The sequence below is a fragment of the Harpia harpyja genome, chromosome 23, assembly GCF_026419915.1.
Source record: "Harpia harpyja isolate bHarHar1 chromosome 23, bHarHar1 primary haplotype, whole genome shotgun sequence".
Classification (NCBI taxonomy): Eukaryota; Metazoa; Chordata; class Aves; order Accipitriformes; family Accipitridae; genus Harpia; species Harpia harpyja.
The window spans coordinates 17,277,467-18,297,411 of record NC_068962.1 but is presented as its reverse complement, the minus strand read 5'-3'; the positions used below and the strand labels follow the sequence as shown (position 1 = coordinate 18,297,411).

The 1,019,945-nt window shown below is 42.9% G+C and overlaps 13 protein-coding genes, 5 long non-coding RNA genes, 1 other non-coding gene and 1 pseudogene across 44 annotated transcripts; 12 read left to right on the top strand and 8 right to left on the bottom strand.

Moving 5' to 3' along the window:
* The first annotated feature begins 45,533 nt into the window (after nt 1-45,533).
* LOC128135576 (uncharacterized) lies at nt 45,534-47,707 on the top strand. The gene is made up of 3 exons (XR_008233141.1): nt 45,534-45,664; nt 45,784-45,880; nt 47,550-47,707. It is a non-coding gene; the product is annotated as an uncharacterized LOC128135576 (long non-coding RNA).
* An 11,137-nt stretch (nt 47,708-58,844) lies between these two features.
* On the top strand, nt 58,845-81,562 carry LOC128135438 (poly(A) polymerase gamma-like; annotated as a pseudogene).
* A 5,918-nt stretch (nt 81,563-87,480) lies between these two features.
* Nucleotides 87,481-89,553, bottom strand: LOC128135574 (uncharacterized). The gene is made up of 2 exons (XR_008233139.1): nt 89,292-89,553; nt 87,481-89,114 (listed from the first exon to the last, which is right to left on the bottom strand). It is a non-coding gene; the product is annotated as an uncharacterized LOC128135574 (long non-coding RNA).
* A 9,852-nt stretch (nt 89,554-99,405) lies between these two features.
* Nucleotides 99,406-127,945, top strand: RXYLT1 (ribitol xylosyltransferase 1). Of its 4 annotated transcripts, XR_008233138.1 has the most exons (9): nt 99,406-99,610; nt 100,142-100,312; nt 101,364-101,466; nt 108,577-108,891; nt 114,060-114,230; nt 115,329-116,211; nt 118,002-118,066; nt 124,374-124,564; nt 127,278-127,945. XR_008233138.1 is itself a non-coding variant. In XM_052774603.1 (7 exons), the coding sequence occupies exons 1-7, from the start codon at nt 99,466-99,468 to the stop codon at nt 116,147-116,149; spliced, it is 1,173 nt and encodes a 390-aa protein (XP_052630563.1). In that variant the 5' UTR covers nt 99,406-99,465; the 3' UTR covers nt 116,150-116,324. The 4 variants fall into 4 exon arrangements, 3 of the variants coding, with proteins under 3 accessions (XP_052630563.1, XP_052630564.1, XP_052630562.1); XM_052774603.1 differs by lacking the exons at nt 118,002-118,066; nt 124,374-124,564; nt 127,278-127,945 and having other exon boundaries at nt 115,329-115,479; nt 116,033-116,324; XM_052774604.1 differs by lacking the exons at nt 118,002-118,066; nt 124,374-124,564; nt 127,278-127,945 and having other exon boundaries at nt 115,329-115,492; nt 116,033-116,324.
* LOC128135575 (uncharacterized) lies at nt 127,707-141,413 on the bottom strand. Its single transcript, XR_008233140.1, has 3 exons — nt 141,164-141,413; nt 140,349-140,443; nt 127,707-127,795 (listed from the first exon to the last, which is right to left on the bottom strand). It is a non-coding gene; the product is annotated as an uncharacterized LOC128135575 (long non-coding RNA).
* Nucleotides 141,414-156,664: 15,251 nt separating this feature from the next.
* On the top strand, nt 156,665-312,201 carry SRGAP1 (SLIT-ROBO Rho GTPase activating protein 1). 2 transcript variants are annotated; one of them, XM_052774600.1, is made up of 22 exons: nt 156,665-157,372; nt 235,052-235,247; nt 239,475-239,637; nt 249,723-249,785; nt 259,717-259,899; nt 260,289-260,417; nt 267,759-267,980; nt 268,778-268,879; nt 270,580-270,777; nt 270,896-270,980; nt 275,371-275,398; nt 278,017-278,119; nt 281,819-281,879; nt 282,042-282,119; nt 283,641-283,775; nt 294,073-294,178; nt 297,648-297,872; nt 298,476-298,555; nt 305,936-306,116; nt 306,696-306,830; nt 306,957-307,302; nt 309,087-312,201. In XM_052774600.1, exons 1-22 carry the CDS (start codon nt 157,306-157,308, stop codon nt 309,462-309,464), a joined length of 3,264 nt encoding a protein of 1,087 aa, XP_052630560.1. In that variant the 5' UTR covers nt 156,665-157,305; the 3' UTR covers nt 309,465-312,201. The 2 variants fall into 2 exon arrangements, with proteins under 2 accessions (XP_052630560.1, XP_052630561.1); XM_052774601.1 differs by lacking the exon at nt 278,017-278,119 and adding an exon at nt 278,645-278,678 and having other exon boundaries at nt 156,666-157,372.
* Nucleotides 312,202-332,644: 20,443 nt separating this feature from the next.
* Nucleotides 332,645-342,819, bottom strand: KICS2 (KICSTOR subunit 2). Of its 2 annotated transcripts, XM_052774495.1 has the most exons (4): nt 342,478-342,819; nt 340,318-340,391; nt 340,103-340,239; nt 332,645-335,407 (listed from the first exon to the last, which is right to left on the bottom strand). In XM_052774495.1, exons 1-4 carry the CDS (start codon nt 342,710-342,712, stop codon nt 334,591-334,593), a joined length of 1,263 nt encoding a protein of 420 aa, XP_052630455.1. In that variant the 5' UTR covers nt 342,713-342,819; the 3' UTR covers nt 332,645-334,590. The 2 variants fall into 2 exon arrangements, with proteins under 2 accessions (XP_052630455.1, XP_052630454.1); XM_052774494.1 differs by having other exon boundaries at nt 340,103-340,391.
* Nucleotides 342,820-342,958: 139 nt separating this feature from the next.
* Nucleotides 342,959-343,824, top strand: LOC128135418 (uncharacterized). The gene is made up of 2 exons (XR_008233076.1): nt 342,959-343,163; nt 343,287-343,824. It is a non-coding gene; the product is annotated as an uncharacterized LOC128135418 (long non-coding RNA).
* A 166-nt stretch (nt 343,825-343,990) lies between these two features.
* Nucleotides 343,991-347,718, bottom strand: RPL18A (ribosomal protein L18a). Its single transcript, XM_052774339.1, has 5 exons — nt 347,572-347,718; nt 346,952-347,131; nt 346,215-346,344; nt 344,562-344,671; nt 343,991-344,133 (listed from the first exon to the last, which is right to left on the bottom strand). The coding sequence occupies exons 1-5, from the start codon at nt 347,587-347,589 to the stop codon at nt 344,041-344,043; spliced, it is 531 nt and encodes a 176-aa protein (XP_052630299.1). The 5' UTR covers nt 347,590-347,718; the 3' UTR covers nt 343,991-344,040.
* On the bottom strand, nt 345,472-345,603 carry LOC128135733 (small nucleolar RNA SNORA68). Its single transcript, XR_008233220.1, has one exon. It is a non-coding gene; the product is annotated as a small nucleolar RNA SNORA68 (small nucleolar RNA).
* A 1,106-nt stretch (nt 347,719-348,824) lies between the features above and the next one.
* Nucleotides 348,825-378,165, top strand: XPOT (exportin for tRNA). The gene is made up of 25 exons (XM_052774337.1): nt 348,825-349,162; nt 352,730-352,863; nt 354,682-354,764; nt 355,887-355,943; nt 357,502-357,571; nt 358,806-359,024; nt 359,600-359,784; nt 360,150-360,318; nt 361,636-361,872; nt 362,210-362,248; nt 365,250-365,312; nt 366,302-366,426; nt 367,306-367,450; nt 367,607-367,726; nt 367,896-367,990; nt 368,793-368,862; nt 369,288-369,526; nt 370,042-370,327; nt 372,209-372,398; nt 373,653-373,769; nt 373,854-373,969; nt 374,468-374,515; nt 376,019-376,090; nt 377,128-377,184; nt 377,688-378,165. Exons 2-25 carry the CDS (start codon nt 352,804-352,806, stop codon nt 377,712-377,714), a joined length of 2,889 nt encoding a protein of 962 aa, XP_052630297.1. The 5' UTR covers nt 348,825-349,162; nt 352,730-352,803; the 3' UTR covers nt 377,715-378,165.
* Nucleotides 378,166-385,385: 7,220 nt separating this feature from the next.
* Nucleotides 385,386-419,783, top strand: TBK1 (TANK binding kinase 1). Of its 5 annotated transcripts, none has more exons than XM_052774229.1 (21): nt 385,386-385,468; nt 389,673-389,793; nt 392,026-392,166; nt 392,948-393,077; nt 393,691-393,872; nt 394,691-394,851; nt 396,787-396,897; nt 398,692-398,871; nt 400,399-400,595; nt 401,853-401,911; nt 403,093-403,184; nt 403,600-403,701; nt 410,660-410,738; nt 411,616-411,737; nt 411,863-411,939; nt 412,292-412,331; nt 414,644-414,745; nt 414,834-414,930; nt 415,923-416,029; nt 416,370-416,441; nt 417,239-419,783. In XM_052774229.1, the coding sequence occupies exons 2-21, from the start codon at nt 389,707-389,709 to the stop codon at nt 417,288-417,290; spliced, it is 2,190 nt and encodes a 729-aa protein (XP_052630189.1). In that variant the 5' UTR covers nt 385,386-385,468; nt 389,673-389,706; the 3' UTR covers nt 417,291-419,783. The 5 variants fall into 5 exon arrangements, 4 of the variants coding, with proteins under 4 accessions (XP_052630189.1, XP_052630190.1, XP_052630192.1 ...); XM_052774230.1 differs by lacking the exon at nt 385,386-385,468 and adding an exon at nt 385,799-385,818; XM_052774232.1 differs by lacking the exon at nt 385,386-385,468 and adding an exon at nt 386,252-386,573.
* Nucleotides 419,784-422,229: 2,446 nt separating this feature from the next.
* RASSF3 (Ras association domain family member 3) lies at nt 422,230-537,471 on the top strand. Of its 3 annotated transcripts, XM_052774234.1 has the most exons (6): nt 422,230-422,322; nt 458,710-458,834; nt 531,328-531,435; nt 532,749-533,016; nt 534,088-534,203; nt 534,575-537,471. In XM_052774234.1, the coding sequence occupies exons 2-6, from the start codon at nt 458,781-458,783 to the stop codon at nt 534,722-534,724; spliced, it is 696 nt and encodes a 231-aa protein (XP_052630194.1). In that variant the 5' UTR covers nt 422,230-422,322; nt 458,710-458,780; the 3' UTR covers nt 534,725-537,471. The 3 variants fall into 3 exon arrangements, with proteins under 3 accessions (XP_052630194.1, XP_052630193.1, XP_052630195.1); XM_052774233.1 differs by lacking the exons at nt 422,230-422,322; nt 458,710-458,834 and adding an exon at nt 484,030-484,328; XM_052774235.1 differs by lacking the exons at nt 422,230-422,322; nt 458,710-458,834 and adding an exon at nt 498,342-498,426.
* Nucleotides 537,472-537,806: 335 nt separating this feature from the next.
* Nucleotides 537,807-560,680, top strand: LOC128135410 (adipocyte plasma membrane-associated protein-like). Of its 3 annotated transcripts, XM_052774330.1 has the most exons (12): nt 537,807-537,920; nt 537,987-538,006; nt 538,782-538,945; nt 539,103-539,192; nt 539,759-539,880; nt 543,235-543,333; nt 544,759-544,908; nt 545,339-545,451; nt 546,648-546,808; nt 547,534-547,729; nt 548,553-548,712; nt 559,741-560,680. In XM_052774330.1, the coding sequence occupies exons 3-12, from the start codon at nt 538,929-538,931 to the stop codon at nt 559,857-559,859; spliced, it is 1,227 nt and encodes a 408-aa protein (XP_052630290.1). In that variant the 5' UTR covers nt 537,807-537,920; nt 537,987-538,006; nt 538,782-538,928; the 3' UTR covers nt 559,860-560,680. The 3 variants fall into 3 exon arrangements, with proteins under 3 accessions (XP_052630290.1, XP_052630288.1, XP_052630289.1); XM_052774328.1 differs by lacking the exons at nt 537,807-537,920; nt 537,987-538,006; nt 538,782-538,945; nt 559,741-560,680 and adding an exon at nt 538,020-538,305 and having other exon boundaries at nt 548,553-550,040; XM_052774329.1 differs by lacking the exons at nt 537,807-537,920; nt 537,987-538,006; nt 538,782-538,945; ... (1 more) ...; nt 539,759-539,880; nt 559,741-560,680 and adding an exon at nt 539,887-540,647 and having other exon boundaries at nt 548,553-550,040.
* GNS (glucosamine (N-acetyl)-6-sulfatase) lies at nt 552,086-571,629 on the bottom strand. Its single transcript, XM_052774327.1, has 14 exons — nt 571,405-571,629; nt 570,764-570,823; nt 569,881-570,087; nt 567,649-567,714; nt 567,154-567,252; nt 564,585-564,752; nt 560,887-560,969; nt 559,387-559,505; nt 558,717-558,820; nt 558,215-558,316; nt 556,889-556,996; nt 556,087-556,197; nt 554,024-554,184; nt 552,086-553,172 (listed from the first exon to the last, which is right to left on the bottom strand). Exons 1-14 carry the CDS (start codon nt 571,549-571,551, stop codon nt 553,088-553,090), a joined length of 1,620 nt encoding a protein of 539 aa, XP_052630287.1. The 5' UTR covers nt 571,552-571,629; the 3' UTR covers nt 552,086-553,087.
* Nucleotides 571,630-571,948: 319 nt separating this feature from the next.
* On the top strand, nt 571,949-629,769 carry TBC1D30 (TBC1 domain family member 30). 6 transcript variants are annotated; one of them, XM_052774325.1, is made up of 14 exons: nt 571,949-572,333; nt 574,792-574,956; nt 604,114-604,175; nt 604,568-604,633; nt 607,836-607,961; nt 609,049-609,234; nt 612,902-613,070; nt 614,509-614,677; nt 617,628-617,733; nt 623,202-623,314; nt 623,488-623,627; nt 625,282-625,488; nt 625,697-625,753; nt 627,062-629,769. In XM_052774325.1, exons 5-14 carry the CDS (start codon nt 607,896-607,898, stop codon nt 627,841-627,843), a joined length of 1,995 nt encoding a protein of 664 aa, XP_052630285.1. In that variant the 5' UTR covers nt 571,949-572,333; nt 574,792-574,956; nt 604,114-604,175; nt 604,568-604,633; nt 607,836-607,895; the 3' UTR covers nt 627,844-629,769. The 6 variants fall into 6 exon arrangements, with proteins under 6 accessions (XP_052630285.1, XP_052630280.1, XP_052630281.1 ...); XM_052774320.1 differs by having other exon boundaries at nt 572,084-572,460; XM_052774321.1 differs by lacking the exon at nt 625,697-625,753 and having other exon boundaries at nt 572,088-572,460.
* Nucleotides 629,770-682,749: 52,980 nt separating this feature from the next.
* WIF1 (WNT inhibitory factor 1) lies at nt 682,750-727,295 on the bottom strand. Its single transcript, XM_052774331.1, has 10 exons — nt 727,090-727,295; nt 726,814-726,953; nt 702,840-702,948; nt 696,762-696,902; nt 693,853-693,948; nt 692,102-692,197; nt 690,638-690,733; nt 686,557-686,652; nt 685,843-685,938; nt 682,750-683,580 (listed from the first exon to the last, which is right to left on the bottom strand). The coding sequence occupies exons 1-10, from the start codon at nt 727,220-727,222 to the stop codon at nt 683,459-683,461; spliced, it is 1,125 nt and encodes a 374-aa protein (XP_052630291.1). The 5' UTR covers nt 727,223-727,295; the 3' UTR covers nt 682,750-683,458.
* A 19,071-nt stretch (nt 727,296-746,366) lies between these two features.
* On the top strand, nt 746,367-797,738 carry LEMD3 (LEM domain containing 3). 2 transcript variants are annotated; one of them, XM_052774319.1, is made up of 13 exons: nt 746,367-747,994; nt 767,443-767,477; nt 769,875-769,941; nt 777,143-777,210; nt 779,166-779,245; nt 779,326-779,474; nt 781,311-781,412; nt 782,442-782,544; nt 782,777-782,955; nt 790,472-790,553; nt 795,010-795,115; nt 795,206-795,284; nt 795,536-797,738. In XM_052774319.1, the coding sequence occupies exons 1-13, from the start codon at nt 746,443-746,445 to the stop codon at nt 795,697-795,699; spliced, it is 2,766 nt and encodes a 921-aa protein (XP_052630279.1). In that variant the 5' UTR covers nt 746,367-746,442; the 3' UTR covers nt 795,700-797,738. The 2 variants fall into 2 exon arrangements, 1 of the variants encoding a protein (XP_052630279.1); XR_008233074.1 differs by lacking the exons at nt 795,010-795,115; nt 795,206-795,284; nt 795,536-797,738 and adding an exon at nt 788,681-788,804 and having other exon boundaries at nt 790,472-790,559.
* Nucleotides 797,739-798,718: 980 nt separating this feature from the next.
* Nucleotides 798,719-884,935, top strand: MSRB3 (methionine sulfoxide reductase B3). Of its 7 annotated transcripts, none has more exons than XM_052774376.1 (8): nt 798,781-798,926; nt 818,184-818,310; nt 824,189-824,320; nt 831,936-832,044; nt 833,811-833,888; nt 845,584-845,612; nt 877,823-877,920; nt 882,981-884,935. In XM_052774376.1, the coding sequence occupies exons 2-8, from the start codon at nt 818,235-818,237 to the stop codon at nt 883,143-883,145; spliced, it is 687 nt and encodes a 228-aa protein (XP_052630336.1). In that variant the 5' UTR covers nt 798,781-798,926; nt 818,184-818,234; the 3' UTR covers nt 883,146-884,935. The 7 variants fall into 7 exon arrangements, with proteins under 7 accessions (XP_052630339.1, XP_052630336.1, XP_052630341.1 ...); XM_052774380.1 differs by lacking the exon at nt 798,781-798,926 and adding an exon at nt 799,229-799,323; XM_052774379.1 differs by lacking the exon at nt 824,189-824,320 and having other exon boundaries at nt 798,719-798,926; nt 818,184-818,217.
* Nucleotides 815,114-816,532, bottom strand: LOC128135435 (uncharacterized). Its single transcript, XR_008233084.1, has 2 exons — nt 816,265-816,532; nt 815,114-816,087 (listed from the first exon to the last, which is right to left on the bottom strand). It is a non-coding gene; the product is annotated as an uncharacterized LOC128135435 (long non-coding RNA).
* Nucleotides 884,936-1,019,945: the final 135,010 nt, after the last annotated feature.

The window sequence follows — 1,019,945 nt, the reverse complement described above, 5'->3', positions numbered from 1 at the left end:
GATTCAATTCGTACAAGTCCCTGTGTATCGGTTTTGTGTGGCAAGGTTTTGGTAGCGGGTGGGGTTACAGGGGTGGCTTCTGTAAGAAGCTGCTGGAAGCTTCCCCTGTGTTCGACAGAGCCCATACCAGCCGGCTCTAAGACAGACCCGCCGCCGGCCAAGGCCGAGCCAATCAGCGATAGTGGTAACGCCTCTGTGATAACATTTTTAAGAAGGAAAAAAGTTGGGACGGCGGTTTTCGGCAGCCGGAGAGAGGTGTGAGAACATGTAAGAGAAACAACCCTGCGGACACCAAGGTCAGTGAAGAAGGAGGGGGAGGAGATGCTCCAGGCGCCGGAGCAGAGATTCCCCTGCAGCCCGTGGGGAAGACCATGGTGAGGCAGGCTGTCCCCCTGCAGTCCATGGAGGTCCACGGTGGAGCAGATATCCACCTGCAGCCCGTGGAGGATCCCACGCTGGAGCAGGTGGGTTCCCGAAGGAGGCTGTGACCCCGTGGGAACCCCACGCTGGAGCAGGCTCCTGGCAGGACCTGCGGATCTGTGGAGAGAGGAGCCCACAGAGCAGAGTTTCTGGCAGGACTTGTGACCCCGTGGGGGGCCCACGCTGGAGCAGTCTGTGCCTGAAGGACTGCACACCGTGGAAAGGACCCATGCTGGAGCAGTTCGTGAAGAACTGCAGCCCGTGGGAAGGACCCACGTTGGAGAAGTTCGTGGAGGACTGTCTCCCGTGGGTGGGACCCCACGCTGGAGCAGGGGAAGAGTGTGATGAGTCCTCCCCCTGAGGAGGATGAAGCGGCAGAAAATAACGTGTGATGAACTGACCGTAAACCCCATCCCCGTCCCCCTGTGCCGCTGGGGGGGTGGTAGAGAACCCGGGAGTGAAGTTGTGCCCGGGAAGAAGGGAGGGGTGGAGGGAAGGTGTTCTGAGATTTGGTTTTATTTCTCATTACCCTACTCTGGTTGATTTGTAATAAATCAAGTTAATTTTTCCCCAAACTGAGTCTGTTTTGCCCGTGATGGTAATTGGTGAGTGATCTCTCCTATCCTTATCTCGACCCACAAGCTCTTTGTTATATTTTCTCTCCCCTGTCCAGTTGAGAAGGAGGGGGAGTGATAGAACAGCTCTGGTGGGCACCTGGCATCCAGCCAGGGTTAACCCATCACACCCTGTTTCCTCTGAGAAATACTAAGTTTTTGCTGTAAAACTAGAAGATGCCCAAGCTGAAGGAGCCTTAGCTTTCAAACAAAATCAGTGCTTTCCAGGGGAAACATCCATAGACTCTTTAAAGATGTTTTTGTAGAGCCCTTCACACATCCTCTGCAAAACTACTCCTTTTTTTTCCTAAACGGCTCTATTGGCAGTGTAATTTCTTCAACTGCCAAAACACCATTTTGAAATGCAATTGTTAAACTGCTGTGCAACTTGGACAAGGCACCTTTAAATTACTTTCTGTCAAATTCCAACAAAGTGGGAAAAACTATTTCTTTTTCTGTGTTCACATTCTGAATGAGAATAGCATAGTTCAGCTGGAAGGGACCTACAAGTCCCTACTAGTCCTCCTGCCTGACTGCTTCATGGCTGACCAAAAGTTCCAAGCATGGTATTAAGGGCATTGTCCAAATGCCTCTTCAACACTGACAGGCATGGGGCATCCACCACCTCTCCAGGAAGCCTGTTTCAGGGTGTGACTACCCTTTTGGGAAGGAAATGTCTCCTCACGTCAAGTCCAAACCTCCCCTGACAGTGTAGCAGCAAATGTCCCTTGGTGCATTGGTAAGGAACGGCAAGGAAACCATGCGTGCTCTCTACATCTCTGCAGAGTTCCTGCAGAGAGAACCAAACCCCTGTCTTTCACCTCTGGCATCGCCACAACCAAAGAAATTTCTGTGGCATAAATGCCCTTACTTACATAGTCTGAAGATAGAGATCAATTTTGGCACCAAGGTACAAAATGGCAAGGAGAGTACCTCTCTTAAACTTTGAGTACTCAAAATACTAAAGCCTAAAGGAAAAGGAGACTTGCCAGGGTTTGAGGTAAGATCCGAACATCTCCCCAGAAACCGAGGTAGGCAAAGAACTCTCGGAAAGCTTCAAGTCACAAAGGAGCTCTGAAGCTTTTACCCCGTGGCTGAAGCGCGTTTTGTACCCCGTATAAACACGGCCAACGGGTGTGTTTAGCAGAGGAGCTGTGCAGCTTGCTTTCAGTGGGAGAAGGGGATGTGATGGCGACAGCAGCAATGGGCTAGTTTTGCCCAATTGGAAGAGTTGTCCTTTGCCTGGCTGGGCTTTGGTCCCAGATCCAAATGGTCTAGGTCTGAATACGACCAACCTTTCGTTCCAGCACACCAGTGTAACCTCCACTCACATGTTTTTAAAAGCCTGTGTTATTCCTTTGGCCGTCTTTTGGCACCGTCCATCCCAGCCTAGGGCTCTCATTACACTTTGGCTTTCCTCCAGGCTGAAGCTGCTGAAACCATCCCCTATTATCCCCCTGGAAAAGGGTTTGTGTCCCTGCTCCTCCTGGCTGCGGGGCCACATAGGCTTTAGCTCTGGCGCAGAGAGGGGACGGCTAACAGGGGTGGTCTCAGGGCTGCAGGCTTGGTTTCTGCCATGGCCCGAGAGAAGAGGAACAGCACCAGGCTTGGCCTTGGGAGCCGAGTGGCAGAGCAGGCGTCAGGGACACCCAGCAGCTGGGCCCAGTGCGTGGCCACCAAGGGCAGGGAGAGACCCCCAGGAGTGCCCTCCTGGGCACAGGGACTGCCTCGAGGCCAGCACCCCAAAGGCCTTCCTCGAAGGATGCTGGGCCGAGGGGCGGCGGGCAGGGCTGCGCACGGGGGCCCCCTCACCCCCGTGCCGCAGTGCCACCACCCGGCAACGCAGCAGTCACAATGCCCCGGGGCAGTATAAAAGGGGCAGCCTCCCCTGTCCCACTGCCAGTCTGCCTGGCAGGCGGCACAGAGACAGCCCAGACGAAGTCCGCGAGGAGCCGCTGGAATTACTTGCTGGGGGCTGAGGGAGGACGACCGGAGGCTGCACCAGGCTGCTGGAGACGAGAAGAACCACCAAGCCCTGGAGGTGCCCGAGGCCATCAGGCTTTTTTGGATGGATAGCTGTGGCAAGACCAAGGGAATGCCTTCTTGAGGAGCACTGCAGAGCTCGCCGTCCTCACTCCCTGTGGAACCAGTGGCAGCAGCCGTAAGAAGTGGGATGCAGAGATGTTGCCGGGGGTCCCAGTGCCTTGGAGCACCCGCTGGCGGCCCGAAGGCGCGGGAAGGATTCTTGCCCCCAAGGTCCATCAGGCCGCCGGCATTTGGCCACTCTCGGAAGCCCCTGAGATGGCTCCAGGTTGAGGGAGAACAGGGCTCGGGCATCTTCTGGGAGGCGTGACCAGCCTGTGGGACCAGGAGGCAGGTCTTGCTCACGTGCTCAGGGAATAGCCGATCGCCAGCTCTGGGGTCAGGAAGGAATTTTCCCCCGGGGCAGATTGGCACTGGGCCCCGGGGGTTTTTTGCCTTCCTCTGCAGCACTGAGCAGGACCACTTGTCAGGGCTCCTCCGGTCCGTTGTGGCTAGGTTACTGCCTGCTGCTCGTGCACCACGAAGATGGCCTCTCGTGCCCTGCAGCTGGGGGGAGGAAGGCTTTTTTTCTCCCACGGTGGGCTAGCAAGTGTCCCCGGGGGTTTTTTGCCTTCCTCTGCAGCACTGAGCACGGCCCCTCGCCAGGGCTCCTTTGGGCCGTTGTGGCTAGGTGCCCGCTGCTCGTGCTCCACGAAGGTGGCCCTCGTGCCCCGCATCCGGGGGGAGGAAGCTTTCTGACTCCCACGGCGGGCTCCAAGGGATGCTCCCGGGGGGTTGCTTCTTGTCCTCTGTAGCACTGAGCACAGCCCCTTGTCAGGGCTCCTCTGGGCCCTTGCGTGCTGCTCTTGCACCTCCGAGGCACCGCTCGTGCCCTGGCTCTCTCGGGCTCTCTTGCCCAGTGCAAGTCTGGAGCGGGAGCGAGCTCTGCTCTTCCCTTAGCTCCATTTCCCCAGGGGTTCTGGCTTGGGCAAAACAGCCTGTGCTTGGAAGGGCTCCAGGCTTGCTGCTCCATCAGGAGCTGCCACTTTTCACCTCTCCCTGCATGCAAATCAAGCGCAGGGCCGGCACGAGAGCGCCTTTCATGCATCGTTGGCCAAGAAGCACAGCAGTGCAGCAAGTTCTGGAAGGCAAACGGTATGCTTGTCATCGCTACCGGTCATACTTTTGAAAATACCACACACCTCTTCGTCTTTATGTTTGTCATCATCGTCTTCTTTGGTGCGTGGTCAGTCCCGATCCTCACTCTTCACATTCTCACTCTTCAGGAAGCAGGGACTGCTTGGCCTGTATTCCTGCTGCTACTTTCTGTAGCTCTGTGACTTGCCTTTGCCAGGCTGCAAGGGATGTTTTTTCAAGCTCAACTGAAGAATGCATCAGCCTGCTCCTGGCTACACAGGCACACTGTGTTAATGCTTGTGAGCATCGGCTCTGAAACAGACTCAGAAAAAAAACCATAAAATAACATTAAAAAAAAATCCTGTTTCCACTTGTAACCTTTGTGTCATGTGTCCTTCAAAGTGTTTTTGGAGCTGAAAACCCCCGGCGTTTCAGGCAAGTAACGGTCTTGTTATTTGACTCAGGGTGAGCGCAGGGAATAGAAATAGGCTAGACTAGACTAGACCAGAGTAGTTATGCTGTGTTGTGCCCAGAGTTGGGCATGACAAGCTCTGACCTAGGTCTGAGGGCTCCCTCCAGGAGAGCAGCTCTCTGCAGTGCAGGTCCCCGGCCCATCCAGTAGACAAACGCAGGGACAGGCACACCTGCAACATGGCTCAGGCAGGGACTGAAGGCCCCAGGCGGAGCTGAGACATGTCCCCTGGGCCCTTGTCAGGAGACGGTGAGGGTGGGGGTCCCAGGGGAGGCCGATCCCAGCCATTGAGGCCTATGAGCACCCCCAGGACCCTGACAGAAGCAGACTTGCATGGCTCATATGCTCTCCTTTAGAGAGTGATGGTTGGCCACCTTGGAGACAGAGTTTTGGGCCAGATGGACCTTCTCTCTGATGGAGTACCGTTGTTCTCAGGCTTGCGTGTTTGAGCGTGTTTTTCCACAGGAAACAGGTCGGGCATTTCTAAAAATGAGTCCAAGGAGCAAAAATAAAATCCAGGGGTAATGAACAGGTATTGCCCACCTCCAAAAGATTTGCAACCCTTTAGTTGAGGAGCATGTCCTGCTTCAGACTGAGGGCTTGATCTTTGAGCCTCACTAGTGTCAGAAACGTGGGCTTTTGCCATCCTGTGGAAACCCAGCTGAACTGGATGAACACAGAAGACACTCAAAAACCGCACTTCACATTTGCTTTTTGCCAATTTGTGAGGATGGTCCAATTATCTCGAGACGATCCAGAGCTCTCACCCCCACCAGAAGGCACATGCCTTCTTCCCACAATGTGACAGAGCCAGTGCCTAGTCTGGGACATGGTTACCCACTGAATGCCTTCTGCTAGTGCAGGGCTGGGAAGAAATGTCATCAGAGATTTCCTCAGCATGCACTGGTAGGGAAAGGAGGAGGTAGAAAGAAGAACAGCATAGCATAGCATAGTTCAGCTGGAAGGGACCTACAACGATCATCTAGTCTAACTGCCTGACCACTTCAGGGCTGACCAAAAGTTCAAGCATGGTATTAAGGGCATTGTCCGACTAAATGCCTCTTCAACACTGACAGGCATGGGGCATCAACCGCCTCTCCAGGAAGCCTGTTCCCGGGTTTGACCACCCTCTCGGTAAAGAAATGTTTCCTCGTGTCAAGTCTGATCCTCCCCTGATGCAGCTTTGAACCATTAATTAAATACCTCCACTGTGAGTCACTTGAAATTTGTCCTTTCATTTAGACATCATCCTATTATCTAGAGCTATGAAATAGATAGTGACTTGGCAGTGTCACAGGGGCGTACAGGCAGCTGTCTGTATTCTGTTACTTGATGTTCAGTGTTTGAAGTCAAGGCCTGAAGTTGGGAGCTTGGTTCAGTAAAGTGTATGCTCCTTCCTCAGGCCTTGACCTGGCGTCCCTGAGGAAAACAGATTGTTTCTGCTGACTCGCAAAGGACTTGAAGTCAGGGCTGTTACACTTTTAGTGTCCACCTGCACAAGGGGGCTGGTTTCGGAGTGATAGGACTTGACGTATAACCACATCGTAATTGGTGACTATATATAAGGGCTATCTCCGAGTGACAAGCCAGTATTTAAAAACCGCAAGAGCTGCTGAACTGAGCCAGACTAAAGCATGTGCAGTCCAGTGGCCTGTCTCAGGTGGTGGCCAGAAGTGCAGGGTGATCAGCTTATTTTTTAGAGCCTTGTGATGAGGGATATGCCTCTTGGATTAGAAGATCAAGGCCAGGGCCAGATGTGTCCCATTCTTCTGCTGGGAAGAGATAACTTTCCAGGCTCAGAAAGAGTGGAGAGTGGAGAGAAAAGAAAAGTGGCGTCTCAGGGAAAGTACTGAAGTAAGAAGCTTCTGCAGATTTTCACTCAATTTTCCTTCGTATTCCAGTCTGCCCTAGTGGGACTGGGGTATCTGGGCATCCTACGACAGCAGTTGCTTATGGGGCAATATAGGAAATGGCACAAACGCTTGATTTTTGTTCTGCATCCCTGCTTCTAGATGGGGAGCATGGCCTCTCAGCTATGCAGGAATGTACCTGGGTCTTTGTACAAGGGAAGTATAACTAAAAAAGGGTAAGGGGTGCAGTGTGAGAGAGAGACAACCGTGCTTGGGCTCATCCAGTGGTGGCTGTACTTCCACTCAGGTTCAGGGGAGCACGATGAGCAGTGGAGGAGTGGGTGAAGAAGCTCAAAGACAGAGGATTGCTGCTGGGCAAGGGTATGCCAGTCAGGAGAATGTCTTGCTACCACATCTGGTACCTCTTCCATGCGTCTGGTCACTTTGCTATTGTGTATATGATGTATTTACTAACGGAAGTGAGCTGGAAGTCATGGTAGCCCCCATGGGCAGAATCCTGTTCTAAAAATCCCTGTTCTCATGGTTTATTATTTCCATCCATCTGTCTTAGATTCACTGCACAGAAATATGCAACCTGGACCAAGCTTTCCAGATGGATAGTTACCCTCAGGAGAAAGATGCGAGTGGGTTTGCTGTAACGGGCAATCTGTTAGAGCTACCAGAAATAAGAAATCTCAACTAAATGTAGAAAATCAGCCCAGACATTTCCAGGTTACGATACCGAAAAGCCAGTCGAAGAAACTCTCTAAGACTCATTTTGGAGTTTTAGAAAGCAGGCATTCTTTATTGCAGCACTGGATGCACGGGGGATAGTTTCACCTAGCGTCCATACCAGAGCTTTAGCACAAACAGGTTGTATAGAATAAGTAATTGCATATTAATCAGATTAGTATACATATACATAAAAATGATTGCAACTGATTATCTTAGTACTGCCTACATCTGATCATGTGCAAGGAAGGATCCATTTGAGTCGAAGGGCTGCTTTTGCAACCACTGACCCATTGAAGTTCTTGCTGGCTGTCCTTGAAGTCTTTATTCTTGTCCTTGTTCTTTGATCTTGAAGCTTAATGCAGTTTCAATCACATGTGGTCAGTTTCAGCATTGTTCTCATCTAGTGTACAGGAACATCTAGTCATAAGAGCAAAGAACTGCAAAACTTATGAATAATTACTAGTTAATCACTTGACTACACTTTTGTAATTATCTCCCCAGTTACCCTTTGTCTATTGTTTCAACCATAATGTTAATGTATGATCATTTACCAAATCTCCCTTATACAGTCATCTAGCAGCAAACCAGTTTTCATAGAAGGTACAAAATATTAAAACCATAAAAGTTTGAAGAAACCCCATGAAATGTATGGACATATGCTATCAAGTTCAGTTATACATATTCGATTTCCAAAGTTCTTCCCCCAAACTATTACTGGGAGTCGCTTATCTCGCAGTTTCTATTGGGTTAAAGTTTCCCCGCTTCGAATTAAAGGTACAGTGTTCTTTTGTTCTACAGCGCATGCTCAAGGGGGGGTGGTGGGGGGGTGAGTAAGTCTTTTGGTGTGGGATTGAGTCGGTGGTCTGATCTCCCCCTGCCGCCTTTACTTTTCCTCCAGTTGTCGAAGATTTTGGCTGACTTCATGCCTATTAGCAATTTTTCAACTTTTCTGCGCCTCCTGGGGTAGGATGTTCCCTTCTTGTCATTATCAGTCTTTTCGTTCTCCTTCAGGGGCCCAGTCGTTAGCAAGGCATGCCTTGTATATACAAAGGATATCTTATTTCACAAGACCTCTGGGGTCTTCTTAAGTAAATCACTCCTTAAGTACCTCGCTTCTCAAGTACATCTTTTCTCAAGTACGCCGTTACTACTTTGGAATCCAGTGAGATTAATGCTTGCTGCACCTCTGTTGAGAGAAGCCTCTTGACTGAAATAACCCCCATTTCAGTCCTTGGCTGCTCTTCTTGGGTCTGCTAACTCACTGTTTCGGGTTGGTTTGTGTGTTGCGGGGGAGGGTCCGCAGGGCCGGCTCCTGGGAGAAGCTGCTCGAAGCTCCCCCGGCTGGGAGCCGGACCCGCCGCTGGCCCAGGCCGAGCCCCTCCGCGACGGCGGTAGCGCCTGTGGGAGAACAGCTTTCAGAAGGGGAACGCCCAGTGAGTCGGGGGAGTGGGCTGTGAGAGGAACCCCTCTGCGGGTACCGAGGTCAGGGGAGGAGGAGGAGCGGGGGAGGACGCGGTGAGGCGGCAGGCTGTCCCCCCCAGCCCATGGAGGGGAGCGGGGGAGCGGAGGGCGCCCAAGATGGCCGCGCCTCCGTGGCTGAGGCAGTCTGTGACTGAAGGACTGCGCCCTGTCTGTGGAAGGGACCCGCGCTGGAGCAGTGGGTGAAGGGCTGCCTCCCGCGGGAAGGACCCACGCTGGAGCAGTGGGTGAAGGGCTGCCTCCCGCGGGAGGGACGGACCCCACGGCGGAGCAGGGGCCGAGCGCGGAGTCCTCCTCCCCCTGAGGAGGAAGGAGCGGCAGAGACCAGGGGTGAGGAACCGACCCCAGCCCCCGTCCCCTGCTCCCCTGGGGAGAGAGAACCGGGAGTGGGGCTGAGGCGGGAGGGCGGGGGGGAAGCTGCTCTCGGGTTGGGGTTTACTTCCCAATAGCCTTGGTTTGGTTTGACTGGGAGCAAATTAAATTGATTTTGTTCCTTCCCCAAGTTGAGCCCGTCTTTCGCCCGTGACCATAAGTGGGGAGTGACCCCTCCCTGTCCTTGTCTCGACCCACGAGCCTGCCTTTATATTTTCTCCCCCTCCCACGGGGGGCGGGGGGTGGGTGAGGAGTGAGCGAGAGCGGCTGCGTGGTGCTTTGTCAGGGGCTGGGCTGAGAGCACGACCCTCACCCCTGCATGCTCTGTAATACTTGAAAGTTAGAATGTGACACAGGTGTTCAGTGTGGTAGGATCACTGGGATTTTCAGCAGTGCCTAATTTATTCAGAAGCCATCCGGAAATTTCGGAATCTGTGAAACAGAGACAGTTCATCAAATTTAAGTAAGGCACGTATTCTGTTCTTCAAAGGTGGGGAGGAGATCTGACTGAAGGATGCTAATTGTGTTGAAAATATTTTGATAAAGAAATTAAAATCTAATTATATATAAGAGTTTGGTTTGATTAAGAAGTAGAAAATTGTGAAGCATAATGTATAGCAGCAGTGTTAAGTTTGAAATGTAGTCATAGAAACTTTAGGAACTGTGTTATGTGTGACCATAGGAACCTTAGTATTGTTAAGTTTGAAATAAGCTAACCATAGAAACCTCACCAGCAAGTTACTGGTCTTTTTATGTTTTGTTTCAAGAAACTAAGGAAATCATCATGGACACCAGTTTGCTGCTTGGAAACCCCCTTACCCTTCCCATCTCGATTTGAGTATCGAGGATTCCAATCAGTAGAGTTAAGTGAAAGTGACCAATGATTGTTTTAATATAAGAATATTAATAAGGTGGTATGATTAAAAGACCAATCATTGAAAAGGAATTAACATTTTGTTTGGAAATCTAGTGAATATGTATAACAGGTGTGTATTTAAATGTATCGTTAAACAAGACAGGTGCACACGATAGGTGGAGCGATCCCCCGTGTGCCCAGCGCTGCAGTAAAGGAGTGCCTGCTTCTTAACTTCTCATTGTTGTTAAGGAGTTTTATTCCGGATTTCGGCAACAATTGTACTTTGTCAGTGGAGCTAGACTTACAGATGAGGATGGGTTCTCTGAAGGACATGCAAGAGGCACCTGGTGACACTTGTAAATAAATGTAAAAAGATCATCCATAGAAATATTTTGGCATTTGAATGTCTGCTGGGAAAAGTTGAAATTTCAACAGGAAAGAAGTATGGTTTTTTGATACTAGTCCTTCAGTGGTATCTCAAATCTGTAATTTAAGCACTAAGAAACTCAACGATTAATATTGTATTGATTTGGTGCTTTGTTTTTTGGTTAGTTCTTTGTCTTAAAATATAGCCACATCAATACATGCTAAGCTCTAAGTTAACGTGGAGAGGATGGTTTTTATTGAGATGTGAAAACTCCCTGTTCTGTAACCAAATCTTTTTATGGGAAGCATTGTGGTCTTGGACTTGGAATGACCTGAAAGTTAGTGCTTATTTCCACTTGGAGCTTTATTTTGGGTTTTCAGGCTTAATCCCAAACTGGTGGTGATGCAAAGGTAAAAAGATCACAGAGCATCTTTGTTTTGCAGACTGCTGAGAGGCTGGACGGTAGGCCTATGAATGTATTTTGCTGACTCTCTGGTTTTGCAGGGTCTAAATGACAAAACTGCTTGTGGAACACCATTATCGTTGGGCTGACCGGCAACCTCAAGGAAAGGCCAAAGCCAACCATCGTCAGTGACCCTAGACCTCCTGAAGAAATGTTAGCGGATGAACTACCACCAGTGGACAGTCCTGAGGCATTGGTGAAAACATCTTTCAGGTCTGACAGATACGAGTTTACTTTGTTTATCCTTGAGAGGATATCTTTTTAAGACTAAGTCTGCAGTGTGGGTTTGGTGGGAGAAATCAGTCCCGAAGGATTCCGCAATGCTGCGTGTCCGTACTGAACAACAGTGAAAAAAGAGGTCCATAGATGATACTGGCTGGACTTGTCCTTTACTTCTCCGACCTCATTAGCCTTCCTAAAAGATGATGAACTAGACAGATATAAAGTCTGTAACTAGTCAAAATGGTCAGCAAAGACAGCTCATTATAGGAAGATGTCTTTGAAGGTTGGCACTGTTTCTGCTGAAAGTGGTTTGGTGATGAAGACTTGCACTTGAGGTCAGATGATGTGCTTTATTGATGCCAGAGAGAGCTAACCCTTTTTCTGTTGCTGTGATGTCTTGAGAACTGTCTAGCATTAATTTATTTTACCAAGGAGAAGGATTCTGGCCAGGGGCTTGCAAGCAAGCGATCGCTGCTGTTGTAAAGTGTGTGATCTATTGCTGGGTTTTTCTACCTCTTATTTAATCATGTGGATGTACAGTTGTCCGATGTTTCTTGGAGGCATGTTTTCTGAAAATGATTTTCTCAAAGTGAGGTAAACTACAGAAGCTGTGTGACCTTTGACCAAAATGTGAAAATCGGCGTGCCCAGCAAAAGGGGAGTGAGTGGCAGAATTTATTTTTTCCAAGTGTTTTTCGAGCCTTTTTTTGGTTGTTGTTGAAAACCTATGCTCTACTTTTCTTTTATAGTAAACCCACATGTGTGCAAGCATAAAATGGTTTTTGCTTTGGATAAATTTCTCTTGGCTACAGTGATTTTGATTGTACCTCAGTCTGTCAAACTTATATCGGTCTTCGTATAATCATTATTTTGAAGGCACTGAAGTTTAAGTCATGATATTAGGTGGTAATTTCAGATACCTTGTTTATACTGCTTGACATTTAAAACCATGTTACCATAAAGTGAGTTTGTCAGTCTATCTAAATGAATCCTGTAATTCCATGGGGCATTTTCATTCTTTAATATTTCCATTGAAATGGTTCAGGACAAGTGTTTCAAACCTGGATCCTTCTTTTATGGTGAGCTGTGGTATTTAATGGCTTTTAAACACTTTGTGTCTCTGCTATTTAAAATGTATAATTTCAAGAGGTCTAACTCTTTTTCAGCTTTCACTTCTCATACCAAATTCTGGGTATCTGCAATCCTTAGGTTGCCGTCGTCAAGATAATTTCAACCTTTTTATATGCCAAAATAATGTCACAGCATTTCAAATGGCATGATTTGATCACGTGAGTAGGGGTGACTCTTGGAAGAAGTGAGCTTGTATATAGCATGAAGGGTTGGAAAATGTAATTAAGCAAAGTAGTTTTGCTAATGCAGTTTAAATGGCTTTATAAACATTACAGAACCTTTGTATTTCACCAGTAGAGCAATTACTGTACAATGTGGCCTTTTTGGAGGCTTTTATAGATGGGAATCCAAACAAATTGTTGTTACAAAGTAAATTTTAATTGCCTAGTTTCATAAAGAAAGGAAGCCCTGTGTGCGCTTGAGCTGTGCAGGGGAGTGGAAGAGAAGAGAGTACATTGCAATTACTGTCTAAAGACACGAGAAAATAAAAACACTGTGGTGTTTTTATTGAGTTTGGGATCTTGTTGATATTATGGTGCAAAGTGGGGCTTAGGAGGCAGTAGCATCTTTTGTATGATGGGCTGCATGTTTGATTCATCAAGGTCTTCTGTGGGTCGTGATCTTCAAGTGGTTCCGTGAGAGAGTTTGCCTGGTGTGTCTGAGGGTAAGTGATTGCCTGGTAAGCATGGGCTTTCCTTGTTTCTTGCTTACTAGACGCTAGTGGAAGATCTTGCTACCCTGTTGCCGTTTGGGGACTGAAATGTGCTTTCCGAGTTGTCCAGTTCAGCCTGTCTTAATTGGGAATTTGGTGGCTGAATCTCAGGAGTTGCGTGGGGCCATGTTGGCCTTGCATGAACTGATGTTAGAGAGAGAAAAACCAGGCCTTGCTTTTGAACGTGACTGCTACAGACTGTAAAATGCAGCGACTCCCTTACTAGTTCTGATTCGCTGCTGTTGGAGCAGTGTATGGCGCAACTTTCCCTTTCATGCACAGCTAGAAAGAGAATGCCTCTCCAGTGTCAAATGAGTCACGCTTGCTTGTGATTGCATATCTTTTTATGTGAATTCATATAAGCAGCATGAAATCCCAGCTGCCACCTCTTGTATTAGATCTTGTTTTCTACTGTGCAGTACTTATTGTTCTGTAGCTTGGAAAATTAGGAAGAGATCTATGTTTGATTTTGTTCCGCTTCTAGATATGAGCTTGAAATGCATTTAAACATGGAAGGAGGAATGTGACTATTTCAATCATTTTGGTTGTACTTTTCCTGCGGTAATAATCCATCTTTAAGATGTAAAGCAAAACCCAAATGAAACCAACCCCCTCTCTATACCCCGCATAAGTCTGGTGCGTGATCCCTCCCTAATGAAAAAGTGTTCTGATGGGTCTTGTTTGTCTTATACAATTATTTTACTATCTCTTTTCTGAAGATACCAAGAACCAGCACCAGATTGGTCTAAACAAGGCTGATTACCTTTCTAAAGAGAGAATTGAAAGAGTTTGTAGTATCATCTTGTTTGGAATATTGCAGTGAGCGAGCAGTTGTAAGTAATTTTGTGTCTTGACTAGTTATACTAGTCCAGTGCTTAAAATATAGATTTAAAATCCATTCTCACTGGCATTTAGCCTGTTTGTCTAGTAAAGGCAGGGGAGGCCCCACTTTGAATTACATTTGAAAATACAGTGGAATATGGAGAATGGTGGATTATCCCCTTTTGACAAGGAAAAAAAGTATAATGAGACACATAGAAGTGATTAGCTTCTTGGCCCACACTTTATGCAACAAACCCGATATATCCACTGTCTTTCTTTGCACGAATATGCAAGTTCACAATTACAGGAGCTGTGATCCCTTTCTTTTTGAATAGCTGTGCGTGGATCAGCATCCATGTATGTACAATCGTTGGCAGTGGCTGTGGACTGATGCCCCTGTGGAATATTAGGTGGTGGGCGTACAGCCTTGCCAGGGCTGGGTGATCTGGCTATTGGCTGGAGATGTCAGCAGTTGCTGACACTGAAGCCTGTAACTCAGAAACTCTCTTCCCAGATCTGCTTTTTGGTCTGCTTGGTCCCTGTAAAGAGTAGTGGTGGTATTGGTCTTGGTAAGAATTAACAGTGGTAATTATTGAGCTCTTCAGGAGACTGTGTAATAACTTTACAGCCTGCTTTAGCTTCTGTGTGCTGCTCCCTGGCAGCGCTACCCAAGCAGGCATTTTGATAATGCTGGGCTGGCAGCCAGCAGGGGGAGCAGAGAAACCAGAGACAGTTTGGGTGCTGTTCTCCCAATACCACCTAGAAGTTTGTGGAAGTGCTTTATATTGGAGGATAGGAGAGAAACTGCTGCGTTTGTCCCCAGACTGCTGCCTGGAGTGAAGCAAGTCACCAGGGTGGCACTGCTCCAGCTGAAAACTTGGTGTGTCCAAGATGTCATCATTTCTGCTAGACTTGTTTGGTTTTGATGTACGGGAGAGATGGGCTGTTATTTTGAGCCCGGAGAGCTGGGACACTGGATTGGGGTATATGACTGGTGGTGCTTATGGGATGTAATGGCTGTGCTGGATCTTGTGGCAGGAGAGATCCCATGGTACAAGGTGACGGTGCCATCCAGGGAGAAGTGGAGATGCTCATCTGAGACAAAATGTTCAGTGCAACCTGCCATCCTGGTCCAGGGCCTGTGTGACAGCTGAAGTTGGTCTGGAATTGTGGAGTAGTCCAGCTGGCTCTATCTAGCACATGGGGGCTTGGGGCAGCAGTGATTCCAAAGTGATCAATCAGGGTAGCAGGCAGCTGAACAGTCAGCAGGTGAGGCAAAGACCCTCTGTCCTGTACCAGACAAGCCTTACTGGATACCTATGTAGCTATACTGAACTAGGAAGTGATATATATCATCTGTTACTGAGGCCATATGTCCTGGGAACCAGAAAGGCAGATTCAGTTCCTTCAAGGTCAGAGTGTTTTTAAGCTCAAGGCTTGCATGGGTTCTTAATTGCTGTCACCTTTCAAAATACTTTCAGCTTGAGACTGGTAACACCCCTGCTTACCTTAATAGCTGCTTTCCCTGTGTCAGCTGCAAAGTTTCTTTATCTTTCCAAGGACGGTTTGCTTTGCTTTCCTTATCTGCTTCTGTTCTGCTTTGGGAGTCTTAAATCGCACTGACAGCTAACCTTCCTGTATTTCGGGTTCGGTTGTGAGTGATGTAAACTGTTGCTCGTGCCAGCTACTGGCCATTTGATCGACAGGATAGAGGTGATACTGCAGCGCTCCAAATGCGAAAACTTCAGTCCCAGCACTGTGTGCTGGGAGTCAGCCCACGAGCCTCAGTTGTGTGGGTCAAGGTGGCATCGGTGGGAATAAGGGGTATGAGCCAGCCTTCCCCCTACCTTGCCTGAGTCCTAGCAAGAGCCCATCTCCAGTCACCCGGTGGAGAGGGACCTACAGGACTCGTTTAGCACCTCTCACATTTTGACACTCTCTGGGCAGCCGCAAAGCTTGGCTGTAGCGACCTAAGCTAGTATGTGAGGTCTGAAAATCAGAGAGGGAGGTGATGCTGTGCGGGAGAGCTGTGACCATGACCGCAGAAGAACAGGAGTTGAGGGCTAGTCGTGGGGTAGAATAAAGCCCGCCTTCCCTCCCGGCTCTCAGTATTTGTTTATTGCCTTTTTTATTTGGATTTTCTTCTTGTTTTCTTAAAGAACACACAAAAATGAGAGATGAATCTCACTTGCCCTAACTTGTCTTGTGTTTTGTTTTTTTTTTTAACATTTTCTCATTGTTTTTTGTACCCATCTACTGCAGATTCAGGTCTCGCTAAACATTAAAATGTAAGCAGTCTCTCTGAAAACCACCCTTCTCAACATCTTTTTCAATCCAGACTTGTTACAAGGCACTTTACTTGCATTAAACTTAAATTCATCAATGTTGTATTCAGACCTGTTGCTTCTTCCTGTTATTTGTTGGTAGTCATTGTGACGAATAAGAAGGAAAAAGTGTTCTGTTTATTAAGGAACTGGCTCCCATATCATTTGTCTCTCTTGTCTCTTTTAATTGTGCCTCCCTTCTAGGTGCATGTCATGCTTTGTGAGAGCTATGCCCTATTTTCTTGGTAGATTGAGATTTATGAGTCAAAGGGGGAATGATCAGAGGAGAAAGATTTATCCCAGTTCCTGTTCAAAGGCTGCTTTCTCTCTCTCTTTGCGTATATCCACAGGGGTCCAGGAGGAAGGTGTTTTTTCAGGCAGTTGAAAGAGAAATGGACTTCTCTGTCTCTTGGTTTGGGGTTTTTTTTGGTGTCACAGTTGTCTTGTTCTTCATAGGATAGATGTATTATTGATGACAAGCCAGAGATTCTGTCCCTGTCAATATCAGACACGTGAAAAGACCGAAGTTGAGAAATTCAGATGGATTGTGGGTGTCCTAGCAGAGCTGTGCCTCTGAAAGGCAGGGAAGAAATCCACTTCCAAAATGGGAATGAGAGTTTGAGCTGAAGCTCCATGGCTAAACAAAGTCCTGGTAGTAAAGAAGTCCTGCTTTGAGGACTGCCCAATGCCTGTCCTTGACCACCCTTCTCTGCCTGACGTATGTCACGTGAATCTTGTACCATAATAAACTCTGAGCATTTGTTTTGCAGCTGTGCAAGGCTTCCAGTTCCATCTTTGTAAGCATGCAGATCACCCCCAGTCCTTGACATGGACTACAGTACCCTCACCACACACAGAGGGCGAACGTATTTTTAGATCCAGATGTGGTATAGCTCTACAACCATGTGAGTCTGAAATGTCCGTGCGGCACTCCTGTGGGTATACAAGGCTGTTCCAGGGGCTGTGCTTAGTTGCTTGGCTTACTGAAGTTGCTAGCCCAGTCTTCCTTGCAGGTTTTCAGAAGAAACTGTATATGGGCAGGGAGTTGTATATAGGAAAAGACACTAATTTAAGGATAGCCTTTATTCTGATAAGGAAGTGTTTCATAATGCACTATTTAGTTGTCTCCACCATGATTGATTAAAAGCCTCTACATACTAATATCAAACTGGGATGCCTTGCAATTCCTATTGACATAATTTTTAGCCTGGTTTCCTAAGGAAGACTGGCTATCCTTTTCCAAAGGAAATTGCTGTATATCTCTCAGTCAGCCTTCCCGTTAAGTTCTTAAACATAGCTGAACTTGATCAGTAGCTTAACAGAACAGTAGACATCTCAAAGGTATTGTTGTGGTTTAACCCCAGCCAGCAACTAAGCACCACGCAGCCGCTCACTCACTCCCCGCCCCCCCCCCCCCCCAGTGGGATGGGGGAGAAAATTGGGAAAAGAAGTAAAACTCATGGGTTGAGATAAGAACAGTTTAATAGAACAGAAAGGAAGAAACTAATAATGATAATGATAACACTAATAAAATGACAACAGCAATAATAAAAGGATTGGAATGTACAAATGATACGCAGTGCAATTGCTCACCACCCGCCGACCGACACCCAGCTAGTCCCTGAGCAGCGATCCCCCGCCCCCACTCCCCAGTTCCTATACTAGATGTGATGTCCCATGGTATGGAATACCCTGTTGGCCGGTTTGGGTCAGGTGCCCTGGCTGTGTCCTGTGCCAACTTCTTGTGCCCCTCCAGCTTTCTTGCTGGCTGGGCATGAGAAGCTGAAAAATCCTTGACTTGAGTCTAAACACTACTTTGCAACAACTGAAAACATCAGTGTTACCAACATTTTTCACATACTGAACTCAAAACATAGCATCTACCAGCTACTAGGAAGACAGTTAACTCTATCCCGGCTGAAACCAGGACAGGTCTTCAGTTCCTCTCTGCTTTGTGAAAACTGACGGTAGGATAAGAAAGGGTCCCAGGGAAGGAATGGATAGGAGGGAGAGAAGCTGACTTCCCAGAGTTGCTGTCTGGCTGACCAGTGCTAACATACTCTCTATCTAATCAACACATCTGTAGCTGTGAACGAGGCGCCATACGTGACCACACAAGCAGGCAGGGCGATATTTGGAGGAAAAGCCCAAGGAGAGCAGAGCAGCAGGAGACACAGGAGGTCACAGAATGTGTTGCTGTGGGGAAGGTAGGAAAGATGTAAAGCACAAGTGCCTAAGAAACCAGTCACAGCTTGTGCTGGAGCTTTGAGTACTCTAAGTGATGCTAATGAAAAGTATTCTTGTCACTACTGTTATGCTATAAATCGTGTCTAATCACCCTGGTGGAGTGGACCACATATCTTATTTGGGTAGATTAAGTGAATTCTGTGCCATGATGCCATGACCCCCTGGCCTCTTGGCATGTGCTGACACCCAGCGTGGTCTTTCTGTGCACATGCAGAGGTCGAGGGTTTCCTGATGTGAACTGGCTGTCATGGCGTGTCACCTAATGGGGAGGAGCAGCTGGGTTTTCAGGCAAGATAGCACTGGAAAGGGGCTGGTGGCCACCTGGCCTACTCCTCCAGCCTGCAGCTTGCCCTTGAAGGGCACTTGGGAGGAGGGGAATGCGGGCTCTGGAAGAGATTTATTGTCCTGGCAGTCTGTGCATGTCCTGTGGTCCATAAGTTGCTCGTCCTGTTATTGAATTAAGGCTGTCATGGTGTATATTTGATTCCCAATGAGAAAATGGGATAGTGGCTTTCTTACTCTTGGCAGTCAGAGAGAGTGTGATGAGCTGAGCTAAGTGTCTTTGATGAATTGCTGAAGCTTTGAGTTCTTTAATTTACATAAGGAAGAAGCATGAAAAAGGTACTCAAAAGGAAATTCCTGTACAGTTTCATCTGCTTTTAAATGGCTGGCTGATGGCAATGAAGTTAAGTGGCACGTTGTACTGTGATGCTTTCCTAAAGGACATGGTAAAACATTCTCCAGATCCAATCCAATCAGGGACAGATTTGGTTTGGTTTTGAGACCACAAAACCTGCAAGTAAGAGTTCAGGAATATTTTGAAGTGAATAACAACAATAGCAATCATGCAGTTACCCCAAATAATCTTAAGGCTGATGGATAAGAGCTTAATCTTTGCTAACGTCCTGCATTTCTTCTTAATGTGAAGAGCTTTGAAGGCGGAGGAAAAAGGGATACTTAGCTCCAGTTAATTGAGTATGACGATCAGATCTGGAGAGAAAACTGTGTTCCGTCTTGGGAAAACACTAGCCATTTATGCATTGAAATATCAATTTGAGATTTGTTTTTTTCATGAAACCCAAGAGAGAATCTATGCTAAACATTTACCTGGGACACATTGGAAACCCCCATACCTGTTGCAGGTGTCATGCATCCAATGGATTGAATTGTTGATTCCCACAGGACTGCTATGACTACCAGGCTATGGGTTGCTTGGAGTCCCCTGTTTGCACCCCCTGCTCTGTGTATCTCTCTTTTGACCCTGTGCTCTCTGATGAAGGTTTTGTCTGGTTTGCCTCCCCATGCAGAATGATTTTTGGTAACTGCTGTATTTTGCTGGAAATTCTTTTGCCAGAAATTCTAAAGCCCAGCCTACCAGTGCCTTTGCAGATAGATAGCAAGGTCTAGGTAAGCTGCTGTGAACTGTCAACACCCCTTACCCACCTAACTTGCTAATGGCTGTTCTTCATCTGGTTTTTGCATGTTAGGCTGCCAACTGGCAATTTCTAGAAACTGTTTTATGTAATAGAAAGGTCTCATTTGGAAATTATCACGCTATCCATCTGAGTACTCAGCACATGCTGATGTCAGAGCCGCTGTGTCTGTAGTTTGCAGATTGGGACATTTCTTTTTAGCTGTAATAATTTTTGGATCTGAATCTACTGAAGTGTTCACAGCAAGACTGCTAAAGCTATCATGTGTTACTTGGTTTCCATGTGAACTTTATAAATTGATCTAAACTTTATAAATTGACGCGGGTTGTTTTGAAAGCAGGCCTATAGTTTAAATTTGCTGTCAGTGCTGCTCTTACTCTGGCAAAGAGCAATCTTGTATCTTGTTTTGGTGGAAAGGCCGTCATTCTGAGGTGTGGCAATTGACCCAGGAATGTGGGCTTTGGGTCCCCCTTTGTGCCCAGGGCTTCCTTCTGTTATGTATGTACCTTTGATCTGTCTCTTCTTTCATGTGAGCACTTGCAGTTCCTTGTCAGAGCAAATTTTCTGTCAGCTCAGCTGAGAAAGGGCTAGACCTGAAGTTGTGTTTCTTTTAAATGAGAGCTACTGAAGAGCATTTATTGTAAAAAGGAAAACTATCAGAAGCTTCTTTTCCTTCCTCTTAAATGATGTGCGCAAGCAGCATTTAGATCAGTGTGAGCATCTGTAGTTGGAGTTTCTAAGATGAAGGTAACATTTCTCTTTCCAGTACTTGGAACCTCGAGACTGATTTTTGTCATGTAATTGTCACCAATAGTATCTGCTCCTGAATCAAAAAGATGCTTGTTATCCTACCGGCTGCTTGTAGCAGTTACAATTAAGTCTGCCCTAATGCCAAACAGTATCACTCATAATAAAGTAATACTCAGATTCATTCTGAAGATGTTGAGAAAATTGGATTCCTCATATGGCACTGTACCTCCTTGTGAGAGTTTCTTCACTTCCTAAATAAAGTTGCTTATAATATAATTACCTGCAATGTCTGCAGTACTTGAGTAAAAGAGAGTGTAGTAGTGTAAATGGAGTGGGCCAAAATTGGTGTAAATTGGCATAAAACTCAGTTGACTTCTGTGGAGTTATACTGGTTTACTGCAGGTGAGTGTGTGGCTTGGTATTTCAAAACAGTGCTCGTGCACTGAAGTGTGCCTCTTTGTTGATTAATGTTAGAAATCTGATAAACTTGGCAGAGTGGTTTTGCTGAATCATGAGCGATGCTGCTGAATAATGTGTTAATCAAAGTGGCCTGGGCTAGATACAGCAAATTCCCATCTGCGGAATGCCCACTGACTTTCACAAAAACTCCATGAAGCTTGCAGACTTGGAATCAGTATGGCCTTTAACTGTTGACCTTTTTTCTCCACTGCTTTAATGCTGATTCTAATGTAGCCAAGGCACTTTGTGAGCACCTGAGGATGGTGTTGGCAAGCCATGAGCTGACATGTAGGTTTTCTTTGTGTTGCTTGGGCTTTGCATGTTTGCTCATTGCATTAGTTCTCAGAAAAAAAAAATGTGCTTAGTGCTTTTCTGCTTTATAATTCATTATATAATATAAATAATTGTGTTATCCTGATATATCAGCTCTTCTGCTAGCAAAACTGTCTAAATTTCTTACAAAAATTGCTGGTTGGTGTCAACAGAATACAGGCTCCTTAGTTTTGTGCTGCAGCAGAATATGAGCCGTATTGGTCTCTTTTTTCCAAACTCATTTCATTTTTTTCTGAATTGAAGTGAGGTTGAACTCAGATTTGTCATCTTCTATATGTCATTCTTTTTGAAGCAGTTGTACAGTAATGAATGAAAATTTCATAATAGCAGAAATTGATTCAATGTATTTTACACAGATTGATTTCTGCCCCGGTCGCCCGTGTCCCAGCATGGCTGTGTTATGGCCTATACAACTGTGGTTTGTGCTGTTTAACATTAATGACCTGGATGATGGGGCACAGTGCACCCTCAGCAAGTTTGTAGATGAACCCCCCCCGCCCCCCCCCAAAAGAGGGGGTGTGGTTGGTAGACCTGGTGGGTGTGTTGCCATCCAGAGGGACCTCCGCAGGCTGGAGAACTGGGCTGACAGGAACCTCATGCAGTTCAGCAAGGGGAAGCACAAAGTCCTGCTCCGCGGCAGGGAAAAACCCCATGCCCCAGTATGTGCTGGGGGCTGACTGACTGGAAAGCAGCTTTGCTGAGAAGAAGGTTGGGGTCCTGGTGGACAACAACTTAGACCATGAGCCAGCAATGTGACGTTGGAGCAAAGGCGGCGGCCAACAGCATCCTGGGTGGCATTAGGAAGAGCGTCACCAGCAGGTCCATCTTCCGCTCTGCTCAGCACTGGTGAGGCCACATGTGGAGTGCTGGGTCCAGTTCTGGATTCCGCAGTGCAAGAGAGACAGGGGCATACTGGAAAGAGTCCAGCAAAGGACCATGAAGAAGATGAAGAGACTGGAGCATCTGACATAGAAGGGGAGGCCAGGAGAGCTGGGACTGTTCAGCCTGGAGGCGAGAAGGTTTGGGGGAAGCTTATCAATATAAATACCTGACGGAAGGAAGCACACAAGACGGGGCCAGGCTCTTCTCAGTAGTGCCCAGTGACAGGACAAGAGGCAGAGGGCAAAAATGGAAATTCAGGAAATACCATTCAAACATAAGAAAAAGCTCTTTTTGTGTTAAATGGTTTTTGGGTTGGATTTTTTTTTTTGTTTTGGGGTTTTTTTTTACTGTGAGGGGTAGTCAGACACCGGCAGAGGTTGTCCAGAGAGGTTGTGGAATCTCCATCCTTGGAGATATTCAGAACATGATGGGACAGAGTCCTGGGCAACCTGCTGTAGCTGACGCTGCTTTGAGCAAGGGGGTTGGACTAGATGATCTCCAGAGGCCCCCTCCAGCCTCAGCATTTCTGTGATTCTGTAATGGGAACAGCAAAGCTGAATTATCACCCTGTGAGTAAAATCCTAGCATCTGATCTGCATTGCGGATCTGTTGTCTGCATTGCAGATTTTTGTTGCATTGTCTGCACACGTCTGCTGGGTGGAACTCCCTCTAACATCAGTATGAAGTAGAGGTCTGCAGTGCAGATTGACAGCTGGGATTTTTCTCTGGAGCATTTCCCCATCTGTGTTTGAGACAAACCAGGAGAACATATTTTAACTTTTTTCCTCTGTAAACCGAGTGTTTGGTGAGTTGAGTGTTCCATAGAGAAGTTTATTAAAAGGCAAGCTTCATCTCCCAGTCCTCGAAAGAAAGTGGCACTGAGTTCACAGCTCAGGTGATAGGAAAGAAGAAACTCATGTGACAAGATACTAATACAGGTCCGCAAATGTAATTTAAATTTGTCTGAACAAGTTTCCTCTAAGAAGGGAGGGGAAGTGCAAATGACAGAGACAACTTCCATAGAGAAGTAGTGAAAACTTTTTTATCAGTTCATTGTGCGTTGGGTAATGGTCTTAGTGAGATTATCCGTAGCCTTAGAAAGCATTAGTTCATTTCCAGGGTCAGCCAAATGCTTTGATCTGTTTTGAATCAAAGCCTGGTAACAGAGGTTGCTGCTTGTTGCTTCTGCAGAAGCATTTCTGGGGGTCCTGCTGAGCTTTCTCTAGGTCTTAAAAAATACTGCTTAAATATTGATCTTGGCAGAGATACTAGGCTAAGGTGTCATCTATTTTTAACCAGTACTCTCTACTAATGTTGATGTCAACAGAGAACTTCTAGTGTATTTTCTCCAGCCCTGAGATAAGACGAAGCGATAGGGAAAGCAAATAAGCCCGTTCTCTCATTAATCTTTCAATTGCTGAATTTGTGTGTCTATTGATGTGCAAAATGTGATTATACTTTTCCTTTGTCTTGTCAAAGGTAAAGTCATCTTAATGACACTCCTCTGTCCACAGACACTTTTTTGGGAACTCCCTGTTAAATACTTTCAGTAGCTGGCTTCTAAAATTCTCTATTTTTGTTTGGTTTTGTTGGCCCAGGCATGGCCTCAGATGCGAGACCAGATTCTCTGCCAGTTTTATCCATGCAGTTTTATCAGAGTACCTGCCTTTAGCAGGGCTGTACCAGTATATGCCTAAGGCAACTAAGATGTCACAAGCTGAATGGCATTAGCTAATTGAGTGCAATTCAGATGGAGAGCAAGGTAATCAATCAACCAGTTCTCTGTTCTCCTCTGAGTGCCTTCATACTTCTGTGGGAATTTCAAGGAATCTGGCGATAGAAACAAAGCACCACAAGCTAACTTGACTCAAAATTTCAGATGGGTAGCATGAACAGCGACCATCTGTGTCTTTTTTTTTTGAACAGGAGGTATTTTCTGGAGAGGAGGTGAAAGAAACAGGCTTGCTATGTGACCACATTGAGATAAACACTGGCTTTGTTGAACTCTGAGACAAAATGCTGGCTTTTGAGGGCCAAGTATGTGCAATTTTCAGAGTAAGTCGCCACGGCTGTAGCTCTGGCTAGACAACTGCATCCATGTTCATGCTGTTTGACATCACTGGTACAGAAAGGCTGAGTGCTGCGAGGGATACTTGCTATTCCATAGCACCTGACTACGGTCTGCCTAGTCTTGGCGAGCATTTGTGCCATACTTGACTTCTCTGTAACCATGCGGACCCCAGGGCCACCTCACTGTTACCTTTGTAAGTGGCTCTGCCCCATGTCCTCCTTGGCTGTTCTCCAGTGACCACGGAGGGATTATTTTTCAGTGGGATGTTACTAGGAAGACAGGAAAGGCAGGAGGGGTTCAGCTGTTTTGTGAGGGACTTAGGACAGCCAGAGCTGCAGGTAGAGAGCTGAGGTGACCTGCGGTGACCTCCTCGTGGTCGTGGATAACCAGCTGGTTCACATGCAGGGGTCTAGCTCCTGTGCCAGTTTTATGTTGTGTGTGGGATTTTGTGTGATTTTTTGTTGTTGTTGTTTTTGGGTTTGGTTTTTTTTGCGATTCTTATTGAACCAAGGCCTGTCACCTCAGGTTGTTTCTGGTAGAGTGATACCAGCATCCCTGGGTAGGACTGGATTTGCGGGACTGGGCTGTGGGCTAAATGAGCTGGCAGAAAGTCTGGAGTAGCGCCAGGTCTGGGATGAGCTGCCCAGTCCAGGAGGAGAGGGTGGTGGTCATCATCCTCTGTCTGCACTAAACTCGCATTACCTTGTGGCTTTCCTCGCTTGGCACCAGCCTGTTCAATGTCAGCATTGGAGCGTGCAGGTGTGTGAAACTACAGCCATCTGGCTTGCCCTCGACTTAGCAATGAAACTAACAGTCGCTTTCTGACAGAAGGCCATCCTTGGCTGGGCTGGGCATGTCCACGGATTCCCTGTTGTGTAGCATCTACTGGAGGATATTGTCCATTTGTGCCATAAGCATTCCATTTATGCTAGTGTCGCTGATCAAGTCTATGATTTCTGTGTGTTTTAGGGCTTTTGTGTGGCCCAAACTTGTAAGCAGTCGAGTCCCAGGTGTTAGTTTAGTCTTGTGAAGCCCAGTGGCAGTTACCTGATCAGAAACCTCCTTGCTTGGTGCCCGTATTGAGATGACATCATGACTGGTTACGGTGTGGCATCATTGCATCTAGTTTTCTGGGTCACACTGGCTGTAGCATCGTGCTGACCTGGCCATGTAACTACAGTGTTTTGGGCTATGCTTCTTCTCCAGGTGTACGTTGACTAGGGATGCTTCAGGTGGCTTGCGTCCAGAAGATGCACCCAAAGTACATAGGAGTGCCGACTGGAAAGTGCATCAAAAGCTCACTATTTTCAAAGCGTTACTGCTTGTTGAACAAAGGCTGGTGCCTTGCTGTAGCCTAGGCAGTGTGGACAACTTAGCCTGTGAAGTGTCTTTAAGAAGATAGTCTCAATAGAACCAATGGAGAGTTTAGAGAGGATCGCTGAGTTCATTTTATACCTATTTCCTGAAATTTCTTTTCAGCTTTATTCTTCTTGGTTGTATATTCTTAAAATGAAACTCTTCTTTACGGGAAAAAAAAAAAAAAAAAAATTCTGGCTCTGTAGTTTCCAGGCAGCATGGATTATAAAATGAAATAACCCAACTGTATATTTAGAAGCATGCAAGTAAATGTCTCGTAGCTAAACTTAATATAAAGGTACAGCTAATTGGAAGTAGTATGTTAACACAGAGAATAATGGTGTGCTTATTTCCCATTTCACAAGGTAGAAAATAGACTTCAGTTAAATGAAATTGCAATGAAAATCATAATTATTTTGTTGTATTTCTGAGGGAGAAAGTAAACCTTGGAAATTTCTCATGTGATTTTGGAACTTTCTTCTATTGTGGGTGTCCTTTCAACTTTAAAACATTTTCATCAGAATTTTTTGATGCCTGTAAAAATAGTAATAATGTAGGAGACTAGCAATATTAGATAAACAATTGCCAATTAAATCAATCTCACTGTTAAAACACAATATGAAAATGTACACTGCAAAGCAGCATGAAAAAAATGCGTTAGAAAAATGGTAATGCATGATTTTCAGAATAATGTGCTTTGTGGTTTTTACATCCCTGTTTAGTGGTTTGTCATAGTCCTTACCAAACAGTCATGTAAGGAACCAGCTTTGCAAAGGACCTTCCTTGCAACACTGTCCTTGGGATGCCTAGTTTGTGACAGCAAAAATGGGAATGCCATGGAAAGGAAAATGAGGAATGAGAGTAGATGGATGGTTTTCCGTGTGTGTGCATGTGTAGGTAGGGAGAGCCCTGGACCATTTCATGAATGTCAGACCAGGATCCTGCTGAGAGATGCTGGTGGTCCTGCAGGATAACTCAGCCCCGGGTTGTCTTCCTTCTTCAAGTGCTCTGTCTGTGAGAAGCCTGAAAAAGGTGGCATATGTTGGAAAAGCCAGGTGTGTGGTACCAAGTGCCTGCTTTTTTTACCCTGATAGGAGAGGAGGAATTGTGGCCTGTCACAGACTGCAAGCCTGCTTTCCTCTCTAGTGTCAGCAAGTGGGAATTTTGCTCCTTCCAGGGCAATATGGTAGGTTGAGACCTATGAACACACTGCAACAACTCAGCCAGGTGGGAAGCCTGAAACCATACTGAGGGACAAAACTTAGCTGCTAGAAGAAGCATTAGAAACTGGCAGTGAAATTTGTCATGAACAGGTCCAGTGAGGAACCCGCTATGTTGTGCTCATCTCTGAGGAGATGCAAAACCCACAGCTGAATACTAAGCAAAAAGGGGGAAAAAAGAAGGAAGAAGAAAAAAACAAGCAGCATCGTTTGGAGGAAAGCACGTATTTTTCACTCTCATGTAGAATACAGGAAGTTGATTTCAGAAGTTTTGTTGTTGTCGTTACCTTTCTGATACAAGTAGTTCATGCTGCTACAGGAGAATCACAATTGAAACTGATGACGGTGTGAGGGTAGCGTCCATGGTAGGAGGCAGTGCATTCCCCTCTGTCTGTGTTGGCTTGCAGAGCCTCGCTCCTCACTGAGGGAGGTGGGCTGCCACACTGCTCTGAGCAGGAGGCGGGTGATTTTGATGCTGAAGGTCATGCCCAGCTCCTCTTTCATGTGCCACAGGTCTGTGACTAGCTGATGAGTGTAGCTGCCCGTTATGTATATGCAACGGGAGATAAGAGGGCTGTTTTTCTGTGGCTCTACAAAAGCTGTGGACAAGAGGACCCAATGACAGAGGAGTGATAGCTCTGATAAGCCAGACCTCTACGCAGTGTCTAATGTTAGTGTTTATCTGACCAGTGGGTAACTGGAAGTGTTGTCAAATGGCAGATAAAACCCTAAAAACGTGCCCTGTGACCATCCTTTTATCATTCGTCGCAAGTAACCGTGGGGCTAGGGATCCAAGAAGTCCGTTTTTGTTTTGCCGTTGTTCAGTTCAAGAGTGAAATCAGGAATAACTTGAAGTGAGAGTCAAACGGACTCCAAGCCTGTAGATGAAACTAAATACAGGGATGGAGACTCTGACCTTGTCTATCCACAAAAATAGCAGTGATTTAGAGATCAGTTTATGAACTTATTACTTGCATCTGTTTAATTTAATTCAGTAACTGATGTGTGCAGCATTCCCTTTCTAACACACCTGGGTGGAGGAAGATGTTACCATGCCAGTTCAGGCACTCATGCAGCAGCAGGAAATCATGAATAGAATAGCTGTTGTTTTCTTCCTTCACTTCTTCTGGATGAACATCTGAAGTAAGGCAGAGGGGCATCTTTCCACACTGTCATTCTCTGTATTTCTTTTTCTTCAGCCTGTTTCCATTGTACTTTAATTTTGTGCAGAAGTGATGGTTGTTCTCTCATTTGGCCCTTGTCATGGCAGAAGCAGGCGTACTGTGATTGCTTTACTCACCACGTTAGGCTATCAACCAGCATTTGTTGATCACTTATGCGCTTGCAGATTTGAAGTTGTTATTCTTTCCATTTGCCACAGTTCTCTCTTCTGTTTTCTTTTTTTTTTTCTTTTTTTTTTTTTTTTAAAGCTTCTGACACAGGACACAGCCCTCGCTATACTTTAAGTAATCCTTTCTGCACCCTTCCCAAAATTCATCATGGCTATTATTCAAGAAAGCAAAGAAGGGTTCAATGAACAACACTGAGACAGAAGGAATTAAGTCCTGTCGGTTTATATTTCATGGATGGCATTTTTTTAAATTCCTAATTAAATACCGCAACCTTTTCTCATTTCAATTGTTGGCAATAGTTTTGCTGTAGCCCAGTGTAAATTTACTGTTCTCAGGCAAGAGAGGAGCCCTGTTGGTGGGAGAATTGTGCGGGTGGTCTAACACATAGAGCTTCCAGCTCACCTTCCTGTTACGCAGATGCCAGAGTCTGTGATCAGTTGTATACAGCAAGTTGCCTATATTTGTGTTTCACATTTTGGTGGCACTTGCAAGATACCTACTGCTATGTATTAGTCTTGTATTTTGCCACTAGTATGAGATTGCTGCTGAGCTGATTCATTCTTGTGGAGAGTGAAGTCATATATGTAAAAAGTAAATTATTTGGCATGTGCTTGACTTACTACCCTGACTTTTTAGGATGTTGTGAGTCAAATTCAGAGTGTTTGTCCTCATCTTCAGTGATCTGGATTGGCTGTAGTTCAAGCTGCAAACGAAGGCTGTGGTCAGCAGCCTTCTGGACAGTGGAGCTTTTTCTACAAGCGTACCAGTCTGTATAGAAAATGGAAATAACTTTAGCTTTCAAGATTTTTCTGCATTTTAATGGAAACTTACAATTCTGAACAAATCCTGTGTGCAAAGGTGGCTGGGTTAAAATCAAAGAGTGACTCCTAGGCAAACAAGAACAAGGGGAAGTTTGACAGAAAGTGGTCCAAATTCATGCAAGCGTTTGGACAAGTTAGCACAATTTTTTTTTTATAAACTTGAGGAGATCATCTTGGCCTCGTTAAGGTATCTTTCAAGGTTGTTAGTTCCTGCAACAGAGAGGTTTCCGTAGTCATCCTGAGACCTTTCAAGCATGGGATGTTTGGCTGAGCAATATTAATTGAGGAGTGAGAAGTTTTTGGAGTCTGTTATTAATAGATGAGTACTAATAAGGTGATCCAGGAGAATTTAATATTTTATGAGGTTTGGGGGGAAAAAAAAGATATAAAAGAGGTACAGGAGGGGAAAATATTCCTCAGGTGAATCATTCTGATTTAGATAAATGGTTCTCATTCCACCTCCCAAAATGTGAGTTAAATATTCAGAACAAGTAACTTTGAAGTAATGGACAAAACCTGACATCCACCTGCTGCATCCTTTCTGCCTCTTAATGAACAGTAAATGATGCAGCTGCTTTGCCACAGTGGGTGTGTTTAGCTACAGAAATGGGGGGATGGCAATAGAGAGCTGTGATGAGGCTGTGGTAGGTTTCTGTTTTTAACAAAGGCTGCCAAATGTCAGTGTGTAATTTATGATCATTTCAATAAAGACTGCTTTTAGATTGAATACAAAGGGGAAACAGGCATGTCGTGAGTGGCAGATTTATGCCCAAAGTCCTCTACTCTTAAGAACATAAGTGAAATTCGAGAACAAGTAATTCTTAAACCATATTTTACTCTGTCCACTGTAAGTTAGGAGTAACTCGGTGCGTATCAGACTGATAAAGGAGAAGTCAGATGCTGTTATCTGATTTTACTGTATGAACCTAGTCTGTAGCGTCTCTCTTGGTTCTTCTCCTAGAGACAATATAGTGCTCTCTTTTCCTCATCTGCGTGGAGATGCTGTTGCATTTTTTTTTTCCTTGATGGCAATTTTGTTGCCCAGTTGACAGCTTAAGAAAATTTCTTCTCTAAGCAAATTACCTGCAGTTTGCCAAGGGCAGGACTGAGGTTTGTGTGGGAAACCACCTTAGTTGTTGTTCATTGCTGATTTTGTTTGGTGTCAGAGGTCTTTGCTGTGCTGGTGGTTTCAATTTCAGGATAGAGTGACAATTAGAGCAGTCAAAAATTTCCTCCTCCTTTTGAGGTTCTTTGCACGTTGATGCAGCTCCCCAAACGTTTTCCAGAGGCAGCCAGCCATATAATTTGCTGGAAAAGCAGTAAGGTAACCTTCCAGGTGCTTTCTACATTGCTTGTCTTCTCCTATCTCTGAAAAGGGATTTGATCGTGGGGAAAAGAAAGTGGACTAGCAGCAGAGAGTACGTGTAATTTTTGTATAGCTTTTTTTCGGTACCGCGGTTCTAGAACAGGACAGGACGGTGTGTCAAAGCCAGGGCAAATAAAATGTTAGTACACAAACTTCCTAATTTGTCTTTACCTCCTGTACAAATAAGCCAGTACTTTATCATGCATGAACACAGCTAATGTTGATGAATGATAAAACCGTGTAGCATGGAGGCAGCAGTGTTTTGGGATTATCATATTCCCCAGTGGATATCTGCAAGTGCTGCAAAAGAAAGAAACAACATGAAGAAAATGTAGGATGTGACTGATGCGCAGTTATCCCACGTGCTGCCGAGCAGAGACAGTCTGTGACTTCTGTGTCCAGAGGGACTGTTTATTAAGGAGAAAATGTACAAATTTTTTGTGTATCCTTCAAGTGGCTTGGATTACACAGCTTTGCATGCTCACAGCAGCGTAATTCTTCTGGGAATGTCCACCCAAGGAGAACCGATGTGGATGTGCAGAGCTCTGAGGTGTCCTGGGAGTTGTGGAGTGGCAGGACTGCAAGGCAGCAGGAGCATTTCTTTGCTCCGACATGATGCAGAGGCTGCATGCAGAAATATAATAGCAAATTCTAGATCTTTGTGAGTCCCAAGCAGTGTGAAAAATCTGCCCCTTGTCCTTTTAGGCAATAGTGGGGTGGAGGAAGAGATCTCCATAGCCATACCTGGTCTATGGATTTTCCATGTGGGCAATGAAAGGATGTGCCTTGGCATTTTTTAAATCAGCATTTTCTCCTTGTGTGTTTTTCCATCCAGCCTGAATTTTCAGTCCTATTAAAGCATCTTTTTAACTTCCCTGGTAATGGAAAAGAGTCTACACTGGCACATACTGCATTGTACCCACCTCAGGAACATTGTGCTTGGTGAAAGACCTGTGATGTAAATGAGCATCAGACTGGCGGATTTACAGGCAAGGGGTGTTTTGGAGTTTCACTTACAACTGGACTGCTGTAAAACTTAGAGATGTTTGAAAACTAAAAAAGTGTTTTTAAAACCTGAAATCAGTTGTTTGTTTCGAGTGGGCCCATGTTTAGAGGTGGAAATATTGAGTACAGTGTAAAACAGTTAGAATTACAGAAATGAAGGATCTCACTCACTTGTAACTGGCTTACAAGTGGTGGAGATGTAAGGATAAAATTGAAACAAATTGCAAATTAACCTATTAACACTTTGTTGTACGTGTGACATAGAGAAATCACTGATCTACCTGGGCTGATTCCCATTTCTCTATTATTCATGTACAAAACCTCACACTCTCCAGAATGTGTGAAAGATGGTCAGCCTTTCAAGCCATATTACTGTGTAATCTTTGTATTAATCACAGAGCAATAACTTGAAATAACACTCAGGGTAGGTGAAAACAGCATTGGACTCTAGTCTTTCTGTTGTCATCTTCACCTCTGGAAAGAAACTAAAACTATAAGGTGTGTTGCAGTGAAGCTTACAACTTGCAGTTGAGTGAGTAGGTGTATACTTGTTTTCTCATGTTGAGATATGTTTCTTCAGCTATGAAATAAATAACTGATCGTTTGAAATGAACACATGCATATGTATTTTATAATCTGAGTTATGTAGTTACAGGACAGTAAGTTCCATGCTGGTGGATAGCAGTATAACGATAATATACAGCAGGTTTTTCCAATAGCTCAGCTAACTTTATGACTAGAAAACTTGCTTCCAACAATTACAAACTGAGATTCAGAAGAAAAAAAGCCATCAGTACAGTGTGAAGTATTTTCAATGCTAAACTGTGTGCATGTGTTTTTCCTTTGGAGGCAGGGCTACAAACCATACAGAAACACACAAGCATACTTGAAGAGCTGTTGACATTTACTACTTTCTGGTAATTTCTTCTGGAAAAACAACCACCCACCCCATCAAGCCAAAACACACCCTAAGGGTGTGACAAATACACTTGTATTTGTCAAGTATGTACAAGTGGAGAAGGACTGTTAAGTACTCAGCTCAAAGGAGTCCTCTTAGCTTCAGATGTTTTGAAAACAGTTAATAAAAGTGGCAGTTCTTGCTCTGGAGAAGAGTACTGTCCAGTTTCAGAAGGCAAATCCTGTTCCGCTTTCTCCCTTCTCACCCAGTAAATTCACTGTATCACGTGAATCTTAGTCCTGTGTTTGTCTACGCTGTGGATAGAGGATGCAGCATCCATGCTGGATGCACCAAATGAGACTGTTTTAGCTACCTCGTTAGCCTTTGCACAGGCATTGTCTCACAAATGCCAGATTCTGTATGTGCGGGTACCTGTGGGAATCATATGTATACCTAAGGGTTGAGCAGTTGATGTTGCCAACGAGACGGTATTCAAAGCAAGCTGTGATGAAAATAGCCCTACTAAGATAAGTTGCTTTAAATGAGTATGCGCATATGAACGAATGAATACTGATAAGCAATGCAGGTAATTAAGAAAGTGTATAAGAAAGATCTCTGTGCATACAGAATGTCTGGCACAGGATGCATGTTAGGCACCTATACATCAGGTAATTTTAGCAGAGCTTGAACTAAAGCAGACTATTTTTATTTTCTTTGAAACACAGAGCCTTATTTTTGTTAATACATCTGCCAAGGTTTTGATTAATTTTAGAAGTTCTGATCTCTAACTTGCCTAGTTTTTCAAGCTAAAGAGAACAAGCTTAATCTATGAATATTTACCTTCTGCAACCTGGTAATACTTTCTACATCAGCTTTTATGGTATGCAATTTAATTATGGAACAGCTGCATAACATCTTGAGTTAAAATCAGTTTTACATAAACAGGACAACTTTAGGAATACAGATACGTAGAGCATATCAATGATGTTTTGCTAACTGAAGGGGACATGCAAGAGCATGCTGTGAAATATCATTTACAAAGATATTTCTAAGTGTACTAAGGCAAAATTGTACTGTACTCTGTGAGCAACCTGAAGTAGGATCCATGGGTCTAGTGAGAGGCAGAGGGGCATATGTGTAAAAGCGATAAAATCTTACCCCAAGAAGTTATAAATAATAGGGATGTTTGGTTAATTGCTGTAAACGGTGAATATTGGCAAACATAACTGTAATACTCTTTCTTGGGAAATGGAGAATGAAAATAACTCTGCTGCTATTTCATTGCGAGTTTCTTTGACCTGTGAATCAGCCTGTTGAGCCGCAAGACAGCTCGGGAGTAAATTATTGGAATTAAGCTTTTTCAGTTTTTTCCTGGTCCTGTTCAGAGCAGAAGGGATGAGATATATGTATATGTATGTATGTTACAGTTTTGATAAAATGCATTTAAATCTTGAGTCTGTTAAAACATTTGGTCTTGTGGGGAGCAAAGCTTGGCAGTTAATGGGTTCTTGGGTTAGATGATGTCTGTCTGGCATTTGATTGCATTACTTGAAAACAAAATGCATGATTTATTTATCCGCTTTAGAGAAGGAGACATATAGGAACATAGGACGGCCCAGAATTACATGGACTGCAAAGTATTTTATTTGGGCTTTTGTCAAAAAAAAAAAAAAGCGCCTTTTCAGTAAACTGGTAAGATGTAAGGGCTCAAAAAATCATAGACAGAGTAAGTCAGCCAGACTGAGTGGAATTATACCAACGATGCATTCTGTGGTAACTCTAGTAATATAAGAGGTAGTTGTACCCATTTAGCAGTGCTATTTTTATTTCTTTAAAAAGATGCTGTTGCCTCGTAACGGGAGGAATCCAAGTCCCATAATAGCCCAGTGTTCCGAAACTCAACGTGGGGAAGATCTGCTAGTGCCAATACTTAATCAAAAAGCAATATCTGGTGAGGGTGTGTTGGTACGGCTGGTGGAAAGCACTCTCTCTGTGTGCAGTGGACAGTCTCAGCAGTACCCCACTTCTTTGAGGGCAGAGAATTACGTTGTCGATCTTGGCATCTGTTTTGTCTGGCATGTTTTAGAGGAAACGCGTTTCAAAGTGTACTGCTGTGCTTGCACGTGCTGGAGAGGTAGCACGTGAAAGTAGCAGAGAGGAATACAGAAAGAAAGGAATACAGAAAGCAGCAGGAGGAATACAGGGCAAGCAGTCCCTGTGTCCTGAAGAGTGAGAACGTGAAGAATGAGGATCAGCACCGACCACACACCAAAGAAGAAGAAGGAGGAGGAGGAGGAGGTGGAGGTGTGTGGTACCGTGGGGTATTTTCCAAAGTATGAGAGGTGGAGGTGAAAAGCGTATTTTTGCATTTAGAAACTTGCTCCGCCGCTGTGTTTTTTGCCCAGTGATGCATGAAAGGCGCTCTCGTGCCGGCCCTGCACTTGATTTGCATGCAGGGAGAGGTGAAAAGTGGCAGCTCCTGATGGGGCAGCAAGCCTGGAGCCCTTCCAAGCACAGGCTGTTTTGCCCAAGCCAGAACCCCTGGGGAAATGGAGCTAAGGGAAGAGCAGAGCTCGCTCCCGCTCCAGACTTGCAGTGGGCAAGAGAGCCCGAGAGAGCCAGGGCACGAGCGGTGCCTCGGAGGTGCAAGAGCAGCAGGCAAGGACCTAGGCGAAAGGGCCCAGAGGAGCCCTGACAAGGGGCTGTGCTCAGTGCTACAGAGGACAAGAAGCAACCCCCCGGGAGCATCCCTTGGAGCCCGCCGTGGGAGTCAGAAAGCTTCCTCCCCCCGGATGCGGGGCACGAGGGCCACCTTCGTGGAGCACGAGCAGCGGGCACCTAGCCACAACGGCCCAAAGGAGCCCTGGTGAGGGGCCGTGCTCAGTGCTGCAGAGGAAGGCAAAAAACCCCCGGGGACACTCGCTAGCCCACCATGGGGGAAAAAAAGCCTTCCTCCCCCCAGCTGCAGGGCACGAGAGGCCATCTTCGTGGTGCACGAGCAGCAGGCAGTAACCTAGCCACAACGGACCGGAGGAGCCCTGACAAGTGGTCCTGCTCAGTGCTGCAGAGGAAGGCAAAAAACCCCCGGGGCCCAGTGCCAATCTGTCCCAGGGGAAAATTCCTTCCTGACCCCAGATCGGCTATTCCCTGAGCACGTGAGCAAGACCTGCCTCCTGGTCCCACAGGCTGGTCACGCCTCCCAGGGGATGCCCGAGCCCTGTTCTCCCTCAACCTGGAGCCATCTCAGGGGCTTCCGAGAGTGGCCAAATGCCCGCAGCCTGATGGACCTTGGGGGCAAGAATCCTTCCTGTGCCTTCGGGCCACCAGCGGGTGCTCCAAAGCACTGGGACCCCTGGCAACATCTCTGCATCCCACTTCTTACATCTCTGTAGGGAGGCTCTCACCGACGCCGAGCCGGTGCTGGGCGCTGAGGTGCAGCTGACCCGGGGCCGCAAGAGGAGCGAGAGGCTCCTTCTCCTCCTCCAGGAGGAAGTGGTGATTGCCAAGTTGCAGTAGGACCCTCAGAGCCCAGCTGCCTTTCCCCCATCCCTGGCCCTGGGACCATGGCAGGGATGCCCTGGCACCAGCCCAAGCCCCGGGACATTGGTGCTGGATGCACCAATGTCCATCCCAAGGGCAGGTGGGGTACAGGGCTCTGCCCAGGGGGGACCCCGAGGAGGCCACTTCCAGCTCACCGCCTGCCTCTCCTCTCTGCTGATGTGGCACCACCCTGTGCCCACAGCTCCGCCTGGCCCTGGACCAGCTGTGGGTGCTGAGTGGCGGGACAGAGGCAGCAGGGGAGGATGAAGAAGAGGAAGATGGCAGCAGTGAGGGCAGCAGCTCCTTCATCCTCGCCTGGCCCACTGGCTTCTGCCTTGCCACTTTTGAGTGAGTCGTGGTGCCACATCCCACAGCAGGGCTGGGCAGCGCGAGGCAGTGCTGGCCCCATCCTCTCTGGGGTCTGGCAGCTGCGGTTAGGGCTAGCAAGGGTCAGGAGAGGTTCCCAGCCATGCCCACGCCATCCTTGGAATGGCCTCTGCCCTGCGTGCAGAGCCTGGGCAGGGAGCAGGCAGCACGCCGGCAGGGAGGGAGAGAGGGAGGCTGGGTTGGCCGGGTGGGGGCTGAGGGGTGGACATGCAGGCAGCTGGAACAAGAGGGGGGCATTTCTACGTCCTGCATCCCCTGGTCACCTTTATGTTACCAGAAGGGAAGGCCAAAGGGAAGAAAAGAGGGAGCCAGGGCTCTGGCAGCACCTCTGTCCTGCCTCACGGGGCTTCCTCCTGCCCCTGTGTCCTTCCCCACGGGGCAGGGCTGTGCAGGCGCCCGCCTCTGCCCACGGGCTGGGGGGCAGTGGGGCCTGATGCTGGTTCTCCTCTCTTTCTGCAGCTCCCAGGCACTGAAGGAGCTGTGGGTGGGCACACTGCTGGGGTAAGCCAGGGTGATGCTCCAGGCGCAGCTGGATGGGGCAATACAGCTCTCCAGCTGGGGAGAGGTGCCCTTGCGGCTGCGGGCAGCTGTCAGGCAGACAAGGGATGAGTGGGGATAGAAAGCCTCTTCTGCCTCTGTTTGTATCAGGGAGAGGCCGGTGGGGAAGCAGAGCTGAGTGCCTGGCAGACAGGAGCTCTGCAGGGAGCTCTGCTCTCTGCTTGGTTCCAGGGCTGTACCCAGGGGTGGCTTGGGATCCCTTTTGCTGGAAGGAGAAGCAGTGGCTTGGGGCTCACTCTTTTGGTGTCCCTTCCCAGTGCACAGGCAAGCAGAAGGAGTGAAGAGAGCCCCGGTGATGTGACTGCCCTCCATCACACACCTGCAGCGGAAGCTGAGCCGCCACCATGCCGGGAATGTCACTCTCATCTCGGCTCTGTCCCCCGAGCACTGGTCCTCCAGCCAAGCAGCAGAGGCATCACTTCTCACCTTCTTCCTTTCCTTCTCTCTTGCCCAGTGGAGGACATTAAGGGCCAGAAGCCTGGAGACCTTGATCGAGGGCCAAGCAAAGGTGAGAATGGCTGCCTTTCACCTGCTTCTCGCTGTGCCAGGGATCTCTGGCAAGTGGGGTGACCTGCAGGGAGCTGAGAGGGTTGGGGAGCCATGAGGAACACCAGCACGTCCTTGCTGGTGGTGCTGGGAGGAAACATGCTGCGTGGGGCAGAGAGCCCGGCAGGGCAGAGGGTCCCAGCTCTGCCGCGTTCAGGCTGCTGGTGCCGGGTGGCAGCTCGCCAGTGGCCCTTTCTGCTGCGGGGCTGCTCTCTAAGCACAGCCTGGTTCTTGCAGGATCATCCCACGCAAGGGCCTCCGCCGGTCCCTTCTGGTAATGGAGGGAAACATATATACTATATGTATGTATGTTATATGTAGATGTAGCATGGAATTCTTTCTTCCTTACAGCCTTGGCTAGCCTGTCATTTGTTTGTCCGTCCCAAGTGCTACAGTCATCAATTAAAGCTGTTGAGGATATGGCTAATGAGGTCTGCCCAGTGGCTTGCCACAACAGGTGATGAAAATCTCAGGAGTAAGAATTGTTGGGTCCTGCTGGTGCGCAAGCAAGTGCACTGGTATTCCAAGATGATGTGACATCCTTGTAAGAGGCTGGTTTTTTTTTTTTCATTTTGGAGTGTTGCAATTTATGCTCTTGGCTTTCTCATTCTGCTCTGATCTTGCAGATACTTGGTCCTTCTTTTGTCCTTCTCATTTGTACCTTTATGGAAAGCCTTTATATAGGCCAGTGATTTCTGCGCAGTGGGCTGTGTTCCTTAGCGCGGTGGCTGTTTGCAAGCTGTCTGCTCGCATGGGTGGGTTGCTGTCCTCCTCCTTGCCATGTGAGGGAAGCAGAGCAGACAGGAGCCCTTGCTCTCTTGGTCTTGCTGGATGTGTGTTTAGCAAACGCGAACAGATGGTGATGACTGCTTTGTTGAGAAGAAACAAGAGTACCTCTTGGATTTACTTAGCTAAACTCTCATCTGTTATTAAACAAAGAAAATGCTTCCAGAGAGTGGAAGCAATAAAATTGCTTGTTTAACCACCTTAAAACCAAAATGAAGCCAAAACCCCCAAAGTGTTCACTTTCATCTGCTTTTCTGAGGTCTTTCTCTAAGTGATTTAATCAAAAAAATAATCAGATGCAGCATGCAGCAAGGTAGAACTTTCCTTGCTAATCCAACAGATTATTAGCATTTAAGAAAAACGCGTGCTTGAGAATGGTTTTGCTGTGTTCTCACATACTCTCTTTGAGCAGGCAACAGGCAACCCTTTCTATTTATTTCTGTGCTGAATAGAAGGTTTGAATCCAAACTTTTTGGTCAGAATGCCTTGAAGTTGGGAGTGTGAGAGCTAGTCAGTATCTTCTCTTCCAACCTGCCCTTAGGTGAAGCTGTACTCTTCCCAGGTAAAGCCATTACGTAAAATAGGTGGATATATTTGATGTCTGCCTATATGCTGAAATTATTAAATGTCTGTGTTGAAGTGAAATGCCTGTGCTGGGCGGGGGGGAAGTGGAAAAGTACTATGGCACATGCTTCTTATGCAAACTGGAATGTAATATAGTAGATATAATGCTGACCTGCATTGTAAAAAAGGCAGTAACTTGATCCTAATGATCTCCAAGTTAAACCCCTACATAAGAAGGGGCTCTTTGTGGTTGTGCTCCTGCAGGTTCTGATGGTTCTGATGGAACCTAGCAGATGGTGTTAAGACAGGGAATGAGATCTGTAATCTCCCTGAGAGCTGATTGATCAGCTGTCCTCTTACTTTGGACATTTGGCCAGCAGCTTTGGCAGAATGAATCCGAAGTTTATATCTCTCGCAGTTTGTTTTTTTGACTGTGAAGAGATTTTTTTTTTTTTTTTTTTTCTCCCCTGAAGTGAAATGTTGGCTGCCTCTCTTTCTATTAGTACTGCATGGATCTTGCTTGAATTTTGTTAGGAGCTGCCATTCTCTTGTCAAACTAAATTCTTTACTCCTTCCTTACATTTTGCATCAGGAGGCAAGATGTGCCTGCATGTTCTCAGGTTATACTTCAACGTGTAGGTGTTTTTCTGTCTCTTTTCTGCCCTTCATATTGCACTGAAAAAATCATTAAGAGCTGAGAATGCATTACGGTAGAAAAAGTTGAGGCCCTCTTCCTGCAAAGTGCCGTGTACAAGATCACCTAAGTCCAGTGGGGTCCTGAGTAGGTTCCCTGAACTGTGTCAAAGCAAAACTAGGATTTTGAATTATTCTAGTTCAATATTAAAAAATACTATTAATGCATATTCAAGTATTATTCACCATGTTTTAAATAGCTTGCGGTAAAATGGATGTTCTGGATTTGGGGATTTTTTGTAATGAATCTTGTTGACAGTTGTTATCAACACTATTTTCAGCACAAATCCAAAGCGTAGCCCCATATGAACTACCGCGAAGAAATGTAATTATCCCAGCCAAAACTAGGACAGTAAGGCAGTTTGGATTTCATATAATTTGCAAGAGTGCTTGAGCAGTTCAATGTTACGTTGAGGAATAGTAGTTGTAATGTCATCTGAAGAAAGTGAAGACAAAGAAGATGAAGATGGTAAAGATACTCAAAAGCATTATAGCCTTTGGCAGCAGAAACATGTAATTTACAGTTTCTATGAACAGTTTTCCTTCAATGTATTGTTCTTGTCAAAGATTTACAGGTGATGTTTTGCTACTTTCATATCGGAATTTAGGGATTTTTGACATAAAGCTCTCCACTGAAATGTAAAAAAAGTGACCGATGTATCCTGGAAAGAAGTGCAATTACCTAGACTGGATAGTTTTACTCTTGTAGTTTACAGTTTTACATGAAACGCAGGTGTGTGTTTTTTCACTTGTGCTGTGCAGTGATAAAAAAACCCCACAGACAAACACAAAAACCCACCCTTGGAACTTCCCCTGAAATTAGAGGTGGGTGAGACATATCACATTTCCTGCTTTTTCCGCTATCATGCTTTCTCTTTAACTTGTTTGTATCGCTACCATAAATTCCTTGCTTACTCTAGAGCCAAGACAATGTAAGATATTTTTTTCGGGCTGGTCTTCTCCTGTCAGGCAGAGAGATCCATGTGGATGTACTCGGTCACAGAGGCAAAAGGACTAACAGGTGGGTGCATGGTTAGTGATGGTTCTCCCTTATCAACAGTGCTGTCAGTCATGTCAGGGAATAATGCTTTGGAGGCATTTGGGGTTTGGCACCCCTGGACCAGCCAGCCTCAGGACCTGCAGCAAATGTGCCTTCAGATCAGCTCTCCCAGCAGGACACTGCCCAGGAGTCACTTTGATTGTTGCTGTTCTCCTTCAGGAAGCATGGTACACATCAAGCACTTGCAGAGCTGCGCCTGTGCCAGGAGAAGACTTCAAGCACAGCCGGGGCTGATGGCGACAGTTCCCACCAGCTGTCCAGCTCAGGAAGATACAGGTAAGACGCCACAGAGGGGAGAGCAACTGGTTGTCACTTCTCTTGCAGGAACAGGACTTAACAGCAGAAGGGAGGCAGGACGAAAGGGCTTTGGAAGTCCAAAAGTGCATCAGGCAGCTGGAGCAGTCATGTGAGAGCAGAGGAAGAACAGAAGGAGATGCAAGTGACCTGGCTGGGAGAATGCTTCCAAGGTAACATCTGCCACACAAACAGAGAGAAAGACAGAGGCATTGGGAGGTCATGGAATGGGTGAGAAAGGTGCCTGGGTGAGAGGAGAGCACAGGGAGATGAGAGGCAGTGATGGAGGGGAGAAATCCAGGCTGTTGGCAATGAGGATGCTTGTGCTGTGCAGAGGCCTTCTGTAAAAGCTCTGAGTTCATCTACTGGCTTTGGTTTTCCCAGGCTGTGCTTTGTTGAGCCTGAAATGGGGCTCCTGTTCTCATCCAGATTTTTGCTCTGAAACCATTCAAGTGCTGAGGGCTGGGATTTTTCAAGAGCATCATATTTCTCTTTGGGCTTCCTGGGGAGGGATTGCAGTCATGCAAGAGCTGTTGGGGAGCTCAGTCTTCTTCTGGAATGCTCTCTATGGCACAGGAGGACAATTGCTTTGAGCTGCCTATATTTCTGGAAGGATTACCTACATTTGCCTTCCACCTGAAATAGTGCTTAGTGGCACTTGTGTTTTTTTAAAAAGAAGGGGGGAGGTTTGTGTGAGTAGCTGAGTGCTAGTATACAGTGAATTACCTGCCTCTGCTTAGAGTAAATGGTTTTAGGAGTAAAAATACCCATTTTGTGTTACAAAAATTGGTTCCCTTAAAGACTCAAGGGCTTGCTGATGGACTCCTGGCTGATAAAATCTCTTCCCAGCTTGCTTAAGCATTAAACAGTCTTTAAAGTGGCGTTCAGATGATCTCGTGTGATTTCTTGCAATTATTCGTGGTAGTCTAAAGGGTACTACTAAAGTGTTTTGGTTGTTAAAAACTAGGATGAGAAGTTCATAGAAACATCTTCTGTGCGGGGTTTCAATGAGTTCAAGCTATTGTTGTGTCCGGTTGAGAGTTTCTGGTGTTATTTTTCCCCCTTTCGGAGAGAGATGAACATGCCCATCTTGCCCTCCAGCAGCAAGGATGCCATGTCTGGGTTCAAGGCCATGCCATCCTCAAAGCTTGTGTCCCAGAGTTGAGCATGGAGGGGCGTCACCCTGTGAAGGTTTGGTGTGTTGTAGCAGTTGGTGCGGTGAGGTCTGGTGAATGGCAGTGGGGTGGAAGCAGCTGTTGGGGGGTCCGTCATTTGCACAGCCCAGCCCCCGCCCCTGGTCCCTCCCAGTTGGGTCAATGGACCCAGTGCAGCCAGTAGATCCTGTTGGAGCTCCTCTGTGTGGCATAAATCCCTCGGCACTGGGGATTCAGGAGAGGTAAAATTGGAATCTGCAGATCTCCTTAGATGACCTTCAGGAGCTGTGGGCTGTGGGTGGGGACTGGCTCTTTCTCTGGCCCAGTGACTGGTGTCATTGCTCATAGGAACTGGAAGAGCTTTAACAGGTGAATCTGTCATTTCCCTTCTTCTGGGGGTTACGGGAGCTGTTTTGGAGGTGAGGGACATGTAAATTCATGGTCTTGAGCCAAACTGGATAGAGTAGAGGTGGACTGTAATTTGTCTGACCTCAATTGTATATCTGTAATGTAGTTGTAATCGTCTCTGCCTGCACAATTGACGTGAGGTCCTATTTTGTTTTAAAGGAGATATAGTGAATAAAACCAGTGAATCTAGTGCACGGTCTTTCTGACCAAATATATAAGTATTTACTTTAGGATAAGATAAACAGTACCTTGAACTCACTGGTTATACTGACTTAACTCTCCGTTGCCTAAAAATGGGACCAAGGTTGGCTTGGACATGGGTGCCTACATGAGAGACATCCACGTTTAGTCAGATGAATCACACCCCAGTCTCCTGTGTTCCTCATCAGGTCTCTGACAACTCTGCTGCTAGCCCTTTTTGAAGCCAAGTACAGTCTCTGTCTTATTTATTTATTTATTTATGTGACACAAAGGAAAGTCAGTCTTAGACATCCAGTTGCAGAAGAAAGTTTGTGTTTGAAGATCATGCTTGGACCTTCGAGTAGGTCCAATTAGATGCCTTTTCCTCTTCGCTTCATCCCTGATAAGCTTAGGCACTCTCTGTTTGTCCTGTTTCTGAGGACCACTGCCCAAGGCGCCTAGCATTGCACAGGGAGATTCTGTATCTCATTTTGCACTGTGAATTTTGTTAGCCATCAGGAATGAAGTATTTTTGGGACATAAGCTAACTAAATTGCACTCAAGTGAAAAAAGTGCTCTGTAACTTCCGAGAGATAATATTGGGATATAATCAGAATATAAATATTTGGAGCAAAAGATGCTTAAAAAGTTAGGTAAAAATTATGAGCATAGTGCTATTTTTTTAGTTTGGATTTTTATATGTTTTAGATTTAAAGTTTGAATGTAAACAAATCTGGTTGAATTGATGTGGAAAACATGTTCAAATTGCCAAGTATTTCTTTCAAACAAGAATAAGGAAACTAGCAGCTACGAAGAGTGTTTCAGCTTTGAAGTGTGTCATATTTTTGAACGCAACTCTCCAAGTTTCTGTTAAATTAAAGTGGCCTAGAAAAACAATCTTTTAATTCTGTGTCACCAATTTGATGATCCAGCCCTTCTAAGAAAATTATTGTCAATGTCGCTTAGTAGAGACGTAGGCAATTAGTGGTTGGGCTGTGGCCTCTCAAGACGTGTCTCATTTTGTCCAGAAGACTCTAAGGCTGCAGCAAGCACCCAGATGTCACAGCGAAAACTGAGGATCCAAAAAAGAAGCCTGCAAGTTACAAAGGAGGAATGGGCAAGTAAAAGGCAAAAGCCTAAATCCCATCTGTCCTAAATAATCAACTGCTCAGCTCTGTGCTGGCAGCACAGGCCACCTGCAGTTGAGGGTCTTGGGCACAAATCTCCTGCAGTTAGGTACTTACATCCTTCCTCACACAGGAAGAAATAAAAAATAAAAGGAGATACCTGTTACTGAGTTCAGTAAAGGGAAAGGAAAGTTCTATTTAGATCTATTTGCCTCTTTTGGAGGATGGACATTAGCACAAAGGCGAATAGTGCCCTAGTAGCAGTTGGCTGGGCAGGCTGAGGGGATGCAGGGAGTCTGCTCCCAGGGAAGCTGTTCCCCTTTGTATAATTTAGGAACTGTTGTATTGGGGGTTTGAAGCTGAGTTGGCAGCAGGCCCATTGTAGCTCCTTTCTGTCTGTCTCTCTCTGGCCCATTAATTGTCCCAATACCACTCTGGATTGACAAAAAGTGGGTCAGCCACTGTTAAAGGGGGATTCTCTCTTCAGGATGCCTGCAACCTCGAGCTCAGCCTTGCGCTTGGTCCATGAGAGAGCCATGGCTCTAACTGCAAATCTGAGTGAGGAGGGGTTGTGGATATAGGAGTTTTGCAGGGAGCATCTGAGCTGCTGGGCTGCTGGACAGGGTGAGACCCGTGCCAGCCAATTCATCTTTTAGCTCCAAATGCCTTTTCATAGAGATGCAGGTCTCCTGGGGATTGTGGGGATGTGCTCCTTCATCTGGAAAAGATGGCTGAGTTCCTGGCATAAGAAGGGCACTGGGGTTTAGAGGTCAGAGTTGAGGCAGGTATGGAAGACGGCAATAGCTGTGATCTTTAGTCAAAAAAATTTATTTTTGTATAATCAAGCAGGTTTTTTACCTCTCCTCTGCTAATGCAGTGTGGAATATGAGCAAACAAAGAGAAATCGACGTGGTACACACTGGACACACTTAAGTGTTTGTTTTAAAATATGTGTGAGGTCAAGCTAGAACATGCTTTGCAATTTGTGTATTTACTGCAGCGAATTTTCTGCTCTTCCTGGCTGTCTTCTGTGGTTTCCAGCCTGCTTTCACCTCCACAGAAAGAAATACTGTGTGTATGAAAGAGGCCATTCTGAATCTTCCCTTGGGGGGGGGGGTTGTGTTCTGCTTCTGAATTACAATCTGTATTATTTATGCCAATGTTCAAAATATCTTTCTGATTCCCTGGTGAAAGCATTCTGATCCTACTCCAGCTACATTTTACTATGCACAACTCCCACCAACCATCAGTTTTTATTTCAAGTCGTTTTCCATGAAATAACACACATTGCAGCCAGAATCCTGTGTTGATGTTACATGGTTTTCTTTACAGTTTTCCAGCTGTATTCCTCCTCCCCATGATAAACGGTGTTGCCAGTATTTCTTGTTATCTTAGAATACACATGGTAAGGATGGTTGCTGGATGTCTCATCCTTTTTAAGGCCGTGAAGACGCATTCCGACAAGGCCTTTTCCTGGTCCTGGGTATTCAGGGATGCAAGACGTGCCTATCATCATCAGCACTGTGGAGGATTTAAGAGAGATTGTGCACCTGAAGGTTAAACAGTGCTTCTGTGTCAGAAACTGAATTTCAGCAAGCAAAAGCAATTTCCCCAAATCTTAAGTTGTGTGTCATTTTAATGCTGCAAAATGTAAGTAATGATCCTTGCATACATCTTTCTCAATTAAGTGTACAGTGGATGTCTTCTCCTTCAACTAGTCTGGAGCTTAAAAATCAGCTTAAAAATACTGGATAGAATAATTTTTGCGGAACATAGCCTCAGTCCACTTGGAAGAAAATTAGATTGTTTACACAAGTCTTAATGTAAGGCACAAAGAGAGCCCAAGGTTCTGAGTGCCCAAGGATGCTCTTTTAAAGTAGGTTAACAGGCACATAAACACCATGTAATGGCATAAGGACTCCCCAGAACATCTTCAGAACAGCAGTATTTTATATAAGCCGCTGTTTTCATGCAACCTCAGCTAGCGTTGTGCTGCTCTTTACAGGATGGGGTGAGTGGTGTTGACTTTGGCTGTGTGGGCTTAAATATGTTTCTAATGTGCGTGTCAAATAATTACCTGTTAAACAGACTGCCAATCTGGATGAAGCCAATGCTTCCAAAGAAGATGAAATAAAAGCTTTGGTGATACAGTCCTGCCATGAATACGATCCAATCAAGTAAGTGTTGATTATGTGAAAGCTGTTCTTTGAAGATTGTTGAAAAATTGCAGAGATGTGTGTTTTAACAAGAGACACACATGCATACCTTTTTTCTTTTTTTCCCCAAAAACTTCTAGTTCCATGAAGAAACCCTTGGGTCCACCTCCACCATCATATACTTGCTTTCGTTGCGGGAAACCTGGCCACTACATAAAGAACTGCCTGACAAATGGGGTACCATTGTGGGGGACTTCTGGTGTTACTTAGTTTTCAATTGTTTCACCTTGGCAGTTACGTAACAAATACATGAATACTCATATTAAGAATTGTTTTTCTTGGGGTGAAATGCAGAGGTTATATGGCAAAGTTGCAAAGCCCTTCAAAATTCAAGGGGAAGCTGGAATTATAAAGGTGAAATTTTCTTTCTAGGTTGTAGACATTAAATACATCCATGGATCTTTCTCTGTGAACTTTCATGCATATTTTTATATAGTTCTGTATTACTGGAAATTTTTCTGTTTTCCACTCTTTTTAATGACAGTTCACAGTTTTTATTATTTTGTATAAAACCAAGACATTTTTCTTGACCCCATCTATTGAATATTTGCATGTTTTAATTACACTAAGTCCCTGGTTGAGTATTGATGCCATTTCACATTAGTCACTGAAGGTATACACGTGAGGTATGAATTCAACCTTCACTTATACACGGTGAATGTAGGTTTCTCCAGTGAGTGATTCAGAGCACCAGATTGTTGAAAATATTCTGATAAAGAAATTAAAATCCAATTATATATATATAAGAGTTTGGTTTGATTAAGAAGTAGAAAATTGTGAAGCATAGGTATGGGAGTGTTAAGTTTGAAATGTAGTCATAGGAACTTAGGAACTTTAGAAAATGTACTATGTGTGACTATAAGAATTCAAGTATTGTCTAAAATCAGTTAACCACAGAAACTTTGACAAAGATTTGTTGGTTTGTAGTGTTTTGTTTTAGGAAACTAAGGAAACCGTCATGGACACCAGTTTGTTGCTTGGAAACCCCCTTACCCCTCCCGTCTCGATCTGAGTATCGAGGATTCCAATCAGTAGAGTTAAGTGAGATTAACCAATGATTGTTTTAACATAAGAATATTAATAAGATGGTGTGACTGAAGGACCAATCATTATAAAGGTTAAATTTAAGAATAGACATAGTATGCATTTTTATGTAAACTAATATAGATGATGGTGAGAATCATAGTGCGCAGAATCACCTGAGAGGTCAAGAAGCGGACAAGTGAGGAAGACTGTGGAAGACCACCAGAGGGCTTCTGAAGACCACCAGAGACCTTCACTGCGCTTGCGTAAAGGACATTTACATATGTTAATAGTTTCCCGGAAAACTAATGATTATGTATAATGTTTCTCGGAAATCTAGTGAATATGTATAACAGGTGTGTATTTAACTGTATCGTTAGACAAGACAGGTGCACACGATAGGTGGAGCGATCCCCCGTGTGCCCAGCGCTGCAATAAAGGAGTGCCTGCTTCTTAACTTCTCATTGCTGTTAAGGAGTTTTATTCCGGATTTTGGCAACAAGATTAAGCTCTCACTCTGAATTGTGCTTTGGAGGAGGAGCAGCAGGTTTGTGTCTCTTCTCTGAGTGGATGGTGAGCTAAGGGATATGTCAGCCTTAAGGAACCTGAAGTTAAGCCAAAGAATGTCACTCAAGTTCAAAACTCTGCTCAAGCCTTTGGAACATCCTGGCTATATTCATGTAGGAAAATAAGTATTTCAGTTGAGCAACCCTTACACTAGGTAAAAGGAGAGGATTAAAGGCTTTTGCTGCTTAAAATAATCAGGGAAATGTCATTTTAAGTGTGGGTCTTGAGGTACGTCTGCCTCTCTTTTCTTGAACAGGACAAAAATTTTGAGTCTGTTCCCAGAATTAAAAAGAGCACAGGAATTCCACAGAGTTTCATGATAGAGATGAAAGATGCCAATACAAAGGGTGCTATGCTGACAAGCTCTGGAAAATATGCAATGCCAACTATTAATGCGTAAGTAAGGAACTAAGTGGACTGACCAAAAAGTGAACGAGAGAAACCACGCGTAAATATCTTGAGTGGCAATGCAACCAAGTTGGCCAGCGTCTGTCATTACAAGGGAGGAAGCACTGTCATTATATCTTAACCTGAAAATCTGTGACACTTCCTAATATTAAAAGAGGGTGGTCCTGCTGTTCGTGCCCCTGGAAGTTGGTTAAACTTGTGGTATGCTAAGAATCTGCGTTTCTGCAAAACATTTCAGTAGTGTTTACAGTGGAGTCGTTCTCCTTGAAAGCTCATTTTGCTTCTGTTTTATGTTTCAAAGGCTTCTTGCCAAATTTAACAGGTAGCTGTTGGACTGAGATTTCCTCCCCCTCTGACTTTTATTAAATCCCATGTGTGAAACAGACTGAAGTTTTCCTGTTGCTATAAACTAAGAAAATACTACCATGTGCTGACAAGAGTGGCTGTTTTAAAATGCACTTGGTAGCACTTCTGGTTTTCCATCATGGATCTCCTTTTGTAGAAGCTGTAACACAGATTTCTTCCTTTTATAAAATGTAATTACTCAGAGACTACCTTTGTCCTGAGCCTGCAATTTACATTTATCCTCTGGCAAAGGAGAGGTGGGATTCATTTCACCTGATTTCTAGCTGTCACAAATTATTTTTCTAGTCTGAGCCTACTTCTTAGTTGATCCAATGAATGGGAGAGTTCTGCAGAAGGAAAGTTGTTCCTCCCTCCCTCTTCTAGTGTTGTGGCTATAGAAAAGTAGTTTAAACTAAGCGCCTGTGTTTTAGAAGGCTAATGTGGAGTGAGAAGAATTCCATTTCCTATCTTCCTTTGATAAAATCCAAAGCTTGGAAAAGTTTTCCTTTACCCATCTTTAACTTGTTTCTTTTTCCTTCCCCACCCCTCCTCCAGGGAAACATATGCTAGAGGAAAGAAGGAAGAGCCTCCCTTTTTACCAGAGGAGCCGTACTTCTCCTCCTCGTCCTCAGATGATCCTGTTCCAGATGAGTTGTTACGTCTCATTTGTAAGGATATAATGACTGATGCAGCTGTTATTCCCTGCTGTGGAAACAGTTATTTTGATGAATGTAAGTGTTACTCCCATATTTGTTGATTCAAAACATCACATCTGATCTTCTGAAAGCAGAAATAGGAGATAACGAAATAACTTCGTTACCAGTTCTATTTAATATTTAAGTATACGCTGAATATGAAAGCGCTCTTCTCATATAAAGGGGAAGAAAAAGCCAGGAAGCTTTTCCCCCTTTTTTACTTATCTAGTTAAATCTTCTTTACATGTGGAAGGATGAGTATGAGACGAGTGGCTAACTGTGCAGGTGATTACAGTATTAGATATTGAATGCGTTTAGTTTGTCCACAGCCTTTTCTCTCATTCAAAATTATATAGCCAACTCTGGGGACTTACGGTGGTCTGCAACAAGCGGATAGTTAGGCATTTAATCCACATTCTTCTCCACGGGCGAGTTCGTTAAAACCTTCAGAACTCGAACCTACTAATGTTTTTTTGAGACGTGTTTTATTCATTAACCTTGAGGTTGGGGACTTCTCACTGTATTAGATAGTGGGAAAAAGACTAGTTGAAACATCAAGACACAGCCTATGCTACATCTTCAGATGTTACAATAGTGAAATTTCAAAACTGTATAGTTATTTGCTGCATACTAGAAATTTTTTACACTATTGAACATTTATAGCTTCATGCTCTCAATTCACGACCATATTCACCCAGTAATCTTATATGTGTTTTTATAATTGATTAGAACACCCAAAACTTCCTTAGTTTGGCTAAATACAATTTTGATTATTCTAATTATACCCAGGTATTAGAACAGCGTTACTGGAATCTGAGGAACATACGTACCCAACGTGTCATCAGACAGATGTTTCGCCTGATGCTTTAATTGCCAACAAGTGCCTACACCAAGTAACATGATGACATTTACGTAAAGTGCTTGTAAGAAAAGGCTATTTGTAAAAAGCTGAAACAGAAGAAAATACTAATTTACATCTCCTTAAGCAAGGCGTAATTGAATAAGGCTAAATTTACATTTCAAATACATTATCTGTTGTTGTCACAGAAGCTTACAACTCTTCAGAGACAATCTTGCAAATTCAGGTCATGCTTTTGTTTAACGTGATTGCCTCACTTTCAAATTCAGTGTTAACACTGAAGTACTTTAAATACAGTTACTCTGAGTTACCAGTCATTAGCATCAGTGTTTAATGTGATGTGTTCATATATCTGTGTGTTGGTTTCTTTTAGGACTGATAGCATTTACAGGAATACACAAGTAATTTTCCTCTGTGAAGGCTTTTGTTTGTATATCTGCTGAAGTTTCATCTTACCTTTTTTGTAAATGTTTTTCTGCCTCTAGGCTGTGAACAACTTCAAAAATGGAATTGGCTACACAAAAAGGCTCCGTCAGCAGATTTGGCAGCAACAGCAGCAGCAGCCGCCACTGCCTCCACCACCACTCATGAGTGTTACACCTCCCGCTGCTCTGGTGACTGCCGCTGAACCTTCTACATCTTCCTCTCTGTCAATCAGCAGTTTGTTGGAAGAGAAGGTAAGCTTTCTTCCAACATATGCAGCGATTCTTATATTTTAGTAGAGCTTATTTTCCAACTGTCTGCATTTATTCACAAGGGCTATCAGGTTCCTGTGCAAAGACAGCCAGCAATAGCAAGTTGTCTGGGCCCCCAAGGACAATCAATACCTACCACTGGTAAGGAACTGTAACTTTAGAATGTCTTTTAAAAAATTATCTTCAGATAAACTGAATGGGATTTTTTGCTTTTTCCTCTCTCCACTCCAAAAGGTCATCCAGTGAGAGCCAGTACAGTTTGCTCAGCAGGTGGCAGACCAGGCTGGGAACTGTAAGTATTCTACAGAAATTCAGTGTATTACTACTTGTAAGCTGTTAAACGAGGCCGTAGCACTTAACTTCTGCAACAGCTGATTTGTAATGAAGTAAGTATGCAGAAGATCGTTGTGGAGAATACAAGTGGTCGTTAATTTTTAAATGGCCTAATTTGAATTGGCTTTAACAAAGGGGATCTGTGCTTGCAGTAAAATTATTTAAAATAAAACTCCAGTACCTGACTGAAAAGAGGACTCTGAAAAAGGAACTCTTTGAGAGGAAACCATAATTACATATCAAAATTAAAAACAATTAAAAGATCAGGTGGAAAGCCACCCTTTTGATTACTGGCTGAACAGGGCTGTAGAAATTGATTTCCCAATAGAAGTCAGCCTGCAACATTCTTTTTCTAACAACTTAGTTGACACTGATTGAGCAAATTCTTGGAAAAGTCAACACTGTTATTTTATGACAATTTTGGGTTTCTTCACATTAGTCAGCCCAAATAGCCAAGCTGCTTTCTCTCAGCTGGAGAGAGAGGAGTCTGTTTTTATCTATTATTGCAGTGTCAGGTCAGTCCTTCCTTTTGGTATATATGTGTTATAGATAGATTGTAAGAGTGCACTGTGTTTATAAAATCTTAAAGATAAATCAGAACAAAACCCAGGATCCATCCCACAGATTGTCTAAAATCTCCAATTCAGTAGCAAGAAAATAACAATTCAGGGGCAAGAGCAGGCCAAATACATCATCATGAGGCAACAGCATAGGAAGCGTACATGGAAGAAGATAAAAGAAGTTTGAGAGAAGATGAGTTAATATCTGTGCCGTACGGGCTGCTGGCGGCTACGGCTGGGCACTGCTCTCAGGCTACCGACCCAGCTTCAAGGCGGAAAAAAAAGTGGCTTTCTCTGAATGCTGGCATCAGGAGCAAGGTGCTTTAACTTGCCAGCCCGTGTCTGCAGGCTTTTTTTAGCATGAGTTCGTGTGGTAGGAATGGAAGGTGTAGCTGGTGTTACTTCAGTGAAGGTCGCGGGGTTTGGGGGTTTTCTTGCTTGGTTGGATTTGGTTTTTTTGTTGTTTGGGGGTTTTGTTTTGTGCTATCAATTTAGGGGGTTCAGGAGCTGATTTCCATTCATTCCTCCTCCCAAGCGATGAGGGTGGAAAAGGCTGGAGTGATAAATTTCTACCTGGCTGGAGGCAAGCCGACCTCATGAATCAGACAGATGCATTCACAGTGAAGGCTCATACACCACCCTGATGGCTGAAGGCAACTCCCTGAACTGTAGTAGTGTGAACTTATCCATTGTCTCTCGGAGTATGCAGGAGAAATGGCTTGCAGCTTTGTGAAGCTATAAACAAGTGACAAAACTTGGAACGAATCAGTTTAACTTCTTGTATAAAATTAGGATCTCTCAGAACAGAAGTACGTTGGAGCTGTTCACTATGGTGGAGAAATCATAGCAAGAGTTGGCAAAATATTAAACTGCCAGAGACTTCTCATTTAAACAGAGGGCTGATGGATGAATAGGTAGTATGCCACGCATGCTACTTTTTCTCTTAAGATCTCTTCTTTGTATATGCCTGGCAGTCTGGTACAGTTGAGAGAGAGAAGTAAGTTTTTTGGTTTTTGTTTTTTGGGTTTTTTTTAATACCAAAAGGGAAACAAATTCTATTGGGCATAGGTAACTCTCTCAATAAAACTTTCCAAGTGCCATTTTCCTCAACTTTTAAGTTGTGAGATCAAATTTTCAGTAATACATGCAAGCAACTGAAAAATATCTACTATTGCCTAAAAGAATTTGCTCTTAGTAATATCTGATGCATCTAATTGATGTTGTCCTTTATGTCAATCTGTAATTATAGCCTCTGTAGGAAGAATGGGGCAATGAAAGGCAGATGGTGGCCTTCCGTACACTGGAAAGATCTTGGATGCTAGCAAAGTCTAAAACACCATTCTTGTGTTGTGCAAACTTTCTGAAGTGCAAGTTGTACACTGAAAGTAATGCGTAAAACATGTAGGAAGTTGCTGCTGTAGGTGTTTTAATTTAGATGTAATGCACAGCAATTAAACAGAGGCTTTCCTTCTGTATTTGTTATGAAAATGATAGCATAAGAAGGAAAATATTCATTATGACTATTTTTACTTATGAAGTGGAAGTTGACAATGCCTATAAACAAGGCAAGGCAAATTAGGTCAAGGCCTAGTTACACTTGCAAGTAAACAGCCGTTCTGACTGGGGAGACTAGTTGATAGGACTACAGTCCTAAATACCCCCGCTCCAGCTTTTTGGAAAATGCATAGAAAAAAGTTTGAAAAATGAGCTCATAGAGAAGGGGGGCAGGGGGAGCCCACTAGATGACTAAAAGCCATGTCTGTAGTTGGATAAAGCTACTCTGAGAGAGAGAAATCCATCTTCCCTCAGTGGAAGAGTAAAGGCAACAATTAGAAATACGGAGCTGCAGTAAGCTACCTTTTTAAAATCAAGTGTTGTAGCTGTCCTTTGAGCCATTCCAGCCATGCCATTCCTCATGCCATTCCAGCCAAAGTGGGTCAGATAGATACCTTAAATAGTTCTAAGCATCTCTTGACTAACCCAGCTAATATTTGAAGTTGTCGGCGGCTAAGCGCTAGATTGAGGCGGACCGGGAGGTCCCCGAGGCCCGGGAGCGCCGGGGAAGGGCGGAGGGACCCGGCCGGAGCCGGCGGCTCTCGCGGGAGAGGCTGCCGCGGCGCGGGCGTTGCCGGGGGCAACCGCGGGAGACTGGAACGGCCCGCAGGAGCGCCGGCGAACAGGGCGGGCAAACAGGGCGTGGCGCGGCAGAAAGGGCGTGGCGCGGCAGTTCGTGCAGGCAGGGCGCAGCCCCCCCCTCTTCCCAGCTCGAGCAGGCTGCTCAAGCGGTGGGTGTCGGCCCGGAGGGAGACCCAGGGATGGCTGCCACTCGGGGGAAAGCCGTTGTTAGGAAAAATATGGCAACGCAGACAGAGGTCCCACGTAAACGTGCAGCTGTCCAGGTCTCTGGCTGCAGGGAGTGCCTGAGTCTATCAGAAATGACGGAGGTCAGCGGGGACACCTCTTGTGTGAGGTGTGACCAGGTGAGTGATTTGCTCAGCCTGGTGGTAGAGCTGAAGGAGGATTTGGGAAGGTTGAGGAGTGTCAGGGAATGTGAGAGGGAGATAGATTGGTGGGCCCACACCCTACCATCCCTGAGGCAGGGGCAGCAGATGGAGGCTCCGCAAGAAGCAGAGGTTCCCCTGCCCTCCTGCCACCAGGCAGGAGGGGACCTGAGAGATGGAGGGGAATGGATACAGGTCCCTGCTCGGGGAGGCAGGCGAATCCACTCCCGGTCTCCCTCACCTTCCCAGTTGCCCCTACTCAACAGGTATGGGGCTCTGGAACTTGAGGACCAGGCCAGTGAAGATCAGGGTGTAGATGAAGCCCTATCTAGGGAGGTGCCTAAGCCCAGTCGGGCATCCCCACACATTCTCACATCCTCAGAAAAAAGAAAAAGGAGGGTAATTGTTGTAGGCGACTCCCTCTTAAGGGGGACAGAGGGCCCGATATGCAGACCTGACCCATCCCACCGGGAAGTCTGCTGCCTCCCTGGGGCCTGGGTAAAAGACATTACCAGGAAACTCCCTGGTCTGGTTCGGACCTCTGATTATTACCCATTGCTAGTTGTGCAGGTTGGCAGTGATGAGATTGCAGAGAGGAATCCAAAGGCAATCAAAAGGGATTTCAGGGCACTGGGACGATTAGTAGAAAGATCGGGAGCACAGGTAGTGTTTTCCTCAATCCCTTCAGTGGCAGGGAAATACACTGAAAGGAACAGGAAAACACACCTGGTTAATACGTGGCTCAGAGGCTGGTGCCATCGGTGGAATTTTGGTTTTTTTAACCATGGGGAGGTTTACATGGCACCGGGCTTGCTAGCGACAGATGGTGTCCAGCTATCTCAAAGGGGTAAGAGAATCCTCGCTCATGAGATGGCAGGGCTCACAGAAAGGGCTTTAAACTAGGTTCGAAGGGGGCAAGGGATAAAACTAGGTGCACCAGAGATGAGCCTGGGGGCAGCGTGCCGATGTTAGGGGTGGATTCGATGACCCAGCTCAAATGCATCTATGCCAACACACACAGCATGGGCAATAAACAGGAGGAGCGGGAAGCCATTGCGCAGCAGGATAGATATGACTTAGTCGCCATCACGGAAACATGGTGGGATGACTCCCATGACTGGAGTGCTGCAATGGATGGCTACAAGCTCTTCAGAAGGGACAGGCAAGGTAGAAGAGGTGGTGGGGTGGCTCTTTATGTTAGGGAATGTTTTGACTGTTCAGAGCTACGCGATTCTGATGACAAGGTGGAGTGCTTATGGGTGAGGATGAGAGGGAAAGCCAATAAGGCAGATATTGTGCTGGGAGTCTGTTATAGACCGCCTGACCAGGTTGGAGAGACGGATGAATCGTTCTACAAGCGGCTGGCAGTAGTCTCAGAATCGTGTGCCCTTGTCCTTGTCGGGGACTTTAACTTTCCAGACATCTGCTGGAAATACAACACAGCAGTGAGTAAACAATCTAGGAGGTTCCTGGAGTGTGTGGAAGATAACTTCTTGACACAGCTGGTGGGTGAGCCAACCAGGGGAGGAGCCTTGCTAGACCTGTTGTTTACGAACAGGGAAGGACTGGTGGGAGGTGTGATGGTTGGAGGCCGTCTTGGGCTTAGTGACCATGAAATGGTAGAATTTTCAATTCGTGGTGAGGCAAAGAAGGTGGTCAGCAAAACCACCACTATGGACTTCCGGAGGGCTAACTTTGGCCTCTTCGAGGTACTGGTTGAGAGAGTCCCTTGGGAGACGGTCCTGAAGGACAAAGGGGTCCAGGGGGGATGGACATTCTTTAAGAAGGAAATCTTAATGGCTCAGGACCAGGCTATTCCCATGTGCCGCAAGTCGAACCGCCGAGGAAAACAACTGGCCTGGCTGAACGGGGAGCTTTTGCTAGGACTCATGAAAAAAAGGAGAGTTTATCATCTCTGGAGGAAAGGGCAGGCAACTTGGGAGGAGTACAGGGATCTTGTTAGATCATACAGAGAGAAAATTAGAAAGGCGAAAGCTCAGCTAGAACTAAATCTGGCCACTATCGTAAGGGACAACACAAAATGTTTTTACAAATATGTTAACAGTAAAAAGAATCCCAAGGAGAATATCTTTCCTTTAATGGATACAGAAGGGAACGTAGCAACCAGAGATGAGGAGAAGGCCGAGGTGCTTAATGCCTTCTTTGCCTCAGTCTTTAATAGGGAGACCAGTTATCCTCAGGGTACTCCACCCCCTGAGCTGGAAGGTAAGGATGCACAGCAGAACATACCCCCCTTAATCCAGGAGGAATTAGTTAGGGACCTACTATGCCATCTGGACACTCACAAATCTATGGGACCTGATGGGATCCATCCAAGAGTACTGAGGGAACTGGCAGAGGTCCTTGCCAAGCCACCCTCTATCATCTATCAGCATTCCTGGTCAACAGGGGAGGTCCCAGAGGACTGGAGGCTTGCCAATGTGATTCCCATTTATAAGAAGGGTTGGAGGGAGGATCCAGAGAACTACAGGCCTGTCAGCCTGACCTCGGTACCGGGGAAGATTATGGAACGGTTTGTCTTGAGAGCACTCACACGGCAGCTCCAGGATAAGAGGGGGATCAGGCCCAGTCAGCATGGGTTTACGAAGGGCAGGTCCTGCTTGACCAACCTGATCTCCTTCTATGACCAGGTGACCCGCCTAGTGGATGAGGGAAAGGCTGTCGATGTTATCTTCCTAGACTTCAGCAAGGCCTTTGACACTGTCTCTCATGGCATACTCCTGGAGAAGCTGGCGTCTCGTGGCTTGGACAAGTGCACTCTTTGCTGGGTGAAAAACTGGCTGGATGGCCGAGCCCAGAGGGTTGTGGTGAATGGGGTGAAATCCAGTTGGCAGCGGGTCATGAGGGGTGTTCCCCAGGGCTCAGTGTTGGGCCCTGTTCTGTTTAATATCTTTATCGATGATTTGGATGAGGGGATTGAGCGCACCCTCAGCAAGTCTGCAGACAACACCAAGTTGGGAGGCAGGGTCGATCTGCTTGAGGGTAGGGAGGCTCTACAGAGAGATCTGGACTGGCTGGATCGATGGGCTGAGGCCAATCGTATGAAGTTCAACGAGGCCGAGTGCCGGGTCCTGCACTTCGGTCACGGCAACCCCACGCAGCGCTACAGGCTTGGGGAAGAGTGGCTGGAAAGCTGCCTGGCAGAGAAAGACCTGGGGGTGCTGGCTGACAGCCGGCTGGATATGAGCCAGCAGTGTGCCCAGGTGGCCAAGAAGGCCAACGGCATCCTGGCCTGTATCAGGAACAGTGTGGCCAGCAGGAGCAGGGAGGTGGTTGTTCCCCTGTACTCGGCACTGGTGAGGCCGCACCTCGAGTCCTGTGTTCAGTTTTGGGCCCCTCACCACAAGACAGACATTGAGCTGCTGGAGCGTGTCCAGAGAAGGGCAACCGAGTTGGTGAAGGGCCTGGAGCACAAGTCTTATGAGGAGCGGCTGAGGGATCTGGGGTTGTTCAGTCTAGAAAAGAGGAGGCTGAGGGGAGACCTTATCGCTCTCTACAACTACCTGAAAGGGGGTTGTAGTGAGGTGGGTGCTGGTCTCTTCTGTCAGGTGTCTGGAGATAGGACAAGAGGAAATGGCCTCAAGTTGAGGCAAGGGAGATTTAGGTTAGATATTAGGAAAAATTTTTTTACTGGGAGGGTTGTCACACATTGGAATAGGCTGCCCAGGGAAGTGGTTGATTCACCATCCCTGGAGGTATTAAAAAAGCGAGTGGACGGGGTACTCCAGGGCATGGTTTAGGGGGCATGGTTAATGGTTGGACTCAATGATCTTGAAGGTCTTTTCCAACCGAAATGATTCTATGATTCTATGAAGTTGTCCGTATGTGAAGTAGGAAAATGTCCAGTTTGAATAATGGCATCATTAATCCCTTTAGTCTTAGGGTCTGGATATGGATTCTTTGACAAGCATGATGAGTTGTAGAGACCTTTTTAATGTGTCTCCCCCTTTTGTACTAGTGTTTCTGTAGAGACCCTTGATCCATTAAGTACAGTCCTTACCTCCTGTCCCACTCCTTTCTCTCTCCTGGTTTCATCTAGTAATGCAAAGTAGGGGTTTCTTTCTCCATTTTTCCCTTTCTAAAGCAAGGGTTCTATGGTGCAAAAAAAAAAAAAAGCTCATGCTGCTTTTAATTTAATGTTGTCCTGCCATGTCAGTCCTGTGCTGCTTCTGACTGCAAAGAAGTCTAAGCAGACAGGGCAAGCGGAGGGTTGGAGGCGAAATTGATGCCTTGCTGTGCTTGGAGTTCCAGGGGCAGTAACCTTGTGGGCCTCCAAACCCAGGTGCCTGGTGTCCTGCTCAGCCTAACTAGGCAGTGAGCTAGCTAAAGCAGATTTGAGCACCTTCTACAAACAGAGCTTAACTTGTGCTTCTCTGCATGCTGACATACAGCTCTTGGATTTAAACAGATGTATGTACAGCTAAGCCTCTGAACTATAAAAATCGAACACTGTGTTAAGAGCACAAGGCTCTGCTGGCAACATTAGCTGCAGATTGGTTGATGTTTTCATTCATCCTCTTCCATAAACAAAACCAAGGTAATGCTGAATTTGCTGCAACAACTCTGTTTAACAGACCACTTTGTTATATGTCCTTCCTCTACAATCAACTATAATGTCCTTCCAGAATCAGTAGAAGCACAGCAAAGACATTGAACTAAAAGAAGCCAGTGTTAAATTGTCTTGTTTAATGTTAGCAGGAAGCTGATGGGAATATCCTTAAATCAAAACTGATATGAAACACATTTCATGTGTCCAAAACTTGTGCTGTATGTAGCGTCACCCTTTGTGGATTTCAAACCTTTTCATTTCCTGGCCATCAGTTCTAACTGTCTAGTGCAATGCAAATAAGCTGTCTTAAGAGGGTAGCAACTTGGATCTTTTCTTATATCCACAAATGTTTTTTTAAAAAAGTAGTTGTGACTTCTAAGTTAGGTCAAGTTATCTAAAAACCATAAGCAGGATCTTTTTTCCCTCATTTATGTTAATGCTGGGCAAAAGAGCAGAAGCTGATTTGGAAACCTGTAAGTGGAAGGGTGTTTTCCAGTAACATGATTGGTTTGGTTTTTTTTTCTTTTATGGAGTCTTCAGTATTTTATTGTCTCCCACAGTACTCCTAGGCTGCAGAACCAGCCTCAAAGGCACTATGGAATTACTTCTCCAATTAGCTTGGCTCCTCCTAAGGGTATAGATTGCATTAATACTCAGAAGCTGGTTGAAGTGATGAAAGCATTTGGGGTATGTGAAGATGAGGAAGAACTGAATCACAGGTATAACAAGACTGTAAAATTTGTTAATCTCCTGGGGTTTTTTTAGGGCAAACTTAACATGAGTTTTCTTTACAGGCTGGTCGTTCTTGGTAAGCTGAATAACTTGGTCAAAGAATGGATTTCAGAACTTGGTGAGAGCAAGGTAAGGATTTCTGATACGTTCTTATCAAAACAGCTGAAGCCTTTTTGTTTCTTCTTTTAAAGGGGATACTACTAGGATTTATGCTAAAGTTCAACTTTTAACTTTCTTCTTAAGTATCAAGGAGATGTGTAGCAACTGCCATTGAAATAATGTATAAAAGATACTTCAGATCAAGCTCTTCAAGTCCTTGGGGCACTGAATAAATTTGTGAAGTGGCTCCATCAGTTGATTTGTAGGAGTTAACAAAGCTGAAACAAAATATTGTGGGGTGAGATAGATGGTAAATGGGCAGTAATCTTGCCCCAAACAGCCTACAGCACTCAATCTAGTTTGACATTATTACACTAGACTTGACTTTCGTATGGCTCTTAGATTGTGTTAATTTATGTGGGTCTGCTGCAGGGAAGACTGATAGTAGGTCTTAATTTGTTTAAATTGATGAAATGACTGCTACATTACTCATCTCTTTTTTGTTTTGTTTGTGAGCTGCAAGCACTCACTTCAGAAAAACAGTATCAGTCTATTAGACTAACAGCTCAGTACGGGAGGTAGAAGTCATTGTTTATGGAGGCTGTTGTAGTCTTTCTAAACAACTTACATGCTAGTTAAACTTGCACGTAGGTCAATGTGTATCTTACATTCTACAGAAAACTCTTTTTCTTCTACCCACAGAATCTTCCCCCTTCAGCAGTAGCAAATGTTGGTCGCAAAATATTTACATGTGGTTCTTACAGGCTTGAAATACATAGTAAAGGTAAACTTTTGTTGTCTGGTCATAGTTCTAATGTTTGAAAGTGTCTTCCAACGGTAACAAAAGAAGTGGAATCTCTTTGCAGGTGCTGACATAGATGCTGTTTGTGTTGCTCCTAGACATGTAGAAAGATAGGATTTCTTTCAGTCGTTCTTTGAAAAACTCAAACATCAGGAGGAAATAAAAGATCTAAGAGTGAGTAAGCTCTCTCCTTGATAGACTGTGCAACTCCTACAATAAGAATATTCATGTTGAAGACTCATATTGGTAGTGGTTGTCTTTCTTACAAACCAAAATTAAAAAGGGAATTGTTTCTGAGCACCTTCTAAAATACTGTTTACGCAGCATGAAAATGTTGAAGTCAAGCTTTTGATTCCCTTCCCCAATGACTGTACCTCACATAAGACTCTTTGTGGTTCACTTCTCCCCTACCCATGGTTTGGGAATGAGTTGGCTATAGTATCAAAAAGCAAGGTTGTCCCTAGGAGCCTTGCTTTAACCTTAGATGTAGTAAGGGGCTTGGAAATAAGGTAATTGCATGCAGGTAGAGGAAGGGGCAGCCTGAGATCTAAGGAAGTTGAATGTGATGTGGAAAGGTTTCTGTTGGTACCTTGGCCATGGTGTTCCTCTGGATGGATTTTAGGACCTCTAATTCATTCTCCTCTGGTCATGTTCTTCTCTGGCTACTCAGCCTGAGTAGAAGAGGTGCAGAGTCAGCTTTACATAAAGTTAATAGGAGCTGTGCTGTGAACATGCAAAACTGCCTTGTAAAATCACCCTCAGGTGCCCATGTTGTGTGCCTTGCATATAAAACCAAACTCCTGAGAAGTGTTTCTCTCAGCCTAGTCTTCCTTGTGGAGACATTTTGAAAGACTTCATATGCATAGCTAATGAGCCTTCGTTTAGATGACCGTCACCTGAAAACAGACTCAGTGGGCTGTGGCACAGCTCTAACAAGTGGTCTACAAAATTGAAAACTGTCCCATAAGGTAGCTGATAGCATCTCAGGCATGGTAGAAAATAAAAATACAGGAGGCTAGTGTGCACTGTCAAATGTGGACAGAATTTTCTAGATTTCTCTGGATGTTAAGTAGTAAGATAGCTATGGAAATCTCTTGCTTTTCTTCCTCACCACCAAGGTAAGTACCTTACAACCTCTGATACTGATGGCTCATTGTGCTCTGTTTGTTCATTACAATACATGATCAGCCTCTGAATCTCTTGGCTAAATCACTTCTGAAAGCTAGTATTAGTACCATATTAGTGCTATACTGCTTGCAGCTTATTAACAGGTTTTTTGGTTTGGAAGCAGCTCAGTCTTTATACTGAGTAGTTAGCAGTGTAAATTCTGCATTTGATCGTAGTTTAGGAGAAACATTAAAGTAGCAAAACATGTTTTCTTACACAGTTATCCTCTCCTTTACAGGCAGTTGAAGATGCATATGTACCAGTTGTCAAGTTTGAGTTTGATGGCACTGAGGTAAGCATTTCACTTTTTTTTTTTTTCTTTAAGTGAGTAAATTTTTTTCTTGCTTTGGAATAGGATAACTTTTCCAGGGACCTGTGACTGTGCTATTTTGGACCACAACCTATCCCAGGAGAAGACACTCCAGTAGAATTGGAGCTTATAGGAAAATAAGCCCCTAGGAAGCCTGGCAGTCATGGGAGCATCAGGGACATCTTTTTCTAAACCTGTGCTGTAGACCAGGGTAGCCTGCTTCAATAGCATTTATCTCTAGGATCATGCAGAGTGGGAGCAGAGGCAGTGTCCTTGCTAACTCTTCTTAGCTCTGACAAGCGAGCTTTCTACAGAGGGATACGTATAGTGTAGTTCACTGTGTGAATCATGTGAGCAGACTAAATGTTTTGCTGTAAATCCAAAATGAAGTGGTCATGGGACAAACAATCTGGAAAATGGAAAGTAGAAGTACTCATTTGACTCCTGCCTAGGTTTGTCGGCTGCAGGAATCCTGCTATCTTGAATGAATGAATAAAGACCTGCATGCTGTAGTACCTAAGCAAGTTACTGCTTGGTATCACTATCATGAAGACATTTATTCAGTGACCTTTTTGTGGCCTTTATCTGGTACAGACATTCACAGAATAATTTTCTTGCCTCAGACTGTACTAAACCCCAGATACTTCAGGATCAAAAGGGCTTACTGCATAAAGAAAATGCTCTCTCCTTTGCTGAAGTATAGTTGAGGTGATTGAACTTATGTCTTAATTCTATGATTAATTTTAAGGTCCCTTTTAATTGAAACTCTAAGTCTAGAGTAATCTTTTTCAACTTAAAAAACCCTTTTCCTTTCCCTAGCTTAAAAAGAAAGGGGTGATGCAATGAAGTTTTTGTAAACAAAATATGGAACTTCTAGAAATTTTATGGAGTCTTCTCACCAATAAATCTCAGGAGATGTTATCTATAGTCACGTAATTCTAAATACAAATGTTAACCACTCTTTTTAGACTTGACTAACTGTCCCCCACTAGTGTGCTGTTTGCAAACCGTGTGGCATTCTAACGGTTGGCACTTTTTCCCTCTTAAGATTGATCTCATGTTTGCAAGACTGTCTGTGCCAACTGTTTCTGATAATCTTGATCTCAGAGATGACTTGCATCTCAGAAGCCTGGATATAAGATGTATACGGAGCTTAAATGGTAAGCATCTTTACACATCTTTAAAAAGAAAATGTTACTAAAATCGGTATGGAATGCACATTACACAACCCAAGTTTCTGTACAAGATGCAGAAACTGATCCCCTGTATACTTGAGATCTGAGGAGGTGGTGAGTGGGCTTAAATTTAGATGTTTCGAGTTGTGTGTTTAGATAGACCTGTGTTTCATGTTTATTTGATCGGCGTATGTGCATTGTTCCAGTTTGCCACAGAAACTGCTTCAGATGAATAGGTAGAGCACTTGATAGAGAAGAATGTGTGGTAGTTCATTAAAAAAAAAAAAAAAAAACAACAACCAAATTTAAAATACCTGAAGCCTGACTTGCTCACTGTTTAATACTGACTGGTTTAATTGTTCCTGGCTGTCGAAAGAAACCTAGCTTTCGGAATCCTGTAGAAGAGCCTTACTGAAAATTGTTGGCTGCAGTCTAAAGTATGAAAAAGCTGTTGAGGGCACCAGTTACCTGACGTGATACTGAACGTTATGTGTAATCTCTAATTTTTAAGGTAATACAAAGCAAGTAATCCAAACTTGTTTTCATAGACTTGAAGGATAAACTGTAAGCTATTGATCCAGTATAGCATAAAACTGACTTGTACCTGTGTCGTGGTTTCAGCCCAGGCGGTAACAAAGTACCATGCAGCCGCTTGCTCACTCACTCCTCCTGCCCCCCTCTGGTGGGATGGGGAGGAGAATCAGAAAGGAGAAAAGGAGAGAAAAAAAAAAAAAAGTAACCTCGAGGTTTGAGATAAGGACAATTTACTGGGACAACACAAAAAGATACATTACAACAACAACGGTACTAATAAAAGAATATACAAAACAAGTGATGCATGGTGCAACTGCTCACCACCCAGAACCCAATGCTCCACCACTTCCCCCACTGAAAGCCGAGAGCCCCCCCCAGCCCACTCCCCTTTTATATACAGACCATGATGTCACATGGTATGGAATAGCTCCTTGGCTAGTTCAGGTCAGCTGTCCTGGCTGTGTCCCCTCCCACCTTCCTGTGAAAATTAACTCTATCCCCGCTGAACCCAGGACAACCTGTTACTAGGAAGTTCTGTACTTCAGCATTTTTTCTTACAGGCTGCAGAGTTACTGATGAAATACTACACCTAGTGCCAAATAAAGAGAACTTCTGGCTCACACTCCGTGCAATTAAACTGTGGGCAAAACCTGAGTAATGTGATTGTTTGTGATCTTTAAACTTTTCAGAGGCACCTCATGCTGAAAAAATAATAGCATTAGAAGTCCTTCAGCTTTGGATAGCTGTTTAAATAACAGTTTTTTACCCCCATGGGGTAGATTCTCTGTGTTTTTTAGTGGGCGTAGAGTGGAGAGAAGAAGGGAGTGCCTACAAGACAAGGTGCTGCATTGCTTATCAGCAACCTGACTACAAAGGATAAAAATGCCAAGTGAAGTATAAAAGCTTGATACATAAGGAATAAGAAAATACCGTTTGTGCATGTGACTAGAGCAAGTGCTAGAAGAATGGCAGAACCTTTTTCTTAAGGGAAGTTGGAGTGAAGCAGTAGCTGTAGCAGTGCAGGCAAATTTCAGAGTAGCAGTATTTTGGGAAGTGGTGTGGTAACGATTCTTTTTCTCATCACTGCAAGGACCAACAATTTTGGCCTCGTTGCACTGCAAAAATAACTGACTTTGAGGCTGAAGTGTACTAGGTATTTTATAGATTGTGAGGTTGGTGCTGTAAATTTGAAGGAATATACTTGGGTATTGAAAGACTACAGGCTAATGACAGCGTATCCATTGTAGGACATGGCATTTACTCCAACATGCTGGGATTCCTTGGTAGGGTTTCCTGGGCCGTGCTAATAACAAGAACGTGTCAGCTCTATCCAAACGCTTTGGCTTCTACTCTGGTTAAGAAGTTCTTGTTTTTTTCAAAATGGTAAGAGCCATTTATGACTACTTTAATTTGCAGAAAGTAGTTACACTTTTTGAGGTAGTTCTTTATATAAGATTTACACCAACAACATTCAATCCTACCCTGAATTACATGGCAGAGTTCTAAATGGACAGTTAGTTACTGGCTTTTCTTATACAGGGAGTGGCCAAAACCTGTATTGCTGAAACAACACAAAGAGACCAATCTTAATTTACCAGTATGGGACCCTAGGGTATGTAGACATTGAATTCGGAAGCGTTTAAACTTTCTTCTAAGCTAAGCTGCTGGTGCTGAGCACAATTGTTTTAACAACATAGGTGAACCCATGAGACCGATATCATGTAATGCCTATCATCACCCCAGCCTATCAGCAGCAGAACTCTACATACAACGTATCTACATCAACATGAGCAGTAATGGTAGAGGAGTTAAAACATGGTAAAGTTCTTTCCATGCTTATTAACTGATTAAACAGTATAATTCTTGCTCTATGAAACCACATTATCTGAATTGCTTATATTCCGCGAGGTGTTCCGCCCTTTTAGACCAAAGAGTTATCTGGGAAGTATATCTGTTGCAGGCAATAAGGGACCAGTTTTACAATGAACTGTTGTAGTACCTGCATTGTGTCAAGGGAATCCCTGCTTTTTGGTCTGTCAATCACTGTTCAAAACCTTTATCTTATAAAGTTTATATCATGCTCTGCTAGTCTTAAAAAAAAAAAAATGGTAATAAGGTTTTCAACCTTAATTGTAGGTCTTGCAGTTACAAGTGAGATTCTCCAAGGAAAATCAGACTGGCCAAAGCTCTTTGAACCACAGAACTTCTTTCAGAAGTACAAGTCTGTATGAAATCTGTTATCTGAACTTGAAATTATTTACTTACTGGTTAGCATAGTGAGTTTTAGCTTGCAGTCTAAATGGAAGATGGCATTGATGTTTGTTTTTCAGAAACTGGAGGTAGTCATATGAATTTTGGTAAGGTTAAGTATAGGGAAGATAGAAAAACTGTATGTGTTATGCCACTGACACTTTTTATTAAAAGAAATCAACTCTGATACTTAGAATGTAGCAGAACGCAATTCTAAAGGATGTAATCAGTTTTTCTTCAGTTAATACTGTGCTGAATGCAGGATATAATCTGTCTTGTCTGGAAGTCACATTCTATACATTTAAGGCAGTTTTGGTTTCACTTGAAGGAGTATAACGTCCTGAGCTACGTTATTAATTTTTCTTTTCTTCTAGACATTATATTGTGCTGACTGCTAGTGCTTCTACTGAAGAGCATCACTTAGAGTGGTAAGACTTGCTTTGAATGTGGGTTCAATAGATAATTGACACTCAATTCAGTGTTGCACTTCATTTGTTAATACAGTTAATAAAAATAAAGCATTCAACTGTGCAACTAGGCATGGAATACAGTACCAAGTTAAGTAGACAGTTCATCAGCAAAACTAAAAGCTTTCTTGTGAAGGGAAGTTAACATAAATCTTGCTGTTTCAGAAGTTAACCTGAAGATCTAAGTCATGATGAGAAGGAACAAAGAGGGTTAGTGTGCGTATGCCTGAAGGTCAGATGCTCTGTGTCATCTGGAGGAGCAGATGCAAGGAGTCTAAGGAGACTACTTACCCAACACTACTTCACTTAGGAACATGTTCCTTGTTGCAGAGCCCGAAGTAAACGGGGATTACTTGATGTCATCAGATGTGTAGTGGACGCTGGAGAGCTAGATCTTTTACTGACTTATAGAGCAGTGGTCTCCAAACTTTTGTGCACTCCTGTGAGCAAAAAAAAATATAAATTTTTGAACACATACTTGCAGTATGTATCTACTTATTTGCAAGTTACATACACATTACTGAAGTTCTAGTATTTTCTTCCCGTACCCAGTGGATTGTCTTGTGCAACCCCTGGCGTACACCCCCCCACACACACACTTTGAAGGCCACTGTTGTAGAGCCTTAGAAGACTTGGTTTCATAACTTTTTTACTGGATGTAATATTTCATTTAGCACTAGATTGCACTCAATGCTAAGTTGCTCTGGTTATGTAGTCAGCCTATGCCAGAGCCTTCTTTTCTCCAGTGAAGTGAAACAAGGCTGTTTAATCAGGGTGAAACCTGACAGTTTGCACAGAGCATCTGAATGCTGATAAATAGTATTTACTAAGTTTTAATCTAGTAGTGTGCTCAGGCATCTTGTGTTTAGTGCTGAAAATGGTCATCTCAGCACGCTTGGTAGTGGATAGGTACATTGCAGGGGTGCTGATCTACTTTGTGAAATGTAATGTGAGAACCACTTCAGTTGTAGTTAGAGAAAATGACTGCTTATGACATGACATTTGTCACTGTCTCAAGGGAGATATGCCAATAATAACTTGTTAACCTGTGTGAATGGGCTGACTAACTGTGAATCTTGAAATAAGGGGAAACGGTGAGGAATTAAGGTACTGTAATGTGTGTGGTGTTCTCACTCCTAAGAAATGAGTACTTCACCTGCTTTGCTCAAGTAAGCAGGCAACATAGCTCTGTGTAACAGACCACTGTTCTGAGGGCACCTTGGTTATACTTCAAAGTTTGGCTTGCGCTTTAAGGCAAATAATTTAATTCTTGTGCTACCTCTAAAAGACATCTTCTCTCATGTTTAAAAATAGCTCTAATAGGTAATACCTCTTACCTGAACTTTTTAATGTGTTCACTTAAAAATCATATCAGGTACAGCTTGATGTCAGTCGCAGTTAGGTATACAATAAGGAGTTATGGGCAGAGGGCTTAGAGCCAAATAGTTTTTAATGTGAAATGTTTTTAAGTGAACAAAGCTTATCGTATCTCACAATAAAGATGAGGAAAGTTCTGGCTGCAGTAAAAGCTGATCTTTTTTGCAGTGACAGAAATGGCAGCAAATGGGGCTTAGTTTTGCATCTGGGAAAATGAAAAGCAGAAGATAAACTTGCTTCAGTTTGTCTGCTATAAGAACAAGTTTAGTTCACCAACTCTTGAATGGATTTGGGAATAGATGGCACATCTCTGTTGTTCATCAACATAAGATAGTTTTGGAGAACGTAGAGTTCTGACTGCTTTTAAAGCTAGCAGTGTTTTAGGTAAAAGGGTAAAATGCCAGTACTTCATTTAAATGAAGAGCCTTTGTAGTCATGATACATTTCTTGGGTAGGTTTCTGCTGAGACTGTGTTGACTAGATCATTTGTTTATTAAAGGAACTATATTTTTCAGTTTGGCTGGAAAAGGGTAAACTCTTTTCACAGGTCAATCTGCAGGAAGAATTGCATCTTTACTCAGGTGTAATTGAACAGTTGTGCTTGAGCCTTTTCTAAACTGTTCTTCTCCTTGATCTTAGGGGTAAAAAGGAGTTTTGCTGCTCTTCAAAATGCAGCCAGAGGTGCTGGGAATCTGCTTCTTGTTGATATTTTCATCATAGGTCATATGTTGAAGTGTTGTATCTGACCCCTTAAGAGTACAAGTTAAACTTGTTTACCTCTGTCTTTGGAAACTTTAAAGCTCAAATGTCACTGGAAACATCTCAAACTACAGTGTGTGTGATATAAATTTCCAGTATCTTCTCAGCTGAATGAAACTTACTACTTACTGATTGGTTAGCATTTTTGTATTAGCATTGTATTGTAAAAAGGCATATAACGACTGTGCTGGATACAGTTAAAAATGAGTAAATGGCTCTTCTTATTAGGATTGGCCTTGTCGAATCTAAAATTCGTGTGCTGGTTGGAAACTTGGAGAGGAATGAATTTATATCTATTGCACATGTAAAGCCACAGTCTTTCCCTGGCAGCTGAGAACTTTGTAAACAGTGAGTTTCATTACTTTTCTGAAATACAGTTTGGCCAATGTATTGCACCTTGTTTATATTCATTCACCTCAGCTTACCTGTGAGAGATGTTCAGTTACATACCTACTGTTTTGTAGGTATGAGGTCTGACAGACAAGGTTCTGAGCAAGTAGGATCTTTTTAAAGAAGGGAGAACTTCAGGGAGGAGTTCTCAGAGAACTTAAGTATGGGCTGACTCTAATCTTTAACCGCTGCATACAACTAAACTGTTTTGCTTAATCCCTTCTTGAGAGTAGATACTAACATCCAGATAACTGGCATCTGTGCATAAATGATAGATTTGTGAATCTGTCTTTTTAGGAGTGGATATGTGTCAATGTGGTTTCTTGGAATTGTATTTAGGAAAGTGGAAAATGCAGGAAGTGCTAACGCTGATTTAACGTACGTTATACAGTTGTTCAAAGGTAAGCCTATATTTTGCTCTAGTCTCATAGGGTTTCATTTTTTTATTCTAGTGCAAGTTGCTTCACAAAGTGAATTGTGCTTCCTTCTGGTACTAGCTATTAGATATTTCTATAGAGCGTGACACATAGAAGATTAGCCTGAAAAACATACTGTTTTGACACTTTGGCACAGTAAGTCCATCTTGAAACAAAAGCGTGTACTAAAGTCCTATACCATATACCACATGTGACATAACAGCTCTGCAGATCATAGTAAACACTCACAAAGGAACTGCGATTCATGAGGTGGACAGTCAGATGTGAAGCCAGGAGATGTCCATTTACTGGGTGTAGTTACACTTGTCAAAAACAGTTGTCAGTTGCTGAACTTTGAAAGTGGGAATTAACTGTATCAGGCTCTAAAATAGGTTGTTAATGCCTGTTGAGAGTATTTTTTCCAAAATAACAGTTTGTGTATGATTCATCCCAGAACTTTGAAAGTCAGTGAGTGGTCACGTTGTAATGACATGCAGTCTTGCATGTAAAGCTTCATGTTCATCTTCCATTATTACTTTTGATAGATGTAGAAATAAAGTAATATTGCAAGTGTTGTTAGATAATGCTAGAATAAAGGGATTTGGGGGTGAGCAGTCGTTTGAAAGTATAGGTCTTTTACACAATCTGTTTACTTCTTCCCAAGCTGACTGCTCTTGTGCCTTTCAGAAATGCATGTGTGCTGTCAGGATCATGCCTAGCTATCATAATGATGAACTAAGGAAATCAAGTTACTCTTCTGAAGTGACAAGTGTGTTTGGACAAAGAGTTCTAAACGGTGGAATCCTTTAAACTCTTCATCAGTGCAGACAAACATTTATCCATGGTACCAGCATGAGCTGTGTGTTGTGTTGCTCAGACAACATGAGTAAATGCAGTAAAAGCTGACCTTCCTTTTAGCTCATGCTTTGGGATATGAGAAAAGCACAGAAAAAAGGCATCAAAACTCTTGTCTGAGTTTCAAGCCAGGTGGGGTGACTTCCTCAGACTTGCACTCTTCTCTGAGCTGATGCTTGTCTTGTACGTTACATCCAGTGGCACTGTGTTTCAATGTTGTGGCAAATGTAAATTATGTCAACAAGGTTTATGTACTGCTAAGACGCTAGAGCTAATGTTAAATCCTGTATTTCTATGCATAAACTTTATTAGCATAGCTGTGTGCTCTTAGTTTAGTGAAGGACAGCCTATAGTATGTTTCAGATACAGGATTTGAATCCAGAGAGATTGAACAGAAAAGGTATTTCTTGAGAGGTGTGATATCCTTTGGCAAATGTGGGAGTGACCAGTAGTTACGTGCAAGAAAGCTTTTATCATGTGCCTCGACTTTGAGAGAATATCTTTAGAGCGCAAAGGTTTAGAGGGAAAAGTTGATGGGCTTAAGAGTACAAGGCTCACAGTTTGGAAGGCTTTTGTTAAATGAACTTTATCTCACTTTTCCATAAAAACATTATTGAATTTACTTTGAAGCAACTGTTCATACCACTGTGAATGTTCATATTTGTGCTTTTATTTCACTTCTAGGTCTCCTGTAGAAAGACTTATAAGCCTTTTTGTTTTGGTTGCATGTCCTTACTTTGATTCCCACTCTGTATGTTAGTAAGCTGACTTTCCAGTTATGCTCACGATAGGCTTGTTAAACTTACCTAAATGTGACTTAATTCTGTAATAACTGCTGTGCTAGTATAGCATTTTTTAGCTGTATAGAAGGTTGTTTGCAGGCAGTTAAGAAAAACTGGTTTAAATTGTGGCAGTTCTGGTAAGTCAGATGTCCCTAAAATCCAGTCTGTCTTGGACAGATAGAGTTTTAACACTTGAATTAGTGAAAAAAAACCCACAATCACCACTGTAAATATCAAATAAAAAAATTAGTCTAAATGTTGATTAAGGTGTCTGGTCTCTCATCAGCTGAGCACAATTGGGTTGATTCAGAAATTTGTCTAGATCTATTTTCAACGAGAAAACTAAGGGTTAAGGAGTATTATCTCCTTCAGGTTAAAATCAGTTCAGATGTGAGCTGCATGATTAGCAAAGCACAGCTGTAACTGAACACATAAATGCATATTTGAACTTAAATAGCTGTTATGTATCTGGTCTGTACTGGATGTGAAATGGGCATCTTGGGTCACATTCATCTTGAGACAATTTCTTGTTCTTTATTTGGGCTGGACAGACTTAAAGGCTTGCTGTTTCTAAAGAAACCACATGTAACTTTGACAAATGCCTAATGCAAACATTCCCACTAAGCTACAACACTAAATTTCCTGTTAGTTCCCAGCCAGGCTAACAACCTCAATGTGCTAAAGGATGGTGTGAAGATTGAGGCAGCTCATGTGAAGAGAAAGCATCTCCACTATTTTTTTTGCCTGCAGAAACCTTACAGAAAAGAAAGAAGGTATAATAAAAATTTGGCTCTTCTGGCAATATATTTTTTTGCTTTAATAATTACTTGAAGACTTCATTATTTTGTTGTTGTTTCAGCAAAGCATGCCAGGTGCTACTCAAAATGATAGTGGGCTTCAGTGCAAAAGGACTTCTTCAGACGGAAGCTGTTTGGACAGTTCCAGAGACACGGACTCCAGAACACCAGATAATGCCTCTTCGTTAAATAAGATTTCTAAGTTGGACACTTCTACAGCAGAGAGAGAAAGGTTAGCACCGTAACCTTAAAACTGTGAAGAAGCTGCTTTTTAACTGACTTGCAATGTGAATGAGGTGTAGGATTTCTTGTTGAATCTGTGTTGGTCATAAGCATGTGGAGGGCTCTAATGGCTTCAGGAGCACAGCTGTCATCTCCTTTGGGCACATGGGGGGAGACAGGTTAAAGAAATCCTTGAAAAAATTAATTTAATGTACATGAACACATATAGGAAGAAAGAAGAACGTGATACCAGAGAAATTATTTGGTCTTGAATGTGGATCCCCTTAGGTTAGTGTGTAACTTGAAGCCAGAGTGTTTTATATGTAGGTAGCTGTTCTTTCTAACAAAAATTATGGTTAATGCCAAGCAGTATTATGTCCTAATGAAGTGCTGATCTTGATCACAGAAACACTAGAGCTGCTGCTGACTTGGGGCAGCAGTATGAGAACTCAGGCAGTAAAAGTGTCTGTCACAGCATTAACTTCCTGGGAAGTCTGTCTGTTCATAAGCTACTTCAGCACAGGAGGAATATGTAATCTTGAGAGTAATAGCCCAAGACTACCAAATGTGTAATGCCTTCAGTGTTCAGACCATTTGGTACTGTAGCAGTAGCATTAAAAAAAAATAAAATTGGATGCCCGTGTGGGTAGAGCAGATACATTCATGAAAAGCAGTACAGAGTGCTGGATATACTATGCTGGAAAACAGTGCAAGTACATAGAGACTGACTAAAGAAAATGCTTAACTTTAAATTTGCGGTCTGAAGTTCAGCAAAATGAAGATCTCATGCTAGATTGCCTGTGAGTTTGTTGTTCAGTAGAGCTGTGACAATGAGCTAAGAAGATAGACATTTGTCTTGCATGGAATTTCTGGAAAGGAAAAGTATAGTATTTTACAAACTAGCATTTTATAACTCTAGCATCTGACTTTTACAGAAATGCTGTGTATCAGAAATCTGATGGTGCTAACAACAGAGAGAAGTTACCTCGTGTAGCTGTGCCATCAGTGTCTAAGGGACTCTCCATTCCTGTTACTGACTCAAGTATGTATTGAAGTAGTGGGTGGAATGCAGTCTTTAATTTCATGGCTGAACTCTAGAAGCTCGGTGTCTCCTACAGAAATGGAGGCTACAGTTGCAATAAGAACATTGGGAGCTCCAGTTGGTTGCACCATTCCGGGACATAACACAGTTTCTCAACTCGGATCACATTTTGTCCAAGGACAGCATGAATTAAGTGGGACTCCAATTACAGATCCTAAGAATGCTGCACCTAAACGACCTTATTCACTGGCCCCTGAAGGACCTCGTTCACCTACATCAGAAGAATGCCCCAAAAAACTAGTAGACATAGAAAAGGTAAGGAAGGGGGGCTAGGCCAGGGATGGTTTGAAGTAGAATTAATTATTGATGTACAATGAATGACATAACTGAGAAGAAATGCATATATACATCCCCAGTGGATTCAGGAATCTAAATTTAAGCATAATGATAGTTTTACTAGGATATAGGTGTGAGAAATTGTCTTGGAATATACTTTATAGCTATTAAACAATTTTTTTTCCCCAAGATCTCGGACTAGTGACTGTTTCTGGTCTGGTGGCAGGGTCTCTAAATACTAGTGTACTCGTATATTACTGCACTGACCAATTGCTGAATGAACTGGCTTATTTGGAAGCGGTTCTTAATTCAGAAAAAAAAAGATATCTCAAAATGAAGAGGATATGAATCTTATAAATGTAAAAGTGTGAGCTAATCTTGTTCTGGCAGATGATTTTTGAATGCCTATTGATAGGTGTGCTGCTTTAGAAATCAGCAGCCTACTCAATAGGTTGTCCACTGCTGACATGATAGTGTGGAGTTGCTTTTTAAATCTTGTTTTTGTGGACTCTTTCGATTAATGCTTGATTTGTTTTATTGCTATACATAACTCTCCTTAAACAGCTGTTTGTGTGGCTTGACCTCTGATTTGAGGCAGAGGCAAAGAGCAACTAGAAAAAACTCAGTTTTGACACTTGTAAAGAATCAACTTGCAGAACTGTTACCTACTATTGAATATTTCAAGTACAGATTTCAAGGTTTGGGTAGTAAGACTTTTTGCGAGGCTTGAGATTGCTGTGTGGTAATGGTAATCTTGTCTAAATGTTGTTTTAAGAATGGCCACTAATACATTTAATGTGTTGACTGGAAGCTGTACTCAAATATGAGGGTAATTTTAGTATAACAATTATTTTGAGCCTGCGTATTCTGTTCTTCTAGTTAACTGGCCAGGATCCAGCATTCAAAGATGGTCCAGAAGATGTCAGCAGCAGATCTACAGACAGTGTAATTTTGAAGGGGTTTTACTCAGTGGACTAACTGGAAAGCTGAGTGAACTGTTCCAGTGCCTAGACTACCTTGCACAAATACTCTACGTGTTTGTTGATGTAAACAAAAATATGCTTTTTAGTTTAACTTATTTCAGTCTTCATTTCCCAAATATATTCTTGTAAGAGTTATCCTTATTAGTCTTTTTAAAAGTCTTAACTGTCACTAGCTGAAACAGCTTCTGAAAAAGCCACAAAACCCAACCTGTCCTGTGACTTGGATTCAGAATGTATGTAGACAGGTTAACTAGTCACTGCAAGCACGCTGTGGTTCAAAGTGTATATGAACATGCTTGTATTCATTTGTGTTTTGCTAGTGCATGTACATATATTGTTCTTATCTTAAATTATTTTCCCGTTGGGCACATATACTCCTGTGCATCTGTCACAATGGTGCTCAGCTGCCTCAGCTAGTAGCTTTCCACTGCCTAACACAGCCATGCGCTACACAAGTATTGCCTCCCATGGAGGCCCATAAGTAATTTAAATATTGAAGAAAATGCAGCAGAGGATGCTACCAAGGTATGGAGATGATAGACATGTCCCTTGCCATTGTATCTGATTTTTGTCTTAAGACTGCTGCAGCATGAGACATGAGGGGTTTTTTGTTGTCACTGGGTAGTAAAGCTAAACTCGGAACACATGGCTGAAGATGTACTTAAACATTGCAATAGCCAAGGCTGTTGTGACACTGCTACCCGCCTGCAAGGTACAGTCTTGAAAGCAATCAGCATGCAGAGAGTGGTTTCAGATAAACCCTGAAAGCTGTTTTACATGGTTACATGAAAACTTGTAGTAGTCTGAAGGTCTGGTTCTGTAAACTGGTAACACTGCTTACCCAGTTAAGTGCATTAGGGTTTTTTGAGGGGAGAAATTTTGATCATATGAAGCAAATGTTGTGCTCTCTCTCTATTATTATTTCTTTATAACTTGGTGTTTCTGTAAATGAAGTTGTATGTTCTTCCAGAGTATTTTTGTATGTACTGTAAAATACTGTCTTCCAAAGAGAAATTTAAAGTCTTCAGTCTCTTTTTTTTTTTTTTTTTTTTTAATGCACATGGGATCTGCTTAAAAACCCCAAACAACTAAACCAAATGTAATGCAGGGGGACAGTGCCACAAAAAATATGTTTTACAAAATGATAATGTCATGGTAGAGTAAATTTGAGGAGACTAGTAACACTGTTTTCCTGCTTCTAGTTTTTCCAGGTTTTGAATTAACACCCTCTGAATAGTGCAGCTTGCAAACTGTGTTGACAGCGGAAGTCCCAGTTTGCTGTATGGACAACAGATACCCCTGAATTCTTTTAAAATTAGTTGCTTGGCTTAAACAGCAATTTTGAGCTCTGATCATCTTAAGCATCCACCTAAAACCCTAGTGACAAGACCCAAGAGGCATGTAGCTATCTTGTAAGGTCTTCATTCTCTAGCATTCCCCCTACTGCTAGTATTCCAAACTTGTGGAGAAAGCATGACTATGACCATATACTTACTTTTTTCCTTATTACCTCTGGTTTCCAGCTTGCTTCGAGTGCAATTTATCTCTTAGAAAATTTGCCTTAGTGGGTTTGAGAGGTCGTCGTCTTCTTCCTTCTCCCCTCCAAAACCCCCAAAACTTCAGAGTGCAAGGCTTAGGTTTACTCACAGGTTAAAATTAAGAAACAGAACCCATGTAACTTAAGTGGCTTTTAGCAGAGCTACACCTTGAGTGTGTAAAATGGTTACCTTGGTTTTGTGACCTGTGTTAAAACCATGGTATTTAAATACTGTCAAGTCTGTGTACTAGTTACAGTAGGTATACAACTTCAGCACCTGTGTAAATAAAAATCCATCATGAATTTGAGGGAATTAAAGCTGAAGTAGGTGATAAGATAAACAGCAAAGCAAATATGAAAAGTGGTTTGTAATAGTCTACAACCCTGTGATATTACCATGCTTTTAAACAAATTCTTCCACTCGAGTATTCCAAGACCGTTAAAGGCTGTTTTGCCCTTAAACTCTAGGTCAGCATATGCATTTATGCAACTAGTCTCAAGCTAACCTAGCTAACTGATTTTTTTTTTTTTTTTTACTCTTGCTTTGCAGAGTTATCTTGTGATTGCTCTTACTTTTTTTTTTTTTTTTTTTTTTTTCCCCCTCACTCTTAGGGTGTTAAGGAGAAGTTTAGGAAGAAGTTAGGTTACTAGTTTCCCGGACTTGATCCAGCATAGGTGAGATTACATGCTTTACCTTAATATACCCTGACTCAACACTTGGCCCAGTGCAGAGTGACATCACTGTTCTGGAGTTTCCCTGGCTATTGCAGAAGTTCGATACTGCCCCAGGACTATGCAGATTAGATTATAGCTGTTTTAAATAAAGTTCAAACTGCAACAATTCAATTGAAATGTTTTCCTTTGTTTATGGAGCAATTGCTCTGTCAAAGTGATTGAAAGAAAAGTTACTCATGCATAAAGACTCAGTGAGGGAGGCTCTTTGAGACCAGACTTCCTGCAGACTTTGCTGTTTCTATCTGCTTTCTTAGCTGGTTGCTGTGTGTGTGGCTTGGAGGTCCAGGTGGAAGGGGTGAGGGATGCATGATCAATCTCCTTAAAGAGAAGCAGCTCGGTGTTGAAATTGTGTATGGTTAGTAACTTTGAGCAAGACATTCCATTGAAGGAATTAACGTCTCCTGTGGTTTTACTTGTTAGGTCTAAGCAAAGAAGTGGTTCAGGTGAAGTCACCTCCACTTCTGCTGTTGCAATGGATGTCCCTGTAGAAACTAGAGAAAGTAATAGAATACTTTTTGCCTTAATGAGCCAAAAGCCAAGGGCAAAAAAAAAGTATCTTGAAACTGTTAATCTTGACTTTGACTTCGGGAGGGAGGAGGCTTATTAATACTGCCTTTACATAACACTAAGCCTCCTCTGGAGTGCCCAAAGCCCTATATTAGGGAGCAAAGCTTCATTTCTGGGCTCCGTAGAAGAACCAATAGGTTGCCGCCTTGTTTAGGGTCCAAAGCGTCATGTGTAGCTTCTAGCCCCTCCTTTTTAGTGCCCAAAGCCTCATGTTTAGGGCAGAAATACTCCTTTTTAGGGTCCAAACCTGTCTTTTATTACCCATAGCCTTTTTTAGGGCCCACAGTTTCATTTTTTGGATCTAAACCCTTATTTTAAGGTGCAGAAAGCCTCTTTCTAGAGAGCAGCCTCCTTTTAATGCTCCAAAGGCTCAGGTTTAGAGGCCAAAGATGCATTTTTAGTGTCCAAAACCTCATTTATAGGTTCAAAGTCCCCTTTTAAGCTCCAAAGACTCGCTAGCTGACATAGTATCAGCAAGGCTATGTCTAATAGTCTCTGTACCACTCACCGTCTGGGTATGGGTGTGACTGTCTGTAACAGTGTTGCAGTCTTTTTACTGCTATCAGTGTCTGTAATGGTATCTATATGGGTGTCTCTATGCCTAATTGTACCTGTACCTATGTCTGTACTGGTATCTGTGTGTGTGTGTCTTCAATTGCGTTTGGATCAGTACCTGTATGTTTAATGGCACCTCTATCCGTAATGGTATTATGAGCTGTAGCTGTAGTTGTAGGTGTAATGGAGTGTGTGCTTGTGTGTGTGACCATACTTGTATCTGCAATGCTGAAAGTTACGGTGTCTGACTGTATCTATAATTGTACATATTTTACGGCTGTATCTGCAATTGAAAGCGTGTGTGTCTTTAGCAATAATGGTGGCTATGTGCTGGTTTTAGCTGGGACAGAGTTAATTTTCATCACGGGAGCCTGTATGGTGCTATGTTTTGGATGTGTTCTTACAACAGTGCTGATAACACAGGGATGTTTTACATATTGCTGAGCAGTTCTTACCTAGTTAGCATCGAGGCCTTTTCTGCTTCTCATAGTGCCCTGCCAGTGAGCATAGAATCATTTAGGTTGGAAAAGACCTTCAAGATCATCAAGTCCAACCATCATCCATGCCCACTAAACCATGTTACGGAGTACCCCGTCTACGCGCTGTTTGGATACCTCCAGGGATGGTGACTCAACCACTGGCAGGCATGGTGTGCACAAGAAGTTGGGAGGGGTCGCAGCTGGGACCGCTGACTCCAGCTGACCAAAGGGATATTCCAGAACGTATGATGTTGTGCTCAGAAATCAAATTGGGGAGGTGGTGGGGGTGGGTGGGCAGGGGATAATTGCAGGGGGCTGCTGTTTCTCAGGTACTGGCTGAGCATCCATCGGTGGTGAGCAATTGGGATTTTTTGCACCACATACTTTTCTTGGTTTGGGTTGGGGTTTTTTTGTGGGTGTGTCGGTGTTCCCCCCTACTCTTCTTATTAAATTGTCTTTATCTCAACTCAAATGTTTTTGCACTTTTACCCTTCCAGTTCTCTCCCTATTCCATTGAGGGTTGGGAAGTGATCGAGCAGCTGTATGATGCTTAGCTGCCTACTGGGGTTAAACCCAACGTGGGGCTCAAAGGGTTTGACCAGAGTGTACTAGAGAGAACCTATAATTATTACATCTCTTGAAGAGTTGCTGGTCATGATGTTGACTTCTCTGTTCTCGACATTGCTTTATCTGATCTGTGCCATGCTCCCTTTTTTGCTGTGCTGTGTAGTACTTGGTGGTGTTTTGCCTGGAAGAATTGTGATAAAAGCAGTGGCCTTGATCCTGTTTTGGTATTTGGGCCCTGCATTTATGCCTTGCCTGTATTTTGGGAACCCCCTTACGGAGACACTTCACAATTACATTTTTTCCCTTTTCTCTTCCAAGAGCCAATCAGTGGAGGAGAGAAGGGCACCTTCCCCCTTTTCTCCTGTGGGGTAGGTATTTTCTCTCTTCTTACAATAACTCTTCAGTATCGTGAGCATCCTTGGGTAAGCAAAATACTCCTATTGGTACTTCTCAGGAATATTGTTTCTGGTTTTTCAAAGGTTAAGCAGCTCTTTAGAGAGACCAGCACAGGGATATCACCCAAGGCAGTGCAGTATTAGGTGGCAAGGCACATGGAAGAATCTGGGCAGGTACCCGGAATGGTTGTCACCTCTGGTGGTCTGGGACTTCACCCCTGAACAAGTGTAGGATCCTAACAAAGTGACAGAATGTTTGAAAAGAGCATGCCCTGGCCCTGGCTATGCCGAAGAGACACAAGTTGTGGCACTGTTCTGGGGCCTGGCCTGTGCCTACTGAGCACTATTCATGACTATTCAGCACCCTCAAGGAGAAGAGAGGGTCTCTGGATCTGAAGACACACAAACAGACATTGTGGCTAAACCGGAGACCCAGCCCCCAACTATATCAGGTGCCCCTACAGTTGGCTCCAGCTGAGTGTGAAGGAAAGGTATCCCTTCAAAGATGATGCAAGTTACCAAGTCAATTGGACCACTGCTGAGGGACATACCCAGTATCTGAGGGAATTAGCTGGGAAGACAAATGCCATAGCCTTGAACATACCCACCTCACCGCCTTACTCCTCCTTGCCCCAGCTTTGATTGCTAAGCATGACATCATAACATATGCAATATCCCTTTGGTGTGCTGGGGTCAGCTGTCCCAGCTATGTCCCCTCGCAGCTTCTTGCCCACCCCCAGCCTACTCGCTGGCGGGCAAGAGTGAGGAACAGAGAAGCCCTTGATGCTGTGCAAGCACTGTTCAGCAATAGCTGAATCATCAGTGTTTTATCAGGACTGCTTCGGTCCTAAAACCAAACCACAGCACCCTATGGGCTGCCATGAAGAAAACTAACTACATCCCAGCCAAAACCAGTGCAGTGAAGCATGTGCTGCTCCTGCCATGAGAGCGAGACAACACAGAGAGTGTTCGGTAACACGGGAGGGGCTGCTGTACCCCATGGGCCTTCAATCCCATCTCTTGAAAACATCCCAATTGCAGCCAACCCCAAAACGCCACCTGACCAGACAGGGTCCCAGTAGCAGAGCCCTGTTGGTGCAGGGGGCAGACACAATATTTGGAAAAGGACTGGTGAGAAAGAGGGTGACTGTTTCTCAGGACAAGGGGGAAAATCTCTCGCCTCCCTGCCCATCTGTGCCATCTCCCTGCTGGTGTCACAATGGACCTTCAAATGACATGGGCTGATGTCACGGGGGGTGCAGTGCATCAGAGGGAGGTGTCCCCAGCGCCACGGCAGTGCCGGCACTTCCCAGCGAGGCTTGGGTGCTGCCGGGCACTGCTCAGGGACTCCCCACCGCTGCCCTTCGGAGCTGCTCCGCGGCTGAGAGCGGGGTCAGGAGGCAGCAGGGATGCGCTGGGGGACCCTCGCTGACAGACAGGAGAACGTCAGAGAGGAGTTTGGGGTGAGGAGCCGGGAAGAGTGTCCCTTCTCCTGAGCTGAGGGCAAGCAGCAAGCTCAGTGGAGGGCAGCTGCACCATGGCCATCAGCTTGGAGCTGAGCTGCTTGTTGCCCACACTCCTGCAGCTCTCTACCAAGGGTGAGGATTTGGGGAGCTCCTTCCACAGGGATCGCACCGGGGTTGTCAGGCTGTCAAAAGCTGGGCTGTGGGGAGGCTGGACAGGGCTGGGGGCTGTCATGAGAGCCCTGCCTGAGGATTCCACCAGGCTCAGGGGACAATGTGGCTGCCAGGACTGCCAGGTCCTGGTACTGGGGCTGCCCTGAGTATCAATGCTCCTGTGGGCAGGGCTCAGTCCCCTCAAAAGTGGGACCATTCAGAGCCAGCTTCCTCTGGGAGCTCCACAGCCATGGCAGTGTTTTTCTGGGCTCTCTGTGTACGCCAGCATCTGTCATCCCTGGGGCAAGGAGCTTGCCAAGAGTCTGTGAGCTGTCCAGCCTGGAGCTGAGACCTCTTTCCCTCGCTTTCCAGAGACCGTGGCTGTCTGGGGAGCTGTGTCTGATTACATGCTGGGACAGCTGAAGCTGGACGAGGTGGGCTGGCATCCTGGTCCCCCTCGCCCTGTAGGGCTTCAGTCTTACTGAGAGCCTGGGCCCTGAGGAGCAATCCTTCTGTGAGCATCACAGCAGCACACCGAGACCACCTTGTGTGCCTAGAGAAGCTTCTTGGCAAACCAGGAGAGAAACCATGTCCAGATCCAGTCTGAGAAAGTATTCAGCACCCCACAGGGCTTCACTCTTCCCTGTGGTCAGTGGAGAGACCAAGCAGAGGGACAGGGAATGATGCTGGGTCCGTGCCAAGGATAATCCCTGGGAATAAGTCCCAGGAGTATTCCATGTGCTGAAAATGTCCAGGATCTTCCCTAGCCAAGAGATGTTAGCAAACATTTTGGTGAGGGGAAAGAAGATGGAGAACGTTTTTTTTTCTGAAGCTTTCACTTTTCCTATCTCTAAAGTACTCACTCATCAGCCTTTTGTCTTTTCCCTGGGCAGGGTGTCCTGTTTGCAGGACTCAGGAACTTCAGGATCTTTGCTGTGGTCCAAGAGCAATTCCATGGCAAATGAGTGGTATTTGTGGCTTGCAGACCCATCTTCCAGCTGGATATTGATGAATTATGGCTGTGGGAGCTTGCGTTCCCCACAGTGATTATCCCTGGTGAGAAGGAAGCAGCCGCCCTCCGCTTTCCCCCTCCAGGTCTTGGGGATCGTGGGTTGCATGCTTCCTGTTCCTTGGAAAGGGCTGGGAGAAGTAGACAATTGCCACCAAAGGTCAGGGGACAGCTTGAGCTCCCCCAAAACAACTGACTCCCCAAAAGTTGTTTCTGTAAATGCCCTTTCCTCTAGAACTTTGTTATGAATCTTGCCTGGAAATTTTGCCTGCTGTGGCAGTGACGACATTTGTCCTCTTTGCAGACGATGTCAAGTTTGAGCTGCTGGACTACAAGCAGCTATCATGAGCCATCTCCTTCCCATGTCACATTGTGGAGAACTGTGTGCAAGAGTGTCACCCGAGACTAAGGGGACAGACAGGTTCTTTTAGGGATCCTTGCCAGAGTGATTACGGCACTAAATCATAGTTATAATTAAGCTTTCTTTTCTTAACAGGATACTATGATTAGTATAGCACCAAATTTATGAGTAGAATAGCACAGGATTTCTACAAGCAGAATCAATGTAGAACAATTTATAAGGAGCATAATGCAGAATTTATAATACAACTGAACTTACAATTTCTAATCACCTGGATCCTAATGTAATTAACTTATATTTCCTAATTACCCGGACCCTTTGCAGATCAGGTCAAATCTGAGTACGTGGTTTGCTGTCTCAGTACCAGAATCCTAATCTGGACTTGAAACCCATATAAGAGAATACAAGTCACTGCCTCAGTCCTCAGCAGAAGCAGACAATGGTGGAGGTGTCCCTGGCCACAGGGGTGTCACAGATCTCACTGTCCTGCAGCAGTTCCAGTCCAAGTTGCCCCCTTAGGACATGTAAATGCTTGATTTACAGACAGTGCTCTGTCTATAAAAAAAACCAGGAGGCAACAGGAGGACACAGGAGGAAAAGGAGAAGGAGGCCAGAGGAGGCGGCAAGAAAAACAGAAAAAGGAGACAACAGGATGAAACAAGAGGCAGGAGGAGGCAACAGGAGGAGGAGGAAGAGGCAATAAGTCAACAGGAGTCAACAGAAGGACAAAGCAGCACACAGGAGATAAGGGAAGAGGAAGCAACAAGAGGCAACAGGAGGAGAAAGAGAATAAGGCAAGAGGAGGAAACGAGACGACAGGAGGAAAAAGGTGGCAACGGAAGGAAGAGGTAACATGAGGAGGATAAGGAGGTGGAGGAAATGGGAGAATGAGGAGACAGGAGGCAACATGAATAGGATTGAACAAAAACAGGAGGCAAGAGCAGGCAAATGGAGAAATAGGATGAGGAGGAGGAGCAGGAGGAAGCTGGAGGAGGAAACAGAAGGAGGAGACAATAAGTCAACAGGAAAAGGAGGACACAGGAGGACACGAGGACAAGGAAAAAGGGCATGAAAATGAGGCAAACAGGAGGAGGAGGGGACAGGAAGCAACAGGAGGAGAAGGAAGCAAAACGAGGTACATGCAGGAGGAGTAAAAAGGAGGTAAGAGAAAGCAACAGGAGGATGTTGATGATGAGCAGGTGAAGTAGGAGGCAAGAGTACAAAACTGGAGGAGGTGGAAGAGGAGGCATCAGGGGCAGTAAGAGGCAACAGGAAGCACAGAGAGGAGGACGCAACATGATGCAACAGTAAGAGAAGTGAAGAGGAGGCGGCGGCAACAGGAAAAAATGGCAAAAGGAAACAAGAGGAGGAAGAGGGGAAGGAGGAGGAGAAGGAGGAAGCAAGAGGAAACAAGAGAAGGATGAGGAAGTGGAGGCAAGAGGAGGCAGCAGAAGGTAACAGTTGAGGAGAGGAGGCCTACGAGATGGAGCAAAGGAGAGAGGCAACAGGAGGCAAGAGGGGCTTAGGAGGAAGAGGTACCAGGAGACGAAGGTCGGCAAGAGGAGGAGGATGCAACAGGAGGCAATGGGGGGGTGGAATTCTGGAGGCAGGAGGAGGACACAGCTGGACACAGAAGGTAAAGGAGGAGGTGGCAAAAGGAGGGAGCAGGACAAGGAGGAGGCAACAGAAAAAGGAGGAGACCTCAGGATGCCAGATGAGGAAACAGGAGGCAAGTGGAAGAGGAGGAGGAGGCAATAGGAGGGCACAGGAGAAGGAAAAAAGAGGAGGCAAGAGGAGGACACCAGAGACAAAAGAAGGAGGCGGCAACAGGAGTCAACAAAAAGGGAAAAAGGAGGAGACAACAGGATGAAAGAGGAGGCAACTGGAGGCAACATTAACAGAAAGGAGTGGCAACAGGAGGAGGATGCAACAGCAAGGAGGAACTCAGTGATGGAGCTGCTGTTAGACATCTGCTGCCTCTGGGTGTGGAGCACTGAACAAGGAGGAAAGGACAGCGAGAAATTAGGGCATTATTCTCTGACAAAAATCAAAGCCATTTGTCATAGTACATACTCACCGCAACTTCTCCATTTCAAAGAGATGTATGTTCAGCTCTGTTGCTGGAGCTCTCCTCCTAATGTAACTACTCCTAATGTAAAAGTGCTTGTCAGCATCTGCAATCCCATTGCTAAGAAACCACAATCAAAACAGTGTTTGAGACAGAGGGTTTTTTTTGTAGACCTCTCCCCTATCTCACCTGGAGATAGCAAAGTCAATGTATTTTGCAATAGCAACCTCAATGTTTTGCAATACAGGTGAAGACCAGCAAGAGCATTCAGGGCTGGCACCTTCCTTGTGGGAGAAGGAGCCAGACGTTTGCCTTTTCGGAAACAGGCTTCTCCGAGAAGGAGCACCATGAGATGTTCCGTCTCTGGGAAAGCACAGATCCCCAGTGCTGTTGTGCCTGTGAATAGGCTGCCGAAAGAAGCTGAAGACCAGCAATAGCTTTCAGGGCTGGCCCTTTCCTTGTGGGAGAAGGAGCTGGACGTTTGCATTTCGGAAGACGGTATGCCGAGAACGAGCACCATGAGATGTTCTGTCTCTGGGAAAGCAGAGATCCCCAGTGCTGTTGTGCCTGTAGATAGGGCGCTAAGGGAAGGTGAAGAGCAGCAACAGCTTTCAGGGCTGGCCCCTTCCTTGTGGGAGAAGGAGCCGGACGTTTGCCTTTTCGGCAAGAGGCTCTGCCGCGGCCGAGAGCCATGAGATGTTGCGTCTCTGGGAAAGCACAGATCCCCAGTGCTGTTGTGCCTGTAGATAGGGCGCCAAGGCACCGTGAAGAGCAGCAAAAGCTTTCAGGGCTGGGCCCTTCCTTGTGGGAGAAGGAGCCGGACGTTTGCCTTTTCAGAAAGAGGCTCTGACGAGAACGAGCGCCATGAGATGTTGCATCTCTGGGAAAGCACAGATCCCCACTGCTGTTGTGCCTGTCCTTCCCCCAGCTTTATATGCTGAGCATGACATCATATGGTCTGGAACAGCCCTTGGGTCAGTTGGGGTCAGCTGTCCCAGCTGTGTCCCCTCCCAGCACCTTGTTCAGCCCCAGCCTGCTCGCTGGTGGGGCAGGGTGAGAAGCAGAATAGCCCTTGCCTCTGTGCAAGCACTGCTCAGCAATAACAAAAACATTCCTGTATTATCAGCACTGTTTTCAGCACAAATCCTAAACGTAGCTCCATACTAGCTACTGGGAAGAAAATTAACTCTATCCCAGCCAAAACCAGCACAACAGGGTACATGACAGAGACAAAAGAATTAAAAAATGGGGACAGCTCACTAAACAAACAGACATAGGAAGAAAGTTTAAAAGGCAATGGGCTACATGACGGACAGGAATAACTTAAAGACAGCGAATAGGTTAAAGTAGACATAGAAAGAAAAAGTAAAAAGCAACAGGGTACACAACAGTGAGGAAAGAATTAAAAAACAGTGATACATAGCTTGATAAAAGTAGACATAGAAGGAAAATTTAAGAAGTGATTGGATACAGGACAGAAAAAAATTTTCAAAATAGCCACAGTGAACTAAAACTGAGAAATATAAAGGAAATTTAAAAGTGACGGGGCAAGGACAGAGAGTAAAAAATTAAAAAATAAAGCCAGTGAACTGGATAAAAGTAGACATAGAAAGCAAATTTTAAAAGCAACAGGGTACACAACAGACAGGAAATAATTAAAAAATAGCAATAGGCAGCTTCATAAAAGTAGATGTAGCATCGTGGTTTAACCCTGGCTGGCAACTAAGTACCATCCAGCTGCTCACTTACTCCCCCACAGTGGGATGGGGGGAGAATTGGGAGGGTAAATGTGAGAAACTCATAGGTTGATATAAAAAGTTTAATAATTAAAAAGACATTTTTTATAAAAGTTGTAAGAGGGGAAAAAAAAACAACAACAACAGAGAGAGAGGAAAAGAAAAGCCAAGAAAAACAAGCAATGCAAATGAAAACCATTGCTCACCACCAACTGAGCGATGCCCAGCTAGTCCCAAGCAACTGGGTACAGGACAGAGAGGGAGAAATTAAAATACAGGGTCAGGGAGACAGATGGGGGAAGACATAGAAATTAAATTTAAAAAGTAACAGGGTACAAGGCGGTGCAGAAAAAATAAAAAACAGAAGAAGCTTGTTAGAGAGGCATATTAAAAATGTAAAAGGCAACAGGATACTGGGCAGAGTTGGCAGAAGAATAACAAGTTTTGAGGAGCCACACACATGGGTGGGCAGGCAGAGAGGGAGATGGAGGGAGGGAGGCAGAGGTGGGCCAGGATGTAGAGGAGAGGGTGTGCGACTCACCACAGCTCCTGGTGCCGGCAGGAGACCTTCACCGCCCCGACGCTTCTCTCCCTGCCTCTGCCCCTTCCTCCTCCCCAGTGCCGGCTGCCCGACCCTCAGCCGCTCGGCAGCACGCAGCGGACACCTCAATGCTCCTCATCCACAAGGCTTCCTTGATACATGGCGGCTCACGCATGTAGCCAACAGAGGCCAGGAACAGCTCAGAGGGATCCTTCCTTGCCACAGGGACCGGCCATTCCTTGCTGGAGGCACCTGCCAGCAGGACCCCCTTGGACTCCCCTCCCCAGCCAGTTCCCCTCCATCAGCTCCCTCAGGCAGGCTTGCCCAGGCAGCCCCCTTTACAGCTGGAGCCCCTTTACAGCTGGAGCCCCTTCACACCGCAGGGCCAGCCCCATCCTCAGCCTCACTGGCCACACCTGGAGCTGTCCCAGCCCCAGCGGGAGCCCATCAGGAACAGGGGCCATTGCCAAAGCCCCACAGCACATCATCCCTGCCCCTGCACCTACCCACATCCAGGGACACAGAGGAGGCAGGAAAAATTTATTCATTAATGCATATAAGAAATCCTGGCAGTGAGTTGGCTACAAGGCTCAGTGCCCAAAGGCTGCAGGATGGGGGGAAAAAAGGGAAGAGAAAAGCAGGAGGAAGGACAGAGGGACATAGAGGTGCAAGACAGGGAGCCAGAAAATGGGATGCTGGGAACAAGAGAGGGACAAGGAGCAGGAAAAGGGTGTAGAGAGAGAAGAGCGGAGAGACTGAGCAAAACGACAGGGATAGAGATGGAGGAATAAATAATAGGAAGCAGAGGAGACAAGGGGAAGGGACTGGCAGGACAACAAGATAGAGACAGGACAAGGGACAGGGAAAAATTCTAAAGTGATAGGGGAGAATAAACAGCAAGAATTAGAAAACAGAAACAGGGAGCCAGGTAGACAGAAAATTTTCAAAAAGCAACAGCATACAAGAAACATAGGCAAGAACTAACAAACAGGCACAGGGAGATAGAAAGAGGGAGATGTAGAAAGAAAATGTAAGAAGTGACAGGGTACAGGACAGAGAGGGAAGAGTTAAGAACTAGAGACAGGGAGATGGATAGAAGGAAACAGAGAAAATTTTGAAAGCAAAAAGTAGGTACATGGAGTTGCACAGAGGGAGACGTAAGAATGAAATTTGAAAAGCAACAGGGTACAAGAAACAGGCAAGAAATTAAAATAAGGTCAGGGAGACAGAGAGAGGGAGAGGTAGCAAGAAAATTTTAAAAGCAACTGGATTTAAGAAACATACAAGAATTTAAATAGGGATGGAGAGGTAGAAACGAAGTTTCAAAAGTGATGGCATGCAAGAAACATAGGCAAGATTTAAAAAATAGGAACAGGGAGCCTGATAGAAGGAAACTGTGGTGGGTTGACCTTGGCTGGCTGACAAGTGCCCACCAAGCCACTCTATCATTCCCCCTCCTCAAGACAGGAGGGTAGAAAATACAACAGAAAAGCTTGTGGGTCAAGATAAGGACAAAGAGATCACTCACCAATTACTGTCACAGGCAAACCAGACTCGACCTGGGGAGACTGATTTATTGTCAATCAAAATCAGAGTACGATAATGAGAAATACGAACAAATCTGAAAAACACCTTCCCCCCACCCCTCTCTTTTTTTCCTGGGCTCATCTTCACTCCTGACTTCTCTACCTCCTCCTGCCGAGCAGCACAGGGGGAGAGGGAGTGGGGGGTTACAGTCAGTTCATCACAAGTTGTCTCTGCTGCTCCTTCCTCTTTCATGCTCTTCTTATGTTCCAGTGTGGTGTCACTCCCATGGGGCCGCAGGTCCCACCAGAAAACCTGCTCCAGTGTGGGCTCCTCTCCACAGCGTCACAGCCTCCTTCGGGTGCATCCACCTGCTCTGGTGTGGAGTCCTCCATCGGCTGCAGGGTGCATTTCTGCTCCACCATGGACCTCCATGGGCTGCAGGGGGACAGCCTGCCTCACCGTGGTCTTCACCACGGGCTGCAGGGGAATCTGCTTTAGGACCTGGATCACCTCTTCCCTCTCCTTCTTCACTGACCTTGGTGTCTGCAGGGCTGACAGCTTCTGCACAGCATTTTATTAGCCCTTCTTAAATATCACAGAGGTGCTACCAGCGTTGCTGGTTGGCTCAGCTTTGACCAGTAGCAGCTCCATCTTGGAGCTGGAACTGGCTGTGCCCAACATGGGGGCAAGTCCTAGTGTCTTCTCACAGAACCCACCCCTGCAGCCTCTGCCCAGTCCCCTGCCCCAGCCTGCCACACAAACTCACTACAACAGCGATCGGCTACAGGGCAGAGAGGGGGAATTGAAAAGTAGGGAAAGGGAGACAGAGAGAGGCGGGGCGGGGGGAAATAGCAACGAGCTACAGGACAGAGAGGAGGAACTAATAAAAAGGGAGAGGGTACCAGAGAGAGAGATGGAGAAAAACAAAGATTAGGGATGGGCCACAGGGCAGAAGGAGGAATTAAAAAAGGGGACAGTGAGGTGGACAAGAGGGAGACTGAGAAATACCAAAAACATTGATGATCTAAAGGGGAGAGAGAGGGGAAATAAAGAATAGGGACAGGGAGCCAGACAGAGAGAGAACGATAAAGACAAAAATGGGCTATGGGACAGTGAGGGAAGAAGTTAAAACATAGGGACAGGGACCTGGAACAAGAGGATCTAAGAAAGTAAAAGTGTATCTAGAATACAGGGCAGAGAAAGGAATTTAAAAATAGAGACACAGCGTCAGACAGGTGAGAGCAGTGAGAATTGTGAAGGGCTAAAGGGCAGACAGGGAGGAATTAACAAAATTGGGATAAGAAGACAGATGGAGAAGGACAAAGTAGTGATGGGGACAGAGGATGAAAAAAAGAGGGATGGGACAGGACAGAAGTGGAGAGAGAAAAAGAAAACAGAGAGGCAGAACAACAGAGAAAGAGGGGGACTTGGAGAACAAGAGAGGGAGAAGTGCAGGAAGAAAAAACAAAAAAATTAAAGCAGTGAGAGAAAGAGAAGGTGGGGGCAGGGAAGGACCAGGATACAGAAGAGGGGTGACACAGCCCCAGGGGTCCAGGACTCACTGTACCTCCCGCTCTTGGAGCTGCTGCGAGAATTTGACAGTTCAGACATGTCTGTCTCCCTCTCCCTTCCTCCTCTGTAGCTGCAGTCACTTGACTGTCATCCACCTAAGAAAATAGATTGGTATCTTACAGCTCTTACAATATGAGGCTTCCTAGAAACACAGCCTCACATGCACACACACTGCATGGCTGTACTGTGGTTCTGGTTACGCGTACAGACCCTGCCACGCATGTTGGTGATCGGATCTGCTGAGGACTACACTAAGAAGGATCCATCCTCACCTGGAGAGGCAGGCTGTCTCCTGTCTGCAGCTGCTGGTTGGATCCCCTTTATTTTATTCTTCAGCAGCTTTACCCTTCTGCGGCCTCTCCAGCTTCAGCTTCAGCAGCTCCTGTCCACCGACAATAAGCGTTCCTCCTGCCACTTTTTCCTCCCGCGCCGCGAGGAGAGGGAGGCCAGGCAGGGACAGCCCACGCCAGCCCGAGGCTGCTGCAGCCAACGGCATCCCCAGGGGACGGACGGACAACCGCACCCACAGCGCGGCCTCCGGGAAAGAGGCAGCGGTGACCCCCGTTACCGCAGCCCCTCCGTCCGCGGGGGCTTCCGCAGGCGCCGCTCGCTCCCCGCGCCGCTGCTAACGGCGCCCACGCTAAGGGAGACTCGAGACCACCGCAGGGCCAGCCTGCTGCCCTCACCACAGGGCGCGGGGCTGCCTGCGGCTACAGCGCCGGCTTCGGGGCAGGGGCCGGAGCTGGGGGCAGCCGCACGGGCCGAGCGGGGCCGGGGGAGCTCTGGCGACTCGGGCAGGCGCCCCGCCGGCCGCGCCTGGGGGTGCCCGCCTCCGTCCCCTCTTCCCTTCTACCGGCTCTCTCTCGGGGAACTCCCCGGCGCTGCCCCGGCCCGGCTCGCCCCCGCCGGAGGGGATCGCTCGCCTCACCCGCGGCCCCGGCGCTCGCCCCGCGCCCCGCCGCGCTGCTCCCGGGGACCGCGCATGCGCCGGCCGCCGACGGCGGGCAGGAGGGGCCAGAGCCGGCGCGCGGACGCCGGGCTGCAGTGCCGCACTTCGGCCACAAGGCGGCAGCAGCGAGGGCGGCCCCGGCGGCGCCCGCCGGTCCCGCGCTGCCGTTGCCGTCGGACGGCGCGGGCAGGACCGGGGCACCGCCGCGCGTGCGCGGCTCCCAAACGGCAGTACCGGCCTGCGGCCGCCGGGCGGCAGCGTCCCCGTAACGAGCCTTTTCCGAGCGTCGGCTGGATGAGGCGCGACTGACAGCTCGGCCCAGTAGGGACCAGCCACAGGCGGCAACTGCTTACTGGGGGCACCGGGCCTACACTGCCCGGCCCTTTCCGCACTCGCAGCCCGGGCAGTCCTCTTCATTGCCTCCGTTCCGAAAAGCATCCAAGGGCTGGAGCCTTTACAGCAGTCAAGCGCAAAGAATACACAATTTGGGTGGGTGCTTCTGCCCCTGCCCCACAACCCCTTGCCTAGAGAGGAGAAGCAGCTGTATTGGCTTTGTGTGGCAAGGTTTTGGTAGCAGGGGGGTTACAGGGGCGGCTTCTGTGAGAAGCTGCTGGAAGCTTCCCCTGTGTCCGACAGAGCCAATGCCCGCCGGCTCTGAGATGGACCCGCCGCCGGCCACGGCTGAGCCCATCAGTGATAGTGGTAGCGCCTCTGTGATAACATTTTTAAGAAGGAAAAAAAGTTGCTGGGACAGACAGAAACTGCAGCTGGAGAGAGCAGTGAGAACATATGAGAAAAACAGCCCTGCAGACCCCCAGGTCAGTGAAGAAGGAGGGGGAGGAGATGCTCCAGGCGCCGGAGCAGAGATTCCCCTGCAGCCCGTGGGGAAGACCACGGTGAGGCAGGCTGTCCCCCTGCAGCCCAGGGAGGTCCACGGGGGAGCAGATCTCCACCTGCAGCCCGGGGAGGACCCCACGCCGGAGCAGGTGGGTTCCCAAAGGAGGCTGTGACCCCGTGGGAAGCCCGTGCTGGAGCAGGTTTCCTGGCAGGACCTGCAGATCTGTGGAGAGAGGAGCCCACGCTGGAGCAGGTTTTCTGGCAGGACTTGTGACCCCACGGGGGACCCACGCTAGAGCAGTGTGCTCCTGAAGGACTGCACACCGTGGAAGGGACCCATGCTGGAGCAGTTTGTGAAGAACTGTAGCCTGTGGGAAGGACCCACGCTGGAGAAGTTCGTGGAGGACTGTCTCCGTGGGAGGGACCCCACACCAGAGCAGGGGAAGAGTGTGATGACTCCTGCCCCTCAAGAGGATGAAGCAGCAGAGATAATGTGTGATGAACTGACCATAAACCCCATTCCCCTGCACCACTGGCAGGGGTAGGTAGAGAATCCAGGAGTGAAGGTGTGCCTGGGAAGAAGGGAGGGGTGGAGGGAAGGTGTTTTGAGATTTGGTTTTATTTCTCATTACCGTACTCTGGTTGATTGGTAACACATTGAGTTAATTTTCCCCAAGTTGAGTCTGTTTTGCCCATGACAGTAATTGGTGAGTGATCTCTCCTGTCCTTATCTCGACCCACGAGCCCTTTGTTATATTTTCTCTCCCCTGTCCAGCTGAGGAGGGGGGAGTGACAGAATGGCTTTGGTGGGCTCCTGGTGTCCAGGTCAGGTGGCGTCCAGCCAGGGTCAACCCGCCACAGCAGCACAGGGAACCTGCGAAGGGGGGGGTGCCCTGGAGCAAGCCCCAGGGACCGCTGTATGGGTCTGCGTGAGGCATCAGGGTTGTGGGAGTAAGAGCAGAGAGTCAACAGATGCTGGCGAGAGATTTTAAAAAATAAGGCAACACAGGTGACATCCTGAAGGCAGGCCAGAAGAGACCAAAAGCTGCTTTGTGCCAGAGGGTCAGCTCTGTTTAGCAGGAAACAGCGCATCAGAGCAGACCAGATGCAAGTGGCTGATCTGCAAATGAGTGATACCCTGGTGATGCCCTGGGGCTCTGCTGTGGTGTTTGCACCTTTCCTCACCTCTGTGCTATCAGCACTCTGCTCTCCTAACCCTGCACATACACAAGGCTTCCTATGCAGGGCTTGTCACTTAGATAAGACACCCTGCCCTCCAGCATGCAAAGTAATTAGACATGAAGCAGGGAAAGCAAAGAGGCGTGTTGGGATATTAGATGTCCTCAGCAGATGACCGTAGAGCCCTGGAAGTTCCATCTTTGCTCTGTACAGGAGTGTAGCTCTGCACTCCTTGCCGCTCCTGCCAGCAAGCGTCACAGTTGCATTTTGCTGCCTACAACATGCAATACTTAGTAGGCTGGATAGGCCATTTGGCTGGACAGGCCGTTCTGCCAACGTGTCAGGTGAGCACTTGAGTTCCTTTGGCTGCCTAATTTGCCTCCTTAAAACAAACACTTCAACACTCAGTTTCTTTAATTCAGATCCCTCTAAAGATCTCCTGGCCTGCAAGCCATTTTCAGCTAGCAACACAGCTGAAATACAGTGCTGGTAGAAATCTAGCTGTCATCTTGCTTTGACATCAAAAGGCTTTTGTAGAACCCCTGATTGTTTTGGCATCAAGACCGCAAGGCAAGATATATGCCTCTACTTGAACAAGCAAGACACCTGCCAAAAAGCTGTGCACAGTGCTATGTGGCTGCCTGTGACCAACACCTTTTTCTGCTAAAACCAGAGCACAGTTCTCTTGTGAAGAGCCATTGGCAGTGCAGAAAGTACCTCGGCTTTTGCTGCACCAGGTCCTCAGAGGACAGTGTCTTAGTCTGACTGGAGCGTGCAGCAGCCTGTTGTCATCCCAGCCCCTTGCCCTTGAGAACGCGGCTGCCTGTAGCAGCGGCAGAACCAGTGCTGCCCAAAGGGAAAGGAATGACTTGGTGTAAAGCTCTCCAGGGTCCCTGTGTCCCGTGCAGAGTGGATGACCTCCGCAGCCTGTACACAGGGCCAAGCTGACAACCTGAGGAGGCACAGGGTGTAGCAGTTTCTGCAACAACTGTACTTTCCAGCCTAGCTGGACAGAGTAAGAGGTGAGAGAAAGGGGCCTGCTGGGTCCCTCAAGAGGCAGAATTGCTGTAGATTGTGCAGTGGCTGTTTCGCTCTTTGCCTTTGGCCAAGTTACTTCCCAGTGGTTGGGAGACAGGAATGCTTGCAGGGCACGAGTGCTGCTGCTTACAGAGCAAAAGGTGCTATAAAACAGCAACGAAGAACAAGGATGGCCTATCAAGATGGTAGAAATAACATGGAGAACCTCAAGCTTTAGCCAAGCAGAACCTTTTGTTATGGTTTAACCCCAGTTGGCAACAAAGCCCCACACAAGCACTCACTTGCTCCCCCACCCCTGGTGGGATGGGGGAGAGAATCAGAAAGGCGAAAGCAAGAAAACTGGTGGGTTGAACAGCCCCCCTGCCAACGTCCCCCCTAGTTTTATTACTGAACATGAATGTCATATGGTCTGGAATATCCCTTTGGTCAGTTGGGGTCAGCTGTCCCTCCTGGGTCTCCTCCCAGCTCTCTGTGCACCCCCAGCCTGCCCACTGGCGGGCTGGTGTGAGGAGTGGGGTGGGGTGCAGGGAAGGGGGGGGTGTTGCGGACACATATTTAGCTAACGGTCGCAAAAGTATTCCAGACGCCTTTAGAAGGCCTTGAACAGAATAAACAAGAAGACAAAAAAAGAAAGATGCCAATTAGAAGAACACAGGTGCACATTCCAAGATAAAGGGAACTTGGCACGAAGAACCTCAATTCGGCAGTTTGTCTTAACCAATTAGGCTGAGACAAGTTTCGCATGTTTTAGATAGTATAACCAATTGTGTCCTATGTTTAGGCGCGTGTACAGAGTTAGTATAACCAATTGTGTCCTATGTTTATGCGCGTGGACAGAGATAGTATAACCAATTATATTTTAGCTTTTGGCGCGTGGACAGCTGATGTTTAGCTTGACAAGGTATATAAGCATGCTATTTGGGCAATAAAGGGAGAACAACTTTAACCGTATCAGTGTCCGGTTGTTACTCGGCTCACGTCTCCAGATGGTTCCCTGCTACGGGGGGGGAGTTTGGGTGGGTGGCAATGGGCAGGTGGGGGGGTGCAGGCAGCACCCCAGAGGTGTGGAGACAGAAGGGTTATGTGGGGGTGGGGGGTGGAATATAGAGGGGCACAAGGTAGAAGGGCAGCAGATGTGGGGGGGTGTCACAGAAAAAAAAAAGAAACTTGCACGGGGAAAAACTCACCTTGAAAGCAGTTGGGGCAGAGAGACAAGGGGAGATGGACACGGATAGACGGGGGTGGGGGGGGAGATGGACAGAGAGGTATGCGTGGTAAAATCATGCCTGGGGGACACGCCTAGAATGACCTACCCCAGTGGGTCCACCCAGGATAATCCACAGCAGGTAACTCACCTGGGATAACCTGCAACAGAGAAGCCACACTGTCTGCGCCACGGAGCGTGTGTGGGGAGAGCGTGCCAGAGGATGGTGCCACATCTCTTGCTCAGGCTCTGCTCTGCACTGTTCCCCCTCTGTTCCTGTGCTGGGACGGGCTCCCCAGGGCACAAACATCCCCAGTCCCTCTTGGCCCCAGACTCTCCCCACCAGACAGCCCTTGCTGCTGCACCTGCAAGGCACCCACTGCAGACAGAGCCAGGAGCCTCCAGACACAGGGCTGGCCCCGTACCATCACTATGCTGAATGACCTGCAGGCAGCACTGGGGGGCATCTCCTGAGCAACACGAGATGCTTATGACAACACATCTGAAAAGCAAAAAAATCCCAAATTGTATTCCAGCATTATTAAAAAAATAGCACAGGAGAAAGGAGAGGAATTCAGTCAGAATAAGGGATAGGATAGTAGTTGAGCTAAAGGAGGACTCTAGGTGAACAGGTCAGCTCGAAATACAACACATCCTTTAAAAGTTAGAGCAATTTGAACTCTTAAAATCAATATTAAGACTAATTGATATGATTTTGAACATGTTCTGATGTCTCCCGGGTAAGTCCCCAGATACAGGCAGTGAATAAACTGCAGCTCATCTGAATTGTTCAGGTTGTCACTCACTGCCGCTCTTTGCCAAGTGCTTTATGTGCCTTCTCTTATCACCTGTGTAACTAACTGCCACGTAAATGAGGCCCATACGTGAATATCACAGGAGATAGTCTGAACAAATGCCAGAAGCACAACTGTTCATGCGCCAGAGGGAACTACAGCTCTAGAATTCCTCCATGAGACATTATATTGCTTGCCTTCTGGAAATTAATTTTTAAAGAAATTGCAGTTTCAAGTGATTTTTAAATGGCACTGCAACCACCTTAATTAACACTGTAAACGTTAAATGATCCCTTCTTTCCCATGTAAACTATGTGATACAGAAACTCAGTGGCTCACACCACAGTGTGAGATGCTGTTGTGGTTTAACACCAGCCAGCAACTAAGCACCACGCAGCCACTCACTCACTTCCCCCCCACCCAGTGGGATGGGGGAGAAAATCAGGAAAAGAAGTAAAACTCGTGGGTTGAGATAAGAACGGTTTAATAGAACAGAGAAGAAGGAACTAATAATGATAATGATAACACTAATAAAATGACAACAGCAATAATAAAAGGATTGGAATGTACAAATGATGCGCAGTGCAATTGCTCACCACCCGCCGATCGATGCCCAGTTAGTCCCCGAGCAGCGATCCCCCCTGCCCCGACTCCCCCCAGTTCCTATACGAGATGTGACATCACATGGTATGGAATACCCCGTTGGTCACCTTGGGCCAGGTGCCCTGGCTGTGTGTCCCCCCAACCTCCTGTGCCCCCCCCCCAGCTTTCTCCCTGGCTGGGCATCAGAAGCTGAAAAATCCTTCACTTTAGACTAAGCATTACTTAGCAACAACTGAAAACATCAGTGTGTTATCAACATTCTTCTCATACCTAACTGAAAAACATAGCACTATACCAGCTACTAGGAAGACACTTAACTCTATCCCAGCTGAAACCAGGACATATGCTAATATAGTTTTATTTTAAAATATGGCCAAAATTCCTGCTAGTATAAAACCTACTACAGTTCTTCCTACAAGAATAAATTCTTTCCCTTGGAATCTGTTAGATGAATGTGATATACAAATATGTGTCTTTATGCTACTCAAAGCAAGAATGTGGGGAGGAGAGATTATAATCCTATCTATCCACAAAGCAGTCATTTATACTATTGAAAAACCTTGAAGATTTATGCATAAGGCCAATGTAATGGTGTTGGGTTTATAAATATATTTAACACATTCATCTGTCTTAGATTTGTACTTAAGATTGTAAAAGATTGTGAAAACAATGGTTTTTAAGAGGGTGTATTAAGCCTACTGCAATAGCAAATGAGCCATAAAGCTTTTATCTGGGTGGGATCATCCAAAGAAATCTTAAAGGAGCAGGGAACTGACTTTACTGCCTTCCTTCATTATATACCAACTTAACAGAACACTGGAGATGCGACAGTTATAGGAACAAGGGGGAACATAGTTGAAGGTAGGCATTGGTAACATCAAACCCATTGGGGTTCTTGGAAAGGTCTAACCTAGTCCTGACACAGATATTAAAAAATGTGTAAGACATGAAACAGTCTTGGAAAGAGCAGCTATTGATACCGAAAAGCCGGTTGAAGAAACTCTCTAAGACTCGTTTTGGAGTTTATGAAAGCAGGCATTCTTTATTGCAGCGCTGGATGCACGGGGGATAGTTCCACCTAGCGTGTATGCCAGAGCTTTAGCACAAACAGGTTATACAGAATAACTAATTGCATATTAATCAGATTAGTATATATATACATAAAAATAATTGCAACTGATTATCTCAGTACTGCCTACATCCCATCATGCGCAATGAAGGATCCATTTGAGTCGAAGGGCTGCTTTTGCGACCACCGACCCATTTGAAGTTCTTGTTGGATGTCCTTGAAGTCTTTATTCTTGTCCTTGTTCTTTGATCTTGAAGCTTAACGCAGCTTCAATCACATGTGGTCAGTTTCAACATTGTTCTCATCTAGTGTACAGGAACATCTAGTCATAAGAGCAAAGAACTGCAAAACTTATGAGTAACTACCTCCACCAGTTAATTGCTTGGCTATACTTTTGTCTACTGTTTCAATTGTAGTGTTAGTATAAGATTTCTAATAATTATTTACCAAATCTCACTTTTACAGTCACCTAGCAGCAAACCAGTTTCCACGGCTGGTACAAAATATTAAAACCATCAAAATATTTAGACATACCATACAGAATGTATGGAAATATGCTATCACTATGAGTCCTTTCTTTGTGTTACAGGAGGAGCCACAATGTTTTGAATGGCTTTATGCTTTGACAGAATAGAAGTCTATACAGACTACAGCCTGGAGATACTCTAAATGTAACACATGCCACATGGGAGGAAAACCCTCTGATATCTAAAAATGTCTTCAGTTAGGTATGTCTTGTATCTGAGAGAAACATAGAACTAAATAAGGCAGTTGGGTTTGTCATTTCATTAGGCTGAAAAAAACACTTTATTTGGATGCTCCTGCAGTGCATTAGTTTCTCAGGGAGAGGCTGTTCTCATTTAAACTAAGAAGCTACAAGGCCACAGGTGGACACCCTCTTATTGATTGTACCAAAAAAAAGAGGTCACTGCCCTTAGTTTTTCACCACTATCAGCAGTTCCTTACCATCACCTCTCTGCCTCAGGCAATCACCCCATGGAGGCGACAGTTCAGCCACTGTAATTAGTTTCAGGTGAAACTGAAGTTAAGCTGAGCCTGATTCTGCCTGAAGTATGATGTCAGGGTATACTCGAACAAACCAGAGCCAGCAGATTTCTATTAATCAAGCAGTAACGAGCACCAGGGGCTGTTACCTTGCTCATCACAAGAGACCTGTCCAGAGGAGAACCTCTGCCAAAGCCCAGGAATGGGCACTGTGATCTGTGGCCAGCAGCGAGGCCACTCTCTGGCTTTGGATCTTTAATTGCCTCCTGCAGACTTCTCCCTTTCATTCAGCCTTGTATGGTGCAGTCTAACAGGAGACTCAAGCTTTTGTGGAAGAAAAAAATTCCAACAGCAGCTGCCTACTATGTTCTGCTGGTGGTAGCAGAATACCCTGCAAACTTTGTAATTAATGAAAACGGGACTAACAGAGCTGTAATTATACCTCAAAACCTTGCTGCAGGGGTTCTGGCAACAACTCCCTTCATTCCATGTTCTGGTTAGATGTCTAACTGATGCTTTCTTTCGTTCCTAGCTGTGCTCTAAAACCTTGCTCAGGTCTGCCTATGTTACATGTTGGTCAATACAGTTTTTTTAGAACTTCCCAGCAGCCTCTGTCAATCAATTCCAACCCAAGAGTCAATGAGCAGAGACTAAGATAAGTAATGCCGCAGAATTTAACAACAGGTTTTGTTGGAAGGGTGTAACAGAAACCAAAGAATAATTTATTGTAGGCAGTCATGAGTAGTAAAAACAAGTACCAGGAAGTGGTTTTATCGTAATATGTACAGAAAAAACTACTTTTCACAGAGAAAAAAGAGCTTGCTTTTATAGCTTCTTATTCAAATTACCTGATGTACAGCACAATGTATTTTGACTTAGGCTTCCAGCCGCACTCATTATCTTAGTTTTGAAACTCCAGGTTAATTTTCATTTGTTGTAATGAACTCTTGAACAGAATAGGCATTTGTTGAACGTACTTGACACTTCTGTCCTCTTTTTTTGTTCTTCTTCCTACCTCTAAACACAGTTATTGAACCTGATGATATATCCTTCCCCTCTATCTCCCCATTTACGATGCCTTATAACATAAAGAACTGGCAATGATTGTTTACTGCTCAAAATCCTTGTTATTAAATAGATTCTCCTTTTTTGTTACAACTCTTCCTGTCTTTATTGAGTACCTGTCATTCAGAGAAATCTTCAACTATTTTATATCAACTAGGATTCATAACACTCTCAGAAGCGTGGTTATGAACATTTTACCAGTCAGTTGGAACACCATGAGACAAGATGATCATACAGCAAGCTGTCTCAGAGCTAAGAAAGAACCTAAGCCTCCTGATTTACCAGATCTGGGTTCAGGATTTTTCCAAGTCTCATTAGCTGCTGCTGTTAGGCTTTTCACCCTCTTCTACACCACAGGATACGTCTGCTTCTTAGTATCACCTAGGAGATACAACTACCTTGTTTGCACAGCGGTCAAAGACATCGGCGACGCTCTGGATCTCTCCTCCCTTCTTGTGACACATCACTTGGCTTTTGGTCTTCCTACGACATACCGCGGTTGTTATCGAGCACTAGGAAGAAGTACTTGCTAGGCCTTTGTCGGCGCCCGCCCGCGTACGAAGCACAGGCGTTTCCTACATCTGGTGCCGAAACCTGGACGGAGCGCCGGGCCGCGGGCGGAGCGAGGCCCTTCCCGCCCCAGCGGGCGCGGCTCGCCCCGCCGCCGCCGCCGCCGCCGGGGTCTCCGCCCGCGCCGGGCGGGATGCGGGCCGCTCGCAGGCGGCTGTGCTCCGCCCTGATCGTCGCTTACGGCCTCTTCTCCCTGTACGCGGCCTACACCGTCTTCCTCCGGCCCCGCCGCCCGGCCGCCCCCCGCCCGCCGCCCCGGGACCGCCGCGGCCCGCGAGGTGAGAGCGGCGGCGGGGCCGCTCCGAGCCGCCCCGCCGCCGGCTGGGCGGGCCGGCCTGGCCGCGACCGGCGGTGCAGCTGCGGTGGACGGGGGGGGACGGGGGGGGGGGGAGGCGGGCTCGATGCGGAGCCGGCGCGCTTTGTCAGCTCCCGCCTGCGCCAGAGAGGCCTCGGCGACCGCGGCGCAGGGCAGCGGCGGCGGCGCCTCCCCCCGCTGCTGTCCCCGGTCTGGGGAGGCCGGGCGCCGCGCCTCTCCTCCCGCCGCCCCTGCCGGGTAGCGCTGCGGCGGGGGGGGCCGGCGGCGGCGCCTGAGGGAGAGCGGGGCCGGGGCCGGGGCCGCGCTGGGGGCGGCGGCCATTTCCCCAGTGCCCGGTCAGGCACGGGGCTGCGGGCCCGGAGGCGGCGGGGGAGGCGGTGCTGCTGCTGCTGCTGCTGCTGCTGCTGGAAATTCTGAATTCAAGAAAATTCGCCAGTTTTCTAAACTTGTAAGTTTGTTCTTTTGACGTAAATTGCACTTTTGGGTTTCTTAGACCGTGCTGCCTTGGGAAATGGAGAGTGGAATCCGTGGGAAGGGGACGAGAAAAACGAACTGCTTGCTTCTCAGCAGAGATACGAAGCGAATCTTAAGATGATACAAAATGCAAGATCTCACCTAGAACAAACCAGTCTCAGGGTACAGATCTGGGGCAAAGCAGCAATTGGTAAGCAGATAACAGCCAATGTCTGTTAATCACTTAACCTTCCAGATATAGCACTTTTCTCTGCTTTTTAATGACTAAAATTTATGTATATGATTAAATAAGGATATCTGTACGTGAAGAGCATTAAGTAAATGGTAGCTGTTACTTAAATTTATGTTAATACCAACATAAGAGTGGTCAGACTCCTGTTTCTTTGAATTGGTTCTTTTCAAGGCTGTTTTTCACATCTGTCAAAGAAAATGGCTCAAATGGCAGGGAAACATAGTTACTTTTTGAATCCAGTCTAGCTTAGAATACAACACAAGGGCAGGCCTTTTATTTAGCTAAACCAGAATATTTATTTTTGTCACACTTGCACTTTGTGAAACAAAGCATCTGTGAAACAAAGCATCGCACAATGAGAAATAAGGCATTTTCTCTACTGCAGTACTGCTGCCACTGATGAAATTGGAAATTCTTCTGTTGTAGAAGACACCGAGTTTCCTCTCTGCATAAACTGGGGGCCAAGGTTCTCTCAAGCTCTTTAACTACTGCTGAAGACATATCATTGTTCTTATTTTAGCTTTTTTGAAAATGTAAAATTTCCAGCTTGAGTTGAACTTCCGCGTAGCATTGTAGAACATGTTGGTATATTATTACATGGTGATGCATTCCATCACAAAAATTCGATGTGTTTCACAAAAGCTTAAGAGAACTATGCATGTCCTTAAAATGCTGATTAATATTTGCTCAGTTTTAAGTGGTATGTGTACCGGTAAGAGGTGCTAACAGAAGCGGTAGTGTGGTATATCTTCATCTACTGATATTTTGACAGCCAAAGAATCTTTTTAAATGCCCCGATGTGTGAAAAATTAATCTTAACTAATTTGAAGTCATACAGAATTTGGGAAGCAATGTCCATATTATATAAGAAGCTCTGATATTTTTTTCCCAAGTTCTTATGTTGTTACGCTTTTTCATTTCCCAGAAATACTTTACTTTTATTTGCTAGGATTGTAGAGTAGGCGAGATCTGTGCATTGATATTCTCCATCGTGTCTTCATTTATGTAGGTCTTTACCTTTGGCAACATATTTTTGGAGGGCGCCTTGAGCCAGCTGATGTGACTGCGCAGTGGAGAGAAGGAAGCCAAAAAGCAGGAAAAACATGTTTCAGGTACTAGCTGCATGATGTTGACTTCAGTTGTGTTAACTTTAACAAAGGATGAATTGGAAAGTTAAAGAACATGATAAGATGTACAGGTGCATTATTTTGTCTATCTCAAAGTTGCAGTTATTTTAATATCAGTTGCAAACACTTTAATTTTGGCATGTTTTGATAATGTTGTGGTTTAGCCCCAGCCAGCGACTAAGCACCATGCAGCTGCTCACTCATCCCCCCCCCACCCAGTGGGATGGGGGAGAAAATCGGGAAAAGAAGTAAAACTCGTGGGTTGAGATAAGAAAGGTTTAATAGAACAGAAAAGGAGAAACTAATAATGATAATGATAACACTAATAAAATGACAACAGCAATAATAAAAAGATTGGAATGTACAAATGATGCGCAGTGCAATTGCTCACCACCCGCCCATCGACACCCAGCTAGTCCCCGAGCGGCGATCCCCCGCCCCCACTCCCCAGTTCCTATACTAGATGGGACGTCCCATGGTATGGAATACCCTGTTGGCCAGTTTGGGTCAGCTGCCCTGGCTGTGTCCTGTGCCAACTTCTTGTGCCCCTCCAGCTTTCTCGCTGGCTGGGCATGAGAAGCTGAAAAATCCTTGACTTTAGTCTAAACGCTACTTAGCAACAACTGAAAACATCAGTGTTATCAACATTCTTCACATACTGAACTCAAAACATAGCATCTACCAGCTACTAGGAAGACAGTTAACTCTATCCCAGCTGAAACTAGGACAATAACTATGGAATGTGCAAACAACTTCTTATTCAAAATTAACAGAAAGAATGGTTACTTTTATTTATGGAAACACATACTTGGTAAAACCAGCAAATTCTAGCCCAAACATATCACTATTAAAAAAATAGAAAACTAGGGAACAATTTCATCTGCTGTTTTATGAAGATTTGTTTATTTGAAAGAAATGTGGAAAGACTTACCAATGCTGAGAGGGAGGGCAGCCAAGAGACCTCAGGAGCAGGGGTAATACAACCCTGAGAAAAGTCTAAGAACTGGGATTTGGGGCTTGTAATTGACTGAAGGAAGCATGGAGTTGAGGCAAGAAACTGTCTCCTGCTATTTGGTTTCTGTTGTACTCAGTGAAAAGGGACTTCACTCATTCATTCATAAATAGGCTTGTATCAAAACCGTAATTTGTTTCTGTTTATAACAAAAACAATCTGTGAGACCTAGCATCTGGTTAACTAATTGATTTGCTAAGCAAAATTTTATATGTAAAGGAAGATTACACTTGAAGCATTGTTTGCTTTAAAAAAGGATTTTGATCTGTGATCATGCATGTTTTAAGACTACTGCGAAAATTTTTATATTATTTTATATTACTTATATTATTTAGTGAATGATATAGAACTTTTCTCCAAGGTCCTATTTAATACCATTTTTAAGGCTTTCTGTAAAGATACAGTGAAAGCTGAAGGATTTTTCGTCTATTTGGCCAGTTTGCCAGTCTGCAGTAGTAGCTCTCCTACAACATTTAGTCACTTGCACCAGTACCCATCTGTTAAGAAAGTTTTCTTTTAAAGCATAAGTGACACACGCTTAAGTGAATCTAACTTCTGAAAAATGTGTTGCTTCAGAAAGGTGTTTTTCCTCACACAATAAGATGGGGTTCTAGTTGAAATTTGCAGATAATGTTTGAAGTAAATATGTGATTGTGAATTGAAAGGGGTTTCTTAAGTGCTCATTAAAGTTTTTTATCACTTTGAATTGTTCATCAATATATCTGGCTGTGCACATGGTACAGGCCATAGAATGTTTTCAGTAACACCTACATCACATTCATAAGTGATTAAAAAATGTTTTCTAGAAAGATGTGTAGGCTTGATTTAAACATAGCAATTATTAAAGAGTCTGTCTTACATCTAAGAAAATAGATTAAATGACATACTCTTTAAAAAAAATAGCTGTATTCCTTGTCTGCAAATATAACCTGATCCTACAAGATTAGGGAATCAACTATGAATGATGCTGCTGCATCTTGGTAGTGTCCTTGACAGAGCAATAGAGCTTTCCATTCACAAATTTGGAGAAAGGATACAATACTTTCTTTGAATGGGGACCAGTGCCTGCAGTGTTATCTTGGTGGGAAGAGACTTCTTTGTTTCCAGAATTAAAATCTCAGAAGCTATAGAATCAATGACACTCTACCAGACAGATTGTCTTCTTGGTATGGACAAAAGGATTTTTTTCAAGCCCTTGCTTTTCATGTTTATAATATGAAAATAATTTTCAGCACTTAATGAGTCTGTCACTTGACTGATTATGATTATTTTCTCTCTCGTGTGCCTGTTTCACATGAATAATAACCTCACATGGTTCCTTAGGCTATACATCTCTCAAAGAAAAGACTTCTATGCTAGTATTTAAATATCTTCTCGTTATGTTTAGAGGAACCAGGGATAATAGAGTCTTTATTTTAAACTTGAACTTACATGCTAGATCTTATAAAAATATAAAGTTTAAGTTTGGTAGCAATGTAACAGAGGTTAAAATTTGTCAGGCTAGTAGGAACCTGTTGTGCAAAATACAGAAAATACACAAATATAACTTATTTTAATGATTAGGATTCTGAAATGAAATAGCTGAAGTTCTACTTTTCACTCAAATTGGAAATGTTATTTTGTATTTTTTTTGTGAGGAGGAATTAGTACATGATTTTCGCTGCTCGCTGGTTATAAGATTTTCTAGAATTGTTGACTTTATGACCTGTGGAAACAGACTCCACAATCAGTGAGATTATAAAGTAGGTATGTTCATTCAGTGCTGGGCAGCACGGGGGGGTCGTGCCACCAAAGTCGTGCGCGCCTGACACGGCAACTTCAAATTTAAACAGTCAAGTGTTACATATACATAAGATTTTCTAATACGCCTATACATATGCATGACCTATCCCTGCTTCATATTAAAATTAGTTCTAAAAAGTCATTTCCCTAAGTCCCTCCTAACTGAGTCTGCGCAATGCCTCCTTGTGGTGGTCGTAAAGATGAAGGCTGTATGTCTTCCTCGTGATGAACTCTTTACCTCTTGCTCCTGCGCAGGCTCTGTCGCCCTTTGGCTTTTGTTCAGATTGCGTGGTCGGTCTTGGCTAGCTCTTGGGGTCGACTTCTACTTTTCATCACGAACTATCTCTTGCTTCAGTGAGTTACAATAATGTATACATTAGTCTTCGTTCCTCATCCCTTTGAACCATGTTTACTACCATTAAAACTCTATTACAAGTTAGATAATCATTAAACAGCTCCTACCTAAATCCATTCTTTACCATAATCATTAAACAACAACCCTTACCTGTATCTATAATAAGTAACCACGCTGATATATTTCTCCTAAAATTTCTAGCCCCCCATCTCATTTATTGCCAGGCTGAGGTAAATTATCTCCATTTGATTACTAGATGAGGCTAGAGGGAACTAGCTGAGGTGACATATTTGGACAATATGTGCTGCTGTGCAGTTTTTTGTGGTAAGTCTAATGATTGTTAAACTGTAGAGCTCTCAGGAATGTTTTTAAGCAATACCAAATCTAAAGACACAAAAATGCCAAAATGTCACTTGAACACAGTTGCATGAGTAAGCCCATTTCATATATTTGTGATGGAGAATACACGTATTTGTCATAGGTTTTGATGACTTCAAGCTTTTACCAAAGAAGTTGCCTAAAGAATACTATAAGTATCAACTTCTGCATGAAATGCAGGGACATTTATTTAAAAACGCAAGTGGAGAAGGAACTACATAGCTGTGGATTTTAGTGACACGTTGTCTTAGCACTTGCCTTGGCCCGAAGCAATTCACATCCTTCTTTCCTGTCATCTAGGAGGATGTTGTAGAGTAGGGAGTGCCAAACTTCTTATCTCTTACCTTTAAGTAAGAGCATTCCTAAATTTCTGTTCCACTGAGAGTCACACCCTCTCTATTTTATAAACATTCAGTGTTGCCTTCCCCCAGCCCCTGTTAACCCCAGTTGTTCAGCAGTTCTTAAGTCCTGCCCTCGTTATGCAAATTGCAACCATCTTGATTCATGGTGGAATGACTGCATTTTGGTAAACAAAGTTAACCAGCAAAGCTTTCTTTACCTGCCAAAGGATTCTGCCAACGATAACTTGTGGCAATTTAGTTTCCTTAATAGCCTTTGGTTAAGCTTTTTGAAAATCCAAATACACTATGTCTACTGGTTCCCATTTATCTGTATTCTTATTGACACACTCATAGATCTCCATCAGATTAGTGAGACAGGATTACTCATTTCCAGCAGTGTTTATCCACGTATGTGATCAGTGATCTTACCTTTTGATAAGATCCAGTGATGTTACTATTTATTACAGACTTTTCCAGAGAGGAGATTCATACTGACTGGTCTGCCCCAGAGTCCCCTCAAGTTGTTTTTGTAGATGGGAGTGACACTGGCAGAGCCCTTCTCACCAGGCATAGTGTCTCTTCATAATGACAGCTGCACACCTTTGCCAGCAGTTCTGCAATTTCGTGTTTGTGTTCCTTCAGAACTCTCAAGTGAATGCCATCCAGGTCCAAATCCTCCATTCGATATAATACTTGTGGTCTTTTACCTTTATTTCTTGCTGAAGAGAATGAGTTAGGTGTGGGAATCTTTTCTGCTATGGCTTTGCCATCCCATTTTAAACCCTTTTTAAACTGTTGTCCCTCCAGTTCTGTAGTTGTCTTTTTAGCATATTTTTTATATATTTTGGTTTTCATATATTTAAAGAACCTTTACCTGTCAACCAGAACATCCTTTTACAAGGTGCTTTTCAAATTGCTTTTCGCCTTAATTTTCTGTTTGCATTTCATAAGCAGTATTTTATGAGCTTTGGTGTCCTCCTTGTTTGGGCAAGCTTTTAATTGTTTTCAATGCTGACCGTGCTGTTTGACAGCCTCCTTAACTTTTTCTATTAAGCCATACAGGTTCTGGGGGGCCTGTGTTTCCTTTTTGGGTTGAGGCACACAGCATGCCTGGGCTTCGCCTACAGTGTTTTTGAACAGCCTACAAGCTCCTTGCAAGCTTCTTGTTACTTTGGCTACTCCTTTTCGAGTTCTTTTCTTGGTTTTCTCATATTTAAGTAATTGCTTTATTGCACATAGAGTATCTCTACGTTGGGTGTATTTGGTATGTTCTCTCCTGCTGCACTGTTAAACTTCATCATATTGCCATTACAGAATGGCTGTCTGACTAACACCTTTGGAACTAGGTCTGGAAGACCCACTCTGGAATAGCATCTTTTCATATGGGTTCTAAGACTAGTAAGGAAAAACAGGGACTTCGTAGGAAGCAAGTCATTTATTGAGTCCAAAAAATGTAATCTCCCCATACTGTCCTTGATCTAGCCTTCATGTGAGTAGTGAAAATCTCTTAGTACTACTGCCTTAATTTTGCAGCTTCTGTAATCTCCCTTATGTTTCCCAGTCCCGATTGTGTTCTGACTGGGAGTTAATAGTACAACCTTAGCCTTATGTTTTTAGTATTTTAAGTATGGGGTTTCCATAGTGTTTCTTTTTTCCCCACTGTAATTTTATGCTGTTAAACTTATTATTTTCCTCCACACAGGTCATTGCTTCCCCACCTGTACATCCTGTTATTGCTGTAAAGTTGGTAGCCTCAGGACACTCTGTCCATAGATAAAACCCTTTTCCCCCAGGTCTTTTTTTACACACTTTTTTTACACAAGGTGATCACTGCATCGACTACATGTCCTATTCAGTATTTTAGGCATTCTGATGCTCAAGGTGTTTTCTTAAGATTCCCAGTGAATATTTTCTCATTGTTTGTTAAACTAACTTTGGATTTAAGTCTTGACCTGACTTACATTTAATCTATTAGAAATCTTGATCCCAGTCATGAGTCTCATGAATTTTGGCTCCAAAATATGCCACTCCCATGGCAGCAGCATGTCGGCTTAACTCAGGTTTAGAATATGCTTGCCTAAGGACAGTATGCTTCAGATAACCTCACTGGAGTAGTTTTTTACAGCTTTTGCTGTGAATTTTCTTTTCCTCACTAAGCACCCTTGAACTGAAACTAGCTCTCAATCTCAGCACTTCATAAGTTAAAACTCATGGTCATTCTAAATTAAGTTTTGGTTGTAGCTGAAAAACTGTAGTAATGCAGTAGACCTAGAAAACGTAACGCTTCATTGACTCGTGGGAAAAAAAACCATTGCTAGTTTTTTTTCCCCTCCACTTTTTCCCAAGCTGTGTAATGGCTAATCCTTTGAGTTCAGTCAATAGTCTGTTAACACAGCAGTTAACTGAAGAGCAGGAGCTGGCAAACTGGTTTGCTTCATTGCGGTTCATAAATGGCTGTTCTCAGATACTTGTAGATGATCAGTGATTTAATGATTTTGCTACATGATTGAAATTCCTCTGTTAAATACATTGTGCAAGATCTAGAAATACAATTTTCTACCTGAAATCTTTGTGCTTACTAGCTTATATCGGAGCCTTGAGTTTGATCTGGGTCACACAAGCAATGTAAGTTTACATTTAGACAGGTACTTCTTGTGTTATAGATTCTACTCAGTATCAGATGGCGCAGTGTTTTTTTGGTCTAGCCTTAACTGAACCAAAATTACAGAGAAAAGTAGTATGCCAGACCAGCTAACTGTCCCTCATAATGATACCTGTCTTAGTATACTCTTACAGGTTTTTGGGAGGGCCTCTCTCTTGTTCTAATGCAGTATTCATTGGTTATTACTGGAATTAAGAAAAAGTTTTGCCTTTAGTGAACATCAAAGTATTTCCTTTTTTCAAAGTTGAGTGATTTACCCACATTTTCATGTTTGAATATGATAATAGTTCTGATTTACTGACAAAATACTTTATTTTCATTTAAGCCTAAATCTCCTTTTTCTTGAGTAAAGATGAAGGCAGCTTGTTTCCTGTGTTAAGCTGTAGATACTAACGACAGAAATGGTTACAGTTGCACAGTTACTTTGCAGTATATTGCATTCACTTTAATGAATTAAAAAAAAAAAAAATCTCTGGAGTACAGACTGTGTAGGAGGGATGTTTAGAGGATTAAGGTCAGTGATTTGTCTTAAGGGTGCTTACTGTTTGTATTTTGGTTTTCACAGTTTCATCACTGGTCCATCTGTAGTTCCTGGCTACTTCTCAGTTGAGGCTGAAAATGTTGTGCTAGTTCTGAATGGAAGAGAAAAAGCAAAGATCACTTATGCCACTCAATGGTTGCATTACGCACAAACATTAATTCAGACTCACAAAATACAGCACGTAGCGGTTGTGCTGCTTGGAAATGAGCAGTGCAACAATGAATGGATTCAACCATACCTGAAAAGAAATGGAGGATTTGTAAATCTACTCTTTGTTACATATGACTATGCATTGGTAAATGAAGAAGATATTTTCCAGTGGCCTTTAGGAGTTGCTACGTAAGTGCTATAGACATAAATTACAATTGAAACTTAATTGTTATGCATGAGGTATAGAAAATATGTCTGAATGTTACTGCTGATACCCAAAATGATTATAGTAAGTAAATTGTAGAACATGATCCTATTAATGATTTTCTAAATCAAGCGTTGGAATCTTTGGAAATTGCATTTAGGAATAAAAATGATAACAGGAGAAGAATGCTAGGATTAAGGTAGCTTTAAAAAAAAAATGAACCTGTGTCTGGTGGGGTTTTCTGTTTGTTTATTTTTTCTTCAGTAGATTTGCTCTTGAGATTTATCATAAATGCTGATGTAATATGTATGAGTAACATGGGGATTTAAAAGGTAATTATGTAATTAAGTTCCAACTACTGGTTGTTTAGGAAAGGAAAGGGATGGTACTGATGGTACTTTTTTAACCACTGTTATGGCTCTCAAAAGGAAATTGTGTGCCTCCCATTTGGAATTAGTATACTCCAGTATCACAGTAATGTAAGCTGGCTTAACTGCTTACTCACAAAAACATTTTTGTTACACTTACTGCTCAAACTATTTATGTGGAGTAGATAAAGGTTTGGTTCAGTTAGATGCATTTTTACTCCTTGTTAACAGAGTTAATAGTGTTTTAGCTACTTATCATGGTAATATAAGATGAAAAGAATACAGGAGTATTTTCATATCTTGTGTTGAATTTGAATTCAATATCCTGTATTGAGCCAGTTGGCAAACTGTATGGAATTTTTATACATAGCTTGAACTTGCTCACAGTGTCACTGAAATGCACTAAATTTGGATTCTTGATGGTGTCAGATAATCGATGGCATTGGAGGTTCCTAAGCAAAAAGAAGTTGAGTTTTGAGATGCAAAGATTAAGGTGACAAATAACAGAAAGCAACAACAGTTACAACAGTAAACTGGGGTGCAAAGCTGGGTGGGAAAAGATAGATCAGTTATCAGAATGGGGCTTTGCAGCCCTTGCATGCCAGTGGTTTTAAAAATTGTGGTTGAAGGTATGCAAATGCGCCAGGTTTTCCAAGTGAAGAGGGAGAACAAAGATGTAGAATCCTGCAAAAATATTTGGCATGAAGAAAAAATGGTTTTCTGAAAGTAAGTGAATTAACATTCATCATGCAGGAGAATAATGAGGAAAGGACTGTTCCATCAAAATTTGTGAAGGTGAAGAAATTGAATATGTCTTCAGAACCATTAATGGCAATGAAGAAATCACTGTGAAATAGAGACTACCTTTGAAACCAGTAAAGAATTGGGATCGGGGTATAGCTTTTCTTACAAAAAAAGGAACAACAGGGAAGTAGAACATTGATCCATCAGAAATAATAACATTAGAAGGAATATGTGTCTTAGTTTGAGAATGCAAAGGAGCAGAAACTTTTTTAACATTCATCTGTTCCAGAAAAAAAATACTGACTTTATGTAATGAAAAAGTTAATGCTAGCCCTTCAGCTGAAGCAGTGTTTCACTGGCTGTCATGCTGACCAAAATTAGTGATGTAAGATTTGAGGAATCAGTCAAAAAAAGAAAAATGCCTGATGTGGTGAAAACATGTCTAAAAGGATGGCATAGAGTTTACACTGGATCCCAGGACCTTGCATTGGTTTTGTTGAGTCCAAAAAGACAAGTTAAATAGCTTGTACAACAAGCTATTTAGTAGCCAAAAGATTAGGTTAATGAAGTCCACCCAGATCAAAGTGAGATTTTCCTTTGAGAGGTTACCAGTGGTATTCTCAGTTGATAAGCATGCCCAGAGATTAAGGTAGCTGAACTTAAATTCCATAGTTCCCATTAACCTGGCCATGTCAGTCAAAACTAGCGGTTGCGTCAAGAACAGCTCCTTTTGAAAAAGCATGTTTCTCAAGGACATTTTGTAACATAGAATCATAGAATCATTTAGGTTGGAAAAGACCTTCAAGATCATTGAGTCCAACCATCAACCATGCCCCCTAAACCATGTCCTGAAGTACCCCGTCCACTCGCTTTTTGAATACCTCCAGGGATGGTGACTCAACCACTTCCCTGGGCAGCCTATTCCAATGTGTGACAACCCTCCCAGTAAAAAAATTTTTCCTAATATCTAATCTAAATCTCCCTTGCCTCAACTTGAGGCCATTTCCTCTTGTCCTATCTCCAGACACCTGACAGAAGAGACCAGCACCCACCTCACTACAACCCCCTTCCAGGTAGTTGTAGAGAACGATAAGGTCTCCCCTCAGCCTCCTCTTTTCTAGACTGAACAACCCCAGTTCCCTCAGCCGCTCCTCATAAGACTTGAGCTCCAGGCCCCTCACCAGCTCTGTTGCCCTTCTCTGGACACGCTCCAGCACCTCAATGTCTTTCCCATAGTGAGGGGCCCAAAACTGAACACAGGACTCGAGGTGCGGCCTCACCAGTGCCGAGTACAGGGGAACAACCACCTCCCTGCTCCTGCTGGCCGCACTGTTCCTGATACAGGCCAGGATGCCGTTGGCCTTCTTGGCCACCTGGGCACACTGCTGGCTCATATCCAGCCGGCTGTCAGCCAGCACGCCCAGGTCTTTCTCTGCCGGGCAGCTTTCCAGCCACTCTTCCCCAAGCCTGTAGCACTGCGTGGGGTTGCCGTGACCGAAGTGCAGGACCCGGCACTCGGCCTCGTTGAACTTCATACGATTGGCCTCAGCCCATCGATCCAGCCTGTCCAGATCTCTCTGTAGAGCCTCCCTACCCTCAAGCAGATCGACCCTGCCTCCCAACTTGGTGTTGTCTGCAGACTTGCTGAGGGTGCACTCAATCCCCTCATCCAAATCATCGATAAAGATATTAAACAGAACAGGGCCCAACACTGAGCCCTGGGGAACACCCCTCATGACCCGCTGCCAACTGGATTTCACCCCATTCACCACGACCCTCTGGGCTCGGCCATCCAGCCAGTTTTTCACCCAGCGAAGAGTGCACTTGTCCAAGCCACGAGACGCCAGCTTCTCAAGGAGTATGCCATGAGAGACAGTGTCAAAGGCCTTGCTGAAGTCTAGGAAGATAACATCGACAGCCTTTCCCTCATCCACTAGGCGGGTCACCTGGTCATAGAAGGAGATCAGGTTGGTCAAGCAGGACCTGCCCTTCGTAAACCCATGCTGACTGGGCCTGATCCCCCTCTTATCCTGGAGCTGCCGTGTGAGTGCTCTCAAGACAAACCGTTCCATAATCTTTCCCGGTACCGAGGTCAGGCTGACAGGCCTGTAGTTCTCCGGATCCTCCCTCCAACCCTTCTTATAAATGGGAATCACATTGGCAAGCCTCCAGTCCTCTGGGACCTCCCCTGTTGACCAGGAATGCTGATAGATGATAGAGGGTGGCTTGGCAAGGACCTCTGCCAGTTCCCTCAGTACTCTTGGATGGATCCCATCGGGTCCCATAGATTTGTGAGTGTCCAGATGGCGTAACAGGTCCCTAACTAATTCCTCCTGGATTAAGGGGGGTATGTTCTGCTGTTCATCCTTACCTTCCAGCTCAGGGGGTGGAGTACCCTGGGGATAACTCGTCTCCCTATTAAAGACTGAGGCAAAGAAGGCATTAAGCACCTCGGCCTTTTCCTCATCTCTGGTTGCTACGTTCCCTTCTGTATCCATTAAAGGAAAGATATTCTCCTTGGGATTCTTTTTACTGTTAACATATTTGTAAAAACATTTTGTGTTGTCCCTTACGATAGTGGCCAGATTTAGTTCTAGCTGAGCTTTTGCCTTTCTAATTTTCTCTCTCTATGATCTAACAAGATCCCTGTACTCCTCCCAAGTTGCCCGCCCTTTCCTCCAGAGATGATAAACTCTCCTTTTTTTCTTGAGTCCTAGCAAAAGCTCCCCGTTCAGCCAGGCCAGTTGTTTTCCTCGGCGGTTCGACTTGCAGCACGTGGGAATAGCCTGGTCCTGAGCCATTAAGATTTCCTTCTTAAAGAATGTCCATCCCTCCTGGACCCCTTTGCCCTTCAGGACCGTCTCCCAAGGGACTCTCTCAACCAGTACCTCGAAGAGGCCAAAGTTAGCCCTCCGGAAGTCCATAGTGGTGGTTTTGCTGACCACCTTCTTTGCCTCACCACGAATTGAAAATTCTACCATTTCATGGTCACTAAGCCCAAGATGGCCTCTGACCATCACACCTCCCACCAGTCCTTCCCTGTTCATAAACAACAGGTCTAGCAAGGCTCCTCCCCTGGTTGGCTCACCCACCAGCTGTGTCAAGAAGTTATCTTCCACACACTCCAGGAACCTCCTAGATTGTTTACTCACTGCTGTGTTGTATTTCCAGCAGATGTCTGGAAAGTTAAAGTCCCCGACAAGGACAAGGGCACACGATTCTGAGACTACTTCCAGCCGATTGTAGAATGATTCATCTGTCTCTTCAACCTGGTCGGGCGGTCTATAGCAGACTCCCAGCACAATATCTGCCTTATTGGCTTTCCCTCTCATCCTCACCCATAAGCACTCCACCTCGTCATCAGAATCGCGTAGCTCTGAACAGTCAAAACATTCCCTAACATAGAGAGCCACCCCACCACCTCTTCTACCTTGCCTGTCCCTTCTGAAGAGCTTGTAGCCATCCATTGCAGCACTCCAGTCATGGGAGTCATCCCACCATGTTTCCGTGATGGCGACTAAGTCATATCTATCCTGCTGCGCAATGGCTTCCCGCTCCTCCTGTTTATTGCCCATGCTGTGTGTGTTGGCATAGATGCATTTGAGCTGGGTCATCGAATCCACCCCTAACATCGGCACGCTGCCCCCAGGCTCATCTCTGGTGCACTCGGTTTTATCCCTTACCGCCTTCGAACCTAGTTTAAAGCCCTTTCTGTGAGCCCCGCCATCTCATGAGCGAGGATTCTTTTACCCCTTTGAGATAGCTGGACAACATGCATACATAATAACTCTGATGTCAAAAGAAGACATAAATTTTATGGAAAGTCTCTGAAGAGAGTGATGGGGGCAAAGGGAATAAAGACCAACTTTTAGGACAGGACTTGCACTGGTTTGCTTGTGGGTCTGTGTTTATAGGTGTGGATTGGCAACACATAGGTGGTTTTAGTCTTAGAATCTGCTGCAGTAAAGATGAAATGGTGCAAAATGTTTTTTCTTTGACATAAAATACATAGTTGTCTAACGTATACACTGTTTTTACAGCTACAGAAATTTTCCTGTTGTAGAACCCAGCTGGTCAATGCTACGTGATCCAAGATCGTATCTATGTAATTTCTTAGGAACAGTTTATAAGAACTCTTCTAGGGAAACCCTAATGGAAGTTCTGAAGCAGGATGGGCTTGACAAACTTTGCTGGATTGCAGCCAGAGAACAGTAAGACTTCGATTTACTTCGTGAAAATATTCAGGCTTTTTTGCCTGGTTCATTATCACCAATCCTTTCTTGAGTGTTAAAAAATAGTACAAATAAAGGTGACCAGTCATAATTAAAACAGAGAACATTGCTGAGACTCTTTGTATAGGTCTTCATAAGTTAACAGCCTTCGTGTTGCTGTATTTTACATAAAGCCTATTTTTAAATACATACAGAAATCTCCTATGTATACTACATATAAAGACCATCTTTTTTTTTTCTTATATACATTTGATTATGGTGGGAGAAGAACTACTTGTCTTGCACCTTGTGTGTATTAATGTCTTAGAAGAAAGAGACAGCTGTGTTTTGTTGTGTTCTGTATAGGAGAGTGGATTTAATCTATACAACATGGCTCTTTTGATTTCAAGTAGGTAGAACAGATCTTTTGACTTTCAGGAATAGGGTTCTGATTGTATTTCTTAATTTTGCCAAGCAACACCTGTAAAATGTTTGATAGCAGGCACAGCAGTGCTTAGGAAGACCTCAGCTAGCCTGATGAAGAATCTTAGGAGATGGATTGTATCTGTGATATAAGCTCCTATCTCACAGACATTCTGAGGCACTACAGGCAGATGGATTCAGGTTAACGGATTGCTTTACATGCTAACTTTTGAAGAGCAAACCTCTACTGTTTTAATGTATTTGAGGCCCCAAAAAATTCATTTAAAAGTCCATTGAGTGTCTCTCTGTATGTCTATTTCTGAACTGTGCTGTGAAGTAAATTGACATACGCATCATCCAAGTCACGCAGAAGATTTAAAATGGGGTTTCAGTTTGCTTCTTACACTTCTAAGTATTAATAATTTCCTAAAAGGACCATACCTAAAAAGTGTTACAGTCTATTTTTAACAGTGACATTTTCAATAAATTTTTAGAAGACACTTTAAGAATAGTTAAGACTAAAAGTAAAAGCCTGTTGATTGTGTGCGTAATATAAAATTCTTACATTGACAGCATTTTCGGTTTTATAAATAATTGAAATTAAAGCCTAGATCTATTTTTAGGTTGCAGTGCCTGTGGGAAAAATGTTAATTTTCAATCCCTTTACTTTCCTAGGTGGCAGCCTCAAGAAACAGATGAAAGTTTCAAAAACTATCAAGATGCCTTGCTGCAGAGTGATTTGACATTGTGCCCAGTGGGAATAAATACAGAATGCTATAGAATTTATGAAGCTTGTTCATATGGATCTCTGCCTGTTATAGAAGATGTAATGACATCGGGTGATTGCGGAAATTCATCAGTGTACCACAGTGCTCCATTACAATTATTAAAAACCATGGGGGCTCCATTTATCTTTATTAAGAACTGGAAAGAGCTTCCTGCTGTTCTAGAGAAAGAAAAAAAAATGAGCTTACAAGAAAAGATTCAGAGGAGAAAAAAGCTTATAGAGTGGTATCGAAACTTCAAAGCATGGATGAGACAGAAATTCATTAATACTTTGGAAAATTCATTTTTGCCAAATGCTAAAGGATAAATTGTCCCTTTTGAAAATCTAGAATAGATTGAAAGTTTAATTTCCATTAACCTTCCAAGAGAGCTTTTATACAAAAGAAATCTCACAAGGCAGATGCATTCCTTTTGACGTCAACAGAATTGTGCTAGCTTGGGCAAGAGCTACGTTTGGCCCTTCATCCTTAACAATTTTGAGAGAGGTTGTTGACTTAGCAGGATGGTAGTCTGTAAGGATGACAACAATTTTATTATCATTTTTACAATTTCCATGTTGGTGTGTGACCTGATAGATTTTTTTTCTTTTTTAGGAGAATATCTTTGAGCATGTGAACTTGTTAAAATCTAACATGAGTACAACAGTTGTGTTTGAAGAAAAGAGAAGAATGGAAGCTGTATGGTACAGGGTAATTTATTACGTAGACTAAAGAAGAGAAGTATGATTATAGCAAAATCACCAAGTTTAGCACAATCATTAAGATGCATCCTGGTAAGTGTTTTGAAAATGTGAACTATTTATTTGATTGACATTTCATTTCCAAGAAAGTGGCCATAAAGCTAATGAAACACTGTGGAATAAAAATTTATATTTCAAGGTGAAAACAGAGAACTCTTTCTTGAAAATATTTCATAGCAATATATTTCCCCTTTAATTTCAGATATCAAAATCACTTTCTTTCGTTTCTATTTGGTCTTGGGACATACCTTTCTGAAGTTCTGCTGCGGGAGCATTCACTACCTGTACTTAGAGCTGCATATTCTGAACACCAGGCCTTAAACATGAATCTGCTTGTAGCTTATCTGATTTCTCAAAATCTGCTGAAACTTGTCAACTCCAAAAGATGGCAGAAGTATAATATTGTGTGTTTATGATACTACCTGTGCAACAAACAGTTTCAACGTTTTTTGTTAAATGTAGTCAAAGGGATGTTACTGTTCTGTACATCAGAAATGAGCGTGTGCTATTATCTTCAGTGTGTGCGGCTGAGCGGTGTTACTGCATACACAACATTGGCATACCAAAGGTGGCGTATTAGCCAGTTTTCTGTCTTTGAGCCCATATGGCACGCTGATATTTATTCTCATGCAGGAATTCAAAAGCCAGTGCAGCTGTACTGTTCAGTAATATTCATTTGTGTAACGCTACTATCTAGTTCTGGAACATGTCTCATACAAGATCACTTCTGTGTTTTTTTCAGTTTTCTTGCATCCCTTCTGTGTAAAAAACCAAACCAAACCAAACCAAAAACCACAAAAATACCCACAAAAACCCGAAACATACAAAACCACTGGGTTTTATAGTTTGCTGACAGTGGATGATATTCACAGTGACAGTGGCTGCTCTAGATCTGGAATAAGGTATGTTTCAGAATACCTGGATTTTTAGGAGCTGGCATTCCATATGCTGTGTAGATACTTTGAGAAGACAAATAATCTAAATCCAAATAATCTGAATTGTATGTCTAACATGAAATTCCTGTGACTATCATCCACTCATTTTATCTGAAGCATCATGCAGTTGCAGTGCAATGCAAACGTACTCCATTCAGCTGAGACTGGAAGTACAGCTGTCACAACTGAGCATTGAGTTGAGCCCTGCTTAGAGGTGGACCTTATTAGACCAAATTTACAATAAATTTCCATCCTGAGGATCTGAGGTAGCCATCTGTACAGTAGTACACAGCACTTAGAGGGTTAGAGGAAGCTTGAGTATCTGCAATAGTGTAGTGTCGCTGCTGTCGTTTCCCTCTAGTACAATCTTTCTTTCTACACAAGCTACAAAACTATAATAATCTAGAGCAATAATCTAGAGCGGTGTTTTTCAACCTGTAGTCAGTGGATCCCCTTGGCACTCCTGCAGGATTTCAAGGAACCGCAACAAACAGCTGAGAGAAGTCTTTACCAGTCAGCCTAGATTCTTATAAAAGAGGCTGCAGCTCCTAAAAAATTCTAACGGAATGCAAGTCAAAGTCTGAAAAACAGTTCAGTGTGTTACTTTGTCATCAGTAGAAGAAATATGCTGCTATTCATGTGTTCATTTCTAAGTAAACGTCTGAGTTTATTTCCAAACTCATGTGGCAATTATATCTTAAGGGAGGCCAAGACATGCACCAGTGTTTTATCAGAATTTCACATCGCAGCTGCTTGCCTGCTCTTGGAGTTCAAAGGGAAGTAATTCGCATTTTATCTATATTTAACCAATTCTTGACACTTTAAATTCATCTGCTTCAGTCCAATAGTAATTGGCGCTAGAAGTTTTTTGTTGTGTTCTATTTCCAGTGCTAATGGAGCAAAGAGAGCAAAACATCCTGAAGCCAAGGAAGGGTTCCTGACACATTAGGCAGGTTGCCAGTATTTTAATTATTTCCTTATTCCACTGGCCAACTTGTGGGAGAGATTGTAGTTCTTCGGTTTTTAATTCCTAATCTTTTCTCATTTGGAAAAATTGTCAACTCCATGCCCTATTTTGATCCAGAGATAAGCAAGACAACAAAAGGGACCTTGGCAAAAAAAGGATGAGACTGAGGGAATAAAGACGGTGAGGGTTGCAAGATACCAGAGAGGAAGTCTTATCAGTGGTAGAGGAAACTGGTCCAAAGAAAGGAAGCAGTTAAGCCACTGAAAAAGGTAGTTTATCCCCTGCATGACACGTCCAGGTGGGAGTGTATAGTATCTACCATCAGTGAGAAGTTGAAGAATCAATTCAGTTGTTTAATACTGAGAGAAGAATGCATGCTCTGCTTTTGCAGCTAGCCCTCTGTTTTGAGACTGGGATGGTGAAGTACGGCTTTCTAGAGCACAAAGAAGGACTTGAGGCCTCTTAAAACTGCACATGCTGTCTCCATTGGAGAGGGGGTTCTGCACAGAACCAAACCTGTCTTGAGTCAAGAATGCCAATTGTAACATCTAATGTTCTACAGATTGCTGATTATGCAGTATTTTGCATCATACTTAGATTTGTAAGCGGAATATATAAATCTACCAGTTTCATTATCAGAGATATTTATTTCCTGCTGATGAAGGCTTCACAAATTAAGCTGGATTGCCTTGCTATAAGAAGAAACAGATCTAGCTTCTCACAATTTAGTGTAACTCTGTCTCCCACATAATTCTGAACCCATTAAGAGTGGCTGTGAACACATGGTGTAAACTGTTTAAAAGATTGGCTTCTAGAGAGCATTATGTTTCCAAAGAAACGTAACCAGTCTTTGTAACTGTTGGTAATCCTGTAGATAAGGAATTGGCTTGCAAAGGATCTGGCTGCCCATTGCTTACCATTCTTGGACATTTAAGTTGTGATAGTGTATTTCAATAGTTAGGTTTTCCAGTATTTTTAGATACTGTCTTTCAGTGACCGAAAGTTATACAAGGAGTGATACAACTAAGAGTTTTGTAGAAGCCTTTCTCACAGCAGTTACTAAGTATGAATTAGGATCACTATGTGCTGGAATCACCAATTTCTCTCTTGGTTTATTGCCCTCACCAAAACACTTGCAAAACCACAGAAATAAAATCCCGTTACTTCTTGGCAAACCTTGCATGTTCGTAATAACGTCTAAGAGCTGGGCAAACTCAGTAGCAGCTTCCATGCTATAGAGTCCTAAAATATTTCCAGGAATTCTTCCTATTGGGATGGGAGAAATGAATGATGGTTGAACAAGATCATGCTTATTTTCGCATGTTCATAAAGACTGATGTTGGGAGAGAGAACAGTATTTCAAATGCAATTTCAGCTGTGCCCTAAGAAACTGTTGCTTCCAAGAAAATAGCTACCATAAGACATGTTGGGACTGCCATTTTCCAGTAGCTAAGAAGGATTTTAATGTTTAGGTAGTGCTGTGAATCCTACACAAAGGGTTTGATGAATCAGCCAAAAAAAAAAAAGCTGACCTGATGAAAATATGCGTGAAAGGATGATGTACAGTTTACATTGGATGCCAGAACTTTGTGTTGGGTTTGGGTTTTTTTTGCTTTCTGAGTCCACAAAGGTAAGTAAATAGTTTGCACAATAAGCCCTTTTGGGATCAGTCCAAAGTAATGCTATAAAAACCATGCTGTGCAGCAAAAGTGGCCGTGGCTCTAAACTCTTCTCATCCCAGCAGCTTATGCAGTCACAAAGAATTGCATAGATTTCTTACTAATCACCCATCCATAAATCATGAGTGATAATCCTCTTGATAAAGAAACAGCTTGCAAAAGGTCACATTACCGATTGACTTAAAGTCTTTGGGTGGGTCAAATTTCAGGATTTCTTCAGTGTCTCCTGAACAAGAAAAAACAATAAATGGGTATGTATTTTTATATTGTAAGTATAAATTCTTTTCACATCTTTACTACTAATCTGAGCATGGAGGATGGCTTTGAGTATTAAAATCTCTCCATGTGACTCTAGTCATAAAGGAACATAAAAGCTGAAAAGGCACTACAGGTGAAATTCAAGGGCCAAGAGGAATGCTAATGAGAAAAAGATGAATGCCTGCGTACATTTTTGATGTATTTAATTCAAAGCATTTAAGAGAAAATGCTTCTTGAGAACTGGAGCTACACAGCAGTAAAATGGTGAGGCAAAGAGTTTCAGAACAGGCTCTGTAACATTAGTCCCCTAGGGTCTAGAGTTTGAGTGTGGCTAGTATTTTAAGTGTCTCTGATTCAAGATGCCATAAAGAGGCCTCAGTCTTCAGAGAAAGCCTCTACACATTTTGAAAATCGTGAACCTTTTAAGATTTCTCTAGTTCAGTACCCAAAAGCCATTGTCCCATTTTGAGAGGCTGGCCACACAGCCAGTATTTGTACAGTAACATCTCTTACCTCCTAATTATGTTGAGTGCACTGGTAGCACATGCATTGCTATTCACAAGTTCTCCGAACACTCTTGGGACCTGAGTGCAACTCAGTGAACACTGCTATACCAGAATACAAGATGTTCCTGATCCATAGTCTCACAACACAGATGTGGTTTGTCAAGCATGCCATGAAATAACGTGACTCATTTTTTCGGCCAGTCTTACACCAACTTAATCATAGAAGGGTGGTTTAGGTAAGTATCCTCAAATTGCTTCCTAGTTGGTTTTCTGCACAGTCCCATCTGACAGTGCAAAATTTCTGGTTTTCAGGTGACAGCATTTGCCATTCCTGTGGTCTTTATTTTTTTCATCTGCAGGAATATATCCTTTGTAGCTTGGGCTGCATTTTTAAAACAAACTGAACAGAAATAAAGTATTATACACAGTTTCCATTAAATGTGTTTTCAGAAGATACGCAAAATAAATGCATCAAACAGAAATGAGTCATCCACTAAGATCCAGATGAAGACACAGCCCATTGAAAGACAGCAAGTTGTGCAGGTGGCCACAAATAAAAATGAATCTCTGATTGACTGAAATTAGCCTGATTCTTTCAGATGAAGTTATTCAAACAGCATGAATATGTTAAATGTCATACTTTGAAGTTTGCTTTTGTTCGGGGCCCAAAATGCAAGGTTTCTACATAAGTGATTTCTTTCTTTTCATTTTTTTCCCTCTGCAATGGAGTTCTTTTCTGAAGAATAAGAGTGGTCCCTGGCCATGAGTGGAGATACACCTTAAGTAATATTTACATAGGAGATGCTAAAACATCTTCCTCTGTGGCTGCTTATTTACTACTTTTTTGTATTTGTGACAACCCTTGTCAACAATGAGGCTACCACGGTGCTAAATGCTAACACACAAAATACTCTGGGATCTGAGATACCCAGGTTCAAGCCTTTGGTCCGGCTTGTGGAGAGCAGGGACTGCCAGTGCCTCTGCCACTGCCCAGCTGCCATTTCAGAAACAACCACAGGGAAGGTCTGTGTTGAATGTCTTTGCTCCTACTTTTGATGGGGGGAAAGAAAAGTTTCCTGTCATGATGGAAAGCTGGGAATAATAAAATTTTGTATGAGCCATGAAAACAATCCCATGCTATAGAAGACAGAGTAAACCATCGGAAGAAACTCAAAAGACCCAAAGAAATAATCTCTGACAGGCTTTAGCACAAAACCTGATTATTTTTCTCTTCTCTTTCACTTTTCTCTTTCTCATACTAATCATGTTTTCTGTTGAATGGCATTTCATCAAAATCACACTATGCTACAGTCAAACTATTTGAACAGTAAGATCTACCCTGTAATGGTGGAACGTAGCAGCAATGTTTGGACCTTGCTTGATGTTAAGGAGTTTTACAGGAGAAGCGATACTGCAAGATTAATTTTAAGATGTCCCGTAGTCAGGACAGGATAGTATCACTATTTAGCAACCTTTTATTCATCAGAATGTGCAAAACTATGAATATATGAGGAAAGATGCTGTTTCACTTAGATTTAGACTATTACAATAGTCCTGAGCAAATTTAGTAACTGAACTAAACTTCAATATGAAATACTTAGTAATTTTAATAGCCTTATTACTTTGTTTGCTAGTAACATAAATTAGGCAATTGCTACTTCAGGTGTAGCACAAAGATTTCTTTATATCCTTAGAGAAAAAGAATTGTATCATCAGAAACCATATTTTTTTTTAAACAATATTCTATTGTCTGCTACCATTGGGTACATGGAAAGTAGGTAGTTTGATTACAGGAGAGTTACTCTTAATTTCCACAAACAGCCCAGTGGGCTTCAGCTCATGGATTCTATATGGATGTCCATATTCATTCTCTCTGAATATGGAAATGGAGAATTAAGGACTGCTCTGTTTCCCCTAAGGGGATATGGAATGTACTGATTAATTGCTGTAGGGATTTAAACGGTGCTTCACACTTCCTTCAAATGGTAACACAGATTTAAGACAGCCAGTGATGTCCCTCTCTGGTATGCAGTCTTTAATTGCATATTCCTTATTGCTGGAGGGTTCAGTTTGTTCATTTAGTAGTGATTTATTAATCTCTGTCAATGCAATCTTTTGCTGATGATTGTAGACTATCATGATTGTTTTACAGTGAAAACTAAGTAGTCTTACTGATGCTAAAACTGAGGACAACGTACCATCTGATGAGTATACAAGCAGGAATCTGGAAGTTACGCCATGTAACAATTTTGCTTCCTCTCCCTGTATAATCAGACTCTGTTTCTTGTATTTCTCGTCTCTTTGCTTTTTTCTCCCTGTTGTTATCAATTAATATATATAATATGATTGAAATAACCAGGGAGCTGCTAAAGTCCTGTGTACGCCCCCCCCCCCATCAGTTAGTATTTAAAATAGGGAAACAGTAACCAGACAGGATTTAGGGTTTAGGAATAAACTACTAGAAGTGGGGCTTTGTAAATAGGTAGAATGCTTATGTCGGAAAAGGTAATGGATTGTGGTCTCATCAACAAACCTTGAAGAACCACTTGGAACTGCCAAGACAGAGTAAGAAGTAGGTAAAAGGTAATTCCTACATGGGGAGATCGCGACCACTGACTCATTGACCACCTACTCAAATGATACCACCTACTGAAAAGAAGACAGAGTCTGTGCACTAATTTACATGGCAGGCGAAGAAAGAACCAATCATTAAGGAAAATAACAATGAATATGTATTAGTTAAGTGTATAAGTGTGAGAATTTTTGAGACAAGGGTGTGCTCTCTGGAGACAGGCACCCATTCATGCACATCAATTAAATTAATTTGGAAATGCCTCAACTCTGTGTGTTATTGGCTTGCACACTGGGTAAACGAACCCCGTTTGTGGGACAGCACTGTGAACTGATTTTACCCAGCTGACCCTCTTTTCACATTGTTATTTTCAGATTATAACAAATTGCTTTCTATCTGGTAGGGATATAATTTCCTCATCCCCGTGGAGAATTTCTACCAGGTACCCAATCTCAGTGTAGATGTAATTAGGCTTTTGCTGAATTTCTGCCTGTCGTGGTTTAACCCCAGCCAGCAACTAAACACCATGCAGCCGCTCACTCACTCCCCCCCACCCAGTGGGATGGGGGAGAAAATCGGGAAAAGAAGCAAAACCCGTGGGTTGAGATAAGAACGGTTTAATAGAACAGAAAGGAAGAAACTAATAATGATAATGATAACACTAATAAAATGACAACAGTAATAATGAAAGGATTGGAATGTACAAATGATGCGCAGTGCAATTGCTCACCACCCGCCGACCGACACCCAGCCAGTCCCAGCGTGGCGAATCCCTGCCCCCACTTCCCCGTTCCTATACTGGATGGGACGTCCCATGGTATGGAATACACCGTTGGCCAGTTTGGGTCAGGTGCCCTGGCTGTGTCCTGTGCCAACTTCTTGTGCCCCTCCAGCTTTCTCGCTGGCTGGGCATGAGAAGCTGAAAAATCCTTGACTTGAGTCTAAACACTACTGAGCAACAACTGAAAACATCAGTGTTATCAACGTTCTTTGCATACTGAACTCAAAACATAGCACTGTACCAGCTACTAGGAAGACAGTTAACTCTCCCAGCTGAAACCAGGACACTGCCTTAGTAAAACTCTTGCTGTTACACAGCATGCTGCCAAAATATCTCCGTAGGATATTACGTCATCTGAGTGCTTGTTTCTTAAACATTTACAGTCTGTTGTTTAAGATTTTTGACTGTCTGTATTAAAAGTTCAGTGAAAAGGATTATGTTTGTAGGAGCAGAAAAGAGGACTAACTTCAAACATCTCTTTGCTTCCCATTTTACAGCAAGGAATGCTCTGCATTCCCTGAATGAAACTTCACATGCAACTATAGATGCCTGAACACAGCTTATGTTGTTTGGCACCAAAGTCTTAGACATTGCCTCATGACTTCCGAGATCTGAATTCAGTTCCCCACAACAAGTTACCAAAGGTCAAATTCACCAGAGAATATTCACATCCAATGTAAAACCTAGGGTAGGTCAGTTCTGCTTAGATTAACTGTCCAAAGGACCAATCCTTTGAACTACTGCTAGACAGCCTGTGGTGCTTGGCCTGCTGGTGAGCTGTGGAACACCACAAAATGGTCCTTAAAACTGTTGCTTTTTTTGTTTCTCAATTGCAAATGCACATTCCTCACGTGCAGATAAATAAAGAAGTTCCTCCTGCTGCTAGTGTTTGTGGTGAAACAGGATCACTTTGTTTGCTACTGATTTTCAGTAAAGCATTTACAAACATGAAATACAACTTTGTTAAAAAAATTATCTATGTGGTAAGTGTTTTACTCTTATTTCCTCCATCATCAAAGAGCAGTGTGATGTAAGGTGGAGGCTAGGCTCCCCCCCCACTGCCCAGCTGTTGTGTGCTCCCTCGGTTTAACACCTACTGGTTACTCCAGAGATCCCACACTCGCCAGTGGAAACCCCTCTACTTCTACACCTCCACATGCCCCTGAGTTCCCTGGTCTGGTCAGGGCTGAATGACTCCACACTTCTCTCAGCCAAACGTCACTCCTCAGACTGTGTATTTTCATGTTCATTTCCCTCAGGGCCCATTAAACATGCCCACAGCATGCCTAATGCATACCTCTTGGGTTGGATTCTTCAAAAAGGAAAGGCAACTGTTCTTTTTTTTTTTTTTTTTCAGAAAGCAGCACCTCAGAAGGAGGTGATTATGCCTGTTCTTTCATGTCACTGTTTGGGCATGAGAGTACTTCCCCAAGACGTGTGAGAATTAGGCTCAATTCCCTTCTCCACCTGTGAAAACTTGAACTCACGTGTTCCAGCTCCCGGAATGAAAAGTGCACCAAGTGTCAGCATAGACTGGAGATGGCCTTTCTCCATTTAAAGTCACCCCACTCTTCACAAAACCTTCCAGTATTCACTGGGACAGCAAATATGCATGTATTGGTTATGGCATCCACCTAGAGGACAGGCACCCTGAGTTCCTGTCTCTTTCAGATGTTCGTGTATTTCACATAGGATAATAATTAGATAAATACCAGTTTCCCATCACTTGTTGCAACCCCTTTTCCTTGTAAGGCAACTCACTTTTTTAGGGACTTAGATGCGTAACTCAGTACAAGGAACTCCACTGCAGAGATCACACACCTAAGCTGAACACTGCAATGCTAAGCATAACGCCACTTCACTGTCCTGGCCAAACCCAACCCTGCACACCTCTGTGCCTCTGGTCCGCTATGAATGAGAAATGCTACACCTATATAGCATAAACGAGTGCAGGGCTATAAGCTTAGGCCTGAAAGCTGTAATGCTACATTCCTCATGCATCCAAATGTGGCGGTATGTCCACAAGCCTCTCAGAGAGGCTCACAAGGAGCAGCAGCACAATGTGCACAGCAGTCCCCCAGCTAGCATGGTTGCCACTGGCTCCTGTTCTTGCTACACGCCCACAATGGCAATGTAAATGTGGAATCAACTTAACTAATGTTAATAAAAATTAGCTTACAAATCTTTTAGAACGAAACAGAGCAGCAGGAGTACTGTACCTAAATAGCAGCTTATGAACTCCTGACTTCAGCTCTGGCTCCACAACCCCTCTCTGCCAGTCTCCCTGTTTGTAGAGTAGCGGTGTCTCTCCCACTTCCCATGGATGCAGCTGTTGTGAAGCTGTGCTGATCCGCTGGTGTTTGGTCAGTAGGCTGATGATTCAGATTGTTGTACAAATCTGTATATGCAATCCTTGTGTTGGACAACTATACACTTTTAAACTTCGGGAGTTTGAGTGTGCCTTGCTATCAGTATCCCAACAACTTCTACTCTTGGTTTGTATTTTCTGGTTGTGATTTTATATATGGTTTACACATGCATTAAAAAAAATTTTTCTTAAACAGAGCTGAAAATTGGACATAGTACTTTTCTGTTTAACACTTAAATCAAGCACTTAACCTGCTTCTGGGCCTATAACCAACAAGACATTTCTGCTGCATATAGCAACTACCATCTCCCCCTTTTTCTCTGTTGACTTTAATTAGAGTGTTTCAGTTATTGATTGAAAACTCCTTCACACAACATTGAATTGTTTTATCAAAGGATAGCTTTCCCCTGTTGAATTCACAACCTACCAGTAACCCTATTCTCCGGTGTCTTGATTGCTCTGATCTTTCATTAGAGGTGGCTCTTCTCCTTCAGGGCTTTGACTAATTTTGGTTCCTCAGACTGCAAAGTCATATGATGTAGTCACCCCCCCAAAGACTACTCATGATCATGGCTATCCTTCTGCTACAAATAGGGGTAATAGATCATACCGAAGGGAGCCGTTATTTTGTTATGATCCATAGTCTTGTACGGAATGGTCTTGGAATGACCATACATCACTTTGATATACCTAATCTCAGTATGAGAAGTATAAATCTTTCAAAAACTTTGTTAACGATTTCTCAGCTGCTTAATGTAGCAAACATAACGTAACATTCATGTGAAGGGTGCGTTAGACAGCAAAATGCAATCAGCTGACTTGCAACAGTTCAGTAGGCAGAAAAGAGGGATAGACTCACTGTATATTTTATGAACTTGCAGCAACACTTGACAAAGAAATACTCAAGTCACTAAGAAACAAATACAACTGCACCAAAATAAATATGAAGTTTTCACCTTCATGTTTTCTTGTTTATCACCCACAATCAAGTAGCAGTCTGAGTTTTGGTGACCTTATTGGTTGTGTTTTGCAGCTTGCATTTCACATGGATGGGACTAGGGGATGAGACTGAAGGAATGGCAGAAGGACAGAAACCTGAGGCTCCAACAGCATGGGAGGAATGAGGACTGGGAACAGCTGTAGCAAGTTCTGCTTCGAATATCTTCAAGCACTGCCCAAGACAGTAGCTTCGCTTCCTACTGTAAGACTTGGCAGTGTGATACTTTTACTACCCACATTAAGTGTATATTCTGGAGGCCAACGTTTCAATAGTCACCAGTGAAGTGGCTCAGTAATACAGTGTAAATACACTCTTGCCAGAGTCAAAAGACTGCCAGCAACTGAGGCACTGGGCATTTGGATAGTTTTCCGTGGGTTTTATTTAAACAATAAATGCATGGCATAATGGCAGAAGTGGAGTGGAATCAGAAGTGCTGAAGACAACCACAGAGACATAGGGGTTCTGGCAGTGGTAGCAAGTCTTGCTACTCCAGTTTTGCAGAAGCAAGATCTGGGATCACTCATTTTCAAGGCTGTTGATGACTGGATGAACTGGAAAACAAAATTTGAGCATTTTAGATGAGGACCAGCCCCCTAAAGAGCAAAACAGAAGAGAAGCAATGGGTCTGGTAAGATTACAGACTAAACTGTAATGGTCTTTGAGTCTGGTAAATAAAGAAGCAAATTTTTATAATATTTTAATTAACAAGTTTAACTAAATATTTTATCTCGTCCTGAAGTATCTTCTACCTCAAATTCTGAAGGATTAGAGGAGGATTCTGTGCAAAATTTCAGCACATGTCTCTTTAACACAATATTGCAACATTACTGGCATACTGAAATGATGCATGTCAGAAAAACTACAGTTTGCTACTGATTCGACACTTAAAGTAATTGCAATGGCTATGCAAGTCAAGAATGTGAGGATATAACAAGAGATGCTGTGGGGTCCCAGCACTCCCATAGGCAATATTTATGTTGCTGCCCAGTGCTGGTGATTAAAGGAACACCAAACATCATTCTAATAATAACCCAGTCATCCTGAAAAGAACCAGACAGGTACAGGTAGGCAAAAACTATCCCAAATCACTGCACGCACCTGGTGTTGATATGTCATTAGACATGCCCATAATGAATACCTTCTAAGAATGTCCCATGGAGCAGAAGTCACAAAAGTGAGCCAGTGTCCCTAAGGAAGGCCAATTTCACAGTCCAGAGCTAACTTCTGCCAACACGTTCCTATGATTAGATCTGGCAAATAGACCTGAGCCACATCGTTGGTCCTTGGACACTGAGAAACTTCAGTCTCCTTCAGGACTGACAGAGGAACAGAAGTCATGACCGAGAAGTTGCATAAGTCTATTTTGATTTTCAATTTAACCTCTGTTCTACTGACAAACTTTGTGCACATAAGATGTTTCTGTATATCATCAAGATGTTGAACAAGCAGCTGTAATAAAAGATACTATGTGTGCAGTCAAAGACCTCACATCATCCCTGCTGAGTTGCAGTGGAAGTGAAGAAGAAGGCCTGGTCATACATTGAAATTCTGGGCCACCTTTCATACTCACACCATCCTGTGATTCTCTTTCCCTTGGGGAAGGCTGTCCACAAAAAACTCCAAGTAATGGTCCACAAGGGAGTTATTAATTCAAGCAGTGAACCTTCTGAATGACATGTACCACCTGCACTGATGACTTGGAGCTCAAGAAAAATATGAAGTGTATGTGTTATCCCAAATAAGATCCAACTGCACTGGCTGGAAAATGGCGAAATTCCCAGCAAGCTCAATGCCAAACTTTGGGGTTTGGCAGATATTTCTGTTTATAATCATTCTGTCCGAGACATTCACTTGCCTGCTGTTTGGATTTTTCTCGTCATCTGAGATCTTTCAGAGAAAGAAGAGATGGTTGTTGGAAAGCCTGGAAGGGATGGTCTGTCATTTTTACAATATTCTGGTTGATAATTCTGTTGTCAAGACTAGTAACAATTACCTATGCAAAATATTGCACTTCAGGAAACTGTGTATCGTCTGATGCACAGCAAATGTAAGCTGCAAAGAGAAAATATTTTGCTTTCTGGGCCTCATAACCACTGGTGATGGTGATTATTAAAGTAAGGATAAGAATGAAGCCATTTTCAAAATGTTAGCTGAACCAACTTGAGTCAATGACGACATGTTGTCTGTTTGTACTAATTTTTAAGGCAGAGCAGGACCTGGAACTTCTGATGTCTGCAACTTTTGCATGAGCTCTATGCTGCAACAGCAGTTATTGACACCATTTTAGGAGAAGGCATTTTATTAGATCAGTGAGATCTTTATATCTATTCCAAGTTTGGTCATTTCAATCTGTGCGAAGAAATCATCGCTTTGACTGATGAGTTGTCCAACATCAGATACAGCAAAATGATAAGGTGAGCTCTCTACCATATGTAGAACTTCTCATACAGAGAAAATAAATTCCTAGATAAGGGAAAAAGAAAAGATCTGGCAACTGCCTCAGCATGTGGATCTTTTTGTGACTCTGTTGCAGACTTTGCTGTAACCAGTAAAAATAACAGCAAGCCACCCTCTTTTGGAAATGTCTTGGATCACAATAAATAACACTTCATCAATATTTTATGACTGATTATTGATTTTGTGATCAATCCTCATAAATAACTCTGTACTCATTTATGATCCTCTATGCATACTTGCAGCAGATGCACTGTGAAGAATCCTTGAGAGTGGTAACCAAGAGGAGACTGAAGAAATTGTGGCAGGTAATCACTGCTCAGCAATAGCCAAAATGTTGCTGGTATCAACACTGCTTTAGTCACAAATCCAAACCACAGCATAATAGGGACTGCCCTGTGGCAAGTTAAGTCTGTCCCAGCCAGAGCCAGTACAACAGCTTCTGCCGAGCATCTCCTTCCTTCAAATGGTCAGTGGTGGCTTTTCATGGCTGACTGCTATTCATGTTATTTCAGGTAGAGAAAGTCAAAGAGCTTTTGCCTCAATGCAGCTATCGTGTGAATTTCAGCTCTGCCAGATGTGATTTCCAAGAGACTCTGGTGAGAAGCCATACTGGAATCACGCTAAAAGTGTCTCTCCATCACAATAGCAAAAGACCAGTCTTACCAAGTCATCCCTTGCTGTTCACCGGGAACTGAGTCCACTGAGGCTGCAGTGAACATAATGGCATTTAGAGAAGGCCAGTGATCCAGACAAGGCATTACTAGCTTATCATAATACCCCATGTGCAAGTGCTATTGGCCCAACTCATGAAGAAGTGCTTCTGCACCACAGGTCCAGTAGTAAGTCTATTACAGTTTAAATATCCCTGGCAGCCACAGGAAGGACAAACAACACTTGGAACAACAAAGGAAGGGTTATAACAGACCTTACACGGCATGACATCGTTGTGGACTCTGGTTTAGACTAATCAGTCCAGATTATCAGTAGGTACATTGAACAGATGGACAGTTTGTCACATGGACGGCAATGTAGACACCACATGCTTTTATGTCCTTCACTGCAAGTATCTGAGGGAGCAATATGGACTCAAAGAAGATGCCAGCTGTGCTCCTGCATCCAGTCCCTGTTGATCATCCAGGCTTGTCGTTCCTGTTGTAATTCTGGCTGGTAGGTAATCCTGGTTTGTGCTTCTCTTGCTGAAAGCTGAATCAGGAATGAGGAAAAAAAATCCTCAGAGGTTGCTTTTTTAAAGTCACATTTAATTCCTTTCATTGGAAGTAGATGAGCTCTTGCTCACCCTTTTTTTCCCCCCACAGACTTTTCACAGAAAGTACTGGTTTGCTGGAGAAACTGAATAAACACAAACTGCAGAGAGCAGACCTGTAGCTAGTTTTTATATAAGCAATAAAAAAGCAATACTGCAATCCTTAATTAAAGGAAGTTTGAGACAATTAAGTGGTTTAATGGTTTGATAGAACTTTTTTATTCAAGAAGGGCTATATTTGTCAAGAAAGGAACAATCAGGGAAATATATCTGGTTTATCTCACAATAGAACCAGTATCATTTCCTGAAAATAGCAGAGTTCTCCATTTTAGGAAGTACATTTAGAGTTAGCTTCCCAGTCCCCTCTTTGTGCCCCTGAGTAAATGTGCGTGGGGTTACCTCTACAGGAGTACCCTCAGAAGACATGGAGCTGGCATCGCCTGTTTGGTAGCATCTATTCTCATTTGTCACCTCATCCCAGTATTTTAGCCATGTCAGATAATAAATTGGAGCACTATAGAAGAGTATTGCAAAGAGCACTTGGCAATTCGGGAGTACTAATCTGTGTAGTTACAGAATTATTTCTCAAACCCTCCTTTCCTCAGCTCTCTTCAGTTCCTAATCCTCCAGGTCATACACGTATGAGCTGCTGCTACACAGCAAGGTGTCCTCTGTCTCCGTACTGTAACATATTCTCTACCTCAGATCCATGATCTTTCATCAACAGCAACTTGCCTATAAATGTGAATGGGAAGGGACATGCAGAAGAGCACTCATATCCTCCTTTGGAGATTTTCGCCTATGATACCCTGAGCAGCTATGACTAGCCAGAGCAGTATTATGTTCTGTTAAGATCATACACAGACATGTGACAACTGCAGCAACACCTTGTGTTCTTAAAGGATGTTTTGTCCTAAAAGAGAACTGAATTTGTGTCTTTTTGATAAGCACCATGCCTTCCTCAAAGCAGCAGGTGGCTGGAACCATTTAGTCATGTTCGTTCCAGTAATTTTCCTCTGCTGATCGCATTTAGTAATGTTTTACCTCCTGGGAAGTTAATAAGACACATGCCCATGGTATCAAGAGCACTCCACAAAATGTTGGGAGGGATGTTCTCTGCCTTCGTGTTTCTAAGGAGCAGAAACGCAAGCCAACCTTGCCAGTGCTCAGCTCAGATAAGAGGCTTGTTGCTGGAACCACTCTAGCACATGAAAAATATTCTCAGAACTGCTTTATGAATAGGATTTATAAAGATCATGAAATACATAGCAGGAGAGGATTTTTCATACTATTCTTTTCTTTCTGGGAATATCCATAACTGCTAGGGTATCGGACTACAGGTTTTTCCAGGTGGTATGAGTAGAAAAAAGACATTTTTCAGTGGTTCCAGGCTGGTATCAATTAGGAATACTGAAGTGCAGTTGCTTTGGGTTTCTTTTTACCCCCCAAGTTTGCAAATAGAGCATTTCCATGATGACTATTTAGAAAAATGTTTTGTAGCCAGGCCAGTTTTCATATGACACCTTTTCACCAGAGGAAAATAGTGCTTTATGATATGGTGCTTTTCAAAGGAAAATTTATGTGTCTTTTTCTGGAAATCCTCTTTCAATGCATATTTTGATGTAAACCTCTTTTATCTAATACATATTTACATAATAAATTCAAGCTGTTTATTTCAGAAAGCTCTTGCGGATAACGACTCTTCCATACAGTGGAATAAAAAGACCTGAGCAGACCAAATGAAGCAGATCTGATGGGTGTCCTGATAAGGCCTGAAATTAACCTTCACATCTGAAAACTAAGTAGTTAGATTAAACCGAACAACAGCGAGGCTGAACGCTGGCTGTAGTGTTCACCAGGTAAGCTCATGAGATGGGACACAACCAGCCCTGGTGAGAGGAGAGCAGAGGGTCTGTGATGCCACAGGCACACAGGGTGCCCAGCATGGGACCTGCAGGTAGAAGCTTTGGAGCTGGACACCCTGCGCGGGGTATGACCGAGGGCAGCTGCTGGTCGAGCAGGAGAGCTCTCCTGGGGCGTGTGTTCAGCTAGAAAGGGCAAAGAAAATAATCCGGTACGGCATGAGCAGGTAGCAGGAGAGTGCTGAGGGGTTCCCGGGGCCAGCCGAGGCAGGGCTGAATGCATTTTGCGCTGCGTAAGTGAGGCTGCACGGGTGGCTGTGTGCCATGGCCCCTCTGCACAGCCCATGCCCTCAGAGGAGCGTGGAAAGCAGAGAAATATTGAGACCACTTTGAAGCTTTCTCTGTGCCTCTGTGCCATCAGAGGAAGATTAAATTCTTCCATAGTCAGTCCCCATGGGATGGAAATTGTTGGTGCAGGCACAGCCAGTGCCAGGGTTGCTCCTGGCTCCCCTGCCCCAGTCCCCGTTGCACCCTGGCAAAAAGAAGGAAAACATGAGCACTCATTTCACTTGAACTCAGCATGTCAAGAACAAGAACCGATCTAGATGCCAAGGAATATAAAGGAAAGAAAGAAATTAATTGCAAGATGAATTAAAGCTGTTCCTTTAAGCTCATAAATTCTGCCTACTTGATGTTTTTCAAACCTGTAGGATGATTCAGACAATTAGACTATTAAAACAACAGCTTACAGCCTGCTGAAGAAATACAGAGAGGGCAAAAAGAAAAATGGAGTAGGTCTCTGTGTCAAATGTCACCATTTCTTTCTGAGTCACTAACAGCTTGAAAATAAATTGCCATGGTTACATCTGGATTGGTGCTCTGCGAAGGCAGAAAGAGCCTCGCAAGTTGGTATTTGCCACAGACCATCATATCACTTTGGCAAACACAACCACCAGCACATAAACAGCTGTCTGTAACATGCCAGGAGAAAAACCAGCATTACTGTGAGGGATTTCAGTACGAGTGATTTAAACAGAAGACTCATAAAGCCAGAATGAAATATCCTTGAAACTCTTCAGGATTATAAACAATGATTTGCTAACTAGCAAAATACTGCATCCATTATCAGGGGATTCTAGTCTCGCAAAAACTTCATCTTGCAAAGGAGAGGAGAAAGGACTGTACAACAAAAAAACCAATGGTTGTTTCGGTTACACTGACAGTGTTTTGGCCATAAACAGCCAGTTTGCTGTGACGCAGAATCTCAGTCAGTGCTGCAGGATTTGGTGATTGCCCCCCCAAACCACTCTCTCTGGGTTTGGGGGGGTTCTAGCACTGCAAGTATTTGAAACAAGATTGGACCTTTTTCTGAAAAACTTATTCTGTTTCAGTCTGAACTATTGGACCTGAAGCAGCCATTAATTCCTGAAATCTCATGCTCTGTATAATGCAGCAGATCAGCCTAGGAGATCATAGTGGCTTTTTCTTTATAACTCAGCCTTAATAGCTATAAGCATTAATGTAGGCTAGTGTCATAATTTACTGGTGATACTATATGCCCAAGCGCTTGGTGTTCTCAGTGTAAACACTATAAGCTAAACTTTAGTAATGAATGAATTATAATGTTTGAGTTTCTTTATACACTTTTGCCTTTAGTAGGAGGTATTCAGTTTACATCTTGCTGTATATGCTATATGTTACTTAGACAGAGATCAGCAGTTTTTTCTAAGAACAAGATGATGTGAAATATCATGGCAAATATAACGAGAATTGTTTTCATGTAAGTAAAACTGACGAAGGGACTTATCATCCAGAGACTCAATACTCTATTGACAAGTATCCCCCAGGGATGAGCAGCCAGTGTGTTTACAAAAATAAAGGATGAGCTGGCATGGTGTCAAGCCACTCTAGAACCTACACTCATCTGTCGCTTACTTTTGATCGTCTTCTTTGAACAGCTTTATTTTTTTTATTCCTGGTCAAGACAGAATGTCAGGTCTCCAGAGCTATAACAAAATATTTAGAAACTATGCACACTGTTAGCATGCTGAATAATAACATGTAATTGACAATAATGATGATTCTGACAATAATAACATTAATTGTGCTAAAATAAGATAGTGGAAATTACATCTTTTTTTTTTCCTAGAAGAAAAACTACTGTAGTCTGACATTGTAGGTTCAATATTGTGAGGATGAACTAGTTAGTTATCATTCTGGTTTGGCACTGAGACTCCTAGATTTTATAGAATATCATTAAATCAACAACATGTGAGCTTTACTGTTATAGGTGAATATCAAAAGGAGCTTGAAAGGTTAGTAGAGTTGGTGTTTTTATTCTGCTGGCAAAACAGGATCCAGTGTCTGTCAGTCAACCGGATCAGCTAGTCAAAACTCCAAATGGTCTTTTATTTGTCTGTAACTTTTGAACCATTCTTTTAGAAGATACTATTACACTAGTCAGTCTAGTGCCATGAGAAATACTGCCTTTACTCTTGTAAAAACACCATGTTCTATATTTCTTATCAACTGTACTTCCTGAGGCATTTTTATTTTAACCCAGTCACAGGAAAAAATTAAAGCAGTTTTCTATAAAACACCCAGGTTGAGCGTTTAAAATAACCAGGAATATGTTGATAACAGTATAAAGAAAGTGAGCTTTAAACTAGCACTGAAGTGCATCAGACTCAATTGTTGCTCAGCAAGGTCTCTTAAATGACATTCATGGGAGGAAAAGTCAAGTTGCCCTGAAGTGGAAAAAAAAGGATTATGTCCTTTCTGGAAGAAACACTGTTCAGAAACTTTTCTTGTATCTTAGTGATAGTATATTTAATAATGCACTGTTTGGGGTTTTTTTTTTTAATCTTGTTTTCTGACTGATTACTGTAGGCCTCTGTGCTACTTGCAGTTTCTGTTCTCATTCACCTAATAAGCCTAGTCCTACCTGTGTGCACCAAAACTGCTTCTTAGTGTTCAAATTAAACATTTTCTTTCCACCAGCAAAATTTACCCTATTCCCCCAAGAAAGGCTTGTTATTTCAGTTGCAGAGATGAAAATCAAGCGCTCCTGAAGGTGGACTTAATGCATAACAGCAGACTGTGCATAGGCAGCTGGAGGAAAGGGATGCTTCCCTTAGCATCTCCAGCCTAGCAGCGGTGCTTACAGGAGAGAGAGCACGTTACTCTCGGCCACTGAGGAACCACTGCGTTATCTTGCTGTTATAGCTCTATAGAGAAAAAGGCTGGCTGAAAAGTCAGTCTGTTTATCATTACTATTTTTCAGCTGTATGGGGTTATTCTTAAAAATATTATATTTATCTGATTTAAACCAAGAAATCCAGTAGATTTCCTCATCCTAGAAATATTCTTTGTGTTGCATATTCTTTAGAGATTAATGCTCTAAACCCACTGTAAATTATGACAAGATATCTGTAATCTAACAGTGACACACCTCAGTGCTTTAAAGCCTTTGGCCTCCAGCCTTCGGCATATGAAGGACGGAGCACGTTGCTCTTAGATCATCCTGTTCACTCCCACACAGCTCAGTGCCTGAGGGCCCAAACCTGCCCCCACTGAAGTGGAGGGCAAAGCTCCAACCTTAATTGGTATTTGCAGAAGAAATTTAAGCCTTTTAATCACGGAGATATTTTCATTCCACAAGCACAGTGTCAAATTAAACACAGGGAAGAGTCCGGTAGCTGTCTGTCAATGTGAGGAAGGTTGAGGTGGTAGAGAGAGCCCCAGCCTAGAAACTGGGAGATCTGATGACAGTTTGCGGTTCTGCCACAGGCTCTCCGTAACTTAGACTTACCGAGTATGGCTACACTGCTAACCCAAGCCTGGGCTGGCTTGCTGTAGCTGTTCAACTGTGCCAGCTCTCTCTCAGCTTCTATTTTCAAGACAGGTAAATTTGCATTCACACTATAGATGTTGTTTCACGGCACAACTATCCACATGGCAGGTGGTTTTCTAGTGAGATGACATTTTGTTCTAGTGAGATGACATTTTGTTCCTAATTAACGTATACAGTTCTTTGCTCAGGCTAGGTGATCAAAACAAGCCCTGCCAAGAAGAAAGGAAAAAAGCATCCACAGCTTGAACACTGGGCCAGCTTTCCTAACCATCTCAGACAATTAGTTCTGAAGCTGACATAAAATGTATCCTTCCTTCCTGTTCCTCTTACATCTGTTAGATTATGGTTATATTGCTTTCTGCAAGATCATGGACAAGGTGAGACCACTGGCGAGCAAGCTGCTCTGGGTGATCTCAAAGGGGAGGAAGCCTCTCTGTTCTTCCTTTTCTTCCTCAATGACTTCTCAATGTATAATGAAAATGAATGCTGAGCTGTCATGTATCATCAGAGAATTTACAAGTCCATCCATGGAAAGAAGATCTTGAAAGAGGATAACCTGTGCAAATTCATGATCCCTTTTGGATGATGGAACCCAGAAGACAGTAGGTGGCAATAGAAGTCGACTGAATCAGTGGAGCTCTGGAAAATCACTGGAAACAACGTTAGGAGTCTGCATAATTTAGAAGCTGGGAAAGGAGAACCGGTGGAATAGTTTGTTTACCAAATCCTGGCTTCCAGCCCTGAGTTTTGGATGACCACTGCATGGTTAGGAGATGCTCCTGCTCAGCACTTGCATTCATACCTGTACAGCCCAGTGCAGGCTGGTCATCATGAGCAATAGCTTAATTTTCTTGCCAGGAGCTCTGGTTCCAGCAAGCAAGCTAGAAATGGCTACATGCAGACACAAGACACGTTATGGCATTTTTGTGGTTTAACACCAACCAGCAACGAAGCACCACGCACCCACTTACTCACCTCCCTCACAGTGGGATGAGGAGAGGATCAGAAGGGTAAAAGTGAGAAAACTCATGGGCTAAGATAAAGACAGTTTAACAGGTAAAGCAAAAGCCACACACACAAGCAAAGCAAACCAAAGGATTCATTCCCCACTTCCCATGGGCAGGCAGGTGTTCAGCCACCTCCAGGACAGCAGGGCTCCGTCACGTCTGACGGTGACTTGGGAAGACAAATGCCATCACTCCCAACGTCCCCCCCTTCCTTCTTCTTCCCCCAGCTTTATATGTTGAGCATGATGTCGTATGATCTGGAATATCCCTTGGGTCAGTTGGGGTCAGCTGTCCTGGCTGTGTCCCCTCCCAACTTCTTGTGCCCCCCCCAGCCTGCTCGCTGGTGGGGTGGGGTGAGCAGCAGCAAAGATCTTGACTCCGTCAGAGCACTGCTCAGCAATAGCTAAAACATCCCTGAATTATCAACACTGTTTCCAGCACAAATCCACAACATAGCCCCATACCAGCTACTGTGAAGAAAATTAACTCTACCCCAGCCAAAACCAGCACAGGCGTATTAACTGAAGTGCGGGTTAGTCTGGATGCACGGAGACAAAGCTGTGATTCACATGTGAGCATACAACATGATACAGCCTGTCCCCAAGCTCTTCACGAAAGGAAAGCCAAACACTAGCACAAGCCCAAGGTAACCTCATGCAGCGTGAATGCAGCCAGCCGCGGCTGTGCCAGGTACAGTACAGGCCAGTAAATCATTTGACCCACGCTCAGCTTTAGGTACAGCAAAGACGTGACAGCCAGGCTGACAGGTCCTCGGTCCAGACAGAAAGCACGCAGTGATGGCTTGCTGTCCTCCTGAAGGCAAAGCACTAACTAAAACTGAAGACATGACTTCTGTGTCTCTGATCGCTGCTCCTAAATGGGGCATTGCAGAACTTGTCTCTTGTTGCCAGGCCTCAGTCAGGACCGCCACACAGAAAGAGCTTCAGATGCTCAGGAGATGCCGTGGTAGGGGCCATGTAAGTACCCCAGATACAAAGTACCTGCATTGCTCCTTATGTTCAAAGGTTTGTTGCTTCCTCTGAACTGTTCCTCTAATGTGGAGTTCACTTTAGTCATCTGGTTAATGCCATCATTTCTCAGTAAATACAGCCGGCCGTGTGCTCCCTGCCCTGCCCCCCGATGAGCAAAGCCTGTGCTGCTGTGCCCCAAGGCTTGTAATTTGTAGCCAGACACTTGGAGGATGCTTTGGGTACATCTGCATTGTCATCGTAGCTCAGAGCGTCAGCTTGCAGCCAGCCAAAGCTCCCTACCATGCTTTGCCTTGCTCTGTGCCCTAGTCTGTAGACAGCCAGCTGCTGCTACCCTCCATTCAACTCAGGTCGCCCAGCAGAGAGTGGCACTGGCCCATAGGTGTATTTAACCCCCCTGGCAGGATGGATGCACCTGGTTCTGCCGGTTTATACCTGGTGGAGCTGGCTTAGCCTCTGCCTGCCAGACTAGCCAGGCCAGTAAAGCATCACAGACACATTGTCCTACTCACCATTCCTGCACCGCTGAAGCAGGAATGGTGGTTGCTGCAGTGATGGATGCAACTTAGTGCAAGTAGCAGAAGACCTAGATGGTGGAACACGCTTCCTCCCCTCCCAAGGGAGGATGGTCCTTTGTAAGTGGGGAAGGCAGCACAAGAGAAAAGTGAAGCCTGCTCTTGGGACGAAGAGGAACTGTTCTTCATCTAACTCTGGAGCCTCTCCTCAGAGTGTTTTTTTTCTTTAATTCCTCCCACTATAGAGGAAAGTTATTAAAATATGAAAAGATGCTGGGATAAAGCACATACATCACTGTGTGCTCAGTTAAAAAAATCTACACCAATATCCTAATGAACTTTTAGCTAAGGCACAGCAGTCTCTTCTTCTTACCTGGTACTGTGAGGAAAATTATCTTATTTGTCCTCACAGTATGAGTCACCTACAAAAAAGGAGCTTATTGTCTGTATTTGCCATCATTAATGACACCCACATAAAATGAGACTTTTGCCCCTTCTGTGAGCTAAAGCTTAACTTGCAGAAGGAGCCTTAAGAACACTGTGATGCTAAACTTAATTGGTGGCTGAGCACAAAGCATTTTCATCTTGCTTTGAAGCTGTTTATGAGGGCCTTCCAGTAGCAGAGAATAAAGTTACCTTTCTCTCCTACGTGCTTCTTCATTACAAGTTCCCCATAGAGAAGCAAGGAAAATATTAATTTCAAAAAGTTTAGTTAACACTTGTGCGTGAAGCTTTCAGTGGGTTTATGCAAAAGCACATTTGGAGACTTTGGTGTGTTTCTGTACATAAACCCCAGAATATCAACCACTCTTTCAGAGTCATGTCTGTCTCTTTCTCTAAATTGTACTGCAAGACCTTATTCCTCCTCTACTTCATCTTTTTATAGCTTTAAATAACCCTTCATCTTGAGAAAATTACAGGGTACAGTGGACTGAATATGACATGCAATAATCCTTAACAACTTTGTCATAGGACTATTGGTAAAGCTGTCTCTTTTTAATCACTTTTATACCTTTAGAAATTCCTCCTTTACAGCAAATGTGTTCTCTTCTTCATTAAAGTTAGTAACCATGCTGAATCACATTTCTTTTTCTAGTCATATATTATGCAAAATAGATTTTTTAAAATGTGGCTTTGCCTCCCATTTGATGTCTCACCTGCCTGGGTTCAGGCCGAGTGCCTGAGCAGTACAACCATCTACTTGTTCTTTGCCTTCTTCCCAAAGTCACTTCTAGTTTCCTCCTTCTGAGGACTAAAAAATGAAACAAAATTATAGGTTCTGGTATTTTTAACTTTTTTTTACTACTTTCAATAATAAAGGACTTCCAATTTTCATCACCTAAGCCACTTTTCATGGCACTGCAAAACTGCAGGCAGAGCAGTATTTTGGCCTGGGCCTCCATGGCAAGCCTACTCCCACCACTGTCACCCCCATCCTTACCCACGAGGTGGGTGCTCAGGCAATGGAGCCTCCTGATGTCCCCAGCTGGAATCCAGCCATTTGGCGTCCAGCCCTTTGCTCCTCCAGCTCCCAAACATGCAGAAGCGCCGTACCTGGCTGATGGCCGCAGGGCCACCACCACCGCTGCCCCCAGGCTCCCAGCGTTTGGGGGAGCAGGGGTCTGCGGATACCGTGTGTCTGAGCAACAGGTCAGGCTACAGGCAGGAATCCAGAGGGATGGAGAGATCGACTCTGGCTTGGTGACGGGGCAATTTGTTGGGAGCAGAGCGTGACAGGAAGGTTTAAGGGGAATGGGGCAGTTGCAGAAGCCCTAGAGATGCAGCAAAGTGGGGATTGAACTCTTCTTTTCTACGGGGCAGGGTGCCAGTGCCAAGAGTGGTGGAAATCCCACTCATGGGCTCTGCTCCTCCACAGGGTGGTGTCAGGGGGAAAGAAGGGAGATGGATCTGAGTGATGAGAGCTGCCTCCTGCCTTCTCCTCCTGGTCACCCCAGGAGCTCCGCAGCTTTACCTCCATACAGCAGCGAGGAAGGGCGGTGCTGAGAAGACAGGAGCCTGTGTCCCACTTCTCATTTGGTCTCATCTCACCCACCAGGAATCCATCTTGAAAAACAAGAATTAAAAAGGCTTACTTCTTAGTCTGATATAAGATGAAAGAAAAGATACTTTTTGGCTGGCATAAAAGTTAGACTTTGAAAACATTTGAACAATTCTGAAGAGGAACATGAGAAATGTAGTGTTGTGGCAGGACACAGCAACTGAGAATGAGATGAGGTCTCAGGTAACTGAATTGAAGCTAAACGGAACGAGAGCCCTGTTCCAGCAAAGCCACCTCACATGGGCACTGCAGTCCCCATGTCCTATTCTGACAATGACTTTCTGCTGGGCTGCTGCGATTACCATTTAGTGTCTGGTTTAATATCTTAGTCAATAAGCTACTGACAGCATAGCTGAAGGGGGAAAATATGTTTTTCCCAGAAAAGAGAATACAGAATATTGACAAGTAGAGAACTGTTCTCACCAGAACGTAATTTTCTCTTCACCTTTAAGCCTGCTTTCTGTAAAAGGCATTAGCTTCATACTCCCTTGGCAAAGTCAACTGCAACAAACATCCACAGTTTGAGCTGTGCAATATATGAACTTCAAAATGTTCATTTTTGGAATAGTTATTCCACACACCTTAAAATTTCAGTTCCCATGCTAAAAGAAGGTTAATGAGATTTCTGGCAGTGAGAGAACCATCTCAGATAAAATGCTTTCTAAACATTAGATATAGACTTATTGTTTTCTTTTCTAGAAAGAAATGTCAGAGTACCTGCCTTCTTTTCTTCCCAGTTCAGGGTAAGTTGTAGCTGCTCTTTCAGAGAGTTTCTGGATTGACTCATCTCAAATTAACATACAAACTGCTAAAAAGAAAAGTGACAGAGGGTTTTTCTCTATCTCTGGCATTTTTGAAGAGCTAATGGAAGATAAGCTGGTTGAAATTCTGTTTGCCTGAGGCAAACAGGGTTTTTGATATGTGAGTAAGGTATTCATAGTAAACATAGGACAAGTAGGACTGTGTGCCTAGGCTTGTACATTTTCATGACAGCTTTGCATATGGGAATGATTCATGTAATGAAATAATGCTGGAAGTTAATAAAAGAAAGGCAGCTTCTCCCATCATCCAGATACTCACCAAGATACAGAATCCTACAGTTTCTTGAAGTCAGTAAAATGATGCCAAATGATTTCAGCAGCTTTGGAACATACACATAAAGACCAATTCAAATTTTCCTCCCACGTTGGTACCTGCTTTGCATGGTGACTTATCCAGGGCATTGTTCTAGCAGAAGGTAAGTAAAATACTTGCTTAACACTAAAGACAGAAGAATCACTCCTGTGTTTCATCAGCAAAGTAATGAAAATCCAGGAAAAGAGACAGTCTAGCTCTAAATACTAATCTGGGCACAGTCCTGCCCTAGAAAAGCACTAAACAGTTGGCCAGACACCTAACTTTGCTGTGTACACACTTGTCTGCTTGACCTAACTGTCCCCTCCACAACTGCTTTTGGGCATGCAGAGGATCAGACTCATCCGAGCAGCAAAACAACTGTTCTGGACCTGTAATTAAATAGATCCAGAACACAGAGGCTGCTTAGCCACAGAAAGAAGAAAAGGGAACAAAAGTTTCAATGTCTACAATTTATTAAACGAGCTCAAACTTAAGCACTGCAGGGCTTAGTGTTGGGTGTCTGGGCCCCAAAACAGTGTCCAGGACCCTGCACTACAGCTTGATATTGAAAGCACAGAGGTGGTCAGGCATCCCATTTCCTACTGGCTACTATTATGTTGGCCTGCTTATGCATCAGTTTTATAGCTCTCCATCCTGATGTAATTCTTTCTCCCCATGCACTGCATAGCTTCATACCTGACTTTGCACAAACTTGGGAGATGCCTGACACAAGCCTTGGGGCTCTATTTTGCATGCCAAATACCTAAAGGCCAGTACATCATCTGATTTATCAGCACTGAAGTCCTCTGTTGAATTCAGGCAAAGGAAGCAGCAGTTTAAATCCATCAAACAGAAAATTGGACCTGAGAAGAAAAGGAAAATTTTTAACTGCATGGATAAATGTCAACATGCTGTGGGGCATTTTGGGAAGGTGCAGCAGCAGTTACTGGTGTTCTTGAGGAGTTGGCAAAAGCTGCAGCTCTGCAAAGTGAACCTGATTTGACTTGTTCCCTGCGGCTCCCAGAATTGAGTCATACTGTTCAGTATGTCCAGCTTTGGTACAAAACCTGTTCATTACATCACCTCCAGATCAACTATGCAAGTAAAATGGATTTGGCACAAATTTTTAACTTACAATGATTGTCTTTGTAAACTTTCCCTAATTAGTGCAGATTGTCTCCATTGACCTATTTTGAGGAACTGAGCAGTTCAGTCAAGCTTGGCTGATAAGAGCCTGCGCTTTTACTTCTACAAAATAACGAAAAGCTCATCTGTAGCTTCAAATTTCCCTTTAGCTGCTGCAAAAAGGTTATAGGTACAAAGCAGGACACTTAGTTTCAAGGTTAAACCTTGAAAGTCCTTCAAGTCCTTCAAGTCCTCAGCACTGCAGATGTTTTTAATCAGAGAATCTCTTCTCTACTTCATCTCCACATTATATCTATATAGAGCAGATGTGACTCCCCCACCTCAATTCCTCACCAGACTGCAGAGTAAGACTTGTTCTCATTTTATTTCTCTTGTGGTCCTGCCTGTTTGCTCTTCAGTGAATCTTATTATCCTATCTGAACAGCCACACAGTTTAGTGGAGCAGAGACTACTTCCCTGGACATCATTGCCTATAGTCTAGTGGGCAGGACACATTCTTGGGCAGTAAGAGACATGGCTGTGAACCCCCTTGGCTATGGCAAGTATGCTTGCTGAGGGAGTGCTCTAACCTGTAGGCAGCTACACAGTGGAAAAGACTGGACTATGCCCCATTTTTTAAAAGAATAACTGTAGGTATCAGATGCTATCTGCCCCATATGGCCAAGACATCTGCTCCCATGCTGGAGAGCTGAGGAGGCATTCCAGGCTTACTCCCATGCCAGTGTCTCCTGGCCCACACAAGGCAGTTCCCACAAAGCACACAAGATTTTCTAGGCAGTTGCTTCTCCCCACATACTATAAAAGGGAAGTGAACAGCTAGGACTGCATTTGGCGTTAGGCACTGCAGTGTTTGATTTGTAGGGACTAAAATCTTACACTGGGCCAGTTTGATGTATCTAAAAGACAGCCTCTGAAGTGTGCTGATCAATCCTTCACAGTTCTGTTCATGAAAAGAGATATAAAGTCCTCCCAGCCTAACACAATTTCAAACCAAACAAGAAACTCTCCAACAAAAAAAATCTTGTGCTAGATGGCTCTGTCCTGACTGCTCAGATGGAATGCATCAGCTGCTGGTCCCTCAGCTCACTGTGACTGATTGGGAGCTGCCCACAAGGCTCTAGATTTAAGAACTGGCTCTTTGCTCTGCTCCGCAGGCTGAACTTGCCAACTTCTGAGTCATGTCCTATTGCCATGGATTTGGGTTTTGAGACTGATTTTTTTTTTTCTCTGTAGATACTTTCAAGTTAGCTGAGAAGGTTTGGGGGGAGGGAGGAGGGAGAGACAGATAGTAATTTGGTCTTCTGATTAGATTCCCTTGACTATATGTTTCACAGAATCACAGAATGGTTGAGATTGGAAGGCACCTGTGCTGGTTTTGGCTAGGGTAGAGTTAGTTTTCTTCCCAGTAGCTGGTATGGGGCTATGTTGTGGATTTGTGCTGGAAACAGTGTTGATAACACAGGGATGTTTTTCGTTACTGCTGAGCAGTGCTTACACAGAGTCAAGGTCTTTTCTGCTTCTCACCCCACCCCACCAGCGAGCAGGCTGGGGGGGCGCAAGAAGTTGGGAAGGGACACAGCCAGGACAGCTGACCCCAACTGACCCAAGGGATATTCCAGATCATACAACGTCATGCTCAGCATATAAAGCTGGGGGAAGAAGAAGGCAGGGGGGATGTTGGGAGTGATGGCGTTTGTCTTCTCAAGTCACAGTTAGGCGTGATGGAGCCCTGCTGTCCTGCAGGTGGCTGAACACCCGCCTGCCCATGGGAAGTGGGGAATGAATCCTTTGGTTTGCTTTGCTTGCGTGTGCAGCTTTGGCTTTACCTATTAAACTGTCTTTATCTCAACCCACGAATTTTCTTACTTTTATCCTTCTGATTCTCTCCCCCATCCCACCAGGGAGGAGTGAGTGAGCGGCTGGGTGGGACTTGGTTGCTGGCTGGGGTTAAACCACTCTGGAGGCCATCTGGTCCAACCACCCTGTTCAAGCAGGGCCACCTACAGCCAACTTCCCAGGATCATGTCCAGATGGCTTTTGAATATCTTCAAGGACGGAAACTCTACAACCTCCCTGGGCAACCTGTTCCAGTGCTGAGTTTAAAAATGTACATGTTCATATTAATAGTAAGTTTAGCGCATTTCTTACATTTTATAAAATTAGGTGAGGACTCCATACACGTAGAAGAAAAAAAAGTGTAATATGAAATTAGTGCTCAAAATTCTCAGTATGAAGCAATAGTGCCTTAGAAAATCTGGCCTTTGCTCTCATGTAACCATACAGTGAAAAAGCTGTATGGAGCTAAGTATGGTATGAGGGAATACTATTAATGCCATCCTCTCTTAGATGATCTCCAAGGGCTATTTTCTTAGAAGGAATGTTCTAGCACAGTTATTTCTTGAAGGTTCCTTAATAGGCAATTAGCTGTAAAACCACCAAAAGAGCACAACCTCAACAGGGACTTGGGCCCATATATAAAAATAAATAAATAAAATAAAATAAAAAATAAAAAATTAAAATAAATTAGACTAGAGTTTTGATAAAATATAGAAATAAGGCAGAACTGAATACCTATGTCAAAAAATTCAATTCAAAGAACTCGGCAGCAGCTGTTAGTAATGCTGGAGGCACCTTACCTCACTAGAAACTTGCCCATGCAACTCAAAAATTCTAGTTTGGTGTAGCTGAATTTTCACATGTATCTGGAATTTCTTACCTATGAGCAACCAAGCATCTCCTTAAGTCTCTTAAAAGATCCAGTCCAAAAAGGCTGTCTCAGAGTTTATTTAAGACCCTCAAATAGGCAGGAGTCCACAAAGCAGAGTTGTGAAATCACAACACCCTTTCTATCACCCACCTTCTGCTTAGAGCATTCACCCCTAAAATAGGTCCTAAAATAGAACAGCTACTCCTAATTCACTCCATCAAAGTGGGCTTGAATAGAGGGGTGACTCCCACACTGCAGGGTGTCCCAGACAGTGTGCTTCAAAGAATTATTGACAGCTTTCCTGCTGAAGCTGGGCCTGCAAAGATTCATGAGATTTACAATTTCTTCTCTACATATATTCTTCATGGAGGCTAGTGCACTGAAGACCATGGATTAGAGTGTGCATCACAGCTGTAATTTTTAAGTGGTTTAGTAATGTCTTCCACTCAGTCTTTTTAAAATACAGTGCAGTAGTTACCGTTTACAGAAACCTCGGAATATAGTATATACTGGATGTAATTTTTCAGGTGTACTTAGCTTACTAGATCCAGATGAAGTATGTAAACTACTGATATGTGCCAAGACAGTCTGCGTATTAGTGGCTTTCCTTACACAGGGTAGAGGTCCAAGCCATAGGTGAGCAAAACAGCCCCAATTTCTTGTCTTTGCAGGTACAGAGAGGTAAGCACAAACTGATAGAGAGAAAAGGAGCAGCATCTCCTGACTATGTGAAGGATGCTTTATAAATCCCCTAAATCCTGAAATATTCAAGGAAAAGAAAACAGTTTCTGCATAATTATCCTTGAACTGCAATACTGTAATGTGTGCTCAGGAACAACACCAGAAGCACAGAATGCTTCAATAAGGCAAGCCATATTGATGATTGGGAAAAGGAGCTTTATTTTTTAATAAATGTCATTTCTAAAGCGCTCAGGCAGAGTCAGTATTCTTAATTCTGTGGTCATGCAGTATCACAGGGACATAATTAAAAACACTTATTTTGCCGAGCTGGGAGACATGCAGTTGCCAAGCAACATCTCATGTACCTTGAGAAAATATAACAATGCACATGATTATGTTGTGTCTCCAGATGCTGATACCATTGTATCTGAGCCACCACCTAGCTATAACCATCATGCTGAGACTATTCCTTGGTTTGCCAGCACTATCCATCAGCTGCAAGCCCATTTTTAAACCTACAGCTTGAATCACTACTTGATGTAGTCAGTAATGTAAGTAGAAGTTGGTTGGAAAGGAGCAGTAATGAACTGCATTAAACTCCATTAATTACTTTTCTTCTCATATCAAATTGTCAATCTAATAATATTAAATTATCAGTCTAATATTATTAATATAGGTGGTGTTTTTTACTGTATTTGGGAAAATTAAGGTATTTATAAAATGCATATGTTACAAGGCATCATCTCACCAGAAGCCACAAAGACTTCTGGGATATGAAAGTCACACAAAAAATTACACCCAGAATTAGAAATATTGGTGGTCTCCCAAAATAATTGTTCTGTGTTTTCAGGTTCTTGGAAAGAAAGAAACCATTCCCATTCTGGATGTGTTACTTAGCCCGGGCTAGACTTTGTCATTCACATGGATGTAGCTTCATCCACTGTCACACTTAAAAACCCATAAAAGGAGGCATCAGCTCCTGTAGAGGTTCAAAAATACCAGTAATTTATGTTATGAAAGCAAACCTACACCAACTCACGTATGTTCAAATGAACAACATGTATTTTGTGTTGTATTTGTTGCAGTTATTTGATGTTGGAGAATGATACTTGCAGGATGTTAATGTAGGAAACCTTCCGTATCCTAGTACATCTCAGACATTGTGGTTTCATAAGCCATGCCACCCTACTCAACAAGAACAACTGTATTTACGTGGTAGTCAACAGGAAATAACCGGTCTGAGTCTGTATGAAAATCTGGTCCATGTAGGTTAATTTTCTCAGATTTTATACAAATCTTATGTTCAAATATTATTATATAGTGAGGAGAGAAGGGAGAATCAGCTACTGTATTCGGGGGGGGGGGGGGGTGTTGCGTATTTTCTTTTTGAGGTCTGGAAGCTTTGGGTTGGTATCTGCAGAAACCTCCTCCTGGCAGTAGTCCTCTGCCCGCATCTTCCCACTGGAGGGAGCTGTGACATCTGAAATACATCAACAGCCTCGCTGGAAACTGCCCCAGGAAGGATTTTCTACACATCTTTTATCATCTGCACTTTTGAAAACTATGGATCATATTAAACAGATATTGTCAGTTACGTTAAGCCTTTGGTCAGAATAAATTCTTGAAGCACTTGGTGTTAAAGCTTTTGGTTATATGCGTGCATATGAGAAAGAGAGAGATGACTTTAAAAAACATTATTCACTTGGAGACAAGTACTGGTGTGCAGTTTGCAATATTTGCACACCCAATTATTGTGACATTGGACTGCTGAACAGAAATAACAAAGGGAAGCTAAGAAAAAAGAAGACTAAGAAAAGTGCAAATGCCAAAAATGAAAAGAAAAATTGCTCTTGAACTCCTTACTGATTTTCTTCTATGTGGGACACATCTTCTTGGACACTGGAACAAAAGCTTAAAAGCTTTACTTTGAAGCCACAGTTGTGAGGGTGAGATCATTATATTTTACCTTTGAACTACTGTGTGTCTTCTGATGATAAGAGCCAGCAGCCCAAGTGTGCAGAGGGGGTGAGCTGCAACCTGAGGACATAACAGAAAGCTGGGTCCAGTAAAGGACGTGGGTACCCACAGCATCTCCTGTCTCCTGGACCCAGCGAGTCCATGCCTCTGCAGCAGGCACTTGGGCATTGCCTGAGGAATCATAGACACCTCAAAATTCACCCCAAACCCTGCATGCTACATGAAGAGACTCTCACAGCCAAGCGGTAAGAAAAGCCAAGGACAGAGAAATGTCTGAAGCTGCCCTCCTGCCCAGGGCTTGGTGTTTAGTGCAGAGTTTTGAGTGGGAGACTGCAGCAAGGACCAGCTTCCCTTTAGAAAGTCACACAACTAACAAGTCTTTAAAAGAACAGCCTTCAGGTTAACACTCGTCTTTTAAAACTTGATGGCAGAAGAAGGACATTGTGATGTCTTTTAATACAGGGGAGAGGCAGCCCGAGAAGCAGAAGGTCTGGATTCAATTCCTTCTGCACCCTGCAACCATTCCAGCTGCCACCACCCAGCTCACCCTGCAGCACTCTCGGGCCATGCTAGCAGCTGGGATTTTGAGTGATGTTAAACTGGTATTATGCAAAATGTAGAAATAGCAGGTCTCCCCAGCCCCAGCTTAGTGCCTGTATCCCCTCCTACCTCCGTTTGCCCAGGTATCACCACTTTTAGCCATTTGACACCCCTCTTGCATGATTCTGGTCTGTCTTTTTGCAACAGTGAAGGTAAAAGTAGCTGAGGGAAAAAAGAACTCGGCAAAGCAGCGCGTTGCTGCTGTCAGTAATCAAAAGAGAAAATGTTACAGAAACGGCCTTTCTTTTTCCACTCTTCTTTCTCTCCATGTATGCCTTTCTCTTGGGCAAGGGCTTAGCCAGAGGGTGGGCCAAGGGGCTGAATCAGAGAAATGGCAGCGTGCTGGGTAGACCATTAATAGCAAGGCACTTTTTTAGCCTGCTAGGCTGCAGCTGTTCCCACCCCTCTAGCCCACACTAATGAATAAGCATAGCTAGATGTTTCTGCAAAAACGAACAACGCTGACATTTGAAGTGTCATTGCTGGGCTTCAGAATTAATGCCCTTTTGAGATAAATGAGGGCAATTTGCAGCCTTTAAACTACTGGCACGAACGGAAGCAGCCCAGAAAGCTGACATTCTGCAAAATCTGGATGGCCCATGCAGGCCATATAAGGATAGCAAGACCAGGAGTTGCATTCCCCTACCTAAGTTCTGAGGGCAAAATCCAGCAGCCTTATTCATATAAGCATTTTAGTTGAAGTCAGACAACAGCAGCATGATGAAGTACTTAGGACTGATTTTTAAAAAGGCAATGTTCTTAATTCTCTGACGCTGCTTCAAGCAGTTTCTTCTTTTAAACTTAACCCAACTTCTAATGTTCTCCACTCAAAACCAGTAGCGTGAGAAGTTCAGGAGTAATGAAGTGGCAGAAGTATTTCATTTTTAGCTGAGAACTGATGGAACAAACATAAACAATGCAAACAGAAAATTTAAAAACCAAAAGCTAATTATCAGAGTTGCAATTATCTGCTCATCAAAGACTTGAACTACCACTAACATAGCCCCTTAGGCTCACTTGAAAGAGTTCTCTCAAACACACCGGTGTTCCCTCACCAGGCTTGGAAAGAAAAGCTAAACCAGAAACCATCTTAGTGCTTCTCTGGACAATACAGCTCTTAAATTTAAGAAGTAAGATAAAGATCCAGAATAATGCTAGGGCATGTAAGCTGGCAGGTGTAAGGCACATGCCGTTGCCTAAATTTAGGTGTGTGAAGCTTAGAAATTGGACATTCAGCTTATCACGTTGAGAAGTGCAATACCAGAGTCTCAAAGCCTACCAACAGGACAAAAGTAGCCCCACGAAGAACACAAACCCTGCAGTGAGGATGCAATTACTTCTATATTTCTTCTCCTTCAAATTGGCAAGACTGCCTCAGCCTCTTCTCATTAAGTGAGAAAGTTATTACTCGGAATTCATTCCTCCTTGTAATTACTAACTGGGAAGGAATAGTAACACCATATAAAAAAAAAGGATAATATTCTTAACAACAGTAAAAGGCATAAAGTAGCCTCATCACTTTCTATGTATTAGTTATGTCATTAGTCCTATTAGCACTGCTCAAAATGAACAAGTTAACAAGAAAACATTAAAATGCACTTCATGACTGTAAAGCCAAAGGACTAAATATTGACATACCAATTACTGCTTTGAGTTTCTTTCATTTCTTCAAACAAAATAGCAATGAAACTCATGTAGGAAGGTTTGGGTTTGGTGCTTTTCTTTTTGCTTTAGAAGAAATACAATGCTTGTTCATGTCCCAGACTGTATCAGTCCTTCAGGGCTGAAATCTTACCTTATTGAGACAGAAGGATCTCTTTCATTTCAAGTCAGTGACTTCACCTGGAAGATTTTTTTTTTCTGTGATGTGAACAATACTCCACTGGATTCAGATATATTTCATGCTGAGAGAGCTATCGCATGCTTTTGAGCATGGCAAATTGGCTGTATACACACACATATATAGAAGGTTACCTAATGGCATTTTTCCTGAATCCTCCTTCAGATGACAGGCCGACAGGATTACTTTCCAACGTGACTGCAAACAGTAAATGAATGAACACATTCTGCATAGGCTTAGCTGTGCATTTTATTCAGCAGCAAGGGACTATAAATAATAACCATATTCCTAATAGACTGTTGTTAACATTCAGCATATTACATTCAGGTTTTATGAAGAGGATGTCATTCCATTCCTGTCTTATATGACCCCTGGTTATGACTGTAAGGAAAACCGGAACAAAATCCATACTAAACAAAGTGTCTAAAATAAGTGAACTGTAGTGATCACCACCGAGGACATGCCCACCTCTCTTGATTGACTTTTGAAGGAGGTTAAATGACTTGGTTAAATGACTCATTTAGATTAGGCATATGACTTTAGTTGCCTAAATTTAGGTGTGTGAAGCTCACAGAATGAACACTCAGATTATTATGTCCAAAAGAAACCCAGCAATTGCTCAACAGACAAAAACAGTAATCTGAAGAAGTACCTAGTAAATGCCTAGGGCTTCAAAATGGTTATGGACCCAGGTATAGCATGAATTTAAAGCACATTACCAATTCTACATACTCCACCTGTAGACACTCTTACTGTGAAACAAGAAGGCCTTTTCTTCCTTTACTCTGCTCCTGGAAGAGATTGTGTCCACAGGCCCTTGCAATCAATACACCCGTGCCAGTGGTCAGAGTACTGTTCCTGGAAATGAAAGGTTAGTGGCAGCCTAGGCTCACAGAGGACACAGGTGAGGGAAACATCTTTCCTGAACTACTGAAGTTTGGGCAGCTCGTGATCATTCTGTGATCTTCATTGCTGTGAAGGCCCAGCTGAATGCTTTAGAGCCACTCACTTTCAGGTCAGTCAGGGTGACGTCCCAGCTCTTCTGTAGCCTGTGACAAACCCCATAAGCCCAGATTTTGTCTCCATGTCTCGGGAGTTTATAAGCACGGAGCAGCATTAAGTGCTGCACTGGTTGGGGGCAGGGGAGAGAAAAAAAGCCTTGTTGGTTTTATATCTTAGATAAGCAACTGTATTTACTAAAATAATCTCATTCCCAAGCAAATAGATTTGATTCTATAGAAATGTGCATCTTATCAGTGACAAACATTTGAACAAGCTTTTTGAATGGTGCCTCTTACTGATTTTTCAATAACAATCAAATGTTTCAATTAAAGCATGGTCTTCCATTTAGACACTTACTGTCCAACTGTAAAATGACTGATTGACTGCAATTATAAAGCAAGATGAATTATTTCTGTCTTCTTTTCAGCCTAAAAGAAAACTAGTGTAGGGTTTTGCTGTTTAAGGGGTTCGATGTGTTTCATTATGTGCTCACAAAGAACAGCTCGGTGATATTCCAGCAATCGGTTATATGGTCTATTTTTATTAGCAGCACAAGAAAGCAAATACTGCACAGCTCATCAGGCAGTGTAAATGAAATGCAATAATGAAGTTCTCAAGCAAGCAGAATCCAGCATGCCCGCCTAATTCCCTTTTTGCACGGAGCGCATGAAGTACTGCAGGAACTGCTCTCTGTATAAACACATCTCTGTTTTATCATACATAATTCAGGATTTTCAATTCCCTGATGGAGTAGATTATCTAACTCCATACACTGAGGTACGGTCCACAATCCCTGCACCAGTATTGTGCCGCTGCAGTACCCTACTACACTGCATTATTGATATAGCTCTGCCTCTTGCAACAACATATGTGCTCTCAATCAGCTTTATCCTAATACTTTTTAAATGTCTATAGCGTCCTCCCTGCCAAGACCTGGATATGCTCTAAATGCAATAATTTAGAGTCCACAGAACAACACTGTGGATAAAGAAGAGTTTTCAAGCATCATCCATGGGTGCAGAAGGGTACATATAACAAGACTGTTCCACAGCTCCAGCACTTGCTGCTCTTGAAATTGATGGGAAGTCTGTGAGGACCTCTTTGGGAACAGGTCTCAAAAGACAGGCATTTCTGTAATAATCTTCTGTGTCCTGTAAGTCACCTCAAACCTGGCATTGCAGAGCCTAGGCAGGGTCTGTTCCTGTGCAATCGCCATCCTCACAATGGGATTGCAGGCTGTGTAAATCAGTGCGGAATTGAGTCCGGAGACTTGAGCTGCCACGAACATCTTAAAAGAAGATTACACACATGTAATAATGCACAATCCTTTGCCAATCCCTAAAGAAGGGTGGCGGGGGGGGGAATCAGCTTTCTCAGCCAGCTCAATCCTGGTTGTCCTGGAGGCCAACCCTAACTCAGGGATCCAGAATCTCTGCAGCTCTGAGCCTGGCACACTCAAGCCTGCTGGGACATGGGTTCATCCTTGGTCGGTGGTCCTGCTATGGACATGCAGCCCTGAGCCTAGTGGCTGAATGCAGGGAGATGAATCTCCAGAGCCAGAAGATGGTTTCTGCATCTTCACAGGCAATTGCCTTTGCAGAGTAACAGAAATGCTCCCACTGCAGCCTCTGGTTTGGCTCTGTGGAGCCAGGCCCATCCTCTGGCTGCAGCATCTAGCACAGAGGGGAGGGATGGTGTAGACATGGGCATCCAGACACTTTCTGCATCCTTCTCCTGGGGGGAAAGATCTGGGCAGTATTTCCCAGTGTAGGCTCACTGGCAAGAGGGGGCCGTGTCCTTCAGCCCCCAGGAGAGGAAGAGGCAGATAACTTCATGTCTATACCTCCAACCACATCTCAGGCATGGTTTGCATGCCCAGCTCCTGGGCAAGGGAGACGGGAACTGGCCTGGCCGGAGGTGCCAGCCTGCATAGCCTCACTCGGGGCACGAGGGGACTTGACCACTGTTCTCTGTCCTCAGTTTGCAAAAACACTGTGCTCTGCAAGACCAGGTAGAACTCACAGCTAATCTCCCACTAGCGCCCTGTGTCCCCTGGGAACGTGGCCCACTGTCTTCTAAATCGGCCTGTCCCCAGCTTAACAGATGGACTGGAACAGTCAGGAGGCAAGACATGAGCATCAAAGGCTGAGATGAAAATCAGAGTTGGGTGGGATTACAGAGATGACTGCTCTTTTGAGGCTGGGCTTCTTATTCAAGGGATCTAATTTGACCATCCAGCTTGGAGGTAAATTGGCTTCAGACAATAACCTCCTGTACTGAGATTGCTTTAGGTGATCTGAATTGGGATCAGCGCTGGAAAGAGATTGTGCTGGGAGGGCAAGAGGAGGAAATGTAATAAAATTACAGAGAACAACCCATGAAGAGGGGAAGGGGAACAGGAATCCTGTTACCCTGATCCTGTAGCAGGTGAGAGCACCGTACCTATGGAAACTGAAAGATGAACTGCAAAGGACAGATGTATACTTCCTGCTGAAATGCAGAGGTGTGGAAGTGAGCGACTGCAACACCAAGGCAATGTGTTTATAAGAATTAAATATAAACACAGGCAAGAATGTCTGCATGAGTATAGGTAACTGTGCCATTGCCCTCCGAGGGCCGGGTCCCCGTAGCACTAAAGCTCAAATCCAGCCAAATTACTGGGTAGCCGGCTTGAACTTTCCCAGCAGCAGATGATCCTACCGTTCACTCCTGTTTGTCCTGAAGGGTCAGGTCCTGGCAGTGTCAGGACTAGCTATCCAGGATAGCATCTCTGGGCACTTTCACCACATGAATCATACAGCAGCCACCTTTGAAAACTCCTCGTGAATAGTTTGCAACTTTGCCTAATCACTCCTGGACATACTTGACTCAGTAGAGCCCCCTGTGCCTCCAGAAAGTCCCCTGCCTGCCTTTAACCTCCTCAGAGCTGACCTCCCTGCAGCCCAAAGTCTGCAGCTGTGGCCTGAGGGTTTGGCTTTTGGCTTTGACCCATGAACGACAGCCACATTCTTTGCCCATCGCGAGGCAGCAGTGTCCATCACTCTTTGCTTTTTCCACGGTTGTTTTTTGCAAGCTCTTCTCAGGCAAAGGCGGAGTTTCAGGGCAGCCGGGGGAAAGGGAAAGGGGTCGTGCAACCTGAGTCACACCTGACTCCTTTTGCAGGTCACTCCCAAGCTTAGAGCCTGGGACCTAGGAGAAGTGTGGCTACCGGGTCTGTGAACCGCTGCGCTCGACTCCTGGCACGCACGGCCTCATCTCTGTCTGCAGAGCTGGCAGCCAGCTCATCCTCCGCAGCCCTGAAGGGCTGAGCCAGGTGCCAGCTCTGCAGGCAGAGAAAGAGGCTGTCCCCATCGCTGTGGGAGGCACGCAGGAGCAAGGGCACGCCTGGGCCACCTCTCCCCTTCGGTGGCGCGCCCCGTGCTCCCAACCTCAGCTCCTCCTGCCCTTCTGGACCACCTTCTTCCCCTTCTCACAGCCCCAGCTTTGCAGGGAGGGCCACGCACCATCGCTCGCAGGGCTGGAGTCCGTCCTTCTAACGCCGACATCGAATGTGACCGTCTGACAGGGCCAGCGCCCGCGCCCGCCACGCACAGCGGTTCAAGGGAGCAGCATTTTGGATGGCCTCCCGCCCCGTTTTTGTTGTTTCCCCCATGAGCGGCAGGGAGTGCCCCTCACAGGGGTGCCCTCGAGAACAAGCCGCATCAGAAGGGGCAGCAGCAGGCGGGCGAGGACGGTGGAGGCCAGACCCCCTGTGCTGAGGGCCGCCGCTCTCCCCCGGCTGCCGCCATGCCCTGGCCCCTCGGGGTCCCGGCCGCTGGGCACGCCGGTGCAGCCGCGGCCCCGCTTGGCACGGGGGAGGAAAGCAGGGGAGGAAAACGGCGTCCCCGAAGGACACATCTCCCTTCTAGCCTCTCCCCTGCCCGTGCGGCTCGGCGGTGCCGGCAGCACGGGGCTGGAACTCTCCCCGCCGGATCGAGGGCCTTCTGTCACCGCACCGCCGCCTCGCAGCCCTGTCCCCCGAGGGCACCCGGCCACCACATGCTGGCTGCGGGCCGCGGGGCGGGGGCCCCTTCCCCCCCGCCCGGGCGCGCCGGGCCTCCTAGGCCTCCCGCCGCGGGGCAGCCGGGGGAGGCGGGCGGCGGGGCCGGCGGGAGGCCTGCGGGCCCGGCCCGCGGCGCGGCGGTGGGCGGTGGCCGCGGCCGCGCTCCCGCCCCGGCAGCCGGCAGGGCGGGGGGGGGGGGAGGCGGAGCGGGCGGCAGCGGGTACGAGGCTGAGCGAGGAGCGGAGGCGGGCGGGCAGGAAGGGAGGGAGGGGAGAGCGGCGGCGGGGCGGGGAGAAGTTTATTCTCGGAGACACCTCTCCAGGGCGCGGCGGGGGTGCCGCCCCGCCGCCGGCAGCTGCTCGGGCGCCGGGGCTGGGACATGCGCCTCCGCGCTGCCGCCCGCGGTTAGTCACGGCGGGGCGCCGGCCCCGAGTCCCCACCCAGGCAGGCGAAGCGCGGCGACAGGAGTAACTAGTGCCTCTGGCGTACGGACCGAGCGCGGTCGCCTGCCTGCCTGCCTGCCTGCCTCCCGCCCACCGCCCGCGCCCTCTCCCTCCTTCCCTGCCCCTCTCCCGGGTGCGTGAGGAGAGATAACAATGGTGGGGCGCCGCCGCCGGGCCCCCGCCCTCGCCTAGTGGAAGCGGGTGCCCCGCGGCCAGCGGCGGCTCCTCCGCCGCCCCGCCCCGCCCTGCGGCGGCCCCGGGCCGCGGACCGCGTTGCTGCCGGCGGCCGTGCCTGGAGGCGATGGTGCCCGCGCCGGGGTTAGTCTGATCGCCGCCTCCCCGCCTCGCCGCCTCCCGTGCCGGCGGCGCTCCCGCGGGGCCAGCCGCCCGCCGCCGCGCTCGCTCGGGCTTGCGGCCGTCTGAGAGAACTTGGGAGCCCCTCCAGAAGAAGAATTTAAAGCAAGGAGAAGAAGGGGGAGAAGCGGAAGAAGCAAGTGGATAATGTCAACCCCGAGCAGATTCAAAAAGGACAAAGAGATCATAGCGGAGTATGAAAGTCAAGTGAAAGGTAAGCGCGGGGCGCGGGAGGCGGCTCCCCGGCCTCAGGGGCGCGGGGCGGCGGCGGGGAGAGCCGAGCCGAGCCCCCGCGGCGGGCCGGCCGCCCCGCCGGCCCCGGCCCCCAGGCTGCGGGCCGAGGCCGGCCCCGCCGCCACCGCCGTCCGGGCGGTCGGTCCCTGTTGCCTGAACTTCGGGGCGGTGGCCGGTGCCCGGCCCCCCCCCCCCCCCCCCCCCCCCCGCACTCCGAGCGGCGCCGGTTTGTGTGAGGGGCCGGCGGGGGTTGGGGCCGGGCGGCAGCTGCGGCGGTGGTCCCCGCTGCCCGGCCCCGGCGGAGCACCTTCCCTTTCTCCACCGACTTCGGTAACACCGGGCGGAGGGGATTAAAAAAAAAAAAAAAAAAAAAAAAAAAAGAAAGGCTTGGCAGTTAGACTGAGGCGAGAGACAATAGTAAGCCATGCCCCTTTCTTAAGGCACATGGCTGGTGTCCCACACCCTCTCCTCAGGGCTGTAGTTTCTCTGTTGCGCCGTAGAAGATGGCTAATAAAGAATTATCCTTGGCTATTGAAAGAGCCCGTTCAGCCATCCCAGGAAGTATTTCAGCCTCGCATCGCCCGGCTGTATTGTATCCAACTATTGTGCCGAGGACAGCGCCGGCAGACCCTGGCTTGAGCCAGCAGCGCTTCCAGACCCTCGAGTTTCCTCTCCTTGCCTAGCGTTTTCCTCTCTGCCAGCGTCTTGGGTGGAAGAGGGGATGGGAAAGTAGCGGCATGGGCGGTGGGGTGTGGGTCTCATGGTGCACATCCTTTTCTTCTGGGTGCTGTCGGGGAGTATGTTGCATAATACACAAATTGCAATAAATCCAAGCTTTGAGGATGGCCACAAACCTGAAATGCAGCCTTAAAAAGCTATGTGACACTCGAACTCTGTTTATTAAATTGACTAGGGTGGACCCTCCTTGATGCTGCCTGCGGTCTGCGACGTGCAGAGACGGAGTGTCCCCCCGTGCAGGTCCGTGGGCTTCAGGAGCCCTCCTGCCCCATGCAAGGGCTGGGGACCTTCAAACTGAGGTGTCTGAAATGGGGTGGGAGGAACCACTCCTCAGCTGTTGAAAGATTTGTTGACTTTCTGTAATTGCACAGTATTTTCTCCTCTTACTTGATCCTGTGAGGTCAAATTTTCAAGACAATTCTTGGAGTTTTGTTGTTGTTTTTTTCCTCTTAAGAGGAAAGAGATAGTTTTTGAGTTTTATTCTTCCTAAGCTTAACTTCTTGTGAAGAATACCTGTCACTGGTGAAAGTGGTTTTGGGTCCAGGAAGGGATTTAGTCTTAAAATAAGAGACCTGCCAGATAGGTGGGTAGTGAGGGGTCTTCTCTGAGCTGGCAGGTAGGCCATGCTTCAAGTGTCTGTTTGACATGGGCAGGGCTGAGACAGTAGTCATGTAGCTGGTGGATTCACTGCCATTGAGCCCTTGGAGGACTGGTGCTTCTGCCTTTATGTGGAGATGGTGCAGATTTGTCTTGATCACGGAGCAGAAAAAAATGTTCAATATCCTAAGCTCTTTGCAGAGCGTGCAGACTGTTCTTTGCCTCCTCCTAACGCGATTGTTACAGGCTGAGCCTTTATTAACTACAGCCAGTTGCTATATAAGCCATTCTTTTCTTTTGAATAATGAAGAAAAAATACCATGCCCTTCAGCTACATATATTGGATTGTTTCATAAACAACAAAGATTAAGGTAGAAAGCACCTCTGAGAACTTGGCTCTCCTTTGGTGCCATGGTCCCCCATCGTAATTGCAGAGGGAGGTGGCATTTGTAAACAGAGCTTAGTAGGAATTTTGACTTGCTTTGCTCCTTTGTGGTGGTCTGGGGTGTGTACAGGCTGGTCCCAACTGTCTCGCCTGAATTGTTGATTAGCAGCTGTTTGAAAAAGTATGCTGGGCTAGAAATTGTAGCCAGAAATGCTTTTCCTTTAACCAGCATCACTACAGCTGTATTTCAGGTGGCAAGAACTGTCTGTACTAAGACATAATTCTGCTTGATGCTAGCTCAGTGATACTGTAACAAAGTAGTGATACCATTGTGTGATACCTTGAAAATCTTTTTGATATTGGGGGGTTCAAGGGCTAAGGAATCAGTCCTAATTAGCCAGCAAGGTAAGTTTAAGGGAATGTAAATGCAGGAAAGGCAGGTCTCTCTATACTACCTGGAATTTCATACATTAGGATAGGAGAAAGGGTGTGGCCAAAATGCTTTCACTGCTTATGATTTCTGGTGTTTGCAATGGCTAGCTGATTTCTCACTGCTGACATGTTTAGTTGCCTGAAGGATGTGGACAATTTAACAGCAAACTAGCCATTTGAGGTCCTCTGGACAGGAGTGTGCAAAGGGGTGTGTAACACCACATACATCCCTTGCCTTGTTATGAGATTGCATTGAGCCTAGCATGCTGAACACCAGTGTTAGTGATTCAGAAACCATATGACTGATGTGTGCATTTGTAAATCCTGTCGTAAGATGTCTGAATATTGATACTGGAGAAAAGAGGGGCCTCTAATGTACATGACTTGTAGGGTATGTATATGGTGCCATATTTGGAAATGAGGATTTAACAGTGCCATTCTTCACATAGCTCTTCTGCTCTTAACTCCTCAAATAGGAAGCAGTTACGGATGTTAATTGTTCTGCCTGGTTCTTGGATGGTGTAAACTGACATCTTCTCCTTGGACTTTTAGCAGTGTCAGTAGATTGGCTGTTGCTTTAGTGGAGGTCATACAGGAACAGTAGAAAGCCTGCAAATGTTACCCGTTTGTCAAGCTGAAGTGGACAAGGTACTTCTGACTTGTTGGGCAGAACATCTTATTGCACATTTTTTTGCAGCATCCCTGTTCTTCAGCCTAACTTCTGTCAAGAACTGTCCCAATTGTAACTGTAAGGGAATTGTGTTCACTTCCCTGCACAGCATATAGAAAGCAGAAGGAAATTTCTTAAGGGTGTCTTAATACTGAAGTTAGATCTGTCTAGATGGATACCTATACCCATTGTTTTGGGGGATGTAAGGATATTATGATGACATAGGTACCTTAATTTCTAGACAGAAAGGCATGTGGTAAGTATTGCTTGCTTCTGTAACTCTTACTCGTTGGAAGTGAGCTATCTTGATACGCTGCAGTTCCAGTATGACCTTGTTACTTGATAATTTTGCTGAAGCACCTACTTCTCAGCAATATTTTGCTTTCTAATTCAAAAGCTTTAGGAAAGGCATCAAGAGCTTGTTTATTCAAGAACACTTTGACAGTTCTGAGGAACGATTTATATTATTGTTAAAATGGCTCAGGCAATGTGCCTTGTAGACTTTCTGCAGACTATATTGGATTACTGAGTAAAATCACTTCTTAAAATATCCCTGATCATGCAGACTATCAATTGTACATGTTTTTTCTGAAGAATGTGATAATTTTATAGGCCCTCTGAAATCATTAGAGGTAGGCATCCTACCAACCTTGCAACTGGGGAGGGGGATACGACTAGAGCTAGAAAGTGGAGGGAATCCTGTTTAAATGAGCCACAGACTGGTGGTGTAGTTAGGAGTTGAGTATTAACTTTCTGATACATGACCCTACTTAGATTTATACACAGCATTCCTTAACTCAAAGCTCAATTGAATGTAGTAGCCTATTATTATCATACCTTTGGTGTTCTGAGGACCAGCTGTTCCTTGGTACTGCTGGTAATGTCAAGTAGCATCTGTTGATAAAGTTACTGAGCAGTCCACAGTAGTGAAGAAATACAAGAGCATCCTCTGATGTCCATGTGGGTGTCTCGGGTATGGTAAAGGGCAAAGCTAGTGAGATCTTGAATACCTGCCTCACTTCAAAAGTTTATCCCTCTGGAGAAGAAATGTGTAGTAGTAGCAGAGGATCAGGGATGCTGCTCAATAGCTTTCAGATCATTCAAGTGTTAAACTGGCATGTTTACCTTCTTAAGACTTGTAACTGGCCTTCCGTGTGCAGGAGAAGTGTGCTTTGAATAGCTAAGCATTGTGCTGACTGATATCTGGGCCTGTCTATTCAGTGAGATCCTCTGTATGGTTTGAACTGTTGCGGGTTGTCTCTTGACCTTCCTATGAAACTGCATCTCCAACTGCAAAGCACTGAGGGAAGACCTACTTAGATGCTTCCTTTTTCCACCTTCATGTTCCAGTGGGAAGTGACTGAGTGGAAATATAAGCCCAAAAGCAGCTTTGTGAAGGGAGACACTTCCCTAAGATCAGTGTTTGCGTGGTCTTCAGAACAAAATACTCCTATTTCCCACCACAAACAACTTGTTAGCACTCTATTACATTGCCTAATTAATTTTTATGGAAAATGAAAATTCTAATTTGTGAAACTGAATTTCAACTTACTTCAGATTAAAACAATCTCAATTAAAACAACAGAAGCCTTTCTGAGTTCTGAAATACAAATTGGGTTGATGTTTTAGTAAACTTACCTGATAACTATTTTGAGAAAAATCTTCGTAATGAAAAATTTGGTGCCTTGGATGGTGCCAGAATTCTCAAGTTTTACTTTGAAAAATTCTGGTGAATGGATGCCAGTTTCCAAAGTTCAAGTTTATCAAGTGTAGTTCACTAGAAATGTTTCTGATCAAAGAACTTGACCACAATGAGTTTTGTTTTATACAGAAAGGATATTGTTCTCCGTGCTGTTTTTCAACTGGAGTTACACATTGTTCAAGTGATAGGCTAATGAAGGATAGTTCCTTACCTTTTTTCCCCACTACTCTCTTCCTGCTCTGTGATCCTTCCCTTCAGAGTACAAACTTCAATTGTCCAGGTAAATGTTAATGAGTTTGTAGCTGGCTATGCAGCTGGAAGGGATATCTGCAGGTTTAGTTAGTTCAGTCATAAACTGAACAATCTTTTTTTTTTTTTTTTTGAACGTACATATTCAGTACTCTTATTCTCCTCACAGCTTTCTTGGAATGAAAACTAAGGAACTTGTTTTAGTTCAGTGCTGTGTGCCAAATTATTTGGGGGGTGGTGGGAGCCCTACAAAAAGCCTACTTCCCAGAGGTCATGATTGAGGAACTTCAGCGGTTTGGGCCTCTTGGTCTTTCTGTGTAATTAAAGAAAAAAATGCCTTTTCTTGGTACCTTTTTGAAAATATAGCTGAGAGTCAGGAAAGTAGACTTTTTTCCTGGTTTGAGCACACACTGCACCTGGTGTCTCCCAGCACTGCAGTGAAACTACGTTTATTATTTTACTTGAATTTAAAGGTGAATAAAGTCCTAATTGCTACAGCACACATAAAAGGGCAAGCAATGAATGGACTGACCACTGGTTCTTTCTGGCAATATGGCAATCATAATGCGTACTTAATGTGTATGTTTTATGTATACCTGTGCTTTTTTTGTTAGTCTCTAAGAAAGCTTTTACTCGCCTCTGACTCGGAAGCAGTTTGGATCCTTTTACGATCACTTCTTTGGGGCTTTTTCTCCTTTCCAAGCGTACTTTCTGTGCAGTTTCACTGTTGCAGAGCAATGCTCTAAATCATGCTAAGGTTCATTTAATTTCCTGCCATTATCTTTTATTGGTCACTTTTTTATGAACTGAAGTCCTAGTTGCTAATAAAATTAAACTTACAGGTTTGAAATGGCTGCGGTAAGACAGAATGGGATCTGAATTTCATCTCGTTTTCTGCCTCAAACTTCACTTGGGTTAGGTTTTGCCCTTTGTGAAAACTGGTCTCCTTGTCAGTCAGAGGTGATGGATGGTGACACTGGAAAAAAGTTGGGTCAGTGCTGTTGAGATGGGATAAGAAATCCTGTGCTGACCATACACAGCCTATTAGAAATGACTGACTGTAACTTGACAGTGCAGCACGTCTAATCTCTGTTTTGGATAGGGCTGGACGTGGGGGAGAGCACAAATGGAGACAGGCAGGTGTCAGTGGAACTCCTGTGGTACTTGTTCTTCCCTTTATCTTTTTTCCAAGCCCTTGCTACATCTAGCTGTCATGCTATCCCACATCTAACCTTTCTAGTCTCCCTAGTGGAAATTAGTGCTACCTTAACTTGTATTAATCCGTATTAGAGTCTAATCTACTCTTACTGCTCGGCTTTCATGGAGCAAAATAGGCTTTGGAGTGTGGGGGTTTGTTTTTGTGTGTGATCGATTAGTCTAAATGTGTACCAGGGCTCCTTGTGCCCTGCCCCTCTGCTCCCTGCAGGTTTTGGTCTCGTGGCAGCATTTCCTCTGTGACTGGCTTCTCCCACTTCGCCGTTTACTGACCCGACCTTCCTGGGGCTGCCCTGAGCTCTCTGCTCTGAGCTGTCTGGGCTGATCTGATCAAGTGCTGGCCATCTCCGAGGCAAGGCTGGCTGACCTTGCTCTGTGCTGGTCAGTCCAGGAGCTGCAAGTCATGAATAGCCTGTTCTGCCTGAAGTTACGTTATGTCTTTTCTGTCCCCACTTCTTGTCTCTCGGGCACCGTGCCAAATACCCTGAGGTTCAAGAGATTGTGGGGGTATGTATGTATGTATGCATGTGGAGGAAGAGCAACAGCTGAAAACTGGAGGCGGTGGTTGAAGGCGCAATGGCTGGCATCGCTGCTTGTGTACCACTAACAGGGATGAGGCTGGTGGGCTGTGCAGTAGCAGATAGTTGGGATGAAGCACAGAGGGCCATTGCCAAGAGCATGGGATCATCTCCTGGGTAAGAGACAGAGCTGTCTGCACAGGAAGACTGCTTGCTGCATGTATTTTACATTACCAAGACTATATCTGGCACCAAAACCAAAGGAGTTGGTTATCACTGCTCTTTTTCCTTTGTTTCCTAGACTTAAACAACTGCAGGCTGTTCAGGCAGTTTGTGTGGCGGCTTGGTCCTGTGGGAGTGCTCTAAGACAAACAATTCACTTTGATCTGTTGTAATGGGAGCGGTAATCCTGAGGCACCACTTCCTCAGGAATCTACTGTTTCTGCAGCTTGTGGAAGTTATCTTCTGGTAGACACAGAAGTGTGTCACAAGTCAGTTATAGCCACCTGGTAGGCTAAAGGTGGTGTATTAAGTTTTACCTATGCTCTGCCCACTAATCTATCTTGTCCAGGCAAAACGCTGGTATTCTCAAGCCATTTTCAATTAGCTACAGCTTAGTAACTGAACAAGGAAAATCTCTTCAATAGCCCCTTCCCTGTCCTCTCTTCATGTCACTATTTCTCAGGCATACCTGTATGAATTTCGAGATGCAGTATTCAATCTTGCATCATACAACCCACTGGGAACTTGGATTTTACCTGGAGGTGACTGTTTGATAAATCCTGAAATTGAGATGCAATCACTTTATGGAAAATGAAGAATGTTTTGGAATTAACCCCAAGTAAATCTAATGTTCTGTTTCCAAGAACCGGCTTGTATGTGGGCATGGCCATGACTTTGTATTACTCTCTGCTAGTCAGTGAGTGCAAACATTATAGTGAACAGTTTGTCTTCTCTAGAAGGAGAAAACGCTTGGTTTAGTTCATGGTTGCACAATAAAATAATCCTAGCTCTAGATGCATGTTAGTGAGGTAGGTGTTGCAGGTAGGAAGAGAAGGTGCTCTTCATAGTCTTTCACTTGAAACATTTGGGCAAGAAAAGGGCCCAGCCTCCTACATCAGAAAAATCTCTAGGAAACAAACACCAGCAAAACTGCTAAATGGTCTCAGAAAATACTGTGGAGAAAGTGTATGCTTTATGATTTGACTCTGTAATAATCATATCTGTGAAATGAGTTAAGGATGACGTGTGTCATTAACTTCTAACTCTATACAGTGCAGGACAGTGCAGTTAATCTGGTTTTAATGAAGTCCCTCTGAAGGTGTGTGGGTACTTGATCTGCATTTACCTTGATCTTAGCATCTGAGGGGTTGCTTTTAGTTACAGAGTGGTGAGAAGAGGAAAAAAAGCTTTTCTTTGTCTATCATTTTTCTAGAAGAAGTTTCAGTAGAACTTGCTTAGAAGTGTGATCATGGATTCATCAGTTAGAGTATCCCTGTTAACTTGTTATGTTATCTATTATTGACCGATAAAACGTGCTTGAGTTTCAGTTGCAACCTCCTGAGACTTCCTATTACACATGTAGAAGTGCTGACAAGCAGGCAAGAGAGCTGTATTAGCATATTAACCAAAACGTTCTCAAAATATACTAGACATAAAATTATTTTTTTTTATTGTGAAATAGATGTTACAAAAAATATAGTTAGAACACTTATGGTGTAGTATTTCTTGTTATTGGGAATAAAAAGCAAATGCAGCTGGCTTACCGGATGATGACTTCCAGGAAGTAATGATTGTAACCCTTTACATAATTAGCTGTTGTGGGAAATGTAACTGACTACTGCAGATTCATGTAAATGGACTGTCCAGACTCCTTAACTGACTCAGTGCTTACTCATCTGCATTTCTCTGCGTGTACTATCTGCTAGCAGTTTGTTGGTGCTGTCTTGTGTTGGGAGTCTTCAAGATGCTGCTTTAGGTGTCAGAAGTGGAGTGGTGCACACTTTTCGCTTTGCCCTGTCTGTGTGTTAAACTAAATAAGGAGATGTGCTGATCCCCTTTCACTTTCCAGTGTACTTTCTTGCATATGGTGAAAGAAACCAGTCTCTACTGTTCTAGTTGGTTCCAGGGTATCTGCTTCCTGAAAATCACAGGAATCTGCTCATGTTTACAGAGTACAGCAGAAGTCTAGTAAGATTCACTGATAGCTCTTGTATGGCTCTGTTCTTTCAACAACCTGTCCTCTTTCAAGCCTTGCTGTTCTCTGCTTTTCCCCTCTGACTTTTAAGAGAAGATAGGATAAACAATCTAAAGTGTTAGGTCAGAGGCAAGATAAAATAAGTGTTCGTTCAGTACCAAGATGAGCAGGCATCTGAACCAAAACTTTCTAACTCAACAACTGAGTTACCGTTTTAGAAAGTAATAGAGAAATTGAAAGGATTAAAAGTCACTTAAGTATTTTTTTTTATATATTATAAAACAAGAAGATTTATTATTCTGCTTTTACTGCTGAAAAACCCCAAACTTTAGCCTTTCGTTATTAACTTTTTTTTTTAAGATGCCAACTATCCAGTAAAAAATCTTTAGGAAAGATTATAAGATAGGATTGCCTGTGGTAGCAGCAGACTGGACTTGATGATCCACACAGTCCCTTTCCTTAAAGTTTTATAATCCTGGTAGTTCAGGGCACTGTGTCAGACAGCTGTCTAGTGCCTCTAGTCATTGTTCTCCTTGCTTGTTAGATACACTGCAATACATGCCTCTCTACCAAAACATGCTGTGACTAGGTTGATAGGCATAAAGTTACTCTTATTCCTTTGACAGTGTTTATGCAGGCATTCAAAAGGTATACTAAAAAGGAAAAAAGTTCTTACCCTTATTACAGGATACTTAACACACCAAAGTTGTTATAAGTGTTTAGATGGCACAGTGTGCTGTTCCTCTTGCAAATCACTAATTTGATGATTAGTAGAAAAGAAAGTATATAAACTCTTGTTCATAGGTCCTTGTGTATGTGGCAAATTGGTGTCTCTGCATTCTTGGCATAAATAGTATCAGTTCCATGGAGCACTAGCTGTGTAATGGAAAGCTGGCTTGTTTGTTTTGTGTTGCAAAGGGATAACTGGTATGTTTAAGAGCTTGATTTAAGTTAAGCACTTGATTTAAGTTTAAGAACGTGACAACTCTGCTCTCTCTGCTGCCCAGCAGACTACTTGAGGTTAAGACCCAATGTAATAGGGTTGTGTGCGTTATGTTGCCTTTTTTTTAAGGCTGCCTTAACATATTTGTGCCTTCCTAGTTTCCAAGTAACAGTGCATAGAATTAGTGAGATTCTTGTCATGATGGAAAATAGAACAAAAGCGTTAACCTCCTCAGATACCCTTGCACTGAAGTCACAACCACGTGCAGAGCGGGACGAGGTCACCTGTGCAGAAGAGATGAAGGAGCCCAGTGCAGGTAGCAGGTCCCCACCTCCTAGGGGCTCCTCTCTCTCCTCCCAGGGTGCTGTGGCAGAGCCTGGTGGCAGCAAGTGCTGTCGTGCACGCCTGGCATTGCTTCTTCCCCAGCAGCCTGCTATGAGCAGTCTGTGGGCATCTGCAGCTGAGCTCATCGGATTATCGTCAACAGTATTGTAATCCTTTAATTGCCAGCCACTTCTGATGCCATGATGTTGTAGTTGTGGGTCAAATACCGTGCTTCTTAAGCAGTACTCCCACTGCTGTCTTTACCTGTGGGATGGTGGAATACACTACCCCTCGCAAACTTGAACATCTGGCCATATTGAGAAACAAGCAGCCAGGAGCATCTCGAACCATCCTGTTCCTTGTATCGGACTGAAGTTACTGACCTTCACTGGAGTCTAGACAGACAGCTCTCTGTCAACAAACTTGTTTAAGTCAGAACCTGTAAATTGGGAATATGGAATAACATGTTACTTTTTCAGGTTTCTGTTGGGCCTGGGAGGTTATGGGGTGTGAGAGTTGGGATTTTTATTGTTTTTCCTCCAACCCTCCTTTGAGACTTCTTCCTGCTTCAGGTGTCTTCGGCCAAGGTTTTAATGCATTATCATGATAACCATTCTGAATAAAGGCACCTTAGGGAAGCATAATATCTGGTCTTGTGGAGATGTTTCTGGTACTTTTAAGTAAAGGAAGAGTATGTAAATGTTAATGGAAAAACCATGGACAAGAAAAATGGTCTGTATTTGAGCAGGGCTCCAGTGCTACTTCTACATGCTAACATAGCAGAACAGGTGGAAGTGAATACTGAATTATGTGTGGCTTTGGCTGACTGTACCTACATACAGAAAACTGGAGCACCTTTTCCTTATGAAACTGCTACTATGTCTAAAACAAAATCTAGGGAAGTATAGGTATGTTGCAGTAGGCTGCATTTGAGGCTTGCAGTACTGAGAGGCTGGTGAAAGAGCAAGGATAACTCTGACCACCAAAGACCAAGTAGCTAATGTGCATAAAATTTGCTTAGCAGCTTTTGCCTGTCTTTCAGAACATCTCTGGGAAACCTGTCTGGACAATCCCTGATAATTGGTTTGATAATGCTGAACAAGAAAACCCTCTTTTTCATATCAAAAGGGCGAAATCAATGAAAATAAGAGCTGAAGTGCAATTCCTCCAATAGGTACCACCCTGACTAGCAAAGTAGTGGATTACTGGTGAGAGGGGATGGGTTGGCAGAGGGGTTGTTCAGAGAGATACCAAGTGCATGCCTTGCTGGTGGCCCACCAGCCGGTTCAGTACAGCTCTGTGTCATTCCCTGGTGGTTGCAGAATGGCTTCTGTGTAACGGGGGAGGTCTCTGCTCAGGCCTGTCAGGCTACAACAGCAGTTTTCACACTCTTCCATATGGGCTCAAAGAGGCTTAGGGTGAAAAATATCCCATGGGATTAAATCCATAAAAGAACTCTAGCTCCTGTGTTTGCCTTTCAGATGCCATGTTTAGTTCCTCTTTGGCTGCTGTCTCTCTTCAGAGGTGTCTGCGGGTATGTTTATGTGACTGCATATACTGGCCTACATGTTTATTCTGCGGACTGTTTGCAGGAGTTATAATTTGAAACACAGCATCTCACTAACATAGTTCCCTTATTTATAGACCAGAAACTGCCTTGCCTCCAGCTGGCAGAGGCAAGAGACAAGTGCTGGCCCCATCCATGCTGATGTCATCTGAGTTGCCACCAGAGAAGACCTAAAAATGTTAGCTGCTTTTGCTGAGCCGTGTGAAAATATGTATGAAATTGCAGCATTAGTAATCTGATCAATGCATCCTTCCTAGTGATCAGAGCATTTGCATGAGGAGTCTGGTTTCACACCTTGCTGCCTTTATCTTACTCAATTTTGAGTCTTGAATCCAGCTCTCCGACCTTGCAAGTGATTGCTCTGAGAACTAGGGAACAGAGTATTCTGGGGCAAGTCTCCCTGTTTTCTTGTTTGTTGAAGCGCTCCTGCTTTTTCTTAGACTTAATGAATATTTAATTATTTACAGAGTGATTATGAATCCATTGCCTGGTAGACCAGTCACCTGAGAGGTACAAGTCTCACTACATATTCCAGCAAGTGTGTGTTCCTGCTCTACTTCTTTTTTAAAGAGATGGAAAAGGGGGAGGGCTGTAGAATTGCAATATTTGTGTGACCATTCTAAATTAAGAATACTTTATTAATCTGGAGGGAGAAGTATTCGGAGGATACCTTATTTATTCAATGCATGTGGTCATACAGTATACTTGTAGATATTGGGCTTGGGTGTATTAGCATGCCTATTCTTTACTTGTACTACTTCAGCTGGATGTGGTGAAGTCAGGCTGTTTGAACAGCTGTACGCAAAGTACCGTAGCTCAGAATCAGGCAAGAAGATGGAAATGATGGAAATGTCCAAATTCTTTTCAACTTAATTTAAAAAGGGGATTTAAGAAGACCCTTCAGGTATGTTTCTGAATTTGTGCACTGGCATATTTTGTGTTGGAAAGAACAATTTGTTCTTAGTTCTGTTCTGCACTCCACTCAGTTACCCAGTAATTTATCTAGCTATTCATTTGATTACTTTTTTTTTTTAATTGTAATTGACTGTTGTATTAAATGAATGGCTAATGCATCCTGAATCAGTAGCAGTTCCTACTGGATAAGAAGGTGCTTATAAGGTTATTAAAGATACTGTAAATAAGGAGATAGCATATATATGAAGACTTAATAGAAACTTCAGTTCCCTAACTAAGTATTTATATGTAATCTGTTGTTTTCTCAGTTGTAACATCTGACTTGCAGAGCACATGCTGTTTATGTTATGTGGCTTTGTTTTTCCTTAGCATTGCTTGTGTTAGGATATTTGAAAGTGAATTTAATTCCAAATACCTTTTTTTTTCTTTTTTTTTTTTTTTTTTTTTTAGACAACATCTCTGCAATTACTTTTTTCTCAGTTCATAAGGTACCAGTAGTATGTGAGATCATGGGACTAGCGATGATAACTACCTCTAGTTGAGGAACCTCCACCTTGCTTGTAGGTCTATTTGGAAGAGAGAGTTTTTAAGTTACAACTTGCACGTTGTATAGTACAGTTGGGGATTCAGACCTGTTATTAGGATCATATGGGTCATTATTCCTATTACAGTGTGTTTATAACCTTGCAATTACCCCTTTGAATCTCATCTCAAGAGTCTGTGATTTTGGGAAGACATACCTCTTCTGTAGTTCTTGTGCAAATAGACCTGATTTAGGGAAAAAAACACTTTTGGTCTCTCCTTCTCCAAGTCTGGGACAAGACCCTGCTCTAACATGGGCAAGAGCACTTAATTTAAAGTGAAGAGAGATCTTAATTTCAGGTGACTGAATGCACTGACAAGAGTCTCCAGAAGTGACTGAAGATAGCCTTACTCAAATCAAAAAACTAAGTTCTGAGTTTCTTGTAATTTGATGCAGACTTCACAAGGCTGAATGAGTATTGATGAAACTGGCATTTCCATTTGTGCATATTACTTTTCCTGTAATAGCTAAGATTTTTGCCAGCATCTGGTAATTAGTCAGTCTCCTTTACTTTTATCTTGTGTTTTCCCAAGTGGTGAGGTGGGCCTTGCTGAAGCAGTGCCCCACATGGGTGGGGTGGAGCTGGAGCTGGTAAGTGCTGCTGAAACTCCTCAGTTGTGTATAGACATGTCAATTCTCTCTAATGAGCCTTGGCTACAGGAAAAGCTTGAGACCTACTGCTGTAAAATTTCAGTCAGTTAAAGCATTAGGCTTTCTAATGTGTTCAGTGCTCTGAATAGTTGCTAACGAATGCAGGGCTGGAGGGATGAATGAAGTGGTATTGCTCTTACAAGCAGTATAGTAGCTGCCGTGTGTGTCCTGTTAAGCACAGCCGTGTTTACTTTACACATATGAATTTGTTGACCTCACCAGAGCTCTTAACCTTCCTAGGGCTGCTAATCTCCATAAATGTCTGCAGGATTGGCCTTAATTTTGGCATGGAAATATGCAAACTGAGTGAATCAAACTGTGAGTCATTGTTTTTTACAGTAAAATATTCTGACCCAGTCTCACAGTCCACATGCCTGGCTGATGCTCGCCTGAGAACTTGTAGGATCTGACCCATGCTTCGGGAATCCTGACTTCTTAAGTGTAGCAGAGACTGTTCTGAAACAAAGGAAATGTAATGCAGAATATACTGAACCAAAGCCAGAACTATCACTGGATTCAGATGCAACTCTCAAAATTAATGTAGATTGCGGACAGGATTATGCACACATTACAGAATGTTTCAGTAGTGCTCAAGATGCCTTGTGAAAACTGTAGTGGAGGTGTTTTCAATTTACTGAGTGTTGTATTCCTTTTTTTGCATATAGCTTAACCAAAGTATGGTACAATAAAATAAACTCACTTTTAAAATTTATTGGAGGCACTGAATTGTGGAGCTAATGCAGATAAATAATGTGAACATCACTTTCACGTCTGCACTATAAAATGCAAAAGCAAAAACATAGTAACCACAAGGGTCTTTTTGGTATTTTAATCTTTTAAACCTTTGAAATGTTGGTGTGCTTGAAAGGGCTTCTAAATCCATTGGTTAGTCTGCACTGTCTCGTATTCTGTTCAAAATCATAGCAGATAAAGGAAGAGTGATCAGAAAGCTTAATGCAGTCAGAGCGTCATGACCTGTTATGTAAAGCAACATTTGGCAGGGCCTTCCCAGCTGCTGTAAATGAATGTTAACAGCATTTTATTGTCCGCTTTCACTGTCTTTATTATGTAATCTGAATATTTATGACCCTATTAATATGTTTAGCTGTGAAATTGCAATATTGATGGAATGAAGGTTCCACAGAAGATTGAATGAGGAGAATGATTTTTGCCTCATGAACAAAAGTTGCGTTAATATTAAAAGGCTTTGAGTTCATATGTCAAATAAGTTTGCTGAATTGCTTTACAGATGTGTGTCATGGTTTAACTGCAGCCGGCAACTAAGTCCCACCCAGCTGCTCACTTGCTCCCTCCCGGTGGGATGGGGGAGAGAATCGGAAGGGTAAAAGTGAGAAAACTCATAGGTTGAGCTAAAGACAGTTTAATAGGTAAAGCAAAAGCTGTGCACGCAAGCAAAGCAAACGAAGGAATTCATTCCCCACTTCCCACGGGCAGGCGGGTGTTCAGCCACCTCCAGGACAGCAGGGCTCCATCAAACCTAACGGTGACTTGAGAAGACAAATGCCATCACTCCCAACATCCCCCCTTCCTTCTTCTTCCCCCAGCTTTATATGCTGAGCATGATGTCGTATGATCTGGAATATCCCTTGGGTCAGTTGGGGTCAGCTGTCCCGGCTGTGTCCCCTCCCAACTTCTTGTGCCCCCCCCCAGCCTGCTCGCTGGTGGGGTGAGAAGCAGAAAAGACCTTGACTCTGTGTAAGCACTGCTCAGCAGTAACGAAAAACATCCCTGTGTTATCAACACTGTTTTCAGCACAAATCCACAACATAGCCCCATACCAGCTACTGGGAAGAAAACTAACTCTACCCCAGCCAAAACCAGCACAATGTGGCATGCTATTTCCCTAAATATTGTCATAGGAGAAGCACTTTGGTGACAGGATAGCGTTGCTGAACATTGTGTGTGTCTGTGTGTGTATAAAACACAGAGCACTAACCAGAAAGTAGTGGGTTTTGTCTTTTTTTTTTTTTTTTACTTTTAATGCAAGTCCCTGAATCCATAATGATGATTTCTGTAGCCTTGAACAAACATAGCAAACCTGTGGACCGTAGACCAGACCCAGTTTATCAGAATCACCTCATCCAGAGAGTTGCTCCAGGTAGGATTTTGGGGCAAGCTGTGGGCCATGTTGTTATTACAATGATTTTTTTAAATTTTTTTTTGGTGACCAAGATCTTGCTTTCTGCCCCACTTCCTCACAACCCTACACGTCTTCCTTCTGTTGTGACTAGATATGCTGTTGTCTTGTAACCTGAAATGCATGTCACGTAATTAGGGTATGTGTGCACCACATTGTGTGGCTGGGGACTGGTTGCAGATGCTGTTCCATTACTGAATGCACACTTGCCTGTATCATGATCGTACTTGGAATGTGTGGGAAGGTAATATGCTTGGTCAAGAGATGAATGAGGAGCTGCAATGCATTTCCCTTGGGAGCCTCTTAGATTTTGTTGTGCCCCCAAACAGAACTGAACACCACCATTTCAACAGACATCTGCAAATTTCTGACAAAATGATGTTCAGAGGCTTGACACTGTTGTGATCAGTGGCTCCCACCTATGGAATTTACAAGTGATGTTGGTATCATCAGTGCTGCTTTATCATTCTGCAGGATAAATAGCTCAATTAGCTACAGGCTCATGTCTGCAGGTTGCCTACAAAAAGCTGAGCTGGAAAAGTAAGTGTTGCATTTATTTTGAGTGGGATGAGGTTGTTGGTCACTTATCTTTGAGTGCAAAATCTATAGCTTGTCTGAAAGCTGCTGTCCTACACGTCTTGCCACTGATTACCAGGGCTAGAGTTTGAGAAATGCAGCTGTTTGCGGAGGTCCCTTTTATTTGCAAGTCTCATGGGTAGTAGTACATATCCTGTGGTGTGTTCTGACACTATACCTAGTTCTGAGTAACTCTGTCACTTAATGGTCTCTATTTCCAGCCTCTTCACAGTTCACACCTCGTGGGCTGGTACAGGAGGCAGCTGCACATGACTGTAAGTGTACAAAATGTTAGAAATGTAAGGATAAGTGGGTGCAGGGTGTGGAGAGTTATAGTCAGGAAGAAAGTTTAGATTAATACATATTTTTTAATAGTATTTTGTCCCCAAGCCAGTTCGTTATAGTTACTGCAGAGCTCCAAATGGACTCTCTTCCCTTGTGGGGATTAGATGTTTAAATATGTGTTGTTCTTCTGGGCAATAGTATTGAGCAGTCAAGTAAGGTTCATAATAGAACAAAGAAACCTTTAAGTAGGACAGGAGTTTCAATTGCATTATTTTTTGCTTTGTGTAAGAGAAGCTTGCATTAAATCAGATAAATAAAACAATGGATGGGGTGGAGGAAGTTTGGAAGAGGCACATCTGTTTACAAAGTTAAGTGCTGAGTTTATTGTAAACCAGTAATTCTTACTTGGGAAGCTCTTAAAATAAGATTACCCTTCTCCACATCCCTGAGCATCTGAGTCAAGATATTTTAAGGAAATATTTTTTAACTTATTCAGTGGTTTGGTTTGGGGTTTTCTGGCTCAATTCAATTTTTCATACAGGAAGTACCTTTATTGCAATGTAAAATTAATAGCAATGTTTATACTGCTATCATATTTTGGTTTTAGGTCTGGACATGCATTGTAATTGCTTTCTTCCCTTACTCATCTTTGTATTTAGTTTGTGTGATCTAAATACAATGCGGTATTTCCTTTAAACATGAACAACAACGATAAATCCTTTCTGGTCTGTTCTGGGGTGTACATTGCTCTGTGTTGCCAAGGCCTTGAAGTTAATAACCTTCTGCGCAGCCTCAGCAAATTGCCAGTGTGCAATAAATTATAAAACTGAGACCTTTAAGAAATAGTATGTAGTAGCTTCAAGGGTTTCTTGATTTGTCTCTGAAATGACCTTTGGCAAAAACACAAACTATAGTCTCCTCTCCCCAACAGACGCTGGTAAGAGGAAGCCTAGCAGATTTGAAACTGGTTTTCTTTTGCACTGTCTTATCTAATGTTTACTGGCTTATTAGGAGCGATGAGACAATGGAATAATCTCCTGTCTTAAATGAGTTTTTTAAAGGAACACCTTAAAAAGATGGTTGTGATGAAGCTTTGGCCATCTGTCCTGTGCCTGTCCTCTGCAGCTTAAATGCCAAATCCAACAATGACAGAAGACTGCTGTTGTCTGGGAAACGATTGATTCTACTCCTTGTTTGGGTGCAAGAGCTCTCGGACATGGCTCAAGATAGTCCATTTCCCTAATTACCTATCTCTTTGGGTATTTTACAGCCTCCTGCTGTTTCCTACCTAGTGAGTGCTTTCCAGAGCAAAATCCATAATGTCTTTTTAAAGGACCTAATCAAAACTTGCTAAATTCAGAAGAAAGCTACTGTTGACTTCATTGGACTTTTGGTCAGGCTTTTGGAGAAGAAGGGCATAGCTCTTTGCATTAAATAATTGATGTGATCTTCATTGGTCATAATTTTATTTTGTGGGCTGTTCTAGAAATATAACATTCCAGTTTTATTGGGTGAACAGTGAATTCCATTTTAAGTGCAGAACACAGTGCATCTTAATAGTGGAGGTGCAAAAGATACTTCACAATAACAATATACTCGGAACTTGTTTAAATCTCCTGCCCTGACCCACGCTTTGTGTCCCCTTTGCTGCATCCCATACGAGTAATTAATTTGCAGAATAAAGCTATTGTCCTCCCTCCTCTTGGAACAACCTCAACTGGCATGTGGGATCCTTTACCAGGAAGGAGAGACAGGGACATTGTGTTGCATTTATAGAATGTGCTACTAAATGACTCTTCCTGTTGCCTGACTTGATCATGACTGGTACTTGTGTTTGTCACAAGGATCAGTACGGTAACCTCGCGTAACTTGAGAGTAGAAATTTAAAAGGGTCTTTTTTTCCTGAATATCAGTTAGTGCCCATTGCCTCTTGTCCTTTCCCTGGGCATCACTGAGAAGATTCTGGCTCCATCTTCTCTCTTCCTCTCCTCTGTCCCCCATCAGATATTTTTACACATTGTTAAGATCCTCCTTGAGCTTTCTCTTCTTCAGGATGAACAATACCAGCTCTCTCAGCTTCTCCCTGTATGTCAGATACTCCAGTGCTTTAATCATCTTTGTGGGCCTTTGCTGGACTTACTCTAGTATGCCCAATGTACTGGGGAGCCCAGAATTGGACACAGCGCTGCAAATGAGATCTCACCAATGCTGAGTAGAGATGAAAAATCACCTCCCTCAACCTGCTGGCAACCCAGGAAGCTGTTGGCCTTCTTTGCCACAAGGGCACATTGCAGACTCGTGTTCAGCTTGATGTCCCTCAAGACTTTTTATTGCCAAGCTGCTTCCCAGCCAGTACTGTATACTGGTGCCTGGGGTTATTCCTTTGCAGGTGTGGTACTTTGCATTTCCTGTTCGTAAACTTCATGAGGTTCCCATCTGTCCATTTCTCCAGCCTGTCGAGGTCCTTTGAATGGCAGCACAACCATATGGTGTATCAACTGCTCTTACCAGTTTTGTATTATCTGTAGATTTGCTGAGGATGCACTCTGACCAATCATCGAGGTCATTAACGAAGATGTTAAACAGTACTGACCCCAGTATCAGCCCCTGGGGTATACCACTAATGACTTGCCTCCAGCTGGACTTCATACGGCTGATCACAAGCCTTTGAGATTGAGAGTTCAACCAGTTTTCGGTCCACCTCAGTGTCCATTCATCTAGCCCATACTTCTATCAGTTTTTCCATGAGGATATTGTAGGGGACAGTGCTGAAAGCCTTAGTAAAGTCAAGATAGGCAACATCCACTGTTCTTCCCTCACCTGCCAAGCAAATCATCTCATTGTAGAAGGCTATCAGGTTAGTTAAGCCTGATTTTTCTTTCATAAATACATACTGACTATTTGAAATCACCTTCTTGTCCTTAATATGTTTGGAAATTATTTCCAGAATTACTTGCTCCTTCACCTTCCCGGGGATCAAGGTGAAATTGGCTGAACTGTAGTTCCTGGATCTTCCTCCTTTTCCTTCTTGAGAATAGGAGTCACATTTGCTTTTTTCTAGTCCTCACGAACCCCTCCCAATAGCTATGACTTTTTGGAGATTATCAAGAGTGGCCTTGTAATGGCATTAACCAGCTCTCTCAGCATTCATGGGTGTGTCCCATCAGGTCTGGTGGACTTATGTATGTCCAGATTTGCATAAATGTTCCCTAGACTAATCCTCTTGTAGCAAGGGTAAGTCTTGCTTGCTCCTGACTTTCCCACTGGTCTCAGGAACCTGAGATTGCTGAAGGCAAGTCTTGTCACTAAAGTCCAAAGTGAAGGTGGCATTGAGTACTGCTGCATTTTCTCTGTCCTTTGTCACCATGTTCTCTGCTCCATTCAGCAGTGGCCCCACATTTTTCCCTAGTCTTCCTTTTGATGCTGATACACTTGCAGAAGCCCTTCTTGATGCCCTTCATGTCCCTAGCCAGATGCAACACCAGACAGGCTTTGGCTTTCCTGACTTTGTCCCTGCACACTTGGATAGTGTCTCTGTATTCTTCCTGGGTTGCTTGTCCCTGTTGCCACCTCTTGTATGCCTCCTTCTTATGTTTGAGTTTTGTCAAGAGCTCCTTGTTCATCCATATAGGCTTCCTGCCACTCTTGCTTGACTTCCTGCTCATCAGGGCAGACCATTCTTGAGCTTGGAGGAGGTGATCCTTGAAAATCAGCCAGCTGTCCTAGACCCTCTTCTCTCCGGGACAGTATCCCATGGGCTGCTAGCAGGTCCCTGAACAGACCAAAGTCTGGTCTCCTGAGGTCCAGGGCTGTGATCCTGCTATTTGTCTCATTCCCTCCTCATATGATCTTGAACTCCACCATCTCATGGTCATTGCAGCCAAGACTGCTCCAACCTTCACATTCCTGGCCAGTTCTTCCTTATTTGTAAGTATGAGATCCAGCAGAGATCTCCCCTCGTTGGCTCCTTGATCACCCTTGTCAAGGAGCCATTATCAGGGTGCTCCAGAGACCTCCTGGATTGCTTGTGCTGTGCTGCTCTTCCAGCAGTTATGGGGATGGTTAAAGTCTCCCATGAAGACTACAGCCTGCAAACATGAGGCTTCTTCCAGGTGTCTGAAGAAGGCCTCATGTTCTACTTCCTCCTGATCGGACATTCTGTAGCGGACACCCACCACAGTGCTGCCCATGTTGGTCTGCGCACTAATACTGACCCATAAGGTCCCAGCTGGCTCATTGCCCATCCCAAGGCAGAGCTCCATGGATTCCCACCATTTTTGCACATAGTGGGCAACTCCCTCTCCTCCCTGTCCTGGCCTGTCCTTCCCCAAAGAACCTGTATCTGTCCATTTTAGTACACCAGTTGTGGGAGCCATCCTGCTGCATCTCTGTGATCCTGATGAGATTGTAGCCCTGCAACTGCAATCAAACCTCTAATTCTTCTTCCACACTGCAAATGTTAGTGTACAGGCATGTCAGAGAGGTATCCCAGTCATGCTGATTTCACAAAGTGAAGTCATGCTGATTTCACGGGTGTGAGCTTCCCCCATGATACCGTTCTTGCAGGTACTTTCTTGTTTCTGTGCGTACACTTGAGGTGCTCCCCCTTCAACCCTGTTTTGTTGATTACAAGTTCTCCCTTGTCCACATTACACTGGCCCCTTTGCTTCTCATCCTGGTCTACTACTTCCTCACTGGATTGTGGTTGTCATCTTCCTCCCCTGTTGTTCCAATTTGAAAGCTCTCCTCACCAGGTTGGCTGGAGATCCTTTTGCCACCAGCTTACGTGGGATTGGGGTACGGGGATTCTTATTATGTGATGGTGGCATTATGTGCTTAATGAAGTGAAAATACATTGCATGAGTGCATTCAAGGACTCTACTGTAAAATCACTTGGTATATTCTTTTACCTTAGTTACTAAAACTTTCCTAGCCATCTCCTGCAGACTTCTGCTTCCTCCACCCTCCTGCCTTCTGGACAAGCAATGAGGAAAATGTTGGGGGTAGTTTTTGCTTGAAAGTGTGTTTTTGTTTTTAAGAAGCATTTGCTTTGGAAATGAAAAACAAATATGTTTCCATGACCCCAACCAGTTGAAATTGCCTGAGTCTTCCAACAGCTGTCTTGAAGCTTGCTTTCAGCCTGGTAGAGGTTTCTATGCAAAATGGCACTGCTTACTCTACCTACAGGAGAAAGAGGAAGACCCAGGAAGCTTTCCTGATGTCCTTCTGTGTCACTGATTTGAGGTCTGCCAACTTTTCCCCTGCTCACTCACCCAGACACACAAGGGGGTACAGAGAAAGGGGGTGGCCTACAAATTCAGGGGAACTTAGGCATTGATTGCTGGCATGTCTTGATGGATTTCTGTGTTGCTATTCTGGAGACACTTTTTGTCATACCAGGGCAACTCTAAGACTAGCTGGCTCTGCTGCCATTGGGTAATTCCCGACACTGTTCTGTCCAGGAAGAACGGAGAAGAATGTGTTGTTTGTAAAACTCCCTGTGACTGCTTTTCAAGTCATTTGTGTAGATTAGGAGATTTTGTTTGTTTGTTTTTCCCTAGCTCTAATTTAAAATCAGTTCCTCACCTTGATCCAAATAGGACGGAACACGTCGTGAAGATGTACTGGCAGCAAACATGTGCTTATGATGGATGGATTTAGGGAGCTAATTAAATTTAATCCAATTTAGATTACATAATTAAAGCAATCAGGAAAATACTACTATATAGCTAATTAAGTCTGGACTGATACTAAAGATATTGTGAATTAACCTCTTTGGTTAAGCAATGACATTACATTTTAAACGAACCTTGTACTGAATAATTCTAGAATAAGTTCTGCAGGGTGGATTTAGGACAAGAATGTCCCTAGGTCAGTGACAGATCTGACTATAGTCTTTGCAAGAATTTTCTCTGAGAACAACCACAAAAAAAAAAGTGCATCTTCCATCTTAATTGAACCCTTGAAATTCGTGCCTACAAACAAAATGAAAATGGAAACTTTATACGTCTTGTCAGCAAATTGCAAGCTATCAGTCACAGCTACAGATGAAAGCTAGCACGACCTACATCTGTCGTGTTGCTACAATGGTGCTGGCATTACAGTTCCATTGTTTAGGTTTAGGGTCAAGCCTGTTGAGACCTCTTTTTATTCAGCTTTGAATGTATCCATTTTCATTAAGTTTTTCAAAGCCATATGAAAGACTCAGTAGGGCAAGATGTGGCAATGTCGAACCTAAGTTAGTCTTGCAGCTATCAAACTGTCTCGTAGTCACAGATGGTCACTGTGATTGTCCACACCAGTCTACCACCGAAGCTGCTATTGAAAGGGCACAAAACTGATGGTACAAAAGGACGCCTTTTTTCCCGCCAGTAAATGAGGCTACTGTTGCTCTGAGCTGGCATTGTCGGAGGTTTTGTGCAGGAGAAGAATGGCTGTTGACAAACCAGTTTCCATGCTGAAAAATGCTACTCTTATTCCTAAACTTAGAGATCTTTCCTTGGGTGAATAACTCTCCCTGACTAATATTGGAGTGGCATTTTACAAACTATTTTCATTGATTATGTGCGTGATGGCTGTACTGGGAGGTCTAATGTTGACAGCAGTAAATGCAAGCTTGTTAACGTGCTAAACAAGGCGTGCTTCTGTTTCGTAATTCCATTAGAGGAAAATGTCTTTGGCTGTACACTGTTAAAAACATCAGGGACATTAATTGCTATGTTTCTGTGTTTAGTCCTCAAATGTTAAAGTGTCCTTACATAGATTGAAGGAGCTCGGTCAGTTGTCTCCCCGAGTTATGTAACTTGGTTAACCAAGTACCAAATATCTTACTCTTCATGCTATAAAAATGTAAGGTTTTAGGGCTAGTAAGTAAATCTTCCAAATCCTCCTTATTGACAACATGAATGTGCTTTTTGTTTTGTTTTGTCTTTAAACAGAACTGCTTTTTCCAAGTGTTAACTACCATTTTCCTCCTTTTCTGGTATGGTGGGGTGAAAGCCTCTACGCAAATGACTTGCCTGTTTGTTAGCAGCCTGGCAAAGGTTCTGGTGAGATTAAAATAGTTCTTGCCTGAAAGAACAATAAAAAGCAATAAAGCTGATTCCTGTTGTATGGGATCTTTTGTGGCCTCTGACAGATCAGTTTACTGCTGGCGAGGGAATCCTTAAAATTCAAGTGACCACAGTGATGAAATGGATGCTTGTTCCTGGACGGGAAATATCAAGCGTCTGTGGAGACCAGTTGAATGATTCACCTCGTAACGTTTAGAATTCGTACTTTAATAACTAGAGTGTGGGGGGTTTTGGTTGGGGTTTTTTTTGTTTTTTCCACCCTTATCCTACTGAAGCTGTCTGTTGGTTAGCCTCCTGTGCTATAATGGAATTTTTCAGCCCCCTCAAGGCCCTCCGTAATTTCTGAGTGGCCTGTTGCCCCAGGAATGTCATAGCTCTGGGAGTACATTAATGTTTGTTTGTTTCTTTTGTCCCTTCCTCTGGCCTGGGAGTCCGTTGCTGCATGAAATGTCTTAGCCAGACAGGTATAAGTTACAGAAGAGTATATTTCTACATGTGAGAGGTAATGGACCTGGTAATGTACTTCGGCTTGCAGTCACTAGAATTAAATACTTCCATGCTAAAGATGGAACTAAAGAAGAGGAGTGTTTTTCCAATAACATGAAAATCATTTGCAGAGGGATAGGTCTGACTGTTCCAGAAAGAAACTTCCAACTTTCTTCTGCCTGGATTATTCTGTTAACAAGGGAATCTAAAGAATGAAACTTCTTGCCAAGGAAGAGATGAATATTGATGATTTTCATGATTCTGAAAGAACTGAAAGGAATTTGACACTGACCTAAAGCCGAGTCACTTGTGCAACTAGTCCTTCTTAATGACTTCAGTCAATGTCCCCTTGCTTCTGTGATCATGCTTTCTGCTGCCTTGCTTGGGCTCAGCTCTGGTATTATTTTCCTGTTTCTGCCTTACAGTGTACTACATGCAAATAATCCCTAAACAAACATGAAGTAAATTATTGGAATTTATCAGTAGTGACTTCCTGGAAGCTGTGTCCTATTTGGGGGGCTGTTTCTAGGCTGGCGGTTTCCTTTCTCACAGCTAGCCCGCGTTTGTCATGATGTCAGCATAGCTTATGCTGTATATGTTTCAGGCAGAAGCTTTTTCCCTATTGTTTGTGATGTAACAGTTACTGGTAGACTAAGCAATAAATGTACTTGAGCCAAGCAGTACAGATTTCGCAAATTCAAAGCCTTGTGCAAAAACAGTCAGCCTCTGCAGGCCGTGGACTGCAGAGCTCTGAGGTCTGGCGGTGGGCAGTGCTGGGGGTGACACTTGGGTTACGTGAGCCAGAGCCTGGTCCCTCCACTGCGAGGTGGAACCGGCTTGGGCAAGTGCTGGGAACAGTCATAGCTGCTTCAGCAGCCTCTGTGCCAGGCAGTCCTGGCACCTCCTGCACCTCCCTGATACGTGGAAGGGTTCTTCTTACTCCATTGGTGCTCTGTGCTGGGACCCTGCCACCTACAGATAAGCAACCCGTCAGTGAACTGGTCAGGCACTGGTCAGGTTTAATTACTAGTTTGAGTAATACTGAAAAAGAACTGCTTCAGATTTTCCATAGTCACTGTCACAACAGGAATACCACTTCAGCCCCCCGTTTCAGCTTCAGTTTAACTTCACGTCCAGAAGGAAATCAAGGTCTTGCCCTTTCAAGTGCACTAGAGTCAAACAGAGGATCTATTGACATGTCCATGAGTTGTACCAACACAACAAGTACTTAACTGAGTTTCATTTTGCGATGTTGTTTTCTAGCTTTGCACGTGGAGTCAAATTTCTAAGGATAATAAATCTAAAGGGAAAACTTCAGAGTACAGTATGCTCTGCTGAGGGAGTAGTTCCTGGTACATTCACACTGGTTGTACGTTCTTTGTCTCGTTTCAGATATGGCTGTAAGTCTGATGGAACAGCAAATCCAAAAACACTGTTAAAAGATCTAAGGGATCGGGTGTGGTTTGCGTGGTGTTGTTTTCTTTTTTTCTTTTTAGCCTTACATTATGATTAAAGGAAAATCTATCCTGTTTAGTTATCCCACAGGAGTTAAGGTATTAAATAAAATGTGCTGGCTGCATAAATTATATTGAGGTTTGAGGTCTGTCGTGGTTTAACCCCAGCCAGCAACTAAGCACCACGCAGCCGCTTACTCACCCCCCCCCCCCCCAGTGGGATGGGGGAGAAAATAGGGAAAAAACCCCCCCAAAACTTGTGGGTTGAGATAAGAACGGTTTAATAGAACAGAAAAGAAGGAGCTAATAATGATAATGATAACACTAATAAAATGACAACAGTAATAATAAAAGGATTGGAATGTACAAATGATGCGCAGTGCAATTGCTCACCACCCGCTGATCGACACCCAGCTAGTCCCCGAGCGGCGATCCCCCCTGCCCCGACTCCCCCCAGTTTATATACGAGATTTGACATCCCATGGTATGGAATACCCCGTTAGGCAGTTTGGGTCAGCTGCCCTGGCTGTGTCCTGTGCCAACTTCTTGTGCCCCTCCAGCTTTCTCGCTGGCTGGGCATGAGAAGCTGAAAAATCCTTGACTTGAGTCTAAACACTACTTAGCAACAACTGAAAACATCAGTGTTATCAACATTCTTCACATACTGAACTCAAAACATAGCACTGTACCAGCTACTAGGAAGACAGTTAACTCTATCCCAGCTGAAACCAGGACAAGGTCACAGCAGCATCCTGAAAAAAATGGGCGGGCTTAAGCTTTGGATGCCTGAAGAGAAACCTTCCTCTTTTGTGAGGAGTTACTGCTCTGCACTTTAGGGCAAAGCCAACGTGTTGCTGTTCACACTGCAAAATTAACCTCATTGTCCCAGTGTCATAGGAATATTCTGCCAATTACCTACATAAATACCCAAAGTGATTCTGTATGCACTTCCTTACCATTCAAGTCTTTTAAAATGTTACTTTCTTATCCTATGGCACTTCTTTTAGAAGGTACTTGTAAAATCAAGTTTGTGATTCTACACACAGCAGACTCTACTGCAACTTTTTTGTAGATTGTAAAATGGCTTCTGGATGTTCACAAAACCCAGAACAGTGTAGGATTTTTTACCTTATTTGATGTGATCCAGTTGAAAGCATCTCCATCACCTTTAGAGAGGTATCAATTCTGTCATAGAATGTAAAACATCTAGCAAGTGTTCTGTATGCTGATTATTACCATGATCATTTCCTTCAAGACGCCTATTTCCAATGACCTGTCCTGTGTTATGGCTTTTCTTCAGAAAAAAAGGAGAGATTCTACCCCAGGTAATTGCATTCACCAAGACCATTTTCATACTGTCTAGGGGCCTGAGGGATGTTTTAGCGTTCCAGCCTGGCAGGAGGATACAAAATCCTAGAATTCATCAGCTTGGGGCTGTTGCTACATGAGAGCTTTCAGTGTTGAGGACACGTGGGAGTTTGTGAATTACCTCTAAGGGGGTCTGCAGCCAGACAACTAGGAAGACAAACCTGTTGATAATAGGCTTATATTTGCTGTGCATGTACCTCTTCTGGAAAATACTTGTGGAGTTGCTCAACTCAAACGGGATTGAAATCCAGTGCAGCCAGGGCACTGCATATTGCTGTATGCCTCAGACTGTTATTTATTTTAACTGCTAGGACCATTTTTCACTGCTCTGTGATGCTTCCTTTCTTTTGTGCTCACTCCTTTTGCATCCCATGTCTCAAAGGTTGCTGTTGCTACCCTTTTGCCTGAGGAATGCTGGCAGAGTCTCACCTCTGAGCTCTTACATCTAAATTCTTTATCAAACAGTCTGTGCTGTGAGAGCAAGTGCGCTGCCTCTGCATCTCAGCTGTGAAGAGCACTGAACTGATGTGTTTGTCTTTCTGTGGTGACTGGACCTTGCCCACTCTGTGTCTTTCTGGCTGTGGGGGGTTAAGTGTCTTAGTTTTAAAGGTCTTCCTGTGGTTTTGGGGTGTTTGCTGTTGGTTACCAGTTAGATAGTTCTGTGTGACAAACTGCTGCTACTTTTAAAGCTCCTTTCCCTCCATTCCTTGACTTCCTTTCAAAAATATGCAAAAAATAAATGCAAATATTTCAGGTACTGCTGTTGTTATCAATGCAAACCTTTCAAGGCATTATCCTGAGGGAAATTAGCAACACCTTATTCATCAGTGTACTTGACAGTAGTTTTGCTGGGTTGAGTTGCTGTAGTCGTTCCAGTACAAAGCATGGGGAAAACTGTTTGCATGATTTATGAGTGGTTTATATCAGGAAGAACTGGAATTTGCTTTCGCTCTTTCAGTGTATAATTCCTTCTTAAGTTGCTTATTAAGCTTATTAAGTTAAAGACTAATTACAGCTGGAGCTTTACATAAAACTGGGCAGTGGCAGAGAGTAAGAGACTTCTAGTAATACCTTGAAAGCTTTATGTTGCAATGGGGGCTGCAACTGGGCCCTGTACTTCCTGAAGAGGTGGCCAAACCTCCATGCTTTAAGTTTGTCTTTTGTCACCTTAACTCAAGAAAGAATGATTTTCTTTCTCCTCCTTGCTGTGTGGTGCTGTCTGTTTGAAAGTAGCTGAAGTTTGACTTATTTTTTTAGGTGGAGCTTAACCTTAAAGCTACTCAGTACGTTTTTAAAGAAATATTTTTGGAAACTGTGTGATGTAAAAATCTCAAAATAAAAAAGTACAAAGGAACTTCTAACTGCTTGAGCTGCATATGCTTAAAGTTTATGAAAAGAGGTATTCAGGGACAGGGTGCAGTGTTGTGTCTTGCATCCTCAACACAGCTGCTTAGCAGCGATAAGGAAGCAATGCTCTATTCATGCTGACCTTGTTTCCAAAGAAGCCTTGTCCTATGAACTACTGAAAATAAGGAAGAATTTCCTGTGACATGCTGCTCGTGTTGGCTTTTAAAGGGGAGTAGAATGAAATCTCAGAGTACGACACATACTGTATCTAACCACACAGGATTTCCTGTGCTGGAATGGAAGCTTAGTGGAAGCCACGCTTTTCTCTTCCTCTTAATTCATTCAGAAAAATAGAGGTCAGCGTCATGAATTGATATGGCTGTAGTCGCTGTTAAAAGCTAAAATCAGCAATTGCTAATGGATACATTGTGATGCCAAGAGGACTGCAAGGCAAAATTGTTTCCCTTTAACACAATAAAGCCTACACATGCCCCTGATTACACTTTCAAACTCTCATAAGACAAGAGTTGTGCATTTAAAAATTGCACCTTAGTGAAGGTGAGAAAAAGAATACACATGTTGCATTAGACTTTGGTGTCTTTTGGTAGTGCCTTTTTTTTTTCCTCTAATCAGAATGAATGAAGCTATTGATGAACTTGTGAAAGACACAGAACAACACTTAGATGTTGCCTCTAAAAACATTGCTGAAGCTGAAGAGGGGTAAAAATATTTATTCTTCCTTAAATTAAACTTCATTTTATAATACTTTAGTTAAATAAAATTCCCAGTGTTTTTTCTGTTTGCTGCTGATTTGCAACATTATCTTGCTGGTAGTGTTTCATTTGGTTTGCCTAGTGAAATCTGAGCTTCCTGCCACAACCACAGTGAAGTTTGGAGTTATGCAACTGATTTTGATAGGATAGAGTGCATATATTTTTAATCCTGTTTAAAAAATAATCACCCTGTTTGCAGTAGATCTTCAGAGAGCGAGCTAACAGCCTGCGCCCCTTCCCGACATCCTACCTGTGCTTAATGGCTTGTCATCTAGACATGCTCACACCGTGCAGTGGGACCATGCAAGCTCACTTTGCTCCAGAGCCAAGCTGACCAAACAGCCTCCTGATTATGCTGCCTTGATGGTGAACCCAGAGCTTCTTGGTACTTCCTGACTTGCATTCTGTGCTTTTAAGTCACTAACAAATTTTTATTCTTCTTTTGTCCAAATTGTGGTCTGGTGTCATCCTGGAATATGGGTAAGAGTGTGTTTACTAACTCAAGTTGGTTGTGTGTACTCTGTGCAAGTCTTCTCCCCAGCTATGGCATTCACAGTGGAGAGTGATTAATTCATCTATAGTTTTCACTTTTACTCAAACGATGTGATTTGTATTACTTTAATGTCCTCCTTTTTGTCTAAGAAGTAAAAGTGTTCTTACACCTGGAATGGTTCTGCTTCTCTCTAGCAATTTTGAGACATCTATCTTAAAGAGCTTCTTTTCAAAGGGGAAGAAGTAATCTCATGGCACACCTACAGCGCTTCTGCTTGATAGTCTCAGTACTTCCTCGTTTTCTTCCAAAGTATTCATAGCCTGGTCCTGCAGTGCCTCAGTGTTATGAGAGCTAATGAATGGTATATGCAAAAGGCCTGTATGGATGGACTCAACCTGCTTTTTAGCACAGTCCCACTTGACATGTTTTTATGTTACGCATACCAATCTAGCACATCAGCTGTTTCTATATGATGTGTCTGCAGTTCAAGTTTTACTTAAATCAGGATTTCCATTTGTATATTACTGAGGGGATACTTGGATCTTGTATGTCTCATTTAATTGATTAAATATTTTAATCTCAAAGCAAAATCGTAAGAGGCAAACTATTAAGCAATTTTTGTGTATGTTTTACATGAGGACTTCCTTCTGTGCCACTTTACATGTATTTTGGTTGTATATTTATCTTGAAAGAACAGAACAGTACCCTGGAGCCGCTTCAGACAGATGGGTATGTAAACAGTTTGCAGAAGCAAATAGAACTTGTAGATCAGAACATTTCCACTCAATTGGGTGATCTGTTAGATCAGGCAGAATTTAAAGGCACTTCTAAACAAAATGTGGTGGGGTTTTTCCTCTCTCTCTCTTTCTGCAAACCCCGAATCATCCCTGGATAACTGTTTGAACAAGTGTTCTACTTATTACTGGAATTGGATAGTTAAAGAGGGAATTTGGTCATCTTTTTTATTTTGAGTTCACTATAAAAGATTTTGAGTTGCATAGAGGAAAAAGTAGCATAGCTTTTAAAAATATATTTTACTTGGAATGCAAGGTATCGCAGGTTTTTAAAGTGACAACTTAAAAATACTGTATATCTTGCAGCACATTTGAAAATTGAGGTAATAATGTATTTTATCTTTTTACCCAAAAGGAAGTATTGTTTACCTTTGGTTTTCATATTGTACTGCATGTTGTACTCTGCGTGAGGATAGTAGCATACACTGTTCAGTCTGATGTGGTGTGACTGTAGGTGTGTTGGCCCAGCAGGAATAGTTTGGCAACTCAGGGCAAGTCCTAGAAGTACTTCATTGAGAGGAATAAAGTTTTCCCAACTCTTCCAAGGGTCTTGCTAGTTTTGGCACCATTTCCATGCTTCCTGTTTCTTTGGTCCCCAAAGGAACCACACTTATATTCATAAGGAAATTCATCCTCTTCTGAACAATATTTATGGATTTGCACATAAGCACAGCCAAAGCTAAAATCCAGTATACATGGGTCTGCAGTGCACTGCTTATCTCAGCCTACAATTTCTTTTACTTGCCAGTCACCTATAATAACGTAGCTGAATGCCAGTACATGGTCTGTAGGAAAGCACCTAGTGCGTTTATGCTGTATTTTCTGAACCTTTCTATTTAACTAAAATTTAGCTGTGCTAAGAGGACACAAGCAGCCCGCATTTCAATTTGTGGCTCCTGGGCTTCTGCCTGACAATTCTTTTGAAATTCTGCAAGCGATGGCAGGCACAGCTTGGCATACTCTTATCTGAATTACAGTTTGACTCGAGTGTAAAGTTTTGCAGCTACGTACTAAGACAGTGTGATAATTATGCTCTGTACCTGCCTTTAAGGAAGTAAAAGTAGTTTTAAAGTGACAATTTGCAATTAGCAACAATCAGGTAAGATCCCAGAGTTGATAAAACCAAAAGGGAGATATCTGAAACTACATGGTATGTACAAGTCTGTGTGTGTCCTACTGGCTTAGAGGGAAATGTTGCTATATATTGCTTACCACATGTGCTAAATTTGTATAAGACAGACATCAGTGCTTATTACTCTGGTCGTTGGCCTTTCTTTCAATGCTGCTTAATGAATGAGTTGCAAAGAATGGCTTTGCATCTGCAGGTTGTGAATGAAACATTGGATTGCATATTAACATCATGGCCTTCCTGCATGGCATTTTGGTTGCTCAGAGACACTAACCACACTGTCTTTTGATACCTAATTTAAATACATACATACTTTTTGTGTGTGTGTGTGTGTGTATATATGAGATACATAGTATGAGGACGGCATTTTAAACATATGGTCTTCTTTTACTATGTTTGTGGTAACCCAGAAAACCAGTTAAAAACCCCAAAATCTAGTGTACTTGAGAATCATACTGTAAGCCTGCTGTATCAGCACTTTCCTGACATTATTTGTGTGGGTGCCTGCTGAAGGATGCATGCCTGAAGGCTGTGAAGGGGAAGGTGGGATGTGTGCTGACCTTTCTGGGTATCAGACAGACTGTTACTGGACAATAATGTTTAATGCTTGCTGTGAAGATGCTGAAGGGCAGATACTGAAGATTATTCCAGCTCACCTTTCTTAGTATTTTTTCTGTCACTTGTTTGAAGACAAAAGAAATTTTGGTGGAAGCCCAAGAAGCCAGTCTGACAGTGACTCGTCTGCTTGCTTGTTAAACTATTTATCACTCATGCCCATCTGGGAAAGGTACACTAGCATGGTTATCTGCAAAGGAAAGAAACACTTATCAATAGAATAGACATAGTGGAAAGAAGACAGTAAATATTTTAAATTTCATTTTAAGCCTTTTCAGTTTGAAAATATAAAAGCATTGCTTTTACTTTGTAGTGGCAATGATTGTTTCATGTTGCCTGTAAACAGAAAGATTCATCAATAAACATGTCAGTCTACTAGCAACTGCATTTGTGTTTTGTGAAGGTACTTGCATATGATAAACGGAAGACAAGAAAATATCCCTGAATTGGCGTGTAGGGATTAGTAAGGACATATTGCCAGAATTAAAACTGGAGAATATTTTGTAGAATAATAGATGAAGTGAGGAAAGAGGAATCTTTTTGTGTATCCACCATAATGTGTGTGTTATTCACATGCAGAATAGGAAAAGTTGTACTACTGAACAGGAAATCCTTGATGTGAAAGCACTTGATAAGGATTTCAGGACTTCTTTGGGTTAATACTTTGTATTTTCTCTGCATTTCTACTGAGTCTTTATTGCTACTGTCAATGAAAGCAATTGCTAATCTGTCTAGAGAGTCACTAGTTTGGGTACGTTTAAGCAGACCAGGATCATCTCATACCAATTTCCAATTTTACCATTGGGTGCCCCAGTAAATTCTGCAAGGTCCTCCAAACACACACACTTTGATAAATAACAAACAGCAGATGCAGCTTGTCACAGGCGTTACCAGATTTGGCTGTCTGGTCAGACTGATGATGTTATTTTGAAGCCATGACATGGCGTGAAGTGTTCCCTGTGCGTCTTCAGTGAGCTGATGCCTGTCAGGTGCCAAAATGTCTTTGGCAAGCTGGAGTCACAAAGTACATGTGGGCTCCCTGGAGAAGAGAAAGTCATAATATACATGCAGGGAGGACTGCATCTTCTGGTAGATTGCTTATTTAAAGAGATGCAAAACTTTCTTCTAGAAATGCTCTAGTTTAGGAGTAGTCATTTTACCAAAGTAATCCCCAGAGTCCACAGCCTGCATCTTTCACCTTCTCTTTTGGACCAGGCGGAGGGTGGGCTGCAGACTGCAATTAGTCATCACGGATCACGCTGTGGTTCCTTCTGTCCCAGGGGACCTGTTCCCCTTGCTGCCACCAAAATGGGTCTCCCATTGTGTGCTGGACATGCATCTTAGCACAGGACTAGATAAATGTGCAAGATACCTGCATTTGGGTGTACGATAGTTACAAGCAACTTCCAGTTGTATGCCCAGCTGCACCTCCTGCCACGGCTGCTGTATACCTGGGTACAGGAAGGCCTACAAGCTATAGAACATAACATTTGTTTCTCCAGAAGGTTTTCCCTAGTGGAGGAATATCTAGAGCACCACCACTCCAGACTAAAAGTTGGAGGTATCCTGGATAAAGAAAATAAACCACTGTTACACAAGTGTTCATTTTCTTTCATTATCTATTATTTGTTGGTACATCAATTAAACAGCTACAGCAATTTTAAAGGAATTTAGGAGAACAGAAGTCACAGAAGGTATTTCAATATCCCATTGAATTACTTTTCATATGTTAACCTATGGCTAATGTCTTCTAGCCTTGAATTATTTTTATCTGGCCTTCAGACTCTTGTTTAGTTTTCACCTTTAAAATGATAAAGGTACCTATTGCAGTCTCTGGGACAAACAGAATCAGGATTAAGGAGAGGGGGAGGAATACCGAACAAAACAGAAATGACCTTGTGGTAGGAACTTGAATAGATCAGAGGTGAAGAGGACCTACTGAACTTTGAATTTTACCTGAACTCTTGATATTAAAATACCATTGCATATTATTATTTTTAACGTGTTAAAGATAGGGTGGAAAGGGTATTCTCTATTTTTGATGAGGACTATGAAACCATAACGACATTCTTCAAAAATATCTGGCTTTGCTTTGTGAATCAAATCATAGGAGATAAATATGCGTTCTTGGCACTTGAGAAGGATCTGGTCTTTGGTAAACTATTTTATTCATTCTACACGTTACAAGAATTCATGAATGTTCTCCAAGTTTTCTGGGTGTTTTTAGTTCAGAAGGGCAATTAGTGTCTAATCAAAGATGTAGCAGAGCTGGACATGGTTATTGTTGCCTCCAGCTGAAGAGATTCAGTCTTACAGTTCCCTTCCCTGATGAGAATGCCTTCATCATCAGACAAAAGCCTGTTTTGGGGTGAGGGCCTCCTCTTGCCTTCCCTCTGGCAGCATTTAGCTTTCCATGGAGTCCTGTGTAATCAGAGTCTGAGCAAAAGGGAGAAGGAACGCCTTCTTTTTGAAACTCTCACTTTTCAGTGAGAATTTTCTTACAAGCCTCTTACTGATAAAGAGGGACCTTACCTATTTATTTTTGTTTGCTGAAGACTAGGTGTGACCACTAGACTACAGTCACTGGTGGGGTTTTTCTCCTGATCTCTTGAGACAATGAATCTCTGAACTTGGGCAGCATGAAGTGAGACTTCTCAGTATAGTCCTCATCTCGGTTTTGGGGGCAGCCTGGCTCTCATTTCTTTCAGACAGAAGAACTTCAACCTAGACTGTGTCATACTTGGTGACCAATCTTCCCAACAGGCTTTTGAATATCATCATCTTTTGTCTGTCTGTCTTTCAAGGAAGAGTTAGAAGTTTGAATCCTCTCTCGAAGTGAGTGCCTGAGGTGTGTGTATCTCAATGCAGGGAGCTGTTCCTGAGCCTCAGATACAGCCTGCAAAGTCCCTTCTGTATCACAGTGGAAGGCAGAAATCTTCGTCCTGGGGTCTGGAAGCAGAAGAACTGCATTTGCATGGTACTGTGTTGGAGCAAGTAACTCTTGCTTCTCTACCCAGTCCTCTCCCAGCCTAAAGACTTGGAAAAATAAATGAATGCAAATGGATATGCACTTTGGGATGATGTCTCTTCTATGGTAGAAAGTATAAAAAAGTCTCTGGGAAGAACGCGTAGAAGTGTTATCAGGTTGTATCAAGAAAAACTGCAAAGATTCCTTCTAACTGACAGTCTCATTTAAACAGAGCACATAAAAACAGGTAATCAAACCAGACCCAGTCTGCAAGTGCTTCTATACAAATGTCAAACCCTTACAAGCTAATACAGATGGATTGAAGTGTCTGGATTTCAGTTAGAATACTTCCACAGTGAATATCACAGAAGTTGTAATACTGGGTTATATGTCACAATAAGAGTAGGTTACACCATCAGGATAATGGCTTTGTGCTTTAAGGAAGGTGAAACTGGATAGCATTAATAAGCCAAATGTATCAGTCAACAAGTGACTCAGTCCATGTGGATAGAGATTCAGTGAATATATAGAAATGATGCTGGAAATATACCGGCAGTTATAACGCAGAGTGGTGTTAATGATGCAGAATACAGAGGAAGATGAGGATTGCTGTGATGTTAGAAAATAATACTGACCAGAGACTTCAGTTACTTCTACATGCACAAGGGAGAAGTCACAAAAGGTATGATGTGGAAATAATGGTCAAGTATAAATTACTTTCTTGAAGAACCCACAAGAACAATTCTGATTTTGTCCTGGGACTTCATTCACAATTTACATCCTGAAGAGTTGCAATAGACAATGTAATCTATTTTAATTCAGTTTTCTCATTAAAAATGAAAATGCTTCCAAAAAAACCCCCCACTTCCCACTATAATGTTTCAGAAAGGAAGTAGATAAAAATAAGGAAACAATCAAAGGCATATTAAAAGGAGCAGCTGAAAGGGTAAAATACATAAATAGACTATGGATTAAATCATGGATTAAGCTATTAAACCATGGTTATGGTTTAATGTGTTGTCTTTAAGTGTTCCGAATTAATAGTATGCTACATATCAGAAAGAGTCTGCTGTATAAATCCATGGTGCAGAACTTCTTGAACACTGTATATGATGGTAGTTGCTCTATCTCAGAAAAAAGGTAGCATAACTAAAAATGTACAGAAGACATTCAGAAGTATGGACCCACTTTGGTGCAAAGGTGATTCCAGATAGCCTGGGAAGAAGCTGCTGGGGAGGGAAAGGGGAAGCTGTGTGTAACTGAAGTCAGCAAAATAATGAAGGTCATGGAGAAGATGACTAGGAATGAATGAAGTGGTGACATTCTGGAACATATTATTCCTGGAGATTGTGAGTACAGAGCATGCACGGGATTGGGAAGGAATTAGACAATTCTTAGCCCTTGTTAGAAGTGTCCTGTGTGAAAGGTGGTGATCTCTGACCTGGGAAGCAACTGCCAACTTGCAAGTTCTTCAGCCACCAGTGGTCAGATGATTGGAATCATGTATAGGAGGCAGTCTGCATTTACCGTTTCTCTGCTCACCCTGGCTTTTGTTAGAGATAATGTACAGGGCTGCACGGACTTTCAGACTAAGTTGTTATGGCTGTTCTTCTATTCTTATGTAGTGTTTATAACACTGAGTTTCATACGAATAACCTTGGTTGCTGCAGCCTGTGGGCATGAAGCATTGCAATTCACAGGTAAAAATGACTGGCTGATGGAATTGTCTTTCTTGAGAATTTGGTGTTAAGTAGGTGGGAATATTTTCTGACTGACAATTGAAAATAATGCCTCTGTGCCCTATGAATAGGATATAGTTCTGTCTTGCTGTGTTTAATTCCTTACTAAGAAGAGAATATTCAGTTCAAGGATGAAAACAAGTATTCAGGATGTTGGAAGGCCTTGTACTATGAAATATGTCACCAATTTGAAGGCTAAATTTATTTCTTTATTTTTTTTTCAAGAGAGCAGGTTTTCTCAGTGTTTCTACAGTTTGGGAAAGTCATCTGCTTGACATATTGCTTAGAATGACTTTTCTTTGGTAATTGTTAGCTGTGGTAGGTTGACCCTGGCTGGACACCAGGTGCCCACCAAAGCCATTCTGTCACTCCCCCCTCCTCAGCTGGACAGGGGAGAGAAAATATAACAAAGGGCTCGTGGGTCGAGATAAGGACAGGAGAGATCACTCACCAATTACTGTCATGGGCAAAACAGGCTCAACTTGGGGAAAATTAACTCAATTTATTACCAATCAACCAGAGTAGGGTAATGAGAAATAAAACCAAATCTCAAAACACCTTCCCTGCACCCCTCCCTTCTTCCCAGGCACAACTTCACTCCCGGATTCACAGGATTCTCTACCTACCCCCGCCAGTGGCGCAGGGGGATGGGGAATGGGGTTTACAGTCAGTTCATCACACATTATCTCTGCCGCTTCAGCCTCTTCAGGGGCAGGACTCATCACACTCTTTCCCTGCTCCACCGTGGGGTCCCTCCCACAGGAGACAGTCCTCCACGAACTTCTCCAGCGTGGGTCCTTCCCACAGGCTACAGTTCTTCACGAACTGCTCCAGCATGGGTCCCCCGTGGGGTCACAAGTCCTGCCAGAAAACCTGCTCCAGCGTGGGCTCCTCTCTCCATGGGGCCACAGGTCCTGCCAGGAGCCTGCTCCAGCGTGGGCTTCCCACAGGGTCACAGCCTACTTCGGGAACCCACCTGCTCCAGCGTGGGGTCCTCCCCGGGCTGCAGGTGGATATCTGCTCCACCGTGGACCTCCCTGGGCTGCAGGGGGACAGCCTGCCTCACCGTGGTCTTCCCCACGGGCTGCAGGGGAATCTCTGCTCCGGCGCCTGGAGCATCTCCTCCCCTCCTTCTTCACTGACCTGGGGGTCTGCAGGGCTGTTTCTCTTACATGGTCTCACTCCTCTCTCCAGCTGCCATTTCTGTCTGTCCCAGCAACTTTTTTTCCTTCTTAAAAATGTTATCACAGAGGCGCTACCACTATCACTGATGGGCTCAGCCGTGGCCGGCGGTGGGTCCATCTCAGAGCCGGCGGGCATTGGCTCTGTCGGACACAGGGGAAGCTTCCAGCAGCTTCTCACAGAAGCCGCCCCTGTAACCCCCCTGCTACCAAAACCTTGCCACACAAAGCCAATACATTAGCATTTCACCAAATTGTCTGAAAATATTGCTTTATAATAGAAGTGTGAAGGAATTGGTTCTGGACCTCTTAAGATAGATCATCAGGGAGTGGTTAGGCTTTCTTCTTAACTTTTTTTTTAAATTGGCCTCCATCAAGTAATTTTGCTGGTATTTCCAGTATGTTGATTACATACTGGAATAGTAAAACTTAGAATACATATCACTTAAACATGAATACATTGACATTTTTATTCCTGAGGAATTTTATTCCTATATCCTGAAACTGTCCTACATTCCTGCACAGACTTTAAGTTATATGAAGACAGGGAAAGATTTTTTTCCCTGAGTTTTGTTAGTCTGCTCTGATCATGCTTACATTTTTAGATGACACTTCTTGCAAAAGGTAATGCACATAGCAGTATGAGTCAGTGGCTACTGACCTTGTCATATTAAAAATGTTTGAAAGAGCTTTTAATCTACCCCAGTGCCTGTCAAATAAGCGTAGTTAACAGTCACTGCCTTTACAGAAGTCTTTGTATTCTCTCAAGGAGGTCTGGATGTCTTCCGAATCCAGGTAAATTGTGTGCACAACAATATTGAGTATTTTTATTTCAAGAATGATTTTTCTTGTTTCCAAATGAGTTTAGCATATGATTTTGTTCATTTGAACAAAAATTCTTACTTGTCTAGGGGACTGTCTACAATGCAAGGAAGAGTTCAGTCCAGTTAAGTTTTCTTCAACCGTAATTGTGTAGCAGAATTATGTATTGAGAAGTAGGTGTATGTGAAGAAGAATATGTACGTTCACTTTGCTGGTGCTGTTTACTGGCTCTCCCCTTGTCACTCTGCACCTCTGAGAATAGCACGGTCTGTCTTCTGTATGCCTTCCCTCTAGGTAGTTGAGGACAGCACTACTATCTTCCCTTGTATTTTAGTCAATGATTAAAAGCAGAAATACATTCAAGTTGCCATTTTGTTTTCCTGTGGGAATTGTAATACGGAAGTCTTTTGCATCAAAAGTCTTCTGTCAGCTGAATTTTCTAATGATAAGAGTTTTTCCCCTCCCTTTTTAAGGGAGTGTAGTCCAGTTGAAGTTGTCCATTAGATGGTAGTGGAAAGTATAAAACACTTGAATTACATCTCTCTGAGAATCACAATTCCATTTTGAATCCAGATATTTTCAGCCTGAAGTGTTTTGTTCTTTCAGGCTCTCTTCCAACAAAATATCAAAATCTTGTGTGTGTAAAGCAATATTTTATAGGAAAAACTTGAGCTTTGCCATTCAATATAAAATTTGGTTTTGACTTAATTTTGCCAGAAAGCTTTTAAGCAGATGTTTAATACATCTAATACATCTGGATGCATTTCTGCTGCTGCCAGAGGAATTGTACCCTAGTGTTTTCTGAAAGTGATGGCCTTAATAGTGTTTTCCAAGCCCTCTGAAAGTTCATCTTTGGTATGTTCTAAGTTGTGGCAGTTTCTGATGTTCCAAACAATTTTGATTTGGTTGGAATTATTGACTCTAATAACCAACTAATTTTTCTTTACTACTACACCAAGAAGCATAAAATGAGTGTAGTTTTTGTGTGCTTTTGAAATATTAAATTTGAACTTGCTTTGGAATATTCAGAAAACAAAACAAAAAGGCAGGAGGAGTTTCTATATTGAACTGTGGTGTTTGGTTCTGATGTATCAATTTAAACAGGTTTAACTGCTCAAAACATACCATGCATAAGCAGGCACACTGCAGTACTTTGACAATAGGACCTTACTGCCTTGGTATTATGGGTCAAACATGAAACGAGAGGGTTTTATCTTCTAAGTTTTATAAAGAAGCATTTTGTTGTTTGGAGGCTTATATGATTTAAAACATAAAAAAATGCTGGTATTTTCAAATTAGTATAAAGGAAAGAGAATCAAATACGATTTATTGTGGCCTCTCAAACAATGTAACTCAACTTGTTCAGATGCATAAAATACGATGAGATTCTTAGGGCCCAATGTTTGAAGCCGATGAACATAGCCTCATGGCTTTAATTTAGTTTGCATCACACCTCAATGTGTTTGACCTGGTTTGAGCCTTTTAAAAGGACAAGACTTCATCACCTTCTCAAGCTCATTCTTTGGAGGACAAGTTTTGAAAAAGTCTTTTCATCTTGGAAGGTTTTAAAATGGCTCATTGTGGCAGGCAGAGGCAAACCCTGTCCAGTGCTTGGGCTTTGGTTCCCAAGGGAATTAAAAGAAAAATGAGAAGAATTTTACAACTTAGTTTTTAGGGGTAACAACATTGATTAAAAGTTAATACAGCTAAGGTTAGAAGGACTGTGTGAAAGCACTGAAAATTTCTTTTCAAGTGTTTCTCATGACACACACTGAAAGTACTCATAGCAACTATCACCAGGGAGACCAGTGAAATCTTGAAAAATCCTAAGGTCAGATGTGAGCACCAGGAGGCATTCCATTCCATCTTGATTAACTGGGCTTTGGACCGAGCAATCCTTTTCCTCGCCATTTCAACGTTTTTTTAAATGGCTGAAGAACGCCGTGCTTTAGAATAAAGTAATTCTTCCTTGCTGAAAAAAGTTATACAGATACAGACAGTGTTACGTAAGGCTAGCATGGGCTGGCATCGTAATGATCTCAAACCTCAGAGTAAGCTGTCAGGATACCAAATGGCTGTGAAAAATAGTTGTGATGGACGCACTTAATGCATATTAGGCATGAGTCCACAGTCTAACAGCTTGCAGCTTCTTTACTTTTTAAATGTGTAAATGGCCACCTCCTGCAGGTCCTGCCTTTTTTTTTTTTTTTTTTTTTTTTTAACTTAATGGGAAATTTTATGTAACTGAAAAGTTTTTGGTTTGGGTGCCATGACACAGAGTTGTTAAATGCAAAGCCTGGAGATGCGTTGAAGGATGTGTTGTTTGTGTTTGTTTTATTCTTAGCTTGTAAGTTGGGAAGAAGTATTTCACAATACTCTTACGACTATTAAGTAAAAAAGGATATTGGAAATTCAAAATGTGTAATTGGCAAATCCTGGGAAAATCATCAAAATGATTGATTGATGACTGAAAGGGTGACTGCTGGATCCAAATGCCCTGTTTCTCTAAAAGCACTCAAATAGTGGGTATGACACCCATGGTGGCACTGTCAGAGATTTTCCATTTGTTTTTATTTTCTTGCAGTTTTTCCTTGAAAGAGAGTACCTTTGCATCTACTTCTTCATACCTCTTAGGTGCCTCCTTTTTTTCAAGTTTATTTTGCTGTGTCCAGGGCTTCACTCTACTGCATTATAATACGTCTTAATGTATATTGCTGGCTTGAGGTTTATCTGTAACTTTTGCCAATTTTATACTTGGGTTCTGGGAAATGCGCACCGATGGACATCACACCCTGGCTCGCTCTCCAGTCAGTCGCCATCCCTCACTCATCTGACCCGTCTTCTGTTTTGTGACCTTTTTATTGCTGCTTTTTAAATTGAGAGCAATAAATAGGCCATCCGGCATAAGAAGTGGGGTTAGCCGTTTTCTGCTATTGATTAACTTATGCATGACCGCACTTTTTAATTTGTGTGGATAAACAAAAATGAAGCAGCCGGGCCAGCAGCTCATTTCTTACGTAACATTTCCAAATGAGTCTCTTTGGGCTGCAGCCTGCATCGGTCGGTCTGGCTTGTATTGATGAAACTTCGCGGTAGTGGAAAGATGCGGCAGCTGTTAGTGTTGTAACTGGCTTCACTGGTCTGTGGCCTGATGAGCTCTGCATAAAACAAACAGGTAGAAAAGTCACTGGGGTTTGTTCTGGGATGGGGGCATCCTTTACATTCTGGAATAAATCAGGTCTCACTGTAGTGACTGCTGTAGTTAAGTTTTTGCTAAGAGGGTCTTCAAGGTGACCTATGCTGCTGTTAGCAAACAGGGTGTGAGGTTGCAGACCACGCCATTTGAATGCCAATGCACTTCTGCTGCTGCCTTCCTGATCCCCCATATATGCCCTGACGTGCTGACAGGGTTTGGCAATTCCTGGGGAGCAGTCGCCGAGTGGCTCTGCTGGCTGCAGCCCAGCCGAACCCACGGCAGTGACAGGGAGAGCACGGCTCCCGTGGGGACACGGAGCGCTGTGCAGGGCACACCTGGCCAGGTGAGGCCAGCCCACGCAGGAACGGTGGTGAGGTTGCGAAGAGGATGGCAGAGGGGGTGAAGGTCTGTGTAGGAGCAGGTGACTGCCTGTGCTGTGTTCCTAGAGGGCTGGAATAGATCTTCTGTCCTTGGGATGGCGGTTGTAAGAAGAAGAAAACAACAAAGGAAAGCAGAATGCGTTCTTATAGAATGGACCAGATCAGATGTCTTAGAGTTGTATCACTTGCCCAGTGTCAGGATGAGGTGTAACACTAGAAAGAAAGAAGTATCTGTTTTAGGAACTATGCCTGGTGATGCCTACAGTTGCAGGGAAACTACCAAAGGATTTATGGCATTTTCCACTGGATTTCATGCTTATACTCCTAGATTATTCATCTTTGGTATACAAAAAAATTCAGTATAGTTCAGAGCTGTCAATGTTTACAAGGGATGTCTTAATTTTAAATTAGTAAACTATCCCTAATATTTTCAATTTTGCCTTAAAACTCATAATTCTGTGGCTTTCAGATGCTGCTGACACCATCCCAGTTGTGTAATATGATATCCCTAACTGCCTTTGTGCTGATCTTAGTTTCAGCTTAGAATAAGGCTGAAACTTCTTACTGAAGTTAATGATGCTCTTACACATACACCACCTTAATTCAAGCTTAATAAAGGATTGGAAAGTTTTCAAGGAAAGAACTGATTTTGTTCTGGAAATGAAAATATTTTTAATACTGAACTTTCATACTATATGAAAGGACAAATTGATTTGACGTTAAATTTTGAAAACAGAAAAAAAAAATCTGAATTTTCCTTATACGTAATTTGCAGAGCTTTGGGGTTTGGATAAGGGGAATGGATTGTTCGGTTCACCTTGGGTATTCATAGTAGAATTGCAAAACACAAGAGTAGGAAATAACTTTTTATGAGACTTCTATAAATGCCTATAATATGCCTTTAATAACGGTATCCCTGCCTGTTCTAAGGAAATAAATATCATGGCATTTGCTGAGAAATACATCCTGTACCATTTAATATTTTAGCTTTATAACAAAATGCTCATGAAAAGAATGCAGAATTGCATAAAAATATGCTCTTTGCTCTCAATAATAGGAGGAAATGCTTGTGACTTAAGAGACATTTTTTGCTTTTAGTAATGGTGATGGTGGAAGTATGTTCTGCAAGATGACAGTCTTCTCATAGAACACAGGAAAATAAATCTTTCATTTCCCCAATTTGCTCGTAAGCCATCAGTTTGTTTGCCAGGGTTAGAAGATTCAAGGAACCTCAAGATGGAAAGAATTGGTTGGTTCGTTAACTTCGCTTTTTAAATATTTGATTCTTTACTGCCTTGATTCTTAATGGGGAGAACACGGTAATTCTGCATTTAAAAAGGACTGGGCTGGCAGTGTCACCTTATTGGATCATTTCTAGACATTATAAATTACTTAACTGAATTAATTACATAGATGATTTATATGTTCCCAATTCTGGTGACAGCAGGGATGGTTTTGACTTTGGAAGGTTGCTTTTGTTTGGACTTACAAGCTGTGTGTATCTCAAGTGCTTTTCTTCACCTGGGCTTACGCTGAAATCTTGCTAGTCAGTTTACTTCCACATGTATTTATAGCAGACTTCATTCAGGTTGTATGCTCATTTTGCTTGCCTCAGATGATACTGTACGGTGCAGTGACAGCCACAAAATGCACATCCCGAAAAACCTTGCCGTAGCCAGTGCCTTGATTGCCGGGTGGGCAGCAGGCTGCCTGTGCCTTCCTGGCATCTCCAGTCATGCCCTGCAGCAGGAGACCTTGAACCCTCCCAGCTCCGCGAGGAAGCCTGGACTCTCCCACTCTTAGGCGGTGCCCTGAGTTTCTGTTCTCCAATTATAGGTTGTGGTTTCCTCACCAAGCCTTATTTATTCCCTAGACTGTGTAATTTTGTTCGTTTTGGAGCAAGGACATGCTGGATTTAGAACAAAACCTGTACAAAATAAGCTTTAGCTTTGAAAATAGTAAAATGGTTTAAGTGCAGTGCATGTTTACTAGGTGTTTAGCCAACATCGGATGAGCTCAGATCCTTCTCTGCAGCTTCCCTCTTTGCTACCTTGTTTCTGGGAGCACTGACACGTTAGGGAACCCCTGGCAACTCATCCAGCCTTTGCAGCAAAGGTGCTGTTTATCCTGTCAGGGTAAGTCTTTGGTCTGGTTGTGCCAGTTCTTGCAAAGCAAGATTTGCACCTAACTGGAGACAGAGGAAATCAATTCCTTGAAGCTAACAGCTTGGCCCATTGTATTTCAGGAGTACACTTAAATATACTTATCTGGGAACCCGTTGTTTTGCTTCCATGTTTGCTCTTCCCACAGCCCTATTCAATTTTGGCATTAAGATGTACAATAACTGCTTTATTAGGCAATGCTGAATTATGGAGTCTCAACAACTGGCTTAGGTAGGCTGCAATGTCTTAACTATTTTTTTGCATAGCAGCTTTCTTAGTATCCATAGCTTTATTGTGTATCACTTCTATTTCACAGCTTATATCAACCATCTTTTGAATCATGGCTGATAAATCGATATGGTTGTTACTCCAGGGGCAGAGTATGGTCCTGTCATGGCATTTCTAGTAGGTGTGCTGGACTCAGACAACACAATGTGTTTTTCTTTATAGCTGCTTTGCAAAATATGCGATACTTCTGTCTTCGAAAAAGCAAAGAGTGATCTCTGTGCATCTACTGGAATGTTTTTTAAGACCTTCCTCTACAGGTAAACTGCTTTCATCATCTCCAATAAAATGGACATTAGTAAACATTAAAATAAGCCACTCAGAACAAAAGCTTAAACACCTGCAGCTAGAACACAACATGACAAAATCACAATGAAATGTATGATATGTTAATGGTAGGTAGGGAAGAATTTAATGAGGCACTTGGCCACTTTGAGTTGAACTACCAGTGACTCCACAATGACAAATGACTCATTAATGGGCTACAATTAAAAAAAAAAAGGGGGGGGGGGGAAGTGGGCTGGCAATACAAGGGGAAAAGGGTGAAGGTGATCATACCTTGTGAGAGTTACTAGAGCACTGAGGGAAGACCTCAGTTTGATCCTGACCATGGCTGGAGGCAGACGTCATGTTGTGGTTAAGTCCATTGTATCAGATCTCTGCAGATCTGGATTTCTTTCTCAGCTTTCCTGCATGGCTTGAACAATGTAAAGCAGGGATGGTACTTTCTTTGTCATCCTGTTGATGGTAAACTCTGGGGGAATGTTGTGTGTTATTCTGTATTTGCACATCATTTAGCACAGTGGGGTTCCTTCTCAGCTGGGGTTTCTGGGAGCTTTTATGCTTAAGGAATAAAATAATTTTGTCTACTTCGATTATTAAACCATGCACATCTTCAAAAAAATGAAGATGACAGCTAACTTTTTTTGTGCCATGGTAATAAACTTAATACACTTAGCTTTCTTATTTAAATATATACTTGATACTGAAGAAGATTAACCTTGAACATAAATATCCCACCAAATCTTCTACACTCAAAACCTGCTTTGAAGGAAAAAGAGTTTGTAGTCCTCTAATGTGGAAAGAGTTAGGCTATTAAATGATATTCACAAATCTCATTAAAAAAATAAAGTCAAGATGCTGTCAGTATCAGCGCACTCCCTGAGCGCTCCCATTGAAGATGTTCTTTGCAGGGGGTGCTGACAATTCAGGTGAGGTATAGTTTTTTCCAATTGACAGAACTAGGCAAAAACTTCTAATTACAAAATGTGGTAGAAATCTTCCAGGGGATTCCAGTGAAATCAAGCTTCTTGTGTAGGTATTAGCATCCTCTAGAAAAGCCTCTTGCTGATTTGCATCAAGAAACCCCAGTTCTTTTCTGTAATGCTGGCATGTTGTACAGTACAACAGAAGTCCTGTATGTTCTTCATGAGGCTGCTGTGGTATATTCTTTTCTACCCACTTTCTCAGACCCAAGCTGGGAGCATAGTGCAGGTTGAATTAGCTGTTCTGATAAAAGCAACCAGCTCTGCCTCCATCATGTAGCAGAAATGAAGGTGGTGCTTGTACATCATTTCCATTTATAGAATCACAGAATATCCTGAGTTGGAAGGGACCCATGAGGATCACCGAGTCTAACTTCTGACTCCACACAGGGAAACCTAAAAGTTAAACCATATATCTAAGCGCATTGTCTAAATGCTTCTTGACCACCGGCAGGCTTGGGGCCACGACCACATCCTTGGGGAGCTTGTTACAGTGCTTGACCACCCTCTCAGTGAAGAACTTACTCCTAATATCCAACCTGAACTTCCCCTGATGCCCTGACGATATGGAAGGGAAAGGAACCACAGATGCCTCAGGAAAGAAGGTGACGAGGAGCACATTTCCGTGAAAACTACCCATAACTGCAGGACACGCAGGAAAAACGGCAGCTGGGAGGCAGCTACACAAATTTCTCTGATGGCAACAAGCTGTTCATGCCCAGGGCTCCATCCTGGAGCTTTCCAGTCCTAAGCAGGGAGGAGGTATGGATTTAATGGCAGAAGCATGTACTTGTGCCCAGAATCATGTGCCCTTTAACTCCAGTGCTCACAGGGAATGACCTCCAGCACAGATGAAGGTGACATGGTCTGCAGATACAGGAATGACTGAGCTTGCTGTAAGGTGGAGGACACCATGTTTCACCCTTTTCCTCTGTTGAAGGCTGTGTGGCCCACCACAACAGTATAATTGGGAACTACTAAGCTGTTACCTAACACTATACTTAAAGCTTCTGTGATGGGCTTCATGGTTCTCCAGTTATAGCTGAACCCTTTGAAATCTGTTAGGCATTTCATGTGCAGTATCAGCTCCTACCTGATAGAAATCATAGTGACATCTAGAAGGTACGTGAGTCTGTTTCCTTTTACAGTTTTGATGTCTCTGATTGTATTCAACAGTTGTTCCTAAGGTGGCTGTGGCTGTGCTGCTTCCTCATACCTGAGATGGTAACCACAAGAATAAGGCTGTTGTTTATATGAATTTTTTTTCCAGTTGCTGATGACAGATGACAAATTTAAACAGTTCAACTTGGATTTATTAGAGGGTGAATGTTCAAGTGTGAGTGTATTCTGTCTTTAGCAGGTTTCAAAGAGCATACTGTTGGTTGATAGTAACTGTTGCGTTCACATCTATGAACCTGAATCTCCTTTCTTGTTACTTTTTGTCTAGGAAAAAGAAAGCTAATGACAATTATAGTGTTGATGGCCAGAGGCAAGACCTAGTTCTGGATGTTACTAGAGCTTATGAAGTTAAAACTTGTGTCTCTACAAGGCTTGAAGGCGAAGAACCACAAGTGAGGACGTGATGCCTCCTTCGGCAGAGTCAGCAGTAGAACTTACTTTGGTTTCATTGGTGCAAAACTGGATCTTAAGTGAACAGTGGTCTCTTCATTCTTGTATGTTTGTCTTGGCTTTAGTTTTCATTGTTTTCTGAACTTAAAATTTTTCACCTAATAATAATTCATAGCACTGTTTTAAAAAAAAAAAAAAGCATCAAAACACCATGAGAACTGTAACCATCCTTGAAATACTGAAGAAATTGTGCACTGGATTTGTACTGAACTGTCAGTGGTGCCTTTCACAAGACTGTGTTGTGTCTCTGATTTGCTTGTCTTGGATCTTAGAAGTGTTTCTCCATACATGAAAACTGAGAGGCTTAGGTGATCTATCTGAGATTAACTAAATCCCAATGCATGGAAAAGTTTCCTCTTGCTAAAGGTAAACTTTCAATGAAAGACACCATTACTATTTTAATTATTCTTGTTTTATTTACTTGGCTTTTTATATAAAAATGTAAACATAGTGCTGCCTGGGCACTTGGACGTCTGGGCCTTTTTGCTCTCATTGCATCGTATTGACAGATGGTTCTGTTAAAACCCAAATATTCCTGGTTGCAGTCTGGAGCACCATCTTCTTACACTGGACTTGGGGAGCATGGTCGTCTTGTTTTTGTGGGGGTCAGGCTTTTCTGAGTCATTGACTATCTGAAGAGTGGGCTTAGGTTTCACTCTAAGTGCCTGTAGTCCCACTGGTGCCAAACTGACTGCTTGTATTATTCATGCTGGAAATATATGACTCTTCACAGGGTCATGGCTGCGTAAGAAATTTTTATATTATGCATGAAAGTTTTTGTTGTGGTAACTGCCAGTGGGTTTTGGTGACACTACTGCTATGAACATCAGAAATAAATTATGGTTTAGAAAATGTGCATCACTTCAGAGTTTAAATTCATGCTTGCTTTTCTGACTTCCTCAGTGTATTGGGATTTTACTAACAGAGTTATGCTGGCATTTTGAGAAGCTGTCTTAGAATTCTGAGTTCTTAAATATGCAAAGCTACCCATCAGCATTCCAGTTTGCCTCTCTTTTCCAGCCAGTTCCCATTTCCTTCTTAAAAGCCTCAGAAGATAATTTTTTTCACTCAGTATAAGAGGAATGTGCTTGTTCATATTCCTTTATCCTTCAGATTTTTAACCTGTTTTCCCAAGGAAACATGTACCACAAGATCCTGCCGTGTCCGTCTGCCCGGCTGCCTGCCCTCCGCTCTCCAGCACCTTTTGAACTGGCGGGCAGATCTCAGCCACATGGGTCAGAGGGTCGGCAGTCTGAAAGACAGGATGCTTCCGCGAGCTTTTACAATATGCATAGCTGTCTGTGGGAGGGAGGTTTTATTCCCGTTCCAGCTAAGGGATGTGCTAATTAGCTCATCTTTCATTAGCTATCAGGAGACAGAAGCAAACAGGTTTCATCACTTCCACTTTTATTTTTTCCTTTCCTCTGCCCCTGCCTATACTCTTTGCCATTTGCTTCCCCTCTCCGAACAATGCCGCTCTCTTGGGAGATCCTGTTGTTTGTCATCCTGTTATTTTGACCGATACTCTTGTCTTTGCTTCACAGCTGCTTATCTTTTGAACTTCGCTTGCCTAAAAATTATTGGAGATGCTGCAGGGAGGCCAGCTGGGAGTCAGAAAAGCCATCGGAGCTGCGAGGTCTGTCAGGAAACAGGAAACCCAAGTTGTACGGGGGGGTTCTCTACTGCGAGGCTGTGACCAGCGGAAAGTCTAATCCTGCCATCCTTTGCTTAAGTGACTAATCCTAGTTTGTGTGCTCAGGCTCTGGGAAGTCAGCAGAGGCTATCCGTGTGTGTAAGGAGTTGCTGGACCAAGTCTTTATTTTGAGAGCCAGCTAAATTGTTTCTTGCCTTTGAAATTGGTGCCAGCAGAAGCAGTCTGCGCGTGCTGAAAAAACGATGTACTTTGGTGAGCTAATCACTTGAATGTTCAACAAATGGCTAAGTGGTAAACTTTAAGCAGATTATGTTTCACTGAATTGTTTTCCCTGTTTGTTTTTTAAAATGTGAAATATATCACAACGTATTTTATGAAGACATGCCTTCGAGTAGAACCACAAACACTTATAGGGACACTTGTTTCAGAGAACATATGGCACATCCTATGAATTATGCACAGCCGACATACGGAGAATGGAGGCAGCCTAAGGAAATGATTAGACCTGTTATCGTAGCAGTGACTGTACATTATTTTCACTTGACTGGAAAAAAATGCAATTTTACTCCCAAGATTGTTGCTTCCAGGTGCAATATAATAACAATGTGTATGAATGTTCAATGGTTGCTAGGAATTGTAGTGGTTTAGTTTTGGCTACAACATTAGTTCATTGAAAAGCTAGTTCTCTTCTGTGCTGAACCCTGTGTTTCTGATGTAGCTGTTGCAGTCTCATTGCAAGAGTAGCGGCACAAAAACAGATCTCAATTTTTGTAAGTGTATTATTGTAAAACATAAGTTACACACCCGCAAATATCACACTCCAGATGGGTGGCTTTCAGCAAGTTTGTATTTACCGATTCCTGCTTTTCTTGATCTGAAAAGTAGACTTTATGTTTTTACATTCAGGTTAATTGCATTGTTACACCAACAGGATTTGCTCATCCTCCAGCAGAAATGCTGTTAGTAAAATGCTGATAATGCAGAGTTTGGACTCTTCTGGGGTGAAGGGCCCAAAGCTTTTTAATTAAAATCCTGGCTCTGCTTCTGAGGATTGTCAGATGTCTTCCATAGCATTTACTTGCTGGAAAAAGACCTAAAACTGGCTTGTTCCATGGCAGCCTAGCCCACAGCACTTCCCTGCAACCATACAAGTGCCCATGGGTGACTGGCCCAGGGCATTTGGGCCAGCTGTAGCAGTCACTGTTGGGTGGCCTTGCTGCTCCTGAATTTCTGCTACAGTTAAAAAAGAAATCTGGAGGTGATGTTTTAAGTTTAGGTGGTTCCAATTTGCATTGCAGAAGTGAAAAGCTTCTGGAGCTTCATCTGTGTGATTCAAGTATTGCAAAACCAAAGAAGCAGAAGTCATGGGAAAGAAGGAGCTGCTTTTGCACCTTAGGGTTTCCAGCCAGACCTGCTGTACACTGGGAACCTGACAGAAGCTTAAGCACCAGACTGCTGCCCTCAAGCCTATCTGAAAAGCACTTTTACCATCCATCATCTCCTCTTTTCTGATAGGGTTAGCCATTTAATTCTTCCCAGCTGACTGATACTTAAATAGGTGTTCTTCAGCCTCTTAGGTAGGTATGTTTCCCTGTCACACTTTCTCCTAGCCAGCCTCCTAGGAAGTGCTACATGTTGATAGTGAGCTAAATCAGAATTCTTACTCCATGTTAACAATCTTACTTCTGCTACTGTCGCTTTCAGCACCCTATATATTAGGTATGTGAAAGTATGTTGGCTAAATATATTAAAGTGTCTGGTTTGTACATACTGTAAGTCCATAAAACTTCTGTGCTTCTGAACCATTGATAATGCTTTCTGGCTTTACCTTTCCTGAAGACATCTGTCAGAGCACTATATAATAGCTTTCACCATAGAGAATTCACAGATGCTTCACAACATTTATATGCAAAAAATTTACAGAAAAGCTTTTACCTTTTCTGTGGAGGGAGAAGAGGAAAAGGCAGGAAGTGTCTCAGTCAAATGATGAACAACATTATCAGTTTAGGAAGGGGAAATTTATAGGTAAATCTTCATGTCCTTGTGTCTAGGCTAAATGGTGAAAGGTATTTATCTGACTGATTCTCTGTCTGGAAATCCAGGGCACCTTCCTTTAAGAGAAGTTGGAGTGAACGTGACTCTTCTCCTTTTGAAATTATCAAGGTTTAGAGCAGTGCTGCCTTGCTCTGTGTAGGTACAGGTTAAGGCAAGTGTGCCCATAATGATGTGCAAGACTGATAGATTTGGACATCACATGCAGCTGTAGATGATGTAACTCTTAAAAGATGTTTAATTTATTCAGCTTGATGCCTCTAAAAATTGAGATCAGGGCTTGATCCTAGTTTTACTACAAAGGAGTCCTGAATCAGAATCCTGGATGTTTTATCTTTCTTGTTCGTCGTATCAGCATCTGTAGAAATGAATATCTACACTGCAGGAACATCAGGCAATTCTGCCTGGTAGTGTATTGAACAAGATCCTTGTACAGTTGGTCAAAATTCAACATAAGATTTCAAAGATTTAAAATCAGAACAGAGTATTTTGATAATGTCTTTTAAAAAGCTCTGACTGAATCAGACTTCTCGTGTGTTATGTTTAGTGAGGTCAAGATTTTCTAAGACAAAATGTATTCCAAAGTCTTTTCAACCACCTTGGCTTTTGTCTGTTGCTCTGACACTCCTGCTGAGCTTTGACTACCCTTACGTTGTGGATCTCTTGGAAAAAAAACAACCAAAACAGTTTCTAAAATGGGGTTGTGTTTGAATGGTAATATCTCTTACTAGATACCCTGATTGTTGAAAAAAAAACAGATGAGGTTTAGGACGTAAAGATGAAATGGACTTGGAAGTAACCGAACAGGAAGCTTATTTGTCCAACGGCGCTCTTACTGAGAGGCACAATGACCTAGGAGCTAACCCTGCAGCTCTGCTGCCTGCTACAGCACAAGTCACCAGGCAGGCTTGCAATCAGAAAAATGTCCTTTTACTTTTGAAGCAAATGTGTTTTTCCTTTTTGGGAGGCAATGAGAATGTCACCCTACATTTTAGAGGCACTTTTTAATCAAGAGTCACAAAAGGCTTGATTTCTTTGAGTCTGAGGATTTGAACTTGAACATAGGGATTTTCCACAATACTTTCTCCACTCTGTAAAATGCAGTCACTGTGCTGAGTTTCTTCAAACAAGTTGAAAAGTTTCAGGAGGACAGTTTAATAATAAATTTTATTTGTAAACCAGAATTGGCTTTAACTGCTGCTTTTCATCTCACTAATGTATGCATCAACTACTTTCCAGATCAGATAGCATTTTTCAGACAGGAAGCAGAAAATGACAAAGCAACTTCTTACTATTCAAAAGCACCATTTAAATTTCTAGGGTTAGAATTTTAGACTTGCAGCCAAGGTAATACAGAATAGCTACAACTTCATTTTGGAGCCTTCAAAGATGAGTAAAGTTACAAATTATGAGCAAATCATACTGCAAATGTAGATTGGTTGAAATGTTGCCAGACAATTTACAGCAGCTTTGCATACTTCAGATATTTTTACATGACTATGGTCTAGTTGTGTCATTCCTTTTTTTTTTTTTTTTTTCCTTTCTTTCTTGTTTTTAGGCATTTTGCCTTCTGTAATGGAACCTCTTGCACTCTCCTCAACGGTAGCACTTAGTTCCTCTTGTAGCCCCAGCTGCTGGAAGTAGATGTAGGCAGCTGTAGGGCTCTCCTGCTTTTGAGCTTGGACAAAAAACTGCTTGTGACTACGCAGATGTTTGTTTTGCACACTGAAGGCAGTGTTGCACACTACAATTTCCTCTCTTCATCCTACAGATGTCTGCATATTTGAATTGTAGAAATGGGCTTCTTGACACCTAGAACAAAATGTTTTCCTTAGGAAGCAGGAGGAAATTATTAGTATGCAAACCTGCAGCAGAGCTTTCAAATGAGCTATTCCAAAAGTACTAGTATGCGGGTAAGTGTGTCTTGTATTCTCTCTATACACGAATTGTTCACTCCTGGATTTCCTTTACCATCAATGCCAGGCATTGTATCTGTCAGTGTGCTATGGGGTCAAGCCTATAGCTGGCAGGAGGAGGTGGTTTTGGTGTCAGAAATCTGCTCTCACTCACAGCTCCTTGTCCTGCTACTCAGTCGTTTCTTCGATGCTGTGACCTTGTTTCCTCTGGTGGCACCTCAGACACGTCCTCCTGCCCATGCCTGTCTTAATTCCCCAGGCACCACACTGGCATGCCAATAGCTGCCTCACTTTATACAGTGCATTGGTAAAGACAGTGTAGAAGTTCACTGCAGTATTAATTGTATGTTGTTTTAATAAGGGCTGCCTCTGTGAGTCATGGCAGGTGAGCACCTGTAGCTTGGAGTCTTGTGTTAACTGCAGGAGACTAGAACAGAGTCATGATGAGGGGGAGCAGCTGAGGAAGGAGAATTGATTGCGAATTCTGAGGAGTTCATCCACTCTGAGATGTACAATAATCTCTGTAGCTCTTAGGTCCCTTGTGCCTGACTTCATTAAGGTCAGGAGAAGGAAAGAAGATACTCTGATCATCCCAACATGTTTCCTCCCCTACTGCAGTGTGTATGGAGTGGCAAAATCACTCTTTGCTGCTCAGCATATGATGGCAGCAAGAAGAGAGACCCTATCATCTCTTTTTACTCCCTGGTGGCAGGCAGGCAGGCAGGAAAAGATGAGATGTATAAGCCTTCTCCCACACTCCCTCCATCCCCATTAGTCCAAGGAAGCTGAGTAGGAAAAAATGAGGGGGAAGGAGGCATCAGAGACTGAAAATGAGCTTTCAAGAAAGATTGACAACAGTGTCTTTGGAGCACAAAAAGGAGAGGACATGAGGGACAGGAAGAATAACACAGATGAGAACAGCAGTGTAATACCCCCTGGCACTTGGCTGTGTGGAATAGGGCTGCTCTGAGCTGGGGTCCATCACACACTCTGCTTTGATGACCAGCAGCCAGGGCGAGGTCATGGCAGACACCTGGAAACAGCAGCAGTGAATCCTTGAGGGAAACACTTAGCTCAAAAGTTTAGAGGGGGAAATGCTTTTCATTCTCATGGCTTTTGATCCCTGTGCATTTCACACCTAGTTAGTTTTTCTGCTTTCCTCTGTAGCATTGATTCCCCAGGAGCTTTTTCATTTTTTGTTTGAGAGGATGTTTTTAACACATCAGCAAAAAATCAAAAAAACCCCACAGAGTCACAGATCTTAGCCTGGGTGACTCCTGATGGCTTGGAGATTGTCTGAGTTGAAGTTGGTGGTACGCCTTTAAGATTGGAAATGGTAAAGGAAATCAAGCCAGGCCAGCTGAGCTCTGCAGAGAGGCAATTCTGGGAAGATTATCGCCCCATTAGAGCTTCTCATTCTGCTGTGGTTATGGGCTTGTCATTACTGTGGTTTTCTAGCTATCATCTTACACCTGGAAAGCATTAATACAGGATTCAGTTCCTTGTAGAATTCCCTCAAATGCATTTGTTTGTGGAAGTTATCTGTTGCATTTGATGTGACATTTTTAATAATTATAATTCCTCCCTCCTGAGACAAATCCTCGTTTTGTTCTTGTGAATGGTTTTTTGCCATAGCATTTCCTTTCTGATTTATTTGCTTTATAGTTTTGTCCCTTTGAACAAAGAGATATTTGGTTTTGTTCCTTATTTAATTGCCATAACTACACTCTTTCCTAATATGTTTGTAGGCATTCATAGCTTCTTTTGTGTTAGCATTCCAACATCTGGACTTAGAGGTCCTTACTAAGTGCCTCTGATCCATAATATGCGCTGGATATCATCTTCCGTGGAGCTCTTAAGCAGTTGCCTTGGGACATCAAATACATTGCAGCCTATCTTCCTAACAGAGAAACAAACGACTTGGGAAGACCAGTAGCAATAAGGGAAGTGTTGCTGTAATTACAAAAGGCATCCCACTGGCACAGGAGAGGTTGACTCAAGTCAGTGTGCTGTGGCGCACAGCGAGGAGGCATGTTTCTACTCCTTCAGAAAAGAGCAGTATGTGTCCCTCTCTAGCGTGTGTGTATTAGCCAGCTGGTGACCTGGCCAAGCTCCTGCTTGGCAAATCTGTCCCTTTCATGCATTGATGCCTGGGCTAATGTTGTATCTAGCCCTTCACAAAAGGGAGAAGTCCTGAGCAATGCCATAGATCAATGTCCTACCTCTCTGGGACTGGCCATTTCAGAGACCCAACTCCTGTCATGGGAGTCTTTTCTCCCTCCCCCATAAAAATAACCAGACCTACAGGATAATATATTTCCTTTTCCTCACAAGTGAATAACATCCTGACACCTCCATGCCTCAGGCTTAATGCATTCATGAAGAAGCAATTAGATGACAGACTGTTTCCTCCCCAGCTTCCTCCATGATTCAATGGCTTCACATTCCCATGTACTCTCAGCACTGGTTGACCTGTCCCCCATCCCAGGTGTCCAGGACCCTCGGGACTAGCAACCGGCACAGAGGTGGTAGAGGAGATATTCGCTCTAGGTGTTGTACCTGCTCTGAATTCCCTGCAGGAGGAATCCTTTCATAGTTGACTAAATGAGGAATAATTAGGTTCCCGAACACCGGTACTGCTATATCTATCTTAGATATCTAACACGGGTGTTTGCCCTCCTGAGGCACAGCATCCTGTGGATTGCTGCTCTGCACCGCTGCAAACCCGCTAGTGAGGTGGATGTGTTAAATGATGGTCTGATCCGCAAAACCAAAAGGAAATTCTTCCACAGGAAACAAAGTGAAATATGTGGTTGTCTGCTGCAGGCTTTAGGCAAGAGAGTCATTTGTCAAGGAGGAAGCTATATCATCCTTCTTGTTAATGCTTTACACATGCATTTACTCGAGTGCTTGACAATATCCATTGTACTTTATGGCTGACAGTAATAGAAATCACCCCCATGCTGTAGGATTTGGACTGGAAGACAGTGAGCCCTTGGCACTAGTGCCATTACTCTTGGCAAGGCATTGGAGCGTCATTTTTAGGGAAATGTACCCTTCCAAGTACTTCACTGGGGTGCCTAATGCACAACTGACAGCTAAGACAGCGGCTGTGCGAGGCACTGCGAGAAACGGTAGAGCACGCCATCAGATGACAGTGCATCTTGCAGGGCAAAGAGGGCTTTTCTTGACCCTTTTTTTCCAACGTGTGACTGACCGCCCATCTGAATAATTTAAGTGAATTTTTGTCTGTGTGCTGCTGCAGTTGTTTTTTCTGCCCCTCACTGGCATGGGGGGATGCTGCTTGCCATTTCACATGCTACAGGTCTGTTCGCTGATGCAAAAATGGATTATACAGAGACTAGTGGTTTATAGTCATCAAATCTTTTTGGAAAGGGGCTGGTTTCTCTGGGTTCCTTCTGTCAGCAATGGAAAGAGGAGCAGCTCTCCCAGGGAGCAGACCAGAGCACGTGGCACTTTGCTGCTCTGAATTGGTGGCTGAAAGAGAAGGGTGGAAGACAAGCTCTCCTAGGCCAGAGTGATAATGCAACCCTATTATAAGGGAACTGGTGTGGATGGCAAACAAACCTTACCCTCAATTCCCTCGCCCACTTTTTTTTTCTGGTTGGATTCAGGCCTTGGTCTGACAGATCATGCGGCCACATGCGTCTTATCTCTGGAGGGGATAGAATGAAAGAGGAGGGGTGGGCAACCAGGGAGAAGAGGGAAGGTGGGACCATATATTTCCTCAGCAGCCCACAGCTAATCAGCTAATAGAGATCAGCTGAAGCTTCAGTCTATCTGCCCTTTAGGTTCCATGACCAGTCTGGTTTGCAATAGTCTTCTTAGCTCCCATCATATGTTCTTACCTTCTCCTTCCTCTTACACTGGCAGCGGTGTGGTTGCAGTGAGAGCTGATACGAAGGATAATCTTTTTTACCTCGTTAATTTTTAGCAAGATCAACACCCTGAGCAGGCATAACACATGTTAGTGCAGATGCGCTGCTCTAGATCTAGCTTAGGTCAGCTTAAGTTGCACCTCTGCAGCGTGCAAAGGGCAGAGTCAGATGGAGATTGTCATTTAACAGCAAGTGCAAAGATAAGCAATAAGGTTTCCCCTCTCTCATAACACCAAATTTGATATAATATTACTAACAATTCTGCTTTCGATAGTGCCTGCGGTAGATAGGATGGCTGCTGGGTTTTTGTTCTGCTGGATTTCCTTTTTCCTCAAAGAATCGCTTAGGTCTTGCTTTCAGAACACAAAGGTGGACTCATCCTCCCCCTCCATTGCTTTGTCTGAACGTCAGAGCTGGGGTTTGCCTCCCTGCTGTTGTCTGAGGTTGGCTGGATTTTAGGCAGTGATAAGTGGCCTATGGTAGAGGAAACATGGCCAAATACAGTCCTGTCAAACTAAAGTTTTTTGCTTTTATTCACAATGACCGCTTCCAGACAGCTTCATCTTGAGATAATACTTCATTTAAAAGTGCTTTTTTAAAAAAAAACCAACGGCATGAAAGTAGGTGGTTGCCTGCTTTAAGTTCTTTTTAACAATCCAAATTTGTACTGAAATGCCCCTTCCCTTATTAAAAAACACCAAACAACCCACTTCTTTTTTTTTTTTTTCTTTTGTTTTTAAAGAACTTTAAAAATTGAGCATACAAAAAATTCTGGAAAAGGATGAGTAAGTTGCAGGGCCACCGCGAATTCAGTCACAGAAGGTAAAACATCTTCTCCTTAGATCACATAAGAATTTAGTGAAAGCTGAGAATAAAATCCCTATTTCCCAGGTGTTGTGTTTGTACCATCTTCACCCTCAGCCAGGCAGCTCCTGTCTTGCCTGCATGGGTTCTGGCATGGGATACTTAATGCCACACAAAAAACACATTGTTCCTGTATGTGCAGCATTTGTCAAACAGTGGTTTGAGATTTGGATGGACATGGTTGACAGAAAGGTCACCATTATTTACCGCACAAGAATGAGCACAACTGCACATCCATTCATTTGATCAATACAGCTGCTGTTGTGAGCTGTAAAGGGCTTCCTTGATCAGATCTTAACAAAAGATGTCCCGTATTGAAGAGGGTGTAATATTCTGTCTTTTTTATGCAGGAAAGGTACAGCTTTCTGAGCTGACCTGACCTTTACTGTTTTCTCTTAAGTAGCACACCCACATACCTTTAATAAGGAATGTCCTTAATGTCGCAAAACCTTGTTCTGTATTTTTGCAGAAGAGTTTTTGAACTGAAAGATTAAAAATCTCATGTATTCATCAAGTAGATTCTTCCTTCCTCTTCTGCTTTTCCAAATGTTTCTCATAAAAGCTGCCTGCAATGGAGCAAATGATTCTATTCCTCCAAATTTATTTTTAAAAAAACACAAAACATATGGGGAATACAGAGGGAGCATATGCCTGCTAAGCAAAACATCTTGGTAAATAGAGAGGAGCATCCTGCAAATCAGTGTATTTTACATGACTGTCTAGTGCCTGTGTAAAAAGATAATGAAAGGATTTCCTTTTGCCCCCAAGCACTTAAGGCTCTTGTTATCCCTCCCTCCCCACATTCAGAGCGCATCAACGGAGGCTCTTGAGCGATGGCAGGTGTTGGGATGTCTGTCTAGGGCAGGGGGAGTACAGGGAAGAGATCCAAAAACCCATTTCCGAAAGGAGACCTGAAACTGATACCAAAGTAGTTTTGGATTCATTCGCTTGGGAGCACAGTGCTGAAGTCACCCATGCACAGAGGAGTTCAGAGGAATGACGTAGGTGGTGGTGAATCCAGCCCACAGCAGAGGCAGATATACTTGGCATTATATGAGCAGTGGCCAGCCAGACAGTGTGTTCTCTTGCATAGCTAAGATGTGAACGAGTGCAGGTTTCTAATAAGACCAAGTGTCTGAGACGTGCCACAGGATTGAGCTGATGGAGTATGTGCTGAGTGACAGCACAAGGAACAAGGACGGCACTTTTTCTTATTATATTTGGGTGAACAAATGCACAGATCTGAAGGTGCAAATTGGAAAAAGTCTGGGACTTATGAGAATGCTGACAGGTTTGTCAGGTATCCCCCTGCCAGATACAGCCTCTGCAAGGTTGCTGCTTCTCCTGGATCCGCTGCTGTTATGCCACTGAAAGCTTTTATTTCTTCCCTTAAATTTCCTTTGGCAGCAGTTGTTTAGGTCTTTTTACTTGGAGATTTAAATTATAAAATTTCTGTCTAAATCATACTGACTAATGACATAGTAAAAAAAAAAAATTAGAATTTCCCTCCTGCAGGAAACGGGAATGTTTTGAACTTTTGTTTACATCTTAATGACAAGTTTTTAATAGATCAAAAGACTGAAACTTTGCAGAGGAGGGAAGTTTTAATAAAAATCATTAGGTGCTTTCGAACTGGAATATGTTTTTCTCCTTTGTTGAACAGGAATGCTTAAGGGCTTTCCTGATTTGTTTAGATTTTTTTTTTTTTTTAAATCACCTCTGCCTACACTGTCCATGCATCCTCATGGGTTGAGATGTGCTTTGAAAGCATCTTTCCTTGTCTTCCACAAACCTGGTGGACTAGCAGCGCTGGCAACGGTACGGTTGGTGGGAGCGAGCCCCGTGCAGGCAGCGCCTGGGAGGAGGCAGGCTGTCCGGCTTGGCATTCCCAGCAAAACACCTGAGGGACAGAGGCAGGTCAAGGTGAGCAGCACCCTTGATAGGATGGTAATGAGGAGGTTTTTTGAGAGGAAGGATCCTTTTTCAAAGTTGTAAGTGTCCTACCCTGAAATTGAAATCTGGTACATTTCTATCAAAATGCAGCCTCAATGATGATTGAAGAAACAAATAATTATTCAGAAGAGTTAAACTATTGCTGATGTGCTTCCCACTCAAAGGACATGAGATAAGTCTCCAGTCGTCATCTCCTCACATTGCTTCAGTTGGAGACTACCCTAATTCTGGGTGGCTTTTCCACCCACTCTGAGGAGCTGGAGCAGCTTGTTTGGCTCGAGTGTCAACTGCTTGTAGGTCTGCTGGAAAACTTCTTCTTAGCAAGCTGGCTTACAACCAGCTTTTTCTATTAGAGCTACTGGCTTTTCTGATCAGAATCTCTCCCTCAAGAGTGCTGTATACCTGTGTGGTTACAGGACTCTCTCTATGGAAATTGGGAAGAGCTTGCTCGGCTCGATGGGAGGAGGCGGCTGAGGTCAGCAGCCTGGCTGGGTGCCACGCGCAGTGATCTCCCAGACCAAGGGAGGCTTTTGCCAGCTTCTGTCTCTTGAGCAATTTTATAAATCTGGCTCTAGGGGAAAAAAAAATGTCTAGTTTTAACTTCTCAGTAGATTTTGGTTATATTTGCAAACAGTTTCAGGGTGATTGACACAGTTTTGGGTGAGGTTGGTTGTTCTCCAAGCAAATTTACTGTTGTTTGGAGGTAGGGAGAGGATGTACCTGGTGAGGTTAGCTGGGCTCTTCTGCAGCAGGATCTGAGTGTTATAGTTCCATTGAGTTGTCTGAGCAGCCTTTCTTCAGGCATGAAATTCATTTGTGTTCTTATGGGTCAAAACCAATGCTAATTTTGGATGAAACTGGTTTTTACAGACAAGGAAAGAACTGTTACTGAAGCCGTGTGTCAGAAAGACTTGACTTGTAGGACGCTTAAATACTATCTGAGCACTTACTGTCTTTGCTTTCCGTTCTTAGATAAAGAGTTCATTTTTTTCCTCCTATCAGCAGTTTGTTCTTTCAAAGTAGATAGAAGCAAATTATATTCAAAACCCTTCTCAGCATCTTCCGGCTATCTTACTCTTGTTCCTCACAACCTGAAAGTCTGTGTAAACAAGTAAAAATATATCTGCAAACTTTTTGATGAGACTAATTGGTTTAGAATTTGTAACTTGCCTTTGGACTTCAGACGTTTGGACCTTGCTAGTTGTAGTACACTAGTGTTTAGAAATACAGTGTGGAATACCAGTATTGCACCGTTTCCAACCCTGTGCAAAGGTGGAACAAGATTTACAGTAATAGTCTTGTACCTTCCTGGATGGTATTTATGCACATGCTTACAAACAGGTCATACTACCTGTATAGTGGGGAGTCAGCTACAGACCGCTGTGTCTTCACCATTAGTGTTTGATGTGTGTTGTGTTACTGCCTACAGTCACATCTGGACTTGGCACTTTGTTCAGCAGTGCGCAGGCATACAGTAAGTTGGAAGTAGAAGCTGGGTTATAGATGACTGTCGCGAGGAGCGTGCAGCTAGTTGTGAAATGGTGGTTGTTGGATAGAGAAGCCACAGAGGAGGTCTTTCAGATAATGCCCAGTTTGGACATGAGTAATCTACAGTTTTAGACTTATCAGATGCCTGTGGTGCATGTATGGAGTCAAATAGGATGACTCGAACTCCACGCAAATGTAGTCTTCATTTCTTTGTGATTTTTATGTGGCTGGATTATGACAGATTACGACTGAAGTGGTAAAGCAGTAGATTAACGCTAAGATGAAAATGTATATCCAGGTAGAGAGGACAGGACTGATCCTTCAGTAAACACTCTCTGTGTACTTTGACAGACTAGCTGCAGGAAGGAAGCTGCACCAAAATGCAGGTTTTGCAGAAACTGGAAAGATTAAATTTTTTTTTTAACCAGATTATTGGTATTTTTTGTGCCCTTTAAGGTTTGTTGATAGATAGATTTTTAAATGGAACGGCAATAGAATAATTTGAGGCTAAGGACTGCAGGTAACTTGAAACTGAAGGTCAGTTGGGTTTAAGTTATCCACTATCTGTTGATAAGCTTGAGTAACTCTAATAGCTTGCCACTGTATGGTTTTCTTTTCCAGGAACTGCCCTGGTTTCTCTTTATCTCTCTACCTACTTTTGTTTTATAAGTATTTCTGATGAGAACTTCAGTAAAAGTAGTGATTCGCTTGCCTAGAACATGCTGGCATCTCTCTCTGCTCCTCGTGCCCCTTTCCAGGACATGCTCTCCAGGCCTTTGGTCACAGCAGCCACTTTCAGGTAGGGGGGACACATTCTTGTCAGCAGTTTGGCCACTGTACCCCTGGGTTCGTCCAGCCTGAGTGGCTGTGTACTGCCCACACCTCATGACTTTTTGGTCCTTAGTTAATCCTTTCGTTTCAACTCTTTTCCCAGTACTCCTGACCGACTGGCTCACCTTTGTTTAAAAAAAAAAAAAAAAAAAAAAAGAGCAGGCCTAAGGTAAACATTTGGAAATTTAGCACTGTTGTAAAACCAGTATCAGGAGTATTTAGAGTATTCCTGTCATCCTTAACTGAGGATAAAGCCTCTTTTGGCAAATTGTCAGAAGCCTATGAGACTCATATCGCTTGCTGGCATGTCTGGTTTGTCCTTCCAAGTACCCTTGCTTTTTTCCCCAGTTGGTATCTGTGTTTACTGCATTTATTCTTTCCAAAAGTTCCCCTAGTTTTTTGCTCATGTCTGGAGGAGGGGCTTCTTACAGGGCAGAGATTTCTCCATCGTAGGTGTCACGTCTTTGATGTCTTCACTAAGTTGTGAGAGTGAGAACATGTAAGAGAAACAACCCTGCACCATTTTTTTTCCCCAAATAATTAATAACTATTTCTGCAGGTTACCACTTTGTCATCCAGCTGCTATGGCTGCTGATGTGCTTCTCAGAGCTGGCGCTTTACACGTATGAAAATTAAGTGGCTCAGGTTCAATTTCAGCTTAGCCCCACAGTGGGCCTAGGAGCTACTGCTCCTGTCCTGCCCATTGCAACCCTTCTCCTTTACTTACTCCAGCAGGGCTTTTGCTACCCGAATGTCTACTTTCAAGTGGAACTAGGCTAAAAACATAGGCAATAATAGGGTTTTTTACGGCCTTTTTTTATAAAGGGATCCTGAACTAAGTAGCACATGAAGAATTCGTCCCTTGGCCTTTCACTGAAAGTGCCCTAAGTGGCACATCTGTTTCCTACAGCTGCTCTTGGTGTCTTTGCTTCCATAGAGCAGTCACCGGAGTCCTGCTGGAAATCCTAACCATCCATATGTCTCTCAGAGAGAGGCATTTGCAGAATAGACAAACCAGTGAATTAATGCAGGAAGACGATGCAAATAGTGGGTTCTACAAATCATCAACTTTAAATTTTGCTGGTTCAGATATTTCATCTCATTAAAAAAAAAAAAAGAGTGATTTTTTTCTTATTTTTTAATTTCTAAAAGATTGAAGATTGTTTCCAGGGGAGCTGGAAATATGCAAATTATTTTAGCCCAAAGTTCACTTACTAGCAGATACTATTCTTCATCTTACTGTTGAGTGAGTGAGCAACAGTTACCTACAAACTGTCTCATACTGGATATTTTTTTTTCTATTCCCATTAGCAGGAACCTCAGGGGCGGCTTTCTTCTCCTCCTACTGTAGCAACTGAAGATAAATTTAATTAAAGGTGGTCCACAATCCAATTTATACTTCCCCATAGCAGGAAGATGGAACAAAAAAATCTGCTCTGTGACACTAAAGGATTTGTTTTTTCCCAGCTGCTGTTACTGGAATTTGGGGCTCTGAGTAATTGGGTTTAAACTTGTCAGAAAACCTTCCTTTGAGGTAGGCATTTTATTTTCTCACTTAGAATTTGCATATTTTACCAAGTCAGAGCAATACATAGACAAATGTATTTGAAGCTTGGCAGAATTTATATCATCTTATTAATTCAGTGACATATAAAAATACCTGGCTGTTACTAATATTTGTTTGATAGTTATAATCAACCAATATGGTGATTATCATTTTACATTTTTTAGGATTCCCACAGGCAGAAGTTCTTCCATCATGATAGGAGTTATTGTTTTGTTTAATTAGTAAAAATACTAACTTTTACTGCTCAAAGTTTGGCATATGAAACTTTTTTTTTTCATTCTCAGAATGCAATGTTGTGATGTTTCTTAAATCATCTATTGAGTCAAATTCAATATTATTTGCTCTGTGAAATTGAGACAAGACACTGAAATATATTTTTGGATAATACCATAGTCATGCTCAGAGAACCAGTAATCACACACTGGGACTTTCCTTTTGCAGATTCAGGCCACGTCCCTACTAAAAAAATGATGCACGTTGAGATCTGTCTGGTCTGACAGACATATTCCGCAGCAAGGCTTGCATTTGTACAGATAAATCTGTACAAGGATTATGAAGTGTGGTGATATGATTTAGTTCAAAGATTTATTGGGTGGTAGACACCATCTTTCGCTCAGCACTGAGTGGGTGAGGGAGGAGCTCCAGTCCCCCGCTGCCATGGGGACACCTCACTGGTGCAGGGTGATGGGGACAGTCTCCGGTCCGTGCTGTCCCCTGAGCCCTGCACAGCCTGTGCCGGCAAGAAGGGTGCTCATGGGCAAGGGCTAACGCTGTGCCCAGAAGTGTGCCAGCGACTAAACCAGACTGTGCAGCTCTGGCGTGTTGCTCTGGCGTGTTGCCCAAGACAGCGTCTTTGCCCCACTTCGTTGACTAGAGTAGGCAGGACCTTATGCGACTACAAGGATGTACTCAGGTGAGTAATTAGTATGGGATGTGGACATAAAGTTTTAAAACTGGTGTTGAAGGCATCACAGTGGCATAGCTGTTTGTCTCAGTGAAGAGGAGCATCATGGATCTGTCGCAGCAAAAAATACAAAGTTTTAGAAGAAAAACACAAAAGTGCTCAATATGTTAAATTTGCGGTTTTCAGGAGTTAAATGCATCAAAGATAAATGAGCAATAGTGAAAGTATTTTGCTGCATGTTAGGCAGGTTGGGCTGAAAAGGGATGTGGGTAAAATCCTGGCACACAGAGCACAAACCACGGTTTCCTTTTTGTCCTTAACTGGACTGTGACTTCACCTTTGGACTTAAAAAGCTGTCACTGAAAGTCACGGCTGGGTCAAGTGTGTGCTTTTATTTATGGCATGCAGCAGGGTGCGTGTCGTACTAAAAATGTTTTACTGACCTCTTAAAGATGTGCCATGCATGGAGAATCATTTTCACAGGATGTAGGGAGGGCATTTTGTCTAGTTATTAATTCCTGAGTCTTATCGCAGTGATAGTCATCAGCGTACAGCAGAGGCTGTATCTGATTGATGTGCAGATTTCATGGCTTTCCCGCTCGTCCTGCTGCTCAGGAGTTCCTGCCCTGCGCTGCTACCAGCATAACTCTCATCTCAACAGCTATGTCACCTGCCAGATGTTCAGAATAATTTATTTTTTGTCAAGAAAAGACACATCTCTCAAGGTTTAATTTCTAGAAAAAGCTTTCAGACATTTTCACTTGTCAGGTGTCCACCTGAGATATTAAGAAGGAAGGGTTTTATTGTGAGCTTAACAAAATGAAATGGTGCTCACATCTGTGTGGTAGAGAGGTTTCTGCTTCTCTGGAGGTAAAGGATGTGTGCCAGCACCAAGGCTGGGGTCATTTCAGGAGGCGTCGGCGGACGGGTGATGCAGTGTCTGTCGCAGAGCGGACACTGCTGTGCTGCCCAGAGTCACCTCCATCCTCAGCCTTGCGGCAGCCGGCACAGAGACTTAACCTGGCTTCACCCAGCTTACAAGTAAGGAAGCTGATTAAGATCATTACGTTTTCGTTACTATTCAGATCGTGACAAACTGATTAATTTTTCTGCTGCATACTCGCCTTTATACTGGGTTCTGCACTTTGAAGAAACTTTAGAAGAACCTTTCGAAAGCAGATGCTACAGCTGCCAAATATTTTGTGTTTAGCGCACAGACTTAACAGTGAGAACATACATATGCTGCTTGTACTGTTGCAGCACCTAGTAGTTGACTACTTGTTTCTGCTTAATCTTGGCTAGGGCAGAAGGATGTGGAATGGTTTTTGAATTGTCGTATTACATCTTTCAAGAAGATAAACTTTTGGAGTTTGGGGAAACAGGGAGCAGAAAGGGCATCTAAAATTAGGGTGCTGAAAGAGTGGAGTTGCCTTGAATTATTTCCAGGGTAACTGGGAACTTGCTTTCACTACAGATCTTATTTTCTAACTGGCACTTGGGTATTATTCTGAAAAATCATAGCACTTACGGAAGTCTGAAATCAGTTTTAGATATTTTTTGCCATCCTAAATTTAATTAGAGGAGTCATGAGTTAATAAAAACACTACAATAATTTCTGAGTGCTGGAGAGGGGTGAAAAAAGTGGACCTAAATCTGCCACATTGAGATAATTAAGCAGTGTCAGGCAGGACTCAAGGTTCTCCAGTGCTTCAGCAGCTCCTGCATGCTCAGAACACCATCTCCAAAGTGCAAAGTAAAATGGGAAAGGAAAGGACGACTGAGTCTTCTGTCTGCCTTAAAATTTCCTCCTTTTTGCTGCTGCTTACCGGGGAAATTGCAAAAACTGATATAGCAGTGACCAAATATGGTTGCATGTGGGAAACAAAAGATTATTCAGAAGTCCTCCATGGCAAGCAATGGGTTTGTTTAACAAACTTGCCTGCATTTTAGTACAAAGTCAACGATGGTGATCCCAAGGTCTGTAAACCTGCATACATCCAGCATTGCTTTTACATTTTACCATCAACTTTAAGACTACCAGCTGCTGCTCCTTTTCTTCTCCATTTCTTGCCATTTGTTGCTGTAGTCTGACGGGTACATCACTCATCTCACAGGAGCTCTTTGGAGGGCAGCAGTCCACACCACCTCATAAGGAGACTCTATGGCCAGTTGGCAACCACTTCTAGTACCTGAGAAGCTTAGGGCTGTGGGCCCAGAAATACCCCTGGAGGTGGGGCACTGGGCCTGGAAGTTTAATTGAAATAAGATAGTTTGGGGGAATGCTGATTAAGATGCATTTCTTGACTTCTTTGTACTCCCATGGTCATTTCCCATTGGCAGAGGCTCAGTGACGGTTCACCTTATGTTGCTTATTTCATTGTACAGGTAATTAGCTGTATAAAGAGTGCCCTGAGTGGTTGGGAACTTTGTAACTATGTCTTCAAGTCTGTTCTGGCTTCACAAGAAAGTAACAAAACACAAACCGAGGAGAAATTATTATACTAATTTTTAAAAAGCAAATATTATTTCTTCATTAAAATAGTGAATTCACGGGTAGAGAATTTCTACAAAAATAAGGAGATTTTTTTCTGGAAGTTCCAGGTTTCCTGAAATAAAAGCACAACAGACAAGTGTTATACATACAGAAAGATAAAACCTGCCAGCAGTTTGTATATGAAGAGCAAGAGAATTGACTGTCACCCAGAAAAATGATACCTTGTAGTTTGATTTAATTTGCTGAACAGATACAGCATTTCAGGAGCAGTAAAACCACCCCACCTGTCCAGCAGTGGTTTGTTCACTTCAGAACAGCTTCTCTGCTGATCCCCAAAGATCATCCCGTTCATAAGGCTGAGTTTCTCTCGCAGTCCCAGTCTTGTGGCAATGGCACATGCGTGCCAAGCTCTGCTGCTCTCCAGCCTGGCCGCTTCCACCCTGCCCACCTGCACACTGCTGTCAATGCAAAATGTGAAGCAATCTCCAAAGAGTTCATGCATGCTCCTGCCGAGGCTGGTAAGAATGTAGTATGTCACTCACCAGTGTAAGCTGCTGCTGGGAAATGATCTTGACTGTAGCTACCAGCTTTTGGGAAGATTTCAAAAGAGTCTGAGGCTAATCTGTAATGGCACTGACGTGAAAGGTCTGAGCTACGCCTGCTGTTCTCTTCCCTGCTCTGACAATACCCACGGAGCATAACCGACAGGAGACACTTCTTCTCCCTCAACGGGTTAGTCCTTCTGTCTGGAGATGTTCTGGTACTGACACGTGGTGACCTGGGAGAGTTGTATAGCCTGGATGTTAGAGGGGAAAAGACTGCCTGCTCTGATAGCAGTACGTTCATTGGATGAGGGTAAGCTACTTGTAAGTTTAAGTAAAGATGCTAATCTCCGCATGAGTAAAGTTAGTGACAAATCTCTACTTCGGGGAGGTCAGAATTTAGCTTACAAGCCTTGACCTTTTGCTGACATGAATTTTCTGGGAGATGTGAACTTGACCATCAGTTGATGCTAAAACTGCTTTTATTGCTGTGGAAATGAAGGGATTCTTTTGTTCCACTTTATGAAGGGGCATAGCTGAAATAACATTTCTTTAGGTGCTAGTTAAAATGTAGAATTTACAGTGTAAACACAGAAGAGCAAGTATGTAACAAGAATATAGCATAGAGCATGTACTAAGTGAATTCTCTTGAATAGTTAAGAGACAGTCTGTGTTCTGTAAAGAAAGAATTTTCTATACAGAGAAAATAACCACAAGGAAGGATACATTTCATCTACCGATTAGAGCAATCACAGCAGTCTGTAATAACCAAATTAAGTAATGGTCTTATAGAAATCTGTGGCCAGGAAGGGGTATGGTTGTGGTGGGTTGACCCTGGCTGGACACCATGTGCCCATCAAAGCTGCTCTATTACTCCTCCCCTCAGCTGGACAGGGGAGAGAAAATATAACAAAAGGCTTGTGGGTTGAGATAAGGACAGGGAAAGATCACTCAACCAATTACCATCACGGGCAAAACAGACTTGGGGAAAATTAACTTGACTTCTTGCCAATTAAACCAGAGTAGGGTAATGAGAAATAAAACCAAACCTTAAAACACCTTCCCCCATCCCTCCCTTATTACCAGGCACAGCTTCACTCCCGAATTCTCTACCTAACCCCCCAGCAGCGCAGGGGGACGGGGAATGGGGGTTGGGGTCAGTTCATCACATGTTGTCTCTGCCGCTCCTTCCTCCTCAGGGGGAGGAGGACTCCGCACTTGTCCCCTGCTCCACCGTGGGGTCCCTCCCATGGGAGACAGTCCTCCATGAACTTCTCCAGCGTGGGGTCCTTCCACGGGCTGCAGTCCTTCATGCACAGACTGCTCCAGCGTGGGTCCCCCGTGGGGTCACAAGTCCTGCCAGAAAACCTGCTCCAGCGTGGGCTCCTCTCTCCACAGATCCACAGGTCCTGCCAGGAGCCTGCTCCAGCATGGGCTTCCCACGGGGTCACAGCCTACTTCGGGCACCCACCTGCTCCAGCGTGGGGTCCTCCCCGGGCTGCAGGTGGAGATCTGCTCCCCCGTGGACCTCCCTGGGCTGCAGGGGGACAGCCTGCCTCACCGTGGTCTTCCCCACGGGCTGCAGGGGAATCTCTGCTCCGGCGCCTGGAGCATCTCCTCCCCCTCCTTCTTCACTGACCTGGGGGTCTGCAGGGCTGTTTTTCTCATATGTTCTCACTCCTCTCTCCAGCTGCAGTTTCTGTGCCCCAGCAACTTTTTCCCCTTCTTAAAAATGTTCTCCCAGAGGCACTACCACCGTTGCTGATGAGCTCGGCCTTGGCCAGCAGCAGGTCCATCTTGGAGCCGGCTGGCATTGGCTCTGTCAGACATAGGGGAAGCTTCTAGTAGCTTCTCACAGAATCTACCCCTGTAACCCCCCTGCTACCAAAACCTTGCCACGCAAACCCAATACAGTGGTTTGTGGTTTTTTTTTTCTTGTGGACTGTTCATGTCAATCTGGCATTCCAGACATTGCTCCAAAGAATTATTCAGAGGAGAGCCATGAGTCACTTTTCTGTTCTGCTGCCAGGTACCTCACTGGTGAGAAGAGGAGAAAGATTTGGGCATGCTGAGTTTCCTTTTAATTTTCTCATGTGGCCAAAATTTAAGTCTGCAAGGAAAGGCTCATGGTATCTTTAACAAGCATAAAAAACCCCCAGATGGTTGAAGCCCTTCAGAAGCTTCAGAATAAGTTGTCACATAGATCTTGACAGTTTAGATGGCCTAAATGGGTTTTTAGACACCTACTGCATGATCGACTGTCTGCTTGGCAGACAAAGATGCACACAGGCTCCTTGTCTGTCTGTCTCTCTTTCTTCTTTTCTTTCCTCTCTCAGGCTACAGACCTTTGCCATGAATGCCACAGTTGGGGTAGTTTCTGCTTTGTTTTGTTCTTCTTAAATGTGTTTTGGGGCTTATTTGATGTGGATTCTTTGCTCTTCTTTTGTGTGCTGGTGGTTTGTGGAGCTGATTTGCTTATCTGGAGGTGGGGCAGTTGGTTTGCAGGAGAGCATCTGCACCCACAGCAGGAGGTGAGGGCTGGGTCATGCTGGTGAAAGACTTTGCATCAGACTGTTGAGGCAGAGGAGGCATCTTGCGCTTTGCTCCCTTCTCTTATGGTCGGCAGTGTTTTGGGATGGGCTGGGATTTTACTGTTGAGCAAAACAAAGTTCCCTCTCCTCTGAGGGATAGAAGTTTTTGTCCTCAGAGTCCCAGCTCCTGTGACCAGAAGGACAAAGTATGCTGTGCTCAAGATTTGGTAGGACATATTGCCAGCACTTACGGGTGCAAAGGAGCAGTTGCTGCAAAAGCAGTGGCACTCAAAATGTGGTGCAGGCAGACTGCCTGCTTAAATCCACGGTCGCTTGGCAGTAGCACCGTGGCAAGAAGTGTCCTGCCAAGTCGTGAGCTGGCGTGCTGCCCTCCATTCAGGCTTGGACTGTAGGCAGCCAAGTGACCAGCAGCTGTGGCTGCGAATAGCAGGAGGGCGTTAGTCCAAGAACAACAAGAAGAAAAGCTTCTTCAGCTACATATAGAGGTTTTCTTGGCTCTTCCAGCCATGTCTTCCCATTTCAAGGGGAACTGGAAGGTGGAAGGTGCCCTAATGCAGCCACCCCTTTTGGATCCCATCCACTGGGATCCCCCAGTTACACAGTTCTCGCTGGGGGCATGTTGTTGCTTAGTCTGTGGCTGCAGTAGGTTGGAGTGTGTTTGCTTGAATGTGTAGAATGAAGTTTGCAGCTGCAAGGAGAGAATTTGTTCTTTCTCTGCTCTCTTTGTTTCAGCATGATGACTGAAGTGACCTGTAAACAATTGTCTTCATCCTGCAAATGGCTTCTACACCAGCTTTCCTGCTAATGGCTGCATGAGGACTGTTTTTAAGCTTGCCAAAGTGCTTGAACGAACAAGGTTTACAGTTTTTAAAGGGGTTGACAGATGTCAACAGGGGCTTCGGATTCCTGACCTTTCACACAGCCCTTCAGATCCCAGGCTTGATTCTCACTCCCCATCCGTTTCCACAGGCTACTACAGCCTGGAGACGTGTTCTTTTGATGGCAACCTCAACCACATCCCCCCAAATCCCCAAACAAACAAAAAGCCTGAAATGAATTCTCTGGGAAATGGCATGAAGCCAAACAGTAAATTTAGAGCTGGGGTGTGCATTGCAGAGGTTTCACTTTAAGTGGGAACATGCATAAAGCTGTATGCTCAATGTCCTAAATGAAATCACCTAGGGGGAAGAACAAAGTCCACAAAAGTCCTGCCTTCAGGAGCTCAAGGGCATCACTGTCTATGCAGCCGTGCTTCTTGAGTGTTGAACACAGGGAAGTGATTTCCACTAGTCTGTCATAGAAAGTTAATGTTGTGGACAGGCTCGTGATCTATTTAAAGGCATTTCTGCAGCAGCCTGCGAGATCCTCATCCCAGCATCTCTCATCAGCTGTCAGGCTGGTGGAATTTCCTGGCTTTTGAAGTGGAATTTCCTGCTTGTGGTCCAGGAAAATGGCAGCGAGGACCTGGAGGAGAACGTGAGCCAGATTCCCTGCCGACCACAGAGCTTCCCTCACCATTTGTCATAGAAACACTTAAATAGCTTTCTAGCCATGGTTCTGAGAAATAAAAGCTTGTCCAGCACTAGTACCTTTAGGCTGTGTATCTCAGAGAGGAGTATCAGCAGCTGGGCCAGAGCACCCACCACAGGGCTGATACCTCTCATCATCTTTATCTTCTTGTCTGTTGAGAGGCAGAATAACATCCCTGGAAGGTGTGGGAGTGCTGATCCTAGGGGTGACATGGCATTAAGGACTATTAACTGTGCACAGGAGCATCTCCAGGCCCCTCTCAGTGATGGCTGTTGTAGTTTCTCTGCTGGCAGCATCCTTAGTGGGCTAAAAAAGCTAAGCGCTTTCCTGAAACAAAACCTAAACTGCAGATGTTGGCCAGCTGCATTCAGCTGGACCAAAGCTCTACCCATCTCGACAGAGAAGCCAAAAGCAGGACCTTACAAAGGCAGAAGCCTGGGATGAAACTGGAAAGATCAGTCCCCCGATGCAGCACCCCAGCTTCCAGCAGCAGGCTCAGACATGAGCCATTCTTACGCTGAGTAACTGAGGCGCAGTGAGAGTCATGTAAGACTCAAGTGTCTTCAAGGAGGTACTGCAAGATGATTAATGCTCCAGTATGTGCTTAATTACAAATGCACGTTGGTCACCAGTTGATATCTAGGCTGAATTTAAGGTCTGAATCTTTTCCTATGAAATACGATCTGGATATCATAAATGTGAGAATGAGGGATAAGTGTGTCGATAGCTCACTGGGGTAAAAATATGGCTAAGTTGTAATGGTTTGGAAATACAAAGTCTAAGATACTATGTATTGTCCTTAGTCCATTTGATGAGACATTTCTGAGTGTTTTAAAACTAATCTAAAATTTTTTTTTTTTTTGTGAAGGAGCTATTTAGGGGAAGATGGGAGGTGATACGGCTTTGAAGTTACCCAAGCAGATAAAACCTACAAACATAACTATGCCTTGTGAGAGCCTATTTGTACTCTCAAATAGTTCTGATGAGCTACTTGCTTTTGTAATCATTCACAGGATGGGCCCCTGAGGCTGTTTGTATTATTACCCAGTAATACTACTGGATTAATGTGTCTGCGTAGTTTGTGTATTGTAATCGGGACTGAAATAGAGCTCCTTGCCGGGCAGGGTGAGGCAGCAGGTGGGAGGCTTGCAGTGCAGCCCAGGGGGTGACCAGGGAGAGGTGTCTGGCTCTGCGGCACCTTCCAGAGCTTTCAGCAAACACCAAAAACCATGGCAGGGCTGCTCTGCGAGCACATAAGTTAATTCCATTTAAACAGAAGTTAAGGGTGGCAGGCCGCAACAGCTCTTGGGGCGGCTTGGGCGGGAAGTAGCTTGCAGCAGGCATGTAACAGCACCAAGAAGCATTCATTAGAGTTTTTTGAGAGTTGGTAGTGAGGGTTCATGGTGGTCTGGATGGTGTCCGAGTGCCGACAAGACCAGGCACAGCCTAGTGCGGCGCGGCAGAAGCACTGCAGCATTGCAGGGCAGGGTTACGTGCATTGCAGTGGGGAGTGCAGTGGCACGGTGGCAGTCTGCATGCAAAGTGTTGGTCTGGCAGCAGGTTAATTTGGTTAATACTGTGTATTTACAAGGTGTCTGGCTTCTGAGCTCAGGAGGGGGTTTCCTGTGGCTTTTGGGGATGTTTGATGCCGCCTGGTGCTTTGGTGTGTGTGGAAGTGAAGGTGACGAGGTTTGTTCCTTGCTGGTGTGTGGCCAGCATCATCATTGTGTGCCACATTGCAGTATATCTCACCACGGGTGCCTTCAGGTGGGGCACTGGCCTATAACTGGTTACACATATCTTCGCCAGGGTAATGCGGTGTATTAGTGCAGTACTATGTAAGTCATTATTTGTAATACTGTACTGTGTGCAAAGAGGTAACCTTGACGAGTTTATTTCTGATTATGATTTGGGTGATGTCAGTAGTTCAGCTTCATCCACTCTGTACTTAACTCTCAAAACAGCTATAATCTTGCTCCTTTTATTTTTCATAGTGCACTGATTTAACCTCCTGTCAGAAGAAAACAAAGATTTGTTGAAAGGTTAGAGTTATATCTTGAAGGCTGCCACAAACAAAACCTAATTTTATACTTAATGCAGTAATTCTAGAGGATGGTGTCAATGAGGGTATAACTGAAATAATTTTTGACATGAAAATCTTTGGAAATAAAACTTTACTCAGAGGTTATTGATTTAACTATGGTCACATTAGCTGCTTCCTTGCTTTGGTTGTGTATGCAAGTGTTGGACAAAGGTGGTGGTGGGGGTTCCACTTGATGTGAATTCAGTCTGTTTAAGCTGCAGTGTAAATGGATGAGATTCCTTTCGAACCAGCCCTTGGCTAGAAAACTAGTGAGTATGACTCAAAGCTGCTGTACAGAGAAGGAGAAGGTGTTAATTCATCCAGGGTTTAAACGTGCCTCTTCCTGGCACAAAATAGCCTGGCAGTCATTTGACATCAGCCACCCTGCAGAGCATAATAGGACAATGTCATTGTCCATTACAGCTAGTACCAGTTTGACTTTGAATTTAAATGTGCCAACAAAATAGAGTAAAGACAGGCACCCTTCTGTTGCCTGCTGCACCTGTCTCCATATCTGTGGAGTTTGGGCTCTACTAGATTTTAACTTGGCACCCTCTCGGTGTATTGGATATTTATTTCTTTGAATATAGCGCAACAATTTTCCATGCCGCTCTTTGTAGCCCTAGGGAAATCACACATGTGGATTGGTTAAAGAAGATAGCGTTGCCTTGGTGCATTTTTCCGTAGCAGTAGGTAATGTGTAGTCTATGTTAGTTAATAGTACTTGGACAGTTGTGATTTTTGTGATGCACAGCTGCTCAGGCTGGCTGGCTGTTATGCCAATGTTTGTTGGGGTTTTTATATTAGGGTTTGGTTGTTTGGGTTTTTTTAAATCCACAGCTTTCTCTTATCAGAAAGTTAAAATCACAACATTTGCTGATCTGATTTCTTATTCATTGCCATCTCCTCAGCCTGCCAGTATGGCATTACACACGTTATTAGTAAAAGAATAATTAAAAAGTGCAGGAGCACAAGGATGTGAAAGACTGGAAGGAGAACTGCTATGCTGAAGTCTCTTCTGGACAGACTCTGTTCAGCTGGCATGAGTGGGATGTGCATCTCCCCTTTTTATCCTCCAGTGTGAGGCCAGAGCTTCAGCCTTTTGGAGCCAGCATGTTCTTTCTCCTTGCCGAGATTCAAATAGCCAGAAATTGTGGAACTTCCTTCATAAAGCTGCAGTCCCCCTGAACCCCTAACTTACCACCTTACTCAGAGCTTGGACACCTCCAGCCACCATCAGCTTTCAGACATCATGCTCGTATTTTGTTTTCTAATATACAAGTTTGAAGGAAGCCATGACTGCCCACTGGAAATCCAGACAGCATCAGAAAGCTAATGCAATTTCTTATATTTTATCTGTCATCCCTTGTTTGTTGTTTCTTGTATCTCTATTCATATATTCCTGATTCTAAAATCTTTCTTTTTCCTGTTGCTATGGTAAAAGCCTGCCTAAAAAGGAAGATTTATAGCAGCAAGATTCACTGACCTACAAAATAATCAGAACATAGTTGCTCTGTACAGAGCTCTGCTTTTAAAGTAACTGGTAGAAAATCTGTAGCAGGAGAGAGAGATGGCCAAAGTACAGGGACCATGTACATGGATTTGGATTTAGTCAAAACTCCAGTTTGTGGGCAAAATTGCTGCCTCTGGTCAGTGAATCTATACAACTGATTTCCTATACACAGAAATTTTCCATGATTGCAATATTAAAAGTAGTGGACACCCAAAAAAGCAGTCTTGGGTTTTTGTTTCTGTTAATAACCTTCCAGCTCCAATGTGATTTTATCCTCTATGTACATGAATGTCATTGATACAGTGTTGTATTACAGTGGCTCATCCTTGCTGGAGGCATGGTCCTTTTCCAACAAACTGATTTGAAATGAAATGAAAACCAAATCATGAATTTTTTGGTTCACCTCCCACACTATAAATGAGACTATGGTCTCATTAATGATTAACGCAGCAGCTGGTAGCTCAAAGGAGATCTGGAAGAAAACACTGCAGTGTCTCCCTCCTCCAGTAAATATATTGGCTTAACAGTTTTCTGTGCTCATACTAGCTTATTTCAGTATACACATTTGAATCGCAGCAGAGTGGATCTCTGCCTTCATACCTGCTTTAAGATCAGTAAGGATGCATTAGTTCCTAGTTGCATCAGATAATTTTTTGCTATGTTATTATTACTTACTGGTTTGCAGTTCCCTGTGATGTTAGCAGTGGTTTTTAGAATGCTTTTCTGTTTCAAACCAGTGAGCATCTAAGATTTCCAACATGTTCTTGCCCACAGCGTGGTTACATCATTAGTAATCAAGTAGAAGTTCACAGCAATTTTGCATTTACATGGACATCACTTCTGGCATGTTGTTTTGCTATTGATAAGTCCTTGTTACAGCATTAAACTGTTTAAAAAATATATACGTATATTATGGTCACAAAAGGTTTACTCCTGTGTCCACAATGTTGGATTACACCGTACCTGGGCAGCTGACAAAACTCTAATAAACCAGTCTCTCAAAAGAACCAGAGGGATGTTTTTAGACCAACTGTTCCCACAATGTGATTAACTGCTTAGCACTCAAGAAATAAAAGTGTTAAAAAGAAAAAAAAACCCCAACCTGAAAAGAAAAACCCTACCACATAGCAATTGTGCATATGGCAAACAATGCTAACAAATCTGGACGCTTTTCCCTGTTACTCTAGATGATAACTGTGAGCATATATTCTCTTCTAAATTGCCTGACTTTGTTTTATGTTAATAAATATACCACAGTCTCTGGAACCTTGTGCAATTTTTCAGATAACTATCTCTAAATATATGTACACTTCTTCCTCTATATTCACTATAAAATATTGGTGAATGCCTGTATAGTACAGCAGTTCCCTCCCTGGCAGAGGTGGGGCAAATACGAAAGCTCAGCTGTGCACAGTTATGGTGGATAACGCATCCAGAGTTTATCACAAGGTTGTTTCCATGGTGTGCATGATGATACCAACCAGCATGGTCCACCTGGCAGTCAGGAGGCTGATCCCGGCCCAAGCCCAAAGGGTGCTTGTTTATCCTGCCATTTTTCAGGGCAGCGGAAGGGGCTGCTGCTCAAATGGTTGCACACTACCTGCTGCAAGGAGATCACTCCAAGCCAGACGTTGGGCTAATGCCAGCGGCCAGGAAGAGGATGGGAGAGGAAGGAGGAGGCGGGTGTTCTGCACACGTGAGCCCAGCAGAGTCCTGAGCCCTTGTAATAGCCGTTTGTGAGACAGACGGCGGGTGAGAGGATGCTAGGGCATAAGCATGTGGTGGCAGAAGTGAGAGCTGCCACTGCTGCGTCCCACCACAGGACCTGACATCCAGATCCAGCTGGTGTAGCTGTGAGGCTGAAGTATGCTGGAGTGTTTGTAATTTTGGTTGATACCGCTCAATTCTCATTTGCTTTCACTGACCTGAGTGGGTATGTGCTTCTTTCGTTAGAGATCCGAGCTCAACTCATCGAGCAGCAGAAATGCCTGGAGCAGCAGACTGAAATGAGAGTGCAGCTTCTTCAGGATCTGCAGGATTTCTTCCGCAAGAAGTCAGAAATTGAGATGGAGTATTCCCGAAACCTGGAAAAATTGGCAGAGAGATTCATGGCAAAAACAAGAAGTACAAAGGATCATCAGCAGTACAAGTAAGAGAGATTTCCTTCCCCCTCGCTTGCACGTTAGCCATTGCTGGAGTGCTTTGCTGCCCTTTGCTTCTGCTGGTTTTGAGTACTGCTAGGTTGAGCCCAGGTTCAAAGGTGTATTTGAAATTCCCACCCCTATTTAGCAGCGTAGCAGTTCTCATTGCACTTGAAGGTAGACGGGTGCCTAAATACTGTTTTGTTGATTTGGCCCTCTGTGATTATTCATGTAAGCTTCTGACAAGTGGTTTCACTTTCTTAAAAGGTAAGCTGCGCAAATATTATCCCTAACCTACCATACAGAATTTAAACCACCCAAAATACAGCCAGTATCTAGACGAGATGCAGAGCCCCAAAAAGGCTTGAAAGCTGTGTGCGGATCTGTTACAGTGGAGTTGATAGGATTTGAAAGTGTCTAAATAAACATCAATCACCATTACGCAAAAAAAAAAAGGACAAGAATTTTGGCAAAAAAGACATTAAGAAAGAAAACTATTTTGATTTGTTGTTGTTGCATGTGAACTTGTGCTGCCTCTTGACCCCTCTAATTCCTCAAAATGAAGATGTGAACGTTATGCCTTGCTTACAATTTAATGTATCCCCTTCATGGCATAGTAACTTGTGTGCAAAACAAAAGTCGTCAGGTAGTGTGTAGAGCATGTTTTCTAAAATGTTTCAAATGCATTACTTGCTGGCATAGTCTCATGTGGTTATTTTCCTGACTTGAGCTGATTAATGAATGCATTTGCCTGTTATGCTTAGGGGTATAAAACAATATTTTGTGTTTGTAAAACTGAAAAATAAGTACCTTTTTCCAGTGTCCAGTCAGTGCTGTACTAGAAATAGACAGAACTTTTGTTTCAGGAAAAGTCTTTTCCAAACACATCTGGCAAAGGAAAGGTTAATCCAAATATAGCTTGCACAGTTCAAAGAGCAGTAATAAATATTTCTTAAAATTCAGTTAAGTTACTCAATGATTCTCTGAAATAACCAACGTGTGCATATGTCACCATTTCAGAGAGCGCCCTGGATTTTATTGAGCTTGTGGCAAAATCTTTTTGCCTTGTGCATACAAACATCTTTCCTCATTCTTAAACATGTTAAATCCAGACTGGCAGATGTGCATGGGGGTTATGACTGGAGTCCTGCCTTTGGCTTTGTTCTGCAGTTCTCTGCTTTGAGAAGAGGTTGCAGCAAAAGTCACTTTAACTGGTGGTCCCCTGTGCTGTTCCCACCATTCCCCCCAGTACAGGCAGGAAGGTCTGTGGGATTGGCTTTGGGACATGCAGAAGCAGTGAGGACCAAGCAATACCAGCATGGCCCTTCAGGGGTGCTCGTGTTGGCTGGCCTGGCTGATAAAACCCTGAAGCTGCTTGCTGTGAGTAACACAGTTAAGATGTCCATCCCAAACAAAATGGGGAAGTTTTCTTAACTCACGTCTGATTCATAGCAAAGCAAAGCACTGATGATTAAGAAAAGGCTTTTGTCTGTTAATCATTCACTGTTGCTTTGATTCTGAGGGTGAAAGCTAAAGGTAGACAATTAGATGAGGAATTAAAGGACATATTTCTAACAGTGAGAATAGTTAATTATTAGAATGATTTATCAAGAGTTGAAGGAGTTTCTCCCTCAATTCATCACCATCTCTGGCTGTTTTATCTTCACGTGGTTGATCCTTTTGACTGTAGGAGAATCCCTCCACAAGAGAAAAAAAAGAGAGCAACAAGTTTCTAGAGCACTTAGAATCGTAGAATCATTTAGGTTGGAAGAGACCTTCAAGATCATCGAGTCCAACCATCATCCATGCCCACTAAACCATGTTACGGAGTACCCTGTCCACTTGCTTTTTGAATACCTCCAGGGATGGTGACTCAACCACTTCCCTGGGCAGCCTATTCCAATGTTTGACAACCCTCTCAGTAAAAAAATTTTTCCTAATATCTAACCTAAATCTCCCTTGCCTCAACTTGAGGCCATTTCCTCTTGTCCTATCTCCAGCCACCTGACAGAAGAGACCAGCACCCACCTCACTACAACCCCCCTTCAGGTAGTTGTAGAGAACAATAAGGTCTCCCCTCAGCCTCCTCTTTTCTAGACTGAACAACCCCAGTTCCCTCAGCCGCTCCTCATAAGACTTGTGCTCCAGGCCCCTCACCAGCTCGGTTGCCCTTCTCTAGACACGCTCCAGCCCCTCCATGTCTTTCCTGTAGTGAGGGGCCCAAAACTGAACACAGGACTCGAGGTGCGGCCTCACCAGTGCCCAGTACAGGGGAACAACCACCTCCCTGCTCCTGCTGGCCACACTGTTCCTGATACAGGCCAGGATGCCGTTGGCCTTCTTGGCCACCTGGGCACACTGCTGGCTCATATCCAGCCGGCTGTCAGCCAGCACCCCCAGGTCTTTCTCTGCCGGGCAGCTTTCCAGCCACTCTTCCCCAAGCCTGTAGCGCTGCGTGGGGTTGCCGTGACCGAAGTGCAGGACCCGGCACTCGGCCTCGTTGAACTTCATACGATTGGCCTCAGCCCATCGATCCAGCCTGTCCAGATCTCTCTGTAGAGCCTCCCTACCCTCAAGCAGATCGACCCTGCCTCCCAACTTGGTGTCGTCTGCAGACTTGCTGAGGGTGCGCTCAATCCCCTCATCCAAATCATCAATAAAGATATTAAACAGAACTGGCCCCAGTACTGAGCCCTGGGGAACACCACTCGTGACCCGCCGCCAACTGGGTTTCACCCCATTCACCACAACCCTCTGGGCTCAGCCATCCAGCCAGTTTTTCACCCAGCGAAGAGTGCACTTGTCCAAGCCATGAGACGCCAGCTTCTCCTTAGTTGCAAGGCAAACTTGAAATTAAAATTCCAATGAAATTTGGAATAAGGCAAATTTTATGAATAGGTTTTTGTTGTCTGTGAAACCGTTTCTGAACTACATGTATTTTTATTTTGCTTTGTGTAAAAGGAATGAGAAGTCAGCTGTGATTTCACTTTTTGCAATATTAAAAGTTTGGAGTGGGCCTACAATGCAAAAAGTCTGTCAAGGAAATTCAGAACTGGACTGCTGTGGAAAAAGTCCAGTCCTGCTGTTTGTCTTCTAATTGAGCCATCTGGGACTGGCAGTAGCAGTGTATTTATGAGTGCTGTGAATTTATGAATGCTGATCACAGAATATGTGTGTTTGTGATATTTCCTTCTACTTTTACAGCAGTTACACAAATCCATTGCACTGAAACAGCTACACCTGAAATTTTGCTCATGAAGGATTTGGGATGCACTTGCAGTGCTTGTTTATTTCTAATGTCAAAAATTAATTACTGTTACTCTTTCAGCAGTGACCTTTATTGATTTTGAGTATTTACATGTACTCCATCTGTAAGCAACTGTAAGCTTTGTGGCAAGATTATTTTATACTCTCAGGTGGCTTGCAGTGTTCTGAATTCTTATGCTTTTTCTATATTTTTGTATCCATGCCTCATGGGATTTGTAGAATGTGTCTTAAAAGTGATCTGAAGCTTGCCTAACCCAAGTTATTCCAAGAACAGATTGACTGACTCTTCAGGAGCAGCCATTTTTACATGACAAGTTATGACTGTAAATGTCAGGGAGATGTTTGTGTTAATAAACTAACTTTTGCATTTCTCTACTGTAGTGGGTTGACCCTGGCTGGATGCCAGGTGCCCACCAAAGCCACTCTATCACTCCTCCCCTCAGCTGGACAGGGGGGAGAAAATATAACAAAAGGCTCGTGGGTCAAGATAAGGACAGTTTAATAAAGTGAAAGCAAAGAAAAACAAATGATATTATTCTCTACTTCCCATCAGCAGGCGATGTCTAGCCACTTCCCGGGAAGCAGGGCTTCAGAACGCGTAGTGGTTGCTCCGGAAGACAAAAATGCCCCCCTTCCGTCTCCCTTTACTTAGCTTTTATATCTGAGCTGACGTCATATGGTATGGAATATCTGTTTGGTTAGTTTAGGTCAGCTGTCCTGGTTATGTCCCCTCCCGAGATCTCGCCCTGCCCCAGCCTGCCGTTGAGGGGGGGGCAAAAATGTTGGGGAGACAGCCTTGATGCTGTGCCAGCACTGCTCAGCAGTAGCCAAAACACTGGTGTGTTATCAACACCTTTCTAGCTACTGATGCAGAGCACAGCGCTATGAGGGCTGCTATGGGGAGAATTAACTCCATTTCAGCCAGACCCAATACATCTACATAATACATGTGTGTATCTCCTCCTTAGGAAAGACCAGAACCTCTTGTCGCCAGTGAATTGCTGGTACTTACTCCTGAACCAAGTGAGAAGAGAAAGCAAAGACCATGCAACGTTGAGCGATATCTACCTGAACAACGTAATCATGCGGTTCATGCAGATAAGCGAAGACTCCACCAGAATGTTCAAGAAGGTAATGTCTCTCCTGCAGTCCTTCAGCCAGGCTCGTAAGATGCATAAGGGAGGCAAAAGTGTCCTAATATGTAGCATCTGAGGAGAAGTTTCAGCACACGTAGCATAAAATCTGTTTTAGCACATATATAAATTCTTCATGACTGTTCTCGCAGAGCAAATGCTTAGTGCTGAAATGCCTGGGAACCTGCTGTATATGCTGGTGACCTTAAGAGCTGAATCGCAAATATCCAAAAGGCAGGGAAAAAAGCCTGTTCTCTCAAAAGCATGCTTGTCTATCCATGCAGAAAGGAAACAGGTTTTGCCTAGGAATCCCAAAATAGTAATGCTGTATTAATGAATTATTTGTAAAAATAGGGTTTCATTGTAACTCTGTCATGAGAGAAGCCGACTCAAGCCAAAGTAAGGGTGTGCCTTGTAGTGCCTTGGCATAAAGATGGTAGCGTATGCTGTGATTCTCCTAAAAGTGTTTCCTTCCCAATATTAAATATGAACATACACTTTTGATAACGTAACTACTTCTATGAGATCATTTAAGCATTGTCTCTGTGCATGTTTGTCCTTGTTACGTGTTTTCATAACACATACAATGTGAAAATCCCTCTTGTGCTAAGCAAGCACTCTAGGCAGCCTTAGTTTGAGATCTACGTAATGTGTTTGCAGTCATTGTTGTTATAATGTTCTGAAATAAAAATAGATTATAAATGCATATCTGTCAGTCACAGTGGGATGCTGGTAGGCAAGCGTCATACAAAGAAGAGTTCAAAAAGAATAAAGGTTAAAGAACATAAAGTGTGTGACTAAGTAATGGCAAGGGTACCAGATTAATGTTTTCAAAATTGGGAACTGATTTCACATATACCTGATCACAGTCCTAGATAGATAGCAGTGGGGTGGGGAGAAGAATTATTTAGGGAGTGTATAGGAAGAAAAAAAGTAAAAACATGAATCAAATTTATTGGTGTGCATTAAAACCTGTAACAGTAATAGAGCTGAAATGTATAGTTTCTCAATCAGTAGTGGTATATAAGTTGATTCATATAATATGTCTGATGCATAAAACTGTAGTTCACAAACCACTAAGCTTACTGATATGGAATTTTATTATAGAAGTTGAAAAGATAATGGGAAAAACAATTTGAGCATGCTGCAGTACTGTCTATGTGGAGATATTTCAGACTTGCTTGAAGCAGTAGAAATTTTTTGGTATTGAATCTGGAATAGTTTTTCAGTTGTTTATGTTATATCTCAGAAATCTGTTTGTCACTAGGTGTGTGTTATTAGACTAGCCTGTTTGCTTTCAGCGTAGTTCAGTTCTTTAGCACTGGAAATCTTGCTTTTCCTTCCCTTCTCTCCAGATAGACTGTACAAAAGTATCTAGATAAAGTTTTCCATGGAGAAGTGTGTGTCCTTCTTTATTCAATTAACTTATTAATGGAGATTGCTGCAGCTTGTCTCTCAGAAGGAGGAAAATATGTGGACATTTTCAGCGCATTAACAGGAGGCATATTGTCCCATCTTCCTGACAGACTTGTCTCTTTCCTCCATGTTGTGCCCGGGAACGTGCAACATGTAAAATTTTCTCTTTCTAGCATAGCTTCTTGAAGAAAAGGAAGCAGCTGCTCTTGCCTTTTTATTCCTAACTTTGATCTTCTACAGGGGAAAGAAGAGAAAGGAGATTGAGGGAGTCCTGCTGTGCATAACCTGGAACTCGCATTAGTGGAGCCCAGATCCTCAACGGTCCTATCCTGCCTTTCCGCAGGGTTTGCCAGCTGACACTCAGCATGATAGTGTCATGTCGAACAGCTGTTAGCTGAGGTGGAGCATGGGCAGAGTGAGATCACCAAAGGCTGTGTGAAGGGATCTGGGCCAGGCTGGTAATGAGAGGGGAAGGGTGGCAGGAAGACACACGGCACCTCGGCATGGTGTAAGTGAGCTTCATGGGCATGTGGCCTGAACGTGGCAGTGGTTGTTCACTGGTATCGATTCTGAGCACACATTTTGAGGACAGTCTGTCAGGAATGAATACTTGTTGGAGAAGGTTGGTATTTCCACTGAGTCCCAGTGTGCACAATTCTTAACGTCGTGCTTGCTGCAGAGTGCTGGTGATTTATTTGCTGTTAGTTCCCAGCTGCAGAGCTGATTATACTTTGAATGATGATGAAGCTCCACTTTCTCTTCTGTGAAAAGGGAAGGGAGTTATAAAATGAGGTGAACAACATTGGACAGAGAGAAAACCAAGACCTCTGCAGGAGGTGAAGGTGTTAGCAAATTGTCTTGCTTTATTGGTGAAGAACATAAGCTGTCTACATCTACGTTTAGTCCAAATGGGCAGCTTCAACTATAATGGTCTTTAAAGGTCCCTTCCAACCCAAACCATTCTATGATTCTGTGATAATTTCTGTCAGATTTGCATGAGCAGTCTAACTTAAGGTATGTTGCAGACTGTCTCAGAACTGCTTAATGGATGTCCACCAGGCAATAGAAAGAGATGAGGTGCAAAATGCACGTGCCCTGTACTGCAGTCCCCCTTGAAGGAGAGAGGTCACAGGAGCAAAGAGAAGGTACACTTAGAATGAGAAAGGTGACATCCAACACTCTCCTCCATCAAAATTGTATTCTCCCTAAAAAAATGGCATGGAATTTGTTGGAGATCTGTAAACATCAAATAGAATATTTAACCAATTTCTGTCACTTTTTGTAGGTTACTTTTGAAAGACTGGATTTGGAATAAAATTATGTCGGAGAAAAGTATAATCAGTCTCAATGGGTGTCATCCCTATGAAAGTGTATGGGATTTGTTCACTGTTCACAGATTTCAGATTAGAGACAAACCATATCATAGAATCATAGAATGGTTTGGGTTCGAAGGCACCTTGAAGATCATCTAGTTCCAACCCCCGTCCCATGGGCAGGGACACCTTCTGCTAGACCAGGTTGCTCAAAGCCCCATCCAACCTGGCCTTGAGCACTGCCAGGGATGGGGCATCCACAACCTCTCTCAGCAACCTGTTCCAGTGCCTCGCCACCCTCACAGTAAAGAATTTTTTCCTAATATCTAATCTAAATCTACCCTTTTTCAGTTTCAAGCCGTTACTCCTCGTCCTATCACTACACTCCCTGATGAAGAGTCCCTCCCATTCTTTTCTGTAGGCCCCCTTATAGTACTGGAAGGCTGCTATAACGTCTCCAGGTCTCCCCAGAGCCTTCTCTTCTCCAGGCTGAACAACCCCAACTCTCTTCAGCCTGTCCTCGTCGGGGAGGTGCTCCAGCCCCCTGATCATCTTCGTGGCCCTCCTCTGAACCTGCTTGAGCAGGTCCATGTCTTTCTTATGTTGGGGACCCCGGAGCTGAACACAGTACTCCAGGTGGGGTGTCACAAGAGTGGAGCAGAGGGGCAGAATCACCTCCCTCAGCCTGCGAGCCACACTTCTTTTGGTGCAGCCCAGAGTATGATTGGCTTTCTGGGCTGCGAGCGCACATTGCTGGCTCATATTCAGTTTTTCATCCCCTAATACCCCCAAGTCCTTCTCCTCAGGGCTGCTCTCAATCCACTCATCGCCCAGCCTGTATTTGTGCTTGGGATTGCCCCGACCCGTGTGCAGGACCTTGCACTTGGCCTTGTTGAACTTCATGAGATTCGCACAGGCCCACTGCTCAAGCCTGTCCAGGTCCCTCTGGACGGCATCCCTTCCCTCCAGCGTGTCGACTGCACCACACAGCTTGGTGTCATCGGCAAACTTGCTGAGGGTGCACTCAATCCCACCGTCCATGTCGCCGACAAAGATGTTAAACACCACTGGTCCCAGTACTGACACCTGAGGAATGCCACTCATCACTGGTTGCACTTGGACATCAAGCTGTTGACCACAACTCTTTGAGTGCGACCATCCAGCCAATTCCTTATCCAGCGAGTGGTCCATCTGTCAAATCCATGTCTCTCCAGTTTAGAGACAAGGATGTCATGCGGGACAGTGTCAAACACTTTGGACAAGTCCAGGTAGATGACGTCCGTTGCTCTTCCCTTATCCATCAACACAGTAACCCTGTCGTAGAAGGCCACCAAATTTGTCAGGCATGATTTGCCCTTAGTGAAGCCATGTTGGCTGTCACCAGTCACCTCCTTATTTTCCATGTGCCCTAGCATAGTTTCCAGGAGGATCTGTTCCATGATCTTGCTGGGCACAGAGGTGAGACTGACTGGCCTGTAGTTCCCCAGGTCTTCCTTTTTTCCCTTTTTAAAAATGGCGGTTGTGTTTCCCCTTTTCCAGTTAGTGGGAACTTCCACGGATTGCTATGACTTCTCAAATATGATGGATAGTGGCTTAGCCACTTCATCTGGCAGTTCCCTCAGGACCCATGGATGCATCTCATCAGGTCCCACGGACTTGTGCACCTTCAGGTTCCTTAGATGGTCTCAGTCCTGCAGATACTTCTACACTGGAGACTGATCATAGTGTTCTGTGAAATATGTACTCTCTCTTATAAGTAATAAATGAAAATAATAAGAACAGTAATACTATGAAGATTTCAGAAATAAAGACTAACAAGAGCATGCTTAATATCTTACTGAAGTCCATGGTCAAGAGCAGGAAATACACTCGTCTGACATATCTGTACTCCATTGGCTCTCACAGCATTGCGCATAGGAGCACTTAATGTCTTTCTAAGTAATTTCCAAATACCATCTAATCAAGCTTCTCTCTATTCAATAATTAGATCATTTAATTATATATCTTCCAGTTTATTAACCTAATAGTGTTATGCATCACTATTACCATCTTGTTTTAGTTCTCCCTCAGTCTTGCAGCAGCAGCTTCTACATCTTTGGAGGAGCTTTAGCTCCCCTTCGAAGTCTGGAGAGTAACTACACCAAGTCCATGATCAGAGCAGATATCCATCATTCTGCTCTGAACCCCCCAATCTGCCTGTTGGAGAAAGGGAAAGTGTCTCAGAGTGGATTGCCCCATTGCTCCCAAGCAAGATACGGGGAGACAACAGCAAAGTCACTCTGAGCTTCTTGGCTCTTTCTGCTCCCTCTTTTTTCTGCCCCTCTCTCCTCCTGAGAGGATGAGGCTACTCATTCTGCTTCTCAATGGTAGCCCTTACTGACTTTTTCCGCCTCGCTGGTGGGCAGTAGGTTCTCAAATGAAACTTTTCCATGAAGTGAGCCCAACATTCTCTAGTGGGATACTGTTTGTATGCTATCCTAAGATTGGCTCCAGCTTGAATTGTAGGAATGAAAAGAGCAAAAAATTTTCTCATTTCCTGGCCGTGCTTACCAGTAGAGTGTTGTTTTGTTCCCTCCCCTGCTGATGTCTCCTATGTGGAATATAGCACAAAGTCATGGATCTGTAGCAACCCCTTTCTCTAGTCCTGTAAAAGGTGTGTGCAGTACCCAGTGTTAGTCTATATGAAATGTAGTGATGAGGGGTGTCTGTGCCCCTTGGTCTTTGTACCTTGCCCTTGTCTCACTGTCCTTCCTCATTCTGGTTCTTCTTTTTGTGTGTTTCTATATATCTGTCTCAACATTTGGATTACTTTGGTGAAGTGATCCCTATTGGATCTACCTTGCATGTTCTGATGGGCCAGGTTATATCGTATTCGGGTACCTGATTGTACATGGCTTTCCTGTCTAGGCTGGCCCACTTTAACATGTAGATATTCATTATTTTTATTCTCCCAGGAGCTCTTTGTCATTCTTTTTTCCAGGGGTCAGGAACCAGCATCTGTTTAAATGTACTAAATGCCGGACAAAGATAGGATCTAGTTCAGAGATTTTGTGACATTTATCTGATAATATTATGTCAGGCCTCATACTTCCAGAAAGGCACTTAAGCTCTTCTTGCTTGCTTGCATATAAAAGCAGTACAGATTGCTGTTCATGCCTGGCCTTCATGCTGCACATAAAATTACAAACATAAAGTAGCAGAGTTCAAACCTTGCATGCTTGCCTGTTTCTTCAGGCAGATGAGGTAGATGGCCTCATGGGGACAATTAAAGAATAAAGTAATAAGGAAAAATGTCAAGCAGAAGGGAAAAGTATTATGCAGAACATTTCATGCAGTGATTCTGGTTACCCCAGCATTAATAATCAACTGTATAAACACATACCCACAAAATCCTTAAGCAGATTTGTGTATTTATAATTTATAAACATGTATTTTCTTTGGACAGAAACCATAATGAGCCAAGATGAACATATCTTCCAATGTTTACAGTAAAAGATGCTGGAGAAGCCAAGCACAATAAATATTTTAGTTCCATAATCTGGCTATTAACAAGGAATATGACTACCTGCCAAATCTATTTGACGTTATGAAGATTGTGGCATATATAAAGATTTTTTGCATCGTTTTCTTAAACATTTAAAGGTTTAAAAGGATCGCAAAGCTATTTGTTGCTATAGACTGGCAAATCTGGGACAAAATTTTACTATGAGTTGGTTATGTCAGTGTTACTGCAGCTCATGAAAGCTCCTTAAAAGAAGGGTTTGCACATCACCTCCCCCAGGGACCAGCAGCAAACTCATTTAAAAGCAATAGTCACAGAATATTTTCCCTAAATGATGTGACTGAGAGTAGCATCGTGTGTGCTAAATACAAGACACTAAAGAGTTCCAGGAAGTACTGAACTGACTCTTAAATTTCGGTAAAAAAACGCAAAAGAGTAAAGTTTGGGTGCCCAATTATGCTCTAACTGAAATGGATGGAAAAATTCTTACAGACTTCAATGAAGGGTTATTAATGTGGAATAAAATTTTAAGTTTCTCAGACATTAATCCATAAATACAAATCTTGATAACATCAGTAGGACCACTGATGTGTTGACAGATGAGCACATACTGAAAGGATGGTTCAGGTACACTCATTTGTCTGTTTTATCTATCCTACTATCAGGTGAAAAAAATACGCTACTGTCTCTCTTAATGCTTTGAACCAGATTAGTAACATACATAATATTTTTAGCAAGAGTTTGCATGTGCTCAAACATTTTTATTATATTCTTTGTTCTTTTGGTTAATAGATGCTAATATATTTCTCTAAGTCATAGTGAATATAGAAGCACCTCAGTGACTATCAGGTTCTAATGGCCTGATTAGAGCTATCAACTCAGCTCCAGGAAAATGTGTGCTGCATCTTGCATTCCATTGTTTGGCTACCCTGAGGATAGGCTCCTAAAGGAGCACACCATTCAAACATGCTGAACTACTGCAGGGAACAGGTAGCCTAAAAGAGAAATAGGAGAGCCATTAACCACTGAAAATAAATGCACTTCTTATCTGGTGCTCTAACATGCTATATATTACACACTAAAAGCTGTATCGCTTGCCACTGGAGTCAGTATTTCTTGATCTTAAATGCTAATGTAAAATGTGTTGGTTCTTGAAAATAAATCCCTTTTATACTGCTAAGGTTAACCAAATTTCCTGATTTTTATTGGACAATTCCTACAAAACCTTTCATCAGAAAGAGGCAGCAACTAACATGTTATCCATCACTACAGGCACCCTCTGCAGGCTGGAGTCCCCAGATGAACTGGTGCCAAGGATGACTCATCTGTGATCCTGTGGCATTGCTAGGCTGTTTCTTCCTAATTTTTACTCTTTTTGCTGATAGTCTCCCTTCCTCTCTTTTTGCTCCCCATTTTAAAGCCTATTGTCCTTTCCTAAAAACATCTCCCTCTTTCCTCTGCTGTGATCCCTTCCATTCACTTTCAAATTTACCATTGATCAATGTGTTGTCTGGCAAAGATAGTGTATGCATGGTGGCCAGTAAATTCTGAGGGCTGGACCGCTTGTGTTTCAGTGCTGAACAAAGCTCTACAGGAGCAAAGAGAAGAAATGGGTCCTAGTAAATAGTGATCATTCCCCGAATCCTCAACTGATCTGGGTGTCTATTTGCATTAAGGTGTAACTGAAGAGCAGAAGAGGAGGGTGTGTTTTCCAATGAACTGCTGTGTGCTTTGTTCACAACAAAATCTGCAAAGGTTAAAGAGAAAATTGGTTTGGGATTTTCTGTCTCTCAAACAAACTTTTGCACTGCCAGGTTAAGGCACACTGCTTTAGGATTGGCGTTGCTGTATTTAGGGCTTGAGTTGTCATCAGCTTTGAGATGGTGGTGACCAACAGTTGAAAGGGATAAATTGCTTGAAGCTGGAGTTCATCTACAGTTTTTTCCCACACATATTTGCTTTCATCTTTCGGTCTTAATGTCAGCCATCTTATTTGTGTGTTTTGTCCTTCTTGCTGCTAAAGTAATTTAAAAACCAGACCACTCACATTCAGCACTAAAGAAGTAGCTATCCAAGAGAAAACAGGTGGCCTCCACTTCTTGGATCTCTGAGGAGATGTGTAAGCTGTGTCAGAGCTGTGCTGCTGACTTTTAAAGGCAGGGTGCCAATGTAAAGCAATGAAAAGCAATTCAGAATTTTTGCTAAAGCTTTTACTGTGTTTCCCTACAGCAGCTTGCAAATCTGCAATCCTTTTCCAATTTTTTACAAGCACTCTGTGCACTGTTATGCATTATGAATTTTTGTCCTTAATATCAGATTAAAATAGTCTGATATTTGCAAAGAAATGGAAGTAGTAAGCCTTACGTTCTAGATACTTCAGTAGTAGAGCATACCTCATGAAAAATACCAGACTTCGAAAAGTATAAGCAATAAGGAAAGTTTCATAGTAGTTCTGTGTAACTCTGCTTTAGACCATCTGTCTCACTGCGCCTTAGCTACTACAGCTAATGCCCTTGGGAATACAAGAATTTCGCTGAAGTGTTTTTTAATTTATATTTCTAGCTTCTTGTTGGTTAAAAATCATCTTGCATATAAGGGTTGGAGTGAATACTGATAAGTGATATGGTAGGTTCCTTAAAATACTGCCCAGAGTTAAGGAGTATGACAGTAGGAATAGGAGAAAAAAGTCAAAATTTTCTCTTCCAGCTACTGTATGTGTCTGTTGCATTCTCCTGGAAGACACAGTGGGTGGGATGTGTGGCGTGGTTCCTCCTCATCCGTGGGTGTCGCACTGGAAATTCTCATTCAGAAACCATTATTTCTGCAGGTGTTTTAGTGATGGCCAAGTATATGTTAGCAGCTTTGGAGATGAGTTGTCCCTGAGGATTTTCCTTTGGCTTCTATGCAACTACAAAGTACTTCTCATAGCTAAGGCCATTATCTATCACGAAGTTGGAGTTTTTAGAAGCCAGGCTTATTCACAGAAACTTACTCACAGAAAAAAAAGCTGACATTTCCAGCATGGATGTTACAATGCTGAGCATTGCAGAAGAAATGTAGCCAAGCTGTTTGCCAAGTCCTGTAGCTCTATGCTATAGCTGTTTTCCAAAGGCTATGGTACAAATGCCTTCAACTCTTGCACAGTTGCCACAATTTTTATCTGATTGAACTGCTACGGACAACTAAGGAGTATATTTGAATGAGAGTCTGATTAAATACTCTTATTTTGACATACTTGCTTTCGTTAATAACTACTGCTAAGCATTTCTTTTTTTTCTGGGTCAGAATGAAAGTAAAGACACAGTCCAGAAAAGCTAAACAAAGCTGTTTCAGCAGCCCACTCTGTGGAATATTATGCAGTTGGGTATCTGTTTCAAAAAGGAGCCACAATTATTTCTTGCATAAATATTTAGATAGTTGCATGTGCTGAGAAACAAAGACTATTCTAGATGTAAAATTGGGCGGGATGTCCCTCTAGAATATCACATTCCATGTGGTTTAGTTTTTGTATATATCATAGCAGTGATAAAACACTACGCAGTTTGTTCCATTAAAAACATTAATCCTGAACTTCACCCTTTCTGTTGGCACCTAATTTCCTGATGCTTCATGGGACACTCTCTCAAATTACTTCTGGGTTTCCTTTTAGAAGTCTTTTGTCCAGATGTTATCTGTCTACCTCTGCGTCCCTGAATCATTATTTTTAGTGCACTGTAAGTCTGTCAGAACGGTATCTTTGCAAGCAAGATTGCATTCACTATCTAGGGTGAGCAATGAGTACGAATATCAAGGAACAAATGTATGTTGCAGTTTTTGCGTGCCTTTTTTCTAATTATTTCTTTTTAATTACAGAGCAAAGAGATTGCGTTTCAGCTTCATGAAGACTTAATGAAAGTTCTTAACGAGCTTTACACAGTAAGTACAGTTATATAGTTTATCTTACACAAATTCCATATCGGACTTCTTCTACAAGCTTTAAGTGTCCTTTTATGTAGCAAGTTACCCCTCAGTGGAGATGCTTATTTTCGTCTTTTTACACAAGTCTAAACTGTATCTTGGAAAGACTACGCCCTTGTTTACAATAGATATACTAATGCTTTCAGGATTACTCTTTACTTTCAACCCTTTTTCCCCCCAGACTATGCTAAGCCAGTCTAAGTTTTGTTGATTATTAGTGAGGCATTTCTACTCAGAGCTTACCAGAGCAAAGCTTCTTCCTTTTCTGCCTTGTTTTTGTCCATACTGCCATCTGCTTGATTTGACTCATGGACTACACTCAGTAAAAATCAGTAAATGTTACTTATGTGCCCTCTGCTCTCCCTGGCTGGGATAAGTAAATAATGAAAAGAAAAATAGAAAAATAGAGGGTTGTGTAGGCTTTCCATACCATTCAGAGAGGTCAAGAAAAAGAACACTCTAAGCATTCTGGCAAGCTGCTGCTAACCCATTAGAAAATCTGAGAGAAGGTAGGTCTGAACTTCTTTTCCTCTTTGAAACGCATCTACACAACTTGTTACTAGAGGATGAGGTCTTGTCTACCTAAAAAACATTTCCCAATATATTTTTGAGGGGGTATGGTCTGATAAAGAACAAACCAAGAATTACTCTTTGTTTTAAACATAGCTATACTATGAAGAGGAACTGGTGACATCCACCTCTTACAAAAGTCTGTTGATTCCTGGTGGTTGAGGAAGTTGTACATCTAAATTCTCCCTTCTGTCTGGAAGAACTGAAGCATCTATGCTCCAGTACCCTGCATAACAGTCTCTAGACTGCTCCCTTCCCTATCCTCAAGATTTGGGGGACCAGGAAAAAAACCCCACAATATCTATATCAAGAAACAATTTGTGATATTAAGGAAGTTCAGGAAGATATCAGAGACCAGCTCTCCTCACGGAGAGATCAGTCGAACATTACTTTTGTACATCTTGTCTGTTTTTCTTTTGACCTAGCTAAAGTTGTGCACCCATCAGTGGATGAGTTGAGGAACATTTGAACTCAACTTAGGTGGCAAAAAGAAGATCTAAAGAAATTTAGACCTGTCTCACTGTCCTGGCTTCTTTCAGATTGTAGTTATGGACACAGATTCCTAAAATCTATCTAAACCTTTTTCTTTTTTTTTTTTTTCTTTTTTTTTTTTTTTGAGGGCTTTTCTTCGGGGCTTTTTTTTTTCTGAAATCACCACTGATTTTGTAGGGTACAATACTGCAAAACCTTGTTGGCTCAGGCCTGTAGTCAGCGAAGCACACTGGTATCAGCTTCTGCAAAGTAGTGATAGCCACAGACAATTCACATAGCTGCAGGGGGTCAGCGACTGTAGGAGCCCTCGCACAAGTGGGGCTTCAGTGGTGAGTAAGCCCTGAAGATACAGTCTTGTTTCAGTCAGACAGTTGCGTAACTCCAGTGCCTGGTGAGGCGTGGGATTAGCGCCCATGCTCCCAGGGTAGGAAAACAGTGAAGCATCTGCTGAAATACTTTGCTGAATCACCAGTGAAGATCTGCAGGACTGGATTTTCATATTTTCACTCCTTTTTTTCACACTAGTGCTATATCTTCCCACTGATGGCTACACATTTATTCAGATATTAACTTCCATGTTACGGCTTCCAGTGAATGCTAATTCCTTTCTCAGAATTTAAGGGTTTTGTAAAATAGGAAGTTTTTTGAAGTTAGTAGAATACAGAGCATGTGCACAATTTGAATTAAGTTACTGCTGCAGGATGGTTTCTTGGGATGGAATTTACTTCACCTAATTTCCAGGCATCTGCAGTGTAGGTACAAGTATCTTAGCTTGCCATCTGGGTTCCAGTTGTAGCCACTGAAAATCTAATATGGGGAGATCAGACCCCTTTCTGTGATCAGATACAAGCATCTGCTTCAGATGAAATGATCTACAGTGTTAACTCCATTGTCCAGCTTTTCATTGATTGCAAAGGAATTGGTCAGCTGTAGATGCCCACATTTAACCAGATACAACCCAGGCTTAGTAAAGTGACAATATGGTGCAGAATAGCATCAGTTTCACTGATTGCATCTTTAGAATGATCATCAGCATATCTGTGGAATATGTGTTCTTGTGTACGTAAAGACATCTAGACACATGGAAACCTCATGCATAGGTTTTTAATTCTGTGTGACATTTACTGTTTACAGAATAAGATCACAGTGGTCTTACCAAAACAAGTATCTACAATTTTAAAATCCAGGAGGTATGTTTCTCAGTCATGTACAAAAAGGAGAAGTCATCTTCCTCTTTGCCCCATGATTTATGGAAAGGAAAACAAAAATCAGTCTTACTACTGTGAGATAAATCTTTGTGTCCAAAAGAAAGCAAATTAATTTCAAGTCAGTGAATAATATACTAATATTGAAGTCTCTCCCTATTACTTGGTTCTGGTTTTTTTAAAGGAATGGTAAGTTCATGAAGTATAACTGTTAAAATGCAAGCCTTATTGGAGTTTAAATACCTCTAAAGCCTTTGAGTGAGGGGAAAGTATCGGAGCTTTTAATGAACTGAGGGTGTGTATGAAGAAGAGTTTAAAAACCTGCTTACTTTTTATCATCATTCCTTATCTTACAAGAAAGGTTTGTGAATTAAGATCACCCTCCAGAAATGAAAAACACACAGTTGTGCATAAAAGTGTGTTGAAGAGAATGAGAGAAGAGAATTAAAATCACTAAAAGCTAAAATAGTACGAAGTTTTTGTGCTGAGGCACAGGTGTATAGTCAATGTAAAGAAATTGCATGTTTTATTTGTTACTCCTTGACCTACTTAGATGAGGAGTGGCTTCCTTAGGCAGACGTATTCAGGCACACACAGTAGTTCTGCAGCTCCACAGAAACTCTTTCAAGCAAACACATTGTTCGCTCCACTGACAAGGTTTAAGACATTACTTGCCTGGATTTCCCTAATGCTACGGGGTCAGGGGCTGGATTAAATGCTTGTTTCAAACCCAAATGATGAGAGGCTCTACCCAACCATCTCTAGCACGCCAGCCAGACCTGAGGTTTCACCACACCTGCTTTCAGGCTTTTCGAGCACCAGGTGTCTCAAATCCCGTTTATGTAGAATGATCTAGAATAAATGGGATGTTTAAAGGAATTGCCGCTGATTTGGTCCAAATATTTTTAATAGATGAGTTCTAACACAGCCTACTAAGTATCAGAATAACAACTGACTTTTCTTCAAGTGACAACACTGTATCAGGTGTCCTAGTCTTCTGTATCATAGAAGGTGCCAGAAAAAAAGGTGACTTTGGGACCCATCTCTGAAAATCTAGTCTTGCACTTCTGCCTCAGAAAATCGTTTTTAACCTGTTCATAGGGCCAGATGTAAAACCTGCTGTAGTTAGGGAGTTGTGTCCATTGGTTTTGACAGTTTTTAGATCAAACAAGTCAATTAGCAGTGCCGTAGATTTTGCAAAGAAGAAACTGTTCTAAGAGGACAAAATAAGAAATCACTGAGGAATTGAAGACACATGCCACCTTCCACTAAGAGTGCATTATGAAGACTTTCAATTCAAAAAACTTTCTGCTCAAAGATGTTTTATAACTTGTGAAAGTTTGAACCTCTGCCGAGAGAGAGAGAGACTAGAATGCATTCTGGCTGCTTATTTAATGTGGCAAAGCTCAGAACTGCAATGAAATGTCAAAAAAATAAAATCAGACACTTTGGAGTATTAAATACCTAATGTTTTTTAAAAATGCACACTAATAAGAGACCTTTTTCCTTGCTTACACTTTATGCAATTAATTTCTTTTCCCATTTTCATTACTAGGAATTATCATGGAAATGGGAGGTTCATACCATAGGTCTTCCTTTACTCCCTGGGAGTAGCTTAGCTTGTGTTGACTTTGGCTTGTGCCATCCTCATTAAAATTGTACATCATGTACAGGATTGTTGAAAAATAAGAACAGAAGCAGGTGAACCGAGGCTTCAGAAGATGTTCTAAGAACCTGTGAGCAAAGCAGGCTTATTTTGCTGGAATAATCAGAATTTTGTAAGGGCAACTTTACTTTTTCATTTTCCATCTCTTTTATGTAGAGAAGGTTTTCTTACACATTATGGTACATATTCATATGTTTTCTACATGTTGCTCACATGACTAGTGAAAATGCATTTTAAGACTATATTTTCAATTCTCAGTATTTTGTGCACTGGTTCTTAAATTATGACTCAAAACATCATGCTAAAAACAATTAAATAGCTAAGCTTCAGTCTGTACCTTTGCAAGTTCAGATGATATAAGTAAATGATGAGTGGCGAGTACTTTTAATTATGCATGGATTCTCCCTGGCTGTGCCAGCCAGTTAGTATTTTCAGGTCTGCAGCATCCCAGCTGCTGCATTGCTCTGTTACTCCTCTCCCTATTACGCTTTCAGCCAATGTAGACTAGTAATTAGTCCCATGTTTTATGTATGGATATAAGCTGTTGAAACTAGAGCAAGGCATACCTTTTGAGTGAGTGGGGATGGGGAAAGAGGAGCCTGGTTAGTTGTGTGGGGTCACAGAGAGGAGGTTATTTCCTGACAATTACCGGGAAAAAAGTTGCTCAAACTGAAAACTGCAGGAGGTTTGGGTTGGTGGTTTTTTTGTGAACTGAGAGATTTAGAAACCTTCTTACATGTTGATTTAAGGAGGCAAGAGATTATTGATTTTACAATAGATCATCTTTGCAACAGAGACAGCTCCCCAGTCAAACTCGTTTCATTTCTCTGGAAAGCTAAAATATCTTGTATTGTCAGATCAAATACTGGAATATGACAGTAACATCTGAGTAATTGGGAATGGTAGGAAACAGAAGGTAGGCAGAGTCTTTTCTTGCAATGGAGGGAGGACTCCACTGGATTTATTTAGGGGTGAGGGCATATTCATAAATGACCTCTAAAGGAGTCAGGGGGGATCAATGAATATGAGTTTGCTAAAAATACAGAACTGTTCTGGTAATAAGGATGAGGGTGAATGGTGGAGAAAAGCGATGCATGTCATGAAAATACATCTTCATGTCTCCCACTTGGCTTTCCAAATTACTGGCATCACACTTTTCACAAGCAATACAAATGTAAGGCTTTCAGAAAAATGAAAAAGTACGGACGGTCCAAAGCAAACAATTTAATATTAAATAAGACAGGGCTGCTGTGCTGCTTGCATTTTCCATTGCTTTATCTTACTATTTAAAAATCTTGGCTGTTTAATTTCTCAAGGAAGTTGCTGCCAGATTTTCTTTTTTCTTTGCTGAAATAACACAGAATCTGGATTCTCTGTAGAAAAGTTAAGTCCAATTTACTGTAGCACACCAGAGATCTGAGAAGGTGAAATCAGTAATTCTGTATTGGTAGTAATATATCAGTGACAATTCCTGGAACCACATCAGAGGTTGGTTTGGAAGTGAACAGGATGCTGAAAACAGCTAATACTGAGCCTACTTAACTGCTACAGGCCACTGAAGTAGTAAAATTGGCATAGGATTTTACTTATTTCTTGAGGAAAGTACTAGCTAACCTGATTTAATGAATCCCTTGTAACTCCACCTTCTGATAGGAACTTACGACTTAGCAGAGACAATTCTGAAACAATTCAAACACGGTAATTGCAACAGGGATGAACTACTGTTCCGTTAAATGCCTATTTCCTGAGAAACACTATGAAAAAGCCCTTAATTATGCAGTTTTATTAGAAAAAAAAAAAAACAAGGTAACACATGGTAATTCCAATATATTTTAACTTAGTAGCATTCAGTCTTAGTACCTTGAGTTAAGAAGATTTCTAGAAAAGCAGTATGCATGTAGAAAAGGAAAGCTAGCACCTTGCTACAGGAACGTTCCTCTCTTGTAGCCCACAGAAGTACAGCACTAATTACTGTCTTGTTGATTGATTTGCCCAGATAACAACTGTGGGTTTAAATAAAGTAATTATCTAACGGTTTACTCTAATGAGCCCTTCCCTGTGATAAGTGCTGTCTTCTGCCCTGAGCCTACTTGCTGAGCTCTTATGAATGATGCTGAAAATTTGGCACACAAAATGAGACGTTTATATCACTAAGTGAACAGTCTGTCACCTACAAGTGAGAGAGTACATAGTTTGGGTAGCATAATCTTGTTCATCTGCTTGTAGTCTGACTTAGTTATCTGACAGAAATCTGTATTTTACATCACTGGATCTGCAGAATAAACCTGCTAAATTAATAGGAGATAAACTCCCCGTTTAATTTTAGAAAGGGAGTAGAATGCTTCTTCACTACAGCAGAGAAGTGCAGTATATGTCATGATGACAGTTCAACATCTGCAAAATTACGACCTTGCTCTCTTTTCAGTGCATACTTGATAGCTGATCAATAAGTACTTTGGGGTCTAATTAAAGTCAGTTCAGTGATGGATACTCTCACAGGATAGTCTATCGTTCAACAGTTTAGTGGACATTTGAGAAGTGGTATTGCTTATTTCATTGGATTATTTGTCATTTGAATAACAGATCTGTGGATCTGTTACATATTCACAGATTGGAGATCTGTGGATCTCAGAATTCTTCATACAGTAAGTCTATTTACATGAATTAGGCAAGCCTGTTACTGTCTTTTACAGTATCTAACAGTCTTTTAAAAACTCCAGGGAGAGAAGATGGCATAATATTAAGGGAGAGAGTCATATATGCAACTTAGCATGCAAATTCTAAGCTAATTTGTTGAGGAAGCATGCACTGAAATACTTGGAAGCCAACTCCCTAGCTTGTTCCCATTTATTTTCCATATGTCTGTCTAATGCTTTCTCAAGTTAAGTTTAGCTGCTGCAATATCGGCTCTTAAAACACATTGACAAATCATGAAAAAGGCTGGAGCTGTCAGCTTTCCCCAGAGGCTTGCAAAATAATGATGTCACTAGCACATGAGATAAGCAACGCTGTCAACATAACAAACTGGACCCATGTCAAATGCATAGGCTGATCACTGCTCTATACATAGTCTGTATTGATTTCTAAACCAGCATGGCTCGGGTAGGACAGACTCTGACTGTTGTCCAGCCTTGAATATACTGCCAAAGGGAGGGCTTCTTTTTCAAGTTTAGTTATCTTAGGATTCGTTGGTACCAAGAACTTGTGCAGTTTGTTGCAAGAACATGGGTTTCAAGTAGACTTCTTGGTTCTCCATAGAGAGTATGAGCTCCATGTCATCCTCACACAAAACTTGACTTTCAATTGGTGTATAGTGAGACACTCTGGATTTGGTAGCACATGCTGTAAGCAGGCAGTGAGAGGAAGAAAATACTTTTCAGTGATGTGAGGTTAGCGGAGTCAGCGTGGAGGCATGTGAGCCTCTTGGTGAGAGCTGGTAGCGATACACTTGTACTCCTTCACTCAACAGAGAGGCAAACTGAAATGTCACAGCCGCTGCAGGAAGACATTTATGTCTAGTCCATTGGGCTACATGGAACTCAGAAAAAAATGCTTCAAAAACTTCAGTGCTTACTGCTTTTGTCAAGCAGAACAAATCCTTGCTTCACCACTTAAGTCAGATGCTGCGAGATGTGCTGTTAGGAAACTCTGAGACAGTATTGTTCCCTCTTTGCTGGCAGAAAAACTGAGAGAGTAAGAAAATAACTTTCCAAAGTGGTAAGACACATGAGTTAGCCTTGTCCCACCAACTAAAAAGCCTCTGGAGCTGACACAGAACAAAAGAAAAAAAATAAAAGCAAACACCTCTAGACTTCTGTAAAGAAGCACTCCAAAAATTGAATAAAAAGGCCAAAAGAGAAGGGCACAACCTTGTTTTTAATTTCCTTTTCCCATCATTTTTAATAGAGCCATATCACTTTCTGTGCTTCTCAGGTTTGTTTTATAAATCATTTCTTTAAGAAGTGCATTTCTTCTCTTTTCAGTAATTCTTTCCATGTGGCTATACGAGTTAGACTCCCCGGTTACAGATTATCGATAACTTTAGAAATGCCTTTGGTAACAGTGCAGGACGTAGGGAGCTGAACGCGCCCTTTGGTTAAGCTGAGAACTGTGCAGATCTTGGCTCTACAGGCTTGCCTTCTCTTCCCTGCTTGGCTTGTTTCATCTTTGGGTTTTTGCCTCATCTATGTAGACTGTGAGCTGCTGGGGCAGCGGCTGTTCCCAGCGGGTGTAGGCAGTGCTCAGGCAGGCAGCTCTGCACTCTGGTCAGGCCTTGGAACACGACTGTGCTATAAAATAGCAGCAGCAATAACACTAAGCCCTGCTCCGGGCAGTTTGGTTTTTTTCAGCAGAGCACTGCAAGCATATGTTTTTAAAAATAAAACCAAGACAACTCTTTTTGGTGCATGGCTCCAACTGTTTTACCTTACTATAGGAAGTTAGTGAAGACTTGCCTGTTTCATTTTTAATATCAATCCTATTTCAGTTCTATTAACAGCATGGCATCAGTATTAAATTGTGGCATACACAGTTATGGTGTATAACATATGCATAGCATACATGGTTGTGCAAAATGGCAGCTCTCTAAAAGCTTCTTTCTTTCTGTTGCACGAGACTAAATATGCATCAGTTCAGCCATCACCTGACGTGGCGTGCAGTTGGTTTGTGTCGACCCACGCTAAGCCATGCTGCAGTGAATTTGCGCTATCTAGCTTTAGCATCCCCAGTGTTGCCACTCTATGGAGGCTCCTTAGGCTGGCTAACTACTCAGTTACAAAAAGTAGTCCTCCCCCTAGGGAATATTTCAAGGCAGCTCCCCAAACTAGTCTGTCTCCTCCATGGGTCACACAAAGCTCTGCTGAGGGAGCAACAGCCCATTTGATTCCTCCCTGGCTGTGTCCTTTGGAGGAAATGTGGATGGCTTGCATGGCCTCAGCCCAAAGATAACATCTGCTGGCGAGAGCTCTGGCACCCTGTGGAGAGGAAAGGAGGCCGCCGGCCACCTGAGGATGCCTTCCTGCTTTGGTCCTTGCTTGAAACTTAAGGCAACAACAACAAAAAAACAAAGAAAGAAAAAAGGTGCTGGGGAAGGTGGAAGGAGGCTTTCTTTGCTGGAGGTGGGCAGAGACAGCCTCCCCAGCAGAGGTGGGTCGTTTGTGGTTGCTTGCTGCCCACTACGCAGCATTCAAGCTGAGGCTTTTCTTGCTTGAAGAAGAAGGAGAGGACCGGGCTGAACCAGTCCCTCTCCCTCTTTGTGGTCTGTGCAAGCACGTATTTGCAGGCTGGCAGCCCAAGCTCTCTTGGCTGCAGAGCCAGCGTGTGTGTAGAGGGAAGATAATGGTATTAACCTGGGGGGCTATGGGGAAAGCATCCTCACGACTTATTTATCAGGTGGCTCCTTCTCCGGCTCTCACCTGGTTGTACGTCGCGCCCAGCCTGCAGGCTGCGCGGTTGGGAGCCACTTCTTCCCAGGCCACGGACAGCCACCCAGCTGGCTGGGGACGTGCTCCCAGGCCGAAGCTTCCCACTGCCTCTGCTTCCTTCCCCTTTCCTCAGTGCTGAAGCGGGCCTTTCGCTTTCGGACATCCAACGTCCACAGCCGAGCTGTTAACTTAGCCCTGAGGAAGTCAGATAGATATGGCGCTGGTATAGATTTAGTTTTATTGCTCGTTATTTCAGGTTTTCATTCAAAATAAGAATCCTGAAGGTTAATAAGAAGGATTTTGCTCTTTCCTATCAGAGCAATGGAAAAAAAACCCACCCCTATTAGGCTACTACTAAAGTAAATCAGAAAAGAAAAATGCAACCAGAAGTCCTCAATCTCTGTTGGCAAAGAAACTTATCCAAGGTCCGTGTTTATAAGAGAACATATTACTCAAAGACCCTGTGGTTTTTCCATAGACACCTTTATTTTTTCATTTTCTCCTAATTCTCCTTTGATTCTTGTCTTTTGCAGGTCATGAAAACATACCACATGTATCATGCAGAGAGCATCAGTGCAGAAAGCAAACTGAAGGAGGCAGAGAAGCAAGAAGAAAAACAGATTGGGAGGTCAGGAGACCCTGTTTTTCATATTCGACTAGAAGAAAGGCACCAGAGACGGAGCTCTGTGAAAAAGATTGAAAAAATGAAGGAAAAAGTAAATAGTCCTTTTATTTAGCTTCATTTGAAATAAATCCAGTGCATTTCTGACATTCTTTAGCATGATATTAGACAGAGAAGTCCAGCTGGGAAATAAAATTAAACAAGGTACACATAATAAACTAGCAGTGGGTTATAGATAACTTCACTCAATTGCAGTTCAGAGAAGGGAATACTTTATTCCCAGTGTAACTCTTACTACATGGTTTGTCACATTTGAAACAAAATACTAAGTTATCACTCTGTATTACATTTGTTACATGCATAACAGGCTGGCAATTAAGATTCTTTCTTGTTAATCGGAGTGTGTGCTTGAATTGTTACCATTTTTGCTACATACCAAAAATGAAGTAATTCAAATACATTAATATACAATCTCTTTCCTAGCGTCAAGCAAAATATTCTGAAAACAAGCTGAAATCTATTAAGGCCCGTAATGAATACCTGCTCACCCTTGAAGCAACCAATGCTTCTGTTTTCAAGTATTATATTCATGACCTTTCGGATTTAATTGATGTAAGTATTGGCACATTGGGTTTTATATTTATTCTGTTTGGGAATATTACTTTTTTTTTTTTTTCATTTTCAAAGGAAATACATTAGTCATATGGCTTGCCTACAAGACACTTATCATTTATAACGTTGTATGGTATAATCAGCAGGTTTTCTCTTTAGCTTTATATTTCACAAAATAAAGTGCCAATAAGATGCTGAACCTATTCCTTTTAAGTTAGAACATTATGTTTTCTCCCCATGTGGCAAGAGAAAATATGACAGGAATAACACAAAAAAGGTAGACATTTCCATTTTGTACTATAAAAGGATTTCTGGGGTACAAATATTTTTTACAAGATAAGCTTCTTAAGCAGGCATCTAATAATGGTATTTCAACTGAAAAGAGGGCATTTCCTCTGTGTCTTCAAAATCATTTAGTTTCATTCATTTAGTCATTGAATCAAATATACAGTGCTTTTTATTCTTATTTCATGTAGTTTGCAGAACAGACACAATCAATCCTGTGCTCTGTACTGTCAACAGAATTGTTACTGATTTTCATCAAGTTATTCCTGTGAGAACATCCTAGGAGAATGAGGTTATACACTGATGTTGACTTGTACCAGCGTTTGGTCTCCAGAATCTGTGTTACTGACATGTTTTTAGATGATACGGTGGGAGGATCCCACACTCTATCATGTCCCACTCTCTTCGTAACCTGACCACATATTTGATAGAGGAAATTTGGAGGCAGCAAACACAAGCTCAAGAATATTCATTCACTGGCAATGTAGTGCTAAATAAGTCAGTGGGTACACCTCTGTGGCCCATGTGAAATGCTAGATATTTGAATGTGTTTTCTACTGCAACAATAGCATTAGTTATTTACAAGAGTAAGCAAGATTCACATACAGTCATTTCTGGTGGGATGTTCATCACAAAGATAAGCCAGCTAAGCTCTGGTTTGCAATATAGTATAAATTAATGCAGCATTTGACGAGAGGTTTCTCATTTCTACTGCCTGGAGAAGCAAAGCTTGATAGAGAAGGGGAAAAATGCCATCTTGAGATGAGTGGACTAAAATAGCTGCATGTTTTATTGTATGTTTTCTAAATACTGAGAGTCAGTTTTGTTTTCTTCGACATTTCTGTTTTCCTGTAATTTATAAAATATTGCCTGATTTTGTTACAACTTTTACCTTTTCCTTTTCAACATTTTTCTCTCCAAATGGTTTTGCTCTGGTTTTTTTCTTGCTTCTTTCTTATAAGAGATGGTGATGTATCTTTTTGGTGTTTTCAGTGTTTCTGGCTGTCTCTATCTCAACATCTCTTTTCTTCCTCTTTCCTACTTACTGTTGCATGTCTTCTCTCTTCTGATTTCTTCTGGTTTATTCAGCTGTATATTGTCCCTGTCTAACCTACATCCATGCACCTGCACATCCTGCTCCACACACCTGGCCTGCCCAGGCAATGGCAACATTTATCAGGGTCCCAAGAGATAGATGATCAGGGCAGAAAACTAAGGACAAGCAGCATACCTGCTAGGGTACCACCCAAGTGAGAAGTTGTCCCTACCTAATGGGTAATTTTCCTGATACTGCTTAAAGGATGATGGATTTTTAGCTTCTAGTTAGGGCATGTCATAAAGATGAGCTTTATGAGTTCTTCCTGGTTGCTGGAAGGAAAGGTCCCTTTTCCCCTCCTCCCAGCACCCCCACCCCTTCAGAGGCTGGAAAGATGCTAATTTTGTCTTCTCTCCTGCCTTCTCTTTCGGAGCTCACACTTCCCAGTGAATGTCTCCAGTGCGTGTTTCTACTTGGTCAAAACTTTCTCAGGTTGGAAAATGCACCTGATTTTTACCCATTTCATCGATGACCCCAGAGACTGCCGTAGCAGTGAAAGCTGAGGGGAGGAACCATGGGCCTGAAGCTTCACAAAGAATTGCAAGGAGAAGCAAAGTGAAGCTCTCTCTGCATATATATACAAAGACAACACTCTTTGGAGTTACTGTTTGAGAAGATATTTACACAACCATGAAGACTAGAGCTTTCTAACTGCTAGTTTTTAATAGAAATATACATTCTACAGTACTTAGTAATGCAGGAAAATGATGCCTAATTTGCGTGGCTTTTTCCAAGCCATGGACCAATGTAGACAATAACATTCTTTTGGCAATATGGCTTTAGAAATTACTCTTCCCTAAGGAATTTAAATGGAAAGTCTAGCTGCCCTTTGCATCGCTGTGTTGTAAGAGTAGGCTGTAAACATGTGCAACCAGAATTTGCTTCAGAGCCAATTTAATCCGATTGTGAGCTTGTTCAAATGAAGTGTCTTTCAGACATTTGTATTTAATCAGAATATGCTGTGAAGGCATAGGTATCTAGACACAGTGTTTACTACTTGACAAAGGAAACGCTTTTTGTAAATGCAAGAGTCTTGGCAAGATTATGGGATTATATCATTGAAATGTGAGACATGCTTCCCACTGGCCATATGTTGCAACAGTCCAGACTATCTCGTTCTGTAAATCTATTAATGTCATGGTACGATTCGGAGTTTTCAGAGCAGTGGTGGCGATTTCTTTCTTTGCCCTCTCTATTTTGTCCCCATCTGCCTGCCTGCCTTTCTGTGTTTCCCTGAACTCTCTCTGTCTTTGCCTGTACAGAAGGGGATTACCTCTTCTCTGTGTCTGAATTCCAGTTAACATGGAAGGGATTTCTATCTCCCTGAGCTGTTGGTGTTGCCCATAAATGAAACTGAATGTTTTCCTACATTACTGAAAAATATGTCTGATAAAAATCAGATAAATATATGAAGGAATGCAGTGAACTGTTTAATAAATTTTTTGTAACAAGATTGGGGAGGGTTGTGGGACTATTTTTTTTTTTTACAAAAAAAAAAAAAAAAAAAACAAACATTTTTTCATTGGATTCCACTGCATTATCCATTTGTGAGGCTCATATGGAAAATTCTAAATTGCAGTTCCTCAGCTGAACTCGGTCTGAACTGTTCAACTCCTTCATTTCATTGACAAAGCTCAGGGCTTCTGACTTACAATTATGATGTGTTGTTCATCTTAAGCTCTTGTGATAAAAGCAAGACAAAAATATTGCTGGAGTCTTAGCTGGATGTTTTAATGCATTGAAGTGAGCTGAGGGTTGGGACCAACATTTGCAAAGAAGTAGGGAGATAAGCAGGATTTGATATGCACAGTATATTTCTGTCCTCTGCATATTGTATTAGAGGAATTTGAATTTTCTGTTGAAAATTTCTTCTCTGCTCACTGTATACTAGGATCTAGTTCAAGTGGAGGATGAGGTTAGGTTTTTTCCTTTATTTGTATCTTGTAAAAAGTAGTAAAGTTTACTTTTTAGCTAAATTAAATAGTATGTAGAATTTTTTTTTTTGATTGTGGGTTTCAAAGGAGCAACAGAGTACACACCCCGGCTAATCTGACTGTTAGTACCAACATCTGTCCATATGGCACATACTATTACTCATTTACTTGAAGATTTTCATGTAATTGAGTTTATTAGATTTATCTGGGTATAAGAGGAAGGTAGGGACCTTTTTTCAGACTTACCATGCACTCATATGATCTGAAGATAAATGCTAGGAAATAGTGATCAAAACACTGTAGTTGACTGTAGTTCTGCTGCTGGAATAAATAAAATATTCATGTGTTGGTCTTTCTTAGAGTAGAGTTGCTGAATCTCTAATTGCAGTCTGCATGCTTTGGATGGTTAAGAAGTTGGGGAACATTTAGCTATTATGAACTTAATTTATTCTGTAAAGGTTCTTTGTTAATCATTCATAGAACCAAGTTTAAAACTAGGGTAGAGTGTGTGCAGCTCACAATCTTTATTATGTAAGTTCTCATAAATATGATACGTGCAGCCAGTTCCCTTTGATTTGAATGTTGATGTCTGTGTAACAGGATGAGTAGAAAGTGACTTATTCAGAGGTTAAGGCTTTTTTTAATGAATTTCTCTCTCCATTGGCATTAGAATTTTATTATTATTCCTGAAATGAAATGAAGAGCAGCTTGGTTGTTTGGTTGAAGCTGTATGCTAAGCACCGCAGTTTGTTTTGTTCAAGCCTAAATACACTCTGGGGTGCAATAAAGACAGTAAATGCTCTTGAGACTGCTTCAGATTTAATTCCAAATAAGAATAAAATGCAAATTACAAAATTAATTTTTCACACATATCCCAAATGCATCACTCATCTCCCTCCTTTTTGCCCAACCAAAAGTCTTTATGAATCCAGGAATGCAATAAACCTCATAGTCTATGACTTCATTCTCTCATTTCTCACCTTCATGTCTTACTGCACCAACTGACATCTCATCTCTCTAGGCCATAGATTGATAGCAGATCTCATTAGCCATCTAGGCTGTAGCCTTTGTGTGCTGATTAGTGAACCTCAAAGATTCATATTTATTTTGTCTAACAGTGTGGTTGCTCACTTGAACTTTACAAATCTTTCTACAAATCTACAGATTTTTCCTGAAAATTGTGTGTACATGCAGGCATGCAAGTGTGTATATATGCATACATTTGTACTTTTTTGCAACACCAGAAAGGTTGGTGATTTTTTTTCCAAGCCTAGCCAGACAGGATGTGGTGGGAGCAGCAGTTCAGTGGCAGTACCTTCAATTTTTAGTCTTAGTAATGAGCAAATACCTGAAGTGCCATCTCCATTATAGACAACTCTCTAAACCATCACTAGTACTGACAGATTAGAAAGGTACTCTTCTTTCTGAGTAGCCATGAGTTGATATTGTGACAGCCATTCCCCAGTTAAAATTATCTTTGTCTCCAAATTTCGGAGAAAGTGAACTATAGTCTGGCAGAAGTAAGAGTTGTGATGTCTAATGAGTGTTTATTTTTGCTTTTAAAAAAAAAACAACTTCACTTATGCAAATTCTATTTTTGCTTAAATCATTGAAGCAAAATTCCCAATTCAGGCATTTTAAATTCCATTCAAAGAGCCATTGGTAATAAGGCATTAGTTCAGGTTCTGGATTTAGCTCCTGTTTGCTCTGCTGGCATTGGCATTGCAAGTAAATGCCTTAGTCTGGCAGGATATTCTGCTTCACTTGAAGAATCCTTCTTCTTGGCTGAGAAGCTGTATTTATTACCATGTTCAGCTGCCATTACCTGCAGAAGATGACCATGGTGATAGTTACTGAGTAGATTAAGGGTTAAACAGCGAAGTTCTTGGTACTGTCACAGCATAAAGGCTGCAATCTTATATTCCAACTCGCAAAAAAGCTGCATCAGAAACCCACACAGCTCTGATTGGAAATCAATAAGCTTTCTATTAATACTCAGGTTAATCCTCCAGAGCCAAAATTCAGGCTTTAGATGCCTGCAGTTTTATAACACATGGATAGTTGGCCATGCTAAACCTGGCATTGCCCTCTATTTCTCATTTCCTCTCAGTTTAATCTTCCATGAGGTCTCTCTGAAACTAATGCACATGAAATAAAACAGCTGTCCTGATCCACTTTCTTATCAGCACTTTCAGTCTGTCTTTTTCATCCAAGATAGTGAATTAAATATGAGATCTGATTTGACACAGAACAAGAGAAAAACACCAAGAGACTTTTACTTTTAGAAACAATATTTTTTAGGATGGAGGTCTTTGAAATATGGATGTGCTTTACTATAAAAGTTGAGTGGCTGTTTTAGTAAGCGTAACACAAATTTCCCTTCTATAAACACAAAGGAGAGAGGTTAACCTATGTGTGCTTGATTGAACATGACATCTTTATTCTGTTTTCTTCAAATGGTTCAGCAACTGTTTTTTGGAGAGCCACTGTCCCATCTGCAGTAACTACCTGGATACTCACCTGGACTGAAAGCTTAGTCTTTCTGGAGGTTAAAACAGCCCTCTGCAGTCAGATTTCAGAGAGCAGCCTGATCACTAGTTGTTAGTGCACCTAAGGCAAGGTGTGAGGGGTTTCTTTCTCTTCTATACGCAGGTTTAAGCATGGTAAATAAGTTGAAAACTCTGACGCAGTGTCTGCATCTGTTTGTCTGTCTGTCTCCCTCTCTCTCTTTGTCTCTCCTTTTTCAAATAAGTAAGAAGAAAGGGAGGGGAACATGATCCCATGAGTCCTAGTCGTTTGTAACAGCTGTGAAGGAGGTATGCATATAAACAGTGCACACATGCACATAGTCTACAGTGGACTGAATTCAAATTGCTTCTTTACCCAACTGCGTCACTTAACTTGCGAGTCCTGGAGGGAAGAATTAAACTGTGGGTGGGCACCCAGAACGGGTGGCTGGGAGCTGAGGGATGCCCTAAAGCAGCGTGCTGGCTGCCCATGCCAGGCATTGGCCTCTGAATGGGACAGATCTCTCCCGTTTGAATAAAGAACATTGCTTTGTATGCAACTGTTAGCAGACTGATGTGCCACTATTGGGTGACAGAGAGGTTTGTGATATATCTGCCATTACCTGGAAGCTCACTGAGCAGAAGCTGAGGATATTGTTTGCTGTGTAATGTGGGGAAAAAATTAAGGAAACAATCACTTGATACATTACTGCTGTGACATTTTAAAAATATATTCAGCTGTTCCTCTAAAATATTAACCAATCATGAATAATGCAAACCAAGGATGTTTAAAATTCAAGAACAAACACAACTTTATGTTCTACCAATTAGGTTTCAATTACATTCCAGTGTTATTCTCACCCCCAGAAAAAGACATAAATTATGACTTTCTGCATTTAGTAACATGATGTACATTGCTGGCTCTGTCTGAGCATGGGAAATAAGGTGTTTACAGTAAATATGTTTTCACTATTGGGAAAGGATGTTAAACCATTCTTATTGCATCAAAAAGCATCTTAGATGGGTCCCTAATGCTAGAGGCCATTTGGGGGGGTTTTGTTTGGGCACAGACATGGTGAGCAGGAATTGCTTCATTTTCAGTTTGGTGCTAGCATTGATGTAGATGGTAGAGTTATGTCAGGGTGGGTTTAAATAGATGATCTGAGGCTTACATATGACAGTAACACTGAAAAGCCCACTTGTATATGGAGTCTCAGACCTTTTCTATGTAAATACAGTGACTGCACATATGTATCTGATAGACAAATGCAAACATACTGCCATACATGTACACTTGAACTCTTCTGTAAAACTGTCCTTCAGTCTTTGCAACGGAATGAGGATACTAAATACTTACTGTCTTGACCCCAGTATTGTATTTTAATTTAGAAGATATTTTGTAAAACACTTCAAAGACAGAAGAATTTCAGGACAGAAAATTTTAGTGATAATTTGTGGCTCAGGATATTGGAATGGTGTTCCTCCTTTTTAAGTTGTTTTCTCTTTATTGTGTTTTCAGTGTTGTGATCTTGGATACCATGCTAGTCTGAACAGAGCCCTAAGAACATACCTTTCTGCAGAGTATAACCTTGAAACTTCCAGGCATGAGGGCTTAGACATCATTGAAAATGCAGTTGACAGCTTGGAGCCACGAAGTGACAAGCAGAGATTCATGGAAATGTACCCCACTGCTTTTTGTCCACCAATGAAATTTGAGTTCCAGTCTCACATGGGTGATGAGGTCTGTATACTGACAAGTATCCACACAGTGAGTGTTTCTGTTTCTATATACCAAGACAGAGAACTTACCCCTTTTACAAAGAGTTTGGTAAAGGCTGTTATTGCTACCCAAAAGCAAGTGGATCAGCAATAATATTTTGCAAAACTGGCAGCGCTGTTCTGAGTTTCTTCAGAGTTCTTAAGTAAAAACCATTGTGTGTTATTATACTCTGTATTACTCATAATGACATTGCTGCGAATTTGCTGGCCAGCCTGTGCTCAGCCCAGCACTGGTGTAAGTAGCGACTTTGTGTCTTCACTACCTGCCTCATCCATAACAGAGCTTGTGGGTGCTATTTGAGAGCAGCTACAGAGCTGCTCCAAATTATGCATGCTGAAATGCAGCCTTTTCCCCTTCTTCGTCCCCCATTTTATCATCTGGAGATTTCAAGTGTACAGGTACCCCAGCTGTGCCCTGTTCTGCTCACCAAAGGCCAGTAGCAAAGCAGAATGCAGAATCATCTGTGTACATCTTTTATCTGAAGGTAACTCCAGGGTTTGCATTTCTGTGTGATAGAGAAGCAACGCAAAGCAGCCATACAACAAGGCTGTGCTCTGTAGTCATAAGATGCAGTATGTAGTTCCACACCTTGTAACACATAAATACTTTAAATTTAGATGTACACATTTTATTGTCTGCTTCATTAAGTTTTAGTAGCTTTGGTAGGAATTTACCTAGTTTTAAGGAGAGCAACCAAAGACTATTGACTGGTTTTTTTAATTCCTTGCATCTTACAGCTCTTTCTGATTCTTCGTTAGGTTTGTCAGGTTACTGCCCAGCAACCTGTGCAAGCAGAGCTTATGCTTAGGTATCAGCAACTACAGTCGCGACTGGCCACACTCAAAATCGAAAATGAGGAGGTAAGATCTGTGTCTACAAGGGCTATGCATTGAACACCATTTTCAGGAAGGTGCAGTGTTTTCTACCTTGTCAAAAGCACGTAAATGACCCTGCAATGGCTTCAATCTGTATGAGCTGTTTTAATTTTAAAAATCAAACACTGGCAAATATGCTAAGGTAGATCTGTGTCTGCTTTATAGAGGTTTGGGAACTTACTCTTCTACCTGTCCATACATTGACAACTACTGAGTTCTGTGTTTTGCAGATGCTTCAGTGAAAACTTGTTAGAGCACTTATTTTTAAAGTTTTGTGGTTGAAAGCAACTAAGCACAGTTATTGTCTTCTGTGACCACCCCCTGTCCAGTCCCCAAATTGCTACTTGTGAAGTACAGTGGAATTTGGACTGTCTTTTGTGGTAGCTGAGTCAAAATCTCTTGTGCTCTCAGCTACAGCTATTTATAAACACGAGTACTGAATGCCTTTGACGGGAATAGCTCACCTAGTAAAATAAAATGCATTTTTTTTTTAAATGCAGTAAAGCTGTGCTGTTCTCTTTCCCTTGCTCTGGCAGCAGAGGGGCCTCCCAGTGGGTATAAATTGCACTTTCATCCAATTTAAGGCAGTGTTAGAGGCCCTCAGTTTAAATGGGAATCTGTTCCTAAATTAAAACACAGGGTTAATTTAATTTGTTAGTGTAGTTTTGTGATAAGTTTTCAGGATTCCAGTTTTTCTTACTCTGTGTTATGTGCTGAGTGCTTAGAACAAAGTATTAATGTCCATGAGACATGTACAGTCATCTTTAAAAAATCCCACTTGACTTCAAGGTAACAAAGACAAAAGGAAGGAGAAAGATTATTTCTTTCAGTAAAGTGAAGTGCAAGGTCGTAGAGGGAGAAATCTTTTGGCAGGCACAAAAAGGATGTTTGCCGACACTGGAGATGTGTGTAGCGGTGTGCCTGATTCAGTTAAGTTGACTCTGCTAGAGACTCTTCCGAAGCAGAACTGGGAGGTAAATCACACCCTTGTGAATCCTGCCAGTTACTTTATGGCATTGTGGAAACGCTGCATCCCCTGTTCCACGGCCTCTGTGCCCTGGTTTCCACTATGAGCGACTACGCTCTCCCTAGCTCATAGGAAGTGCTGTGAGGCTGGTGTAAATTGTTGTTTCTCCAACCCCCTCCTCCAGCTGTGTATTCCACTTCTGCAGTCTAAACATCACTGTGCTCCTCACCGCAGCACTCTGCAGAATGGTGTCACAGATTTTTATCTTGGAAGAACATGTTGTTCTGGCAGCCAGATCCATGGATGTACGCATTCGATCTAACACGTTGACCACACGTGGGAGAGTTGACCCTTCAGAGCACTGGATCATCTATCTCTATTGCCTGTTGTCCCACATTAGGGGCCATAACCAAATCATGTCACATTTCAATTCTAATTTCAGGAAACAAATGCTTGAGAATGCTATCCAGTCAACACATGAGTACATCCATGTTTGCGGATTGTACAATGGTAAAGCAGAGAACTAGACAGGAAACCTAATCATGTCATTCTTCTGTTACATAGATATTTATTACAGTACGTCTAATTTTTCACGTTCACACACCAGTTTGTTTGGGGGAGCGTGCCATAGAATTATTTTGAGTAATTGGCTTCCCTTTTAAGCTGTTCTGGTATGTATTTATCTTCCCATTTGGTAAATTGTGCTTTTTAACACCAGGTTAAGAAAACAACGGAGGCTACGCTGCAGACAATACAAGATATGGTCACCATTGAAGACTACGATGTGTCAGAATGTTTCCAGCACAGTCGTTCAACAGAGTCTGTGAAGTCAACAGTCTCCGAGACATACCTGAGTAAGCCTAGCATTGCAAAAAGAAGAGCTAACCAGCAGGAAACAGAGCAATTCTATTTCATGGTATGTTGGTTGCTTCCTCATTCATGTGATACAGACCAAACACCTGAAGTAAACATTATGCAGAAGTTCCTGGAATTTATGTGTCATAATAGTAATAGATTGATCTGCATCTCTACAGAAATTCAGAGAATATCTGGAAGGTAGTAATCTCATCACAAAACTTCAAGCAAAACATGACTTGCTGCAGAGGACACTCGGAGAAGGTAAATGTCACACAATAAACTGAAATGTGGTTCCAGACTATACAATGAACCCACTGAAATGCCAAAGGTATGCAGGAAAGAAAACCACAAAACTTAAAGCTTAATTGTCCAGTAAGCATAGATTTGATTTTTACCAGTCATAGTTTTGGTGCAGTGGTAAGAGTACGCACTATAAATTGATTTTGTTTCTTCAACAGATATTTATTTCCACTACACAGATATTTAGACAAGTGACTATATTTGGAAATGGAACTGTTGAATGAAAAATCTCACGTCTGAAAGGAGAGCTGACACAGTGCAGGATGATTTAAGAGCTCTGACAAATGTACTGTTTCTACTTCCTAACGATTTCTGTTGACTTGAGGTTTCTTGAAGAGTTGTGGGAGAGTGATATTTTTTTAAACATGCAAAATTATCCAGGATGCATCTCTTACCATGGACTCACTAGTGCAATTTTTCTGACGCACGGACATGAACATCCTTCTTGCAGCCCAACAACTCAATGGAGCATTTATGAAACCTAAAAGGTGAAATCCAGACCTCACTAATGTCAGCAGTGAGACTCTTATAGACTTAATTTAATGTTGGGTTTCTACAAAGTAGTTGTGTATTGTCAACTGGAATGAATGAAAACTTAATGAATAGCTCTATACATGTTGATCATCATTATTGCATATAAAATTATTGCATTACAAAAAAAAATTATTGTACTACAAATTATGATAGCAGAAAATTATCCATTGTCCTGAACACTCTCCACAATTTTTAAAAATGTACCTTAAAATATAAACCAAGTCAGCAGATATCCATGATCAAATGAAATAGAGCTGAATTAGGGCAGTAATGAATCAGGCACTATGCACAGCTCCAGCTCACCTCTTACCAGCCCTCCCAACAGGCATTTCCTCATGGATCAAAGGGAAAAGGAGAATCACACTGCAAGCCTTGAGGACTAGCCACACAGAGTGTTACAGACTTGAGAGGAAGTGAATTACACCACAGAGAGTAAAAATCCTGTCCTGAAGGTTAAAGACTATAATTCAAAGTTCAGACTCAAGAAAGGAAACTTGTTCTCTAAAGAGTGTCTCTAAAGGATCTGTCAATTTATTTTCTTTTTACTGCCAAAAATCTGTTGTTAATCGGATCTCTTCTTGCTTTTAATACAAAAGCCCAGCTCCACAAATCCAGTTGTGGAGGTGCCTAAAGAGCTATTAACATTTCAGTGGCTATGACCCAAACAAAACCCCTGTCCAGGGATTGACTGAGGTTGGGGGTAGGAAATACACAGCATTTTCTTGCAAGGATGAACTGTAGAAGATGGTAGCTGTTTTTAGACAACTAACTACATTATGTTCTTTCTTATGACAGTTTTCATTTAAAAGGATTTTTTTTTTTGAATGTGTGTGTTGAGCAGTTTATTCACACAAAACAATGTGCAGCTGATGTTAGTCAAAAAAGAGGAACATTTTCCTCCAAAGGCTCACAGAAAATGTATTTGTTAAAAATTGAATGTTTGTTATTTGGAAGCCCAGTAAAATGCATGATCATTTACTGAAGGGAGAAAGATAAAAGGCAACAGAACCTGTTGCCTAATGCACGTTGGAAAAAAATAAAGAAGTGTATGAAAGGAAATCCAAAGAAAAGCTTCTCAGCAGGGTGACCTAAGTGACAAATTGCCACCAGGCTCTGGGCTGTTCTGCCATGCTCAGGCATGCTTGGACTGTTCTGTTTGAAGAGTTCCCTTCAACCCACTAGCTGTAACCCCATGTAGTTAATCTGTGTTGCCCACAGTGTTTTTGCACATAGTTGTTGCATCATCATAGCATAGCACATACAAATAGTACCTCAAATGTATACATCCGCATTCAAAGCCGATACTTGGAGAAAAAGCCATCATTCATACAGGTTAAAAAGTTCAAGTACCACCTTCTATTGAGGCATGTCCTGCATTACAATGCACACGCCTGGGAAGGACCTGGATTCTGTACGTTTCTTGAATGGAGATAGTTGAAAGGGTAGAATTACAGTGGAATGAAGAACATTATTGCTGTAGCTAGTATAGAAATGAATTTGTAGGAAGTGAACTGCTCCCCTGCTCCACTCAAACTGCCTTTTCTGGAAACTTTCATGTCAGCAAGACAGCAAACAAATAAAACAGGGTGGTGTGTTATTAAGTAACGCGGAGGAGAATGCAGGGAGAGGGAGAGGATTGTCTGAACCGCAAGTTTTCCTTTGGCACCCTCTCTTGCTTTTATTCAAACCTGTACAGTGTAAGTATGTAGGCTGAATAAATCCAGATTCCAGTCTGGTGTCCACAACATTGACAGCATTTGGCTTCTATTCCAGTTCATCACCCGTCTACTACAGTCTGTTGCTGTTTATGGACACAGCAGATACGTATTCATGATCTGCACAAGCGGGATAGATGAAGTGCTCTGTGCTGAGTCTGCATCTACAAATTTGGAAAACTAAATGAGAAATACTCAAATTAAATTGATACTAAACTTAGGAAGCACACTGATACTTATATTAATTCTGACCCAAGGCTCATCTATTGAATGAACAAAGGAACAAAGCAAAGGGAAATGCAAGAAAGAGAATAAGCAGTTGTAAAAGAAATGGCCCCTGTGTCCCAGATAGTTTTTGCCCTAATCTGTTAAATATCAGAGATGTGTTTAAAATCCCCCAGACTCGGGATTTGTAACATCTTTTGTTTTATTAGCATTTATTATTGGGATTCTTAGTCTCAATGAACTTCCCTTGGTAACATGAGTGGGGAGAAGTCCTTGGTTTACCCTTTTTCTATCACAGATTATTTTACATGCTCTTCTTTCATCCCTCTTTTTCACCTCTCTAAAACAGATGCCAACAATCTTTACATGTCTTATTAATGCCAGAGATTTTTCCCGGAGCTTATTTTTTGTGCCACCTTCTGTGGATCCCCACTCTTCTGGTACTGCAAAATATATGTTCAGATTAGGGATTTCAGTACTGTGCAGTATTTCAGGTGCACCTGGACATTGCCACACAATATTATGTTTTGCATATCACTGTTTTTCATTCTTTCTGCAGTCTGACAAGCTTTTTTGGTGTCACTTCCAAATTGAGCGGTGTACTTAGACCTAGCCTGAGTGATACTCACTCAGAGTGATTTTCAGAGTCAGAGTCAGTATAATTATCTATAGTTCTATTAGCTGCATAGGTGTTTAATTATTGCTTCCCTAATATCTTGCTTGAACCTGTTAATACTGAATTTCATTTGCCATTGAATGTCTTGTTCCTTAACATGGTTAAACCCCTCTGAAGAGCCTCACAGTTTTGTCAGGACTTGATACAAAAATATTTCAGTCATCTGCACAGTATTCTGCCTCCTTAGCTGCTGTGATCTCTCCAAGACATTGATAAATGTATTATGTATTACATAAATGGTCCTAATGGGCAGGCTTGAGTAAATGACTGTTACACTTTTGTCGTGATGAAAAACGACCATTTAATTCCACTCAGTTTCCCTTTTCTTCATTAGTTTTTGATCAATGAGAATATTTTGCCACTCAGTCCATGGCTGTTTAGTTGCTTTAGTTGCCTCTTGTGAAGAAACTTATCAGGGGCCTTTCAAAGTCTAAGTAAATTAATTCAACTGATTCTCCTTTATACAGTATTTTACTGACATGTTCAAAGAATTCTAATAAATTAATAAGGCACAATTTTCCTTTGGGAAAACTAGGCTGACTAGAACTTATCATACCATGACCTTCCTACTGTTTCATTATTTTGCTTTTCATTATCATGAGTTGACACAATGCACGTGCCTAACTTACTGGTCTGTTGTTCTGCAAAGGTTACCGGAATATGGTATTTGCCTCTTTACAATTCTCTGCAGTTCTCTGTGGTGTTTCCCAGTGGTAGCATTGTATTTATTTCCTGCAATACACAGACAAAAGAGAGGAAGGAGTCTTTCAATAGCAAGCCATTGGTGTCTAGAGATCTGCATTTTCAGCACTGAACAGGTTTAGGCACAAGGCACAAGTGGAGATGGAATCTAATCTAGGCACAGCTCTACTTCTATACTGATTTAGCCACTAAAACACATGAGCACGAAAAATAGACATTGTTTGGAGTTTTACTGCAAATTATTTACAGTATCAAGTGACTCTTTAATCTGTGGGCAGGCTTCTTAAAAGTTGTTCCATAACATGGGTTGTGTTTGTATTTTAAATGTAATTGTGGAGATGGTAGATAACGGCAGTGCCCTGTTTGTTGTAGAATTGTATGTCTTTTGCTGGTAACATGAAAGTTAGGGTTAAAAGTAATTTGCCAAGCATAATTTAGATACAAAAAAATCTACCTAGAACCTACAAATGATTGTTTCCTATTTATTGAACTTTTCTAGGTCACAGGGCTGAATACATGACAACAAGGTAAGATATTTTTATGTTACTTGATTTAGAGTTACAAATGTAATAAAATCTTAGAAATTACAAATTTTAGAATAAGTTTGTAAGGGTATATAACATTGTTGTTGTAGCTGTTGTTACATAAATTGTGTACAGGCCCTGTGTGTTTTAATATTCAGCATTTCTGTTTCTGCATGCTGATGGGTAAAGGACCAGACTGTCATCTTCCTCATTCTTGTGAGCTGCTTAGGCCAGTGTCAAGGGTGGGACAAGCTGGGAGATCCTTAAAAATATTTGTGCATCAGACGTCAAATCTGGATACTGCGGGGGGCTTTTTGGTGCTAGAAAATAAATTTTTTTCAGTTGCTAGACACACCTCACCTCTCGTGGTTTGTAATTCACTTGGTCAGGATACACAGAGTATATACTTTATATACTATATAGAGAGAGTGGAGAGAGAGAGGGAGAGAGTATATAAGTTATGTACGTAGCACCTGATACAGAGCTGGATTTAGGGGATAGGCTGCATCTTTGGTAACCTCACTGGGGACAGGAATACCTGCCTCCCCCAGCATCCATGTGTTTGATACTCAAATGGGTCTATATATTCACAGAAGAGAAGGGATATAGTGTTAGATCTCCCTGTTTCGTGCAGCACATACTTACTCAGTTGTGTAATGCTATACCTGCAATGCTGCCTCCAGACATAAACACAGACAGCGCTGCAGACCCCGGGGTGTCTGGCTGTGGGCAGCAATGGCAACTCTTTGAATTTGCAGCTGCCAGTTGTGTCTGTCACTGCAACGGGCCACGTCCCATCCTGGTGACAGCCGGAACATACAGCCCAGCTTTCCTGGTCTCACTATTCCCTTCCCTTTCCATGCAATACATCCTTGCTCAATGCCTTCTCTTTCTCCTTTTTGCTTCCTGGACAGGAATGGCCTTGCCACCACCCCTCATCTTTGAATTAAAAAAAAAAAAAAAAAAAAAAAGTCTTGCCCTCCCAGCTAAGAAGTTTGGATCCAGCTCTGGCTCTGCCTTTGCTGGACCACTTGGTTTTATATACTTTCTTCTGCCTGGCCCCTGTATTCCTGGGAACTTCTCTACAGACTTCAGACCAGTCTTTCTCCCACCACTCCATGGTCCATTTTAGCTCTCTAAAGTTAGACTTAATTCACCTTCTTTCCTTACACAACCCCCATTGAAAAGTAGTGTCAAGTCAGGGTGTTCTTCCCAACTGCTGACACTAATTCTGAGACCTGTGCCTTTAACTCTGCCCCCAGATGCTACCAGGAATGCATGGAAGTCAGCAAGCTTATGTCTAATGAGAAAAATGTTCTTTCTTGACTCCAAAGCAGGTGACTCATCAGGCTCACATCATCCTAAATTCCCTGCTGTGTAAGCAGCTGAAAGAAGGTGACAGATTTAGACAATTTTACCTTAGTAAAGTGGGGGAGCAGCTTGAAGCCATCTTACCTCCTATTTTCTCGCAGCTGGTCACTTAGAGAAAGAAACTCTGAGCTAGCAGGACCTGCCCGTCCGTTCTGCAGCACCAGTTCCCCAGCTCCGGCTGGGACCTGCCTGTTGCCCTAAGGTTCAGTTAAGTTTCCAGACTGTAAGACATACAAATGGAAATGTTCTTCAAGGTCAAAGTTAAATTGTAGAAGGGAAGAGGATATCTTTAAAGATGAGTTTAAAATAGCAGGTAGTACCCAAACAGACCAAAGTCCCACCACTTAATATTCTATGCATTATTGTTCCTCACTGTTCCCCTCAAAAAATTTCATTTTTTACTAATTCCTGAAAAACCTATGGAAACATTGGACTGCTGGTGCAGGGGAACTAGGGAAGCTGTTGGCATGTAGCGTGCCCTGACATTCACAAAATAAATTGTGACCTAGAGAACAACATTTATTTCCTATAATCTCTTTCAGTTGTAGTCATCATGTGTGTAACACACTAGGTAAACATTTTGCAGACCAAAGTTTTGTGTGTTCTTCCTTTTCTTTTTTTGCGTTTTGCTGCTTTTGTTTATTTGTTTCAAGTTGATGATATTCTTTTAATTCCTTTAGCTAATTTGCAAGCTATTTCTTTTCTTGTGTGAAGATGTTGATGGTTGGATATGGAAGGCTAAAGCTGTGTAACCTTCCTGGCTCTAGTTGAAAATGCAGATGGTTTGGTTTTGAAGCATCTTAGGAGTGTGCTGAGCAGCTTTAATTTGCATTTGAAGCTTCTCCAGCACGAAGGAACTTTTCTGCTTGATAAGAGGTGCTTCGGGTGGCCTGTGTTCTGCCACAGCTGGCAGGATGAATTCCAGTGGTTGCTGCACATTTCATGCATGACCACAACAAAAAAGGCCATTCCGATTGTGCAGTATTTGGAATAAATGTATATGGTAAAACTGCAAAGCAGCCATTCATAAAGAACGTCAATATTTATCCTTAAGCAATGTGTTTTTAGTGGGGGAGTTCTCCACTCTTCAATCACTGTTACACTTAAATTTGATGGAAAGTCTTTATTTGATAAATGTGTTTATTTCTCCCTTTACAATGTTCTGTTGTTTTGCCATGAGCTTACAGACATTTCATTTTATTGTGTGACTTAATTCTACCTTGCTCAGTAATCATATTCCCTTCCCTTAGGCCTCCAAATCTTCCCCCTAAGCCCCAGAAACACAGGAAGCCCAGACCCCGATCACAGTATAGTGCTAAGTTGTTTAATGGTGATTTGGAGTCATTCATCAAGGTACTGGCACCAGCCACCCCAGTGGCTGATCTCAACGCTTCTTACTATAATGGTCACCACCTCACGTGAGCTGAGGCAGATCATTATGTTTAAGTCTGTCCTGGGGCTCTTTTCTTTCCCGGTTGATCAATATAATACTTCCTGAAGTCAGAGGGAAAGAGAGGGATTGATTTCTCACATTAGCCTCCCTACGATTTCATTAATCAAGTAGGGATTAATCAAGTTAATCAAGTATCGGCAGCCTGGTTTTATTAGGAAACTTAGCATCGTGTAGAAGATAGGATGTAGTGGTGCATCCCAGGACTTAGCACAATTTCCTGCTTGCCGTTTTCATTACATTCAGTATTCAAAGTCTGTGGAGAAGCAGTGTTACCCTGGGTTTGATATCCAGCCTTTGATTTCCTATGACTTTAGGAATTTATTATATTGTGTGAAATTGTGATCACCGCTATTCTGGATCTTGTATCTTTGCTGTATTTACTATCTTCTTCTTTCTCATACTTTTATTTCTAATAATGCTTCTAGCCGAGGCCGAAGGAACTCTCACACGAGACATCAGGTATAGTTCTGGTAACAAGAGAACCACCTCTGCCTCGCTCTCGGGTTGCATTCATGCCTGGCTCAAAATTAGTTCTTTCAAAGACCTGGAGGGAGAAGTTTGCATTAAGAAATGAGTGTACAAGTACAGCAGGCAAAACTGAACCAGAGCACAACTCTGGAGTGATTGTAGTCTTAAATGGTGGATATTTCCTTATTCATTAACAAGCATCTGCCCATCACAGTCAATTAGTGCCTCTGGACACTAGCTGACAGAGCTAAGTGAAAGAAATCTTCAAAAAATATGTAACAATACATTTATAAATGCAGTGAATTAAATTCCTGACTGCAAGCTCTGTGAACCAGGTTTGAACATTACAGGGATTATTTTTTTTCTTCTTGTGCAACGTAGCTAGCGGCAGATATTTTGCAGAACTAATTCTGTGCTCAGTGGCACCGCACCAGTTTAGCTGTCTTTGAATCAAGCTTTCAGCCACCCTCAGTACAACTATAGAGAAAACTGTTATTATTATGCAGGCAGAGCTGTGAGGTGCAAAGACTTTCAGGAAATCATCACATGATGCAAGAGATGAATATCGTGAACAGTTTCTTGCTCAAGGATGAAAGTAAGCAAAGAAGCAGAAACTCCCACAACAAAAAGCCCCTGGATTAGAGAAGCACAGAGCACATCAGGAGAAATGGTACCCCGTCATTTTCCCTCACAGAGAAGAGGGTTATGCTGCATGGCAGTGTGGGTGACAGGGCTTACTTGCAAATGGAGAGCCCTACATAGTCTTTCAAAAGGAAGGAGGAAAAGAAAGCTGGTAGCCTTATAACAGATTTGCCAGTGTGGGGGCTAACCTAGGAAAGCATCCCTGCCCAAAGACCGTGTCATTCTTGATAGGGATGAGTCATTTTGACAGGCACAAAAGGATTACAGCTAGTGAAATACAGTATCACACCAAATTGTGTGTTACATTTTCGCATCATAAGAAATGGTAATTAATCCCAAACATACATTCACTGACTACACACATCAGATTAAATTCACAGCAGCGGTAGGGTCACTGTTCTTGACATTTCACCAACACAGATTGTTACTTCAAATTATTTTCCTGTCATTAGATCCAAATCCAAAGCTGTTAGTTTAGATTATTTCATGGACTTACTTAACTACAAAGTTGTGCATGGTCCTGAACAGATTCTCCAAAACCAGGTATGAAAGTAATTTATTTTTTTGTAATTTCTTACTGCAAACACTATCTTTTCCAAGGCTTTACATTCTTTGCATGAACCAGTGTACTAACAGGAGTTATGGGTGCATGTTGTGCATGTTTTCTAATACTCTGCTTTTTTGGAGAGCCAGGCTGCTCAGTGTTGGCGAAGATGACAGTATTCCTGGGTTTAGCAACTGACCTGTTCCATGGGGTTTTTTTTATTCAGCTGTTACTGAATCATGAACACGACTCAAACAGAAAATGCTCGTCCAGATATTACTGGTTCTTGGCTAGCCAGTTTTTGCTAGGTTTTAAATTAAAAGACAAACAAGCCACAATTTAAATAGCATAATTAGCAGTACAGTCTTTTGTAAGCCCCACTAAAACAACATGGAGTACACAGAAGATCAGGTGTTAGGTTATCTCAGGAAGTGCATTGTTTCATTGCTTCACTGTGTGTTATTTTTCAAACTTTTTTTAGTAGTTGGCTTTTCTTCTACTTGGGCTTAATTCATAAACTTCCCATTAGTGTAACTTAGCATGAAAATGAAGGACTAGTTTGTAAGCGGAAATGTGTATTCTGAGTTACAGGGTGCTTTTGAATTCGTGGTTTCGTAATACAGACTGGTTTTGTATCAAACTTTAAATGAATTAGTCAATTCTCTGAGAGCTTACATATTTGAAATTCATTTGGGAAAAAAAATTACAGCTTCCAAGACAAGAATTTCAAAGGTACCTATTATTTATGAAACAGTAATTTTTCCAGCATAAGCACCAACTTTTCTAAATAATTTTCAATCATATGATTCATGTCTTTAATAGATATTTGATGACTTGTAGTCATTAATGTGCTTGGGCTAAAACATCCATTTTTTAAATGCCAAAACACACAGACAAAGGACTGCGACGGTTCTTTTGGAAAATCAGCAGTTTAAAAGAAAAAGGCAAATAACTCACTGAAAGTTAGTGTGTAGTCATCTTCTCCCCATCCCATCACAAGCATTTTTTTCTCCTTTATTAAAACACCTGTACTTAACTGAAGATGTAGCTATAGACCTGCTGCTGTATCACGGCTGAGACCAGGCGCTTCGATTCCTGAGCTCTGCCAGCTGCAGGCGGGGAGGTGCAGGCTGTGACCTCCCTTTCCCAGGACCTTTCTGCCTACAGAAGAGGTGGCTGAACCACATGCTCAGCTCAAAGCGGCTGCTGTTCACCACCCAGTGTATTACCAGCTAGTTAGAGCAGCCTGAAACAACGCGCCAGGGCATCATCTGCCCTGTGTGAGGACACGCAAATCAGCAGAACACGCAGGAGTGCTCTCAGGTCAGAGGGGGACACCTGGTACCCCGTGCAATGGCATTCTTCTCCAAGAACATTTCTGATAGTCCGGCAGGTCCAGAAAAAGCCTTGTCAACTGTTTGTGATGAACATTTTTACCAAAAGAAAAAGCATCTCGAGGAATTAGGTCCTGTGTAATTAGGTCCATGTAGGATTTTCTCCACCAGGAGAAGAAAGGTAAGTTAAATGGATGCAGAGGGACCATCTTCATCATGAATTATTTTTCTTAATAATAAACTTTTTAAAAGGCAAATTCACTGCTTTAACTCATTTTGCTTCAAAAATCTAAAACACATGCATGAGCTTAGATGTCACATACAGTGTTAGCCAGATACAGTGGCAGAGGTAGAGAATGAAGTCTCTGAATTTCCCGATTTAATTATTTTAATGAAGAATTGTAATCCTTTCTCTTCACCTGTTCCTTTCCCTCCCTCCCTAAATGGGAAAAGAACTCTGTTAGAAATTATATTTTTTCTTATGTGTTTTTTTGCCAGCACTGTATGTCCATCTGGATTGACCAAGAAAATGCATTTTCACATTCATTCCAGAGCAGGGAGGTTTCCTCTTTCCAATCTCCAGTTCACTCTTTCTGCTCTTGTTTTTCCAGGATTCAGGACAAGTCATTCCTCTCATAGTGGAAAGCTGTATCAGATTTATCAATTTATATGGTAAGCTCTGAAACATACTATGTAATTTCATTATTGCCCTGACTTTTTCGCATACCTTTTTCATAATGCATTTACCATCACAGCTTTGTTTTTAAAATAGAGATTAGAAGTATTTTAAAAACTAGATTCATTTCTCACCACTGTCTCCCATCTTTGCTGCAGGTCTTCAGCATCAGGGAATTTTCAGAGTGTCTGGTTCCCAGGTGGAAGTCAATGATATTAAAAATTCATTTGAGAGAGGTAATTGCATTTTCATTTATTCGAGCACCTTAATATCTGACATTTAAAAATCTTCTAAATTCTAATTACTTTCTTGGCTGTTTAAGCAGTTTGTATGCACTTTGTGTACTGCACCTAAAACTTTGCACTGTCATATGCTTGAAGATGAAGTATAATGATGACACGTACATGTTTTTCCTCTGTTATGTCCTAGGAGCTTGAGCCTGTTTTTCATTTTGTTTAGATGAGGCATATGACTCTTGAATCCATGGTAAACTTTAGTCTTTTGTTAATTATAAACTGCAAATAATAGCTTGTCTATATTTTATTTTAAAGATCATCAGAAAGGAAAGATTATGGTTTTTAATTAGATTCAAGAGTCTACTTAACACAATTTGAGAACCCTGTTAATTGATCTTCTGGAATACGAGTGCTCAACTTTCTGGTCCCTCTGCCAAAGTGGCATCACGATCAGTGAGAATACGGGCTGTGAAAGGGTCATTCCATTTTCAACCACTGTTTTCATGCCCAAAGGAAACTTCAGCCCCTGAGGAGGAATTATGGGAAATATACCAGGAAGTGAAAACAGCTTTTTAAACATGAGGGGCTTGCAACACCCAGCCTAAGATTGCTCTACTAGGGGAGCAAGGATCCAGCAATCCCCTAATTGTGTTAACACAATACTAGTTGCCATTTTTTTTAAATCTTACATTCTCTTTCCTTGGGTCTTAGAAGCTGTTTTTTTAATTTCCAGAAAAACCTTTTGCAGATCATCTGCTAATGAGAAAACCCTTGCAGCAATAAGTCTTGTGACTAAAAGCATGAAAAAATATGCACAGCATTTTTCTCCCTAGGATTAGTTATGTATCTTGTTAAACCTGATCTCGTCTTTGACAAGATACATGAAGCAGCTGTTTTTACATGCTAAGTAAAACCACATCCTCCTATTCTCCAGCTTTTAAATCTGCCTTATTGTTAACTGCTTCTCCTAGGTAGTGTTATTCTGGAAGATACATACATTTTGAAGTGTTTCAGATTAAGTCTTTAAAATGACACGTAGTTCAGTCATGGCTGAGGTTTCAGTTAGGGTTTCAGTTCCTATACAGTCTTTTCACAAAATGGTTGCACATATTCCTCAATGTTTTGGTTTTTTTCAGAATGAAGACCGAACTCCAATTCAAAGCGTTCTCTAACTCAATTTGCTTTATGTAAGCTCCCAAAGAATAGTCTGAGAAACCCTATTCAATTAAGAACATTTGGCTTTTGTATTTTCCTAACTGTAAATCACAACATGTCCATAAATACCTAGTTGGAAGTTCAGGACCTCAGAGATCACTATGTTACGTAATTTAAAGGAAGCTTTATTTAGGCTGCTGGTTTTAGCCTGGGATTTCTAAATCAGTGTTTATTAGCTTACTTGAATGCTTGCATTGCCACCTCCCACACACTAAAAACAACAAAAAAACCCCACTCACTTCTAAAAATGTTGCATGCAAGAATGCTTCTTCATGTGTGTTTCATTCACTTTATTTACTTTTTAAGGTGAAAATCCTTTGGCAGATGACCAAAGTAACCATGACATTAACTCAGTTGCTGGAGTACTGAAGCTCTATTTCCGAGGGCTGGAAAACCCTGTCTTTCCTAAGGAAAGATTTAATGATCTTATTTCTTGTATCAGTAAGTAGAAATCTCTGTTTCTTTCTCAGTAGAATTTTACTTTCATATACACAGTAGCGGCCTGAAAAAAAGAGCTAACTTCACAGATTTTTCGGAGACAATTTGTTTGCCATCTGTAACAGTCTGGGTCAGTTATTAGTCATACTCACAGCTGTGGTTGTTCCCTTTTTCCAGTGGGATTAATGTACAGTACAACTCTTTGTTTAATAGAACAGGAAGAATATCTTTTGGTATACAAGACATAGTTAAATTTAAACGCATTATTATTATTTTCCTCCGGGCACTGGGGCAGGCAGAAGGGGATGAAGTCATGACCGTGCAAACAGAGTATGTTACTTTCCACAAAGGTTTTCATGCCCCACAGCTTGGATTCGGCACTGGTGTATAAGTAACTAACTGCTTGATGTTGTGTGGTTCTGGACCTTTATTGTGCTCGTTAAAACCTGGACCCAACCGGCAGGAAAACCCTTCAGTATGGGAACGGAGGGGAGACGCTGCGTGTTGCCTGTGGAACAGCCCAGTCTGACTTCCAACACACAAGTTGTAATGAGATGCCTTGGAGGAGCGTTGCATGGGTCTGTGCACTGCTGGCGTCTGTAGCTGGACACGGAGAGGTTGTAGTAATTTAGGAAGTTCTCAGTGGATGAGTGAATTGCTCTGGCATGCACAAAACCTCTTCCAGTTCACAGATCCCTGCAGATGTTGAGGAGAGGTGAGGCCAAGCCAATCATCAGTAGTCTTACTGTTCCCTGGGGGTCCATTAGAAGTGCTAGCTTTGTGGAAGAATTTCCTCCTTTCAACCCTTCCTTTATAACTTGCCTGCTTCAGCCGAATGGAGAAAGAGGCAGTTTCACAGGTAACGAGGGCCAGTCCTTTGGGATATTAATTCGGGCAGGCTCTCTCCAAACTGTGTTATTTGGCAAAGGGGTCTCAGCCCAGCCGTAGGACCGCAGATCGATGTGTGCACAGTGGCCTGGGCTGGCCATCAGATGGGCTTTTCTGCTCCCGTCTGGGGGAACCCAGCATGTGTGGTCTCCTTCCCGTGCAGGGAGGATTGCAGTAATTCAGCCTGGAGGTTACAAATACACGGATCGCTGTGATCAGGTCTATGTGCAATATTTTGTGTTTCAGTTTTTGCGAGATTTTCTGCAGCTGGTGCTATTTACAGACTCAGTGGTATTGAGGAGTCCTGAAGGACCTCAAAACTGCAGTTTAACAGTCTGATCCCTGATGCTGAAGGGGACACTGTCTCTTTAGGAAGCATAATCTTGGTTCTGCCTGAGTTCGGCTTTAGCTAACTGCGGTGCCACAGCCCAGAAAATGTCTGCAAGTCATAGAAATTGAAATCTAAAAAGGGATCATTTTGACTGAGTGATTTTCTGCATGACAGGGATGACGGAACTTTACCTGCACTGATTTCCATAACTTCTGGATGAATTAAAGCATGTCTGCTGGAAAAATTTATTGATTTAATGGCTTCAGTTGACAGAAAATCTACCACATTCTTGGATAAGCTGTTCAAATGATTAATCACTTTCATAGTTAAACATTTGTACCAGGTTTCCTTTTCAAAATTTCTGCTGTCAGATTCTGCCCATTGGATCTCATTATGACTTTACTATTTTGACTAAGCATTAAGAAAAATATAAATGGTGGTTCTTACATGTGGAGATAGTATTGCACTCTGCTGTGTTGAAGAGCTTTAAATAGAATTGTAAAATACCAAGAGTGAGTATTCTGCTTACAGAGATTATACAGGTGAGTGCTTAGGAGTTGCAAAAATATTTTCCCAAAACAACCTTTTAAATGTGTTCCAAGAAGAGGAACCTGGATGATTTAAAAGAGTTTCTGTTCACCATTGAAGCTTCTGAAGACAGGATGGAGTATTTGGAAAGAGGAGTAGAAGTTCAGTGGACTGAGTACGCATACATGGCACCTGCGCAGGCAGGAGAGATTCACCAACCTCTCAAGCGTCACTGTCTGAGAGGGATCCAGTTCAGTTATCCCAAAATGGTCTTTTGTTATTAAGAACTTCAAGAAGAATGGCAATGAATACTAGATCCCTAGCATTAGGCCTTGGTTTCCTTAGAGGATGTTTGCAAGAGAACTATTGCATGTTCAAGGTAGGCAGCAGATTATTTTCTTGTGAAAGAGCTGACAATCTATTTTTTAAATAATAGTCTCATCCAGCACAGCTGAAATCAGTAACAACCAATAGCCTGGAACAAAGTCACTGCTTTTCACAGCCACATTTTGAAATGGGACAGTTATTGAGAAAGAGGTGTTGCCACCTGATCCTGGTTTAGACTGGCTGTTCTCTGAGGCTGTCATAAATCTGGATTATCATCTCTATGACAGCTTGCCAAAATGAGGTGTAATGACTGGGTAGTTCTGCTAGGTTTGACTTCTGCTATTGCTTTCACAGAAGAAAGCAGAGGATTTTCTTCCTGATAATGTGTTGTAAGAGTCCTAGAACTGTTTCTGGCAGGTTTTGGAGGAAACCAGGGGAGGATGATTTTGTTGCTTGGTTTGGTTTCCACAAGGTTATCGTTAGGGGCACTCTGAAATGGCATATCAATGCCTTCCTTCAGCGGAGGGAAGAGGGGTGAGTTTGGAACATGGCAGGACAAAAGGGGTTTTCCCTTGGAGCACATTGGGGTGAGTTTACTTTGTTGTCACAGTGAGGGGTTTGAATGTGATGTGAGGAGAGAAAGAAACAGCTCTTGTGCCTTGCACCCACAGCCAGCCCCAGAACTGCACGCTGCATACAGTGGGCTGTGTGTCTGCATCTTCTGATTATCTGAGAAGCCTGAGGTGGCGTGTTTTTACAGCTGCGTACCTAGTCTATGCGTTTTGTTAAGTGGTCCACCACTTCCAGGAAATAAGATGCTTTTTTTTAAAAAAAAAAAAAACAAAACCCACCAAGCATTTCAGAATATACTACCTGTCACAGTTTAGTTTAAATAGCACCTATGTGGCACATACTATCAAAAACTGTCAGTCTCAAAGACCCTTTCCATTGCTATCTTTTAACCTTAACACTTTGTATATCTTGCAAAAATGAAGACAGTCTAGGCAAGATTTTTCTCCCACTTCAGACTTTGAACCTGTCATAGTTGCATTAGTTTCTTTTTCTGTGCTCATGTGGCCTCACATATTATGTTGGTCTTCATGTTAATGGGAGCAGGGCCAGACCTCCTTTCCTCTGTGAGAACTGTAACTTCTTTAGATCGCAATTGATATGTAAAGTCCAGAAAGCTTTCACATTTTTAATTAAAAGGGTTTAAATACTCTGATTCATATTGCATTCACTGTCTGATAAACAGTGAGGAAAGGAATAAACATTAAGTTGTTTTCAAATAGTTTTTCAAGATAAATGTCAGTGTGGTTTTTTTAATTGTTGGCAGAAATTGTTATAAAAGGGGGGAGGGAGAAAGCAAATTCATGAAGTTAATGTTCACATAAAACTGTAAAAGGGCAGAATGTCACACATTTTATATGGAAATGTAATGTTGCCAGTGAAAAACCCCTTGAAACTGAAGTACTTAGTTATGGATGTCAAGCATAATTGAGGTTACAGCTGCAAAATGAACCTTTCCTCAGTATAACCACTGAGGAATTCCTTTGCATTTATGCATATATTTCCAAATGAAATAAAGCATTGTGATTTAATGCTTTCCCTTTTGCAAATACAGTGGAAACAGTGCAAAATGACTGTGACTTTTAGGGCAATTTGTATTAATTAGACTCATGAGAACAACGTTATTCTGTTTAGGCTTATGAACTGTATTAGATAAAATTTGGGCCAAATCATGACTTCTCCAGGGCAAGCATGAAAGGTAGGACAGAACGTAAAGAATCCATCTGATTATGGGCCATAAGTCTGCATTCTCAGCGAAAAGAGTGGCTACTATTGCTCCCAGCAGCATTCCGCAATCCAGAGGGTAAAATAAGGGGGGGGGGGAGGGAGGAGAGTTGCACTCCACTTCTGCCCCTTTGTAAAAACAGGTTGGGCCAAATGCAAGCAAAATATTTGTGATAGGAGTTAGATGGAGGCAGAGGGTACTGAAGCTGTGCTTAGGGCTGGTCATAATTCACCTTCGCTGCCAGGAGACTGCAGTTCCTCTCTGGTATGAGTTCTTATACATGTGAATTCCAGTTCACTTTTGCGTACATAGCTGTGCAATGCAGCAGCAAACACATCTCTGCTACCCAGACTGCTTATCTTCTGCTCAGGTCATTATAATTCCTCATGGTTTCATCTCCCTTGCCTTAAATTTGATATACTAAGATGCCAGGATGGATGAAAACTTACATCTTTTTTTCCTTCTGATTTTCATCATTTCAATCCCTTGCTGCCAGCAGTGCCCATTTACCTAAAGGCATAAATGTTATGAAAGGAAATTATTTTATTGCTTTTCCAGACTATTGCCCATTACTTAAAAAGTAAAAAACCTATATTCTGAATTGTCAACTCTTCCTGAAAAAGTTTCAACAAAATGACAGCTGTTTCCTTCCCTAAGTGACAGTGGAGACCATTGTGTTTGTCCTCGTGTAATGCCTTCTTAAATAGATCTGAAACACTTGTAAGTAGCATTGCTCAGTTAATATATACATATCTTTGAGTTGGATTGGACTCATCTACTAAAGTAGAAAGAGGCACAAATTGTTAACTTCAGCACTAACACATATTCATGTAGATTACTTGTCAGCTGCAAATTGACCATAAAAATTACATCTGCAAGTGTAACTCAGTCCCGTTTGACATTCAGCGGGTGTATAAAATATGTATTAGGCATTCACGCTGTTACTAGTAGGCGCTACACCCCGTGGAAGTAGCGAGTGACCCCCACATAGAGATACCACATTGGATTTTATCCTTCAAAACAGTGGTCCTAAAGGAGAGAGATAACCTTACATTACCATTGTTTGCTTTCTTCTTCCTCTTTAGTGCTGCTCTTGCCTTTGAAATATGCTTAGCTTGCACAGCACTTGCTGTTAGTGTAGGACAATTCATTCATTGCTGACACCAGGCTTCTCTTTCCACATTTTCTGATCAATAATATCTTCCCCTTGCCAAAAGTTCGCAATTCTTTTGTTGCTACTGAGATTGGCCCATGGCGGCTGTCTGTTAACAGAGGGTGGTAGAACATACACAACCCAGAGCTCATGTTTCTGAGCTCTGACTGCTCCCAGGCTGAATCTTCTCCTCGTTGGATAACGACGTCTCATCACCAGTGCAGGAGAGGCCATGTGTAGAACCAAGACCAGGAAAAGTACAGTGCTTTTGTAGCATTTTTAACTAAACCAGAGTGATAAAGGCATGTAGCTGTCCAGTTGGCCCAGAATATTTCAGAACCACCAACAATTGCTCTCTTGCAGAAGTCTTTTGTTCTCCATCACCAAAGCGCTGCATTTATATATTTGAATATTTATTGCCTTTTACATGCTCCACTACTTCAAGATTATTGCTTAATTAAACTTCAATTTACATTTTCTTAATGTTATTTAGGATGAATATATCCCTTCTTCATTTGTCTTCATTTATGATTTAGTTTTATTTTATTTGTATTTGGGGGCTTGTGTTAGTAATTGTGTTTTCTCCCCTCTTAGGTTTCCTTTACTCTTCCGAGGCAGATTGTTCTCTTTTGATCTGTTTTACTTTAGAGTCTGCCTTTGCAAAAACCTCATCGTGAGTCACCAGGTGGTTAAAATGTGTTATTTTTTGTGGAAGAGAAAAGTGAACATTCATTGATTCTGTATGTCTCTGCAGTAAGCAAAGGTGATGCCGCCCCTCCAGAACAGGTTCCAGTGTTCTTGGAGGCTGAAGATGACACCTTTTAAGGCTTGAGTAGCTAGGATTTATACCTATCTCATGCTATCGAGAACTGGTCCTTAGCCTGTGGCTGACGAAGAGGCAGCTAGCCGATAAGTAATTCTTTCATTTATGCAATGACATTAGTCTCATCTGGATTCATTCATCCAGTTCAAGGACAAGGAGTGTTTGCAGAGGAAGTCCATGGGAGGTGAACAGATAAATCTTTTCCATGAGCAATGCAAGATTGCACCTTAACAGATTTTCTTCTGGAGGTTGTGATCTGCCTCATTATGAACAGGTTGGACAGACATCTCTCAGAGGTGATTAAGGTGAAGTCAAAGGGTGAGAATGTAGACTTAAATGACCTCTGAGGAGTCCTCCAAGTTCTCTGTTTTTCATTTTTTGTAGTGGCTGGTGGAGGCTCCTTAGATCCCAAACACCTCTGATGCTTAGATGCCTAGATAATTTTATGGATACACAGAAAACCAAGCTCCTTATATTATTAGGGTGCTTTGCTCCATTATTGTCTGATAAAAATACATTAATAGTTCTGGGCACGGGTGCCCGGCTCTTCCGCAGAGTGCTATAGTCATGAAGCCCCAGAAGCTGGCCTCTTCCCCTTCTCTTGTTTCACCCCACGAATGTCTCCTGTGCTCTGGGCTGCACTGCAGCTCCACTTCGACAGGAGCACAGTGTTCCCATGCCAAACACCTTCTCGTCTGGCTGGCAGGAAACTCTCCTGCTTGTGGGTTTGACCCCTGTGGCTGAGACGGGTCTGGAAGGCAGGTGTGTCACACCAGAGCTCCAAAAGTTTTGCTCTGCTCTGAGAACTGGGAACTAGAAAATAGTGACCATTTCTGTTTGTGGTATTTACCTGATGATAGTCTTGATTCGTGGTTGATATTCATGTGTCCTTCACACAGATCTCCCTTCCCTCCCTTGCTCCACAGTCAGAAAAAACACGTTAGTTCTCAGTGTGCTTGGCCTTGCCAGAGGCTTGTCCTGTTGCTAGTGTTTGGGAATGTGAGTCTCATCATATCATTAGAGTAATGAACCAGTTTTCAAATCCCCTGATTTCTATTTCTGCTTGGCAGCTAATTGCATTATTAGGACAAGTCATGTAATATCAGCACTTCAGTTTTCTTAGCTGAGAAATGGGTAATACCTCACCTGGTGCTGAGGTAGGGCTAATTACAGTTCTTGAAAATCAGAGTAATGAAAAGAGGGCCTCCAACAGAAGTGCTGTGAGAGGGGAGACACAGCCAGGTTTCTGCAGTGTTGGGATTGCCAGTGGTTCCTTGCAGCAACCAGCTTGTAGCTTGGATGGCCGTTCTGCCCCAAGGCTCTCTTCAGCAAAGCCAGTGGAGGCAAAGCAATGCTTTCTCTTCCCCCTGCATGGGAAACAGCAGACCTGCAAATTCTTTCTGCTGGATGCAGAAAGATCACTCTGTATTCATTCCTTCTTTCCTACATACCCAAACACTCACGCAGTGCACACACACAAGCAACTAATTAATTTGGCTCCTCATGTAAAAGCAGCACACAAATACATAACATTATTACCTATCTCCTTTAAACCAAATCAGTGCTGAGAAAGAAAAACAACCCTTTTGAAATAACGTGGAAAGCACATGAATTTACTACTTGGCAGTGGTTTGGATTTTCAATAAAGGGGCTTTCATGGAAACTGGGACTGGGTTACCAGGAAGGTACTGGAAATACACACACCTCATTCCAGCATGTATAGCTCATAACTGCTTCAGTATAGAGGTGACCTGCTAGTACTTAGTACTGATCATGCTCCCAGTAGGGCAGCTGGAATAGCTCAACGCATGGCCATACAGCCAAACTCTCTGTACCTACCCTGCTCTGTCCGTGCTGCCTGCTGGGACCAGTTCCAGGCTCATGCGTCCTGTGAACCATGTCTAGGAACTGCTTGGAAGAGTTGTAGTTGGCACAGACCACGAGCCCATTGGAGAGCGTGACAACTACTGTGTGGTAGCTGCCTGCTGGTGTTCAAGACTGTGCCCCATCCTGGTTTAGCTCACTAGTTTAGACAGAACTGCTGGAAGGAGCCACTGGACCCGCCTGGGAACCCGGCCGGTGCATTTCTCGGGTCTGATTTGAGTTCAGCGATGACTGAACCTGGTCCCGGGCCAGTCTCCAGAACTGGCTGGAAGAGGCAGGTCTGCAGCACAAGGCGTTAGCCAGGAAAGGCTGTAACACAGAAGGCAGGTCCCGGTGCTGCATCACGACTTCCCTCCAGCCTCCCGCATCCAGCGCACGGGGCGGGAAGGCTGGGACGGAGCCGAGCCACCGCAGTGCTGCTGGGGCAGGGGTGTCGAAAGATGTAACCCACGCGCCTTTGGGCCTTCCTCCCTCAGCCCCCCCCCAAAACATCCACCTGCGCACACGCACGCAGGCTCAAACCCACCCAGACCTACAACTCTGTGCGCAGAGACTCGCAGGCAGGCTTGTCGGGGGGGAACCTCGGCTGAGCTGGAGACCCGCAAGGCACCCTAACTGTAACAGCAGCTGCTTTTGGTGGGAGAACGGGAACTGAAGATACGGGCAGGCTCCTTCCACTGGGAGCGGCTTCGTTGGGGCAGGTGGAGAAGGGCCTTGCACTAAAACTGGTGTCTGTGGGCTGTGCAGAACAGCAGCGTAGAAGTGAGGGTACGTACGTTGGTGTCTCCAAGATGTGTGCACTGGAAAGGGAGAGGAGAACTGTGGTTGCTCTGCAGATCCTCGCTGTGCTAGCAGCTCCCAGGCTTAGCATGTCCCTGCCATGGACTCTGGTTCTTAACCAGTAACCAGAAATACTTCTTGATTCATGCAGTCCACGTTTAACAGAAACATAAAAATAAATTTCAAGTCCCATACTGCACTTGTGAAAGTGTAATGGCCTGAACTGATTTTCAGCTTGAGTTTGGGTTCAGTGTGATTCATTAGGTTATAAATTATACAACTTGTCAGCAGTCCTTTTCCTCACCAGCTCTGCGGCAGCTCACCAGGGACACTGCTCCAGCCTTCAGCCGCTCTGCTAGGGAATAGGTTTTTACCTCCTGCAGGAGTTTCGCTTTGCTGCTCCTGCAGTAGATACCATCATCCAAATGGACTTCTTTCGTGCAAGTGGCGGTGGGCTGTTCTTCTGCAGAAGCTCTCAAGGAGATGAGTGTCACCCCACCCCAGAGTCTTCCGTTCCCCAGCATGCTAGTGGTGCTGAGCCGGTGGCATCTCCTGTAAATGCAGGTGTAGGAACAAGTTTTCCCCTGCAGTTTACTACACTGGCATTTCCTAATGAACTATAGCACTTCTGCGTGGTAAACAGAAGTCTCGCTGCTGACATGCTCTGCTTATGCTTAGTTCTTGGTACCAAAATACTAATTGCTAGGCACCAGTTTTCTTCTAGGAAACATGTCAACACACATTTTGCACCTACAAATAAATGCTGATTGGTAGAAATAGCCATACCAAAGAGCACAAATAAACACCAGGAACTCTGTTTACAGTTAGCACGTTTTTATGTAAGCAATTATTTTAAATGTATACTCTTGAATATCACATTTTGTGGTACAAACGGCTTTTCAGCTATTGGAATCAGCTCCAGTTTCTCATTTCCAAATTTTTGAATATCCATTTCAGTGCCACTGGACAGTATTTCTCATGTAGTCTGCTAAGGTTTCCCCTAGATGTTGTTAATTGCAACATTCTTTCTTGGCTGATATAAAAAGCATTTTAAGTTGTTTATAACAGTGTCATTTACACAGAAAACACATTGAGTAAAAAATTGAGATATTACTTATTTTGAAAAAAAATGTATGCTTTTATCCCATCACTAGCCCACTTGCAGCCACATAATCTTTCTGACCAACACAGAAGACAATGCATCCTTGTTATAAGACATTAGGAACTGATGCTTTTATTAAGCTGACCTTGTTTTGCCCGCTTCAGAAGAATTTTGGTGGACTGCTACATGTGATCTTTGTGTTTGTTGCTTACACACCCTAAAACATAAGGCCTTTCTACCACTTTGCCATTAAGAGAGTTATAGCTGGACATTTGATTAAGTAAGCTGATTAGAGAAGCTTGGTGATTGGAATATTATATCTGACATGACTATTCAAATAAAGAGAATGAATCTGTGTTTGAAACTGATGGCAAACATCTCTTCTTGGTTCCCTCAGGTTATTTATGTACTGATACTGTGGTTTTGTGAGCTGTCTAGCTCAGCAAATGGCCAGGGTTTGACTTAGGCAGATTTGTGATTTCTTATATTTAAACATGTTACTTTTAAACTATGTGGTTTTAATGAGAGGGAGAAGGACTTTTAGATATTATTTTTCTAATAGGCCAAAATGTGAAGATACTGGCTGGGGACATGTGATGGTAGAGTCAAAGTAAATTGAGTAAACTGACTGAGTGGTATTTTAGACCATCATAGGAAAGAGAATTTAAAATATTTTCTTCTGTTTGCAGGAATAGACAATCTCTATGAGAGGGCTCTTCACATCCGCAAACTCCTCCTTACTTTGCCCAGGTCGGTCCTTATAGTGATGAGATATCTCTTCGCCTTCCTCAACCAGTAAGTGCTTTATAATTCTCTGAGGTACTGTACCTTTATCTGCCTTCCTCTGCTGGTATTGAAGTTCTTTGGGTTTACTCATACTCTGTGTAGAATTTGCATTTGAGCTCCATTTAACACAAACGATGATCTTCTAATTGGCAATGGAAATAGAAGGAAAACACCAGTTTTCATTCAAATTAAAATTCCATTTGTCCAAAACTGAGCAAGGTTGTACTAAGACAGATTAAAGTGTTGTCTGAAGTGGGGAGTGCAGGCTACAGCATTAAAGCTGATAACAAAATAAGCTGATAAGAAAAATAACAACTACAAACTCTAACTACATTAAAAATATTTTACATAATTTAAAAGTAGAATTTTTTTTTTCCGTATCTCAAGCTGATTTTAATCTCCTGGTGGGAAAAATAAGCAGTATATTCAAGCAGCACAGGCACTACAAGCTACCTATTTGATGGTAGGCACTGCCAGGGTGAGACTTTATATTGCTGCTTCTATTTTTTGGTAATAGGGCTACCAGTACAGAGAGCATACATCCCCTGTGTATGCTTTGATATAAAGTAGCTTGGTTCTCACATCGCAAAACACAGGCAGCTGCTGGAAGGAGGGTTGTGTGAGAAATGGAAAGTGGTGTTCATGTCTTCATCATCCCAGAAAAAACTTCTTCATTCTCAAAGAGAAAATAAAAGACAGGTTGAACAATTGCACTGTGTTTCTCTCTCCAGTCCTTCACAGTCCTCTGGTTTTGCTGACCCCAGTATTTTCACTGAAAATTTTGCTTCTTGTGCACTTTGCCCTGATTCTAGCTTTTCTCTTTCTGCTGCCATATTGTCTGTTTCCTGTTGTATCTGTTTTCATATTGCCTTTTTCCTCTTTTTTTCCTAAATTTGCCCTCTGCTGATTCATTCTGTCTCTGTGACCTTCCCCATCTCATCCATCCTGTCTGTTCCTATAGAAACAGGGTCCCTGCAGCCAGGTTATGTGTGCATGCCTGTATTCACAGCTGTTCCCGTTTCCTTTCTTCTAGTAATTTCTGAACCACTTTCAATCAATATTTAAAAGAGGGGCAGAGATGTAAAGTTTTATGAAAATAACCATTCATTTGAAACATAAATTCATCCTCCAGAAGTGACACTGTGTAAATGTCTCAAAGGCTTATATCACAGCTTCTCTTCTACTTAGACATACAGATTGACCAGAGCTATATGAGGTCGTACTTGTTACGTGGTCATGTTAGCTACATCAGTGCTCTCCACAGGAATGCAATTCAGAAAGCAGGCTAAATCCCTTACTGCCTCCAAATTGCTCCTGATGCATCCACAGGAAAAACATTCCCAGTTTGTCTTTCTGCAAATCCAGTTCTGCTTTTTACGTATGCAGTTATGCCTGCTTGGCCACATGAAGTTATCAGACCTCATGGCAGACCTCATCAGGTCTAGCCTCCTGCTCAAAGTTAGATCTGAAGTTAGATCAAGTTGCTCAAGGCTTTGTCCGGTCAAGAACCTCAAAGGGCATAGAATCCACAGCCTCTCTGGGCAGTCAGTCCCGGCGCTTGGTCACCCTTATAGTGAAGAAGTTTTTTCCTGCTTCCAGTTGGAATATCCCTTGCTGTGACTTGTGTCTGTTGCCTCTCATCTCTTTGCTGTGCACCTGTGTCTGACACTCTCTTGTTTATAATTTTGATAGTAGAAGACTGCAGCTAGATTCTCCAGTAGCCTTCTCTTCTAAAGACTGAACAAACCCAGTTGTCTCCAGCTTATAACCCATATGCTCCAGCTCCCCAGCCATCTCAGTAGTCCTCTTCTGGACTTGCATCAGTTTCTCAGTCTCTCAAAGCTAGACACAGTACCTCATGTGCAGCTTCACAAGCACCAAGTAGAAGAGGAGTAATCGATTCCCTTAACCTGCTGGCTTTGCTCTTCCTAATATAGCCACATATGCAACTAGCCTTCTTTGCAGAAGGACGCGTTGCTGAATCATGTCCAACTTCTTGTCCAAGAAGTTCTTTTCCCAGTGCTTTTCCTTGGGAGCTGCTATCCAACGGTCAGCCCCAGACTGTGATAATATATGGGATTATTCCATGCCATGGGCAGGACTTTACGTTCGTCCTTGTTGAACTTGATGAAATCCTCGTTCGTCCATTCCTCCATCTTGTCAAGGTCCTTCTAAATGGTAACCCTGACCTCTAGAATATCTACTGCCCCAACCCAGTGTGGCATCATCTGTAAGCTGGCTGAGTGTGCACTCCATCCCATTGTCCAGGTCATTCATGAAGGTGTTGAACAGTATCAGCCCTAGTATGAGCCCTGAGGAGCACCACGCATTACCAGCCACCAGCAGAACTTCACATGTTTCACAATGATAGTTGTAATCTTTTTTACACGTTCTTGCACACATACAAAGGCTGAACCACCTTATAAATCAGTAGAACAAGATGTCTCCAATTAACACACAGGACATGATAATAAGTCATGGCATAAGAAAGGGGAAAGCATGATTAATTTTACAAGCTACTTATGAGGGGAGTCATTTAGAAGGTTTGCCTCTTCAGTTTGTATTGTTTGTACATGGAAAATACTCTCTAAAATTCCCTTTCTAAAGGGAATATAATGTTGTATTTAAACACAACCAGACATAATAATTCATACACTGCTTCAGAGTGCAGAACAACACTGAGGTAAAGGGCATCCCAGCGCTTCAGGATCTATTTGGTTGGCCCTGCACAGAACCATTCAAAAGCCAGCATTTCCACTAGAAATGTCAATGCTTTTAAACAAGGGAATAAATAGCAACTTTTCATTCAAAAGCAAAATTGAAAACTAGTAATGTTGCAGTTTCTGGAGGAAAGAAGAGCTTGCAAAACTTGATTAATAAGAACAACCAAAGCCTTTTGTTTGGACACTTCCAAAATGAAACTCTTGTGGGAGTTTGTGGGCAGAAGCCAAAGTGCTCAAGGATTTTAGGTCCTATGGTAAAAACAGAAACCAGAAGTCACAAGAGCCTTTGCAAGGTCCAGGAACTTAGTTGCCCCCGGAAGACAATTCAGTCTGCCTAAGTTATATAGCCAGTTGATGGGAGAGATTCATCAAGGTCTGATGAGAAATGGTAGGTATATATACCCACTTTGGATCCAGTCCAGTTGGGCCTCCAAGGATAAGCACTGATGGGACAGAAGCAGCAGCAGTTGATGCATTTTACATTAGCCCATTAGGTCAGCATACACTAAACACAACAGTGTGGGAACACATACATACATATATATATATATATATATGTGCTATAAACTCACTTTATAATGCATATAGCCTATGGAAAAAATCCCCTTTTTTGTTTTGTTACTTTACGTGGGATTAAGTGTCAAGGAGAACAAGAAATCTCTAAGTTGTGATGGAAAATAAAGTTTCTCCAGTTTTCAGAATAAGGTTAGTCGCAGTGGAAAAGTCAGTTTTTCTTGATTTTTCTGTTACAACAGCCTTTCACAGTACAGTGATGAAAACATGATGGATCCGTACAACCTGGCCATTTGTTTTGGGCCAACCCTGATGCCTGTTCCAGACATACAAGACCAGGTGTCTTGTCAGGCACACGTGAATGAGATAATCAAAACTATCATCATCCATCATGAGGCTATTTTTCCAGATGCTAAAGAACTTGATGGCCCAGTGTATGAAAAATGCATGGCTGGAGATGACTACTGGTAAGTCAGAATATCACCTTTCTATGTCCTTAACAAAATCATTAGGCTGACTGTCTGGATAACTCCTGTGACACAGAATTACTTTTGCACACAACAGAAGTATAAAGATAAATAAGAAGAGCATTTAGGTTCACATAATAAAGTGACAGCTATAAAAAACCATGAAGCAAAGCCAATTATGATGGGGTTCCCGACAACATTTTGTGGAGGAAGCTACCCTTGTGTTCAGCCAGATGCAGCCAGAATTCCAGCTGTACTGTGCAGAGCACACAGCCAGGTAGGAAACTGGCTCTCTGGCTGTGAACCACCTTAACAAATTTCAGCGTATGATGCCTTCTCCCTGCTCCTTTCCTCTCTTAACAAGACACACACGTTTTTTATAAATTAAAGGATTCAGAGTTTCTGGGAACTTCTTAATAACTGAAGATGTTTGAAGGAGAGGTGTGTAGGCTTCTTCAGTAATTGTGTATTGTAGCATGTCATAAGAATTATGCTGCAGAAAACTTTAAACATTATAAGAATAATTTTAAATAATCTCGTGGGGGTGGCATATTTTTGATATGTATGGTTTCTCTCTCTGCTCGACCTTTTGTTTCCCTTCAGTGACAGCCCATACAGCGAACATGGTACATTGGAGGAAGTGGACCAGGACGCTAGTACAGAGCCCCACACCAGTGAAGACGGTATGTCTCTTACATTACTGTGCCTTTGATGGGAGTAAGTTTTCCAAGTGTCTCATGCAGGAGACCTTCTTCCTTTCCTAATTGCGTCTTACTTGAAAGAAGGGGATTTCAGTCCTGGTGTTCTGTAGCAAAGCTGGAATCTTTAATCTCTGTTTGTGTGCTTTTTCACTCTGATTCATCTGTGTTTGACCAGCTGTTTCCTTGTTCTCTCCTGATTTGCCCAGTCACAGGAAGGGCAAGAGAGAAACTATTTCAGTCAGCACATATTATTTTCTGATAGAATGCTACATTTTTAGTGACTTTTTATCTTTTGTCTGCAAAAGCTAAACTTATCAGAAGTGCGTCTTTAAATATTTCAGCTAAGGGATATTTGCCATTCAGTGGGCTCTATTTTGATATGAATTTAAAAGCTGTTCCATCTGAGGGATTTATAACTACTGAAAAACATGTGTGCATCCCCCACAGTGAAACTTAAGAACAGTAGTCATTTGCTGTAAATATTAATCATGTATACTTTGACAGTTCTGGGTACGATAGATATCCAGGAAAAATTTGATGCATCTCTATTATATCAATTCTTTTTAGCCAGGTTTCCTAAAGGTGTATTTGACTGTGACATATTTCAGCTGGACCATCCTTCAGATGTCCCTCCCAGTAACTTCTGCCCAGTTTCAAGCAAATGTAACAGATGGAAAGAGGTGTCAAAATTGTTAAATAACTACCATTTTCCTGACAATTAGTAACCAGTTAGAGGTGAAGGATTCAGAATAACACTCCCTGTAGAGAAAAGCTGAAGTGTGAGCTCACTGCATATCTGGCCACCAGGCAACCCAGACAGAGCAACCAGCACATGTGCACTTAGCACTAGCAGAAACAAAAGCTGCCCCTTGTCCATCTTGGAGGATGCGTGGAAGGCGGAAGAGGAAGGGACAGAGAGGGGGAAAGGGGAGGAAAAGAGCTACAGAAGAGAAGGAATTTTTTTTTTTTTTTTTTTCAAAAGGATGTCATAAGGGATACTGGTTAGGAGCTGGGACAATTGCCATAGGGAAGGGGAACAGGAAGGTGTATCTATAGGAAACCTGGCTACACTGGTCCCATTGCACACAGAACAATGTAAGCAATGGTTCCACTCTAGCTGTACGCGTCCGCTTTGTCACGTAGACAAGCTGTCAGTGACAGATTGCCTGTCTCTTCCCCTTTGCCGTGGTGAGGAGGGGCAGGCAGAGTCTATCAGTGCAGCTGTTTGGGAAGAAGGGACAGTTGGGTGGGCAGGCATCACAGAAGGGGGAAAAACTGAGGATGGGAGAGAAGTCAATGTTAATCTTCTGCCTGGGGTGTATACCCATGCCTGCACCCACAGCAGGGAATACTGACAGTTTTACAAGACAGCCTGTACGTGGGTTCCACTTGACCAGCTCTGTAGAGCTAAACCCACTGTCTTTCTACAACACAGCTCCGCTAAATGGTGTGAACAGACTCATAATTGCATTTTATTTTTCCAAGATGGTATAGCCATACTTTACAAGAGCTCCTTTTTCCATTGGAGGTATGAAGCAAGAGTGGAAGCTGAAGAAGTCTGTCTGTCTCATTTAGAGCACAAGTGAAGTAGTGAAATGCAGGTGACACACCAGTTCAACATATTGGGGCCAACTTTGGGATCCCATGACCAAACTGAAATATAAAGGCCCGAGTGGGCATGGAGAAGAAGTGCAGCTTTTCAGCAGCAATCAAAAGCAGTTACTTGAAAACCATGCCTAGGAAAAAATAAAACATCAGCAGGATCCAGAGGAGCAGGACCAAGGCATCGTATAATGTGCCTCAATAATCATGGGCTCTATGCCACCACTGTGTTGTTATAATAACAGTTCCTGTTGAGGTGCTACCTGTGTTATGACTCTGTCGCTGGTGAAGATAAACACTGAAGAGAATAGCTGTCAACAGGACAAAGTTCTGTTAAAAGATTTAACTGCTCAAGACGTGGTTTTTTGATCACCAGATTGGTCAGCAATTTAATTCTAGTTGCCCCATCGCACCTTTTTAATTAATTCAGTGCCAAAAGGAAGTGGACATTTGTGTTTACAGTGAAATAATTGTTAGCACAAAAATATTTATAATCTAGGGAAATACTGCTGCAAAGTTAAAGATTAGCAAGCCTGGATTGCACACAGAACAGTGTTGGTCTTCGGTTCCCAGCCTGCAAGCTCTAACCCATTTTTTTCCATGGATACAGCTTTCCGCTATAATAGCACATTTTTCTAATGTAGGTTACAGGCTTTAAATTCAATGCATTCAGCATCTCTTTGCACATACATTCATGTGTTTGTCCTTTGGACAATTCCTTTTAAAAAATTTTCTTGAAACCAGATGTGAGAATAGATGAGAATTTTTCAGTTTGCAGATTGAACTTCGTGAGAGTCACTGATTGACCTGTGGTGCACAAAAAGAAAGCTTCTACTAAAGGGTCTGGAGTATTTGGGGGGGGTTAATGTGATTGATTCATTGATTATAAGTTGGATGCATCACTGCCAGCTGTGTGTGCAGAGAAAGGGAGGCGCAGCATTGCTGCTGTATTGATCAGACACATGATACTTACGTATTTCCCTGTTAGGACATGGAAGAAGCAGATTCTATGAAGGGGGGAGGGGTGTATGTTTAGAATCTGATTCGTTTTACACTAAAATGTTGTATACATACACAAGACCAAGCAGCTAACCCCATGGGCATTACAGGGTTATTGAAACATAATCCAGAGGCTATGATCAAAAGCAAAAGGCTTTATTTTTCCACTTTAGTTATTGTTGTTATAAGAATTACTTGCTGTATAAAGTTAAACTATGAGTGAATCTCTCTGTGCCTACTAGAATAAACCCATCTATAGGGGCCGGCCCAGTAGCACTAGGAATGTTTAATTACAATTTAGAAAACAACCAGACTTTTTAAAACTTGAAAATTAAATTATGTCTGCAGAGGTAAAGTCTAGTAGCTTTGGAAAAAGAAGGCTGGAACTTATAATTGAGCATATAAATACTTCATAACTGCTTAATTTTAAGCATATAAATTGCCTTCTTTTTTCTAAGCTTACTGGTGTTCATGTATTTCTGTTCATCACTGGAAAGGGAAGAGGGAGGGAGAGGGAGATGCATTTTACTGTAGTGTTTTCAGTCTTTTTTAAATGTGCAGAAAGTATCCCTGTTAAGGAAAACACGTAAGTTTCTTCTTTCTCCTAAATCTGGAAATGAAATTTAATTTGTGAAGTTCAGAACATCTGTAATCAAGCTGAGACACAAAAAAAACTATCTGTAATTTTGCTGCAGAAGAACATTTACCTGAAAGTGCCTCTGCAGTAAAATTCAAAGGATATTGTTCATGGTTTGCGAAGCAGTTTTTAGCATATTTCCTTCACCTTCAGTTTACTGGAGATTTTTTTATTCTTGTTGGAAGCATATGGAAAAGGGTGACTAGGTTTGTTTTCAAAGGAAGTAAGAGAATTTCCTGAGGAAGTTAAACAGATGGGTTTCTCCTGGGAAAACATACATACAATTAATATCATACTGTTCATAGATATCTCATAGTGTAAAAATTGAGATGGCAGTTCTGCTTGAAACAAAAATTACAGGGACACATAAGACACCAAGTTATTGTTGGGTCCCTGAACACATGGTAATTTTCCTGCTTTTCAGTAGTGCATGCTGTGATCGATATTTTGCCAAATTCTGTTCTGTCAACACCTTGCAACATTTCTTTGCTTTTGCTGTTCCCCAGTCAGAGAACTGCTGTCCTGAGGACAGGACTTTGAAATAGCAAAGCTGCTGTTCTCTGATGGGGTGCAGAAGAGGATAAAGACATCGGGAGATAGCGTCTTCCCAGGGAGTTCAAGGACATACTCTATTCCCGACAGCCAGGGTACATCTGGGAGAACTGAGGCAGAGCAGAGCAGAACACCAGCAACCCCCCCCAAAAAAAAAAATGCAGGGGATGGTCTCCCCTCTTTTCCTTAGCTCCTTGTGCCCCGAGGCGTAGAGAGCAATGCAGTGCCACTTCAGTGCCATCACCTCTGCAGGCGGGTTAGTACTACATCTGGCACTCCAATCCCAAAATTAAAATTAGCACTTATGTTTCTTCTGTCCTTTCTGCTCTTCCAAGCAGCAGAAGCTTTTCCCACAGTTCTTCAGTTTGTCCTAATTTTTCACTACCATAGCATTGCCTGAGTCACTAGAGATGATAGCTGGTGAGATCCTATATGTCATCAAATACTTCTTGCTGCTGTAGGCAAATGCCCCCAGGTATGGACAGAGCAGTGCAATTACATTTCCCTCCGAGCTGTCAGTTTTACTGTTAGACATTCAGTACCACACAGAATTTGAGTTACAGATCCCAAATTTAGCTTTCATCACCTTTGCTTTTTTGGAGATTGTTCTCTGTCATTCAGTAACCTTGATATTAAATGGCTTAACTTTACAAAATGCATTTATTTCTAGGAGTAACTGTCATGGTACTTTGGTTTTAACTATTAAGGCTTGACCTGTAACAAGGTGAATTACTATTTAAGTACAGTCTCAGTACTGTTTGCTGTAGGAAACTTCTCTCTGTGTAAAAGCAACATTCAAGCAAAGAATATGCCCCTTTCAAAATAGTAAAACCTGTCTGAACTTATTTTTGGTTCTATTAAGAAAACTGTGTGGGATCTACTGGGCACTTCTGCCTGAGGAGGTGGGATTTGTTATCCAGGCAATCTAACGAACGTGTCTCAAAAGTCACATCCCTTATGGGTACATTACCAATTTGTACAGCTGGTTCCAGTGGGGCAACTTCCTTCAGACCTCTGAGAAAGTATGTGAGTCTTGCAGGCGATGGAAGGGTACAAAAACCAGATTTCCATCGTGCACCACACTTGGATTAGTGTAATTCCACTGACGGAGATAGAACTGTTTCTAGTTTAGTCCATTAATTTGTAAATAAAAAGACCTGTATACTCAAACGTGGGATACTGTATGGTCAACATACTACAGTATGTTGAAATTTGCAGAGAAACGGGAAATCCCATAGCTAATTAGTGTAGGGGTTTATCAATCAATCCAGTACCCGTGACCGTTATCACTTCAGAGAATGTCAAAGGAAAACATGTACAGGAAATTTGGGATTTTCTTACTTGCTCTAAAGTTTTTTTTGTTTGGTTGGGGGTTTTTGCGTTTTAAAGTATTACCCGTTAGTGAGTGACTGGCTGTCTGAAACCTGGGAGCTTTTGCTTCTGAATTCTTGACCCACTTTTCCATAACCCATAACTTACCGACAATCTGAGAACAGTGTGTTCATACAAACGTCTTCTCCTTTTCAATCCTACCTGTTCCCAGTAATACCTTCTTATAACGAATTCCACAAGCAACATGCGTGTGTAAAAACAGTGTTCTTTTGTCAGTGTTACGTTATTGCCATTCGATTTAATATTGCCCTCTTAAACACAATGCAAGATAAACAGGCATGTTTAGTTTTATTTCTTTTCATTTGGCAATAGTGTCTTTCCATGCCTATAGTTGCTTTGTCACGTGTGTACTTTCTGTTAGAGAGAGACTGTAGGCAGAGCATCTAGAAATGAAAACAAGATTGTATATTAAAGGTTTCCCAGTTTTCCTGAATGTTTCCTTCCATGTCATCTTTACATTTTCTTTGCTTAAAAACATAAAACTAAGAAACTTGTCACCCCCACCCACCCACCAGGGAATGCCTGCCAGTGAGCCATCCAGTAGGGATGCATTTTCAGGAATTAATACTGTTATTGCTAAATTTTTATTTGCATTTATATAAATGAAGTAATTTCTGCCAGCGTACATTACTTTTGCATTTGTAACAGTGAATTCCCCATACCACTGTATGCCATCTCTGGAAAGTTTCCAAGTTTGTAACTCCTAAACTCCCTGCAGTTTGTCACTGACAGGAGGTCTTAGTGTGACTGCAGAGGCAGCAAACCACAGGACAGCCTTCTGCAGGCTGGGCAAGTTATTAAAAAAACAAGCTGCAAACTATAACTTCAGTAAAGGTGCTATCATTATGTTCTTCTGCTGCAGGATGAAGTTAATTTTAAAAAGACATTCCTGTGCAAAATGTTGTCATAAAGGGACAGTGGCTTTTATTATCAGCCTGGTTCTTTGGGGAATTGCAACCTCAGCGATTTTAATTTGCACCAGACAGAAAGTTGCTATGCTAGTCATTAGCCCAGGTGTTAATTTCCATCTAAATGTTGCTCTAATTATGTAAAGAAATTTGTCATTTCGGGGACTCTTGAGTTATTGGTATCAACAAAGCGTGTGATTGTTAAACCTGTATTTTGCAGGGTTTTCTTTATGTTTTGAGACTGTGATGACAAATTTTAATCTGTTTGAGCTCCGGTGCTTTTTGTTTTGTGCAGCAGAAACTGGAGGTTGTTAAAATCATAGCTGTTTCACTGATGTCCGGGCACAGCTCTGAAGATGCCGGCGGGCAGACACTCGGCAGAGGCCCTTCACTGACATCAGTCGGGTTCTGACCCAAGCATGGGTTACAGGATGGAGTCCATTACCAGCGTAAGGCTGAATTTACCAGCATACTGACAGAAGATCAGCCAGGACTGCTGTAACCAATGTTTGACTTCAGAAAACACCAGCCTCCCCTGCAGAAACCGGAGGAGCCCGGGATGTTGGAGCAGGCAGAGCTGCCTTAGGCGACTTCAGGCCACACAGGGACTGCCCCTGGGGAGGAGAATTTCGCGGTCTGGAGCCATCTGCCTCACTCAAAAAGGGTGTTATGGAAGGAGATTAAAGTGCTAGGTTTCGGTGTTGTGTAAAACACTAGGTTTTCACTAGGTCTGCACACACGTCATGTAAAAGACAGAAATCTCATAGTCCAATTAGGCAGAGTATCCCTACTCAAGCCCAGGGAAATCCTGTCTTCCTCCCTTTGCCACTGCAGATGTTAAAGGCACTCCCGTTTACTTTTTCTTTATCACACTGGTTCCTCAGGCCTCTGATTATTCATCTGAGTTTGTTCATCTTGCTTTCGGAGGTCTTCATTGCCTGACCTCCATCCCACGCCGCAGCCGTGAAGGAGCCCTTGCAGCAGGAGGCAGAGGCCTCTCTCCCAGCAGCAGCTCTTGTAACATTTGAATGTGCTGTTATGTTTTCTGCAGCTTGCGAAGATGTTTCATACCTGGGGCACGGATTGGTTATTGTTCTTTGTAAGGGACGTATTACAGCTACTGCCTAAAGTCTGCCTTAGCTCAGCTGATCTCTGTCAGCTCTGCTCAATAAGAATGAGCACTGAGAAAATGCGATAAATGGGTTTTATGGAACCAAAATGAGCAGATAAGCCAGGGTGGAATCTGATATCTGTTCTTTCCTCCCTACCCAGAGTGCGAGCCCATAGAAGCTATAGCCAAGTTTGACTACGTTGGAAGATCTGCACGAGAACTCTCTTTCAAGAAAGGAGCTTCCCTTCTGCTCTATCACCGAGCATCTGAAGACTGGTGGGAAGGAAGGCACAACGGAATTGATGGCCTTGTCCCTCACCAGTACATAGTGGTGCAGGATATGTAAGCAGTGTCTGGTGTGACTAGGTTCTTTGTGGGGTGTAAAAACATGCTGAAGCAATTAACAAAGTGATTTCCAAATGGGACACTGGTTTGAAAGCTCAGATAGATTAAACATTTGCCTTCTATGCAGGATGCCTCTGTCTTTATTGCCCTGAATTGACAGCTCTTAATCAAAAGCTACTACTAGGCTAAGCTACTTTGTTTATGGTTATGTTCCCAGTACATTAAGAGACAGATGCTGCTGCACCTATTTTAATTTGACTATCTCTTTGTAGCAATTGCTGACATTTAACTTCAGAATAGCAAGGGCTGGAGAAATGCAGCCCTGAACTCTTGTTTCACAGTATTAAGCATGTGCTTTGCCAAGGATGACAAAGTTCTTCACAGAAGGGTTACACTCGAAATTTAAAGAGCTCAGTAAACAGAAGGATTATAAGCAATTTTCTGAGACGTGGAGGGGCTCCAGTGCATTATAACATGCCTGCTTTTCTTAAGGGGATTAAAATCTGGGAGTGCCAAGATGCTGTCTGTCACATTTAACTCACTGACTGCTCGTCTCACCGTGTGTGTTCTGTTCAGGGATGATACTTTCTCAGATACACTGAGCCAAAAAGCAGACAGTGAGGCCAGCAGCGGACCCATAACTGAGGACAAGTCATCATCCAAGGACATGAACTCTCCCACTGACCGTCACTCTGACGTGTATTTAGGAAGGTACGCTTGAGCATAACGTGTTTCCAGTAGTACTGCTCACAGCTCGGCTAACACACCAATTACGTCTCCACGTGCTGATGGTGGGTCACTACAGCTTGTCCTATAACCACTTCTTTGTTGGTGCAGGCAAAGAAAGAGATCAGAACCTCCGCCTCCTCTAAGACGCCCTGGCAGGAGCAGTGATGGTCACTGCCCGGTACACCCACCTCACCCTCTCTCCAACTCATCTGTGGATCTAGGTTCCCCCAACCTGGCAACTCACTGCAGTCCCAGAGCCCTCCTTCAAAATCGCAACCTCAATGCTGACAGCCCTGAAAGGCGGCGTAGACCCGGACATGGCAGTCTCACTAACATCAGTAGGCACGATTCTCTAAAGAAGATTGATAGCCCTCCAATTAGAAGATCTACATCATCTGGTCAGTATACAGGTTTCAATGACCATAAACCACTGGACCCAGAGTCAATAGCTCAGGTTTGTGTCTTTTTTATTTTATGTCACTCTCTGATTTTCTGAGGAGCAAGTCTCAGTGAATAGCACAGCACAGAGTACATACACTGGTCGGAGTGTGTGTGCAGAATATCCTACTTAGCTTTCTAAACAGAGTGTGTGTGAAAGAAGATGCATTAAGGGATCCTGGATAGAAGAAGCACAAGGGGGAATAGACATTGCAGAAGCAATAAAAAGAAATTATTTCCCGTTATACTGTAATGAAGTTGCCTCTGCCACACAGAACACTAGGATAGTATATGATTACAATAGCTACGTAAATCGCTGTGCTCTGACGAAGGCTGGTCTATTCTAATTTGCATGTAAGTAGTGTTCAATTATTTCTCAGTATTATGGTATGCAGAAAAGTCCTCTGACTGGCTGGTAGCGACCATTGCCATTCAAAGCACAGATTTACATTCCAGGGTCTTGTGGATTTTACGTAGTTTTCATATAGTTCATATATAGTTCATATCGTATGTTGATTTGATGCTTGTAGTTGTGCCTAAGAACATAATGTGCAAGACATTGCACCTGCATTAAATCGTGGCCCATCTTATCCCTGTGTGAACACTCACCAGTCTCATTACTGGCAGTGAAGAGGTGAGAAGGACGGAATAGGGAGCACCCTGATCATCAAATTGGTCTGTTGTACAGAGCTGGTAACAGCTCTTGAGCAAATAGATATCGCTGTCTTCAGAACTCATGTCTTGTCTTGGTAGGATAACATGATTACTAGGAGCACCCTGAGGGTACAATATGATTGCAAAAGTATTTTACAATAACGCTGGCACTCCTGTTTTAAAATTTAATGTACTGGTAATGCTTGCTTTCAAACTCCGCTTCCAGCAGGGATAGAAGGGACTGTCATGCTTGGGTCAGAAAGCTGAACCATGTATTAGAGTTAGAAGGTCTAAGTGTTGTTACTGTTTTATTTTACTCCAAGTTATTTACTTACTTTCCTGGAACCACAGACAGTGCTGTTTGTCTTAAGCTATTTTTTTTATGCCTAGACTAGTGATCATTCAGCAGTGAGAACCCAAACTTCGATTAAATTACGTTAAAGTCACTGTGAGCACCAGATATTTTAACCTTAGTTGTATCTCAATACCACTGAAAAGTAGTAAACTAGTGTCTTGGTGCATTCTGTTAGCATTTGTGCCAGAAATCCTGATGAAAAAAATAATGTCTTACATAAGCTCACTGAACAATATCTTGCAGTTTTTTCTGCTCAAGATTTAACTTGGAGAAACAAGAGGAGAGAGGAGCTGATAGACACACAAGCTTTATTTCCTTAAAAAAACAGGTTTTATAATTTGTGTGAGGGAATGCAGATCCCGAACACCTGAGGCACTGGATGAAGGAAGCAGTTAGCTAAGAGTTAGCAAATGGACTAAAATCTTTACAGCTGTCAGTACCCAAGAGATGACAGAAATCTTCACAGTCAAAAACACTGCTAAGCAAATGTCCATTGTCCTGACAGTTACTTAATAAAATGGCTTGCAGGTTTTGGTTTAACTGACTTTTTTGATTCCGTCCTGTAAACAGGTTAAATATTTGTAGTGTCCAGCCAAAGCTGCCATCTTGTCATTCATAGTGTCTTTCAAATAAATCTGGTGCAAATTGGTTTTAGCACTATGATATTCATCAAAGAGAGGATGGTTGGCAAATTAATTCATGCATTTTTTGCCCCCTCCCCTTGCTCCTTCGGTGCTTTGCATTCGGTAGCAATTCGAATGATGTGCCGCTATCTCTGTGCTCTGACCCAGGACATCGAGGAGACAATGAACACGGCACTGAACGAGCTCCGTGAGCTGGAGCGGCAGAGCTCGGCGAAGCATGCCCCTGACGTCGTGTTGGACACCTTGGAACAAATGAAAAACACCCCCACCCCTGCCACCTCCACAGAGTCGCTCAGCCCTCTCCACAGCGTCGTTTTAAGGAGCTCCGAGCCTCAGATCCGCCGTAGCACTAGTTCTTCCAGTGACACCATGAGTACTTTCAAGCCCATGGTGGCCCCTAGAATGGGAGTGCAGCTGAAACCTCCTGCTCTTAGGCCAAAACCTATTGTTCTTCCAAAAACAAATCCTAGCATAGGGCCTTCCCCTCCTTCCCAGGGTCCAGCCGACAAATCTTGCACAATGTAGACAGCTCGGCCACCCACAGTGCCCGGCTGGGGTATGCTAGGGAAAGGGATGGATTAACGATAGAAGTCAGGGCTCCATAACATCGTTTGTTCATGTTTGTAACTGGAGAGCCTTTGTTTTTCAGTGTTTTTGAATGTATTGTCTGAAACTAGCTACATTAACATGGGCATTTGTATTTTGTATGGTTTCAATTAAAAGACAAACTGGACAATTGTGCATCATTTTAAAAAACAAACATAGACTTACTTGAAAACCTGATGCTGCACCATTTGTAATAAAAACAGCACGGATCACAAACAGCTTGCCATGTTGTACCATACTTCACAGTCTTACTGTAGCTATATAATAAGAGATCCTGCACAAAACTAAGGGGCGGGAGGGTCAGGGGAGGTGGGACCTCTCATTTCTGGGTCACCAAACCAAATTTCAAGCAGGTTAGTAAGAGCTGAAATCTAGCATGTGAGGATTAAGTGTCTGTGTGGAATATCTAAGTCATCTCGGGCCACAATTCTTATTTAAGACACACCGGAAAAAAAACCCCAAACCACCAAACCCTCACAAGTCTCATAATTGGCACCAAGTTTTAGCTTTCTTGTTGGCAGTCTCACTAGAGACAAGCGCGGGATGGATCTGGAGATCACATTGCTCTCACCAGTAAAAAGCAGCATTGCAGGTCACAGCTAAAGCACTTCTCCAGGATAGTATGGAGAAACTCCTTTTGCTGCCCTCTGTAATAGTGTACATTTTCCCATGGAGCTAGACCTTCATTCCCTGATACCACATTGTTCACAAAAGCTAAATTCATTTGAAGTTCATAGTTGAGCGAGCCAGGCTTTGGGGAGTACGTGAACCTGTTGGTCCATTAGGCAGGCTGATAGGCGATTAAAAGGATCAACTACACAGTAATTCAGCAAAGTATCCCATTGACTTTATTGCTCAGTGTCCAATTAAAGACATGATTTGAGTTGTAATAGTCAAAGTTTCAAGCTGAGCTAGCTCCGCTCGCTGCCTTGCACAGCACAAACACTGCGCACGTCCTCGGTTACGCTGACAGCAGCAAGACCGGGACTCTCTGAAGAGGGACTACCTCCTGCCAGCGGTGCTGGGGTCACTCGCAGGACAGACAGCCGAGTTTCTACCGCCTAGATTCAAGCTGACTAAAGTTTTCCATAACCACTTTCCCCCCCTTCCCCTTTTCTTTAAATGATAGAAATCAGTACCTTTCTTATGTCTGTGTGAGTGATGACCGTCAACTTTGCTTAGCGCTCTGTTGTTAAACTTTGTTAGGCGTGAACTAAACGTATAGCTGTTTTGCACATTGCCAACAGTAAGCCATAATATTATTTCTGTGAATATATTTTCTGACATCCAATCCATAAAACAAGTTTCAGTGAAAAAGACGGGGAAAAAAAATCCGTTGTGGTCCACCTACAGGAGTACAACTGTAAGATCTGTCTTTCCACGTATTATTTAAGATCTCACCACTGGAAAGATTGAAGTTGTATCGCTCACTATACATAAGCAATTGAGTTTGGGAGGAAAAGAGTAGTGACAAAATTTGATAGGCATAATTACTGAGGTGACAGGAGCGATTTCCTGTTGTTACTTAGGAGCAACTTATTCCTGCTCTGCTTTACACCCTGTACATAGGTAATGCAAAGCCCCAGGTGTGAAAAGTACCCCAAGAACTGCCTCCGAGAGCCAAAGTGCTCCCGGTATTTGCAAACCCTTCTCAGTCCAGCCGCAGACTTCACGCACGTCTAGGTTAGAGGCAAAGTCTTAATCTACCACAGCGGACTGTGCAGCATCAGTCAGTGAACCTCCGGCCCTCTCGACTGAACTGCCTAGTCCTAACGCCAGGGCGAGAGCCTACGCCAGGCCGGCCCCAGCTACAGCCCCGCGCTGGTCTGTAGAGTCTGTTCGCTTGGTCGGGACCAGAAGATATTTTCAGGTAGTTCCCCAGTTTCCTAGAATCAGTGGAACAAACTGGAATTTCAGCTTTCATTTACATACAGTTTTAGTCTAGCATTTTTAAATTAACCCACCTGGCATAATTGAGATGGATACCTGTATCTTTAAATTGCATAGGGAATTTTGTATGTTTAAATAACTGTACTGGACTCCATAATGCTTATATTAGAAATTGTTTAGCAAAAGAAAATATTAGAAACAGTGCATTTAGTGAATGCATCCACTTAGTGCATTCACACAGTTAAATGTGTAGTTTGATGGTTATTATAGATACTTAAAAGTATAGTAAGTGGATATGTAACAGGAAAGACCGCTACAACTACAGACGTACTAAAGGGTAACTCCTGCACACCTAATCCAATCAGTATTGTCCTTTACTGTTAAGTTTGATAAATTGCAGTACTGGTAGCTTCCTGCTTGTTGACTGTTACCTAATTGTGTCAATGTACATCTGTAGTATGTACATGTGAAAGTGCCTTTAAATTTTAGAGGAGCTTTAGCCTTGCTCTTGTACTGTTGCATTTCCATTGCATCCTTCCCTGTTTGTGTATGGCTGCATTCCCATTGCATTCCTTCCACTCTCGAAGAACAAATAAAAACATGAAAATTTCACAGTTCTGGAAGAGAAATGTACTGTTAATCTGTTGTGACAATGCACTTTTATGTATAGTACTGTACATTTTTGGCATGTACCATTACAAGCTTCAGTATACATTCAGGTTTGTTCCTCATAGTGTACCTTTATAATAAAGACGATAGTTCTGTCCGTGCGTGTAGTTTTGCTGGGTAAGCCGCCATATCTTCTAACATGGATTGCCAATCTACCTTTACCTTCCACATGAAGGGAAAACAATCAGAATCCCCCAGCCACCCACCTCCCACCCTGCATCATGTCCTGTGACCGTCTTGGCCTGAAGAAGTGCTTGTTCCTGGACAGGCTCCTTCCTAACTTAAAGACCACCATCCCCATAAGCTCGCCCCAGTTTCTCTGAACCTGAAGACCCCCCACAAAGAGGGGGTCTTCCACCAACCTCGCACGGTTCTGCCTGAGCATCCATTGAGGGCGGCCAACCCCGCTCCCGCTGGCTGCGGGACCCCCCCATCACCCATTCAGCCAGCACCCTGCCACCACCCTCCCACTCCCCGCAGGAAAAAAACGGGGTGAAAAAGACCACTCCAGCTTCCACAGTTTAAAAATACAGTCCCAGAGTGAAAAGAAAGTCTACCTGGGGCCATTTCTTGCAGCAGAAAAAGGGATGCCATCGTGATGGGGAGGAGTGCCGCAGGTAAAGTTTATCTTCAGTGCCCTTCTGTCCGGGAGGTGGTGGCAATACACATGCCTCTGCAGCTGGCTCAAGAACCAGGGGGGCTGTAAGCGTCGGGCTGGTGGCTGTACGAGAGACCTTCAGACACAGTTGAGGATGATTCCTGGGCTTGGACTGTGGCTGTCCAAACAGGCCTGCCATGCTGCCCAACTTACCCAGGTTTGGGGGAGAAGAGCTACGTGGAGACGCATTTCCAATCCTTGCTTAAAAAATAAGAAGGGCAGGAGCCGCAGCTGAAGGCCCCAGTTTTAAAGTCACCGCTGGTTGTGGTCGAGGACTACCATCTGCCCGGAGGAGAAGCAGGGGACGGACGTCGGGCCGTGCGGGGCAGTATGGGGGGGCAGGCACGCTGCCCCCCCCGGCTCAGAGCAGGGCTTTCGTTCTTCACGCTGGGAAAGAGGCCGTAACACAACTGTTCGTTAGCGGGCTCATCGATCAGCCCACGGTGGCAGCCTTTGTATTGCGGTGTCCAGTGACCTACTTTGGGTATTTCTTCTTGTCCCCTACTGCACAAAAGCCAGCTAAGAAATTCAGGAGGGGATGGCAAAGGTCTTCCCTTACTCAGGGTCCTGCACAGCCCAGAGGACGTGTAACCCAGTTTCCACAGACAGCCAGCATGCTGGTGGGGAGAGAGGCTTCCGTGGCAGCTTTCAATCTGTTTTAAAATAACTTAAGAAAACACAAGAAGGGGAGTCTCCTCCTGTTGTGTAACATGAAGTTTTGGTATTGCACTGCGCTGACTTAGCTTGCTTCCAGGTTTTGTAGGGGAAAAAAGCCCAGCTCTCACAGAGACAGCCAAAGGTTTTGGCAGGTGACTAGGGAGCCACTGAGTTTACTGGCACTCAGAAAAGCAAAGGGGATGATGAGTTGTTTTGCTGAGAGAAGTGTATTAATGGGACAGACAATGAGCAGCAGTGGCTGTGGGGCATTTAGCTCTTGGGTCACCACTGAAAATCACTGTTTGAAGCCACATGCAGCTCCAGGACACGGCACTGCCCCGGCCTGCACAAACACCTCCTCAGCTAGTATAAGGAAACAGCAGAGGCTCAGCCTGGGGTTTAAGTTGTCCTTGGTAAAGACGCATGGTTTGTTACTTACTCTGCAGCTTACGGAGACCTACCCCGCCCAGAGGGATCAACAGGTCACTCTGGTCAATCACTGCTACCCCATGGGATGAGCCTTGGTGTTAGTCTTGATGGTTCTGATACATGGGGAACAACAGAAACCAGCCAGAGTATTAACTAGTGATGGTAGAGGATGACAATACCATTCTTCCAGGTAGCAATACTATTTTTTCCATTAGCTTGGCTCTTTGTGGGGGGGACAAACCCTTTAACATATGAAAGGCCAAACAAATCAACAATTTAGCACCTTAAAATCCAGCTAGCTAACACAGCTCAATTACTGTTAAAGAAAAAAACTTAAAAACAACCGCTAGTTTAGACATGCCACTGTAACGCAACTACTCCCTTGCTGTTTTCTGCAAGGGTGTTTGCAGATCATGCAGCTGACAGCAACCTGTCTCGGCCGGCACGACGGCCCCGGCAGACCCAGCACGAGCAAGTTTTCCTGCTGGGGGGCCATGACACCAGGGTCATTATGACTTGGGGGTGTCACTCGCTCTGCTGCAGTGCCACAGCCCACCCAGAACGCAACAGCCTTGGGCTCAGCCTGGCTCACGCCGTCCCTCCAGCCCCCCCAGGCACACAGCCCCAAGGGACAGCCCACCTCCCTCCAACCGCCCCAGCAGGACTGTAACCCTAACGCAGCACTTCAGTTCCTCTCATGCAGCCATCCTGCTGCTCAACAAGGCCAAAACTGGTGGAAAGGTAAACAGAAAATGGCAGGTCAAGGACCAGGCCACCTGGTGCACTGTCCCAGGAGATGGGAGAGCAAAATTTGTGTACAGGCACTAAGGCAGACTGAAGGGAGGAAAAAAGCAATGCATTTCCTTACTTTCTCGTGCATGGGACAGATATGGCAAGAGCCGGCAGGCCCACGGACTGGAAGGTGACAGAATTTGATGCCGGCTGAGGGATTAAATAGCGTTAAAAACATAAACCGGGTCCAGCTGAATTGGACAAGTCAGCGCGTTTTCTACCACCCTTCTCGATACACGCATGCAAATCAAAACCAGCAGGAACACAGTTTTTATGCCTTAGCTCTGCGGTCAGCCGAGGCTGTGACCCAGGGTAGCACAAGGATGGTGCCTCCCCAGTTGTGTCGCTGCCATCTTCCAGCAGGGTCAAGCCAAGCTGGTCACCGCAGACTTCCAAGAGCGGCTTTCTGGTCCGGGGTTGGAAGTTGGGGGCTTTTCCTTTCTTTAATTAACAACCTGCATTGATTTTCTTTTTTTTTTTTTTCAAGTAGCATAGTAAGGGAATAAGAGTGCGAAGTACAAGGCAAAACAAATTCAGCTCTAAAATATGAAGCTAGACAAGTTGTGCTGTACAAAGGAGGTTGGACACTTGCAGGGTTGAAATCAATAGTAGCTGCACTTGGTACGGCAGGATGGATAAACCAAACCCAAACCCTGCCTGCTCTTATTTCCACGGAGCACATCGATTCCTCCCTTCATATCTACCGCATGCATTTTCAGTAGCATACCCTGACATCTATAAACACAGACCAAACAACATAAAACAGTGGTTTACATTTCTTTGAATGACTTTTACCCTGTGGGAGGGACAAACCACTGGGACCAGCGCTGCTCTGGAGGGGAATGAGACGGCCATTGATACGGTGGTTTTCCCGGCAGTGACTTCCTAATTGCAATGAAATAGCATTAACATGGAGATTGTTACTGGTATCATGAAAAGTGAATTTGTGTGGTAAAGGTGGAAAATACCTAAAATCCTTCACAACTTTGTCCAAGGACTGCTGAGTACTGTAAAAAGACTCAGTGCAACACATGTTTTAATTGTTTTTTCCTGCCTACAATGTTTTAGAGCTAGCCATTACAGTAGTACACCAGCACCCCTGGTAACCAGCACCAAGGTGAGCAAACACTACAGGGTTATCCACCAATACTCACAGGTTTAAGCTTAATTTCATTTGGACAGTTTTCTCAGCTCTTTAAATGTTTTTTTCCTGAACTCTATTCCAAGAACATGTCAAAACTTAATTTCAGACCTAGCGTCAAGACTTTTTTATAATTTGTCACAGACATCACAAGGCTTATTTTATGGCTAAATCAAAGTTATTCTGAACAAAATTGGTTCATGTACAATGTTACAATTAGGGATTAAAACATGGCTAATCTGGGGCTTCCAAATCATGTAGTTATTCTGAACTCTCCTCTGTTCCCCTTCCAAAATTGCAAATCAAAAAAAAAAAGTATATATATGCACACATACAATTTCTCGAAAGCATAGAGCTGGGCACGTTGCAAAATTTCTGCTGCTTGTTTTATTTCTGGTTAAGAAAATACAGTAATGTGGTCTATGGGGGGGGGAAGCCCTCCCTCCCCGCATGGCCCCGAGGGCAGGTGAGAGGGGAGCACGGTGGCGGGCCACAGCGCGGGGGGCACAGCGCACCCCCGTTGGAGGCATGCCCATTTTCACACACCCACAGGACCAGCCCCCTCCTGCACCCCCAGGCTGGCAATGCTGCGGGTCCTGCCCAGCTTTTTCCAGCCAGACCCAGAGCAATGTTTGCCTTGATGCTGTCATTATGCCTCAGTCCTTCGAAATGCTCCCAGTATTAAAAATGAACTTACTTTGTCAAATACTAGAAGTTTAGGAATAATATCATTTCTTATGTACTGTAGGCCTAAATGACATTTGTATCTTTGTTCATCCATGAGGTGTGCACATGAAAATGTATATGTTCAGTGAAGCAGCAGCTGATTTACAAGCTTTTCTATAGAAACCTAAGTTTCTTCTGTACCTGCATTGTAATATTGGGTCTCTGGTTTGAGCTCTATAGAAAGAACTTAATTTTCTGCTTACAAGTCATCAGTTTTGGTGTTTGCTGTTTTACCGTTTTTACTTTTTCCTATTTTAGAGGCACACCAGCAGGCTCAAATATTTAAAAGCAATTTTTATGTGCACTACAGTTCCATCTCCAATATCAGGTCCATTTATTATTACTCTAAAGTAAACTCAATTTTTCCATAGATCTATTAGCAGTGCTAGTTGTAGAATAATTCAGTTATGCTTAATGTGGTTTTCATTCTTAGTTAAATAAAATTGATGAGAAGGCAGTTCCTGCAGATAATTTCACTTTTTCCCAATTTTTTTGGTGAAAAAATAAAGAGTTCTGCTCAGGCCTTACAAATTTCCCAGCAGCTGCTGGCCGCCCCACATGTCAGCTGAGCAAGGAGCCCAGTTTGAGGGTGCCCTGTGCTGGGCGGCAGCACTACCCTGGTTCCTGGACCACGACCTCCGGCACTCACCCCACCAGCAGCTCTGGTCATAGCAACATCAGTAGGGCATCCTCCCTCCGTAAAAGTGAATGAGAACATGCATGACACAGCAATCAAAGCTGTACACCTCCCCTAACAGAGCCTGAATCCCACGTGGCGTGGTCCAAGTGAAGCAGCGTTCAAATGCTGCAGGAGCTGGCCTGCGCTTTGCTCACTTGGAGGAGGACTGAAGGCAAATGTGCAACCTGTGCCATCCCTATGAAGTTACTGAGCATTCGACATCGTCCCTGAGCTCTTTGCCCTCTTTGCTAAAGCCAACGCGAGTGCCCACAGCCCCTGTGATGGCTCAGGGTTCCTGCTGCACCCAGGGCATACATCTGCCTGTTCAAAGCACTGGGAGCAGTCATGTCTCAGCTGATTAAAGGAAGGATCCCAGTATCAAATAAAAACACATCAGGCCAGAAAAACACATTTGTGCGTGGCAGAAATCCTCTCAGAACAAGGTGCTGCAATTCTGTGAAAGGAAATATAAATCACTTTGCTGTTACACTTACATGCAGGAATATTTTTCAGTGTTGCTTGCACTACCTTGAGTAATAGTCAGGGATAATCTGGTTTGTTCCTAACTTCTGTCAAGCTAGCGCTGAAGTGAGATTGGTGCTCTTCTCTCCCTGCGCTTTTGTAACTCAGTCCTGATCTCTCAGAAATGTTATTCGTTATGTCTGCTGGCTGCGCAGCCATAAGCCCCGGTGAGGAGATGCTGGGCAGCCCCTTCCCAGCCACTGTGTTCACAGGGACGGGCGTCCCGCTCTGCCAGAAGCAGAGGTCAGGGGAAGGACCCGAATACGGGATCCTCTTAAACCCGTTGAAAGAGGATTCTGTGTCAGAGTGGCAAAAACACAGGACAGTAGAGAAGGGAAGCTGACACGCTATCAATTAGCCAGCCAGGACTCTTCTCCTCCTCATCACTCCTACAACGTTCAGTAAAATGGGTACCTGTCTGTGGCTGTCTGCTCCAGTCTTCTTATTTTTAGCAGCTCTGCTTCTCCCCAGACAAAATGCTAGAGAGGGAGGGAGAGACCAATATAAGCTATACCTCACAGGATAACATCCACTTATCTGTGCAAAAAAAAATACAGCACTTCAGGGGGGTTAAATATCAATGCAAAATTTAAAAACTCAGAATGTATCTGCATGCAAAGTGCACTGAAACGAAGACACATTTCTTTCAGTTGGCAAAGCCGAAGGCTGTGAAAGCCATCTCTTTGTGTACGCTGGTTTATTCCACCGAGGTTTAGGATTTTTCCTCTTAATCTCCACATCTCCTCTCAGGGAAAAACAAAGGAAAGAGAGGGGCTCGGGAGAAACCATTTTCTAATGTGGTAGCCCAAAACAGTAATCTTGCAGACCAGATTGTTCACTTTCCATGAGATGGGCATTTGACACAGCAATACAGGAAAGCCATTGCATGTTGAATAGTGTCTGGTGAGACGCCTCTCCCTGCCCTCCCTCCTGCCCGTCCCCACCTCGCCCTTCTCTGTGCCCCACACTGCCAGTCACCTGGGGGGGGTAAAACAAAAGGCAAAACCACCCCAACGCTGCCACGCTGGGCAATGCCTGGTTCAGTTTTCTGCGGCAGCCAATATTTCCACCGGGCAGCTCTTGCACGAGCCCCGGACTCCCACTCGCCTTTCCTGCTGTAGCATCTGATGCTGCAGGAGCCCCGACAACAGAAATGAAGTTTCCTGACCACATTTCAGGTTTGCTGCTGATCTCTCAGCATTCCCTTCCAGGGACATTATTCCAGTTTCTATGAAAGGTGAAACAAAATTTGTGATGAAAGCCGTTGGGTTCATCTGTGGCAATATACTCATTTAGATGGAGTTTTCCATTTTTTTTAGCAAAGAATCAACCAAATTGGCGGTGAACCAGCTCCAACTTACTCTTGTGTACCCAGTGTGCCAGGAGGTATTTAGTGGCAGGGTCTCCTCCATGCCAGGATGGGGGGGAAGGAAGAACCACAGGTTGGGGGAAGTTGCAGGACACTTCTCACCCTGTTTTCTCTGATGTTGCAACACTTAAAAGATCAGGGAGGGTGAAAAAACAAAAAGAAATCACTGTAATTCAGGTGAAAAGTGATGCTTCAATTCCTGTGATGCTTCAATTCCTATCAATCAAGCTTCCTACTCACTGCAGGTTTTTTGTGTCCGTTACCCTGTTGTTGAAGGCAAGAGCCACAGCTCACACCGCAGTGGGCCACCAAGGCCATCCCAGAAGTCCTGACCGAGCAGGAGGTGAGACACCAGACGTGGACAGGCAATGAAAGGCACCACCAGATTATTTCCCCATGCACAGATCTGGTACAAACCTGTCTCTGAGATAATTATTTGTAAAACTGCCCTGTTTAACCCAAAGCAGAGTCCCTTGGAAACGTCAGTTCCCTTCACGTATCATTACATGCACTACTCGGAGTATGAAATATAAAGCAATCTATTTTAACCTCTAGTTTGTACCTCAGGGTATCCGAATATTAAAAATTCATGGTTCAATTCATAACAGTTCCTCACAATTTGTGTAGGTTTTCTGTAGGGTTTACCTTTTAAGGAGAGCTGAATGCACAACTCACGGCAGGAGCGCTGGCCTTCAGCCCTCGAGCAAAAGCCCAGCCACCAGCGTAGGACTGACTGGCTCTATTGGCTTGTGCTCCAAAACACACCATTTGGATTTTTATAAAGGAAGAACCCTCCAAAAGGCCTAAACCACACTGTCTGACAGACCCTGAGTAGCTTCTGTTTAAATTTGACTAATTATTTCACAAGTGACACCCTCTCTTCCAGACTTAAATACCAAGCCAGTGAGTCCCACAGTCCTGTAAGAGACTCAAGAATTAGTCAGCTGCATCTCTCATTCTGTATATTAGATATTAACTCTACATTACGTCTTTATGGAGTATTGTATACCTAAGTTATAAATTACAGAAGGCTGGACTGTAAAGATATCATACAGCAAATAAGTTTAAGCAATCAAAAGGTCAACCACAAACTGAGAAAATGTTATTTCTTTCACAGCCGAACACCTCGTTAATACAAGACATAAACCAAAACGAAGCAGCACAGAGAGAGAAAACAAAGCTGGCTTGTAACAGGATTTTCCCTTTCACAGCAAATTCTACAAGCTTAAATATATTTTCTGTAATAAAAATGGACGAAAGAATTTCTGTAACTTGTTCCTAAATGAAATATTTGAAGTCTTTTTTATCGAAATGCTTTGCTGCAGTTTTTTTCATCCTTACAGGAAAAATGCATTTCATTGTAACACCTTACATAAAACAGTTCTAACATAGGCAAAATACTTTTTTTTTTGCTCTCTCTAGAATAAAATATTGCTAAGAAGTATGTCTTCAGGAAATATCCCGGGTTTCACAAAGCAGCATTTCCTGATGGGACAATGACTTACACAAAAATTACAGGTCAGTTCTGGCAAACAGCTTTGGGACGTCTCGGCCCCCTCGTGCAGAGAAAGCCCCCAGGGCACACGGGAAAACCCCAAACTCCAAGCTGGGGTGCTGGTGGGCAAATGTTGCTATTAAAATCGTAATAGTTAAGAGTGCAAAGGAAAAGCCATCAGACTAAGAACTTCTGTTTGAGAGAGACAGATGAAAAATTTAGCAGCCGCGTGTTTTATTTAGGGAGCTCAGCTCAGTGATCCGAGGACATCGAACACGACGGCTCTCCCTTCCTCCAGCAACGCACACCACCCTCTGCTCAGCAGGACCCCAAGTGAAGTCACATAAATCGAGGTTTTCATAACGCTCTTATTAGCAGCAAGTCTTACCCCAAACTCAAGAGTCTCAGCTCTTGCTTACCTAAAGCTCCTTCCTACCTGTTTCTTTCAGGTCGCAAACACCACAGGAAGGGATGGAAACTTGTGGTCTTTTAAACACCAGGGGTTAATCATTCGTGGTTTGTAAATGTCCTGCAGCCACTGACTTTTCACAAACATTATTTTTTTGGCACTACTTGCTTTTAAATGTATATCTGTTAACATCAAGTGTCCCTTGGTGAGCTCCTAGAGTGTTTTGTAAAGAAATAATCCCCATGTATTTTTTTTTTAGCAGCCACTTGATTAAATGCTACAACATCATTTTTCACTTCTCTCATTTATTGTACAACCGATTACTTTTGGATCCCTGCAAGGATAAGATTGATAGCTCTTGGTTTCTCTTTCAAGTCTCCATTACACATGCACATGAACACACACACACACAAACTGGTTTCACACCCTTACTCCAAACCTGGAGGACAGGGGGTTTCCTACTCCCAAGGCTTTGGCAAAGTTCGTTCCCTAACATCTTTCTTCAGCCAACAGATCAATCAAATAGGATATATATTATGGATATACATTTATTTACATATTTAGGAAGGCTGAAGATGACAATGTCACAAGTTGAAATCCTCTTTGATGCAGCGCATGTGTTTCCTACCATCAAAACTAGTTCATGAGCAGCCCAGTTACCTTCATGTGGATGCTTTCTCATCCTCCCCTCCTGGACTTTCTTTGCATTTTAGCAAGCAGTTTTGCAGTATATTCACGGCAGAGCATCAAGAGCATGTTGTCTGTTGCTTGACTTTGTTCACAGAAGGAAAAAGATTGGGTCACTATGCCAATTTCTTTTGGTAGTTCTTTGTAGCATGCTGCAACATCTCATTAACATTCCTTGCCACGTAAAGAAGCAGTGATGTACATATCAGAGGAGTTTTACTGCTGTTTAAAATTGCTTCCACTCATCTACTAACTGTAATAATTTGTTGAATATCTTAGAAAAATCTCTAGGACAAACATTCACTCATCAGAGTTTCCTATTAAAATATTTGCAGTAATTTCATAAACCCTCCTTCTAGCAAGAGAACAAGTTTTGAACCAGTGCTGTCCCTGTAAATAAACACTTTCCCAAAAGACAAGGGTTTTGACTGTATCTAGTAGAGTTAGTTTAATATTGTTAAAAAGTTCCCTCAGTGCTCATAAACCCCAAATTTACTCATTCCTGGGCTCGCGCATCCTCTAATCCTGTGAGCAGCCTCCGTTGTAAGAAGTTACCAGTGTGACTTCAAACAGTATCCTTCATCTTGGTAAGCTTCAAATTTTTTCAGCAGCTGAACACAGTTAAATCCACCTCTCTCAAGGTAGTGACAGATACTGTGTCTTTCATTTGGGAGGGAGAGGGGAGGGAGTACTCAACAAGTCTGGGCATCAATCTTCTAATCTATACCTATGTAACGCCAGAGTTATTCATGATTTCAAAAGCCAGTTTCCTTTTATCATCAGAAAGACTGATAAGGTAGGGGAAAAAAAAAAAAAAATCACTGTGCTATGAGACTTCGTGAGGTCTCTTGCCAAAAATCACTCACAATAATATACCTGCAGAACAATAATGCAGTTGTTTACAAATCTTCATTCACTGGTGTCACCTGATCTGGGACCCAGCTAGATTCACATCACAGTTTACGCCTGAATAAATATCCAAATAAAGATCCTATGAAGTCTTTCATACTTCATTTATTTGTAAATGCCCCATGACCGCAGACTTGCATTAACCCAAACAAAAGTAGATTGAGCAGCTCCTAGCGGAGAGCAGGGTCTATTGGGGAGGTTTTGAATGGCTTCCAGGGCTGATGCAACACCTTAAGAACAAGATGGGCAGTGCACAGGCCCCCCACCTTGCAATTATTTTTTTGTGTTGATGGGACAACCCAGAGAGACTCTGGATTTAAGTCCAGCACTTGAAAGATCCAAGCAAGTAAAACCACAGAATCTTTTGTATGAAAAGCCACAAATGGTAGGAAGATGAGTTGATGCAGCGGAGGTGTCACATCTGCAAGATGTTTAATGAGATGGAGCAACATTTTTGCAGTATTTTACACAGCTGCCTGTAAAACTAATGGCTCTGAGAAGCCCATGTTAAGAAGCCAGCCAAGAAAGGCTGCACTGGATTTGACTATAAGTCCCTGTACCTCCATACTTCATCTCTGACAAGGATCCCTAGTTATCTCCAGGGAAGTTTGGAAAAACAGGACCAGCACATGGTGGTAACTCGCTGCTTCCCAGCAACATGCAGCTGAGAGTTTACCTCAGCCAGAGACTGCATTTTTGTGCTTAATACAGGGGAATCACACAGCCCAGTGAGTTTCTAAAACCTTTGTTTCTTATAGTCAATGAGTTTAACACCATTTATGGGAGTAATTATAAAGCTGTGAACAAGGAAAAAAAAAACAAAACCCATGAAACTATCATTTGTAGATGTCTCAGTGATACTGTAAAAGCTAGACTTTATTTAGAGGAACTAGAACAAGTACTGCAGTGCATGTGGCCAATGGGAGATCCTCATATTAGTCATATGCTGAAGCACACCACAACCAGAGGTTCTTAAGGCAAAAAGGACTTAAAACATATCACTGCAATTCCTTTCCTAAATCCAAAGCTACGCAGCCTCAGGCATAACCCAGATTCCAACCCAGCACTATACAGGTCCAAATCCCAAGATGTTTCTGAGCTGATATTGTTCCTATGCTCCCTGGCAATAAATACAGTTCTGCTGGCACACCCAAAACTTACCTGCTAAAAAGCACAGGACAAAATAAAATAAAGTCACTTATGAAATCTCAGTGCTATTGAGTTGTACATCCCAAATTCAGATTTTATGTTTCCCAGACTCCCTGGTGCCTGCAAATGACAGTTTATGGAAGCAATGTGTATGCCTTGTTGTGAAACACCACTAATGCTATTTTTCAGGCTTCATTATGAGGTATATGGTTTAGCACAGAAACTTACATGTAATGAAGGGTTTAGGGATATTTAAAAGTAGATTATGAGCTGAATGTTTTGGTTTTTAAAAAGAGTCAAGCTGAATATGAGATTTTTAGCTTTACAAAACCAAATTGTTGAATATGCTCTGCACTCTAGGAGTTTACTTTCTTGCACAACTGAAAAAACATATCTGATAGGTACACTGTGGGTTTCTATAGGGGTAAAATAGGAGTTACACCAGCTCTCCTAAGGAAAGAACCATTAAAAGCAATATAATTTACATACAGTGTACTTGTCCTGTTGATGACCCATATGAAAAAAAACCTGACAAGGAGGAACTGATGCATAGCTCATGAGTAAGGGAAAAAGATGGTCTATTGCTCTTAAACACCAACAAGGAAGAGAAAGCAAAGGCAATTTAAATAAAACTGCAACAAAAAGATGCTTTTCCAAGACAGAACATACATTATTCTGCGCTAAAAGGGAGTATTTGAAGCAAATTTACTTCAGATGAGCTTAAAATTGTTTTTTTCCAATGGGCACCTAATGTCCTGTTGAATTGTATTGTGGGCAGATACAGAGGTTAAGAGCACGCACAGGATTAAGGAAGTGTCTGGAAACAGCCTCACTAGCAGAAGTATGTTTTATTAACACACCTTGTATAATAGTGCACATAATTAGGTTAGGCTTATCAACTTATGGCTTACCAGAGCTGCTGTTAACTTTATAAATGTGAAAGAAAAATTTAGCACTGGGACATGGAAAACCAGGTAATGGTACTGGAAGGACAGGTGCATTTACCAACTGCAGCGGGTGCAAACATTTCTACCAAGGAAAAAGGTACAAGGTGAAGAGTCAAGTTCAGAGCCCTCCGAAACAGTATCCATCACCCTCCTGCAGGAACGTGATGAAAAATTCCGCTCCATCACCATGACAACTTGTGCTACATCATTGTCATAGCAACCGGCTGAACATCGTCAGTTTTTAACCACATGCACAGCGGCCAGCGTGCCAACAAGGAGGAGCCACCACCACGACCGGGCGCTCGGCTCTGCCCTGCAGCCGGTCCCATCCCAACCTACCTTTGCAGTTTAGTCCAACCTTCTTCGCTGTTTCCCAGTGCCACACCGCTAGCCAAGCTCCCCACCACCGCTGGCTCTCCAAACCCAAATCCGTGTCATCACCAGAGTGCTGATTTCGTGCATTTTACTGTTGGTTCTGCCCCGCCCCCCCACTGCCGAGTGATTTACCAGGCTAAGATTAAATGCAAGTAGAAAATTTTCATCTTCCCAATGAGTCATTGAAAATCTGTTCTATTAAACCAGTGCACCACGGGGGGGCTTTACATGCTGCATTTGCATCCCACGCACGCAGTCACAATATCAGTTCAAAGGCACCGTCCTGTCCCCTGAAGAGCCACGATTTCAACATTGTCATGGTGAAAGAATGTGTTTACTGTGCACCACCAAAACCCATGCGATCGTCATTTTAATACGCCAGCTCAGGCCAGGCCGCGGCCTCCCTGGAAGAGTTGTCATCATGTGCGGTGATGTAAAACAGCAGCAGGGGAAACACACGCTGACGCTTTTCAGATCACATCAAAACCCAAAAGTTCATGGCTAGATAGAGTCTTTCATCCGGCTACCTTCCAACGCAGAAGAAGAAAAAACAAATACAATTATTACTGGGTTTCGACCTCACCTGGGGGCAGAGGGTGAAGCACGGGTGACACGTGAGCTTGGCCGTCAGCACAAAAGGATGTAGCAGGTTTGGAGCAGTGTGTGGCGGGGGTCCGCGGACACCCCCACGGCCCAGGGGCACCGTCCACACCCGGCTCCTGGGCGCAGCAAGCCCCTGCCAAGCGCTGCAGGTCCACCCTGTGTGCATCAATTGTGCTGAAAGTGCCATGAAATTAGCTTGTTCTCCTCTTGGAAGACGGGCGGGAGAGGGTGAGGTCCCTGCCACTGCTTTGGCCCTTGTGTCCCCTCCACTTTCCCTCCATTTCTCGCACCCCTCCTCTGCCTCCCGCAGCTTCTCCTCGGGGTTGATGCAGGCTGCAGCATTGGCGAAACTCCCCGATTTTGGAGCCGAAGGGCAGCGGTGGGGCTGCGCAGGCACCTGCCCACAGGCCTCACACCTGAGCACACCCAGCAGCATCTCGTAGGGCTTGTGATGGCCCAAAGAAGCACAGCAATATCAGCGCCAGTGCCTGAGCCACCCAGCCCGTGCACCGCCCCATCCCTGCACCTCAGCCTCCACTGCTCAGGGCTGGGATGGTTTACTTTGGCTGGTATGGGGGGTGTGTGTATATATATAAAAATATATATATTAAAAACCCATACATATATATAACCATATAAAATATATATATAACATACATATAAAACCCCATATAACATATGGTTATACCATATACATACACCAAAGACTGTATACCATATACACACACCACAGACTGTATACCATATACACATAGTTACATACCACGGTAGTTCTGCCCACATTAGACTATCAAAACCCTCTTGCCTTGCATTAGGCTTAAACCTTAGCCTGATGCCCCCTAAATGGACTTCAACAGTCATTCGATTGTTCTGCACTGCCTAGGTGAAAAATAATTTAGTTCTCCCACTGTTTGGGGGTGGGAGGGGTGGGGTGGGGGAGAAAAGGAGGAGTAAAAAACCCCCACCCCGTCTTTTCTAAAATAGAATGCAATTTTAATGAATGGGTAGTTTTCAACAGAACTCAAGTCATAAAAGCTTTTTTACAGGTTTTTTTTTTGCAATTCAATAAAAAAAGTCCCTCACAAAGAAGATGAGACAACATCATTTTAGTATTCGTATATACACTAAGGTATGAAACTAGATACCTGCTATTACTGTTTACAGCTGAAAGAGGACTACATAAATCACTCGACGGGGAAAAAAGCCAACAAGACTCAAACAAATCTGACTAGAGCAGTAAAATCTATCCCATGTTTGTAAACGTGTAGGAGAGTATAAACTATTTTATCCTGGAAAGAGACCGAGTCCAAAATTACGTTTTTTTCTTTTTGTATTAACACCACCCTCTAGTGGCCGTTTTTCTGCTTTACTGAGGCAAAAATGTAGTTTGACATCTTACGCATTAAGAAATGGTACAAAAATTGCAAACGGCAATTTGCTTACCTGCGCTGAATTTAACGCCCACACTCTGCAGTCTCTGAGTCTCTGCAGCTTTGGAAAAAGCCATATCTGGCTCGTTTGAGACATAGCTTATAAAAGTAAGTGCCTAAGAAAATGCTATCATGAAAAGCATAAAATAATACAGTCCGTATAATGCACAGTTACAGAATAACCTTCCATGTGGATAAGTTGCTCAGTGCTTGGTGAGCAAATTACACTCTGAAGTATGAGCCTTACGCTTTTAATATATTATTATCTTGTCAGCCCCCTGAAGACATTTTGGTTGACAGCTTTAAAGATAGATATGGCAAGAACTTGGGACAGTTCAGTCTCTGGACTTGCACTCCCTTCTTGGGCATACTACAAACTCATCAATAAGGTGGTGGTGGGATTTTTTTTTTACTGTTCTCCTACAATTTCAGTCAGAAGCATCTAGAATGAGCCGTTCCTAATCTAGCAGCCATCGTTTTAACAAATCATTCCTAAGTAGAGGTGGGACTGAGGCACCCACAGCATATTTAGATATTGAGAGCCTTATGTGTTCAGGGATGAGTGGATCTGAGGTATTTCAGTCTACAGGGATAGCAAGAAAAATTGTATAGTGCCACAGATCCCAATAGGCTGGTCCAAGATTTAGACCCATCTATTTTTATACCTAACGGAAAGCGAATAATGCACAACTTCAGAAATTTGCCTCCCCCTTTTCTCGCTGTGAGGTACAGTCAGCAGGTCACTTGGCTTGAGGCAACCACTGTGTTGGGAAAACTGAGCATATGCAATTTTGGAGTTCTCCAAGCAAAGCCAGCCTGTGTGCAGAGTGTAACTAACTTCAGTGTGGAAATGGCTGGTCAACTACATCTAAGCATACTGAATATGCAGCCAAAACAGTGTAGATAAATTGCTTAGGAGGCTGGGGTGAGGACTTGATTCATGACACCAGTTCCCCGCTTTTGTAACAATAAATGAGGAACAGGCTTTCCCCCAAAACTTATTACCCAATTGACAGTTGAAAGTGATCTGCTCTTGCTCTCTCTGGACAGGGATGCACGAAGCAAAGGGGAAGATTGCTTTTACTTGGCTTCAGCAGAGCTCCAGGCACTTTACTCAGATGTCAGCTCTACAAAAAGGCTTCCACACCTAGAATGGGACTTAATTGGCCATTTTTTTAAAACAGTTTGGACAGATTTGCAGCATCAGATTAAAAGCAGAAGGCTAAACCCGTTAGTGCTCCCAGTCCCTCCCCCCATCCCTCTGACAAGTGCTGGCATCTCTCAGGGTGGGGACATGGGCCAGCTGTACTGCTGGGGGCAAAAGCAGCCTCAGCTCTCCCATTGCAAGTCTAAGGTAGAGCCCTCAGGTGAAGGGCATGGTCTCATAACCCAAGTTTTCACTCTTTAAGTCATCTTGTACATTCCTGGACCTTTACCTCCAGGTGATACAGAGTCTCACACAGTCCCAGGCCGTCCTTGGAGATGCATCGCTCCCAGTCCCTGAAGAACTAGACCCAGCAAGTGCACTGGGAAGACACGTAACCCCCGGCTGCAGCAGCCACCCCGATCCTGCTGAAAGCAGGGGGTCCTTTCACGACTGTCCGCTCTTCACACAGTAGCCCGGTGATGACTGCATCCACACAGAAAATAGATGAGTTCCTCCTCTTCAGGCAGCTGAATCTCTCATCCCCCATTTGCCAAGAGAATGACCCAGGGCCAGGGAGAGGAAGCCTGCTCCTCACCTGAGAGAGCAGGAAAACCTGGAGGCTCTGCTGAACCTCCGCATAAACATGCGGAAGAGGGAGATGTTGACTTGGATTCCCCTGGTCAAAGACAACGTTGAACCTGGGTATGACATTTTACTAAGTAAATGCTAAAGACGTCATCAGGCTATTCCGTACTGAGGGAGATAATGTTTCCTCTGCTTGTGTTCCCAGAGAAGACTAACTCCAAGACAAAATCAAAGGCTGGGAATTCAGTTTAACATGGACACCCCCAGACTCCCTCAGCATCTCTCACTGGCCCTCATTTTGCCTCTGACCGCTATGAATGAGGACCACATCATCCTCCCTGCAGGAAACTTAAAAGTCTTGGTTCAAGGTTGTGTCTCCCAGTACGACATCATGGCAATGCTGGCTCTTTATGGCTCTAAACTGAGTCATCTGACTTGCACACACTAAAAAACTTCTCAGTGCTTTTGTAGCAAATGATGCATACACCACAGAGCCAAAATTTAGTGCTACTGAATATTTTATCTGATCAGCAGTGAGCTGCACAAATAAAGCATGACATTGCACTGCTCTGAAGCTTCAGATGTTAGCTCGTAACATCATAGCAGCATATCCCAGCTAATAATGGGATACAGAGAAGCCTGTCTTATCATCTGTCCAAAACCAGCTGCTTTGCCAAGATTGTTGGTACCTAAAGATTGAACACTGTTGTCCTGGAAATAGTGTAGTTATTTTACAGTAGTCACATAAAACCAGCAGCTGCAACTACAGGCGGGGTCCAGCGCAGCTTTTGCAGGATATAAAATTTATATAAATTCCCACAAAATTAGGCCAGCAACACAGAGGGGCCAACAAAAACCTTCTCCTCACGATCCATCTGCATTGCAGTCCTTTTGCGTCTGTTTTCTCCCTGCCCGTCTTTCCCAGAGCTGTCATCTGCCCCAGCCCATCTTGCAGTGACTTGCCTTCTCTTCTGCACTTTGCTGTTCTTACCACTGCCATGTACAGCTAGGGCATGGTCAGGTCCCAGCTGCAAGGTGGAGAGCTCTGTTATTCCACCACAAACCCAGTAGCTGCAACACCAGGTTGAAAGTTAGGACACTCAAACAGGCAAACTCTCCCAGAGAAGCTCCACAGCAATTACAAAAACAATTCAGGCAATGTGTTGAAAGCACACATGCACAAGAGAGGAAAACAGGCAGTTCCTGGAGGAAAATGATCAACTGAATACTTAAACAATTTCATGGCAAAAGAACCCCTTTACCTTTATCCTCCAAAGGAGACTACCTTTAAACCAGCCCTTCACTAACAGGAAAAGGAAATCAAAGTCCAATTCCATCTTGCATTTGACTTCTTTATTTTGTGTGCCTGCTCTGCAAAGCATGACACTTGCTATCATTTGTCAGCATTCTTGTTTCCAGAGCCTCTCCTGCTTTTCCCAAAAACCAGCTCCTGCCTTTGCACAGTCGCAGTGGGAAGGCCATCCCTGCTGAGCAGCAAAACAGTTTTCCCCAAGGGGAGGACACTGACTTGCTGCTCTTGAGGCTCAGGCAGCGCCCAAGCAAATAAGCAGTGCTTGGCCTCGGCTGCATCCACGGGGGCAGGGCTGGCTTACATCTTCTGGGAGTCTGAAAATGGGACTTCTGGAGAAAAAAGGGCAGAAAGACCAAAGTTTCAGCCAAGCTAGTTAGCTTAGTGCCACCGCTTCTGGAAGCAATCGCAGAGCTAACCGCAAGCCCAGGACCAGCCACGCTGTGCGACACTCTTCTGACTGCAAGATGAGGGGTTGCAGATACTGGGGACAAAAAACAGGACTTGAGGAATGAAGTATAGCACGTTGCTGATTTTCTTAAGCAGAGCTTGATTACGAGAAGATTGGGACCCAGCACAGTAAAAGGCAGCAAGCTGACCTACGGCAGCAGGCGTCGTAGACACATATGCAACGAAGCCTCAGATAACTGACATCAAAGAACAACCACTAGAATGATGACAAGTGTCTCAAAAGGCTTGTATATGAAGAAGAGTGGGCCAGAGCAATAATTAACTGGGAGAGTGCCATAAAATTATTTCCACTTATAGCACAGACTTTTTTAAGTGAACTAAATAAACAGTGAGTGTTAGTAGTCAAATAGATACCAGGAATTTGTTACTTTTAGATCATTAAAACCTGAATATTATGTGCATTATGCATATATTACAGTCCTTTGCAGCACAATAAAAAATAGTTTCCATTCCCTGCTTTGTCTTCATGCAAAGGAAAAAGAAAAGATATTCAAGAAAAAAACCTGAACAGCACATGTAAAAAAAAAAGCTTACAAGACATAAACATAAAATATGTAAGACATCCGAGAATGCATTTGCTGTCAAATTCACATTCCAGGCAAAGGATACTAAATTAAATGTTCTGCCAAAATCCTCGTGGATTCAAGTAAGTGATGAGGTATATGAAATTTGCTACAAGATAAGCTTCCACATTGCTATTCTAAGCAATCTGACTGGCACCAAGAATATCAAATCTCAGTATCCATTTTAAAAACTTAAATATGTCTGGAAGTGTTGGCTTTCGTTATGTTATCATAAACATCTTTACATCTTGCATTTAAAGCAGTCATTTATACAAGACATTTGAAGAATATTAGTACATTCAATCTCGCTTAGTTAAATTGGTAGAGAGGAAAAGCTGGCAGACAGGCTATCACGCAGCTCTGCAAAAGTGCATTTGTTCTCCAGTTCTTATAGTAAAGAGACTGACCAATCTTTCCAGTACTGAAGTTAGCAATGAATATTTTTTTTTTCCCGTTACTGAGTTTCTGATCACCTTTACTTACTCCACAGATCTGTCCATCCCCCCCCTTAATTATGCAGGTTTTAATTACTGGCCTAGCCACTTTTACATTGTAGACAGCTCAGTCTCCCCGTTACCTCATTTGTCATTTAAAACATAAATTCCTCAAAGCATCAAATAAGAAACTGTGCCATAAGTCTGCATGGGGCTATCTATTATTATTCATTCATCACATGTACTCCCACCCCACACACACTTAGTTTTTGGTCATAGCACACCTTAACTCTGCAAAACTATTTGGTATCGATTCTAGTGTAACCTCTCTTCAGCCTTACCCCTGCAGTTTTCATCCAAGCCACTTCCCATGGCCCGGATTTTCTGCTCCCCACCTTGTATTAAGGCCAAGATCTTACAAGGAGCACCTCAGGGACAGGACTCTGAAACACAGAGACAGCTCCACAGAAGTTTCTCTCTCCAGCACCCAACTGTCTCCCACTATTTGTCTGCACATTTCTCCCATTCCCTCCCTTCTCACACTATGAGAGTAATGGCTATGGCTCCCTTTGGTTCTTCATCAACCTAAATATTCAGAAATTCTTACCCACAAGTTGGATGGCTCCTCTGCTGCTTCCTCAAAGTCCTCTGAAGAAAACTGCAGCAAATCACCCCAGGGCTGGTAAGGGGCAAAGCAAGTCTCACCTCCTCCTGCACAGAAACATCCCCTAGTACTCCTTCCCTGTTCCCAGAGACACCACTTGCCAAAAACAGTGGCAGGGGCATGAAGTGAACCACCAGGTCTGCTGAAGTCGCCTCCTTTTCCTCTCCCCACAAAAACCACTGCGAACAGCCTCCAGCCATTTCAGCAACCGGTAAAAGCTGCTGGTCTGCTCCAAAGGGTGGCAGATTTCTCTCTCACCTCTTCCAACGTGTCCCCTGCAACTCAGAAATGAGCAAGAAGGTGTCTGTACCCCACACGGTCTCTTTCCCCAGTCTCCTCTCCCCTTTCCCACAGATAGCTAGTATGACAGGGAAATACTGTAGAGGCAGAGAATTTGTACAACACTTTATTACACTGCCGACGACTGGGAATCAGTTCTGGTGACAGCCTCTCTTCTGTTACTCAGGCTGAGGAAGTCAGTAGTACAATGTTATTACAAGGTCACTGTCCCACAGAGGGAAGCACACAGACTCTCTCAATACTGTCATTTGCAACTTTGTCCTGTTAAAAGGGCAATTCAAGCTGCAAAGTGTAACGCTGTTACAACCAGTGCCCTCCAGTTGCTGGTGTATTTGCAACTCCTGTTATTTTCCAATGGCAAGGAGCAGACTCTGAACTTTTGAGAGTGATACTGCAGTCAGACTAAGACTTCAGGTGAAAGGCAGTAGCACAGATATTCACAACAGACTAACATATAATTATAGCAAAGCATGGAAGGCTCTATTTGGCACAAAGTGGAAAGTCAGAGCTTACATTTCAAGAACAGAACATGCTTATGTCATTGTAAAGAAATCAGTACTTGCAGCAAGAGCCAAGACAAGTTACCATAACCTTTTGTGGGAGAGAAAGGGAATCAGTAAAAGCCACATCTGCAATGGTATCTTTTATATTTCAGTCTTAACAGAAACCAACATTCTGACTTAAACTCCCTTTAAAAATAAGCCTGATGATGTTATACCTTACACAGTGTCAACTAAGGATCTAACTTTACCACACTTAAAATACATCATACAGCAGACCAATATCAGTCCTCCTGAATTCCCATGAAAGTGCTTGCACAACTGCAGAGCTAACAGTCAGAAGAGTCATGCAATATAAGGCTACAGGTACAGCCAAATTGACCCTTTTTTTGTATTTGGAAATACCGATTTCCAGAATAAAGCACTTTCAGTGCAACTAGAAAACGTATTTTTTCCAAACCTGCAGCCTAGAAGTAAATGGTGAAAGAGACATTTTAGAATGAGGTAAACATACTGCATAGGCTATAAATTTAACTCCAAATTCCAAATGTTATTTGGCTTAATTGTGAAATTATTTAAAACTGAACAGAAAGAAAAAACTACATACTTATAAAAATCTGAAAACAAATCCAGGTTGACCCTAACAGCAAATTAGAAAATAACTCATTTAAAGGGCATTTCCTACTGCCCCCCCCCCCCCAAGTTAGCCAAACAAAAGCACAATTTGAAAAGAGCTTTGCTGCTTTTTCCATGGAGCTGTTCCTTCTAGAATACTTGCTCAACCCCAGCTTGTCTCCGTCTGTTAATCTGAGCCAAGACTGGTACTGGACACACAATGTCACAACACTCCAGTGAATACTGGCCTTCCAGCCCATGCTGCAGCTCTTCTTGCCGCATCCTGCATTCTGGAGCAATGACAAAGCTGTATGACACAGGGTGTTCGAAATAAAGACTGGTGCTTAACAGAGACCTCAATTATAATTTTAAACCATTTGAAAACTAAGTTATAATTAACAATAGTGCCTTTTGTGATTCTCATATTTTTATTTAAAATGTGTCCTTGCAGGTTTGCTTTTTTTAATATTCCCTTGTATCAGTGTTTAGTTCCCAGAAATCATTCCTGTCAGGCAACGCAGTTTTCTGAAAAGATAGTATCTTCCATCCTCACCACATTTTCAATAAACTCTGTAGAAGACAGTCAATGATCAGACTAAGATAAAGTGCACATATTCCTTTTCTGATACAGGCAACAAAGCTGTTGACTGAAAAAATAAATCATACTGAAAATTGAAAACCACACAAAAAAAATCCTACTGTGGCCATTCAGCACCCCACAATTAGGCTGCCCCACTGAGTACTGCCCAAAAATACTTTTCTTCAAGTGTCTGTTAGCTTAAAAAAAAGGAACTTATAACATTAAAAATAATGGTTCCTTTTTAATTAGACTCTGAGAATCATGAATTTACGTAATCCTTGAAAGCTACAACTCCCCCAAGGCTGGCATACTGCCTTGACAACTTGTAAGTAGTTTGTATTTTACCCTTTGGATCCAGGCTTCAAGCTTGCAAAAGCTTTGGAGTTCTTAAGGGAATGTGAAATTTCATTGAGAAAAGAAATAAAATGATAGTCCCTTTCTGACTTCTTGGACTCAAAAATAACTACAATGGTAAAGTGAGGTTCGGGGCGAGTCAGAAAGTACGTGCTTTGGACTTTGTCATCGTAGAAGTGAACAACCTTCTCCAAACTGTTGAGGTCAGAGGTTCTATCAGTCATAATCATGATTACATTGGGCCAGTGCATAACAGGTCTGTCGCTGGGCAGAGACACCACTGCAGGGTACTGATCCACGCCTTTGGGGGCTTCCCTGTAAGAATGGGGATGATGATAACCATGTCCCTGAAAACTCTCCGATCCACGATTGTCAAAAATTAAGGAAACATTGACGGCATCATACTTCCGGATGAAGCTGGAAATTTTCCCAAAGTAATCAGGATTTGTTTTAGCAGTCAAAGTTTTCATTTCAGATGCTGTTGTTTGGCGACTGAGGGCCTCGTGAAAGTAAAAGCTAAACTTGGCAAGGAGAATGTTTTTGAGCTTCATCAGCCACAGAAAGAGGTGCGGAGGTTGTACAGCCTTCTGAGACTGCCCTCCAAACAGATGTTTCTTGGTCTCTCGCTGCTTCTCAAAAATTTGGCCCCAAGTCTGTAGTTTTGTGTGAGCACTGTGCAAGTTGACCAGGGATGGAAGGAACTTCCACTCTGAGATCTGAGCCTGAGCCTTTAAGAGATGTGCAAGCACATCTACTTCCAGCTGGAAACTGCTTTCAAGAGGACTGAGGATTGGATGATGAAATCTAGAAAACATAACGTTAGTCAAGACATGAGAACTCTTGTACGCAACAGTGAAATAATCAGTTAGTATTTCTCAGTTCACAGACAGAAGACCAAACGTCAGAGTAAAATGCAAACCAAAAATAATCTTGTTAATTTAAAAAACAGTTCTTTTAACATGATTGGGGCAAGTATTTTAATCAACATACAGCACTTTGCATTCGACAGTAACACCTGTCAGACATTTCTCTATCAAAGCAAGGGAGTTCTATTTAATCAGCTCAAGAGCAATCACTTTATCTTGATCCATGAACTACTATAACACCATTTCTCTTTAAATTCAGATGGTTTTGTTCCAGTTTAAAATCCCCTCTGGTGGTAAAATATACCTTAATAGTTCTGGAATAGCAGTAAGACATTAAGTTAAATCAAAGGGATTCTGTTATAAATTTGCTGTTTCTATAGGGAAGCTATAAGGAAGCCAAGCTGAGCTTTTCTTGTTTTGTTTTTGTGGGGTTTTTTTTTTAAATTCACAATAAAATTGTGATGCAAAATTAGTCAATAGAACCATGATTAACTGTATCTACCAATGAACCAGGTCTCAAACTTCAAACCTTGGTGTACTAAAAGCAATGAAGAAAGAAAATTTGGCAGGATTTCATCATATCACAATGAAGATGCTGTAACAATCAATTTCTCTCACTAAAAATTCAGGTCAAGATCAGCTCTCAATTTAACAGATGTTTCAAAAACAAACAAACAAAAACCAACACCTTATCTGCCAGGTAGAAGTGCCACTGCACATCTTATTCACAAGAACGATCCTACTATTAGGACAAATCTTGATGAAATAGAATTTTATAGATCCATTCTATAGCTTTCTCTTCTCTATTTTTTCTAAACATCAGGAAAAAAAGACAGATCCAGCCTACCTCCCTTCTACAATACTCAAATTACTTGTAAATTTATAACATCATCAATAAATACATACTTAATTCAAACTACGCAAAACTGTTCCAGTTACAGAAGCTAAATACTTAACTTTAGAAAGAGTGAGTCTTCAGCAAAGACAGAAGTGGCCTTTTTAGTAAATGTGTTCCCTAATAGGCATTTAGGACTCTTTAAGAGGTCTCCAACAAAGAACAACAAATAGTTCAAAGACAAGACTTTATGAGGTTTCCATTTAAGTAAAGATGGATCTATCCCCCCACTTCAGAAAAAATACCCTGCGTTGCTTTAAAACAAAGTAGTTTATACTGAATTCTTCCAACCTTTAACAGCTCATCTTCAAAGTGAAATCGACTCCATTATTCCCCTCAGCTTCCAGGACACAATACATATAATCCATTTTAGAAATACTGGGTTCAAAACCGAAACATTTAATTTTGTTGTGGACCAGAAGGGAGAACAAGAATTTTAGGCTTTTTATCCCCTCTCCCTTCACTATTTTTTCTTTGACTTTCCATCAAACTCTTGCCAAAACATTAATTCTTAGGCTTACGAAGACTGTCTGACAATTTCATCACTATTTTTAAGCATCTCTTTTTTTGACAGCCACAATACATGTCTTGAAAGGATTTGCTATTAAGATGCAAGTCCAAGTTTATTTGAAGAAAGTAAAATGATGAATATCATAAATCAGTTGATGCACCACATTCTGCAAAGAGGCTAGGTTGCACTTCTGTACACATCAGCAACCATCATATCTACCTGCTATAGCAGAGACACAGCGATTACTGGCTGCTTTGGTGGGCTGAGAAGTCCAGAGCATATTTACATTTCTTTGAACAAGAGTCAAGTAAAAATAATATTCTGCTAACAGTCAACATTATGTATTTCCAATGGTTTTGGCATTCAGCAGAAAAACAGTTTTGTTGCCATGTATTAGAAAGGGGGGGGGAAAGCATTATACAAAATTATTTGTTCGAGATAGTCCCATCAAGTGCATACTTAGCACAGTTTCAACACACAGTCAGACCAAGAAGGTTATTCAATCTTAAAAGCAATTAAAAAATTCGTACTAATGCAGCACTGCCAAGTCTCCTGGTTTAACACTATGATGCATAGCTTCCCACTTCTACTTTGCTTCATGGCTCATAGCTATTTTCATGTTTCACTGCATAGCAGGATTTGCTAAACTGTTTTAATCCAAAAATACACACCTCAGCCACAGCTGAGAAGCTTGATATGACTGCAGAGTAAACTAGCAAGTTATATACTCGGTGTATCTGCTGTAACTAAGTTTCATAACACAGAAGCATCTGACTGAGCTCAGTATCACATAAAACAGACAGGTTTTTACAATATTTCAGTAAGCCAGAGTGTTAAGACTTAAAAACACATTGGAAAAATTCTTTTTTTCCCCCCCAATAATTCTCAACAGCAGAGGGATGCTAGAGTTTTGTTTTGCAGACTATGAAGAGGCCTCATTTTTCTACAACTTTTTTATTTCCCTCCATAGATCACACACGCTTACATGTATTTACAAAATGCTGACTAAATGAAAAACATTTAACACTTAAAAATAATTACATCAAAATAGGTTTACTAGTTACTTATTCATTTTATACTAAGCTTTTAAAGGATCCTGCTTCTGATGCTGTTTTCATTATTTCAGTTAAGATCTCACCCAAACCAACAGTTAAAAAATTCAGGGAAAGTTACTTCTCCAGCTGTATTCTATAGAAAAAGAGAGGGAAATGTCTAGTGTTGGCTGTGTACAAGTCAGCAATAAGTAGTAACAAAATAACTTTAAACTGTTCAAGAGTTAATGATTTTTCAGATACAGACAATATGACTTGATTGTTGACAGTCAATTAGTTCTGTCATTCCTTAAGCAGCAAGCAGTTATTTGCTCTACATTATGTGAACAGCTATTTTTAGATGTAAAGGAAAGAAACCAAGGCCAGAACAGATGCCCTATCTGGCCTTAGCACGTTGGGCTGAGATAATGGCACACATCCTCAACTACAAATGAGGAATATATTGACAGAGGGAAGAGACTGGGTAAGGATGAGTTTAATTGACCTTTCACCTGAGAGGGTCAACAGACTGCAAACCAGAAATGCCATCCAGTCAGCACACACCAATGTAACAGCCCCCAGAAACTGATCTGAGACATGAAGAAACTAAAGGAAGGACTAGAGGAAGATACCATTATCCCCACTTTTTTCAGAAATATTCTGTACACAACTGGGGACGACCACACAGCAACTACTGAATTAGCTCTAACAGCATCCTGGAATGTCTCCATCTTAGAGATTGCTCATTAACCCAAAGCAAGATCAACAGTATTTTTCCCAGGGAGATGCTGCTTATTTTTTTTAAAGAGGTTATAACAATGCCTTAGGAGTACAGATGTGTCACTGAAATTTATTTAAATAGAGTCGTAAAACATTTAATATATAACAGTCTCCAGTCACTGTGTCAAAGTATCAGTTTTGGTTTTCAGATTTTTTAGCAGCGTTGACTCAGTACATGCTCAGAACAGATGGCAATGGTTAGTGTACAACATAAATAAGCTTCTCAAAAAACCCCCCAACAACTTACTTCCCTTTATTCTTTAATGTTTATCGCACCAAGGAAAAAATATGTAAGTTTCATTTTTCATTGGACTAACAGTCCTGATATTGTAAGGGCTCACAAACCAAGAATTGCAAAACAATCACTAGTAAGATCATATAGACTCGTTTTGATTTTCAAATAGCAAAATTACGTAGCAATTTACCTGTTATTCCTAAAAAAATAAGGGACTTAGCTGCAGTGCTTAGATTTGGAATGTCAGAAAGCAGCACTGAATTAGTCTGACTTTTCCTAGGTATGTACTTTAAAAATAATAACTGAAAAAAATAAGACCTCACAATATTCTCCCCAAAATGTCTTCTTGGACAGTATTTCACTAACAAAGATTTAAAAAAATTCAGCTATATTTGACAGTTATCTTCCTACAATGGCTACCTTGTTTCGCTTTAAAATGAAGAGCTAGAATTTGAATCTGTTGACAGGCATTCAAAAATTCTCTCTTTTTTAAACTGCCATCACTTTCAAGGCTCACATGTGTTGGATGTCATTTAGAAACACCCTGGGATTCTTGTAATGGGAACTATTAGATCTTAACTTCAAGAAACCATAATGGCAGGGACCAAAGACTCAGAGGTGCTCCTTCTACTGGCTCAAATACCTCTCAGAGAAGGCATAACAGAGCACCATAAAACCCTACTAGGTAGATCAAATAGCAATGGTGTAGCTTTTAGAATTAAGCAGACATACATTCTAGTCTAAATGTAAAATTGTCACACAAATATCTGTTTTATTTACATATCAATTTTACTGAACTCCATATGGAATTAAGTCTTGTTTCCCCTCCACTCCTGATGAAAAAGTACAAGAAGTCTTACATCTTTTATAAGGAAAATGACTCTTTGTTGAATACGAACATGCAGAGTTTTAATTAAGGAATAGGGAAGATGGCTCCTAGAACATGATGAGTAGAAACACTCTCCCTTTTTTATTTTTCTTCTTCAGAGGAGGAGTCATATTTTGAGACTTCACGCATCTGATGCTGCTGACCAACTTTCACTTCATGCATGAATTCATGCAAGGGGCTGTGCTGCTCAGCAGTCAAAGGACAGCAAAGTCTTTGGGCTTGCTCTGAACCTCAACATCATTTATTACAGACCATATGTCTGAGTACTTACTGCCAGCAAATAAGCACTGACCTTGAGCTGTATTTCTTTAAGATGGATTCCAAAATGTTTACCAGTTCCTCAGAGTTAATGAACTTTTGGGTGCTGAGCGTGTACATTTTTTCATAGAAGTCAGCAATTTCCATCCGAGCCTGAACAAAAAAACAGAGCTGTTCAGACAGGTGAGAAAGCAGCTCTTCCAAGTGAGGAGCTGTTCCTCCTAGTGCATTGCGACCCGTCGCCACCACCTTCTTCAGCTCATTATGCAGAGATGTGTAGATGGTTCGGATGGAGTCCTTTCGGCTGAAGAATGACTGACCACCTGTTCAGATAAATATGGAGGTATTACCAAAATCCAGGGACAGCAAAGATAGACAGCAATACTGGAAAATTGTATATAACCACGCTTGTTTTCCCCTAGGTGTTCCTAACTGTTGTTTGATCACAGTATTTTTTTTTTTTTAATCAAGAAACAAATTTCAGTGTATTATTTTGCAAGTAACTGAATTACACATAGCATATACTCAGAAGCACTTTATGCAATTTCATGCAAGTTACACATGTCCCAATTCATATCTCAGCAGCCAATGACTGCTGCAAAACTTCAACTCCCTCACATCTGCCTCAGTTATGGCATGACTTTTCAGAAAGCGAGGGTTCAGTTAAATTTGCTGCTATGATACATGACCTGGAAATACTGTTGTTATCTGTGGAAGTCAGAAGAATCAAGTCATCATGAAATTTTAATAGCCGCCACTCCTATTAGCAACTCTTGATCTCTTCAAGAGAATTCCCCTAACAATACCGCTTCAACCATGAAGCACTCAAGTTTGCAAAGCAACCTTTAAATGGCAACTATGTGACATCTGTGTGTACAAACCAAATGTTTCCAGTCCCCACGCAGTCTTAATACAAACCAGAATTCAAAAGAAAAACAATCACAGTGTATCTCAGTGAGACCACAGCGCAGGTTAATCCATAACTAAAACTGTGGGGAAAAAAAAAAGAAGTCTGTGCTTCTCTCTACCTGTTCAACTCTATGAGAAATTTAAAAAAGAAGAAAAAAAAAAAAAGACAAAAGTAGAGGGTCAAAGTAAAAGATATTTAACTTTGACACTACCACAAGACTGTACAATGGGACTAACCTTATTTCATAATTTCTATTTACAGATGGCCTTATGTGCTGCTGCGGCACTCAACGGCTGCAGCAGAGCAAGGATCACAGGGAATGAATCTGCAGAACTTTTAAAGGGATTCCAAATTTAGGTTCCACTTTGAAACTGCTTACGAACTTTGTAATGGTGGATACCTTTTCACATCCATTTTACACATATAATTTTCAAAAGTGACCTTAGCAATTTGAGGCAGAAAGGCAGAGAATTGGTTATCACGGTGAAACAGCAACCTTCCTAAGCCAAGAGTTGCCCCCAGGTCGTCGGCAGGACGAAGAATCATCTACTGCTGTTGTTCATGATGTATAGAAACAAACAAAACTTTGTCCTTTCTGCTGTCAATTTTACCCTTTCTGCAAGCACCAAATTCACTTTTTAAAGTCAGCCTTATAGAAAGAGTTCTGTCTGTAAAGATCTTCTTATAAAATAGCAGAATTTTCTTGATGCTTTACTGCATTACACATCAGACTCATATCCCTTGATCCATTTTCCATGCCAGTCTGCAGTTCAAAGAGAAAATAAGAAGCTTTGCCCAGAGGGCAACACAGTGACAGCTCATCCTGTGCCAGTTTGGGATTTTTCTATTCACATACTGAGAGAGTGAGAAGCAGCCAAGATCGTGGCCAAAACTTCCCGAGATCCTGCAGCGTGAATGACATGAAATGAATAACAACATTCAGGAAGCTATCTCCAGCCCTGACTACTTACTTGCACATATGCAGCTCTAATATTTGGGCCCGGAACCGTGACATAGAAAAGCTTTAACCCTTCGGTCGCCCCACTGAGCTCACCTGTGCCAGAATCTCAGCCAGAGCATCCCAGCACAGAAACACCTCTGGCTAAATCCCGGGAACGGCAGGCAGGCAGCCTGCCAGCCGACAAGGAGACGCACCGACTCCCACGGCCGCTGTGCCACCCGCGCTCTCGCTTATTCTTTCGGGGCCGCCCAAACGCCGTAGCCGATCTCCCACCGGGCCCACGGACACTTGCTGACCCAGCGCTCGCGTTCGGGACGCGCAGGCACGCACCCGGCCGAGGCCAGGCTCCTCGGGCACTGCGCAGCCACCGGCTGACGGAGAACCGCACAGGGCCGCGGCAGCCGCCCCGTTCCCCGCCGCGCTGCCGACACCCGCGGAGCTCAGCCCGGGGCGGGCCGAGAGCGAGAGCGAGGGGCGGCCCGGAGAGGGGCGAGGGGCCCGGGGGACGCGGGGGGAGCGGGGAGGGATCCGGCGGTACCTAGCTTCTGGCCCAGGAAGGTCATGCTGTGGTAGGCCTTCTCGGCGGCGGCCAGGTGCGCCAGCCCGGCCAGCAGGGCCAGCCAGCTGGCCCCCGCGCTCTTGTTGGCCTCCCGCTCCTTCTCCACATTGTCCTTGGCCTTGTCGTAGGAGAAGATGCCCAGGTGGGAGAAGAAGGTCTCCAGCACGGCCTGCTCCACCGGCACCGGCGCGCCCAGCGGGATCGACTCCCCCATCCCGCCGCCGCCGCCGCCGCCGCCGCCGCGACGGCCACTACTTCCGGGTCCGGCGCCGCGGCCGCGTGAGGGAAGAGGCTCGCGCCGACTCTCGCCGCGCGCCTGCCCTTGCCACGTGATGGGCGGGGGAAGCCGGCTCGGCGTCACGTCACGTGACGGGGCGGGGCTCGCCCCGCCCGTCGAGGGGGCGCGGCGCGGCGCGGCCGCGGGCACAGCCGCACTCGGTTCGCTGCGGGCGGCGCGGCCCGCTCCGCTCCGCTCCCTCACCCGCGTTGCCGCTGCCGGGTTGGCCACGCTGGCCTCGGTTGCTGTAGCGAGCTCCCCGCCGCCTCGGTTTTTGTGACGCCTAAATCCGAGGCCCGTTTCCACGCCGAATCATTCTTTCGGTCAAGAAGTCCCAGAAGACAAGGTCTTGCAGGTGACCTTATGCCCACCTTCTGGCATTACCCTGGTAGGACTCCCGCAGGACCCTCCGCTTGTCCTAACATTTTGCAGTTAGTTTCCTCTCCCTTGCAACTGGGAGATCACGAATTGCCCCCATTAATCCCCTTTTTTCGGATGATGTTTTGGACAGATGAGCTCCCTGCGCTGATACACTTGAGAGGGCAACGACGAAAGCAGATCTGAGCTATGGGGCTGCGGACGGGGGCTGTTCTGGCAGCACTGACCAGTCCAACTCTTGCGGAACAGCCTCCCCCTACACGGAGCAAGGCTCTCACCTGCAATCCACAGGCAGTTTCTCTCCTGGCCCAGTACCAGAGATAGGTCCACCAAGCCCTTTGTCACTTTTCATTTCTAGGCGCAGGCATCTCTGTACACGTACATCAGTTACTTCAGAATGGTGCGTAACATCCTTGAAAATGTTCAGGTTAGAACCAAAGTTTTGGCTTTAAAGGCTTACAACTTGAAGTAGCTTAGCTGAATTTACAAGGTCTTTATCCTTACAGCTGACAAGTTTGAGTTCTGCATGCACAAAAAGCTGCCTTCTTCCTGAATTCAACTATATTTACTTAGCGTGCCTAAAGGACAAAATGAATGTAGGATGTTATAGCTGCTCAACAATAGACTTACCCTGACCTGGAAAGCTGGTTATTAAAATTTTGGTTTATTGATGAGCTGTTTTGGTAACTTAAGTCGTCACCTGAAACATTCACCTGTTTGAGGGCAATCATAGCTGCCAACAGTAGGCTGCCAATAGTTTACAGAAAATAAAGCATAGGAAGGGGGACTCCTGGTTATCCAGAACACCGTTTCCAAAAGACAACTGGGAGTCAAAGGTTCAAATAAGACCTTTATTACAACACAGGGTTGACAGCACGTTTTTGTATTTAAAAGAAAGTATTTGGTCTCTTGGTAGTGAAACGTGGTTTGTGCTGGCGACGCAGAACTCTGTGTGGCAGAGGGAACTTGATTTTAGAATCCTGCAAGAAAAATGTTTCTGTTAATTGAGATACTAGATGAACAACAGAACATAGTTTGCAATAAATAGCTAAGCTACATTCAACTGCTAACTTATGTATAGAGAAGTAATGCATCCACAGATTAGATATACTTCATAGGAGCTAACAGATGCCTTAGTTTTGCGATTCTTTTTGAAAGAAATGCCTGTTATATACAGGTAAGCTTTCTGCAAGATAATACGCTTTTGTTTTAGTCTGACTTTCTTTCAAACAGTTCTAGCATTAAAAGTCTTGATCATAATATAACACAACTGCAAACCTATGCATGCAGGTTAGGTTCCCTCCCTATTTTTGCCTGCAAAGCAAACCTGTACCAGAGAAGAGAGCTCCCCCCTTCCAGTCTGTGTTAGACCAGGACCCACCAGCCACTGCAGTGCTACTTCACTTACATGGAACTGCTTGACTGCTGGTCTACGGCACTTGCTAGCAGCAATCTCCTCGACTTTCATGATCTGAATAGAATGAGCACGGGCACGATGACGGGCTCCCATATCGCGGTCTGTAACAAGAGAACTCATTAAAAATAAATCTTAAGACATTTTCAGTTCAAAAATCTTACTCCCATCTTTTCAGGAAATGTTTATAGTACCATCTACAACTTTTAAAATTCCTGATCGACTCTACTTAATCACACTGGTTTTAGTATCTGAAGTGATGGCAGAAATATCACAGAACCAACATGCAGCAGCAAATTCTTCCTGGAACTCATAACCAAACTCCTCCAAGAAAGCACCTTCTTACTGTTCTTGCCTGATTTCAAGGTGGTACACATGTACAGAAGTAATCTACATGGGGCTATTTTATTTTTTGCACAAGAAAACTGTGATTCAGAATCAACACTGAAATATGATTACTGGAAAGACATGTGAACTTCAGAATTTCCCTGCCAAAAGGAAGGTGCAACTAAAGGTATGATCCGAGGTTATCTTTACATTTCTTAAAAGTGCCAAGTGATAAAAACGTGAATTGATATTTAGCCCACATAATTAGGCTTTCAGAACAGGAGGAAGCCATCTGTACATGGGCTACCTGAAAATTCCTCCCTGCAGCAGTGAAAATCACTGCCTTCAGGTCATGACATCTATAGCTAGTTCCACAAGACATGCCCGTTGAAATACTATTGTGCTTACAATGATTGAAGATCTAACATGAAGATCTAACATCCCTATTAAAAACTTACCTGTCAAAAGTATTCTTGAACATAAAGGTATCAAAGTCATGATGCAATTATGACAAATTAAGTTCTCAGGCCTCTTAAGCAGTCCTCCAGTATGTTAACTAACAGGAATTATTTTAAGTTAATGTAGAACCTTAAATTTCACTTTCAACAGCACTTCAGCTTTTGAAAGGCGACAAGATACATTTAATATTTGCACACACGACAAGAATATCATTATTAAGAATAATATTCTTTGGGTTTTTATGTGCATTCTGTAGTGTTTATGACACTTCTGGATTCAAATATCAACAGCATCAGCTATACAGTCTATCCCTCAAGTACTTCACAAAACAGACTGAAATCAGGACAACCTTTAATTCTCCCTGAACTAAGGCAATGAGATCTTGGAGCAACACACCTTTCCCTGCCCCTTGATGGTTTTTTTTTTACTTGCTCTCCAAGGGACAGATGCTAGTGTGTTCCACATGATATCTGAAATATTCTCTCCACAAGACTTGGGAAGATATACTCAATTATTTTAAAACAATAAATACAGTGCAAGAAATATATACAGCACCTAAAAGGTCACGAAACTCTCAGTCTGTATAGCAAACCTCATTACTAGAATTGTAGAAAGTCACACCAAGATGAAGCGGGAATATTTTCAGCTAGAGAAACTGTATAAAGAGTGGTAACAAGGAAGATACCACATACATCATACACAAACATGCATGGACTTCTCTGGGAACTCCCCACTTTATTTTTCCAGTGTTTCAGTTATCTTATCATGGATCAAGTCATCATGCTTTATGCCCAGTTTAAGATATAATCTTGTGCTCATATACTGATCCTACCATTTTATACCTCAGTTACATGTACTTACAGCACTGAGTGACAGCACCAGCCGTGGTCAAATCCCTGTACTCCCTGTACATGTTGTGAGTTCCGCTACGAGAATCATAGCGCAACCAAATACCAAAATTTTTCACTCGCAGAGGGGACTTCTCATACACCTGGAATTACACAAGAGCACAAAAGTAGTTAGAGACAGTACATCACTGGCATTTTACAAGTTTAAGAAAAAATATTTCAGAGCTCTAATGAAACCACTGTGGGGAGTTTTAATGTCAAAAACAACTATGTGCTCTCTTTCCCCACATCAACATAGCTACACTCGAGTCTTGGTAATTCAGAGTGAAAAGTTTTAATCATTCAGCATGGGAAGAAAAATACACAGAAGATTTCGGCTCTAAAGAATGTCTTTTAAACATCAAGGTAGAGGAGTGCAAGCATACAAGTATCTACTTTCCAAGGATTATGAATGTCCAGATGACTCTTAAAAGGTATATTCCACAATGAAGCAAGCGTAAGAACCAGACAGCAGCACTGACTAGTGGCATAGCTCATAACTCTCAAGTGCTGGGAAGTACGTTTCTTTTTAGTTTACTGGACATATAGTGCCACTTTGAAAAACGAACTTGTCACTCAGCTTCTCAGCAACTGAAGAATAAATGAACTTCAACCTCACCCCTAATAACTGCGCTTACATAAATTCCTTCCACACATACCAGCTGGAATTCCTTACAAATCTCCCACTCTTTTAGGTTTTCAATCCCGCACCTGGCCACAGTACACAATCTCTCCAGAAGACTTCTTCATCTTCTTCAGCTGAGAAACGAAGTACCAGAACCGGGACTTGGCGACAACATGGTTCGGAGCGAAGATCCGCATGCGGTAGAGAGGAGGCGTCGTGCACTTGGGCGTGGGCAGACATCGCCCGACCACCTTGTACTCCCGCAGCTGGAGGGAGACGAACGACAGGCCGCCCGCAGCGTGAGCCCCTCAGCGCCGCCGGCCCAGCCGCCGCGGAGCCACCCCCGCGCCAGCCCGACCGGCCCCGCCACGGGCCGGCCCCGCGGAACGCACCGCGGCGAGAGAGAGCAGGCCATCCCAGGGGAAAGGGAAGAGGCAGACCACCGGCCCCGGCGGGCCCAGCCGTGCCGCCCGCCGATCGCGGCCCCCCCGCCCGGGAGCGGCGCGGCCTCCTCACGCGTCCTGCGGGAGCGGCGCCGCCGCCATGTTGGCCGCTCGCCTCCCTCAAGAGCCGGGCGGGGCCGCTTGGGCGCGCAGAGGCCGCTCTCCTGCGCCGCAAGCCCGCGCCGCCGCCCTCCCAACGGCCGCCTCGGTCCCGGTCCCGGCCCCGGTCCCAGCCGTGCCCCCGCACCCCGGCCTTCACTCACGGTGCCCGACGCCTTCATGCTGCTGCCTCCTCCGCGGCCCGCAGGAAAGGAAAGGCCGCGTGCGCCGCCGCCTCCCGTCACCCGCCCGCCGGCAGCCCCGCCCCCGGCCGTCCTGTCCGCCCATTGGCTGGGAGGAGAGCGCGATTGGAGCAGGCAGCCGTCAGTCTCCGCCCGCGGCGGCCGGCGCTGGGCTCTGGGCCGGCGGGGGCCGCGTGGCTCGCTCCGGGCCCGGCCGGCGGCGGCGGCGGCGGCGGGGGGAGCCCGGCGCTCGGCCAGACCGGCCGCGGAAGCCAGCAGTGCTGCCGGCCCGCATGGTGCCGGTACCGGTAGGAAGAGGCCCGGCTGTGCGTGACCCCGTCTCCCGCCGGCCCTGCTCGCGTTGCCGCAGAGGACGTGGCGGGGAGGCCGCAGGCGGCGGCAGCCAGCGCCGCGTTCCCGGCGGGGCAGAGGCCGGGCGTGGAAGGGCTGTCGGTGGAGCCTGTCTCACCCGTGGTCCCGTGGGAGACCGGGGCTGCTGGCTACCGCGGGGTTGCCCCCGTGGACCGCCCCCCCCCCCCCCTCCGTTCGATGGGATCCACTTCGTCGCGGCTTGCCCCGAGTGCGGCCGCTCCTGCGCACCGTGAGCAGGGAACGGTTCCGCGGCCGCGGCGCGTTAAGGCCGCTCGGGCGGTGTGCGGGTCGGGCTTCTGAAAGCTGCGCTGCCGTAGCCAGGCGGCGCGAGCGGCCTCCCGCTCGAAGGACGCTGTAACGCTGCTGCAGCCATGTAGTAAATTGCTGCAGTTACTGGCTTTTAGACTTTTTTTCCTTTCAGCCCGATTCCGCAGACACGCACGCCTCTCATCACGCAAGACCCCCGCACCCCTTGCCTCGCCGCAGAACGATTTGCGGAGGCGACCAGCGTCACATTTGCTGACATCAGCTGGGCTACCCGTCTCCTCACACACAAGCCCACGCCGACGCTTTAGCAGTGCCTGAGCTCGGGCCCGCCCTTGTGCCCGTCACCGGGCAGAGCCGCCCCGCCGCTGACGGCGGCGCTCGCCTCGCTGCTGCTGACAAAGCACCATTTCCGCATCCCGGCGGGAGTTTGGGAGCGGAACGGGCCGGTCCCGGTTCATTAAATCGGGGCATTCGCTGCTGCAGCCCCCCCCCCCCCCCCCCGGGGAGCTGCGCGACGAGGAGCACGGCACCGGCGGGAGGCGGCGGCCACGCCCACACGCCGCAGGGGGGGCGGGACTACGGCTCCCAGGGTGCCGCGGGGCGGGCACATCCCGGCGTGCCCCGCGGCCGGCCGCCTAGCCGCGGAGGGAGGCTGAGCGCGGCGGGCCGGGCCGGCGGCACGCCGGGAGCCGTAGTCCTGTGGCTGCGGCGGCCCCGCCGAGGGGCGGGGGCAGCGTTCCTTCCCGGAGGCCGTTCCGCACGCGCGAGGAACGCGGCGCCTCCCCTGGGCGTCCTCCTCCTCCTCCTCCTCCCGCCGCCAGCCGAGGCGGCGCGGCCTGGCCCGGCCCGCTCCGCTCCCTATGCTCGTGGCGGCCGCGGAGCTGTGGGGGTGGGAGCCGGCAGCGCCGCCGCGATGGAGGAGTGACCGGGAAAGGTAACGGCGGGGGGGACGGGGACGGGACACGACGCGCGGCGCGGGGTGACTCAGCCCGGCGGGGGACTGGGCCTCCCCGGCCGCTGGCGGGGGCCGGGGCGGTGTGGGCGTCCGCGGGCGTCGCCGCTGAGCTGGCGGCGGGCTCCCGCGGGTCACCCGGCCGGTTCCAGGCAGCCCGGCGCCGCCTCCTCCGCAGCTGCGAGGCTCTGGAGAAGGGGGGGGGGGGGCAGGCGCCGCGGCCTCCCCGCCCACCCGGCCCCGCGGCTGGGGGAGCAGGGGGGTGCCGCAGTCGGTCGGTCCCCGTCGGGCCGGTCCCTCCGTGAGCCGGCTGGGGCGTGCGGCCTCCGAAGACATCGGGATTCTTCTCTTGCACGCTGCAGCTTTGCGGTGCGGTTCTGTTGGCGTGCTGCGGGAGCTGCCTCGGTAGCCGTCCTGCGTTATGGCTCCGGTGGGGGAAGGAAGTGACCGCGAGCTCTTGCACTGCAACGCGAGGGGAGGGACCTCCCCTGCACCTCCATATTCCGCTGCTCTCGGCGTGTCCCAGTGCGGCGGTTCCCCGCCGGGGGAGGAGTGCTTTGTCACTCCGCGGCGGCCCCGGGAAGGGGCCGAAGGGGTTAAGCTGCAGCCCCGGTGTCTTCGCCGCTGGGTGCGAACGCCAGATCCCGCTCCTCGGCTGAGCTGCTGAGCCAGGCAGTGCTGTCGGCTCTGCACCGAGGGCAGGCTGGGCTCTTGACCAAGTCGGGGGGGGGGGGGGGGGGGCGGGCAAGAAGGCCTTTCTCCTCTCGGGGAGTTCCTGGCCAGTAAGGATGTGCCTGAGATGAAGACCTAACGTGTCACTTCCAGAAAAAAAAACTTTCTAGTCCAGTTGAAAAGTTCTCGAAGTAGCTACAACTATACAGCTCTTCGTTTTAACCACGTTAGGTCAGTGTAAAGGCTCTATAGCCTAAGAGGCTGTAAATATTCTCAAGATTTGCAGCAAGCAAAACAGAGCTCAAAAAAGAATGTGAAAGATGATCTTTTACTGTCTTTGTTTTATTAGAGAGAAGATTTGAGGGAATTAAAATGAAGCCTGTCACTGGCACCCTGTGTGCTATCACAATCTTGTAAATACCAAAAACGAATGCTGCAAACGAAGTGTTCTTTGATTGTTCCCGTGGTTAGCATCTGTAGTTAAAATGCTCTGAATGCTTTTATTGTTAGGACATATCCGGACACAAGTTACACACCTTTGACCGTGTTAGTGTTGTTAAACTGGACAATCTTCCCCACTCAAAGTGTGACTACATTTTTTTCCTGCTTTCCTGTAAGAAAGCAGTCTCTGCTATCAAATGCATTTATAAGTATTTAATATGTGAAAGGGAATAAACTATCCTGATGAGATACGTATACCTGTATGACTTCACTGTTAAGGAACTGCATCCTCCTAATTATAGTAAGATCACTTTGCCACCCAACATAGCAACTGCTTAACAAAAAAAGCATCTCTAAGTAAATAAGACAGTACTTTCTACACAGCTGCATATTAACTATTGATGTTATTGATTATTTTTTATAAATCTTGCTTCAATGACATACTTGACATTATAGCTGGGTATATCTTGCAATGGATTTTGCAAATTGTAAGTAGTATTAAAATTGCAGTTCTGATTTTGCTTTTGAAGTGTAACTGGCTGGTAAAATAGATTTGTGGTGGAAAAGCTATCTGCTCAACTAAAACCATATAGCGTGAGAAGCTATTTTGTTAGCTTTCTCAAAAGGCTCATTCAAATAGTCTATCTCAATTATTTGTCTTCTAGAGTTGGCTAGTCAAGCTGAAACTCTTAGAAAAGGATATAGGGTAAAAGATGAAATTTTAAATATACTCATGTAGCATATACAAAATTAGTAGAACTGGTTGGCATTGCTGTTAGCTAAACAAGTGAAAAGAATACATGTTTGAGAGAGGTTATTTTTAATAGCAAAACTTGTCACGCAGGTGTACAAGATTACTACCTTTTGGGCAGATAATGTAGTGATATCAGCAGGAAAATATGCCAAAAATATGCTTCTGTATAGTAAATAGTTTTACTTGTATAACTCTGGACCAGACCTAATCAAAAGTTGCTGTAAAAAAAAAAAAAAGTAACTTTTTCAGCAGCATTTTACTTTTATTTTAATCTGGCTGTTTTGGATATTGATTATGGGGAAGACAAGCTGGGGGTGCAGAGGGAGAAGACTCAGCAGAGCAACTTTAATCCCTAAAGATTTTGACCCTGAGCAGGATTGCTCTGTGTCGCAAGGCAGTGCGTGAAGCTTGTTTTGCCACGAGTCATCGCTTTGTTCCAGATTTTCTGGTTTCTATACAGCTGCAACCTGCAATTTTTTTTTGGTATGAACTCAATTTTACTTATTAAATTGCTTTTCATGATGCATTTTATTATAGTGTATTCTGTAGTGAGTTTTATAGAAATGCCTGTCTTACCATGTTGAATTTTGAGCTCTCCTTTTCAGGCTTGCTTGCTGTCAGTTGTCACTGTGCCACCTTTCTTCCAGTGGGGGAGGGTGAACGGTAGAGCGTGCACAAGACACGCAATACTAAGAAATCAGAAGTTCTACCTATAGGCGTGTAGGCAGCTTCAAACCACAGCTCCATTGTATTTCATCTCTTCCTCTTGTCTATCTTCCTTTCCCCTACCTCCTACATACTTACGTAACAAGGCCTAATTAACTATGTTACCGGGGGGGGGGGCTTTGAAGGATAGATGGATTTTGTCCCCTCTTGCTGTTTAACAGCATCCTAGTATTTGACAAAGATTTTTATTTTTTTTAATTCCCTGTGTTTTACTAGAGCATTGCAGAACAGCCTGTAGAGACGCATCATCTTTAGAACATTTGTCTAGCTTGCTTGTTAATTTTACACTAAATTTTCTAAATTAAAATCATTGCTGGTAAATCAGCACCCATTAGTAGGAACAGAAAACTTTGTTAACAACTCAGTATGATGTATTTTGTGGTTAATTTCTAAGACATTTCTCTTGTGTGCGCTTGCTTTAGAAGAAAGACCTTCTAATGGCTTTGCCTCCCTAGGGGAAATACTTCATAAATGAGTTTATGAAGTATCTTAACAATATTAGAGATGACTAGAGATTTATTTTTTTTTGCAGTTACGAAGTTTGTGGTGGGGAAAAAAATACAGCTGTACAGCATTTAAGTAGCAGATTTATGCTTATATCATATCTTGCTGAAACCTTCTCTGCATGCTTGAAATTTGAGTTCAAGCCTTTCAGTTGAATAGTTCATGTCATACCATTTCTCTGTTAATTAGGATTATATTAGCTCTTTTCAAGATAACTGAAATATATGGACACTTCAAATTCTCCTTATTCAGTAAGAAGTTTAGTACTATTAAAAGTTGATTAAAGGACTTAGGATTCCAATATCTGTACCAGAAGTACACGCATTCATGTTTTGGTGGAGTACATACTATGTGTTTGAGGTTTGTGGGCAAACTTCTGTGGCTGTTGCTGTCCTGCTTTTAATTTTTGTTGTTCTGCTGAGCAAATAAAGTTTCTCTTTCTCTACTTGCAGATGATCGTAGTTTCCTCTCTAGAAGAAGTGGGCAAACCAGTTAGGAGTAGGAAACAAAGAGTATAGCAGTAGAGATGGATGAACAAGCCCTTTTAGGGCTAAACCCAAATGCTGATGCGGACTTCAGACAAAGAGTATGTAATTAACTTGCTTATCTCTCTAATAACTGGGGGTGCTGTTTCAGTGCAAAAGTCTTGTATTTTCTTGGGTGGGGAATTGGGGGTTTGCCTTTTTTTGTTTGTTTGTTTTGTTAACCAATACATAGGGTTCGTGGTGGCAAGTACAAAACAAAGTTATGTCGCAAGCATGTAAGCTGAAGGTCATGTCACCAATTCTGTGAAATTACACTTAACATGCATAGAATTTATTTTTCTGGGCTCTGACTTTTTCAGTCCTTTCAAATCTTTGTACTTGTTGCTTAGCTCCATACGTAGGTTCCCATAGAATGAAAAGCAGAATGAGTTGCTTGCAATTGCCCTTTTAATTCTTAGACGTGTTATTTTATTGGAATGGATTACCTACCTTTAGTGTCTTTTTAATGAAATGTGTGTTTTTAACTGCAGTGAAGTTTGTATTAGCATAGAGTAGGTTAAGAAAGTAGTCATGGTAAGTGGGTAACAGTTACTTCAGAAAAGAGGTGCTCCTGTGAAAAGGCATTACAATTTATCTAACTATTTAATGAGTAAATATTTATGCTTACTGATTCATTTTCAAGTTGATTCAACTGTCTACAAGATAACCTCCAGTGAAATCTTTCAGAAATGAGGATGTTAATACCTTGGTTTTGTGTTCAAATTCTGGAATGTATAAGCAAGTTAAAAATGCAGCCCGGTATTGCTAAGTAGCCTGTTAAATATGTTGGTTCTGGGTATTTGTCCTTTTTGAAAGGATGGATATAGCTAATCTTTAGTGTTCTGTTAATAGAATATCACTGTAAAATTTGAAGGTTATAGATTTATTGACCTTTTAACTATGCAGTCTGCCTAATTTTGAAATATTTATAGTAAAAGGTGATTTACCTTTTCACTAATCATGTAAGATGTAACACATAAAGGAAGTATCAAACCATTTCTAGTAAAAGTTTTCAGTGTAAGAAAATTGTCTACAGGAAGGGAATTCTTGGCTTAAGAACTTATTTCAACTCACTGAATAATTACTTTGGGAAATTACTTTGGTGAATGGAAACAATTATGAACTAATGCAAAAAAACCAAAACCACCCAACAGCCAAAAAACCCCCTTGAAATACAAGCATTCGTAGAATTGAAATAATGTTGTTAATCTAATCTCTGTTTCAAAAGCTACTTTACTGTTTTGTATAACAGGCCGCACTAAATCTTAAAGCACTTAGCTTTTGACAACAGTTAACTTAATCTATGTAGAAGTTCTGATAAGCAACTTGATTATTTAGAGTTTGGTAGAAGTTTTTTCCTGTGATGGATTCATAAACTGACAGTTGTGATCAGTGTTTGAATGTTTCTTGAGCTTGAGGTGTTGAATACAGCCAAAGTGGTACAACAAAAATACTGAGCTGTTTTCAGTGAAAAATCTGAATTATTTTCTCTTTAGAATTTGTGGAAGGAATTTTAACTTGATGTGGATGTGAACTTCCACCTAAACAGGAAGGTCCTAAGGAACTTTCTTTAGTCGACCGTGTCTCCAGAGGTCCCTTCTAACCTCAACATTTCTGGTTCTTAGGACTTTTATATTCAAGTAACAAAAATCTTTTTATTGAATGTAAAGTGGAAATGGGTACCTATGATATTAGCATTTGAAGAAACACTCTTGTGTTATGGTAATTAGGGAGCCATATAAATACTTGGATGTATCCAAATACTGTTTGGTTTTTTGAAGGAGAGCTGTTTAAATGTGAGTTTTAAGTGTGAATGAGATGTCTTGCTGTGTGGTTTGTTTATTCCTTTTTTAAAATGAAACTTACTTGGATATTTGCAGGCACTAGCCTACTTTGAGCAGCTGAAAATATCTCAGGATGCTTGGCAAGTCTGCGCAGAAGCATTAGCTCAGAGTATATACAGGTAATGTAGATAAGAATCGTTGCTTATCTTCATATGTTTGGGTCTGGTTTTAGCTCTACAGCATAATAGGCAAACTAAATTGCTGAAAGTTGATATGGTCTTCATACTGTTTTTAGAATCATAGTTGATCTGTGGCTTCTGTATAATGCCTTTCAAGGAAGACTGATGTATAAATAAAATTCCATATTAATTTAGTCGCCTAAAGACTGCTGCTTTATGAATTCCAGGGAAAAAGAATGAGTTCTAGTGCTATCTTTTGGGGAGGAGCGCTGAAAATTTTCCATTGTGAGACTATAGGCTTTATATGCAGTAATCTCAGTAGTAGTTCCTTGCCCCATTCTATGGAGTAGGCCATCCCATTTTTCAAGACGCAAAGAGTATGTAGTCAGCACTATTTTTGCACAAAGTTGTGTGTTTAGATCTCAAATACTGGATTGTTGCTATATCACAGAATAATTCAGGTTAGAAGGAAACTGAGGGATGTATGCCTCCTGAATAACAACAGTGATTTATAGTGAATGCTTTTTTGTAAATGATTTATCAAAACTTCTGACTCCAAAGGAGTATGCAGTAATTAAAACCACACAAGTTTTGAAAACAGCATTTTATAATCTTTATCAAAGTACATTATGATTGTTACAATTTTTAGATAAGATTAAGAAATCATGTAGATTATATAGCATGTGAAATGTCCCTTCCTAATCTATACCTTAGTTTGTCTTTAGCTTGCTCTTTAAGACGCAGTGTACAACTTGCACTTAGTGTACTAATGGACGCCAAACGTATTACTGAAGCCTGACAGATTTTTATAAAGGCAGGATACAATAGGTATTGTAGTTTTGTATGTTCAATACTGAAATCAAAGCATAACAAATTGGTGGCTGTAGAAAAAAAGATTGTGATATCAAACATAAATATTAGTTTAATAGTTGCTCATTTTTACCAAATGAACTGCTTGAGTATTTGTCATTTTTGCTTTGAAGTAATAGCCGTAGCATTTTTCTCTGGTGCACAGTAATTCTTGATTTACCAAAGGGATGACCTGGTTGTAATACTTCAGGAATCTTTTCCTCCCAGAGAAGTGTACCATATTGCCACTAGTAATTTTCTTTTCTTTTCTAGTGATGATCACATCAAGTTCTTTTGCTTTCAAGTTCTGGAACATCAAATTAAGTTCAAGTGAGTAATCTTTCTTAACACCAGCCATATACATCCATTTAATTTTCCCTTTTTATTCGCTTGCAAAGAAACTTAAAATGGTATCTGTCATCTTGGTGTGGTTGATGAGGTGGCTTTAATCTGGTCCAGAGGACTTTCTTACATTTCTTCACCTTTTCCTGGGAGAGGAGTAGTTGGGTTTTGAGCAGTTGAGTTTTGAGCAGTGTGCTCTACTTAGCTAGTCTTAACACCTGTGTATGGCCTAACACAGACCCAATTACCAGTGATTGTTCGAAACTTACTTAGCCATTCCTTTCTGGAGATTCAAGCCTTATTCTGTACTCTCACTGGTTTTTGCAGAAGAGAGTCCTGCAAGCAGCAGCCTTGCTCAGTACAGAGCCCTGGCCTTCAGACAAAGCCCTATTCATTCAATAACCATGGCAGAGATGTTAAGAGAAAGTAGTCTTTTCACTGAGTGGTGTTCTCATAGAACCATAATTTTAGGAGAAAATACTTTGAAATAATGTAAGTTTCATTGCATGGAACTATATTTTGTTCACACTTCGGGCTCCTTTGGTCTGGACTTGAGCATCATGGCAGAAGTGTCTGCCTCTTGGAATATCATCGTGACTGGTTGCAATACACTGAACATGTGGGTTAGGCTTTAGATAGGAATAAGATGTATTTTGCAACTGATTTGCACAATTATGTATCACAGCAAAAATGAAAGACTTAACTTTCTGTGATTTTATTCACCTGATTTTACCTCATTGTCTATCTTCCTCTGCTTGTTCCACTCCTGTTGCCTGCTTCCTGCAGTATGTTTTCTCTTGGTTTCCTGCTCCTTATTTTCTTTGAGCATTTTCAGTGGGGTTGCTTTTTTCTTCTCCTTAGTGAGTAGTTACTTGTTACAGGAACGCTGGAGCTGCATTCAGCAGTCATTCCTGTTAAGGACTGTACCAAACCTATAGCTAGTTCTGTTGCAAGGAGAGTGTTCTGAGCTTAGCTGGTCCTGGGAAGGAGCATCTTGTGTGTGTAGTATTTGAGGTGGGCTGGGTATAATGTCAAGTTTTGCCAAGTCTATATGTATGACGTAAAGCAGAATTACTTGTTTGCTTTTTTGTTTTGACATGTCTGATAATTAATACTGTAGGTCAGATCAGTGAAGGACTTCCTTGTGCTCGCTGTTGGCAGACTTCAATGTGTAGTAAACAAGTCTGAGCATATACAGATGTCTCTTCCTTCTCCCTGTGGTTTATGGTCAAATGTGTATTTTTGAGGGTCGTAAGTCCTGTCCCTGATAGAGCAGCCTTCCTGCAAAATTTCAAGCTCCTACTCCAATATAGGAGGCAGCAGTGCCTCAAAATGTAATCCATTAATATAGGCAAAATGTTTTTCCTTATTTTTATGTCTTTGATTCAAAATTTTAATACACAAATAGCTGTGTAAATTCCTTTTCTGGGAACCTTTCATTTATATTAATGTGCAGTATGTGCAATATTAAAAGAGTTTTTGCCTTACTGAATGTTGCACTTGTCATGAAGCAGTTGTATTTTGATCTCATTATGCTTTGTTTCAGATACTCTGAACTTACTGAAGTCCAGCAGCAGCTAATTAGGGAAACACTCATAACATGGCTGCAAGCACAGGTAAGTATGTCCCTTCACAGTGGTCTTGCATAGTAGGCTTATTAGTGGGCTAACATAATGCCTTGAGCGTGGGCTAAATGTTTAATCTGTCATTTGAGTTTAAAGATGGCTTTCTGAAGATACATGGTATCTGATGGTTAAAAGCTTTTAACATGCTAATCTTTATTAGAAATTCTTTAAATCAGATGTTGTAAAGAAGTCAGTGCTTGAACATATTACTAAATATAAAACTCTTATTTCAGATAATGATTGTGGTTTAATCAGTTGTGTGTGAAATATGGAGTATTAAAAGTTTCCCTTTAGAGAGATATAATCCAGATTCCTGATGTTCCTGAGCATCTCGGGGAGGAACAGTAATGCTGTTTTTAAGACCCTCCTGGCCTAACTCCTGTCTACTTAGAATGCTAGCAGATGTTTATGAATGAACAGCAACACTCCTCTGTTAATACTATGGCAGAGTATTGGCTACTCTTTCTTGTGGAATTAGTTACTGTAGCTGAACATGTAGTACCAGTTAGACCCAAGAATTTGCAATTAGCAGACCCATCAAGTGGGCTGATACAAGTCTTGGCCTATACCTGCCATTATCTAGTTATCATTGCAGTTCTGCACTGAAAATTATCATAGTTGCTTTGTTTGTAGAAAACTTAACAGTAGGAAATGGAATATGATGCAACTTGAAAAAGAACAGATCATTGTGAAATGGATTAAATTGCTTTTAATTTCTCTTTGTGGCAAGCTGTCCCATTTAGGAGTTTATAGAAAAGTGGAAGGAGAGAGAGAGGGAGATTGGTAGTGACAGATTCTTTTTTTTTTTTTCTTTTTTTCCTTCCCTCCCAATGAGCTTAGACTTAGAAACTTCCTTTAGTATTCTTAAAGCTAACATCTAACGTAGGCACAAGCTAGCTACAAGAGGACTGCAACTTGTTTTCTGGAAGTTGTTGTTTACTCCTTTCACCAAACTGCCAAATTAGCTTTTAGTCTTTGAATAGTACACTTAATGTCTTAGCACTGAATGAAAGGCTTAGGACTGTATCACCCAAAAAGAATGTTTCCCCTGTTTCATTACAATTTAGCTAAATTTTCTTCAAAATCCTTGGAAAGCTAAGGCTTTTGATTGATCTCAGCCAGGAAGAGAGGTAGTACATTAATTGCTATGCAGAGATCAACAAGCATATATGATTCTTCTCTAATTTGGTAAGAATGTACAAATAAAATATCTTGTTTCTACCAGATGCTGAATCCCCAGCCTGAGAAGACTTTTATTCGCAACAAAGCAGCGCAAGTCTTTGCATTGCTTTTTGTTACTGAATATCTCACAAAATGGCCCAAGTTTTTTTTTGATATTCTATCAGTAGTTGACCTTAATCCACGAGGTGTGGATATGTACCTCAGAATCCTGATGGCTGTTGATGCTGAGCTGGTAGACCGGGATGTTGTTCATACATCAGAGGCAAGTTATTATTTTGCATTAACATTTGTTTTAAATTTCAAAAAAGTTCTCTTACTTTAATTAGAGCAGAAGACTTGCAGAGATGATGTTGTTTTCCTATGGCAACTCTGCCTTAGAGACATTTGGTGGTTTAGATCCAAAAGCCGTATGTTGTTTAATGCTTTTTATGATTTCATACTTTTCAGTTAATGTATTTTTTTGCTTGAAGAGCTAGCAAACAAAAACTAATGGACTGAGTTAGCCAATTTAATGTTAGACTGACTCATTTTAAAATGTTAACTTCTAGTGCCTGTTTTAAGGAATCCTAACATCAAAAACCCATTTAATGATCTAGAGGGCTTTTCCCCTTTGTCTGCCTTTCTTCAGGTTTTGGGCATTGTGATAGAAAGAGCGAAAACTAGGGTATTCTGGTTTTATTTCTTGCAAGAAAAAAAATGTGCTCTCTTTGAGTTTCTGATTTGAGTGAGTTATCTTGCTAGGATGAGTGGTGTCTAGTAGTGGATACAGAAATGCTTCTAATTTTACAAGATGCTAATCTATGACAAGACTGATTTATTCTTTTTCTGTATTGATAGGAGGCTCGTAGGAACACCTTATTAAAAGATACTATGAGGGAACAGTGCATTCCAAGTTTGGTGGAATCATGGTACCAAATCTTACAAAACTATCAATATAATAACTCAGAGTTGACATGCCAGTGCCTTGAAGTAGTTGGAGCTTACGTATCCTGGATAGATTTGAGCCTGATAGCCAATGAAAGGTAACGGGGTTTTGATGGAATATGTTTGCAAAAATAAGCTTGGTAGCATGCTGACTGTATTTCTATGAAACAGAATTGAAACTCATCTTTGAAAAAGGACTTTAATTATATATAATTATTTGGAGGTTTTGGGTTTTTAGTAGAGTGATGGGCTTTGCAAGCCAAGCCGATATAATGGCCAAAATGGACACTATGTAGTGTGCTGGGTTCTCCTTAAAATGTATAAAATGCTGGGTTTAGTCAGTATAATGGAGTTTAAAACTGTCTTATAAAAAGAAGCCATTGTAAACATGCACACAAATAATATAAAGCTTCTATATGATGCTACTGTGTACATATAAAAATAAACTTTTTTTTCTCTAAAGGTTTATAAATATGCTGCTAGGTCACATGTCTGTGGAAGTTCTCCGGGAAGAAGCTTGTGATTGTTTGTTTGAAATTGTAAATAAGGGAATGGACCCAATTGATAAAACAAAATTGGTTGAATCTTTATGTCAAGTACTGCAGTCTGCTGGCCTCTTCAGTATTGATCAGGTTTGTGTATTGATTTTTACAATAGGAATGAGTCATAGGTTTCCAACAGTTCTTAAATAAGCAAATGAACAGAAAACTATAAAACGAAGTCCACAGATTAGGGAGAATTACTTGTGCTTCTGCATCAAAGCTAAACACTCCTCATGGTTTTCTTATACTTAAAAGGACAGCTTGTTATTAATATTCCTTGTTCATTTAAAACACTGCATTTTGTTTGTCCTCAGCATGAGTTTTTTGTTTTAGAAGCAAGGTACTATGTAACTCCTCTGTTCTTCTCCTAAAGCTTGTTGCGCTTACTGTTAATGCTGCTTCTGTGTTTTGTTGCCTTGAATCTTCTGTTCTGAATGATTCCATAATAGGTATTGTAGCCAAGGTAGAGGTTTTTTTAGGGTGAGACTTTAGATCAGCTATGCATACTTAGGTAGGGGAAAGAGCTTTCTTCAGGGCATGTATGCTCTTCTGCATGTCTGCACCATCAGACATGAGGCTTGAAATTCTTATCGATAAGATGGAAAAATATACCTACTAACAAAACACCCATTCCCTGGCAGTTGCAGTGTTTAAGGAACAGCTGTTTGCTACCTGCCATGGAGAAAGGAACCAGTCCTTATGAAGCTGTAGTCCTTAGATTGCAAGGCAGTTATCTCTTCATTTTGAAGCCTTTGTCAAATTTGTATTCTTACTAAAATGCAGAAAATGTGCATTTGTCAGTTCAGGAGGTGTTCCTCAAAATCTTACCTCAGGCTTTCTGAGGAAGACTTGTTATTCTTCTGCTTTTATACAGTTATGGCAGGGAGCAAAGCATCTGTCTGGGGTGACTGAGGGGTATTTCTCAATTCTGATCAATGTGTTTCTGCAAAAGCAAGCCATAAATATTTAATATTAACTCGCTCTTACAGGCAGTACTGAAAGTTACTCGGTATCAGTATTTCTGAAGTGAGCTACAGCTGTTAATTCTTTGAAGTTTTCCCATAAAAAGATTTTCCTCTTATACAGCCTAAAATTTTTGGTAGGTATGTGCTGCTGCTTTTATTTTGAACCTGCTTCTTGCTGTAAAGTAAAAAGAGAAACAAACTAATCTGAAGAAATGAAGCAAGCTACCGTTCTATAATGGAGGACAGCCAAACCTGGCATTGCTTTAGTTTTTCTCTCTCCATTCCCTGGGGAAAACGAACCAGGCGCTTGAACTTTCCATCTAGGAGATAAATGTTGGTTTTACTACTTCTACGTACTAGACATGGGTAGTACAATCTGTAAGCTCATGCCATTTAAACATGAGCTCTGCTAGTATTTTTAATCAGATGTCTTTTCTTGCAGGAAGATGATGTGGATTTTCTGGCCAGATTTTCTAAGCTGGTCAATGGGATGGGGCAAGCATTAATAGCTAGTTGGACTAAATTGATAAAAAATGGGGATATGAAGAGTGCTCAAGATGCTCTGCAAGCTATTGAAGCAAAAGTGGCCCTAATGTTGCAACTGTTAATTCATGAAGATGACGACATCTCATCTAATATCATTGGCTTTTGTTATGACTACCTTCACATCTTGAAACAAGTAAATATGTCTGGCTTCAATTTAACATCACTTTTTGACATATGATTTAGTTTTGATTTTTTTTTTTTGGTGGGAATATATGAATCTCATACTATGTGCAAGCTGACTTGCAAAATAGTTTTTTTGAATTATTAGCATTCAGCATCTTTAATGGCTGTGTTCATGCTATTTCTATACTGTTGTTTAGAAACCTGAAGGAATTGAGTTAAATCTTGTGTTAAGTAGAAAGAAGGCTTGCAGATTGTATGGCTGTTAAAAAAGCAAACCTGTCTTTTCCTGTTAGACAGTAATACAGGAGTTACTATACAAAAAATAACACTTGAAATTTATTTTACAGCTTTCTGCACTTTCAGACCAACAAAAAGCTAATGTAGAGGTAAGTATTTTCTTTTTACTAGAGATTCTTTTTTTCAGGAATGCATTGGGTCAGAATCTTTTGATTTTGCTGAAACAAATCATGTTCTATTTATATGCCTTCAAATGTGCATGTGACGATAATTAAATGGGAAGATTTAAAAGTTAAGACAGTATGTTCCATCTTCTGCTAAGTAACTACAGCTGTTTCTTTAAATAGTAAACCTATATTGAATTGTGTATGAAGATGAAAGCTATTTTAGAGCTGGTCTTCCCAAGCAACCCTTAAGCACATGTTAGTAAGCTCCTGTACAGTCTGTACTGTTGATAGAATGTTCTTAAATCAAGACAGAAGAGGGGTTTTTTCCCTGAAGCTTTGTATTTTTATTAAAACCTGGTCTGGTTCCAAAGGATTGGAAGCAATATGGGAAGGGTTGTCATAAAATTCAACCCTTGATAGTATCATAAGGTAAATTATGAAAGAAGCTGCAATTAAAATATAACAGTTGTACTTATAATGAGCAGTTATGTGTTAAGCATTTACATTAAGCTATACATTAAGCTTAAGTTTATATGCTTGAGTTTATACATAAGCTTAAGTTTATATATCAAACATTAAGTTTAATAAATAAGGTTTATGTCCAGTTTTGCAGGTAGTAAACTGTTTGTCTTTTCCAGCACAGTCCTTTTTTTAATTTCTTTTCCCTATGACCCTTCTGCACCAATGTGGATATACTAATTTAGATGTTGAACTGGTTAGATTGGTGGAGGTATTTTGTAAGTCTGTACAGCTGACAGCTGTGATTCCTTTTCCTTTACAAGGAAAACTGAATTCTGTACCTGTTCTAACATGAAAAGTTGAATTTGGATCACTGTGGTCTAGATTATCTTGATCTGGTTTTGTCTAATGTCTGTTTAAATTGGATTAGGTAACACAATAAGAGAAGTTTGATAACATCACTGAATCTTTTTATTTTTGTAACTATGTCTCTGTTGTTCTTATAACTGGATCAAACCAAATTACTACTGCAGTGCACTTAAGACATTTAAAATCTGAATGTTACTGTCCTGAAATCTGTTGTTTTGTTAAACTTGCTTTCATACTGAAGAACTCCATGTTATAATTATTTCTTGATTTTACTGAGCACTTCTTGAGGATTTGTGTTAAACTGAGAAGCGATCATACTGATCATCTAACTCATAATAAGAAAGTACTTGGAAGTAGTCTAAATCTTATTGTTGTCTGTCTTAAGCTTTAAATTGTGTGCTTAGCAGCATTCCTTTAAAGTTTTGCACCTAAGAAGTCCTCACCTTCAACTTGTTCATTATTTGAACAGGAAAAAAGGTGGTCTTGTTTATTGTGCTTTTGAAGTCCCTAAGTTTTGGGTTTTTTTCTCATCAGTAGGATCACATTTTTAATTCTTAAAATGACCGGTGTTTCTAAGCATTTCTGGCTACAAGCATATCACATTAATGTTTTGCAATTATTTTAATTCTTTAATACCGCTTCTTATGGAGCAGCAGAGGCTTCTCACAGATGATGCTGACACTTGGTGTTAATAGAAAGCTTGATGACATTCTTGCTATTTGATCATGTTCTTCCTCAAAGTATTACAAGTGTATTTCTGCAAGATCATCAGGAATTTAACTTCAGTTTAATTCATTAGTCCATTTTGGTGTTAAAGAACTTCAAGTTTTGCACTTAAAATGAAAAATGTAGTTGTGATTGATTTGTCAAAAGTCTTGTTTAGTTGATTTTTTTTAAATTTACCTTGTTCCCTTGTTTATTATTTGTCTGGAATTTATGGCTGGCTGCATTCAGAACCTCCAGTACTGGAAGAGAATTGCAAAATGCTAATTAAGTTCTTGCTGATATGATCAGCATTTTCATTTGCTATAGTGTTAATAAAAGCTGTTGGCTACTGAATTTAACCAATATGAAAAAAAAGACACAAGTTTTTCTCACCTTGTAGTAGGTATAGGGATGAGGTGCTCTGTAATGCTAATCAAATACCTGTTATAATTCTACAGTCTTCTCCAGTGTTCAGTGAACCCATTTCTTGTAATAGGCATATGGAAAATGGTCTGCCTCTCATTCAGTTTTAATTATTCAGAATAGCTTTCTGTCCATGTGGAATATTTTAGATTTAATAAATGTTTCTGTAGCTTCCCTAGAACAAACTTAAAATGAAAATTAAGATATAATAGATTTTTAAACACTTGTTTTAGCTGTGTGTGTCAGTCCAATTTCTATCCATCCTGGAATGCATGAATGGAATTGAGTACTCCATGTATTTTAAACATTAAAGCAGAGTTCTAAAAACTTGAACTGGTAAATGCTTAGTAAGATCAAAGTTATACATTTAGAGTTTGAGACTTCAGTAGAGATGAGATCAAGTCTTTATTGCTGTTTTAGGACTTCCCAACAGTACCTACTAAGGTGAAATTGCATGTCAGTGCTTTAACTGATCTAACAACTTGCTGCTGCTGAAAAGGGAAGGTTTTGCTTTGCTTACTCTTGTTTGCTGCTCCTTATTCTTGGATTCTTTGCTGGACCAATTCAGCTTGTTAACCTGTCCCCCAAAAAAACCTTTCCAGGATGTTGAGCTAACAGAAAAGTTAATGTTACGGCAAAGCTGACCTGCCCCTTTAAAAGAGGATCTTTGACAACCTGTTTAGCTTCCTCTGCCTAGTTCAGTCATCTTAATTGTTGTTTCCAGTGTGAACTGAACAGCATAGATTACAAGCAGGAAACAAAGCCAGATAATACTGTCAGAGACGAGAGCTCCAAGTCATCTATGCTGTGTATCTGGAATGGCATCTGTGTATTGTTTGGATATAATCCATTTGTTTTAGTTTGGACTGTTACTTCTGCTAAACCTCTGAAAATAATAATTCAAATGGGATTTAAGATATTTGTAAACATTTAACACTTGCTTTAATGTTTCCTTTACTGTAGGACTTTAACTGTTGCTTCTTATCACTTGCCTGCTTCTATGCTCACAGTTCTGTTTTTATCTTAGGCAATCATGTTGGCTGTTATGAAGAAGTTGACGTATGATGAAGAATATAATTTTGAAAATGAGGTATTGTGTTATATGAATAAACAGACAAATGCAAATTAAATTACATGTGGTAAAACTTGCTCATGCTTTTAAAATCTGTATTTTTCATAGACTAAGGATTTGATGATAAGAAGCAAAGGTCTGTAGGCTGAATTTTTTTCCTATGTGGAAAGCTTTCTTTAAGCTCTGGGCATGTCTGCATAGGACAAAACAACACAGTAAAGGGATATTCAAGCCAGTTCAGTTAACAGAATATTTCTGGCTGCATTTGTGCAGAACTATTCCTAGGCAAATACAGCTGTGCTGTTAGCTAAACATAGCTGTTGAGCTGGCTTGTTCAGTGTGAGTTTGTGTGTTTCCGCACATCACTTGTGTCTTGCAAAAAGATCAGAGAATCATTGTGTAATGAAAGTCTTTAAGAGATGCTGCTTGACCTACTTCAGGTGGTCAAATCTCTGCAAAAATAATCTAAAGGAGGCGGAAGGTCTTTGACTTCACTTTCTCCCATGCTTACATCTCTGTCAGCCAGCAATAATGATTGAATATGTTAGACTTACTTTTGCTCCAGGCTGTTTGGCAAGCTATAGTCTTAAAAAGGTTAACTTAAACTGTATGCAGTCATCATAAATGTTTCTGTCAGTTTAATTTTGAAACTAAGCTAGATGCTGAGAATGAACATCTTTGAGGAGTGAGTCAATTTTCAAGAATTGGGTCAATAAGGCTTTGCCAAGAGCATTTTCTTTCTTGTACTTTTGGCTAGTTTTCAGTTTGGAAAGCCTTTTTAATATGTTTCTGGACTGAATGCAGTGGATCTCAACATATTACAACCAGCCAAAAAAGGAGCCTGCTGTTATGTTGCAAGAGCATAGGGTGAGCATTATTGAATTCTCTGACTGTGATATACTGTTCTTGTATGTACATATTTTGTTTTAGGTGTAATTGTCTAAAATGGTTGTGGATTAATTTAAACATGAAAATATGGACTTAACTGACATGTGAATGTTTCCTAGGGTGAAGATGAAGCAATGTTTGTGGAGTACAGAAAACAGTTGAAACTGTTGCTGGACAGACTTGCTCAGGTCTCACCAGAGTTACTGTTGGCATCTGTCCGCAGAGTTTTTAACACTACACTTCAGTAAGTTGGGTTTTTTAACTTGTTTACACAATGCCTTTAGCTTTTTTGCTTTTGTAACTGTCAGAGTTTGTAATGAGCGCAAGTGTGATGTAGCAAGGCAAAGCCAATTGATAGAATGAGCTCGTTACAACATCATGATAAATATGATTTTGTATAATCTTTTACTCAGCTGCTCAGAAACAAAAAGCTTTCTTTTTCTAACCTTAAATGGCAGCTAATTTTTTTTTTCCTAGAGGTGTTTCTTGATCTTCATCATTTTCCTACACAGCAACAGCCAATTTGGACAGGTGTTCAATTTATACCTCAAGGAAATACTTACGGGATGTGGCAAACAATTTTATGTATTACTGCTATCAGAAAACCAAGGTTGGATAGGGAAAAGAAACAGAAGTGAAGTATTTTTTACAAAAAGAGCAGAACCAATCCTGGAAACTATGTATGTAAATAAAGAAATGTTACTACTAGTTGCCTGACTAGGATAGTTGTGTGTATACAAATGGGAATCCAGTATTGTTGGTGGCTTCATTGTACCTTACTCTTTAGTGAGCCCTCCTAAGTGAAGCTGAATGGCTTGTCCACACGTCATAGTGGGTGGTTTTGTACCAAAATAAGCACTTCAAGAAATCTGTTGCATTCAAGTTGAAACTGGTAAAAGAAAATTGGTGGCGCTGTGGTGGAGAGGTGCTGTGTTTGTGGATAAAGTCTTCCAGAAGCATCCTGAAATACTGCCTAGGTCTTACACTGTTTTTCTTACTTTAAGTCTGCTCTTTTTATGCTGTCTGTCTGAAGAAAGCTCGAAAGAAAATGCTAACGTGGTAGAAACTGTGATTATTTCATAAGCTACTCCAGACTAACACGACCTTCATACTCTTTCTCTAGGAATTGGCAGACTACGCGATTTATGGAAGTAGAAGTAGCAATAAGGCTGCTGTATATGTTGGCTGAGGCTCTTCCTGTATCTCATGGTGCTCACTTCTCTGGTGATGTTACAAAAGCTACGGCTTTACAAGACATGATGAGAACGGTAAGCATGTGTGTTGTGGGAGCTATTTAAAAATGCTAATAAAGACTGGAACATTCCAGTTCAAATGGCTCATCTTAATTACCAGCATATCACTTACATTGTAGTTTGGTGTTATAAATGGCTAAAGTACTAACTTGCTAATGCTTTTATTTGTAGCTGGTGACTTCTGGTGTTAGTGCCTATCAACATACATCAGTTACCCTGGAATTCTTTGAAACAGTGGTTAGATACGAAAAATTCTTTGCTGTTGAACCTCAGCACATTCCAACTGTTCTAGTAAGTTTCATCTCATTTACATTTTTGGCTAGATAAGTTCTTTAGACTTAAGAAATTTTCTTATTTTCTGAAGGTCTCTAAAGAAGCTGGGTTTCTTAAATTGTTGGATGATTAGCTTTCCCCCCCCTTGTTTAGGGAATCTAAGACTGAGATACTTTCTTGATTGCAGATGGCATTTTTAGATCACCGTGGTCTTCGCCATACAAGTCCCAAAGTACGAAGTCGAACAGCTTACCTCTTTTCCAGATTTGTCAAGTCTCTTAAGTGAGTAAAGCTGTTACAAATGTATCCCAATGGCACTGAATTTACCATACATAGCCCTCCAGTACATCACAGTTGTCATTGAAACAGGCTGGCCTTCAAATGGACTGCAATGAAGTAATATATCAAAACAGTGCTCTAGCAGGGTAGTCCTGTTGTGTAATACTAAGGTAGCAGTGGAAAAATTTTTCACAGAACAAAGAACTGGAATACATATGCTTAGCTTATTTTGATTAGATGTTAAAACTGGTCAACAATGTAAATGTCTGTCCTGCTTTTCCTCAGTGAGCAGAGCTGAGAGTGAGTGGGTCTGGAGACTCCCAAGAGTAACTCTTCACTGTCCCTGACCAAATTCTGAATATTTACAGAATTTATACTGGTGAAGTTTACTCAGTGTATTAGAGCCCTTCAAACCGTCCTGTCCTGTTGGTCTTATTTCACAGGCATGTATTTAATGTAGAGGTAGGATAAGCTCCAAGATGGTTCAGATTTCAGAAGGATCCTATTTTTCAGCTGTTAATGATAATATTTCACTCCGATGAGTGAGGCTATTTATGCATGTTTAAAAAAAAAGAGGGAAAGAAAGAAATGTTTATTTCCCACTATGTCATGTATCTATTTGGCCTACCACAAGCACTGTATCCATAAGCCAGATTTTTCTACAGCAGTGCTTTGATATTTAAAGGGGAGTTCTATATTGAGAAGGTAGTTTAGTGTCTAGCTTTACAGCTTAAATAAAATACCAGGAAACCTGTACAGATGCACACGTTTCTAAATAGTGTTATGTACTTGTGTTTTATTTCAGTAAGCAGATGAATCCCTTTATTGAAGATGTTCTGAATAGAATACAAGACCTGCTGGAACTTTCTCCCCCTGTGAGTACTTACAGCAGGTTTTTGTAATAAATAAGGCTTGCGCTTATTGGTGTGCCTGTGTACTTACTGAATTGTAAGCTTAGCACACAAACATTTAAACACAAATAATTGCCCTGCTTTTTTGGTGTGAGATCACTTGCATGCTTACATTTGTACCTAATTTTAATAATCTTGCTTATGTGTGTTTCTGGGAGTATAGGCTAGAGACGGGTATATATAGAAGGCTATCTATCTGAATTGTATAAAAATAGTTGTTTCTTCAACTATGTTTTTACCTGTACTTGACACTTCTACTTAAGTAGGAAGAGAATAAAACTATTGTAAATATACTATAGAGATTACTTAGCTTGCTTAAAGAAAGAGTAGTATCTTTAAACTTTGATAAAGGACATTTAGTGAATTATGCCTGTTATCTTCCATTTTAGGAAAATGGTTACCAGGCTCTGTTAAGCAGTGATGATCAACTTTTCATTTATGAAACAGCTGGAGTATTAATAGTTAACAGCGAATACTCTGCAGAAAGAAAACAGGTTCTAATGAGGAATTTGTTGACTCCACTGATGGAGAAGTTCAAAGTATTGTTAGAAAAACTTATGATGGCACAAGATGAGGACAGACAGATGGCACTGGCTGACTGCCTCAATCATGCTGTTGGGTTTGCTAGGTAGGTACAGCACAGTGACTCTGTGTGTGTTTCTGGTTTGAATAAAAGGGAAATATAAAGCATTTATTGGGAGGAGGGGCTGAGTTTCTACCTGTGCTTTATTGACCTAAAAAATCATCAGTGGTTGTAGAATTTCTTACGGTAGCCCAGATAATGAGTTAAGTCCCCTTAGAAAAGGCTGCTATGGGTGTAGATAGGGCGAACATTGAGCAAGTTTATAGTGAACCAGCATCTATTCCCTTCCTCAGAGAATTGTATGGAGCTATTCTAATCATATGTTGTTTGTAAATTGTTAGAATTTAATTCTCCAAAGCCTGCCAAAGTGTAGCTACTTCATATCAAATAATTCAGTTCATTACTTCCAGTGTCTGACTCCCATTTCATGAAAAGTAATATTCTAGTTTAGTGCCTGGGTTTTAAAGCATATGTTGTTCTCCGTATTATTGTTTCTTCATTGTATTGGAACACATATTGGAACACAAGCTTAAATACAACTTGGTGTATTGCTTTTACAGCCGAACCAGCAAGGCTTTCAGCAATAAGCAAACTGTAAAACAATGTGGCTGCTCAGAGGTTTATCTGGACTGCTTACAGACATTTTTGCCAGCTCTCAGCTGTCCATTACAAAAGGAAGTTCTGAGAAGTGGTGTCCGCACTTTCCTTCACCGCATGATTATTTGCCTAGAGGAAGAAGTTCTTCCATTCATTCCTTCTGCCTCTGAACACATGCTTAAAGATTGTGAAGCAAAAGATCTTCAAGAATTCATTCCTCTTATAAACCAAATAACAGCTAAGTTTAAGGTATGATATTGCATAAACTTTTCAGGTCAAAGTGTTGCTGCTATCTCGTCTTTGCTGGTTCCAGAAAAATAGCTATGTGTCAGAACCTTATCTCGCAATTGATAAATAAGTGCATTTCTAAGGCTGCTACTGGGAAACACAGTCTTCACCCACAGTCTTACACTGCTGGACTCGCAGTGATTAAATGAGTGTTTTTCTTTGGTTAGTCTCAGAATTTTATGTTGTTTCTAAATTTCTGGGTTTAATTTTTAAAAATAAAATACTACTTGCAGCACAAAATTCTTTTTTTTTTTTTATTGATGCAATTAACTTCATGCCCTGCACTGAAGTGTTAAGCTAATGTTACAAACTATGCAAGCTCTGAAGTGAATTTTCTCATTTCTTACAATGAGATTTCCAGGAGATACAGAAATATCAGATGTGCTTATAAGGAGGAATACTGATTTACAAAATCTCGATGTGGTGGTGTTGCACAAAAATGTATGCTGAGGCTTCATGCATTGTTATTCAAAATAGGTTGACAAATATGGAGGTTTTGAAATGGAGGTATGACGTATGCATTAAGCAGGAGTAGGACTGTCAACTTGATTATCTAGCAAAAGTTCTTGAAGTGTAGCCTTTGAGAGCTTCCTAGTTTTAAACAGTTCAAATGCAAAGTCAATGAAATACATGAAGTTACTAACCTGTTACTTGTGGTTCATTCCCTGGAGCTGCCACAAGAATATTGCGCTGTTGTGAATGGGATGGGAAATTCCTTGCTGTATTGAGAAGGTTAAGAAGCCCTTTAAATAGGTTTAAATAAGTCTTTCAGCAGAATGCAAAATTAAAATTACTAAAAGTAAAGAGAAGTGCATTTTGTGAGCAGTAGAACAGAGCCATAATATACCTGTGTGAATCTAGCATGTGGACCTCTGCAGTATCCCATCTGCAGAGCAGAGAGAATTTTGAAAAATCAAGTAGTTTGGGGATTAGGGAGAAAGACTCTTATTACTCTAGTCCTTTTAGCAAGTTATGCTAAAAGCAATTCAAGATAACAGTAGATAATTAAAAAAAGTCTGTGTAAGGTGAGGAAGGTTAAAAAAAAAAGTCACAGGAGCAAGACTGGACAAATACCATGTTCAGGTGTAATGTTTAATGTTGTATGATACTGTACCATTCTTATTACAATATGCTAAAATAAAGATCCTAGCTTCAATAGTCTCACCTTGAATACTTTCAAGATACAGTGAAGAGAAGATTAAAGATAAAACCTTGCTTAAGCATTAAGAAATGAACATCTGAGTTGTCTCTTTATGGAACTAGTGTGTGGCTAGCACACAGCTTCAGTTTTTCAATTCATAAGTGTTCAACTATTTTAGTGCCCTAATATATATTTCTCACGGCAAGTAGGACATAAATGACAAATTTATTCTGTAATGCCAGTAGTATTTCAGCTCAGGAAAACTTTTCTTTAAGCAGTCTTTAAAGACAAGTGCTACAAAAGTGGCCTGCTGCCAGTTTTAACATCTTAGAGATGCATTTTCTGTAACTACAGTGACTTTACAGTAGCCCCTCTTGATATTTCAGGGAATTTGAGATAATGTCTGTCTGAACAGAAGCATGAGAAATCCTGAAAAAGCTTCTGTTCCTACTCAGGATGAGACTAGATAGGACTAGATATTTTTGTGCAAAAGACTTGAAATAGGTGGCGTGTAAGTCAAGATGCAGTAATGTTCATGGTGGCTCTGATGTGACTCACTTTGTTATAAGTAGTTGGTACATGAAAATACTGACTTTAAAGGTGAATCAAAGCTGAGAATTGTAAAAAGCCCTTAAGTTTTAATTTCAACATGTTCAATTTGTGTAACTGTTTGAGTTGATACCCTCTTCCAATCTCCACAGACACAGGTTTCACCTTTTCTGCAACAGATGTTTATGCCGCTACTTCATGCTATTTTTGAGGTGTTGCTCCTTCCAGCAGAAGAAAATGACCAGTCTGCTGCTTTAGAAAAACAAATGTTACGGAGGAGTTACTTTGCTTTTCTGCAGACAGTAACTGGCAGTGGAATGAGTGAAGTCATAGCTAATCAAGGTAAGTAGTTCAGTTTCTCAAGGGATAGTACTGTGGTTATTCTCATCTAAGCTTTGTCTATGAAAATCATTAGCCTAGTTCCTGTCAAGTACTATTAACTATGTTAAGGTAGAATGGACTAACGTAAATACAGTACTCAACTGACGTGTTGCACAAGAAGTTGGGTTTGTGAAATCCAGCTATAATAGGCATGTTCCTCCTATTGATCTTTTCAGCTTATATGTGATCACTGTGTATTATACACTGTTCTTGTCCTTATAGACATCTTCATTGCATCATTGTATTTGGTGAATCGGAGCTCATACAATATGTAACAATGTGTAGCAATGTTTGTGCTGTTGGGCAAGACCACTCACAGCTGCTAGTATTCATTGTGATATTCATCTTCTGAAGGACACATCTGTAACTTCTGTAATTTTTTATTACTATCACCTGATCTTGGTATCTATGGTAGAAGGCATCATGTGACTTACATATGTAGTTACCAGGTTTCCCTTTGTGGCCAAATGCAGATTAGTGCTTTTCATAGCAGGAATTTGAAGTCAAATGTCCAGTTGCTTCATTCTTCAAGTAATTCTCTTGGTTTGTATTCCATTAAAATGGCTAGGGACTTGAGAAGCTTTAAACTGCCTCATCTGGTAGGTGGAGCTCAGAATTCCTTCCCCCAATCCTAAAATGACAGTAATACGTGTAGGAAAGGAAAGGGTGGCATTAAGTAGTAGTGAGACCTTTCTTGAAAGAGGCACTTGATAGTTGTGATAGGCTAAGAAATTTTTAAAGGAATCAAACAGAAATAGGCATAAATGCAGCACAGAAATTTTCAAGTGTGATAAAAATACCTTTCTATATATTGGAACATAAGTGAACTACTTTAGTGCTGCTGAGTTCTAATTAACTCTACCAGGTTTGGGTAGAGAGGAGAAAACTTGTATTTGTAAGCAGGTCAAAGTACCCCCTCACCTTTGTGTGTATTAAAGGCCAAAAGAGCAATTAAAATCTCCAAACTTCAAAAAAAAAAAAAACAAACCCCAAAAAACCAAACCAAACAAAAAAAAAACCCCAATTATAACCTAAATAAGAGTTGTCTTGCATCGTAGGGGAAACTCTCAAAAACTATTTGAGACTTGTGCAAAAAAGAGCTGTTTTGAAGTTGAAGCATGTCTTCCAGGTCAGTATTTATATAAAATAGTATAAGAGTACAGAAACATTTTAGGCTGCAAATTGAAATGACAAGCTTGTTTTAATGTGTTTAAGGTGCAGAGAATGTGGAGCGTGTGTTGTTCACTGTCATTCAAGGAGCAGTGGATTACCCAGATCCTATTGCACAGAAGACTTGTTTTATTATTCTTTCTAAGTTGGTGGAGCTTTGGGGTAAGCCGTCTTTCCATAATTCCTTTGTAGCTGCTACTAACCATGAAGCAATAATAGAATATGGAATGTTATTTTTCTTTTCAGGAGGTAAAGATGGACCAGTAGGTTTTGCAGACTTTGTCTACAAGCACATTGTTCCTGCATGTTTCTTAGCACCTTTGAAGCAAACATTTGACTTGGCAGATGCCCAGACAGTACTGGTGTGTATTATAGATGGGGTTTTTTTTCTTTAGTTGTTGTGGGGCAGATTCAAGTTAGGAAACCTACAATGACTGTGGTGTCAAAGATCGTTGTCTCACAAATAAAATCCCTTATGTTTTTTATTGAGGTACCTGGATGATTAATTATTGAATATTGTGGTACTGTATTCTGTAGTTCACCTATGCTCAAAATCAAGCTAGAGAATTGCAGATCTGAGTATTTAACATGGACCTATATTACTTATTAACTAATGTTCAGTGAAAGTGAACACACAGGTGGCTGTTCTTTAGTTCATTTTGGGTTCAGCTGTGACAAATTTTTCTGGTTAGAGTGGAACAAAAATTGGAAGGTTGAGGCTCAGTTAGCATTGTGTGAGGGGAAGATGAGGGAATAATGGCATGAACTAGCCCTTGTTTTAGGCCTCGTTAGGTTCTTTGGCTTTAAATACTTAACCAGTAGACTAATCGAACAGTCTAATGTTATGTGTTACATTGCAGGCTTTATCAGAATGTGCAGTGACGTTAAAAACAATTCATCTCAAAAGGGTAAGCTTCATAATACTTCGCAGGGAATAATTCTTGCAGGTTTCTTTCTAGTGCTTTTATCAATTTCTAAAAATTAGATACTAGGGTGAATTACTACTCTACTCTCATATAAAATGATAGGATGACCATAATGCTGTGTAGGAATACAGGATGCAGTTGTTTTACCTCTTGATAAATTACTGCAAAATATTAACTCTTCATTAAGGAGTAAAATCTGCTCACTTGGTTGTTACTGTGTTTAATTGATCAATTGGCATTCTTTCACTTTTCAGTGTAGTACTTAAACTGACATAAAAGAGCAATTAGAGATGTACTATAGAGTACCTCTGTGAAAACTAAAGTATCTTTCGATGTGTAGCAGACTAGATTGAAAAACATGCATGAAAAAAATGAATTTTGCATTGTCTAATGACTAAAACACTATAGCATATTTCCATTTGTAATGGGAAATGAAACAGTTTCTATGTTCATGTTACTGTTTCTTGCTACACCCTTTAATTTGCCTGCTAACTTTTTCTGTCAGATGCAAGTAAAAGTCATAACTACACAAATTGTAAGAAGTTATAAACTGACAGAGAAGAGGTTATGTTTTAATTGATGAGAGCTGCTGAGTTTGTTCCTTTTTCCCCAAAAGCAATGAAGAGATAAATTTGTAGGAAATCAAGCTTTGGTAAATAACTTCCTATTACAAATGCTGTTTCTTTTACCACTTCTGATACAAATTTAGGAAAATTATCTGAAATCTTTTCCCTTCATGTGAGCTGTATACCATGTTCTAGTTCTAGGGTAACTTCTGTGTAAATTAATAAAGTTGATTCACTTTCCCTGGTTAGAAGTATTGGGTTATGTTTCTGTACTGCCAGTGTACAGTAATCCCTCTTGTGATGAGAGGTATCTGATAAATGCAAATAAAGAAAACAAAAACTAATGTGCTAACCAAAGCAGAACTGTCTGTCTGCTTCTCTCAAAGGATTGGAGGTTCCATTTTATTACTGTTTAGTCCACTGCAAATTTACAGAGTCAGTGTTACAAGAAGAGAAACACTATGTTCAGTGTACTTGGCTACTAAATTTCACTATGGGAGTAGATTGGTAAAGCAGTTGGCAGATACTAATTGCCAAATTTTTATTTATTTTCCTTTCATATGTCAGATAGTGAAATTAGGGCTGCCTTCTTTCTTAACTGACTTCTACAGTTGACATGTCACAAACTGACTGGCTGTGTTGTAATTCTTATTTCAGTGCAATTTTCAGTGCATTCTTCTGCTGTGTAACAAATACCAAATTGCCGTAGAATCCTTAATGCCAAGGTTGAGAAATCTTTTTGTTTGCTAACAGCTGAGAATAACATGAGCATTTGGTATTTGATATGCATAACTTCTCTGTAAAATACTCGTGTAGACCACCTGTTTTCAAACTCTTCTGTTACCATACAGTATAGGGCTATGACTTCCCCATTTGTACAAAAGTATACTTGAACAAATTGTGTACTGCTTTCCTCTAGGGTCCTGAGTGCATTCAGTATCTTCAGCAAGAGTATTTGCCTTCTTTGCAAGTAGCTCCTGAGATAATTCAGGTAGGAATTCCTAAAAGAACATTTGGAAAACTCTTAATAATCATAAATGTTAAATGGGAACAAAATGAATACCGACAAAGTTAACCTCCTACCATCCCTCAGTAAAATGTATTCTGATACTGCATATCAGAATAGCATTAACTTAGCATAAGGAGTAAAGTTACTGCAAGAGTACCTTGCAAAAAAAGTCCAGTGTATGTGACTGTCTAAGCCATCTTCCTACTTTAATTCAAATTTTAACTTGAGGAAAAAGCATCAGAATACTTAAAGTAATAACTCAAAAGTAAAATGAAGCATGTTGAGCGTATAGAAAATGTGATAAAGGCTGTATTCAACACTACAGAAATTTAAGCCACAGCACTGGTTCTACTGTCAAAAATTATGTACAATGTTAAGCGTGGGGTTTTTGTGTGCTTATTTTGTAGTAGTTTAAGAGGGTTCTCAAAAGTGAAACTTTACACCTAACCATGGTCTCAATATTAAGCATTGCTAGCCATATGGTAAGCATTGCCATGAATAAATTGTTAGATGAACCCTGACAATTTTAATTGTGACTGATTTGTATACTATAGTAATTGGGTTTGCTGCATTAGGAGACAATTATACTCATTATAAAAAACTGTAGAACTTTTAAGTGGTGTTAAATATATGTAAGGATCAAGTGTTATCTTTTGGTGACACCCTGATGTTTTCTGATCTAACATTATAACTTTTTCAAGTGATGTGCATATTCTGCTGCCACCAGAAGTTACTGGAAAAATTAAAGGTTTAGAATCTCCTTGATTGCAGTCCTTGTTAGATAGTCCTGTTTCTGTCTACTCAGCTAAAAGTGAATGTCACCCCAGAATGCACTTGGCCTGTCATAGCCTATTACAATTTTTTTATCCATAACATACTTTTCTTTGCTTGCACATTAGGGAAAATACAAACTAATATCAATGGCTTTACATACAAGGTATTCTATATGCTCCTAACATATCTCAGGTTGTCTTGTTGCTTCATTTAGTTATTTAGTATTTCTTTATTCTCTCTTACAGGAATTCTGTCAAGCACTTCAGCAGCCTGATGCTAAAGTTTTTAAAAATTACTTAAAGGTAAAGATTTTTTTGTCTTTAAATAGCTTTTCATTCTATTTGAACTTTGTCATACAATTTAGTTGTGGTAGTGACCTGAAGTAAAATTGAAATATTGAATTATTTAATAGGTTTTAGCCAGAGGGAATCTCCAAGTAGTAAAAGCAGTTATTTGGAAAGAAGGAGCAAACAACAACAAACCCACATCTGTAGAACTGTCACTTACCCTCAGCACCTTGCCATCTCCTCAATAGCTTGATGTTCTTATGGCTTATGTTTAATAGTTGAAATAGCAAAAAAAGTGATACTATAATTGTAGAGAATGTGTCAGAATGCTTCATTTTTGAGGGTGCAAGTGTAATCGAATAGCACAAGTCACATCCTTGAACCTAGTGTGTTAACCAGTATGTTAAACAAGAAAATGAGCTCTGTCAAACTAATCTTGCAGCTCAACCATTTCCATGTCTTCTATTTCCTTTGTCTTAAAATGTGTTGTTTTTTTTTTTTTAATAAATTTTTAACAGGTATTCTTCCAGAGAGCAAAGCCCTAAGGAAAGTACTGGAATCTCATGTACCCTGTTTTCCATAGTCCAGAACTCTGGTTGTTAATTTATAAAAACGCTAACTCTTGTGCCATTCAGACTGGGTTTGTTTTTAAGAAATGTTGCTTTGTGCTTACATCAGTACATATTTTAGCCTCTCGTAAAAAAAAGAAATGCAAATCCCCCACCTGTGTCTCAAACATGAAGGTATGTGACAACATGAAAAATAATCTGTATACCTACACAAACTTTTATTATGTAAAGGATGATTTAAGCTTATGCTGTAACACGTGCAGCAATGAAATGACACTTATTTTTGAAATTAAATGTAAAAATCCCTTCAGACCATAGCAATGGTTATTAAAATGTGTACATTTTTGATACTGAGTAAAATGTTTTCATAAGACATAAAATTCATTTGTTCATGTATGGTGACATGAAAATAAAACAATCAAAGTCATTCTTGTAGATAGTCATTTCATTGAAGTTGTCTTAATGATAAAATTATATATATATACCTCCTATAAAACAGATTGGTTTAATAAATGATTTCATTTAAAAGTAGCATCTGGTTCTATCTTTTTTATGAAAAAAATAAAATTTTATCCAGTGAAATGTTAAGTCTCTTCGAATCATTTTGGTTGAATCTTTAGAAGCTACAGCATTCTTTAACCTTCTGGCTGTTACATTTGAGTAGAACCTGGCAATTTTTCTGATGCTTGGATAGTAAATTGTATGGCAATCTTGCATGTGGAGGATGCTGGCAGAAAAAGAATTGTATTCACTGCAGTATGTCAGTAGGGTCAATGGTCTATACAGAGATTTTAGTAGGGTGTTGCTACTTCTGTCCCAAAATGTATCAGTTGGTCAGCTTGTTTCTTTGCCTTTTTTTTTTTTTTTTTTAATTCTATGACATTACAGTTTTTGTTTCTATTTCACAGGGACAGGGGGAAGCTAGGAGTCTTCCCATGCATGGGGTTTAATACTTTCCTCAGGAACTGCTATCCATAGTAAAAAGCTGACTTACCTCTAGCATAATCAGATGAGCATTTTTCTAGACTGTGCGGTGCTAGGTTCTTCATCCAATTTAAATGGAAAATAAATGAGGAGGTGGATCAGAAACAGCAGCCAGGAGTGAAGCGTAGTGATGTTTTGAGGCTACTTACTGCCATTCCCTCCCTCTTCACTGAGGGAAGAAAGCAGAGGGCACTTACCTTTACTGCTCTTCAGTAGGACAGTATCACTTCTATAAGATTTTTGTTCCTGATTTTTGTACGTTTAAGCAAAAGTTTCCTGTTACTTGATTTGTCTTATCACAGATTAAGTGCTTGTGGTGCTTTTTGTACTTCCTAGTCTCACAGTCCTGTTTCCCTCCTTTTGCTGCCAAACCAGTGCGAGAGGTTCCCTGGGTCCAATAGCCGTCCCGTTTTCTCCTGTAGCACTAGAAGCCTTCCAGCTTTAACTTGGTGCTTTGCATATGCTGCTGCATTCCCGCACCTCCCTGCTGCCCCTCCCCAGCGCAAGGGGCTGCACCCCTGGCCATGGCAGCTATTGCTGAGTGTTTGCTGTCAGTCTTCTCTGTGTTTGGCTTGGTCTCCTTCCTCTGCAGTTATGGCAGCTTTACCACGTGGAGGGAAGAGCTTTCACTAGGCAGATTATGAAGCGAATGATAAGGTAGGGCTCTTCTGTCTTTAGCAAAGTTTTTGAATTACAGTGCCATTGTAATGGAGTCGCTCTTAGTTTTCATACATGATTTAGACTTTTGCCTTCTGAAGTAAGGGTAGTACTGCTGCTTTTAGCACTGTATAAAAGCAGGAAAAAAGCCTTTGCTTATTAATACTATTAGTATAATTGGCTGTGTCATTTGTCTAACAGAGCATGATTTAGCTATTATCAAATTACACCCTCATGAGAAAAGTCTTTAAACTGGCCACTGCCAAAAGAGACTGCTCTCCTTCCTCATCCCCACTCTCCCCCTATAGCTTCCTCTGTGCCAAATCTGGTGTTCATCTAACCCCGTAAGGAGCTAGTCAGGGAGCTGAAGTAGCAGAAACACTTCCCCCTCAAAGCAAGTTGCCATCTGTGGTGGTGTCAGGTGAGGATGGGTCTAAAGCAGAGAGTGCAGAGAGTAGGAGTGAGCTGTGCGCAGCAACCATCGGCTGGGCTGTATTATTGACTTCTACCCTGCCCTTCCATCTGTGACCGAAAGAGTATCCTGGAGGATGAATGGTTAGGTAGTCTGGATCTTCGGAGAAACAAATTTGGTTCAGCCTGAAGAATTCAAAAAGGATTGTTCACTTCTATGCTTTATCCCTGTTGAATCAGCATCGTGTACTGTCAGGGATTATGCAAGCAGTGAACTGTAAAACAGGATCTGTGAGTTGGTTTCTATAACTTTAGATAAACATGTAAACACTGATTCTGGCTACTAGTGTGTTATTTTTTCTGCAGTTTCCTTCAGCGGTGCAGAGACCACAGGTCTGCAGCTGTTGTATCACAGTTGCATTGTGTGGTGGGTATGCAGTGCCTAGTAACCATCTTTGCAAAGAATCAAGGTTTAGAAAGACAATTGATGAGTTTCTACATTTTTACTTTGAAGAGATGGGTTCCTGCTTTGTGCTTTTTGGTTTTTTTTTTTTCTTTTTAAATCTGGACTGGAGAAGTGCACTTCACAGAGAAATCTGGTGATGCAACACGTATTCAGAGTGTGCACTAGACTCTCCAGGCAGTGTTTAGATGCTTTGAACATCCTATGAAAACTACTTCTTTTGGGGGTAGAAGAGGAGAAACAAGAGATAGATGAGAACACTCCACGGAGGGATTAGGTTGACATTCACATGTTTTCCTTCTTCAGACAATGGATGATCTTCTGATTTAAAGGCTACACCAAACACAACTGCCTGCAGCTCTCCCGTATGACTTACCATTACTGTGTACCTGCATTGGTCAAAACGCCCCTGTCCAGACTGAAGATGCATAAAACATCATCATGGTAGTAACTCTTCCTTTTGTGCACAAGCTATTTCCTCCTATAAAGTGTGTTTAAGTAGGAAACACAGCTGCAAGTCTTCAATTAAAGATACAAGGCAGCCTTTGCAGAGAGCTGGAATCTTTTATTTACAAGCTGGTGTATTTACTAAAGAGATAAGCTTTCATGTCTGCAAGTACTTTTCCTGGTGTGAAGTAGAGGCAATGAATTTGATGCAAGCTGAGGTCAGGGACAATTTTTCTCAGGGAATGGCTTATCAATGCAGGCAAGACATTTTAGCAGCTAGTTGCTGCCCAGAGAGGCAAGCTGCCCTTTTCACCTCTCTTGTTAGCATTGGCACTTGTCCGATTCTGTAACAGGACAATTTATGGTTGTCCTGGTTTCAGCTGGGATAGAGTTAATTGTCTTTCTGGTAGGTGGTACAGTGCTATGTTTTGAGTTCAGTATGTGATGTTTTCAGTTGTTGCTAAGTAATGGTTAGTCCGAAGTCAAGGATTTTTCAGCTTCTCAAGCCCAGCCATCGAGAAAGCTGGAGGGGCACAAGGACACAGCCAGGGCAGCTGACCCGAACAGGCCAACCATGTGATGTCAAATCTCGTATATAAACTGGGGGGAGTGGGGGTGGGGGGATCGCCGCTCGGGGACTAACTGGGTGTCAATCGGTGGGTGGTGAGCAATTGCACTGCGCATCATTTGTATATTCCAATCCTTTTATCATTACTGCTGTCACTTTTAGTGTTATCGTTATAATTATTAGTTTCTTCTTTTTTATATTCTATTAAACTGTTCTTATCTCAACCCACAAGCTTTACTTCTTTTCCGAATTTTCTCCCCCATCCCACTGGGGGGGGGGGGAGTGAGTGAGCGGCTGCGTGGTGCTTAGTTGCTGGCTGGGGTTAAACCACGACAATGGTGGAAAGCTAATCTTGCAAAATAACTTATTTTCAAATTTTTCAAAAACTTCAAAGCTATTAACAAATAAATTCAAAGCTATTTGGAAAGCTACTTACTGTTTGGGGGAGACAAAGGTTTTCCAGCTGGAACTACCTCACCATGGGGTGAGACAAGTGCTACCGCAGAGTCAAGGAAAGCAGCTGTAATGTGTGGGTAGGGGTGGAGGAGGGAGCAAGCCCCTTTCAGCAGCAGCTGGCCATTGGGCCCATTTTGTTGTAGCATCACTCTGTAGCCATGCAGTTACTGAACTTTAATTGTGCCATTTCAGTAAGTTAAGCCAACAGGAAGCCAAAGAAAAGGGGAGTGAAGGGAAAAAGCAAACAGGTTTTAACTGATTAAGTATGCCAAAACTGCTGTGAAGGACCAGCACAAGTGAAAGAATGGGACTTAGTGGTAGTAGTGATGAGAACAAGCGACAGAAGTTGATGGGGCGGCCAGAAATAGGAGGGGGAGTATCTCCCTGTGAAACATCTTGGTAGTGGCAAAAGGTGGCACATCAGAAAAAGATGGAGTGTGCTGGAAAATACATTTCTGCCAAGGTCAAGGTTGATACAGCTCCTGGTGATAGCAGAAGTGGGAAGTCAGAGCCAGAGTAACTGTTCGGTGAGAAATGTTTTCTTACTCTTCAGTGGGTCTTTCTGTTCCTCACTGGTTGCTCACATTCATTCTGACAGATGCATGGGGGGTTGTATGTGTCCGCAGTTTGTCTTGGGGTATTGCGTTCGGTGTTTCCCATTTGCTATGAGGTGGGTGCCTGCCGGCTGTGTGAATTCTGCATGTCACACAGGCACACAGCAGGTTAATGCCCTGGTGATTGTGAAGATTGTTTGGCAGACAGGTTTTGCGTTTGTTGCTCCAGCATGAAGGCTTTTCCCTCTCACGTTCTCTGTTCCTCCTTCATATGTTCGTTGTTCACTATATATATCCCAGGCATTTCAGAAAAGTGGGAGATGCCAGACTCCAGAACAAGATTTTTTTAATCTAATAATGTTGTTTTACTATCCACACTAGCCACTATTCCACTGAACTCTCCCAGATAGCTTAGTAACTATGGGACCAGGAGGAAGAGTACTATTTGTGGACTACTTTTGGACTAAGGTTTGCTTGGGAGTGTTAATCTGTACATGTTGTAAACAGCTTTGGAATGAATTCTCTGGTGGCAAGCTGGAAACAAGGCAAAGCTAGTAAGAGCTGTCTTACATCACAAAATTGCTTCCCTTTCCTCTCTGCAAAACTACAGAAGAAGAGAAAATGGCTTAAATAACATGGAACTATGGAAGGCAGTTCCAGCTGAAGTGAAGTTGGCTGCTGAATAGGTTTGCTTATTCTGGTTCAGCTGTGATGCCTCCTAAATATTTAAATCAAATATAGAAAGCAATTTGACTATATGAGTAAATGGCTCAAAAGCTTTGGTGTTCTTTTAGAAAATTTGTTAATGATAGTTTAACTTGCTTAGGACTTTCTAGAGTTACTGGTAAAGTTAGCAGTTGTCCTTTTAGTATGGTTGGTAAGATGCAATTTCTCACTCTAAATTTTTAAAAATCAATTCAATCAGATGTTTTTTTCTTGGCAAATATCTCCTGTGTTCGATTTCCACTCTCCCCTGTTCTTACCTCTCTGTTGCTAGGTTGCCCAGAGGGTCCCAAGAAAAAGGTTAGAAGATGATACTGTATTTTGCCAGTTTTAATGCTCTCAGCTCTGGTCGACTATGCTCAGTTTGGCTTTTTTTCCCCAGCATCTTTTTCTGAGTTCTGGCATTCACAGCTACACGTGTGAGAAGATGGTATGCGACACGCCAGCTTTAGCTGCAATTCTTAGAGCTGTATTGTTAGGATGAAGAGATGTAATTGTATTCAGCTACAGGCTGCTGAATTTGTGAACATGAATGAGAATCCAATACAAGAGAGGAGAGGAATACCAGAAGTTCTACTAATACATTGAAAAGAAGTGGAAGGAAGCAAAGTAAAAATTTCTAGAGTGAAACTGTGATGACACTTTCCTTTTGGTGTCTGTTTTCCCTATTCTTACATTCAACGTAATGTTTTCCTGTGATTCATACTGTGAAACATTTAAAGCCTAGAGAAGATTCCCCTCACATAAGTATCACTGATTATGTTACAGATACACGCTAAAAAAATGGAGTTTGAATTGTGTGTACCGTAGGAATCATCTTCATTTATTCAAGACCTGGGGAAAGCACACGGGCTTGTAACTGCAGTGAGAGCGGTCGGCAGCCAGACCCAGGGGCAGGGTGACATTGGAGCTGAGACACTCTAGGTCTTAAATGAACAAAGTCCTGGGGAACCTGGTCTGAAGTCAGCACTGACCCTGCTTTGAGCAGGTGGTTGGACCAGAGACCTCCCGAAGCCCCGTCCAGCCTGAGTGAGACCATGATATAAAATGGCCAGGTCCAAAAAGCATCAACATGCTGAGCCAACAGCTTGGTTTTATTCAGAAGTGGGAGCAAGTACACATTCAAGATACAAAGAAAAGTTCATGGACGTTTTCCTGATTTTGAGAGGGCTTTTGCTAAAACACGTATGCATGATCTGATGAATATTTCTAAAGACGACAAAGCTGACTCATGGGTGTCCACCTGGTGGAAAAAAAAATGGCTTGCCAAGCTGGGTGCGGAGGAGAGGGTAGCAGAAATAAGCCACGTAACTTCCGAGGAGCGCTGCAGTGTTTTGAAGGATGCAAGGACAACGGCCATTGTGGCAGGGAACTATTCCCTCTATAATGCAGAAGCGCTACAAAATAAAGCTCAGATGCCAACAACTATAAATTAAGCATTTACAGTAACAGTATAAAATGTATCAAAGTCAATTTATCCGTTTCACTAAGCAGAATTTTAGAACAAGCTTAGCGCTCTGTTAACAACTGAACCGGCAGAAGTTTGGACTTGTGATAAAGCTTGAGAAAGGTAAGATGATAACAATAAGCAAAGCCTGTAAGCAAAAGGTTGCTATTTTTCACGTGTCAGTTCCTCAAGAGAATAGGCTTCTAAGATTTGGGAAGATGGAAATTCCAAACAGGAAATGCAGAGGATCAAAAAAAGGATAGTCTTGGGGGAAAAATTAAAAATTTATTTTGACTATTTTCCCACTATATGTTGCATAAATTATATTTTTTGTAGTATATAAATTATGTTTTTTCCTTACACAAGCTATACAGACCATTTATTGGAACAGCAACGTTAGCGGACACACAAAAAAAAAAAAGAGCAAGAGATAAATCATCAAGGAACTTTGCGTTAAGGCATTTAAGTAAAAAATGAGCGAGGGCACGACCGTATGAAGAACACCGACGCTTGGTGAGGTTTAAACGGGGTGAAGCCGAGGTCACTGACACGGGGCGGGGAAACGCTTCTCCCGGGTGCTCGGCGGGCGGGGGAAGGCGGCGGCCCGGCCTCGGGGGGGGGGGGGGAGCGGCGGGGCAGAACCGCCGCCGAAGCGGTCACGCAGCAAAAAAAAAAAAAAAAAAATCACGGCGGAAACGCTCCCCGGCGCCGGCCCGAGCTCGTTCCGAGCATCGGACCGGCCGGGGCGCCCACCGCTCGGGAACGGCCCGCCCCCACTCTTCGACGCCTCCCAGGCCCTTCCCGCTTTCGCCGTCCCCTCCCTCGCCTCGGGGCCCGCGCCGCTCCCTCCCGCCGCGCCCCGTCAGTCGCCCCGCCGCCCCGCCGGCCACCTCCGGGCGGGGAAGGGCCGGGAGGCGGCGGCCGCCGAGGCGGCGCTTCTGCCGCCCCGCCCTCCCCGGCGCCGCTGCAGGAAGCCGGAAGCGGCCGGGGCGCCGGGCAGGCAGGGCGAGAGGCGGCTGGGTGCGTGGGGGCCGGGGCCGGTGGGCAGGGCGGGGCGGGGGGAGGCCGCGCCGAGGTGGGCGGCGGCGGCGGGAGCCGCTTCCCCTCCGCGCCGCCGCCGCCGGGGCGAGGTGGTTTCGGTTTCCCGGGGCGGCGGCGGGGCCTTCCCGGCAGCTGCCGGCTCCCGAGGAGCGTCGCGGGCGCCGGCGGCGGCGGCGGCGGAGCCCCCCTGAGGCGGCAGCGGGCCCGGGCCCCGCCCGGGGAGGGGACGAGGCGGCGGCCGGCCTGCGGCCTCGGCGGCGTGCCTGGGGCTCGTCCCTGCCCCGGTCTCGATGGCTTCTGTCGCCGCGCATGTCGGCAGGTCGCAGTTGGTACGACCCGTCAAAACTGCGATTGTAACGGGAAGGGGCGGGGGGGGGGGGGGAAGCGTTCGTTTGGTAGCGGTCTGTGTACAGCTTTCCTCAGGCAGCGGCGTCGCCTTCGTGAGCGTGGGAGTTGCTAAACTTTTTACCTCGGGAAGGCTGTCCTGTTGCGGAGCGGAGCTCCGGCGCCCTGCCCGCCCTGCCCCACCTTCCCGGGCGCGGGGCTGCGTCGCTGGGGCCAGCCCGTGGCCTCTGCGGCTCGGCGGGAGCTGCCGGCCCGGGCCGGGGCCGGGGCCGAGGCCGAGGCCGAGTCCTCTTCCCCCGCGGCGGGCGGGAGGCGCCGAGAGCGGTGCTGGCGAGCAGTGCTGGCGAGCAGCGCCGGAGCCAGGCTTGCCGCTGGTGTCGCGGGCCTCTGAGGGCCTGCGGGGCTTCGCGTGGGTTCAGGCAGCAGCTTGTGCGGCCCAGGGCAGGGTGTTTCGGTAATTGGGACGGTCGGTGTCGGACTGGAAGCTCCCGGAAGGAGGTTAGCTGAAGAACGCGGGGGTAGGAAGCAGGAACTTCGGGGGGAGAAACTTCCTTCCTAGGCGTTAGGAGAGGGCGTGCAGAAAGTATAAACCCCTTATGTTTACCGGACCGTATGACGCTAACATAACGTTTGTTCGGAACCCCAGCACCTTGCCTGTCGGCTTTGGTGGCATGTAGGATCTTGCCTGTAGACGGGAAGAGCCTTCGCTTCAACTTCATCATGGGTCCCTGCTTGCCTGGTGAGCTTGTATACTGCAGCTGTTAACAGGGGAAGTACCTGCTTTCTGTGCTTGTCCCGCCTGCCCGAGGTAACAGCAAACTTCTTCGTATTAATTAGAAGCAGTCAGTACTCCTGCTTCAAAGTATTGGGAATTTAAAAAAAAAAAAAAAAAAAGCATTAGCAAATGCAGTCTTTTTCTCTTACAATTCCCCCTGCTGACAAATAAAGAAGTAGTAGCATCACCAGAAGCAGAAAAATACTCAAAAAAAAAAAACCCCAAACCCCCAAAGCAGCCCCTAGCCCTTGAAATGCTAATGAGTCATGGGGGACAATAAATCAACCTGCTGGTGGGAGAGATACCTTTAGATATATGTGAGGAACTTCTGACTCCTGGTCGTTAAGTCTGATACTACATGAGTGCAATATGAAGAAATAGAAAGTTAAGCATTAAATCTAGTGACAGGACCAGTTTTACAGTTAGAGATCTATTTTTTTTTTTTCAATGTGAAACTCTTAGTGAATAGATTGAGGAAGATAATGGAAGATTGGAAGATACGAAAAGAAAAATGGACGTGCTGAGTGTTTAGCAAAGATGAGTTCTGAATCAGTCTAAGAAAGGAAAGGTATTAAATCAAAGGAGGTCTAAATATAAGTTATTGAATCAAATTATTATAATGTGAACATTAAAACTAAAGGTGAGTGAGACTTTATGCCTTAAAAGTGAAGACTCTGCCAAAAGAGTGTAGACTTTGTTATTATTATAAAAATACTATTTTGATTAAAAAAAAGTGGAATAGTGCAACATTGACTTTGGTTTGGCGCTGGATGTGTACCCTGGGATTCATACTGGCATAATTGTATCTGTAGTTTTGCAAGTGAAAAAAACGAGACCTTGAGAACTCGTTAGTGACTTGCTAGGGTTTTTTTAAATCCATTGAATGATATTCCAGCTCATCTGTTGCTTTTTGTTTTGTTTTCACCCATTGACCTTCATGCAAATTTAATTAGGAATTGTAAAGGAAGAGAGTTGATCTCATACATAAGCTACCTCACCTTTATTGCTTTGGGCAACATAATAATTCAGTCCCTAATAGGCTGCTAAAATTTTTAGTATTTGAACAGATGTCAGTGAAGAAACTTTGTGTTTACTTGATCCTTCTGCACGCTTTCTGTTTGCTTAGAAAGGATTCATTATATATCTGCGTCTTGGTATGAATCTAATGAGTGTTGCTTTGAAATAAATGACAAAATACGTGTTTGTTGGTAATGTGCCAGCTGGCTTGTTACAAACAGGGTTTTAATTATGAGGAATTTTTTAATTTGGAGATTTTAAAAATGGTTTACAGAGTGGGCTGTGCAATATTTCCTTGCAGACCTCTTCCTTACCTTCTATGTCTGCATCATAGGTAGCTCTTTGGTATCTACAGTAATTGCCAGCTGGGAGAAGTTATCTTATTCTACTACTGTAAATTGCCTAGTCAGAGATAACTGAGAATTGTAAGGGTTTGGGGAGTGGTGGTGGGTTTTTTTAGTTCGAATTTGAGATTAAAAACCTTTCTTCCCTTCTCTAGGCATTAAGAACTTTATCTAGATTTTAAAAATGGTGTTGCTGCACGGCTTTGAATTTAGTTTAGAGTAATGTCAGGTCTTTGCGTTGCGTCGTTGAGTTCTGTATGCTACATGTCATTGCCCAGGTGTTTTGGGACAGCTTTGCAAGAAACTCCACATCTTACATGAGCGCACAGCGAAATGAAAGTATGAAATCTGCAGTCGCTATGGATAGAGGAATGCGTTCAAAGTCACGAGCAAACGTGGGGGGGTCTCTGTGGCGTGGCGTGGGTCGGATCAGGGGCAGTGCGAAGGCGGGTGCCGGAGCGGGACGGGCGAAGGGTGCTGGGGTGGCCGGCGCACGGTGCAGGCTGTCGGGCTCCTCTGCGCCAGGGAGCTCTTGCAAAGTGCGAGCCACCTTCTCGTCATAGACATCCACGGGAAATTCTGTCATACCTCTTCCTCCGGGAGTTACAGGAAAGGCTTTTTTGGTTTTTTTGAGGATCCGTTAGCTGTTTCTTGCCAGTTAACAGGGGCAGATGCAGGGTCCCCTGCCAGGCTGTGAGGAAAGGCGGCTGCTGCTGCGGGACCTTCCCCTGGTCCGGTTGCCGTTTTGATCTCAAGATTCTTTAGATCTAGGAAGCTATGTCTTTGATCTTAGAGCCTTTTGCTAGATTTAAGGGCAAAATCAGTGCTTTAATTAAACCAAAAAGGTAAGGGTATTCACCTGCAGCTCCTGCTGTTCCTGCAAGGGGAGAAATCTGGTAGCTCTAATGTTTTTTTAATTGTTTTAATTTAATCTAACTATTTTTTCCTCTTTCTTTTGGATCTGTGAAGACCTGAGTATCTGACAGTTTACATTTCAGGGAGGGTGGCGAAGCTAGGCTGTCTCTCTAGAAATGATGTGACGTACCAAATGTGGAATTTCAGAAATGAGAGAAATGTCCCTTAATTTTTTCCTGTAGTAATTGGTGGTTCAAGAAAGTAGCTGAAAATACTTGTGTTAATTGTGACTTTTATCTAGCTCATGTAAAAATAGCTTTGTGTAAGTAGTTAGTCGAGTTCCTTTACAGTTGTACTGAAGTGCAGCTTCCAGAGCCAAAGTGATCTAAAAGATCCGTATACATATCTGCCATCGTCTCTGATGCCTGTTCTTTGGCGTATATACCAAATAATGGAATTCGATTGCAGGTCTTGCTTATTTTCAAAAGACCTTGTGCACGTGTTTTTGACTCTTTCCTGTAGTTTTTGTTACTGTATCATTTAAACGCCTGTGTACATCAGAAAAGGGATTATAAAGCTTTCACTTTTCCAGTTGTATTTTCCAACAAAGTTTGGGGAGTAAAGACCTCAAATGCAGAGAGGTGGTGTGTCTATGGCATTAGTTTTGATTGTTGAGCTTGTTTCTTTGTTTCACCTCTTATTCCTCTACTCGGTTGTTCTTAATTATTTCTGTACGTCTTTGGAGTTGTGGTTGGGTTGTGGGGTTTTTTTCTTTCTAATTAAAGTAAGTCCTGTTCATGTATTTTACTAAATTATAATTCAATATATTTAACCTTTTGTTTTTAAGGTGAAAAAGAAAACTGTCTCATCAAAGAGCAAAGATGCAGAGCACTTCAAATTACCTCTGGCTGTTGTCTGACATTCTAGGACAGGGAGCTACTGCAAATGTTTTCCGGGGACGACATAAGGTTTGTGAGGAATTGCTAATCTGAGCAACATCTAAAATTGAAATTTTTTCATATGCGAGTAGCGTCATGAAATCAACGGAAAACAGTTCAAGGCTTAGGCCTAAAGCAAATATATCTGTGTAACTATTCATACTTAGTTTTTAATTTTTAATAAACATCCATTCAGTTAGAGTTCTATACAGTTATTTCTGAGGATTTGTTTTCAATATTGTGTTATTTGTCCTTGTAAAATATTAACCATTATTAATTCTTCATTCCTCCACTCTTCAGTTTTATGGAAAAAATACTCCTTGCTTAAGAATTTAAAAAGGAATGAAGGTCTTATCAGTTTTTATTACATGATATGTTATTTTCGTCTTTGCCAAGTTCTCTTTTCGTAGTTTTTCCCTGTTCTTTTAAAACCCATTTTTATGATTTTGTACTGTAAGTGAAATGTTCTTAACATCATATTGGATGAAGTTGCTGTTAGTCTTTGTCCATAAGTCAATGCTTCTTACATGTATAGGACACCATCTTCTTGGTGACATGCCTTGAGTAATCAGTACAAAATAGAATCATAGAATCATTTAGGTTGGAAAAGACCTTCAAGATCATCAAGTCCAACCATTAACCATGCCCACTAAACCATGCCCTGGAGTACCCCGTCCACTCGCTTTTTTAATACCTCCAGGGATGGTGAATCAACCACTTCCCTGGGCAGCCCATTCCAATGTTTGACAACCCTCTCAGTAAAAAAATTTTTCCTAATATCTAACCTAAATCTCCCTTGCCTCAACTTGAGGCCATTTCCTCTTGTCCTATCTCCAGCCACCTGACAGAAGAGACCAACACCCACCTCACTACAACCCCCTTTCAGGTAGTTGTAGAGAGCGATAAGGTCTCCCCTCAGCCTCCTCTTTTCCAGACTGAACAACCCCAGATCCCTCAGCCGCTCCTCATAAGACTTGTGCTCAAGGCCCCTCACCAACTTGGTTGCCCTAGTTGTACATCTTTGAGCAGTTTTGCTATGTAAATGATATGCTGATGTGTGTGTTGTAACCTGAGTGAGGGGCTAAAATGACCTTACTTGTGTAGGTCATTCTATTCCTATGAATTTCACGGTATGTCTCACAAAATGAAGATAAGCCTAGTTGTGAAAGTGATGTTCCCTTATGGTAATGACAGTCTGTGTGAAATCAATATGAAGTTATATATAAGCTACAGTGTTTTCTGTGTTCCGCATTTAACTGTGAAGCAACGCTAAGCAATAATTCAGCAGTTAATGTGCTTTTCTGGGTGAGTGAATTTCAACACGGAATGATTCCTCTGTAAAGCTTATGGTTTCATGTTTGCACCTCTCATCACCCTCACTAGTCTGAGCGCATGACCTACAGCTCGTTGTCAACGGGAGAAAACTTTTACCCAGGCACCAGTAGTGCATGTAAGTGTGCTGTACAGCACACCTAGTCTAAGCACAGGAAGGCTTTGTCCATAGACAGTCTGTCACGCACAAGACTGCTAATGCAAGCGTATTCGTAGAGTGGGCGCAGGGAGGTACTTTGCCCTCAGAGGGACAGGAGTTGCACTCTCAGCTGGTGCTGTGGGTGCCTGAGCGTGTTGGGGCTTGGTCCCACTTAAGAACTTAAGTCTCTGATTAAGCTCATGACTGCTCCTGTCACTTACTATGTGGGTTTGAATTGCTTCACGATTTTGCATGAGTGGTATGTAGTACTTGACGCTGCCGCCTTTGAAAAAAACAAATACTGCTTTATCAGTATCAACAGAACAATAAAGAAAAAGAGAGCACCGTTCAGCTTCCAAAAGTCATCTCTTAACTTAAGCCAGCCAAGATTCTCAACTGTAGTATCTGCGTGTCTCTTACTGATTTGTGCAAGTGGCTTACCTCTTGCTGAAAAATTACTTTTCAGCTAAGTTTATGGGTCCTTCTTAAATGTGTAGCCTTTCTTATGCTAACTGTTCTTTTTTTAAAAGCACTTAGATTTTCGTGGGCTAATGTTGCGTTTCCATTCTGCTAGTCTGTGTGCTTCCAGTCTATATTAAACTAAACCAATATATACTTAATATTTTTAGTAGAATCTTAATTTCCACTTTAACACAAAATACTATTTTGAACTATTTCTAATCTGGGTAGGCTTGTATACACAACAGATCTCAAAATGCTCGGATAATGGGTATGTGTGCATTTACAGTCTTATGCTTCTGTTTGATTAGTAATTTGTTTGTTTTGAACAGAAAACTGGGGATTTATACGCTGTCAAAGTATTTAACAGTATAAGTTTCCTTCGTCCTGTGGATGTTCAGATGCGAGAGTTTGAAGTATTGAAGAAACTAAATCATAAGAACATTGTCAAATTGTTTGCCATCGAAGAAGAGGTAATGAATTGTTGTACTTGTGATCTGAGATGCATGGTAGTAACCACAGTAACTGTCTTTTTGCTTTATCCTTAACTATAGAGGATAAAGTTATATTTTTAAAGAACAGTAACATGTATGATGATATAAATACTCTGACCCAATCACTAGCATTTTTTGTTTTTCTCTTTTTTGTTGTTGTTGAAAGAATATGCTCGCTTTCGGTGTTTAGGCACAGGTTATGATTCTTCAAAGCCATCCTGAGAAGCCACTGTCCTAAGCTTTATCTTGAATTAGTATGAATATTTAATACATACTGATAGTTGGAGCTGTTACAGTAATCCTGACAACTTTATGCTTTTGCTTTGCAACCAACTACAATAATGACATAGGACATGTAGAACTGTATGTTTATATGAACTGCGGTAGTTGTGCTGAAACTAAGACTGATCAGTTGAAATGACCCAGATGCTGAGATTAGTAAAGAGGAAAGAAGGAAAATTGCTGCTTTCTGCTCTTCTGTGCTGTAGTTTCTCATTTGTCCACCTATCAATACTGCTGTCAACCCTCTAAGTACCTAGAATTTGAGGCTTTCTTAATTTCCCCCCCCCCCCTCCAAGTTAGAATACATAAAACAGAATAAAAATTCACCTGCGCTTCTTTTGAAGATGATCACCAGAATGGGATTTATGATCTAGCTACAGAACTTCTTTTTTTTTTTAAGTAAGATCCTGTGGTTATATGTAATTTCTGACATTGTTTTCACAATGCTCACAGACTTATCTTTTTTAATTTTTTCCAGACAACAACTAGACACAAAGTACTAGTTATGGAATTTTGTCCATGTGGGAGTTTGTATACAGTTTTAGAGGAGCCGTCTAATGCCTTTGGTTTGCCAGAGTCTGAGTTCTTAATTGTTTTGAGAGATGTGGGTATGTAGACTTTGCTCTTTGGTCTAAGTCATTGACTGAAACGAACTCATACTTGTTCTGTTTATTGTGAAACAGCAAGAGATGAGGAATTTGAATGACTGTCAACTAATTGAACAAATTAATATGGTCATAAGTAGTCACATCTTTTATTTATGTCTATGTTGGTATAGATAGCTGCGTTAAGAAGCCATTTCTGTTTAAAGCTATAATTCCTGTAATTCCTTTTTGTTTGTTTGTTTCAAGATTATTTGTCACATGTTGGACTGATTCCTAGTGATAATTAATCTCAGAAGAGTAAATCAGAAAAATAATGAGGTTTATCTGTGTCTGCCTGTTATAATATTATTCTCCATTACTTTATGGGAAAAATCTTGCTGAGAGCAAGAAATACTGTAATTTAGCTGTTTGAAAGAAAAAAACCACAAAAATGCTTAGAATATCCTCTGGTCCTGGTCTTAATCGAGTGTCCCTTCTTATTCACATTTCCCAATGAGAAAGTAAACTCATATGTCTTCCTAGCCTCAGTTACAATTCAGTGCTTGTGCAGTCTGTGTCAAGTTGTATACGTAAATTCTGGGGGTTTTTTGTTTTGTTTTTTTTTTTTTTTTTGAAGTGGCTGGAATGAATCATCTCCGGGAGAATGGAATAGTGCACCGTGACATCAAACCAGGCAATATAATGCGTGTTATAGGTGAAGATGGTCAGTCTGTTTACAAACTTACAGACTTTGGTGCTGCAAGAGAACTTGAAGATGATGAACAATTTGTTTCTCTCTATGGCACAGAAGAGTATTTAGTAAGCCCATATGATTTCACTTTCTGTTGAAGAAGTGTTTGAAGTCCAGGGCCCTTTGTGATGAGAGTTGAATAGGTGAAGGTCAGACTGTGGAAATCAATATTTAAACCTTTGTATTATAATTGTTTTTACAACTTTCCACCCTTTTCACCTTGGGTCATGCCAGTTGTTCTGCTGAGCACAGTAGCCTTTAAATAATTTCCAGGTCTAACTTCCACTGTTGCCTTGTGTGAAACAAAGAACAACAGTATTTTAGTTATGAATGTCTGCCTTTATCTCTGTAGGTGTTTTTCAGTTTGTATTTGAGCTACTTGGATGATGCTAGGTGTAGTTAAGATTCACTTGATATCTTAGCTAACCAAAGAGAGGCAGGCAGGGAAGCATCAATACAAGCATCTTAGGCATAATTTTCTTCCTCCCACATTTTCCCACATGTAGTATCGTAACTGATGTTCTCCTCTGCTATGGATCTTTTTCCAATTTGGTTTCTGTTGCTTCAAAATCATCTGGAGGAATACTGGCTTTCTCTTCTTCTTCAGTGGTGTTTTATTCTAGTAGTCAATCTTTAGCTAAATTTTAAAGTATTATTTGCAAACCTTTAATAAAAGTGGCTATCATACCTATGAACACTTTTGTGATACTCTGTCAGAATAACTTAAGCAAATTCTATGATGAAGCTGACTTTGCCTTTTGACTAAAAAGCTGGAAGTCTAGAATGGCAAATTATCTTGCTGTGAAATGACAGATCAGGTTTTTGTTCTTTATATTGTGCATAAAGCAATTCTAACTTCTTTTTTTTCTGTTTTTTTTCTTTTTAGCATCCTGATATGTATGAGCGAGCAGTTTTGAGGAAAGAACATCAGAAAAAGTACGGAGCAACAGTTGATCTATGGAGCATAGGGGTGACCTTTTACCATGCTGCAACAGGGAGTTTGCCTTTCCGACCTTTTGAAGGACCTCGTAGAAACAAGGAAGTGATGTAGGTAATTTAGAAGGAGAATTTTATCTGTTCGTAAATTAAGTCAGTTCATGAAATGCTTTTTAACAAGAAATCCTACACACACATAGTAAACATTAAAATAGTAAAAATATTTAAGGAAAAACGTTCTTTAACTTTGTTGTGGTTTAACTCCAGTAGGCAGCTGAGCACCACACAGCTGTTCGCTCACTCCCCTGCAGTGGGATGGGGAAGAGAATTGGAAGGGTAAAAGTGTGAAAACTCGTGGGCTGAGATAAAGACAGTTTAATAAGTTAAAAAAAAAAAAAATAAAAAGCCCCAACAAAAAAACCCCACCCCTAAACCCAAAGGAAAACAAAACCAAGAAAAACAAGTGATGCAAAAAACCCCAGTTGCTCACCACCAGCCAGCTGATGCCCAGTCAGTCCCTGACCAACTGCCACCCTGGCAAATTTCCCCCCCGCAGCTTTTATTGCTGAGCATGATGTCATATGGTATGGAATATCCCTTGGGGTCAGCTGTCCTGGCCGTGTCCCCTTCCAGCTTCTTTCCTGCCCCCAGCCTACCTACTGGCGGGGCAGTGTGAGAAGTAGAAAAGGCCTTGATGCTGTGTAAACACTGCTCAGCAATGGCTAAATCATCCTTGTGTTACCAACACTGTTTTGGTCACAAATCTGAAACACAGCACCATATGAGCTACTATGAAGAAAATTAACTCTATTCCAGCCAAAACCAGTACAAACATTCTGCTTCACCAAGGATTTTACTGTGTGGCAGCTTAAGACCTGAATTAAGCATCAGAGCTCCCCCAAAATACTGATGTTTTTCCACACGTCTTTCCTTCACCATGGCACTAGGCTGGTCTGTTGCAGTGTGGTGTATGTAACTTGGATGTTCAGGCAAAATTATGTTATTCTGAAATAGGTTTTCAGTGCTGCAAATTTTTGTTGTCCTTTAAATGATTGTCTTCCCAGGCAGTCTTGAAATGCATGCACTACCCATGAGACTGACATTTTTTGAGGAGCATAGTTGTGGACTGTGGCTGAAGGTAACAGGAGTAGCTCCTGAATGGGAAACAGAAGTTGTGTCTATGACATGCTGGTTGGAATTGATTTCTGTTTCATCTTAGTCTAGTTCTATTTTGTTGTTGTTCTTCGTGTTGCATTTAAAAAATAAAGCAAGGTGGTAATTGGGAACTTTAATAGGCCAGTAACATTTCTGTTCTGGTACTCCTTGCAAAGCTGACTGCAATTTTCTTAGTTTAAGGAACCGCCCATCCTGTGGTTACCCCACAGGCATTCTTGTTGTTGTATCTGCTTGAGAGATAAGCAAGGAACGTATGTTTTGTATGTAGCTCGTCCTCCAAAAAGAGAAAGCACAACTGAAATTTTCTGTTGCAAAAAGCCTATTGGTCCTGATTCATTTAATGAGAAATACTAGCCTGTTCAGTACAAAGTTAGACAATGCCAAATTGTATCCAAATTGCTAGATGTTTCCAACTTAATTTCTCAGAGCCCACATCCTGTTCCTTCTTTATCCCCAAGTGACTTTGTGGTGGCTAAATGTCATCTTTTGCCATGGAACATGCTAGAAGTTAGTCGTGTAATGCCTAAATTGAACTGCCTGGGAAATCTGACTTTAATTAACACTTGTGAAAAAACTTCAGCTTCCTTCAGTGATGCCTGAAATCTCTCCTAAATTTTTCCCAAACCTGAGGTGGACAAAGTTGCTTCTCCAACATAGCCCGAAGTGTTTCCTTTTCATTGTTTACAATTTTAGCACCACTCTCTGTCAGCTTGTAAGTGAAGCTTCCTAATTATTGCACCACCTACAAATTTAGGCCAACCTGTTGTTTAGATTTATATTATTGATACCCCTTTGAGGATTAGTTACTAGACCCGTGTATGTATAGGAGGTAGTAGTTGAAGTCTCTATTATTTTTATAATGTATCACAGGTATAAAATAATCACTGGAAAGCCTTCTGGTGCTATTTCTGGAATACAGAAAGCAGAAAATGGACCAATTGAATGGAGTTGGGAGATGCCTGTTTCTTGTAGTCTTTCAAAGTAAGTTCGAACTTCTCACAAAATGTTTCGATGCTACCTGATTGTGCTTTTCCAGTTATTCTCTCAGGATTGGGTCTTTGGAACAGAGATCTGACTGTTGCAGTTGTTTTCTTTGAATTCTTCAGTAGATCGGTACATTCTACTATTAAGTTATCAAGTATTTTTTCTTCCCATCTGTCCAAATAGTTTTATGACTGCTAATGTACAAATGAGCACCTGGGATTCTGAAGCAGTATGAGTAGAAGAAAGATTACTACTATATTTTCTCCACCCTTAGGAAAGCATATGAAGATTTAATAAAATTTGAATTGACAGCCACCCTTTCTTGCAAGAATGTGACTTCAGACATTACAAAGATTAGGCAGTAGGAAGGAAATAATAAGAAAAGACAGTTCAGAGACTTGCATTTTTGCCAGAAGAAAATTCACATCAGCACATTTTGACATATTCTCATAGTATCTATTAAATTTTTTTATTATCATATTTTTTGCTTCATATGTCATAATACTCAGTAGGAAGAGCCATGGAAGATCTAATCTCAATATGATCTTAAAAACACCTCCCGTAACCCATTTACCTTTTTATCTTCCTGTGACTTCTTCAGTACTTTAAAGTTAATACTCTTTCATGGTAAAGGGAGAAAAATTGTTCTGTGAACGGACTCTAGAAACAAACTTTTCTGAAAGCCAAATATGTAGATCCATAAGGGGTGTAGAGTGAAAGTCTGGTTTATATCAATTCATTAGTTTATAGTGTGCAGAGCTTGCAATTTATATATATTTTTCATGATACTGCTCAGTTGTTTCCTCTGCTTATTCCATATAATTGAAGTGCTTGAAATAATAAAGGAAGAGATTTTTTCATTAAACATCTGTTTACAGTAATATTTTCAAGTAGCATTTAAACAGTACTGTTATATGTTTAGTACTAAAGTGAGTTTGAGCACAGCATCCACTGACCCCTAATGTGGCCATCAGTGTGCTTGTAAGCCACTGAAGCTTGCTTCAAAATGTTGCCAGTTTTACCACTGGATTCAGGTTTGATGTGTACATAATGTTAAAACTTTGAAGAAGTTGTTCATGATAACACAAGAGTAGGATCCATAAAGTTCCTTGCAATTTAGATTCTCAAAGTAGAAATACAAGAAATTTAAGCTGCCCTTTGTCCTAGAATAGTAATGACTGTAAGGCAATAGTTGCATGTTTTTCTTTGCAGCAGTTGAGCTGTATGCATGGAGTACTTATTTAGCCCCATCTCAATCAGGATGAATTCTGTTAGCGTTGACGATTTAAATAATGAGTCTTTGCTAACCCAGCTGATTTTGATTGAAAGCAACATAGTGTGCTCACACAAGCAGCTCAGCCAGCAAATGATAAATGGCAGTAGCTTCCTTCAAAGTGATAAACTGTGGTAAGTGTGTGGGTGACCTGAGTAAAAGACTACTGCCCAGCAGTGGTAGAAGGTGACCTTAACTCTACAATGTAGACTTTTTAAAATGCATGCCATTTTTCCAATGCCTGTGAAATTTGTCAAATACCAAGGCAAAAATATTTTGGTAGTTGAGCCTAAAAAGGAAAGAGATAAAGTATGTGTATTAATGAAAAACAATGGACATTACCCTTGAACGTTTTGTTGTTCAGGAGAGGGGGGGAAAAAAAAAAAGCATTGGAGTGTTCTTCAAGGTATAATAGATTTGCATTCATGAGACAAGTCAAATGAAATATTGCAGTTGGTTACAAGGTGAAAAGATCCAAATAGATCCAAGTTGTCTTATCTCTTCCTGGTGTCCTCTAGGGGTCTGCAAGTACTGCTCACACCTGTCCTTGCAAATATTCTTGAAGCAGACCAGGAAAAATGCTGGGGGTTTGACCAGTTCTTTGCAGAGACGAGTGACGTACTGCACCGAATAATAATCCACATCTTTTCACTACAGCAGATGACCTTGCACAAAGTTTATATTCACAGTTATAATACGTAAGTGTTCTCTCTATTTTCATTACTTTGCTGTTATTCAGGCAAACAGTAGTGTGACCTCAGATCACCAGTGTTACAAATACAAATTCGGTAGCCTTTCCTTGGCGGTTTTTCTGGGGAAGTGAAAGCTTGTAATTCTCCTGTGTAGTCACAGTGCATAGAAGCATGTTGACCAAAAATAAAAATAAAATCATTGAAGGTCAAATCAACTGATCTTAAACTAGGTCTTAATCAGTGACAGAATACAAACTTAATCCTTGACATGTTACATCATGTCTGGGTTCATAATGGGTACCAACTCATCCCACATTTGTACATGTACCTTATTTACAAAGTAGTTTTCCAGAGACTGTGTTCCGCTCTTGCTTTTCTTATCTTGTCCTGAAGAATACAAAATGTGCACATCATCTGTGTCTGACGTAAAACTCTCTCAGGGGTTCTGAAGTTGTAACTGGTACAATTTAGGATCCAGAGTTATATGGAGTTCACTTTATGGTCATTAAGTGCTGATGTTAAAAGCTGTAAAGTCTGGTTTACAGTTTGATACAAAAATAAGTGCCTTCTCTCTGCCTTATTACAGATAATACAGAGCATGTGTTGTTCTCTAATATGCAAACAGTTATTTCATCAAATGTGTAAATACAGTTCCGGCCTTTTCCAATTTTTCTTTTCTCTTCCATCATTTGTACTTTGAGAGAGCCCAAATACTACTTTTGCAGCAAAATCTTGCTTGTAGCTCATACTGCTATTTGTACTTTATTTTTTTAAATTTTATTTTATTATTTACCTCTATGATTATTTATATACTAGCTGTAGTATTAAGAAGTGACAGGGTACTAGTGCTACGCAGGAGGCAAACTGGTCCATCCTGTTAGTGTGCTTAAGGTTTTTTCTTCTTTGTGGGAGGTTTTGTTAGTTTGTTTGGTGGTTGGGGGTTTTGAGGGCGGTGGAGAGGAAAGTTTGTTATAAATTCTTATGCCTTGTATCCATTGATTGCTGGAAATAAAATACCGAAGTGTCTTTGGTCTTCCTTATTACTGCTGTTTTAGGAGATAATCTGGCTGTCTGTTAGCTTACAGGCTGAATTTAAGGTGCGTGCTTTTTGACCTGTAAAACACCGGACTTTTCTCTTGGGGAGACCATCCATCTCCTTTGAAGAAATGGGTGTCCCTGAGAAAACTGAAGTATGCTTCCTTCCTCTCATCTGGTGTTGCTTGTTTTTACTGACTTTCAGACTTCAGGCCAAAGCAAGTTTGTTTACACAGACGTGCTTTGGTGGAAAATCAGAGGTAGAAGGGGAGGTTTGATATTTTGCAGGAAATAGCATTTAGTTTTGTAACAGAGCAACCTGGAGCCTTAGGCAGTGTGCTGCCTTTTGTTCTGCTTGTAAGTCAAATGCTTTATGTGTAAACAAGTTCTTAATTAATCAGAAATAAAAGGGATTTTTATTTAAGTAATACAAAATTTGAATTGTTGAAGTATTGTAGTGAGTCTTAACTACTACTGAATATATTGTTTGTATTATAGAGCTGCTATATTTCATGAGTTGGTCTACAAACAGACAAAAATACCATCTCAGAGTCAAGAACTGGTATATGAAGGTCGGCGTTTAATACTAGAGCCTGGCAGATTGGCACAGCACTTCCCCAGAACAACTGAGGAGAATCCTATCTTTGTAGTAAGCAGGGAGGCTGTGAACATTGTCGGATTAATCTATGAAGAAGGTATATAGAAGTCATTTCCCCTTTCTTATAGCTATCTTTTGTAAATAGTTTGGGTTATGTAATTATCCTTTTATGTCTGTTATGTCTTAGAAATAGTGTTTGAAAATTTTCTCTGTTGATACCTGAAGTTCTAAGTATGCAGTCCATTTTAATTTTTTTTTCCAAAAATGCTGAGTATCCAGCATATTTTTACAGAAACAGTAGCTGCTTGTAATGTTCCTAGTGCTGTGAACTTGAGCATTTGTGTGTTAAGATGTAGTGGTACATATGGAGTTCTGAAATTTTTTGAAGCATGGCACTTTTAACAAGTAGAAAGGAACATCATAGAATGTAATTCAAAGCTGATTCTTTTGTTCCTTTACTCGCTAAGTGGAAATTCAAGTTTTACTTTTTTTTTTTTTTTTATTTGTCATGAATGTGGTTAGCCTTTCAGTTAACAGAGGAGGTCTTAACAACTTACCTTTGCTTAGAAGATATGGTAATGCCATAACAGAAAAAAAAAAAGAAATTAGGTTTTTGCATTTCTATTTATCATTGAAAGTCTTATAGAGGGCCCTATGCCAGAGCCGTTTTTATAAGAGATGAGCTGGAGGACATGCCTCCAGTTGAGAGGTCAGTATTGCTTTTGTCAGTATGTGCTATATACTGACTGCTTGGGCCAGCTGGCACTCACACAGAGGTGCTGAAGAGTGTGGGTAGGTGAGCTGTTTGTGGAAGGATCAACAGGGCCTTTATATTGTGCCAGAGCTTTCTGAAGGAGTCAATGAGCATGAGAACAAAGGAGATTCAGCTGATAGAGGCTACCCTGGGTTTTAAAAAGCTATTTGGTGAAGTCCTGCCCGTAAAAGTCTCAATGAAAGTAAGCAGCCATGGGATAAGAGGGAACAGTCTCCCATGTGGACAAGCATAGGGCTGAAGAACAGAAATAAATGGTTGGCTTTCTCAATGAAGTGGGATCGCTAGTGAAGACCTGCATGAAATCTGTGCTGTGCAGCATGTTCAAAAGTGACTCAGGAAAAGGAAGGGAAGGACAGTTGGCTGAAGATACCAAGTTATTTAAAGCGTTAAGACAAAGGCTGGTTTTGAAGGTGTGCATGAGAACCACATGATATTAAAAGGCTTGGCAGTAACAGATTAGATGAAAATCCATGTAGATACACATAAAAACAGTGTACATGGTGGGGAGGGGAAACAGTCTGAACTTTTAAAGTCTCTTACGGAAAGTAAGAAAATACAGATGTTTGTTTTATGTTTCAGTTTTACTTCCTAAAGTACATCAACGTTATGATTTGGATGGGGATGCCAGTATGGCTAAAGTGAGTAATTATGCTTTTAATTTGTATACCTGTCTCAGATAATGATACTGAAATGAAAGCTACTTGATTTTCAGATGAATAATATTAATGAATCTATTTTTAATATGCTAGTGAGGATTCTGATTGGCAGAAATGTATTTGTTAACAAGGGCTCCAAAAGTATATTAAAGCCATACTTTGTATACAAAATACGTTTGTATATTTTTTTAAAAGAGCAAACTCAGAAAACTAGCCTTCTAAAGTCCATGTGCTTTGTTACTGCATAATTCGGTGATGGCGGGGAAGGAGCCTGCCACTTTGGAGTCCTGAAGTTAGCTAAAAGATTCATAACATCCTCTGTGATGGTGCAAAACTTAATGTAAGAAAAGTAACTTTCATCTTTCTCTCAATAGAGAGGAGTCTCTAGGAGACTGCAAAAGAGTAGAATTTCTGTTGCCTCTCTTGCAAATTTTCAGAATCTGTGGGAGACAAGTAGAGGATGTTTCATTCTTTTGGTCATTTTTCTAAAACTACTGAATGTATGCATTGCCATGCTTTGACTTTGTGACCACCATTTATACTATGCCTATAAAATACTGCCTGCTGAGGAGCCTTGTATTCAGGCATGGTAGTCCTGAAAGTGCATGTAATTTTGAATACCAGAAGTCTTTAAAATGAATAAACAGAAAGTCATCAGTTGATATTAATTATTTAAAATATTGGAAGTTGTAATTTCTGAAAATTTGTTCACAATTCTAAATAATGCAGCAAACTTGTAAGTGGAATTAGGTGAAGAGAGTCCCTAGCCTTAGAATTTAAAAATGTGTCATTTTTTACAAGTTTCTTCTAATGTATGTGTTTAACTCCTAAACTACTGAAGAAATGTACTTGTGACTTTCCAGAAATTAAAGTAAATCCTGAGAGTAAGTGGTGTCATTTTTGTTTATAAGAGACTTATTTTCATCTCTAACAGATATTTCAACGTAACTGGAAAAACTCACTACCATGTTTAGCTCTGCCTCCATAATGAGTGTTTGGTTATCTCCTGACTAAAGTCTGGGCAAAGTTATGCATTTTAAACTACCATCTACATGTTGCTCTTTCTTTTATTAATCTGTGTTGCTTTGTTGTGATTAATTGACTTGAAACAATTGTTAAGAGAATGCCAGATTAGTACTAATGTTGTTTGTTTTTTCCATCAGGCAGTGACGGGTATCGTATGTTATGCCTGTAGAGTTGCCAGTTCTTTGCTACTTTACCAGGAGCTGATGCGAAAAGGAATACGATGGCTGATGTAAGCAACTGATTGAATTTCATTGCACTTTTTTTTTTTTTTTTTTTTTTTAGATATGCCTTTATTATCAATATGTAATTCTGTGATCTCCCAGTATCTTGGGAGGTTTTCTTTACCCCTTGAATATGAATAGGCTTTCTGAATATTTTCCTTTTTTCTTTTCTGACAATAAGGTTTAGGTATTTACAATTTCACATTCTTCTGTGGATAATTTAAGTCTAACCTCTGGTAACATGCAGGTACAATTGAGCAGCTTGCACAGGATAGTTTTATATGAGGATTATACTAATGCATCTCTAACTGAAAGCGATTTTTACTAGCAGTTATTACTGTACATGTATTATTGTATTACTGATTGCTGGTAAGATGGCAGTTGAATACTTTATTGTTATAGACAAATGCTTCACTTTTTCAGTGAAATAATCAAGGATGATTACAATGAAATGGTTCATAAAAAGACAGAGGTTGTCATCAGGCTGGATTTCTGCAGCAGAAACATTGAGAAAGCTGAGAAAATGTGAGTAGAAGCACTACACTGAATGCATTGATTTTTCACCATCATCTTTAATGACAGCGGTATTTTAAGTTATTTTATTTACAGGGTTTTTGCATATAAAAATTAAATCTGAATCAGCATGGTATTGCTGATGACAGTGACTTAAGCAGATTTAGTAATATGCTTTACTCAAATTAGAGTGTTAATTTTGCTGCTTAACCTAGTGGGAACAAGTAATTACTATTGAGTAGTAATTGTATGTGTTCTTTTTCTCCTTTCTTTCTGACTCAGCTCGTTTGCTGTTGTTGACTTTAGAAGCTATAGTAAAGCCCGGACAAAGAATCGAGTAGCTTTCCTTTCACTAGTGCTTTAGTGCTTTTGTCACTGAGTTTGCTTGTGTGTGTTTATTAAGGATGTGTTTAAATACTGCCCCATTCACAGCTTTAAGACTGTAGCATTTCCTGCATGGAAGGAATTTTAATGTTGAAATATAACATAGAGCAGCTGAAAAAAAAACCCCACCACCAAGAACCAAAGGTGCATTAGGATATCACTAGATCACAGTGCATGCACATAGGGATGCCAAAAGTACATTGCACAGGAAATTCTACTTCTGTCATTTTTTTTAAGTGCCTGACTATTAAGTTGGTTTTTTCTATTTTGGTTAATTCAAATGGCAGAGGTCTGTATCACAGAATCTCACTGTTGCCCATATGGATCCATTTAGATCTATACAGTAGAAAGTTTTTTAAAGTGCTTTCTTTAAAACTGACATTTATAATAAGGAGCAACTAAAGAACTGTTGTCTTTTAGCATAGGAGACTTCCAAGTTTCAAAGACCGCAAAAGACACTTATTTCTCTTGTCTTCCATTCCAAGGAAGCAAATGTTTTCCGGTGGTCAGACTCTTCTACCCTACCTCTTTCAGTCAAGAGCTGTCTGTAGGAGATGGGATTGCACCATTGAATTCTCCCTCCCAAGTTTCATTTTTTCTGTCCCGATCTTTGTTTCATCTCTGAGTCTCACTCAATGTCCAATTCTCAGTCATATTCTTTTCCGCTTCTAAGGTGTCCTTGCAGGGCTTTGTTCAGTCTTTCCACAAACTAGCATTAGCTCTGTCTTTAAGGTGTGTTATTCTTACACAGTCTGATACAAGCTTTAAACCCCAGCTCTTCATAGGATTCTCCTATGGGTAGTTGTTTTTCTGTTCAACCTACTGCCAGTCTCCCCCAAATGCTGTCTTGGTCATTGGATTCTCTAAATTTGCTTCCAGTGCAGATGCCCACAAGATCATAGAATCATAGAATCATTTAGGTTGGAAAAGACCTTCAAGATCATCGAGTCCAACCATCAACCATGCCCACTAAACCATGTCCTGAAGTACCCCGTCCACTTGCTTTTTGAATACCTCCAGGGATGGTGACTCAACCACTTCCCTGGGCAGCCCATTCCAATGTGTGACAACCCTCCCAGTAAAGAAATTTTTCCTAATATCTAACCTAAATCTCCCTTGCCGCAACTTGAGGCCATTTCCTCTTGTCCTATCTCCAGCCACCTGACAGAAGAGACCAGCACCCACCTCACTACAACCCCCTTTCAGGTAGCTGTAGAGAGCGATAAGGTCTCCCCTCAGCCTCCTTTTCTCCAGCCTAAACAGCCCCAGATCCCTCAGCCGCTCCTCATCAGACTTGTGCTCCAGGCCCCTCACCAGCTCGGTTGCCCTTCTCTGGACACGCTCCAGCACCTCAATGTCTGTCTTGTGGTGAGGGGCCCAAAACTGAACACAGGACTCGAGGTGCGGCCTCACCAGTGCCGAGTACAGGGGAACAACCACCTCCCTGCTCCTGCTGGCCACACTGTTCCTGATACAGGCCAGGATGCCGTTGGCCTTCTTGGCCACGTGGGCACACTGCTGGCTCATATCCAGCCGGCTGTCAGCCAGCACCCCCAGGTCTTTCTCTGCCGGGCAGCTTTCCAGCCACTCTTCCCCAAGCCTGTAGCGCTGCGTGGGGTTGCCGTGACCGAAGTGCAGGACCCGGCACTCGGCCTCGTTGAACTTCATACGATTGGCCTCAGCCCATCGATCCAGCCTGTCCAGATCTCTCTGTAGAGCCTCCCTACCCTCAAGCAGATCGACCCTGCCTCCCAACTTGGTGTTGTCTGCAGACTTGCTGAGGGTGCGCTCAATCCCCTCACCCAAATCATCGATAAAGATATTAAACAGAACTGGCCCCAACACGAGCCCTGGGGAACACCACTCGTGACCCGCCGCCAACTGAGTTTCACCCCATTCACCACGACCCTCTGGGCTCGGCCATCCAGCCAGTTTTTCACCCAGCGAAGAGTGCACTTATCCAAGCCACGAGACGCCAGCTTCTCAAGGAGTATGCCATGAGAGACAGTGTCAAAGGCCTTGCTGAAGTCTAGGAAGATAATATCGACAGCCTTTCCCTCATCCACTAGGCGGGTCACCTGGTCACAGAAGGAGATCAGGTTGGTCAAGCAGGACCTGCCCTTCGTAAACCCATGCTGACTGGGCCTGATCCCCCTCTTATCCTGGAGCTGCCGTGTGAGTGCTCTCAAGACAAACCGTTCCATAATCTTCCCCGGTACCGAGGTCAGGCTGACAGGCCTGTAGTTCTCCGGATCCTCCCTCCAACCCTTCTTATAAATGGGAGTCACATTGGCAAGCCTCCAGTCCTCAGGGACCTCCCCTGTTGACCAGGAACGCTGATAGATGATAGAGGGTGGCTTGGCAAGGACCTCTGCCAGTTCCCTCAGTACTCTTGGATGGATCCCATCGGGTCCCATAGATTTGTGAGTGTCCAGATGGCGTAACAGGTCCCTAACTAATTCCTCCTGGATTAAGGGGGGTATGTTCTGCTGTGCATCCTTACCTTCCAGCTCAGGGGTGGAGTACCCTGAGGATAACTGGTCTCCCTATTAAAGACTGAGGCAAAGAAGGCATTAAGCACCTCGGCCTTTTCCTCATCTCTGGTTGCTACGTTCCCTTCTGTATCCATTAAAGGAAAGATATTCTTCTTGGGATTCTTTTTACTGTTAACATATTTGTAAAAACATTTTTTGTTGTCCCTTACGATAGTGGCCAGATTTAGTTCTAGCTGAGCTTTCGCCTTTCTAATTTTCTCTCTGTATGATCTAACAAGATCCCTGTACTCCTCCCAAGTTGCCCGCTCTTTCCTCCTGAGATGATAAACTCTCCTTTTTTTCTTGAGTCCTAGCAAAAGCTCCCCGTTCAGCCAGGCCAGTCGTTTTCCTCGGCGGTTCAACTTGCGGCACATGGGAATAGCCTGGTCCTGAGCCATTAAGATTTCCTTCTTAAAGAATGTCCATCCCTCCTGGACCCCTTTGTCCTTCAGGACCATCTCCCAAGGGACTCTCTCAACCAGTACCTCGAAGAGGCCAAAGTTAGCCCTCCGGAAGTGCATAGTGGTGGTTTTGCTGACCACCTTCCTTGCCTCACCAAGAATTGAAAATTCTACCATTTCATGGTCACTAAGCCCAAGATGGCCTCTGACCATCACACCTCCCACCAGTCCTTCCCTGTTCGTAAACAACAGGTCTAGCAAGGCTCCTCTCCTGGTTGGCTCACCCACCAGCTGTGTCAAGAAGTTATCTTCCACACACTCCAGGAACCTCCTAGATTGTTTACTCACTGCTGTGTTGTATTTCCAGCAGATGTCTGGAAAGTTAAAGTCCCCCACGAGGACAAGGGCACACGATTCTGAGACTACTGCCAGCCGCTTGTAGAATGATTCATCCGTCTCTCCAACCTGGTCAGGCGGTCTATAGCAGACTCCCAGCACAATATCTGCCTTATTGGCTTTCCCTCTCATCCTCACCCATAAGCACTCCACCTTGTCATCAGAATCGCGTAGCTCTTAACAGTCAAAACATTCCCTAACATAGAGAGCCACCCCACCACCTCTTCTACCTTGCCTGTCCCTTCTGAAGAGCTTGTAGCCATCCATTGCAGCACTCCAGTCATGGGAGTCATCCCACCATGTTTCCGTGATGGCGACTAAGTCATATCTATCCTGCTGCGCAATGGCTTCCCGCTCCTCCTGTTTATTGCCCATGCTGTGTGTGTTGGCATAGATGCATTTGAGCTGGGTTATCGAATCCACCCCTAACATCGGCACGCTGCCCCCAGGCTCATCTCTGGTGCACCCGGTTTTATCCCTTACCCCCTTCGAACCTAGTTTAAAGCCCTCTCTATGAGCCCTGCCATCTCATGAGCGAGGATTCTCTTACCCCTTTGAGATAGCTGGACACCATCTGTTGCTAGCAAGCCCAGTGCCATGTAAACCTCCCCATGATCAAAAAAACAAAATTCCACCGATGGCACCAGCCTCTGAGCCACGTATTAACCAGGCGTGTTTTCCTGTTCCTTTCAGTGTATTTCCCTGCCACTGAAGGGATTGAGGAAAACACTACCTGTGCTCCCAATCCTTCCACTAATCGTCCCAGTGCCCTGAAATCCCTTTTGATTGCCTTTGGATTTCTCTCTGCAATCTCATCACTGCCAACCTGCACAACCAGCAATGGGTAATAATCAGAGGTCCGAACCAGACCAGGGAGTTTCCTGGTAATGTCTTTTACCTGGGCCCCAGGGAGGCAGCAGACTTCCCTGTGGGATGGGTCAGGTCTGCATATCGGGCCCTCTGTCCCCCTCAGAAGGGAGTCACCTACAACAATTACCCTCCTTTTTCTTTTTTCAGAGGATGTGAGAATGCGTGGGGCTGCCTGACTGGGCCTAGGCACCTCCCTAGATAGGGCTTCACCTACACCCTGATCTTCATTGACCTGGTCCTCAAGTTCCAGAGCCCCATACCTGTTGAGTAGGGGCAACTGGGAAGGTGAGGGAGACCAGGAGCGGATTCTCCTGCCTCCCCGAGCAGGGACCTGTATCCATTCCCCTCCATCTCTCAGGTCCCCTCCTGCCTGGTGGCAGGAGGGCAGGGGAACCTCCGCTTCTTGCGGAGCCTCCATCTGCTGCCTCTGCCTCAGGGACGGCAGGGTGCGGGTCCACCAATCTATCTCCCTCTCACATTCCCTGACACGCCTCAACCTTCCCAAATCCTCCTTCAGCTCTACCACCAGGCTGAGCAAACCACTCACCTGGTCACACCTCACACAAGAGGTGTCCCTGCTGACCTCCGTCATCAGTGAGAGACTCAGGCACTCCCTGCAGCCAGAGACCCGGACAGCTGCACGTTTACACAGGACCTCTGTCTGCGTCGCCACATTTTTCCTAACAATGGCTTTCACCAGAGTGGCAGCCATCCCTGGGTCTCCCTCCGGGCCAATGCCCACCGCTGGAGTAGCCTGCTCGAGCTGGGAAGAGGAAGACGGGGGCTGCCCTGCCTGCGTGCCCTGCCACGCTGCGCTCCTGGTCGCCGGCACTCCTCGGGGCCGGTTAAATCTCCCGCGGCAGCCTCTCTCGCCAGAGCCGCCAGCTCTGCACGGTCCCTTCGCTCTTCCCTGGGGCTCCCCAGCCTCGGGAACCTCCCAGTCCGCCTCAGTCTAGCGCTTAGCCGCCGACTTACCGTTGCCTCTGCTGGCCTCGCCGCTGACTGAATGCTGCTGATGGTTACGCTGCATTTTGATGATTAAGATGATTAATGCACACATGTAGAGCCATGGGGTTTGCAGAGCAGACTTAACAGTAGACTTAAGCCATGTTGGAGCTGCTATGCATGTGCAAATTGAACAGCTTGTATGTAGTAATTATGGATACGCAAGGATTTGGCAGATTTGCTGTGTGTGTGCCCAACGTACAAACTGACACACCTGGGCTTTAAGGTACTTGCTTTTAAAAAAAACAGTGAAACTAGCAAATTTGATAACTAGCAAGATAACAGGATACCTGTGTAGCCTAGTTACAGATCATTAGGGCTGTAATCCAAACTCATCTTCAAGCCAGTTTACGCTAGCTGACAGGACTGGTTCTTTTTCACTCTGTATTTGGTTCAGACAGCTTCTTCCTGCATTCCGCCAGGTGCCCACAGAAGAAAGCCTCTGAGAGCTCAGAATAAACCACTGTAGGTTCTGATTTGTGACTCTAGTACATTCAGCAGTATCTCAGAGCAGCAATTAAAAAAAAATTATGTTCACTTGTGAACTGGAGTAGTTCTCATGTGAACAGAAATTTGCTACGTGTTTGCACGTGGTCTTTTGGCCTCTTACGAAGGGGCAGGATTTTCAGTTTATTTGACTTCAGAAGACTTTTATGGAGTTAGCAAAGGACATGTCCTCTTGTTTGTCCTCCCTTTTCAAGGCTATGCTTCAAAGCATGTCAATGCAAAACTTTTATTTGAAAAGGTAAACAAAGTATTGAACTTGAGCAAAGTATGTATTTTTGTGAAAGCAGCTGAGCTGGTTTTGATGGTGTTTTTAAAAATAAAATGTGCCTGATACTCAAGAGGAAAAATATTGTCCTGAATGATTTATTTGGCACTTGAGCTATGGTCATATGGAAAGTATCAATATGAACAGGTGGTGCTATTAACCCAGCCTTTAAGGTTTTGGTAACTCAGCCTTTCCAATAGGTTTCCACAGAAAAGCATTTTGGTGCGCTGGAGTATTAGTTTGTTGTGTGTAATTGACTACTTTAAGTAACTTTGGTAACCTTTTAAAAGTGATTTGATGAGAGGAAATAGTTTTCCACTGCCTGTCGAGTACAAGTAATGAGAATAGAATAAAGAAGTCAGGAAGTCTCAAACTTCTTTTTAACAGTTCAAATGTAGGAAAAAAATTCAAGGAATTCTTTTTCATAACTAAAATGTTGCCACTATTAATGGCCACTTAAGGTTGTCGTGTTTCATGGTTGCTGCTTGACAGATACTGTATTTCATATAAAAGAAAAGGTAGTTACTGTTACACTCTAGATTCAAGGAATATTTTGAGTGTATTCACTGCTTGTTTATTTTCTTTTACTGTGCTTTTTTTGTGGTCAGATATGAGAATTTGATGCAGATCAACTTGGAAGCATCAGAAGTGGATGAAATTTCAGAGATACACACAAAACTGTTGCGTGTAAGTATCTTAAAAAGCCTGTGCCATTCTCAAAATGGTGTTTCTAAAGAAAAAGCCAAATACAGGGTAACACAGGTTTTTCTGTGAATAACAACTCTGAATTTTCAAAGTAATTTCTAGCCTGCCAAAGGTTGTTAAAATGGCCATACTGAGATGTGGATATCTTTCTGAAAACAGTAAATCCTTTTACTTGCCCAGTGTAGTGAAAATAATAATAAGTTCCTGAAAATACATTCTCATTTTCTAAAATACCCAAGTGAAAAATTATAACCACAAAATATATTTTACTTTGCAGTTTTCTTCACTTTCCTTAAAGAGTTCTAAACTACTTTGTTGGCTTTCTAAAATGATACATACACAAACACACTTCAGAGTGATCTGCTTTGAAATTTGCATCATGTTTCCAGACATGTAAGGAAAAATTGAAAATAACTTTACACACTGGTGTCCTGAGAGCAGGTATAAAGTTCTCCATTCTAAAAGCAAAAGGTGATTCATGCATTTTTATTTTGAAGGTTGTATGGACTGCGGAGAAAGAAAGGTATGAATTATGTGGATAGTCATTATACGAATTCTTAACAAACCAAAAGAACAAGTGTAAAAGTAAATAGGGAACATATGAAATGTAGAAACTTATTATTGAAAGAAAATAAATATTAACTAACAGAAATGCCTGCATCAAAGATGATTCTTTCTTTAATAATACTATGCTTCATCTACTTTTAGCAAAGCCTAGGCAGATAATTGGGCATATTTCTTTAATGAAGGTCAGTGAAACAAATGGGTCTATAGTATTAACGTGCTCAGTCTGTTTTCAGCCTCAAGTAATTTTTCACTTTACCCAGTGGTAAGATTGAACTTTCTTGCTCTTACATAGCTCTCCAGCTCTCAGGGCACAATAGAAACTAGTCTTCAAGATATCAAAACCAAACTTTCTCCTGGTGGCTTACTGGCTGACACCTGGGCAAACCAGGAAGGCATGCATCCGAAAGACAGAAAGTGAGTAACTATTAATTGTTCTAGTATGTATTGAATTCTACATTGAGTTGTAGTTCATAAAACTCATCAACAGGTACTTAAGTTTATATGTAAAATATCTCATTTTCTTCCTTTTGTCACTCTAGTCCAGAAAGGCTGCAGGCGCTGCTATGTTCCATCACAGATATTTATTATCAGTTCAAAAAAGACAAAGCAGAACGAAGTAAGTAACTTGATTCACTTTTAACATAAACTGTAATGTAAAGGACAGGTCAGTCCTTGTTCCACAAGGATATTTGTGGTAGGAATGGAGAGTTAGTCAGCAACCGTGACAATGTCTGTAGGTCTTCCGTAGTGAGATTCCGTCTTAAAGCCCATATGAATGAAACATCACTATTAATCTCATAAATTTGAATTGCAAGACTGGAGAGGAGAAAAAAAAAGTAAATGACCACTTTTACCTATCAGGATAGGAGAAGGAAACCATATAAGAAATGGGTAAACTTGGTGGAGTTTTACATAAATACAACTAACAGAATTAAACTGGTAATGTCTGTCATCTGCTCTGATCCTAGGGCTTCCTTATAATGAAGAACAAATTCACAAGTTTGACAAGTAAGTTTTGAAGTTACCTTTGGGAAATACCTTGATTGCTTTCAGGTCCTTCAGGTGCTCTTGCCAATAACCTCTTCTGTTGATTTTTATTGTGAATTGTAACCTCTTCAGGATTACTTTGTAAAAAATTTCCTTTAAATATCTTAAATACAGAGGGGTGCCAGCATATAATAATGAGGTGCTTTCTGGCAGTGGAGTTTCTTCACTGATAGACCTTCTAAATGTAGGTGTGAAATACCTGTTTGTTATCTGGGCATAACTGTCTTATAGGAGGTATATTTTTTCCTGGTTTTTTTTTTAGGGAGGAAAAAGCCCTCAGTAAGAGTGAAGTGACTTTGTAACTAAGGTGGAGATACTTTTCTACAGATTAATAAAATATGGACTAGCTGAATGAAATTCTAGAATTATTTAATCTTCCAGGAAATACAGCACACTATAAATATTAATGTAGTTCTCTATGCCTGTTTAAAATTGTCACTTATGAGAGGTGGCCGCGTTAAGTGTCTGTATGTTACCTGGGTGTCTAGACTGCCGTTAGGATCTACTGACTCTACTGACTAACTCTTGAGCAACTGTAAACAGCTGCTCTGCTCATGCGGCTGTACTTGTCTCAGGATTGATTCAGTCCTCATATGCAGATGCCTAGTACTATTTAAGTTGCCCTAAGGTGTCTGAGACATGCTCTGCGACTGGGAGGTAGGACACCAGACAAATGGGAAGCCTACACCTTTCTGGATAGACAGTAAGAAGCAGGGCAGGTTATCTTTGTGCATCTCAAATGATGCTAGATGCTTATGTTTAAGTAATTAAGTTATTCTCCTAGTGGCTGGTCAGTTGGGTGGTTCCCTAGACTTTGCTGAGTGCTATGTGAGTTTAGACATCGCTTCTGTAACTTTCTAAAAATTCTTGCGGTTGCTACCACTAGTGTGGGTTCACTGATGATTACAGATAGAAAGCTAACATGCAGAAAGCACTGGTATTCTCACAACCATGCCACTTGATTTTCCCATAGTGAAAGCTAAATGGGGTAACTGCCAAGTGGAGGGGAGGTTGCCTTAAGATAAAGGACAGTAGGAGCAGGAAACCTGTAAGACAAATCTTGATACGCTGAAAGAGACTTGGATGCGTCATTGCCCTGCAACAGCAAGGGATTGAATTTAATGTGGGAGATTATGAGTGACAATTTTGTCATATGTTCTTAAGGATACAGTTGGAAAACAGGCAAACATTGGAATGCAATCCATAGCTCATTTTAAAACTGCACTCCCTTGGGCAGATTAAAGAAATTTTAGGGCTTTTTCTACTACTCAAACTGTGTCCTTGCATTAATACGTGAATAACTTTAAATAAATAAATAGGCTTTATTTTCATGGTTTTGAATACTGGTAGATTTTCTACCACAAGTGTCTCCTTGGGATTGTTCAGGTATCTCTGAGATCCTAAGTACATCTTATCTTACTTGATTCACCCCAGAGAGAAATGGCAGTGGTTTTTGTTAAGAACTGTGTGCCATTAGCAACAGAGGCTGGCTGTTCCAGTACTTACCACTAGATAGACAAGGGAGCAGCACTCAATTCGGATTCTTCTTCTGGTTGAACGATAGGTATGCATGCCTGATGACAATCCAGCTACACTCTAGCTAGAAGCTGATTAACCAATAGCTATCATGCAAGACTTAATAAAATACCAGAAGCAGGTGTTAGACTGTAGTGTCCCAGTATCCCTTAGTTTTGCTTATTGGTGCAATGCATAGCATGGTGAGGCACTTACACTGGGATTACTGTCTGCAACACTAACCAGAACTGGGTTTTGTTTTGCTTTCCTGTCCTTATCTGCTTGCTTTTTTCTCTTGTCATAAATGTAAGCTGACACAAAAATCCTGGGTTTTTTTCTTGCATGTATATTACTCAGCACAAAGGATTATTCATAGATGCTGGAAGTTCCAAGTATCTGCAGAAGGCAAATAAGAAATAATAAGGACTTCTGTCCTTTCCATTTAGAATCCCTTTTCCTTAAAGTATACCTGCTTGGATAAATACTGACTCAGAGAAGACATTTGACCATTTGTTAATATACAGATAATTGCAACTAAATACTTCAAATAATATTTTTTTTCTCCCTGCTAGGGAATATTTTTGAAACATAAACTGTCAGTTCATGCAGCGTGTTGAATTCTTATATATTACAACAGCATGAATAAAGGTGGCTGAAGGGATTTTAAGTCCACATACCTCTTCTCCGAGTTTCAGAAAGTTAGAGGAACAGGGTTTTGAAAGCGGTGTAACACTGTTCCGGTTGTTTCTGTGTTGCAGGCAGAAGCTGTATTTGCATGCTACAAAAGCCATAGCTTTATTCAAAGATGAATGTGTCAGCAAGTATGATACATTTTTGGACAAGGCTGAGGACTGGACAAGGCAAGCTATTGATTTCTTTAATATTTGGTAACGTTCACTGCACCACTTTTATAAAGAAAGCTCTTAAAAGAGAACTTTTTTCTTTTAGGAAAATGCTTCACACAAGGAAGCAGTTACTGGCTCTCACCAACCAGTGTTTCGATATCGAAGAGGAGGTATCTAAATACCAGGATTATATAAATGAGGTAGAATGCTTCAAAATTATGTAAAATGTTTGCGTAGATAAAAGACTATTCCACATTTTTTAATGTCAGTAGTGTTGTTTATAATATTAAAATATAGGGCTGCATGGATGTAGTATTTGGTCTATAGTAGCTTCATTGCTGATGTCGGAGTGGCATAGAGACTGGTGTGATTTTTTGAATCCTGACTTGATTTTGGAGTTTGGTGGGGTTTTGTCGGTTTTGGGGCTTTTTGGTGGGGTTTGTTTTTTGGGTGGGTTTTTTTTTTGGTAGTGTTAGCATTCTCCCCCAAAAATCTGTGCGAATGGATGTGGATTCATTGAGAAGTGTTCTGTGTAACTGTTATCATAATGGTGTCTGAGCACCTAGAAGATTATCTTAATGCTCTTATGAAGCATAAAAACACTCATTCAAGATTAGGGGATACATGCTAAACTAACGCTGCTGGTGGCATGCAAGAACACGTTTTGTTAAAATTTGGATGGTGACTCTGCAGGATGCAAACTTATCACAATTACCTCAAAATTGAGAGAGTGAGAGCATTTTAATGCAGTAAAATTATTATTCTTTATAAAGGAAATATAAATGAAAGAAAAGCACCCGATAGGTGTAAAAGCAATTAAGGAATGGTGGAGAGCAGCATTTTACTTGTTATTTGTTTGTATTTTAGTAGCACTACCAAAGTCAGTTATTGATTAGGATCCTGTTGCCTTAGGATATCTACAAACATAACAAATAGATATTTCTTCCTTTCGAGAGTTTATTATGAAAGTAAAGACAGTTAAGAAGATGGAACAAATCAGGGAACTGTAGGTCATGGCAATACAAAACATACTATGATGATCTCAGCTTGGGGAATATCAGCCGCCTTACTACTGTAATGATTTTATAAGGCATCATAGCAATGGATAATTTAAAGGAGGATTTTAAGGTGGACATCAAGGTACGTATGACAACTTATTTTGTAACTTACATTTCCTTTTTATCTATTACAGTTACAGGATGCTCTGCCACAGAAAATGTTTGCAGCTTCCAGTGGGATGAAACATACAATGAATACAGTCTATCCAAGCTCAAACACATTAGTGGAAATGACTCTTGGGTAAGAATTTCTTAATTGGATTGATGTAATATTCTATACCTGTTATATGGCGAATTGAAAAAGAACATTTATGGTTGACTTAGTGATTGCTGTATTAAGATCAAGAATTTTATATTGCAGAAAAAAACTTTATTGCTAAAGTGGTGGTACAGATTTGGAAGTGAGTAGGGGACAACACTAATATATAATCTGTCACTTTTACTAAATAACCAACCTGTTATTTGTCCCTTATTTTGTATGTAATGACAAGTTGCTGAAAGCTGTGTGGTGGTGAGTGGTTATAGCAGATAACTGTCCCCATAAAAAAATGTAACCTTTCTTTTGCTTCATGTTACTACAGTATGAAGAAACTAAAGGAGGAAATGGAAGGGGTTGTTAAAGAGCTGGCTGAGAACAATCACATTTTGGAAAGGCAAGCAATTGTTTTCCCTTTTTGGGCTGATACTAGGAACGGGCTTAATTTGGTACATTTTGTAGATCCAGAACTTAAACTAAGGGACAATTCTATAATCTCTTTAACTGTAAATATATTTTGAACAGTTGATCTGAGGTGTAACCAAAAAAAAAAGTATTCAGAACCTTGAAACATTACTGTAAATAATTCTGACACAGGAATCGTGGCATTTTTGTTTCCTGTTACTTATGTTTAGCTAATAAAAATATTTGTTGCACAGACAGATTAATTCTGAATTTAAACACAATACTGTTGCAGCAATCCAGTGGTGTCTTTTAACTCCTCACTTTTAGAGATAATTTTTATCAACAGTGGAACTATACCAACCTGAATGAATGATTTTACAGTTTTCAGATTGCTTAAATAAAGTGAAGAGAAAGAGGTCAACATATTTCTTATAATCCTGAGAGGGTGGTGTTGTTATCGCATACAGACTAACTTTGCTTTTTTTCCGATGATGATGATGATAAAATATATTAAAAAAATGATCTCCTGAAAGGTTCAGGGTAAACTGCTGGTAAAGCTGAGTTTAGCTTCAAACCGAATTGGTCTTGTTTTGTTCCCCACCCCCAGTCCCATACTTGGAGCATTGTATCCTCTCTTCTATCTTCTTTTCACATACAAAAGTTAGGTACAAATGCATGTGTTGGCCTGTGGCAAGTAAAAGGAAAAACCCATAAATAAACTATAATGAATTAAGGATTGCTTCTAGAGTCTAGTCAATCACCTAAGAGTATACTGTTTTTTCATTTTAGATTTGGTGCTTTGACTATGGATGGTGGCCTGCGGAATGTGGACTGTATCTAGCTTTCAAAAGACCTGAAGAGGACTTGTAAATTTTTTCAAAGGGAAAAAAATACTGTTGGGACATTTAAAGGCAGATAATAAACGTGTATCCAGGGTTTTTTTCCCTCTACAACTGTAGTATTAAAAAAAATGTAAATATGTATAATATGTAAATATAAAAGAAATATATATCTTTTTTTGGTCGATGTTAGGATAGAATTACTCCCGGCAGGGAATTTAGCCCCTTGGAGGATCTCTGACAAAGTTGTAAAGGAAAAACCGTTGTTGATGAAATTGATATTTGTTTGCTTTGAATATTGCCCTATTTTTTCAGAATGCAATTTAGTCTTTATTGCAAGAGGACTTGCAGAACTCTAAACATTATGAATAGTCTTAAAAGGGTGTTTTGGATTTCCTTTAACCACCACTATTACTTTGGAGTCTAGCTGAATGTCTCTGATCATCACAGAACATGATGACTGTTTTAAATGAGATCTTTTTAAATAAGTGTGAATAGGGACTAAAAGCACAGATAGGACAGAGTGGAAATGCATTTCTCTTTCCTTCACATCCAAACTGTTAGTTCACTTCTACTTGAGAAAACCAATTCACGATATTTTTTAAGTTTCTCTCCATATTTGGTGCCATCTTGTCTATAACTATTTGACTGCTCTGTATATGGAAGTTTTGCACTCCAGGTTGTCAGACTGAATGTAAAAATTCCTTTTTTAGAGTACAGCATTTTCAGAATTTCCCTGAAATCTTGTTGCTCACCACAAGAGAAGTGGCTTCTTAAAATAAAATAGCTTTTTCAGAATCCTGTTTGCAGGCATAATTTTTAAAAAAGGTTAAATCAGTATTAGAATTTGTGGGCAGTCTGTAGACTAGATAGCATCATGCCTCAGTGGTAACTGAATATTGGAAAAATAAGTTACTGGTCTAGGTCTTGAAAAGGGACCACACCCACTGCTGACTCATGACTGAGATCAAACTTAGGCGGAAAATTTAGTAAGACTTATTTTCCACTATCAGTAGTTACTACTTTCAGTACTATGTGATCAGGCTGCAGAGAGGCAGAATGAAATGGTCTGCTCAAAAATATGTAGGAGAGGAGAAAGAGAAGAGGAAAACAAACAAACAAAAACTGGGAAAACATCCCTCACTTTGTTTGGGTACTACAGGTGTACTTCTTTGTTTCAGACGAAGAGCATGCAAATATTGCAGGACTCATTCTTTCCTTGTGGAAACCTGGCCATGGATGTTCAATGCTGTCCAATAGCACTTTTAATTGCTATATTATATCTGTAAGAAGAGCTGGACCAACTATATTTAGAATTTTCCATAATTAATGGTGAAACATTTAAGTATAAACTAAACAGTGGTAACCTGTGATAGCATCTGATAGTTTTGTGATGCTTATTCCCTGCTTATCTGTCCAGGTCAGACTACAAAACATTTCCATTGCATTTTTTTTTTTTAAATATTTGAATAGAAACTTACAAAATTTATAATTGATTCTTTCATTGTTAAAAGAAGAGGAAATTCTCTGCCTTGATGTCCAAGACCTGCTTTCCAGTGTTCTTGGTGAGAATCAAATATTAAAAGGGAATTCAGATATTTTTACACCCATGTGAGCAGCTGCTTTCTTTGCAAGCTTTGTCACCCCAAAAATCTAGCTATGCAAAGGGAGTGCAACAGTTTGTTACATATTCCTCCTTGGTTAGCCATGGCATTCTTAACTGTTTGTTTTAAAATACCGGAATCATGTCTAACTGGAATGTTTTAATGCCTGCTTGTACACTTGTTTATTCACATCCACAGTCTCACTGAGTGTCAGTAAAACACATGCGTAAGTGTTAAAAGAATTGGGCTCTCAAACTGTGCATAAATGGTATTTTTTCCAATATTATGTCTGTAACCCTTCATTGTTTCAAAGGTTCTTAATTTTGAAAGAAAAATGTTAGTTGGAGTATATAATTTTCAACTTCAATATACTGAAGCAGTCTGAAAAAGAAAGTTAATTGTAGTAACAATATAGTCTGTATATTGAATTATGTGCGGCATTCTTTTACATGGTTGAAAATGTTTTGTTATATTTTATGTTAATTTTAAACATTGCTGGTTTTAGTGTTGCTAAATACATCAGTGATCTTGTTAAAATTTCTTTTTCTAAAGCAATTTTAACTAAGCAGTAGCTAAGGAACTTGAAGTAATCAGTTCATAATCGACTGATTACGTTCTTATGAAGCAAGTATATTTTTCAAGTCAAAGCATAGCGTATAGTACCATGAATTTTTGGCTCAAACTAAGTGTCCTGATACTACCAGTCATGCTACCAATTTGCCAAAAGAAGTAATAGAAAGTAATATATGGTTCTTCCTCCTGAAGCTGCTTTACTGTTTTGGGGGGTTTAGCTTAGTATATTAATTATCTGTTACTTGAACAACCTGTCTTCATATGAATTGTGAAAATGCATGAATGAATGACTTAATGGCATAAATACATCATCAAACACTTGTTGTACAGCGTGTACTTACTTCTGTGTCTTTCCATAATTTCACTTTCTGTTAATTTCAGTATTACCTTATAATTTTTATTTCCTCATAAATACAATACAAAGCCTGAAATCTGAAGTAGCAAATTGCAGCTTAGTTTGCATTAGCCAGCTGTCCAGAAAACGTGTCCTGTACAATGGAATCACTAGCATAGGCTGTATGGTAGAGCCACTCATCCTTCTTATTTATTTTTTAACCACTCTGCTGACATGTTTCTGAACAATATTAGTTCTCTAAGAGCGGCAAAATTCCTAGTCTCTGCTAGGTGTGAAAAAGTCCACTGGTGGACCTCAATCAGTACTAATTTAGTTAATCACTGTAGAAGTGGTAATCGTGGAATATTTTGGATATAATACTATGGCAAAGATTAAAAAGGAGGAATGGAAAAGATTAATTCTCAGTTTTTTTAAGCTTGAAGCCTAGAAGAGGGGAGATGTGGAATAAACTCCAGTTGCCTAAACTTGGCTGGGTAAAATTAAACACAGAGCTGTTACTAAGTAGTTGCATATCCTGCTGTTACCGTGAAACCCATTCCAGGGAAGGCACGGTAACTGGTTTGGGTAGCCACATTTGGTTAGCTAAGCTGCTGATGGCTTCTAGCTAAGGACCTGGAAATCAGCGGGATGGACGCCCACTGTTGTCTGTGGAGGAATACTGGTTTAGCTGTGACCAGCCTGATGATGAGTGCTTTTAAACTGGCTTGTAAAAACTAAAAAAGATACTGGCCACCTGAAGATGAGTTAGGGGAGAAAAAAAGAATGGCTAGGGTCTGGAAAACTCACCTGAGAGGGACTGGGAGTTGGCTGGCTGAAAGAAAAGATTGGAAGAGGGAGGGAGCAAAAGTCTCTGGTCTTCTAAAGGCTGTTGGAGATCAGCGTTCAGCACCATGTCTGTGGTGAAAGGATTAGAGATTATGAATATAAATTGTAGTGCACAAACCAAAAAAATCCAGACTATGAGTTTGGAAAAATCTTTCTAATAGTGAAGAGAGTCAAGTGCCAGAACAGATTGTTCTGGGAACTGAGCAATACTGGTTGAAGAGGGATTTTAGGAACAGGTTAGCTGTTGGGAGCTCGTGTGGCTGATTCTGCCACTGGCAAAGCTGCATGATCTTTTAATTTTCTGTGCTTGGAACAGCTTTTTTTTGTTATTTGTTCCATTGATCACAAAAAAATGTGGTAGGGGTAGTATCCCTCAGCGGAGTTTGCTATTTTGACGCTGGTACAAGCCCGGCCAGCAGTAGTTGTACTTGCAGATGCGCATCTTTTGGAGAACTTTGCTTCCTGTTGACAAGGAAGATTGACAGCGATGGGTAGAGCTGCTGGTGTGCTACAAAGACAGGCGTACTGCAGTTGTTCCAAGTTGTATTCTGCTCCTGAAAACTTACACAAGTGTCGAACGCAGTCTGTGACTACCGAGGCTTCCACAGCCTTCCTGTCAAGGTACAGTTGTGTCACCGCTGCCTAGCCATGGGAAACATTTCTTGGACTAGCTGCTTTAAGGAACTTAGGCAGATCGTTTTAACCAGAACCTACTGAAGTGCATCACCAGCTCTTGCCAGCTCCCCCTGTGCCAGCGTGAGGGTTGCTTCAGCATCCTCAAGTACGTTTACGCTGTCCGATGCGGGGTTTGTTAGCAGTCCCAGAGCCGGTTGTGAGCAAGCGCATCTGGCCGCGGAGCCCTGCGCCGTGCTGGGGAGAGCGGAGCTTGGCACCTCGCTACGCAAGCCATTAGCTTTGCTTGGCAGGCACATTAGCTAACTCACGGTGAAGGAAGATGACGCTGGCATGATCGCACGGCTGCTCCCCTGGTGATGGCCACGGAAGCCCTACAACAGTTTCAGATTTAAGCGGACACGAGCAGTTTACAATCTTGAAAGAAATCAGGTGAAAAGATGTCACTCTTTTTTTGCACTTTCATTCCTTGGAACCCTCTCCACAAATGTGCAGATGAATTGTTAATACATACTGTATGTCCACGTCCTGAAAACGCGTTGCAGCCGCGCTACGTCCCACTTTGTACCACTTAAAATCTGTGCAAGGCTGCGTTAAAATAGACGATGTTTCTAATGTCTAGGAGACGTGACAGTCACACGTACCGGTAAGCTCACTGACAGCGTTTTCTGAAGCTGTACGTTGGACAGATCCGAGCTTCACCTCGCCTACGGTGCTGCGACTTGCTGCCAGCTTGCTGCACAAGGCGAGCCCGGGCTCGGAGGAGCGATCGGCGGGGCCGGGGCTCGACCTGCGCCCGCCCCCCGCCCGCGGCCGCCGCTCGCTGCGGTCCCGGCGCCGGGGGCTCTGCCCTGCCGCGGACGGGGCTCCCTGAAGCGCCTCCCGTGGGCACTTCAGCTTGGGAAGCAGAAACCGAAGTCGCCACAAGCAGTGTACTACTGGGTCTTGATTGTTTTATCTACGGTAGTAAAACGTACCTCCTGGAAACGCTTCGCATCTTCCGTTTGTAATGTACCTTGTTAGCGAATGCCTTGAAAACGGCAGGTAACAGGGCTGGTCGCCGCAACCGCTTTCTGCGGCGGCGGGCCAACAAGGGATGGGGGCCGGCGGAGCCGGAGCGCTTCGGAGCCGCCGCCGGCGGTTGTTCCTCCCCGAGACGGTTCCCGGTGAGCCGACTCGGGGAGCGGCGCGGCGGCAGAGCGGCGCTGAGGGGAGCCGGCGGCGGCCACGCCGCCCTCCCCGGCCCCCGCCCTCCCCTCCGCGCCGAGCGGCGGCCGCCAGGTCGGGGGAGGACGCGGGCGCGGTGCGGCGCGGCCCCCGCCGCCGCCTCCCCGCTCCCCTCGGCCGCGGGTGGCATGTGCGTGAGGCGTCAACCGCCGGCCGCTCCGCGGGGAGAGGCGGGCAGCGACCCGGCGCGCCCCGCTCCGCATGGCGGCGGCCCCGGGCGACAGGCGGGGGAAGCCGCCGCGGGGCCGGGCGGCGCGGGCCGTGTCCCCGCAGCCGGACGCGCCCGGCGGCCGCCGCCGCCGCCCGGCGCCGCCGCGGCCCCGCCACGTCCGCACCATCTTCGAGGCGCCGCCGCCGGAGCCGCCGCACCGCTTCGGGCCGGCGGCGGCGGGAACGTGGTGCGACCTCTGCTGCCGCTTCGTCCTCTCGCAGGGCCTGCGCTGCGCGGGTGAGCGCCCCGGCCGGCCGCCCGACCGCGGCCTCTGGCGGGAAACGGGCGTCGGGGGCGGGGAGCGGCGGGGCCGCGCTCCCTCGCGGGCGGCGGGTTCGGGGCAGCGGGGAGATCCCGTTCTCGCAAAAGGGAGGGTTACGCGGCTGGCGGGGCTACGTCGGGTGTCTGCCGGCCCGCGCCAGCGGCGCTGGAAGCGCCTGTCTCACCCGGCCCGAACGGGAGCCCGGCTTGCCCCACATGAATGAAGCGTTGGAGCCTGGGGGCTGCCAGCGACTGGGTGCCGGGAGCCGTGCCCTTCGTGCTGCGTGGCTGGGGCGACGGCGCAGCGTGAGGCGATGGCACAGCGTGAGCTGGCGGCGCAGCATGAGGCGATGGCGCAGCATGAGGCGCAGCATGAGGCAACACCTTAGCATGAGGCGGTGGCGCAGCGTGAGGTGATGGCACAGCATGAGGCGCAGCATGAGGCAACAGCTTAGCATGAGGCGATGGCGCAGCGTGAGGCGGTGGCACAGCGTGAGGCGATGGTGCAGCATGAGGTGATGGCGCAGCGTGAGGCGATGGCGCAGCGTGAGGCGATGGCGCAGCATGACACAGTGGTGCAGCATGAGGTGACGGTGCAGCATGAGGCAACAGCTTAGCATGAGGCGATGGCGCAGCGTGAGGCAATGGCGCAGCATGAGGAGATGGCGCAGCATGAGGTAATGGCGCAGCACGACGCAGTGGCGCAGCATGAGGTGACGGTGCAGCAGGAGGCGACAGCTTACCATGGGGCGATAGCACAGCATGAGGTGATGGCGCAGTGTAAGGCGAAGGCGCAGCATGAGGCGATGGTGCAGCATGAGGTGGTGGCACAGCATGAGGCGATGGCACAGCATGAGGCAATGGTGCAGCACAGGTGCAGCGTGATCCTGGTAAAAGCACTCCACCTCTACCCAACGGGAAGGTAATGCCTGTTACAGGGGGGTGTAGGCAGTGCTGCTCCAAAGGGTTCTTGTGGGCTCCCACCCCTGGCAAAAACCATGCAGTCTTCTCCCAGGTCTTTCAGGTAGGAGGACGCGCCTGCATCTTTGAGTATCGCATGTCCCGTGTACACACCACGTACGTGTCCTTTAGCTCTCGGAGCTCGGATTCACAGTAGGCAACGGTGTGTTTTCCTTTCCCTGCGTAGAAAACAACAGTTCTGCTTCTCAGCCCTTTTGCTACCGCTGCAATACTCTAAAATACAGGGATTTCATTTGCCTGCTAGCTCCTGTTCTTTATGGTAGGAGAACATACACAGTCTAGTGCTGGTGAAAAGTCCTCTTCTGCCATCCCCTGGTTTGAAAAGCATTTGGCCACATCGTTGGGTGTTGTGGTGGCCCTGAGAGCGGTTTCAGCGTGGCACCCAGCAGGCGGGCCTGCTTCGCTCGCTGATCCTTACCCACAGCTGCTGTGCTGCTGCACTTTTTAGGACAATCTAGTGCTATCCCTAGTGGAGGGACATGTTAAAGTGTGTGGTTTGCTTTTGATTTATGTCACTGAGCCTTTGTTTAACAGATATTTGAAACACAAGGTGGGACAGAAGGGTCAAACTTTTCCTTTTGTTTTGTTCTGGCTTAAGGAGATATAATAACCTCATACTGTCCCCTGCTGTGATACAAAATTTCTGTTATGATAGAATGTTCTCACAGTTACACTCACTTTCAGTAGCTCTATTTTTACAGTCACTCTTGGAACGGAAATACTTTGGCTGTGAAAATAAAATATTTTTTATTTAAGTTAGTGCACCATTTGTTCTGACAGGATGTGTAGTGCACTGATGTGAAAATAGACCTTAAAAATCATATTTTTTCTTTTATGATCAAATGCTCCATGGCAAGAACTTCAAGTGTCACATTGGATTATATATCTTCCAGCAGTATTTTCTCAGAACGATTACAGCTTACAATGTTTTTCCTTCTCCTCCATGACTAGCTCCATTTTTATGAGGCATAGTACTTCAAGCTGCTCTCTTAAATTGCTGTTTAAGTAGCATAGGAAGCATTCAGCATTTATGATCTAGCATGAATGTAATATTTGAAAGCTGTAAAGTGCTATGGAGATGAAAGGAAACAATAGCTAAAGTGCAAAAGGATTGCTGCAAGAACGTCTGTTCTTTCCCAGTCTGCAGGCACACCAGCGAGCCAGACTGATGAACAGATCTGGCTGAAAAATTGGCTGGGGGCAACAAAAGCAGTGGCTGTGTCAGGACAGCTCAGAGGCGTGGAGGAAAGTGTGGCCGGCTGCCCTCGTGGCTCAGAGCTGCTAAATCCGCTCTGTGGCCAGACGTCAGTCTGCACCCATAGTCACGGGCTCTTCTGTGAGTAAGCACATACAGAAGAAAAAGATGACCTTTGCTTTGGAAAGCCAGCAGACACAGCTGCGCTCAGTCTCTAAAGTGTGTCTAAACTGGCCTTGAAAGCTGCAGCAGGTGGATCCAGACTACAGCTGAATTTGTGGCCACTGTGGTAGCCTCTGTGAAAATGCCGTGGTCTCCTTTGGGTATCCCTTGTGAAGCAGAGATTACAACTGAGGTTAAAATTTCAAGTACCTTTCAAAGATTTTAATCTGCCTGGCAAGGTGTGACAAAGGTTCCCAAATAACTGTGTTTTCCAGAGGCTACAAGTGGTAGGGACTTTCATTTTATGTCAACTAAAAAGCAAAATGTAACAGCATCTTCCAGATGGTCCACTGCTGATAAAGAGGGAGCTACGTACTAAATTGTCATGATTCTGAGTCACAAAGACATAGACGTTATTTAAATTGCCCTATTTGAGTATTGGTTGAAGTCAGTTCTCACTAGGTTGTTGCCCTCAGACCAGATCAGAGTCAGAGGTGCTGAATTTGGTGGTAAGAATTAAAAGGCATGAGAAATTCCCTCTGGGATAGGGAAGTAGTCAAAGGGCATATCAAAGGAGTAATTTTAAAGTATTTAGGTGCAGACTTTTTCGAAGAGAAAAGGTCTGTGATGTCTTTATGGGAGCTGGCGTTTCCTTTGAGCATCTCTGGCCTTCCCCACAGGGATGGGGAAAATACCCAAGCTGAGCTTGAGCAGAGGCTAGGCTTTTCTTTTGTCATTTCGCAGTGGGGCTGTGGTTGTCTTTGGGTTTTTGTACGCTCCATGGTACACATTGTAAAGCGAGGTGGGATCCCTGGAGTGAATGAAGAACTACTGAGAAAAGGTCTTTTTGCCTTTTGTGAGATTTTTGTTTGTAATTCACAAGTTTGTTTTCAGGCTTCTGCTAAAAATTGAGAAAATACTTTCATATATCTCAGGCAAGAATGGAAAAAAAAAATTCAAGCAGATGAATGATCATCTGTTTCAATGCAGTGCACAAGGTGCACATTGTTCAAGCAACTTATTTCTTGGAAAAAAAATAAGGCAGTGCTGATATTTCTGGACCTCAGTCCAGGAAGAAAGCCAAGTGTAATGAAATACCTCTGAAAAGGATGCTTTGTAGTATCTGAGCTCTTGCTGTTGTTTTGGATTCCTTTTCAAGAGAGACTTAATTGGTTTAGCAGTCCAGACTTGCTCCACTATTCACCTTTTCACCTCTATTATTTGGGGTAAAAACCTGGTGATACTGTGCAGATGCAGAATGCCGTTGCCTGGCCTGACTTCTGTGCACAAAGTTGTTTGACACAGAAGCAGTCGGGATTATTCCAGTTAATACCAATGAAATGACATACAGTAGAGAGTGTTTTTTCTTTTCTAGCACTCAATTTTTCTTTCAATCTGAGAGTGCTCTGGAGTGAAAATTCTCGGTTTCTTATGCCATATTGATGGTTTCATGGTGTGTAGCATTATGTAGTGTAGGAGCCCTGGAGTTGTTGCATTGTTTCGCTGTATCATTTGGCATTTGAAAAATGAGGCATTTCTCATGGTTTTAGATGAAAGTCTATACTGCCACGCTTTGGAATACTGTTTCTGAGCAGTTTTACTTTCTCTGTAGTCTGGTCAACAGACAGGGTGTACATAGGTGGCGGGGGTGTGAAAGGAATTATTTTGTGGACTACTTGCTCTGGACTTGCTAGTCCATTTCTGTAACTTTTCTTTTACCTTGCATTTTGACGCTTTCATATCTGATGCACTTTTTCATTGAACCGAATGGAAATGTTGCTAAGCCTTTTCAGAAGTTTTACTCTTCATTTAAGAGAATATAGAGAGATTATAGGTCCTATATGACTTTTGGTTCAAACTTCTGAAGATACTTAACAGACGGTATTTAGAGGTGCCATGAAAAACAGATTGTTCCTTTCCAGTATTTAGTGATGGGACATGGTTGGGAATTTGTGGATGCTTTTGTTAAAAGCATGATCTTGATGAACTGATGCTTATTACTCTTACCAACTGTACGTTGCCCATGCAACAACGTATGTATTGGTGTTTGTATTGGGTTTATGTGGCAAGGTCGGTGGGGCTGCAGGAGCAAGAAGACCAGTACATTTTAATACTGTAAGGACCTTGCAAAGCAGAGACTCACAAGTGTTCGTTAAGCTTCCTTAAAAAGTTGCCTGCTAAAGGAAAAAATAGAATATTTCTGTCAGATTTCTGGTGGTTGGAGTCCTTTATAAAGGTGCAATCAATGCGCATCGAGTCAGTGGGTATCCTTTAAATACTAGCTGGAAGTGATGTCCCTCGACCTGTTTCCTCCTTGTCTATAGTGTTACTTTCTATACCCGAGGCATTAGGCCTGTAACGTTATCTGGGTGTAGTGTGATCTGTGCACAGGCAGATACCCCTGTCCCGGCATAGAAGCCTCTCCAGTTGCAAGGTGCCCTGCAGAGGTGCAGCAGCCCAGGGGAGCAGATAAGACTGCAAGTGTCCGCTTCCTCTCAAATCTACCAGCAGCCATTTCAGCTTTGTTCACTGAATTTTCTCTACATCTTTTTTACCCATTTTTCAGGCTTTGTTTTTTGAGCGACCTTCCCATGTGAAGCGTATGGCACAGTTTCAGGGCCTATCAGGGCCTTCTGTTTTAATTTCTAACATTTTTTTTTATGTTGGCCCTCAATATCCAGTAGCTGACTCCTGCTTTAGTGCAGTTGAAGGACAGAGGCGTTAGCATTTTAGTACATGGTATAGCTCTCTTACTATGGGGCTTTTTAAGTACCTGTAAAAACAAACAAAACCCAAAACAAAAACCCAAGCCCTTATTCCCTTAGAAGAAATTAGCATATATTATCTAAATGCCTCCTAACTGTCAAGAATGGTAGAGAAATAGATTGCCCCTTACAGAAATAAGGGTAAAATGTGGAGGGAAGGAGCAAACACAGGGATTAGTGATTTTTTTTTTCCCCTTCAGAAGGATATTTTTTTGACCATCAAATTTGCGTAACATACTTTTTTTCATGTTTTTAAAGAAGAGGATAGACATTGTCCGTTATCTCTGCAGTAGGAGTATGTTCATATTTAATCACATGTAATGAGGGGGTTAAGTTGCTAGAGCTACTTCTAGAGTTACAGCTTGAATTACCAAAACTGTTCAGCCTTGAAGGAGCCTCTGAAAGTTTTATCTAAAGAGTAAGAACTGGGGGGCAGATTAGAAATAGCGGTGGCGGGAGCCTGCTTCCCTTACCTGTTCTTTCTGCAGAGAGTTGTTTAATGATGTGCATCTCCCCAGATTTTCTTTATTTTCTTTTAAATCCCAAATTACCAGGTTTCCTCAGAATCCTCAGGGGCTGGAGCAGCAGGAGGTGGCAGGGTTTGGGTTGTGCTGGTGGAGCTCAGCTCAGAGAAAGCCCCATTCTCCTCCCTGTTGGGTTTGAAGGCGCGCAGGGGATCTGCTGCCCCAACGGGGCGTTCGCTGGAGCTCGCAGGGCTGGGGGAGCTGGAGGCTGCTGTGCCCAGTGCAGGGAGGAAGGAAGAGGTGTGGAAATGGAGAGCAAGAAGCAGCGTTGATGGAGCTTGCTCTTCAAGAGTAATGCTTGCTGTCTTCCTCAGTTTCTCTCTGCCTTCTGGGGCATTTCTGTGGTCTCCGCAGCCACAGCAAGGCTCCCACTGCTGCAAAGCTGAGCCCTTTCCCCCCCTGTTTGCAGAGGACAGTAACTCCTCACTGAGTTCCTTGGTTACTGGGGGTCCTGTTTTCTTGGCCTCTGACATTTCTCTTCCTGTGTGAGTCCCATCTTCCACCCCTAAGCCAAACACTGTCATACGTAGAGGCCTTCACCCATTGTCTGAGCACCTCTTTTTTTGTTCTCATTTTCACCATCTCATGGACAGTTAATTATGAATTATGGTGTCCTTCAGAGTTTGGGTGTCTCAGATGCAACCCTAAGAGACTACAGAGAATACAAGCAATTGTTATTCAGGTTGCATAGCAGTGAACATTCAGTTGCCAACACTGAAAGGCTCTAAAAATGCTGTGTGGTTCTCCCACTTGTCTTCCTCATGTGCTTTGGAGAGGCTCTGTAGGGAGCTCCTGCAGAGGCTGTTGTGAGTGGGCAGGAGCCCTCTCTGCCCAGGGCATCTTGACATGGAAATACCCTGTGTTTCATTTCACACGCAGCGTGGAAGGAGGCCAGATGTCATAAGGCTTGGTTTCGAGCAAACCAGTATTTGAGAGCTGACAGAGGAGTAGAAAGGAGTCTGCTAATGAAAAAGTGATAAAACAGGTGTTTCTTCAGGCAGTGTTCATAACCTAGGATGTCTTCAAGATGTGTAATAAAACATCAAAGCAATGATCTGTTTACAAAAGCAAAGAAGATCTTAGTAATAAAAATATTGCCAGTACTTGCCAGCATGATACCTCCTGATGGTCTGCTTGCTGAGAAAGCCTTGGGGAACCAAGGAGAAACTTGACCTTGTCACGTGAAAGCTTTGGAGACCTTGCTGTGTTTTGATGCCTGTTTTATACAGTCCTACCACGCTCAAAGTTCAACAGATGGTTAGCACTGCTTGGCCAGGAGTTAGGGGAAGTAATGATACAGGTGCCTTTTAAATTGCATTGTGCCTGCATACTATTTACATATTGCTAGTATCTGTGCTTTTAACACAGTGGGGGAAAAGGTAGAACTGAAGTTTTTGCTCGATAATGTATTTTTTGATAAATTGCTAATGTAGTTCATTGCTGAGGGCTTTTTCCATTTTTTTTTTCATTTGGGATTTGCATTTGCTGTTAGCAGTAGGAGCTGTCAGCCATGCTAAGTCCTTAATAGACAGTATGCTTGCACAGGAAGAAGCAGCCCCTGCTCTGAAGTGCTATGAGCAAAACAGACACAGATGAAAGCACCAAGAGGTGAAGTGACTTTTTCAGGCTTACCCGGGAGGTCACTGGCCAGGCCAGTGTTAGAGCTCAGCTCTTGTCCAGGGACCATAGTCATCTCTTCCTTCTGTTGCTAAGTAGCGTTGACCAGAAACCTCCAGCCTGCTTTGATGGATCTCTTTATCCAGGGAATTAAATGCAGGTCAGCAGTGTGTACAACAGAGAGAAAATAACGATGCTGTTTTTGGCCCGGTGGGTTTATGAGCTGCTAGATGTGTCTGTTTTCTCCGCACCATACTGAGTACTGACAAATGCCTTTTTGATTTTGCTCAGTAAAGGAAGAGCACATCATGTATAGTAGCTTGGGTACAATAGCCTGACAGTGAGTGTAGGAGCTTGGAAGAAAGTATTAAGGGCTACAATGAAAGTTGAGCTCTCTTTCGTGTATTTTTTTGTGTATATCTTTTTTGTGTATTTTTCTCTTATACTCCAGTTCTAAATATTTGCCTATTATCTAGTAGCTGCCATGGCTAAAGTAAGAAACATCCTACTCTTCTAAGAGAGAATAAATGTACAAGGTGCACCCTTGTTAATCTCAAGTGCAAACAGCATGTAATCACTCATACTACATCCAGAGATCTAAAGAAGGATGCTCACAGCTTTCTTGTACCCTAAAAAATGATCAGGCTACTTTTGTTTTAAACAAAGCAGATTAGGATGAATAAACCTATTGTTTTAGCAACATTTAATACATGTTTTTGCTTTTCTGCCTCGGTCTGATTTCCCTTAGTGATAGTTCTATTCAAGCTCTCACTGAGAAGTCTACTAATTCTGGCACAAAGTCACCCGAAGCCCACAGGCAAGTTGGTCTATCATCCGCTGAGTCAAACCCTATGTGTCAAACCATGTTACAAGGCAACTCAGTATCTTCTTTCCAGTTTTAGTCTTGAGTTTTATTTCCCCTGTACTCTAAAGTGTAGCTGTGTATGTTCAAAAGTGGTTTTCCTAAAGACTGGTCAATCATTTTCCTGAGCTTACTGTTAGTAGTATAATAACTACTACAAAGCTAAAATTAACACTAATCTGTTATTTTCACAGTGCATTACTATTCTCTGCATTTAGCTTTTTAAACTTATATTCAACTTTAATTTTGATGCACAAGCCTACATACATACATACAGTAAGCCTGTAACCAAGCTACATTAAAAATGACAATGTACATCACATTGTACCAGCAGCAGTCTCCAGGAAGTAATGCATTATCTTCCCGATGCTCAGCTGGACCAGCACAGCAATGCCCTCTCTCCCACACTCACTTCTATCACAGTACTGTGCCGGTCCTGTCTGCCTCTGCACATTTGCAGCATCTGGAAAAGAACATAAAGCAAATTACAACAAATTGTACAGGTTAAAGTATTCAAAATGAAACAGAGAGCAACTGTACAATATGATGGATGATAGTGAAAAGAGTCAAGCAGAAATATTGCTGAAATACACAAAGAGATATTCTTTTTCATGTAACAATGTATGAAGATATTTAATGATAGTGTAATATATTGTAGAGTGAAATAAGAACTAACCAGATGTGAACAAATGTGCTTTGGCACTGCGATTTTCTTTCTCAAAATCCAGGATGTATTTCATTGGAGCTATGGCTCAGAAGAAACCTTCCTACTCCTTACTTCTTAAGGGGAGAAATCCAGTTATTCCCCAATAGATAGCCTGTAGAAGAAGTAAGCAATTCATCTCAGAGGACCTTGAGACGTGATTGATAGGCTGAATTTGTGTTACATATTTTATTTTGAATAAACAGCACTTAAGGCCTGAAGAAAATGATCTGATTCTCACTGTATTTGGAGAGTGCTTCTGTGTGTGTATGTCGGAACTCTGAAACGAGACCTGCAGTTGTTGGTTGTCTGCTCTGGGTTCAGTCATTCACTCCAACCCTGACAGAGGTGGCATACCTGAAAAACCTCAGGGATTTCCATTTAAGATGTGCTCAGTGTGGCGTAGAAGAGTCAGGACTGCGTCATGTCCCTACTGCTGCTCAGAGCGAGCTCCGAGAAGGACTAACACTCTCCCAGCCTCTGATCTGCTTTCCACGGTGGCATCCTGGCTTGTCCAGAAACTGCGCAAGGCTCGGTTCATCTCATGGATTTTACCGCTTTACTGCAGGATGGGAATAAATATTCCCAAGAGGCACTGGTCTTTTTCTGCTGACTGTAAAAGCCGTGACGACCAGCTCAGCTGCAGACATCTGTATCCAGTTAGATGATGCCCAGCTACCTGCTCACACAGAGAGACTTCTGTAGGCCCACGAAAAAGGGTTGAAACTGCTCGTGCTTGTTTAATGCTCATTTGCTTCCTCTCCGTTTTGGATGAGTTTCATCCAAATTTCATGTTGTTTTACTTAAAGGGTCATTCTAATCATAAGAATGTGTCTAGACTAGAAGCATTCTTTATAGAAAAAAATGTTGGATGGGAATTTCTAGTGATATAGATCTGGTAGTGGTTCAGTTTGATGTGCAGCAAGGTTTGGGTTGCGTGATCTTTTTATGGTATTTTTGTCTCTTAACATAACTGTCATCCATAGTGCATGGTATAAGGTTTTCAACATTTTTTCCCCTTCTCTTTTGTCCCTTTTCTTTACTTTCATATCACACTTACTACATATTGGTGTGTAAATTATTGGGAGCCTTGATAACAGAGGACTGAACATACTGAACAACTGAACATTGCAGAGGACTGAAATACTTCTGATGTCACAGCTAAAAAGGTGTCTATACAATTCTATTTTAATCTTATTTATTTATCTGCAAAGTAATAGATCATTAAATCTGATGACAAATGTGTTTTACATCAGTTTGAGTACTACAGTTCTTCAATTTCCATCTTTCAAATGGAGGCAGGGTTTTGGAAGTTGCAGATTGCCAATCACTGGTTAATTTTTAATCCCTTCTTTTTGTGTAAGTGCAGCTGCTGAGAATCAAAAGTTTTTTTAGAAAGCTCACAAATATAGCTACTTATTTGGATTAGGGAGGGGTGAACAGCTGAGCTGGAAATCGGAAGTATTTTGCTAGTTTTGCTGAACTAAGCTCAAATGCAGCAGTTTTTTGTTTCTTTACTTTTAGTAGTTGTATTGTGGTGTTCTTCATAAGCTTCCTAGCAACTGCATAGCTTTGTCCTACATGATGATGTTATAAATTATGTTTTAGTATGAAATCTGTGATACTGTGTCTTGACAGTGTCATGCAAATGCAGTAGTGCTGAAGCCCAGGGACTAGTTAGGCAGGACCCCTCTTTTGCTACTTGGGCAAAATTTACTCTGACACACAGCTGAACAGGGTTTAGGGAAGGTCACAGCTTTTGTTTGGGATTTCTAGATAAATACATTTCACACATTCAGTTCTGTCTGGTGCATAGACACAGTGTTTCTCTGCATAACCCAGTTCTGGATTGCTAAAATCTTTTAGTCCATTTCAGATCTCTGTCAGGCAAAAAGTGAAGGGAAACAGCCCATGGAGGTCTGGAAGTCTCTTCCTCCTTTTCTGAAAGTTCAAGCTCCGTCTATATGGAAAATACCCTTGTGAAGACTGGCTCATGCATACCTGTCCACACTGAACTCTGCCTGTCGGTGTGGCATATAGCATAGTGTCACATACCCACACTGTGACGGGTTGGAAGGACCACCTCGTTTTCCCAGTACATTATTGTCTGCAAAGAAAGCAAAAACTCAGCTAATAGGGACATTTGCTAATGCAGGCAAGCAGATATTCCTTAATAAGTTTAGCTTCTCCTATACAGAGTTCACACTGTGAATAGGTGTGTGGGGATCTTTGTTCCTGAAACCAGACTAAATGGAGAAATTCCAGTTAAGTCAAAGCAAATGAAATCCTTTGCTCATCCCAGTCATTTGCTAACTAGGAGCTGGGAGGAGTGGAAATGGCAGTAACTCCTCACTGAGAAAAGATGCTCTTCTGCCCCTGAGCAGAGAAAATTCTGCATTTGCCCCCCAGCTGATACCACTGCCTGTGCTCCTCCTCATTGTTAGACTTCATTTTTATGGTACCTCAGCACTGCTGCGTTGCTCTAACAAATGCTTATCAGCAAAGAATTTGCTTTAGAACTATATAAACTCAGCACACTCCAAGAGAATATTCCCAGTCAGACACTGCTGGTTGTTTACAGTTCGTCGTTTCAGAGTATTTTACGTAACAGTGAGGGTTTGTTTGGTTTTTTGTTTGTTTTTTCAGCTCTGGCAGTGGGCGCGGGAGGGCTACAGTAAGGCAACCACTGGGTCGTTGTGTAGCTCTGGTCTGCCTAGCTCGGTAGGTCGGGGTAGACGGTGACGTGTCTAAACCGCTGGATGTTTCATGAGCACCCCTTTGCTTTCCAGCTGGTGTGCACAGGTTTCCATGTGGCAAGCGTGTTGTGGGGCAGATGCTGAGAGCAGTGTGGCGTGCCCGGCTCTCCTACCAAGGTGGTGACTTGCCACACATCCTGGCCCATGGCTGGAGAGCACGTGGGGTGGGCAGCACACACGTGGAGTCTGCGTGTGCCGTTTCTGCCCTTCGCGGAGGCCTGCTGCAATCTGACCTTTGCACCGTTGCGGGGAGGTAGGGGGTCAGAGGCTGCCCACATAGCAGAAGGGACAGCTGCTCACCTCCCTTCCCAGGCAGGTGGGGCGGCAGCGCGGGCAGCAAGCGTTTCCTCCCCTCCTCCAGCACCCTGCTTCGATGAGCAGAGTATGACCTGGGGGTTGAAATCTGCTGTAGGAAAAAGCCTTACATGGCTTTTTTCCTTAAAGGGAGGCAGGGATCAAGAGTGAGACTCTGCTCACATTTCAGGTCCTTCCGTCCTCCTTGGAAAGCGTCTCCGTGCGCTGTCTCTTCGTCAGAGTAGATTGACAGGTACATATGTAGCCCTGTGTAGTGCCTTTTTAATACAGAAAATTCTTAACTTTAGTAATGCTTCAGCGTAATGTAAGCAATCAGAGTTGTCTTAGGAGGGGCTATGTGAACTCTCTGTAGCCCAGCTGATGCAGCTGATGCAGGCTGACAGCAGTTCGTTGCTGTGCAGAGCACTGTGGCTCATATTCTAAAGCTAACGGTTCAGGTCGAGAGGAACCCCCGTCATCATCTCAGACCCCTTACCCTAAGCTGTGCAGGGCAGGCTGTCGTCCATTAGCTCTACATTTTGGCCTAAGTAGGGCCTAGAAATGTAAAGTGATGGAGGAGTCATGAAATTATTGCAAGGCTAACTACCACTGCTGTTCAGTTCAGCTTGAATTCAGGTCTGTTTTCATCTGTATTAGCTGGTTTGTTGCATAGCATAATTGTCAGATTCATCCAGCTGACTTTTTTTGCATAGAATGAGTTCTGTTTGCCTTGAAGTAATATGCAACATTTCATGCTCTTGCCTATTTTTTGTTCCAGTAACGCACTAAACACTGTAAGGTGTAAACCACCACAGGTTTCTTATTCTCATCAGCAAAGTCAGTTTACCCCTTTATATTGTTATATTCTGTTATGTTTTCTGAATATTTTTTAAGCCTCTTAAAATACCAGTATAACAAAAATATTGTATCAGCGTTTTCTTTTAAGTGATAAAAATATTCCTGTGGCCTTCACATCCTGCTAAAGATTAGACATATCTATATGGATTCTTTATGAACTTATAAAACTAGTTATCTTAACATATATTCATTTATGGTCCGAAATAGTATGGGGGTTTTTTTATGCCACTTTGGTTTTCATTAAATTTTTATGTATAAATTTAAATGTATACATTTCAGGGAAAAAAAGGCAATTGTTTGATTTGGTATTTAGCAGCTGCTCTTAAACATTCAAACCCATGCTGTTTCCTGAAAGAAGCAAGTTAGCTGTTGGGCCTTTAACTCTGCTCCTTGCATGTGCTGAATTGGGTGTCAGACCTCCTACTTGTGCTAAAACTGTCACTTTGCTACTAAATTCCTGCTGGTATGACAGGGTGGAGCTTGAACAAGAGACAAGTCTGGCGGCCTGAGTCCTGCCTTCTGCTCTTTCATTGACACTGGCTGAAGAATTGTGGCAGATACGGTACAAATGGAAATGTTTGTCTTCAGAGACATACTGACCAGAGGAAATGCAATCTATCGAGCTTGGTCCTGAGAAGCAGCAGTATGTTAAAAATGTTGGATGTATAAAATGGGGTTAAATACTTCACATATTTTAGCATAGAAAAATACATTGTGAATCCTAGAAGAGTTATTAACTGCGTGCTGTGAACGTAGCTGATGTAACAAAGCCCTTACTTTCTGTAGTTTAAAGGTTGATATAAAAGGATCTTTGTTTTATAATTACATTAATCTTGATTTTCAGTGTTTTCTACCATTCAGATCTAGCAAAAGAAAAAAAATCAAATAGAATGTGGGAAGCTGAAGAGAAACGTGTGACATAATTGAGGAAATCATACTAAGTTTGGGACATGGTTAAATAGTCTTGCTGTTACAAAGTGTGTGCTAGAATTTGTTATAAATATTGTGGGGGCACATATTAGTTCATGCCATCTCTAGATTTACAATTTAATATGTATCATGCTTGAAGCCTGTGTAGTCTAAGTACTGAGATGCTGTTAATTTCTTTGGATAGCGATATGTTGATAGACTCTTGATTCTTAAGTGAACTGTGGGAGTGAATGATTTGACTCTTATGCTTGCCTTAAAATCCATTAAGAGTAAAGTTGCATTTTTAACACCCTGTGTATCTATAGAAATCTCTGTTAAATTTACTGCTAAGAGCCTTCATAAGAAGGTCTTTGAGAAACACTCTTTCCAGAGAAAATCCTGTTGATTTAAATCAAGGGCTTTTGAAAGGGGACTTGTCCCTATCAGTTGTGGGGGTTTTTTGTTCACAGCCTAGAAAAGGTAGCTAGAGATGAACAAATGAGCCCTTCAAAACCTGTCTGTGGAAAACATGTCTTGTTTTAACATCATTGGAAACACAGTACCAGGTTAAGACTCCGAAGCATTGGTCTTTCTTTAGCCGAAGCATCTATTAATATAGCTGCTTCTTGAATAAAGAGGGAGGTCTGGAGGGCTCGGAGTGGAGTGACGGGGAGGGAGGGGATTTAGGACTAACAGGTGGTCCTGAGACGTGCTGGCTGACGCCGAGCTCAGAGCAAGCACACTCTCTGTGGGTATTCGTGGGCTTTCCTCTCTCCGTCTGGATACGTGTGTCTGTTGTTCCTGGTGTAGCTGTGGAGCCCTTTCAGCTATGGCAGTAAGAAATGACTTGAGGAAAACCATCAGGAGGATAGCACGTTTTTTTTACTGGTTTCCTAAATCATTGAGCAGTTCGAGGAGGAGGACAGTAAAACTTCTCTGGAAGTCTGCTGGTGAGTCTGCAGCTATGTTTCTTAAGGCATTTTTTCCTGCTAAAAAGAAATTGAAAGGGAAAAATAATTTATTTCCATTCAGCTGGTTAACTTTCCAGGCCAGCATTGTTTGCATTTTTCCATTCACTGAGGCTCATTAGGCAAAACTGTAAAAATATTCTGGAAATTCAATAGAAGGTTCGTTAGGCTTGCTCAGCCGAAGAATTCTCTTGCAGCTGTATAATTTATTCTTTTTAATATTCATGTCAGTGATACTTGGTGTCTTGTTTTTGTAGACCTTTCTCCCTTAGGTATGTATATAGGAGCTCTAGTATGACTCAAATACCTGCCAGAAAATTATTTGGACTTGCCTTAACCTGTTAATTGATCTAGAAGGCTATGTGAAGATTGAACTGACTAAAGACCTTAACTCATTATACCAGTGTTCACACAAAGCAATGAGCAGCTTAGAGAGGGCTTGTGTTGAGCAGCGATGCACTGTCCTTCACTTCCATTTTATCGGCTGAAATGCAGTACCGCTCAGCTCACATGTTAGTTAAGCTGGGGCTGAGGCATATTCTCAGGGGTTTGGAGGAACATGCACTGCCATAGCTTAGGAAGCTGAGTTCCTTCTGTTCTTCTTAAAGGACTAATTGTACAAGATCAGTTTTCTTTTGGTGAGGACTCTTTTGACCAAAATGGTGAACTTCTCAGTTCTGCAAGTATTACAACATTAATACCAAATTTTTATTTGTATGGGATGGGATTTGGGTCAGTTCTGCAGTTAAGCAATTTAGTGTTGTACTTCAAATAACAGATTTGTGACTCTTAAGACGGGAAGGATAAATTGTACCATCTGAAATCTGTCACAGAAACATTGTTGGGCCACATGTCTAAATGACATTTGACTTCTTCCCATGTGAAGGAGTCCATGAGTTTCAAACATCCAGAGGGAAATCCCAGCTCACTGAAGTCTGTGGCAAAACTTCCCTTGACTAAAATTAGAGCTTTGATTAACCTCTGTTTGAATATTGGTAATCTCAAGTCCTCCTAATACATCAGATCATCATGAATCCTCATAATACATCAGATCATTCCTGCATCTCTTTTGTTACTGTAAAAGCATAAGTGGCTAAAAAGCATCAATAAATGTTATTGAGAGCTTTAAATGCTAGCTGAGTTACACACATGTGAAAACGTTTACATGCCAGTTATCTATTCCTTCAGTACTACAAAAGAATAATTGCATCTATGACTTGTAACAAGAAACAATGTGAACTTTGAGTGTGTTAAAAATAATACTTGTGGTTTTCCTCCCATCTCCCTCTACATCTAGTGGTTTGAATAAGATTTACCTTTCTACCATCATTTTAATGTATGTATTAGCATCTGTTTTGAACTGAATTTGTGAATAGTGTCAGAAGTGCCCTACATGTCCTTTTCTACCTGTGCAATGAGGTGATTATCACAAAATTGTGGTTTTGGTGGAAATGTGACATTTTAGCAGAAGGTTGCATCCAAGCAGAAAAAATCTGTGTGAAAATGCGACTCAAACTTCTCATAACTTTACAGAAGCCAATCTCATCAAGTACGTCTGTAATAAACTCGAAGCTGAAGCCCTGGTGCTCCTCTCACAGGGGAGGGGATACAGCTCCTGTTTGCATTGATGATTGCTCTTTAGTCTTTACAAAGACAGCAAGTGGCATGAAACCTTAGCTACACTGAAGTCCATGAACATTTCTGCCTTTTTCTTGAGTAGCCAGAATTTTCCTTGTGTTCTTGAGGAATTACCAAATCACTCACATGCTTCCTTAACTATGAAACACCACATTTTGGTAACTCTTAGCCAAGTTGCCTTCTGTCCTGAGAGAGTTCTCCGACACATAAGCCTAGTCTGAGCAGTACTGACCATCTAGTTACCTTGGTACACAAAGAGATTTACCCTTGCCTCCAGCATACTAGAGTTTTCAACTTTATCTCTGCCTCTATCTTTCTGCCCGGTTTAGCTCCAGTATTGGCACTAATAGAATTTTTTGGTTTGGTCAGGATGAGCTGGCAGAACAATTCTGCATCGCTAGGCTTGTTCCACAGATGAATAACCCAGCTGATAATTAATGCTTTCAAGTAATACTTACTGATAGTTTTTAGCCACTTATGCTTTAACAAATAAATTAATGTTTTAACAACAAAAGAGAAACTTTCATGATTTGGACATGTTAGGAATAGTAGAGATTACATTCTCTAATATGCTTTGTTATAGATTTTGTGTGATAGATATCATACATAATTTGAACCAAGAGATGGGCACTGTGCCTCTGTGTAGTACCCTCAGATTTGTTGCTTTCGTTCTGCTTCTGTCACTCTGTGTCTCAGGATGACTTGTCCTCTCTGCCTGACCCAGAAGCAAAATCTGCTGAAGCACAAAATTAGTTTTTAAGTATGACAATGAATTTAGTACTGTTGTAGGTCACTGTGTTCAGGAAGTTGCATTTGATGCCATTTTAGAAAGAGCTATCAAAGCATAATTACGTTGCTGTTCCTAAAAATCCTTAGTTTTCCAGCCTGTCCTTGGATGGATACTTTGGGATTGTTGGCCACAGACTATTGCCTACAGCTAACATGCTCCTTTCTAAGCTCTAAAAGAAGGAAGAAAATTCAAGGGTGCTCTTCAGTAACTGGTTTTGATTAAATTACTTACTGGAGGTCTAAAAAAATATCTTTGATAGGTTCGGAATATGCTAAATGTAGCTGATAATGCTTTAAGTCCATTTAGTTTAATCAAGGGTATATAACATTTTGTAAGAGGCTTAAACTGAGGGATGTAGTATTTAGGGTTCTGGAGCCTTAATTTCTTTGAAATACGTTTGGACTTTTTCCTACAACATCTTCATAGAACTTGTGTTGACACATCATGTGACTAGAAGTTTTATCATGATAAAGTACCTACACACAGGGAGGCGTATTGAAACACAAAGGAATTAGAAAAAAATATCATAGCCATGATAAGATTGTAGAAAGCAATGATCAAAAAAATCAAAATAGACAAGTACCTACTATTTTCTCTGTCTCATAGCAGAGGAATAAGATGATGAGTGACAAATGTAAAGCAGATAAAAGGAAATTTTTTTATTATTTTTTATTCAGCATGTAATTAAATTGCAGAACTCATTACCAGAGGATGCTGCTGAGGTCAGGAATCTAACAAGATTTAAAGAGGGTCTGGAAGAATAAGAATATTCAATATTATGACAGTTGAAGCTACACGAAAAGCTTTGAAAGAGACATAAGTCTTCTTGCTTCAGGGTTTAAGGTAATTTTTAACAATTAGGGATTGGTTTGAGATAATTTTGTGGCTCAGATCCCACAACTGTTATTGTTTCTCGCAGTTTCTTCCAAAGCAACTAATGCTCACCCCTGGCAGAGATGATCTTATGATCTGCATTGATTTAAACCTTTATGACATTTTTCAGGCTTATATAGGAGAAAAACAGATTTTAGACCTGTTCAGAAAAGCACCCCATAATATCCTGTGGCAAACATGAAAAGCACAGTGCTTGCTGTCTTTTTTTTTACTTTGACAAAACTGCCCTGGTGGCAAACACTGCTTGCTCTGAAGCCATTACAATAAATAAATAAATACAGCAAATTAAGTCAGTCTGAGGTGGGTGGTTTTGTGTAGTTGTGTTTCTTGCCAAATCCTACCAGCTCATGAAGAGCTTTATTCTCAGCTCTTGGCTGGGGAGGGTTCTCAGCAGTTTGAGCTACTGCCCTACCAGTACGTAGGAAGGCTCTTTCAGAGGGCAGAAAGTGAGAATTTATTGACAAAATCTTAAACTAACTGTATATTTCACACAGCCTGAGGTTGATTTTTATCCTTCACTCTTGATTGGGGTTTTTTTTGCAACTTTTCTGCTCTAACGTGTTACCACTTTAGTCCTTTTCTAAAGTTAGAGTATTTTTATTGATTCTGGAGGATTTTTGATCAGAATGGTCAAGCGTCCACTGTAAAATCATGATTATGTAAGAATATGTGTCATGCAAAATAAATGGAAACCTGTACAGAGGTATGGTGATATCCCTTAAACTTGCTACCTCCTAAAAGAATTTGCATATAAAGGTTTAACTGACCAAAGAGAAAAGTCAACCTTTGAACTCTCTCTCCAGAATATATGCAGCTGACAAAATAAATCTATAACACTTATGGGAAGGGAGAACATAATTTTAGTGTCATATGTCAATTTAGAGCGGCTTAGTTTAAAATATTTGTGAATTCATTTCTTAGTTTCATATTTGACCAGCTAACATGTGATGGCGTATGCTGTAAGCGCCTGTGTCCTTACGTGACCTCTTTAATCAGGTTATTCTGGGAATAGTTTGGGTATGTAGAGGTAGCATACCTAGCATTTGTGAGACTACGTAGCTGGATATTTAATGAACAGATAAAGTCACTGTATTTCTGTGTTCTTGTCAAAACCCAGTGGGTGAAAGCCACCGCCTCCCCTGCTCCCTCAGGCCAGTGGCATGTCACACCTCTACAGCCCCCATAGTCTGGTCCATGCCTCCTGCGCAGACACCTGCAACTGTCCAGTGAGCACCTATACGTCTCCTGTGCTTTTAGTGAAAAAAAAGTTCACCTGGCCATCCCCACGGTTCACTGAGGCTCCAGTTCTCTTCTGAGAATCAGCTGCGCTGTGCATAGGAGCAATGCTCTGTGGTGTGGTGGGTACATCAGGCCAAGCGAGGGCTTGCAGAGCTTGCAGAGGGGCAGTCAGAAGGAGAGCGTCCATCTCTGGGAATGATGGAGAGAGTTTTGGCCCAACACAGAGGATAAATGGAGTGTAGGGGCGTTTGGGAGCTGTGGCTCTGGAGCATTCAAGCTCAGATGGGTGGACAAGATGGCTACCTCCAAGGGAATATCATTTGAAGGCTTAATTAGCTGTGTTTGGGAGAGGGAGCAGAAGGACACTGTCTCAGTGGAAACCAGCTTGGATGTAAATCAGTTATATTTATACCTAACGTGGCAGCAGACAAAGTGAGCTTATGACTGCAAATGGCTGTTCTGGAGCGTGGATCCAGCAACTCAAGGTCGCATCTCACTGGGACCTGCTTGGGTGGGTAACCAAGACTTCTGATCCAACTTTTTCAGACTGTTTTATCTGTTTATTTCCTGAACGTCTGGTTCGTGGCTATGATTTATATAGTGCTGCAGATGGGTGGGATACTGCAGCAGATTGGAAGCAGGTAGGAGTTGATGGCCTTTTACCATCAGACCATACATGCAGGTTTTCTGCCTTCATTAGGACTGGGTGCAGTCCTTTCAGTTCATATTTGTTCATCTACTTTGGATGTTTCAGCCCATTTGATTTGACTGTTCTTAATCATAATTTAATAGCCTGTGCCAATGTTAATTTAAGAATACATAGATTATTAATGGAAGTGTGCCATTTAAAGATCTTGTGTGTTGTGAAAGCATGATTTTAATTTCTAGTCTCCTTTTCAAAAACATCTCTATATGTGCTTTTCCTTTTTCTTTTCATTTTAAGTATATATATATATATAGAATTGTATGATTTGCTTAAAAGTGCATTTACCTAGTTCTAAAGGAAGCTGTGCCGGCATCTGTGATAAAAAAGCATTTATTAACAAAATGAAAAAGAAGGTGGGTGCGGGATGTCAGTGTTAACAGGTCATCAAGGTAGTTTAAAGTTAATTGTAGAAGGCTGTAGAAGAAACACATCATACTGAGTGACTGGGCAGTAAAACATAATTTAGTGTTGATAAATACGAACTAAACTGTATGGGGAAAATGCTGACTGAACACATAGAGCAGTGGCCTCTAATTTAGTTTTTATCACTTGGAAAACAGAATTAATCATGTGGATGGTTCTCTGAAGAGACTTTTCTCAGTGTTCAAGCTAAAAGGGAACTGAATATATGGAAATATTATGAAAGAAATAAAGGGAAAACCCAGATAACTGTGCTGTGCCCACATGTCATATGAAGCAGTTTGATCACCCCACCCTCTTAAAAAGGGTATAGTAGTATTTGAAGATACAAGAGAAGACTTTGGATTATCAAAGAGATTAGCAAACTCCTCATCCTACAGACCAGGGCTTTTCTGCTTGGTAAGAGGCAGCTGCAAGAGAATATGCTTCTGTACTAGTAAGAGCAGTGTGGAGAATTGAAAACAGCATAGTTATTTAGCATTTCTCATAGCATGAAAGTCAGGGCCACACCATGAAATGGCCAAACAAGGAGCTTAAAACAAACTACTCTTTCACATATGCATGCATGTAATTCAGTTGTGGAACTGACACAGGATGTTTAGGAGACTAGGAGTATAAATGTATTCAAGCAGGGATTAGATAAATTCATGGAGGAAAGAGCCATCAAGGGATATTAAATAAAAAGATGCAGATACAGCCTCTGGCTCATTTGTTTGTTTTAAGTTGCAGATTGCCAGAGAGTAGAAAGGCATAAGGCGGAAATATCACACAAAATTAACTTTTTTTCTTCATATGTGTTCCCTAAACATCTGCTGGCAGGCTCTTCCCAAGACAGGCTACTGGCCTAGATAGATCTTTGGTCTAACCGAGTCCATCTGTTCTTGTGTTTTTCAAGTGCAATACTGATAAGGCTAAGGAATATGAAAGCCTCTCTCACTATTGTTGATTTCTGTGTAATTCTCCACCCATTAAATAACTGTTTAACTTTTCTGTTATTTGTGAGTCTGTATTTTTCCAAGGCAGATGCATTCTCTTAGTGTTCAGATAATCCATGGTATGTTTTTCTCTATAGTGGTTATCATTCACAGCTCTTACCAGTCATGTAGCTTTTTCAAATTGCATCATGTGTTGTTTTACTCCATTTCTCATATAATTAGATGAGACAAATGTGGCATCCCACTAAATTCCTTTTTCCTTGGCTCTACCAGTTTTAAATGAGACAAGACGAATCTCTTTGCCTACTCTGCCTCCCTTCCAAAGGAAAATCCTGATTTGTACCCAGAGAGTTATTAAGATTTTCCTAAGCCTGTAATAAATGTAAGACAAAAAATCTGTTCAGAGACTGAACGTCATCTCACAGGCCCAATTGCTGCTTGGGTCTGGATTACCAAAGTGAATGTCCACAACAGATGAGAGATGTCAGTATCACCAGGAATTGCTAGTACTATGCCTATTGTGGGCTTGTTCTTCTGAAGTACTTTGGAACATTTAATTTTACTTTCCGTTTTTCTGCTGCCACATTTTTCTTTCGTTTGCCAATGTCAAACAATAGCTGTTGGATGATGCTGTGTCTCTCCACTGCATCTCTTTGCTGCCCTGGGCATTCGTAGGAAGACAAGACAAAGAAAAGAAGATGACCAACTGTATGCATTAAACTAAGCATGTCCCCAATATATCTGCTTCAAGGTCTGCTATCAGGGTGGGAATGGTGACTTATAATGTCTGAAATAAAAGCTGTGGATTGGTCATTTATGGAGAGAAACATTAATAAATTAGTAGTGTGGAATTACCTGTTTTAAAGAGGTAATGTAACATTAGAGCCTGATATGTAAACAAAGACTGAGTGTGGATGCAGCATGCAAAAGCATGCTCAGAATTGAGCTGTACTCCGCATTAGGGTTGATCAATACAGAACACTCTGCACAAGCACAACTATTTTTGTATTGAGCTTCATTTAATTTGATGGGTTTGATTCAACTTTTTTCTCATCTCACATTTAAACATAACAGACTGCAGGTTTTGTTTGGCAGAAAGTTCAAGTTTTTAAATTTCATGTGAACTGTCAGCTAAAGGTCTGTCCTCTGTCCTGCTAGGATATAATCGCTGTTTTTATCTCCCCTAATAGAGTGGTCATTGATCCTTCAGCAGCAATTCAGAATGAACTTCCAATATTGTGGCTGGGTAAAGCAGGTAAATCAGGTCTCCTCTGAGCACTCAGGATGGCTTTTCTATAATCCCTCACCTCCACGAACTGAAAGTGGTACCTCTTGTCCGCTATTAATTCCAGCAAGAATAGGGAGTTTATTAACTCAGGTCTGGTCAGGAGCTCACAGCTCCTCGGCAGTGCAGGCAGCTAGACCTAAACCATACTTACCTTTCCAGTTCTTACTTTTTGGTCAGGTTTCTTCTAAAGAAAAACCAAAAGAAAGTGCTGATTTGTGAGTTAACTTCATGCTGGCTGTTTTGGGGGTTCAGCAATAGAGGGCGCTGGAGTAAACACTTTCAAAAAGCAGTATTTTTATTGGATTTGCATACAGAAGAGAGAGTTCACTTTTTTTTTTTAACATGGAAGGGTTTTTCTCCCCATTTTTTTAGGTTTTTAACGTTGGAAAGAGGCTAACAGTCAGAGCAAGTGGAAGTTCCAAAATACCAGTGTGACACATAGTGGAACTGTGTAAATACTTTGGAACAATTTTTGACTTTTTAAACAGAAATTCTTCTGTTACTTTCCCTCACATTTGCAGTGCAGAAGTGTATGCAGCCATGTGTTCCCAAGCCAGGTGTTTACTGAATGTAACATCTGATGCCTTTAATTTTCTCAAAGGTGGATTTCAAATGCATTTTCTGAAGCCGCCACAAAAGGAAAACCAGGTGTGAGGAGCTGGTGCACCTGCGTCCCTGTCCTCCTTCAGGCTCTGTTCCCTCAGAGGTCAGGAATTCAGCACGTGCTCTGGGCTGCTGCATTTTGTGGTTTCTGAATGAAAACTTAATTTAATTTGAAGACAACCTGGGCTGCTTTTAAGCAATTGGTAGAACGTACTGGGTCTGGTGGATTAGGTTAGTAGCTAGGGTCCAAATGCCAGTGGGCAGATTTGTCCGAGGAACGGAGCTGTAGCTCCTACGTTACCATCGTAGCCACTCTGCTGCCACATCGCTGCTGCAAGTGTAGCTCAGTGCAGCACCACGGCTCCTCTCCGGCTGCTTGGACTTATGGAGCAGGTGAGAAAACGCAGAGAGAAGCAGCCAGCGCTTGGTGGGCAGCCTCTGGTGTCCATCCCTCTGCCTGCTTCCAGCCCGGCTCTGAGGGCTGTGAGCCGGCTGCTGGCCAGGGGCTCGGCCCTGTGCTCTTCCCCTGTGCTGCTCGGTGATTTGTAGAGATATCTAATGACTGCTGCAGTCTTACACAAATAAGCATAAAAGGAAGAATTGCTAGTTCTATGGGCAGTGAAATGTAAATAAATTATTGTAAGTTGCTTTCCAGGGCAGGTCGAATCTAGGATTTTATCTACAGGGCACATTTTTCTTTTTGTGGCGTAACTTCACTGCAGTTTGTTAACATCAGAAACAGAGAATAAGGTTTGTTTTCTCTTCCAGAAACGTAATCCTTTTGCTCTTGAACTGAAGAAGTACAGCTGCTTTGTGGTACCTTGGTTTTGTCACTGCCACACATGGTCAGTAAAGCCTGTCACTCTCTAGGTCCTTCAGATTTTTGCTGGCGTTTTCTCCCATGAGTCTGTATGTGATGGGTGCGTGGTTCGCTGTGTCAGCAGTACAAAAGCACTCTCTGAAGTCTGTCATGAAACGACAGACAAGGGGATACATATAAAGATATCTGCTGAGTTTTGTTTCTAATCCCTTGTTTGAAGTTACTGGACAGAGGTATTTGTCTTCCCCACCCCTATCTGGCGTGGAGAACTAGGAGCTGTAGGCTCTGTCTGCTGGCTGGAACGAGCAGTTGTCTCTCTGAGGTCTTGTCTCTGGAAAGGTGCTAGTGGGAGCTAAGCGCTTAGTCATTCCCTTTGCGTTTGCTGCGAAGCGTGGGTATGATTTGCTAGTCTTTGCATTTATTAACAAGTTGAGTCTTACCAGGTCTTGCCGTTTTAATGTATGGAGCTTTGGAAGGCAGCAGGAATTGCAGTGCTACAGGGTGTTTAAAAAAATCTACTAAATCTTAAGGTTATCTTAAGGTTTTTGGCAGAGTGTGACAGTGTCCCTAGAAGGGGACCTCAGAAAACTAGCCAGGAACATGGGGAGGAGAAGCTTGCTTAACTGAACCCCCCCTTTCCCGGTTTCATCGTTTCATGTTTGGTCTCAAAGCTCAGGGCAGAAGGAATGTTATCAGCCTGAGGAGCTTCTTTCTCAAGGTATGCATTGCAATTCAGACCATTTTTTCAGAAGGCTGTACAAGCAGAGTCAGCTTAAAGCTGTAGCCTGGAAGTTAAACTAACTAAAGAATGCTGTAGGTGTGTGTATATCAAGAGAACCTAAGGAGGAAGGAGAAATGAAGTATCTCCTCTCCTTCACAGGCTGGCATTACTGTGTGGTGTTCCCGTGCCCAGTTAACTCCCTTACAGGGAGGAGACATTTCAGGCTGGGGAAGGAGAACTCAGCCCTGTACCCCTCAGTCTGCCTCCCAGAAACAGGCAGATCTAAGAGCTCCCAAAAGCACGATAGTCCTGGGTAGCCTCAGGAGGGGATGCAACCCAGCTATCCAGCTACCTGTGATGCTGAAACAGATAAAGGAGATTGTGAGAAGTAAATATAATATAAACATGTATTTTCTTGTCTTGTGCTTTTCTTTTTAAAGTGTTTCCACTATTGCAAATTTATGTTTTAACCCTTACTTCGATTGAATGAAGTAAATATTTTCAGCCTTGTTTGCAAACAGATTTTGTGGTTATTTCAGGGTGGTCTGTCAAACACTGGGTGTTCTGTTTCTGCAGGAGTGGTGACTGTAAACAGGACTGCACGCAAAGCGTTATCTGCCCAGAAGAGGTGTAGTAGTTTTCAGGAGCATTGGCCTGTTTATAGGCTGGTTGTGTAGGATCCCAGGTTTGTGCAAGAGTCTCCTGTGACAAGTCTTAGCTGGAGTCTGTTGGCAAGCACTGGAAGGAAGGAGAAGACCTGAGACTGTTATCATGTTGATAAAAATACAAATGAGCTTTACAAACAGATTAAATTGACTTTAATTCTGTAATAGCTCCGGAGTAAATCAATGGGATTTATGTTCCTATGTCATGTAGGGCCAGGTGCTCAGAGACTTCTAAGCATCTGAGAACCAGGGTGGATTTTAGTAGCTGAAGATAGGCATTAACCCTTCCTCACGCATGGTTTTTACAGTCGCTGGCATGAAGAGTGGACAATCCTCCCTCAGCGGTCAGGGACCTTCTCTGTGGTGGCTGCCAGCAAGCTTACCTGGCTACAGTGGTCTCTCGAAGATGCTTCATCCATGCGAACTCCTACATCCCAGTTCTTCAACGTGCAGCTAGATGGCAATGTCTCCTTCCACTTTTCGGGTAGGATGGAGAGCTGCCCTGGTGTGTCAGTCCTGGTGAGCCTCACTAACCCCCTGGCTAAGGATGACCATGTCCACAGAACACATGAGTCTTGGTGTTTACCAGCTGTCTAGCAAGCACTCTGGCACAAACCAGGTTAAGATAAGCTCGTACAAAAATAAGTATTGAAAAGCTCCAAAATAGACTACAGGATTGTAGAGGTTTATAAAGGTACCAGCAGCAGAAACTGAAAAAAAACCTGGTTTAGGCTGTTCAGTCTAAAATGCCTGTCATTCCATCCTGTTTTGCCGTTGGGAAGCTGAATTTATTTATTAACCAATTATTTACTATCATCTGGTGCGTGTGATCACAGATGCGGTCCCAGTGGTCCCAGGCAGCAGGGTTATTAGTCCCAGGCTCATGGAGGTTGCTGATTTTTATAACTAATCTTCTCCTTCGTGCCTTCCTGGAGTTCTCGGTCAGTGATTCACTCGAGAAGGAATTTTCTTCTCACCAAAAGGCTGATCACTCCCTCCTGTTTTGCAAATGTAATGTCCTCTGGATGTGGCAAAGTCAGGTTGTTGCCTGCCTAGATGATAGATAAACTGTTATCTAAAAACTCTGAATCTTACACTGATGAGTAATATAGCATTCTTTTTTGTGCAGTACCCAAGCTCTAGCTTGGTAAGATGCTTTGGAGACAAAAACCCAGTGAGCTTGGGTTGGGTCCTGGACTGTTCTATTAGAGTTAAAGCACCTGCCTTCTGCTGAGGTCCAAATATATGCAAATACATGATTTTGCAGGTCTGTGCCATAGGCACTCTGGTTAATTTTATCTCAGTCACCATGAGCAGCTCCTAATAGAGCCTTACAGGCGTTTATCCTGTTCCCAGGCCAGGGTTCCTGACCCTGAGTGGGGCTGTGGCAGTTACAGATGGGGTTGCAAGCCTGGCAGAGTTTCAGTTTTATCTGGTGTGTATGTAAATGTTTGGGGTTGCACAATGCTAGGATGCAGGGTTGAAAAACTTAGCAGCCAGAAAGAAATGAAAACTGCTAGTATAGAGATCTTTGAAAAATCAGCGTAAATGTGTATTAATCATTTCTTATGATTCAAAAGTACAAAAACTTCCAGAGGTGCCCTTTTTGGCTTGGTGGGAATGCAGGATGGGAACCAAACTTTGACTGTCTTAACAATTTCCTGCTCTTCTGAAGAGGAGCTTTGAAATCCTGATTCTCTAGTCAGGAGCCAGAGTAGTTCTTATTTCTGTTGATCTGAAGTCAGAAAGATATAAGTAAGTCAAACAACAGTCTCAGATACGAATTTGCAGAAATATCTTTATTTCCAAATAGTCATTTAAACTTGGAAGTAACTTTTGTGTCATACGTAGACATGTAACTTTTTCTCCTCATAGAAACCAAATGAACTGAGCATGTTTTAAAGCGCCATGTCTGCATTTGATTTACATTGTAATATAAAACCTGCTCCTATACCCAGTACATCCTCTTCCATCAAGGACAATATTGGTACAGACAATTAACTGGTCTCATTTTAGGTTTTCAGTATGACTTTGTTCAAAATTATTCTGTTCACTAAATCAGTATTAAACATAAAGTGCAGTGTATAATTTGATGACTTTTCATGGACTAGTATTAACAAAGCTGCAGTTCTTTAAAGTCACCAATAGATCATGGTTTAACTCTTCCTGATAAAGCACCTATCTGTAATTATATTCCTTTGATTTTTTGCTTCAATTTTAGGGTTTTGTGACAAATAACATTTTATAGACTATTATTTAACTAGTAAAATGTGTGAATATATTAGATGTATTGATAGATGAGTGTTTGAGAGGCTTTTGTTTGCTTTTTACTAATTGAAGATTGTAATCCAAATTATATTCGCCAGCTGTGTGAAAACAGAAGATGAGAATTTTAGCAAAAATGAAGAAAAATGCATTTATACAATGAAGGCTATTCTATCAGCTGACCTCCTTCCACTTTCATTTGCTTCTTTTGCCCTCCTGTTCAAAGCGTCATGGATTTCTGTACTCCTACTGCTTTACAAGTCTACCATGCTTTCATAGAATCGTAGAATCATAGAATGGTTTGGGTCAGAAGGCACCTTAAAGATCATCTAGTTCCAACCCCCGTGCCATGGGCAGGGACACCTTCCGCTAGACCAGGTTGCTCAAAGCCCCATCCAACCTGGCCTTGAGCACTTCCAGGGATGGGGCATCCACAACCTCTCTCGGCAACCTGTTCCAGTGCCTCGCCACCCTCACAGTAAAGAATTTTTTCCTAATATCTAATCTAAATCTACCCTTTTTCAGTTTCAAGCCATTACTCCTCGTCCTATCACTACACTCCCTGATGAAGAGTCCCTCCCATTCTTTTCTGTAGGCCCCCTTATAGTACTGGAAGGCTGCTATAACGTCTCCAGGTCTCCCCAGAGCCTTCTCTTCTCCAGGCTGAACAACCCCAACTCTCTTCAGCCTGTCCTCATCGGGGAGGTGCTCCAGCCCCCTGATCATCTTCGTGGCCCTCCTCTGAACCTGCTTGAGCAGGTCCATGTCTTTCTTATGTTGGGGACCCCAGAGCTGAACACAGTACTCCAGGTGGGGTGTCACAAGAGTGGAGCAGAGGGGCAGAATCACCTCCCTCAGCCTGCGAGCCACACTTCTTTTGGTGCAGCCCAGAGTATGATTGGCTTTCTGGGCTGCGAGCACACATTGCTGGCTCATATTCAGTTTTTCATCCCCTAATACCCCCAAGTCCTTCTCCTCAGGGCTGCTCTCAATCCACTCGTTGCCCAGCCTGTATTTGTGCTTGGGATTGCCCCGACCCGTGTGCAGGACCTTGCACTTGGCCTTGTTGAACTTCATGAGATTCGCACAGGCCCACTGCTCAAGCCTGTCCAGGTCCCTCTGGATGGCATCCCTTCCCTCCAGCGTGTCAACTGCACCACACAGCTCGGTGTCATCGGCAAACTTGCTGAGGGTGCACTCAATCCCACCGTCCATGTCGCCGACAAAGATGTTAAACACCACTGGTCCCAGTACCGACACCTGAGGAATGCCACTCATCACTGGTTGCACTTGGACATCAAGCTGTTGACCACAACTCTTTGAGTGCGACCATCCAGCCAATTCCTTATCCAGCGAGTGGTCCATCTGTCAAATCCATGTCTCTCCAGTTTAGAGACAAGGATGTCATGCGGGACAGTGTCAAACACTTTGGACAAGTCCAGGTAGATGACGTCCGTTGCTCTTCCCTTATCCACCCATGCAGTAACTCTGTCATAGAAGGCCACCAAATTTGTCAGGCATGATTTGCCCTTAGTGAAGCCATGTTGGCTGTCACCAGTCACCTCCTTATTTTCCATGTGCCCTAGCATAGTTTCCAGGAGGATCTGTTCCATGATCTTGCTGGGCACAGAGGTGAGACTGACTGGCCTGTAGTTCCCCAGGTCTTCCTTTTTTCCCTTTTTAAAAATGGCGGTTGTGTTTCCCCTTTTCCAGTCAGTGGGAACTTCCACGGATTGCTATGACTTCTCAAGTATGATGTATAGTGGCTTAGCCACTTCATCTGCCAGTTCCCTCAGGACCCATGGACTTGTGCACCTTCAGGTTCCTTAGATGGTCTTGAACCTGATCTCCTACAGTGGGTGGTTCTTCATTCCCCCAGTCCCTGCCTTTGCCTTCTGCATCTTGGGTGGTGTGGCTGGAGCACTTGCCGGTGAAGACTGAGGCAAAAAAGTCATTGAGCACCTCAGCCGTCTCCATGTCCCGAGTAACCAGGTCTCCTGTTTCCTTCCAGAGAGGGCCCACATTTTCCCTAATCTTCCTTTTGTCACCAACATACCTGTAGAAGCTTTTCTTGTTGCCCTTGATGTCCCTGGCCAGATTTAATTCTATCAGGGCTTTGGCTTTCCTAACCTGATCCGTGGCTGCTTGGACAATCTGTCTGTATTCCTCCCAGGCTACCTGTCCTTGCTTCCACCCTCTGTAGGCTTCCTTTTTGTGTTTGAGCTTGTCCAGGAGTTTGTCTTTTGATACTAAGATGCTACGAATGTTAATAATCTTTGAAGTCTGGTGTAGTACTTCTCTAAGAGTGAACATCACTTATGTTTCTGAAAAGCAGTATATCAGATATTCTGTTCTTTGTTATTATTCTGCAAGGAAAGGATGAATAGGGATACTTCATCTGTTGTGACGTACCCATGGCAGTTCGTGTAGTTGCATAAGGAAGGAAACTGAAGTTGATTTTGTAGCTTCCCATGCTCTGCAGTGCAGGAGGGGAACAGGCAGTGGAAAATTTGACACAATGGCTGCAACTTTCCAACCATGGCACTTGCATAATAATGGCTTCATTTTTCCAAGATATTGAGCACCCAAATTTTTTTTGAGTGCTCTGTAAGCAGTGAGTGTCACTGCCTCTGATGATGATTCCAATTCTGTGTGGGTGTTTAAATTATAAATCTTGAAGCCTAGTTTTAGCACCAGCACTTTGAAAGTCTTCATCCTTTGCTGTTTCTATCTATGCTTGCCTGCTAATATTTTCAAGTGGGTTACAACAGCTGTAGGAAGCAGGAATTGAATGAGAGAGACCACCTGCTTTCCAGCAGACAGTACTTATCTGCTTGAAGGAGAAGGCACATCTGGTTACATCTTCTGGTCTAATTCAGCACTCTCCAGTGCCACTCCAGAAACAAGATGGTTTCACTGTCTATTTAGACATACCTGTAGACATACCTGTAGTAAGCTTCTTGGAGCATTTCCTTAGGAGGCAAGTTAAGCCAGTTCTATGGCCTTTCTGTGCTTGAGAAAATGGTAGAAAATTCTCTCTATGGGAAGTGTGTATCCCATATAGTGTCTCATGGCCAGTGGCTGTGACAATGGCCAGTGTAGCTGCTGAAAGCAGAGTCTACAGAGAAACAGCAGATCAGAAGACTTTAAGTGGCAAAGTGGTACTTGTGGATAGGCACAGCTTTACAGGGGTTTGGAAGATGTGGGCTTTGCTGGACTACAGTCTGATCTAAGCCTTGCCTAGCTCTACAACGGGGAAAGAGCACAAAATGTGCACAGAGATCCCTCAGGGAAAAGAATGGCCATAAGGAGCTCGGAAAGTCTGTCTCATCTGTATTGATTGTGGTCCCTTAAAAATCACCCATGATTCACTAATTGGGAAATATGGTTACAATGAACTTTATTTTAATCTCAGACTGATGCTAAGTGAGACTAATAAATAAACAAATAATCAGAAATAAAGGGAATTGCATAGAGATAAAACCGATGTTACAGCAGATTTCCAACTCCTAGCAGCTGTGCTTAAGGCTTTCTGAAGGCTGTTTATCCAAATAGGTTTCTCGTTCCACTACAAGTTCTAGTGAAACTGCTAAAAAAGATCTTGGTAGCAACTTTAGCATCAAACTAGAATGTAGACATTTGAGCAAAAGGGAGAACAGCACAACATATATTAAGTACAAACCGAAATGTGAGATGTTGATATCAATGTATTGTAGAAATACAATGGAATTCTGCCTTGCAGGAGAAATATTGCTGAACTTCATTCTCCTTCCTTTTGTGACCTGCTGGCTGAAAATGGATTAAGAATTAAAGCATTAAGCACCTTACGTAGTTTGAATATTTTTCCAAGAAGCTTTACAGGCATACTTTCAGTACAGCAAGCACAGCAGTAATCTCTCTTCTGATTGCTGGGAACCAAGCCACAGGCTCTCAAGTAAAGATGATTTTACTTGCTAACTTCCTAACACACACAGTAGCAGGACCAAGTTGTATACCCTCCTCATGCTTTCTAATAAGCACTTCTTCAATCTTACTGTGGTTGATAAACAATGCAAACATAATACAAAATTGGCTTTGAACTTTCCATGTGCTTCAGTTGCTCAGGCACAACATACATTTTGCATATCCACTTGGAAGTTAAATTTGTCTGGGCCATCACAGAAACAAACACACACATTTCCTAGGCAGGGAAGACCACAGCAGGACAGAGAGAGTTTGCTGTTGAGCCTCTGCCTGCCTCTGCCTGATCCAGTAATGCTCAATTACTAGGGTCTGATGTTGGAGCATCTGTTGGGTTGCCTGCCTGTTCACTTGCTTGCTTTCTGTTGCGCTGCCCTGGAGCAAATCAGTTATGGGAACAGCTATTTACAAGCTGTCATGCAAAATCAAGTTTCAGGTGAAGAAAACCCAAACATCAGGTAGGGACTATTCACATAAAATGAATATGTTGAAGTCTTACAGTTCACCCTTGTGAAGGCAGAATAGGAGTTGTCTTGATTTAATGTAATTGTAAAATTTGCTAAGTTATTTTTTTCTATTACTCTAGTCAAGCCATTGTTGCAATAGAATAATAAATAATAAGGTGTTACATTATGTCTCAGTAGTTGACAATGAAACTTTTAAAGGATATTATTTGTTTAATAAGTGCATACCTACTTTGCATTTCCTAATGATGCAGGATGATTATGCATACTCAGTATGCATTGATGCATCACTTTCATAAATAACTTCAGTGTACAGGACAGTCTGAGCATTAGTAAAATAAGCCTGTTAGCTTTTCTAAATGTCAGTGAATGCTTTTATCAGCCATACCCAGTTAAAGACCCCAGATCTTTCAATTCAAAGGTCAGCATACATTTCAGACCACATCAGGAAACAACACCTGGTTCTGATTGCTTTCCAAGCAGAAATAATATGGCAATCCACAGTCGGATGACCAAAACAGCCTTTCCAGAATAATCCCTACTTCTTGGACTCATGGCAATTTTGGGAGTGGTCCAGTAACGGATTACCAGAAAAAGATATTATTTTTAATTTGATGCTACCTGGACCTTTGTGAAATATTGTATGCCATGAATGGAATAAACCAATGTATTTAAAGCTAAAATGCATAGGAAAAAAGGCTTAATTGTTACTGTTCTAGAAAAAAATAATTCTTTTTTCTTGTCTGACTCATTAAACTTATAATCAGTATGTTAAAATGTAATTTATGAGAGAAAGAGTTTCAAAGATGAAGCTTTTACATTTTTTGCAATTATGCCTATAATAGCCAGGTGGAAATTATGGGCTTGTCTTACAAATGACATTATGGACTCACAAATTAAAATGAATATAAATGACAAACAAAACAGCATTGAGAGATAATGGTTCCTAACTTAATTAGTAATCCGGTTTCAGAACACTGTTTAGCTAACAGATTTTTTCCTAATATTATTTGTGAAAATGCATCTTTAGAATTGGTGCATGCCTGGTATATATGTTTGTGTAATCATAGAAAGTTGGGGAATTAGTGAAGCCTGGTTTCCTACAGATTTGTGCGCCATTTCCCTCACCACGGAGGTGATGTGCAGTAGCTGATTGTCCAGACGTTACCAGACAATGGCGTAACGGCTGAGTTTTGCTTGCCTTGCCCTGAGTATGCATACTAGTTTGGGTCTCCCTCCTTTAGCCAGGAGATAATTTTCATAAAACTCATTATGAACTTACTTAATTAGCTTTTAGACCACTTGTGGTTGAAATTGGTCAGCTCTCTCGGCAGTTCAGGGGAGAATAGAAGGGTAGATATACAGTGCAATCTCATAAGCATTTTTTCTTAAGAAGAAGATAATTCAACTTGCAAAGAAAAGAACTCAGAAATTAAGAAAAATAAGGAATTTAAGTATTACTTTCATTTGACCTTCTTTTGTGTATACATTACAATGTCATTTTTAATTAAGTGCTCCCATCCCGGTTTTCCCATGGAGCTGCCCTGCTCCCTCACCTGATGAACAACGGCTCCAAGTTTTATTTAATCCTGTCGGGTATGAGTGAGGCTTTCCAACTACATCTTACGGGGTCCCTTCTCAAATACAAAATTATTCTCACGGGCTCCACAAACGCAAGTGTTCTTTCTTCTCCAGAACTCTTCCATGAGGTGCATGAGTTGTCTGAAAAATAATCCCAGCTGCATAGGCATAAAACAGAGCCCTTGAAAAACCTCATTTGGGTTAAAAGCATAGTTTTCCCTGACTTCAGTTGCAGTTGTGAATGCTCCATGTTTCCTGCAAATCGGATGAAGTAGCTCAAACGTGGCACCCAGGAGAAATTGGGTAGCAACTGGAGAAAGTCTGGCATGACTTGCCAGCATCACACAAGGGTGCAGGGACAGCTATCATTTCTCCTGGGCACCACACAGCTGCCTTAACCATCCTTTTTTCCCCCTGTAGTCTTCTGCCTATTTTGCTTCATGTTTTCCAAATTCTGCATTAAATACAGTAATCGTTTTAGAGAGTTAGAGCCTTTTTTCGGTGTTTTGATTTATACTGCAAGAGGGTCCTTCTTGCGCCATAATTAGCTGGAAGCTATTTGCTGATGTCTCAAGAGGATTGTGACTTGAGACATATTATTGTTATATAGTCAGTCTGGTTTAAGATCAGAAACATCCTAGTTATCTGATCCAGAGTGCTGATCCAGGATGGACTTACTCTGCTTGGTCACTGGTGTTGGAAAAGTTTTGACTGGTTAAATTTGTATTGGCAGACTTTGTGCAAAATAAAATATATTTAATCTTCCCGTAATGCAAGTATAGTATAAATTCTGTATCAGGCACAGAAATGTGATTGCATGTTTACACTTCATCCACATTATAATTTTTACTTTTGGATGATCTACTGGTACAGGGGTCTTGCATTAAAGATCCAGTCCCTAGCCAAGAAGAGTAGCATTTCAGGGAACACTCTGCTGCCTTGCCCCGTAACACTGGTGATGAGTATGGATTGGAAATGGGAACCTTCAAGAATTTATCCTTCAGGAGCTGTGATGGGAATCTAATCAAACATGAGGGAAACAGATTTTTAAGAGGCTGATAAGGGAACAAAAAAAAGCCCATCCAGAATTCAGCTTTTGCTATAAACCTGGAAAGTATAAAGCTTTGTAACAAGAAAATATTTTCAAGTGTAGTTTAGTTAGGGAAAATGAAAGCATGTCCTCCAAAATTCATTCTTGGAAATGGCTGAATTGTTTTAGCTGAAATGTTCTAAAACAAACAGCATGATGTTCCCCAGCATGGAAACTTGAAGTACAAGTGGTTGCTCTTTGGCAAAATTATAAACAATTTAAAACCTAAAAATAGAACATGACATTCAATGCTAGACAAAGGTGGTATCATGAACTCTGCCCAACTTACATAGAAAAAGAGCAAATGCAACAAGGCTTTAGAGCAAATACAGGTTGTTTTTGCAAATACTGTTAAAGTGATTCTCTCTTTGAGATTAGAGGCCGTATGAATCATCTGATTTCTTACTAGAGATGGGGCCATCTGCTTCTGTTATCATGAACTTACATTTCTAATAGCCATCTTAGTTGACTTCGTTAGCCAGCAAGTGAAATTTCTGAATTGTTCCTGAAGACAACTTTGTGATTTACCACGTTAATTACAGCTTCGGATAAGCTTCTCATTCTATTTTCAATCTTCATGTGCGTGTTCTTCAGAGAACCTAGAGCTTAAAACACATAAAACCATGTAGCAGTAATTGTAGGTGGGTAGAATTTTTTTATCTCTAAATCATGAATGTTGTGTCTTTTCTGAGAAGCCCCTTTCATGCTTACATTATAACAGCTAATACCTAGTTTGTGGCACAGACCTTTTGCAAAAACATCTCACCAAGGCAGCCCTGATCTAACTAGCAAACTGCATCACTGCAGCCATGTCAGTGTGACATTGGGAGGTATGCCACACTGTCACCTTTGCTCCAGTGAATTTACATGTCCAATAATATGTAACTATTACTATCTTTACGTACGGATGGGGAGACTCAGTCGAGAGGTGGTAGTTTCTCTGAGGTCACGTAGCAAATGAGGATGTGTCTCCCTCCTAGGTTCTGCCTGCAGCAACTTCATTTCTAAACACCACTTCTATTTCTTTTTTTTTTTCTGGTGTCTGTGTGCGTTTTTCAGATTGCAAGTACACCTGCCATGCTCACTGCAGAGATCTGGTGCACCTGGGCTGCCGGCGGAATGGAAAATTAATGGACTGCCTCGCTCCACATGACACCTTAGATCCATCTTACAACAACGGTCAGGTAATAGATCTCGTGTTCATGTAATTACTGCTTTCTTTTGTCAGCTCTGTAGTGAAGTGTGGCCTGTCTGCCTCACCCAGCTGCTCGGGAAGAATGTCTCACTTAGGTATGGCCCACAAAGCTAAATTTCCCACCCAGTGCTGTGATTTTACAGTACGGCTGGGTCAAGCTGCAACTGGCTGCTGCCAGCTGGGTTGCTCCTGCTCCAATTAGTTTTCAGCTAAACTGGCTGAAAAGTAGTCCCACAAAAGGATATTTCTCCTGTTGGTTTGGGCGACTGTGGAGTCAGAGCAGACACATATGGCAGCAGATGAGAACATGAGGACAGAGCTCCTCTTCAGATAGAGTCAGCCATACCATGAAAACAGCTCACAAAGTGAGCTTGATGACCCAGGTGCCCTGTGCTGCTGGGTGTAGTGCCACAGGGAGGCAAATAAAACTAAGGGCTTGGCTATTTGTGACTGCTAAAGATCCTACTGGGTTTGGTGTTAATCCCCCGTTTCTCATCAAATCCCTTTTAGGGTAATTTCAAATTTCCTCACCTGGATTCCCCAGCAGCTTCAATGGGTCACAGTGTGCCTCCTCATTTCCTTCCTTAAACCACCACAGAGCGTCACTCCTTGCGTTTCACCCTCGACATCAGGGCCTTTCTGTTTGTTCAGGGGACACAGCAAAGTGGCACATTTCTGCTGACAGAGCTGGGGGTCCTCTGAGAAGGAGGTTCATACAGTGATAATGGGCCTGGTAGACATTTAGTGCTGTGGTAAAGGTTGTATTGTACTAATTAGCTCACTCCTCTTTGCATTTGCAAATACATTTACCTTCCAGCCTCCACAAAAGTCCACCCAAACTTAATTGGATGTTAAGCCCTGGAATATTTACACCTAACCAGTAGAAATTTCTGAGAGGGCACCAAAATTTCTCTGTGCCCTTTTGCTGAGCTTGCTGTGCATGCCCAGATCAGCACTGAATTTTCTCTGCAAGTGCAACATTTATTTGCTAGGGGAAATGCTTGCTCCAGGCACCCAAACTGTGACTGGGACACAGTGTCTCTTGTGAGCTCCTCATGACTTGCTGTTGGGAAGAGCGAAGGGGAATAACTCAGATGCTGAAAGGAAGGGTAGCAAGGGTGGGGAGGAGAAAGGACATGGCAACACAAGTTTTGAAAGTGTGAGTGACTATCAGCAAGAAAATACCTCAGGAACAGAAAGAGAAGGCCACTAAAAGCCCTTTATACTCAAAAAGGCATGTACAGCTTGGCCATGAGAGATCTAAGAAAGAGCTAGTGCTCTCTTGGATAAAGTGGCTATGAATACTGAGCAAGGAAACTCTTTCTTGTTAGAGACTTACATTACTCAGGGAAGCCAAGCATTTGTTTGTGCACAACAAGATTGCATCAAAGAAGTACTGGGTTTTTGCTACCGATTCCCTCCTCTGAGAAGAAGTTACAATTTGGCTGGTTGCTGTGGATGACAGTTGTTGCAAATCTCCATTTTCCTCACTAGCTGTCTGGGCCAGTGTGTGTCCAACAACTGATACACGTAAGATGAGGATTCAGATGCTATTTTCAGCATCCATCATCCATTGGTTTTGAAGCAATGATCATTTACGTGCACAAAACCTGTAATGTTTCCTACTGGGTGAAGTAGGAACATTTTCTTTGTGCACGGCTGTCCCGCATGCCCAGCGCAGATGCAGATACTGCTGGAGGCTGCAAGGTTTGAGTTCACTCCTTCCTCTGCTACTCACCTGCTAGTACTGCTTTGTCTTTATAGGGCTTACCTACTTTTCTTGTAGGTAAAAGAGAAATTAGAATTTTTAAAAATAATTCTAAGATCTCTGAATGGAAACATTGTTATAAGAGCTGGCATTTGCAGGTTACTATTTAATGAAATGCAACTCCCAGCTCAGCTGCCTTTTCAAAATTACTTTTCCCTTCCATGCTGAAATTTTCTGGACTTAGTCTCAGCTTTAAGGTGATTTTTCCTTTCTGTTTAAAGCTTGAATCTCCATCTCACATATACAGCTGAGTAGGTGTTTAGTATAAGATAGTGAAGGAGGCAGAGGATGGGAAAAACGCTGACTTTATTTCCTTTAAAAATTATTCTTGCATTGTTACTCTGTGGATGGCGTCTAGTTTGCAGGGTTTTAGTTAGATGCAGGAGTGTGCTTTTGAAGCAAATCTTCCAATTGTCCTCACTTCCATAGTTTTGGTTGATAGCAGCGAGCAGTCTAAGAGCGCACAAACTTAATTCCCTTTCAGATGAAAATTAAGCCATTGCCTGAAACCTCTGAGAAGAGGGGCTCAAGGAGCCTACCTAACGTGCTCCAACCACTAATGGGCATTCAGTCCGCAGCATCAAAACAGAGATTGTCTTAAGTAAAACCTGTAAAGTGTTCATATTAAGGACTTTGGGTTCTCAGCACCACTTGCTTTCCTTTACAGAGCTGCTTGTGTTGTACCACAGTATTTGCTAACGTAGGTTTCAGATACTTGGCACAGAACAGTCCCCAGTGAGAAGCAAACTGATAAGTGTTCCAGTGATGCCTGCTTTTGCTTTATCTACATCGTGACTTTGAAAATTACATGGTATGCAAACCCAGTTAATTTTGCATGGGCTATGCTAGTAAAATGCACAGCTGCAAAGACCACATGTGTATTTGGGGATGTCTCACCCATACTGTGAGCATTGACTTACTTAAAATATGAAGGGATTTTGCAGAACTACTTGAACTGTACAGTACTTATGTAGAGGAGTGACTTGCTAACAAGACTTAGTCCTGGGCTTTGTGCATTTTCTTCCTACTGGGATAACCATTTTGTTTTGAAGTGTAATTTTTTTTTTTTAAACAAAATAATTTTATGTGGGCAAAGCACTAGTTTGAAGTTGTTATACCGGCATTTGCTGGTACAGCTTAGATCTTTTCTTGTAAAAGGACGTGGCACCTTTATACTTGTGTAACTTCCTCCACACAGGGAGATGATTCTTCTAAGTATGATGGTAGACAAATGCTTTGAGACCTAACTCTGTACAGCCTAAGACCATTTTAGACTGGTCAGGCAATGTGAATATATCTCCTACTTGATCCAGGTGATGCAAACTGCACTTCTTCCTGCTGCAATGACCTTGTGGCGACCTGAGCGCAGCAGAGCTTGCTGCTCGGCTGTAGTTCCCCATCCTGGGTGCTCGTTCGTGCCTGTACACTGTTGCATGTTCCCCCCTGCCCTTCCAGTCCCAGCGGTGCCAGTACTGCTGCTTTTGGACAATGTTGTTTTAGCATGTCAGGGAAATGTTGTGGTTTCTAATGTTTGCTCTTGCAAAGCCCGATCAGATCTTTAGTTTGCAACACAGCTTGTGAACAGTGCTGTCAGCACAACAGAGGCTGGGTGTCGTGGAACACCTTAAACTCCAAATAACCCTGAACAAACATCTTGTTCAACCACAGTTTGAGAATCTGGGCTTAGGATTTCCCTTATGGGAAAGAGGAATTTCTTACAGGCTCTTAACTGCTAATTTTGCAAAAGGATTCAACAGATTTCCAAGGAATTTCCATCCTGTGCAGTTCTGCCAGCGACTGGAGCACTTTGGTACACCCATGAGTGGTCAGATAGTCTCAGAATCTGGAATAGGGACACACTGCTTGACTTTGTTAACAAGTCATTGGAGCTCAAAAGGCCTGAACTTTGAGCTCCTTTGTGTGTGTATGTGTGTGTATACATGCACACATATATACTTCATTATAAAAAGGTCTAGGAAATTCCATTCCATTTTGCTATTTTGAGAGATCACTAAGGCTGCAAGGTTAAATATTTGTAAACGAAACTTGCAATTTCAAACATACTGCAAGTACCTGATGGCAGAAATATATGGCTCAAGTGAAAAGGGGATGGTGTTTTGCTAATTGTGTGGCCTTAAATGTTTGCCTCCTGAGAAGGCTTCCTATAGAGATTAAAGAGGAAATGATGGATATAGGTTCTCTGTGATCTTGCAACAGAGCACTCAGAAAGAGCTGTGGAAAGAGCTGCCAGTTTCCTCCAGGAACAAGCAGAGGAGGATGAATAGAACCCCTTTCCAGCAGTCCTCTCCTGCACCACCACATTGCCCATTACAGGAGCAACACCTTCTGACTGACACTGCCAAGGGCTTCTCAAAGTCTAACAAGTATGAAAGCCATTATGTGGACTTTGATTTTTTCCTGTTTTTTTTAGCCCAGGTGGATCAAAATGTTAGAATTTCTTACGTATGAGTCACAGATACAATTTCTTGTCTCCTTCAAGATGGCATGCCTTCCCAAAGAGGTCTCACTGCACTCAAATTTTCCCAAAGACAGAGTGGTCAGAGATGAGGTTTGTACAAGACCTGAGGCACTTGGTAAAGTATAGAAAGGTATATAGGCTGTCCCAAATAGCTTGGATAATAACACCCCCCAGATTGCTTCAAAATGCATGCATCTCCTGTGGAGAAGACTGAGAGGATCTCACAGTGCACATACAGAAACTTCTGGACCTCATGAGCACTGAGGTTACCATCTAAATGTAACTGGAACTGAAAGTAGTTTCAGTTCTTCCTATCCAGAGGTGAGGTAATTTGACATCTCTTTTCAAAAATAACCCCTTCAGGAAAAAATTTACAATACAGAACAAAATATCATGATGGAGATGTGTACAGCTCTTGATTAATAATGAAAGCTACTGTTGAGCTATTGATTGCTCTCCTCTACTAACTCTTGATAGTGGCGTATACTCTGTACAACGGGCATGGTTTTTATGGCTTGTGTATTTCAAATCTCTGTTAAACCTGGTTATGCTGGTAGTAGTTGAAAGGAAAAGAGGAAAACTGAATTACGTTTCTTTTGGCAGGTGGAGCATGATTTCATTTTTGCCAGTGACTGGGAAAATTTTTAAACGAAAGCTGAAGCTAATTTCAGTTCTAATTGTGTATATTGCTCAGGCTACTTTTAGGGAAATCCAGTTGGCAAAAATAAAAGCCTTCAAAGATTATATAAACTAGAAATTAGTCCCAAGCTTTCAAAAAATAATTTGAGAATATCCACAACAGTTCTTGGGGCACTACTGTCTGCAGCCTTCCTTCACAGGGGTATTATTAAAATGGGCTTTAAATTACAAATTAATTGCAACATTTTTAAGAAGTCTAATTTATTATATCAGATATTTGGACTTCTTTAGTATTCTCTGACATAGGCATCATGGAATAGTCTGTCGGGTTTGCTAGAGCAGACTGAATAAATGCTTGGGCCAATGGTGATTAAGGCAGTAGCTGAATATTGCAAATAGGATGAATCCAAAAGACACATTTAAATAAGGAGAGCTTTTTAAAATGAAAAGTGAATCTTAAAGCCCAATAGGTAAAGACTGGATGAGGCGTGTGGTGAAGGGACCTGTATCATCATACCACCAAATAACATAATACTAGAATTAATGTTTTTAACAAAGTGAGCTTCAGCTTGTTGGCACCTGGTGGGAATTTTCAGCCCGTAGAAGCAATCAGGGTCATGTTGTTACACCACTATGGTTTTTAAACACTATTTAAAAACCACACATTTTGATCAGTAAATCTATCTATAAACTTTTTTTCTTAAGTTGGGGTTGTTGGGGTTTTTTTCCATTTAAAATACTTGGATAATATACAGGCCTGACCTTTCAAACAGAAAGGTAGGAAGCTCCCTGCTTAAAGAACACATTGCTGGAACCCAGAGATCATTTATCAGTTGTTTAGCAACCAGATCAACTCCAGTCAAACAGCTCTGATTTTCTAGTTACGTAGAAGAAGCAGACAAGGCTTCAAATTGCAGGAAGATACTGCTATTAGACAAGGGGAACATTTAAAATGCACTTTTGATTTTTGCACAGTTACGTGTTTTCATAGTCAAGAGGTTTGTATAGTAGAAAATGATATGTGTTTCCCTAGTAATGTGGCCAGCTTCAACCTGCCATTTTGTCAGCTGTCATTATAAGATCAATGTTCTTCTTCCACCATTTATTTCTAATAAAGACTATTCTTACCACACACATTTTTCCACAATCCTTTCCAGTTCCTGCTGTCAGTGTTGTGCCAGGTGTAGGATGTAAAATACCAACTGCATTTTTTTATTGTGGCAGTTTTCTTCCTAATTCAAAGTTACTAGTATCTTCCCAGTATCTTAGCAGGCTCAGCGGAGCACAGATGATCATGTTACAAATTTAATACAAGTAATATAGGCTTGCACATCCTGTGCGTTCCAGGTGGTTCTCTGATATTTAAATAGCATTGCCTAATCTTGTTGGATAAAAAGTTCAAGGAGAACTGGTCCTCTAAAATGTTAAGTTTTATGTGTTGTGTAGGTGATATAGCATGATATAGCTGCACACTGATGTGAGGGGTGGCCAGGCTCTGCCTGAGCAAGTGGGGGGGGGGCTGGCAACAAGCCAGGATCCTGAGGGTTGGGCTTGTGATAGTTTGCAGCCAAGAGATCAGAGCGGTTTCTGTCTTATCTTTAGGGTAGATTTTCAACATGCAGATCAGGACAATGATCACTAGGACGATTGGCTTTGATGGGGTGTGTGCAAGCAAATGGATGTTGGCTGCCTGCATCAAAACGTGCATGCTTGGAGAGCGGTATTTGGCTGTTACATGTTGTAGATTATGATTGTACGTGGAAGTTGCCCAGTTGCTGGGTGATAAATCACTAGCTCTGATAGCATCTTGAGTGCCTTACTCACCTCTCAAAACACGCAAAGAAAATGAGCATTGGCTGCAAAAGTGGTAAGTGGGGGGTGAACGCTGGCCCCTGTGAGTCTGTTCCAGTGCAATCCTAACAGTGGCTTTTCTCAAAAGTCCATGTGCCGTGGATGACAGATGGACAACTAAAATTCATCTGTTAGAGATAGGCTGGTAAACTAGATGACAGTGGCTTTTATTCCCTCCTTCACAGGCTGCCTGATTATTTACTTTATATCCATAAAACACCTCGACCTAAATGGAATTACCAGCAGCCATGTCAGGTCTGTCCTGATCTATTAATCCACAGGGGTGACTGGTTTCCAAGCAGGACAAGGGGCAAAGAAATATTTAATATCACGCACTTTCTAGTGCCTATATTCACAAGGCTGATTTTATTTTGCATGTGAATGTTCAGGAAGGTTGCTGGGCTGACCATGACTGCAGACTACTTAATTCACCCCACGGAGAACTGCCCCAAGCAAATAACAAGATGGCAGCGAGAGTTGATAGAAGAGAAAGTCAGAACTGTTGTAAAACTCGCATCCCATTTTCTCATCCAGATTGCCTAAAATATTCTTGGAGCTTCACACTGTCTGTCTTTTTTTTTTTTTTTTTTTACAGTATCGGGCTTCTTTTGTTGACTTATGGCATTAGCAGCTGTTGGAAATGTACAGAGAAGAGATTGCTGCTGCCTTTTGACTCACTGCAGGAAGGGCATGATGCAAAACCTTCCCTGGTGGGGAAGGAAGGTGGGGAGCGGTTTTTGATTATTTTTAATGATAACATTGCTGGGTGAAGATAGGAAAATACTTGTTCCCAGTCTTTGATCCAAGTAGCTTGCCAACCAGGAGCTCCACAGACAGCTGTTAGGAAAACAGGTAGAGAACAGAGCCCTATGTTGTTCTGATGCAGTCCTGTTTATCTTACAGGAATGTAAAGTCTTGTTTCCCAGAGAGTAGGAATCAAACAACAGGAGGTAGCATTCTTCCTTACTGATTCACAGCTTCCTCTAACTGGGGATGCTGCCTAAAAGCTGCCCTCCAGACTTTTCCTTGATGCAGAGAAGGCTGCCTGTTTGCGTGAACCTGGTTTCTCACCAGCTCCATGTGTGCTGCGTGGCAGTTCCTCTTCTCCCAGGAATCTCGTTCTACAGCGAAGCTGCATTCTTCTGTGTGTTGTCTCATGTCGGTCTGTTCCATGGCAAGTGTGGATAAGAACTTAGATATTCCCCATTGACTCTGCAAATAGTGTGTATAAGTGTGTAAAAATTCAGTGATGGATTAAGTGTTAATGCTTCAATATACTTACTGGGAAGGAGGAAACTGTCACCAGTCATATGTCATTTAAAAGCAATGCCAATGAAGTCATACTAGTTATACTTCTGGGGAGTAGTCCTCTTGTTCCTACCCAAAGCGTAAAGAAGTAGCTGGCTTTCCAGGATCAAAACATACTGGGTTCTCACAGCACTTGTGGGAGATCTTGAGCAACAGTCACTTTGTCGTGTTTCCTTCTCCCTTTTTAAGTTATTGTAAGCCTCCATTCCTCCAGCATCGGTCCCAGTGGGGACCTTGCACCTCTGGTTCCTGTGACCTTCTGATTACTGCCAAGCAAAAGAAGCTGCCCATATACAAAAGGCTATTGTGTTGTTTCTTCTGAACACAGAGACAGAGCGACAAAATGTGGACTCCTACAAGCTTTTTAGATCTGGTTTGCTCTACAAAGAATATGCTGGTGATTAGTTATTAATTTTTTTATTTCTGTGAATGTTTATTTCACAAGTGATACAACAACCCTTTCAAAAATGAGATAAGTCCCTTCATCACTTCATTCAAGACATACACCGTCCATTATGGTTGTGATATTCCAGATGAGATTTTTTTCCAGAGGTAGTTTTGCATCTTGATCCCCTTTCACCTGTGACCTTTAGATTTCTCATGACTTTTGTTTATTTTGTATCTACATCTGTTTTGGCTTGCCAAGAAGAGAAATTCACATATTACATGGCAGAAAAAAGGAAGAACATTTGAGAGGTTTGACATACTTAGCAAGTAAAGTAATTGTTCATTGAAACATCTTTTATTAAGCATATCTTCTGTATATTGTCTCAGAAAACATTTTGCATGTAACGTGCAGGCATGTTTCAGCTGGACTGACACAGTGTGCATACAGACTGGGGGATGCAGCCGCTTCCACTTCACTTCCCATCTCCATTCATATTTGGACCACCTGCAAAGCAAGAATCCTGGTCATAAAGTGAGGAGGCAGCAAGGTGGAGCGGTGTGTTGTTTTCCCTATAAAATATATACAGCATCCTGAATCCTCCAGCCACTTCTCTTTTACTGTGACCCAGCTCTTAATCAAGAGGCCTCTCCTAAGGATGAGTTTTGGATCAGCTCCTGGCCCAGATGATGATGGAGCTGTGCTGCTTGGATGCTGGACGGTGCCCCGAGAAGATAAACTAGGCAGGTCTTTGGATGCCTGCCCTTTGTGGATAATCCCTAGAGAAAATGGAAAAAGTCATCTTCTCTTTAGCTATGAGAGGAAAACTTTCATTATGGGACCCCAAGAGGTCTTCAAGCACATACATTAGAACTAGTCCTGTGGACCAATGGAGAGCTGCAGATGCCCATTTCAGGTATTTTGCCTACTAATGTGCTGCAGTCAGCCGGATAACTGGATAAAAGTATTTGCTTTGCCTAAATATCCTATGCTTCTCCATCTCTTTCTCTGCCAGTGCTTGCAAGTGTGTGTATAGCCATGGTCAGTCCCCTTTTAAGGCTTTATCTTCTCTGACAGAGTGTTTGTTTACAGCAAGATAAATATCATCATTGATTATTTTGCTTTACAACCCTAAGTGAAAACAAAGCATGGTGATAGTTACCATGGGCAGCAGGATGAGGTCAGCACCGTGCATCCTGCCTGGGGCTGACGTCACCTAGCTGACTTCAGGATAAAACTGTGTTGTCTTGATTTGATTTCACTAAGCTTTTCTATCACAACGACCTTATCAGACAGTTCTGCAACATTATTCTCTGGGGAAGGAAGACCTGTATTTAGCAAGGCTGACCACTACTTTTACATTTCCCAGTACTCCTAAACTTCTGTTTAGAGGAACATTGCTCAGTCCACGCCCCACTCGGAGTTTTCCATTTGCACTGTCCTCTCCCCTCGACCTTCCTTTTGCCGTCCTGACTAGTATTTTCCTTTGCAATAACCTTGGAGAGAGATTTCCTTATCTGCATATATGACTAATCAGTAAGGTCTTATGATTATTATAAAGCAATTTGTTGGAGGTAGGAATTAGAGCATGAAACTGGGACTGAGGAAGCCAGATTTGCAGTCCTTGCTCTACTAATGACTGATTAGATATGGCCTTCAGCAAGTCAATTTGGCCTTGGTTTTCAGATGTGCTGATTTAATTTTTAGTCTCTCGCCTCCAGCTTTCTTTTCTTCCTTCTTCTAGGGGAGGGAGGTGCCCACGGTATGCAAACCTGCTGTTTCGTTCTACCTCAAATATGTCTCAGTCTGGGGAGTCAGAAGTGGAAGAAGTTTTTGGAAATGGTGACACTGTGAATAAAGTTCCTTGCTTATCTGCTGCTCATAGTCGCATTGAGGGTGAGCTCTTTGTTGCAAAGCATTATAGGCGAATAAATGCGCTGTGTGACACAGAGTTACATTCTGAGAACTTGACTGTTTCTTCTTTATGCTTTACCCGTAACTGCTATGAATATTCCTGAATTTGTTACAGAATCTGTAATCTGGGGAAGGAAAGCAAGGCTGAATTCTTATGATTGAGGGTTACAGATAGGGTAAATTCAGAGGTAACTCAGTATGAGAGAGTGGAAGGAGTAAAATCTCTGACAGCTGCATTTGTGAACTATGATTTTACTGAGTTCTTTATATTCTTTCCCCCACAATTAACAGATATAGCTAGAGACAGGAACAATTTATTGGAGTGAATGAATACAAGGAAATAGATAGAATCCGTATTTCCAGTTGTAATTGGGCAGCTGCTATCTGTCTGAGAAATGTCCTTAATGTTACTTTCTGGGGGTAGATCGAGGCTCCTCTCCTTTGGCTGAACCCTCTTTCTGAGATCCTGCGCTCCGCCTCCCGGCAGGAACCTCCTGAGCTGTGCCAGGCTGCACAGCTCCCACAGCTTCCCCTGGATCAACCCGCACCCCCCGAGCCACCGGGCTTCACCCCCTTGCTGCCAGGTCCTTCTGCCCTATGCAGGAGTTGCTCGTCCCATGTGCGCATCCCCCATGGTGGGGCTGGAGAGAGGGGAGACCTTCACTGGTAGAGAAAGAGGAAGAGAGGAACAGAAAAGGGACAAGAGGGGCTGACACGAGCCATCTGGATTTTTTGTTCTTGTCTCCCTCTGTCTCCCATCACACAGTCTGGACCTCCCAGGGCAGCCCCACTCTTGGGTTTAAGAATCATTGCATTAGGTTAGACATTGAAAAAGGAGATGTAGGGTCCAGGGGAGTCAGTGAGAGCAGAGTTTTGCAGCAAACGGATCCAGTTTCACTCACAGTTTGTAAACTTCTATTAACCATCTTCTTTTTTCTTTAAAGTGTCTTCAACCGCAGTTTTAGGCCTTCTTTAGACTGAGATTGCCTGCTGGGGAGTCAGCCCAGCATGTCCCAGAGCTGGGGACAGGAACTGCCCCGCATCCTGAGCCAGAAAGAGAGGTTAGCAGACACGGGGCCTCTGATGCAAGGGAAGTGTGCATGCCTCCATCCCACCCACCCCCAGGCTACCCGAATTTTAAGATGAGTTGGCCATGGTCCAACGGTTGGCAGCATTTCATAGACAAGTCCTCTAGACTGTGCTAAAGCGCTGGGTGTAGGAGCAGTCTTTCCTGGTCATTCCACACTCTTCCCCACACTTTCATTTCTTTTAAGTCACCTGTGTTTTTTGGCTGCCAGTAAGAAGGAAAAAATTTCTGGCAGTTCTGCTGCAGTCAGATTTGGCAGTTTCACCGGTTACTTCCAGTAATTATCTCCATGTCACAGATATGCCCTAGGTGCCAGTTTTAGGAAAACCTTCCACCTTTCTGGTGTTTGAGTAAGGAAATGGATTCTTTAGGAAATCACTTTCCTACGAGAACAGCCCCTTCTTTACAAATGCTCTTGTTGGGGTCTTTTGGAAAAGGCTGCATTTGAAATCTGAAATATGCTGATGTGCAAATCATTTCAATAGCTGACCTGCAGAATCTCTTGGCAGGGCTGATGGCGGCAGTTTGCTCCGCTTCCAGCCGCCTGCTTCATTTTGGCAGCCGCATGCCTTCTGGCCCAGATGCCTGCAGCCTCTTGTCCAAGTTAGGAGCTGGGCGAATTTTACACGCTGTCCTGTAAAGACATCTCAGCTTATTATCTATGAGAAGAATTAGACCTAAAGCTCAGGCTGCCTTTTGCCTCCCAAAGTTGTTTTAAATGGACCCAGTAAAGCTGGATTACGGATTTACAGTGGTGGATGTGCCTACCGGACTCCCACCAAGGAGCGGGGTGAATCATTGCGTTTCCTTTTAAGGGTATCTGCCCGACCGCAGAGCAGTGGTGATCACTGCCAGCCAGCCTAGGCAATAGCAGGCAGGCCTTTGAAAGCAGCAAAGCACATAGAGGCACATCCTACCGAAAGAGCAGATGCCAGAGCAGATGCCAAAGCAGATGTTAAGGCCACATCAAGAACCGCTGAGCACAGGAGATTGCTTCCAGGACATGGATGTGAAATTCTTAGGTATGGCTCACAGCATTGGTGTGCCTCTCTGTTTCAAATCCTCATAGCCCTGCCACAAGCCTCTTTTAAAAAGTTTTGCAGAGTTTTCCTAAGTTAATTTAAAAACAGGTCTTTGAAACGATAGTTTTTTAAAAGACTCAGACCCAAACGAAATAAAGGTAGATGCCCTAATGCATACAGCAAAGAGCATGAGCTTTTTAGCATTGTTGTGCTGTGATGTTACATTCATTGACATTTCTGACACATTTTGAGGTCTGCAAGTAGACTGCAAATTCACTGATTACTTTCTGACCTTGAGGTACAACCCATCTTTCAATTATCCTGTGACTCTGCTAATTTGGTCGCATGTCAGGGGAGGGGAGGAGCACCCGCAGTGTTGAATTACCTGCACATATGGACATACGGACACATCTGTACCTCTGTTGAGTCACATGAACGTAATCTCTCTTTGGCAGTGCATTGCTGTGGTTTCTCTCTAGGTCTGGCACTCCAGACACTGAGTGCAGACGGGAAAACATGGTACTGCCCCACGATTGTGTGGGGGTCTGGTATTGTCCCTGCGGGACAAGAGGTAGAGGGTAAATGATGGAGACAGCGTATGACTGATGGGAATAAGCACTGATCAGCAGAACTCAAAGACAAGGTGTGAGGAACTGTCGTGGTTTAACCCCAGCCAGCAACAAAGCACCACGCAGCTGTTCACTCACTTCCCCCCCACCCAGTGGGGTGGGGGAGAGAATTGGGAAAAGAAGTAAAACTCATGGGTTGAGATAAGAACGGTTTAATGGAACAGAAAGGAAGAAACTAATAATGATGATAATAACAATAATAAAATGACAATAATAATAAAAGAATTGGAGTATACAAAACAAGGGATGCACAATGGAATTGCTCACCGCTCGCTGACTGATGCCCAGTTAGTTCCCGAGCAGCGATCCCCCCCCAGGCCAACTCCCCCCAGTTTATATAATGGGCGTGATGTCACATGGTATGGAATACCCCTTTGGCCAGTTTGGGTCAGCCATCCTGGCTGTGTCCCCTCCCAGCTTCTTGCTCCCCTCCAGCCTTCTTGCTGGCTGGGCATGAGAAGCTGAAAAGTCCTTGACTTAGTCTAAACACTACTTAGCAACAACTGAAAACATCAGTGTGTTATCAACATTATTCTCATACTAAATCCAAAACATAACACTATACCAGCTACTAGAAAGAAAATTAACTCTATCCCAGCCAAAACCAGGACAGGAACAAAGACCATCCCTTTTAAAACAAAAATCATGCACTGTTTTTGCTGGATGCAGTTTTTTAACAGTTGGCATTGGTGGGATTGCCTTTGTTGTGGCAGCTGCCCAGACAGATCTGGGACCCAGTTGGTAGATGGCACAGAAGAAGGTGCTTGTGGCTCATGCAGGCTGGTGCTTTGTGCCCCAGAGTGCTTTGTGTTCCTCTCCTATGTGGAGCTTTCCAACCTCTGACCAGTGACATCTTACCTTGGTATCGCTACAGTAGTCCCCCACTGCCCTGGTGCCCAGCCTGTTTTCCTCTTGGGGAGCTCCATTTTGCCTGAAGGGATGGCTCAGCTGATGAAGCAGCTGCTGTACTGTGGCAGATTTCAGCCTGGTGCTATTAAAAAAAAAAAAAAAAAAAAATCAAAATTGGTTCCAGTTTATCCTAACCATCTAAGCCCTAAATTGAGGCAGTTCAGCAGCTGCTTCACGAACAGCTGAGCCGCCTGTGTAGAAGGACTGGGAACCTTTGGGAGAGAGGCAGCTCAGACTGATGGCTAAGGGCAAGAGTAACTACTTGTGTCAGACCTCAGTCTCTAGGTGCAGCAGTTGCTGTGGCACATCTCAACATAGCAAAGAAAATCAGAGTTGCAGGAGATGTCTTCGTGAGTCTGTGAGAGAGCATTTTTATGTCAGTGACAGAAAAGAGAACATGTCGGAACAAAGTGTTCAAATGTTGTAGGAAAACAGCTATATTTAGCTGCTCTAAAAATTGCTTAGTACCAGACATGAAGGAAATGGCTGTGGCAACCTACGCTCCTCCCGTTTCACCTGTTGCGATGTTTCTTAAGCCTAGAAATATCTATAAAATAAGTAACAAAGCAGTTAAATCTTCGGCAGAAGAGGCGTAAACAAACTAAATTCACTTGCTGAAGCAGCTATTGCTGAACTATGAATTGACCTTGAGCTGTGTCGATTTGCTGTAATGCAAACCATCTGCACGCTGAAACAATTAAAGCCTTCAGATCTCCTAGGAGTTTCCTTCCTCCGATTATAACTTATGTGCTGTGGTAGAAGCATAGAGGTAAACAGCTAGTTAGCGTGGACCTCTGTGTCTGTGTAATTTTATGGTGCAGCACATACAAAACCATTTTCATTTGAAGTGGCAGTCGGCTTTCAAGTAGAAAATATAGCATATGCTTGGTACTGAATGCTGGAGTCATAGCTTGTAAAACAGCCTGAGTTAGACACATCTGCTTCGCGTCCTCCCCTTCCCCCAGCTTCTCCTTTGGATGTACCATTTTCTGTGATTTTTAACCAAGTTTCTGTAAAGCGCAGATCATGCTGGCGAGGCAGTGCTCAAATACAGACCGTTCTTGTATAACAAACACCCCTGTGCACGTGCCTAACTTAAATCCGCCTGCCTTCTCAAACAGCAGTATGTAAATAGTGCTTCTGTGCAGTGAGTCTGTGGCCATGTCTGAAGAAAAAGGACTGGATAACAATTACAAGCAATCTTACAAAAGTCTTGCTTACTTTACAACTTGTTCGGTTTCCAGAAGTTCAGAGTTTACACCTCTTTAAAGCCTTAAAAAATCAATCTACAGCCATGGCATCAGAGTTTGGACATTGCTGCGGTGGGAAAATACCAGAGATGTTGCTTCTGTAGGATCTCTGTACAATTTGCTATGTCCCACAACTGGCAAAATTTCATATTAAAAGCTCTGCAGTGTAAAACCTCTTTTTCCATGTTCTTCCACCATTTCTCTCCATCCAGATGATAACAGCATTAAAATCTCAGATCCTCCCTTTTCAAATCACAGGGAAGAGTAATCATGCAAGCTTAGTAAAATAAGAAAAGAATTTTGTAAGAATAGGGGGTTTTTCCTGATTTTAGTAAACAAGTTTAGAAACAAGTTTTAGAAACTTGTTTTTAGAAAACAAGCTTAACATTATAAACAATGTAAACATAAGCAATGACTGTAAAATTAAATTAATTATTTTGCTTTTAAAGTTAAGACTGAAAAATAATGAGTAGATGCAGCGCAGCTTCTGAGCCAGCCGTGACTGTCTCTGTGGCCAAAGGCCTCCATCCCAGGGAGTGACCCCTGGCCTCAGGCCAGGCAGCGCAAAGCAGCTCAGGTCCACATTTCTCAGAGCAGGCTGTGTCCTACACCCCCGTACCCGTGGACTCAAGACATGGCGTGCGTGTTTTATCGGTTCAAATTGCCTGGAAAACGTGAGGGGAGGCTGGGGGAGCGGCACTGGCTGGGATAGTGTGAGAGGCTGGTGAAGAGTAGAGGAAGGCTGGGGGGTCCGTGCTGCTAGGATGGTGTGATTTCTGGTGCTAAGTACCCCTGGAAGCACCTCTGAGGTTTGTTTTGAAGGAAATGCACTGATTTGCTGTAAAAGAGGTCCCACAAATGAACTAACATGTAAAATAAGACTATCACAGCACCAGACCCTGGAACCAAGCTGGGAAGCTGAATTATTTGGCAGTATATGTCCAAGTCTTACAAATTCCAGGTCATATACATGTTATGTATAAAAGGCTATCTATAACAAATAGACAAAAGTATATCAAATGCCAGATTTACAGTTTCCTTTGTGATCTGAATACTGAACCACGTCTGACCTATGCTGCAGGCTAGAGAAGTAACGAGGGTCTTGGTCATACGCTGCATGCAGGACTGGGGGGACATGTTAAGCTTGAGGCAGCCAGTCATGAAACAGGCATTACCCAGCTTACAAGTACATGCCTTTGAGACCCAAATATATCCCCTTTGTGTTTTATTTCTCATAACTTCAGGGTTTTTTCCATTAATGAAACATAAAAATAAGTAACCTCCACTTCCCTGCATCAGCGCAGGTCTCAGGCTCTGACCTTCTCACCCATCGCAGGACCAGACAGACGTGGCAGCAGGCAGAGGCATAAATAGCTTCTTTCCCTCGGGGTGGGATGGTGATCCTGCTGCATCTAAGTGCAAAGGTTGCTTTTTTTTTTCCCCTCTGGTCATCTCTTTTTTTCCCCAAAGTGCTGTCGCTACATCTCATTGATAAAATATAGGCAGAGGAGAGTAAGAGCTGTACGGAAGCAGGACGCCTCTGACAAGGCTACAGCCCTGTGCGGTCTGTAGCTCTGCTGGACTTCTCATGATGTAAGGTGTCCACTCCCTCCCTTCCTCTTCCCCTCCATATGTGCAGCCAGGAGGCTGACTTTAAATCTCCTAAATTGAGGATTTGAGATGCTGTGTGTACATAATTCCACAATTTTGAAAGAAAAAAAGAACCATATTTTCTTTTTTTTTGTTTTCTCTTTTCTAGTTCTCCAGTATCTTCTCAGCCATGAAACATATGCTTTCTTTAGCTGCCCTTTCACATATAGTACTTTACCCATCATTTTCCTTTCTAATTTTTCAGTATATTTTTTCTCTAAATCTTCCTTCAAAATTAGAAACATACATCTCAGCTTTCCTAGACATGTGCTCTTTTTCCACCCAGAAATCTCCCTGGTCATTTGTTTTGGGATTTTCAGGAATTCTGGAAAGAAAAATCTGATTCTTATTTAAAAATATTACCTTTTTCCTTCGGTTTTTACTTTGCTGATTTGCCTGTTTCTCAATTCTGTTTTTTTCCACTCCCCGCACTCCTGTCTCTTCTTTAAATTGTCCTACTTTTTTCCCCCCTGCACCAGTGCTCTCACAGTGTGGGAGGAAGAGCATGACAGCAAAGGTGGGAATCGGGAAGCTCTTGGGCCAATGAAGGGGACACAGACCAAATGTGAAAGGAGTTAGTGAGATTTAGCTAAAAGAAAGCCTGATTCAGGGCAAAATTTTCAAAGGTGGTCACATCCTACTGAAAACGTGAAAAATGTTCATCTTATGCACCACTGCAGAAGTACAGGGGAGTTGAAAATTAATTACCTTGCGTTAGCAGCTGGCAGCTCCTCCCTTGCCTGCTGGGCTTGCAAGCTGGGGAGCAAGCGGGCAGGCACGAACACGCAAGCAGGGCTGCCCTGCTGCAACCCCCAGCATTTCAGCTGGCAAGGCTGGCTAAGCAGGCATAGGGCACTGCACTTCGATGCTAATTTTTTCAGATTTTTCCAGCTAAGGGTGGACTGGATGGATTAGACAGGCATTTCAGCAACAAGTTGTCAGAACTGTTGTCCTGTCAAACAGCACCGTCTTTTTGGGATGGCTGTCTTCATGGACTGTTGTCAGGATGATTTACTAGAAAGTCCTAAATTTGTGCGGACAGTTTCTAGGGAGTTTCTACTATCTATCACAGTCAGACTTATTAAACAGAGCAAAATGTCATCTCGTACACGGTATGACAGGACAATTTCTTGTTCTTTGTCTAGGAAATGACAATGTGGACGTGATTCCCTGACCAGAAGGCCCCTTCCCCCACCAATTCACCAGTTTGGGGACAGATGCGGGGAATCAGATTGCAGCTACAGCACATTAGGGCTCACATTTTCGTGGTATCCACAAAGCATGCTGAGCTTCCACAGTTGTGGTTTCTATACTTAAAACAGAAGGTCCTAGTTAGTTTTACTGCCCCAAGCATTTTTACATACTGTTAGCAATTAGGAACAGAATTAAAAGTAGGAGAATATCTGGGTTTTGTACACTTTATTATAGAATATTTCCTTAAAATTATTATTTTCTCATATAGTAGCTCTACTGCTTACCCTGGCAAGGTGTGGGTGCTTACAGAGAATTAGATGACAGCACTCCCAGGCCTCTGAGCTTCCCCTACGCCAACCTTAGCATATACTTACGTCTGACTATTCACATCAATGGGGCTGTGCGAGTAAGGATGAATTTTTCACCTGTTTATTGAGTCAGGGCTTCTGGGCTACATCTGCGTGCTGACAGACTTGTGATCTGGCATTGTTAGGGCTGGCTACAGCATAAGCTAAAAAGGCCATTGCTGCAGGGAATGGATTGCCAGATGTAACATGGCTCTCAGCTTTGAACTCCTAACTGCTACTGGCACATCCACTGATCTGTCTGTGCCATGGAAATCCAGCCTTTGAAATGAGAGTGAGGGGCAGAGCAAGACTCACTTTGGTACATTTGTACAGCTCTGAAACCCTCTGATTAAATGTATGACAGACATAGGAAATATTTGTTCATAATTTGTATTATAAAATCTACCTTTTCAGATCTGTGACAAGGAAGTACCTGTTTAATAATGCAGTTTATAGTCAGCAGGTGAGCAAGAAAGGAAAATTACTGGCAAATGTGTCTGTTTTGGAGAGCACTTCTGCCTAACTGGGGTGCAAATAACCTGAAAAAAAAATGCACACAAGTACAGCAGAGGGTGGCTTTGTGAGCTTTATCAAAATCCTTTCAAAGGCGATGGGAGTCTTTCAGTTGGTCCTGGTGGGTTTTGGGGCAGGGCAGGATGTGGGAAGGTTGGTGCTCGCACCACACGACAAGGCCAGACTCCGTGGCAGTGTCTTCAAACTGCAGAAATACTCACTTGGAGAAGGTTGTACTTGTAGTCTTACGCTGGCCAATCTTGAGTCATCTTGCAAAGCTGGATCGACAACACACATCTTTTTGAGATAAAAAGGGGTATTTCTTGAATATTCTGGGAAACTAACCCAGAGATGATGGTAATTCCAAAACTGTCAGGAAGGTACAGTTTTATCTTTATAGCTTTAGGTAGCAACCAAGATAAAGTCCCCCATTCTCCAAACCATGTGCATGTTTAAAATTATGAGTAGCTCTATTGATTTCAGTAAGACTGTGCATGTGGGTAGGTGCCACGTATATGCAGCAGCATCAAAAAGGAGACAAGTGCAATCTCCTCGCTCCATCCCCTTTCTATCCCCCTTCAAAATAATGTAGGTCTAACCGTGCTGGTCTCTGAGCACAACCCCTAGATGGGATGGGGGAGGTGAACTTGCTCTGAGTTCTGCAAGATCTCGATCTTCTGACAAGTCCAAGTGTGGTAGATGAAGATCACAGATTTGGTGCGTGACTGCAAGTGTGTGACCATGTGAGTAAGAAAGCGATTACATGGGTTATTTTTAGTTTCCAGGTATCCCTTTCATTTTGAGGATTTTGAAGGAAAGAGTTGCACCAAGGGGGCTTAGGGTTGGGCAGAATTAAGAATTTTAGGAGCCAGAAAAGGATTCCTGACAATACTAAGGTTGTATCTGCCATAGCAAGCACATGTCCCTGTGGCATTTCTTCACTAGGAGATGGAGAGAGGCTGTTTAGTTGGCTCCTGTTTGTTTTCGGTCTGCACTCATGTGCCTGTGTGGCTGGAATGACCTTGTTTGAATTAACAAGTCGCTGAGTATGAATCAAAGGGTAATTGTCTTTGCTGCCAGTGGTACTAAACAGACCTGAGCTATTAATTCAAGACAAATGAGAGAAATGAGTAAACAGAAAGTTTACTGGTGTAAGGAAACTACAGGCCTGAGTGGATGTTCTGTGTTCGTTGTATTTCAACTTTATTGCTTTGCTTTGATCATTTGAAATTACCACTGTTTTCAGCTGGAACGTAGAAAAAACTAAACCCACACGATTTCGGAATTATTTATTCTGATTTTAAAGGGACGATCTGTTACAAACTGTTTTCCTTCCTCTGCAACTTGTTTTTGGGTAGTCTTTGTTATACAGCCACAATTTACATAATGAACATCATGGAATAATTATATTTCCCTGTAAATATGTTACAAAGAAGCCAAATCCAAGGTGCTATTAGGTTGGAACCCTTTTGGATTTCAGTCCTAAACATATCTTAAGATTTAGTATGTCCATATGTCCCATAGGGACTAATAATTGATAAAGCTATGTCCATGGTCAAGCCTTTAGAGGATCAGGGCCAGGGCTTGCAAAGACATGTGAAGGCAGAAAATGAGAGGGGGACCCGCACAACTCTAGAAGTGACCAAAAGGGTTCCTGAAGCAGCCAGGGGCTGGGGGCATCTTGCAAATTTGTAGCGATTATAAATACTGCTAAGTTTGTTAATGAAACTCTTCCTGCAAAACACTGGTGAAACTGAGGGGATACTAATGCATGTCTGGGGGGGGGTAAGGAAGTATGGTCCTTGCGCTGACCCTTTCCTTCCCACAGCCCACGTCCTGCTTCCCTTCACTGCTCCCACCCAGCCGGAGGCTGGTGCCCGCGGCTGCTGGACCACCACAGGTCCTGCTTGCTGGAGCACGCAAGCACCCTTGCAGGGTTTCACCTGGGGGGGACTGAAGTCAGGGGAGGCAGGAAAGGAGGAATCTGTAGACTCTTCTCTTGAGATCTCCACATTACTGTTTTTATCTTAAAAGAAATGCAGTCTTAAATGCTACAGGACTCTCCAAGCCCATGCCCTATCTTGCTTTTAGCTTTCCTCCTCCTTTGACCCAGTGCCTTTTGATGTAGTCCAGCAAAAATATGGAGAAAAGACCAAGGCTTGTGTGCAGAAGTGAGCATCTTGGTCCCAGGGCTCAAAGCGGCAGTACTGGCAGAGTGAATGTTTAGCAGCTTTCCCGTTTTAATGAGTCCTCCCAGTTCTATGTCAGAGGGCCAAGGAGATGTTTTAGAAACATGTAAACATCATGCAGTTGCTGATGGAGTTAATGTAAACGCTATAGGATGTTTTGTCAGTTGTCCCTTTGTTTAGTCTGGGAAGCAGAAGAAATGGGGGGAACAAAAAGAGTCCTCAAATACGCAAAAGGTATAAAAAAACCAGCGATGGACTGTTCTCCCTCTCTTTCTTTTGCTAAGGAGCAAATGGGCAAGGTTAAGGTTTTAAAATGGGATGTTAAGAAAAACTTTCTAACTCAATAAATAAATAGCTTAAACACTGGAAGGGATGACCCATAGGGGAGGTGCCATGCTACAGTACTGTGTTTCAGGAATGGGTTAGCTAAAGGTCTGTTAGGGATGGTGTCAAGTCCTTGGCTCTTCTTCAGAGCGGGGGGATGAATTTACTGAAGTACCCCTTGTAATCCTGTTCAACCATACTTTCCTGTGGTATTGTGATCACTTCAATAAAGAAGTGATATTTTAATACAAATAAACAAATGAAGCTGCAGGACCTTGTGAAGCAGTCCACCTTTGTGCATTTCAATGTCTGGTTCAAAGGGTTATTTCAGTTATGGTAGTTGAAAGTCCTAATCCTTGCCAGATTCATAAAATTATTCACACCTGTTTTGCCATTTAGGAAGTTCAGCTTTCATTTCCACTTTTCTGGAAGCTATGCTTGATGTTGCATTTCTCTGAACTGACTCTCCAGAATCACAAAGTGATTTAAAGCTGAATTTTATCCTTGAATGTGACAGTGATTTTAAATATTGTTTTTCCCCCTACACAACAAACAACTGTGTATCACACGTATTATCTTTGCCTGTGATTGCTTTTTATTAATATTTTATTCATGAGACTCTTACTTTGGAACACAGAGTGCCCATTGCTATATTTGGTTGTGTTACTTGAGTCACCACTTTTAACTGGCTTGAATGGGCTATAGTTTAAAAATATTCTGAAATTCTATCTGCGTCATCAAGCTTTAATAAAAAACAAAAAAAGTTTATTCTGCTTTTCTTCACAGGTGCATTTGTAGCACTACTTGCTACTCAAACTTAATTATTCATTAAAAAAAAAAAAGGCATCTCCCTCTTCTTGCCAGTTGACTGTGTGATCCTATGGTAACCGATTGCCAGCTTAATTTCTCACTGGATTGAATTATTTCTTGGAAGGACTGATGGAGAGCCTCATAGTGCTTGTCTATGTTTTAAATCTCTCTCCTGTGCCACATTCCTTGGCTTTTAACTTCATTATTTTTACCTAATGCTTCAATAATTCTCCTTAAGAACAAGTATGCTTTCAGCAAGCTTATTACTAACTTTATGTTGAGACATGGCTGTCGTTGTTTTCATTATGCAGTGTTATTTTTTTTTGTTGTTGACTATTTAAGAAGCCTGTCAGAATGAACGAAAAATAATGCAAGGCTGGTAGTGTAGAGGTTTCAATGCAGCGCCTAACAAAGAGCCTTAGGTGAATCTTACCTAGGTAAGATCAAGAAGTCAGTTTGAGAAGTACTTGTCTGGGGACAGAGACCTTAAAAATATGCACCACCTGATCTTTAAGTATTAGCCATGCAAAATACTTGATGGGATTTGGATATGTTATTTGCAAGCACCAAGCAAGTCAACATGGAAAGGCATCACATCTGTTTGTATCTTCATGTGAATTGTTAGGTTCAGTGTCACGTCTGAAAAAAAAATTGAAGTAGAAAATCACTGTCAAAACTTAAAAATCAAAGGAAAAAATCACTGTCAAAATTAGTAGGCTTAAAACAGAGCTATAGCTGAGGAGTGAACTCATATTGGAAGACATATCAAAAAAGAACTTAGACATATTTTCTCCATCATTCTTTGTTGTAGCAGGAGAAAACGCTGTAAATCTTTCGGTGTTATCAATATAAATGACTTGCAACTCATCTTGCACAGATGCAAGAGCATCCCTTGCAGCAGCTTGTTGTCTCAATGATCCTCTTTTCCAGCTCGATGGTCCACCCATGCACTACCAGGTTTGAGGCTGCGGCCAAGCAAACAAGCTATACACACAGTGCCTTTTGTTGCTGGGGAGTCCATCAAGTGTGCCAGCAGATAACATTTAAAAACACCTTTGTAGTTTGAAAACACAAATCCCATTTTGTAGCACTCCCAAGTCACTTAAAATCCTTCACCTTAATCATGATCATGGTCAGGGGCGTTTTATCCAAAAGCTTTGTTACTGTGTCTTGGACAGGTTCAGGGGCAAGCCCAGCAGATCTCTGGTGGGACTTCCTTTTGGCATGGGGCTGGTCTTGGCGAGCCAGGTAACACAAAGCTCATTTGTCTAAAGCAAGCATTTTAATATGTTTTAGTCACATTCAAGTAACTTGGCATTCAACTTAAAGCTGTCTTGAATACGATGGGCCTTTACAGTGCCAACAAGTAGGCTCAAGATCTGACACATTCACATCTACGCTGTTAGACTCAATTATTTGTTTTTAAAAGCTATGCAACTTTCTAATCTGCCAGATGCCACACTTCATACAAAAATCTGGGAGAATCAGAGCTGATGGGAAAGTAAGGATTTAACACCTCCCGAACTGATTAACTGGATTTAGTTCTCAGTGTGAGTCGTTTTGCTGGTGTTGAGGTGACTTAATCAATATGTACAGCATACTGGTGTGGGGAGAGCACCTAACTGGCAGAAACAGCCTCAGTCCCCACTTGGGGGGGGGGGTAGGAACGGCCGCACATAGCAGATGAGGAGTTTGTGAGGGGCCAGTGAGATGGGGAAGGAGAAGAGGGAAAGGAGACATCAGCTAATGGTGTCCCAGGTACATCTGTGGCCGAGTCATGAGACCACGGGAACCGATGTATTGGCTTAGACGGTGGCTTGGTAAACCCACAGCTTCAAATCTGTTTAATCTAAGGTTGTGCTCTTGCTGAAAGGTGCAGCCTGTCCTCCTTCCTGATCCCCACAGCCCCGTCTCCGGGGGTTTGCTCAGCAGTGAGTGGCCGATGTGACTCACTTCCCCCCGTGGGACCACTGCCGTGGCACGGGGGACGGCAGGAATGCCGGGCCGAGGGCGTGCAGGAAGGGCAAATCTGCTTTTTCGGGCAGCTGCGTAGCCTTAGGAAGCCGTACTTTAAACCCAGTATCCTGTCTGTGACAGTGACCAGCCCTAGGTAAATTGAGGGAAGACATGAGAAACTCTGAAGCAGGTAATTACGGAGTGACTTGGCCTTCAAGCATTGTCTGTCATTTCCCCCATTATGGATGAGTTTGATGTACGCCCTGCATCTTATCAGAACCTTTGTGCTTTGAAACGTGTTTCCCAGTTGCAGCTCTGGATATTTTTCCTATCTGTACACATATCTAATCTCTGCTGAGTCTTCACAGGCCTCGCTCCTTGCTACATCCTGGGGCGATGGATTCCATTGACTTAATAGTCCGTGGGCCTGATCGTGGGAGGAGAGGCCAGGGCCAGCCACCCACAGCAGCTGCGGGAATTCAAGGTTGTTATTGCTACCGGTTGCAAAGCTTAAATTCAAGGATTACCAGAAGAACAACACGGGAACGGCTTGCGGTTGTTTTGCCAGTGGTTATTTTTTAACAACTTTGTTCTTAAAGGCGCACAGGAGAGGGAACCCAGGTGATTACTGGGGAGAAGTTCGGCAACTTCTTTCTTTAGCCAGCGCCCCCTCCGCTGCCTCGTTGCTTGTAATTAGCGAGGGGGAGCTGAGGTCCCAGCGCACGGCCGGGGGGAGGCTGGGGAGCTCCAGCCCACGCCCGTGCTTTGATCCTCCGCCTCGCCCCCCCCCCCCCGCGGCACCCAGCACCCGGGCTCGCCGTGCCGGCGGGACCCCCTCCCGCTCGCTCCGGGCCGGTGTGTCGGGCCCCCGGGGGCGGGAAGCGGTCGGCCCCCGCCCCCTCACCTGCTGCCCGGGGCGGGCGGGGCTCGGAGCGGCGCTGCCCGCGGAAACTTGTGGGGCAGGAAGGGAGCGGAGGGCGGGCGCGGAGCCGCAGCTCCTCCTCCTCCTCCTGCGCCCCGGGGCCGGCGGCGCTGGGAGAGGAGCGGCAGCGGCGGGGCCCCATGCGGCGGCCGGGACGGCGCTCTCCGCCGCCCGGCCCCAGCAGCAGCAGCAGCAGCCGCCGCCGCCGATGACCTGGACCAGCAGCATGAGCAGCGGCTACAGCAGCCTGGAGGAGGAGGAGTCCGAGGAGTTCTTCTTCACCGCCCGCACCTCCTTCTTCAGGAGGCCGCCGGGCAAGAGCCGGGCCGCCCCGCAAGTAAGTGCCGTGCGCGGGGCTGAGGGGCGGCCTCGCCCCGCCGGGCTGCTGCCGCCGGGCCGGGCCGCCACCCCCCCGCCTCCCTCCCTCCCTCCCTCCGGTCTCGGCCTCCACGTGTCCGCCGCCCCCCTCCCCCACGGGAGCCGCCCGGGCCCCGGGACGGAGTGGGGAGGGGGCGGCGGGGAAGGGGTTCCCTCCCCGGGCTCGGAGCGGCGGCCGAGGGTCTCTGAGGAGGGGCCGCCGCCAGCTCCGAGAGCCCGCCGGCGTGCCCCGCTCGGAAGCCGGCCTGAGGGAGCCAGACGGCAAGTCCGAACCCCCAGAGTCCGGCGGGCTGGGGATGTGGTCAAAAATCACATGTTTCTGTGGTGAGTAACCGTGCTATCAGCCCTGCTATCGGCTCTGCTGGCGGCTCTCCGCTGGGGTACGGCGGGCTCTAGCCTCTTCACTCCTCTCGGAGCTCCTTTCGAGATGAATGACAGCCTCTTCAGCTGTTTTGTTGGCAGAGAAAGGCCCTCAGAAGTGTTTAAGTGTCTTGGTTTAAGCATTCAAGCTCAGGAAATCAACTGCAGGTGGGCTTTGAAGTGAAGAACTGATTAAAAACAAGGCAAAAACCCAAAACCAACCCTGTTTGTGGTCAGCATTGACATTTCGGTGGAGGACCTCCAGGGCTGCAGGCGGAGCGAGAAGTGTTGGTGTGTTGAGGAAGCCTTGCCATGACAAAACCAGCCCCTAGGAGCAAAACTTGTGTTAGGGATACAAAATGGAATAGTCCCTGTCCGATCCAGAGCAGTCATTAAACCATATAGGGTAAACCTCATGTTTCTTTAGCTAAGCAGTCCAGCCCCTCTCATTTTTTCTCTTCCCAAAGCCCAGGATCTCTTTCTAGAGGTGCTTTGTATCTTAGGAAACTATAAGCCAGTGAGCCTGTTTTGTTTATGCTAGCTCTTCTTCCCCCGCTCCCACCAGTGTCTCTGGCTTCTCTCTCTTCAGCGCCTGTTTCTTTGTACAAACTTTTGGTGTTTTTTTCCCCGCTGGACTTTGGTGTTGATATTACTGCTGCTATGGAGATCTAGTTATAAACTTGCTTGTCAAAGCCTGGGTACCTTGGGTGCCCTCTGGTCCACCCCTGGGGATTGTCAAGACCCATCATTCATTGCCCGCAGCCGTTCCTCTAGGCTATGTTGTGCTGCAGAAAGCCAACCTTGGTTTCTGTTTCTCTGAGGTTCTCCATCTGTTGTGCCCTGTTTGTGATTTGCTTAAAACTTAAGCCCTCCAACTGCCCCTCAGGAAACTCGTGTTCCCATTTAAGGAAGTGCACAGAGCTTTCTTGAGCTTCAGTTTCCTTTGCAAAGTTTGGCAGGGAGCCTGAGCACACCCTCTCCCTGCACCTGAGCTTGGGCATCTTGTGCAAATAGGCTGGCACCAGCTTTTTATCAGGTCATGGCTGCTGCCCCAGGGTGCTTCTCACTGCACCCCTCCTCAGGGGTCGTCTTTTTCTCATCCATCTTGAGTTTCAGCCTCCCACTAACCTGAGGGACTCTGTGGAAGTTGGCAAGCCCTGCTGAGTGTCCTTGAACTTCATCTGCTAACCTATTTGGCTGGCGTTGGCTGCCACCTGGCCATTACAGAGGAGGACCACGGCGTGACGGTACTGTGCGAGCAGATACCTAGCTGCTGTCAGGCTGTGTGTAGTGCTGTGTGTAAGATATGACAAGGCCCAGGTCTTGATTCAGAGCCTAAAAACCATATGTGTGTCTTTATAACACTGTTGTATGAGTTGTCTTACTAAGTACTAGTTGTGTAAGTAGTAAATTGTGCAAACACATAAATTGCTGTATGTGATGTTAACATTTCCAAGCAAGGGGGGGATGGAAAAAAACCCTAGAATTTGATACTGTGCTTTAGTAATGTTTCCCAAAAGAATACTGCAGTGTGGTGCTGCAGGGTATGTGTTTAAGTATGTATTGAGTAGCCTGGAACAAATTCATCTGTATTGCTGACTCTGCAGCGTCAGAAATGCTCAGCTAAATGTTTCTAGTCACAAAGTTATTACCAGTTGCTCTGAGCTGCTGAGTTATAGAGGAAAGAAAAAAAAAAACCAAAAAAAAAAACCCCAAACAATGCTGAATGTAGATTTCAACAGTCATGTGGCCAGTAAGAGTGAGTTTCCCCTTCCAGCAATAACAATCATAATAAGCCTCTTTGTACAGATGAGGATGTTACTTTTGGTTTGTATTTGAGGTTTAGTCAAAAAATGCATACTATGTCCCCTTGAGCGAAGAGAAAAGAGGGGAGCTGTTAGTTATTGTTTCTGTGTCTTTCTCAACTATACAGATATTAAGTTTTGCAATGTGGGTTGTTTTTTTTTCTTTTAGAAGACTTAAGTGCTGGCAATTACTTCTATCTCTCTGTCTTAGCTCATTCTGCCCCCTTTCTCGTGGGGAAGAAATGGGTTAGAGCTTTTGGCTTGCAGCTGTGCCTGCAGAAAAACTCAGTAGTAGTGTTTGGACTTGTTTTGTATGAATTTCCAAAGAAAAGAAGGAAAAAAGGAAATTAAGTAGCTGTGTGAATTTTTGTTTTCCGTTTAATGGGGCAGGGGTGGGCTTGCTTATGTACCTCAGTTTCTGCAGCTAAGACAGGATTAATGGATTGATAGCAATTTTGGTGTAAAATTCTTGTGAGGGTACCTTTGGGCTTTGCCTAAAAGGGCTTATCTTCTCTAGGATGGTTAAAGGTTTGTCTCTTCCTCTCTCTCTACCACTTCTAAAAAATTGAAGCATAAAAACCATTATAGCGTATGACAGGCAGCATGGTGTTTTGGGGCCAAGCAGTGGCCCCAAAGCAATTTCTTAAGCAAGAAGTACTTTAATCTGAGGGCAATGTGCATAAAACGCAGGCTGTTTTATGCTGTGCGGTTGTTCATGGAAGTTTAGCTTTATTTAAGGTTTCTTATCTTCTGTGGCTGTTGTAGAATTTAAGTATTGGAGGCTAGATTAAGCTCAGTGTGGCCCTGTTTCATGTTTGCAATGACTCATTTAATACATGAAAAAGGAGGAACTGTAAATATTTTTGTCCTGCCAGTGTGACTACTCATGTGAGGTAAAGTTATCCATGTGCATGGGCTTTTGCAAGATCAGACCCGTGCTTCTGTATGATCAAGCCTTTGGAAATTGTCCATTCCCTGTAGATAAAATGCCAAAAGATGTTTTGCAAACTTTTGAAAGCTGACCCTTTTCTCTCCCTCTTTCCTCCCGCCCACCCCGATCCTTTCAGGAAAAGTGAAAACAGTCATGCCTGCTCCTACAGTATGTTGGAGGGATACACATCTTCCTGTGTGTTTTCTGCACTTCCCTTCCCCAGCTCCCTGTATTCTCCCACTTTGAACAGGATTGATGTAAATCCTCGCAATACTTCTCCTTTCTCAGGTGGCTTGATGGACAATGGCTTTTCAAGTGTTGTGGTTGGCGTGTGGGTTAGTTCCCAGCCTTGCTAAGCTCCTGTCTTCCCTGAGGATCACTGCAAACACTTGGGGACATCCCTGTGCTTGGTTTTGCCTGCTCTGCATTTCAGTGTCCCCCGTCCCTGTAGCTATAACGGTTAGAAACATGAGAGAGATCTGTCTCTGTAACTGCCCATACACGTGAGAAGTCTGCGAGAGAGGACACCACTGTGCTTTGGAGAACGCTACTTCAAAAGCTGGTGGTGCTGCGAAGATCATGGATCCCAGCTGTTAGAAGAGGGCAAATCCTGCAGCTTGTATTCAGCATTTCATTGTGAATAGTTTGCATACAAAATGTGAGAGATTCTGCTTGGAGATATGAAGCTTGGCACTTGGATACTGCTCTTCTCTTTAAAGGAAAAAGCAACTGTGTGTTTATGCTCTGTTTTTCACCATTTCATACAGGGCTCTTCAAAAGTGCTTGCAAGAAAAATGCGGTTGCTTCTATTGGTAGTTTCCAGAAATGTATGGTTTCCTCCTGCACCTGAGAACATGATCATTGCCTCGCTGTCAACTGCGGCCCTTCCCCATCTGAAGTTTGATTTCTCCCTCTCTCTTCCCCTTAACTGGTCTCGGTCTTCACAGCTTCCAGACCTGCCATCTTGGTTCCTTCCCCTGCACCCGCACCCCGTGTCCCCTGCCATTACATTGTTTTCGTGGCCGTCTTTTCCGCACATCAGTGGAATTCACAGGTGTGGTAATGGGGGTGGGAAAGGAAGTTCATAAAAAAGCTGGAAATGGAAAGCAAATAAAAGAGCAGAGGAGGTATCAAGGGGAGAGGCAAAAGGCAGAGGGTGAAAGTGTCATCCCTAACTTGTCCTGTCAAGGTAACCAGCCATCTCTCATTCCACTGTCGGAAGAGGAAGTTTGCCGGGAAAGGTGTAGCACGCTTTTTTTTTTTTTGTTTGTTTGTTTTTTTTTTTTTTTTTAAATGGGTGAGCTGGTGCAACTGTGAGAAAGTAGACAAACTTCTGGGTGCAGAAACCCTTTTTTAGGTCTCTTCCATGTGAATTTGCACAGTGGGTTGAGGCATTTCATTGAGAGGAGGAGAGACAAAAAAAGCATTTTATTTGGGAAGAAAACAGTTTCTAGGGGTAAAATGCAATTTGTAACTGCTCAAGTCTAGTTAGGATGCCTTTGTGTTACCAGTGTCCGTTATTAATAAAGTTTCATGTTTTGGCTGTTACAACTCTTCCTGGGTTTCCTTTCAGTAACATTCCCCAGGGAAAATGGCTCTCCTGACTACCAGAACAAATGAGGTTTCTAATTATAGACTTGCTTTGGAGCCAAAAAGTTTAGGTTTGTGTTTGACGTGTAGTCATGAAACTTACTTAAAAAAAAAAACCAAAAAAACCAAAAAACCCCCTAAAAATATCCAGTAATGTTTCATTCTTTTTTGTTTTAAATGCATTTGGCAGTCAGTGAATATTATGGGGTAAACATTGTTGCAACTGAAATACTTGAAAGTTAAGAGTTGAAGGAATGAAGCGGGGTAGAGATTGTGTCTATTTTAAGCCCATGTCACTGTTGGAGTAAACTAGCGGTCCTTATTTTGTGTTTCTGCCTCAATTGTCTCTCGGAGTGCCTGATGTGGTGTGTGTGCATGCGTCTGTAGCTTGGAGGAGTGTGGTGGCTGTTTTGGGGTGAGCTGACAGCCTCTGGAGGTGAGATGAGATTTACAAGCTTTGCAGAGGACACTGATTGCTGCATACTGGTTTATCATTGCAGTTGGTTCTTTGAATCATCAGTTTAAATTTTGGGGACTTAACTATATGAAATAGTAACTCCTAGCACACAAAAACTTAAGAAACAAGTTTAGGAGAGGTAGTTTAACATACTGTCTCAAGAGGAATTCAAGCCACTAAAACATCTAATGAGTGCTGTTACATTCAGCAGTTTAAGTGTCATGAGCGCAGCAATAGTGGCAGGTAGTATTCAGACTAGGTGACTGACTCCTACCTTTCCACTTTTTTCTTTAGTCTATTGTATTAATACTATACTAGGTGTATCTCTGGCAGTTGCTTATCTGTTAGCATAAACTTCTGGAGCACCAGCAATGTATGACTAGCTTTGTTATTGACATTTGTTTGAATATCACCAGATAAACACAGGAATTTTTTTTTTCTCCTTTTATTTGGAGGAAAAAAGACTTTGATTCACCTATCTGAGTGTTGGAGTACAGCAGCTAGGCTTCTGACTGGCTAGATCAGGAGTACCTAGTATGTATGAGTGTTTTGTGTTTTAAGTGTTGTAATTGAGTTGGGATGATCCTGTGGCTTTAAGTGCAAAGGCAGAAGGGCAGAACTGCTGGAGCTTTGAACTTTCACTGAAGTCAGAAAGTATTGGGCACCTATAGCCTTATGGTCCAACGTGTTTAGGCTTAGGCTTCTTTAGACACATGTGAATAGACATGCAGACACAAGGAGTTTTGTTTTAACTGAAGAGTCTGGTGAATTCAGGGGAAGTGCTCTGTAGAGCAACTGAGCTCAGGATCCTCTAAATACACTAGAGATTTAAAAAACCCCATAAACAGTTACTGAAGGAGAGAATTTGGTACCCCATTTTCACAGTCTCTTATTTCAACTGTAGATCTGTGTGTAAGAACAATATCAGAATAACCATTTTGGAAGAGGTTCTTGCTGGCTAACATTTAGCCACTGCAAGAGCAAAATTATGAAGAAAAACTGAAGTAAAAACTGATACTGCAGTTTGTCCCTTGTGTAAAAAGCCAGCAGCACCAGTGTTGGATTAACAGTTGCAAATAAACTGATTAACAGAGGATTTTGGATGAAGTGCTGGATCTGTAATGCAGTGTTTGGTTGTGACAGTATACTTGTGAGCCAAGCCAAGCTCATCGCAAAGAGAGAAGTGACAGGTCTCTGTTGTTCAACTCTCCTCATGGACGGGCAGCTAAGGCCCTGGGGACTTCCACAGACAGTGTGCTGGGCCAGGCTGTTCAATATGTACTGCGCTTTCCTCCCAGGTAGAAATAGTAGGGTTTTTATGTATGTGGGCTTACATACACTCACATTAAAAAAAAAAAAAAAATTATATAGATGTGTGTGTGTTTGGAAAAAAAAAAACCCAAACCAAAACCAACCAAAAAACCCCACAAACCCGCACCAACCATTCCCCCCCCCCCCCCCCCCCCAAAAAAAACCCCAACCCACCCACCTACACAGATTTATATTTTTTTGACACCAGCATTCAGGAAAGCTCTTAAAACGAGCATGTCCCACAGACTTTAGGGTTGTCCCCTGGTGGGACTGAAGCTGTCATCCTCTCCAGTTTCAGTGCAGTGCTTACCTGACTACAATATTGTCCAGCTTTTGTATGTGTTTAGGTGCCTGTAACAAAGTCCACACGTGTCTGTAGACAGGTATGAATTGACTTGGGATGAGTAATTGCTGCTTTCCTTCAGTTTTTTGGCGCACTTGCTCTTTTGTGAGGTTGATGAAATACTGCAGACAGTTTTGAGGAGAGCGCTTCCTATGCAGACGTGTATTTGGCTATGCTAAGTAGCCACATGTGATTTATGTAGCAATTAAGATCACTTTCTAGTTACTCATCTGTGTGTGTGCTGGAGAGGAATTTGTGTTCCTGTATACAGAGGAATCTATGCTGTACTGAAAATAATAGTAAAAGCAGCAGTGGTTCATCTGCCTCAGAGGAAGCATCAAGTGTTAATGTTGGGTATGTAGGAGTACTTGGTGTGCTGGTTGTCAGCTTCTCCATCTCGCTCTTTACCCACTAAGTAATTGTGGAAAATGCTGTTTGCAAGTGCGTTTCTTTTAGAAATTATATACAATAATACAGTAGGGGCAAATTACGAAGGCAGTTGTCTGTAATCTTTTATAGTTATCCCTGTTGTCCATAATTACAACTGCTTGTCTTGTGTTCTGTCTCCTAATTGATCCGAGGTGTGATCAAGTGCATGGACACACAGTCTAACCGCGCTGTACTTTTCCTCATGGTGCACAGTCCTTGTATCTTGTGTTTGCAGTACCCAGTCAATATGGTCTCTCTAAAGCCTGGTTAGCAATAATAAAAACTGAAGATCAAGTTCTGCTCTGACTGAAGACGATAGTTTGCTAAAGAATTATGTGCTTAATCTTATTTCCACTGAAGCAGGGATCCCATGATTTGGCTTGTCCCCCTGAAGAAAAGTTTGGGATAGATCAAGTTTGTTAATACTGCAAAAGTAGATTAACACCTTTATTGATGGCTAATAACCTCTATTGTAGAGGACTTCCTCTCAGTGACTTCTTACACATAGTTGTGCCTAGGATCACACTAGCCTGTAAACTTGGAAGAGTTTAGTTCAGATGTTTTGTTTGGAGCTTGTTTACTTTTCTTTCTTTTACTGGGTTGCTCTCTTCTGAAGAATTCTGCTCCTCAGGAACAAAACCTGCTCATCTTGCTGTTCTGTCCACCAGCAGCTTGATTTAGTGTGTTCACTTACAGATACCTAAGCTAAGATTATGGAAGTCTTTTTGTTCACAGCTAGTCATTTCATTGCAAAATATCTTTATGGTTCATCTGAGAAGCATCTGGTAAAGCTGTATAAACTCTAGGAACTGCACTAGGGATTTCAGCGTGACCCATGATGCTTACATGTACAGAAACTGGCATATTCTTTGGCACTGCTTAAAAGATTAAGAATATGGTGGTTGTGTGTTGCACAATGGGAGAATTGACCTGCATTGTTTGTTCTAATGTCTGAAATGAGTAAGTTCAAGGCTCAATGCTGTGGTGAGATCAGCATAAGAGTCAGTGCAATTTTTTTCACAACAGATGTAATTTGAACTACTATGTTACAATTTTTTATTATGTTATTGATGTGTGCAAAGATTTGTAGTATAGGCATAGACAGGCATCTTGTGTTATCCTTTATGAAGGGTAAAAAACCTCCCTTTTTTTGTGTCTCTGGTTAGCTTACTAGTAGTAGAAAAGTTGACGTGTGGCAGGTGACCTAGGCTGTGCCTGAAGTGCGCAGCAGGCGCGCACTGTAGCCAGCGGCAGGAGCTGATCCCCCACCTGTCCAGACTGGTGACTTAAAGGCTGGGCAGCTCCTTTTTTTGTTACTGTGCATTTGTGTTTAACTTTGAAAAGCAGTGGGGAGAGAGTGTTCCTGCAGAAGTATTTCTGGATCTGTCAGGCTAGACTGTTTAACCTAAGTGTTGAAGACCAACGAACAGAAATATGAGCAGGAGAAAAGTTCATTTTAATCCTGTCAAACATGCAGGCTCCCCATTTCCGGCAGCAGGAGTACCTGTGGTCCAAAAATTAGACCCATGTGATGGCTCTTTTTCATGATATAGTACAGGGGTAAATGCCTCACTAGGTGGTGCTCCTGAAAATTGCTGAAATCCTTAACTCTGCATGAGACATGGACCTGGCAGCTAAAGGCTTGAAGTAGGTGTTGCTTTCATATTTGATAGTTAAGAAATGGAGGAGGAGGAGAAGGAAGGAATCTTTGTGTAGAAGACTTGCTCCATCTGCTGCATGATAGAAAGGAACAATTATCTGCTGCTGAGAGCAAATTGGAGCAAATTAACCAGGTTGCATTTGAGGCATGGTAAAAGTCTTATTTGAGACGGGGAGTTGATTTGTGACTTGATTATCTTTCAGGAGCTCTGACTGAAAGAATGAAGAAAAAGTATTAATCTGTCCTGCTGTAAGTGTAGGCTGAAAAATGGCCTGTTTATATTTCCGCACCAGGGAGTGATATCTTGTGTCCCATACAAAAATGGACAGTTTAATCAAAAGTTCATACTTGGAGCAGTTGCTGCCTCGGGTGCCCATATACAAACGCTGGCTGCGGAAGAACACCAGACACAGAGTTGGGGAACATCACTTGTGCAGGCAACCTGATGCGAGCAGTAACCAGACTCCCATGTAATCTGCACAAGAGAAGTCTGCTTTATTAAGGAGAACTTGATCTTTCATTAAAGAAATATTCCTCTGGTCATGATACTCTCAGCTTTTATGGAGCCTCACTTAGCATCTTACTTTTCTTATGCAGTGTCTACATAAACTGTAGCCTTGTAACTCTAAAATCTTGTTTTCTTTATTTAGAAGTGTTTCTAAATCTTTGAGCTAATTTTGATGTAAAATCTAATATTAAGGACAGTTTGCAGTTTTTGTATGAGTTAGCAGGTCAGGTTAAAATAAACCAAATCCTGGGAATACTTAACTTGATATTCAGGGGCCCTTTAGTTGTTGAATTAAGGGAACACCTTTTTCCCTTCAAAGAAATTGCAGTGTGGGGTGATGACTAACGACAGGAGTCTTAATCAACTCTTTCTATAATGAAAACAATTTAGCTGCTCTTGGAGAGCCCAGTAAATGGATCTCAGCATCTAAGTGGATGGATTCACAGCAGCTAGGTAAGATATTCTCACAGAGTGGGACCATTGCAGAGTTCAAAGGCTGGACTATCTTTTTCTATTTGCTAATATAATTTAGTTATTTCCCTGGGGAAGTGACTCTTAAAATATTGTTGAATTTCTTTAGTTACCTTTTAATTCATTGTAGTGGTAAGAGACTACTGCATGTACGTATGGCTGGTTGAGAAGACAGCATTAGATCATCACATTATTTTCAACTGCATTTTTCTGTTCTCATTGAATCTACAGTTGAATTAATTTATGTAAAGAGTTGCCTTTCTTAAGTTGGTTTTGGGCTCCATGGCTGACAGTATGTAAAGAATTATTCCTGAACAGAACGTTCAGGATTCCTACCCCCTTTCCTTTTTCTTCAAGGTCCTGGCCAAGTGAGAACCTGTTTTATTCTTTGGGTACAAATTACTTTCCCTTTTCCTTTTAGTCTGAGACTGACTTGCACTGCTGTTGTTTATAACGGAATTGCTGACAAATCTGAATACCTTCTCTCAACATTCTCTATATCAGCTGCAAAGTATTGCTTTGGGGTCTGATTTGGCCTTCATGGGAACAAGTTTGTTTTCATAGAATTTGAAAAACGGTATTAGTGTTCAGCTGACCATGTGATCCACTTCTCTGAACTTTTGTTGGTCCCTTGCTTGCCTAGGAGGTATTTTTACTGCTTTCTAAAAAAATATAATGCTGGCAAAATAAAGTTCAACTTGCCTAAACCCACTGTGTTTTAATTAAAGTATACTAAAGAGACTATCTTCTACAAGTTTTTTAATTCTGTGCTGTAAGTTGCAACTTTATTATTGAGAAAATACCCAGTAGACTGTTATCAAAGAGCAGAAGAATTGGGAGAATGCCCTTATTGCTAGCTCAAGCCTGTCTGCAAGGGGACTTCAAGAGGTGATTTTGGCTGTGGGATTTCTGGCATTTTGTCACCCTGATCAAAATTCTTGATCTGTAAAATGAAGCAGACAGCTTGTGCTTAGTACAGTAAGATTTTTATATTCTGGATTAGGCTAGGTGCCAATTAGCCAGCACACAGTGCAGACAGTTCCTACATCTTAGACCTGATCACAGCATATGTAACGTTATCCTAAATAAATGCCAAGTATTTAGGTGACAAGGAGAACCAGTGATGCTTCTTAAGTCAATGGATGTCAAATCAAAGTGGCTCTGTTGCTAGTGGAGCATATTGCATCAGGATTTCCTCTTTGGTTTATTAAACCATAGGGTATTTGTGGTTGCCTTGGTATTGTGATGGCAGGTTTGTTATAAAATGCAAGAGAAATAATTCCTGGTATACACCATTTTCGAGTTCTGGATAAGAAAGGAGCTATCTGTAAAACAATAACCCTATAGAAGTGCCCAGCTGTCAGAAGGTCAAGTAAGTTGGCTTGAAACATGGCAGGTGGTGTAATACAAATTCATTTGACTTCTCTTTGATCACCAAATTGCGGTGAGGTTCCTGGGAGGTTAATCCTGTGTTTTTTGTCACAAAACCCCCTGCTTTGTGCTCACCTGTGCCTGAGATGAACTTGTGAAGTGTGTTTTCAGTTGGTGAAGTTATTGGCAGCACAGTTTTGTTCTGGCTCACTCCTGTTGGGTGTCCTTGGTTCTCGAGTTGCTGTTACTGTGTCCCCCAATGGCAGCAGTGGATGGACATGGAAGCTTTTGGGAGGAGTGTTGCACCTGCTGAGCTGAATCCTAGAAAAGAATGCATTTTCTTCTCTTGATATGCTACCCTGGAAGTGGTCATCCCACTTGTGGGGGCTTCAGGGACTCTTCTAGCAAAGACTTTTGCTGTGATGGTCGTAGGAAGACTTTGGCGTTTTGGATATCCAAACTGTTGTTCTATTGCTTCTCCTACAACTGAGAGGTGATAAGATGTGCCTTAATATGAAGGTCGAAGGATTTAAATGTTACAGATAATTCCAATAGAACAGAAATTACAGAATACCTTTAGTATCTTTCTAATTGTCTTCTGCTTACAGCATGCATTTGCCCAGTCATGGGCAAAAATGATTAATAGAGTTATATCACAGGTTATTTCATTTTAAGGATAGAGTTGATGGGTTTGTCTAAGTTGACAGCTGCTTTTGATTCAGTTACATGTTCACATGATGTGAGGCTTATCTCAAGATGGGGGAACATGATTGTACTGTCTAAAAGGTTGATATTACGTGAAGTGAAACATCAAAGCGGTTTCTAATGCTCTGAACTTTAAAACTCACAGCTGATTTAATTAAAAAATAATTAAAAGGCACATCTTTCCCCACCCCTAAATACAGACCCCAAATATTCTTCAAAGCATATTTGATTTTAATGATTTGGTGATTTCCTCCCTGAGGCGTTTTTTAAGTTACCACTGGAGTATGAAGATGTAGCTTTGAGTTGTGACGATAATAGACCATTAGTGAAGTAGGTGTTCGCTTCAAGATGGTAAAATGGCGTGTTCTGTGAAAATAGCTTGGTATTGCAAAAATAAAGTCATAAACCTAGTGATTTTTCCTGTAACAGCCGAAGTTGGTAGCAGACTTCTTTTTCTAATGATTTATAGCTCAAAACAGCTCCTGAAGCAGCTTGGTGAAGCACATAGTAAGGATGTTAGTATGCCACCCTTGCATTTTTATTTTTCCTTTATTTTTCTCCCCCTCTCCCACCTTCCCTTGAATTTTAATCAAGGGTGCTATATTAAAATGAGTTTGGTTTTAGCTAGGCCTTTACAGCCAATGCTGGAAAAATCTTGTAATATATTACAGCTTTTACTGCACTATGTATTTGTGAAAATGTTATGTGGAGAATTCAAGATGGGAGCTCCATGCTGTGTGTCTGGATTTAACCTCTTATACAAGTAGTAACCTATATGTTTTCATCTTCAGAGATAGATCTGGAAGATACAGGGAAAAAAAAAAAATCTTTCAGAAGGCATTTCACATTTGGTAGTGATTGTCAGAAACAAAAGGCAGCAGAGCAGTATTTATTATTATAAGGATTGTAATATATAATAACAGCAGCATTGTTAGTACTAGCATTGGTATCTCATTATCGTGAAGGTAGGAGCATTACAGTGTGCTAAGCGCAATCATTAGAAACATGGTGCCATTCCCTGGATGTGGGAAGGAATTGCTTTTTTTAGGTTCTTCCAGAGATCCATTCTCATTCTTCCCTGTCCCCTCACTATATGCTGCCAAATGAACCTCAGTTATGCCCTTCCAGAGAAATCCAAACTTTGATCTGACTGTTCCCAACAAAGGCAAGCAAAAAAGTTTGAAATTTGGCAGGGATGTGCTACTGAAATTCTGAGCTGCAGTTGGATCCCATTCTCTTTTCAGACATGTACCAGGATGTACCTCCCTGGGCAGTGCTTGCTCTGTTCCCTCTTTTTGTTCTTCTCACGGTCTCTGTGCGGTTTCAGGACTGCATGCTCACAAAGAAGTCTAACTCTGGTATAAGTTGTTACCCACATTAGTTATTGGATTGCTGATCCACGCAGGCTATCTGTAAATAGGTAGGTAGTATTTTCTTTCGGGTTCATGACTTCACCATACTCCACTTCCATTGAAGCACATGTATACAAAACATTTTGGTGAGAACATGGTAAACTAAATATTGAACACAAGTTGGTTCACAGGATGTAACTTATGTCAAAACACAAGCCTGGTGCAACTTACAGTACTCTGTTTGGACACTTTGTAGAGGGTGCTGAGCACAGCCAGGTTTCCAGTCTCCTAGATTTATCCTATGAACCAAGAGGAACAAGCGATGTCTCACAAGGTAGAACACAAAGGGATTATCATGGAGCAGTTATCCTACTTCCATTGGTCATGCCCTGTAACATCTGAGCCACACACCTACAAGTTGGATGCTGCAGGTCTGAGGCTGTTTTAGAGCGTGGCTGCCATCGCTTGAGCAGAGGGTGTAGTTCCACTGCAGATTCACTTTAAACTAATTAGTTTTTTGCCAGATGCCTTCCTTGATCCAGATCTCTGTGTGGTTGCAAGAGGAGCAGTTCTGGTGCTAGAGCAGATGGAGGAATGTGCAGGTGGGGAGGCTGACAGGGAGGGTGGGACCTCAAGAAGCCCTATCTGGGCTTGGCTTACCTTGTGGAGCTGCGCTTTGGGAGGAAGAGCCTCAGCAGATGGTGCAGTGAAGACAGGCCTTAGAGCATTTGGACAGATTTCTCAATTGGATAGAGATGCTACAGGTAAGCAGAAGGTGGAAAAGTCTGGTCTTTTGGGTTTTGTATGGGTTTGGTTTGTGTCTCTTTTTTTTTTTTTTTTTTATGAATAACACTTCTGAAAGGAGATAAGCAAGGAGAAAGCAGTAGAAATTGCTTAATGGAAGAAATAGTTTGTGCTTTAGTATCTGACAAAGTAGTGCAGCAAATAGGATTGCAGTGTAAACCTTGGATTTACTTGAGATTCCTGATTTAAAAAATACATGCATTTGTGTATTTCTAGCTCTTTGTATTTTCTGTGGCTTTAGAATCCTTCTTTAATTGTTCCCTGCAACAGGTTTTACAGGCCAGTTCATCCATCTAGAAAATAAAGTTGAGGGCATTATTTTAAACAAATTGAAATGTATTTTAAATGTTATGCCACACCAGAAGGTAACAGCAGTCTTTCCTGTGCCTTGACTAGCTTCAGTCTCAAGTAGTTATAAGAATTTTCCACTGCAAGTGTGAGCCTGTTAATGGCAATTGAGTCTTAGTCCTTTGCTTGCTTTTTAAAACTGCAGTAAGTTCCTTTGCTTGCCAGTTTTGAGAGAAGGTTGGAAGGGATTTATTAATCTGTTTGACAAATGTATGATCGGTATCTACTTTCATGCCACTTCATAAAAAGTTTCACAGCTGAAACTATCTGCCTGTGGTAATTATTGCAGTAATCAACCTTGTGCCATGATTTTACTTTGTTATTTTGGGCTTTATTGGTTATGGCATGACAGTTACTGCTGTTTTCGTAAGTGTAAATATAGGCAGCTTTTTGGACACCATGACTGCTTAAGAGGAAGAAAGTGTCTTTTACTGGATGGAAAACATAGAGAAAGGCAGGTGAAAAAGAAGCTACAGCAAGAGAAGAGGCAGCTCCTCTTGGCAGGAGGTCTTGCTCTGCCGTTGAACCACTGGAAGGAGAGAAGGCTGGGCTGTGCACACCTCCTGCTTTTCTCTAGTCATGAAATGGGAACATTTGAGTGTCCTGACTCCTGACTGTTTCACAGTTTATTTTGCTCATTTCAAAGAGGGAGAGCATCACCTGATAAGTTTCTGGACAAACTGGAAGCCAATGTCACTGCTCTTTTTTTTTCTGTCTCTCTCCCCCCCCCCCCTTCTTTTTTTCTCCCCCCCCCCCCCCCCCCCAAGACCAGCGATGAAAAATAGAACAGAACTCTGATGAGTAAGGCACTAGTATAGTCAGGATCATGGTAAATAGCAGAGCTGTGTATGCTATTAACATAAGGAAAGTATGAAGTTGAAAAAATACATTAAATGATACCTCATCATTTGGCAGGTTAGATCTATTTTTTTTACCTTGGTTGTCTTTATTGTGCGAGACAGGAGATGTTCCCTCCCTTCCTTGTTCTCTTAGATCTTTCTCTTACAAGTGTATGAATCTGCTTTGGGTACTTTGTTAAAACAAAGAACAAGTATGGATGGCTACCAGAGGTCTGGGTAGCACCAGCAGGAGCAGAAGGACCAAAGCCTGACTGACATAGCTGAGACCTGAAAGCATTTGGCAGTTTGAAGGCAATCTCTTTTTGTAATAGTCTCTGAACTCAGCCCTTAGATGAATGCAATGCCATGGGAAGCTGAGAAATGGGTATAAATATTTAGATTTATGTACGATGAATTTTGGTTTTGCCAATTAGTAATATCCCTTAGGAATTAATTGCAAAGTCTCTTGTGTTTTATTGAGAGCTGGAAGAGGGAGGAATGACCATCAGCAGCCATTGGACTGGAAGAGCATGTGTGTGTCTGGCCCTCTGGGGACACGGTGTGTCCTGGGCAGGGCGAGGAGACCGGGGGAGATTGTGTGGCCGCTGTCTCTTCCTTCTTCCCTGGCTCAAAGCTGCTCTCTGTGCAGCGCCTACGTGAAGAGTTAAAACATCTACCCTGAGCAAAGGGGATGATGTGAGCAGAGGTAGGAAGCCCCTCGGTGCTCCAGCCCGCCTGTGTGGCTGTGGCTGAGCCTCCGCTCCCAGCGGGCTCTTCCCCCGTGCCAGTGCAGTGTGCCAGCATTAACAGGGGAAGAGGCTGGGACAGGGGGTTGCTGCCATGGCCTTGGGGAAAAGGGCGCTCTCCCTGCTCTCCAGAGAGTTCTGCCATGAGCTGGGTGAGGGATGAGGCATCTGTACAGCCAAGCTGCCTGGAAAGAAGGGGCGAGCCCCGGGTCGCCTTCTGTGTGGGTGAGGGATGCTGGGGCTGAGAGGAGATCGTGAGCCCTGTAGTTCGGGCGTTCCAGCGTGCTTTGGTTAGTGGTGTGGGGAGCTGGGCAGGCAGCGTGCCAGGCCCTGTATCCTGGGCGAGAGGAGTCCAGAGAGCTGAACAGCAAGGAGGAGGATGGCTCAGGTTGCTCCCACTGGGAACTGGAGCGGAGGTTTGCACAGAAACTGGGTGCTGTGGGTAGTTAACAGGGCTGGTGGTCAGGTAGAGGTGGTGTTGGTGCAGCGGTGCAGGTGATGGGTTGGTGGGAGCTCTGAAGATGAACGGTGACCTGATCTGGAAGGAACTGTGAGTCTGTGCTATACAAACAGTGATGCTTATGAGAGCAGCTTATGTATGGGGAAAGGTGTGTGGGGTTTTTTTTTGTCTTTTCTTCCACCGCCTGTTTTGTTTTCTTTGTCTGTCAGGACTGGCTGGACTGGCTTTGAGCCGATACCATCAATTCAACCTTCAGTATTTTGTGTGTTCTTTTAAACCTCTTACTTCATGGCTGTGATGCCTGAAGAGATCACAAAACAATACCTGGCTGCATACAAATGCTTTTCAGATGATTATCAATACCACTTAACAGACTTCTGTTAAGCAAGCCTGTTTGTAAACACCAGTATGCTGGGTAATTATTAACTGTGAATCCCTCCTTTTTGGCTGCTATTCTTTTGGAGATTTGAAGATGGTTGGTGGTAAATGGACAGGTGGTTAAAATACTTGTCCAAGCTGAAGTCTAGCAACCACAGCCTAATGCTAGTCCCTTAACTTCCTTTGCAGGATGAAGCTGATACAGTTAAGATGTAGTTTGAGACTGAATTTGAAGCTCCTTTTATCAGAGTGTGACTGCGCTGGGAATCCAACTGACTTTCTCCAGTAGGCTTTGGGATACTTTGGCTGTTCTCTAGAGAACTTGTTTGAAAGTAAATGTAGAAAGCAGGATTTTACTTCCCCCCCCCCCCCCCGCCCCAAGTTAACACAACAGATACATGAAGTATAACAGTATTTAAAATTTGGGTGTTGACATACGGTGATATTGTGTGAAAATGGGTGAGAGACTGAAATTTGTAAAGCTGCTGTTTACTAATTGCACTTTTGTATTGCGCCTTTGCCAATAAAAAGAAAAAAAGTGCATCATTTAATCTTTGGCGAGACAGACAAATGCAGACCGGTTGCATGGAAGTGTTTGCTCTGGCACCCTTCATTGCTTATGAGGGTCTTTGCTTATGACCTGAATTCTGGGAAGGTGTCCAAGCTCTGTGCACACTGAAGTGCTTATCTCTTGAGGTTTTTTATGCTTTTGCACAACAGAATACACAGACCTACTTAGCAAATGCCCATGCAATTATAGCTCTGTGTCCCATTTCGAATTCTCCACACCACTCCCTGCTGCAAAGGCTATGCAATTAAAGCTGTCCTTCCAAGGAGGTCTTGTTCTTCAGTTCCAGTTTGTTCTTTTGCCTTGAACCTTGATGGCGTCTCTTTTTCTCTTAATTTGAAAATGTTCTGTGTTAATGATACGACTTATTTTGAAGGTGACCTGTCATCTTACATTCGTCTCTGGAGGAAAAATTAGTTCTCTGAGCAAAATAAATTGTATTCTGTTTTTATTTGAATACTTCCACAATTTACAAGAGTGCGTGAGGAATTTCTGCTTTGTGCTTTTGTGTCCACGCTACCAATGTAACAGTAGCCTCTTGCAAGAAGCTCCTACAAGAGTGGTGTTTCTGAAACTCTTAAACTTCCTTTTCATTGCTGTAAGAGAGTCAGTCATGTGGCATTAACAGATCTGTAGCATTTGTGCAGAGCCCTTGGCTGGTGTCTGGGGAGGCTGGAAGCTGTGCATGGCACAGGTAGAAGCATGGGTGGTAGAAATATGAGTGCGTTTGTGCTGTCTCTCAAGGTAGTGTGTAGCTGTTTCAAAATCAGTCGTTGCTCTGGTGGAGATATAACTGAACACAAAACCTCTCCTGACTTGCTGCTGGTGGTAGGATCTTAAAACTATCCTGGCTGCCCATTTTTAGCTGGTTCCCGCAGAAGTGAGACTACTTGCAATCTTTCCATTCTCTCTCCTAAGCTTAGGTAACATGTTGACTGGGTCTCACAAAGCAGTGGAAACATGCAGGTATTGAAGCTTCTACAGATCTTCAGTGAAGCTGTAAGCAGGTTTTGCAGACAGACCGTGCTGGTGCTCTGGCCAAAAGAAAGGCCAGCAGTGGGAACAGATGCCATTGGAGGCATCAGGGCAGCCACTCAAAAGAGAAGGTGTGTAATCCATAGGAGGGAAAAGAACTTCAATCACAACTTGCCCCTTTGTAGCCATCCATGTGAAAATCTTGTGCAGTTTATTTTACGAGTAGGTTGTAAGCAAGAAACCAGGCTTTGTTAGTTCCTTTGCATGCAAATCACTTGGGGTTTTTTTTGTTGCCCTTTCAGAGGCTACTGGAAGAATTTCCAGTATTAAATGGAGCTGATGCTGTCCCTGACCTTGGGTCATTTGAGTCAAAATGTTTTTAGAACAGCCTTGCTTTTTTAGAACAAAGGAGGACCTGGAAGTTTTGAAAAGTTGTGTAAATAAGACTGTTTGTATGGCCTGCAGCAGCTTGGACTCTATGGCAGGGACTATAGCAGGAGCATTGTTTTACATTTCTGTTCTGCCTTGCGCCTCCAGCCCCTTCCTCTGCCTTCCCTCTGGCGTTGGTGGCACCCTGTGAGCGCTCCCTGTGGGGAAGGGAAGGGGTTGCGTCCATTGCTGCTGACTGAGGCTGTGCGGTTGTCAGTTCTGTGTGTTTATCTAGAGAGGAGTAAGCATCCTATGTGTGTTTACTCTTACACTGTTGTTTGGCGTAGTTCAGTTCTTGCCCTAGACAGTCCAGGGTCTGCCTAGTTAGAGAAGGCAATCTGCTTTTAACTCAGAACAGCAGGGAGCTGTGAATGCTCCCAGTGAAGGAGGCTTGGCATTACCTTTTCCCTGGACTTTGTGTATTTATTGCAGTACAGAGGTTACCCCTTTACCCCCTTTCCCTTTGGAGTGGCAGATACTCGAGCTTCCTTCCCATCCCCCAGCTGTGCCTCTCAGCGCGCGCTCTTCTGAGATGAAGTGCTGCAGGACTTCCTTCAAAGGGCTTTTTTGGCCGGGAAGCTCCTGGGCTAGCTGTCCTCCGCAGCGGGCCTGTTCTGTATTCTGGCAGGGTTATGAATGCCTGCTTTCCACCAACCGTTCCTATCACAAGACACAGATAAAAATGGACAGATACATCTTTAATGAATTTATAAACCTCAAAGGATTTGGCTTTCTTTTAAAGCAGGCATCTGGCTTTCCATCCCGTGCTTTGGCTTCCCTTGGTTACTTCAGAATCACTGTGTGCTCCTTCCCTCAGCTCTCACAGCACAAACCTTTTGCATGGTATTGGAGATTATTTCCAATGAGGAGTGGGATTTTGAAATGATTTTTAGAAGTGAGGTGATTTGTTTCTACAGAGCTAATTTTCTGGAACAGCTTAATCTGTTAGTCATCAGTACTCTAAACAACCCACGATACCTTTTGTGAAAAGTCTGTGTGTAGGTCTGTTTTGTGATGTATGGCAGAGACTGATGGGCTCTTCACCAGACTAGTTACCTCCAGATGAAGCAAACCATAGAAGATCCTTTGTTAGGGAGAACTAGACCAAGTCTGTCTTCATCCTAGTCACATCAGTCTTTTCTAGAATAAAGCAAAGGGAACAGCATATCTTGGTCTTTGCAATTATCTGACCTGAATAAGCTTTATCTTTTTTTTTTTTTTTTTTTTTTTTTTTTTACCCCAGCAATTGATGTAAGAGGGACAAGGTTGAGAACTTTGGTTTCTAAGTGAATATACGAAATGTCCTTCCATTTGATGCAATCTTTTGTATTTCAAAAGGGGGAAAAAAAAAGTTTTCAATTTGAAGTTTAAGTATGACCTAGGGTTTAGTCATATGCAATAGACGCTACACATCAGAGCAAAGGATGCTATTTTTTTTCCTCCTCTGCTGCTTTTACCACTTCAATCTTTGGAAAACAGGATTCCTTTCAAGTTCTTTGTTCTTGTAAGCGGCTGATTACATGTCTTAGCTGGATCATGCAAATGACTATGTTTGTCCTTAGCAGCAAGTTGATAGGAAGCATGTTAAATTCTTACCTTATTTTTAATTGTACTCTGGGGTATCAGTAAACTGAGAGGCTGTTGAGGAAAGCTGGAGTACTTGTAGTTTCAGTAAAGATACCTTAAAGCAGGACAGTAGTTTTGAATAAAATAACACAACATTCAAGTTTGTCATCCAGCTAAATTTCAGTATCTTCTGCATGCCTGCATTTTATAGCCATACTTCCCTTCCCATTGAGGATATGTTGCTTCATTGTCACATCTGATCAACTGCATAAGTTGGCTTTGATGCTTTAAAGAAAGGTGGTTCATTCTGCAGGGTGGATTATATACAAACAAATGATATATAGGCAAATCATGAAGCAAAGTAGGAAACTTTTTAAACATTAAGTCTGATTAGAAAGATTAATAAAGGAAATACTTCTGAATGTGGAAGGACAGTATGACATTTGCAGTTCTGTAATTTTTAAAATACTCTCTGGATAAACATTTCCCATTATTTGTTTCCAGTAGCAGTTGTTTTTAATGTTAATAGTCAACTACTGGACACGCAAGATTTGCATTTAAATTCATTAAGTGTATACTTTTCTAAGTGAGTGTGTGAAAGTTTTGGAATGCATGAAACTTAGCGACCCTGTAATATCATAAAGGGCATGTGGTGATTTGCGTCATTTCAAGTAGGGTTTTCCCATACTAATTCTCTTCACTGCAGGCCCTGCGTCAAAATCTGAATGGTGCTTATCTATTAGACATCACAGCTGTCCCTTGCTGGAGAGCTGACAGTTCAGTCTGGTTGCAGAGGAAATGTGTTGTGTGACTGAAGTATTACGGACTAGAGTGGGAAAAACCACACAGGCTTGACTCCACTCTGGTGCAGAGGTAACCTGTGAGGTTGTCTGTTAGCTCTCGGTGAAAAAAATTCAACTGGGAGGGGGGTTGCCAAGTTTGAAGGTGCACGTTGAATTTCTAAGGCTGTTGGTTGTCTGCTTAGGCATGCCTAATAGCTCTGGACTCAGTAGTTACAAATTCTCCTGCTGTTCTGGGCTTGCAAATCTGGACAAGGATTGTCCAGCCACAGGGGCTGTTGCAGTTGATATTGTCTTCTGTAATTGTTTGGGCTCTTGGGCTGTCTCCTGTTGATGAGACGAGCAGCTCCAGTCCTGGTGTCTGTTGTACTTTCCTACTAGAGCTGCTCTTTAAGACCTTCAATCTCTCTGAAGTTGAGAAGAATAAAATAAAACTAGGAAGGAAAAAATTCTGCATGTGTAGTCAATACGATGCACTTTCCCAAATAGCTTCACTGGTGGTGAGCAAATCCTCTTTCAAAACCCACACTAGTATGCCTGAAGTCTGAATTCCTTTCTGGATCTGATGGGTCCAGATCTTTAGATTTAAACTTGTACATACTGAATTTTTGCCTTACTTACTGATTTGCTCAGAGAGCATGTCAAACTCGGGGAGGGGGGGGGAATAGATTCTTCAAAGAGTAATGTAAAGGATTCCAGTGAAGGCTAGGGCATGTTATCTCTAGTTTTGCATGGAAATGCCTTTAATTTCTTGCTTTTAAGAAATGACCAACCCAAACCCTAGAAACCTTGTTATAGGACATTTGGCTCACACGGTGTAAGTCAGGAAGTTGTTAACTGGGTAGAGCAGCTGGAAGCTGCTGAAGAAAAACCTTGCGCTCTGTCCATGCCCTGCCTCCTGTACTGCTTGGACCTTGTTTTGCTAGCTTAGCTTTTCTTCCAGAGTTAATTTCCTGACAGGTTAGTGAGCTGAGTTTCCCTCACCAAGGGTTTGAGTAAATGCTGAGACCCAGGGAGGAGGTGAGATGTCACAGCTATAGGGAAGGGGAGTGGAATATCCCATTTGTCCTTGAGAGCAGCAAGTTGTTGGGTTGTGTCACACCTAGGAAAACTTAACGCTCGTGTTTGACCAAGTCTGGGTGATAATGCTTTAGTGCTAGCTCCCTAGAGCAAATAAAACCATTAAGAGTGTGGTGTGACGTGAATTGGTGGCTGTGTTGCCCAGTGTAACACTGGTTCGTTCTATCCCTCACTTATGCCAATACATACAGCTTTTGGTGGGACTGTAGTATATAAAGATCAGGGAACTCCAGTAAGATGATGCATCTAGGAAAAAAGAGGGAGTGAGGCTGCTTGAGCATCTGCCAGCAGAAAAGCGTGTATCTCCATTTGGAGCTTTAACCTTGCCAGTCAAGATGCCTGGGATGTGAGAGGGCCGGTTGGTGTGTGGAGAGTTTGTAATGCATGGACTACATCCTGCACTGTAGCTCTTTGCAGTGATGCCTTGGTGTCTGTGGAGGAGCTGACTTAGGTTCAGCAGAGCTTACTGACAGTAGCTCAGTACCAGCCATGTCAGAATGTGGGGACAACTTACCTGGGGTGTTTTTTGCATCATACTGTTCGCTGCTTGTGCTTCGCCTCTCCCCACATTTTCCTTCCAGCTCCCCACAGTAGAGAATTGGCTATATAATGTTTAAAAAAAAAAAAAAAACACCACCAAAAAAACCCCCTAATTTCTTTCTTAACAGTGGTTTAAAGTGATGGACTGTACCATGTAGTGCTACCTACTGCTCGTAAGTCTTGAGCATTAAGAAAATAAATGGTAGCTTCAATTTTGAATTACTTGCTGTTGGGAAATCTTAAATTGGATGCACAGCTTCAAGTCTGAAGGTGTTATCTATCTTCTGGAGAGATCTAATGGAGAGTTGTCTCTTTCAGAAGTAACTTCCACTGCTAGTCTAAATTGACATTCTAATACATACCTAAGAGGTCCTTCGAAGCATTTGTCATCTCATAAACAACTCTTTTAAGTGCTCTCCATCTTCTCTCTTGGCTAGTCAAAGTGACAGGCTGAAGAGGAATCTTCTCTTAGCAAAATTAAACTGGCAATGGATAACATGTTAAAAATGGCAGGAAATCTATCTTTTTATTTTAAAGCACAAAAAACCTGAGGCAAAACTACCATGTAGTCTTTTTCCATACATTCATATTTCACTTTTGCCACTGCAAATGGCAGCTGATCAGAAGGAAACTGTATTTCATTGTTGAAGTCTAACCATTCATTGCTTAGTACTGAGAAAATACCTATCAGCAGGTAATCTACACTATGCAGAAGTAATTTGTAAACATACTGAGTCTGTCTGCCAAAGCTAGCTTAAATATGTTTTGAGACCTATGAAATACACACTAATATCAAGCTTGCAGCAAGTGATGAGGGGTGTTTTGTTTTCAGTGTTATTGCAGGCACACTGTGGTATTAAATGTAAACACAAGACTAAGCATTAATTTTTAAATTCATAGTCCTTTTGGACTTTACTGTGCAAATAACTTGTTGTTACTGGTTTGTCTTCTCTAGAAAGGATTAAAGGATTTTTTTTTTCTTTAGTGCAACTGACAGCCCTTTGCCCTACACCTTCAGAAAAGCTGATGACAACTGCAAGCACTTGACACCTGTGAAAATCAGGTTTCAAACTCTTGAAGTTCAGAAAAGCCTTTCCGTATTCTGACCTGTTGAATGTGATATTGAAATGAAAGGTAGTTTGGAAAAAGCACTTGAGGTCTGTAAGCCTCAAATTTAGCACTATGTTTAGCTTATTCTTTTTTTAAACGCTTCCTAAAATGGCTTAGCTGTTGTGACAGGTACTATTTAAAAAAACAAATGGGCTTGACAAGTGCTTTCTTAGAAGCTTGCTTTACACATAGCAATAGGAGCAATCTTGCTTTTTGACTTGTCATGCTTTAATTTGAAGTTGGTCAGTGACACCCAGCAGCTTCCTCTGAGACACTTAGTAGGTGTGGTATGTGAATGCTAGAAGTGATGGCTGCTTCCAGGTATTTGAGGACATAGGGTGAATTAAAGTGCACCTCTGTAGGAAAAGAATCGGCATTCCATTTGATTTTTAACATGCACTTTAAATCCCTTTAGATTTTCCACTGTCAAAGTGAAGTGTTGCTTTTTTTTTTCCTTGGCTTTCGCAGTGAGGAGAGACAGACTCATCTCCATCGTTATTAGGTAGCAGCAAATGACTTTGCTGTTCTTTTTGGTACCCCTAGGTCACCAAGCTGTACTGCCTCCAGTTTTCTTTTTACTTACTCTATTGTATGACTGAGCAAACTATACTACTTGACTTACCAGTCTGTTGACTAGTTGCAGTCAGCTCTTCTTTATCTCCATTTCCTTTTTTGCTTGTTATGCAGTGTGAATAGTCTCTTTAAAGAAGGGAGGGTTGAAGTGATGTTTTTGCAGACCAGGCTGCTATAGCTTACCTTCTTCTGTGCCCTCTGAGAGTGGCCCAGGAAGGGCAGGAAGACAGCAGCTGCTGCAGGGAGATCAAACCACATTTGTTACACTAAACCAGACAGCAGGGTAAGCTGCGAGCGAAGGCAGAGCACTCCCTGGGATGGGGTTGGCTTCTGGAGAGCTGGAAGTCAGAAGTGTAACACTCTGTTTCCTGGCCTTCTATAGCAAATCCTTAACCTGAGTTGAGGAGAATTTATCTGTATGTCCTGGACCACTGGGCATTTGTACTGGAATACAATATAAATGGCTTCCCAACTGCTTCTTTAAAGTGTTTCCTCCACTGGGCATGGAGGCTGTGGTGGTGTGACTTTGCTAGAAGACAGTTTTGTTTGACATGGTGGACCATTGCCATGTCCAAAGATCACCCTGATGCTGAGGCGTTTGCGGTGCTGGGAAGTGCTTAGGTTGTAGGAACTGTGACTATGTTTGCCTTCCACTTGCACCAGTGGCTTGTACCTTTTCTTGATTCCTCTTGCCCAGCCCTACCTTGGCTGGTTTTTTGCTCCCTGTGATGATTGCTGCTCACATGTCTCTTGGGTGCAGCAGGACACCCTTTTCCACCAGGGCTTGAGCTCTCCCTGGTCTTTTCCATGCTGTTGTACTGACTCAGCCTGGGTTGGGTGGGTGTCTGCAGCTCAGCCCTTTAATCTCCTCCCTGCTCTACTTACTGTATCTTTGATCTCTGGTACCTCCTACAGCCACTCATTTCCCTTGTCAGATAACAGCTACTTACCTGCTCTCCATGCAGGTACTGGCTGCCCTGAGTATTTATTCTTTGTAGCTGCTTCCTTTCCCCAAATGCCAATGTTTCTGTCTTAATCCCTGTGGGATAGGTCAGATGATCATCTGCGCTTTCTTTCTAACCCACCTTCTTTTGGGACAGCCAGCTAATTTACATTCATGGAGTCTGTGTCTTTCAGAAGCTCTGCATAGGAGACCACTGCGTTTTTTCAACCGGATGAATTTGCAGGAGCCTTTGCTCCCTTGCTGTGTCGGTGCAGCTGTGTCATAGGTTGAGACACCTCTGCGCTTGGGCTTCCTGGCTTCCCCAATTCTGCTCCGAGGAGGTAGGCGCAGAGCCAGTTGCTCTATGGGTGGCTATGAGAGATCCTTCAGAGCTCTGCTGGTAAAAACAAGGTGCAGCAGGAGAGGCTTCTCCTGCGGGGAGGCTGTCAGAGACTTCTACTCCACCCTTCCTGCTGTGGGAGAGGAGAGGTGTTAGGCATCTTGTCCATGTCTTTCTGTAGCTGCCATCACTGGGGTGGTTTTTCAGTTTACCCTGTCCCCAGCTAGTATATATTGCCCTTCTGACCTGCTGGCAGCTGCTTGGAGCAGCGCTGTCCTGGTGCACAGCCTGCTGTTTACTTCAGGAAAAGTTAATGTTCCATCATCTCTCCATGCATGCCTCAGCCCAAGGGTTTTCTGCGGGAAAGTTGCAAAATCGGGGCAGTAGCAGAATTTACAAAATGCTGAGAGATGCTCACTGACTTCAGAAAAAATGGAAGACATTTGTCTTCCTATCTCTCCTAATTCCTTGGGATGTAGCTATGTGTTGGTGCTACTCAAGGCAGAATTCCCTGAATCGTACAAGAGGGGCCAGTGAGAGGAGCAGCATGCCTCAGGGGATTGTATGGTTTAAAATACCTCTCTTATAAATTGCAACAGATGGTGGTGGGATTCTTTGAGGTGGGTTTTTATTTGAACAGTACTTTCAAACAGCTCCCCCCCCCCCCATCAATGCAAATTTCTGGAAAAAGTGTGAAAATGAACAAAGGAAGGTTGTCTGTTTTTTGTTTTGCAGCTTCAAGGGAAAGGCTGTAGGACCTTCAGTTTCATTTTTCTGTGGTGCTAGACATAGCTCTTCTGCCTCCACCAGTGACACTCTGCTGTATTGCCCAGATTAGGGAAATGTAAACAAGTATGCAAGTGGATTTTTACAGAATCTCTATGTATTTTTAATGTGTTTAATGTAAGTTGTAGGATCTGCACTCACTTCTCTCATTAGGGTTCTTTTCAGTTAAGAAAAGGTCTGTCTTGCAAGAAGGGGATTAGCTCTGCTGATTAGCTGCAGGCTGTGTTTGAGGAATTGGCTGAGTGTTACCTTGCAAACCTGGTTTTGGCCCTCCCAATACCCAGGAACACAGAAGCTGTCCTGTTAGTTTCCAGCCAATAATTTTTCATTTGCTCAGGAAGGGCATCCTGTTATGTTGGCTTCCATGCAGTATCTGATTACCCTGTGAAACTTGATGCAGTCTTGAACTCTTGACCAGATACACTTTCTGCTCATACTTTTCTTTATTATCCTTTTAAACTGTTGGGGTTTTTGTTTGTGTTTTTTGGTGTGGGTTTTTTTTTTTTTTAATATCCTTTCCAGCATGATAGACGGTAGCTCAACCAATTTTTCTTTTAGGTCACTCTTTAATTGTATCCCTACTTAGATAAGGTCATGTATGTTATGGGCTTAACTTCCCACATTTCTCCTTGTTTCTTTCTCTGCTGGTATTAAGGCAGAAATGGTGCCTCTTTGTAGAAGGCTGTTAATGCTTGCTGAAATTAAAAGGCAGATCTTAGGAAATACAAGTCTCTGTCTTCCTTGAAGGTTGTAAACAGAGGCGGTAATTCTTGCTTTTCGTTTTGCCCTGGCTGGATAGATTAATTCTCATGTGTCGTAGGTGTGTAGGATTTGCAGATCTCTCCTGACCTGTCAAAATGAAAGCCAGCTGTAACAATTTCATATCTGCCTCTTGGGTTGAAACACGAGCTGGCTTCTCCAAAGCTTGTCCTGTTATTTGGACAGGGACAGTGTCCTGTTATTTCTTTGGGACAGCAGAGGTCTCTTTGGCAGATTTTTTTCTTCAACAGAGACCTCTGAACAGCTACTCTCTAAAATGTCTTCTGTACATGTGGTGGGTTGACCGCACTTTCTCCAGACAGGGCAACAGAAAAGCTGGACTACTGCTTTCTCTGTGGGCTTCAAACAGAGCTCTGAAATAAGCTGAGGGTCTTTTAAATAGTAAAATGCTGACTTCAGATTCAAGACTTGTGTTTGAAAATTGTTCATGCAACTCGAATAGGAGAGGGAAGAACGTTACAGTCTTGCTAAGCTTGAGGTAGCTCCCATTTCGTCTGGTGGCTGGACAATGCACGAATGAAGTGCTGAGAAGGAACAGAGGAGAGCATTAGTAAGAAGAAGAAAGCAAGTACTATAACTGTTTCATCAGAAGCAACAATGTAAGTAACAACTAGATAAACCATCTGTAGTAAAGCAAGAAAATGCTTTAAAGACAATTTGTGCAAAAAGCTAAATAAACTCTTTCCCCAAGAGAGGAGCTCTTGAAAAAAGTTTGAGAGTTATGTGTGCTGCAATGTATTTTAATGAGGAGGGAAGCAAGAAAACATGATCACTTTTTGCAGTGTTTCATCTGTTCTTGTGGTTATTTTTTCACTCAAGCCCAACTCCCACATCTTTTAGTTTATTACAGAACTTTTAAAAATAAATAGTTGTTTAGCAGAATTCTTGTTGAGGTATGAGGAAAAAAAAATATGCACACACATGCACTTATATATATATATATATATGTGCATATGCATGCCAGGGCTTAGTTATGTAAAGTTAAGCATAACTGTTCTCATCTGAAAACATCTCATTGTCCTTAAGTGTAAAGTGTGATCATAGTCTTCATAGTTTTTTGATGAATCCTAGCTCCATGGTACTCTAATTCTGGATTGTGCTTTCTAGGTAACAAAATAATTCTTTTATAAATGACCACATTAAAGTGTGTGTTTGTTTATCTTTAAAAACACAGGATAACTAAGTCAAGTTGTCTCTAGTTTGGAAAAGCCAGCGTTATTTCTCCTCCTTGTTTCTCTGGGTTAGGTTACAATTTTTAATTACATTATTGCTTGCCAGCATCCCTCCCACAGACTCTTTGCCTCATCCAGCACACAGAATATACGGTGCTAATCTTGATGAGTATTTCCCCTTCTCCTTTTTGTGGAATATGTGGCATAAGGCCATAAGTTTCCTGCGCGGTACTCAAAGCTTGCTTTAAAAGAAGAATTAATCATTTCAACATGTGTGTGGGTTTTTTTGGTGGGGTTTTTTTTTCCCTCCTATGATATTTCACAAATGTTTGTGAACGTGCTTTCCAATAATAACATATTAACAACAGCTTCTTCCCATCTGCAAGTGCACCACTACTCCCTCCATGTTTCTGGTTTTAAGAAGTCTGTTTTGTGTTAGGGTTGAATTGGGTGATCTGTAGCTGTTCACCTCAGGCTCTGCGCAGGTTTTGTCTGGCAGTCACCTTGGTTAGCTTGGGACCTGCTGTTTGTTTCTCTCTTGCACAGTGGCGATATTCCCATTCCATAGTGGATGCTGAAACATAAGGAATGTGTGAATACCTCTACAAAGGCAAAAGCAAGATCTGTCTAGACCAGCATCCCATCTGACAGTTGCTGATGGTAGGTGCCAGGGGAAGAGTAGAAAAACAGGGAAACACACAGTGGTGTTTTGCCAGAACATTTTTCCAACCTCTTTGATTGGCAGGCTAGGTTATTTTCTTCTGTGAGTTGCCTAGTTGCTTTTGCACCTATGTAAACTTGTAGCATCCCCAGAGTCCTGTGACATGGGATTCCACAGATTAACTGTTACTTGCAAAAACTACCCCGTCTTTCTGTGTTTTTTTGTGAGTCTGCCTCTTGCTAGTGTCATTGGGGTAGGGTTCAGCTCTGGACTAAAACACCTATATGCAGGTGTGTGAATGCAAGTGTCTCACTGACAATGCTGGCATCGGAGCTGAGAGCAATTCAGCTCGCCACCAAATCAACGTATAGGCTGGGACTCAGCTGCTTAAACCAGAGGTATCTGGTGTCATTTTGGGTACTGTAGGATGTGTATCCTGCCCAGTCTCCCATTGCCACTTGATGGGTTGCAGGCATCCCGCTAAACTGCTGACATATCTGCCAGCCCTGTGCAGGCATCTTGGATGCGCTAGGACTTCTCAAATATGGCAGTTGGGTTTATCAGGCAGAGTTGGCTTCTCCTGTCTCGCTGCATCACCTGGCATGGGAATGCAACTGTTCAAGTCTTTTGACCCAGATCACTGTCTCATCCTGTCCCCCTCTTTGCTCCCTCCTTTGTGTAGTAAGTAACATCTTCTACTTCTGATCTGGTTAGATCTACAGCTGTGACAAGACTTCTGTGCGTACCTCACATTGCAGAGAATGCACAGATCCTGCATGTGCTTGCTTTGTTTGCAGATGTGAATGTTCATGACCCAGCAAGTCATAATTACTATCGGGTCTCAAGTCAGCTCCCCCAAAAGGAGAGAACCTGCCATTAGCAATCATCTGTGGATATTTTTGTACTTAAAACCCCTTTTCAGGGCTGGGGTGGAACCCATTCCTGCCAAGCCAATTTGACTCTGGGGTTCCTCCTGCAGTTCCTGCCTCCTTTGCTGGGTGTCTTCCAGTTTCTGCAGCAAGGGATCTTGCAGACCCAACCTCACACTTACAGTTGCTTGATGAAGATACTGCCACAGAACACCTAAAAATCCTCGTGTTTGCAAGTGTGTGAGGAAAACAGTGCTATGTGGAGCGTGGAGAAAAATATACTGATGATAAACCATGAATGAATTAGTTTGTTCTAAATTTTATTTGGTTGTTGATGAGTGAGTATAACAATGCTGCTCAAAAAGATGGATGCATTTATTTAAACAGTAGGTGGTCCTTGAATTGAGCAGCAACTCTGAAACACAGCTAAATACATCTCCTTCAGCACATGGTCCTGACGTGCTGTGCCTGCACTACCTTTCCCTGCTGGTTCCCTGTCATCCTCCTGGACTCCACAGCTCTCCCTTTGCAGTTGCAGCTGCTCCAGAGACACTTGGATGAAATTTCTGTTGTGGACAAACCCACCGTTTCCCTGCAGCTTCTCCCTCTGCTGCAACGGAGCAGTTTTGGCTGGAGTTTTGAGAGGGGAAAAATGTTGTCTTGATACATAGTATTGCGAACCCTGGCTCAGGCTTTTAAACATTTGTCGAAGTTGTGATCAAATGAAAAACGGCTGTTGCTGTCTGCCACAATTTCAGTCAATACATACTTGTGCGCCATAGAGGTAGTGGTTTGTGTTCTTTTCAGATAATCTGTTTGCAAATTATTGTTGCAATTTGACACTTGGATATGTGCTGTATTTGTCTCCTGAAAGCATTTTAAGTACCTTTCTATAGCCTTATTTCCAATGAAACGTGCTTAAACCCATTATTTAGTGGTCGTGTTCAAGTTCATAGTAAAGCTTATAACCTGCGCTTGCTCAGCACTTCACTTCCAAGGCACACAATTAAAGACTCCTAGATTAAACCTTATCTCCTTAAAACTACATGTGTATTCATGGCAAAATCTGAACTGGCTCTTCATTCCTGGTTTGAGTGCAGGAGTGAAAAATACTGACTTTTCCCATCATCCAGATGCAGAGAAAGTAAATGAGAGGCCTCTTAAGGGGCCAGGTGTCCCTTGGCAGCATTTTGATGGCTCTTGTTTCTAATAAGCAAGCTGGATGTTGGGAGTTTCTAAGTCAGTCTGGGTGTGGGGAGAGTTGTGTTCTGTTCTTTATAAATCTAAACAAGGATTATTATGCTCTTTTGGCTCCTCTTTCTTATGTTAATTCTTAGTTTTTAATCTTACTATACTGGGTTTGTTCAGTGCTTTTTCTACTCCAGAGCTACCAGCAACACACGGTCACTTAAACAGCTTGGATCAAGGCAGCAAATATCAGTGAGGGTTTGGATGCAGACAGAGGTCACGTTTTGCAAACAGCTGTTGTGGTGGAAGGCGGCGGTAGCCCTTTCAGTGGGAGTACTCCTTCTGAACTGAAGCAGTCAGATCTGGAAGATCTTGTAATGTTAGAAAAGTTAATGTGAAAATCTAGTATCCTATTGCCAGCATTCCTGATAACTTGGTATTTCAAAACGTCCTGTTAAACAGATATATGGGACTTACTGTAAACTGAAACCCAAGGATGCTGAGGTTATGAGTCCAGAGATAATGCTTCCTTGTTATGTGTAATGTTTAGAAAGGATTTGCTAAGCCTACTGTTTACAGCTGATTTGCAAAATATTCCCAGGAATCTCCAGTTGTGCTGGCAAATTATTCTCTTAACCAGTAGTAGTTTGCGAAGAGTTCCCAGAGGGACTAGGAGCGCAGGTTATGAGGAGTCCTAATACACAGGAGCATGTTTGATGCCCCCAGTCCATGGGCAAGACACTGCCAAGGGCTGGTCCTCCAGTGCCTGCCGGCAGGGAGCCTCTCTCCACCCACCAGCTCCGAGTGTATCACCAGTTAGAGCAGTCAGTCGGTCATCCACCTACCATATATTACTGATATATAAAATAATCTTCTGTGGTGAAAATTATTCTGTTACCCTTTTTATTGGCAACATCTGAACTAACTAAAACAAGAGCATGACTCCTTGACAGTATTGCACCTGCCTGTTTACATGCACACAAATTCCCTTCAAAGTGTTTTAAAATCAGGTTGGGTGCAGGTGTCCTGTGTGGGCAGGAAAAACAAATAGCGGTGGCTGATGGACTCCGAGATGTGCCAAACAGGAAAGGAGTGCAGCTCCATAACTGGCACTCAGGTTAATTCTGTTGGAAAATGCAAATATTTCTTGCCCAGCTTCATCCTTTGCAGCTTGGGGCACGGAGCTGGGACTCCGGTGGAAGGAGGGGACCGTGGTGCAGGGTCTGCACAGTGTCTGCCCCTCTGTCGGGTGCAGAGGGTCTTTTGGGAAGCTGTGTGCCAGAGCAGGCTCCTTGACTGTCCTGCATATGGGCTGTATGACCCAAAACACCGTGTGTCTGTGTGGGAGGGTGGCTGGAAGCAGGTGTGCTTCATTTCTAGTATAATTGTGTGGCCATGTAAAACTGCTTAGGAGTACAAGTTGGGGAGAGCATGCTCTCCTTTCATTACCAGTAACATTAAGATGTTACTGGTTTTGATCAGTGTCTTTCCTTAGGACAGGACTAAGTTTCTTATGACTTACTAGAAATATGGTATTTCCTAGTCTGGTTAAGTCTGTCAAGATGTTTGGGGCTCCTGTTAATTTTCCAATAATGTAAATTTGTAAGATGTACTAGATTAAGAAATTACAAACAAAATGCAGCTTACTAAAGCAAAACTGGAAGGTGTGGTGGCATCTCAAGTTGTATACCCCACAGCATTATCTTTTCTTAGGATCACTTGCATCCTTTGTAGTTTGCTGGTTTAGATTGCCTCTGTTCTTTTTCTGAAATGCTGATTTTATAATGCTACAGCCAGCTGTGGCTGGCTTCTTCCCACTTTGCATCATAAAACCCATTTGATTACAAGCATGTAGTAAGCTCCCTTTAAGTCCTCGTGTTTCCACACTTTGATGTTGCCATGTTATTTTTTCTAAAAACATCTCTTCCCTGCATGTGTGCACACATGGGCATCAGTGTGTGTCACCTTGGTATGTTTATAAAGCCTATGTCAGTAACTACAGTGATTTTCATTAAGATGTACTAATTAATTCCTCTAATAAATGACTACATGAGTAACTCTACTGATTTCATTAGGACTTACTAATGAACGGTCCTAATAATCAAGGACCAGGCTCTGCCATCTTGAGAGAACTTTCTTAGGCTCAGGGATGCCTTGTAGTTTATGTGCAAAGGTGACACTCTTTACTATGCTACTGTAACTTTTGGCATTTGTAATACAAGTCAGTGAGATGGAAATGATTGTTTGGGTGCTAAATGAACACCTTTTAAAAAAATAGAAAACTGGATACCTTCTCTCCACTGCTGTTGTCTGCAGTTTGGAGGTCTGCTCCTTGTGTCTTGCATTATAATGTGGTATTGCCTGGCCAGGACGCTGTGTAGGAAGCAACAGTGTGTACCTCTCCCCCTTCCCTACCCCATGCAACTAGGCATGACAGAAGAGTTTTTTACATGAACCTACGACCTTTGTTAATTTGAAGAGGCTTTGTAATCAGGTTACATAAAGGAGCTACTGAAAGAAATTTGGTTGAATTTCAGTGTTCTGGCTAAATTGCCTTTACAGGTTTGGAACAGAAGAAGAAAAAATCTTTAATTCATTACGTGTTTGGTTGAGGTGTGTAAAGCTGAGGTCCTTCACACATGGCAAGTCTGCAGTTAGAGAGGTTGTCTTAGCGGACCTGTGTTATATATGCTCAATGGAAGAGTGGGTGTGAACTGACCAGTCTGTTTACAGGACTAATGCTTTCGCGTTTGTCAGAAGTTCCAGATATGTTCTTATTTTTTCCAGCTCTTGAAGAGATTCCCCTCGACTATATAGTTTTAGGTGTGCATGTGTATATTTGTAAGCTAAGAATGGCTCCTGAGATTGATAAACTTCTAGTATAAGTTAGTGGTATAATTTAGTAACTTAACAAGTTTAAGTTTATAGACATAGGTAAACGTTGTGTTTCCAGTTGGGTGATTTTTTTTTTTTTTGAACTTTCATTTTTGATCCCCTGTCTAAATGGAGTTGATACCAGATTGCTTGCTTTATTTTGCCCCCTAAAAATGTGAATTAAACATCAAGATTCTTAGTATTTTCTGCTAAAGTACAGGAAAAGTTAACAGAAGTATTTCAGGGACTTTTAATAAAAGGCAATTAATTTGTGGTTTTCCTTTGCAGAATTTGTTATTTGTTTGAGGAAACTTTATTTCTATTGTTTTCAGCTTATCCCATGCTTGTCCATAAGGTGACCCATCCTTTTTAATGTGTCTTGTCTTCTGAGAGTGTTTTTTCAGAGGGTGTGGTGGGTACCGATTCTCCCTACTCTCTTTAACATTAACGAGGGTGGGTTTTTTTATGAAAAATTTTAGTAGGCTCTCTTCTCCTTCCACCTGAAATGTGTATCAGCTCTAACAGATCTCATGCTTTCATGAGCTTCATAATTACATTTCCTGAAGCAGAAGTTGGGTGTAAGGAAAGGTGGAGTAGCAGCAGTGTTTCCTTGTGCCTGTAACATCCTGCCCATAAAAGCAGGGAAATAGCTGTTTGGAAAGAAAAAAAGAACAACTTTTGAACTTTCTGTTGTAAAATCAACACATTCTACCATTTGCTGCTTAAGAACAAAGCATGTAATCTCTTTCCCCCTTCTCTGGTTTCCTGGTGGCCATTCTCCAGCATGGCAAAATAACTTGTGTTTGGAGTTGGGCCATAGCATCAGGTTGTAAGCAAGCAAGCCCTGTTCTCCAGTGCAGCCTAATTGCTGTTCTCCTGACCTTTCCTCAGAAGAAAAGTTTGTTTATCCAGCTTTTCTAGTGGGATATTCATCAACTGTGTTCTAAAGTCTTCTGTTCACACCTCCCTTGAAAGCTTACCCATTGTGACCTCCTACTCTGTTCTCTTCTCTCCACTGTGTCCTGCCAGTGTTGATCTGAATAGCACTGGTATCACCCCACTCTTTTATTGATGTCATAAAAAAAAAAAAAAGTCTGATTGTAACAATTGCCCTGTAATTCTGAAGCAACTCAATACTACAGAATCGTCTGCCCCGAGACAGAAATTGTGAGTTGATCGGGAGCGAGTGGCACGCTGGCATCACCACTGGAGATCTTAGTGGTGTAAACTGTCTGCTGATACATGGCACCAGGCTAGCACAGTGTTTGGGTAAGTTGGGACCTGTGTGGTAAAGGGTTTATTGCACTGTAGTTCTCTTATGCTGCAGACTTGTTTAATGGTTGTTTATATAATCTGTGGCCTTTTTTTTTCTTTTTAATACCTGTACAAAAATAAAATAAAAGCCCCACTTTCCTTTGCTAGTGCTTTTGGTTTCAATTTGTTTATCCTGTTCTTTTTCACCTGTAAAAGGAAAAAATACTATGTTCATCCTAATTAAGAAAGGAGCCTCCTGTATTTGTAGAAGTGATCTGCAGCCTGGTAGTGGGTCTGTTACTGGATGAGGACTGTGACAGCTGACACTGGTTTCTGAGGCAGCGGTAGCATCTAGCAGAGAAGCAGGCATACAGCTAAAAGCAGTAATCTTTTAAATTGTCCCAGCATGGATGTCTACAACTTGAGGCATCTGGATTCATTTGTGAGAAATAAATGTGTGTGTGCGTGTGTGTTCTGGAAACCAAATTCATACTTGAAACTAGGCAGCAAGTGTATTTTTGCAAAAAGGGTTGACTCGAGTTGGTGGCAGTTTTTCATAATGGTAGTAGTGTGTGTTGTTTTTCTTTTTAGAGAACATACGAGTTCTGAAGAAACTTGTCCTTTTGTCAGTCCTGCTCTGCTTGCAGCTGAAGTGCTTGGTATCCAGTTTAAATGTATGAGTAATAAAAACAGGGTGTAGAAAAACAAGGGATTAAAACCCCTCAGAAAGCAGGTTACCATTACCATGCTGATGAGTTTATTCAAGGCATAGTCTTGCTGAATCAATGGGTCAGTTTCCTCACAATGCAGAGATCTGAGGATTGAGTACTACCTCACCAGTGTGAGCTTGAGGTCTCTAGGACATGGGCTTTAGTTGGTGGTGGCATGGGGCTGAATGGCTAAGGTCCAGTGGCCCACTGCCTTTGCCAGTTTCTTCTCATCTAAGCCACTCAACTGCATTCATCATCTGCAAGATGAGAAGAATTTAAGCAAGGGAGCTGCAGCAAAGCTGGATCCAAGACTGGTTCAAACCTTTTCAAAACTCTTCATTTTCCTTCTTACTGGAACAGCTGTCAAATCTGAGCTCTGAAGCTTTAGTAAGTTCAATCTGGAACTCTAGTAAAATTGAATGAAGGTGGGGAAAGAACTAAAAAATTCCTGTTTGCTGCAGCCTTGAGACAGATAATTGACTAAAGGGTTCTGGTATTTATTTTTCAGCATTTGACCTCTTAAGGCTGGGGATATAAAAGAGAGGTAAAATCCTATCATTAAGGTCAATGTAAGTTTATGCTGTAGTAGTACACGGTGGTGGTGCTGAGATGGCTGCCTAGTTTGCCCCCTCTCCTTTTTTCTTTCCTGAAATACCGAGCTGAATTTTTGCCAGATCTGATCTGGCAGTAGTAGGTAAAGCTAATGATTGTGGTGTGCTGCTTCAGAAATGTCTTTTGGATACTACCCTATTTTTAATAAAAACATTCTAATATAAAGGCTGTACAGGAGGATGCAGTCATTGCAGTATCAGCTGTTAATGAAATGTGCTAGGTGATATAAATTTTCTGGAGTGTAAAAGAAGAAAAATCCTTCATGCAGGCTAGACTGCAGGGGTGCCTCCTTTTGTCTGCACTATGTGAAATACCTAATTTGAACCAGTCTCTTCAAAGAGGCTTCCCTTTTTTAATATATCTATGGAAGCTGTGTAGAGTATTAATTACACAAAGCACAGCAAGAGAGGTAGTGTTGGTGTAAAAATATTTCCTATGGGCTTATTTCATGGAAACCTAGCTTGCTCTGTTGAAGGAGAGGTGCAGTCACTGAAAACTTTATTGGGTTTTAGATGGAGTTAGTTTTTAGCTCTTGCCATTTGATGTGTATGTATACAGAGCAGCAGTTACATAAGTTGACTGTAAATGCATACGATGGTTTTATTGTGATCATATTCAACATACTAAGAAAATACTTTGGCTTAGAGGGTGTGTACTTTACTAAAGATACCAGTGATGGCTTATAACTTTTAACATCCCTCCCCCGCCCCCCGCCAAGGTTATTGTTACAGGCTCTTGAGGCCTTTAAAATGCAGATTTTATTTGAAAAATAGATAGTTGTGCTTCCTAAATTTTGTGGGGTTTTGAGATGCATGTGTAGTAGAAGAAGGCTTTTTCCCTTCAGAAAAGTTTCAAATATGAGATCAGCACCAGGTTGACCAAGAGAGAGACAGTAACTTCTTGAATTTTGGAGGGAACTGTATGTTCCTCAAACAAGGAACTTCCCCCTCATGACCAGTATTTGCTTGAGAAGACTTTGCATCTTTTTGAATAACATTGTTTTCATTGTCACGTCCATGATAAGGGAAAAATTGGCAGGGTTGCGCTATATCTGAAGAGCCAATGCATTACATTACAAATTTCCTAGATGACAATTGTTGCTGTGTAATTTTTAAGAGGTTTGGTTTTTTTCTTTCAAGTAGAACAAATCCAAACAAAAATGACTTGGATGGTGGGACTGTGACCATGTGCAGGCTCAGCCTGGTTAGGAAGTTGTTGCCTCTTCTCGATACAGGCAGGTTTTGTCAGAAGGCTTAAAAAATAATTTGATGACATAATCTTTGAACTACCCAGCCAAACCCAGGAAGGGAATGTTACTCTAAAGATAAAATGGTGTTTGACACACATGCGAAAACCAGCACATCACCCAGCTTTTGCTGAGACAAGGCCCATGACTGAGCTTGCCTCAGACTTGAGAAGTGCCAGCAGTAACCACGGGGAGAAGACTGCATGCCTTGGCCTGGCACGGGGCTTGTTCTTCCTGCACTGTGCTTCCCCAGGAACGGCTGGTTGGTTTCCAGTGCCAGTTTTAGTGTAAAATATAGATAGTTGCATTTGAAGACCTGTGGGGTGGTTGTTGCAAACAACCTCTTCCTGCCTTCTGTTAGATGGAGCGTGTTGGATTCTTGCATTGCAGAGTCACATGCAAATACTGTGGCGTAATGACCTGGGGTCCTAATATATTACTTAATTGTCTGATTGCTAACTGTATTAATAGCTCAGGTTCCAGACCATACTTAACCTTCTTTTCAAGATAAACTAATTAGTTCTCTATACAATATCTTGTATAAGCTTGTTTCTTAACTGTCTGCTAAAAGCTAGATTTTGCTGCACAGGTCACAAAGAGGCTGGTAATCCATTTTACTTCATTAAACCCCTTATTGGCTTAAATAGGCAGCAGTCAAAACTCATATGCTTTCTGGAGAGACCTGAAGGAGGTTATTTACTGTTTGTGATGCCTCTTACATCTAGTTTTACTGAAATTTGCAGAATTGCAACAGCTGTGAAATGTTACTTAAATCATGTACTGTATTGCTTTAAAAATGTCATAATATGCAGATTTGTACTTTTTTTTTTTTTTTTTTTTTCCATAAAACCTGCTGTGTTTCTGTGTGGGGTCAGAATCTTAATGCCAAGCCTCAGATACTATTCTTCATGGAGTTGGTTTTCACTTTAAACAGATGACTGGCTTTTTAAAACTGGGTTGCGCGCCAGTAGTTAAAGTACAGCCATATAGGGTATGACAGGGTTTGTAACTAGGGGTTTTCAGAGGTGAGGTCATGATAAACTTAAACAAAACTTAAGCAGCAATCTTAATGTCACCAACAAATAGATTGCTTTTTCTAGCCTTCCTTTCACAATGCCTGAACATTAACTGTGTTTATATTGCCTCTATTTGAAGGAAAATAATTTGTTAAAAGGAATAAAGGGAAGTTAGAGTTCTTTTTTTGTTTCTCTGCTGCTTAAAAATATTCACCATATAAACATCTGAGTGTTTATATCAGAGAGGTCAGACAGGAGCCATAATGCTTTACTTTATTTACCCTTTGTAATTCAGGGCTTTCATTAGCATGCCAAGCCATGTGGTGTGGTGGTACTTTGGAAAAACTGAAAATACTCTGAAGGTAGCAAGTATTTACTTATTAACTGGAATGCCTGTACCTTGTAAAATTATGCTAAAATTATAAGCTGTGGTAGTTGCACAGGAATTTCTTTAACCATTATGGAAGTGCCCTGATAGAGAGACCATGTTGCATCACGGGTATCTTAGATAAAGATTTTTCATAAACCTGTAGTGTACAAATTAATAAACAAAGAGCACCTAAGCTTTGGTGCGCCTATGTCCTGAGTTCTGCATGCAGCTCTGGTTGCCCCATCTCAGGAAGGGCTTACTGCAATTAGTCGCCCTTCTCTAAAATGATTGAGGGGATGGAGCAGCTACTTCAGGAAAGACTAAGGGGACCAGGGCTCCTCACTTTGGAGAAGAAAAAAAGGAGGGGTGTGATCACAGTTTACAAAATCACAAAAGTAATGTATAAGCTGAGTGTGAAACTTGGGTTCACCAGGTCCTGCCATATTAGGATTAAGGGGCACTCAGAAGATAACTTCTGTTAAATATATTGTCTTAATAGAAGATCAGCTTAAAGCAGATGGCAGTCATGAATTTCAGGAACTTGCTGCCACAGGAGGTGTAGAGATGGGCAGCATCAGCAGGTTCAAAAAGGGTTTATGTGCATGCATGGACACCAGCTCCATAAATGGCCACTGAACAGACTCGGAAGGGAGGTGCCCTCTGAATTCCTGCTACAACATTCGTGGATGCCAGCAGAGAGGCTGCAAAAAAGGCTCACGTGCTTGCTCAAAACAGCCTTTATTTTTGCTGCTGTCAGAGGCAGAATACCAGGCTGGATGCACCATACACCTGACCTGGTGGGTGCTGCTTCTCTTCTACCTCAGGAGGGCATGGTGCAGGCTGTTTGTGGACTCGCTCTGATTGTCAGGATAATCACTTAAGACTCAGGTCAACCAAACCTGCTTAGAAAAACAAAATCTTTTTCTAAAAAAGAGACTGCTGCTTTGCCCTGTGTGCCACTGACTGGTGGGAACTGGGTGGCTCTGAGTGCATAAAGCAAAAGGTACTAAAGAGGATACAGAGATTATTCTGCCCACATTCATCCTGTCAGAAAATTCCCCTTTCCCTGACCCAGAGAGCAACCTCACCCCATTCAGGAGGACACAAGTATTTCAAGGTGCAGCTGCGTGAGAAGGTGCAATGCTTGGAGCTGCTTGGATGCTAACACTTTTCCCTGGCTACCCTGCCCCCCTTTTGGTCTTCTCCATACCTTTCTGGCTACTGGTGTCTCTGACTGACCATCTGTGGATGGACATGACCAGTAGCTCTACCTGGTGATTTTCAGGCTTTCAAATGAAGGAAGAGTGCATCTTCTGAGTGCAGGCTTGCCCTGGGATGGAAGGAGGAATTGCTGTTGCTGGCAAACCTGCTCTGCTCTCAGAAGAGTTAGGATAAGGAAGAAGCAAGTTGTTTGTTTCAGAATAATTTAATTGCAAGGTTCAATTTCTTTCTTTCCTGTGGGAGTACTGGCAGGCTGTGTAGGAAAGAGAGTGTTCTTGCTTGTAGAAGTAGCAACAACTGAGATCAGAAGTCCCTTTCTCTGTTTTCCTTCCTGTGTTCTCTGCTGGGCTTTTTTGTTCTATGACAGGACTGTTAGTTAAATCCTTTCTTTAATGCAAACATGATGTAAGTAGAATGCATTAGCTGCAATTTTTATGACTAAACAAGACTTAGGGGTTTGGGGGGGGGTGGGTTTTGGTGTTTTTGGGGGGTTTTGGGGTTTTTTTTTGTTTGGTTTGTTTTTTTTTTTTAATGTAGATTAGGCTGCATTTCTCATTTGTCAAAGCCTCAGCGCTTTACTTCAAAAATTATTCCTGGCCACAATTTACAGCAGGATCAGGGCAACTTTATTCATCTGACTGAATCAAAGGTCACTGATATGTGTGGGATTAATATGAAATGTGAGGGCAGGGGATAGGGACTGACATGGCTTAAAAGTTGGCTTGAGCACCCACAGGTCTTTTGTTATTTAGATTTCTTACAAAAATACTTCAATATGTTCCTGGGATAGGTTAACCTTTTGTCCACTATATTTTCCTTTGTCTGTCAAGCTGAAATATTAAGAGGAGCTTGGTTCCCCATTCCTCAGGAGATGCTAATTTCTAGAAGTTTTGTGAAAATCGGAGATTAGATAGAGGAGAGAGACTTTCTTGTATCCCTCCACAAATAGAAGCCTATAGTAGCAGTTTGGGGAAGCCATGCATCTGTCTCAAGGCAAGGATCCTGAAGAAACAGGCTTCAGGGTTTGGGGGTTTTCTTTGTTTGTGGAACTTTTTCTCAGCCTCATCCCATAGCAGCTAGCTGTTGAGCTTAGCTTAGTGCTTTCTTACTGCATGCAGTACTAGGGTTTGGCAGTAACCGTGAGACTTGAACTTTCATAAAGTCCCAGATGTGATGTGATTCTTCTTTTTGGGGACCACAACTTGATTTGCAGTTCCTTTTAATTGTAATCTGTGCAGTTTTAGTTGTGTTCCTTGAGGATTCATGCTGAGCTAGTCTTGGGGGGGCTTTGCACTGAGCATAAATGTTAAAAAGAGAGTGCCGCTTCTCTAAACATCTGCGATACAATAAATGAGATGTGTATGGGGGGTAGAGGTGATTAAGAAAAAACGTTTTCTGCCCTTTTTGTTGAGAGGAAGCTCAACTGTGAAGAGGCATTGCATCATGAGCTCTAATGAAAGACCAGCTATTCCCCTTGGGAAAATGAAAGCACTTGCCTCATTTCCCCTCTCACTGGCAGCTGTAGCTTAGGAATTTCATTTGAGAATGAAATGCTGCTTTGGTTGACCTGAGGAATGGCTTTAATACAAATAGTCGCCAATGGTGTGCGCTGTAAGTGTTGGGAAGGACAGCATGATTTTCACAGAAGTTAATAGCTCAGACTAGAGGTAGTGTTTTGGACCCAGATATATCATCTGTATGGATTCTGATGTATTCAACTGTCTCCTTGAGATTAGTTTTTATCTTTCACATCTGTGCTGGGCTGAGGAAGCAGCAGATAACATGAGAAGCAGGGAATGGAAGGAGACCAGGAGCTCTGATAATGAGGAAAACACACTTAACTAGTCTGGGAGGAGGAATGGGTGATGACACGGCAGCCATTACTGAGAATATAATTTGGATAAGTGATGGAGGAGTCACACCTAAGTCAGGTTTGATTTTTTTTTTTTTTTAACAAAAATAACATTGAAATGTTTGTGCATTGTTTTATAGAGAGAATTCCTTTTTTGAACACACACTAGCACCCAGAAGTGCCATTGTTAAGCTCAGCAACATCTAGGTCTTGGCTGACAGAAGAAGATGTAGTGTGAACTGCTCTGCTGCCAGTGCTTATACTCAACTCTGCTGCTGTGACATACGCAAGGATCTGTGGTTAGGAGACTCATCACCAGGCCTAACTTTTGAAGAAAGGCAGTTTCACAATTCCCAGCGTACAAATTTTGAGGCGTGTGTGCTGGGCGTTTTGTGGAGAGCTGGAGATGAATCAGCTGTGCCTGAATCGGCCGAGAGGTGATTTGGCTGGCTGGAGCGTGCTGCCCCTCGGGCCTCAGCAGTGTGCTGGTTCCGAGGAGCTGTGCCATGGGTTGCAGAGCATGGCGGGGGGGTGGGGGGGCATGGGAAGGCCACGGTGGAAAAAGCAGCTTTTGTCCTGGGCTGAGTGAGCCACCAGGTGACACAGAGCGGCTTCTCCTCTTGCCAGACCAGGCAGAACTGTCACAAGAACTGATGATAGGTGTACTTGGCTGTAACATCGGGATCTCACCTCTGAAATGCCAGTTGCTCCTTTGTTTAAAACAGCTGAGGTTGGAGTACTTGCTTTCCCCAGTAGTCCCACCCTGAGCAGGTGTGGCTTCAGGCACTTGGTGGCCATTTCAGAGCAACGTGATACAAGCATATTGTAAAGCATAGTACAGATGAGTTAGTTACTGCTGTTACTCTGCTGTTGTATTGGATGACTCAAGGTCTTCTACAGGTAATAAATATACCTGCTGAGATAACAAAGTGGAATTTGATCTGCCAGACCTAAGCAGAGTTAGCAGAGGATTTTTCTTTTAGATGGTCCTGTTATGAGGTGGCAAGTACAGAAGGAAATAAGAGAACTGTGGGAAATGCCACAGTTTGCCAAGTCTTCCTCCACGCACCTAAGTACACTGGTCAGACTTACTTATTTTAACTTAAAGCATGGCTAGACAAAGCTGTATGGCAAAAGTGAAGTGCCGCTGCATGCTGAGAGCAATTCAGCTAAACTGTATACCATCTTGTCAGCTTCTCTTCACATGTTGGTTGAGTGTAATTAGGAAAATTAAAATACACAAGTGCCTCAAATCTGCATGTGCTACTTAATGGTACTCACTGAGAGCAGCTGACCCAGTGAATCATAGTGGGCTGAGGCTTTCTTGCTCATAATAAACTCAGTGAGGTATTCCTTCATTGGCTTTCTCCTGACAGCAGTGATGTGGGATTTACTGTCTCTGCAGTCTGTGTGACAGCAATGTGATTTTTCTATAGGCAGTGGTGTTTAGCTAGCAAGGAGCTTTTGTTTGCTTGGTTGAAGTAATGTGCCCCGATGTGTTGGGGGCAGTTAGAGTGTTTTGAGCTTTTGTTTGGGAGTGGAAGGGTATCTGCAGATTAATTCATTAAGATCTCGGGCTTAGGTTTCCAATGGGACAGAGTCATTTTTCCTTTCCTTTGACAGGTATCTTCCATGGTTCACTGTCTGTGGTCTTGATGGTCGAGGATGGTGGACTGGGGTGAAAATGATGATTGAAGTAAACAGCGTTTCTGTCTATTGTGTACAGCATTTTTCTTGAATGATTTGGGTCTGTTCTTTAATGTTTTAATCCTAGTATTCCTTTTTTGTATTCAGTTCATAGTTTTGCATAATCTACATACTGTTAAAATTAGTTGAGGCACAGGCTTTGGTTGTTTAGAAGTTATGAGTTATAGCTGCATTTGTTGGCAGTATGCTACAGGAGGTTATCTCAGCTTTTGTGTAAACAGGGCTCCATGTTTTCTGTGTGCTTAATTAAACTTTACCAAAATTGCCTGGCCTCTAGGGCTGATGCAAGAAAGTGGAAATTCGAGTGGTATGTTCAAGTAGGGAATCATGTCTAACTTAACTGAGGGAATGACAGCTCCCCCAGTGATGCCCAGTGACCCACAGCTCTGTACCGGGGTCACACCTGAGAAGACTCATTCTTGGGAGAACGTCTTCTTGGGAGAACAGAAATGTATATGAAAACTCTCCTATATGAAAAAAGGAGAAAGTTACTTGCTGTCTGTTCATACTTACTAATTTGTTTACCAAGTTTACTCTCTCTCACTTTTATTTTTTTAATCATACAGGTTGTTTTCTAGCTGTCAGCCTTGTGAACTTACCCTATGCCATTAAAGGCAATAGGTTCTTTCCGTCATCTACAGTCCTTAAAAGTCTTTTTTGCAAAATTAAATCTCTTGAGGTGCACAGAAGTTGATGTGAAGTGGGGTTTTGGAGGGGGGTGGTGGTGGTGTTTTTTTAAACAAAGGTTGAGGTTTGAACATAGGAAAGGTGGTAAGTGTTTTCCTCTTTTCTGGTTAGTGTTTTCTCTTGATGATAATGGATGTTGTGGATGACTTCAGTAATCATGGTGACAATCAAGTCCAACAGGGTAGATGAGAGAGGTACCTGCTTGAACAATCAGCAGTGGAATAATGATAAATATTAAAACTGAAGTGCCCATTATTGGAAGTTCAGTATCAATACTGTTAGCAGATTAGAGACGTATGAACTGCACAATAGGCTCGTGTCTCAGATGAGTCTTGCTGGTATCCATGTGAAAGGGCTTGTCTGCAGCTATACAGACTAGGAACTTTCCAAGTTAAAGCCTGGTTTCTTTAAATCCGCCATATAAATGGCAAATGCTCTGTCAGACCTTTATGGCCAGAGGCCTGCAGGCTGTTCCCTGTCCCTTCCGTATCCACTGCTAAGGTTGTCTCAGTCCATTCTCCATTCCCACAACATTATTTGAAGTCAACATTTAGAGTGCCTGTATTTCCAGACTCTGACTATGGGTCGTTGCTTTTGGTATTTATTTTAAGCATGAATACAGCAATAACATTTACTTCTATTTCAGAGAAAAAAAATTACTACTTCCCCCCCACCCTCCCGCCATGCCTGCTTTGTTTTGTAACTATTCATTTGCCCCCGAATAGAACACTACAAAGCTGTAAGAGCCTCTGGGGAGATGAAGTGAGCAGTTTAGATGAAGCTGTATTTGTCATTATTATGGCAGTTTGGGAGAGGGGGAAGATGAAAAATAGAAGGGCAAGAAAGCTTAATTTCTCTAGTGAGAATAGAGACTTGAATTCTGACAACATTTAGTAATTTGGTATTTTGTAATAGACTAGGTGGGGTCTGGCAGCTGCGCAAGATGCTTACACAGTCTTAGAGCTGGGCTCAAGGAACTAATGGCAGAGTTGTGTTTTACTGGTATTCCTTTTTACCTCAGTTTCCTCATCTGAGGAATATAAATAAATAAAGGTATATTCTCTGTGTTATGCAGGAAATCAGTATCTGAGCCCAGATCAGAATTCAAGGTTTCTGGCTTCCAGTTCGCCATTCAGACCACACCTTTCTTTTTATAGCTATGGGAAAAAAGTCCACTCCAGCATGTCATTTAGTAAAATGCCATATAGGAAAAGCAAAACTAAGCCCCGAAGAGCACTGTGACTTGATGGTTTGTCCATACAATGAATGTATATTCCTGTGATCAGATGTACCCTGAAAGCTTCAAGCTTCTTCAGAGTTTCTCCCTTGCTAAGTGAAGTTTTAAAATCATTAAAGCTGAGAGCTGAAACTCTTTTCGTACTATATATGGCATTTGTGCTAGTGGTAGAAACCGGAGTGTATTTATAACGCTCGTTTGCTGCAGGAATACGGGTTGGGAACAAATGTTTGTTTGGATAAAATCCAACTCCAGGGATTGGTTTTACTGCTGCATGTAAAATTTGTAGCGAGCTCATAAAAGCAGCAGTTGAAAAATCTAATAGGGCCTTCCCCATGGAAAAAATATGAATTTGGTGTGACATTGTATAACTAGGGAGCTACTTGTGGTGTTTTGGGTAGTAGTTGGTGACCCTGTGCGTAACATGCCATCTGTCGTGTTGGAATGCAGGGATGCTCTTACGTTGTTGGGAGACATGAGATTGTTGGTGTTACTTGTTAGTACATGCTGCTATTTTCATGTATGTTCTTAATTTGTTTAGAAATACTCATTTGTGCCCTAAGTAATATTTCATGAAAATTGTAACTGTATTCTTAACAGTATTGCATAGCATTGACATGAGCAAATCAAGCCATAAAATGAGCTGAGCTGTTTTACATACTGCTGATAAATATTTGAATGAAAACAGTTGGCAAAAGAAAGGACACAAGTGTCTTTGGGTGTGTTGACTTAACCATTCAGTCCAAGTGCTCTGTTTGATTTGCCTAACATGTTAATCCTTTCTATTGCTGTACAGCTAATTACTGTATGTTGAGCCTCTGTGGAATAATTACCATTTGGACTAAGAATACTCATATCCAAAGTCATAAAAGAATTGCTTTTCTAATTTTTTTTCTATAAAACTTGTCTCTGTTGTTGTTGAAGGATGTTCAGAAGGAGAGAGAACCTCATGTTTGTCTCAGTAAAGAAGAAGTTAAAGAGAAGATACAAAGCTATAATTCATCTGTCACTGATAAATTAAAGATGACCTTGGTAAGTTTTGCATAGGATTCCTGTAATTTTTAATAGGAGCAATTGAACTTTAACTTTGTAGTGCATTGTGAATAATTTTCTTAGCATCCTGTATATGAAACTGTCTGTTTTAATGACTTTCTAAGAGGCTCTTTCTTAAATCTGGAAGTTGAATCTCACATCTGAAATGTTTTTATCTGTGTAGCTCTTTTACATGGATTGAAACAAACTAGTAGAAACAAATGTATATGTCATTTGAAATGTGTTTAAGATAAATGCTCAGTTGACACTAAGATGTAAATTTGCCAGATGAAAACCCTCAGCTGGTAATTTGTGTAGATAATTTTTTGTCAGGTATCTCTCTGATAAAGATGCTCAACCAATGAGAAAAGTTAATACACACAATATTTATTATAGGAGACTTAATTTTCAGAGTAGTCATACAGGTTTTCAGCATGAAGAGACTTCCTTCCCCCCAGCCCCGTAACACAGACAATATAGACAATGCATATAGACTTTTCATTTCAAGGATTGTAGACCAGGTCTAAGGCTCAGTCCAGCCTACTGCAGACCGTTTTATTAAAATTCACATCTGTCTGCCTAGCAAGCTGTTACTCAGTCGTTGCATTGTCCAGATTTTCTGATATATTATGTATTCCTATGGGCATATAGTATATGGAAATTTTGAAGTTCCATTATATCCTTAAACCGTGTAAGTACAACTTTGTACTAAGAAGATTTTTGTTATATGTCTGCATGTGGGTCAGGACTTACTATGCCTAAAACCAGATTGGCTGAAGTTTTCTAGCTCAGTAAGGTTTGATCAATTTTGCTATTCTGTCTTTCAGAAGCAACTGGAATAAATAATTTGAAATGTTGATTAGATTGGCATTTATTCTGGTTCTTTTTTAATTGCAACAGGATTTGAGCATCTAAATGCCCTAGACTATTTTGACAAGCACAGCTAAAATGTGGGAGATAATTTCTGTATTTCTGCATAAAATCTATTGTTAAAGATGCATGTTAGTGGTCTTTTTCACTTCATAGTTCTCTCCTAATATGAAAACTTACCACTAGTTTGTAGTACCTTTTGCTTAAAGAGATCCTAATTCTCTTAGAATTCAGTAGTTATTATTAAGAAAAAAAATTAATATTCAGCAGATATACCAAAAAGACTAAATGTCTGAATTATTGAAACAATATCTTTCCTGTGAGACGTCAGGTATTAAATTGTGTTCGCTCTGACCATTTTAATCTGCTAGTTAATAATCCACTAATGTGTCACAACTGGTCATTACTAACTTTAACAGTCCGATACTTTCCTCCTGTTGCAGAATGCGAATGGGATTTACACTGGCTTCATCAAAGTTCAGATGGAACTATGCAGACCGATCACTGTGCAGTCTTCCCAGAGCCAGGGGAGGTGTGCTCACGGCAATAATGAAACTGCTTTTTACTTGCCGGATGGCTGCGTGAATACCCTTCACATCAGCAGCACCAATACTGTTCGTGAAGTTATTGAGGCCTTGCTCAAAAAGTTTTTCGTGGCTGACAACCCTGCAAAGTTTGCACTTTATAAACGCTGTCACAAGGAAGACCAAGGTATAAGTTAGGCTTGTGACATTTTCATAGTGAAAGGGTTTGGGGAGGGAGTTGTGCTGTAGGAGTACTTGAAATAAGCAGGGTGGAATAGCTCGGATAAATGGAGGTGACAATCTTGCTCTCTTGTCTTTTTTCCTTACGAAAAGTAGCATGTGTAAGAGAGTAAATTATTTGGGGATATTTCAGGATAATTCACATAAGAACCTACTAAACCATCCACACAGATCTCCTGTGCCTTGTAGTCTGTTATATTTTATTTAATATGCCCCCTTATCAGGCTCTACATTTCAGCTAGCCTGATACACTGCAGATTTGTGAGATTAAATTACAGGACGGATTTTTAAAAAGGGAAAACCTTGGTGTCTGTGATACCTGAAGTCCTTGCATTGGCAGACAGCTCTCAAGGTGATGAGCATCATGGGCATGTGCATTGTGTTCGTGTGTGTTAATTAGTGCACGTGGCTCGCCCAGTGCAATGACTGCCCTTAGAAAGTTTGTTGTATGTTGTATTTCGAAATACCAGAAGATGCAAAAGGTATTTTTAGTGAAAAGTATGTTTTGCCAACGTTGTGTTCTTGCACTTAGAATCTGCCGCCTTCTGTGGACATTGAGAGCAGTTTCAGGAGTTCAGATGTTTCTGGCTGTCAGGCAGGCAGACTTGTCTCTTAGACTTTGTGTATGAGATTTTAAGTAGAAAAGGTATCAGAATGGTGATACCACAGCTCTGATGTCTTAAATGCTTAGTTATAGCAACAGAGTTGTGTTGTATTTTTTCTTGTGCTTTTTCCCCTGCATGTATGCAGATGGTATACTGTGTTGACTAGAGGCCATTTCTTTCCTGTGTGAATGTAGTGCTGCACTGTTACCATCAGTCATCTGCTCAGCTTCTCCCTAAAACTCATTTGCTCAAAACCAGTATGTAGACTAATATGTAGACCGTGTGTAGAATGTGTAAATTTTGTGGCTACACATGCATATCTGAAATTTTCTAACATTAGCTAGCGTTAATCATTCAAAGCACTTGAAGCATCATTAGTAAAGATGATAATATCGTGATTTCTTCTCATGCAGTTTATACATGCAAGCTGTCAGACCGGGAGCATCCCCTCTACCTGCGTTTGGTGGCAGGCCCCAGAACAGAAATGCTCAGTTTTGTTCTACGTGAGCATGAAACTGGAGAAGTCATGGTACGTAATGCCCATGCGGGTTTTGTGTGTGTGTTTAACTTCATGGATGAGTGGGCTTCTGTTTGATCTGTGCTGGCAAGACGATCCATTTTTTGGAAGCAGGTTTTTTTTTTTCTTGTTCTATTTACTTTGTGCCTTTTGTAAACATTTCATCTGTGGTTAGACTGATCCGTTGTTACTTGCAGAACAAAAAACAGTTTAAAAGAGTAAAATGTTTTCAGATCCCTTAAGATTTGCAAGGAGGGTGCCCAATACTGTTTCAGTTCGAAATTGTTTTGTGTCTGAGGTTTTGTTTAAAAATACAGTACATATAAATTACTTGTGTATTTTCTGTTCATCTCATCCGCCCTTTTCTCTTTTTCTCTTTCCAGTGGGAAGCTTTTAGTATTCCTGAACTGCAAAACTTCTTGCGTATACTGGACAAAGAGGAAAATGAGCAACTGCAAATCTTAAGGAAGCGTTACGCAGCCTACAGAGACAAACTTGAAGAAGCCCTTGGTGGGGTGTGGAAACCTGGTTAAAAGGGGGCCAAAGGACACTCAGGAAAAATGCACGCTACCAAATGTCAATATAGCATGCCAAACCCAACGTACAAAGAGCAGCAGAGAGTAGTTTTCTTTATTCGGAAGACTGTTTTGTGATGCCAGGGTACCTGAATTTTGCTATAGACTTAGTTCCATAAGCCAGGTCACTTAGCATCTTGCACCCACAAGTAAGGGATTCTGCATGTTTGTACATCAGTTTGCAACCCTCTCTGTGCCTGGAGAGTTTTCCAAGTTATCTTGGTGCAAGCTGTGAAACTGTAATCAATTTTCTAGGATGCTATGAAATAAGATTTTATTTTTGTTCTTTGCTTTAATGGTAGCTTTACAAGTAAGGGTGTGCAAATTGATGGGTTAAAAAAAATGAATAAAACGGTCTGGACAAGAATTAGTTGGAGCACTATCTTTGAGATGGAATTGATTTGCACTACCTTTCTGTTTTCAAATAGTTACTGTATAATTTGTGAGGGAACTGTTATAGATGGAAGGCATATGAGATCTTGTGGTTTGTTCTGTGAAATTTGTGGAAGGCTTTAAAGTGGTCTTTCTGGAGAAGGTAAAGAGAAAGTTGAAAAGAAGGTAAGAGTTGAGGGAGGAGAAGTCTAACAGCTGACAGAGGAGGACTGGTTTTAAATGGAAATAGTATTTATACAGAGGAAAGTTAAAATACTAATTCTACAAGATTAAAGTTTTAGGATGTTATAATATTGTGAATAAGTTTTATGGTTTTTTTTAACTGCATAAATCCACACTGGAAAAGAAATAAAGATAATAGAAATAATGGGAAGGAATGAGAGGCAAAAGCTAAATAAGAATGGAAATGGAGCTGCACATATAAGCCATTACTGGAGAAGCTGGTTCCATAAATGCATAGCAAAAAGTGCAGCAAAGCTAAAAAGCTGCTTACTTGAATTCTGAAGAGTGGTCAGTCTCGGATAACTCTGTGAGAAATACCCATCTAGCAAGTGTTTAGACATAAGCTGTAACTACAGATGCATTTGGTCTTTATTGTGATCTTTCCTCTGGCTCAGCAATTGGATTTTAGGCTGGATAATTTTGAATTATATCTGAAAGACAAAAACAGCTTCCTCTGCTTCTTTGTTTGTTAAAGGCTCAGTCAGGCAAAGAAAGTAGAATTTCTTATTCATGTTTCCAGCTTAGCAGAAAATTAACATTTCTTGGCTGTGTTGGTGACTGAGCTTAGTAACTCTTGCTTTTAGTAATTCAGAGAGTTTTTTTCCTTATGGTTTTTAAATTCTTAATTGAAAAACTGATTACCAAATTCTGCAGACTGCTGATTTACTTGATTTAAAAGTAGGAAAAATGTAGCAAGAAAACTTTTTACTTTACTGTAAATATAATTGTTGTTCTTTCAGAGTTATTTATCTAAAAAAAAGCACGTTCAAAGGAAACCAAAGAAGTGGGTGTGCAATACAAGCATGAGGCAGATTTGAGTAACTGATACTTTAGTCACCATCATGCCAGAGAGGAAATGAGTTATATATTGGGGGTAGGGGGGTGGGGAGGTGGAGGAGTGCTAACAATTTAAGAGCAGCAGAAGTTGGTTTTGTTTTTTCCCTCCACTCTTAGGGTGTTTGTTTTAAATTCCCAAGGAATTGTTAAAACTTTGGTGACATCTAATGGATACTGTGTGAAACTCCAAGATGCTTCTGTTCTTCCCCTTAATTTGATGTAATTGTGCCTTTGTTTCCTTTCCTTAGTAAGACTTTTTTTTTTTTTAACCTCTTCACAGGTTTTTTTTGGTAAAAAGAATTTGCAAGCTTAATGAGACAATCATAATGTTTTAAAGTGTTAAGAGAAATTAAGGGTAGGACTAACTATAAAGTATATATAAGGCATATCTTGTTTGTTTTTTAATTTCACATGTAACACTGTAGTGCATGTGTGAGCTAGTAACATTATCCTCAAATGAGACACTTTATAATGGTTCAGGGAATGCTTTTATGTTTTGTTACAATTTGTTTTTCTATGAATGCAGCAGCATGTGGGTGGGTATTCTGTTAACATCTACTTAATTTACGTATCTGCCCATAACTATGTAATCATTACATAATCGCTGTCGATATTGAACCATTTGTTGCTCAGATTTAAACACTGTTTGAGTTTAAAAGTGGAGTATAAAAATATGTGAACTTTGTTTTTACTTGAACTAAACTATCAGTCTTTTAAGTAGGCGCATCTGCATTTACTTTAGCCAAAAACCTCAATCAGTGTTGTATGCACTATGAGTCTTGATTTGGGCTGAAGGGGGTGGGGGTGGGGGACCAAAATAAACTTATATTTTAATTTTGTCTTAGTCCATGGTTAATTATTGTAAGATGTCATGTGTGGGGTTATTTTTTCTTTTTTTTTTTTTTTTACACACTGGCGATTACAACAGCTTTAATTTAAAGGAAATGGCCATGCCGTCAGTTTTTCTCTTTTTTTAATTTTTGCATCAAATTGAACTGTCAGAGCTTTTGTTGCAAAACTCTTTTCATTTCATTATATGATGGTACCAGAATGATTAAATGATGTGGGTGGGAGGGAAGGGGAATGCAGGGAAACATTCAAATGTATGTCTTTAAAAACAAACATTTAAACTATTTATAATTTTGACAAGCTTAGTTTTATTTTTGTAGGGAAGTTTTTATTCCCCTTAAAGTTATTACTGAAATGGCAAAAAGTGATGGTTCCATTATTAAAGTTGAAGTTGGCAATACTTAGTTATGTGATGTGTGTTTATTTTTTTCTGTTACCTGAAGCTCGTGTTTTGATCACTTTGATGCCGAACCAGACTTCCTCGTAGCAATGAATCGTGCGGGGAGGTGCAGCTTGCCCTAAGCATAAGTTAAGGTTTGCCTAGAACAACAGATACATTTCAGTGTATGTGTTCCAAGTCATACTTGTATACATATCGTAATTTTGTCTCCTGATTTTCGTAGAGAGTAATACAGGAAAACCAAACCGGTCGGTTTTTCTCAAACACAAGAAGAAAAAAAAAAATCCAGACTTTTGAAATTGACGCGCATACCTTGAAGTTTACCTTCTCTTTCCCCCATTTACCTCACACTCCGCCCCTCCGCCGGAGGAGGAGCCGCTCCCGTTTCCCGCCCTGGCGGCGCTGAGGCAATTCCCGCCGCCGGGGCCGCCGCCTCTCTGAGGAGGGCGGGCGGTCTCCCGCCTCGGAGGACGGCTCGGCGTCCGCCCGCCCACCGCCGAGCCGTCCTCCGAGGCGGAGGCCGCCCGCCGCGACGCCATGTAAGCGGTGGGCTCCGTGGGAGGGCCGGCGGCGGTGCGTGAGGAGAGGTCTCCCCCCGGGAGGGCAGCGGTGGGGGATGCGGAGAGAGCCGAGGGCAGCGGGCCCGCCATGTTCTGCCTCGGGAAGACGGCGGGCAGGGCCGGAGCGGGGCTTTCTTGTGCCCTCCGGGACCCGATTCCGCCGTAGCGGGAGCGCAGCCGCGGGCTCGCAGTGGGTGCTGTCCCGCCGTGGTTGGGTGGGAAAGCCCACGGTCGAGTGGTTTCGTCCTATAAAAAAAAAACTCCTGCAGAAACATGAGGTGGATACAGCGAGGAAGTGTCCTGGGCTGGAGGTGATCCTCAGGTCCTCCCTTCTCAGCAAGTGCCTTTTGCCCCTTTCTATCTTTAAAGGCATTTTAGTGGTTTTCTCTGGCAACAAGTACGTTTAATTTTCTGGTTACTTAATTTGTTTTTCTTAAAAACTGTTTAATCCTCCCTAACTGAATTGGTACTTTGGTGGTCGCTTTGGTGTCTCTGTTGCTCTTCCCTGGGCATTGCAGCCCTGCAATGGAGGAGATAATGGTTTGACCAGTTCCTTGAAAGTCGATTCATGTGAGACCTCATAGCTTCATGTGTGCAACAACCATATAATGACTATGTATGCACTTGGTAAAACCCATTAATAGCAAATACTCCAATACTCGGCTGGGGTAAGGTTGGTAAAAGGCCTTAAAGATACTGGAGTCATCAAAGTTGCTCACCACACAAGTAACTGGGATTGGGTCTCTGCCTACAGCAGTTATGTACTACTAGAAACACAACTTGGCAAAAGAAACCTTGTGGCTTTTGACTGGATCACCTGTCCGGAGACTGAAGGAGCTCCAGTGTGGAGACGCAGCAAGACAGCAGTACTGCCTGTGGAGCAGCAGGGCCACTCTTCTCCATGGCAGGGATTGCCAGGTTGTTGCAGTCTGCTTTGTCTTCCTTTAGTCTTAACTTTTAGTACTGAAATTTTTTAACTTTTGGAAAAAAAAAAAAAAAGACTCTTCTTTTTCCCCTCCTGCCCTCCTCCTGTATGTGCATGATATACAATTGTTCTCTTTTCTTTTCCTCCCAGGTTCCCAGCGTGGGGGTTTCCAGCTGCAGTCCTTGCGATTTTTGCTAGCATTTACTTTTTACCATCTCCCATTGATCCAGAACCGTTCATGTATGTTCCCCTGCTAAATTTTAAAGTTTAATAGCATACTTGTGCTTGTTGGGAAATACCTGTGCTTTCAAAACTTCTTTTATACTTTTCATCCTGCAGGAGCATATAAAGCATGCTACTTAATTTCATATGCAGGAGAAGTTGTGTTTCTCATATAAAACTGGAAAATAGAAACACTTTTTTAAAGAAGTGAATTTCAGGCATAACAGTGCTGACCAGTGAAGTATTCATACATACACGTGAAGAGATCGGTAGTAGATGTCAGACTAATGATAGGGAATAAAACTCTCTAGGATGATGGCAATTTTGTGTTGGTATTGATTTCAGAAAAAAACCCAAACCTGAAGTCTGTATTCTTATTAGCCTGGGCCTGCAAGCTCCACAGAATTGTTAATGTAGTTTGAAGTAATAGTTTTAACAAACACTAATAGTTTTAACAAATTCTTTAAAAAAAGAGAATTCCTTGTTACTAGTATCTCTGGAATAAAGTCCTATTATTTTCCCTTCAAATAATTTTATAGTCCAATGTTGTCTTGTTTCTCACATTTATTATTCATTTGGTGCAGTTTTGAAAAGCCACCTCCTGCCTTAGTTGGATCACTGCAAGTGAATAAAAAGCTTCAGAATGGACAAAGAATCTTCATGGGCCAACTGAAAGGTCCCGAGTCTTTTACTGTTGATGATGAAGGCAAGTAGATAACTTCCATATGGGTAAAGTTATATACCTCTGCTACATATTATACATCTGATACATCTGCTTGGTCAAGTTATTAAAATAGAAGACTTAAGAAGTTAAATCCAAGAATTAAGAATTAAATCTGAAGAAAGTAAAATAGGAATGTTTGCTAAATGATTGCTCCAAAAATATTAAGATAATTGTATGTTCTTCCATATCTTCACATTTGTAAACATTTCCCTGGAAATATTCCAGAACATTTTGTTATCTGCTGCTCCCAAGGACACAGCGAACATCCTACTGCTATATTAAAAAACATACACCCACAAATTGGTGACATATAGAAGTCTTATTAAAATATAATTTTAAAAAGGTATAAAATGGCATATTCTCTAAAAGTAACATGCAAAAACAGTTAAAGATTTTTGTGGGAATTCTTCTAAATGTGAGTCTAAGCTTGGGCTTTTGACATGGAACTAGTGGTAAGCTTGCCTTGGTTTTTATTCTTTTTTTTCTATTTCAGGTCTCCAAAAGCAGTGTTAGTTTGCTGCTTGAGCTCAGTCACTGAGTTCAGCACGCTCTTATTTCGAAAGCTCTTATTGAACACAGAGCCAGAGAGGGAAGGCAAATGGAATGGTTTTAAAATTTGCATAGTTCTCAGAAACATATTTTTAGAGCAGCTTGGAATATGAAGGAACTTTTCACTGTCACAAAAAAACTCCTCTTACTTATCCACATAATTCATCTTCGTAGTCTGGCAGCTGTGAGATTGCAAAATAGTAGGTGCAGGAACCTTACAGATGGTGGGAAGCAGAGGGCTGAAGAGGTGTAGCATGTTTTGCATCTTTCCAACAACTCTCTTACCCAGAGTGTGACCAAAGTAGGGATTGCAATGAAAGTTCAAGCCAAATAGAGGAGACACACTGTGATCTTCTGTTTAGGACACAGGTTTACTGCTGTGGACTTGGGACTTACCTGTTCTGGAGGAATTGTTTTCTTCTTGATGTGTAAGTGGATAAAATAGATTCCTGCAGTAGCCAGTAGGGAGAAGCAGGCAACTTCCAGCCCAAAGTGGTTTGAGCCAGGCAGTTCAGACACCCTCCCTTATTGCTGGTGCTAGTTTTATGGTATTTTTCAAGGAAATATTGAATAGCCCCTGACATGTTTGTCTGAAAGATACTGTCTTGGGTTGTGTGCTACAGAGGTGAGAGGTAATCATCTGGAATGTTCTTGTTTGCCATTGTGCAAGCTGAAATTGGAAGCGTTTTCAGTCATAGCAGCATAGGCCTGGAAGGGACCTAGCTCAACACCTTGCATTGAGGCACCCATTCCAAGCAAATGTCTTCTCAAAGCTGTTTCGTTCCTGCTTTCCTCAAAGGTGCTATTTTAAATTGTCTTTTTATCACACTTTTTGTTCTCCACTTCTTCCTCTACAACTTTCAGAAAGGGTAGTGTTCACAACTGGAATTTTGCAGAGCGTATTTTAAATATGAGGACTAATCCTGCAAATGCTCTGTGTTGCCAAATCTAACCTCTTTCATGATGCTGTATAAAATACTGTTTTGGTTCAATTTTTCTTGAGTGTGTTAGTGCTACTGTGTATCTTCCTTGAATTTAAGGATGTTTTAGGAGACTGGATTCAGTCAGTTGAAATCATACGATATGTCCCAAGGTTGTTGTAAGTGTTGTGATATTGCCTGATTTAGGTAAATGCTGTTTTCCATATGAATAAGACAGGATATTATGGGTAGTTAGAATAGTTCTGTTTTGCCTTCACTTTACTACAAATACCCATGAGAGAAGTCTAGTGCAAAACCCACTTGCACTAGCTATATAAATCTAAATATAGCATCATAGTCTAGTGCATAGCATGATAGAAAATAGCATTACAATTCTTTAAATACAGAATCTGGTATGTGATCAGAAATTTCAGCTGTTTCCAACATGCCTCGGGAGGCATTGGAATGCCAGTATATTTTATGATAGCAAAGTTCAGCCTCTGTTTTTTCCCAGGCAAAGTTGTCGTATTGAACAGTGGCTCTCAAGTTCTCCCTTTGGATAAACAGGTGCTTTCTGTATGCCAGTAATCCTAGACAATTCTTTTAATCTAGATCTGACAGCTGATACTGTGAGAATCTGTCCTCTTTGCTCATAACATTTTTCCATAGATGTGTGAGCAGATGCTAGACATTTTTATACCTGTTTATCTGCTCTGGTGTAAATGCTCATTAGACAAAGTCAGAATCCATGTTTTTTTAGTAATATTGGCACGGAAAGATAGCATAACTTTTATGCAGTGTCTTTTAACACCTGTCGCCAAATGACAGTGCACATTTTTAAATGCAAACAAGGCCAGGGTGAAAATGCAGGTCACACCTAAAGAAAATAATGTCTACTTTAGTTCAATCTATGTAAATAAAAGACATATCAGAGGAATGTTTCAAGACAGTTAACAGACTTTACACTAAAAGTGTATTTTGTTGAACAGTAAGCCTAGGACTGGTCATGTGCATTGTACTATTTCAGAGCCTGGACTAGTCAAAAGGTAGGAGGACGCTATTTTTCAAAGGTGGGGCTTAATCACTGCTAGTGTTTTCCCTTTGATACTCTACACAGAAGTTTTTGGCAATTGTATTTGACAATACAACGTCAAAAGATTTGAAGACTTCCTGTGAGGTTTTTGCCTTTAAAAGCAGAGGAGAAAGCAACTGCTAAGCAGGTATCCAATAAAAAAAGTGCTTAGTCCTTTAATGAAAACTTACACATTTTTTGGTATTATTCTGGTGGTTCAAAACCAAAGCAAAACGGGGTCAAAAAACCAAAACCAAAACACACTTGGTTTTTTTGCTTAGGATTTGAATGTCCTAGGAGAAGGATTACTTTCTTGTTTTGGATCAGTCATTGTAATGTTTTCCTTTTGTCTGCTGAACACTTTAGCTAGCTGGTAACATGGCAGAACCCTCAGGACAAAAAGGTAGATCGTGTGAGCTCTGCTAATGCTTTCCCTGATTTTCACTGACAGTAAGAGAACATCCCTACGAATCTTTAGTCCAGTCTTTGATGCCTTTGCTGCTATCCCAGAGGAGTCGTAAGATAGCTTTTAATGTATTATGTTTATTTAAAATAAACATATGAACAATTCCTATTTTTTCTAATCACCAACTTATTATTGCTCTTTCTGCTTTATAAAAATATATTTAAGCTGTATGTTTTCCTGTCTGTTTCGTTGCTTTGTGTGTGCATAGAGTATATAAATTCGGAGAAAGAAGGAAGGGTTCACAATAATGAGGAATTGTCCTTCTTTTCTAGTAAGTTTTATTTGCCTTGGTCCCTTTTAAAACAGTCTTCTAATATACTTATTTTAAGGTAATATCTACACTGGTACTGTCGATGGGAAACTATGGATGATCAGTGGTGGCCAGCTGCATTTTGTTACTCAAATGGGGCAGGATATGCCTGAATGTGGTGAGTGACAGTTTTGATGTGAAAATGACAACAAACTTGTTCATATAAATGTCACTGAATGAGAAATTGAAGTGCTATTTTAGCTACCGTTAACGTTTTCTGATTCTTTTATGCAAATTTGTAAGAGAAGCCTGCTATTGTGTTTTTTCTTAATGTAGGCAGGATTAAGGCATAATGGCACACTTCTCCAGCCCTTGAGACTGACTTGCCATGGATTGCCGTTTTTATTTAAATGAACAACATTTTAGAGAAGTCCTTCTATACAAAGCTTTTTGAGGGTGGTCTAAAGACAGGATTTATCCAATTATTTTCCTGCCTCAAGATCAAAATGTATTTTAGAAACAGTTCAAATCTTACAAAAGAATTGGAGACTCAGAATAGCATGTCCTGGTACCATCACCAGTAACTGGACTACAAGGTTGCATTTTCTTTCCTTATGTGTAAATGAGGAAGACAAACACTGAAATGTTTATGTTTTTATCCTGTTTGGTTTTGATGAATCAGGCAGGCCTGAAAGGCCATTAAAATAGCTGATTGGCTTTAGCCTCATTTCATAAACATGTGACAGTTATGTGGGTGCTTTCCCAGTCCCCAAAGTCCCTGTGCTATGGGCTAGTCTTGACTGAATTTGAAAGAATTCTCAAAGATTACTGAACTGTTTTGAGGCTTATGTAAATAACTGACAGGTTAAGAAACCAAAAATGATTGACCCATTCAGAGTGAAATAAGAACTCAGCTGTTAACTTTTTGGCAGCTGTCAGTCAATCAGTCAGCTTGTGTTAATGATCTGTTACAGCTCTACTGAGCTGCAATGGATGTTGTCCCTTGCTTACTGGAGTACTAGGGGGGAATACATATTTTGGAGTAGAGGGCATTAGGTCACAAAACTGTAGGGTGTCAAGCTTTACTAATTTCACTGCTTTCAGGAAAATTACTCACTATAAAAATACTAAACATGGTAGATCTGGTTTTTGTAGTTTTACCTGAGGGTTATATAGGACTCTCATGTGACCTGTGGCACTTGGGCCCCTCAGCTGAAGGGAAGTAGTTAAATCTTTCCTAAAAGTGGCTTTCTCCCATCTTTTTCTTGGGGATATAAAATAAACAGCAGCTAATCCTTTTTTTCCCCACTGATTTAGTAATCCTACCAGTTTTTCAGTCATCTTTAAAGTTGTCTGGGAAATAGAGTAGAGCTGAATTTCTTTGGCAGCAAATTTTTTTTCTTAAGTAATAAGGAACAGAGATGACTAGAGTGATGTTATACGGTCACTTCCTTTGCAACTTACTTTTAGAGACAGTTTAAGGAAGCTTTTAAGGATGTAGTTTATTCAAGGATGGTGGTTTAGTGCTTTTCAGCCTTTGCATTTTCAGGATCTTCATTTTGTCAACCTCCTGGTCTTACACATTCTCCTATTTGTATCTCAGGAACTCCAGACTATGAACCAATATGTGGCCGGCCCCATGGAGTCCGAATGGATCAGGATGGTAACGTGATTGTGGTGGATTCATACTTAGGCCTGTACAAAGTCAATCCAAGGACAGGAGAGAAAACCCTCCTGCTGTCGAGTGAAAAAGGTGATGCTACAGTTAGTGGGGAAGTAGATTGATCCTGGATTTGGTCTCCATGCTTACATATAAATTGGAAGATTGAGGCACTTTAATCGGTTGAGATTAGTACTACTGGGTGTGGGAACTGGGACTGATTGAAAGCCCATTGGCTTTGTATTTTTAAGATTTGTTTAAAAAAGAGGAAAACAAAAGCAATTATATTTGTCAGAGGCTTTTGGTTTGGTATGTGTTACATTGAGCTGCAACCTGAACATGTTTCCCTGCAAATGAAAGTAATTTGGGACTTGGACTTTAGCTTGGGACAAATTAAGGATAGCATTAACTATGACATTTGGAATTGCAATGTCTGAAATATTAAGCTTGTGTGGATCTGAATAATTTTGAACACTTGGTGGTTTTGCACTTATTTTAATCAGTAGTCATGTTTATTAACTAGGTGTGGATGGTCTGCCTTTCAAATTCCTAAATGGCTTAGAAATATCAAAGAAAAATTTGATTTATTTTACGGATTCAAGTAGCAAGTGGGAAAGACGACATCACAAATACGAGGTGAGATGAGGTAATCATTGTAGCCATTTGTTCAGGCAGCTTAAGAGTTAATTTTTGTGCTGGCAGCACCATGTACTAGGCTGCAGAAGAGACAAGCTTTTTCGACTGGGCTTGTGTGTTTTAGCCAAACATGCTATGAATGCAGCGTGCTCGAGCCCTGGGGCAGGGGATGGGCTGTGCTACTCTGTAGCTGCTTTTCCTGAAAAAAACCTCTGGGTATGACTACCCAAAGAAATTGTCATGCCATACACTACAGTCTGGATTTTTACAGCTTGTTAGTTTCTCTCTGGTATCTGCCTACAAGCATGCTCTTGTACTGCAGTAAATGCAAGGTAGCTAATTGCTGGTGTACTTGAAGGTATCTTTTCTGTGTAGTCATAGCCTTTGAGGAAAACTGTCTAGAACAAACTGTCTGTAAAGCTGAAATTCAGTGAGGTCACAGTCATAAAGTTTACACTGAGTCTTGTCTTTACTACCAGAACTGTGGATAAAATTAAGCCAGGAGAAAAATCACACGAAGGGAAATATATTTAAGGGGTGGGAATCAAGATCCAAGTTATTAAAAGGGGAAAAAAACCCGGAATAGTTGAACTCTCTTATGTGCCACTTGCTGTTTCTTAAAGCTGTCAGAATTATTGTGTGGTAGTACATCATCTTTGCTGTTTAGTATTTCAGACTTGACAAGGGGTTGCCAGTACAAATGACAAACATAAAGGCAGTTTCCTCTTCACAGGGCTTATGTGTATATAATTCAAAGCTGCTCTGCAGATTTGTAGCAGAAGAAACTTATTCAAATTATTTCATATCAGAAGTAAAATGTCAGCTGTTCGCTTGCTTTAGCAGAACACTCATGAATGCTTTCTTGTTTGATTTGAAGTTGTTCACAGAAGCCTGATAGGCCTCAATATTTTGCTGAAGCAGGAACTGCAGAGTAGCATAGTTAGAACTCTGGGCTGTATAAACCATACACTACAGTCCCCCATGTTCCTCTGTTTTTACAAGAATGCTGTGATCAGCCTGGGAAATGACATGAACAGAATCCTTTGCTCCTTTAGTGTTTTTATAAAGATGCCATCTGCCATTTTGTAAAGTCTGCTTTTATCTAATTTATGTTAACACAACTGCTGAATATTTTCTGTTCTAATTGAAAGTAGGTATTTTGATAGCCTAGTTTTTCATTAGATGTATTGATTAAGGTAATTGAAACAAACCATCTTGGTCGCCTCTTGGCTTATGACCCTGTAACAAGAACAGCAAGAACGGTGCTCAGTGGCTTGTACATGGCAAATGGGATTGCACTGTCTCCCTACGAAGAGTACATACTAATAGCAGAAACCAGCATATGTAGAATCATACGGTATGTTAAATGTCAATAAAATGTTATATATTAGTTTATATTACATGTTTTTAAATCAATTCATAGAGATGATTTTCATGTTCATCCTTTTCTGTTTTTCCTTACTTCACTAAAGATGTGCAGTTAACAGGGTTGCTATTGGAAACTCAGTTTAAATAACTTTTTTCTGTTGCAAGAGTCACAGGTTTTAGTTAATTCTAGGTAGAGATTAACAGTTGCTCTTCCCACTGCCAAATGTTTTTTATACCGATTTACTGATATATCAGACCCCAGTTCCCTCAGACTCAATTACAATTATCCTGATGACTCCATTATTAGTTACAGCAGACCTCAGAGGACAAGTGTCACTGCATGATTTTGATTAGCATAACACCCCATTTTTCCCATTTTAAAGGGAGTCAGTGTTTTAACAGTTTTCTATTTCATGGAAGTTCTAAAGCCAAATTTAATATTAGTGTTCATTTAAGAGGCACATTTTCCATGACTAGCTTTTTTTAATAGAACCTGGAGGATATTCTTTATGTTACATGTAGAAAGATGAGGGGGTTTTGACCAATTGTTACTCAAGTTTAGTGCCTCTTTGCATTTACTGCTTCCCGCAGAGTCCTTTTCTGTATCTTGAAAAATTCCTTGCATGAATCAAAATGATGGATCTTCCATGCTGTTAAGCTTGCTGTATTTTGCAGCAGCCACTGTAACTCATATATAAAATTCCCTTTTTGCAGCTATTGGGTGAGCGGAGCTAATGCAGGAAAAAAAGAAGTTTTTGTGGACAACCTGCCTGGGTATCCAGACAACATCAGATTATCGCACACAGGCTTATACAGAGTTGGAATATCTACTACTCGCTTTCCTAGTTTCTTTTCTCCTTTTCTGGATGCTTTAGGACCGTATCCATTCCTGAAAAGATTTATTGCAAAGGTAACTTTGACACTGTATATTATTAACTATCGGTGTCACAAAAATGTTAATTTTTTAAGTATGAAAAAAACTTGTTATTCTTCATTAGGAACGCAGGAGACTGCTTCATCTTTACCAGTCAGCATACCAACACATACTAACTTTGATTTTTCTGGAACATTTGAGGATTGGTTTCTTTTTTACATCTTAAAACACAGCAGTTTTACTTTTGTGGTAATACCGAGAACCCATTTATAAAGTAGAAAAATCAGTATTGACAATAAGTAGTCTGTACTTGCAAGCTCTCAGCCCATTCTTTATAGCAACATGGTATTGTCAAGGCAGATGAAGAACCTTTGACAGAAAATATGAGGATTTTGCTATAGGAATCAAACTCTGCAAAGTCATTCTTGCCAAGCAAGAGTCATGGAGCTGGTTATGATTAACCATGCTACTTTTTCTAAGAACCATGCTGCCTTCTCCCTAGAACTTGCACAGGAAATCCACTGAAGTGGGTGATTCAGTTGTGTTCCATCAAGTTCCTCTAATTCCTGCTTTTAGAAAATGGGTGGCTTTTGGCAGCTGGAATAAGTTCAAACAACTTCCACACCTTCTTGAGCAAGCAGGCACTGACTGTACTTCAAGATCAGTGAGTGATTACAGGACTGCCAGCTTTAGACACACTCCAGTAGATATTACCAAAAGATTAAGTGACAGCTCAATCTGACTAAAGCAACATCTGTAAAGCAATATATTAGCATTGCCATTTCTTTCTAGTCATGGAATTTCCCCTCCCACCCCTTGAATGAAGTGTTAATACTGTGTATTTCTTTTTCTAAAACAGGTGACTCCTTTATCATTCTACAGCATTTTTCTTCACAAACATGGCTTGTTCTTAGAAATTAACGACAAAGGAGACATTGTGGCAAGCTTCCATGACCCTGATGGTAGTGTCACTTGGGCTGTCAGTGATGTCTTTGAGCACGATGGGAAGGTGTATCTAGGTAATACAGAGTTGCCTTTTCTTGTGGTGCTACAGTAAACATTACAGTTTTCATAAGCTGGAGCATCAAAAGAAAGATAGTAATGTTGTTTCAAGCAGCCACTAAATATTTTTCTCTACGTAATGGAAGACTGCTACATCACTGAAAGAGAAATGAATCTGATACCACATGGTTAAGCAGAAATGAAAATACAATGCAGAAATACTTGCTTTAGAAGCTTGTGAAAGCCTCAGGCTTAAAAATAGGTTAACGGTACCAATCCATCTAGTTCTATAGTTCAGAAAATAGTTATGTATATATTTTTAAACAGTTGCACAGAATCATCTGAGGAATTCAACTCTAACAGGGATTGAGGTAAGAAGCACATATTGTACTGTTGCTCACAGTTCCCATTTTGGAAAAAGCCTTATGTAGGATTTTATTCTTCCTCTTTCCCAGAGGCAGAACATACTGCTTTTAATGATGAACAGCAGTTTCTCCCTTGTCTCTTTTGTTAAAGTTTTCCATCATTCAACTATATCAGTTTCCAAGGAAATATCAGCAAGTACAGCTTGCATTTAAATTAGTTCTCTTGCCTCAGTGTTTCTTCCAGGTGCAAATTAGTCACATGTCGTCTTGCTGGATGCTGTACATAAGGTCCTGTGACCATACAAAAGTTCACTAGTGGGCTGTGTCAGGTAGCAGGGCAGTAAGCAGAGAAAAAGCTTAGAAATTAGGAATTGGTCTTTAGAAGTGTGACACAGCTTGATCCTGGGGAAAGGTTTAACTGAAGTTCAGTAACAGAAAGATAGGCAGTTTATTTTTTCTTTCCCAAAAGTGCAGCAGTGAACAGGGTCCTCTGGAAGGGCACTTTCTAAACAAACATTTCAAACAGCAGGAGTTAAGTATGCTCACAACATGCTACAGCAAAGTATGCTCACATACAGAGAGAGAATAATACAAATAAAATGGATTTTAATTGAATCACAATAAGTGACAGCTGTTTCATTATGATGAAATAATTGTATTTAGCTTGTAGAATCAGTCTTAAATTTGATTTGATTGAAAAGGTATTATACCTGCTTGGGGTGTGTGTTTGCATGTATGTGTTGCATGCTTTATTCCTCAAAATGAAGCAGCCCAATTTACTGGGCCTGTGCTGGGTAAGCATGTACCAGCTGTATTCACTTACACTGAAGGGATGATACTGAACGTTTTTTGGTTTAGGATAATGTAATAAAGTTATTAACTGTATTTCTCCCTGTGTAATATCTATCTACTTTACCAGAAGAGATCATTAAAATTCACAGCTCTGCTTTTGATAATAATGATTTTAAAAAAGTGTTTTTTTTAAAAAAATCACATTTTACCTAAACCCAAGTCTGTACTGGTCAGGCCCTTTTGTTTAGAACTGTTAAGTGAAAGGGCCTTGCCATTACACATGAAAGCCTTCAGTATCAAGGTACAGATACAGCCATGGTCAAATAGCATCTGAAATGAAGTATCCAGGAAGACCATTTAGTTTTAAAATCACTTGGTTGGGAATTAGGTCTGGAGAAGAGTCAAAATTCCTTCATAGTGGTTTTTTAATCATCAAGGATAAGAATTAACACTATTCATTCAAGGCTGTAAAAATAGACACCAGACAAGTGACAAACTCCTCTAAAAGCCACAGAAGGCAGGCAGCTCTTGGCTCCTGTTCTCCCTTCAGCTACATGCTTTTGCTGAACAGTTCTTACAACTTCATCAAAAGTAGGAGTGAAGCAGGTATCTTCCTGAAGCACTGTTCTGGTTAAGTAAGGACAGACTAACTTCATTCTGAATTTCACTTTAATACACCATTTACTACCCATGACAGATGTCAGGTATGGTGTGGTTCTCTGACCAAGAGGGTGTAAGTTACTGAGCCTAGTTACAAAATGCTTTACAGGTGCATGCAGATAGCAAGTGTTAATTTGTGTAAAACATCTGGTCACACTGACTGAACAATCTGTATCAATTCACTCATCTTTCATGTTAGTTATTAGGCAAAAAGTAAATCATTCAAAGAAAGTTTCCTTGTTATGGCTTAAAATCACTTTAAAAAAAGATAGTGTTAGAGTTAAGTTACACATCTGTACCATAACAAAGTTTTTTCTATTAAGCAGCAATGTAACACACATTACTTGCACTGAAACTTAAGTAGAAACTTGACACATGATGTAGATTTGATAAAACTGTTGAGGGTTTGATGTGCAGCAATCCATGTATTTCACTCTAGCCTCCACACAGCTACCAAGAGGAAGTTTAAACAAAGAACAAGTCTAAGTTGCTAGAATTATCTGAGCAAAACACTAGATAAATGAACTCTAGGTTTAGCTCAGTGTGCAAGAAAATGCTTGAGAGCATGAAAACAACTTTGGTTTTGTTTTTAAAGACAAAACAGAATCTGAAGGATATTGATGGGCAATACTAAGGCTTGAGAAACAAAAACCAGGATAAAGCTACAGTTGTAGTAGAAAAAAAACCCAAACAGTCCTGAGTATTTGAAAGTGTGTAAGTAGTTTGAATATCCCAAAACCTCTGCATTTATACAGATGCTCCAGTGGAAAAGTTAGTTACCTTTCAAGCAATTTTTCTTCTCCAAATATTTGGTCACTCTAGAGATTTGAAACAATGAGTTAGATTTGAGACAAAAGCTCTGTAAATCTAACCTGTAGACCACCACAGAAGTTTGCAACTCTAAGCTACATGAAGGACAACTTCTGTGCTTCAGAATTAAAAGCCAAGGAAGTTCAACTTATCTTTCTGTAGCATTGCCTGCATCCAGTTTGTGGATCTGTGCCCTGGGGTGTGCACCTTCACAGTTTTGAAAGGGTCATACTTTGTTGCCTACTCAATGATTACTTAGTAGAAGGTTTTACATGACAGAAGTTGAAATCATCATGCTCTCTATTTGGGTAAAAGATCTGAAGTAACTAACTGAAAACTAAACAGTTGTGCCACAGTTTGTTTGACAAGGGAACGATTATCTCACCTGATAACACAGTTGATTTGCACACAAGCAACATGAACTTGTCTTGCAAAAGAGACACAATTCCGTGCTTCTAGAAGGTATTTTGCCAATGAATCTATGTAGAAGTTGCATGCTCATGCAAGTTTGGGTGTTTTTCAAGATTTAGAAAGATACTCAAGTTTGGGTGCAAGTGACAGCTGCATTTCAGACCAGGTTAAAAAGACAACATCACCCTTCCAAAGGGGAACCAAGTGGTAACATACTGCAGTCAGGCCTCTGACATGCAGTCCTTTGGTGCGAAGGCCACTTACTGCAGGTTCTGAATAGTTATGTCTCAACCAAAAAGCAACACTATGAAGCACTTACTTAAACTGCCTAAAATAGCCCTCTTAGCCTAACTTTAGCAAGCAATGATTTATTTATTTTTAGCTAGTTTGCTTTCAAAATAATTTACCTTCAAGAATCTAATCAACATGTTAGACAATTCAAGACATTTGGAGGTTAGAGACAGATCAACTCTACCATGGTGCCCTGGTTTGGTTTTTTTGTGGATTTTTTTTTTTTAGTATTACTTCTGTTCACATGTTAAAACAGACTTAAGAGTTAGCTCAAAACACAGGCACGCTTATTTGAATACTTGTTAGTCTCAACACTCTTTTGTTTAACTCACTAGGAAGCCTATATTAAGCCCTAAGAATTTTTTCAGTAGTACATAGTAACCCATTCCAGCATTTCAAACTAGAAGGAGGTTGAAATTACATTCTTGTCTGCAAGCTACCAAAGCTGTCCTACAAAATTCATTGGTCTCATCTGAAGTGGTCTCATTGAAAGAGAGTATTTAGCATGTGGATTTTAATTCTGGATAAGACACTTGCTAGTCAGATCCTACAGTTTTGACTAATGCCTTCCTACACTGTTTTGGGCTGGTTTGCTATTGCCATTAACAGCTTTGAGCTTGATACAGGAAACCTATAATTAGCCATAGCTTTTAAGAAAGTCTGTGACACTGAATATGGGTGAGCATTACTGTGCAATAGCACCTGCCTATCTAACCTGACTCAAATATGCATTTATTGATTTTTAGAACAAAATAAACTGTTCAGATTCATAGGCATAGGTTCACCTCTGTGCCTGTGATGATAGGAAAAGGTACTTGAAAGACAAAGGTGGTAATCAACTCTCTGAGCAAGACAGATTAGCTGTGTCTAATGATTTAGAGTTACAGTTCAGCTGTAAAATATACATATTGCACAAGGCAACCAGCTAAAGACAAGGGTTTTTCTTCCAAACAGGGTTGGAATAGCCCATTAAAAGTCTTCCAGCTGTGATCCACGAGAGTTAGAGACAGACCTGCTGCAGTCACTGGAGAAACTGGTCAGTAGGAGCTTCTGCAAGAGGCTCTTAAGTGCCTTTCAAGGACTGTGCAGAAAACCTCCGAGCCCGGACACCGTGATTGCTGAACATGAGCCTCGGGTCAAACCTGTACCTATAGAAAGGAACACAGTCTGTGTGAGCTACCGTTAATCCACGGTGACCAACGCTTCTAGAAATAACTTATTTCTAGAGCAGCTCTGGTACAAGGCTACATGAATAGCTGCTTTCTTAACAGGATGCAGTAGGGACAGTATCTCAACATATTGCAACAGATGAATTACAACAACATGCAACTAAGGAGTTGGTAGTCTCTAAAGAAAGAAATACTAGCCATGACATACCAACAGCATATTGGCATGTATAACATTAAGCATTCAGGAGATGCATTCTAACAGAAAGCTTTGCTGCCTCAAATTACAAACTTATGTAGCACAACTGTAAAGACATTTTACATAGCTGTTAAAAAAGCTTCGGTCCAAATGATTACCAACTGAATTTTGAGGTAAGAAGTCCTATTTGCTTGCAACAGCTGACTAACCCATACAGCTTAGGTCTCGCAGGAAATGTTCTTTGCTAACAGCATCTCCAGGAACAATCGGAGCAAGTCTTTGGAAAATGCCTGCCTACAGAAACATGCAGTGCTTTTCCTTATTTGCAGGCAAAGCTGAGGTCCCTTGTCTCTGACTACTCAGCACAGCTGTAAGCTTCAGCTATTCTAAGTCAACAGTGACTGACAAGATTGTAGTAGTAGTATTAATACCATCAAGTTATATTTGGTAGGTTAAATTAAAATAGAGATTAAACATGAAAAAATAGAAGCATCAAGAAAGCATCTCTATTAAACAACAGTATGTATGTCAGTAATATCACATTCCATCATAAATACCCTCTATAAAAGCTTAATTTTAAAAATACATAGTAACATTTAAAAGTATTATAATAATTAATTGATTCAGTGTTTACCCAGGATCGAAGACACCTGGTGTACGGCAAGTTGCTCCTGAACAGGACTGCAGCATCATTAATCGATAGTTCATCTTTTCTAGAATTTCTTGATCAATTGTTTTAGCAATGTTATTGATCTGGTGTGGATCTGCAGTCAAGTTATACACTTCCACAAACACCTGTAGAAGAAAGTTCCTGCACTGTATTAAGTCCTAAATGCTGATTAACATTTAATGGGATTATTTGTGAAGAACACTTTATGGCAGCATATAGTCTCAAATGTTACTTTCAACTACACTGCAGCATTCCCACACAGACACTACATTTTGCCATGTGGCTAAGTGGTCAAAGACAGGACAGCATGTAGGTAAAGCTAAAGTTTTGTGATAGTACAGTATTATTGGAAAAGTTTTTACTTCCACCTAAAGTGCTTACCTGCTACGCTGCAGTGTTTTTTCTAACAGATAAACAGAGCCCATCTTAGGACTGTAAGACCACAGCAAGAGGCCATGGCTAAGCTGGCTGTCTTTTTATTAATGCATCTCAAAATACACAATTCCATGAGCATCATAGCACTGTTATATGTTCATCAGGTACCTCCAGCTGTCAATCTCAGACAGGTGTCTTGACTACATGTACAAAATCTGCTGAATACAAGTATGCTATAACCCCAATACAAGAAAGCTTTTTCTGTGTGTGCATGCTTTGAGAAAGTTTGTCTGGAGGATTTTAGGGCAGATTTGTTTCTGGTACATTAAATCTCTAAACCATTCCATGGGACAAATAGGAGTCAAACATATCTCAAGAATTCAGCTGAGGTTTTGTCTGTGCTAGAGTAGGAGGCCTGATTGCAGATGATGTTGATTAAAACTGGCTGGGTTGTGTCTAACATAGATAAAGATGTATCCAGACAGACTTCGGTTGCAAGCTTTCTTGTAAGGTTCACTGCAAGGTCTTAAAAGCCACATTGCTTCATCTTCCCAATACTGTTAGCCTTAATTTAGCTGACCCAGGTAAGCTGAGTGACCCAAAAATGCCACAGCCATACCTTCTTACGGGGGGGGGGGGGGAAGTGACATGAAGTGTATTATCAGATCAACTTCGGAGTCTACTTTCACAAAGAAAGCTGCAACACTCACTTCACTTCATCATAAATTGTCAGAAAGTAAGAAATGGAGGGCAGGGTCTGCTAATCAGCATCTTGGTCTCCTATACAGTCTTTCTTTCTATCTTACTGCAAAAAACCATCTTGTGGGATTTACTCCCCTGGTTTAACTGGTTCACTGTAGACTGTCAGGAAGTGTTTTGTGTGGTGGCACAATAACTGGGGATACCTGCTGTATATGCATTTATTGCCCATCTGCTGACAAAACAGTTTATTATATTTGTGACCCAATTGCCTCAAACCCACCACACTGTTTGGAGCAACTGCGTGCAAAGGGGCACAAGTAAAGATCAGCCCTGTAATACACCAGGTTTTTTGTGCATACAGCAGGTGCTCCGCTAATGAGATTTGAACAGTTTCTGAAGGGGGGACTTTATGTCCCTTATACCCAAACAACTTACAACTGTGAAAAAGGTCTCAACCTTATCATAACTTAAATACTTCTTTTGCCAGGCAAACAATTGAGCCATAGAAGAGAAATAATTAGCCTGGGATTTCACTTCTTCCCAAGGAAAAGACTTGCAGCTGAACATAAGAAGAGCAGAGGTACAGCATAACAGAAAACATTTGTCATACAGAAGGACTCTGCCACATGGAATTAGGGTAGGACAGAGAACTGAGCCCAGCCCCAGCACAGCTCCCCATGAGGCTGTTGGGCAATAATGAAGGTGATAATCATAGTTCAGGCTATTGTCCCTTCCTCACTCCCCACCCACCCCTTTTGGTTTTTTTTCTTCCCAGAACACCACCAGAGTTTTGGTCAAACATTCTCACCAGCAGATAAATACTTCACTGTTTATCCTGCGAGCAATGCTAGTCTGCTTTTCAGAGTACTTTATGGAAACCTTGAAAGCAGATAAGAGTGCAGACAGTCACTCACACGGTTGTGACATCTGCTAGTCAGACAGAGACTTACCTCCCGGTCATCAAATTCACAGTACTGCAGATCCCAGGAAGTTGACAGTGTCCTTACACAAGCATATGTGTTGTTATAGGAATCTTCACAGACACAGTCTGGGAAGCAGTGCTGTGGAGTGAGCAGTGAACAAAAACTCAGAGCAGGAAAAAAGGATGAACAAGCTATCCTTCTCCTAGAGACTGTACCACCTCAAGCCAACTACAGTTAACTGATGAACACCAGGATCTTGGTCTAACACATGCAAGTCTCCACTGGGGATTTTAAGCAAAAACTTGGCTCGTCTGAATTTGAGAAAGTGTTACGCAACTCACCATGATTAAGTGCACTTTGGGAAGCTAGTGTACATACATTGAAGAAAACAGCACAACACACTCTACTAAAGACACCACCAATGGGATGCTTTACTTAAAGCAAACCTTCTTTGATTCAGGAAGTAACTAGTGATTTAAATAAGTCACAGGTAAGAATTGTGCAACGAGTTCATTAGAAGTTTAGAAAGAACGTGATGTCGCTGCCACCCGCTTTGACAAGCCCACACCTTCCTGCGTATTTCTCCAGCCCTGAGGCCCTACAGATTCCTGCTGAAAGGGTGACTGTTTTCTGTACAATCATATGGACACATCAGTTCTGCATGGCTGGATGTCTCTCTCCGATTCTTAAATGCTGCACGGACATAAAGAGCTAGCTCCTACTTACCAAGACACTGGGAGCTTACTTACAGAACCAGGCTAGTCCATACAGCAAACAGGTTTAATTCAGCAGCTGTTTTCTAATATTAACAGATCTTGGTCTTGCTTACCGTGACTCCAGGTCCTAGGCCAGGACAGGTAGGATCACTGCCATTGTATCCTTCTCCTTGGTACTCCACCAAGAAGTCCGATCTCCATGTCACATTTTTGTCTCCTGTCTAGGACAAGAGGTTAACGTGACTGAGTATCCACTGCACTGCAAAACAGAAGGAACTCTCTATGCCTGGTGTAACACTAACGCTGCCCACTGCTCACAAGGCCGTTTGAGTTGTGGTCCCTAGTCTGAGTCAGTCTTAAAATAGTATTTAGCCTTAGGTTAGAATGTCTTGTGTAACTGGAAGACAAGGATCCAACTCCAAAAATATTAGTACACCTTCTTGTGAGGGTTTAAAGTACTATCTTCAATTTATAAAGAATCATGCAATACTACCAAATAGGAGCCCCGTGGCCAGATACTACCATATTACAGACAAGATCCCTGTAACAAGGCTGTTTCTCTTTGGTTTATATCGAACTACTGCAACAGATGGAAAAAGATACCCTTGGCATAAGAAAAGATAAACAGCTTTAAAAAGCAACAAAGTTTTAAGCTGCTCTATTTGTAGCTGCATTTTAAAAGACAGAGGGAGAGGCAAGTTTAAATTAATATATAGCACCATCACAGCCATATACAGCAAAACAATGAGTTTCACAGTTTTGATTCCAGAGTTTAAACTAGATGCCTTTTACCTGCTTCTGTCTGAAGAACAGCTTAAGGTTTGGATACCAGGTTTTAAAAGCAAAGCACTGTTTTAAATCTGGATGATCTCCTACATCCAAGTAAGCTGCCTTCAATTTATAGACTGAATTTAATTAAAACTAAAAGGATCAACTGCAAGCAGCTTTATTTAAATAGGCTTCTGTCACTTATTGGAAAGGTCAGGTTCACTCTATAAAACCACAGGTATTTTTCCAGAGTTTAGAAGGAAATGCTAGTTCTACTGACCATTGAGGCAAGCCAAAGATTTAAGTAAGAACAGTCTGCTCTCCTCCTATGTCTATGCTGAGAAATTCTAAGGAAAAAGGGAGGGAGGATACAAGGTGGAAACAACATACAGCCTTCAAAACAGGAATTATTACAAATGGCAGGATTAGCCAAAGGATGACATAACTTTCCATTATAAAATGACCACAAAGTTGTAGGGCTTATGAAAATACACCTGCATTTAAACAAGATGCCTACTTTTTTCACTAAGCTATGAACATCTCATGTGAAAATGACATCAAGGGACAAATCTGGGTTATGAGTCGACCTACTCTATCGAAGGAAGTAGTATTCACTTTGAAGCATAACCCCTGCAAGAACTACCAGTTACTGTCCCTGTGTGTCTACTTACCAACAGCGGCAATAGTGACATCCCATCCATCTGGGTCTTGTTCAAGTCATACCCTGCGATATCCAGAATAGTGGGACCCAAGTCAATATTTGCAACAAGCATCTGCAGGGTGAGGAAAACTTACTTCAGAAGACCAGAACCTAACATGTAATAATGAGACTTCTGTATTTTAAGTACTTGTAATTTTAGGTACACCTAAACACTACTTAATTTCATCTCTATAGGCTAATGGACCCTGCAACATTCAAAAGCAACGGTAGGGTCTTTGGAAAGTGAGCTTCAGACTTTGTTTACTTTTGTAGCCTGCCATTACTTAAATTTACTGATTCAAGCAAGCAAGAGCACACAGCTTTTTAGAATGAGGTCTTTGCACTTTCTACCACTCCATATATTTCATTTCATTGATACATATATATGCAGGAGGATAAATTATTACCTAAAGTTGATAACTGTGAGACAACATTAAAAGTAAATCCATACTTTGATTTCACTTCCTTCTTACCTTGTTTGTCTGATTTGGTTTTATCCCTGGTCCTCGAACTAGCAATGGAACTTTGATATCAAACTCATACAGCTGCCGTTTGTCTATTGGCAAAGAAAACTGGCCTATACAATAGAAAAGGCAAAAAGTTAAATGGTTTCTTCTTTTACATTTTAAAGAGTCTTGCGTTACCTAATTTCCAGCAGCCAATTTTTTAAGAAGTCAGAAGGGTTCCTTAACCTGAACTACATTAACAAAGTGCAGGATAGGAACAGACAACTTCAAAGTATAAGCCATACCTTACAAAGTTTAACAGCTTAGATACTGAATTTTCAGTTGTACAATATGATAGACAGGTCTTTGACGGAATTTTACTAGTTAACTCTTTCATGGCAGCTCTTCCTACAGAACACAGAGACTGTTCTCCATTTCTGTCCTGATTTTACATGTATCAGTATACAGCAGTAGAGATTAGTGCTAAAAACCACAACCAAACAAAACCCAACCAAACAATAAAATCCCCAAACACCCCACTCTGCAACTCCAGGTTGTTTTGCAACTCAAATCAGTACTTCTTATGTCTACAGTTTTCCACAGTTGCTGTTCCCATTTTCTGGAGCAGTCATGAGGGTGAAAAGTTATGCGATTACTGAACATTTGTAGAAGATCCAGGAAGCAGTGAAAATTTTACCAGTGTGGAAGCCATTGTCTGATGTGTAAAAGATGTACGTGTTGTCCAATTCTCCATTCAGTTCCAGTTTCTTCACTAGTTTCTCTATCAGATCATCTACTGACAGCAGAGTTTGCCACCTGCACAAAACCAAAGTAATTCATATTAGAGTATGAAAAATTTAGAATAATTCTGACTGCAGGTAGGGTATTCATATTCTGCTTCAAGTCAACAGTGTATGCACTGTAAGTGGATTATTTTGCTTGCAAATTCTGAAAACAAACTTCATAGATTACTACACTGTACTTTTTGAGGCTGCAATTTAAGATAGAAGTAGACTGTTTGTCTTCAGTTCTTGTTGATTTTATTCTGTAGTGTCTGAGAAAGACGTCAAAATGCTGATTAATTCTTATCTGGAGACAGTCAAGACCAACTTTGAAGCAACACAGTGGGAAAGAGTCAGAGTCATCTCCTGCAAGGTCACTTGCTATTAGTTCTTCATATGTACTTTTTAATATTAAAATACAAGACTGCCATGAATTTAATTGTCTATGTGGGATCCTTTCTGCTTGAAAACTACATCAGCTATTTTGTATTACTCATGTAATACCAGGGTCCATTATTCCAGTGTATCTAAAGCCTTGAACAGTTATTCTTTCCTTTGTCACAGCGTTTGCCATTGAGACAAGTGACTGCTTCTGATAAGTCAGTTACAAGCCTCCACAGACTAGTATTATGCTGAATTAACTACAGTTATTCAGTTCCTGGATCCTGTCATCTCCAGGCTTAAATGAAAGATTTTGTTGCATAATTTTACCTTCATGTTTTATAAAGCCAAAGCCTGAAAAAACCTTGGTTTTCCATCTCCAAAGTGACAAGCTAATGCCTGATCACCGCTCAGAACAGGGTTTACCACTTAAAGTTAAGCTACTTTTTTTTTCAGAGCTTTTAAAGAAAATACACCTACAGCGTAAGCAAATACTCTTCCTTTCTATTAAAAAGAGGGAACAAGCTGTACTTTCACATTACTCCCCACATCCCCTTTTACAAAAACAAATCAAGCACCTGCCTTGGCCAGTCAGGTATTCCCATGTAAAAAGACCACAGACTGAGCATCAAGGTTAATAAATCAGATTAGCTGGCAGATAAAGCAATGGCATTTGATGTACATCATGTAAGAATCTGGAATTCAAGTGAAGTAGAAGGTAAGGCCACTTTTTATGAAAACCTGTTGTGCACAGAAAGAGAAGCAGTAGAGACACCGAACGTGGTCGGTCTTTTTTATGACAAATGATGGCAGCATTTGGGAGCAAAATATTTCTGAAGTCAATGACAAGTTTCTTTGCAGAAAGTAAACAGAAAGTCACATCTGCTGAGACAGATGCCAGAGAACTACTACAGGTAGTTTGACATCTACTGTCAGATTTATTACAACTCTTTTAAAAAAATATACCTTTTCTTTTTTTAAAAAAAACAATAAAAGTTCTGAGTAGAAATCTTAAGCAACGAAAAAATTCTTACCGCTTTCTATAAGCATCATCAAGAAACTGTATTGAAGAGTTAGTCATTGGAGTCTTTGCTTGTCGAATTAACCAGTGCTTGTTCTAAAGAAAAAAAAAAAAAGACAAAAAAGATTAGCGTAGGAGAGAAGTACCAGCTTTTAAACCTTTCTTAGACCAATTAAAACAGAAACATTGGTTAGGGTAAAACATCCACATGATTCCTGTGAAACAGCCAGGCAATGCTATCAAACTGACCTGACTCCAGTTTTCCCTCTTGGTTCATGTAAAATCTAAGTTGCAAAAGCAGAATATATTACAGTTCCATTATGCTCAGCTCTTGGCAAGAAGAAAATAGCTGTAGATCTTTTCAAAGCAGTTCAGGGAACAAATCTGTGAAAGGAGCTAGGGAAGGCTCTCACAGATAAAAGTCTGATAGCACGAGACAAGTCTGATGAAAAAAATCTGAAGGATGGAGCAGCATTGTAAGATTGGTCTTGGTTGTCAAAGTGAGGTTCTTTTGGGACTAAGACTGGTGAGCATCCTAACACAGGCAGAGAGGTGGAGAGAAACTCCTGCATCAAAAGCAATTAGGACAACCTAATTTATGGACAGGTAAGGACAAAGATCTGTAACGGTGCCACTACCAGGTTCTTGGTAGCGTATAAATAAACTCAGGGCTGGAGACTACTGAGGGGAGCAGAAACATCACTGTTTTATTGGGATTTTTTGACTCCAGAACAAGAGCATTTCTTTAGCTGAAGTGTTATTGATTCTTCTAGCTGCATCCCCACTTTCAGAAACAGCCCCTCCCTCTCTCCCCTCACCCACCCCTCCGAAGTAACGGAGGTGATCTAACTCATACGAAAAGTGATACTTCCACATCCTGAAGCACCAGCCTGAAGTGGGTCAGCTGCTGTACAAATACATAGGAAGGTCTGCTGTGAGCAACCTGAAGGTTAGTATTAGTGGGAGAAGAAAGTCACGTCAGTGCAGCTTTATACTTTTTCATTTAGTACGTCAGAGATGACCCACTCATTGCCCTGAGCTTGAGCCTGTATTTACTTGGTCACTCCTCTCCATAGAGCCTCTCATTGGGCAAGTTGCCTCCTGTCACAAGCGAATGACTCTGAACGGGCTCAGGCTTTAGGGACTCACAGTGAAGTGACTCGTATCTCCTGCAATTATTCAGTTCCCCTGTTTTCTGTTCTTGCCAACTGAAGGGAAGATTTTGGGCATGGAGACTGAATACCACGTCCAGTTTATTTTAATTCAGTTGTATTCAGATCTCTCTTCTACAGTAGTTGTAAAACAATTCTCTGGAGAGACACTAAGTCTATCTCAGCAAGAAAACACAGCATCATCAAGACCAAACATCTAGGACTTGTGTGTTGGTTGAGAGAGGATAAAGTAAGGAAAGACTTCACAAACCCCATCCCCAGCTCAGCAGCCGTTCTTCAGAGAACAAAGGAGCTCGCAATGTCACCTGTGCACCAGCCACCTTTCACAAGAGGTGGGCTTAGGAGAGGCCCTCCTCCATAAAACACAACCACGCTGGTTAACTCAGGTGGATAAGTCACCTCATGCAGCAGAATCCTCCTCCTTCCTGGAGGATTTTGTTCTTCCTACCTTTCTCTGAAGTTTCAAAAACTTCACGCAGCACCTAAACGCCTCTGTGGATTTCAATAAAGTTCACACTGACTCAGAGTCCTCAAATCTGCTTCCCAGTCAGTCTCTGTCAAGTCTCTTTCACTGGTTACATACAAAGTTGTCCACCAATCCTGCTGCCTCCCTATGTCCCATTCTCAAAGAAATTTTGGGAGAGCTTGAGACACCATACCATGTCTTGCCAGCAGAATCTGAACACAGCTGTGCTCTCATGTTGCAGGAAAAACAGTGCATGCAAGAGAAACACCCAACACGTATCAGCTTCTCTCTCAGAACAGCTTAGATAAACCACTCGTCTGGGCTACCAATAGTCCTGCTTGGGAAACCAGAGAGCTACCCATCATTTGATATAGCTCATAGCTGAGGATCCTAAGCAGAAGTTGAAGTGCGCATCACTGGACAGAGCCTGACAACAGCTTAACTCCTATTTTTCATGCAGAGATTCTGCCTAGATGGCTCCTTCCAGTACCCCTTGCCCACATACTGTATAAGGAAGCTAGGCAACATTAATTTAGGAATCAAGACTGTACAATGAAAGACTGTCTAGCAAGCGTTACAACATCAATGACTTGAGGGTCTGAGCCTACGTACATGTTTATTGCTATTGCAGGAACTGCACTTGCCCTAGAAAAAAGTGAAGCTCAAAGAAGAGTTAGGCTTCAAGACGACAACACTGCCAATTAAAGAAACACACACTGTTAATGATTGTAGCTATTGTGTCTAGGAAAGAAGAGTAATGCTAGTCTGTTCCTATTGTGAAACCTAGCAAAACTGCTATATCCACAAATATTAACTACCAAACATTAAGTAAGTCTGTCATTTTGCTTTGTGTTACGTAGGCACATGCAGAGCTTTTGCTTCTGCTCCACATAAGGGAGCTCCCACACTGTATTTTTTTGGCTAGCTGCTGACTTTGCTGGTCAAGTTATTTCTGGCTCACTATTTTAAAAGCATTCATTTATTACAGTAATGGACTCTGAGACGAAGTTAGGGATCCTTTCATGGAGGAAAAAAAACCCCAGCCTGATTACCACTCCCTAGTTTGAAACTTAACAGGTTGGGCTAAAGCGTTTGCTACTGCCTGCAGCCCTTTTCTCCCCTTTCATTCATGTTTTTATATCACGCTGATAAGCACATGGTCATTTTACAAGCTACAATCCTCAGCTAAAAACAAGTTTCACCCTGTACTACATGAGTCACAATGACCTTAGAAGAGGTATCACTGGGCTCCAGACAGGCATTTAGGTGACGTTAGTGAGGTCTGTATTTTAAACTAATTGAATCAAAACCACAAGACTTTTCTAAGTCAAGTATTTCACCAGATTAACTGTTTGTGACTTTCACTTTCACTTATTGGCAAAGTAAGTCGCAGCAGATTAGTCTGAGCTAGACCATATTTGGCCAAGTTTACCAGCAGTGGAAGGTACCGCCCTGTCACAAGGATGTCTGTGAGTTTGTAACACTAGGCTCCGCAATTCTGGTTACAGGTTATTTCAACAAATGAAAGGCAAGTTCTCAAAGTCCTTAGTGACCCTGGGCCCTGTGGTTCATGATTCCACAAAGTCCTCTGGTTAGTCTGATATGCTGGTCACCTAGGGGCAGCTTGGCCACGAGCTCAAGGAACGGACCACCCACCCACCCGAGCAGATGTGCTCAGGAAGACAGGGCTCTCGTCATTCTTCACCCGAGCCTTTGTGTCACACACTGCCTCTGTGTTCTCCTGAACATACTGAGAGCAATGAAAGAACATTTTAAGAGCTTCAGAACAGTCTGGAAATTGGACACAGAATTAACATTTTTCCATTTATCAATGATAATTCCATTGTACTGCCTTATCACTTTTGCCACTACTTTTTTTGTTTAAAAGATATTTGTATGCAAATATCTCAAAGTCACAACAAACATATCTTACCCTGAAAGGCTGATTAACATAACTAAATAACCACTAGTCATGGTACTAGCCTATTCTTCTCACTGTTTAAACTTAACATGCAGGTCGGGGTCATTGCCTACAGCTCTCACAAGCTAGTCAGTTCTTGCTAGTTAGCTTACCTTTCCATGAATATTAAAATTGCTGTTCCTTGGTGCACTGACATTCTGAAAGCTCTTCTTATACTGTGGAGCAGCTGTCCAAGGGGAGTGTGGTGCTGGGGTTGAGATCATCATAAAGAAAGGTTCAAAATTAGATTTATACTCCAAGAAGTCCAATGACATGTTGGCCTGTGAACAGTTTCATTGGAGAAGAAAAGTCATACCTCCAAAGGAAAACAGCAAGTATTTGAAAGATCCAAACTAGACATGCATAACTTTAGAGCTCAGTAGTACTGGGAACATTTAAACTATTTCAGAAACCTATTGCTTGTTCATCTCCAAGTGTCCAGAACAGCAGCTCATGATAAAAAAAATCTCAAGTGTTCACGTTAAACAAATCATTTGTCCCACATCTCTGAACAGGTTTCTACTTGAGACCTTTGCGTTTAGACCTGGAAAGCTCACCAAAAGTTTGTGCCTATTCCAAATATCAACAAAATCCACCTAAACTCGGTTTTCATAAAGTAAAATTGGAGCTTTCTTTAACACAGTCTGAGTCTTTCTGAGGCTCTCAGATGCCATCTCTCCTGCCTGACAGATGTCAGTTTAGCAGTCTCACTTGTCTTCAGAGATAGCAATAGCTCTGAAAATATTTTTCAGCCCCACTGTTTATAGCATATGTTCATTCTGTAGCAAGCTCCTAGTTTATAAGGGGTGCCACATTTCTGCTGGCGAAGCCAGAAGCTCTAGTGAAGGACAGTGCCAAACTCCACTCACTCACTCACTCCACTTTCATTTTCATTTCAGCCTATACACAATTTCAAGTAGCAAGTTAGAGGAGATTGTGAGTTCCGTTTTGGCCTTCCCTTGGTCAGCCTTTGAAATTAAAGCTTCAAAGGTATTACTCGCAGATGAGTGCTCCGCTATTCAAATCTCGCAATATTTTCCTTTCCTGTCCGATTAGTATACCCCATTTTGGATATCCTTTTCTTTCTCTAGAAGAAAGAATACATCAGGAATTCCCTCCTCTTCCTTCCTCTTAACTCGTACATCTAAGCAAGTAGGGCTGGACTTCAGTTGCATGACAACGGAGTTAAGAGAGGATAAGAACAGTGTGGAGTTCAAAAACCTGGTTCAGAAACAAGCATGATGTAGGCAAATTCACAGAGGTAGTCAACTTAGATTTTGTTAGGAGCTTAAACTGCAACATGTCAGGACTGCAGCAGACAGATCCAGGTGTTCCGATTCTTAATACCAGACTTAAAAGTACCCAGATGTCCTTAGTCAGGACAAGAAAGTTTGTGCATCACATCAAGCAACACAGGAACTCTGCATAAGCAATTTACTCCTGTGCACTGCCCATCGAGCAAATGAAACTCAAACACTAGCTCTGAAATGCTGAATACATATTTGGTAACTATAGGCAGAAGGTAGAATGCAACACACTGAAAATCAGAATACACTGCTGTATCAATAGGTAAACACACCGCAAATAAGAGGTTTATGCAGCAATGACCTGTTGGTCAAAGTGCTTACAAGCTACTGAAGGATCAGCAAAGACCAGTACAATGCCAGTAATAGGACAGTTTCACTTCTGGCTTATCAATTCCAATCTAGCTTTAGATGGTGTAAATCTAAATTTAATCAGACAGCTGTTCAGTACCCTGAGAAACATCAATCATTTCTGTTCCTAGTAAGCAGCTGACAATGTTCAAGAACCCACTGGAACGAAACTCATTAGGGTCTCAGTGGCAGAGTGCAGACTGACTGCACGAGGAGACTTCCCGGAGAAGAATTTTCCCAAGTGCTGCACATGAGCTCCCAGCGCTACCAACTCATACACTGTAACAGCATGTCAAATTAAGACTCCAGCTTGGTGAGCGTGGAGAACACTCCCCTTCCCCATCCCCCCAAACCTCCAAGCTAAAACTATTTGCTAAACAGGTCCTCAAGAGAGCTAATATTTGATATCTTTGTTACCTCTCTTTACCTTAAGAGGGCAAAGAGGCTAAAAACTCCCCTGGTCAGCTACACATTTTGCACAGTGCATATATTGCCCTCTCACAATGTGAAGGACTGATTAGCCTTTGATATTTCCAAGTTATCAGTTTGATGTAGTTAGAGATTACAAGACACTAATGCATCATAATATCTAACAAACAAAACACGGTGTAAAGTTATATTTAACTTCCCACTGAAATCTTGGCCCAGTTAATCTGTTACAGAAGTTGTGTATTGTAATGAAACACATCCTTCTGTGAAGTAATTTAAGTTATTGTCTACCTGCATCATGTTCCTCATGCACCGTAGCAGCCAGTATTAACCTCTCGGTGAGCTACTGGCTAGCAAACGGGCAGTTGGAATCCCTTTCCTCTCCACAGCTCATACACACAAACTTGTCATTTCTAAATATACCCAGAATCTCGCTCTGCTGATTAATGCCCACCCACCATCATGACAGCACAATCATGTATTTACGAACTAAGACAGCTGAACAAATTATCATCCCCACCCTTCCCCGAGCCCCCAGCATGAAGCATTATCTGGTCATAAGCAGCTTCTGTAACCCAGGTGTTGCAAAATTTCTTACCAGTACATCTGTCAGATAATCTACACTGTAGTTCTCACCATGCCTTCGTGCTTTGCCATTTACTGAAAGAGTATAGTTGTAGTACTTTGAATTCTTTTCCTGCGAAAAAGAAAAGTCACATGCATATTTATACAAAGCAACATGTACATTGGTTACTTGAAATAATCAAAATGAGCTGCCAACAAGCATCTGCCAAACAGGTTATAAGTATTTGTCATAAGGACACCGCAAGAATTCTCAGAACTGGTCTCAAACAACAAAACTTATTTCAGTGCTATCTCACACTGTTTTGGCTTTACAAATCAGGGTCTTCCCCAGGAGTAGCCTTTGTGAAAGTCAAGGATCTGATGTGTAATAGAGGAAAAAATGGAAGAAAATTTGCATTAAGTTGTTAGATGCTCTTTGCCTGCTCTTTCATGACCAGCAAAGTTAGAACACGAGTTGGACTACAAAGCAACCGAAATTAAGTATTCAAAAAAAAGAATGGTCACATACCAAAGCATACCAAAAACTCCATCCAGGAGGGACATGACCTACTCCTCCTGCATCCTCTGCTCCATACTGAAAAAAGACAGACCGTGACTCAGTTTCAATTATGATGAACAAAAGCTAGAAATTATGTTTCATATTCATGTGCTTTGTTCAACACTAGTCAGAAACCACATTAAGCCAAATTCAATTTCAGAACGGAAAAAAACAAATATATATGCATAGAAAAACACATATATAGCCTGTTAAAGAAACCAGGGTTAAATAACTATAAAGACAGTAACCAAAAGCTTGGCATTCATCAACAAAATTTAAATCTTATTCCCTGTTCTACTCCACACACGAAAATATGCAGAGATCCTGGAGAACATACAGTACCTTATCATGTAATGAGGGGGAATCAAAACACACACGTGACAAGACACTCTTAGGCTTTAGTGATAACAGTTCACAAGACACTAAAGAAAATTTCGTACAGACCAACAGCTTCCATCATCCTCCCCCAGAAGGGGGTATGAACTTCAAGCAATGCTAGCCTCTTGTCACCTCAGTGTCAAATAATCTACAACAACTAGCCTTTAAGCCAGCAAAAAAAGGAAAGTAGCTGCTGAATCAGTGCCAAACTCAAAACAGAGCATGACTCAGAACAACACAACGGGTTTTCTCAGGGCTGCCCTCTCCCATCTACATGGCTCGCCTAACTGCAGGGACAGGAGACTATGCTGAGTCAAGGGATGCTCAGAGGAAGCTAGGTAAATTTCCCTTCCCCTAGCTGCCTCAGTAACATCAGCAGAAACAAATTTGTGCCTGGCTACAAAAATTCATATTCCATTATTCTATTATACCACCAACATTTTCCACCAAGAGACACAAGGAAAATAATGCTGTTAAGGACCCTGTAACTCATCTAGCTCCAAATACGATTTCATCACACAAGAGGAACACCTGATCTTAGAGCTTTCAGCACTGAGCTTTACGTCTTACCATAAACAAACTACTACAAACCACAGCTTAGTTAAAAACAGAAAAAAGCAAAAGCACATTGTCCTGGTTTCAGCTGGGATAGAGTTAATTATCTTCCCAGTAGCTGGTACAGTGCTATGTTTTGTGTTCAGTATGAGAAGAATGTTGATAACACTGATGTTAGCAACAGTTGTTGCTAAGTAGTGTTCAGACTAAAGTCAAGGATTTTTCAGCTTCTCAAGCCCAGCCAGCGAGAAAGCTGGAGGGGCACAAGAAGTTGGCACAGGACACGGCCAGGGCACCTGACCCAAACTGGCCAACGGGGTATTCCATACCATGGGATGTCCCATCTAGTATAGGAACTGGGGAGTGGGGGCGGGGGATCGCTGCTCGGGGACTAGCCGGGTGTTGGTCAGCGGGTGGTGAGCAATTGCACTGCACATCATTTGTACATTCCAATCCTTTTATTATTACTGTTGTCATTTTACTACTGTTATCATTATCATTATTAGTTCCTTCTTTTCTGTTCTATTAAACCGTTCTTATCTCAATCCACAAACTTTACTTCTTTTCCCGATTTTCTCCTCCATCCCACTGGGTGGCAGGGGGAGAGAGTGAGCAGCTGCATGGTGCTTAGTTGCTGGCTGGGGTTAAACCACGACACACACACACACGTATAAGTGACCCAATAATAAAGTGTTGGGTAACCTCTGTAAAGAGCTCCAATAATATCTGTTCTCCCAATACATTTGCCTCAGCGGTCATTTAGTATTTAAAATACCATATTAACTGCTAAGAAGAAAATAGTCCTCTGATTCAAGGGAATATATCAGTCAGGAATATTGAAACAAATTGATTTTTTTCTTTAACATTATTCTAACATCGTGCCTGGTCTGGCACTGGCTTGACCGTGTTCTTCAGTACTACATGCCAATCGTCTATCCATTTCCCCCAGTCATTAAAATCATCATTTCTAAAAATTAATGCACCTGAACATACTAAAAAAGCCTTTGGATTCCATCATCCTTTCAAAATTAACTTTTGAAAGCATTCAGACACCTACAGAACCTGATTTTAACCAAGTTAAGTTAAAGATTTGGACTTTGCATCATATTTATCCCATCTCAGCAAAGACAATTGTTCACCCAAGTAACACCATTTTAAACATTTTGGGGACCCGCCATCAGCTGCAAATAAAAAAAATCACTGAATGTTTTAGAAGAACAGACTAATGCAAATGAACTGCATCACAGTAAAAAAATAAGCACAAAATACCTCATTCAAATACTTCCCAGCAAAGAACGTTTGATAACCACACATAGTTTTGAGCAGCGCTGGGAAGGTGTATGGTTCTTGAATCTTCTGCCACAACTTGCTGCTACAGTTTCCTTCCAGAGTGTTATTGACAACATGATGATTATGTGGATATTTTCCTGTTAAAATGCTAGCTCGACTGGGACAGCAAAGCGCACTGGGAACGTACTGGAAAGACAGGGTGAAGAGATACAAGACTGACGTAAAACAATTTTTCCTCAAAATTTATAGTTTCAAAATATCAGCTAACAGGTTGATTAAAGCATTCATCAGCATTAAAGCATACTTCTTTAGGGACACACAGAATTACATCCCAAGTATTTTCACTAGTGAAAGGTGCACATGAAACCAGTTATAAGTTTCTGCAGCGTATGCCCTTCACCCTCCCCTGCATTAGATGTGGTTTTTATACAGTTGCAAGCACCTGTTAAAATACTGTTTGCCAGTTAATTCGCTCCATTATTTTAGCCGTGGCAATACATTAGAAGGTAAAGAGTAAAGTGGGTTTTCAGCATGCACGAAGCTGACAGTTGTAAGCAGCTTCTTCTAATGCTTCTCAGTTTGTAATAAAAATACTCAGATTGCTCAGTTTTTCTTCACAGCTAACGGAAGTCAGCACAAGTACTTTTAGGAAGTGAAACCTGCCCTCCCAGATTCTGAATGTGACCTTAAGCTACGTTCATTTTGAGACCCCAAAGTAGTTAGAGATTGAATTTGAAAAACCTACACACCTACGTACAGACTTCATAAAACTGCCACCAGTTCTGAGACCTTAGACGACCCGAGACACAACTACACAAACGCGCGCACCTCGGGGGTTCCGAGCGTTAACGCGAACACTCACCGCGTTTACGAAGGTTACTCCCATCTGCGCAATGAGAGCGTTAGTCTTCTTCAGGGGGGTCTGGAAGAAAGGTACCAAAAGGAAATCGGCTGAACGCCTAAGGGCGCCAGGCGAAGCTGGGGGGCCGAAGCAGCCCTACCACCTCCTGACGGCAGGCCCACCGCCACGGTTTTCGGCACCGCCCGGGCAAGCCGGGGCGGCCTTCGGCCAGGGCCTCCCGCCACCGCAGCGCTGACCCGCGCCGGCCCGGCGCAGCGGAGGAACCGGCGACCTTCCAGGGACTACCTGCGGCCGCAGAGGCCGCGCCGGAGAAGCCCCAGCCCCGCAGCCGCCTCGGCGGCTCCCCAGAGAAGCTCCGCTCGCCCGCGGACGCCCGCCGCGACGCGCCCCGAGGCCGCGGGGCGACAGCCCGTCCCGCCTCTCGCCCCAGGCCGCGGCCGCCGCGACCCGCGCCTCACGCCCTGCCCTCCCCCCCGGCCTCCCCGGCCCGCAGCCGGGCTACGCGAGCGACACCGGCGGGCGGCGGGCACCCCCTCGGCGAGGGCGAGGCCTCCCGCTCCCCTCACGGGCGGCCCCCGGCGGGCTGCGCGGGGGGTGTGTGTGTGTGGAAGGGGGGGGGGGGGGGGGGGCGGCGGGGTTACCATGCCGCCCAGGCAGACGTCCTGGTCGTCGGTGAGGATGAGCACCACGTTGGGCCTCCGCGCCTGCCGGGCCGCCCTCGCCGGGCTCAGCACCAGCAGCGCGGCCAGCGCCAGCCCCCGGACGGCCGCGGCGGCGGCGGCAGACATGGCGGCGGCGGGGGTCGGGCGGAGGGAGCCGGTGCCACGAGGCGAGGGGGACGCGGGGCGGCCGCCAGCAGAGCGCCCAGGAGCAGCGCGCGGGCCCGCCCCGCCCCCGGCATATGACCCGGCAGAGCGGCGCGGGGGGGGGGGGGGTCACGTGGCCCGGCCGCGGCCGCCGCGGCGGGGAGCGGCGCCCTCGGCCCCGCCTGCTCCCCGCCCCCCGGCTGGCCCCGCCCCCTCCCGTCCCTCTGTGTGTCCGGGGCCGTCCCGGGGCGGTGCGCGGAGGCAGGTCCGGGGGAGGCGGGCTGCGGCAGCAGCGGCGGCCGTTGCTCAGCGCCCCGCACGGGGCTTAACAGAACCAGGCGGCCGCACCGCCCCGGGGACCGGGACCGGGACCGGGACCGGGACCGCGGGTTACCGCCCCAGGGCGGGGCGGGGCCGCCCTCGCCGCCCGTCAGCAGGTGCAGCGCCCCCGCCCTCCCCGCCCGCCGCCGGCCTCTACCACGCCGCGCGGTGCGTGGAGGGGGGGGGGGGCGGAGTGGAGCCGGGCGCGGCACTCCTGCCTGCGGGGGAGCGTCCTGCCGGCCTGGGCCCTCCCGCCCCCCCCGCGCGCCTCGCTGTGGAACGGGCCGAGCCCGGAACTCGGGGCTGCCGGGCGGCTGAGGAAGATGGAGGCCGCGGAGCCCGGCCCGGGCGGCAGGGCGGGCAGCAGCGCCGACAGCCTGGCCGAGGAGGACGAGGACGAGGAAGGTCCCGGCAGCGGCCGGTCCAGCCGCACCTCGTCGCTGGTGAGCGGGCTGCTCACCGAGCTCTACAGCGCCGCCGAGGCGGCCGCCCCCTCGGGCAGCGCCCGCTCCCGCGTCCTCCGGGAGCTGCAGCGGCGGCCGAGCCAGGTCGAGTACCTGCGGCTGAAAGGTACGGTCTGCCCCGCACCGCTCCGCCGGGGCCGGGAGCTGCCCCTGCCGCCTCGCTTCCCCCTCCGAGCCCGCAGGGGAGTGCCCGCTCGAAGGCGGCAGTCCCCTCTCTCCCGCCGCCGTGCCCGCGCGCGCCTATAGATCCCATAGGTGATCCTACAGGCGAGCCTATGGATCCTCCCTCCCTCGCCGCAGCGGCCCGTGTGCGCGGCCGTCTGCCCCAGGGGCTGGCCGGGCGCGGGCAGGCCGTTCCCCCGTCGGCCCAGGGCCGCCCGCCCTCTTCCATCGCTCCTCGTCTGAGGAGCGAAACCGGGGTCAGCTGCCGCGGGGCCGCCGTGAGAGCGCACGGGCTGCTGTGCTCCTGTCAGCTCCGTGCTGTTCTTCGCTTACGGCAGCGGATCGGTGGCCGGGTTCCCGTCCCTTTCCGTCCCTTTTCTCTTAAGCTGGAAGAGATGCCACGCACGCTGTGCCGTAAGAGGTAGTTGGGTGGTTTAGGCCCTTTTGGTTCTAGGGGGCTTAAACTAAACCTGGCAATTGTAAAGCTTACTTGCAGGTAAGCATGTCTTCTAGGGAAAAAAAAAAAAAAAAAAGTAATTAAAAAAAAGTAAGTGCAATAGTCAGCTAACCAAAATCCAGATGAAACTATTAAAGAATCCTTATGAAAGCCAAGTGGCCACAACACTGCGTGCTTGTGAAAGAATGAGACTTGCAACTCCAAGTTGGCCCCATCAGGAGGGCTGTACAAAGGCCTCTTGTCTCCTGATGTTAAATCATTCTTGCTTTTGACAAGGGGGAAAAAAGCAGGAGGTGAATAAACGTGCTTGTTTTTCAGACCTGGGCAAACAGCTTTCTGCTTCCGTGTTTGGCTTCTTAATGGGCTGATATGCCATCTGATGTTAAAGGATGGAGCTCAAGTTCCTATGTGTGTCCTGTGGCAATCTGGGACTCAGCAAGAAATTTGCTTGTTCAGGAATATGTTTTGTGGAATTTGAACTCATTAATTTTGCTGCAGAGTTAATTGTTTTCACAGGGACAGCTAACTGGCACGAGTAGGAAAGAATAAAATTCAGCTCGCTACTTTTGTAGTGACTGTACAAGTCAGTTGGAATACGACTTAAATTTTTTGCTCCCCAAATCCTTAGGTGTAGCGTTAAATCACCTCGCCTGGTACAAGGGATTGGGAGTTCCAGCAGAGCAGCAGGTGCTGAAACAGGCTAGCATCTATAAAATACAGGACTGTTTTACCAGGGGCTCCCTTCCCGTGCAGTCGTGCCTTGCTCTTCACTATCCCATGACTGATTGTCATTTCAGCCTAATTTGTCCTTTTCTTTAAGCTCTCCAGAACTATTGAAAAAGTTTTGCCATAGGAGCTGAGCTGTTTACCATCCCGCTAATAGTAGTTTTTCCTGGATGCATAAATATTTTTCTCATTGGATCGGGTTACCAAAGTATGGATTTTTTTTATTGATTTTTCTCCCAGCATCAGGGGGGCATGGTTGGATTGAAAGTGATAGGATTTGAAAACTTAGCCGCAGGGAACAGACAGCTGTTTAGATGTGGTGGCAAGCTGTACCGGCCTATTACGGGGTCAGCATGTGATAGGCAAGACCCAAGATTTCACTGGTGGGTTGTGCCCCGAAGAACAGAGCAGAGGACTCAAAAAAAAAAAAAAAAAAAAAAAAAAAGACTTAAGACATCTCCCCAGCAACTCCCTTTTCTCCTGGACCTGAAGCTCACCACATGAGGGGACAACAGGAATATTAGAAGTAAGCTGAGACATTTTGGTGAACTAAGGGTGTCTGGTGGCACTGTGACAGACCAGTGGAAATAGTTGAGGCCGTGACTGAAGCCACCTAGTTTGCATCTTAGTGGAAAGAGCTCATCCTGGAGCTGCCCTTCTAGCTTTGCAGGCACCTTCTTGAACGTGTTCCTTTGCCTGTTACCATTTGCTTATTCCCCATGCACCCTTTCCACCAGCAGCTTCTGGAAGGTACTGTAATTTAAAATTTGCCCCCTGGTTGCACTACTACAGGTATATTCTGGCTATGTCTGTCACAATTTTTCCAATTTATAACAGTATAATTATTAAGATTTATACACTGTGCAATAAGTTGAAGTACTTTAGTTTAAAAGAAAATTAAAGACTTTGGCTCAGATCCTGAAAATGTTTATAATTGGGAATTATCCCAGTCAATAGAACTTGTAATTTATAGAAGGTTTGTATATGTAAATATCCATGGGGCAAGTCCCTTTGCATGTCAACTACAATAAGCTGTTTATGATTTTTTTTGGCCTGTACTGTACTGAAGTTATTTTCTCTGCTTATTGGCAGATGTCGATGAATTAACAACTATAAAACGAGAACTGAATTACAGAATTTCTGTTCAATCAGCAAAGTTGCTTCGTCTTCTGAAGCAGAAGGACAGGCTTGTACATAAAGTCCAGAAGAACTGCGATATCGTCACAGCTTGTTTACAGGCGGTTTCCCAGAAACGACGTAAGTGCTTTCTGCGTACATGTGTACTACCCTAAGTAGTTTATTTCATTAATGTGGGCAGTATTTCAGTTAAGGCCTCCCACTTGATTTAAAAATCAAGAGGCCAGGTTATGTTTATTCCTTGGGTATGACTGGCTGCCAGTGGTGTCAGTGGCACCTGGGAACAGGCAAAGTTCAACTAGCTCAACTGGGTGTGCTGCCGTAGCCTCAGCATTGTGCACTGGTGTGGCACCCTGACCGTAGGTTGTCTGCCAGGCTTTTTCAGCGTTAATTCACAGAAAGCCCGAGCTGAATTTTTTGGTGTGCATGCTGTCTTTAACTTCTTCTCACTGGAAACTATAGACAGCAATTGTCTTCCCAGAGCATTGTTAGTAGTGCATAACTCCTTCCTATCGAGTCGATTCAAGATGAGGAGTATTAGTAAAAACAAACCTACTTCCCTCAAACCTCTTTATCAGTGCCTGTGTTTTGGGGGTTGCAGAGAGGGTGCAAAGAGGAGAAACGTTGCTCTTTAATTGTTTAGTCTTTTCTTCCAGCACAGTGAAACCTTTTTATTTGACTTGGCAAAGTTGTCATCTAAAGTTAGGCTGAAGTGCTTTTGTTAGTTCTGCTAAAGTGAAACTGCATGTAATGTGATGTGTAAAAATAAATAGAAATCATACCTTTAGAAAGGACATGTGAAAATAACCTAATGTTCCCTGTCTTATTTTTTCATTAACATGCAGCGTGACAGGTACAGAAATGTTCAGGTACAGTAAAAAAAGCATGGTCTTTTCACAAAAATGCCTGTAGGAGCTTTGAGGTGCATGTAAAGATGTTATTAAAAGAATCTTACTGTAGTGGCATGTGCTAATGTAGTTTAGTTAAGGGTTTGTCTGTTACTGTGAAACTTAATTTTTAAGCATTTAAAAGTGTGCCTTCGTTTTACTTAAACCTAGCATGAAAGTTCTTGGCTGTCATGCACTGCATAGGCATATTTCTTCTTCTCACCTACTCTTTTTCTTTCTCAACATCAGCTTGATAATTGAGTCCTCAGTGCCATTAACACTTAAGCATATACTGTAGTCTCCTTTTAAATGAGACTACTTGAATTTTGCATGTGTTTAAGTATTTGGAGGATTTCACTATAAATTCTGAAGGTCTGAGCATCCTGACCTTATTCATTAGGTAAAAACCTATTGACTGAAAGGGATATGGGATTTCATCCTAAATATGAATGTGTTTTTACGAATATCAGGTACCGTTTTACACTTAGATTAATGGGGCATTATGTTTAAAATGTGCTAGTAACAACTGAGATAGCTGAAGTTTTAAAGTCATGCAGTTGATTGCCTAATATCCATGCATGTACATGCAGGTTTTTGAAGACTATGTGTAGGTTTGTATGTTACATCTCTAAGTGAGGTATTTTTATTATTAATATAGCATATTTACCTAGGGTTGATTTTCAGCTTATGCTTCTGAAAATCCAGATGTATATACTCCAGGGCACCAAAAACTTAGTTATTTCTTGCTTTAAGATCTAATCCAAAGCCACTGGGATTTGTTGAATGACTCCTGATCACTTCAGTTGCTTTGGAGTAGATCAAGACTGTGTTTTCATTGCTCAGTATAAATGTACTAGCACTATACAGAGAATGCAGCACTAAGCTTTTGCTGTAGGATGTACAACTTTAAATTTCCTGGTAATCGTGCCTTTGAGGCTATATTTGATCAACAGCTGTCCGAAGGCAGGCCCAACTGGTCTTCTTCCCTCCAACCATTTATTCTTGCCTTTGTACTGTTTCCTGTGTACCAGTAGGAGCCCCTGTGTGGGATATAATGAATCAAATTGGAGAGGTGATCCAGTAAGATAATTCCTTTTTTCTTTCCTGTGACAGTTCCCTGTTCCCAGTTTCTGCAGAGGGTGGTAGAAGTGGGTGCACAGGAGAAGGTAGTTGCTTAGAGTAGCTTGAGAAGTGCAGCTCCTGAGTATGTAAAGTCCTAAAGTCTCAACAAAATTGTTACGCTAACAGTGGAGAAATCTATTTTCTCCTCTTTTAACCTTAAAAAAAGAACAGTTAATGTGATGGAACGTTAAAAAATGCACACCTCCGCCCCAAAATGTAAGAGAGTTTTTCTGCTCACTAAAGCCCTTGGAAACTAGATTTTCTGTAGACTACCCTCTCATTTTTAAATATTCAAAACCTTGTTATTAATTTGTAGAAGTTCTTGTCGTTCTGTGTTTTTCTGATGAAAGTATATACTTGCAATATAATGTTCTGTGCCATAAAGCTTTATAATCCTGTAGTACTAAAATCTTTATCAAGTAAGTATGGCAAAGTCGTTAAAGTATTTTTCCTTTTAAGGTATGTTTTTTTAGTGGCAAACTAAAATTTCTTGGAATTGTGTTATCATTAATTCTAACATTTCAAAATATAAGTGATTCTTCAACTGATTTATATAGAGTTTCATGGTATGCTTATACTATTGTTGCACTGGGAATTTTTTTTCCCCACATATAGTGAAATCTCTAGAGGTAGAACTCTAGTTAAATTAACCTTAAGTTCACATTCAGATGTTTAGATTCTACCTTTAAGCAGTCTGTACAGGCCAACTGCAAACAAATACTGTTTCAGGAAAAGATGGAAAATCTCTCTTGATGCTTAATTCTGGCTTTGTCAGAGCCTTTTTGAATACTGCCTGACAAATTCACTCCTAGTGGTAACTTCAGCTAGTTAGGAAATTACAGGGCTGATAAACTTGCTCCCTTATTTTCTGACAAAATGTCTATCATGCTTTAGTCTGCTTCTACAGAGCAGAAGCAGGTAATGCTTAAAAAACTGTATGCTTAAAACTGTGTATGTTCAGTATCTGAAAGTTCAGTGCCTGCAAGTTTTGCAGACCACACAGGGAGCCGTCCACTGATCAGTCTTTGACCTGTGCTGGCTCTCGGTCTCTGCCTGATGCACGGAAGAGGAGGCATGGCCCTCTGGCAGCTTTGGAAGCCCGTGCCTGGCTTGCTTGTGCTGCAGGATCAGCGACACCAAGCACAGCGCCTGCGGTATTTGAATCCTGAGTGGATAGAGTAACCGTGGAGGAGCAAACAGTCGCCAGAGACAACTTCATAACTTGCTGTGTTTCTCATTATGCTGTTGACCCTTATCCCTGGTAGGTGGTGTATGTCTTGCATACAAATAGGTATTACTGTAGAAAACAAAATTCACTGGAGAGTGAAATGCATTTTGGTCAGAAGCATGAATGGCTACGGCTCTGTTGGGGAAGGATAAATTGTTCTGGTGGATACCTGCTAAAAGCAGTACACTGTGCTGTACTTCTAGTTTGTAAGATAGATGACTGACCAGTTTCATTTTAATAACACTTCTACCCAAATTTAAATAAAATACTCCAGTGAAGAAAAGCAGCAAGAGAGAAATCACAGTGATGGCCTGATGGCAAACATGGCTTCTAGGCACATGTGTCTCTTACTCTTGTGATTTTGACTTATTTGGAGTAACAAGATGTAAGTTTGTTCTGTAGCATTGTAAGCTGTTTCAAATCCATCTTAGAAAGCAGAGTGCTTTATGCGCTTAATTATATCATTTGAGAAAAGCAGAATTCAGTAAAAAAATAAATCAAGGTTTTGCAGCTATCATCTAAAGAATACGCAAAAGACTTCTCATTCTTTTCTCTCTTCCTCAATTTTATATAGTGACAGCTTGCTTATATTACTCAATATATTTTGACTGATCAAATTGCAAACCAGAGGTTCCTTGAATCACAAACTTTGATTGCCTGTCATTTTAATTTAAAAAAATAAATGCATGTATTATATATAAATTATTTATAAGCAAAATCATCCAGCTCAATTGTAACTCAGTCTGGCTGGAAGCAAGCAGGAATGCTTAAATCTGATTCAATATAAAATAAGCTCAAGTTGTATTAACAGAAAGTTCATTAAAATTCTCTTCTATTTTTAATGGAGAAATAATTTTAGTAGAAAATTTCACAAAGAGATCGTTAATTTGGTGCTATGTAGCTATGGTGCTGTTTACCAATAATAACTTTAAATGGGTCTCGTGCTGTGTTCAGAAAGACTCTTAGTATTCTCTGTTGTATTACGTGTTTAGAAACTACGATTAAAGATAAGTATTATTCTTCTGCTATTTCAGCATTGACTCCTGTATAGAAAACTCCAAGATAACAGTAAACATTAGCTTTCTAGTTTTTCTTTTTCTCTTCCTGGTTTGATTTAATGCAGAGCCAGTAGAGGGAGACAGAATATTTTATTTTGTGCAGAGATAGAGGTGTATCTCTGGTTTTCATAGGTTGGTGGCTTTCATATCCTTCTCTTAAATGTGAAGGGAAGTGCTTTACAAATGTGGTCAGGCAATAATTGGATTAAAAGGTTTAAAGTCACGCTGTCAAATAAGTGTTGTTCACAAAGGAAGTATTAGGTTCCGTATGTGAATTAGTTGAAAAATGGTGACAAAAGGCTGCTTAATTATAACTGAGTTCATCAATTCCCACGTGGTTGTGAAGGTTACTCAGAAGCTCCTGATAGAGTGGGCTGAATGTTTTGGAGTCCAACTACAGAAATTCAGAGGTTTATGTATACGCTTATTAGCAATACTTGTGATCTCTTTGAGTGCATCTTAACTGGATAGAAAGCCAGCACAAACTGGCATCATCTGGGCACAAATTGGTACCCTGTGTGTTCCCAGGGGATGGACAGAGTTTACTGGTAGAAGACCAGGCTATGAAGTCTCCTCAACTTGTGAGAATGTGCTACTGTCTGTGTAACGTCAACTCTCCTCACAGGGTGTGGAACTCAGAGGAAACTGGGAAAGCCTTGCCTGATGTTGTAGTTGTATGAGTTGGTTAGGAGAGGACTGGGCAAGATCACCATCATCAGGTGTCTCTGGAAAAGTGCAACTTAGATATGCAAAAGTACTTGCCCATCTAGATTAAACTTCTGTTTTCTCTTTCCTCGCTCCCTCCCTCCAAACTTTCTCTTTAGCTTCAGTCCTGCCGCATCTGTGTGTCCTGTCCCATCTTCTACTTTTTTCCCCTTCCTAACTCTTTATTAGCTTTTCTTACTTGATCCCAGTCTTTAAATATTGGACTTCTCAGCCCTGTTCCATTTTTCCCCTCCCTGCATCTTGCCTACCCTGCAGTGTCTACCACTGGCTCTCAGTCAGGCTATTCCCCATCTTGGAGTTTTCTTCACATTGTTCCTTGGTCTCTTTCGTATGTTCTTCCTTGTCTTTTTCCTGCATGCACTAACTATCTACTCACCTGTTTTCTCCATCCCTCCTCTTCCCTCAACATTTGTTATAAAACCAAGGCAGATATTCACAAATTTTAGTTCATAGGATGAAAGTTTGATTAAAGGTGTAAGAACAGCTTTAGTACAATATACTGTGGACTGTTAACACAGCTAATATTGATTTGATTGAACTTGAACTTTGAAACGTTCTTGGAGGAGAGGAAAATTTTTCACAATGAGAACAATCAGCCGTTGGAATAATCTCCCCAGGGAAGTGGTGGATTCCCCAACATTGGACACTTTTAAGATTTGGCTGGACAGGGTGCTGGGCCATCTTGTCTAGACGGTGCTTTTTGCCCAGAAAGGTTGGACCAGATGATCCTTGAGGTCCCTTCCAGCCTGGTATTCTGTGATTCTATGGTATGATTCTGTGATTGTCACTCTGGATCAGATGTCTCGTAACATGGGGCAAACACTTGTGTACATGTGTAATAATTCATGCAGGTCAAATTATGCATGTGGTTTATCTGCCTTTTCCCACTTGCTTCCCAGCAGTTTGATGTACTCTTGCAGTTGTATCAATATGCTTTAACCTGGAACACCTCAATTGCTCTGGTTTAATTTTTTTTTTCTTTCTTTATGAAGAACTGAGTTACTCAGTGAATGCTGCTACTGTGGCAATTTTGCACCCCCCCCCCCCAACCCCCCTCCCTGTGAATCTCCATTGTTATAAATTAGGGGCCAAATTTGAAGCTTGTATTTGCTTTTCATGTTCCTCACTTTAATGTCTGAAATATATATTAAAGAGGAGGATGTTCTGTATTAAAAATATTAATGTATGTGCAATTTCTGGTACTGCATTTGCAATTAAAAGAGGGACTATCATGTACTTGCTGTGTTCATCTCCAACTCTAATTTAGATTTCCAGGTGGATGTGAAACAGGTCATTCGTTTAGAAAACCACGTCTCATTTTCAAGGTGTTGCTCTAACACATTTTAAATTAAACTCAGTAGCTCTGATGTTTGAAGCCAGATGAATCTGCTTGGGTAACTTTTTATAGCAATAACTATTTAATTGATCTATCAAAAGTACATTCCTCCTTTGATGTGGTTAAAATAGGAGGTTTACTTCTTATGGAGTCTGATTTCATGTGAGTCATCCTCAGATGACTCAATTGGCTGCATGTTTCAGTTCAGTAGCTTTCCTATTACCTCATCTGTACTTGTGTGCTTGGTTACATTAGTAGTCTCTACCCTTCGTGGGTGCTAATGAATTTGATCCTTTAAATTGATGCTGTGGCTTTTTGAAATGCATACTTAAGAAATGTTGCTTGTGGCTACTTCTTGTTTTTCCTAATGAATTGTTCTTAATTTAGTTCCACCTGATCTTTTGTCCTTTGAAGCCTTTTGGTGGGTAAAAGGAAATGGAATGAAACAGAATTGTGAGCTTGAAAATGTCATAAATTGTTTTTTTAAACTGTTGCCAAAGGTAGGCTGAATTTTCTTTACAGCCAGTTGCCTATTTGTAGCAATACATGTGTAAATAAACAGAATATTGCTATTGATTTTTAATTATTGCTATTTTCATCAAACTGTTAGTTATGCTGCATAGAGTGAAGGCTTTCTCTGTTACTTATGACTCAAGATGTGGACGTAGGCTGAGGACTGGTTAGCAAGGATTTTGTAATCCATTCTATGTCCTGTGCTGGTTTGCAAGGAGTGAAGTAATGGGACAGTTAGAAAAGGAGAGAACCTGTATTTTAGGGATGCTCAAGCTTGGCTCAGTGGGGATGGTAGCTGTGCGCTTGGTCCATAAGCTGCATTGGGCCACTGGGCAGCAGCTCTTTTGATCTGGATGGTGAAGTTCACCTGCCAGTCCCTTGGGTATGGGCTGTGCACAAGGGAAAATGGCTGTAAGTGTGATCCTAACTGGCTTGTTCATTGTTATCCAGCATTATTAATAAATTGTGTGATGCTTAAAAATATTACTGGAGAACCCTTCAAAAGAGCCACCTATCGTGGTGAATATAAAATTAAATGCTGTTTGATTATCACATTTCGTTCAGCTTCAGCCAGCCAAGATTCTGGGAAATCTGAAAGCTTACTCCATTGCAGTGGGAGCCTGGACTGAGAAGGATTACTTTTAACACTAGGCTCGGAGGAGAAGGACTGCAAACAGCATCATTCATTGCTGTGCACCAGATCACGAAGAAATGTTTCAATGAGTAGGTGTGTGTCATGTTTAGTATTTGCTAATGTAAATTAGATTGTGTATTCTGGATATCTGTTAGTGGTCTGGGAGAAAGAAGAGAAAAGTGAGTGTTACCAAACATAACACCAGCAGTGTGGAACACTGAACAAGATGCTGATGCTTTGCAAGGGCAATGATTTTTGGTTTTGAATGCCATTGGGAGTTTACTGTCATAGTATTTTATGCAGTTTTGGAAGTTATCCACATGAAAAGTGCCATCTCTGTGTTAAAGGCTGACAGCTATCACTAACTGAATAATCCTGGGGAGTTTTTAGGTAGTGAATTCCATAGTTACTTTCTTTTGATGAGAATATGATCTTGGAACTGGTCTTGGAGCGACGCAGCCAGGATGCTGAGACTTGGGGAAGCAGTGTGAGGGCAAGTAGTTTAACAGAGCAGCAAGTCAGTAAAATTCTGGTACAGCACTGTGCTGCTCCATTGCCTCTCATGGGATATTCTAGAGAACTATCGACTAAGTTCCCAGGCTTAAAGTGTAGTGCTGCTGACGGGATGTGCACACAGAGCATGGATCTTGTAGGTAATGAATTTTGACATCTTTGATCACTTGATGAGCAGTAGCATTGGTAAGTCCTACAGGGAGAGATGACCCTACTTCATTGTCTCCAGCCAGCTCTTCAGGATGATCTGTGCTAGCCCCAGAAAGCTGACTGGTGTGTGAGTCCATAGAAACCCTTGGCTGGCTAATTCAAAACATTTCAGCTGACTGCTGTCTTCTCTTGCTAATATTCTCCACTGTAAAAAGAAAGCTGTAATATAAATTCTAAATTGGCAAACTGTCCAATCCAAAGTTTCCTTACAAACTTTGGAAATTATGTGATTGTGCAGATTTGGTATCCCTCAGAGGCCACTTTGTGGCTAATTTCAGTTTCTTGACTTCCAAGATTAAGTAAAACTTCTTTCCTTTTCTGGTGTTAAAAAGGAGATAATATTTTTTCTTTTTTTCCTAAAAAGAGAGGCTGGATTTGCTGTCTGATTTGGTCATATCTCAACTGAAAAGTTCTTGTGGTCTGTGCCACTGCAGAATATCAGATTCAAAAGATGGCAAGAATTAGTGCTTAGAGCAGTACAGAACCTGGAATCCTCACTTTGAGGGAAATTCTGCTTTAAGAATGCAGCAACTAAAATATCTTGTTCCAGTACGAAATAAAACACCCACTCACAAAAGTCAATTGCTTATGAAGCAAAATTCTGAAAGCTTCCATTTTGAACTAAAATGCTTTATTCAGATTTTGACCTCACCCTTTCTCATTTCATGATATGTAATGAGCCCTTTTTCAAGCAAGATGTTAAAATGTTTAATCCTAAAAAGAGTCAAAATTATGCTTTTAGCATTTGGAAATGTTTTCATCAAAGATAACGTTCTGCTGTGAAGGACTTTGCTCTCCACAAGCTGGCATTTTATGGCAGAGCTTTCCATTAAAGTGGTTCCAACCAGCTTTGTTACTGAGATCTTCCTGGGAACATGCAGCCAGCCATCTCTGCAGCTCATTCCCCGGCTGCTCGACGCTGGGATTCCAGGCTGGTTTAGGGAGCTGAGGAGCCAACATGCGTTCCTAAGACATATATTTTCCTTCTGCGGCTTTAGGGATTATATGAATCCTTACTTTTCCATGTCACATACTTCATACCATGCTGCTTTGTCCCTGACTCTCACCACTGAAGTGTCTAACCTCCATCGAAAATACCTCCCTGCCCCGTCCAAACAGATACAATCTCATATTCCATCACTGGCTAAAACCTGTGCAGTTCTTGAAAATGGCTTTTGTCCTGGGCTCGTTCAGCTACGTTCTTTGGGATTTAACTAAGCGAACTGTCTTGGCGGCCACTTTGACTAGCAGCAGGATCCAGAAGTAGGATTGCTTTTGTTCCAAACCCTGGGAGCCTGTTCAGGACCTGGGCACTTACAGCTTCCAGCGACACGGGGCAGTGCTCGAGATCAGCGGGGGGTATAAGAATACACCCGACTGACACTTTTTTCTTTTAAGTATCATTCCACTGCTACTTTTAATAGGAAATCAGCCGCATTCAGAGTTGCGGTCGCTGCCGCTGGTCAATTCCTGGGGACAGTGTGGAGCTCTGACTAAGGGACTGTCACCTCCTTGAGGGAGGTGCTCCTGCTCCTGCTCCTGCTCCAGTTCGGTGAGCTGCTGTCTCTGGAAGGGTGGGATTTTCCCAGGAAAGGGAGATGCCAGAGGCTCAGGGCTGGGTGGAAGCTGAGCAAAACCAGCGGCTGACCTCAGGCACTCGCCTCTGAGAGGGGAGAGCCTTCAGCTGCCTGTTCTCTTCTGCCTGTCGAGCCTCAAACGGAGCCCCACACGTGCCTCACACGGACGCGAGCGGCTGCCGAGTACAGCGGCTTCCCGTTGGGAGATGCCAGGCCTTCACCCGAAGGATTGTGCTGAGACCTGGGAGACCCGGCTCGACCAGCTGTGATGTCCTGCTTCTGTATAAGCTGTGGGCCCTGTGAAATTCAGAGCCATACCCCTGCATCCTTCCTTCTCCCCCCACTTTGAATACTTGTCCTGGGAAATGGCAGACGGCTGGGGTGAGGGTGAAGTGGGGCTAAACTGACCTGTCTGAAGTGTGTCTTGTAGGCATGCTCTGTGGTTGGCCTCAGCTGCTAAGGTGAAAGGGCCAGCCTGTAATGGTCACCTGAGGTGGCGAGAGCATCAGCCACTGCTTATCGAACTACAACTAGCTTGCTTTCTTCCCCTCCCTTCCTCCCAAATAAATAGTTCTCCAGTTTGTTGGGGGTTTTTTTGTTTTTTTTTTTTATTATTACGTAGAAACCTGATGGGATAGTAACTGCTGAATGTGGTTACAATATAAAAAATTACTCTTGCAGAATAAATAGTTCATTGCTTATCACGGAACGGAACAGTAAATTCAGTAAATGCTTCTGTAAGCAACAATCTGGCTGCTGAATCTAGGCCCAGTTTACAACAGAAAATGCAGATTGTTCAGTATAGGACTGTATAGACTGCAGAATTGCTACCGAATTCTTGTCCTGCAACATTTGGTGTAGGAGGTTGTAAATTTTCTTTGTCAGTGTGCTAGCAGCTGTGACAACAGTGAAGTGGTTGAGTTGGTGCTACACCTGAGATTGTGTTTATTTTGGGTATGCATACAACTTGGAGGTTGACTGCTTGGCTTCTTTTCCATATTCTTCTGTGTAACTGTAATCTTGTTGCTGTTGCTGATCTCGCAGGATTAGTTTTGTGATGCATGTAGAGTTTTGAGTGCACTGAGTTACTTTTCACAACAGCTGTGCCATGAAAAGTTGATGTATTGGATAGTACTTGTTACATAAAATACTTCCCCAGTATTAGAAATAGGGGTTAATGTGACAGATTATTGTGTGGGGTTTTTTTTGGATTACTTATCAAGTATACTTGTAGTACTTATATACTAATATAAATAGTATAAATATAAGTTATAATAATATAACTATATTATATATAGTATATAACTATAATATATATAATATATAACTATAATGTAATATTATAACTAATATAAATATCCTAATATGAGCAAAGTGGTTCTCAAACCAGTGATACCTTATTTCTCTAGTACTGCAGTAACTTTGGAAGGTGGGATTTGATCAGCTCAAACTGAGGAGGCATGCAGTCACCTGAAGGAAGGATGCTGCTGTTTGCTGACAGCAACAGTCAGAACAGCCTGTTCTCCATCTACAGTCCCTGTCAGTCATGACATCAGAAATAACAGTCTGTTAACACTACTGTTCCCTCTGCTCACTTGCAGCTAATCAGGTGGATACCTGATCAGTGGTAAAGTTTGGTTAGTCTAATAGTTCCCTGAAAAACTGGAAAAGCGAGGCTTTTATTTAGTCACCCTGGGATTATTGTGGTTGAATGAGGCGAGGTGAGTTCATCCTGCTCCAGCCCAGCGTGTCTGCCTGGGGCAGGGCGAGCGTTAGCCGGGAAGGGAGGATTGGGGTGCGCGGCCCAGCTGAGCAAAGGGCTCAGCCCGCAGGTCTGTGTGCGAAAGTAGTCGCGCGCTTTGCTGCGAGGCGTTGTCAGCGTGCGGGGTATAACCTAGGAGCTCATTGCATTAACTGGGGTTTGTGAGGAAGCTGGCTGTACAGCCCGTGCTGCCAAAGGCCACGTGTGAAGGAGTGATATGCGAGAAGTGCACCTGAGCGCATTCGTATTTCACAAATCCTTTAGACACTTCTGAACCGACGGCAGATCCTGCTTCGACTCCTGCAGGTAGTGAAAAGCCATGGCATCTATGGCGAATGTTGTACAATCAAGATGTAAAGGTTTATTTGTGTGTCTCAGCTCACAGCAGGGGTGGCTGTGTGAGCTGCATAACTGTAATACCATGTCACTGCAATCTTTAATCTTTCTCTGACAAGCTTTTGGATGTGGAAACAGCCTGAGAGAAAAAGTTGTGCAATTAGATTGTATGCATAGTCTTTCACACTTGTCTAGCTTAGTACTACCTCCTCTTTTCTTCTTCTGGGGATTACACTTCAGTACAAGTCATCGTGTTGTTCTTTTTCCTAATGAAATGCCTTTTTTTTTTTTTATTTTTATTTTTAAACCATTGTGAACTTGTAGGAGCGTTAATGGGGCTTCACTGAAAATGCCCAACAAGGTACATGGTCTTTAAGTAACACAGATGCATTTTATCTCTGAATGTGGCACACGCTAAACGTTCTTTGGTTGAGTTAGTCTTTGAAGAAAAGATTTCCTGGATACTGAAGATCAAATGGAGGATAACAGCTGCTTGGGATAATTAGTGCTAGGAATAGACTGATTTATGGAGCATCAGGCAGTGTTAGCAGCTATGTTTCTGCAGCTTTGTGAGATAAGCTTGACATTTAAAAACAAGATGCTAGAAAAGTGGGCTGTGAACTTAGTCTGTTTGGATCAATAGTCCTGCTTACAATTCTATGCTGGAGCAGCTCTGGAGGAAGAGTTAAATGAGAACCTCAGATTTTAAAATGCTTTTCTCCTTGAAGCTGTTAATAACCTGAATTCGACTTGCTGAGCAGTAAATGAGTGCTCCTCACATACCCTTGAAATTTGCCAAGGAAATCAAGTCCATATTACAGCATCTTACTAGAACACTTTCTAAAAAGAAATGATACAAATCTATCATTTCTATCTCTTTCTTAGTAAAAATTGGAAACCTCTTGCTATGTTTTGCCAGCAGTGAAACAGCTTCCAAATTTAGTTCCCTATAAATGATAGTTACCTCCCTAAAATCACAGCAACCTGATACTGATCAGTATGTTTTCCCAGCCATCCATACAATACATATGGCCAAAATGCAGAGCATGAACAGTTTTTGGTTCTGGGGTTGGATTAAGCATCACTGATAGCTAACAGTTTAATGTAGGGGTTTGGGGTTTTGTGGTTGGGTTTTTTTTCAATATGTTACTGCCAATTTCTTATCTCATCCAATGGTCGTTGGCAGCAATAGCTATTGGGCCTTAGATCCTGAAGGAAAAATAATTATCCTTTGAGACTAAAGGAAGTCAGAATGGGGAAGTAATCAATGTACATAGCTGATCTTTTTTTAAAAAGAATACTAATCTGAGGAATTAAATATTATTAATATTTATAGCAATGCCTAGAGAGGCCCAGTGAAGTCGGGAACCTAATGAGCTGGTCACTGGACAAACACATGGTACAAGGCTCTCTGAAGAACAAATTTTTAATGAGGCAAGACTACTTGAAGGCTGGTAGAAGCAGCACATGCTCAGAGGAGTGAAGTGAGTTGTCCCAAGCTACGCAGTAGTAAAGAAACAGTCAGAGCTTTGCTGTTACCAAAACTCATGCTTGCATGGTGTTGTACATGTTCAAAATCAATTTTAATAGCTCAAGGCTTCAGTACTAAATGAGCCTTTGATTAATCCTAAACACATCCAGTTCAGTAAACTTGTCCTGTAAGTGTGGCTTATGAACTGAAACTTTGTTGTTTAACTGTTGAGTAAAAAAGCTTGGAGTAGTAACGTTATCGTTACTGATAACTATTTTCTCCTCTTTGTCTTACTCATGAACTTCAGCAAAAAACCTGTCTCTGTGTCAAACTTGCTTAAGTGACTAACCTATGTACTTTTTTTTCAGGAAGGGGAGGTGGTTGTTTGAGGTTCGTTTGCTTTATTAGCTGCTTCCTTTCCCAACACTTGCAGAATGTGCTCTGTGAAGCTATGACCCACATGGGAGATGAAGGGAATTATGTGGTTTGGAGGACTTGGGGTTACAGTAGCTTCACGTACATGCAAAACTTCATGGGAAAGTTTCCATTTCTTGACAGAACCAGTGGCATCTGCAAATGGGAACCAATGTATGTGTGATCAGAGAACTTGAGTTGTGGTGGAGGAATTCTGTATTGACTGATCAAGATCTGTGGTTCCAAGAGCTCTGTGGGGCTCATATGAGCTTCTCTTGGAGTGAGCCCCATTCCCCTCCCCAACCCCACGAAGGGTTTTGTTTCTGTGCCTGTGTAACAGAGCTCTGTCCGTGGAGGCCATGCATACTGGGAGAGGGAGGATCTGTGCTGGAAGCAGGACTCTTTTATCCTTGGGCAGTGCAGGAACAAACTGCCTCTTTGCTGTGTGTCTAATGAAAGCCTTGCACAGCCTGAGCTTAGTCTTTGATGGATGTTCTTAGCATTACTGCAAATAAGTACTAAACAACATATAAAAACTTTTATGTATAAACATGGTCCCGTTCCCATAGTGCTTCCTGGCCCAAAGCAAAGGTGTTTTGTGGTTAGTCATTTTTCTAACTTGGGCAATTACTTTTTAATCTAAGATCTTTGAAAGTGTTCTGTCTGTGGATAAATCTTGTCTTGGGGACATAGGGTGGTTTTGTTTGCTTTAATTATGTTTAGGGGATTAAAATCTTGCTCTTTCTGAAATAGCACCTTCTTTCACCAATGAAGCTGGTGGTCCACGCTGTAAAATTCAATTTCTATGCTAGGTGTTAAGCAAATAATCAGATTCTAATAAAGGAAGAGCAGCTCAGTTTTAGAGCTGGGAGCCTGCAATCTGCTATGACCTCTTTTCTTCTGCAAATATCTTAAGCATGCCTACAAATCATACTGGTCAGAATTCTTTTTTCATATATTGCATTAGTTTTTATGCTGACCCAGTGATTTGTTTTTTTTAAAATGACTGTGTGGCTTTTAAGCAGGATTCTGGGGTGTGAATTCTGGCCAAGATGTACATTTACTTCATCTTGGTTAGGGAACACTTCTTAATTTTTTTAGTCATGCTTTTCAGCAATATTTTTATGTAGGCCTCTTCAACAGTTTTTTCTTCTTAGTATGTTCCTTACCAAAATAATATTTTTAATTCTGTGCTTCAGTAGGGCCAGTTAATTTCTCTGACCAAAAAAAAAGGGCATTTGCTCTCTGAGACTTCAATTCATTACTTTGTATTTAATTTAAAAGGTCCTCTCAATATATTTTATTGAGCACATAAGCATTGCTATGACTTTTATTCCAGTTGTTAACTCTAGACTTTATGCTAGTGGTTACTACAACAGTTAAATTATATTATTACTTTAGCAGTCCTTGCATGACATGTCTTTTACCTTGCTCATGAGATGCAGCTATCTGCTTAATGTAACTGCGTATGATCTGCTTTACTGTTAGAGTCGGCACATGAAGGTGATAAGTAAAATCAATTGACTCCCTGCCCCCCATATTTATTTTCTTCATCAGGACAACACAGATCACTGTGGTCCTCAAATGGCAATTATAACTTTGGAGTTTATTTATACAGTTGAACCAAGTTAGATAATTCCACCCCCACCCCCCATGCCCCCATTTCACAACATGAGAAGATCCATCCACATACTTACCTATCATTTTTCTCTGATTAAGAGCTTGTTGGAAGCATTTGGGACAGAGAAAGCTTCTGCAAACTTTTTTTTTTTTGCTAGGTGTACTTTTGGAAGACAACATATATATGTACAAAGAATTAAATGTAGCAGTGGGTTTCAGCTTGTGATTAACACACCTACGTTTTAGTGTTTGTGCATAGGTGTTCACATGAGTGCTAGGTACCTATGCTTCCCTTATGGTCATTGTAGATCTAGTAAATGTCTTGCTCTCATAGCTTTAATATCCAAAGCTCTTCACAACCTGCTCTGCTCTGTTGTCATATCCTTGTCATTTCTTACTCGGTATTCAAGGTTAGCTCATGCCTCCTACCTCCATCCCACACTTACCTTAAAACAAGCACCTTCTCAATTTCTCCCCATGTTGGTATTTCCTTGTACATGTTTAGCCATGTTGAACTTGAGTTGATGATTAAAACCTAATCCTTCAGCCCTTTCATTGACCTTATGCCTTCATGTGTGTCCCTTGGTATTCATCTTTGCCATGAAGCCTACAGAAACACAATAGCAGGTCTTATATTAAGACTACTGGCCACCATGTTTTCCAATGTCATCTCACTGTCTCCCTGTGCTCCTCTGTGTGCTAATGCATTTTCTTTTCTGTTATTTCTTTCTTTTAAAGCAGGCAGTCTGGTTTTTGCTGTGCTTGTACAGCATCTACTGCAATAGTGCTGCAGCCCAGAATTAGGATTTATGGGCACTGCAGTGAATACAAATAGCTTTAATAGAATCAGGCATACTCAGTTGTGCAAGTTTGTTGTCCTCTATTACTGGCATAATAAGGGGAACTAACTTACTTCTGTCTTGTGATCAAGCAATACTATATTTAAGCCCCTTTTTGTTTCCCGCATGGATAGTTCAGAGTTAAATCTCTGCATTGCCATTTCAGTGCAGAACCCTAAGTTAAGATAAAGGTTTCCTCATTGCATCTGTTTTGTAATGTCAGAGTAGATTTTTTTTTTTTTCTTCTGAAATATTTGAGGTGCCTCTGATCTGTGGTGCATGATGTTTAAAAAACTTGTATTGGTTTCTACTTTTCAGGAATTCTTTCCATTCTCTCCTGTTAAGCTCTGGGAATGGTCAATTCCCAGTGATGGGCCTGCAGTGAAATAGGCCACCCTTTGTACCCAATGGGCTCATTGGCACTGGTTGCTGGCACTTGTGTGCTCAGGGTTGCTGAATTATCAGAAAATTTATTTCTTCTATCCTCAAAACCAGTTTGACCTAGAAACTCCAGATGCTGCAGAATACTGGCTTTTTAATGGTGTGATGGTGAGAGTTGGTGACACAGGAGAGTTAATAATTTGTGATGTAAAGCATTTTAATATTAACGTATTTGTAGCTTTCAATGTGATGGTGTTGTAGAGACAGGTTTAAGAAAAGCTTGTAGCTTACTGCTAAGTGGTTTCCTAAAGAACTTGGGAAAATAGGGGCTTCACGCTCTACTGGATTGAGCATAGGTCTGGGAGACGGGTACATGTGGTTCTACTGTTGCTGGCCTTAGCCCTGGTACTGTACAGATGTCAAGTCTTTGCACCTCCCTCATTCATGGAAATAGCTATGTATTTACAAATGGAGAGAGGTTATAGGCAGGTTGAAGGGGGTTACAGGCACGTCTGTACTTCTGTTTTAGCAGCGTGTGAAGCTTTTGAGGGCTTTCATGTTCCTATGTGATCTGATTGCATAAGCATCTCGTGCCACTCTAAGAACAACCTATGAATTGAGGGACTGCAGTCAGCCTTACCTGCACTGATTTAGTGCCTACAAATGTGGTGCCTCCCTAGATGGGGAAACTGGTCATCACAGCTCCACCCCATTGTGCTGTAAACTGCTAGAAACTGCTTTCACAACTGATTTACAGATGCCTTCATTACAGATGTATGACATTTCAAGTGCTTTCACTGATGGTATACTTCTCAGAGTGTATGGTATCTGCCAAATATTTCAAGAAGCAATATGATTATGAATATTATTCAACTTGTAAATACATTTACTAGGTGTAACTGTCCATCATTCCCAAAAGATAAATTACAAGACACATTGGTGGGCAGGTGATGTCGGGGTCAAGGAGGCCTGGCCCTGTTGAAGGGACCTTCTCTTTTCTCATCAATCCTGTCCTAGTGTATGCAAATGTGTAGTACAGAAAGCAGGAATGGATAGTGTATGGGAGGGAAGGGGGAGAATGAAAAAAAAAAAACAAAACAAAACTAAAGATCATAATGAAGAATCTTGAGTCTGAAGTTCTCTCTTGGCTGAATCCTGATTGTGATAAGCAAAAGGATCGTGTAGCGTATATACAGTTGTGAGCTTCTTACAGGAGTAGTAGTCTTGTAGATTAATTTCCTGTTGAAAGATACACACTACACTAAGTAGTGCTATTTTAATGATGTTCTTGAGATCAGTTCTCAATAGATATGGCTAAACAACGTGCAGGAAATATTCTTTTTCAGACATCGTAGCTATAAACAAAGCCCCATGGCCAGAGAGCGCTCTCTAGTAAGAGAATTCCCCAGATCCTCTGTCTTAAGCCCTCCAAGAACAAGTGGGCTGTTTTAGGGCTTCCTTCAAGAGAAGGCTCTGTTGAAGAGTACTTACTGTGTTGTCAGTTTTTGAAGGGGGAAATAAGTAAGAAGGCTATGTGCCTGAAGTCTAAAGGAAGAGGAAGCATTGGACTAGAATTGTGCTTGTTTGGATTTTCTCAGCTCTACTGCATGCTTCCTGAGAGTAATCATTTAAATCTTGGTTCTCTGTTTCTGAAAGTCATAGATGTTATTTCCTGTCCACTGTGTAGTTTATATTTGCACTGAATATCTTTGTCGGCAAGGACTGGCTTTGGTCTTTTTGTCTGTGATATCTAATATAGAACACAGTGAGGTCCTGACCTCTTTTGTGACATTTGTGTGCAAAGTGATACAAATGATGACTAATGCAACGGAAAAGTTTAAAATATTCATGCTGTGTTGATGAGACTGTGGTGTGTCAACACACTGTACCAGTTTCCTGAGCCCTACTTGTTGAAAGTGCATAAAATGAACCTTCTCTAGGCACAAATACAGTAGCAAAACTTCATTTCTGTATTGGTTGTGGAACCATCCCTTGTCCAGTAAAGACAATCCTGGATTACATGTCTGAGAGCAGAGACCAGCTTGGTGGCAGAACTGAATCTGTTAGTCCAAAATCATGCTTCTCCTTCTGTATAACACAGGTCTGTCCACTCTTACCCATAGCCTCCCTCCTCGTGCTCATGCAACTGTGGATACGTGAAACAGTGCTACAGGCTGTGTGCTTGGTGGTCCACACGACAGTTACAGCTTACTGGTAGATCAGAGCATCTGCTCGCCTGCAGCGTCTGAGGCAGCGAGTCAGTGACAGAGCCTGTGGAGCAGTGCTGGCAATGCAGGAGGTGATGCTCTACTTGCGGGCTGAGGCGGGAGGAGCGCTGGGCTGTGCCGCCTTGTTCAAGGACACGCACTGTAGCATTGCTGTAGCACCTGTGCCCCCTCAGTGTCAAAGACCCAACAAGCCAGAGGCCTCTTTTCAAGCTGTCAGAGGTGGCTCCTTCTTGTGCGTTGGAGAGTGTGAAACTCCAGGTAGGTCATGCTTGGTTTTAGGCTTTTAGGATCAAGCAGAAGGAAGTAACATCTTTTCTCTTTGGAAGCTCATAATGAACTAGAATGCACATCAGAACGTGTGTTGGTACAGATTTAAAATTTCTTGATTTTTCTAACTTCTGTAGAGCTGTTTGAAGCTAAGTGGTAACGGAGTTACGTTTTCTGGTTACGTTTTTTTGGCCCTTAAAGGTAGTGTATGGAACTCTGGGGCTTAGCAGACAATGGCCCTATGATGCGGTCAATACAATAGGTTTTGCCTTGTGGTTGCAATATATTTTTTCCCCTCATCCTATTGATATATATTTCTTTCTGATATTTGCTGTATCAGCAGCTGGTGTAGTGATGCTGCCTAAACGTAATTTCTAAAATGTTTTGGGGTGAAACATATTACAATATTATCACACAATATATTTACTACAATACATTTTTTTTTTCATGGGTATGTGTTGCTTTAAGTATTCTTGCTAACACGGGTGTCCAGAAGCGTGGCAAACAAGCTTTCCACCCAAACTTTCACCGTTTTTCTGAGATGTTGCGATGCGAATCAGAATTACAGGAGGTCTGTATACTTTTCTGTGAGATAAAGGGGAGGATGTGGAGTTTATGAAATACCCAGCTGAAGATGTCTTACCATTTTTAGCCTTTTGATTAAATTTAGTCTTCTTTGCACACATCAGAAGAGAACCAGTGAGCTGTGCCTTCCAGTAATCCTGGGTTTGGGTAGTTAAAGCTCCATATAAACAAACGTGTCCTTTTCTTTAAAAGCGAGATGGGTCTGTGGCCTCATTTCTGCTGCTGTTCCTGTTGCTGCCCCATCTGCTTGTGCTCATTCTTCCTTTCTAGCTGCCTGTCTTTTACCTCATTGTCCCAGTGCAGACAGAAGAGAAGTGGGCTGATGAACGGGGAGGTTTAAGGTGAATGGAGTTGGTTTCTCTCTGTCAAAACCTGGCAGCGATCATACGACCGATCGCCATAAGGCCAATTGTAACAATCGAGCAAATTATATGTGTGAACTAGTATTTCTCATGAAGTATGCTCTGGCCTTAAAAAGACATGGTTAGCAGGTGGTGGTAAGACTGCAAAGAGATACCAAATGAGGAGGTAACGTTTTTCAGAAAGTGACTCTTGTGTGGGAGGGAATAAATGAACTACAGGGGGAGAAAAAAGCAAAGTCTCAGGTTGATTATTATGAAATATCTGGAGCTGAAATATCTGGGCTATCCAAAACGCCCCCACCCCAAATCCTTTCTGAGCGTGATCTGTCATGTCAGTAATTGCAGGTGAGGACTTGTGGATATGGCCAGACCTCTCTGCATTGGTGGATTGAACTATATTCACGATGGCTGGCAACATCTTTGAGTTTAAGTTTGTTGTATTTTCACCAACTTGGAACTATGGTGATTTGCCTGAAATTTCCCTGTTGTTGAAGACTATTTACAGCAGTGAATATGGCAAATTTATACAAGCTGCTGACATGCAGTGTCATGCTTAGATGTCTGCAAGTCCAGGGAGTGGTACAGAACATGTCTTGCCACAGGCAAATTAAAGGCTTTGCCTGATCAGGGGTTAAAACCCAATGCCATCCACTTTTCTAGAAGCTACGCTCTTGCCCTTAAGGTATGTATATGTGTGCTTAACAGGAGGCTTATCCATGTCTCTAAAATCCATTTGTGCTAATGATCCAGTGAGTCATCAAACCCAGTTGTATGGCTTGGCTTCTTCATTTTGTCTCCTGAAGTTCATTTTTGCATTTTCGTCTTAAGAATAATGTGTTAATTGGCTGGCATGCGGGAAAGCTCCTTAATGGCATGCTGGTCCTTGGAAGTAGCTATGTCCCAAGTCGCAGAATGATTGTCCTGATTGTTTCCAGTTTTCTTACAGGACGGCAAGATGACAAGTAGGAGAAATAGCAGTAATGAGGACACCGAATTCTCAGTTTGAGAGCTGGTTATCCTCATCAGTTAAATATTGATGTCTGTCTTAGAGCTGATTTGTAATTGTTTAAAAATTGAAGGTAACGTATGATTATGTTCAGTTTAGTGGGATGGCTGATTCTCACTGCATGGATAATGAGTTGTTCCTGAAACTTTGGCTATAGCTCCTGAGACTTTGGGCAATGTCATGTGGTGTTGGGTTAGCCAGTCTTGAAACGATCCAAGAACGATGTGGTGCTATTTGCGTATGGTGCTCAAGGAAGAGGAGAATAATATTAGAGAGATTACATGGTTATTTCTGTATTTAAATGTTTCTGTTACAGTCCCATTGGTACAATCTGTACACCTAGGGAGATTAATTCATTTGAAATTTGATGCTTTAACCACTAAATCATCATCTCCAGCTGGCACTGAAATAAAGTGATTTGCATCATCTACATCAGCAGGGAAGTGTCACCTTTGTTAAAAAAAGAACCACCGACACACAGACTTAATTATCTATTCAGAGTGCAAGCTAGCAGCTCAAATGTAGTGACTTTTCTCCAAAAACAAACCAGATATTTAAAGAGGCATGATCAAAATCACGCTTCTCTGAAAACTCAGCAGTAACTTCTAAAGATAGCTATAACTGATCTTAAAAAAAAAAAAAAAAAAAGGCTTGCTTCTGTGTTTTCTATTGTGCGTCTTTTGTATAATTGGCTTTGCTGCTTATCTGTTGCCAGTTTTCTCCTATCTTTGTCATGCGGCTGAGAAAAACATCTTTTTAATAAAGGAGCAAATTGTTGTTTCAAAGCTACAGATGTTGGCAGGTAGACTCAGACTTCTGGTAGCTTGGTCTTTGATCCTGACTAATGTGGTGTGATTAATCTGCTCTCCTTCCACAGAAACGCCGAGTGGTTTAGATCATAAAAGCTATCATTATTTCAAATACTTTTCCTTCTTGTCAATCAAACCACTGGTTTGAAACTCTGTATCAAACCCTTTTAAGATGCTGTTAGGTCACATAGCACTGGAAAATGGAGCTAATAAAATGCTGTTGAGTAGTGTCTTTTCACTATTTAGTGCACGGCACATCATTAGTATTAAGTGCAGCTGCAGTTTAGATTCATAGAAAAGGCTGTTATTTTAGGTGAGGATGTTGAAAAGTCTCTGTGCTGGAGAGTCAGAAGCACAGAAACTGTGCAGCCCGCCTGTTCTTGCTGCTGCTGGGGCTGTCCCGGAGCAGCCCCCGCTGCGGGACCTGACCCCAGCCCGCCCTGGCACTGGGATGCTGTTACATCCATCGCTCTCCCCGTGCTCCGTGGTCTGGTAGCACTTGTGGGACTCCCTCCCAGGACAGCTTTTTGAAAGGGACAGCAGGACTATCTGCACGTGTCCAGCTGTAGGCCGGAATCCCAGGTGAGAGGTCTCTTTGCTGGACGCTTAGCTCGCTCCATTCTCGGCAGAAATGTCAGTATTGCCCCCTGCTAACAGGCGTCGGGCGAGACGTGTCAGGACTGCGTGTGCTGTTGATGTGTGTGCAGCTCCCCTGGAGCCCTTTGTCACCGCTGAGCCCCACCACTGCCGCCTGGGCTCCCTTTATTTCTAACCGGAGCTGCTGCATCCCAGTTGGTGCTGGAGGAGGAGGAGGAGAGGCTGCTGGTTTATTCAGGCAGTGATGCTAGGATTGTGGGCGGGAGCAACTTCTTTTTTTTTTTTTTTTCCCTTTTCCTTTTCTTTCCCCCTCTTTTTTTTTTTTTTTTTTTCCCCCTTCCCTTTCTCCTCTCCTTGTCCTCCCTCTTCTCTCCCGCACTTCGGCTTTGCTCCCTCCGCACTGCAGATCCCCGCTGGCCAGGAGAGCCGCTGCCGCGCCGCCCGGCCGGGGTCCCCCCGCCATGCCGGCCGCCCCGCCGCCCTAGGGCGAGCTCTCCGGTACGGGCACGGGCACGGGCACGGCCGGCAGCGGGCGGCGGGCCGGGGCTGCCATGCGGCAGGACAGGCTGACGGGCTCGCTGCGGCGCGGCGGGCGATGCCTGAAGCGGCAGAGCTCGGGCGGCGGCGTGGGCACCATCCTCAGCAACGTCCTCAAGAAGCGCAGCTGCATCTCCCGGACGGCGCCGCGCCTGCTCTGCACCTTGGAGCCAGGTAACCCGCTTCCCCCCGCCGGGCTGGGCGGCCGGCCGGCGGCTGCGATCCCGTAAGCGGCTTAGCGGGGAGCGGCCGGGGCCCGGGCCGCCGCCTCGCCTCGCCTCGCCTCCCCGCGGGGGCGGCTGGGCGAGGAGGGACGCGGCCGGCGGGCGATGAGGGCCGCGGGTAGGCGCGGCGGCGAGGGGGACGGGGTGGGGGGCTGCGCCGCTGGGGGGGCGGCGGCGGCGGCGGCAGCGGCCCGAGGCAAATGGCCGCGCCTCGGCGGCCGCCGCTGCGGCGCGGGCAGCCTCGGCGGGGCCCGGCCTGCGTGAGGCGCCGCGGCCTGAGGCGCGGCGCGGGCGTGGGGAGCGCGGCGGCCGAGGCGGCGGGGGTCCCGCCCGGGCTGGGCCGGCCGCGGGGCCGGCGGGGTCGCCGCGGGCTGGGGAGCGGGCGGGCGGGGGGGGGGGGGGGGGGGGGGCGGCTCCTCAGCTCTCCCATCGCCTCTCCCCGCGCGTCCCGCCCGGCGTCGCCGCCTCGCAGCGCCTTCGTGCCGTTCTGCCGTGCCCGGTCCCTGCCGTCCCCCTCCCCCCTGCCCCCGCGGGGCCGCGGCGCCGCTGCTTCCCGCCGGCCTCTCCCGGGCCGCCGCGGCCCTGCGCTCCCCCCCCGCCCCCGGCCCGCCAGCCCTTTCCCGCTCCACCTGCTAAGTCCCGACTTGCCGGAGAGCCCTCCTCCCGCCCAGCCTTTGTCTGCCGAAGGGTGTTGTCGGACCTGGCGGCCGTGCCGTTCCGACGGGGCAAGGCGTCGGCCCTGCGGCTCTTCCTTCTGGATCCTGCTCCGGGACCAGAACCGCTCAAGGAGCAGGTGGTCAGCCGACAACCTGGGTCTGCTCCGGTGGGGCGGGCTCTCGGCACAAGCGCTGATGGGTGATCGTTACTGAATGCTAGGTTCTAGTTGCCTGCCACCAAAATCTTGGATCCTTTGGGTTTTTTATGAAGTACTGGAAATTTAAATTCAATTGACAATGTTAGAGCTGTCACTTGCAGATAAAATGCTCTTGATCTGTTGCCTAATCCTAGGCATTTACAAAACGTGCAAGCCTGGGGTCTACTGAAACGTAGAGCAATGCATAGAAATTTAGGTTAGATATTAGGAAAAATTTTTTTTACTGAGAGGGTTGTCAAACATTGGAATGGGCTGCCCAGGGAAGTGGTTGATTCACCATCCCTGGAGGTATTCAAAAAGCGAGTGGACAGGGTACTACAGGGCATGGTTTAGGGGACATGGTTAGTGGTTGGACTCGATGATCTTGAAGGTCTTTTCCAACCAAAATGATTCTATGATTCTATGAAATATGTTAAGACTCAGTTTCCCGTTGTACTAGCTGTGTGTCCGCCGAGCACGCAATGCTGACCGCTTCTGTGTTTGAGATGGGTTTCGGTTGCTGTTATTAATAAGGTCGCAGATATATTCTGGTGTAGGTTTATGGGGTTGCTGTTATCAAGGAGATTTCCTGACTCATAATTCTCACAGACTCCTGCTCCTACAGGAGTCTTCCTAATATCCCAGGTAATGATGTTACCTGGATAATGGCATTCTTTTACTTTCTCTCCCACAAAGACCAGGGGAGATGGTCAGAGGTGTAACCATGAATGCCGTAGTCCTAAAGCTAGAAAATCCCACTGGGTTGGGGTTTTCCATATTGTTCGTATGTAAGTAAATACAATAACATCATTCAGAATGCATGCTTTCATAGAGTGATGGAGACAAGGCACTTAATGAGCCCTTAAAAAATAAGCTGAATGAAGTTTCCTTCAGAATTTCTTAGTGTCTGTACCAGCTGTCTGTCCGTGTTGAGAAGTTTCTGTAGGCTGCAGATTTTAGATGTGCTTTGATACATCCCAGTGAGCTCTGGCTCCTGACAAAAGTGATTTCATGTGGAGTTACTCAGAATGTTGCTTTTACTTCTCGTTTTGCAGATGAAAACCTACATTTAGAGATAAGTTACAAGGCAAGGCTAAGAATCTTCCTGAAACAACAAGCAACAATACGGTGGTAGTTTACATTGCCACTTCTTTCCCCAAGCGTGGACTCCCACTGCACACAAGGCTGCTTTAGGCCTTTTTCCTCATTTGTTTTCGATAAAATATTTATTGGCTTTCCATGGGAGAGGTTTCAACAGCTGCTTTTAAGTACAGCCAAGAACCTACAGCAATGTGCTTTGTAAGTTTGAAGCTATGGCTTTATAGTTCACGTACGTGCATCAGAACAGATCATCTGCCTACGCTTTTTCTGGTTTAGTACTTCTGAAAAAATCCCAGACTTTGCCCCATCCTTTTGTTTAATGTTGCTGAGGAGTGGGGATTTGATTCCTTCACCCAGGTATTTGGCTGACCGTAATGTTTTTCTCCCCTCTTGTGGCTCTTTATGTGGTCCCGTGCTACATTTTGGTCATGCAGTGGAAGACTGTTAGGGTTTGGGAATCCTAGGGGTATGATCTTCCCTCTTACAGCCTTTTGTTGTCAGGAGTCATTGTGGATTTTACGTGGAAAAGCTAACAGGACTGGGTTTTGTGGGGCTTTATCTTTCTTTTTCTTTTTTTTTTCCCTTTTCTTTTTTAAATAGCTTGTCTGCACTGGTTTCTGGTGACCTGGTTGCAAGGGCATTGAACAGGCCTTATTTTGGCATTCCCCTACCCTCCAGAAATTTGACTGGAGCCAAACATATGTACCTTTGTGTGTGCTTGTATTTGTGGAGCTAATAATTCATATGTGTTCCAAACACATTCCTGCTTACATGAGTTAATATGCTTTTTAGGTATGAAGCATCAGTGTGTGAACTGGAGATGATACTTAATATGTCAAATGACACTATAGCCTGGCTGGCTTGATGTAAAAGGGCTGAATTGTACTGACAGCACTTACAGTCCCTGAGAGTAGGAACTACTGCTGCGTATGTGGTACGTTTCTGCCAGGCTGTCCGTGCAGAGGAGCTGGGAAGAAAAGTTCCCCAAAGGGTCTTTTCTGCAAAGAGCGTGTGTTTACGTAATGGAGAGGAATGTGGCCCAGAGATGAAGGATTGACAAAAAGGGGAAAATCCAGTGAAAATGGGTGCAGAAGGTCTGTGGTAGGGTTGGATGGGTGTGGGGTACTGAGGGAGGAAGAAGCTATCAGGGAATCTAAGTTAGTTTGTGGGGAGAAGGCAACTGAATGCAGAATTAAAGGGAGTTGCTGGCAAGATGTAGCAGACAATGGAAGTGTAAGGGAGAAAAGACTGTATGTGGAAGAAGGCCCTGGGGAAAGGCTGGTGATAATCCAAGCAAAAGTGGACAAGATGAAAATGACAGGACTAAGTGGGGAGAAGAAAAACCCCAAAAAACAAAGTATGTGCAGCGGTGGGAGATTTGTTAGGAAAAGGGCAACGATGGAGGTGGGAAGTTTTGGGAAACCAAGGGAGGTTGGAATAGGGGTGGACATGAATTTCCTTGAAGCTCTAAAGTCCAAGGACAAATTCAGTGAAGAGTGCAGAAACTGCATGCAGCAAGATGGTTCATGTGCCAGAAATAAGTAACAGGCAATGAGATGCTGCTCCCAGCTTCCTGGTTGCCTTCTGCAGATGCCCTGGGAAGTTCCTGGGTGGGTATAGCCTTTCCTTGCTCTGTCTGTACTGTTCGTGTTACAGCTTTTTTTTACTTGCTTACTTGCTGTATTTTTATTGAACAAGGTTGTAATTTTTTTTGGTTTTAGGAAATGTAAATTCTTTAAAATAGATAGGAATGAAGAACCATTTCTGTACGATCTGTGCCTCATTCCCCATGCCTCTTCCCCTCCCCTGTCACAAAATCATCACATAATTTGATTTTGGGAATATTTCTAACTGGGAACAAATAAAAGGACACAGACTCCATGGCTTCTACAAGAGGTTACAGTGCATGGCATGACCGAGAGGTTCCTCACCATACTGAAGAGAACATTCTGTGTAGTCTGGTGTTACTGCATGATGTTATTGTCATTTCTAGCAATTTTCACACCTGTCTTAGTTGTCTGCCATGATTTGATAAACTTTTGTAGAGGGAGGTTCAAGGGTCTCATTTCAGTCTCATTTAATCAAGAGAGACAGCTATCTGGGCCCCTGCGTGAGCTCGCTGGTCATGATGTTCATGTAAATGGTAAATACATTTTGCCTTACTCTGAGGTTGTATCTTACTGTGCTTGGTCTTTTGCAGGCTTGGCTGTCTCTGCATGCGTCTTTCTTAGGAAGCTTATAAGACAAAGAGAGAAGTTGTTATGGGATCTTTAAGTCTTAGAAAACTGTGAAGTGGTTAATATTTGGCTGCTGAGTTGGAAGTGAAGACATGATTATTTTGGGAGGCTATTGCTTCTTTGCTACAAGGCAGCGTTAGATAACATGTCAACATCTGTTACCTTAACAAAAGGTGTTCTTGGTCATGATATCTTTTGTAAGTATTAGGGTTTTCCGGTACTTACCACTAGGTTGCTTAGGAATGAGACTCGCTCTTTCGCATTTACAGCAAATGTGATACAATTTCATCTTAGTAGGTTACTGGCATTGTTACATTGCTTTGAATTGTTATGAAGAGATTTATCTGTTAGGAGTCCCTGCTGAGTGCCATGGAGTTATGGGGAAGAATACTAATAAACAGTTACTTCCAGGAATAACTGTTAATCCTTTAATGTTTTTTCAAAACATTTCTATTATGGTTGTCGAACCTTTTATTTTTCTAGATCTGACAAGCATGTCTTTTAAATCTGAAGCAGGGAAATGAAAGCACCAGGCCCCAGGTCTCAGTGATGCAATTCTAAAATGCTAAAATTCTAAACAATACTGGGGTGAACTTTCTTTCTTTCTCTTCCCTCTCCCCCCACCAAAGGGAAAGAAAAAAAAAAACCAACCTTGAAGGAGAAGGCTTTGTCTTTAAATGTATATTTATCAGGCTGGAAGGCTTTTAAATTACTTATCACCACTTCAGTATGCAGATGCTGAAAGGCATTTTACATTCCATAACTAGCAAATGCCACTACAGTTTGGGTTTCTGTCAGAGTGGCAGGCTTAGTCCTCCAAAACACTGAGTATTACTGGTCAGTTGATTAGCAAGGATTTTATCTACGTAAAACCTTGCAGGATTAAAATCTGTTGGATTTTTATATATATATATATGTATGGCTATTAAAATATATAATAAAACGTGTTTGGCTTGATATTCTAGAAAGACAAGAAGCGATGCATAACATAATTTTAAATATGGAGCAATACATCATATTAAATTATGGAGGAAAAAATAAAGAAGGGCTTTATTCTTTATGCCAGAAGACTCGAGGGAGGGGATGCGACGCGGTGTTCAGCACCTGAGCTCTGGACAGCGACATTTGAAGGACTAAAGACTTGTTCATTCAAAATGGGGGATATAACGCAAATTAAAAGCGGTACTATTCTTCGTGTTATGGCATACTCCAGTGCCACAATCAGGATCCAGTGTAGGCCACACTTGAGATCCGAGTATTTTATGTGATACTGTATTTCATAGACATTAGCAGGCATGCTTTATAACAAAATGATTTGCTTGAATGGCCAAAATAAAATCTAAGCTTAAATGAGAATACTGACCGAATGGGCTTTATGTTCTGAGGAATTATAAAAAAATTGATATTCTGAGCACTAAAATAATTCTAGCACCCCAAACTTAGAAATTAGTTTTGAGTGACTTAATGTCAAGAAGTTGAAATAGATAGAAAGAAACTGCCACTGTATATATATTTTTCTGTGGATGTGTATGATAGTTTGCAGTGTACAAATAAGCTTGCAGAATAGTGAACTACATGATTTTTAGTGAAATGAGTTATGCCAAACTACATCATTAGAGTAAAGAGGGTATTACTGCATTTTAGAAACATTTTGTCCATGTGCTTCTTAACATGTGCCTTGAATCCACTGTGAACACAAGAATTCACAGAAACAAGTTGAAATGTAGTTGTTGAAACATGTAGCTGAAATCTTGCGTTCTTATTTCAGTTGTGGGAGGTTTTTTTCTGCTTCTGAGCTAAATGAAAATAATGACCATGATTATCTTTTTCCTTTTTATTTCTAGGGGTTGATACAAAATTGAAATTCACTCTTGAACCATCTTTAGGTCAAAATGGTTTTCAGCAGGTAATTTGATACATTTTTCTCTTGAGTTTATGAAGGACTGGATTCTCTTCAGTCGAGGTACTTGCCCTAGTTCAAAAGTGCACCTGTCATCATAATGTCAGCTTATTGTTTGCAATTGCATCAAGAGCTGTTCCATTAGTATTTGGAAAATGCAATAGGCTTTCGTTGTTTCTTCAGAAATCTTGTAAGTCTTTGTGTCCTGGAATATTATATTTTTGTTCTGTCATTAATTAATCTATATTTTTCCCTGTGAGTGGATTGAGTAGTTAAACTCTGAAATGTGTGCAGTAAAATGAAATTAATGTGCATCTCTGCAGTGTTGTAAATGTTGCGATACTGTTCCATTGAACTAATGGTGGATTTTATGTGTTTTTGGATGCTTTTGCTTTTAGTGGCATGATGCGCTCAAAGCAGTGGCCAGATTGCCAACAGGCATACCGAAAGAATGGCGGAGAAAGGTGGGTAGTCCTGTATGTTTGTGGGATGTATTGCCTGTGGGTTTCTCAGGAGAGGAGAATGACATCAATATGATCGGGGTTTTTTTAACAAGTGTTTGGAAGTTTTAAGTTTAAGTTGTCTTGGGGATTTTTCCTTGTTTACATTCTTCAGTGATAACCTCACAGGGCAGCTGGAGAGACTGAGGAGACAGGTAAAGAGGGTGTTTTCAGTAGTTAGGCTCTTTCCGCTTGAGGCTTAGGTAACTTATTCTGGTGCAGATGTTATTGCTTCATTCTGTCAGTCTCGAGGAATGGCACTGGTGAAGCTTCCCCTGCAGCTGAAGGTCAACTGAAGGGAGAGCAAATCTCCAGTGTAGGCTGTCATACTTAAGAAGGTGAAGTTGATAGATGCTAGTGCTGACAAGAATGCTTATAGAAACGTTTGATGGGGGAAAGGCAGATTGCCTAAATTAGGGAAGTTCAGAGTCAGGAGTGATGTAGAATGGTAGAGTGCACCATTAGTGGGAAATGGCACTGAGTTAGTGTTGTAGGAAAGTGTCCAGTGGGATTTTGCTAAACTGACTTTATTGCTTTCTTCAATAAGGTTTGAAGTTCCCTAGCCTAAAAAAAGGCATGTCTATTCATCTTTTCTATAAAACTGAGTCACATGATCTCAGCTTTAAAAATGCAATTTTAATAAAAAGAATATTTTTCAAGCTTTATAAAATATATGTAGTTCTATATATATTTGTTGCATCAGATTAATTTCCTTTTCTTTTTGCGATCTTTTCAAATCAAACTGTTTCTCTTCACAAATTCGGGGGGAAGGAAACAGAAGGCTTATAGTGGCATCGTTTTCCTCGCACCACTATGATTTTACTGTTAAGCTACAACTCCAGTGAATCGTTATATCCATCTAACAGCCTTTTTTCTTTCCTGAAATGTTCTTTTCCCACACTCCAGTGAGTCTCTCAGACACTTTTCTGTGGTACATGAGTGGCAGAGGTCACAGAATCACAGAATGGTTGAGGTTAGAAGGGACCTCTGGAGGTCAGCTGGTCCAACCCCCCTGCCCAAGCAGGGCCAACTACAGTTGGTTGCACAGGACTGTGTCCAGATGGCTTTTGAATATCTCCAAGGAAGGGGATTCCACAACCTCTCTGGGCAACCTGTGTCAGTGCTCGGTCACCCTCACAGTAAAAAATAGTTTGCCAATGTTCAGACGGAACCTCCTGTGTTTCAGTTTGTGCCCATTGTCTCTGGTCCTGTTGCTGGGTACCATCGAGAAGAGCCTGGCTCCATCCTCTTTGTACTCTCCCTTCAGGTATTTATGTAAATTGATACAATCCCTCATGAGACTTCTCTTCTCTAGGCTGAACAGTCCCAGCTCTTTCAGCCTTTCCTGATAGGAGACATGCTCCAGTCCCTTATTCCTTTTAGTGGCCCCTTGCTGGACTCTCTTCAGTAGCTCTGTCTCTCTTGTACTGGGGTGGCCAGGACTGGACCCAGCACTCCAGGTGTGTCTCACCAGGGCTGAGCAGTACTCTGCCTGATGCAGCCCAGGAGGCTGTTGGCCACCTTTGCTGCAAGGGCACACTGCTGCCTTGTGCTCAACTTGGTGTCTACCAGGACCCCCAGGCTCTCTTCTACCAAGCTGCTTTCCAACTGGGTCATCCCCAACATACACTGGTGCCTGGGGTTGTTCCTCCCCCGGTGCGGGACTTTGTACTTCTCCTTGTTAAACTTCATGGGGTTCTTGCCAGCCCATTTCTCTAGCCTCTCAAGGTGCCCTTGAGCTTATCAGCCACTCCTCCCAGTTTTGTGTCATCAGCAGACTTGCTGAGGGTATGCTCTGCCATCATCCAGCTCGGATCTCTGTCTTATTCTTCTTGTTTTGCCTGTCTCTGTGTTTGCTCACATGTGACCACGTGATGCTAACCAAAGAAGTAGCATTAAGAAAAGGGATGAGGTCTTTTCACTGCCATTCCCTGGTTTCCCAATGATTTTAAGATCGATACCAAAATAAAGGAAGCATTTTGGCATTTTGTGTTGGCAGCATGCTGATTGCCTCCTTTACTGGCAGCAGAAGGAGCAGGGTGACATCTGCATTATTGCCGTGGCATGTGACATTTGTTTTCTGGGGCTGGCAGAGAGAAAGGATCCAGTCAAACAACATCAGTAGGATGTCAGCAGTGCCAAAGGCTGCTGGGAGGCAGAACAGTGGCATTCCTCTGCATGGGTGGCTTTGCAGAAGTGTGGGAAGGAACATTTAAATGCAGAAAGCATGAGATTCTGGGAGCTGTCTATAAATTCCTTCATCATGCAACTAGCTAAGTGTTTAAATCTATGGGAAGTGTCTGAATTGCTTTTCTCACTTGAGTGAGTTAATGGCAGATATAAAACTCAACCAGTATGCTTTCATGATTTCTTTCGGTTTCCTGAAGAAAAAGATCCTTTATTGTTACTTGTTGTCATTGTATGATCTGTCATGTGTCTTTCATGGTTCAGGAACTTTTTAAATGTTTAATAAAGGTCCAGCCTTTGTCTTAGATACACATACATAAATCTGTTCTGGTAATTATTAGGCTTTGAAAAATAGTCAAAATGTTTGTTTTCAGAGCTCCCTGTAGCACCAACAGTTTAGGAAGCCCTCTTGTAAGAGTAGGTTACTCTGATCCAAGTGATACTTTCAGATCAATCCCAAATGGTTAATACTAGACACTATTTCTTCTACAAAGCTGATCAGAAGAGACAGACCTCTGGTAAAGAGAAGCACGACTAGATTTCTTTTGTGGGGTTTCCAGGAGGTGGATCCATGGCTGGGTTTGAGGAAAGCCTGCAGCAGTGTTACCTTTTTATAAAACTCCTTGTTGGTTATGAGGTTAGAAGGGCTGGACTGCCAAGGAGGGTTCTTGTAGGAGAATGCTTTCATCTTGGAGGGCCCCTGTGGATTCAGTTTCTGACAGTGGACTTGCATCTTTGTAAGCGGTTCATGGATCTGGACACTTAATGCTGTTTCCTTCCTTTCTGTTTTAGGGAGCAAGGTATTACTTGAATTGTGCAAAAATTGTTTTAGATATAGTCCTCTTCTGCATATTTCAAGTCTAACAGCAGATCACATATGGGTGAAGCTGATGAGGTTCATCTAACAGTATATATTAAAACTGTTCATATTTTATCTGAGAAATAATTCATTTTGTTGTCTTGCTTTGTGTATTTCTAGGTTTGGCTGACCCTAGCTGATCAGTACTTACACAGTATAGCCATTGACTGGGATAAAACCATGCGTTTCACATTCAATGAAAGAAGTAATCCTGATGATGACTCTATGGGCATCCAGATAGTAAAGGTAGCCAGCTAATTTGTTATTTTATTTTAATTTTTTAATGAAAAGTTGGATTTTCTAATAGATGGAATTTGGATTTATTTTGTTCTCTGCAACTGCTTTGGCAAAAATTACATCGTAATTCCCTTTGGCCCACCAAAATTATTTCTTTGGCTTCTTTGGTCCTTCTGCACTGGTCTGGTTAGTGTTAGCTGGGGAAAAAAATTGCTATTACTGATTTTTTTTTTTTTTTCTCCTCAATTTCTACTTTTTTATTTTAAAAGAAATACTGGAGTTTAATGGAGACAAAGGAACATAAGTGGGTTTTTTTTCCTCTTCTCTATAAATAAACACAAATGTTTGCTGGGACTAAAAAGCATGTTTTATAATATAGCAATTAAGCATTTTTCAGTTATCTTACAGGACTGAAACACCTTTGTCTATGTATATTTCTGAGCTAATTAACATTTAATATTTAAAGCAGTGGGCAGTTTTAGGGAAGAGCTTAATAGATTTGTATTGCTGTGGTGACTTAAATATTAGTCTGTTTACTTATTTAGGAGATATTACTCTGTTTAGGAGAGATTGTGTTCTATAACCACCTTAATTAAAGTATGCAGAGCAAAATACTTTGTGTTCCTGATTATTACAATTGTCATTTGTACTTGGTAATTTAAGCTTATAGACATTACTTGTGAAATATTAAACACTGTAGTACATGTTTTGCCTTTCACTTATAAATCACTTAAATCTCAAGGACACCTTTTTCTGGGTTTTTTTATGTTTTGAAAACTTGGTTGCCTAGTAGTTCTTTTATAGTTCAATAAAAACAGTTGCTCTTTTTTGTTCAATTAAGCAGCTGTTATATCTTGCCTCTTTGAAACCTAGGTGTCTGTTAATATCTTCTGTGACATCTTCATGTGAACATCTTTTAGGTAACTTGTTTGCTTAAGAGCTTGTTTAACCTATTTTTCTTCAGTAAGCTAAAGGTTTATAGATTAAAAAAGAAACATTTCCATCAATTTTGGGAGTATGTATTGGGAGGGTGGAGGTGGAAGGAAGTCTGTTCTTTCCTTTTTTTTTTTTTTTTTCTTTTTTCTTTTCTTTAAAGGACCTTCACCGAACGGGTTGCAGTTCTTACTGTGGCCAGGAGGCAGAGCAAGATCGAGTGGTATTAAAACGTGTTTTGCTGGCTTATGCCAGGTGGAATAAATCTGTTGGCTATTGTCAAGGATTTAACATACTAGCTGCACTTATTCTGGAAGTAATGGAGGGCAATGAAGGGGATGCCCTGAAAGTAAGTAAATTTTTTTTTTTCAGTGTTGAAGATTGCTTTTAGTTAGTGAACTTTAGAATAAACAAGTGCATGAATTTTGTAGACAGCCCAAAAGGGCAGGACACAAAGGAGTTAACCAATTTATATCTGCAGATTGTTTGTTATACTGTCTGAGCTAAAATGAACAGTTTGAATGTTATCACTGTTAAAATTTTTTGCAGACAGAAACAAATGAGGGCTTGGACATAATAAAAATAAATGGGAACACTGCTACTCGCTTTAGAATGTCTTATCCTGTAATCCCAGATCTGCTTCCAAACACCATAGGTAGCTGAAACCATCAGATTCCATTATCAGCCTCTTGTGTGGCGGTAGCATGTAAGACAGTTAATAAATCTGCTGCATTTTAAAGCAAATTCTAGGAAAATACAAAATAAATATTTAAAATGAAAGTAAATCACTTTGAAGCTACTTTCTGAGCTACAGTAATCATACAGTGTTTTATTTTTTTTAGACCTTTTCTATTCTAATTAACAAAAAGTTTAATGAAATTTATGATATGTCAGAAAATGGAAATACAGTTTACTACAGGATGTGGTTTAAGGTTTGCCAAGATCATGTGCAAATTTCCTTAGTAAGGAAAAAGTAAAGGTAAGGAAAGTAAGGAGTAAGTAAAGGAAAAAGGAAGAAAAAAAAAGTAAAGGAAAAAGGAAAAGTAAACTTGCTTATATGTGTGAGTTGGGGTCAGATTAGTAAAAGATGACTGTGACTCTTCAAGATACTAAGCTGTTTGTTTTGCCTTAGACAATGATTTAAATATGGTAAATATTTAAATTCACTCAGAGCTCCTAAAATATAAAGCTTGTGGTAGTAAGAGTCCAGTTAGCTGGTATTTAATACTTCATTGTAGAAAGCTGCCTGTAATAGGAAGAAATACCATAATATACCTACTTTATATCAGAGAGTAAAATTTCCTTTCAATAATTCTTGCTAAAAATTTCCTCAGTATTTTAAACTACAATTTGTCACATTTTATTGTGTTCTTATACTGTCCAGAAGCTCCCAAAACACATTATGATAATATAGAAAATACGATTGCCCAAGGTTTATGAAGTCCAAATTGATTATAAGAACTGCATGCATCCTTATATTATTCGTTTGTCTTTTACTGTGAGCGGTATCAGTCAGGCTCCTTGTGCTAAGGAGACAATGCAATGGTGCCAGACTGCTCCGGGGAGGTGACGCACTGAAGGCTGTTAGCACCAAAATTGTTCTTACCTGGCAAAAATAAGAATAGAAAATCCTATTAGAAATTCTAATAGAAAATAGTCACTTCTTTTCCAAGCTTAGTGCATGGGCTTTGCAGTGTTGGAATTTCCCCAGAAGAGACAGGGAAAAGGGAAGGGGGAAAAAAAAAAAAGGAACGGGGCGGGGGGGGAACCCAAGGAATTGAGGCTTAGCATGTGGCCGTTTCATTGTTGTAGTCACTGTGCCATCTAAAGCAAGTGATGAGTGACTTTGGAACAGCTGCAGAGGCTGTTGCCTGTAAAGCTGCCCTCAGGATTGGAGCTACGAGGAAACTATGTTTGGATTATTGCAGAATATATGAGTTAAGGGAGCAAGGGGCTTCTCAGGGCTCGCCAGTCAGGTCCCCTTTCCGGGAAGGACGTTACAAACAAAAGCTCTGTGTCTGGGAAGTGTCTCCCAGAGGCTGGGAAACAGCTGGTACTACTGACACCATGGGGCTTTATCAGCACAGGACCCAACATGGTAGCTTCAGTGAATGCCCAGCCAGGGGTGCTTGAGTCTCTTCACTAGTAAGTAAGTATGTTTAAGTTAAATCCCTGAAGACACCTCAAAGTTAGCCTACTGAAACTGTGGTAAGCCAGAAAATCACAGCTTGCATGTGTAGAAACTATCAAAGTATGCATAAGGTCTCATAGATATGGAAACTTAAAACCCATTTTTTCCTGCATATTATTGTGGGGAAGTACTACAAAGTCAAATAATAAAAATAAATACAGAGAGATGTGTCATGAAGAAAGTATCTATTGCAAGCTGGTAAATATGTGAAGCTGCTTTTTTAAAGTAGCATTCTCAAAAAAAATTCACATCAGTGAAATAGAATGGACTTCAGTGTTGCAAAAAGATTTTTGTTCTTTCTTATGCTCTCATGTATCTGAGATTTCTGAAGTAATACCACTCAGTAGGAAGGGAGCAAAAGCCTTTATAAAATAGTTTCTTTAAGGTAGGGATTTATGGCTTATGTCATAAGAAATTAATGAAAACCCAAATAGCATAGTTGTAAGTTAATGTTGCTATATTAAATTATTCTTCCGATGGTTGAAATACATCTGAACAAAATAAAGCATATTTTTAAAAGACAATGAGGTGTCCCAGTATTCAGCAAAGATTAGGGAATGCATCTGACAAAATATGAGACTCCAACTTATTTGTGTACTATGTTTTGATCACCTGTTTCCTTCAAATCCTTAAAAACTTAACAAAACCAAAAAGAAACCACCGTCAAAAAATGTGTAAAAGCTGTTGATTTGCCTGTATTGACTACTGATCTACGTGCTTTAAAACATGGAACAGAAGACTGTTATTGCCTGAAAAAATCTTGCAAGGACAAGTGGTAGCATCCTGTCACAAGCAGCTGGGAGAGAAAAGGAAGCAGTAGGACTATGTAAGGTGGTGCTCTTGGAAGTCCAGTGTTTGCCAAGCTATTTTTGTGGACATCTTATGAAACGAGAGGGATTGGAAGGAGGATTGTCTCCTGTGTGTGAAGGTGCCATGCTCCTCTCAAGCATTAGAGGCTGCATGAAAGAGATGAGAAGGATGCTTGTTTGAAATTTTAACAAAGGAGTAATGGAGAGCTGAAGCACATGGGATGACCGCACGCAGGCTCTCTGGATATGGTTTGTAGAGTGGCCATAGAGATTGTTAAAAGATCCTGAAGTGAAGGTCAGCGTCTTCCATTGGGCTGATGATATACATCAACTTCTGCATATTTCTTCATTGCATTTGTTCATTCAAAAGTTTGACATTATCCAGTTAATACATTACCACCCTTGTAGTTGAGCTATCTCACTTGAAACAGATGTCTGTTTAAAAAGTCTCATGCTGCTTAATTTAGCACCTTTTAAAGTGACAAGATGAAGTGCAGCACATGGTAACACATCACAGTAAAATGTGTGGAGAATGTTTTTTAAAGTACAGTATCTTGCATTTTGGAGAGGGGAAAAAAGATGATTTGGAAGATCAGTCTTCTAGTTGTGGCAGTTAACAACCAGAGAAGGAACAGTGGAACTTTCCAACAGTGTGGAGAATCTCATAAACACATACAGCATCAGAAGTGCCAAAAGTTGCCTTTGGTTTGAGTAATGCTTCCAATTTGGGCATAGCTTAGTGTGACATGGATTTTGGTCACTAATGGTTCGTAAATTCTGGACAGCTTCAAGGGGCCTTTGCGCCTTGATTGCTTGTGGATACCTAGAGTACCTGTGGATACTTAAAATAAATGTTTTCTCCCCATATAAATGGAGATACCAGAGACATGTGTTGCCACTGGCTCCAAGCTGTTCTTTAGTGAAGAGAGAACTTTAAAATTCTATATTTTTTTCTGTTATTCCTAGAAAATAACTGGCTCTAAGTCCTACATGATTATATTTTGTTTTCCCCACAGATCATGATTTACCTAATTGATAAGGTGCTTCCTGATAGCTATTTTGTCAATAATCTCCGTGCTCTCTCTGTGGATATGGCTGTTTTCCGAGATCTTCTACGAATGAAGCTTCCTGAACTGTCCCAGCACTTAGACACCCTGCAACGAGCTGCTAACAGAGAAAGTGGAGGTAGGTTCAACAGAAAATGCATTTAAATTATTTTTTGCTATCGTTTTGTCTAAGCACTGGTCTAAAAATACAGTCTTTTAAGTGTTTACGTGAGTTTAGTGCTTATATATTTTAAATTGTTAAGGTGAAAGATGACGGTTTCCATTGTTGATAACCTTAACATAAATAGGTGTGCTCTCAGGAAAAAAATAAAGGGGAAATAATTTGGTCCCACCACTAATCGGATCGTGTTGACAAGGATATAAAATGTATGGAGTGACAACACTGTAACACATAGCTTAGTACAAGGGCTACCTTGAAAAGGTTGTTTCTTGCCTTAGCTCAAGATACCTGTCCTACCATTGCTCCTTGTAGTTGCTAGCTTACATAGCTGTTCTGTGAAGAGTTACAATGTGAGAGCCAATGGTGGCTGGTTACTATTGCTTCACCTGGATGCTTAGCAATACACAGATGCAAAACTCAGAAGTACTTCTTGGGTTGCTAGCTGAAAACTGGCTTTGCACTGTGATTCCTCCCCCCCAGTGTAGCATTCCCTCCAGACTTCTTCTAAACAACATACAGCTCTTTTATTTGGTAGTGTTTTGGGGAAGGTGTTGGTTGGTTGAGGTTTTTTTCAGTCTGGAAGCTAAATGCACCCTTAGTTCCATCTTAGAAAAGGTCTGCTACCATGTTCCATGTAAATAAACTGTGACTGTACCCAAACTGTGTAAAAACAAAGAAGGGGTATCACGGAAGTATTTGCTGTTTGAAAGTGTTTTCACAGGCAGCAGCCTCTTTGGTCATGGCCTTCAGTGCATCAGTTGATACTAGGATGCACTAAGTGTTCTCTGAGCATAACAAGAAAGTAAAACTTTAGAGTTTCAGGCTGAAATACTAAAACTTGTTTGAAACTTAACAAGCCAAAAGGAAAACTGAATGTGTTACAGTCGCTTCTGCTAAGCTGGCAGTGCATCAGGATATTAAAACAATAGATAAAACTTTACAGAGGCAGTCACCTTCACCTTCATGTAGATAAAGACTTCTTATGCCATGAGTTTCTGAAGAAATGCAGTGGTTTTGGGTTTTTTTGGGTAGTTGTTGTGGTTTGGTGGGGTTTTTTTAATAAAAGCTTTTAGTTCATATGGCTTTGGGGAAGGAAAAGCAATCTTTCTGATATAAGAAGAAAAAAGAAAGGTGTGGTGGTGTTTTCCAAGGTTTACAGTCTAAAACCAATGCTGCTGCTGCTTAGAGCTTTTTGCAGTGCAGCAGAATGAAACATGAAGAAGTATGTAATTTTTCCATTGCTCTTTTTCTCAGCTTATCTTTGGACAGCTGCAGGCTAAGTAAGTTTTGAGCAATAACAGAGGTGCTAGAATGTCTGGATTTCAGTGTGCAGTTTATATTCCTTGTAAAATAATAGTAAATTACAATTACTTTAAGATTTTTACTTTTTTTTCAGGAGGCTATGAACCCCCACTTACAAATGTCTTCACAATGCAGTGGTTTCTGACCCTCTTTGCCACTTGCCTGCCTAACCATACGGTTCTGAAGATCTGGGATTCAGTATTCTTTGAAGGCTCTGAAATTATACTGAGAGTAGCTTTGGCTATCTGGGCAAAGTTGGGAGAGTAAGTGGTTATTTTTATCTGATTTTTCTTTTCAGTACGAGCAACGTGTGTAACTTACGTTGTTCCGAAGGGCGTGTTCTTAATTCTAAACAAGATGCGATCTTTCAGGAGAATGATTCTGCTTTGAAAAAGCTGCACAAAGTGCCTCTATGGCTTCCCCCAAAACATGTGCTTCTGGCATTGTATCAGAATGGGCATGATAATTAATTGACCCTTTCTGCAGGAAATGTCTCCAGTTGTTTGTGTTGTCTGTGTGTAATGTCTTCATGCTATGCTAAAAGGTTGGTTGGACTTCCCAGAACGTAGACCTCTGAGGAAGCTAGTAAATACTCTGTGGAAAGACATACAGAGAGACTTAAGGGTGACTAGCTAATTTAGTTGGGTGCCTGAAGCTGGGGATGTTAATTCCTTATTTTCACTTAAGGAGACTTAAGGATTTGAGCCTATTGGCTATACCCAAGAAAAGAGTTCAGTGTTACTAAGAGAATGATTTAGTGTTACATGGTTCTTTTCTGTTAAGGCCTGCAAACAAATTTTCCTGAAATTCTCTGCTTTTAAGCACTTGCTAGCCAAGTTTCTATTATAGTCCTTTATGGCCTTGGAAACTCACCACATAGGACAAAACACAAGAGATGGTCAGTTCCTCTAAACTCCTCTCTTGTCATAGCAAGTATTTGCATTCCAAAGACTGTACAGCGCTCCCGGAGGAATGAGTTTTGTCACTGACTTCAGTGGGAGGTGTGAGCTCTGACAGGGTGAGCAGATGTTAGCTCAGCTGGAAACTTTTTTCAGCTGGTGTCAGCAGCTGCATCAAATTTTTCTTGTGATGCCTATCAACACTCACCTTCCTTTGTTCCCTGAGACTGAACCACTGGGATTTATGCTAGCTCTGTCCTTGGAGGTTTCATTTCTTTTTTCTTTCTAAATAAATTAGCACTGTAGGCTAGTAGTGTTGTAAGAGACTTTGTTTAGTATATTTAATTTTTAATCTGAAGAATAATGATTAGAATAATAATTTCCTATGAGCTTTATTTGTTCAGTTCATTAATGAAACTTGCATGAATCATTTACATTAGGATTAAGCTATACATAGTCCCATTGTGCTTTATTACTTTGCGCCACACCTTTAGATAAAAGGTCCTATTGCAGTGGGTCTCTGTGCACCTAAAAGCTGTAATTATGAATGTTCCACCTCATAACACGATAAAAAAGAAAGTCGCTGCTTTGAAGATTTTACTACAAAACTTAAAGCAAAAATGAAACGTGTTTTATAAAAACTGGAAGGAACAGAATGAAGAAAGCTGATCACACTGCACACCTTGTAGCTGTTGTTTGTGGGGCATGGGAGAAGGTCTGGGAGATTTGGGGGCAATTAACAGAAAGGGACACTGGTGGGATAACCAGAGATCCAGAAAATGATGAGTCACTAAAACTGAACAAGAATTGAAATACAGTAAGTTTGTGATTAATGATATCAAACAAGATGAGGAAGTAAAAGATCGGGCCCTGTGTTTTTGCTGGGAGAGTATTGTGATTTTGTTCCTCTTTCTTCTCCACTAGAAATAGAACAGGGGGATTTAAAGAAGTGGGGCCTGAAACAGTGATCATAGTCTCATGATCTTCATACTTCTCAAGACTATCTTTCTAGACCCAAAAATGGGGTGAGAAGTGCATTTCCTAAAATGTGGGTGGTTCAATCATACTTCTGTTTTGAGGGAGACTGAAGGAATGGGGAGGTTAAAAATAGGTGCAGCAGAGAAAGCAGTATGTGGAGGTCATGAGAGACTGAAGGTATCAGGGAAGGTAAGCAGTAAGCTTGTGATAATTGGCTACATACCCATTGTCTACTTTTTTTCTTTAACTACTTAATCATTCTTTTAGCTAAACTATGTTAAGATTTCAGTAGGAGTTTCATAGTTCAATGGTTGTTCCCTATAGACACTGAAGATCAAGGGAAGCTTCCTCTCCTAATCCTTAAGAAAAAAGGCAGGGTACTTTTTTGATCATTCCAGCAGCTGTATTTTACAGGGGAGGCTACAATATGCAGCCAACAATGCACTTGTTTGGGATAGAAGTAAAAAAAATTTTTCACTTGACGGGAGAGGATGTTTAGCAGCTGACTCTAACGTATGTAGAACAGCAATTCACGAAAGCATATTATTCATATTTCTTTTCCTTTAGCTGACACTCTGTGGGTGATTTTACATTTTTAGAAATTTTAAAAAAAGTGTGGGGAAAAAATCCAGAAAACCCAACTGACCCCTCCCTCCAAAACCAAAACAAAAACCCCCACAACACTAAAACAAAAAAAAACCCCAAACAAACAAACATCGCATCTCTAATTTAGAAGTAGCATTCACAAATATGCAGGATATGAGTGAATTTTCCTTCATTCTGCAGTATGTGAGCTCAGCTCTTTTGAATACAATGACATATTTAAATACACTTATACTTAATTTACTCCACCAGAATGTTTTCTGGCTAGCGAATATGTTCCCATCTGACAAAACCACAGTTCACGCAGTGAATTCAGCCGTTTGGTGCATAGTGAAGAATGGGCGATGAGGCAGTCAAGAAATCTTCATGCTCCCTTTCTGAGCTGGTGGGGGAGCTCCCTTGTGCTAGTAGGAGGGAGGATTTATTGATTCTCATGTTGTAGAAGTGAAAGGGGCAGAGGGAATAACCTGTCTGGACATGCATGAATCCTTTCTCGTGAGCAGTCAGGACAGTAAGCTCTGCTCAGTACATCCTTTTACTGCACCAGCATTTCCTATGTGATGCGCACAGTTTTATTATTTGGAAGTGTATGGAGAATTGCAATAAACTTAAGAATTAAGGCGGCTAATGGAAGCGCATATTTCAATGATGACAGAAAGTTCAGTTTTGGTTTGGAGGGGTATATTCATATGTAAAAGTAAAATAAAAAAACCCAACATGTATTTTGATGTAGGCAAATAGAGTGTTGTGAAACTGCAGATGAGTTTTACAGTACCATGGGCAAGCTGACCCAGGAGATGCTGGAAGACAGTCTGATTGACAGCAATGAACTCATGCAGGTGAGTAATTGTGACATAATTATTGTTTGTGCTTTCTACACATCCTTCAGGTGCTGATTTCTAACATTACGTTTTTGTTCAGATACTGCAGAAACCTAAACTCTTCCAAGAATAAAAGTTTAAGATAAATGAGTTGAGTTAGCATGTCAATGAAACAAATAGGTGACCTGCAGTTAAAGCTAAAATCTTATCTTATACATTAGGAACAGAGAACCATTAGGCTCCATTTGATAAAAATTGGTTGTATGTTGACAGCTGAAAGTTTGTTGTGATATAATGCCCAATTGGATTTACACAAGTAAGATGTAGAATCTTTTAGTAGTCATAATTTTTAGGATGTTCTTTTGTTTTATGTTTTGGTCAGCTATTTATTACACTCTGTCCTTTTCATTCTGCAGAGACTGTGGGAGGCAAGAGTTTATCAAGCGAGTAGGAGAAAAAAAATATCCTTCATGATTTAAAAAAAAGTCATGAACAGTTGTCAGTGAACTATAAACAAAGACATTTGTAGATAATTGCAGCCCCTGAATTCTTAAAGCATACGTCATTGTATGAGAACAAAGATCCACAGTGTTCTGGGAAAGGAAAGGGCCGTTACTACTGCAGATACAATTTTACTGATTTGTACTTGCACTTCTTTTTGTGATATCCTTGAGGTGTTGTCTGCCTAGATGTTTTATAAAGACTTCATGCTACAGTTCTGGAACTTTGCTTTTGATGAGTTAGAGCATGGTGATTAAATGGGTTCAAATACAGGGCACATGGTTCACCTGAAATATTTTACCTGTCTTAGAGGAGGGAAAAAAAGTAGTCTCGGTCTATGAAGTTGCAAGAGTTTATTAACAGTGGTTAGCAGTTGACGTCCGTTACCCATTATTGGAAGCAAAACTTCCTGAGTGTCTGGGATAATACCTAGTCTGGTAAAGTACTGCCCTGAAGTAGAGGATTACTTTCAGATTTTTTATTTTTGTTGTTATTTTTTTTTTGTCTGATGAGGGAGCTCTAGGAATGGGAGAGCACTGTGGCTTTGTTTCAATAAATGGAAGTGCAGCTGGTCAGAGGTACTTGCATGCTTTTTAAATAAGTGTTAAGGTTTCTCACAAGACAGTTCAGATATTGAGGATGCGTGAGGAAGGCGGCACAAGCTGATGCCTTCTCATATTCATTGTGTCTTAGTTCCTGGTCTCAAGTGTAATATAAAATCAAGATGTGAGAAAGAATAATGTTGGAAAAGCTAAAGTGGACTTTAGTGACTCAGTGAGGATTTCTTTCTTTGCTGTTGTGTGTAATAGAGGATAAGGCATAGGCAACTTACTGGTTGAAGGTATGGAAGGATCTTTTGGGTTTTTTCCACTGTTGCAATTACAAGTATACTAAATTAGCAGTCTTTTTGTGCTTCAGCAAAAATAAGCACTTGGTACAAGGTATATGTGTACTCATAGGGTACATGTGTATTTTGTGACACTGACAGGAGCGTTATGGTAGGATAGCATCACCATTGATACAGAGAATGTGTCAGGTTTAAGTTTTCTGCATAGAGAAGCAGTGTGTCTGGTTTATGTGTGTTCTCTCAGTTGAAGAAACCACACTGTGGTTCAGGTAGTATTCTTAAGTCAAAGGCAGGCACCGACAGTGTAGCTCTCTCCATCTGAGGTGTTCACTCCAGGCCCTCTTTACTGTAAGTGGAGAGAATTAAGCGCTAAAAGAGTTTACCATTAGGGTATGTGAATGCCACCATGTGTCTGGCTGCTGCATTTGAACAATTTTCTCTGTGCTGGAGAAGAAAATAAAGAAATATGAACCACTGCATTAATAAAAGGATCCAGGCTGCTTGAAGACACTGTTTTTTAAATTGCTTTAGGCTTTTACAGAGGAGTCAGCCTGCTGACTGAAAGTTAGACTGCTTTGTTTTCAAAATGTTTTGGGTGGGTTTTTTTTTTCTTTTTTCCCCTCATCAAAATCAGAACGGTGAATTTACATCTAATACTTTTTACAAGGTAGCTCAAGGATTAGTATCTTACTGCAGGAAAGAATTAATACCCTACTCTGCCTTCCCTACACATTTCAGTAAAGGTTGCTGGTGGCAATCATCTCACTAGAAGACAAATTGTGCTCTAAAAGGCCTGCTTCCTTTGGGAGCTGGAGGAGGGATGTGTGACTGATCCTTCAGGGGCAAGTGTTGACAGAGCAGATGTCTAAAGTAGATCAGAGGACTCTTGTCCTCATTCTCTCCACCAGCATGTATAGTTGGTACAAGTTTATAATTAAAAATGCCTCCCTCCCTCCCTCCCATGCAGACAGTACATATACCTGGGATTGAGGGCTTAAAGCTTTTGCAGATTTGGCTCTTGCATGGCAAGAGTTCTTACAATGTTGTACTGAGGAGAGCATGGAGGGATTGGAAGAGCAAGCAAGCCTACAGCTTCCTCCTTTTTCACATTGAACAGTTTAGGTAGATAAAGGGTAAGTGCTGTACATGTCAGATGCTAGACCAGGTATGTATTCAGGACTAGAAGCTGAACAAATACGGTATTCAGTAATGTCATTTTATTGGCCTATTAATAAACTTTGGTTCTAACATGGAGACAGAAGGCTGTACACCAGGTGTCTGCAGATATTCTAAGCAACGTGTGCTAGATTGATTACACGCTTTCATGTCTTCTCAGAAAGCGAGCATTTTTATAAGCAGCTAAACTAATTCAGTTTGTATGCCTAGAAACATTGCAGCATAGAGGAGATGAGAAGCAAACAGGAAAAGGAGAGGCATCCCTGTGTGCTTACTGTGGCGGAGGGGAACAGGGATTAATTCCTCTGTAGTACCCTAGCATTTTAGACCATCCTCTGTAGATGGTCACCCTTATTTGATGGTATTCGCTGTTAACTTTCTACTTGAGTAGCACTTTGGGGTTTTTTGGATTTGTTTTTGCTTTTGCTTTTTGTTTTGTTTTCTTAGTGAAAGTGAAAAGAGAGAAGAGCCTTAAACCAGTGTGGGGTGGCTCTTGAGATAAGTGTGTTTGAGCTGTCTGCAAAACTGCTTACTCTCTTGGAAGCCACAGCCTATCACTTTCTGTATGGTGTTCTGCTGAGGGTGTGGATGGCTTTGCATTTTTTAGGGTAAGGCAAAGGATTGTCAAATGCTACTGATTTAAGGTGAGAAGAGAGGTTTTTTTCCTTGTCTCTTTTCTGGTTCCCAGAATCTGTCTCTTATGGCCATAAATAAGATGGTAAGTTTGGCTACATCATGGTTCATATGTGTAGGCTGTTTCACTCTGGCACAGCTTCACCAGAATTAACCAAATGGCATCCAAGGCTGTGTACAAACTAGGAACAGGCTGCTTTGACTCTGAAGCATTGCTGTGAGGAGATCACAAGTGTTGATTGACAATGTTTTTTTAATTTCCAGTGGAACTTGCATCAGCATAAACTTTGTTTGTGGATCTCTTAACCAGGTGGCAAATGAGGCCTTCAGTTATAATCTGATAACAAGTAATTAAGCTAAAAACGTGTATGCTAAATGAAAGAAATTGCACAGGATCTGGAATAGACGCAGATTGGAGACAGGCAAAAGCTAAAAGCATAATCTAAAACAGTAGGTGCAAGGAGTAAATGGAGGATTCGGAGTCGACTGTTTCACTTAAAGGGTAACTGGCATATGGAACAAGTTACCTGAAAAGGCTGTTGACATAAAGGGTAGAAATAAATTCCAGACACACCTCCTTCTCTATGAAGGGAGAGACTCAAGACATATGGGGAAAAAAAACAGGGTGGAGATCAAACAAGCAGGCAGGCACGTTGAGCCGGAGGTAGATCTTTCTCCAGATCATAAAATTCCTTCATCTAGTAGACTGCCAGGATATCACTGTTCAGGCCCTAGAGAACACTTGTCTTTCACAGTAGCATTGCAGTTTCATGGAGTGGCAAAGTTTCAGTTCATGCTCTGGGTTTTTGTAGGCATCCTCCTTGCCTCAGAGTCTGTGCATGGCTCGAACTGTAAAAAGTGTTTTCACGCAGGAGCCTTTTGAGCTGCACTGCAGCCGGCAGCATCCTTCCTGCTCCTCATTGCTTACAGCATTACCATTAGTGAAACAGTTTTTTTCTTCTTCTGTCAGAAAAGGTCTAGTACTGAATTCATGTTTGTGATTTTCCTTAGTGTATTTAGCACAGGCAAGGCACAGTTCAAGAATGGATTATGTAGAAATTGTTCAAAATTTCCTTTCATCTTAACTGAGGCCATTTGCCTTCAGATGAAAATGTCACTGACTTAATAGCACAGGGGGAAAAAAAAGTATAAGTGAAGAATTCCTGTCATAGCTAATGAGAAATTGTTATGTTGCTGTCTTTCAGAAGACATTTAATTTTCAAGATGGGGAAAAGCTATAATATTTCAGAGAAACTATGAGAAATGATATTTTGGCTATTTTCCTTTTTACTTCTGACATTGAGACTCCCAATGGATTGTGTGTCAGTTATCTGAAAGTCCTGAATAGTTGTAAGTGTACAAAAGTAGAAAAAAAAAAAGGCAATTAAAATAGGTAGGAACAAATCAGCAGTGATATTGCAATGAATACGGTGTGTCTTTATGCCAGGTTGGCTGGTGACACACGTTCTGTTATTACAAAATGGCAAAGCAAAAATAATGCTGAAAGCAAATACATTTGCAACTATTTATCTTCTTTAACTCTGAGTACTGAAGTAAATAAAATGTATTGGAGGTTTTTTTATGGCCTCTTTTTAAGTTCTAGGGACTACATGTTGAGTTCAGAGAGTTGCAGAGAGGTTTCACCATGCAACAAATTTCTTTTAAAAAAACAACCCTGTCCCCCCCTGCCGAAACCCCCCCAAAACACCCCCTATCCCCCCCAACAACAACAATCAAACCCAGAAACTGAGAGGAGGAAAGTTAGCTGGATAATGTTGGGTCCTTCCTCTTTGGCTGTAACTTTCATGTGGAAGTGATTTCCTTCACACAAGTTCTTGGGATCTGTTAATAGTCCATATCAAGTGAGGATCTGCTCCTTCCTATCTATGCTAATGTCAATACCTTGTTGAATACTTGAGCAGAAACGTAGGTCTTCTGGAAGATTCCCAAAACCTCAGTGATACGTTCATGCAAGTGAAATCATAATTGGAGGAGGAGGAAGATTTCTGGTGTGCTGGCAAGGAAAGGATTGGCAATGATTATTAAATAAGTATAGGAGTTGAAAAGGACCCTACATCTCATGTTATCTGTTCCATTTTTATTTTTTTTTTCTCTGTACCATGTATTTTTCTAGTGAGTCAGTCTTTATTTTTCTTGCAGGAAATACTGACTGAATCATAAAACTAGACCATTTGCATTTTACAGCACTGGAGAATGTGCAGCCTTTAATTCTGCAAGACTGAAAGTCTGTTCATGGAGAAATCTTTTGTGGGACTGTTAGTTAAATTGAAAATTTTAAAAGCTGCATTTTTTTTTTTCCACCCCCTAGACTGTTTATACCATGGCTCAGTTTCCCTTCCCACAACTGGCAGAATTAAGGGAGAAATACACGTACAACATTACTCCTTTCCCTGCAGCAGTGAAATCAACTTCACTTTCGGGGTAAGTTTGAAATGCACTGCTTATGGCATATAAGGTTATTGTTTGCCCTGCACAGATAGTGAAAAGGCAGGTGGCATCCTTCCTTGTATGCTCCTAAAGTTGATAAAGAAGTTTGGTGATGATCATATTTAAGAATTTCCCTTTCTTATTTCTCTTATGTTCTCATTTGACAGAAGGCTAGGCAGAACCAGAGACAGTGATGAGGAGAATGACCTAGATGATGAAGACTCAATTGCCAATGCAATTGGCTGTCTTGGACCATTAAGCGGGTTTTTGGCACCAGAGCTCCAAAAATACCAAAAACAAATGAAAGGTAAAAGTGCTTTTGTTCATTTTGGAAAACGTAGTTAAATCTGCATCACCTTGCAGAAATCATCTATAGCTTCATCTGTGAAAGCTGCTTTGAAAATTGTATTTTATATTCACATAGAGCTTACAGCAGGTACCAAATGACTTGCTCTGCAGTCCATGAAGATGAGTTCAAAGTCAGGTTTGAAGGCTGTATGTGTAAATTAAATGACAGTGTGGGTTAAGGATTTGGCTACAGTAATGGTTAAAAAACCAACCCCATAGCGTTGCCCACCCACATGAAAAAAAAAGCACATGTGTGGAAAAAAGTCCACCCTAAATCTGTGCTTATTTTCAAGAAAGCTGTTAGGTAGTCGGCATTTTCTGAAGAGTGTACATGTAATCTTGACCTTTATTAGCATATGCATGGCTAATATTGGAACCGGTCAGCGGTGAGTGAATTCTGCAGGTCATTTCACCGCGCTTTTGGCCAAACCTTCAGACTGTTGTATGTTTGGGGTATATTCACTTTTTTTTTTAAATTGGGTATGGTTTAGGTGTTGTCTCTATTTTTCAAATCCATCCACGTTGTAATAAAATTTCTGACAGAATTGTATGTTCACCTGTGCAAGCTCTACAAGCAGAACAAAATTCTGATCCATACAAGCAAAGCAGATCATTTGTTAACTTGCAGCAGCTTTTACAAAATGGTACTGGATCAACAGTGATTTTATGATATCCTGGGAGAGGCTATAGTTATTTATCCCCAACCCACCCCCACCTTCCCCCCCCCCCCCAAAAAAAAACCCTGACTGATGTAGCAGTCGCTGTTATCTGATTACACGTCATTCTTGTGGCTTGGTTTCACCGAGACCTGTAAGCTGCAGTTGTCCTCTTGATTGCTGTGGTGGTTTGTTTTTCCCTTCCTGAGGGACTGTAAGTCTCTACCTGCTGCTTCAAGCTAGCACATAGTCAGAACATCAAACTGCTGTTGCAAACTAAGCCAAAGACAAACAAATATCCCTTGAAAAAGAATTACCCTGTTGACCCTGGAGTGCCAGTTTGGTGGTGCATCAGAACCAGCTGTGAAAATAAATTGCACTGCTGCTGTTGCTCTGCAGCTGTTGATCAGAGATGCTCTCAAGTTGCCTGATCCTCAGCTGCTCTGCGCCTATCCCTTTTGTTGCTACTAGCAGCTTTCTCCCTGTTGTGCTATAACTGTTTCTTGATGCTTCTTGTTGGTATCACTAGGTCGGTTGTATAGTCTCATGCCTGCTTGACTGTAATGTATTTTATAACTTGCATTGTTAGCCTCCTCTTTGACCAATTGAGTGTCTTTAATAACCAGTTTCTGAATTACTTTGGTGATGGCTTGATATACTTTTGGGTAATTGAAGAACTGTGCTTGTAACTTTGCATTGCTATGTTAATTGACTTTTGTACTCTTTGAACTCCCCTCAAACCCTCGCTATTCTTAAGCAGTAGTTCTAGAAATGTAATACTTCTTATTATAAATAGTGCAACTTTGTTAAATATGCATATTATAATAAATTTTTAATTAAAGACTACAGTTAAATAAGACTATAGGAATCAGACATAGACTTTCCTTGCAGATAATCTGCAGAACTCTTGAGTATGCCAACTACTCCTCATCTCCACTTTATTCCCACTCTGTGCAGATCAGAATGAAGAACAAAGTCTGGGTTCCAGTAACATTGCAGAATTAAGTCCAGGAGCAATAGACTCTTGCCGAAGCGAGTATCACGCTGCTTTTAACAGCATGATGATGGAGCGTATGACCACTGATATTAATGCACTAAAAAAGCAATATTCCAGGATAAAGAAGAAGCAGCAACAGCAGGTTCACCATGTGTATATCAGAGCAGGTAACATATCAAAACGTGCTTCATTTACCAATTTATTACAAGCTAACTTCATCATAGGAGACAAGGCAAATAACATTCTTTTACTTTTAACCAAATAGACAAAACAAGAGAGACTGATGGAATATATAACACATTAGTAGTAAAGTGGATACTACTTCGTACAGACAGATTGTAAATGAGAGGGTGATGTTTTTTCTTCTTTTGTCAGGATCTGAAGGTGACGACCCTGGGATTCTTTTAGGTCCCAGGGACCAGCTGAACAATGGTACTTAAAAGTGTCTTTGCTATCTGGGTGCATTGTGTTGATCTCTCTGATTAAAAACTTCAAATCTCTGGCATTCTTGGAGTTGACATACTGATGCACTGGAAAAAGTGAAATGAGGAGATGAGTACACTTCAGACCAAGTGGCAGGTAGATTCCTAGCTGGTCCATGTTATCCTAACTCCTCTGAGTTCATCCAGGCATGGCAAATTATGCAGCTGAAGAACTGGCTTAGATGTTCCATTGTGGCCGACAGTTTACCTAGCCATAATGATACTGCTGTGAGGATTGAGCTGGACATCAGTCCGTTATTTAGCAATCTGTGTTACAGAGCCTATTTCCCCAATTGGCAAACTCAGCAATGCGGAGGTTAGCAGGAGCAGCGCAGCTGAGGGTTTTAGTGGGTGTGCAAGCTGAACACAGCCCACCCCACTCATTCCTCCCCACTTAGGTGTCACCTTTCTAAAGTCAGCATTGAACCATGCAGATGGGTCACTGTGGAGAATTTTTATTCCTCTTCTAGATTGTCTAAATTTGTCCTAGCAGGAGCATTTGAATACATAGAGCTGCAATTTTTCATTAACATCATTTGTAAGGAATTTTTTTTTTTTAAATATTGGCAAAGTATTTGCTTTAAACAGAGGCTGTAGCCAGCAGAAACAGTGCAAACAGTAAAATGTTGATTCCCAAGGATTGCCAATCCCCACCCCCCAAACATAAACCTTTCTAATCTTACTAATCATGATGCAGGGCTGGGTTTGTGGTTTAATCAAACTGTCATCTAATTACCTAATTCTGAGTCTACTGCTCTGGTTTAATAAGAGGACCTAATAGGTGTGGTTTATCCATTAGAAATACATTGGTTCATTCTCCAGTCACACAAGCCTCATGGAAAGGCTTATTTGACTGACCTTGTATGGGGACTGAAGTGCCTCTCATGGTTGGAAGAGAAATGAAGGAGAGGGGAAAGATCAGAAGCCAACGTTAATGTTAAACTATCAGTTACAGTGCAATTCCAAAAACTGAGATGCTGTTTTTGTTATGATTTATTTTCATGGTATTCCTGTATTCCATAGGTAAGAAGCAGGGAGGGAGGACAGAAAATCTTTATTATAGAAGTTACAGCTTTGTGTTTGACCCCAAGATGAAAGAGAAATTCAGTGATTTTTCTTTTTTTTGCAAATAGCTGTCAGTCCTACAAACCTTTGCTATATCTCATAGAAAGGCATCCAATTTGGTGGGGCATCCTTAGAACATTAATTGCTTTTGTCCTTTTACAATACTGTGTTTCTCTTAAACACTTTCTTTCAGACAAAGGGCCAGTTACCAGCCTCCTCCCTTCTCAGGTAAACCATTCCCCAGTGATAAACCACCTCCTTTTAGGAAAGAAGATGAAATTGAATAACAGGTCTCTCAAAAACGCTGTTATTCACATCCCAAGTCATGCTACAGGGAAGATGTCTCCCATTCCCCAAGAAGATCTTAAAGCAAAACTGAACTCTCCATGGCGCACTCACATACGAGTTCATCGAAAGAATATTGCTAGGGCCAAAGGCCAGCTGGGCTATGGGGATACTGTAGGACTAATAGATGAGCAGAGCGAGAGCTGTAAAACAAATAGTCCTGGTGCAAAGGAGGAGACTTCCAAACATTCTGACTCTGGAGAAAGAGAAGGAGGTGGTTTGGATGACAGGACTACTCGAAAAGCTGACCGGCAGTCATCTGAGCCAGTCTCTATGGACAGCAGTACAAACATGTCAGTGGTTCAGCTAAAACTGGAAGCGCTGGAACTTGCCTCGGATAACAAAACCAATGCTGAGTCAACATCCCATCAGTCCAGCCAGCCATGTTTATCAGAGTCCTCCAGTTCATCCAGCGACAGTGGAAACCTGGCTAAATCTCCCCAGCCTGGGAACCTGAAGCCACAAGTCTTCAATCCTTTTCCCAGCGTCAAGCCTCTTCGAAAGTCAGCTACAGCCAGGAATTTAGGGCTGTATGGCCCCACTGAAAGAACGCCAACTGTACACTTCCCACAGATGAGCAGAAGTTTCAGTAAGTCTGCCAGTGGCAACAGTGGGACCAGGAAACGATGATGTACTTACTACCTGGCACTTTCTATTTCTGAGAGCAACAAAAAATTTGTATTGCCTTTTTTTTTTCCCCCCTAATGTGTGTGTGTGTACATGTGTCCCAAAGCGTTTCTAATCTTTAATTAAGTAGTGGGGACAAAAGTGGTTACCAGATGTATAAATATGTGTCTTTGACAATTGTGCTGCCGTGTTGTTATGGGATAGATTAGTGAAGATGCACTCTGGCACCCTATTGTCGATTCTGATGGTTCTGTGGTAAAATAAATACTGATTTGCAGTGTGAAGCACACTGTTTCTTTAAATCTAACTCGAACATAAAATCACTGGCTGCCTTTAACCCCTCAGCCCCCCATGGCTGCCTCCTGTCTCCTTCAAAGCTTGAAGGACAAATTGTCTGGTGCAGCAGACACCTATAACGGTTTTTATGACTGTTATGCAGCTTCCCCTTTAGACCTCATCATCATGCTCTGTGAGCAGCTGGAGAAGCCATGACTAACAGAAGCACAAGCAGCCCTAGCAATCAAAAGTATCCCTTTGTGTCTGGCATGACCACTTAGCTACTGGGCCATCTGGCTTCAGATGTTCTTGAGCAGCATTTTGTGCTTCTCTTCCCACAGCAGTCCTCTGCTGATACTGCTTTTAATATAAATGTAATCAGTGAGCATGAGAATAGCAGACATAAGTCCGTCCACAACACTGGTTTGCTCCTTTCCTGTTACATATGTACATACATACATTTCTGCTACTTACTGCTGGACAGTTGCAGCATGCAAAATTAGGAATTAGGTACAACTATATGTGTAGTTGTATGAGTATTATGGCACATCTTGGCTTCAGTGGATTTAAAAGCTATTATCTAGATTACAGACTTGTAATTAAATCATATTTGCCAGCTTAGCAGTAGGTAAAATATATGAATGTTCCAAAGTAGTTTAGGGTTTTAAATTCTATAGATAGAGTGATTAGATACTTAGGGTGCCACTTATCATTAAAAGCCAACACATGAGCCACTGTGTAAGTGGGATGAACCCGTGGGACTGCCATGGGCTTCCACGGCTTGGTTCTGGTTTGGTGTGAAAGAGCAATGGCAAAGCGATAAGCTGAGTATTTACTTCCAAATCAAAAAGCAAAGCTGGTGAATACTGTAAGACAAATACTTTTTTTTTTTTTCTATATATATTAAACAGGCAGGCAGAGAAGCTAAATGTGGATAATTCAACTTCAGGGTTGCAAAATCAAGCACTCAAACTTCTAGAAATTCAGGTTGCTCTTAAAATGTTACAGCTCTCCCGAATTGCATGTATTGACTGTGATTCATTACTTTATTGCTTCCAAGTTTCCCATGACATGAAAGTGCCATTATTTTAAACTGGAGTAAAAGCAGTGATGATGAATCAGTCCCATTGTATGTAATATCTTACTTCCTCTTTTAAAATTCTTTGTTAAATTTGCAAATTAATATATCATTGTCTATTTATTAATGTATCCCATAACCTATAGGATTTGATATCAGTTTTACTGTATACAGTAACTTATAAGCTGTACAATATACCCTGTTTACTGTTGTGGGGACAGTTTTATTTTGTTGTTGTTTTATACAAGTGTATGCATATAAATAATATACAAGTATGAACACTATAAATATAAACCAGATGTAGATCAGATCTTGCCCCTGCCTTATTTTCAGGTTATAGTAGTATTGTCACTAATGATTATTTATAGTGCTAATTAAATTTAAAATAATGTAGAATTTAGTCAGTGATCATGGACTGTATGAAAATTGTTTCTGCCTTGATTAAGAAGAAATGGACTTCTCAAAATTTTACTGTGAATCATTCTCCCCAGTTTTTCTTAGCTTCAGTGTATCACGTGGCTGTATACGGAACCAGTAAAAATAAAAGGACTGTCATTCTGCAAAAACTGCTAAAATGTTGAAAGTACATGTATGAATTTTCAACACGCTAAGCTGTGATTAAGCAATGAAAAATTAGCAAGCTTTGCATGGATATTGGTCTGGGGAAAGAAATGCCAGTAGAATACAAGTTCTAGCGATTCAGACCTAATCAATAATTGACGAGTGTGCTCTGAAGGTGTTGTACTCTACTTGGACCATTGGGATTGAGGCAAAGGAACCATGACACCTCAGTGCATTAGTTTGGTGATGTTTGCTGCAGGCAATTTTCTTTAAGTACTGCTAGATGAGAAAATTGAATGTCACTTCAGCTGTTCAGTACCTCAAAGGATGTTTACTCTCTACCTGAAATCTGCCTGTTGAACATACAGCAAAAGCAACTTCATCGCTTGGTACTGAGGGTGGAACATGAAGATGAGATCCAGAGAATCAGGAAACTCCAGAGACGTTTTCAATTTTTTTTTCCCTAATGAATCCCTTCAGCAAATGAGGTCTGGTGATGCGGCTGTGCGCTTGGAAGAGTGGCATTGCAGCACTGAGGACCTTGGGAAACATCATGGTGGGAGTCTCTGCTCCATAAACCTCTGCATTTTGTTTTCCTTGAGGCCTCCTTGTACTAGTGCTCTCTTCCATGTGACTAAATGACCTTTCTGTTTATTGGGTTTTTGTAACTCCTCGAGTCTTTTTTTTTGAGAAAGTATTTTATTAGGATCAGATTGACTTTTTTTTCTGAGAATGTGTTTCACCATCATCAAATGGAAGCTCTCAAGGGCTGGGCGTTTGATTCTGTTTTGAGAACACTTAACAGGCCTGCAAGTGGTAATGGACCCAAAGCTATTTTGAGATTATTCAAAATTGCCTACACTTTGGGGGTAAAAATGGTAGATGGTAGAAATCAGTTTTTCAGAATTGCAGGCAGCAAACAGTTGATTTCATCCACAACTGCAGCTAGGGGAAATACAATTTTGTATACTTAACAAAAGTCCTATCATAATCCATTCAAAGGAATGTGTTTGCTAGAAAGACAACAAAATGTTCTTTCAAGCAAAAATAAAATGCAGTCCTTTACACTGATATTTCCGATTCAGGTAAAAGTTTATGTTCAAAATTCAAGAGAGACTTTAAATCCATTTCAAACCTGCACAACATGTATTTTAAACCATGTGAAGTTGTTCATGCAGAAGTAAGGTGGGTGGTTTCACCGCTCTGTAGTTTTCCTTGACCTTCTCGCGGTGGGTCACCCGGTGCCCGTCCGCAGGCAGCAGTCACACCTGGCTGAGTGGCAGGGAGCCAATGTCACCATCTGGCACCAGCTCCGCTGAAGCACGAAGAGACAAAAACTCATCCTAATGGATCCCTGTCCTTGTCAATGCTTTGTTTGCTCCAGTTTTACTCGCTATTTGTTGGCAGAAGATTGGTTCAGGGCAGGGGGTCATCATGGAGCCCTGCGAGTGATTTGAGATGGGCAGTCGTCCCAGACGAGCGCCTTCAGCCCGAGTGTCATCGGCCAGCGGGACCCGTCAGGTCAGGCTTCTCGAGCAGCCACAAACTGCTGTGTTTGGACAGCAGTTGGTGTTGGTGACAGCATCCGAGGGAAGGTGTTCTCCTCTGGGAGGGTCGTGCGTGGGCAGGGTGGGTCCAGCGCGCTGCAGGAAAGTACACGTGTGAAGGGTACTTCTATCTTCTGCACGCCCTTCCCCACTGAAGAGCCAAGCCTTCATGGCTTGTACGGGCTGACTTTGGCTGACACGAGATACTTAACAAGATTTAGGACACAGAAGTGGTTTGCAGTGTAAGACCGTGTCAAGCTAGCCGGTGCCCAGGCCCAGCCTCCCCCAGCCTGCAGGATGCTGGTTCAGCTGTGCTTCATCCTACAAGCAGCAGACAGCATTTACTGGCTCACCGCAGGTTTAAAAAGAACCACAAACGTTTCCAAGTCTTTTTCTGATAAAATCATATCAGACCACACTGGCTTACCATAAATGAGCAGGCAGGCATGGGAGGCAATGCATGTGGATGGAGAGGTTGGGAGGAGGGAAGGAGCAACCCATCCAGGCAAAAGGTGCAAGAAGGTTTGAGGGAAAGCAAACTCCTCGGTGCCTGTGCTTCTTTTTAGGTTGTGTGTTTATAAACAGCAACCAAAGGATCGGATACACGTTGTGCCGCTCCACCAATCCTTCGTGTGTTCAAAATAATCATGGACGTGGCTGATGCCAGCGAGGAGCCGCGTCCCGTGACATTGTTGTCCGCCCGCTCAGGTCGCTCCTGGCCTGCCCCAGCAGGAGGGAGATGCCGGCAGAGAGCCCTCCGATGCGGTTTCACTGCGGCTCAGTTCACGCAGTGAGCTGTTGGAAAGGGAGTGAGCGCTCAAATCCCATCCAGGGTAAAACATGCTGTCATTGCTGTCACTGGCCTGTGCTCTGAGCCAGCTCTGCGGGGAGGCTGTAGTTATGTGACACTGCCCCAAAATTAGGCTAGTGAGTGTCGCTAACGGGCAGGTGTGCCAGGCCATTGCTGGATGGATGTGGCCGTGCAACCCCGGGCGAAGCTCGGCGTGATATCTGCAGCTCCGCAATGTGGAGCTGGCTTGCTAGCTCAGCCCGAAGGCTTTGTAAGCCTGGGTGTGCTCAGAGCAGGGCTTGCACCAGTTTGCAGGGGATCTGGTGGGTGTACGCAACGCTCAACCCCCAGTAGCGCTTGGGATGTAATCCTCTGCGTCTGGTTTGTCAGCGGCAGCCCTGTCAGTCTGGTAGAAAGGGCTGCTACACAATGTGTTGCTCGCTCGCTCCTTCTCTCAAGGGTGTGTAGTTTTTTATTATCATTTGTTGGTTTTCTGGTATTTTATAATTGCTGGTGACACAGGGAAATTTTTTGAGCAGCGCCTCATTTTTTGAATACTGGAGCAGGAGCGACAGGGGTGCTCTCTGCCTCACAGCACTCAATAGTTTTTGCAACTCTTCCTCTCTGCGTTTGACTTGTGCTTCCCCTTTGTGAACTCCCAACCCTTGCTTGCGTCCATTGACTGTGTTTGATGAGAGTTTTCAGGAAGATAAGGATAGCCGTGCTGGTTGGCTTAGCCCAGCATCTTTTCTCTGACCACTAATTGTTGGAAATCCCTAAGAAAGGAGTCCTGTAGGAACGCGGTGCATCCAGAGACAGCCTTCTTTTGGGGCAGTCATCCAATTTTGTCTGGGTTGTGCACATCTCACGGAGGTGAGGGGGATGGCCAGGCCAGCAGCTCAGGCCAGCGGCTCATCCACAGCAAACCAGCAGCGTGCTGATCGGGGCAGCTGCATGCACAGCAGGGACCGCAAACAGTGGTTCAGCAGCAAAATTTCCTCCTTCACGTGAAAAGAATAATAATAATAGAGACATGGCCAGGAACGAAAAGAATAATAAACACCAGAAAATGTGAGCCTGAAACAGTAGCTGTCGCTGTGATTCCTGCTGCGTGCCGGTTTGCCTCGTGGGCTCCGCTTGCACTTCGAGCAGCGTGGTGGTTCCTCCCGTCCTGGCTGACCGGCCTCCCCTTGCCGGGGAGATGCCCCAGGACTGGCCTGGAGGGATCCTGTGAAGGGGCAGGAGGTGGGAAGAGGCTGGAAAGCCTCACAGGCCCTCAGAGAGTGAGACGTGGCTGAAAACCCGGAGCCAGTGCTTCCCACAGCCTGTGCAGTGATGAAGGACACACAGGCAGTTCCCGACCAGTTTTTCAGCCCTATTCGAACACGCCTGATGGTGTTGCTCTGCTCTTGCTGCTCACTGCCCATAAGGGCTCCTCTGCTGCACGCATCCACGTACCTTGCTTTCCCTTCCTAACGGCTCCGGTGGCTTCTCCAAATGGCACACAGGTACGAACACCGGCCCAGAGTCCAGGGCAGGAGCCGGTCAGTGCAGATACACCACAAGGACACCTGTGGAGGGAACGGGTTTGGCCAGCAAGAAGGAAGCAAGTTTATTCTTAGGAAAAGCAGGTAAGGTCTCTAGCAACCGCCCAGCATAGGTATAGAAGTCCAATGTTAAAACTCTGAAAGGCCAGTGATTTACAGCTTGCCTGCAATCAGTCACACGCGCTCAGGGAGAGGAGAGCTGAGCAAAGCCTTACAAGGTGTCAGCTTGTAGTTCCAGGCACCAAAACCGGTGTCAGAAATCTTAAAATTGTTCACAAGTGGGACTTAAAATTGCAGCTTTCCTTACTCTCTTAATGACAACTTTTCATGCAACTGGGTTCCTTTTTTTTGGTTTTTTTTTAATACATGCAGGTCTATTGCTGTGTTTCATCTGCACCAAAATACAGCTGTAAACCTGATTGTCTTCTGCTCCTTCTCACGCTACCAGTCAGTTGCATTAGACATCATGCCCTTTTGAACTCCAGATTACTGCGTATGATAATTTTTTATACTCTTTGCCCTGCACTAGTAAACTTTTCACCCAGCTGCAACAATACTGCTCACCGTTTGGCCCCCAGTGCTCTTGGAGAAGAGGCCTTTCTCCAGAGGAAACAGAAGGACTATTGTCTGCTTGGCAGAGGAACAGATGACTTGGTGTTTCCTGACACGTTCTCCATCCCCACGAGCCAGCGCTGAGTCACCGGTTTCCATCCAGGCTGGAAAGTGTTTGTTCCACTCATGCCAAAGAGATGCTGCTTCTGCCATCGTGTGAGAGGCAAGCTGTCCCACACCGCTGCTGAACCTCCAGGCCGGTGTGGTGGACAGAGGGTTGGTGGGGGATTTCACTATTGCAGTTTGCAACATGACAGCATCTTCTGTCAAAGTGCTAAAATACCTGACCACGAAGATGCAATATTGCTAACTGCTAGAGCTTAGACCAGGCTTGCAGCCATCACCACCAGCGGGTCGGTGATGTATATATATATATATACCCTGGCCCCAGTCCGCCCCGCGTCTGTGTGTTGGGATCCATTCATGCTGATCGTGTAGGGACAGTCGCTAGATGCCACTGGTGTTCCACGCAAACACAACCATGCTGCAATTCCTGTGAAAGGAAATACAGGCGTAGCTTAGTGTTTCCGATTTTTTTCCATCTTCGGTCAGACGTGGAGCGGTTTCCAGGCTATTCACCTTTGATTTCACATCGCAGCCTCTCTGCTCGATGTGACTCCTCCTAGTAAGCTTGCTAACCTTCAGCAGTGATCCCAAAGTACAGAGACAGCCTAACAGTGTATCTTTGGAAACAGTGCCTGTCGCAGTACACTAAAACGCTCTAAAGGCTCCGTCTTCATTAGTGGTATAAATTTTCTTTCTGGAGGATGAGCTGGCAAACACAATTCAGGTGGCAGGCAGGTGAAGGAAGCTTGCTAGATTCACTGGGTGCCTTGTAGAGACTTGGTTTGTTTTAAGAGTTGGGACAGCAATGACAACCCGATATGCTGGTCATGAATCAGCTGAGATATTTCTATCATAAACACTGGAGCTGAGCTGTTCCATGCTGAGGGTTGAAAGAAAAAAAAAATCTTTTTGTCAAACTTCTGTAAAAACAAAACATAGCTAAACTAATGAGTGCCTCCTCTCAGGTACTTGCTGGCTTGCTGCCTTGCCCTGGAGACCTTACTGTTGAACCCATGAGTTTTTCAAGCTTCTGGAGTTTGAGGAAAAACCACATTCAGGTCTCTCACATGTGGATCCTCTGCCTTGAAGAATTACCTGCCTCTGCTGAGAGCTGGAATTTGCAGTCTACCTGCCTGTCCTCAGCAATCAGTACTGGCTTCTCAGGTCCATGCGTGCCCCAGACACAGGCACTGCCAGCGTCCTAGCAAAACGAGATGAGCCTTAGATTTGCAGTTCGATTTTTCAGGAGCGTGCTCTGCAAATCTTCATGACCAGACACATGCAGCGACACACAGGCTTGACACAGCCTGACTGAATGTGCACCAGGCAGTTTACTGCCAGGAAAAAAGCACCAGCTGAATGCAGGTCACTTGAAAAACAAACATCCTAGATCCATTTAAGGACTTAGGCTCTTAAAACAGGACCAAGATGTTATTAAGATGCTTAAAAAGAAACACAACCCTTGCTCAGCTACTGCACAGCAACAGAGGCCCCTGGTGCTCTGTAAAATTTCCCTGTTTGGCTTTAGCACTCCCAGAACACCTAGAGCTCTGCCTTTGCTTATGTCATCTTTGTGTCCCTTGGCTAATCCGCATGTGAGCAAAAATGTAGTCAAATCAAGCTGAAAAACTGACTCTAATTATCTCTGAGATTTGGCTGGCACACTTGGAGTTACTTGCCATTTGATAATTAATTTCAGCACAGGACAAATCTTGATGTGCCTGCGCAGAGCCAGAAATGGACTGGGTTTTGTCATTAAATCAAGATGTGCCTGAATAGAGTATGGTCATTTCTAGCTCTGACCAAGTGTGATTAGTCCAACAATGTCTGAGGAAATTCAGCAGTTGGTTGCTTTTAATCTCCATTTTGAGATATGCTTCAAAGAAAGGCATTAGTTTTATCCCCAGAGTTCGTTTTTTTCCTTGTACGGCCAGTGATGTCCATCACCAGAGTCCTTGAGCCTGAACAGTTCCAACCAACAGTTCCCCTCCTGATGAACAAGTGTTTTCACTGTTAAGTGTTGTCTATTTTAGGGTAGACGGGGGCATTTTCTGTGCCTCCTGCTGAAGTGGTGACACTGCAGGTGCAAAGTCAAGTTCCAGGACTTGGGGACATGGCTCTGTGCCATCTACACAGGATGGATGGGTTTCATCCTGTGGGCTTCATGAGGGTGAAAGGGAAGGAAGGCATTGACCTCTAAAGTTACAGGTGATAGTCTTGTTTAAAAAAAAAGCTATAGATGGGTCTGTGCATCCACTGGAAAGGCTGCAAATCATGAAGAGCGGAAAAACTCTGTCCTAGAGATCTGGCCACTCATATGGACGAGGGAGACCTGGACCCCAGCATCTGCGTGTGGTTAGATTTTACATTATGCAATAATTATGTGAAAAGAGGATGGAGCCCTGTGCAGGGAATAATCTCAACCTGGGGCTTATTTCTTTAGATTAATGAAAAAAGGTTGAAAGAGAAAAATGACATAATTTAAATATACATTCTATATAAAGGATAACCCATAATAAATCTTCTGTATCATTTCCCAACTTGCTTCTCCATTTCTATTTTCTAGTGAGTACAGAAATGAGACCTGGGCACCTTTAGCTAAGGGAAAGCCTGACTGTTCCTTGAACTGAAGTGGGTGCTGATTCTGAGATGGGACTTGGTAAGGATAGCATGGAGAGATAAGAGAGGGAGTACAAGAAGAGATTATTTTTTTCTAGTCTGTATTTTGAATATAGATTTTTGTATACCTTTTTCCTTCAGGGACACACAGTGCACCAGGTGTTTAGCTGTTATATTTGTTGCCTTACAGGTATTACCAATCTGTATGGTGAGCATTGACTGCTATTTGAATTAAAGCAATAATAAGCTTGCTCTAACCATTCCCCTGCCCGTGTATGAAGTGATGACACCTCAAGGAGCAGCCTGCAGGGAAGGTGATGGTCTCTGGTCTCTGAAGCCATGTACAGCCCTCGATGATATGCTAGAGGGACCACAGCACTACAAACACGTGCAAGGTTGGTATTTGCTGAAGTTCAGTATCAGGAAAAAAGTGAATCGGAAGCATCCTTACCATAATAAAGCTGTAATCACACAGTTTGTATGGGCAGGTGATTTTTTTTTACCATGCTCACCTGCTGGCAGGTTATCATGCAGTGTCGCTGGTGCTATTGATCCCATAAGCAGTTGTTCGTCTCCAGGGAAGGAGTTACCTCATAAACAAATGTTCTAGGTTTGACTTATGCCCTCCCGCAGTGTCTCCATGGCAAACGGGTTGGTGCCACCACTGCTAAAGCTGGCAGACTGAAAATTTTCTATTCCTTCTTTCCTTCCTTCCATCCTTCCCTCTTGTCTGCCTGCCTGCCTCATCTTGTCTCCCTTCCTGCCTGCCTGCCTTTTTCCCCTCCTTCTTTCATCCCCAAATAGATCAAGAGCATATTCTCGAGCTGGTAAAAAAACCTGCACAGTGGTACCTGACCTGGATGTGATGTTTCATTTATCCAGCTTTCCGTTTCATATTTATTTCTTCTTACTTCTGCACAAGATCTGTGATGTGTCTCCAGGCTTCCAGGGGAAATTATGGAAAGAGGTGAATGATTTATCTCTGTTCCAGTATGCTGCAGGGACCTGAGTGCACCATCTGGTGATGAACAAGGCCATTTTTGACACCTACACTCCTGTTATGAACCAGACACAAATTTGCTTTTTTTTCTTCATGTCTATTTTCTCATCAAAATTTTTTTTGGTCTTTCTCCTCTGTTGCAAGCTCTCCTAGTTACGTATTGAGTCAGTGGGGGATCTCTCTGGTCTTTTTTTTTTTTTTTTGGAGGCTTAGCTGCTAATATCAGGCAACACCAAAAAAACCCCCCAAACCTCTCCCTCAGTTTTCTTTACAAAACTAAAAGGACAACACTCTGTTTCTAGTTCTCTTAAGTTTGAGAAGGCTTTTGCCAAAAGTTTGGACATCAGAAGGGAAAAAGTTCTCCCAAAGTTGTTATCCCTATTTTGAATCTGGATCCTTTTGGAGGCTCAATGTGTGATTTCTTAGCATTTTGACATGAAAAATGATGCTGTCCTTCAAAATAGAGAGAGTAGTGGTTATTCAAATTCACAGCAGCAGATAAATGACCTGCCTCGTGAAGGCAACTTTTCTCAGAGTAAGATGAGCCAGAAGCTGCTGAAGCTTGAAGGAAGGTGGGAGCAAGCAAGGCTCCACGCTGGGGAGGCTTGGGGTGGGCATGGCTTTTCTCTTCCCTTCCTGTACAGCGACCTGCGCTCTGCCTCCCTTTCTTAGAAAACAGGTAAGGTACGTATCTGAGATTATATTGTGGCACTCGCTGGAATGAGTCCAGTAAAATACAAGTCATATGAGGGAATTACTACACAGCTAACACTGCTGCACAACTAGCTGCAGGTTAAAATCACTCACTGTCAATGCAGTTCACCGCTACTGTTTCACCGCTGCTCAGAGAAGAGGGAGGCACAGGGACTTTGCTGCAGTCAAAACTGACTATGTGAATAGTGAGTGAGTGAAATACAGTTATTTTTCTTTCAGAGGTGTCTTCTGCTCCGAGGTCGTGCTGGAGAGTATGGAAAGCTTTGATGAAGGTACTTTGATGATGATGAAAAGAGCCATCACCTATGTGTAAAACTAAACAGGAATTCCTTCTTTTCTCTTCTCATTTTCTCGCACAGTGGACTGACTAATTGGAAATGGGATTGCAAAGTTGCATCTTGATTATTCACCAGCTTTTAAACTCCATCCAGGATCACAGAACAGAGAGTAAGTCCCGCTTGCTTTTCTGTCAGGTGGAATGTGTGCCCATATGATTTTCAAGCTCTGCCATTCACATATGCAGATAGTTACAGATGAAATGTATTCTTCATGTTGTTTTGCTCACTACTCCCATGCAGAGATGGACTGGGGTGGAGAATGCCTTGTACGCTCTAACCCTGAAGTTATTACTCTCAGAATAAGTGTTGCAATATGAGTATGTTGTCTGGGACATATTGCCAGGCTCTCTTTTTTGAAACTGTATGCGATGTTGCTGCGATGCACATTTTCAGTTTGCTTGCACCACAGGCTCTTGTGTTAAGTTAAGGCCACCTCAGGATGGGAAGAGGATGTCAGCTTAGGTCCTTAGCTGCCTTCAAACAGTGGTCTCAGCTGAGGAAGGATGGACTCCTTCTTCCCTTAGTGTTTGGAAGATCCTTGGGCCTATTGAAGGGAGCTGAGACGTGAGAGCAAGGTGCCCCTTGCCCGTCCTCCCTGGGCATAGCATACCTCTAAATCAGGGCAAGTTTCCAGCTTGACCTGTGGATTCTGCCCAGCTCTTCAGCTATGACAACTGGTCTGTGGGGTGCCTCCATCTACGCCGTTGCTGTTTGCTTTGGAGGAGATGGGGAGCTGCTCTTGAGGCTGGGGACGCTGCCCTAGCAGGCAAGCGCCTCCTTTCCCTGCATTTTCTGTATGTTCTCACCAGAGAGTATGATATTAAGGCTGAAGTACAGGAAATCTGCGTCCCTGGCTTTCTCCTCACAACATCCCGTAGCGGCTTAGACCCGTGACCTAGACCGCAGCGCAGCGGCTGCAGGAGGCTGAACAGGACAACGGGGGAAGGAAGAGGATTTGTGGGGAAGGAGCATCCCATCGGCATCCAGCCAGCCAGGAACCACCACCATTAATAACGTCGCCTGTGGGGAGTGGGTTTCCCAAAACTGACATCCAGCCCCCGTGGCACCTGCCGCTGGGACACCCTGATTTACCACGTCAGGTTTTAGTCTGTGACCAGAGTGCTAAACAGCAGAAAGTTTAGAAGAAATTGGACTATCGTTTGCTGCTGTTGAGAGCTAAATGGAAGAACATAACCCATCTAATGAGCAAAATCCCTTTATCTGGCAGTCACAGAGCACTGCATAGGAAAGCTGAAGAGCTACACGGGGAAGGTCTCTCTCTGCAGGGCTGCACAGAGCTCTAATACTGGTAAAAAAAAAAAAGGGGAGCTGGCAGTATGATTTTGAGCACCGTCTACTGGTACATTAATCACTAACAGATTATATGTGTCTAAAAGTATAGCACTGAATGAAACAAGGCCGATTTGGTCCCAAAGAGTGGAGTATAGAGCTGACAGGAAAAGTGGACCAAAAGTTTGTAAGGAAGGGGGTTGAAACATGCTGGGTGAATTTTGCTAGATTTAGAGGAAGTGAAATGAGGAAAAAAAATATCTAGCAGTGTTGACAACACCTCACGCTCACATTTTTAATGAAACATTGTGATTTTCAGTTTCTATTTTTACAGTGTTTACATTATGTATTCTAACTCAAATCATATGTCCTATATCATAAAAAAAAAAAAACCCTCCTCAACTGGAAGATCCCAATTCTCTGGAATTTTACTTCTGAGCAAAGTGTGGGGTTTTTTTGCTCCCCAAACTTGACTGCTAGAGAAGGGAGGAGGAGTTCTTCCTTCCCTCCATTTGGCACATGATATACGAGTGCCTTTCTCTAAAGAGCAGCTTCATCTGAGCATGAAGCTACCCACAGAATGGGTGGGCTCCTGGCTTTTGCTAACTGGAGGCTGAGGGCTCAGTGCAACAAAAACTTGAGTTCCCCACAGAATAGCTACTTGGATTCACCTGAAACCTAAGGCAGATTTTGGTCCTTCTTAGAAAATACTAGTGGTTTTCAGGTGTTTGTTGTTGTTTCTAACAAAGACAGAATTGAACTGATCTCCCAAGTCAGGATGCTTAGAGATGTGCAAGATGAGATGTGACTGGTGAGACTACAATACACAGATTAAGTAAATAAAGAAGTCATTAAGGGACAGAGAAGCCATGAAGGGATGGAGTGGCCTTTAGTTTGAGGAAGAACAGGTATACAAGCTCTCATTTTGCATTTAATTTTACCCTTCCTTTCTGCAATAAGCCATCAGTCAGTCCAGGGGTTCGTGTTTCATACAGTGAAGAAACCGATACAGAGCCGTGGATTTTGCAGCTGATTTTTCTCGGTTCTCAGGAAAGGAGTTCCTGATGTGTTCTGCATCGTTCACGTGCTGCTGCTGCACATTGGAGCCATGCCGGGTGGGCAGGTGCAACCGGCTTGTATGCTCAAGGAGTATCCTTTGGGGATCAGCTTTAAAGAAATTTGATCTAGTTACAAGGGTGGGAAAATACTTCCTGTCTGGAGAATTTCCTACTGAATTTCAGCGTTGCATGTTCTCATAGCACCTTCTGAATTCAGGTCCTCTCTTTGCTATCCCTTCCCCAGGATGCTTACCTATAATATTGTCCCTGAAAGACACCTCTACTGCTCTCTCCCTCAGAGTTACTAGGGCACGAATATTCATGCAGAGAAGAGGAGGAGCGTTTTGTTTCCTGTGCGGTTCTGTAAACAACAAGTGGCTGTGCTGGGCGCTGTGGAAGGGCCTCACCACCCCCACGTCTATAGATAGAGTAGTCTTGGTGTTTAGCATACTCCAAAGTCACGCTGGCACCAGCCAGGATAAGAGAAGTGGAGAGTAAGAAACAGAAGTACCAAATACAAACAGCACAGACAGAGGAAAATTACGAGAAAACCATGCATATCTGATTACTGCTTGGATTAGATACAAAGGTGCTTTCCAGTCTGTATGATGTACCTAACTTGTAAGTATTCACACCTGCCTGCCAATAGGTTTGAGCACCCCATAGATTTTCTTTGCTGAAGAAGACTGGGCTTACTTCATTTCATATTTCAGATGCCCTTGCTTGCTTACTCCTCCCACCTGTGGATACCTAGATCCTTACCTCGGACACAAAGGAGCTTTGACCTTCCTCCAACCTGTCTTGGACATGCAGAGGCAGAGAGTGGCTGTCCTGCTGCTGGGTTCGCGGGATTGCCTGTCCACCCCCAAAAGTAACTGAGGCACTTTGTGGTGACAAGGGGCATGGGGTGCATGACTGCCCTCCTCCTGGGTCCTGCTTCTAAGGATAAAGTTACATCTTCCCCCAGATCAGGCCTCATTGATATTCCAGAAGACTGTCTAGTTGCTGGAAGCAATCATCTCCTGAACCATTTCTACAGGTAATGCACTTTTTAGGTATATGTATATATGAAAACTGGTTTCATTTCTTGGAAAAATGGCAATATCCAAAGGCTGGATATCGCTCAGGAGCATGTTTATTCCCGTACCCTGTGCAATCCGTCCCTTTGTTTCCTGCAAACTAATCCTTGCATTTTTTTAAGTTTTACTTTGCCTTTGCACATTTCTATGAATCTGTGGTTTGCTGGTTCACTGCACTGTAGCAGTGTCCAGTTTCCTCTCCAAAACCTTCAAGCTGCTCTTAACCTCCAAGCACAGCAATTGCAAATGGCTTTTCCCAAGGTTAAGTCAGACTCCCTGAGCAAACCCTTTTTTTTTGGGGGGGGGGGGGGGAAGGGGTGTTCTTTGATTCCCATCATGCATATTTGATTCAAAAGCTCAGATTCAGATAAAAACTTAATGTTTCTATCCCTTACAAAACAGGTATCTTCTGAAAGTTTTATTCTTTCTAGGAGTACAATGCTATTAAAATCTCTATAGCAGAGCCTGTAGGTAGGCTCACTTTCTCCAGCTAACTTAGCTGGAAGACGTCACTTTTGCCTCCAGGGCTGCTGGTCACTTGGAGAATACACCAGGAAAATATTACTGTGTTTACCCTGTTCTTAAACTCTCTCCTCAACATCTCTGTCCAGTGTTAGAGGCTGGGCCAGGGGAACCCCTGGGTTAACCCAATGGGACTATTTTAATGAATTTATGTTCTATCATTAAATCTCTTCCCTCTGACCCTGAACTATTAAAAAATTAGCTATTTTCCACTCCTTTCTCCTCCTGCTTCTCCTGTTGCCTCCTGGCAAGGGTGGAGCTCTTGTTTTTGGCTGAACCCCTGCGTCTGCAGCAAACTCCACTTTCTCTGGAGTGCTCCCTTTCATCTTTTCTACCCACGAGCTTTTCTCCCAGTTCTCTGTTTCTAGCTCTTCTCTTTGGTGTCCATTTCAGCTCCTCCACCACCTTGTGTCATTCCTTGGCATTATCATTAATGGTAGCTGTGGGTAGAAACCTATAATTAAATATTGCATAATGACTGTATAACAGAACACTAGATAGGATAAAAACACTGAAGGAAATAGCTCCTGACAGATGGAGGAAGGTCACTCACCCTGTTAACACCCTTTCTTAGTCAGGCATCTCATTAACCAGCTGCTATAACAAGTCTTTACCAGAACGTTTTATGGGATGTTGTATTTTAGTCCATGCCTCTTGTAGAGACAGATATTCCTACAGGGTTGTCTGCTAGAAAGGTTGTTTCAGGGTCTTTTTAATCACTGGTAGTCATCACCGAGTGGGTTACTCGTGGTTATTAGTATTACCTCAGCTACTCTAAAGGTAAAAAAACTTAAATAAAATTGAACAGTCATTTTTTTGTTTGTTTTGTTAAGACATAATTTGCACAGCTGGAGAGTGCATAGCTCTCTGTACACCATGATTGCTATCCCAACTGTGATTGCTCTAGCTATAGTATACTATGGCATCAAGATGGATCAACAAAATTCGCATTTCATTATGGCAAGCCTGATATTGATAATAAATGACAACCAAAGAATTTGCAGTACAGTCGGAAGGTTGCACAGCTAGAACTTACTGATGTTTTATCATTTGAGAGACATAGGCATAGTGAAGTTAACTGACTTGCTCAGTACGGCACAGTAAGCCAAAGCCAACAAGAAGCTGAACCCAGCCACCGTCATCTCCAGGCTCACATGCAACCATAAAAATTGTTTCTTTTCTTCAAAAACAACCAATTCAAACAAAAAAGATTCCTCTTGGGTACAAGCTGGTAACCTCTAGTGTCCATAAGTGGCACTGTCTTTTAGAGACTTTTACAATTTTGTAATAACTGTGGGATTTTGTTCCTTCCAGTGTCTGATTAATTATACATTTTGTTGCTCGGGTACTAAAGCTGGAACTATCAATTTTATATATGTTTATTTACTTTTGAAAAACACATAATTTAGTTTATGGTAGGATGTGCCTTATATCTGAGAGTTCTGCGTTCAGTCATGCTTCTGGCATGTTAGTTATAAATCTTCTGCCATTTCACAGTATCTGGATGGTCCTGTATCTTATGTGAATAAACCTACTTCTCCTGCGCATGTCTTGGCACAGATCTGTTGTTCTAATCCCTGCCTGTTGACATGTACATTGTGTGCAATTTTCTAAAAATGGAATGTTTCAGGTTCATTTCTTTTCTCAGCTCATAGAGTTTCTCATCCCCACAGTGCTTTTTTTGGTAACGTTTCCACTTTTTCTTTAAAATTCAGTTGAAAGTTCTTCATTGGAACAAATGAAGATCCTTCCTTCTCATAAAACTGTTGTAGTCATAGAAAGACCAGGATATTTGAGGGCTTAAGGGATAAAATTGTCTCTGGTGAATTATCCACCAGAGCATACAGATTTTGGCTTAAGATTTTGACTATGTCTCTTATGAGGCAGATATTCCCTGCTGATTTCAAGGGGAGTTTCAGACATGGTAGAAAAGAAGAGTTCCTGAGTAGGGATCATCATATGAAATTAATAAATTTGCTTCATGCTTTCAATGTCCTTGAGACTACAGAAATTATGCCAATGGCATAAATGAAGTATTCTTTATTCTTTGTTAAATATTAATAAGCATTGTGGCTGTTATGTAGTCATGACATTTCCACATTAGTAAGTCCATCTGTAACTAAAAAGGGAGGTCAGGCTTAGTCATGTGGCTTATTGACTGACTTCTGTTACACTCCATCCCTAAGGTTTTAAAAAACAGCCAAATTTTTCATTCTTGAGGAAAGAGAACTTCCGTTGCAGCAAACAACAGTTGTGAAGGTGCCAGCAGTGTAGGATGGTATTAAAAATCTTTTCCCCCCACCAAAAAAACCCCTAGTGACTGTCAGTCCAAGAAGACCCTTTTCAAAGAATGGTCTTTACTGAGTCCCTGCTATGTGTCAGCAGAGTTCATACAGTCCATGTATTTCTGGGATGGTGCTTACTGTTCTCTGAGATTTTGCCATTCTGTTCATAGCATGGCTGATTTGGATTTTGTCTGTGGGCTGTGGTTTTGTGAGTTTAAGGCAATGATTGTTTTGTGTGTCTAATCCAGGTTAACTGCTTTTAACCCCTTTGCTGTTGTCAGTGTAAATAATTAGCTTGTCTTGATAGTTCTCCTTCCCTTCTTCCCTGCAAAATTTCAGAAATGCTTTCTTTATCATTTGGTTATTTACAAATCCAACTTAGAGAACTGACAAGGAGACAGACAGCCATGTTATTTATCTTTCTTGGCACCCTGAGCCTCCAGCTAGGTCATCTATTTAAATTGCCCAATATTCCTGGCAAAGCTCTGCTCAGTTTTCTGGTCAGTTTAGTCCAAACTCAAGGATATTTTTTCTTTTATCTGCTCTTTCCAAATTTCAACTTTAACAAAAAAATGGATGAAGGACATTTTCCTTGGAAGAACAAGTGGGGAAGCCAGAGCGAGAAGGGAAGGGAGATTGCCTGGGAAAGCTGAGAATAGCTGGGGATGTTTGAGAGCCTGCAAATCCACAAATGTTAAAAAAAATGTGAGGAGTTACTTCAGTGAGAGGTAACACGAGGTGAATTGTTTGTTACCCTCCACCATATGTGATAAGACTAGAACAGACCACTGTGATAATCGTCTGATTCCCTAACATAGTCGTAAGACCTCCCCCCTTTGAACTACAGCAGACCACAGGGGGAAATCCAACCAGCCCTGTTCTTCTGCACAGCCTGATTTCCAGGGATGGACAATCCCTTCAGATGATGGCAGTTGTGCTAATAGGATGGTGGGCCTTATTTTCTGAATTTATTTAAATTGAAATCCCTAACATCGTCTCAGAGGAGAAGCACCTTCCAATAGCAGCTGTACCTATGTAGGTATGTACATACAATTTCAGCTTTCCCTGCCTTAATCTAACTGGCAGATAGCCTTTAGTTATTCTCACAGCTCATCTCTGAATCTCCATGCTTTTAGTCCTGTCCAAACAAATACATAATTAATTTAAGCAATTAGAAACTGTTTCAACAGAAGAGGCTGAGAGAAGCCCACTTCAGAGCAACCTGTGCCCCAGCTGTAGGGCGCAATCTTGTAAGGTGCAAGAAACCAGGTTCAAACCTGTGCTCGCTGCCAAGGGAGCAGGAGAAGCCCCTCTGGCTGGGCTCTGCGTGACATCCAGCCCTGTAGATGTGTCCTGTCCCATCAGCCAGACAGGCTTTTTCCTCTTATCTGCCCCATGAATTGTGCTGTGCCACAGAAATTATGTACTCGGGGTTTAGGAGATTTGCAAACCCAGATTCCTACAGGATTTTGCGGGAAGGAACGGTACCCACAACAGCTACTGGCAGAGGAGATAGGATCTAGCTACTACCCGCGGGACTTAGAGAATGCCTCTTGGTGTCTATGTGGTTTCTGAGACTTTCTGTCTCCCGTTTTCTTTCTTTTAGTCATTGCTGAAAAAATGTTAACTAGAGTGGGGTTGAGTATAGGACCTTGCCGTACTGGAGAGTCATTTGAGAGTGATCCTTCCACCATCATTTACACCTAATTTATCCTGCTTCTAATTCACTTATGCACTGCCATGTTCCCTTGGCACTGGTATGACACTTTAACCGGTTGTAAGTAATATAAAGCAACATAGTGGCCTTGTAGCCTTGAGGTCTAAAAAATTGGAGCAGGATTCTGTTTTCTGCTAGCCTAGCTGGATCGGTATTAATTACAGTACCTTCTCCAAAGGGGGATACACATCCCCCACGGTCAGGGAAAGGACAAATGGATCTGGGGAGCTGTAGTGGCTCTCCTGGCATCACTTGAAGCTGGGCAAGAAAAGGTGTCAGCAGACACTTGCTGAGGGCTTAGCTTTCTTTTGAAAGGGTGCTGGCTAAACTCAGCGAGTCTTCTGAAGGCAGGAAAGTTATATGAAGGCTGCATGAGTAAGGCAAGGTGTTAGCCTTGTGTTTTGCTTTCCTGTCAGCAGCCTATGACACGAGACTGAGGTAGAAAGTGGAAAAGAAACGAGCATGACTGGTTAAGTGTAGAAAGGGAAAAGAGAGACAAAAGATATGGCAGAATTACAGCCTAGATATGGGAGGATTTAAGTCTTCAAGGTCAAATGTGTTTGTGAAAGGGTTGGGAAAGAGTTGCTCTCCACGGGCTCTCTTCCCAACTAGAGAATAAATCACTGTCCTCTACAGCAGCAATGCCACCACTTCTCTTCAGTAACAAACCAGCACCATGGCTAGGCTTCTGCTCTGTTCTGGTCTATTAAGGAAAGTCCTTTTTTGTTCTTAGAAATGCCAGCCATAAAATTTTACCTGTGTGTCTTTGTTTCTCTTACTAGCTTTTTACAGTTCATAGTTCCTAATCTGTATTCATTGTTATCAATTCATCCTTTCATTCATTTCTTCTTTTCTTTAAAAAAAAAATTTTTTTTAGCTTATTGTGCTCAGATCTAAGTCAGGTTATTTTGTAACCAGCACAGCCTTCTTTCCCAATTGTGGTATTGTGGCTTTCTTAGCATCTAGTGAAATATTCTTAAATATCTCCTAATTAACATTTTTCTTTTTAGAGTCATCTCCCAACTGACTTCAGTCAATTGTTTTCAGCTTGGTAGAAAGTTGGCCCTTTTCAAGCCCCAAGGATGTATATAGTTTACTGGTTTGGACTCTGTTCTAGTTACACAGAACAAAGGTAATGAAATCATGATTGCTGGCTCCTAAACTACCACTACCTCCTACTTCTGTGAATGGCCTCTGTGTCAACAGGAGGGCTAAATATAAATCCTTCCCATGTTGGATGTAACACTTGAACTCAGATGTTGCCTATGATTCTCAGAAATGAAGGAAAAACTCATATTTGCAGCACGAGATCTTTGAAACGCTTATTTTCTCCTTCCTGAATATTGCAGATAGGTCCTGCAGGAGTCAATCATCATTCAAACCTCTGACTTCACCAAAACTTGAGGGTTTTTGCCATGGACATTGTATCAATCAGATACAATATAAAACATTTTCTAACCATCCACACCTCATGAAAATCAGACGTGAAGTTTTTCAATAGCCAGCAAAGCCTGATATACTTTTGTAGGTCTGTGGATTAGCTTGTACAAAGCAAAACATGCCAGACACAAAGAGATTGACTTTCAGGATCTCTAACTGGCAGAAATCCTCAGAAGTTATTGACAGAGAGAGAACTTTGGTGCCACTGGTAGGTTGAATCCTCTGTGAATACAGTGTCTAGCCAGGAGCTGTAAGTCTGCTTTATACATCCTTAACAGAAACTGTGAATAAGTTTCCATTTTTACACACAGTCACCATCTCCTCATATACAGAAAGTATCTAGCAAGGTATGTGAGACAGTTTTTTTTTTTCTTTTGTTTGAAAATTATGAGCCCTCCCACTCCCACTAGAGAAATAACTGCAGTACCGTGTCTCCTGTTAGGCCACCTTGGGTGGCTGTTTTACAGACCCCAGGCACTGGTGTGTGCTGAGGGCTGACCAGCTGGAAAGCAGCTCGGCAGAAAAGCGCCTGGGGGTCCTGGCGGACACCAAGTTGAGCAGGAGGCGGCCGAAGGCGGCCAAAACAGCCTCCTGGGCTGCATCAGGCAGAGCGCTGCCAGCCGGTCGAGGGAGGTGATCCTTCCCCTCTGCTCAGCCCCGGGAGACACACCGGGAGTGCTGGGCCCAGTCCTGGGCTCCCCAGTACGACCCAGACAGGCACGTACTGCAGTGGGTCTAGCGAAGGGCCACAAAGATGTTTGGAGCATCTCTCCTCTAAGGAAAGGCTGAGAGAGCTGGGACTGTTTAGCTGTACTGGGTCTGGCTGGCATAGAGTTAATTTTCTTCATAGCAGCCTGTACGGTGCTGTGTTTTGGATTTGTGACTAAATCAGTGTTGGTAACACAACAGTGTTTTGGCTGCTGCTGAGCAGTGCTTGTGCAGTGTCAAGGTTTTCTTTTTTTCCCACTCTGCCCCCACAGCCAGTAGACTGGGGGTGGGCAAGACATTGGGAGAGGACACAGCTGGGATGGGACAGATTCCCAAGCTGGCCACAGGGACATTTGCTACCATACAATGTCATGCTCAGCAATTAGAGGTCAAGGAAAGGAGGAGGAAGCAGGGACGTTCATGGTTATGGTGTTCGTCTTCCCAAGTAACCATCACGCATGCTGAGGCCCTGCTTACTAGGAGGAGGCTGATGGGACGTAGTAAATAAAGTCCTTATTTTGCTTTGCTTGGGTGTGCAGCTTATGCTTCACTTATTAAACTGTCTTTATCTCGATCCACAAGTCTTGTCTTCCTTATATTTTCTCCCCATCCCTTGGGAAAGGAGAGTGAGCAAGTGGCTGTGTGGGTGCTTGGCTGCTGGCTGAGGTCAACCCAACACATTAGCCTAGATAAGAGAAGGCTTATGGGGCACCACAGCAATGTATATAAATACCTGGAGGGAGGGTGCATAGAGGACAGAGCCAAGCTCTTTTCCATGGTGCCCAGTGACAGGACAAGAGACAATGGGCACAAACTAAACCACAGGAGGCTCCATCTGAATATCAGGAAACACTTTTTCACCATGAGGGTGACCAAGCACTGGCACAGGTTGCCCAGGGAAGTTGTGCAGCAAGTCTCCAGCCTTAGAGATAATCAGAAGCCGTCAGGACATGGTCCTGGAAAACCAGCTGTGCTTGGCTCTGCTTCAGCAGGAGGGTTGGACCAGGTGGTCTCCAGAGGTCCCTTCTAACCTCAACCATTTTGTGATTCTGTGAGTCTGTCTCTTTTCTTGTCCGTCTGTTTATCCCTCTTTAACACTCACCCTGGAATCTGACAGACACATCTGTGAATTGCAACAACTCACTAACCCAGCAAACACGCTAGTTTTTAGCTGCATTAGCAAGTTAACTAAGATCACAGATCAGTGCAACAAGTACCAAATGTAGTGAGAATCGGGGAGCGCAGCATCTGTCTGGGGACAGCAGAAGAGTGGGGAAAAAAATGGGGAATAGCTGCCTCTTTTTCTGAAATATTGAGCTGTTTGGCTGTGCACCCGTGGGTGGGGAGAGTCAGTCTAAGTGATTTTTGGCAGAGTATATCTGAGTTAATTTTCTCTCGGGTTTTCAGAAACCAAGTTTTCTATATAGCCACATCAGAAAAGGGTGGGGAGTGGTTGCACAACCTGCTCTGTCCAAGGTGTCAGTGTCCAAATAATCACAAAATAACCTCCTGTTTCCCTTGAGCCAGCATCCCACTCTTCTGGCTTTTCTGTAGGGTGTTTTTCCATAGAGTCCATGCCCCCTAAAGATCCTAAGAGCACCTTTGACTCAGGTGGGATCTTAAGACTACCTAGCGCTTCTCAGGCTTGTATCACCTCTACTTCCCTGACCTCATTCTTTCGTTCCCTACCTGCCCACCTCAGACTGGATGAAGGATGAGTCTCTCATGTGGCAGTGAATTCTGAGCTGCAACCAATGGACCTCCTCCTCTCATGGCAAAAAGTAGAGGACAAAAAATTTATAACCTTCTTAACATTAAACACGGAAGTTAAAAATATTACAGTCCCGGAGGAGAAAGGACTGTAATGTCTTGGTAAGCAAGAGAGCACTAAAGAACCGATGCACAACTGATACCAGTGTTTGGGTTCCACCTATAACATCTAGCCTTGGCCTTGCTCAAATGCATTTTACCTGTTACAGTTTCTACCCAGCTATGGCTGATTGCTCCTGCCACCAGCACTCCACAGCTTTGCAGGCTCCTTGTTTATTAACCCAAACATTGTTTTTTCCCCCTTTAATTCTGAATTTTTACTATTTTGTCTTTTACAGAACATCAGAGGATGTAGTCCATTCTTTTTACAGTTACTTGTACGTATCCATGTTTTTAGTAGTGGGAACCAGAGAACTTGTTGAAGGACTTGCTTTTCTAGCAAGTTCTTTGTTTTCAGCAAGACAACTTCTGAACTGCCAGCTGAACACCACTAGTGCATATAGCTTTTCTATTTAAAACCAAAAAAGAGTCCTGCAGAATAGGAGGCATTTCAAAGCAGCAAGTTTTTTTTTTTAATTCAGTCTGCTGCTGAGGGATATGTTTGTGTGCTCTAGTGAAATTCTAGCTGGATTTATAACATGCATTCTGAAGAGGAAGGTATCTGTTTTCTAGGAATGTGTGTGGTTGATACAGTCTTCCTGGGTTTCTAAAACTGAAATTATTACTTCCTAGGCTATGAAACACTGCTTAGCACACATAGGTTATTGTGGGCTTCAGTTATGATAGAAATGTGTGTACTTAAGTCTCTCCTGGAGACATGAAAGGATTTTTTTTACCTTGCTTTTCTTTATGAGCTCTTCCAAAATGTGGTCTCCACTTCAGAGACACTGTTATAACGAAACATTTTCTAATATCCCATGCAAATATCAGCCTTTATATACTGAGGCCAAAATAAATACAGACTAAAGACTACATCTACACTCTCCTCAGGAGCAGGCTGGAGGCCTGTATTTCAGGACCCTGTTCTGCATGCCCACACCATCATGATGCCTCTGCGTTCTGCACTGCCTTTTGGAGCACAGTGTTGGATTCAGCGTTAGCCACGTACCGCCATCACCAAGCAGTGGTAGGTCTTGTGGGCACTGGCTGAACAGATACAGACCAAGCTATGTCTCTCCTGGCCATAATCTAGCGATACACCAGCTTGGGTTATCTCCAAGAGAGGCATGTGGGGGGTGGAGGGAGGGAGTTGTGCTTCCAGGCAGCGTAAAAGAGGGGTAAATTTTAGGGCAAATGCAGGCCCATTCAGGTATAGTGGAAATTCAGCATAGAAGTACCTAAAAAGAGCTATCTTAGATTTGGGGTGTCTCAGCAGCTAGATAAAAAGACAAACATGCTTGAAAATCCCCTTGCCATCCTTTGGCAGTCCATCAGAAACAGCCAACTCCCCTTCTACCCAAGACTTTTGCAAACTGCTCCTTCCCCCAAACAAAAACTGCCCCCATGGAATACAATCCCAGTAGCTTCTGTAATGAAGTGTCCCTGTTTCCCAGGAGTGCATCTTTCCGAATGCAGTGTTTGAGACAAAGTTCGAGATATTCAGTTCACCTAAGGGATAATGCTGAAGCCATTTTTGAATGTGTTAATTATGTTGCATTGAGCGTCCCGTTGCCAACCCTGTTTTGAAAGCCTGGGGAGAGGAGAAGAGGAGCACAGTGTTCCTTCCCGATATGTAAATGTTGTTGGATGTTTGTCTGAAGTACGTGGCTTCCTGTAATTGCAGTTTTGACTTTAGGACTAAAGATGCGTGTTTGTTTACTTTAGATTTCTAATCCTGTTCATTCTGTCATGGAATTGTACACATTATTCCAATCATAGCAGGGCAGTCTATAGCTCCTTTACTTACCATGTAGCCAGACCAGTTTCTCTGAAATCAAAGGCTTGGGGCTTATTCTGTTTATTTTGCTTCTTTTAAATAGAGTTTCCAAACAAAAAGCCAAACAAATTTTCCTGTGGCCTTCCTAGATTTGTTCTGCTTCAGTTAAAGAAAGATGTAGGACAAGTCAAAGTATATTAAGGAACAATGGAAAAACAGGGAGTAATCCACTTTTTTTTTTCCTGTGTTGAAGAGCTCCCTAAACAAAAGCAGCAACCTTTCAGGGTCTGAATCTGGGCCTCCTTGATATCTGTGCCTGACCTCACCTCTCCAAACAATGAGCCTCCTCACAAAGTGCCAACTGTTAGCCCAGTGTTCATTTGAACTTCCTCCAGCTCCAGAAGAAAGGGAAGCAAGAAATTCCACTTAGGATGCCAGCGGGTCTTGTTCATGTGGCTGGCAGCTTTGAGGGATTCCAGATGGCTTAAGCCCTTCTTTTGAACATATCTTTTGATCTCATTTAAATTTCCTCCTGATTTCACCTGCTCTGTGTTTACTGACTGGAGAATACGCAGGTGGACGTATTAACTCCACCATAGGGTACAAATGGATTAAAGGGAATTTATGTGCAGGAGGGAGGTTGTGTGGTACAGCTAATACAGCTCCAGTTCCTCTCCATGATTTATGATTCAGAAACCACAGCATAATTTTAACAGACAGAACAAACAAATGGAAAACCTTCCCCATCCCCAGTGTGTGTTTTCTAAATGTTACAACATGTACTCTTCAATCTGGTGGTCACCTAGAAAGTCAAGCAAGAGCAAGAAACTTTTTTAGAATTAACTTGTGATCACATATTTTATCCTGTTCTTTGTTTAGATATTTACAGTTCTCTCTATTCACAAACAAGTTGTTCTTCAAACTTTCAAGCTATGTTTAGCTGTGGGACTTTTTCCGTAACAAGTAGCAACAAAAAACTTGTGCTAAGGACAGTAGCCTTATCACATTAACATTGTAGCTGAACCCTGCATGTTGTGGAAGGAGGGAGAGCAGTCAGGATCGTGCACTGGTACGGCACAGATGCGAGAAGACACCAGAATGCAGCAGAAAAATAAGACTGATTAGCTGGGTCCTCGTGGAGGAGGACATGAAGCGGGTCAGTCTGCAGAGACAAAGAACTTTGTTGGTTGGGTTAGTGTGTACCTTCATCTGAGAAGGGATTTTCTTGCTCCATTTAAATTAATGAGTGTAGACTGCTCAACTTCAGTTTAGGTAGGTACCCTATCTGTATGTTGGCTGTGTCAAGATGAGACCCAGATGTAAAATTTTCTCCATAGTGTGGTTTCTGTGGGGTGCATGAGCTAGAAGAAAGCTGTTTCACATTTTTTCCAGGTTCACAGCGTGCTACCATGGATTTCAGACATCAATTCTTTGACTATGTGTTTGTACACCATTTAACACAGTCTCAGTCTCAGCTGGGGCACGACAGCTAAAATAGGTATTTTAATCTTAAACCTACAATGATACTCTTGGGTGGGCTCAGATACCTGTCTGTCAAGACTGCACAAGATACTGGCACAACTGTGCTAATGTGAATGGCAAGACCAGAGTTACATTTAAGGCTAACCACATCATCTGTTCAGCAGTGTCCAGTCTTGCTGATAGACGCAGGCTTTCACTGACATCAGTGGGAACTGTCATTAGGTTAAGAATATCCAGTCAGGGCTCAGGTTTATGTACATTTGGTTATCACTTAGTCGTAAAAAAATACTTGCAACTGAGAAGGTGAGAGTTGGAGTTTTTCTACTGGGAGTAGGAAAAAGCTCAAGATTTACTGTCATCAAAAACCACTAGAAAGAAGTACAACAGCTGACATTACTCATAGAAAATAAATCTGAAAAACCTGTACAGATGAGGTTTGTATCTCCTGTGCCCCATGCTATGGTAGATTTCTCTGTGATGCAACATTAGAGCTAAGAGAAACAACTCTGGCTGTGTCCTGGTTTTGCCTCCTAAAAAAGTGCAACTTCAGTGAAACCTGTTGCTCTACATTCATATTGCTCTGGGTGAGGTTCTCTCTAGAAAGCGAGAATGGCTCAGCAGTTAAGCTGCTCCCTAATGCTGGTGAACATGTTGACTGAATGATTTGCCACAGAATGAAATTCAACAGAGGGGAAGTTGAACCCATTAAATTTCTAGTGCTAATTCAAGTGGTTCCTTGTCCACCCCCAACGTTGCTGATGAAGAGAGACAGGTACTTCCAAACACCAAGGCAAGATCAGTTCAGGTGCTCTGCTGCTCACTGACTACAGAGTGCCGGGGGGGACCAGGCTCTTCACATGCTGTCGCAGGAGTCAGTATTTCAGTAAATCCCTTTGCCTTGCCTTGTCTGCATAAATGGAAAAAATAAGGGTTTTTTCAACTTCAGAAGGGCTGCTGTAAGAATAAATGTGTTAGATGACATACGGAGGTTGCAGTGCACAGCATCAGCTTGGAAGCCTGAGGCTGCTTTATAATCTACTAGAGACCCTCAGGATTTTTACCCAGATAAGGAAATTCTTCATATATCTCTGTGCCAGGTCCACATATGTGTTTAGATTTTTAACTTCACTGATTTCTACAGGAAATTAAATGCCCAGTTGTCTCTAGAACTTGGGTATATCTATTAAGGGGTGAAAAACTGTCCTTCCAGACTATGCAGCAAAGTCTTGTCATAACACCCACAAATGCTGCTTCTTGATTTTAGTTTACCATGACTCCGCGTAGTGTTAACTGGGTTCCAGGTAGCTGCCTCTGAGGTTTAGGGGATAAATATGTCCAGATTTTTCAAAAAGGTTGATTACCTTCATCTGTCATAATCTTCAGAGGGGATTGTGAGAGCTTCATCAGCCCTCAATAAATGAGCTGCTGTTGTGTGGCTATCTATAAATAACAAGGATCAGGTGCATTTATCCTACTGGAAACCTGACATGTTTTTCATTTAAGAGGATCTCTGATCAAAAAATTATGCCTGAAAGAGCAGAGGGTGTTCTGCAGAAGGACAGAACTTGTTCTGCCCTTTTCCTGAGTTCCAGCTTTGGATGACAGATAGATTTCAGTGCCACGACTCCTTTGAATAAAAATAATCTCCTTAACTCGGCATTTAACTTCTTGACTTCAATATTGTCACAGCTCTGGGCACATGAGTTAGTTAGTATCAACTGATTCCATCTAGCAGACTGGCAAGATATTAAGCCCTAAAAAAAGATTTAATTCCTGTGAGGTCAGGTTTTTAAAGGTGCTGTGAAGCTAAGTATGCTGGCAGGCACTGGGAAATAAATGCCTAGGTAGATTTGCAAAATGTGCCTTCCTGCATCATGAGGAATCCACACCTTTGAAAGACCAGAGCTTTCGTTGTCTGAGCAGGTGAAAGCATAACAGGGCACCTGCAGGATGCAGCCCTTGTGCAATCCTTGTCTCGAAGATGAGAGCAGAAACCTTCCCAGCTATAGGGTTGGTAGGAGAAGAGGAAAGTCATCTCCCTCCTTCTTTGGTCTTAGTCCCATCACCCTGTAGCTCCTCTTTCCTCCCCTCCACAGTGCAGTCAGTGCTCCAGGAAAACACCATCAAGCAGGATGCTTTATCTCCACCATCCCTCCCACCTAGCTGTTTTTTAAGTGAATGTACTGCAAAGAAATGTAGTTTAGGCAGTTGCTGGGAACAGGTAGAAGCCCCCCCTGCTCCAGGGCCCTATCCAAGAGTACTCTGCCTCCTCAGCTAGCAGGCACACCAGCAGCTCCCAGGCCTGTCCTTCCATCAGTCCCTTTGCCTTAATTTTACACCTCCTCCACTACTTGTACCATTCAGTGTCTCCATGTATTGGATTTGCACGGCAAGGTTTTGGTAGCGGAGGGGCTACAGGGGTGGATTCTGTGAGAAGCTGCTAGAAGCTTCCCCTGTGTCCGACAGAGCCAATACCAGCCGGCTCCAAGATGGACCTGCTGCTGGCCAAGGCCGAGCCCATCAGCAACGGTGGTAGTGCCTCTGGGAGAACGTATTCAAGAAGGGGAAAAAAAAGTTGCTGGGGCACAGAAACGGCAGCTGGAGAGAGGAGTGAGAACATGTAAGAGAAACAGCCCTGCAGACCCCCAGGTCAGTGAAGAAGGAGGGGGAGGAGATGCTCCAGGCGCCGGAGCAGAGATTCCCCTGCAGCCCGTGGGGAAGACCACGGTGAGGCAGGCTGTCCCCCTGCAGTCCATGGAGGTCCACGGTGGAGCAGATCTCCACCTGCAGCCCGGGGAGGACCCCACGCCGGAGCAGGTGGGTGCCTGAAGGAGGCTGTGACCCCGTGGGAAGCCCACGCTGGAGCAGGTTTTCTGGCAGGACTTGTGACCCCACGGGGGACCCACGCTGGAGCAGTCTGTGCATGAAGGACTGCAGCCCGTGGAAGGACCCCACGCTGGAGAAGTTCATGGAGGACTGTCTCCCATGGGAGGGACCCCACGGTGGAGCAGGGGACAAGTGCGGAGTCTTCCTCCCCCTGAGGAGGAAGGAGCGGCAGAGACAACATGTGATGAACTGACCCCAACCCCCATTCCCCGTCCCCCTGCGCTGCTGGGGGGTTAGGTAGAGAATTCGGGAGTGAAGCTGTGCCTGGTAATAAGGGAGGGATGGGGGAAGGTGTTTTAAGGTTTGGTTTTATTTCTCATTACCCTACTCTGGTTTAATTGGCAAGAAGTCAAGTTAATTTTCCCCAAGTCTGTTTTGCCCGTGATGGTAATTGGTTGAGTGATCTCTCCCTGTCCTTATCTTGACCCACAAGCCTTTTGTTATATTTTCTCTCCCCTGTCCAGCTGAGGGGAGGAGTGATAGAGCAGCTTTGGTGGGCACCTGGTATCCAGCCAGGGTCAACCCACCACACTCCATCAGAAAATGGGACTGCTGGGGTGAATGACATGATACGCACCATTGATGATGCAGACCAGATAACAAGCATTGCTTAATGACTCTTTTGCTACTTGTTTTTAAGTAAAACCCCAAACATGTTGTTTCCCAGAAACAGTTGAGCCCTCCCCAGCCACATGATTCATACCTGCTGGAAAGATATGGTTTGTTTCCTAGCCAAATGCTCTGAGCTTGCCCTTCCTGACTGTTTGCTTCCGAAGGCTCTCATCTGCCCAGTGTAAATGTTTGTTGCTGAAAGAGACTTCTAGACGCTATCTCTAACTAAAGGAGAGAAACAGGCACTTCCACAGCATGATTCTCCCCATCCTAAACAAACAAACAAACAGAGCAGTCCTTACAGCAACAGGCTCCACTGATGAGAGAGGGAACATGTGGCGGCCAGCATAAATTTAACTCACTGCCTAACATCAAGCGAGATGAGACCTACCATCTATTGATGGCAGTCACACTCGTTCCTTGTCTTCCCCCCAGGGACAAGTTGGTAAGGATGCCACTGTTTTCTTATTTTCAGTGTGGTGCCCAAACCAACCTGGCACGCGGAGCTGCGCTGTGGCGAGCCCTGCCTGCAGCCATTCCTGTGGCTGGCGGCTGGAAGGGCCTCCCCTGGCCATGGCATCTACTCATCCATTCACATTGCTGTTGACTAACACGAGGCACCTCCTGCTCCCTCAAGGACTAAACATGTTGCTTTTCCTACGTTCCCAGCTCCCAAAGCTGCTGAAGAGCTGCTGCAGGTTTCTCCTCTGAACAGCACAGTATCTTAATCCTAATGCAGCCTGAATACATCCTGCTGAAATCAGGAATGGTCAGTAAAGAGGTTGAGTAATATTTGCAAAGAGCGATCTCCCTACACTTTGTTTGTGTTTTGTTTGTTTGTTTGTTTCTAAGACACCACAATTACACCCACCAGATAGATAGCTCCAGGTTCTTGAGCTAATTATGTGAAGGAAAAGCCCTACTTGGGCTTTGCTCTATTTTCCGGGTTCCAGTGGGGCTTGTCAGATTAATTAGAGTTTTGAACCCACCATCATAGAAGGTGACAAGAACATTTACTAACATGGACGTTTAAACCTTCGGTCTTCAGGTATGCAACGCAGTGACAATGTCCTTCCTGTGCTCATCCTGGCTGGTCGTTTTTGCCTGCAATCAATGTATGCTGTCAATTTTCAGCCTTAGAGAATCAGGTCTGGAAGCAAATGTTTCTCATCATCGTAGACAATATTCCAAAGGTTACAGACAACTTGGAATGGTTTAAAGAATAAGCTTTTGAAGCACAGACATGAAAATGAAGCTCTGTTTACCTATGCTGTGTGGCAGACATATCTTTCAGCTCTGGGGTAGATCGTTGGTAGAAAAACCACATGAACTTTCATGTGATGTCCCTGGAAAATGCTCACACGTTGACTTGATGTGCATGCAGATTGAGCACGACATGGAGATGCTTTCCTTACCCAGTATTCAAAACATTTTGTTAGAAGAAAAGTGGGAAAATAGATGTCTGAGAGGAATAAGCAGATGTTTGCTGTTAAAGATCAGCATGTTATACAATCGAGTTTACAATAACTGCTTTTAAACATAAACTAACTTCTGACCAGTGTTTTCCAATGTACTGCGAAATCTGCATGTCGTTCCTTTTGTCATTTACAAGTAAACACCCACTGGAGTGTTTTATGGTTTGTAAAATATGAAAAGTGCTTTGTTCATGAGAGACTCCTTTGATTTACTGTAAGATGAAAACCTATGTGCCAGAAGGTTTTTGGATCTCTTAATCAGAACTGAGCAAACTTTTCTTCGGCTTGACCGCTCTGATCTCATTGCCTAAACATACTAGCAAATAGCTAACAATTGTGGCGGCTTTTTTTTCTTCCTTTAACATAGCTTTCCTTCCCTCTGGACAGGGCAGATGTTGGAGACTGGCTTCAGCAGCCAGGAAAGGCCTCTTTATCTCCTGACAGGCCTACAGTACTTGAACCCACAAAAACAACAATAATGAGGAAGCTTTCAAAATAAACAGACCAAATGGGTGCATCTTCTTCTTCCCAGCGCCTCTGTGCCAGACACTAATGCTTAGCTACGTGCCGAGTCAGCAGCTGTGGCTATGAAAAGTAATGTTAGGTTTGCAAAGGTGGAACCCCCCCCTCACAATTGTTGACAAAAAGGTAGAGCTGCCACACCTTCACAATTTGATAAATACTTTGTAAAAGAAGCACTGCCGCCACTATTAGATGTTTCAACCTCATTACAGCCCTAGGCAAGCAACATGTCTTCTCTCTGCTGCGTGATAGCTACAAGAGCCACTGCTGCAGGCAAGAAGGTCTTTTTCCTTTTTCTCCTTCCCTTCCCTGCCCTTCCCTTTCCCTTTCCTTTCACCTTCCCTTTCCCTTCCCCTTCCCCTTCCCTTCCCCTTCCCTTCCCCTCCTCTTCTCTTCTGGGTGTGCTGGTTTTGGCTGGGGTAGAGTTAATTTTCTTCATAGTAGCTGGTATGGGGCTGTGTTTTGGACTTGTGCTGAAAACAGTGTTGATAATTCAGGGATGTTTTAATTACTGCTGAGCAGTCAGTGCCTACACAGAGCCAAGGCCTTTTCCGCTCCTCACCAGCGAGCAGGCTGGGGCTGCACAAGGATTTGGAGGGGACACAGCCGGGACAGCTGACCCCAACTGACCCAAGGGCTGTTCCAGACCATATGATGTCACGCTCAGCAATAAACTAGGGGGAAGGTTGGCCGGGGGGACTGCTGCTCAGGAACAGGCTGGGCATTGGTCGGTTGGTGGTGAGCAATTGTTTTCATTTGCATCACTTGCTTTTCTTGTGGTTTTTTTTCTCTTTGTTATTTTCCTTTCCATTACAATATTATTATTACTATTACTACTATTATTATTATTATTAAATTATTAAACTGTTCTTATCTCAAACCATGAGTTTCCTCACTTTTACCATTCCAATTCTCTTCCCCCCCATCCTGCTTGGGGGGAGCGAGCGAGCAGCTGGGTGGTGCTTAGTTGCCAGCTGGGGTTAAACCATGACAGCCCTTTTTGGCACCCAACGTGGGGCTCGAAGGGTTTGGGAAAATAACAGATCAACCAGAGCGTGTTAGAAGGGATTTATATCTGTTAACAGTTGCGGGTCACAATATTGATTCATCTGTTCTTGACATTAGTTTATCTGATCTGTGCCATGCTCTTTTTTTTTTTGCTGTACATGTTAAAGGTTGGTGTTGGCTTTTGCAGTATGCTGTGCTCTGTAATGATTAGTAATGTTTTGCTTGGGAGATCTGTTATTAAAACACTGACCTTGAGCTTAATCTGGGTATTTGGGCTCTGTACTGAAGCCATTACTGTACTTCAGGTACCACCTCATGGGGAAAATTAACAATTATACTTCTTCCTCCGAGAGGTTTTTTGTGGAGGAAATACAGAATGGCATCTTTGCTACCTTCTTCTGTGATGTTTTCTCCCTCATTACAATAACTTCTCATTATCTTGAACATCCTTGGGTAGTTAAAATGCTTCTATTGGTATTTCTTAGGAATATTGCTTCAGTTTTGTCTAAGGTCAACAAGCAATTTAGGAAGAAGACCCAGGCTCCACGAGAGTATGGTCATGGGTGGCACGGCATGTCGGACAATATGGGCAGGTATCTAGAGAACTTCTCACCTCCAGTGGTCTGGAACTTCACTCCCAAACAACTACAGGATCCTGATGAAGTGATAGGATGTTTGAAAAAAAAATGCCGTGGCTATTCCAAAGAGGCACAATTTACTGCCCTGTGCTGGGCCCTGGCCAGCATCTACCAAACACTGCTCCATATTATGCAGCACGCTCAGGGAGAAGAGAGGGAAAACAGACTGACAGACGCTATGGCTAAACCAGACACTATATCAGTCACCCCAGCTAAGAAGAAACAATGGAAGTGGAAGTCAGCTCATTTAGAAAGGGATGAAGAAGCTTCTCCTAAGAGGGAGCAGGAGAAAGAATCAGAAGAGGCAGCCTGTTCTACAGCAGAGCAGTCACAATAACAGGTGGAAATCATAAATGAGACAGAAACCACTTGATCCCTATCCTTAAGTGAGCTGTGAGCAATGCTAAAAGATTTTAGCCATCAACCAGGTGAGCTAATTCTCGCCTGGTTACTCCGATGCTGGGATATTGGGGCCAGTAGTCAGGAATTCGAGGGTGAGGAAGCCCAGCAGCTGGGATCCCTTGTTAAGGATAAGGCCATTGACAAAGGGATTGGAAAAAAGGCAGGAGTCCTCAGTCTTTGGCGGGGACTCCCTACAAGTGTGAAGGACAGGTATCCCTTCAAGGCAGAACTTGCAAATTCCCGAAGCAAATGGACCAACATGGAGGGAGACATCCAGTATCTGAGGGAATTGGCCATGCTGGAGGTGATCTATAACACCCTGGGTGATGACCAGCCACCCACAGACCCAGATGAAATCCAGTGCATTTGGTCCACGTGGCAAAAGTTTGTACGAAATGCACTGACGTCATACACCCACACCCTGGCGATAATGAGCAGGACAGACACGGAGGCACCAACTATAGATGAACTGGCCAGACAACTTTGAGAATACGAAGATAATCTTGCTTCCTCCATGCGGGTCTGTGTCTCGGCTGTGGGCAGACTGACCCAAAAAATGTCCAAGCAAGCTGAGAAGGGTAGGTCTTCCTCTCGCACTCCAACCAAGGCCTCACCTATTAAGAGTCATCCTTTTTCTCTTCAAGGGAAAGGGTACGGGTGGCACACACCACGTGCAACCCCATGGGTCCTCCTGCGTGACCGGGGGAGGGTGTGAGGAATTGGGATGGTGAACCTACCTGGAGACTAGAAGCTCGGGTACAGGAGCTGCAAGGAAAAACAACAGCCAAAAAGCATCCATCCAGGAAAATCACTGCTCCAGTGTCTGCTGGGCAGAGTAGAAGGGCTGATCGTACTTTTGACCCTGATGAAGGGACTCCTGTTTTGCGGTTACAAAAATCAAGTAATGAAGACTCCGACCAGGAATAGAGGGGCCCTGCCTTCGGCCAGGCGGAGGAAAGGGACAACCACATTTACTGGACTGTGTGGATTTGATGGCCTGGCACATCAGTCCCACGGGAGTTTAAGGCTGTAGTGGACACCAGTGCACAGTGTACCCTAATACCATCAGATTACAAAGAGGCAGAATCCATCTGTATTTCTGGAGTGACAAGAGGATCCCAAGAACTGTCTGTGTTGGAGGCTGAGGTAAGACTAACTGGGAAGGAGTGGCAAAAGCATCCTATTGTGGCTGGTCCAGAGGCTCTATGTATGCTTGGCAGAGACTACCTCAGGAGAGGGTATGTCAAAGACCCAAAAGGGTACTGGTGGGCTTTTGGTATAGCTGCCTTGAGTATGGAGAAGATTAAACAGCTGTCTAGCTTGCCTGGTCCTGTCTCTGGTGGGGTTGCTGTGGGTTAAAGAACAGCAGATGCTACCATGACAGTGCACCGGTGACAATATTGCACCAGTCAAGACTCCCTGGTTCCCATCCATAAGTTGATCTGATGACTGGAGAGTCAAGGAGTGATCAGTGAGACTCATTCACCCTTTAATAGTCCCATATGGCCAGTGCAAAAATCTAACAGAGAGTGGACTGTCGAGGCCTGAACAAAGTCACACCGCTGCCGAGTGCTGCTGTACCAGACATGCTAGAACTCCAGTATGAACTGGAGTCAAAGACCGCCAAATGGTATGCTATAACCGATACCACCAATGCATTTTTCTCGATCCCTCTGGCAGCAGAGTGCAGGCCACAGTTTGCTTTCACGTGGAAGGGTATCCAGTACACCTGGAATCAACTGCCCCAGGGGTAGAAACACAGTCCTACCATTTGTAGCTAGGTCTGTCGTAGAGCATAGCAGTCATGAACGATTCTCATCAGGCTGCTGTCACTCTTTTGGTTGGTTGTTAGTTGTCAATTGGCCACAGCTGGGCCAGGTGGCCTTCCGCAAGGCAGTTGTCAGGAAATAGCTGACAGGACACGCATCAAGCGGGAAGCAAGAACAACCAAGTAAAAGTCTTGGTATTTTCCACGGCTGAATAATTGGTAGAGATTGGGAGGGGTGGGGGAGAGATGGAAGAAAACCACGATGTGCAAAGCTTTCTTCTCCACAGAGAAATTCTTTCTACCAATTTTTTAGCCAAGCTGCATCTTGCATGATGTCCCGCTGGATTTGAGTTTTAAAGGGAAGATAAAAATAAACTTCTTTATGTTCTGTGAAAAGATCACTGAAAAAGTGATTTAAGAGGAAGGAAGACTAAGCCCTTTTCCCTAGCCATCCATGTGTTTATCATATGCACATATGAGCAGAGAGGGACTTCTCACCCTAGAGACAGAACTACAGTACAGGAGAAATTCCCAGGGTCGTGGAGAAAATTTGGAGCTTCTGCTCTTTCTTTTCTAGAAGCATTGTTCTCAGGAGTCCCCAGATAGACACAAAAAGGGGTGGCAAAAGATGAATTAAGTGCTGGAACAATAGCTGGGTTTTAAAAGGAATTTATGTGTGGCTCAGCATGACTTTGCATTGGATCATTCCCTGAAAACCTGTTGGGACTTCCAGCCTGGCACCAGGCAGTTCTGGGTGTATGACCACATCCATGAACAAAGCCAAGCTTTGGTCTAAACATCTAAGATGTCCAGGACCCTCAGAAGAAGAGCTACAGTAGCTAGCATGCTGGCCAGGAAGCTAAATGCAGCAAACATAAACCTCCCCATCACACAGGGTTTCAAGAAGTAGTTTCATTCATATAGGGTAAAAAGCCATTTCTTTCAGGTGAGGTGCCAGAGCTGCGTAAACCCATGGTTTCCAAAAAAACACTTGCTACTGTCTTTCCTTATCATTACAAAAGGTGATGGTTAGAGTGCTCACCTGACAGGTTAGAGATCTGCGAAGCCAGGTGATGGTACAACATGTAATTCAAGAAACAATGACGTAGGAAAAGCGTGGGAGGGCTGGTGACCTGGCCCTTCACTGGGAGGGGACAGTCCCAGGGCTTGCTTACCTTTCCTAACCCTGGTTTTTTACGTGAAACATTCATTGGATAGGAGTCCTTAGGAAAGGCGCTGGAAAAAGCATCCACAGGTGTCTGTGTTAGCCAGAGAGCTGGAGAGCATCTGCCACAGAAGGCACGAACACCTACTGCAGCCTGCTGAACTCTGCGGCTTGGGTGGCTGCAAGCCTCAGAGCTGGATGCGTACGGGTGATATCCACAAAAAACAATCCGAGTGCTTTTTCAAGCACTTACGATTTACCTGGGGATCAGTAAAGCATCTCCCCTCACCTTTCTGATGTCCTGAGGTACTCAGTTTTAGGCTCAGGAAGGACTACGTAAAGCTCTGTGGGTCCTACTCAGTTAGGAAGGTGCTTGACTCTCGGGTACCAAGTGCTATATTCACTTCAGAGGTCTCATCCTAAATCTGTTGTGCATCTAGCCTCTAACCCCAAATGCAGCTGCTCGGTTAACTCCTTCCTCAGCAGCTGAAATGAAGTGTCTTGTCCTGTAACCTCTGGTCCCATGGCTGTTTGTATGGCACTAGTGGCCACCAGCACCCGTTCCCCATGCTGTGACACCCCTGCACAGCCTGGGCACCCACCAGCCCCCCGCTGCCCCTTGTAGACCTTCTGGGCTTTGGCTGGATCTGGGAGCTCTGTGCAGCTGTGAAGCTGTGTCTGATGACAATATCTTGACTGCTTTGCCAGTGCTAAGGAGAGGGAATCTAAACATTTCAGGAGATTTACAGATATAGGAATAAGGTGGCACACCAATCTGCAGCTGATAATGACTGTGTTTATGCAGTCCCTTGAAAATTCTACCCAAATAATTTGAGAGCTAAAAATGAATGTTTCTGAGCATTTTCATAGCCGCAGAACAATTTTAGCATCTTGTTAATTGCATATTTTGCAGGAACATTTGCTTTTGGCTCAGGAAAAGACCACAGAATGCAGTGTTTGTTATTGATGTTGTAGTCCTGTTGTCCTGGGCACCTTAATTCAGAAGAGAGATGCTTCTCAAAACAGTTTTCAGTCAAACTCTGACCTTCCAGCTACCTAGTGTCTTCATGACTGCCCGCACACAAGATGCCACAGACTTTGAGGATTTGCTCATTCAAGACCTGAATGGACAAATCTAGAAGTCAATTATTACCCCCATTCTACAGATGGAGAATGTTTACTAAGTTCCTTGCCCAAGCTCACTATCCAAGTTTGCATGAGAGCAGAGAGCTGAACCCAGTGCTTTTCAGTTCAGTGCCATCACCACAGTCATCCTGTTCTTATTAAAATTTCAGTGCGTGGCAAAGTCAACATGTGCAGCACAGCATTGCTTGATTTTGCTATAATGGACTCAGTACAGTACATTAATTCCTGTGGTGGCTCTTCCTTCATTCAGGGAAAAAAGTGAGCTGAAAAGCCTATGTTGCTTTTTTTAGGAAGGTTTTTTAGAACAGTAAGGAAAGGGGCAGGGGGTTTAAATCATATAGGTGAGACCCATCTGGCAAAGTTTGATGTACACACTTACCTTCTGTCTGTGATGGATGTCTTAAAACTAGTTAATACAAGCACAGCCCTGCTGAGCCTGGACCTACGGTTGTAAAGGGTGCCTTATAAAATTATGGTTTAAAGGTATATGGTTTCTTCAATCTTGTAAATTCTACATAAGTTTATAGAAGGAAACCTTTGACTTTGGGCATTCTGTTATTAAGGTATTCAAATTATTTCCTATTTGTTGTTTTGGTTTGTTTGTGGTGGTTTTTTTTTAAACAATTATAAGAAAAGGATGTTCTGAGTGAGGATTGAAATAGATAGAAACCCTACTTACTGCTCCAAAGAACTCAGAGAAGAGTTGTGCAGTCAGACCTGCTCTGTGAGCTTGACTTGACTGATTTAACTTGAAAACAATAATGCACACAAATAAGAACCTGAACTCCTTCCCCTAGGGTTTCCTGCCCTGATCTCTTGCTTGAAGAGACCATTCACATTTTTCATCTCTCTTAAAACAAATTAGGCCCACATGCCAGCATGGCTTAGTGATTATGTAGTAATTACCTTGATTATTTATGCAGGATTTCAGTAGATAAGCTTAGGATGAGTCATCAGAAGGATTTTATACTCCTGCAAAGTTTAGTCCCTAACTCCTGCTTAAAAATGTCATTTAGTTGTTACTGAAATGGCTTCTGCTCAGCTTGAATTTCATCAAGATTTTTGTGCTACCTGCATTGTTTTTCTTACTGCAAATGAAAATTTCATGTGCCTTTAAATGAATGCTTGAGTAACTCTTCTATTTGCATGGGTTAAGGCTCTATTTTGTTTGAGAGCCACAGACTTTATCTTGGTGTGTTTAAATGTGGATGTTAAATCATAGAAATAAGATGTGAATTAAAAGAAAGAGTAAATCAGAGTTAAAAAGTAAGGTGCTGGCTTTGCATCTCCATGTTAAGGTGAACAGAATTTATCTGTCTATTTTGTCCACTTCAGTCTTTCTGACATAATTGCTCTCTGTTTATTTTGTTGTTTTGTGTTTGGATTTTTCTTAAAAAGGTGCAAGACCATATTTATATTTTCTAAATCCATTTTTTATTGTCTCTTCAAATGAATAAGCATTTGTAAATGGTTTCAGACTACTTTGCTTTTTTTGCAATTAAACGTCAGTTTTTCTTATCTACCTCAGCTCTATTCTCATATATCAACCAAAGGTCTGGGATGACTTACTTTCCTCGCTGACAATAAAAAGGAATCTTTTGTTTTGGCTTGTGACACCCTCTTGTAACTCTGAAGTGTGCAGAAAAGCTTTTCTCTGGTTTTGTGCAATGAAAAGTTCTGTTCCTTTGACATTTTTCCCCCCCAGACTGTAACTGCTACATACCTGTTAATCAAATCTGTATGCCTGTTTTGCAGCTCTCTGGTGCTGTCACAGTGTACTGCTAAATTACTGACCCTGCATTTTTTTTTCCTAAACGAAGTCTTTTTTCAGTCAGGTTTTTGCGGCAGAGCTTGCACACAAAGCGTCTAGGACTAGGTGCCACGTGGCACGTGCTTTCTCTTCTAGCTGTGCTGAGGCAAGCTCTGCTCTTGAACTCATGCCTGTAGCTGTTTAATATAAGAAATGGGGATTTCACATGCTTGATTGCAGCAGAAGCAGCCTAAACTGTCTCCTTCCAAAACTTGAAAGCACGTGGTCCAGCTCTTGCCCTAGTGAGCTAGTCTGTGGCAAGCGTTCAAGGGAACTATCTTTGGCTAGTCCTTCTATTTTATTTTTCGACCTGTCTGCTCTGTTTTCTTTCTCAATTTCCTTCATTTTCTCACATCTGTTTTTCTCTTTCCCATGCTTGCTTTCTGTGTCCTTATATTCCTTTAACCTCTCTTATTTTCTCTTTTTTCCTTGTCCCTTTCAACTATATTCTCTCTTTTTCTCCTCTCTCTCTTTCTTTCCTTCCTGTTGTTCCTTGCCATCCCCCAAACCTGTCTTGTTCTGGTTTTCGTACCCCCACACCTACTCCCTCCAGCCTGCTCTGCTGCTGTAGTTGGCAGTCGATTTCTGTCAGGCAGCCCAGCCAAAATCGCAGCTAAAGATGGACTTTTTTTTTTTCTTTTAAACCAACTGGACTAGTAATAATTGCAGTTTGCCGCACATTCTCAGTGAGAAATGTTTTGTGAGTAAATCTTGGTCAATCATAATCTGGCACTGGAATAAGCACCTTGTTTAGTCTAGGGGCACTAAATAAATTGGCCTTACATCTTTGCTTTCAAGCTGTATTTGAGCCCTGTTGTGTAATTGCCATTTGCATGCCAGAGGAATTGCGTAGGGGTGCTACTCAGATCAAAGTTGCATTCATCTGGGCTTGGGTGTATTAGCTGTAATTAGTAATGTAATTTTAGGACACAATGCCACATTTGTAGGATAAACTGAAACTACAGCGGCACTTTAGCAGAAAAGCAATGTTGATGCAGCCTATTCCTCTCCCAGTAGCAGAGACTAATTGCAGTGGGAGGTATTTATATCACACACAAAACCCCCTGATGTATTTCCAAACTAGTGTGAAATACTAACTGAAACTTAGGTATTTTAGTACTGTGGCTCTCACCAGGTGGAAAGCAAGCACTGCAAGGAGAGGATATTTGCTTTGTGTACTGTGTGGGGAAATGAGAGGGAATTGGCCACCAGTCAGAGGGAAAGGCAGGAGGGTTTGGGGTGGTATTTCAGGTTCTTGTCTGACTTCTCATGAATTTGTTGCTGCTCTTCCCCTTCCAAGGACAGTCTTGCTTGGACATTTCTTTTGGTGCTTAGGGGGAAAGAAATGCCAAGCCAGCAACCCTTGATTGCACCTGTCCCTTTTTTAAACAAAATTTAAGTGTTACACATTTTGGTAGGCAATTTTTTTTTGCTCTACTATCTCATCTTGGTCTTGTCTCCATCCACTTTCGTCCTTTTCCTGCTCTGACCCATTGTCCAGCAGGGAAGATGACAACAGAACCCGAGGAAACTGCAGTCCCAAGGATTATGGCCTTTGCAAAGTATGGCTGTGTGTGAAGCAGGTCATTAATGACAGGTAAGATTATGACTGTTGCAGAGCATGCCAAATCGTGGTCAAATTGTGCCTTGAACTTGCAATGCTGTTTGTAAATGCGAAGGTATATCTTTTGGACATGCACATCCAAGGGGCTAAATTGTTTCCAATTCTAGGTGTCTTCAGGTATGGATATGGGAAAAAAGTTTTGGCTTGAGCACTATAGGTCATGCTTGTGCATCCCAAGAATTGAACTGAATGGTGATGTATCTTTGAAAACCAAAACAGGTCTGAGGGAATCGCTCTTGTCGGTCTTGTCTGACATGGATGATTTTATCTGTTGCCTCAAACCTATCTCCACATGATGTGTGGAACTAGCACATAGTCAGTAGGTACCTGTCTGTGATCTTATTACAGATCCCAGACATACCTATCTGTGTCCCTTCATTAAGGGCCATTACAGAATCGTAATTCAGGTTAGGAGGCACCTCAGAAGATCACCTGGTCCAAACCCCTGCTCAGAGCAGGGCCAGCCGGGAGCGGCATCAGGCTGCACAGGGCTGTGTCTGGGCACGCGTGAACACCCCCAGGGATGGAGACTCCACACCTTCCCTGAACATCTGGTCCAGTGTTTGACCGTCCCCATGGTAAATCCTTTTTTCCCCCTTTTACTGAATTGGAATATCCTTTGTTGCGGCTTATGTCTGCTGCTTCTTTTTGTGTTGCTGTGCACCTCCTGAAAGGGTCTGGCTCCATCTTCTCTATAACTTCCCTTTAGGCACACCCATTGTAACAGCAGCAAAGAAGGAAGAATAAAAGCAAGGTAGGGAAAAAGCTGAGAGCTGCTTAAACCTAGTAATGAGACATACTGCTAAAGCAGGGGCAGTACCAGTGACTGTGAAAAGCCCTACAGAGGGGTCCAGATCACCCTGGATGGCTCCTGTTGTTGTAAAAGACCAGCATGAGAAGGCAGTGGAAATGCCCAGTTTAAAGAGATGTAACTGGGATTAGATAGGAAGGGGCGGTTGCACTGGTTTAACGTGCAAACTGGTTTTTTAAAATGGGTATATTTAGTTAGTGCAAATTTGCTTGTGGACTGGGCTTTTGCTCTCTCTCAAATGCAGTCAGCATAACATGAAAATATATTGGACTGATGTTCTTCCCTGAATCTGGAATAAAGTATGGAAAAAAGAAAAGGAACTAAGAAAAATGATTGCTATTAAAAATCAGCTTCCCTAAGTAGAAAAATTTACTATCTTTTGTACAGAGAAGCATTACTGTACCAATGTGAAACTCATCTAATTACAGTAATGTTTTAATCTACGCATTGTGTGGAATTTATATTTCCAGTTGTAGGTTTGCATTTCAAAAGTCTGACACTTGGCCGTTTAAAAATGTATTGTATCTCATGATTGTCACTTAGTAAGGTTAACTACTCAATTATAAACATTTTCCTTCCGCAAAGACCCACTGGTAGTAGAGGTATTTACGTAAGCCAGGCAATTTGGAACTTGCTCAGGGTCTGCAGTAAAGTGCTCAGCCAAATGGTTTTGATAGTAAAAGGAACCTTTCTTTTTTATTTTATTTTTTTTTTATTTTTAAATGGGTAGATCACAATGGTGGCTGAGAAATCTTTGTTGTTCCCTTCTCTCCCATCAGCAACACTCATATCCAGGCTGAATAAATCCTTCGACGGCATTCTTTGCTTGTGGCCGTTTGATGTGGTTCCAGCAGCTTCAAACACAGGAAGCATCCAAACCGCTCCAAGTTGAAAAGGCTGAAACTCCACCATCGCAGGAGCCCTGAACGGTGGCGGGGCAGCCCGGCAGTGCCTCGCAGGACCAAAGACGCACACCCCCCGAGTCCTTCTGCTCTCCTGCTCTGCAAGGTGGCAGCCCTTGGGCTGTCTCTCCCAGGGGTCGGGACTGCCGGAGAGCCCGGCAGGCTGGCGCAGGGTGCTGCGGGCAGTGCTGCTGCAGCCGTCCCCCAGTGAGCGCTGGGAGCACAGCGGGACCCACCGTCTCTCCGTCGGAGGGTAGCTGTGGGAAGGAACGACAGCGAGGCGCGTGCCCTGGCTCTGGGGGAATGAGTGGTAATGTGGAACTGAGGCCTCTGCTTGCTGTGCCGTACGGACAGGTCCAGCTGCAAGGAGAAGGTGGAGAAGGTGGAGGTGACAGCAGAGACTCGGGGCCCCCAGAGCAAGGGTCACGTTGGCACTGTTGTGCCCACGAGACTGTCTCCTCAGGTGGTGTCTTGGGGACATATGGTTTCTGTGGGTTTTGTTGTAGTTTGGGAGTTGGTTCCTAATGTGGCTAAGCCCAGTGGTTTAGCACCCGGTGACTGTGAACGGGCTCTGTCTACTCGGAAGCTGCAGCCGAGAAATGGATGGATGGCTGGAGAGGGGAAGGCTAGCGGAGGACATGATAGGCAGCCTGGTGGCCATGAGCACCTTTCCTGGACAGAAAGCGATACCTCCACACAGTGCTGGCCATTTGCGAGTGCAGTATCTCCTCCTGCGGCAGGAGGTCCTGGGGAGTCCAGCTGGGCGGGCGAGCAGGTGGCTGGATGCTCCAGCATCAATGCCATCACCTCTTTCCAAGCCCTAGGCTGGCTACAGCACACCGATGTCCCCACAAACCGAGGCCTTCTCTTTGGTGGCTCTGCAAATAAAAAGCTGGGCTGAATTTGGGTGCAAAGCTGTTAGTGGCTGTAATAACCGATTGGCATTTCAGTGCCACAGTAAATCAGTAAGTGCCTGTTGTCCCTGCTGCCAGCAGCGGCACCTACTCGCAGGTCCCAGGATGTCCCCAGCAGATCTCCCTTTAACAGCTGTCATCTGCCTGCCTGGAGCTCGCTTTCCTTCAGCCTTTGGCTTTCTCCTTGGCTTGGTCCCCTTTGACTTCAGAATATGGCTTACGTTTTTTTAGTTTATACAAAGCCAAACTGACTGGATGCTGGATGAGGATACTTTCTGAATAGAGTGACTTCAGAGTTTTTGATGAAATGGCTCTTGTAGAAAATGCTGATTTGTCAAAACCAACTTTTTTTCCCCATAGGAATGTATTTTTATTTAAATAAAACTGTCAAAAGGAGGCACTTCTTGAAACCCAGAAGAAAAAAAGCAGACCCTCCCCAAGATGTGGATAATTAAAGGATGCCTGTGAAGAGTGTCGTTGGTTTTTTGCTGTTCATGCCAGATTGTCTTCCTTCATCCTTCGCTCCTCCATGGTGGAATCGGCGGATGTGTGCGAGGTTTGCTACCACCCCTGCTGAACTGTGGTGTGGACAGACTTTGTCTTCCCCCGCTAGCATTCTGTCACCTTTCAAGAGAATAAAATTCATTTTAACAACAAAATTCCCAAGTAAGAAACCTCACATAATTAGAGGAAACCACCACAGAGGTATACAATATCCAGTTGAAGACCTTGCTGAATACTGAACAGATTATGCTTGTTGCATGTGGTTAAACTGGGCCATTAATGTTAAAACTGTTCAAAACACAAAATAAATTCTGATTTTCTTCTGTCAGAGCTTGTGGTTCAGTGTTCACACATTCTAGGCTCCAGTTAAATGATTTACTGCACAATTTAATGTCTTTCAGCTGTCACTCGCACAAAAAGATCCCTTGAATGATCTGCCAGCAAATGAAAGCAACACTTGTCCAGGGTGGAGTTTGGCCAGGACTGGAAAACCCAACGTGCCAAGATATGCAGGAGCCATCACATAACCCACTGTGACCCACACTTGGTACCCAGAAAGTGAAGGCCACACGGCTGTGACTGTGTCTGTAAAACCATTTGAAATATACTGAGACATTCATTCTGCTGTGGGGCTTTTGCGAGTAGCTGCCTCTACAAAGGCTCGTATCACAGGCATGGTGCTATTTTTTGTCCTTCTTATGAACTTTTCTCTGTTTCTGATCTTTAAATGGTGTGAATTTTTGAAGTTTTTCTTAAAACTCCCTCACAATAGCTTTTAAAAATCCCAATTCTCACATAGCAACAGCATGAGAAACAGTTGCCACGGGACAGTGAAAAACGTACTTCGGGAGCAAGGAAAGAAATAAAAAAGCCAGAGCTGCTCTGAAATTATACATTTTAGGGTTTGACATGGCCTTGAGGTTTTTTGCTTTGTCACTGGCTAAAGTCATAACATGCCTGTTATGGACCAAATATCGGTGTATGAACAGCACCGAGCTGTGACTTCAGTCACTAATAAACTTCATCCACCTCTGGAGTGAAACTGTAAAGAGGCACTCAGGAATGCAGTACCTGCATTAGGATTTGGCCTTCATTCTGGGGTTATTCACCATTTTATATGTTTAAGACCAGAATAAGCTATTAGACAAAAGTTTAGACTAGATGATCATAGTGTGGAAGGAACCAGAACCTTGTCTTGCCATTTCCACATGAAGCCTGTAACTTAATTTGAAGCTAATAATGTATCTTTTAGAAGGTCCTGCTTTTAAGGCTTGGGTGATGAAGAATCTGCCGCAGTCCCAGGTAAAACCTAACAGTTAATTAATGCAGTGTTAATGATGTGTACTCTGGATCCAGTCTGAAATTTCTTTCCCTTCTCAATTTTTCAGCCCCTGCAGGCATTTTTGTAAAAGGGAGTTGGTTCTGCAAGTAGCTGAAGACCATGGCTGAGTTACCTTTTAAAGAACTCCTCCCTTCTGCTGATCTGCTGGAGAGCTGATTGAGGTCACTTATCCAGCACAAAACTGCTTTTTTTCTGGTGAGGATGGTGCGTGGGGTGAAGGAAAGACCTCTCTTCTAGCGGCAGGGAGCGATTTGGGCAGCTCAGCCAGTCCTCCTGAATCATGTTCAAAGTGTCTCACTCTGTGACATACTTTTCCACAAGTCTGAATAGCTCTTGCTGCTTTCCTCTCAATTCTCGTAAATTTTCCAAGATCTCTTTTGAAGTATGGATACTGGAAGCAGGCTCTTTTTTTTTTCTGGAACTAGTGCTACACCTCTTTAATAACAACATCTGGTTAAGGTCTTTAATTCTGTCATAGAAAATGACATCAAGATCACTGCGAGGTCCTCTCTTGCCGTTTCATGTGAGCGATGATTGAGTACTGTCTGAAAGGGAAGAGAGCCACTGTCAGCGCCTCATTGCTGCTCCCCTGGGTACTTTGATGGGTAACTCAGCTGGGAGAGCTCTGCTAAACTGGGAAAAGCGGGCAGGATCAAACAGCTCAAGATGCCCCTGAGTCTGGGACAATCTCCAGGGCTTGGGTAACACAGCTGACACAGAATGGCCTGAAATTCAAACAAACCTTCACGGCTTCAGCAGAAGTTACTTCTAGGCTCCAAATACATGCCATAAAAGAGCCAGGTTAAGTTTGTGCCATGTAGCTGCGTTTTCAGATCCAAAGCAGTGAGGCAGCAGCTTTATAGCTGCACTCCAGTTTCACAGCAAAATTATTTGCTTCTAGTAACAACTTCAGAGATATGAAATAACACTGTTGTATCACTGCCTGTTTGTAAGGGGAAGAAGCCTGAGTGGAATGTTACACAATCGATAGGAAGGTGGCATTAATAACAGATGAGGTTATAATTACTGTAAATCGCCTGCAAGGTATTTAAAAGATTCTCCCCCCACCCCTTCATTTCAAAGGGACATTCATTGGCTTGTCTTTCAGGGACCTTACTTGTGCTGGGTACGACAGACAAAGCATACCTCCCAATTAGCCACTTTTTCCCTTGTAATTATTCCCTCTCTATTTTCTGGGATGCTGAAGGGGACACTTACAAAAGGAATGTTTTTTGCTGGGAGAGGAAGCAGAGTTAAAAAGAAATGTGGGATTTTGCATTCTTCTTTCCATTGAGATGTTGTGTTCAGCAGATCTTTTTCTTTTATTGTGAACTCTTCCAGAACAACCTTTGCAACGGATATTGGAGTACTGCAGTGTAGTCAGAGCTGTTGCATGAGGATATGTCAAATCCACTTAAAAAGTGAGCACGAATATAAATATTTAACTACCTTCATGGCTCTTTTCAGGTACTTTCTGTACTTAACAGCTCAGCCATTTTACTTGGGTGTTTGTGTTACTCATTTGCTTCAGAGAAGACTGCTCTCTCTCAAGCAGAACAGACTCGTCTGAGTGATCAAAAGCTATTTCAGTCAAAATACTAACCAACAAACTATTTTCTTATTGTCCTCTAAATCCCCAAGGAAACGTCACATCCAGGGCATTCTGCTGGCCACATCATTGCTGCTCCTCTTGCTTGTGGGTGGTCCACAAGGTGTTCAAAAATCTTGTAGTGGTATTGTACTGCCAGGGACAAGTACAGTGTTGCTTCAGTATTGAATGGCTCCTCCAAATAGGCCAGAAGTGGGGAATTCTGAACAAATGCAATTCTTGTGGATTTTCAGTTACTTGTGGTCTATTTGACTTTTTGTTTGTTTCTTTGTTTATTTGAAGTTACTGAGTTTTAACTCAAACCAAAGGAAGAGAGTAGTAGTAGAGAGGAAAAATCTAAATCAAGTATTTGATGAAAGGCTGGGAGAGCTGGGGTTGATTGGCCTGGAGAAGAGAAGGCTCCAAGGAGACCTTATTGTGGCCTTTCAATATATAAAGGGGGTTTATAAGAAAGACAGAGAGAAACTTTTTACCAGGTCCTGTAGTGACAGGACAAGGGGCAATAGTTCTAAACTGAAAGAGGGTGGATTTAGATTAGATGTAAGGAAGACATTTGTTACAAAGAGGGTGGTGAGGCACTGGCACAGGTTGCCCAGAGAGGTTGTGGCTGCCCCATCCCTGGCAGTGCTCAAGGCCAGGTTGGACGGGGCTTTGAGCAACCTGGTCTGGTGGAAGGTGTCCCTGCCCATGGCAGGGGGGTTGGAACTAGATGATCTTTAAGGTGCCTTCTGACCCAAACCATTGTGTGATTCTGTATTACTAAATCAAACATTGTAAAGATGTTGAGGAACAGTGGCAGAGACCCACAGGGCTTATGGTGATCCCAGTTTCAGCTCCTTGGTGGCAACAAAGATGCATTTGCTTCCAGAGAGTCAGTCTACCCACCTCACCTGGGGTTGCTGCCCTTACCCCAACACCAGCTGGCGGGGCTCCTCTGGCCTGGGGGAAGTTCCTACTCCCACTGATCTCAGAGGTACACAGAAATGAATAAAAACCCCAAATCCACCTCTCCCTGGAAAACCCTCACACCTCATTGTTAAGTGGATCGGTATAACTTGTGACATCTGAAACATTCAGGAGCTCTGGTAATTTTGGGGGTGGGAGAAAGTGTCAAACTAGGTCAGCGTTTCAGCTGCATTTCAAGCACAGTTGATTCCTTTTAAGAATAAGCCTTGGTGGTGGAACTTTCGCTGCTGAATCACTGTCTTATACGTGATAAATAAAGTGAAGCAGTACAGTCAATACCAAGTTTCTGGTTCAGAAAATACCCTGTTCATTGTGGCTGTAACTGTAAAAGGGGAGAAATCTTTACTCCTTTACGTAATAAAGTGGTTTAAAAAATTGACTTGAATTGTGCTGAGCATTCACTTAACTTTTTTAATAGTGGCACCATCTGGGAGCTGTATAGGTGTGGCAGGCACTCTCCAGCTAGACCAGGGGAGAGATGGTACCCACAGCGACCACCCTCCTGCTGAAGGGTGGAATTGTGCATGCTGAAAGCAGCCAGGACTTTAATTGGGCACTCTGACTTTCAGCTGGATTAGCCTAATATGAAGCAAGCCAGAGTCCACACACAAGGAGTTCATATAATAGCCAAGTTTGTCCAACAAAGTCTGGTAATCAGCAGTATGAGGACTGGGGAAAATGCCAGTCCAGGGTCATGGCAGACTCCGTTTGGGCAAGGGTCCTCCAAGCTAGGCGTGATGGATAACACAGAGGATGCTGAAACGTGATGAACAAGGTATAAACAGTGTGGGGTAGCCTTTCCAAATACTGCCTGCTAGAGAATTAATGGAGTCCCACCGGTCCTTGCCTACATGTGAGGCTCACTGGTGTCACTGGGCAGGCAGGAAGCAGGGCAACTGGAGCACGCTGTTTGAGGGATGTGTATCAGCACGTGATAGGAAGAGTACACCAAGCACTTCGTATCTGATGAGCAATTTTTGGACTTTCATTGGAACCGCTGGTAGGAAGAGCTGTAATGAAATGGAAATGGAATGGAAACCAGGAAACAGAAGTGAAAGGAAGAAACTGGGTGTGCTATTGTGGATGACAAGTTGGCAATAATGAGCAGTTGGGCACTCAGCAATGTCCTTAATTTTTTTCTAGACCCTTGAGATGAGATGTTTCTTATGAAACTGATGGGATTATGGGGGAGATAAAGAATATGTATCTGTTTGTCCTAGAGTGGTGGTGAACACCCCAGAGGGGGGAGTGTGGGCAGCACGCAGGGAAGCCCGGGGAGGCTGCATGCAGAAGACGGTGGAAAGGCCTGAGAAGCTGCACTGTGACGGTGTGCACTGGCAGAAGCTGGCAGCCTTCAGGGACACAGGGGTCCTCGTATAGTAGGCACAGGACTGGGGCATATACCTGCCTGCTGGGGGGAGCTGCGTAGGGTTTACAGAGCCAGCTGGCTCTGGCTGCTCTGAGTGTTTGACTTTGCAATGGAAATGATGTTCTTTCAGTGCAAGGTTTTACATATAAAAAGTTGTAACACAGGGCACAGGATGGGTAGGAGCACCTTTCTTGCAAGCCAAAGATGCCACCCCAAAAAGGAGAGTCTACGTGTGTAAAGCAGGCATGGCTACAAGGAGCCTGGGGAAGAGTGGTGCCTGAGTGCAGTGACTCTGGATCTGTATCGTTAATCCTGCAGATGCAATGCATGGGGTGTATTAGGAAACACTCGCTCAAGGACTGTGATGCAGATGCTTCAGGGTTTGTTTCTGGAAGCGCAGGCTGATAGGATGCCACACTGGGCAGAGCAGGAGGAGGCAAAGACAGGGGTGTGACTCAAATCAAATATATCCTTTGCAAAACCCAGTGGTACAAGAAACATCAACCTGCATTTTGATTTTGCAACCATTTAGCTCTTCCATAAAAGCAGTCAGTGTGCTACTCCCCCGTCATGTCCATTACATGCAGGATCTGCATAAGCAGGGATCTAGAAGAAAGGTATCTGAAAACCCATCATTGTCCTGAGTGGGCTTATGGGATGGTGTACTCCCTGGAGCTGCTGTTTGCATGACACACTGGTTTCATGTTCTGCTTTTCAAGCACAGTGGTGCGTGTTGAGCCAACAGACAGTGTGAACAGTGGCACTGCAAGTTCAAGCCAGCACCTCATTTACCCAGTAAAATCTACTTGGACTTCAAATAGCCAAAACATGTTTTGGAAGCACAGCGTCTCTTGAGCACAGACCTTTTTCCTTCTCCTGGGACATGCAGGCTTTTCATTTAGACACCCTGACAAATATTTAAGTGGTTCTAAAGAAAAGCAAGCTTTTAAAGAGGTGTTTCTCTTTTTGGGTACTGTGGGGCCCCATTCGCTGCTGGCTGTGGGCAGCCTCACCTCCTCCTCTGCCCAAACTGTCCCCAGGTAGCACCAGCAAGGCCAGATACTGAAGCCAGCATCACAGTTCACAGCTTCTCTGTCATTTTGGGGCACACGTGCCCAGAAGTAGCTGGTCACCAAGTGTGCCTGACATTTGAGCTTATCCCTGTAGACTGGGTTGGAAGAGAGAGGGCCCTTCTGCAAAGTATGTACTTAAAGCACAGACTGGCCTCTCCTCCCTCCCCAGCCATAAGATCCTCCAAGGACACACCAGGAAAGAAAGTGTTAGAAAGGACTCGTGAGGATGTCCCTTGTAAGCATCTGAACTTCTTATAAGCTGTGGCTTGGCCAGACAGACTATGTGTGCTAAACCCTCTGAAGAATTCACATTTCCATGGAAAGATTTGTGCAACAAGGCTGTTCCTGTCCTCTGATGGGCTATGTGGAAAGGGATTAAAATGCAATTTCTGTAACTAGTATAAATAATAGAATATGTTGGTCTAAGTAAAAAATATAAAGTAAGGTTTTTTAACTTTAAATTGTGATGGTTCATTTAAATTAATATCATCTGAATGTTGTGAACTTTAGAAAGCCACAGAGGTAAGCAATAAATCTGCGCAGATCTGCATGCATGCATTTTCCAAGCCCTGCTGTTCTCCTAACCTCTTTGTTCTGTGCCCAGTTCAGCTTTGCATCGTTGTTGAGTGTCGGTGAACTTGCACGACCGGGCTGAGCAGCTGCCTCCAGCCAGACACCAAGGAGCGTGCAATTAGCTGTGCTCCAGTAGGAGCTGGGTGCTGGGAGCCATGCACAAATTACTGACCTGTAGCTCAGCAGCCACCCCATCAGAGAGCTGCAAGAAAAGATAAACAACAACAACTGGGACTCATTTCACTTGAGAGTTTTTTTTTAACTAGTTGCTTTTTCGTTTAAAGTGAGCAAATCTCGCTGGCACAGTTTAGAGCTGGAGCGGGTGTCACTAGTCTAATCATGATCTAAGGTTTGGGTATGGCCTGGCTAATCATAGCACCTCGTCACCTCACCAACCATGAAGTCATATTCACACTGCAAGACCTGTGGGATTTAGTAGAATTTAATCCCTGTTATGGATGAGAGTGCTTTTGGCTGATGCATCTTCTCTAGACTTGCGCTGAAACGACTGCAAGACCCGGGGCTGCCGCGAAGCTGTGGCTCCGAGCGATGCCTCGACAGCCCCTGACGCAGTGCCGTGGGCAGGGCAGGCACTGGAGAAATCCTGGCGTAACTTCAGGCCATTTCAGACAGCTCCTGGCTCTGCTGCTGCCAGATCTCCCCTTAGTAGGAATTTTTTCCATAGTGGGCAAACTCAGCAGAACAGGTGACGTAGAGAAGTGAGAAGGAGGGAAAGGTAACACATCTGTCCAGCAGAAACAAAACTGCAGTGTTTGAACTAGGTCTGGGCAAAGCTTTAAGCCTGGCTCTTGGAGTTTGAATCTTACAGGCAGCAAGTCATCTGGAACAGCTTTGAATTTTTTTTTTTGTTATAATTTTTTACTTTAATATTCCTTGAAATGCAGCTGAAGCTGGAAGAAGAACAACTGGACCCTGCATTCACACCATGTGAGGAAAGCGTGCTGGGTCCCAGCAGCCAGCACTGCCTCCCGCTCAGACACACCTCGTGTGCGTGGCGGTGCCGGCCCCTTCTACCCCCGTGGCATGGCCGCAGAGCTTGCTTTGCAGGGGGTAATGAATTTAGGGTGCTAATTCATGCGTAGCGCAAACGAGACAAGGCCCAAATTCTCTCCAGTTCCCAAAGAGTCAAGTGAAGAGGCAATAAAAGTGATATATTTGAAATCAAGCGGCATAGCCGGAGTTAAGGGGATACTAACCTAAACTGTAAATTACCGAGAAAAAGCATGTGCATTGATTCGCTAATGGCAGTGGTACAAAAAAGGCAGTTTGCCCTTAGGGCGTCTGTCTCTGCTTTCTTTCTGTGCCTTATGTATTTGTTCTTTGAACTGTTGTGCACACCTGGACATAGCAGGATGCCAATATTAGATACCCAAATTATTGAAGACTATTGGAAGCACTTTGTAAAGCTGTAAGTTTGTCAGTTGCTTAAATTGGGATCACTGGGATAGAGCTCTAGTGATTTAACATTTCATGTTCTTTTACCAGTTTTGATTATCTCATGGCTGCTGCTTACAAGCGCAACATTTGGCATCTCGCTCTGGCTAACTACAAACTTTCCAAATGTTGAAAAGGCAGTTTCTGTCTGACCTATTGTAGCAGATATTGGTATTTCGACTTTTCTTGTTATTTTTCTTTAACTGATTTTCATCTATGGCACATACATTTGTTTTTCCCATACATATGTCCTGTCCAGTGAGAGGGCATGATAAATTTTGTAGTTTATTTTCTAATGGCAAAATGGTTTCCAACTTTCTACTGGACTTTTTCTGAGGAATTAATGTCTTCTTTTAGCATTGTCAGATATCACAGACTTTAACTTAAAACTTCTCTGTTGTGAGGGACTGCCTCTACACAGGGAACTGTGCTCATGCTGGTATTAAAGGCAAAGTGGTGGAAAATTTGCATGTAGAAAGTTGATGTTATTTAAGAAAAAGGGTTGTGTTACAGTGTGCACTTTGAGGAATATTTTTTCCTTTCACAACATTTCTGACCATACTCTTCTCGTGATTAATGATCTTTCCAAAAATCAGTGGTGAAACTCTGAAAACAAAGCAGCAGCATTTAGTGTCTTGGGAACAAGTAGCAAAATAAATTACTCCATATAAAAGAATACACTTGCTATTTTTAAGGAAGCACTTTCTAAGAAATTGACAGGAGCAGAAAAAGTTCAGCCAAAATATCTGAGGACTTTTTAAGTAAGAAATTTCTGTGCTTTTTACTATAGCGTGTGACCAATCACTTAAGCCAGTCATTGCTACAGAAAAAGCAGAAAGCTAGCAAATGTGACATCCATGTTTCTAAACAGCTCCTGGGGCATCCCTGGAGATACAGAGCAGCTACACATTTAACCTCAGCCTAATATTAATCTCCTTCTTTCATTGCTTTTAAGGAAAAGTATCAAAAAAAGTTTCCTTCCTCAATGCCTCCCCCAAGTTTTCATCTCCCAAGTGTCTTCTCCTGTGCCTGAGGTTCCCTGTTTTCCATCCTCTTTCGATTTGAAGAGGCTGCTTTCGGGAGAGCACTGGCTGGGGGCAGAGGCTGAGCTCTGCTCCTGCCCCACGGCCCCCTTCGCTGGCCCCAGTGAAGGGAAAAGTCCCACCACACGAAGGACAACATAGAAACGCATCCTTAGAGAGCTGTCCACCCTCTCTCTGGCCTAAGCAAGTCTTTTTGCTTGGCCTATGGGTCCATTGACTAAATAAGACCAGCAAGGTCAGGTTAGTAAACTAGACTTTTTCCTTTGTAAGTCAAAACTTCTCACTCATCAATTTTATGCCCCAAATTATGTGTTTTATTTTTTTATTTAACTCCTCCCAGATAATAAGGTTCCCAGAACTGCAGCATAGCAAGGGTCAGTAATCATCTGTTGTAGCGGACATTGTTCTTCAGCGCAGCCAGAAACCATTTTCATTGCTTCCTAGCCACAGCACATCACAAACTGTGTGGCCCTTGACTGTTGCACGAGGCAGCACCCAAACCTTTTACAATCTGAACACAACATGACATGGGAGCATCACCCTTGAACAGGAAACATCGCCAGGGCTGGACTGTTACCTGCTTGGACAGAGGCTCTGAGAAGAATACCCCGGGTACCGGTGGCACCACGAACAGGGCACATTCCAGCTTGGCATGGCCGGCGGCAGCGCCGGAAGGGAAAGGAGGACGTGGTGGAGGGCAAATACAGGGAGTAAACACCTGGCCTTCAGCGCTATCCCCTCCTTTGCAAAGGCACAAGAAGAAGTTGCTCTTCTGAAATATTTTTAAGAGCTGTGGGGCTAAAAGCAGAGACAGGGAAACCAACCCCACTGTGCCACTGTTTTATGAGGGTGCTCTAGGAAAGCCGTCGTCCCAACCCAGCGCTGATGAGACCGCAGCAGGCTGCACAGAGCAGTACTCGAAAAACTAAAGCAGCATCTTTATTTTATACATAACCGTCAGTATAAAAAGTTTATTACATAAGAGCTGTTTTGTTTACAATATATTATATTGCTTCAAGCTAATGCAGAAAGTTCATACATTATAGTTCTACTTTGTTTACAATATATTACGTTGGTTAAATGGCACCAATGCGGTATATTTTTAATATACATTATTTTGCAAAACTGTAAGGCCAAAAATAAAATTGAATTGAGTTAATCAGTTTTTAAATTAGGCAACTTATTTATTTTTCTTAGGGAAAAGTCTAAATACACAATAGCAAAAATGTAAAATGCACCTTTCTTTTGTCTCAGGCAAATTAAATCTGTAGTCATTGAAACGATTCAGGTTAGCATCTACGAGGTTTTCTGCTTGAATATTGTTACTTAATTTTTGGAAAATATTTGCAGCTATATAATCAAAACAAGGAAGTTTAAGCATAACTGAAGTATAGTACAAAACACGATCCAAAGCACTGAAAGAAGCAGCCTATATAATCACGCTATAGCAGTATTTATAAAACTTAAAAGGAATAGTAAATATCAGCTCAGTGGTTTATAATGAAGCTAATAAAATTCCAGCCGTTAATCTTAACTGTAATGAACAGTGTTTTTAGCATTCAATCCATGAGAGGTTAATGAAGGCTATGAACTTTGTGTAACACGAACCGTTTCAGATGTTGGAGTTCACCAGATATAATTGGATTCGGGTGGAACATGCCTCTCCTCGGCCCTTTTCAGCGAAGGCGTGTGCTGCCTGTGCTTGCTGCCTGCTGGCCTCAGGGCGCTCAGACCGCTGGCTCCATGCCCTGGAAAATTATCCAGTTCAAGAGAAAAGAAACCACAGAAGCGGGCTCGCGATCCACGGCTAATATTTCAAGTGGAAACAGTCTCCCCCATTTGGACAAAGGATTTTGCCATGCCTTACGCGAGTGCTTGCCCTTCCCTGTGCCCCCCCCGGACGGACAAGGTGCTGCCAGACGGGAAGATGCTCGCGCCTTGCCAGGGAGCCCAGGGGACCATCAGCACACGTGGGCTGTCACTCAGCCCTCGGTTCACGCGTGCACAGCCCACGCCGGGTGGGTGAGAGTCGTGCCGATCTGCTGGCGACGGGCTCTAAAGAGGGGCATAAGCATCCCCCCGGGGAGAATCTGCGCCAGCTACCTGAGCTTGGCTTTGGTTTATGGCTGAATGTGAAGAGAAAGAACAGCAGCAACAATAAACACCTAGGGGGAAAAAAAGCAGTCTGAAACAGGCATAGCAGAGCTGCTTTGTTGTGGAAAATGAAAACGAACAATAAAAATGGAATTCAAAGTATTATGTTGTAATTATTTATAGTTTCATTTACCCATCTCATTACTTAAAGCTCATGGAAATGACTTTGAAAAACTGAGTCCCCCGTTCAGTCTTTTTAACCACTTCTTTTTAAGAAAACAGCTTTACTGAGGAGCCATTCATTTGATGGAGTATGAAGCAAGTCTCTCAAATTAACTGTAAACCTCCTTTCAAGATCAGGAGATGTTTGGTTTTAGCTGAAAAGAGTGAATTGCAGTGCATGCACTTGTATGTGCAATTTAAGCCCTACGTGGGCACTTAAAATGGGGGTAAATTTTACCCAAATGGCCTATTCTCAGTTTCTTTGCTGAATACAAAGAGAGTTTTGCAGTGCTAAACACAGCAGGACTGTACCCAAACTCCAGGTAATGAAGGCTGGAAAACCTTGGAGCTGACCATAATGTGTGACTATTGACTCCTCATTACAAGGCAGTTATGAGTTTTGGTTTTGTTGTACAGGTAATTATTTCTTTGGGGATGGTCACCCATAGTACGTACTTTTTTTCACTTGCTATCTGAGTTCTTTATAGGAAGAAAAAGTTCATATTGAACTTATGAATGGACATTCACATTGGTTCATTTCCATGTACGTTTTTTCTAACCATAACTTATATTAATGGTATTTCTCCTTCAGAGAATGACATGAATACTTAAACACAGGTCGACTAACAGCAGAAAAGTGGACTCCCCAAACCTAATTTTCACAGCAAAATCCATTTTAGTTAGATAATACTATTTTTCTAATGAAACAACTATATTTATTCTAATACATTTTAATGTGATACAAATCACAGCAATCAACAGCATTTAATAAAAATCAACATTCAGTTGATGCTGCAATGTAAGGTTCACATTTCTTATAGCTAATTGGTGGGTTTTATAGCTGCAAAATTTTTCAACTTTTTTTATTATTGACACTTAAAACACTAAATGTGAATCATTAGCTAACAGTAATAAACATTAATACCTCATGGGAGGATGTACAGAATGTCTCTTGAAGATCTGCTGTTACAGCACTGTTGCACATGAAATATAAAGTTAAATCTGAAGCTCTTACTAGAGATATCCAATTGTATTTCAAATAATTTCATAGTGCTATTTTAAACCCAGTGAAATGATCAGTTGCTTCAACAGGTGTCAAATGGCCCAATAAGCACAGCAGAAACTCATTTTGAGGACTTTAACTTTGCTTTGGGACAATATATTCTGTCGCCTGTGGAGCATGGGTGGGAAGAGGAGGAGAAAACTCTGAAGTTGCTAAGCATAGCTCTTGCATAACTCTTCAAGTTTTCCCCAAAGTTTCTAAAGGACATTTCATTTTTTCTAAGTTTTAATCAGCTTTAAAACCTGACAGAGTTTTATTTCTAAAAATGCCTACCCAACATTTTAAAGCTAGCTGACTGGACTGAGGAGTACTGAAGGACTTTAGACCCCTTCCATGCTATGGGTGGAAGACATGCAAGGTCATCTAGAAATCTGGTTGATACCAGATTCTGGAATTTCTAATACAAGGGTGATCTTGCTAAAACACTTTCACACTATCCTGAGGGTTTTTTAAGTAGTAAAAATTATGGAGTGTTGAAAAATCTTTGTTTTATTGTTTGGATTAAAGATCAGAAAAAATGGAGTGCAGTATCATTAATGATGCTGGAAAGGCTCTTGAAGCAGTCGTTTCTGTAGAGCATCAGATGTGTAAGACCCCCGATACGGACTCGCAGGGTTTGTTTCTCACTTACTTTTATTGCAGTGTCTCCCGTGCCAGCCTTCCTTGCACTGGCATTTGTTGGGCTCAGCACAGGTGCCGTACAGGCCACAGCCGGGTTCGCAGACAGCTGTAAGAAAGCGAGCGCACACACCTGACCTCCTGACATTTCATCCAGAGACGGAGTTGCATATTTGCTTTCCCTGCTGTTCCTCGCGATGGGTTGGTCCTGGCAGGGGCTGGGGCTCTCACAGTAAATCTGTGCCTTTGCACGGAGTGTGTGCAGAGCCCCAAAGCAGTCCCCTCCGCCTTCCACCTGCAAGGTCTGGCTCAGTCTCCGGCAGAGAGCAGCAGGTCGAACAGCAGAGCGGAGCGCCCACCAGAACCAGCGGGAGAAGGACGGTAGCCCCCAGCATCCCTCTCACAAGGTGCTCCCATTGGATTTTAATGTTGTAATGTACTGACGTTTTATTAAGCCTCTCTCTATTACTGAACTGCTATTACTGAGCTGACACGTTGCTGTTTTATAGAATCTCAGAGTACAGAAGAGACCATGGGGAGGCTTTGTAAAAAAACGTTTCTGGTTTCATAATTCCCTTAAGTCTGGTTTATGCTCTATGTCCAGAAAATAAATTAACCTGAAATACTTTGACAACAAACGATTAGTGCTGACATGATGTAAAAAGATACTGTACAGCCAGCTTGATGCTCCTACAACAAGGACTGATGGAGTGGCTTTGGTACTTACGCTTTGAACACAGGTCTCCCTGGTAGCCTTTGGAGCACTTGCATTTATTCTTACCAGTACATTTGCCTCCATTTCGACAGGGCTGATGGCATTTACCTAGAAATTGAAAACGCGAAAATAATGGTCTTAGTCCCCTGAACCTAGTGGAGACAAGTGTCTGAGAAGCCCGACTTGTACCTGAAAAACTCATCGGATGCTGGTGTACGAGTGTGCACTATGCAGCCATCAGGAAGACTTTGCTGCAAGTCTGTGCTTCCAGTTTACGTGCATTCTTCTGCTTTGAAAATATGACAACAATTTGGCACGGCCAAAGCCCGTGTGTCCATGCAGCTTTTGCCTGGATTTGTGCGACCGGTCAGTATTGCCGCCTGCTCTCCTCACCCTTCGTGGGGGAGGCAGCACTGTCCGCATTTCGGGTTTGCAAAGCCTGGGACACAAGCAGAAGAAAATCTGGTGGCGGCCGGGAGAGATTTGAAGCAATAGGATGCTCAGGAACTGACAGGTATGGCCGCTACTTGCGGACAATAAACAGATCGGCTGGGCCTGTCAGCTTGTAACAAGAGGCTGTGGAGCACCACGATGCCGTGGATGGTGCGGTGAGGGCTGTTCCACGCCACGGCTCAGAAACTAAAGGCACATTAAACAAGCATGCCCTCCTTTCCTGTCTGCAAAAACCAGAGCATCTTCGGTAACAGTAATTAGAACTGGCAGGCGTTTTTCCAGGCTTTTGGAGTGGAAATTGCTGTCCCTCACATTCACGCTTTGCCAAAGGACGAGGCTGGCTCTGGTGGCGGTGGGTCTGGCCCTGACGCGCCGGGGATGGAGGAGGTCCACGATGGTGGAGGAGAGCCACGCTGCGCCGGACTCGCACCAAGGGCCTTCCTCAAACTTAATGTCGAGCCTCCCATCACCAATTAAATCCTCACTCGTCTCTGGAAGGGTGACCCCCAGGCCGAGGGGGGCCCACTGCCACGTCCCTGGGCACTCGCGGGCCAGCAGGAACTACACCCTCGGTCCCTTGCCTCATCGGTGGCCATACGGACCAGAGCAGCTTTTCTCACTGTCGTCCAAAGCTTTTTTCACCTTTTCTAATCCCACAACATTTTCTAGTGTCTTCGGAAAAGAGGGAAAAAAAGCCCTTCCTAGATTTAGTAACAGTATTTACCTGAATCTGTGAGCAAACAAAAACTGGGACCTGGGGCAGCAAACTGTTTCCTTTCCTTTCCCTTTTTTTTTTTAAAAAAAGGATGTTACCTGCAACCTGCACGTGATAATTTAAGCACCAACACTGGCTTGCTGTGCTGAAAACCTCAGCAAATGCACTCATCTCCCGATCACAGACTGCTCCCTTGGGAGCTCAGTACACCCGGCAGCGCCTGCTCAGCTCTCAACCCTGGCAGACTTCTCTGATTCACGTGTGTATCATCAATATAAAAAAACCATTTATTCCTAATGTGCGTAATTATTTTAATAGCCCTGAAACAAGCTTCATAACCAGCTGACGGAATAAACCGTGCTAAGGAGAGCTTCTGCAAAAGCCCAATTTCCCTGCAGGAGCCTCTGGAGAGGGAACCTTTAGGTATTCTAATTTGCAAGCATTTGGATAATTAATTAATGACCAAAAGGAGCAATGCTAAGGAAATCTGTGCATTTTCCTAGTTCTTGAAGTAAATCTGGAGAATATGCATCAAGGGGTGTGATACTGACTTCCACAGAGTTGCATTAGGCAAGCATTTGGCTCAGCACAGCTCAATTAACTTTGGACTAAGGTATTTTCACAGAATGAAGGAAAGAGTAATAACTCTGTTACTGACTGAGAAATGGAAAAAGCAACAAAACAGTTGGTGACAAATGGGGGAGGAATCCAAAACAAAATAAAACTCTCTGGACTCAAACTAAGACACTAATTAGAGACAATGCATAACTATAGCTAGAAAAAAACTGGAAGACTGTGAATGCTTGTTAGTATTGTAGACTGCGTCTAGTACATTTCCCAGGAATCTTAGAGAGTGATTCAACTATTAGACAAGCACTCAAAATCTTTAAACAATATTAAAAAAAACCCCAAAACAACTCTCCAGTTTTCAGAAGATGGCTTTCTGCCTGTTGAAAGGTTTTCTCCCCTTGTTATTTCAAGACGCCCATGACTGAACGTAGCTGGCCCTGGATCTAAGAAAAGAGACTGAGTTGTGTTTCTCCTCTGGTGTTTCTAAGCCCTGTCTAGCATTTCTTGCAGTCTTCCACTGCGGTGCTGGCACTGGTGCAGCGCCCAGAGGTGGTAGCAGCCATCAATCATGGTCTAACAATTGCCATCCCAGCTTTACAAAAGCCAAGGCAAGTGCATAGCTTTCCTTGCTCTCATCGACATGATCCCAGTTTAAATTTTAGCATACTGTGATCCTGAAAAATTTTTTCTTTCTTTTGTACAGGAACTAGTTTACTACCTGTATTTTAATTAATTTGTGTTGCACAGGTGAACTTTTGCAAGAAGCCAAAGTCAGCTGCACCTATTAAAAGCAGCGGAAGACAACAACAATGAGCTTGAGCCCCTCGGACAGATCGATTAAATGGATTACCCTTAATTATACATGCTGTAATACCAGTTCTAAGAATTCTCCTCAAAAAACCACCACTGACATAAAACACATGCTTCTCAAACTTTGAACAAAACCTTATTAATCATCTGAGAAGTATCAACAAAGTTGACTTGTTGGGGATTGAAGAAAGAAATGGGGTTCTGTGCCAGAGTGTCAGATTTGAACTTGAGGTAAGCAAAGGTAAATTCAGTGGAAACCCACACTGTTGTTCTTGCTGACATCTGATCTGTATTTATATCAAAAGGCAATCTTTATTAATTAATAACAATAAAGCTTTGCTGCTTCCATTTGGCTCAAGTTTTGCTGAGGTAAAAAGGAGCTGCAAAACACCTTGTAATGCATAGAGATATGGTGAAACATTTACATACAACTACTGTTTATCGATACATAAATACTGAGCAAAATGTGGGTCTTATGGTATCTGTGTTCTTTCTTTGCACAGTAATTCATTTATTGTCCTGTATTGGCTGACAGCATCTTCGAGTTTATTTCCATGTGTTTCCAAAGCATTTGATGATACAAATTTCGTAACTGTAAGAAGAGCCTGTCTCTACTGATGCATATTAAGAAATCAGCTCTTACATATCCCAGGCCAAAGGCTGCTCTCTGTGCTCCTGTGAAGGTGCTGGGGAACATCGGTGACATTATTTACAGCAGGGGAAGCTCCTTACACAGCGTCCTGTTAGAAGCTTTAAGCCCAGAAAGAACGACCTGATGTATGTTCTGAAAACCGAAATGCTCATACTCTACTGAAGTGTGGGGAACTACAGAATTAATCCAATTTAACAGAGCTGTGAGAAAACCCTTCTTTTAGTGAGATCAAATACTTGACAGCTGACCTCCCAGGTCTGTTCCAGCCTAGCCATACCTCCACCCCCAGCTTTATATAGCACACTTAGATCAGCCATGAGCTAAATATTTTGAATTGCTTTGATGCTAAACTTCTGAAAATAGCAAGTCTTCTGATGTTTGTCACACGGATTTTCAAGTTGCCGTGTGAATGCAACTTAATATGTTACATGAAAGCTCTCAGCTCTTACGGTTCAGTCCTCCCTTTGCCCCAAACCCTTTCATTCCCAACTTAAAGTAGCCCTTTCAGAGGTGTGGGCTCAAACCTATTCTGCTGTGCCCAAGTGCGAATTGCCGTAACATTTGAAAATCGCTGCTCCACAGGGGCTTGGCACAGCAGCCCATTTGTCTGCCACAGAGTATTGCTTGCATACTTACGGCCTGATGGTCATTACCAAGCCCAGTTACTAGTAAAAAGAAAAAACAAGGTAGGGGATGAGATGGTCTAGCAATGAGTCAAACTTACCAGTAGGAAACTCATTTGGAGGCATGTGGCATCTGACTCTGAGGCCCCAACCTGCCGTGTGAGACCCTCGCTGTGAGCCCAACAGAGGCAGGCTGCACGTCATCATTCAGACACTGACACTAGAAGAAGTTGACGTAAGTGAAAGCAAGCACATGGAGATGCTACTCACTAATTTCACATTGGTCTCCTTCATAGCCCGAAGGACAAATGCATTTTCCCAGATAGAAACACGTTCCTCCATTGAAACAAGTTGTTGTACAATTTGCTGAAACAGATAAAACGGGAATGAACTAAGTCACTAATATGAACTCAGCCTGACTTGGCCTTAATGTTTTCTGCTGCTCATCATAAATAAACATTGAGTAGGTTTAAAAAAGTTCATTAACATCTTTTCATCTGGTTTACAAAGGAAGACTGAAATGCAGTTTTTCCTACATAATGCTTTACACAGGCACACACACAAGTCAATATAGAGACAAGGAACAATACAGCAGTGAGATTCTCGAGGACAGATTGTGTGTGTACATCTTTATCAGTCCTCACATGTAAAGCTTGCTGAAGGATCAAGTCACAATTGCTATTGAAACTGCCAGTGTCTGATAAAAGGAGCACAACCTAGGCCTGGAAGTTACTTCTACAAAAGGATATTTCACTACAGTTCTTCATTAACACCTTAACTAGGAAGAAACCTGTATAAGTTTTTGCTGTGTGGTGACATAGGTGCAAATGCTGTGTCTCTGACTTGCCAAATTACTTACATTGTTAGACGTGACTTTTCCCCAAATAGCTGGGATTCACATTAATCCTTGAAGACACTGGGAGCATTTCACTACAGTGCACTTTTGAAACATTTTTTAAATGAGGTAAAAGTCTCATCAAGGACTAGATACAAGTCAGAAGGACATTGACAAAACAGTTTGTGCAAGCACACCTAAAGGCCTAGGACGGTTCCCATTATTTTTCTGGAAAGTCCGCTAGGACCTTTTGCGTTTAGTCTTTACTTCATATAGTTCTGCAACAATAAATGCAATGTGATGTTCTGTAATCTGCTCTGCCATGAGCAGGTCAGTTATATTTCTGCAGGAAACTACTTGTTTTTTTTCTATGTGGTAGCTTGGACTGTTCCAAATTACTGTTCTGAACAACTAATTGTTCTTTTTTATCCTTCCTGAGCCACAATGCAGCAACAAAAAATGAAGAGCCTGCTTATTTTTTCATGTGTACAGATGCAGCAAATTAATACTAAATAATTATTAAAACTAGTTTTACTCCAGGAAACTAGAATTCAAATAGAGATCATCTTTCTTCCTAGGCCAGAAACATAAGTTAATTTTGTGGTAGGTCCCACAGCTTTCAGTGGATCAGCTAAAGCGATTATCTAAATTACCCTTCACAGAGCTGGCTTATATGGATGCCTGCACATCCAGCTGTGAAAGCACTGCAAATCCCTACATTCTTCCAGCAGCTGCCAGGTTGTGCTAGAGCATCTGTTTGAAGAATCACAAAACGTTTAAAGCTTGCTTACTTCATCACTTGCCTGACTTTCCAAAATCCACTCCTAGAGGGAAACTAACACAGGTGAGTAAAGAGAGGCTGTTGGATACGGAGCCTGGGGTGTTTAGCCAGCAGTTACCTTTGTCGCAGTTGATGCCGTAGAACCCCGGGGGGCAGATGCAGAGGCCGGGTGTAATGCAGAGCCCACCGTTCATGCAGCGAGGAGCACACAGCGCTGAGGAGCAGGAAGAACAGAAAAAACGTTGCTGGTGTGATAGCAAATGGCTATTTAAACACACAGCACATTGACCTCTTAATCTGCTTGTCCTTCTGCTGAATGTAGTAAGTCACCTTTGCAAAGCATCTTTGTTAGTGGCTTCGATCAATTACATCTCTGGTTTGTATCTGGCAATTTGTATGTAGTGTTACCAAAAAAGTGAAGACTAAATTCAGTTCAAATCCAGTTCCATACGTAAGCAGAAACTGCCTCTTGTACAGTTTAATTCCAAACTGGGGAGAGCAAAGTGCCCACCTGCACCCTGTGGATATTTGCAGTGCCCCAGACCAGTCCTCTCTATAACTGGACTCCGGTGCTGCCGCCGGTGCCCAGCTCTGCAGACAGGACTGTCTCTATAGGGGCTGCGCTCAGGGGTGCCGGCAATTCCGTGGGGTTCCCAGGCAGGCTTCACCATGAACCCTCCCCTCTTCCTCTGCATACCTGAGCGTAAGCACGGCTACCTAATTTAGGCTAGGGAAGCCTGCCACGTGGCCTGCTTTGGTGGCCAAGCTGTCCTGCATGCTCCTCAAGAACCTTCTCCAGAGCCCCTGTGCTCTCCCAAGACTTCTCTGCAGTTGGGGCCACCCCACAAGGCTCTTCCAGGGAGGCACGTCGGGGGGCAATGCTTCATCTCGCGGTTGCCCACAATCGGTACGTGCAGCAAGGCTGGGTCCGTACTAGCGAGTCAAACAGCACCCAGGCGCGGGGGCAAGCGGGGGCGCAGGATCATCCATCTTGTGAAATTGTTGGTGCCGTTCCTGGCACGGCTTTGTCCCCGGCTGACCGGCAAACCCTCCCAGGCACGGCCCTGGGGCAAGCAGTGGGCACAGGCTCCTCCCAGCAGGGAGTTTGGAGGGGCTTTTTTTGGGGGGGGGAAAGGGTAAGAGAGTTTATTAAACATACGAATGTAAGCTGCACCGTGCCAGTTGGCCTCCAGGCCAGAAAACAGTCCCTGATACTCTGTACTTAATATTTTGGACGTAGCCAGAGCGTCTGGGAGTGAAGGATGGCATTGGAATAGGATGCCCACGGGGATGGTTTGCTCCATCTCAAGTCACCCCAGGGACAGTCTGCCACTGGGGCAGGAGGAAGGAAGAGGTAGGAAGAAAAGTTAGTTTCCTCGCCAAGTCCCACCAATTTCCTGGTCCTTCACTCCTGGAAATGTTGTTTGGGGCTATTAGTCACTAATGGAAGGGAAAAGGAGACTCTTCGTCTTCCCCTCTTCGTTGTCAGCCTGCCTCCAAATTAGGTCTTATCTCCAAATTAACAAATGCGGAACAACAAAAGTCCTGTGCTTTGTTTCCCAGCTAGTCCTCATTAGCAGAAGAATTTTATTTAATCTTTTTGCCAGATGGATTCCCTGTGATTAAGGATCACTTGACTATTGTGTCAGTTTTTGTTAAAAGCAATCTCCTAGAAAGAAAACATTTTTCTTGTAAGCAATTAATATTTCCATTAGATCATGGATGATAATAGTACTTCTCTTACATGTGTGGACCCAAAATATACAAAATCTTCAGAATATTATTTTTAGGGGAGGCTACAGTGCAGTAGCTACAGTTTTGTTGAGATTATGGTAAAGACGACAGTTGAGAAGATGTTTTAAAAATTACCTTTCTCACAGTGAGGCCCATAAAATCCATCTGGACATTCACAGACATGTCTTTCGTTGCAAAACCCTCCGTTTCTGCATCCTCCTGGGCACTCCGCTTCATAAAATATAATGACAATCTTAATTGAATATTATATACTTCAGTTGTCAGCCAGGTCTCGGTAGGATGAATATATTCCTTTGACACAACAGTAAAAATATTTGCTGACAGGCAAATGCTGACAGAAGTGGAAGTTCAGCTAAGACCTCCTCAAGAGAAATTAGTTTCTTTTTTGTTAGTCTACAAAGAGAGGTTTCATCACGTCTTCAGACAAGCGCACGATGTGCTTGTTAGACTGTGCACTTCCATTGCTCTGCTGGTCTGTAAAGGCATGAGCAATGGGGATGCTCTGCTCAATCCGGCACTTTCTCCTCCACACGGAAACGAGCAGGCAACTCAGTGCAGGACCTGCATCGCTGCTTAGACCTGCCCTCAGTATACAGGACCAGTTTCAATTTCTGCAGCCTTAAGTAGCACTGCACTGCAACTTGCATTTATCTAATAGCTGATTAGAGATACAGGAAATGATGGCTGCTATAACTACATGCAGTATTCTGCTGCACTCACATAATAGCTTGTTATTCAGTAGGATGCGAAGGGTAACTCGGAGACTGAGCAAAAGGAAAGAAAATCTGATGTACTGGTAGGTGGCTGGATATTGTGTACAACTGCCAAACAAACAGGAAAGAGAGAGGAGGAAAGGTGTAATTTTAAAATGCTTTTCTATCCAAGGCCATAGATAAATGAAGCAGCAAGTGTTGCTTTAAAATACAGCTGTTTGCAGCAGTAGTAATAGTGGTAAAGGCTTTTTGGTCTTGCTGTGTTCCAACACTGTACTCTAGGACTCTTTCTGGAAATGCTTCTCTCTTTGTACCCGAACGCGGAGCTGCTATTCATTACAGAAAAAGCATGCTTAAATACATTTCAAACAGAAAAATAGGAAAACATAATTTTTTGCGTGGCCACCTCTTAGCCACAACAAATCCTCTCCTCTCCCACAAAACTGCTCACTCACTCCCCTCACTTCCTCTGGTGGGGGCCCTTCTGGGTGGCCAAGAATGACTGGAAACAGTGACCGGGGCCCTGGCAGGAGGAATCGGAGCTCCTCGCCATGAATGATGTCTTTCAGAGGAAGGAAACTCACCCCTACTCTGACATCAACTGGTAAGGACATTCTCATCCTTCTCAGCATCTGTCCCAAAACACTGCGGTGTCCACCTTACCCGAGAGAGGGCAGGGATGGGAGTTATCCCAGTACGTGCTGGAAGAGACGAGGTGAGAAAACTCCTCCTCTGCCCACCTCCAGAGTTTGGAAAATCATCATCGTGTCTCAGCTGGCTCCAGGAACAAAGGACCGGGACAATAATCACCCCCAGCTTTTCTGAGAGGCCATATGATGTAATACTGCTAAATTGTTAAATATTACATTTCGTATCAAAACAGTAACAACAACAACAACTGGGATGAATGCTACTAGTAAACTGAATTTGGAGCCCTCTCTGTTTAAGCCACTTTTTTACACAATACAGACCTGTAACTCTGCTGTCCCGATAAGATTACCCCAACACTATTTCCAAAGTTTATTAAATTCAGTATCTTTGAACTGAAATGAAAATAAAAAGACATCAAATGTTCTGTGTTGTATTTACATCAGTCACACAACTTCCTACCTGAGATCTGATTGACTGTGCTTCCATTAAGCCCTCATTTTCCTTCCTGTTTCTCTGCCCACTTCTTCTCCCCCTCCTCCACTTTCCCTGGGCTAATTGGCAGCAGCAAGGCTTCAAAGGAGACAAGCAGCTTTGCTATTTAGGTGTAGTGAGGTTTCAAAGAATAAACAGCTCCTGCTCCTGCTGCTCGCTCTTTGAAGCCACACTACAGCCAATTAGCTCAGAGAAAACAGCGCAGAGAAGAAAATGTGGGACTGGGAATGGAAGATTTGATAGAAGAATAAAAATCTCACTCTTTGTACATCAGCTCTGTCATGGGTTCATCTGATACAATTGCACATGACATGGGATAACTGCCTTATCTTAGATACTGATTTTTCAATTTTCACAGCCTCAGTTTAAAGTGATAATTATAGTTGGTTGTAGTGTATCAAATTAATGCAGAAAGTCTTCTTACATAGTGTTTATGGTTCATAGATTGGTTGATTAAACAGGTTCCCTCCTTTCCAAGTAAACACTGCAATAACTTCATGGTGCCCTTCTTCTACTAGCGCATCCTGTGGGTGTTTACTGCTTGATAGCTGCCAGTATTGAGGAGCAGCTTCCACCACCTTACCTGTATCCAAAACCAAGAGGTTGCCATCTGAGCTCCAGAAAACGTAAAGCCAACTTCTGCAGAAATTTTCTGATTTAGGATTTTTGCATTTGGTTTGGATGTGCAAGTTGAGATTTAAGAAACTGTTGAACTAAGGCACCAAACAGTATTAACTGAAGTCAGTATCCCCACTACAGATCCCGAAGTTCAGTTCTCCAAATTATGTGCCATTTCTGGAGATGTTAGCCTCAGCTTGTTTTCACAGGACTAGTTCACCTCCAAGCATCTCAAATCACTTGCTAACATGTGCTTCTCATATGATACATTTCTATCAGCGTCCTTGATGTGATGAGCAGTGAACAGGAGGAGAAATGCCTCCAACCCAGTCTGCTCCAGGAGGTGGAGTTGACAGTAAGAAAAGGCTTAGTAAACACATAGTAAATGAATAGCAAACCCACAGACAGAACAGCCTGGCATTCACCACCATTGCTACACATTGTGTGATCACTTTACTTCCATCTTCTCTAGCCCTTATCCTGAATGAAACATAAGAAAGTTAGGTGACCTGGTCTAACAGTATTCTGGCCTGTTCTTTTTAGTGTTACCTTGCTGACAGGTTTTAAAGAAGATGGCGTTCTGAGGAGTCTGGAGAATAATATTGCCTTCTGAATTCATTATGATCACGTTCACTTCAAATGCAGCGACCCCATCTTGTTTTCCAAGGCAAGGAAATCCAACCTGAACAACTTAAAGGAGAATAATGACAATAATATTTATATTTACGTGCATATATATCTATATACATATAAAAGCATACATCAAAATACTAAAAAAAAAAATAGATAATATTTATAGTTAAGCTTTAGAGTAATGCCATTAATGAAACCCTGTAACACAGGGATACACGGATCACCTTATTCATAGGTGGCTCCAGGACTGGAAGTACAGCAGCACAGGAGATGAGCCTGTGCTCATTTACTGACATAACCCCAACAGTCTACAGCACAAACAGCGATCTTCACGCAAACATACTTTTGCTTGCAGACAAGGCAATTACTCATGCGGAGGTATCTAAGGATACACCAAAACAAGCTGGAAGCCTATATTTAATTTTCTAAGCTGAGCTGATCACTTCTGAGTCTAAATTTTGCAGGCGCTCATATGACTTCTGCAAAAACATCTTATGCATTTTGGAAAAAAAAGTTACTTTAGATATGTTTAGCTGGTTTGGATATTGCAATTAATACTTAAATAGAGACACTGATTTAATCAAAACTTACTCCATAAAGTGCTGGCAAGATGGTACACTTGATAAATAAGATCATGGGTGCAAATGTTTAAAAAGAAGACATAGACACATCACTCCGACAGAACTTAACTGTAGCAATATTTAGAGATTGCCTTTCCAGGAAAAGTATTCAAACACTTTTGAACTACAAAGAGTTTAAGTAAATAATTAAGGCCAGTAAATCTGGAGTATTTTAATGAGGAAGCAAGCCTGACACCTCAGAGCTATGAAATGCTCTGCTGTGATTGTCACAAGTGATCTTAAATAATCTTCAGATGAAACGATTTTATCTCTTTTCTTCAAAATTGGTTCTTACCAGCTGCTTTGTAAGTTAGATCCAGCTAATAGAAATTGTTTATTCATTTCTTCTGAAGCTAGCCTGAGATTTCAGAACCAAATATTGAGCTAATAGCCCTGTATTGAGTTTGTTTAACATTGCTTGTTATAAAAAATGTTGCAAGTTGTAATTGGGCCATTTTTGTTATTCGTTGCCTTGCTACAATATGGAATAATTTATTGCTGAAAGACGTTCTGCTTCTGGTAAGTCCTACGGACTGAAAGGTCTGTTGCAGTTTTCATTATAAAGCAATTTCATTGCTGAAGCACTTTTACACCAATCTTTTAAAAGAGCGTCACAAAAAGCATGTAACTATGTGGTAAGTAGGAAGCTCTTACAGTGGATTAAATACAGTTTAAATGCAGTGAACTCCTTAAACTGTAGTAACCTTCTTACAGCACAAGTGCAGGAAAACAGTGCTTGTCTTGGGATACGTGTGACTTAACTGAGCAAATTGCAATGGGGAGGAAGATATGGCAGAAGTTTCATGATGGCACTGTAGTCGTATCTAGACTTCATGGAACCGGTAGCAAACCCCTGAACTCCCCTGAGATTTGGCTGTGGGTTTAAATGCCTAGGGCAAAGACCAGGAATGCATCTCTTAGGACTAAAGTCCGAGGGGACAGGTCAGAAACACCTTATTCCAGCACACCCCACCCTGGAAGCATCCGTATTTTTGGACTTCCCATATGTCCAAACTCCTAGGCACACAGAAATGCAGTGAAGGACCGACCCTCCTGTTAGCAATAAGCACCTGGATCCTGGCTGAGCTCTGTGGTGGCTCAGAGCTGGCATAAAGTCCCTAAACTCTGCCTGAATCCCTGCCTTTTTATGCCTGTTTGAAGAATGCTAAGCACGCACCAACAGCACCACAGTCAAAACAAAGCACAGAGCAAAAGTCCCTTGCATCCAGAACCACGGCTGTGAGCTCCTGTGGGCTACCGAAGTGCTGAGCAGGGCTGTGGCACAGCAAACCGCAGGTCTGGTCCCTGCTTCCCAAATTCAGGAGGCAGTTTACATTTCTGTAAACTGGCTAAAAACAAGGAGAGGGAATCATGGCTCGGGACTTCTCTCTGCTAGCCATCATCCCACCACCAGGCCACAGAATTGCCTCTCGCGCACATTTATATTTCTGCATCCCCTGGAGTGTGTGCACGCAGGGCTGCAGAGCAGACAGCTCTAGCAGGAGTGAGGAAAATTTAACTAATTTGAAAAGGAAGCTAAGGAAACCTAGTGATTTATATCTAGTTTAATTTTAGCTGGTAATTAGAATGCTCTCCTGGGATGTGGAGGGTGCAGGTTTAATCCCTTTTGCCTGGGAGCTCGTGCCTTTTCCTTCTGTTCAGGAAAACAAGGTTCCCTAAATTGTCTCCGGTAGAGGCAGGTTGAGAGTAACTCCTGTGTGTCTGCACAGCTTGCAAGTTTGCAGGCAATTGCTTTACCTACTTAGTTAATATGCAAAAGCCACCACCAAAAGCCACCTACACTCTCAGGGGTGGGATTGCTTAAGGGACATCTCTAAATTACCAGTCCCAGTAGAAGTGGGCACGCAGGGTCTGGAGAAGAGCAGGGGTCCATGCACAGCCCCGCAGCCCCCTGTCCCTCTCCACCAGCACGGCAGAGTGAGCAGAGATGCTGCTGCACCCAGAGAAGGCACCAGTTTCTCCCACCGAACCTGGAGAGAGTTTCAGCACCTCTGGTCGCTCAGCACGTACGTTTTAACATGTCAACACCAGCAGCGGGCAGGGAGAGATGTCCTGAGCCTGGCCAGCAGGCTGGGGGAGGGCTGCGTGAAATGCATGAAGCGGCGCTGTGCCAGCAGCCCAGACACGTCAGCTTGCACCGGTGGCACCGGCACGGCACTGGGCTGGCTGGCGCAGACAGGGACGGGGGGGCCGGCTCACGTCGCTTAGTGGACCAGCTCCTTCTCAGTCCCAGGCCACTGCATTTCTTCTGGGCACACACCAAGAGCTGGTTTTACTTTCCTCAGTGTGGTGTTCAAGGCGTTAATCGCTGCCACTACCAACGACGCCTGACTTCGTTTTCAACTCGCTGACCTCCGTTCGAACCAACGGATCTTCGTAGGCTTTCCCCTGTGAAACGAGCAGCCAGCCTCCTCTCACTGGGCAGGTACCCACACTCCTCTCCAACACCTTCTTCTGGGCAAGCTGAGTGCTCTTAGCTCTTTAGGCTTTCACTGAAAGGCACCTTCTCCAGCCTTCTTAAAATCTGTGTCTAGGTGTAACAATACTCGCGCTGTGAGCACTGAATCAGGTAGCAATCCTGGGATTTGGGGATGGGATTTTCAAATGAGTCTAAGGAACCTAAGTGATTTAAATCTAATTTGATTTCGAGGAGAATTTGATACCTCATCTCATTAAGGATATACTGGATTAGAGAAAGTTGACAGAAAGACAGCAAGCTGCATCCAAGGAGGAGCAATTGAGTGGGTTGCGGCTCTTCAGCCCAGCAAAGAGAAAAATTAGGGGGGACAGGATCGACATCTACAAAATCATGACTGGCATGGATAGGACCAACAATATGGATTGACTGCTCTACCAGTACAAGGACTAGTGCCCATCAGATGAAGCTGTCGCAGCCAGACTTGAAACAACAGGAGGGGGATCTTCATGCAATGGGAGACAGTGAACTCCTTGCCAAAGTGACTGGAGATACCAGGAGATAATATGGACTCAAAGAGAGCCTGGACAAGTACTGGAAAGAGAGATCTCCAACCTATGTGGGGTTATAAAAAAGACAAATCACTCAAGACTTAGGAAATCCGCCGAGCTGAAGCTAGTCAGAGCTGAGAGGGTAAACAGAAGTATCACATATGCTTGCCCCCCTTTTGCTCTTCCAAAGGTCTTCTTATGGCCACCGTTGGCCATAAGACAAAATACAAGCTAGGCAGGCCCTAAAGCACTAAAGCAATCCTTACGCTTTATTGGTAGTAGGCAAATATCCTCCAAGAAGTTTTAAAAGTCCACTGGTTTTGACAAGACCAGTGGGTTCAACTATCTCTGAGTAAGATATCTAACTGTTAATTCCCATTCCTGTTTCCCACTCTCATGTTTAATACAGCTGTCCTTCCTCTTTTATTCCCCCTTAGTTGTCTTTAGTGTAATCTTTTGGGCTAAAAATGCTTTTTCAAGAAATAACTTGCTACTGTTGATTTGTTACTAAATACAAGCTTGTGACTAAATTTCTTCTGACATGCATATGTGTAGAAAAATCATTTGGTAATGCAATAGGTACAGGCAAACTAGACTAGATTCGTCAGAACTGTTTTGCAAACATATAATTATAGGAATAACTACAAAGTAGCAAACATTCACTACTTTTATAGCATGTATTTATTTAAAGCTACTTAGTTAATTTTGGCCAGCTAGCAGGCAGTGTAAAAAAACCACCATCATACTAGTGGCTCACTGTTAAATAGTGTACATGCTTCAAATGCTGTATGCGTACTGATTGTCAATTGCTGTTAAACACCCGACTCACTATAATGCCAAACAGGACTTAAATACGGCTTATATGTACTAAGCGCAGTGGTGACTGCACAAGATCCACATAAGGAAACGCCATGGACATGCCCGTATTAGTCCTGGACCGGAGGTACCAGTGCTGCAAACAGGGTAAAAGTCCTTTTTGGCTTTAATCAGACCTCCCATCATGATGGTTAACAGACCTTCTGCTGCAACTATGAGATCTCATCTCCGGCCTCCCTGCACTTGTAGATTATGTTTTCCTAAACACAGTCAGAAGGGGGTCATTTTGGTCTAGCCTTTCTAGATAAAAATTAAAGGAGAAACTAGCTTATATTAGAGGATGTTGAGTGCAGAGCTTCCCAGATATCTCACCTGCTTTATATGGAGATGGAAATAACGCCTAACAAAAACTTTGCCTCTGTGACTTTTTAGTTACTTTTAAATGTCTCTACTTGCCCACTTGTCAGGCTTGCAACCAATTAAATTGCAGCAATTATGGTACAAATATTATAGCACTCTTCACCCAAATCCATTTTCAATACCAGTCATTCAATCCACACTGAATGGAGAGACCAATCGTTAATGTTAAATTCCAAGTGCCACAGCAAAAAGCTGTGCTGCAACATTACTTCAACACCATTCTACTATAAGCTGAAAATGGAGGATATCAAACACAAACTTTCAGAATTTATACACTGAAAAAGAGAAGAGAAGGAAAGACTGGTCAATGATGTAAACTTGTATATCAGTGTTCCACTTGCAGCCCCATCCTCCTGTTCCATTTCTCATTTCTTTCCCATTTTATCCCACATGGTCTTAGGCTGGCTAAGGCTGATCATGAAACCATGATCACTAAGACACTGCTGTCACCCAGATGTACACTTCTGCCTTTCTGCCAGAGACTACCATGTATTAGCCCTGGAACAGATCACGTAAACTGTTACTCATCCACTTCAGAGCAAAGTGGATTCGATAACCTCTCATGGAGAGCTTTTCTACTCCACCTGGCTCACTGTGCACCACGGTGCTTCTGGAGCACTCACCTTCACTTGGGCACAGCCTCTGCTCTGCAGCTATAAGGTCCACTGAAGGACTAAATGCACAACTAAGGGAAAAGTGGTAAATGATAATATCCTAAACTACAACTTGTGCCTTTGAGCTGAATGCCTGATGACAACAGCTGACCCCAACTGAAAGGAAAACACCCACAAACTGCAACCTCTGAGAAACAGAATAATTTGATAACTATTCCTTATAGTGATCAAAGATTTTGTTTTCCGAAAGTTGCACAACTTAAGTATTAGTATTCATGCTCGTGAATTTTATGCAAAAATTTTGCACAAGTTTCTGCTGATTAATCTACACATAAAAGCTTCATGTGACTTGGCTCAGACAAAATATGCTGCTGTAGTCAAGCAAGGCACTCACAAACTGTTCAGCGTCAAGCACTGTGGCAAGCATTTCTTTAGCAATAAACTTCAGAACTGCAATTCATAATAAAATATTTAGACTTTACTGGCTGTGGAATATTTTTTACAGGAACACAATTTATAATATCAACAGCACCAACCTGACGCTTTATGAGGAACCGTTCCAAGCAGAGGGATATTTATAGTTGGATCAGCCATTATGCCTTTATCCAAAGAGTGCAAAGACAGGAACTCGTAGAAGTACTCAGCCTATGACAAAATAAATGAAAAATCAATACATATTTTAATTGCATTCACAGAAGCAAACTATTTAGCATATAAACTACAGCAGAAAAATACTACACTTTTCATTATGCCATTCACTGGATTTGTTTCTATTATTTACCTGAGTGCTTCTTCGCCTAAGCATAATTTTCAGGTAATTTACTCTTATTTCAGAGATTGCAAGTGACCATACAGTAATCAGGACACAGCATAACAGCAAGGAAAATGGCATGCGTACGGTGAATAAATGTTATACAGAGAAGACTTTTTTTGCAACCCACACCGTTTATCTGGCAGAATACAAAAGATGTATGAATACTAGGCTAATTCTTAAAGCTGTTTTTTGGGCAGAATCCTCCTGGAACTGACTGGTGACCCTGGATACCTGCCTGCACCACGAGTGCAGTTTAAAGGACATACCTACATGCATGATGCAACTGCAGCATGAAAATATCCAAGCTTGCTCTTGGTTGATCTGCACAGCACGGCGCGTTGCCTTGGGGAAACAGTGCCAGGCAACGAAGAGCCACATTGCTGGAACGCCATGCTTGGACACATGTCTGGCTTACAGCTTCAACACTGCCTTCTTCAACCTCAGCTCAATAAATTGTTCCAAGGGTGGAGCTGAGAGCTCTCCGACAGAGCTGGCTTCATGTCCTTCATTATTAACCACAACATAAATGATTTGGTTTGGTGATTCCCAAAAGGTGTTGGCACGATTTAAGAAATATTTTCCATTACTTTCATCCTACTCCTGATATGCACCTGCATTGTGACACAGACTGTAGGCTTTGGTACTTTCTTCCATGGGACCCTGGCCCCTCTGTTGAGTCTTCTATTCAATATTTCTTTGTACTCGATGCAAAGTGATGTCAATGCTCTGCAGCGTAGCTGTACACACCATGTACACCTGAGATGTATGCATCTTAGCAAGTCACTGGAGGCTTCCACTACTGTCAGTGGCACAACTGGAGGTGTGCAGAGCAAGTGGAAATGAACCTTTTACTCTAAAGTCTGGCTTCTCATTTACCCTGAAGCAGATAAGGTAATTGTACCTGCTGCTCTCAGAAAAGCACTTGAGACCTTAGCATGGGCACTGGCAAAAATGTGTTTTCATCCAGCAACTCATTGATAGTAGACAGTATTGTTATGTCTGCTTTTTAGCTAAAATAGTGAAATAAAGAGAAATTAAAGCCAAAATTTTATGAAAACTTTGGGCTAATAAATGGTAGTTAATTTATGTCTACAAGATGGCAGTCAACGTCCTTAGCCAGAAGACTGTCCTTCCCCTGTAACATCCTGGCTCCCTAGTACAAGGTAAATGTGGACTTACTGGCGTGAGACCAGTGAAGGGCCACAAAGATGATCAAGGGACTGGAGCTTCTGACATACAGGGAGAGGCTGGGAGACCTGGGACCATTGAGCCTGGAGAAGGCTGAAGGGGGCATCTCATCAATGGGTATAAATAGCTGATAGAGGGGCGTAAAGCAGATGGAGCCAGGCTCTGCTCGGCGGTGCCCAGTGACAGGACAGGAGGCAATGGGCACTATACAGAAAACTCTGCCTGAACCTGAGAAAACACCTTTTTACTGTGTGGGTGACTGAGCACTGGCACAGGTTGCCCAAAGAGGTTGTGCAGCCTCCATCTGTGAAGATATCCAAAACCCAGCTCAACACAGCCCTGGGCGAGCAGCTCTAGGTGACCCTGCTTGAGCAGAGGGCTGGACTAGATCATCTCAAGATCAGACTGCCTGGTCTCAGATCAGCCCCAGCTATTCTGTGATTCTGTGCTCTGCTAACTTCAGCAGAAGCCCTGGCAGCGTGTGAGGGACCATCTCCCTTTAGCTCCTGGTGACACCAGCAAAGCACTCATGAGCTGGGTAGAAAGGTCGTTATGAAACCCCTGATCAGCCCTGGCAGCATATCCACTCGCTCTGTGAGGGCTGCAAGGAGACCCCGGACAGCATGCAAGGGCTACGCTCCGCAGGGACAGTCTTCAGAGGGTGTTGTGTAGGCACGGAGACCTCAGAGGAGGACTCGCAAAACAATAGGGGAGAAGCGATGAAAGTTTTTAAGGGTGGGTTAAACACAAGGAGTGTATGTGGGAGGGAGAGGGGACATGGAGAGAAGCAGTAAAACAGGAGATGAAAATTGAAGTCTCGGGTAATGTTCAAAAGGCTGCTTTTAATTAAAGACATTTTTTTCCAATACAATATACCATGCCAAAATATGAAAACAAGCCATAAAGTCAGATTGTGAACATTTTTGTTTTCAAATAAAACTTTGGTTCAGAAAATAATTATATGTCTGTACACATCTATAGAATAGTACAGTGAGTGAGTCAATGCTGTACTGTCTGTTTCTCATTGGTTAGCTTTGATGTTTGGTTATATCTAAACCAGGTCATAATGGGTTAGGATATTAAAACATTATGTTCTTACTATTCTAGTAAACAACAACTGCTAACTAGACCAAACAGCTCCACTCCCATATTTCTATTCCAGCCACACTGTTATAGCAGGTCAGCTTGTGAGCCAGAGCCCTGATTTGTAGGGAAGGAGCTGGAATCCCATTTTCTAGAGTCAAAACAATGCCTAAGGACAAAGACAAAAAGAAAGTTCACTGTGGGAAAGGGGACTGATTGCTGCATGAGCCGCAATACTCACCGCCTGTCAAGGAAGGAATTCCTCTCACCAGAGGAGAGGTGTAGCAGTGATTAGTGCCTGAGGCAGGCGTACGTTCTGCTCACGCATTAAAAAGACGGGAAAAGACATTGCACAAGCAACAGGCTGCTCAGGAGGAAAGCCACGCATTGCACTGGGGGGAGATACCTGCTCTCACCATTTCTGTACAACAGTTTGTACAGCTGCTGAGTTGACAAAAAGTGAACTTCTTGAAATGATAGCATCTAGTATCTAAGAAGACCTGAAACACCTCAGGTAGATCCAGCAGGCGTGACTTCAAAGTCATGAAGCCATGTGTTGCAGAGTATGTTTGCAAATCATGTGTGCTGGACTGAGTTGGTTAAATTTTGATATAAAAATTATATACAAAAATCACAGTCTAGAGAGGCTGCACAGTGGAGCAGAATAGTTTAACTCCTCAAACCTGTGAATCTGAAACAAGATTTGGCTGCCATAAATCCTATCTATTTGGAAAAAATCTGTCTTGACACAATCCCTACATCCAGTCTCCAGTATTGTCCTGCTGTAATTTGAGTTGATTGCCAATTAACTTGCATTAATCATCATGACTGAAAAGCAAACAACACACTCTCAACAAATATTTACCATGCTCCAGCCTAGCATGAAATTTAGTCATGACGGTTAATTGAAGAGATAGGTCTGTGCAATTAAAATATTGTCTACTGACTACCATAATTTGTGCTGTAAGGGGTCATTGTGAGTGACCTGGTAGTGAGAACTGCGATTTTATCCTGGGATATTGTTGAGAGATAAAGGGGAAAAACCCATGATCTATAATCTTTTTTCCATTATAAAAACATTTTCATGACTTTGGGTCTTTCAAACCAGTCTATGAACTGTCTGGTACGTGAGGGGCAAAATTTGGTACTGAAGCTAAATCTTAGAGGAACAGTGTTATCAGAGGTGATGGAGGAACCGGGCTTTGAGATAAATTGTTGATCTTTGACAACTGCACACTCTGCATGCATGTAAGACTTTTTGGCTTTGGCTTGACTTCAGGAAGCACCCAAGGAAAAATACGCTTTACTTTTTTGTAAAGACTTTGTTGGAGACCCTCAGAAACTGAGGCAAGGGCCCCTGCAGACCTTGTGTGAACAGTCTGGGGACTCAGTGCCTTCAGGCAGCAGGTAGCCCTGCGCAGCTGCCCTTTAACAGTTCCCCATGTGGGCAAAGCTCTCAGCAAAGGGAGGAAATTTCGTTTTAGGCAAATAATTCCATGGTCGGGATTAACTTTTATGGACTTTAAATGGCTGTTTTCTATAAATCAGAGGAATTTAAGAGGTTATAAAAATAACGAAGCCCTCTAACAAGTATTGTAGCAAACATCTGTCGGCAGTTTGGTTTTAAGTGATATACACTTAAAATTCCTACAGAGCTCCACTCCTCAGTACAAGATCTACTGCATGAGAGTTTTCTTATCACTCAGATGCCCTGTTGTTCCGACCTTGGTTTTGTTTCATATTTAATCAAAGCATTCACAGGAAAGTGCTTCATGTTTTCTTCATTTTACGTGAAAGATGTAGGATTAGAAGTAATGGTAGTACCTGAAGAGAAGCAGAGTAGCTTAAACTGTTTTATGTCACAGCTCAATAACCTAATGAAACCTGCTGCCTTTCTAACAAAGAAAAGAGAATGTGTGTTAGCTTTGCAAGTAGGCGTAAGAAATTAACTACATTTTCTTCTCATTTTTTTAAAGAGATCAGTGCTGAATGTTCTATTCTGTTATCAGTTAAATGACAAATATACCCTAATGCCAACTTTCTACACTTAAAGAAAGAAACTCATCAAAAAAGTTCCTCTTAATCCCAGATCCATGGATATTTCTGGCTATGCACACACTAGAAGATTCTAGCATGCATTATCCATAGCAGATGCTCACAGCTGCATATGCCATAAATAAAATCACAAAGTGAGGCAATGTATGTGTTTGTCAGGTGTTTACAGCATGGACCATTGCTTCTCCAAGATATTAACTGCATTAGGTCAGAGAAGTTGGTCTGTCTATGTTCCAAGATGAAGCATGAAGCAAAATCAGATGAATTTCAACAAAGAGGGGAGGCTGCAGCCGCACTGCGCATACCAGGCTATTGAAGGAGTCTGGCCAGAATATGAGTATGTATGTCAGCAGCACATCTTGCTACTGCAGTGCAGTCTAGACACTGCTATAATGAACAACATAATGATGCCTTCTTAGACAAGCAGATAATAAACTGTCTGCCTGCAAGGTTTTATTTTTCTGCTAGGGAAGGCAGCTTTGCCTCACGTGTTAATTGGCCCTGTCACAGAGTGGGTAAACCATTTTTTGCACCTCAGTGTGATGCTCAAAGAGACTTTCCATCAGCCTCACGAAGTAGTCCCAAAGCGGGAGGCATGCTTAACAATATGAAGGGATACAGAAACACACTCTGAGAAAACCAATTTACACTGAAGAGAGGATAACCTGCCTGTTTTCTAGTACCAGCTGCTAAGGGCATGGGAACAAACTGAAGCAGCAGGATTAACAAAAGCAGAGATGCATACAAAAGGAAAAATAGAGATATTTTGGTGTTTCTAAAAAAGAAGGACCCAAATTAGAATTCAGCAAAATGGGCAGTCTCTAAGAAAAATACATTATGTGACAGTGTTAATTCCACAATGCTGCGGTGAAATGCACACAACTCTGCAGAGCCTGTTTTATGCCTGCTTTCTTCAAGTTAAGAAAACTGTGGCAGACTGAAGAAAATCCGTGCACAAGGAGGAAGACTTTTTTAACAATGGAGTGAATCCCTGCATGCAACTTTCAACAATAAGCACTTGTGGTTTTCGTGGTTTTCATGGTTTTAGAAGAAGAATGGTACAAAACCTCTGGTTTTGTCAATGGAAGATGACTAACTGGTGCTTAGTGTCTCCTGTGGCATGCAACTGTGGATGGCAGATCAGATCCTCCAAGAGAATGATTTAGAAAGCTGGAAAAGAGAAATTTCTTGGTTGCTATCAAAAGGAGTGCCAGATTTTGAAAGGTGACACTGCAGGCTTCCGAGAATGCTTTGCACAGCAGAGATGGACAGAAATCTTTGCAGAATACATTAGTCTTTCCTCCATGTAATGAGAAAAGGATTTCTGTAAAGGTAAGTAATATGAAGAAATCACTGTCAAGAAGCTTGGTGAGGCCACAAAGGAATACATTTAGATTACATTTACCAGTTGAGTTTCTGGCAGTTGTCTGCTCTTTGGGAGACATGGGAAACAGGGCAGCTACTTGGCCATTTTGAACTGATGTTTTCTCTCACCAGACCTTGAGCTCTGGAAGGGCTCTAGCATTTGAAGAGGTCACTTGAAACCAACCCAAGTCTAGAAGCTGAAGGGCTTGGCAGAAAGAGCAGGGTTCGGGAGGGACACCAGTGAGAAAGGAAAATCCAAGTACACCAGCAGAGCGTTAACTTTGAAACTTGTCCTCACGCGCAGGAAAAGCAGGCTACCTGAAACAGAGGGCCAAAGAAATGCCTATTGCGCATTCCTGTCCATCATTAGCCTGCTAATGAAAGCATGGTTTTGGTTTAGATCAGAGTCAATCCCTTGATGCAGTAGGTATCTGCAATGGGGATGGTGGGACCATTGCATGAGGCTAAAGCCTTGGAAAGCAGCATATGGGCAAACAGATCCACGGCAATTTCCAGGTAAGTAGAAGTACACTGATACAAAGGCATGTGGCACACAGGATTTCTTAAAAAACAGTCACAACAAATTTACAGCTCCTCGTCGAGGAAAGTCTTGGAGTTTCTCACTCTGCCTTGCTTTATCTGGAAACAAAAGAGAAAGCAAGAGAGCACAACTCCCCATATTTAGAGGTTTTCTTGTTTAACAAATTTTCTGTAATGTGTTTTATTACTGCTTCACTAGAGTTACTTTTGAGAAAATTAAGCTAAAAAGAGACAAAATCATTAGGGTTTTGATAAATATGCACAGTTAATTACATCTGGAAAATCTTTAGCAAGGAATGATTTTTCTCAGCATGAACCAGGCTGGAAGGTATACATGGTGCACAAGTTTCCTTTAAATCGTTTTCTCCTATGTCTTACAGATGAAAATTAGATAACTCTGCTTTGGGGAAGGGGAGAGAAGCAAGCAATACACCAAAAAGAGAAACAGCATTAAGAGTTCAGATTAAAAAAAGTAAAAAATACTTTAAAAAATACAAGCTTTCATTATCTTCAAATATTTAATGAAACATATTGTTCTGGTATCCAGAGAATTGGTAAAAGCTGTTCTCCTGAAAAGTTATTTCTTGTTCCGGCACAGGAAGGGCTAATTCATTCTTTTGTCACTCAGCAAAAAATCAGTGCTCTCTCCAGTGGAGATTTCATGATCAGGTATGTTCAAAACGCCAATTTCCCAAGGCTAATAAAAAAAGGGGAAATTATTACTGCTCCTTAGAGGAAAAACCTAAAATACTGTCTCATCAGGTTAGCTCCTAACAAAACAATGCTGTACAGGTCTACTACCGGCACCTGCAACACATCTATGTGGATCTATCTGTACTGAGAATAAACTGCGAGGTTATTTTCTTCCCCTCACAGCTTGGAAGATAAGTGAAAACCTTGGCTGGCTGGTCCTGGGAGTGCATCTTTACATAGATTACAGACTGTTTGCAGTTTCAGACTTTGGATAGATTTATTTATAATTAATAAATTAGCCTGAAAACTCTTTTCAGAGAATGTAAAATAATTTCAATAAAACCTTTACAATTAGGGAAATGGCTGCAGTAACAAGCATTTAGACTAGTTATGATGCAGATCTGAGCAGATACTACGTTTAATTAAACAGAATGCTTTTAAAAGCACAAATGTAAACCTTAGAGATGGTGGCTCATCTGACGTGACGAGAGAAAGTTCACAGCTGAAGGATAAGCTAATCCACCTCTTGCATGGCGGTAAACATGGATAATGCACACAGATTCAGTCTGGCTGTGCTTCAAACTTCCAACTCTTTGTTCTTAAGCCTCACAGGACAGCTTTGAAGTTGAGGATAAAGCTCCTCTAGCACACCATTACCAAAGAACAACCTTCTGATTATGATCTCATGAAAGTGTAATCAATAACTTACACAAGTTAAAAGCGTGGCAAACAGCAAGGGTCACGTAATTGGGCCTTTATTGAGTCCATGTGTTTCACTCTTGGCTTTAACTGGCACTCCCATCTAATAAATATCCCTCCCCAAAATGTAAGCAATGAACTTTCTCAAAAGTTATGAAATCTCACAGCAGCTTCTGTCAGACTGGAGTCCTTCTAGGGTCTCAAAGGGGGATGCTTCCACTTTCGTATAACCAAGTGACAGAAAGTCTGCAGCACCTCTGAGTGAGAGTTTCTTTATTTACTGCTCAGTCGATAATGGTCTTTAGCCTTGTACTCCCAGCAAATGAGTGTTTAAAAGTTATGGCGAAAAGGTTTTGAAAAAAATTCAATTCCTTCCTGACTGGTTGTTAGAAAGACTTCCTTAACACTGCTCTCTTTTAACATCTGCTACATGGATTTTTCAAATGCCTTTTTTTGTGAATATCCAGAGTAATTTTGTTCTTGTTTTACGGGCTGCCATTGACCAAAGCAAATTCTAGATACTACCATGAAAGAAGAACTAAATTTGTTATTTAAATAGAATGTTCGATCAGCGTATCTGAAAAGGAACTTGTGTGTTTGCTGTTGTAGCTGAAATCACAGATTTGTCTACTGAGACAAGACCCCGGTATGTGGACATATATGACTGTAATATTTCCATGTGCCACACAGGCCTCCATATGGTTATGTCCTCCATAACTACACTTTGAATTTTTCAAAGGAAGATGGACTTATCTTCATAGTAAAGCAGGGAAGTGTTACCTTATCCCCAGTTTCTGATGAGAAACGGAACAGTTTCTACAAACAACTTTTCCGTCTTTCAGGCAGTTTCCGTAGGCAGAGTCAGCACAGCTTCATCTCTGGGTTCCAGTACCAGTCTCACAGGGTCCAGTCTTTTGAGTTAAGGTCCAGAAAGTTCCAATGTATTTCCCAGCATTTAAAGGAAGTATCTTCTTTAAAGCCAGCTCATCCTCGACTTCTTGTACACTCAGAGGAGAGAGACGCGCACTTGCAGGAGAAAATTCAGCCCAGCCAGAGTCTGATTTACCTGCTGCCTTGAACAGCCTTTCTCCCTCACTCCCTGGGTGCAGATGGAGTCTATGCGCCGCGTAGGCATCTTCACGTGGCCCGGACTCTGCTGACTTTCTCTGCGCTGGTTTGCGAGCAGAGTCACACCCCAGAGAGGCGGCGAGTCCTGAATTTCACTGCGGCAGATGGGCTGCGCTGCTGAACACAGACAGTTCTCTGCACTTGGTATCATTTCACTGAGTTTTAGCAACGGTTATTTGGAGAAATCCTCTCATCAAAAATGTCTTCCTTCTGCCCCTAGCCACTGCTAGTGTACCAACCCCTTCCTGCTCTTCAAGGCCTGTCATTTTTGCCTTCCCCTTCTTCTTGTCACAGTCTTTCTTTAGAGGGGATTCAGATGATGAACATGGCAAAAAGCCACACTGGCTTTCCTTTTTTCTCCTTCTGCTACGGTCCCCTTCTTCAATGGGATTAAGAAAGGGTCCTGGCACTTCCTAGGTTAAAAGTTTTGTGCAGACGAACTTGGTGAAAGACAAAAGTAGTGTTCTGATACAGGCAGTGCTGCCATGAACAGGGCAATCCTCCACTTGAGGAAGACAAAAGAAATTAGGAAGAGTTATGACAGTCAGGGTCAAGTTGAGCCTCCAGATGAACCCTTTGCACACACTTGCAGGAATGAGTCCTACTCAGAAAGGTATGAAGTTTATTTTGGGAAAGCTACATACATCCTTCTGTTTGTTTTTTTTTTTTTTTTTTTACTCTGGATAACGTGACCTATCATCTGTCAGTATAAATCCTGACAGGGAGGGCCAGCAGCTGAAAGTTCCCCAAAAGAATATTTTGCAGAGACCCTAACCTCCTTTTTATTAGAGAAAATGCCAGTGGGACAGTTCAGCTTCAGACACGAACGTGTGGACCTCCCCAAGCCCAAATTTACCTCTGATGAAAAACCAGTGGGAGTCTGATGACAGCAGAAGTCTAGACTCTGCGTTGAGATAACTGCCCCATTTGGGATTAAAGAGTTTTGGTAAGATCAGAGACGTAATTTATTCCTTGATGCACAGCTATGGTAAATCTGGTCTGCTCTTGCAGACTGAGGCCAAATCATCCTTTTTGTCACTCAATACATCCCAGATGTGCTGACAATCCCTAACTTCTGTTGGAGTCAAAGGCTGCTGGAGGTTCTCCAAATCCCCCAAACCAGCCTTTATTGACTAAATGAAGTGAGTAGCCCTGGGCTGAGTGTGGTCTACAGTACTTTTAGGAAGAAAGAAACACTGGAGCAGAATGACGACCCACACTGCAAACCTTGCTGAGCTGTCGGGTCTGCTCTCTGCATCGCTACAGGGCACAGAAATGCAGTGTCCGGCACAGCAGCCCGTGGGTCAAACCCTCCCTGTCATCTGCAGCAGGACTTGCTGTGATACCAGTCTGCTGAGTCAATTTTGTTTGGTTCTGCTTGAATTTCTGCCGGTTAGAAGACACCACGGGTTTGGGAGTTGTTTCTCTGTTGTGATTTGATTTGCCACATTGTCTGTAGCTCGCAGTACTGGGACTACACCAGGGCAGCTCAAGGCAGCCCAAGACTGCGCTGCTGCAGTCCTACCCTCTTCAGACATGGCCATGTGATGAGCTAACCAAGACAGCAGATCAAGTTAAAAATCAATCACTTCTTTCTGCAGGGCTAGTTTTCAGCCAGAGCAGCTCCCTGAGTGGCCACATCAGCACTGGCACAAGAAAGAGAATGGAAATGTGTGACCGGGGACGGGAAAGAAGACGGGATGGTGTCAGCTGCTAGCCTGGCTGAAGCTGTTGTGGAATGGCACTGGAAGCGAGGTGATTTGTTCCCTTGCTGTTGGCAGACATCAAATTCCATTATCCTGGTGTGGGGAAGCCGCTAAGCTGAGAATCAGCAGCAAGAAGATGGTTCCTTCAACACACTGCTGAAACCAACAGAACCTGCACCCAGATAGGGCATGTGCATTTCTGATGGCACTGCCAGGGCCGTCACGTGGACACAAGGCTTTTTATCTCTGAGAAAAATGAAAAATCCAAACACATGATCCCACCTTCAGAAATGTCTTGCTATTGTTCATTAAGGTTATACACCGGGGATAATTCAAGTTGACTCAGGTTTGTCACGTTTTTAAGCTTGAGGCAGTTCGTGTTAACAGGTTTCTTTGGGGCAACACCAGATTACAAACACATTTCTGAAACGTGACCAGGGAGCTGCACTCTGTAAATGGAATATGACACTCCGCGCAGTACAGTGAGACACATGCCAAGCTCTGCCTTTCCGACCGTGGCACGCCACTTAGCCGTGCTGTGCAGCCAAATCGAGGACAGGTTGCAGATCTGTTTCCAAGGGGCTGCCTCGCCACGTCTTAGGAAAATGTTGTACAGAATGTTACAGAAGGGACTGGACGAGGATGCTGCACCAGGAGGTTTTTGTGATCGTACCAACCACACGTACAGTTTCCCAGTGAGGAAATCCACTGGTCAGGGTACGACGTGCCTCGGCGCAGGACGATGCTGCTCTGCTGCGAAGGTGAGGCCCGTGCTCTGCTGCTTTTGCAGCCGAGGTGCTCAGGCAAACCAGACTCTTCAGCCAAGGGAGCCCGAGGCGCCTCCAAGAGCCTTTGCCGCGATGGTGGAGCAGGCAGCATATGGGCTCCCTCCTGTGGATCTCCTCAGTGGTACCAGAGGAGGACCGTGCAAGCACGGCTCGGGAGAGCTGGAGGTGAGGAAGACGCCGCACAACCCGCTCATCTCTTCACCTCTTCGGCTCTGCTGGGAAGAAGGACTCTCCCACACCCTCCCCAGTGCGCGGGGAAGGAGATCTCGTCTCCGCTCCGCTCAGGGTGAAGAGACACGCGGCTGCCTAGGCAATGGGGTGAAGTTTATGCAACGTGCAAACTATTTTCAAACTTTTAAATCTCTGAGGAACAAAGTGGGGGGTTTTCCCTGATCCTTACTACCTTTCAATCTTTTTTTTTAAGGAAACAGAGGAAATGCGATACAAAAGCCACTTGTGTTGATAAAAAAAAAGTTTCAAGAAGTCGTTTGGTATCCAGCTAAACAGTCAAAAATCAGGAAATACCAGTGAATAATGCTGTACGTACAGACTTAACTCCGTCCCTGTTTTTACAGAACATTAAAACCTCATTAGGTACCTGAGCCCACACTAATTCTCATCTACGAGACATAACATCATGCAGCTGCTGCTGTAACCGTCAGCCTCACACAACCAAAGAACTGGTGCTGAAGTCCTGCAGGTTTCCTCAGAGTGAACGGCTGTTACAAACGCTGAGTAGCCTTTGAAAATCTGGCCCATTAAGCCAACGGGACACATTAATATGCAGATACACAGTAAACTGCACAGTTGCAAGCTGTGCAGTACAAGACAGGCAGAGGTCTAGGGAAAATACGCTTGCACACGAAGGCCAACTATCTTCATGTAATAGTTTGTTGCTGTAACCTTTCAATTGTATTTAATAAACTGAGATGCATATGAATTAGGGTGGCAGAAACTGGAATGCCACAACTTGCTGACCACAAGATTCATGAGAAATGTTTTTTTGGGGAAATGTGTATGGAAAAAATTCTCAAGCCTAAACCATGCTGGTCATATGCAAATATCCACATATGTTTTCAAATGCAGATTTTTAAAGTAGTAGAAATCTGTTTTCAGAAAAATTATGATTTATATGTAGGCTATTAACATACTCCTGAAGGACAGTAAGTGAACAACACACCTCGGTTAGAAGGTCCATTTTCCATGATACACTGAAAGGTATGTCTAGTTAATGGTTGAGTTTTCAACATGCAGGTTGTACAAATTTTAATCCAAGGCTTTTTGCTTTTTCAGAGATATGTCTTAAAATATTTTCTATGCATTGAGAAATGCATTTCTATGCATTGAGTCAGTAGCTCATCTCGTGCTTGCCAGAAATATAACTTAGACTTTACCACAGGAACTAATTTAAGTATACCATTACTAAATCTGACTTATCTGGAAGCCTATAATCAGAGAGAAAATGAAGGTTCACCTAAACATCTCTGCTGCTTGATTATCGTCAGAGTAGATGCTTATGCATTTAAAGTAAACTGTCCTGTGAATGTGGCTGGGGTAGCAAAACCAGATTGGTTGTACAGGCAGCATAATAATGTGTGGAACAGTGTTGCAAACTCTCAATAATTGAATACCAGTTCAAGAAATTCTGCTCAGGTTATAAGAAAAGCTCCAGCCCTCCTTTCTATGTCTCACCACGCTGGGGGAAGCCCCTGCGGACTGGCTGCTTCCTCCACCTTCCCCTCGCCCGAGTGGAATAACCAGGCACAGCCAGAGCAGGAGATGGGTACAGCTCTCTCCTCGGAGCAGAGAGGGTTAGTTTGGGGATCCTCTTCTGTTTTGATGGGGAGTGGTTATAAAGGAATCGGAGAGGGAAGAATCCCACAATACCACTTTCACAGAATGGCAATGGCCATCCCTTTCTTTCCATCTCTCACAAAACTGGCTTTCTGCTTCCCACCCTTCATGAGACCTCTGGCCTGGGGAAGGGAAGAAATCCTGAAGAACCTGGGTACACTCCATCACCTGCTCTAAACCAAGAAGCGGGGAAAGACCTTACTGCAGTTACCTCAATCTTTGCAGACAGGGACAAGAAAAATGTATAAACCTAGAGACAGAAGTTTCTGTTGGAGGTGGTGGGGTTGGGGAGAGGTGGAGAAACAGAGATTTCACGAGAACTTGCAGAGGCTGCGAGCTCTATACCTCCAGGTAACCATTCCTCCTGCCAGCAAACTTTCAGATCCCTCATCCTTTTAAATATTTCCCCATTCATTTAATTGAATGAACTTACACTGCTTGATTGCATCTTACAGGATGAGAAAACCTTACTTCTGGATGAATAAAGGTCTTATTTATGTAAGTTAAATACTTAGCAATGTTTTAAATCTTGTAATTCTACTGTTAGGTTTCAATTAATTGCTGTCTAAACAAATCATTGTAACAGTGGCATCATGGCACCAACTATATAAATTATGAAGTTTACTTGACTGCAAATGTTTGGCAGGACAATTAAAAAGGGTCCATTAACTAAACAGGATATTCACACTGACACAATTCAAACGTAAACTCCATTAGTGGGCAGCATAAGGTACTTTGTCCCATCAAAGGAAAGCTACTGTTAGGTCAAGTAAAAATGTGAAACCCAAGTGGTTCTTGATGTGATGAAGGCCTCTAATTTCTGTCTGTAAGGGACAGTGTAAGCTTCTCCACCCTGTACCTAATACCAACATGTCACAGCTCTGACTGGAGGGGACCAACGTGTTGGGTCATAAGCTTCCAGCTACGCTCCTTTGCCGATACAGAAATCGGATCATGCCCACACAATCTGAATGGATGTTCCTGTGCAAAACTGGAAGGAGGGAGATTAAAAAAACCCAGCACAAACCAAAAAAATACATCAGCCAAGGTAATGGTCAACATGCCCTGCTAGCAAGTTATCTCCCCAACTCTTAATATGGCTATGCATTTCATCTGTTGTTTGTGATTACAGACCCGGGTAATCGTGTTTTGCCTCTCCTTCCTCCCTGGCAGATGCCGGTGTGCTCTGCTGTGCAACCTGCCTGTTCTCCCTCAAGGTCCCTGTGTGGAATACTGCAGGCACGTAGCGGCTTGCAGCTATTCGATGTACCTGTGGCTTCACAAGAAACAAATAAATTTGTTTCAACCTGGTCACTCAAACGGACTCTGTTTCAACAGTTCAATTTATTTCCCAGAACCTCTGCAAGAAAGAGAACTGGCTAAGGCTCAAACTTGGAAAAATGCAAGCAGTGTTTACTGCAGTTTAAAAGGAGCAGGCTGAAGCTAGTACTTGTACTCCAAACTGAAGGTGTTCAGTGGACTTATTATTTGCCTGTGTGGTTTTTAGTCCCATATTCCCATTGACTATATCAATATTCACATATTTGCAAGTTGAGGGCAAGTAGAAAACATTGCAGGGAGAGCCTGTCTTCTCCTGCTCATCAACAAGTTGTGATCTCTCCATGTCTTCCTCATGTTCTCAGAAAAAAATAGGTTCATAATCGCAGTACTGAAAGCTCTGAACTCGTTCTCTGATGGTCGGCCAGCCATCATTGCGAAGGCTGACTCTGCTGCTCTTGCTACTGGTTTCTGTGCTCAGTGCTCGGAGCTGGTGACAGGTCTTCTCATTAGTGGGCTGCTGTTTGGGGATTTTGTTTTCCCTGGTGATGGGCCAAAACCTGAGGCTGGGAGATTGCCAGGTTTGATGTCAGGCATATTTATTTCCTTTAGGATCGGTTGGGTTTAGCTAGCTGTTTATCCAGGCTAAGGGGCAACTTCAGAGGATTTGTGGGACCAGCTCTGAAAGCAGTGTTTGGTCTCTAAGTTATTTATTGAAGTATTTGGCAGTGATGACAGCAAGTGCTGAAGCAGCTGGAAGGTAATTGCCCACTTTTCCTTGTATGGCCAAACAAGCTGGATTCCACCAGTTGGTTGCAAAACAAAGCAAACTTTCATACTAGATGCAAAAAAATCCAGGGGTTTTCTTGTTCTTTGGCTAGAAAAAAATCCACCCCAAATCTTTGTAAGCCTTTGCTAAGGCATTTCTGTTCCGCACGTGCCTCTTCTCCATGTCAGACAGACCTGTCAGGTAACTCCTCCTCAGTGTTTTGGTGCAGCTAAGTGGTCTTCTATGAATGGACTGTGAATTCACATACTGTGGTGGATTTCAGGTATCACAGCTGGATAAAGTCTTCTCAGTGCCTCTGTACAACGGTATCACTGTCTTTGCTTTATTTATATTACTTTTTCTGAGGCAGATTTCAGTTCTCTGCTTCGCTGTGATTGTACAAGCCAGTCTCAGTTCTGTGCTCCTGCCCGGCCCGTTTTGTGTTAATGGCTGGCGTGGGGGATGAGAGGAGAGCAGTGGATTTTGTTTACCTTGACTTTAGTACGGCTTTCAGCACTGTCTCCCACAACATCCCCACAGAAGAAGTGAGGAAGCGGAATTTACATGGGTGAGGTGGACCGCTGCACTGCCAGGCTCAGCGGGTTAGCAGCAGCAGCACCAGGTCCAGCTGGAGGCCATCGCTCGTGGTGTACCGCAGGTCTCACACCGTTTAACATCTTCATTAATGACCTGGACGTTGTGACAGAGCGCACCCTCAGGGAGTCTGCAGATGATACAAGACCCAGAGGAGTGGTGGATACACCAGCTGGTTGTGTTCCATTCGGAGCGACCTGGACAGGCTGGAGAAATGGGCGGACAGGGACCTCATGAAGTTCCACAAGGGGGAGTGCAAAGTCCTGCCCCTGGGGAGGAACAACCCCAGGCACCAGGACATGCTGGGGACCACCCAGCTGGAAAGCCGCTCGGCAGAAAAGCGCCTGGGGGTCCTGGCGGACACCAAGGTGAGCAGGAGGCGGCCGAAGGCGGCCAAAACAGCCTCCTGGGCTGCATCAGGCAGAGCGCTGCCAGCCGGTCGAGGGAGGTGATCCTTCCCCTCTGCTCAGCCCCGGGAGACACACCGGGAGTGCTGGGCCCAGTCCTGGGCTCCCCAGTACGACCCAGACAGGCACGTACTGCAGCGGGTCCGGCGAAGGGCCACGAAGGGACAGGAATATGCCTCACAGAAGTCTGAGGACATGTCTGGTTTTGCCTATTTAGCGCCGCCTTCTGTGAAGTTAAGTGTAAGGAGAAAGACAAATCTTCTGCAGGTTCTTCTACAGGCTGACAGGACTCATAGAGACTGGGAGGACTGGTGAGGCAGGCAGAGGCCCCGCAGGACCGTCACCTCGCACGCACCATCTGCCCGGGTGCCAACCAAGGGGAGAACACATCCCATCTCAATGCAGGCGTACTCGCTGAGCAGGACTTCTGTGACTTTACACAGTTAGCTTAGCTCAAAGTGTCACAGATAGCCCAGGTGCTTTTTGTACATGGATCTCAACATTATTTTGTATAAGAACAGCCAGTCTTTCACTACGTTATTACATACATTTTACTGCAATCACAGTTTATTACAATTAAGATTTCAAAATGTCAGTCAAACCAAACAGAAGGGAAAAAACGCAAAGTCAACTGTGCATTCAACAACCTATCCAAAACGTGATTTTGTGTTTCTACCACTTACAATTTTCAAAAAAGCCATTTACATAACAGAAAATACCAATAAAGCTATCTTCATCTTTTACTGAAACATACACCTGCAGCAACAGACATCTACTACATTTTATACATGTAATTCACTGCAAAGAACAGTGTGTGTTTTGTTATGGAAAGGCCAAGTATTGCAATGCAAGTGTCCGTTCTCTGCTGTGTGTTTTGGGTGACTGCACTTTCCACCGCGTTTGGGCTACAGTCTGATGTACTGAAGAGTTTGGCCACAAATAAACATTTAAAAAGCAAACAAGCAAACAAAAAAATGCCAGCAAAACAAAAAATCCAACATGGTTGAACAGCAGAATAGAAGAGACTAGTAGCAGCAAAGTAGCATCTTTCAAAAGGTGGAATTTGTGCACAAAAAGGAAAATAAAAGAAGAACAAACCCCGGCAAGCCAAGTGTAAAGCCACAGGAAGGCGAAACAAAAAAGGTTTTGGGATGCATTTTCTTGAAAGCTTTAAAAATACTAATCAGGAACTCACTGCTCTGAGCTGAGATATATAATACTTAAAATTCTGTTCAATGTGATGCAAGTACCTACTACATATCACTGCTTTGAAAGCTCTAGGTCACACCATATTCCTTACATATCTGCATGCCCTAGGAAGAGTGTGGTTTCTCACATTTATTTTACACGTACATAATTCACTTGGCTAGAAGCAAGTCGTTCGTACTCGTAGCTACCCAAAAAAACCTCTCTGGAAAGCATGATACCAACAGAAGAAGTTAAATACATTAAAAATTCTTCAAGTTAGTTCACATTATGGTTAGTTCTTACTTTTCATTCCATGGCATCGCTTGTGATGGCATTAACTTTAGACCACAAAGGACATACTTGGGAAACTGTCTGTAAAAAAGAGGTGATGTTGACAGAAAACATTTCCACTTCCACAAAGAAGAGGAAAGCAACACAGCCTGGATTTTATATTTCAGAAAAACTGTTAGTAGCATGGGGAGAGAAATCTGCACTTTTTCACAAAATATGGTCTTGAAGCTTGGGGTGTCCTGTTAGTTCCAGTGCTTTTCAACAGTTACGTTGTACAATGCAGCTACCAATGTAAAAGTAGTGGAAATATTTTATTACTTAAGCTTTTTTGTTAAAAATGTATTAGAAAATTTATAGAAAGGATAAACAATGAAAATCTTGAAGAATGGTTTATTTAACACAGCTTTACACTGCTGTGTAAAAAGAATAATTGTGTAGTGTACACATATACCATGTAAATTACTATGGAAACCAGATGTAGCTTACACTACAAGGTGCCTTGTAACTCATCTCTGCTGAGCAATAAATCCCCCCCCCCTTTTTGTCTTGGCAAAACTTTGAGAAACTTTACTGCTGTTTTCTATCAGCAGATACAACAGATGGCTGGCACATGCCTGCTTTACTAAGAAAGTGGGATCTCTACAGCATTACTTTGATCCCTGGTGGCATGTCTACAACACTGAGACGCAAAATACCACAGCTGAGCAGAATCTAAATATTAAAGGTTTGGAGCTGTGCTCTCGATATGAGAAGCCCCTGTCTAAAAATCATGCTCACAGTATGTAAACATCTTCACATTCCACATGGAAATTTTGGTACAGAGGTCAGAAAACAAAGTATTTCCTCTGTTTGGTGACATGAAACCGCAGCGAAGGTACTACTGTAAATCCCAAGAGTGCAAGTTTATGCGATTGCCTTGACCAAACTTCCAGAACAGCCATACTTTTATTGGAAAAAAACCCTAACTTGTGCCTATGAGACTTTTTTTAAGCTGAAAAGCATCACTGTAATCCCTGGGTATGAATCAGATATTTACAAAAAGTTCAGCAGTTTCTTTGAAGAAAAGTTTCCTTTGAAGAATTACATGTTTTGAAGTTCACTGTTTTTTGTTTTCTTTCAGTTTATCAGGGAAATAGTGATGTTTGAATGGAGCACCCTGTTGCATCAATAATGCCTTAAAATTGGTAGTCGGTTAGCTTTCCTCCGGGCAAGGAAACAAAAATTCTCCTGGCATAGCTGGATATTCCATTTTATCTTCACCGTCAGGCTACATCTCAGCAATATAAGGTAATTGCAGAGAAATCAACCGAGCTATTTGGGGTTGATGGTCACATTGCTGAGAACAGAACTAGCCTCCAGGAGCTGTAATTATATACCGTTCCTAAACTCCACTTTACAATATAGAAATGACGTTAGAAAACGCACTGGTGACATACATCCCCTTGTCTTAAGAGGTGGGCATCTTTTTGCTTTACTCAAGGTTATCAATAACTCTTTGACCAGAAGTAACCCAGCCTTTCCAGTAGGGACAGGTCCAATTGCCTCTTTTAAAGGCCTCGAGGACTATGTGCTGGGATGCCCCCTTACCTCCCGACACTCGTGCTCCTGTGACCAGAAGCACTCACAGACCAAAGACCTTTCCCCAGCATTTGATCCCCTTGTACACACCTGCACATCTCCTGTCACGGGGCAGAACCACCGCTGCCATATCGCAAAACAGCATGCATCCAGCAGCACAAGGCTGGATACTTCTTTAGCACGTAATACACGTGCAATATCCACGCACCATGAGACAAATACATGCACCCTCCAGTCACACGGGCCACGCACCAGCACAGGACTGAGTATTCAGGCATCACATCATGGGCACGTGTTCAACCCTGCAACAGGAGAGGAGCCGTGGGCTACTCAAGACACTTGGGAATAGGAAGCAAGCTGCTACAGTAATTCATCTGACCCCAAATACTTCTCCCGTATCTGAAAGGAAGAAAGCAGACTGGGCAGGTTGTGGCCCAGGACTGATTGTTTCTGCGGATCAGACCAGAGACTGCTACAGAACAAAAATTCCAACTTGCTTTTTGGTTTCTTTTTTCATCTCCTGTCTATCAAGGCTGCTGCTCTGTCATGGAGCAATTGCTTCCTGTGCACTGATCAACCTTTTTTTTGACATGGTTGTCTCCCACCGATACGCACTCACGTGTGAACTTAATTTTATTGCTGTCAGAAGTCCCACTGGAAGTTAAGCATATGTATTGGTTTCTGTGGATTTGGAGCTTAAATACCTGTCATAAGTTCCTAAATGCTGTCAAGATGATGTTATCACTGCAATCTTTGGTACTTTCCACTGCTGGACACAGTGAAACATGCCGCAGCATTCGTTAGCGTAATAGAATCTATTCCTCTCTCACTGGGAAGTCTTTAAGTGCGATCAATCTTACCCAGAGGGCAAGACCCCCAAAACTCTTTCTTTCTTTTGCAAAAAACATACAGAATAAGAGCAAGAAGCACACCAGTGAGCTCTAGTGGTTACACAGATGCCTACTGTACGCTATATATCACCACTGATTTTTGCTTTTTTAAACCTTTCAAATCAAGGAGCAATCTTTAACTACCAATGTATCCAGATTACATTTTCTCCCAAGAGAACGTGACATCTGTAATCTTACGTTTAAATTCATAGGTAAAAACATAGAGTGCATAAAAACATAACAATCCCGTTCTGCAGTACTCCAGCCTTCTCGTAACCCCTGGCTCATCCTGACTTCACCAGAAAAAGCAGGTATTCAGCACCTTCAGACCCATAAATTTGGGGTTTCTCCTGGTATTTCCTAATAATTAATTAGAACTAATGGACTAAGGACTAAAAGCAACGAATGCTTTTCTTTGGTTAATGTTTTCTAGTGAAAATGGCTTTAATTGTTTGTTTACCATACAAAATCTTTTCCACATAAAACGGGTCCAGGGCACAAAGGCCACTGTATTAGAAATGCAACAACTCAACATAGTGGGGTTTTACCACTTCAGTTTACACAGAATACAGGTATAATCTAGTCCTTCAAATGTTCCTTTCAGCAGACGTTTTTGAACTAGAATATGGACATACACGGCAGTCCGGGACTGAGAAGTATTGCCTCTCCCTGGCTTGGATTATTTACTCACCTACAACTTGGATCATTATTTATCCCAGGTGCAGGTGGATAGAATCTACCCACGGGATATTTATCCCCACTTTCCACAGGTGTAAAGAGGGGTGCAAGGTGCACATCAGGAGAGGCTCAGCCCCACCCTGCTGGAGATCCCAGGTGTGGTGGGTTGACCTTGGCTGGCTGCCGGGCACCCACCCAGCCGCTCGCTCACATCCTGTCTTGTTGATAAAAGGGCTAGGAACCACGTAAGGACACAGAGAGGATCTGCTGTACCTACTCAGGAGAAGTCCGATACCTACAGACCCAAAAAGGGTCTAGCTACTGCTAGAGGCTGTGCCATATACTACTGACAGCCCCCCAAACCTTGGAGCCCTAGAGAAACATCTCAAGTGGGATACAAGGTTAAGAGGTCTGTAAGGCACAAGATACAAGACTCACAGAAGAAATTACTTCCATTTTCCCAAACAGGAGACGACTGTATGCTAGTTAACAGGTATCTTACAGAAAGCAGTCTAGTACTTCAATATCTTGAATGCCTTTCTTCTTTCAAAGAGTACTAGCTTCCATTTATTTTCCTTCTTCCTTTCTTGCCTCTCTTCTCCCCTTTCCTCTTCTCTTCCTTTCCTTTCCTCTCCTTCTCTTCTCTTCTCTTCTCTTCTCTTCTCTCCCCCCCTCCCCTCTCTTCCCTTCCACTTCCCCTTCCCTGACTTAGGAAATTCCCAGAAAAAAAGTATTCTACCAGAATAAAGGTAGCAAGTATTTCGTACTTTCCCGGACGTGTTGACAGAAACTTCTAAGAACATGTATACTTAAAACCAGAAGACTGAAAAAATCTGTTAAAATTTACTCATTTCTTCCCCTCATAAAATATTGGAAATTGCAGAGAAACTGTGTTCTTTTGCCACAAATAACTTTTATCCTACTTCTCTTTGCAACACTACTGTGGGCAATGATGTTGTTGCCCGATGGGCTACAGAAGAAATACGCATGTTTTTTCCTGCCCCTTCTCATCACGTAAAGGGCTGGGTGGCATAGGGACAGCGAGTGCCCTGGTTTCCACAGAGGATGACAAAAACTGTGAGTAACAGGCAGCTGTACCCAAACACCTCCAAGGGATGCAAAACCCGACAGGACTGTTTGTGATACCACACAGTAGACATTTTCTCTAGACTGCTAAGCATGTCCCTTTTTTGCCCCAATTCCTAACACACTAGGGGGTTGAAACTCCTTCCTTAGCTTAGGCTGCTGGTTCAAATCCTGCTCTTCCTCTGCAGACCTGCATAAGTATCTAAATATCCACAGCCATTAGACTGGGGTGGCAATGTTTATATTGACTGTACACACAGATGAACTCGTAAGGAGTAGCTAGATGGGATTAGACAATCTCCAAAGGCAGAGTCGCTCGGTTTTAACACTTGTTTGACCCATAAATATCTGAAAGTTAACACAGTGTTCTAGGAATGGAGTAGTGCAATGACACTACTTTAACCATTTAGGTATTTCACTTACTACTAATGTTTTGTCTACAGGAATTCAGTAATTCAGCAAAAAGGAGGAGGAATAAAGGGTTAATCAACAGCTTTGCTGCTGCTCAGAAGGGATTTCATCCTGCAGGCTGCATCAAGGGGAACACTTGCCGATGCTGCCTTTAAGCCTGTGACTCTTCTCACTGAAATCAGTGCTACAATCATCTTTTCCTAATGAGCTACCTGTAGGCAGCAAAGGAGGGAGAGGAGAGCACAAGAAAGAAGGACAAGAGAAGAAGGACAGGGTTCAGTCTAACATCTCTATCCTCCTTTCCAAAAAGAGGCAGTTTTATCACGGACAGCAGCTGAAGCTGGCAGAGAAATGGAGCGGGAAAGACAGTCCCAAAACACCCTAATTATTTCTAGGTATTTAAATGCCAGCCCTTGGCGTACAAAGTTGTTTTCTCTGCAAAGCTGGACTGGAACACCAAAGACCTTGAGCAAGTCGCTTAGCCTTTGTGAGTAAGTTTTGTCTCTCCACATTCTCCTCCCTCTCTAAAAGAGGAGGTGAAGCGTTCCCTCAACTCAAAGGCTTTGGGAGGATAGCAAAAATTACAAGGGCCTCAGACAACACCTCAAAGCCAAACGAGTCCTGTAGTTAGAGTATTTTAAAACAACCAAAACCACAAGCAAATTTGTGAAGCTGCGATTAGCTGAATTATACAACCAATTTTCACCGAATATTTGAAGGTAAATATTGTTTCAACCTTACCAATCTCTTCATTGTATGAAGTCAGTGTTCAGCATCATAAAAATGAATAAACTTTATCCATCGTTCTTACGTTACAGTGATTTTTTTTCTGTATCCATGATAACGTACGCTAACGTGTTTCAGCTTTATGCAAATCTAACATATGTTGTCAGTGTGTCAAATCACACATATGTTTCTTCACGAAAACACGTCACGCATTCTTATCTTTTCAAGAGAGGACTCCAAGGGGGCTCAACGCGCTGCAGATTTAGGCGGGTTTGCAATTAAACTCGGTAAAAATTAAGTCCGCCGAGGAGGGTTACTATCTACCAGAGCCACAAGTTAAGCGCGCACATTTAGGAAACAGAGATCCGCGAACAACCTGCCGGATGCGACCATACGCTAAAGACAACCGCACCACGGAACTACCGACCCGGTGAAACGTTATTAGAGGCCAGGGCAGCTGCCGTCTTCCCGGGGGGCCCTGCCGGGCTGCCCGCACCCCGCAGCCCACCGCCTTCCCAGCGGGACCCCTCGGCTTTAGGGGGCGGCTCCGGCGGGGGCCCCGACGGCAGGCCACCGGCGCCCGGGGCCGGCCCGCCCGGGAGAGGGTTTCCCCGGCTGCCGCAGAGCCGAGGCACCTGCCGGCGCTTAGGGAGCCGCCCCCGCCCCTCGCCGCTCGTCCGCGGCCCCGTCTCCGCACCTACCCGTCCCGTCGCCTGCCAGGTGAAGTTCATGGCGTGGATGCCGACGGGGATGGCCGGCATCCTCTGCTGGGCTTTCCTGAAGTCGTGGGTGAAGGGGGCCATCTTCCCCTCGGACACGATCAGAACGTCCTCCTCGAAGCCTGCGAAGGGCAAAGGGGCGCGGTGGGCGGCAGCCCCGCCGGGCCGGGCCCCGCTGCCGCGCAGGGCTCCCGCCGCCGGCCGGGGGGTGCGGGGGGTGCGGGGGGGGGGGGGGGGGAGCGGAGCGGCCCCGCTTACCGAGGAGGACCCGCGCTTGCCGGCCGTCGATCCACAGGTAGAGCGAGTCGGGCTGCCGCGGCGCGGCCCGCAGGCTGCAGAGGCTGAGGGCGCCGCAGAGCAGCGCGGCGCACAGCCGCCCCGCCGGGGCCATGCTCCGCGCACCGCCGCTCGCCGCCGCCGCTCGCGCTCCCGCCGCCACCGCGCCCGCCCTCTGCCGCGGGGCGGCGGCGGAGGGAGGCGGGGGGGGGGGGGGGCGCGGGGCGCGGGGCGGGGCGGGCGCCGTCGCAGCCGGGCAGGGCCTCCCGCCGGCGGCCGGGGAGCCCCGGCGCTCGCCGGAGCGCTGCTTCCCCCGCCGGGCAGGGCGGCGGTGCGGCCGCGGTGGAGCTCGGTACTCAGCACCAGTCCGTCCCGTCCCCCCCCCCGCCGCTGCCCCGGGTGGCCGCCCGCTCCTGCGGGGGCACCGGCGAGGGCCGGGAGGCGGGTGCGTGACCCCCGCGCCCCCTCTGCGCGGGGAGAGGTGCCACGGGGGGGGGGGGGGGGCTGTCGCCGTGCGGGGCACGTGCCGAGCACGAGGTGCCGCCCGGTGTTCGCCGTCCCCCCCCCCCCGGGGGGGCAGCCGTCGGCAGGCTGGCAAGGTCACGGGAGCATCGCTGAAGGAAGCCGGGCCCGCGCCAAGAAGCGAAGTTTGTGGGTGGCGGTCGGCTGGTACCGCGGTGCCGGGGCGCGGGGGAGCATCCCCGAAAGGGCAGGTGGGTGCCGCTGGGCAGGGGGCTCCCGGCGGGACCGGGCAAAGGTGGGCGAGGCGCCCGCCCACCGCGGCCAGGCCAGGCAAGGCCGCAGAGCGAGCGCGGCGGGGACAGCTCTGCCCCGCTCTAGGGAACGGCGCGGTGGAGGGGACAACGTGCTGAAGAGGGAAAAGGCTTTCACCTCGCCTTTGCCCGGCGGTCTCGGGACCAGTGGGGACTCTGAAGTCAAACCCCAAAACGTTGCCGTGTACGCAGGGACTGGAGCTGGCTCAACAGAGAAACTCGGGAAAGCTGAAAGAATTTTCTGTTCAAAAAGTTACTTAAATGGAATCCTGCCTTTTAAAGGGACAAAAAGTAATGTTTCTAAGTTTCCTGCATTCTTTCATAAGAAAAAACCAAGCCTTTTCTTAAAAGCTAAAGCTAACCAGGATAGATAAAGTTTGAGTAAAACCCCCAAGTTTCTGTCCATCATGTTCTGGAAGGAGCTGGGGGGTATTTTCTGCCTGCGGGTGCCGCCTTGGATGCTGCTGTGCTCCACCCCATCCTGTTAGTGTGACCGCAAAAGTTACCTCCGGATTAACTGCCCGGAGCGGAGTTCTTCGGGTCATGGGAAACAACACGGAGTTGGTCCTGCTTTCTGTTCGAGTGGAGTTTGCCGTGTCGGCTTACGCACGGGGAGAAGGTCCCGAGCTGTGTCATTACCTTTCTTTTTCCACATCCGAAGAGTGTAGCCAAACTGGTAACGGTGATTCTTTTTGAGCAAAAGGTTTATGGTTCAACACATGAAATAGCCTCGCCCTCCCACTGACATGCTGTGCCGTGGGTGTTCCGGCACCTCCTTCTGAGGAGCCTTCCGCCGCTGTCGATGGATCACTTCACCGGCCCCGTGTCGCTGTTCCTGCCCCGGAGCAGGTACCGCTCCCTCGTTTCTCTCGTTCTGTCTGCTCAGGATTTTATTGCCAGATTTCCCAGAACGGTGCGTGTGCGTACCGGAGAGAAACACGCACGCTTACACATTGCGCGCGCACACGTGTGTGTATACATACGTTCATAAACAGCCTGTAATTACGAGGCAGAACACCCAAACGCCATCTCTCGATGTTCTGTACACAAGCACGCGTGAGGCACCCGTGCACCTCCCGACGCTGTCACATCCCTTTCCCCCCCCAGCTCGGCTGCATTTTCCGGGGGGGAGCGGGGACACGGGTTTCCCCCGGGAAGGTCCGCGGGCAAAGGCAGGCTGGAATACCGTTCTCCCAAACTCCCGGGGGGGTTCCCCAGGAACTTGCCCGGCCGGAACAGCTCGGGCTCCCCCAGCCGGAGTCAGCGTAGGTGCTCCAACAGAACTGCCCCCCCCCAGACCCTTATTAGATAGCGGCGATCTTTTATTATTAATTAGTCCGGACTGGGGGGTAAAATGGGCTTTGTGGTGCCCGCTCGCCCGTGCTCACCCCCACCCGAGGGCGCGGAGGACCCCCGGGGCCGAGCTTGCTCTCCACTCGCCTGCTGGAACGGCGGGGGCCGCTGCTTCCCACCGCCCCGGGACACCGGCGAGCCCGCCCCCGCCGCGGGGGGGGGACCCGGGAGCCGCCGGTGCGAGCCCGCCCCCTGCCGGCCGCCGCCGGTAAGCCCCGGGGGGGGGCACGGACATCCCCTCCCCGCAGTCCCCGCTCCGGCAGCGCGATGGGGGGCGGCTCCGGCCGGGCGGGGACCCCCCAAAAAGCCGAGGGAGAGGAGGGGGGAGCGGCGTTGGGTGGGCGTTCGCTCCGTCCCCCCGGAGGGGTGCGGGGGGGGGGGGGCTGCTCCTGCGCTTGGGAATTCACTGGCGGTGGGTTTGCCTTGAGAAAGCAGGACAAGTTCAGCTTGATTTTCAGAATTCAGCTCGATTTTCAGAATTCAGTGGGGTTAATTTTTCTTAGCTTCAAAAGATGCAAGCAACCGTCAGTTTGCGACTGAAGAGAAACGTCGTGGGGAAAATAGTATCTGACCATAAAGCTTTTAGAAAGACGTTAAACTGGGACCTTAATACAGGTAAGAATTTGTTCCGATACAGTCATCTACATTGTTATTTGTCACTTAAAGGGGGTTTCTTAAGGTCTGGCAAAGGAAAGGAATTTAATTGCCAAGTAATAACCCTGGAACGTCATTTCTGAAACAATATAAACGCTCCTGAGTAAAAAGGCAGTAGCAAACGGCTTACTTTCTGCAGAAATGAGTAGTGACTGAAATACTGTTCAGCGGGTATGTATTTGGATCCACAGGCTATCCCAGCCCACACACACCTCTGCCCGTGCTCGCACGCCACCCGTCCCTTCTCCAACAGCATCTACCGAGGCCCAGGTGAGCCCCGTGCCGGGGCTGCCACCGGCCTGTCGTGCTGCAGGGGCTCTTCGCCCGACCTTCGCTCCGTTGTAGTGTCCTACCACGCTTCTCTCCGTTGCAGTGTCCTACCATGCTGAGGTTCACTGAGGATAGGGTCTGCAAAGCTTGTGTTCATACTGCCTGCTTGCATTCCACGTGAAGATCTGGCGAAAAGCTTGTTCTATTTCTTCTCGAGACCTTCTTTAAATGTCTCTTTCTCCTAACTTATATTTCAGGGAATAATAGTCACTTTTAAAGTGGGATGAGAGCACGATGGAGAGTGGATTGGGATATACTCGGAAAAGCGAACATTTTGTGGTTCTTTGTTTAATGAAATGGAAAATGTACATGAAAACAGAACTACATTGTGAATGTGGCTTCAGGATCCGCTAACTTTCATGGGAATGCATGTATAGTGCGTTTGTGGTCTGCTCTGACATTCATTGCAACTGACAGCATCCCCCTGGTGATGGCCTGGGAATGAATTAGTGAATGGATGCTTTTGAATGATGATGTATCTAGGGAGGGGTATGGAAGTCAGTGCCTAGTGGCCTTTGATCATCAGTTATGAGTAATATAAAAAGAGGAGAAAAAGGCCTAAATAATAATAACAGTAATGGGCGTAAATATGGCCTGAGGTGGTATAATTTTCATCCCCAAGGTTATACATGCTGCTTCACCTCAGGCATACAGAAACAGTAAATATCTATTTTATTTATTTGTTTCTTTGTGGTGAACATTGGTAGATAATAACTAACACCTGAACAATTTAAATAAGGAAGAAGATGCCAAACTGCAGCAGAATTTTCAGAAGTGCTCAGCCTTCACTGGGTTTATTCACTGAAGTGAATCACAAAATTCCTGCCAGTTTCAGCAGAAACAAAGTTTATTCATTGGGAATTAGATCCCCTTAAATTCTTGCAGGTTAGGCCAAAACGACTGGCATTAAGAGCTGGCAGGAAAAAAAACCCATACCATAGAACTATTTTTATTAGAAAAAACAGTTTTGCTGGAATTGGAATACGTGAAAATTTCTGAAATTTCAAATGGAAAATCAAAGACTCCACCTTCAATTATTCCAAATATAACATTCCGATTATTTGTTTTAGAACATAGTCTATATTGTAGTATTAAAGACTATGTTAAAGCAACACTCTGAAGGTTGTAACATCACACACTCCAGAGGCAGGAGAGGTCTCCTATTTTCTATCACTCATGATACCGTTCATTATCTGTTCTGTTTCTTTCCCTATATATAATATTCCCAGCTCATCCATTGAAGAGTGTGGAATTAGTCTGGCTTTGAACCAGGCTGGGTACTGAAGAAGACAATTATTTCTAGAGCCCTTGCCTCATTTGTTGCTGAAGTCGAAAAGCGTATAGCGAATGAGACAGGAGTTTGCGGAAGTAAAAATGATCGCATCGCTAAAGAAGTTAGAGAGAGATGTCCCTGTCCTTGTTCTGTCGTGTTCCGATGTGGCGATAGGCAAGTTACTTCATTCTTTTTCCCAGGCGGTTGTCAAGTTTTGTTCTTCATTTCACGGTGCCTGATGTCAGATCTTCGGTCTTGTCTGCAGAATCCCAGAATCCAGGTGGGTTATCCCAGAGATGGTCCAAAAATGTATCGTTCTGCCTTTAAAAAGGATAGTATGGCAGAGAAGATCAAGGCCAGATGATGAAGAGTTTGGAGAAAACTAAGTACCGAGCAGGCATTGTTTGTTTTCTGCAGCTGTATTATTAGCTACCGCCTTATGATCCATGAACGTGCGTTCTGGGAGTTCTAAAGGTTTTTGAATCATTGCATTTGCAATGTTTTAAATGCTGGGGTTTTTTTATAACTTGTGTGCCATTTCTCAGCTTTTAAAAAAGCAGATCAAACCTTTTAAACTGCAATAGCAAACTGCACTGCTTTAATTTAATTAATTTTTATTGTAATTGTCATTATTTTAATAGATTGCAGTAAATTTAGACTTCAATGATTTCCTTTTTAAAAGGAAGAGTGTACACTATTTTATCAATTCATTCCCAAATTGGTGATTGCTATTAGCCTGAAGGCATCAGTTCCCAGCTCTTTCTCCTGGTGACATGACTTCTAACTTTCCTTCAAGTTGCAAGTTCCATTTCTGAAACTGATCTTGTGTTTGACTGAGAGATGTGGATACTTGTTTCAAAACTATCAGACAAAAGTAATTTTAAACAAAGTAGACCTTTTTTTGTTGTTTTATTGCATTTTTATAAATAATATCTACGTGAGTATATTTTTAATGGTTTCAGTTTTCTCAAATCTTGATTATTGAATTTTTCATTGAAAAAAATATATATCATGAAAATTATGTGTCCTTAAAACAACTGCAAAACATAGTAAACTAAATAGTTACATTGGTTTAGTATTAACATAATTCATTGTACCTTTCCTATTTATAAGATTAGCAATTGGACTTAAAAATTAAATGAATTTATCCAAGTTGCATTGAAGTATTTAGTTGTGAAATATTCTCAGAAATAATTAAAAGGAAAACTTTATATTGAAACACATGTATATAAAACTATTTCTACAAGTTTCCTTTTATTGCTTGCATTTTTGAAACTTGTGTAGTAATTTTTAGTGAATGAGGAGAACATTACCACCTCAGCAAGGTGTTTTGTCCTCTGCCGTTTGAGAGAGGGTGGAACGTTGCCTAGAAATGGCAGCCCTAGCTTAGGCGGGTGGTCCAGGATCTGGTGGCTGACACCAGTTCTTCCTGCAGAAGCAGCCGAAGTCCTGTTTAATTGTGTCATTCTGCTTGCCGGGATGGATTTCTGGGGTGACGCCGAGGGCAGCTGTTTGCCCTCCTTTTGTGGGAACAAAGCTGGCCTTGCTTTCTCTTTATATCAGTTCTCCTCCATGTTCCCGGTCATTTCTTCTTCCCTTTCTCTGGCTATTCGTTACCTTTGCAATACTCTTTTTGGAGATATGTTGGCAGATGCCGTTCACGAGGCCACACCATTGATTTTTCTTGAGGACATAGTTTTATTTTTTAGCTTGGCTTCCTATGAAAATGACATCTATGCAACGTTCACAATGTCTGTGAACTGATGAGTTGATTTCTGCCAATTTTGACAGACAAGTATAGGTCTCAAAGCGTATTTAATATCTTACTGCAAGTAGTGCGTAGCAGAGCAGATAAAAAGAGACATCCTCTAAACGCCCTGTCTGTGACAGAAGTGCAGCCTGTCCTCACGCATGATTACATATAATAGAATTACTCTTCCCTAGATGTCCCCAAATGCAGGGGGAACTTCGGTTGAAGATTACACCTTCTCAGATAGAAAATCAGCCAGTCATGTAGTAATCCAGTATGTGTTAGACTCGGTACCCTCTGAGATTGCTAGTACTGTTCATTATCCCATTTCCGCATAAAATAACTCTCTTTTATCTCTTTTTCGACAGTCTCAGTTACTTACGTCTGTTTGGGACAAATCTTCTTAGATCTTATGAAGAGGTACTGGGATTTATTGTTTCCACTCTAGTGGACATTGTTTTACGCTAAGCAACACTAGATTTAGTGGGGTTTTAGAGAGAAAGGTAGAAGATTTTAGCAAAGTAAAAAATAAAAGGGAAGGAGAGAAGAGTGGATGCAATTAAGCTTCTACCTTAGAAATGACAGTGAACATGAATAACAGCTGACAGAAATTCATCCTTTACAAAATTATTCTTGTATTGTACCAAAGGAAGCAATCTCTTTTATGAAAGTTACTTACCTGCAGCATCAGCTTCAGAGGGTTTAACATCTACACCTATTGGAGGAGATAATGGGCAGATTTGATAAATATTGCTCACTGAAAAGGCATGAAATGTATGAGAGCTGTATGATTTGTTGCTGAATGTGGCTGCCCACAAAGCCTTTGATGCATATGTCATACACTGGAGATTAAAAGCTCAAATTCTGCGACTATGGGATCATGCAAGCTTCTTAGATAACTGATCGAGTGTTCTGTGACTTCCCTAGCAAGAAAGCTTTAAGCGCTTACAGAATCAAAGTTAAAACTAAAGATATCATTACAGTTTCTCAGGGAAAGAATAAAAAAGCACATCAAAATCTTTTAGGAATGTTCTTGGAAAACTATAGCCAATGTCTGAAAAGACCATCAGAGTGACAGCGCCTTTGGAGCAGAAAGATAAAATTTATATTATGCACCCTGTGGTAGGGAAGAATAGACATGGGAGGGATTACAGATGCCATAGCATGAAATAATGCCTCGCATATGGTAAAGAATATGTGAATTGTAAAGTGGGAAAAAAATCACTTTGGGCCATATGTTCCCCTCTGGCATCAAACTGCATGGGAGAACAAAATAATCCAAAAATCATGTGATTTTTGAAGCGCAGCCATTCAACTGCGTTCTGCTGCTGCCTTTGTACATTACGCAGAGCTGGATCCAGACGTGCTGTATTAGAAGCTACACAATACTTTGAACAGTGCTAAAGGAAGGGGAGCACGGCCCCATTCATCTCCCAGTTCCAACCTTCCCCATGCTGGAACTGGCAAGGAAACAGGAGAGCAAGGGTGAGCAGGGCAGGGTCCTGATACTCAGCTCAGTTTCGGTAGAACGTGAGTCAGGCACACGGGATGCCATTGTAGCCTAAATAGTCAGTGGTGAAACTGCCATCAGCCTAACAGGGCCAGAATTTCTGTCTCATTATACATCTCCGACACCCCCATCTTCCTGGAGCGACCATGCAGCTGCTGCTGAGGCATCGCCATCGCCCCGGCCCCGCACTGCCGTTTGGCACCGCTCTCCTGACAGCACCGGGAGACGGGACGGAACATCAAGTGGTTCGTGGTCGGAGCGGGACCACCTGGAGCCTGCATTTCACGCGTGTGGGTTTTAGATGGTGTCAGGAGTATGACACCGTGGGGAGCTGCTCACTTGTCAGCTCTTTCCTTCCTGTCACTACAGTCTGTTTTTTTTAACCCAGCCTATTGGCCATGTTTTTACAGAAATGGGAATACAGTTACTTTTCTCCTTGGAGCAAATCCCCTTGAATTCCTTAGTTTTGCTGCTTTCCTTACCATGCAGCCAGAGACCTAGGAGCATAGGCAGGGAAACCTGGAAGGAGTGCTTTGTAGGAGCTCCATTCAAAATCCACGTGTTAGCAGAAGATAGGATGTGTGGCAGTTCTGCTTACATGGCAGGTAGGCAAAGGTTTACCGACATGTCCCAATACAAGAGAAGCTGTGTAACGTGAAACAACAGAAGACTGTACCATGAAAATAATTAACTGGTAATTAGGGCCTCTTACATTTTCTAATTGTGGAATATTTCTTCTAATGCGGAATATTTTCTGCCACAGAAGTTTTAATTTCTCTGTTCCCTGGGCATTCGAGTTGCACTTTCTGTTTTCTAAATGATAATGTTTATCACACTTGCTAAGCCTAATTTCTCACACATGAGGGAATAAAATCTTCGCTGACTTTCAGCTGCCTCTGCATGGGACAGACTAAGAGGTGGTTTTCGTGTGGGAGCAGGTACCAAGAATCAAAACATCTGGCCCGAGGGCAAAGGCTTTTCCGTCCCTTTGGTAACAATGGGTAAAGGACCTGAGGAACTGAATGCCAAGGGTTGTAATCTTCGACATGCAGGGAAGAAAGCTGAGAGAAGAAATGCAGTAACAGATGTAGAAGGACACGGTGTTGGCAAATTCAAAAGCTATGAGAGGATCCAGTCAGCAAGAGAATATGATATGCCTGGCATTAAACACAGTAATTACAAACCTTTCAAATTGCATTAAAGTTCTTCCATATTTACTCAATGACAACTCTGAAAATGATCTAATTAAAATAGGGTATTCTGAGAAAATACGAGACTTCTGAGTCTCTGCAGAAGGCTGGTGCTGCTTTTTTACTGAAAGCAGTAGGCATTCCAGAGGACTTCTGGGTTTGTGTCTACGGCAGGTAGTGACAGTGCGTGCCTGAGTGACATGCGAGAGGACTATACTGCTCAGAGAGCTCAACGCCGGGAATTCTCTTTGTCATATTAGTAATTCCTGGAGAAGGATATTTGCTCAACAGCCAGGACCCAGAAATATTTTTACACAAGTGGTATATTGCAGAGGACAAGCAAGAGCCCTTTTGGTTCCAAAAGACACAGGCAGCACCTGAAGCAGAGTGAGAACAGCAGCCTTGTGGCATGTTTGTTAATAGGTCAATGTTCTCCTTGACAGGCAGCACGTTCTTGAATCGTATAGTTCATGTAGTACTGAGTACCCCGCAGTGAGTACCAAAGAGGCGAAGCAGAGTGGGTATGCTAAGACAAACAAATCCAATACAGAAACCCACAGAAGGAAGAGATTCAGTGAAGGGAGTGATGGAGTATCTGGAATTTGTATCTATCCTCAGCAATCCATTCATTACAGAAGTTACAGTACTATAGCATTACCAGATGTCAACGGGAGAAGAAATAATGTGGGATTATCAAAAAGTTGGAAGTAAAACATGAATTCTGAGAGCAACGGATGGATAACGAGAGCGTTAAAATGTATACATTATCTACAACATGTATTTAGAGACTTTTGTCTGGCATGAGTTCTTCAGAAAGTCCTAATGACAACTGCAGATAGATTTAAAAGGGCCCAGACTTCCACAGTTAACAGAATGAATGAGGGAACTTGTACAGCCAACACAATGTCAATATGAATGATGTAAAATGATGTAAAAAATGCTGAACTGTGTAAAATGTTTCCTAGGGGAAGGAGTAAGGAGTGATAGGTCCTAAAGCATGGCTTCAGTAAATGATAATTTACATAGGAAATGCTCCAGAGAGTTAGTAAAAAAGCCGTGGAAAGCAAAGATATGTTATAAAAGAAAGCTAAAACCAAATTACAAGGCACTGATAGAAAATAAATGTCACAGCATCATGCAAAATATATGGAAGCAATTGAAGCAACTACTGTTTTCATGCAACAATTCAGCTTCATACATACATTTATATTCTTTCAGATGATCAAAATAGGTCCAGATGTATCTAAGAATGGGCATGGAGTTGTCCTTGAGCTTAGGATAAAGGAGCATGGAAAACTTGCCTGGGTAAAAGCAAAACCAAAATTATGTTTAAGACCTATTAGATATTGTTTTCATTGAGATTGCACAATATTCTCAATGCCAGAGGGTTTAAAACATTTTATAAATAAAATCAAAACATCATTTCTAAATTATGTATGTTCAGTTGCATATGTAAAATGTAGGTTTAAGCATTAATTTAAAGGTACCATCTCGGTCAATATAAGATACAGCTGGCTAATTGGCTGTTTGTAGATTTTCATATGGTTATAACAAATAGCAGGTGTACACTAGGTTGTAAATGTGCATGTATGATATTGAAAACTTTCATTCAAGCAATTAATAGTAGCTGTTATAGATCTTAGCTGGAAAAGTTTCCCTCCTATATTTTTCTAGATGGTTTTCCAAATAATTTCATTTAGATTTGTGAACGATTAGCATTTCTAAAAACTAGTCTTATGTATATCTGAACTTGGACACTTGGAAGATAAGGAATACGTTACAAAAGGCTCATTTGAAAACTTTGGTTTGCCCATCTTCCCCATTTTACTTCTTGAAACTTGTAGCAGAGTTAATTCAGTTTCCCTGGGTACTAACCCACAAAGTAAGGCCTGTGTTCCTTTTTTCCCTCTCATACCGCCTTACCTCAACTGCTGTATGTTTTCCTATTTCTGCTGTAAACAAGGTTGTTGACGTTAAAATTATAATCTTCCTTTTATGATCTAACATGTTCTCATTCAGTTCTTCTATCTGTGCCTGTTTCAGCACACCTCTAAGGGTCTAACAATATATGCCCACCTTGTTTCTGCTTATATTATGACAACTTTTAAAATTACATAGTCACATACTGCTTTTTTCTCCAGATTGAGTAGTGAACTGGAGTTTCATTTTTTGCCTGACTGACTCTGCAGCACAGATAATTTTCTTTTAGCACATCCTCTGTTTGTTTATAGCATGTAATAGAAGTTATCCGGCATTTAATTCACTAACATGCTTTTGCTATGTAATTTGCAGCTTTATTACCTCTAACCAAATACCATTCACAGTAACAAAGACATCATTCTGCAAAAAATCCAGCAAGAAGAGGACACAGGATGGGCTGGGGAGAGCACTGGAATGGAATTCCTACTTCACTCTTCTATAACATTTTCCATCTTCATTCTTAAAGGATTTTTACAAAGATGAATCATTATTTCCATTTGCCTGTGGGAGAAACTGAGTCACCTGAAGAGGAACTGATTTGCCACACAGCAAGTCAGTGGCAGAGCAAAGAGCAAAGAACAAGGCTTTTCATTTCCTGCCTGGTGCCCTCATGACATTAACTCAGTTTACCGCTCTGCCACAGTCTTCTTCCTGACCTTAGCTGAGTCATTTGGGTTCTTTAGTCTCCTAACACTGAAGTGCATGTTTCATTTAAGCTTTTTTTTAAGATCACAACTGGCTGAAAACACTCCACTAATACCTTGGCCATATACATGGATGGTTCATTCTTTCTCACAGGTTCTTTGCAGGGGAGAATTTTTTGTTCAGTGCACTGTTACATTAGGTAATATTTTATTTTTTCCTGCTGTGTTTATTTTTTCCCAGAAAGTTTTCACAAGGGCCAATTTTAGCCAGGGGAAACCTGTGTCCGTAGATGATAGAAAGTGGTAAGTTAGAGGAGCCTCTGTTCAGCTGCTCAGAGGGTACATTACCTGTGTGCTATGGGCCCCCAGTTCTTCAGCTTTGCAAATGCTATTTTCCTTTTCCATAGACATCTGGAGCACAACTGTCTGCACTCCAGATGATGTCATGGTGCAGATTAGAGGAGAGTTCACTCCTCCACCTACAGCTCCCCACGCAGCATGGATGAATAGCTGAAAAAAACACCTTCCTTCCCCTGCCCTACCTCATCCCATATGCACATAAAGCTCTTCCAAACATTTCCTCTAGCATTCCTCCTAAGAACACCTCTGCACTGTCCTGCAAAGCCTCATGTGGTACGAAGCAGCCATTTCAGTATTTGGCTCTAAATTTGTTGTGCGTTTTGCTGTTACTACTTCTGCTGTTCCCTCTGCTTTCTTCTGTTCCTTTTACTTTCCTTACTTCTTTTTTATACTCTTTCTCCTATTTCTACTGTGTCTTCTCCCTTTCTCACTTCTGTGTGGTTTTCTTCCTTTTTATGCTTCTTTTCCACAAGAAAAGGGAGGTGTTCCACTCTAGCCCAACCTCAGTCACAGAGGCATGGTGAAGTGAGCTGGCGAGCTGGCAGAAAGCACTGCTCTTGTCTGGCTGTGCAGGGAGAGGACTAGAGCTTTGCTGCTGTGAGGATTTCCCAGAAGTAATACTGGAGCTGGTCCAACAGTTTACAGTAAAAGGGCTGCAGCTCTAATGCAAGTGCAGCAAGGTGAAGGCCATCTGTTTTTCAGGTTAGGTACAATTACCAAGAGTGGCTTGTCAGGTGTGTCTCTGGTCTGAGAAATTAAATAACATCTTTGGACAGGATGCTATGTGGTACACCCTGGGCTTGAAGGATCCAGCCGTCATATGAAGTCTGACACAGAAGAGGAGAGGCAGAGCTCTGCTCTGTAGTGAGCATGCGGAGTTAAGAACAAAAGGCCCCATAACTGCAGGACATTATTGTGGGGCCGGGGAATCAGTTTCTTGGCCTCCTTAGCCCCATTCTCCAAGCAAGATGCTCAGCAGTGCTGACAAAAGGAGCCTGGCTCTGAAGAACACTTTACTTTGCTGCATTTGGGTCAACCTAAGAGGAGTAGTAGGGGTAGAATATGTACTGGGGTTACAGCCACCTTTTCCTGAGCAGCGAACAGACACCTTAGACACCTTTCAAGGCAGTGAAACCCGTGCCTCTCTGCCGTACGCTGCCCAAACACTGGGAACAGCAGTACCTGCTGAGTGACCGGGCATATTGAGTTCATCACCTCTGAAGGATGAATGCATCCCACTGTTGGGCTTGCTGCCGTGTCATACCCCACAGAGCAGAAGCTGAAGCAATGGGGCAGAACCCATTAGCAGCATAGTTTGGGGAGGACAGCTGAACAGTGTTGAAGGAAAACTTTCAGTGCATCATTCTCACAGAGGGGAACTGCGTACAATGACACCCACATGTGGCAGACAACAGGGGTGTGTGGTGCATGCTAGATTCTCCTGTGACGTGTGACACACAAGCCTTCGTTCAAGTAGGACCAAGCATCCCTTTAGATGGAGATTTGTGTAACTTATCTGTAGGCCAAAAACTCCAAAAAGTTGTTGTGGATGCTCCCTAAATGTACTCAATTTTTACGAGATAAAACAGTTCTAGAAATGCGGCATGTACTTGGCATAGGAAATGGTAGTCCTCAGGGCCAGTGGGACTTTGTTCCCCTTGTCCGTGAGTGATTCTTATGGAGGTTCTTCCTTCCTCTATGGGGGAAATTTTCAATGTGAGTGGAGTTATTGACAGTGGAAATTGCACAGCTTAAGGAAATCTTTTAAATATGCCAGGCCCACACCACTGAGAACTCGCAACAAAAGGATCAATTCAATACTCAGTAAGAAGTTGAGAGCTGCAGATACTGAGATGCTTGTGGCAGCCTGCGCTGCTGAGATGCACAAATGCTTTCTGTAGGAACATGGCATTTTCCAAGGGCTGCTGGCTCCCTGCTTATGTATCTTGCCTGCAGTTCCAGTGGGAGGCAATGGAGGCAAGCGTGTGCTCAAGAGACAGGGAATATCTTCTCTTGTGTTTGCACAGTGCCAGGTACGAGAGAGCGATGAAAACAGGTCAGGTCTCCAAGTGCTAAACAAGCGTAGATAGTGATACCAATAATTGTTTGGAACACACTGAATTTAGTGCTTTGCAGCAGTCTAATGACATGGACAGAAAGCAAAATGCTGGGCTTATTCCGAACTTCTTTGATTTGATTATTTTTGTCTATTGTGTGTATTTATACTCTGCTTATTCATTGAATAAACTGAAATTAGAGCTTTGTGGCACAAGAAATGCATTACACAATTAGCCTTATATGAAAATGTAAAATGTAAACTTCATTTTTTCTGTTCAATGAATGATGGCTCTTCTTTTAAACATTATTAGATGAATGAAATAAACGTAAGTTTTCAAGACATTAGCCTTGGATCAAAGTCAGGGATGTAATTGTAAACAGTGAGCTCTTTGTGGCTACGTCTACCCTGCTCTTCACATTGCCACCAAACACGACCAAGGTCCCAGGCTAGATTGCTGTGCCTATGCCCGTATTAAAGGTTGTTCAGGACATCACAAAAGAATCTCATCAGGTGTAGTCAACATGTCTGCATCCTGCATGGTGCTTACAGGTATTTCCTTAAGTAAGAAAGGTACAGGAATGTAGGAAATCAGGCATCTGCAGGTTTTCAGGGTTCTGTTGATTTCAGACAGACAGGATCCCTTCCCAGTATTCTCCTGCAGTTAAGGATGTATCTCTAGTTTTTATCATTCCTTAGACCTTGAAAATACTTGCAAGGGATACCTAATAATAGGAAAGTAGATACTCAAAAGCCAGCATAGTGTATTGCCATGACTTTTGGCCACAACTGTGCTGGTAGGGCAATATATATATGTAGAAGTACCTCCCCCATTTCCAGGTGGCAAATAGGTTTTTTTATCTAGCTAGGGTTTCTATATGTTAAGAGTAGTGCACCAATATGAAAAATACTCTGCCCGACTACCAAGCTCAGCTTCACTTTTTCCTTTTAAAATTTAAACAAAGTACTCTGGATGTAATCTACTGCTAGGCTTTAGAGAACGAATTACACAACTGATTTGTCACCCACTTAGAATTGTCTGTTACAGCATGCAGTAGTCTTCTAGCAACAATTACTCTGAGACGTAACAGGGCAAGAAGGTTTTAGGTACCAACAGCTGCGTGACATTTTGATGCTGTCCTACTTATGAGATTTACCCATTCTTTCTGAGTAACTTCAGGATGGGCCTCTGAACCATTCATCTGCATTTGTGATTTCATACATGTGCCTCTCTGTAACTGCAATGTTTCTGGTAGCTTTCCCCCCCCAAAAGAGGCTGGAAGGTAAAAATTGACTGCCATAATAAACCTCAGCTTTTAGCCACTATAATTTCTTTGCTTTATTCCTAACGTCCTTGTCTCTATTGTTGTTTGGTTTCCTATTAGTTTTTTTTTTTCTTACTATTTCTTTGTCACACTTGGTCATGAAATCTCTTGTCTTCTGATAGCTGGCATTCTTCTTTAAGCTCGGTTCCTGGGGAGTTGGACAGCTTGGGTTCAGGTTTTAAAATAAATATACCTAGCCATTCTGGTTCCTGAGAAAAGAATTGAACACATAAAGCAAATTTTAGTGAAAGGCTCATACATAAACTCTCCTTTTTAATAAATAATTTTTTTTAAGCCAGTGTTAAGGATTTGGAGTGCTGCTTTGTGGATTTTTTTTCAACATACAGAGTCAGCAGTAATGCCTCCAACGGTCCCATTAAAATGGCCAGTGCCCCGGAGTACAGATGTAATAAACTGAGCCAGGAATTATATGACCTGACCAGGGATGAACACCCAATTGAGAACACGCTATTCTATGGATCAGTATAGGTTATATAAAAGGCAAAGTATTAACTGCAGGAGGGGATTCTGTTGCCTTCTGAAGTCTCAGACTTATGACCTAAGATGGGTCACTTTCAGTGACAAGAACAGCACACATGGCCTCTTTGCGGGACGTAGGGTATCTAGCACACTGTGCTCCTGCTGTTGCAATATGCCACCCGTCCAGCACCACATGGGAAGTGTGAGCATTAGATACCTTGTGGGTGCTCACATCTTACCCACAAATAATCAGCAATGCAAAGGCAAGAGACGGCATAAGCCCTTTGAACATTAATAGGATGATCTCAGGAAAGAAAAGCGTATCGGCGAAAGATGTATCAGCAAAGCACACAGCCTCACATGCAGAGTGGCATGGTCAATCCACAAATGGTATGTATTAGTACCACTACACCACTGTTAACTTCAACAAAGATGGATTCACTCTCATTACAAAAACTTGCATGGAAGTTGTAAGGAGGAGAAATAAGAACTTAAAAGCGGGATGTGCAAGTGAGTCTGATCAGAACGAGCATGGTGGCCGCAACTGTAGTATTTAAAAATTAGTTTTGTTGGTAAAAAGCCCGTTCAGTTTTATAAGCAGAAAGTTATTTCATGTTCATCATGTAGTATTTGAAACAACTGGATAAACCAGAGCAAATGTATTAAAAAATAGATTAATAGTTTGTTTTCATCGTGAAGAATGATTTCTTCCTATGCATACTGTCTAGTTCCTGGAGTTCTGTGACTGTGTGACAATCTCCACTTTTATTAAAAAAGAAAGGAGAAGCACATTCCTATTCTTCACTAACATTCACATTCATTAACATCACATTCCTAAGAGAATGTGAATGTGACCCGAGTGTACCTAAAGGCTCAAAAATCAAAAGGTAAATAGAAAGACACCAGCATTTACAATATTGCGAATTTTACAAGAGGATCATATTTCTTTTAGATGCGACTCATGATTTATAAATGCTTCAGGAACGCAACAATGAGTTGTATGGAGACCGGATTGCATTAGTTGCTAGAGGAAGTTGCAGTAGGAGACATGCTAACCCTAGAAAGGCAACTGTCACTCATAGATTCTTAAGAACTTAAAAAAATGCATACACATCACAGAGACTTGGAATCAGGAAGGAAAGGTAAAAGAGGTATTAAGATACAACTTCAAACCCCGGTCCTATGAGGTCAACAGAAGTATGGTTGCTAACCTCCCGAAGAACACCTTTTCATCCAATGGAAGAACTGGCAGTTTCCTGAGAACACCAGTCCTTTAAGGATGAGAGGGAAAATATAACCCAAAATGTCTTATTCAAAAAAAAACAACAACCAATTTTTTCCTGACGAAGAACAGTCTCCACACTCCCTGCAGTCAACACTTACCTTTAAAAAAGTATCTACTTAAAAATTTACTGCATGGAGGTATCGATACTAATGAGGCATTGATATTATTGATACCAATGTGTACTATTAAAGAAATGTGGAGATTTTGGATTGGTAGTGGAAGTATCCTTACTCCAGTATCAACCAGAAGACACATTTCCGAAACATTTCAAAATATTTTGGCGCACAGATTCTAAAGCATGACTGGGAATATGCAGACTTTTCAGTCAGCTCTTCTGTGTATCTACATGTGATAGTTTTGCCGGAGATGATTCAATTGTTAGCAATTTATAGTATTTACTGCCCTCCTGCTGCTAAGTAAACAGTTTTGTAAACTGACTCATGCCCTTGCTGCAATAAACAGATAGAACATATGAGTTGCATTGGTAAGGATCTTCAACTCTTGTAGGACAGCGTATATTCTTCTAATAGAAAGAAGGTGCCCAAGCAGGCGCTAGCCTGAAGTGTGCTTGTCAGAATGGTATCTGGTCTGGGACTGACTGCTCTTGGTTTGGCCAGTCTCATAGGCAGCCAGAGGCACGCACTTAACATGGAGGGGCGTATTCCAACATGTATTCCAGACAGCTGGTGGAAGCTGTGGGTTGCGTCTCAGTGAGGAGAAGGAGTGGAAAGTCGGAAACATTTCTCATGGCATTTGGGATATCAATTAGCTACTATAGATTGGAAGATAGGTCAGAGCGGGTGCATTTATGTGAGCTGTTGGATGTGCAATGGAGTTCATATCTAGTGTAATCTTCCTTACAGCTGGAGTTCTGTGCATTGCTCCAGTGCACAATACTGCTGTACGTGAAATGGCTCCTGTGCCAGGGAAGCAAGGAGGAGGCTGTGCACAGTGGAGCCATGTGGAGCGCACCAGTAATACAGACCCTTGTCTAGTGTTTCTCAGCCTCCGCAAAGTTGTGTTAAAGGAGACTTAGATGAGCAACAGGATGGGTTCCGCATTCCCAGGTGTACTTGGTCAGAAATGGAGGGTGGGGTACCAGAGTTAATCATCACCATTCATCATCATCATCATCATCACCACCGTCATGACGAAAGATGGCTTCAAGCCACTCTTCTAGCTCTGTAGCCTTGGCTCGATCTTTGGCACGTGGCTGCCTCGCAGCTACCTTAACTCCTGCTCTGCAAATGTCCCTCAATAACAAGATTAGCAACTTCAGATTTGACATCAGCGGGGCACATCCACAATACCCTCACTGCAGCAGACTGGGAGGGGGAAAGTACTGCAGCTGGATCTTGTTTCTGGACCACTTCTGCGCATGGTGTTGTAAGGCCAGTGAGAGTTAGGTCAAAATGGAGACTCAGCCTGCTGCATTTACAATGTGATAAGCAGTAGGTAAGCCCAGGGTTTTGTCATTTGGGGTGGATAAGAACGCAGAGGTCAGAAGGAGATTTTGAAGCCTCCACATGAGGTCCCGTGGCCAAAGGGCCAATTCAGAAGTGCCAGCGCACACCTCACGCTCTGAGAAACGCCAGTATGACACCTCTTTTATATTGGCACAACCACTTGGAGAAGCACGCGTTTCTGTATATAGCTAGGCAGACAGTTTCAACTGCAGTACATTTCAAAGGCTGTACTTTCCCAAAGAAAAGAGCAAAACACATCCAGGCCGCTGCAGACTTGACGAGGGCGGCGCTCAGCCGCTGCCAGCGAGGCTGCAGCTCCCCAGAGCATTCACGCCGCTACGCTTGCCCCATCCCCTCGCCGCCGTGATGCCCCGACGCCGGACCTTCCTGAGAGAGAAAAACGAGCCAGCACGGCTGGAAGCGAGCGCACCGCCTGCCACCGTGGGCCCGGGCCCGGGCGAGGCGGGCCGTGGGCTCTTCGCCTTCCCTCAGGCCCAATCGTCAGGCCGGGTCTGTGGCCACAGGGTGCTGTCTGGTGTCCGGTCCGACGCTTCCCACTGCCGCCTGTCCGCAGGTAACGGGGCGTCCAGCGAGCGGCCGCCTCTCCACGTCTGTTTACAGCGCCTTTCTGACTGGATCTGCCCCTCCCGCTCCACAGGCGGCCGCCTCTCGCTCCGGCTCCTCGGCCCGCCGGGGGTACGGGCGGCCGCCGCCGCTCCCGCTCCCGCTCCCGCTCCCGCCGCCGCGCCAGGCCCCGCCCCCCTTCCCCCGTCCGGCCCCGTCGGGCGGCGCCCGCGGGGTGACAGGCAGGTCTAGGCCACAGCCGAGTGCGCACGCGTCAGTTCCGGCGGGGAGCGCGGCGCGGCGCGTGGGTAGGAAACGCCGCGGCGGCGGGGCGAGCGGAAAATGGCGACGGCCGCGCAGCTCACGGACGAGGAGCTCTTCTCGGAGCTGAGGCGCTTCGGCTTCTCCCCGGGGCCGGTCACCGAGAGCACCCGGCCCGTCTACCTGAAGAAGCTGAAGAAGCTGCGCGAGGATGAGCGGGCCGGGGCCCGCGGCGGCGCCAGCAAGACCCGGAACAGCAACAACAATAACACGGGGGCCGGAGCGGCGCCGGGCGGCGGCGGCGGCGGCCCCGGGCGGGCGGCCCCGGGCGTGGGCGCGCGGCTGGTGGGCGCCGAGCACCCCTACCTCCCCGGGGCCGCCGCCGGGAGCGGCCGGAGCCGCGCGGCAGCCCCCGCCGTGGGCGGCAAAGTGCTGCTGGGCTTCAGCTCGGACGAGTCGGATGTGGAAACCAGCCCCCGGAGCCAGGCCGGCGCCGGCGGCCGGAGGGAGCGGGCTTCACCCCTCTTCCGCGGCCCGAGGCCCGCCGCCCCCCACGGCGCCGGCGGCGTGAGTAGCGGCTCCCCCCCGGAGGAGGCGGCCAGGCGGAAGCCCAGCGCCTGGTGGGGGGCGGCGGCGGCGGCGGCGGCCAGGAGAGCGGCGGCGGCTCCGGGCGTGAGGGGGCCCGGGGACGGCGACGAGCAAGGGGGGGAGGAGGACGACGAAGAGGAGGAGGAGGAGGAGGCGGCGGAGAGCGAGCAGCAGCGGTGGAAGAACCGGACCGTGAACGGTAACCGGCTCCTCCCCTACGGCGGCGGCAGCAGGGACAAGTACTCCGACTCGGAGGAGGAGGAGGCGGCGGGGGCGAGGGCCAGGCAGCAGGTACCGAAGGAGGAGGCGGCGGTTCGCCGGCCCAGACGGAGCCTCAGCAAGTCGCCTGCTCCATTCATAACAGGCAAATGCGCTGCAGCCGGCGCTGGCGTGATGGAGACGGGCCAAGAAAGGGCTGGCGGAGGCTGCGGTGCTGCTGTAGTCGTAACGAATGACAGGGCGGCGGCGGCGGCTGCCGGGAGTCTAGACAGGGGCAGGAATCGGGAGGAGGAGGAGGCGGCGGCGGCGGGGGGAGGAGGATGTGAAAATCTGGACTCTGGTCCTCCCAGCCCCAGATACCGCATCGGCCTACCTAAGAAATCCTCTCCGGTGTTGTTGCTGCCACCGCCGCTCACGGAGGTGGACAGCGGTAAAATCACTGACCCTCCAGGCGCCGTTAGGAAAGCGACCAATAATCACGTTCTTAGCGGTGCTGCCGGTAGCTATAATGTCGAATCCAGGATCTATTCAGCTGCCAACAGCCTTCCCCCGGGTGGAACCACCTCCTCCCTTAGACTCAACCACTCCAATCATACGGGTTCAAATCATACCTACCTGAAAAACACCTACAAGAAGAATCTCTCAGAGCCCGAGGAGGAGCTTCTCCAACAGTTCAAAAGAGAGGAGGTATCCACCACTGGAGGCTTCAGTGCACATTACCTGTCCATGTTCCTCTTAACTGCTGCATGCTTGTTCTTTCTGATACTGGGATTCACATACCTGAGAATGAGAGGTTCTGGAGTAGCTGAGGATGTGGGAGCCAACAGTAAGTATTAGGTGAAGGGTAAGAGCAGTTTCTTTCTGCAACTGGATATACAACTGTTAATTCACCTTTGTGTTCCCAGACGTCCCTTACTGAGCAGTTCTGGGTTCCACCTTGGTATAATCTTTCTACGTAGGATGGAGCGCAGAGAACTTGTCTCTCCTTAAGTATTATACCTTGCCAGCTGGTGTAATGAGCTTGCAAGACATTTGAGGATAAACTCAAATCCTGGCATTCCCTGCCGTAATCTGTTGATACCTTGTTTTCTAGCATGTTTTCTTCACAAAGCAATTTTATGTGTTCTGTTCAATACAGCAGATATATGGTTAATACAGAATTGACGAGTTAAGGCTTTATGCCGGTCTCACAGAAGTAATTATGCACGTCTAGATACCTGGGATTCCTGCAGGGCTAAGATTTGACTGTAGTTGTTTGGTAATAAAGCAGGTTGTTTTCATTTATGTGTACTGAGGCTTGAAAAGGATGCTAGGTTGTGATGATGTTACACACTACAATGAACTTTGTGCAGTGAATGCTGGACCTATTGTGTGTTGTTTTCTAATAAGTACTCTTTTCTAAATTTAGTTGAGAGTATGTTTTTATACATGAAATACTGTTGTGCTTTAGTTTGAATTTCATTCTTTTTTTAATCCTGAATTACTTGGGAGCTTCTTTAATATGTGAAAGTAACTTCTTGGAATGGTTTTAGAAACTACCATTTTCTAGTCACAAAGCATACAGAAATGGAAACGTACCACCTAAGGGTGGTGATTCATGCTAATTCAATTCTTGGCTGCCCTGAAATGGACAGAGGAGATTCTAACACCAGAAAGAAAAATCATGCCATTACTATCTTAATTTCTCATCAGGAGCAATGAAAATTATGCAAAAAGCTAATTTTGGGACGTGAGAGCATTAGAACGTCCTTGGGGACGTGCATTTTTCTTGAAATGGTTGAGGAAGGCGTTTAGGGTGTATGCACGTGCATGTATTTCTTCATATAGATAGTAGCGGATTTATGTACTTGTGTGTGGGCATGTATACAGTGCCTTGTAAGGAGTGATCCTGCTGCTAGATTGGGATCTGCTAGATGTTACAGGGCAGAAATAGCAGTGTGGGCTGGTTTTTTGTTTTTTGTTTTTTTTTTTTCCTCCCATTCAAACGTTATTCATTACGTTATGGTAGCAGACTAGTTCTTAATTCTGTTTTCTGCTTTTGGGGGGCAGGGAATAAAGGATTTAGTGTTTAGGAAGGACAATAGCAGCAAGGACTTAAACATTTGCAATGGTTTCATAGCTGTTCACGTGGCTCTTAACTACTGTTTAGTCTTGGTTTTTGGGAAGGCAGTGAACATATGCAGGTGGGCTAAAATTAGATACAGTGTAGTGTGTCTGTTGGGACTACTCATATTCTGTGGTTAACTTCTGGCCGTAGCTGATAGAGACATCAGTACATAAGAAAATTTATGTATAAGCTGTGTAATTCTACAAACATTTATTAGATTTTTTTCTCCATAGTCCTAAAATCTGATGATTTTAATAGGGCAGAAGGTAGGTCTGTCAGCCTGCTGGGGTAAACTTTCTGACTGTCAAATTCAGTGGTTGAGTTAAAACTCGCCTGCCATGCTGATTGATAAAGCTGAATGTCTCAGCTATGCAGATAGCAATACTGTGGAAAGAAGGCCACTCTGAACTTTTTGTCTTGGAAGAAAACGTTTTGAATGTGTGAACTTCCCTATAGAGCATGTGGGATCACTGTGTTGAGTATATTACTCTTAAAAAGCTAACCCAGCTGGAACTGATATACAGGGAAAATTGTTCTCTTCTGCTGTTTTGCTTAGGCTAGGCTGCCCAGCCAATGGTCTGGTAGCCCGGTGTTGCTTGGTAGTCCAGTTAAGCCAGTTCTTGGCCTGTTCTTAATTGTTCTATTTTCAGTGGAGCTCCTGAAAGTGGATTTCCTGAAGATTTGTTCTGTCAGTGGCACTCATGTTTCATCTGTCCTCCTTTGTCACAGCCCTGGGCTTTGCAACGTAACAAATGGGAACAGCGGGAATAGTACCCATTGGAAGAAGCAAACAGCAGGATTTGTGGCTAGCTTCTTTGATAGGAAGAGGAGCAGGCTGCTTCTTCTAAGTAATGTGGGAATGAGCAGGGAATTACCTTGCCCGTACGCTCAGCACGTGCTCACTAAATTCTTACTTCTCAAATGGGCATATGCAACAAAAATACGGTAGGTCTGTAGATCAGGCAAGAACAGACAAGACAGGCCAATAAAGACTGATTGCTACTGGGAAGGGAAAGAACCCTGTCTTCTATTGTACACCCAATATCGGCATTTACAGTATTTGTCAGGCTGTAATCCGAGAAGGAGGAGGTGCATGTAATGGGGGAGGCTTAAAACTAGGTGTTGGGGCTGAATTTAGGCCAGGTAAAATAATATAGATGAGAAGATTCAGAAGAGGATTGTCGCTTATATCATGCATAATGTTCAAATGATTTCTTACTCAGAGCTCTGAAATAGCTATGAAGTCCTTTAGTTTTTCTGCACATGCGGCATAAAATGTTCAAAGGCAAATCAGAATTGGGCTAATTCTTCTGTATCTAACCTACATCTAACCTAACCTCACTGGAGGTAAGGTTTTTATGCATTTAGCTGTCTAAAATGCAGATAAATATCTATGGGGTTTTTCCTAAAGCATCTTAAACTGTTGATATTAAACTACTTTTTAAGTTTACATAAAAGACCAACTAATGCATAGGCGCACATTGTGCTTGCTATCTCTGACAGTGTTGTATGTGAAAAGAAAGGTCATGGTGGGGGGGGTGGGCTTGGTGCTGGTAGCCTCATTCCTCTGGCTGTAAAGCATGTTTTGCTTGCACCTGCCTTCAAAATACTATGGAATTCTATCAACTTCTTGCCAAGCCAGCATAGTATTTTGTCAGGAAAATGGTAGGTTTGACTTTAGTCTACTTCCTTAGGGTTCTTCAGACCCTGAAGAGTTGGGTATCTCTTCCAACTTTGGTTTTGTTTTGTAATGTTATTGTGAGCCTCTCAGGTAGCTGCTCCTGGGAGTTAGTTCTAAAGTTATTTTTCATGGAAAGTTGTTAATCATATCGGATCAGTAGATGTTGCTTTCAGGTCTTGTTTACTTTCTGAAAGATGAGGGCACTAGTACTACGTTTAAGGTTGTGATCTGAAATAGGTTGTGTTTAAGTTACTCTCACTGTTTCTGCTCCAGTACTTTGCCTGGGGAGTAGTTGATTTGTGAAAAACCACCACCAACAAAAAGTAATCTTTAAACTTTAGGTAGGTCTTGTTTAAAATCTTATTAGGAGAGGCTTTTGAAAGTGACATCTCTTGCTAGTAGTTTCAGTCTTTCTATGATACTTGTTACAAAACAACTGCTAGGAGGATAATCCTTACTATATTTGCTACAACTTGTGTTTTTGAAATGTTAATTCAGGCAGACTTAGCAGTCGTGTATATTGCAAGTGGAAGCTTATGCAAATCACAATTCTAAGAGTTTAATTCTATTCCATTGATGTTCCTTTGTTCTCGATTTTTAAATCTCTCAGGTGTTAAAACTTCTATGGAATTTTATGCAGGGTGTTTCATTGTTAAGAAGTTAGACTTGCTGTATGAAAGACAAGAATATGACTGTTGCGCTCACGGGCCTGCAAATTACTATTAAGGTGCTGTGGTATTTCACAGATAACTGTTACAAATCTACTTGCCTTCTAAGATCACTTTCTCAGGAGAGTCTTATCTTCTTGACAGTGTTGGCTTCAATGGAAGAAAATGAATTCTGGATAAGAATTATTTATAGAAGAGAAGATAGTAAAGGGAGGAAGCAAAATTAAAAGATTTGGAGAGTTCCTGTGTTGTGTGGCTATTAATGTTGCTTGTGCTTTGCAAGCGATACTCTGACTTGTATTTGACAATATAACAACTTCTTCTATTGGCATGTTAGCATATAGCTCTGTTTCACTTTCTGTATATTGCTTTAAACTCTAGTCAGCAAGTATTTCTCATCTAGGTGATACAAAAGAAAATCCTGATGTACATCTTAAAGACTAATCTCTCTTGTAGCTGATCTCACTTCTGTGGTTTGGTAAGTTTTGGATCAAGATCAGTAGATCAAAAAAACCCCTAGGCTGCCTTTGTAAGGTAAAGCCAGGCAGAATAGTTACATTTCCTTAGGATTCTTGACCTTTTTGAACTCTAGTCTTCCTTATGGTATATCAGAAATAACTCTTAAAAATGCGGAACAAATTTAGCCAAGACCTGTACCCAGGAAAGTCCAAATAATTGTTACATAGTGTGAAGTAGTTCACCTTAGCTGACAACTTCAAGTCCTTCCTAAAGGATAATAAACAGTCTATTTGCCTTTGCAGCAGATCTGTAGTGTAAATAATGAAAATTGCTCATCAGTATTTGAAACAAAAATTATGCAACTTCAGACTTCATGTTTTTAGGGAAATAGCGGTGTTTGATACTTTGTTCAGAATATTTAGAACTAACTAACTTGGCATTCATACCTTAAATGTGCTGCTGTTTGCAGATGCGTACAAAACTTTCCTTATGCCATGACTTCAGATATTCTTACAGTGACCTTTTTTCAACGTTCCTGTTGTAGGCTATGCTTTTTTGTGAAGTAAGTCATGGGAAATTGGAACTAAAATTGCTTGCCTGGGGAGCAGGGATGCAGAAGAGCTCTGGCAGGATCTGTTTTCGCTAGGTATCAAAAACTAATGGAAAGTTTGCACTCCATTCCATAGCACATGGTAGTTTTCTCAAAAGAAAATTTGGTTTCTGATCTGAGAAAGTTAAAGGTGATCTAGGATCTGAAAGCAGATCTGGTTGCAGCTTTTCCATGTTTATAAAGCATTGCAGGTTAGAAAGGAGTGGGAAAGCAAACTTGTGTTTCTTCTGTTAAGAATCTCTGCCAACTCTAATAGTGTTCTTCAAGTGCAATGCAGACTTCTTTCTGCTTAAGACAGACGCATACAGCGATAATGGATGTTAAGGAAGAGCTCACGATACCCAAGGACTTAAATTTAGCATTGTAGGAGCCCCGCTTTGCACTGTTTAATAAAGTATCCCAGTATGAGAGGAGGATCAGGCCTGCAGTCTTGCTATTCCTGGGGACCAATTGTGTTTCTAAAAAAATCATTTACATTTAACTCCTGTTGACATCTGTGTTTCATCTGGGAGTAGTAGGTCGCAAAACTTTGGCTTGATTGCTAACCCAGCTAAGCTGGCAGGAGTGCTAGCATCATACCCAACCGATCCCTGTCATGCTTCTAGACTTCTGCTTCAGAAATAGCATGAACGTGTGAACAGGCCAGAGCTGCTGTTTGAGAAAGTTGTTTGGTCACTTAACAGAAAAGCTTAGGCAAGTAAATTAAGCAAGTACATCAGTTTTTTTGATGGAAGTGCTGTTCCAGTGCTGTGGAGCAGCACAGAGTCCAGTGTAATCAGGAGGCATATATTCCTTACACCTTTAAAGTTCTTCTAGGCATTTGTATTCTCTGGTAAAATTAGTTTTCTGTTGTGATTTGTGGTAGGTTGAGGGGAGTAAGTTGACTGGTTGAGGGATTGTGAAATCAAGGTATATTAAGAAGAAAAAGTGATTTTTCAGGGGACTCGCATGTTTGCTAAGAACTTCAGTAGTAGTATCTTTGTCCTTGCTCTTCCTTTCTTGGCTCCTACTGTTGTTGCTGGTAGGTGTAGAGTTGTGGGAGAAGGTGGCAATGCCTTTGCTGTGCTTGTAATAAATGAGGTCATGGTGTAACTCTGCCACTGATCAAAATAACCGTGATGGCTTCTGTCCACTGAGGAATTCTGATTTAGAAAAACTTGGAAAAGGAGTGGTGTTACTGATGGAAAGCAGCATACTGATGGATGCAAGGACAGATCGAAGAACCACTGCACAACTTAAAGCTGGTCTCATATAGGCTCCTTCTGTGTAGAAGGTTTGCTCCAGTTTATAACGTCTGATGTTGAGTCCTATACTATCCACAGTGCTATTTAGTGCTGTTTCTCTCCTCTGCTGTGTGTTTGCGGTCTACTGTGGAGGGTGAGAGGGTAAGGAGCAAGTTAGTGTGGATGCATGCTAAATGTGAAACAGGCAAATGTGGTGTGCCTGCTGGGGCTAGTTTGTTGGAGGAGATGTGCTGTTATGTCTGGTGTTGTGCAGAGATGAAGTCTTCTTTTTGCAGAGGAAAGGATCAAATTTTCTGCTTACTGAGGGTTGTATTGTAACACAGGTATTTTGAATAAAGCTGCCTTTTTAGAGTCTTAAATTCCTTTGGCTGCTTTAAATGAACTCTGAGTGACAGACTGAATTGATATAGAAGACTGTTTAATGTGGGGAGGAGAAGAGGTAGGGGCTTAAAAAGAGAGGTCTAACATTGAATTTAAGTGGCATTAAAAACTTACTAAGTAATCTACAAGATCCATTGAATTCTAGTGATGCTGTACTGTGTAAGTAAGAAGTAGGTCTGTTTATAAATGAAGAATTGTAAACCAATTGCTAGGCCAGTTTTTCCTGTGTCTTAGAGAAGGCCATTTGCTTAATTAAAAGTTGGCAGGTGGCTTGTTAGGAAATGTTTTTTTTATATACATACTAAGACTTCCTTCACACTGCCTTTATTCAATTAAGTCTTAATACAGGGCTTATATACAGGTCACATCCCCTTAACCTTTTCTGTGTTGAAAAAGTACAAGAAACTTTTATGCTTGAACGCATGGCATCTTGGGTAAAGGCAGCATCAGCCTGTCCTTGCTAGGTAGTCAACTGAACTTCATCATGAGAGGACTGCTGGGATGAGTTGGATAAATGTAGTGTTACTCCGGACTAGATTTTTAAGGCCACATCTGGATCTTAATTTTCCTTTTCTCCACAGAAAAGTGTTTCTTTGAAGGTCAATTAAATCTCTGAATTGCTTATTGGAGAAGCCTCAGACTGTCCATTAACTTCATAACCGCTTATGTTAGCTTTTGGATGTTTTCAATAGGCTGTGTATCAAAGCCACTCACCTTAACCATCTGTCCCCTCAATACTTGTCATCTCACTATGTAGTTATACAATAAAACATTCCACAGCACACTCATTCAGTAATACTTATCCCAGAGTCTGTTCAGTATCATCGAGCTGCCCAACGTGAACCCCTCATGTCCAGTGTTCCTGTATCTCACAGCACAACTTCATCAAACAAATTTTTATCTGAATGTTTAGATTTTGTTGGTCATAGAGAGCAAAAGTCTAGCTAGAACTAATCTGAAACCTGTCAATAGATATTGAGCAATGGAGCATTTACTGTGAAAGAGGGATTTCAAATATCAAAAGGTAGTTGTGTGGTTTGGTTGGTTTTTTTGTTTTGGTTTTTTTTGTGTTAGTGTTGCCTGAAACAGCTCTTGGTTGTCGTGTGTGGTGGTTTTTTTTTTTTTTTTCATTCGCAGGATATTTTCTGGCAAATGGTAAAACATTCATCATGAAATTTTCTATTAGTCTCTGGCATTTGACCTATATCTAAAAGTTCAGTGGGCTGTTTGTTCTTTTTCAGGTGTATGCTTCAGACCGCCAAAGAGGGTATTTGTTAATTTTTTTGAGTGACAGACTGGGTGGTGCATATGTGACAAACCCCTGAGAGGCCTCATTCAGGCTATGGAAATCCACAGTCAAACCGAATTATTGGGGAGGGGCCTGTCTGGCAGTCTTGCCTGTGCAGTTTCTCATTCTTGCAAACTCTTGGAAAGAGTTTACTGTTACTTTGTAAATAAGAGAAAATGATTTATAAAATTCCGTGGTGGGATCTTGAAAAGGAGAGTGTGATGTCATGATGTCAGGTTCATCTTAGTCTGGTTTTGTATTGGTTTGCACCTGATGTATGATCCAAGGAAGCTTCTGGAGGTGAGAGGCATAGTGTGTTTCAAGGAAAAAGCTGGAAAGGTGTGTGTTTTCCTTTTTTTTTTTTTTTTTTTTTTTTTGGTCAAAGGAACTTTGTGCTGTCTTGGGGAGACTTTGTCTACCTGACAAAATGAGGTTAGAGATGCAGGTTTCCTTCTGGAGAAGGAACTAGTCTCACTACTTGTTTTTGGGTTTTGTTTCTCTTATCTGTAAGTGTGTGAAGTACTGCTTATGCAAAAGCAGTTTAGGATAAAGGTGTTCCTAAATCACTGTGGGAAATGGGTAATCTGAGCTGTATCTAAAGGATATATTCATGTTTGGGTACTTCATATTTTGTGAATAATATCAAAATGAACATGTGTTTGCTATAAACTTAGGAAAAAAAAATAAAATGGAGTGTTGAGAACATCTGAAAGAGCCATACTGTTGTACTGTCTGTACAGTGTCCTTTGAGCTAGTTGTTTTTCATTTCTCATTGAAAACCAGAAATACCAGCCTTTTAAGTACTCCTGAGAGCTCATTCATTCGCAATGGGCAGGTGTATATGCACAGTCTGACTTGGTGATCCTAGGTGTATTATGACCAGTGTCTGTTCAAAGTTTGACTTCCATCAAAGGTGGTACTCCCTGCAGAAATGCTGTAGATGCTTTTTTTAGCTTGTTTACATTGAGCACTAATGTGTCTGTGTACTTTGGAATTGGATAATGCAATGGCTAATGCATTTTTTGATTTATAACTTTACTGTATTCTTTCTCTTGACCTTCAGCTAAAGTTGCTGCTTATGAACTAGCAACAAAAATGTGCAGATTGAGTACAAGTGCACATGAAGTAGGGGAAAAAAAACAATGGGATGTTAAATCCAGACTTGTTTTATTCCTCTCTATAGGATGTGTAGTATTAAAGTAATTCCTTTGGAGGGAGAGCAAACTGTGGAGGGAAATCACATGAAAGTAGCAGCCCTGGTCCTGGTGATTTGAGGACCAAAGGCCAAACAGGGTCTGCCTATCCCTTCTGTAAGGGAATGAATTAGCATGTGATGTCCTTTGCCATTCAGGAGATGGGAATGTACTGAGCTTCTTACACAAACCCTGGCATCAGACTACTAGCTATATGGCCAGCTATGCTTCCTTAAGCATGACATAAATGGTTTGAGGAAGGAGAGTTCAGATCTTGTTTTGTACAAGCACCTAGCTTTGTACTACTAAGTAGTAGTGACTTACATACTACAGAGTTTTCATGTATCTACAAATAGTCAATGGTGTGATAAGGTTTTATTGTCCCCAGTGTTTGAGATGTCAGTAAGAGTCACTTGTTCTTCCTTTCCATCCTCTTTTTTTGCTGTTTCTGTACAGCAGATGAGTTTCTTGCCAAGATAGGTTCTTTATCCTCTCTAGATCCACCTGGCTCAGGAGAAGTGCACACAGTACTGCTAGAAGATTCGTCAGCTTAATCCACGAGCTGATGATGTAACCCTTTAACTAATAGGCATAACCTGTTTAATTAATAAACAATTATGATAACAATATTGGAAGCCTTAGTTCAAGCAGACTCTTCAGCTGAGTATAGGAGCCATGGCAAGGCATGTATATAAGGATAATGGTGATGTATGGCTGTGTGGTAGTCCAGCTGTTCCCTTCAGATAATAATTTTGATTTGAACCAGCCAGTTTCTGCAATCAAACAAATGCAGCTGGTATGGTGGACAGCCTGGAAGGTTAGCCAACTCTTCAGAGTCTTAGTCCAGCTGAGTAAAAATGGAAGTCGCCGAATACTGCCTACTTTTACTCACTTCCAGTCAAGTGGTGTTATGTCTTGAATTACTGCTGCGCTCATCCTGGTTTTGAGCTCTGCAAACTTCTGCTGTGTGTGGTGGGCAGTTTTCCTTCTTCTATTTAGCTAATATGGATACTTGTGGTAAGCTGGCTGCTGCTTCCTCTGTGAAAGCTCATCTTTGTCATGACAGGAGACCTGCTAGCAGCTACCTCTGTATGTCTTGCATAGAGTAAGCTCTTTTTTCTCCTTAGGATACACTAGGGCACCTATTTTCAGAGTTTTACTGCCGTGTTCAGGCTTTGTATAGATCATTGTTCGGCAGTTCTCCTGCTCTTGGTTGCAGCAAGCAGTGATAGACCAATGTGCGCTGAATGGTTAAAAGGACAGAGGCACAGCAGAAGCCCAGTTTTAAGTATGAAAAATCCCTATGTGATCCTTATCTTGACTTTGTTAGTGCATTTGCTGTCATGATTGAGGGTCTCTCAAGAGTTCTCCTGTTAGTGTTCTCCATTTGAATGTTATCTTTGGATGCTGTAAACTGTTCATACTATTATAGTATATTACTAATACTTTGTAACTGAAGTCTGAGATCACAGGAGTGTTTCTATCCAGCCTGGACCCCATGGCAATGACAGTAGATTTAATATTTAATTGCAGATTCACATTGATTCTTAAACCTTCTGTGTTTTAATAACACTTGCTTTATGAATTTGTTTTCCATCTTCAACTTTGGAGTTTGAGGAAAGCAGACCACTTCCTAATTTAACATGGAGCTGCTGGTGTTGCCATATTTTCAAGGTCGAGTTTCCCCTGCTTCTGAATATCTTTGTGGGTTTTTTTTCATTTGTGTTCATTTATTGAAGTCATGGGTGTTTTTTGACCTTAAAGTATAAGAACCTAAAATATTTGGGAAGGAGCACAGAAGAAGGGAGAAGAGCTATTTCAGAAGCCTATTCCAGTTCTCTTGCAAGTGAAGGTGTTCTCTACCCATTGTAAAATGCGGGTAGGTGTCTTAAGTCTTAACGTTTCTCCTGGTGATGTTTTGCAACTGCTGATAAAAGCAGTCTTAGTGTGTTGGGTTTTTTCTTTTTTAAGGAAAAACATTTAAACACTAGCCTATAATGGAGACTGCGTGTATGTGTGTGCAAGGAATGTAATATTACCTAATTGTACAATGCATGGCAAATGCACTTCTGAGCCATTTTTCCTAATAGAACACAGACAGCTGTTTATTCATTGAAATGTAATGTTTTGTAATATAATGTAAAAGGGCCTGTGTGCAAATTCCGTTGCTATAAGCCATTTCCTTACACTAGTAGAAATAAAACTGGAGAAGAGGATACTTCATTGTAAGAATTGTTTTACCTTTCCCCAAATACAGATAATGAAAAATGATTTTGTAAATAACCAAGCAGCTTAATGTGCTCTTGCCTAAGTGTGCTCTTGTACTGAGTATGCTTCACTGAGATTAATGGAGGCATAGGGGAGATAGAATTTGGGGTGAAGACCAGTTCCTGGGTGGGTGTAGCGGCTGCAAGTACAGTCTGGAGTGTTTGGTGACTGGCACTTGCTACTTCTGATGACGCCCCCCACTCCTGAGTTAGGGGTATGAAACACTGCCTGAGCCTTTTCTGCCCAAATTTCTTAACCTGTCTGGTTAATTTCCCTGGAGTTGGGGAATTAAAATGCAGTTTTGTTGTCTTGCCAATAGTGGTGTTCTCAAGCTCGTTCTGTTTCTTGGTGTGGCTGCATTGGTTCTTGTTTGTGCTCATTTACTTGTTCCTTCATCTATTGCATACAGTTATTTTCACAGGGTCTGCTAGTAGAAAAAGTGAACTTCCATGTTTTTTCATATGTACAGGCAGGTTGCACATTCTTGCTTTTGAAACAAGTAGTGTCTGTACTATAGGTCTGTAGGCTTTTTTTTTTTCTTCACTGAGTCTTGCTATGGTTGATGGTGATCTTTAGGAAATGGGAGACCAGAAAGAAGGAAAGGCAGTCTCTCTGTTAGTATTTGCAGGTGTTAGTTTGAGGTATCAGCTCTGTTTGAAATGGGCACTTTGATGCGGTAGATTCTAGCTGGCAGCAGTATTCATGGAGTGAATGTGGCAATAATATAGTGAAAACTTCTTCTGAAGTCAGCTCTGATGTTTTGGCAACTTTCAGTTCTGGATTTATTTTATAAGGCTTTTTGCTTAAAAAAGGTGATGTTCTGAAGAACTGACTTAGAACCAAATATTCTTTCAGTTTCACAGTACTGGGATATCTACAGGCACTACACAGATTAAAATATTTTACTTTAATCTTTTAAGCACAAAACTTATTCTAGGTTTTCAATCATTAATACAGGTACTACAATGAAACAAGTATTTTTATCCTAGTGAAACTGAATAATCTGGTGAGAAGCTCTCCCAAAACTTTAGTGTCTCTTAAATATGGACCGAATTGACATGACTCTTAAGAGCATCTTTCAACATTCAGGTCTATTCTAACCAGTATTTAAATAGGCAGGAGTAGATTTAAGCATTTTTAGAAAGGGTCATACAGCTAAAATATGGAGAGGTTTTTTTAAGAAGCAGTGAAGAGCTCCAAAGAGAAATTCTGGTATTTCTTACCCTTTTACTTACAATAATGAAGACTGATATTTTCAGGGCTGATAGGAAATGTGTCTGAACTGAAATGTCTATCCCAAATATGATAGTTTTAATTCTTTTAGAGGTGGGTTTTGTCAAAAAAGAGATTATGAAATAATTTGGTTATATCATCAACGCTTATATCACCTACTGACAAACAGAATGAATTCAAATGATACTGGGGAAGAATGAGCATTAAAAGCTCTCTAAACTGAGACAGTTGAAAAACTGACTTGATGTTAAGGAAAGATTCAGGTGTTTTTAGAATTCTCAAATCGCTGTGGTAGATTGTGCTGCCGTTCAAAATTGGTATGGCCAAGGACTATTCAAACTGTAATGGTGTACTGATTTAGAAATAAAAAAACTTTTTCCAAAGCACACAAAGAAGATCTGTAGTGAAGGAATTGCTCAGCTTGACAGATGACTTGGTGTCTTAATATCAAAGCACAGAGACTTAGCCTACTGATTCAAAGTGGCTTCTACCTGAATTAGCATAATCTGGAGGTGGAGGTCATGCAAAGCTGCTCATTTGTTTTTAGTGTTGAGTAATTGCAAAGAGGATAATAAAGGCAGGATTATTTTATTTAAGCTGTTTGAAAGATGGAGCTCTGGAATAATTTATTTCCTGTAATAACTTATTTGTTTGGGTTTTTTTTTTTCTGGCATTTTAAGGTTTAGGAGCTTTAAGAGACAGCATGTAGAATTGTCCTTGACACATACACAGTATGTCACTGGGTGGAATCATTACTTGACCCCAAACTTACACAAAAAAAGTTACAGATCTGATTGTTGATGTTAAAAGTACCTGGACTGTAAAATTATTAAGAACTTGTTTCCAAGGTTGTGTAGAACAAAGCTGGGCTAAAGGCCCATTTTGGATAGCAGTGCTTCCAGTATTGTTGCTTCTGCTGTTAACAATACATTATCCAGCTAATTTTTTTTTTTTTCTGACAAAGAAAGGTATTTCCTTTGTCCTATGACAAAGGAAAGTATTAGGTTATCCACTTACTGAACACACCTTTACAGGACAAATTTTGGAAAAAATACTGCTTCTGTTTTGGGATTAGTCTGCTTGTGGTATGGTGGGTGGTGAGGAGAAAAGTACTTTTCTGTTTGCAGGGAGGAACATCTTGATTCTGATTCCAAGTTGCTAACTTGGAAGTGTGTGTTGCAGTGTACAGTCTCTGAATCCTTGTGTGGATGGTATTTGGCACTTTTGGTATCACCACTTTGAAAAATTAAGTGCTTACAGGTTAATTGGGATCATTCTTGTTTCTGCAGCTGTGGCTTTGCAGCTCCTTGAAGTTGCATTGGAAAGTTGCTTTTTGTTTATAAAATCAAATTGTCTGTACGTTCAGAAATAGATTATGGCATTACAATGATTCTGTTAAAAATTTTAGCTTAATACTCTGTAGTGGTCAAGAAGGAAACACAATGGTAGGATTTTCTATTTTTTAGGAAAGGAATTGAGAACAGAGTATATATGAGAGGATATATTTGAGAGTATCAGTATGGCACTAATAATCCATGGTGCTCCTTTATTTTGAATAGTGTCCAACTCTGGTCTCCAACCTCAGAAAGCTCATAGCAGAGCTACAAAAAGGTTCAGAGAGTAGCAATATGATCAAAAGCATAGTATGGCTTTCATAGCAAGGAGGAATAGGACTCAAGTGTGGAAGAGTGAGGACCAAGGGAGAGACTGAGGAATGAAGTAAAGGCATGAGGATTATGGAGAGGGTCAGTAGGGTCTGATTACTCACTGTCTCCTCTAATACAAGGAGGAGTTTCTCAAGTTAACAAGTGGCAAGTTCAGAGTAAGCAGAGAAACTGGTTTTTCACACGTGCATGTTTAAGTTATGGAACTCTGTGACCATATGTTGCTGAAGTTAAAAGCTTGCTTGGGGTTAATGTGGGACTAGACAAATTGGTAGGGAAAAATACATTGGAGTTGATAACTTGGGGGGGAAAGCCACTTCTGCCTGTCTCAGGAAGCTTCTGAGGTGCAAATTTTTTTATGACTGGGAGAATATTCTGTTGAAATGTCAGCATATGCTTTATATTCTTACACTCTGACACTCATTTTTGCCACTTTTGTTCTGTTGATTTCCCCCCTCCAGTTAGGGACAGGTGTCTCTGAAAAGAGTAAAACTTCTTGCTGCTGCTGGAGGCAGGATTCTGGGCTAGTTGAATCCTGGTTTGTCCTGGTGGGACTGTTACTTCATGCTTCAGTTTTGATGTTATCTGTTGAAGTGTATTGAATACTGAAACTGCAAGAATGGCAACACTGTTCAGGGCAAAGTGCCACAGCATCTAGGAGATAGCAGTAGTGGAAGGATTAGCTAGCTACCTTTTGGCATCCTAATTTGGTGAGCAGAAGGTAACTGCATCCCTTATTTTGGTACCATGTTAGCGATACGGTTCTAGCTTATATCCTAAGCAAGGGTATTTTTATTTGTGCATGTCTTCTTTCTAGGTATGACTGCCTGTGAAGCTATGTCAGTCTTTGGAACTTGTACTAGTAAGGCTCTATAAAAGCTGACTTGTGTGCTCATGAATGTCTGCAATTAGACTGCAACTTCATGTCTGTTAAACCATGCTTTGAAAAAGAGAAATCCCACTTTGTGCTCCCTGTTTGTCTTGCTGAAGAAAACTAAACCCTTGTAAATACTATGTCTGCAATTGTTACCGATGTATTAGGGAGGAAAATGGGGGGTGGTGGTGAGTGGTTTTATTGTTACTTTAAAGATGAAAGCTTCTGTAGTCTTGCAAAAATTAACCTTGTATGTTGACACTGACTGTCCTTGTATTCCTAAAGTTGAGCATCTCTGTGAGATGGCTTGGTGCATGCATTTGTGTTGATGGTTCTGGTTGGAATGCTTTGGAGCTGCACTGTGACCCTTATTGGTGACTTTTTGTTACTTGAGACTGACCAGTTCTGCCATTCTGAGGAATTCAAGTAAGCTGTCAACATTTACAGCTTGTCCCAACAGTAACATGTAAATTAGTTATTTCTAAGGGTCATTAGTAGTCTTTTCAGTTAACCAGAACAATATCTGCATGCTGCTTTGATTTCTTTTGCAGGCTTTTTGGTAATCTTATCGTCTTGTTCTTGATTAACTAGCGTTTAAATAAGATCACTTATTAAAAATGGCATTTAAATAGCATATCCCTTCCTGTTCTGCAATCAAGTTTCATGTGAAGATGATGACCCTTAGTGTGCTTACTTTTTGTTTCCTTCCAGGTCTGGCCAAAGAATCCTATTATCATTACACCTTACCAGGAATAAAGCTCTTCTCCCAGTGTATCAAACTTTCATGCAAAATGTTTAGCTATTATAGTGTTTCAGGCGAGTTGGTACAGTTACCTTTGTCAAGTTTTTGAGGTTTTTCTTCCATGAGAATACTCTTGCTTTTTTATCCTGCAGCTAGTATTCATGTGTGGCCAAGTAAAACTGCCATGCTTCTCTCTGTTTTGGTGCTGTCTGGGGAGTTCTAATGGATAATGAAATTGCCATGTCCAGGTAGTTTGTTGCATCCCTCCTTTTTTGAGGGCAGCAGATGTGGTTGTTGGTTGGTTGGCTAACCAGGAGAGAAGAGCGCCTTGGGACATCAATCAGGAGATTCCTGTTTTAGAAAATGATCTTGATAGTTTTTAGCTTTATAGTATAAGTAGATGAGAACTTGTTCTTTGAAGGTCATAAAAACGTGAGCTTGATAGACAGACTACTTTCAAGGCTGGTAATTGTTGCTCTATGGTAGAGGTCTTGAACCCTTTTTGAGGAGGAGCCTGGGAAGTATGATAGCTTCACATAAGAAACTCAGTAATTAGTTACTAAATTAATGCTTAGTTTGGTAGAACAAGAACTTGTTACCTTAAAACTATACTTATCTATCGTATGAACTCTCAGGAAACCTTTTGAACCAATAAAGTTGACGTAATATATTGAAATACCTTAAATATGGTGGAGTAGATGAAAACTTCAACATCTGTGGCTGGAGCAAGTGGGAGGATTTGCTGAGAGCGTAGATCCTGGACAAAAGAAAGAAGGGTGGATTCAGAACAGAGGAATTACTGAAGTAGTTAAGGAGTGGCCTTATTAACTCAAGTTAATCAAGGTTATGTGGTAAATAGATGCAGATTGATTAACAGTTGTTAATAGCATATGCAGCTGATAAATTGCTGCAGTTGCATTTAACATACTTGGCTGTTAAGGCATCAAGCATCCTAAACTATATTAACTTCTTGCATAAAATGTATCTCACCTACTTGTTAACTTGCCATAAAATCACTAACTTCAGAGGGATTTCATGGAAATCCTATAGTGTGAGTTAAAATAATGAATTACAAGGATTTTTAAATTTTTGTGATAGATAATTTTGGAGGAGAGCCCTTTTTTTTGGTCACTTTAACCACTATGTATTTGTGAAGGAGAGGCAAACATTGATTTGGATTGCTTTGTAAATTCAATGTTTTAATTTATCCAAATATGAAGTTGCTCACATGTGGGATTGACTTTACACTGGGATTGTGATACAGGGAAGATCGGAGTATAGCACCACCACTGCCTTCACTTAATTGCTGTACTGTCCTAGTGTATGTAGAATTGCAGCTGACAGTTTTCAGTTTGCACCTTTGCAGACATGGAAGTACTGCATTTGTTCCGTGGCTTTCGTCAGTGCTAAAATATATGTTGTGTATACTGAAATATGTACACGGTTGTGTCTCGTGCCCCACCCCCCTTCCCCACCCCCTCCACTGTAAAACCATATAATCAAGATTTCACGTGTGCTCAATAAGATTGACCTTGGGAAGAGACCATGATTACATAATTATCCTGTCTGGATAACTAACGATCAAACTGGGAGGTTGGCAGTCATCTAGAGCCTTGGCTGTGTTTCTCTAATCCTATTTTAGGCTATTTAGATTACAAGTTTAGTGTACTGGGAATGTTCTGCTGAGTTAATGAATGAAATACATACAAGCTTTGTCAAGTTGGTAGCTTGATAATCTAGTAGGCAGTGTCTGAGAATTTGCACCTATGGAATGAATCATGGAAGTGGTATAGGGCTTGGTTTACAAGAGTACTTGAACGTCATCTGCTTCTATCAGTTTTAATTAATCTGATATCTGAATCAAGTACTCAGATGTCTGTGAAAACCTGTCCCTGTGTTTGGGTGGGTTTGTACTTTATTTTTTTTTCCCATTTGCTGTGTCAGAGGAAGTTAAAGTGCTGCTTGCTGTTGGGTAGCATGCTTAATTTTCTTCTGAGCTCAGGCACATCGACAACCAGTTGTTTGCAAAGTTTCAGAGAGTCAAGCTTTCTTTTTCACACAGAAAACATTTTCATTGCCCCGCTGTTTTATACATCATTTATTGGTTGTAATTGTAGAAAGGTGTTCCTTACCATTGCTACATGTAGGAGCAACAAAATGGTAATCATTCCCACTTGAAACTTGCCTTTCAAAAATAAGGTGAAGTGAGTCAGCATCTGGCTGCTGCCAAGAGCGCCATGGAAGTTTGTGCAGGTAATAAAAATTACATTGTTTTACAAACAATTCATTTTTCTGTTATAAAATCTATTATTTTTTTTCAATTAGTCATCCAGATACGATTATGCTTGGCAAAGGTTGGGGGATCCCTAGTTTATAAGTTGGTTCTTAGTTTCTTTTGCATTCTCCATTTCTCCTAAATGAGAAATCTTGCCATGAATTTGGTCTAGTGTGTCCACCTTTATTTCTCTTATTTTTCCCCTTTATAACTAAATTAACTGATCAGCTTAATAATCATGGTTATGGTTCAGGAGTCAAGATACTGTCGATCAGCTGACTGTTGGGGAGGCAACTCCTGATGTTTTGTGAATATCTTTACGCGTGTGAGTGCCTTATAAGAAGTCACATCGGTTAACACTGTCAGAGGCTGTTGCTGAGTTACCTTCAGATGCAAGCAGAAATGCAGTGTGAACAGCTGCAATATCTGGGGCGTGTGTGTGTAATTAAGTATTTTGGACACTATTTAAGATGGTACTTGTCTTTTACTATGCTTTGGTATAGAAGTTTGAACTGCAGGATTTCAAAATGCATGAAATTCTTCCCAGACTGAGATTTCTTCCAGATTCTCTATGCAAATGCATCAGACTTAAAAGTAGTGGAAAGGACTCTCTTTCTTTTGGAAGAACTCTACTTTTTGTAGAACTGTATGTGGAGCAGCGTGCCCTTTCAAGTGCTACCTGTTCTTGGTGTACTTTCAACATCAGTGTGATGACTTTTACAACCTAGACCTTCAATTTTGTGTCAGGTTTCCCAAGACAGATTTTTCTTTTCTTTTGCTTTTGTGCTTGGTGATCTATGGTCAGTAGAAGCTTCATTTCCTGTTTGAATAGCGCGTAGAACTGTTAATATCTGTATGAGCTCAGACTGTGGGTGAAGAGTGTGTGGCTTAGAAAGGCAAAACAATATGCTTTAATGGTGATTGCTTCCTTTTCAGTTACCAGCTGGTTGGTCTTTAAGTGGAAGCATAGCACAAATTACTTGTCTGATTTCAATGTCTCTTCCTTGAAGAATGTATTTTTGTAGCCAAGAGGAATATAATAGATAAAGTTACGCTTTTAGGAGCTCTGGAAAGTGTTTTGTTTAGAAGGGAAGCAATGGTCATTTAGTCACACTGCACTTTTTTCATCTGAGCTGTCAGTGTCATCTCTTACTCTTGTCAAAACAGAAAATGCTGATGAGTTGTACAGCTTTGTGTTGTATGGATTATTGCTTAGTAAAAAAAGTAGTTTTACTTTTTTAAACTAGACACTAAAAAATATAAAACCTTCAAATTAGGACTCAATTGCATTGACATCTTTAAAGCAAGAGTTTGGCAAATGGCAAGCATGGTTTTGTTTGTGTGGAAATAGCTGTGAAATTTGCAAATATACAAGATACTGCTTTAACCTAAATGCTAGTATAGTGCATTATCAAATGCAGAGTTAAGTCAAAGGTTAATAGCTGTCTAATTGTTATTTGTCACATTATGGACTTCTTTGTTTTTATCTAAAGATTACAGTGTTGTCATAAAGCTACAGTGCTGGTATACCTTTTTAGTATTTTCAGACTCTAGAATGAATTAATTTTTTTCTCTTTTTTTTGACAGTCAAGAATCCCTTCAGTGAAGAATTAAAAATAAAAGTAAGTAAAACCACTTAATATTGAGATTTTAGTCTGTCAAATGATTGTATAAAAACAATATAGATCAGTTCAGAAGGATGCAGTTTCAGATGTTTTGCATGAGATGAATGCACTTCTTGAAACTCTTAAGGTGTTGATTTTTTGTTTTTCATCTTGGGAAATGTAACTAGGATTACAAGATTTGGCTGTGGCATGCTGGTTGCTTTATATACTAAGAAAATGTTACATAATTTGTGTTGTAGAGCTATGAGGAAGAATTGTGGTGTTCTAGGTTTTGAGACTAAATTTATCAGTTTGTCTCTTACTGTTACCATTTGGCTTCTCAACCTTGAAAGACAGCTGGTAAGAGATGATTGACTTGAAACACCAGGATCTTACTTAGTGCCATAGAAGAGCAAGGGTTAGCCTCCTTCAGAAAGTGGATTTAAAAGGTTGTTTTTTTCACATTAATTCTATTCTGTTACTTGTTCCTGTATTCAGTCTTTCAACTGGAATATCAGGATAACCATTTTTGAGATGTCACCATTGAAGGTATCTGTCTTATTAGTTCTGCAGCATGCGTTTTGGTGGTTCTCTCTTCTGGCCTTCAGTCTTTCTGCCTGGACTGTAAACGTAGTGACCTGCTTTCCTTAGGCATATATAAGCAGGTATTGCAAGATAATTGTGTGTGGGGTTTTTTTGTCTAGGATTGAGCTCTCCAAAAGTGAATAGTTATGTACTCTAAGTAGGTAGCCTTGGCTAGTTTCTTGGGTAGAAAATGTTTCTGAATCTTTTGAACAAATTGAATTTTGTGGGGTAAATTCTGAGGATTCTTTCGGAATGACTTTAGTAGTGCAGAGAGAGTACATCTTGTGCACTGGACTTGGCAGCTTGAGAACGTGTTTTGTGTATTACTTTCTTCTGTGTTTCTTGTGTACTGTTCCATAGTAATCCCACTCCATGCTTGATTGTTCGTTAGCTATGAAGGTTATACTGTTCAGTTCCTCCTTTTAAGTGATCTGACCATTGATCTACGATAGAAGAATTTGCTCACAAAAGTTTTTCACGTGTCTGTCTCAGTGTAGCTATTAGTGAAGTCTTGGGTGTACCTACTGGCAAATAAATGGAACTTGGAGTACTGCTGTTGTGAGGTGTGCGGTAGAGGACTGATTTTCCTCTTCTGCCATGCCTGGTATTTTCCAGCCAGGAGATGAGTTAATAAAGTTGGTTAGTTTCCTGGGGAGTACCAACTATATCAATTTAATATCAATGATGGTTTTGTAGGACCAGAATAGGGAGAGGTGATGCTGGTGATTGTTGATATCATCCATGGGAATTAATTTGTCAAATGGTTGCTCAATGAAAGAAGTGTTCTGCTTTTTGGTAGCAGTTTACTTATGGAAAAAAAATTGGAGTGTTTAAATTTTAAAATTGTCAGATAGTGCTGGTGAATCCGGGAATTAAACTTAAAATACATTGGTTTTTCCAATGTGAGTATAATCAGATGCACAAACCGGAAAATTACCTTCCTTGCATATTTTCTGAATAAAGGCTGTAGTCTTATCTCAGCCATTTGACTCTATCCCAGGAGTCAGAGCCAACTTCAAAAAAAACCCCAACGTTTTAGAATGGCCTTTAGTACTCAGTGTATGTAATTGCATGTTCCTCATCTTCGTATTTTAAATAATTCCTTCTAATAGAAAATGTTTCTGGATATATTTCATTGAAATTGCTCAGTATTTTGATAAGTTTAACTCCCCTGTAAGTAACAATTATATGACATTCGTGCTTGTTTTGGGAATTAGGCCTTTTTATACTACTGGCATATGCAGGAAGTGTCAACAAGATTGTATAGTCCACAGCTTTCTGGTGTTGGTTGGTTAGGGTTTTTTTGTGTGGCTTTTTTTTTTTAATTAAGTTACTGTGGTTTGAAGGTAGACAACGAATGTCTTAGTTTGCTATGAATTGCATGCGGGAATACGACCAGATGGTACTTTAGTGTGGCTTGTATGAAGTGTCACTGCACATTTATTAAGAATAAAACTGTTTAATTTTACATAGTAGCTGTCAAAAAAACCCAAACGAAAACCCACCAAACTTCTTTTGGATCATTGTACTGTTCTCTCAGTAGTACTAAAATAACCTTTTGAGCTGTTGGTTTCTAACTGGCAGATCCATCACAGTCCAGAATGCAGTCTAGTTTAGTTTCAGTTAAGATCTGAAAAATCAATATTGTGAATACTTTGATTCAAAATCTATTGCTTGTATCATTGTTGATGTGTGAAACACTACAGCTTTCCACCTGTATTTGTAAAACCATTTTTTTTCTTATGGTATATAAAGATTTTGGGGGTAAATAGACGAAAAATACATCTCTACTAAATTTATTTTAACATTAATGTGTTTTTCTAATTCTAGGAAGATGAAATAAGTCTCATGATGAACAGCTTATATGCACTTCATGATAAATTGGCACAAGTAGCAGGTAATGCTTTAAAAATATTGTGGCTAAGTGTTTTGGCAACAACTACAAAGAAGTCTATGCTCAGACAGTGATTTGCAACAACTGGTATATGCTGGGGCCCTGATAACCATTTAGAGTTCCATTTGGGGAAACTAGAAATCCCATTTCTAGTTCACTTACATTACCTTTTTCACCAGTGTAGCACCTTTTGTTGCAGTGTTTTTTAGTTAATGGGATAAGCTGTTGAATATTGTGATCCTGTATGGTTTTTGATCTAATGTCTTAAGCTTTATTAAGCTGATTTCATTAAGAGGTTTAAATATGCTATATGTGGAGAGGAATATGTATTTATTTTAAAGGTAGTTATTTCACTATGGTGGAAAAATGTCTGAAAGCCAAAATACTTTGCAACAATCAGAAAATGGTTACTAATACAATGAACAGTAGTGGTTGAACAAGATTGCTGTGTTAGACAAAATAGTTCAACTTAACCGTACTAATTATATAGTAGTGAAAAGTGCTGTATGTAGTAATGTGTCAGAGATGGTGTTTAGGATCAGTATTAATTATTGAATATTCAAAGTAAAAAATACAGTGTTTTTGCCTAGAGTCATAATTAACACAGCTTTAAACTGTATAGATATTTACACATCATAATCAGGAAATGGTAAAGTTAAGACTGTGTTTATAACTTTGGCATCTGGTGAGTGTGAGTTACAGCAGAATCTATTTCATGACTATTAAGCCATTTATTTATCATCCTTGCTTATTTAATCCATAGTGCATTTAGGAGGCAGTGGTTTCGGGTTTTTTGGTTTTTAAGCCTTACTGTTCTTTGTGCCAACTATTTGTTTTGCAACAGCAAGTTTCACCAAGAAGGCTTTTCCACTTATCAGACATTTCTCAAACATTAAAAAATGTGGAAACAACTCTGTCAGATACGAGGCTGACAATTTAATATGGCAGGGCTATATAGGAAATCTGTGAGAAATTTGAGCAGCTCTGTAATACCTCTAAATTGCAAGAGTAATCTTCCTGCAGAAGCTTTTTGTTTCCAGAGCATTTACAATATCTGCAGTGAATAAAATAGATGTTTGGACAAACCCCACATACTACTTCTTGTTTACATTATTCTTTAACCCAAAATAGTGAAAGAATGATGTTAATCTGAGTACATGCAAAATAATAGCTGCTTTAGTCTTCATTTTGTTGCTTTCTGACTGCAAATGCCTTGCAGCGTTGATCTTTCACAGGTCAATTACATCTTGATACGCTTTTATCTCTTTCAAACTATTTCATACTTAATAGATGGTAGTAGATAATTCCGTGCTATAAATCATTGGGGCCAAAAGAATTTTTTTCCATGCAGGGTAGCCAAACTGGTGTGTGTAGGAATGTATTATGAGACCCACAGCTGTGTGCAGTAGAGCACTGACTGGTGTGCAGTGGAAGTGATGGGTTATGCTACTTCTCTCCTCTTTTGAAAAGAAAATGTAACAGCTTGCTGTTCCCTCAGTGTGTCATCTGGCCCTCCGGTGGCCATACAGTAAACAGTGTTCTTGCCTGAATAAAAAGGTTTGGCACCTCAGTTCTTCATCAGTGAAAGAAAGGGAGTTTTCTTCATTAGCTGGGGCTTACTTATGTGCATGTACACTTACAAAAACATTCACCTGTCTGCCTTATGAGAGGAATTTGTATGCCTCAAGATGACTGCTTTCTTCCCCAGTTCTCAAAGGTGCATTAATCTCTATTAATTAGTCTGTTCCTGGCCAGGAGAATCTTCAGTACTTACTTTCAAAAAATATAGCTATACTTTCTGGTTAGATGATCCCACAAACTGAAGCTGTGTTGTGAGATCACCTGGTTGCTCAGCAGAGCAGCTTTCATGCAGTCTGAAGAATGACCTAATTCATCTGTACTTAGAAGTTACCCTCAATGCCAAGTTTCTTGAGGTATGAGAGGAAGAAGTCTGCCGTCCGTTTTTGAATACCATATTGATGTAGACCTGGCACAATATCTGGAAGCTATTTAAAAGTCATAGAACAGAGAAAGCTGCTAGAGAGATGCAGGGGTTTAAGTGTTGATCTTGTACATGGTGCACCACTTCAAAGGGCAGAGAAGTAAAGGAATGTAGTTTTAGTAAAAGTGGTGCTTTTCAGGTCTCTCTGTCACATACTTGGAAAAGTTTCTCTCATTTCATACTTGGCTATGAATCATTTGTTCATGTTATAACTATTAATATTAAAAAGGCAGGCTGGAAACTTGCAGTAGTCTGTTCTGTTAAGCTTTATTCAACAACTTGACTACCATGAAGATGGTCACTTCAGAATTTGGTTTCTAGCCCTCTTTGTTTTATTAGACTTCCTCCATTTTTACTGAGCTAGTTTCTTGCCCTGTCAAATTCAATTGGAGAGCAAGTGATGGGACTTCTATTTTAGAATGTAAAACACTGGAAGTTTTTTGAAGGAAGAAAAAGAGTACAGTTTGTTAATTTTATTTGACTTAATATATACTATGTTCCAACTGTAGATGCCTATTCTGTACTGTGGTGCTCTGATATGATGTAAAATGATTTAATTATCCTATATAAAAATAGATTGCCTTTAATGCATCACTGTTCTCGGAATTACTAGTCTGTCAAACCTATGGTGAGTAATGCCTACCTCACAAGAAACTAGAGGGAGAAGGAGTATCTATCTACTCATCCAGTTCTGAGTTGAAGTTTGTGTTCCTGTGTTCTTGTGTAATGGTTCAGCCTTTCTTCAAAACAGCAACTCTTTATAGACAGTATATATTTCAGTGCCTAACACTTTCTCCTAAACCAAAAGATGTGCTTTATTTAAATTAGACGTCCTTCAGGCATATGTTGATTACTGGATGTCTTTGTATTTCATGGAGAGACTTCAATAGATCACATCCATTTTCAGAAAGGCTTGCAAAATGGATAAACCTAACCACTATATCCACTAGAAGCAGCCAGCTACCCATGGGTATGACCCTTCTTTTTTTGTACGTAAGGAATTTTTATTTAGTTAGACATTTCTTTTGCTTGGCATTCTCTACAGAGTGATGATCTATCAGATTTGGGTGGTTCCCTTCTGAGCTAGTAGACAGCACGGGTCCTTGAGATGCAGGAGTGAATTAGACTTCCATATGTAATAAGGCTTACTGATACATCCATGGCTGGAAGAAAATCCTGGCAAAACACTAGATATTACTTAATTTCAAGTGTCAGCTACTGTATCTGATTGCTGTCACAGGCTCTCTGTTCTGTCACTCTCCTTAATCTTTAGTTCTTTAGGTAATTGATATTGTGCTATTTCCAACTAGTGATTTAAAGACTATTTAGCCAGTTCTGGTTTTCCGCAGTGTTATTAAACTGTTGAATTTGCCTTTGGGAGATCAGGCACTCTTACTTGCTCTCACAACACTTGTTCTGCTCCTGCTTTTCTTCAGCTACCCACTTTAGTGTCCTGCTGCAAGTAACCTGTAAGCATGGGACCTGCTAAACAAATGTTTTGTATGCCATTTGCTTTTTGTATTGGTTGACTGTATCACATCAACCTATAAGCTAGTGACCTGTGCTAAATCCTTGTGTTCCTTAGATTTCCACTGGGTTTTGGTTCTGGTACTTTTAAGAGAATGATTTACATTGTAAAGCAAATATTTTAAAATTGTGAATGTTTCTGTGAAGTGTATATGCTGCAGCTCATACATTCAGCTAAATGCCTAAATAAAAGTCAGTTTCACATATTCTAGCCTGCATGGAAACGCAGATCTGACTTACTTTCTGTACTGAAAGCAATTGTGGGAACAGACTTAAATGTTTCTTTAGAACTGAGCCTTTAGTTGCTTTTTGTTAGTATTTCTAAGAGAACAACTCAGCTTCTTATGTGGCTTGCCCAAGTACTCCAACGTAAGCTAAAAGGTAATTTTGTGATCCTTGTTGGGATGTGTTACTTCTCCCTTCCCTACAAAGGCAAGTAGAATGGTTCTCTGATTGCACTTGAAATTGAAGTGATCTGTGCCCAAGAAAAGTTTGAGCACAAAGATCCATGCTTTGTGTAAGCTCACAATAGGCGTTTTAACAGAGGGGCAGTTTGTACAAAGAGCTTAGATGCCTCTTGCAGCAGACCTGTGTAAAGGTTTTTTTTGTTTTGTTTTGTTTTGCCTCTGCTTCAGTTTTATTCCTGGGATATAGGGCCTCAGATGGAACAGTTGGGAAACATTTTTGGCTCAGACTATGGAAAGTGGGTTTCCAAGCCAAGTGGTTAATGATTGCACCAAAGTTATTCAAAGTAAGCCTTCATTTGCAGAACTATTAGCTAAAGCTTGACTGAAATGGCATATAGGAATATCCTGCTGTTTGCAGTAAAACAGAAGGTTGTCTGACTTGTGAATTGCCTAACCTTATGCAGGCTTTCAAATTCAGAGTTTCTCAGAAGAAAGCTGTTATAAGGTTCTCAGCAATAGATGGGTTGGAATGAGAAACTGTAGCTCCAGCAGCTTTTTGTACAGGACTGAAACTCCATAAGTCTGATTAGCTTACTCGTTGCAAGAGTGGGAGGCAAGATGAAAGTGATTTTTACTTCTTCCCCGCCCCCCCCCCCCCCAGCATTGCGTGAAGGTAATTTGAACTGATGGGCCTTTGACATTGTCAAGGCCTAGGCAGCAGAGGTGTTTTTAACTGTTAAACTTGTTCAGAGGCAATATAACCTGAAAAAAATTTCAAAAGGGGGACTGTGAGGAAGCTGTCTGCTGGTTTTTGAAGATGAGACCATAAGCTGTGAAGTCAGTGTGTTGGCTGCATACTGCATAAATGTAATTCCTGGAGGAAGGCAAATAAGATTAGAATTTAAAATTACCAAAGTAATCCAGTAGTCCCCCACCTGAGGGAGCTTTTGTCCTCTTGTAAGAGGTAATACCGTGTTCTTGTAAGATTGAAAATCTGAAATTAATCCTGAAACTTGTTTTTTAAGCATTAATTTTTCACAATCCGGTCTCCTGCTTGTGTGGTTTGTTTGTTTTTCTTTTCTGTGTATTAACCTCACCCTTTCTATTCTTTCTTATTTATTTCATGAACGGGCTTTCCTGCTTATCTAGATAATTAAAAACCAACAAACAAAACCCCCAAAATTTCCTAAGCAGAAGGGTCTCATCCCCCTGCTTTCACAAGCTGTTTTGTTCACTTGAATTATGACTAAAACGCTTTTTCTGTATTAAAGACCCCAGGAAGACTTCAGGTCTTACCAAACAACAAAAAAATGTTAAATGGATGAATACCTATCAGACTTGCTCATGTCATACAGCTTAATACCTGATTGAGATTGTACATATGGCTTCTACAGAGATACATCTTGGTTTTGTTGTATTTATTCCATCAGTTCTAGATTTAAAACAATGTGTTTACACCAGAGACTGTACGAGTATGATATATAGTTTTCCCAAGTCTGCTAATCTTGAAATATTTAAGTCACTGATGATTAGTCATGTGAATTTACAGGTTGTAGAGTTTATGCTGCAGAAAAAGAATGTCTGTCTAAATTACATACAAGAATAGCCCATATCTCTAATTCTGGGGCTGACTTCTAAGTTCAGAATGGTTTTTTTGGCAAAGGTGGTGTCAATTTTCACCAGTGATCTCTGTAGTTTTGCTATTGCAGTAGACTCAGGCACTTTGAAAGTCTAAGATGTTGCATGTTAATTATCAAGTGAAACAACTTCTAAAGTAGTGCCTTTTCTGCTCAGTGCTTGATTGAAAATAAACGCATGCATACAGGCTTAGTTCCAGCAGCACTTCTAGTCCAGGTAGCATATGAGCACTCTTAAATGAAACAGTGTTCCTATTTCTATACAGCCCAACAGTAAAAGAAGAGCATCCCCGTTACGCTGATGTGCTTGCAAGGCCAAATTCACTTAAATCTATTGAAGTGTATTGAACAAAACTTTGCTTTAGCAGTCTGAGAAGGACTTTTGCTTCACAGAAACACTTATTTCTTTGGAACTCCCTACTGTGAATGAGACATGAAGATGCTTCTCCGTAACTTGCTAGTGTTGCCTAATTTTTGTTCAGATCGCCCCAAATGTTCTCGTTTGTGAGGGGAATTAATACTTGAAGTTGCTCCATTTAAAGGGTATTCCAGTGTGGAGTAATTCCAACTTTAAATACTTTGTAAGAGTATAAGCAAATGTTTATATTTATATTACATGCATGAGTATCTTAAACTTTCCTAGCCTTGCTATGGCTTTGGGAATAATAGAGCTTGGCACAGATTCCAGAGGATAAGGCAGGCGTAACCCTGAGCCAGTAAAAGACTGAATTTGTTGTTTACTATTTTGTTGTTTTGACACAGTAAAATTATAGTTACAGATGCTAAGATTTCTTTCTTTTTAGAGAGAACAAGAAAAAAGTGATTTGCCACTCCCTGACAGTTTTTCAGAAATGATGGCCTAGTGATAGATAAAACTGGTGTTAGACCTTTTCCTTTTCTGTGTGACTTCGTGTTGGTATGACTGTCAATACATGTTTTTTTGCATGAATCAGGTACCTTCAGTTTAGCAAAGAAAATCAGGAAGATGGTGGCACGTGGCTGTGAGGACTGACTATGCATATAACACCTTATTTCCTGACTACTTCTGCATACTTTCCAAAAGAATTAGGAGGATGGTAAAACCACAGTTTCAGGCCATATTGGGATTTTGTGCATGTTCAGGAAGGTGATGAGTTATTGTGATAACTTGGACCAACCTAAAATGTAGTAACTTTGTAGTGCCTGAAATACTGTTGTGGATATGTTGCAACTGGAACTAACTTAGTCTGTATAAAAGATAACACATGTTTCAGAGTAAATAGAAATTATTTGGAAGAAGTTGAATTAGGGTACAGCAACTGTTCCATGGTAATGTCCTTTTGATAGTTCTTCATAGTATGTTTTGTTCTACTTTCAGTGTAAATACCGAATTATACTTTCTGAGTAGTATATGAAGTTGTATTGATGTGATTTGTACATATTATTAGCTGTGACAGTCTTCATTTTTTAAATTTTTTTGAAGGAGAAATTTGTCCAGACATTTTTCTAAATTTTTAGTGGAACTTGTGAGAATTATTGAGCTACTGCTGCTTGTGTAAATTGTGTTAACTGTAAGCTTGTGTTTAGGTGATTTTATTTTATATAATGCAGTAATAAGTAAATCAAAATAAACAAAAGTTTAATTTTACCAGGGGAACATGAATGTGGCAGCTCTATTCAAAGAAATCTTACCGTCCAGGAGGCAGCTGCGTATTTAAAAGTAAGCAAATGAGGTATTTTTCATTGGTTGTGTATAAGATTTGTGTAAGTTATAAATTGTAAGGCCTGGTTTCATATCTAGTTGTATTGACTAAAATTTGACTTGGTATACAATGTTATTTGGAAATGTTTGGAATTTATGTTTTTAACACATGCTACTTTACGATTTTTATTTGGGGGTGTAGCAAGATTTTGGGGGAGAGGGAAGGTGAAATAAATTGGCTTAATTGCAATAGAAGTGTAGATGATAGTGATTCAATGGCATGCAGTTTTTTTCCCTTTAGTTAAAACACCAGGGCATAAATTGAATTGATGGAGATAGTTGACCAACATGAAAATCATAAATTTATGAAATTCAAATCTCTAGAATCTTCTCCAGAAATCAGTATACTGTGTTTTGAGACTTAGTAGAAAAGGATACTGTCTTCTTTTCTTTGGGAGGAGAGGTTGACATGCGGCTCTGCAGTGGGCCTGACAGGCAGCAGCTGTATGGAGACACCATTCATGGATGCTTTAAATAGAAATGGTGAAAAAAGGCCTTTTTGTTAACTTGATAGGTGTGCAGTATTATGAAATCCCACTCTGCTGTCATTCCCCTGCCTCACTCCCCAAATAAAAGATGACTCTTGCCTTGTCTTGACAGCTGTAGGGTTTATTTTAGCCCATGCTGGTGTACCCTTCAGTGGAGGACTACTTGAAGCTTTTAAAAGGCTGAGAGTATAAGATTTCTTTGATTGGATGGGGGGAATTAAGCTGATGTGACCTAATATACAAATGTGTAGAAATTTTACATTTTGGCAAATGTTTACATAGTGGACAAAAAGGGGCAATGTTAAGAGCATCCTGAAGAAGCTACTAACACTGGTTTATGCTTTGGCAATGATATTCTATATCTGCTAAAACCAGTGCATTGTGGGAATACGTTGGAAAAAATGAAGCTGATGCCCAATAATCGATGGTCTTACCTATCTATTGTGCTGAAAGGATGACAGTTGTTATCATAACCACTGTTTTAGCTCTGATAAGAAGCTCAAATTTCATATGAAAATTTGTTACTTTGTATGAAGTCTCATTAACCCTACAGTTCCTCATTTTGGGAGTATAAATATAACTCCTTTGCAGAATTTCAGTGTTCAGTGATAAAACTTTAATATTTTACTCTCAAAGTGAAAATAAAAGTTACTGGTTTTTTGTAAGTGCTTATCCTTTAATTCTAGGCCAGTTACATTATGTGAGGTTCAAAGGAGAGATGGAAATAAATCTTTTTGGAGAGTATAATTTCAAATACAGTAGTAACTTCCATTCCCCCCCCCCCCCCCCCCCCCCCCCCCCCCCGCAAAAGAACATGCAAAGTGAACTATGGAGACAGCCTTAGCTCAAATAGCAGTAAATGTTCTATGACAGCTGATACCAACTAATTAAAAAAAAAAAAGTCAATTTCTACATAGTAATACCAGTTCTTGAACTACAAACACTGGACTATTTGCAAAATATCAGTTAAAATTTATTTTCCTCAAGCTTCTTTAAAAAACAAACCAAAACACCAAACCAAAACACCCCCCCCCCCCCCCCCCCCCCCCCATGAACTGCTTTTATAGGACCCATTTTCAGCTGGGTTTATATCTGGTTTTTACTCTTGAAGTAGATTTTCCATGAGCACCGCCTAGTGGCTGAATAATTTTTTCTTGCTGTAGGTTAGAATTATTAATAAAAAAACAGTGAATGTGCCTTGGCTTTTCAAACAGTCCTTAATTTGAGGAATGCTAGTAAGTCAGATACCTGCTCATAGCATGTATAGATTCACTTTGTGTAGTGAACACGTATGCAAAATCTGAAGAATCAAGAACAAAACCACGTAGTTTTGGCTACTAATCTGTGCAGTATCTGAATTTTATTGTGGCATGATAACTTTCTGGTTATTTATGGAATTACTTATTAATATTTGTCTTTTGACAGAATTTAGATCCAGAATATGAAAGTGTACTTAACACAGCATTACAATGGATCTTGAATAGTGGGGAAGATGTTGGCATAAAGTAAGTGGTCTTTATTTCTTAACTTAATTTCTTCTAACAGAAGGCATCCTTTTTCATAAATACTGTATATTTTTGAATAGGTGTCTCAGCAATGACCCTAATGAGATGGATGTCACTAATGTGACAGATGTGAAGTATCTGGAATCCACTAGTCCAAAGATGTCTTTCAGGTGTCGTTTTCGCCGTGCGTTTGTTAATGTAACTCACAGATTATCAATATTGCTTTTGGGTAAGTTTAATTAAAAAAATCAAGCATTTTTTGTTATAACTTGCATTTATGTAAGTGAACAGGGAGAAGTAAACAGCATGTTTAGAGAAAGGTTTTATTCAACCACAAAACTTGGAGTTCCTATCAGTATCTTGATTACAATGCAGTTTGCTTTGCACTTTTGTTGCATCATTGTATTTTCACGTTGGTTGCTATCATCTGCTGCTGTAGTCAGCTGAACATACTCATTCTTTGGGAACTCTGTCTTTTTCCCTGCCAAAGCAATACCTTGTGGCTTTCAAAAATTCCAGTTTGAACTGATGTGAAAAAGCAAAATGCTCAGTAAAAAGACATGATAGCCTTAATTTTGAGGATATTTCACTGTTTTTCCAGGAACTTTGGAAACATAACTACAGAAAAGATGATTTTCCTAGTTTTAGGAAAAGTTGGATACCCAACATGGTTGTCACCAAAAAGTCTTACCTCTCAGATGATGTTGTGAAAATGTATCTAATCCTTCAGTAAGACTAATTTGTTTAGTCTTTGATAGTTCTCTAGTTAAGCTTCAAATTCTTTCAAGTTTATTTAATTGTTAACCATACTGAAAACTATGCAGCATAAAAATACGGTACAGCTGAATGCAGACACTTCAGTCCTTTCCTTGTGGCTGGTTAGAAATATTGAAGATGCAGTGTTCATCTCATGCACCTATTGAATATTTAATACTTTTTTTATCCCAATATCTTAACAATCTCATGCTTATGAGCAGAAGACTTGAGACTTTCTTCATGAGCTTTATGACAAACCGAAAGAATCAAAGGCAAACTGTTGCAGATTGCCGTCTTCCTGTTAATAGTCAATATGAGGGTTGAATTGGGATGCAGAGATGAAACTCGGTATCCAAGTTAACCACTGGTCTCATCAGTCATGCTGAGCAAATTGCTCCTTGTCTCAACTTTCTCATCTGTAATTAAGGTTAATATGAAGCACCATTTCAAAAATAAACCATTGTATAAATGTTAGATGTATTGTCATAAACTAACACCCATTTTGGCCTAAAGTGGTGTCCCCCAGTCTCTTTGATGTATCAGTTAACATTGCCGTGTGATCACTGGTATGCAAACCAAACTATGTATAATTTGTGTATGTGTGGTTTTGGTGGTGGTGTGGTTTTTTGGTGGGTTTTTTTTTTGTTGCTTTTTTTTTGTTTTTGTTTTTTTGTTGTTTTTTTAAGAGATCATGTGTGTAGTGGTGCCCTCAGCCTGAGATAGAAGAAGGAATTAAGATTTTTATTTCCCGCTTATGCTGTTGACCTTCCTAATTAGATTGTCCTTTTGGGGAATAATCTTTAAAGTAATAGAAAAAGAGCATGCAGTACTTTGTTGCAAAAAATACAAATCTGTAGCTGAACTGAAGGAGTCCAAGTTAATTAGTTTTGACTGGTATATCTAAAGCATGTGACTTGTATATGAATTAGTGAATATTGTGCATTTTTAAATCTTAACATGTTCTAAATTGTCAGTTTATGTGACTTTTGATATGATTTTGAATTTTTCCAATATAATTGTTGTACTGTTTTTCTTCACAAATGGGTAAAATTTCAAACCACAGGCATGGGATACCAGGCTATTGTTAAAACAATGAAATGTTTTTGTAAAGGTAACTGCTCTTCAAAGTTTAAGAGTTCATGTTGCTGTGTTAGTAAAAAATAAAATACTGACAGTGAGTACAGTGTATTTCACTAGCTTTGAAACTTAAAGTACTTCAAAATGTTAGCTAGTTCAGCTAACTTCTGAAGTATGTGCTGTAAACCAATGTTCTAATGCTGTTTAAAGAGTATTATACATCTTAATGCAGGTATAGCAGTGGTTTGGGGAGTCTTGCACTACATGAAATACCGTTGGGCAAAAGAGGAAGAAGAAACGAGACAGATGTATGATATGGTGGTAAAAATCATAGGTATGGCTTTTTGTGTGACATCTGATGTATCTGTATCACCTCTGTATAAGCTTTCAAAGTACTGGCATTAATTCAGTTATGTTTGCTGCCTGTTTAGTTGTCAGTCATCATGCTGTTAGAGTTCTTGGTCAAATGTGTGGTTCATGTGTTTTGTTTCTCTCTTTAAAAAAAAAAAATCATCCTTTAAACCTAATCAAAGCTTTTGGTATAAAGATTGTAATTTGTGAATTACATCAACATGGCTATAATAAATTTCCATTGACTTGGCGGTATTTTATCTTACTATTGAAAGCAAATACAAATGCGATGCTTGACTGTAAGTATGGTGGCATGTTGCTTTCTGTATCTGGTTTTTCAGCGATCTTTAGCTAAAATATCCACTCCTAAAATGTGTGTTAGTTCTCAATTCCATCCTTAATGGCTTTTCAGAGAAAAAGCAGCTTTTTAATTAGTCACTTTGAGAAGAAATTATGTTACTGAAATAGAATGCATAATTCAGTTCTGAAATTCTGCCTTTCTACTTGAAGCCAAGATGTTTTCAGCAGTTTGTGTTTGTAGTTTTTAAGCTCTGTTTTGGGCTGTGTTTTTACTTGAATTGTCTTATTACTTTCACCTACGGCAATTATTGTAAATACAGAAATGGCAGACAAATTGGAGCTGTTTTCTTGTTTTTACCATTTTCCTACCTTTTTTGTTTGCAAATCAAGTTTTGTTGGGGGGGGGGGAAGCACTTTATTTTCAAAGGTGACTGTCTTAGCTAACAGCTAAAAGTACCAATCAAGAGTAAGTGCAAGAACTCTTTTCCTTTATTCCAAAGTTATTTGGGGTACTTGGAGGCGCTGCGTGTGGTTAGTTTTCTTGATTTGCTTTCAGCATGGTTAGGAGGAAAAATGCTTCAAAATGCTCAAAACACCTTAACTACTGAAATTGGGAGGGGTCTTCAGAATAGCTGTTCATTGCCAGAATTGCTATTTTTCTTCATGTTTGCATGAACTATGTAGTTACCAGTCTTTCTTATGGTGTCCTCAGATGTTCTAAGAAGTCATAGCGAGGCATGCTCTGAAAATAAAGATTTGCAGCCTTACATGCCGATTTTGCACGTGCGTGATTCTCTAATACCACCTCAGGACAGGTATGTTCTCACTAGAAGTACTGAATTTTCTTATATGTAATTAAGGAAAAATAGTAAAAATAAATTGGTCGATTAACTTAAGTTAATTTCAGTAGGTTGCATAGTATAATATTTTGGAGATTCTTATTGACACAGGTGGGGGAAAAAAACATTGGATTTCTCTTACATGCTGGATGTCAGCTATGCAGGTTGTTATAATGCTAACTTTGTAATTCTTGCTTCAATCTTTAAGGAGGAAAATGAGGAAAGTCTGGAATAGAGCAGTTGACTTTCTTGCAGCAAATGAATCTAGAGTTCGCACAGAAACACGAAGAATAGGTGGTGCCGAGTTCTTGGTTTGGAAATGGATGCAACCTTCTGCAGCATGTGACAAAATCTTAGTAATACCATCGAAAGTATGGCAAGGCCAAGGTATTGAAGTTTAGTTATATTTTACAAATATAATTGTTTTAATTTCTGCAACTAACTTTTAAACAGTACTTTGCTTGAGTATTGTTATGTGAACTGACAGTGCTATTTCTCTATTATCTTGTTCGATAGACTTTTTCTCTGCATTCAGTGTCTGTCTTGTTTTCAAGCAAAATGAGCTTTTCTGTTACAGCTGCTGCAGAAGTACAGCAGAGGGCATGTAGCAAAAATGAGTTGCTTGTTCCTTTTCATGAATTTTAAAAAATACTCTTTAGTTGGTCAAATTCTGACATGCCTTACACATACTGGAAGTAATGTAATTGGTTGTATCTGACAGCAGATAAATTGGAGCTTGTAGACTTGAGTTTCCTACTGTTAAGTTAGTATCAGTCAGATACTTAAAGACAGTTTGGAAGAAGAGGTATTTCTTTGTTTTGAAAGGGAAACTGCTGGGACAAAAGACTCTTTAAGTCAGCAGAACATGGATTTTGAGCATTTTCTAGTAGTCCTTCCTTTCTGTCATAAATGTTTTTCTACACTGTGCATTTGTATTTCAAGCAAAGCAGCAAAGTTTTTGCTGTAATAGAGGAGGCTGTTGTCATACACGGCTTTTTCAGTGGTCTGTCACTTTTCAGCTTTATCATGAAGCCAAGTGGCAAGAATCCAGTGGGTTTGCAGTTGTCTGGCTGCAGTGGTCATCTTTTCCTAGTTCTTTTTCTTTCTGACTTTCTTCATGTTAAGCTTCAGTTTATGGGGTGGGTCTCTTTTTGTCAGTGAAAAATTGAAGCTAGAAGACTTGAATTCTGGGTTGCAATAAAAAAGAATGTTCATTTCTATCAATGTCTGAATGTGAAGGTAAATGTTTAAAGTGGAATCTTAATTGCCAATTGTTTAAATGTTGTGACTCTTAAGGAGTCTATCTTCCCTTACACTCTTTTGTAATGCTGTATTATCTCTCCAGTGGGAGTGAAATAAATGCTGTGCAGAATCCTAGTTTATAAACTCACCAGCTTATTTTGATGGTGAGGGAGGAGGGAGTGGTTGCTTCTCCAGTTTTTAGTTCAACTTTTTAAATAGGATGTTGTCAAGGTTGTATCATGCATTACTTCCATGGCATTGAACTAGATGCTGAAAAAAGCCTAGTTAAAAAACAGACTTTCTGCTCTTCCTAGTCCCACTTAAAATGAAAATTCCCACTGGCAAGCAACTGCACTCTCATCTATGTTCTTCTGGAGTATGCTGATTTTGGTCTTAGTTTAACTAATGCAAGAGTAATAGGCTTCCTTCTTTTGCTTTTTGCTGGTATACATTTTTATTGGTAAGAAACAGTGTTTTTATTGTTTCCTATAAAAGAAGGTACAGTTTTAAAGTAGCTCCTTCCAGTGTGATTATTTCCTTTCCAAAGACACACAGAAAGAGCTTCTTTGTGGCCTGGAACATTTATGCTGTAGCAAGCTTGATTGCCCGAGTAAAAGTACTGCTAACATTCTGGTTTTGTCCCAGCCCACTTGCATGTTTTCATAAGTTCTATGTATGCTTTCAGCCCTTGGGTCTTAAATTTTGCTTTTCTGTAAGTTCAAAGCAAAAAATGAACAATCTTCTCTGTAAACTTGAATAGTCAAATATTTTGAGACATTTTCAGATACTTGGCATGTTATCTGATGAGGCTCTTGGTAGTCTTGGGGCCCATTTTTTGCTTGTCTGTGCAAAATGTTATATTGGGATATCATTATATACTTCTCAAAGTTATGCTGCTGGTTTTAGCATTACGTTTCTCATATTAAATCATTCATTGGAAATGGGGGCTGCTTTGTTTTAAAATAACTTGTGAATACTACTGCAGGCTTGAGGTTCTGCAGTCATTGTCTTGCAGTAACATGGCATTCATTCAGCTGTGACAACTGTATTGCATGATTTCATTTTCTCAATATTTTAGTTAGTAAGATGTGAATAGTAAGTTTATTACGAGAGTTCAAGAGCCTTTTCTTCATAGGACATTGTCCATTAAGGATGTGCAAGTGCTTTAGGTGTAGTGCAGAAATGGTGGGTTTCGTCAACAGCTGTGTCTGTTCCATCTCTGTAATACTGTGATGATTGATTTTCAAACACTTAAATTGAACATAGCTTCTGCAAGCTATGTATATTATAAAGCTGAATCTTCTATGTAGTTTATTGTTCAATACAGGCTGTGAAACATGACACTGCAGTTCTGGAATTTCTCATTTACTACTCATTTGCTCTCAGTTTTTCTTGTCCTGTTTGATTGCGATATAAATCACTCCATAACATTCTGTCCTGTATTAGAAATCAGACTGGATTTTCCTTCATCTGGAAGACTTCTCAGAGTGTGGTAGCTCAGGTTCTACTTTGCTACATGGAATATACATTCAAGACTCTCAACGGAAGAGTAGTTTCCAAAACTTCCTAGAAAGACAGCTACTGCAGTAGCTACTGTTTAGGTACCATCTGAATTTGAGTATCTGATAGCTACTTCAGCATATTGTGAATGCGGACAGAATAACTTCCAGCTGTGGCTTTTAGCTGTATGTTGCCTGGAGTATATACTTCAGATTCTATGCTTTCTGTTGAATAGGATATTAAGACCTGTCCTGTTTCAGTTCTTTTAATAGCAATGTTCCTAGTTTTCTTGTTATGTTTGTAGTTCAGCAAAGATCTTTGAAGAATTGAAAATGCATGTTTTGGCTCTAAGAGAAGGGCATGGAAATAGGGGTGGCTGAAATTACATAGGTCACTTGGGCTCTGTGTATCTTGGTAGTCAGCAGGCAAAGGCAATTTTCACATGCAAAGTCTCTTTCTATTTTGTGTTCCTTGTTTTCATACGACTGTTGGAAATAGTTCCATTACATAAGTCTCATACTTCTTGCACAGCTGTTTCTTTCCTCATGTTAGGAATTCTAATGTATGTGTTGCTTTCTTCATTTTTGGAAGTATAAATCAACTGGAATTAAGTTCATCCTCCCGTTTTGATGTTTGAATATAGAAGTTCATAAATCTAAATACTCTTCAGGACGGCTAGGTCCTGAACAAACTCAGTACATACAAAGTCAGAATGAATTCTTGGTTTTGAATCTTTTGAATAAATTTCAAGGTCTCAGTTTTTTTAACCTTCTGAGATCTGGTAGTGCTCTGTGGCAGAGCACAACACCTGAGTATGTGCAATTGAAGAAAGCCTCTTGACCTGTCAGTGTGTACTAGGATATTGGTAGATGATAGCATGCACTTTAAATACGGTATCTGTAGCATGTGTGAAGATCTAGGCTCTACTGTCTGTTAGCATCTAGAGTTCAAGCATCACTGTGGCATTTTGTCCAGCCCTTCAGAATGCAGCCTGTCTTTTGACAGGCAGTTTGAGATTTTTTTTTTTTTTTTTTTACTGGGTCAGAATAAAGTCTGGTGTATTTCCTTTGAAGTATTATCTACTAGATACATTAGATGTATCTGTCAAAAAAAAAAAAATTGATAGGTAAGCTCATTGTAGGATGATTGACAAATAAGTGATGTTTTGAAAACAGTTGACAAGAGAATTGTCAATTGAAAAACAACCTTGATCATGCCAAGGTGTAATTTAATGAAATCAATGGGGAAAAAAAACCCATTTCTAGTGTGTTCCGTTTGCTTTTGCAAGAACAGATACTATTGTCCTATCATGCCTTTGATAACTGGAGCTCTACAGAAAAATAAGTAGGCAGTGCTCCAATGTAGCTAAGCTAACAGCAATAGCTAAGGTTCCTTGACAGTTCTGGAGATGAGATAAAAAGGTTCTCTGAAGTACCACATCTAGGGTGATATTTCATCCTGCAGCATGGAAGATAACCTGTTACCTTGTGTGAATGATACCCCTCCTCCCTGACTTGTGAGAATATAATCCTTTCTCCACGTTAAAAAAAAAAAAAAAAAAAAAAAAAAAGGCGCTGCTCTTAACTATTGCAAGAAAACTCTGGATTTTATGCTTGTTGTAAAATTCTGTATCCATCCTATGCTGGTCTTCTATAGCTGAACTTAACTGTATTAAACCCCAAGTCAACCACACTCTCCTCTCTTAATAACATCTGGTAGTATTTTGATTTCAGTATCCTTCCTGTTTACTGAAGAACCTTGTGTTATGTGGAAGTGCATAACTTCAACATTTTCAACTAAATGTTTTATCTTTTTGTTCTTGCCTTTGATAAGAAGGGTTAGTACTTAATAAATTACAGTGATCTGTGGCTTAACATGAATAAATCTGTTCTTCAGAAGCATGGTTACCTATATTTGATGCAAGTCTTCAACCTCATCAGGTGCATGAAATCGACATCTAAAGATCTGTTGGGCTGTCTTACAACCCATGGTGGTGATACTGGGGAATCCCTTTAGCAATAATACAGTATTAATTCAAGAGGTGTAGAAAGCTGTACTACAGTTTTTTTTAATGTTCATTTTGAAGTCTGTGAAAGAACCACTTCTTCCATTGTAGACATATTCCAGTCACAGTGATAAAGAGGTTGTTGAAAGCACATGCTTTTAGCTGCTGCTCTTCTTTGAATCTGGAATGATGCAGTCATACTCAGTTTAAGGTAATAAACCAAAGTACATTATGATTGAAATACAAAGTGGCTTTCTTGTCTTGAAGGTGCTCACTAGTCCCCAGGAGGAATTTCTGAAAGTCCTAAAGACTTTCTTGTCAGTGACTTCCTGCACAAAGTTGTGCTTCTGTTTTCCTATTTCATCTCCACCTTTTTACTCTCATCTTGTAAGTCTTGCTGTTGAGACCTATTTAGGAAAAGAAGTGGCATGTGAGGTGCTTGCTTAATTACGGTGCAGCTTAGACTGTTGTCCTGCAAGAATGTCTGCTTATGCATTCTCCTCTGCTTACTGTGAGGAGAATATTTTGTATGCCCCACACCAGTGTAAATTTTCAAATAATCGGTACAGTAATCTGAATAGGTTTGTCACTTAAACTTGCTCTTTTGGGGGAGGGGGAGAATTAATTGTTATAGATGTGTAATAAAGTTGAAGGGACAGCTGTTAACTATGCTATTTTGAATTTTGCTGTGTAGGTGCAGCATTATTTTTAACTTGCCTGTGTCTTCCCTAGCCTCCCCTTTTGGTCCCATTTCTGGTATACATTTTAATGCTTATTACTGTGCTAGCATTAATTTTGTACCTCACTGATTTGTGTGGCCATTTTTTTTCCTTATACATAAAAAGCTCCATCTAAGTTGCAAAACTTCCTTTTAATTTACAATGACTTTGAAACATTTTTGAGGAAAAAGCAGAATTCATCATTATTTTCATATGCTGCGCTGCCCTGGGCACACTTGCTCTACTAGTATGATGTTAGATTAAGTTGGTAGCAGATTTGTTTTGTGCTGGTGGTGTGCTCTGGCTGAAGTCATCTCTGCAAGCACCTGAGGTATTCCAATCAAAAGGACATCAAGATGATTAGAAATTGGAGCAGGCAAAGCTTGGGTTTTATAGGTATCTACACTAAAGTGTGAATTCCCCATTTAGTTACTTTTGCTATAGCTCGATGGTGTAGCTCCTGCCTTAAATAACAGTATGGGGTTTTTTTGGAGTTCATAAACAGCTTGCAGAAATGTTGATCCTCTGGGCCTAGGGTCTCTGCAAATAACCTCAGCATTCTTTATCCTTGGATTAAAACCATGTGCTGAATAAACCTAGCTATTAACAATCAGCACATAATTTCCTCAACCCCACGCCTTTTCAGGTCCAGGTCCATGACTAGGCCACCCCAGATCACCTTCTCCAGTATGGTGTGGTGCCCCAGTGTACAATATGCTGGTGACATTTCACCCCCCCTTGATCTGCTGGAGCCAACCTACATGAGTAAGGTAAGTCCATTTATTTTTCAATGTTGCTTAGTTCTGTAAAGTTTTTATTGTATACCCTATGTATAATTTTTAATCAAGGGCAAAAAACTTTACAAAACCACGTGCTATTGAAAAAGGACTTGTCCTTAAACTACAGGCAGCTCAGAGATAGATGCAGTGTCACCAGCATATTTAGAAATCTTTTCCCAAGAAAAAACAGACAGTTGTTACAGACGTTGGTGACTTGGACTCTGTGTGTGTATATTCTAATAAGAATATTTTTAGTTATTTAGGGAACTTATAACAGGTTTCATATTAGATTTGGAGGCCACCTTTTCTAATTTCTAGTTGGTAATTGTAGGTTTTTTTGCCTCAGAAATTTACATAAGGAGCAAGTTTGTCTATGCTGTATCTGCAGGCAGTGAATTTTCTCTTGGTTAGTGCTTGTCTTTCACACGCAGTGTCTTCCACATGACTGAATTTCTTCTACATGACATGGTTTTTGTTGTGGTGACGTACAGAAGAGCAGCAGTGTTCGTGTATTTTGGATACACTTGCAAGATTTTATTTTAAAAGGTCAGCAGTTAGAAGCACAGACCTGTAGTGTCACGGGCCCAAAACTGAGACTTCTAACACTTGGAACGTAACATCTTGAATCTGTCAAGCTTTTCCAAAGTAGGGATTGCAAAGGAGAAGCATTAGCATCAGTTTGGAACATCGTTTTGTCTTAAGATTTTTAATCTTGCGTTTAAGCACTTGAATCTACTCATCTGATGTCTTCAAAGTAAAACTTCCTTCAAGCCTTGGAAGTTGTTTTACCAGGTTATCCCCTTCCATTTCTGTTGCCGCTTTGCCGGCCCATCTCAAGGCATGGAACTACTTTATCTGAATCTGCAGGGCTCCTTTATTCCTTTTCTCGTGGTGCAGTCTTCTGTTGTGACTCCCACAAATAGAACTTGCAAACTTTAGAGAAGCTAATATTTATTTTAAACTTCAGAATATATTTCATGGGGTTGTTCAGCTTTGAAAGAGTTACTCTTATTTTTAATTTCCATTTTTCTTCTTACATCCGTTTTATCTTCTGGTGTGTTCCATTTCAGATTTTTGCAAGCTTCCGATCATGTGTGTAGAGCATTTAGGGTTACAAAAGCTCGATCCTTGTAGAGTGCTCCTTGACAGTTGTTACTGCAATACAGATGCAATACAACATCCATCTAAGCATCTCCCTATTTCTTAGTCAGATGGGCAGTAAATTGCCCCAGAAGTGGAAGAAATGAAAATTCATCAGGCAGTTAAAACCGAATGGTTAACCTGCAGCTCCAAAAATTTGCTCCAGATGTTAAGAATATCTGTCTTTTCATGGAGATGTAATGCAAATACTTTAACTCTATGGTATTTTTTTAAATATCCTGAATTCCTTCTATGTACTGTGGCCTGGATATAAGAGAGTGCATTATCTTTTTAAATGTAGAAGTTGTAAATCTGAAAAATTCAGTTAAGTATGGTAGATTTTCTTCAGTGCAGTAGAAGACTCTGGGGAACTTAATTTGCTTGAAGCTTTTTTATATGTGGAGGAAAGTATTCTTTTGAGTAAAACCAGAAAGGTATTAATGTATAAAGTTGACACTTGTTAACCAGATGGTATTATGCCTGTCAATAAATACTATTAAATTTATTCTTCTTTGTAGCATTTCATCTAGATAGAAGAAATTCACCACCAAACAGCTTGACACCCTGTCTAAAGATTCGCAATATGTTTGATCCAGTTATGTAAGTAAAACCAGTTATCTGTCTGTATTTCTGTAATCTTTTGGAAGGGTCTGTTTCTTTCCTCTGAGAGGGGTTTGGAAGAAGTGAGTAAACTTGAACACCTTAAGAGAAACATGGATTGTAAAAAAACACACACCCCCCCAAGACAAAAAAAAACCCCAAAACACCAAACAAACAATCTTCCCCCCCAACTTCCTCTTTTCCTCTTAACATCTATGAGAAGACATAAATAATCTTGCTGTCTGTCTTCTGTCCTTCATTGTCTTACTCTATGTCGATTCTTGAAGAGTGTGGCATTTAGTCAAACTACTTGGAGCAATGACTGATCTTTCTCCATTAATTAATTTTGTAAATGTTCAATTATATCAGCTGATAGAGGAGACTCAATGTGGCCTAACAACAGACTGTAAGTTTCTGAAGTATTGTTAGGTATTCTGGTGTATTTAGACTGTTATAGAACTTGCACAGTTTGCATTTAAAAGGCTGAAATTAGATGATTTATTACTTTATGGCAGTGTGACTGCCTTGTTTTGAAGCAAATGGATTTTTGTAGTGGGATGGTTTTAAACAAATTAGTGCAGAGTACTGGCTTCTAATGCTCAGATACAATTCTAAAGTATGTACCATGTATGAATAAGTAAAAAGCCTTGTTTCATGTGCCAAGAGTTAAGGAATAATAACTTTTTTGTAGTCTTTTAAAGCTTCATCCACTCCGCTATCCTGTTATATCCCCGTTGGCTGTGGACTAGATCATGTTGGGAGCTGGGAACTAACATGTAGGTTATGCCAGCTAATCCCTTCTAATATTTGAAGCCTGTTTTGTCCCGTGCAGAGAGATACAGGGACTCCGGTAACTCCTCTGAAGCAATTTATTCCCTGATGTGATTGTATAAGGGAAAAATGAAGATGCTATACTGTCTGATGGAGTGAAAGTGAGATGCTAATTGGGATTGAAGAATATGAGGAGTGGAAAATAAAAGCTATTGATTAGAATAGGGAACAACAGGAAGTAGGAAGGGACACCGGAGTATGGACAGAAGTGATTGCAAAGTTTGGATTTATTTCTTCAGCTCTGTTTCACTTCTGTTTCTAGCCACACTTAATTATTTAGTTCATTGCCTTATTAATTGGAAAGCTGTTAGCTAATTTAGCTGAGGACAGTGTTATCCCTAGCATAAAGAAGAACTCTAAAAAACTTTCTCAATGGCTTTAAGACTTAATGACTGTTGTGGGTAGAGGCCCAAATGTGGCTTTTTTCATAACTTTCAGGTTGCAGTAGGGTGAGCAAGACTGAAATTTTAGGCATTGTTCTTGAGGCAAATTGATCCTCCTGTAGGAGGATGAAATAAAAGATGAGATTCACTGAGAATTTTGGGCAAGATCAATGTCCTGTTGTCCTTGCTACACAGACGACTTCATGAATCATATTGGTTAGTCTAAGTAGTACTGAAATAAATCCATTCCTGAAGCTTCACTGTAATATTTGTTGTTATGCTGTATTGGTTACTTTATTGTTTCAAAATGTTAGCTGTTCAAAACGTCTGCTGTTAATGGAACTAGTAACTGAAATGTTATTTTTGCCAGAACAATTTTCCTTTATAGGCTATGTCTTTGCTGTAAACTTCCGTGTTTTTCAGTACTGACCCAGTCTATGCCCAGCAAGTGCATTAAAAAAGTAAATAAGTTATAGATTAGGAGTTGGTCTCTTTTGGCACTTCTCTTTAGCATCATGTCCAGTCAGCTGTTTTGAACAGTGCAACTTCTAATACATTTGCTTTTTGTAGACCTTTCCTTTTGGAAGTTGACCTAGCTCCGTTACTGGGCTGCTGGATTATTGTTGTAGTGGGATACTTCATCCAATTCTACATTGCACGCCCCAGGCCATTCGTCTTCCATGAGCTGTCTTGCAGAGGACTGCTGCTGAAGGAAGTACTTTTTATCACACTCTTAGAGTAATCTTAAAAAGAAAAGAAAGAAAAGAAAAAAAACCAACCAGAAAAACCCAACCCCAAAACCCTCAGTACAAGACAAATTACTTTATTCAACTGCTAGTGTCAAAAGAGGAAGGAGGTTTATGTTCTTGTCCAGATCTGAAAGGGATGAATGCCTTCACTGACCACCTGAAACACAGCATGTACCAGTGATTGTGATTATATTGGCAAATACTGTTTTGATATTTGCCATGGGTGCAAGGTATGCTTAAGAAAATTAAGTTTTTAGCTGCTCTTTTAAGTCAAGCTGTTGTACACTAATGATAAATGACTAAGTACTTTTCAACAATATGCCAGTAGCTGGTAAAAGCAGCCATCCATAATAGAGGTCTCTTCTTCTGACTCGAGAATCATCTGGGGAATATATCAGTTAATTTTTATTTATCAATGCTAACCGAGTAAGTAATCATCTTTCTACTGCCAAAAGTCAGAAAACTTACCTGGACATTGTGAACCCTCAGACCACAGCAGCAGACTTAAACTTGAGTGTATGTTCTAGGCATTTACTGTGCCAGACACAAACCTGTTTTTTAAAATACCAATCTAAGCATTGTTTGGATAAGCCTGTTTCAGTGTTTCTACATCTACCACTAAGTCAGTAAAAAAAGGTTCATAAGGCATGGGTAGCATTCCTGCAAGACTCATATTGACAGCTAATGGAACATACATGTGCAGGATCAGGGAAGGGCAAGTCATTTGTGTTGGGAGCCTATTTCATAATGGGAGATCCAAGTTAGTTGATAATTCATGATGTTTCATGTCTCAGGTCTGCAAAACACAAAAAGCAGACTAGACTGAGAATGTGCTTCTACTTGATTTGCAAATAGGAAATGAGCACTTGGCAGTAATGCAGTGATTTCAGTATTTGGGAAGAATACACAGCAGAAAAGACGATTGCCTACTGTTAACAATATGATCTCTTCTTATGGTAGCTGGCTTTCTGCTGATGAATGCATGCTTCTTGAGAAAATTGACATGAGTCCTGGGCTGGGAGGGAATGCACCAAAGTCAAGATTTCACAGAATGATAGAATAGTTTGGGTTGGAGGGGACCTTTAAAGGTCCTGGCCTTTGCAACTTGGAATGACTTTATTTCCCTGACATCCTGAGCACAGCATGTCATAAAGAAAATACTGTTGTTTACACTGTTAGAGAAGGGGAAGAAGAGGACTTGTATACTAGCTTCATTTTGAGCTATCTAGTAAAAAGAAAACACTTTTTTCTTCCAACCTGAGTAGGGTGCATCTTCTCCTAACTTTTGCAGGATTTTAAATTGTAGGTGTTTTCCACTGGAAAGTCTCTCTCCCAGTAGGCACTTCATTTGGATCTTCTTTGCATTCTTGTGTCTCCCTCCCGCTTTTGTTTGTTTATATATGATCTGCCTGTGTAAGGGGCATCAACTGGGAAGTCTGATCCTCTAACCAGTCAAGGTCAAATGGCAGAAACAAATCTGACATTCCGTGTTGCCATCGTCCCTCAGGTGTTGTGTTAGTGTCCTGCTCGACAGATTTAAGTAATGTCCCTGACCAATTAACTTCCCTATGTACATTTATCTCCACCATGTTGTTTTTTTGTTTGGGTTTTTTTTTAAATGAATAAGGAGGAAGGTAGATTAAATATTTCAAGAATTTTGGCCTCATGTAGAGAAAACTCTTTAAAACTACCCAAAGCTCATGATAGTATTATTGAAAGAGTAAGTTCATTGTTTTTTGTGTAAAGACTATTCAGGCAGGCTTAAAGGTGTATTAAGGTTGTTTTCCCTCGGCTTAGATTTATTGTATTAGGACCAGGTAGTTCCTGCAGTACCTTCACAAAAATACATAGACTTCTGTCTTCTCTAATGATGTACCTAAAGGTTGTTTAGACTTGACAGTAAAATATTTTTTTGTGAAAAGCCCCCCCCAAATTGGAATCTGATTTTAACAACTTCTGTTTCTGGATCTAGATTGGCATGTTCTATCAGTACCCTATGGGACAAATGCAATTTGATGCTTCATTTGGGATAGTGAATAGCTATTTTGGTGATGAGCAGTGTCTGAATAGCTAAAAAGTTCCTTCGGTCTGCTGAAGCCTGACATGTAATGTTGCTTCTGTGGCTGCTGGTAGAGGTGATAGAGCAAAGGGGCAGAGGCCTTCACAGAACAATGGCCAGCCTGTCCCAGCAGCTGAGAGAAGACTAGTTCATGGCTGCTTGCAGTTTCATACAGGGAGGTGATGCCAGGCTGCTGGAAGGGGAGGACAACCCCCTCCCCCAAAGACAGATGATTTCTTAGGGTTGAACTTTCTAAAGTGGACTGTAGGACCCAATCTACTGACTACTCAAAAGCTAAAGTACTAAATCTGTCCCAAAGGCATTTAACAGAAAATGTCAAGTTACAGAGAAACCAAACTAAGTGGGGAAGGACGAGATTGTTGTGAATGTTTAAAAAATACTGTGCTTAATTAAATCTTTCATTGTTTGCCTAGGGAAATCGGTGATCACTGGCATCTAGCAATTCAAGAAGCCATCTTGGAGAAATGCAGTGATAATGATGGAATTGTTCATATTGCTGTTGACAAAAATTCACGTGAGGTGACTGTCTTTCTAGTAACATCTTAATGCTTTGTTTATCCTTGTCTGTTGGACTTTAAAAAACCCCCAAACTTCTCTTTCTTAATGCAGGGTTGTGTATATGTCAAGTGTCTCTCTCCAGAGTATGCTGGAAAGGCTTTCAAGGCATTACATGGCTCTTGGTTTGATGGTAAGGAGTGGGGGTTTATAACAAAACATGGGTAGAAATGACAGAAGATGGGTGCAGTTGGAGTTCTTTTAAATAGTGAAATGTTTTACATCTAAAGTATTGAGCTGTAACAAAAATTGGATCTTTTTAATAGTCACCACCTGGTAAACTAATTTCAGTGTAACAATGTGTTTGTGTGTATTACATCCTGAAGGAAAATGTAGTAATACTGAACTAGAAGGTTTCTCTTTTCCTATTTCTTTGCCTCGTAGGAAAGCTGGTAACGGTAAAATACCTGCGACTAGATCGGTATCATCATCGTTTTCCCCAGGCTCTTACTTGTAACACTCCACTGAAGCCATCAAACAAACACATGAACTCTATGTCACATCTGCGTCTTCGGACAGGCACAACTAATTCTCAGGGAAGTTCCTGAGAAGACTTTCTACAACTGCTAGGACTGTTACTTGCAACAGGAATTTTCCTGTTTGGCTGCCGTCTTCCTTTTTTAGTGCTTTTTGTATGTAATACTTTAATGAATTAAATAAAAGTTTGAACGTTCCAGAAATCTTGTTTCCAAAGGGACTTAGCAATGAGGCAGTAATACTGAGCTGACAAAAAAGTAAAAGAAAAAAATTGCTTCAGGAAGTTTTCCGGGGCTATAGTAAACCAATGCATTTAAGTTTTGCATGAGGAATACCGAATTCATTATACATTTGCAGATGTGGTGACTGTATTTTTGCACCAAGAAGTGTTTTTGATAATACAAAAGCATGGAGAAAAGATGACTTCCTGTATTTCCATAGTTTCCTGTGAAATAATCTTGTGGGTATTTTGTAACAAACAACCTACAGTTCCTGATGGTGAATAAGTTAAAATTTCTTTTTCAGTCAATATTAGTTTTTTGTTGCTGTATAAGAATCTTTTTCTGCAGCTTAGGGTATGGGGAAAGTTTAATCTGGCATTAGTGGTTGCGTATAAGTGTGAGGGAAAACAAACTGAATGCGGATGTACTAGGTTTTGTATATAAATGTAAATGCTGGTGGTGGCAAAAATGGTTGTGTTCTGTGAGGATGTCTGCATTGAAGCAGTGAATAAGCTTCCTATTTTATTCAAAACCTAATGTTTTATATGGTTTTGGCTGTACCGTGACAAGAGGCCAAATACCTTAAAAGTGTTAGATACAGGTTAAATATCTTTTGTAGGTTTTATATTAAAATACCTATGACTTTTGTGAAAGGTCTGATACCAATTGTAATGAATTCAAATTTGTGAGCAATAAAGAAGCAATTGGCAGATACTGGAAAAATATTTTGTGAAAAGCTGTATTTGTTATTACAATTGCCAGGGCTGTGACAAAATACCATTGGGATTAAGTGACTTTCCCAATACATTATAACTTGTTTTAATGAACCAGTTACCTGTTAAAATTTTAAAAGGTACATACTTCCTTGCAACAATTTTGGCTGATGCAAACAAGAAGTACAGCTGACAGTAAATCTTGTGATTCCAAGCTTGTAAATTTACTAACATATACCTAGAAGTACAAAATTGTTGCTGAGAAGCTTAGTTGCAAATCTAAGATTATTGGATTTACTAATCCCTACTTCTACAACAATTTTATCTAATTATCCAGCTGAACATCCTGTAGGAGGTGAGACTGGAAGCACACCAGTCCCACAGATTTTACTGAAACTCACTTTACTTTGTAGATATGATGGATTTGCAGCATGAACTTGCACAAATAATGCACGTTTTTCTTATGGTTAAGTAAACATGATGCACACTATTCTGCAACAGAAAATCCTATTGTGCCTTACCTTTGTGCTTTTGTGGGCACCATGTTTATTATTGGAGAGTTTGTTAACTGAAAAATTTTAAATCCTCAGTTTTATGTCTCAGATGCTAATGAATGAGTATATATAATATATAATCAGCCATGCAGAATTCTACTTACCAAGGACAAGTACATATTTTTGATGGGTAAGTAGATTGTGCCAGGTCTGGTAGATTTTGATGAGTTTTACTATATACATATATGTATATGTATAATATACATGTATATGTATTATATATATGTATATAAACTAATTTTGTTGTATTTGATGTGCATCATAGTGATTTGTTAACCTGACCTTAGTGACCCCATCTTGTGACCTGTTGCAAGAGTGAATGTAAAAATAGTTGTGGCATTTTAAAAGGTCGCCTCGATGCAAATGCATCTATCTTGCTTCTAAACTATATTTCTTGTAAACACTGTACATTTTATTATTGTAATATGTACTATTATGCAGCTTATTTTACCTTAAACTGTTAAGTTGACCAATATCCCTTCCTGCAAGACAGATGGGAATGTGTGTAATACCTGAACATTTGAGGAAAAATCAGATGTTTGTTGTAATTTGTCACCCTGTCCTGTAAAAACAAACAAAAAACCAAACCAAACTCGAATTAAAGGTTTATTAGGGGTTTTTATATGTGTCTCACCTTCTAGATATTTGACTGTCTCTTTGACTGGAATACTTTTTTCATCAGGGGAGTGAGGGGGGAGGTTAATTAATCATAGCCACCGAACTTTTCATGTGTGTTAGGATTTCAAGTGGAACAGGTGTGGCTGTGAGCTGAAATACCCAGTGGAGCATCCCTGAAGCGTCTGTCCCAGGGCCTGCGGAGGAGGCAGAGGTGAAGAGTCTTAGCCGTGTGTTTTCAGCTCGTTTCTTGTATTTCTAGTCCTCAAAGGGATTTTGACAGGCTAACAGAAAACAGAGGCTTTTCTTCTGTCATTACATTTATACTATGCTGTTTTAAAATGGTTTCAGTGATGATTTGTATGGAAGGGTTGGGGGGCAGGAGGACCAAAGAAGGGTCTGTATGTCTGTTACTTACGTGCCTTTGCCTAGCTCGCTTTTGGCCCTGCCCCGGGCGGCGGGGGACTTTCGCTGCAATTTTTTTTTTTTTTCCTAAAAGATGTGCAAGGTGGGCATTAAGAGCTGCCTTAATTTCTCTGCCTGTGACGAAGTCGATCATTTACTCGGCTTCTGGCCGCCGGCCGCGGCCCGCAGCCATCGGGGCGGCGGCTCCCGCCAGGCTGACACCCCCCAAACCACCCCCCCCACCCCCGGGGGGTCCGGGCGGCGGGGGGGGCTGTCTCCTCTCGGGCAGGGGAGCCGGGGCCGTGCTCCCTCGGAACAGCAGGAGCGTTATTTGTGAGAAGGCGAGAAGCCGCTCGGCTGGCCTTTCCCCAGCGCACCCCTTCAATTAAAGGACAGCGCGCTCCGGGCCTGCCGCGGGGACGGGACGGGACGGGGTCCCGGCCCTCGGTGCCGGGGCCCGGGCCGCCCCCCCCCGCCCCTGCAGCGGCGCCGGGGTCGGCCGCCTGCCCGCTCCGCGGGGCCGGGCCGTGGGGGGCGGCGGGTGTCCCCCCCCCCGGCTCCATGTTCATATTTGGCCTCGGCCGCCGGTGCCCAGGAATTTCCCGTCATGCTCCCCGGGCGGCGGGCCCGTCACTGCGGTCCCGGGGGGCGGGCGGGGGGGGGGCCGGGGCCGCTCGCTCCCTCGGGCCTCTCCTCATGCGCGCTGCGCCGCCGCCTTTGCCTTCTTTGCCTTTGCCGCCGCTCCTCTCCGCGCTCTGCCTGGCGCTGGCGGCCGCCGCAGGAGCCGCAGGTAGGAGCCGCGGCGGGCAGCTGCCCCTCCGTCGGCCGCCGCGCCGCGGGGAGGGCGGGCCGGGGGGGCTGCGGCGGGGGCGAGGGGAGGAGCGGCCGCGGCGGCGCGGGGGGCCGGGCCGCACCTGCCGGGGCCGCGGCGGGGGCGAGGAGCGGGTCCCGGCGGAGGGCCGACCCCCGCCTCCCGCCTCCCGGGCCCTGCCGGCGGCTGGGGCCGGTGCTCGGGGCGAGCCCCCTCTCACGGAGCGAGCCCCTGAGAGGGTTGGCCCGCCCTCCGGCCCGGCCCGGCCCGGCCCGGCCGCCGCGGCGTCCCTGCGGCCGCCGCAGCGGCTGAAGCGCGGGGACCCCGGGCTCCGGGTGTCCTTGGGTGCAGCCGCCGCTTCGGGCTCGGAGACGAGGTAAATAGTTTCTGGGAGGTACAGCAAAAAGAGTCTGGCGTGGTGAGGCAGCGCTTGTCCGGGTGCGTGATCAGGTCGGCTCCGCTGCGGTCGCCTGCTCGGTAAATTGTGCTTCGTTGGTCGAAAAAGGAGCTTAAACTTCACGCAGGCTTTCAGAATTTGGTCGCTTTTCTGGAAGGGAGCGCAGTGTGCTCGCTTGCTGGGCTGGTTTTGTGTTACGCTACTGACAAACGTAGCCGATGCGAAGAACAAAGTATAATTCGTTTCTTACTGTCCCCTCTCCAAGTTAATGTAGCTGTGCTTGGTGCGTCTTCGTATTCCTGGAAATAGAAATGAGACTCAGTTAAGCTTCCTGTAATATTTGACAAACCTGCTATAAATGCTGGCTTTTCTGCTCGAGCTGAAATTCCAGTCATCGTCCCCTCAGCGTAAAGACTGCCTGAAGGCGCCGTGATCTTAAATAGGGATAACTGTTTATTAAAAATGCCAAATCTAACGATGAGTATCTACAGGTAAGGCTAGATGCCTACTGTTACCCAGCGATAAACGTCAGATCTCTGTAAGAGTTCTGGCCTTAAACACAGCTTTTAGGAAAGTAGAGCGCCTTACATTACATACGTCATGCTTTTAGTTCTAAGCTTCCCATTGTTACTATCAAAATGGTTCTGAAACTTTGCGCTCTCAAAAGATAGATGTCAGAATGAGATATCTGCAGTAGGCAGATACCTTTGTCATACCGATATGGCTTGTTTATGGCAAGCGGTCTGTAAATGGAAGAGCCAGCTCCACTCCCACTATGGCACAGTGCCATTCCTCTGAATCCAGTGTTTAATGCTTAGAATTTGTCCTGTTTATGTTCTTGCCCTCGCTGAATTAACACAAGTGCTTGCCGTCGTCTTTGCTGATGATTCCCAACTTTTTATTGCACTGCTGCATGCCTTCGCAGTTCGTCATGATTCCTCGTCTGCCAAATTTGGTTGGTAACAGTGCCCTTTAGGTCTGATTCTGGAAGTAGTTTCCATGTGGCTTGTCATCTTAATCAGATGTTTGCTCATACTTTCTAAAAGAATTGCCTGCTTTGCTGTAGACATGGCTTATTTTAGAACAGTATCTCTTAATTGTCTTTTAAATTTTACATAGGGAATTACATATGGTGAATAGTTTAACCAGAGTTACTAAATACTCCTGGAATTCTGAGATGAAAGAAGGTGGTTTTTTTGGGTTTTGTTTTTTTTTAAATAAAGTTCTGCACTGATTTCTCAAAACCACTGAAGTTAGTGGAGTTAAGCCATATATAGTTGAGTCCAGAATGTGGTTGGTTCGTCCTTTTCCTGTCTGACGTTCCGTGGATCTTTATAACACACATTTGAAAAGATCTTTTAGGAGGAAAAAAGAGTTCTATTTCTCCCCCAAAAGCACAGTCTTTAAAAATAGTGCCTTTGTATATGGCGTAATGTTTCTATATTCGGTAGCAAAGCCATATAAAGCAGTTGATGCTAGACAAAATCTTTTGACTGAATGACCTTGCTTATTTTTCCAAGTGGTGGTGGTTATACTCTCTCACAGGCATTTGGTTAATACAAATTTTTTTTTTTGTATGTACCATAAGAATTCCTTACAGCTGTTCGATAAGGGAAACTTGCACACAAGAAAGATATTTGGTCCTTTGCCCTGATGTTTATGAAGGTATGGGAGGATCTTGTTTACCTACTTACGTTTTGTCAGCTTTGTAAGATGATACTTGTTTCTCTATCATTGGACGTCCAGCCTATTTATTATATTAGAAATGCTAGAAAATGAAATTTCCCTTTTAGGTGGATTGTTAAAGGTTCTTTTGTTACTTATTTTAAAAGATGGAGGAATAGGAGGGCGAAGGGGGAGAGAAGAGATCGCTCTGTTAAGCATTTAATCTTCTTAGCCAGAAGGTTAAGAAGTCTGCCTGTCTGCATCTGACTGGCATCGCTACAAGCCAGCGATGCAGTAAAGCCATGCAATTTTGAGATAGCTCTGTTGAGCTGCATAATTAAAGTGAGTGCGTCCTCATTACAGAGCAATTCCTAAGCTACACGCAACTTTATATTAGTCATAGGTAGGGAATATGACCCTCTTTTCCCCTTTCTATTCTTTTTCTTTTTCCATTAAAAGCTGCAGTTTCGGCAGCATTTGGGCTATGAACTTAAGCTGTGGAGGCTTTAGCTGATGGGAAAGTGGGATAAACTGTCAGCCTAATTACAGCTTGGTACACCCCTGATTTGTTAAAGGGTTCCTTTAGCCAAAAGACCCCCAGAAAAATGGACCCTCAAACTCCTGGTGTATTTATGATGGTGTGTTTAGGAATTACTGTAGAATAAAGTCGGCTATGGATTTATCTTTCCCTGAGTAACTCTGAAGTTGGTATGCTTATTTTGGAACAGACTCCAAGGCTAGATGGAAATAGGGTGTTTCTTGCTCTGGAATAATCATGTCCGTACATGGAGTTACTTAGAGGCTACTTTCTCGACACAAGCCAGAGGTCTTTAAAACATAACAATAAAAGACCTGCAAGCTTTTGGGGCATTTTTTTTTTAGTGTCTCATAGAATAAGAAGTGGCTACAGGTTAACTTCACCTTCCCTCACTCTTGACGCTTCTGTAGGATTGTATTATTATGGTTTTGGGTGCTTCATTTGCCTCAGAAGGATCTTAGGTTCTCAATAAACTATTACTATGTCCTAGATTAAAAAAAAAAAAAAAAAGGCACAAAACTAAAGATTTAAGTCATCCTCTGTGGAACTTTGTGAATATATAAACAACTAGCAGTGTTTCAGAAGTCATTTCCAACCAAGCACTTAAGAAAAGGAAGGGAGCACGTATTGCATCATTAACTTCTACCAGAAGATGAAGAATGTCATTCTGGGTTTTAATGGGGATTTTTGTGTCCTTAATCTGTGAAGATGGTGATCCTTATGTTTTCTCTGAAAATAGGGTAGTAGAATTCTTTGGGAACCCCATTTGTGGTGAGGTAATTGGAAATTATAATTTATCTGCTTAGCTCCAGCCTTCTGGTTCTCATTTAGCAACCTCAGTTCCAATAGCATTATCTGAAAACCACACAATCTAGCAACTGGTCCTGGGAATAAAGAGGCTTTTCTCAGTAAGGATTTTAAGACCTGAGGAATTGAACGATACTGGCCCAAAAGAGGCAAGAGCAATGCTTAAACTTCTAAGGTGCTAACGTGGTTTTGCTGTCTTCACAGACTTAAGTTATAGTTTAGCATTGTTTTGTGATATGATTAATAGCATAAGTACTTCCTTATTTAGGCTGAGCAGTGGAAATTATCATTCCAGTAAGTTTTGCATTTAAACATGTTTCAGTTTTTGAGTGTTGCACAGACAAAAGTCTAAGGACGGGACTTCTTTAGAGCTCCCCAGTTAGCTCTTTCCTTTCAGTAGAAGCATCTGAACATCGGGATTGATGATTTCCTTGAAATGTGGGCACAGCTCAGCAAAACGTACATAGCGTGCTAAGGCATTGTTCTGTTGGGAAGTGTTACCATATCCAAGAAATCTTACGAGTAACGTCGTGCATGGCATTTGGAAGTATTTCCCCAGGGGTCTCTTTAACTCTGTGTTCTTCCAAACAGGGACAACGCCTTCGCGTTTCACCTGACGGAAAACAAATCCCTACTACCAAGGAATAACAATAGTGCTGATGGAAAGTAGCTGCCAAATGCCACCACTTTCACTCTGACCGCACAATGAAAATGGAAAAAAAAATCAACACAAGGAACCTTAGCAGCTTCCTGGGGAAGTGATCTGTGCCAGCTGTCGCCAAAAGGAAACAGCCCTGAAAGCGTTCAGTCTGGCTGAGGGATTGCCCTGTTCTTGTTCCTCTCTGTTCCCCCGTGTGCGGTTCTCGGGGAAATCCGCAGGCAAGGCTGTGCCTCCAGCTGCACGCACGGATTGCGTAGGTGATTTGAACCACCTCGAGGACCTGTGTGGCGGGTGGGCTGGGGCGAGAGCTGCGTGGATGCAGTTCATGCAGTTCAGTTCATGCAGCAGGTGTTTGATAGTGTAGTGAGCCTGGCTGTGGGTTTCCTGCAACTGGTTCAAGAGCAAGCATTGGTTTGATATAAAGTTACTGTACTCACTCAGATCAGCTAAGAAAAATGGTTGACTTTGTACAAGCAGGCTTTGCCGCCTGGGTCAGATTGTCACCATCCTGCTGCTGGGAGGAAGCTTGATACTAAACATAAAGCCAGTGCAAATCTCTCCTTACGTGTCCTGATGATGAGCAGTCACGACTTACACCCAGTTCAAGTCGAATTTGTACTAATGAGTGATCCAGCAGCGCACTGATCCAGTCTTAATGGTGCTGAAATCAAAGCTTGCAGATCAGGTTGGTTAGGCTTCTGCTCCTTCACACCAATGGCACTGTCAGTAGCCATGGCATGAGTTTGAGGGAGAGAAGGGAGTAAGACACAACAGACGCATAGGCTGCCAGCTCAGGGACAGGCAGAAAAGTTGAGGTGGATCAGCCAACTGTGTGATGTTAAAGCCCTGAGATGCAAATTCAGAAACTCCACAAATAAAGTGATTTGGGTTTTCTGTAGCTTTATCATCTCTGCTTTCCAATGGCTGCAGAAAATCAACCCCGTTGGTCAAAGCCTAGTATCTAACTGCTTGCTGTGGGAACTGTACTTCTAGACCATATCCTCATTTTTTCCTGGTTTTTTTTTAGGATTAAAATCAGTGTTTCATTAGGTCTTTTGTATATACAGTGGAAAAATACCCTGTGCTGACAGCACACCTTTTAACATCTCTTTTTGTAAGAGAAGCCAAATTGTCTGTGTACATATTTGTTCTGTGTGCTCCTGCTGTAACTTAAAAGGAAGCACATATAAGGGACAAACAAGATCTCCACCGACTTGTGAAGCAAATTAGTGGCTTACTCAGGGAGGGACCCACTGGATGCTGCTGGCTTCTAATCTTCTGCAGAACCTGGCATCCCTCATCCAAAACCACAAGGCAGCTTTGCTACTTGCCTCTGAACTTGAGAGAGGTGCTGGATTGTACCAAAGTATTTTAGTGGTTGTTGAACTGTGCTGGGAAGGATTACAACAGATACTTTGCAAGACCCTAAGACTTTGCCCGTGAAGTCCTTTAGAATGTGAAATACAGTAGCTGTCTGGCACAAAACAAGCCTTTTTTGTTGCTCTGTCACGTATGAATTACATAATAGTACATTTTTATCTAGCGACAGTCAAGTAATAACTGTGACAGTAATACAGACAGAGTAATAGCTGAGTGATGTAATGCTATTTAAGACAAGATGCAGGTTTTCAGAGCATTATCCTATCTCCACAATCAGTGTTGTAGACTAAACAAACCAAGTACTTAAGAAATTTTTGTGGGGATTTGGTTTTCTGAACCACTCTTTTTATATTTCTCCTCTGGACTTTCCTCAATTGTCTCTGTCCTGTGCCCCAAACCAGCAGGGTATTCCAGCTGATACCTCACTGCTGCTGAGGAAAGCAGATTTCTTCCCCAGCCCCTGCTATTATGTATTGTGCTTCTCTTTGTAATAAACTCCAGATTGTCATTTGCTTTTTTTTTTTTTTTAATAGTTTCACATTGTTGGCTCAATTTATTGTCACTGTAACCTTGACATCCTTTTCTGCAGTACTGCTGCTGCTCTGGTATTCTTCCTTTTGGTTTTGTGCATTTGAGGATTTCTTTTAAAGTCCAAATGTGGTTCTAGTACTTGGCTGTATTGAATTTCATCTTACTGATTTTTGACCATTTCTCCAGTTTATTAAGACCATCTTGAGTTCTGCTCAGCTCTTCAGAGTGCTTCGCACTCCTTGCAGGTTGGTGTCTCTCCAGTTTTAGTTAAGACTCCTTGCTGGGTTTTGACCCTAGTCAGTAGGAGAAGCGCTGAACAAGTGTGTTTTTTCAAGCAGCTCTGCACCCATGTTACAGGACCTTGATCCAGAAGGAGGGTGCTTTTCCAGCTTGCTCTGTCAAAAAGTATTTTATATTTGAGATCGTTTGGATTTACTGTTTTCCTCCTGCCTGCAGAATAGAAGGAAAGAAGGAAAGTACATTGGTTGATGAGGTTAGATTTTGGCAAGTCCGTCTTGGCGGCTTACTGCTTTCTAATTTTCAGTTGCCTACGGTAATTTGTTTAGTTCTCAAACTAAACTGATTGTTCAGTAATTTGTTTCAAAAGCTTTCTGGGTGTTGAATGTAGGCTTATGGCCATGTAGTTCACCAATCGGTCTTTTCTCCCTTTTTAAAAATGGACATTGTCAGCTTATTCCTGAGCTTTTGGAAAGGCAAAAGCCTTTCAAAAGTCCTCCAAGGTTCTTGCTCTTTTCTGAACGATTGCCCCAGCTTGTTTCCCAATTACTGTAGCATAGATTTCCTAACCTGTCAGAGGAGGAAGAGCAACCCCAGACAAAGGTTGCAGACACACAAGATAGCTCTGTCATCCAGGAATACAGCGATTCAATGTTAGTATGCCTAATTTCTGATAGTCAGTCTCATATTTATCCAGCTAAAGCACCTGAAGTGAGTTCCTAAGAGTGAGAAGGAAAACTTGATAGATTTTGGTAAAGTGCTCTCTCAAAAGAAAATGCAGCTTCAGCAGCTTCATTGACAAGATAGTTCATTCCAGAGCCAAGTGACTGTCGTGCTCCACTGACAACACCCATACAGAGGACTGTCTGTGTAACAGATTTCAATGGTTTGAAATGAGTCACTGCAGCTACTTCAGATGATTACCTCTGCTGTTTCTTAAAAAAAAATCACTCAAATACACTGCCATGGAAGGTCATCTGGGCAGTCAACCTGTTTCCAGCCTGATAATCTGTTGTGTGTGTTGCTTTCTTTGTATTGAGTTACAAATAGTGAAATTTGCAGATGGGCTTAACTGATCATAGCGTATGGTTTATTAATTTTCTTACTTGTTTTGCATAGCAACTACATAAAACTTCCAAACATCTAGATAAGTTCTGTCTGTGAATATCTAAGTGCACATATAAATCTAAGAGAGCGAGAATCTTTCTGCACATACATACCAATGCTATAAAAATACCGAACAAATATATCAGAATTCTAACCAGTAATTCCCGTTTCAAAAAACCTTAAGGTGGACATAGAGCTGGTACGTCCTTTGTCATTTCATTTGGATAAGGGGTGCTGAAGGCTTGCATGCTCGGCACTGAGATGTGCTGAAGCAAACCATGGGAGAACGGTCCTGAGCTGGGGACTGAGGATGCCGTGGGGGCATGGCTGAGTTGCTGAGGAATTTCTGATGTGTCAGTGAGTGGTGTGAAATGTCAGGACCAAGAGGGGAAAGAGGGACTCCCGATGTTTTTAAGAGGAGGATTTCCTTTTTTGGAGCGCGACTCCAAGTAGGACAGAAACAAACTGCATTTTGGGGCAAGGCTTAATGAAGTTCCTGACAGCAGGCTTCAGCGGGGGGGGGCTGCCTGCGGGTGCAGTGCTGCTGCCTCTGCTGAAAGAAGTGGAACAGATGTCACTTTTAAGAACAGATGATGCAAAGAAAACCTCCAAATTTATCTTAGAATATTGATCTGGATGGGAAGCTGAACTATGACGCCTTGAAACTAGCAAAAGGCTGAGGGAAGAGGAGAACGAACTTGGTGGCTGCATCGTTCCCCCCGGGACCCTCCAAACGAGACGAGCTGAACCGAGCGGTGTGCCTACCCCGTGAGCCAGCTGCACCGGCTCGGGCAGCCCTGGTGTGAGCGTCTGGGGGGGGCTCTGCGTGGGACTGCGGGGCTGCTGCCAGCCCTGGCATGAGCGTCTGGGGGGGCTCCGCATGGGGCTGCTGCCAGCGCTGGTGTGAGCGTCTGGGGGGGCTCTGTGAGGGGCTGCTGCCAGCGCTGGTGTGAGCGTCTGGGGGGGCTCTGTGAGGGGCTGCTGCCAGCGCTGGTGTGAGCGTCTGGGGGGGCTCTGTGAGGGGCTGCTGCCAGCGCTGGTGTGAGCAGGCAGGCAGCATCGCCCCTGCCCGCAGGTGGCTCACGGCCGAGGCCGTGGGAGCTGACCCTGGCGATAACTCCAGTATTAGCCCTGGTGTATGCTTGCTCTAACAGAGCAGGAGAAGATATTTATTTTTTTCTTTCCAAAGGTAAGTACTTTTCGCTGTGCGGAAAGGTTTTGCGTGGTTACTGTTGGCTGCAAGTCTAGCTGGTGGGTATGGGATGGGTATTTTTGTGTTTTGCATGTATTTAGGGCTGGGAAATGTGGACTGAAAAAAATATAAGTTTAATAAATATTTTCAGTCAATTAAAAGGGGTGAAAGAGACACCTTCTCATTCTGGACACTTGAGGGAGAATTAAAGAGCAGGGAAATAATCAAAGCAGGTTTTAAAGTAATATATTTAGCTAGAATTACTACTACTTTTGTTCATTAATTGAAAAATAGCTTTAGGATGCCTAGAGGTGCAGGTGCTTGTGTACACATCCAGTGTAAATATATTTAGCTAATTAAAAAAAAAAAAATGCTATGTTTGTGCATTTTTGAACTGCACTGGAATGAAAATTGGAATTCAGCTCACACAGATTCCAAGTAACATTTCTCATTGAAAAAAAGTTTGCCTTTGGACATTTTCTCTTCTAAGAAGGAAAAAGAGTCCTAAATAAATGTTTTTATCCCTGTAATTACCTAAATACAGGTAGGTGTACATATAATCCTGGTTATTAAATAGTGGCAGAAAATTTCATGTAAAGTTATACATTTTTTGCTAATCAACTTACTTAATTATAGCCTAACCAAGTGAAGATTCATTTTAAGAAAATGGTGTTACAGATATTTAAATAAAAGTATTTGTTAAATTAATCTACCTTGGACAGTGGTTTAAAATCAAATAACCCTTATGTTTTAATCAAATTAATTGCTGTTAGGATAGAAATAGTTTTCATTGCTCTCTCACTTTTCAGTCATTGACATTAAGTATTAACTCATCTGATTGTACTGTAAGTTCAAAGAAGATTTAAAGTGTAAAGATAAATACTCCTATTTGCTGTAGTGCCTTCTCACTTCTATTCGTAAAAATAAAAGTACATCTCTGACTAGGGAAGACTTAGGAGTTTCTGTTTTACTCGATGGAATTTTATTTTGGTATGGATTAGATGTTCTTTTTTTTTTTCAACTGCATAAAGGTTCTTTGGTTTTAGGATGGTTAATGTTACTGTTACAGTGTGTGAGCCATTCTTTTATGGTTTTTGTGCAGTATCAGAATTTTTTCACGCTGTAATTTTTTTAACTATTTTTGGATAAAAGGCTGAGGTTTTCTTGTATATTCATAAGGTTGCTCTGCATACCATCATGACACAGTCTGTATGATCAAAGGTACATTTTTAAAGAGTGCTTTTATTCTGTTGACATATGCATAGACTTCTGTGTGCTGAGGATGTTATTTGAAGGATGTTGCTTGAAGGAGAACTCAAGAGACTGTGTAGTATCTATTTTTACGAAAGGGAGATGGCTCCTCTCTGTGGTGATCAGCGGTATTGGCTTTTAGGGAAAGCCACGTAGAAAATTTCCATGTAAGGGAGACTGCTGGGGAGAGATTGGCAGCTATGATGTCTTTAACTCGAAATGCTTTGCTAGTAGCTGGGATGATAAAAAAAGAAACAACCAAGCTGAATTGGTCTGAGATGCAGTTGTGCTAGCTAACAGAGAGATCATAACTAAATATTATAAACCCCATGCTTTACTTACAAGCTTTTTCACAAAGTATGAGATGGTGCTCAGGTCTGGTTCACAGTCTGATCTAAAAATTATATTTTCTTGTGTAGTAAACTATAAAAATACAGGGAGATAATTCAGCTTTCACATCGTTTGTGCCGAAGAATTGAATGCTGAATGAAATGACACAGGCTGGTGTCTGAGTAGGATGTGGGTCTGTGTGTGTCTTTTGCACTAGAGGTTTATTTTTCTAGTAGGATGCGTGGCTTTTATAGGCATGTTATGTGCATATACATGTAGATAGATATTAGCACCAACCACTTTTTCAATTAAAAGAGTTTTAAATATCTTAAAAATCTGCTGGCCATAAACTTACTGATTATTTGTTGGTGATTTCCTATATACAATGTAATAACTCCATGGCATCTGATCCTGCATTGAGGATGCTTTAGTTTGCTGCTGTGGCAGGGAGCGTTTTTTCTTTGGGGTTTTTTATTCCCTGGTACAGGTTTTACTCTGAGAGCTCATGAAATCAGAAGCCAAAACCATGGCTGAAATCACAACTGTTTTTAGCTCTGATATGTTCAGGGTCCTTGTCTCCTTCAGTGGACTAGTAAGTGTCATTTCTACATTTACTACATAGTGCCTCATAAAAGAGGGTCATCAAATTTAACTCATCTGTGATGCTTCAGGATTCAGCTTCTCCGTGCAGCAGAAGTGACAGCTTCCTTCACACCTCCTGCCCCGCAGCCCATCTGTGCTGTGCGGGACAGGAGTGCACTCTCAGCAAACCACTGCAGGGCTGGTTTTCCTTTCTCTGATTTTAGGAATGAGTGAGGCAGTGCTCTTTTCAAAAGAATGTACTTTTTTGATGTTTAAGGTTGGAAGTCCTGCTAAGTTATACCAGTTCTCAGCTGGAGGCTTTCTCTTTGCTTCATTTTTGTAAGATATTCTACCTAAAAGAAACAGCTTGTATCATGTGTCTATTGTGTATCATCACCCAGGCAAATAAGCTTCGTAAGCTGAGGAGGAAGTCCGCTGAGTTACGGAGCACTGTGTAACACAATTTAAAAGAACTCCTATTCCAAATGATATATTTGTTTAATCTTCAAAATTAGTCCTTTTTTTCTTTGACAAGTAAAAACTAGAACAAAGTTGTTTCAGAAAAGAGGATAGAAATACCCGTTGAAGGGCTTTTGTTCACTGCTAAAAAAGAAAGGTGTATTTCACATTCTGGTAAATGAGACATGGGATTTGTCCCGAATTAAAAATAGAGAGAATAGAAAGCTTGTTAGCTCTGCTGTGTTCGTAAGCTTGACAAGGCAAATATTGGTGGAGAGGGAGGGCTATCCTCTTGTGTACCTCTATCCACAGCAGTAACCCAGAATTTTTTAAACTTTGTTTTTTTCTTTCAGTACTGAAAATGAATTCTTTATTGGCGAGCAACGCAAAAAGCTTTCAGGCTTGCCAGTAGGAATTGTTAAATTAAAAGGTTATTTCCAGAACACTTGTATCTCATCATCTGAGCACCAGAAGCAATTAATTCTTTACCACTGCACTGGAGAGGACTGCCTGGAATGGAAAAGATTAGCTATTTTTCAAGATGTTGAAAGGATTGTGATTCTCAGAAAAGACCCATTTAAGAATAGTTTATGACCATTGTAGTTATAAAGTCACTGCCGTAAAAGGAATGTGCTGTGTGTTGGCAGGCTACCAAGTCCGGGAAAATGAAAGTGCAGGTCAGTGCTATTTTAGTGCATCAGATCTGGGAGGAGCAGGAATGGAGGGGGGGAAAATCCCAATTGACCTGTATTTACTCTCCTTTGGGAAGTATTGCCAGTCATAACTATTGGGAAACAATCTGCAAATGACAGATGTGTGAGCGCTTGCAAGGCTCAGAGACTCTCTGGTTTCTGCCCTTACCCAAGGATCCTCTTTTGTCCCAGGCTTGGGGACTCCTTACTTGTCTAGTCTCTTCCTCTCCTTGGGGTCTGTCTGCTTTTTCTTGTCTCTTTGCAATTCCACTTTTCCCATTTCATCCGTTGCCCACAAGGCTTGCAGTGTCTTGTCTCTACGCTAATGAAATCTGCTTCCATTTTACAGCCCTCCCTAAAGACCAAGCCAGAGTCCCTTGAGCAAGGACCCTCTTAACTTCTGTATTACTTAAAGGAGAATTAATTAACTCCCTCCTCCCCTTGTACTCAGTGTAGCACGGATGTCCTCTTCATCCCCACTGTATGAGGCCGTGTCCTTTGGCTGTTCAGGGGGGACTGGTGCCACTGCCCTGTGGTGTGCAAATGTTAAGTAGCAAAATAAGGAGAATTGAGCCTCGCAGTTCTCTCCCGCATGGGAGCAGTTGCAGAACAGGGAGGCATTAATGCGCTTTTCCCCTTCTCGCTTGTCAGGAGGGTACAACCTTCAAAAAAACCCCTTTGTTTTGATTATCCTCTCATGTCTCGGACCTTTTTAATTTGGTCCCTGGACACACCTCTGGGCTTTAGTTACACCAGCACACCAGCCTCTTTGTTGCCAAACTGGTTTTTCACTAGCTGGAGAGGGGAGCAATGCAGTGGCCAGTTCAGCATACAATAAGGGGTGTTCCTGTAAGGGATTGTGAGCTTCCCATCTTTGGCAGCTGATGCTAGAGAGAATGTTAGCTCAGTTTGGTAACTAAATGAAAATTAAATGTAGCTTTTTGTTCTCTGCTCAGATGTAGTGTTTTATAAGTTTAAATCGTTTTTCTCTTCTGGATAACCATTCTAATACAAATGCAAACTCACAGGCATATGGAGCCCTACCCCCTTACTTAGCATATTTTTTTCTCAACAATTGAATTCAGTGAAATTACCCCGAATTGTGTGCAACAGTTTCAGAATCTGGTTTATTTTCCAAGATTTTAATGGTTATTTTATTGGAAAGATAATCAGTTTAGCCTGCACAATAATCTAAAATCTATTGTGGGAATCTCATCCCTCTTAGACGGAGGAGCAAAGTCTGGGTAATAAAGCTCAGACTAAAGGCTGCACTCCTAAAGAGATCTCTGGTTCACCTCAGTGGGAAACTTAGACGCAGCCTAAGGATGGCGTGTGGAGGGTGGTTAGTCCCTAAGGCTTTGCTTGTCACTGTGTGTCACAGAGTGGGACTCGGGGTGAGCAGGTGAGAATACACGTTCCCGCTACAGGGAGAGCAGTGCTTCCATGCTGCCTGATCCTTCCTCGTCTTCTTCTCCTGCTTGCTTCTATTTCTTTGTCTGATCTCGAGCTTTAGACTTTTCTTCTTCCTTCCCTACTCCAGCTGTTAAAATGATGAATATAGAAGATACTGCCACTGAAGCTTCCCAGCTAGAATATGAAAAAGATGCATCAGTAACGTTAATAGACTGGGCCGTATTGCCCCATTTCACAGGAGAAGGGGGTCTGGCCTGTGGGCACCGTGAGGAAGCGGTGGCACCGGGGGGGCCTCCTGCACCCCTCGAGCTTGAGCAGCCGCGGCGTGTGCCGTGCTCGCTGTGCCCGGGCAGGCGTGTGCCACCTCCAGCCCTGCTTGCTCTGCGGGCACAGGGACAACCGCTATAGTTTGTGTTGTGAACGTTGAATATACTCCTCAGTTAAGCACTTTTCTGTTTCCTCTGTAAATGATCATTCCGGTAAGTAAGGGCCATTAAAATATCTGTAGCTGGATCTGACAGTATCCTAAAGCGTATGCTAGCCAAACTGGTATTGAAAATCTCTTATGTGTTGGACTGCGTGTTCTGTATTGCAGAAGTGTTGTAGGTTTGAGTTTCTATGATAAATACACTCAGTTGCTATGGGAAGGGTTTAAGAACAAAATCCAGCATAAGAGAACGTGTAAAATTCAAGAAAGCAAAAAGGATTTGAGCTTCACTGTTTAGGCTCCTTTCTGATGGTAGTACTAACTTCAAGTTTAAAGCTTGACATTTCCTGGTTTTTCACTCAAATATTACGAGGTATGGCAGTAATTACCTCTTTTATCAGGGCACAATGTAAACTTCCTAAAAGTAGACTGGATTGCCATTCAGTTTGCACATTCCAGCACAAACAGCTATGGAGACCATGCTTTAATTGAGAGTGTTAAAAGTGAAGTGGGAATTCAGGTCTAATACTTCTGATTTCTGTGGCTGTAACTGAGAAGCTAGTATTGTATGAGGGGGAAAAACTATATGCAGACAAGCATGCAAGTTAAACGCTACAGTACTTTTGTAGACCTGGAAGGCTAACACAATTTGTTTCTTTTAGAATGTTTTATGCCTCTTCAATAAGCCTTTGAGAAGCTTATATTTATAATTACGATGTTTGGCTGCATGTTGTTAGCTGTTAATGATTAAAGTATTTTACTCTCATCAGTCTGAGCTTTTGCAAGGTATTTTAATAGCAAATCATGAATTTGTGAAGACACCTGGTTTGCTTTATCGGTGGATGTACAAGCACATGAAAATCCAGAGCCTAAAATCTCTCTTTAAAGGTGAATATCCAAAGGTTTTGTCAATTACCTTTACAATGTTGTGCTGAATGCTTCAAATACAGTACAATGCATTGAAGCATGCAGTGTCTAAAAATATAATTATAAAGCACAAATGCATATTCACAGGATGTGTGGTTGGTTGAGGGCTGAAGGCTGCCTCCTCGTCGTTCTAGCAGCCTGTTGGGAGGCCAGGACAGAAGGGATGGTTAGCCCAGGTAGTGAGGTGTATGTGTATGAGGAGAATACTTTGTGTGCTGCAGAGAGTGCTGGTTTCAGGATTGGCGATCTTCTTGGATCGGAAGGGGGAACGGGAACTCTTCCCTTCTCCTTTCTCTGATAAATAACGGGCAGTCCTCGTCCCCCTGCTGAAAAGTTTTCCTGTGCTCCAGTCTCCTGATACAGCTGGCAGCTTGGTGATGGTTATTGGATCAGACCCCATTAAACATCTCCTTATAAGCTATTGAACATTGCCTTTACCCCCACCTTAGCACACACCATGACGAACCTAAGGCATTTACTGCAAACAGTAAAGTCCCTAAAAAGTAGTAAGTGCAATGCAGGGAGCAGGAGAGACCAAGGGCTTTGGCGTTAGCAGAGAATGTGTTAAGGGAAAATGACTAGGGAGTAAGTAACTGTTTAGGTGCAGAAATCCGTGATGTACTGAAATACTTGCTCATCTGGTTCTCTCTAGGCTGCACTTTTTCTTCCTGTGGTGCCCGGTGGTTGCTCTGTTCTGTCTGCTGAGTCTGACTGGCAGCAGCTTTAGGTGAGCAAAAGCCAAATTAAAAAAATCCAAATGCTAAGGCTCGAAAAAATGTGTATATTAAATATTCCACTAAGCTTTATCAGTGAAACACTTGGCTATATATTTGATTTATGTCAAAATAAATAAATGAATAAACAAAACCTTTGCAAAACAACTGTTTGAACTTACTGCTGGACTGGAGAAACTTAACAAATATTGATTAAAATTAAACTGTTAATGTAACACTTCAGTATAGCAGACTCACAGGCCTTTAGTGTCTTCTACCTTCTGGTTGTTTGGGTTTCTCTGGTGTGGCAATATTTTTGCTCTCTGCTTTTTCCAGTGACACAGAAATTCCTGACAAGAGCCTGGCTCTCTGGCTAGTGTGTACCTGTCCCTAATTGTTTCCTGCCCTCCAAATGGGGCCAGAGACTTGGGGGAGGGAAATTGGAAAAAAAGTAGAAGCCTCATACTATTAAGGTCTCGTTACTGGGGCAAGAAAAAACCTGACTGTTCCCTTAAGAATTTGTGTTATTTTTAAATCTACTTGCAAAGGGCTAAAACTTCACATTTTTCTTTTGAGAGATGGGATTCTCATGTAAGTTTAGGAATTCTGGACTGGAGTTGTCAGGAGAAAAACTGAATACGGAAGAACTTAAACCAGTAGTGTTACCAGCTCCTGAGACCCTTGATGTTTCCCTTACGGCTCTTAAAAGCAAGATGTGATAATATCAGAATTTAATCTCTCAAGTTGTCGCTCCCCCAAAGAAATTTCTCTGGTTGCAGACAGAGGTTGAGAAAACATAACCTGAGTACGTACAAAGTTCTCCATTTCCGAAGGACAAATTTGACAGACCTCCTACATTACTTTTTAACAAATCACGTTTATTTTGGGGCCAAACTTGTGATTTCTGAATGTTTGCAATTGATAATATAGAAGCTTCTGAAAGCTGGCAGTACTTTTAACATATGCCAACATTAGGGTATCAGCATCCTAAAAGGAGGGCTTTCCTGGCGTTACAATGTGTGTCATCCTAGCAAAAGGTTCCTGAAGCCCGTCTAATGACATAGTTACTGCTATATTTGTATGATCGATATTTATAAGATTTACGAGCTACCTCTGAGCATAGTGTCCATCTTACAAGAGCCAGACAGAGGAAAGATCCATGCTGGCCTGTGTTGTGCTAGGTTAAAGAGTGAAGTGCGGTGAAGGGGCTCCAAGAGGTCTGGTGACACCGGGGGACAACTGTGGAGGAGCCAGCGGTGTCCTGGGTGTTGCAGGCAGTGCAGCAAGCAGCACGTGTTTAAAAAAACCAAACCAACCCACCAAACAACAAACCCAAGAAGTGATGTATAAAAGCATCATCCCCTTCCCTGGGTTGTGGGTTTTGCTTTGACCTCTTCATGGAGCACCTGTCCCACCAGAAAAGTGGCACGTTGCAGGGCTGTAAGAAGGATGTGGGGGGGTGACACGTCTGCGTGGTGGGAGCGCAGCGCTGCAGTACTCGCCGTGGCTCAGGCGTGCGACAGTTGTGTTAGCACGGTGCTGTCCCCAGGCCGCTCAGCCCTGGCGCTGGCGAGGTGGGGGTGCTGTGCCGGCGTGGCTAGGTTCCCTCAGGGCTGAGGCAGGTGCCTCCAGCACCCGCATGGGGTCTTTGCTTCACCTGGAAAGGTCTGGGTGTGCACGGCACGGGAGTTTAAACCACCCGCAGTGGTATTTCCAGGATGGTGTTTGCTTCCCGTGTTTCTCGTTGTGCTCTGGCTGTTCTTGTTTCATAAATCTGAGACACAAACCCGGTTCCTGAACGCCTTGAAGGCTATGGCCAAGCTTGCATCTGCTGCAGAAAGAGCAACGATCTTAACCTGTCACAGCAACGTTACCATCGCTCTCCCTCAAGCCTGTTCTCTGTACCCACGGGGTACAGAGTGGGCAGACAGGGGTGAAGCCCCTCCAAACCGCGTGTGTTAACTGTAACGAGTTTGACTTTGCTCTTCGCTTTACAAGCAGTTCTTACCGCGGTCCGTGAGCTCCCCGCAGCAGGGGTTTCGTGTGTACGGTGCCTTGCGGCAGGAGGTCCCGTCCTGCTTGAAACTACCGGGCATCGCTGGAAGGTACAGAGTAAATAAAAATGGCGATCAAAACGTCAGCAATAAAAGAATAAAATATGTTAACTGCCATAAAGTGCTTTCGTGAAGGCTCGGTTATATTTTATTGGGCTGTCGGGACTTGTATATCGCCCGAGTCCTCATGAATGCTTGAGCCTAAACCACGACGTTTTGGTGAAGGCCCGAACTACCGTTTTTCAAGACGTCGGGGTCCGTTTTGTGCTCCCCTTCCTTCCCGCTTCGACGGGGCGCTGGGCCGGCAGCTCGGGGGCTGCGCGGCGGGGAGCTGAGGCGGCGCGCCGGCTGCCCTGCGGGGCTCCGAAGGACGGGCAGGCGGCGCTCACGTCGGCAGGGTGGGCGAAGACCTGGCCGCGTGGGCACGGCGCCGTCCGCCCGCCGCTCCGGAGCCGGCCGTCGGCGCCCCGGCTCCGAAGCAGCCGGCTCCGAAGCAGCCGGCTCCGCGACGTGGCGCTGCTGACGGTTCCGGCGGGCCGGGGCCCGGCCCTCATGGCGGCCCGGGGCGGCGGCGGGGGCCGAGCGGCGGCGGGCCGCCCGCCGGCAGGGGGCGCCCGGCGCCGCGGCTGGCGGAGCGCGGCTTTGTTCGCCGGGGCGGCGGCGCTTCCGGCCGCGGGGGGCCGGGCGGCGGCGGCTGTGGCGCCGGGCGGCGCGGCGCGCGGGTCTCTTGCGGCCGGCGGTCCGCTCGGGAGGGGCTTTGCCCGGTTGTTTTTGAAGCCGCTCCGCCGCACGGAGGTGTTCCGTCCGGACAGGCCGGAGCTGCCTGGCCAGCCGCGCTTCGGCCGGGGGTGCGCCGGTCCCGCGGGGCGGGGCGGGCCGGGGCGGCGGGCAGCTTCCCCCGCCCCGGCCGGGGAAACGGCCGGGCAAACGCCGGCCCCGGGCCCCGGGGGGCACCGGGGCGGCGGGTGGGAGAGACGGGCCCCGGCTGCTCGGAGCCCCCGGGAGCCCTGGTACCGGCTTCGCCAGGGCTTGGCTCCAGCCCCCGGTGTCCCGTCATCTTCCGCAGCGAGCGGCCGGGCGAGCGGGCAGCCGCGTTGCCTCTTGCCCATCGCGGGGTAGATGAACCCGTTAGCAGTCGTGCGTCAAATCCTTCTGAAACAAAATCTCGCGACTGCCATCTCTCCGTTTGCTATATTTGAACAGGCCGGAAGATTGTCTAAATGTGTCTCGTGGACGGTTTGCAACGCGAATTGTTTCCTGCCTTTAAAAAAAAAAAGAAGTCGTGGTTTAAAGATATCTGGCAAGTTTATTACAATGAAGCGTCACGTTCCTCAAGTCATCAAAAGAACAATTTTTAGCAATGAATGGTTTCCAGCATTCACCGTTCAGAAATGTTGCGCGGTGTGATTTTGTTTTAAATAAAACAAATAGAAAAAGCGTGCGCGTTTGATCTGCCCGCCATTCCTGGGTGTTCGAAGCGGGATTCCTGCTCTCTGGCTGAGGTCCTGAGCTCGCTCTCAATACCTCTGCGCTTGTGACCGCACAGGTTGCTACCCGGAGTTGCTCTCCGTTGGGTAGCTAAAGCGGCCGTTGTGAGTGCCCCCTACAGAATTGCCCCCTCCCTCTCGCTTGGTAGCATAGCAAGTTGTTTCACTGAGTACTATGGAATATATATCAAAATGGTGGGGGGTGGGGGGTGTATCAGAAATGGGCTAAACGTACTGAGAAAAGTGCATTTAGAATTGGGCTCCCACGTGGTGGTCTCGTAAAATTGTAAGCATTGTTTTTTCTGTGAATGTATCGTAACATTTTTGATGTTTTAATTTGTTCTCATCTTTTTTTTTTTTTTTTTTTCTTTTTCTTCCCTACTCAGCTCTTGCCCCTGTTCTTTGCCTCTGGTTTTGTTGGTGAGGATATCACAGTGATGTCTGCATTCAACCTGCTGCATTTGGTGACAAAGAGCCAGCCAGTGGCCCTGCGAGCCTGTGGGCTTCCCTCAGGTTGAATGGGTGCTGCTTGTTGTGTCATGCGTAATGAAGGCCCTTTTAGGAATGGGTGTCTCTGCTGCAGGAAACGATGTGCTATGGGTTGCTCTGGTTTGTTTAAATTTTCCTTTGAGCCAGAAGTTTGTTTGGGTTTTTTTTTTTGTTGTTGTTGTAAAAGTCAGTGGCTTCAGTAAAGGTTTTCATATCCGAGATTTTAGTATGCTTGGAAATTATGTCTGTCTGCCTTGTCCCACATATTCTCTCTTAAATTTTATATTATTTTCCTCATTCGTGGCAAAACCAGTGGAATTAAACTGAAAAAAATTTATTAAATGCCATTCATAATTTTTTTAAAAAGATGCATAAAAGAATTTAGCATATCAATTGCTATTAAATCATAGGACTTAAAAGTATTTTCCAAAATCTTTAGCAGTATACTATATTTACAGTGCATGTGCCCCTTTTTACGTTTTTATTGTAAATCAAATATGTTGCACTGAAAATTATGTACAAAAAGTGCGCAGAATTTAAAACTTAATTCTTTCATTCCTCTGACAGCATGTTCTTCAGTTACATGACACTTCTCTAAATAAATAAATGGAAACATGCAATTTAATGCCCAGATGCAGCTGCACTTTTCATGTAAGGTCCAGGCTCGGCTGTTAGGCCTGTGAAGGGTGCCATAAGACCCCATCTCCATGAATTGGTTGTTCATGAAAACCTTGGACCCAAGTATTTTGTGTTGTATCACTTAACAGCAACAGTATCTGTAATGTCTGCATAGTAATGTCAGTGTGCATGGTTATGTGGAAGAAAATAAAAGCTGCACTGAGCTAATTTTGAACATTACTACGAATTTTCTTGACACCCAAATAAAAAAGATACAATCCTGGCTGATCAGTATTTGAAGCATCAAAAAAGAACCAGCCTGGGTGTTTGTACTACACCCACAACTGGTTCATAAGCGTGCAAAATGTTACGAACGCTTTTTCCCAGAGCTGGACTTAACAAGCATATGGAGGTGATGTTTTAAAGATTTTTTTCAGTGATAAGACATCAGTTTTCAAGCTGATGGATTTTTCTAGAGCTGATTACACTTTATTTGAACGAAATCTGAGTCCAATTTTTGCAGCATTTGTGTTCTGTTTCCCCCCACATGTGCACAGAACTCCCATTAACCTAGATAGGACCTGCAAACACATATTGAGGAAGAGAGAGAATAGCCCACATTGTGTCAGCCTGACCTTGGTTTCCTGTTATATTTGCTGCTGAGCCAGATTTAAAATCCTAAAAATACAGGGTAAGCAAATTTCCTTGGCCCTTATTATGCACCTTTTGATGTGTGCTAGTATTGCTGGTGTCTGCCTTAAAATGGGGGCACTCAGTCTTCTGGCCATTTTGTTCCTGATCTGAAAAGGAGATCTCAAAGTTGGTCACCTAGAAACGCAGCCTGTGGGAGGTTTTGCTATTGCGTACCTGTCTGCAAAGCATTACGTTAGCTATTTTGTCAAATTGTTTTTCTGGCATAATCCAGTAGTCACATTTTGGAATAAAAAGCTCATAACGCTACTATTTATTCCTGTCCCTTTGATCCATAACTGTGCAAACATTAATAGAGTGAGTTCCACTGACTGGCTACTTTATAGAGAGAGATATAGAGAGATATTTATGTATAATAAACCCAAATTCATCTGCTAACAGTGGAATAATATACAATCACATATCTCACATATTTTAAGAGTAATCTAAATTCCCCAGATGCTTATAGCTTAATGTAGGCTTGCTTTGCCTTTGGTTTGGTTTTTTGTGTGTGGTGTATTGAGGGGGTTGCAAGTAAATGGTATAGCATGTATCAAACTAAACATGGGAACGAGATCTAGAGCCAACATCTGCTTAAATGCCACAATGCACTGTGACTTTAACTTTTGAAAATACAGAAAAGACCCCAAGTTCTCCTGAGTTTTTTTATAACATAACACTTTGAGTTAGTGCTTTTCCTATCACCCAGTTCTGTACGAATTGCAGCCATGCAACCATACCGCCGTGCTGTCTGCCCACCGAGTCTGGAATGGTGTGGAGTTTGGTCTTCTTCTAATTCAGTGGCAAATTCCATACAGAAGGAGACTTTCTAACCTTCTGGAACCCCTGCCCGCTCAGCGTAAGGGAGCAAAGTGCCAGCAGAGCTGTAAATCGGGCTTTCAAACACAGTTTTAAACTCCATGCAGTTAAATATTTGCAGGACAAGGACTTGAGTGAAAGTATCATTTTGATTTCTATGCTCGGAATGGTACCTCTGTCCTTCCTGTAAGGAACGAAGAATACAATGCAGTATTTACTTTAATATAAAGTTATAGTTGTAGATCAGAAATTAGTGATTTTTTTTTCCCCAAAAGTTAAAGGAATGAAACAAGGTTAGGAAGTATCTTAGAGTAGGGATGACGTTCTGTCTTTTCTTTGAAACGCTATTTTGTAAGCCTGTGCCAGTTGCACTGGATCAGTTGTGCTAGTGAAGTGTTTTTACTTGCTCGTTTTCTATTTGTATATTGGCACCTGGAGTGTGGATCTATTCTTCCAAATTGTATTTTGAAAATAGTTTTTCATCTGAAGTTAGGACTGAATGTTTTGATGCGTGCAAACCCAGTGCACGGTTTGCCCGTGACGTTTTTCATACCCGACATGGTGAAGTCAGAGTAAGAGCAGGCGCAGTCCCTGTAGATGGCACTAAGCATATGCTGCACTTTAGGAAAAGCTTCCCTTTTAGGAGTCATTCATACAGAAAGTACACCCTGAGACCTTATGAACATTTATTTACAAGTATTTTACGAAAAGCGTGAGCATTGGGAAAAATCACAACGATCTGTGCTCATACACCAACTACTTTCACATTGGTTAAAGGTTTCTTCATTGCAGTAGTGATTACAGCTCCGTTGTGTCTGTCGTGTGATGTTGAAGTGTCACTCCTTGAGCCCGCTTTGTTAGAGTTGAGTGCTCTAAATTTCTTTGGAGGTGCAGGATGCACTCAGCACCTGCCAGGATTTAGTTCACAGAAATTAAATCTTAAATAAAACAAACCCCAAACCACAACAACCCCCTCCAAAACTTCTAATGTAAACACTACTTCAGCTGCTTTAGTGCATACCAACAAGTAACCGATACAAGTCTGATACAAGTAACGATTATGCAGATTCCATGTACATATGTTTTCTGTAGCAGACCACCAAACTATAAAGTAAAAAGATAGCTTATTTTGCTTTGCTGTGTCTTTTAATTATTATGGGTTCTCATTTCTTAAAAAAATCCTTTATTTCTTTAACACTTTGAATGTTGTGCTGCTTACATCACATTTTTTGCATGAGATAATTTTGCTTTTCCTCTCCTGTAGATCAAAGAAAATTATGGTGCTTGTAAAATTAAGTAAAAGTAATGATGAAGAAATTGCAGGGGTAGACTTAGGGGTTTTTTTTCTGTATGAAATAATAAAAGTCCTAGATAATATTAAATTGTTGTGAAGTGTTTAATTACTAAAATAACTACTAGTAGGAAACCATACTTTTCTAGGCTTAGATTAAACTACAATACATCTGTATGAAGATGGTGCTGGGCATATGGTGCAAGTCTTTATTAAGTAAATATCTATAGTATAGTTTCTCATAACTTGTTTTATTAAATATTTGTTAATTCCAAGTTTAAGTATAATGTCTTTTCATAAAATTGAAATGAATAGCTAGTGAACAGAAAATTACTGGGTCTCAAAATTGGATTTTTAGCAGTACTGTGTTAACATAAAGGATTACTTTTAGGAGCAGATCTTGCAAACAGTTACATGCATGAGTTATTCATATGCATTTGTCCCTCTGAACTCTTAGACTGCTCATGTCAGTGAAATTATCTGTGTGTGTAGTGTTTGCCAGATCTGGCTTTCACAACGAAAAGTCTAGAAAAGATCTTAGTCTCTTGTGTTCAAAGTACTGTAGTTGCTGTCAAGCTTTGTGTGACTTAAGTATGTCTAAACGTTTCATATTGTATGTTTCTATGTTCAGAGATATAATTTCCATAATGTATAACTTTCCCATAGCTTTCTGTAATGTGTATCACCAAAGATGTACTACTACAGATGTCTGTTCACGTGATCCGAAAGAAAATAATACTGATACGTTGTCTAGCAAAAACCACCTGTATGGCTATGGTTAAATGCCTGTCAATGTTTTCATTATAAATTCTTATTTTCTGGGGTTTATATCTTGAACATAAAAATTTGCTCTGGGTTTAAATATGTCATACAAGGTCTCAGCTGGATGTACTTGTTCCTCAGAGCTGGTTGGGGGGCAAAAATTAAAACTCATTTCTATGAAGCTAAATTAAAAAAAAAAAGGCAAATATCAATTTGGAACAAAAATACATTTTTAAACTTAAAATCCAGTCTTACAAATTACCTAGTTTACTACCTCCCAGCAGTTATGAGGAATTTGATAAATGCTTGAGAAGAGTCTTGGAAACAAGCAGTATGTGAGCACAATAGTAAACAGCATGTGAAGCTGTTCACGTGCCATTATTATATAAATGTCTGTGTGTATGTCTGCCTCCTAGTCATATGATAGTCGAATGCTGTATTATCATAATAGAGCATAACATTATCCTATTTTTGGAATGGCTTGAAAATGGGTTTTAAAAATTACCTTTCTATATAGCTGTATATTCAATGTTATTCTGTATTTACAAATGTTTCTTTTGTACAATAGTATTCAGTCTAGAATGTCTTACTTAATACAGTTTAGAATGAAATGTATTTGTAGATATCCTGTTGGGAGTAATACTCTTACTGCGCCTGATGCTTGCAAAACTTGGGATCATAAAGAAGACCAGAAACCCTTTGTTAATGTACCCTTTTGGTTTGTACCCTAGGGTTTGTACCCTGTTTTTTCACCCTTCTGAACTCCTCATTTTGGCGGAGTTTTGCACTCTCTCTCACCTGCTCAATAGACAGAAGGCGCTTGTCCCTGCCTTCTCGGGGTGGAGGCTCCTCAGTGACTCTGGCACTGAGTAGCACAGGGATGATGACATGTTTCTTGTGCTCCCAGACGGTGCACAGAGCCAGTTCCTTAATGTGTTCCCTGACGGATCTCTTAAGGTCATTTGCATTCCCTTCCTGCTCCCATAAAGGACCCACCACAAGCCATTTCTATCCTTCTTGCAGGAATGTTTTAATTCTGGGAGCTCATAAATTTCCCACGTTCCATTCCTGTGCCCTCTGCGGCTCAGGCTTACTGCATTTTCTGCTTAGTTGGATATGGAAAAGATGAAGTTTCAGCACTAACGGTGTTCCTGTGTTTTAAAGTTTCCCATGAAAAGCTACTTTTTTAGTTACTGGCCTGTGTGCTGAGAAGTCCTTTAAGGACTGCCTTCACTTTTTTTCCTTCAATTAAAAGCAACCCTTGGCTTTGTCCTTTCTCTGAGGAGCACATGATGAAGGTTGCAGAGAAGAATGTGATGTAAAGGGGAGATGACAGCACACAAAAAGGAAGATTTTGTATATGGCTAAGCTGAGGGAGGGCAAGCAAGAAAAGGTGCAAGATGGAAATGTGAATGCTAAAGTCAGTAAGAGTATGTTGGGAAGTGATGGAAGAGATGATCCAGCCAGTCACTTAGGGGATGTGTGAGCTTGGAATTTGATGGTACCTTGAATGGGTCTAGGGTGTGGACCGGGAGTCAGCACCAGAGACACGAACGTGACCATGACTTAGCTGTTAGGTTAACCACAGCTTGCTACAGCACAGATCGTGATGTGGGGGAAAACGAGTGGAGAGGAATTGTGTCCCAGAGATGGCTAAGAAGCAGACAATGTTTGTTCTTAGTGACAAGCTAAACATGTGTCTCACCTTGTGGTTTCCTTCAGAAGAAGCTGTGTTGGGAAGGGGCGCCTGGCTGGCATACGAAGGTGCCCCCTGCTCCCGCTGGAGGAGAGGTTCTTGGGGGACGGTAGCTGCTGGCAGCCCAGGTCCAGCACTGGCAGCTTTGTGCACTGCAGGTAAGAACTCCCTGCTCAGTGCTCTGGCCTGGGTCAAGGAGTCCCGAGGAGAGCAGAGCAGGGAAGGGCTCGACCGAGTCCTCTTAAAGCCCTTTTATAGGGCTTGACCCCATCTTCCTGACCCATAAGACATGGCTGAATTTTACAGAAACATAGGGAAGCCCAGAAGGCCCACTAGGGAGAGAAGTTGGCGGTTACTAACCTTTTTGGCTCTTTCTCTACCTTTAGTCCTGAAGCAGGTTGAGAGGGGAGGGGGCTACAGTGTTTTCTGACGTGGCCATAGCAGAGCAACAGCTGGAGCACAGCGTGTTCCAGCTGCTCCTGTCCTCACGCTGGGTACGTCCTTCAGTGCCTGGAGATGTGGGATGAAAGGCCACAGAGCAGGCTGTGCCTGTTTGCGTCTTTGCTAAAAGGGTTCCTGCACAGCTGGAGACAGCCTGAGTTTTGCAGGCAGTTAGATCTGGGCTGTTGTGGGGAATTGGAGGCGAAGAAAGACCTCCCCCCACCCCGCTCCTTTCCTCCACCCCCACCCCCTATCCCAAGTATAGATTGCGGCACCTTGATTCTTGAAACGCAGTGCTCACTTCACAGGCCACACATCACTATTGTGGAGGAAGCAGCAGGAGGATTTAGCAACAGCCTGAATGCCACAATAAGCTACACACCACTGCGGTAACCGCTGGCAAATTGCTGACTTTAATTGTTTCTGCTGCAGGGTTAAACCTTTATTAAAGCTGTGTGAATAAACTTATTTTGATGGCTTACTGAAATATTTTAAATGCAAAAGGTAGCATAAAGCACTCTTACTAAATTCAGCTTAATTCTGCTGTTAATAAAATGCCTTTCCATATGTTGTGCACCCTTTTATTGATCGTGACAGAAGTCTACTGACCAGATACAGAGTGCTCAGTGTCTCTGCCTTTCTTGTTTGTAATTTAAACAAATGTAGTGCATGTGAAAGGTGCTAGGATCATATCAGCAAAACAAAAGTCTCTTTATCTGTTAGGGAGAGAGGAAGAGAAATCCATCATTATAAGTGCTCCCCCCTCCACTTCTGTTCCAATAGATCTTGATCTTGTCTTGCCTGGTTTGCATCCAAGAGTAAGGCAAATAGGTCAGCTGCCCCATGCACTCTGTCTTTGGCCATCTCAGCAGAAAGGGTAACAAAAATGGCAGTTTATAATGTAATGAGCTTTTGCTCCACTTAATTGAAGGTGCTTCTATTCACCAGCCTCTGCTGAGCAGCCACATGCTGCCATTGCTATAGTACTGGTGAAGATGACACCTCAGAAAGCCCCGGCAGAAGCTGCCTTCACCTCCACCGGCCAGCGCAGGGTGGTGATGGAGTCCTCAAGGCTTATAATTTGGAGAGGCTGTGAGACCAAGACTGTGGCTGGTAGTGACATCTATTTCATTAACGTGAGATAAGGAAGTAAAGTAGACATCCCTGGAGAGGACAAATGGACCTGCTTTTCTTTCCCCCTTCCCCACTACGCAAAACACTTCCATCTTTTGTTAAATGTTTTTTACATTCGTGGGGAGGGGAGGCAGCTTCAGATTTCTTCTCCAGGGAACGTCTCTTCGGCTTGCGTGGCTACTTCAGCCATGTAACCTGCCGCAAAGACGCTTGCAGACCTGCGGAAACAGCAAGGCAGCTTCCGTTCCCATAGATGCTGTCTGGACTGGGACCACTGGGGTTTCAGTACCACTTTCTTTGAAAAGAAAACGAGTGCACAGAGGAGATGCATTAGTTGGGAGTTTGGGCATTTTTTTTTTTAGTGCTTGAGAAACTTACTGTCTTACATGGGAGATCTCTGATGGTGACTCAAAATATATACATTTATACAAAACATGAGCCATGCTGATGACCAGGTGGAAAAAATAAATGTGATAGCTCTTGTTTCTTGGTTGCACGGGAAGCTTGCAAATTTGCAAAGAAAGGGCTTGCCTTCCCTTGTGGCCATGTGACCCTCCTGGGTGTCCAAATAAAGAATTTTTTTTAAAGACAGTTAATTTTGGGGTGGTGTTCTTTTAAGATAGAACCTGGCTTTGACCCAAAATTGTAACTGTTGTCCTGGTACCCCGGCTTTTGGATTTTTAACGCACAATATAGTGGAAATGGTCTTCGCCCCATTACTCCTAATGCTTGCATGAAACTGCAAATGGTATTTCAACAGCGGGTGGGAGTTAGCTACCTACAGCAAGAAAGCAAAGGAGCCATCCCTCAGAGAAGAAACACAGATCTGTTTTTCAATGTGTAAAACATTTACAGGGTTTTTTTAATGATGAAGTTTGGATTTTACTTAAACTTGACCTCCCAACATTTCAGAGTTCTTTTGCAGCATCTATCCTAGTCAGCAGCATGCTTAGGTAATTTAAAATGGCTTGTGATGGGGTTATGAAAACATCTATCATGTCAAATACAGGTTTTGTAAAACAGTGTTTTCCAGCTTGTAAGCCAGTAGAACTGTTTGCATTGATTTGCATTTTCAAGAGTTGTTCTTTTTTAAACTAGATGAGCAGTTCCTGCCTTGTTTGCAGTGAGAGGGCACTGTGGCATTCTCCCAAGGCTGCAGACTAGAGGCTGCAGAGAACAGACTAAACAGAAGTGAGAGTTGTGTGTTTGTTTGCCTTTTCCTAAGCAGAGAGAGAGGCGAAACTGTAAACAAGAGGCATAAACTGTGTAAATGAAATTTGAAATAATAAAAATGAGAGATTCCACTTTTAATAATACGGAGTATTAGCGATAGCATATGTGAGGATATTTATTTAAAGAAATGTATGCAAATATTTTTTAACCTTGCAGGATTCCTGTTAACGTCAGTTTGAGATAATTTACCGTCGATGACTAAGGTATGACCCACTTATGAAGGGACAGGCTTTGGGAAGCAGAGAGATGTATACTTAGAGCCAGATCCTGTAATCTGATGTACATTTGTAGACCTTTAAGTAGTTGTTGGAGCTATGCATGTTCCCAAGGGTCTGCCCACACAGGTCACATTGCAGGATTGGGGCTGGGGTGGTATATGAATAATAAAATGTGCTGGAAGGCCCCTAAAAAACTGCTTGGGCATATTAAAAGAAGTAGTACTGAAAACTAGAAGCCCAATTTATTATATGGCTGTGCTCCACTGGAACGTTTGATCTTGCTGTATTTAATTCAGGAAGTCTTAATGGTATGTGCTCAGTGCATGACTGTAATGTCCATTAATGCTAGTGGAACATAAGCATACGTAAAAGGGGGAAAATGTATGCTGTGTCTTCCACACAGCTGAAATGTTAATTTCAGGGGTAGAAAGCAACAAAACGTAAGAGAAAATCATTAGAATGGTTCAAAAGACTATTTGAAGAAGGAAGGCCATCGAGCAAAATGCCAACATATTTCAGGGCACGTCAGAGACTAATCGCCACCCTCCGGCATGCTGGAGCAGGTGAAGGGCTGAGTGGTGAGGAGTAACGGTCTGCTAACTTCTGTCCATCTGTCTGGACATATCTCGTTGCTAGTTTTCTTGTGATTGCTTATATGGAAGGAAATGGCACATGCCTGCGTTATGAACCACAGATTTGAAAAGGTCAATTGAAATTGGAATTCTTACGTGAGGCGAGATGCTTAATGTCTTCATTATCAGGTCAGCACCCAGAAAATACTTTCTGTTCACTTCATTCGTACAGAGGAGGACTCCAGCGCTGAACTCTGAAATGTCTGTAGTCTGCAGGTGAATAGTAAATGGCAGTGTGCATTGCATTGCTTTTCAGAAAAGCCATTCCTAAGCACAGGAATGCCGTGGAGGCTCCAAAAGGGTTTCTGTTGGTGTTTGTTCCACCTTCCTCAGCTTTTTTTTTTTATGTTTATGCATTAAGATTTGTGACCCTGGGCTTTTCTTTGCAAAGCCTTCCATCCTGCTGCAGGACCTGAACAGCTTTTAGCACCGCTGTCACTGATGGCAGAAGGCTGATGGCGCGTCGCCTCACGTGGGAATGCCGGTGCCTGTTTGTGGAGCAGTTGCCTGCGCACTGCTCCTCTAAGGAGCACCCACCCCGACCCAGGCACCGAGGTGTGCCGATGGGAGAGATTTCATCTGGCCTCCAGTCCTGCAGTGGAATGTAAAGGGAATTTTGTCTGCCCGTGTAGGCCGGCGTTTGCCAGTCCTAACAGCGGGATCTAGCTGGAGTTAGGAACATAGCTGTCCCGGGCTCTTCTAAAAGTCATTGCTGAGAGCATCACATCCAAAAAGCAAGTGAGATCCACTCCAGAGTCCTAACATAGATCCAGTGAATCCAGACTCTGTTATTCTCACAGTGTATTTAATTTAGTCTCACCTTTAATGTAATCACACTGATGTCATGCTGTTTGTAAAACTGATGACCTTTTTTCTCTTCTGCCTTGAACTGTGTAATTTGCGAATGAACTGTGAGCCTGCCTTTATGCCTGAGTTGCTGAAGAAGTTTGTTGCCTGTGTGGGAACCCTTTCCACAGCCCATACCTGGTCCTGTCTTTGGGCAACCAGACTGAGGAAGGTGGTCAGCCTGCACCTTTGTTCTCTGCTTTAATAACGAGTTTGGTAACAGCTGCATTACTAGTGGCAGTTTCTGTCATATTGGGCATATATTTGTGTAGCTTTATGTTGTCCCCTCCCAAGATACAGTCAGTTGGCTTGAATGGTGCAGACATCTCATATATGCCGTAAAGGAACAGCTGAAAAAAATGGAAGCAGCCACCCTTGTACTGCAAGTTGAGCACTTTTGTCCCCCTTGCATGTAATTTTTTTCCTAACCGGAGGACTGTATTCCTAGAATCTCATCCAGTAATTTTCAGGATTCATTGCATTTTATTAAGGCTTGTAGGCTAGCCCTGTTTCAGATAATGTATCCTTACATCCTCTGCAGTCAGGGGTGAGTCTTGCTTTGCCTCCTTGGCTCTTTGGCAATACGGAAATAATGCAGTCAATTTACTGAGGTTTGTTTTTTTAGTTGTTGTTGCTAGCAGTTACATAATAAGTGCAATTAATTGAATAGGGCTGTTCTTGAATGCTGAGGGCTGGACCAAGAGATTTCTTTTATGATTTGTAGTGCAACTATAGCTTTTTGCTGATGTATACTCCATTAAATTACAAACCTGGAGAGTCCTTTGTTGGGGTAGGTTGCAGTTTACCCCAGTGCAGTTTGGCAAAATTCTCCTGTAGACATAAATACTTCTCTGTGTTGTAAAACACGCAGTTAATTATTAGAAACAATAGGGAAAAAAATCTTTCATAACACACTTCCTACTTCTGATCTATGTCATGGCTCAAGTGGCATATAGAAATTTTCTTGTGCATATGGTGAGCCCATTGATTGAAGAACACTAAATTTCTGAAATAGATGAAAAATTATTCAAGGAGACTAAAGAGGGAATACTGACCATTCTTTACAACATTCAGTATTTTCTCTGACTTTTCCCAAAGTGAAGTTACGCTTAGTTTGCTTTTTTGCAACATCTAAAGAGCAAATAGAATTTTTTAAAAGAGTAATTGGTAGATACTTTTAAAAGTGAAGAGGTGTTGGTTTGTAAGAGTCTTTGCTGCTCTCTAGACTACTTTTTCATACTGAAATTGTAGATGAAAGACCGTATCTCAAACAGTTTCTTTCTGAGCTGCGTAATGCAACGTAACAATAGCTATTTATATAATGCATATGCTTCCTTTCCCTGTTAGCTATACTTTGAAAGACTTATTAGTCCTAGAGGCCTGCACGTTCGGAGAATAAAAACCTCCAACGTTTGACATCTTTAAATAAGCAACCAAATGTTATGAAGAACAAACCTCACTTACAGTTAGGAAACAATATTTACATTTAAGGTTGAAAAGCCAGGATGTAGGAAAATTTTGCTAATTTGGAAGGTGACCTTTAAGTGCACCAAAACCAAATAATTTGTAAGCTATGGCACAGGGCACATTCTTGCAAAATTTGTGTGAATGCTGCTTTAGTGGTTCTTGAAAGACAAACAAAGAGACCTGGAATGAAATCTTTATCCCTCTCCCAAATAAGATTGAAGCTAACAAAGGCATACAGCAGCGCTCTTTCAAAGCTTGCCATTAAAACGAAGGCTCTGCAGCACAGCTAATGAGATGGCTCAGAGTGGAAAACAATCTGTTTTTAAGAATGTTTAGATCAAAAGTAATTTCTAATCTATGAAATAAAGTCGCTTTTCAATACCTTTCTTTCACTAGTAAAGCTTTTTATGTTTGCACTATTTACTTCAATCAGATGTTTTCAATTTTACTTTTTTCTTCCTGAAAATACTTCCTAGGGTTAGTCGGTAGTGACCAACAGCATTATTCTTTTTCTCTCTCCCCTATTCACCCACCCCCACACATTAAAAAAATGAGAAAAGGAGAGGGGGAGGAAGAAAGAAACATCTTTTCTTAAATGATTTGCAAGCATCTGTGCTGTAAGCTAGTTTTTATGAACACTCCTTAGTAATGACTCAAGGTAAAAAAGCAGAAAAGCATCCAATGTTAGGAAATTGCAATCCAATACCATGTAATTTAAACCTGCCATTGCCTCTCCTGTACTAAATGACATACAGATGGGTAGCTCTGTTCCCTCTACTTTGGGAACACAATTGGTCTTTTTATGAGTGTATATACATTACTAGTAAAAAATATTTTTGTCGGGACTGTTTATTTCTAATTGTACCATATTTTAATTACTGTCATAATTAGAGTGCTTTTTCCGAGCTGTATTTTGTCAGCTAATTTTTGCAAGTGATTATCAAAGTTATTTGAATATTTGGCAATTTCTGTTACTACTTTGGGAGTTTTCATTCTCAAAAGCAACCTTACTGTTGTTTTTTTTCATGATGTGAATTTTTGCACTACACAAATGGTTTTTTTCAGTAATCCTTATGTACTCCTTGGATTTTCTGTGTGAATGAAGCAAAGCGTAAGATGAGATTTTCAAAGGAGGGTAATTTCAATAGCAACCCTAATTTTTACGACAAGTTTATCGTTGAACCTTGTACAGCTTTGTTCATAAAGAAATTACTTGCTCCTCAGGGCTCCTATTCTAGTGCTTCAACAGTGAAAAAATACAATGGTTAATGTTATAAAGTAAAAGGACAAGGATGCAACTAGAAGTTAAATCAACCTTATTGGAATTCTAAAGATTCAGAATTGTTTTTCAGCTACTTTCAAGGGTAATGAAATTGTTGGATGTTGTGGCTGAACATCATATGCCCATTACCGTAAGTCTCCAATATAGATGTCTTGTAAAGAACGTTTCAGCTGTAGTTGGGGTTTTTTTGCAGATTTTTTTTTTTAACGGTGGGAAAAATGTTACTTTCTTGTGAATGATTGTGTGCGCAACAGTTTAGTGTATAACACACCAAAGGGCTTTGGCTGTAGCACATTGTCACTGCTCCAGTGGAATCACCTGGCTCTTGAGCAAAATTCTTTTTTAAACTTGGATTTGAAGAAATAATCAGCTGCAGTTCAGCTGAGCCATTCTTCGTGCATTAGGGACCGGTCTGGTCATTGACAAGTGTATGCAGAAGCTATGCTGTGGCCGTCTGCCAAAGCAATTATTCAGGATTTAAGCTAAAAAGGCTCCTTCTCCATATCCTCTCCCTTTGCAGGGTCATGTAGGGATAAAAAGGACTGTAAGGTGGTCTTTTCCCAGGAGGAGCTGAGGAAGCGGCTGACACCCTTGCAGTACCATGTCACTCAGGAGAAGGGGACTGAAAGGTAAGGCAGGACGAAGGAAACGCAGTCCTCCAAACACAGGCATCTTTCTTCTCCCCCTCCTCTTACTGGTGCTTCCTCACCTTCCCCACCAGGTTGTGTTCTCCCCCCCCCGCCCCAGGATTTCTGCACTTGTTTACTAACCCCTACAAATTAACACCACTGCAAAGACAAGCATCTGCAGCGCGGGGGCCGAGGCCAGGGGTCTTGTGTGACTTTTTCTTTTAATGAACGCTGCATGTCTTATAAAGTCACCGGGCTCATGTTTAGAGTCTGTTTTTAGTTTACTACAAAATGTGTGGAAGTAATAGCGGTTTAGGTACACTTTTTTTGGAAGACATCTCAGTAAGCAGAACCACGAGGGAAATGGCCCCGTGCCAGGAGGCTGGAGTTTTGAAGGTGGCCATTGTAAGTATAGACCTTTTGGCTGCAGAAAGAAGGTAGCATAATTTAGTCCTTTTCCACCCCACTCCAATTTCTTTTTGAAGCACATGTGGAGAAGGTATTTATTGGCTCATTTGTGGTTGGAATGTCAAAAATTTTCAATAACTGCCCTCACATGGCTTTAGTCACTGGAAGCCAGCCCCGAGTCCTGGAGGAAAAAAAAAAAACCGGGACTTGCTTCCAAGACTGTTTTTAGTGAATAAAGTCTCTCTCTCAGCTGATTCCAGCATGAAGGTAACTTGCCAAGGCCTAGCCGTTTTTTGTTGTCTAATTTATACCACTGAGCTTGGCATAAGGCCCTGGCTTTACCTCTGCTCCGAACGTACTAATGATGTAACTGCTTGTTTTCATCCGTGACCTGAAAGGGCTCTCTCCACCGCACGTGGGGTCCCGCTTAATCGGCAGCACTCTTCCTGACGGCGCGTACCGGGGGCTGAATTCGCTGCGGTCCCCCCCTCCGCCCCGGCCCCCTTCTTCCTCCCGCCGCCCCGGAGGGGCCGGGGGCCGGGCGGTGGCCTCTGCCGGGGGGCCTGCCTTCCCCCCGGCCCTCCTCGCTCTTGTGTATGGGACCAACAACGTGATTTAATGCACACAAACAATCGGAGATTAGGTCATTCTTAAAAATCCTGTTTATAAAAAAAAATTGGACCTCATAAAAAGGGTGAAAGGATAATAAAAACAAGCTGCCGAGCACATAGGCTTTTTGTTGGGCCAGCGCAGCTGATTCGTATTAGATGAATGACCTCCTAGCCTTTTAGATTGTTAACTTAGAAAAATATTCCCTTAAAGCTGTAATATTGCTTTTCAACTAAAAATATAAGGCGCGCACAGCTTGAAATCGTGGACCAATTATTTCATTTTCAGCTGCAATGCCTCTCCCGCCCGTCGCGGCCCGCCGGCCGCACGGCTGCGGGCGGCCGGCGCTTCGCACCTCCGCCGGAGCCCACCTGGCCCCGGGACAGGCCGAGAGGGGCGCGCCAGGCCGAGCTACGTGCCAAACGCCCGCGCTTGCAAAAACCGCGGCTTCGCTTGCCGAACGGGGGAAGGTTCCGGTTTCTCCCTCTTTGTTGCTGCTGTTGTTCTGTCCTTTGAACTGCGGGACAACTGGCTTCCTCTTGCATGATACGTAACACCTGAGGCACGCTAATGAGGACGTTCCCCTTTCCTGTGCCTGCTGTATTTGCTGCCCTTAATAAAAAACAACTGCCAACTTCTAAATCGTGGGGCTCTCCTGTAACATTTTGCTAGTCTTAGCTAATTTAATGATTTAGAAAAACCCAAATTCCTTTATTTATTTTTAAAATGTAGTGTTGTTGTTTTCCCAGTGCCTTTGAGGGGGAGTACACACATCATAAAGCTCAAGGAATATACAAATGTGTTGTTTGTGGGACTCCTTTATTCAAGTGAGTATGCTAAATACAGTTTTGAGATTTGTGTCTCTTAGTTTGTGTGCTGTGTTCCCGTATAATCTTGTGTATATTCCAGTGCTTACGTAACTGTATGAGATAATGTAAGTCATTCAAATTGATAGGGGGTAGGAGGGAAGCAATGTAAGTAATAATGCTATAGTAAAATCAGGCTTATTGTAAAGATAAAAAGTCTTAGTAAATAAATAAGATAGTAAGATAACATTCAGGTAAAATAGGTAATTTGACAGAAAAAAAGTAGTAATTTTTTTTTTTCATATGCAGCCATGCCAAGTAATTGTAACACAGTCTTTCACTGCGCTGATAGATACTGAGTTTTGGCTGTTAGCGTTGCTCACAGGTAGCTTTAAGATCCGGATCCTGGGTGGCGATGCTGCATCCATGCTACGGCATTGTATCTGATAATGGAGAAAAAAAAAAGTAGGTGCTTTTTTAGAATTCAAGCAGTTAAGAAAACAAGATCCAGGAAGACTGCATTACTTACTGAATTTTCATCCATCCCAATTAGCACACATGGAGAGCTGCTTTAGGAACTGAAGCAAGGATTAAGAAAGAAATAATAACTTTTGTGTCTTGCATGAAAAATACTCTTCAGAAGTACTGTGGGAATTACGGCCCTAAATTTGGTGCTAGAAGCAGTGCTGATTGAATTCTCTCAATCACTGCATTGTTCTGCACAGATTCAGTTGTTGTTTATGTGTTTTTTTCTTATTTCTGGCTGCCTGTGTTCATTCTGATGAAGAATTTCATTTTTTTGCTTGTTTTTTCACCCAGTTCACACTGACTCAGTCCCTCTCCCTTGAAGAGGTACCTTTACAGCAGCATGAAGCAGGATGGTCAGGATAGCGCTAATAATAGAGAAAATTGGGTCAGTAATAAGTTGATGTAGCTCCAGAATCACCAGATGTGGCAGTGATAGTTGTTCTCAAGAGACTGTCTGTAAAGATGAAAGCAGCACTTCATCTCTGTTATGTTTGATTCCTCTGTTAGGAGGATTATCTGCAGAAACTTCAGTAATAACATGAATCTTTTGAGTTGGAAAACTGATCGTTACGAACTCAGCCAAGGCAATATTCTCATGTCATGTGTTACTGTGGTGCTTAGCTTGGGGGTACAAAGTGGGGATCTAAAGTGTCCATAACCTGGTTTTCTACTCTGCCGTTCAGACATTCCCCTGCTTACTATAGCTAAATCTTTATGGGGGAAATCCTGGCCCTGTTGAAATCGATTCAGATTTGGCAAATGAATACAATGAAGCCAGGATTTCACCTTCTGCCTTCAGGACTGGCTTCCTTTCTATCGTCTGCTGGAGAAAGAGTAGGGTTTTTTGTGGGGTGAGATTTGGACAGCAGTAGTTCACATAAATGAATGTGAACAAGTTTCCAGTTACTTTCACAATCCATTTAATATGGGAAAAACCTGCAATATGAGACTTACCTGTGATTATCTCAAGTGTGCAGTATGCTTTGGCGTAGTCTTGACTTTTTTTGAATTAGTGAGTTGGATTTCTGTATGTGAAGTGAGCTATATGGAAATGTCCCTGTTTTCAGATTCTCTTTGAGACTCCCCATGGATTTTATGGGAGGAGAGAGAGGGAAAGAGGGAAGTTGTTTTTTATTTTGAATAAATCCCAGACCAGTGGGCACCTGAAAAAAACACCTTGCTGATTGTGTCCCAAGGCTGGACTGGCCTTAGCCCAATCTCCCCAAAGTCTTTGTGTTGCTTTGTGAGCTCTTGCCACCTCTGGTCTACATCAAATTCAGCCCGTTGTTCAGAAGTGGCTCACAAGGGTGGGAACAAATGGAGAGTCTGATAGGGGTCCATCTTCTTTTGTTTACTGACCCCAAAATGTCAGTATATAATGTCTTCCTCAACTAGGGAAGATGATACATTTCTGTATCTTGGTGACTGCTTCAGCCCAGACAGCTAAAAAAGTGGGAAGGAAACATAGATAAGAGAATGCAAAATGTATGCTATTTGCTAAATTTTTCCCACAGAGTGTAAATCACCAAAGTATTTTCTTAGGAGTAAGGTGGTAGTACAATCCAGTGGAAGTCCATTGCCCCATTTAAAATGCAAGTTGTTTGGGGGGGGAGGACCTGGTGTTCGTTTGTTTTTTTTTTTAATTTCCAGATAGTCATCTGAAAGTTACATTTCCATTTGTTTCTCATTGGGTGTCCATTAATTTTTTTTCTTTGTGTTGTTGTAATCTGTAAATATATATATTTGGACTATGGACCTGTCAGTTTAACCGGGAAGGAGACTGGAGCTTCAGCAGTAATATTAACAAACTTCAACTTTTAACATTTCTGATTTATGTTGTTTCATTACCATGTGATACATGAGGTCAGGGCACACATGAATTTTACACTCCAGATGAAAGACCTGGGTTTTGGTACGTCTTTAAAACAGAACTCTTGTCTCTATCACAGGAAAGATAAAAGAAACAATTAGGAATTTAACATCTCTTCATCTACCTACTTGTACTAGTGTTATGAGAAACCTCCCAAGCTTTATGGAGAACATGCTTTAACTTTTTCCACAATCAAAGGTGCCTCACACATAAAATCCACAATCATGCCGTTGAATCTAATTATTCCATCTCTGAACTTTCACGCCAGACAGTCTCCTACATCCCAGTACAGCTCCCTAAAGAAAGCAATAAATGAGAGAGACAATCTGAAGGACCTCCTTTTCTGCAAACCAGCCCTTATGTGGTTTTGCGTTACACTTAACTCCAATCTAGCTGCAGGCTTATGCTAAAAGAAGCAGCCCTGCTCCCCCCACCTTTATCTAGGGTGCTTTTTCATGGCTTCCCCTTCACTGGACCTCACCTGTTGTGGCTGGAGCATGTCTCAATGCAGCACACTGACCTGATAGAAAACTAATCAGCCAAAGAAAAAACCCTCATGCTTATCAACTGCACCTGCTCATGTTAATTTTTTGTGAGCCACGTTTATCATGGCTGGACAGCCTCTGCAGCAAGGTTGTGTATTTCTGTATCAGTTCACAGAGCCACCTGCACCACCTGAATCCTCAGCATCTTCTAAGGGCCAAGCGTATTTGCAGAATTGCACCTACATTAATTTTTCAAGGCATTTTTTGTACACTATGCAAAAATACCATTCTGTCCACAGCCATGGCAAGAGGAGCTTAGAATGGACCTGAGTGAAATCCACAACTGGCGCTATTGCCATAGGAGAGGAGCTATTCCATATTTAATAAACCACGGTCATGTCCTTTACCATATGCCGGACTGTGTGAGAAAGATGTGGTATAGATGGGAACTGGGAAGCCTGGGAGAATGATTTCCTTTTAAAAAAGAAATATTATTGTTGTGTCAGTTTCCAATTTTTAGGGCCAAGGAATGAATTGCCAAGTCTTCATAAATCACCCACTGCTGCCTTTATTGCTTCCTGGAAGGAATTCTTGGTAATGGCGTTGGCTGTTCTGAACTTGCGCTAGGAGAAATAGCAACACCCGTATTCATGTCATGTTTTCATTTGATTTTCGTTGAACTGTGTCAGGTCTTCTCAACATCTCTCAGGCATCCAAAAGCAAATTGTGAGAAAAGCAAAGCGTGGCTGGGCAATATTGCAGTGCCATTAGCATTGTACCACTCTTGTCTTCACAACACAAGGGAGGATTTCAGTCACCAGGCTAGACTATACAAGGAATTTCCTTGCCCCAGTGCTGAGTGCTTAATTAATGGTCTTTAAGCTTTCTTAATCTTGATATCCTTTGAGCAGGCCAAATGACAAACCAGCACTGGCTATCTGGCTAGGAGAGCCCATATGAAGTAACGGCTGTAGCATCTCTAATAACACCTAACAGAACTACTTGAGCAACTTCATCAGCCCTGACTGACTCTTAGTGTCCTCACAAAACTTTGTCAAAACTAGCAGCTTCTGTTTAATAACATTTGTTTGCAGTAAGTGGGCTCTCAACAGTGTAGGAATCATAGAATCATACTATTGTTTAGGTTGGAAAAGACCTTTAAGTTCCTTGAGTCCAACTGTTAACCTAGCACTGCTAAGTCCACCACTAAACCATGTCCCTAAGTGCCACATCTACATGTCTTTTTAATACCTCCAGGGATGGTGACACCACCACTTCCCTGGGCAGCCTGTTCCAATGCCTGACAACCCTTTTGGTGAAGAAATTTTTCCTAATATCCAATCTAAACCTCCCCTGGCACAACTTGAGGCCATTTCCTCTTGTCCTATCACTAGTTACTTGGGAGAAGAGACCGACCCCCACCTCGCTACAACCCCCTTTCAGGTAGTTGTAGAGAGCGATAAGGTCTCCCCTCAGCCTCCTCTTCTCCAGACTGAACAGCCCCAGCTCCCTCAGCCGCTCCTCATCAGACTTGTGCTCCAGGCCCTTCACCAACTCGGTTGCCCTTCTCTGGACACGCTCCAGCAACTCAATGTCTGTCTTGTGGTGAGGAGCCCAAAACCGAACACAGTATTTGAGGTGCGGCCTCACCAGTTCCCAGTACAGGGGGACGATCACTGCCCTAGTCTTGCTGGCCACACGATTTCTGACACAAGCCAGGATGCTGTTGGCCTTCTTGGCCACCTGGGCACATGGCCGGCTCAGTCAGTCAACAGGCAGTACTACCAAACAGTTCTCATCCAAACCCACATTTTTACTAGGTCTTGTGTAGATCCAAGAAGCTTGAGGATCTTAAAACTTGCAAGAGTTTCTGCAGTTTTTTGTGACTGTCCCGTGGAAAAGGCTGATGGAGTTAAAAATGAGTAAAGTTGTTATCACTGAGCATTGGTTTCTTCTTGCTTCATCATTTTTGGGTTGAAACCAGCTGTCGTTTTGAGTCTGCCGTGTCACTGCTGGATGACAGAGTGTTATGCACTCCTAATCATCTCACCAAAAATCAAGATGGCAGAGTGCTCATCTTCCTCGGAGCCATCTAGAATCTGGAGGTTTAACCCACCTCTGAGGATGACCATCGATACGAATACTGCAGTGCCTGCAGTAAAGTTGCTTTGTGAATACAGCCCGTGGCATCTTCACATCTGAATGTTCCTGAATGCCGAATCCACATCTAATCTTACCTGAATGCTGAAAATGTGCTAAGCTGTGTATAGCTTATCACAACTGTAGCATGGGGCCGTCGCTGGAACTTGACCTGGCAATTACTAATTTCTGTGGTGGTTTGGAACAGGACTTTGTCCTCCTGGTCCTCGAGCCCCTTGGACCAAAAATGGTATGATTCTGCCCTTGGGTGGAGCTGCTGGGCGGCTCTCGGGGAAAGGCTCCTTCCACTGGATGCTTGGCAAGTGTGGTGTAGAGGAGCCGCAGTCATTAAAGCAAATGATTCTGCACTCCTAATCGACTCATGGGTAGTTTTTAATATCCTCTAAATGGCAGCTTCTTGGCCGGTGCTGAATGTTCATTTCACTACCCTCATATAAGCAATGAAGTCTGGAAAGTTTTTTATGTTAAGGATTAGGAGAGCAAGAACAAGTTTGGAAAACAAAAACCACTTAATCTCGTTTTTTTCCTTGATTCACAAGCCACCTGGTCTTGTTTTTTCAGTAGATCAGCTCTGCTGTATTGAGCTGGTTGCTGCCCACAAATGTAGTAAGGCACTGTCTGAATTACTGCAGGCCAAGGTCACTGGCTGCGCAAGGAGCAAGTCTAATGAGACTGCCAGCTACAAGCCAATACAACAGCAAACCTGAGATTTCCTTTTGCTTGTGTTCTCCTGGTAATACCATCTCCAGCAGTGAAAACAAGTAGAGGAATATGTGGGATCTCGCAGTTTGCTAGGCAGAGGACATTTCAACAAGCATCTTTTCCAAAAGGCAAATACAGATGTAGATTTCCTAGGAGAAACGTGTTTGTTAGGATTCAAAAAACAAGGAAAAGGGAACTTGAAATGTAACATTTCAAATATTTCAATGTCTCATTGAGACAAGCCTGTGAAACTTTTATGATTTACTTATTGCTGAGCACTGCTGAATTGCAAATCCTTGTTGAAGGTACTTAGAAATAAGAGGAAATAAATTCAAAGATTTCCATAATCCTAGAGATATGTATAGATAACTTCCACTGATTTTACTAAGAATTTAATTGATATTTTCACTGTAAAATTTCAATGGATTCTCTGTAAACTTTTAAGTCTGATATGTAATTTCCCCTGTTTGAAATTCACCCTGCTTTGTATTGACTGTTCATCAGTCACCCTGCTTGGAAGAACTAATTTTCGCCTGGTCTTAACCTACCTTATGCTTTAGTATGTGTATGTATATACCTGACATAAAAATCGGGGAGGGTGGATTGTTATGGATTGTGACTACAGAAGCTGTAGATTTCTATATTTATCTGTTTAGAACTCTCACATTAAAATAAACTCTGGACAGAACTCACCCAGAGAATACTCGCTGACTAACATGATGTTAAAATGCTCTTGAATTTGGTTTTTCATCAATATGCAGAACAGAGATTGCCACAGCATCCATCAACAGTGAATCAATCTTTTTTCTGTAGTCAGGGAAAGCGAGATTAGAAATATGTCTTTAACTAGGCTTCCTAAGGAAGTAAGGCTTACAGCATCGTGCTGTCTATGTCAATCCTTTCCTAATAATAAAACTGTATCATTTAATCTACTTGCCAATTTCAGCCAAATTTGGCAGGGGAATAGCTATTAAACCTCAAAGATACTAAGTTCTTAAAACTTTCATGCAGTTGGGAGAGAGATCGCATTCAAGCCCTCTCTGACGGGAGACCTGAAAAAGAGTTCAACTATATTATTAGATTATACCAGATAATATTATTGTAAATAATATATATATTATTGTATTATAACAGAGAATCCACACGAGGGTAGAAGAGAGAGAGGCATTATGACCGTCCAGCTCTGGGAAGTACCTGCAAGTAGTTTTGCCACCTTAGACACCACAGGATCTGTCCCCTGGCCACAACGCAGCAGCAAGCCCAGCTTTGCTCCTTCTGCTGCCTGAGGAACTACTTGGTTCTTAACACTTGGGGGCTTCCCAAATTCTCTCGTGCTGCGAGTCTCAAATTCCTAGATAGTTACATCAGGTATTAATTTTTACATTGGAATACCGCTGCGTTTTTCTTTCTGGAAGCTTGCCTTGTTATTTGGAGCTTGGGCTCATGAGTAAGATCAGTGACCGCTTCCAAGTAGTGGTTTGCGTTTTCAGAAGGGCTATATCCATACTTGTAAATAAAATGGACAAAAGCCTCTTCTCTGGCCCTAAAGGCAAGTGACAAGACATGGCTTGTGTTTTCTAGCCTGAATTCCTCTCCTCTGAAACAGAGTGGCCTGGTTCATCCTGCTTGTGGGGAATGGTCCCTGGCCTGAGCCTCCCCTGCAGCTTGCCTAGGTCCTGTCTAGGAGAGTGCAGGTTCACGTGAGCATGATACGGGCCAACACAGTGTTCAGGGACAGGTTCACAAATGAGCATTTCTGTCCTGGCCTTCATTAGCTTGCTAACAATGCTGTAGCCAAGAACGCTGATACTCTGACTTGGTATTTACTGTATTACTGGGGGCAAACGGGAAAGAGAGAGGAATGATTTTATTCTGCTCAGTCACCTGAGCCAGCACATGGGTTGGCTTGGATTGCATCAGGAGCAAACTCATTTTTGATCGTTAGACTCGTTAGATTGTTGTGTCTCCAGCAAACTGCCCATGCCAATATGGAATAAAGTTTTTTGAAAATTAAGATGTACTGAAGCTGCACCTATCATCTTTACAACTGTAACAGATCTTTATTCAATCAAAGTCCTTTTCAGAGGGGAGTAGTATTTTGAATGTCTGCCCCTGCCAGTGTTGTTTAGCATCCTTGAAGCAAAACATTGCAAAGGAACAACCTGGTATAAACTGCTAATGCAAAGGTGTAAGAAAGCCAAGAGGAGTCAGTGACTCCTTCAATGTTACAACGAAAGGATTAGAACTGCAGAGCTTTCATCAGGTGCTTTCTGAGAGAGCTGTGGGATTTTCAAAGGCTGTTCCCAATGTTGGGCTTCAACAAAACCTCAATAAACCTGTTAGAGACTCCATCAAGAAGGGTGAAGGAAAAAGACAATTGTAACGCAACAGTAGAGGTTCTGCAGTAAGTCCTCTTTCCCCTCTCTTTGGCAAAAGTCCGCTTCACTGTCAAATAGCAGATCTGTGTTAGCTTCAGCTGTAGTGTGTCTGGTCACGCTGTAGTATGTGGCACTGAACAACTGCAGTTCAGTCATACTTTGGAAGGCAGTAGTTTAAAATTCACACTATAGGAACACATGGTGATATCATTACTCTGTTTCTCTCTCTTTCTCAGTAACTGGCAGTCTGAGCATCTGGTTTATGGTGCCTTTTAAAAGGAACAGGTCGAACTGCCCCTCTTTGCAGTACAGATAAAGTGACCATCATATATTTTATTGTTTGTGTTTGATTTAGTTATTTCTGGGATCTTTAAAAGTGTTGCGGCACCTTGTCCTTAGCTAAACCTTTCCAGTAGCTCACTATTTCCTTGCATATCATGTGTTGGTAGTTGAGCTACTTAGCATTTGTATTGCCATGTGTTGTGTGTATTTGACTCATATCACAGCTGGAATTGGAAAGCACTTTATAAATACCCTCTTGCCCTCTTTATGCATATAAACTCCTTCCCAAAGATATTTATGAATGATTCCCTGACTTTCAGAGTACTCCTATGGGGCAAAAGTAGAGAAAATATGCACAAAGCTACTCTCTGTTTGTTGTGGGTTTTTTTCCACTCTTGGTGTGATAAATGATAAAAGATAGTTTGTAAAGTCAGTGCCTGGCTCTGTAAGGTGCATCTTGTTGGTAGGATGCTTAGGTTGGATATCAGACTATATACAGTGTTAACAAAGAGTGTACAGAGAAGTTTTTCCTTCTAGTAAATGTAGTTTTAAAAGTATAAAGGAGTCAGAGTGAATATTTTTGCATGTAGCAGAACATCCCTTTGGAACGTACTTTCAGCATTTAAATTTATCCTATTTATTGGCCATTTCTTAGTTGTATATTTTTAACAGCTGTGTGTAACTAGTTTCTGATACCTTTGTCTAATGTGCTGTCAAGAAAAAGATGTAAATACTGGAAGATCTAGGGGGAAAAGTGCTGGTTCCATTGAAATTGCTGGAAACTTTGTCATTCCTTCAAGTAGTCAAGATGACTTTGTGTTCTTGCAGAGTGCTTCTCTCACATCTGCTACTTGATGCTCATTTGCAATGCCAAAGACACTTAATTTTTTTCCTCCCTTTTTTCTGTGCCCTTCTCTAACAATTTCTGTAATACTGTGTCCTAAATTTTGCATTGTTTTCCCAAGGTGACATGGTGGCCATGACGTAGGTGACCTTCCTCTTCTCGATGGCTCCTAGGGCTACCTCCCATGTCGTGTTTTCTTTCATAGCTCTTCCGCTGTTGCCAGACAAAGTTCTATTCATTTATCACCCCGTATCAGTTTTCGGATTTGTTGTCCAGTAATTTATGACTGTTTGGAGCTTTGGTACTCATTACAGTGCCCAGTGACCCTTGTGACCCTCCTCCCCATGTACTCTCTGCCATCTTGGCCCCTGGACCAGTTTGTTGATGCCGCAAGTTGCAGTGCATATGTTCATGCCAAGGCATGCACACCGAGAACCAGGGTCTTTGTTTGACCAACTAATACCAAGTGTCTAGAATTTAGGCAGAGAGAAGTTGATTGTGCAGATAAACAGACGCTGAGGGTAAGATTCATATGTCGTCTCCGATTATGTAGGTAGTGAGGTGTTGCTGATACAGTGAAGAGCAAGAGAGAACAGTCTAGATGGATATACTGCAGCTTGAGGAGAATATTGTAAATAAAATACTGAGTTAAGTGGCTTTACCTGGAACTCAGTGGAATTCCTGCCAGTTACCAGCAGGCACTTTTTGCAAGGTGGGGACTTTATCCTGCTGGGTGTAAATACCAACTGAAATACACTGCTGAACAGGAGCATGGGCTGGTGCACTGGGCAGTTATTGGTGGTGGTATTCGTGAAGGCACATCAGCAACATACTTTCTTTGTTCAGTGCTTTTGGTGGTACTTTATAAGTACCAATTATGAAGACAAGTTATGTTTTTTCCTTTCCATCTTTTCTCCACCTGAAGGTTATATTTAAGACATAAAAGATTGTGAGCACTGGGGGAAGGTGGAGAATGAGCAGGAAGGGTGAAGGGATTTGTTTCCTTTCTGATGGCTTTAACTGTAATGAATAGTGTGAACTTGTTCATATATTAAATCGCGATTGATATTTGTTTGCTGTAGCATAGATCTTTGATATGGGATTACAGTGCCAATTATATAAAATATATAGAGTACGTGTGAAATACATCTACACGTACCTGCATGTACAAGCTCATAAAATAAAAGAAGAAAATAAATCTGCAATTAGTTCTTGAGCTTTGGTCATTTATTTTTGAAAAAAGAAGGACTGTAACTTCCCAAAATACATCCCCTCCTTGATGCAATGTAAAAGGATCCAACATTGTACTTCCTCCTTAGAATTTCTGGGGAAATGCATTTTGCTGCCAACGTAACATCCTTTAACAGGTCTCCTGCTGGTCAGACCTTGTGTCCTGCTGTGACAGCCATGACCATGTGTACAACTGATTGTTAGTGGGCAATATAAATCTGATTGGAACATGCCCGTTAATTGGTTTGAGAGCTCGATATAGACAATGCTGTCTTACAGGAGATTGTGTAGATAGGCCTAGTCATAGGGTTAATTCTGCTTGACAGCACATCAGCAGCATCTTGAGAGTAATTACCCAACTTAAGTTTTCCCACAGTTGAATTGAGATCTTCAAAGGCTTCTACATTTACAAGCATTATTAACCTATATCTGAAACATGATGTTCCCACAAGGGCTAATTTTTTCTTCCTTTTATTAAATATACAGGTTATAGGGTTCATTTGCTAAATGCTAAGCCCTTAGAAGAAAACACTACTTGTTAGAAAGAGAAAAATCTGCAGTGCACGACCAAAGCTAATGGTGCATAATGCACACATCATTGTCTTTTTGCAAAGACTTTAAAACAAGTTAAAATTTGGGTCTGGCTCCCTTCCTCTATCCCTCTCTCCCACCCCCCGCTTTCCACTTTTAAGAAAATCAAACCACTTATTCCTATGTGCAGAGTGAGTAAATTGAAGACACACGCAAACAAAACCCTCCTACGATGTTGTACAATTAAGTGCAGATCATTGGATACAATACATATGACATTAATGAAACGGTATCTGCTTCAAAAATAGATTGGAAACATTCATGAATAAATTAAATCCTCTTAATGACTTTTCAAAAATGAAAATGAATGAAAACAATATTTCTTTCATAGGAACAACTGTGTACCATGATTCACAGCATATAATTTAATCCTGTTTTAAATTTATATTCTATTTTCTGCATTCATTTTGTGATTTGTCCTTTAAAATATCTTCTTTGTAACTCCACATTGTAAAAAAACCCCAAAATACTAAAGATAATAGTTATTATTTGGGTTCAAATGCGTTTGAACGTGTTAAATATTAACATACAGAGGTAGACAGTGTTGTTAAAGACGGTATTTGCTGGGGGGGAATCAGTCTGACAAATGGCTTTGATGGCATAAAGCAGTTCTTGTAACTTACGATCTTTTTATTTTCTTTTGCAGGTCAGAAACAAAGTTTGACTCCAATTCAGGTATGTTTAGATTTACAGTGTTTTGCTGAATGTACACTATTCAGGTTAATCTCAAAAGAGTAGTTTATCAGTTCCAAGTTCAGTTTAGTTTTAAACAAACTGGGGTAGGTCAGTCTTAAAAAGGATCTTCATTTCTCACCCTCTGAAAACAGCATTATTACTGTGGAACATTTGCTTTCATTCCTTTCATTAGTTCCTGTCTCTTTACATTTTCCCAAAAGATGATCAGGAAGATTTTCTTGCGACAGGCTTTAATTGATCCAGAACAATTATAGTACAAATAAATGATAATACAGACTAAAGGAAATGGAGGATTGAAGTGAAGTTTGAGAATGATCACTGCTTTAAAGGAGAATGTTTTTCTTCCTGGTGGACAAAGACATTTCATGGGAATTTGAAGTCAGTGCAGCCTATCTGTCAGGAAACGGATGATTTGTCATCAAATTTTCGTGACAGATGCATGTACACAACGCATGCCAGACCAGTCTGTAGAGCTCGCTTTAGGAGGTTTACCAAAAGGCAGTCTCTCTCAAGTTGTCTTTTTAAAGAATTTTAATGTGTTGTAGGGATTGGGAGGGAAGTGAAGGTCAGTCTAACAGGTTAATGTGTATCTAACAAGACAAAAAACACAGGACAGCAAACAGGGGAACAGTTGGGGAAAAAAGAGAGAACCTAATACCAGACTGTTTTTTATTCAGTTAACTATTCATGGGTGTTCCTTAAAGTTAAACAATAGTAAATTAAGACTAGGCTGTTGTCCTGAAACTAGCTGAAATGTCCGTTGCCTGAAAAGGTCATTCAAAATAAATTTTTTCGTTAAGATGAAAAAGACTGTTTTAAGCAGGAAACCTGATATTATGGCAATTTTGTATTTAGGCCAGTGTTATCTTCTATATGGTTTGCTTAATGCAGTGATTATAATTGCTTATAATGGTAGAAATTTTACAATATATATTAATCAGAGTACGTATGAAATAGCATGTTTCCTTTTATCCCAGTTACAACATGATTTGGGTTTGAAATGTGAGGTATTACGTTGCTTTTTCTTTCCACATTAGATTTTATCTTTGGAACTATATGGGAGTGAAATCTCTAGCAGGAAGCCTTTATATAGCCAATTCCTACGTCTTGTATACTTGAGTCATCTTGCTTCTATGATGATTTTAGTCTCTGAGTTTGAGGTTACTTGCTTTAAATATTGCTTGAATGAACTCTGTGCTAAGTTGCTTCTTGGATCTCGACCAAACAGTTTTACGTGGGGGGATAGCTTCACGCACTGTCTGCCGTTACCCCCTTTCTTTTAGTAAAGTCACCAAAACTAGGGTGTGAAGCAGAATGTCAAATGTCTCACTTTTCTGTTGAGGGGAAAGTGCTCTCTGCAGAACTTTGATTTGCTTGGTGGATTAAACTACAAACAGTTATTGACTTTCCCTTTTGAAGCAGCTCTCCTGTTAGGTACCCAATGCTGCGTGCCGCTCCCCTTGGCAGCGAAGGCAGGGGTGTGGGATTTCCCAGGGAGCAGAGAGCAGCGATACAAGATACGGCAGCCGTGGCGAATGCCGCCTCAGTAGGTGTCACCAGGCCTCTGTGCTTGGACTCTGCAGGGTGAGCGTCAGCTTTTTAACGTCTCCTCTTTGTCTGTGCGGGCTCCACAGGCTTGCTTTCCTTGAGCTTGGGTCCGTGTTCTGGGCACAGTTTGTCTCTTATTTCTCATGTGGAGGTGTTGGAAAGCCTGGCTGCCCCAAGACCAGAGGACTCGAGTTGCTCTCCCTGCCCTGCTCTGCTGAAGGCACTCGTAGGCACCGTTCTTATAAGGCCAGAGCTCTGGCCCTGTGAGCGCCTGATGCAGTTTTATCTCCCCGAGAGCACAGAGAGGTTGCAGAAGGATTTGGAAGTAATGACCATTTACGGGAGACCACACAAAAATACATAAATATAAACGAGCAGTAAAAGACCCAGGATCTTCTCTGTCTCCACTTTTTTTGCTGTACCTAAGTATTCTCTGGATGCATACCAGAATTCTCTGCAGCAGGTGATTAACATTATTTTGCTGGGTGTAACATCAGCAGGTACCGTGGACGTCAAAGTACTTTGTATACCACCGGAGATACAGTATGGGAAGGTCTGGGGCTGAGGAATTTCTTAGATTTATTCCTTCTTTTTCTGCAGAGCCTCACTTTCATCATCTGCTTGTGATCCCTTTCCCCGAAATCCCTGGGGAAGTCTTTGGTTGGAATAGTTTCAGGCTTTCCTGTCATGGGACCCTGGCCACCCCCAAGGTGTTTAAGGCTCCTGACCTGGTGATCCACTGTGGATTGCCAATGCGTGCAGCTGGCCAGGCCAGCCTGGTCTCCTGGTCTCATTTTATTCTTTGCCCCAACTGCTGTACTTGGAACTGAGAATTATGGAGGTTTAACGCCTCAGTCTTACCAGTGCTGCCTCTTTCAGCACAGGTTTCAGGTAACAACCAAGGGTAGATGTTAAAAGACAGTGGAAAAAACAGATTAAGCACACAGTTAAAATGGCATTTTAAGAAAAAAGAAATCACAGAAACTCCGTAGCCTCAAAGTGCATTTCATGGCCTGCAACACCAAGGCTGAAAAAACCCCTTACTTTTGTGAAAAGTACAGCAGCCTTCCCTCTGTAGGGACAGTATTCAGCTCTTCCACCAAGAAGCTCTTCTTGATAGTCAAGACAGTGCATGCACTTAGAGTTGATCTTTTGATCCCAGTATGTGAGAGCAGAGGAGAAGTGGAGATACTGAGATCAAGTCAACATGTATCACCCAGATAAAACATCCCTGTTTTTGTTTCCGCACCAAAGAGTTTGCCATCCCTTTCCAGAACCAGACCTCCTGCTGCCTCAGTGAACCAAGGGTGTAGGCAGGGTGTGGAAGGATGCGTTGGTGATGGCAGAGAGGCATCCTCGTAAAAAAATCTTTTTCTGGTATGGGGGGGGTGCAGTGCCCTGTGTAGCACCATGTTCTGCATAACGTGGGCCTTTGAAGCGTGTAAATGTAGTGTTGGTTTTAAAAGGGCTGCTGCCATTTGACACCAATGACTCTATATTTATGCAACCTTGAGTTCCTTGGAGACACCTTAAGGTATTTTCATATCCCTCATTTCGTTTTGAATTCCCCAGACTGTGATTCCTGAGTAAACCAATGATCCCACAAACTGGAACAAACATGCTTTGTTCCCGTTTATCTCATGTTACTCAAAACAGTTCAAGTGTTGAACGTGAGAATGAGGTAATTTTATTCTAAAGCGAATATTTTCTTCCAGGGAGCTGTTCTACAACCTGTCGTGTGCTCTAAATTAACCCTAATGTTAATTCCAGTTAACTTGCAAGTCTAGATGTCCCCTTGTTAAGCATTTATCAATGCTTCTTGTACTTGTTTTTCCTAGAAATATTTGTGAAGTATTGAAGAATTAAAAGAAGTCTTCCTGAAGCAAGTACAAAGTCTGTAACACAGCTTTAAAAGTAGACTCACTCTAAATGTAACCCTGGAAATGTTGTTCAACACTGAAATATTAGGCAAACATTGTCAAAAGAAGATTAATTTGAACTTGAGCATTAACTTAAAAGAAGGCTGTAAAATTCCTATAGTGATGATCAGGATTTATCATATAAATAGCTATAACATCTGTAGGGGACACACATTCTTCATATCATGACTAACAGTTCCATCTGAGAAACTTCTTTTTCTCTGCTGATTCTTTCTAAGTCTATAGTTGGCAGAATTTCTGTCTCAGAGACCATGGGGTTAGCTTCATGCTGTTAGAAGATCTTATGAAATGAAACAATTTTGCTTTCCTGTCATAATATGATGAATTTCGCTGGTACTGAAAATAGATTTTTTTCTTAAAAAGTACTTGAAAGCAAAAAAGGTTGTAGGAAAGATATTTTTTTTTCTCAAAATTTGTTAGAGAACAAAGTAAACCACAAAAACCACAGCTGAAACAATTTTGTTCCAATTATTAGTATTTTGGTAGTGTCTAAAATCCTTATTGTGCTATGTGCTTGGTTAGCAAATTTTAGAATTTAAGAATGTAAGAATTATATTGGAATAATGAAAGATTATGAAAGATTTTTTTTTAATTTAGAGAAAAATAGGTCTTTGGGATGCTGTTCCATAACAGGAAGAATTTGTAGGTCTCAAAAGCTGTTGCTGAACACTCTTAATCCCACTTTAGTAATAGAAAAATAAGCATAGAAAATGCAAATGACTGTCTCAGCATGCCCACTAGTCACCAGGGAATGGTAATGGTGAATTTCCTACTGTCTGCTGGGAGGGCTGGAGTTTTCTTGTGGCATCTCCTGTAATATTTAGTGTATCCTGCATGTCACTGTGGAGGTGAGCCATGTGATATTCAAGTGATAGTGTTGGCAGTGAAATCGTGAAGGGGAAGAAATTTGAGTTTTGTTCTGTGTTAAAAAGAAAGGACAAATCCCCGGACAATACATGTGGCCTCCAGTGGAGTCTCTTTTATATATGTGTCACTCAGACGGTGGAATGGAGGAAGTCAGAGAGCGCAGGGTGCAATAAAGTGATAGTCAGGGAAGCACCGTGCTGTAGAAACGCATCTGTGCACTGGCAGAAGAGAGAGGAGTGCCCAAGTGCCCTCAGCTGTGTTCTTCAGCATTCGCTGGGCCAGCCACTGCTTCTCTCAAAGAGAGATGCATCTCCAAAACCCGTTCTGTCTCCCTGCTTCTATACAGATCAAATGAAAGGTAGAGATTACCTATGTGGTTTTATATCATGCTTGTGTCAATACTTTGGAAACATTCCAATTAGTATCAGGAATTAAGCTATAATAGCTCACCAGGTAGCTAGAAGCTGTCCTGCGGGACAGCTACACACGAGCTTTTGTTGGATCCCTGCTGCCCCAGCAGTCAAATACAAAGCAAGTCAAGGAGCCCCCGACAGTTCCTGGAATTTCCTTCGCCTGCCTTGTCTGGACTCACAGTGTCAGCCAGTGACTCCACAGGTCATTTCTCCTCTCTGCACATTGCTTTTTCCACCAGAATGAGTGTATCCCCATGTCTTCAGCACCGCACGATGCTGCCACACCTCTATCCCCATCGAAGTTCCCATCCTTTCCTTTGTCACCTCTTGTATTTACTGGTTCCCTTAATGTGGCCCCTATGATGTACTAACTTGCTACGCTACATGATTCAGCACAGGTGCTAGAGAACAGTCAAAGAAAATTATGAGGTTGGGGGTGGTGAGATGTTTTCCTCTCATAAATTCCTCTTGGCTACACTTCCAGATGTTCAGCAATAGACTTTCCAAACTCTTGCTATCAGCCCTGATTTCCCCTAGCCTGTCATCAGTCCCATTGTATGAAAGTCATCAGTACAACTATTAAGAGCATAAGGAACTCTTCGCCTGAGTAAGAGAGAAATGAAAACCAAAAGGCATCTTGAAAGCGAGCATCTCTTTCTGACCCTTGCTGCTAGGGAAACCCAAAAGAAACTTAACTTGCCTGAAACCGTAGGTCCCTGAAGCAGCAGGGTACTCAGTAATACCGTCCATCGATCAATTGGATCATAGATCTAAATACAGATTAACAAATCAGTTCCTAAATTTTACTGATGTCAGCTTCTTCACCCAGGTTGTGACAGAGCGGTTCTTAATTTCTTCTTAGCAAGGTTGAGTAGTTTCAGGAACAGGGAGAAGAGACGTTTGGTGTTTGTAACAAAATCATATTGACAAGTTCGTCAGTCACCCTACAACCAGAGTATTTGACAAAAAAACATAAAAAGACTACTTACAGAGTCTGTAATAGGCACAAGTGGCAAAATTAACTGAGATACTGAAGAACAGGGATGCTCCAGAGTTTTTTGGATGAGGCAAATGACCTCTCCAGAGTCTCTTTCAACTATGAGGAATTATTTCCTTCTCTCTGGGCACCACCAGCGCATGGATTCTTGAAAGGGTGCATGAGCTGGCCCAGAGAGACAGTGGGAGACAGCAACTACCTAAACAGAACAGCAGCTCAGATTATCTTACTTGTCGTTACTTGTCAGTGCTATTTTGTTCTTGGCATTAACAACTCTACAAGCAGATTGTTAGGGATGCAATGACTAGGGAGCATGGTCTGTTATATTTGTTCAGCAGCAAGATGAGCATTTAGATTCAGATGGAAGCTGAACCATCTGTTGAATGTTTTCAGGGCCACACTGCAATGTGACTTGGAGTATAGATGGCTGGGACATCTCGCTGATACATCCCAGTGAACTACGTGCTTGTAACAGCACTGATCGGCAGTAACTGATCATCGCCCTGCTCTTCTCTCTCTTGTAAAGGATGGCAAAAGTTGGTCAAATTATTTTGACATACAGAATGATGTTTTAATTTGTGGAGGGCTGATTAAAAATGTTGTAAGCATGCAGGCAAGCTTGCTCACCTAGGATTTTTAAAGGAGGCAGTCAGCTGCCAGAGGACTCCAAAAGTATAACTTTCCAAATTCTGATACTGGCTTTGCAGTTGCAGATGTCTTTTCCTCCCAGTTTCTTTGTTCATCTTATTTGTATCTGAGCTGGGCTATTCCTTGCTTTCATTGGCATGATTCTTGTCAGTTGTCAAAGTATTTTAATACGAAGCCTGTTTGCTTCCATAAGCTACATCCGTGAATGTACCAATGGAGGCCAGCAGCCTTGATTGGACTCACAACAGCCTTAAATCTTTCTGTGTGAATAATTTGTGTAATTTCTATTTTGTGGGGGTTTCTTTGGATAACATATTCCTCCCTCCAAAAAAATCTTGTTTGTGTTCTCATTAATAGGGCAGCTACTTAAAGATGCTCTGCCCTTGTGAGCTAGCACAAACAGTCACTGCGCCACTGCTGCACAAAGCACTGCCTGTCGGCATGTGGTAAGAACTGTGTGTTAAAGGGCCTTGCTCATGGAGCCAGGAGTATAATATCAACAAAGACAAATACAATTTTCTATTTTTGTCTTACATATACTTTAATAATCATTGCTGCTTCTTTCTTGCCTTGCTCTGAGGATCTTGCTGAGAAGGATTTTGCAATGTGTTTAAATTGGTCCTGTAATGAAAATATTTAGATTTAGGTTTTCCGTTTTATTGTCATTAATATAAGCAAATTCATCAGATTTATTTAGGAGAAATTTTTTACCCTTCTCTCTGAGTACTAAAGACAATCTTTTCTATTTTTTATTTCATTCTAAATCGCTAAAAAAGGCTGTCTTTAAGAAACAATTTGGCAAAAGTAGTCTGAGAAGACATGAATAATACATAAATCATGGTTTTATTACATGGAATTGGAAACTGGTACTCAGTTAAATTATAAACTATAAAGTAGATTGGCTGAGGATTTTTTATTCATCATAAGTATAGCTGCTTCAGATAGATTTGGTCTATTGGGGAGTTAGTCTATTGTTATCAAGTTAGCAACATTCAGCAGCACAACATCTTTACTGTTCTGGAGGGCTGGATTACTTAACTACAAAAATGTTGTGATTCTTGCTTAGACCTGCTCATCATTGTGCAGTTTTTCACTGAGCAAGGCAACCTAATTAACTTTTCAAGAGCTACTTGCATTGCAGTCTTGTTCAGTGGACAAAGTAGAAGATTTTTGGTGATACTCTTGAATTATCCTACACTTACAAACTTCTTAAACAGTTCTTCTGTTCCTTTTAAATGAAAATTCATTCAATCAAATTAACCCTATTACAGACTAACTGTGATAATTAACTTTGCCATAGTCCCATATAATTAGCCAAAAATGGAGTATGTGCAAGAGAAGCCACAAGAATGGACAAGCAGGGAGGTTTCTGGTCACAGCTGTGGCTCATTGAGATGGTTATGTAGCTCAAATGCAGCTTACCCACACCATGTACAGCTCAAGTCAGTTGTATAGTTTCATTGCTTTATTAGTACTCTATTCATTTAAACCATGAAATGGGGAGAAAAAAATTGCCTGTCTGCTTTGTAATTTGAAAGCTGAACTATAATTCATTTGTAAGTGGAGTGTTATGGCATTGTGCATCATGTACATACTTCTGCAGAGGTTTTGAAGAATGGCAACACGGGAGGGATACTGTTTAGCTCACTGTGTGGTGCCGGGAAACAAGAATTCTGTAGGATACAAGAATACTTCACGTCTCTACTATCTTCTGGTGCAGAAGCTATCGTCATCCATCTGGGTGTATATAGGTAGCTGGGATGTGCAGGCTTGGACATAATTTGGATGGATGCTTCATATTTTTAATGTTATATGGGCATCTGCTGATTCTGTACCCTGTTCCAGCATGTCTGACAGCTCTGTGACCTTGGGCAAAGTGCTTTTTCCCTGTGCCTTTTTCCTCCTGCCCATTGTCTGTCTAGTTTGTTTACATTGCAAGGCTTTTCAGGGAAAGAGCTGGCTCTTGCTATTGAGCATGTCCAAGACCTAGTGCAGTGGAAACACTTTCTCAGTTGAGATCACCTCTTAGGTCCACCATAAATCAAATCATGGGTGGCCTTTACAAAATGTCTCCTTTTAGACTGAGCAAATGAAGTTCTGTTAGAATGAGTCTCTGGAAAGCAATATAAAAGGCAGCATGGTAAATGTATTCAACCGAATTAGAGTTTTTCACTCTGCCTACACAGTCACCCGTACCACAAAATTTGTGTCAGGGGGATCTCAGTTCTGTGCAGAAGAAAAACAATTCATGCAAATGGTCTTTCCAGGTCCAGAATCTCTCACCTAATTGAATGCATGGTTTCTGCAGCAGAATGCATGACTGTGGCTATAGATAAAGGCCTGAATTTGTTCGTTAAAGTCCAATATGTAATAATAGTGAAGTTTAAATGACATGTAAATATGATCTGAGGGCTTAGGCATATAGGACAGAAAATACTTACAGAATATAAAACTTCCAAAAGCTTTTGAAGACTTATATTCCTATCAGTGATATGGGTCTAAGAAAGCAGGTGTTCACCTGTTTATCATAGGAACATTCACCCATGCATTAATTTCTGAAAAAAACCCCACTTGCATTTGCAAATGTGAATGATGCTTAACATAGGAGGATGTTATATGTTCTGGTCAGTGCCAGTTCATGAAATTGGTTTGAATCTTGCAAGATTCTGAGCAGTCTGATCTCTTCTGCAGGCCATGAGAGTTGAAGATGCTCCACACTTGTTGTGGATTAGTTCTATGGTGTTTTCCATTATGGTAGAAATAATACCGATTTTGAAGGGAAAAGGAGGTGAAATCGGAAAGACAGTGCCCTGAGAATGCTGAAGAGATCCTAATAATGTTCGTTAATATATACTGTATTTGGTACAATCTGATGCATTCCCAAAACAAATTGTTTTTCCCTCCTTAAAAAGTAGTCTCTTTTTACGCTGTATGTCCCTCCCAGTATGCCTGAATTTACTCTGAATCAGTAAATTCCTTGCTTATTCTAGAAGTCCATGTTGAGTCTGTCTCCACGCCACCCTTCAGGAAAGCTCACAAAAAGATCTTAAGTACTTCCATTCCCTTTGCGTTCATTCCCACTCACCTGAAAATTCCTCTTGCTCTCTTTTCTGGTGACTAACAAAAATTTTCATCTTTTATTTGGCTGGACGCCAAGCAGCTGAGGAGGTTGGGTTGGGGCCCTTTCTTGATTTAGGCAGTGACTAAGGCTGTACTGGGAAATCAAATGCTGACTCAGTAGTTCTAGACCCTTCTTTGGGTGGACCACTGCATCAATCATCCTACGAAAAGGCATCCCTTGTTCCTCATAGCGCTTGTTATTCTGCCTCTTTGAAAACAGATAAGGTCAAAGGAGGAGAGAGCAGAGTGCAAGGCGGGCAGATTAGTGGCTCCTGTGAGATACTAAAATCCAGTTCCTACTTGGCTTCTTGTGGAGGAGGGAAGTTCTTCTGTTCATGTGATGCCCTACTGAATCAGAGGAAGATGATGAAAAACGTGGCTCCTCAGCTGAGGAGTATCGCCACTTTTTCATCCACAGAGTCTAGCAGCGGCTTCATGTTGGCTTCCCAGTTTCACAGTAAAACCAAATCAAACCAAACCTAACCTAACCAACTCCCTATTTTTGGCTGAGGGAGAATAGCTTAGGATGCTTTCCTTCAGCCACCCTGGCTCTCCCTTCCCACTCTGGGAGGAGTCCACAGCTTCAGTAAGGCCTGCAACAACTTAAGACAGCAATAGCATCATTTCAGTTGTGACAATCTGGAGGTGCTTGGCACTGCTGTGACCTGAATTGAGCCCAGAGGAAATCTAGAGCTGTGTAAAACCATTGGGACAAGCACCCCACTGCCAGCCTCATCAGCCTCTGGGACAGAGGAGAGGGCAAGACCATGGCATTCAGTGGGTGCCCTGCCTCAGTCCCCATACATGATGTGTCAGATGGCTCCTTTGACTTCAGTAGCTTATCTGTGGGAGAGTCCGCAGCCAAACACCAGGCAAAGAGGACTGCTGAGGTGGTTTTTGCCTGTATGCCTTGATAGATTTAACAGGACAGGATGGTTATGGTCAACACGTCCACTCTTCTTCTCATTATTTTCTCACTACCATAAAGTGCATTTTCCTGTTTTGGTTTTAGGCAGTGTCTCATTAGGCTAAGTGCGTGTTGTCCAAAATCGCACATCTTCTGTTTTGATTAGCATGGTTTATGGGGTTATGAATTCGAATAAGAAAGAGATGCAAGCTGGTTTTGTTTCTTCCCTCTGAATCTGTCAAAGAGAAAAAGCCCCTTAACATCTTTTCTGTACAAGATGATGAGAACGATGTCATACAGTATTAGTTGAAACTGGAGGAAATCTGTTATTTGAAAAAAATTATCTGTTTCATGTCATTAGACTGTACAAACTAGCCAAGTGATAATTATTAATAATAGAAGATTCAATAAAGATTAAAATATTTCATGTTTTTCTTTCATTGATGTAGCGCTGTAAATTTATGGCCAGTAAGAAACCATATGAAGGATCTGTCAGCTTTTACTATTTCACATTTTAGTCTCTTATCAAAGCTGATTTCAGGTTTCGTAGTACTAAAAGTAAAAGGAAAAATGCAAGATGCTTTTATCTTTTGTTGACTTAATTTAGTGGCAACCACAGCCTTTAAGATGTAACGCTAGACAAGTTTGTGTCATACCACTGCAACTGCCACTGTACGTGTGAACACCCATCTGCTTAGGATTAAGTCCTAAATCAAAACACCAGTGAGGTGTAATGCTGCCAGTTTGTCAGACACAATTTGCACTGAGTTTTATGCAGGTAAGGACAGCACGATCAGGTCTTAAACCAGGCGACAGTGAATTAAGTTACAAGGGCTGAAAGTGTTTCTGCAAGGAAAGAATTGCATCCCTATGCGATCTGATCAGGAGTCTTAGCAACCTTGCTCTCCATTGGGGGCTGAATTACCGTTCTCTGTTGTTTGGTATACCATTGTCATGCCCGCCTGTTGTTCTTTACGGAGTAAGTGGTCCCAGCCTTTTCATCAGCCATGGTCCAGGTATCTGAACAATCTTAGATCTGTATGCCCTTCTCCAAACACCATGCCTACCAAGATCACAAAATCCATATTCTCAGTGTTTGGTTGTTCTGAATAAACACTGGAGCATCTAATTTAGCACTAGTCTTTGCTCTTCCTTACTAGCTGTGGCAACGGAGGTGCTTTGATTATTTGTGTAATATCCTTTTCAGGTTATCTCTCTGTCTAGCTTTCACACAATCCCTGTGTGTCTGTGGAGAAACGGTAGCATTTCATTTGGAGGGATATTTTATACAAGCTATTACCATATTGGGGGGAGTAGGATCATCTTGGCTAACTGTAACTACCTACCTTAACATAGCCCTCTGAGCTTCACCCAGAGTCAGCTGGAAGAGATAAACATCCTCAGAGGGGTTCATCTCTTCTGCTGGAGAAGTCTGTCTGGGGATGCACTGAATCACCCTTTTGAGTGCCCATCGTTAGAGTTAGGCATGTAACTTTGATGGTTGAAATTAGGAGAAAATATCTCCATCTGGAATGGATGTGCAGAGAGCAGGGGATGAGTGGGTGTGATTCCCAAGTCACTGTCCATAAAGTTAAGAAGAGAGCTACACAGTTACTCTCAAGTTCTTCTGCTGGGTGTCAGTAAACCACCTGTATGCAGAGCTTGGGTGCAGCGTATTTATGGAAAGGATGAGTTTACCTGCGATTATTTTAGCTCTGTTTCTCCTTGTATGCATTTTCATTTCCTTTTTCTTTTCCTACCTTTCTTCAAAAAAACCAAATCTGCTTATGTGTCTCCAGTTACCGTTACCCCAGAGAATTGGAGCTATTTTCTTCTCTGTCTCTTGAATTATGAGTAAGAATTGTCAGATGTGAAAAAGCTGACAAAATGTGTTTTGTAAAGAGATCATTCACCACTGTTCATCCATTCATGGGCAAGAAGAGAAATATGTAATTGAGAGAGAGATGGCCTAAGAGTAATGAGAGTGAACCAAAAATGTTGTAAACATACTAAATTTAGCTTCAGTCAGGGCCCAAATATTAAGCTGGTCTTTAGCGTGTTTCAGAAAGCATGTGAATTTCTCCAAAAGCTTAGCAGGCGGAGATTTTGCTGGTTTTATGTCGCTATTCTTGAGCTTTGAGAAAGTCAAAGTCTTTTAGTCCGTGTTAACCATTCTAACCAAGTTAAGGATACCTGACACAATAAATGCAGATGTGGAAACTGAAAGGTGTATTTTTAAAACATTAAAATTTAGAAACAGAAGCGTTCTGTTTCTGCCTCTTACTTTTCAAGGAGGTGGTCATGAAAACAGAATTCTCCTGTTTATATTCTCATTTTAAAAGTGTTTACCCATAAGATTTATGGTTTTTGAAAGTGCTCATATACTCACTTCCATACTACTATCTCCCCTTGAGTCAGTGATCTTTTTTTGCCTGCCACACACTCTATTATTTAAGGGATTTAAATGGAGTCCCAGAAACATGGATTTGCAGAGGGGTGGGATTTGGAATGTCAATTGTCAGCACTGACAGAATATCTGGAAACTGATTAAGACATATTCAGGTTGCAGTGTGGTGGAAAAACGTGCTTGTGAATAAAAAATCTGCTGCGTAAAATACTGTGTTGAGGGCAGTAGGGCTCTGGAAACAAGTTTAAAAGGCAAGAGGGGAAGATACAGCATTTCACTGAAATTTCACCCCTCTCTGCTTTCAAGGATAGTAAGAAATCCCTGATTGAAAGAGCACTGTCAGAGCTGGACTTTAGGTCATGAGTTAGTATTACTGTTAGACTGTGGCAAACTGAAGTTACATTGGCCATTGCTTTCCCAGTTAACTGGCTTTGCTGGAGCAGAGAATTATAGAAGCTCTCTTTTTAAATTGTTCTATTTTCTTTACTATCTGCATGTCTGAGACTCCTCCCTTGCCCCACAATGATGGCATATCTTGGGCGTACCTGGATCTGTGTCTTTGTGGCAGTATGACTAAACAGGGCTGCATCTTACTGTTGAAGAACAGCATGATGTTGAAACCTATGCTGGCAGCTGCTTTCACTCCTTTGGTTCCAGGTGTCACAGTGTAGACCATATAAAAAGTAAGTCCCACTCCTAAAAAACAGAGAAATGTACATAGCAGAACTGTAATCTTAACCCCCTTGCTCTAGTCTCTGTAAAATTAATTTCTTTAATGATACATTAACATAAGTTTTCATGTTCCCCTTATGCTTTCTCACACAAGGAAGGTCTGTGCCCAAAGGGCCTCCTCCTGGCCAGGATGTGTAACACACCAGTGGGACTCCCCAGTGGGATATGCCCCCTCTTGGGCTCCTGTTTCTGTGGAGGAGGGAGTCAGTACCTGACCACCTCCTCACCTCCTCTGAAGACTATGCACAAGTCCAAGCTTGAGACCCATGTCATCACTCACTTAGGGTACCTGTTAGTATGGCACCCAGAATGGCAAGGCAACTTGACTATATCCAGGTGGGAGTGAGGACACAGACCTTCACCTAAATGCGCTTGGCCTTAAGGTGATCTGGTCTTCCTTCACCAGATCAAGAAAGGGGTGGATCATACAGAGACTCTGTCCATCCCTCCCCCCTCTACCCTCCTTTCTACAGCAAAGGGGGTTATTGGGAAACTTCAGAAGCTGAAACTCATGAGATTTCCACTGGCACTTTGCCTCTGAGAATGTTTTTACTTACCCACAAATGACTGAGCTTTAATGAGTTTCTCATAATTTGTACGAGCAGTAACAGTATATTTCTTTCATTCCTCTGCCAATAGTTCTTGCGTATTTTTTGAAATTTTCATAAACTGTATTGGCCAGTGCCAGGCTTAAACCTTGCACAGATGGAGGTGGACAATAACATTAAAATTTCTAAGTAATCAAATATATTACAGCCTGCAGTTCTGCTTTTGCATTTGGATCGGAGTGTGTTACTTCATTATTTAAAAACGTAAAGGTGCTCTGTTAAAGAAGGTGAAAGAATAAGGCAGAGTGTTCTTCAAATTCAGAAAGATTAATAAATGAAGGGCATTCAGTGTCATCTTCAGTGCAATGTAAAGAATAAGATTATCTAAGTTATGCAGACATTCTACCTTTAATTCAGGCTGTATTTACAGAAACTTCCCACCCATATCTCATTAGTCCAATGTTATGGTTTATTTGTGCAAGTCTGTTTTAAAACTAATGAATGATGGGGAATTAGAGAGTTACAGCAGTGATAGCAGGTATTTAAAAAACATTCGAAGCAAGACTAAAGAACGCTGTACTCTCAGGAAATGAACTGATACTTACTGAAGCCCATGCAAATATTTAAATGATCTAATAAAGATCAGTGAATTAAAAAATAAGAAAAATAGTCCCATAGGATGGGCATAGAAAAGTAGATTGTTAAACACAGGGATAGCAGAAAGATATGCTAGTACAAAGCTGCAAATAAAATTATTGTTTGCCCTGCTCACCCAGTTTACATATTTGGATGGATGTATAGCCTTTGCTATACTTTCTTACTATAGAAAGAGATAAAATGTTCAAATAGAGGAGGCTAAAGTTAGTCCCAGAGGCTGGGGTAGCCACAGCTAGAACTGTGAGAACAATAGGATTTTTTATCTGGGGACCAAACCTGTACATGGAAACAGGGTTGGGGACTTGAGTGTCCAGGAAAGTTTGCTTTAAGTTGGCAAGCAGAAATAAAAGGTTTTGGTTTTTACAATGTATTGAACTGGGGCGGGGTGTATACCCCTCAGATTTTTTAACATAAATTGTTATTGTAAAGCTTTCAAACAAAGGCTTGAACTATATGCTTTCAAAATGAAGAGTGGAAAACAGTTGAGCTACTTGAATTTTGTCCAAATTCTCCAATTTTTCCAGTCAAAATTTTTTACAAAATTTGAGAATTTTTCTGAAAGTTTTCTAGACCCCTAGAGACTGTGGTTTAAGGCAATTTTATTATTTAGAAAGAAACAAAAAACAAATTCTCAAACCTGCCATCAGCTCAAAACTCAGGCCCCATTTAATTGGGTGCTTAAATACTGGTACCCACAGTTTGGTTTCCTGGATTGCACAATCAGCGGGCTGTGACGGCCTTTTTTTCACTGCTGCCCTGGTACAATGCAGCTGAACCCCTCTGTGACCCCTGGGAATGCCAACAATAGAGATGGTCAGTCATTGCACACACAGCTCTCCAAAGGGTGATCACTTTCTTTCAGGCCTTTCTAGAAAACGATCCATAGTTTTGCAAGTATTTTAGACTTCACATTTCTTGGGGTGTAGATTAAAAAATGTGTTAATTGGAGTAACAGTGTGAAACAAGTATTACACCGAGTGATAGCAGTGCTGGACACTAAGTATAGAGGTTGAACATTGAAAGTTTTGCTACTGAGGCTGCTTTGAATACAACAGAGTAGGAATTCTGCCTCCTCCCCACTCCACCTCCCCCCTCAAAAATACACCAAATCAATGGGATGGTGCCTCGTGCAAACGAAACACCATCATGTTTCATGTCAAAATGTACAACCGTTTTAATCTGGTTGAAGGCGAGGCTCTGAAGCTGATGTCAGATATGGCTTGTACTGAAAATCTGCAGGTCATTAAGTTGCCTGCAAGGGAGGGAAGTACGTTTTTAAGGTCCATTTTGGAATGTGGGTTGGAGGTCCTCAGGTCCTCTAGTTCTTGCTCTAAAGCCAGAAGCTGCAAGGCTTGTTTGGGTTTTCTGTGAGATGCTTTATGGACTGTTGCTTGTGGCATGGGAACCAAGTCATTTTTCAGAAACTGATTGTGCTGTTGGCTCCATTCTTTTCCTGCGGAGATTTGGACCATATTTTACCTCTTTGGTTGTTTTATAGGAAGGAACCCTATTGAGAACACCTGGAGTGATACAGTTACAGCATGAGCATTTAAAACCATGGCCTCAGCTCCCTGGGGAGCTGGGAAGAAGTCAGGGAGTGCACGAAGATTTTTTGGGCTGACTGCAAACTGTTCAGAGTACTAGATACCGTTCAAATTTCAGTCAAGGTTTGAGCTTAGAACAGTCCCTTTTAGGCAACCGAAAGCAGACATTTTCTGCTAAGGCTAAGAGTGCTCCGCAGCCAGAATGTGTGTTATTTTGGTTGCAATCTAATGAACGTGTGAAGGGTAGAGAAGGAAAACCCAGCAACCTCCAGCATTTCAGTCCTTCCCTGTCCCTCCAACTTCCATTGTTGCGCTGCTGCTAAATCCGCTTTGCCTGCTCAGAACTTAAGTAAACAGACATTGTACTTGTGGGGAGTTATGCAGCATTTTAAAAAAGGTCTGAATTTGTTGAATAGAGTTGGATCAGTACTGGGGTAGCTTGGTGTCAAAGGTTAGATTTTGTTATATCCAGGATAGGGTTGGGAACTGACATACTGTAGCTTTTCTTGAGTGATCTGTTTTCTTAAGTGCTCACAGCATGCTTAGAGAATGAGAAGTACAGGATGTTTCAGTCCCTTTCCGGGAAAGTGCATCCTCTGCTACCTGCCTTCTGAGAAAAGATTTAGCCCAGATAATAACCCAGGTAATTTATTTTAAATTCTAAATTCGCATACTTTGCCTTTTGTAATGCTGAGACAGAGGAGATCTTTGGAACAGAGGGATTACAGGCTTATTTGAATTATGAAGGCACTGACCTCAAGCAGCCTTTTAGCCAAATCTGTTGTTCATGTGGTCAGCTTATAATCATGTTTCTGTGATATTAGTGCAAAGACGTAGTGTCAATGCTGAGTTCAGAGGTTTACCTTATTCTATCAATCAGGGATATCACAGTAAGTCATCCCCACACCCCTTGCCCTGTATTCTCACTTTCTGCCTTGTGTTGCCTCCAGTGGTTGTTTAACCTCTCGGTTAACCGATTCAGCTTGCTAGCCCAGAAAAAAAGCTGAATCATTTTCTGCTGGTTTAGTGAATTGAACTTTCTCCCCACAAATGGCTAAGCACCAGAGCTGGTGAATGGTGAGCAAGCAGCAGGACCAAGACAACTGAGAGCGGGGACAAGAGAAGGGCAGGAGGCTGATAGATTGCTTCAGCCATCTTATGACACCTTCCCCTAAGTCTGCCCTGCTAAAGCTTCTCCACTTGCATACAAAATATTAGAAGTTGATTGGAACAAAAGCCTCCCGTGCATCTCCCATGGGACCTCCTGACCAGCAGGTTACTAGCTGTTCTGGATTCAGAGGGTCTTTGGTGAAATGGAGTCATCCCTATGAAAATGTTTGCTTCCAGCAAGCAAGCATTTCATGTTTCTTTTCTTTAAAAACCTGTTTTTATGGAAGATTTCGTACTGAGCCCTTGTAAAGATTTTGTATTTTGCCTTCTCTCTGAAAGTCTCTGTAAGACTTTCCTTTTAGAATGAACCACAAACTCGTCTTTCAAACCTAAACAAAAATCTATACAGCTCCTTCCAAAATCTAGTCTAATCAAGGCTACAGTTCCTTGACTTCACGGTCCCAAGTGCACACGGCCTGAGAGGAAGCTCAGACACCCAGTTCACTGCCTTTTTGAGTGAAAAGGGAAAGAAAGAAATATTTCCTGTAGCGTAAGGAAGAACTAATGAAAAGAAGAAAGAAAGTGGAAAGGCTGAAAATGAGACATTTGACATATAGGGTGTAAAAAGCATTAAATCAAATTAAAATCTAATTAAAATCTCTCCCTGCAGCTACTTTTCAACTTAGCTATTCTTGCTTACTGTCAGTTGGTCTGGACTATGTTTCTGCTGGCTAACTTCTGTTTTGTTAGCAGTTCTTCCAGTCAAGCCTGACCTACCTGTATGTCCCCACTTGCTTCATCCCAGGGCTCCCTTGGCAGAAGTTTTGGCAGTAAGGAACCAAATAAGCAATTGTGTGTAAGAGGTGTGAATCAACTTTGCTTCAGTAAATTCAGAATATCTTGCAAACTCATTTGGTGCTATTTATGCAAGGTTTCAGCAGAGTTTACTTTTGAAGTAAATATTAAAGTGAAATGAGGTCCAGCGCTGTCTTTGAATGCAGAGCATTATTTTACACCTCGTTAGGTCTATTTTTCCCACTAATACAACAGTGGCAATTGGACAAGTAAAAGACTGATGGGATGAACAAAAGTGTTCCTTTCCTGAGCACGCCAAATCCGTTCTGTAAATGTAGCATTAAAAAAAAAAAAAAAGACCCCAAACCACATGGCAGAAGTCAGGCCTCCCAAGGAAAACCTGCACTACAGCAGTATGTACAAGCTCGTGCATCTCTCTATTTAATGTTTCAGACCCTCCTTTCCCTTGACATTAGAAGGATCATTTGTCTGCATGCAGCTAATGTGCTGTTTTACTTAGAAGATTTCCTCAAGGAAATATGCAGAACAGTGTAATTGTGGTTGGATTTTTTTTTCTGCTGTTGAAAATTTGAAGTTTTCATAAATGTTGAAAACAACTTGATCTTGTTACTTAGCAAGGCCTTTATTAATCTCTCTTAAGTAACAACTCTTATGCTTGTTTTGGGCCCTGCTGGTCCCAGCACAAGCTTATGCTGCAACAGTTACCATGGGGGAACTGTCCCAGGCATGTGTCTGAGATGCCCTGTGAGAGTAAATTGTGTAGGGGAGGAAACCTATCCTTACTCATAGCTCCACACAAGCCGCTGACTCCTTGTCCAGAAGATTTAAGAGTGTTACAATAACTGATAGTATCAAGATTCCTTTTTTTAGGAGTATCATATAGCGAATGGTTCAAGTGATACCTCCCATCACTACTTGCATCACATCTCTGGCATCAGCTAAGTGTGAGTAAACCAGCATGAGAAAGGAGCCATGAAATGTGAGCTGTTCCACACAAAAATGTGCACAGCTTTCACGGATGCATAAATATTGTTGTAAATTTAAGGATGCTCTATTTTGACCTAATAATGACAATGCTATGGCTTTTCAATACCCCTTCTTTTTTTTCCCGTAGAAGCAGCTTTGCAGTGCTATCCCTTCATACCCTGTTTTCCTTGCCTGCAAGAGTAAGATTTAGCTGCTGATACAGGACTCTAAAAGGCTTGGGGATAACGGACTGAATTAAACATTCCTCTTCCAGCTGCTGCTGTTCACAACACTTTTGACAGTTAAAATACATCACACATTCTCTTGTCTGTTTAATATAAACAATTAGTATTTTAAGTAGAGTTCAGAATCAGCCCCAAATAGGAGGATCCAAACAGGCAGTTCAGATAGGAAACTAAGGAGTATCCTAAATTTATATAAAAGTAGTTTGCAGTCAGTTCAGCCTATGCCTAACATACTGTCTACTGCCGCACATTAGACCATGGAAGCTAAGAGACCAGTGGCTTGTCTCTTGGGGATGAAGGTTTCATTTTTCACCTCAAAATTATTTTAGCACAACTTTTTATCTGAAATATAAAATGAAGGGGGGGGGATCAAAATTAGAATGAAGTATTTTTGCTTTCATATAATGAAACATTTTAGTTAACCCAAGATCAGTTTTGGAGGAAAGCTTGTTTAAAGAGAATTTTCCTTTTTCTTTTTTTCCATTCTGGAATGAAGACATCTGAAATCGTGAAACTCATTGAAATAAAAAAAAAATCTGGCTTCTCTATAGGTTTACTTCCTTCGAGCTGAAGTAAACCTGAAGTAACAGAAGAGCTTTAATGCAAACTTAATTGTAGTATAGAAGCAACATTGTGAGAATAGTAGCAATCTTTGTAGTTTTAGGAATTCTAACATGATCTCTGCAAAGTGCAATTTGCTAAAATTTATTTCCTAAATGAGAGAATTTTTAATAAAAAGGTTATAAACTGAAAATGCTCCTCACTCCTTACGAAAGGCATCCAGGATGCAGTACTATACATATGTAAAACCCTTCTTTTTTGAGTCTAGACGATGCATGGCTCCATAACGGAGAGGGGGTAACATTCTGTATAATACTGCTTCACACAGGTGGTCTTGAAATTCTCTGTACCTAAAGTCAAGGCCCTTGTGGGCACGAAGATCTCTCTGGAAACCTCTCTGACAACTTTTCCATGTCAAAAGCTAAGCATGCACCTCAATGTGAAGCTGGACCAGGACTAGGTATCATATAGGACTGAACCCTCCAGCTACTAGCATGGGTAAAATATCTCATAGGAAGCATGTAGCCTCACTTCAGCTTGCCGAGGAGGAAGCTAAATTTTAGGTTATAAACTTCCCATCAATGACCTGCCCTGTATTCCTTTGCAATGGTTAGTGGCTTGATTGCACTGGGCCCTGTAGGGGCCACAATAGTGCAAATAATGAATCATAAATAAACAACTTCCCAATTTTGCAAAAGGAAGCCAGGCAATTAATTTCTTTTAAATTGAGACTTCATCTAAAATGAAATAGGCCCCTCAGACCCACACGGCAGCTTCTGCAGCCATCAACTCAGTTTGCACCTTTAAAGAAGAAAAGGAGCAGGGCACAGGGAGTAAAAATGAAAACAGCTTCAGGTTGTTCAATTTCCTGTTTGTTTAAATTTGTTCTTCCTGACATGCAGATTCATCACACTCCTTTCCTGGTGACTACTTCATTAGATTAGTTTAGTTAGGTATTCAGAGGGATTTTTATCTTCTGACTCACAAAATTCTTGTATTCCCCTAAGAATTTCCTGTGTCTGACTGGAATTTTATGTCTTTGTAGTTTTAGCTGGACTTCTTGAAGAAGTTGCTTTCTAAATGACTCTGCTTTTGAGGTCTCCAAGTAGCGTCTGAGGAGCCAGCTCAGAGCCTCATGCCTGCTTTTCAGGAAAACTGATCCGTGCCAGCACTTTGCCTCTTAAAATTTTAATCAGAAAATTATCTTAATCTTTTTAAACTCTTCCTTTCCCCACAGTATTTCCCCCTTGCTACCCATGCCCTTTCCAGGTGTCCACTTCATAATATTTTTGTCCAATCCCGAAAATGCACCCCGGTGGCTCAGAGTGCCGCCTGCAAGCCTGTCCCATCAGGTTTTCATCACTCACTTGCTATAAAGCGGAGAAGCTGAGGTTACGAGTATATTGGACCATTTAGCAGTGGATGAGAAATGCCTTTGTGTATCCCTTCCCTGTTTTTAGTCTTTTCTGAGGAGGGTGAGAGCCAGGTTAGGCTGGAGCCCTGGTGTGTGCTTCTTTGAAGGGATCAGTGAATTGAAGGTGATGCTTTTTGACATGTGAGCTCCAGAAATGTATGGAGCAATGGTAGTGCCAGCTCGCCTGCTCACACAGCAGCTTCGTCTGCCTTCGTTTCCCTCTCGGCGCGAAATGGCGGCGCTCAGCTGCCCTCGGTCATCGGAGCTCGCTGGTACCTTTGAAATAAATGGCTTTGAACAGGAGGAAGCAGGCGACGGAACGGCACCGTGCCCGTTTTCCAAAAGTCTGGGTGAAAAAGCAGAAAAACCCCCCAACCCTGGTCACCCGTTCGGTTTTAGGGTCTTTTCTCCTCTCCCGGATCACGGTGTGTGTGGCTGCGGCGGGAGCTCCTCGGTGGGTGCTCCCACACACAGCTCTAACCCAGCCGGCACGGGCACGTATCGGTAAGGTTACTCTCCCCGAGTCTATTTGCTTATGAAATCGGCAGGTGGAGACAAGAACAAGGCTATGCGCTGCCGCCGGGCCCTCCCGGGCTCCCCCGCCCCGAGGCAGCAGCCGGCGCGGAGGAACGGGCGGGCCCGGGCCGGCCGCCTGCCCGCGCCCCGGGGCTTTCCCTGCGGGCCGGGCCGCTGCCCGCGGCCGGAGCTCCGTCCCCCGTCCGTCCGCCCCCGGTGCCTTTCCTGACCCTCGGCGCAAACGGCCCTGCCGCAGGCAGCGGGAGCGGCGGGGACGTTCCACCTCCTCCTCCTCCGCCTCCACCCCGCAAACGCCATGGCCCGCGGGCGCTTCCTCTCTCTTCCTCCTCGCTCGCCTCCCTCCAGGCCCGTCATGTGGGAGATGCCCGCTTCCCACGTCCCGAGGGACGCCCCTGCACGCCGGGCTTGCTGGGGGGCGTCCGGAGCGCGGGCACCGCGCGGTGGCCGGTGGCCCAGCGCTGGAGTCGGGGGGTCTGCTCCGCCGGGGCGGCGGGACAGCGGAATGGCGCAGGGGAGAGGGCCCGGGGAGACACACAGGCGGAGCAGCCGTCGGTGTTAGGGAAGAGCTTCCAAAGGGCGTCCACGGCTTGACGGCGCGAGTGGCAGCTGCGGCTAGCCCGGTGCTGCGGGAGGCACCGTGTAGTGGGGACGAGTCCCCGTGAGCGCGGAGGGTGTCCCGTGAGGTGCTTGAGGGCGTCTGTTGGAGGACTGCGTGCCCGCTCCTGGCATCTTGCCTCTCTCCAGGTTTCTGCTGCGCATCGGCCCATTTCCTTTTGCCAGTTCTCTCCGAGTCTTCTCGTATTTCTCCTCTTGCTTATTGCATCAGGTTTCTTTTCTAAGCCATTTACTCCTTTTTACATATTTCTTTACTTAGAATAGCATAAAAGAAAACAAGACCCTGAAGTGAGTTGGATGTTTATAAACCGATATTATTTGTCTGCAAAAACATGTAGTGAGTATAACTGACTTCCACTGTGACCGTTCGTACTGTGCCCAATTACAAATGCTCTTGGCTTAGGTTGAAAATTACTTCCATGTCTTGAGTGGTTTGTGTATGATACATTTGTTTTAATTATTTGTGCAAGTGAAAAATACAACAGAAGGCTAATCCAGAAGAAAAAGGAAGAAATCAAAGACGCAGTCATGTAAGGAATGGCACAGGCACCGGAGCAAGTAAGAGACCTGTGCTGAGCTGATGTGCGCAGCAGCCATGTTAGTGCTTGCTCAGTCTTTGGGAGATTCCAGAGGCAAGCTGGGCTTACCCCAGCAGAGCATTAAAGGAGAACAGCTCCTCATGAGATCGTTTTTAAGTAGTTTGCTGTTTCTTTCCGAGGGCTGTGTCACCAGCTACATAGTATGGCTGTGAAAAGTTTTCCTTTGAAATCTTTCTTGAAAGAAAATACGGGGTTTAGCAGAAAGGGCATGCTTTGCTTTAGAAACCGTAACAGAAAGCAAAACAGAAGGTGAACATTATAATCTGAAATATGAACTTTGCCATTTCAATAGTTTCAGTTTTCAGAAGTTTTCAAAGTACAGCTGAAGTTTTCCACAGAAAACTTAAAGGAAAAGGAGTGTGTGGGAGTGTGTGTGCACACGTATATTGTTTTTGTCAGGCTTTTCTGTGAAGAAAGGTCTTTATTTTCTAGTCAGCATTATTACCCACCTCCCTTTGTTTGCATAAGAGGTTGTTAAAAAGATTTAAACCTCCGCCCCAAACCAACACTAACTCCAAACAATCTAACCCCGCAAATCATTCCTTTTTTCTTTTAGGATTTTCTGTAGTGCCTATAGCTGTTGCATCCTATTGTGCATGACAGCACAGTGTTCAACCGTGTGTTGTAGAGACAAGTCTTAGGCAGAGGGCAATGTAAAGTTACCCTGGGTACCAGGTCCAGGGTGGCAGAATTACCTCAGAAGTCTTTGCATGAAGCTGCAGTGAGTAGCTTCTGCACTTCCCAGGTGAAGCAGGGCTTCATGGCAAGGTTCCTTGCAGGGCTTGATGAGCCTGTAGCTCGTGATGAGATGTTCCTGCACTGGGATGAAAATCCTGCTGTGGAAATGTATCTATTTTAAGGACTAGCTTAGCAGGTAAGCTGTAATATGAGCAAAGAGGAGGGTTTTGCTCTCTACCGCTTCATGGTGGCATCCGAAGGTGCCATACCCCACCTTCCTGCAGAGTCTTGTCTTGTGGCCAAATGGCCCTTGCAGCAGGCCTAGTGGTTTGTGGCTCATTCTTCGCCCTGCTGTTCAGTACTCTATTCTGTCAACCTTTGGCAGACATTGCCATCTGCTAACTGCCCCAGTCTTGGCCCAAATCCTGACAAAAGCTTTCCTTGATGGCCAAGAAAATTATGTCCCTTCTTAGTTATTTGTGACCAAGTTCCCTCACCAAGACATCTCATTCAATATCTAAAGTAAACAGAAGAAAGGGGGCCTTTGTCTTTTTTTGGTTTTAATCAGTGTAATAACTCTTTCCCTTGTTTCAGAACTTTACAACTGCAATGAGAGCCTGTTTGTCCAGCTGTAATGAGGAGGGTGCTTGTCTGCTAGAGCACTCAGTGCTGGAGGCACTGTAGAAGGAGGCTCAGTAGAAGGAATATAACTGCAAAAGGAAGACAGTACAAGCTGGGGGTTTTTTGAGTTAAAAATAATTCTGTCAGAATTCCACCTCTGTGGTTTCAGTTTTAGTGTGTAACCGAGTTCTGGCTGTTCTTTACCAACCTTATTTCCCAGACATGCATAACAATACTACAGGAAAATATTTCAACAAACAAATTGTGGATGTTCATTACTTGAAACACCCCATGACAAATTTTTCAAATATGTACTTCATCTGTGACTGCTGTTCATTTCAGTGCCAGATGCTGATTATTACAAGGTTGCATGTGCTGGGTTTTTTTTTACTTTCTCTGTGAGCGCACTGCATTAGGATTCCAATTTTGTCAAATCACTTCCATTGTAAGGCCTGCCAGCTCTACTGCTATCCTGATTTACTCATCCTATATGAAAACTTCAGTTATTTTAGTGAATTGCACAGGTAACTCATAGGTATACCGATAGCAAGATATTTTGCAATATATACATTTGTTTCAGCAGTACTGCTTTTGGAAGGAAAACAAAAACATTTATTCGAAGTTGAATGCTTTGGACTGAGGTTACTAGGTCAACAATAAATTTTAAAAACTATTTGAGACACTTCTTGATGGCATTTTAAAATTACAGCTTAAGGTTACACTGCTTCACATGATTCTGGTGCCTTTGATGCTGAAGATCTACAGCTGACTTATGTGTAAGATATATTTTTAAAAACATTAACCATGATTTAAAGTAACAAGCGACACTGTTCAGATGAGGGGAGAAACCCATCCTTTGGGAGGAAGTGAGTTAGGTTCAGTAGTTCTGTTGAACCTGAACCAAGAAAGAAACCATTAGTAACTCAATCTTTCTAAGAAGACTTGAGGAAGATCCCAGCTCCTGCCTACCTGTTGATTTTAGCAGCAGCCCAGACACTGGAGATGTCAGGAGTGTTACAGAGCAAGTCTCTGAAACAGCCGACTTGTATTTAGCAGTATTTTAGAGCACAGTGAAAGGGCTAAGGAAGCAGCTAGGGCAATGGCGGTATTGTGATACAGTTATTAATTGCTAAAGAGAGCAGGCCCCATGCTTTCATTGCTCAAGAGACATCGGGGCGCTCTTGTTCGGAAAAATTCAGATGTCAAATGAAATTGTAGATGCAACGTTTCAGATCTCCCTTAACAATCATTTTAAACAAATATAACCTCCTCCCACTAACAACGAAATAAATCTGGATTGCATATGCTGTTTCATAGTAAGTTATTTTGATGCTCAGAGTGCTGTAGTGGAAGAAAACAAATACCACCTTTATTTATGGCTTTCAGTTTTTTATTTCCCAAGTGAGAAACATAAAGAAAAAAAACAGATGACGATTGTCTCATAAAAGCTGCTATTAGAGGTTCAATTGTTTTGTAAAATTCCCTTCCCACACTGTTCTGTCAGAGTGGTATTTGCCTGCTACGGTAGCCCAACTGTGCCGTTAGATACAGGTAGCATGTTAGAGATAAGCCTTATCTTTACTTTTTCTTCCAAAATTAAGCTTCATTTTGTCTGTGTCTTCCCCCCTGCCAACCTAGCTACCACTCCGACACTCCGCATGTTCTGCTGAAAAACAGTACCATGTCATCCTTCTTATATCTGGATGGTGCTGGAAAGGACCGACTGTTTTCTTTTCAGTGGAATACATATCTAATGTAAAGTCATTTGCTGGTGAACAAGAATATTTCTGTGCCCGATTCTGTTTCTAGCTACATTTGGGTAAATTAGATGAACCTCCGCTGAAGGTAGTATTACCTGATGGTAAAATACTTGTAAGTAAGAATATTTGTTGTGCATTCATCATCATGGAGATACCATGAAAAATAACCGAGGATGTTAGCCAAAAAAAGCCCTATATCTGCATAGGCATTCTACATAATAGCAACATGTCACTTTGTAGTTCTACATTAAACTTGTATGTGAGAAGTTACAGCTGGGGATGCCTGTGTCTTTCAGATTCTGTTTCAATAAACCTGTGAGAAAGAAAAAAGTGAAGGCCCTTCAGCTTTACAGCAGTTTCAAAGCGGAAGCTTTATTACCTTTTTTTTAATCCTATACACTTTATGTTTTTACACAGACATAGCTTCTCAGTGAAGATAAATGATGAGACTCTCCCTTAAAAAGCCTTTGGGTTTTCATTAATCCACATTAGGTTAAAAGGGAATCAGAATTCTAAAAATACAGCACATCAGAGAAACAAGGTATTTCTTAGGTCAAGGTCCTCTTTTCCATCTGGTGCCATTTGGTAGTTCTAACATCTTCCATATCCCCCTACTTTTGCATCTGGTGCCATTTGGTAGTTCTAACATCTTCCATATCCCCCTACTTCTCCATCTGTAAATAACTCACTGAAGTAAATGCTTGGAATAATTACAGCAAAGAATGATAAAATGCAGGCTGAACTTAATCTCTTTGGGATCTAAAATGAAAAACATAACTACAGACATCACAGTTATTGAAAAACTATGGAGGTCTCCAGTCGGCAGGTGTATGAAATGGGAATAATGTCAGAGCATTAGATGCTTTGGGATTGCAATTGTGCTGTTCAAAAAGATGTCAAAAGGAATATTAGTTCAGGAGAGGGGAAAAAATAGCCTAGCAGGGCTGATTTTCAAAAGCAGCCTGCCGTTTTGCTTCTGCAAATAATTATAGACTCATATTTTAATGGTTAGATGTCTAAGTGCTTGCATCCATTTATTAGGAAGTTGGAGATCTAACTACAATAAAATGTGTGCAAACTTGCAAAACTGGAAGGAGGTTTGAGATGCTTCTAAAATTGATCAATCAATCAACAGCTGGACTGCTTTCCAAAAGTTTATGGGGACAAAATGTCTTTCTTTTTTAGTGTGAGGTCAGCATTGCCCCAAGAAAAGAGTCCTGGAGTAGCCCACGAGAGAAGGTTTTTTAGAACTTCCTGGGTTAATGTGAAAGAAACGGTGTACTCCTGCTGGGGTTTCATATCTCTACCAGGAATGCACAAAGGGGGCTGGACTGTAGGCACACCGTTTGCTGTCACTGCCTTACTCAGGCGTTACAGCTACTTCAGCATCTCAATTTAAGAAGGAGACAAACTGTTGCATTTGTCAGCTGTCTGGGACTGCTGCGTGCTGGCTGCCTGTGTTGTCGTGATACCCAGCTTGTGCCAACTGCCTGTGTAGGTGCCCGCCTTGGGCAGCTCGTTAGTAATACGGACTCCATCAGGTACCTAGAAGAGGAGGTCTGAAAAGTGAGAAGATGCCTCTTTTGAATGATTTGAAACCCCGTGCCCAGGGCTGCAAAAGCAGCATCCAGCATAGGTTACCAAAGCCAGCCTTTCTCTTCCTCCCTGTTCTTCACTGTTGCTGCCCAGGGCAGTACCTGGCCATCTCTGCTCTGAAGAAAGCTTTCTTTGACGAAGAGGCATAAACCGCTGTCTCCTCTTTGCCAGAATAGGGACCATTATGAAAAACAAAATATTTGGTTTTGTCGACGGGGTATGGGGTGAATTTTAGCAACGTTGTGCAGCTTTTGCAAAATATTTGGGGGATGTCCCAGAATGAGGAAGAACGGGACATGACTCAGTATGTGTGACACCCAGCAGCATAAGATTCTTTCTATTACTCATGCAGGATGGACCGGAAAAGATCTGTCAGTAATGTTCAGTTTACACATGGTTTTCACTTAAGTACTTGACAGAAGAAAGTTTCATTGCTTTATTTAGTGTATTTTAGATCCAAGAAAGGATACTTGCTATATATCTGAAAAACTATTCATCTCTGTGGCTGGCTTATTAACATACCAGAAACTGGCCCTTAGGACATAGCGGCCTGACTCCCATGTAAAGGGTCATCAGAGTGAGCACAAACACAACAGACTCTTATTTTAACGCTCTTTTATATTGCCAGTGTGATGCAAAGTGGTTGTGAAAATAAGAATGAGCCCATTTTAAATGTCTATAGCGTGGTAAAAATTGCTGTTAGTGTGTCATACTCTCCCTCAAACTAAACTTTACATTCAAGGATAAATGTATTCACAACTCTTAGCTGCTGTTCACACACACACAAAAAAGTGCAAATGTCATTTGAAGTTGTTCACTCAGCTGGGAGACTCCCCCCACCCCCGTCTTGTCTCCTGCAATTACCCTTTGCCCCTTTCCTCCAGCAGCTATTTCTTCCTAGCTGTTATGTTTTACCATCCTTCAAAAGACAGCGGCCCCGCTCCTGCTGCCCGCCAGATGTGGTGAGCTCCACCTGGCAGAAAGTCTCAGCCCCAGGGTTCGCAGAGGGTCTCCTCCCGTCCTCAGTCTCTGCAGTGCTAAGGGTGACTGTTCCTCTCTCTCAGCTCAGCAGAAGAGATCCAAAATGGTCTTCCTCCCCCCATTCCTGCGGGAGCATGCCCTTTCCAAGTAGCCAGATAGCCTCCAAAGGCAGGCTGAAGCTTTAACGCACGGCTAAAAGCAGTCTGAAATGTAGAGCGAGTTGGCCATTTTGCAGCCTTGCAGCAGGAAGGAGGCAGGTGCTCAGGAGGACAGGAGTGGAGGAGCAGCAGCCAGCGGGACAGCAGGAGAAGTAGCCTGGGGCTTGCAAAGCGGAGGCCACTGCTGGGTCATTCACCACTTACAAAGACAGAAAGATCGTATGACGAGTCCACAGGGGCCTCTTGGCTTTCTACGTCACGGGGAGTTGCCTGATGTGCAGGCAAGCAGACGGCTTCTACAGCTTGTTCCTGGCAGCTTTTGAAGTCGAGAAAACGGCCAGAGAAGGCTTAGCAAACTATCAAATGGGTTTTCCACTTTAGCTCAGGAGAGAGGAAATGAAACAGCAGAGGGGGATTGATTTTCCTGGTGAGTTTGGCTCATCAACTCAATGAGCAGTTCACTTGTCTTCCTCTCAAGGTCAAGAGAGTGACAGTGTGCCTTGCTGTGCCCTTCAGGACCTTTTCTGTCGCAGGGTTTGCTTGGTTCTCAGTCAACCCTCACGGAGTTACTGGTTCGTCACAGTAATGCTGGTGCCTGGCCCGCCGTGTCACTCGGGAAGAGATGGCTTGACTGAGAGTTAAAAGTCCACCCCGTGGAGGCACAGTCTGCTTCCTGGTCCCTGTCTTGGGGACCATATGTGGCAGTGGTGGAGCCTTTGGAACATGTGTCATGTGTAGCATGAACTGACAGCCTAAACTGAAGTCACTCCAGTTGGGTACAAAGGCTACTTTAGGAGGAGCTTGCCTGTTTATATAGGTTTCAGATGACTTCATTTTTTAAAAGTGCATGGAGTGCATCCAAAGCAAATAATTTTTCTGTGGTGAATGGGAAGACCAAAAGGAAAAGTCTGGAGAAAGGAGGATGGATGGTCTTTCTTTAATGTCAAAGCTGACATAAACACGTCTCCTCCAAACCCTTCTCACAAGATAATTTTCTCAGCAAGACACAGATTGCTTCAATCTCTGTGGAGCAGCCTTTGAAGCTTCCCCCTTATTGCTGTTATGGAGGAGGCAGGGTTGTCTTTGAGAATTTCTGTAGCACTGAAGTGTTCCTCCTCCAAAGGCTTTCACACGATCAGATAGTTGGTTGCTCCAAACAGCTCCCTCTTTTGAACTTCTTTGCCATCACACAAGGGCAAACTGATACGTCTGTTTTGCAAAATTATTAAATTAAAAAAACTAAAAAGGCTTCATTAAAAATACTCTGACCAGCTCTATGTAAGGCCTCAATTTTCATTAGACAGAGGCCCAGCTAAGAAGATGATGAATGGTGTTGGAAAGGAGCCACCAATTAGGAGACATCAATTTTTCTGTCAGCAGGATAACCCCTTTTGCAAAATTTGTCATATGTTTATTCCTTTTCTGTTTGTGAAGGTATTTGTTTGGCAGGGATATTTTGCATGAGGGGAAGAATTTATAAATTGTTTTTTTACGGTTGTCACTGCTGCACTGTTTAGTTCTTGTCTTGTGGGATATTTTCCCGGTTCAGAGTTCTTGCTCCTCAGTCTGTCTGCTGTCTGTAACGCTTCCATTTGCAATACTTCAGGGGAAAAAAACTACTCTATTCACTCTGCAGTGAGTTCTGGGGTGGAAACACTTGTGATGGTAGTAGGCAACTTGGGAGCATAGGACTTGGGGCTTCTAGTGCCTTCAGGTTGCAGGCTTAGGAAAGGATGTTCCCAAAAGGAAGAGAAATGCATTTCTGAGCATTTTCTTAAAAATTTATGCCTGTTATGCTTGCATCCTAATAAGTGTTCTTCCATATTTAATGGTTTAAGATACAACTGAAGACGTATGGATTTTTTTCCAGTTTACACACTTCCTTTACCCACATTGAGAAAACTTGACCGCTTCCACACCGCCTTTTACTGTATAGGAAATTTTACTCACTTTACTTATGGGAAGCTGTATATATCCTTTATTTGTCTGCATGCAGTGATTCACAGCTGCTGCTGTGTTTCTTAATAGCTTATTGCCAGTCATTTATGAAATCATCAGTAGCAAATGCTTAACAGATATTAGAAGAAGAAACGAGGAAGTTCTGTATACATGGTCATATGTGTAATACACAGAGAGCAAGAGCTGCCTGTGCATGTTATATTTGGTAAGAGAGTGAATGAGAAGGACGGATAGCCGGTGGGATTTCAGATGGGCACTGGTAGATGTTGACATGACCTTACAGCGTATCGGGTTCTTATGTGGGAACCCAGCTTCGGGAAATGGAGCATATGATGACAGGTTTTTGAGGGATGGCTGAAAAGTTACAGCTGTGTAATGGGTATCTACTGGGACACTGAATAGACCTGCGTTGTTTTTTACCTGTGTTGTGCAGAGGGGGAGACTTGGCATGGAATAGTCAAAGAGTGGAAGGTCATTATTTAGATGATAAGTGGCCATTACTGGTAGATCCAGTATACACCTTGTCATCATCTGGTGTCAGCTCATGCTGCTCAGCGCTCACCTAGCAGCTGTGCTGAACATACGTGTTAATGAATGCAATTGTTTTGTCCTGGATGCAGACCACATGCAGACCATCCACCTGGCTGATCTGAAGCACTCACTACTATTTTGAAATTAGACACAGTAGTAGTCATCTCACTGCCTCTAATGTGTGATGGGTCAGTGTCTGAGCACGTCCTCCTGCCTGTGACCATGCCTTGGTGAAGGCAAAGGTTAAGGCAAGTTTTGGAGCTCTGGATTGCAACTTACCAACTCTTTTATAAAGTACCTTTCCACTGCAAAAGCAAAAACACTTGTGTTCCATGAAGTCTCACTGTTTGTCTTCAGGGTGGAATTTGTGTTTTTTTAAACTGATGGTGAGGCTGAATCTGGCTTACCTGAGCAACCACCTTCGTGCCCAAGCTAAACTGCTACCGCTGCTTGTGGTGGAGTGCAGGAATCTCTGTTGAGATGGAAGATGGGCAACTAGTGCCACCTTAGTCCTTGCCTGTAAACAACTTTGTATGTAGGGGGGAAATTTTCCAAAGTACCTAAGTGATTTAGGATCTAAAATCTCCATTTCAGTTATTTCCAGTCTCTGGAGTGAGATAAACATTTTTCAAAGTATGATTCTGTCTTGCAAAAGCAATGCCATCTGCCACGAAGACGCCCTCTTTTCTTACTTACCTTGTTCCTCTTTTCCAGGTTGGCCTTCCTTCTATGATGTGATCAGTCCTGATGCAATTACTTTCAATGATGATTTCTCCTATGGGATGCATCGGATTGAAATATCCTGCAGTCAGGTTAGTTTATAGTACACACGGACCATTCCAATGACAGAGGCTGCAAAAATCATTACAGCGTGCTGTACTTTCCCTAAGATTTGCAAACCTTTCAGTTCCATTAAATAGTAATCATTGTGAGAGAGCACAATGGGTCGTAGGTATAACAGCTGGGTGGAACGAGCTGAAGGCACAAAGGGCTCATTGGAATGCACGTTGTTGTCTCGTGTGAGATTTAACAGAGCAGATGTAAAATGGTTGGACTCGGTCCTGAGTCTACAAAAATTGTCTTCCTGAAGAGAGTCCCTTCAAAGGAGCTCCTGAGCCTGAACCTGGCCGACTGACTCACACGTGAGCAGTTGAGAGGGAAGTGAGAAGCAGTGGAGCGACTGTCTGTGTGCTGATTCCATCACTGTGCATTATTGTGCAGCCATGCTAACTCATTCCCAACACTCATTCCCAGCACAGTCCTAATGGCTGCCTCAAACAATCCCATCTGCCATAATAATGAAGTCAGTAGTCATTTGAAACATGCCCAAATTTTCCGTTATCTGTCTTGTTCTACTTTCTCTTACGCTTTGTGCTGCCCTCCTCTCTGTGAAGGGAGTGGCATAATCATTGTCTAGCAAAGGGACAAGCAGCTGCATTGGCGTTTGGCAGACGTACCCAGCAGCTTGCAGTCCTCTCATTCCTCATGCTCAACCTCCTCCTGAGAGAAGCAGCAGCTTCATTTGGGCAGTGATAATTTGCTGTTCTCTTTCCTGACAGTATTGGTGGAGGGTTAACTGACTTCACCCTGATGATATGCATCCTTACTAGTCAGTCAGTCCTCATATATAAATGCTCAGAGTGAGTTAAGAAGTTTCTCAAAAAGAGGCAAGATTGTCTTTATGGAGAATCCATTAACTTCAGTCTGGATAGAGGGTTTGGCCCAACATGTTAATGGCCAAATCAGCATGTCTGCTAGTATGTCACGTGTACTACATAATTCTGTAGTTTTTACATTGGTGATATGCTTTAGAAGATCCATTTAACACTTTTTGGGAAGATCCATTTCCCTAAATTTCCTAGCAAGGTAGCAATGGGACTGCAGACTGGGAATCTTGTACTTCACCAGTGATGACTGGCATAATCAAAAATGCAGCCCACTCCCTTCAGCTCTGCTTGGTAGGCCTGAATAGTGCTAAAATCAGCATACTGCCAACCCGCTGAGCTTGTGTCTACTGACACCCTTCAAGAGATGGCCAGAGCTCCTGGTTTCACCTGAGAGAAGCCCAAAGCAGCTTGTGGTCAGGCCAAGGAATCTGGGAATGTCGTTTACCTGTTGCCAAACAAAATAGCGTTAGCAGATCTGAGACTAGCAGTATTAGCAGCAGTCGCATGCAGACACCATAAAATTAAAGCAAAACCAAAACCTGAATTTAAAGCATTAAGAAAAAAATGTGACCAAGGATACTATGTAATCCAATTGCAACTTTCTACCAGCTACTCCAGCTTCCTTGGGCAATAACCCCACTGATGATCAAGTCACGCCAGAAAATAGCTTGAGGAGTGGTGAGCATCTTTGCAGCCACTGCTCAGCACAGTCAATACCGCCGCATTGTGTATCCATAACAAAACCATTTCCTCCCCTCCTCAGAGCCCTAGGAATGTGAATCACACATGCAGCTGCAAAAAAATGCAGTTTTACTGCAGCCTGGAAAGCAGTAGGATTGATATGGCAGGCCTTGGTAGAACTGGAGGGAAATACCCTCTCCTACACCCAAAACCTTATTAATCTTTTGCAGATGAAAAAGTAGTTGTTTTTTCTTTAAAAGTCCTTCCACCTGTCTGAGAGAATAAAAAACCTCTCTTTTAATGTTCTCCATTATAGAAAGCAAACGCTGGGGGAAAATCGCTGTGATATTAATCAAAGACATCCATGGGATTATCCTAGAAATAACTTTCACAGGTTTTTTGGAAACACATCACCCTGGATGTATTTAAAAGGTCAATGATTAGTGACAGGTAGAAGTTAATTACAGATGCATTTGAGGAATACTGTAAAACTGGTTACATCTCTCTTTTTCTCTTTCCTGCTTGAGAGTCCCTTCCCCTGAGGTCTCCCTAGCTATTATTTGTACCTGTACAAATCAATAAAATTCTGTAGTCACAGAAGTACTGTTTGCACATTGATAGCTTGGACTCGGCTACAGCAGCTGACTGCAAGCTGCTTTCCATGCCTCCCGGCAGCATATTAGAACCAGGAGGCTTGGGAGATCCAAGCATACTGACAGTTAGCAGTGACCCCCCCCTTTCCTGCTCCCAAACACATACTTCAAATGCTTTACTCTAACCATTTCACTGTCCCAGTGCATTCTGCCCAATATATGTATGTGCAAGGCTGCAACAATGATTGTTTCTTTTTGGGAGGCTTTGCACACATGTATATACATCCTAGAAAAATGGTCGGTACCTATTATGTGTGTGGAGGACAGTAAAATCAATTCATCCTTTGTACTCTCAGCTGAGGGCCAGGTCTCTCATACTGTGATACAAAGGACTGAATTACATTTCTTTTCAGGGCAGATGAGTTATAGAGTCCTCTGCAGAGAGAATCGCCACATAAATTTTTCGTGAGGGGTAATCTCAAAAGGTAACAAATTTTGCAGTAATCCAATCCGGGTGTGATTCTGCCATCACAAGAAGGTGTAATGAGACTACCTTGAACTCTCATGCAGCTTCTCAGGTTTTGTGAGGAAAACCTTTTTGATAGATTGTCTTTGTAGTCTGTATGTGAGTATATTGCTCCTGCAGACTGTTTCTCTCTACGGTTTCTCTTGTTCTGTTTCTGTCCAGTGGAGAGGGAATGATTTATCTTTGGTTAAATGTTAATCTGGAAAAGATCTGTTTAACACTTCTAGCCAGGAGGTTTTGAAACATTCTTAGTTGAGATGAGATGATTTAATTAGGATGCTGAACATTTAGAAAAATACTCTCTCTGGGACACTTAAGTTTTTTAAGATTTTTTTTTTCCCAAGGTATGGAAAAGCTTTATAATCAGGTGAAATGCCTCATTGTGAGAGACCCCACTCTGAGAAACAGCTCAGGTTTTCTGCCCAAACTGCCTAAAAAAGGCCTTCAAAGGGAAATGAAATTAAGTAAGCAGTGGAGAATGGAGGAAGGGGTGGCAAGACAGCAATCTCTCAGGAACAAGACCTGAAGCTTTGTCTTCTCTAGTTCCCATGCAACTTTTCTGTCCCTTCTCCTTACTTGCCATGTTTTGTCTTTCTTCCTTACAAAGCCGAGCCACTGCTGCTTACCCCAACTCATCCATGCCTTTTCCCATTGCCTCTGGGAGCTCATCCTGCTGATACCACGGGCTAGAATTGCCCTCGTTTGTTATTGGGTCCTTGCTGGGCTGCCGTGGCTGTTCCAGCGACACTTCTGCAGGAGCCGGCAGCCTGCCCTGGGATGTGGCTGCCTGGATGGGACCGACGGGTGGGAGCGCTGGGGCTTCACATGCCTGCCTGCCCTGCGCCCGGAGTCAGTGAGAGTTGTTGTTTCAGCTGTCATTAAACGAGAAGAGTTTCTGTCCCTCCTAGCTCGTGTGAGAGCCTTTCAGTCTGTTGAGAGAGTTTAGCCTGAAGCCAACCAAGACTTTACCTGTTTCTACAGACACCCTCCCTACTGCTTTGGTGAATTAAGGGCCGTAACAGCAGGAGAACATTAGCAACACATTAACTGCAGGGTAGAGATTTGCCGTCACTAACTCATTCACGGTTCGGAATAATCAGTATTGCCTCTATGTACTTGGGACACTATGAATTAATTAAATGTTAAGAATAATTTGCAGTCTTTAATTTTGGCTGTCTGACTGTGAGCCCACGAGCAGCTCTGTGATCTCAGTTACATCATTCCGGCTCTCACTGAGATCAGCTATTGACTTGAAAAGCCAAGGCTCTTTGGTAAAGCAGCATGACTTTCCTGTTAAAGATAAATATTTCTCCAGTGCAAGGTTTTATTTTTTTATTTCTCATGGCAGGCTGTAAAAATGAACTTGTGGAATTTAAGTGACTAATTACAAGAAGTTCTTATTATCCAGATAAATTGTCAACCATAATGTGCAGTGACAGTAATCCTAATTTTTGAATAAGAATCAACTGGATCAGCTTCTTCAAAATATTGTACTCTTCTGTAAAGCAAGGGACTGGTACCTTTCTTACACACAGGCGCAGTAGTGTTCACCGTGAATACCACTGTGAGTATCTGAGGCTGATTCATACAAAACAAAAGTGTCAACACACCGTCTGTAGTTTCATATTCCTTACAAAAAGCAAATTCATTAGCATTTCTATTTATAATTACTCCCAGCTAAAGATTATTCATTCAGAAACATTTTACATATCTTCACTACAGGTCTTTTTCAGTCACTTGTCCCTATCTCCTATATACTACAGAAAGTAGTATGAGATGAGTAGTGGATGAGCTCCATCCCCTGCAGGGGCGAGGAGCAGAGGTGTACCCAGAAGGACCCTGATGCTCAGAAGAACGCCAGGATGTGGAAGGAAAAAAAAATGAGTATGAGGGCATACTCCAAAGAGTATCTTCACTGCTTTAGGTCCTTGTCAGGATGACCGAGGGGTTTAGTGTTTTCATACCGAGGGGCATAACAGATGGCTGCAGGCTGAGGAGAGCCCAAAGCTCAGGCTGCCCCTTTCTTACACAGCTATCCTTCCAGCAGTAAGTGAAACGTGGGCAGTGCTGCCCTCACCACTGTGTTTTTAACTGAACTCCTGCCATGACATCATTACAGAGACAGGCGGCTTCTCAGAAATAGGGGCCCAGCCAAACATACGCAGTGGCACAATGGGAAACACCCAGGAAGTTTGGGCTTGAAGTCTTAGGTGCCCGTGGTATCTCAGAAGATCATCTCCCTGGATCGCTCTTGCAAATAAAAGTAGGTTGTAAATCCCACTTGAAGGGGCGATGTAGGCACCAGTGTGCTTCCTTGGAAGCGGCTGCTAGTCATTGCTTAACACCATGGTGATGCCGTCAAGCTGCACAGAGACACAGTGATACTCTATTGTATTTTGTTTCAGTGTGGTGCTCACCTGGGGCATATTTTTGATGATGGACCTCGCCCAACTGGCAAACGGTACTGCACAAACTCTGCTTCGTTATCTTTCAAGCCAGCAGACAAAAACAACGCCGGAGAAGGCAGCGGTAACGCCAGTCCTGCCCAAACAGGCAAAGCTGAGCTGTAGGACGAAACAAAGCCTGCGGAAAACTGCGCCGATCCCACACAGCTTACAAGGAATGTTTTCTAAGTTGCCTGCTCTCTTATATCCTAAGAATGTTTAAATGTATGAAAGCATTTTGCACCATCCTTCTTATTCCTCACCTTTTCGGAACTGAGGCCTTGCCTGCCGGTGCATTTACTATATAATTGGATTGAAAAATGTGTTGACTGACTCCACAGGTTTTCTTTTCCTTTCTTTTCTTTGAGATTGCTTTGGGGAATCCTTAAATTGAGAGGCTTTGGCATGATTAGTTATTAGTTTCCTCTTAGTGCTGTGTTACTCTAGGTTTGAACACTATTCCTTTCTGTGTGGGAGACGGGACTTGTGTTTATCTCCAGTCTATAGGAAACTTCTGGGCATAAGAAAATCCTGAATTCCTAGCACATCTCTGCTTTGTTCTGACTTGCGAGGCATGCAGCCTTTGGTCATATGTATTCAGCCATCTCCCAGCATCAGCCGCACCCTGCAAAAACTTGTAGTTATGGCTGTTCCTTCCCAACTGAGAGAGATGGATGAGATGTAAAGCCCATCCTTTGGCTAATTTACTGCCAAAATTTCAAGGGTGTGGTTGAAAGGATGTAAACATTGTCTCAGCATCTATTTTTCCCCTTTGTTTGGTATTTAAATCAAGGTTTTAACTAGTAAGGCTCACTTCTGTGGGTTACTAATGAGGCTTTGTCTTTTTGTGAGGCCTGTTCAGCAACTGTAACTCAAATCTGAATTAAAGTTGAAATCTGCAGGGGGTAATTATATGGACAAGTGCAGAGATAAACTTGAGAAGTGAAGTAGATGAGGGATGACACTAGGCTCTTTATCTTGTTGGTTGCTACAAGGATTCAGAAACACAACAGTTTCTGCATTAAGGGAGTTCAGGATTGAATGTGGCGGCAGGAAGAGGGAGACCCTCCTGAAGTATCCAATTTTAAAGATTAGCTGGTCTGGATGCATACTGCCTACAAGGCCACAGCCTTTAATTTGTGCAGTTGTGGTGTAGGACATGAGTGAGGGGGTTGGTTTAAGAAATGAATTTGAAAAAAGCCTGTCAGAGCTTCAGAAATTTTCATGCAGCAAGATTTTCTGTCCTATAAGGTGTTTTTCACAGCTGCTTTTAGATTTTGTTGAATAATAATTTGTCTAGAGTTGTGCATAATACTGTTCTTTAAGCTATACTATACAGTATTTGCTAACACCACTTTGCCTTTAAGCATTGAGAGACTTAATGAATAAAGTATTTACTTTTATTAGCAAACTTCGTGACTAACGTATTTGGATCCAATTTTATTTCAACTAGGAGCAAAGCAACCACTGATTTTTATGGAAGCAGGATTGAGGTTTTTATATCAGTGATAATAAACATATTATCTAAAGTACAAACATCCTTCAGTTAAAATATAGCTACTGTAAAAGCATACAGAATGGTCAGAATTGCCTTGTTTTAGCAACATTAGAAAGACATGAAAAAAGCATACAAAACCTTAACATTGAATAGATGCAAATAGGGATGATAAATATTTAGAGCTAAAACACTCAGGCTCTGCTGTAGCGAGCACCTACTCACATGAGTATTCCCCCAGGTGTCACGCAAGGAATTGCTCATCGGCTGCAGGAAAGGTTGTGCAGACTGACTTTTGGTGTTTCAAGGCAGTCCAGTTTCTCTTGGTCCCATTGTTTTTTAGCAATTTCTTCTAGAAGGACTGCTTTTATCCCTTGCTTTTATTTAAAGAAAAGTAGGTTTTCTCTACCACATTTTCTGACATAAACATAAAAAAGGCAGCATCTATAAAAATGTGGTACATAAATGTGGTTTAATTCCAGATTGCTGTTGGATTTAAGTGTTATCAAATTTCAGTATATTCCTGCCTTATGTTAAAGAAATACATTGCTTAAACTTCAGTACGCAGTAATGTATGCTGTCCTAGAGGAGATTTATTTTTGCAGGATATGGAGTGCAATGAAATGAGTCAATATGGTGAGGTGTATGTGATCTCTGGGAGTTAGACCATTTAACATAGGAAACGCATTGTTCTCGCTTGTGCGCAAACTATACCACAGCGCAGTGCAAGGTAAGACAGATTTCCTTTTATTGCTCTTGGAAGATGCTAGTAAGGGCTAGTATTGAACCCTCCAAATTTGGTTCAGTCTGGTTATGATCATGACAGAGGAAGCTTGGGAGCTGAGCACAATGTATAGAATAATAGGAGAATATTTCTGTATGTTTAAATTTTGCACTGTCTAGATGCTTATAAAAACTGAATGCAAACTGTGTAGAAATAGCAAACTATATTTTATAATATCTCTGTTGTTACTCAGATGTTTAAATAGCATACCTTAAAATATCATGTAAGTCACACGTTATTTATATATACTATATATATATATATATAAAATTGCACATGTTTTTTATATATATATATGTACACACACATATATTATCCAAGTATAATTTTAGCCTTCGGTACCTTTTTAATAACTAAGACCTTTCCTTAAGAGGGTTCAATACTTTTAAGAAATCAAATATACATTTTTCAAATTAAATTTGTTTTCATATATTTGTTGTACACAAATATAAAATAAATTTCTTTATAAATAGTTCTGTTCTGCTTCCTTATTTATCTGTTCTTATATCAGGTTTTTGCGCCCCTAGCTGCAGCATGTCTTGGGGAACTGCTTTTACTTTGCTTTCCCTTAACTTACTGTGAATATTATATATCCAGCACTTTATCTCCAGCAGGTTTCTGGCAGGGGCACAGCACTGCAAGGTACCAGGTGTCCTTGCACTTACCTGCTTTCGAGAGAGTATCGCAAGCACCCAAGCCCAATAGAGAGGGGAAATGTTTAGAGAAAGGCTCAACTTTTACTTAGGAGAAGTTTTGGCCGCTTCCAAAAGATGCAGTGTGGGATGTGGTGAGTTGCAGGCATGCCATAGGAGACCTGCAGTGCCCAGGCTCAGTCTGCAATGGAGGAATTTGGCTGGAAAGTTGGTTTCTGTCAAGGTTTCATCTCCAAGGATGCAGGTTTGGAATGCCCCACAGGCAGCAGGTTAATGCCGCTCAGTAGGTCAGCTCTGCAGTGGGTTTTAAAAGATTAGTGCGATGGAGGGGAAGAAGTTGCAGGCTGTTTTCAAACCAGCTTCCATGTTTGTGTTTGTGGGAACCAGAGAGTTACATCAAAATTAATTCACTTGCCAGTTGGTCTCAAACATTGCAGAGTGTCCTAGGACGGATGACACACTGAAGACTTGTTTTACAAGTTTAGTACAATCCCTGTTAGTCCAAAAATTAATCCCTTGTAGCCCTCTGCCTCCCACCCATCCACTGTAGTTCCCTCTCAGAACTGTAACAGTTTGATATTTCTGAAATGAGGGACTAACTGGTACTCACTAAAATGAGATGCAGGGCTCGACGCCCCGTGGTGGCTTTGCCCTCCGCTCCCAGCATAACCCGGCCAGTCCGTCAGCACCCAGCGGTGCTGTGCTAAGGCAGATCTTCGGCGGCATGTGGTCCTCTTGCTGCTGCTGGCCGGGCAGCAGAGATGAGGGACGGCGCTGCGCTCCAGTCCAGCTCAAGGCAGGCTGAGTTTTGCAATGCATGGCATGCAATTGTGCCTGAGACACTTGTGCACCCCACTGCTTCAAAACCAGGAAAATTTCTAGTAAGAGACGCTCTCCCTGCTGCTCCTGCTGTCCCCCAGGGTGCCCTGGCCACAGGGTGGGAGAAGCAGTGGCAGCAGGATCAGCGACACGAAGCCAGTTAACAAACCGCTTTGTGATTCTCTTCTTGTTGTAGCTATATGGCTTCCATATATGAAAGGCACCTTAACCATAAGCCTTTTTCACAAGCTCTGTCAGCTCTCATACATTAAAAAAAATACAGTGTGTTATGTGAACTGGTTAAAGCTGGGGCCTTAGCACAGTAGCTATAGCATTTATTGCCCACGTGGATGGTGGTAGGCTGACATCTGGATTTATGCGGCAAAGACATCGCTCCAAGAAAGGAGAGGGAGCTTGTTGTGAAGTAATGCATTGGCCTCTTATTTGTATTCGCAGGTAAGTGGCGTCTGAAGGCTCTGTCATCTCTCAGGATAAAAAGCAAGATAAAACTGAAGTGCACAACTTGCCTCTGGTGGCCCAACACAAGATAGTGATAATAATGACCCACTGGATGGGACCTGCCCAATGTACCAGCGCGAGGCATGAGACCTTATTGCCCTCTCAACAGCTGACAGAGGTGGAGCTTTCTGTGGCACTAGCGAAGCTCCGTTGTATTTCCTCTTCTTCCTCACCCCAAAAATGGCTCAGTTAAATAAGACAACATCGTAAGTCAGCATTTCTGTTGGGGTGACACTGAAGAGCGCATTGTCACAGACATGATACCAAGCGTGGATGTGGATGTTGGTACTCTATTGATTGTACTGAAAGGTGTCAGTCCTAATTCACTTAGCCTTGTTTTGCAGTCCGTTTACCCAACTGAATTTAATAAGCCATGAGGTTAGGCCTTGTCTAACAGAATATGTGATGTATATTAATTTTTCTTACTGTTCAGTGTGTTACAAAATGTCTGTGGTTAACATCAGTGCATGGCCAGCAGTCCTCTCTGCTCCTTCACTCGTGGTCTGGGAGGGTAAGCGAAATACATGATACGGACTACTTTTCTGGTCCTAACTCAGAGTTTCAAAATCATGCCCTCTCTCTTCCCATTCTTGAAGGAATTTAAGGATGAAAACAAAACAGATGTTCGCACTTTCCAAATTAAAATCAGTGTGCTCTATACCCACTTGTTTACAGAACAAATGGCAGAGTATTCAGTGGCACTAGAAGCAAATTCATCAGCTTCCAAATTCAGTAGAAGAAGACAAAATGTTGCTCAGCTCATTGGCAAACTGAACTAATAGTTCTTGTTTTATGGACTATTAAAATGAGGCCACCTACAGGTCCCACAATAAACCTGCAAAAATCTTTAATCCTGCGTATGTGAAGAGCTGCATTCCAGTCTGGCTTGCTCCCGCTTTGTTACAAAGAGAAGTCATAGACCACAGGGCCTGACTACACTTTTCAGATCAAAGCCATGACAGCAGTCAGCAACTGTATTATTTTTACAGTCACTTTTTTAAAAAAAGGTGAGATAATGCTTCCAAACGCACCCCAATCAGTGAAGTCACTGAAATAGCCAAACTCAGAGCAGCGTAGGCACGTGATGTTCTGAAATCCTTATACAGGCCACCGGTGTAATATTAAATGCGCTAAGCAAAAAGGTCTCAGTTATGTCCACATGTTTTTGGGATCAGGACCTGCTTGAGCAGCCCAAATTAAGCGGAATAGTACACTCGGAAACCTTCCCCAGAGACCTCCTAGGACTTGTAGCCAGACTTCTCAGACCTTTTGTGTAGCCAACATAGGCCAGCAGAAAAAGAGAAGCGGTTCCAGAAGAGAAAAGAGAAAAGGCTTCCAGTTTCGAACTCCTGTTTTATTCACCTCTGCTTAGACAGCTTGCAAACACTGAAGACATTTCACTCTGCAGATGTCTTCGCCAGCGCATTCTGATTTGGTGCTCTTTATAGTTTCAGTACAGATGATACCTGCGGTCTAACTTCTTTTAGCCAGGAAATTTTACTGCCCTAATGCAACAGATCTGTTTCCATCCCCTCCATTTTCAGTTGCTGCAAGGATTTTCTTCTCTTTTGTTTTTCAATAGCTGGCATTCCAGATGGTATATTATTATTTTCTTTTCACTGTAGCCTAAAAACTATCATCTGGACTGCGGCTTCACCTTGTCCTAGACACCGTACTTCTCACTTCTTGTCTGCCCAGGTGGAAGATGTACTGGCAATATAAGAACTGTGACAAATCGTGTGTGCCCACTTGCTGGGAAAAGTAGCAGTTCTCTGGAAAAGCAAATAAAATACGTCTTTATCGTCCTATTAAAGTGGACAAGTTGATTTTGTGTGTGGGCTAGTTAATTTTCATGTTTTTCCAGGCTGCCCTAAAGCCCTTCTTCTTGCAGTCTGGGTATTGTCTCCTCCAGTTTACAACTTTATTATTGTATGTTTCATACAAACACGAACATCTGGAGAACATCCTCAGGTATAACTGCTGGGCAGTGCAGAAAATATCTGGTGTGATCTGAAACAGGTTTTTCTTCCCATGAAAGTACACCCCTGGGACTAGGAAACTTAGAAGGTCTGTAATGGCGTAGAGATCCTTTCACCTCCAGAACACCACTTCACATTTGGCCTGGGTCTGTAACAGCCAGCATCCCTGGTGATTTCTTAGCTGTTCACTGTTTTTTTGTGAAATTAGTTGGTGCTGGTACCGGTTCACAGAAATCACTGTGGCAGTATCCCTGAGAGCCTCGGTGATGCTGCAGCTGGTGAGGAGATTGAATTCTCGCTGTAAGAGCGGTCAGTGCTATCCAGAGAGCAGTCAGGAGGTGGAAGGGTAGCTGGAAGGTGCGGAAGGGGAAAGAGGAATTTGCATTTTGCCCCTTGCTATTTGCCCCTCCCGTTCATCTTAAATTAGATGGATTTCCACCATGGCACTGTGAGAGCACACTTAACTCAGGACCATTAAAATAACACAGGCTTGTGAAACCCTGTAAAAATGGGTCCGAATTCTTAACTTTGTTCCGGCATCTGTGTGACACCACTGACTTCAGTGAAACAATGCTACTAAAAATCTGAGGGGATGGAAGGGACTAAGGTCAACTGAGAAAGATTCCTCAACATACTTGAGATAAAATATTTTCAAGATTCATTGAAAACTTTCTGTGGGAATAGGATGCCTTTGGAAAAATCCTCCTCCTCCAATAACTAGTACAGAGAGTAGGAATCCTAAGAATGGTGGACCAAATTCTCAGAACAAAGGTCTGTACCAGCTAAAGCAGAGCGCTGCTGATCCCTCAGTGAGACAGTCCCCCAGCTGCATCCCTGCATGCACGGTTACTTCTCCGTGTTCACACCTTCGTTTACGGGCTGCAGAGGATACTTGCAGTCACAGTGCATTCATGTACCCTTGCTGCTTCAGCCCTGTTGTACAGGATTTTGAGAAAGGTGATCATTTTATCTTGTTCCTAGTTTTAACAATTTCTAGGAAAAAAAAAAATCCGAACAGGTTTTTTTCTGAAGCTGAGAAAATTCTAAGCAGTCCCTAGAATTTGTTGTCTCCATGTTGTCAATGTCAGCTTTGTGGGCAACCACCAGTCCCAGCAGTCACCAGTGACCATGAATTCACTATTCTCTGTTGATAAATTACAATTTTATCTTTGTTTGGCTAGGGTTTTTAGTAGTCTGCCAACTCAAAACCATTGCCTAATATATCACTAGAGGGCAAATATGGTCCCATGTATGTCTGTGGGGTGTAGGCAGCTCCTACCAAAGTCTGGGCATTCCAGAATCCTGCTGAGGAAGGAAAGCAGAGCCCCAAATCATTTAGACTGCAGATTTTTCTTTTCAAATAAAATATTTTTTGTTTTTCAAGGTCAGACACTCGGGGCTGTTCAGGTCACAAGACGCCAGAGGCTGTTTACTTTGGAAAACAAGGACAGCAGTGGTGGGAGGTGGTTTTAGCAACACCCAAATCTAGCGTTTTAAACCAAACAGCAGTCTGGCCAAAGGGCAGCTTCACTCATCCTTACTGACACCATGACATAGAGGGAGAGCGTCCAAGAACTGACTGACGTACATGCAACAGGAATAATATTTGGTATTCTCACTTATGAACTCAAATACCTCAAAGCATGTGGGAGATCCTCAGATGAGAGGAATAAATATTTTGCATTGACTGCAGTCAGTGTTTACAGTGGAAAGTGATTTCTTGAAAGGCTGAGACAGTGCCCAGTAGTGGGTTATATCTAAAAGTGTTTAGGTCATAGTGGAGCTGCACTTTTCCTACACCCAGATGCCAAGTGGGATGGTAGGTTTTCCTCTTCCCTTTGGGTATTTTATTTCATCTCTCAGTTGGGTCAACTATTCAGGCTATGGAGATTTCTACAAGCCAGGTTTCCTTCTAGGTCATTAGTGGAAAAACAGAAGAAATGAATCTTTGAGAAGTTGATACAGAGAGGCAAGAAAAAAAGCCTGTGTGAGATGTTCCTACTATTAGTACATATGGAGGCACTTTTATATACAGTTTTGCTTCCCTTCTGAATTGTATAGCAGGGCTGAAGCTGATCGAGCAGGATGCACAACTTTGCTTCTCCTTGCTAACTGGCCAAGCCCGCTCTTTCTAAGAGTACAGGGCTTGTCATACCCACGGACAGCTCAGCTGAAAAGGCAAGGTCTCCTAGAATCTCCTCTGGAGAAACCACGTGTCTCCAGCCATTTCCATCCCTAGCTGGGTGGCCATGCATGAGTTTATAACACTGCTTAAAAATGTCTGTGACTTTCTGTATGTGGATTTTTTTTCATCCTTGCTTTTTTACCACAAACCAAAATTGCCATAGGTAACTACTTTCCCTCTGTGAAGACATTTGTTTCCTGTTGACATTTAATTAGAAGATATATTCTGTGGGTCAAGTTAGAGGGCAAGAATAAAAGTCAATTTTAGATGATTCAGCCCATTCTTAACCAGCAAAATGGTGTTTAGAAATGTTAAACTGCAATAAAAATCCCCATCTATGTGGACTCACCTAGAGTTTCACAACAGCAGTGAGGATAGGGCACAGAGCTTCCTATTTCAAATGTCTTCAAAACATCCCTTCAAAGAATCTCTATTAGGTGTTAGGAGTATAGAGCCTGTGGCATCCAGTTACACAGTTTTGACCATTTAAGAGAGGTGAATAAAATAGGGTCAGTTTTAGAAGAGTACTGTGAATGGATTACTGTTTTAGCCCTGAAAATACACATTTCTTCCAGCAGTGTAAAAGTGAGGGGAGCGTTTATGCCACCAGCGTAGGAAACACACCTCTCTTCTCTCCAGTGACTGAACTAAACTAATGAGAGCTATCAAACTTGCTAATGACTGAGGGAAGGCCTTTCAGTGCCTCACACTGGTAAAACCTAAGTGTGTTCTGTAGCGTTACTTCCAAATGACACCAATGTGAATGAGAGGAAAATAGGATGCAGCATCAATGTAATGCGATAGTCCACGTGCTCTTAATGGCAGCGAGTGAATCTGGAGAAGCAAGTCCAGCAACTCCGGGAGAGAACCACATAAATTGCCAAAGGTACGCTCCGTTACCTTGAGCCTTAACTAGTAGATACATTTCTGAATTAACTACATTTTAAACCACTGATGTTCCAGAAAAAGGAATATGAACTCAGCTGCTTTCTCTAAGGGAGGAAAAAAGGGCAAAATGGCAGAGCTGAGCCACCGGTCCTGGGGACCATCCTCGAGCCGTGCCATGAGGACAGGCGGGGAACTGCTCGTAGGGGCAGATCCCAAAGGTGAGTTGCCAACTTCTGCTTTCCATACGCTGGAAATGGGCGGTGCGTAATCTCAATGTGTTTGCCATTATGCAAAGAAAAATCTGAACTTGATTCCGCTCAATCAAACAGCTTGTCCTTCTCAAGATCCGTGGGCCGGGCAGTCAGCTGCAGGAGGTCTGTAGGAGAGTGAGCCTGGGATTGTTTACAAGATGATACTCAGAGATGCCTTCAAATCAGCTGAGGCAACCACTGCTTTTAAAACACAGACGTTAGCTAAGAATGTTTATATTTTGAGAGTAACAGGATAACTTGGGACAAAATGCTCACCTCCAGCTCACAAAGTGTTTTCATGCCCGAGATTGTATTACAGTTTAGAAAATCCACGGCAAAGTCTCCAGGTTTGTTTGAAGACATGCATGAAGAATTATATGGTGAAACGTTTCATTCTGGCTGTGAAAAAAGTTAATTCAAAACAACTAAAATGTCAGCCATAAAGATGTACAACATTTTTCAGGAAGCCTTGTCCACCCTGAACAAATGTTTTCATAAAAAACAGCCTGCCCGTAATAATCACTGTTATTGAAAAGACATCCCAAGGTTGCTGTATGGAAATATGTTAAATACGTTCTGAAATTCAATCTAATATAATTTCAACATTAGAGCTCATTCATAATCCTGTATTAAAAGCCTATGCAATTTTCATGAAATATGTCTGTCTGTGTAATCATGAATGCTGAATATTGTCATGGCTTTCCAGGAATTTTCAACCTCAATGCAGAGGAAAGAAAACTCTTCCAACTGGACTTTTACACCACTGAGAAGAAATAACAATAACAGCTCTAAACTTAAAATAAACATTTCTGGAAAAATACTATCTTTTAAAAGAGGCTGTAGTCTGAATTTCAAGCTACTAGTAATACGACGCAGAGGCTTCGCATATGCCTATGGTTACAGCTCCTTCCTTTGTGTGGTACTGGGGACAAACAGCCCCAGTAGGAAGGAATATACTCACGTCTAGATTTAGAAAGTGATCCCTTCAGATGGAGTTCGCTTAAACCCCATAAATATTTCTGTTTTGAACCCCCAGTTTACAACTGGATGTAGCCGTTACGCTGGTTATCAAGGCTTGCCAATCCTTTCTAACTGCACAGCACCACAAATGCATGCAGCATCATGGGGGTGGAAAGGTAAAGAGAAAATTTTCAGCATCACCATACGTCTGATGTGCTTGTATGAGTACACTAGCCGCTCGTCATGAATTTCTTTGTGTTTATAATTTTAGAAAAGCATCGAAGCCTATAAAGTAGTCCTTGCACACACAAAAGGGTGAGGAGAGGGAAAATTCTGCTTCTCTCTCTAATGTTCCTATTCACTGATGGCTCTTTGATATTTTTCCCTTTTATGAGCAACCTTTTTTTATTAGTGGAATATTGCTGGTTCTGTGGCATAACTTTAAAATGATAGGAAAAATTATACAACTGGGATCTCAATTATTCAGCACAGCCATTTTAATCCTTCATGTTATTTGATCCAGTACAAGGTAATATACGTCTTATTTCCAATTAGAATACAATTCTCACTATATTCATCATCTATCGATGTCTGCTTTTCCATTTGCCAGAGACACGAAAGTCTGTGATTCAAAGGGTGCCATTCAGACTACCCTACTTGTGGACAATTATATAGTGTCAGCAAGGCTGCGTGTAGGTTTGATGCCTATAGCCCAGGGCAGCTGGGAGCTGCTGTGCATTTTCTTTCCTGCAGAGTTTCTCACCAACTGACAGCATATTGCAGAAATGGTTCCTCCATTCCTCCGCAGCCCTATGCCATTTGTATGAGCAATATTGCAGAGCACATTCGTTTGAGACTCCTCAGCTGCATGTGGCAAAAAGATCACTTCTCACGCCTGAGGGCCTTACCCTGCAAACCCCTTCGCAGTGCTGTGTGCTCTGTGACCCTGTGCTTTGCTCTCCTTGCTGTCCTGGGGGTGAGGTGGTCGGTGAACCAGGGAAGAGGAGAGGAGAGGAGAGGAAAATGGGAATGGTGGTGGGTGAAACAAGAGTGTGGCTCTGGCCCATCACTGGCTGCCCATTGCTGGGTGATGCTGGTCCTGCACCCCTCCTTCTGCCCTGTCCCCCCACTCCTGCCACTCCCTCATGCTGGTAGTTTTATACTGGCATTGAGCTGGTTTAGCTTTCTGAAGCCACAGAAGACTAACCCAGCAAAAAAGAAGCAGGTAATTTGGACTGCTGAGGTGAACTGACTGACTGCGGGGTGAGATGAGTGCTGGATCTGGCAGCCAGCTGCAGAGGGAAGGAGGAGCAGGGACTGGGAGGACTGGAGGAGGGGATGGTGGGGACCACATGTCACCCCCTAATGGGAGTGACAAGTTGCTATGCTGTAGTATGTAACTTCACTGCTCTGCCGCTCTTTCCCCATCTATATAAGTAGCTAACAAACCCCTTCTAACGCTTGCAAAATATCTTGAAAGATATCTTGAGAGCCTCCAGAGAATGGAAAGCTGATATTGACTGCAAAGCTGAGTGTCCCTTCCACGAGTTGGAGCAAGACACGTGCACTCAAAACTTATCCCAGCTCTATAGTACCAGGTTAACGTGATGTGAAAACTCTTCAATAGTCTTCTGGCTTCAGTCGTTCATATCCAGATGGTGCTGCCTTGAGGGGGCCACGTCACAAAAGGACTCCCAAAAGCCACAGCTCGGCAAAGATTTGCACTATAAACTCCCTGTAGTCCAGCCCACCCCTTGCATAGCCCGTAGTTACTTGTGAACCTGCGTGGGTGTCGGCATCCACCTTGTGAGCATTTGCTTCCTTTCTGTGCTCACGGGAAAGACAAAGTCTGCTATCTACTGGAGAAAACTCTTCAGAAATTTGTCCCTCTGAGTTAATAGGTGTGTGTCCAGCTTGGCCAAGAAGCATGGAAGACACCTTTGCCCCACGAAACTGTGACAACCACCTTGATGCACTTAAGAGATTTCAGGCAGACTGTCCCTTTCTCAAATTTTAGGGTGCCTTTGAAAGTAGGTTTATCCTTGGTCTTTTGGTAGCATAAGTATGCTATAGAAAAAGACAAGACAAAGACCAAAACTCAGCAGCCGAGTACTCACAGCCATGTCCTGGGTTGGGAGAGGAGAGGCTCTGTGCACAGCGTGCCTGGGAACTTCGAGGTGAGGGCTGGAAGGCAGATGACTTTAGATGGTGGCAGGACTCCTGTGATGCTTCCCTGGAATTAGAGGTTGGCCCACTCCCATTTCTTTGGTTTTCTAATGTGCTGAACTCCAAGCACGATTCACGCAGACCTGAGCTGAGAGCAAAGCTATAGTACTGAAATGGACTGGTGTTTTCTAGGTCAGTGGGTTATCTTGAGTTAAGGAACGTTCCCAAAAAGCTACTCCAAAGCCCCTTAGACCTGGTGCAATGGTGGTAAACAGTGCCCTTGGGGGGGACCAGGTCTAAACTGAGTAATCACACAAATGCCCACCTCCTTGTGTACAGCGGGCTTCATTCTCACACTTCCAAATGAACGGGCTGCTTCCCGCGTATGCAGCTGTCAAAGTGAGATTTTTAACTGTTTCCATCTCAAACCTTGTTTCTTTGTCTGTGTCCAAAGTGTCCTGGCAGACAACCAGGTTACTGTAAAATGATATTGAGAAGCTGGATAGGGACCAGCGGTTCACTCTTTCTTATGGCACAAGAACTAGAAGGACCCAGTGAAATTTTCAGACAGGAGGTTTAGTGGAAGCAAGAGACAGAACCTTTCTGTACAACACAGAGCTACTCTGTGGGTCTCAGTGCTGCAGGGTGTTATGGGATGCACAAGCACACATGATTCCAAGGGATTAGGCAAAATTGTGGAAATACAGGTATGTACTATTTAAAACCAGTGGTACAGGCACAAACATGAGTTCAGGGATATCCTAATCCATTTATTGCTGGAAGCTGGGAGTCTATAGTGGAAGTAGAATGAAAACTTTCTTACAAATGTTCTTTAAGAGGCCACCACTAGCAATGATGGGAGAGTGGAGGCTAAGTGAGATGGCCCTGGGAAGCTGCTCGTCAAGTGTGAACATGTGCGGCAGCTCACGCTGACATCCCCTGTGTGTATACGTATGTGTACACAGGCAAGCTCGCCTTCGCTTGCCCTGCAGTAACTCTGCCCATTCTAGACCCTCAATCTCACGCATGTTTGCGAAGAGCCAGGGTGAGGACATGGTTGCCTTGTCCTCTGCGCTGTCTTTCACCCCAGGAGAGGAATGTAATTCTGGAAGATGCCGACCACTGTTGGCTCCGGTGAGCTCTGTGCAAACCTTGCTTTGAACTGTTTTTATCAATGAATGTTTTTATTCCAGGTGGCAGATGTTTGAACTAATCCAAATGCATGATGCTTTGCAAAGGTGTGGAAGGGCATGACCCCACAGCTCTGAATTTTTGTAACGATTTTCCAGGGCCCTCTTTAAAAACTGTCCCCTTGCTAATCTCAATAGATAGTGAGCTCTAAGAGTCATGCTAACACTGGAGAAAATTTAATATCCTTAGAGACAGCTTCTTGCAGGGGCTTTTACAAGTAGATCAAAAAGCAGATCTATATATTTTCACATAAATATATGAAAAGCATTATGGCGAAAATACTTTTTTAACTCTAGTGGTAGCGAAAAGGGCTTTGATAGCTGTAACATTACATAGCATTGGCATCCTGCATGTGGTGATTACAGGACAGAGAAACTCCAGACTCTGGCACCATAAAGCTTTTCTGGGTGCAGCTCCACATTTACACAGAGAACACCTGAGATTTAACTTACGATTGTACTGACCAGGAACAAGAAATTTCCCTACGATGATGTAGCCAGGCTACATGCAGCCTCTTTAAAGCTGCAGGAAGCAGCCACATCATTTCAAAGGCAAATGAACACATCCCTTAAAATTGCAAATCCTACAAAAGCCTCTGCCCAGCAGAAGGCAAAGGCAGCAAGTTGCCATGTGCTGCCATTTCTGCGGGACGAGTGACCGCTGCTGCTCAAGACATCCTTTGGAACGGCTGCCTGGGAACAGACGTCCCCGGAATGGGTACTAACAAGCACTGTATTTGTAAAGATGTTTGGCATTTCGCTTTTTGCAGAGACTTGGGAGTCTGCCCTAAGCATAAGTGTTTCTCAGTGAAGACCGAAGGAAGGGGATTCCCTGGGTTAGGCAGAGAACGAGGATGAGCACCGTGGGGAGAGGGCAGTGATCTCCTACAGTATTTGGTGTACTTAACTTGTGGGTCCAGACCTGGTGCTAGCATCTCACACCTCTATGAGATACAGTGCATTGAGAAGCAGAAGGACTTCAAAACATGTTTCAAATTATTTCATCTCAAAACATTAGCAAATGTGGATGCTCTTGGGTATTGAGCTGAATCTGTAAGACTGGGGAGGAACACAGGGAGAAGGGAAGAAAATTAAAGGCCATACGAACAGATAGACTCATACTGTTTATATAGGAGGAAACTGAGGCACAAAAGCAGTTATGAACCATCTGAGGTCAGCCAGACAGTAATGCTGAGAGTGGGGAAGCTTCAACTTGCCGTCCTTGCTTTAGTCCCCAGACATGCATGACCATGCAATGGGAGACCCCCCCGCTCCTGGCTCTGGATGCTGGCCTTGCTCGCTCTCTACTCGAGGTTGAGCAAGTGGGTGCAGCCTGAGCTTAGAGGAAGGGCGAGGAGGGAGGTTGCAGGGCCAGGGGCATGTATGTAACTGGTGACAGCACTGATGGGCAGTGGGATGGCTTCGGGTTTTTAAGGTATGTGTGGTGGGTAGCAGAAGTTACCAGAGGTTAACTATTCCAGAGGGGACCGTCAAACTGCTGCCATCATGGGCTGGGACTTAATAGCAACAAGAGTTTTACTTCTCACCCAGCAACGCCAAGTAGGCATCCAAGGGGTTGAAAAAAAGCAATATCTTTGCTACTCCATGTGTGCCAAGCCTTTTCACATCCCAGTTCGTGGCCTTTCCCCGCCAGGCAGGCATCCCTCTGCCTGTCCTATGCATCTGCGCTCAGACGTTGGCTGGTCCGGGGTCACCAAGCTGCAAAGAAACACGGTCTGTCAGGTCCGGAGCTATGTGCACGCTTTCATCACATGGATATGCGTCAACATGTCACTTTAAAGTAGTTCAAGTAAGAGAGATGGGGGAACAGATGAGGAGGAGGGAGGCAGGAAACATGTCATAAATCCATAGCGAGAGGGACTCTGAAGTAAGAGAATTAAAGGCTCTGGAAAACACATAAAAATCTGCCGTAGAAAGGGCACTGTCAATGCATCCTGTCAGTGCAGTTTGCTTTTTATTTCCTAGTGTGCAATATGATATAAAAAAACATTCACCTTTACTAGATGATCCATGAAAGCCTGTATTTGACATGAGATTTATTTTTTGTATGAATGGACTTGGCATTTCCAGACGCTGGTGAATATCAGTCGCCGTCCTGTAAAATGAGGCCACCAGCACCTGTGGTCTCCCAGGGATTGTCTCTTCCAAGTGCTGTTCTTCACACAAGGGCCACTTCGTTTTGTTTCTACTTTTCGTTTAAGTAGAGCTGAACTGAGGAATGTAGAGTTAAATAAAAAATAATGGAGAAGGATCAGACTGAAATAATTCCCTGCCCCCCCCAATCCCACTCATGCAATCATCAGATATGTGAGGCTTTGCGCTTTCTCGTGTTGCTATTGTAAAAAGAGAGAGAAAATTTGAATCCACTCAAATGTTACAGAGAGTCTTAAATACTACAAAGAGTTTCTGTAGACATATGTCCCACTGCAGGGATCTGAAATTCCCTTAACACCCAGAATACTAAGCAGTCTGGGGATTGTGATTTTAGAGAGAGATTTGAGAGAAGGGAACATCCTGGCTTGCCTAAAAATGACTGGTGAGGGGAAAAATTGCCAACACGACAACCACCTACCTCTCTGGCAGCCAACTGTATTCTCGTTCAGCCATCCCCGCCGCCTTCATGGGACTGACTTAACTTGTTCAACACGGGGAAAAAGACTCCAGGCTCTGGCTGAAAAACTCAGTGATGCTAGTGAGTGAGGAAAAGGATTTGCACTGCGTAACCAACTTTAAACATGATGAAAAATAATTTCTCTACAAAAGCGTATGAGCTGGGACATCCCAGCCTGAGAGGGGGACTTGCTCCTGACAGCCAGCGTGCCCCCCACTGCACCGCCTTGTCTTACTCCTCGGCCACACTGTGTAGTAGCGAGGACGCACACCGGTAATTCTGGTGGCAGTTGGTTGTGCTAGGGCTGAATCCGCATGGCTCTGATCCGCTGCATCTGCAAGGTATTCTTACAGTCCTTACGTTCCGCCATCGGGATGTAAGGAAGGAAGAGCCCACTGCACCTGGGCTTCCCTGTAGGGACCCACCAACCGGACTGGAAGCGCGCTTCTCCCTTCTCTCAGCCACCCATCTTACCTTACTTTTCTCCTCCTAGTATGGTTTGAGAGCTATTGCTGCCGAGACTGCCTTTTCATTTCTTCGGTTTCATTGCTAGCCTATGAGTAACGTATTAGTGGTGTGAAATGGAGAGGAAGGAAATAGAGGGGAAGCACAAGGAGCAAAGTAAACATCTTCAGGGAGGTAGAGACTGCACAGAGAAATGCTCACTCACCCTTTTGAACCAGGAATTTAACATCCTTCTGCTTTGCATGACAGTCCTGCGTGCAGCACTGCTCTTTCGGGCTTTGCCGGGCGCCATGGAGGTTGCAGAGCCCTGTGAGTCAGACTCCCAGGCACACGTCCTTCATTGGACCCAGCCATGTGGGACCTGCTTTCAACTCCGAGGCATTTGAAAATTATAGCCGCATTTCTCTCCAGATGAGCAGGCTGCTACGTATGGAGACTTTGGCTGTCTTTCCCCTGGTGATGGGATGTTAGGAGGAGTCCTTTTCTGCATGCGATGGCTTGGATCCTGCCAAGAGTGAGAGTAGATGAGACAGCTTCTGCTTACGGCCTTCTGGGTGCCGAGGTGCTGTCCGTCCCACAAAATCCTAAAGTGCTGGGAGAGCAGGCAGAGCATAACAGCCCCCGTTGTTACATGCCAGACCACCAGAGTCACAGCGTCCATGTGTGCAGAGGGACCCACGGGGTCTCCGTCTGCTGCAGCAGCGAAGGACGAGATCCCAGCTGACGTTTCATTTGGGAGAGCCGGCAACCCCACGAGCCCCCAGGCCGGCTGAGACGTGGCGAGCACCTCTGGGGGACGCACGGCACGACCACACCGCAGCCTTCACCCCCCTTCCCCGGCGACTTGCCTGGGGAGGGCTGCTCGTGCAGCAAGCCTGCGGTCCTCTGCTTCAACCGGGAGAGCTGCCGAGGTCGCAGCGGGAGAAGGTGTGCTTGCAGGCTGGAAAAGGGCAGGGGTACCCAGCGTGTGCCTTCGAGGTCTTCCCGGCTTCCTTTCACCCCATCCACCCGCTCCAGGCACCAGGAATCTTTCAGGATCATTGCTCAGTCATAGCTGGGAAATGGAGGTGAACAGTGAAAAAACCACAGGGCTCCTCACCGGTAACCAGAAAAGCAGCCCAGCTGCTTTCTAGGTTGGATGGGACCCTGGCGCTCTGAATGTGAAAGAGCTGTGAGGAGCTCGAGGTGGCTCAGGGCTGATGTGCCTGGAGGTTAAAGCCGGCTCTGCTCCTCTTGGGACTGGACCCGCATCTGCCGTATGAACCACGGGGCTTGGGGCTGCACGGCTGCTGCCTGACAGTTACTTGAAGGAGAAGAAAGAAGCAACGTGGTATTACTGATTTTTTTGCCTGTTAATCGGGAAAGTGGATAGCTTCAGTGACCATCAGCAGAGTAACCAGGTACAGTGCGGGCCACTGCTACGGAGCTACGTGTTTGTGGTCTTATCCAGGTTCATTCTGCATTTCCTTCTCCTTGGTGTACTTTCCTTGGCTCCACACACAGAGCTGTGCTTGTGGGGCAGTGCCGTAGCCTGCAAAGGCACAGAATGATCCCAGCCGGTCTGGGCGGGGGCTCGAAGCTGCTTTCTCCTTTGCCAGAACTAGAACTGTCCTAAGATGCTGCTCTGAACCCTCCTGCCTGCCTCCAACACTCGGCAGGAGCGCTGCGATGTTGAGGAGACCCCATTTTTGCTGCATCACAGCTGGAGGCCAGACAAGCAGCAGCAACACTGCTAAAAATCATCTTTGCCTTGAGCTGGAGGCGTAGGCCATCATTTGCCTATTTTCCGGTTCCCTCAACCTCCTAATTTTGCAATGGCTACAGAAGTGCATCTGCTTCAGTGTTTTCTGGACAAGCTGTGCTCCCTCTATGGGAGAGAAACAGGAGATCTCGCATGCAGCCAGCCTCTTTCCAGCATCTTAAAAGCTGCTTAGCCAAAATTTCGCCCTGATTTTGTTTCTTCAGCTTTGGCAATCTGATCGTCAAAGCAGCAGCGGGTTGCTGCTGTGCCTGTGCTTCGGAGAGGAGCGCCCGCTGAGTCTGGTGTACGGAGGCGATGGGGGCTGCGATGGGCGCAAGCAGCCCCACCAGTGGCTTGTCCTGGGCCAGCCCCTGACTGGGGCAGCCTGGTCCTGCTGGCCGTGCTCTGGGAGGGCAGAAATCAGCCCCGGGCCCTGGGGCGCGAGCAGGCTGCGGGGCTGGGGCTGGGGAGGCACAAGGCAGCTAGCCGGGGTGGAAAGCACGGCCTCTGCGGATGCACGTGGCTCTAAGACGAAGGTTTCTGCCTGGCGAAACAGCCGTGGGAGTCACGCGTGGCAAGAGAGGGTGGTCTCGTGCAGGGACCACAGTGCAGAGCCTCTGGGACACGGTGGCAGTGGCCACCCCGGGCCCCCCCAGCTCCGTGGACAGCCACAGCAAGGCCCCCATGCTGCCGCTGGCCAGGGGGTTTGGTGGACATGAACCACAGGAAGAAAAGGATTTTTTTGGAAAGAAGTGCAGAAACGTGTGCCTCCATCACTGGCCTCACCTCCTAATCCAGCCCCCCGAGGCGCCATGTGTTTTTTTGGTTATAATGTGCACTAAACAGCATATGTGGATGTCCTTACATATGCATGCCTGGTTCGTGGCTCCAGTGCAAGAGGATCTGTGGGCAGAAAAGGAGGGGTTAAGCTGTGTAGCTCCAACCATGCTGCATCCTCAGGGATGGGCTGGCGGGTGCAGGAGGAGTGGGGGGGGCATTCCCATGTGGGGCTGGAGCAGCTGTGGCCGAGGGTCCCACCGAGGGTCCTGCAGGGCTGGGGGGGTGTTTGCCGACTCCAGCCCCTTGGCATGCAGCCCAGTCCCAAGAAATACAAACCAAAGAAGCATAAACAGATGATCACATGAAAAATATATCATGATTAGCCAGATAGATCCCAAATGTTTGTTCTGTAAACTGCAGCAGGCAGCACAAGTGTTCGCTGCAGCTGTAGTTTCTCATCTTATTTGTGTAAGTGTGCCATTAAGCTTAGACATGGGCAAAATAATCTTTCCTTGATTCTCACTTAAGAAGCTGCTTTAAAGATATATTATATCAATGTTTGATTCGACCCTTTTGTGACTGATATTATACTGTAAACTGATTCTCACTTAATAGAAAATCTTTGCGCATTTTTTTCTCCTGGGTTACTTCCTTTTCCCTCTGAAGCCAGTAAAGTGGTTTGTTTTGTGAATGAAAGCTGGATGCCTTTAGCAAGATGGCATTAACACTGACCTCTGCTCATGCATTGAATTCCTGCCCAGCGGGAGGTGAGGTTGGAGGAAAGGGTTAGTTCATTGATGGTCAGAACCTGCTGAGCACAGGGCTGTTAACCTGCCTGGAAAGGGAACCGCTCAGAGGGCTTTTCCCTTTCTTGGATTAGCCCAATGAAGCCATCCTTCTCTCCCTTTAGTTTTAACCATCTGCTGGAAAGATGGCTCTGATTCATCTCAGCTTGGTAGAGATTTTTTTTTTTATAAATAAAATGGCAATAAATTGGGGGGGGGGATACACTTTAATTTTCATATTGCTACTGCCTGTATCAGAGAAGACTATCTGAATTTCACAGCATGAAACATTTAGCAAGGACATTGCAAAGAAATCAAAACCAAACTCCTTCATCCATTTCCTAAGACATTCAGCATGTTTTATGCTATTTGGATCCTAAAACACATCCTGGAAGAAGGATAATCTGGAAAAGAAAAATTTTGTGAAGCTGATTGCCAACAGCATCTTCCGACAGCTAGTGCACAAGAGCTGTTCTGAGGGAGATGGGGCTGTAATTTACGATGCTACTGGACTCTGAAAAGGTATTGTGTAAAAATAGCAACTTTTCATTTGATAGTTTTGTCTGCTGAATGTGGTGATAAAACCTGTAGTCTGCTTTTTCAGAACTGGAGAGGACCCAGAGTGCAACTCAAAATCCAGAAGGTTCACACAGCACAACTGGAAAACACGCTGTAGGTTTTTCTCTCCTTTTTATCTTCTTAGTCCTTCATAGCCAAGGCAGCATTTGGAAAATCAGCTGCGCCTGCGCTTATTTTTACACCGTCAACAGATTCATTAACTAATCCTCCTTCTCCTCCTCCTTTTCCCCCTGCCACTTTGGCTACCAAGTTGCTTCAGCTGCAGGTGGAGGAGTGACCTTATTGAAGGCAGAGCAAGATGTCCGTAGTCCAAGCTGAACTGTAGCCATAGCAATTAGAAACACAACATCTTATTTTAGCTCTCCCACAAGTGTCAATCAAGAAGAAATCCATTAAAGTCAGTGGAATTGCACCAGCACAAAGTTGGTTTCATTGAGATTAGGCTCTAACTTTGGTGTCTGTTTTATTTGTAAATTGAGCAGGTAGAAGCCACTGGGAGATCATTAAATCGGAACTCAGCAATTTTCATTTCCACTTGTTTTTTTGAGTAAAACCATACTTTGTTATCCTTGCCAGAGTCTACAAGGACTAGTTTGAACTATTCTCACCAGCTAAGACAACACTTCTTCTCTATAAGGTGAGCACATTGAATAAAGCTTATCGATGTAGTTGTTTCTTTTTCTTTTAATTCACCTCGTGACCTTTTAAAATTACTTTACTCAACAAAGGACAATAGGGCCAATCCAACTCCCATTAAAGTCAGCAGGAGTCTTTTCATTGACTTCAGCTGAAGTTGGGCTGGGCCCAATAAGACTAACTTTAAGAGTAAAAAATAGCAACTCATATAGAGCTTTATCTTGCCCCCTGTGGCTTGATAACTGACCTCCCATCATGTTCACTGGGACAGGATCGGGCCCATAAAGCCAAGTAAAACTGTTGCAGGCCTAATCCCATAACCCAAAGCTTATAAAGTATTTGCATTTCCTCTTTTTAATCACACAGGAATATTTGAGAAGTATTCATGACTTTATGAATGGGGAAATGCTTCCAGCTGAACGGATTGGATTCAACTTTGGGTTGCTTTGTGCCCCAGAGTTTTCCCTTTTTGAAATAGGAAGATGACAGGGGAAGGGGCTCAAAGATGACGCCATGCACGTCCCTCAGCTTTCCTGTTCCACCTTCCCACACAAGCAGTGTCCCGCCAGTACCTTGCCAAGTCACCCCAGTTCCCATCCTCTGCACCATTTGCTCTCCCAGAAGAAAGTGCCACTGGTCTCCTCTACCTGCGTGTCCTAAAGGGAGCAGAGCAGCACCTGGAGGGGTTTGGCTGGGGCAGGGTGGTGATGTGGTGGCCTGTAGGTCTGATGGGAGGAGGCAGACTGGATTTTGTTCTTTGTTACACCTTCGGCCTGACGCTCTAAACATTTGTTTTCTAAATAATGCTTAAAATATACCCTAACAAGAGGAAAGTTCCACCAACTACACAAACTCTCAGTCTGTTTTATGATGTGGATTTTCCAGTAGCTCTGGACGTGACACAAAGCTGATGTTTTCCTCTTCGTTGGTTTTTCATGATGCTCTTTTCCCCTTTCTTTCTAATTACCTTACAACAAATCTACGTGGAAGACTCCATCTCTAGCACACTGAATTGTTTCTCCACCAAGAGTAGAAAGGTCATTTGGCAGGTCTTTGAATTGCTGTTAAAATTACCACCTACCGTAGGTGCTTGTATGTTTTATTCCGGAGACCCTAGATCACAAATTTTCTCTAGGTTAAAAATAAATCCACTCACTGGCATCTGTGGAGAACATTTTCCAATGTCAGAAAACTACCCCGCTGTCAGAATAATTTGTAGCAGCCACCCAGGGAAAGGTGGGCTCGACGCCGCAGCCACGCTGCGAGACAGGACGCAGCGGTACTGCAAAGCAGCAGATGCTGTTCTTCCCTCACCCCCGTGTCATGAACCCTTCTCCTTTTTCAGCAGAATCTAAATTTACCCAGTCCTTTAAATATAGATATATAGTATATTGGAAGGAGCTCTCGGATATCGTCGGCTTCTCCCTGCACCAGGAGGAAGAGCCCCCCTGACTCCTGACACCGTCAGCCGTGGTATTCTCTGCGCTCGCCCAAATGCGCTGCAGCATCAACATCAGTCACTTCAAAGAGCTCTTTCATGTACCACATATTTTTTTATCCAGAAGGCCCAAGCGAAAGGCAGATCTGGCTGAAACTGGCTTTATTCGGCTCACCACTTGTGTGGCCCCTTGGAAAGGTCTCAGAAAAGTGAACAAACTTTCTGTGCGCTTTCAGCAAGCAGGTGTAAGATATAAAGCTTTTTCTGTCACCTGTTGTTAGCAGTGCAAGGTAATTAATGGCTTTGTGTTGCTCTGGGGAGTGTAGGTCCTACTGAGTGAAGGATTCCTCCCCCGTCTGCAGTACAGAGAAGTCCTGTTCTCTGGGTGAGACAGTGCAGGGAGATGGGCAGTTTCCATTCCTCTCTGCTGAGGCTCCTGCTTGTGTCTCAGGAGAGAGCCTGCGGATTGTACCGGAGCAGGGCACGCCGTGGCCGGACGGGAAGCATGTCCGGCTTCACAGCTGCCCACCCCAGCCACCGCAGAAACGTGGGCTGTCCCTCGTGGCACCCACCTCTCTGCAAGCAGCTGGGACCACGTCCAACTTCATCCTATGGGGAATGCTCTGGGGAGCTGCCTGTGGAGGGGTCAGCAGCGTTTTGATGAGGACAACCTGAGCCCATTTCAGGAGCCTTCATGCAGGGAAGCCTGGGGAGATGTGCGTGCCTGTCCCACCAGGTCACCCTTCCCAGCCACGCGAGTGGTCACGGAGGGAGGGATGCTGCTCTCCGGCCCTGCTGATGCCCAACGCAACAGCTGGAGGAGCCAGCCCAGCGGTGCCCCTTTTGGGGAAAACTTTGGCTCTGCATGTCTCAGGTGGAGCAGGCTCACGGGAACCTGCCTACACTGCACAGCAAAATCCGCTCTCTGTGCTGTCAGATCCTTACTGCTGCCACAGGTTCAACAGTGTAGCTCTTTTCTGCCCAGTTCTTACTAACTTTAGGGAACAGGCACCTAATTCAGGACCTCAATCAATGTCAGCTCCTTCCATCATCTAGGTCACTGTCTGAAAAGAGCCCTTGCTCTCCACTAAGCACAGAGGGAGCCCGCCAGAAACAGGCATCTGATTTCGGCAGTTAGTTAGGTGCCTAAAGTCAGTTGGGATAAACCCAGTCTACATCCTCAAAAATCACTAATCAAGCCTTTCCCTAATTTCTTAATCTCCTGCAAACATGAGATCTGATTAAAAATAATAGCTCACTTTTTGGGGAATCTTCTGATAAATTCATGAGAGCTGATGACATTGCTTAGCATTCAAGTGCCACCTAAAGCAACATTTGTTCTTACTGATTTATGTAGATGCAAATACTCTGGCAAATTCTTTGCTCTTGGATCTCTGCAGGGAGAGACGAGCCAGATACTGCACTGTACAGTTAACCAGAAGCCAGAAGAGAAGGGAAGGCACATACCAGATTTACTGCATATACCTTCGTTGGCCAAACAAGGCAGGCAGCCAACAGCCTATTCCATGCAGCAACCATGGCTTCATCTTGCTTTTGCAGCCAAATGAGAATGGTGAGGCATATGGCAGGAGGTTATATTTTGCACTCTTGATTCCTATTACAAGGTTCAAAGTTTTTTGTTTACATGCTCAAAGAACAGAAGCCAAGTCTCTTCATGCTCGTACTTACTTGGGTACAACTAGCAAGAAGGTTTGTTTTTCTCATCTAGAAAGCATTTGTCTGTAGCCAGTCACTTATAAAAGACTTTCGGGATCGTTTTTTCCATTTCTCTGTTCTTTGAATATTAAGCGGCAAGTAGAAACTGATTCCCTAGAGAATATAATACTTTCTGCTGCCACAGACTGTCATGTACTTACCAAAAACATTGATTTCCTTTGGACCCAAAGATATTGCCATTTTTCTGATTGATTGAATGTGACTGCATATTTCCAAAATATACAAAGGTGGGACAACCACAAATGTATAATTAATGAATTGTTCTGGCCATATTTACTACAGAAGTTATCTGAGCCTTGGCTGGAAAACATATCCATTCTGGTCTTGGCCAAGTGCATGCCAACATGTAGTATATTTTCATCAAGTTACATAATACGAATGTTTTTAAGAATCACTTGTGTTGCTCCAGTCTGCCTGCCAGAAGTGTTGCCCAAATCCATTCCCTGTTTAATCGTGAAGGAATGCTGTTCAAAAGATTTGGGGTCAGAAGTGCTCAATAAATCAATCCAGATACACTCCTAATGAGTGGTGAATTAAACAGCATTTGTTTTAAGATCAGAGGTCCTCTTGGGAGATTATTTTTTATTGCAAGCAGAATTGCTCACTTGCAGGTATCAAGAAGCTGGGAGTTAAGGCCTGTTAGGAAGGTCTACAAAAGAATCTGGATCTTCTTTACTGAAAGCATGTGATTATGTCCAGACAACAATGATAAATAGGTGAGATTCATGTCCTCCACTGGAATACCCAGTTTCTTGAATTAAGGAGAAAGAAAAAATTTGTAGCTTCAGCTGGGATTAAGTTATTCTGCATTTATATCTCCAGGTTCTTGCCTTGCAGACCACCACACAGGGATTCAGAACAAGGAGTGTGGAGAATTGAGCTGAGGTGGAAAGGAGGTGTTTGGAGTCCACGCTGGCCAGCGGGAATGGCAGCTCGCTGTGACTGCTCAGAGCAGATGAGGCTGTCCTCTGCAGGGCTGGGCTTCTTCCTCTCCTGGGGGAGGAAGGCAGGAGAAGCCAGGGCTTTTTGCCACCTTGAAGGACAATGTGCAAAATTGCAGGCAAAATGTTTGAAATGGAAAGGATTTTGCTTGCTTGTAATGTCTTGTCTATTTCTAGACTTCTATGGTTTTGAAAATTGGTGTTTTTTCAGAGCGTTAGAAATGAACAATTCCAGCTTTCTGGTCACTCTCTAGCTTCCCATCTGCCACCCTTGTCTGAGCAGGCCAGCAGGCTCTCTTGTGCATGGAGGTAGCAAGTGAGTATAAAATGTCCCCACGCGGCCTAAGTAGCATCGTGTGGCTGCTTTACGCAGCAGCAAGTGAGAGTCGCTGAACAAGCAGGAGAGGATCAGGTCCCACACCAATAGCTGGGGAGCCACACTCCGTGCTAGGAGAAGTTAAGAAACCCATGCATACGAAAGGACCTGACCATGCATCGTCCTTCTATATTATCAGGAAAAGTGTAGCCAGTTCCCTCTGGTGTCTGGAGAAACACAGATCCTTCCTGTTTGCACATTATTATGTTTTTGTCACACATTGCTCATTACAATTTCATTTAATTCTAGTTTAAACATAGAGGCTGACATTCCCTTTCCTGTCATAGTTCCACATTTGGACAGAAATGCCCCACAACACAGTCATGGCAGGGGACACACGGATGAGATGACTTCCAGGTGAAGGTTGTGGGTGCAGAAATTGGAAATATCCTTATAAGGAACAAGGGCTTTGAAACTACAGTTTCCACAGAATATTTAGCAATCCATGCTCTGGAACTCAATTATTAAATTAAAAAAAGGGGTTTTTTTAAAGTGACTTAAGGCTAGTGTGGGTCAAAACTTGGCATTTTCTTTCTGTGGGAAATCCTGACATTTCCAGACAGTTTTCGTTCTGGATTGGAACAAAGCCTAAAAAAGTTTTACCTTTCCTGTGGTAATGAAATTCTGAAAATATTTTGTTCTGGGAAGCTCAAAACATTGTTTTTCACTTTTTCTGAAACCAAACGCAGCAGACATATGCTCACTGTGGGGGGGCTGTCTTCTCAGATGGCTGCCAAGTCTGAAGTGCGGTGGTCTCAGAGGAGACTCCGCAGCATCCCCTGGGCTGCTCCTGCGGTGTGGTGCATCGAAACCCCTCAGTCCCACTCTTTCTTGGGCCTCCAGACCTGCCACGTACCCTGCTGTGCAGCAGAGCCTGGGAGCTGCGGCTCTTGACCCAGAGCTGTGCTGCCCGTCGGGTGCTGCCAGGGGACACTGACCCTACAAGGCTGCCAAGAAAGCTTCGGCCTGGGGACAGCAAAACTTTCCACAATCAAAAAAATTTTCAAGAAACATGTTGGTTTTGACATATGACCGTTAATCAATTACCAATTCCTGACTAGTTCGGAACCGTGTTGGTTTGGTGGGCAGTGAAGCACATTATGGGGCTTGGACACTCGTAGTGGTTCTCATACCAGTCACCCATGGGAGAAGGGAGATATATCAAAGAGACTTACCTGTGCAGAAAGGAAGAACGAACTTCAAAAGCTCTGAGGTGATCCTATGGGTGTATACAAGCCCAGGGAATGTCACTGATGGAAGTATGAGTGTGCAGCTCGTATAGGACAGGAGAAGGGCTGAAGATCTAAAATGTAGTCTGGGGCAGCCACATTAGTGTTTAGGTTATTTATATTGGTTAGGCATCTACATCTTTCCAGTGTTCTAGATCTCACCTCCTTTTGAAAATGGGATTTGGACTCATAAGTTATCTGGGCACTTTTAATAGTTTTGTCTCAAATTAATAATTCTTCCAGCAGTAACTTCGGTATTTGCACATTCCCTGTTTTACAGTGGATATTATTTATCCCCATATATGTCAGTTCACAAGGACAGACCATTCAGAAAAAGATGTAGATTATTATACAGCAGTGATGGATGGTTTCTTTATAGAAACCACTTGCATGTGAGAGAGAGAACAAGTGTTGTGCATTAAATACATTCCCTGTATTAGGCATACATAGAGTTCATACCTGTCGTTGAAGTAAAAATCCAAAGACAGAGGGAAAGAGCAAGAAAGCTCATGAAATTACATGAGATATCCACATAAATACCAAAGAATACACCATGATTTTTGTTATTACAGTGAGCACCTATGGAAGTCGTGGTGCTTGAGAAACTTGGCAAATGGGTTGGCATACCTGGGACTTTTTGTTCCTGTACTGAAGAAGGATGAAAACTCTGTGTATTGAGGAGTTAGTTACTCATAAAGCATTAATAGCTGGAGAGGTGCCAAATCATTATTTTTTTTCTGGAAAGGGTATTAGGTATTATTCAACAAGATAAGATTTTCTTTCCATGTGTCCATACCAGCTCAATATTGGAAGATGAAACACATACCTAGAGGATTACAGGACCAGAAAACACCTTTTCCAGGAAAACAAGCTGAGTGAATCACTTCAGACAAAAATGTGTTGAAATGTTAAACAAGTGCTCTCTTGATTTAATGTTCTTGTTAATCATAAAAAAAAGCTTTATGAAAATGGAAACAAGTTAAGACTGATATTGTTTTATAGAACTAGTATTTTTAAGGGAAACAATGAAACTGGGCACATGACCTCAAACTATTCTGAAAAAGGGGTAGAAAACATATTAGGAAAAAATTGGTCCTGTATTATTTTCCAGTGACTGAACAGTCAGAATTGTCATAGCCTCGTGTCCTTGGTTTGGCTGGGATAGAGTTAATGTTCACAAGAAGCGGAGAGGGGCACAGCCAGGACAGCTGACCTGAACTAGCCAAGGGGATATTCGATACCCTATGACATCATGCTCAGTATAGAAACTGGGGGAGCTGGCCAGAGGGAAGGAGGGATCGCGGCTCGGGAACCGGCTGAGCATCGGGTTCCAGGTGGTGAGCAATTGCATTGTGCATCACTCACTTTATAAATTCTTTTATTAGTATTAGTGTTGTTATTACTCCTTCTCTCCTTGTGTTGTCCTATTAAACCATCCTTACCTCGACCCATGAGATTTTACCTCTTTCTTCCCATTCTCCTCCCCATCCCACTGGGGAGGAGGACCGAGCAAGCGTCTGCGTGGTGCTTAGTTGCCGGCTGGGCTTAAACCACAACACCTCATGGTTTCTGCTGTGGGCCAGCTAACAAAGACACAGCTTAGTAGACCTCCAGCTAGCAGAGTTGTTTTCAAACTTGCCAGGGTTTCTCTGGACAGGTTTTGAACCTCAGAGATGGTGCAGCTTGGCCATACCTTCAAAATGAGACTCATCCCAGTGCAGAGGCCCCCAGAGACCCTCCACGGCATGGGAGTCTTTAGTTTACAATGCAAGTGAGCTTAGACGGTCACACAGGCTCTGTGCAGTGTCCCTCATTTAGTCTTCTAAAATTATTATTAGGGTCCTTCACACGATGATTCTGTTTCCTGAATTCAGTGCATTCACGAGGTGGGGGGGAACGGGAGGATTCTCTGCTTCCTTCCCTTCTCCCACGGGCTCCCTGCACGCATATATGTGTGTGTGTATATATATATATATTCACATGCATATGCACAAACTGGGGGCTGGGAGCCTTAAAAGGGCAAGAGCTCAGTGCTGGTGGCTGTTGACAGGACAGGGAGAAGAATAGCTGATCCAGGAGAGCTCCAGACAGACCCCTGCCAGCGGCGGAGGAGGGTGAGGAGCTGTCTGCACCAGCTGGGATTTCTTTGCCCATTACAACCAAATTTGGGAAATTCTTTTGTAAAAACTCTTTGCCTTTAAAAGTTGAGAGAAATGGAGTTCTTGTGTCCCAGAAGCCCCAGGGGCCAGCAGAGGTAGGAAGAAAAGCAAGATTTGGGCTCAGTGAGTGTGAGGAAAGGGGGAGAGTTTCTGGGAAGGAATATCTGACTGCACAGATATGTCTCTAAGAGACACTGTCATGTTTCTGCTCCTTATTTAAAAGAGCTGGAGAACTTTGGGGCTTTTTTTGGACAGCGAAGGGGTGGTGGAGAAGTGGTGGAGAAGACGAAGAAGTCTGATGGCAGCAAGTATCTGGCACGACAGTGTTGAGGCTGAATCTAATAAAAATAGCAGCACAGATATCTCAGGCCTTTCTGCCAAGCCATAAGGGTGTGATTACTTTGCTTGGAATATGCTGTAATCTTCCCTGAATCCACACATTTCAGGTGCGGGAGAGCAACTTTCTCCATAGTTTTCTCTGAGTCTGGGCAGATTCACCAGATTTTCCAAGCTGATGCTTTATTGTGTTTCCCTTTTCTGTTTCAGCTCTTCTTGTAAAGCTCTTTTATTTAAGCCGTGGTAAACTCTGGTAAGTAGAGAGGTTAGTCCTTCCTGCTGCTTGACATGGGGCATTTAGTTTCCTGGGTCTCTGGACAGCAAGTTTAAGTTGGTGACACCGAATTTTGCCAGCAGGAAATCAAACCCAGCCCATCAGACGGCCAGTAAATAATTGCCAAAGGATTGTATGAATATTCAAGCATATATGGGCATCTTTAGCCTGTAGCCCTTTAATCCAGGGAAATAAGCCAACACTACCACAAGATCACTACATAAATGAGTATGTTTTGGTCTACATATACTTATAGGGTATGTACCACCATGTATTTAGACAGCAAGAGAGGCAGGGAGAGGGCAAGAGTAAACTCATCTGTGGAAAGCCAAATAAGGCAAGATAAGAAATGCAAAAGCCCCATTACACAGGCTTGTGCTGTCTGGTGGCACAGCAGTTACATCCCAGGCAAGGCTGCTGGGGGCTCACAGGCAGCTTCAGCAGCAGGACCGGCCTGTTGACTTCCCATTAGAAGTCACTCCCCCCCCGCAAAGGCATAAGCATGTAATGAAATCATTGCTACCAGCAGAAAACACCCTTCCCTTGGCCAAGATGCAGGGCACTGATGTGTCAAGACACCTTCCCAAGCAGCCGCAGATGGGGGCCTGCCCTTTCCAGCCCTCCCTCCCCTGCTTCGCCTCCCTTGGGGAACGCCTCTGCTGCCACTCGGCTGCCGGCAAACTCAGGCAGCACAGACCTCAGCCGCTCGGTTGGCCCCACATGGCTCTGATTTCCAATTCTGCACAAGCAACATCCACCAGCCCTGGAAGCCAATTAGAAAGTCTGTAAAATGCCGCCGGTTACAAGGCAGTTTTCTGCTGAGTGCATGGCCTGGTACTGATCACTATGGGCTCTAAGCCCAGGCTTTTCTTCTTTTGCTTCAATTACAGGGCCTTCAAAGCATCTTGTGTTTTCAGTTGCGATTGTCATCACACTTCAATGCAGCATGTGCCATGGCACGTGCGTGAGCACAGCTGGGTTTCTATACAAAACCAAAGATATTTGCTTTACAGGCCTGTACATACAGTCCCCACAATCTGCCAACAGCCAAATGTGTTGGGCTACCATTTCTAGTGGAAGATCAAAGAGTATATTTAAATGCTTCTAATTCAACATCCAAGTAACTACAGACAGTCACAGGCAACGGGGGTGGCAGGGGAGTTGGCGAGAGGAAAGGAGGTATTAAAAGAGCGTGTTTGTTGGGTGTACACATGCAAATGTGGCTGGCTGTGCGAGCCTGCCGGGTGGGACACACGCTTTTTGGGTACTGCACCCAGGAGGGTGTTCCCACTGCCCAGGCTAAGCCCTTCTTCCCACTACGCGCCCTGGGGCCGAGCCGCAGACCTGGGCAGGGTGCCCCGAGCTGCGTGCAGGAGAGCCCACGCCACGTGGCCGGGGAGCAGCGGGGCTCCCGGGAAAGGGCAGACGAGCACACGGTCTCCAAAGCCCACCCACGGCACCCCGGTGCACGCCGGCAGGGTGGGCAGCCCCCGGACCTGCCGCACCTCCTCCCGCCCCGACACAAGCGAGGGCAGTTTTGTCCGCGTGATGAAGACCTGGCTTCCCGTTCCTGCCCTGCCTGGGGACTGGTTTGGGCCTAGGCAGTGAAAAAGGAGCGTATTTCTGGTGGTCTGGTGGGAATCACCTCTCCTTCTTGCTCCGTGGTTCCTCTCCAGGCAATGAGAAAGGTTTGGCAGAAGCCGGGAAGAGCCAAGGTGTATGAGCAAGCAGCCACTTAGATGAGAGAGGCTGGAAGCTTTTATCTACTCGTCTTGCAGTCTTTCCTCTTTATGGCTTTGTAGCAGGAGAGGGAAAATCTGCTTCCCGTGCAGTAAACAACAGCAGGAAAAGCACCTGAAAATGATGACTGGAGCAGATCAAAAAAGCATTACATGGAACAGCCTGGAAACAGCTCCATCTCCTCCCCTGCCCCAGTGAGAATGTCACACGGGGAGGTAATGATGCTGAAAATGACTGATTTGTTGTATTCTTTTTATGTCATCCTTTCACTTCTATAAAATGAAGCATGTGTAATGCTTGACTGACTTGTTCTATTTTTTATAATACAACAAATGATGTGTAGATATGAGTGCATACTACAGCAAAATCTACAGTATGTGTTCACTGGTATTTACTGGTATAACTTATCTAAAAGTTAAAAAAATTAGTCAAACTTCCCAAATTTTAGTGTATCAGAGTGGCATGTTTCAGTGGTCCTGACCCAGCGCTGGGAAAGCCGCACAGACCCCAGCTGCGGCTGCAGGTGTGTCCTGCAGGAGAGGACTCTGGCTCCTGAGTTGCGGAGACGTTTTGGTGCAGGTGCTGAGCCGGCATCTTCACGGCACAAAACTGCTGCAGGTTGGGAGCCAGCGCCAAAGCTGGAGTGGGTGGTATGGTGAGGGGACACCAGCAGCAGTGGCAGAGTCGGAGCTCTGTGAGCCGTGGCTGGGGTTCATCCTCCGTGGCTGCAATCAGCCCCCGATGGATGTGGCTGCTCCCCCGCAGAGCTACGCAGAGCAGCTCAGCTCTGGTGTTCTTGAAAAGATTATTATGCTATCCCTGGTTTAGCTGAACACACAGCATCTGCCTTAACTTTGATTTTTCTTGGGTTTGCTTGGTTTGTCCTATGCCTGTGATGTTCTTTAAAAAGTCTTTTTCTCTTTCAATGAATCTGTACGGTAGCAATGTATCAGATCAGAAAGGATTTACTTTCTTCTTTCTTTAATGTGTTTTAAAAACAAAATGTATCTCTTTTCTTTTCCAGGGTTAACATAAGAGACCCAATCTTGTAATAACCCTGTTTCCTGGTAATGATGTAGAACAGTGGACAGTGGTATGGAATAATTCTTTCCATACAGGAGTTATAGGCTGATTTCACTGCCGGTAGAAAATACAGGACTGTAGGAATTATCATAGCTTTAACCACTTGTCCACGGTTTGTGGATTTTCCTCTGATCTAGGATACTGTACACATAGCTGGGAAGTTGCAGCTAGATACAGTACCTGTCAGTTTGAACTCCAGCAAACAAGTTGTACCAGATTTATAGTGTCTTGGTAAATGACTCCTTTTACAGAATATCTCTGCTCACAAAATAGGGTATAATATCAGTCAAAAGCCCAAATTCACCCTCTTTGTCCAGATAATAGGACTCATCCAGAAGCTAGAAAGGGAGGGAGAAGGTGGTCACTCACCTAAATATTGGAGCTTTCTCTCTTTAGGCCACCACCAAGTTTATGGGATATCTTTTCACGGACTGTTCATTCTGACTCACTAATAATTTGAATTAAACCATCAGAAATACATCAAATTGACACTGAAAAGCTGGTGGCTGTCTGCAGGTATCAGCAAGCAGCTGGCTGTTTTGAAAGCAGTGCTTTTGTAACGGGGATACCCCCTCCTTTCTCTGGGCTGTGGGTACACCCAGAGTCCCCAGCCAAGCCTCAGGACCTGCGCTGCCCACGCAGGTGATCCTGCCCCACAGTGCTGCAGCGTTGGCATGGACTGGTGGAAAAGTGGGAGGATATCTTGTAGCCAGGATGGGATGAACCAAATTCCTCTGGATAGTTGGCTGCTTAACTGCACTGAAGCTAGCATCGGTTAAAATACAACCAAAACATCTTTAGCAATCTGGGCTTGAGGATCTGGGCTCCTTTAGAAGTAGCTTCATTCTTCTGCCCAGAGATGCCTGGGCTGTGTATGCAGCCTCTCCTCCCTGCCACAGATAGACATTTGGGATCACGAAAGCACAACATTTCATAAAAATGGCACCAGGTAGTGCCCTGCTGCACCCATGGGCTCAAAGGGCCGTTGGCGAAGGGGACGCTGCTCCGCGCTGGACCCGGGACTTTCTGCTTCTGCTTTCGTTTCCTGACCCACTGGCAATGGCAACTGCTCAACAATTACATCTATTTTTCCGATTTGTTTTGTTGTGACTGGTAAAGCAACAGTAAAATCAGCTGCAGCTAAATCAGATTTTATCTTAGTGGCATGGAGAGAGAAAGCTGCTCACGCTTCATTAGCAAAGGTTGATTGATTAGAAGACATTACTTAGTTTTCTTTGTCCCACTGCACTGTCTCCTGACATGCCAAAGAGAAGCTTTGCAGGAGACAAAGGTCCTTCATTTCACTGTCAGGTTTTTCTCTTGGTGGTGTTAAAGAAAGGCCTGATACCACACCAGGAAGGAGGCTGGGAACAGATGTGCAAGATGTGTGTGTTAGCGTGAGCTTGTGAGATGTGTGTGTGAGATGTGAGGGTGCAAGGCGCGTACACGTAAGCATGTGAGATGCATTTGTCTGCAAGACGCATGTGAGGGTGCAAGGCACGTACACGTAAGCATGCGAGATGCATTTGTCTGCAAGATGCATGTGAGCGTGAGTGCACTGCGGCGGTGGGGGCAGCAGTGGGGCAGGCGGCCGCAGCCAGGACCCGGGCACAGGGCTGGCATCGGGGGCACGGGGAGGCCGAACTGCCACTTGGCGCAGGAGAAGCACCTTCCCGAGGCAGTGCCACCGCTCGTACCCTCTCCTCCACTTCCCACGGCTCCTCGTGGCTGATTTTCATCTTGCGTTGTGCAGCTGGACTCCCGGGAGTCAGCTTTTTAAAGACGCATGGTGATGAATCAGCTGTAAATTAAGCACCCTGTTAGGATATGATCATAGGCACTAAATAAATGACTTCTCAGTTGGTCCTCTGGAAGTAAATTAGTTAGTTAACTTAGGATATTTTAAAACAAATCCTTACTGGTTAATGACCAGATTTGGTTTTCTCCAGTCATCACCAATTGCTGGAATAGAAAAAAAACCCTTTAAAGATATGAGTCATGAGAAGAGCTGGGATATATCACTAACACATAGTTGACAATATTTCCTGCATCGGTTCACAAACCGCCAGGATGTCCCTGGTGAACTATACACAGTCCATCGCGCTCTCAGGGGGAATATGTGTGCTGTCAGTCATTGGCAGCATAGCAGGGTAACCAACAATGAAATAAAAGCCTCGGCGCACCCAACGGAGGTTGCGGGATGCTGGAAAACTCCATGAACAGCTGAAATGCTGCTGCCGAGCAGATGATCCTGAAATTGAATAAGGCACTGGGATGCAGAAGGCTGGCTCGTTTGTGTGAAATCCTGTGCTAGCCCCTGGGAAGACCCCCTGCATCCTATGGAAAGGGCACGTTTGGTAAGAGAAGAAACTGTGGGCTCATGTCAGCATTTCAGATTTATAAACAGAGATTTGGGAGACAAAAATTCAGACTCCACTTAAATCCATTGGAGTAGAACAGATTTCTGGAGAGAAAGAAAGAATAAGGGGAAAAGTTGAACTCTAATAGAGCTACAATAACTTTGTAGCGAACTGCTCATCTCCACTTTTTTTAAAAATACTGTTTGCAAAGGTTAGTTTGTTTTTCTACAGTGACACACAGTGAACATACAATATTCCAAAGATTACCTACTGACTAATAAAAAGTGAAAGTTATGTTGGAAATGCATATTTTTACTTTTTTTTTTTTTAGGTTCTTTTAGCAGAACAAAAATTGTGATGAGGAAAGTTTGACTCGATTTATGGCAAATCACTTACTAGTCCAATAACGTTAGCCTCTACATACCCCTGGTGCTTTGCAAGAGTTTTTGTCCCTCAGTGTCCAGAATTAACCATTGTTGGACTCCTGGCCCAGTCACCTTCCAGGATGCCCTTGGATCTCATGGCAATGAACGGCTGTACTGCACCACAGGAGCTAACCCCTCTGAGGAGGCTAACTAGAAAGCAGATCCTTTTTTGTGATATTCTTTCTGTTTAGAAAAGCAGGATTGCACCTCCTGTGTAACACAAATACTGGGAGAAAGTTCTGCCTTTTTTCTCCTAGCAGATACAGTAAATGAAATGAGTTAATAAGATTAAAAAATATCCATCACAGTTGTCCCACGTGGTTCCGTCAAGTTCTTTCAGAATTGCACATTAATACCAACACAGACCACAGGTTTTGTTTGCTTATTGGGAACAGTGTAGTTCCTCTCCAAGACTCTTGTACTTCTCTTCAGTAAGGTACCTACATATGTCTTTGCTGATGGAGATCTTAAAACCCTTCATCCTCCACACAAGCCTTTAAAACCCAGAGAGTGAACGTGGCCACATCAGTACCAACTGTGCCCCACGTGAAAGCCCACAACCGACTCCACTGCAAACAAAATCTTATTCACGGGAATATTCATGAGAAAGTGAACAGGAAGGTTCACTCAGCTCCACCTTTTAAATGAAGATTGACAGCAGATATGAAAATGGCTTTTGTTTCCAATTTCATTCCATATGGTTATTGAATGGCTGCAGGATCAAGCTGTTTGTATCTGAAAGGGAACATTCTTTCTGTAGATACGAAACATCCAAGTATTTGCAAAACTTTAAGAGAAGTGAATAATTCTGTTTTTACTACCTTTTCAGCTGTCCTGGAAATATAGACCATCCTGCACTAATGAGTTCCATTTCAGGAGTCTTTTTTGTTTTGAAAAGCAGATGCAGAAGTTCAACCTATAGCCTTTCCAGATAAGAGAAGGAAGCATGCTTTCATTCACACAAATATAATATTCTGTCAATAATTTGCATATGGATACTTTGCGTGCGTAATTACATGCCTGTGTGATCAGTGGTGTATTTTGATGTTGGATATTCAATACTTAGTAACTACCCAAGTGCATTTATCTTTGCACTGTATCATTATTTTTAAGCTCATCCTAATTGGAATCCTTTAAACATGATTGTTAAAAAATGTATTTTATTAAACAAACTGCTGTACTCTAGAGGAAAATGCAGTTGGCTCTGGGATGAGGCACTCGGTTCTGCAGAGATAATGAAAAAAGTCTTATCTAAATTCAACTGGATTAAGATAAAGATATGTCAGTAAATTGAATGCAACATCCAAGACTGGATCTCTGACAAGAAAATATATGCAATTTTATGATGCTTGCTATTTAATGGAAAGGAAAAGCTATTTGCAATTTAGCATGAAGGGGGAAGAGCCCTTTACCTCAGAGTCACCCTCTGCCCAGACCGTGCTCCCAGCCTCCAGATTCTCCCACCGCTTATCTGCTCCCCCTCCTCTGCCCACCTTTCCCTCTTCCCCCACTGACTCTTCACCTGGGGGCCAGAGGGAGCTTCCAAACTCTCCTGTCTCCCCTGAAAGTTGGTCCTGAGGCTCTTTGTGATGGGGGCAGGAGAGGGAGAAATGCGGGTGGTGAAAGGCGGTGGGAAGCTGTCAACCATGACCATGGTGCTGAGAGCCTTGGGTATCCCAGGGGGGTGCAGGATGAGGAGAAAGGCACCCAGGGCTGCAAGATGCCGTGAAGCTGCTCCCTGTCCTTGGGGACAGACAGAGAGGCTGTGTGGGCCTGCTTGGGGTGAGACACGGGGAGGGGGAGACTGGGATGTTCCTGGGTTACCCCATGCATTGGTGCCTCTCTTTCTGCACAGAGAGGCAAGAAAGGAGTAAGGAACATGGAAGGTGACGTCAGCGTGATGAAAGGAGGGATGTTGGGAGGCATGCTACCGTGGCAGTAGGTGGGATGAGCAGCCAGACCTGGAGTTCATATCAGACGGTGACTTTCATGGCAGAAATGTTGGTGTTAGGAGCTGGCTGCAGCAAAACATCGCACTGATGGAGCCAGCAGTGAGTGGTGCAGAAGGGAAACCGAGGCAGCACCAGAGGTCAGCACCAGCTCCAGAAGGACCTTTCTGTTCTCACCCTCGGTCAGTCTGACTAACTATACCATGTGAAAATGTGGAAGAACGGTATCTGCTCCTCTGTGACCCAGCCAGGATCCAGCCCAGCCAGACTTCTGGGTGGCTGCAAGCGGCAGGCCGGCAAGGCGGCAGCCCTGCGGAAGATACCGACGTCCCTGTCTCTGCCGTTCCTGAGCCCAGCCTCATTACGCCAGCCTCATTCCCCCAGCTAAGCGGGGACCTCCGAGGAGTTTCATGCAGCTTTCCCTGGAGAAGGTCCGTCGGCCGGTCCCAGCGCTTCGCTGGAGCAGATAACAGCGTCTGGAAAGACCATCGTTATCTCTCGTGCCGTCTGGAGGCCGGGGCTCCCTTCCCGTCTGGCCCCCAAACCGCGCTCGGCGCTGTCTGCTCACAGCCACGGCCGCCACCGGCGGGTCGGGAGCTCACCTCCCGCCTCGCAAATCCCTCACTCAAAGCTACCATCGCCTTTGCTTTCTTCACTTTTTTCTCTTCTTTTAAAAAGAGAAGTGACATAAATTCACTCTCGTAATACGCGTCAAGCGAAGACCATCTGCGTTACAACGCGCTCCCTTTACGAGAGATGGAAATAGCTTTGACATGAGGTAAAATGATACCCATGGGAGAAGGAGATCCGCGTCCCCCTCCCAGCCCCCTGCTATTCCCACAAAAGCACTGGCAGGCTCCGGAGCCAAGGGCTGGCCCGCGTGGACCCTGCATACTTGTGCTCTGAGGACACGTTTATTGGCGAGCAGGCACACGTATGCCGCATCCCAAAATGGCTCCAGCCGGTGTGGTGTGTCCAACCCTGAGCGAGGAGTCCGGCAGCCCGGGCCCTGCCTGCCTCTGGCCCTCCCTCACGGTGAAGGTGGCACAGGGCCTTTCTCCTCTCTCTTTGCTGGCACAGCACAGCCTTTTGAGAAAACTCACCTTGGAGGTGTCTCACAAGGGCTGATACTAGCTCCACCTGAGGAAAGTATTTTCAGCACTCAGTTTCCCAAATATTTGGTTTCCTGGCCTTTTTGTGTTGCCTGAGGTGGGCTGCAAGGCCGTCCCAGCTCCAGGCGGGGTGCGGGCAGCCAGAGCTCCTCTTCCAGGGCTGCCAGAGCAAGGCTCCCCTGACCGACTGCAGCCATGACACCTACGCCCGGAGCCTCCGGCACACAGCTGAGCGCGAAGCCTCAGGGCTTTTGTTTCGTATGACTTTAAAAAGTAGGTGGCTGGCTGGCTCCAAGTCGCCCAAGCTCCCTATACAAACACTGCTGAGAAAAAAACCACGCTTTGAGAGGTGTCCAGCAATCCTTAGACTCCTTCTGCTGTCTCTCACCCAGGACCTCGACAAGCTCCAGGCCATGACGAAATCCTGACCGCAGCTGAAATCACTAGGTTAGCCATGGGCTTCAGCAGGACCAGGATGCCCCCAAAGCCGTGGATGTGGCCTTTCATGGTGCACAATGCTTATGGCACACGGGAGGTGAGCGGCAAAGAATACGCAGATTTGAGTTGCGCAGGCCGCTAAAATACTCACCACCGAATACGACCGTCTGCTCAGAGAATATTGTCGTCTGCACAGTTTGCTAATGCTCACAGCCACTGCCAGCACCCCTTCCCTTCCACTATTACTTGCTATGTTACTGTACTCTTGTAACGCTGCTCCATACAGAAATCTCCCTAATCCATTTCAGGCAGGCAATGGGTACCGGCACCCCCTCGCATTGCTCGGTTGTGCTAGTTCCTGAGGATTACAAATGAGGGCCATCTGTAGTCCCTACTATTTGTGGAGATGAAAAGGAGCTTAACTTAATGTACTTTGGCAGAGTAATAGGGAAACATCAATCACAGGGTGACATGTTAGTTCATATGCACCAATAGGCTCATGTTTGTAGCTGGACACGTTAAGTGGATCTGTTTCTTTAAAGACGAGTCCATCACTTACAGACAGGCATTCGGAGCTCTAGCATACAGGACACTTTTAAGAGATACTCAATAAAGAGCTTGAAAATGTGAGTAGTGACATGAAGCTAAACTCTGGCTCATTTTCTTCAGATTCCCTATTAATATGAGCCTCATAAAGTTGAAATTGGGGTCACTTGGACAGTTATTTTAGCTAAAACAGATGGAGTTGTGGTGGCTGCTCCTAAAGAAGCAACTTTTACCATAAGTTACCACACACTGTCTCTGGGATAAATATATTTTCCTGTACTACATCATCTGGGATTGTGTGGTAATTGCTGGACCAATGCTGATTTTTTAATGGTAACCATGCTAATAATTTCCATTAAAAAACTATTCTGAGGTAGTTCACGGCAGTGAAAAAAAAAAAGTATTTTCCTCGCAAATGCCAGAATCAAACAGTTTCTTAATTTATTACAAGAACATAAAAAATAAGCATCCTCTGAATTACTATTTTCCCCTTGTATCAAAATATCCTGCATGAAGAGGGATTATTAGACTCCCTGAACTTCCCTTGTAAGTAGAGCACAGTTGTGTGAACAATTCACAATGAATAATTTATTGGATGAAGTTCAGCACTTTTTTGACTTGTGAACTCTTCAGGAGCGGTTCAGGACTTCCTTGTTATTGATTGTTACGCAAAATTTTTCACAAATTTCTTCAGTAATTGCATCTTCATGTGGTTTGTGAAGAATTCATTCCCATTACTTAAATTCAAAATTCATTTTGCGTCAGGTCAGCAGCACAACTCAGGTGAGGTGACTTCTGTCCCTTGAATTCATGACACATAAGATTATAGATTCATTCTCATTTTCTGCTATTGGGTATGCAATTTCTAAAGAAGCAAAATACTTGACATATGTAGGAACTAATCAGCTGAGGAGCAAAGTTGCTATTTGTTATCACTACTTTTAGTTGTGTTTATTAGCCTACAGAGCAACCAGGACTGAGGCCCCCCTCCAGCAGATGCAAAAAGGAGGCGGTGGGAAGTCTATTTCCCAAGGAGCTTATGGCTGCAACCAGGACCACAGGTGAGGAGGTGAGGAGGGAATGATAGCAGGAAACATCATGTTAGGCTATTACAGTTATGAAAGGTGGTAACGTAAGAGGGGGATAAGTTATAAAGAGAGAAAAATGAGAAGAAAAGGTATATCAGAGGCAGAGGCATGGGAGAAGAGGACCAGATGTGGAGTGAAGCTAAGGTAAAGAGGTCACGATGAAAAGGGAAGGATGATTTCTCTTCCCACCTAAGCATCAGCCATTACTTGCCAAAATGAAGCACACAATGGGAGCTGCCTCTTTCAAAGTTGTTTTCATCTGGATATCAGGAAAGGGAAAGCCCAACAGCTCCCAGCACTGCCAGGAACAGCCTGGGCAGGTGCTGCGGGAAGTGCCCCACAGCTTTGCTAATGCAGCTCAGGCATGATTCAAAAAGCCCCGGCCTTCATTAACCTTGCAGTTCCTTGAGCAAGGCATGCTATTTGTACTGAATAGTGCCAAGTTCTGCAATGAGAAAAAGATGTAGATTAGCCTAGAGAATTCAAGCTCACTTTGGTTTAAAGCAGAAATGAAAGGAGCCACGTTTGTGATATTGAAACCCAGTCAGCTCTTGATCACCTGGGAGCAGTGCATCCAGATTGCGGATTAGCTGTGCCCTGATAAAAATATTCCCAGCCATCTTCCCCCCTGCCTCCTGCCCTTGATGTTCATTCTTCATCATAACTTCATTTTTCAAAGCTAAATATACTAAATATGTTCTTACAGTCCAATTTACATATGTTCTGTATTAGTCTATTGAGAATAACATTGTGAGTTGACTGGACATGGAAAAAATGCGGATGACTTCAGTGGACAGTACCAGTGACTTTTTCCTCAGTGCATATGGAGGTAAAGGCTAGATACAAACAGCAACTGATTTCTATTAGCTGGCTGAAAAGCACTGTGAGCACTTATTAGCTTTCCACATGCCCAAATGTCAGCTAAGAAATCACTTCTCATTGAGGCAGGCTCACAGCGCTGTGAATTCTGAGGCCACCATAGGAGGATGACGGGATGCACTTACAGTTCATTTCTCTGTGGTTTTTCTTCCAAAAGTCCTTTTGCAATGGGCACGTAGTACAAAGCAGGCAACCGCTAACCTGCATCTGGTAGACCCCAGGGAGGTGATGTTGGTGCTCTTTGAAGCTACCAAAGGCAAATAACCGCGGGATGGAACCTCACCAGCTGTGTGAGTAGCAGTGAGGGCAGTCATCACGTTGCTCTCACCAGGCTGCTGAGTCAGGACCAGGGGCACAGCAGGAATCATAACCAGGTCCCTGTCCTCACATCCACACTCATGGGAAGCCCCGGTAAGGCTAAGGGTGGGTGGCATGGCGCGGCCTGCCGAGGGCCAGACTAGCAGTCAGCATCGGAAAGCTAGCAAAAAAAAGCAGGCTGTGAAAAGGAATTGGAAAAGAAGGCAAATCTTTAACTGAAGGCCTGTTTTTGAGGCAAACCCAAACTGTTTTAAATCAGCTGGATCACAGTATTTAATAGAGAGCAAATATGGATCTTAGTAAGATACCAGATATGTAGCAAGGATACATTTTCCAGGTGCAGTAATGTGGGATCAGTCAGAAATCTATCAAAAAATGTCAAACCTGATAAAAGGGAGAAGCTGCTATAAGTCTTGCTAACACAGGAGAATGATAAAATTGTAGCAGTAGAATGTGTCTTTTAACGGCCCATCAAAACACCAGCATTCCTGGCTTTTTAAAAGCAATGTTTTATTGTTTCTGGAGAAGATCTGGAAGCACTCTCTGAGTTGGGCTGAGATTTAATAATGGAGTTAATGCTGTGTGTTTGGGCTGTCACGGGGCTGAAATGTCAGGGATTAAGTGGGTCTGCTCTTTCTGCTCCTCTGTTGGGTTCCCTATGCTGCACTGGGCATCCTTGGAGGACAGTGTGACCACTGCAGTGAAAAGCTGCTGGTTATACAAGGAGAATGTTATCTGACTGCTGCATGAAACTAGGACCATGCACTATCTACTTTCCAGCTAGTTTATAAATATTAAAAAAAAAGTGCCCCTGTTCTGTCCCCTCACCAGGCTTGCAGGGCTGTCCTTCATTAGCATTGCAGGAATTAATAATAAGATTGATATGATTTGGCCTCCCAATTAATGCTATGAAACTCACTTTCCGCTGCCCCCTCCCTCCTGCTCATCCTTGTGCGCCCAGCTCTCCGGCCAGGGCTGGGGGTCCCGCTCCCCTCTTTGCCCTCTCCTCTGACTGTGAGAGCAAGTGTTCAGTGCTGGGCTGACACCCTCACCCTTTTTGTTATGCCAGGCCCTGTACTGGCCCCAGGAGCTGTGTTATAAGGTAGGAGTGTCTGCTGCTTTTTCCAGTTCATTAATTCTGATCAGTTCTGTAATGAAGAAACCCAGAAAATGGTGTAAGGTTTACAGAAGCTGGGATATCTGCTGTATTTTGTTCCAGAACAGGTCTAAGCAACATAACTGAATGACCATACTTATGGTCCTAATGTGTCTCAAATATTGGTCTTATTGCCTTCTGCTGAGTTTTGAAGTGATGATTTACCTGACATGTGCCACAAGCTAAGGTCTGCTACTCGCATTTCAGCTGACGTATCTGAGTCACATCCCTCCTGAGGTACCAAAACTCTTAATTATGGAGTCTTTCAACCCAATGGGACAAATTCGGTGCCTGATCCATCAACATTTTTTCTAGACAATCTGTCATGAGTGAGATACGACTTTGCAAAGGTGAGAGCAGAAATAAGAACAGAAGGAGAATGGTAAAAAGAGAAAGATGCTGTAAGAAGGAAAGGAAACCTTTCAGGAAACAAGATATATTTAAGTCAAAGGAAAATTTTAGCACAAGAACCAATGGACATTAATGGGTCATGAAAAACGCAGTCTGGAAATAGGAAGAAGGAACATCAGAGAGATGAGGTTCTGAATAGTCTTTTGTAGGAATAACAGGAGCAAATAACCCCCCCCCCCTTTTTTTTTTTAAGAGGGAGTTGTTTTTTTAAGAGGGAGAGGGTTTTAAGAGGAGTTTATGAAAGGGATTGCTTAGTGTGATTGCCTATGACACTGGGAGACTAGACTAGTGATCCAGGAGTCCCTTTTCAAGAGTCTAAATGGCACTTAATGGCAAGAAGGAAATAACAGGAGAAAGAGTCAGAAGTAGGTAGTGGATATAGTTCTCAAATGTAAAGAAACAACTTTGGGGGCTATCTTGTGTTTAAAACACAACGACTAAAACTGTTAATGACTGATTTCTGTTGTCTTTTCAAATGTATATTCTTTACCTGTGAAAGGTGCAGCCAACAGAATCTCTTTTCCTTTTGGGCAGTAAATGATGTGTTCCCAGAACAGCCTGTGTTAACAATCTGTTTTAGAAATGAGGGGGATCCAGCAGTTGTCTTCAGTCTGGACAGAAACCTACCGATACAGGGACTTCTTATTGCTAATCTTAGATCAATACAGTATCACTTGCAGAGATGGGAATCCAAGAAACGCATAGTGCATACAATCCAAATTTGTATCAAAATGTAAAGTATCATGGGATGTGCTTATACTTTGAGTGGATCTCTACTTCACAAGAGACAGAACCTCTTTCTTTTTTTTTTATGTTCTTTTATTTCCCTTTGCCTACCAATGACGGTGGTGAAAACTCCTTTTTTTTTTCTCAGATACAATTACATGTGCTGGGCTTTTTGCTGCTTCACAAGACCAGGCGCAATGGCCAGGTGCAAGGCCCTCCTGCACGGTCATACCTTTGTCCCCTTCCCCTGGGCAGCTCTCCTACTGCATTGGGGCCATCTCTGTCCCCGAAGGACAGAGGGAATGAAGCTTGCCTCTAAAGAAAGGGTGATTTTGGAGAGATGACGGTGAAACCCACCCACAAAAAAAAGCCAAACCCAGACCTGAGAGCGGCAGGGTCTGGTAAGCGCCCTGTGCCAGGCTCCGGGGGCTGCCTCCGGAGGCTGGGCAGAGGAGGTCCTGGGGGGGGGATGCTGCCTCCCACCTCGCTGGGCTCTGCCTGCCCCTCACGGCTAGTCCCGACTGCAGTCAGAGGTTCCCAGCTACGGCCAGCAAATGTCCACTGAGAGCAGGAGACAGGCTACGGCACTGTGTGGCAAATAAATGATGTCAACACAGATGCGGTTGCTCTCAGCGGCGTGTGGGGAGAGGCTTGTGCCATCACGAAGCCAGATCACGCACCACATCATACACGTGTGCAGAGGCAGACGCAGGCTGGCAACGCTGATGTCAGCAGAGGGGCTAATCTCCCACATCCTCCCTCCCCAATTTACTCACAGCTGAAGAGAAAGACTAGCTTGGGGGGCAGCCTGCGAAGCCTCAGAAGCACATAAACACAACGAAGACTTTAACAGAAACCATGTCACATCCCAGCAGATGTTCCCCAACGAGGTCCATGGGGAAGTGCTGTAGGCCGGTACAGGTCCCGGTGTTGCTTGCCTGCAGGAGGAACTGGACGTGAGTTTAATCCATGCAAATCTCAGACTTCATCAGAAATGCTTGTTATTATTTGGTTCCCAGCTTTCGACATATACAATCCAATTACACAAAGTTGTCATCTGTAATGTTGTGTCTCTCCATTCTTGCCCTCATCTTCTTAGTATGCATCGCCTCTCTTGACAGCAAAAGCTGTGCTTAAAAATCCAAGGGAATAAGTGTCTCTAGGTGGAAGGCTGCTGAAATTGCTTGAAATTTATTTCTCATCATTTTTTCTTAAGGGAAAAAAGAAGACGGCTTCCCCAGACACTGGGAAAAATCAGACTTGTCAGTTTGACTTCACTGAAGGGGAAAGACTCCAAAACTCCTTTAAGGAATCAAATAGGGAACACTTGGAAAAGCAGAGCTTGATTAAAGACAGCTAACATCAATTCAGGGAAAGGACATCATGCCTAACTAATTTGTTGGAATTCTTTGAGGAAATTACTGCCCTGGTAAGGAAGGGGAAAGGATATTATAGACTCCGTTTTTCAGAAAGCATTTGACAACATTCTCCACTGTTGGTTAAAATGTCTAAGGTCTGAAGTCATGGAATAGAAGGACAATGAGCATATTGGACTGAAAACTGGCAAAAGAGGAGGAAAGAAAGGGTAACTATGAATGGGAGCCTTTCATTTTAAAAAGGGGGATGTAAGAAGGATCAGGGAAGAAACCACATTTTGAGTTTGAAAGCAAGATTTCCCAAGGTTACTGAAGACACTCCTGAACCTTGGGAAATACATTAATTAATAATGAGGAGCCATGCAGACAGATGGAGAAAGGAATGGTTTGTGTTACCACGGTATCTTGGAAAGCACATAGAAAGAGGAAGACTTTCTTGACTGCTCTGATAAAACATATCTGTCACAGTTTAAATTCCACAGACACGGGAAAAGACACAGAATTTCACACTGCAGAAACTAAAGGTGGCCCACCTTTCCCTTCTTCATGTTAATGATTACTCCCCTGCACCTAAGCCTTCTTTTTTTAAGAATGATCTTACCACGTGCAATTGCACACGAATGTTATTACTTAGAGTCTTCTTGTAAGGCAACAATTTCACTTCAGGTTAGTCTTATCTCACTAAATAGGAAAAATAGTTCTGCTTTTGAGCCTTTGCTTTGGAAAAAAAAAAACAACCAAACCCCTGCTGCTTCTTCACACTAAGGGCTTGTCTATAATTGTGTACACTGAAGCATGTGTTGAAACACATTTTAGCCAGTAGACGTGATAACCCTGTCCCACACAGTGTAAGCTAAATCATCAAAAGCTGCTGTTGTTCCTGAGTTAGAGTACATGTCTAGTCTGACCTCGAGGTATTGGACCAGGGAGCAGGCTTCAGCCTGGTGTGTTCATGTAGTTGCCTCTGGGCCATCAGCATCCACCTGCTGCGGGCACCCGTGCTGATCGAGCTCAGTCTGCCTACACATCCCATTTACCCTTGAGCCAGCAGCATCTCAGGGGAGTCCTGCAGCCTCGACACCACTGCAAGAGACTACCAGAAAGGGGTAGCCTGCTCGGTGCACTTCAGCCTTGGCCCACAGCTAGCAGCCCTGCCCTTGGCTCTGTGCATGGTGAACCACCAGCACCAAGGCTTGCAGAGCAGCCTCCTTCACTAGGAGTTTACTCTAAAGTGGGCACACAGTCTCTGCTGCGGGTATGGTCTTCTTCAGGGGAGAGGGAAGGCAGCAGCACAAGGAGTCCTATGCCTTAAGCCACTGTGCAGTTCACCAGGGGATGCCTGCCAGGTTCCTTAAACTCGCTATTCCCACCTTTCCAGGGTGGCTCAGCCCATCTGATGCTCTGCCTGAAAGAAAAGCAAGCTGATACTTGTGTTTAGCTGTCAGGTATGGTCCCTTGAAGGTGTTTTCCGTAGACCATTTGAAAGCCATTCTTTTGCATAATGCCACCTTTGCTGCTAGGGTATTATGGGCAGGAACACTTCACTCTCCTGATTACACCGTGCCTGGAGAGGAAGCAATCACTTAAGTGGTGTGATTAAGACTGCTTCTGATGGGCTTTAATGTACATGGGAGAAGGTACCTTCTTCTATCAGTGAAAGCATTACGCTAGGAAGCTTTGTCATACACAAAGAATTTATTTCAGTAATAGAGCCTTATAAGCCTCCATTTTTCTATGCAAGTTGATTTAGTGTGTGCCCTTGGAACCAGCATGTCTTTCTCTGTTTCCTCTCTTTCCACTTTGAAGTACAAAAGGCACTAGTGAATTTTGCTTTGTTTTGTTTGGTTTTTACATACCTAACTGACCAGAAGGAAACAGGATATGCAGCAGTGGCATTACAGCAGGAAAATACATAATTTCATCAGCATGTCTTACTGCTTGTCTTCTTGGGTAGGTCGTCTTCTTCCTCTTGTCTGCTGCCTTTTCTTGACTGTATCTGTCTGGGGATATTTATATACCTCTAGGACGGAATTTGCCACCAAAAGAAGTATTTCGCTGCTCCTCCCCTCCCTCCCTGGCTCCATTTCTCACTTGTTTGAAGCACTGAACACCCTTGACTCCCAGTTCTCACTCTAGTGGCTTGTGGTGACTTCTACTAGATTTGTATTTTTTGCCTTTACTCATTTTCAGAAATATTCCTTCCCTTCTTGCCTCTGATTTGAAGCATCATTAAATTCCACAAGCTTCAAGCTGGCCCTTCTGTCCTGCACACGGAAACAGTTTTCTTCATCACTCAGAGCAGAAATAGCAGAAGTCGGAGATGTGACCATTTTGGACATGAAAATACAGCTTTTTTTGCAATATGGTGGTTCTCTCAATGTTAGTTCCCTTATAAGCCAAAAAAGTACATAACGTAGGAAATAAATTACTACATACAATTCAGTAATATCTGCAAGTAGAAATAGAAGACACATATTTTATTTTAACTCAGCACCTTTTGCTGCTAGGACAAAGGCTGGGCTAGAGAAATTCTGAGCATTAAGCCTGTAACCTTTGGAAAACCATCTTGTCTCAGCCTTTCCTCTCTATATTAATTTTCTTCCGATGTTTTTTTGGCAGCCTTTGCAGTATTTTCTCCACAGATGATACTGCAACTCCAAGCATCTTATGGGGAGGGAGAAAATCTTTTCAAAGACAATGCTAATCTACTCTAAGCAGATCTCCCTAAACTATTCCTTATTAATTTCTGCTTTGTCAAAAGGTCTCTTCTCCATGCCCTTGGGCTGATTATTAATAGACACGATAAGAAATTTATAATCCCACTCTAATTATTTTTTGTTTTCAGGCAAGGGAAGGGGAGAGGGTTGTGTATTTTTGAACGTTAACTGTTGTCCCTCCTCTTATCAGGTTAATTGGGCTGTGCTAATGTCTGACTGGATATCCTGCCCAGAGGTGATTTAAAAATGGCAAATGTCATGATTTTTTTTACTTAATGCTGGAACGTCAGCATTCTCATATAAATTATGGCGGTTGCTCTTGTCTCAGTGACATAGATATTTCTTTAACATGTATTCTTGGATAAACACCTACCCAGCTATCAAGAACAAGGACCACATGATTTCACAACAACAAAGAAAATAATCTTCTACCAGCCTTTTTGCTCTGGCCCTGTAAAAGCCCATTGGTAGCCAGCCAGGTTTAAAGATGTCACCATCATGCTTGCTTAGCTCTTCAGGGCTCTGCCTGGCATCTTTTCAAAACAAATCTTGGAAAGCACACAGAGAAATGCTTTCTTTCTGGAGCCCTCTAGGTCTTCCTAACTACACAGTGGCTGCCAATTGCAGCTAACAGGGCTCTTGCTCTTTTTTTCCCCTTTCCCCCCCCTCTTTTTAAGTATCATTTGTCCCAGCCCAGAATGGCTTGCCTCTGCCCATCCTAGCCCCAGCTGCAGGATGCGTCACGGGGAAGAGGCGGTTTGGGGATGGGGGCTGGCACGGGGTGGCAGCAAGCGTGGTTCCCACGGCTCAGGGTGCTCTGTGAGGGTTAGCGCCTACAGTGTTGACAACCCGTAAAACTCAAAGTCCTTGAGCTGAGCAAACTGATAAGCAGTGAACATGGCAAGACAAAATAAGAAAGAAGGAGTAGTGATTAAAGAGGTGGAAAGGCTGCTTTTGTGATGAGGCTGCCACGAGGAAGGAAAGAGCTTTTGGTCTGGGAGAGGTCATTTCTTGGCTCTCTGGAGGGCAGATAGCAAAAGGACGGTCTTTTCTTTCAGGGCAGTGGCCTTGGAAGGGGTTCTGTGTGGTGAGGACCTGATGGGCAGCAGGTAAAAGCAGGCACCTTCACAGACATTTAGGGGTGGCTGTTGGTTGAGCTCAGCAACACTTCAGCTCTGCTGATAACCCCATCTGCGCAAAGGGCCGGATCCAGCGTTCACTGGGTCTGGCAGCAGATGGATAGCTGACATTTAAACACTAATTGGGGTGGGACTCTGAGCCACAGACTTCATTTCTCCTGTCAGAGACCACTGCTAAATGATTTGGCAGCTTTTAATTTCATAGCACCAAGCAGCACTTTGTACAATACTCAAATATCTTTCATGACACTTGAGTTTGTTTGTTTGTTTGTTGCTGTCAGGTTACCTCTTCTTCAGCAAAGGAGGTCCATACTTCTTATTTCAGGTTTGGCTATTTTCTCTGTTTTGCCTCTGAGAAAGTCAACCAGGAGAAAAATGTTGCAGTGACTTGAAGGAGATCACGCACGTAGATCTTGCTGGGAATGGAGAAGGCGACTGCATTGTGCTTGGTCAAGCAGGACAGTTCTTGGCACTGCCAGAGTACCTCATGGTATTCCAGATCTTGTGGATGTGGGCCATTCACTATTTTGCCTGTATTCAATAAACTTCTGTTAATACTGTCCAAATAAGTTCAGGGAGCTTTGGATGCAACATAATATTAGATAGATATAGAGCATTCGCTTTTGAGAGCTCTTTGTTATGATTTCAGAAGATTAAAGCTTCACGGTATTTCCGAAACATACCTGGAGGAATTATTTCCCATAAGCTAAGGGAGCAGAAAGATGAATGTCCCTTCCTCATGCTCGGGTTGGGATAATGGATCCAGTGACTTGGCGGCTGGGGCTCCCACAAGAGTCTCCTTGTTCTCATGTCCACCAGCTCTCGGGTGGCAACCGGCCCTGGGTAGCAGCCACCCTCTGATGCACCCTGAGAGATGCCGAGTGTACTTGAGAGCACCAGCCGAAGCCTGGAAAAGGGATCTGGAGAGAAATAGGGGAGACTAACAAAATGGTAGGAGCTGGTGTGTTTTGTGAGTTGTTTTAAATAAAGAATCCATTTTAATCCTACTGGCCTCTTGCCTGCTTGCTTCATTCAAAATAAAACACACTCTCCAGAAAATGGTTTTACATAGCCCAGCCAAGTTTCTGGTAGAGCACAGACCCCAGACATCCATAATTCATGAGCAAGGAAGGGTGTGGATATTTTGTGGGAACCGGACCCTCCGTGAACAAGATCATTTTCATTTGCTGATTATGTCGTGTAAACAATATGCTTTTAGGATTCAGAGGAACAGAACTGTGCATCTAGCAAAGTCAAACTGTTGATTCGTATGTTGGAAGGAAATTAAATTAACCTGAAGCCGATGAGTTAACAATAAATATTAAAAGGAGGAGTATGTTGTCCTTCGAAGTTTACTTTACCAAGTTTTAATTTCTGCTATGTATCTTTTACCTGTTGAACAACCCAAATGCTGTTCAGCTTGCAAAATACTTGCGCTTTTCATTATTGTGGCTTAGATTTGCAATGCTGTGGCAAGGTTTGAGTGTTTGAAGCCATTCAGAATGTTTACAGCTGAGAAATGCCAGTAAGTAAATTGAAATGTCTCGCCAATTTATGGTTGACAGAATGGTATAGCAAAAAGGACACGGTGGATAGCCATTGGTTTTCCTCATGCTCATGGTTTTTGATCCTAGATGCTAAAACCTGATCCCTAAGATACATAAATGATACATAAAATCCCTATCATCTGTCAAGTATGATAGATATTTTATTGTACCTAGCTGGTTCTCAACACTATAACTAATTGCCAAGTATAGTTATCAGGTGTGCTGCACTTACACCTTCAGAGCTCTAGGTGTCAGATCCACAAAAGCACTTGAATATGAAATTTTTACCCTAACTCCGTTAGGCATTTAAATCTCAAACCGTCATTCCCAAAGCTTATTTCTCAGGTCTCACCTAAACCTAAAGATGGCAGGGACTGTGACCACTGGAACTCTGCCCTTCACCTCCCTCAGTGGATGCCTCTGACGCGCGTAACCAAAGGAGGGGATGTCTCCCTGCAACCTTTTTCCCAAGGTGTGGGAGGCCATATGCTGGCCGCAGAGACCCAACTTGCAGAGCTCACCCCACAGGTCCGGCCCCAGGCTACACAACCTGGAGGCTCAATCACTTCAGCAATACCGGTACCGTGCAGATGACTCGGTGAACCTAGGTGACTGTCACTCCATGAATCAAAAGCTGACATAGCTGAGGGGCAGCAATCTCCTATGATGTTTCAGAAGCAGAATATTTGCACATCCTGTTTTCTTAATATCCATGTCATGACTGATAAGAAATAAATATAGGAGCAGCTTCATACTGCAGGGTATCATCCATGTTTCTCCAAACAGAGCCAGGGTTTTCTACAGAGGCAATTGTATTAGGCTTTTGGGAAGACCCTTAGAGCGCTCTAACTGTGTACCAAGTACATGGATTTACACTGAGAAACGCTGATGCCTCACCTGAAAATGCCTTATTGAATGTGAATGCAAAACCCACTGGCTGGCTCACATCCACAGGCAGTATTTGGCTATAAACAAATCATCTACTTCTCATACAAGAAACCCTGACAGACTGTTGGGATTGCCTATGGAGACACCATCAGAGCAGCACTTAAACCCTGGCATGCGGTTTCATGGTCATTTTGCACCAGCCTAAGCTGCTGAGCTGCCCGGCCGGCAATGGCAAGTGTTGGCAGAGGGGTGGTCCCGGGAGCAGGGACCCGGGGTGCAACTCCCCCTCTGACACCAGCATTGCCTTATGCTGATTTAAGGGGACTGTGAATCTCCATCCTTAGGGCTCAGCACTTTACGTTCCAGAAACTGTATCCAGAAGGAAAGAGAAATCGTCCACCCCACCTTATGGAAATGTATGGCACAGAGCAACAGGCTTCATTCATTCCTGGGTCTTGATAGGCACTATGACAGAAGCCAAAAATGTTTTGAGTGCCTCCAAGTTTATTGTGAATAACGATGGTGCGTAGCTTACTGGGATGGAAAGACACCATGACAGGCTGTAAATTTTGTTGGACCTCTACATATTTAGCTTCCCTGGTAGTCACCTGTCCTTGGGGATACACTCATTGAGTGTTATCCTAAGAATCCTAAGGACAGCAGGAGGAGCGAGGCCATGGGAGATGACATCTCCTGAGCTGCAGAGGAGGCTAGCATCAAACTGGGATCTCATTCTCCATTCGCAGCCTTGGCCAGCGCAGGGCATGTGGCGAGGCACACTCATGGCCACAGGCACCCTGCTTCCTGCAGCAAGAGATTTATTCTTTTCCCATGGCATGGAGGCTTCCCTTCCTCTTTGGTGGTAGGACACAGGGCGAGCAGGAAAAGCTACCTGAGCAAAGAGAACTAGAATGCTCAGAAAAACACATTTACAATGGGACCCTCCCAGGGTTAGCATTTTTAGAGATAGATATGCAGAAAAAGAATTAAACAAGGACAAACACAGCCATGTATGAAAGGCGGATTATTTATACAACAGGCATTAGGACCTCTGTGGTTGGGAGTTAAGGAGATTACAACCACATGAGAAGGCTAACCTACTCCTGTAAGAGCCAGCAGCCATTTATTCAAACAGAATAAGAAAATTAGCTTCAGTTCTCTCCAGTCTGAAGCCATTGTATTCACCAGCAAACTCCTGAGTGAGGGAGATAAATTGAAAAAGAAAAGTGAGCAAGGAAAAAAAAACCCTATACCTTACAGACACGCACATCGAGCACGGGTAGAAGTGGTGATTTAAATCATGCTTGAAGCCTGCGGTGCCTTATTACACACCAGCTAATAGGGAAATGAGGAGAGAGAGAGAAATAAGGTGCCCAATTCATTGGCCCAGCTGCAGGGAAAGGACTCCCCCCACCTGAGGGAACAGGAAATTCATTTTTAAGACTGCATTGGGGATCATTCAGCTGGTTTTAACCCCAGTCCTTTGGGTATTTAAACTGCTCCTAGACTGGACATTAAACCTTATATGGAAAAGACAAATCTCAAGTTTTCAGGCGGTAGACAAGAAGCGTCTGAATTTTCACAAGATAGGGATATAGGTTGTACCTGAAAATATGTGTATGCTGGCACCAACACTAAATACGTCTGCACAAATGGAGGAATTGTATGGAGTGACCTATTTTGCATTCAGAAGTGTGAAATTTCCAGCTTGCCTCAATAAGAGTATGCTCTGTAAGTGTATTGCAGAGGTTTGGGACCAAAAACGGTGCACGGCACAGTGTACAGGGTCGTAAGTAGAAAGTTGGCTCTCAACCCTTGTGGCTTGGCCTGACCTAGAGCTGACTTGGCCCTCATGAAACTCAGGATGTTGTGAGCATCCCGGCCCCGTGGTCCCCCCACCAACACTTGATAATTTGTGCTCTGTGCAGGGGGGGGTGTCGAGGCGGGGGGTGGAGGCTCGGCCAGAAGTACATATAGGAGGGAGCCAGGATGCCTGGATCTGACCGCTTGCTTCAAAAATTTGCTTCAGTCTTGGCTTCTCCAGCTCTCACTTTTATAGCTCAAATCCCCAAAGTCCCTGCTCCATATTTACTCCTTCCTTGGCAAAACCATGATCAAATTAGTGGAAGTTTTGACTGAGGAGAAGCAAATTTATACCCTGCTCCTTGGCCACCTGAGGATATATATGTGCTGGTGTGAGGAAGGGGAGGGGGAAAAGGGGACAAAAGGATCATTCACGGTAACTCCCAGCCCTGATCCCACACTCGCGGCGGTACAAGGACCGGTCCAGCCAGCAGCCCCCGCGCCACTGCGAGCACAGACCCACAGGCTGCCCTGAGGCCGGCAGCCTGGGTGGTTTGGCCAAGAGGATGGACACACACTCGGTGCCAAGGTCCATCTGTCTGGCCCCGATCCCCTCCATCACCACGCAAAGGCGGTGGCCCTGGAGGCAGCCACCTTCCCAAAACTGCTTCCTGACCTTCTCGTGCCTTGCGGCACCACGTGCACGTCCCAGCCTTCAGACAGCCAGGCTGGCACAGGGTGGCCCATGTCACCCCGTGGCTGCTGGGGAAGAGGTGGTCCAGCCACACGGGGCAGCCCCAAGCCCCGCAGGTTGGATGGTCTTGGCTGTGCCTGCCAGCCATCTCTCAGCTGACTCTGGCAGCACCAACCGTCCGGGGGTAATGCCAGCTTAAAAAACCTCACAGCAGGCCCTGTGGCACAGTGGACATGTCCTCTGTCACCTGAAATTGGAAGGAGAAGCAAAGAAGCTCTCCTCTGTCTGAGTACAAGCCACATTTCCTCAGGTCAAGCATGGCCAGTGAAGCAAAGAGGAGCCATTTAAAAGCCGAAATGCTGCATGCAACTGAACTCTGTGTTTTTTCAGCCTGGGAGCCAAGAGTTTCTAAGAAGTGTGTAAAAAGTGATGAAGCAAAGCAAGTTTATATGCGCTGCACAGCCATCTACGCATGTGACATTTCTAAAGGGGTTTGCACATCTGCTGGAAAATGTTTGGGGATCCACAGATTGCAAAGAGCTAAATGAACTCTCAGCCTTCGTTAGCGTGAAGCCAGGCTGCTCGGGGCCGGGTATAAGAAGTGCTTTGTGCATTGAGGCATGCTTGGGCCAGTCGACAGATCCCAACATTTGCAGTATCGTGGCAACCAGTGTATCACTTGCATCAACCTGTACGGCACTCTGCTGGGTCCCAATACACAAACCTCACACAAATATTTCAACATGTTTGGAGCCAAACTCTAGTCAATATATGAAGTCATTTCACCACAGCTTTTAGCCAATAGGAAAAAATTCCCTACTAACTTATTTTTGGAGGTTAAAAATAGCATTTGTGTGAGTGTGTGTGTGTGAGGTTAGTAAAAACAGAAATGAGAAAGACAGAAGCGAGGGTATAGGCCGTTAGCATTTCTGAGCCACCTGGAGCTGGTCCCCAGCTGGGCAGGAGGGCTGCCTTTCTTTTTCTTTGGACAAGCACCCTTTGTTTGGTGGGACTGGATCAGGGATGGAGAGCAGAGGGCTTGTCCCGCCAGCCCCCCCAGCTGCGCTCCTCTTCTCTCCATGGGCACAAAGCACAAGCAGGGATGGCCCACCATGGGCATGGACCCATAGAGTCCTTGAAGAGAAGCCAAAGCAAGGAAAGGACTACCAGGGTGGTGGCACAGTGGGATGTCCCCATGCGCAGGTGTGCAGTCACTTGTGCTCCCCGGGGCAGGAGGAGCAGATGCCTCTGCTTGCCCCTGCCCGCCTGCGGGGTGCCCTGGCACCCCGACCCTGCCCGCTGCACCCGGGGGCGGCCGGGGCAAGCCCATGGCTCCACCAGCAGCAAACCTCTTCATGTGGGAATATCAGAGAGGCCTCCAGGCAATAAATTTCCTGAAGGAAGATTACACTTTTTGGCAGCCCACTTTTTGATGTTGCACTTCCCCTGCAGCACTCTGCTTTCACTTACTGTGTGCAGTGTGTGATGTGGATTTTCATATAACGTTGGTGTGCTCGGGTTTGGAGTTGTGCGGCGCCAGATGCTGCCCGTGGGCCCTCACATCTGGTGGAGGTATAGCGGCGAGGTCTGCGGGAGCTGCTCTCCCGCAGATGTCCTCAAGCTCTCACAGGGTGTGAAACCCCTCTTAAGGACAAGATTGTCTTATGAGCCACCTCTTGATCCCATCTGTAATCCCCCAGCCCTCGGTACGACGACTGCTCTGTTCGCTCATGGCTAAAATAATACTGGAGTAATATTGCTGTGCTTATTCCTGCCTTTAATGTGATGGCTGTCTGCGCGCATGATTGCATCCCAAAGCATTTCTCTGATCTCAGGGGTCTGCAAATGTTTAAGTTAACAATGAAAATAAAATATTTTCCTTATCAAAAGCTTGCCTTTCTCATGAACTGTGCTGGTGTGTCAGAGGGAGACGTGGAAATCCTCGCTTTCTCTGGTTTCTGTCTGGTCTTCACCCTACTCCTTCTGCCAGGCCCCCTTTCCCCGACTCTCCCCCTCCCCGGCTGCCTGTCCTCGCTTCAGCCTCTCACCCCTACTCCGGCCTCATGCTTCCTTCTCAGGGAAGGAGGGAGACATGGGGAAAAAGGTGTGCTGGCTCCTGCACTGAGTCATTCTTCGGTCAGCCGCCAGCGTACCATGGCTGTGCTGGTGCTTCCACCCATGTACCACAGGTTTTCTCCAAACCCGTGGGCAATAGGACTGCCAAATTTTGGCTACAAGGTAGGGGGTGGAGGGAAGGAGCAGCGTCCCAATGCTGTCCTCCCCTGTCACCACTCAGGACAGTGGTGCTGACTTTACTCCTGGGAAGGTAAGAGAAAGCTAATGCTAAACTGCGGCTTTTCTTTATCTTTCAAGGTCCATATTCGGGATTCCAAACAATCGTGCTCCATAGAAGAATGAGAAGAAATGACCTGTGCCCCTGCCCGGAAGAAGACCTGTGAGATGTGCTTAGATTTCTCGGCTCCAGCTCATGTGAGCAGTATGTCAGTTATCAGAGTGTAACCCTGGTGTATTTCAGAAGAGTCAGTTATGCTGCTATACAAATGATAAGTGCATTCATTCATCCCATCATATAATAGGCAGAACTAACGGATTGCTGTTGGCTTTCATCAACAGTGGGTAAAGGTGGTGTTGAGGTGCAGGTCTGTAATCTTTGACAAGAACTGCAGTGCTAGTGGGAGAACAAATTACTTATACTGAGTGTGATTCATGAAAAGGGGCCACTGCATGAAGGGTGGAATGATTTGCATCTCCCCTAAAGGGCTACCAGGTGTGTGAATTTTAATTTTGCAGATTAAATGCAAGGGAAAGTCATGGGGTTCTTTCTAGACTAAAGTCAGGAGCACATGGGGACAATTCACTGCACAGCATAGGGCAGTTTTCCATGGGAGGTGATGTGACACAGTTTTTCACTTCAGGTCCTGCAAGAAGAGCTTTCACTGATCTCACTTGCCCTGCTGGCCCATCGCTCCTAGGTTAAGGAAATCAGGAAGCGAAGTGAAGGTGCAGGGGCTGCCCTGTGGACCTCATCTTTGATAACCATGCTTCCTCTTCTTGTCATTGGAAACGAGAAGAACGTTGTCTTTGATCGTGGTCTGTCCTAACCTACTGTGCCCTTTTTTGAGTGCTGCTTCTCTGTCTTGGCCCAGCACAAATGGGGAAGCTGCTTGTAGCAACAAAGCAGAGAAGAGGTAAAAATGGCCATGACCTACCTAGGCCTGACTTTATTCGGTGAAAAAAGTCCCCTAAACTTGCCAAAACTTTCTCATCTACCATAGCAGCAATAACCCTGGCCCTCCAGGGCGCTTCACCCTTCCATATGTGCCCCCACCTTCTTCTCTTCTTGCCACGGTAGAAAGGGACCTGCCCTGGTCAGACCTGCTCCTCAGGATGTCAAAATGTAAGTACATTTGCACTTCTGAGAAGTTTCTCTCTGCGGTCTGTCAACATCGGGATCCTTGGAGGGGAAAGATCAATTCAAAATTTTAAATTATATACTAATTAAAACCTTTCCTAGGTCTTTTGTCCCAATAATATTGGAATAGAAGAATTTTACCACCTACATCTCCTTAGCTGCGCTCATAAAAATGCACATTCTGACAAAAATAGACATTAAATTCCCCAACTGTTACCATAATTTCCCTGGCATCCAAAAGGCATAGCAAACAGATGAGATTTGTATGCATTTTAAAGAGCAAGAGGTGGGTAAACATTTGAAAAGTGTCTACATGAGGAAAAAGTTGAACTCCAGTTTTCCAAAGTGACTTAGGAGCTGAGTTCCTCTGATTTCCAGTGCGACTGGACTGAGATTTGAACATCCTTGAATCTAAGACTTAGGGTTTAGCTGTTCTTATGCATGCCTCACACACCTCATACCTCAATGACGGCACGTTGAGCCAGACCCTCTCCGCAGTAACCAGAGCAGCACTTGTGTGTTTCATCCGCTGGCTCTGCTGGGCAAGTTGCAACCTCCTGCCGAGCAGCTGTAAGACATAGCTCAGGAAAGAAGACTCTGGAGAGCTTCTCATTCTCCTTTCTCAGATCGTTTACAATTCTGGGGAACCTCCAGAATGGGGCAAAGATCCTCATTCAACTAGAGAATAGTATGTTGACATGGACCACCTCTGCACAGACAAACTGTAGGGGCTGGGTTTTGTCTCTCCTAGCTCTTGGCCATGTGCTAATGTATTAGCTTCCTTCCACCTTTCTCCCCAGTGGATATTTTATGTGATATTTACTATGTCTTTTTAGTTATGCACTGAGGCTCCCTTTTCCTGAGGCATTTCTGAGGAAATTTGAGGTAATATTGGTGAATTTCCTTAAGGCATTCTACTCTTCCATGTGGAAAATCTTGGTGTCTCAGGCAGGTCAAGGTTTCTGAGGTTTGCTTGCTTCTAATGATCTATTTCTGGCTTTGCCAGAGAGCCCAAAGCTTCCTTCCCTCCCTTACAATGGCGACGTGGGTAGCTGATCTTGGGGAAATACCTATCATACTTTTTTTGGTTCCTTGTGCTGTTAAGTTGGTTTAGTCTCTCTGGTGGTCAATACCACAACCTTAGTCTTGCTGTTGAGTCCATCTAGATTGCAAGTGTAGTGCCGCTACTCCTTTGCTGTGCCAGTACCTTTCAAAACTTCCCCAAATATCTCCTTTCTGCTGTAGCCTGTCAGCAGTAGAGGAAATCTCTAACTGCTTCTGCTCATCCAAAGCTCTTGGAAGTCCATGAAAAGGCTGCTGTTGATTCTTCATAGGTTTGAAGCTTGGCCTTGAATGCCTGTGTATGCATGTCTCCTGTTTACTGCAGGGATGGTAAAAAATATGAAGGGTATGCAAACAACTCTTCAGTATCACAGAACAGTGAAGCTTCGACATAGAGACTTTTCCTCAGGAATGCAAAATACTTCACAGGGTGGCAGCAAAATGCTTGTGGGTGCATTGCTGTGTCCTTTTGGGGAAGTACAGTCATGGCAACAGCTCATTTGCAAACAGAACTCTTACGGGCAGGCAGGAAAACCACCAAAGCTGTGTTGGTTTACATCACCTGAGAAAGACCAGGTAGATCCTGGACAAACTGCATGCATGCCTTCTAAAGGGGGAGAACCCTGCCTTCTTGGGGTTTGGTTCATATCTGGAATTTCCCTAAATTCCACTCACATGAAACAAATAGCTCAGAGCTCATTATTTCCTTAATCAGACACTAAAGTCCCTGTTTATTTAAAGCTCTGCAGAGATAATCGGAACTAATCATAATATGTAATACAAATAAAGGCATTCCTCCCTTAATAGTAGGAGCAGATCTAAGCCAGTTGTTCTCTAACTGAACTCAGCTGGACTAAGATGAGTTTTCTGTACTTGTAGTGATTGTTATTCTGTCACTAAAGGGATAATGGGAGGAGATACTCTTGTTTTACAAGGCAATAATTGGGTTTGCAACAGAATAAACCATGAGGAAGAAGTCTGAGTCATTTATCTCAGCAAGTGGAGTGGATTATTCCTGAAGATGAGGCATTCTTTCTGTTCTACAGGAAGGGAAACAACAGCATTTATATTATCAATAAAAACTATAGTCACTCTTTCCAATCACACCTTACCCTCAGATGCATTTCTCTGGGCTTAACCTGTACATGTTTCCATTAACAAAAATGAGGAATCTCTTCAGCAGCTCTCCCAGTTCCATCCTCTGCACATGTCTGATTTAGCCAAATGTTGCACAGAATAAACATTATTTTTCTTTTCTTTTCCCTTTGTGCTCATAGCTGCCTAAAGCCAAGGTGAGCTGTGAGCTTCAGCACTGAGTGACCAGAGCACCCATGATATCTGGGAGAGCACTAAGTTGCTCAGGACTCCAACGGATACTCAAGGGAGGCAAGGAGAAGGTTAGATCAAATGGAGCCAACATTTGTATAAATAAACATGGGGAAAACCTGACTGATTTGTTGCTTCAGAGATACACAGAGGGAAAACTCTTTTTACTGAAGTAAAACCAGAGAGAGAAATTCAAATGCCCATAGGGAATGCTGTCCTCTTCACAAACACTGCCATTGCTCATGATACTGCAGTATCATCATGGAAGTGGCAGCATTTCAGGTGTTGCCCTAGAAAAATGGAATATGTCTTTCTTAACAGGTGGAAAGGTTTCCTGGATCAGATCTAGCTCAAAGGCAGAAAGGGCTTCGGTGTATAATCTTAGTCTTTGTGTTGATAACCTGGGAAGCCTGACTCCCCAATGCTTTGCGTATGCATCATGAGCAGGGCACAGGGAATATTGCCATTGTCATTCAATGGAGCTAAAAGTACCTTCACTGACTTAAAAGACATAAAAGACTTCAGATATCTCAGGAGATCCAACGCCTCAGAAGTAAAGACAGAGGTATAGAGAATACAGAAAACTGCAAAATAAAAAGCTGCTGCAAATCTTTATGAGGAAAGGCAAACCTTCCATTGAAGAATTTATTTCAGTAGAATCAAATAATCATACCATTACCTGCAACATCTGAAAATGGCTTCAAGCACAGGAGACATGCCACCAGTGTAGTTCAGGTAATGCATGGGCAACAGGGACAGTGGAGAAATCATTTTCTGTCTCTGCTGCATCTGTGGAGGATGATCTGTATCACCCTTTAGTACATATATTATCACAGCTCTCTGCTTTTGTGTAGGTTGTAGTTGATGCCATGCACCTAGTTTTCACACACATATTCATTACAGATTCGTCAAAGAGCCCTGAAGGAAAGATACTGTAAATCAGCATCTTAATTAGCTTGAGGTCTGCAATGGAAAGGAGAGAAACGTATGCACATGATATTGATACGTCTTTTACCAGCTTCATGGAGGTCCCCTCCAGAGCCCACAACTGGAAGGAGACACCGATGAGGCACTTCATTCATTGTGCCTGATAACTATCAAAATGGTAGGGAGGCTTTCCTCCATCCTGAGCACAAGATTGCTCTGGGAAGGTGATTTCTTTAGCTCAAATGGTCACAATGTGAATCAAATTGTCCTCCTGGTTAGCTACTGGAAATCAGTTTCTCCTGCTTATTGGAAACCAGTTGCAGTGAAATGCAAGGACTATTATTTGCAAAGATATGTTCTAAGATTGAGAGCATGTCTTCACGCTTGTGACATAAGCTGAGCATTAACTTCATGTCAGCACAGCTTCGGTCATTCCTGCTTTGTTATTCCCTTTCTAGTACAGTCACATACAGGAAAGGGAAGACAAATTGGAGGTACGATGAAAGGCAGATGAAGTGGTTATTATAAATGCGTTCTACATCTGAGACAGTTCAGCTATGGAAACGGCCGTAATGCCAGTAAACATGACCTTACAGCTATAAAAAGCTACTGTTTTTGTTGTTGTTGTTGTTTTTTCCAAAAGAACCTACATACATCTTCCAAAATTACAAAGCTGTACCCCTAAAGTTCAGAGGCTGTAATGTAATATATTTTTTATTCTTTAAATCTTTAAAATATAAAAGTGGCAAAAGACACCTACCCAAACCCTCTAAGGCTAATATTCAGTTGAACAAATGCTGACTTTTATACGTTACCCATCCACAACTGAGCTTGTCAACTGGATTCCCTTTATGGTCAACAGACTGAGAGAGGTGCTTCCACAGTACAATTTATCTCATCCTAAAGCATATATGTAACAGAGGTCAACTAACTCATACACTACCCATTTCTTTCCACTGACTGTAAAGTGGATCCGAAGCTATGTCTACATCAGACATCACATGGAGCAGTAGGAGCAGCTCAGTAGTGCAAAGCAGCTAGTGCAGAGGACCTGACATCCACATTTGGGGCTTTTATTTTGGACTAGCTCTAGTCTGCTCCTGTGGCCTGAATGCCCATTAGCAGTTGGAGCACATTTGATGGTCCTCTGGAGATCATTTCCTGGCTTAGCTTTCATCCAAAAGGAATCCAGTGTGCACACTGAGAGGACTCCACAACACAAAGTGTGAAAAATGGTGGCAATGAGGAGGTTCACTTCAGAAGTGCTATCCAGATACAGCTTGAAACACTGATGCAGCTGCACCCTCAAGTACTTACTAGTTAGTCCAGCAGTCAGCAAAGCAGACATTTACAATTAGGTGACATGAGTTTCATCCTGCTTGTCTCTAACACGTCTAAAATATCTCAATAGCCTCTTCACAGAAAACAGTGATCAACCAGCAAACCAGTCTCCCTGTATAAATTTCATCTCCAGGACCAAGAACCTCTCCTGTAGTTTTTCTGAAAAGCAGAACCTGACAATATCCTCTGAAAGGCGGTGCCCCTGCAATATTTTGTTTTGGAGGGAGGGAGTCATGGAGAAAACAGGACTTTCTCCAGAGCTTTGCATCACCCGCTCCCCTTTGCTTCATATAGATTAATGTGCGATCAGGCTGAACACCTTGATCCCAGCAATGCAAAAGGGAATAGTAGCAATGTGTGCCTTTACAAGGACCAGTAAATGTGTCTTGCACATCTAGTGAATTACCTAAAGCTCAGATTTTCATAGGCAATTTGCACATGGGGTTTACTTCTCTGGTGGGCTCAAAGGACCTGAAAGCAGAAAAAAGGGTTTCCCAACTAGGCACGCATGTTCTGAAATATCAGCAAGGCTGATGCTACATACAGAGGAAAAGGGTCCATTCCCAGTTCAGTTCCTATGTAAATTTTGGGATGTATGGCTCCTTTTATGTCAAGCACTTGTATCCATTCTCCATATATTTACATCTCCAATTTAACACTATTGCAGAACTGCCTATGGCATACGTGTGGAACAGCACAATGCACAGATGGCTGTGCTTTTCTCCCTTTAATGGGACATGAGCAGCAAGTAAGCTATATAGGCTGTTCATGCCGTTATATATTGCCTATGCTATATAGGCATGTATGCAATATACCATCACCTTACCACCCAGCAACAGCCTGGCACCCAATTACTGCCTAACTCTTACTGCATCTTTATGGGAAGCCTTTCTATAAAGATCTTTTCCCACTATGCTTTGCTTATGCTGTTGCAAAGCTGGCCCTTAAAATTCCACACAGATGTGCAGCTGTGGTCCTAAAGTGACCATTTTGGGATTGGCTGCTGCCATTTCTCCCTCTTTTCTAACCAGCTGGTAAGTACACTTAATACGTGCTATGTTTCTCCCAGGTCTATCCCTTTGTTATTTCTCAGGGGTCAGCACTTTGTACGGAGACAATGTGTCTGTATCCTTTGCATAGAGTACCAGTGGGTCAGCACCCAAGGAATGACAGATATCTTCATGGAAGAGGTCGGTGGCAATCATACGAGAGAGCCTGTGCTTTGGAGGTGCTCTTGGCTGCCTGAACCACCACAGCTGCACTAGCATAAGGGAATTAGCCATTTAAAGAATACAGCCAGCTTCTCCTTTGCTTTCTGGACAACTAGAAGTGGGTAGATATACCTTTAACTTGAAATATTTTCAACATCTCCCCAAATATTTCGCAGGAAGCTGTTCGTGGGGGAGCCCCAAGATAGCTGCAGATGCGTGCTGCGCAGGGATGCAGCGCAGGCGATGCGCCTGCCTGCTGAGGTGACTCCTGGCAGGCACCTCTCTGCCTTTTTAATCTTTCTGAAACCCAGGGTAGCCTGTTTTTCAGCAGCACAGGAGGTTTTTCAGGAGTGCAGCCTCCCAGAGCACAAAGGCTCCCTGTTGCTTTGACAGGAGGAGGACTTGTGAAGAAATGGGATGTGGGGAGACCTCAGCAAATTTTCTTTCCTTCAGGGCCTCCCTCCGCCAGCAGTTTTTTTCCAGTGTCAGGGTACTCCCCGTCTCCCTTGGCCACCCTCTGGAGAAATGCTGAGCACCTGCTATTTCCATTAACTTCAGAGCGAGTTGCAGGTACTCAACACTTCTCCGCGGTGACTCGTGGACATCCATGGGCACTGTGGGCACTTAGCACCTCACAGCTGGTGTGGGGGGATCAGGCTCTGGGGAAGTCCACGAGAAGCTGTAGGACACATGTACTTCTGTGAAAGAAACTAAAACTGGGCTTTTCCAAAAAATACATATGCAACTGAGGCTCCAGGGCTGTTGAAGTATTAAGGAGTTTGTAGTACTTTCTTGAAATTCACACCATTCTGTTGATGTAAAAAAGGTCTCCTGCGTATGAATTTTAAGAGATCTGACTGTGCTCTTCAGAAGGAGAAAACACACAATACCATAAGTAAACATATAAATCAGTTAGAGAATCTAGAGATTAAAGATTAGGTTCATAAAGCTTTATGTCCCATATATGGAAAGTGCCAAAAGTTGCTCTTAATGACTTTGGAAAAGCTATGTGCTTTTTCTGTAGTCCTAGCTCTCTTTCCCCTTGTTAGCAAATGGTTTCGTTCTACAGTCGAAAAACTCACATGCCAAAAAAAGGGGGAAAAAAAGGTGAGTGGAATTTAACCAAAAAAATAATAAAAGTCATTCATGGTTCAAGTGTTCAGCCTAAGCTATATTTATTCAGTTGACATTTTTTCCAAAAAGACCAATGCGTAAATTAATGTGCACATGGGCAGGTCTGAATTATACCCTGGCCATTTATAGTATGCAAGGTTTTATATGACTTTTTACTCTCTTGTTCAATAAAACAATAAGTAGTTATGCAGCAGCCAGAGGAGCCAGTGATTCATTTACTTCCACGGGATGCCAAGAACCTTCTTAAGGAAATACACTCACCAATATGTAATGAAAACTTTTTGTACTTTCTGTGGTGCTTCAAGGATTAATAGAATTTCCAAAGACAAGAGATGAATGAGATGCAGTAGCAAGCGCTGCAGATGCCAGGTTTGGCCCAGAGGTGACTGCATGCAACTCAGCCGTCTCTGAAGCTTCACAGCAAGTGTGCTTTGCTCACACTGTGGTAAATACAATCAAATGCCACTTGCCGCCAGATGATTCATCCTGCACAGGCTGTTTGATTCTGCTTCTTCGGCTGATTTTGTTAATGTTGTAGGAAATGTAAAGTAAAAGCCTGCAAATCAACTCTGATGTGGTTAATAAAGTGTGCTCTGCGTGCTTGTCTTCCTCTCTGACAGACACAAATTTTCCTGTTGGGTGGTTTTAGCGAGCGGAGAAGAGGCAGTTGTGTTCTGGGCTGAAATCAAGTGCACCTCTAGGCCACTAAATATCAAGTTTTTCTTGATCTGCAAAGGAAACAAGGAATCAGCCTTGCTGATGGGTGGTCAGGAAAACAAGCAGACTGGTGAGAATTGCTCGAGACGAAGTGCTAGAGACCTGTGCCGCTGGATAAATCCATGCTGAATACACTTGCAGGAATGCACACCCATCTCAACAGCAGTATATGAGAAATAGAAACATTACAAAGAAATGCAACATCACATAAGCAGCCACAGAACAGCAAACATACCAAGAAAGACTAAACAGACTGAGAGTCTTCAACTAGAAAAAGATGCAGCTGAAGGGAGATACAACAGGCCAAAAAACCCCCAGGGGGGTGGGAAATGATTATTTGCTTCTCCCCACAAACAAAAACCAGGAGGCCTTCAATGAACTGGCTGGACAGAACAAGATTTAAACCAAATAAATCTCTCCAGGCAATTGGGCAGTTTGCTGCCGCAAGGATGTTGTGGTGACTGAATGTATACATAGGTTAAAACCAGGATTAGAACAAGTACATGGAAGTCTATTGATGGCTACTCCACAATGACTGCCCAGATGGACATTCAAGGTCAGGTTGCTCGGAGCAACCCGAGCTAGTTGAAGATGTTCCTGCTCATTACAGGGGGATTGGACTAGGTGACCTTTAAAGGTCCCTTCCACCCTAAAACAATCTATGATTCTATGATTCTATGAAACCTGCAGATAAAGATGTCCCTCAGCCACTGCCTGGAACTGCAGAGGTTTCATTTCTTGAGATGCCTTGAAGTACCCTTTGCTGGCCACTGCCAGGTAAGGTGTTCAGCAATGTGATGCACTGCAGCAGTTCTCCTACTCTTAAGCAACAAATGCAGGGCAAGGGTGGAAGCATTGTCATGGACAAATATTCTGATTTTTCTTTAGATTATAACAGCAATGTAATAACTGATACCAGTCAGACACTGAAATCTTTGTAATTCAATAAAGAATTCATTTCAAATAATGGAAAACCCTAACTATTCTTCTGCATAGATACCAAAATAGGGTCTAGTAAATAGTGTGAACTTTTGGGCATTGCCAAAGTATTTTCTCTGGTTAATCATAGCTCTTGGCTGCAGTTGAGGACAGTGAGGGAAGGGTGTACTGAAGAAACGTGTTGCCATTAGCATTACACCAAACAAAATCCGAAATGTGTTTGTTTAGGGAGACTGAAGGGAAGATGAGAATGGATCAGTGTAAAGATGCAACCTGCTTACCCTGAAGAGCAAGAAAAGCAAACAGATTGCTGCCCACGGTAATCAGGAGTCAGAAGGGTCTCTACCCACTTACTCTCCTGTACGTGTATGAGGGCAACACTCAGTTGTACTGATGTGGCTTGTCCAAGAGCCAGAACTGAGGGATTCCTGGCCCCCAGTCCTACGCGCAGGACAGGACGGCTTTCCAGTCTCCTGCTTGCTTGCTTGCTTTCAGAAGTGCTCATTCCTAGGGGAATGAACCCAGACTTAGGAATTCTTTAATATTTTTGGACTCCACATATTTCCAAATGGACCTGGAAAATAAACCAGCCTGCGGGTGACAAATCAAAGATTAACTTAGGTAAGAAAACCAAATAAGTCACCTCCAATCATACATGCAAATGGTAACTTGTCACCCATTAAATTCTATATGTCAGAAAGTAACCGTCGCAATCCAAGCGCGCTGCAACTCCCTTGGAGAGCCGAGTGATAAATCTGTATCTTTTGCAACAGATGAAGCATTATCATGCCCTGGAGCTTGACTGGCTCTGCTCTCATGGAAGTCAAACAAGGAGCCAGTGACCCTGGAAAAAGTCTCGTACTGATCATTAACAAACAGCTGGTAACATACCTGTAAGACTTGTTTAATGCTTACTGATAAATGCTAATATATATTGCTAGCAAATTCTCTGAAAGGAAGCCAGACCTTGAATGGACTGTTTCCTGTAGAGACAGTCTGACTGGGATTTTCATTCATAGACCTTTGAGGTTATTCCAATACGTCTGACAGTGCTATACACACGAGAGCTTCATTCTTCCCTCTCCTACACCGTGTATATCAGAAGTAACTTCCAGACACAAAGAATTCTCACCAAGGAATTGTTGAGATGTTGGTATGAAAAAACTTGTTTTTTTTTCAAAATTAAGTCTTTTTTTTTTGCTCAGAGTTTTCACCTGTTTTGTATTATATTTAATGGAAAATCCATTTGTTTAAAAATGTTTCTGCTTTTCATGCTTATGGTAAAATATTTTGAAAATAAAATTTTGTCTATAAGCCAAAAAAATTAAAGAAAAATCTCTTTAAGAAACTGAGCAATGTTCAGGATTCTTTCTCAATCTTTTGGCAAGGAATCTTGAACTCAATGAAAATATTAAATTATTCTCTTGTTGTTTCAATTGACTTTTCAAGTTCTCTCATCAAGTCTATAAGCTTGCTGAAGTCAAAAAAGTTTTAATGGTATTATACACATAATATTGCAGTTTTCCCACATATTTTTGCATTTGCACATGACTCACCTCTCACTTCACAACATCATAGCAGCCCCCATTGTCCCCACTGGTGACTTAGCAGTCTCACAGAGAAGGCAAGTGGACTCAGAGCATTAGAGGTTGCTGGCCTTCAAGGCAAGCAGTGTTTGGCCTTTTTTTGTGATGGGGAATAGACCAAAACTGACAGCTTTATCATTGAAATGATTGTGAGATCCACTGGACATTTCTTCAGATGATCCCAGGGAGCTGCTGGCGTTCGTGTTGGAGTGTAGTCCTTAGGGGATGTCATCATAACTTAGATTCTCTACACGGCAACTGGTATTCTGTGGATTTCATGCAAGCTTTGTACCCATGTTATTTGAGAGCATTTGTGGGGCTGTCCATCAGGCTTTGACCCATGGTATGGAGGCCATTGATTCTGAGATCTTCCCTGAAATGCCACTTCACTCATGACAAGGCAAATATTCTTCCTTGCTCTTAATGCTGTGGTCAAGGTCTTTCAGTATGGCCTTATAGCATAACATCCATTTTATTTTAGTAACTTATACTAGTGCAAGTTACAGAACTGAATAATTGAGATTGGAAGGGATCTCAGCAGGTCACCTAGTCCAACCTTCTGCTCAAACCTGCGTCAACACTGAATTCAGACCTGGTCGCTCAGGGCTTTGTCCCATTAGGTCTCAAAAACCTCCAACTACAAAGATTTTGTAGCTTCTCTGGACAACATCTTCCAGTGCTTGACTCTTCTGGCAAATGATGTAAACTTATTCCTCTAGCAAGGAAAGTGGTTCATCAATAACTGTGATCCATTCATATGGGAAACTTTTGACTTGTGAACTCTATACCATACCCCGTTGCCTCTCGGTTTCTGGGAAGCCATTGGCATTTAACGGGGATGTGGAGCATTCAGATTTCAGCCTGGAGAGGAAATGGCTGAAGAGCATCTTGGAATTTGATCATTTGTTGGACTTTGCAGGTATCTGGGAGGGAGAAGCAGGGGACATGACTGAAGCTGGGACATAGAAGTGGCTGTAGCATTATGTGGCGTATCACCTTCTATAGCTACTTTCTATAAAGTGCTATGAATACGTTGTTAATGTTCATTTTGGAAAAGGTCAATTGGCTTTTAGCAAGTTTTCTCTTTTCTTTTGACTAGGAGCTTGGGGTTTCCGTGGGCTGTTGCTATGTGTTTGTGTTCAGGTCAGCTTCTGGTGGGGCCACCTCTGACATTCTTACACCCTGAGAACAACCATTTGTAATTCTCTCATCTCCATCAGTTACTTAAGGCAAGTGCAAACGTACAGTCATTATTAACACATTATTTACTTAAGGCAAAACACCGGCTATTTTAAAACACATGGACATTTCACCCAGTCCTGAAGAAATCAGCTCTTTTTGTGGAGTTCTTGCCAGCTGCAGCCCATCTTAAATCTCCTATTTTGGAGAAAGGTAGTGATTCTTCCACCTCAAGGGATGTTGGTTCAGATGCTTTTCCTTCGTTTGGTCTTTCTTTGGAGTCAGTATCATGCATGAGAAGCTGTAAATTGTTTCCTGCTAACGTAAGATCAAAATCTCCAAGCTACTTTGCCTGTGTTGGACCTCTTGGCAGCTAGTGACATATCTGATCATGGACGGTTGCTCTAGCAGCCAGGGATAGTGCTGTTTTAATTGAAGCTGCTCTCCAGTGGTTCCTGCCCTTTCAGAGTACTGGAATACACTCCTGGTGATGGCTGCTTGGACTCATCGCTGAGGACTCTGAAATATGGGTCAGCTTTGCTGTCTGTGTTCTTTAAAGTACAGCCAGCTGGGGAGATCATTATAAAATATCAGGTAGAGTATATTGACAATACTCATCTTGTATTTCATGTGGACACTGCAAGTTCAGTCTAAGCTATGGAGGAATGTCTGAATGTTATTGCTTTTTGGCTGCATTAGGGGTGTCTTGTCCTCAGCTTTGGAAAGACAGAAATATTGTTGCTGGATATACTGTCTTCTTGGCTAGAAGGGACTTATCTGGAGACTGTGAATCAGGTTAATAATACTGGCACCATTTTTAACATCTCCTTGCACTTGGAAAGCCTTGAGTTGGCTATAGAGTTAAAACGTGATTTCCAGCTATGTGCTTTGCCTAAGTAATTCCCCCATTTATCTCGCAACAGCCTGGAGAAGCGTGACCCTAGAAGCTGGCTTATAACTTATTTACAGTACTCATGGTCTTCCTGTCCTGTGACAATATTCGGTCTAATAGTGTCTTTTTTATATTGGATACCTTTTAAGACACAGCATATGTGAGCCTTAATGCTGTGTAAATCTCCAGCCTAAAAGTAGCCTGGTTATATTCAGGCTTGTGAATCAATTTGTCCACCATTTAGTAGGTTTTGCAGTCACAAGCCCTTTGGCATATCAGCAATCTTCCAAGAGCCCAAGAGTGTGTGATTTCCTCTTTCTGAAACCTAGCTTGTTTTTTCTCCCCCTCACATTAAGAAAGGCTTAAAATGTGGGGTGTTTTTTCTTTCCCAGTGATGAAATTGTTATGACCACTGTTACTGTTCAATCGTTTATTTCTGTTGGTTTTTTTATTTTTATTTATTCTGTTTTTATTCTGTTATTTTATTTATACATCTGCTTTGGCATTTTTTTTTGAGATTGGAGTGTCCTTTAATTATGACAAAAATGGTGTGGGAACTGTTACTGAGTTCCCTCCTGGGTTTTGGAGAGGATAAGTTTGCAGCACTTTTTAATGCTGTTACTTCAATGCTGTATTTGTTTAACATTCACTCCTAAGTATTAAGTCTGGCTTTGTCTTGCACCTATTCGGGGGGGGGGGCCCTCTATATACCTCGGTGATTTCTCAGGGTATACTTATTCTTGCCTGACTGAACACATCTTTAAAGACCTTTTCATACAGTTGCACTCATGAGTTTTACTATAATGGTATTACTGCACCTTTATTTCTCCCTTTCATGGAATCTCTTTTCTAGAGTGTTTTTTTTTAAATCATTCACTAACACCTGTGTCACCCCCGACAAAAGGCATATGCCCATTGTCACCTCTTCTCCAGCCCGAGCAAAGTCTACCTGCTTTTTCCCATTAGGTCATGGCCCCTGACCCTTTTATCAATTGTGTTGCTGGATTTTAGGCTGCCCTGGTTTATCACTAGCTCTTCTGAACCAAGGGGCCCAGAACAAAACAGACTACATGAGTTATGCTCTTGGAGTCAGTGGGACTGCTGGTGTGACTAAGTGCTCACCAACATGAGCCAGGGTCTCATGCCTGAGTCCTGAGCTGTGAAAAGGGGAATGCTTTATGTCACTGATTTACTCAGGTTCCCTCGGAACGTGTCCAAAAATAGCAATTTGCTTTTTTGCACAAAGCATCCTGTCATGTACTCATGATTAATTTATATACCGTCACTGCCCGGTCTCTTCATTACTGCCTTCTAGCTGGGGTTCTTTCATCGGGTATGGTATTTCTGCTGATATTATTTCCCCCCAGCCTCCCGTCAACCAGAGTAATAACTACAAATAAGTGATATTGCCCATATTGGCAATCCTGAAAGAAAACTCGGCTTTTGTTTTTCCTCGGAACCCTCCTCTGCGTGCGGAGGTCAGCTTTATGTGTTCAAACACATTTTATGGGGAAGGCAGTGGAGCACAGCACGGAGCGGAGGCAGCGGGGGAATTGCTCCCAGGTACTTGGGAAGTTGCACATCGATGCCTCTGCTGAAAATTACCCCCTTCACCAGCCAGTGTGTCACTAGGGCTCCGCCGTGATAATGCACAGGCTTACAACCTGCAAAAGTCCCTGCTGACCTTGGGCCAAACCAGCCTCCTGGGAAGGAGCAGCAGGAGTTTTGTCAGTGACTTCAGTGTGAACGGGAGCGGTCCTTTCTCTATGCAATCGGTTTTCTTCTCCAAGTGCTGTATTCTCCCTACGCTATTTTGCTCTAAATATAATAAAGGGCTCCCTGTTGCTACGAGTAGCACCACTCTGAATGGAAAGTGCTGTTAGTCTTGTTTATTTTGGCTACAACGGTTGCACTCCGTTGTATTACGGCTCTCCACGACCTGTGTATGTATTATTCCTTGACTCATTACGTGTAAGCACCAGGGGAGGTGCAGAGGCCAAATGCGATCCACAGATGTCCCCCATTCCCCCAGTGCCGAGCCGGCTGAGGAAAGCCGCCCCGGTCCTGGGGCTGCCGCCGTCCCTCCACGCCGGCCGCGGGATGCAGGTCAGAAGTGGCCGTCAGGCGGCTGGCGGGTCGCCGACGCCGTGCTCGGTTGAGCAATATTTGGGAGCTCTTGTATGTTGTTTATCGCAATTACCGCCGGGCAAGCCCTGCAGAGTTTGGTTTGTTTGAGCTACTACAGTCAAAGCCGCGGGGTTCGGTTTTCAGACGTTAGCGCTTGAGCAACCTCTATATATTTACTTGGAGGTTCAAGATCTATTAAAAGGAACCATTCTGCTCTTTTGTCTCCTCTAAGCTGTATCACATTTGGCAGGAATGAAAGTACAATGGTTTCTTTGTATGTAATATATTGCCTAAAAAAAGGTATGTGATCGGAATGAGAGAGGTGCTGGCTGCAGTTACTGCCCGACTGGAAAGGGATGTATTTTCTCTGATGTAGAACAATTGTGTAAGCTGAAGAAATGGTACAAATCAATTGGCTTATTGCACATAAAAGTAAAGTTTGTACTCACAACTCTTTACTCACATGACAGATAACATCCCAGTAAAAAGAAAGCGCTTTACAAATCCAGTGCACATGCCATTATCTATCGTGGTTTTCCTTCTATTTTTATTCCCCCTCCCCCCCCTCCCATTTCTTACTTTATTCTGGATAGTGAAAATCAAAATGAGCCTCACTTTTTACAAACAGCCTTGTGAGAGATCCCAGCACTTGGGGCTCACAAAACCATACTCATTTGTTTCCAAATATTTTTTTTTTCCAATTCACCTGTAAAACCAAGAAACAGTTGATTTTAAAAGTTCAAAACATCATTTCTTGTGAAATGCACATTCAACAGCATCTCCTAATAATCTTGACTATGGAGATCTGAATGAGAGCCATACAGATGAGGAAACCTTTTCCTTTTCTTTAGAGTCATGTTACATTTCCACATGCAATTGCAGGATACAGGATACTGGGACTGGGATAATAGATTTAGTCTCTCCCATAATATTCAGGGATTCTATTTATAAAGGAGAGATGGAGTATGGGACAGAACTAGATTATCTCGCTTTGTCAAAAATGGACCATTTACTCACGTTAAAAAAATACCATTTGAAACACTACTCTTTTCAGCACTAATAAAAAACATGAATTATAAATATAAAAAAAGTTCTAGCACATGACTGATCGTGTCATTTCTTGAAAACAATTCTCCTACAGCAGCTGTAAGCTGTAGGTCACCAGTTTTGTCCTGGTAGACTTATAAAATTATGCAGTAGTTGAGCCATGACTGTCCTACTCCAAACTGAAACCACCTTTTCCTTTCATGCCGAGCACTAGTATTGTCCTTTTCAGCATGGGTCCCACCAAAATAATTTTTATCAGCTATACCAATTCAGAAAACAGATGGTATGCATTTTGGCTAAACATAGAACACTTCTATATAAACCAAAGTTAAAATCAGTATAGAGAAATATTAAAATTGCATTCATTAGAGATAGAGTATCTTCTAAATAATGATGTTGAAGCAGGGATCTAATATAATCTATGAATTAAGTTTTAATTTCTTATCTTTATTTCATCCAGCTTCAGTCTCCCTAGAACTTAGTGTCTCAAGGGCACAAACTCTGAACTGTATCTGTAATATCTCCATTTATTTTGGGGGAAGTTTCTAGTCATTTTGCAAGAGGGGAAGCAAAAAAATCAGTTCACTTTATTGAAATAAGAAACATGCCTCGCTGAACACTTATTTCTTTTACAGTTTGAGTTATTTTGAGAACCTCAACATTTTAAATAATGACATAAACCTTATGGACACATCTTTGTTGAATATTGATTACAATTCATTATTTCTGATTGATGAGACCGTAAAGTTTCTTTTCTCAATGAGGGTGTTTGGGTTCTTCTTTCACTCTTGATATCTTCCTGGAAACTTTATTCACCTTTAAAATTCAACCAGTCTTTTCACCCCCAACTTTCTCATTGATTTGTTCCTAGAATAATTTGTGTCTGATCTGGTGCATGGACTGAAGTAAAAAGTTATTTTCCAGGCTATAGAACTTCTGTGACAGTAATATATGATCCATGCATTTTCTACTCAATATTTAAGACTTTCTAAATTCTATCAGTATCAGTTCCTTTGCATTTTCCCATCTGAGTTGCCATATCAACCCTCGCTGAGCTCTCATTTCACAGCATCTCACTGCATACTTTACAGTTGGCAAGGTCATAGCTTGCCTGTGATAACACGTATTCATGAGTTGTGGTTCTTCTTACTGATTTCAGTTTGCCAAACAAAACCAGCATAGCATGATCCACAATAGTAGTCAATATTCAGATCTGGAGATTACTCTAATTGCAGCTATAATTATCTCTGACAGTGTACAGGCTGTCTTGCATCAAACCCTTCACAAGCATTTGTGTCACCTACGTACTGCAGATATAATTGCCCTTCATTGGATAAGTCAAATCTTTATTCACCACAGCAGCACGCCACTTTCCTAGAAACTTCCTAGAAGTACCCTTTACTACTCAAGCAGCACAACAGGACCTGTGAATTTGACTTGATGCTTTCTCAACCATTTAAAAGTCCTGGAATCATATTCTGACTTCAGAAAAACAGTTTAAAAAAGCTGCGGTCAAATTCTTCATATTTTCATCTTGTTCTGAATAATGGCTTCATAGGACAAGTTCTTGCTGGCAAGATAATATATTGTACTTAGCATTTTTATTAGAATCTTCCTGTTTTCTCCCTTCTTCTGAGAGTTCTGAAAATGAAGTATGTCACCACCATTCCTTGCGGTCTTTTGAAGAGTATCAACAGCTCCGTGATGACATGGGGAAACATGGTGCCATTCAGATTTGTCTCAAGTCTTTTTCCAATTAGTGAATCCAGACTGTGTGAAAGCTTCCTCTGTGCACTTCATCAAAAGTAGTTTGCAAAACGGTAGCAACAAAGTACACTATCCCCATTAGCATCAGAAAAATAGGTCCACTGAAAATCACGAAACTGGGATAAGCATAAAGGCAGGCTTGTTTTTCTGAAGTCATGCACAGGGAGAGGCCTAAGTCACAGTTGATGAGGTGTTTAATAGTGTCAGGCAATTAGCATTTGGTTCTTGTTGCGGATGACACTGGAGACATGTCAATCCAACGAGCTAAATTTGATCCACTTGTTGTTGAAGGTCTGGTCTCCTCCTTTTTAATCAGCCGTGGTTCAAGTGATTCCATTTTCGCAATTTTAAAATCTATACTTCGGGATTTTTCATTCCAGTCAGTCACTGATCACTTAGGAAGAATGGCACAGGATTAAAGAATTAGACCCACACAATACCGAAACAACTAGCTGGCCCCTGGCTTTTGTGTAGCCGCTTGTTCTGCCTAAAAGGGTCTACAATGCGGCAGATGGGAGAAGGGAAACAGCCTTCACCTGATCTGTTCGTTGCCCAGAAAACAATTGCTTTTATGCTTTGCTTATATAACCCCTGCTTTCCTGCCTCAGCCAGCGATCCTGACAAGGGCAACAAGACAAATAAGATGCCAGTTGGCGGCCCCTTGACCCCCAGGGCTAATTGCGCCGGGGTCAGAGACTCCACCATGTCTGGCCTCTCCCCTCCTTTTGTGCAAGGAGCTCGTGGAAAACCCACAGGGCAGGGAGAGGAGCAGAACCACGGACAAAGCTCTGGAAACCATCCCAGCGCGTGGGCGGCTGGGATCCGCACCCACCCCCGGTGAGACCAGGTTGCTCCTCCGCCGCGTGCAGGAATGCGGCCACCAGACGTGGAGCAGCCCAAGCCCCTCTAAACAGCAGCTCCCTTTGCTGGGACCACGCTAGGGAGGGGCCGGGGCCCTCGGGTCCCCCCGACACCGGGCACACGATGTGCCCAGGAGGGAGCGGAGGTCTGCAGACCTGGAGCTGGCGGACCGGGTCGGTGCTTTGCTTGTGCAACTCTGCCCTCCCTCCCTCCCCACGGGAGCTCAGAGTGTCTCTCCACAGGCACCATACTCAAAACCACAGAGAGAAGGGACGAGGAGTCCTTGAGCAGCAGGCGAGAAGGGTGGCTGGTATCTTTTGGGAGACGCGGTGGGCAGCAGCCAGCTGGGCTGCGGGAGGAGCGGCGGGAGCTGCGCCTCAAGCCGGCACACAGGGTTTGCTTTCGCACTAAGGGAGCTCTGCTTCTGGAGGCATTTCTTTCCCGGGGAATAAAGGACTCGGTAGTCATCATGTGAAGAGATGCTGAATGCAGCCTTGTCTAATAAAAACTAGGTGATGACCAGACAGCCAGAACCATTGGAAGGGTATGTTAAACTAATGCTGAAGAGGACAAACAGTGAACTATCGGGGAACTGTTCCTGCTATAACACTCGCTATAAAAAATATACACATGGTTATATATAGCTATATATATGTACATATACATATAAATAAATGTGTGTGGCTTGGTTAATTCCAGTCTGCTTCTCAAAATCAACAAACAAAAAAGGCTGAGTAAACCCTTGGCTGGGTAGGAACTGCAACAATAGAAATGGGAAAGCCACACAATAGACTGAGTAAAAGATGGTTCAGTCTTCTGTTTGGAGACTTTATTCTACACTGAAAAAGATTCCAGTTACAGTCTTATATTAATACAATAACTGAATAAGGCCATATCTACATGCACTTCTAGACTGAGCGTTGCTAGAGACCAGCTTGGTTTTAGACCACAAGAGTTGCAGAAGGCAGCAGTACGTGGTCTCTGAAACAACTGACAGAAAACCCGGAGAAATTTGTGTTCCCTTTCACCAGTAAGGCAATGAATGAGATGCAGAAAAGAAGCAGCAGAACATGGTCATTCAAGAGGTAGTCCAGTCAGTCACTGTCTGTAGGTGAAAATCTGTGGAGGGTACAAGATGATACGTGGACTTTTTTTTTTTTTTGAAAGGTGAGCTGAGGTATGGGTGTGTGGTCCCATAGCAAGGAATCCCAGAGGCAGAGAGTGTGGGCTGGTGTGACAGCTCATCCAGCCCCCCAGCCCTTGCTTACCTCCTGGAGGCTTTCCTGAAGGAGGATGGATTATGGGTGGGAGTGAGCAGTGATGTGATTCTGGCTGTTCTGGTGGGCTGGATCTGGCCTGTGGGTCACCATTTGGCCACCTCTGGGGTACAGGATCCCTTGAGGTCCATGCAAGCCTATAAATCTCTGAATTTTCAGTCAAGCACCCAACATGACACGAGTTAGACGTAGCAGAATGCCACTGGGAGGGATTGCTGTAGACAGCTGCAAGGGTGTGAAGAGGACACAAACCTCGGTGCCATCATCTTGCATTGCTCAAAGAAGTGGAGACAACAAGAGAATATAAATATCTGTCTCAGTACATTAATGCTTACACCATAGGTACCACCATCTCAGAAATAGTGCAAAGGTAAGTGATTTTCTAAAGTACACTAGGGAATCCAGGACTTCCGTGATTTCATTTTCACTTCTAATAATGGCAGTAATCACAAAATCTTACCTGCTAAAGCACTTCCTAGAGTAAAACAAATCTTAATCCAGAATTGTTTCCTAACAGTTATTAGACGCTCAATGTTAACAATTACTAGATGCTTTTATCAGACAAAGTAAGAGTGAAACCTACTGTATAAGTAGATAATAACAGACGTCTTACCTGGGCATAACACTAAAGGCTACAAGTAAAAACAGAGGCTTCCACAGAGATTTAAACAAGGAAATGAGACTAACACAGACTCTTAGTAAACGATTTTTTTTGCCTTTTTTTTTAATATATATATTGTTAAAGAAAAGGCTGTTGTCACATCAGTAGCAAGTGGCTGGACTAAGGTCATTTAGTTTACTCTGTAGGGGATTTCTATGATGTTACAAAGTGCCTGCTTATCACGTCACCTTGTGCAAGATCAGGCATCAGATTGAAACACGGTGCTGTAAGTTACCTGGCTGTAAACTGCTGTAAGTGGATATCTGTTGAGAGCAAGGGGCAAGTTTGTTGCAGGGAAAACTACTAACAAGAGCTTGTGAGGAGTACACGGCAGGTGCCTTTACATTCTTCACTCTGCTGCTTGATTTCCCTTCTGAAAACCTGCTCTTTGGTCCCCATGGCATGTAAATGACTCCATCTTAGGCTCCTGCACACTTTCCTTCCTCGCCAGCATGGTAACTCCTACCTTCCCTCTGTGACTAAGTCACGCTGCCCCAGGCCATGGCTACCTGGGAAGCCTGGCTGGTTATTTCATAGCCACCGAGGATGTGTGAAATTTAAAGATGTGCTTCAAGAAGATGGACAACATCCCCTCAGTCCCCAGCTGCAGACTGCAGGGAATCCAAAGTGCTTTTGGTGGCCAGAAGCTACAAAAAAGCATTTATTACCCTTCCATGGGCTTGCTGTCTGCGCTGTACAAGTTACGAGGAAGATATGGGCTTCCATGAGCTATAGCTCACACATGTGGCGTGCACATACACACAAATAATGATAACAATGTATATATGGTACATGTAAATATAGCACGCTTCTTTGAGACTGGTGGTGGTCATGATCAACCCTAAACCTTAGTATATGTTTCAATTTTTAATTCATTCCAAAGCAAAAAAGGAGATCTATATAGAAAAATGCTGTAATCTGTAAAGAGGTTCCTGATTCTTATCTTCAGGGAGTGGAACACCACTACAGAAGCAAAACTGGACTCTACTCTTGCCTTTCACAGTCATTTACTACGCAGCCTCGGGTAAGCTGCACAGTAAGTGCCCTCACCTTTTTGTGCCTGTTTTCTCCCACAGCCTTTGACTTATCCGTAAAACACAAGCTTTTCCCAGCAGAGGCTCTGCGCTCCCACCGTATTGTACAATTTGTGGTGGTCTTGTTGGCATTTCGTGATACAAACAGAGTAATTTGACCCAGAGTAGCTCAGCGGGGTGTCTGTTCACAAACGCCTGGGTAGTTCACATAGGTAGAAGCTTGATGCATGAAAGAAAAGTTCAGGATGAGATTACTTCTTAGTACAAAAATGAAATTCTCACCTCTGCTCCAATCCCTTCATACAAAAGGGTTGCACTCAGAGCAAAGGGGATCTGACCGGTTTGGGAAAGAGTCGTTCTGGGTCGGGAAACACGGAGGCAACCCTGTGGGAGCGTCAGTGCCAAGGGCATGTCAGAGACAGAGGAGGTGACGGAGGAGTGTAAAGAGAAGGGGGACGCAGCTGCGAGGATTTCAGCAGCCTCTCCACCCCTTGCATCCAACGGGAAAGCTGCTGCCACTCTTTAGGAACACACCTGGTGCCATGTAAATTTTGCCAGCGTAACTCTGCTGTCCCCAGAGTAGCCCAGCAGCCAAAGGGTACAGAGAGACAGCGTCAAAAAAGCTTTTGTCAGCTGTGCGTTGTGCTGCTTAGAAGATGGGTCTTACTATCCAAGCACCTGCAATATTCAAAAAATAATCTAGGGAAGCAATAAATTTAAAATATCCCCCAAAAGCCTAGGGTTTAACAAATATATGGTCTAGTTCTCCGCTTTTACCGCTTCCTGTGTGGCTGCAGCGAGGCTCTTGGAGTGACTCCCAAGCACAGTCCGCGTCAGGTAGACAGCAAACACAAAGCAACATAAAAGACAAAGCCATTACACAGTTGAAAATGCCCCTGAACTTACTCTCCAAGCGCACAAAGCCACCTGCTTTCTCACTTGCATCACTGCACTCGTGTTATGGAAAGACTTTGAACTCGTGTCGAGTCTGAGCCTGAAACCCTACACAGGAAGCTTAACTGCTCAGCCCTGTCCAAAGCTGCATCTCCACAGAGAAGTGTCGTCTGGGAGCCTCATACAAAACGTTGCAGCACGCCCTGGTTCTTCTGATGGGAAAGGGATGATGTGTCTCAGGCCAGCTTTTAGTTTCGGTCACTCCCGTCACACTGAGACAGGTTTGAAGCGCAGCCCTCTTCTGAGGAGCGGCAAAAATAACACTTCTCAGGAAAAAGAACCCTTCTTTCCCCAAGAACTCTGCTCCCTATTAGGCGCTATTTTATGAATTTTGTTAAATCTCATTGCAATATTGCCTTTCTTTTCAGAAAGTTGTGGGAAGTCAGTTAGCTCCTTTACATATTCAGCTGACTGAAGTTAGAGGAGCTGCTCTGCAACACAGGCGTGAGTCCAGGCTGAGACAGCCCGTGGTCTGAGCCCTGTGGTCCAGAAGGCATCCCCAGGCATCGGGACAGCAAACATGAGGTCTAAAGCCTTTCCACAGCCGATGCCTGGGTCCTGAGCACCCGCACCAGGGCCTGGCTGCTGCGCTGGATCCGGCCATGGCATTTACAAGCAGACCTTCACCTTTTGTATGAGCAAGGTTGCCTGCACGGTGCCTAACTCCATCCACAAATCCCTGCAGGGCTCACCTGGGGCAGCAGTGCGGGTGACCGGGAGATGATTGATGCTGCAGGGTCAGACCTGTCACACGCAGGCAGAGCCCCTGTGCTGCAGGTCCCTGGGCGATGCTGGCCATGCAGCATGGCTCTGCAACCACGGAGGGACGATTCCTTACATCTGTGCAACCCCTGAAACACGTCGGAGCTTACACAGGCGTAACTGAGGCACAGTTTGGTCCTCATAATCTTTATTACTGATGATGACGGTGATGATGATGTGTGAGAAGGAAATAGCGCAAGCTTGACCTTCACGCCCCAAGGGGAATTTGCAGAGCTGGCAGATATAAAACCCCTCAGCTTTTCACTTGTGAACTGAGCAAATTTGTTCTGGGAATCATTAATACATAATGCCATTTTGAAGCCAGTTTTTGGAGTAGAATTGCACATTTGACTATCCAAATCCTTCTGTCATCGCCACACAATTCTGCAACGGGGCTGGGACTGAAAGAAGTCAATTGTACTTCAGAAATTACAGGCAGCCAGTTTAAATAAAGAAAAGTATCTGCTATTTGGTGCTTTCCATTCATAATGTGATTCCGCTCTGTTAAAATTCATTAGGCGACCTAGATCCTGAGAACCCATTCCTGCAAATTGCTGAATGCTTCCTGGGAAGTGCTGCGAGCTTTTGACTCTATGTAATGGGACTTGAAAGAGGTCAGCCCTGGCCAACAACTGTCCCTTACGTCTCTTCAAAACACCATGAGTCTGTTCCCTTTCCTCGAGGTGATGTAGCGCCAGCCCTAATGATTCTCAAGGAAAAGAAAAAGCAAAAATACCAGACTTGAAGTTAAAACTGAACGAATTCATGACCTCTTGCACAAACCCACAGTTAGGTCGTGCTCCAAGTAAGTCCTGGACATGAACTGGCAAAGGCCTGCAATCCCAGCCAGGTGTAACAACTTAGAGACCAGCCTCAAAGCTTTTACTGATGTGCCTAATCTTCGCACAATCTTTACTAATCTTTACTGTCCAAGCTCTTTCCATCAACTTCCATTGTACTTTCATTCTAGATGAAGACCTAACAGCAGATAGGAGAGGACCGCAACTCATCCAAATTGGAATTTCACACAGCATTTGCGTTTTTTGCACATGAACTCTAGAAACACTGAGGGGCTTTGATGTGCTTGGAGTGCAAGCTCTTCATTCTTGTACTAACCCTCCTTCATTAGAGCTCTGCAGACATATCCGCTCGGCTCGCAGAAAGGAAATCATGTGACATTTTAATTTACCAAGGTTATTGTACTCACTCTGTACTCAGTCTAAAATTAAATGGAGGGAAAAAGCCTGGGCTGATGCTTTGCTACAGATGAACGGTTAAAATCATAAAATGTCGGGAAATGCAAAAGTAAGGTTCTAACAGCAAACTGTAATATAGCTGCTCATCCTCCGTATTTTGGAGTCTCTGCTTAAAAAAATGTAAATAATTAAAACTTTGGGCTTTAAAATAATGAAAACAGGAACTGAAAGCTGTCCCTGTGTGGCTGAATTAATATTCTCCTTGAACGTGTAAATCCAGTGCAGGGTGCATATGACTTTTGCCAATGCCGCCTGCTCGCCTCTTCTGCCTTCCCCTCCCTCGCAGCTGAGAAGCAAAGACTGCCACAGCCCTACTGCCCCATTCACCATGTAGGGCACAATGCCTTATTTCACTCTTGTTTTCCTGTGGAAGCTTGCCTTTTACTTTGGGTTTGCTCTTTAACTACAACCCAATTTCAGAAGGTATGTAAGTGTATGTCTCTCCTCAAGCCCATGAACAGTCCTGCTGGACTCTCCCGTCGCTGAATCGTAACTTTCCTGCAGGCTGGGAGATCACATCTACCAACACCACGCACTTGTTCTACCTGTATGGTTTGATACAGAAGAATAATGCTCTGTAAAGAAACTAATTGCAGTCAGCCCATGGAAAGAAGTTCAAGATTAATATTTCAGCTGGTTTTGCTGTAGCAGCATTCAGAAAACCACTTACCGTGGGAAAAGTGGGGCTTCTTTTTCTCTGCTGTTCCCATAAGTAAAAAAAGCTGAACAGATCATTCCCCAATTTTAAAACTAATTGCAGTGACTGAGAATGGACAGTTTCAGCCCAAAAGGGGTTTTTCAGAACGTTACAAGACCGTGGAACAATGGAGTTATGATGGAAAATGTTTATGAATCTCAACTGAAGTGACCATTGCTATAACACTTTGTGAGGCATTATACTTCAAAAGATCAAAGAGCAATACAGAGCTGAAAATATATTACTGTCTTTTAAAATGGGCTTGTAAGACTTAGACATGAACATTTAATGTTGGTCTCTGGGAAAAGAAAAGAAAAAAAAAAGCAACACACAAAATATAATTAAGATAATAAATGAAAGGCCTTTCTTTTCATCATTTCTATAACTACCTTAAATATCTGCTGGAAATGATTATATCAGCACAGGCTGGACTGTATTAAAATAATGAAGAGTGAAGTTTTCACTGTGTTCCCATTTAATCATCACCTCACAACTTTACATTTTAATGTCTGACCTTAGGATATCCTCTTCCACTATCACATTAAGAATGTTGAAAGGAAACAGGAAGGGCCACAAGGGCTGTAGTTTCCTCAGAAGAACAGTGGCTATCAGCCTAATGGATTCTGAATTTCTCAGACAAAGAGCAGCGACGACTCAGCCCACAGTCAGTTATCAAATGTTCACACAATACGAGCCTTTCCTCTAATTAACAGTGTTGCCTTCAGTGAGGGCATTACCTTTTTTTGCATTATGTTACTGGAAGAAAAAAAATTCAGCTGCATGGTGGGACCTAGTCTATAAATAGCCTGACAAAATGCAGAAGACAAAACAAAGTCCATTTAGTTGCTTTAAAAAAAAAACCAACAACAAAAAAACCCCAGTAAAAAGGTAGGAAAGAAGACCTGCCAAAACATCAGGAACTGCATTTGACCTGTTGCATCTCCTCCATGGTTCAAAGCCTAGATTTGAAGTAGTAAGTCAGTAAGCAAGTATACGGCAGGTTTCTGGATGTCATTTCTGTAGGGAGAAGCTGAACATTGGTGACTCGAGTACAGGTGAAAAGGCAGGGACTGGCTGGTCTTCTGTAATGAAATTTGTAACATTTCCAGAAGGGCAAGGGGAAAGGAATTATAATGGATGAAAACAGGAGACGAGTTATTAAATGGAATCCTTTCAGCAAACAGGCTGACGTTAAAACTGTGTGTTCATGTAGGGGGTGAACAGGGAGAGGAGGGCAGCTCTCCATCATCATACACATCATATAGGGCCAAATGGCTGTGAAATCTCAGATCTTGTCTTAAAGCAGTTCCAAACGTGAGAACTGTGTTTTTTTCATGCAAACCTAGATGGATCCTACTATCTAATATTACTTACATGAAATCAGTTTAACATGGTTTTCTCAATGAGAAATAGATGAGGATACATCCTGGGAAAAAAAAAAGTAAGGAGCAATTTCACTTTCAACAGCCCCTGAGTGCAGCTGCTTATGGGAAGTGCAGTGCAAATGAAGCTGGATGGCCGTGAATTTTTGCAGACAGGAGGAGCTACAGTGTGAACTATGGACCACAGTACTCAAGTCCTGTCATTTTTAAATTGACTTTTCTTTGGTAGTATCAGGATGTTTGTACTACATTCATGGAACTCCCTCTGGTGTATAACTTAACACATGAAATTTCTTGCCTTATTCTTTACCAAAGAGCCTGTGCATGGAGGAGCTGCTTTCATGACAGTGCAGAAGATGTGTGATGTGTGTTTCTTTTACAAAGGGAGAGAATGACCCTGGGTCAGATCACGGCCATGGTAGGGCTGGGAACCAGGGAAACATCTGTGTGACGTGTCCATTAGTCCAAAGTGGCAAGGGTCACTTCAGGTTTGGGTCTGTGGCCCCACCAACAAAGGTGCCAAGCATCCCTAGTCTCTCTCCTTTAAATGGGACCCCTACCTGAAACAGCTAACAAAATTTAGCCTTGAAACCAGGGTATTGAGGAACTAACTGGTGTTTTACTCATCATCTTTTCTTCACAAAGTTCTTTCCTCTGTCCATCTCATATTCAGTTCCTAGAAAAAAGGGAAAACACCATAAAAATCTCAGTCTTGTTCATTCCCAACCATGAACCATCATATGGAAAGAAATGGCAAGTGTGTTGTGGGTGAGGGCTGGGAAATACCTGGCTTTGCAATAAAAGCCTTTGTTGTGGTAGGGTAAAGATATAGGTGGATGGGCAGCTTGCTTCTGATTTTTCTTGATAGGCAGGTGGCTCAATACCCAGCTGTTCATTCTCTTTTCTTTATTCTTTTCTTTATCCTTCCTTCCCTTCCCTTCCCTCTCCCTCCCGCTCCTCTTTCTTTCTTTCTTCCTTTCTCTTTCTTTCCTTTCCCTGCCCCCCTCTTTGTCCTTTCCCCTTCCTTTTTCCCTTCCCTTCCCTCCTTTTTTTTCTTGGAGTGGATGGTATGGATTTTTTTAGATGTACGTAAAAAGATAAATCAAGTAAGGGACTGCTTTATTTGCTAGGTAGCAGTGCAATGCTCCAGTCCGCACAATTTTCATGCTCAGTAAGGCAAGGCTCCCCTAAAAAATGACTGGAAACAATGTACCAGGCAGAAGAAGGTCTCTTTTTGGCACTCTCTCCTGTGATAACAGCCTTTCACGAAGCCATGTTCTTTGCATATCATACAGAAGGAAGGGAGGTGCAGGGTTATTTTAAAAACATCCACTAATTAAAAATGAAAGTCCATTTTCTTCTGCTTACTCTGGCATTTGACTATAAATAAACTAACAGCAGAGCAACTACTGGATTGAAATTTCCCTTCGGTTCACATGCTAGCATGGAATATCAGAAAACAGATATTATTTATGCTCCATATTATGTAAAAGAGTGACCTCCTTTTCCCTCCTTCCACATTATATACTGTAGATACTCATAACAAAGGACGTGCTGCAGGGACTACAGGGTGCGTGAAGAAATTAGGTTTATTTTTATTTTGCTGATAAGCATTTGGTATGAAAGTAGTTTTTATCTCAGCAGTTTTAGGTCACTAAAAGCCAACTATTTCAGCTCTCTACTTCATCAAGTGTGCCTCTGAGGAGCGATTCATCTCCCTTACCTTAGAAACACTGTTTTGTGATAGACCTTCCTTCGGTGGTACCCTGTCTCTTACCATTGACCACAGACAGTCTGAACCTGGGTACCTAATTTTTTTGGATGGCTAAAGTGAAATGAGTCTTAATCCTCTGTGTCTTTCCCAGTTTCAGTGCCTAAACCATAAAAAAAAATCCTTCTTCCTACATCAATAGTCCATTATGTGACAACATATACTGTGCACCCACAAACACATTGGACTGAACTCTGCCAGCTCAAAACTGATCTTCTCAGAGGATCACAACTGGTTGATCTTCTACAACTCGAGGACCACAGCCTCAGAAGGGATCTGGGTACCCAGCTCCCACAGAGGATGATACCTGACGCTGAGTCCTACCACTCAGGGCAAATTAGAAGTTCTGTTTCCTAAGAAGCAACTGTTCTCAATTTTAAAAAAGCAAAACAAGTAGTTTTTATAGTGCCCCAAACATACTATTTTACTCTCCATTTTCTCAAAAGGGCTATCCAATTTTGCTTGAAGCAGTTCAGTCCAACACTGGAAACATGCATTCCAAAAAGGTGATGTTTTAACATAGTTCTAAGTATCTGAAAATGAGCTTTCGGGATGAAAGCACATGTGTAACTTCATCTGGGGGAACCAGTATGCAGTCTTGTAGAAAAAACAAACGGTATAATATTTTATGCTAGACTTTTAATGGCTCTGTAGGCATTCCCACTTGTCTGATATAAATGCAGCACAAATACCATACACTTTACTTTCGGTTGTTAGAGATAACCATGAAGGGAGAGCTCATTCATAATTTCACTTTATTTTAGTACTTCCTAAGTTTGAAGTCATTCTCAATTCATTAAAAGGAAAACATTCGCTTCAGATTTATGATCCCCATGCCCTTTCTCTCATTCACAGAAGTATTCACATTAAAATCACGCGCACTCTGTCGTTACATGACTGACGTTCTTTTAACAGGGTGGTAATGTCCTGGCGGGCCAGCTGCTGAACATAATGGCAAAATTTTCAGAAAAGGCAAAAGAATATCTCTGTTAAAGAGAGGTGATGTTGCCGAGAAAGGATGAGTGCCGACGGTCTCAGGGGAGAAGCTTTTAAATCTCACTCTGAACTCCAGCCACTGCGTCCCTCGGTGATGACATTGGCCCTGTCATTTCATTTCTAAAATGTTGTTGGTTATTTCTGACCAGTGTCTTGTGGTAGCCCGGGGTCTACCAGTATAATGACGTTGGGTATTTTCGCCACTAATTTTGATTTTCTGTGTTTTTTTGAACAGGGACTGAACAACTGTTTAGTCCCACTGAGTAAGCCCTGGTCCCTGCCTTGTGCTCCAGTAGGCTGCAGCTACATAAAGAAGGTACTATATAGTAATTGCAGCACGAGCGGGACTCCAACAGCTCTTATCGCTGACAGGACTGGAGCTGTGTGCAAGGGTAGGAAAATGTTGCAAATGTTTCCTACTCTAACCAATGTAACTCCATTTCGCCACCTATAAAATAATGCTCGCTTCTTTCACGGGGGCATTTGGAGGATTATTAGTTGGTGTCTTTCTGTTCATCACTTTGCAAATGTAAAGCACTATGTAAGTGTTATTATTGAAGGGCTGACATCTGTGAAATACAGCGTGTATTTTGAATTCTAATTTTAAACCAAGGAAAATCAAGTAAGCAAGAACTGACCATGTGTTAAAAACACTTGAAGCCCTCTTTCTTGAAACTGTTTATCTACATTTTTAAACCTATGTTTACATTGTAGTAACAGCTGTGTTTAAAGGGGACATGACAGAGCAGACTAATTTGTAAAGCTAAACTTGATTTTGAAGGGAAAAAAGCTAATGTTTGAAAAAACACTTCAAAAGAAGACAAAAATGATTAAAATAGACATAACCATTTGTTTAAACTATGACTTTCTCAAGAAAAACCAGGCTAATGTAAACTGGCCCATGCATAGTCCAAGCAGCTGTTCTGTGTAGCTGTTACACAAACCCCTGGTTTCAGGGAGGGATAAAATTAAGACAAAACAGGTCATTCTCAATGAAGGAGCCCAACTAAGGACTGGATGACAAACCAAATGTGCATACACAGGTGAGATTTGCCCCAACCTGTCAGGAGAAAGCAGGCCAATTTTTTTTTTTTACCTACTTGCCTTCAACTGCATTTTAGCCATGTGTACCATAAGTGTTTGGTGTATTTATTTTTGTCCACACCTTCAGCAAACCCAGAGCCAGCACTGGCTGACGTTAAATGAAATTACTCCATTTCCTACTGTAGGCAAAGGCTTTCTTAGATGTTTTAGAGAACTTATTTCTAGGATGTTGAAAAGCTAGTGAGGTAAATGAGATCTATGTTTCATGGAGACTACCAGGAGAGATTTTCTGTCTCTGGTCAAAGCAGTGGGAAACATTTTAATCACCTGTATCATCATCATGCTATTTCTGAGAAAAAATGCTTTGTAAAGAGGAAGATGTTGTCACATGCCCAAGCACTAGTCATACTACTAGCATAGTATTAAATCTATCTTTCTAATCTCATTTGAATGCCCTTTCATAAAACGTTTTCTGTTTACTTGATTCATCTGCAGCTTTGTAAGCTGTGTTATCTTCGTAGAATACAGCTGAACTGAATGAGTCAGGGTGGTGATATCATGGTGGTGATATGACTCAAGTGGGTCCTAAGTCAACCTTAGAATCTTTGGAAAATTGGAAGTAAAAGCTGGAAGCAGAGAATGAAGCGCACAACAAACCAATGCAGGGGTAGAGAGCAGAAAAATGAGGGTTCACGCTAACCTGCTCCCCTGAGGAGAACAGGTTTATTTGCCTCTGGATGCAGACACAAATAGTCACTACGATAACCCAGCCTGGACAGGATGGACGCAAACATCCAGGTACCCACAGTCTCACCCAGCTAAAGGTTTTGGTCTCGCTCGTGAGTTTTTGTCAGCTCCCATTGAAGAGGAACTGAGGTCTCCCAAGCGAGGTTCCCCGGCCGCAGGTCTGGGCCAGCATTTCCTCTGGATAGCAGCCGGCAGATGCTGCGAGGACCTCTGACCTCCAGGTCTCCTGTCAAAGCCAAAGACAGGGAGGTGCGATCACGGTGCAGGTCCCCCTGTTCAGGGTGCTTGTGGAAGGCAAAGCGGTTACAGCCGCTACATCCTCAGCTCTGGAGACGGCTGATGGTCAGTTCTTGCCGCTGCATAGCCCTCAGCAGGCTCTCCGGTCTGTCCTGACCAGTGACCACAGATGAATAACATGCGACCTCATTGCCAGCTTGGCCCACCTCCCTGGCAACTCTCCTCAGTAGGAGCTAGGTTATTGCCTTGGTAGAGAGGTTTTCAAATGGTTTTGACAATTGCAATCCAAACGCAATGGGAATGAGAAGGAAGTTCTGGGGGGTGGCTGGATGTAAAGCTCACCGTGGCCACCAAAAGCTGGTACGGCCAAGCTCAGCGGTACTGCTCAGGGGTATCTGCACCTGCACGCTTGGCTGTTTCCTTCTCACAGCCTGCTTTTGCTTAGGTCTGTGCCACTCCTGGCTGGAACTTTACTCCCAGGGAGGCAAGAAGGCAGGAGAGGAGACACAGCGCATGTTCAAAATGGAGCTGCCGGCCTCATAAAGAGGCAAGCTCACTGAGAAACAGTGAATTGCCTAGAAGCATTTTTCATGCGCATTAGTGTCCAAATATGCTCGTGTCCTGAGTCTTCATTTTAGTAACAAAGAAGTCCACACTGAGATGTCAGTGCTTGCCTTAAACCTTTTTCCTCCAAGCCGGCTGCTCATGTTCGCAGCATGTTCAGTGGCTCCTTGCCCTTCTCTATCATGGGGCTTCAGCTACACTGGGAGGGTTACACTTCATTGTGAACACAATGTTCTGAATGGAAAGATGGCTCTTGTAGTTCGACTCACCTGGTAATGAAGCTGTTAAACACTCCGGTAGGCACAAATGCGTGCAAAGGTATGACCTAGCAGTGTCCTCTACCCACTTGGATGCAAAGACAAGGTTGGCTGGCTGCTCCACTTTCCCATCTTTGGTGGTACATGATGATTAAAAGGCACGGTATAGTTTTTCATGTACCCTGGAGCAAACCATGGCATTGCAAATGTATTGGAAAATGGCAGCTGGAACAGATTTGCACTGTCAAAGCAGTACAGAGGAGTACAGTGTAAGCGCAAAGCTTGTATCTGCAGGCAGGTACTATTTTTTCATTACATGTTTCCACAGCGCTTAGCAGAATGAGCTCCATTCCTCCAAGTATCTAGGAAGTCCCATGGTGTAAATAATGCTAACAGGCTATGGGCACGCGGAAATGAGGAACATTTTCCCCATCCAGACAGTCTGTTGTAGCTCAGTGTAATCTGCTTCTGAGGGAGACTGTGGCTATTTTTAAGACAAAATGATGTTTTTCTTGGTCTTGTGTTCCAGCTAAAGACACTGTAATGGAAAGGTGATAGATTATATACTCAGTTAATGGACATCCCGCTGCAAAGCTTCCAGCAAGTGCAGTCTTTGTATAGAATACCAAGGGAAATGTTTTCTAAATTCCAGTTGTATTTATTTACTGCTGGATCAAGAAGAGAACTGTATTGTATTATTAACTAGTTCCCTGGATTCTTATTTTCCCACGGAATGAAAATGACACATTTAATTTCTATAGTTTATTTTAAATTTAAACTAATTTATAAAGTTGAACCTGCAGTTTGAGGGTATCCATAATCCAGTTCCTCATTTCAGTGCAATATTTGAGTAGGCAAGTGCTAAAAGAATACTTTTTATATATATATATAACTGAACAAATAGCAGACTATAACTCACTAATTTCAGTATACTAGGGACAGTTTCATCTACAGTGCCAAATTCTCCTTCTGGCTGCACTAATATATTTATATTTACATTTATATTTATTTCACTGGCTAACTGAGTTTATATATACAAATATAAAATACTTTTCTGTAGGTTAGGTGAACATATATAAATATCTGACTTGCGTTATTTCATTTTTTACATGAATTTTTAAGACTGAGAAGCGTCTTCTCAGCATGAGAAGTGATCTCATTTGACTTTAGATCTGACCCCAAATAGGAAATGGAATACTTGTGGCCTGATACTTAATGCAGTGTGTCTCGTTTTCCAGGTGCATACATCTGGTCTTTAATGGCCATTTTATCAGGACTGCATCATTTCATCTTGGTCCTTTCACCACAAATATTTGATTGTAATAAGATCTGACCGTGGGATGTGTCATCTGTAGTATTGACTACATAGAACGGCTTGGGTTTACTATTTCGCTCTTCAAGGGATCCCATGTGCTGTTAGGGATGACAATTCTTTCATGGCAAAACATTGCTGACAAGATATTGTGCAAGGAGATTTGCATGACCAAATATCCTGTGAGTAGTCCAGCGGTTAGGATAGGAAACAGAGAGTCAGGATAGCCTGGCTCCGTTCCCACTTCACATACTGACTCACTGCGTGACCCTGGGGCAAATCGCTTAGGCTGGAATTTCCAAAGGGGGCTGAGATGCACAGCTCCCAGGGAAAGCCAGGCAGAGCTGGGTGCCTGACTCCTTTGAATCTCTTGGAGAGCCTCAAGGGCCAACCGTTCGGCACCTCAGTTTGCCCGCATTAATACAGGGACAAGGTTTATAAAGCTATTTGGGTCCTCTGGCAGAAATTGTTTGTTAAGGAAATGATAATCATGGCATAAATATGTAGCCTTTATATCGACACATGCTATTTGGTAGGTACAAGCAGATGAACAAATCATCTCCTTTGCTCCTTGAGAAATGCAGTGTAGTTTGTTTCTGTTCTATTAAGAGGATTAGTTAAAAAGACTTAGGGATTCTCAAACCCATGTTTCCAAAGGTAGTTTGCCTACAAACCAGCAGCTACAGGGCTTCCACAGCAGCAGCAGCTCTTGGTCCTGCGGCAGCTGATCCATATGGGCTCAGAGAGGCACAGCTTCTTCTCTACTGCATCACTAGACTCAGTCTAGGATCCAACACTGTTCTCCCACGCCTCATCAGACCATGACCGAAAATGTACCCAGGCCCTCGCATCCTCCACTCTCCCCCCTCCAACCCATGCACTCTCCTCTTTTATCGCCCTGCCCTGCTTTTATGTCCTACCAGGAGATGCAGGTGCTGGCACTGGTGGGGTTTTTACAGCAGCCACTGAGGCAATAAGGTGTTGCTGGTCCACTGCTGGATGCACGAAAATGAGCATGTGAATACACTCATGCCAGAACTTACACAATTATCTCCACCTACACTGCTGGAAGCTGTCTGCGGAGCTTGCTCCAAAGCAGCTTGCACATCACCAGGGAACCACGATGGGAGGTGGTCCCTGGTAAGCCACTGGGTTTGAGTGGGCACACTGCTACAGAACTTTTTTTTTTTTCTCTTAAAAAGCAAACAAAAAATCGTAATATGGGATATTTTTACACACAGGGTGAATTTCAACCAATGTTTTTGTTTGGAAATGGCAAAAGAGAAAAGGCAACTCTTCAGATCAAAGTGAAACCCCGTGTTTTAAAATTTCTGTTCAAAGAGAAGTACTGGGCTTGAGAGGGCCATGGTCTTTTATATTGTTGATGTTTCTAAGTTTCTATTGAAAAATGTGAAAATGCTCTCAAGAATGGCCATTGTCTAACTGGAAACTGTGATTGTAATGAAACATTTACATAATCGGCCAGCTTCAGTTGAAAATGTATGATGGGCTCATCTGATTCGGCACTGAGCTTGCGTCTTGTTTAATTTGGGAAAAAAAAATCTTAAAAAAGAACAAAACTAACAGGGGCCCAAATCTTCCATGAAGGCAGCGCAGCTACTCCAATTTACACCAGCAAAGGGGTAAATCGACAAGCTGGGAGCTTGCCTACCTACGGCATCTGGTGTCTTCCCCCGTCTCTAGCTGTGATTCTGGAAAGACACGGGTCTGTTTTAAGACCCCTGCCATAGCTGCCAGCCCTGTGCTGACGTGTGGATACCACGGTGGGTCTAAGAGGGCACCGCACATCATGTTTACGCCCGCAGCCACTTGCTCCCCTATGGTGAGTTTGCTGTCTTGGAGTCTTGCCTAGCTAGAGAGCAATGTGGAAAGGTGTCGAGGTCTTCTCACCAGTGCCTGGGAGACTGAGGGTGTTTGCATACATGACATTGTTCAGCCTTTGAGAGAGACACAAAGAGAAAGGAAAGGAAAACATTAAGGTGAACAGCAAAACAAATGGAAACAAGGAAGCTTGGCTCAGCACGGAATGCCCTTCGCATGAAGCCAGGCAGGAGCGCAAAAGGGGAAGGATGACGGGGGGGGGGGGTGGGGGTGGCGGGTGGAATTTGGCACTGAAATAACTTTTAGCTCACATAGAGTGAATTTCCTTTTATCACTGGTAGCCTGGGTCATGGGGACTCAGAGGAAACTATCCCATTCCAAATGTTTGATACTGCATATATTTGGCTGGCTGCTACTTCCAGATGTGAGTGGGTCCAGTTTGTGCATTTGTCTGATAACACAGTTTGGCCCCCATCTTTGCTCTCGCTTACAAGCCCAGAGTACAAGCCAACCACCTGCCTGTTGCCCCAATTGCTGACCCACGCACCGCCGAACATTCTTCTGGTACCTGTTGGAGCAGCTTAGAGGCTGCCGTCACTTGTGCCAACACTTGCTATTTCCAAGGGGCTGCTACCGCACCTGGCTCATGGAGATGCCAAAATGCCTTCAGACTCATCCCTGTTATCATGACGCTTGCACCAAGATGGCAGCAAGCAACATCCCTCTGCCTCCCAACATGGCACAGGCAACTCCTCCACTCGTTCTCCTGCCGCCAGCTAGGTCTGTTTTAGCACGAGCTTAGAGTAACAGAGCAGCGCAAATCTGCCCGAGATCAAAGATGATCTGGCCTCATCTCAAAGGTTATTTTTTTTAATCTCCGCTTTATCTGGTTACCCTGCCCGGCAGCTTTACAAGGCTTGTGAAGTCATGACCAAAGAGGAGTTGAAGCTCACTCGCACCCCCCTTGTTAGCGTGCCGCCTCTATCGCAAGCCGTCCAACAGCTCACTCCTTTGGCTTTGAAGAAGACTCAGCTCAGCCAGTATGAGGGAGGTGACTGGGCCAATAATTTATTAGCGCTGCAGCTGTGAGGCAAAGAAGTTGAGAAAACAGTTGTGAGTACAAAGAAAGCAGGGGGAGACTGGGTGTACTCTCCAGATAAGATTAATCCAGAATTTTACAAATTCTACAAATCTCTTGATACAGCGAACTCAACTCCTCCAGCAAAGATTTGATGGAGAGGGAAGCATTCTTTCTACTGGAACATATATATATACACGTTTGCCGCTGCTATATTTGCTTGTTTGCAAAGCACGGTGGGCTTCTCCAGAAATCATTTTTGGTGTCTACAAGTAAAAAAAAAAGAAAATTGTTGTCACAGGTTATGACAGTCCTTGGAGAACAGCTTTACGATGGCATTTTTGTGACAGAGATAAAACCAAGCAAATTAGGGAACAGAGCAACTTTATTACATTCGAGGTCTTGCAAACCTTCCAGCGCGCGTGGGGAATTTGTTACGCTGTTGACGACTTTCACGAATGTTTTTTTCCCCAAAATTTTATCTTGTATAGGCTTCTCAGTTCATGTATTTGTTTAAATCTGCTGCGTGTATTAAAGCAAAGAGGTGGTTATGGCTGCTTTTTAGCATCTGTGTCGTAGTCAGAAGACGAGGACCTCAGCTGCCCAGCGTAGCGGGTTCTCTCGCCTCACCCCTTCTTGCGTGTTAGCGCGCGCGCGCGTTTATTTTGCGCGTCTGTTTACACGGGGGCAATCAGGGAGACCCGTTACGTCACGAGCGTGAAGCCCATGACGTCACGAGCGTGAAGCCCGTGACGTCACGAGCGTGCCTCACCTGCGCGCCCACAAACGCACGAGGGATCGCGCGAAGGGCCTCCTCGTCCCGGTCCGCAGGCGCTCGGGCAGGCCGAAGCCGGCCTTTTCTCTCGAGTCCCTCCTGCCTCCGGGCAGGCCTTCTTCAGCCGGAACCCGACGGCGGCGGGCGGCAGCCGCGGGCTCAAACCTGCCGCGCAGGCCCGAGGCCGGGCGGCGGTTCCGAGGGCCGCTCCCTCCCTTCCCGCCGAACCGGCCCGCCCGCTCCCCTCACGCCGGGGCAGAGCAGCCCGCCGCCCCCCCACCGCTCGCTGCGTCCCGACGGCTTTCACCCACCGAGGCCGCCGGGCTCACACGCCGAACTCGCCCCCCCCGGGCCGGGCCGCTAGAGGGGGACCGGCACCGCGCCTCAGCGAGGGGCGGCGGGGGGCGGGGGGGGGCACGGCAGCCGCCTCCTGCCCGGGGCGGGGGGGGGGTAGGTGCCGAGCCGGGCAGAGCCCCCCCCCCCCCCGCCCCGGCCAGTGTCAGTCACCAGTAAGTCGGGTTGAAACACTTTAATGTTTCTCCCAGCTAAAATAAAATATTAGCCGCCCCCCCCCCCCCCCCCGAAAAGTATTGAGTCCTATTCCGCATCGGGACGGAGACACTGAGAGCACCGCAGAAAGAAGTCCCTATATATCACCCAGTCCGGTAGTCTAAACAACCGCGCTGGAAGTTTTCCAGCCTTGCCCAGTCAATGACCACAGACGTACTCAGAAAGCAATCATCATCATCATCATCATCATCATCAGCGGCAGCAGCCGTGTAATCGCGCCCTCCTGCCCCGCTCCTCCCCGGGGGGGTGACACGCAGGGACGGGCGGCTTTGCCACGTGCGCCGTCAGGGGGTGAAGTGCGCGACAATCGCGCGTGGGGAACCCACGACACGAGAGAGGATGGGGTTTCATGGCTTCAGGGGCTATCTCACAGTCCTAGGAGATTCCTACAGCTCTTAAGAAACCACACTCGGCCGACTCCTAAGTTTATAAGTAATCAGCTATTAATAAGATTCTTCCATGTGTGTCTTTTTCATGGGAACCTTAGGAGAGACTTCAAGAACCCTCCAGAAGCAGAACCTTCCGAGATGAGACTCCGATGTTTAGGACACTGGATACGAGAGAGGAAGATGATGCCCCATCCTTCCAATAACGTACAGTGACTATTTGGCATAATAATAGACCAGTTAATTCATTAAATATACCGTGCAGCAGTAAATATAACAGTGCAGCGAATAAATGGATGGCATTTATTGTTCTACGCACAGGACTTGGTTAGACTGCAAGAGAAGAATTACAACAGCAAAGATCTAGGCCTGTGTCTCAGTTTCCTTATTGATACATCGGGGACAAATCTGCAATACTCATCGTCCTAACAGATTTATTGTAAGACAAAATGTATTAATTTGGAAAATGCATTTGTATTTTCAGAAAGTGATAAAGAAGTATGAGGTAATGTATTCCAAAAAATCTTCCGTAAAACAATGTACTTGATGTACCTAATTTGAGCTGACAAGTTTTGCATAGGTTGTCATATTTAATCAGCATATATCAACTATTCTGAAATGTAAAGTGGCATAAACAGCAACTTACCCCTAACTGGTATCATACAGGTATTGGAAGTAATAATACGTTTAGATTCCTTTGGCTTTACAAGGCATTTAGTGGTGATAAGAACAAAGAAATGATAAAATTGCAGGGTGAAGCTATGAAGTGTCTGGTGGAGCTGTTCATAGCAAACCTTTCATTTTTGGAAACTATCCTGCATAAACATTGCACCCTTAACGATTATTGGTGTCCAGGTATTTAGACCTGAAAATTGCAATAACAGCGTCTTGCGTTCTTTTTTTTTTTCTGCAGGATAAATGGGGGGCTGTTTGAATGTGTGTGTGCAGGTGTGCACACGTGCACATGTATGTGAGCCAGTAACATCGAGACGGTGTCTGAAGCTTCTAGTGAGAAGGACAAGTTCAACAGACAAGCCTTACATTTTGCTGTCATTGTCACATGGCCTCTGACCTTTCTTACCTTAACTAGAAGGAATTCATTGGCCTAGGCCATGTCTGGTTCCCATGAAAATGAGTCCTTCCATGTACACCTTCTGGCTTCTGCTCACACATTTTGGAATGAATTCCTCCCTGCAGAAATGCTGAGAATCATATGAATGTATCAAAAAGCTGGTACCCCTCATTTGGAACAATATAGAATCATGGAACAGTTTGGGTTGGAAGGGACCTTTAAAGGTCATCTAGTTCAACCCCCCTGCCATAAGCAGGGACATCTGCAACTAGATCAGGTTGCTCAGAGCCCCGTCCAACTTGACCTGGAATGTTTCCAGGGATGGGGCATCTACCACCTCTCTGGGCAACCTGTGCCAGTGTCTCACCACCCTCATCGTAAAAAATTTCTTCCTTATATACCTAGTCTAGATCTACCCTCTTTTAGTTTAAAACCATTACCCCTTGTCCTATTGCAACAGGCCCTGCAAAAAAGTTTCTTCCCATCTTTCTTCTAAGCCCCCTTTAGGTACTGGCAGGCTGCTCTAAGGTCTCCCCAGAGCCTTCTCTTCTCCAGGCTGAACAACCCCCACTCTCTCAGCCTGTCCTCATAGGAGAGGTGTTCCATCCCTCCGATCATTTTTGTGGCCCTATATGCAGCTGACAGTCTTAATTTTGGCACCCTTTTTTAAAAATATAATTTTTTATGTTACGTAGCCCTATATCAGAACAATATCTACTGTAATTCAACAACCTTAACTTGCAACAGACTCACTTCATCCCATATGAAGTAAAGATAACAGAGACCTCCCTGTTTCCTACTGGGTGGCTGTAAATATTGTATCCAGTATTTCTCTACCCCCTCTAGACCGCATGTCTAGACGTACACAGCAGAAAATCCCTTTTTTAATGTATTGGACACCGCTTGGTGTGGCTGCTGCAAAATGAAATTTGCCCAAAATTGCTCCGTGTAATCAGTATCTTGACGCTCCACTGCGTATGTTATGGGATTGTCACACAGCCTCTGATTTCATCACCCCACAATGAATGTGGTCGCAGCAAGTAATCTTAATACCCAGTAAAATTATTTTACAGACATGAAAAAGCTCTCTTCCCCCTGGTATTGAGGAATTTGTGGGTAGGGCTCTGCAGACTTGCAATATTTAAATGAAGCTTATAGACAAAACAACAGATATGTTAAACACTTCTAATAACATGGTCAAAAACCACATGGCTCCTCTTAAAGGCAATCATGGAATTTAAACAGCAAAATAAGGTTCTCGATTAAATATGGAGTCATAGGGGGAGACCTTATTATATATAATTACTTGTAACACACCTGAATACTTTTAACACAGAATCTCATTACTTTGAATAGTTGCATTTCTCCAAACAACAACATAGATTAGCAAACAGATTAGTGTGTTTACTCAGCTTTAAAACAAAGCATTCTCTGAAGTCAGTGATGACTGTCGCTTTTTATGCCACCCTGTTTTTCTCGAAATTGTAGAGCTGTGATCCACAGCAGCATAATTTTACCTGAAAGAAAACATCAGTATTTTGACCATTTTTTTCTGAAAGTATTAACTGTGTTTTTCATGTTAGCCCTTTTGTTTTTCTTTCTTTCTCAGCATCTTTCCTTACATCTTTGGTAAAGCAATCGCTAAAACGTTAAATGACCCTAATAAAACCGAACCCAGGTTCAGAACTTTCCTAACAGACTAATTCCAGTTTGTGACTTCATGGTAATTTGGACGGAGCTGTATCACGACTGGTAGGAACATCCCCCCACCCACATACACACACACCGGTCTGCCCGTGAACATGGGAGCAGAGCTGCCCCTGCTGCCTATTTCTTTGAGGTCAGCCCAAAGCTCTGTCCTTCCAATGCCCCACTCGGTAAACTGCATTTTACAATTATTTCCTTTGCCTTAGAGGAAATGGAACAGCGGCCACAGGTATCCTGGCAAAATCCATGAGAAGGTGTATGTTAGAAGTAAAAGAAGTTATCTTCAGAGAAATATCATGTATGGTCCTCAGGATGACTTCTGCAAACCTAGAAAAGGATTCTTCAGCTGGGTCTCTTCTGGAGCTTTGCTGCTATGGCTCTGCTGGGAAGTCTTTATAGCCCAGTCTAGTCCTAGTGTAACATCCCACTTAATTAAAGGGCTTCTCAGCCATTCATCCTCCCAACGCTCCTGAGACACATGGAGTTCAGCAGCGTTATTCATGCGATGCCATTCGAGAGACAGGAGAGAAGGAGGATGATCTGCCCAAGACCCGCAGCCGGCCCGTGGCAGAGCCCAAAGTAGATCTGCTCCCAGTTTCTGCTTGCTCTTCCAGACCTTTCTTTTTTTTGGCACACCCCCAAACTCATCCTGCGGTTCGTGAACCTTAACAAACCCTTCAATGAAGCTTGCCTGGATTTTGGATTCGTAAAGAAATTTGAAACCAAGGCAAGGCTTTGTGTTAGTGTGTGCTGCGCTGTGAAAATTTCACATGCCTGTTTTTCACCCCACTTGTTCAGCCGTAATAGCACGGCACAGCGGGTCAGAAAACTACAAGTTTTACTGGATGGCCCGGTTTATAAGAAGAAGGTGGTGAGAGTGGCGGGTATAGAAAATGGGTTTTCAAGAGTTTATGAAAGTTACCACTTCCTTTGGGAATCCACATTCCTTGCAGAATCTATTCCTATTCCCACCCATACAATCCCTTTGTTTTTACTGCAGTGGTCCTGTGTATCTAAGAATTTGGCACTACGTATTTGTTAAGAGACTCTTCATGCGTAGTTTGAATTGCTCATAAAATCCTGTTTTCCGCAACCTGTATGGAGAAATACAGAGTAACTAGGTTAACTGAAATCAAAGGAAAGCAATTTTAAGTCTTTCATAAAATTTTAAACAAGAAAGGATAAAGGGCTCTAACAATAGTGGTTTTAATATGTCTGTGCTAGTGCACTCTTGAAACCAGTTTGCAAGCCAACCGTGAAAATGTGCAGTCTGAAACATGTTTTCTGCTTGCACTGAGGCAACCAGCCTGCTAATCTTCATCCCAAATGTAGACATATACTGTAGAAAGCGCACAGTCTGTGCAAACTCTTACTCAGCACAGTAGTCCTTATTTATTCCCCTGGGGCTTTTTACTGCTACCACTACAGTCCATAGATTATTAGATCAGTGGGAGCAGCGTTAGACTCGTACGTGAGCTCAGGTCCTACGTTGTTGTTCTGAGGAGCAAGAGGGTACAAGAAGCTCTTTTACTTTCCCTTCGTAGCCTGTTTGCGTTGTCGTTTAAGGAACAAAGCTCACTGTCAAACCGCCATTTTAAATTTTATTGTGTGTCCCCAAGCTGTGCTAAAATGGAAGGTAAGCAATCTGCCTCAGTCACAGTGTTGCTGTATTTTTCATTTTCTCAGTGCGGCGAAGGTGGTAGGCAGACATCCGCTTTCAGATCCAATTGTGCTGACCAAAGAATCCACCAACTCTGGCTGCTTCACACTTCCCACCATCTGTTTAGCACTCCCCAGTTCTGCCAGCGGAAGGACTTGCGGGAGAGTTTAGGCAACCCGCGGCAGACAACGGCTGCTGGGAGGGCTCAATGCACTTCCAGCAGCCATCTGACTTGAAGGAGACTCTTTGTATCCCACTGCTTAGCTCTTTTTGTTAGCCATATTGGTTGGTCTTAAAAAAAAACAACAAAAAAAAGACACCACCTCACCCTACAGAACTTGCAAGAACGTTGCTTACATTCTTACCCACTGCTACAGCAACATTATAAACAGGTAGGTAGGTAAGTGGGTAAGTAGGCAGATAGATAGATAGATGATGGATAGATAGATTTTTGTTGTCCTGTAAAGGCACAGTCCTAAAACAAAAGCTACCGCACACTTACACAAGCAATCGCATCTCCTCACGCTTTTCTCTTAATCTGTATCTAAACATCCCAGAACAGGCTGGGGCACACAAACTTTTCTGTCTAAGGAAGCTTGTCCATTTTCTCCACCTCTGCCTTTCAATTTACTGAAGAATTCATTTTCCACTTCTTCTCCAGAATACAGCAAATGCAACAGGGAGAAACGTCTTGCCATTAAAGGGGGTCAAAGTAATCACTGGAGATGCACACAGTTTAGGTGTGTTTTGATGATTCTGGCATGAAACCCGTTGATTTGACCACTCCTTTTGTCCTGTTTTCATTCTTCATGACATACGTCGTGGATGGTTAGCACATTCTGTTTCAAGTTTCCTGCTCCCTTATTTTATCTCCTTCCTTGTATGAACACTGTAGTTACGAGAAGATATTTACCATCCATACGTCGCCCCTCCAAGGAGAACACATCAGGCACAGCTTTCAAAGGCATACAACATGAAACAGTATATTAGAAAGTTTACTTTACTCAGAATTGTTTGTTGATAATTTTACTCTCTGAGATCTTTCTTTGACAGACTGTTTTTGACAGGCATCTTCATGACAGCTCTGCAGCATCTAAACTGAACTGAACATTCTGCTGCATAAAATGAAAACCACAATCAACAACAGCAGGACATCCCAGCAGCCCAGCAGATCAAGGAATTTTTTCTTAAATCTTAGCAACTTTCTGACTCCAGAGCCATATTTTTATTTTCTAAGGGTATCTCTAATGCTGATACCAATTTAGCTTCAAGCATTCAGTCAGTGCACAAACCCCGCTCTTGCCAGTGAAAAGACATCTGAAACAACATTTTCTGCAAAAGGATAATTAATGCAAAGTTATTACAAGGCTTGTTCAGAAATGGTAGCATTAACCACAAGAACTTTTAAGTGCATTTCTTTTTTTCTTACAAAAGATAAAGGTTGCACATAAGTTGACCCATCACAGACACAGATTATGATTCCCAATTCTGTATTTTTGTTTTAATTATGATTTTAATGTGACTTTTATGAATCACAATATCAGAGCTGACTGCAATGGATAGGGACGTAGAGGGTTGTCTAAACCCTTATAAGTGTGCTGAAAGTTTCTTTTGTCTAACACACCAGCTAACTTCTTGATTAGATAAAGACCTAAAAAAACTCCTCCAGTGGAGAAGATGGCAATCAAATGTGGAAATCTTCACTGTACAGAGCACCCTGGGGTTTGCTAAATATCTGCAGATCTGCTTGTTGTAAGTGACAATGTTTATGCTTGCAAGTGAATTCCAAGATAGCCTGGCTTCCTTGGGGTTTAATCTCAGCCTTTTTTTGTTTCTCTGATTAGTTGGAAACTGTAGCAGGTCACCCCGGCTCTTTGAAGAATGCAGGGTCTCATTCCAGGGTGAGGCCCAACAAATTTGTGAATGAATGAAAAGTTAATTGAGGAAAAGAGGAGAGCATACTTCAGTCATAGTTAATTTAAGCAAAGCTGATAAGTTAGTAAATAGAAACACCAGTGTATTCTTTCAAGGAGAATTTTTGCTCTTACTGATATCTTAGGTGCTGTTTCTCTGGCCCTTTTAAAGATTGGTGCTTGTCGTAGACACTTTATTATCTAATCTTCTGCCCAAGAAGAGATTCTGTAGTATTGAGCAATTACAAATAGATTGAGCTCTGCTAGAAAGTACAGTTACAAAAATACAAGGAAAGCTTATGCCCTATAAACTTTGTGATTTATTTTTACTTTATCTTCTTAAAAGAGTAGGGGTTTTTTTTTTAGTAACAAACATTGTGGAAAATAACATGAATGTCATATGTCATCATTTTTTAGGAAGGTGAATGAAACTGTTGAATCCTTCTGGATCTTTATTGTACTAGAAATGTCTTTTGTAACCACTTCAGGATTATGGTAAAATATAAAACAGTAATAACGGCTTAATAATAGGCATCTATTAAATTTAAAACTGTTATATTAAAGCTAAAAACAAAATGCAGAAAACTCATATGCAAGCAAATGAAAAGCAGTCTTTCTTCATGTGTAAAGAAGTGGAAGAGAACGCTGTATTTTGCTAGAGGAAAGCTGCTTAAGGAAAAAGCATAACTGTGAGCTATGCAATGAAGAAAGGAGAGCGGTGAAAAAAGCAAGGACCACAGGCAGCAGCTTTTAAAGCCTCTATAGCAACATTTTTTTATGAGTCAGAGAAGCCACAGCGAACAGCTGGAGATGGAATCAAACATTTCTTCGATTTTAAATATGCTTTGGACTTAGACAGAACTTGCCACCCACACATCTGAGAGCACCCTGCCATCACTAATGAATTTGGTCTCCTGCAGTCCTCAGAGGTGAGTGTTATCCTCACTCGGTAGATAAGGAAAATGGAGCAGGAAAAAGTTAAACGATTTGCCATACGTCACGCAAGAAGACTGCAGAAGAGTTAAAAATAAAAGATAGTCTCAATAAAGGCAGAACGAGTGAGGCTGTGATACAGTTGTACTGGCAAACCTGAGAGGGAAACATGCTTCAGCGCAGCCGTAGGTGCCCGAAGCTGAGGAGTGGACGGTGTTTCCTCAGCTACGCTCCCATTCTCCAGACCCGGCTTCAGCAGGGCTGAGATCCTGCTCCCAGGTGCTGCAGAGCGACACTTCGCAGAGTGACTTCGGGTTCGACACGGTCTCTCCCTGCACATCAGCTGCTTGCCTGTCCAAGGTGGTGACCATGACACAGATCTATATAAAGCATTGGAAAATAAGGAAAAGCAAGAGGTCTTAACTCCTTAGACACAGTACTGAAACTTTGTGGATTAATTTGATTCTATTTCAGGTCTAGATTAAGCTCACTGAAATGGATTTTAAAATCATAGACGAAAGAAGTATGAGAGTCCAGTTCATAGATGTCCCATGTACAAATTTTGCAGGTTTCTAATGGAGCCCTACAAGAGCCCACGTCTTCTTCCTTTCCATCTCTAGCAAAGGGAATGACTGCAATTCACATGCGGTCTTTCGGTTTCCCCTGTGAAGAGCTGGGCCTGCTGATGTGTGTGACTAGACGTTGCCCTCCATTGCTTTGTATTTGTGTATGTGCATATGCACAAGCTAATCTGCAACAAAACTTTATTTGGGGGTCCCCTCAAGCTAAAAACATTACAGCTGCCATCGCTTTTACTAAAAGAGGAGCCATGTGAGCCATTACAAATCCAAATCCTAACACATGACGGTGTTAAAGGTGACAGGTACAAGTCCATTGCTTACCTGTACACAACAGCTACATGACGAGTAATGAAAACCTAATTTAATTAATGTATAATCATATAATAACACTTGCAATGTGTTCTAAAGATATCTACACTGGCAGAACTGGTTTCAGGGATGTGAAAACAGACCTGAGCTCCCAAGTTAGGCAGCAGTTCAAGACAGGCAAAGCTCAGGAGGAGGAGGGAAGAACCTGTGCCTTAGTCTCTGCTCGGCTCCACCCTGCATCTAAGGCACTGAGTCTCCAACCACACCTTACCACAAATCTAAGTGACTAAAACCCTCCCACACACCCTATTTACTACGTTAACCAGTTTAACTTTTGTGCTTAAAGAATGCTGGACACAGAAGACATTGTTCGTGCTGTCAAGGGGGTTACAAACCAGCTACTTTGCTGCCCCGGAGCTCAGCTGAAGCAGGTATTCCTCTTACAAAAATAGAAACCAGAGTTGGACTCTTTCTGCTGATACCAAGACATCATTATCAGCAAAATAAACAGCAACTGATGAAATGAGAAGCTAAAGTTTTAGTTGCAGGGGCAACTTCTAGCAGCCTTAGGTCATGTTCTGTTTCAGTAATTGTGGTCAGTCCTACGCATAACCACAACTAACTAGCATGATTTTAATCATTTTTCACCACAAAGTACAAAGGTTTGTTTAAAAATATGCTGATTAAACTAGGAGTGAGCCCACTTCAAAGGCCTTTTCAAAATTGCATACGTGGGTCCAGACCCCCCCAAAAAGGCACCTGAGAGTTGCCTGATGCAGTGTTTTGGTGTTAAGCCCCTGCACTCCGGAGTGCAATGCAATACACGTCTCAACTACGATGCTTGCTGCTGCCGCTGCTCCAAGGATGCAGGTTCCTCCCCGGGGACCCCGCGCAGCCCTCCCTAACCCTGCTCGCCCTTCACGCCTTCTCCTGAAACGCAAGGAGGGCTTCCCTTCACCTGGAGACCTCACCTTCCCTCCGGGCGGCTGGTTACTAAGCCGTGGTGCCAATAAGCTGCCCTGTTACGGTTAACCTAGCGGAGGTTAGATCATTTACCCAGGCGGGGAGAGTTAGGTTTAGTCCCTCCCTGACCATGATGGGGCTTACACCCACCTCCTGCCCCCAGCCGAGAGCAGGAGCCACCAGGGAAAGGCTTCGGCTTCCCCACCGCGGCGCGGGCAGCGTCCTGGCGACCAGCTCGGGCTGTATGTTATCCGCTCGCCAGCCAACTGAAAATAAGTAAATGCTTCTAGAGCTGGGGACCAGAACATGGTGCTCTTCTGTCTGAAGCCCATGAGACTTTTATACCTTCCCCTCCCTCTGCTGTGCCTGCAGATGGCTTTTGTGAGAAGCCCGGTCCAGGAGGCACGCGGTAGGTGTGTGCCGGCCGGGCAGAGCCCTCCCGAGGAGCAGCTGCTTTAATTTACCTTTTGGCCGTGTGGCTGGGAACCCAGATGTCAGTGTGGAGGGATGTCACCGCAGCCGGGACCGGGCAGAGGTTGGGCAGCCTGCAGCAGCGGCCCTGCTGCCTCCCCTTCCCCCTGCCCCCTCTTTGGCCCCCAATGGCTCAAAATGAGAAACTCGGGAAACCCAGGTCCTGGGAGTGGAACACAAAGCACATGGAGGAAAGATGCTGCACTCGTGTCTGCCACTGCCTTTTGCTCTCCTTTTGAAAAGAGGGAATCTTTGGAGGCTTCGTTGTATTGCCCTCTTTCTTTCTCCTCCTCTCCTTTTAAAGGTTTAATCCTTATTTCCATAGCTTCCCTGCTATCCACTGCGTAGGTGTGTTTTTTCTCTATAACTGGAGAACGCGTATTTTATTTATTATAGCTTAAGACACTCAACTTTTAAATTGCAAGACCTCATTTCCCTTCAATTTTATTTCCCTTCTAAACTGCCTTCACCCACCCCATCCCCCAGCTGTGGCAAGGAGTGCTGCTTATCCTGGGTCCAAACCGGCTCGGCTCGGCTCGGCTCTCCTCTCCTCTCCTCTCCTCGCCAGGCTAAGGCGAGCGGGAAGCAAGGCAGCGGGGGCAAGGGGCACACAAGGAAAGGACGCATCAAGCCCTGCGTGCAGAATTCAAACAGAGACCCCGCAAAGCAGCCAGCTCAATTTAAACTTTGACCTTTTCCCTCTCTCTGCTGTGATACACAACAGGCACTTACCAAACCCAAGCTGGTGAAATAACAGCCTGTTTTGTTTTGTTTTGTTTTGTTTTTACTAATGATGAAGCTGTGCCAGAGGAAAAGTCAATCTTTTCGATCTTTTGTAAAGCCAGCAAATGCCTCCATGTTACCAGTTTAGCTATAGGTGTGAAAAATATTTACAGGGTTCTATTTAAAACTAAATAAAAATAAAATAAAAATCAGTGACTGAGTCTCCTTCCACCCTCAAAAATAATAAACCATGCCTTCCATTCACTCTTCTTTGAAAGTTTTCTTCTTTTAGGCATAGAAAACTGTAATTCCCCCTGGGCAACGCACTTTTAATTATAGCTACCACTTTGTTTTTTGTTTTTAATTACAGATTCAGTACTTAACAACATTATATTTTAAATTAGTTGAGTTCTCTAATTCTTTTCATTTCTTTTATTTTTTAGGTCTTTTAAAAGTCAACGGGATAAGTCTTTTACATCTCTCAGTCAGTTAAGGAAAACAAATGCCATTCCTACTTGATGTTCTTTAAGCTTCAGTGATTTTGTTATTTTAACATCTCTTAAAAGTAAAGAACTTTTCAAGATGTCAATTCTCCCACCAATAAAGTTAATTAAAATGTACATTTAAATGAAAGAGATAATTAATTCACACCATTCCATTTGCTTATTACTTGACAGTCAGGGTGTATTAAAAGCTCAGACCTGTGAAAAGAAAACACAGAGAAAGAGGCACAAATAAAACAATCGGCATCAAAATATCATTTTCTGTCACCATTTTCCTATGTTCCTATAATAAAACTGTCAACTGCGTGAAGTTATTTTCTGCTTTTTATGAGCATGGATTATCCTCACTTTCCAGTGAATTAATTTCACTGACACTGTAAATTTTTGTTTGTGCTCGTTTTTCTTTTTAATTTTAGAAGTCATGATAGTTATGGCTATTTCTATATTTAAACATCCCCCTCACCCACCCACACCCCTGAACGGCCGCCTGGACTATCAGTAACTTTTTCCAGTTAATTCTGTATAACAAGTCAGTGTTTCCTTTGTTTGAAAGGTGACTGCTAGAACCACTCACTTCCAAATAGGAATAATACCCATTTCGGGGTTTATTATTATTATTTTCTTTACAAAAAACCTAAGCCGTTTGGGATTGTGAATGGAATGTGTTTTGTTTCAAGGCAAATAAATGATGTTTGTGGAAAGTCTAATAATTAGCAAACCGCTCTTTTCTTGTGCAGGGGGCTGTATTGATTGGGGCGCAAACTCCCTCCGGTAAAGCCGGGCAGCGCTGGCCTTTCGCTGGCCGGCTGACTAATTCCTACGCAGCTACCATCACCAAAAGAAAGGCACAGAGCAACAAAGTTGGTTTTGTCAGCAGCTTTCTCGGGTCCCCCTCGGCTCTGCCCAGAGGCACCCCCTCGGTGCGGGTGGGCACGGTGCTGCTGCCCGGCTCCCAGCTGCCCCCCCGGCGCTCCCAGGGCACACCCCGCTTTCCTCCCCGGATCCCCGAAGGAAATCCGCAGCTTCCAAGAGGCTGAAGCCATGCCCCATGTGTCCGCCGAAGCCTCACTAGCAGGCTTCCCAGCCTTGCGGACGGGGGAAGCAAGCCCCGGTAGCTGAAAAAAAGCAGGGGGCAAAGCATCACTTTTGGCCAGAGCATCATGGAGAAGCAGGAGTTGTCGCTTTGGTGTTTGGTAGGTTGCTTATTTTGGATGGAGAGAGAGGTTTGTGCAGCCCACCTGGGAAAGCAATACGGGTGATGAGAAATCTCAGCTTCTGGAGATCTCCCCCTTCACCCCCAAAGGCAATCGGATAAGCCCGCCCCGGTCGGCTTTCCAGGGAAGGACAGGCCAGGTTATGGAAAAGTGTGGGCTCAGCAATGGCCAAAACATCTACCTAAAGCCTCCCTTATGAAGCTGTTCTTCGGAAGCTGTGAGAAGTAGCTAAGCTGAAGAGCCTTTGTGGTACGAGCTGTCTTTGGCAGTGTGAACACAGTCGATCTGTTCTTGATTGCATGACTGGCTAGGAAATTTTGACTGCAAAGACTCAGTGTGACTGTCGAGAAAAAAAATGAGTAAAGTACAAAGGCTATTTTGGGCATAATAGCTAGTCATTCTGGACACTAAGGAAATACCCACAGACACACACATCACAGGAGGTTACATCTATGGAGATGCTATGATAGCTCATACCGTCTCACAGTTTCCATTAAAAAGTTCTATTTTCAAGGATTTCATCATCCACCCGTAAACATTTACTCTGGGGCAAAACTAGATGTAAGGTGTCCCTTGAAAAATGGGAAGAGAGCTGTAAAAAACCTACTACCCAAACCAAGTAATTTGATGCAAAGATAGTATTTATTAGTAAAAGCTCTGACAAAAAATGGTTAGTAGTAGAATAACATAATTGTTTTCTGCATCTATACTTTCAGAGACCTTCAATATATTGTATCCTTTTGATATTCCACCTCCCACGTGGGATTTCGAAAGCATTCACAAACATCAATTATTTCAGAGTTGTTGTCAGGTAAAGCAGAAATTATTCCCGTTTGACACATGAGGAAACCAAAGGCCAAAGAGATTCAGCTTGATAAAGGAAATAATGGCATAAGATGACATGAGTCCCAGCATCACTAATTCTCTAACTTCTTTCTTCTGAGCATCACCTCCTTCTTCAGGTGCAGATATGTGTCTCCTTGCCTTTTCAGCAGAAAAAATAAAGACAAATTCATTTGATTTTCATTATGATTTAGAACAGTACTGCAATAAATATGTGCTATATCACCTTTGAGACCGCTGTACTCAAGGTTTTTGTCTCTGCAGTGAATGACTGACCATAACAAAAATAGATGTATTGTCATCCTAGAACATTTGAGCTTTAATCTTGAAAGTGGACAGAGTAATGCATTAGAGCTGCCAAAGGTGTGCAGGTTACAAGGGGCAAGGTGGTATCTGTCCTGGGAGGAGCTTTCCCACGTTTACCTAAGTGGAAACACCCTTCCACATAGCACTGGTTGTCAGTACTGAACATCTTCAGAAACATCAATTCATTAAAAATTAAACAAAACCAAAACCAACACAACATTTCACCCCTGGGTGATTTCTTTTGAGTCATTAGGACACATTTCTCTCACCTTTTCATGCTTTTTTTCCACAACATAGAAAGGGACCTTGTGCTCCCTGATCTCTGCACATAAATAGAAGATCATTGGGCTCCGGGAGCTGGAGCTTCAGAAAAAAGACCCAAGTACTGGAGATGGGCAAATAGGAAACATTACAGTTCCACTTCGGATGGGCTCGCAACCTCAGATGCTGCTGTAAACAATTTCATTTCTGTCAAGCTTGCGACCCCACTTGTAACTTCTGTGACCCCACTTCTGGTCATGACTTTTAGTTTGAGAACTGCTGCTGGAGATATCGAATTGTTTATTTCAAACACCGCGCTCAGAGCTGCTAACTGCTCCCCCCCCCACCCTGCAACAAATGAAAACACCAGGAGTCGGACTCCAAGAAAGTTGTGAGATGGAAAATTTTTCAATATGGTCATTTAGAGCCTTTTCTTTGAGCCTACCTTTCTGTTTTAACACCTCTTCCCCTTCTGCAGGATGCATGCATGACAACTGCAGCCCCACTACCCGCCACAAATTTACAGTAAGCAAAGTAACGGTGACCTCCTCTGGAAAAGCTCTGGTAAAAAAGAAACGCAACACAGAAGCCATGTGCTATCTGATACTGTTGAGAACTCACGGCTTTTCCTTAATGTAGAAATTCCCGGTGATTGATGCCAGTCCAGCCCAGCCCACACCTTCCCCTTCCTCCCCGCAGTGACTCCCTTCGCCAGGAGGCTCTGTCCGGGCCCCTGTTCCCAGAAACTGCTGGGAAGGGAGCATGGGGCTGGAAAGGTGGCTGCCCTGGCTCCCAGCTCCTAAATTTGGGATGGGTGTAGTTCCCACATCTTTCCAAACAGCCAGCCATGTGGTATACCTGTAGAGACCTTTTGTCCCCAGCTGTCTGGGGCATTATTGGGATCAAAACTGGGCTGGTACCATTTGGTGGAAGCGAAGAAAAAGGGAACCAGAGAGAGATCTGTTTTTCGCAGGAGAAGGAAGATCTCTCTCCGTAAGAGCAGGGGTTGGGCTGTTCCTTGGTTTCTCTCTTTCCCCGAGCGCTGGCAGCCTGGGAAGTGGTGTAACGGGGCAGCAGCTAGCGAGCAGCCTGGGAAGCCTCCCCATGGGCAGGCTGCTGCTAATTAGAGCCAGAATCGCCTTGGCTCGCCAGCTGCCAACACCGCAGCACGTCTGAGTGGCGTGTGGCCTTCGGTGCTTCTTTATGATGCGTAAAGAAACCCCGGAATGGTATTTTTCTTTCAGTGCTAGAAATTCAGGTGTTGTCCGGCTTGGAAATCTCCCTGGCAACCAGGGAGCAAGGGGAAACAATGACATTACAAGAGCCAGGAGAGTGAAAGCCGAGCAACCGAGAACCACTAGCAGAGTTGCCAACTCTAATGGTTTTCCATATAGGCTGGAGGATTTCAGACCCTCTGAAGGTTTTGGAGGGATAAACTGGGTCTGGAGCTGCCCTGAGTGGTCCTTCCCTTTCTCCCAGCCGCCTCCTGGGGAAAAAGTCACCCGGAGGTGCTCCAGCTGCATCCCTTTAAAGGACCAGGTGCCCAAGGCTTTGCTTTCTAGCTGCCTATTCTCCTGCTCACCACTTCACAAGAGAGGGGACGCAATAGCGGGAGGCATACAATAAGAAGAACTAAAGAAATAACGGTAGCTAAGATAGATAGCTGCTCAATTAATGAGCACACTAGGCTAAATTGTGTTTGGAGGAAGGAAAGATAATTTTGGAGGCTGCAGGGATGAAGGAAATTTGCGCATGAAAATTAACCCGTATTTATACAAGAGAGGAGTGCGTAATTACGTTTCTGTGTAGGGGCTGGAGGAGTTCCCGGGGAGGTAGCGTGAATAACTGTAGTCCATCGTAACAGCGCTCGGGTTTCCAGCTCGCTCTGCCAGTGCTGTGGGTAAAGTTGGGAGTTGGAACCGTGGCTGTAGGATACAGAAACTGAGCTAGAAATGGGTTGTCTTTCCTCAAGGTCGCAGGACTGTGCACGGCAGCACTGCCCGGGGATTTGGGGTGAGTGGGGGTGGGAGAAAAGCAGTGAGTGGTTTCTCTGTGGTAAAGCACAATTTGCTAATTATTTCTTACAACAATGCCGTGAAGAACTCTTGTTTGAACGAGTAAGCACCGTTCTGACGTATTATTCCAGGGACTCAATTTTGAGTTGTAGGTACCAGGCCTGATCACCACCTGGTCCTCGTATTACGATAAGTTCTTCCGACTTGCTTCATCTGTCATGTTACAGCCGTTTCTTTGTTTTGCTGATCAAAGAAATACTTATGGAATGGCAACTATTTAAATATGGAAGAAAAGTCTAGGATAATCGTAACTCGGTGGCGCAGACCCCGTAAATGGAGTTGTAAGTCAGTTCTGAAAAATCTCCCCCTGCTTTTCCCTAGCTATTTCACAGTTGCTTTGTATGTTAACATGTTCCACACAGGGGTCAGCAGTAGTTAACCATAATGAGGTAATTACAAGGTACATTGAGTACAGATGTATGTTAAGGGACATACATTAAGGATGTAGACTAATGGTGCTGTGGTGACAGCAAGTTCAAGGCTTGTAGTAATGTTCTGTACATTGAATGCCTTTAATATCACTTTTTTTTAAAGTAGGGTTTATCAGCTTTGTTTTTCCTGACTACTGTATGCATTACCACGCATATATTTATCTGTGTGTGCGGAAACTAATGATAGAGGTCAGGGATGTCAATCTAATGATGCAAAACAGGTAGTAGGTGTGTTTGTATTTTTCGGTCCAAGCTTTCTTTGTAGATTTAAAATGACCCCATCGCTGTTAGAATGAGAAAATACGTTTTTGTAATCTTTTCACGTGTGTGATTTTGAAAAAATAGCTGCAGAACAGGTGAAGAGGAAGCAATAGGAAAGTTGCTCAAGTGAAACAGCTGCACTGGCCGCAGAGAAGAGGAATAATGTGTGAAAGCAATTGAGAATGAAGGCTAAACATATGTTTACATCATAAGCACAGCTCTTGTAGATGTCTGAGCTACCTTAAGTGAGGTAGTGTGGGTTCTCCTGGCAGGAGGCATGCAGCAGCTGTAAAACTTGCTTCAGGTTGGCTAAGGCGCTACCTTGGGGGGTTAATTTGTGCTGAACGATGCACTGCTGTGATATTCCAACTAGCAACACCTGAGCTGGTAGTTTAAAACCAGTCCCCAAGCTACGGTGATGTACAGCTTGCATCTCTGCAGCGCTAAAGGCACTGAGGACAAATCCTGAATCTTCTTTTGGAGAGAATGAGGAATCTTGCCGAGGGCGAAGGATGTCGGGTTTTGAGCACTGAGGTGAAGTAGTTGCGCTTTGGGTCTTGGGATGGTTTGGTGTTGATCAGAAATCTCGCTCTGTAAGGATGTTGTGTAATTGTATTAATATGCACCTAAGATATTATCATGAAAGAGTAACAGAAAAATCTCATGAGGATATTGCGTATTCAGTGTGAGGTTTGAATAGTGTGTTGTTATCAATACAGGAAGTCCCAGGCTTAAGAAGGACAGCAAAACTATTGAAGAGCTTTACAAAAAATATCCAATGCATTGAAAGAAGGTGCAGTAGAAAAAGCAGCATTCTGGTATTTAATTAAAAGACCACCACCAAGATGGAGGACGCATTTTGATTAAACCGGCACCCTTAACTTGGGTGTTTTCCAAACTGCGTGCTTGACTTTACAACTTGATTCAACTGTGGTATTACTATCTTCAGTAATACATAATCGAAATTGTGTGTTATACCTTACTGACAATTAAATCGCCGTAGGGAGAACGAACCTTTGCCTAAACCAACGTAACGGAGTGAATTTTGTGACGTGGTTACCCGTTGTGACGCATACGCGCGAGTACGCACGTACCAGGGAGGTGTAATTACACTTATATGAACGCACACGTTTAAAGCGGGACTCTTATTACCTTGCTAATGCAATTATCGGCATGAAACTACCGTTTTTAGTAATACTTAGAGACATCATCCAATTAAACCTGCCTTAACGTTTCAAAGGGCGAAACAGCCAACAAAACCCCAAACCCTGAAGGCGAACGGAGCGTTTCCCACCGCGTACGGAGAGTATTTTTACAACCCGAAGGGGCAGAAATACCCGTTTCTTCTTAAACTGCAGCTTTTTCCTCAAGCGAGGGCCCGGGAAGCGGCACCGGGAGCCTACGGCAGCCCCGTGTCCCGCGGGATCGGGACGCGGCGGCCCGGCTCCCGGCTTTATCCCGGGAAGCGGCAACCGAGGCGTTCTGCAGGACCGGCCCGCTCACAGAAATCGCTGCCGGACCCCGCCCGCCGGGTTCCGCCGTTCTTTTCTCACCCCCCCCCCCCCGCTCGCCCCGGGTCTCCTTGGGCGGAACGCCGCTACCGCCGGCCCCTCGCTCGGCGGCGGGGGCGGGGGGGGGGCGTCGGGCCCGGGGCAGCCTCCGGGGCGGAGTGGCGGGGGGGTGGGGGGAGCTGAGTCAGGGCTTCCTATGCCGGTCAGCGGCGGTGCGGCCCGGGGGGGGGGGGGGGCGCGGCGGCCCGCCCCCGCGGAAGAAGCCGCGGGGCGGCCGGGCCCTTAGTCACCGTCCCCGGAGCCGGGGGCGCGGGTGGCTTCCGAGCCAGCCCCGCGCCCCGGCGGCCGCCCCCTCGCAGCCTTGGGCGGGGGGGGGGGGGGGCCGGTTCTTCCCCCGGGCGGGTTTGTGTGCGTGACACCGCGGCCGCCCCCGGCCCGGCCCGTCCCTTCCCCTGAGCGGGGCGGAATCCCCCGGCCCAGCCCGGGGTGGGGAGGCGGTGGTGGTGGGGGGGGAGCCCTCGCTGGGTCTGCGGCGGTGGAAGGCAATCGATCTTGTTTAGGAGCTGGTGCGCAGCTAACACTTCCTGCGGTAATTTGTGACCATGGCTATTGATTGTCCTCGTCCCGTTCGCCCGCCGCCCCGACGCCGCGCAGTCTGGGAAGGAGGAGCCCGGCCGGGCGGGGAGGGGGAGGAAATCCCCCTCCGCAGCCGCCTTCTTTGGGGGTCCCCGCGCCGCCGTTTCCCTTTTTCCTCCTTTTTTTTTTTTTTTTTTAAATGAATGGACTGGATACCCGGTGACACATTAACCGCTTTTTCTCGTTCTCGGAAAAAGCCAGCCGGCGTGCGACGGGTTCAAACCGAGTTTCAGCAACAGCTCTCCCCGCTCCACGCCGGTGGGAAGAGCTGTCCGTGTCCGTGGCACCGGCCTGTGCCCGCCGCCCCCACCACCACCCCCCCCGCGGGCCGGGCCGGCGGGTCCCGCTTCGCCCTGAGGCGGCGGGGGGGGGGGGGGGGGCTGGCCGGGGGGGGCGAGGCGGCGGGTCTCGGTGGCCGGGAGGCCCCTGCCCCGGCGGGTGGCGGGGGCCGGGAGGCCAGCTGGAGGAGCTTCGGGGCCGGGGGCTCCCTCCCGGCGGCCGGGGAGGGGGATCCCCGCGGGCTGAGGCAAGGTCTGGGACCTCCGGCCCTGGGCTGGAAGGAGCCGGCGCCGCTCCCCTCGGTAAGGCACCCACCACCTCCCTTTTACCCTTTTAACCCCCCCCCCCCCCGGCACCCCCGTCCTCCTTCCCCTCCCGGTCCGTAGACTGTCCCGGCGGCACTGACACACGCACACAAAGCTGTTTACCGGAGACAAAGGTAGAGGCTTTGTGTGTCCCCCCCCCGGCCGGGCAGAGTGACACCGGCAGGCTCGGAGCCCCCGGCAGCCCGGGCAGGAGCCGCTCGCTTTGCGCCTGCACCAAACTTTTGCCACTTGCCCGTGGGTTTTTTTCATTTATCCGTGCTTCAAATGCGCCCACCCCCCCAATACGCTGCACTCATTTTTTTTTTTCCTCGTTTCCTTTTAAAGATCGAGACGGTGCTAGTCGCCCTTCGTTCTTAACATGATTCATCTTTGTAAACTTCCCCCCCCCCCGGCTTTCCTAGGCGAAGCGGAGGGCTTGGGGCGGGGGCTGCGTGTTTTCTGAATGGTGGCGAGGAGGAGCGTGGGGAAAGGGGGGATCTCTTGCTGCTGTCGAGCTGGCTGCCCCGATCGTGGGAAAGTGGCTGCACGTAAAGCAGCAGATTCTTTGTCCCTGTTGTTCTTCTGTAATCGATCTCACTTCAAGTCGAGGGGTGGAAAACTTCAAAGGCGGATCAGGCTGTTGGAGGTCGGGGCAAGAGCACAATCAGCTCGTAATGCACCCACTTTGCCTCCTCCCCCTCTTACTCCTCCTCCTTCAGGAGCGGGGGGCGTGGGGGGGGTGGGCTGGGGGTGAGGGGAAGAGCCCTCCGATCTCTAAAGTACATCCAATCAATAAATAAAACGCAGACTTTGTGGAAAGAGGGAGAGAGGGAGGGAAAAGGGTTGGGAGCGTTAATGCACCCGAGTCGAACACGCAGGCTTTCTGTCTCTCCTGCCGTGTCTAAGTAGCGGCATTCTAGTTAGAGATGGAATAGTAGTTTGTTTGGTTCCGCCCCCCCCCCCCAGGTCAATTTTAGGACTGTACAGTTTACAGTGTAAGTCACTATAGAAGGAAAAAAAAAAAAAAAAAAAGCTGCTTGGCACTGGCTGAGGGTTGTCCTTCGCAGCGTGCAGTACAAAGCACACCACCACGGCGTGCGGTTTTGGCGGGGGGGGCACGGAGGATGCCAAGACAATACCTCAGCGCTGGGGACATCTGGCACTCAGAGCCAGCTGCGGCTGGGACTGGGGTCCTGTCTGCTAAGGGGTGAAAATTACCTCTGGGGAGGGGTGTCCCGAGTCATGGAAATGTGCTCTTGCACTGAAGTACCTTGCACTAGAACACCATTTTGGTAGACTGGAGCAGAAAAAGCGTGCAACTGTTTTTAACGGTGGTGCATGATGTTTTCTAAATAAAATATTTGGGATAAGATGTCAGAAAACTGCACGCAGTCAGCTCCAGATCCACCCCCCCCACCTGCTTATCATGATACCTCAAACTTTTTAGTACTGTGAGAAAGTTGAATTTAACCTCATGTGATCAATGATTTTGTTACTTTAATCAAGGCATACCAGTAAGCAGTATAAACATTTAAATATGCTTTGATTGTATCACACTAATTTTTTTCTCTCCTGGCTAAATGTGCAAAATTGGAAATTACTGAATCTGGTGAGTAACTGCTTAGTAGAGTTTAGGTTCCTCCCCCCCGCCCCAGTTTGTGCCCATCTAGCAGAAGACAAATGCATAAAGAAGGTGCTACCCAGGCCTATCTCTGAGCCTATTTTGGGATTCCCTTGCCATAAAAAAAGCCTGGTAGCACACAGCAGGCATGCAGCTGGAGCAAGCTATTTTGAATGCTGGGTTGTGCCAGCAACTGTAATTTAGGGTAGTCCTGTGGCTGCTGTACCTTGTGACAGGAACTCGATTAGCCTCAGACAGAGGAGAGGTGAAAAGATAACTGCAAGTCAGTCTGGCATCTCCAGTACCTTAGGTGTCAGCTGTGTTATGCTAAGGACCGGCGTTTAGTCATTCTCAGAGTTTTTGAGATAAGTAATAGTATTTTTTTAATAAGTAATAGTATTTTAGCATTCTCCACATACATAATAACCCTTCAGATATCTTTCCACTTGGACAGTCAGCAATGGTCAGCTTCAAGTATTGCAGTAGTAAAACGGTTACTTGTTACGTGTGGCCACATAGTACAGGTGGAGCTTATGGCAACACCCTGTGCTTGTTTGTGCTGGGACATTATAAAGGCCATTTCCATTCGGTTGATTGTAGCCTTCCAGTTACTCACCTTTTACATTGTAATTTTCTGTCTGGTTTCTTTCCCAGAGTGAATTTTTCAGGAGCTATTTCAGAAAAAATGATTCAGCTCTGTTTAAATACAAAGAAAAATTGAAAATGCTAAAAGCACTCACCTATTGTTTTACATTGTAACCGTATTCTCAACAGGGTTGGGTTTTCAGTGTTGTGGGGTAGAGAGTTAAAAGTAGGCAGGAACCTGGGTCAATTAAGAGCAAGCTTTTTAATGAAATACTTGTGATCACTGGGGCTGGATTTTTATCAAATGAATGGGTTATTTAAAAAAAAAAATTCCTTACATCCAATTAACCCAGCCCATGCTGGCTAAGAGAACTATCGTTGCATTGTACATTTGCCCATGGAATAGGAATCGTATTATAGGAATAGGGCTACCATACATCTGATTTTTTTCCCCTTGGATGACAGCTCTCCTTCCCCTCACCCACCCTCTGGGTCCCATCTGGGTAACCTTTTCATAATTGCACTCTGTGTTTTAAAATCTCTGCCAGAGTGGGAACTGGGGCTTTTTGGGTTGTTTTCTCTCTTTCTCTTCTTTCTACTTTGTTTTGCTATAGGAAGAACGAGACAAGGGGTGGGCTTGGTCCTGTGCAGTATCTAATGAGAGAGTGGTAACAGAGCACCGGGGGAGAGGCAAGCCATGCAACGGCAGCAATGTGGAGGCATGAAGTGGAACAGCTTGGTGCGGTTCCAAACCTCAGAAAGCAGTTTGGAGGATCGTACTTAGGAGAGAGGATGCCCTAGGTTGGGTTGATAAGGAGAATAGTGCTAGTGCTTGCGGGGACTTTGGGCACAGGGAAAGTTTGGGGTAGTGTTCCACCAGGCTGGGAAGTGTTTGGGGAAAGGTACAAGAGGTTGGGGTTTGATGACACCCTCAAACTTGGGGTTTGAGGATCTCTGAGTCAGGAAAATTTAGGATTGTCTCCCTGGGCACTTCTAACAAGGACTTCAGCTTGTGGTAAGGAACACGTTCAGGGCTGCTGGATGTCGTCTCCCACCTTAAAACAGGACAAGCAGTAGTGGTGGGCATGCCATATGGATCTTCTACAAATCTGCTGCAGAAACAGATCACAACACCTACCACTACTGTGATACTATCGAACCTTTTAGACACAGTCAGTAAGGTTTGAGGGACTGTAAATGGGAAATATAGCCCCTCTCCAGCTCTCTTTCTCCCTCTCCCTCCTTCCATTCCTCCTTTGTTGGACTCTTCCTTGCTAGGTAATCTTGCCGGAAGAGGAGGATTTATCCCCGGGAGGCTTCATCCTATGGTAAAGGCTGCAGGACAATGTATGCTGAAGGTGCTGGGAATTAATCTTTGCACCCCTCCTACTTCCATCCATATGCCCAGCATTCCTGCTCTAGCACTTTGCGGAGGGTAAGGAGAAACACCTTAGCTCAAATAGGGAAGAGAAAGGACATCTCCTCTGCCCCATCGTTAAGGTGGAAAAGGTGCAGGAGTAATATCCAGAAGGCTTGAAAAAAAGGAGAGGAAGAGGCACAACAGGGCTGGTTGGCGCAGGGTGGTGCATAGCGTGGCACAAGCTGAGTATCATGGGTATTGTAAGATTCCAATAAGATCATCCACCTTTTTAGGCTAAGAAATTTAAAGTTTTACCACCATTTTAATATTTGAATATGTTCTGAATTATAATGCTAGTGACACCTGCCCTTTGTCTATTTGTCAGTATACACTTAAATTTGAGGCTGAAGTTCCATCGGTTTAGGGGTTTTTTTTTTCCCTTTTTCATATTGCTGTTGAGTTTGGACATACCTCATTTTCTGTCTCAACGCATCCTTACCACACTATGGTTGGAGAGGAAGTAGTATTCCCAGATGAGAAACCATGGCAAAGGGAGACTCCAAGGAAGTCTTGATGAACATGCACATTTTGAGGTGAAACCTCAGAGTCCCCCAGCTGTAAAAGCACTTCCTACTCCCTCTCCGGTCTACACTGAATGCGGACTTAGAGCGGGACCTGAGCTCTCCATTACCGTGCTGTGGTACAGTGATCTCTTACCGCATGCAATACAGGAGATGCTACAGTGCAGAGCATCTTTTCCTGAGTACCGTGCATGCAGCCTTGCACCAAAGCTATCCCATGCATGTGTCTTGTGGATCTTTTCAAGACGGTAGTGTCTGTCTTTCCAGTCCTGTCCCTGTTAGAGATAATTCCAGCTAAAAGGCACTTCTGACCTCAGACTCTGTGATGATGCTTGCGGGCAAAGCTGGTTAGTTCTCAGGGAATAAGATGAACGTATTCAGCATAGATGGTCAAAGAAGCTCAATGGTCACCCTGAAAGTGACCCTAATAGACTAATCTTGGCATTCAGAAGTCTCTGGCGTAGCTGGGAAGTGAACCCAGACCTCCCCGGTGCTCCTTCTGTTTGCTAAACATGAGCTCTGCTTCACACCTACCAATACCACCCATTTTGTTTCCCTCCTTTTTTTTTTTTTTTTTTTATTCTCTCCCTTTAGCACTTTTCTACTCCTTTTACTCTTCATATTCTGTTTTCTTTCACTTTTCAACTTCAACTTAAAATGCTCTATTTAAAAAGGTAGGGGCCAGATCCTCAGAGCCAGCCAAACCACACATGGTGCAGGCCCAGGGTATAGGGAGGGGGAAAGTGGCTCTAAGCCATTTTTCATCTCCCTGGATTCTAGGTTGACTTGATGCCAAAGTGGCCCCTGGCATAACTGAGAGCAGGAATGGTCTAAATTACACTAGTTAGAACAGTTCCCAAGGGCCTATCCTATGCCACTTGCTCCTTTCCGCCTTGGCCACCTATGAAGGCCTCCTACACTGCCTTATTTTGTGCAGGGATTTCCTACATCAGGGAATGCCCAGCTGCCCTATTAAGATACAAAGGTGATGGAGAATCATTCCCTAAGCATTTCCAGTATAAATAAAGCAATTCTGTTAAAGAAAATTACAGAACTAACAGAACATTAGAATTTGTCATCTTAATGACTTTGCTTGAACATCACATTTTTCCTTCCTACCTTCTGTGTGTGTTTGACAGGGAAAGGGCTTGTTTTTAATTAGGCTGTAAAGTCTTCAAGGTGGGGGCTGTGTAGGTTGAGTAAAGAATGGTCTGGAGAACAATACAGAAAATGTTTTATATCATTAGAAAAATCAGATACTTTTTTTTCTTTGATGAGAATATTGCCTGTGGTTCTAGTCATGCCATTTCCACAAGGAGACTGCCAGTATGGAGATGTGACGTAAAGGTTGGAACATGGGAAGACTGCAGTGAGACTGAAAGGATTGGAACCAATCCACTCGAAAGACAAGTAAGAGAAGTTATAATAAAAAATAACTAAATACAATCTTAGATTTGACTGGGAACTCTCTTTTACAAGGGGCATTTCTAGTGAAAGATGGCAAACTGAAAACCAGCCCAAGAAAATTATTTTCTTATACAAGGAGGTATTGACTGTGGCACTGGAGGCTTTACCAACATCTTGTGGTGAAGAATATAGCAAAATATTCCAAACATGGTAACAAGAACATCCCCTGTTACAGTTAATGGTTTAAAAGATGCGTAGTTTGCGTAGGGAGTAAAAGCTTATGCTTCATAGTTCGTTATGGCTCATAGTTTAAGACAACTTTTTAGGGGTTAGAATGCAATTTCATGAGGGTAGACTATCCCACGGCTACCTAGAAAGGATTTCTAGCAGCTAACTCTGAGGTATCTTGTTCCACCGGTTGACACAACTTCCTGGACTAAGCAGGTCACGGGTATGATTCTGTATAGCTGCGTGTATGCAGAGAGAGGGAGGGAGAGGGAGACTTGGCTTTGTATTTGGGGAGATCCAAATCCTTCTTTGGGACCACTGAGTGCTCTCACATTATAAACAACTATAATTTTGATCACAACAAATATAGTCAGAAGGCAACATTGGGACATAGTGGAATGCCAGCTGAAAAAAGAAGACAGTCCTAGAGCTGAACAGGTTATCTTCAAAATGTGTGGGAGAGTTGGGTTTTTGAAGTGTCTGAGGGCCTGAAGTAACCTTTGAATTTTAGCTACCATCCAACAACATCTTACCTTCCTCTTGAAAGCATTGTTCTTCATACCCACATCTTCTACCTTTATGATGGTAAGTTTCCAAAAGGATTGTCGTTTGGTCTAAATTTGGCAGTTTTAGCAGAAAGCTTTGTTATGTGCTATTGTCCAAAGGAATTAGAATTTGAGCTAAATTAACAAACCCAAGTTAGAATTGGCTTTGGAAAGACTCGTGTGTTCCTGAGCTGCCTTAGCTGTAGCCAGTAGATCTCTGTCCTGCTACTTGTGGTGTTACACATACCTTCCACCTGTATTTTGCGCACACTAGGTACCAAAGCTGGAGCTCTGGTATATGACCTGTGAATGTTTCACTCCCTGGCGTTATCGGGAAGTCATACAGCCTCCTCACATGGAAAGCTCACTCAAAGAATTGAGGAGAAAAGTTAGTAACATTTTGCTCTGTGTCTTCCTGGAATGATTTGTTTTGGAGAAAGGGATTTGCGGGTGGAGATGTGAATTTTGAATTCCCTTTGCTTTCTGACCCTGTCTACAGATTGTGAAGATTTACAGGGTTGGAAGGTTCTCTTGTATGTAAGAGCTGTTCGTAGGAGCGACTGTTGTTCTGCCCTCCTGTGCGTGACTGCTTTAGTTAAACAGTGTTTGCTGGGAGTCCTAGGTACAGGTAGAGTAATGGCCCATGTGAAGGAACATCTGTGCAGTGAAACTGCCACAGCAGATATCTCCTTCTGAGCAAGGAGAAGAAGACTTGTCTGCTGAAAGGATCCTCTCTCATACTTGTTTGCTCAGAACAAATTACTCAAATCAATTGAGAAATGAAAGATGCGTTTTCCTGTCAGATACAAGAGAACTTATTCCTTGCGTTTCTTGAGCTTCCGGAACTGTTGTGTGTCGGAGAGTGTGGAACGGCAACTGGATGATCAGACTCTTAAAGGGGTGTTACTGTCATCAGACGTCTTCTGAAGAAATAAGACGCAGATCACATCCGTAGGACAAATTTTTCCTTGGTTTCCATCTCCAGGGGTGGTCTTGTGACCTGAGGCTTCATTGCATTGCATTTTGCTTCACCTTGTCAGCTTTGAGAAATTGGAAAAACATCTTCTTGCGTGATGGATAGTTTGTCTAGGTATTAAGCTACAGGCAGCACCAGATAGCTAGTGTGCAGACTTCTTGCAGGTCAGTCGGTGTTCAGTTTTAATTCAGTTCAGTGAGATTTTATTGGCCTGACAAGCTACCCTAGCACATGCACATGCTGAAAGTTTAGCAAAATCACACCTACTAAAATTGCCCTCTTTTATAGGGCAATTTGTGAAGCACTGGTAGCGCTCAGGTGGCATGTTACAGTGTCAACAGAGGCTTTCTGAACTTATTGCTGCCACTGACCAATAAAAGCACTAAGAAAGACTTGAATAACTTTGATTTTTCACAGATAGCTTAAATAATCATGTGATGGCACTTTCAAGTACTGAAGTCATTCTGTCATGCTTTGGGGAAATCTTAAAAAAGTTAGTAATGTTTTATGACATCTGTGCGGAGCTGTCTGGGTACAGTATGTCAAATCTGCGGCAAGACTTTGTGTTCTCCTACCCAAGGAAATCACAGCCCCCTATGGGCAATTTAGCTTTACAATAGATTTGACAAATAGATACTGTTCTAATTTTATAGGGGCAGAAACTGAGTTGATATGATTTGAGCAAAGTCTCATTGGCTGTCTGTAGCAGGACCCAGAAAGAACCTAGATCTATTTTTAACTACAGGTTCAGAAAAATGGTGTAAGATGAGGTCTAACCGAATTGGTCTAACTGTCTTGAGAAAGATGGATTTTGATGGAAACATATCAAGGGATCTGAACTAGAATTCACTAATGTCAGGCTGATATAGCATCTCTCTCTGAGCTGGAAGCCTCTTTGGATGTCTAGTTCAGCTGTGGATATGCAGACAACAAGGACTTAAGGAAGAGCAGAACCTACAACCAGTACATCACCAGAGTTTATTGCATGTCTCAGAGGGAGATGGAATAGTGTTGAATGAATAGTCTTTAACTTATCAATTCAAATTCATAAAATGGAATAAAATACTTTACATTCTAAAATGGAAACGTGTCATATAGATTGGAGAAGGAAAAATTCATTCAGCAGGAAACTCCAATATTTTGATGTGTGTTTTCATCCTGAGCAGGGATGAGATGTTAAAACCTTTACTGAAGAGAATTTTTCCTGAAAACTGTTATTCACAGTATCAGAATACTTCACTGCAACACTTTCAATCAACTCCAGACACAATCACATCATTTATATGTGTAACAAAAATGAGGGACATAACTAGGTTTTCAGTCAATAGAGATGCCAGCATTTGCAGGTGCTGGATTTGTTTTTCAGTGTCAGTTCAGAATGTTGGTATCTGCATCACTTCTAGTTAGCTGCAGAGCCTGAGTCTGGGGGCAGTTCTTTCAGCTGAGAACCACTTATTTACGTGTGAGAGTTACATAATTTTGTCTGTTAGGTATGTGACTTAGACTATGGGTTTCATTAACTGATGAGCTGACATCTCTTAATGATGCCTGAGAAGCCCTAAGGAGGCTATGAAGCTGGCCACAAAGGGATCTTCCCATGCCAGATGAATGCCCAGGTCACCATCAGTGACTGTCAGCTTGTGCCAGGGGTCAGACTGCTACAAGCCCCATGTGTTCCCTGGAGGATCTGAGCTCAAATAAACACACCTGCCTGGTCTTGAAAACTCAAATCTTTACAGTACAGTAGCACAATCTATGATTCTAGCACAGAGGAATATCTGATATGGTCTAGCTGAGTGCATATGGTGGCATGTGTGAAAGGTAATGCAAAATACTAGGAAGGATAGGGCACGCTGGTAATAGTTAATGGCAGCTGCTGATTTTGCCTTTCATGTATCAGTTTTAATTGCATTAAAATTTGTTCTGAGTCCCAATGATTGTTCTCCTACTGGTGGCTTCATCACTGCGGTGTGGGTATAGCCACTCACACAGATGAGTAGGTGTATACCACAGCTGACAGGGTGAAATAGCTGAGGGAAAGAATGGTACGCAAAAAGTCTTTTAGAACGATAATAAAAATGAAGTAAGGTGACATTGCTTAGTTCTAAGTATCCATGCTTTTCACAGCTCTAGTAGTTGCAATTTTTTGGATTGTGTTCTAGAGGGAGGAATAACTTTATTCTTTTGACTCTTATGACTGTGAGCAGCTTGACCGGATTGACCGATGGCAGTGGGAATACTTGGGGGAGAAGAGAGGGTCAGGATCGGAACCATGCAGAAGTGTCACCATTTGCAAGGACTTTGCCCAAGCCTCACATTGAAGCGTTGCAGATAAGAACTTGGATGCACCGACAGCTGTACGTGAACATTTGAACAATGTCTGCCTGCAGTTCTTGACTCAGGCCAGTGCGGTTTGTCCTTTGCCTTTGTATGCACCAAATTCGCCCACAACATTTTTTAGATATGGAAGTATTACATGTGGTTAGTAGCCAATTTGCAAATATTAAACTTCCCAATTGTTATTACAAAAATGGTTTTAGAAGAGGCTAATCATCATTATGGACTGGTTTTATAAAACATAAACCAGCTAGTTTTCAGCTACAAAACAGCGCCCACACCACTACTGGCTTCCAACTTTTAAAATGGCCAAACCAATGTTCTTGAAAATGTGCTGAGATGAATTTGTACTTACTTGGAAGCCTGATGTAGAATCATATGCAGTGTGACAGGCAGTTAAACCTCTGTGGGATGGGAGAAAATCCTGTGTTTTAATGGAATTGCTCGGAAGTATCCTATAGCGCTGCTCTATTCAGTTTTAATACAGCTTTGCGTTGCTTCCTTCTTCCTCATTCTTCTGAACCCTAGTGCAGAGACTGCTTCCAGACGTTTGCCCTCACACTCGCTTAGTCTCAAGTGAAATTACCCTTGTGATTGTTCCACATATATTTCTTGTTCTATACTGATCTTTCTAATCCTGCACTCACTTTGTCTCCCTTGCACCATCCTCAGAAAATCACTGTCCCCCACTGTCTCAATGTATTTTCAGCCTTGATACTCTTCGCTAGTCTGTGGGAACCACAGTTCCTCCCACAGCGATGCTGGTCCAGACAGACAAGCAGTCTGTTTTCCATCCCCATTCAGATTCTGTCCACATACATCCACCCTAATCTTTTGCTTATCTAATGCAGGTCCTTTGGGCAAAGTCTGAAATGAGGGTAAGAACTCTGTGACTGGAAAGGTGCCAGCATGCCTTCCATGCTATAGTCATTTATTACAGATTTTAGAATGAAATTTTCCAGCATATAATTATAGAGAGGGACAGTGTCCATTTATTAGAAGTCCCATTCTCTCGTCTATCAGTTACAGGTGTTGCTGGGTAATACTACTGTAACACGCACCTGTTATTCCCATTTTTCATGCTATGCCTTTTCACTCGTAATTCTAGTCTCCTTCTCAGGCCCTTGTGAAATTGTACTCAAATGAAAGCCACAAATGGTGCAGTTTAACATTGCTCCACAGCCTGTGTACAGCTGAACGCTCACAGAGGTTTACTTCTTCTCGCTACAGCAACTGTCCTTTTAGAAAGTTGCCTGTTCTTGCTCACTGCTAAACAAATGGCAGGCATGCTTTCAAAAGAAATGAGCAGAAAATAAGCGTCAGCATACTGAGGTGGCTCCGAGTTGTTGCTCTGATGGCTTAGGGAGAATGGCCATGAGAAACTGGAAGGGCAGAGTGGGATGCTGGAAGGTGAATAAAGGGTGAAGAAGAAATGGTATTAGGAAAAGCTGTTGGTTGTAGTCTTTTCACTGAATACGCATGTGTAGGCACTGAAAAGAATGTCATTCCTGCCAATACTCTATAGTGGTTATCTTCCCCAAACTTCACAAACTGATCAACATCAGTTTTTCACACAGGAAACAACTAGAAGAGCTATTGCTGAGCATTGAATAACCTGGGATCTCGGAACCTGTTTCCACTTAGTGGGACTGTCATCCTGCCTTTTCCTTCAGAGACCCAAAGAGTGAGAGAGAGTCCTGTATTCAGTAACTTGGGTCTTACCAACTCAATAAAAAAAATATATCTTTCCTGGGTTTTAAAGGGTAGTTAGAGCTCTCCATTAGAACAGTTTTTGACAGCAGAATCACAGAGAAATGCAGGTGGTAGTTGGCAGCTGTTAGCCTAATGATAGAGTGCATTTGTAATGATGGTAACTCATTATCCATGTAAATATAGCTTAGCAATTTTTAAGTAAACATAAAGAAATCTGAAAGAGAAGACTAACGTAATACATTCTGTAAGAAGAAAGGACTAGCTGTAGTAACTTTTTTCTTTCTAATCCTTGGCTATGAGCTGCAGGCTGTTACTCTGCCCCAGCACATCTGTGCATATTTAGACACTTTGGTATAATCCATGAGAAAAATCTTGCAAACATGTTTGTTGTTTGAGGTTCTACCCTACCACTAGAATATGTTAACTACTTAAAGTGAAGCCACTAATTTAGATTGTTTATAAAGAAGTTTATTGTTGGTGGCTTTTGTGGAACACATTAAGTGTATAGATTTCAGAGGCATGATTTTTCTTTAATTGTATGAAGCTCTCAGGTGGAAAAGAGCTTCTTAGGTTAATGTGGTCTGGTTTATTGCCTTTAAAAATTTTGTCTGTCTGGTTCAATCAGTCTCTTGTCACTGTGCAAAAGTGCGATACATTCCAGTTACGTCAATTACTGGAGTATGAAGACGAATATAAAAGAGATTAAGATTCAGTAAATCTACAACACATAGAAATATGTTACTGTCTGGCTGCTGTCACTTTTACAAAATAGGTAGAAACTGGAAAGATTATAGGGCTATAATTTCAGTAAATTCACTTATTTTAGAAGTCTGCAAGTTGGAGCAGCCACCTGAGACAGCTAAAACCTCAGTGGAGCAAAGCAGCAGCAAAAATATTGAATACTTTTAATGTGAATGGGTGGTTCCTTCCCCATGACAAGAAACATTTACAGTGCTCCTGTAAATCTTCCCAAATGCTTCACATTTTGCTAAATATTTATAATCTCTTCATGGGGCTTCACGAAGGTTTTTTAGGAACGGCTCCTGACTTAATTTTTGTCTTAAGGACCTGCCCTTCCTGGTGCTTATCCTCCTCAAATTCTGTTGAGACCAGGGATTGATTACCCTTAGGTTCTTGCAAGACTGGGCCCTATGAGAGAATTTCTTTGATTAGTTAAACTGGTGCACTAGAAGTTGCTGAATTGTCTCCCATTTTGCTTTCTATTGGTGGCCAGTTACTGTATCGAACTCTCTTTACAGATTGGTAGAAGCACATGAGAGTCTATCAGACAGAAGTTGTCTGATTGCCATGAACTGTATATTTAGTTCTTGATTATTGTTTTTTTTTTGGCAAGTGGAAAGGAAGCAGGAGTTAGTGATATTTTGTCATGTTGCTTTGCTCAGACTATAGGAGAGAGATGGTAACTGGGGAATTGATGGCAATGATACTGGTTGCACTCATAAGCTTGCTGTCTCAGCCAGGTTCTTCGCTTAGTAAATACACCAGATAGCTGCTACAGTGTAGTTCAGAACCTCAGAAAGGCCCAAGCCATATCTAGCTCTTCTCCTGTATTAGTTCACGTTTTTATCTTTAGCTCCTTTCCATTCCAAGTGGACTTTTCTAATATGTATGTAAAAATGAGTTTGGTAACTTAATGCAGAGAAAATGAAAAAGGAATTAAATCTTTGAGAATTGCTTGGGTTTGTTCTTTTCTGTACTGTTAGTACCATCTGTCCAGCTTTGTTGAACTGTATTAAATAGCATTTTAGAGCTGGAATAAAAAATTTTGTCCACCTTTGGATAAGCTGTAATTCCCAAGTATTTGAAACCCTTATTACTCCAGGAAAAAGGAGAGTTCTGTAAAAGAATTTCTGGAGCTATTGATGGTTTTGAATTATTTTCCATGAGAGAGAGACTTATGAAAGGTACAAGACTGACAAATAATCAAAACTGAACTAACCTGTTTATCCTTAGAACATGCACAACACAGGCAGCAGCTGTGGACATTACTTCACCACTAAGCTGCCGGTACGTTCATACCTTGCTCTGCAGGGAACATGGTTGTTCACTCTCTGCTGTGCTTGTATCTTTGGCCTTGCTTGCAGGGACACCAGTGATGATCTAAGTGAGCTTGTCCATCAGAAGGAGATAGAAAATTAGCCATTTGTCTTAAGCTTTTAAACAGCATATCTAAAAATAAGAATTAAAACGATCTCTTTCGAATATGTAGCAGTAGTATATAGAAGAGAACATTAAATGTCATTCAAAGATTTAAATCTTTGAATTATCTTGTACTTCAATACCTCTAATAAACCAAAAAAAAGTGCCTGCATCCACAAATAAAGCTTTTTAATATCTTCATACACATGCTGCCAAAACTAAGACAAAATACAATTTCTGCTTTAAAAAAAAATCCCATGAATCACACTTACTCTAATGGCATGGTTGCTATAAAAATACATTGATAAATCATAGGAACAGCCATTCCCGCTCAGACCAAAGATCTATCTGGTTTGGTATCCTGTCCCCAAGAGCAGCCAAAGCAGATGCACAGGGAAGGATGTAAGGGGGAAGACATGTCTCCTGGCCTCCAGTAACTTGCAGGTCACGGATGTCCTGTGTCAAGGGTTGTGTCTTTGTGTTTAAAAGTCCTCGTTGGATTCTCTTCCCTATTAATTTGTCTAATAAACTTTTATCATCCACAGTATCCTAGGGTGCGTAATTCCACAGTGCGACTACAGCACATGGAGAACCATCTCTCCTTGTTTTCAATCTGGAGACAAATGGACTGTTCTTATTTTCCTTCTCTTTGCTCCTTTTTGCTGCTTCTGTTCATTTCTTGCACTGTACTGTACGTAAAGCAGAAGTCAATCATGCCAACACTTTCCTGGGCTAGTTTTTTTAAAACCCTGTCGTTGCCTTGCAAGGTCCTCCTCAGTTAGTCACTCTCATGGTATGAAACTTTCTCTGGCTTAATTTCTCTTGAGGCAGGTTTTCTACAACATGCTTTGTTTAGGGAAGCTTTTATCTTGCCCCCATTTTGGGGGTGCTAGAAAATTATCTCTGCTGATAGAAAGTTGTTGTGCTCACTCCAAGACCTCGACACTGTTCATTCTTTCTGTTCTGTTCACCCTGGTGCAGGCAGTGCCCTGAAAACTGTTGAACTTTCCTCAGACAGACGCATTCTTCCACGTCTCTCATCCACACAGGGGTATGCTTAGTACCTGCCCGCAAAGGTTTGAAGTTTAGATCTGATGCTAGTGCTTTACATTTCTATATCAGAGTGAAAAATGCCACTAGCCTTACTCAATTTTAGTAATTGTATCAAAAATACAAACTTACATGAGTGCTATTGAGACAGGAAAACTCATCAGCAGTATTTGGAGCCTTCCCTGTTGCTCTCTGTTTATTGTGTCACCACTTGGCGCTTATATTAAACACAGGTTTGGGATCCATCTCACCTATTTTGGTATGCCTGTAGTGGAGCCCTCTACAACTGAGAGTCACCCTCGGCTCCATTTTAGGAGAGAAAGAAATACTTTCAGAGCACAATTCATCAACATTATTTGTGCTGTTTACTTTAGAACCAGATTATTTATACCTTCTTTCTTTCCATTGACTAATAAAGCTGTCTCAACAATTAAATCAGGCTTGCACATTGTAGGTATCTACAGTTGGTTAGGTGAGTTGTGATGTTATGGAGGAATTCTTTAATATTCATTTGTTGTGGTTGATGCAGAAAACTACAGCATCAGGAGGAAAATGGTGGTTCCCATGTTCCACACTCACCAGTCTTTAGAAAAATATATGCAGAGAATCCTGAGAGGTCCAACTCATGGAGGAACGGGCTGTCACTGGGAACAAACAGAAAATGTATAAACTCAAGATCTATAGAAGATAAACCTTAATCAAATCAAGCCCTTCTTCATTGGAAACCATGGATTTCATGTATACTTATTTGAATTTCTCCTCCAACTCAGATGCAATCATGATGTAGAAATAGTACTTCTCTCCTTGGCATCCTCAGGGGAGTCCATGGGCTAGTCCATGGGCCGCTGTTCTTCTGCTGGGCTTCTTCCTTTTCTTCAAAGCCAGTGGAGCTCTAAACCCATAGTAAGTTTATCACCTTCACAAAGGGTGCTTGACAGTTGCCACACTTCGTTTTTTTCAGTCTTGGAGAACTTACAGTCTCTTATTAAAAAGGTTCCAGGAGTTTGGTATCTATGGAATTCCAACCTCACTTTCAAAGGAGGTGCCGAAGAATTGGGGCTTCATCTTTTTCATTTCCTGTCCCTGTTTTTCTCTTCTGGTTACAGTTGGTATTTCTAGCAAAAATGTTTACGTGTATTGTGCATTCAGTAGTGCCTGCCTGAGTCTGCAAGTAGCCCCTAATAATAGCACTCGGAGAAGTAAACTGCTATGTTCATCTTCTCCATAGAGTTCTCCAGATGGTCTTGCAGCTGAAGAACATGTCATTTGCTCAGAACCCCACAGAATTAAATCTTTGGCTGCATCTAGACAACAAGGATTGAGTTTTCAGTCTTACCATACTGGAATTTCTTGCCAGCCTTTTACCTTCTCACAACGATAATGGATTTTATTGTGTGCTTCAGGTATTGTGCTGTGGAACAAGGGAGTTGAGAATCATGGAACCATCTTGCAGGAGTCAGAAAGTCAGGCTGGAGAGCTAGACAGTGTGGAGAGCAATGTGAGATGGAGGTCTGAGGGAAAAAGCCATAATGAACGTGATGAAAAACCATACATTGGTGGTAGAAATTAAGTTTATCTTCATAAGGGTACTGCTATCAAGACTTCCTAGTACAAAATTTTGTTCTGTTGTACTAGAAAGTATGCAAGGCCGTGTCTGAGTTTGGTTTGCCCTCCTCTGTGCCTTCTGGTAGAGGACAGCATCTGGACCAGTGTTTTGAAAGGGAAGTCACTCATGTTTCTGTATCTCTTAGCACACTCCTCAGGTGTTTGACTCTTTAAAACCTTCTAATCATGTAGTAAAACATTTTAAAAGAATATATCTAGCCAAATAGGTGACTGACTCTCAAAAGCAATTCTTCTTTGCCAGCAATGGCTTCAAGTTCAAAAATCTCAGCCATCTGCTTTCCATCTTATGTATATTGATGTTATTTTTTATTTAGTCAGCATTTTATGGGGCCATTATAATAAGGGCAAGCCTGGGTAATTAAAACTGTATCATGGCTTCATGATCATTAGTGGCAAAACACATCTGTTGACACAAATTGATCTTTTTTTTTTTCTTTTTTTTCACTACTTCAGCTGCTTTGGAAATTCTGATGCTTTTCTTCTGCGACATCGGTTCAGTAGTCTACTGTACTCTCAGGGCTGGTGTTAATGTTAACAAGGGCTGGCTGCAAGCGTGTCAAGTACTTAGAAGAAAAATGGACAGGGCCATCTGAAACCACAGACTGCTGCCTTCCCTGTTTCTGCTGCTTGGCCCTTTCTCTGGAAAATAGACATTTTCAACTACTCCATCTTCCAAAATATTTTAGTTACAGCACAGGAGCAACTGTAATATGCTGTGCTGTAATTAGAAGTTATTATTTCAATATTAGTATAGAATAATGCAGCATGCAGGTTTAAAAAGTGATCTTTTTCATATTAAGCTGGTGAGCAATAGTCACCTTGGACTGCTAGGTTTAGAAAGAGTACTTTCATTCACGCCCACTGGTAACCTGTGGTCACTACCTTTTTTCTGTAGTGGCTGCTAAGTGAAAAGAGAGTGTTTTCAACCATTCAAAAATGGGAATGCCTGATTATATGGGCATGTCTGCTAAACTGTCTTCTGACCAAGTATTCTGGATAATTTATATTTATATTGGGGAAACATTTCTGGCCTAACCCTTTTCTTTAAAGCTTTGTTAACCAAACTAGTACAGTTTTGCAGAGCTCATACTGGTCAAATGATGGGCTTGTTGACATTTCTGCAGTTTTGCTGGCAGCACTATTCCTTAAAAGCAGTTCAAACCAGAAAGTATTTTTTTCCTGTGTGATTGCACCTACTACAGGCTTTGGAGATGTGATTTTTATGTTTTATATTCTGTAACTGACATTATAGTCCTGGGAGGGGATTAGCCTGATTAGATTCTTGGGACACATCTGTGGTGCTGTCCAAGGAACAAGATGAGCTGGCTGTCAGACTCAGACTCCCAACCGTGCTCATTGTGACCTCTCATGTCTGCCTGAAAAGGTCACTTCAGCAGAAGTCCCTGTGCCCTCCGCAGTCTGCAAGCACTGTTACTGTCTAGTTTCTGTTCATACAGTCTAGCTCTGGTGCACGGGGCTGAGCATGCTATAGCCCTGGTAGGCAGTAGGTACCCACTCTGTGGATGCTTTGAGCTGCAGGATAATACCTGAGAGGATAAGATCTGGTGATGTGGCTGATGGTGTGTGGATAACAGACCTCTCAGTACTCAGTCCTGGTTTTGAGCCTCCTTTTTGCCCTACATCATAAGCATAAGGTGGTTATTTTCACCTTATTCGGCAGCTAACAGACCTACCTGGTTGTACCGTACATCCAGACAGGAGGGGTAACAACTTGCTAGTGCTGTGGAGAGAAAGGGCAGAGGGAAGGAATTTTGGCTGTGACCATCCCTTTCACCCAGAGCTGGTAAATGTTAAAAAATCATCCAGAGTGAGGGAAGAAGCCCGAAGCAGAGACATGCTGTAACACAGGTCTTCTGACAGCTGTGATTTCTGGTGACAAACAGAAAATAGACAAATATGAATAGACCTGCTTTTAGGAACTCTTTGGGATTGAATTAGAATTGATTAGTAGATTTTTGTCCTGCACAAACTAAATGTCCCTTTTTAACCCTTGCGTGTTAATGCTCAAGCTGGTCACTAAGTAGCATGGAAGTCCCCCATTGACTTCAGAGGAAGGGGGATGGAAAAAATTATGCAGCAGGATGAAACCCCATCAGTTACTTAGGGTTTTAAATACAAGGCTTGTCTGTGTCTGTTTTCCACTGTGTGTAACCTGGTGACAGTGGTTTGCCGGGTAGCTTTCTCTAGGCTCTTGAAAGCACATATATTTTCCCTCCTCTTGTCCCTCAATAGAGGGTGCTTTCTGTGGATGTAGTGGACTTAATTATTTAAGCCTTGTTCGTGTTCTGGTACTTTATAGATAGCTGTACCTTAAATCTCTGACTAACATAATGTGAATTGGGATTCTCAACGGAAGAAATATGTAGACAATATGGTCACTACTGTAACACCCCTTTATTAAGCTGCAATTGCAATTCATGAAATCATTGCAAAATAATAAAAAAAATGGTTGGAAGATAAATACCATAGATACAGTCCCTAGAAACCACCTCTCACTTTAATTGAGAGCAGCTGCAATATTGCAGAAGCCCAGGGAATGTTGCAGTTCATATTCTCCCTCCCTGGCTCTTTCTAGGGGAGCACAATACGTTTTGACTAACATACATCCTGGCAAGTTTGTATGCAAATGTTTCTCTTAAATATAAACCAAAATGAATTTAAAAGTTGCTTGCGCTCAGGAATGTTGATCCATGGATGCTCTACAGCTTCAGAGCCAAACAGGCTGCTGTTTTCCCATTTCCTTTGTTCTTGAAAAATTGCCCATACATTGGGTTGTGCCTTTAAGATTTCCAATTGAATGGGGCATCTGGGAACTCAAGGGAGCACTTGCTCTGCCAAAAATTTACAAGCACAAATAGAAATGAATTGGAAAATGTATATCTGTTATCTGGTTCATCTTCCAGTTCAAAGATTTTGTTGGGGCTGGTCTTTCATGTTACTTCTTTATCATTACTTCTGGAAAAAAACGCATGAAGTCATACAGTGCTCCCAGAACTCCTATCTCTATTGAAACAGGCATCAGAGCAAAGAAATAGTGAGAACCTGGTATTTTTCAGTCCCACTTGTATAACTGATGAGAGACTATAACATATCCTTAGTCTGAAAATACTCCTGTGTGTGTTTTTGGAGGCAGAAGACAGGTATTAAGGAACACAGAGACAAACAGCTTAATAGCCCAGGTGCATAACTTGCACTTTTAAGTCATTCTCCCCCCCACAGACACCCATATAAGCCATTTGATTTTCCTGAAAGCCAAGTCAGATGCACAACCCAATATAACCATTTTAACAGCATCAGGTCTGCCTTTGTGTACCTCTCCTCTTGCTAGCTTTAAGGATTGACTAAAGTGAGTGCAATTCTCTGGGGGGAACTATCAAGGTTTAGAAACCTTCAAAACAGTTGCCAACCAAACACATTCAGTTCCTGCCAATGAATAGCTCAGTCAGCTGATCTAAGATAGATTTTATAGTGTATATATGTAGAAGAAAACACACAGACAGCAAGACAGCATCTCAGGGTGGAACACTGCACATCATGCAGAAGAAATCTGTTAGAATTAAGCTTGCAGGTTAATCTTTGTCCTGTGCACTGCACTGGCCATTTGAAGTGTATGCCACATGTACTTTATTTGTTTAAAAAATATGTTGTTCCTCCTTACAAGATTTTTATAAACCCTAATAAAGAATCTCTCCAGATGGTTCTGGGAGGGACATGGGTAACATTAATCAATTTTTATTTTCCGAGGAGAAAGTGAGGCACAGCAGCTGTGTCTCTCACCCAAGATCTCCTAGAGAGCCCGAACAAGAGAAAGCAAAAGAATCCAGATCCCCCTTACTCCAAGCCTCTCTTCCTTCCCCGCTAATATTCTGTCTTCCTCTTTAATATTTCAGATTAGCCATACAGTGTGTAGGGAAAGGGTTCATAATGAGATTTTCTTCTGTGGAATTTTTCCAGGGTTCCACCTAGACATGGCATTTTTATTTTTATTTTCACAGAAGGACTCTCCCTTCCCCAGGCCCCACAAAAGTTTCTCTGATGGAGAGATGGGACAACTTGGGAGGTCTGTGTGAAGAACTACATTTTGCTGGATACACTCCTGCTGTTAGCAAATTGCTCCAATGGGAGGACCAGCCAACTAACTCAGTCAACCTACTAAAATGGATTCCCTATTTTATAGAGATAGATCCTCTCAGTTAACTCATCTGTTAGATTGTAAAAAAATGAGAGAAGACAGAGCACACACTACATGGGGAGAGTAAACAAAGGCTAATGGGTAAGGTTTTGTTGGTATCAACAAAGGTTGGTACTTCCCTGTTTGCTCTTTGCTCTGCATCAGTTTTCATGCTTTCCCAGTCTCTCTTGACTGATTCTGATTTTGATTCTGTAAACATAAACCTGTCAAAAATTTCTACAGGGAGCAAACAAAGAACTCCTTGCAGATTATTGCCAGGATTGTCAAAGGAAAAAAAAGTATATGCAAACCCCACAAAGAATTCTCAGGAGACCCTCATCGATGTTTGGATTTAACCTGAGCACTGTGAAATGTGAATCTGCTGCTCTTTACTGCTACCTGTACGAGTCGGAAACTGCCCAAGCAATTGGAAAACTGGTCCTAAGTTACAGGCTTTGACTGGATGTTTCCTTCAGTCAGCTTTGGCAGCCTATGAAAGAATACGGGCTTTTAGAACAGCTAGTTCATCACATGAAACCCATACTACAGAATTGTATTATTTCTGCTGCTGTCTTTGAAGACAGGTCTCTGGTTCTCCCTCTTGTAGTTCATGAATACTCTCAGTTGGCTAATTTTGCTCTTGTTAGTTTTCTGGCAGCAGTACTGTTACGTCAGTGAGTTTCTCACAGTGTTGGATAGCTTTTGAAAGCTGGTCACATTTTTTAAAAGAGCAATGGGTAGTTACAGCTGTGGGGCTTTTTTTTTTCCTTTATTGTAGCTAGTCAAAGCAACTGGTATGTCAATCAAATCTGAAGTCTGGGCTGTAAAGGCAAGAGAGCAGGGCATAGATGGGTGATACATTAGAATATCTGTCGGATGGGAGATCCAGCAAAGGCAAATGACAAGATAGGAACTGTTTATTGTGTGTCTTTTTACAGGCTGTATGCAATAGTGAACAATGCAGGGAAGACAAATAGGATGCTTCTGCTTACTCTTTCAGTGTAATTGAAGGTCACTCAACTGCAAAGGGAGCAAAATATGACTTAACGTGGTAAACAGCTTGCTAAAGGAACTGATTGCTGCAAGTTTCAGACCGTGAACTTCGCACGCACAAAGCAAGCAACTAGATTGTTACAACCATGTATATTCAGTTTAAAACAGTAAACAAAGAATGAAAGCTGTAGAGAGACAAGCCCTCAGCTCGTGAAGCTGAACTTACTCTAATGGAAGTTATTAGTGGTTGGTCTAAACAGTTGAGCACAGGCAGCATTATATGCCAGTAAAATGACCTGTAGCTTCCTTCTGTTTGGTGTAATGATCCGTCATCAGTTGGTGACATTCTTGGAGATGGGATATTAGACTAAACACAACATTGATCTGATCACTGTACTCCACATCAGGATGCATGCTCCTCAGTTACTTCCTGCTATTTTCAAAGCCGTGGTATGGCACTTTGTCAGTGTTTCTGGCAACCTCATTGAACAATGGCAGCCTGGATGCTAGCATGTTATGGTTAGCTCTATAACAAGTTCAGCTATCCAGGGCTGGAATGGGTATAGGAGAAATTAGTCAATGTTTCATCTCAAAAGCAAAATAAGAAAAAAGAAAAAAAAAAAAAAAGATGTAATTCCAGATTCTTTGTCACAACTCTGTGGGAAACCCATATTCATGCATCTTTAAGTCATGGCGGCATTTTTATTGTGTTGTTTTTTGTTGTTATACTACATTAACTGTACCACTGTATTAACTGTATAAACTCTGCCAGACTGTAAATTAGCTGTAAAATCATACCATGCATGACAAACAGATATTAGACAATATTATTTAAATTGGTCTTGATTGTTTTTTCAGTCACTCTCTAAAGCCAGTAAGTCCCAGTCTTGTAAATCTATCAGAAATGCTGTCTGTTCTTACACAATTTTTGCGTGCCTAGCAGTCTCATCTCCCAATTTGGTTTCTCAAATCAAAGACTCACTCTGTTGTGTAGGAAAACACCTTCATCTCCTTGTTTACCACGCACCGATGCTTGTTACAAGATGAAACCA

Excerpts from the sequence above, each read along its gene's own strand:
- RXYLT1 (XM_052774602.1), top strand. The coding sequence starts at position 99,466 with ATGCGGGCCGCTCGCAGGCGGCTGTGCTCCGCCCTGATCGTCGCTTAC. Across the intron at positions 99,611-100,141 it reads GGACCGCCGCGGCCCGCGAG|ACCGTGCTGCCTTGGGAAAT; the intron begins GTGAGAGCGGCG and ends TGGGTTTCTTAG. Across the intron at positions 100,313-101,363 it reads CTGGGGCAAAGCAGCAATTG|GTCTTTACCTTTGGCAACAT; the intron begins GTAAGCAGATAA and ends TCATTTATGTAG.
- SRGAP1 (XM_052774600.1), top strand. The coding sequence starts at position 157,306 with ATGTCAACCCCGAGCAGATTCAAAAAGGACAAAGAGATCATAGCGGAG. Across the intron at positions 239,638-249,722 it reads CCACCAGAATGTTCAAGAAG|AGCAAAGAGATTGCGTTTCA; the intron begins GTAATGTCTCTC and ends TTTTAATTACAG. Across the intron at positions 306,831-306,956 it reads TCTGACGTGTATTTAGGAAG|GCAAAGAAAGAGATCAGAAC; the intron begins GTACGCTTGAGC and ends TTGTTGGTGCAG.
- KICS2 (XM_052774494.1), bottom strand. The coding sequence starts at position 342,712 with ATGGGGGAGTCGATCCCGCTGGGCGCGCCGGTGCCGGTGGAGCAGGCC. Across the intron at positions 340,392-342,477 it reads CTTCCTGGGCCAGAAGCTAG|GTGGTCAGTCATTCTTCAGC; the intron begins GTACCGCCGGAT and ends TTATCTGAACAG. Across the intron at positions 335,408-340,102 it reads TTAAAGAAATACAGCTCAAG|ATTTCATCATCCAATCCTCA; the intron begins GTCAGTGCTTAT and ends TATGTTTTCTAG.
- RPL18A (XM_052774339.1), bottom strand. Across the intron at positions 346,345-346,951 it reads AGATTGTGTACTGTGGCCAG|GTGTATGAGAAGTCCCCTCT; the intron begins GTGCGGGATTGA and ends GTGTAATTCCAG. Across the intron at positions 344,134-344,561 it reads CAGCAGTCAAGCAGTTCCAT|GATTCTAAAATCAAGTTCCC; the intron begins GTAAGTGAAGTA and ends TTTTTCTTGCAG.
- XPOT (XM_052774337.1), top strand. The coding sequence starts at position 352,804 with ATGGATGAACAAGCCCTTTTAGGGCTAAACCCAAATGCTGATGCGGAC. Across the intron at positions 359,785-360,149 it reads AGCCTGATAGCCAATGAAAG|GTTTATAAATATGCTGCTAG; the intron begins GTAACGGGGTTT and ends TTTTCTCTAAAG. Across the intron at positions 365,313-366,301 it reads AATATAATTTTGAAAATGAG|GGTGAAGATGAAGCAATGTT; the intron begins GTATTGTGTTAT and ends AATGTTTCCTAG.
- TBK1 (XM_052774229.1), top strand. The coding sequence starts at position 389,707 with ATGCAGAGCACTTCAAATTACCTCTGGCTGTTGTCTGACATTCTAGGA. Across the intron at positions 393,873-394,690 it reads ATGGCACAGAAGAGTATTTA|CATCCTGATATGTATGAGCG; the intron begins GTAAGCCCATAT and ends TTTTCTTTTTAG. Across the intron at positions 414,931-415,922 it reads ACCAGGATTATATAAATGAG|TTACAGGATGCTCTGCCACA; the intron begins GTAGAATGCTTC and ends TATCTATTACAG.
- RASSF3 (XM_052774233.1), top strand. The coding sequence starts at position 484,200 with ATGACCTGGACCAGCAGCATGAGCAGCGGCTACAGCAGCCTGGAGGAG. Across the intron at positions 484,329-531,327 it reads AGAGCCGGGCCGCCCCGCAA|GATGTTCAGAAGGAGAGAGA; the intron begins GTAAGTGCCGTG and ends TTGTTGTTGAAG. Across the intron at positions 531,436-532,748 it reads ATAAATTAAAGATGACCTTG|AATGCGAATGGGATTTACAC; the intron begins GTAAGTTTTGCA and ends CTCCTGTTGCAG.
- LOC128135410 (XM_052774330.1), top strand. Across the intron at positions 539,193-539,758 it reads ATTGATCCAGAACCGTTCAT|TTTTGAAAAGCCACCTCCTG; the intron begins GTATGTTCCCCT and ends CATTTGGTGCAG. Across the intron at positions 544,909-545,338 it reads CCTGCTGTCGAGTGAAAAAG|GTGTGGATGGTCTGCCTTTC; the intron begins GTGATGCTACAG and ends TTTATTAACTAG.
- GNS (XM_052774327.1), bottom strand. The coding sequence starts at position 571,551 with ATGTCTGCCGCCGCCGCCGCGGCCGTCCGGGGGCTGGCGCTGGCCGCG. Across the intron at positions 567,715-569,880 it reads CTGGGAAGTATTTGAATGAG|TATGGAGCAGAGGATGCAGG; the intron begins GTATTTTGTGCT and ends GTCTTTTTTCAG. Across the intron at positions 560,970-564,584 it reads ATTTTAATATTCATGGAAAG|AACAAGCACTGGTTAATTCG; the intron begins GTAAGCTAACTA and ends TTTTTTCTTTAG.
- TBC1D30 (XM_052774320.1), top strand. The coding sequence starts at position 572,214 with ATGGAGGCCGCGGAGCCCGGCCCGGGCGGCAGGGCGGGCAGCAGCGCC. Across the intron at positions 613,071-614,508 it reads TGCTAACAGAGAAAGTGGAG|GAGGCTATGAACCCCCACTT; the intron begins GTAGGTTCAACA and ends CTTTTTTTTCAG. Across the intron at positions 625,754-627,061 it reads CAGGGACCAGCTGAACAATG|ACAAAGGGCCAGTTACCAGC; the intron begins GTACTTAAAAGT and ends ACTTTCTTTCAG.
- WIF1 (XM_052774331.1), bottom strand. The coding sequence starts at position 727,222 with ATGGCCCCGGCGGGGCGGCTGTGCGCCGCGCTGCTCTGCGGCGCCCTC. Across the intron at positions 696,903-702,839 it reads GGTTCCTCATAAAGCGTCAG|TTGTTCAGGTTGGATTTCCT; the intron begins GTTGGTGCTGTT and ends TTCTCCTTTAAG. Across the intron at positions 690,734-692,101 it reads CGGCATCAACTGCGACAAAG|CAAATTGTACAACAACTTGT; the intron begins GTAACTGCTGGC and ends TATCTGTTTCAG.
- LEMD3 (XM_052774319.1), top strand. The coding sequence starts at position 746,443 with ATGGCGACGGCCGCGCAGCTCACGGACGAGGAGCTCTTCTCGGAGCTG. Across the intron at positions 782,545-782,776 it reads CTAATACCACCTCAGGACAG|GAGGAAAATGAGGAAAGTCT; the intron begins GTATGTTCTCAC and ends TCAATCTTTAAG. Across the intron at positions 795,116-795,205 it reads TTGACAAAAATTCACGTGAG|GGTTGTGTATATGTCAAGTG; the intron begins GTGACTGTCTTT and ends TTCTTAATGCAG.
- MSRB3 (XM_052774378.1), top strand. The coding sequence starts at position 798,833 with ATGCGCGCTGCGCCGCCGCCTTTGCCTTCTTTGCCTTTGCCGCCGCTC. Across the intron at positions 832,045-833,810 it reads CAGGAGAAGGGGACTGAAAG|TGCCTTTGAGGGGGAGTACA; the intron begins GTAAGGCAGGAC and ends TTGTTTTCCCAG. Across the intron at positions 833,889-845,583 it reads TGTGGGACTCCTTTATTCAA|GTCAGAAACAAAGTTTGACT; the intron begins GTGAGTATGCTA and ends TTTCTTTTGCAG.